We start from the raw sequence: 1109327 nt of genomic DNA on the forward strand, positions 1-1109327 counted from the left end.
TTTTATTGTATTTACTGTGATTGCCCACAAGGAAATGAATCTCAGGGTTGCATATGATGACATACATGTACTATACTTAGTTAATAAATTTACTTCGAACTTTGAAAATGTAGCCTTCATAAAGTTATAACTTTAAATGAACTTCTTTGCATCATCCTCCACACTCCAGTAACCACTGACGCACAAATAGAAGAATGGATAGTTTAACACGGTGGTTAAAACAAAACTGCTGAAGTCCCAAAGAAGTCCTCCTCACCACCGCTACACCCTGCAAGAAGTGTTGGTAGGAGAGAGGAAACAAAAAGAGATAAATTTAATTTGGGTGTTAATAGCATGCTTTAAATAACTCGTCGTGGAGAAAGATCTATCTTTAAATTTCCTTTGGTAAATATTCTTCAGAATGATTGTACAAAAAGGACGCTGCTCCTTTAAGACCTTGGTAGTGCGGTGTAGACAATCTCCCTTTAATCTGTGCCCAGAGCTCGAGCTAAGAAGCTGACGTCACTACAGCCACCGAAGGCTCGACCTGATTGGTTGGCAATGACGCCATCCTTTATTTTTTTTAAAAAGAATGACTTCATCCCCAGTTCATTCCTAGTTATGTTGCACCTTCTGTTTTGCTTTTCCTAATGGCCAACTCGCAGGCAGCCAATCCGAAAAAAACAGAAGCTTGCGCCAGCCTGGAGTGATTTATAAATTAATTTCATTTTGCATTTCTTTCTTTCGTCAAAAAAAAATCCAGGACCATCTTCCATTGGTCACGCGAGTAAAATTGCAAGGCTTGTCCATGGAAAATAGAAAAGGGAGATCTCGGAAGTAAAGAAGGTGAGTCTTTGGGATGAAAAAAGGGGGACGCGCTTCAGAAATGTGTCTTTTGCTGTCTTGGTCAGCCTGTGCGGTCAGTCCCGGGTCAGATTTGCATCTCAATGCTCCCGTTCGGAAGGGACGATGCGATGCATACCAGGCAGTGCAGGCTTGCGCGATGGTGCAACCTGCGGCAATTGCGAGCCTGGCCATCCTTGAAGGTGGAAAGGTTGTCCAACCCTCGGTGACTGGAGAGCTAGATGGGGCATGACAATGTCTCTAGGTTGCACCATCCTCCCCCTGTGTCGGGATAACGCTGGCAAAAAAAAAATGCGTAGCAACATAATTCAGCGATGTTATCTCTATGCAGACGAAGGCGATGCAGGATTTTGTGTATATCGTTTAGATCGGTTGTAGCAGACCCGGCTGTCAAGTGACGCCCTGGATTAACCTGATTGCGGGTTATGGTGTTTGAATTGGTGCAGTGGCGGAGGGGTTTTATTTGCAAGAGACATCCCCACCCCCGGGGCGCGTTTAAAATCCTATCAGCACCACAATCGGATATCTAGGATTTATTAACAGTCCCTTATTTAAAGGTTATTTAAAGGCGGGGGAGGGGGTTGTTTTGGTAGCCAGGTGTCTATATTTTCCAAAATAATCATAATCATATAAGGCTTTGTCTTGTACTTAAAGGCTTTGGTTTATCTGACCCTTTATATAGAGTTTGTTACTTCAAAGGGGATTAGGTTGAGTAGGTAACCGGCTCTCATGCTGACGGGGGGAGGGGGGTTGGAAGAAACGTCCATGTTTATCCATGCCGAATAAATAATTCCGGATGCCGACAACATTTGTAATGTTGTAATTTATCACACCCCTCCTGCTGTTAGGACCTCCAAGGTCTGTGGTGGCCATAAATCAAAGTAATCTTTCATATAATCGATTTTTCTTGATCCCACCTCTTTCTATGGAAACAGAAAACCTGGTCGTTGAGTCAACATTTAAGTAAAGGGGTTGCCTCTTTCCCCAGGATCGAACAGGCCACTCGTTTGCGGTGTTGAATAAATCAAACATAAATTGACTGGCATTTTGAGATCCTGAGTCCCCCCCACCCCCGCCCCGTAAACTGGAGCTTCTGATCAGTTTGCTTTCACAGTTCAACAGATTTTTAAAAAAGCAGTAAAGATATACAGCTGTTCCTTTCCTTGCTGTCATCACACAATCTGGTTATTTCTGGTCTCCATCTTTCACAGTCATACCGAGAACTTAGAAAGCCTAATGAATGCACGCCAAGCTGAGATAACACCCCAAATATACCTGGCCTGACAGATGGTGTTTATATTTTCATGTCCTCATTATCATATGTGGAGAATGGTTTTATAGCTAAAACTTTAGGAAGCTCGCAATGTAAGAGGCGTCTTGAAATTTGCTTTATTGAACCTGTGTGATTCCTGGTGTTTCATAGTCAGCCTGCATTTAATGAATTTAACAAAGAATAGACAGCTGTGGACCAAGTGCTGGTGAATGGGATTAGTACAGATAAGCACTTGATGGTTGGCAAAGAGGTGTTGGGCTGAATGGCCTTTTTCTGTGCTGTATGATTCTAACTCATGCATAGGGCACCTAATGCACTCAGAACTAGAGTGGAAGCAAGGAAGGGGTTACCTGTGATTCTGTGGTACTCTCTAGGAAGAACATAGTCATCAAATCACAAACAAGAGAAAATCTGCGGATGCTGGCAAACCGAGCAACATAGTTATTCAGATTTAAGTGCAGTTAACACCATTACTGAATACTATAGATTAAGTCTTTCCATGTCCCCATCCATCCTTCAGTATCATCTTTGTCACTTCCTTGCACGTAAACTTTCTGGGTTTTCAGCATCTCCTGTCCCTTCTCATTGGCTGGCTGTATGCCCTGTGATTTCAGGCTGTCCACCCTTGGTGCATGATAAATTCCCTAAAGCTAGCCTGTTTCGCCAAACTTGTGGTCACATGGACTTTTCACTTCATGTTACTAAATTAATTTCTGATTCTGTTTGTGTATCTCTTCTGTGGCTGTTATGCTTTGGTAATGGGTTGTTATTAAACTGTTGTGAAGATAGTGATTGGCCTGTTTGGAAATGATGCTTGTTCAAAGTGTGCCAGGAGAAAAAAAATCATTCAGCAAATCATTTTTGACTATATGTCATTTTTTTTAACATAAAAAAAGAGTAAACAACTCTATTTAGAATGAGAAGTGCTGGAAATAGTCAGCAGAACCAACAGCATCAACGGGAAGGGAAGCAGTTGCCATCTTGGGTCAGTGACCTTGCAGCCATTCAGAAAAGTTTTTGCACTGTGCTTTTCAAGAGCCCTGTAATTCCTAAAGCACTTTAGCACTTATTAAATGCTTCTTGATGTGTTGTCGACTGTAAGCAGCAAAGTGATAGTGACCAGATAGCTTGCCTTTTAAGTGAAGATTGGTGGAAAAATATTGGTCAAGGTATCAAGGATGATCTTCTTCCCCAGACACTACCATGGGATCCTTTACTTCCTCCTGAGAGAGCGGATAGCTCTTGGTTTCATGTCCCAATCTACGGTTGAATCGTGAATTCCTCTACACCACAGTAATGGCAGCGTTGAGAAGAGGTTTTGCTTTCCACAGATACAGTAGTCGCAGTGTAACTGTACGGTGATCTATCCTGAAAAATAAACCCCAGCAGTGCTATGGAAATCTCCACAAGCTTCAAATGCTGCTGACCTCAGTGCTGTGCTCTCCAGCTGCCCATTCAGCATCCGGCTGTCATCATTTATTGATTTGGCGATACAGTGTGGATTCAGCCCTTTGAAGCACACCACCCCACAACCCTGATTAGCCCTAACTTAATCACAGGACAATTTATAATGACCAGCTAACCTACCTGCTACATCTTTGGACTGTGGGAGGAAACTGGGGAACCAGAGGAAACCCACGCGCTCCATGGGGAGAACATACAAAGACGCCTTACAGAGGATGCTGGGATTGAACTCCAAATTCTTTTCCCCTCTCCCCTTCCCTCTAATTCAATTCCCCACTCTGGCCTCTTGTCCTCACCTGCTTATCACCTCCCCCTCCCCCCCCCATGCCTGTCCTCTGTCCCTTTCTCCCATGATCCACTCTCCTCTCCGATCAGGTTCCTTCTCTTTGGACTATGGGAGGAAACCAGGGCATCTGGAGGGAAACCCATGCATTTCACGGGGAGGATGTACAGAGACTCCACACAGAATGGTGCTGGAATTGAGCTCCCAACTCTGGAACACCCTGAGCTGAGCTGTACAAGAAGTTTCACCTAGGGAATGTTCTCACAGCAGAATTGACTTCAACTTGTCCATATTTGCTCAAGAACACGCTGCTAAGTTGGTGGAGACGTGTAGCGTCAGTGCACTTGATGACAAGAGGATATGGAAAATGAAATTAAAATGCAGATACTATAAATCTGAAATAGAAACACTAAAATGCTGGGGACACTCGACAGGTTAAGCAGCATTGAGGGAAAAAGACTGGTTTGCATCCTGAAATATTCACTTTATTTCCATGTACACAGATGAAGGAGACGTTCTTTGAAGAAGGGGTGGGTTTCCCATCCTCCACCATTGATGCTGCCGTCACCCACATCCCCTCCATTCACCTTCACCCCATCTTTCTGCCGCTTTAACAGGGATAAAGTTCCTCTTGTCCTCTGCTACCACCCATTGAGCGTTTGCATCTGACACATCATACTCTGCACCTTCTGCTCTCTTCAATGAGATGATACCACCAAACATACCTTTACCTCGTTCCTCTTCTCCCCCCCCCCACACACTCTCTGCTTTCTGCAGGGATTACTCCCTCTGTTCTTCCCTCATCACTGATCTCCCTCCTGGCATTTATCCCTGCAAGCAGAAGAAGTTCTACGCCTGCCCATCCGCCTTCTCCTTCACTGCCATCCAGGGCCCCAGGCAGCCCTTCCAGTTGAGGTAACATGTCACCTGTGAATCTGCTGAGATCATCTACTCTATCCGGTGCTCCCAGTGAGACCTCCTCTACGTTACTGTATGTAGATTGGGGGACAGCTTGTTGAGCACCATCGCTCTCTCTGCAGGAAGCAGGGTTTCCCACTGGCCAGCCATTCTAAATCCAGTTCCTATTCCCTTTCTGAAATGTCAGTCCATGGCTTCCTCTATTGCCACAATGAGGCCACTCAGGTTGGAGGAGCAATACCTGGTGTTCCATCTGTAGCTGTGAGCCTGATGGCATGAATGTCAATTTCTCCAACTTCCAGTAATTTTCCCTGTCCCCTTCCCTCTTCTTCTTTTCCCCATTCTGGCTCCGCTCTACCTCTTCTCCTCTGCCAGCCTGCCTATCACCTCCCCTGGCTCTCTTTGTCCTTCCCTTTCCCCCATGGTCTGCTGTCCTCTTCTATGAGATCCCTCCTTCTCCAGACCTTTACCTCTTCCACCTATCACTTCCCAGCTTCTTATCCATATCTCCCCCCACCACCGCCACCTGGCTTCACCTCCTCCTCCTCTCCTCACCACCTTATTCTGGCTTCTTCCCCTTTCCTTTCAGGTCCTGATGAAGGGTCTTGGCCCGAAATGTTGACTGTTTCTTCATTTCCATAGATGCTGCCTGACCTGCTGAGTTCCTCCAGCATTTTGTGTGTATTGCTCTGGATTTCCAGCATTTGCAGAATCTCCTGTGTTTATGATTCTTTTGGAGTCATCTGCTCAGTGTTTGAAATGTGTCTATTAAGGCATAAAAATGCTGGGGTTGAAGAGATTCACTGTGGTAATTTGATTACAGTTTTGAGAATCTCCATTGGATCTTCAATAAGTACATTGCCTCTGTTTAGCAAAAATTGGTGACAGTTGAAATTGCACTAAAGGAAATATTTTCTAGAGTGTATGGACATGGCCTACAGTGTTGGGGTAGAGAGAAGAGTTGATGTCAACATAGTGTTGAATGTGGATCAAAAGGGGCAAGGAGAGTGAGGGAGGGGATTTGGATGAGCTGAAGTCTAACGTGGTTGGGTATGAGTTGCACACAAATTGCTGGAGGAACTTGGCTGTGGAGGGAAAGGGATGGTCAACGTTTCGGGTCAAGACCCTTCATCCGGACTGGGTTATGAAGGAAGATATACACTCAATATTGATTAGCTGGTGATTTAATTAAGATGGAATTTTGGAATGCCATCCTAGGAACCTGTGGAGGCTGGACCAATTAAAAATTCAATCCTGAGATGGATGGATTTCTGATTGTTGATGTGTACAGTATTGAGGTGGGTAGATGGAATTAAAGCACCAGCCACTCGTAATTTCTTGACTGTTGGAACAGTTACTTTCAGCCCTTCGTTGTCTCCGCCTATCACCACACAGCTACTCTCCCCTCCTCCTGCCTATCACCCTCAACTGCATCCACCTTTCACCAGTCAGCTCTTGCTCCACCCCTTCCCTCCAACTTTTTATACTAACTATCCCCCTTTGTCTTTCTGTCCAGTAGAATTGTCTCTGCCTGAAACATTGACTGTCCATTTCCCTCCACAGTTGCTACTTGACCCACCGAGTTCCTCCAGCATCTTTCTTGTTGCTTCACATTCCAACATCTGCAGTCTCTTGTCTGTTAAAGATCTGAGTGGCCTGTCCTTATCACTGCATAGTGCCATGAGTTAACGATCACAAGGTTGTCACCTTGAGGTGGTAGATTGTAACTAGGTAGCTGGAGAAATTGTGCAGGTGACTTGGGTACTGATGGATTATTCTCCTAATATTTATTGAGTAGCTCCTACTGGAAGATGCAAGCATGAGTAAATAAGACACAGACAGAGATGATTTGATTAATTTGATGGTGATGTTTCCACAACAGGATGTTTTGTATAACAATGGACCTGAGTAAGAAATGGCAGAATGCAAAAGGAATGGAAGGTGGATGCTGGAACCTGTTCATTGGACCGAGGTAGCTGTAATAGGGTAGAGTAGAAATTGGGATGGGACTGGTATGTATAAGGGCTGCATTGGGGGAAGGAACCAGCAGCCCAATAATGAAACTCCAGTCTTCAGTACTGAGCTTGCTGGCCCTACGTCAGGTAACAGAAGGGATGTTTCTTCCACATTCTCCCTGTTGACCCATTCATAAAATAATAGCTTATTACAAGTTGTCTTGCTCGGCTGAGCTGGTGGAGAGACTGAGCAGGCCGACGGAATGTCTTCTTAGAAAGGATGCCATGTCTGGAGGTACAGGAAAAGATGAGAGAAGAGAGCATAGATGGAAGCATAATTTCTTGGGGAATTGTTTGGGTACGTCTGGACTTTCAGCTCGGAGGCCACCTTCGGAGAAGGATAGTCAGTGTTCCCGGTGGGGGCGGGGGTGTTCTTCAACTGCAGTGATAGGAGAAGCCCTTCAGTAGCAAACTGAATGTCAAATTAGTTGAGTGTGGTTTGAGTATGAATCGAGAATAAGAAACTAGGAGAAAGCCACTTCACCCTGAAAGCCTGCTTCATCATTCAGTATGATCAAGATTAATCCTCCCCTGCTTTCATCTTAGTTCTGGTGCCAGATCCCTTTAGTCCTCTATTTGTCAATCTTTGATCTACTTCCTCATTAAATGCCTCCAATAATCTACATAAGTAGGAGGAGGTTCACCAACCACTTCCTACATGCCTCCATTTTAAATGACACCCTCTTCAAGCTACATGCCCTCTATCACGATTCTCCCACCAGCAGAAGCATGTTGACATCTACCCAGTAGTGCCCCACCCTCCAAGGATCTCACCTGTTTGAATAAGGTCCCCCCACCTATGATCCCTTTCTTTATTAATCCCTGGATTTGGATATTATTACCAAGGCCAGCATTCACTGTGGCTCACCTTCCGGCCACTGAAATGAATGGTTTCTGATAACCCCCTCCTGTTAGACTGTTCGTGATAACTTATTTTTTATTCGTTATACTAATATTTATATCTGTGCACTTGTAATGCTACTGTGACATTGTAATTTCCCTTGGGATCAATAAAGTATCTATCTATCTTGTCAAGGCATTTTAGTGGGAAGATAAAATTCAATCACAGCTGTTGCTCTACAGTCACATCTGGTTGGTGCCCCCTCCCCCCAAATTAGGTTTGTATGACAGCCCACTGCCAGCATTTTAATTGATTACTGGCTGCCATGAGCAATTTAGAGGTGTTTCTCTTTACCAGTGTACCTGGTCTCTGTATATTACTCCATTGTATACTACCCCACTGTACAGATTGAAATACCAGAACATTTTGTTGATTCATGTTTTCTTCCCTCAGTTTTGTCTGTGGAGGTGTTGACTGCTTCCAGCATTTTGCCTGAGTACTCATCAATAATCCGTAGGTCTTGCCAATGAGTAGTTAAAGTCACCTTTTCGTGGATTTATGAAATGTGGAAATAAAGAGATGGTGCTTCATTACAGCCAAGCTAGCACCATGCATGTTCATGTCCAGTGATACTCAAGAGGATCAGGAAGATGTCTTTGTGCATTTTCAGCATTAGAAGATCAAATAAATTTTAAAAGCACCCTGTTAAACAGCTTTAGAGATTTTCAAAGGCAAGCTCCTTTTTTTTACTTTCTGTTACAAATTAACAGCACGATTATGAACTGCATTTTGGATGTGCTGGTTTGAATGGCTTAACTTCTCATTGGACTGACCAAGTCTTGTCATTATTGTCACTCGATCCACTTTTTTAAAAATCCTGACCTGTGTCACAGAATAGATGACAAAATTCTTTGAAGCATTTAAATCCAGATCTGGAGAAACTATAGGCAAGCATGAGCTGAAGTACATAATAATTGTTTAGCTGAGAAGTTCAAAGTAAATTTGTTATCAAAGTACATGAATGTCACCATATAAAACTCAGAGATTCATTTTCTTCCTGGCTACTTAATAAGTCCAAAATTGAAGAATAACCATATAGAATCAATGAAAGACCATACCAGCTTTGGTATTTAACCAGTGTGTAAAACTGTGCAAGTACAGAAAGAAAGAAATAATGATAAATAAATACTAAGTATTGAGAGCATCAGATGAAGAGTCCTTGAAAGTGAGTCCATAGGTTGTGGGATATTTGGAACTGCACGTCCCAAATGCCTTGGTCAGTAGGTGGCAGATAGTTTGCTGATCTCTGAAGAATTTGATGAATCAAAGGTGAAAAGATAAAGTGCATAAATAACTTCTTATTTATAGCAAATGTTCCCTTCCCATCTCAAATCCATCTTAAAGAAGATTGTATCTCACTCAAAGCCTGTTGAAGGGTGATACGTTTCTTTCAGGTCTTGCAATAGTTTGAGAATCAGTGACTGAGTGATATTAAGGGTTATACAGGTTTTTAATTTTATAGATTCCAGTCTACTGAATAGTGTTTGAAAGTTAGTTTTGTATACTGTGAAAGAAACTTAATTCTTGTTTAAAGTGGTGGTGCAATATACGGAACAGAAAGGCAACAATATCCGCTCCTGCCTGCAAGTTATTTATTCTTGCATAAATAACTATTTGCTGTTATTTATAAAATATGAAGTATTCAAACGTTCTTCTCATATCTGTAGAAAGTCCCCTTATAGCAGCAGAATCCCATTATTAAAAAAGTTAAGAGCATACCAATTCAGCATTTGTAAGCGGCTCAGATGGAAAACAACTCTGTTCCGAACAATTGATCTCCTTGCATTTTCCAAATTTGCCAGTTGGTTTCTGTGCTGAAATAGAGGTAGTTAAGTTGTGACATAAAGCCAAAGCACAGTATCAGAACCCCAATCTAAGGAAAACACACCCTTATACAAATGTTTTCATTTTGCACACCAGACATTCTTGTGGCCTAAGTGAGATTACTTAGATAGTGCCAAATTCTTAGTGGTGATCTGGTGTGGGCCTGCAGTTTCTAAGGCCAGTGCTCCAACACTGAGTCATAACTTGTCTCCCATCCTCAACCCTACCCCCAACACAGTCTGTCCTGTCCCAGTTGTGAGTTTTTGATCTCAGCTAATTCTTGGTGGATGATGTTAGCTAGCTTGCATTTAAGTAAGACATATAACGTGAAATAATACTGAGGAGCCTTACTGGTAAAGAGAGAGAGTTAAGGACGTGGCCTGTAGTACTGGAATAAAGGGAAGGGTTGATGTCAACATGTTTAATGTGGATCAAAAGGCACAAGAACAGTGAGTGAGGGAACTGGATAGGACGTGACTGATGAGCTGAAGTCTGATGAAGTTGGGTAATGAGTTACACATAAACCACTGCAGGAACTCAGTGGGTCAGGCAGCATCTGAGGAGGGAAATGCACAAACGTTAGTTCAGGTGAAGGGTTTCATCTGGAAACATTGACTGTCCATTTTCTTCCAAGGATGTTCTCTGACCTGCTGAGGTCTTCCAGCAGTTTGTATCGCTCCAGATTTCCAGCATCTGCTGTCTCTCTTGTGTCTCCATTTGGGTAATCCATTAATGGTGACTAGAACATTGGAGTAACAATTACTGGAAGGTGATATAGTCAACACCTACATTAAAGGCTTCAGAGGTTTAGTGCTTGATGTATAGAAACAGCACCACGAAGTGGTGTATACTCATTATGATCTTGCACTTTGTGTATCTGCACCGCACTTTCTCTAGTTTTTTTAACACTTTATTCTGCATTGTTCTACATCAGTTCCCTGTGTAATTTGATCTGTAAAACAAGTTTTCCACTGTATCTTAGTACATCTCCTCCAAGAGGACCACAACCTTGTCGTAGGGTTTGGAGGCTTGCATGCCTCAAATGACCTGGAGAGCAGTGTTGGCTGGTGTCAGGACCTTGTACTTTGACTCTTGGTAGGGTCACCTGTGCCAAATGGGTCAAAGGGTAAAGGCCAACCGAAGAGTGGTCCATTGATTCTCTACGTTTGGGGGTTCAACTCGGGGCTAACATCCCTTACTGGTCAAAAAAAAATTGTTATGGAAATAGCAATGAAGAATCCTTCAATATCTGTGAGGAGGACCATCATTGCTGTCCTAAACACCAGCAGCGTAACAGGCAGTAAGTAAGTTTATGCATGTGACAATAATAAACCAATACTAATACTGGACTTCCTCAGATCTATTTAGTAGCCATTGTGAGGAGGTCTTGGAGCATTGTTGATTGGACAAACATAACACAGCACTTCAAGACCTAAAGCATCAAAATAAAGCCTCAACTTTGTATGAGTGGCAAAATGTATGCCAAGAATTATTGGCTACTTGACTTGAGCCTGCCTGTAGTGCAGAGAGCAGAATGTTGCAGAGTCAGCTCATTTGCATAATTAGTATAAGCCAGCACAAACTTGGCCTTACCTCAGCGTGTAACCTGATAGAGAATGCAAAAATCTGCCGAGCAATCTGAATTTATAAATGCACGTTCAATTAGAGGGAAAATGCTTAGGATTAATTTGAAAGACGTATCAAGGCCTGGAGAGTTGAAATGGATTTGTACAGGGCAAAAATGAAGTAAAAGGAAGCCCAATATGGAGGCAGAAAATAGCTTGTAGCTACCAAATAGGCATGAGGAAATGAGGATGCAATCCGTGCTTGGTAGGAGCATCTCACATGTCCAATGCACTGCAGGCTGGATTTGGTTTCCAGGGTAGGCCGCATTGTGTTGGTGAGTTTCTGTTTCAATGAGTTCATGTTGCTGGGCTCTATATCAAGGTAACACCACACACCATGGAGTCTACCTGTGGATTCAGATTGACCCTGAGTCCTTCTCGGGAGGCCTCAGATCCATAGGGTTTGTAAAATGAGCGAGCTACAAGATACATAGCTGGGTGGCATCCAAGGCGTACCATAATTTGAACCTAGCCCTGGTTCGTTTTTTACTAATGGTTTTCTTGGTGCTGTCACTGTCAAGGAAAAGCACAAATTTTATTCTTAAACAGGGTCACAGTCATAGAGTTACACAAGCATAGAAAAGACGCCTGGGCCCATACATATCCAGGATGTACGTTTGAGCTAATGCATTTCCCAGTACTTGGTTTATATCCCTCAAGTCTTGTCATTCATACAACTGCCCAAATGTAGGGGGCATGGTAGCATGGCGGTCAGCACAACGCTTTACAGTACCAATGACCTGGGTTCAATTCCCACCGCTGCCTATAAGGGGTTTGTCTGTTCTCCCTGTGACCTCTGGGTACTCCAGTTTCCTCCCACAGTCCAAAGGCCTACCGGTTGGTAGGTGAATTGATTATTGTAAATTGTCCTGAGATTAGGCCAGGCTCAAGGGGCTGATTCCATGCTGTATTTCAATACAATAAAATAAAATATCCTTCTTGCACATATCTAATGTACCTGCTTCAACCACTACCTTTGGCTGGTTCCATGTACATCCACCACCTAGTGTGTGAGGGAGAAAAGTAAAGTCATTCTTCAGGTTTTTATTAAACCTTTTCACCTTTTATTTTAAGATCATGCCCTGTAGCTTTCAATTTCTCCAACTATGGGGGTTGGTGGGGTGTAACTGTGCTCACTCTGTGTCCCTCATCATTTGATAAACCTCTTATCTCCTGCACTCCAAGGCGTAAAGGCTGATTTTGTCTAACTCTTCCCAATAACTCAGTCCCTCAAGTCCTGGCAACATCCTTGCAAGGCCTGTTTCTGAACTCTCTTCAGTTTATTTGCATCCTTCCTATAACAGGGTGATCAAAGCCAAACACCGTACTCCTGGCATGATGTGTAAATTCTGACTTATCTAACTGGTTGTTGACAAGATTACCTGTAATGACAGTGGGAACAATTTTTTTTAGATGTTAAGACATTCTGAGGTGCCCGTGTTGACTGTGGGGAGGCAGTTATCACTGCATATCCAGCTCATGGGGCACTGTTCTTTACACTGAAGGATTTGTTTCTTGGAACTTAGTCAGCTCTGGACATTTCGAAGTAAATTTTATTATCAAAATACATGTATTGTCACCATATACAGCCCTGAGATTCATTTTCTTGTGGGCATACTCATCAAGTCTATAGAGTAGTAACTGTAGCAGGATCAATGAAAGATCAACCAGAGTGCAGAAGGCAACGAACTGTGCAAATGCAAATATAAATAAATAGTAATAAGTAACGAGATTGTGAGATGGTGGTGTGAGTCCAGAGGCTCTTGTACCTGTTAACTTATGGCAACAGCAAGAAAAAAGCATGGCCTGGGTGGTGGGGATCTCTAATGACGGACGCTGCTTTCCTACGACAGCATTTCACGTGGACGTGCTCAATGGTTGTGAGAGCTTCACCTGTGATATACTGGGCCGAATCCGCTACCTTTTGTAGGATTTCCTGTTCGAGGGCATTGGTGTTTCCCTACCAGGCCACAATTAGTTAACAAACACTCCACTACACATCAATAGAAGTTTTAGACGTCATTCCGAATCTCTGTAGACTCCTAAGGAAGCAGGGGCGCTGCTGTGCTTTCTTCGCAGTTGCACTTGTGTGCTGAGACCAGAGCAGGTCCTCGGAAATAGCAACACACAGGAATTTGAAGTCGTTAACCCTCTCCACCTTTCACCCTCTCAGGACTGGCTCATGGACCTCTGACATTTGATTGGCTGCTTAATTTCCCTCAGACTTCAAATTACTTTAGCAATTTCTTTTTGGGTTGTTGTTTTCTTTTGGAAAGGTGGGGAAATCACTTAAGGACTTTAAAGTCTTGGGCCTTTCACTAGGCTAAGGGGGGGGGGGGAGGGATGAATGCAGCTCATCCACTCTCTTATTTGAACAGGGGCTCTGATTGCCATTTAACATGCCTGCCATGTCTTTGCAGGTTTCACTCAGTGTTAAATATCTGAATTAGGTGCCAAGCCTGATTCCTCATTCCCAAACTATTTCCTGACTTCCTCTGGGTAATTGCACCAGTACATTACCCCTATCATTATGAAACCTCCGAGGAGCGAGAGGATTTGGACAGGGAAGGATATTACACTGTGAGATTTGTTTTGGGGATATATCTTAATCATGGATTTTCCTAATCATTGGTACAGATGCCTTTGCTTGCACAAGTGCCAGGTTCCACAGTGAATAACCCTGTGTCAGTGTGTGGTCCATAGTGGAGCCAGAAAGCTTGAATCTGGCTCTGTTGCATACAAGCAGCAGAATTGAGCTACTCAAGTCCATTCCTGCTCCTTCAAATTCCCGGGGCCATAAATCAACTGGCAGCAAGGCTCTAATTCACAAATCAGGATGGTATTAATTAGCCGTTGGTGTGTAGTGATTCTTTGGGATTCCCTACCCCAGGAAGACGAGGATGCGGAGTCATGAATATATTTCGGGTGAAGAGTGATTGCTGGGCCACAAAAATTCAAAAGCTATGAGGATTCGGCAGGAAAATGGACCAGTCCATCCCTGATCTACTGAGGGCTGCCTCAAGGGGCTGTATAACCTCCTGTTCTTTCTTTCCAATTTTACAATCAATACCTTATAGAAGTCATACATTCATCATTATGAACCCACTGACAGGCCATGTCCTGTCCTACTTTGTGAGAAAAGAGATGTGGCGATGAAGACTAATGCACTGGGTTTCCCCCGTTTGACCTTTTGCAGAGATCACCCTGCTTGTGCATTCTGTCTGCACTCAAGAGCATTGCGATTGACTATGCTTGGTTGTAGGTAGTTCCAGTAGATCTTGGACAGAACGCAAGGCTTCTTTCACTGTAATGACATTGCCAACAGCAGCTCTCTCCACCATAATCAGTGTCTATGGGAATAGATTGAGTAGCACTGAGTGTATTGTTCTTGAGTGGTCATGACAGTGAGATAATGGAGTGGTTTTCTCCTCTTGTGGGAGAACCTAGATTAGTGACTACTTTTTTAAAAAAGGATTACCCTTTTAAGTCATTAGTGAGGTGATTTTATTCTCTTGTTGTGAATCTTTAGAACACTTTCTGAAAGGGTAGTGGAAGCAGTGCTTGAGTATTTTTGAGGTGAAGGCATGTCGATCTTGATGAGTGAGGAGGGAAGGGGCTGAATGCGAGATGACATTGTGTACAGGTTTGAGGGGAACCAAATAACCAACTCTTACCCCTATTTCCCATGTTGAGGTACCAGGGATGAAGTACGTCAGATGCTGGTACACATTCCCATCCCCACGCCCCCATCCCCACAGCTTAACTGAATTTTACAGGGTGACCATTGAGGGCATTTTAGCAAGCTGCATCCCCATCTGGTATGAGAGCAGCAGAGCATTGGACCTGAAGTCCTTACAAAGGTTTGTGAGGTTCATAAGGGGTCTCCCTACCATCCTGCATGCACAGAGTCCTTAGAATTATCAAGGATCCCACCCATCCATCCAGCAGACCTTTTACTACCAGGCCAGGAGACTCCGATGCATAAAGACAAGAACTGTAAGGATGAGAAACAGCTTCTTCTCTCAGGACATTAGGCCTCTGCCACATCACATGCAAAGTGTTACTGGATAATTTGTAGTGAAGCCTACAATATTTAACTTGTGCACTTTATTTTATTTATGCATAATTCATTTCTAAATTTAATTCTTACTTTGCTAAGTTATCACGTGTTATTTATGTGCTATGTGCTTTACTCCCTGGTCTGGAGAAATGTCTCATTTGATGGTATACGTGCATACATTTAAATGACTGTAAACTTGACTTGACAAGCCATGTGGGTCACTGCCTTGTGGCCAGAGGTGTGAGAGCTTCCTCTCTTTGGCTTTGTGCAGCTTATGATGGTGCTGAGGCTTGGAGTATAGCGGAAGGAGATGACAGGGCAGGTCTTCCTTTCCATCATCCAGGCTGTGTTCTGGTGCCAGCTGAACAGTTCCAGTGGCAAGTGATAAATAGCAGTGATGAGCCTAAAGAGGAATCCCTTCCACGACAAGAGTCCAAGCAACAAAATCCAAAAGGAATGCGAGGGGACTCCCCAGGGGAAGGGAGAGTGGACTTGAAACTTTCCCTGACTGTATTGTGGCACCATCTAGCAGAACAACCTAAGCCTAAGGGGGATATGTGAGGCTTTTTTTTTATTTACCGATTCTGGTGGGTGCTGGGGGGGGGGGGTTGGTCGTGGTGGAATCAAGTACAGTGGTGATATTCAAGAATCTGGCCTTGAGGGAGGGACAAGGACAGACAGATAGACACGTGATTATGCAGGGCCTGGAGGGATGCAGATGTGGCAGAGGAGGTTTAGTTTAGTTTGGCATCAAGTTCAGCACAAATACCATGGTCTGAATGGCCTGTTCCAATACAGTACTGTTCTGTGCTCTGTGTGGCTGAAGTGTACAGGCAACCCCTGCATATGGAGGAAGTGCATTCCTAGAAATTAGTCTGTGTGCTGAGTTCCCCCCCCCCGCCAAAACACGAAGCCGTATCATCTGCTCATGTATTAAAACGTGTTAACTCGGTAGGGGAGGGGGAATGGTGGAAAGAAACAAATCAACTCCAATGTGGTGATTTGTCAATTCTGTAACGGTGAATTTCCAAACAGCCCTATTGCAGGGGATTCCTGTACAAAGGACTGTGTCACCAACCTGCTGGATAACTTTGCCCTTGTCCTTCCCCCAAGGCTAGCAGGAAGTGGTCACAGACCCTGTCGAACTTGTGGACCAGCTGGAGCAGAGCATACAGAAAGCCCTTAACCCTGAGGGCCCTCACTGACTGAGACGGTTTCCCTGGGGCCTGTGTCTGTCCTGGGAGTTGCTGCAAGGGTTGAAACAGCAAGCAAACAAATTTAAGTTGAGATGTGGCGAAGTACAGCCTGATTCCAAATCTAATTGAGAAGCCTCCTGATTCCCATTCATTGATTTGGTTTGCAGTGGATTTGTTTGCATTGTTGCTATAGCTGAGGGGGCAAAGACTGACCTCTGGGCTCCCCAGCAGCTGACCCAAGGTGGGAGCTGTCCCATTCCCTTCCCAGCTCCCTGTTAATACCAGTGCGTGTGTGCCAGGTTTGCATGTAGCTGGATTAGCTCGATCTACACTTTTCGATGTCCCTGCATCAGCTGCTCTTCGTGACTGCATCCCAGAGGGTTACACTGCTCGCTCACGGAAGTGACTTTGAGAGGGGTTCTGCCTTGCGCTGCCATCCCTGGGCTGTGCTTCATATGCAGGGTTAAACAGCTTTGCATACTGATTTATGAAGCACCTTTGTTCTTTTTATATTCTCATTGGTGACTTCCCTGTGTGGTTTCAATGTGGGTGACGACTGCACTAATCTCACTTTCAACAAGTAATTGCATTTCAAGATTTTTATAATGCGGCATTTGAGAAAGTTGTCATTCCTCCTTCAAAACATTTAGCGAATATGTCAAAGAAAAGGATATCCTGTGTGGTCTGGGTTTCTTAAGTACCTTGGCCCTTTAAGGCTGCCTTTCACAAATACTGAATGACATTCATTCAAAGGGCTCCTTGCTGGCTCATATCCCTTGGTAATAATGTTGGGCTGCAGCTGTCAACTCTTTTTTTTTCCCCAGTGCTTGCTTCTCTGCACTCTTTCCCCCCACTCCACCTCATGCCACATGGACAGCCACACAGCAAAGGTCATAATCTGCCTTGCGTCATATTTATCCTTCAAGCAACAGACTGCCTGATTGTTACCTCTGCTGTTTCTGGGGTCTGCCTGCACACAGGTTGGCAGCTAGGCTTCCAAACATTGCGACACCACCCTCACCTGAGAATCAACTGTAAGCATTCTGAGACCTGTCTGTGCCACAGAATGTACCACAGAAGTGCAAACCCATTATTCTTAAAACTCTTGGAGAGTTGTCTTGTGCATTTTTTTTCCCTAGTCATTGTAATAGGGGGAGGGACAGAATGCAGGAAAGTTGAATCTAACTGCAGTCACTGTTAACATTAAAGGAGTTGTGCTGATTTTTGAAGTGATGGATGGTGTGTGGACTCGTGTTGTAGAGAAAGTGCTTTCTCGTGGTATTATATTTTTCTAGGGACTGTTGACAGATCTCCCTTTTTCTCCTATTGACTCGTAGCAACTGTTCGATACGTTTGGGAGAAACAGCAGATCAGAATCAGATTTATTGTCACTGACTCAAATGACTTGAAATGTCCCGCTTGGCGACGCAATAATATCAGAGCGAAGGTTCCCGAGTTCAAATCCAAGTCGGGTTGCGCGTCGAGCTAGCAACTCGGCTTCGTAAAAACAAGAGTAGCTTGCTAGGGAAACACCATCGTGGCGGTGCCCTGATAACTCCATTGCCGAGTTAAGGGCTATTCTTCTTCTAAATGACTTGGAATTTGTTGTTCTGTGACAAGACGGTGCCAAAATGTATATTTACTACAGGGAACAAAAATCAGTAGAGCACAACGCCAAGGTCGCAGGTTGGATTCCCCTACAGGCCACTGACATTGCTCTGTGGTGTCATGGTAGCACGGTGGTTAGCACAACGCTTTACAGTCCAGGCGACCCAGATTCAATCCCCACTGCTGCGTTTGTATGTTCTGCCCGTGACTAGGTGGGTTTCTTCCGGGTGCTCAGGTCTTCTCCCACAGTCCAAAGACCCACCAGTTGGTAGGTTAATTGGTCATTATAAATTGTCCCGTGATTAGGCTGGGGTTAACTCGGGGGAATTGCTGGGCGGTGCGGCTTGAAGGGCTGGAAGGGTCTGCTCTGTGCTGTCTCAGTAATAAACAAAAGAAAAGGAATAACAAGCTCGTGTTCCTGGAATCACTCAGAAGTCTGATGGCACGAGGAAGCTGTTTCTGAATTGTTGATTGAGTGGGGGTGTTGAGGCTACTGGACCCAGTAGGAACAAGAAGAAGGGGGCATGTCCCAGATGGTGAGGGCCCTTAGTGATGGATGATCCCACTGGAAGGTGTCTTCGATGGAGAGGAAATAAGTCAAATGTTCCCCTTGTTTGTTCAATATCGAAACAGAATCACAAGGACCTGAAAATCTCACACTTGGTGCTAAGGGCCCTCAGCAGTTTCAAACACAACTAAGCAGAGATGTTTGCTGCCACTGACTCTGGGCTTCTGGGATCGACAGAGGGAAAGGTGACTCCTTGATCACCTTTGGGGGTGGGGTTAGAAATGGCATTGGTGCCCCTTTGGTTGAGCAACCCAGCTCAGATGGGTTGTGAAGAACGGTAGCCCTTGCAAGCATAACAGGGCCAGAATCAGCCCCTTTAAGGGAGAAAGAAGAGACCGAGGAAAGAAAAACAAGACGTTGACTAGTAAATAAGGTTTTGGAATAAATTACAAATCTTTGTGCAAACATCACAATGACACTGTTGTTTATTCCAACAATTACTTGGAATTTGAAACAGATTTATAGTACTGTACTACACTGATAGCGACCAGATTTCCATTGCATGCCTCAAGAATCTTTCCTTTGTTGTCTGTTCTTTGCCTGCATTGTGTAGGTGTAATTGCAGAATGCGACCTGGTTCTTTGTACAACAGCACATAGTGTACTGTGCTCTCTAAGTCTGCTTGTATGCGATTATATGATGCCACTTTTTAATTTTGCAATGCTGTGATAAGCGTAAATTAATTAATCTGTTTAATTCCCTCTGCCGAGAAACAGAGGTTGAACGTTGGCATAAATATGCCTATTGAGGGAAGAGGATGTTCCTAAAATGTTGGGCGTGAGTTTCAGAACCATTGATATATGGTTCATTGTGATGTATCAGATTATAACCATCCCAAATTGATTTCTCTGGATAGTTGTCTTCCTCAGAATGGAAATGGAACATAAAGAAACCCCTAGATCCCTGAACAAGATGAGACTCTCTTGGATGGCACAGTAGCATTGTGGTTAGCACAATGCTTTACAGTACCAGTGACCAGGGTTCAATTCCTGCCACTGTCAGTAAGGAGTTTGTACGTTCTCCACGTGACTGCAAGGGTTTCTTCTCACAGACCAAAGATGTACTAGTTGGTTGGTTAATTGGTCATTGTAGATTGTCTTGTGATTAGGCTCAGGTTAAATCGGCGGTTGCTGGGTGGTGTGGCCCGAAAGGCCAATAGGACCTGTACTGCACTGTATCTCAATCAGTCAATAAATAAATATTAATTTCTCCCTTAGAGGAGACAATGTCTTTTGCCCGGGCTAATCCCCATTGACAAAACGCAGCATGATTTCATCGTTTCGCTGCCTTACTGTGTTGCCCTTTTTAGTCAGTAAATCATTCAGTCAGAGCATCTCGAGCTGTGCTTTTTGGCTGACACTATCAAGCACCCTCAATGTATGCGGTTTGGCGGTGGACGATGTCCCACCCCAACGCGTCGCTAGTAGATCACCTATTGTAGTGTTCCTGGACCATTCAGTAATCTGATGGCAGAGGAGAAGAAGGTCTTCATAAAATATTGAGCTCCTATACCTCCCCTCCTTTCCCCCCCGCCAACAGTGGTAGTATTGAGAAGAGGGCAGGCCCCAGATGATAAGAGTCCTTAATGATGGATGCAATCTTCCTGAGGCAGTGCCTCTTGAAGACTTCCTCAGTGGTGGGAGGCTTGTGCCTATGACAGAGCCGTCTGAGTCTGCAAGCCTGTGCAGTCTTTTTTGATCCTGTGCATTGAAGCCTCCATACCAGAGCATGATGCAACCAGTCAGAATGCTCTCCTTAGTACATCTGGTGGAACTGACTCGTCAATGGTGACATAAAAATTCATTATTATACCAATGCCATGGTTGGCAATACTGCAGAAGCCAGCAGGTTGGCACTGTGAATAGCCGTGAGTCACTGCTGTCTGTTGTAAATTGACTTGCTCAGAAAACTGTACTGATGAAATGTGGGGGAACGGAAACTACAGTGACTTCCGATAAAGTAGGTATATTCTTCCAGACCTAGTTGGGATAAAAACTGGAGGTGTTAACATCAACAATGTAAGATATGCAGACGATACCACCCTAATAGCAAGTGCTGCAGAAGACCTACAAATCCTCCTAGACAAAGTAGTACAAACAAGTGCAGGTTTTGGTCTAACCATCAACTGTATATTAAAAAAACAAATGTATGGTAATATCAAAACAGCAGGATACTCCCAACTGCCAATTGTACATCGGTAACCAAGAGATTGAACAAAAGACCAGCTTTAATTACCTTGGTAGCTTTATATCACAAAATGCTAGAAGTAAAGTAAAAATAAAAAGAAGAATTGCCATTGCCAAAACCAACTTCCAAAAAATGAAACCCATTTTTACCAACAGACACATTTCTATGACAACAGGGCTTAGGCTACTAAAATGTTACATCTGGTCAATCTTGCTGTATGCTTCCGAAACATGGACGACAACACCAGAACGCCAAAGAAACTTGGAAGCAACAGGAATGTGGTTTCTTAGAAGAATGCTGAAAATATCATATAGAGATAGGGTAACTAATGAGACAGTACTCCAATGAACCCATACAAAAAGATCTTTAATGAGAACATTAAATGAGGGGAAACTTAGATTTATGGGCCATGTCATCAGAAAGGGAGAAATAGAATGCCTTACATTACAAGGCCGTATGCCTGGGAAACGTGGAAGAGGAAGGCAAAGAAGAAAATATATGGACACTGTGAAAGAACTAACAGATCTAAGTGTGCGAGATATCATTGACGCTGCATAGGATCGTTCGATGTGGAAAGCCATGATCGCGCAGGGCACATGAAGAAGAAGATTCTTCCAGAGTGATGCAGTGATTGGAGGGTAGTTGTTGATAAATTTTGTGCATATGCTCACTGTGACTGGTGTCAGTTACTCAGTCACCACTCCAGTTGATCAAAGCAATGTCACTAAATGGAACTTCATCAGAAAGCTCCCAGCAAGTGTGTCCACATTTTGTTAATCAATCCCAACTGGGTTCTGGTTTTTCAATACTCTTCAGGTGGAAAAACTGAGAGGCAGTTTGTTTAACTAACCAAAAGCAAACCCAGCACATTTCCTTCGAAGGAGTGTACTGATTGATATATGGGGGAAACGAGAAAGATCTTGCACCTCTTGTAACTCCAAGACCACTCGGGGTGCTGTACAACTATTTAACTTTTGGTGCCGTCAGGGTTGTGAAGTGACAGCCAATTTTCACAGAGCAAGATCCCATAAGCCCAGTAAAAATAATCAGGTGATCCATCTAATGTTTTTGTTTTTATTAAGGAATAGTTACTCCTTAAAGTTCAAAGTACCTCTAATTATCAAAGTATGTATATATCATAAACCTTGACATTTGTCTCCTTACAGGCAGACATGAAATAATAAAGAACCCATTATAAACAAAAGACTCTCAAACACCCAATGTGCAGGGAAGGGGATAAAAGCCGTACGAATGATAAAGCAAGCCAGCAGCATTCAGAACTGAAGTTCATGAGGCCAGGCATCACAGTAGCTGATCCAGAAGTCCACTAGTTACAGACCACGGCCTCAGTCCAGCATAGGGTTGAACAAATCAGTGAGCCGACAGGCCTATCTCTTGCCTCTGACCCCGACCATTGCAATCTGGCTTGGCACTTAAATTGTCCAAACACCGGGTCGTTCCTCACCCAGGGGCTCAGGCTCTGCTGCCTCCTGAGAAAACTGAGAGAAATTCTGTGCTGTTCCACAGAATAATACCAAGGGTTCTTCCAGTATCTACCCAAGAAGATGGATTTGATTTCCTTACTGCCTGTTACGCCGCTGGCATTTAGGGTAACAATGAAGGTCCTCAATCTCTGGCGGTGCTCAGGGCTTCCTTCATCGTGCCAGTAGCACGTTTTGCACTACAGTCAGTCAGGCAAGTTCTGGATGGAGACTCAGGAATACCATCACACACAGATGTAGAAGGATCCTTCATTGCTGCTTCCATAACAATTTTGTTTTACCAGTTAGCATTATTGGCTCTGAGCTTAACTCCCGAACCTGGAGTACTGGTGGACCACTCTTAGGCTGTCCACAAAACCTTTGACCTTTTTGGCATGGGTGACGATGCCAAGAGCCAAAGCATAAAGCCCTGATTCCAGCCAACATAGCTCTCCGGGTCATTGAGGCATGCAGGTCTCCAAGCCACAACAAGGTTGTGATCCGCCTGGAGGGAAGTACAGTGAGGGATGTTGTAGTTCAACTAAGGCCAACTCAAGGCATTTGGTCAATAAAAGAACTCCATAGATTTTTCAGTTAGCAGTAAATAATTGGGTTAATAGTCATGGTCCAGCCTGTTTTATCCTTGTCTATTTCCTATCAACCTTGCTACTTGCTGCTTGGAGCATAACTTGATGGAGGAATGGTAAATTGAACAGACACAGTCTGTAAAGGTATCTGCAGAAGATGAGTCACTTGCTATTGCAAATCTTTGTTGCTGGCAGATAGCGGGAGCCTGATGTACTCAGTTACACACAAAACAATGCTTTTGTTTTTAAACCCCCTCCTAACTCAGTGGCCAGAACAGGAAAACACATTCTTTTAAAGGACATATCATTGAGATGGGGATGGAAAATGAAGCCTTTGCCACAACAATTTCATCCTCTTTCTTTGCACTCCAGTCATTTACAATTTAATTGGAGACAATGAGGAGATGTATCCTGAGATGTCACCTATAACTAATTCAGATTCCCTCATCAGCCTTTGTAAAGGCATGAGCCTCACAATATGTTCTTGTGTTTACTTTAATCCTTTTGAACATCGTCCCTAAATTTCTGTCTGTTTCAGTTTCTTGCGTCACCTCTGAAGGCTTCATCGTACTTTCTGTTTGATAACATTTTCTGAAGCGTGCTGTAAAGGCACTAATTCAGTACAAGTTGTTGTGTGGGCACGTGGCCACATGGTTAAGGCATTGGACTAGCTACCTGAGGGTTGTGAGTTCGAGCCCCAGCCAAGGGAACGTGTTGTGTCCTTGAGCAAGGCACTTAACCACACATTGCTCTGTGACGACACTGGTGCCAAGCTGTATGGGTCCTAATGCCCTTCCCTTGGACAACATTGGCCTCGTGGAGAGGGGAGACTTGCAGCATGGGCAACTGCTGGTCTTCCATACAACCTTGCTCAGGCCTGTGCCCTGGAGAGTGAAGATTTTCCAGGCGCAGATCCATGGTCTCGCAAGATCCCTTTGCTGTTGATGCATAATGTGAGGCAGGAGCTCAGATGAAAATAAATTAAATTCTTAGTCAAGAAAGTGTGCAGATACTGGAAATCCAAAGTAATACACACAAGATGCTGGAGGAACTCAGCAGGTCCGGCGGCATCTATGGGAAAAGTGTAAACAGTCAACATTTTACGCAGAGACCCTTCCTCAAGGACCCTTGTCCTGTCTTATTTAATATATCACCTTACGGATAAGAATTTTTAAAAATGCAACCTGCCTCAGATTGGGAAGAAATTGTAACACCGTTGTTTAGAAAATAATCATCTGATGGTCCTTTCTAAAAGCACCAAACTTGCTCTCTTTTGCTCTCTTTCACATTGAAATATGAAGCTAACTACCAGGAAAAAGGAATCTAGCTGTTCTCGGGTTTCCAGCTGGGTACAGTTATAGGTTATAACCAATTCAGTGACAAACTCTGCCATCTTCTTCAGGAATGATACCTGGGCATGTCTAGTCCAGTGGTATTTATACCCTTGTGGTCTATCCCTCCTGATTGGATGAGGACTAACCAATCAGGTTGCTACTGTCCCACCTTGTTTATAGTTGAATTCCAGTTCTTACTTAGAGCAAAATCTTCATCTTTGTTAACATTGTTTTCCTTTAATTTTATTTTAATGGCTTCCTTCACCAGGTGGTCCTAAAAGCAATTGGTGTGGCACAGTAGTTTTGTACCAAAGTCATTCCTATGGCCATTGCAAATGCAGTGTTCTGCTAGTGCTAATTTCTCCAGGTAACCCAAACAGATACACCTTCGGTGCTCCTTGATGCAGGTTTCCACCGTGCGTCCTGCCTGGCTGATGTATGCGCAACATGGAGCACAGAAGGTGTATACATTTAGGTTAACCGGAGATATCGGCAGTAACAGAACATTGCATGCTCAATGGCCATAGGATTGCCTTCGGCACAAAACTGCTGTGCCACCCCAATGGCTTTTGAGGCCACCTGATGAAGAATGTCATTGAAAGAAAAGTTGATGAAAAGAATGTTAACAAAGACAAAAGTCTTGCTCTAAGTAAGAACTGGAATTTGATTATAAACAAGGTGGGGGAATGGAAACCTGATTGGGTAAGGACTAACCAATCAGGAGGGACTAAATGCAGGGGTACAAATACCACTGGTCTAGACGTGCACAGGCAGCAATCCTGAAGAAGATGGCAGAACTTGTCATTGAAGTGTTGGTCATAATTGGTACCTGTACCCGGTTGGAAGCCCGAGAAGAGTTTATTCTGTGGGCTTCCAACCAATCCGGGGTGCCTCGAGGCAGAACTCTCAATGGATATGATTAAATATTCTCATTTCAGCCTAATACAGGTAAAAATGCACAACTGCTTCCAAGGTCAGGGCAGTGATCAAAGATGCCTTAATGTGATTAAATGAACTATAGCTGCTTAAAACGGATGGAAACAATGCCATTTCTGGACGTACTGCTGACCAGATTCCACGTAGGAAATGTGGCTGCAGGTCAGGGATGCAAGTGTGCTTAAGGAAACGAGGTTTTAAACTCCCAGTACTGACCATCTTGCTGGCAAACGTGCAGCCTCTGGTGAATAAAATGGATGATCTCAGAGTTAAAGTGCTAAATCAGAGGGACATTAGGACCGTGTGTGTCCTTTGTTTCACGGAATCCTGGTTAACCCCTTCTGCATGGGATGCAGCGAGTCAGATCAGCGGGTTTACTATACGCCGTCAGGATAGATTTATAGTCTCTCAAAAGCAGAGGTGAAGGAGTATGCCTCATGATCAACTCTTCTTGGTGCACAAGTATATCAGTGCTCTCCCAATTCTCACCACACCTGGAATATCTAGCAGTTAAGTGCCGTGAATTTTACCTATCATGGGAGATTTCCGCGATCATTTTGGTAGCAGTTTACATTCCACCTCAGGCCAATGTCATTCAAGCTTTAGGTGATCTGCGCAATGGGATCAACTTGCACGAAACAGCGCATTCTAACGCCTTTTAACCAGCCCAGGCTGTAAAATCACTAAGCAATTACCATCAACAAATCATTTGCAATACCAGAGGAAACAACACACTGGACCATTACTACACCACCTTCTAGAATGCCTACCGTGCTATTCCACGTCCTCACTTCGGGAAGTCTGATCACCTGGTTGTATTCTACTCCCTGAGTATAGGCAGAGACTGAAGACTGCAGCATCAGTAGTGAGGACCAAGGAGGTATGGACTAAGGAAGCACAGGAGCGCCTACAGGACTGATTTGAATTGGTGGACTGGACTGTATTCAGGGATTCATCTTTGAACCTGGATGAGTATGCTGCAGTTGTTACTGACTTCATTAAAACCTGTGTGGATGAGTGTGTGCCTACAAAGACTTGCTGTACATTCCCAAACAAAAAAACGTGGATGAACTAGGAGGTATGTCATCTGCTGAAGGCTGGATCTGTGGCATTCAAGGCTGTACCAGAAAACCAGGTATGACTTGCAGAGGGCCATTTCAAGGGCGAAGAGACAATCTCAAATAAGGTTGGAGGTGACATAAGATGCGCGGCAACTCTGGCAGGGTTTGCAAGACATTACTTCCACAAAGCCAAACCCAATAGCATGAATGGCAGCGATGCTTCACTACCAGATGAACTCAACACCGTCTATGCCCGCTTTGAAAGGGAGAACACAACTACAGCTGTGAAGATCCCCTGGTGCACCTGGTGATCCTGTGATCTCTGTCTTGGAGGCTGATGTTAGGCTGCCTTTAAAGAGGGTGAACCTTCACAAGGCAGAAGGCCCTGACGGAGTACCTGGTAAGGCTCTGAAAACCTGTTCCAACCAACTGGCAGGAGTATTCAAGGACATTTTCAACCTCTTGCTGCTATGGGCAGAAGTTCCCATTTGCTTCAAAAAGGCCGCAATTATATCAGTCCCTAAGAAGAATAATATGACCTGCCTTAATGACTATCTCCTGGTAGCACTCACATCTACAGTGATGAAGTGCTTTAAGAAGTTGGTCATGACTAGACTGAACTCCTGCCTCACCAAGGACCTGGGCCCACTGCAATTTGCCTATCGCCACAATAGATCAATGGCAGATGCAACCTCAGTGGCTCTTCACACGGCCTGAGACCACCTGGACAATACAAACACCTATGTCAGAACGCTGTTCCTCGACTATAGCTCAGCGTTTAACTCCAACTTTCCCACAATCCTGATTGAGAAGTTACAGCACCTGGGCCTCTGTACCTCCCTCTGCAATTGGATCCTCTGCTTCCTATCTCCTCCTCGCTGACAATCAACACTGGTGCACTGCAGGAATGTGTGCTTAGCCCACTGCTCTACTCTCTCTATACCCATAAATGTGTGGCTAGGCGTAGCTCAAATACCATCTATAAATTTGCTGATGATAAAACTACTGTTGGTAAAATCTCAGATGGAGACAAGAGGGCGTACAGGAACGAGATATGCCAACTAGTGGAGTGGGGTCGCAGCAACAACCTGGCACTCAACGTCAGTAAAACGAAGGAGCTGATTGTGGACTTCAGGAAGGGTAAGATGAAGAAACACATACCTATCCTCGTAGAGGGATCAGAAGTGGAGAGAGTGAGCAGTTTCAAATTCCTGGGTATCAAAATTTCAGAGCACCTAACCTGGTCCCAACATATCGATGCAGCTACAAAGAAAGTAAGTCAGTACTATACTTCATTAGGAGTTTGAAGAGATTTGGTATGTCAACAAAAACACTCAAAAACTTCTATAGATGTACCATGGAGAGCATTCTGTCAGGTTGCATCACTGTCTGGTATGGGGGGGGGGTGTGGGGGGGAGAGGTACTGCACAGGACCAAAAGAAGCTGCAGAGGGTTGTAAATCTAGTCAGCTCCATCTTGGGTACTAGCCTACAAAGTACCCAGGACATCTTTAGGGAGCGGTGTCTCAGAAAGGCAGCGTCCATTATTAAGGACCCCAGCACCCAGGGCATGCTCTTTTCTCACTGTTAATCATCAGGTAAGAGGTACAGAAGCCTAAAGGCACACACTCAGCGATTCGGGAACAGCTTCTTCCCCTCTGTCGTCCGATTCCTAAATGAACATTGAACCCGTAAACACTACCTCACTTTTTTTATATAATATCTGTTTTGGCATGATTTTTGTATTCATTATACATATACTGTAATTAATTATTTTTTCCTTCTTTGTTATGTATTGCATTGAACTGCTGCTGCTAAGATAACAAATTTCACGACACATGCCGGTGATGATAAACCTGATTTTTATTTGCTAACTACCAGGGACCCCAGTCTAGGGTCCACTGACCCCTCAGGTAATGGTGCATAAAAAAGATTGGGAACCCCTGTTAGACCAAGGATAAATTGTAGCTTAAACAAAGCTGCTTTTGTCGATAGATGCATGTTTTTCAAATGAATATCTGTTTTATTAATTTCAGTGATTTCAGCTTGAGATCGATGTTTGGTGCGCATTTGATTTCTTCTCGCCCATTTCCATGTTCATTTGTAACGTCAGTTTGGAGCCTCTTGACCTAAATTATTTGATACAAGGAGCATAAAGGATGAGACCACCTGTTTTGGGGGTGCTAATTTTATGGTGTTAATTTTATAGATTCAGACTCTTGAGCTCAAACTCCTAGGAATGCTTTTCAAGAACAGATACATCTAACAGCCGTGAATAAGTACATCTGTCTATTAAAGGGAATTTATTAAATAAAGAGATCCATATTAAGGCACATCTTCTCCCCTCCAAATTAGCTGGTAAATAGTCTTTCATCCCTTGCTGCTTCCTGCACTGCGGTCTTCTGTTTTTCTGCCTGTCTTGTAAATTCTCATGAATAAGCAAGGCAGCAGCAGTAACATGTTGGAAGCTGCTGTCTGCATTTGGATAATGTACGTGTCAGTGTTGCCTTCCAGGTATGGTGTCCCTGGAGACTTCAGATAGCCTTTACAGCTCAGCAGTTGTGTTTCTAGCTTAGTAATTTCATTCGGTGTGCAGGATACAGTCTTGTGGAGCCTAATCACAGCCATTCGCTGCTAGGATTCAGTCAATGAAAGGAGCATAGCCTTCCACTGCAGTGTTGAGCACAGGAACGTGCTTTACTTAACGGGGTTTAATTGAACATAATGAGAAAATTGCCAGGTACAAGAGTGGAGCAGTGAGAGGTCTGTGGTAAACCTCACACTGGACCCAAAAGAGGACGACCTGCATTTATCAATCTAGAGTGGGACTCGAGGATGAACATCCAAGCTCTATTTGTTCATTTAGCAAACCCATTTTACTGTACGTTTCAATGTTTGTATGATAAGTAAATGAATCTGAGTCTATTGTAGGATCAATTACTCTGTAGGTGAGCAACAAATCATTATGGATGCTGGTAAGCCATCAGGGCAGGAGCACAGTATGCCTGATTATGCCTGTTGAATCTCCTTAGTGTTTCTGCATGCTTTGAGTGACATGCTACCTACATTATTGTGAAGTAAGGACTCAGAGACTCGCCGTGGAAACAGGAGCTGAGCTCCTGTCCTTTGGAGCCACTCAGTCAGGTCATACCTTCCACTTGCATGCCTTGGGAGGGTTTAAGGTGCATCTTCACCCATTTGTATAGAACCAGAATAGATTAAAGCAGCATTGTACTATTGAAGTTTTGACTTGGGTCCAAAGCAAGCTGGGGGTTTCATTATTGAAAGTTATCAAGGTACGTATATGTTACCATATACTATTTTGAGATTCTTTTCTTGCAGGCATTTTCAAGGAAAATACATAATAAAAATTTTATAAAATAACTCTGTATAAACAAAGACACTTTGCAAAAGAGGATGAGCTGTACAAATATAAATTGAATTTGCTAAAAGTATTCTGAAGAGTTTTTTCCCTAAAGAACTTGGCAATTTTCATTATTGATATCTAGCAGAAGAAAGCCTGTTTCGCAGGGCTAGGGAAGGATTGTTGGAGAGGCCATTCATTCCAATCTGCTCTTGTACAAGTCTTGCGATGGACCATAAATTGACAGTGGACTACGTTGTGAGAAATGATGCTCAGTGTTCAGAGTAATTTTATTGTCAATATATTTGTCACCATCTACTACCCTGAGATTTTTTCTTGCAGGCATTCACAGTAGGAGAAAAGAAATAAAACAATGAATGAAAAAGTATCCACATTCAGACTGACAAACAATGTGCAAAACTAAAATAAATACAGAATACTGAGAGCCATGAGTCATACAGCAGCGTGCAAAAGTCTTAGGCTCAAATACAGTACTGTATTTGTCAACATGTAGCAGAGAGGGAGTTTGTAAATCCGGCAGGAGCAAAGGATGTTGGGAATGGCGAGGGTGGAGCATCGTGGGAGGGGTGTGGGACAGGTAGCTGAGAAGGCATGCCAGGGGTGGAGACAGCATGGGTGCAGACACACCCAGCCCTGAGACACCAGGCAAAGTCATTTGATTACAAACAATTGGTTTATTGATCATTACAGAATGTCTTGCTGGTGCTTCCCACTCCCTTTCCCTTTTCCTAAACGTGATTTCCCCTCTCCCTGCCCTCTTCCCACTCTCAGTCCACAACAGAGGCCCATATCAGAATCAGGTTTCTCATCACTCAAATATGTCATGAAACTTTTTTTTGCCTTCACAGTACAGTGCATTACGGAACTGTGCAAAAGTCTAGAAAATATATACTGCAGTAATTTTTTACGTAGAGTCCTTGGAAGTGAGTCTCTAGGCTGAGCAATGAGTTCAGTTTATTCACACTGGTTCAGGAGCCTGGTAGTTGAAGGGTAATACCTGTACCTGAACCTGGTGGTGTGTGACCTAAGGCTCCTGTACCACCTTTCTGATGGCAGCAGTGAGAAGAGAATATGGTCTGCATTGTGAGGGTCCTTGATGAATGCTGCTTTCTTGTGTCAGCAATCCTTGTAGATGTGAACAGTGGTGGGGAGGGCTTTCATTGAAAGACTGGGCTGTATCCACCACCTTTGTAGGCTTTTCCATTCCTGGGCATTCCTGAAACATACCAGGCCACGATGCAACCAGTCAGGATACTCTCCGCATCTATAGAAGTCTGTCAAAGTTTTAAATGACATGCCGAATCTGGAAACTTCTAAGAAAGTAGAGGCACTGTTATGCCTTCTTTGTCGTGGCACCCGTGGGATGCACAGTGGTGCTGCAGTTAATTATGCCTCCTCACAATTCCGGTAAACAAAGGTCGATTCTTACCTGACGCCTGTGCGTTTAGAATTTGCATGTTCTCTTTATGGCTGTGTGGGGTTTCTCCCTCAGCTCAAAGGTTATTCGACAAATGTAAGTTGTTGCCCCAATTGAATGTGAGTTGTAGGAGAATGGGGATGGGATAAGTGGGAGAGAATTCATTGCAGGGGAATAAGGAATGAGATTAAAGGGACCGACTGCTTTGAGAGCTGGCACAGATTCAGTAGATGGAGTGGCCTCTTACTATAATGAAATGTAAAATTGTCTGTGGGGTAAATAATGTTCCTTGTTTCCAATGACATGCGAGATGCGGTTGTCATGTTGTGCAGAAAAGGGGTAGCGCTCTGACAGTAACACAGGGTCAGGTTCTGCAGGAAGAAATGATGTAATGTGAAGGTTTGCCATGCCTTTGTTGATTAATATGGCATATCGGGATGCAGCTGCAACAGCTGTTGTTTTCCTGTGTATAAAGGTGGCTAATACACTGGTGCTTGAAAACATTTTCACAGTGCATCTTTGAAAGAAGTTAGTAAAACAAATCCTGTAACCTATTTTTAAGATTTTATGTGTAACTGGCAAAGCAGTTGTTTTTAAGCTTCTGATTAAGCTATTAATTTGCATGTATTGTGCCCAAGCACTTTCTTTGAACACCAAAAGGAATTGGAGCCTGTTTTATGATGACTTGATTTTAGATCTTGTGCATCCAGGGCAACTCCGTTCAAATGTGATCCTGAGAGATTCATTATATGATCTCCATTAACTCATTACAATAGTGTAAGTGAAGGAGTTGGTCTTAAAAGCATTTCTATGCAATATTTCACCCTTCCTTTACAGAAGGCCCCAAAAGACGCTGCCACAACACAGTACCACTTAAATATGGTCACTGTTGTAATGCAGACTGTCAACTTATACAGGCAAGCTCTCATGGAAAGTATTGTGTCATAGTGATGAGATAATCTATTTGAGGAATAAACAAAGGCTAAGATGGGATAACTCCCCTGATGTTTGCTTCTAATGAATGCCATCGGATGAGAGAGCAAAAAGGGCTTTCTTTACCATTTCTGATGGGAAACAGATCACTGCTGACAATGCAACTCCACCTTAGCACTGCACAGAAGTTGTGCACTATTGATGAGCGATGGTACTTCTGCAAAGCCACCCCCACTCCAATCGCAATCTGGAAAGTTGCCTTATCCTGACAGCGTGATTGCAGGCAGTTAAACAACTCCTGTCACCAATAATTTTAGTTTGGCATCTTGCAAAGTAGTTCAGAAAATTTTTGCCTATCACCTGTCCAGCTCTTGGCTCCATCCCTCCCCCTCCTGTCTTCTCCTATCATTTTGCATCTCCCCCTCCCCCTCCAGCTTTCAAATCCCTTACTCACTCTTCCTTCAGTTAGTCCTGACGAAGGGTCTCGGCCTGAAACGTCGACTGCGCCTCTTCCTATAGATGCTGCTTGGCCTGCTGCGTTCACCAGCAACTTTGATGTATGTTGTTTGTTGTTTGTTCAGAAAATTTTGTTTTTTTTCACATCTTTTTTGTCAGTGGCCACTGAATTTTCTCTAGTATTGTTTGCAGCTTGATTCGTGGAGGGGGTGGCACCTCCCTGAACACATATGACATGTTTTCCTGCTGGGTTGCAGACTGATGTGGTTGTAGGTCTTCAGGAAAGCTGTTAATGACATGCTGAAGCTGAAGGGTGATGGATGAGTACAGAAGCCATTAGTAAGCATTTGTGAAAGCAAGTGGGAGCATCACAAATACTGCAGTCATCTTCTTAGCACTTGGTTAACTTGTACTTCCAGTGCTGTTAATATCTGCTCTGTAGCTTTCAGGCACATTTGTAAGAGGCTGCTCCATCCCAATCATTGGTCCTTTTGCAGAATCTGTTCATTAGGGACTCCATCCTAACTGCCCCAGAGGGCTTTGCTGTTCCACTTGCCCCTGAGCTCTGAGATGGAGCACTGGACGTTCTAAGAATAGCGTGCAAATCACTTGGCCCTCTTTCACCCTTACATCAACTGTAGCAGATGAATTAACATGAGGAAATCTGCAAATGCTGGAATTTCAAGCAACACACACAAAAGTTGATGGTGAATGCAGCAGACCAGGCAGCATCTCTAGGAAGAGGTACAGTCGACGTTTGAAAGTCTCTTACTAATCTCTTACTAGCTCTTCTTTCAGTTAGTCCTGACGAAGGGTCTCGGCCCGAAACGTCAGCTGTACCTGTATTCCTAGAGATGCTGCCTGGTCAGCTGCGTTCACCAGCAACTTTTATGTGTGTTGCTAACACCAACATTGGTTGTTTTGCTGGACTCGTATGCCCTGTGGGAGAAAAAGTGTTTGAATAACTTTCAACTTCTATGAAATTTTTTATGCTTTATGGAATTTTTAATTAAGCCCTATACATAATTTGAACAAACTCAATGTTTTAGTTCATAATATTTTTAAATGTACCTTACCATCCAAGACATTTAAAGATGGTTAATAAGATGTACAAGTATACTACTAAGGATGATGTTTCAGGGTACTTGGAGGTACATGATAAAATAGGCTGAAATTAGCATGGTTTCTTTAGGAAAAAACCTTGCCTGACAAATCTGTTGGAATTCTTTGAAGAAGCAGCAGGCAGGATAGACAGGAGAAAGTCAGTGGATGTTGTTTGGGCCTCTTTCTGTCATCCACGCACTTGGTCACGTAGCCTGCATATCTGTCATCCATATCATTGGCATATAACGTGAAAGGCAGAGCCAACACCGATCCCGGTGGAACACCACTAGTCACCAGCAAACAACCAGAAAAGGCCCCCTTTATTCCATCTCCTTGTCATCTGCCAATCGTGTATCCATGCTAGTATATTTTCTGCAATACAATAGGCTGTTATCTTAAAAACGCAAACATGAGGAAATCTGCAGGTGCTGGAAATTCAAGCAACACACAAAAAATGCTGGTGAACACAGCAGGCCAGGCAGCATCCATAGGAAGAGGTACAGTCGACGTTTTGGGCTGGGACCCTTCGTCAGGACTAACTGAAAGAAGAGACAGTAAGAGCTTTGAAAGGGGGAGGGAGAGATCCAAAATGATAGGAGAAAACAGGAGGGGAGGGGTGGATCTAAGAGCTGGAAAGTTGATTGGCAAAAGGGATACCAGGCTTGAGAAGGGAGAGGATCATGGGACGGGAAGCCTGCGAAGAAAGATAAGGGGGAAGGGAGCCCTGAGGGTGGAGAGCATCCCTGTCTCTTGCAAAAATGCCGTCCCCTTCTCACAATTCCTCCGTCTCTGCCGCATCTGCTCTCAGGATGAGGCTTTTCATTCCAGGACGAAGGAGATGTCTTCCTTTCTTAAAGAAAGTGGCTTCCCTTCCTCCACCATCAACTCTGCTCTCAAACACATCTCTCCCATTTCACGCACATTTGCTGTCACCCCATCCTCCTACCACCCCACTAGGAATAGGGTTCCCCTTGTCCTCACCTACCACCACACCAGCCTCCGGGTCCAACATATTCTCCGTAACTTCCGCTACCTCCAACAGGATCCCACCACCAAGCACGTCTTTCCCTCCACCCCACTTTCTGCTTTCCACAGGGATCGCTCCCTACGCAACTCCCTTGGCCATTCGTTTCCCCCCATCCCTTCCCACCAACCTCCCTCCCAGCACTTATCCTTGTAAGCGGAACAAGTGCTACACATGCCCTTACATGTCCTCCCTCACTACCATTCAGGGCCCCAGACAGTCCTTCGGTGAGGCGCTGCTTCACCTGTGAGCCGGCTGGGGTGATGTACTGCGTCCCGTGCTCCTGGTGCGGCCTTCTATATATTGGCGAGACCTGATGCAGGCTGGAAGGCTGTTTCGCTGAACACCTATGCTCTGTTTGCCAGAGAAAGCAAGGTCTCCCAGTGGCCACACATTTTTAAATTCCATGTCCCATTCCCATTCTGATATGTCTATCCACGGCCTCCTCTACTGTCAAGATGAAGCCACGCTCCGGTTGGAGGAACAACACCTCGTATTCCATCTGGGTAGTCTCCAACCTGAAGGCATGAACATTGACTTCTCTAACTTCCATTAATGCCCCTCCTCCCCTTCACACCCCATCCCTTATTTATTTATTTAATATTTTTTTTATTCCCCTCCCCCTTTTTTCCTTTTTTTTTTCTCCCTCTGTCCCTCTCACTATAACTCCTTGCCTGCTCTCCATCCTCTGGGCTCCCCTCCCCCTTTCTTTCTCCCTAGGCTTCCCGTCCCATGATCCTCTCCCTTCTCCAGCTCTGTAGCCCTTTTGCCAATCAACTTTCCAGCTCCTAGATCCACCCCTCCCCTCCTGTCATCTCCTATCATTTCGGATCTCCCCCTCCCCCTCCCACTTTCAAATCTCTTACTATTTCTTCTTTCAATTAGTCCTGACGAAGGGTCCCGGCCCAAAACGTCGACTGTACCTCTTCCTATAGATGCTGCCTGGTCTGCTGCGTTCACCAGCATTTTTTGTGTGTGAGGCTGTTATCTTGTTAAGCAACCTCATTTGTGGCACCTTGTCAAAAGCTGCCTTTAGCTTGTGATTAGGCTATTAAATTGCATGCATTATAAAAGGGAACTGCAAAATACCTTACACCCAAGTACTTTCTTTTAAAACATTAAATGGAATTGGACTGTCTGAAAAGCCCCTGTTATGATGATTCACTTTTAGATCTTACACATCCAACTCTGTTCAAATGTGTTCTTGAGATATTTGTGATAAAGATGGATACAGGGACAGGTAGTGTTGAGGGACCAGGGAGTCTGCAGGATTTGGATTGGGAGAATGGGTAAAGAAGAGGTAGGTGGAATACTGTGTAGAGAAGTGTACAATCATGCACTTTGGTAGAAGGAATAAATGGGTAGATGATTTGCTAAATGGAGAGCTAATTGAGGATTTAGAGATGCAAAGGGATTTGGGAGGCCTTGTGAAGGATTCTGAAAGGTTAACTTGCAGGTTGAGTCTGTGGTAAGAAAGGCAAATTCAATGTTAGCTTTCATTTTGAGAGGACTAGAATATAAAAGCATGGATGTAATACTGAGACTTCATAAGGCATTGGTCAGACTGCACTTGGAGTATTGTGAGCAGTTTTGAGTCCCTTAACTCCTAAGGTCCATGTACCTATCTAAGAGTCTCTTAAAAGACCCTATTGTATCTGCCTCCACCACCGTCGCTGGCGGTCCATTCCACACACTCACCACTCTCTGTGTGGAAAAACTTGCCCCTGACGTCCCCTCTGTACCTACTTCCAAGCATCTTAAAACTATACCCCCTCTTGTTAGCCATTTTAGCCCAGGGAAAAAGCCTCTGACTATCCACACAATTATGCCCCTCATCATTGTGTACACCTCTATCAGGTCACCTCTCATTCTCTGTCACTCCAAGGAGAAAAGGCCAAATTCACTCAACCTATTCTCATAAGATATACTCTCCAATCCAGGCAACATCCTTGTAAATCTCCTCTGCACTCTTTCTATAGTATCCACATCCTTCCTGTAGTGAGGTGCCCAGAACTGAACACAGTACTTGATTTGGGGTCTGACCAAGATCTTGTATAGCTGTAACATTACCTTGCGGCTCTTGAACTCAATCCCTCCGTTGATGATTGCCATCACACCCTACGCCTTCTTAACAACACTGTCAACCTGCGCGTTAGCTTTGAGTGTCCTATGAACACAGACACCAAGATTTCTCTGATCCTCCACACTGCCAAGAGTCTTAGCATTTGTATTATATTCTGTCTTCAAATTGGACCTACTAAAATGAACCACTTCACACTTACCTGGGTTGAAGTCATTCTGCCACTTCTCAGCCCAGTTCTGCATACTATCAGTGTCCCGCTGTAACCTCTGACAACCCTCCAGACTATCCACAACACCCCTAACCTTTGTGTCATCAGCAACCTTAATAACCTACCCTTCTACTTCTTCATCCAGTTAATTTATAAAAATCACAAAGAGGAGGGGTCCTAGAACAGAACCCCAAGGAACACCACTGGTCACTGTCCTCCATGCAGAATATGAACCATCTATAACCATCCTTTGCCTTCTGTGGGCAAGCCAGTTCTGGATCCACAAAGCAAGGTACCCTTGGATCTCAGCCTCCTTACTTTCTGAATGAGCCTTGCATGGGGAAACCTTATCAAATGCCTAACTGAAATCCATATCCACTACATCCACTACTCTACCTTCATCGATGTTTTTTTTTATATCCTCAAAGAATTCAATCAGGCTCGTAAGGCATAGCCTGCCCTTGACAAAGCCATGCTGTGTCTCTCCAAATGCTGATAAGTCCTACCTTTCAGTATGTTCTCCAACAACTTGCCCACCACTGAACTGGTTGAGAGGGGTTCAGCCATGATTTAGTGTACAGAGCAGACTCCATGGGCCGAACACCGTAATTCTACTTTCTTCTCCTATGTCTTGTGGTCTCTTGGTCAAAGGTTATTTGTGGTACAATTAATTCATCCCTACTGAAGTAAGCTTACCCTAGGATCAAACTCAATAACTTTTTCTGGTGACTCCAATCCATACCTCAGCAAACTAATATAGCAAGCAAGAATATTTTTAAATAATAGGAAAACTGCACATAAGTACCCAGACCTCCGGTAAAGAATACTTTACAATGCACACAGAAATAAAAATAAAATCAAACTCCAATTGCTCCCAATCCAATATGGTTGTTCCATTTCCTCAAATGATGTGAGACATGGTTACAGGAGGGGTGTGATTGGCAACTAAATATTCCTGGATTTAATCACTTCAGGTGTGATAGAATCAGAGGGACAAGAGGGGGTGGTGTTGCATTACTTGTCAGAGAAAATATTACAGTGGTGCTCTGGCAGGATAGATTAGAGGGCTCATCTAAGGAGGCTATTTGGGTGGAACTGAGGAATGGGAAAGGTGTAGTAACTCTTATGGGGGTATATTATAGACCACCAAATGGAGAGTGAGAATTGGAGGAGCAAATTTGTAAGGAGATAGCAGATACTTGTAGTAAGCACAAGGCTGTGATTGTGGGAGATTTTAATTTTCCACACATAGACTGGGAAGCCCATACTGTAAAAGGGCTGGATGGTTTGGAGTTTGTAAAATGTGTGCAGGATGGTTTTTTGCAGCAATAAATAGAGGTACCAACGAGAGAAGGGACAGTGTTGGATCTCCTGTTAGAGAATGAGATAGGTCAGGTGACGGAGGTTTGTGTTGGGGAGCACTTCGGGTCCAGTGATCACAATGCTATTAGTTTCAATACAGTTATGGAGAAGGATAGGTCTGGAGCCTGGGTTGATATTTTTGATTGGAGAAATGCTAACTTTTGAGGAGATGTGAAAGGATTTAAATGGAGTGGATTGGGACAATTTGTTTTATGGGAAGAATGTAATAGAGAAATGGAGGTCATTTAAAGGTGAAATTTTGAGAATACAGAATCTTTATGTTCCTGTTAGGTTGAAAGGAAAGGTTAAAAGTTTGAGAGAGCCATGGTTGTCAAGGGATATTGGAAACTTTTTTCGGAAAAAGAGAGATATCTACAAAAAATATAGGCAGCATGGAGTAAATGAGGTGCTCGAGGAATATAAAGAATGTAAAAAGAATCTTAAATTAGAAAAGCTAAAAGAAGATGCGAGGTTGTTTTGGCAAGCAAGGTGAAAATAAATCCCAAGGGTTTCTACTGTTTATATTTATAGCGAAAGGATAGTGAGAGATAAAATTGGTCCCTTGGAGAATCAGAGTGGACAGCTATGTGTGGAGCCAAAAGAGATGGGGGAGATTCTAAACAATTTCTTTTCTTCGTTATTCACTGAGAAGGATATTGAATTGTGTAAGACAAGGGAAACGGGTAAGGAAGTTATGGAAACTATGATGATTAAAGAAGAGGAAGTACTGGAGCTTTTAAGGAATATAAAAGTGGATAAGTCTCTGGGTTCTGACAGGATTTTCCCTAGGACCTTGAGGGAAGTTAGTGTGAAAATAGCAGGGACTCTGACGGAAACATTTCAAATGTTATTAGAAACAGGGATGGTGCCGGAGGATTAGTGTATTGCTCATGTTGTTCCATTGTTTAAAAAGGGGTCTAAGGGTAAGCCTAGCAATTATCGGCCTGTGAGTTTGACATTGGTGGTGGGTAAATTGATGGAAAGTATTCTTAGAGATGGCATATATAATTATCTGGATAGACAGGGTCTGATTAGGAACAGTCAACATGGATTTGTGCGGGGAAGGTCATGTTTGACAAATCTTATTGAATTTTTTGAAGAAGTTACTAGGAATGTTGAGGAGGGTAAAGCAGTGGATGTTGTCTATGTGGACTTCAGTAAGGCCTTTGACAAGGTCCCACGTGGAAAGTTGGTTAGGAAGGTTCGATCGTTAGGTATTAATATTGAAGTAGTAAAATGGATTCAGCAGTGGCTGGATGGGCGATGCCAGAGAGTAGTGGTGGATAACTGTTTGTCAGATTGGAGGCTGGTGACTAGTGGTGTGCCTCAGATCTGTACTGGGTCCAATGTTATTTGTCATATACATTAACGATCTGGATGATGAGGTGGTAAATTGGATGAGTAAGTATGCAGATGATACTAAGATAGGTGGCGTTGTGGATAATGAAGTAGGTTTTCAAAGCTTGCAGAGAGATTTAGGCCGGTTAGAAGAGTGGGCAGTAAGATGGCAGATGCAGTTTAATGCTGATAAATGTGAGGTGCTACATTTTGGTAGGACTAATCCAAACAGGGCATACATGGTAAATGGTAGGGCATTGAAGAATGCAGTGGAATAGAGGGATCTAGGAATAATGGTGCATAGTTCCCTGAAGGTGGAATCTCATGTAGATAGGGTGCTGAAGAAAGCTTTTATGATGGCCTTTATAAATCAGAGCATTGAGTATAGGAGTTGGGATGTAATGTTGAAATTGTACAAGGCATTGGTGAGGCCAAATTTGGAGTATTGTGTACAGTTTTGGTCACTGAATTATAGGAAAGATGTCAACAAAATAGAGAGAATACAGAGAAGATTTACTAGAATGTTACCTGGGTTTCACCTCCTAAGTGACAGAGGTTGAACAAATTGGGTCTTTATTCTTTGGAATGTAGAAGGTTGAGCGGGGACTTGATAGAGGTATTTAAAATTATGAGGGGGATAGATAGAGTTGACGTAGATAGGCTTTTTTCATTGAGAGTGGGGGAGATTCAAACAAGAGGACATGAGTCGAGAGTTAAAGGGCAAAAGTTCAGGGGTAGCTTGAGGGAGAACTTCTTTACTCAGAGAGTGGTAGCTGTGTAGAACGAGCTTCCAGCAGAAGTGGTTGAGGCAGGTTCGATGTTGTTGTTTAAAGTTAATTTGGACAGCTATGTGGACAGGAAAGGAATGGAGGGTTACGGGCTGAGTGCAGGTCGATAGGACTAGGTGAGAGTAAGAGTTTGGCATGGACTAGAAGGGCCGAGATGGCCTGTTTCTGTGCTGTAATTGTTATATGGTTATACATGTTTAATGTGCTTGGGAGGAAAAGGGTGCCTCGAGTTGTAGCACAGGCCAGGATCATGGAAAGCTGAATGCGGAATATTATGAAACACTGTCTCTTAGCTTAATTAACTTGCAACTCAAACGTGAACTCCCAAGTTCAATGACATCAGTTCTTAAAGGCTCCTTTTCTAAGAAAGGATGTGCTGACATTGGAGAGGGTTCAAAGAAGGTTCGTGAAAATGATTCTGGAATTGAAAGGTGTATCATATGAGAAGCATTTGATGGCTCTGGGCCAGTACTCACTGGAATTCAGAGGATCTCATTGAAACCTATCTAATGTTGAAAGTCCTTGATAGAGTGAATGTGGAGAGACTGTTTCTTATGGTGGTGGAGTCTGAGATCAGAGGACACAGCCTCAGAATAGAGGTGCGCCCATTTAGAACGGAGATGAGGAGGAATTTCTTCAGCCCGAGGGTGGTGAATCTGTGGAATCCCCTGCCATAGGAGGCTGTGGAGGCCAGATCAGACGGTATGTTTAAGGCAAAGGTTGATGGATTCTTCATCAATCGGCATGAAGGGATTCCGGGAGAAGGCGGGATATTGGGGTTGAGAGGGAAATCGATCAGCCATGATTAAATGGCAGAGCAGACTCGATGGGCCAAATGACCTAATTCTGCTCCTGTATGTTTGTCTTGTAATCAATCTTCACTGATAATTGTTTTCGTTATTAACCCTTGTAGGTAGGTAGGAAATGGGAAGAGGTCCTGAAAGGAGAGTATAGGGAGTTAGGAAGGGAGTTGAGGAAAAGGACTGCAAAGGTAATAATCTCGGGATTACTGCCTGTGCTACGCGACAGTGAGAGTAAGAATGCAACGAGGTGGAGGATAAATGCGTGGCTGAGGGATTGGAGCAGGGGGCAGGGATTCAAGTTTTTGGATCATTGAGACCTCTTTTAGACCTCGTTTGAGTTGCAAGGTGTGACCTGTACAAAAAGGATGGGTTACACTTGAATCCTAGGGGGACCAATATCCTGGCGGGGAGATTTGTGAGGGCTACTGAGGTGACTTTAAACTAGAATGGTTGGGGGGTGGGAATCAAATTAAAGAGACTAGGAGAGAGGAGGTTAGTTCACAACAGGGGGATGGGAACAAGTGCAGAGAGACAGAGGGGTGTAAAATGACCGTAGAAGCAAAAAGTAGTAAGGTGAAAAGTAAAAGTGGCAGGCCGGCAAATCCAGGGCAAAAATCAAAAAGGGCCCCTTTTCAACAGAATTGTATAAGGGCTAAGAGTGTTGTAAAAGCAAGCCTGAAGGCTTTGTGTGTCAATGCAAGGAGCATTCGTAACAAGGTGGATGAATTAAAAGTGCAGATTGTTATTAACGAATATGATATAGTTGGGATCACAGAGACATGGCTCCAGGGTGACCAAGGATGGGAGCTCAACATTCAGGGATATTCAATATTCAGGAGGGATAGACATGAAAGAAAAGGAGGTGGGGTAGCATTGCTGGTTAGAGAGGAGATTAACGCAATAGAAAGGAAGGACATTAGCCGGGAGGATGTGGAATCGATATGGGTAGAGCTGCATAACACTAAGGGGCAGAAAATGCTGGTGGGAGTTGTGTACAGGCCACCTAACAGTGTAGTGAGGTTGGGGGTGGCGTTAAATAGGAAATTAGAAATGCGTGCAATAAAGGAACAGCAGTTATAATGGGTGACTTCAATCTACATATAGATTGGGTGAACCAAATTGGTAAGGGTGCTGAGAAAGAGGAATTCTTAGAATGTATGCGGGATGGTTTTTTGAACCAACATGTCGAGGAACCAACTAGAGAGCAGGCTATTCCAGACTAGGTATTGAGCAATGAGGAAGGGTTAATTAGCAATCTTGTCGTGAGAGGCCTCTTGGGTAAGAGTAACCATAATATGGTGGAATTCTTCATTAAGATGGAGAGTGACATGGAGAGAAACAAAGGTTCTGAACTTAAAGAAGGGTAACTTTAAAGGTATGAGACATGAATTAGCTAAGATAGACTGGCAAATGATACTTTAAGGGTTGATGGTGGATATGCAATGGCAAGCATTTAAAGATCGCATGGATGAACTACAACAATTTTTCATCCCAGTTTGGCAAAAGAATAAATCAGGGAAGGTAGTGCACCCGTGACTGACAAGGGAAATTAGGGATAGTATCAATTCCAAAGAAGAAGCATACAAATTAGCCAGAAAAAGTGGCTCACCTGAGGACTGGGAGAAATTCAGAGTCCAGCAGAGGAGGACAAAGGGCTTAATTAGGAAAGGGGAAAAAAAAGATTGAGAGAAAACTGGCAGGGAACATAAAAACTGACTGTAAAAGCTTCTATAGATATGTGAAAAGAAAAAGATTGGTTCAGACAAATGTAGGTCCCCTACAGACTGAAACAGGTGTATTGATCATGGGGAACAAGGACATGGCAGACCAATTGAATAACTGCTTTGGTTCTGTCTTCACTAAGGAGGACATAAATAATCTTCCGGAAATAGTAGGGGACAGAGGGTCTAGTGAGATGGAGGACCTGAGGGAAATACATGTTAGTAAGGAAGTGATGTTAGGTAAGTTGAAGGGGTTAAAGGCAGATAAATCCCTAGGGCCAGATGGTCTGCATCCCAGAGTGCTTAAGGAAGTAGCCCAAGAAATAGTGGATGCAATAGTGATAACTTTTCAAAACTCTTTAGATTCTGGACTAGTTCCTGAGGATTGGAGGGTGGCTAATGTAACCCCGCTTTTTAAAAAAGGAGGGAGAGAGAAACCGGGGAATTATAGACCGGTTAGCCTAACATCGGTGGTGGGGAAAATGCTAGAGTCAGTTTTCAAAAATGTGATAACAGCACATTTGGAAAGCGGTGAAATCATTGGACAAAGTCAGCATGGATTTCTGAAAGGAAAATCATGTCTTGACGAATCTCAGCATTTTTTGAGGATGTAACTAGTAGAGTGGATAGGGGAGAACCAGTGGACGAGGTATATTTGGATTTTCAAAAGGATTTTGACAAGGTCTCACACGGGAGATTAGTGTGCAAACTTAAAGCACACGGTATTGGGGTTAAGGTATTGATGTGAATAGAGAATTGGTTGGCAGACAGGAAGCAAAGAGTGGGAATAAACGGGACCTTTTCAGAATGGCAAGCAGTGACTAGTGGGGTACTGCAAGGCTCAGTGCTGGGACCCCAGTTGTTTACAATATATATTAATGACTTAGATGAGGGAATTAAATGCAGCATCTCCAAGTTTGCGGATGACATGAAGCTGGGCGGCAGTATTAGCTGTGAAGAGGATGCTAAGAGGATGCAGGGTGACTTGGATAGGTTAGGTGAGTGGGCAAATTCATGGCAGATGCAATTTAATGTGGATAATTGTGAGATTATCCACTTTGGTGGCAAAAACAGGAAAACAGATTATTATCTGAATGGTGGCCGATTAGGAAGAGGGGAGGTGCAACGAGACCTGGGTGTCATTATACACCAGTCATTGAAAGTGGACATGCAGGTACAGCAGTGAAAAAGGCGAATGGTATGTTGGCATTTATAGCAAGAGGAATCGAGTACAGGAGCAGGGAGGTACTACTGCAGTTGTACAAGGCCTTGGTGAGACCACACCTGGAGTATTGTGTGCAGTTTTGGTCCCCTAATCTGAGGAAAGACATTCTTGCCATAGAGGGAGTACAAAGAAGGTTCACCAGATTGGTTCCTGGGATGGCAGGACTTTCGTATGATGAAAGACTGGATCGACTAGGCTTGTACTCATTGGAATTTAGAAGATTGAGGGGGGATCTTATTGAAACATATAAAATCCTAAAGGGATTGGACAGGCTGGATGCAGGAAGATTGTTCCCGATGTTGGGGAAGTCCAGAACGAGGGGGTCACAGTTTGAGGATAAAGGGGAAGCCTTTTAGGACCGAGATTAGGAAAAACTTCTTCACACAGAGAGTGGTGAATCTGTGGAATTCTCTGCCACAGGAAACAGTTGAGGCCAGTTCATTGGCTATATTTAAGAGGGAGTTAGATATGGCCCTTGTGGCTAAAGGGATCAGCGGGTATGGAGAGAAGGCTGGTACAGGGTTCTGAGTCGGATGTTCAGCCATGATCATACTGAATGGTGGTGCAGACTTGAAGGGCTGAATGGCCTACTTCTGCACCTATTTTCTATGATTCTATGTTCCCAATCACCCACTTCTTTTCCTGAAAAACAGCTGTGTTTTTGGACCATCCCTTTTCATAATCATCTCTTTCATACTGTAATAATTTCCTTCTATCCTATTGTTTCCTCTCTTTTGTTCTTTCATATGCCTGCCTGCTTCCAGTCCCTTCTTTTGGCTCTCCATTGATTCAAAGTAAGTTTAAACCTCTTCCATTTTGAACAAAAGATTTTAAACCTTAAGCAAAATTAAGTTCCTCTTTCTGCAGATACTGACTTATTGGTGAGTGTTGCCAGAAATTACTCTATTTATTTCAGCTTGTCACTCCCCGCATTTATTTTGCCTAGTAATCAGACAAATCATTTGGACACATTTTGCTTCCAAAGTGAGACAAATCTCTGCCAGTAACTTCGTTATCTACAGCCTTTGCCAACCCTATTTTAGGTTACTTTCCAGACACCAATTGTTTCTACCATCTGTTGTCCAAAGGTTAATTGCAATACCCATCTAACTGCTCTGGGTGTGCCTGATGTTCTTGCCCAGTGACAGAACTCAGGTTCAATGCAAAGCAAAGCTTAATTTTTCAAGCTTTATTCAACACCAACTTCGAAAGGCAGTGTCAGAGCAACTCAGTGAGCTAGTTAGAATTCATCATCAGCCCAATTCTCCAGAAAAATAATCAAATGTCTGTTACTGTCAATAAATTTGAGATATGGGAGACAGCCATTTAACCCTTGAGCTTGCTGCTCCATTTAATATGCTGTTTGTTTTGAGTTTGCATGTTTTCCTGTTAATGAGATCCTCCAGATGCTTAGGTTTCCTCGTGTCCACAAAAATGCACCCCCCCCCCAGCCGCCCCCAGGTGTGCATGAGGGTGGTAAGAGAACAAGAGTGGTATTGAGAGAAAACTGGGCACAAAGGAAGTGGAAGTCGGGGAAATGAGACTGATGAGATTGGTGTGACAGCAAGTGAAGACTCAATAGCCAAATGGCCACCTCCTGTGATCCAAGAGAAAAATGGAACGTCCTGAGGTTGGTTAAAAGTGTAGTGGAAATGCATGTTATTTCCTTTTTAGTGGTTGAACTAGAGAGAACAGAAAGATGTCCTTTGAGCCATCATCTTCATACCAACGTGCGTGTATGTGTGTGTAGATACACACATACAGTACTATGCAGAAGTCTTGTATACATATATTTAGCTAGGATACCTAATACATTTGCACAGTACTGTATTTGTTAATGTGGAGCAGAGAGAAAGTTTTATAAATCTCGTGGGAGCAAAGGATGTTGGGAATGGTGAGGGTGGCGTGCAGTGGGAGTGGTGTAGGACAGGTAACTGAGAAGGAGTGCTGGGGTGGAGAGGGGGTGAGTGGTGTTGGTGCAGATGCACCCAGACCTGAGGAACCGGGCAAGCCCATTTGATTCCAAACAATTGGTTTATTGATCATTACATTCATTCATTCATTCATGTGCCTTGCCGTTCGGCATGGGGGATCATGTCTCTCCATCCATTACGGTCCCTGACCCTCCGAATTGTAGTTGTTGCCTCCCCTGTATCTAACCATGATGTTATTCCATCTATCATTTCCATTCTCTGTCTGCCTCTGCTTCTTTTCCCTTCCAGCTTTCCAGTTGTAACTAAATGTTCTAATGTCTCTCTTTGCATGATATGTCCAAAGAATTTTGATTGCTGTTTTCTGATTTTTTTTTTAAGTAATGTAAGTTTTGTTTTCGTTCTCTGTAGAACTTTTTCGTTGGTTATCCTGTCCATATATGATATGCATAGCATTCTTCTGAGGAACCACATCTCCGCTGCATTGATTCTTTTTTTCCATTGCATTTGTGATGGTCCATGACTCGCAGTCATACATCAATATAGGAAGAATGTAAGAATGATGATTACAGAATGTCTTTTGGTGCTTCCCTTCCCCTTTTCTCAACCATGATTTCCCCTCTCCCTGCCCCCTTCCCACTCTCAGTCCACAAAAGAGTCCCATATCAGCATCAGGTTTATCATCACTCACATATATCATGAAATTTGTTTTATTTTTAAGCTAACGTTTCATGGGAATAGTTAAGGTATAAAAAAAGACAAACAACTGTTTAACTGAGTTACAATTTATCTATTCAAATGAAATACAGAACAAATTAGAAAACCACCAAATCTATTCAAATACTATAAAACTCTGCTTTAGGTATACTGGCAATGAATTGCATAGACTCATTACTGTCTAGCTAAAGAAATTCCTCCTCATCACTGTTCTTATTAGATGTCTCTCTCTTGAGGTGGTGCCATCTGCTCCTAGTCTCACCCACTATAGGAAACATCCTGCTTGGATCCACTCTATCCAGACCTTTCAATGTTCACTAGGTTTCTATGAGATCACCCCTTATTCTTCTAAACTCCAGTGAGTACTGGTCATCAAAATCTCCTCATTAATCCTTTCATTCCCAGAACAATTCTCATGAACCTCCTCTAGGCCCTCTCCAATGCCAGCACATCTTTTCTTCGATAAGGGGCCCAAAATTGCTCACAATACTCCAACTGTGGCCTGACCAATGCTTTATGAAACTTCAGCACCGCACCCTTCCTCTTGTATTCTAGTCATCTCGAAATAAATGACAACATTGTATTTGCTTTCTTTACCATTGACTTAACCTGCAAGGTAGCCTTTAGGGAATCTTGCACAAGGACTCTCAATTCCCTTTGCACTTCTGATTTTTGTACTCCTCCCCATTTGAAAGTAGTCTACACCTTTATTCCTTCTACCAAAGTACATGATCATACAACTTTGCTACACTACATTCCACTTGCCATTTCTTTCCCCTTTCTCCCAATCTGTCTCAGTCCTTCTGGAGATTCACTGCATCCCCAACATTACCGGACCTTCTACATCTTCTTACCGTCCACAGACATGGCCAGAATGCCATTAATTATGGCATCAAATCATTAACATTTAATGTTAAAAGAAGTGGTCCCAAAACCAGCCATTGTAGTACACAACTAGTCACTGTCAGCCAACCAGAAAAGGTCCCCTTTAATCCCACTCTTTGCTTCCTGCCAGTCAGCCAAGCTTCTGTCCATGCCAGTACCTTTCCTGTAATATCATGGGCTCTTGTATTCTTAAGTAACCTCACGTATGGACCCTTGTCAAAGGCCTTCTGAAAATCCAAGTAAACAATATCCACTGACTGTCCTTCGTCTATCCTGCCTGTTACTTCCTCAAAGAATTCCAACAGATTTATCAGGCAAGATCTCCCCTTAAGGAAACTATGCTGACTTTGACCTAGTTTGCAATGTGCATCCAAGTACCCTGAAATCTTATTCTTAATAATAGAGTCCAACATTTTCCCCACCACTGAAGTTGGTCTAATTGACCTATAATTTTTGATCTACCTCCCTCCTTTCTTAAGCAGTAGAGTGACATTTGCAAGTTTCCTGTCCTTCGGAACCAATCCCGAATCTAGTGATTTTTTGAAAGATTAGTACTAATAATTATTACTCCACAATCTCTTGAGCTACCACTTTCATAACCCTGAGTGTATTCCATCTAGTCCAGGTGACTTGTTTACCTTCAGCCATTTGATCTTCCCAAGCACCTTCTCCTTAGTAATAGCAACTACACTCATTTCTGTCCCCTGGCACACTTGAATTTCTGGCATACTGCTAATGTCTTCCACAGTGAAAACACGCAAAATACTTATTATTAGTCTGCCATTTAATTTTCCAGCGGTCTGATAATCCACTCTCACTTCTCGTTTACTCGTTATATATTTGGAAAATAAATATTGTAACCTCTTTCATATTAATGGCTAGCTTACCTTCATATTTCATCCTTTCTCTCCATATGACTTTTTTTAGTGCCTGCTTTTGGTTTTTAAAAGCTTTCCAATCCTGTAACTTCCTACTAATTTTTGTTATATGCCCTTTCTTTTGCTTTTATACTGTCTTTGACTTCCATTGTCAGCCACAGCTGCCCCATCCTTCCTTTTAGAATACTACTTCATCTTTGAGAGGTATCTATTCTGCAGTTTCTGAATTGCCCTTAGAAATTCCAGCTATTACTGTTCAGTCGTCCTCCCTGCAACCAGTCAACTTTGACCTGTTCCTCTCATGCCTCTGTAGTTCTCTTTATTCCACTGGAATACTGATACATCTGACTTTATCTTCTTCCCCTTAAACAATAGGGTGAATTCATCATATTATGATCACTGCCTCATAAGGGTTTATTTACCTTAACTCCCTAATCAATTATGGTCCATTACACAACATCCAATCCTGAATTGCTTTTCCCTAGTGGGTTCAACCACAAACTGATCTAGAAAGCCATCTCATAGGCATTCTACAAATTCCCTCTCTTGGGATTCAGCAACAACCTGATTTTCTCATTCTACCTGCATATTGATATCCCCAATGATTCTTGTGTCATTGCCTTTTTTTGTGTACCTTTTCCATCTCCTGGTATCATTTGTTTCCCACATTCTGGCTACCTTTGGAAGCCTGTATACAACTCTTGAGTTTTTTTTTTACACTTGCATTTTCATAACTCTAACCATAAGGATTCTACATCTTCCGATCCTATATCACCTCTTTCTAAGGATTTGATTTCATTTTTTTTTTACCAATGGTGGCACCCCAACCCCACTGCCTGCCTGCTTGCTCTTTTGATATAAGGTGTTTCCTTGGATGTTAAGCTCCCAACTATGATCTTCTTTGAGAGAGAATGGGGAAACCTGGTTTTCTTCCTGCTACTAGCCTAAAAGGGGGTTAGTAAAGCAAGAGCTTAGGATATCAGGATGTGTCTAGATTAGGAGCATTTTGTACACTGTGTTTGAGAGTCCAAGGGTTTTCTTCAGAGTTCATTCTGGTCATGCTAGATAATAGGCGAGTTAATGAATGGACATTTGAAGCGATGTATTTGAAGTACTTTGGTCATGTGTTGAATAGGGATGTGAAAGTGGAGGTCTAGTTGGCGACCTTTGGGCGTACATGTTGAATAGTGATTTGGAAGAATGCTGGAAGCTGTTGGTACCTGTGAGAGGAAACTTAATGCCTGCTCTCCAGCAATAAATAATCCAACACACATTTGAGTGGATAAATACTCCCAACAGCTTCTTGATAGGGCAAAATTGAATTGGAATTGATTTATTATTGTCACATGTAGTGTAATACAGTGAAAAGCTTGTCTTGCATACTGTTCATACAGATCAATTCATTACTCGGTGCATTGAGGTAGAACAATGCAATACAATAACAGAATGTAGAATGAAATGTCACAGCTACAGAGAAAGTGCATTGCAGGGAGACTATAAGGTGCAAGCTCATAAGGTAAATTGTGAGGTTAAGAGCCCACCTTATTGTACGAGGAAAACACTTAGTTACCTTGTAACAGTAGGATAGAATAGCCTGGTGGTACATGCTTTCAGGCTTTTGTGGCTTCTGCCCAATGGAAGAACTTCAATTTGTACAACATTTATGGCCTCTGTGAAATAAATGTGGGGCTATAATCCCCCTCATAGAGTTTGATGGGAGGCCCTGCAGCCAATAATGTATTGTTCTGACTAGTAATTCATTTCTTTCTTCCGTAGGATGAAGCAGTTGAGAACAGCAAGTTGGAGTGGCTGGCCCTTGGCACGGCAGTAACACCTCGATTACCTTAACCTCCTCGCAAGGGCCATTTCTCTTCTTTTGACCTGGCGCTGGGGTGAGAGGGAGGTCTTTCTTCCTGAAGATCTGGCCCAACGATGGCAGGGGAGAAAGCTAAGCCCAAAGTGATCGATGCCGAAAAGCTGGCCTGCCTCCTGCAGAGTGGCGTGGAGGGCACCCTGGTGATTGACAGCCGCTCGTTTGTGGAGTACAACACCTCGCACGTGCTGGGCTCAGTGAATATCTGTTGCTCAAAGCTGGTGAAACGGCGGCTGCAGCAGGACAAGTTCTCCATCGCCGAGCTCATTCAGCCTTCCTGCAAGATGAAGGTATCGTGCCTTACCCGTTGACCTTTGAGCACTACTCCCCAGAGTGGCAGGAAGCATTAACCAACGTGTACCTCCTGCACATGCTTTCACCTATCTTGTGTGACATTTGCACATGTGGGTTTCTTTATTTGTAGTCTGCCTGTCTCGACATGTGGCTCTGATTTTTTTTTCCTCCTTCTCTGTCTCCATCTGTCAGCCTCTCTCCCTTTCGTAGCTCACCCTAAACATTTAAAGGCTCTCTGCAGCTTTCTCTCTCTTCCCCCCCCACCCCCCAACACTTGGCTTCACTTGCTCCTGTGCAAAGGCAATAAAACTACAAATAATGAAAGAGTGGATTAAGTCTGCGCTCTTGAGGCCTGCGGTGATTGGATATAAATGACATCATGGTCCTGGACCCGTGGAGCTAAATGCTGTGGCAGATTGATGGGACAACATATGTAGCCTGGCACTGAGCCTGGTGTGATTGATGCAGGGCGATTATGTGCTGCTTGCAAGCTTAATTATAATTTTGCCATTCTGAAGTGTTGGATATTTATCAGCCAGCACCAGACCACCCCCCCGCCCCCATTTCCAACACAAAGCACTTGCTATTTTTGTCAGTGTTTGAGAGCAAAACTCTTCCCACCCCCACACACCGTCCCTTAGACAAGCAGTCCGCTAAACCGAATGTGGCCTGTCCCTTTATTCATTCCAGCACTTGTTAACGAGTTGATGGGATCTCCAAATTCGGTTGTCTGTCAGTAGCCCAGAGTGAAACCGGTAACAGCCAAGTAACTGCGAAGCCACTTCCTATTGATCAAGGTTTACTAAAGATTTGTTAAGAGAAATCACCAGGAGTTGTCCTGATAACTCAGCTGTTTGAGGCACTGTTGAATTGGTTTATTAATGTGACACGCACCAAAGTACAGTAAAAATGTTTACATGTGATTTATATATTTCATTTCATTATATCAGTGCATTGAGGTTGTACAAAGGAAGTTTTTTTTTGATGGACTCTAGATCATGGTCTCTGGGGGGCTTTGCTATGGCTTGCGTGGAGGGGGCTGATGCATTTGCTGAAACTGTTGGGGGAATGGAGAGGGTTGATGCCTTTGCTGCCGCTTGCCCATGGGAGGGGGCTTTTGGGGTTCTGACATTCTGTCTGTCATTCTTTGGGGGTTTTCTTCTGTTTTGTGGATGTCTGCGAAGAGTAAGGATTTCAGGTTATATACTGTATATGTTCATTGATATTAAATTCAACCAATGAAAGCAAAATAAAGAGTTAAAGTTACAGAGAAGATCAGTACAGACAGACAATAAGGTCAGAAGTTGGGTCAGGAAGCCTCTTGAATAATGAAATGGGCAACATTCCTGGCAGCCATGTTGTGGCAATTGAGTTATGTTCCTTACTTTTGTTTCTCTTTGAAGTTTACACTATGTAATATGCTGACCAAGAATATAAAGAGTTTTGTTCTGTTTTTCCTTTTGTGTATATATATTTTTATCATGAATAAAGTCTACTACGGAAATGAAAAAAGATAAGGTCCATGGCCATAATGAGGTAGTGTACTACATCATTCAGTCCAGGTAGAGCCAAGCTCTCTCTTCTCAAGTCTCTGCTTAAAATGAAAACGTGAAGAGCAGTGTTGTAAAAAAGCCTTCATCTGTGTCCTGTTTCACATAGTAGTTAGTCATACTTTATTAATTCCGGGGGAAATTGGTTTTCGTTACAGTTGCTCCATAAATAATAGTAATAGAACCATAAATAGTTAAATAGTAATACCTAAATTATGCCAGTAAATTATGAAATAAGTCCAGGACCAGCCTATTGGCTCAGGATGTCTGACCCTCCAAGGGAGGAATTGTAAAGTTCGATAGCCACAGGCAAGAATGACTTCCTATGACGCTCTGTGCTGCATCTCGGAGGAATGAGTCTCTGGCTGAATGTACTCCTGTGCCCACTTAGTACATTATGTAGTGGATGGGAGACATTGACCAAGATGGCATGCAACTTAGACAGCATCCTCTTTTCAGACACCACCGTGAGAGAGTCCAGTTCCATCCCCACAACATCACTGGCCTTACGAATGAGTTTGTTGATTCTGTTGGTGTCTGCCACCCTCAGCCTGCTGCCCCAGCGCACAACAGCAAACATGATAGCACTGGCCACCACAGACTTGTAGAACATCCTCAGCATCATCTGGCAGATGTTAAAGGACCTCAGTCTCCTCAGGAAATAGAGATGGCTCTGTCCCTTCTTGTAGACAGCCTCAGTGTTCTTTGACCAGTCCAGTTTATTGTCAATTCGCATCCCCAGGTATTTGTAATCCTCCACCATGTTCACACTGACCCCCTGGATGGAAACAGGGGTCACCGGTACCTTAGCTCTGCTCAGGTCTACCACCAGCTCCTTAGTCTTTTTCACATTAAGCTGCAGATAATTCTGCTCAGACCATGTGACAAAGTTTCCTACCATAGCCCTGTAATCAGCCTCATCTCCCTTGCTGATGCATCCAACTATGGCAGAGTCATCCGAAAACTTCTGAAGATGACAAGACTCCGTGCAGTAGTTGAAGTCCGAGGTGTAAATGGTGAAGAGAAAGGGAGACAAGACAGTCCCCTGTGGAGCCCCAGTGCTGCTGATCACTCTGTCGGAAACACAGTGTTGCAAGCACACGTACTGTGGTCTGCCAGTCAGGTAATTAAGAATCCATGATACCAGGGAAGCATCCACCTGCATTGCTGTCAGCTTCTCCCCCAGCAGAGCAGGGCGGATGGTGTTGAACACACTGGAGAAGTCAAAAAACATGACCCTCACATGTACAGTACTGTGCAAAAGTCTTAGGCACCCTAAATTTTTTATATAAAAGTTTTGTTTTGGATGTTTATTTTCTGCCTTCTGCATTAGTGTGTCAGTCAAAAAGAACAAATTTTAGATTTCCAAACATTCATTTTCCCAAAAATAAGTTAGAGAAATATTTGTATTTCATTAAAGAAAGTAATATATTAAGTAATAAACCACTTTTCAAATAAAAACTTGATTACTTTATAGTTACATACATCAAAGTTGCTGGTGAACGCAGCAGGCCAGGCAGCATCTATAGGAAGAGGCGCAGTCGACGTTTCAGGCCGAGACCCTTCGTCAGGACTAACTGAAGGAAGAGTGAGTAAGGGATTCGAAAGCTGGAGGGGGAGGGGGAGATGCAAAATGATAGGAGAAGACAGGAGGGGGAGGGATGGAGCCGAGAGCTGGACAGGTGATAGGCAGAAGGGGATACGAGAGGATCATGGGACAGGAGGTCCGGGAAGAAAGACGGGGGGGGGGTAACCCAGAGGATGGGCAAGAGGTATATTCAGAGGGACAGAGGGAGAAAAAGGAGAGTGAGAGAAAGAATGTGTGCATAAAAAAGAGTAACAGATGGGGTACGAGGGGGAGGTGGGGCCTAGCGGAAGTTAGAGAAGTCAATGTTCATGCCATCAGGTTGGAGGCTACCCATACGGAATATAAGGTGTTGTTCCTCCAACCTGAGTGTGGCTTCATCTTTACAGTAGAGGAGGCCGTGGATAGACATGTCAGAATGGGAATGGGATGTGGAATTAAAATGTGTGGCCACTGGGAGATCCTGCTTTCTCTGGCGGACAGAGCGTAGATGTTCAGCAAAGCGGTCTCCCAGTCTGCGTCGGGTCTCACCAATATATAAAAGGCCACATCGGGAGCACCGGACGCAGTATATCACCCCAGTCGACTCACAGGTGAAGTGATGCCTCACCTGGAAGGACTGTTTGGGGCCCTGAATGGTGGTAAGGGAGGAAGTGTAAGGGCATGTGTAGCACTTGTTCCGCTTACACGGATAAGTGCCAGGAGGGAGATCAGTGGGGAGGGATGGGGGGGACGAATGGACAAGGGAGTTGTGTAGGGAGCGATCCCTGCAGAATGCAGAGAGAGGGGGGGAGGGAAAGATATGCTTAGTGGTGGGATCCCGTTGGAGGTGGCGGAAGTTACGGAGAATAATATGTTGGACCCGGAGGCTGGTGGGGTGGTAGGTGAGGACCAGGGGAACCCTATTCCTAGTGGGGTGGTGGGAGGATGGAGTGAGAGCAGATGTACGTGAAATGGGGGAGATGCGTTTAAGAGCAGAGTTGATAGTGGAGGAAGGGAAGCCCCTACGCTTCTTTTTGGATTCCAGACCTAATCAGTTCCCCTCTACCACCACTCTGCTCCGTCTAGCAGAATTAGTCCTTACTCTTAATAATTTCTCCTTTTGCTCCTCCCATTTCCTCCAAACTAAAGGTGTAGCTATGGGCACCCGTATGGGTCCTAGCTATGCCTGCCTTTTTGTTGGGTTTGTGGAACAATCTATGTTCCGTGCCTATTCTGGTATCTGTCCCCCACTTTTCCTTCGCTACATCGACGACTGCATTGGCACTGCTTCCTGCACGCATGCAGAACTCGTTGACTTTATTAACTTTGCCTCCAACTTTCACCCTGCCCTCAAGTTTACCTGGTCCATTTCTGACACCTCCCTCCCCTTTCTAGATCTTTCTGTCTCTGTCTCTGGAGACAGCTTATCCACTGATGTCTACTATAAGCCTACTGACTCTCACAGCTATCTGGACTATTCCTCTTCTCACCCTGTCTCTTGCAAAAACGCCATCCCCTTCTCGCAATTCCTCCGTCTCCGCCGCATCTGCTCTCAGGATGAGGCTTTTCATTCTAGGACGAGGGAGATGTCTTCATTTTTTAAAGAAAGGGGCTTCCCTTCCTCCTCTATCAACTCTGCTCTTAAACGCATCTCCCCCATTTCACGTACATCTGCTCTCACTCCATCCTCCCACCACCCCACTAGGAATAGGGTTCCCCTGGTCCTCACCTACCACCCCACCAGCCTCCGGGTCCAACATATTATTCTCCGTAACTTCCGCCACCTCCAACGGGATCCCACCACTAAGCATATCTTTCCCTCCCCCCCTCTCTCTGCATTCCGCAGGGATCGCTCCCTACACAACTCCCTTGTCCATTCGTCCCCCCCATCCCTCCCCACTGATCTCCCTCCTGGCACTTATCCGTGTAAGCGGAACAAGTGCTACACATGCCCTTACACTTCCTCCCTTACCACCATTCAGGGCCCCAAACAGTCCTTCCAGGTGAGGCATCACTTCACCTGTGAGTCGACTGGGGTGATATACTGCGTCCGGTGCTCCCGATGTGGCCTTTTATATATTGGCGAGACCCGACGCAGACTGGGAGACCGCTTTGCTGAACATCTACGCTCTGTCCGCCAGAGAAAGCAGGATCTCCCAGTGGCCACACATTTTAATTCCACATCCCATTCCCATTCTGACATGTCTATCCACGGCCTCCTCTACTGTAAAGATGAAGCCACACTCAGGTTGGAGGAACAACACCTTATATTCCGTATGGGTAGCCTCCAACCTGATGGCATGAACATTGACTTCTCTAACTTCCGCTAGGCCCCACCTCCCCCTCGTACCCCATCTGTTACTCTTTTTTATGCACACATTCTTTCTCTCACTCTCCTTTTTCTCCCTCTGTCCCTCTGAATATACCTCTTGCCCATCCTCTGGGTCACCCCCCCCCCCGTCTTTCTTCCCGGACCTCCTGTCCCATGATCCTCTCGTATCCCCTTCTGCCTATCACCTGTCCAGCTCTCGGCTCCATCTCTCCCCCTCCTGTCTTCTCCTATCATTTTGCATCTCCCCCTCCCCCTCCAGCTTTCAAATCCCTTACTCACTCTTCCTTCAGTTAGTCCTGACGAAGGGTCTCGGCCTGAAACGTCGACTGCGCCTCTTCCTATAGATGCTGCCTGGCCTGCTGCGTTCACCAGCAACTTTGATGTATGTTGCTTGAATTTCCAGCATCTGCAGAATTCCTGTTGTTTACTTTATAGTTATATAGCCCAGTGCATGATTAAACAAAGATAATAAACAGGTGCTAATGATCAATGACATAATGAGATTGAACTAAACTGATTAACTGAAACAGAAATAGATGTCGAAAGAATCAAACTGGGCGAAGAATAACCAAACTAAAAGGTGAGGGTGTGGTAGATGTGAGAATTTAACCTTCAAATCATCAAATCCTACACCATGGTAAGAGTGAGCATAGCAACAAGACACAAGGTGATCGTCCCGCATCAGCAAGGTCTCTCCCAAGCAGAAATTTCGCAGCAGACTAGAGTTTCAAGATGCACTGTCCAAGTTCTTCTGAAGAAGCACAAAGAAATGGGCCAAGTTGAGAACTGGAAACACAGTGGTTGGCCGCTGAACCTGAGTGCAGCAGACGAGAAATGCATCAAACTGATGTCCCTCCTAAATCAGAAGAAGTCCTGTACTGCAATCAACTCTGGATTGATAGAAACCATTGGAACGCAAGTACACCGCTCTATAGTCTGGAGAAGTCTTGTCTAAAGTGGTCTTCATGTAAGAGTTGGTGCCAAAAAACCATTCCTCTGAAGTGGAAGCAAAGCCAAGAGACTCACCTGCATACAAAAACACAAAGGCTGAGGTGCTGAACAATGGTAGCAATTGCTCTGGACTGACGAGTCAAAATTTGAAATTTTTGGCTCAGGCAGAAGGCAGTTTGTCTATAGATGAGCTGGAGAGCACTGCATGGGTGAGTGTCTGCAGCCAACAGTGAAGCACAGCGGAGCTACCTGTAGGTTGGGGCTGCATTTCTGCAAATAGAGTTGGTGATCTGTTCAGAATTAATTGAGTCCTCCATGTTGAGAAGTACAATCAGATTCTCAACCAGCACACAATACCATTAGAGAGGCACCTGATCAGTCCCATCTTCGTTCTGCAGCAGGACCGTGACCCCGAACACATGGCCAAGATCATAAGGAATTATCTTCAGCGAAAAGAAGAACGAGAAGTTATGCAACTGATGGTATGGCCTCCGGAGAGCTCTGATCTCATCTTCGAGGCTGCCTGGGATTACCTGGAGACAGAAGCAAATGGGACAGCCAGAGTCTGAAGAATAACTGTGGCAAGTTCTCCAGGATGTTTGGAACAATCTACCAGCTGATTTTCTTATCAAAGGGCATGACTGTACCCAGGAGTATGGATGGAGTTTTTAAAGGGTGGTCACACCAAATGTTGGTTTGATTTAGTTTTTTATTGTTTACTGCTGTTTGTTTTTTTTTGTGTTTAGAAACTTTTCAATTCATTATTTTTGAAAGCACCTTTTGTTTTACAGATTTTTTTGTTACATATGCCTAAGACATTTGCACAGTACATAGGCTATTAGAAATAGGTTAATTACTGACATATGAGGTGATGTGAAACTTGTTCTGTGGGAGCAGTACAGTGCAAAGACAAAAATCTATAAAACACAGAAAATGCAAGAAAAAGGAATAATGAGATGGTGTTCATGGACCATTCAGAAATCTGATGACAGAGGGAAGTATCTATTCCAAAATCATTGAGTACATGTCTTTGGGCTGCTGTACCTCCTCCCTGACAGTGGTAATGAGAAGAGGGCACGTCCCTGATGACAAGGGCCCTTAATGATAACATGCTGCCTTCTTGAGGCACTGCCTCTTGAAAAGGTTTTCTGCAAATTCCTTTCTGTGGCTCTCTGATGAGGTAGTGTCTCCAAAGTTTGGCATTGTTGGGTTGAGAATGCCCCTAAAGGAATACAACACAAAGGATCACAACATTGAGGGAAAGGTATTATTGGTTAAAGGCTCCACCATCAAATGGCTGCCTTTAGCTTGTGTTGTGTTTGTTGCAGGGTGTATATACATGTTTAACAGCAGTGCAAGAAACTCCTGACAATTACATAAAACTATGCGCGTTATCATCAAGGCAGGATCTGTTAACTACCAGTCCGTTGTGTTCCCTAGAGGGATCCTACCTAAAGTGGTTTCTCAGAACAGATGTAATTATTCTAACATCATGAAATTGTGTTGCGCATTGAAGTTGAAATTTATTATCAAAGTACATGTATGTCGCGGTATACAACCCTGAGGTTCATTTTCTTGCAGGCATACTCAGTAACTCTATGAATCAAAGGCCACACTCAACAGCATGGACAAACAACCAATATATAAAAAAAACAACAAACTGTGAAAAGACAAAAGAAATAATACTAATAAATAAGCAATAAATGTCAAGAACATGAGATGGAGTCCTTGAAAGTGAGTCCATAGATTGTGGAAACAGTTCAGTGATGGGGCAAGTGAAGTTGAGTGAAATTATCCCCTCTGGTTCAAGAGCCTGATGGCTGAGGGGTAATAATTGTCCCTGAACCTGGTGGTGTGACAAATGAAGCTCCTTTACCACCTTCCTGATGGCAGAAGCAGCAAGAGAACATGACCTGTGTGGTGAGGGTTCCTGATGATGGATGCTGCTTCCCTGCAGCAGTGTTTTGTGTAGATGTGGTAGGCCAAATCCACCACTTATAGGATTTCCGTTCAAGGGCATTGGTGTTTCCATACCAGCCTGTGATGCAGACAATTAATATTCTCTTCACCACACATTATAGAAGTCTATCAAAGTTTTAGATGTCATCCTGAATCTCTGAATCTTCGCAAACTTCTAAGGAAGTAGAGCGCTGCTATGCTTTCTTTGTAGTTGTATTTACATGCTGGGCACAGGACAAGTCCTCTGAAATGATAACGCCAAGGAATTTAAAGTTGCTGACCCTTTCCACCTCTTATTCCCCCGATGAGGACTGGCTCATGGACCTCCGGTTTCTTTCTCCTCAAGCCATTAATCAGCTCTTTGGTCTTGTTGACATTGAGTAAGAGGTAGTTGTTGTGGTACCAATCAGCCAGATTTTCAGTCTCCCCCCTTTGCTGATTTGTTGCTGCCTTTGATTTGGCCAAAGACACTGGTGTCATCTGCAAACTTAAATACGGTATTGGAGCTTTGCTTAGCCACACAGTAAGTAGAACAGGGGGCTAAACACACAGTGTTGTGATGGACCTGTGCTGATGGAGATTGTGGAGGAGATGTTGTCCCCATTCTGAACTGACCAGGATCTGCAGGTGAGGAAATTGGGGATCCAATTGCATAAGGAGGTCTTGAAGCTTATTGATTAGTTTTGAGGGAATGGGAGTATTGAATGCTGAAATGTAGCTGATAAAAAGCATTGTGATGTATGCATTTTTACTGTCCAGATGTTCCAGGGTTGAGTGAATAGCCAATGAGATGGCATCTGCTGTTGATCTGTTACATTGGTAAGCAAATTGAAGCAGATTCAAGTTGCTCCTCAGGCAGGAGTAGATACGTTTCATCACCAACCTCTCAACGCACTTCATCACAGTGGATGTTAGTTCCACTGGCAAATAATCATTCCAGCAGGTTACCACATGCTTTTTGGGCACCCGTATATTTGAAACATGCTTGAACCCAGGTAAGTAACTCAGTTTGCTGAAGCGAGAGGTTAAAGGTCATGGTGAACACACCAGCCAGTTAATCAGCATAGGTCCTTAGTACTCACCGAATACCCCATCTGGGCTGAAAGCTTTTCTTGGGTTCACCCTCTTGAAGGATGCTCTCACAACGCTAAAAAGAGGGTGTTTAGAGATGGAAACAGGGAGGAGCTGAGGGCAATACAGAGGGACCTGAAAGCAAGGATCAGGGAGGCTAAGGACAGGTACAGGAGGAAACTTGAGTGGAAACTCCAGCAGAACAACATGAGAGAGGTCTGGAGGGGGATGAGGACCATCACTGTATTCCGGCAATCTAGCAACAGAGAAGCTGAGAGCAGTGTGGGCAGGGCCAACGAACTTAACCTGTTCTTTAACAGATTTGACATTGTGACCCCTGCCCATCCCCCACATGAGCCATCTGTTGTCGGCCCCCAATCAACGCATGTTCCACTCTCCCCTCCTACCTCTCCTCACAGTCCCCCACCCTGCTCTCATGACCTTACCCCTCCCCCACACAAAACCACCATGGTGGGCTTCACGGCTGAACAGGTGAGAAGACAGCTGAAACGTCTCAACCCAAGCAAGGCTGCAGGACCGGATGGTGTCAGTACCAGGGTGCTCAAAGCCGGTGCCCCTCAGCTATGTGGAGTACTTCACCATGTATTCAACCTGAGCCTGAGGCTGTGGAAAATGTCCTGCCTCGTCTCTGTGCCGAAGACACCGCGCCCCAGCGGCCTCAATGACTACAGACCGGTGGCATTGACCTCCCACATCATGAAGACCCTGGAGAGACTTGTTCTGGAGCTGTGGTTAGGCCTCACTTAGATCCCCTCCAGTTCGCCTACCAGCCCCGACTAGGAGTTGAGGATGCCATCGTCTACCTGCTGAACCGTGTCTACACCCACCTGGACAAGCCAGCGAGCACTGTGAGGGTCATGTTTTTTGACTTCTCCAGTGCATTCAACACCATCTGCCCTGCTCTGCTGGGAGAGAAGCTGACAGCGATGCAGGTGGATGCTCCCTTGGTGTCATTTTTTTCTAAACCAATCTCCCCCGGGATCAATAAAGTATGACTATGACATTGGCCTCAGAGACTGAAATCACCGGGTCATCAGCGGCTGTGGGAGCTCCTGAATGTTCCCCTAAGCAAGCACAGAGCTCATCTGGAAGTGAAGTCCTGTTGTCACCCATGTCGCTTGATTTCACTTTGTAAAAGGTAATATCATTCGAGCCCTGCCACAGCTGTCGAGCATCCTTCATTGAGTCATGTTTGGTCCAGAGTTATCCCTTCACCTGTGAGATAGCTTTCCATAGATCATACATAGACTTCTTGTAGCATATTTGGTTGCCAGATTTGTATGCTTCTTATCTGGCCCTCTGCAAATTAAGGATCTCATGGTTCGTCCAGGGCTTCTGATGAGTTAAGACGCCAAATGATTTTGTGGGATTACACATATCTACAATTGTTTTTATGAAGTCTGACATCTGTGGTGTTTTCATTCAGATCTTCTGAGTCCTTGAACCTGGCTCAGTCTGCTGACTCAATTCAATCCCGTAGCTGATCCTCTGCCTCCTGCAGCCCTCTTTTTTTTGTCCTTATCTGGAGCTTTGCTCTTTAGTCTCTGCCTTATCCAGGTAGGACAGCCAAGTGATCAGATATTCCTTTGGACAGTTTGGGCATGGAACGATAGGCCTTCCTTATTGTAGTATAGCAGTGGTCTAGTGTGTTGGGGCTTTTGGTGCTACAGGTTGTATGCTGATGGTGAATGGATGGAGATTTCTTCAAACAAGCCTGATTGACTTCACCGAGTATGATTTGAAATGCATCTGGTTGGAAAATTTCTTGTTTGGTGATGGCTGCATGTGGTATCCCGAGTGCCTGATCGCAGTCGGCCATTGGTGGTATGTAAACTGCAGTCAGGATCATGGACGTGAACTCTTGGTAAATCAAATGGTCAGCACTTGATCATTAGGTTTTTCCAGGTTGGGGGAAAAGCCAAGTACAACAAAGCTGTCCTATCAGAACATCACAGCGAATTTATCATGAAATACTCACCCCAACCTTTTGCCTTTTCTGAATCAGCAATTCTGTGTATTGAGAGCATTCAGGTGTTCTTGGAGAATCTGGGGTTCTCTAAGTTAGCCACGTCTTAGTAAAACCCAGAACGCAACAATTTCTCATTTCCCTCTGAAGCAGCAATCTTGCCCTTATTACCCAGCAACTGCATATTTGTTAACAAGATGCTGAATAGAGAGGGTCTCATCCCTCTGCATTTCAGCCTGGCTTGGAGTCTTTCCCCCTCCTGCCTTGCTTTCAGCCATGGCGATGAACCTTCATTCACTTAAGGGTGTCATACCTGCTTGCTTGAGAGTTAAGTTTGCTGAGTCTGTAGATAATTAAGTCAGTTCAAAAGTGTGTTGCTTAAAGGGAAATTGCATGGTATGGATTGCAGTGAGAATAATGCAAAAGGGGTATGTTTGGAAGTTTTATAAGCAGCAAACAGAACGTTGTCATGGTTCACTGGTGCCATCTTGCATCTTGACTATTTTAGCCAGCATTTCCCCAGAGCAACTGCATCCACCCCCAGCTCCAAGCACGGTGTGGTGTAAACTCAACACTGATACAATCAGGAGTTAAAGTGGCAGGGTCATATAACACTGGCATCACCTAAGAGGAATGGTAAACACCGTAATACAATTTTTAGCACATCTTTTTATCTTCAGCGTTTTGTAAAATATCAATATACAATGCCAAAAGAAGTCTTTGTCCTCCTGTTCCACTGTGCCCTTCTCTGTTGTAGCCTGGGTATAGCTCCTGCTTCTCACTGTCTTTCTTTAAATAGTTGAAAGTGTGACTTTAACAACGATTGTAACCAAGTGTGTTTGGGAAAGGATCAATGTCTTCCCAAGGGCTGGGGAACAGCAAGTGATTGGACAAAAGGAAAGAGAAGTTTTGAATCATTATCACCTTTGATCTCGGCAGTCCTCAGCTGAACTCTGCAAACGTGCACTCATTTTCGTAGCCTGTGGAGGTGATGAAGTGAAAAGATGCAAGGAGCCTGTTCCATGCCCCACAGAATATTTTCACTACAAAGTGCCTAACTAATAAATTTGCAATGGAGAAAACCTCCCCATCAGCCTACGGAGATGGGGTTGCCAACTGTCCCGTATATTGGGCTAAATTGGTTTGTCCCATATGGGACCCCCCTTGTCCCATATTTCCCCCACGAAGGTAGAGTGTTCCTCTGAAACTGTTCATAAGCCAAAATGGTATAAAGCAAAGAAGCAATTACCATTAATTTATATGGGAAAAATTTTTGAGCATTCCCAGACCCAAAAAATGACCTACCAAATCATACCAAATAACACATAAAACCTAAAATAACACTAACATATAGTAAAAACAGGAATGATATGATAAATACACAACCTATATAAAGTAGAAATAATGTATGTACACAACAGGAATTCTGCAGATGCTGGAAATTCAAGCAACACACATCAAAGTTGCTGGTGAACACAGCAGGCCAGGCAGCATCTCTAGGAAGAGGTATAGTCGACGTTCAAGCAATGTCGACTGTATCTCTTCCTACAGATGCTGCCTGGCCTGCTGTGTTCACCAGCAACTTTGATAATGTATGTACAGCGCAGTTTCACTTAACAGATTCGGGAAGATTAAGCCAAAACCGATTTGTAGAAAAAAATCAGCATGTACACGCATGCGCAAGGCTTCATGGTCATGGTAGTCTTTCTTCAGGTAAACACAAGTGTCCTGTATTTGACTGCTACTTTTGTCCCTTATTTGGGAGTGAGAAAGTTGGCAACCCTATATGGAGAGGACAGGCAAAGTAATTTGCTCACTCCTCTAACACCAATCCCGTGCCTAAGTCACTGTTCCCAACTATTTTCCTTGTACACGCCCTCCTCACAATTGGCTGCTTCTGGGAGTCACTGAGGAGCGTGGGCAACCAGCCCTGAAGTGAAATAAGAACTTGGCCGAACTCAGTGATGCGAGGGAAGAGGGGGCTTGCTGAGCCAGTACCAGCTCTGATTCACAGTGTGACCTAAACTTGTCTGTCATTGCTCAGAAACCAGGCTTGGCACGAAGACAACCGGGTAACTGGCAGCAGTTGGTCCCCAGCAGCCGAGCTGCTAACCATAATACCTCATTACACCATAGATGATATGAGTGTATGGAGCTTCCCCTCACAGAATGGATGGTAGTACCTGAAAATGCCCCAGCCAAAGCTGGCCTCGTTCCCTATAGCCAGTGAGTCAACAATGAAGGTCATTAAACAAGTTGTAGATAGGCAGACATACAGCACACGAGCAACCCCTTGGACATTAACCCTCCACTTACACGAATACCACATTAGTCCCCCATTTTATTTTACCCACTTTTGCATAAACAGCCCCTATCAGATTCTGTCACTTGCCTATGCAATCTTCAGCAGCCAGTTAACCTACAGGCCCACAGGTGAGAGGAACTGGAGAGCCAAAAGAAAAATGTGCACAGTCACAAGCTCCACACAGGCACCAGAAAGACTAAACCCTCATCACTGCAGCTGTGACTTCTGTGCCTTCTCCCTCACTGCAAGGCGACTGTGGGGAGATTTAACTGGGGTGTGTCAAAGGTGTCAGAGGAAGGGAATGTAATTAGTCAGAAACACGGTTTAAATTAGCAAGTAGAAGAATTTGAGGGTTGAGGAAGGCAACAAATAGTAAGGGTCAGGAACCCACCGATAAACTGTGGAGGAGGTAGAAACCCTCATCACTTTTACGAGGTATGTTGACTACATGTAGAATGAGGAAGAACCAGCCGAGCTGGTAAGTGACATTGACCTGAAACCCATTTCGGGCTAGCTGAAACAAGATCAACTAAATTGCATCCTTTCAGGCTTTAAATTTCTGTAATCCTGCAATTGACCCAATAGTACTGAGCCTATTCCCTTCTTCTTTGATAAATAAATGTTAAATTCAGCTTTCGGCAATTTTTTTTGAACAGCCCACTTTGCTCCAATTGAAAACATCAGACTACCGTATGCTACCAATAAACTCTTCCTTCTGTAGCTCTGGTTCATTTTCACTCAAGTCAGCTTAACTCTTCTGGTTGCCAACTATCTTGGTGTAAAGAACATATTTTCTCCCCACTGACACTATCAAATCACTCAACCTCTGCTCTAAACTGAATAATGTACAGTTCCCACCAGCTCCACCATATGTAGTTTCCTATACTTGTCCCAGTCTTGAGTAAACACCACTGTCCCCTCTTGGTAGGAATTCAGATTAATCCAGTAAAAATTAATTGTGCAAGAAAACCCTAGTGGGTTTGCAGCAAGCAGTTCGCAGGCTCAGAATTATACAGCGTAGTTAAAGTACCAAAGGAGGATATTTTGCCAATCAGATCCAGGTAGAACAGTCCAATCATTTTGATTTCACCCCACCCCCACCCCAAGCTCATCCTGTAAATTATGTTCCTCTGAGTCCCCATCTATTTATCACTGGAAAGCCTTCTTTAATCCTTGACCCTAGAGGTCGTAAGTTCTGGATCACAACTAGTCACTGAGTAAATGACGTAATGTATCTCGCATCTTTCCAATATCTAAAAGCATGGTTTTCAAGAACTTTCCCACAATTTGAGAACTAACCAGTCTCTAATCTTCCACTTCTTCTTTGTAGCTAAAGATGATACATATGTAAGACCATAAGACATAGGATCAGAATTAGGCCACTTGGCCCATCAAGTCTGCTCTGCCATTCCATCATGGCAGATTTATTATCTCTCTCAACCCCATTCTCTTGCCTTCTCCCCGTAAGCTTTGATGCCCTGACTAACCAGGAAACTATCAGCCTCTGCTTTAAATATAGCTAGTGATTTTTGTCTCCACAGTTGTCCGTGGCAATGAATTCTACAGATTTTCCACCCTCTGGCTTAAGAAATACTATCTCATCTCTGTCTTGTGGTATATGCTCCAGTCCTAGACTGACTGACCCACGGTAGGAAACATCCTCTCTGCCTAGACTTTCAATATTAAATAGGTTTCAATAAGATCACCCTTCAGTCTTCTAAACAACAGTGAGTACAGGCTCAAAGCTATCGAATGCTCCTTGTAGGTTAATTCATTCATTCCCAGAATCATTCTCCTGAATCTCCTCATACACTCTCAAATACCATCACATCTTTCCTTAAATAAGGGGCTCAAAACTGCTCCCAATACCCCAAGTGCGGTCTGACCAATGTCTTATAAAGCATCAGCATTATATCCTTGCCCTTGTATTCTAGTCCTCTTGACATGAATGCTAACATCGTATTTACCTGCCTTGCCACCAGCTCAGCCTGCAAGTTAACCTTTAGGAAATTCTGTATAAGAACTCTCAAGTCCCTTTGCACCTCTAATTTTTTTTGAATTTCTCTCCCCACTTGGAAAATAGTCAACACATTTATTCCTTCTACCAAAGTGCATGATCATACACTTGCTTACATTGTATTCCATTTGCCACTTCTTGGCCTATTCTCCCAATCTGCCCAAGTCCTTCTGCAGACTCCCTGCTTCCTCAGCACTACCTGCCCCTCCACCGATCTTTGTATCTTCTGTAAACTTGGCCACATAGTGATCAATCCCATTATCCAAATCGTTGACGTATTATGTGAAAAGAGGTAGTTCCAATTCAGACCTGTGCAGGACACCATTTCTTACCAGCACCTAACCAAAATAGGCCCTCTTTAATTTGTCTCTTTCCCTCTTAACAGTCAGCCAATCTTCTAGCCATGTTAGTACCTTCCCTGTAATGCCAGGGGCTCTTAGGTAGTTAAGCAGCCTCATGTGCAGCACCTTATCAGAGGCCTTTTGAAAATCCAAGAAAACAACATCCACTGATTCTTCTTTATTTATCTTGCCTGTTGTTTCCTCAAATAATTCCAACGGATTTGTCAGGCAAGATTTTCCCTTAAGGAAGCTACGCTGTCTTAAGCCTACTTTATCATATGCCTCTAAGTAGCCACAAACCTCATCCTTAATAATGGACTCCAACATTTTCCCGACCATTGAAATCAGGCTAACTGGCTGACAATTTCCTTTCTTCTGCCTCCTTCTGCTCTTAAAGAGTGGGAGTGACATTTGCAATTTTCCAATCCTCTGGAACCATTCCAGAATCTAGTGATTCTTGAAAGATCATTACTCATGCCTCCACAATCTCTTCAGCCACCTCTTTCAGAACCTGCAAGTGTAGTCCTTCTGGCCAATGTGACTTGTCTATCTTCACACCTTCCAGCTTTTCAAGCACCTTCTTAGTAATAGTAACTACACTCACTTTTGAATTTCCGACAAACTACTTAAGTCTTCCATGGTGAAGACTGATGCAAAATACTTATTACATTCGTCTACCATTTCTCTGTCCCCCATTGATACCTTTCCAGCATCAATTTCCTGCAGTTCAATATCCACCCTCTCCTTTCTTTACTCTTTATATATCTGAAATGACTTTTACTATCCTCTTTGGCTCACTACCTTCATATTTCAACTTTTCTTTCCTTATGTTTTTTTCAATGGCCTTCTGTTGGATTTTAAAAGTTTCCCAATCCTCTTAACTACCACTAATTTTAGCTATATTATATGCTCTTTCCTTTGCTTTTATGCTGTCTTTGACTTCCCATGTCAGTCATGGTTGCCTCGCTCTCCCTTTAGAATACTTCTTCGTCTTTGGGACTTGTCTATTTTGTCCCTTCCGAATTATCCCCAGAAACTCCAACCATTGATGTTCTATTGTCATCCTGCTAGTGTCACCTTCCAATCAATCTTGGCCAGCTCCTCTCTCATGCCTCTGTGATTCCCTTACTCCACTGTAGCACTGATACATTTGACCGTATCTTCTTCCTCTCAAATGTCAGGGTAAATCCTATCATATGATCACTGCTTTCCCAGTGTTCCTTTACCTTAACCTTCCTAATCAAATCTGATTCATTACACAGCACCCAATCCAGAATTGTGTTTCTCCTAGTGGCTCAACCACAAGCTGCTCTGAAGAGTCATATCCCACATCTTGGCTACTGTTCAGGGGCTTGTATACATATATCTCCCGTACATCTAGGCTACTGTTCAGGGGCTTGTATACATATATCTCCCATACATCTTGGCTACTGTTCAGGGGCTTGTATACATATATCTCCCGTACATCTTGGCTACTGTTCAGGGGCTTGTATACATATATCTCCCATACATCTTGGCTACTGTTCAGGGGCTTGTATACATATATCTCCCGTACATCTTGGCTACTGTTCAGGGGCTTGTATACATATATCTCCCATTAGGGTTTTTATACCCTTGCAATTTTTAAAATCTACCCACAGGATTCTACATCTTTCAATCCTATGTCCACCTCTTTTTAAGGATTTGATTTTTTTTTACCAACAGAGCCAGTGCACCCTCTCTGCCTACCTGCTTATCCTTTCAATACAAGGCATACCCTTGGATGTTTATCTCCCAACTATGATTTTCTTTCAGGCACGTCTCAGCGATGCCCATACGTCATACCTGCCAATCTCTAAACTGCGATACAAGATCATCTACCTATTCCATATACTGTGAGCATTCAAATATAATACCTTCAGTCCTGTATTCATCTTCCTTTTCAATTTTGCCCCCATGTTACACTTCACCTCATCCCACTGACTGCAATTTTGCCCTATCTTCTGACTGTCAATCCCCACACTCTCACCGCCCCATCCTTAGTCCTGTCATTCTGGTTCCCTTCCAAGTTAGTTTAAACCCTCTTCAACAGTTCTTAACAGACCTGCCCGCAAAGATATTGTTCCCCCTCGGGTTCAGGTGTATCCCGTCCTTTTTGTACTGGACTCTAATACTGATGGTTAAGTATGCATATTTAAGGATAATTATGAGCTTGTAGTTTGATCTGTGCTACCTCCTCAGGCCTTTTTCTATCAGCATAGCAACGTCCCTTAATCTTTTTCTTTTTTTTTTCATTGTGCATACCTTTGTCCTTTTTAGTCTGCCCATTACCTGCCAGGACACACACTTCCATGCACTGCTGGTCCTTACCGCGAGCAACAATCTACGAAATAGCCTCAGTTAGCGAAGGTACTGTCCTCAGTACCATTGCTTGAAGAGATTATGCTGAATTGGTGGATGATAAAGATCCCACCAACCTTCCCCATACATGTAATCCTTGGAGAATCATGATTTTATGTGCGTGACACCTGTCCCTCTCCACAACTGGTAGAGAGGTTATAAAACTGAGTTATTGTATGTAGCTGTGAGTGGTATTGTAAGCTTTCTGCTTCCCAACCCCTTTGACTTTGAAGAACATTATTAGAGATGAGGGAGACATCATTCTGTGGACGTGCATTAAATGTTTGCAAGAGTATCAGCCCCAGGTTTTTCTGATCCACTTGGTTCCATTGAAATGAACATCTGGAAGGAAGTACAACACGATGGGCTGTCCTCGGATGTCCAGCCCTGGTCAGGGATGAAAATAAGCAGCTACAGTGTACTGCTATCAAAAACAAAAACAACAACTGCTGAAGCTATGAGTGCGGTAGCACTATAACAGTAAGAAATTTCATTTGTCTTAGACCCTGGCCAAAGGTAAATTTCTTCCTCCACACTGGACCTCACATTCCCATGTATAACCTACACAGAAGTCATCCAAGTGTACTTAATGCAATTGAATAGCAGTTTTAGTCATCAGTATTAAGACAAGCACCACGGATTTACCAGGTAAGGTCCCACAGACAATCTATTTTTGATTCCTCACTCATTATTGAGGAAGGAATGTCATCCCTCCCTTGAACGTTGTTAAAGGATCTTTTATATCCGCCTCAGTAAACTTTGCAGCACCAATCCGTTCCTCTGGTCCTGAAGCAGGGCTGGTGGCTTTATACCTAGGCGGACTAAGTGGACTGGGCTGACCTGGGGTCTGGGTGGTGTTCCTGTTCAAATGCCAGCCGTTAGCACAGTGTGCTTGTGTACGTTGTGTGGCAACTTAGCTCCTTGTTGCTCAAGCCTTCCATTGCTTCCGAACCACTGCCCTCAGTCAAAATTGCCTGTATGTTATTTGTCCTTAAGTGGAACGTGAAACTTCCCTGAGCTTCACTTCTCCACACAGCAGTCCAGGGATGTCCAGAGACAGACAGACCACAGTGCCTGATTCCACAGCTTAATTTGCAATAATCCATTAAAGGAAGGGGAATTAATTAAATCACTTGCTTTTGAAGCTCATTAAGGCTGATGAGATCTGATTCATTTAGCACTGAACATCTTACAAGGCATAAGACTGGGGGGAAAAATTTTTAAAGTAATGGTTGACTGACAGAAGAAGCAATGAGCCTTTCAGATGGTGTAGTCCTCTCTCCGGGTTCGTAAGCAAACTTGGCTCGATAGCTAACTCTGCTAACAGCCACATGACGTAGCAGCGAGAAGGCCACCTTTATAACAATATACATCCAGGGTCAGTATAAATTGGGGTTAAACCAAACAGGCAAGTTAGGATGTTCCAATTAATGGAACCTCAATTTGAGCGAAAGCTGTATAAATACTACCCATACAGAATTACTGGTCGCCAAGAAATGACAAATCATACACCAGCATAAAATTACAAAGAAAATATATTGACCAATTTCAGCTTTATCAAACAGTTATTAAGAGAAAGAAAAAATAAATAAAAGGGCCCATTACAGTTAGACCAGTCTAATGTGCACATGACCATAGGAGCTCATCTCTTCCAAAAGCTGGGTATAACTGTTAGTCATGGCGCTGAATTGTCATCACCAATCACTGGTAGAGCTTCCCATCTTTGACTCCTTCATCTCGCGAAGCACTCCTTGCAATAGCGCCTTCCCGTTGGATTGAATCGTATGGCCACGTCCCCATTCTTCTCTTCTCCGCATCTCCCGCCAAAAAACCACGAACCCCACCAACGTCCATCACAAATCTCTCTCTGTCCAGTGCTTTCTTGAACACAACACTGGTTCCCTGATGCATCATATGCCAGCCTATCTAAGGGTTTCCTGACAGGGGCTGGTGTAGCAGACTCTGGTCTGACTCTGCGCACTGTTTGGGAGATTGTTGAGTGTGAGAAAGAGGTTTGGTTAGTTTGGTGTAGTATTCTTTTGTTCTATTTTAGATTTTTTGACATTGCTGCTTATATAACTTGCGTTTGGTCACCTTACAGGGGCTGCAAAGGAATTTGTTCCCCCTTGTTTTGGGCAGCTGTTTTTTTCACCTTTGCATAAGCAGTTAATTAGCGCTAGCGGTAATACAGGCACTTGGCATGTTCCTCAAAGAAAAGAGCAAACCAAGAATAGAATAGCGGCAAAGTTGTAGGCCTAACAAGGCGGGACTAAAAGTGGCTTTGTGGCAAAGTTCACTGGCAGAGAGAGTGGAGTTTACCGACTTTGGCTTCAGTGAGGAGGCACAGTTGAGTAACGGGTAAAGCTTTTGTAGTGTTTGAAGAAAAAGTCACCAAAGTACAACTAATTAAATAAAGGAAGGAAAATGCAGGATCAGGTGATGAGCTGTAGCTGCATGATGTGGGAGCTGGTGGACTCCTTTTATGGTTCCTGGTGACCACATCTGCAGCAAGTGTTGGCTGCTCGAGAAACTCGGGCTCAAAGTTGATGATCTGGGATCTGAGCTTCAAACACTGCAACACATCAGAGAAGGGGAGAGTTACCTGGATTCTCTGTTTCAGGAGGTAGGCACAACCATTAGATTAGCTGCCTCAAATTCGGTCTGTGGTCAGGGACAAGAGAGTGTGACTGCGAGCGAGTCAAGTAGTGGGATCTGAGAGACAGTGCTGCATGGACCTCAGTGTCCATCAGGTCTGAGATTCTTGCTCCCTGTGTGGATGAGAGTGGGGGCTTTAGGAAAGATGAGCAACCTAACTGTGTCAATGTGGTTCAGGGAGGGAAAAGATCCAGTTGTTGTGGTGTATGTGAGTGCCAACAACACGGGTAGAACAAGGAAAGAGGTTCTGCTGAGGGAATTTGAACAGCTAGAGATTAAATTAAAAAGCAGACCCAAAAAGGTGGTAATCTCTGGTTTTCTACCTGAGCCACGGCAAATTGCTACAGGGTTAAGAAGATTAGAGAGTTAAATGTATAGCTCAAGGATTGGTGTAGGAGAAATGGGTTTTGAATTCCTGGGAAATTGGCACCGGTATTGGGGAAGGAGGAATCTATTCCACTGGGACGGGCTCCACCTGAAATGTGATGGGGCCTGGATCCTGGTGAATCACATAACTAGGGTTGTAGCTAGGGCTTTAGACTAAATTGGAGAAGTATGGATAAAGTAAAAGAGAAAAATAAGGGTGGAGTGCTGAGAAGTCAAGTGCATAGGAGACGAAGATTGCTAGACTTTAAACGCACAATGAGTGTAAGGGCACTTTATCTGAATGCCTGTAGTATTCGTAACAAGGTCAGTGAACTTGTGGCACAAATCAGTATAAAGGGGTACTGTTTACTGGCCATTACAGAAAAGTGGTTGTAGGGTGGAGAGCATTGGGAATTAAATATCCAAGGATATCAGGGAATACGGAAGGATAGGCAGGAAGGTGTGGGAGGTGGGGTAGTGCTCTTAATTAAAGATGAGATCAGGGCAATAGTGAAAGACAATATAAGATCTAAGGAGCAGAATGTTGAATCCATCTGGGTAGAGATTAGGATTAGTAAAGGGGAAAAAAATCACTGGTGGGAGTTGTCTATTGGTCACCAAATAATAACATTACAGTGACACAGGCAATAAACCGAGAAATATTTGAGGCATGTAAGGATGGAAGGGCAGTTATCATGGGGGACTTTCACCCAGTCTATGTGCAAGTTAATCAAGTTGGTTGAGACAGCCTTGAGGAGGACTTCATAGAATGCATATGTGGTAGTTTTATTGAACAGTGTGTTACTGAACCTATAAGGCAACATGCCCCTTTCTTGGATCTGGTCCTGTGCAATAAGACAGGTAAAATTAGCAATCTTGTAGTTAGGGATCCTCTTGGAAAGAGTGATCACAGTATGATTGAGTTTCTCATACAACTGGAGGATGTAATAGTTTACTGGTAGTAGCCAGTATACTACGCCTAAACAAGGGAGACTATAACAGGATGAGGGATGAGTTGGATAGGGTAGACTGAGAACACAGGCTATATGGTGGGGCGGTTGAGGTCTGCATAAGACTTTCATAGAGATTTTTCACGGTGCTCAGCAAAAGTTTATTCCAGTTAAAAGCAAGGGCAGTAAGGGTGGGGAGAGCCAGTCTTGGATAACTAAAGAAATAAAAGAAGGCATCAAATTAAACGCTTATGCGTACAAAATTGCCAAGAGTAGTGGGAAAGTGGAAGATTGGGAAAACTTTAAAAAGCAACAAAGAACCACTAAGTAAACAATAAAGAAGGGGAAGATTGATTATGAAGGTAAATTGGCACAAAATGTACGAACGGATGGTAAAAGTTTTTACAATTATATAAAGCGGAAAAGCGTGGCTAAAGTGAACGTAGGTCCCTGGGAGGACGAGAAGGGATAATGAGGAAATGGCAGAGGCTCTAAATGACTGTTTTGTGTCTGTTTTCATGGTGGAGGACACGTCTGAAGAGAGGTGATACGGATGCAATGGGAGGTGAGGGCTTCAATACAATAGCTATCACTAAAGAGGTAGTGCTGAGCAATCTTGTGGGCCTGAAGATTCACAAGTCCCCTGTTCCCGATGGAATGCATCTTATGGTACTGAAAGAAATGGCAGAGGTTATAGTTGAGACTTTGGTGATAATATATCAAAATTCTCTGGACTCTGGGCGGGTCCGGTGGATTGGAAGAAGGCGAATGGATGTAGGCAAAAGGCAAGTACCTTCAGGCCAGTTAATTTTAACATCTGTAGTTGGGAAAATGCTTGAAGCTATCATTAAAGAAGAAATAGCGAGGCATCTGGAAAAGAAATGGACCCATCAGGCAGATGCAGCATGGATTCAGCAAAGGCAGGTATTATTTGACAAACTTACTGGAGCTCTTTGAGGATATAACAAGCGCAGTGGATAGTGGGAACAGATGAACATTAGTTACCTGGATTTCCAGAAGGCGTTTGATAAGGCACAACATAAAGGACTTATCTATAAGATAAGAATACATAGAGTTGGTTGTGATGTATTAGCATGGATAGAGAATAGGTTAATCAATGGAGTTGGGATACATGGGTGTTCCTCTGGTTGGCAATCAGTGGTGAGTGGTGTGCCACAGGGGTCAGTACTAGGCCCACAACTGTTCAGAATATACATTAATGATCTGGAAGAAGGGAATAAGTGTAGTGCATTTAAGTTTGCTGATGACACTAAATTGAATGGAAAAGCAAATTGCGCAGAAGATACGGAGAGTCTGCAGAAAGATGTAGATAAGTGAGTGAGCAAGAGTCTGGCAGATGGAGTACAATATTGGTCATCCGCTTTGGAAGGAAAAATGGAAGATCAGATTATTATTTAAATGGTAAAAGATTGCAGCATGCTGCTGTGCAGAGGGACTTGGGAGTGCTTGTGCATGAATCACGAAAGGTTGGGTTTGCAAATGCAGCAGGCTACCAAGAAGGCAAATGGAACGTTGGCCTTCATTGCTAGAGGGATTGAATTTAGGAACAGTGAGGTTATGCTGCAATTGTACAGGGTACTGGTGAGGCTGCATGTGGAGTACTGCGTGCAGTTCTGGTCTCCTTACTTGAGGAAAGATATACTGGCTTTGGAGACGGTCCAGAGGAGGTTCATCAGATTGATTCCAGAGATGAGGGGGTTGGACTATGAGGAGTGATTGAGTTGCCTGGGACTGTATTCACTGGAATTCAGAAGAATGAGAGGAGATCTTACAGAAACAAGTAAAATTATGAATGGGATAGATAAGATAGAGACAGGAAAGTTGTTTCCACTGCTAGGTGAGACTAGATCTAGGGGACATGGCCTCAAGATACGGGGGAGTAAATTTAGGATGGAGATGAAGAGAACTTCTTTCACCAGAGAATGGTGAATTTGTGGAATTCACTACCCAATGAAGCAGTGGAGGCTACCTCAGTAAATGTATTTAAAACAAGGTTGGATAGATTTTTGCATAGAAGAACTAAGAGTTATAGGGGAAAGCAAGGTGGGTGGAAATGAGTCCATGATCAGAACTGATATGCAGTTATTGAATTGCAGAGCAGATCGACAGGCCAGATGGCCTACTCCTCTTATTTCTTATGTTCAGCTTCTTCAGCCTCAGGCACTGCTTGGGATCTTTCTTGTCTACTTGGGGATGCCTGCCCTGTTCATTACTCGTGCTTTCTGACAACTGGGGTCCCCCTGTCACCTGACTGAGCTCAGTTTCATCCCCAATTACATTGGAGCCCAGTTTCTCCTTACTGTCTAGCATCAAACCTGTTTATCCACTTCTAGTCCTCCCTGCTATATCGGAGTCAGGGTTGGGACATTCAGGAATCTCTTCATCAATTATTGGGGAGTTTACATAAGGTAACACATACCACACCCCCATTTCCTCATCCTCTGAGTCTATACAGCATTCAGTGGTTGGTTCCGTTTCAGATCTTTCTGCTGATTGCCTACTAGGTGTAGGTTCCATGCAGGCTCTGGGTCAACATGTACCTTCTGTCCTAGGAGTAAAAGGTGATTCTGATGGAGAATCTTTTTTTTATATATGTAATTTTTATTGAGTTTTCAAAGTGAATACATGAGAAAATAATATCTACCCTCCCCCCTCCCCTTAACCCTCCCCCCCGATATATACTCCTACCTAAAGAGAAAAGAAAAAAAGAAGAAAAAAAAGAACCGCCTGAATATTGGAAGGTTTGCACATGCTCCATGGGATTAAAAATAAATTTTATATATATTTGTTACTTTCCCCAAGGAACCAAGATCTTTATCATTGGAGCTGTAAATAAGGGCTCCAAATATTCAAAAATGTTTCATATTTATCTCTTAAATCTAAAACATTACTTAGCTTCTCAACTCTCATAGTTCCCTGGGGAATCTCTTTGAACTTCACCATGTTGCTATGTGTTTCCCTCCCAATCATCCAGGCAAAAAGAAAAAAAAAGATAGATAAGATACAAAAAAAAAGAAAAAACAAAATACCCTCCCACTAACGTTGTGAATGAAATGATACACAACATTACCCCCCTCCATTGTGCGGGTCATAGCGATTGGTCAGTATTTCTTCCAGCTCCCCCATAACAAAAAATTGTGTGTGTGTGTGTATGTATGTGTGTATATATATATATAAATTAATGTCATTATTCCCAGCTAATATTCCTCAAATTTTAACCTTTCTTCCCCTCCCTCATATAATTAATAATATATTTATATATTCATCGGCCTAAAAATCCAATAGGCCTAATCCTTGATCCATTCTTCATCTTCAATCCATCTGGCTCCCCTAGGTTTGTTCTTGTATCTGGTGAATATTCAAAGAATCTCGCACAAACTCCTCCGCTATCCGGTAATCGTCAAAGAATCTTTCTTCTCCACCAGCCAAAAAAATCTTCGAGGTTGCAGGATAACGCAATATAAATTGATAACCGTGATCCCATAGGGCTTTTTTCACTGGATTAAATTTCTTCCTTCTCTTCAAAAGTTCATAACTTATGTCAGGGCAGAAAAAAATTTTCTTCCCTTCTATCATCAGTGGCCCTTTTCTCTTCTTGGCAGCTTGGGCAGCCGCCTGTAGAATCCTTTCTTTGTCTTGAAATCTTAAGAATTTTATTAAAATTGAACGTGGATATTGGTCATCTTGTGGTTTTGGTCTTTGCGCTCTATGTACCCACTCAATTTCAATTGATCAGTCTTCCTCTTTCATTTGCAAGGTTTTCGGGATCTATCTTTGAAAAACTTCTATGGGATTATCTCCCTCTATACCTTCTTTAAGACCAACAATTTTAATATTATTACGTCTACTAAAATTTTCCAACACGTCCGCTTTCTCCAAGAGTGGATTTCTTTCTGTGTTCCAGACAAGCACATCAATTTCTGTTTTTTCCACTCTATCTTTAATATGCTCCATTGTTCTTTCCATCTTCCGAAGTTTCTTATCCATTTTATCCTGTCTTTTCATAGCTTTATCATAGCACATCTTCACGGCTCTAAGCTCTGTTCTTAATTTTCTTAGTTCAGCTGTTAATTGCAATAAAGCCTCTCTTATGTCTCCGTTGTCTCCTTTACTTCCAGTCTCTTCCAGTTCTTCCTCCTCTTCTTCATCTGTATTCTCTGCGGTATCCAATTCTGATTGAGTCACTTTCAGTTGCAGTGGCCGTTGGTTCTTGTAGTTTAAGTTGTGTCGATTTGCGCATGCGTACTTCTTTACGCATGTGCAATTCTGGCATCTTCTTCCGAGAGACCGCTACCGCCGCCATTGCTCCCCGTTCTTCTACGCCAGAGATAAAATACGTCTCCTCCGAAGGAGATCCAACCTGAGTCCGAGGCTCCATCACTGCAGTAGGCCCTTTTTTCTTCCCATCTCGCGGAGACTTCACAACAACAGACTTCTTCAGTTGCGGTTTACGAGGCATATCGTAGAGTAGTCTTACGAAGTTTATAAGTAATTTTCGGAAAATATTTATTAACTTTACTTTGTTTAAACGGTACTTGCTGATTTTTTACAGGAGAGCTGGATTTACACGTCTCAATCCCACATCACCACGTGATGCCCCCCCCCCCGATGGAGAATCTTGACAGGGCTATTCCCATCCTCTGGCTTCACCCGGAAAACTGGTACATTTGACATCTGACCCTTCAATACACAAGGCTTAGACACCCAGTGGTTGGCCAACTTGTGCTTCCCTGGTAGCCCCAAGTTTCTTATTAAAACTCTGTCTCCAGGCATCAGTTGAGAGAACTTAATCCTTTGATCATATTTTCACTTGTTTCCCTGATTTGTTTGGTAGCAGAGACCACTGCTAGCTCACAAGCCTTCTGTAATTATTTCCTCATATCAGACACGTACTTGAGATGCGCCTTCTGTGCCAAATCTTCAATGCCGGCTCTAAAACAGATCTTCAGGCAATCTTGCTTTACACCCGAGCATCAAGTAGTATGGCAAGTACCTAGTAGCCTCATTCTGTGTACAGTTGTAGCAGTATACCGAATGCCCAACATGCTGACTCCACTGCTCTTTGTGCTGATATCAAGGGATCCAAGCACGTCCAACAATGTCCGGCTGAACTTTTTTTGGCTAAGGATCACCCTGAGGGTGATAGGCCGTGGTCCTCGACTTCGCGACTCCAAGCATGCTCAGTTATTTGTTTATGAGACGACTCTCAAAATCCATTCCCTGGTCACTGTGTGTTCTTCTTGGGAGGCCGTAATGAACAAAATACTTCTCCCATAACACTTTGGCGACTGTGGATGCCCTCTGATCCTTTGTGGGGAAGGCATGAGCATATCTGGTGTAGTAATCAGTGATGACCAAGACATTTGCAGCATTGCTGGAATCGGGCTCTATGAAGAGGAAATCCAAGTGGTCCTGCATTCTCTAATTGAGATAATGGAGCAACTCTCGTAGGCAGTGTCTTCCTCTGAATACACCAGGTGCACAACTTAATTAAATCACTTGCTTTTGAGGCTCATTTTCACTGATGAGATCTGATTCATTTCATGCTGAACATCTTCAAGGCCAGGCATAAGACTGAAAGAAAAATGAAAAAGTAATGGTTGACTGGCAGGGGAAGCAATGAGCCTTTTAGATGGTATCAGTCATCACAAAAGCAATGAACACTGCAACTGCTCAGGAGTTAACGATCCATTTATGAGAAGGAGGAGGGAGAGGAGTTTGAAGTCCCAGAAGGGGTTCTACAAACCAGCAGCACTGAATTCTATGCCTTTTTTTGCAAGGTTTCCCTTTGAAAAGACCCTCAGACCAAATGGGGAATGGATTTTAAATGGTGTTAGCACATGGGCAGGTTTCCACAGGAGCTGCTGGCAACCTGCTCAGCTTTCTGAGGTGTCCCTGTAGACTGTCTCCATGGTAACATAGCCCATGAGTGACAGAAAGCCTACTCTCTTAATACTAATAATTCATGATTAAAGAAGGCTGTCTGGAGAACTGCTTGGGTATCATTTTAAAATAGATGATAAAGATGCTCTTAAACTACTCTACTCCCATAAAAATTGCTGGTGAACGCAACAGGCCAGGCAGCATCTATAGGAAGAGGTACAGTTGACATTTTGGGCCATTCCACGTCCCATTCCCATTCTGATCTGTCTATCCAGGCCTCCTCTACTGTCAAGATGAAGCCAACCTCGGGTTGAAGGAACAACACCTTATATTCCATCTGGGTAGCCTCCAACTTGATGGCATGAGCATTGACTTATCTAACTTCCGTTAATGCCCCACCTCCCGTTCGTACCCCATCTGTTATTTAAGTAATTCCCCCCTCTTTTTTTCTCCCTCTGTCCCTCTCACTACACTCCTTGCCCATCCTCTGGGCTTCTCCCCCCACCTTTTCCTTCTCCCTAGGCCTCCTGTCCCATGATCCTCTCATATCCATTTTGCCTATCAACTATCCAGCTCTTGGCTCCATCCCTCCCCCTCCTGTCCTATCATTTTGGATCGCCCCCTCCCCCGCCCACTTTCAAATCTCTTACTATCTCTTCTTCCAGTTAGTCCTGACGAAGGGTCTCGGCCCGAAACGTGACTGCACCTCTTCCTATAGATGCTGCCTGGCCTGCTGCATTCACCAGCAATTTTTATGTGTGTTGCTTGAAATTCCAGCATCTGCAGATTTCCTCGTGTTTGTGGTTTTAAAACTACTCTACTCCACCAGTTTTTGTACCAAAGTGGGACCAGATTTACAAAAAGGCTCTCTGCATTTTACCATGAATGGAAGTTTATCAAAACAATGGACTGTTACTCAACAGATCCTTGTTTATTGTATTATCTTACTCCTGGAATTAGTTGTATTTTGTGGGGAAGAGCAGTGGAATGATTTGCAGGTTGATTAATATCTAGTTGGCTGTGTCATGAATGCTCTCGTGACTTTTTTAACAGTTCTGTACAATGGGGTGAGATTGCTCAAGCCACAGCTCGTTTAATAAAAGTAAGGATACGAGTATCCTTTCTTGGAATTCAGATTTCCTGCCCCCTCTCAGCAGGAAACCCGGAATGGGAGCTGGACTGTGTACTTTCTGACTGTTGCTCCCCTGAAACCGAAGTCAGGTTAGTGATGTAAACTAAACTGAGATGAAAACATCCTTCCAAAAAGAAACTCACATCAACAAGTACTTGCTGTGTTCGGTAAGTATTAGGGTTCTGCAGCTCGAACCCTCTCCTGCAAGGGCACAGAGTTATTTGAAAAAAGATAGTGGGAGATGAGTAGTCTTTGACCTGAAGGAGGGTCTTGGCTGAAAACGTTAACTGTACTCTTTTGCATAGATGCTGCTTGACGTGCTGAGCATGTCCAGCATTTTGTGTGTTGCTTTGACCTGAAGTGTTGGCTGTTTCTTGTCCGCAAATACTGCAGGACCTGCTGAGTGTTTCCAGCTTTTTCTGTTTAATTTCTCCAAAGTGGTTTTGAGTACAGCAGCTGCCTGCTTTGACTTTGTAATGAGAAAAGGGAAAGTAACAGCAACGCAACCGGCCTGGCAGCACCCAAAAGCTCAGGTTTGATCTTGCCCTTGGGTGCTCTTGGTACGGAGCTTGCATATTGTCCCTGTGGCTGTGTGGCCACATCACAAAGACTTGTGGGTTTCAGAGTTAGGCATGGTAAAAGCACTCCTAATGTGTGGGTTAGTGGTGGAATCACTTCTCATGAGTTACTAGGACTGCGAGGAGGATGAAATGTTATCTGTATAGAACTGGTATAAATGAGTGATTAATGTTCAGCATGGACTGAATGGGCTGAAGGGCCATTTCCCTGTTGTATGTATCTTGGAATCCATAAGGGCCAACGGTTCCAATGTGCAGGGAAATCTGTACAAAATAGTACATTGGTGTGTGAAAGTGGATGGGTCACGTGCAGGCAACATGCATAAAGACACATAAATACCCACCAAGATGCCGATCTGTTTGTACACAGATATATGGGTTAGTGCAGCGCCTGCACAGCTTGGGATGTCGGAGTTCAGAGTTCAGTTCCGGTGTGGCCTGTAAGTCCTCCCCGTGGAATGTGTTGGTTTTCTCCGGTGCTCTGTTTTCCTCCCGCAGTCCAAGCATGTACTACGTAAGTTAATTGGTCAATTAGTCATGAAAATGCCCGGCGCTGGCCTCTCAGGTCTGAGTCGACGTCATCATTATTATCATCATCATAATTGGTCAATGTAAGTTGTCCTGTGATTAGGTTATAGTTAATCAAGGGTTTTCTGGGGCAGTGTTGTGTCGTTAAATAAATAAATAAATAAATCTTGCCTGCAGAGATGATCATTCATGTGCATCTTGAGTCTTTTTCCTTTGTGTGTGTGTTTGAACTTGCTGCTTGGGTTCATTGTGATGAAATGAAAAAGGAACTCAGTGGAACGAAGAGGGCTGCAGATGCGAGCTTCAATGGAGACCATGTTAAGCCTGCACAGACCTCTCTGGGTAGGAAGAACTCCCTGTTTGCTGAAGGTGATCTCTCTGCTGGAGCCATTCACTTTTGTTAGGAAAGCTAGACAGTCAGGATGGAGATCACATGAAGCAATGGAGACAGCTACTGTGTGCCATGCAGAGAGGACAGGGAGCCCTGCCTGGAACAGCAGCCAGAGAGACAAGTGCTCAGTTATTTTGTAGCTCTTTAGGGAATTCAGCTCACGAAATGTAGGATGTGAGTCTCCTCTACCAAATTATACGTGTAACGTTTTCCCAGTCTGATGGACAGGGAGATGCAAAATCTGTAGTAGCCTATTCACTTCCTTTTCTCTCAGTGCTATGTGTCTTTTCTGGAGTGGATCTCCTATTGGAGCAGCACTGGGAAAAGCTGGAAGAGCTTTGTTTGTCATTCAGTATCAATGCAAAGAAATGGACAGTTTATGTTGACTGTCCATTTGCCTCCATAGGTGCTCCCCGACCACCTGCATTTCTCCAGCTTTTCCTGGCTTGCTCTGTGTTCCAGCACCTGCAGTCTCTCTTGTCTGCTAGTTGAATCTAAGTGCTCTGGAGATTTGGGAAGTATTGCTTGTCAGACTCTTGACATGATCTCCCTGTTGGTCAAGCTCTAGGTAATGTGCACGTTCTACAACGTTCTGAGGAAATGTAGACCAAGATTCCCAGGATCAATTTGGTGTTCAGAAGCCGGCACCTGGCAGGGACGCCATTAAGGTGCATTCTCACCATTGGTCATTGCAGCTTGTCCCACCACCTTGAGGATCTTGTGTGGGAAGGCCACTGTGTAATACTCTCCCACTTAAAATCTGCTGCAGGAGGACTGAGCCTTTTATGATGTGTTCCTGGAATCAATGGGACTGCTGTGTGTGTGAGCATAATGAATATATTGACTGCTAAGTTATGTAAAACAGCATGGAGACACAGCAGTTAGTGACGCTACTTCACACCAAGGACCCAGGCTCGATCCTGACTTCGTAAGGCAGCCAGCATAACCAGTGACCCCACTCACCCTGGACAATCTCTGTTCTTCTCTCTCCCATTGGGCAGAACGTGTAACAGCTGAAAACATGTACCACCAGGCTCGAGGACAGCTTCTGTCCCACTGTTATCAGTTGCTTGAACAGATCTCTTACATGGAAAGATGGATTCTTGGCCTCTATCTCATGATCTTGCACTTCATCATTTACCTGCTCTGCGCTTTTTTTGGTAGTTTTTACATCTTATTCTGCATTTTATTCTTTTACCTTATTTTAGTTCCATGTACTGTATAGTGATTTGATCTGTATGAACAATATGCAAGGCAAATTTTTCACTGTATCGTGGCATACATGACCATAATAAACCAATGCCAATAAAGTTACATAGTGGTCTAATTTTTATGGTCTTTTGGGAGCCAACATCAAGAGATCGTTATGTTATAAAGAATAAATAACACCTCACAGAATGTGTTCAAAGCAGGCAACTCTTGTAATAAAGTTTTAGTTTTTGAATAAGATCAGTATATTCCAATGGATGACGAAAGTAGTTTTCTTTCCTGTCTGCAATTGTCTACTTCTCTTTCGTGAAGAGCATCTTCATGCGTGTGATGACCACCAGCAAGAAGTATCTCATTTGTTTCTCTTCACTCTTTGGACAGCAGAGTGGCACGGCTGCTTCATGGCTCCAGGGACACAGGTTCGATTCTGATCCCTGGTGCCCTCTGTGTGAAGTTTGCATGTTCTCCCTGTGATTGCGTGGGATTTCTCTGGATGGTCTAGTTTTCTCTCGGACTTCAAAGGCATGTTGATCAGTAGGCTGATTTGCCACCATAAGTGTATGCCGCTGTGTTGGGTGGTTGATACTGGAGAAATCGATAAGAATGTGGGGAGGATGGAATGGAATTTACTGTAAATGCTTCATGTTTGATGTAGACTTGGTGGGCTGATGGAACTGCTTCTGTGTTGTCATAAAACACCTTCAAATTAGTAAACTACCCAAAGTCAGTGAAAATCCCAACCCTGTGCCAAGCAAGAAGATGTGTAAGCAGATGACCAAAGCTTGGTCAAATGGATAGGTATTAATGGTCTTGAGGGAAGAGAAGGGGTGGGGGAGGAGCTCATGGAATGGAGATGTAGGCAATGAATGCTGGAGTTTAGTTGAGCATCTAAGTACTTCAAGCCATTTGTTACTCAGGATGCAGTAGAGATTCAGAATTGGAAGAATGGAGAATTATTAGATGGTTGTAGCTTTGGAGGAAACTTGATTTCATTGCCTACATGCCTGCTGATTGGAGTGGGCAGGGATTAGAAGTTGCAGGGAGAAGAGAACAAGATGGACCTGGAGGCGAGGGGAGCAGGAAAATGGAAGAATTGGAGAAGGGAATTTTGGGGACATCAGAGATGATGGAAGTATTGAGGGGAGGGAGAAGGAAGGGGAACTATAGAGTATGGGAGGGAACTGAAATTGGGATGAGTGTGGGGGAAAGGATAAGAAATTGGGAAAAGGTGTGGAAGGAATTAAGAAATGATTCCGCCGGATTAGGGGAGAGAAAAGGAAATTAGTCACGAAGAGGAGTAATGATTAGTACAGGGAAAAGTGAAACAGCAGTGGGGATGATGATTGGGAGTTAGTATGGCAAAGGATATCTTAGGGAGGCCATTCAATTGAACTCAAAGCATGAATTCAGTATTCACCATGTACACGTTCCCTCACCATGCCCCAGTAGTCTGAACTGTATTGGTTCATCTATAATCACTGCATGACTGCATTTTAGTTAAATGTTTATGTGCAATTTAAAATAGAGGCTGGTAAAGTAGTTTTTTGTGATTATGTTGTACCTGCGTTGTCCATCTGGCCAGTTGCCTCTGATTTTTAACCTCTACGCGCCCTGCTTTGGTTGGTCATGATGCCCGAGAAGTGACACAGATCGGCTCCATTTCACCTTCCGTCACAGCAGGTCAACAGCAGATGCTATTTCATTGGGTCTTCTCTTGGCTCTGGAACATCTGGACAATGAAGATGCATTCATCAGGATATCCTTCATTGCCTACAGCTCAACATCCAATACTGTCACCCCCTCAAAACTTATCATTAAGCTCTAAGTCCTGGGTCTCGATTGCTCCCTGTGCAACTGAATCCTTCATTTCCCCACTTGCAGATCTCAGTCAATTCAGATTGGTAGCAACATCTCCTCCACACTCACCATCAGCACAGGTGCACCAAAAGGTTGCATGTTTATCCGCCTCTTTAATCACTTTATACCTATGATTGTGATGTTAAGTACAGATCCAATGCCATGTTTAAGTTTGCTGACGATACTATTGTTACCTGAATCAAAGGTGGTGAAGAATTGGATTATAGGGGATAGATTGAAAATCTAGTTGATTGGTCTCACAATGACAACCTCACTCAACGTCAGCAAAACCAAAGAGTTGACTATTGAGTACAGGAGGAAGAATTAGTGGGTCCTTGATCCAGTGCTCATTAGGGGATCAGAGGTGGAGGGGGGTAAGTAACTTCAAATTCCTGAGGGTTATCATTACCAGAAGACCTGTCCTGAGACTGGCATGTAAGTACCATCACAAGGAAGGCATGACAGCACTTCTGCTTTCTTAGAGGTTTGCATAGATTTGGCACATCACCAAAATCTCTGACAAAATTGCTGTAGAAGCACATTGGTTGCATCATGACCTGGTATAGAAACACCAATGCTCAGAAACAGAAAAGATGACAGAAAATGGTGGATACAGTCCAGTCAATCATGGGCAAAGCTCTCTCCATCACTGAGAACATTTACATGGAGCATTGCCACAAAAATGCAGCATCCATTATCAAAGACCCCCAGCGTCCAGGCCATGCTCTATTTGTACGATTACCATTGGACAGAAGCCTTGGGCTCCTCACCACCAGGTTGAGAAACAGTTATCCTACAACCATCAGGCTCGTGAACTGGCATTGATAACTTCACTCACAACTCTGAATTGATTCTACCATCTCCTGACCCATTTTCAAGGACTCTTTAAAACTCATGTTCTCAGTATTTTTTTTACGCGGTTTGTCTTTTGCATTTTGGTTGTCACTCTTTGTTTCTATATGGTTTTTAGTGGATTCTATTGTATTTCTTTATTTTTCGTGTAAACAATTGCAAGAAATTGATTCTTTATGTTGTATATGATAAAATATACAGCATGTACTTTGCTAATAAATTTACTTTGAACTTTGGTCATTTGACCCTCACTTATCTTACTATCTCATAAGGAGTGCAAAGGGTTGTAAAACAAGAGAGTGATGTTATTGCCATTGGACAAGCTGTTATAAAGCAGCAGGCTGAAAAAGAGGCCTGTGTTCAGAGTCTGGGATATGGCAGTCTGGTCAGAGCAAATGATATAGTAGGTTTCATGGTCAATTAGAGGGCAGTGTCAGTTATGACATGTGCATACACTCTGAATTATGGAGACTTTAAATGCTGCATAGTTCAGAATGGGATTCCAGTGTTCAAGCAAAATGTGACGTGAACGCTCTTTAAAAGATACACAGCTGATACTGCTGTCACAACACGGGTGCAAGCACATTTCTTGACACCAGTACAGTAATAGACTCATAGCATTTGGGTCACTGATTGCAGAGGAAGTCCTGCAGAGATTCCAGCCTTGAAGCCCCCAGAGTAGAAGTGCCAGTCCTTCAAGACTATTCCAAATTCCTTGGGATTAAAAATTCACCTCCTAAATCCTAAAGGCAGCCTAGGAGATAATGTTACAGGGTATTTTAAGAAAAAACACTTCTGTTTGCATGATTTTGATTAACAATAGACAATAGGTGCAGGAGTAGGCCATTCGACCCTTTGAGCCAGCACCACCATTCACTGTGATCATGGCTGATCATCCACAATCAGTACCCCGTTCCTGCCTTCTTCCCATATCCCTTGACTCCGCTATCATTAAGAGCTCTATCTAACTCTTTCTTGAAAGCATCCAGAGAATTGGCCTGCACTGCCTTCTGAGGCAGAGCATTCCACAGATCCACAACTCTCTGGGTGAAAAAGTTTTTCCTCAACTCCGCTCTAAATGGCCTACCCCTCATTCTTAAACTGTGGCCTCTCGTTCTGGACTCCCTCAATATCGGAAACATGTTTCCTGCCTCTAGCGTGTCCAATCCCTTAATAATCTTATGTTTCAATCGGATCCCCTCTCATCCTTCTAAATTCCAGTGTATACAAGCACAGTCGCTCCAATCTTTCAACATATGACAGTCCCGCCATCCCGGGAATTAACCTCGTGAACCTGCGCTGCACTCCCTCAATAGCAAGAATATCCTTCCTCAAATTTGGAGACCAAAACTGTACACAATACTCCAGATGTGGTCTCACCAGGGCCCTGTACAACTGCAGAAGGACCTCTTTGCTCCGATACTCAACTCCCCTTGTTATGAAGGCCAAAATGCCATTAGCTTTCTTCACTGCCTGCTGTACTTGCATGCTTGCTTTCAGTGACTGATGAACAAGGACACCTAGATCTCGTTGTACTTCCCCTTTTCCTAATTTGACACCATTCAGATAGTAATGTGCCTTCCTGTTCTTGCCACCAAACATTCTTAACCTCACATTTATCCACATTAAACTGCATCTGCCATGCATCTGCCCACTCACCCAACCTGTCCAAGTCATCCTGCATTATCTCAACATCCTCCTCACATATCACACTGCCACCCAGTTTTGTGTCATTTGCAAATTTGCTAATGTTACTTTTCATCTAAATCATTAATGTATATTGTAAATAGCTGCGGTCCCAGCACCGAGCCTTGCAGTACCCCACTAGTCACTGCCTGCCATTCTGAAAGGGACTCGTTAATCCCTCCTCGTTGTTTCCTGTCTGCCAACCAATTTTCTATCCATGTCAGTACCCTACCCCCAATACCTTGTGCTCTAATTTTACCCACTAATCTCCTATGTGGGACCTTATCAAAGGCTTTCTGAAAGTCCTGGTACACTACATCCACTGGCTCTCCCTTGTCCATTTTCATAGTTATATCCTCAAAAAATTCCAGAAGGTTAGTCAAGCATTTCCCCTTCGTAAATCCATGCTGACTCAGACGGATCTTGTTACTGCTATCCAAATGTGCAGCTATTTCATCCTTTATAATTGACTCCAGCATCTTCTCCACCACTGATGTCAGGCTACCTGGTCTGTAATTCCCTGTTTTCTCTCTCCCTCTTTCTTTAAAAAGTGGGAAAATATTAGCTACCCTCCAGTCCTGAGGAACTGATCCTGAATCTATAGAACATTGGAAAATAATTACCAATGCGTCCACGATTTCTAGAGCCACCTCCTTACGTACCCTGGGGCGCAGACGATCAGGCCCTGTGGATTTATCAGCCTTCAGTCCCATCAGTCTATCCAATACCATTTTCTGCCTAATGTGAATCTCCTTCAGCTCCTTCTTAACCCTAGGTCCTCCAGCTGCTATTACATCTGGGAGATTGTTTGTGTCTTCCCTAGTGAAGACAGATCCAAAGTACCTGTTCAACTCATTTGCCATTTCCTTGTTCCCCATACCCGTTTCTGTCTTCAAGGGCCCAACTTTGGTCTTAACTAATTTTTTCCTCTTCAAATACCTAAAGAAGCTTTTACTATCCTCCTTTATATTTTTGGCTAGCTTGCCTTAGTATCTCATCTTTTCTCCCCGCATTGCCTTTTTAGTATCCTCTGTTGCTCTTTGAAAGTTTCACAATCCTCTGACTTCCCGCTCATCTTTGCTAAGTTATACTTCTCTTTTATTTTTATACTGTCCTTGACTTCCCTTGTCAGCCATATTTTAACATTTTAATTCTTTAATTATAAAATACATTGGGGGTAGAGGGTATAGGGCAGATTGCAGGTTTTATGATTTAAATCTCCAGGAATTTGTTGAAATGGACATGTTAGATTTGCACAAATACAGTGGGAGTAGGAGGGGACTCTCACAGTGTGAAATAGTTTCCACTATGGTTCTTTTACTATCTAGCTTTTGACAGAGATTCGCTAGAGCTCAATAGAATGAGTTGTAATTTGAAATTTGCCATCATTCTTACAAGGCTTGATAAGCTGGGTGTAGAGAGGATACTTCCCTTGGGAGAAGAGTCTAGAGTCAGTGGGGTCACAGTTTCAGGCAGTTTAAGACTGAGATGTGGAGAAACTTCACTCAATGAGAGGAGGATTGTGAAAGTTCTTCCACAACACAGATCAATGATCAATAGGTATCTATATATTAATGGAACATGAGATTGAGGAAAAGTGGAGCTGATGTAGAAGAACAACAATGTTCTTAATTGTAGACAATAGGTGTAATTACAATGTTTAAAAGACTTTTAGCTGAGTACATGTTAGTTTTGATATGGACCAAATGTGGATGAGTAAGACTCGTGCAAATAGACAACTTAGTTGACATAGACAAGTTAGCCGAAGGACCTGTTTCGATGCCGTATATCTCTGACTGGTGGTGTAGACTCGAGAGGCCAGATAGCCAAGTCCTCCTTATTCTTGCAAATGACAAACAAGTAGACACTGTCACAGTGGTGACACACTTGGTTGGATCTTGCTGCCTTCTGTTCATGTTGTGGCTTTTCCAACAGTCGGGTTTTGTTAGAGCTCTGCCACAGAGCTCAATGCTACCTCTCAAAGTCAACGCCCCACATTGTCTTTTTCTCAAAGGTTCCTTACATGGGGTGAGGGTTCTTTGCATGGTGCATGGAGAGAGGATGTGGAAGATGTCTGCAAGAAGCCTTGTGAATTTTGTAGCATTTTTTTTGTCTTGCCTCTCCAGGATGATGCCAGGCTGTGGTGATGGAAATGCTATGAGCACATGGAAGCCATGATGGTTATATACTTGTGCCTGGGCAGATTTAATTGGTTTTCCCTAGGGGAAAGTTTGAGTAAGCTAAGACTTCTCTTTTTGGAGTGAAGGAGCTTGCGAGACTACTTGATAGAGCTGTATAAGATTATGAGAGGCATAGATGGAGTGGGCAGCCAGTGCCTTTTTTTTCAGGGCAGCAATGGCCAATACTAGAGGACATCCGTTTAAGGTGAGGGAGGAAAGTTTAGGAGAGATGTCAGGGTAGGTTTTTTACACAGAGAATGGTAGGTGCTGGGAAAACACTGTCATGAGTGGTTTTAGCAGCTGATACATTAGGGACATTTAAGAGACACTAAGAAAGGCACATGGATGAAAGAAAAGTGGAAGGTTATATGCAGTATAGGAGGAATGGTTATATTGATCTTGGAGTAGGTTAAAAGGTTGGCACAGCATTGTGGGTTGAAAGAACTGTATTGTTCTATGGTACTTCCCGTGGTTCATGAATTTGTTTCAAGAAGCAGTTTGGGAGGGGGAAAGTCTTTTACAGTCTCCACCTCTCCACACACAGTGCTCCCAGTAGTTTCCACAGCTCCTGATGCTCATCAGGATTACCCAGCCGAACTTTGAAGTGCTAACAGTTTGGCAGAGAGTAGAGGGCTCAATATCATACCTTTGATGTAGAAAGGGGTGTATCACATGGGTGTTTCCTGCTTATAGTGCGTAATTGGAGATGGAAAGGTTGTGGCTTAGCAAATGTAAGTACCCCTTAGAAATTCTTACAGAATCTTCTTCTCCTTCAACTGTCCATCGATTTTCGATGTTGACTGAGGCCTGGGCAAGGTTGTATGGAAGACCAGCAGTTGCCCATGCTGCAAGTCTCCCCTCTCCATGCCACCGATGTTGTCCAAGGGAAGGGCACTAGGGCCGATACAGCTTGGCACCGGTGTCGTCGCAGAGCAATGTGTGGTTAAGTGCCTTGTTCAAGGACACAACAGGCTGCCTCAGCTGAGGCTTGAACTAGCAACCTTCAGATCACTAGACCGATGCCTTAACCACTTGGCCACGCACCATTGAAATCATTGAAAAATTAAAACACAGCAAGAGGCCATTCAACCCACCTGGAAGTTATTATGTCATAACAGCACGGATTTAGGCTCTTCGGTCCACCACATCCCTGCTGATCATCAAATACTTATCTATGCTAATCCTATTTCCCTGTACTTGGTCTATGTCTTGGCAGTTCAGAGGCTCATCTAGATACCCAAGTACTATGGGAGGTTCTACCTCCACCATCATCAAGCTGTACATTATAGATTCCAACCAGCCTCTGGACAATGTTTCTTTTATTGAGTCTGGCTGTTGGAAGTAAAATCAACAGACCTAAAGAAGAATGATAAAGTGATAAACTCGCAGACAAAGGTGGTGCCGTAGTAGTCTGGCTGGCGGAAGGACCTCTACCTCACTGAGGCCAAACGGCAGCCCTCTGACACCTCCTCTTACTTACCCCTGGAACAGGACCCCACCAAAAAACATCAAACCATTGTCTCCCGTACCATCACCACTCTTATCAACTACGGAGACCTTCCATTCTCAACCACAAAACTCCCACACCCCGCACTGCTCGGTGTTACCTCCTCCCCAACATCCACAAGCCTGACTGTCCCGGTAGGCCCATAGTTTCTCCCTGTTCCTGCCCCACCCAACTTGTATCTGCCTACCTGGACTCCATCTTGTCACCCATAGTTCAGTCCCTCCCCACCTATATCCAGGATACATCCCATGCCCTCCATCTCTTCAATAACTTCCAGTTCCCTGGTCCTGACCGCTTCATTTTCACTATGGATGTCCAATCCTTATACACTTCCATTCCCCATCAAGACGGCCTCAAAGCCCTCCGCTACTTTCTGGACAATAGACCTCACCAGTTCCCCACCACCACTACCCTTGTCCAGTTGGCGGAACTGGTACTCACACTTAATAACTTCTCTTTTGGCTCTTCCCACTTTCTTTAGACCAAGGGTGTAGGTATGGGCACTCGCATGGGCCCCAGCTATGCCTGCCTCTTTGTTGGTTACGTGGAACAGTCTATACTCCAAACTTATACTGGTACTGCTCCCCAACTTTTCCTTCGCTACATTGATGACTACATTGGTGCTGTTTCCTGCACCCATGCTGAGCTCATCAATTTCATCGACTTTACTTCAAACTTCAGCCCAGCCCTCAAATTCACTTGGTCCATCTCAGACACTTCTCCCCCCTTTCTCGATCTCTTGGTCTCCATCTCTGGAGACAGACTGTCCACTGACATCTTTTATAAGCCCACTGACTCTCATAACTACCTCAACTATACCTCTTCCCACCCCGCCACATGCAAAAATGCCATTCCCTATTCCCAGTTCCTCCGTCTCCGCCACATCTGCTCCCAGGATGAGGCGTTCCATTCCAGGACATCTCAAATGTCCTCTTTCTTTAAGGCTCGTGGTTTCCCTTCTGCCATCATCAATGATGCCCTCACCCGCACCTCCTCCATTTCCCGCACATCGGCCCTCACCCCATCCTCCTGTCACCACAACAGGGACAGAGTTCCCCTTGTCCTCACCTACCACCCCACCAGCCTCCGGATCCAGCACATTATCCTCCGCAACTTCCGTCACCTTCAACAGGACCCCACCACTAAGCATGTCTTTCCCTCTCTACCCCCTCCGCTTTCCGCAGGGATCATTCCCTCTGCAACTCCCTGGTCCACATGTCCCTCCCCACAGATTTCCCACTCGGCACTTATTCCTGTAAGTGTAAGTGCTACACCTGTCCCTACACTACCTCTCTTGCCACCATTCAGGGCCCCAAACAGTCCTTCCAGGTTAGGCAACACTTCACTTGTGAGTCCGCTGGAGTCATCTATTGCATCCGGTGCTCCCGGTTGGGCCTCCTGTACATCGGTGAAACCCGACGCAGATTGGGGGATGCTTCGTTAAGCATCTCCGCTCCATCCGCCACAACAGACAGGATCTCCCGGTTGCCACCCAGTTCAACTCTGCTTCACATTTCCATTTGGATATGTCCATACATGACCTTCCCTACTGCCATGATGAGTCCAAACTCGGGTTGGAGGAGCAACACCTCACATACCGTCTGGGTAGTGTCCAGCCCCTTGGTATGAACATTGAATTCTCCAACTTCTGGTAATTCCCTCCCCCTCCCTTCCCCCATCCCAGTTTCACTCTGCCCCCTCCCCCAGCTGCCTATCACCTCCCCCATGGTTCCGCCTCTTTCCACTACCCATTTTGCTTCCCCCTATTCCTTCTTCACCTTTCCTGCCTATCACCTCCCTGCTTCCCCTCCCCCACCCCTTTATCTTTCCTCTTACTGGTTTTTCACCTGGCAACTACCAGCCTTCTCCTTCCCACCCTCCCTCCACCTTCTTTATAGGGTCCCTGCACCCCCCCCCCTTCAGTCCTGACGAAGGGTTCCGGTCCGAAACGTTGACTGATCATTTCCACGGATGCTGCCTGACCTGCCGAGTTCCTCCAGCGTGTTGTGAGTGTTGCTTTGACCCCAGCATCTGCGGAGTATTTTGTGTGAATGATAAAGTGTAACTCTTGCTTCAGCTAGCGGCTTAATATAGGGGATGATAGCTTCCCCCCCCCCCCCCACCTCTAGCCCGGACAAACTTAAGAAATCTTGTTTGGGTGGAGGCTGCATGATGTGTTTTCTGTTACAAATCAGTACCATGATATAACATACAGTACACAACATGCAATTAAACCACTGAGCTTTATAATTCTTAATTTGACTATAAGGTTAGTAAAGAAACAAAAAGAAGGGCCCATTCTCATAAAACAGTGTAATGCACGACGTTGGAGCTCACTAATGAGGACCCTCGACCTCCTCCGATCGTCACTGACCTTCGGACCCTTGCTCCCAAGCCCACACCAACCGAGGTCTACCAACGGTCTCCAAAAGACCGTGAATTCCCGGCTCCCAGACACACAAGAAAGAACAACATCCAGCTCATTGGCTAGCATGCCCTGTTATCTCTAGTCATAACCCAAACATTGCTGCTACAGAGAAACTATTACCACAGCAGTGGAACATTACAGGGAGGCCATTACATTAGCAGTGAAACCTTACAGTGTGTTACCAAAGTAACCCCAAATTCTGGAAATCTGATTAACAGAAAGGCCCAGACCTTTATTATTCCATATTCCAGCACTGGGTCCATAGGCCTGCAGATCACTGCTCTTCATGTAGACGTCCAAATACTATGTAAATGTGATGAAGGTTTCCACCTCTTGCTTATCTCTTCAGTCTCCTACCAACTTCTAATGAAGGATGAGACGATGGATAAAAGGTTTTTACTGCAAGTTTGTTTGGGAGCGGCTGGAGCTTTCTCGTTGAAATGGTGGTGGAGGCAAAACCTTACATTACATTTAAAAATGTGTACCAAGAGGGCAGGAGCTTAGGCAGGGAACCACGTGTGAGAAGGTGGGAGCAGCTGCTTTGCATGTCTTTGACCTCGGGGCTGAATGTTTATCTTCTGTAAGTTTTAAGCTGCAGTTCATTTTGAGATAGAAGTGTAGTTGTAGAAACATAGAAATTTTACAGCACATTACAGGCACATTACAATGTTGTACTGACCATGTAACCTACTCTAGAGAATGCCTAGAATTTCCCTACTGCATAGCCTCTATTTTTCTAAGCTTCATGTACCTAAGAGGCTCTTAAAAGATCCTACTGTATCTGCTTCCACCACTGCCACCAGCAGCGCATTCCACACACCCACCACTCTCTATGTGGAAAATAGTGGATCTGGAGGGAGGAGAAAATGGCGGCGCGATGCAGCACGCGCGGCCTCTCCGGTGAAATGATATCGTATTTGTTAAATAGGGGCCGTGCACAATCCTGATTTGATGAAGACGGACGTGAGAAGCACGGAGGAACATCTGGAGAAACTTCTGAAATGCCCGCTTCGCTGCCGCTGCTACCGTGCGATCGAGAATCTCCGGAGGGGAAGGCCCCAAATCCTCGGCTTTGCCTGTTGCTGGCGGCCGGGGCTGGGGTCGAAGCGCTCGGCAGAGATGGTGCTCTGTGTCGGAGGGCTGGTCGGAGGCTCGAAGTTTTCAGAGGGACTGAGAGTCGGACTGTGGTCGGATGCTTCCAGGATGCTGCATCGGCAAGTTTGCGGCGCTGGAAGCTCATGGCAGGGAGAGTTTTCTTCCTTCTACCGTCTGTGTGAAGTGTTGGGACTTTCAAGAGACTTTGAGACTTTTTTTACCGTGCCCATGGTCTGTTCTTCTATTAAATTACGGTATTGCTTGCACGGTTTTAACTATGTTATAATTATGTGGTTTTTGTCAGTTTTTCAGTCTTAGTCTGTCTTGTGTTTCTGTGATATCACATTGGAGGAACATTGTATCATTGCATGCATTACTAAATGACAATAAAAGAGGACTGCGTGTCCTCATAATCTTAAAAAAAACCTTAACCCTGACATCCCTTTGTACCTATTTCCAAGCACCTTAAAACGATGCCTCCTCGTGTTAACCATTTCTGCCCTGGGGGGGGGGGGGAACCTCTGGCTAGCCACACGATCAATGCCTCTCATCATCTTATACACCTTTGATTGTGTTATAATCTTATTTAAGACTCTAATATGGGTGTCAAATCATCAGTGAAAAGTGAATGTATTAAAACTTGTTAATCTGGCTTTTTGGGACTTTGATTGTTAAACTAAAAGATTTTGGATTTACTCCTATTAATGCCCAAACATACAGTTGCAAGAAAAAGTTTGTGAACCTTTTGCAATTACCTAATTTTCTGCATTAATTACTCATAAAATTTGGTCTGAACTTCATCTCGGTCACAAGAATACACGAACATAATCTGCCTAAACTAATAACATACAAACGATTGTACTTCTCGTCAATACTAAGTACACCATTTAAACAATCACAGTCTAGGTTCAAAAAAGTATGTGAACCTTTGGGGTAATGCCTTCCACAAAAGCTATAGGTCCAGGTGCAGGTCAGTGGGACTAGGCAGAAAAATGGTTCGGCACAGCCAAGAAGGGCCAAAAGGCCTGGTTCTGTGCTGTAATGTTCTATGGTTCTATTTGGAGTAAGGTGTTTCAATCAATGAATTTTGAAGGAGGCGAAAAAGAACTCAAGGGTAACAGCAAAAGACCTACAGAAATCTTGCTTGCTAAAGTCTCTGTTCATGTGTCCTCTATATGGAAAAATACTGAACAAGAAGGGTGTTCATGGAAGGACACCATGGAGGAAACCATTGCTCTCCAAAAAAAAAATGCTGCATGTCTCAAGTTTGCGAAAGACCACCTGGATGTTTCACAACACTTCTGGGACAATGTTCTGGGCACAGATGAGACAAAAGTTGAACTTTTTAGCAGAAATGCACATTGCTGTGTTTGGTGGGAAAAGGGCACTGCACACCAACACCAAAATCTCATCCCAGCTGTGAAGCATGGTAGAAGGAGCATCATGGTTTGGGGCTTCTTTGCTGCCTCAGGGCCTGGACGGCTTGCAATCATTGAGGAAGCAATGAATTCAAAATTGTATCAAGACATTTTACAGAAGAATGTCAGGGCAGTGGTCCGTTACCTGAAGCTTAATAGAAGTTGGATAATGCAACAAGACAGTGATCCAAAACACAAGAGTAAATCAACAACAGAGTAGTTTTTTAAAAAAAAAGAAAATTCATGTTTTGGAATGGCCAAGTTAGAGTCCAGATCTTAACCATATTGAGATGCTGTGGCATGACCTGAAGAGGGCTGTTCATGCAACGTATCCAGAAATAATGATGAACTGAAACAGTTTTGTATAGAGGAATGATCTAAAATTACTCCTCGCTGTTGTGGAAGTCTGATCAGCAGCTACAGGAAACGTTTGGTGGAGGTTATTGCTTTTAAAGGAGGTTATTAAATAGAAGGGTTCACATACTTTTTCCAGCCTGGACTGTGAATAATTAAACAATAGGTTCAATAAAGACATGAAAAGTGCAATTGGTTGTGTGTTATTAATTTAGGCAGATTGTGTTTGTCTATTATTGTGACTTGGATGAAGATCAGGCCACATTTTATGAGTAAATAATGTAGAAAACAGGTAATTACCAAGGGTTCACAAACTTTTTCTTGCAACTGTAGTTTTATTTCACTTCTTCAATATTGTCACACTGTAATATGATAAATTTTCCAGTGAATGAAAGAGTGGAAAGTATCCAAACTCTAACGACATTGGCTTTGGTCACAGATTCACACAGATTGTGTGTTCTGTGTTCTGGCATACACCAACCCTTGTGGCGAACTCTAGCCCCAGCCGCTCTCCATATCCCAGGTTGTAGCTGCGCACCAGAGTGAAAAAGATAGATTTATAAAATCATATAGTAAGGAAACAGATCCTTCAGTATCTAAGCTGACGAAGCACCATCTTAGCTAACCTTTTCTATGCATATACTTATCCAAATGTCCTTCTTGTACCTGCTTCGACCTGGCAGCATGTTCTATACTGACCACCTTCTGTGTTAAGAAGTTGCCCCTTTGGTCCCTTATTAAATCTTTCCCTTCTCACCTTTAACCTGTTTTTGGTTCCCTTTCCCTGGTGAAAATTACTGCATGCATTCACCCTGTCTATACCCCTCATAATTTTGTATACCTCTGCAAGGTCTCCTCTTAGTCTCCTACATTAATTTCATGGAATACAGTCTTGGCTTTTAGAATAAAGATCTCCTACTATTTGTATTATTGCTATGTTTTGTTTCTATGTTTTGAAATTAATAAAAAGATTGAGAAAGAAAGAAAGAATAAAGATGATTATCAGTTTTACTGTCCTTCTCCACTGAAAAACAACCATCAGGATTTTTGCAGATGGTTATATAGAAGGAGTAATTTGGGGATTTCAAATATGCTGCTTTCTTTACACCAGCAATAGTTCCATCTAGGACTGTTTTGCAGCATTTTCTACATCAGTGATGTGAGTGAGAGACAGAAAAGAAAAAAAAGACATGAGAAACATTTTGGGTACTGAGCTGCTCGCGATCACAAGGATGCTTGTGGCTTGTTTCCAGACACTTCCCAGTCACTAAAGAGGCAATAATGTCTGCAGTGGTCAGGGAGGTGAGTGAATTCTGGGGGGTGGGTGGGGGAGGGAGAATGGTGCTGAGAATTGCAGAGGCTATAAAAGTAAGACTTTGAAGGGTTGCCAATCATTGTGTTGCACAAGAATGAAAGATCAGTCTTTCAGGCAATGCCCAGAGCAACCTGGGGGAAGAAAGAGAGAAAGTTGCTGGACTGTTAAAGAAAATTATGGGCACTTTCCTTTTCATTGTGATTGTAATGTAGATTTGTTGATTTTGGGCAATTTGAAGGATTATCTGTCCAAGCAATAAATATTGGCAGAGTTGGACTATGTGATGAAACCTCCTGGAAGCTGTCCAACTGACAGACCAAGGAATTCGGGACTGTATATGGTGCACAAAGGAGAGTTAGCTCATCTTAAATAGAAAGTAAGATGTGTAATAAGATATTCTTAAAATAGCACCTAAAGGCAGGGCACTTAAAATTTATAGTGCTTATGTGTGTTGTTGTGGGATGTACATGGTCTGTGTTATCACGTGGTTAGGTGGACCAATGGCCGCAGTGCTTTTCATGAGCCATGCTTCAGTGATGAATCAGAGGCATTATATGTCCATGATAGCATCATACTTGAGCTGTCAGCAATAGCGCAGTGCTTTTTCTCATGTGAATCCAGTGACTGTCGGTTCAAATCCCATTTGTAATCCACGCTGACAGCCCAGTGCAGTACTGGGAGGGTGCCATACCAGCTGTAGTGCTGTCCTTTCAATGGGATGTTTATGTACTCTTTTTCAGGTTAAAGTATCCATAAATTACTTGCAATTAGAAGTCGAGCAAATTGTCCTCCCTGATTTCCTGACCAATGTCATTCCAAGACTGACACCTTTTATAATGAACTGTCTGAATATTCATTTATTGCTATTTGTTGGATACTGTCGTGTACAAAGGTCACGTTTCCCCATATTGAAATGTCAGCGGCTCTTCAGACCTGTTTCGTTGGCTGCAAAGCTTTTTAGAACAGCAGGGCAGAGCAGCTCCGCTGACCTGGGTTCATTCCAGACCTTGTGCTCTGCCCTGTCTGTGTGGAGTTTGCATGTTCCCCTTGGGACTGTGTGGATATTGCTCGGGGACTCTGCTTTCCTCCCAAATTCTACATGGTTCTCACCCTCTGCATGCCACCTTGGCTGAACAGCGGAGCAGTTTTAGTAAGGGACTAAGACAAATGTGCTGTTCCAAAGAGTGCTCTATGAGGTCATTCTGACCCTCGGCCATTAGGCTCTATAATAAGTCAACCTATAGCTAGGGAAGTGATCGCCCCCTCCTGTTAGACTGTTTGAGATATCTTATTTTTTATTTGTTCTTACTTCTCTTCTAATACCTGTATATCCATGCACTTGTATCGCTACTATGACACTCTAATTTCCTCTGGGTTGAGTAAAGTATCTATCTGTCTATCTAAAGCTAAACTGGTATTGTGTTAATTTACAACTGTAAATTGCCTTTGCATGGTGGAGTGGTAAGTGAATGGGGGGTGGGGGAGGTATTTATTCATATGTGATATAGTTAATAGACAAATAAGTGGGAGAATGGGAATTCACTCCTCTTTTCCTTTCTCCTATGGTCCACTCTCCTCTTCTATCAGATTCCTTGTTCTCCAGCCCTTGAATTTTCTCACCTACCTAACCTCCCCTATCGCCTTCTAGGTAGTCCTCCGTCCCCTCCCCCCCACCTTTTTTTATTCTGACAGCTTCCTCCTTCCTTAGTCCTGAAGAATGGTCTCTACCTGAAACACCGACTATTCATTTAGTTCCATAGATGCTGCCTGACCTGCTGAGTTCCTCCAGCATTTTGTGTGGGTTGCTTTGGATTTCCAGCACCTGCAGAATTTCTTGTGTTTATGAATTCCCTGAGAGTCCGTTACGGACTCGGTAGACTAAATGGCCTATTTCATTATGACACATAAATCAAGGGACTTCCTGATGTTGGGAAAGGCTCTATGGAAATGCTAATTAGCTTGTTTCAGAGAGGTATGTGCCATGAGGTTTCTTGTAAGTTTTTCAATAATAGGAGTGCACAGACACACATCAGATGCAGCAGAAGAGAAAGTTTCTGTGTCTCTCGAAGCTGCAGTTCATAGTTTGACACTAGTCCATGCTCCAGAGGACAAGGGAGCGATCCACAGTCTTTGCTTGAACATTCTTGTGGAGTGATGTATTGCAAAACCTGTTCTTGCTATGTTACGGCTCCTGGCGTATGAAAGAAAACAAAAATGACTTGGATCCTAAAGCATAAATGACAAAGCAATGTTTATAGCTGACTTGGGTGGATCCCAGAATACTTCTCTTTGAACCTGATAGGAAATCATCTTCGGCAGTGAGAGTAACGGGCAGAAACACAGTGTTACAATGCGCTGTGTTTTCATTTGTCGATGCACAGCCTTAACAGGCTGCAATTACTGCATGGATCTGGTATGAAGCTGTTGCCTATCGTAGCTACTCGCATGAGAAGTTTGGAATGCACAGCCCTCAGCTGGAAGGATAACCTCCACTGCATTCAACTCTATTTGGGGCATATGTAGTGCATATACTGGACTTTTTGCATCTGTACTTGGGAGATGGACACATAATCTATAGAACTGAGGCTGTTAGCAGCAAGTCCATGAACCCTATACAATTGCAGAGGAGGAAGTGCTTGCTGCCTTGAGGCAAATTAGGATGCATAAATTCCCAGGGGCTGTTGGAGGTTAGTACAGAAATTGCAGGGGCCCAAACAGAGAAATTTAAAACATCCTTATTTGCCTCAAATCCTAAAGAACAGCAACTAATCAAGAAAAGAGCCAGGATTCCCTTCATTTATTTGGGACACCGTGCCGCTTAACTGGGACAGGAGATTGTGCCGAACAGTTTCTAACTAGCGTCCAGTGTGTACGCACACATGGCCGTTAGACACTACACTGTGCATAGAGCGGTTTTTAAATAGCAGCAGTTGAGTGTCTTTATGTTCAAAAAACAGTTATTTTTGTCACTGATTTTTGGTGAGTGACAAACAGTAAGACAATTCAGAACTGTTTTGCTCACTGGTGTTTCAAGTGTTCAGGCTTGGAGATGCCTGAAACGGCTGGGGGTTAAAATGAAATGATTTCACTAATTCAACAAGTTAGGACCTATGAAGATTTGAAGGTATTCAAATGATCTTGAATTTTGCAATGAAAAGGATGATTTGGAGGATGCAAAAATCAATTTTATGAAGGAAGTCCATTATCTGTGTGAGGTGTCTGTGTTGATTTTATTAATTTAGTCAAACAAAATACATCGCCTGTGTGTGGGATTTAGACAAAAATGTAGATGGGTGAGTTAGTAATTTTGCAGAGGACAGAAAAATTGGTGTAGTGTAGAAGGTTGCCAAAGGATACAGATCAGTTACAGATATATTCAAAGTTAGAAGTAAATTTATTATCAAAGGCATGTACACCCCTGAGATTTATTTTCATAAGGGCATATGCAATAAATGCATAGAATAATGACCATAACAGAATAAATGAATGACTGCGCCAACTTTTGCATTGAACCAGTGTGCAAAATACAAGAAACTGTGCAAATACAAAAAGAAATAAATAATAATAATAATTAAATAAATAAGTAATAAACATTTGAGAACAGCGATGAGTCCTTGAAAGTGAGTCCATAGGTTGTGGAAACATTTCACAGATGGGGCAATTGAAGTTGAGTGAAGTTATCTCCTTTGGTTCGAGAGCCTGATGGCTGAGGGGTAATAACTGTTCCTGAACCTGGTGATGTGAGTCCTAAAGCTCCTAGATCAATATACTCTCCACTACACATCTATAGAAGTTTGTCGAAGTTTCAGATGTCATGCCAAATCTTTGCAAACTCCTAAGAAGGTAAAGGCACTGTCATTCTTTCTTCGTAATTGCTGGGCCCAGGACAGATCTTCAGAAATGATAACTCTCAGAAATTTAAAGTTGCTGATCCTCTCCACCTCTGATCTTCCAATGAGGACTGGCTTATGGACCTCTGGTTTCCTCCTCCTGGAGTCAAAGGTCGCCTCCCTGGTCTTGCTGATGTTGAGTGAGAGGTTCTTGTTGCGGCGCCACTCAGCCAAATTTTCAGTCTCCCTCCTATATGCTGATTCATCAGCAGCTTTGATTCAGCCTACAACAGTGGTGGTTTAACTTGAAAATGGCATTGGAGTTGTGCTTGGCCACACAGTCATAAGTGTAAAGTGAGTAGAGCAGATAGCTAAGCACACAGCCTTTTGGTGCCTCTGTGCTTATGGAGATTGTGGAAGAGATGTTGTTGCTAATCTGAAGTGAATGGGGTCTGCAAAGGAGGAAATTGAGGATCCAGTTGTACAAGGAGGTATTGAGACCAAGATCTTGAAGCTTATTGATTAGTTTTGAGGGGATTACGGTATTGAATGCTGAGCTGTAGCCAATGAAGAGCATCCTGATGTATGTATCTTTGCTGACCAGATGTTCCAGGGTTGAGTAAGTGCTAATGGAGTGGCATCTACTGTAGGCAAATTGGAGTGGATCCAAGTTGCTTCTCGGGCAGAAGCTGACGTGTTTCATCACCAACTCTCAAAACACTTCATCACTGTGGACGTAAGTGATAATGGACAATAGTCATTGAGACAGGTCACCACGTTCTTCTTAAGCACCGGTATAATCGAAGCCTGCTTGAAGCAGGTGGGTACCTGCGACTGCTGAAGCAAAAGTTTGAAGATCTTAGTGAACACTTCAACCAATTGATCAGCACAGGCCTTTAGTGCTTGGCCAGGTACTCCTTCTGGGCTGAATGTTTTTCGTGGTTTCACCTTCCTGAAGCTGCTTTCACATCAGCCTCAGAGACTGAGGGACATTGGGGACTGTGGGAGTTCATGATGGTTCTCCATATTTTTATAGTCAATGCGAGAAGTGAAGGCACTGAGCTCATCTGGAAGTGAAGCCCTGCATTTGCCTATGTTGACTGATTTAACATTATAAGAGGACACAATATTCAAGCTCTCCCACAACTGTGGATCCTTCGTTGATTCAAGTTTAATCTGGGGTTGCTACCTTACCCCTTGAGATGGCTTTCTGGAGACCATACCTGGACCTCCTGTAACTTTCTTGGTCACCAGGCTTGAATGTTTCTCACCTGGTCCTCAGAGGATTGTGGATCTCGTGGTTCATCCAAGGCTTCGGAATGGGGAGGACTCTGAATGTTTTTTTTGGGGGGTGCACGCTTGTCCACAACTGTTTTAATGAAGTCTGTGACAACCATGGTGGCTTCATTCAGATCCACAGATGAGTGTTTGACCATGGCCCAGTTCACTGACTCAAAGCAATCCCATAGCTGCTGATCTGCCTCCCGCGACCATCTCTTTGTTGCCCTAATCTCTGGAGCCTTGATTTTAGCCAGTGCCTGTATGCAAGTAGGAGAAGGACGTTTAAGTGATCCGATTTTCCAATATACGGTCTGGGCATGGAACGTTAGGCTTTCCTCATCTTACTACACCAGTGGTCTAGTGTGTTGGGACTCTGATGCTACAGGTTATATGCTGTTGGTAATTGGGCAGGGCTTTCTTCAAACAAGCCTGGTTGGAGTCCCTGACTGATTTGAGATGCATTGGGATGGACTGCTTCTTGTTCGGAGATGGCATCATACAGCTTCTCCAGCGCTTGATTATAGTCGGCCACTGATGGTATGTAAACATAGAAAGAACGACATTTGATCGTTGGGCGTTCAAAGTCAGGGGTGGGCGGGGGGGAAATGAGCTCAACAAAACAGCCATATCAGAGCAGAGAAATGGTAGGGGGAGTTTAGTCTAGGCAAGTGTAAGGTATAACACTTTGTGAGATCAAATTATAAAGTGAAAGTACACAGTTCATGGTAGAACTCTTAACAGTGTTAATGTGCAGAGGAATCTTGGGGTCCAAGTCCATAGGTTCGAGAAAGCGGCAGCACAGACTGATAGGCTGGTAAGGAAGGATTAAGGCATGCCTTGTCTTTATTAGTCAAAGCACTGAGTTCTATAGTCATCAAGTTACTATGCATGTTGCAGTTTAAAAAAAAACTACTGAGCTAGGCCATACTTGGAGTATTGCATTCAATTCAAGATGCCCATTTTTATGAAGGATGGGGAGTCTTTGGAGAGGGTGCAGAAGGTGCTGCCGGGATTAGAGGGTATGAATCAGCTATAAGGAGAGGTTGGACAAGAGCTAGTTGTTTTCCTTGGAGTGGTGGAGGCTGAGGGGAAAGCCTAGAATTGTGAGAGGCAGAGTAAATATCTGGTATCTTTTCCCAGGTTCGATACATGTTGAAGGAAGTTCAGGGGAGATATGCAGGGCAAGTTTTTTTTTAACACGGAGATGGTGAGTGCATGGAATATTGGAAGAAAGTATATTTAGAGCCACTTAAAAGGTTCTTTGAAAGGCGCATAAGGCCGTGTGAGGTAGAAGGGATTAGGTGTCATTGCTTAATTACTTCAGCACATTTTGGGCCAAAGTGCTATGTTGTTCCATGTTCTATGAATATTATTTGGTAGCCTGCGTGAGCTCTTAGCTTACCATTGAGTTGATTGCCCGGGTCAGATGTCCCTGAGGCTTTTAATGCAACCACCTCCACCCAAGTAGCCTGTGCTCAGGCACCACCTGTTGGACACCCAATCCTCCTAATCCTCCAACTATGTTTTGATCTATCTGGAATGTTAATAACCTCCACTTTTTGGTTGGATGATTATTGCTGCCTACAAACTAAGAAATTTTACTTTTAAGATTTCTGTTAGCTATAGAATTAACCAGAGGCAGGGAAAATGATAAAGACCCACAACTTTAATTTCCAGATTGCCTACTACTATATCCCAGGATGTGGATGTGGCCACCCGCTCATTGGTTTGCTGAAAACTAAGATCATTTGGTTTATAGACATAGATGATTGAATGGATTTGGCATGGGGCAGGCATTTTGTGTGTGAGGTAGATGATCGGTCAAAATATCATTGTGATACAGCAGGCTTGAGGGTAGCCTACTCCTTCGTTCTTAATGCCATCATGTAAGCATGCCTGCAGAACCCAAGAAAAATATCATCTTCCCGGCATCTGATCATCAGAGTAGGTGCATCACATGACCTGTGTGCCCCCCCCCTCCAAAACTTTCCATTCTTGTACTTCAACCATTGGTCTACCCTCTTCACCTGCTGCCCTCTGGTATTGGTGCAAGTAGGTGCTTGTTGATCAGCACTGACGCAACGGGCTGAAAGGCCTGCTTTCAGAGTTGTGAGATCCTATGGCATGAGCCAATGTGAAAGCAGAGAAAGCTGCTTGTTAGATGACTGGATGGTCTTGACTGTCGCTCAACCAGTCCTCCAGTTTTTAATAACAAACTGAAGTGTTCAAAGGAAACAATTAAAATTACACCATCATTTGTTTTAGAGTCCTGATGATGTTTTTCTGCAAGTTTATAATCTAGTGTCCTGAAGATTATTTTCCCAGAGCCCGGGTTGACCCTGGAGGATTGCTGGAACTCACAGGACAGTTACACATTCCATTTCTTACCTTGGTAGTTAACATCTACTAGGGGAGTGGGGAATAAAATTTAAACGTGACATCTCCTGAACTGCAATCACCAGTAAGAACTGAAAATGGCGGAAGCACTCAGCAAGCTTAGCAGCATCTGTGGTAAAAGAAACAGTCTTGATCGGAAACATTGTTGCTCTTTTTCACGGATGCCACCTGATAGGCTGAATTTTTCCTGTAATTTTCTGTTTTTATTTCAGATTTGCAGCGACTGCACTTTATTGATTGTTTTTCAATCCTGTAATTATGTGAGCATCTGCTTTTCATTTGCTGTATTCCAGTCAAGGAGTACAGGTGCCACACCCTCGTCCATCACTGCCTTGAAGCAAAACTCTGCATTCATTTCCCACCAAGTTCAATTTAATATCAGAGAGTGTTATACAGTATACAACCCAAAATTCTTACTCTCCGTGGACATCTATGAAACAGAAAAATCCCAAAGAATGAATGACAGAATCATCAGAACCCCAAAGCCCCCCCACCCCATGCACAAGCAGCAGCAGAAACATCGACATTCCCCCTTCTCCCCACTTGCATCAGCAAAAGTATGTGATAGTGCTTTTAATTTGGATCCTGAATTTTCAGCACTTAATCTTGTTTATGAATTTTCCAGAGATTCTTCAGCCCTGCTTCACTGAGGAGCAACCGTATCAATTTATTTTTCTCCCTCCTGCCCAATTCGGCAGCATTGCCAACAGCCATCACTCATTTTGCGTCTGAAAATCAGCTAGCACAAGCCCAGGGAACCCAGGCTTTGGCCTCTGCTGGTCCATATGGCGTAATGCAATATTGGCCAGAACACATACCAGCTGGACTACAGTGATGAGGGAGCTACAGCTATTCTTTGCCTCTAACTATGTAATCTATCAATGTTGTCTTAATAAAAGACAGCCAAACTATTGAGGCCTTCGTGCTAATCCTGACATTACTAGGAGGTATGGGGAATTTCCACCCTCCCTGGGGTTATAGATTATCCCAAAGTTTTCCAGATCACACTGTTAGGATGAAACGATATTACACTAGCAAAGTGGAAAAAGCTCTATTACTGGTGTACAAGTCTTAGTGCTCAAATAAGTATTGTGTTATTTTAAATTAAAACAAAACGTTTTGGACAGTTTTACATCCCCATACTTTAATACCATTCATTATTTCAGATGCTTAACCCCTGTTTCTTTAGGGAGTTGAATTGTGTTTCTTGCTGAACTGCTTCGCTGGGCTTCCAACGTGCACTCTGTTCTGCGGAGTCCATTTTAGTCCCAGTCAGTACCTAAAGCAGATTTTCAACCATTTGCTGGTGTAAGGTTGATTCATGTCACTGTGCTGATCGGTTCTGCTCAGGCCTGCATATGCCTCCTTCATGAGATGAATACAGGCACCCACAGCATATCAAGAGCTTATTTTCCTTTCTCTTCTGCAGGGTACTATTTGAGGTAAACGCCTGTGTCTGCTCCTCAGAGCCCTGGCCAGTGGTCATCACCACAACACTTGCAGCTGTAGTAGCTTTCCTTACTCTGCACAACTTGCCTGTGCTGTTCTGATATAACAGTGACTACCTTCCATTTTATCCAGAAGTTATTACTTTTGACATTGATGTACTCTCCCAGTACTGTACTGGAGCATCAACCTCGCCGACAGATCCTGTGACTCGGACGAGGTCTACGGCCAGTGTTTGTCATTGTTAATTCATAGCTAAGATATCTCTTGAGTTCACGCTCTGCTTCCCATTTTGATCTTGAGTATCCTTGTTGGATGTGAGGATGATAAAGGTGACTTCAAAAGTAAAGGATTAACAAAAAACATTTTTGTTTTGGTTAAATAAAAATCAGTGATATCAACCACTTTCATTTCTGTAGTGCCTTTGATGTGGGGAAAAGCCCTGAGATGCGCCAAGATCAGTCAGAAATGGCACTGAGCAAAATCAGGAGTTGTTACAAAGTATAACTTAAGACTAGATCAAAGTGACGAATTTTAAAGATGGTCTTAAAAAGGTGACGGTTTGGGTACCTAAGGGGTGGATTCAAAAGCTTATGTCTGGATAACTGACAGTATGTCTGGCAATGGTAGGTTGAAGGTGTTTCCAACCTTGTGACTCTGGAGATGAGTAATTTCACCCATCCACAAATGGCAACGCAAAGTAAGTTGAGGAAAAAATTTACCCCATCACATTCACACTATGGTTCCTCTCTGATGTTGAACTAAATTAATGGACCCAGTTGATAAGAATTCAGCAACCTAACAGTTAAAGGTGGCAGGCAGGAGGGCAGAGCTAAAGGATGAAGTCACGTGGAGAGAAAACTGGAATAGGGCATTGAATTGAATGATCAGCTATGAACCCATTGAGTGGCGGAACAGGCTTGAAGGAGTGAATGTCCAACTCCTCACATTTTTTATGTTAACTCCATCAATCAAAGGCTTAAAGCAAGAGGGTAATGCAAAAGAATGGCATGCTCGCCTTTGTTCCTCAGAGCCTAGAATACAAGAGTCAGAGAATCATGTTGCAGCCGTGTAAGACTTTGGTGAGGCTGCTTTTGGAGTATTTTATGTAATGTTAGTTACCCCATTACAGAAGTGATATGGAGGCTTTGTAAAAATGTGCAGAAAAAATTAACCAGGATGCTGCCTGGATTAGAGGGTATTAGCTATAACGATGTAATGTTGAGGCTTTGTAAGGCACTGGGGAGTCCTCACTTGGAGTATTGTGAGCAGTTTTGGGTCCCTTATCTAAGAAAGGATGTGCTGACATTGGAGAGGGTTCATGAAAATGATTTTGGGATTGAAAGGCTTGTCATATGAACAACGTTTGATGGCTCTGGGCCTGTACTCACTGGAATTCAGAAGAATGAGGTGTGACCTCATTGAAATCTATCAGATATTGAAAGGCCTCATTAGGAGTGGATGTGGAAAGGATGTTTTTTTATCGTGGGGGAGTCTAAGACCAGAGGACACAGCTTCAGAATAGAGGTGTGTCCGTTTAGAATGGAGATGAGGAATTTCTTCAGCCAGAGAGTGGTGAGTCTGTGGAATTTGTTGCCACAGGTGGCTGTGGTGACCATGTCATTATGTATATTTAAGGCAGAAGTTGATAGATTAGTCAGGGGCATGAAAGAATATAGGGAGAAGGCAGGAGATTGGGTCTGAGAGGGAAAATAGATCAGCTTTCATGAAATGGTGGACTCAATGGGCCAAGTGACATAATTTATTTTTTTTTAAGTCTGTCACGAGCCTTGTGGCCCATCAGGCTGGTGCTTGTGTCGGTTTCCGTGGCATGAAGCGTCTGAGAGTAGGAGACTGTCGTTCCCCCCTCCCCCCCGCAAGATAGGATGCCAGTCTATCGCGAGGTTAACCCCCAGCATTTTTGCCGGTACCCATTCTCAGCTGGGTAGACTGGAGCGTTGTGTGGTTAAGTGCCTTACTCAAGGATACACGCGCTGCCTTGGCCGAGGCTCGAACCCATGACCTTCAGATCGCTAGTCTAATACCCCAACCACTTGGCCACGCACCACACAGATGGCGTAATTCTGCTCTTATATCTTACAGTCTTATGTCTGCAAGATTTGGATTGTATTCTCTGGAGAGTTAGAGGCTGAGGGGAGACTTAATAGAGGTTTATAAAGTTAAGGGAGGCATGCATAAGGTAGAAAGTCAGAATCTTTCTCCCAGGTTTGGATTGTCAAATACAAGAGAACATGACTAAGGTGAGGGGGGAGAATTTTAAGGATAATGGGTGGGACTGTTTTGAGTGATTGATGCCTGGAACACACTGCGAAGCATGCTGCTTGAAGCAGATACAATAATGTTGTTTAAGAGGCTTTTACAAAGATGCATGAAAACAGAGGGATATAGATCATGTACAGGCAGAAGAAATTCACTTTAATTTGGCATTGTGTTTGGTAAAGACATTGTGGGCTGAAATGCAGATTCTATGCTCTATAAGTTTAAAGTTTATCTGTTACATAGTGGATCATATTTGTTGGGAGAGTTGGTTTGTATATGTGCTTGTACACAGTAACTTTACATGGAGATACGCGCACAGTGCGGAGATAGTGTTAAGCTTTTAAATCCCCGTAATCAAAGCCTGATAAGATGAAGATCCTTTTTACGTAGGTTTACTGCATTAGGAGCCAATAAAACCAGTCACTGCGCAATTCCTTTCTACGACTATGATTGGTGCAGTTTCTCTGCTGAGGTAAAAGATTTTAATTGGATCTCTTGGTCTTAAATCCAAGTAAATCGGGTGGAAGGAAGGAATAAAATGGGCATTGAATCAAAAAGTAGGACATCCAGAAGAGTGAACTGCCTGAGCAGAGCTTCGAGCGGTGAGGTTTTCAATGTGGAAAACCCCTCTGGGGGAATTCTGACAGTTGGGCAAAGGCTTCCTGCTTTCTTTCCTAGTTCAATTTCTTTCTGCAGCTGAGTCATTATCAAGCATCTTATGGTGTTAGAACTTAATCACCTTGCATGCATATAGTTGCCTCAAACTGTGAGACAAGCTTGACCGCAAGTGTGCTGTATGCTAGACTACACCTTCAGTCACTGAAGCCAAATCAATTTGACCAATTAGCATTACAGCGGGACCTTACCTCAAGCTGCTATTTGTGCCTTGGTTGGATCACAAGATTGTAGGTTAGAAGTCCATTCTTGGAATTGGAGCACAGTGCTGCTCAATTAAATGTACTGCCTTTCAGGGGTGACATTAAACTGAAGGTCCCATTGCCCTCAAAGATGGGCATTCTTGATAAAGACTGTGGATCAAAAAGTCAAATCAAAAGAGACTGCAATGCTGGGACGGGCCTTAACCATCATGGCCTGGGCCATATCCACTACTTTTTGTAAAATTAAGATCATTCCAAACGTAAATGCATTGGGATAGAACAAGGAAAAAGCAATATAGTGTTACAGTGACTGAGAAATTATAGTGTAGGTAGACAATAAAGTACAAGGCCATGATTAGGTAGATTATGAGTTTCATCTATAACATACGAGAGGTCCATTCAAAAGTCTTACAACAGTGGGATCGAAGCTCGTTTTGAGCCTGGTGTTGCATGTTTTCAGGCTTTTTATCAACTACCTGATGGAAGTGGGGAAGAAGGGAGAATGACCAGGGTGGGTAATGAACTTTGATTATGCTGGCTGCTTTGTTGATGCAGCCTGAAGTATAGACGGAGTCCCATGGAGGGGAAACCAGTTGCCTCTTTCACAGCTTTCCACAAATTCTTGCTGTCCTGGGCAGTGCAGCTGCTATAGACAGAGATGAGGAGGATTTTTACTCCTCATTTATGTGACGGATGTAAGAAATAAAATCAATTCAATATAAGAAGCCATACTATATCGGGGTGCAATGATTTCTCTGGTACACCCATAAAATTTGGAGAGGGTCATTGGGGACATGCTGCATTTTCTTAACCCTCTGACAAAGTACAGATGATGGTGTGCTTTCTTGACAATGGTGTCTACAAGTGGACCAGCACAAGTTGTTGTTGATGTTTACACCTAGGAGCCTGAAGCTGTCAACCATCTCAGCCTCAGCATCGTTGGTACAGAGAGGGGCATGTTCTTCACCCTACTTCCTGAAGTCAATAATCAGCTCTTTTGTTCTGCTGACATTGAGAGGAAAGGTCATGACCTGACATCACAAGGCTCTCTCCTTCCTCTACTCAGTCTCATTGTTTTTTTGGGGGGCAGGGGGTTAAGAGCACCTCTAAAATCTGGGATCAATTCCTCTGTATGCCTCTCTGTGGGACTCCTGAGTGAAGTAGGGGTGCAGGGTGCAGAGCTGACTCAGTTTCAGCACATTTGGTCCCAGGTGGGCGACTATAAATGTGGAGAAGGCATGAAGGAATGATTCAGACAATGGAACCCATTCAAAAGATGCAATTCATGGAGAGAGTGGCAGTTGGGTGCGAAGGGGGAGGTTGCTTTTTATTCCTAGGCAAAATATAAAATGGGGGATTTTTGAACTGTTGCCCGTGAAACAACTTAATCATTTAGAGTGGGTGTCTCCTGTTTTTGAAACAGTGAAAATGACAATTGGCCAGGTTTGTAAGGACGAGCTAATTCAGTTTTTTTTCCGTGTGCTCATTTTGCAAAATTAAAGCGAATTCCTTGCACCGTACTGAGGGTTCAGAAGCCTCAAAAGAAGCTTTCGTGTTGAAGACCACAATCAGAGCACATCATTGATACTGAGCCAAAGGAAATGGCATCAGAAATGGTGAATAAAACTTGGTCAGGATGCTATATTTTAAGAGGTTCTTCAAGGAGACAAGTTGAACGAACTTAGTAACTTGAGAACTGAAGGCTCCGTTTGCTGTTTGTGGAAGTTTCTCTTATTTGGCTTTTAAGGAGCACTTTTTCTCACATCTTCCTTCCTCGATTCTTTATGCTGTGTGCTATCTCATCCATTAAAGAGGAACCACAGTTTTCAGAGCATAATGAAAAGTATTGGAATGCTAATATTGACTTTGGGTGTCTATTTTCCAGTCAGCCTAATTATCTGTTCATTTTAAGGAAGAGTTAAAAGTGACCTTTGCTAATCAAGAAGTACGAGTGAGAGCCAAGATATTTTTTTAAAGTGCTGCCGATAGATCTTACTCATTCACACGTGGGAGCGTGGGACTAAATGGATTGGAAAGCATTGTAAGCTCAGTCTTTCTTCCATCTTGGAAGATTCTACAGTTATAGAAACATAGAAACATAGAAAATAGGTGCAGGAGTAGGCCATTCGGCCCTTCGAGCCTGCACCGCCATTTATTATGATCATGGCTGATCATCCAACTCAGAACCCAGCCTTCCCTCCATACCCCGTGACCCCTGTAGCCACAAGGGCCATATCTAACTTCCTTTTAAACATAGCTAATGAACTGGCCTCAACAGTTTGCTGTGGCAGAGAATTCCACAGATTCACCACTCTCTGTGTGAAGAAGTTTTTCCTAACCTCGGTCCTAAAAGGCTTCCCCTCTATCCTCAAACTGTGACCCCTCGTTCTAGACCTCCCCAACATCGGGAACAATCTTCCCGCATCTAGCCTGTCCAATCCCTTTAGGATCTTATACGTTTCAATCAGATCCCCCCTCAATCTTCTAAATTCCAACGAGTACAAGCCCAGTTCATCCAGTCTTTCTTCATATGAAAGACCTGCCATCCCAGGAATCAATCTGGTGAACCTTCTTTGTACTCCCTCTATGGCAAGGATGTCTTTCCTCAGATTAGGGGACCAAAACTGCACACAATACTCCAGGTGTGGTCTCACCAAGGCCTTGTACAACTGCAGTAGTACCTCCCTGCTCCTGTACTCGAATCCTCTCGCTATAAATGCCAGCATACCGTTCGCCTTTTTCACCGCCTGCTGTACCTGCATGCCCACTTTCAATGACTGGTGTATAATGACACCCAGGTCTCGTTGCACCTCCCCTTTTCCTAATCGGCCACCATTCAGATAATAATCTGTTTTCCTATTTTTGCCACCAAAGTGGATAACTTCACATTTATCCACATTAAATTGCATCTGCCATGAGTTTGCCCACTCACCCAACCTATCCAAGTCACCCTGCATCCTCTTAGCATCCTCCTCACTGCTAACACTGCCACCCAGCTTCGTGTCATCCGCAAACTTGGAGATGCTGCATTTAATTCCCTCATCCAAGTCATTAATATATATTGTAAACAACTGGGGTCCCAGCACTGAGCCTTGCGGTACCCCACTAGTCACCGCCTGCCATTCTGAAAAGGTCCCGTTTATTCCCACTCTTTGCTTCCTGTCTGCTAACCAATTCTCCACCCACACCAATACCTTACCCCCAATACCATGTGCTTTAAGTTTGCACACTAATCTCCTGTGTGGGACCTTGTCAAAAGCCTTTTGAAAATCCAAATATACCACATCCACTGGTTCTCCCCTATCCACTCTACTAGTTACATCCTCAAAAAATTCTATGAGATTCGTCAGACATGATTTTCCTTTCACAAATCCATGCTGACTTTGTCCGATCATTTCACCGCTTTCCAAATGTGCTGTTATCACATCCTTGATAACTGACTCCAGCAGTTTCCCCACCACCGACGTTAGGCTAACCGGCCTATAATTCCCCGGTTTCTCTCTCCCTCCTTTTTTAAAAAGTGGGGTTACATTAGCCACCCTCCAATCCTCAGGAACTAGTCCAGAATCTAACGAGTTTTGAAAAATTATCACTAATGCATCCATTATTTCTTGGGCCACTTCCTTAAGCACTCTGGGATGCAGACCATCTGGCCCTGGGGATTTATCTGCCTTCAATCCCTTCAATTTACCTAACACCACTTCCCTACTAACATGTATTTCGCTCAGTTCCTCCATCTCACTGGACCCTCTGTCCCTTACTATTTCTGGAAGATTATTTATGTCCTCCTTAGTGAAGACAGAACCAAAGTAATTATTCAATTGGTCTGCCATATCCTTGCTCCCCATAATCAATTCACCTGTTTCTGTTTGCAGGGGACCTACATTTGTCTTTATCAGTCTTTTCCTTTTTACATATCTATAAAAGCTTTTACAGTCCGTTTTTATGTTCTCTGCCAGTTTTCTCTCATAATCTTTTTTCCCCTTCCTAATTAAGCCCTTTGTCCTCCTCTGCTGAACTCTGAATTTCTCCCAGTCCTCAGGTGAGCCACTTTCTCTGGCTAATTTGTATGCTACTTCTTTGGAATTGATACTATCCCTAATTTCTCTTGTCAGCCACGGGTGCACTACCTTCCTTGATTTATTCTTTTGCCAAACTGGGATGAACAATTGTTGTAGTTCATCCATGCAACCTTTAAATGCCTGCCATTGCATATCCACCGTCAATCCTTGAAGTGTCATTTGCCAGTCTATCTTAGCTAATTCATGTCTCATACCTTCAAAGTTACCCCTCTTTAAGTTCAGAACCTTTGTTTCTGAATTAAGTAGAACTTTTGAAAGGAGTTTCATCAGTGTGATGAGGCATTGGGTGGAAAAACTGGATTCGAGGAGGAAATTCAGTCATGATGTTGCTGAGTAATGAACGAGATTTCAGAGCCTGTATGACCAGTTTCTAAGGCTTGTGTTCTTAAGCCATGCATTTTCTCTGTCACACTATCTCTGACCCAGAAAGCTGTTGTTTTGCTATGAGCTGGAGTGTTTAAGAAGAATATACAGGCTGTTCCCAGGTCACAAGTGGCCAAGTTATGGACACTTGTGCATACAATTCAGCTGCTGTAATATTAAACTCAAAGTATCGGTGTGCATTTATGAGTTTGTTCCTATGAATGACAGAACTAGTTTTTTCTCGCTCTCTCACTCTCTCTCTCTCCCCCCCCTCTCACTTTTAGTGATGCTTCTTTCTTATCGGTACTTTACTGCTTTTCATTACAATACTGTGGAGTTGCAGTTACTGTATGGAGTGATTTTTTTTGTGTGTATTTTCTGCCTTATGGACGTTTATGAAAATGGAACCTGTTCATTACCCAGGGACAGTCCTTACTTGTTGGGGAATGAGGCTATGAAAGTAATTGGAGGAAGAACAATACTTGAAGATTTTTTCTTAAGTATACTTACTGTGGCTGAAACGATGACAGATCTGGCTTATTGGGCAAAATGGCAGATCCTATGACTGAATCACTGGGATTTGACAGTGATCTAACTTGACAGTGCCTCTCCCATGTGGTCATCTGAAAATTGGTATGGTTAATGTTGTGGGCTCTGCAGGAGAGAGGTCACGTCCAATTGTACCCACCTTTCAACTTGGCCTTTGCCAGCACAGTTTTCTGTGCAGCCATGAGATATTAGACATCCGGGTTCCTGCTGTTCCTAGGCTTTGTCGACATGTGTAGCACTCTTTCTTATTCAGATCAGGTTTGTGTGTGTGTGTGTGGTGGGGTGGGGGGTAGGGGTTGTTGACAGCCTGGTTATCCTAAGCCATTATGACAGCTCTGGAGGGAACTTTGCCCAATCTGGGCATGAAGAACCACGCTTTCCATACCATTGTTAATTCCCAGTCTTTCATTTGGACAGTAACAATTCACCATTGTCATAGAGTGATCCTGAAAGTTCTAATCACGTGACTGATCAGCACCATTGCAATTGCCCTATTTTCTGTGCTACTTATTGTATTTGTGTCCGGGACAAGCACTCTCTTATACAATGAATTCCTTTGTTGGTGTCCAGGACACTGATTATCTCAGAGGTTATTAACTACCTCCCAGGGTCTAAGAGGAAGTGCCTATTTTCTTTGTAGTATCAGATCAACCAAGCTGTCTAATCCTTTGGTGTCAAACAGAGCAGAGTCAAATTAAGTTGCTCCAAGGAGAATATTAGCATGATCTCACCCAGATAATTAACAATCATGTAGGCATGGTAACTCTCCCTCAAGTAACATACCGAGAATGCTGAAAAATAAAAGCTTGGAGCAGAGAGTGAAAATTTACCTCTGCTGAGTTAGTGAGGGCAATTGTTTGTAATGCTATTGACTTGTTTAGATCAAAAGGAACCAGGTTCCATTGCTGTGTTGAATTTCATCTTCCCAACAGAAGCACCAGTCATTTGGGTCATGGATTCAACACTCAGGATTAAGTTGGTCTAAGTCTGCTCTCTCAGTTGTGCTTCTGGTGACCTTCTGTAGTCTGTGGAATTGGGGTTAGACCTGTATCGGCCTTGTCTGTGATGCCTGCCCCTGCCAAATATTCTGCAGCACTCATTGGCCTTGCTGACGGGATGAGTTTTCAGAAGGACACTGCTACTCGTCATAAAAATTGCCCAAGTCTTGTTTCTGTAGCGTTCAGATGAAATAAAAGCTGGGTGGTTTTCCTACATGGAGACACTAGAGGAATCTCGAGCAATAAACAATCTGTGGATGGAAAAGGATTGTTGATATTTTGGGTGGAAGGTCTCCTGATGCAGGGGTTTTGACTGACAATTATTTTGTCCTTCACATGCTGCTCTACCAACTGAGTTCTTCCAGGTTTCTTTTTACCGCTGCTGGTTTTCCACAGTGGAGGGCTGACACTATTTTTATGGGCAAACTTCACGTGGAAGTCTAGTTGGTATTTCATTATGGTGCCAGGTGCACTTTAGGAGCAGTATGCTGACGACTCAGTGCTCAGCCAACATTGGGAATTGGTTTATTATTGTCATGTACTGCGATGCTGTGAAAATCTTTGTTTGCATGCCGTCCAGTGAGATAATTCCAGACGTGTACATTACAATAGGACCAAAGGAAAATAAACAGAATACAGAATGTAGAGTTCCAGTGAAAGTGCAGTGCAGGTAGACAACTAGGGTGCAAGGGCCATGGCGAGGTAGACCAAGGCTTTGTCTTTATTGTGTAAGAGGTCTGTTCACAAGTCCCAGTACAGTGGCATAGAAACTGTCTTTGAGCTTTATGGTACATTTTCTTAAGCTTTTGTGACTTCAGCCTGTTGGCAGAGGAAGGAAGAGAGGATTAGCAAGGTGGTGGGGTGTGAGAGGTAAGGTGGTGGTCTTGATTATATTGGCTGTTTTTCTAATGCAGCAGGAAGTGTAGAGAGAGCCAGTGGAGGGAGGCTGTTTTGTGTGATAGTCTCTGCTGAATTCACTTCCCTCTGCAATTTGTGTCCACCTGTAGCTTACTGGCAGTCTGTTGGTCTGTGTCCATCTATAGTTCATTTTAAAAGGGCATCCGTGTATGACTGAATGTGCCAACAGCTTGTGGAGATTCTCAGGCAAACAGCGGGGTTGGTCTCACCATTGAGTGCACTTTGGCTCGGAAGCAGGGCAGGCCGCACCCTCTACTCTGCTGTTTAGTTCATTTTGACCTTTCTACTAAACTGACCAGAGGCCAAAATAGGCTTTGCTGATATTAGTTGGTTCTAGGAAGCAACATACCCTGCTCCTGGCATTGACACTGTGGAATCTGAACGTTCTCACTCCGTGACAAGCTCTTGCACCTTCAAAGAAAAGAAACAGAAGAACTTGCTCTTCACGCAGCATACTTCAGGAGATCCGGAAGCATCTTACAAGTAATGAAACTGTTGTTGGAAGCGTTGCAGCCGTTTTAGAAACACAGCAGGTTACCACTACTATCTGACAGTAGTCAGATAACACAGGACAATAAGGATTTTGCTTCCTGAACACTTTGGGTGTATCTAATGGATTTTGGGCTGCTGATCATCAAAATCACCATGAGATTTCCCTACCGTACACCATTTTTTCAATATTGCCTATATTTGTTATTTGTGTTGGCGTGTGGCCAAGTGGTTAAGGCGTTCGTCTAGTGACTTGAAGGTTGCTAGTTTGAGCCTTGGCAGAGGCAGTGTGTGTGTCCTTGAGCAAGGCACTTAACCACACATTGCTCTGCGACGACACAGGTGCCAAGCTGTATGGGTCCTAGTGCCCTTCCCTTGGATAACATCGGTGGCGTGGAGAGGGGAGACTTGCAGCATGGGCAACTGCCGGTCTTCCATACAACCTTGCCCAGGCCTGCACCCTGGAAACTTTCCAAGGTGCAAATCCATGGTCTCGTGAGACTAACGGCTGCCTAAAAAAAAATTATTTCAATCCATAATTGAAGTCAGAATAACTGATGCCATGAGTAAGGAAGACATTTTTGTTGGCCCACAAATCAAACAGGTCACAAATTACAGACAATTTGAAGAACTTCTAGTGGAACTGAAGAAAATCACATGGAAGGCATTCAAGGATGTTGTTGAAAAATTTCTTGGCATCTACAGACCACCAACCTACATGCAGCTGGTTGACAGCATGCTTCAAGCATACAAAACCATGAAGTGCAATATGTCACTAAAGATTCATTTTCTGCATTCTGCACTTCTTCCCTGCAAATCTTGGCACAGTCAGTGACAAGCATGGTGAAAGGTTTCACCGGGACATTGCAGTCATGGAGAAACGGAATCAGGGTAACTGGAATCCATCAGTGCTGGCTGATTATTGTTGGACACTTAAACGAAAAAGCCTCAGACATTGAGTACAAATGAAAATCATCAACAAAACATTTGTAGCTTAGTTAAACTATTGCAGCACGTCAGCATCCTTATACAATTAAACACATTAGATTCAATAAGTTAATTTCTTGTTTCTCCAAATTCCTACATGATAAAGGTAGTCTGAAACTATGTTTGTGTTCAGCTTCAATCAGCCTAGCGTAAACAAAAAAAATTCTGAGGAAGAAACACTTCTGAAAAAGATTTGGTGTCCAGTATAGTTTATGTCAATGCTATAGGTTGATGGTTACACGTAAGATACTGGCAAGAAAGAGTCTTGACCCATAGCATTGACTATTCACTTCCCTCTACAGATGATGCCTGACCCACTGGGTTTGTCCTGCAGTGGTTTTGTTTTGTCTAATTTTATTTGATTTAGTCCATAGAATTGATAAAGAAGCTTCAGTTTAATACCAGATTTCACTACAAAACCTGCCCCACTGCAGATTAGCATTTTCTCCTTATACTGTCAGTTTAGCTGACTTGAATACACACGCATCCAAGGTTGGCTCACTCTCTCTAACTCTGCTGCCAGAATTGAAGCAGCCCCAGGCTGTATTGTGCAAACTGGTCTCACAGAACCATAATTAAACTGTGTGAAAGCAGTAATGATCGACAGTAGGTCCCACCCACTAAATCCACTCCACCTGAGCTTTCACCTCAGGGTTGCTACTATCTTCACCAGGGACCACTTCTTCTCAATACTTCCATTCAATAGCAGAGAAATGTATGCAATATGCATAGAAACATAGAAAACCTGCAGCACAATACAGGCCCTTTGGCCCACAAAGCTGTGCTGAACATGTCCTTACCTTAGAAGTTACCTAGGGTTACCCATAGCCCTGAAATACATCCTGAAATTCTTTTTCTTTGCAGCCATCCACAAAAATAGAAGAGTGCCCCAAAGAATGAGTGACAGTTAAAACGTTAGAACCCCAAAGCCCCCCATTCCCCCTCCCACACACAAGCAGCAGCAAAGCAACGATCCTCCCCCACCCCCACTCACATTTGCCAGAAAGCATCAGCACCCTCCACCCTCCAAGCCTGCAATAGCAAGGCCCCTGATAAAAACATGATCTTTATGAATCGTTCATCCAACAATTCGACATGTCTCTCTCTGTCTCTCATTGATATGAAGGGAAAAAAGAGGTATCCCCTTTCACAGTGAGAGGGAAGTCATAACAAAGCAACTCGCTGATTTACGGTGTTTAACGTCAATCATACCACTTTTTTCCTCCCGAGTTCTGTGATTCAGGGATCACTTGTGAAGGAGAGAGAAAGAGCACAACTCACTGAGTACACAGCCTCTTGACAGCTGATCCACTGTTCCTGAAATTCCATTCTCTCCCGTGGTGCTTCGTTTGTGGCATCTGCTTAGAATCATCCCTTCCACAGGGCAGCAAAACCTCGGAACCCTGAAGGCGTGTTCATCTTCTAGGCCACATACTTGGGATATCGAAAAGCGGCCGGCCATGAGTCCCGGGGAGTGGGTCCCGCCACTGCAAGGAACTGGAGTCTGAGTGCAACTCCAGGTCAGGATCTTCAACAGAACCCCATCCACCCGGAAAAGGAAAGACATCAAAGGTAGAAAAATTAGCTATTTTTGTATATGAGTGCAAAGGAGTTGCAATTTACTGCCATCATGACTGCACCTCCGCCTATGTCTGTGGTGAATTTCACCATCTCTGAGCTTTGCAATCCCCGATAATGTCACAGGATTCCTAAAACTTTGAAATTGGATATCCATAAGCACTGAGCTGAGCCAAGACGAGTGAATCAGTGTAGCACTACAAAATGAGAAACATCACAGAGAGTGTCAGTGCTCTTCATTTGATTTGCCCTTCCTCTTCTTTCCATTGTATTTCTTACTGAAGTTCCCATGCCTTTATCTGAAACACTCTTCCACCAGCTCAGTGAATCAGAGTTCTATGAAACTGTGAGGGGCATAGGAGTAAGGTGAGCAGGGAGAGGTTTAATAGAAATGTTTGGGGCAACATTTTCACCCAGTGTATGAAATGACCTACCAGTCGAAGTCTTTGGGGCAGGTATATTAACAACATTAAGATGGACCTTGACAGTTGCATGGTTTCAAGGAATTCAGAGGGGAGAAAATGCGACCAACTTAAACGTGGATCTTGGTTAGCATGGACCAGTTGGGTCTGTTTTCATGAATCTATAACTCCAAATAACAGCAATTTGAGTTTTGCATACAGTTTTTTTCCCCCACTGTCACCCATTTCTCCACTCTACCACCTCCTCCCCAGTCTATGATGGCCCTGACAACACAATGCGTGTGTTGTGTGAACTCTGCAAGCATTGGCAGCTGTCTGTCATTTTCATGCATCGATCCCGGATTTCAAGTTGCTGTAGAGGAAGAGTGGGAACAGCCACCAGAGCCTAGCCCAAACCTGCCCCAATGGGTTCACCTTCCAGTAGTTCTCACAGAATGGATCTATTCTTCTCTTTGGTGTATGGGTACTGAGGACAACATTCAACCACCCACTAATACCTCATACTAGAACTGTCAACACAATTATTTTCTTCCCAAGTTGGATATCCAAAAGTTAATGCTCAGTGGGGGATAAGTTTTTAATTAAATTGTTGTCACTCTGTAATTAAGGATTTCCCAGTCATGAGTAAGTGTAATGCAATGAATAGGTCTCTGTGAGTAAAGTGACTAATGCCTACTTCTGGATGCAGATTATTAGAAAACACTTTGATAAGTCTAAACTTGCCTTGTGTTTACATTCCTTGTATTACGTGAATACTGAGAATGTCAAAATCATTCATCTGTACCTCTTTGCTCGTACTTTTCAAAGGTTTCAGCATTGCACCATTTTTTTGTGTAGGTGTTTTAGTTTAATGTTGAAGGAGACCAGAAATGGAGCCCACCCCCTCCACCCCCCACCCCTCCCTGCATCACAGAGTATGGGCTCAGATCTCTGACATCTGACTTCCAAACTGCAACAGGTTAACCTCATTCTGGAAGGAGCATTATTTCTTAAAAGACTGAAATGCTTTGTTTCATAATAGAGATGGTGAAAAACATGCAACGGCAAAAATTGCAGTCAGTCCTATTACATTGTGGAGTATGTACTCTTAGACCTTGTAGGGCGCCAGTGTGCAGCGCTCAGGCATGATCATCTGTTTCAATTGGAAGGCCATTGGCTGTTTACCACAGTTTGCAGGCTCAGAAACCCTTAGATGAATATGGAGGTGAGAACCTCAGTATACTTAAAAGTTTTTTTTTATTGGTGGACATGGCCCAGGTTGGATGTGAAATTCTTCGGCTTTGGCACTAAGATCCTGAGAATTCCTGCTACAAATGCTGCTCGATCCACTGCGTTCCTCCAGCAGATTGTTGCTGCAGATCTCAACATCTGCAGTCTCTTGTATCTCCATCTTCTAGTATAGTTTAGGTTCACTGGTGGCACTGTCTCCTCTGAGCAGCAGGTCATGGACCAGAACACAGAATCTGGTGCCTCAGTGAAGTTTTGCGGGAGTTCTGCTCTGTCAGAATGTGACTTCTAAACTGAGGTCCTCTACTTTTCTGGAAGAGTGAAATTTCCTATAGCTGCAATTGGGAAGTTATTTACTGCTCTGCCCAGTGTTAATCCTTTGTCTATTATTACTAAAAGAATCAAATTCTGCTCTTTTATCCCATTGCTTATTTGGGTGATGTCCCTGTGTGGATATTGCTGCTCCATTTCAACATTAAAAAAACGCAGCAAAAATAGTTCGCTGAGAGAAAGAATCTTTTTTTTAATAGTTTAATCAGCATTCCTGTACAATGGTGTGCAAACGTTTGGGCACCCTGATCAAAATTGCTGTTACTGTGAGTAGTTGAGTAGGAGATGAACTGATCTCCAAAAGTCATAAAGTTAAAGATGAAACATTCTTTTCAACATTTTAAGCAAGATTAGTGTACTATTTTTGTTTTCTACAATTTTAGAGTGAAAAAAAAGAAAGGAGCACTATGCAAAAGTTTAGGCACTCCAAGAGATTTGAGCTCTCAGATAACTTTTACCAAGGTCATAGATCTTAATTAGCTTGTTAGAGCTGTGGCTTGTTCACAGTCATTGTTAGGAAAGGCCAGGTGATGCAAATTTCAAAGCTTTATAAATACCCTGACTCCTCAAACCTTGTCCCAACAATTAGCAGCCATGGGCTCCTCTAAGCAGCTGCCTATGACTCTGAAAATTAAAATAAATGATGCCCACAAAGCAGGAGAAGGCTATAAGAAGATAGCAAAGCGTTTTCAGGTAGCCGTTTCCTCAATTCGTAATGTAATTAAGAAATGGCAGTTAACAGGAATGGTGGAGGTCAAATTGAGATCTGGAAGGCCAAGAAAACTTTCCGAGAGAACTGCTCGTAGAATTGCTAGAAAGGCAAATCAAAACCCCCGTTTGACTGCAAAAGACCTTCAGGAAGATTTAGCAGACTGTGGAGTGGTGGTGCACTGTTCTACTGTACAGCGACACCCGCACAAATATGACCTTCATGGAAGAGTCATCAGAAGAAAACCTTCCCTGCATCCTCACCACAAAATTCAGCGTCAGAAGTTTGCAAAGGAACATCTAAACAAGCCTGATGCATTTTGGAAACAAATCCTGTGGACTGATAAAGTTAAAATAGAACTTCTTGGCCACAATGAGCAAAGGTACTGTATGTCTGGAGAAAAAAGGGTGCAGAATTTCATGAAAAGAACACCTCTCCAACTGTTAAGCACGGGGGTGGATCGATCATGCTTTGGGCTTGTGTTGCAGCCAGTGGCATGGGGAACATTTCACTGGTAGAGGGAAGAATGAATTCAATTAAATACCTGCAAATTCTGGAAGCAAACATCACACCGTCTTTGGAGAAAAAAGCTGAAGATGAAAAGAGGATGGCTTCTACAACAGGATAATGATCCTAAACACACTTCAAAATCCACAGTGGACTACCTCAAGAGGCGCAAGCTGAAGGTTTTGCCATGGCTTTCACAGTCCCCGACCTAAACATCATGGAAAATCTGTGGATAGACCTCAAAAGAGCAGTGCATGCGAGACAGCCCAAGAATCTCACAGAACTAGAAGCCTTTTGCAAGGAAAAATAGGTGAAAATCCCCCAAACAAGAATTGAAAGACTCTTAGCTAGCTACAGAAAGTGTTTACAAGCTGTGGTACTTGCCAAAGGGGATATTACTAAATACTGACCATGCAGGGTACCCAAACTTTTGCTTTGAGCCCTTTCCCTTTTTTGTTACTTTGAAACTGTAAAAGATGGAAATAAAAAAAGTAATCTTGCTTAAAATATTAAAGAAATGTGTCATCTTTAACTTAATGCCTTTTGGAAATCAAGTCATCTTTTACTCGCTTAGCTATTCACAGTAACAGACCGGGGTGACCGGGGTGCCCGGGGTGACCGGGGTGCCCAAACTTTTGCATACCACTGTACTTCCTTGTTCAAATGATTTATTTTTGGATAATTCCTTCTGTCCTTTGAAATACATTAACATTCACCTCCTTGGCAAAGGCACTCCATTACTTTGAGTGTGGCTGCTGTTATGCAGGCAAACGTGACAACCAATTCATAAGAGGCGAGCTCCTCAAATACCAATAAGGTAAATAATGAGGTACTCTGTTTTGTTGGTGTCCTTAAGCAATGAATTTGGTTATGACACTAAACGGACTTCTGTCTTTCACCTGAACAGGCAAAAGTTTCACCATGATCACAAGTGTTTTTTGATGGTAAATGAAGGACTTTTTATATATATATATACATATATAGATATATATATAGATAGATATATAGATATAGATAGATAGATATAGTTACAACTCAGAGAATCCTGATCCTAACTTCTAAAATCCTATTGCGTGCTTTCAAACGACGGATGCAGCATGTTCCTGTAGGATGGTAAACCTGGTGCCTGGTGTGCTTCCAGACCCTGGGGCATGTGCAGCAGCATTTAACATGCCTTTCTGAATGCCTCTTGGTTTTCCTGGCGGTGAGAGAAAACACCAGCCTTGGGGGTGGGGGGTGGGGGGAGGAGGAGGCAGAGCGAGAAAGAGATATCAAAGGAGAGTAATGGAATATTCAGAGGAGATATCAAGGGGCTTATAAAACAAAAGGGGAGAGTGGGCGAAGGCAGAAGGTTGGCAGGTTTATTGGTCATTGTAAACTGCCTTTTCTGTATATGTGAGTCGTGGAATCTGGGAGGTGTTGATTGAAATTGGGGAGAAGAAAATGGGATTAACATAGACAAAATGCTGGAGGAACTCAGCAAGTCAAGCAACAAAAGGTCTTGGCCTCAAAAGACAACTCTTTACTCTTTTCCATAGATGCTGAGTTCCTGCAGTATTTCGCGTGTGTTCCTATAGATTTCTGGCATCTGTGGTATCTCTTGTGTTTAAGGTAAAATGGGGTTAGTGTAGGTGGGGTGCTTGATGGTCGGCACAGACTTGGTGCGCTATGGAGCCTGTGTGACTGTAAGTGTTGAAGCTTCAGAGAGGATGGGAATTAGAAAAGGGATCAAGAATCATTGTTGGAGGTGGGGTAGCAGGGAGCAGAATTACGTCCACTTCACTGCTGTGTTTGAGGCTGGCTCACTGCACACTGGAACAAAGCAAAACCTGGGGCCACTTTGGCCCACTGGGGTTGGCCATTATTTGAGGCAAAGGTTAAGCAATTACTTCAGAGTGCCCATCAGATACTGTGATTATCAGGGGAAAAAAGATCGCTCCTGGCAGCTCCACAGCGCAATCAGATGATTTTATTGTCTCTCCCCACCCTCCTCCCACCACTTCAACCATGCCACCATTACCTGGAGATTACAAATCATATTGCATTAACAGAGCCAAGACTCTGTCCTGTTTCCTTCCAGAGCTGCGGTCATCAACTTTTAAATAGTGCTGTGCTGCAGTAAGTTGAGAGTGCTTTGATTGATTTGTGTACTCTCCTGCAGTGCTGTCAGCTCCCATTTTGTTAACTTGATTCCAAAGTGAGATCAGGTCAGTGCTTTGAAGACTGCTTCCTGTGCCATTCTTGGTTATAATGTCAGGGCAGCAACTCCGGAGATCCCTCAGACGTGCACTGAATGCATTGACTGAGCAAAGGTTATCAAGTTCCAAACGCCGCAGTTTTAACTTTGAACACAATGACCTTGAGGTGCTTTTGACTTTGTGGATTAATGTAAAATGGATGTTTGTGAGTCCGAAGCACCTCTTGCTTCTCTCCTGCTTTTTGTTCCTACTAACGTCAGTCATGAAAGTGTTAAAGTGATGGAAGAATTAATGTATTCAAGACTTGGGATTATTTTTGCTGTTTGTAGCTGCTCTTGTCTGAAAATAGGATTTTTAAAAATATTCGTTGTATCTGCAGCAAAAATGGTAATATCTGTATTAGAAACATTCCTTTGAAAGTCCAGGTTCATTTTTCTGTAAAACCTCACAAAGGCAAAATGTATTTTTTAGACAGTTTTCTTTTAATGATGCTCTATCTCCCCCTCAACCACTATCTTACTGTAAATTTAAAATTATAATTGAAGAAAACGGAATACTACTGTATCGTCCCACTTCCCCTGTTATGTCTCTTACTCCCATCCAGCAGCAGTGGATGAAATGCATTAAGGCAAAATTTAGCAGATCTCATTAAGCCAGTGAAACTATTAACTTCAGGAGACTAAAGCTTATATCTAAGTAAATTTTGTAAATGCCATTCCACATCAATGATATGCAGTTCTAATTTCTGTTTTGCTTGTACCGTAAAAGGCTGTTTAAATATTAACACCTTGCAAACTGCTTCAAGCTGGCTGCATTTTCTTTTCAATTGAGAAATCTTGGTAAAGAGTTAAAAGTCAATACGGAGGATTCCATTGAGGATGAGATAGAAAAGCCAAAAGTGTTATGGTGCTGACAAGGCTATAAATTGTAGGAATGTGATAATGCGGGAGGAGGGACTTTCTCAGTTTTGAGGCTGTAATCTACTGATGGAATGTAGAGATGCACAGAGTTTTGAACACTGAGGACTCAGAAGCTAGAAGTTACAAGATTAGGAGGAGTGTAAAAAGAAGGTTCGAAATGTAACTAACTAGTCAGGTTGTATAAAAGTGACACGAAGTAAGGGCTAAGTAAGCAAAACAGCTAAATGAATTGAAATTGCTCCAGGTTCTGCTATTACTAAGCCTTAACCAGCACCTCTCAGCTGCAATGATTTATATCATCCATTTTTCTCTTGATCCCCACCCAACCACAGATAATCCTTTTGTTCTCTCTGCTGTCCCCATTCTCTGCAACTTGAGATACGTTTATCTCCCTTTACTAATTCTAACTCTTCGTGATTTCTGCAGAGAGGTCATTGACGTGAAACAAAGCCAACAAATTCAGATAACCAACCTTTCCGGTTTGTGTCAGAACTGACCAGGTCTACTAAATGTTCGTTAAACTGCAATGTTCCCTCTTCACAGTGCTTGCCTGACCAGTTGAGTATTTTCTGCACTCTCTTTTTACTTTAGGAAGCTAATTTTTAAGCCACAATGGGCCTATGTGCTAAATTATGTATAAATTATTTATTTTCCCACTAGTGTGGTAGGGGCACAGAAATAGCTGGAATTCTGGACGTGAATTTTAATTGCACTGTGTCATTTGGGGAATTTAGATTTAAATAGTCAAATAGATCTGTTTCATCAAAGAGAAAGCTAGTTTCAGTAACTAACCATGAAACCATTGGATTGTTGTAAAATGTCTGTTCATTTAATATCCTTAAATGAAGTAAATTTACCATCCTTTACCTGCTCAGGCCGGTTGTGAATCCAGACCTAACAATGTGGTTGACTCCTCACTGACTCCCCAGTACGAAGGCAATTAAAGAGTAGACAGCACGTGTCAACAGTGCCAGGGATGTCTATATGCAATAAATAATTACAACCAACTACTTTGCCTTGTATTCTCTCGTCTTGGAAATTGACTCTGTGTTATGGATAGCATTCTGATATTAACCAAGTGACCTGACTCCGCGTCCAAGCCTAGAGTTCCATCAGACCACAGGGCAAGAACACTAGAAGAGAAACAGGACACTCAGCTCCTCAAACCAACACTGATGATCATGGCTGATCTCTTCTTGTGTTTTGGTTCCACAAAGCCTTTAGTGCCCTAATCTTTCAAAATATTTCTTCTTCCTCTTTTTAATTATTCCTAATAATCCAGTCTGCACAACTCTCTGTGGCATGGAATTCCAGAGACTCACTTCTTCCAAGAGAAATCAAATCGAATCCTGACATCCAGACACATACCCAATTTAAACTCTGGATGGTGTGCCAATGTGGCAATCGAAACTGATTCTAATCCATGGGTATCTGTTAACACTGATAATTCAGCTACTGTGGCGTAGACTGGGGATTGAATCTGTGCCTTTCTGAAATGTGTGACTTCATTAGTTATTGGCAAACCTGTTGAACTGAGGTGTCGACGACATGGCCAAGAAAGCACCCCAGCACCAGTACTTCCTGAGAAGGCTAAGGAAATTCACATGGCCCCGGCCTCTCACCAGTGTTTATAGATGCACTCTTAAATGGATGACTTCAAAGGATTCAAAAGATTCAAGGTATGTATGCAGTACGCAACCTGAGATTTGTCTTCCCCACAGACAGCCATGAAACAAAGAAAGCCATAGCACCTTTTCAAAGAAAAAAATATCAATCCCCGCTCCATGCGCACAAAACAATTCGTGCAAATGGCAACAAAAAAAACAAACGAAAATACAAAACCAAAAACAAGAGTCCATATCCAGTTCTGTAGCTTGCCCTGATTCAAAGTTGCCCAAAAATAGCAGCAGAAAAAGGAGTGATAAAGGTGAACTTCTGACCTCACATGGCTCTTGCAATTTATTGCCTACCTGCTGTGCATTTTCTCTGTAACTGTAACACTATAAAGGTCTGTGAACACCACCTCAGTATTTTTCTCTTCTTTTGGGGGTGGGGGGAGGGCACATTATTTATTTATTTTTATATTTCTTATTGGACCCTATAGTAATTTTTATGTACTGCATTGGGCTGCTGCCACAAAAGATGAAATTTCATGATGTATGTCAGTGATAATAATTCTGATTCTGTGTATTCTATTTTTGCTTTTCCATTTGTAATTACAGTATCTGTATGGCTGGCATGCAGAACAAATATTATCACTATGCCTAGGTACACACAACAATAAACCAATTACTGAAAAAAGAACTATAAAAGATTATAGCTACTGGAAATCTGGAATGAAAACAAAAAATTGAAAATGCTCAACAGATCAGGCAGCATCTGTAGAGAAAGAAACAGAATCAATTTTGACCTTTCATCAAAATTGGATAATTGAAAAACAACACACAAATGCTGGAGGAACTCAGCAGGTCAGGCAGCATCTACGGACATTAATAAATAGTCAATGTTTCAGGCTGGGACCTTTCTTCAGGACTGTTTATTCAATTCCATAGATGCTGCCTGACCTGCTGAGTTCCTCCAGCCTTTTGTGCGTGGATTTCCAGTGTTCTGCAGACTTCCTTGTGTCAGTGAGCAAACAAGTGTATTTCAGGTTTCAGAGAAGACGAGGTGCGGAGAGGCTGAGAAGAATGGTGGTGATCAGGTACAGACCAAGGAATACATTTGCTGTCTAGGAAAAAGTGATGGATGCCTGTTAATCAGAGCTGATCTGTCTGGAGGAGTTTTTAACAAAAGGGGTTGATTATGGGCAATGGAGAGGAAAATTTCAATGCTGGAAATTTGAAATGCAAGACAGTTGCTTTAAACACAAAATGCTGGAGGAACTCAGCAGGCCAGGCAGTGTCTATGGGTTGGGGGTGGGGGGGGGGGCAAGTACAGTTGACGTTTCAGGCCAAAACGTTGACAATACTTGTTTCCATAGACGCTGCCTGGCCTGCTGAGTTCCTCCAGCATTTTGTGTGTGTTCTGCTGGGCTTTTTCCCCCCTCCCCCTTTTCTTTCTCCCTGGGCCTCCTGTCCCATGATCCTCTCATATCCCTTTTGCCAATCACCTGTCCAGCTCTTGGCTCCATCCCTCCCCGTCCTGTCTTCCCCTATCATTTCAGATCTCCCCCTCCCCCTCCCACTTTCAAATCTCTTGCTAGTTCTTCCTTCAGTTAGTCCTGACGAAGGATCTCGGCCAGAAACGTCAACTGTACCTCCTCCTATAGATGCTGCCTGGCCTGCTGCGTTCACCAGCAACTTCTTTGTGTGTTGCTTGAATTTCCAGCATCTGCAGATTTCCTTGTGTTTGCGTTTTGTATGTGTTGCTCAGATTTCCAGCACCTGCAGGTTTTCTCTTGTTTGTGACCGTTGCTTTAAAAGCTGGAAATACTTAGCAGATCAGGCGGCATCGCTAACAGTGGGCTCATTGGAACACTGTTGCAGAGAAAGCCAATGCAAAGAGGTCAAGATGAGCAGTCCATATTTACCACCTGGTTTACTCCACCCACCCCACCTTCTCGCTGCCTAGGAGTTCTGGGACAAAATCCCCAGGCCAGAGGAAGGGTCTTGGCCCAAAACGTCGACTGCTTATTCCCCACCATAGATGCTGCCCAGTCTGCTGAACTCCTTTGGCATTTTGTGTGCATTGCTCTAGATTTCCAGCATCTGCGGTACCTCCCGTCCCTGCAGAAACCCTAGTGCCTGATGCTTCTAGAATTCCATTAGAAGAGAGGGAGCGAGGGGGGGTTAATGAGCATTAATGAACCTTTGAATCAGAGACAGGGAATTTTTAAAATGGCAGACAAAAGAAAAAAATAAGCAGCTCAAACTTGCGTGCAGAGTGAAGTATAAAGAAAATGGAATAAAAACAAGAGCTGGGGCTGGGGATCCCTGAGGTTTGTTTCCGAGACATTGTTATGTGGACGGGCAGTCCCCCTCTGATTGCCTGAATACTGTAGCAGCACCCGCCAGTGGGTGCCCCAACCCAGTTGTAGAGCTTGTGCTGTTCCTGACTTTCATGGGGGTGGCTGAATGGGCAATGATGTCATTGCCTGCTGCAATGAGGAATGTCTTCCGTCAGGCCACACACGCAGCCGTGCCCCAACAACCTTGCTACTCACCTGGGAAATCACAGCATTGCTGATGTAACAACTTCTTATACAAACTTGTGCAGTTTACGCTAAGTAACTAAATGTGCGTGACACAAGGTTGCATGTTGTATATTGATACTTGTGTAAAGACGTATGCAGATGTGGATTAATCAGTGGCTATTATAGAAATGCACAACACACAAGGATATATGAAACATTCAACATGTTTGACACTGACATTTTGGAGCGCTGCCCATTCCAACAAGGAAATTGGAGCCCTGGATCAGGACAGAGGATGGCATTGTGCTGGGACTGCTGCTTTTAACGAGGAGGAAGTCAATTGTTCAATCATTTTATTTGTACAGACCGCTGACCCAAAGCCATGTATTGGGTTGCAGTCGACAGGAGAGCTGAGCCCATGAATTCTGACTCCTTTGATGGGTACCAAATTTCAGGAGCGGAGGTGGGGCCTTCCTCCCTCTGTGGAAATGAGTCATCCTTGCCTGCAAAGCAACCTGGTCCCATCGGACTGGCCAGCACTACTGTCGTTAGTTCTGCACTGCAATCTTTTCACTTTCATGGTTATCCGTCCTTGCTCCCGAACATCTTGAGGTGTTGTTACCTCTCTGGTTGAGGCATTAACTCCTCCTCTTCTGGAATGTTTTGTTAGTGAGTTATAATCGGTGCGATTAGATGTTCTTGGCCAATTTAATTTCCTATCCCTCTTCCCCCCCTCTGACCTCTCTGTCTGTGGCTTACTGCAGTGTTTAAGTGAGGCACAATGCAAGCTTAAGGAGCAGCAACATGCCCTGCCCGACTCAATATTTATCTCTGCATCTTTAAACAATTCTCTCTCCCCTCACCTCTCTCTCTCCCCCCTCTCTCTCTCAAGCCCACCCCTCTCTCTCTCTCAAGCCCTCCCCACTCTCTCTCTCTCTCTCTCTCTCTCTGAAGCCCACCCCTCTCTGTCTCAAGCCCATCTCTCTCTCTCGCCCCCCCTTGCCCCCTCTCTCACCCCCCTTCCCCCTCTCTCGCCCCCCTCTCTCATCCCCCTCTCTCACCCCTCTCTCTCTCTCAACCCCACCCCTCTCTCTCTCCCTCCCTCTCCCCTGACCCTCTCTCTCCCCCCCGCCCTATTCCTCTCTCTAGCCCCACCCCCTCTCGACTCCTCACCAAGCCCCTCTCTTTTTCCCCACCACCTACCACCTTTTGTTCCCATTGGGAAAGGAATTGTTAACATTTAGATTCCAGCAACTACAGTTTCTTCTATCAACAATTTGCCTCACTTTTATATCTTTATATGTGTAGGCTGACCTGCTGGGCAGGACCACAGCTTTACCAATTGCAACACATTGCACTGTCAAGAGGTTTAATCCAATATTAAATACCAGGTTAGCTCACCTTGCCTCTACTAAAGATATTTCTTTTGTCCACGCTAATCAATACAATCCCTGCTACATAAAACTAATTTGTGTGCTCCAGTTATGATCAAGGGGCTCTAGGCCTGAAAACTTAACTGTGTTTTCACAATTGCTGCCTGACTTGTTTAGTGTTTACAACATTTTCTGTTTTCATTATACAATGAACAGATTGTGAGCATCCAACCATTAAGTCTCATTTTTGGTTACCAAGTTCACGTTGGGCTTCATAGCACATCGTCTGTGATGACAGTACAAATTTATTAAGAGATGAAGACTTCAGTTTGGCTTCTGATTTGGTTGACATGCACGGTCCAAATAAACATTAACGTGTGGTGACAATTATTGGTTACTATCTCCTCCTAGCAATGGGACTTCTTTTAAGCATCAAAGTAACATTGGATGTAATACCTAGACCAGTGTTTGTCAGTTTAGAAGTTGTAAAGCAAAACACTGCAGGTGTTGGAAATTTGAAAGAAGGATCCATTTTTTTAAAGGAAAAATCATCTGTCTGGGTGGCAAAACTTTTACTTTGTATCTTTATACATGTGTAGATAAGGAGTCAATGGAAATCTGAAAGCGCGGGATTTGTCAGATGATATTGTGGATGAGGAAACCAAGAGGAGAGATCAGATCGTAAAGGGAGCAAAAGAAGGATTAAGAAAACACTCCAGTGAGCTCAATGCACCATCCCAAGATTGAAATGCACCAGCTAGAAGAGGAGGAAATGTGGCCACTACTATCAGAACCATTTCCTGCAGTCTCAGAGTCAACTTGTACAACCTCCACGGAGGAGGCTTCAGAACCTGAGGTTGTTTCACACCCACAAGTCTCACCTGCCGAGCAGAGTGACCTCTCCCTTGTCAGTAAAGACATAATCGCACAAGAGTAAGAAATCCTCCACACAATTTAAAGCTTTAATCCTGAATGGGACAATTTAAAATTTGCTATGCTGAGAATGTCTGTACGTTGTAGTATTATTCTACAATATACTGTGTAAATGGTTGAGATGCATTCTCTGTTGAGTTGGAGTTTACAGCTAAGCAGGGAGGAGTGTTGTGCATGTAATATTTCAATAATATTTGAGTAATTGTGTGTGTGCCTATATAGTTTGATTAAGCATTCTTGTTTATTAAAATAATTATGGGCTTTATGTAAAAATACATTATTTGCATACGTCATCACGTCACCATGTGAAACATGCACACGTTGCTTAAAGTCAACCTGAAGTTCAATTCACATTTCGGACTCCTGTGTCTTCATTTGAATTAGTTTAATGTTTTGAAATTAGAAAAAAAAAGTATTTTCTCCATAGATATTATCTGACTTGTTGAATATCTTGAGCATTTATTATCAGTTTAGGTTTGCTCAATAGTTCCCAAAGAAACACCGAATTCTATGGCATAGAAATAGGTCCATAAGCCCACCATATGCATGTCAGCATGATTAGGATCACTACTACATTAATCCCATTTACTCTCTTCACATTGCCGTCAATTCCCTGTGCCATAGGCAGTTTGCACTGGCCGCTTGCCAACGTGACTGGGACGTGAGAAGAAATTGGAGCAGCTTGGGGAAGATGCATGCAGTTGCAAGGGGAACTTGATAACGCAGGACAGAAAGTGCTAAAGGTTAGGATTGAACCTGGGTCGCTGGCACAGTGAGACTTCAGGGATACTAAGCTGAACCACTGCCCCCCCCCCACCCAAGTGGACTGCTGTTCCATTGGCATAGAATGTCAGCATAGTTTTGCTGATAACTGGCAGTACATACTTTTGTGCCAGTCCTCACCAGGACCATGGGTAACAGGATGTCATGTGAAACCTTTGATACTGGGTTGAATCTGCAGATTTGTATTTGGGTGGGGAGATTGGAATTGCACAAGATGATTGCCATTTCATTTTCCTTTCACTGGAGCATTTAAAAGAAAAAATATCACTGGATAAAATTCCTTTTCCAAGAGTGCTGCTTCCTCAATTTTTTTAGTTTATGATAGACTGCTTGAAGCTGAACACAAATATAATTTCAGCATATTTGTATCACATTGCAATTTGGAGAAACAAGAAATTAACTTTTATTGAATACAATACCTTTAATTGAATGACAGTGCTGATGTTTGCAATAGTTCAACTAAGCTTCAAAAAAGTTTTGTTGATGATTTTCATTTGCACTTGTCTGAGGCTTCTTGCTTAAGTGTCCGACAATAATCAGCCAGCATCAATGGATTCCACTTGCCCTGATACTGTTTCTCCATGACCGCAATGTCCTGGTGAAACCTTTCACCATGCTCGTCACTGATTTGCAGGGAAGAAGTCTTAAATGGGAGTGCAGAAAATGAATCTTTAGTGACATGTTACACTTCATGGTTTTAAATGCTTGAAACGTGTTGTCAACCAGCTGTATGTAGTTTGGTGCTCTGTAGTTGCCAAGAAAACTTACAACTACATCCTTGAATGCTTCCCATGTGATTTTGTCCAGTCCCTCTAGAAGTTCTTCAAATTGCCTGTCATTGATGACCTGTTTGATTTGTGGACCAACAAAATGTCTTCCTTAATTATGGCATCAGTTATTCTGACTCAAATTGAAATAAATCCAGGCAACTTCAAGAACATGGTGCGTGATAGGAAAATTTCATGCTGATTTTTCATGAATAGCAACCCATAAGATACACCCAAAAGTGTTCAGGAAGCAAAGTCTTTGTTGCCCAGTGTATTCTAAGCTGCCAGCCTGGAAAAACCTGCACAAACAATGCATCTTATTGGCTTTGTTGTCAGCTGAACCACTTCTGTTCATGAGGACATGAGAGATTGGGATCTCTTCTGGGGGAAGTATGACCTGTTCAAAAAGGACAGGTTGCACCTGAACCCGAAGGGGACCAGTATCCTGGCGGGAAAGTTTAATAGAGCTGTTAAGGAGGGTTTAAACTAATTTGGCAGGGGGATGGGAACCGGAATGACAGAGCGCAGGAAGGGGAAAACAGAAATAAATCTAAGATAGTGAGCAGTAAAGACGTCAGGAAAGACAGGCAGTTGATGGGGCAAATTTGTAGCCATTGGGATGAGTTGCAGTGCAATAAAGTTGCAGTGAAATCAAAGCGAACAGTACCAAATACTGGTCTTAAGGTGTTATACTTAAATGCACGCAGCATAAGGAATAAGGTGGATGATCTTGTCGTACAGCTGCAGATTGACAGGTATGATATTGTGGCCATCACTGAGAGGTGGCTAAAGGGTGTGTGTCTCTGGGAGCTGAACGTCCAAGGATACACGGTGTATCAGAAGGATAGGAAGGTAGGTGGGGGGGGGGAGGGCGTGGCTTTATTGGTAAGAAATGATATTAAATCATTAGAAAGAGGTGATATAGGATCGGAAGGTGCAGAATCTTTATGGGTTGAGCTAAGAAATCATGGGTAAAAGGACCCTGATGGCAGTTATTTATAGGCCTCCAAACAGCTGCAGTGATGTGGACTACAAATTACAACGGGAAATAGAAAAGGCTTGTCAGAAGGGCAGTGTTATGATAATTGTGGGGGATTTTAACATGCGAGTGGATTGGGAAAATCAAGTCGGCACTGGATCTCAAGAGAGAGAATTTGTAGAATGTCTGCGAGATGGCTTTTTAGAACAGCTTGTTGATGAGCCCACTAGGGGATTGGCTGTACTGGATTGGGTATTGTGTAATGAACTGGAGGTGATTAGAGAGATTGAGGTGAAGGAACCCTTAGGAGGCAGTGATCATAACATGATTGAGTTCACTGTGAAATTTGAAAAAGAGAAGCCGAAATCTGATGTGTTGGTATTTCAGTGGAGTAAAGGAAATTACAGTGGCATGAGAGAGGAACTGGCCAAAGTTGACTGGAAAGGGACACTGGTGGGAAAGACGGCAGAGCAGCAGTGGCTGGAGTTTATGCGAGAAGTGAGGAAGGTGCAAGACAGGTATATTCCAAAAAAGAAGAAATTTTCGAATGGAAAAAGGATGCAACCGTGGTTGACAAGGGAAGTCAAAGCCAAAGTTAAAGCAAAGGAGAGGGCATACAAGGAAGCAAAAATTAGTGGGAAGACAGAGGATTGGGAAGTTTTTAAAACCTGACAAAAGGAAACTAAGAAGGTCATTAAGAGGGAAAAGATTAACTATGAAAGGAAGCTAGCAAATAATATCAAAGAGGATACTAAAAGCTTTTTCAAGTATATAAAGAGTAAAAGACAGGTGAGAGTAGATATAGGACTGATAGAAAATGATGCTGGAGAAATTGTAATGGGAGATAAGGAGATGGCAGAGGAACTGAATGAGTATTTTGCATCAGTCTTCACTGAGGAAGACATCAGCAGTATACCGGACACTCAAGGATGGCAGGGAAGAGAAGTGTGCGCAGTCACAATTACGACAGAGAAGGGAAGCTGAATAGTTTAAAGGTAGATAAATCTCCCAGACCAGATGGAATGCACCCGCATGTTCTGAAAGAAGTAGCTGTGGGAGATTGTGGAGGCATTAGCGATGATCTTTCAAAAGTTGATAGATTCTGGCATGGTTCCGGAGGACTGGAAGATTGCAAATGTCACTCCGCTATTTAAGAAGGGGGCAAGGAAGCAAAAAGGAAATTATAGGCCTGTTAGCTTGACATTGGTGGTTGGGAAGTTGTTGGAGTTGATTGTCAAGGATGAGTTTACAGAGTACCTGGAGGCATATGACAAGATAGGCAGAACTCAGCATGAATTCCTTAAAGGAAAATCCTGCCTGACAAACCTATTTCAATTTTTTGAGGAGATTACCAGTAGGCTAGACAAGGGAGATGCAGTGGATGATGTATATTTGGATTTTCAGAAGGCCTTTGGCAAGGTACCACACATGAGGCTACTTAACAAGATAAGAGCCCATGGAATTACGGGAAGGTTACATACGTGGATAGAGCATTGGCTGATAGGTAGGAAACAGAGAGTGGGAATAAAGGGATCCTTTTCTGGTTGGCTGCCGGTTACCAGTGGTGTTCCACGGGGGTCCGTGTGGAGGCCGCTTCTTTTTACATTGTACATCAACGATTTGGATTATGGAATAGATGGCTTTGTGGCTAAGTTTGCTGACAATACGAAGATAGGTGGAGGGGTCGGTTGTGCTGAGGAAATGGAGGGTCTGCAGAGAGATTTGGATAGATTGGAAGATTGGGCAAAGAAGTGGCAAATGAAATACAATGTTGGAAAGTGTGTGGTTATGCACTTTGGCAGAAGAAATAAATGGGCAGACTATTATTTAAATGGGGAAAGAATTCAAAGTTCTGAGATGCGACGGGACTTGGGAGTCCTCGTGCAGGATACCCTTAAGGTTAACCTCCAGGTTGAATCGGTAGTGAAAAAGGCGAATGCAATGTTGGCATTCATTTCTAGAGGAATAGAGTATAGGAGCAGGGATGTGATGTTGAGGCTCTATAAGGCGCTGGTGAGACCTCACTTGGAGTACTGTGGGCAGTTTTGGTCTCCTTATTTAAGAAAGGATATGCTGACGTTGGAGAGGATACAGAGAAGATTCACTAGAATGATTCCGGGAATGAGAGGGTTAACGTATGAGGAACGTTTGTCCGCTCTTGGACTGTATTCCTTGGAGTTTAGAAGAATGAGGGGAGACCTCATAGAAACATTTCGAATGTTGAAAGGCATGGACAGAGTGGATGTGGCAAAGTTGTTTCCCATGATTGGGGAGTCTAGTACGAGAGGACATGACTTGAGGATTGAAGGGTGCCCTTTCAGAACAGAAATGCAAAGAAATTTTTTTAATCAGAGGGTAGTGAACCTATGGAATTTGTTGCCACGGGCCGCAGTGGAGGCCAAGTCATTGGGTGTATTTAAGGCAGAGATTGATAGGTATTTGAGTAGCCAAGGCATCAAAGGTTATGGTGAGAAGGTCGGGGAGTGGGACTAAGGGGGAGAATGGCTCAGTTCATGATAAAATGACGGAGCAGACTCGATGGGCTGAATAGCCGACTTCTGCTCCTTTGTCTTATGGTCTAATGGACAGCTATTCTCAGTGGCACCAGTTAGCCACTTGGCAGAAGGTGATTGATGAGATCTTTGTGTGGGATGGTAGGATGGGAGAAAATAAGTCAGGTCATCTCTTTCATAAACAAGTCTGTTCAGTGGAAATGAGAATCAAGAAATATCCTCCTAATCTATTTGCTATCTGTAATGGCTTAACGCAGGATGTCAGCATCAAAAATCAAAGTTTAAAAAAAAGTGAAGAAACCTTTATGTTAACTGATTAATGCATCACCTTAATGACAGCAATCAGCTATTGCGGCCACATTGGAGAACTTGATTTACAGAGGGAGGGGTGGAGGTTGTGTGGTGGATCGGGGGCTTGGAGTTTGTATTGGTTGGCCCAGGTCAGAAAGGGATGACTGTCCTTACAAACTTGAGGTTTTCCATAGATGCTGCCTAGCCTGCTGAGTTCCTACAATCTTTTGTGTGTGTTGCTCGGATTTCCAGTGTCTGCAGATTTTCTCTTGTTTGCGATCTAATCCTCCCTGCTACCCGTGCCCCCGCACATGCATTTCCGTTCTTCCACCACCTCTGAACTCTGTGATCTGTTTTGATTCTCCAGCGGTGCCTCAGTTGTAAAATCTCTCCTTCTTGTTTTCATACCCCTCCTTGCTCCCCTTTGCAAACAGCAATTTCAACCAGTGCCTGAACATGGGCAAGAGGAAATCCGCAGATGCTGGAAATCCAAGCAACACACAAACACGACGCTGGAGGAACTCAGCAGGCCAGGCAGCATCTATGGAAATGAGTAATGTTTTGGGCCAAGACCCTTCATCAAAACTGGAGGAAAAAGAGATGAATCAGAATAAGAAGATGGGAGGAGGGGAGGAAGAAACACAAGGCGATAGATGAAACGAGGAGGGGGACGGGTGAAGTTAAGAGCTGGGAAGTTGATTGGTGAATGAGATACAGGCCTGGAGAATGGGGAATCTGATAGAGGACAAAAGGCCATGAAAGAAAGGAAGAGTAGAGGAGCAGTAGGGGGAAGTGATGGGCAGGTAAGGGGATAAGGTAAGAGAGGGGAATGGTCAAGGACTGGGGTGGGGGGGGGGCATTTCTGGAAGTTTGAGAGATTGATGTTCATGCCATCAGGTTGGAGACTACCCAGACTGATTATAATCTGTTGCTCCTCCAACCTGAGGATAGCCCTCATTGTGATAGTAGAGGAGGCCATGGACTGACATGTTGGAATGGGAAATGGAATTAAAATGGGTGGCCGCTGAGAGATCCCAGTTTTTCTGGCGGATGGAGCATCGGTGCTTAGCAAAGTGGTCTCCCAGCCTACGTTGGGTCTCACCGATATACAGGAGGCCACTCTAGGAGCACTGGCTACAGTAGATGACCCCCAACAGACTTGCAGATGAAGTGTTGCCTCACCTGAAGGACTGTTTGGGCCCTGAATGATAGTGAGGGAGGAGGTGTAGGGGCAGGTGCAGCACATGTTCTGCTTGCAAGGATAAGTGCCTGGAGAAAGATCAGTGGGGACTGACAAATGGACAAGGGAGTCGTGGAGGGAGTGATCCCTGTGGAAAGCAGAAAGTGGGGGGCGGGGGAAATGTTTGGGGAGGGAAGGATGTGCTTGGTGGTGGGATCCCATTGGAGATCATGGAGATTACAGAGAATTATGTGCTGGATGCAAAGGCTGGTGGGGTGCTAGTTGAGGACAAGAGGAACCCTATCCCTGCCAGGGTGGCAGGAGGATGGGGTGAGGGAAGACGTCAGGGCAATGGAAAAGATGCAGTTGAGGGCAGCATTGATAGTGGAGGAAGGGAGGCTCACACTGATGACCCCTTCTCCCTTCGTCAAACCTCCTCCTCTCCTGGACACTCCACCCTGGTCTTCTGCTTGCTCTGGACCTTTTCATTGCCAACTGTTGACGAGACATCAACCATCTTGACTTTACTACTCCTCTCTCCAATTCGAACCTCAATCCTTCCAAACGCCTTCTCTCCACTCCCTCCACACCAATCTTAACCTCACCGTCGAATCCACAGATAAAGGGGGTGCTGTAGTAGTCTGGCGGACTGACCTCTACCTTGCTGAGGCCCGGCAACAACTCTCAGACACCTCCTCTTACTTACCCCTCAAACAGGACCCCACTAAGGAGTACCAGGCCATTGTCTCCCACACCGTCACTGACCCTATTAACTCTGGGGATCTCCTATCCACTGCCACCAACCTCATAGTTCCCACACCCCGCACCTCCCATTTCTACCTCCTACCCAAGATCCATAAACCTGTCTGTCCAGGTAGACCCATTGTTTCTGCTTGTTCCTGCCCCACTGATGTTGCCAGTCCATGGGTGACTGAGTTATGGAGAGAGGTTGAGTAAGGTTGAAGTTTAAGAGAATGAGGGGTGATCTTTTAGAGGTGTATAAAATCATAAGTGACATGGGTAAAGGAAATGTACAGACTTTTTTCCCAGTGTTGGAGAACCAAGAACTTGAGGGCAGGGCATAGGCGTAAGGTAAAAGGGGAGACATTTTATTTGAATCTGAAAGGCAACTTTTTCACCCAGAGGGTGCTCAGTATATGGAATGAGGTGCCAGAGGAAGCGAATGAGACAGATGCATTAAAAATATTTTAAAGGAACCTGGACAGATACATGGATTGGAAGATTTAGAAGGATGTAGGCAAATAGGACTAGCTTGGATGGGAATTTCAGTCAGTACGGACAGGTTGGGACCAAGAACTGGTTTCTGTGGTTTATGACACTGATTCTATAACTTAGGAAGAGGAATTAGCTATATGGCCCCTCCAAAACTGTACTCCTGTTTAGTCATGCCACATCTGATCTCTAGTACATATGGTACTTCACTGGTGTTTACTACATATCATCCATCCTGCTGTCTCTCTTACTGCAGAACTTTCATTGACATCCTGGTGACACGTGGGTTTTGGAATCCCATCACCAAGTTCAGTTTCTTTCCTTTCATTCATTCTCGGAGTATGGCCAAGCCCAGCGTTTATTATCCATGCTTTTGTTGACCTTGAGCTGTACATTCTGCTCATTCACTTCAGAAGGGAGTTAAAATTCTGGCACAGGACTATGTGGAGTCACATACAGGTCAGACTGGACGGGGATGGCAGAACTCTTTCCTGAAGCATATCTGTAAACCTCCTGGGCTTTTACAACAATCTCCTGGTACCACAAACATTGTTATTGACACTTAGTTTGTTCCAGATTTATGTAAATCTGGATGCTGTTTATTTTATAACTCATTGTTTAGCACAATCATTCCTGCAGTTCTGATTCAAAAAAAAACTCCAGAACCTGGGCCTCTGTACCTCCCACTGCAACTGAATCCTCGACTTCCTAACCGGAAGACTGCAATCTGTGCAGATTGGAAATAACATCTCCACCTTGTTGACAATCAACACAGGTGCATCTCAGGAACCTGTGCTTCGCCCACTGCTTTACCTTCTCTATACCCACGACTGTGTGGCTAGGCATGGCTCAATTGTCATCCATAAATTTGCTGATGATATAACCATTGTTGGCAGTATCTCAGATGGTGACAAGATGGTCTACAGGAGCAAGATATCCCAGCTAGTTGAGTGGAGTCACAGCAATAACCTTGTACTCAACATCAGTAAGACCAAAGAACTGATTGTTGACTTCCGAGAGGGTAAGGTGAGAGAACACTTACCAGTCCTCAGAGAGGGATCAGAAGTGGAGAGAGTGAACAATTTCAAGTTCCTGGGTGTCAATATCCCTGAGGACCTAACCCAGCCCAAATGGGTAGACCATTTAGAACGGAGTTGAGGAAAAACTTTTTCACACAGAGGGTTGTGGTTCTGTGGAATTCTCTGCCTCAGAAGGCAGTGGAGGCCAATTCTCTGGATTCTTTCAAGAAAAAGTTAGATAGAGCTCTTAAAGATAGCGGAGTCAAGGGATATGGGGAGAAGGCAGGAAAAGGGTACTGATTATGGATGATCAGCCATGATCACAGTGAATGGCGGTGCTGGCTTGAAGGGCTGAATGGCCTACTCCTGCAACTATTGCCTATTGTCTATTTCAATGCAACTATAAAGAAGGCAAGATAACAGCTGTATTTCATTAGGAGTTTAAGGTGATTTGGTATGTCGTCAAAAACACTCGCAAATTTCTGCGGATGTACCATGGAGAGCTTTCCAACTGGCTGCATCACCGTCTGGTATGGTGGGGGTTGGGGGGGGGCGTTGCTACTGGATAGGATCAGAGTAAGCTCCAGAGAGTTGTAAAATTAATCAGTTCCATCATAGGCACTAGCCCATGGGCTCCATAGTACCAGGACATCTTCAAGGAGCGGTGCCTCAAAAAGGTGGTGTTCATCATTAAGGCCCCTATCACCGGGGACATAGCTACCATCAGAAAGAATGTACAGAAGCCCGAAGGCAGACACTCAATGATTCAGGAACAGCTTCTTCCCCTCTGTCATCCGGTTTCTGAATGGACATTGAACCCACGAACCTCACTACTTCTGTTAGGACATGTTCGGCACAGCTTTGTGGGCCGAAGGGCCTGTATTGTGCTGTAGGTTTTCTATGTTTATTTCTCTTATTTTTTGCACTACTTATGTAATTTAACTATTTAATATATACACTTTGATTCACAGTTTTTCCCTCTATAATTACTGTACTGCTACTGCAAGGTTAACAAATTTCATGACATGTGCCAGTAATATTAAACTTGATTCTGATTCTTAGTTAACTCAAGTTATGATCCACGGCTGCCAGAATGAGTTGTGAAAACAACGTTTATTGTCATGTGTATAAGTGTCTGTATGCATTCTTCTCAAGCCCATGACTCCATTTGGGCAGCAATTCCGTGAGGGAGTGCCAGGGCCAATATGGCACCCAGTTTGACTTGCTGAGTATTTCAAGCATTTTGAATTTTATTTCTGATATCCGGCATATGCCGTTGGTCTTCTGTCACTGTAACACATTATCTGTCCCTCATCACACCACAGGGTCACGTTACTATTCCTACACTGCAATAGTGATTTATGCTTCAAAATAAATTTAATTGACTGTAAAGCCCTTTAGGAAGTTCTGAGATCATAAAAGGCTGTATGTAATTACATTCTCCCTTCCTTCCTTCTTTTTATACTCTGGGATGGAAGAATTAAAAAAAAACCTTGATTCAGGAGTGCAAAATGTCAGACACAGTCAACAGCTAGTAATTGGGACCATTTGGCATCTGGATCAGGGTTTGGTATTCAAAGTGTTTTGCTTGGACGAGAAATTCCGTGCAATCTAGCAAATGGTTTGTAAAGCAGAAATGCTGTGCGTCGTTCATTTCCACAAGGAACTACATTTTGCCTTGTAGCATTGGAACTTCGCACCGAGCAGCACGTGGAGCCTCACTTTGTTCCTGGTAGGTGGTATGAGTTAGAATATTGCTGTACCATTTCGAAAGGAAATATTTCATTTGTCGAACATATTTTCCTCTCTGTCTGCTGCTCTTCACAGACCCTAACTGAAAGGAAAAGCAGATTCCTGTTCTATAACATTATCACAGTGCCACAGGTTTGATAGAAGTAAGTGCCCTCAAAAGAGATGATACACCCTCCTGTGGTGTCCCACTCCCCACTTTCTCTGTGGTAGGTATGCTGACAGCATGAAATGGATGCAAAGATGGAGCCTGTCACTCGCTCTTCAGGACTGAATCCTTTATTCAAAAAAACGGATCATAGAGAGTCATACAGCATGAAAGACAGATTTTCAGCCCACCATGTGTACAATGTTAATCAACTAACAATCCTGTCGTCTTCTCACTACATTCCCATCCACTCACCCTCAGATTCTACCTCGAACCTACCCTCTGGTGGCAGTGTACCATTCTGAACATCTTTGGGATATAAGAGGAAACCGGAGAATGTGCAAGGTCCACACATACAACACCGGAGGTCAGGATGGATGGGTCACTGAGGATGTGAGACAGAGGCTCCACTAGCTGCACCGCTGTCTAGAAAGGCAAAATTTAAAAGATCTGCATCAGTTACCAGTTACTCATTTACACTGATCCTGCATTAATCCCATTTTTAAAATCTCACGCCCTCATCAACTCCACCCAGGTTATGCTGCTGCTCTCTACGCTGGGAGCTATGTGCAGTGGCCAATTAAACTGCTAACTCAGTCATCCTTGGGACATGAGAGGAAACGGTAATACCTAGAGGAAACCTACGCGGTCACAGGGAGAATGTGCAAACTCCACACATACAGCGTCCAAAGTCAGGATTGAACCGGCGTGTCTGTGCTGTGCGGAGATGACTTTCCCAACTGCTGTGCTGTGCTGCGCAGCCAGCTACCGTGCACAAACTGCTACAGGAACTCAATGGATCAGGCAGCAACTATGGAGGGAAATGAGCGTTCGTCATCTTGTAGCTTTTCATAACTAATGAAATACATTTGATGTGTAGTCAGTTTTGTCATGGAAAGACATTACTGATATGGTGCTCTCAATAAATAATGAGTTGGAGATGGGTAGGTTATATGAAATGGCTATTAAAATCAGAAAACAGTCTGTTTAAAGAGCAAAGGAAACAAAAGCTACTACAACTATTGATAAGAAACCAGGGTAATTTCTCTAGAATATAATGAGTGTAGGATAGTTACACCTAAATAACATACATAAAATCAGTTTTAATTATTTAGACACTGATATGGTCACCAGTCTTCATTAACAGGCGCAATACTTCTTCGCTTCAGTGACACAAGGTCGTCATTGATCACCACTGCTGTCTGAGTGGAGTTTGCATGTTCTCCCCGGACTTCCTCTGGATGCTCCATCTTCCAAAGACGTGGGGGTTCGTCGATTGAGTGACCACTGGAAATTGTCCCATTGTGCAGACACATGATACTGACTGGAATTTGGAGCAAAGAGCAAACTGTTGGAGGAGCTCGGGGGTTCGAGCAGTTGTCGGAGGGGAGGGGGTGGAGAGAGAAATTGCTGATGTTCTGGGTCGAGACCACGTTTTAGTTCTAAGAGGGGAGATGGTTGGTTTTAAGAGGTGAGGGTGAAGAAGATGAAAATGGGTGATGAGCTTCTGGAAAGAGGGGAATACAGGAGGTAAGGGTTACTTGAAACTGGAGTACAGTGTTCGTACCATTGGATTATGGACTTCTCTGGTGGAATATGAGGTGTTGTCCTTAGCCATTTTCACCCTGTCCCTCTCCTGGAGCCATCCACCTACTAGTACATCCCCCTCTCCCACGTGGATCCACCAGCCTTTCTTCTCTCCCCAAATGTCATCTTCCTCACTTCATGACCCTGCTTATCACGCTCCAGCTTCTTTCTCCTCCTTCACTCTCTTCTCCACTCACCTGGTTCTATTTGCCTTTTATTTCCTTGTCTGCTTCCACCAATCACCTACCCAGTTCTACCCTCTCCTCCCCCACCTGGTTCTATCTGCCTATCATCCTTCACCCTTCCTTGAACCACCTATCAAATACCAGCCGGTCGTATCCCTCCCCTTCTCCTTTATACCGCTCATCTCCCCTCTCCACTGTGAGCCCCAATGCAAGGTTTTGACCCAAAATGCTGTTAGTTCCTCTCCCCATACAGATACTACTCGGCCTGCTGAGTTCCTCCAGTAGTTGGTGTTTATTTTTGGTACTGCTGTGTAATTGGATGGTAGAAACATGGAGAACACAGGAAGAAGTTATGTAGAAAATTACTGCGGAAAAGGGATTGCTCTGTGCACTGGCGTTGAACTGATGGACATCTTTCTATGATTTAAGGAAGTGTGGAAATAGGAAATTATGCCATTACCTCCACTGTAACTGGTCACAGTGTTGTCACTATAATCAGCTTCACAGGAAACAGAGCCAATTTAACCCACAAACAACACTGTGATTGTGACCAGATAATCTCTTTGGAATCATTCTGCTAAATCTTGGCCAAAAACAATATGTTTTAATTCCACATCCCATTACACATTTTAATTCCACATCCCATTCCCATTCTGACATGTTACACATTTTAATTCCACATCCCATTCCCATTCTGACATGTCTATCCACGGCCTCCTTTACTGTAAAGATGAAGCCATACTCAGGTTGGAGGAACAACACCTTATATACCGTCTGGGTAGCCTCCAACCTGATGGCATGAACATTGACTTCTCTAACTTCCACTAATGCCCCACCTCCCTCTCATACCCCATCCATTATTTATATACACACATTCTTTCTCTCACTCTCCTTTTTCTCCCTCTGTCCCTCTGACTATACCCCTTGCCCATCCTCTGGGTTTTTCCCCCCCTCCCCCTTTTCCTACTCCCTGGGCCTCCTGTCCCATGATCCTCTCGTATCCCCTTTTGCCTATCACCTGTCCAGCTCTTGGCTCCATCCCTCCCCCTCCTGTCTTCTCCTATCATTTTGGATCTCCCCCTCCCCCTCCCACTTTCAAACCTCTTACTAGCTCTTCCTTCAGTTAGTCCTGACGAAGGGTCCCGGCCTGAAATGTCGACTGTACCTCTTCCTAGAGATGCTGCCTGGCCTGCTGAGTTCACCAGCAACTTTTATGTCTGTTGCATGTTTTAAGATCATTTTCTTTCTCCTGACAGAGCATATATGGCTTCATTTAAGGACCATATCAAAAGAGTGAAGGTGCTGGAGGAGCAAGGTGTTCTGCATTAATAACCACTGTTCCACAACTAATCCAGAACTTCCCTCCTTGTGTGCAGCATGTTGGATGAAATATTTTCCAAGTTACTAAAATTGGACAAGTCATTCAGGTGTCAATAAGTGCCCCTGCTGGTTAAATATCTGTGATTTTTTTTTATTAGCAGTGAACGGTAACAGAAAAAGTCTATGGCACCATCTGAGCCTAATGTTGATGTTTGAACAGCCGGGGGGGGGGGTTCTACTAAAGCTAAGGGAGTGAGTCATTTCTAGTAATCGAAATTTTCCCTTGTAAATTATACTCCATTAACTCATTGGGTGTGTGCTGGAAAGTGTATCGACATGAACCCTATAATGAGGAGGTACTTACATAGAAGTGATATGAATTTTTGTTAATTTCTTCCTTCCTTTCACATACCATCTCTCCGATCCCTTTTTTGACAGGCAGTTGGAAAACGCTGTGCTGCTTACACAAAGACTGTTCTACTGTGTCCCCCTTTGGTGCTCCACACTAACACTCTTCTAATTGTGTCTCCTTTTCCAGATTGACGTGGAGGGAACGCAGGAAGTGGTGCTTTATGACCAGGGCACACGAGACCTCAGCAAGTTGACAGCTGACAGCTTCACCTCGGTACTCCTGGGCAAGTTGGAGAGCTATTTTCATCATGTTTCACTATTGTCAGGTATGGCCCACTCACTACTGTTAAATGCCTTTCCTTTCCTCAATTATCTTGAAACGTTACAGCTTCCCTGTTCAGGAACTTATGCAGAGTGTCCAAATTTATCTATGGTTTCTTTAAACAATCGTGTTTGATTATTGAGTTTGTTCTGGGAAGGTAATGCGAGTGTTCAGTAGCAATTGAACTTGACATTCTAAACAGTAGAAGATACTAGAAATCAAATACAAACAGAAAATGCTGCAAATACACAGAATCAGGCAGCGTCTGTGGAGGGAGAAACACAGATTCTTGCAGAGATCCTTTGTCGGAACTGGGAAAGAGAAATAAAAATGATAATGTTAAGGTAGTGGAGGAGTGTCTAGGACAAAGGGAATATCTGTGACAGATCTGTGATTGGCTCAGATGGGTTCGTGGGATAGTCAGAGGCTGTATTTGCTTCTTTATCTGTCTTTCATGTTGCTGATATCAGGGATATGGGACGTATCCAGAAGGTCAGGCTCTAGAAACAGGGGAAGACGAAACTAAGATCGTAGAGTGGCAGAAGTGGCCAGTTCTGGTACAGACAGAAAGAGCAAGTTCCCTTAAGTCGGTGAATGCAATATTGAGTCCAGAAGGCTGCAAATTGCCCAGAGAAGAGAGAAGATACTGTTCATCAAGCTTATATCAGGCCTTGTAACAGTGCAAGAAACCACAGACAAATAGAACTTGATTTATTTCAAAGTTTGCTTGTTAAATACTGTTGACTGACTGGGTGAATTTATCCTGTGACCAGCTGATACAAAATAAAAGTAATTGAATTCTAAGTTTCATCTTGTGTCCCTATTTAATGAGGTGTTTTGAGGTGGAGTGGGGGCTGGACTTGTCTGCCTCATGTACGTTAGGAAAAAGCTAAATGGAGTAACAGAACAATTCCAATTGTGGTTAGGGGTGGAATCGGATGCACATCAACTTTGTCGGGGTTTGTAAGCCATTACTTCCTACAAAGCGAAACCTAACATTATGAATGACAGTGATGCTTCACCCCCAGATGAGCTCAACACCTTTTCTGCTCGCTTTGAAAGGGAAAATAAAATGACAGCTATGGGGATCCCTGCAACATACGGTGACCCTATGGTCCTGTCTCGGAGGCTGATGTCAGAACGTCTTTCAGGAGGGTGTACCTGGTAAGGCTCTGAAATCCGGTGCCAACCAACTGTTGGCTGTGTTCAAAGACATTTTCTATCTCTCATTGCTACAGTTGGACGTTCCCACCAACTTCAAAAGAGCAGCAATCATAGCAATAACCAAGAAGAGTAGGTGAGCTTCCTTAACAACTATCATCCAGTAGCATTTGCATCTAAGGTGATGAAGTGATTTGAGAGGTTGGTTATGGCTAGAATCAACTCCTACGTAAGCAAGGACCTGAACCCTGTACAATTTGCCTAGTGCTACATAGGTCTAGAGTGAATGCGATCTCCTTAGCTCTTCACACGGCCTTTGGTTACCTGGACACTACTAATACTTTTGACAGGCTACTATTTATTGACTACAGCTCAGCATCTAACACGATCATTCCTACAGCTCTAATCAAAAAGCTCCAAAACCTGGACCCATTACCTCCCTCTGCCACTGGATCCTCAGCTTTCTCATCAGAAGGTCACAGTCTGTGTGGATTGGAAATAGCATCTCTACCTTGCTGATGGTCAACACCGGCATCCCTCAGAGGTGTGCATATCCCACTGCTTTACTCTCTCTACACCCATGGCTGTGTGGGTAGGCTCAGCTCAAATGCCATCTACAAATTTGCTGACCACACAACAATTGTTGGCAGAATTTCGGATGGTGAAGAGAAGATGTACGTTGGCAAGATAGATCAGCTGTTTGGGTGGTGTTGCAGCACGACCTTGCACTCAACATCAGTAAGACCAAAGAATTGATTGTGGACTTCAGAAAGGGTAAGACCAGGGCACACATCAAGGGATCATCAGTGGAAAGGGTGATCAACTTCAAGTTCTTGGATGTCAGCATCTCTGATGATCTTTCCTGGGCCTAACGCATCGATGCAGTTACAAAGAAGGCACAGCAGTGGCTATATTCCGTGAGGCGTTCAAGGAGGTTTGGTCTGTCACCAAAGACACTCGTAAATTTCTGCAGATGAACTGTGGAGAGCATCCTAACTGGCTGCATCACCGTCTGGTATGGGGTGGGGGCACTGCACAGGATCAAAATAAGTTGCAGAAAGTTATGAACTCTGTCAGCTGCATCATGGGTACTAGTCTCCCTCGCAGCTAGAACGTCATCAAGGAGCAATGCTTCAAAAAGGTGGCATCCATTATTAAGGACCCCTATCACCCAGGACATGCCCTCTTCACATTACTGCCATCAGGGAGGAGGAACAGGAGAATGAAGGCACATTTTCAACAATCCACAAATTGCCTCTTCCCCTCTGCCATCAGATTTCCGAATGGGCATTGAACCCATGAACACTACCTCACTACTTTTTTTTTCTCTTTTTAAACTGTTCATTTAATTGAACTTTTTTAATGTGTGTGTGTATATATATTGTAATTTATAGTTTTTATTATTACACATTGCAATGTACTGCTGCCGCAAAACAACAAATTTTACGACATATGCCAGTGATATTAAACATGATTCTAATTCTAATCCTGATCCCTGCTTGGGAAGTAATTAAGATGTTAAGTAAGGAGCAGAGGTTGAAAATGGGGGTGGGGGGACTGCAGATTTGGGAATCTGAAGTGATAAAGAAAATGCATCAGTCATCATGTCAGGCAGCATCATGGAGAAAGAATCCCAGTTAATGTTTCAGGTCAGCTCTTTGATTGCACGGTCAGATGTCCAGCTATACGTGTTTCACAGACAAGGACTGTCCTTTCAGAAGAGTTTCCGTGGTACTTCTGGTAAGTGGGGAAAGAAATTAAAGCAGACATCTGAAAAATAAGGTCTTCTCTGAGCAGAACGTTAATAGTAGTGGGGCACATTAAGCTGTGTTGCCTTCAAATAAAGCCTCCATTAGTCTTTCCAAACCGAGCTTCACATCCTGAGGCACAGACACTGAGGAAGCACAGATCAATCTTCTGCGGCTAATTATTCAAGGTTTGCATTGCTGTCGATTAATGCCTGGCACAGAAAGCATTGATTGCAGGCTTGCAAAGGCAGGTTCCAATTAATTGTAATCATAGGGTTTGAAGGTTCCTTGTTTTTAAAGTGGGGTGCTTGTGTGTAATATCATAATTTCTAGTGAATAGGTCGTGTGATTAAATCAGCTCATTGGGATGAGGATAACAGCAGGGCAAGTCTGATGAAGTCCGTCAGTCATGGCGCGTGCCAACTTGTTCGCCTGAAGCTGAGTAAAAGCACGGCCAGGAATTGGCTTTGATTGCGACACAGAAAACTGGTTCAGAACATTGGAATCAAAATAATCAGTTCCCAGTGTGGAACAGGTCTCTCTGCTGTGATACAGATCTGCCTAGTCTGGTACAGGTTTAGCTCAGCATAATATAGCCCAAGGATGTCCAATGTAGTTTGATTTTGTCCAGTGTTTCACAGAACTGTCCAGCACAGCCTGTACCTCTCCAGCATGGTTCAAGTCTCCCGAATGGAACAGGGGTAATTAGTTCAGCCCAATTCATGCCTCTTAATTTAGTCCTCATCACTTGGCTATTTGCCCTTCATGCTTTAATTAACGAGTATCTAATGGCTCCATTTTTCAGTTGTCTTTTTGATGGTCTTAGTGGTCTTTTTTGGTGAGAAAGCAGAAGATTTCATCTATCTTTTCTTGTAGAAGTATTTTCCAAGATTGTCCAAGGAGGACCCAACTGTAGATGCAAGGTCAATTCTCCAGGAGGCGCTCATGGAGTGAGGTTGTCTTTGGCTTCGCTCCATTACCGTTACTTTTTTTAAACTTATGATCTCCCTTACTTAATTTATTTTTACCTACACTAGAAGATTTATTCTATACTACTTATTTTCCTTGACCTGTGACTGTGAAATCTGAAGAAATGAGCAAAGAAATAAGTACAAGATCTAAAGGGTGTGAACCTAAAAATGGGAAGGATTCCGACGGGAACGGGGGAAAAAAAAGGTGAACCTAAGCAAACGGAACTATCTTATGATATTCTGTTGAATCATTTACATGAAAAATTTGAAGAACAACGTCAAAGTTTAACTGAAAAATTTGAACAACAACGTCAAAGTTTTAAAGAAGACAAAGTCAATCACAGACTCTCTGAAATCGCTTGATTGTGAAGCAACATCAAAGTAAAATTACTGAATTGGACACTGAATCTCAGAAGAGAGATTTGAAAATCGAGCATTTGGAGCAGAAACTATCTTCGACGACTGAACAACCGGAACATTTTAAATCCCAGATTATTGATCTTGAAAACCGATCTAGAAGACAGAATTTACGTATAATTGGTCTCCCCGAGGATGTCGAGGAAGGAGACCCTTCAAAATTCTTCTCTCAACTTTTAACGGATGCGTTTAGTTCTGTATTCCCCGACAATCCTCCATTGATTGACCGCGCTCACCGGTGTGATACAAGTAACTTGGTTACAGGTGTCCCCTGCTTTTCGAACGTTTGCTTTATGAAACCTCACTGTTACGAAAGATCTACATTAGTTCCCTGTTTTCGCTAACAGAAGGTGTTTTCACTGTTATGAGAAAAGGCAGCACGCGGAAAAAGTAGCATGTGAGAAAAAACAGTGCGAACCCTGAGCAGCTGCTCTTCCCCGGATTCGGAACTGCATTCTCACCGGCATTGCTTAAGCACGTGCCTGTGAGCAGCCATTTGCAATATGAGTCCTAAAGTATTGGAAAAGCCTTAAAGAGCTCGTAAGGGTATTACACTTAGCGTAAAATTAGACATAATTAAGCGTTTCAATCGTGGTGAATGAAGTAAGGACAAAGTAAGTTTGGCTTGTGGAAGCTGACGAAGATGATGTTGAAGAGGTTTTGGCATCCCATGACCAAGAACTGGTAGATGAAAAGCTGATGCAATTGCAAGAGGAAAGGATAACAACCTGCCTACCCTCATGGAAACAGATGACGAGATGACACCCCAGTGTCCCACTACCCCAAACACCGGGCGGCGGACAGATACCGATCGCGGAGAATGCAGCGGTAGCCGGGATGCACCCAGCACATCTTTAAGAAAAAAAGCCGAAATAAACAAGCTAGCTAATTAGGTGCCACCTGGCACGTAATTGTCGGCCCAGATCAGAGACGATTACCAATTTTGTTGCCTCTGATCTGGGCCGACATTTACATGCCCGGCGGCACCTAATTAATGAGCTTGTTTATTTTGGCTTTTTCTTAAAGATGTGCTGGATGAGTCCCGGGCACCGCTGTACCCCTGCGTGCTTCGTGGACCGGTATCGGTTGGCGGCCCGGAGGGTGGGGGCCACTGCACCACTGCAACCTCCGACGACTCAGCCTAACACACCATCATCAGTGTGCTCGCTGTCTTCCTGATTCCCATAAGTGATACTACACCATACATACACTATTTCTACTTTATATCGGCTGTGTATTTTTACGTGTTATTTGGTATGATTTGGCAGCTTCATAGTTTAAAGGTTACTGGAGAGCGCTTGCGCCGTGTTTCTGCCAACAGTGCTTGCGTGAGATTTTCACTATGGAGAACAGTGCAGGCAATTATTGTGGAAGAGTATTTCTACTTTATATAGGCTGTGTATTCATCATATCATTCCTGCTTTTACTATATGTTACTGTTATTTTAGGTTTTATGTATTATTTGGCATGATTTGGTAGGTTATTTTCGGGTCTGCGAACGCTCACAAATTTTTCCCATATAAATAAATGGTAATTGCTTCTTCGCTTTACGACATTCCGGCTTATGAATGTTTCATAGGAACGCTCTACCTTCGGATGGCGGGGGAAACCTGTATAACATGGCTGCCTTGTAGTTCAAGGTGAGAAGCCCACCTGGGCAGTCTCTTAAATCTTCACCTCTAGGTTCTATTATATTGTGCGGCAGGATACTAGGTGGTATGGAATATCCCATCTATATCTTTGTGCTGTGTAGTTCCATGACACATTCTTATTCCATGTAGATCTAATCATGGAAACATATTTTATAAATGACCAGTCACATTGTATGTCAACAGGGATGTCTTTTCAATTATCCAAACTTAGTGGATGAAGATGTGCTTAAAATAAGCAACGAAATAGCAGAAGTTAAAGTTTGAGCCATCGAAGAGTCATAGAAAAATACAGCACGGAAACTAGTCCTTTTGCTCATCTCATCCACGCCAAACCACTTAAACTCCCATTGACCTATACTCAGACCAGAGCTCTCCGTACCCCTCCTATCCATGTTCCTATCCAAGCTTCTCTTAAGTGTGGAAATTGAGTTTGCCTGAACCACTTGCACTGGCAGCTCATTCCACATTCTTACGACCCTCTGAGTGAAGAAGTTTCCACTCATGTTCCCCTCAAACTTTTCACCTTTTGGCTCTTAACCCATGACCTCTGTTCCTACCCAACCTCAATGGAAAAAGATTGCTTGCATTTACCCTCTCTATACCCCTCATAATTTTGTATACCTCTATCAAATCTCTGCTCAATCTTCTACATCCTAAGATCCTAACCTATTCAACCTTTCCTTATAATTCAGGTCCTCCAGTCCCAGCAACATCCTTGTAAATTTTCTCTGTATTCTTTCAAACTTATTTACATCTTTCCTGTAGGTAGGTGACCAAAACTGCACACAGGCCTCACCAACGTCTTGTACAACTTCAGCGTAACATCCCAGTTTACGTGCCAGCTTTTCTGCCTGTGGGACAAGAGAAAGCAGTTGATATTTTGGGTCAGGCGCCTTTCCTCAGAATTGGTGGGAAACTGGAGGGGTTACAGTTATCAAAGCAGACCTGAGTGGAGGAATGAGGTGTAAGACCAGGGACGAAATGAAGATTAGTTAAATCAGATCAGGTGATAAGGAGCATGAGTATTGATTATTTGGGAGTCATTTTACAGAAACAAGGTGAGATAGGGACATTGGTTAAAAAAAAAGGGGGAACAATGAGGGGTTAAGCTCACCCGAAGTTGTGAAATTGAGCATTCTTCCCAGAAGAGTAAGTTTTCCACTTCTTGAGCTGGGCTGCTGGAGGTCTCTGGGTCTGTCTGCAGTTTGTGCAAGCTCCTCGAGCACAGCTCCTTGCACAGTTCGAGCAGTCTCTTGGCTCAGCTTAATTTGGTACATGACCATTGCTTCACTTCACTGTGTTTTCAAATCTGTAACCCCTTCCACTCTTCCCCCCCCCCCCAATTTTCCAAAGAAGTGGCCCTGACTCAAAGCATTGACTGCTTTTTCTTTCCACGGGTGCTAACAACTGGCTGAGTTCTTCCAGCAGTTTCTGTTCCTGTTCAGTGCTGGTTTGCTCTATATATGTTTAAATGACTACAAAGTGCTGCATTTTAGACAATAGACAATAGGTGCAGGAATAGGCCATTCGGCCCTTCGAGCCAGCACCGCCATTCACTGTGATCATGGCTGACCATCCACAATCAGTATCCAGTTCCTGCCTAATCCCCATAACCTTTGATTCCGCTATCTTTAAGAGCTCTATCCATCTCTTTCTTGAAAGCATCCAGAGACTTGGCCTCTACCGCCTTCTGGGGCAGAGCATTCCATATATCCACCACTCTCTGGGTGAAAACGTTTTTCCTCAACTCGTTCTAAATGGCCTGCCCCTTATTCTTAAACTGTGACCTCTGGTTCTGGACTCACCCATCAGTGGGAACATGCTTCCTGCCTCCATCGTGTCCAATCCCTTAATAATCTTATATGTTTCAATAAGATCCCCTCTCAGCCTTCTAAATTCCAGAGTATACAAGCCCAGTCACTCCAATCTTTCGACATATGGCAGTCCCACCATCCCAGGAATTAACCTTTTGAACCTACACTGCACTCCCTCAATAGCAAGAATGTCCTTCCTCAAATTTGGAGACCAAAACTGCACACAGTACTCCAGGTGTGGTCTCACCAGGGCCCTGTACAGCTGCAGAAGGACCTCTTTGTTCTTATACTCAATTCCCCTTGTTATGAAGGCCAGCATGCCATTAGCTATCTTCACTTCCTGCTGTACTTGCATGCTTACTTTCAGTGACTGATGTACAAGAACACCTAGATCTCGCTGTGCTTCCCCTTTTCCTAACTTGACTCCATTTAGATAATAATCTGCCTTCCCGTTCTTACCACCAAAGTGGATAACCTCACATTTATCCACATTAAACTGCATCTGCCATGCATCTGCCCACTCACCCAGCCTGTCCAAGTCACCCTGCATTCTCATAACATCCTCCTCACATTTCACACTGCCACCCAGCTTTGTGTCATCGGCAAATTTGCTAATGTTACTTTTAATTCCCTCATCTAAATCATTAATATATATTGTAAACAGCTGTGGTCCCAGCACTGAACCCTGCGGTACCCCACTGGTCACCGCCTGCCATTCCGAAAGGGACCTGTTAATCGCTACTCTTTGTTTTCTATCAGCCAGCCAATTTTCAATCCATGTCAGTACTCTGCCCCCAATACTATGTGCCCTAATTTTGCCCACTAATCTCCTATGTGGGACTTTATCAAAGGCTTTCTGGAAGTCCAGGTACACTGCATCCAGTGGCTGTCCCTTGTCCATTTTCATAGTTACATCCTCAAAAAATTCCAGAAGATTAGTCAAGCATGATTTCCCCTTCGTAAATCCATGCTGACTCGGACCGATCCTGATACTACTATACAGATGTGTCGTAATTTCATCTTTTATAATTGACTCCAGCATCTTTCCCACCACCGACGTCAGGCTAACCGGTCTATAATTCCCTGTTTTCTCTCTTCCTCCCTTCTTGAAGAGAGGGACAACATTAGCCACCCTCCAATCCACAGGAACTGATCCTGAATCTATAGAACATTGGAAAATGATTACCAATGCGTCCACGATTTCTAAAGCCACCTCCTTACGTACCCTGAGATGCAGACCATCAGGTCCTGGGGACTTATCAGCCTTCAGACCCAACAGCCTATCCAACACCATTTCCTGCCTAATATAAATTTCCTTCAATTCATCCATTACCCTAGCTCCTTTGGCCACTATTACATCTGGGAGATTGTTTGTGTCTTCCCTAGTGAAGACAGATCCAAAGTACCTGTTCAACTCGTCTGCCATTTCCTTGTTCCCCATAATAAATTCACCCACTTCTGTCTTCAAGGGCCCAATTTTGGTCTTAACTATTTTTTTTCCTTTTCACATACCTAAAGAAGCTTTTACTATCCTCCTTTATATTCTTGGCTAGTTTACCTTCGTACCTTTTAGCAACTGTAAGGTGTTCTAGTGGCAGAAAAACTGACGCCAGAATCTTGTATTCTGATATACTTGTTGCTTATTTTAAGGAAATCTTCTCACGCTAATTTTGATTGTGGTAGTGTTAACAATGCCTCATGTTTTTGTATCTGTGGCATTTTTGTGATGTTGGAGATGAGTTGTTACTTTACACTTGGAACTGGGTTGCAGAACACAGATGTGATAGTCAGTCTTTTGCTATATAATCATCTTTGCAGGACACAGAGAATCAAGTGTCAGTTTTGAGTTACCTGATAACGGCTTGGCTGTCTCGCAGAGACGCAAACGACTGCAGGTACCGGAATCTGGAGCAATAAACAACTACTGGAAGAACTCAGAGATTCAGCCCGCATCTGAAAAGGCATTGTTGACATTTTCGGTCAAAACCCTGCTCCCACAGGTGACGCTCAACCCGTTGCGTTCCTCGAGCGCATTGTCTGCTGGGCATCTCGCAGCCCGAATTCTGTTGGATCTGGGGTGATCTCTTTAGTCACTGAATTGCAAGTGGATCTTCTTATGGAGGGAAACAGGACTTGCATTGCGTGGAGATAGATCATGACTCTGTGATCGTGTTAAAAGGGCAATGGTGGGGCATCGGGCTATTCTGTGCTCCCCTGCAAAAATTTATTGTGACAGGAGTGACTCACCGTCACATTTTCAGAGAACTTGTTCTGCTCTGTAGTATCAGGAACTAAACAACTGCATTAACAGCACTGCAGTTCAGGTAGGAGGGAGACATACCAGGTATAGGCTTTATTCACAATCCTTGACCTGGTCTCAGATTCATCCCGAGTACAAATCTGAAATTTGGTTGTAGACAAAACACAAAATTTTGCCAGGTTTGGATTTTAGAAGTTTGCCATTAGGTGTTAATATTGTCTCTTCCAAAAGTTATAATTGCAGTGGATTCCAGTTAATTGGGCCATCGGTTAATTGAGGAGACCACTTATTTGGGGCAGGAAACTTGCCGAACAGTTTCTAACAAGTGTCAGACACTTGTCGTTAGATACTACACTGTGTTTGGAGTGAGTGGTTTTTAAATAACATCAAGTTGCATATGCTTGTGTTCAAAAAGCAGTGATTTCTGTCACTGATAGTTGGTGAGAAATCAGCAGTAAGACAATTCTGAACCATTTCGCTCACTGTGATTTCAAGCATTCAAGCTCTGAGATGCCAGAAATGGCCAGGAGTGAAAACGGAACAATTTCACTACTCCAACAAGATAGGAACTACGAAGAATTTGAAGGTATCGACAACCATCTTGAATATTACAATGAAATTGAGGATTTTGAGGATGCAATCATTAAAAGCGTTGCATGAAGGCAGTCCATTATCTACACTATGACGGATTAATCTCTCTGTCGATGACTATTGGAACTAATACACAGTTTTATAGTACTGTTGTGGTATTGATTGTGTTTAATTTGTTCTGTATTTCATTTGAATACATAATTTGTTACTCGGTTAAAGGATAGTTGTTTTTTTCCATTTTTAACTAATTCCATGAAACTTTGGGTAATTGGGGCAGCCACTTAATTGGGCCAAAATGTACTGGTCCAGATGCGCCCCAGTTAATCAGAACCCACTGTTGTTTGCTTCTTGCAACTTGTGTCATGGAACATTGAACAGTACTGGCCCATGATGTCGTACCAACCTGCATAAACCTACTTCCACGATCAATCTAACCTTTCCCTCCTACACAGCCAATATCCTTCCACTTTTAAACGATCACTAAATGTTTATGGATTGTAGAAATGGTCTTTGGAGGTTGAACATTTCTGTCACTGGTTCCCTGCACAGGAAGTTTTTACTGAAGTTGTAACATGCATGCAGTCTTGTTATGTGTACAGAGACGTGCCTGTAGACGTTGGTTCTTTTAACTAATTAAGGCACTTACACAAGGTACTTCTTTATGAGGCTGCATGTTGGCATGTGTGCATTCACATTAGTGCCCCACCTCTGCCAGTATCACATCATAGACCTCAAAGATGTATAGCTCTGATTTTCCCAGGGCTGAAATGGCTAACACAAGGGGGCATAGTCTTAAGGTGCTTGGAAGTAGGTACAAGGGACAATGTCAGAGGCAACTTTTTCACACAAAGAGTGGTGGATGTGTGGAATGCACTGCCAGTGAAGGTGGGAGAGGTGGATATAATAGGGTCTTTTAAGAGACATTTAGATAGGTACATGGAGCTTAGAAAAGTAGAGGGCTATGTGGTAGGGAAATTCTAGGCAGTTTCTAGAGTAGGTTACATGGTCGGCACAGCACTGTGGGCCAAAGGGCCTGTAATGTGCTGTAGACTTCTATGTTGGGGATGGGAGCCACTTTTATCTCTACAAGCACAGGAAGTGAATATATGGATATCATTCTCCTGAAAAATATCTACATGAGCAAATGGTAGGGATCTCCTTTGTGTACTCTGGGATCTCCCTGATGTGATGTAATTCTCCCCCATGTGACGTAAGTTTCCTCTGAATAGTACAGTTTTTCTCATTGCATACAATTCCCTCTGCTGTGTATGGATTTCCCCAGGATGATATAGAACTGACTGCTCTGATATAGGTATCTCCTGCCTGGTACAGCACTTGCATCCACTATGGCACAGATTTCCCAGTTTTACAGGTCTCTCTGGTGTGGTACCAATCTCCATGACGCTACACATCCCTTCATGGTGTGAAATTAATCTCCCAGCAGTGGCACGGGTTCCTCCAGTGTGACACAGATCTGTCCTGTGGGACACAGATCCCTCCAGTGTACACCAGGGGCATCCAGTGTGACAGGGATGCCTCCAGTGTGCCACTGATTTGTGCAGCGTGGCACAGTGCAGCCTGTATCTGACACAGGGCCTTTTGTGGAGCATATTCCCTTATTGTGTTTCGGCTTTCTCCAGCGCGGCCAAGGCCTCACTCAGTGCGGTAGAAATCACCCCCTAATGGGGCTATTCAGACTGATGCAATGTTGGTATAGTTCAATTGGAAAAAAAAACAAACTGTAAAGTTAAACTGAGTTTCAGCAGTTCTGCAGATGTTTCTTGAGCCCCTTTAATATTCTGAAACTAACAACACCTCTCCATGGACTCTGCATCAATAAAGCAGGCAGCATAATCAAAGTCTACCTCATTATGACCTTGCACATTATTGTCTATCTGCACTGCACTTTCTCCTTAGCTGTTATACTTTATTAGAGATCCTGTTATTGATTTACTTTGGACAACCTCCGTGTAATGGGCAGCAAGGTAACACAGCAGTTCGCGTAACGTTATGTGAGCGCCGGTACCCCAGGTGCAGCTCCACCACCATTGAAGTAAGAAGTTTATACATTCTGTCCGTAACCTCATGCGTTTCCTCTGGGTGCGCCAGTTTCCTTGCACATTCCAAAGACGTACGGGTTAGTACGTTGTGCGTGTGCTGTTGTTGGTGTTGGAAGCTTCGCTGCATTTGCAGGATGCCCCCAGCTCGTATTCTGACTGTTTTGGTTGTTGCTGCAAACAACGCATTTTGATGCACTCGTGGTAAATAAAGCTAATCTTGATCCTCTTTATCTGAATTGATCTGTATGAACAGTATGCAAGAGGCGCTCGTACGTGTACTTTACATGTGATGATAAGACTAAGTCCAATTCCTTTAGTGTTGGTGTGCAAAGTAACACCTTATTATTTTTGCTTTGTTATTACATTAACACATACAGAGGTGGTCTCTACCATTCAAATTTCGTGTTTCATTTCCTTCACCTGTAATAATACTACGCATTCTGGGAGAAATCCAAGTCATACTGAATTTCCTGTTCAATGCTAGTAGGGGTGACTGTCTATTCTGTTGGAAAAATAAAATTCATTTGGCCAAGCATTCAATTGTGCATTTAGGATGATTATCCAAATCTGTAATTAGGAATACAATTTTGCATTAATGCACTGTGAGTAATTTTTTTTCCCACAAAGAGAATGTAAAAGGCACTTTGGAGTATTGTACTAGGCCTGTGTTTCTGGATAAAAATAGATTCTAAATACAGTAGAAGAAATTGTGGGCATTACATTCTGACATTTATATTTGAATAAGATAAGCATTTATTCGAATTCTGGGAGGTTTGCTCTACAATTATAAAGCAACAGGGAAGATGCTTTGTGATATTTTCCAGTGGAGTTGTTGGGAGGAACAATCTATTTTAATTGCTACTCTGATAATACAACAGACAGATTTAAAATAAACATCTGTACTTTGATATAATATTTTTGGAATATCGCATTTAGAAAAGCACACAGTGCAGGCTTCTAAACATGCACTTAAATCCAGGAGGCATTAACGTCTAATTGACATTATTTCCCAGCTGCCCCATCCCCAGCAACCCAAAGGGCACAGAAAGGCTTGGCAATGTCCATTTGGAACGAACGTCACTGCTGGGTGATCTTGGCTAGTTGACAAGAGGCCGCAGGCGAGCAGCTGATACTGTTAGCAAACCTTCTGGCTGGCACATTCAAGTGAAGAAAAGGGGGGAGAAAACGGCGCTCTGTGATATGGAAAATTCCTCACTTGCTAATTCGGCTGTCATTGCATTTACATCTATGCAGTGTGGTGTAGTCAAGGTCACTGGAACGTGAATAAATTGTCCTCAACACCAAGTCATGACAATATATTAAACAATTGCCAGAAGATAAGGAAAGATAGAAAACAACATCGCTGAATTACTAACAAAGAATATTAAAGCTGGAGCTGCAAGTAATCCTTTAATTATCTATTTTCCCTGTGGCCCTTTGGTATGAGGCATATGCAGAATAGATCGTTTCCAGTCATTGCAGTGTCAGGCTGCTGCTTTGGGCAGTGGAAGATTTGAGTGGAGAAACCATTGCTCAGAAATCTGCATTAGCAGTGAAAGGAATCACAGCACCTCATATTTCCACTGCACCTTTAACGTATGAAAACATTCCGATGAGCATTACAGAAAGTGTGGGTTGAGCGGTGGATGGGCAAACTAAAGATTCGGCGGCCAAGATGGAATTTAAGGAACCTTAAAGGAGGAACGAGAGATGGGAAGGAAGGGGTGTAAACTGCTGAAAGTGGGGTGAAAGAATCTGTAGTGCCCAATAAGAGCAACAGCTACAGTAATTTGGATTCCTGGAGCCATTACAGATTGGCGTCGAAAGTGTGACGCTGCATTTTAATGTTGGGTCTGCTCCTGATTGCTGCAGTTTATTGATAGGTTTCTGGTGAATCGCACAGAGCCCAACACCAGTGATACAGCTGTGAAGATGTGAATATTAAATTACTACCTTTGACTAGTCTTGTGATTAATAGTACTGCAATCAGATCCTCTGGCCTTGATTTGTGGCATTGATGATTTGAATAACTAATCTCATTGCCGACTGAGCATTTCTGAATTGTTTTCTGACTCCCTCTGGATTTCAGACTCCCTAATTCCCTGATCTCCACTGCTCCATCAAGTTCTCTGGAAACCCCTCTATATCCCATGCCAGATTCTGTTGTCGATGCAAGTCCATCCACAGTCCCTCTCCCCTTTAAGATCTGCAGACTATTGTTAGGCAGAGTAGGCTAACCTCAGTGCTGGCACCTCACAGTGCTGGCCCCTGCTGAAGCAGGCAATGTTGTAATGTCTGGCTTAAGGACTGAATGGTTAACATTGGCAACACACAGAAATCATTCTGCTGAGCAGCTGGAGACTCCCATTGCCATCAATGGGCAGGAGTTAAAGGCTCATTGCAATGCAGACCCATATTTAGGGGTTATCCAATTTAGCCCATTTGTGCAATTTGGTGGAGGATAACATCAGATCTTGGTTCACTTTATTTTTCTTACGCTTTAGTTTCAGTTATACCCAAAGTGGGCAATAGAAGAGATCATATCTGTATGGGGGGATGGGGGGCAATCTGTGAACACTTGAAATTCAAATGAATCTTATCAGTTTCAATTCAAACCCTTTGTTATTGAGTTTTCCATTTTCAATTGCTACTGTGTAAAGCACAGTTGAATTTTGATAAATACATATGTCGTCAAGGAATGTTTTACTTGGATCTAACTTCCTATAAACATTTGATAAAAATAGCTGTTTGCAAATTTTTGTGCTCCAGCCCATTTAGTCATTCATTCAACAACCCAGTTTAAAGATAAACAACAAAAAAAAACCCTGAAGAGAGTGATTAGAGCAGACAAGATCACTTTTGGTTGTGTCTCTGGTATACAGGGGTAACATGAGGTGGACAAGATGGATGAAGATTTTCTATTCAGTCGTTGATCTTGGATAGTTACCTGTAGTAGGTCAAATGGGAAGCACTCTGTTGTGTAACGAAAATAATTAGCACCCGAAAACTGGGACCGTGATGCAAAGTTAGCAAGTGCCTGTTTATTGTGACGCAGGTAGATTGTACTGCTTGTTGGCTGTCGGAGGAGGTGGGCATTCTGCAGTTGATTCTAACCTGAGATGTAGCACATACAGGAAAGTGCATCTTTCACAGTTTTCAGTCTGCCCAGTCGGAGGCGGATGGAGGTGACGGAATGGAGAGGAACTGTCCTGTGACCACAGGGGGGCAGTCTAGTTGCAGGCGCAGAAGGCCGCGATAATAAATGGGCCAATGGCAGGAGTCATGTCTGAAGACCTGGATGCAGTCATAGAGTCATGGAAAACTATAGCAAAGAAACAGGCCCTTTGGCCCATCTAGTGTGTGCCAAAACATTAAAACTGCCTATTCCCATCAACCTGCACCCGGACCCTAACCCACCACACCCTACCCATCCATGTTTAAACTTCTCTTAAACATTGAAATCACTTGAGCTGGCAACTCATTCCATACTTTCGTGACCTTCTGAATGAAATAGTTTCCCCTCATGTTCCCCTTAAACATTTTATCTTTCACCCTTAACCCAGGACCTCTAGATGTAGTCTAACCCAACCTCATGGGGAAAAAAGCCTGCTGGCATTTACCCTATCTATACCCCTTATAATTTTGTATATCTCTATCAAATCTTTGATCAGTCTTCTACATTCCAGGAAATAAATTCTAACCTATTCAATCTTTCCTTATAGCTCAAATCCTCCACTCCCGGCAACATTCTGGTAAATTTGTCTTGCGGTGTTATAAGACATGCTGTATTGCAAGGTAAATGTCAACTAGTGCACCCATGATTGGTTTGTACAGTAGAACCAGCATCAGAAAAATATTTGCATGGCACCTGCTTCACTGTAACCAGACTCAAAGTCAGGTTTACCATTAATGACACATGTGAAATATGATTTTTTTGCAGCAGCAATATAATGTAGGACATAAAAAGTGCTCTAATTACAATAAATAAATAAATAAATAGATTGAATGACGACCAACAAGGGCGCATTCAGGAATCTAATGCCAGAGTGGAAGTAGTTGTTTCTAAAACATAAAGTGTGGGGTCTTCAGGCTCCTGTACCTCTTCCCGATGGTAGTGATGACAAGAGGCTATGTCACAAAACTAAGCAGCAACCAACATAGTTGGTGGTCACAAGTCAGCATCATTGAGCATGTGTTTGGGGCTGAGATAAAGTATTACCTGGAATAGTGAATTCCAACATGGAATCAGATCAATATTATGTACAGTACAGATGAAAGTTATGATCTCAGTGTACAACAATGCAATTTAGTCCTCTACAGTGTGGTTCACAAAACAGTTACGGCCTCAAGTGTGCCTGCAAATCAGTATGGCCTTGAGTAGGTTTATCCACTGAACTCCCAGCAATGAAGTGAATTGTCTTTGATCTAATTACAATAACTGACAAGTCATCTAGTGCACGTTAGGAATGAATGGGATGTGGTTTTAGTGACTGGGAGTGAATGGGATGTGGATTTTTAGTGACAGTGGGAATGAATGGGATGTGGTGTTAGTTTACAGTGGGACTGAATGAGGTGTGGTTTTAGTGACACTGGGAGTGAATGGGATGTGGTTTTACTGACAGTGGGTGTGAATGGGATGTGGTTTTAGTGACAATGGTGTTACGTACCCCATAACTGGGTTGCCAAACCAGCAGAAATGGATCACTCAGTTGGAGTCTGGATTACTAGAACTAAGAAAGTTTTATTAAAGAAACAAGCAACACAGTACTCTAATCAAAAGGATAATGAATGCAACAGTTCAGCAATGATAAACATACATGTACACAGAATTAAGATAACAGGATCAATCAAGCTCTATCGTTGTCTAGGGGTAAATGACCAGTTTCAAAGTGACGCAAAGTTCAGTTCAATTTAGTTCAGTTCAGTTCGCAGTAATCGCTGCCGTGGCGATGGACAGTGGGGGGAAGGAGAGAGAGAGCAAAACAAATGAATATTCAAGGCTTCCACACAGACCTTCGCAGTCAGCTTTCGGGCGAGTCCTTTGTGATGTCATCGGAGGTCACCGACTGTGACCCCTCCGTTTCCAGATGCGATCGTTTCCCTGCGGTGAACCTGGCACCCAGGCAAGGGTGGACACACACCAGGTTCCCGTCGATCATGCCTTTCCACCCTGTGCGTCTATGGCCCGATACTTCCCACCGACTTGTGAGAGACGCACCGCTTCCAGGGTCTTGTTACCTCGGGTGTCGTGTGTGTCCTGCCTTAGCGAACCTGTCCCTTTTTATCCCCCTGCTGGGGTATCGCCTGTCCATCACTTCAAACAGTTCAGGGTTCAAAGGGGGAGCCGATCTTGACAGCTCTCCTTCCTTCATTAACATCTCCGAATGCTGCTCCATTGTTTTCCTTATCTCTCTTTCTCCTGAAGACAGGTGGCAGACCAACTGCTGATTCCACTGGTGCCAGCCCAGGCCAGCTACATCTTAATCTATGTGTATTCTTGTCACAATGGGTGTGAATGGGATGTGGTTTTAGTTCACAGTGGGAGTGAAAGGGATGTGGTTTTAGTGACAGTGGGAGTGAATGGGATGTGGTTTTAGTTCACACTGGGAGTGAATGGGATGTAGTTTTAGTGACAGTGGGAGTGAATGGGATGTGGTTTTAGTTCACAGTGGGAGTGAAAGGGATGTGGTTTTAGTGACAATAGGAGTGAATGGGATGTGGTTTTAGTTCACAGTGGGAGTGAATGGGATGTGGTTTTAGTGGGAGTGAATGGGATGTGGTTTTAGTGACAATGGGAGTGAATGGGATGTGGTTTTAGTGACAATGGGAGTGAATGGGATGTGGTTTTAGTTCACAGTGGGAGTGAATGGGATGTGGTTTTAGTGGGAGTGAATGGGATGAGGTTTTAGTTCATACTGGGAGTGAATGGGATGTGGTTTTAGTGACAATGGGAGTGAATGGGATGTGGTTTTAGTGGGAGTGAATGCGATGAGGTTTTAGTTCATACTGGGAGTGAATGGGATGTGGTTTTAGTGACAATGGGAGTGAATGGGATGTGGTTTTAGTGAAATGGGAGTGAATGTGATGTTTTAGTTCACTTTGGGAGTGAATGGGATGTAGTTTTAGTGACAGTGGGAGTGATTGGAATATGGTTTTAGTGCACAGAGAAACCTCCAGGAAGAATGAATAGAAATGGTTTGGATGTATTTCATTTGGGTCAATCTCATTGACCAATTCAGTGTTCATTCTGGTGCTGCATTTGTGTTTGTGAGGGGTTGCTGTACTGTTTGTGCGGATTTATTGCAGAGTTGACTGTAATCTGCATAGGTGTTAACATTCAGTGTAATTTCTAACTGTGTCATTTATTCACTGAATATTTTATGTGATCATCCCATTGAAAGTTTGGAGATTAACTTCTGTCTTTTCCCCCCTTTGATTTACTGGGTTCATTAGGTAGAAATCGAGCATCAGTACCGCTGAGGAATCACTTTGTGCAGGATGAGTTGGATATTTGATTTGCGTCTCTACAAAAGGCTGATTCTCTTGGTTAGATAATGAAACATGAGGTTTTCTTATAATGTCTTTAATAGCATTGATGTCAGAGACACAAGAGATTCTGCAGATGCTGGAAATCTCAAGCAACACACGAGATATTGGAGGAGCTGAGCAGGTCGGGCAGAAGCAATGGAGGGAAATAAACAGTTGGCATTTTAGGCCGAGACCCTTCATTAGGATTTCTGATGAAGGGTCTCTGCCTGAATCGCCAACTGTTTATTCTCTTTCGTAGAGGCTGACTGAGCTGTTGCGTCCCTCCAGCGTTTTTTCACCTCCCCAAATAATAATGGTGGAACTATGTTTTGCACTTTGGGCTGGGTGGAGAACTGTTTCATTTGGCTATATTCATGTATGGTTGAATGATAATTAAATTTGAACCTGAAATAAATATGTTCTTACATGGTCAAAAGCTTCGGAGACGTGACGACATATAATGCGCATTGTGCTGTGTTCAGGCACACCTGGCCAGATATGCTGGGCCTGATTGAAATTAGTGGCCTATTGCCTACAAACACAAGCCCCCATTCCATCCTATGCTGACTCTGCCTGCACCAATGGAAGCCTCGCTGCTAATGCTGATGATGAAATCTGTGGTGCCTCTCAACATTTTCATGTGGAAATCCAGAAGTAGAACATGACATTTCTGCATGAGAACTTAATGTTATATCTCACTGTGTCATCACTCTTTATTCACACAATGTTTGCAACTAAACTTTAACCTGTCCTTGTACTAGTCACCATTAGTTGCTGAGCTGAGAAGCAAATTATATTGAGTACTTTTTGATGATAGAACAAACTTTGTTTATTGAATGGTCAATAATGCTTGCTGAATAAATATGCCCATGATGCGCACTCGTCTTTGTTGTCAGATTTCATGTAAAAAGCTGTTCACTAAAATCAATGCCCGGGGTCAAAGTGATGACGTAACCTATCTGAGTGGTTAATCACCAATTACGATCGGACAACTCTGAACTAAATGCGATAGCACTCTCAGATTCAGAAGTACGTTGGCACATCTAAAGGCTTTGAGATCTCTATCAAGTGAGTTTGAAAAATCTCAAGATACTGTATGTATTTCACCCTGTAGTCCCAGCCAATATTAATTCCTCAGCCAACTGTGCTAATAAAGGATAATCCAATCATTATCTAGCTGCCTTTAATGGTTTCAAGTTAGTGAATTTGCCTTTTCATTACTACATTGGGATATACTCAAGTTGTAGAGTTTGTTTGGTTGTTTCTGTTGCGGGTTTGGGAATGCAGCAGCGGGGATGGGTGTTTGAGATGCGCTTGTGTGTAGTGAATTAGATGAAAGATTATAAAGACAGATTGTGAGCGGATTCTGTTAGATTTATTTTGCACTAAGCTTGGAATTCAGTATTCTATTTTACCTGATCTGAACATCATAACCTTGAAACAACTGAGTTCGATGTTGTTTCAGTATGGGTGCAGATTTCTCCCACCCCCTCCCCTCACACCACTACATGACGATGTTAACATACTTAAGATAAATATATACGACACCTGGGATCAAATAATATGCAAGGTATTTCAAAGTTTAAAGCATATTTATTATCAAAATTACAACCACGAGATTCATCTCTTTATACGCAGCCACAAACAAAGAAACCCAATAGAACTCATTGAAAGAAAGACTGTCAACACTCAGTGTGGGGGTGGAGGTGGGGGAACAAAACATACAAGCAGTAAAAAGTAAACAAATAACACTCAGAACTAAAGTTCAAGAAGGTGAGTCCACAGCCACGAAGCCAGTGCAGGAGCCCATTACTTGCAGGCCACAGCCTGGGTTCATTGCAGAGGTGAGTTATCCTCGTGGAGCAGAGTGCTGAACACCAGCCTGGCCCCAGCACTCTGACCTTTGCAATCTGGCCCGGCACTTAAGTTGGCCGAGCATCAGCCCGATGTTTGCTGTTGGACCTGGGCCCTGCTGCTTCAACTTTGGTCCCAAGTCCATTTCTGCAATGGCTAAACGTCAGTTCATTCCTTGTTCTTGGGCCTGGGCCCGGGCCCTACCACCTGAATTCGGCCTGTACCTCAGCTTTCCAGTGTTGTCCGACACTTAAATTGGCCAAACATGAGCTTGTTCCTCGCACTCGAATCTGGGCCACCACGCCACAGGGCGAACTGCACCTTAAAGATTCCAGTTCTCACTGCAAAAATGCCAGGTCATACGGGCAGTTCAAAAGCACAACTCTGAAAGGGAAGTTACAGGCTATTGATTCCAGTGATCATTGTCCAGTAAAGTGTGATTATTAGGGTAGATAGTAGATTGTTTGCTGCCGGTGAGGCCTCACTATGTCTCACCACCACCACCTTAAACTGGCTGGATATTTCCCTGCATTCAAGTTGAAAATCAGCTTTCTGAAATCCAAGAGGGAAATTTCAACTGAATCTCACCTCAGAATGATGTATACCATGTGGGGTTTCAACAACATTCTGTTTCTTCTTTGCTCATATTGTTGCTCAGCACTCAGGGTGGCTTCTGCCAATAAGGCTCAAGGTGGGATTACGTTTGGTAAGGACCTGTAAGACCATAAGACTTAGGAGCAGAATTAGACCATCCGGCCATTGAGTTTGCTCCGCCATTCAATCATGGCTGATCCTTTTTTTGTTCTCTCCTCCTCAACCCCAGTTCTCCTTGTAACCTTTGATGCCATGTCCAGTCAAGAAACTAGCAATCTCTGCCTTAAATACACCGAATGACCTGTCCTCCACAGCTGCATGTGGCAACAAATTCCACAAATTCATCACCCTTTGGCTAAAGAAATTTCTCCGCATCTCTGTTTTGAAAGGGCGCCCTTCTATTCTGAGGCTGTGCCCTCTTGTCCTAGACTCTCCCACCATGGGAAACATCCTTTCCACATCTACTCTGTCTAGGCCTTTTAACATTCGAAAGGTTTTAATGAGATCCCCCCCTTATCCTTCTGAATTCCAGCAAGTACAGACCCGGAGCCACCAAACGTTCCTCGTATGATAGCCCTTTCATTCCTGGAATCATCCTTGTGCACATCCTCTGGACTCTCTCCAATGCCAGCACATCTTTTCTAAGATGAGAGGCCCAAAACAGTTCACACTACTCAAAGTGAAGCCTCACCAGTGCCTTATAAAGTCTCAGCATCACCTCCCTGCTCTTGTATTCTAGACCTTGTAGGTTGCTGCTATTGTAGTTCTTTACTGTCAACTGCTGAAGCCTTCTTTGTATCTTCTTGCAGGGAAGGAACTCAAGGTGAACAGTGTGTTGAGAGATTGCAGTTTCACTGTGAGAACATGTTGGGGAGGTGCTGGGAGGCGATCCTACTCAAGACGATGACATGTAAACCTAAGTTGTGGTCATAGATATTGAGTAATGCTCACTGACTTGGCATCTGGATGGTTGATAAAGAGTTTTCACCAAGGTCTATGTAGATAATCCTCTAGTCTGGGACATCTTTCTGTGCAGATGACCATGCTGTGTTCTGATTGGTTACCACTACAACAGTTATCCTGACCATTTCAGCGTCAGGGCACCTGGACAATGAATCCATTCATCAGCCCTGAAAATGAATTGAGGCTCCAAGTCCATAGTTCCCCAAAAGTAGCAACATGGTTCAATAAGCTGGTGAAGAAGACTTGTATATTTGCCTGTGTAAACCAGAGCATAGAATATAAAAGTTGAGATGTTACATTGTAATTTTCCAAAAGGCTGTTTAGACCAGACTTGGAGCATTGCAGAGTCCTATTGAAGGGTCTCAGCCTGAAACGTCGATTGTTTGTTTATTTCCATTTTTGCTGCCTGACCTGCTGAGTTCCTCCAGCATTTTGTGTGTGTTGCTTGGAGCATTGTGTGCAGTTGTGCCTCATTATAGTACAATGGAATGGTGCTGGAGAGATGGCAGAAGAGATTCACTGTTACGGGCCCTTACCAAACATAATCCCACCTGGACTGGAGGATGGGTCGGCTAGGCTGGGTTTGTTTACAAAACACAGTACAAAGTAAATTTATTATCAAAGTACATATATGTCACCATACTCAACCCTGAGATTCGTTTCCTTGCAGTAACTACAAGAAAAACAATAGAATCAACAGACGACCACTCCCAAAAGAACAGACAAGCAAAGCACAACATACTGTGCAGATACGAAAGAGAAAAAAATAATAATAAATGAGCAATAAGTATTGAGAATGTGAGATGCAGAGCCCTTGAAAATCAGTCCATAGGTTGTGGAACAGTTTAGTGATGGGACAGTGAAGTTATCCCCTCAAGTTCAAGAGTCTGATGATAGAGGGGTAATAACTCCCTGAACCTGGTGGTGTGGGTCCTGACACTCCGGTACCTTCTTCCTGGGCGGAGGGGGCCCCGATGATGGATGCTGGTTTCCTGCAACAGTGCTCCATGTAGAGAGTGTTTTTCCTGCAGTGAAGGAGGCTGATGAGAATTGTATAAAATTATGAGAGGTGTAGGTAGTCAGAATAATTTTTCCCCATGGTAGGGGTACCAAAGACAAGAGGGGTGTGTGAGAGAAAGGAGTTTTAAAGGGGATCTAAAGGGAAACTTCTACATATAAAGAATGGTTGGTATCAGGAACCTGTCACCAAACTGATGGAATATGATATAGATTCAGAAGCATTTCGCAAGACACTTAAATTGGTAAGGTATAGAAGAATCCAAGTCCTAATGCGGGCAAGTGGAATTGTAATATATGTAAAAAAATATTGGCATGAATGTGGCGGGTTGGATGACTCAGTGCTGTGCTGTACAACCCTACAATCCCAACTGGCAGGCAGATGTTTGATATCAAAGTCTACCAGCCATTGGCACTTCAACACATAATACTCCATTCTGAAGGACAAATCTGCCAGTTGCCTAAATGTGTGACCACAGGTGTTGCAAGTGGCATCTTTTCCTTCCAGCAGAGAATCGAAATAACTCAGAGCTCACTTTGGAGACCTCAAACACGAAGTGAGGCATTCCCCCCCCCCCCGCCGAACCGGAGAGACTACTGACCTTCTCTGACAAATAGGTGTGAGAGGATTTTTATTTGCCAGGCACCAAGATTGTTAGACTTAAATTAAGACAGGTCTTCAGTGTTGCCTGTTGTCGACCTAGTATCAAAAACAAAACCTGCAAAGGTCAAATCAGCAGAGTTCCCCTCACCAGCAGCATGGCTGGTTATTAACTGGCCTCTGAACCACAGAGTTGAGGCTCAAACTCTATGAATGAATTTAAATCATTCCTATGTATGGCTGCAGTTTAACATTCCGTGAAGCAGATCATTAAAACTGGGAGAAGGGTGCTTTGTAAAATAACCTGCCACAGACCAAGGAGAGTTACAGCCTGTAGCACCTGCATCATGCTCGCAACTAGGGACCTTTGATGTTTGTGTGCTCAACTCCAGCACTGCATGCCTTTTGGATGTTGGTAAAAAGATCCTTGGCATTATCTTGACACGCAAAGGAGCTCTCCCTGATGATCTGGCCAATCTTTATCCCTCAATTAACATGACTGGAACAGATTACCCTATCATTACTCTATTGCTGTTTGTGGAAATTCCGAATACAAAAAAACTGCTGCTCTTACTCAGTTACAACAGTGACTAAACTACAAAATACTATGGGACACCTAGAGATCATTAAATATACTACAGAAGCTTTAATTTGCATTTATATCTATGGCAGAGGAACGCAATTTACAATGTTTAAACATTCAATGGAAGCCAGATACACATAAGAAAATGGCTCCCCCTGTAAGACGTACTCTATCATTGGCACTGGCGATTCTACGCCTCTCAGTCCATCCCTGTTTCAGGTTTATCAAATCAAAGGTTCCTTGTAGCAAGTGGACTATGAGCTCAAAGATGGGGGGGCAGAGGGTGGGGCGCGGACTAGCTGTCACTTTCCTGCAGATGTCGTTGAGAGTCAGAGGGTGAGGACTTGGAGCTGGCTCTTCACACACTCTGTGTGGAAGATAGAATAATCTTTCCCTGAATTCAAGGAGATTAACATAATTACAGGCTGCGAGAGGAGAGCAGAGAGCATCAGTGTTATGTGCTGACAGTGCACTAGAAGGTGATGACTCCATTATAAAATAGATTTTCATGACACATGCCATTTGTTCTTATCCCGCTCCAATAGATACCTTGCACCTTCTGGGATGTAAATGGCACTTTCTATGCTGGTAGTGTGTTTATATTCCTGCTTTCTGAAATGCTCTACTTTTAGATACCTTGACAAATCAGCAAGTGATGGACAAGAATAATTGATTAGTGGAAATTTATGTCCAAGCCTTTTTAGCATCCGCTTCTGAGGACTACCGGCCACACATTCTAATGGTGTTGGTAAGCATGTAGCCATGGTCTTATATTTTTCCTCCCTGATAGAATAATTTTTGGCTAAGGTTAGGGAATGAATCAAAGGTTTAGTCTGAGGACGAGGATTGGGTTTGGTTTCATTTCAGCAGGCTTTTACTTTGCTGGAAGGGACTGTTCTTTACAATACACGTATAACATAGAGAAATAGAAATAGAACGTGGAGAAATAAAATGCTGGAGGAACTCAGCAGGTCAGGCAGCATCAGTGGAGGGAAATAAACGGTCGATGTTTCGGGCCAAAACCCTTCATGAGGACTGCTTGACCTGCTGATTTCCTCCAGCATTTTGTGTGTGTCGAACCAGTTTTCCAGATTTTTCAGTCTCTTGTGTCTCCATAGAGGAATGGAATGACTTTTCTAGTTAATACTTACTAAGACACACCTACTTACTTATTACAGCACTGAAAGAGATCACTTGGCCCATCGGATCTATGCCAGTAATCGCATCACTCTCTGTATTTCCCTGCAACTTCATGTCTCCACTCACGCCCATCAACTGCACTTTGCTTCTTTCATTAACTTTCATAGAAACATAGAAAATAGGTGCAGGAGTAGGCCATTCGGCCCTTCGAGCCTGCACCGCCATTTATTATGATCATGGCTGATCATCCAACTCAGAACCCCACCCCAGCCTTCCCTCCATACCCCCTGACCCCTGTAGCCACAAGGGCCATATCTAACTCCCTCTTAAATATAGCCAATGAACTGGCCTCAACTGTTTCCTGTGGCAGAGAATTCCACAGATTCACCACTCTCTGTGTGAAGAAGTTTTTCCTAATCTCGGTCCTAAAAGGCTTCCCCTCTATCCTCAAACTGTGGCCCCTTGTTCTGGACTTCCCCAACATCGGGAACAATCTTCCTGCATCTAGCCTGTCCAATCCCTTTAGGATTTTATACGTTTCAATCAGATCCCCCCTCCTAAATTCCAACAAGTACAAGCCCAGTTCATCCAGTCTTTCTTCATATGAAAGTCCTGCCATCCCAGGAATCAATCTGGTGAACCTTCTTTGTACTCCCTCTATGGCAAGGATGTCTTTCCTCAGATTAGGGGACCAAAACTGCACACAATACTCCAGGTGTGGTCTCACCAAGGCCTTGTACAACTGCAGTAGTACCTCCCTGCTCCTGTACTCGAATCTTCTCGCTATAAATGCCAGCATACCATTCGCCTTTTTCACTGCCTGCTGTACCTGCATGCCCACTTTCAATGACTGGTGTATAATGACACCCAGGTCTCGTTGCACCTCCCCTTTTCCTAATCGGCCACCATTCAGATAATAATCTGTTTTCCTGTTTTTGCCACCAAAGTGGATAACTTCACATTTATCCACATTAAATTGCATCTGCCATGAATTTGCCCACTCACCCAACTTATCCAAGTCACCCTGCATCCTCTTAGTATCCTCCTCACAGCTAACACTGCCACCCAGCTTCGTGTCATCCGCAAACTTGGAGATGCTGCATTCCCTCATCCAAGTCATTAATATATATTGTAAAGAACTGGGGTCCCAGCACTGAGCCTTGCGGTACCCCACTAGTCACCGCCTGCCATTCTGAAAAGGTCCCGTTTATTCCCACTCTTTGCTTCCTGTCTGCTAACCAATTCTCCACCCACACCAATACCTTACCCCCAATACCGTGTGCTTTAAGTTTCCTTTGTTCATTTAGAGTGGCCAGTTAACCTCCCAGTACATCTTTGGGATCTGGGAGGAAACTGGAGCACCCTGTCAAGACAACGTGGAGCTAAGTATACAGTTGTTGGGTGGGAGCGTGTAACTTTTTAAATTTTGAGATACAACACAGTAACAGGCCCTCTTGTCCCAATGAGCACTGTCCAATTACATCCCTGTGAAAATTAACCTACTTTGGAACATGGAAGAATGTGGTCACAGAGAGAACATACAGGCTGCTCACAGTCAGCGGAGGAATTGAACAACTGGGGTCTCTGGTGCTGTGATAGTGTTATGCTAACTAGTACACTAATGTGGCACTGTGCTATAGATCAGTGACACAGCTGGCAGCTGCAAATGTCTATGTACCAAATCATAAATGCTCATTTCCCATGCCGCACTTGGTGTAAGTTGCTGTGGGAGACTTCCCTAAATCTCAGAAACAGTTCAAGCTCTTAATTTTACTGCGGTGTCTTGTGGTCATGGATACAGCAACTGCCACACAAAGGCAATGTGCATCTAGACAGAACACTTTCCATGGTGTATTGATAAATATTGGTAAGGGTCGACATTAGCTGTTGCCTTTCTGATCAGCACTATGCTGAACCATCGGGGTCGTACCACACCTCAGGCCCAATGCTGTCCACTCCACATTAATTCACACTCTGCCTGTTCCTATTCACTAAAAAAAACTGCAGCGATTCAAGGGAAACTGGGGATGAGCAAAGCATGGTAGCCTTGCAGCAACAGCCCCACCCCAAGAAATTGGCAACTCAGAAAGAGGTACACTCGAACCCAACTCAGCTTTTGTTTCCCAGGCCAGACTTCCCTCAGCTTTCAACGTTTAGCTTAATTCGATATAATGGTCAATGAAATAAGTGTTGATTTATCACTAGTACCCAAAAGGAATCTGCTCCCTCGAAGGACCTGAAATCAGGAGTAATTCCTTCTGTGCTCAAGCAGTTTACCATCACACTCCGTTGAAGGTTACACACAGGGAAAGACATGCACGTTATGCAAAGCATTTGTGCTTGTGAGCCTGGAGAACTGGAATATAGCACATACAATAGGAACAGGCTCTTCGGCCCACAATGTTGTGCTGAACCAATTAAATTAATCATAATCTCTAATGCCTACACAATGTCCATATCCTTCCATTTTCCTGACAATCGTGTGCCTATCTAAACATCACTTAAAAGCCCCTAATGGATCTGCCTCTACCACCATCCCAGCCAGCACATTCCAGGCACCCACTACTCTCTGTTTTTTTTTTAAAGAATTTGCCGCCCCATATCTCCTTTGAAATGACCACCTCTCACCTTAAATGCATGCCATCTGGTATTAGACTTTTGAACTCTTGGAAAAAGACTTTGGCTACCTACCTCTCTCATAATCTTCTAAAACTGTCAGATCTCTGCTCAGCCTGTGCTGCTCCAGGGAAAACAGCCCAGCTTTGTCCAACTTCTCGTGAAAGCACATGCTCTCTCTCTCTAATCCAGGCAGCATCCTGGCAAACCTCTTATGCATTCTGTCCAGCGCCTCGACGTCCTTCCTATACTGGGATGATAAGACGTATGCAATTCTCCAGTTGCAGCTTAAATTATTGTGTACAGTTCTGGTCACTGAATTATGGGAAAGATGTCAATAAAATTGAGAGAGTACAGAGGAGATTTACTAGAATGTGGCCTGGGTTTCATCTCCTAAGTTACAAAGAAAGGTTGAACAATTTGGGTCTTTATTCTTTGGAGCATAGAAGGTTGAGGGGGGACTTGATAGAGGTATTTAAAATTATGATAGATAGAGTTGACGTGGATAGGCTTTTTCCATTGTGAGTGGCTGAGATTCAAACAAGAGGACATGAGTCGAGAGTTAAAGGGCAAAAGTTTAGGGGTAACATGAAGGGGAACTTCTTTACTCAGAGAGTGGTAGCTGTGTGGAACGAGCTTCCAGCAGAAGTGGTTAAGGCAGGATCGATGTTGTCGTTTAAAGTTAAATTGGACAGCTATATGGAAAGGAAAGGAATGGAGGGTTATGGGCTGAGTGCAGGTCGGTGAGGCTAGGTGAGAGTAAGAGTTCGGCATGGACTAGAAGGGCCGAGATGGCCTGTTCCCGTGCTGTAATTGTTATATGGTTATATGGTTAAATAGAATTTTATAAAGTTGGAACATAACTTCCTGACTTTTGAACTCAGTGCCTTGACTACTAGAAGCAGTCATGCTGTATGCTTTCTGAACCACCCTATCAACCTGTGGAGCCACTTTCAGGGAGCTATGGACTTGGACCACAAGATCCCTCTGCTCATCAACACTGTTAAGGATCTTGCCTTTAACAGTGTACTGTCTCTTTGCATTTTACCTGCCAAGATGCAGCAACACTTCACATTTCGCCAGGTTAAGTTCCGTCTGCCATCTCTTTGCCCTGATTTATATCCCACTGTATTCTTTGCCTGTCTTCTATGCTATCCACAGCACCACCAATCTTCTTATCAGCCACAAACTTACTAACCCACCCATCTTACATTTTCATCCTGGTCACTTATATACATCACAAACAGCAGAGGTACCAGTACAAATCCCTGATCACAGACCTCCAGCTAGAATAAGTCCCTTTGACCACTACCCTCATTCTATGGGCAAGCCAGTTCTGAACCCAAACGGCCAATTCACCATGGATCCCATGCATCTTAATCTTCTGGACGAGCCTGTCATGAGGGACCTTGTCAAACACCCAATTAAGGTCCGCAGCTCCACCTTAATCACCCTTGTCACCTCATCAAAAAAACTCCTGAATCAAAATGCATAATGCCTTGAAAGTTCACTAAAGGGTTAATCCCACCTTATAGCATTGACTGGGAGACGTAGGGAAAAGTGCCTTGGTTCCCTTGAAGCCTGAGATGATGATGAAATGTCAGTGGCACAGACTGCTGATGATGACACAGTGTGGTCAAGAACAATGTGTGCTTCTTGTTGAGGAGCACAGCTGCAGGGCCAAATCCTAACAGCCCGTGCTTGCTGAAAGGACGCTGCACAAACACCCAGCCTTATGAGGGTGATGTCATGCCTAACGGGTGGTGGAAACAGAGGGTCAGGGATTGTTTGTTGTGCACACAGTGGCACCCAGCAGAACAATGTGGGTAACAGCAGGTAGATGTGTGCCTGGCATTCCAGCCTCCTGATTACAGTGCATTAGCCTATTATGGAAGCAGGCTGATGTCATAGGGATTAGGGCCAAAATCTCTGTGTTTAGTCTCCGTTTTTGTACAATAGGCGATGTGGGTTTTTGGGCATTTATTTGCACATTTGAGGGAGCTGTTGTAGAAGGAGCTTCATTCATCACTCTGAATAGAATTGCTACAGAGCAGCTTAAAAGCCAGCTCTCCTGACAGACACAGGGTTTTAGAGCAATAGGAAATAAATTCTACCTTGGTTTAATAAGAAAGTCCACAAACAGGACTTGTGCATGCATGTGGTGTTATTTTGTGCATGTTTTTTCATGTTTTGTGTGTGCAGGTTGCTATTTTGTGTATGCGTATTTATCTGTGTGTGTGTGTGTGTGTGTGTGTGTGTGTGTGTGTGTGTGTAATGTGTTTTTCCTGTGTGAGCGTGTTCATGAGGCTTCATGTATTTGTACATGTGTATTATGTGTTCACAATCTATGACTTGTTCTTTCTGTGAAAACATATTGTGCCTTATTAAAAATGCTTTTTAAAGGACCATTTGGTCTTTGTGGAATGGATGTTGTATCCCAGTCTGCATCTCATTAGTGACAGATGATCCTCATCAGCGATGAAGTCATCTTCTCTTTTCTGCTCCAAGGTTACCGCAGTGCTGGGCGATAGGAACCCATTATTGACACCGGCTGTGGCTGTCGGGAGCAGGCTGAGCTATTGATTGAAAGAGCTTGTTAACGCTTGCTGGGGTTGTTTTTGCATTTACTTTTATATACACACACACACACACACACACACACACACACACACACACACAGAGTTTTCATTTTGTGCAAGAGAAGGGTAACTCTAAGCATTGCCTTTTTACCTGAACTTGTAGGTTGTAACATTTTTATCCCACAGAGTTGCTGTAAACTGGCAATAAAATGAACTAGAGGCTGGTGGAACTCAGCAGTTCATCCAGCATTTTGTGTGTGTTGGTCGGATTTCCAGCATCTGCAGATTTTCTCTTGTTTGTGATTAAAGTATACTAGATTCAGGTTTTTATAGCAAATGGACAGTTACTGCGCTAATTCATGAACGTCATAGCGCATGACCAGATGTCGTCCCTCGTGAACCAACGGTAGAGCAGGGAATATAATGGCAGATTATAGCAATAGAAAGTTCAGAGGCTATTTACATCAGCATACATTCTTACATGACAGTCAATTAGTGTGTGTCTTCCTGATACTGTTGCTAATTTTCAGCTAAATTTGACTCCATGTCCAATTTACCTCAATAAATATATTTTAAAACCAGGTTGGATAAACATAGTCGGGGAATTATGGGTTGTGGGGAAAAGGCAAGTAGGTGGAGATGAGTCCATGACCAGATCAGCCATGATCTTATTGAATGGTGGAGCAGGCTCAACGGGCCAGATGGCCGACTCCTGCTCCTATTTCTTATGTTCTTATGTTGTGGATTATTTGAGTATACTTCAATAAGTTAGTCGGCAGATTTAAAAAATGAATGAAGTTGAAAAAAACATGACAGAGTCTGCAGGTGTTGAAAGTCCAAAGCAAGGCACACAACATGCTGAAGGACCTCAGCAGGTCAGGCGGCATCCATGGAAATGAATAGACATTCGACGTTTCGAGCTGAGACCCTTTTTCTGGACCTTAGATAACCGTGAGAAAACTTGGATGCTTTGAACAATGACGAGCAATTGACATTGTTTGAGAACAGTGTCTATTCTTGCTAATCCAGCAGGTATTTGGGGGTTGAACAGATATTCAGTGTGGTGGGTGGGGGGGGGTGTGTGGTCGGGGAATGATCTTGCAGATAATGGAAAGGTGACTGGGTAGTTGATAAGGGAGCTTGGTAACAGCAGTAACAAAGGGTCTGAGCAGCAGTGAGGGTAGTCAGTAACACTGACTACAGGCAGCATCTACTTCAGTGAAGTTTGGGTTAAAAGGAACTCTTACTTGCAGATAGCAATGACGTCCTGGAGGAAGATGGCTACGCTGTCACTGAGGTTGATGCTCCCTTTTTCAACCATCACCATGTATGCTGCTTGCCTGGCCAACTTTGTACAAGTGATGTCAAACACACTTTGTATACTGAAGACAGAGACTGCTAATGCTGAAAATCTTGTGTAACATACAAAGGAGATGGAGGAACTCAGAGAGTCAGGCAGCATCTATAGATGGAACTGGACAGTTGACGTTTCAGGTCGAGACCCTTCATCAAGATCTGTTTGGTGTTGCTCTACGTGCCTGTCGGCCCCTGGGTCTGATGCGTTATGCGTACACCTCAAAGGGCATTTCCACTTAACCAGCTGTCTGCAGTTGCCATGGTGATGAGGGAGATTGGGTTGTGGGAGATGGTGATGCATGGATAAGCTGAGCAGGAACACAGTAACACAGTAACACTGCAGAGTTCTGTGCCATACACCCATGACTGAGGAGTGTGCCTGAGAGCTTTCAGTGGTCAAAGGTGGACAACGAGTCCTTGTGAATACTCCTTGACCTCTCAATCTACCTCGTTATGATCTCTCAGTATTGTTTACCTGCACTGCACCTTCTCTACAGCTGTTACACCTTATGCGGCATTGCTGTTGTTTTACCTTGCTTCACCTGATGTTTTGTGTAATAATCTAAACTGCATGAAGAGTCTGCAAGACAAGCTTTTCACTCTGAGTACAAGTGACTGTAATAAGCCAGTTCAGGTCTAATTCACAGAAATCTTGGCCGTTGTACAAAGTTCAAAGTACAGTTCTTATTGAAGCATGTATACTAAATACAGTCTTGAGATTCATCTCCTTACAGGCAGCCACAAAACAAGAAACCCAAAAGAAGCCATTTTAAAAAGGACCACCAAACACCCAATGCAGAGAGAGAGACAAAACACAAACACAAATCGTGCAAGTAATAAAATCAAACAACAACATTCAGAATGAATGTGAGGCCATAGTTACGAAGCCTGGAGCAGGCCCTCAGCCTCAGTTCATCACACAGTGCAGCAAAACATCGTGGAGCTCACAGGCCCGAAGCCTGGAGCAGCCGGAGCAGGCCCGCAGCCTCAGCCTTAGTGCAGCAAAGAGTAGAGCAGCGAGCAGAACTGGCCCAACACCCAGCCTTTTCAATCCAGCCAGCCCAGCGTTTAAATTGTCCAAGCATCAGGTCATTCCTCAGTCTAAAACCCGAGCCCTGTCCCATCGATACAGTCCAGGCCTGGACTCCGCTGCCGTGTCTCTGCACGTACCTGACCTTTACAAATCGGCTCAGCACTTAGATCAATCAGACCTCACGCTCGGTTCAGATGACTGCTGACAATGATTTTTTCCCTCAGTTAAGCTTCTATAGATTTGTAAGTGAACTTAAACCTATCGTTAGAATTGCATCTAATCGTACACCATTAACCACTTTCAGATTAGATTGCTGCCTATCATTATTGAAGCTAATTATGAAGGTCGTGGGCTGAAACTTTCTGATCCAATTCTGTCATTGAATACGTAAAAGGAGCTGCACTCGTTGCTGCTGTTGTTATGTTGTCATGCCCAGGCAATGTGAGAGAGCAAATGATGCTCAGAAGTGCTGAGTTCAACTGGGAAATGGGCATTTTAAAGGTGATTTATTCATGGTAAGAGTGCAAGTAAATCCTTTTTCTGGCAGTTACCTCTAAAATTATTTATAAACTGGATGGCAGGATTTGTCAAGATGCTTTGACTGTTGTGATGCCTTTGCTAACATGCCGAAGGAGGCAGTCTGCAGAAGAGATCACTGGGGGTAGGGACCTAGCTCAGAGATTTGTTCACCCCCAGAGCTAACTTGAGATCGATCCCAGTGCCCTTTTATATTTACCTGAGCTCAGAATCTCAACACTAGTACAGGTTCAGTACCCCTTAACTGAAATTCCAAAACACAAAAACCTCCAAAATCCAAGATATGTTTTGAGCGCTGGCATGATGTCACAAATGGAAAATTCTACAAGGTGCTGTGAAGATTTCCAGGCGATACAGAAGTCTCTGCACACTACAGACAGTTAAGAGAAGTGACTTCACATATATAATGAACTGAAATTAATGAAAAATGGAAAAACACTGCATAAACCAAAAAACGAAGATTTTGTTTGTTTATTGAAAGAGTGGATTCATCAGCATCAGAGTGGACATAAGCTGCTTGACGGTATGCTGATCATGCAACAAGCAAAAATCTATCACGAAGAACTGCAAATTGAAGGTAATTGTGAATATTCAGCAGGTAGTTGATTTAAGAAAAGACACAACATTAAATTTTTAAAGATTCGTGGTGATAAAGTATTTGCTGATCACAGAGCAACAGAGAAATTCATTGATGTGTTTGCCAAGCTTTTCACAGGTGAAAATTTAACACAAGAATCGGTGTACAATGCTGATTTGTTTTTTATACCTAACATTAAACTTAAAAAAAAGTAAAATACAAGTGCAGTGTACTGTAACCTTTTTTTCAAAACACGGCATTGTAGGTGGAGACTGAAAGCCTGACGTTGTTTGTTGTTATTCAACAGCTGATTCAGGGATTCTCCCGATGCTGCTGTGCTGTTTTTGTTACCCTGCACACATTATATGTTCATTATATTAATAGTATGTTATAATTTTTACTGTTAAATTCAGATGTGTGATGAATAAGTATTAGACAAAGGCTGGTTACCGGTAGCACATAAATTCAGTCAGAAATGATGGCGATCCCAAGTTATCTCATTATATCTTCCAAAATACAAAAACAATCCCAAATCCGAAACACTTCCGGCCACAGGCATTTTGATTAAAGGGTACTCAACCTGCTTCTTCAGTGAGAGACGTTTCTAGCCCCAGCATCCACCAGGTTAACGCTAACTTGTTCAGTGTTTTCTCAATTTTATTTAGACGCAGATCTAAATTATTTTCTAAGCTCCAGAGTTCTGAATGGATTTATTTTATTTTGAATGGAGAGATTTATCAGGAGGATTGGTGAATGGCAGAGAAGGCTAGAGTGCCATTCCTTCTCCTATTCCTGAAATCTGATATTCTTTGTCCTTCTATGAAAATGGTCCTTTTATGTGACCTAAAAGAAGCATTTTTGCTTTGCTGAAGGTGAGTGTAGGGAGTGGAGAAAAGATCCTTTCTAATCTATAGCAGTTATTTGTAGGACTCTGTAATTTAGGCACAATGCTGAGTGATTACTTTTTCCAGTGGAGCTCCAATTGCATTATCCCATCCAAGGTGTCCTCACATTTCCATTGTGCAGAGAACCATGAAACCGTAATTATTTTGGATTGCTGCTTGGGGCTTTGTTCCGGTATGAGGCAAAATGATGTCCAAATCCCAAAGGAGAAGTCAAATCCGAAGAATAATGATTCAACCATGGAGCACATTATGAAAGCAGGGTCTCATTGTCATGAATCAGCTGCGGAGCTTGAAGGCAAATAAATCTGCTTATTATATCACAGGCTTTCAGTTCAGCAGAAACTGCCTTTTAAATGATGTCTGTAAATGTACCGAATCACTCCAAGGTACTCAGCAGGAGTTTTATCAGGCAGAAATGTTGCCAAAAGAACTCTCAGGTCTGGGAATGAGGTGTGATTATAGTGAGACATTTTAAACAGTTTTTGAAGTGGAATGAGTTAGGGAGTGGAGAGCTCTAAGGTGAAAATTCTGGAGATTTAAGGTCAAAGCAGCAGACAGCCAGGTCATCATCGATGGAAAGGTCAGAATTAGGAGAGTGCTAAAGGCAAGAGCTGAAGATATGAAAGTCTTATATAGGAGAGGCTGCAGTGATGGGGGAGGGGGGGAGGTCTGTCTGTAGCAGGTGAGTCCATCTGAAAACAAAAGGGAGGATTTGTAATCTGTCTGTGGTACTGGCAGGATCTGGAGTAGGTCAGTAACAACAGACAGAAACAAGATGTACAGGTGAAAGAGATGGAGCAGACTTGCAAGTATGAACAATATCAATAATATTAGACAATCAGAATAAAATCCAGCACCGAATAATAACACCCTGCCAAATGTAGTAACTAAAAATTCTTTGTATTCCCTGTAATGCAACACAAATCAATTTTATTGAGAACTCAGTGGTGTTTGATTCGAGCTCTAGTGGCATCTGTGTGGATCTTTGTCTAAGCACATCATGTATATGACAAAGAAATAAAATGTAAGGCTTGTTTGAATATCTGATGCAGAATCATGCAGACCAGACAAAACCTACAATCGGTGAGTGTCTTATACCTAACTGGGCTGGTGCTAGGGGATCCTAGCTATCCATTTTCATCATTGCCTTTCTTTAATGATCAGCTGCACTCCAAACCAACCTTAAGGGTTGATGTCCTCAGACCTAGACTGCTAATGGTTCCTTCCAGTCCCCACCATCTCCTTGACTGATATGGCCACCAGCATTCTTTTCCTCAACTAACTCCAATGACAGTTATCCTCCTCTCTCCCCAATTAGCAGCCTCCTCATCAGCTCCAAGGTCATCTCCCAAACAGGTTCCCCACCACTGCCCCAGTCTTGCACACCCCTCCACATCCCAATCTTCCCAAATGACCTAGCTGAGGAGATAATGGAGGCAGATACGATTTCAGTGTTGAAAGGGTGATTGGGCAGAGACTTGGGCAAATGGATTGAGTGCAGATATCAGCAGTAAGAACCCATTTCTGTGCTGTACCTTTCTATGACGATTGCAGGCAGAGGTGGAGTACTTCTCACAACTGTGGACCTTTCCCATCAACGTGGGGTACGTGTTGCCACATCACTTCTATGACGAATTTAAGCACTTTTTAGTTGCTTAAAAGGTGCAGTCAGGCATTGTCTTTTTTATAAGACAAGGATGGCAAACAAATTACATGCTTGCCCAAGATCGCATATGAAAAATTACCATGGCACACGAGAGAACTTTTTTGATTATCACCAGTTTGGACACACTTTCTCGAAAAGGTTTTCTATTCCTGTCATAAGGTGTGTCCAGCATTCCATTACTTGCAATTATTGCAGTTATCTTAGGAATTCTCCATTGTCGGCAGAGTCAGAGCAATATTTATGGACAGATCAATACTCACCTTAAGTGGAAATTTAATGTTTTTCCCATGGTGATGTGAGGGTCTTCCTTCCCCCTTCCCCCCTTCTTTCCCCTTCTCCCCTTCCTCCTTTCCCCTTCTCCCCTTCCTCCTTTCCCCTTCTCCCCTTCCTCCTTTCCCCTTCTCCCCTTCCTCCTTTCCCCTTCTCCCCTTCCTCCTTTCCCCTTCTCCCCTTCCTCCTTTCCCCTTCTCCCCTTCCTCCTTCTTTCCCCTTCCCCCTTCTTTCTCCTTCCCCCTTCCCCTTCCCCTTCCCCCTTCCTCCTTCCCCCTTTCCCCCCTTTCTCCCCCCCGCAGTTCCTTTCTGTGAAGGAGCTGCACAGTTGCCCAACGGGGGAGACTCCTGCTGTCTGATCAGGCAATTACCCTTCCCACAATGCAGTGCTGCTAAGGACATTCACTCCCCCGCCACTCTGAAATCCATTCATCCTCATTCCCTTCAACCAGTCAGCCAATCTTTGGTGCTGATATTGTTTCCATTTCAACTACTCATCCTGAAAATGTCTTCTGCAGCTCACAGTGTTCCGTAGGAAAGCTTTTCCTGTGCCTGCATTCTATCTCTTGCATTTCATTTAAATCTATGGAGGTGGTATGGAAACAACAATGCCTTTGAAAGAAAAATCCTACAAAAGGTAGTGGATTCAGTCCAGTACATCATGAGTAAAGTCCTGCCAACCATGGAGCACATCTACGTGAAACACTATCGTAGAAAAGGAGCATTCATCATCGGAGATTCCCACCACCCAGGCCATGCTCTCTTCTCGCTGCTGCCATCAGGTAGAAGGTACAAGAGCCTCAGAACTCACACCGCCAAGTTCAAGAACAGTTACTGCCCTTCAACCACCAGGCTCTTGAATAAAAGGGGGTAACTACACACACGTGCCCCATCATTGAGATGTTCCCACAATCAATGATCTCACTTTAAGGACTCTTTGTCTCATTATCTCATGATCTTGTTGTTTATTGCTATTTATTTATAATTCCATTCGCACAGTTTGTTGTCTTCTGCACTCTGGTTGATCGTTCATTGATCCTGATATAGTTACTATTCTATAGATTTGCTGAGTATGCCCACAAGAAAATGAATCTCGGGGTTGTGTATGGTGACATGCATGTACTTTGATGATAAAACTTACTTTGAACTTTGATCGACTTTTGGAAACAGTTTTGTGTCTGTTATGCAACACTCAGAAATCATTTTGCACCCTGCAATGTCCTAATCAAAAAAAGGCACTCTATTTCAAGTTGTTCCTTCTTCCTGCACCTGGAAGCATGTTAGTGAATCTGCGCTTCAACAGCTCAGAAGCATTTTGCTTAGAAATTCACTCTGAGTCATTTGTAGTAAACATGCAGCAGAGTTGTGACTGGGCATTGTTCTCGGCCTTCAGACAAAGTTCCGTTGTCGTAATGGAATTGAGTTTGGTGAGTGGAATAGAATACACTGTCACTACTACATAGTGCCACAACTCGGTGCTTCCTATCATTAAAGAGCCTAAAAAGGCACACCCTTCCCGTTAGTGAAGGCTTACTAATATTTTATTTTTGCTTGCTTACTCACCTCTTTTCTATTTGTGGGAAATACTTAGTACTGAATGACTAACTGCATTCTCTCAGTGTTCACAATGCGATGTTATTTAAGGCATTCAATGAGGCATTTTATCAGTACTGTTTTGGGACTTCTAAGGCAGCACGCTACAGTGCAGCCAGAGGTTTGCCTTTGAGCTTGCCCCCGTCATCATTTGCAATTCACTTGCTGCCTAGAGTATTTTTTAAAAGTCCTTATTAAATGTCCTGAGTGGAACTCTTGACTTCAGTGTACTGCGACGCGGTTGACCCTGAGCACAACACTTACGGATGATCTTTATATGGGTCTCATATAGGTTTCTCTAGGGAATAAATAAGCATCTTTCCTGAGAAAGTTGGACCTGTACAGAAGGATGGTTTGCACCTGAACTGGAGGGGGACAAATACCCTAGCAGGGAGGTATGCTGGTGCTGCACATGGGGGTAGTTTAACCTCAGGTTGCAGGGGAATGGGAACCAGATAGTGGAGTAGTTTCATAAGTTTGTCATAGCTCAGCCGGGTGAGGTGGGTGTGGGTTTAGTGGGAATAACCTCCCACTACCTACTAAATGGCGTCCACCTCAAATAGCTTCCGACAATCATCAAGCTGTTGTCCTTCATGTGTGGCTTAGCTACTAAGCCCAGCGCAACTGACAGGAGAAGGGGCAAAGATGGGTTACTGGTGCCTTAAAACCAGTCACTTCAGGCAGATGGGACTTGTCAGCCATGGTTGGCAGCTCATCTAGCAGAAGGAAAACTTTGATCTCAAACCTCCGCTGCCTTGCAGATTATACCCACTCATGAGGAAGGCTTTGGGAGTAAAGCCGAGGAAAAATCCAGAGCTGGTGTCCCGAAGGCAGACCTACATTTAGTTCAACGGTAACTGGCAACTCCTGTGTCGGTGTCTGCTGTTCCTTTGGGTTCATGAGCTGTGTGGAGTGGGGGACTCTACTGCTTGGGCAGCCGCTTGCTCTCCTTCTAGTACTGACCTGGCCTGGGTATCGACTTCACTTTGTAGCGCCAACACTAGTCGAAAGAGGACTCTTCTGCCTTGCCTCATGGCCTTGATACAGCACAGGAAGCAGTAGTTACTGGTTATAAGACCCTTGATTGATGTAGAGTGTGGTGCCAGGGGTTGCTTCCGAGTTCCGACAGTGGGAAAGATTCTTGGATCTCACTGCCCACCTTAAGCTGCACGGTCCCCAGTCTAAAGGCACTGTCCCACTACGGTCTGCTTAACTCATTGGATGCATGGGTATTACCTAAACCGCAGACCGAAAGCACCGCACCAAACAAGACCACACAACGAGAGAGACCAGCTCTAAAACTGGGATGTTGGAATGTTTGGACAATAATAATTGGCCTCTCTGATAACTCCAACAATTGGTGATGTCAGGAAGACAGCCGTATCACAGCTGTGCACAGTCAAGACAGACTGGAGAGCTCATCTAGTGAGGCCTTATGGGTAGAACTGAAGAATAAGAAAGATATGACCACATTATAGACTATACTATAGTCTGCACGATTTAGAGGAGCAAATCTGTGGAGAGATCCATCTCCCTACAGGTCCACAGCAAATGCTATCTCACTGGCTCTTCACTCAACCCTGGAACACCTAGACAGCAAAGATGCAAACATAAGGTTGTGATAGTAAGGGTCTGCACTGCGCAGGCGCGTGATGTAGCGCGCCAAGGTTTAAAAAGGGAAAATTTCAATGGTTCTTGTTTCGGTCGAAGCAAGTAGCTGAAGAAGTGAGCGGAAGAACTCGGGTCGAAAAAGTCGTTTTTTTTTTAAAAACTGCTCGGGGAGAAGGGTCTGCACTGCGCAGGCGCGTGACGTAGCGCACCAAGGTTTAAAAAGCAGACCACCATATACAGCGGCCATCGTCGGAGTGGACTGAGTCAGAGTGGGACGGCTTTGGCTCAAACAGGCTTCGGCGAGAACAGGCAGAGGCCAGGGTAGGTTCCGGTAAGGTTTTTGTTCAGATTGTTTAGTGCAGTGAGAATGCTAGGCAGGATGTTGGAATGCTCCTCTTGCAGGATGTGGGAAGTCAGGGAGCCCTCCGGTATCCCTGACAACGATACCTTCAAGAAGTGCATCCAGCTGCAGCTCCTAACAAACCACGTTAGGGAACTGGAGCAGGAGCTGGATGACCTGCGGATCATTCGGGAGAATGAGGAGATTATAGATCGTAGCTACAGGGAGGTAGTTACGCCAAAGGAGCAGAGGACAGGAAATTGGGTCACTGTCAGGCGAGGGAAGAGAAAAGGGCAGGCAGAGCAGGGTTCCCCTGTGGCCATTCACCTCAACAACAAGTATACCGCATTGGATACTGTTGGGGGGGATGACTTACCTGGGACTAGCTGCAGTAGCCGGATCTCTGGCACTGAGTCTGGCTCTGCAGTGCAGAAGGGAGGGAGGAAAAAGAGGAGAGCGGTAGTGATAGGGGACTCGATAGTTAGAGGTGCAGATAGAAGGTTCTGTGATTGTGACAGAGAATCCAGGATGGTTTGTTGCCTCCCAGGTGCCAGGGTCAAGGATGTCTCTGATCGATTGCATGACATTCTGAAGTGGGAGGGTGACCAGCCAGATGTCGTGGTGCACATTGGTACCAATGACATAGCAAGGAAGAGTGAAGAGGTCCTGGACAGTGAGTATAGAGAGCTTGGTAGGAAGTTGAAAAGCAGGACCTCAAGGGTGGTAATCTCAGGATTGCTACCTGTGCTAGGTGCCAGTGAGGGTAGGAATAGGATGCTCTGGAGAAGGAACAAGTGGCTGAGGAACTGGTGTAGGGGGCAGGGTTTCAGATTTCAGGATCATTGGGACCTCTTCTGGGGCAGGTGGGACCTGTACAAGAGAGACGGGTTACACTTGAACCACAGGGGGACCAATATCCTTTCAGGGAGGTTTGTTAGTGCTATTGGGGAGGCTTTAAACTAGATTTGCAGGGGGATGGGAACCAGAGTGCCAGAGCTGACAGTGTGGCTGGGGTGAAAATAAATGATGTTGAAAGTTTAAGCAAATCCGCTGATAGAAAGGTTGTGAGTGGTGGTAAAAATCTTCTAAGGTGTATATATTTCAATGCTAGGAGTATTGCGGGGAAGGCGGATGAGTTGAGGGCGTGGATTGACACGTAGAATTATGATGATGTAGCAATTAGTGAAACTTGGCTACAGGAGGGGCAGGACTGGCAGCTTAATATTCCAGGGTTCCGATGTTTCAGATGTGATCGAGGCAGAGGAATGAAAGGTGGGGGAGTAGCATTGCTTGTTAGGGGAAATATTACAGGAGTGCTCAGTCAGGACAGATTAGAGGGCTTGTCTACTGAGTCCTTATGGGTGGAGCTGAGAAACAGGAAAGGTATGGCCACATTAGTGGGATTGTATTACAGACCACCCAATAGTCAACGAGACTTGGAAGAGCAAATCTGCAGAGAGATAGCAGGCAACTGCAGGAAACAGAAAGTTGTGGTGGTAGGGGATTTTAATTTTCCATACATTGATTGGGACTCCCATACTGTTAGGGGTCTAGATGGTTTAGAGTATGTAAAATGTGTTCAGGAAAGTTTTCTAAATCAGTATATAGAGGGACCAACTAGAGGGGATGCAATATTGGATCTCCTGTTAGGTAACGAATTAGGGCAAGTGACAGAAGTCTGTGTAGGGGAGCACTTTCGTTCCAGTGATCATAACGCCATTAGTTTCAATTTGATCATGGACAAGGATACATCTAGTCCTAGGGTTGAGGGTCTGAACTGGAAGAAGGCCAAATTTGAAGAAATGAGAAAGGATCTAAAAAGCGTGGATTGGGACAGGTTGTTCTCTGGCAAAGATGTGATTGGTAGGTGGGAAGGTTTCAAAGGGGAAATTTTGAGAGTGCAGAGTTTGTATGTTCCTGTCAGGACTAAAGGCAAATTGAATAGGAATAAAGAACCTTGGTTCTCAAGGGATATTGCAACTCTGATAAAGAAGAAGAGGGAGTTGTATGAAATGTATAGGAAACAGGGGGTAAATCAGGTGCTTGAGGAGTATAAGAAATGCAAGAAAATACTTAAGAAAGAAATCAGGAGGTCTGAAAGAAGACATGAGGTTGCCTTGGCAGTCAAAGTGAAGGATAATCCAAAGAGCTTTTACAAGTATATTAAAAGCAAAAGGATTGTAAGGGATAAAATTGGTCCTCTTGAAGATCAGAGTGGTCGGCTTTGTCGGAACCAAAGGAAATGGGGGAGATCTTAAATAGGTTTTTTGCGTCTGTATTTACTAAGGAAGCTGGCATGAAATCTATGGAATTGAGGGAATCAAGTAGTGAGACCATGGAAACTGTACAGATTGAAAAGGAGGAGGTGCTTGCTGTCTTGAGGAAAATTAAAGTGGATAAATCCCCGGGACCTGACAGAGTGTTCCCTCGGACCTTGAAGGAGACTAGTGTTGAAATTGCGGGGGCCCTGACAGAAATATTTAAAATGTCGCTGTCTACGGGTGAAGTGCCGGAGGATTGGAGAGTGGCTCATGTTGTTCCGTTGTTTAAAAAAGGATCGAAAAGTAATCCGGGAAATTATAGGCCGGTGAGTTTAACGTCAGTAGTTGGTAAGTTATTGGAGGGAGTACTAAGAGACAGAATCTACAAGCATTTGGATAGACAGGGGCTTATTAGGGAGAGTCAACATGGCTTTGTGCATGGTAGGTCCTGTTTGACCAATCTGTTGGAGTTTTTCGAGGAGGTTACCAGGAAAGTGGATGAAGGGAAGGCAGTGGATATTGTCTACATGGACTTCATTAAGGCCTTTGACAAGGTCCCACATGGGAGGTTAGTTAGGAAAATTCAGTCGCTAGGTATACATGGAGAGATGGTAAATTGGATTAGACATTGGCTCGATGGAAGAAGCCAGAGAGTGGTGGTAGAGAATTGCTTCTCTGAGTGGAGGCCTGTGACTAGTGGTGTGCCACAGGGATCAGTGCTGGGTCCATTGTTATTTGTCATCTATATCAGTGATCTGGTTGATAATGTGGTAAATTGGATCAGCAAGTTTGCTGATGATACAAAGATTAGAGATGTAGTAGACCGTGAGGAAGGTTTTCAGAGCCTGCAGAGGGACTTGGACCATTTGGAAAAATGGGCTGAAAAATGGCAGATGGAGTTTAATACTGACAAGTGTGAGGTATTGCACGTTGGAAGGACAAACCAACGTAGAACATACAGGGTTAATGGTAAGGCACTGAGGAGTGCAGTGGAACAGAGGGATCTGGGAATACAGATACAAAATTCCCTAAAAGTGTCGTCACAGGTAGATAGGGTCGTAAAGAGAGCTTTTGGTACATTGGCCTTTATTAATCGAAGTATTGAGTATAAGAGCTGGAATGTTATGATGAGGTTGTATAAGGCATTGGTGAGGCCGAATCTGGAGTACTGTGTTCAGTTTTGGTCACTAAATTACAGGAAGGATATAAATAAGGTTGAAAGAGTGCAGAGAAGGTTTACAAGGATGTTGCCGGGACTTGAGAAACTCAGTTACAGAGAAAGGTTGAATAGGTTAGGACTTTATTCCCTGGAGCGTAGAAGAATGAGGGGAGATTTGATAGAGGTATATAAAATTATGATGGGTATAGATAGAGTGAATGCAAGCAGGCTTTTTCCACTGAGGCAAGGGGAGAAAAAAACCAGAGGACATAGGTTAAGGGTGAGGGGGGAAAAGTTTAAAGGGAACATTGGGGGGGGGGCTTCTGCATGCAGAGAGTGGTGGGAGTATGGAATGAGCTGCCAGACGAGGTGGTAAATGCGGGTTCTTTTGTAACATTTAAGAATAAATTGGACAGCTACATGGATGGGAGGTGTATGGAGGGATATAGTCCGTGTGCAGGTCAGTGGGACTAGGCAGAAAATGGTTCGGCACAGCCAAGAAGGGCCAAAGGGCCTGTTTCTGTGCTGTAGTTTCTATGGTTCTATGGTTCTATAGTAGGTGATTTTAACTTTACACATATTGACTGGGACTCCCAAACTGTATAAGGGCTGGATGGGAAAGAGTTTGTCAAATGTGTTCAGAAAAGTTTTCTTAATCAGTGCGTAGAAATCCCAACTAGCTTTCTCATTAGGGAATGAGACAGGGCAGGTCACAAAAGTCTGTGTAGGGGAACACTACGCCTCTAGTGATTAGATTATGAAGACACGCAGTCCTCTTTTATTGTCATTTAGTAATGCATGCATTAAGAAATGATACAATATGTCTCGGGTGTGATATCACAACAACACAGGACAGACCAAGACTGAAAAACTAACAAAACCACATAATTATAAAATATAGTTACAACAGTGCAACAGTACCATAACTTGATGAAGAACAGTCCATGGCACAGTAAAAAAAAAGTTCAGTTCCTCTAAAGACCCACATCTCACGCAGACGTGAGAAGGAAGAAAACTCTCCCTGCTATGCCCGACCACACTCCGACTCTGAGCCGTCCGAAAACTTTGAGCTCTGATCAGCCCCCCAACACAGAGTACCGAGCGCCATCTCTATCCGAATGTTTCAACTTCAGCCTCGGTCACCAGCAGCAGGCAAAACCGGGGATTTTGGGGCCTACCCTCCGAGATTCTCGATCGCACAGTAACAACAGTGGCGAACCAGGCATTTCAGAAATTTCTCCAGATGTTCCTGTGTTTCTCACGTCTGTCTTCATAAAATCAAAATTGTCCATGGCCCCTATTTAAGAGAAACAATATCATTTCACCAGAGAGCTGTGTCGCGCTGCCATCTTCTCCTCTCGACCACCTTAGTCCAGAGCCTAATGTCATTAGTTTCAAGGTAATTATGGAAAAGGATAGGTTTGGTCCTTGGGATGAGATTCTAAATTGGAGAAAGGCCAATTTTGATAGTACTGGAAAGGATCTGGCAAGTGTGCATTGGGATGGGTTGTTTTCTGGCAAATGGGAGGCCTTCAAAAATGAAATTTTAAGAGTACAAAGTTTATATGTTCCTGTCAGAATAAAAGGCAAGGGTAATTGGTTTGTGGAACCTTGATTTTCAAGAGATATTTAATCCCTGGTTATGGAAAAAAAGAAGGTAAATAGCAGGTATAGGCAGGCAGGAACAAATGAGGTGCTTGAGTACAAGAAATGCAAGAGAACACTTCAGAAGGAAATCAGGAGGGCTGTAAGAGGGCACAAGTTTGCTCTAGCAGACAAGGTGAAGGACAATCTTAAGGACTTAAACAGATATATTAAGAGCAAAAGGATAGCAAGGGCAAGATGGGTCCTCTGGAAGATTAGAGTGATAATCTATGTCTGAAGCTGAAAGAGATGGGGGAGATCTTAACATTTAAGACTTAAATTGATTTTTTGCATCTTTGTTAACTCGAGATGGACACATCTTGTGATGTAAGTAAATACAGCAGCAATGTCATGGGCTCTGTATAGATTATAGAGGAGCAGTTGTTTCCCATCTTGAGGCAAATTAGGGTGGGCAAATCCTTGGGGCCTGACACAGTGTTCCTTCGGACCCTGTGGGAGGCTGGTGCAGAAATCACAGGGGCCCTGGCAGAGATATTCAAACAACTCTTAGCCACTGGGGAGGTGCTGGAGAATTGGAGGATTGATAATGTTGTTCCATTAGAAAGGCTGTAAGAGCACACCAGGAAATTATACACCTTATGTCAGTAGTGGGAAAGTTATTGGAAGGTATTCCAAGGGATTGGATATATAAGTATTTGGATAGACAGGGAATGATTAGGGATAGTCAATATGGCTTTGTTTATGGTAAGTTGTGTCTAACCAATCTTATAGCGCTTTTCAAGGAAGTTACCGGGAAATTGATGAAGGTAAGACAGTGGATGTTGCCTGCATGGACTTTAGCAAGCCCTTTGACAAGTTCCCACCTGGGAGGTTGGTCAAGAAGGTTCAGTCACTTGGCATTGAAGGTGAACTAGTAAACTGGTTTTGGCATTGGCTTTGAAGGAGAAGCCAGACAGTGGTGGTAGAGGGTTGCCTCCCTGGCTGGACGTATGTGGCTAGTGGAGTGCCGCAGGTATCGGTGCTGGGTCAGTTGTTGTTTGTCATCTATATCACTGATCTGGATGATAACGTAAACTGGATCAGCAAATTTGCGGATGACACCAAGATTAGGGGTGTAGTGGATTGTGAGGGAGACTATCAAAGCTTGCAACAGGATCTAAACCAGCCGGAAAAGTGGGCTGAAAAATGGCAGATGGAATTTAATGCAGATAAGTGTGAGGTGTTGCACTGTGGGTCAACCAACCAGGTAGGGCTTAAACGGTGTGTGTTAGGTGAAAGTGGTGTCACAGGTAGATAGGACCATAGGGAAAGCTTTTGGCACATTGGCCTTCATAAATCAATGCATTGAGTACAGGAGTTGGCATGTTATGAGGCCTAATTTGGAGTACTGTGTGCAGTTTTCATCACCTACCTACAAGAAAAATGTAAATAAGATTGAAAGAGTGCAGAAAATTTTCCAAGGTTGTTGCCAGCACTTAAGTTCCTGAGATATAAGGAAAAGTTGAATAGATTAGGACTTTGTTCCCTGCAGTGTAGAAGATTGAGGGGAGATTGGATAGAGCTGTATAGGATTCTAAGGGGTATAGATAGGGTTAATGCAAGCAGCTTTTCCCACTGAGGTTGGATGAAGTTACTACTAGATGTCATGTGTTAAGGGCGAAAGGTAAAATGTTTAAGGGGAACATGAGGAGGAACTTACTCAGAGAGTGGTGAAAGTGTGCAATGAGCCGCCAGCATAAGTGGTGGATGTAGAGTTGATTTCAATATTTAAGAGGAATTTGGATAGGTACATGGATGGGAGGGGTATGGAGGGTTGTGGTCCAGGTCAATTGGACTAGGTGGATTAATAATCTGGCACAGACTAGATGGGCCAAAGGGCCTGTTTCTCTGCTGTAGTGGTCAATGGCTATGACTCTAACTTTGTTATTTGGTGTATAGTGATCTTTGAGGTCATTCGCACAAAGAAGATAAGCAGTAGATGTAGGGTTAGTCTAATCAGCTGATCATTCCTTGCTTCACCATTCATGGCATATCTCCATGTGCACAGGATGACAGGGCCTCAAGCAATGGATCCAATGCACTGGACCGCCTGCAGCTGCAGAGGGTTCTAGACTCAGCCAGATCCATCATGGGCACAACCCTCCCCACGCACAAAGCTGAGGCAGTCCCCCAAGAATGCAACAGCCATCATTAAGTTTCCTCTCCATCGGGGACATGACTTCTCATTACTATTATCGGGAAGGAGGTACAGGAGCCTTAAGACCCACACTCGATGCAGAAACAACTTCTTTCCCTCCACCATCAGATTTCTGAACCATCCGTGAACACTACCTCATTATTCCTTTCTTTTACCTTATTAATTTATTTTTGTAATTTATAGTGATTTTACATCTTTGTGTTGTACAATCACTGCAAAGTAACAAATTTCACATCACCTAAGTGAGTGATAATCAATCTGATTCCGATTCTGATCCTAAATGGAAGATTGATGCTTGCAACACCATCAGCTGAAGCTCCAGACTCTAGCTAGGCTTCTGCCAACGTATCTGATATCAGATTATCTCCAACTGAGCATCCAATTTAACTTTTCTCCTTTCAGCCTTGGTTCCTGCCCATCTGCAATTCCAGTGTCCTTTGGGACGTCATTTGAACAACACCTGTTCCACTTTATGACCTTTTCCCCAGGTGACATTTCACTCTCCATTATGTCCTACTCCCCTGATCACAATCCTTTCTCTACTGTATCCCTCCAACTCTTCGTCCCCTCCCAATATTTTGTTCCTCTATCAAAGTCCTACCTCCTACATCTTAGTTCCCTCGCCACGCACTACTTCTCCCCATCACTAGCAAGTCTTCCTCTGACCAGACTCTCTCAGCAAAGGCAAGAGGTGAAGCAGCTAATTATACTGGATACCAAATGATATCTAACGCTGGGAGTTATTGAGAAGGCCAAACCCGACTTTCTGTACCCATTAACATCTGTCAATCATGTACGTCATTGGGAGATGAATTTCAGAAACCTTATTAAAAATAGCCAGTGTTTCACTATGTTAGGCCAGAAGGGAGAAGTTGTGACTCTTGTAAGAGCCCCCAGAGGAAAGCAAGTTTGCTAATTGTTTTGAATTTGTCTTCTATCACCTTTATTTGGACCTACATCCATTAGTAAATAAAAGAAACAATGGAAAGGCTTTCATTTATGTAATACAGTTTACAACTTCCCAATATCCAAAAGGGCTTTGGAGCTGATGATGCATTTTTGAAGCGTGGTCATTATTGCTTAATTGGAAACGAGAGAATCTGCAAATGCTGGAAATCCAAGTGACACACACAAAATGCTGGAGGATCTCAGCCAGCCAGGCAGCATCTATGGAAAAGAGTACAGTCAACATTTCGGCCTGAAAGATCGATAATCTTTTTTTCCATAGATGCTGCCTGGCCTGCTGAGTTCCTCTAGCATTTTGTGTGTGTTGATTGTTAAGTTGGAAATGCGTTTTATGTATGGCAGGATTGCACAAAGAACAGTTGTTTGGGTTGGAAATAGCCAGATGAACGCAAATTTACTCTTTCTCCTTTGGATATCCTGCTGTGGGATATCTTACATAAATCCCTCGGATAGCAATAGGACTTCAGTAAAACAACTCATCTGCAATTGGCCTCTGAAGATTTACTCTGCTGCTTTCTTGCTAATACTATTGCTCGCTTATGTGAGGGCACTTACTTGCTGGTGCGTGCAGTCTGAGGCACTGCCTGTTGTGTGATGTATTGGTGCTACTTCATGAGCTTTCGAGTGTATAGTAGTCTTAACTGGATGATTGTACCTGATGCCCTGATCCATGAACCTCTGCTGCCAAACCTTAGCAATTGGATCCAAACCATTCCAGGTTGTGCTTCAGACCCTTGTTAGATAGCATAGAACTCAGATTAATTATCACTGCAGCAATCATCTCATCTTCATATAAAAAACAACTAAATAGCCCAACGTTAATAAGAACCAGACACTAAATAGGAATGCCTTATCTAAAACTCTGCTGCCTGTCATCTAACTCATGCCAAGTCCCATTTACTTGTTGACATGGTGCATCATTGCCTCAGTTTTAAGAAAATTATCTCAGTATTCGGATCCGCCTGCTCTTTGCTGCACAATCACTTAAAGGCCAATGATCTTTTGAGACATCTGCGCTTTTCCAAACTTTTCCAATTCTACCGACTTGCACCTCTCCGGTTTGCTTTGACTACCTGTGCCCCCACCCTATCCTGTTAGCTCCTTGAATCCTAATACAGGCCATTAAGCCAACTGGGATTCCCATTTCTTTTCCTTCAGTAACGATGCACACAAGTAGTAGTAACAAACAGGATCAAATTTGATGGTGAAGCACCACATTAGCAAATATGCTGCCAATAACCTATGCCTGCCTTCCCAAATGAAGCAAGAAACATAACCTTTCTTCTGTGTACTTTGTCCCAGCATAACTCAGTACAGTCGTCAGAGGGTGGAAATAAGTGGAAAAAATGGCCTTAAATATAAGTTTAAAGTTGCTGTGCCCAAGCTGATTCCCACTGGTCCTTTCAAAAGCTTTGGATAATTATTTTGCGTAATAGAAAATTCATCGAAGCACTAAAATTAATGACCGCAGTCACAACACAATCGTAAGGAGAAAAGGTTGGAGAAAAGCTATGTTAACCTTTGAAGGATTAAACCTTAAAGACACAGTTGAAATCATTCTGCTGTGTACATCCTCTATCCCAATTGCCTGCAACTTATACAATCTCAACAGCCTTGTGCTTAAATTCCGGGTGAAAATACAAAAACAGACTTTAGTCCCAAAATAAAATGCAAAGCCCACCTTTTTGGGGGAAAAATGGCTCACATTCCCAGGCTGAGCCAAGATTTTGGCCATTTTAGAGTATATAACAGAGTCTCCCACATGATTGTGCTGAGTTACAGTATCTGGCAAAGCGAGGCTTTCCAACCTTCGTACACTGCTGGCCTTGACAGAGACTTGCTGCATTAGTTTTATGAAGTGAGCGCAATTTGTGGTGGAGTGGGGGAGGAATTCCTTTTTTTAAGTACTAAGGGCTAAAGTTACTTTTTAATGTTCTCTCTGCGTCAGCATGTTGCAAGCTTTCAATTTGAACACATGTAGGAATTGTCACAGGGGAAAAGTGTGCTGCCAATATCCCTGCACTAGGTAGGCACTAATAGTGCTGTTTGTGGACATCATCACTGTAATTTTCCATTACTGAAATAAAGTAAAGTCCAATTATACTCGGAGTACAATACTCAGAGGTTCACACACGTGTAAAGAACTGGGCACTTGGCAGGTTGTGATTTCTTGGAGCCATAGAAGTTGAGTTCCTACGAATAATATGCTTTCAGGATCACAGTGTCTTACAAGCCATTACAGCATTTAAAGGAAAAAAAGTCTATTTTTAACAAGTCTGAAAACAGCCACTTCTCTCTGTAATATTACGAGTGTTGAGGAATAAAATGTCTCGTCTTTGCGCCCTTATCCATTCCAGGGTTAATTGCATGGTCATATTCTTATAATCCTGCCTTACCAATGTAAATTGCACCTCCAAATTTAACCCTATCCTTTGCTTCATCCTTTTGCAAACTTTTCCTTGTGAAACTTTGTCCTTCTCATGCTTATTCTCGAGAGAAGATTTGACCTTGGCGACATGAAACAAACATGTAGGACATTGCTCTTTGACCTTGGCTTCAGAATTTCAGTTGTGTTGTCTAGCAGTGTTGATTGCAGGTTTTGTATTGGCAATAGGAGGCACTTTCATGACAGAAGAGGTCGGAAGGAGAAAAATAACAAGTAGAGTTCCAGCCTTGTTCTCAGATCTGGTGTGGATCAGTTGGTGGGGGTGTTTGCAGATATTATTAACCCCTCCCTGATTCAATCTGAGGTTCCCACTTCCTTTCAGAAGACCGCTATCATCCCGGTACCTAAGAGAAGTAAGGTAACACGCTTTAATGACAACTGACCAATGGCTCTGACATCGACCGTTACAAGATGCTTCGAGAGGCTGGTCATGGCACACATCAGTTCCAGCCTCCCAAGCAATCTTGAGCTTCTGCAATTCACCTGCTTCTGAATCAGGTTCACAGTAGATGCTTTCTCTTTGGCCCTAAGCTCATCTCCAGAGCATATCAGAATCAGAATCAGGTTTATTATCACTGGCATGTGATGTGAAATTTGTTAACTTAGCAGCAGCTGTTCAGTGCAATACATAATCTAGCAAAAAGAGAAAAAAAAATGTAATAAATAAACAAGTAAATCAATTACATATGTTGAATAGATTTTTAAAATGTGCAAAAACAGAAATACTGTATATTTGAAAAAGGTGAGGTAGAGTCCAAAGCTTCAATGTCCATTTAGGAATCGGATGGCAGAGGGAAAGAAGCTGTTCCTGAATCGCTGACCATGTGCCTTCAGGCTTCTGTATCTCCTACCTGATGGTAACTGTAAGAAAGGGGCATGCCCTGGGTGCTGGAGGTCCTTTATAATGGACGCTGCCTTTCTGAGTCACAGCTCCCTAAAGATATCCTGGATACTTTGTAGGCTAGTGCCCAAGATGGAGCTGACTAGATTTACAACCTTCTGCAGCTTCTTTCGGTCCTGTGCAGTAGCCCCTCCATACCAGACAGCGATGCAGCCTGTCAGAATGCTGTCCACAGTACATCTATAGAAGTTTTTGAGTGTATTTGTTGACATGCCAAATCCCTTTAAACTCCTAATAAAGTATAGCTGCTGTCTTGCCTTCTTTATAACTACTTCGATATGTTGGGACCAGGTTAGATCCTCAGAGATCTTGACACTGAGGAACTTGAAGCTGCTCACTCTCTCCACTTCTGATCCCTGTATGAGGATTGGTGTGTGCTCCTTCGTCTTACCCTTCCTGAAGGGTTGTGGATAGCAAAGACACCTATGTCAGACTCCAATTAATTGACTAGCTCTGCCTTTAACACCATTATTCCAAACAAACTCATCTCCAAACTCCTAGATCTAGTACCCAGCACCTCACCATGCAATGGGATCCTTGACTTTCTAACTAATAGACTGCCATGAGTGAGGGTAGGCAGCAATTATCCTCATTGCTGGTGCCCTGCAAGGTTGTGTCAATGACCCCTTTCTTTAGTCCCTGTACCCTCATGACTGTGTGTCCGGATTCTATTCTAGCTCCAAGTTCACAGACGACTTGACCATAGAGGCCTTGATCTCAAACAATGGTGAGTACAGGAAGGAAGTAGAGAGTCTGGTGACAAGACAACAAACTCTCCCACACTGTCAGTGAAACAAAGAGCTCATCTCTGTCTTCAGGAAGTGGGGTTGAGTACACGTCATGGTGTGGTATCAATGTATTGAGGTGAAGGTGGTTGAAAGCTTCAAGATCCTAAGTGTACATTTCACCAATAGCTTGTCCTGGCCCAACCACACGGATGCTCTGTCCGAGAAAGCATACCAGCACCTCTGCCTCCTCAGGAGAAGAAGGAAATTCAGCACGTCCCCATTGATCCTCACTAATTATTACAGATGCACCCTAACTTGGATACCTCAAAGTAGGGTATGGCAACCATTCCGCCAGTGACTGCAAGAAACTATGGACAGTTGTAGCTCAGTTCATCAGGAAAATCAGCCTCCTTTGATGCTGTTAATGAGCAAACCAACATATTCAAATACCCCACCTATCCAAGTGACTCTTTCTTCTCCACCTCCTATCAAGCAGAAGGGACAAAAGCATGAAAGTAGATCTCGCCAAGTTCAAGGAGAGTTTCTATCCCGTGATGGCTCTAGCACCTTTATTATCTACCTGTACTACACTTCCTCTGTGACCGGAATACATTTTGTCAGTGCCTTTCACTTTGTACTACCTTGATCGAGGATTGAGTGGTTTCCCAACAACTACCTTGCACTTATTGTCAGTATGACCAAGGAATTGATTGTGGACTTCCGGAAGAGGAAGTCAAGGACACACACACAATTCCTCAAGGGATGAGCAGTGGAAACAGTGAGCAGTTTCAAGTTCCTGGGAGTCAACATCTCTGAGGATCTACCCTGGGCCCAACATATTGATGCAATTACAAAGAATGCTTGACAGCGGCTATATTTCATTCGGAGTTTGAGGAGAATTAGTATGTTACCAAAGACTCTGGTAGGTTTCTAGGTGTACCATGGAGAGCATCCTAACTGGCTGCATCACCGCCTGGTATGGAGAGTAACTGCACACAATTGGAAAAAGCTGCAGAAAGTTGTAAACTCAGCCAGCTGCATTGAACATTGAGGACGCCTTCAAATAACGATGCCTCAAAATAGCAGCATTCATCATTAAGGACCCCATCACCCAGGATATGCCCTCTTCTCATTGCTACCATCAGGGAGGAGGTACAGGAGCCTGAAGACACATATCCAGCATTTTAGGAACAGCTTCTTCCCCTCTGCCATCAGATCTTTGACTGGACAATGAACCCATGTACACTACCTCATTTTTTCACCCCTTTCTGCACTCTACTTATTTAATGTATATATTTTTTACTGTAATTTATCATTATTGTCATGTATTGCAATGTACTGCTGCCACAAAACAACACATTTCACAACATAAGCTAGTGATATTAAACCTGATTCTGATTCTGACGGACTTGTGGTTTGAAATTATCCGTATGGATGGCCTGCAAAACAATATTATTCAATGTATTTCAGTACATGGGACAATAATAAACCAATTGCCAAAAAATGGACTAAAATTAGACAGACTGCACAATATATTACTTATTTTCGTTACTTGAAATTGTGTCTAACACGCAGTTGACCCATTGCTATTCTTCAGGTCTTCTGTGGTATATCAAAAGATTAACAAACCTCTGATCCTCATATCTGTGAGGAACGTTATTTCTTGACAGTTGTCCTGTCATATTCTGACAGACTACCCCTCCCTGCCCACTGATCACACACGGCAAGTTTGCTTTTTAACTTTGGGCCTGCCTGACTTCAGGGTCCCAGTAGCGTCTGTGCGTTAAGAGCACTCACAGTCATTCAACTTCACACCACTGGACACTCACAAGTTATGGCAAGGTAATGAGGCATATCGTGCAACTGACTGCTTGCTTTTCTGGCCAAGCTGTGGATCCGTGGGCAGTAACCACAGTGAAGGGTAAAAACAATCCTGCTTTTATAGGTAGTTTGTGAAATGGCCAAACTTCATATAAAAAAAATAAGCTTTAATCAAACAGCCCTGCCCAGAGATGAGCTAAATAAATGGCCTTTAATTACCAAACTTGGGTCCCTGTCTCTAGCTTTTTGTGAGTACTCTTAGCACTAATAAGAAAGTTTTGCTGTTAATTTAAGGGCTCACCAGTAGGACAATTTTTATGAGAAATTTTCTTTGATTTTTTTTAAACTTTATGTCCCATGCTTGTGTGGGAGAGTGCATTTCCTGCTGGTTGAATTACAGACAGGCTGCTGGTGTATCCAGGTGTCTGTTGTCCAAGTATCCTGTCTAGACTGACCTCAGTCACAGAGTCATACGGCACAGAAACAAACCTTCGGCCCATCAAGTTCATGCCAACCGTTTGCATTATTCCTTTACTACAAACGTTTGTAAATCCATTTTAGTTTTCCACCGTTTTTATCGACACCTCCCAGGTTGTACACACCAGAGATAATTTACAGTAGGCAATTAATCTGCCACACCCTTTGTTGAAGGAAACCAGAGTATCAAGAGAAACTTGTGTGGTTGCAGGAAGAACATGTACTGAAGGTCAAGATTAAACCTGGGGCACTGGAGCCGTGAGGCATCGGCTCTCCCAGCTGTACCACCTGACTCCCCCTCCCCCCACGTCAGTCCACCTGTCAGGCTCTTCCTTGTTGGGTTGTCTCAGGTATGATGGGGAGGGGGGCCATTACTCTGGCCATGGTCTCTCCAACTCTCTAAAGGGCACACAGGTTGATTGTACTGTCCGTTTAACAACCGCAGCCAAGATAATTCAACATGGACTGAAAACAGAAGCATTGGTGCCTATTAGCTATTCGTTGAACCTGCTGAGTCTTTGTCTGTTCATAGGCCAAGATGAGAGGGTGATCAGGTCAGCAGTCTGGGAGGATGAGGGGTATAGATAGGATGAACACATGCAGCCTCTTTCCCTTCAGGTTGGGTGAGACCAGAGCTAGAGGTCATTTTAAGGTGAAAGGTGAAATATGTAAGAGGAATTTCAGGGGTAAGTTCTTCACTCAGAGGGTAGTGTAAGTGTGGAAGAAGCTATCAGCGGAAGTAAGTGATGCAGTTTAATTGGAACACTTAAGAGAAATTTGGATAGGAACATAGAGGAGAGGGTGTGGAGTGCTATGGTCCAGATGCAGGTGGATGGAACAAGGCAAAGCAGGCTGGCACAGACTAGGTGGTCTGAAGGACCTGCTTCCATCTTCTTCAACTCCGTGGCTTCATGATAACTATTTCCAAACTTATCTGTCATTAGGTGGTGAAAGACAGCACCTTCTTGATTGACACAACCAAAAGCATGCATATTCCACCGGTTTTATGACAGGAGGACAGAACTCGACTCTGTGGGATCTTGGCTGCAGATTTATGAGCCACCAGTTAGAGGCACGGTATACAGTATTATTTCCTTATACTCCACAAGCACGGTTCGAAAGTTGCCTGCCCTTAAATCTTCACATGCTAGTCTTAATTGGTGAACTGCTATATACCCTTGGGACTTCTGAATCAGAATCTGGTTTGTTATCACTAACATAGGTCATGAGATTCATTGTTGTTAAGTGACTCATTAGGCCACTTCAGGGAGCAGTTGAGAGTTAACTCAGTTAGTATGGGACCAGAGTCACAAACAGACTAGACTGGGGGGTTGGGGAGGGGGAGTACAGGTTTCCATCCGTAAAGGTTGTTAATAACCCAATTGGACTTTTATTTCCAGACTTTTTTTATAAACTGACTTTGAATTTTCAATCCGGCTTTTGTATAGATCTTCAAGATGTAGTGATTTAATTTAAGGCATTGGCTTGACTGAACCATTAGTGTCAGAGGGGTGACTTAATTGTAGAAATAGTCATTAATCAAAGTGTGATTCAACATCATCTGTATGTTAATTCTGCTGCTGCACATTATCAGGTTGAATAACTTTTCCAAGCCAGTACCTTCTGATGATGTCATTCCCATTCAGGGTTTAAACAAAATATAGTCAACACATTGATAGGGGGAGAAAAAAGATCTTTGAGTTGATGACGGTTCTTTGTTTGATTTTTTTTCCAACTCTGTATCCCTGTTCTCCGGAGAGCCTCCGGGGTGTAGTTTAACAGGCATTTTGACGTGCACCCTGTACTGATTCATTTTCTGGCAATGGCAGGCAGGCAACTTCATGGTCCCACATGAACTTCTACGCATGGCACTGTAGTGCACCCATGTGGTACAAGGATAAGGGACAGGAAGAGGGTGCCTTGTACCAGTTTAATGGTGTCGGGTTCAGAAGTAGCTAAGAAAAGGCAATTGTCCCACGAACTGTGGAAAAGCCCTGGTTTCAGTCTTCCATTAGCAGATATGAGCTGAGATAGTTAGACAAACAGTGCAAATCATCTCGGTTCCTGTTGGCCAGCATTTCAGCAGACACCACGGCAAGGGAGGGTATGGATGAGGTCAGTGGACTGATAGGTTTGTGTAGTTTGACCACATGACCTTGTGCTATCTACTGAATTTGAGCAGGTATTTTCATGACCATCTCTTAAATAATTCACCTGACATGGTTTGCACATGGCAGGAAAATGCACAATAGTGCAAAGTTCATCAGTTTTTGTAAGGGATTTAAATGTTTTTATTAATCAAAATTTGAACAATATGCAGTAGACATTTTGGACTTTATAGGCTCATTCTGAGATGTAAATTTCTTAAGATTTTTGTGGCAGAAATTGACTGCCATCATGTTTGGGAAGACTTACATTTCCGAAATTCAGTGTGAGTGACAGCACACTTGCCTTCTGTGTCAGAGGTTTGTGGGTACAAGGCCCATTCCCATAGACGTGATGAAAATCTAGGCAGGAAATCTGTTGTATATTTAATATTTCAGTAGTAGTTGAGTAATATTGTAAATATATTATTTGATTAAGCATCTGTTGTTTCATAGTGCGTTGCAGATTATATGTAAAAGTATTATGTCACCACGTAATACGTATGTGTCTCGCTAAAAGTAAAAACAAAATTAAATATACACGAGTTATCTTCCAGCTCCGTGTTTTTCTCTTAATTAGCTTTTATGTTTTGGAGCTATAAACATAAAAGTGGTGACAAGGAAGTTTTAAAATGAACTCGAGTCAACTACCTACCTGTTGAAGCACAACGAGGCATTCAAGTTTTAAAGAAAGCACAGCAAGATAATTGAGTTTTAAAAAGCGCATCAAAACGTTCAAGTTTTTGGAAAAAAAAAGCAAGGCGAGAAATGTTCTAGTAAAACCAAAACAGCGCGGCACATGTTTCTTCAGAAAAGGAGACACTGGAATTTTTAAAAAAAGACAGAAGGTGGAATGAATTCACGGGTTCTTAAACGGGTGATAATAATCATCAATCTTTTTAGTAAAAAAAGCAGAAATAGCTGGCTACATTGTAAAGATAGACGCAGTTGATTGCACAAAAGATAACTGGTATATGTATACTGAGCATATTGAGTAGTATTTTAAATCAAATGAATTATCCAATGAGAAACAAGTACAAGTTTTGCTGAGTGCATTGAGCGGAAAAGCATATAGTTTGCTTAGAAGTTTGACTGCTCTAGCCAAACCAACCAAAATAAGCTTTACTAATATTGTGAAAGTAACGCAGGAACAGTTAGAACTGAAACTATTGTTGATTGCAGAATGCTTTAGGGGGTACGGAATCAAAAGAAAGGGGAGTCCATTTCAGTGTACATAGCTAAATTGAAGAAGTTGTCTGTGCATTGTCAATTCATTGATGCACTGAGAGATATTTAGCTTGTGGAATCTTACAAGAAAGCATTCAAAAACTGCTCCTAATTGAAGTGCAACTCAGATTTAGAAGAATAGTTGAAATAGCTATCAATGGAAACAGCACACAGGGATGCAATTGAGTTGCAGTCAGGAATGAAAGTGAGCGTGAACAAAATTGCAACATCTAAACAGAACCCTGCTTGGCCAAACAAATTGTTTTACCATTGTGGCAGGGGCTCACTTGTGCCAGACCAATGTAGAGTTAAAGAGGAAACTTGCAAGAGTGTAACGTTAAGTGGTACAACTACAAAGAGCATGTCATGCTGACATAAATGAATGGACTGCACAGGAAAGAGATAAAGTTAAAAATTCAAGCTGCTGTTTTAATCTGCATCCTGTGGATCAAAAATCTGATAATGATGAGAGTGACAGAGGAGTGGGTAGCCTTGAAATTTACAATGTGAAAACTAACGCCAGGAGTAAATGATCTCACCCACCCTGCTCATGGACTGTTTGTCGCACTCCAATCAGGGTCGAGGTTACATAGCATCCACTCCAGGATCACCAGACACAATTACTTTCCTCAAGTGGTAAGGCTGATCAACACCTCCACCCACTAACTCCACCACTGCTTTATTATTTCCTGTCAGTCACCTTATGTACAGGCTAGTGTCACTTTATGGACATACAATCAATCTATTTATATAAGCTATCATATATGTGTGTGTGTGTGTGTTTTTATTATTATCATGTTATTTATCTTTTTGTTTTTCTGTGCTGCATCGGATCTGGAGTAACAATTATTTTGTTCTCCTTTACACTTGTGTACAAGAAATGACTTTAAACGATCTTGAATTTTGAGGAACTCGGGTAGTATTTATAGAGGGAAATAAACAGTCAACATTTCAGTCCAAAACCTTTCGTTAGTTCCCACCATGACTTGCTGAGTTCTTCCCTTCATTTTGTGTGTGTTGCATTGGTCACTCACTGAGCTTTTCCTCAAGTCCTTCCAAAACTCTGCTAGTCATTTCCAATCTATCTCCTCTCTTCTCAAACCTTCACCAATGGCAATTGTTTCTCTTGTGACAAGAATACACATAGATTAAGATGTAGCTGTCCTGTGCTGGCACCAGTGGGATCAGCAGTTGGTCTGCCACCTGTCTTCAGGAGAAAGAGAGATAAGGAAAACAATGGAGCAGCATTTGTAGATGTTAACGAAGGAAGGAGAGCTGTCAAGATCGGCTCCCCCTTTGAACCCTGAACTGTTTGAAGTGATGGACAGGCGATACCCCAGCAGGGGGATAAAAAGGGACAGGTTCGCTAAGGCAAGACACACACGACACCCGAGGTAACGAGACCCTGGAAGCGGTGCATCTCCCACAAGTCGATGGGAAGTTTTGGACGGCTGGTCGCGGGATCAAGCCATAGACGCACAGGGTGGAAAGGCACGATCGGCAGGAATCTGGTGTGTGTCCACCCTTGCCTGGGTGCCAGGTTCACCGCAGGGAAACGATCGTATCTGGAAACGGAGGGGTCACGGTCGGTGACCTCAGATGACATCACAAAGGACTCGCCCGAAAGCTGACTGCGAAGGTCTGTGTGGAAGCCTTGAATATTCATTCATTTTGCTCTCTCTCTCCTTCCCCCCACTGTCCATCTCCCACAGCAGTGATTACTACGAACTGAACTGAACTAAACTAAATTGAACTGAACTTTGCGTCACTTTGAAACTGGTCATTTACCCCTAGACAACGATAGAGCTTGATTGATCCTGTTATCTGAATTCTGTGTACATGTATGTTTATCATTGCTGAACTGTTGCATGCATTCATTATCCTTTTGATTAGAGTACTGTGTTGCCTGTTTCTTTAATAAAACTTTCTTAGTTCTAGTAATCCAGACTCCAACTGAGTGATCCATTTCTGCTGGTTTGGCAACCCAGTTACGGGGTACGTAACACTCTTTATACTCTGAGGCACCACTCAACCTTCAGCACTGTGAGCAAAGCTTCAGTCTAATGAGCCTGATCCTTTTCAGAGGGATCATCATGCCAAATCTTTTCTGCGTTCTCTCTATGCCTTTCATATCCTTCTGCATGGTCGTGGAATTGCACTGAATGCTGACCTCTTGCATTAGCTAAACAATGTTTTCATAATATTTCAGCTTGACCTCCTTTTGGATCCTTTGTCTCCTTTTTAAAATGCTAGATTTTCATATGCTTTACTAACCTTTTCCCACTTCCTTCAAAATGCACACAAATGCCAAGATCCCTTGGCTCTTGCACTCACTTTAAATTGTATTGCATTTCCTCATTCTTCCTGCCGATACATCACTCTGTACTTTCATCTGCCATGTGTTTGCCATTCCACTGGCATCTTTAACTTCCTGAGCTCCATCCCAATCTTCTCCATTGTTTATTGCATTTCCACATTTTATGCCACCTGCACATTTTGAAATTGTGCCCCGTGCACCAAAACGCCACTGAACGTGAAAGAGCTATTGGGATAAGATGCTCATATTACTCCCCTCCTGAAGCCTGGACAGCACTGCTTGCCACAAAATAGTTAATGTGAACTTTGAATCAAGATAAGATGTGATGGGACCAGAGGACACAGCCTCAGAATAGAGGGGCACCCTTTTAGAATGGAGAAGAGGAGGAATTTCTTTAGCTAGAGAGTGGTGAATCCATGGAATTTGTTGCCACTGCCATACGTATACTTAAGGCAGAGGTTGATAGATTCTTGACTGGTCAGGACATGAAGGGATGTGGGGAGAAGGCAGGAGATTGGGGCTGAGAGGAAATATGTATCAGCCTTGATGGGCCAAATGGCCTTATTCTGATCCAATAAGTTATGGTGATGTATCCTGTCTGCTTCTGAGTAAATAACAATTCTCATCGCCCAGACTCAGGCAAGAAGAATGGCCACTTAAATGTGTTATTTCAGGGAATCTAACAACATATAATGGTAATGTGAATTTACTTAAGTGGATAACTAAACATCCCAATGAACTTCACAGGCATGTAAACAGACATCCAGAGCTGTGTGAAGTTATGAAGAATTATACAATATTTGCATCATTGAAACTACTCTACTTTGGTATTCGAGAGACCCACCCCCACTCCCATCCCACTTGACCTAACATCCGCATATTGTACAAGGATCTTGACCCAAATGTTGATCGTCCATTTCCTACCCACAGACACTGAGTTCCTCCAGCAGCTTTTTTTTTCTTGCTACATATTCCCCTATTCCTCTCTCCCTTATGTGTTTATCATTGTTTCCCTTGGAGGAATGCTTACCCCTTCCATCAATTATTCCACAATTATGCTTTTGGCAGGCCTTGGTACAAGAATTATTCCTTTATAAAGTATTACATCTATGATCCCACATTTTAGATTCCTTCTCCAGTATATATCCACCCCTGGGGGAGTGAAGTGTCAGTGAGGAGGAACTGCGAATCTTGGATCTGGAAAGGCAGGGACTCTGACTTCTGCCCAGACTGCTCGAAGGGAGATCTTTCTTTCCTGGAAATGTGGATCAGTACACTGTTTCATTCATAATATTGGGAATAACATTCCAATAATAGACAGTGGAGGTTGTTAGCCTTCTGTAAGGCATGATTTCACATAATATATTCTGTATGGTATAGATAACAGGATGGTCTGTTTAAAACCATCCAAAATGCAGAGCCCTCAGCTACGAACTTATCATAATCAGGTTATTCAGGTGTGCCAGGGCATATAATATGTTATTAATTTCTCCTGTATAAGATGTCAGCCCTTGATAGTACATTCCTATGACAACTTTTTAATATCTTAGAAGAATCAAATATCTAATGATTTTGCATGTCTTTTATCCCATAGGTCACGCTGTTGTGAGATAAGTCAAAGCCTTTAACTTGAAAATGATGTAAACCTTAGCAGGTTCTGACTATATTTTTCCCCCCAGGTGTAGAGAAAAGTTATGCATCTTCTGTCAATCTCCCCTCAGGATGTATCATCATCATTTTCCCTGTCTATATTTAGCTGGTTCTAGACCAGTTCCAACCAGTTCTAGTTGGGCACAAGTTTTGCATGACACATATCTGAATCACAACATTGAAAATATTCCTCCCAAGGGGAGCCTGCATTGGAAAACAATGGCCCATCTTTCCTCGGATTAACTGGCAGCACTGACGTTTTAGCTCCTAGACCAGGTATCCTGCCCCCCAAACAAACAACAGCTATTTGCATGTAACACCTTTAGCCAGCTAAAATTTGCCAAGAATACTCACAGGAGTGTCATGAAACAGAATCAGATTCATTATCACTGACTTATGAGACTCCACATTTTTTGTTTTGTAGAATCAGTATGGTGCAAAGGTGTAAAATAACTATAATTTGTAAAAATAACAAATCAATAGTACAAAAGGAGAATAAGAAGGTCATGTTCCTGGGCTCATTCACCATTCAGAAATCTGATGGCAGAGTGGAAAACTCTGTTCCTTAAACACTGAGTGTGCACCTTCAGGCTCCTGTACCTCCTTGCCAATGGTAGCAATGAGAAGAGGGCATGCCCCCGATGGTGAGGGTCCTCAGTAATGGACGCCACATCCTTGAGGCTTTGCATATTGAAGATGAGCTTAGTGCTCTGCTGCTTAAAGAGGTATTAAAGTAAAACTCCAATAATCCAGCAGGAGAGGGACTTTGATGCTGTCTGACTGGCTTCACAGACTGTCAGATGGTGTTCCTATTAGTTAACACTCCAAAATACAGTGGATTTTTGTTAAGTGGACCACCCATTATTTGGGGCAGCCACTTATTTGGGACAACTCTTAAAGAGCAAAACCTAATCAAGCATATCGCCAGGATTCCCTTACTTTATTTGTGAAATTATGCTATTTAATTGGGACCAGGAGACAGTTGCCAAACAGTTTCTAACTAGCGTGAGTCACGTCACTTTCGTAGCGACTAGACACTGCACCATGTTTCGAGCAAATAATTTTTAAATAGTACCAGTTGTATGTCTTTGTCCTCAAAAAGCAGTGATTTTTCTCACTGATAGTTGACGAGAAATAAACAGTAAGACCATCCTGAACGGTTTTGTTCACTGCTGTTTCAAGTATTCAGGCTCAGAGATGCCAGAAACAGCTGGGTAGTGAAAATAAAACAATTTTATTACTTCAACAAGTTAAGAACTACAAAAAAGTTGAAGGTGTTGACAATTCAATTGAAGGTAGCTCATACATCCACTGTGATGACGTGCTTTGAGAGATTGGTGATGAAAAATAAACTCCTGCCTGAGAAGTGACTTGGATCCTCTCCTATTTGTCTACAAGCACAATATCTCCACAGCTGATGCTATTTCATTGGCTCTTCACTCAACGTTGAAACATCTGGACAGCAAAGGTTCACACATCAGGATGCTCTTCATTGACTACAGCTTGGCATTCAATACTATCATCCTCTCATAACTAATCAATAAGCTTCAAGACCTTGGCCTCAATAGCAACTTGTGCAGTTGGATCCTCACTTGCAGACCCCAGTCATTTGTGGAGGAGCAACATCTCCTCCACAATCTCCATCAACACAGGTGCACCACAAGGTTGTGTGCTCAGGCCTCTGCTCTGCTCGCTTTATACTAATGACTGTAAGGCTAAGCACAGCTCCAATGCCACATTTACATTTGCTGATAACATTACTGTCTGGCTGTAGTGATATATCAGCGTATAGGAGGGAGATTGAAAATCTAGCTGAGTGGTGCCACAACAACAACCTCTCACCCAGTGTCAGCAAGACCAAGGAGCTGATTATTGATTTCAGGAGGAAGAAATCAGAGGTCCATGAGCCAGTCCTCATCAGGGGATCAGAGACGGAGATGGTCAGAGACTTTAAATTCCTTGGTGTTATCATTTCAGAAGATCTGTCCTGGATCCAGCATGTAGGTGAATGCAATTACAAAGCAAGCACCACAGCGCCTTTACTTTCTTAGACGTGCGTGAGGATTCAGCATGACATCTGAAACTTTGACAGACTTCTATAGATCTGTAATGGAGAGTTTGTTGACTGGTTGCATCACGGCCTGGTATGAAAACACCAATGCCCTTGCATGCAAAATCCTACAAAAAGTAGTGGACAGGAGCAAGTTGATAATGGGAAAAGCCCTCCCCACCATTGAGCACATCTACACGGAGCGCTGTTGCAGGAAAGCAGCATCGATCATTAAGGACCCCCACTACCTAGGCCATGTTCTCTTCTCACTGCTGTCATCAGGAAGAAGGTGCAGGAGCCTCAAGACCACCAGGTTCCCTCAGTAATCAAGCTCTTGAACCAATGGGAATAAATTCACCCAACTTCACTCGACCCGTCACTGAACTGTTCACACAATCTATAGACTCCTTTCAAGGGCTCTTCATCTCATTTTTCAATCTTTATTGCTTATTTATTTATTATTATTTCAGGGCTGTATATGATGACATATATATCGATAATAAATTTATTTTGAACTTTAAACTTTGAATCATCATGTATGTTGCAATAAAAATAAAGATTTGAAGGATGCAATCACGGAAAGCATTGTATGAAGGCAGTCCATTATCAGCACTTGATATCTTCATTGATTTTGTTCATTTACAGTCAATCAAAAGAACATGACAGCATACACTGGGCGAATTCTTCCACTGACAGCTATTAGGAACTAATACACAGTTTTATAGTACTGTATTAGTATTGGTCGTGTTCTAATTTGTTTTGTATTTCATTTAAGTAGATCATTTGTTACTCAGTTAAACAGTAGTTTGACATTTTTATACCATTTTAAATATTTCCATGAAACTTTGGCTAATTGGGGCAGCTGCTTAATTAGACCAAAACGTGCTGGTCCCAATTAACTAGAATCCACTGTACTTCCAATTCATATTATTTTGGCTATTACACAGTATTATAATGAATTATCCAGCAAAGCCAATGAGTTTGAAGGGAGCACAGAAGGTGTATCCCTGCTGAGTTTTAAAGGGAGCATATGAAACGGAGGCCGATAAATAGGAAGGGAGTTTAGGGGCTGTAGGGTTCAGTGAGTCTGAAGGAGAGTATAGCAAATGTCAACCATCAGGATTTTTAAATAGTATAATCATGCATTATTGTGGACTTGGTATATGCAGACAACTGACAGCTTAAATAAGGAGATTTAATGAGGAGTGTGAAGGTGAGGATTGGAGATGTTTAAGGAGCAAATGTCAGAGCTATGGAACTAGAATGACTACAAGAAATAGAAGCAGGAGCAGACCATTCTGCCCCTCTAACCTGCTCTGTCATCCAATATCCTTTAACTCAGTACCACATATTGCTTCATACTCTTAATATCTGAAAATCAATAGATCTCTGTACTAAATAGATTCTGCAAAATGATCCCCACAACACCTCCAAGCTGGAGAATTCCACAGATTCGCCACCCTCTGCCTGAATGGATTTACACGCAGTGGTCACTTAATTAGGTACAGGAGTGGGACACTGTGGTCCACTGCTGTGGTAGCCCATCTCCTTTAAGGCTTAATGTGTTGTGCATTTTGAGATGCTCTTCTGCACACAACTGTTGTAACACGTGGTTATTTGAGTTGCTGTCACCTTCCTATTGACCTCTCTAATTAACAAGGCAATTTCGCCCACAGAACTGCCACTCACTGGATTAGGTGTACCTAATAAAGTGGCCACTGTGCGTAGATCTCATCTCTCTCCTGAGCAACACACACAAAATGCTGGAAGAATTCATCAGACCAGGCAGCATCTGTGGAAAAGAGTAAACCGTCATCTGTCTCCTGAATGGCCAGCCCCCTTATTTGAAGAATGTGACCCACCCCACCCTGCTATAATTCCAGACACTACAGCCATAGGAAACATCATCTTTACCCCTTCAAACCCCATGAGATGGTCATGACTCAGCCACCAGAAAGAAGCAATAAAATTTGGAAATAACCCTTTAAAATCAGAAGTCCAAAGGGCAAATGAAAATGGTAGCTGTATTGATCATAACCAGTTTAGATGTATTTTCCTTTGAAGCCATGTTAAAACAAGGCTCTTGGGTCAATGTACAAATCACAAGAGGCTGCTGCTAAGGTTCGGGCTATTGTTTGCCCATCTCTGCTGCATTTCCCATGTACTTGAGAAGTATTTCATTAGTTGTAAGGAGCTCGAGGGCATCCTTAGTTTATAAGTGGTAGTACAGTATATCAGTGCACCCAGCCTCTGCATCATTTGAGATGAACAGAAAGTTAGCGAAGTCTCATCGCTTCTACATGCTCTTGCATACCTGATTTTCAGTTCCACTTTGCCGTTACTCGTTGCCTGGAGTATCTGCTGTGGTAAATTTGGCAACGGGCTGCAGTACAGACAATTTTGAAGAGAGAGAGTCACAAAGAAATCTATTGGCACTGCATGTGCTAACGGGGTCTGCTCCACCACATGCTGTTCAATAAATATTCAGTGTCGGTGGTGGGGACATACTCCATCTGCGCTGACAAAACACTTTCTGTGTGTGGGAGTGAAGGGGGGGTGTGGGGAAGCAGTCTAACTTGAAGCAAGGAAGTGTAACACGAGGACTTGTGAAGGGGCTCTTTAGTTCCAATCTTCTTTGGCTTTTTCAGGTGTGATTGACTTTGGAGCTGGGCTCTCACATTTCTTGATCCAGATGTAGGTACGCCTTCCTACCTTGTCTTAAGAGAGCCAGGGATAACATTTAAAGAGAAAACAAACAAAAAAAGAGAGATTGGAACTCTTCGGACTGTTCAAGGGAGCACTGTGGAGGAATGACCAGGCCCGCCTTCTCAGAGACATTCTGCAAGTCGGCTTCTATAGTTCTGAGATTAATTGGCAAAGGTAGCAGTGTATGGTCCAGTGATGCAGTAAGGGGGAAAAGGGAGCTAACCCTATCAAACATAACCTGTCAGGAGAAGAATCCGAATTATTCTGAAAGAATCGTACTCCAAGTCAACATCATATTTGTATCTTCCTTTCAACATGCACAACAAGTAGAACTACCTTCTGGCAGTGCCAGAGACACAGCTTCTATCCTGACCCTGGCTTTTAGAACACCTGAATTGGTTTATTGTCTAACAACAGTCATTAACCATTGAGAGTTCCTTTTGTTTATCTGGAGTGACTCATTCTTTGTAATGTGGTCTCCTGGTGCCTTCTGTTTAAGTTTATTTTGATAGGCTCAGGGATTCCATGTTACTTAAACCGATACTCAATTAGCACTAATGCAGGGTCCTAGTTTTGAGGTTGTAACTTCTCGCGGTATTGTTTGGCTGAGCCACCAATGTTCTTGAATAAACTCTCGTCACTTTCCCTACATCAGAGTTCTGTCCTTCCTCTGCACCTGGGTTCTAACATTGCCAGTGCATGCCCTGACAAACTAGGATTAATGCAGGATCGGTGTAAATGGGTGATTGATAGTCAGCACAGATTAGATGGGCCAAAGGGCCTGTGCCTGTGATGTATCTATCTATGACTACTCTGCGGAGCTGTGTGGTGATTGACACCACAAGCACTAATGCTTTCATAGAGCAATTCCTACCTCTATTGGTAAATTAATTCTTACCTCTCGTGGAAATGGAAAGGGGCCCATGTGTTTGTTACTCCAGATTTGAGCATCTGCAGTCTCTTATGGTTTCAAGGAAAGAAGTAAATTGACACAAATCATGTTCAGCTCAGTCCTGCCACTTTGTGTCTGATTCTTCACTACATTTCACATCCATTCACTCAAACTCACCTTCCTGCTCACCGGCTTCCCTCATCGTCTCTTCCCTTGTTACTATTATTCATTTGTTTTCTATTGTCAAACGTACCGAGATACAGTGAAACACCTGTTTTGCATATGGTTCATACAGATTAGTTCTGAGTTAGTACAAGGTGAAACAGAATGCAGAATAAATTGTAATAGTTACATAGAAAACAGTGCAGGTAGACATTAAGGTGCAATATCATAACAGGGTAGACTGAGAGATAAGGAGCTCCTCTCATCATCCTAGGAAACCATTCAAGAGCTGCATAACAGGATAGAGGCTGTCTTGGGCCCGGTAGAACATGCTTTTAGGCCTTGGTATCTTCTTCCCAATGAGAGAGAGGAGAAGAGAGACATCCAGGGTGGATGGGGGCTTTGATTATGCCAGCTACTTTACTGAGGCAGTTAGAAATGTAGTTTAAGTTTAGTTCAAGTTCATCTAAACTCTGCGTAGACAGTCCGCGGAGAGGAGGCTGGTTTCTGTGATGTGCTGAGCTGTGTTCTTTTACATTCTCCTGTCATTGAGTTTGTATTTCTCAAATCACACATTCTTGTCAGTGAAACATTAATTTGGTTGGTTGGAGCAGGGTTGGGGATGGATGTTGCATTAATTTAGAGGTAGCCAGCGATAGGCATGTGCAAGGATTGGAAAACCTTTAAATCAGATCTTTCTTAGTGTGCGGTCAGCAGACTTAACGACACACACAAAATGCTAGAGGAATTCGGCAGGTCAGGCAGCATGTGTGGAAATGGATAAACAGTCGATGTTTCGGCCCGAAAGGTGTAGGGAGGGGAAGGAGGCTACCTAGAAGTTGATAGGTGAAGCCAAGTGGGGTGGGGAGTGGGGAGGTAAAGGAATGGAGAAGAAGGGAAGAAGGAATCTGATAGGAGAGGAGAGTGGACCATAGGAGAAAGGGAAGGAGGAGGGAATCCAGGGGAAAGTGATAGGCAGATGAAAAGAGGTAAAAGGCCAGAGTTGAGAGCAGAAGAAGAGGGGATGGGGAGGGAAAAATATTTTTATGGAAAATTGATATTCATGCCTTCAAGTTGGAGGCTACCCAGATGGAATATATGATATTGCTCCTCCATTCTGATGGTGGCCTCATCTTGGCACAGAGGAGGCCATGGACCAACATGTCAGAACAGGAACGGGAAATGGAATTAAAATGTTTGGCAATTGGGAAGTTCTGCTTTTGGCTGATGGAGCAGAGGTCGTCAACGACACAGTCCCCCAATTTATGACGGGTCTCACCTATGTAGAGGCAGCTGCAGCGGGAACATCAGACACAATAGATGACCAAGCAGATTCACAGGCGAAGTGTTGCCTCACCACGGAAGGACTGTTTGGGGCCCTGAATGGAAGTGAGGGAGGAGGTGTATGGGCAGGTGTAGTATTTGGCCAGTTGCAGGGAGAGAGATTAGTTTGGAGGAATGAAAGATGCATGGACAAGGGAATCACGGAGGGAACAATCCCTGTGGAAAACCAGGTGGGGGTGGGGGTAGTTGGTGAAGGCAAAGACATATCTAGTGGTAGGAACCCTTTAGAGACGGTGGAAGTTGCAGAGGATGATGTGTTGGATGCGGAGGCTCATTAGGTGGTAGGTGAGGGCAAGACTTACTCAGTGCAGTGTTCCATCAGTGGTGTTTCAGTAGCCCTCTCCTGGCAAACAAGCCAAAATGCACACATGAATTTCAGGGGCTGTCTAGTGTGGAGTGAAGCAGAACACAAGGATTAAAGACAGCAATGAAACACGCTGCCTGTGAGGAAATATCAACCTTCAATGGTCTGCTGAGAATACAGTTAGATCCAGTGGTCAGTGGTGCAGCCAGTAGAGCTGCTGCCTCACTTCTCCAGTAACGTGGGTTCAGTCCTGACCACCACTGCTGTTCGTGTGGAGTTTTGCAAATTTCCCCTGTGACTGCACGGGTTTGCCCCAGATGCTCTGCTTTTCTCCCACCTCCCAAAGAAACTTGGGTTGATAAGCTAATTGGTCATTGTAAATTGCCCCTAGTGTGTAAGTGACTGGTAAAGGGGGATGAGGGGAGAATAAAATGGGATTGGCGTAGACAGGTGTTTCATGGACTCAGTTCCTGTTTCTGTACTCTGTACGACTGCATGTTCAAAGCAAGTGTTATATTGCATGTAAAAGGTGAGGAAGAGGCCTTGCTAGTGGTTTATGTACCAAACACAAGCCAATGGGACCAGCTTGGATGGGTATTTTGATCAGTTGGCCTGAAGGGACCATGCTGCATGACTCTGATTGTGAGGGACATTGATGCAGATATACTTTAGGGAAACTAGTGAACAAAGCTGGTGTAGTATGTGTGTGTTTAACATGGTCCTCATCTTTAAATAAAGCCATCCAGAGTAGAGCTTTCAAACTGTCAGTTCTCCAAGGATTTAAACCCAACAGAGTTTTGTGGAGCTCCAATTGTTAACATAATTCTGAATGCTCAGTGCTTTTATCTTCATGAAACTTATGTAACAGTGTGCTGCCACCAAGGGTCAAAGGGACATAGTTGTTACTGAGGAATATGGCTGCTGTTGTCTGCCTGCAATGTTAGCTCTTGGTTTGGGGGAATTTCTCACACAATCATCCATCTTAAACAACAAAAGCAATCAAGCACCCTTCTCTTCTGTCTGCAACATTTTTATAAACAGCAAGTAAAAGTTCAAAGCTTAAAACTCTGCTGTATTTTTCAATGCCCCTAAGATGTTTTCCCTCTGAGCTGCTGGTAGCTATGAACAGCAGCTAATTGTTGGTGACTGTAAATCAGTCCAGAGAATCGGCAACAATGCTGCTGTGACATCCACACAGATCTCGTCAAAATGTTTTTCTGGAATTCTGTTGGCTGGCAGAACAGCAGTGGAAAAAAAGATTTGATTTGTACTGTCTAGAAACAAGGCTCCTCATGTCTTTGTGTGTTAATATGCAATGTTAAATGATACACGCGTTGTCGCCATATGTATTACTTAACATCCCATGGGAGAATGTGCTAATGTACCATTATTCATAACTTCTCTTTGTTCCTTTGCAATATAATCATATTTATAATCTAATAAACACAGGAGCCAAGTTGTGTGCAGAAACTACCATAAAAAGTCTTGACTGTACAATTTTTTTTGGTTGTGATGTTTGAGCAATAGATGTTGGCCTGGAGCTTGGGGGGGAAAAATTTCCCTCTTGAAATATTCCTGTGGGGTTCCTTACCTGCTCCTTATACACCCTTGGTTTAGCATCCTGTCTGTGTGTGATGAGATCTGTAAACTGATTCCATGTTCCATACTATTCCTGAGCTGAAGGCCTATGTAAGCACATTTGCCTGATTAGGGCCTGCTTGGCAGCTGTCAGAATGCCTGTGCTAGGCTGCCCCAAGGCCTGACCAAAGTGGTCATTCACAGGTCCAGGCAGCGGGCTGTCAAATGGTCTTTCCGAGCTGACTGACTGCCTCTCTTCCAAGGATATATATCCATATCCAGGTGTTTCTGGAGAGAGTATGTGGTGTCCACTAGCTCACTGGAGGCTCCCTGAGACATCAAGGGTTTACATCTATTGTGGGCTGGAAGTATAATACTTCAATGTGAAAATTATGTAAATAGTGTAAAAATATAAATAAAACTTCTTTGTGGGAGAGAAATAAAGGGATGCTGAGGTGTGCTGCACTTGTGAACAGAGGCAGATTGCACCTTCGAGCTGTGGTCGGGCGAAGTGTGACAGTAACAAAACTGATAGGAAACGAAGCATCTGGAAGGCCAGGTGATATAAAGGTGAGGAGCTAACATCTTTACAAACAGGAATTAATTGTAGTTTGTCAGCTTGCATCACTTTTGCTTGACAATCTCTTTTTTTCCTTTGAACTTCACCAAACAGTGATTTCTAATGAAGTAATTCAGCACTGAAGCCATACAGTCCACCCTGTGCATGCCAACTGTCAAGTACCCAGCCATATCAATCCGATTCAGCAGCATCTGTTCCGTAGACTTCTACGCCTTGGCAATTCCAGTGTTTAACTGGGGACTTCTTCGGTGTTGTGAGAATTGGATAATGGAATTGATGGTTTTGTTGCAAAGTTTGCTGATGATGCGACGATAGGTGGAGGGGCAGGTAGTTTTGAGGAAGTGGAGAAGCTACAGAGGGAGTTAGACAGATTAGGAGAATGGGCAAAGAAGTGGCAGATAGAATACAGTGTCGGGAAGTGTATAGTCATGCACTGAGGTAGAAGAAATAAAAAGTAGACTGTTTTCTAAATGGAGAGAAAATTCAAAATTCTGGGATATGAACAGACTTGTAAGTCATTGTGCAGAATTTCTTAAACTTCAGAATTTTTTGCAGGTTGAGTCTGTGGTGAGGAAGGCAAATGCAATGTTAGTATTCATTTCAAGAGGACTAGAATATGAAAGCAAGGATGTAATGTTGAGGCTTTGTAAAGTACTGGTGAGGCCTCACTTAAAGTATTGTGAGCAGTTTTAGGCCCGTTATCTTAGAAAGGATGTGCTGACACTGGAGAACGTTCGAAGGAGCTTCATGAAAATGATTCCAGGATTGAATAGTGTTACGAGAATACACATAAAATTAAGATGTTTGCTGGCCTGGGCTAGCATCAGTGGCATCAGCAGTTGGTCTGCCACCTGCCCTCAGGGGAAGGAGAGATAAGGAACAATGGAGCAGCGTCTGGAGATGTGTAATGAAGGGATGTGGGAGGAAGAGCTGTCTGGAGTGGCTCCCCCCTTTGAACCCTGAACTGTTTGAAGTGATGGACAGGCGATACCCCAGCAGGGGGATAAAAAGGGACAGGTTCGCTAAGACAGACACACACGCCACCCGAGGTAACGAGACCCTGGAAGCGGTGCGCTTCTCACGAGTGGGTGAGAAGTCCCAGACAACGACAAGGGTGGAAAGGTACGATCAGCGGGAACCCGGTGTGTGTCCGCCCTTGCCTGGGTGCCGGGTTCACTGCAGAGGATCGACCGCATCTGGAGGAGGGGTCACAGTCGGTGACCTCAGGTGACATCACCAAGGACCCGCCCAAAAAGCTGTTTGTGAGCCATCTCGCTGGTCTGTGAGCCATCCTGCTGGTCTGTGAGTGAAGCCGTTCTGAATGATGAGTTGTTCCTATTCTATCTCTCTCTTCCCCCACATTGTCCACCGCCATGGCAACGATTACTGCGAACTGAACTACCAAACTGGACTGAACTTTGAGTCATTTTGAAATTGGTCATTTACCCCTAGACAACGATAGAGCTTGATTGATCTTAATTCTGTGCACATGTGTGTTTATCATCACTGAACTGTTGCATTTATTATCCTTTCGATTACTGTGTTGCTTGTTTCTTTAACAAAACTTTCTTAGTTCTAGTACTCCAGACTCCAACTGAGTGATCCATTTCTGCTGGTTTGGCAACCCAGTTACGGGGTACGTAACATAAGTGGGGGCTCGTCCGGGATTTTGAACGCTAAATTTGGGACGGAGTAAATTGATTGGGTTAAAATTCCCGAAAGAAAGAAAAGACAAACAGCGGAAATGGAGGTTGAGGAATTTATAAAGGCGCCGACCTTGGAGGCATTAGAGGATGCCAGGAAATCGGAATTGATAGCTGTGGCCAGACGGGTGAATCTTGCTAAGGTGAAGTCGACAATGAGGAGAGAGGAGATACACAGAGCTATTGTAGAGCACTATGTATCTAAAGGTGTGTTTCCCCAAGGTGAGCTGGGGGTGGTGTCTATTGAAAAACCTGCTGGAGACGCGGTACAGGTACAGCTTGAAAAACTGAGACTCGAGCACGAGTTCCGGGTACGGCAGTTAGAACACGAAGAGAAGCAGTTAGAAAGGCAGGAGAGAGAGTTAGAAAGGCGGGAGAAAGAGAGAGAGTTAGAAAGGCAGGAGAAAGAGAGAGAGTTAGAAAGGCAGGAGAGAGAGTTAGAAAGGCGGGAGAAAGAGAGAGAGTTAGAAAGGCAGGAGAAAGAGAGAGAGTTAGAAAGGCGGGAGAGAGAGAAAGAGTTAGAAAGGCAAGAGAGAGAAAGACAGTTGGAGAGAGAAGAGAGAGAGAGGGACAGGCAGTTGGAGAGAGAGGAGAAACAGAGGGAAAGGGAATTTGAGCTGGAGAAGTTAAAGATAAGGGCCGAGCAGGGGCTCGTGCCGAACCAAGGTGGAGGGTTCCGGGCGACCCAGGAGGTTAGGCTGGTTCCCCCATTTGACGATACCGATGTGGATCGGTACTTTCTCCACTTCGAAAAAGTAGCTATAAGTCAGGACTGGCCGAGGGATAAGTGGGTTGTCTTACTTCAGAGTGTACTGAAAGGGAAAGCCCAACAAGCTTACTCCGCTTTATTCGCGGAAGATGCCCAGAAGTATGAGGTGGTGAAGGAGGCCATCCTCAGGATTTATGAGTTGGTCCCGGAGGCATACCGGCAGAGGTTCCGGAATGCGAGGAAGCGGTGGGACCGCACGTATTTGGAGTTTGCTCGTGAGATGCAAACATATTGTGAGCGTTGGTGCGCCTCGAAAGGGGTAGAGGGGGATTATGACAGACTGCTGCAACTGATTCTGATTGAGCAGTTTAAAGGTTGTGTCCCTGAGGGTATGAGACCCTACCTCGATGAGAAAGAGGCAGCCACGTTAGCCGCAACTGCTAAGTTAGCGGATGAGTATGCGTTGACGCATAAAATGGGAAGTTAGCCCCGAGTAAAGGCTACCAGAAGGGCAGTCAGGACGGAGGGGAGAGTCCGCCGGAAAAGTCAGAAAGTAAGCCGGGGACTAGTGAAAAGGATAAGGTAGACCGGGAGCAGTCTGGTAGGAAGTCTCCTGGGGTCGTCTGTTATAATTGTGGGAAAGTCGGACACTTTGCGTCCAGGTGCTTTGCCCCAAGGAAGGAGACGGGGAAAGGAAAAGCGGAAATTTTGAATGGCTGTATTGAGCTGTTAAGCGAACCGCTAGGGAAGGACAGGTCTGAAAAAGTCCAGGAAGGGCGCGAGAGGTTTATCTCGGCCGGACTGGTGTCAGTGAAAAAGAGGTTAAAACCAGTTCCAGTGCGGATCTGGAGAGACACGGGAGCGTGTCAGTCACTAATACTGAAGAGTGTATTAGAGTTTAGCTCAGAGACCCAGACTGGGGAGGTAGAGGTCAAAGGTGTTGGGGAAGGGACAGAGTCAGTCCCTTTGCACCAGATACATTTACAGAGCAACCTGGTCTCTGGACTAGTCACGATCGGGGTGAGGTCCGAATTACCGATGAAAGACGTGGAAGTCTTGCTCGGTAATGACATCGCCGGAGGAATCGTGTTCCCAGTCGTGAGATTGACGGGTCAGCCTGCCAGCATGGAGGCCCCGCCCGCGATGGTGAATTTGGCTGAAACATTTCTGCCAACCTTGTATGAGACAGGGTGTAGTGAGATAAGAGGTAGTGAGGGAGCTGGGACGGACGTAGCAGTAGCCAGGAAAGAATTTGTGCAGACGCAGGAGCGAGACGAGGGGCTGATGGTTTTGGCCGAGACCGCTCTCTCTGACACAGCCTTGACAAGCTATTGTGCGGATAAGGAGGTGCTAAGGAAGAAAGGGAAATCAAGTACAGCATCCGCAGATGAGGAGTGGGGGGTGGTGCAAAAGAGTTATGGGGATGAGGTTTTTAACATGGCCCACGAGGTACCCCCCGGTGGACATTTTGCAGTGCTGGAGGAAACAGTTGGTGGAATCATGAAAGAGATTTACCGGCTGCCCAGGGGGAAGAATGTTATTGATCATGACCGACGCGAACTGAGACGGTCACCGGCTTTTGATATGCTAACAAACCTAGTCGGTGTTAGCGTGGAAATCAATGAAGCTAGGGGCCCCTTGATAAGAGGAAAAAACCATTTTGAAAAGATTAGGATGGGATCGGTCAGATGGGAGAAGGCTATTGTTTTGGCCAGGTCTACTGATAAGGTCTCTCCCTTAATCCCCGAAGGAGTAATTAAACGACTCGCACCCATGTGTTTGATTGTCCCGAGGAAATGCAAAGAACTGGGACGTTGGGTTATGTCGGTTACAATAGGGCGGCCAAGTAAACAACACCCATATTTTTTGAGTAATTCAGTGACTAAAGGGCTGATGAACACAGAGGTGTGTATTGGCAATTTAACACGGCTGTCTGAAGCCAGCGTGATAGTGAGCCTTGGAAAAAATGAATTCGGCCACACGAGAGTCACTTACCTGGGAATTGTGGTGACACAGGGGCAGCTGGCAGTGATGCAAGCTACAGTGCAGGCTATCGCTGACCTCCCAACCCCGACAGACAAGAGGGCCCTCAGAAGGCTCTTGGAGATGGTGGGGTACTGCAGGAAGTTTTGCAATAACTCTGCGGTCAATACCCGTCCCCCTCCTACTAAGCCCTTGCGAGAGAAAACTGAGTCGGAATGGGACGACCCTTGTTATTGTGGTCCGGGACAAAACCAAATGAGAGGTTACATTGGTCGCAATTCATCAGTGTTTTTGGCCACTATGAAGTTTGCTGAGTTGGAGCCTGGTCTAAGGGATTATTAATAACACGTGTAAAAGGAACAGAAAATGTGATGACTGTCTGTCAAGGTGTTGACAGCTTCAAATTCTCTGTATTAGCTAAATAACTGTTAAAGATGTATATTGTGTATGTATCAGATAATGTAGTCATGTTTGTAATTTTTACCTCCCGGTAAAAATCCTTAAAGGGGGGAAGTGTTACGAGAATACACATAAAATTAAGATGTTTGCTGGCCTGGGCTAGCATCAGTGGCATCAGCAGTTGGTCTGCCACCTGCCCTCAGGGGAAGGAGAGATAAGGAACAATGGAGCAGCGTCTGGAGATGTGTAATGAAGGGATGTGGGAGGAAGAGCTGTCTGGAGCGGCTCCCCCCTTTGAACCCTGAACTGTTTGAAGTGATGGACAGGCGATACCCCAGCAGGGGGATAAAAAGGGACAGGTTCGCTAAGACAGACACACACGCCACCCGAGGTAACGAGACCCTGGAAGCGGTGCGCTTCTCACGAGTGGGTGAGAAGTCCCAGACAACGACAAGGGTGGAAAGGTACGATCAGCGGGAACCCGGTGTGTGTCCGCCCTTGCCTGGGTGCCGGGTTCACTGCAGAGGATCGACCGCATCTGGAGGAGGGGTCACAGTCGGTGACCTCAGGTGACATCACCAAGGACCCGCCCAAAAAGCTGTTTGTGAGCCATCTCGCTGGTCTGTGAGCCATCCTGCTGGTCTGTGAGTGAAGCCGTTCTGAATGATGAGTTGTTCCTATTCTATCTCTCTCTTCCCCCACATTGTCCACCGCCATGGCAACGATTACTGCGAACTGAACTACCAAACTGGACTGAACTTTGAGTCATTTTGAAATTGGTCATTTACCCCTAGACAACGATAGAGCTTGATTGATGCTGTTATCTTAATTCTGTGCACATGTGTGTTTATCATCACTGAACTGTTGCATTTATTATCCTTTCGATTACTGTGTTGCTTGTTTCTTTAATAAAACTTTCTTAGTTCTAGTACTCCAGACTCCAACTGAGTGATCCATTTCTGCTGGTTTGGCAACCCAGTTACGGGGTACGTAACAATAGCTTGTCATATAAAAGTGTTTGATGGCTCTGGGCCTGCATTCACTGGAATTCAGAAGAATGAGGAACGATCTAAGTGAAACCTATTGAATGGTGAAAGATCTTAATTGAGTGGATATGGAGAGGATATTTTCTGTGGTGGGAGAGTCTAGGATCAAAAAACACAGCCTCAGAACAGAGGGACTTCCATTTAGAATGGAGACGAGCAGGAATTTCTTGCGCCAAAGGGTGGTGAATCTGTGGAATACATTGCCAGAGGTGGCTGTGGAGGCCAAGTCTTTATGAATTATTAAGGCAGAAGTTGATAGATTTATGATTAGTCCAGACACGAAGGGATACGGGGAGAAGGCAGGAGATTGGGACTGGGAGGACTCATTTGGACATTTGGACTCAATGGGCCAAATGGCCTAATTCTCCTACGTCTACGTCCGCCTCCATGACCCTCTCAGATATTTGTCTTCCGTTATCAGTTTGCAGGACTATCATTTTCTGCTTGTATTTTTCTCCACACCCTCAGATCTGAGCTGATGATGCTCTTGCATTTGTCCTCAATACCAGCAGCCAAAGATAAATTACCGCCTGGAACTTCGTACCCCTACAATTCCAATGCCCCATCACCCTTTTTAAGCTCAGATGTCTCCTGGTTCAAGACCCATTGAGTAGAGTCATACAGCCTGGAAACCGGCCCTTTGGCCCATCTGGTCCTTGGTAACTAAGATTTACATTTAGCTAGTCCTATTTGCCTGGATTTGGCCCATGTCCATGTGTGTGTCTAAGGACCTTTGAAGTATTGTTATTGTACCTGCCTTAACTACTTCCTCTGGTAACTCATTCCATATACTGACACTCTGGGTGAAGAATTTGCCCCTCGGGTTCCTATTAAGTCTCCTTACTCTCACAGTAAACCAATGCTATCTGGTTCTTGATTCCCCAATCCTGGGGTGGGGGCAGAATTGTGCGCATTGACTCTCTTTACTTGTGGACACATAAATCTAGATCAATACTGCACTTCAGTACCATGAGAAAACTGCGTGCAGCCTTCATACATGAGGTGTTGGGCTGATATCCTGACTGCACTCATCTAACTAAAGGACAATGCCCAGTGGGGTGTTGAAGAGAACCGAAGAGCCATTCCTTGATGTTACGGCTAACAATCACCCCTCAGTTCATGTCAGTAACACAAATTGCCTGGGTCATTTAAGTCACTAGCAACACGCACAAAATGCTGGATGAACACAGCAAGTCAGACGGCATCTATATAAATGAATAAACAATCGACGTTTCGAGCTGAGGCCCTTCCTCAGGACTGAGAAAGAAGGGAGAAGATGCCAGAATAAAAAGCTGGGGGTGAGGGAATGAGGCTAGCTGGAAGGTGAAGTCAGGTGGGTGAGAAAGGTCAAGGGCTGAAGAAGAAGGAATCAGATAGGAGAAGGGAATAGATCAAAGGAGAAAGGGAAGGAGGAGGGAACCCGGGGCAGGGGATTAGAGAAAGGGGAGGGGGGATTTTTTTTACCGGAAGGAGAAATCGATATTCATGCCATTAGGTTGGAGGCTACCCAGACAGAATACAAGGTGTTGCTCCTCCACTCTGAGGTGGCCTCATCTTGGCACAAGAGGAGGTCGTGGACCAACACGTCACTGCTATTTTGGGGCCTTATAGGGTGCAAACTAATTGCAGTCCTTCCTGCGTTACTACATTCATTACATTTCAACTGTCAGAAAGCATTTCAGAGGATCCTCCAGCCTCAAAAGCTGCGGCTTTTCTCTTTTCCTTTCCACAGAGTTACATTGTGTGGGTCCAACTTCAGGGTGTATGTCACCAGCTGGCTCTGGTTCCATCAGCAGGAATCAGGCCAATTGTTGTAAGTGAGTGTGTGTGTGAGAGACCTTTGGGTGAACCCAGGACTGCCGGCTTGATAACAGGAATAAACTTTCACTTGACCTGCCCAGTGAGTTGGTGACCATGTGAGAAGCACGTGGAAGTGAAGGGAAGGGGTCTGGAGTGTATTGGCAACAAAAACTAGGCCCTAAGGTTACGCCCTGCTGCTGAGCCGTGTTTCCTTTTTACAGTCACGAGCCCTCAGAGTCACCTGCTGTTCTCAAAGATATCAAAATACAAACAAAAAAAACCCGTAGATGCTGCAAATGTAAGCCACTTTTCATGAAATGTTTTTGATGAATTGAGAAGAAACTAATCTGTTTCTGTCCTGATCTACACGCCACAGAAAGGTAAATATTTGTCCGGTACAGTGCCTTAAGCTACCCATCCAAGGATACTTTTTTTTCCCCTGGGCTGTGGTTTTCTTATAACTCAGCACAGTGTAGTTCACAGTGAAGGGCTTTGGCCACATCGTGACTCAACCTGGAGTGTGGATGAGGTTGTGTTTTTAAAAACATTTCTCTTTTTAATGAACAGTTTAAAGGAAAAAGTGAGCTTGCCATTTATACAGTGCTGTTTGCAGCTTTGGGAAATGTTGACGCACCACACAGCCGATGAGGTAGTTCTGAAGCCCAGCCAGCATGGAATAGGGCAGCCAGTTTGTCTACAGCGGGCTCTCAGTGAGGGTCATCTGTCACTCGCCAGGTAATCATCTGTGTGGAATATTGTGAGCAATTTTGGGGACCCGGTATATAAGGGAAGATATATTGGCTCTGAACAAGATGAAGAAGAAGATCGCGAGAATGACACCAGGAATGAAAGGTTTAACATACTGCAAGAGTGTTTGAAATTACTGGGCATGCGCTCAAAGGAATTCAGAAGGATGAGGTATGGAGGGGGTGGGGGAATCTCATGGAATCCTACCGGACACTGAAAGGCCTGGATAGAGGGGATGTGGAGAGGGATGTTTCCATGAGTACGAGACTCCAGGACCTGAGGGCATAGCCTCAGAATAAAGAGCAGTCCCTTTAAAACTGAGTTGAGGAGGAATGCCGTCTGTCAGATGGAGCAGAATCTGTGGGGTGTGTTGCATCAGAGGGCTGTGGAGGCCGAATTATTGGGTGTAATTAAGGCAGGGATTGATAAGTTCTTGATTGGTAAGGGGGCGGGGGTTAAGTATTAAAGGGAGAAGGCGGGTGAGTGGAGTAAAAAATCAGCCATGATTGAACGGCAGAATACACTCAATGGTCTGAAAGGCCTTGTTCAGCTCCTGTATCTTATGGTCCATAATGTGTTGGCCAAGCGACTATTCTAGTCGAGACATCTGGGCATATTTCCAAGTTTGCCTGAAGCATGTGGGGTCGTGGGTTAAGATATTCTGAAAGGCAGAACCTGCACTGGGACTGTACCCCTTAGTGCTGTTTGTGGGGCTCTGGGATACATCCTCAGCAAGAAGGTGCAGGCAGTTTCATAAGGTTCTAGCAAAGGAGCATTTCTGCCCACACTCCAGCCTTCTCCACATGAGCTGCTGCCATGACTCATACCTAAATAATTCCTGTTCTCCAGTAATAGGTGTTGATAGAAATGGCTGTGGACATGATGCATCATTGAACTGTGCACCCAGTATAACTCTGTGCCCTCAGAATCAGGGTTGCTGTCACTGACATATATCATGAAATTTGTTCTTTTGTGGCAGCAGTCCAGTGCTAGACATATAAAGGTACTGTAAGTTACAATTTTAAAAACAAATATATTGTGCGAAGGAGGAATGGTGAGGCTATGTTGATGGACCATTCAGAAATCTGCTGGCAGAGGAGAAGAAGATGTTCCTAAAACACTAAGTATGGGTCTTTAGGGTTGTGAACCTCCTCCCTAGTTGTAGTCATGAGGGGATGGCATGTCCCAGATGGTGATGGTCCTTAGTGATGGACACTGCCTTCTTAAGGAACTGCCATTTGAAGATGTCCTTGATGATGGGGAGGGTTGTGCCCATGAAGGAGCTGGCTGAGTTGACCTCTGCATTCTCCTTTGGTCCTGTTCATTGGACAACACTTCATAAAAGTGTAGAAATATCTACTACTTTCAGTCCTGACCAGAAGCATTAGTGGGTCTCGAGTTCCACTAATGCTGCTTCAGCAGCTGAATTCTTCCAGCATTTTGTGTTTGTTTTGGATTCCACTATCTTGTTTTATCCGTTTCTCTTTTCTGAGTAGGGGTCAGTTGGTGGAAAAACCACCTCTGCAGCAGAAGGTTGCAAGTCCTTCCTAGATTCTCGGCTGACACTTCAGTGGTGCAATAAGGCAGGTGAAGTCTGTTGGATCAGATTATGCCTTGGGGCCATGCCTGGCCTCGCAGGTTGGCAGAACATTCATTGGGTCTGTCCTACTAACTAATGCTTACTGCTCCATCACCCTCACGCAGGCACCTTATTTGCTCATTGCTATCCACACTCAACAGTAACAAGAATAACGTCAGGGTGCTGTCAGATCACATTCAATGTCTTCTTCCCTTCTACAATCAGATTTCCGAACAATCCGTGAACTCATTATTCTGCTTTTGCATTATTTATTTGTAGCTTACAGTGATTTTTAAGTCTTTCACTGTACTTCTGCTGCAGAACAATGAATTTCATACATGTGTCAGTGATAATGTGCCCAATTCTGATTCTGATTCCTTACGGTACACAGGACATAGCTGTGTTTCATGTAGAGGCATCATTGGCTGTGGGGCCCCTTGAGGTCTTGAAAGGTCCTATGTAGTTGGAAGTCCTTTCAAGCTAGATGACTGATGCATGAGATAATGCATTAGGCTGCCAGTATGCACAGAATCAAATCGGAAGGCCACATTATCTCGTGACTTTACATCTTTGATGTCTGGGTCAGGCTGCCTGCTAATGGTGAACTGCAAGTGACATCCCAGTTGTGGTTTAGCTTTTGGATACCAGATGAGGACAGCTTGTAATTAGCATCACGGACAACCTTTATTGTTCCAGCAGTAAACAGATTCCAGAGATCAAAACCTCCTGCTGTTTGATTTAGTCCCGTGATTAGATACTAGTTTTCACTTTGAATCTTTTGTCCCCGTTTTATTGCTAGATCTGAATCCCAATAACTGTGGAGAAATGATGCCAGGAACTGGTACACATAGAACAGGATTATATTTGGACTGAGACTTGTGTGAACTCCAGATAAAAATACTGGTTCATACCACAGGCATTTAGTTCTGTATTCATTCAAGGATTTATCTCAACCAAACCACTCAACAAAAACCTATATTTTACGAAGAACTGACTAGACATTGGAAGAGCATTTATGTCTCCAAGGTAGAAGAGGCATTCGTTGGTCAACTATATTTAGTAAGTTGAAAATTAAAACTCAGATAACCTCATGCCATATTTTAAAACTTATTTTGCAATTGAGATTTTGATTTAAAAGACAGATCTGCAAAATGAATGAAAAGGTTGAAGGGCAGGGCATTTAATTCCGCGCCCACTCAATACTATCTTAATGGGCAAGGATTCAGTATACCAAAGGTCTTTATAGTTGAGATAAATGGGTAGAAACGATGCTTTGGATTACAACACAATGCAATTGGGAAATAATTTGATGTAAGTATAATAGTATGATTTGGCATGTCACCAAAACTTTGACAAACTTTTATAGGTGAGTATCTTAAATGGTTGCCTCACGGCCCGGTATGGAAACATCAATGCCCAGAAACGGGAAAGGTGGCTGGATACAGCTCAGTCCATCACAGACAAAGTACATTTACATGGTGCAGTGCACAAGAAAGCAGCATCCATCAGCAAACACTTACACCACCAGGATCAACTACACCAACTATAACCATCAGGCTCCTGAACCGACGTAGATAACTTCACTCAGCACAACTCCAAACTGATTCTACAAACTACTGACTCACTTTCAAGGACTCTTTGCAACTCATATTCTGTATTATATTTATTACAAGTTACCTTCTTTTGCACATTGGTTATTTGTCAGTCTTTGTGCATTTTTGTAAATTCTATTGTAATTTCTCCTGTGAATGCTTGTAAAAAGGCCAATGTCAAGGTAGCATATGGTAACATATATGTACTGTGATAATAAATTTACTTTAAACTTCAACTATTTCTCTATGGTGAGGGTTATTTGGAAACACTTTAGGATATTGTAAGTTTACATAATCAGCAGTGTTGGGAAGGAGAGATGATGTAGTGCAATTCTGTACAAGAGTGTGATTGTGGAAAAGTTTGGGCTGCTGTAATTCTGTGAAAAAGGATAACTTAGACAGGAATTTGACCTATTTCAATGTTGTCCATAAAACTGACTGTGAAATTCCATGTTGTCTTGTGTTAGTGTTAGGATTATGTTGTTATTTACAGCTCAGTGGTTGCACTCAGGCTGAGAATCATGGATTCAAGACCCACTCTTGAGCCCGTGATACAGTGTCTGACAAGTCAGTATAATAAAGGCACCCTCCCCCATTACTGTCATTCAGATTAGGGAAATATACCTTTATAGGATTCTCAAATCAGTCCCCAACGCTTTGAGATACAGGATAAAATCCGCTGTCATGGAATTATATAGAAAAAAGATTTTTTTCAGTTTGCGTTTCTTGACACGTGGAGCTTCACATTCTGGAAGATCGCAATGCATGCTGTTTTCTAGGAATGCAACCACCTTTAACATGGGGGTCGTCTATACTGAGGAGACTAGAGTTGCAGCTCTCAGTGAAGTTGTTACAGCTACCCTCTCATGAGGAAATACAGATTCCATTAATATCACTTGAAGACCAGAAGAAGTAATCTGGCTAATATTTACCCTTTCCCAACATCACCAATTCAGACAGTTTAATTATTTATCTCATTACTCTTCACAAACTGGAGGCTGAAGTTCCTATTTTAAGATTAGTTACTCAACTTTGAAAATTAGTCTTATTGTCTACAAAGAAGTTTTAGGATATCTTAAGGTTATGAAGGACAATGCAGGCAATCCCTGGATTACGAAAGGGTTCCATTCCTGAGAGCTGTTTGTAATCAAAAGCTTTTGTAAGTTGTATATGAACAAGTTTGTGGGAGAAGATCACGGAAACCGCTGTAATGGGAGAGCAAGCAGGCACGGGGAGAGTGGCCAATAGCTGGCCTCACTGACTCAGTGAGTGAATGAGTCTGTTCAGCCTTCCAGCTCCTGATAGTTTCTGTGCAGGTATGCATAAGTCTATATATGTGAGAGACAGAGAGAGTATATATTATATATGTTCAATAAGTTAGTGCAGATGAAATATTAGAAAATTGTTGGTTGCAAACAGAAAATGCACAATGTAGCCATTGAACTCTGTCACCAAAATTCTGTTCTAATGGAACTGTGCAGTGTCCCCCCACCCCCACATTCCAAACGGTGACGCAACCAGTTAGAATTCTCTCCACGGTACATCTGTAGAAATTTGCGACAGTCTTCGGGGACATACTAAGGCTCCTCAAGCTCCTAATGAAATATAGCCAGTACCGTGCCTTCTTTGTAATTGCATCATTGTGTTGGACCCAGGGTAGATGTTCAGAGATGTGGAGACCAAAGAACTTGAAACTGCTCATTGCTGATCCCGTGTTGAGGACTGCTGTGAGGCCCCTCCACTTCCCCTTGCTGAAGTCCGCAATCAAGTCCTTGGTCATACTGACTTTGAGCATAAGGTTGTTGCTGTGACAACACTCAGCCAACTGGTCTATCTCACCCCGGTATGCCTCCTTGCCACCATTGCATTATATTGAATGCTCTTCTCTAATCAGTAAGCAGCAGACTGATGTAGGTATTGTTATTATCCAGGTGGTCCAAGGCCAGGTAGAGAGCTATTGGAGCGATAGGCAAACTGCAGCGGGTCTAGGTCCTTGCTAAGGCAGGAGTTGATTCTGGCCATGACCAACCTCTCAGAGCACTTCATCACAGTAGATGGGAGTGCAACTGGGCAACAGTTATTGAGGCAGCTCACCCAGCCCTTCTCAAGTATTGGTATGATTGACAAACACGAGAAAATCTGCGGGTGCTGGAAATCCAAAGCAACACGCACAAAATGCTGGAGGAACTCAGCAGGTCAGGAAGCATCTATGGAAAAGAGTACAGTCAATGTTTCGGGGCAAGGCCCTTCATCAGGACTGGAAAGGCAGGGAGAAGGAACCAGACCCAGGGGGGAGAGGGGAGGAAGAAGTACAAGGTGGCAGGTGATAGGTGAAATGGGTGAGGGGGAAGGAGTGAAGTAAAGAGCTGGGAAGTTGAAAGGTGAAAGGGATTAAAGTGCTGGAGAAGGGGGAATCTGAAAGGAGAGGACAGAAGAGAGGAAGAAAGAGAAGCAGAAGGAGTACCACAGGGAGGTGATGGGCAGGTAAGAAGAGAAGGTGTGCGTCATTTCCGTCTCTAACTGCAATTGGAATTGTTTCATTTTGCTCTTAAAATAGACTTCCTTATGTCATACCTGGATTTCTTGTGTAGTTCTGGATCTCCGGTCTTGAATGCCACAGATCTAGCCTCAGCAGACTACAAATCTCCTGGTTCGTCCATGGCTTTTGGTTTGGATGTCTCCAGTATGTTCTCAAAGGTACACAGCGTCAACTGTGGCGTATTCATTCAGATTTGAAGATGAATCTCTGAATATTGTCTAGTCCACTGTCCTGTAAGCACTCCTCCACCTCCCTTCTTCGTCCTCACCATTGTTGCTGTGGTGTTTAGTCTCTGCCAATATGCCAGGAGTACAAGTATAGTCAGGTGATCGGACTTTCCAAAGTGCGGGTGTCGGATGGCACAGTAAGCATTCTTAATGGTGGCATAACAGTGCGCAGGTGTGTTGGCTCCACTGGTTCCACAGGTGATATATTGGTGACAGTTGTTCAGAGACTTCTTCAAGCTGGCCTGTTTGAAATCCCCCACAATGATAGGGAAGGCATCTGGGTGGGCAGCTTTTTGCCTGCTGATTACGTTGTCAGGTTCTCCAGTGGCTGGTTGACGTAGGCCTGAGGTGGAATGTACACCATTACCAAGATGATGGCGGAAAACTCCCTTGGCAAATAAAATGGTCAATATTTGATTGTTAGATGTTCCAGGTCAGCTGAGCAGGACTGAGACAGAACTGTCATGTCTGTGCAGCATAATGAGTTAATCATAAAACATACTCCATCTCCTCTACCTTTAAAAGACTGAGCTTTTCTGTCTTTATGGAGCATGCTAAAGCCACCGGGCTGTAGCATTCCTTCCAAAATGGTGGGACTAAGCCATGTTTCTGTAAAGCAAAGTATACAGTGGTCCCTGATATTCCTCTGGTATAGCAATCTTGCTCTGAGTTCTTCATCAATTTTATTTTCCAGAGACTGAACATTCATCAGCAGAGTAATTGGGAGTGGAGGTCTAAGGCCTCTGCATTGCAATCGTACCTGCAGACCTGCTTGTCTTTTGTGCTTCCTTTGTCTTAAAGGGGAACAGCACTGACGACCTGAATCTGCAGTCCGAGATTTCAGTAAATGTCTTAAATTGATGTTGCTTACTGAAGTGTTCTGACTGTGGATTTCAGCTGTAGTAGGTCCTAAGTGGAAATATTTGATGATTCCCATCGGAGCTGCATGCAAAGAGATGCCACTTATAGTGCCAACTTTGGAATACTTCAGGAAGTAATAAAGTCATGTTCCTTTGTGTTTCGTAGATGCTATTAAAATAAACCCATCACTGAAGTCTAGCAGACATCTAATATTTCCCCGAGTATTTAGCCATTAGAGAATACATTTAGAGATTCCTTACTCTGTGTCTTGGTGGTATAGGAAACTCATGTGCTTTCTAGCTGGGGAGGAAAAAGACACTGAGAATAATTGGTGTTTCCGTGTGAGTGTGTCACTGCAATTGTATTCTTCCCTGAGCCAACACCAAAGTGTATTTTTTAAAGTTTATCCAGCCCAATGTGGTACTGAGACAGAGAGACCACAAATATCTGACTTTCTATCCCACTGTTGTATCAGCAGTCTGCGGGGAGTGCTAAATACGGTTGCCACTGCAATTGCCACTTAACATGGAAGGGGAAAACTTGGCTACGTTGCTTGCTTAAGATCGCAATCCATTGAATCCTACAACTAAGTTCATATTGGGTAGTGACACGAGATCATTTATGTCTAATCTATCCCCTCCTCTTCAGAGTGTAGTTGCCAAATCCCACTGTGTAACTTGTGGGTGAAGAATAGCTTCTTGTGCTATGGAATTGTAACTAACAACAGTGAGAGCATTTGTGGTAGGAGAGGAGAACAAATTCAGAATATATGTGTATGTATGTTCCAGGGTGTTGTTCGTATCCTTACAACCACCAGTGACCTCAGGTCATTGGCATCACTCAGTGCCTGCACTAGAAATTGGTCACTGTGGTAAAGTAGATAGATCTGAATATCGCTCTTAAAATCTCCGTGGAGTTACAGAGCGATGCATGTTAGAACCCAAAACTGAAGTGATGCTGAGCATGGAAATCTATATTTATGTAAGAATTCCTCTTCAAAAACATTAGTACATTTAATTGTCAGAAGTCCAGACTCTCTGGGACTCCAGCTGATTATTTATGTCATTTAAAGTTCTGTTCATCCTGTAAATATTTAAAGTATTTGCTCGTTCCATCCCATTTGTGGTCAGAAAAGGGAAACAGGTTTCCTTTATTCTTTAACTTAGGGTGTTAAGTCTACAATCTCCTTTTCGAGTTATTTATGGTCTATGAGTTAATTCACTTCTGAGAAACATTTGGCCTTTCTTAAAACCCAGTCATCGGCTACACAAAGAGGAGATGAATTGTTTTAGATTGAGATATCATCTAAAGATTTTTGTGCCTGCCTCCACAAGGCAACTTGTATTGACGCAAGGGATGCAGGATGAGGGGATTGTTGATGCATTCATCCCTCTGTAGGAGTGCACGGCAGGAAGCAACTAATACTCAGGCCGGTGTAGCTGACAACGGAGCCGGGATACCAGGAACAGTCAAAGGTACCAGCTGTTCAACCACTGGCCTTTGTGTTAACCCTCTTTGCCCAGAACCTCAGTGAGAAATTTTGGAAAGCAGGTTTGGCATATTACTCACGTTGCTCCTCTATTTGTGTTTGAGTTCAAATAATACTCAGGCTGTTCTTCAGGGTACCTAAGCACAGAAGTTTAACCGGCCACCCCAGCAGTGATTAAGAATGGACCATTCTGAGCTCTGTTCTGCGGAAGAGGTGACCAGCTGGCCAGAGGAAAATCCTCTTTGGGGTGAAAAGCAACATGTCCATGGGCCCAGGCGAATCCCTGTCCGATGGCTGCCCAAAGTGAAGGAGGACCATTTGGAATGATGTAGAGCAGCGTGAGTGTGTGCAGTAGGAGCACACAGGCGCCCAGTGTGAATGGACGAAATAGTACTCCATCCCACTGACTATGCACCCACTGCATATCAAGCACCTTCCATTCCCACTGTGGTAGAGTCTGGGAATCCTGCATCCCAGAACTCGCAGAACTGGAGTGGAAACAAGTTATCTTCGATTCTAGGGACTGCTTAAAAATAAGGGAGAGTGTGACACTGTCTTCTGGCGATGTTAAAGAGTCCCAATCTGCTATTCCAAACAGATGTAAGGGATTCAGATTCAGATTAGTTTGTTGTCATACACACGAGGTTTCAATGAAATTCCTTGTTGACAAGAAGCTTATAGAGTAAACAGTATACATGGTAATAATAAATACCTTAACAAATACAGTGATGAGCACAAAACAGCAGAATTGTGCAATCTGAAATAACACCCACAAAATGCTGGAGGAGCTCAGCATATCAGGCAGCATCTATGGAGATGAATAAAGAGTCAACATTTTGGGCTGAGACCCTTTGTCAATCTGAAGTAGTGAAATGAGAAATCTAATGAGACAATAGTGGAAAATCGAGAGACAGAGAATTATGAGGCTGACCACAGAGAGGGGGTTGTGGAAGAAGTGATTGGTTCAGTAAATTGATAATGGTGGGAAAGAAGCTATTCTTAAGCCTGACTATCCCTGGTCTCGTGGCGACTACAAACCCCTCACTCAACATTTCTAAGCAACGTGATTGGATTGTTTGCACGTAACTTATGTTAAAAACTTTCTGATCATGAATTAACCGTAATTTCCCACATTACAGTGGACACTATATTTCAAAAGCACCTCATTTTGAAACATCCTAAGAAACTTGAAAGAGGCTGGCTAAGTTCCAGTCTACTATTATTTGTCCAATAACATAGTGCTACACGGGAGTGACATGAGGTGTTACTGTTTCCTGATGACCATTGTTGGAAACAGTAAAATTATCTGTACTTCAGTGTGTTAGCTTTCTGAAGACAAAAATGCCAAAATTTATTGGTGCAGATTGATGCATTTCCATCTCTCATGAGAGTCTACACCAAGAACCTCATTGCTCGTGATCAGTTCGTGAACACTGTCTCCATGGAAACAAGTATGGATGCACGATAGTGGAAAATGTGATTTACACAGAGGCTAGAGGTCCCCAGCCCTTGGAAACACAGTAATGTTTTTAAATCATGTAAATAAATATGAAATACACCTTTGATCTAATACTTTCCAATCATTTGTGTAAGTAAACAATAGCCCATACACTGCTTGTTCAGTGGAAAACACCACCATTTAACCTGTGATTATTAATAATGAAATGTTAATGCCGATAGGATAACTACAACCTTGTGAGTCTTAAAAGAGCATTTAGGTAGATCACAAAGCAGCAGAAAGTTCTTTCTGGTCCATTTCCAAATCAAGGCACTTAAAGCTCCTTATCACATCCTTATCATTAGAAATGATTAAACCTACCTTATTGTGAACACAGGTACATGCATAGCGTTGTGTATCACCTGGAATTATCATCACGTCAACAGGAAACTGAGTCACCAAAGCAGAACTCCGAACTTTGTTTGAGTGCTGTAAACTACAACTGATAACAGTGACTAAAAGCAAACTGTAAATATTGGAAATCTGCAACAAAAAAAATCCTAGAGATCAGTTATCATCCGTGAATAGAAGTAACTTGTGAAACAAAAGCCTGCTGACCAAATACTCATTGCTAAGTGGGGAAATGGATCCAGTCTAATTATTCCTCATGCCTTCATCTCAGATGCTGGGGCTGTTCAGGGTGTTAAGTATTGTGAGGTGGGCAGAATTGTTGTTCAGGCTGATTAATCAACTACTTTTAATTTTTGGCTTTTGTGTATGACATTCCCAAAATGGAGAGCCAACCTTTGTTTTATTTCTGAGGAAAGCCATCAACCTGAAGTGATAATTCTGTTTCTGTCACTACATATGCTCTTCGACCTGCTGAGTATACCTAGCAGCATTCTCCACAATTTCCACCATCTTCAACGAGATCCTACCACCAAAACATCTTTACTTACCCCACCGTCCAGCTTTCCGCAGGGATTGCTCTGTGATGATTCCCTTGTCAATTCTCCCCACCCCCCCACTAACCTTCCTTCTGGCACATATTCCTGCAAGCAACAGAAGTGCTGCACCTGTCCTTTCACCTCCTCCCTCACCTCCATTCAGGGCCCCAAGCAGTCCTTCCAGTTGAGGCAACATCTCACCTGCTGGGGCCATCTATTGTAACCACCTTGTCGAGTGCCTCCACTCCATCCACCAAAGTGGAATTTCCTGGTGGCCAACCATTTTAATTTCTATCCCCTTTCCCATTCTGACAAATCAGTCCATGACCTCCTCTTTTGCCACTCTCCGGGTTGAGGAGCAACACCTCATATTCCATCTAGGTACCCTCCAACCTGATGGCATGAACACTGATTTCTCCCTTCTGGTAATTTTTTCCCTCCCCCTCCCTTCCTCTTCTGTTCCCCACTGTAGACAGTTACGCCTTCTCCTCACCTGCCTGTCACCTCCCCCTGATGCCTCGCCTTCTTCCCTTTCTCCCATGGTCCACTTTCCTCTCCTATCAGATTCCTTCTTCTCCGTCCCTTGACGTTTCCCATCCACCTGGCTTCATGTATCACCTTCCAGCTAGTTTGCCGTCCTTCCCCCACCCCCCAACATTTTTATTCTGGCCTCTAACCCCTTCCTTTCCAATCTTGAAGAAGAGTCTTGGCCCAGAATATTGACTGATCTGCTGAGTTCCTCCAGCATTGTGTGTGTGTGTATATCTAGCATTTTCTGTTTTTATTTCAGATTTCCAGTATTTGCTCTTCAGCCAGAATGTGTTCACCAACTGCTGTTTTTGGATGAGTTTATATGAAGTGTCGGCATGTATTTCTGGAGAGGTTCTGAATAAATAGACGTTCATCCAAGTATATCTTGGCTGCACTAATTCACTCTTTATCTCTTTCGTTACTCGATAACAATGAGCATGAATTTCAGCATAAGGTAATGAACAGTTAAGTGAAGTTACATAGTGATGAATGAATCAGGTAGCCTGTCAAAATGTGGATAAAATTTTACAATTTTACAATTGTCTTGTTTTCTTGCTACAGGTTGTAAATGCACTGATCAATGCCAGTGTCTAAAATGTCCATGCACACCTTTGCTTCAAGTATCTTAGCTGAAATTCAGGCAGTGCTGGGGTAAACTTTCCCCTCTTCTTCTGAAGCCCATCGCCCCTATTGGAGCATAGGCTGCTGACAGTAGCTCCCCAGAGTTCCAGTCCCTTTCTTTTTGTCACTCTCTGTAAAACTACGATTGGTGAAGCACCCAGGCAACAGTTGTTGTATGTGCAGTCTCTTCCATCGCAGCCACTGAAGATTGTAGCCCCTACAGAGTCGTCATAGGTCTCTGGATGACCTCCTTCACTAGTCCCCCTCTTGCATGGTCACTCAGTTTTAGAGGACAGCCTGCTGTAGGCTGATTTACAGCTGTGCCATGTTCTTTCCATTTCTTGATGATTGACTTAACTGTACTCCAGGGGATATTCAGCGACTTGGAAATTTTCCTTAATCCATCTCCCGACTTGTGCTTTTCAATAACCATTTTGTGGAGTTGCTTGGAGTGTTATTTTGTCTTCATGGTGTAGTTTTTGCCAGGATACTGACTCACTGGCAGCTGGACCTTCCAAATACAGGTGTATTTTTGCTACAATCAATTGAAACATCTGGACTGTACACTAGTAATCTCCATCTAACTAATTATGTGACTTCTAAAACCAATTAGCTGCACCAGTGTTGATCCGGTGAGTCATATTAAAGGGGATGAACACTTATGCAAACAATTATTTTGTGTTTTTATATTTGTAGTTACTTTGTAGAGATCTGTTTTCACTTTGACACGAAGAAATATTTTCTGTTGATCAGTGTCAAAAAAGCCAAATGAAATCCACTGTGATTCAATGTTTTAAAACAATAAAACATGAAAACTTCCAAGGGGGTGAATTCTTTTTATTGGTACTGTACATAAGAAAATACAAATATATGCAAGAACTTCATCTGCAAACTTCCAAGAACTAAGAAAAACCCATGTGACACTTTGGTGAACTCTCTCAGTTCAAAGGTACAATTAGAGAAAAATTGTATTCTTAGCTCAGCTTTTGACAGGAGTTATTGAATGTGACCACAGCGTTCTGAGAATGACAAGAGAAGCTAAATCTCTTCATGGCTTGCAAGGAGCTTATTCTGCCTTCAACAGAAGTTTCTGCTTGTTGTAAGATTGTATCCTGGTAAAATTACACCAGAAAATGTGGACTGTTCTGTTACTGTGAGGTTGATTGAGCCTCGCTTTTTGTTACAGACAGAGCTAACCTGTCTGAAGTCACTCTCTACACTGAATAAACCATGGGTCACACTTAAGCTGTGGAGTTATTTATTTTGTTTGCTGGTGGCATTCTTCTTAAATGTTCTTCTTGTTGTGGAGTTTATAGGAAAGCCAAGGTCTTGAAAAATGTGTATTCAGTTCTTAAACAGTCCTTCTTTGAGAAAAAAACCTTTGATTTTGAACTTTATCAGATGACCAGGATGTTCAAATGGACTTTGTGTAGCAATCTATCAATCTTTGAAGTTGAGCCATTGTAATTTTAGAGGAACATCTTTTGGATTGGTAATGCAGAAAATGTAAATTGTAGGTCCATATCGTCAGAGAAAAAATTGGAAATAAAAGTTAGTGAAAATTGTACAACTCGTTGGAAAAACATGATTGGCTTAAGGGAGACACAAGAGACTGCAGATGCTGGAAGGACCCAATGGGTTGAGCAGCATTGGTGAAAGGAAAAGAACTGTGTTCCACAACAGGGTTTCAACCTGTGCTTTAGGGAATGAAATTTGCCATTTTTTGCAGACTGTACCCTGGACTCTGGTTAAATACCAATATTTAGTTCACTCTTACCTGTGCTTGTAAATAGTCATACAGTCATATAACATAGGAACAGGCCCTTCAGGTGACCAGTTACACACCGATCTTCAATCATCCATCCACACTGATCCTACATGAATCCTATTTGTTCTCCCTACATTCCCATTAACTCTTTCCAGATTTGAGCACTCATTTAGACACTAGGGCAATATATGAGCAGTCAACTGACTCACACACACTTCTTTGGCCTTGGAAGTGCAGGGAGAAACTGCTGCTGCTTTGCCAACGGTGCCCACAGTGCACGGAGGCAGATAATGGAGTAATAAGCTTGGACTTGGGTCAGGTCAAGTTGGCATTTGTTAGACTAGGGCTCAGCTTGAGGATGTACATGAGCAGGCCTGGCAGGGCAGCAATGAGAAGGCATTTGTACAACCAGAGGATGGTGACACTTTGGAACTCTTGATCCTGTAGCAGTATGGAGGCTCAGTTGCTGAGTAACTTCAAGGCAGAGATCGGTCTGTTTTTAAGGAAATCAAGGTTTATGAGAGTCCTGCAGGAAAGTAGAACTGCGTTAAAATCGTCTATGACCTTACAGAGTCAGCCCTCCGGCCTACTGATCCTGTGCGACCGTCAACCACCTATTTACGCTCATCCTGAGTACAGAATCTGCAATCTCTTGTGACTCCAGTCCTGTGTTAATGCCAATTTTATTCTCCCCACCATTCTCATCAACTGTCCATGGATACTATTTTCATCTACGCACGACATACACCATCTGACTCGAGGACAGCTTCTATCCCACTGTTATAAGGCCGTTGAATAAACCTCTAGAACAACGAGGTGCACTCTTGACCTTACAATCTACCTTGGCATGGTCCTTGGATCTTGTCTGCCTGCACTGTACTTTCCCTGTAACTGTAAAGTTCTATTCTACACTCTCTTGTTGCTTTTCCCTTCATACTACTTCGAAGTACTTTTGTGTTGAGAATTATCTGTATGGATGGCATGCAAAACAAAAGTTTTTCCCTTGTATCTCACTACTTGTGACAATAATAAACCAATCTCCACTTACGCTGGGGACAACACACAGTGGCCAATTAACCTATTGACCTGCACATCTTTGGGATATAGGAGGAAACTGGAGCAATCCCATACAAATCACAGGGAGAAGCACACACAAGGCACCCAAGGTCGGAATTGAACCGGGGTCTCTGACACTGTAGCAGCTCTACCAGCGGCATTTCTGAGTCACCTACAGTGAACAGTGGAGCAAGTGTGTACCGACTATGCAAGGCTCCCTCAGCACCGTAGAGCTGTGTTTCCCTAGATACCACCAAAACTCCACTCAAACACATGCCTTCAAGATCGAATGACAGAATCACAATCAGATTTATTATCACTGATATATGTGCTAAAATTTGTTTCATTGCAGCAGTACAGTGGAATACATGAAAAATTACTATAAGCTGCAATAATAAAATTAAATAGCACAAAAGAGGAATAGTGAGGCAGCGTTCATTGGTTCTTAGCCATTCAGAAATCTGATCGCAGAAGGGAAGAAGCTGTTCCTGAAATATTGAGTGGAGGTTTTCAGGCTCCTTTATGAAGAAGACACACCTTGATGATCAGGGTCCTTAATGATGGATGCCACCTTCTTGAGACTCTGCCTTTTGAAAGTGTCCTCAGTGGTGGGGAGATTCGTGCCCATGATGGAATTGGCTGAGTCTGTAACCTTCTACAGCCTCTTTCCATCTTGCACATTGGAGCTTGCATGCCAAGTGGAGATACAACCAGTCAGAATATTCTCCTCAGTGCACCTGTAGAAATTTGGGTAGCATAGCAAATCTCCCAACTCCTAATGAGGTGTAGTTGTTGGCTTGCCTTCTTCATGATTGCATTGGGCCCAGGACACAAGGACTTCCCTCACCCCTATTTTGATTCACATTAAATGTTTATTTTCAACTGCTTTCTTTCATGTCCTTGATGAGGTCGCCACAAAGGCCAGCCCTTGGAAATGATGTGACACACAGTCACTAGATAACCAGGAGTCACCATGTGAAAACAATCCCTCTATTTTGTTTGGCTGATTTACTTCCAGTGATTTCATTCCAGTTGAAGTCCAAACTTTGCCAGGAAGGGAACACTGATTTCATCAGCGGGAAAGCAACTCGTGATGCGTAGCATAGAATAATGGAGCCGATGATACCTCACAATGTGCCAGTCAAGAGAAGACAGAATCATGTGGCTGACAACACTTTGTGGGGCGTGTTGTGTTATCGTTGGCCTCTCACGTGAATTGTTGAAGTGGCAAACTTAAAGTGCACTTCCGTGAAATCCAAAGGCACTTTTGGGAATAAGGCCTGATCTGCCAGGACTTCCCCTGGAGCCCTTGTGCTGTCAGACCTACTGAACAGACTCAGCTGGTCGGGTAGCATTGGTGAAGGGAGAAACAGTCAGCGTCTTGGGTTGGTGCCAGTTCTGACGTTAGAGTGACTCATCGCAGGCTTTTTTCAGTGCATGGGTTAAAAACAATGTCTAAACGTGGAGACTGGTAAAAAGATGACACTCTCACGCATTTTATGTTAAAATACAAGCTGCTTTCTATAAATACGACACATGCAAAGGGAATGAACTTGCTTTTATATGGGAATTTCTTTTTCATTCTGGTTGTTAACTTTAAAGCTAACTGAGCATTTTGAAGTGCGTTCCTGTAGGAATCTAGGGAAATGTGTGACTCAGAGATGGAGTGCACATCAAAGGGAGACACATTGCAAAACAAACGCAGGAATATGTTTTTAGATTAGATTGTAAACTTACGGACAGTACCCTTTGAAAGGGAGAATCACGCTTTGAAATAGACAATAAAACTATACCTGTGTGAATCCCTGCAGCATATGGTGACCGTGCAATCTCTGTCTCAAAGGCCATTGTCAAAAAATCTTTTAAGAGGGTGAACCCTTGCAAAGTGCTGGTCCCTGATGGTGTACCTGAAGGGACACTGAAAACCTGTGCCAACCACTGGTGAGAGTATTCAAGGATATGTTCAATCACTCACTCACTGCTGCAGTCGGAGATTCACACTTGCTTCAAAAGGGCAACAATCATAACAGCAAGGCCATCTGCCTCAATGACTAACCTATCTCTCTCTCTCCCTCTGTACACTGATCCAGTTCTCTTTGTGTACTGTGACCCAGCTCTCTCTCTCCACTGACCCAAATCACTCACTCACTCTCTCTCTCTTCCTCCCTTCCGCCCTGTCCTCTCCCCCCCCCCCTCAGCTCTCTCACTGTACACTAACCCAGCTGTCTCTCTTTCTCTCTGTGTACACTGACCCTGCCCTGTCTCACATAAGAACGTAAGAAATAGGAGCAGGAGTCGGCCATCTGGCCTGTCAAGCCTGCTCCACCATTCAATAAGATCATGGCTATGGACTCATCTCCACCTACCTGCCTTTTCCCCATAACCCTTAATTCCCCTACTATACAAATATCTATCCAACTTTGTCTTAAATATCTCTACTGAGGTAGCCTCCATGCTTCATTGGGCAGAGAATTCCACAGATTCACTGTTCTCTGGGAAAAGCAGTTCCACCTCATCTCCATCCTAAATCTACTTCCCTGAATCTTGAGGCTATATCCCCTAGTTCTAGTCTCACTTACCAGTGGAAAACAACTTTCTGCCTCTATCTTACCTATCCCATTCATAATTTTATATGTTTCTATAAGATCTCTCATTCTTCTGAATTCCAACGAGTACAGTCCCAGGCAACTCAATCTCTCCTCACAGTCTGACCCCCTCATCTCTGGAATCAACCTGGTGAATCATTTGCACCGCCTCCAAAGCCAGTATATCCTTCCTCAAGTAAGGAGACCAGAACTGCACGCAGTACTCCAGGTGTGGCCTCACCAGTACCCTGTATAGTTGCAGCATAACCTCCCTGGTCCTATATTCAATCCCTCTAGCAATGAAGACCAACATTCCATTTGCCTTCTTGGTAGCCTGCTGCATTTGCAAACCCAACCTTTTGTGATTCATGCACAGACACTCCCAAGTCCCTCTGCACAGCTGCATGCTGCAATCTTTTACCATTTAAATAATAATCTGATCTTCCATTTTTCCTTCCAAAGTGGATGACCAATATTGAACTCCATCTGCCAGACTCTTGCCCACTCACTTATCTACATCTTTCTGCAGACTTTCCGTATCTTCTGCACAATTTGCTTTTCCACTCAATTTAGTGTCATCAGCAAATTTAGATACACTACTCTCAGTCCTCGCTTCCAGATCATTAATGTATAGTGTCATCAGCAAACTTAAATGCACTGCAGTCGGTCCCTTCTTCCAGATCCTTTTTCCTTCCAAAGTGGATGACCTTGCATTTACCAACTTTGCACTCCATCTGCCAGACCCTTGCCCACTCCTTTAACCTATCTATATCTCTCTGCAGACTTCCTGCATTGTCTGCACAATTTGCTTTTCCACTCAATTTAGTGTCATCAGCAAATTTAGATACACTACTCTCAGTCCTCGCTTCCAGATCATTAATGTATATCGTGAATAGTTCTGGGCACAGCACTGGCCCCTGCGGCACACTGCTCACTACTGATTGCCAACCAGAGTAACACCCATGTATCCCAACTCTCTGCTTTCTAATAGTTAACCAATCCTCTATATATATATCACCCCCAACTCTATGCATCCTTATCTTATGGATAAGTCTTTTATGCAGCACCTTATCGAACACCTGTTAATTAAGTAAATAACGTCCATCTGTTCTCCTCTATCTACTGTGCTCATTAGCAGACATCCCATCTCTCCCGGGAGTTCCAGGAGTCTCCCGCATATTGATAGAGTCTCCCTGATGCCCGCAAGTTATATACAATATCCCGGAAATCGATTTTTTAGAAAGGGACAGGGAGAGGGAAAAAAGAAAGTAAGAAAATGAATGAATCCTGCTTGATCTCTCTTTGTGCTAAGTAGACCGATCAGTTTTCTCTGTGAGCGGGCTTTACAGTCGACCTCTGTCTTGCTTCCATAGTCCAATCAGTTCAGTTACTGCCGTCTGTAATGACGCTGAAATGATCCGGACAACTGTTAGTGATGAAGTACGAAAGCCTGGCGAAGAAATTCCCAAGGCTGGCGGTGACAACCTGACTACACGAGGCTGTTCTATACGGGCGGGGCGCGTTGGTGTCTTAAAGGGGATTAGAGCGGGGTTTAAATTGGAACAAAATTCCAAAATTGTCCGCTAAGACATCTTTAAAAATACACTCGCAGCAAGCAAATTCTTCAGGGTTTTTTCCTGAAACACTTCCACTTCCAGGTACATCGAAGCCCGCGATGGGCTGGATTCAAGCGCAGCCGTTTTCAGAAGAAAAACCAATTTTAATAAATACCCAGCCCCCACCAAGGTCTCATCATTAGGATAGCAAACTGTTTACCTGTGCTGCGCACTTTATATGCATTTTGAATTACACTTTATTAAATAATATGGTAATATATTGTTTATGTGGTGTGTGTGATATATGTATTGTGGCTACACCATGGTCCGGACAGAGGTTGTTTTGTTTGTGGACAATCAGCCAGTTGAAGATCAGCTTGAACTTGAAGATACAGAACTTCTAAATCACTCATTTAAATTACCCCATTTCGATGTAAAAAAGTAAGTTCCGATCCCGACTATTGCAGGCTGTGTGTGTGAAACTACGGACGTATATGCAATCGGACATTGTCCGAATGGATGTTAAGCCGCACACACCAGTAATAAGGATACCCCTTATGCTTTTATTTCTTTCAGGGACCACAACATATTAGGGAGGCTAAGCGCAGGGAAGACTGCTCCAGTATTTCACAGTTCTTTTCAGCAGGAAACCAAAGCCTGACAGAGAAGGTCACTAGAGCTGAGGTGTACTTTACATCATTCATCGTTGAGCATAACCTGCCATTCCAGGTGTGTAAGCACACAGGCAAGCTATTCAAGAAAATGTTTCCTGGTTCAGAAATAGCAAAAAACTATGCCTGCTCATTAACCAAGACAGCAGCTATTGTGAACTTGGTACATTGACAGAATTCAGAAGTCAGCTGTCTCACTAAACACTTGTGAATCTGATGTCTGGCAAAATTAACAAATTCATTGACACAGGCTGCTATGAGGCTGAGACGTCCAGTTGAGACCTCCCTGAAATGAGTTTTTGCAGGGTGGGATGTCTGCATTATATCCTCAAAGAACCTCAGAGTTTGTCAAACAGGACCTGCCTTTGCTGAATCCATGCTACATCTGCCTGATGGGTCCATTTCTTTCCATATGCCTCGCTATTTCTTCTTTAATGATAGCTTCAAGCATTTTCCCAACTACAGATGTTAAACTAACTGGCCTATAGTTACCTGTCTTTTGCCTACATCTCTCTCTCTCTGTATACTGATCTGCTCTCTCTGTACACTGACCCAGCTCTCTCTCTCTCTCTCTCTCTGTGTACACTGACCAGCTCTCTCTCTCTGTACACTGACCCAGCTCTCTCTCTCTCTGTACACTGACCCAGCTCTCTCTCTGTGTACACTGACCCAGTTCGCTCTCTCTGTACACTGACCCAGCAATCCCTCTCTCTGTACACTGACCCAGCAATCCCTCTCTCTGTACACTGACCCAGCTCTCTCTCTCTCTCTCTGTGTACATTGACCAGCTCTCTCTCTCTCTCTCTGTGTACATTGACCAGCTCTCTCTCTCTGTACACTGACCCAGCTCTCTCTCTCTGTACACTGACCCAGCTCTCTCTCTCTCTGTACACTGACCCAGCTCTCTCTCTCTCTGTACACTGACCAGCTCTCTCTCTCTCTCTCTCTATCTCTCTCTCTCTCTGTACACTGACCAGCTCTCTCTCTCTGTACACTGACCCAACACTCTCTCTGTGTACACTGACCAGCTCTCTCTCTCTCTCTGTACACTGACCAGCTCTCTTTCTCTGTACACTGACCCAACTCTCTCTCTGTACACTGACCCAGCTCTCTCTCTCTGTACACTGACCATCTCTCTCTCTCTGTACACTGACCATCTCTCTCTCACTCTCTACACTGACCCAGCTGTCTCTCTCTGTACACTGACCAAGCTCTCTCTCTCTCTCTCTCTGTACACTGACCCAGCTCTCTCTCTCTCTGTACACTAACCAGCTCTCTCTCTCTGTACACTGACCATCTCCCTCTCTCTCTCTCTGTACACTGACCCAGCTCTCTCTCTCTGTACACTAACCAGCTCTCTCTCTCTCTGTACACTGACCCAGCTCTCTCTCTCTCTGTACACTGACCATCTCTCTCTCTCTCTGTACACTGACCCAGCTCTCTCTCTGCATACTGACCCAACTCTCTCTCTCTCTCTGTACAATGACCCAGCTTTCTCTCTGTACACTGACCCAGATCTCTCTCTCTGTACACAGACCATCTGTATCTCTGTACACTGACCCAGCTCTCTCTCTGTACACTGTCCATCTCTCTCTCTACACTGACCCAGCTCTCTCTCTCTCTCTCTGTACACTGACTGACCCAGCTCTCTCTCTCTCTCTCTCTCTCTCTCTCTCTGTGTACACTGACCATCTCTCTCTCTCTCTTCTCTCTCTCTCTCTCTCTGTACACTGACCCAGCTCTCTCTCTCTCTCTGTACACTGACCAAGCTCTCTCTCTCTCTGTACACTGACTGACCCAGATCTCTCTCTCTCTCTCTCTCTCTCTCTGTGTACATTGACCATCTCTCTCTCTCTCTTCTCTCTCTCTCTCTCTCTGTACACTGACTGACCCAGCTCTCTCTCTCTCTCTCTCTCTCTCTGTGTACACTGACCATCTCTCTCTCTCTCTCTCTCTCTCTCTCTCTCTGTACACTGATCCAGCTCTCTCTCTCTCTCTGTACACTGACCATCTCTCTCTCTCTCTATACACTGACCCAGCTCTCTCTCTCTCTCTCTCTGTACAATGACCCAGCTTTTTCTCTGTACACTGACCCAGCTCTCTCTCTCTGTGCACTGACCATCTCTCTCTCTCTACACTGACCCAGCTCTCTCTCTCTCTCTCTGTACACTGACTGACCCAGCTCTCTCTCTCTCTCTCGCTGTGTACACTGACCATCTCTCTCTCACTCTCTACACTGACCCAGCTGTCTCTCTCTGTACACTGACCAAACTCTCTCTCTCTGTACACTGACCCAGCTCTCTCTCTCTCTGTACACTAACCAGCTCTCTCTCTGTACACTGACCCAGCTCTCTCTCTGTACACTGACCATCTCCCTCTCTCTCTCTCTCTGTACACTGACCCAGCTCTCTCTCTCTGTACACTAACCAGCTCTCTCTCTCTGTACACTGACCCAGCTCTCTCTCTCTCTGTACAATGACCCAGTTCTCTCTCTCTGTACACTAACCAGCTCTCTCTCTCTCTGTACACTGACCCAGCTCTCTCTCTCTCTGTACAATGACCCAGTTCGCTCTCTCTGTACACTGACCTAGATCTCTCTCTCTGTACACTAACCAGCTCTCTCTCTCTCTCTGTACACTGATCCAGCTCTCTCTCTCTCTCTGTACACTGACCATCTCTCTCTCTCTCTCTGTACGCTGACCCAGCTCTCTCTCTGTATACTGACCCAGCTCTCTCTCTCTCTCTCTGTACAATGACCCAGCTTTCTCTCTGTACACTGACCCAGCTCTCTCTCTCTGTACACTGACCATCTGTATCTCTGTACACTGACCCAGCTCTCTCTCTGTACACTGACCATCTCTCTCTCTACACTGACCCAGCTCTCTCTCTCTCTCTCTGTACACTGACTGACCCAGCTCTCTCTCTCTCTCTCTGTGTACACTGACCATCTCTCTCTCTCTCTTCTCTCTCTCTCTCTCTGTACACTGACCAAGCTCTCTCTCTCTCTCTGTGTACACTGACCATCTCTCTCTCTCTCTTCTCTCTCTCTCTCTCTCTCTTCTCTCTCTCTCTCTCTCTCTGTACACTGACCAAGCTCTCTCTCTCTCTCTCTCTGTACACTGACCATCTCTCTCTCTCTCTTTCTCTCTGTACACTGACCCAGCTCTCTCTCTCACTCTCTACACTGACCCAGCTCTCTCTCTCTCTCCCTCCCTCTGTACACTGACCCAGCTCTCTCTCTCTGTACACTAACCAGCTCTCTCTCTCTGTACACTGACCCAGCTCTCCCTCTCTCTCTCTGTACAATGACCCAGTTCTCTCTCTCTGTACACTCACCCAGCTCTCTCTCTCTCTACACTGACCAAGCTCTCTCTCCCTCTGTACACTGATCCAGCTCTCTCTCTCTGTACACTGACCATCTCTCTCTCTCTCTGTATACTGACCCAGCTCTCTCTCTGTACACTGACCCAGCTCTCTCTCTCTCTCTCTCTCTCTGTACACTGACCCAGCTCTCTCTCTCTCTCTGTACACTGACCAAGCTCTCTCTCTCTGTACACTGACCCAACTCTCTCTCTCACTCTCTACACTGACCCAGGTGTCTCTCTCTCTACACTGACCCAGCTCTCTCTCGCTCTCTGTACACTGACCCAACGCTCTCTCTCTGTACACTGACCAAGCTCTCTCTCTCTCTCTGTACACGGACCATCTCTCTCTCTCTCTCTCTCTCTTTCTCTCTGTACACTGACCCAGCTCTCTCTCTCACTCTCTACACTGACCCAGCTCTCTCTCTCTGTACACTGACCATCTCTCTCTCACTCTCTACACTGACCCAGCTGTCTCTCTCTGTACACTGACCAAACTCTCTCTCTCTCTCTGTACACTGACCCAGCTCTCTCTCTCTCTGTACACTAACCAGCTCTCTCTCTGTACACTGACCCAGCTCTCTCTCTCTGTACACTGACCAGCTCTCTCTCTCTCTCTGTACACTGACCCAGCTCTCTCTCTCTGTACACTGACCATCTGTATCTCTGTACACTGACCCAGCTCTCTCTCTCGGTACACTGACCATCTCTCTCTCTCTACACTGACCCAGCTCTCTCTCTCTCTCTGTACACTGACTGACCCAGATCTCTCTCTCTCTCTCTCTCTCTGTGTACATTGACCATCTCTCTCTCTCTCTTCTCTCTCTCTCTCTCTCTGTACACTGACTGACCCAGCTCTCTCTCTCTCTCTCTCTGTGTACACTGACCATCTCTCTCTCTCTCTGTACACTGACCCAGCTCTCTCTCTCCCTCTGTACACTGATCCAGCTCTCTCTCTCTCTCTCTGTACACTGACCATCTCTCTCTCTCTCTATACACTGACCCAGCTCTCTCTCTCTCTCTCTCTGTACAATGACCCAGCTTTTTCTCTGTACACTGACCCAGCTCTCTCTCTCTGTGCACTGACCATCTCTCTCTCTCTACACTGACCCAGCTCTCTCTCTCTCTCTCTGTACTCTGACTGACCCAGCTCTCTCTCTCTCTCTCGCTGTGTACACTGACCATCTCTCTCTCACTCTCTACACTGACCCAGCTGTCTCTCTCTGTACACTGACCAAACTCTCTCTCTCTGTACACTGACCCAGCTCTCTCTCTCTCTGTACACTAACCAGCTCTCTCTCTGTACACTGACCCAGCTCTCTCTCTGTACACTGACCATCTCCCTCTCTCTCTCTCTCTCTGTACACTGACCCAGCTCTCTCTCTCTCTACACTAACCAGCTCTCTCTCTCTGTACACTGACCCAGCTCTCTCTCTCTCTGTACAATGACCCAGTTCTCTCTCTCTGTACACTAACCAGCTCTCTCTCTCTCTGTACACTGACCCAGCTCTCTCTCTCTCTGTACAATGACCCAGTTCGCTCTCTCTGTACACTGACCCAGCTCTCTCTCTCTGTACACTAACCAGCTTTCTCTCTCTGTACACTGATCCAGCTCTCTCTCTCTCTCTGTACACTGACCATCTCTCTCTCTCTCTCTGTACACTGACCCAGCTCTCTCTCTGTATACTGACCCAGCTCTCTCTCTCTCTCTCTGTACAATGACCCAGCTTTCTCTCTGTACACTGACCCAGCTCTCTCTCTCTGTACACTGACCATCTGTATCTCTGTACACTGACCCAGCTCTCTCTCTGTACACTGACCATCTCTCTCTCTACACTGACCCAGCTCTCTCTCTCTCTCTCTGTACACTGACTGACCCAGCTCTCTCTCTCTCTCTCTGTGTACACTGACCATCTCTCTCTCTCTCTTCTCTCTCTCTCTCTCTCTGTACACTGACCAAGCTCTCTCTCTCTCTCTCTGTGTACACTGACCATCTCTCTCTCTCTCTTCTCTCTCTCTCTCTCTCTGTACACTGACCAAGCGCTCTCTCTCTCTCTCTCTGTACACTGACCATCTCTCTCTCTCTCTTTCTCTCTGTACACTGACCCAGCTCTCTCTCTCACTCTCTACACTGACCCAGCTCTCTCTCTCTGTTCACTGACCATCTCTCTCACTCTCTACACTGTCCCAGCTGTCTCTCTCTGTACACTGTCCCAGCTCTCTCACTCTGTATACTAACCAGCTCTCTCTCCGTACACTGACCCAGCTCTCTCTCTCTGTACACTGACCATCTCCCCCTCTCTCTCTCTCTGTGCACTGACCCAGCTCTCTCTCTCTGTACACTAACCAGCTCTCTCTCTCTCTGTACACTGACCAAGCTCTCTCTCTCTCTGTACAATGACCCAGTTCGCTCTCTCTGTACACTGACCCAGCTCTCTCTCTCTGTACACTAACCAGCTTTCTCTCTCTGTACACTGATCCAGCTCTCTCTCTCTCTCTGTACACTGACCATCTCTCTCTCTCTCTGTACACTGACCCAGCTCTCTCTCTGTACACTGACCATCTGTATCTCTGTACACTGACCCAGCTCTCTCTCTGTACACTGACCATCTCTCTCTCTCTACACTGACCCAGCTCTCTCTCTCTCTCTCTCTGTACACTGACCCAGCTCTCTCTCTCTCTCTCTCTGTACACTGACCAAGCTCTCTCTCTCTCTCTCTCTGTACACTGACCATCTCTCTCTCTCTCTCTGTATACTGACCCAGCTCTCTCTCGCACTCTCTACACTGACCCAGCTGTCTCTCTCTGTACACTGAACAGGCTCTCTCTCTCTCTGTACACTGCCCCAACTCTCTCTCTCTCTGTACACTGACCCAGCTCTCTCGCTCTCTGTACACTGACCATCTCCCTCTCTCTCTCTCTCTGTACACTGACCCAGCTCTCTCTCTCTCTCTCTCTGTACACTGACCAAGCTCTCTCTCTCTCTCTCTGTACACTGACCATCTCTCTCTCTCTCTCTGTATACTGACCCAGCTCTCTCTCTCACTCTCTACACTGACCCAGCCTTCTCTCTCTGTACACTGACCAAGCTCTCTCTCTCTCTCTGTACACTGCCCCAACTCTCTCTCTCTCTGTACACTGACCCAGCTCTCTCTCTCTCTGTACACTGACCATCTCCCTCTCTCTCTCTCTCTGTACACTAACCAGCTCTCTCTCTCTCTCTCTGTACACTGACCCAGCTCTCTCTCTCTCTGTACAATGACCCAGTTCGCTCTCTCTGTACACTGACCCTCTCTCTCTCTCTCTGTACACTAACCAGCTCTCTCTCTCTCTCTGTACACTGATCCAGCTCTCTCTCTCTCTGTACACTGACCATCTCTCTCTCTCTCTGTACACTGACCCAGCTCTCTCTCTGTATACTGACCCAGCTCTCTCTCTCTCTCTGTACAATGACCCAGCTTTCTCTCTATACACTGACCCAGCTCTCTCTCTCTGTACACTGACCATCTGTATCTCTGTACACTGACCCAGCTCTCTCTCTCTGTACACTGACCATCTCTCTCTGTCTACACTGACCCAGCTCTCTCTCTCTCTACACTGACTGACCCAGCTCTCTCTCTCTCTCTCTGTGTACACTGACCATCTCTGTCTCTCTCTTCTCTCTCTCTCTCTCTCTCTCTGTACACTGACCATCTCTCTCTCTCTCTGTTCACTGACCCAGCTCTCTCTGTCTGTACACTGACCAAGCTCTCTCTCTCTCTGTACACTGACCCAGCTCTCTCTCTCACTCTCTACACTGACCCAGCTCTCTCTCTCTGTACACTGACCATCTCGCTCTCACTCTCTACACTGACCCAGCTGTCTCTCTCTGTACACTGACCAAGCTCTCTCTCTCTCTCTGTACACTGACCCAGCTCTCTCTCTCCCTCCCTCTGTACACTGACCCAGCTCTCTCTCTCTGTACACTAACCAGCTCTCTCTCTCTCTGTACACTGACCCAGCTCTCTCTCTCTCTGTACAATGACCCAGTTCTCTCTCTCTGTACACTAACCCAGCTCTCTCTCTCTCTGTACACTGACCAAGCTCTCTCTCTCCCTCTGTACACTGATCCAGCTCTCTCTCTCTGTACACTGACCATCTCTCTCTCTCTCTGTACACTGACCCAGCTCTCTCTCTGTATACTGACCCAGCTCTCTCTCTCTCTCTGTACACTGACCCAGCTCTCTCTCTCTCTCTGTACACTGACCAAGCTCTCTCTCTCTCTGTACACTGACCCAACTCTCTCTCTCACTCTCTACACTGACCCAGCTGTCTCTCTCTCTACACTGACCCAGCTCTCTCTCGCTCTCTGTACACTGACCCAACGCTCTTTCTCTGTACACTGACCAAGCTCTCTCTCTCTCTCTGTACACTGACCATCTCTCTCTCTCTCTCTCTCTCTCTGTACACTGACCCAGCTCTCTCTCTCACTCTCTACACTGACCCAGCTCTCTCTCTCTGTACACTGACCATCTCTCTCTCACTCTCTACACTGACCCAGCTGTCTCTCTCTGTACACTGACCAAGCTCTCTCTCTCTCTCTGTACACTGACCCAGCTCTCTCTCTCTCTCCCTCCCTCTGTACACTGACCCAGCTCTCTCTCTCTGTACACTAACCAGCTCTCTCTCTCTGTACACTGACCCAGCTCTCCCTCTCTCTGTACAATGACCCAGTTCTCTCTCTCTGTACACTCACCCAGCTCTCTCTCTCTCTCTACACTGACCAAGCTCTCTCTCCCTCTGTACACTGATCCAGCTCTCTCTCTCTGTACACTGACCATCTCTCTCTCTCTGTACACTGACCCAGCTCTCTCTATGTATACTGACCCAGCTCTCTCTCTATACACTGACCCAGCTCTCTCTCTCTCTCTGTACACTGACCAAGCTCTCTCTCTCTGTACACTGACCCAACTCTCTCTCTCACTCTCTACACTGACCCAGCTGTCTCTCTCTCTACACTGACCCAGCTCTCTCTCGCTCTCTGTACACTGACCCAACGCTCTTTCTCTGTACACTGACCAAGCTCTCTCTCTCTCTCTGTACACTGACCATCTCTCTCTCTCTCTCTTTCTCTCTGTACACTGACCCAGCTCTCTCTCTCACTCTCTACACTGACCCAGCTCTCTCTCTCTGTACACTGACCATCTCTCTCTCACTCTCTACACTGACCCAGCTGTCTCTCTCTGTACACTGACCAAACTCTCTCTCTCTCTCTGTACACTGACCCAGCTCTCTCTCTCTCTGTACACTAACCAGCTCGCTCTCTGTACACTGACCCAGCTCTCTCTCTCTGTACACTGACCATCACCCCCTCTCTCTCTCTCTGTACACTGACCCAGCTCTCTCTCTCTGTACACTAACCAGCTCTCTCTCTCTCTCTGTACACTGACCCAGCTCTCTCTCTCTGTACACTGACCATCTCTCTCTCTCTCTCTGTACACTGACCATCTCTCTCTCTCTCTTCTCTCTCTCTTCTCTCTCTCTCTCTCTCTCTCTGTACACTGATCCAGCTCTCTCTCTCTCTCTGTACACTGACCATCTCTCTCTCTCTCTGTACACTGACCCAGCTCTCTCTCTCTCTCTCTGTACACTGACCCAGCTCTCTCTCTCTGTACACTGACCATCTGTATCTCTGTACACTGAACCAGCTCTCTCTCTCTGTACACTGACCATCTCTCTCTGTCTACACTGACCCAGCTCTCTCTCTCTCTCTGTACACTGACTGACCCAGCTCTCTCTCTCTCTCTCTGTGTATACTGACCATCTCTCTCTCTCTTCTCTCTCTCTCTCTCTCTCTGTACACTGACCATCTCTCTCTCTATCTGTACACTGACCAAGCTCTCTCTCTCTCTCTCTGTACACTGACCATCTCTCTCTCTCTCTGTATACTGACCCAGCTCTCTCTCTCACTCTCTACACTGACCCAGCTCTCTCTCTCTGTACACTGACCATCTCTCTCTCTCTTCTCTCTCTCTCTCTCTCTTCTCTCTCTCTCTCTCTCTGTACACTGACCAAGCTCTCTCTCTCTCTGTACACTGACCCAGCTCTCTCTCTCACTCTGTACACTGACCCAGCTCTCTCTCTCTGGACACTGACCATCTCTCTCTCACTCTCTACACTGACCCAGCTGTCTCTCTCTGTACACTGACCAAGCTCTCTCTCTCTCTCTCTCTCTGTACACTGACCCAGCTCTCTCTCTCTCCCTCTGTACACTGACCCAGCTCTCTCTCTCTGTAAACTAACCAGCTCTCTCTCTCTCTGTACACTGACCCAGCTCTCTCTCTCTGTACACTGACCAAGCTCTCTCTCTCCCTCTGTACACTGACCATCTCTCTCTCTCTGTACACTGACCCTGCTCTCTCTCTGTATACTGACCCAGCTCTCTCTCTCTCTCTCTGTACAATGACCCAGCTTTCTCTCTATACACTGACCCAGCTCTCTCTCTCTCTGTACACTGACCAAGCTCTCTCTCTCTCTGTACACTGACCCAACTCTCTCTCTCACTCTCTACACTGACCCAGCTGTCTCTCTCTCTACACTGACCCAGCTCTCTCTCTCTCTCTGTACACTGACCCAACGCTCTCTCTCTGTACACTGCCCAAGCTCTCTCTCTCTCTCTCTCTCTGTACACTGACCCAGCTGTCTCTCTCACTCTCTACACTGACCCAGCTCTCTCTCTCTCTGTACACTGACCATCTCTCTCTCACTCTCTACACTGACCCAGCTGTCTTTCTCTGTACACTGACCAAACTCTCTCTCTCTCTCTCTGTACACTGACCCAGCTCTCTCTCTCTCTGTACACTAACCAGCTCTCTCTCTGTACACTGACCCAGCTCTCTCTCTCTGTATACTGACCCAGCTCTCTCTCTCTCTCTGTACAATGACCCAGCTTTCTCTCTATACACTGACCCAGCTCTCTCTCTCTGTACACTGACCATCTGTATCTCTGTACACTGACCCAGCTCTCTCTCTCTGTACACTGACCATCTCTCTCTCTCTACACTGACCAAGCTCTCTCTCTCTCTCTCTACACTGACTGACCCAGCTCTCTCTCTCTCTCTGTGTGTACACTGACCATCTCTGTCTCTCTCTCTCTCTGTACACTGACCATCTCTCTCTCTCTCTCTGTTCACTGACCCAGCTCTCTCTCTCTACAATGACCCAGCTCTCTCTGTCTGTACACTGACCAAGCTCTCTCTCTCTCTCTGTACACTGACCCAGCTCTCTCTCTCACTCTCTACACTGACCCAGCTCTCTCTCTCTGTACACTGACCATCTCTCTCTCACTCTCTACACTGACCCACTGTCTCTCTCTGTACACTGACCATCTCTCTCTCTCTCTCTGTACACTGACCCAGCTCTCTCTCTCTCTCTCTACACTGACCCAGCTCTCTCTCTCTGTACACTGACCCAGCTCTCTCTCTCTGTACACTGACCAGCTCTCTCTCTCTCTACACTGACCCAGCTGTCTCTCTCTGTACACTGACCAAGCTCTCTCTCTCTCTCTCTGTACACTGACCCAGCTCTCTCTCTCTCTCTCTCTGTACACTGACCCAGCTCTCTCTCTCTGTACACTAACCAGCTCTCTCTCTCTCTGTACACTGACCCAGCTCTCTCTCTCTCTGTACAATGACCCAGTTCTCTCTCTCTGTACACTGACCCAGCTCTCTCTCTCTGTACACTGACCAAGCTCTCTCTCTCTCTGTACACTGACCCAGCTCTCTCTCTCTCTCTCTCTCTCTGTACACTGACCCAGCTGACTCTCTCTCTCTCTCTGTACACTGACCCAGCTCTCTCTCTCTGTACACTGACCCAGCTCTCTCTCTCTACACTGACCCAGCTCTCTCTCTGTACACTGACCAAGCTCTCTCTCTCTCTCTGTACACTGACCCAGCTCTCTCTCTCTGTACACTGACCCAACTCTCTCTCTCTGTACACTGACCATCTCTCTCTCTCTCTCTCTCTCTCTCTGTACACTGACCCAGCTCTCTCTCTCTCTCTTTTTACACTGACCCAGCTCTCTCTGTCTGTACACTGACCCATCTCTCTCTCACTCTCTACACTGACCCAGCTGTCTCTCTCTGTACACTGACCAAGCTCTCTCTCTCTCTCTGTACACTGACCCAGCTCTCTCTCTCTCTCTCTGTACACTGACCCAGCTCTCTCTCTCTCTGTACACTGACCCAGCTCTCTCTCTCTCTGTACACTGACCCAGCTCTCTCTCTCTCTGTACAATGACCCAGTTCTCTCTCTCTGTACACTGACCCAGCTCTCTCTCTCCCTCTGTACACTGACCCAGCTCTCTCTCTCTCTGTACACTGACCCAGCTCTCTCTCTCTCTCTCTACACTGACCCAGCTCTCTCTCTCTGTACACTGACCTCTCTCTCTCTCTCTCTGTACACTGACCCAGCTCTCTCTCTCTCTCTGTACACTGACTATCTCTCTCTCTCTCTGTACACTGACCCAGCTCTCTCTCTCTCTCTCTGTACACTGACCCAGCTCTCTCTCTCTCTCTCTCTGTACACTGACCCAGCTCTCTCTCTCTGTACACTGACCCAGCTCTCTCTCTCTCTGTACACTGACCCAGCTCTCTCTCTCTGTACACTGACCCAGCTCTCTCTCTCTCTCTGTACACTGACCCAGCTCTCTCTCTCTCTCTCTGTACCCACTCTCTCTCTGTACACTGACCCACTCTCTCTCTCTCTCTCTGTACACTGACCCATCTCTCTCTCTCTCTCTTCTCTCTCTCTCTCTCTCTCTCTGTACACTGACCATCTCTCTCTCTCTCTGTACACTGACCAAGCTCTCTCTCTCTCTCTCTGTACACTGACCCAGCTCTCTCTCTCTCTCTGTCTACACTGACCCAGCTCTCTCTCTCTGTACACTGACCATCTCTCTCTCTGTACACTGACCCAGCTCTCTCTCTCTGTACACTGACCATCTCTCTCTCTCTCTCTACACTGACCCAGCTCTCTCTCTCTCTCTCTCTCTGTACACTGACCCTCTCTCTCTCTCTGTACACTGACCATCTCTCTCTCTCTCTGTTCACTGACCCAGCTCTCTCTCTCTACAATGACCCAGCTCTCTCTGTCTGTACACTGACCAAGCTCTCTCTCTCTCTGTACACTGACCCAGCTCTCTCTCTCACTCTCTACACTGACCCAGCTCTCTCTCTCTGTACACTGACCATCTCTCTCTCACTCTCTACACTGACCCAGCTGTCTCTCTCTGTACACTGACCAAGCTCTCTCTCTCTCTCTCTCTCTCTCTGTACACTGACCCAGCTCTCTCTCTCTCCCTCTGTACACTGACCCAGCTCTCTCTCTCTGTACACTAACCAGCTCTCTCTCTCTCTGTACACTGACCCAGCTCTCTCTCTCTCTGTACAATGACCCAGTTCTCTCTCTCTGTACACTGACCCAGCTCTCTCTCTCTGTACACTGACCAGCTCTCTCTCTCTCTCTCTGTACACTGACCATCTCTCTCTCTCTCTGTACACTGACCCAGCTCTCTCTCTGTATACTGACCCAGCTCTCTCTCTCTCTCTCTGTACAATGACCCAGCTTTCTCTCTGTACACTGACCCAGCTCTCTCTCTCTCTCTCTCTCTGTACACTGACCCAGCTCTCTCTCTCCTTGTACACTGACCCAGCTCTCTCTCTCTCTCCCTCTGTACACTGACCCAGCTCCCTCTCTCTGTACACTGACCAGCTCCCTCTCTCTGTACACTGCCCAGCTCTCTCTCACTACAATGACCCAGCTCTCTCTCTGTACACTGAACATCTCGCTCTCTCTCTCTGTACACTGACCATCTTTCTCTCTCTCTCAGTACACCGACTTTCTCTCTCTCTCTACAGTGACCAGTTCTCTCTCTCTCTCTCTACACTGACCAGTTCTCTCTCTGTGTACACTGATCATCTCTCTCTCTGTACACTGACCCAACTCTCTCTCTCTGTACACTGACCATCTCTCTCTCTGTACACTGACCCAGCTCTCTGTCTCTCTACAATGACCCAGCTGTCTCTCTCTGTACACTGACCCAGCTCTCTCTCTGTACACTGACCATCTCTCTCTCTCTGTACACTGACCCAGCTCTCTCTCTCTCTACACTGACCATCTTTCTCTCTCTCTGTACTCTAACCCAACTCTCCCTCTCTTTGTACACTGACCCAGCTCTCTCTCTCTGTACACTGACTATCTCTCTCTCTCTGTACACTGATCCAGCTCTCTCTCTCTCTGTACCCTGACCCAGCTCTCTCTCTCTGTACACTGCCCAGCTCTCTCTCTCTACAATGACCCAGCTCTCTCTCTGTACACTGAACATCTCTCTCTCTCTCTCTGTACACTGACCATCTTTCTCTCTCTCAGTACACTGACTATCTCTCTCTCTACACTGACCAGTTCTCTCTCTCTCTCTCTACACTGACCAGTTCTCTCTCTCTGTACACTGATCATCTCTCTCCCTGTACACTGACCCAACTCTCTCTCTCTGTACACTGACCATCTCTCTCTCTGTACACTGACCCAGCTCTCTCTCTCTCTACAATGACCCAGCTGTCTCTCTCTGTACACTGACCATCTCTCTCTCTCTCTCTCTGTACACTGACCCAGCTCTCTCTCTCTCTACACTGACCATCTTTCTCTCTCTGTGTACACTGACTATCTCTCTCTCTGTCTACACTGACCAGTTCTCTCTCTCTGTACACTGACCCAACTCTCTCTCTCTTTGTACACTGACCCAGCTCTCTCTCTCTGTACACTGACCATCTCTCTCTCTGTACACTGACACTCTCATCTCTCTCTCTGTACACTGACCCAGCTCTCTCCCTCTACAATGACCCAGCTCTCTCTCTGTACACTGACTCATCTCTCTCTTTCTCTATGTACACTGACCATCTCTCTCTCTGTACACTGACCCAGCTCTCTCGTCCTGTACACTGACCATCTCTCTCTCTCTGTACACTGACCCAACTTTCTCTCTCTGTACACTGACCATCTCTCTCTCTGTACACTGACCCAGCTCTCTCTCTCTCTCTCTGTACACTGACCCAGCTCTCTCTCTCTCTCTGTACACTGACCCAGCTCTCTCTCTGTATACTGACCCAGCTCTCTCTCTCTCTGTACACTGACCCAGCTCTCTCTCTCTGTACACTGACCATCTCTCTCTGTCTGTACACTGACCATCTGTCTCTCTCTCTGTAAACTGACCATCTCTCTCTCTCTCTCTACACTGACCCAGGTCTCTCTCTCTGTCTTTACACTGACCATCTCTCTGTCCCTCTCTCTCTCTGTACAGTGACCCAGCTCTCTCTCTCTCTCCCTCTCTCTGTACATCTCCTGCTTTGTTTAGTTTGGTTTAGACATAATGAAAGATCTCGGCCTGAACAAAGACTGTTATTTCCCACGTATATTCTTCCGTGGAATGGGGGAGTGTTGAATGCCTCCAACTTTTTGTGTGTGTAGCTCACGATTTCCAGCATCTGCAGAATCTCCCATAATTTAAAGGGCTGTGACAGAAGAGGCAGGGAAACAGGACTGACAAGATTCTATGTTCTATTGCTGAGCTAGGAGCCAGTATTGATTCGATGGGCTGAACAGCCTGTTTTCTGTTCAGATCATGACCTTCTGTGCACGCGTTTTCCCTAACACTGGAACAACTCTTCCTTGTTCAGCCCTTTGTGGGAAGTTGCAACCCTTCTCCCTTGATAGAAGGAAGACGAGGGGAAGGCGGGATTGCTGTACACTTTTGGAAGTTCATCAGACAAATGTTAAACAGAAACATGTTTATCACTTTAATTAAGCACTGATTAAATATTGCTGGGAAAGCTTCATTTGAACAACTTTGTCAGGACAGCCATAAACAGCCTGCAGCTACTACAGTGACCCATTTAAATATGTTTCTCTCCTCGCGATTAGTGGGGCTCTTGTATAACCATGAGGTCACCACATTGTAAGCGCACATTTCCAAGACGATGACTGAGTTTTTTCCCTTTCGACACGATTCTAAATTTGGCCAGCCAGTTCTCTCACAAAAATGCAAGGAAAGAAAAAAAATGCCGAGATGTCGTCAATGAAGGTTCCCACCCAGACTAGTGAAAGCAATAGGGACAGGGAACTGGCTAGATTCCCAGAACACTTATGCTGCTGCGCGCTTGGAAAGGCTTTTAAAAATCTTGACAAGGAACAAATTTATAAGGAAGTGGAGAGAAACTATGTTGGAATGCTGGCCCAGCTTGCAGGTAAGGTCCTCAGAACTGTGCTCTGAAAGAAGGCCACGGTACTGTTGCTGTAGATGTCAGTGGTAGCCACAAAGTGTAGAAATGAAACACTCCTTCTGGGGGCAAAGTGTGATTTAAGTGGAAATGCTTGAAGGTTAGGGCCTTGGGGAGGAAATGTGTTTAACGGTGGCCACATTGTAAGTGGCTCCCTTGGGCTCTGTGGAATGGGGGAGTGTGGATTTGTTATGGGGGGGGATTATTAGGAGGGGTGGGGCATTAACAAAGGCAGGTGGCTCTTTAAAGAGTGCAAGTGTTTCCTAAAAAACCATTCAAAACCACCTAGCTGTTGTTATTTCCTGATTTACTGTTCAGCTTCAGGTGCTGGATGAAACAAGAGCACTTTAAATAACACACTTCCCTTTGCTCTATTTTAGTTTGTGTTTCCAGTTTTCACACCCACAGTGTCATTAATTCCTCACTGACAGAGCAAGTTTCACAGGGGTAGAATGAACCTCAGTTTGATAACCCGTCGTGCGTCGCTTGTCTGAGTTCTCAGTGGTGACAATCAGCAGGCTATCTGACTACTTGTGTATCGCACTTGAGTCTTGGATAGGCCACACCCCACACTTCCTCCCCGCATGAGTCAAGAGTGGAAAGCCCAGAATGACCCCCAACTTCTTTGAGTCAAAGTAAATAATCATTCTGATGTCCTCACGCCATTACATGAGTGACTGGATTACACAGGGGAAATGAGGGACTGAACCTCGAATCCTTCTGTTCTCTGGAGGTCAGAGTTGAGCTTATGGTTTGCCATTGGAGGAGTAACGTGGAATGCCCTGTAATTGTTAAGCATTATAGTTCAGTCTTAACCGCTTGTGTAAGACAAAAGACATAGGGCAGCGTTAGGCCATCGGACCCATCATGTCTGCTCCACCATTCCATCTTGGCTGATTCATTATCCCTCTCAATTCTATTTTCCTGCCTTCTCCCCATAACTTTTGACACCCTTACTAATCAAGAGCCTATCAACTTCTGCTTTAATTATACCTATTGTCTTGACCTCCACAGCCATCTGTGGCATTGAATTCCACAGATTCTTCATGTTCTGGCAAAAGAAATTCCTCCGCTTCATCTTCCCATTCTGAGGCTATGTCCTGTGGTCCATCTGGTCTATGTGACTTATCTACCTTCAGATCTTTCAGTTTCCCAAGCACCTTCTCCCTTGTAATAGCAAATACACTCACTTCAGCCCTCTGACACTGTTGAATTTCTGGTATACTGCTGGTGTCTTCCACAATGAAGACCAACGCAAAATATTTATTGAGTTCATCCACCATTTCCTCGTCCCCCATTACTACCTCTCCAGTGTCAATTTCCAGCAATGCCATATCCATTCTCACCACTCACAACCTTTTAAATACTTGGTAAAACTTTTGATAACCTCTTTTATATTATTAAAGTCATAGAATTACGGAGGACTACAGCAAAGAAGCAGGCTGTTTGGCCCACCTAGTCCATGCCAAGACATTAATCTGCCAAGTTCCATCGACCTGCTCCCCTCCGTAGCCCTCGCTATCCCTTCCATCCATGTACTTATCTAAATTTCTCTAAAATGTTGAAATCTAGCCTGCATCCACCACGTGCGCTGGCAGCTTGCTCCACGTTCCCATGACCACCTGAGTGAAGAAGTTTGCTCTATAGTTCCCATTAAACTTTTCACTTTTCATCCTTAACTCATGTCCTCTAGTTGTAGTCCCAGCCAATCTCAGTGCAAAAAAGCCTGCTTGCATTTACCATATCTATACCCCTCATAACTTTGTATACCTGTATCAAATCTCCCCTCAGTCTTCTATGTTCCAAGTAATAAGGTCATAACCTGTTTGTACTTTCCTTATGACTCAGGCCCTTTAGTCCTGGCAACATCCTTATAAATTTTCTCTATACTCTTTCAACCTTATTTACATCTTTCCTGCCCAGAATTGCACACAATACTCCAAGTTAGGCCTCACCAATGTCTTATACAACTTCAGCATAACTTCCCAGCTCCTGTACTCAGTACATTGATTTATGAAGGCCAATGTGCCAAAAGCTCTCCTTATGACTTTATCTACCTGTCTTTTTGGAAGCAAGGATCCATTCCTCAGGAACTTAAAGATGCATCCATCGTACATCTCTACAAGAGGAAGGGCAATCAACAAGTATGCGACAATCACCGAGGAATCTTACTGCTCTCCATCGCAGGAAAAACCCTTGCAAGAGTCCTGCTAAATCGTCTGGTCACTCATCTGGAGCTGGGGCTGCTGCCAGAGTCCCAGTGTGGTTTTAGCAAAGGTCGTGGGACTATTGACATGATTTTTGCTGCCCGCCAACTTCAAAAGAAGTGTCAGGAGCAGAATTGCAAACTCTACACAACTTTTGTTGACCTCACGAAAGCCTTTGACACTGTCTGCCGACAAGGCCTGTGGACAATCATGTCAAAGTTCGGCTGCCCCACCAAATTCATTCAGACGGTACACCAGTTCCATGATGGCATGATGGCCGGAGTGCTGGACGGCAGAGAATCCTCTGAGGCGTTCCCAGTCACCAACGGTGCCAAACAGGGCTGTGTGCTCGCACCCACACTGTTCAGAAGATGTTCTTCTGCCATGCTGAATGATGTCTTCCAGGACAGTGATGCTGGAATCAGCCTCAAGTACAGAGTGGATGGGAAGCTCTTCAACCTGAGGAGACTCTAAGCTATCACCAAAGTGAAGGAGACTGTTCTGAGAGACTTCCTCTTTGCCGATGACTGCGCCCGTATGCTGGCTCGGAGCCAGAGATGCAAGTCAATATGGACAAATTCTCCACAGCTTGAGACAACTTTGGACTCACCATCAACATCAAAAAGACCGAAGTCATGCACTAGCCTGCTTCTCATGCACCGTACACAGAACTGAAAATCACAGTCAAAGGACAGAAACTACAGGCAGTGGACCAGTTTACTTACCTTGGCAGCACCCTCTCCCAAGCAGTGACTATTGATACAGAAGTTAACTGCAGAATAGCAAAGGCAAGTTCTGCTTCCGGGAGACTGCGCTCCACTGTATGGGAATGCCAAGGAATCAGTCCAGCAACAAAACTGAAGGTCTACAGAGCCGTGGTACTCACTACCCTCCTGTACACCTGCGAAACGTGGACTGTGTATCGAAGGCATGCAAGACAGCTCAACCATTTCCATATGACTTGTCTTTGCAGAATATTAGGCATCAGATGGCAAGACAAAGTACCAGACACTGAAGTTCTCTCTAGAGCAAGTCTGCCATCAGTCCACACACTGCTGATGAGAGCACAGACCCGGTGGGCAGGTCATGTCATCCGCATGCTGGACGAGCGCATACCCAAGCAGCTCCTTTTTGGGGAACTCTCTGCTGGAAGATGCTCACATGGAGGGCAGAAGAAACATTACAAAGACACACTAAAGGCCTCCCTGAAGTCGTTTGACATAGACACGACCTCTTGGGAAATGCTGGCACAAAACCGCCCTACCTGGCGCAGCCTCATCCACGAGGGCTGTCAAGCTTACGAAGCAAGGCGCATTGCTGAAGCACAACATAAGCGCGAGCTGCGCAAGTCCAGAGCCACCAGCGCAATGACTGCAGTGCCTACACATGTCTGCCCAACATGTGCCAGGACATTCCGTGCCCGAATTGGCCTGACCAGTCATCTTCGGACACACTGCATCCAGTCTCAAAGTGACTAATGGTGTCAAGGTCTTCATCGACGACAATGGACGAACCACAAAAATCTACCTGTGATGCCACTTTCAAGGAATTATGGATCTGTATTCCCAAATCCTCTGTTCTACCACACCCCCACAGTGCTATACCATGTAGGTCCTACCCTCGTTTGTCCTCCCAAAGTGCAGCACCTCACACTTATCTGAGTTAAATTCCATCTGCCAGTTTTCAGTCTATTTTTTTTAGCAGATCCCACTGCAACCTTTGATAGTTTTCCTTGCCGCCCACTACACCCCCAGTCTTGGTGTTATCTGCAAACTTGCTGATCCAGTTTATCATCCAGATGGTTGATATCGATGAAAAACAACGGCGGACCCAGCATTGATCCCTGCGGCACTCCACTAGTCACAGGCTTCCATTCAGAGAGGCAACCATCTACTACCACTCTCTGGCTTCTCCCGCGAAGCCAACGTCTAATCCAACATACTACGATATTAATGTTGTACAAACAACATTAGCTATCCTCTGGCACCCCACCTGTGGCTGAGGATGTTTTAAATATCTCTGCTAGGGCCGCTGCAATTCCTGCACTAGCCTCCCACGGTCCAGTTTTATTATTATTGATCATTGCCTAGCTTATCTTCATATTTAATCTTTTCTCTCATTTTTTTAGTGCCTTCTGTTGGTTTTAAGAAGCTCTCCAATCCTCTAGCTTCCCACTAATTTTTGCTATATTATATGCCCTTGCTTCTACTTTAATGCTGCAATGTCAGCCATGGTTGCCTTGTCCTCCCTTGAGAATAGTTCTTCTTTGGGATGTCTTTACCTAGCGCTCTCTGAATTGCTTCCTGAAACTCCAGCGATTGTTGTTCTGCCATCATCCCTGCTAGTGTCCTCTTCCAGTCAACATTAGCCAGTTTCTCTCTCACGCCTTTGTAATTCCCTTTACTCCACTGTAATACTGATACGTCTGATTTTAGCCTCTCCCTCTCTAACTGCAGGGTGAATTCTATCATATTATGATCTGTCTCCTGAGGGTTCCTTTACCTTAATCTCCCTAATCAAATCAGGTTCATTACACAACATCCAGCCCAGAAAGCCTTTTTTCCTTAGTGACCTCAATCACAAACTTCTCTAGAAAGCCATCTTAAACACATTCTACGTTTCCTCCTCTTGGGATCCAGCACCAATCTGACTTTGCCAATTACCTACATATTGAAATCCACCATGACTATCGTAACATTGCCTTTTTTACACTCTTTTTCTATCTCCCATTGTAATTTATACTGCACATCCTGGTTACTATTCAGAGGCCTGTATACAACTCCCATCAGGGTCTTTTTACCCTTACAGTTTCTTAACACTACCCACCAGAGTTCTCTATCTTCCAACCCTATGTCACCTCTTTCTAATGATTTGACTTCATTTTTTTTACCAGCAGAGCCACCCATCCCCTCTGCCTACCTGTCTGTCCTTTTAATACATGTGCATCCCTGGATATTAAGCTCCCAACTATGATCGTTTTTCAGCCATGACTCAAAGATGCCTACAACATCGTACCTACCAATCTCTATTTGAGCTACAAAATCATCGACCTATACTGCATGCATTCTAATATACATCCTCCATCCTTTTCAATTTTGCCCCATGTTACTGGAAGTTAAATTCTTATCCCTTTCTAAACGTTCTTTTTATTTATTTTGGAGATTTTCATAACCTTTCCTTTTGCTTTATCCTCACTTTTCCAGACTGTTGAAATGTTAAACCTACGATGACACACTTCAGCGCATACCACTGACTTTAATTTTATCTTATCAGCTGTCTATCCTTCCTCACAGTCTCACTACACACTGTATCCACTTGCATACCAACTGCTCCATCCTCTGTCCTATCACTCTGGTTCACATCCCCCTGCCAAATTAGTTTAAACCCTCCCCAACAGTTCTAGCAAACTTGCCTGCAAGGATATTGGTCCCCTCAAGTTCAAGTTAACCCAAACTTTTTTGTACTGGTCATAACTTTCCCAGAAAAGATCCCAATGATCCAGAAATTTGAAACCCTGCCCCCGAACCAATTTCTCAGCCACACATTCATCTGCCAAATCATCCTATTCTTACCGTCACTGGCACATGGCACAGGCAGCAATCCAGAGATTACTACCTTTGAGGTCCTACTTTTCAGCTTTCTATCTGTCTCCCTATATTTTCACTTCAGGATCTCAGCTTTTTTCCTACCTATGGCTTTGTTACTAATATGTGCCACAGCTTCTGGCTGTTCACCCCGCCCCTTAGAATGCTGTGGATCTGATCCGAGACATCCCTGACCCATGGCACTTGGAAGGCATATACCATCTGGGTGTCTCTTTTCACATCCACAGGATCTCCTCTTTGCTCCTCTAAGTATAGAATCCCCTATCACCAGTACACTCCTGTTTTCCTCACTTTCCTTCTGAGCCACAGAGTCAGACAGTGCCAGAGGCCTGTTCGCTGCAGCTTTCCCCTGGTAGGTCATTTTCCCCCCCTCCCCCCAGCCAACAGTTTCCAAAGCAGCATACTTATTATTGAGGGGAACGGCTACAGGAGTCCTCTCCACTGTCTGCCTATTCCCTTTCATTCTCCGGACAATCACCCAGCTACCTGCCTCTTGCAAATCACTGCAGGGGTGACTACCTCTGTTCTTCGTATAAGCCAAAAGTCATTCAGTTGCAGCTCCAATTCCCTAACATGGTTTGTAAGGAGCTGCGGCTGGATGACGTAGTTATCAGAGACACCGAAGGTCTCCCAGAGTTTGCACATGTCACATGACGAACCCACCACTGACCCTGGATCCATTCTCACTGCGTAGCTATGTGCTCTTGACAAAGAAAGAAGGAAACCTACCAGAATCTTAACAAGAGAGTTCGCCCCTTTTTGTCTAACCGCTCTAACACTGGACTAGTCACAAAATGGCCGCTCCGGTTAAACCTAAATTTTTTTGTTATTGGCCTTTGCCAAGATCCTAATAGATTATTATGATTGAGCCCTGCTGAAAAGTCCTGAGAAGATCTTTTGGGATGTACAGGAATGGAACACTGGCTCGGGATGTACAGGAATGGAATACTGACTCTGCCAGAACTGCTGCAGAAGTTCAATGTGCATTTATCTTGAGGCTTCATGAGGTGGCCATGCAGGTCAGCAATCAATTGAACTTCAGCTCCGCTCACACATTCTATCAAAGTAAAGCCTGGAAAACTTACACTGCAGTTGATAGACATGCCTTGCCAATCATGAGAGAGAGTGTCACACAACATCCATTTTCCTACAGTTGTAGAGCCCACTCTACCTGTGGCAGATCTTTGAAACAGCTGTCCAGTTAGTCACACAATCCTATTCCTTCACCGCAGTTCTGGCACTTTATTTTCCTCTTTCCAATATGAGTACTTTACGAGTACTTCTGAAAAGACAGAATTATTTGATTCCTATTAGCCTTTCCAATCATTTATTTTAAGTCATAAAATTCTTCTCATCTCTTTGATTTATTTCTTTTTGGGAAGTCAAACTAAGCAAAAGTATTAAAACTGTTAGTCAGTGCAGTTGCACTATTGAATTTAATGATACTTAAGGACAGACGGGGTACTGGACAAAGTGACCTGCACTAGTGACAATGGAACCTGGGTATTCCTTTAACCAAGGGGATGCAGCCTGCAGCACGTCACTGAACACCTGGGAAAGGAGCTTTAGCAAAGTGCACAGGACCTTCTGATTGACATTCTCTCTGCTAGAACTTGCACCTGTGTTCAGGGAAAAACCTACCTAAAATTTGCAGTGACTGTAATTTTGAGAACTAAGTGAAAACCAGCCAACTGTTTGGGAAACAGCTGAAACCACATTGTATGTATATTGTGGGATCTCATGCCAGTACACTTGAAATATTTGTGGCCTTCAGATTTGGGCAACTGAGAGTCAGTGTCACAGGATATCTGGGTCTGTTTCCCTTGATCTTATGAACTTGTGTGCTCAGTGGTAGCCTTTGGGTGGAATCTGGTGTTAGGTGATGATGAGGGCATTCACGGCAAGTGGGCTTTACACAGGCAACCCCACCACCGAAGATGGTTTTAGTGAGGTTCACAGTCCCCTTTAAAACCTGGTGGCTTAGGTGTCTCTTTCATTCAGGGGCCCAGAACAAGGGGCAGTCCAGATCCCTGCACTGGCCTCGTTCTCCTGGGCCTGTAGATCCACATGTTCATTATTTCCTGGTACATGTCACATCCCAGGCCAAGACTTAAAGGACTTCTCTTCTACCTTTCCTTTCACATCCATGATCCTTGTAACACTGGAGTCCAAATTTATGTGAAGAACCAGAAATGCTTAGCAGTGAGTCAGGGCCCATCGTAGCCTTGTCCCGGCCTAATTCGCTGGTCCTCTGCTGCATTCTCCTGTGACAGATTTTAATGGGTTAAATGATGAGGACAGATTGATGTATTCCTTCGAGACATTGATGCTTGAGAGATGATCTAATCCAATAACCACATCTGGCCCTGTCAGCACAGTGTGTGCTGGTACAAAACTGCTTTTAAGATGCAGGTTGGGGAGTAGGTTGCCAGGGTGCAATGCCAGTGCAATCAGAGAGTGTGAATAGGTTGAGATGAGCTGAGTTTAAGGTTGTCAACAATGGGAAAACAGGGAAAATTGTTCCCCTGGTACATAAGTCCAGGACAAACAGAATGAAAGCAGGAAAGACATTTTCAGACAAAGGTGAGTAGAAATCTTGAAGCATCTTTGGATAAAGGGTCAGCAGACGTTTCCAAAGCTGCCATCATTAGGCATTTATTGGGTTAGGGTAGGAGAAGATTGTAAAATTAGTGCGGCTAAATCATCCAGTAGAACTCACATCTATGGTGATGAAATGCTTTGAGAGGTTGGCAATGGCTAGAATCAACACCTGTCTCAGGAAGGACCTGGACCCACTGCAATTTGCCTTTCACCACAATAGCTCTACAGCAGACATGATCTCAATGTCTCTCTATGCAGCCTTGGTTCACCTGAACAATGCCTATACCTATGTCAAAGGTGCTGTTTATTGACTACGGCTCAGCATTTAACACCATCATTCCTACAGTCCTGATTGAAAAACTACAGAACCTAGGCCTCTGTATCTCCCTGTGCAACTGAATCCTCAGCTTCCTACCCAGAAGACCACAATCTGTGTGGATTGGAAATAACATCTCCACCTCGCTATCAATTGACATTGGTGCTCCACAGGGATGTGTGCTTGGCCCACTGCTCTACTCTCTCTACACCCATGACTGCGTGACTTGGCACAGCTCAAATACCATCTATAAATTTGCTGATGATCCAACCATTGTTGGTAAAATCACAGATCGTGGTGACGAGAGGGCGTACAGGGGTGAGATATACCAGTTAGTTGAATGGCATTGCAGCAACCACCTTGCACTCAACATCAGCAAGACCACGGAGCTGATTGGGGACTTTAGGAAGGCTAAGATAAGGGAACACAAACCAATGCTCACAGGGGGATCAGAAGAGGAGAGAGTGAGGAATTCCAAACTCACAGGTGTCAATATCTCTGAGGGCCAAATCTGGATGCAAAATATTGATGCAGCTATAAAGAAGGCAAGACAACAGCTATATTTCATTAGGAGTTTGAGATTTGGTTTGCCAACTAAAACACTCGAAAACTTTTACAAATGTATGCGGAAAGCATTCTGATTGCCTGCATTACTGTCTGTTATGGGATGGGGGGGGCGGTGCCACTGCACAAGATCGAAATAAGTTGTAGAAACTTGAAAACTTAGTCAGCTCTCTCATGGGTATTATCCTCCAAGGTATGCAAAACATCTTCAAGGAGCGGTGCCTTAGGAAGGCACTGTCCATCATTAAGGACCTCCATCACCCAGGAAATGCCCTCGTTACACTATTACTGTCAGGAAGCCAGTACAAAAGACTGAAGCCATACACTCAGCAATTCAGGAACAGCTTCTTCCTCTCTGCCATCCAGTTCCTAAATGGACATTGAACCCGTGAACGCTAGCTCACTACTTTTTTTTCTGTTATTTTAACTTAACTATTTAATAGACGTATATATACTTAATGCAATTCAGTTTTTTCTCTATTTATTTGATTGTACCGCTGCTGTAAAGTTAACAAATGTCACAACATATGCTGGTGGTATTAAATCTGATTCACATTATAAATGCAGCTGGGACATGGACAGGGGTGAGTAAGAGGTGCCAAATGGCCCACTTCACCAATAGCTGCCATAAGAGCATCTCTAGGAAGAGGTACAGTCGACGTTTCGGGCCGAGACCCTTCGTCAGGACTGACGGAAGGAAGAGCTAGTAAGAGATTTGAAAGTGGGAGGGGGAGGGGGAGATCCAAAATGATAGGAGAAGACAGGAGGGGGAGGGATGGAGCCAAGAGCTGGACAGGTGATTGGCAAAAGGGATATGAGAGGATCATGGGACAGGAGGCCCGGGGAGAAAGACAAGGGGGGCGGGGGAAACCCAGAGGATGGGCAAGGGGTATAGTCAGAGGGACAGAGGGAGAAAAAGGAGAGAGAGAGAAAGAATGTGTGTATATAAATAAATAACGGATGGGGTACGAGGGGGAGGTGGGGCATTAGCGGAAGTTTGAGAAGTCAATGTTCATGCCATCAGGTTGGAGGCTACCCAGACGGAATATAAGGTGTTGTTCCTCCAACCTGAGTGTGGCTTCATCTTTACAGTAGAGGAGGCCGTGGATAGACATGTCAGAATGGGAATGGGATGTGGAATTAAAATGTGTGGCCACTGGGAGATCCTGCTTTCTCTGGCGGACAGAGCGTAGCTGTTCAGCAAAACGATCTCCCAGTCTGCGTCAGGTCTTGCCAATATATAGAAGGCCACATCGGGAGCACCGGATGCAGTATATCACCCCAGCCGACTCACAGGTGTAGTGTCGCCTCACCTGGAAGGACTGTTTGGGGCCCTGAATGGTGGTAAAGGAGGAAGTGTAAGGGCATGTGTAGCACTTGTTCCGCTTACAAGGATAAGTGCCAGGAGGGAGATCAGTGGGGTGGGATTGGGGGGGGAACGAATGGACAAGGGAGTGGCGTAGGGAGCGATCCCTGCGGAAAACAGAGAGGGGGGGAGGGAAAGATGTGCTTAGTGGTGGGATCCCGTTGGAGGTGAGACATATCGGAATGGGAATGGGATGTGAAATTAAAATGTGTGGCTACTGGGAGATCCTGCTTTCTCTGGCGGACAGAGCGTAGGTGGGTGGCCACTGGGAGATCTCCAACTTGATGGCATGAACATTGACTTCTCAAACTTCTGCTAATGCCTCACCTCCCCCTCGTACCCCATTAGTTATTTATTCATATACACACACTCTTCCTCTCACTTTCCTTTTTCTCCCTCTGCCCTCTGACTATACCCCTTGCCCATCCACTGGGTTTTTTCTTCCCTCCCCCTTTTCTTTCTCCCTGGGCCTCCTGTCCCATGATCCACTCATATCCCTTTTGCCAATCATCTGTCCAGCTCTTGGCTCCATCCCTCCCCCTCCTGTCTTCTCCTATCATTTTGGATCTCCCTCTCCCCCTCCCACTTTCAAATCTCTTACTAGCTCTTCCTTCAGTTAGTCCTGACGAAGGGTCTTGGCCCAAAACGTCGACTGTACCTCTTCCTAGAGATGCTGCCTGGCCTGCACTTTGATGTATGTTGCATAAAAATGAGAATGCTGGAAAGACTGAGCAGATCAGACTGCACTTGTGCAGAGAGGGTTTACATTTCAGGTTGAAAACCTTTGGTCAAACAGTACAGAGTGTTCCTCGCACCTCAGACCACAGAGTGTTTCCCTGCTTTCTACTTCTGTTGCCAGTTTGCTAAGAGTGATGGAAACGCCTGGAGAAGATGGGATTGCCCAAGTAAATATTTCCAGGAAATACTTCCAGGGTGCTGGGCCGGAGAACAGGGGAGGGTCCCACATCAACAGGAATTACAGATGACGGGATAGGTTGAGAATGAGGAGTGAACTGTTGCAACTCCAATTACCCTCTCCTGCATTACAAGTGTCTGCACTTCAAAAGTACTTCACTGTTTGCAAAGGGCTTTGACATTGCCCAGGTGGCAGACAGCGCATATAAATCCGTTTAATTAATTCCTTCCTTCCCCTCTGTCTTCCTTCCTCCTGCCCTGCTTATAGCAATATTCTAAACGCCTGCTTTATAACCATATAACAATTACAGCACGGAAACAGGCCATCTCGGCCCTTCTAGTCCATGCCGAACTCTTACTCTCACCTAGTCCCACCGACCTGCACTCAGCCTATAACCCTCCATTCCTTTCCTGTCCATATAGCTGTCCAATTTAACTTTAAACAACAACATCGAACCTGTCTCGACCACTTCTGCTGGAAGCTCGTTCCACACAATTACCACTCTCTGAGTAAAGAAGTTCCCCCTCATGTTACCCCTAAACTTTTGCCCTTTATCTCTCAATTCATGTCCTCTTGTTTGAATCTTCCCTCACTCATGATGGAAAAAGCCTGTCCACGTCAACCCCCTCATAATTTTAAACACCTCTATCAAGTCCCCCTCAACCTTCTACGCTCCAACGAATAAAGACCTAACTTGCTCAACCTTTACTCGGATGCATCAGGCCAGGCTGGGAATAGACACCCCTGTAGGGTTGATTCAGAAGGACGATGACAAGCTTGTGACCACACATTGCAAGTGTGCACCTTGTCCTTACTTTCCGCTTCCGCGGCCTTGTTAAATAGAGAAGTGGGGTGGAATTGACCGCCCAGACATCACCTATATCAGCTCTTCAAGTCGAAATGGGAGAAATGCCATTAAGACTTAGAAGAATAAAGCTAATGCTAAATTGCTGGGTTAACATCATGGGACATGACTACTCACATCCAGCTAAAGCTATATTGAAAGACTGCTGGGAACATAGTAAGTCAAGTTATAATAGCTTTAGATGGATCAGGGATGCAGCAGCACAAAAATATGGTCTACATGAAATGGAAGATAGCCCTACAGTTCCAATATCTGATGTTCCTCCATGGCTCTTTACAATGCATGCAGTAGATATAAACCTGCAACAACTTTTAAAAAAGAAGTCTAACTATGGAATCAAACAGATAGTACAAGAATATATAGACTCGCATTTTAGAAATGAACTTGTAATATTTGTGGATGGATCAAAAGACTCTAGATCTGGCCACATAGGTCTTGCAGTCTACATTCCTCAGTGCAAAACTAGTATCAGGAAAAGAACATCAAACCATTTATCAGTGTATACAACAGAATTAATGGCAATATTGAGTGCATTATCTTGGATAGAAGAAAATAATATCAAAAAGACTGTAACCTGTTCAGATGACCTGTTAACCTCAATCAAATCAAGAAAATCAGAAAGTAGACAGGATATTTTATTGGAGATTCTATTCAAGTTATATACACTGACCAAAAATGGGGTAGAAGTAAGCTTTCTTTGGGTTCCTGCTCATTGTGTAGTGGAGGGTAATGAAAAGGTGGATAGTATGGCTAAACAATTGCTCAAATCGTCTATAATAGAGGTCCAGATCCCTCTTAGCAAAGCAGAAGTCAAGAGCGTTATTAAAACACGTATTGAGGAGACATGGCAGAAGCATTGGGATGAGAGTGAAACAGGGAGACAACTGTACAAAATACAGAGGCAAGTCAGATACAAAAGGTTGTCAAGTGGATATAGAAAGACAGAAGTGATCATCAGTCGTTTGAGAATTGGATACACTAGTCTTAATTACACATTACACAAAATAGGGAAACATCCAGCTGGGTTGTGTGAATGCTGTAATCAACCAGAAACAGTTGAACATGTATTGATAAAATGTAAGAAGTATCAAAAAGAAAGAGTGAAGATGATAGGAGCGCGTAAGATAAACAAAAAATACTGATGTGGGTATAGAACACATTTTAAGTGGGAATTCAAGAGAAATATCCTATCATGAAGTATCTGAAAGACTCAGGTTTATATATAGGGAATGCAATTATTTTCCCTTCTCCTGTTTATCCAACGATCCACACTCCAGTCTAGCAGGTGGCGGTAATGCACCTTAAACTGGTTTGCTAACCGCCATAAAACAACACAAGAAGAAGAATTGACCGCCCAGACTATAAAGAGAATTTCACCCACATTCTGAAAGGGACTGACGGAAGTTCTTTGAAGTGGCGTTAGGGAATAGTAAACCCCCGTAAACAGGGTTCGGGGGATGGGTCATCGCTCTCCAGTTGCGCTGCACCACCGCGGCGCTTCAAGAGTTAAGGTGCCCCTCTGCACGGTCCCATTCATTCTTCGAACACAATGGCAATAAAGGGCCTGCAATTAACAGCAGCCCGCCCGCCGTCCGCTTTGCCAAACGCTGCGGACCATTCTGTTGTTTGCATCCCTCTCGGCCAATGCCCCTCACAGTAAACATCTCCTTTCTCTGCTCCGAATTAAAATTCTCTCTCCTAATCTAGTAGTCGGAAAAGAATCCTGCAAATGACCACAAGGAATGGGACGATTAGTTCACTGCTAAATATATTTAAATGAAAAAGGGGAGGGGGAGCGGGAACAATTCACACCAGGAAGCCTTAACTGCAATCTCACAGGACCTTCTTGCTCCCGACCACTTGTATTTCCCCACCACCCCAAGGAGAGAGAGAGAAAAAAGAAATACAGATCATTTTTCCAAAACAGGTTTGAGGAAAAGGTGGCGGAATATTGACGCTGTGATTCAGGAATGCAAAGATGTACACGCCCACTTCAATTTCACGCATCAGCCGCGAGTGCTCGCCAGTATTGTGTTATCCGGGTGTCTGACTGTCACAGTGAGGAGGGCAGCGCAGAGCGCACAGCCAGAGAGCGGAGATACACACACACACACACACATCCCGTGGAGACCTCCTGCAAAACGGAGCCGGCCGGCACTGGCTGCACGGTGTGCTTTTATTTGCATCGGAACAACTGGCAGAGAAGTTCCCGGAGTTGAAAATGTACGACACAGAAATGAAACTGAAGATCAGAGTCAGGCGGATGCGAGAAGGAAGAGAACTCCGAGGTGTGGATTTGGAATTGAGCGTTTATTTCGGTATTTAAGCCAAAAAAAAAGTTTTCAGCTCAAGTTGCACCCTACAACTCGGGTTCTTGTGTACGTTTGTTTTTCATGTTCGGCGGTCCGTTGTCCCGGACCCTGGGGTGATAGCCTGGTGGTGGTCTGTAGTTTTAAGAAGCTCTGCAGGAAACGGGATGTGTTAATGCATCGACCCTGTGCCGGCGATTACGGGGAGACCGGTACCGACTGTGTGGGGCTGACTGGTGTCGCGGGGCCCCCTTGGCCCTCGGGGTCCATAGTTTAAAGAGACCCTGACCACTTTGAAGTGCGGTTGGCAGGGACGCTGGCCACAGATCACACGCACGGTGGGACAGGCGTAGCGAGAGAAGAGCAAACGGAGAAATTTTAAAAAACGTTTGGCCAGGTCCAGATTACCGGATCGTACCCACATTGTACGAGGTGACAGCTGAGAAAGAGAGAGAGAGGTTGAATAGTTTGTGAATTATGTAATGACTGTACATTCCCTGGAAGGGACACTCATTGCTGTATGAGTAATGCCGTGTAAAAGCACTGTGATCTTACGTCACTTCTTTGTACTTTATTGCTAACAAAGGATGATTTAAGAAAAATACTCATCACGAGCTTTTAACATGTCTCATGTGCAGTGGGTCAACAGAATAGTGGAGGTTGCGTGTCTTCTCCGGGTCATGTTCTCTAAGGCATGATGTCATGCCTTAGGAACGGTATTTCCATCATAAACGATCGCTATCTTGTTGAGCCAACTCGCACTCCGAATGAAATTCTCCTGATGTCAGAGAACTGAGCAAGCGGGGCGGGGGGGGCGCTACAGAAGTGGAGTGTAATCTGGTTTTACCGGACCCCCAGGGACTGATGAAGAAGTGGGAAGGGGTGTGCGGTCTAAGGCTAGGAAGCTGTGTGTGATGGAGCGTAACAAGTGTGTGAGTCATTGAGCTGGAGAGGTGAAGAAGCGCAGTGTTCTCCTGAGAGCATTAGACTCGGCTGCATGATGTCATCCATCTGCCTCACAGCAGTCAGCAAGCTTCGAACCAGCTACATCTCTCGGAGCAGGACGCAAGCTTGCCAGGGCAGCTTCAGACTATTTCACACAAAGCCTCTACAGAACGCTTCATCACGGTTATCATTGGTGGCATGACATGTCACACTTTTTGAAGGAGTTTTAAATCTTCTAAAGCTCATTCACAGAGATATTTTGTGTAGGCGATAGTAAAATGGGTGACTGAGTTCACTTTGGTTGGCACAAGAATTGTAAAATTATGCAACAGTATAATAATAGTCTTTATCAATAAGAGATCTAATTCCATTTTATTATCACCAAACACAAACAAGAGAAAAATCTGCAGATGCTGGGGATTGGAGCAACACACACAAAATGCTGGAGGAACTCAGCAGGCCAGGCAGCATCTAGGTAAAGAGTACAGTTGATGTTTTGGTTTGAAACTTGGACTATACTCTTTTCCTAGATGTTGCCAGGCCTGTTGTGTTCCTCCAGCATTTTGTGTGTGTTATTATTACCAAATCTTATTTCCCCTTCCTAGTGGTGTTCTGGATCATTGAATTGTAAAAAACTGCCAATTATTTTGACCCTTAATTGTTGGATATTTCCCCTTTGCAATCCCATTACTGGGCTGCATTCACCATGTGAATGATCTAAAAAAACCATGCAGCCTTATGTTGTATCTTAGTATTACTTTGGTCACAGTTTATGTTCCTTACACACTGGGACTGGTGACGTACTTCTCAAGGTGTTACAATTAGATTTTTTGCTTCCCATTTTTCACAGGCTATTAACAGGAGTGAGTGATCCTGCTGGTTAACTGCACTTTTGTTAAATTTTCTTTAATAATAATTAAACTCAAGGCAAGCGTAAGAGGAACACATCATACATCCATGTTCTTAAGGAGTCACTTTGTAACTTGGAAGGGCATTGAACAATTATATAACGCATACAGGCAAAGTTTCAATTATCGCATTTTAATTTATACTTGCACCTGATTATGGATCAATCCTTTATTCAGATAGTTGAGCCAACTGGATTTTAGGCATCATGTTTCAGGTACGGCTGGATAAGAATCAAGGTCAAATAAGTTTGCATCTGCATACTTTTCCATATAAACTTCTGCAAATCTAAGCAGGCTGGTAATGGCCTGTGCAGAATTAGGAAGGGGAAGGGATAAGGACAGAGCACACTACCAACTGTCTGCTTTTGCACGTTAAGATGTTTTTACAATTTCTGCATGTCCCAAAGCACTTCATGGGCTTTGGTTTTTTTATTAAAAGTGCCACAAATTTAGCATGGTCATGGATTGGTTGTAATACGCCCACTTTCCCCACCTTAGCCGCACTGTGAAAAGTTCTGACAACATTCGATATTCATGTTTTAGTTCTGGTACAACCTGCCATTTAAATATGGGATTAACAGCAACCAACTGTGAATTCTGATTTTATAATGTGTGAATTCTGAGCCGTGAATAGGCTCTGTAGCTGTGGTCTTGTTGTGATCTGAATGTGTGTATGAGAGTTAATACTTAATGTTTAAAATTTGCTGCTGAATAATTACTTTTGTGTAAAGCTGAACACGCGGCTCCGACTGAAGGATGCAGCTAAAAAGAGTGAATGTTTAGTCAAAAATAAAAAGCACTAAGCTCCTTTAATTGGTGACCTATCAGATTACTTCTCCAGGTTAGCCAAACACGGGGATATTATTTAATAGGCAGCAGTCCCAGTCGGGTTGGTTCAGCCATCTGTGTATTATGTGGGGAACTTGTGGAGCTTTCCAATTAAGGAGTCAAGCTGATTTCCAGGGCCAGAGTGTACCCTGACCAAGCAGACAGATGATTTATTGCAAAGCTTTCAGAGTGAGGGCTTTGCCCTGCCTGCACCTGTGCTTTGCATCATTAGTGATGTGATGTAATTGTCAAATCAAGCAGGTGATGTCATGCGGCTAAAAGAGCAGATTGGATCTGTGTGGAGGAGGAGGGGAATGGAGCTGAAATATTACCCTGGGTGTAGATCCTAAATGCGTAATGTTTCTGTTCAGAGAGTATGTTCGAATGTGTTACGTTTCTGTGTCCATGCGCTAGGCTGCCTTTCCCTTTGAATGACTGTGAATTCCACCTATTTTGAAAGAAAATGGAGTCTCGATGGACAGCCTCTGTAGTCTAACTTCATAAACAATTAAGAGCAGTTGCACTGGAACCTGAACTTGAGAAGTGATTTCATTTCTGAATATCACTTCAAGGATGATAATTCTCTTTACTGCACTGAACTCACTAGGTATGGTGGAAGTTAAGGGGAGTGAAAGACTTAGTCATTCTCAGGGTAGGGGGTCTTACTGCTAAGTTTAATGAGAATGTGCACGTGGGCCCCTTTCTCAAACCAGCTGAATAAATGTTTCAAGCCCTCAGCCAGTAGGAATCGGGCTGTTGTCCTCTGTGTACTGTTGACTGCACCCACCTCCTCTCCCCGTCCCAATGCTGTTTTGGTCTTTACAGTGTGTGATTTGGCTTTTTAACTGTAACAGGTGTTGTTACATAGTAACGTTACCAGTCACTTTCTCCGTTGACTAGCCAGCCTGGTGCGTGACGGTTCGGAGAGGAGCTCCAGGTGTACTTATACTGAGTGGGGCAGTGTACCACTTGTATTTGCATGTAACTGCTCTGCTGTGGCAGCAGCTGGAGTGGGCCGAATCAGAGAGAGGCTCCTCAAACTCCCCTTCAGTGTTAATAGTAACTCTTGTGTCTCAGTCACTGTTCTCATTGCGTTTTTTCCCATCCGTTTAGCCTCCCCTCAATTTTCCTTCTTAGAGTCACATAGCAGTGACACAGGCCCTTCAGCCCGCACCTATTGATGCTAACCATCTATATTTAACCCATTTGCCAGCACTGAGCCTGTACACTCCTATGCTTTGGTAATTGAAGATACCTTTTATTGTTGCACTTCCCAGGCAGTGGATTCCAAACGATAACCAGCCTCTGGGTGAAATCATCCTTGTTAACCCTTATGTTCTTTGTTTGTTTTATTGTGATTTTTAAACAAATTTACTTAACTTACTTGGGTCCTTAGCTCCGAGAGGAGCATGGGCCATTGATGGCCTCCCGTCTCCATCGTCCTCTGAGATCGATGGTCGGAGTTCATCGATGTGTTTCTGCATCCACTGTGCAAGGGATTGGCCTGTACAGCTTCACCAAAGCCCTGTTGGCTGGCCTTGCCCGTTTCCACCTCTCACAACTGGGATGTAGGCTTGGACTTTGAGAGGCTTAAAGGAATTTAATTTGTACATAAAACATATGCTTATGCTCGCTATCTGGCTGTTTTTTTTTTACACGTACAAGCATTAAGATTACTTTTCAGTTGGACAACCGAGACTCAAATGCCCTCTGCAATCTCACCAGAGATCAAGTGTGTCAGAAAGGTGAGAAGCCAGCTAAGTTTTGATGTTCATTTATCTACAAGGCAATGGGCTTCTAACAGAGAGTGAGGCAGCCGTAGTGCAGTCTGGTAATTAGCCTCTGCCATAAAGTAAAAGATCTTTTTTTCTCCGAGCAGGCGCGGAGAGACTGCTGAGGTGACAGCTGTTAAGATCAGACCAATTTTCTGCTTCGTCTCCCGTAAGGGCCAGTGAGGGCACGTTAAAGCCCTGAGCAATGTGCCAACGACCGCAGTAATTATTAGCAGACCAATAAATTAAAGGGGATAAATCTAACTGTCTGGCAAACCTCTTGATGCTGAAGGGTCTGTCCCATGTCTATTTTAGACTCTCAGGAAGGAAATGGTCAGTTTCTTCCTTTTGCTTCCTACATAAATCGGTGACCAAGTTTGCGCAGAGGAGCTGAACTTCAGTTCTCTAGGGCTTGAGCAAAAAGTAATGTTCTGGAGGAGCTGAGTGGGTCAGGCAGCACATGTAGAGTTGGGGGGGGGGAGGAATTGTTGATGTTTTGGTTTGAAGTCCCTAGTGCACAGACAAACAGGGGAGTTGAGGGAATTGTGCAGAGAATAAAATTAGATCATTGAAGGATTAGTGAAAGAGGGTGTTTGAGGCCCCTTGTTTTTTATTTAACGCCTGGATGAATGTAGAGGAGCTCGTTTCAATGGTCAAAGAAAAGTTCCCATTTATTTTGGCTTAAATTCCTTCCTCAATCACAGTTACCGAAACAAGATTCTCTGGTCATGATAACAGACCTGCTTCTGGGTTCTCCGACCACCAGACGTAAAATGGAGATGCATTTCTGCAGGCAGCCAAGTTTGAGAAGTTCAGTACAGTCCCTCTCCAATGAAGGAATCAAAGGTTTTGTGGTCCATGGTGTTCCCTGCAATCTCCTAGCATGGTTCACCATGAAGGCCATGAACACTGCATCTCTAGACAGAATGAATGCAGGCTGTGATTCAGGTAGCAGTCGCCTGTCCGCAGCAAGGGGGCAAGCGAGGTGCAACTGGTGGTGTCTTTCTCTGTAGCAGAGGAGGGAGGTCCTCCTGCAGTTATCACTGTCAGACCTGCTTCCTCTCCCAAGGATGATTACATCTCGGAAATCACCAGGTGTATCCTCCGCCTCCCAGATGTGAGAGCTGAGGATGTAAATTTGCAGCTGGAGTTTCTTCAGCCAGTTTTAGGACGTCAGCAGAGATTCTGTTTGCTTCTTTGCTGAGTTTGCTTTCGTTCTTGGCACTTGGCAGAGCATGCAACGGACGGCCTTGATGGCGTGTGTCATTTCACGGCTGTTACTGAGTTGTCAGACCTGTGCTTTCTGCGCACACTATCTGTTCATGTGGTCGGCAGTTTAATGTTGGACTTGTCTTTGTAATATCTTTTCCCTTTTTGTTTATTTTTCCCTTGAGGCGTAGCATAGTTTCCAATCCAGGGATACCTTGTGTTTGTGGTTAATTAGCTACTAGAATATTTGATCATTCTCATCCAACCAATGCTGTTCTTTCCAGCAGAGAAGCCAAGAGTCTTCACTAATGATGGAGGGCTTCCATGTTTGTTATGGCACTCTGCGGCTCCAGTTACAGACTGTTCCTTAACCAGTGGGTCTGCAACAGAACAAGTCCCAGTGCAAACTGCTGGAATTAGCATTGGTTCATTATTGTCACGTGTATTGAGGTACAGTGAAAAGCTAGTCTTTCATACTATCCATACTGATGAAATCGCTACAGGGTGCAGAGTGAAATAATAACAGAATGCAGAATAAAGTGTAACAGCTATGGGGACAAAAGCTGCAAAGTCATAACGAGGTAGTTGTGAGGTCAGGAGCCATTTTATCTTATTGTCAGACCATATTGTTGCCTCAGCTCTTCTCAATCCTTCTTGCCGCTATGCCACAGCTCACTCCAGTTTCAAGGGATTGGATCTGATCGACAGGACAAATGGGAATCTCTACAGACAGCATTATCTACCCTCCGATGCCCGGGTTATTCCATTCTCTGTCACTAACAGATGTCTGAATATGCACGTTTGGAGGCTGAGCACCAAGTGAACACTGACCTGATGATTGATACATCCAAGGGGATGAACTGTACACTTAATATTTCCGAAACAACGATCCCCTTCCAACATCCTGCAGTATAAGTCCGCGATGAGACCCTGCTAAAAGTGGCCCACCTCATGAAGCTGCAGAGCCAGTTCTCCAGGGAAGCAGATATTGGTGACAAATTTCGCCATTAGGTTTCCCATATAAGGAATGCTTTACCTTCCAAACTACCTATCTGCCCACCCTGTGAGTTACCTGCTGGCGATCCCCATCATTGTCACCAAACCCACAGAACCAAAGCTGAAGCAATTGATCCTCAGTCCCAAGAACCTGCTTCATGAGAAGGACCATTGGTACTTTGACTGGCTAAAGGTCATTGCAGCTTGTAATGCACTTTGACACACTCTGGAGCTGAAAGAGACTGTTCTGCAGCGCCTGCATTTCCCAGTTGGTTCCAGGTACCCAAAAATTAACAGAGAACGTAGAACAGTACTGAACGTAGAACATACGATATATAAATATATAGAATGCATCGAACATAGTTGGTCCTTAAGCTCGCAATGTTGTACTGGTCTGTATAAACCTACTCCCTTCCCTTCTACAGAGCCCATAACTCTCCGTTTTTCATGTGCCTCTTAAATGTTAGTCTCTTGAAAGTACTTAGTTGTTACTGTTGTCAGCTGAAAAGATAATAGGAACAAAAGCACTGGGATTCCCAAAGTAGATTCCCGACAAGATCCGGGCCTTGCCAAGCTCTGAGGTGGGCTGTGACATTTCCTCTCTGTTCATTTGCTGTCCATTGAATGCCTGCTCTGCAGTATCTCTCAGGAGTAGTGTAGAGGTCTTATAATATATTTGATGGTTAGTTCGGACAGGGTGGGCCAAAGGGCTTATAGTTTTACCCTTTTTCAATGACTACACCATCATTTTGTTACAGTACCACAGTATTCCACTATTCACAATATTTATAGTCATTAGCTTCAAGTTACAGCAGAGTTGTCCCTGTCCAAAATGGACAGGCCCCTGAAAGCCCTTCAGTGTGCCCATGGATATCCTGTGCTCCTTCTGCAGGGCCACATGCAAACAGATGTGACCCCAGAAGCAGGGCGGGCACTTGGCTTGAGCTGAGTCCTCAACTGCTCGCCTCCTGGACCTAAGAATGGCCACCTTGGCCAGGCCCAAGATCAAACTGACCAGGCGTTTCCATCACCTCCAGCACCGGAAAATCAGGAGAATGGGGCAGAAGTGCAGCTGTAACTTGAGGAGCAGTCCACTCAGGTACCGAGGCAGAGGCTACAACCTCTCATTCTCCCTACACACAGGACACACCTCCTCTCCCTGGCTGCAGAAACAGCAGGTGGCTGGAAGAGTCCATAAACTGACCTAAATAATGCTCAGTGCATCACTCTCTCTCCTGCCCCCGATTCACGATGTAAAAGGTAGGACTTCCAAATAAAGAGACTCCCACTGGAGACCTCCCTCACTACTGGGTGGAAAGAGCTAATTTCCCTGTGTATCAGTGCAACATTGAAGAGCCTACTGGGGCCTGGGAAATCTACCCTGCTTTGATTTAAGTGGGGTTTGTGACCTAACCAAGGCTTCCGAAACTATGCTCCACACCCATTTTGGATGCACAATGTCTGTTAACCGATAGCTTCAGCCCCTAGCCAGCACTCTCGTATCATTGCTGTCTTGTGATTTATTGCGAGAGGTGATACAAAGTGAATTCACTTGTTCAGCGTTTTCTCTTGTGAAGGTTGAACGTTTCTAATAGTGGGAGAGTCTAACCAGAGGGCACAGCCTCAGAATAGAAACCAAGTCAAAGTCCAAAGTCAAAGTAGAGTTTATTATCAAAGTGTGTATATGTTACCATATACTACCTAGAAATTCGTTTTCTTGCAGACATTTACAGGAAAATAATGAAGTATTATATAATTTATGACAAACTATACATAAACACTGTCAAATAACCAATGTGCAAATATTTATATTTGCATTTGCACAGGTTGTTATCTTCTGCACTCTGGTTGATCTTTCATTGATCCTGTTTTTGTTACTGTCCTATAGATTTGCTGAATATGTCTGCAGAGAAATGAATCTCGGGGTTGTATATGGCAACATATATGTACTTTGATAATAACATGTACTGTGAACTTTGACAACCAATAAATAAATAAATAAAAACAATAATACTGAGAACATGAGTTGGGAAGACTCCTCGAAAGTTGTAGAATCAGTTTAGAGTTGTGTTGACCGGAGTTAATCGGTGCCGGTTAAGGAGCCTGCTGGATGCGGGGTGATAACTGTTCCTGAACGTGGTGGTGTGGGGTCTAAGGCTTCTGTAGCACCTGCCTGATGGAAGCAGCAGGAAGAGTGCACAATGATGATGGACGCTGCTCCTTCGCAGCAGTGCTCTGTGGTGGGGAGGGCTTTGCCTGTGATGCACTTTCTGCATCCACCATTCTCTGTAGGAGTTTGCCATTACCGGGCACTGGCATTTCCATACCAAGCTGTAATGGAACCTGTCAGGATAAACTACTCTGTGCATCTATAGAAGCTTGTCAAAATTTTTGGTGACAACAGCGAGGAGGAATTTCTTTAGACAGAGGGTGATGAACCTGTGAAATTCATTCCGTCCCACAGTTGGTTGTGGAGGCCGAGTCATTGGGTATATTTAAAGCAGCAGAGATTGATAGGTTCTTGATTAGTAAGGACGTCAAAGGTTATGGGGAGAAGGCTGGAGAATGCAGTTGAGAGGGAAATTAAATCAGCTGTGATCGAATGACAGCAAACTAGATGGGCTGAATGGTCTTGTTCTGCTTCTATGTCTTATGGGTTAATCAGCACTGGTTCCTGCCAGAAATTCCCCTGCCCCAAACTGCTTACACATGTGCTCCAAACAACCTGTTTATAGATTGACACTTTTCCACCTTAACCTGGTCCCATGTCTCTGGGCACGGAGTGTGGACAAAGCTACCTTGCCCATGTGCCTTTTGAAACTCACACCCCATCAGGGCTGTGAGCTGTGAAAGAGGAGACAGGGGTGGGGGGGGTCTGATTAGCAGGCGGGGGGTAACTGTCAGACAGTCTGCGCCTGTGACATTGCTTGAAAGTAACACTTTCGGCATCATCTTAGAAAAGAGGAGTCATGTGATTTTTCACGCCCAGCTCTGTGGCAAGGTGGTCCCATTTAACGCAGTGCTTGCAGAACCTACCTCAGAGTGTCTTGTCTTGTCCATACTGCGCCATCCGCCGCCGCTGGGCTATGAACGTGCAGGAGCAATGTGTGGTTAAGTGCCTTGCTCAAGGACACAACATGCTGCTTCGGCTGAGGCTCGAACTAATGAATTTCAGATCACTAGTCCAACGCCTTAACCACTTGCCAACGTGCCAACAGCCCCCTTCGCAAGTACCCTTGCAGGTGTGCACAAGTGTTTTAGTGTAGACCTTAACTTACTAACAAGGTGACATGGAGATAAGTCAAAAAAAAATCAAGATAGTGGGTGAACTTGAAAGCACTTTTCCAGCTCTCGGAGTGCGTGACTGGACCTGGGGCGATCCAATTCTCCATTCCTTTACTGGCAAATGGAACACTTGGTTCATAAGCGATCAGCACTGTTACCATAGCAGATAAAAGTTGAATGCAATGGATTATGTAGGTCCAACTCATGGTCCGTGGTAGAAGTCACACTGAGATACAACTTATCTTTAAACTCTGAGAGGAAGCAAGTTTGTTTATTGCACTTGCTACAGTCATGTTTCCAGCACTGATAATTTTTTTCTGCTTTGTGTTTTAATATAAAATCAGCTCAACATTTCCATTAGGCCATGGGGCAGGTCCAGCTGACAGCTGACCGATTTTTAAATAAACTCCACACTCCTAAATATAGGAAAGAAAGGGTTTGCTTTTCAGATGTTCAGCGGTGATTTAGAAATATAAAGCAAGCTTTTCTTAACCTGCCTTTGCAAGTATTTTATCCTCAAATGTAGCTGCTGTAATGTTTCAGCAACTTTCTGACTTTGGGAATTAGCAACACGAAAGTTTGTCGGTACACTGTACAGGCATCTGCATTTGCCTGTTTAGTTTCACCAGCTTATTTGACTACATAAGCAGCTTCTGAGTGCCAACTCTGAACAAAGTGAAAGAGTTCTGTCAAAGCGAGAGGGTAAGGTTGGGTTCTGTGGTCTGCACTGAGCACTTCTTATGAGTCATTAGGGTTGTGTAAATGTACTGAGTGCAGCAGGAAAGACTGAGTTACTCTGCTGTCTTCATATAGGCTCAGCCACCCGTTTTACTTAACCTCATCAACCTGCACACACACGCAGACGTGAACCCATGTATATACACATGCACACGGAACCATGTGCACATATCCATAAACACGAGACACACATGCATGTGCAAACACAGCAGGCGCCTGCGGCTTCCCCCGATATTTTCCTCACCACGCACTGTTTCCTCTTCCTATACCGAAGGGGTCCGGCCAGTTACCAGTGCAGTTTTGCTTTATGCAATGGATTGCAGTTAATTGGGCAATCGGTTAATCGGGGTAGCCGCTTATTTGGGACAATGCTTAAAGAACACAAACTAATGGAGAAAATAGCTGGGATTCCCTTTGTTTATTTGGGACACTATGCCATTTAATTGGGGCAGAAGACTTGATGAACAGTTTCTAGCTGGCTTCAGACACATGCACGTCTCTGGACATTAGATATAACACCGTGTTTAGAAGTTTTTAAATAGCATCACTTGCATGTGATTGTGTTCAAAAAGCAGTGATTTTTGTCACTGATAGTTGGCGAGAAATAAGCAGTGAGATGATTAAGAACTGTTTCGCTCACCGCGCTTTCAAGCATTCAGACTTGGAGATGCCAGAAACAAATGGGAGTGAAAATAAGCAACACACATCAAAGTTTCTGGTGAACGCAGCAGGCCAGGCAGCATCTCTAGGAAGAGGTACAGTCGACATTTTGGGCCGAGACCCTTCGTCAGGACTAACTGAAAGAAGAGCTAGTAAGAGATTTGAAAGTGAGAGGGGGAGGGGGAGATCTGAAATGATAGGAGAAGACAGGAGGGGGAGGGATGGAGCCAAGAGCTGGACAGTTGATTGGCAAAAGGGATATGAGAGGATTATGGGATGGGAGGCCTAGGGAGAAGGAAAAGGGGGAGGGGAGGAAGCCCAGAGGATGGGCAAGGGGTATAGTGAGAGGGACATATATGGGAGTGAAAATAAAGTGATTTTGCTACTTCAACAAGTTAGGCACTACAAAGGATTTGAAGGTATTGACAACCATTGTGAATGTTTCAATGAAAATAAAGATTTGTGGGATGTAATCGTCGATAGCATTGTACAAAGGCAGTCTGTTATCTACACTTGGTGTCTGCGCTGACTTTGTTCATTTACAGTCAATCAAAAGAACATGCTGGCGTTCTGTTGTGAATTAATACACGAATTTTAGTGCTGTAGTAGTACTGATAGTGGTCTAATTTGTTCTGTATTTCATTTAAATACTTACTTTGTCACTCAGTTGAATGGTAGTTGGTCTTTTTTTTATACCTTTTTAACTATTTCCATGAAATTTTGGCTAATTGGGACGGCTGCTTAATTGTGCCAAAATGTATTCGTCTCATTTAACCGGAATCTACTGTACTATGCTTTTTTTTCAATGCTTCTTGCCCGAACAACAGGAAGTGGGTGATCATAATCTTTAATAAAGTTTTACACCAGCATTGTTTTCTTTAACTAGCAAAATCATACAGAGCCAGAATATCCTCATGGCAGTTTGGTCCCTGTGATTTTAGCTCATCTTGGAACAGGCTGGCACTGTTGCTCCAGGAAAATGGGGGGGAAGGAGGGTCTGGGATCAGTGCTCTGTCTGCTGATAGCTGTGGGGATATGACCAGGGCTGGGATGTTGTTGGACATCTTATGAGATTAAGATCAGTCTTGGGCTGTTGTCTTGTCTTCCTGCACATGGGCAAGATTAAGGCAACAGCCCCTCCCCATGGAGATAGTAGTTTGTGTGAGTCAGGTTGAAGTGCATGCCAGTCTTCCAAGGAAGCCTGTGGTTGGGCACGCGTTGCCTGGATTGAAACGCAAGAACAAACCCACATCCTTGCTTGCCTGCCACAATCTTCCTGTGCGATTAAAGCAAGGTTTCTCAGCATCTTCCTTTCCAGTAACTGAGAATTAAGAAAAAGAACGGCAGATACTGGAAATGTACATTGAGATCAGGAAGTGCTGTGAAACACTCTGCAGGACAGGAGTGGTAATGCTCAGTTCGAATAACCTTCTGTGGGCCTTTCTAGTGCAGCTTGTCCAGCAAGAGTCCTTGACTTAAAATGTTGACTCTGCTTCACCTTCCACAGCTAATTCCTGAACTGCTGAGTATTTCCAGTACAGCTCACCCTGAGCCTTTCAGTCCCTGCCTGAAGTAAGTCAGGCCTGGTGATGACAGGCCGCTCAGAATCTCCATCACAGAGAAGTCTAAATTAAAAGAAAGCCTTTTTCTCTTTCACGCCATGAGCTAAAGCGAACAGGCTTTGAGCCTGTCTGTTGCAAGGTTACAGTGGCAGACAGATGCAAGGTGGATTGAGATATTAATGGTCTTTTACCTTTATTTCTTCCAGGGGGATTTTCCGCATTTTCATCCTATTTCCCAGGCCTGTGTGAGGGGAAGCCCACCGCTCTCCTACCAGTGAGCATCTCTCAGCCGTGCCTACCAGTCGCCAACATTGGTCCCACACGAATCCTTCCTCATTTGTACCTGGGCTCACAGAAAGACGTGCTGAATAAGGTATGTTGAGGGAATGAATGGGACTCCTGGGCAGGTGGCTTGTAAATTCTAGCATAATAAACACCAGAAAGTCTGCAGATGCTGGAAATTCAGAGCGACCCACACAAAATGCTGGAGGAACTCGGCAGGCCAGGCTGCATCTGTGGAAATCAATAGACAGTCGACATTTTGGGCTCAGACACTTCTTCGGGACTGAGAAGGAAGGGGGAAGAACCCTAGCATAACTTCCCTAAGCTGGTATGCCTTTCCGCTAATAAGACACTGAGGAGATCTGAAAGAGGTACGAGAGACGGCAGACGCTGCAGCAACACACTGTTTGTTCGAGGAACTCAGCAGGTCGAGTAGCATCAGTGGGAGGAAAGAAATAGTCAACGTTTAGGGCTGAAACCCTGCTTAAATCTGACCTGTCGTCTCAATGTACTCTTTCTTCAAATTTTCACTAATGTTTTTTCAATATGCTTTGAGAGATTCTGCAGAAGGTGCAATGTAAATACAGGTTGTTGTTTGTCGAACAAAGTGAATCCATTCGGCCAGTTGACCTTCTGCTGTCTCTTTCTGACTGTCCTCAGTGTGTTCCCGTTTCCCCCCCCCCCACCTTATTGCTGTCGTTCAGGTTGTTGTTGGAAATCGGGTCAGAATCCAGGTACACTTCTGTTCACGACTGCCTATATAAGCTGGCTCAGTTCTGTACTCTGACCTGGCTGTTTAATATTACAACATGCTTCATTGCAGAAGTTGGGTTTTATCCACAGTAGCTCCCACTTGAGCAAATGTTCTTCTTCTTAAAGAGGTAGAGCATGGAAACAGGCCTTTCTGTCCATCATGTAGATGTTGACCATCAACCACTTACTGACACGGATCCTACACTAATCCCATTGCATTAAACACAGAGCATTGAACAGTGCAGTACAGAAATAGACCTTTGGTCTACATTGTGGGACCGAACTAATTAAATGTAATTAAGTACCCAACTAAACTAATCCCTTCTGCCTACACAATGTCCAGATCTGTTCATTCATTGCACGTTCATTAGAGATTCTTACGCACGTCCATTGTACTTGCGTTCCATCACTGGCCCTGGCAGCACAGTCTCAGCACCCACCACTCTGCATGTGGAAAAATGTGTTCTGCACATCTCCTTTTAACTTTCACCTTAGGTGCACGCCCTCTGGCATTAGACATTTTAACTCTGCGAGAAAGGTATCAGCTGTCTGTCTATGCCTCTCATAATCTTATAAATTTATGTCTAATCTCCCCTGCTTCAAGCTTTGTCTTTCTGTTCAGGTAGGATGTCAATTATTTTGTCCGTTCTTTCTTTAATGCACCACCGAATTATTTACTTCCTTCTGCCTACTTGCAAATGGCTCATCACTTTACATGGTCGCATGGAATAGGTAACCATATATGGCATTTGTTTCCTTCTGCGCATGCACAATGTGAGACTCAAATAACCATTATGGTCTCACACCTCATTGTAGGGGGCGGTATCATTTGCAGAGGCTAGAGAGATAATCTGTCTTAAACTTCATGATCGGTGGTTAGAGCAGGTTACGATTTCAGTTTCACCAAAGCTACATTGATACTAAGTGGAGAGCAAGCACTCTTCAGACTGCCAAGCTGTTTAGCAAAATGCCTCAACGCTAGAACTGTTCTACAAGCACCAAACCCATGCTTGACTGGTTGTGAGAGGGCCCTTCTGCACATCAGTCTCACTCCCGTCTCACACTGTCCCTGAGGCGACTGCAGTGAGGACAAGACCAATGCCCAGCTCTTCGTGGGTAGTGCGTGTGGAAAAGGACGCAAGGGTCCTTCAGCAGTTCAGGAGGGAAGTGGCCAGTCGGCTTTTTGGGCCGAGACCTTTCATCAGTCCTGCCATTTTCCCTGACTGCAGAGTCCTCCAGTAATTGATGTGTATTGATCCAGATTTTTAGCATCTGTGGCCTCCCTTGTGTCCCCGAGAGTCCTTGTCAAGGTTCATCTGGAGAAGCTTGTAACAGTGATCTGCAGGCTGTTCCCGGGAGTTCACACCAGTACAAACATCAAGTGCTGCTGGGAAATCATTAACTCAGTGAAAGATGCACTTTGTTCTACCTGAATTTCAAATCCTATAAGTCAGTGATAATGATTCCGATTCTGATTCAGAAACCGTTGGTCTTTGAGTACAGCGAGATCTCCATTAGGGAGTGCTGCCGACGGGCACGTTCCAGGTTGTAGGAATGTGTGCTGAGGGGAGGGGGATGCACTGAAGCTTGGTGAAGCCAACATGAAGGCCTTGCAGACAAAGTCCATGATTTGGGGTCCTTCTGCCACTAGACATTGAGGGGCTAAGCCACACAAACACTCGACAATTGTATCAGCCAAGGAAGCCACATGAGTAACAGGGTGCTTAGGATAAACAAATGCCAATGAGCCAGTAACACTATGAATATATTATTGACTGAAGTGCAAAATTCTATTGGCTCTCTTTACATAGTGCTAAAAACATTAAGAATGTAAAGGGAGTCATGCAAGGCTTTTGGCATTTCTTGTGTAGAGTTTTATGAATGAAGTTTATTTTTGAAATTTAAAAAAAGTTTCACCCACACTAACAGGGTGTAGGATGGCAACTATGCCACTCCAAATTCCTGGAGCTCTTATTACATGATCTCCCACCCCAGACCACCAGTTAAAACACACAGCATCTATTTTAATCCTCCTCCAAAACTGTAATAGATAATGAAAATGCTGTCGATGCACCGTGCTGTCCCTGCTTCTGTGCCTCTGCTCCTGAGCTGGATGCAGCAGTGATCTTACAGAGGGAGAGAGCGCCATCAAAGTAATAATTCCTTCATGGAAGTTTCGTAATGTAATTCACCCAGACTGTTAAGGGTTAAATTTGCCATGTATGTTGCGTGTTACGTTGGACGTTATTAAGTTTTGGAGGCAGGTTTTTTTTAAATATATATATATATATACATACACACACACACAACACTTCCATTTGTTTGCTGTTGGAATAAAGTGTACGTTAGAAGTAATTACACACACATTGATTTTTGTTGACACCCCTACATTGGTGACCCTGACAACATGGAATTACAACTATAAAAAATTAATAGTCTATCGTTTCTCCATTGGTTGAATCTTCCATAGCCCTTCAGGTATGCCCCCAAATGTTTACCTGTGACATGGCTTGCTGCCTGTCTCACCCTTTCAGGGAGCAAGTCCCAACCCTCCACCACTCTTTTCCTGAGAAAATGGTTTCCTCACCTGCTGTCCAATTCCAACACTCCTCCTTGCAGGGACGAGGGTGTTATGCAACCTAAAGCAGTATTTATCTTTCAGAAATCTGTGGTAAAAATGGGAAATGTTGACACAGGCAGCAAGCCAGTCAGCATCTGAAAAGGGAAGGAGGCATTTTGGGTGGAGGGCTTTTATTAACACAGCCAGCAAGGAGCCTGGGTGTGTGCGATAAAATTCTAACAAGGGAAACTGCTTGAACCCAGTCATTCTGTGAGCAGACGAATTGACTGTCAGTGGTTTACTCTCGTGCAGTGTGGCAAAGATAAATGACCCAGCTTTTGAACTGACAGCTGATTTCACTGTTGGCATCCTAGTAATTTTCACCATCAAAATATATTCACTGTGATCTCGTTCTTAGTTGTAACGTTTAGAGAATTGTAATCAGGGAATTGCATGAATTGCTTCCACTGTGCTGCCATGATTGCCTGTTTAAAATCTAGACCTTAAAACAAGCCTTCAGACCCCAGTAATTGTAGCCGTCAAGTGCCAGCCTGCCATCCTTCCCTAGCTGAACCTTTCGAACTTGCCACTTGATTGGCAGGCTGCCCAAGCATTCACTCTTTCCCTCTGTGCCATCTGCAAGATGAAGCTGTTAGCCAAAGCTTACTTGACAGCAAAGCCACTCCCCCCTCCAACTAAGAAATAGTCAGAATCAAAATTAGGCTTATTATCACTGACATGTCATGAAATCTGTTGTTTTGTGACAACAGTACAATGAAAGACATAAAAAATTACTATAAGTTGCAATAAATAGTGCAAAACAGTAATAGTGAGATAGTGTTCATGGACTGTTTAGAAATCTAATGGTGGAGGGGAAGGTGATGTTCCAAAAACATAGAGTGTGTGTTTTCAGGCTCCTTTAACAGTAATGAGAAGAGGGCATGCCCTGGATAGCATGGGTCCTTAATGATAGTGCCACCTTTTTAGGTAGCGTCTTTTACAGAGGTTCTGGATTGTAGACATGGGCCTCCATCTTCAAGTTTCACTCTACGATCCCCAAAATCCTGCAACACAAAGGGAGTGCAGTCAGAGGGACGTGTCATAGCACAGTTCACCAGCAGCTCCTCAAGTGCATCACTCACAACACGCTGGAGGAACTCAGCAGGTCGGGCAGCATCCGTGGAAACGATCAGTCAACGTTTAGGGCCGGACTAATCATTTCCACGGATGCTGCCCAATCTGCTGAGTTCCTCCAGCGTGTTGTGAGTGTTGCTTTGACCCCAGCATCTGCAGAGTATTTTGTGTCCTCAAGTGCATTGAATGATGGACTTCAAATACTGGCATGTAACAGCAACAGTCACTACCCATAATCTACTTATCTGTTCCAGCAAGCGACATGCTCAACTCCCTCTCTGAAATTCCTGCTAAGTTCTGAATGTAATCTGTTCATGGTAATAGAACCATCGGCTTGTGTGTGTGGTGTCATCTCAACAGTTCCAGCAGCAGTTTTGAAAGATAGCATTTGTTTTAGTACCTCTAAGTTGACCTGCATTTCTGTCCTCATCGTAGGACCTGATGGTGCAGAATGGAATCACATATGTTCTCAACGCCAGCAACTCTTGTCCAAAGCCTGACTTCATCTCAGAGAGTCACTTCATGCGCATTCCAGTCAATGACAACTACTGTGAGAAGCTTCTGCCCTGGTTGGATGAGTCTGTCGATTTTATAGGTAGGTATCTGAAATCAGTATCTCATAGACAGTTGCTAGGTATGGTAAAGCTAAGACTTCATTTCCGCCACACGTTTTATAGGACTGTATCTTGTTTTTCATTTTCTGAGAAGTGGGATGTGGGAAATGCTAACACAGTTGTCCCTGACAAGGTGTTGGAGAAAATGCCTTTTTGAAATGGTGCAATGCATTTGGTAGAAATACTGACACAGTGCTGAAGTGTGTCATTGAAGGAACGATGGGAGGGTGTCCAAAGTAAATTTATGATCAAAGGACATATATGCCACCATGCACAACCCTGAGGTTCCTATTCCTGCGAGCAATCACAGTAAATATGGAAAAGCAATAGAATCAATGAAATACCACACCCATTGGGGCAGACGACACCAATGTGCAGAAAAAAGACAGGAAACTGCAAATACAAAAAGAAAGAAAGGAAGAAAAGAAACAATAATAAATAAATAAATAAATAAATAAACAAGCAAGCAAGCAATAAATATTGAGAAGATTAGATGAGTCCTTGAAAGTGAGTACAGTTGAATGGGAACAGTTCAGTGATAGGTGAGTGAAGTTATCCCCTCCAGTCGAAGGACAATAACTGTTCCTGAACCTGGTGGTGCAGGTCCCGAGGCTCCTGTACCATCATCCTGAAGGCAGCAGTGAGAAGAGATCATGACCTGAATGGGCACTTTCTGCCTGGTTGCTGCTCCAAGTAAGAGTGGGTCATTTAGTGAACCAGGTGCCCTTTCTATCTGACCTATGACCAGGGAGTCAGTGACACAGTGAAGTGTGGCCATAGTGTCCTTTGGCTTCGCTCAGACTCTGATGAGGTGCTTTAGGACTCAACACATTATTAAGTCTTTCCTGGTCCCATGTGATGTGGGGTGGGATTGTAGAAAAGATGCACATTCATTTCAAGCTGGTCTTTTTCCTGTCTAGACAAAGCAAAGGTCTCCAACTGTCGAGTACTCGTTCACTGCTTGGCTGGGATTTCGCGATCAGCTACCGTTGCCATTGCCTACATCATGAAGAGCATGGGGCTGTCCTCAGACGATGCTTACAGGTAAACGATTCAAAACAATCACTGCAAGCTGCAGTAGGTTCTGGAAACGTACCTCGCTACCACATTGAATACTTCCTGCTTCATTTCCTACCTCCCAACCCCATGGAACACTTCACTCACTTCCAACCACCCCCAAGTGCTGTCTAAACCGCTGCTCAGCTACAAGCCTCTCAGTGTGATCACAGGAGAGTCTTGTCATTATTATCAACTAAGTTGGAGATGCACCGATTTGGTTAATGATGAACCATAATTGTAAGTGTGTCTCATGAAGCAATGGAACAGACAATGTGACATAATGGAAGGGTGGGGTCAGTGTGCATATGGGTATGTATATCTGTGTGTATATTAGATGGAGTTTATCAGATATGTTTTCTGATTTTTCAAGATGTTCTTGAGGCTAGATGTTTGGGTCTGTATTCCTTGGCGTTTAGAAGAAAAGTTCCTTCTAAAGTTTCTTAATCGAATGTGTAAGATTGTAAGGGGTTTGACAGGGATAATGTGGAGATGTTTTCACTAGTGAAAGAACCACAATCCAAAGGAACATAGTTACAAAGTAAAGGGCCAGTCATTCAAAACTGAGATGTATAGAGATCTCTTCTCAGAGGAAAATGAATCTCTGCAATTTTCTAACCCCAAACGGAGTTGAGGCCAGGTCATTGGATGTCTTGAGATGAAGATAAATATTTGAAACATCGAGGAACTGGGGAAGCAGCACAGAAGAGGAGTTGAGGTCAGCACAGATCATGTCAATGATGGGGCAGGTTATGGGGAGAAAGCAGAAGAATGGTGTTGAGTGGGATAATAAATCAGCCATGATGGAATGGCAGAGCAGACTCGATGGGCCAAAGGCCTTAAAATCTTTGTGTTTCCTGTTGCAGGTTCATCAAGGACCGGAGACCATCCATATCTCCCAACTTCAACTTCATGGGGCAGCTATTGGAGTATGAGAAGAACTTGAGGCTTCTGAAAGTCCGCTCCCTGGCTCCCCTGAAGCCACCGGCAGATCGGCTGGAGGAGGAGGTTGACAAGGAGGCGTCCGACGGCTGCAGAGGCAGCTGGGACAGGACATGTCCCAGATCCTCCACCTCTGAGGCGGCGGGCCCCGGCGCACCCAAGGACGCCAGTCAGCAGTGCAGTGGCAACGCTGAGAGTGGCAGGGGGGACTGCAAGAATGCCTCGCACGTGGCCCTGCAGCAGAGCCTGAACGGCCTGCACCTCTCCATGGAGCGCCTCCAAGACACCAACCGACTGAAGCGCTCCTTCTCGCTGGACATCAAGTCCTCCTACCTGCCAAACCCTGCCCCTGGCCGCTGCGGGGCAGCCGTGCCACACGGCTCCGATGGCATCCCAAAGCTCTGCAAGCTGGAGGTGAGGGCGGGGAGCCCTGGCCAGGAGCCATGCAGCCCAACCCTGGAGAGCCCGGGGACCGACGCTGGCAGTGAGTCAAAAGCCCGGCAGAGGCGCAGACCAAAGCACAACAGCAGCCTCCCAAACCCGTCCAGTTCACCGGTGCACTCCCTGAGCTTGAACTTAACCAGGACCCTCGTCCCTTGCGCGGTCCACAAAGGCAGTGGCGCGGAAGGCAACTTGAAGCAGGCGCTGTTGCTAAGCATCCCCAGTGCCCAGCCGCTTCCCCTGGGAAGCAATGGGGTGAACCGGTGGGGGAAGCACACGGAACTGGGGCAGCCCCCTGCCGCGGCAAATCCCTCTGCTGGCAGCGGCGGCTCGTGGTACTTTGGCACAGATCAGCCTCCCGCAAGCAAAGGGGCAAGTGGTGCCGGGCTCTTCGGTGGCTCTGCCCCCTCGTACCCGCCCTTCGGCTGCGGCTCCGCCCCGGGCGGCTGCGAGCCGTACGGGCCGGTGCGGCTGCGGGAGAAGGCAGCCGAGCAGCGGGACGCCCGGCGCAGCTGGCACGAGGAAGGCACCATCGAGAAGCAGTTCAAGAGGAGGAGCTGCCAGATGGAGTTTGAGGACGGCATGTCGGAGAGCAGGTCGAGGGAAGACCTGGGGAAGATCGGCAAGCAGTCCAGCTTCTCCGGTAGCATGGAGATCATCGAGGTGTCGTGATGGTACGGGAAATGGCTGTTTTGAAATGGTGAAAGGGGAGCATCTGTGGTTATTTGTCACCTGAAATCAGGCACTGCTTGAAGCCGCAGACTCTGTTTTTTGTAAAAGCAGGTGGAAGTGCGGCAACTGTTGTCTCTGATGATAATGAGAGTGGGTTAACACATCACTTGAAACTTGTCTTGAACATTTTTAGAAAAGCTAATTTATTTCTCCAAACACATTCTGGCAATGGTAAAAAAGAAAATGCGGGAACTGGCCACCCCAGTTTAACATTGTACAGTGCGGTATTTAAGTACTTCAAGCAATACTCAAGAAAAGAAAGTCTGTTTTTATCTTATTAATTATATATTTTGTGTTGATGTTTCCACATCGTACCTTGGTCTGCGCAGGACTGCTACCTGAGAAGGTCATTTATTGCACTTTGTCCTTCCTTGTGTGTGACTGAGCCCATTAAAATGCAGACTGCAGCACTAAGGCTGGAAAAGTACCTTCTATGAGATAATCTGTATGAACCAATTGCAAATGGATGCAGACATTAATATAATGTAAATAGTGGTGTATCTATTATTATGGCTGATTTAAATGTTTTTAAATAGTTTAAAGATATCCTGGCTGCTTGATGCAAATACCTCAGGTTTGAATAAACAGAAAAATTAAAAAGGCTTTTTCTTTTACTACCCTCCCCATCTTGTTTGTGAAATGTACACAAGCTTCAATCACGATACAGAGGGAAAAAAAAAATCATCTCAGGTTTTTTAAACTAATTAACTGAGGCAGATTCCGGTGATATCCATGAAGGGGGGAGGTCAAGTGCTGGTGATCAGTGGACATCCAGGCAACCTACAGGCCGAGCGCTAGTTGCACGTGCCCATTGCATTTGGGACAAACATGTAGGGAGCTCATGGCATCACACACCAATCACATGTTGGGAGGCCAAGATGTGGGGCTCCCCCACAGCAACGGTGCTCTTTCAGAAGCCGCATGTTAAATCTGTCCACCTTGCTCCGGTGCTCATCTCCTTCCCACCATCTCTGGCTCCTGGGCAGGGAAAGCTGACCATGAACGGGCAAAAGAAACAGATCATCTCTGGCCTGGGCTGTCAGCAAGAGAATCTGGTGGTGTCCATTTAACTTGCTCTTGACTGAGCAATGCTGATCAGATGCTTGGTGACTGTTTGCTCGAGGCCCAAGCAATAAACATTGATGAGATAGCTATCTGTCCCACTGTGTAGAAAAAAGCATCATAGTTATTTATATCATTGATTTTGTTGAGTTAAAAATCAATCGGCTTTCTCTTCATTTCGATTTGTTCTATAGGTGAGGGTGTGATCAGTGTAGCCAGCATTACTAGTTCATCCCTGAGAAGGTGTGGGTAGGACTTTTCTTTCTGAATTGCCACGGGATGGCAGTTTTGACACAAATGAACACTTGCCAGAGTGCTTCAGAGGGCGTTGAAGTCAGTCCCATTGGTGTGGGACTGGGGATGCAAAGGGTAGACAGATAGGACAAGGAAGAGCATGAGTCAATGAGTTCGGTTTGTAAAAGCTTCTCAGTCACTGTTCTTACTAAATTATTTACAGAATTTAAAAACAAACTGAACAGAGAGATGTTTGATCCTTCATTCTCTGAAATTTCCTCTCAAGATTTCTGCACCATTTCTTGTCTTCAAGGCAAATCAAAGACCGCTCCCTCCAACACTGCCTTTGTGAGTGTTCTTTCTGCAATGCACCCTACAGATCCCTGCGCCCTAAGCCCACTGCTCTGTAAAACACTCATGACCACGCGATCCCATGGATTTGCTGACTCTCTAAATGTTAGGAAACATGATTGTAATCATGGTTGGACTGGGATGAATTGTACCCTCCTTCCCCCCACAGTTTGAGGGATAGACCTTCCCACAGCTGTTACTGACGTTGCTGATCCTGTCATCCCACTGAGCATTTTTGGTCAGATCTGACAAATTTTTCACAACTCCCCTTCATGGGAATCCACGTAACAGAGATCTGATCACCAACTTTGCTAAGCTGCATTTCCTCAGCCCCAGCAGTCAGTTAGGGAATGCTGTTCTGATTCAGCAGGAGATTCCAATAAACTCAGATTATGTTGGAAATGCTTAGCTGGTCAGGCAGCGAGCGTGGAGAAAGGAAAAGGGTTAACAATACGGGTGGATGATTAGAACCATTCCATTTGAATACAGTCAACCTGAATCACAAACTCTACTTCTCTCTTGACTGCCATTCTGACTGGCTAAGTATTTGTTTGCCTCAAACTTCCATCATTGGCAGGGTTTTTGCTTTTTGGTTACAAAAGAATCAGATAGATTCTAGTTCAATAAGTTATAATCTGCCAGATGCAAATTAGTAAAATTTACCTTGACGCTTCACATCAAAGGGACACTGCGATAATACCTCGCAGTGCAGACTAATCTGGACCACATTTGCTTGATCTGCACCAGTTACAAGTCAAAAGGGAAGCAAAGGTTGTGGGTAGAGGGGTTGAGAGTCAATCTGAGGCAATCCCCAGGGTGTTTTCTACTGGCAAGCTAATGAAACTCTAGGAGCTGAAATTTCTAGATGTCAGGTTCAGGAGGAGGAGAAGGAGGGAGATTCACAATCAAATGGGATGAAGAAAATGCCAACTGGCGTCACCCACTTTTCCCAGCATATCTACAATTTAGGCTGATACTAATGAGGACGCATTACCATGGTTAGACAGTGTCCCACCAATAGACCTGCTGCTTTGCACTACTTAGGCTTGGAAAACAGATACCTAATGTGGTTGGAGACCATTTCTCAGCTCTGCTTTTTAATGCTGTTAGGCATCACCACATGAGCCACAGTAGAGCTTCTGCCTGAGACCACAGGGCCTTCCTCTGGGTGCTCCCATTTCTTCCCACATCCCAAAAACACGCAATTTGGTTGGTTAGTTGCCCCTAGTGCAAAATCTATAAGAGGTGGATGATAATGCGGGACGAATAAAATGGGGTTGATTTGAACAGGTGTTCAATTGTCAGCGGCCATTGATGGTCTTGGCTCTGTGCTGTGTGACTCTATCGATGACCCGTTAAGGAGAGTTGTGGTTATGAGTCCTGTCAGTGAACAGCAACACTCTATTCTATCCACCTATAGTTTGGACATTACAAAGATGTCCTTTCTACATCTTGTTGGAAGTAGTGAGGTCACGATAGGTGTTCAAAGAATCATTATACTGGTGCACCTTTTAGTGTTCCTGCCCGATCTATTGTGGAAGCTCAGGTCTCCAAGCACTACCATAACTAAAGCTACTGCGCCGTCAAGGTTATTACTCGGAAGTAAATGTTGTTCATTACTACAAAAGAGTTTTATATTGTTGTTAAGTTTTCATGGCATTTCTTGTGCATTCTGAGTGAACCTCACGAGGGTCCAGTGATTCTTGGATCAGCTTGTCTCACTGTGTGGACAACCTGCCCCATGCTAACCTGCACTTTCACCAGGATTCCAGACCTGGGCGCAGAGTGGAAACCCAGTAAGTGCTGGCGTACAAGGGGAATAGTAGTGGCGCATTTGAAGTCTCCTGACAGCCATCAAAAACTATTAGGGATTTACAGCACCTCAAAAGTCCTGAATAGGTACAACAGGAAAACTTTAAATTATCTGTTACCCTCCTAGCATCCACCCTCAGTGAATCCACAGTGGTAGGGAAATGGCCCCTGATCACCCACAATCTAATCGAGTCACAGGCCAGCTTTGGGAATGGGGTGAAAAGTCCCACCGATAATGGTCCTTTTACTTTGGACCTGGGAACTGAACTCTCTGGTCCAATCATAGCAGTATCTCTGTTTTCCTTAAGTACTAACTATTTAACCTGCAGATCGAGCATTATTACAAGGGCCTTTCTCCTGAAAGCATAATTTGAGAAACCTCAAAATGATCCTTGTTTGGAAAGCTTACTTGTGGCCATTGTTTCAGACTAGTAAAAAAAATATACAAAACGCTTAAAAGAAGATTTTCATTTTAAGGTCCACCATGTATCTTCTGTGTGCATTACTGGAAGTACAGTGGAAAGGGAAACTTTTATCTTAATTGGGATGTTACTCCTTTAACACTTGAGAATGTGTAGCTTTGTTGCCAATCCAGGAAATGCGCTGTACTCTTCTAAATAACCCTGATTATATCTCTCCGTTTGGAATGTACTTCTTTGGCCTCTTCTACGGCATCTCTGTTTTCAAAGCCAAGCCTCCCATTTTGTCAGTGTTGCAAGTGCAACGTCAAATCCAATGGAAAGCCACCTGAGGATACCCTGTGGGATTTCTTGCTCTCAACACCCTGCTTGTCCTTGTCCATGAAAAGGGGTATCAGTCACACCAGGCAACTAGATTCTTTTCCATGATGGAGATGCTTTGAGGGATGTGTCAACTTCAGTTGGGGAGAGAATGCCCTCTTTGGTTTGGAGCCTTGATCCAAGCCCCTCTGCTAGATTATAAATTCCCTAACATATCCACAGCCACTATCCCCTCCTGCTCACCACCCCAGAGCATAACTGGCTTTTATTTATATGCACCCATTTCCTCTCATAATAAGCTATAAACAGAGATACAAATCAGAAATATAAATAGTGTAGATTAAATATTTATTATAATGACATTTGATGCTTTTCCTTTGTTTGTCCCATTTTGTTTTGACCTTAGTTCAACCCAGGCTATTTATTATATTCCTTATTTTTGGTCTGTTTGTTGTGTATTGTAGCCTTTCTCTTGTGTGATTAATGCATCATTTTTGCTGGTCTTTTACATTGTGAAGTATTTGATATTATTACCAAGTGTAATGAAGAAACTTTAATTTCTGTTACTAGCCCTATTTATTGAATGCTGTATTATGGTGCTTTTTTGTAATTGGACAGTGGTGTTATAAATAAATGGATAGACATTTTAACTATGGTTTTCTTCATGTTGATTGGGAGTTATTCAAAGGGACCAGAAAGGTTCAGCTGTTTGCTTCAGGGGCGTTGAAAGCTTTTGTTCAAATAAACCTACTTTTCCACCCTTGGAATCTGATGTAGTCATTTCAGTTTTGGGATTTGGAAGTTATTCGGACAGTGGGCCTTAGGAGATCTTTGGGTATCAGGGGCTAAAGTGGGTATTTTAACTTTCTGGGAGTCAGAGGCTAATTAAACTAGTAACAGTGGGGAGGATTTAGGTAGCTTTATGAACAGTGCACTGTATTCAAGTATAGGCCTAATAACATTCCAAGTGCATGGGCTACACCAAGACATGATGGAAGTTTCACGGTCAGGGCTGCATTCTAGCTTCTGATTTGAACTAAACTAAATGCCAGATTTTATTACAGATACTTCAAAGAGTTAATTTAGCAACAGATTGCAATCTAAATTGTCAGAATTCTACATGCGTAACAACAAGAATACAAACTTTATAGCCATAAATGCCAGAACTGACATAAGGCATTTTTTTGGCATGTTCGCATACTTTGTTATACAGCTGCCTTTAAGTTAATTCATGCTTAGAATCTGTATCTTCCAACTTCTAAGACCAATGCTTTTCATTTTAGATGCATTAAGCACGGAAATCAGCCCTTCAGCTCATCACTTCCATAATGGCCAACGTACATATTCGTGCCAGTCCTATTTGCCCGCATTTTGGTCCATATCCTTCTGAACCTTTGCTATCCATCCATCTGTCAAAATATCTTTTAAACATTGAATGAGCATTGAACCCATGAACACTATTTCACTACATTTTTTAAATTTTTACTTTTGCACTACATATTTAAATATTTTACATATATATGTATATATAAATATATATATACTTACTGTAATTCATATTTTTTCTATTATTGTATATTGTACTGCTCCTGCAAAGACAACTCATTTCACAACATATGCCGGTAATATTAAACCTGATTCTGAAACGTTGCAGTTGTACTGCCTCTACTTCTTCCATTGGCAGATTGTTCCTCATTCCTACCATGTCTAAAAAGCATATCTCTTTTAAATCTTTTCTCTCTCACTTTAAACCTATCCCCACTATTTTCAAGCTCACCTATCTTGGGAAGAAGACTGCAGCCACCTACCTTATCCATGTGCCTTATGATTTTATTAACCTCAATAAAGTCATCCTTCACTACAGGGAAAACAGTCCAAGACTATCCAGTCCCTGCTTCTAACTCAAGCCCTCCAGTCCATCCTCGTGAATCTTTTAGAACATAGACAGTACAGGAGCAGGTCCTTTGGCCCACAATGTTGTGCCGAACCAGCTAAAAAATAAATCAAAAACCACCAAAAAAACTAATCCTTCCTACCAACACAATGTATATATCCCTCCATCTTCCTCACATTCATTTATTTGCCTATCTAAACATCTCCAATGTATAGGCAAATACCACCATACCAGACAATGCATTCCAGGCATCCATCACCCTCTGAGTAGAAAACTTGCCCCTCACATCCCCTCTGAACCTACCCCCTCTCACTTTCAATGCATGCCCTCTGGTATTAGACATCTCTACCCTGGAGAACAGATACTCCCTGTCTACTCTATCAATGCCTCTCATAATCTTATGAACATCTATCATCTTCCCTCAGCCTTCACCATTCCAGAGAAAACAGCCCAGGTTTGTCCTACCTCTCGTGGTAGCATCCCCTAAACCAGGCAGCGTGCTGGGAAGCCTCTTCTACATCCTCCCCAAAACCTCAACATCCTTCCTATAGCGGGGCAACCAGAACTACATGCAATACCTGTACTCCAGATGTGGTTCTTCTTGTTTAATCACATCCTTTCTAAAGTGTGGTGACCCGAACAACGCAAAATATTCCCAAGTACAGCCTCATGAATGATTTGTACAACTGCAACTTGAAGTCCCAAATCCTATACTCAACGCCTTGGCCATGAGGGCGAGCATATCTTTTGCTTTCATCACCACTCTGTTTACCTGTGTTGCCACTTTCAGGGAAGTACGCAAATGCACTCAATTGTCTTGCTGCTCAGTAAAACTCTGTGTGTTTCCTGGCCTAGCTTAAAGTACATCAGTTAACACTTGCCATTCTTTTACCATTCCCTTCCCTTACCGTTCCAATGTTTACTTTCATAGGAGGTTAAGGAGGTTCAGCTTGTCACCGAACACTCCAACAAGCTTTTACAGATGTACTGTTGAAAGTATTCTCTGGGTGCATCGTGGTCCAATGCTGCAATTCAAATGCACAGGAACGCAAGAAGCTACAGAGAGTAGTGTACTCTCCCAAAATGTCACAAGCACCTCCCTCTCCATCATCAGTAGTATCTGCAGGAGGCATGGCCTTGAGAAAGCAGCATCTATCAAAGATCCTCATCATCTGTGCTGTGTCGTCTTCTCACAGCCCCCATCAGGCAGGAGGTAGAAAAGTCTGAAGTCCCACACCACCAATTTCAGGAACAGCTACTTCCCTTCAACCACTTGATTCTTGAAGCAACTGGCAAAACCCGAATCATTAGAATTTGGCAACACCATGACCACTTTGATCACTTTGCACTAAAATGAATGTTATTGTTCTAATTACTTTCTTTCTTATGAACACTGTGTATAATTTATATTTATGTTTTTCTCGTGGATGCTGCTTATCTGATGTCACGTCCCTGTGATGTTGCTAAAAGTAAGTTTTTCATTGCACCTGTGCATTTATGTACTTGTGCTTGTGACAATAAATTTGACCGTTTCCTATGTTGATCCAGATCCCGTTGTAACATTAAAAGACCTCTTTCACTGACCATTATTTTTTGTGTGATCTAAAAACTTATCAATCTACATTCTCTTCCTTATCAGTAATGGTATGATGGGCAATAAAGTAGTCAGCATTGATCCCTACAGCACAGAGCTGATTACAGGTTTCCAGCCCAAAATGCAATCCTCCAGTGCCACCTTTGGACAGGCGACCAAAAGGATTGATGAGGGCAGGGCACTGGACATTGTCTACATTGACTTTAGCAAGGCACTTGACAAGGTTCTATGTGGTAGACTGATGCTGATGATTAAAGTCCATGGAATCCAAGGTGAGCTAACCCAGTGGTTCTCAGCATAGGCCATATGGCCCCCCAGGGGACCATGCTGGATTTTGTGGGGAGTACAAGTAAAAAACAGGAAACTGGGGGCCACAGGAGTTTCTGAATGGGAATAGGATAGTATTGTAACTTTTCTAAGTGATAAGCAGCTTGGCAAAAAAATTATCACTGCTGAGTCTGACAAATTTTATCTGTCAGATATATTTGAAAAACAATTTATTGTAACAGACATTTACAAGGAACATCTGCAACCTCATAGGGGCTATTACAGCTTTCCTTGGAAAACTTTTCAGCAGAATTACTGGGTAATTTCCGTTATTAGACACTTTTAAAATAGAATAGCAAGATGATAATCTGATTGTATATCTTGATCATTTGAAACAACTGCACACTGATATGGAATCTTGGTTCAGCGCCCTGCTGGAGATGCATTTTCCAGATTGGGTGATGGATCCATTTGGGGTGAACGTGAATGATGTTGACACCACATTGCAAGAATGTCTTATTGAGCACCAGAGTGATACAACAGCTCAAGCAAAATTCAAATGCACCAAGCAAAATTTCTGGATACTAGTGATATTTAAATTAAGTTTTCACAGCTCTGGGAGAAGGCAAAGTTGTTTTTAATTAAGTATCCCACCACTTATCTAGTTGAATGTGATTTTAGTCAAGCTCCTCGCCTGCTATCAAAAGCTCATAACCAAGTTGCAACCAGATATTGGAAAAACTCACTAGTTTGCATTATTCATAAGGATCTCACCAAATACCCAACTTTTTTGTTGCTGGTTGAAAGAGCATAATATATATTACAAATAAAGTATTCTATTCAGAACTTTGAAGTAGTTCTATTTTTCATATACACTTGTAATATTATCTTTAACATATAATAATACCTATAACCTGTTAAAGCATAAATATTAGAATAACTAGTACAGTTGACCAATAAACTTTAGAAACTAATGGAGACTATGGAAGGTAAATGAAAGTCACAAGTGGGCCAAGAGCAGAAAATGGTTAAGAACCACTGAGTTAACTGATATGATACAGATTTGGCTTGGTAGCAGGAAGCAGAATGCGGCAGTGGGGGTTTGCTTTTCTGTTTGTTCAAAAACACAGTCAGATCTGTGAGACATGATTTTCCATAAGCAAGATCATACTGACTGTCCCTAATTACTCCATCCCTTTCCAAATGCAAATAAACCCAGCCTTTCAGAATCCCTTCCAATAGTATTCCATTATTGATGTACTGGCCCGTAGCTCTGCGCCTTGTTCTTGCAACCCCTCCAACTAAAGGCACAACATTAGCCACTATCCAGTCATCTGCTACTTCACTTGTAGCTAACAAAGGGACAAAAAATCTCTGCCAGGGCCCCAACGATCTCTCCCTTGCTTCCCACAATAGGGATGTATCAGATCAGGCCCAGGAATTTGTCCATCTTCATGTATTTCACGGTCACTAATACCTTCTCCTTTGCAATGTTGATGTGCTTCAGGATGTCGCTATTGCCTTTCCTGAACTCTCAAAGTTCCATGCCCATGGTAAGTTGGACAAGTAGTATTTAATGAGGACCTCATCCATCTCTGATGGCTCCACACATAGACTGCCATACTAAATGGGAACCCACCTTTCCCTATTTACCATTTTGGTCTTAATATACCGTACTTATAAAATCTTTACCTGACATGCTGTGTTCCTCCAGCATTTTGCGTGTGTTGTTCTGGATTTCCAACATTTGCAGAATCTCTTGTGTTTATACCTTTACATTTTCTGCCAACAAGATCTCACCTCCCCTTTCTGCCCTCCTGATTTCCTTCCTTCCTTCATTCCTTATGCTTTTTATAGGACTTGCTGGATCCCAGCTGCTTATACCAAACATATGCCTCCTCTTTCTTGGTCAGACCCTTAACATCCCTTGTCAATTATGATTCCCAAATCCTGCCAGCCTTTCTTTTCACCATAACAGGAAGATTGTAGCCCTGAACTCTCCCTATCTCACTTCTCAATACCTCACATTTGCCAGATGTTCCTTCATCTGCAAACAGCCTCTCCCAATTAACCTTTGCAAGTTCTTCTCTCATGCCATCCATTAAAATTAGTCTTGTGCCAAGTTAGTGCTTGTAGATTTATAGAGATTCATTGAGACATACTGCATAGAAACAAGCCCTATAATATTGATTCCACTCAAGATGCCTATCTAATATCATCACATTTGCTTGTTTTTGGCTCTTATTTCTCTCAATCTCCCTGACAGGTTATCTGTCCAAATGCTTTATTATTGTAACTGAACCTGCCTCCAGCACCTCATCTGGCAGATCATTCCACATATCCAGCACCTTCTCTGTGAAAAGCCTACCCGCAGAACCTTTCATGGACCTGAAGGCCATTGGCAAAGAAGAAGACCCTTTAACACACCAAGCCTGTACCAGCCCTTCTAGCCCAGCTGTTCCAATAATACAGTTATTTTGCCTCTGAGGAAAAAAAAACTCAACAGTATTGATCCTCTGGAAGACCAGAATGGTCGGCCGTGTGGAGCCAAACCAAATGGGGGATATCTCAAATGAATTCTTTGCATCAGTATTTACTCAGGAAACAGACACAGTGTGCATAGAAGTAAGGCAAAGTGGCATCACTTCATGGACCCTATATAGATTACAGAGGGGCAGATTTTTGCTACCCTGAGACAAATCAAGGTGGATGAATCCCCAGGTTGCTTCAGGCCCTAAGGGAGGCTAGTGCAGAAATTGCCAGGGCCCTAGCAGAGATATTTAAATCATCCTTCGTGACAGGAGAAGTACCGGAGGATTGGAGGTAAGCCAATGTTATTCTACTGCTTAAAGAAGGCTCTAAACATAAACCAGGAAATTATAGGCCAGTGAGTCTGACATCAGTTGTGTGAAAGTTATTGGAAGATATTCTAAGGGACTGGATATGTAAGTATCTGGATAGACATGGACTGATTAAGGATAGTCCTCATGTGTGGTAGGTCATATCTAACCAATCTTACAGAGTTTTTTGAGGAAGTGCATAAAAGCAAGGCAGTGGATGTTGTCTACATGGACTTTAATAAGGCACTCGTGGAGGTCTCGCATGGGAGGCTGGTCAAGAAGGTTCAGTCGCTCAGCATTCAGGGTGAGGCAGTAAATTGGATTAGACGTTGGCTTTGAGGGAGAAGACAGAGAGTGGTAGTAGAGGGTTGCCTCTCTGACTGGAGGCCTGTGACTAGTACTGGCACTGGGTCCTTTGCTGTTTGTCATCTACTGCATGTCAATGCGCTTAATTGGATTAGCAAATTTGCAGATGACAACATGATTGAGGATGTAGAGGACAGTGAGGAAGGCTATCATGGCTTGCAGAGGGATCTGCATCAGCTGTAAAACTGGACTGCAAAATAGCAGATGGAATTTAATGCAGAGAACTGCGAGGTTAGATTAGATTAGATTATGAGGACACGCAATCCTCTTTTATTGTCATTTAGTAAAGCATGCATTAAGAAATGATACAATATTCCTCTGGTGTGATATCACAGAAACACAGGACAGACCAAGACTGAAAAACTGACAAAAACCACATAATTATAACATATAGTTACAACAGTGCAAGCAATACTATAACTTGATGAAGAAAAGGCCATGGGTACGGTAAAAAAAAGTTCCAAGTCTCTCGAAAGTCCCACATCTCAGGCAGACGGAGAAGGAAAAAAACTCTCCCTGCCATGCCTGACCACAGTCCGACTCTGAGTCGTCCGAAAACTTCGAGCCCCTGACCAGCCCTCCGACACCGAGCACCAAGCACCATCTCTGCCGAGTGCTTCGACCCCAGCCCTGGCCGGCAGCAGCAGGCAAAGCCAAGGACTTTGGGGCCTTCCCTCCGGAGATTCTCGATTGCACAGTAAACAGCGGCAGCGAACCGGATGTTTCAGAAGTTTCTCCAGATATTCCTCCGTGCTTCTCACGTCTGTCTCCATCAAATCAGAATTGTGCATGGCATCCTACTTACAAATACAATATCATTACATCGGATAGCTGTGAGCGTTGTGTCGCGCCGCCATCTTCTCCTCCCGCCGAATGGCAGATGGAATTTAATGCAGAGAACTGCGAGGTTTTGCATTGCGGTAGGAACAACCAGGGTAGGTCTTACACAGTGAACCGTAGGAGTGTGGTAGAACAAAAGATCTGGGAATACAGGTCCATAATTCATTGAACATGGTGCACAAGTAAATAGGACAATAAAGGAAACTTTCAGCACATCGGCCTTCATAAATCAATGTATTGAGTACTGGAGATGGGATGTTATGTTGAAGCTGTGTAAGACTTCAGTGAACATTAATTTGGAGCATTGTGTGTAGTTTTGGTCACCTACCTACTGGAAAGATCTAAACAAACTTGAAAGAGCGCAGAGAAAATTTACAAGGATGTTGCTGGGTCTGGAGAACCTGAGTTATAAGGAAAGATTGAATAGGTTCAGGCTGTATTCTTTAGAACATAAAAGGTTGAGAGGAGATTTGATAGAGGTATACAAAATTATGAGAGGTATAGATAGGGTCAATGAAAGCAGGCTTTATTCCACTGAGGTTGGTTGGAACTACAACCAGAGGTCATGGTTTAAGGGTGAAAGGTGAGATGCTTAAGGGGAACATGAGGGTAACTTTCTTCACTCAAGAGGGTCATGAAAGTGTGGATTGAGCTGCCAGCACAAGTGCTCAATTATAAGGGTTAAGAGAAGTTTGGATAGGCACATTGATAGTAGGGGTATGGAGGGCTATGGGGCTGGCGCAAGTTGTTGGGAGTAGGCAGTTTAAATGGTTTCAGCATGGACTAGATGGGCAGAAAGGCCTTTTTTGCCCTGCATGGTCTCTATGTCTATGACTCTATTGGCACATTTTGGAAATCCACATTAATAACCATAATCTTGAGAAAAGGTTTTTTAAAAAATTATTTAACACAGAATTCTAACAGACTTTTACCAAACATCCGCGCTAGTTGTCCAAAGGCATGAATGCCATGAAGGGCTGGGTAGGTGAAGGATATTTGCTGCTATGTGATTCTGTCTGAGGCACGCAAACCACTTAAGCTGCATTCTCAGATTTCGTGATGCCACCTAATCTTGTTACTGTTTTGTAACTCCCTTGTACTTGAATATAGTTCTGCAGATTACTTTGATTCACTTAAAACAATAAAAAGCAGACACTGCTTGTCAAAGTAAATGACTAACCGTGAATGGCGACACATATTGTGCAGTAACATCAGAGCTCGAGGAATGAAGGAAGATAATAGTACAAGGGGTGATCGATAAGTTCATGGCCTAAGGTAGAAGGAGTCCATTTTAGAAAACCTAGCACATTTATATTTCAACATAGTCCCCTCCTACATGTACACACTTAGTCCAGTGGTCATGGAGCATACGGATCCCTTCTTTATATCGGCGTCTTGGACCTCCAGAAAGTGGTCCACAACAGGGGTGATTGATAAGTTTGTGGCCTAAGGTAGAAGGAGATTTGTTATTAACTTCAAACTTTCTGCATTTTCACTCAAAGAGCTGAACTGCATATGCATATAACGAGGGCAGTATAACTGATCTCCTTCTACCTTAGGCCACGAACTTATCAATTACCCCAAGTATCTAATAATCTTCTTCCTCTTTATTCTTAACATGTTCTCCAAATCTTAGATATTCCAGAGCCGAGCCCTCCATGCCTCTATCACAGCACAGAGGTGCAGATGGGAGAGCAGATGCCTCACAGTGCCAGAGAATTGGGATCAATCTTGACTTCTGGTGCTGTCAGTCTGGAGTTTACACATTCTCCCTGTCAACATATGAGATTCAACAGCCCACCTCTGAGATGCTCTGGTTTCCTCCCACATTAAAAATGTGAGAAGGTTGGTGGTGTTGGATCTGGTGATATTGACAGAGATTCTTCAGACATCAAGAATGAGGCATAAATCTTGAAATTATAGCCATCATTGGGTGTTCATGCAGTAACCAGTAAAGTAGCAGAAACCAACTCACTCTATTGTGAACCAACTCACCAACACACACCAACCCACTCTCCTGTAAGGGAGAGTAACCAACTCTCCAACAGTAACCAACTCACCAAACTGTAACCAACTCACTCTGCTGTGAACCAACTCACCAACAGTAACCAACCCACTCTCCTGTAAGGGAGAGTAAGCAACTCACCAACGGTAACCAACTCACCAAACTGTAACCAACTCACTCTACTGTGAACCAACTCACCAACAGTAACCAGCCCACTCTCCTGTAAGGGAGAGTAACCAACTCGCCAACAGTAACCAACTCTCCAACAGTAACCAACCCACTCTCCTGTAAGAGAGAGTAACCAACTCTCCAACAGTAACCAACCCACTCTCCTGTAAGAGAGAGTAACCAACTCTCCAACAGTAACCAACTCTCCAACAGTAACCAACCCACTCTCCTGTAAGAGAGAGTAACCAACTCTCCAACAGTAACCAACTCTCCAACAGTAACCAACCCACTCTCCTGTAAGCGAGAGTAACCAACTCACCAACAGTAACCAACCCACTCTCCTGTAAGAGAGAGTAACCAACTCTCCAACAGTAACCAACTCTCCAACAGTAACCAACTCATCAACAGTAACCAACCCACTCTCCTGTAAGAGAGAGTAACCAACTCTCCAACAGTAACCAGCTCACCAAACTGTAACCAACTCACCAACAGTAACCAACCCACTCTCCTGTAAGAGAGAGTAACCAACTCACCAAACTGTAACCAACTCACTCTACTCTAAGGGAGAATGACCAACTGACCAGCAGTTACCAGCAGTGACCCACACATGAAAAGTAACCACTAACTCTACTGTAATGGAGAGTGACTGACACATCCAACAGTAACCAACTCACCAGCAGTAATGAACAATGAATGACCAACTCATCCAATTAACCAACAGTAACCAACTACTCTACTGTAATGGAGAGTGACCAACTTATTCAACAGGAACCGACTCATTAACAGTAACTAACTAACTAACTCACTCTACTCTAAGGGAGAGTAACCAACTCATTCAACAGTAACCAGCTCACCAACAGTAACCATTTTATTCTACTCTAAGGGAGAGTGACCCACACACCAACAGTAACCATTTCACTCTACACTAAGGGAGAGTGACTAACTCACCAGCAGTAACCAACATTGACCAACTCAGCAACAGTAACCATCTCACTCTACTCTCAGAGAGAGTAACTAACTCACCAACAGTAACAACACTGACCAACACACCAACAGTAACCGACTCACTAACAGTAACCAATTCAAACTACTGTTAACCAGCTCACTAACAGTAACCAACTAACTCTATTGTAAGAGAGAGAAAGAAAGCAAAGGAAGGGAGCAAAGTAAAGAAGAAAGACAAGTCATAGTAGTCTGATACTAAAAGCAAGCTCTCTAGAGAGGTAAACATATTCCAGTGCTAAGGAGCAGCCTATGGAATAGACAGGTTCAATAGCATGACATACAGAATCAACCATACTCCAGTTACTGAAATTCACTGAACAATTACACACGTAGGTGATTATATCAACGCACAAACAAACGTAGGAAAAGTTAAACTATGAAAAATACCAGTTTTACACTTTAATTCAATAGTAAATTAATTGGTCACTGTAAAATGCTCCTAGTGAGTAGATGAGTGCAGGGGAGTCTCGGGGTAGTTGAAGGGAATTTGGGATAAATGTGGGATTAGTGATGGTCCAAACAGACTCAGTAGATTAGAGGACCTGTTCCTATACATGACTCTACATGTTATTGAAACACTGTGAAGTGCAGTCTGTCACTGGAGTTAAAGAGTGAACTCTGCTCAGCTGCACTCCACAACGGTGTAACCGTAACAACAGTGTACTGGAGGGGCGTTGCTGCGCCGGATCGAGATAAGCTGCAGGGAGTTGTAAAGATAGTCAGCTCCATCATGGGCTCCAGCCTCTGCAGTGTCCAGAACATTTTCAAGGAACAATGCCTCAAAAAGACAGCAACCATCATGAAGGGCCCCCATTACCCAGGACGTGCCTTGTCCTCATCGCTGCCATCAGGAAGGAGGTACAGGAGCCTGGGGGCACACACTCAGTAATTCAGGAACAGCTTCTTCAGGAATAGCTTCAGTATTGCATTGTATTGCATTGTACTGCTGCCACAAAGACAACAAATTTCACGATATATGCCGGTGATATTAAACCTGATTCTGATTTTACTTAGGTACTTCCTGAGGAATGAGAGAACAGGAAAACATCCCAGCTGCTTGTATTTACACAGAGACTTGGACACAGTTATTTGTCTCATAGGAGCATTCTAAAATAACATCCAGCAGAAAAGAGTTATAGAGATATGTAGATGATTGATACCGATCAGGAAACGTCTTCTAAGGACGTACATGGAGAGGGCTCTGACTGACTGTATGGAGGCTCCAATGCAGGGGATGGAAAGAGACTGCAGAAGATTATAGACTCAGCCAGTTCCTACAAGGACACAACTCTCCCCACCATCCAGGACAACCTCAGGAGATGGTGCCTCTAAAAGGTGGCATCCTTCGTTCAGGACCCTCACCATCTGAGACATGCCCTGTTCTTGCTGCCAACGTCAGAGAGGAAGTAGAGGAGCTTGAAGATGCACACTCTGCATTTTAGGAACTGTCTCTTCCCCTCTGCGATCAGATTTCTGAATGGTCTCTCACCCTCACATGGTCTCACATTACCTCACACCCCTTTGAAGTATTAATTTATTTGGTTAGTTAGTTTGCGTAATTTATAATATTTTTTATGTCTTGCATTATACTGTTGCCACGAAACAACAAATTTCACAATATATGTCAGTACCAATAAATCTGATTCAGGATTCTGGATTCTAAAGGACAAAGGTGCAGGAGAGGGAGGGAGAGAAGCATCCCAAAGTTTACGGTGTCAGCAACTGAAGTATGACCTCCAGTGATGGCAGAGCTAAGCTTGGGGTCATAGGACCACAGAAATATCAAGGTAGGTTTCAAGCCTGGAGGAGATTACAGAGGCAGGAAGGAGCGAGACAATGGAGGGAGTGAAATAGTTTTAAGTGTAGATATTTCTCAACAGGGAACCAGTGTAGGTTAGACTCAGCCCTCACAGTAGGCCACTTTGCCAACACACTGTCCCCTTCTCTCGGACCCTCACAACCCCCACCTTCCCTCTCCCGCCCTAATTCTTCCCCCTCCACTGACTGCAGGTGCTCTCTCCCAAGAAGAGATCGCACCCTCCGGATGTCACAGTCTCAAACCTCTGCTCCACCACAGTGTGTGATGACTTTCTATCTCCCCCCACCGCCCCTGATCTGCCCCCTTCCACCCATGCCGCTCTGCTCCCAGTGCCGCTCCTGCAGAACCTTCTCTGGGGAACCTCCAGCCACCCTGGGCTGGCACACGTGCTCTGGGAACGCTGCGGGAGGGAGGATGATTCCTGTGTACATTGTATCAGAGCAAGTGCGTCTTACACTGCTGCCACTGATTTGGAGCAAAAGATGTTGAACAGGTTAAAGAAGAATAGGATAAACTACTTCCAGCAGTTGTATTAAGTATTTCTGGCCGATGTGGTAACATAGTGGTTAGTGCAATCGCTTTATGGAGCTGGCATTCAGCAGCCAGGGATTAGTTCCCTTCGCTGTCTGCAAGGACAAAGAACATAGAACGTGGAAATCTACAGCACATTATGGCCCACAAAGTTGTGCCCACCATATAACCCGCTCTAGAAGCTGCCTAGAATTTCCCTACCGCATTGCCCTCTATTTTTCTAAGTTCCATGTACCCACCTAAGAGGCTCTTAAAAGACCCTATTGTATCCGCTACGATAGGAGTTTATACAATCCCCATGATCGCACGGATTTCCTCTGGGAGCTACCGTCTCCTCCCAGTTCCCAAAGACATCTAGTTGGAATTGGGATTAGTGAGTTGTGGACTTGCTATTTTGCCGCTGAAATGTGGTGACACCTGCAGCATAATCCTTTCTGATTCGATTTTGTGCCAACCATGCACTTCACTGTTATGTTTCAGTGTTTTGATATACACGGGACAACTAAATCGGATCTTAAGCTTACACCTGAGTTGTGGCTGACAGAGGGAGGGTGATGCAAGGTGAGCATTGAGGGAGAGCTGTTGGGCAAGGGGGTGTTGGAGAAAAGTGCAGAGGAGGGCCTGCTGCAGGAGAGAGGAGGTGAAAGGAAGGGTGTGAGGGAGGAGGCTCTGCTGGGCAATGGCACGATCGTGTGCATCTGGTCCTGAACTGAGTCTAACTACACACCCTCTGTGTAAATTCATCCTGTGGATTGACACGTGTGTGTGTGTGTTCGTGTCAGTGAGTGTGTGTGTGTGTGTGTGTCTGTGTGTGTGTGTGTGTGTTCGTGTCAGTGAGTGTGTGTGTGTGTGTGTGTGTGTCTGTGTGTGTGTCTGTGTTCATGTCTGTGTGTGTGTGTGTGTTTGTGTGTGTGTGTCAGTGTGTGTGTGTGTTCACGTCTGTGAGTGTGTTTGTGTGTGTGTGTGTGTGTGTGTGTGTGTGTGTGTTCATGTCTGTGGGTGTGTGTGTGTCTGTTCATGTGTGTGAGTGTGTGAGTGTCTGTGTGTGTGTCTGTGTATGTGTGTGTGTTCATGTCGGGGTGTCTGTGTGTGTGTGTGTGTGTGTGTTTGTGTGTGTGTGTGTGTTTTCATGTCGGTATGTGTGTGTGTGTGTTCCTGTCGGGGTGTGTGTGTGTGTGTGTGTTTGTGTGTGTCTGTAATCCAGAGCCTGATCACTCACTGAATTTGATACCCGGTCGCTGGACCAGGAGCTTGCTCTGTTCGTGTATTAGTCAGTGTGCAATGGCCACTCTATATTAAAAGAATTCATGAACAGGCCAATACCAGAGGACGTTCGTTTAAGGTGAGCTGAGGAAACGTTAGGGGAGATATATACCTGAGACAGGTATTTTAGATGGGGAATGGTGGATAGCTGGAAACACACTGCTGAGGGCGGTGATAGACACTGATACAATAAGGACATTTAAGGGATTCTTAAATGGGCACGTGGATGTAAGAAAAATCTAGCGTTATGGGATGTGTAGAAGGAAGGTTTAGTCTGATCGTGGCACACACACAATGCTTGAGGAACTCAGCAGGACAGGAAGCATCTGTGGAAAAGTGTATTGTCGATATTTCAGGCTGAGACCTTCCATCAGGACTGGAGAAAAAAAGATGAAGAGTTAGAAGGTGTGGCGAGGGGAGGAAGAAACACCAAGCGTTAGGTGAAACTGAGAAGGGAGGAGAAGCGTGAAGAAACGAGTTGGCAAGTTGATTCATGAAACAGATGCAGGGCTGGAGAAGGGGGAACCCGACAGGAGAGGACAGAAGGCCATGGAAGAAAGAAAAGAGGGGAGGAGCTCCAAAAGAAACTAATGGGCAGGTTGGGAGATAAGGTAAGAGGGGGAATGGGGAGCAGTGAAGGGGGTATGGGGCATTACTGGAAGTTCGAGAAATCAATGTTCATGCCATCAGGCTGGAGGCTGCCCGGATGTAATATAAGGTGTTGCTCCTCCCAACCTGAGTGTGGCCTCATCTTGACAGTAGAGGAGGCCATGGACTGACATGCCGGAATGGGAATGGGAAGTGGAATTAACATGGGTGACCACCGGGAGATCCCACTTTTCTGGCAGACTGAGCATAGGTGCTCGGTGAAGCAGTCTCCCAATCTACGTCAGGTCTCATCGATACACAGGAGGCCATACTGGGAGCACCAGACACAGTATATGACCCCAACAGACTCACAGGTGAAGTGTCGCCTCACCTGGAAGGACCGTTTGGAGCCCTGAGTGATAGTCAGGGAGGAGATGTAGAGGAAGGTGTAGCACTTGTTCCACTTGCAAGGATAAGTGCCAGGAGGGAGATCAGTGGGGAGGGACAAATGGACAAGAAAGTCACTTAGGGAACGATCTCAATGGAAAGCAGAAAGTGGAGGGGGTGGAAAGATGTACTTGGTGGTGGGATGCTGTTTGCCGAGCACCTACACTCTGTCCGCCAGGAAAGCGGGATCTCCCAGTGGCCACCGATTTTAATTCCACTTCCCATTCCCATTCTGACATGTCAGTCCATGGCCTCCTCTACTGTCACGATGAGGCCACACTAATGTTGGAGGAGTAGCCTCCAACCTGATGGTATGGACATCGATATCTCGAATTTTCAGTAATGCCCCCTCCCACCCTCCTTCACCATTCCCCATTCCAAATTCCCTTGCTCACCTTATCTCCTTACCTGCCCATCATCTCCCTCTGGTGCTCCTCTTTCTTTCTTCCATGGTCCTCTCCTATTGATTCCCTCTTCTCCAGCCCTGTGTCTCTTACAGAAATCAAGTTCCCAGCTCTTTACTTCACCCCTCCCTCCACCTCCCGGTTTCACCTATCTCCTTGTGTTTCTTCCTCCGCTCCCCCCATCTTCTCACTCTGACTCCTCATCTTTTTTTCTCCAGTCCTGCTGAAGGGTCTTGGCCCAAAACGTCGACTGCACTCTTTTCTATAGATGCTGCCTGGTCTGTTGAAATCCTCCAGCATTTTGTGTGTGTTGCTTGGGTTTCCAGCATCTGCAGATTTTCTCTTGTTTGTGATCAGACTGATCGTGGAGTAGGTTTCTGTAAGTCCGTACAAAGCCAAAGGCCCCATCCTGTGCTGTACTGTTCTATGTTCTATGTATGGTCCACTCCTCAAATTATACTTGCATCTATAATGTCAGGCCCTTAGTTAACCCATGATCGCTTGGCAATTCACAGCTCAGGAAGTCGAACACTTTGATATCCTGAGAGACACGAAGAGGAGGAAATGACCAGATCAATGGACAAGGCGGCAGGGTCACCTCCTCCTACAGGACAATTAGCAGAGAAGCTGCTTTCATGGGAAAGTTTCACAATCAAGAATGAGCTCAGCCAGACATATGTGAGCTTCTCCTGACCCTTGGCTCACTCCAGCGTTGAACCAGCATATTATAGTCACTGGCACATATACTGCTAAGCAGGGAACTATGGAATCTTCCCTGACCTCAAGCAATGCTGGTTCATATCCCATGGAAAACAAATAGATTCTCCACACTGACTTCAACAGCAGAGCCAACGAAGTCTCAAACCTCTGGTAAGCTGTCCAGGGCAAGGAAAGAGCAGAGCAAGTTAACTCAAACAGAACACATTCCTCAACATACTTCATCGCAGATCAGGCTAGAATGGGCCACAGAGCAGATAAAATGCAAGTGAAAAGTAAAGTACCAAAGACGTTGCAAATGAGAAATACAAGCAGAACTCTGGAAAATGCTGATCGGGCAGTATCAGTGTAGAGAAAAATCGAGTTAACTTTCCAGATCAGTGAACTTCCATCAGAACATTAAATAAAATATGAACTGACTGTAGGGCAAACTTACAGTCAAGTCAAGTACTCCGGGCAGAATTGAACATGAAATTGTACAATGAAGTTGCCTAGGGCGCTTCAGTTCCTATCGATCTTTCAGCTCATGTTTTAGAGTCAAATTATCTGTCTGTGAACTCCCTGCATTCAATTTGGCCCCTGCATTTGCTTCATTGTAACAGTGGGAATTCAAAGTTCATTGGCTGCAAAACATTTTGGATATTCCTGGGGCTACAGAAGGTGCCATACATACACAATACAACTGGTAATAAATCTTTATTGTGCACATTTAAAGAGTAATATTTAATAGATTACTTGGTAATGAATCTTTGACCTAAATCTACACTGATGCTGGGAGTTACTTTCTGCCATATATTTCTGTTTGAAATCAAGTCTGCAGGATGAATCGTGTTGGATGATGACACCATTACCTATTACTCATGTCTGGGTGGATCATAAAGTCTCCTATATTGCAAAAAAGGGACCTGCAGAATACCAGGCCACAAGGAGTTCATTATCTTCATGTGAATGTCCCATTGCTTTCTTCACAGCAGCTTAATAGTACACAGACTGACAGGAGTGATGTGGCTTTGGCTGCCAATACCCACTATGAGTTCATTGCGCTCTGTTCAAGGCAGCGCTTGTTGTCACATTGAATCATGCTCTGATACCAGTCCAAAATATGAGGGAAGGATTACATACACCAGCTGTGAGTGCTGTTTGCATGGTGTAGGAAAACAGGGAGCACAACCAGATACCCTCAGTAGAATCGTGCCCAGATAGCTCGCCACGCAGTGGTAGTGAGTTGGCATAGTGGTGCAATAGAAATTGCTGTTGCTTTATGTACTGTATTTAATATTTCAGCAATATTTGACTAATATTATAAATCAATTATTTGATTAAGCATTCCCTGTTTGTTTATATAACTCATTATGGGTTATGGAAGTACGTGAATGGCTTACACCATTACGGCAGCACATCACTTGTGAGTGACTCACTAAAAAAGAGGAAAAGAAATCTAAGTACACCATCATCCCAGCTCCTGTGTTTTTCTGGAGTTACAAAACCTAGCACTTTAGAGTTTCAGTGATGTGCTTTATATCTGGAAAAAAAATCTTTTAACCTCTAGTTGCTACTAGAAGGAATGAAAGCCATATTCAGTGTTGTGTATTTAATACTTCAGTAACCTAGCTCCCTATATTCTCTCTTTGAATGCCATCCTTCTCCCTTCCTATGTCATTCGCACCACAACTTCCGGCTGGGATGTCCCTGACCCTGGCACCAGGGAGGCAACGTACCACCAAGGAGGAGAGGGTCTTTGGTGTTATCATTTCAGAGGAGCTGCCCCGGGTCCAGCACATAAGTGTAATCATGAAGAAAGCGCAGCAGCACCACTACTTCCCTAGAAGTTTGCAAAGATTTGGCATGACATCTAAAACTATAGATGTGTGGTGGAGAGTATATTAGCCGCTTGCATCACAGCCTGGTATGGAGACACCAATGCCCTGAGCAGAAAATCCTACAAAAAGTATTGGATAGGGCCCAGTCCATCAGGGATAAAGCCCTCCCCATCACTGAGCACATCACATGGAGTGTTGTTGCAGGAAAGCAGCATCCACCATCAGGGACCCCCACCACCCAGGCCATGCTCTCTTCTTGCAGCTGCCATCATGAAGAAAGTACAGGAGTGTCACAACCCCACCACCAGGTTATTACAGAATAGTTATTGCTCCTTAACCATCAGGCTCTTGAACCAGTGAGGATAACTTCACTCATCCTCACTTGCCCCATCAATGAACTGTTCCAACAACCCAAGAATGCACTTTCAAGTAGTCTTCATCTCATATTCTCAATATGTATTGTTCATTATTATTATTATTTAGTTTTTGTTTTGTATTTGCAGTTTGTTGTCTTTTACACATTGGTTATCCATCGTGTTGTGTGCGGTCTTTCATTGATTCTATTATGGTGCTTGGATTTACGGAGTATGCCCACAAGAAAATGCATCTCAGGGTTGAGTAAGACAACATATATGTACTTCGATAATAAATTTGCTTTGAACTTTGTTTGCTCTTAACTCCTCTCAGTCCTAGCAGCGCGCTCCCTCATTTCTCTCTCGGCCTCTCACTCTCTCTCACTTTCTCGCACAACCTCTCTGTTTCTGTCTGTCTCTCTCACTTTGTCTGTCTGTCTGTCTGTCTCTTTCTCTCTCTTTCTTTTTCTCGCTGTATGCTGCCCTTATCACACATTCGGTTGCAATTTGTCTTTACACACTCAGAACAGGGACTGTGAATAAACACAGGCAGAGCCTGAAAAGGAACAGGTGTGAAATAAAGATTGAGTTAATTATGGAGAATGTGCCAGAGATGAAAAAAACAAGCTGGGTTAAATGTTCGGTTGAATCCAGTGACAGAGAATTACTGTAAATGACTGTCTGTAAGGAGTTTGTACATACTTCCTGTGACTGCATTCCCAAGACGTACGGGTTATAGTTAGTGAATTGTGGACATGTTATGTTGGTGCCAGAAGCATGGTGACATCTGCAGGCTGCAAAGAGCACGTATTCGGATAGTGATCATCATCGTCGCAAATAACACATTTCACTGTATGTTTCAATGTTTCAGTGAACTGCATATGTACAAATAAAGCTAATCTTTAACTTTATCTTAGATGAAAATTCTGATGACCAACATGTGTGATATGGCACCATATGCCAGTGCCAAATATTGTGCACATTTGAAGAGATGCTGGACTTGAATCTTGCTGCTTAACTGAACCTCTCAAATACACATTGACCAGACTTACATAAAGACCTAGGCTATGTAAAAAGGTCTGTAACCTTATTTCTGATTCATTGCTATGAATAATGAGTTGCCTTTTAATAGTAGATAGCAAATTTATTTGGTACCTGTAGAAGTTATCCTCCAACCTACTCAACAACCATAAGATGGAGCAGAGCGAACCTCAGCAACTTTGGTCAGTCAGCATTACCTGAGAGAGGAGCTGTGCCCAGTACTGCCCTATCACAATCTCTACACTGTTGCCTCTCCAGTGGAAGTCACTGTACAACAAACAGGAATATGCATCTCTGTAAACCTGTCACACCATATCCAATGTAATTAAATTTTAAAAATCTGCAGATGATGGAAACCTGAAACACAGAGGGAAAACCTGCGGAAGCCTTCGACCACTCAGGCAGCCTCTGTGGGAAGAGAAACAGAACTAACATTTCAGGATGAAGAAATTATATGAAGGGCCCTTGACCTGAAATGCTGATTCTGTTTCTCTTTGAAGATGGACCACAATCACAGACGAGATAAAGAAAACTACCGAGGGAGAGACTTCTTGTTTACTGTGATAGAACAGAACATTGGATGTATCAGTGGAACAATATTAATGTGCTGAGCAAGCAGCTCGTCAACAATCCTTACAGAGCAAGTATCTAGACTGAGTCACACATGTTTATGTAATATAGTTATGAGGACAATAAGAGACGTGATGAGGTGTTGTCTGAGCTGCAGCAATGGCTGTAGGTTCCGGAGTCAGTCTGGTGGGAAAAAAGCCACGAGAGGAAAGCAGCCTGACCTACAGGCTTGTTCATCGATGAACCAACCGCCTTTGCTGATAATTTGAATCACTGACTATTTTCCATAACCTCAGGGAACTGATGGGAGTGATGCTGGACCGGACTGCCAGAGAGTATGTGGATAGTGTTAGACTGGGGAGAAAATGAGTAAGGATGACGTAGTCGTGTCTTACACTGACAGAAGCTCCAATTTAGCCCCTTCTGCACAAGCGGTGATGCAAATCTGAAACCTACCAGAGAACATGGCTGATATTCACAAAGCCACACTAGATGCTAGAGGCTGCCTCCAAAACATGAACATCGGCATATAAGTTAGAAAAATTAAACAAAAATGTAGGTGCTGGAAATCTCTGAAACAAAATTTAAAAATAGCAGGTTAGGCAAAATCTGTGAAGAGAGAAAAACAGTGAAAATTTTCCTTTCTTTGCCTTTCCATCTCGGAGGACAGGCTTACAACCAGCATCCACCACAAGCCCTAAGATTCCCATAGCTACATTGGTGAATGGGTAAAATTTGTAAATAGATTTATTATAGTCACGTGTACCATGGTATACTGAAAAACTTTGTTTTGTATGTCATGTATACAAGTCATTTCATGACAACAGTACATTGAGTAATACAAGGGAAAACCAATGATATAATGCAGGATGAAGTGTTACCGTTGCAGACAGACAGTAAGGTGCAAGGTCATAACAAGATTGTTAGATTGTGAGGTCAGGAGTCTACCGCTGGCAAACAATGTAGGAGAGGTAGTAATGGAGGACAAGGAAATAGCAGACGAACTCTCAACCCTATTATTTTGTCTTCTCTCTGTAACCTTTGATACCCTTATTAATCAAAATCCTATCAACCACTGCTTTAAATAGATCCAGTGAGTTGGGCTCCATTGCCATCAATGGCAAGGAATTCCATAGATTCACCACCCTCTGCCCAAAGGAATTCCTCCTCATCTCTGTTCTAAGGGGACTTCCTTGTATTCTGAGTCTGTGCCTTCTGGTCCTGGACTGTCCCACAGTTAGAAACATCTTCTCCATGTCCACTCTCTCAAGGCCTTTCAATATTTCATAAGTTTCAATGAGATTCCCCTTCATTCTTCTAAACTCAAGCAAGTACAGGCCAAGAGTGTTCAAACGTCCCTAACACATTAACCCTTTCATTCTCAGAATGATTCTCATTAACCATCTCTGGACCCTGGCGAATCCCTGAGCATCTTGTCTTAGATATATTCTACTGTTACAAAATGAATGGGAACACTGCATCTGCGTTGCTTACTGCTGACTCAACCTGCAAGTTAAAAGTTAGGGAATCCTGTCCTAGGACCGCCAGGTCCCTTTGCACCTCTGATTTCTGAATTTGCTCCCCTTCATTCCTTCCAACAATGTTCATGTCCATACATTTCTCTGCACTGTATTCAATCTGCTACCTTTTTGCCCATTCTCCTAATCTGTCTATGTCCTTCTGCAGACTCCCTGCTTCCTCAACACCTGCCCCTTGACACAAAGCCATCAATTCCTTCATCCAAATCATTGGAATGTAACCTGAAAAAAAGTGGACCCATCACCGACCCCTAAGGAACACCACTAGTCACCAGCAGTCAATCAGAAAAGGCTCCTTATTTCTAATCTTTGCCTCCTACCGTTCAGTCAATCTCCTATCCTTGCTAATATTTTTCCTGTAATACCATAGGCTCTTATCTTGTTTAGCAGCCTCATGTGTGGCACCTTGTCAAAGCCTTCTGAAAATCCAAGTAAACAATATCCACTGACTTCCTTTTATATATCCTGCCTGTTATTTTCTCAAAGAATTCCAACAGATTTGTCAGGCAAGATTCTCCCTTAAGGAAACCATGCTGAGTTTGGCTGATTTCATCATGTACCTTCCAAGCAGCCCAAAACCTCATCCTTAATAATGGACTCTAACATCTTACTAATCATGAAATCAGGTTATCTGACCTATAATTCCCTGGTTTTTGCCACCTTCCCTTCTTAAAGAGTGGAGTGACATTTGCAATTTTCCAGTCCTCTGAAATCATTTTGGAATCTAGTGATTCATGAAAGATCATTCAAATGCCTCCACCATCTCTTTAGTTACCTCTTTCAGAAGCTTGGGCTGCTGTCCATCTGGTCCAGGTGACTTAGCCACCTCTAGGCTTTTCTGCTTCCTAAGCACCTTCTCCTCACCTCAGTAATAGCAACTACACTCACTTCTGCCCCCTGACACTCTAGCATTTCTGGTGTGCTGCTGGTGTCTTCCTCAGTGAAAACTGATGCCAAATTCTTATTCAGGTCATCTGCCAATTCTTTGTCACCCCTTACTTTATCTCCAGTATCATTTTCCAATGGCCCAATATCATAAGACCATAAGACATAGGAGCACAATTAGGCCATTCAGCCCATCGAGCCTACCCCACTATTCCATCATGGCTGATTTATTATCCCTCTCAACCCTATTCTCCTACCTTCTCCCTGTAACCTTTGACACAATTACTAATAAAGAACCTATTAACCTCTGCTTTAAAGATACCCAACGACTTGGCCTCCACAGCCAACTGTGGCAATGAATTCCACAGATTCACTACTTCTGACTAAAGAATTCCTCCGCACCTCTGTCCTAAATGGATGTCCCTCTATTCTGAGGCTGTACCCTCTGGTCCTGGACTCCTCCACAACACAAAACATCTTCTCCATAGCCACTCTGTTGAGGTCTTTCAATATTCAATAGGTTTCAATAAGATCATCCCCGCCCCCCATTCTTCTGAACTTCAGCAAGTGCAGGCTCAGAGCCATTTAGCACGTCTCACCTGTTAACCCTTTCATTCCATGAGATCATTCTTGTGAACCTCCTCTGAACCCCTTCCAATGCAGGCACATCCTTTCTTAGATAAGGGGCCCAAAACTACTTGCAATACTTGAAGTGCGATCTGACCAATGCCTTAAAAAGCCTCAGCATTACATCCTTGCTCTTATATCCAAGTCCTCTCAACATGAATGCTAACAATGCATTGGTCTTGTTATCCACTCTTGCCTCTCCTTTACCCTTTATACATCTGAAAATAAACTGTTGACATCCTCTTTTACATTATTACTGGCTAGCTTACCTTCATATTTTATCTTTACTCTCCTTATAGCTTTTGGTTAATGGCTTCAGCTGGTTTTTAAGAGCTTCCAAATCCTCTAGCTTCCCACTAATTTTTGGTGTATTGGATGCCCTCTTATTTGCTTTCATGTTGTTTTTGACTTTCCTTGTCAGCCAGAGTAGCCTCATCCTCCCTTTGAATGCTTTATCTTTTTTAGGATGAACGGATCCTGCATCTTTCAAGTTACTCCCAGAAACTTCAGCCATTGCTGCTCTGCCGTCATTCCAATCATCTTTGGCCACCTCCTCTCTCATGCTTCTGTAAGTCTTTTTACTCCGCTGTAATACTGATACATTTGACTTCAGCTTTGCCCTCTCAAACTGCAGGGTGAATTCTATCATATTATGATCATTGTTTTCTTAGGGTTCCTTTACCTTAAGCTTCCTAATCCTATCCGGTTCATTACACAACACCATCCAGAATTGCCTTCTCCCTAGCGAGCTCAATCACAAGCTGCTCTAAAAAGGCATCTCGAAGGCATTCAACCAATTCCTTTTCTTGGCATCCAGCACCACTTTGATTTTCAAAATTGACCTGCATATTGAAATCCCCCATGACCGTTGTAACATTGCAACACACACAAAATGCTGGAGGAGCTCAGCAGAACGAGCAGAATCCACAGAAATGAGTAGAGTTGATGTTTCGGGTTGAGACCCTTCCGTTCATCAATCCTGATGAAGGGTCTCGGCCCGGAACGTTGACTGTGCTCTTTTCCCTAGATGCTGCCTGGTCTGTGGAGTAGCTCCAGCATTTTGTGTGTGTTGCTCGGATTTCCAGCACCCGCAGATTTTCTTGTTTACCATTGTAACAAGGCTCTTTTTGCATGCCTTTTATATCTCCTGTTGTAAGTTGAACCCCATATCCTGCTACTGTTCAGAGGCCAGTATACAACTCCCATTAGGGCATTTTTACCCTTGCAGCTTCTACCCACAAGAATTCTACATCTGATCAAATGTCACTTCTTCCTGAGGGTTTGATTTCACCTTTTGCCAGCAGATCCCATCTGCCCATCTGAATGCCCTTTCAATATAATGTGAATCCTTGGATGTTAAGCTCCCAGCTGTGATCATTTTTCAGCCACGACTTACTGATGCCCACAGCATTATGCCTGTCAATTTCTAACTGCGCTAGAAGATCACCTACCTTGTTATGCATACTGTGTGTATTTAAATATATATAACACCTTTAGTCCTGCAATCACTACCCTTTTCAAGTTTGGCTTCATGTTACATGAGATTAAATTCGTATCCCTTTCTAAACCTGAATTTTTTTATTCTGGATATTTCCATAACCTGTCCTGCACTCTTCTTCCCTTTTACCTTATCCAAACATTTCCAGGCTGTTGAAGCTAGGCCCCACAACTTAATTGAAAGCCCCATCCACAGCCCTAGTTCAGTGGTTTTCCAGGTCCCTGGCCCCAGCAGGGTTCAGGTGGAAACGATCACATTGGAACAGCTCCCTCCTTCCACAATACCGGTACCCATGCCCCATGAATTTAAGTCCACTTCTCCCACACCAATCTTTGAGCCATGCAGTTAGCTCCCTGATCTTGTTAATCCTATGCCAATTTGCACATGACTCAGGTACCAAGCAGAGATGATTACCTTTTTGGTTCTACATTTTAATTTAGTCCCTGGCTGCTCAAATTCCCCCAGCAGAACCTCTTGGAACATAGAACAGTACAGGTCCTTTGACCCATGATGTTGTGCCGAGCCTTTAATCTACTCCAAGATCAATCTAACCTTTTTCTCCCACATAGCGCTCCATTTTTTCTTTCATCCTTGTTCTTGTATTGACATGGAACATGACAACTGCATCTTTCCCCTCCCATTTCAAATTCCTCTGTAAGTCAGATGAGATGACCTGAACCCAGGCACCAGGTAGACATCAAAGCCTTTGGGCTTTTTGATCCTTGAGAAAAATAATTATGTCTATTTCTTTGACTATACTACAGGTCAACCTTCACTAATCCGGCGCCATTGGGACCTGAGGAGTGCTGGATTAATGAAAATGCCGAATTACAGAAGGATCACATTAAGCATAATCAGTGCCGGATTTTCGAAGGAACCAGATTACAGGTAGTCGGATTAGTGAAGGTCAATCTGTATCCCCAATTACCACTACATTTCTCTTCTCTCCCCCCCTTGAATGGACCCCTGAACTACAGTGCCACAGTGAGGTTCCTCATCCTTTCTACAGCCCCCACTCTCATCCTCACAGGGAGCAACTGTGGTAACTTCTACTTTGAAAAAGGCACGCTCGACAACTTCATGCCCAAAGAAACAACTTTACCTCGAACATCAAAACCTTTATGTATATACAGAAGATTTCACAACCCATATGGCATGGCAGGAACACTATATACAAAGCACACCAGAAGTAAAAAGAACGGAAGTAAACCCCCCGCAATTATCCTAATTAGTATTAACTTACTTTTAATAATACTCACATTACAACACTTCTTCCCCTTTAAAATCCAACATTCCCCAAATGCAAAAAACTAGGAAATAAAACAGTGGTGTTTTTAATTTGGGTACCCCTGAAAACTTGTACTAGTATCTCAGCAACAGTTCACCAATACAAAACATCTGGAAAACATGACAGATTCAACATTCAATCCAACAACAACAAAAAAACAACTGCCTCGTCAAAGATTCAGTCTGTCAGGAGGTTTACGAGTGCACTGTGATCTGCGCACTACCCCCAGTGACCCAACAGGCACCGCTGGTGAGGATGTTTTGGGTGGATCTGGTGTTGAGGGCATGAGAGGGGTCTGTGTGTCTGTGTGACCTCAGGGGACCCCGACCCCTCTGCCAGCTTCTCGCCCTCTGGCAAAGTCACTGGTGGACATGCTTCCACCATAGTCTGTCCCACAAATGGAAAATTGATGGAACTGTCTGCCTCTGAGCCGGTATCAGGCACACATGGTCCTGATGTCTGCGGAAAACATGCCCATCAGTCAGCTTAACAACATAGGAGACGGGACCACTCTGCTTAAGAATAACCCCAGGCAGCCATTGCTGATTGTTTCTCACATAGACATTGTCATCCGGTTTTAACTGTCTCTCTTGCGCATGTTGATCATGTCCCTCCTTCTGCTTTTCCTGCTTTCTCTTCACTTTCCCCTTCATGTCCGGGCACAGCTGGTCCAATCTTGACTTGGGCCTACGCCCCATCAGCATCTCTGCTGGAGTGCAGGCAGTCATAGTCTGTGGTGTGAGGCGGTATTTAAACAGGAAACGTGAAAGCCGAATGCTAAGAGAGTCCCCTGTCATCCGCTTCAGGCCTTCCTTCACTGTCTGAACAGCCCGCTCAGCCAAACCATTGGAGGCTGGGTGGAAAGGGGCCGTCCGAATGTGATGAATGCCATTCTGCTGCATGAACTCACTGAACAGTTCACTGGTGAACGGCGGGCTATTATCAGTGACCAGAGGGTCAGGCAACCGGTGGACTGCAAACACTTGCCTGAGTTTGTCTATGGTTGAGGGGGCTGTGACGTTGCTCATGATGTGAGCTTCAATCCATTTAGAATGCGCATCTACCATTACAAGAAACATCTGCCCAATAAAAGGGCAGCAAAATCCAGAAGTGGCCTAGACCAGGGGTGGTCTGGCCACTCCCATGGATGCAAAGGAGCTGGTGGTGGCATATTCTGATTAGTCTGACATTGCATGCATGATTTTACCTTATTCTCCAGATCCTGATCCATTCTTGGCCACCAAACATAGGATCTTGCAAGGCTTTTTATTCGACACACTCCTGGGTGAGTCTCATGAATTTCCTCCACAATCTGTGAACAGCCAGGGGGAGGCACAATGACCCTCACCCCCCAGAAAATGCAGCCATCCTGCAGACTGAGTTCTCTCTTGCTTTTGGCATAAGGCCTCAGTTCCTCTCCTTCCACGACTCTGGGCCAACCTTGTAAAAGGAAAGTCTTGACTTGGGACAGAACTGGGTCCCTCTCTGTCCACTGCCTGATCTGGGTCACCTTTACAGGTATCTCTGACAGCCTCTCCAATGAAAACACAGTCTCTGGAGGCACATATGTAGTAACAGGTGTCTCAGGTAAAGGTAGTCGACTCAGTGCATCGGCGTTTGCATTATCCCCACCCGCTCTGTACACTATAGTGTACCGGTAGGCTGACAATGTAAGAGCCCAACGCTGTATCCTGGCTGAGGCTAGTGGTGGGATGCATCTAGTCTCACTGAACAGGCTCATCAGTGGTTTATGGTCTGTATAAATTGTAAATACGCGTCCATAAAGGTACTGATGAAAGCGTTTGACTGCAAAAACAATGGCCAGACCTTCTTTGTCTAGCTGTGAATATCCCTTCTCAGCAGATGTCAGGGTACGTGAAGCAAAACCAATAGGCTTCTCTGAACGGTCCTCCATTACATGTGAGAGAACTGCCCCGATTCCATAGGGCGAGGCATCGCGTGCAAGGGTGACCTCCTTGTCTGGGTCATAGTGAACAAGCAGCTTCACTGAGTGGACGAGTTCTTTCACTTCCTTGAAAGCTTTCTCCTGCTCTTCACCCCATTGCCACTTAGTGTCATTGTGAAGCAGCTCATACAGTGGGGTCAAAACCCTTGAGAGGTCAGGAAGAAACTTGCCGCAATAATTCACCATTCCCAAAAATGATCCGAATTCCGTGACGGTCTTCAGGCTTTGGGCCTCCTTAATAGCTCTCACCTTGTCCTCCACAGGGAAAAGCCCCTCAGCTGTGATCTTGTGTCCCAGATAAGTCACATTCGATGTCAGGAACACACATTTTCCACGTTTCAACCGCTTCCCTACGTCTGAAAGCCTCTTCAGCACCCGTTCTAAATTAGCCAGATGCTCCACTTCCGTAGCCCCCATGATCAAAATATCATCAAGGTACACTGCTCCGTGTGGAATCCCCTGCAGCAAAGTGTCCATTGTCCTTTGGAAAATGGCAGGGCTGGACGCCACTCCAAACACCAGGCGATGGTACTTGAATAATCCCTCGTGCGTATTAATTGTGACGTACTCCTTTGAATCCTCGTCGAGCAGCAGCTGTTGGTAGGCATGGCTCATGTCCAGCTTTGTGAACAGCTTACCCCCTGACAGGGTCACAAACAGGTCATCCACCCGTGGCAATGGGTACTCCTCCAGCCTAGAGACCTGATTCACCGTCAGCTTATAATCCCCACATATCTTCACCGTTTTGTCTGCCTTCAAAACTGGAACAATGGGAGCTGCCCACCTTGAAAACTGGACGGGCTCAATAATACCCAGTCTCTGTAAACGTTCCAGCTCCTCCTCGACTTTGCCTTTCATGGCACAGGGCACCGACCTGGCTTAAAAAAACGTGGTGTAGCCTCAGGGTCGACATGGAGGTTCACTGTCACACCCTTCAGAGTTCCCAGCTCGTCCCTGAAAACGTCACTGTACCACTGCAGAATGTTCTCCGTCGTGTGTGCATACTTAATTTCATGCCAGTTGAGCTGGATTTTGCGAGGCCAATCGCGACCCAAAAGACTAGGCCCCCTGCCCTTAGCTATCACTAGCCTTCTGACCCCTGGCTGAAATGTCCACATATAACACCCCTAAATGAGGTATGGGCTGCCCCGTATAGGTCCTAAGTTTGAGCTTTGATGGTCTGATGGGAGACAGGTTGGACCCCCCTGTCCTCCTGTAGGTCTCCTCACTAATGACCGATGCAGTAGCCCCTGAATCAGTCTCAAACTTAATGTCCTTTCCCCTGACAGTGACTATGACATAATATGGTTCAGGTGGTTCCTCATCTGTTTCCACTGCAAACATGTTGTAGGCACAAGCTGCCTCTTCATCTGCTTCTTCTAGATGGTGTGTGGCTGCCTGAACCTGTTGAGCTTTTCCCTGCCCAGGATTAATCTTACCCTTTGAACTTCTGCACTTGTTAGCTAAATGTCCCTTTTTGCTACAAGCATGGCAGACAGTGTCTTTGAATTTGCAATCATTTTCATAGTGCGTCCCTCCACACCGGAAACATTCCACCTGCTTTGCCTGTTTACCAGTCTCCCTCCTGACTTGGTGCACTGCCACCGACTGCGACCCCCCATGTCCTTTCTGGATATCCTTGACATTATTAGCAGCCATCTCCGTGCCTTGGGCAATCTCTAAGGCTTTCTTGAAAGTCAACAGTGGGGTTTGCCCTAACAGGCAGCGTTGTATGTCGTCATTATTAATGCTGCATACCAATCAATCACGGAACATGTCATCCAATACCACTCCGAAATCACAATGCTCCAACAGCTGCCAAAGCTCGGCCACAAAATTGGCCACAGACTGACCTGGCTTCCTGAAACGGCTGTGAAACTTACACCATTGGACTATCACAGAAGGTTTCAGATTGTAGTTGTTCCCCATGAACTTGGTTAGTTCGTCATATGGAATGTCCCCCAGTTTCCGCAGTGTGGCTAAATTCCTTATTAGCTTGTAAGTCTTAGACCCACACACACTCAGGAGAACAGAGCACTTCTTAGCCTCCTCAGTAATTCCATTAGCACAGAAAAAGTGTCCCAACCTTTCCTCATACTCCGGCCAGTCCTCCATTAACTCCACAAGTTCAGCAATAGTCCCAAACATAGCCATCTAAACGTGAGGCCCCTTATCAGTGCTGCTGCTCCCGTTCGAAAAGTGCCAACACGTCCACAAAACCATTTCACCTCGTCGCCAAAAATATGTGGTAACTTCTACCTTGAAAAAGGCACACTCAACAACTTCATGCCCAAAGAAGCAACTTTATCTCGAATGTCAAAACCATTAAGTATATACAGATGCTTTCACAGCCCATAAGGCATGGCAGGAACACTATATACAAAGCACACCGGAAGTAAAAAGAACAGAAGTAAACTCCCTCCATTCTCCTTATTAGTATTAACTTACTTTTAATAATGGTCACATTACAACAGCAACAAACTCAGACCTCCTGGGCAAGCTCAAGGGCTGAGGCTCCTCCTGCATTACCTGTTGGATCCCCAGTCCGCCTCATCACAGTCACACCCTCTAGTCCCTGGCCACGGACTGAACTTGTTAATCTAATGTGTGTGACTGCCTCCTGAAACACAGTACCCAGGTAACCCTCCTCCTCCTTGAAGTTTCACAGTGTTTGAAGCTCCGATTCCAGGTCATCAACTGTGAGTCCAAAATGCTTGAGCAATCTCATTTGCTGCTCCTGTCTCACCCCTTTCCTGAACCCCTATGTACTGGCCATCTCCCCACACTAAGCACCCCCTACTCCCCACTCCTAATGTAGGGTCTTGACCCAGAATGTCCTTTGCCTCCACAGATGCGACTTGACCCTTGCCAATTCTCGTCGATGCTCCATAGGAAGTATCCTATCTGGATACATTTTGACTTGGCATGACAACTGCTCTGCCCATAACCACAAGAAACTGCTTGGAGTTGGGATCACAGCTCAGCTCATCACGGAAAACAGCCTCCACTCCATGGACTCTACCTACACTCCTCACTGCCTCAGTAAAGCAGTCAAAGCAACCCGACCCACCTTGGGCATTCTCATTGGCGAGAAGGTACTAAAGCCTGAGAGCATGTACCATTCAGCTCTAACAACTCCTGTTCTGCTATTAAAAGACTATTAAATGGTTCCCCAGTAAGATAAGGTGCACCCTTGATCTCACAATCTGCCTGGTACGGCCGTGCACGTACACCTGCTTTGCGTACAGTGTACTCAGTCTGTTACTCTTTACTCTGCATTCTGGTTTTGTTTTCCTTGGTACTACCTCATTGCGCGGATGTGATGAAATAATCTGTATGGACAACGTGTAAAACAGTTTTTCACTGTACTTCAGCATCTGTGATCATAATAAACCAATTTATCAATTGACTTGGCTGCCTTCCAGTCGTCTTGTTTAACCGATGTGGACAAGCAAAGTGCCGGGGAGGGGGAATATTGCATTGGAATTAATATACTGCTCAGTCTGGAACACTTAGTTGGTGTGAGGATGATAGAATAAATTAAAGTTTGCAATGGTGTGGGATAAGGAAACGCCTGAATGATTGACTGAATGTGCTGCTGAGATTCAGCAAGCCCTGATGAATAAGAAGGCTGTGATAATAAAAGTCTAGGCACAGGACATTATTTATTGATAAGACCTTGTTTTCATTCATTGCATTTGTACTGCTGAGGGCATTCTATCTCTGCATTGCACCAACTCCAGCTAACTCAGAAGTAAATAATTAACAAGGAGTGCAGGCAGAAAGTGAAATTGTCATTGTCTGCTGAGAACTACAAGTGGATTAATTGTTCAAGTAGATAAATTGTTTGCTTCTTAGTCATAAAACCAATTTACTGAAGAATACAGATGGCATGAAATATTCAAGATGCATTGCCTACTTCTGTGCAAGTTTTAAGTTCCATTTTGAACATCTGAAAGCAAATGAATACCCAGCCGGAATAAAAAGGCAGCAAAGAATGAAAAAAAGATGCTTGCCCCAGTGTTCGCCTTTTACACTTTATTAGCAGAAGTAAAACATAAAGCAGAAGTCTCAGTTCCTGTTGTAACTAATTGTATACATTTGCCTTGTGTGTAATCACAAACAGTAAATCAAGGGAAATGTGAAAGCTCTGAGGTTGATAAGTTTCCTTCTGTAAAATGTTACTGCTGTGCAACAATTATCTTCTAACAGTGTCGGTTTCATTAAGGTCACAGTCTACCCTTATTTGTCACACTTTTCTACATCTGTGATTGAAACTGGGTTTGTTATAGCCTTAGCACTGGGTGTTTGCTTTCAAGGCCTAAATGTAATTTTCAGGTTAAGTATGGTTACAATGAAGGATGCAATGTAATTCAGTTTTCTCTTTGTTATTTGCTGCAAAATTTTTTTAAAAAACTTTCAACGGTAGGACACAGTAGTCTGAAGGAGTGACGGTCACTTCGAAAGATTGACCTTGTATTGGGCAATAATAGTGTGTAAATATGCACCGACACAATTGAATATAAGAGCGAATGACCCTAACAACATAAAGATCTTTGCATTATGTCAATTCTTTTTCATTATGAGTAAAACTTAATCTGCTTTCAGACTGCCCACTTGTAAATTCAGGGGAAAAAAAGCAGCAGATAACAGAAGAGAAGAGCAATGGCTGGTGTTTCTGAGGGCGATTTGGAAAGACAGATCCCAAAGATGACTAAGTATTCTAAGGGAAGGATGAGGCAACCTTGGCAGACAAGGGAAGTCTAAAACAGCATACAGGAAAAGAGAGGGCATGTAATATAGTAAAAACGAGTGGGAAGATAGAGGATTGGGAAGCTTTTAAAAACAAACAGAAGGCATTAAAAAAGCCAGAAAGATGGTAGAGATCAAATATTGAAAGGAAGTTAGAGAATTATATAAAAGAGGATACAGGGAGTTTTTTTCTGATACTGTATATAAAGAGTAAAAGAGAGATGAGAGAAAATGGTGCTAGAGAGGTAGTAATGAGGAGACAAAGAAATGGCAGAGGAACTTAATAAGTATTTTGTATCAGTCTTCACTGTGGATGACACTAGCCAGAAATGTGAGAGTGTTATGTAGCAGAAGTGAGTGCCATTGCTGTTACTAAGGAGAAGGTTCTAAGGAAGCTGAAAATCCTGAAGGTAGTTAAATCACCTGCACCAGGATTTTGAAAGCGGTCAACTGTAGAGATTGTGGAGGCTTTAATAGTGATCTTTCATGAATCATTAGATTCTGAAATGGTTTCAAAGGACTGGAAAGTTGCAAAAGTCACTTCACTCTTTAAGAAGGGAGCATGGATAGAAGACTGGCTGACTGGCAAGAGGTAAAGAATGGGAATAAAGGGGAGTCCTTTCTGGTTGGCATGCCATAGGGGTCAGTGTTGAGATGACTTCTTTTCAGGTTGTATGTTAATGACTTGGATGAAGGAATTGATGGCTTCATGGCCAAGTTTGTGGACGATAAGAAGATAGGTGGAGGACAGGCAGTATTGAGGAAGCAGGAGCTTGCAGAAGGACTTAGACAGATTGGGGGACTGGGCAAAGCGGCAGATGGAATATAATGTAGAGAAGTGCATGGTCACACACTTTGGCACACAGAAATAAGGCATGGCCGATATTCTAAATGGGGAGAAAATTCAAAAATCAGAGGTGCAAACAGACTTGGAAGTCTCTTGCAGATTTCCCTAAAGATTGAGTTGGTGGTGCGGAAGGCAAATGTAATGGTAGCATTCATTTCAAGCGGACTAGAATACAAAAGCGAGGATGTAATACTTAGGCTTTATAAGGCATTAGTCAGACCGCTCTTGAAACATTGTGAGCCCCTTATCTAAGAAAAGATGTGCTAGTATTGGAGAGGGTCCCGAGGAGGTTCATGAAAATGATCCGAGGAATGAAAGAGTGCTTGTTGGCTCTGGGTCTGTACTCGCTGGAGTTTAGAAGAATGAAGGGCGATCTCAATGAAACCTATGGAATATTGAAAGGTCTGGATAGAGTGGATGTGGAGAGGACATTTCCTATAGTGGATGAGTTTAGGACTAGAGGGCACATCCTCAAAACTGAGGGATGTCCATTTAGACATCTAAATGAGGAATGTTTTTTTTAGTTTAGCCAGAGGGTGATGAATCTGTGGAAATCATCGCCAGAGACTGCTGTGCATCCTCCCAGGTCACTGGGTATATTTAAGATGGAGGTTTTGTAGGTTCCTGGTTAATCAGGATGTCAAAGGTTATGGGGAGAAGGCAGGAGAATGGTGTTGAGAGGGATGAAGGATCAACCATGATGGAGTGGCAGAGCAGACGGGATGGGATGAATGGCCTAATTCTGCTCCTATATCTCGATGTTCTTATGACTTAAGAATGCACTTGTCTCCACCTTGGATCTACCACTGGATCAGTGCAATTGCAGAACCCTTTTGTGTAGTATTAGCAAAAATGTGAAGTTATCCAGGCAACACACACAAGAAGCTGGACAAGCTGAGCAGGCCAGGCAGCAGAGATATCCAGAACTGAGTTCTGTGATAGAGGCAGTGTGCAATCACAGCTTACACTGGGAATTTTCACTATTAATGCTGCCGTTTAGATTTTGAATAGACACCTGAAAAAGTTTGTCTCCTGTGACCATAAAGTGACAACGAAGTGTTGGAGGTGAGAGGCGGAAGGAAAGAAGGTTTTGAAGCTGAGCTGGAGGAAGAGGGGAAGGCAGATCAGAGTCATGAGGACAGGGGAGAACAGAAAAGTTTAGAGAATTTAAAGGTTGGAAAAAGACAGAATGCGCTGCAGTGTTAATGGCCTACTGCAAACTACAATGACAGTGACAGCAAACTGTAAATTTTAAAGAAATTGTCAGTCTAATTGGCTAAATCTGAAATAAAAATGGCAAAAATAGAGGGGCCAGGCATGGCCACTAATGGAGTGAAGGAAAATAGGCTGGGGTTGAACTTATGGGGCAGAAGTGGAGGCAGGTGGACGTGAGCTTAATTTGAATGAAGAAGTGGGGGATAGTACAAGTTCAAAGTTCAAATTGCCAACGTACCTATATGTCACCATATACCATATTGAGGTTCATTTTCTTGCAGGAATTTACAGGAAAGTAAAGAAATGTATTAGCATTTATGAAAAGCTTTTCATAACAAAGATTGACAAACATCTGACATGCAAAGGAGGACTAATTGTGTAAATAAATAAAAATAAGTAAATAAATAATACGGAGAACATGAATTAAAGTCCTAGAAAGTGAGTCTATAGATTGTAGAGTCAGTTCAGTTTTGAGGACAGTGAAGTTATCCACACTGGTTCAGGGGCCTGATGGTTGTGGGGTAATAACTGTTCCTAAACCTGGTGCTGTGGGACATAAGGCTTCTGTATCTCCTGCCCAAGGTCATAGCGAGAAGAGAGCATGGTCCGGCTGATGGGGGTCCTTGATGATGGATGCTGTTTACTTGTGCCAATGCTCCTTCTGAATTTGCTCAATAATGGGGAGGGCCTTTGCCTGTGATGGACTGGGAGGTATTCACCATTTTTTGTAGAGTTTTCTGTTCCCGGACACTGGTGTTTCAAAGCTAGGCCATGATGCAACTCGTAAGGATACTCCCCACAGTCCAACTATAAAAATTTGTCAAAAGTTTTAGATGACATGCTGAATCTACTCAAACTTCTAGGAAAATAGAGGTGTTGTTGTGTTTTCTTTGTGATGGCATATACGTGTTGGTCCTAGGACAGACCCTCTGATATGGTAATGCCAAGCAATATATAGCTATTTACCCTCTCCACCTCTCATCCCTCATGGCTCACAGACTTTGGCTTCTTCCTCCTATAGTCAGTAATCAGCTCTTCGGTTTTACTGATGTTGAGTGAGAGGATGTTGTTATGGCACCATTCATCCAGATTTTCAGTCTCCCACCTATATACCGGCTCATAAAATGGGGTAAAGAGGGAAGGAGGAGGCAACGGTAGAGTTCAGGGTATGATCTCTGAGTATTAAGCGGGAAACTGGAAATAGTGTATAAACGGCTGGCACAATGGTACAGCTGGTGGAGCCACCGTCTTGCACTACGGCAGACTCTTTTTTTGTTCTAATTGTATTCTTTCTTGTATAATTTATGTATTTCGTGTGAACATTGTCTCTAATGCTACATGTCTCTAATTCATAATGCTGCTACAAGAAAGTTTTTCACTGAACCTCAGCATACATGAGCTTGTGCATATGACACTAACTTGACTGGTCTCCTGGGCACAACGACCTCTGGCTGTGTACAGACATATCACTGATGAACAATTCCCTGTTCCTTTTGAGTGCTCTTCCTTCCTTTCACACTGTGTCTTTTCTTTGCTAGCTACAGTGTGTGTCACAAGCATCTGACCCCATTGGGTGCGTGCCTTTAAGGTTGCATTTCAACATGATTATGTTGCAAATTATCAGTAGCTGAACTGCGTTGAGCTTGGTCTCATTAATCACCATCAGGTTCTATTTTAGCACCCGTTTCTGATGTAAATTATCCTAATGTTGCTTTTAATCTTTTAGCCAATTTTGCAAATTGCACCCCCACCCCCTTCCCTGCAGTGTCTCCAGTTAGGTGTTAGTGAACATGTTTAGTGCATCAAAAATAGGAAATATTCAATGCTCAGGCTGTGAATCTGCGGTTGGTGTTGCCTAGTTCTCTTGTTGCAAATGCAGAGGCTTCATCAGGACCCATAGGATCCCAACTTTCCCTTGCTTGTTTAGAGAAAACTCTTCAAGTAAATAAATTCAATGTGTCCAGTGGGCTGTAACCCATCTAACAATATATGGATCCGAAAAATGATCTTTTTCCATCTCTTGCACTCAGCCTCAAGACCTGCAATTGTAACTCTTTTATGGCAATGTGATGCCTCTTCACTTCCTTTAAAAGCTGCCATGAGAATTTATACCAATGACTCTGCAATTTGGCACAAAGATACTTCAGTGGAAAACATTTTGTTAAGTGTATATGAACGGGCATAAGATCATTTTAACATTTTTTGGGCTAGTTTTGTTGTAGAATGATACACAAACTTCCGGGGGCAAATCAATTTTACTGATGTAACTGGGAGTTTTCTGCTGTGGAATGAGAGAAACATAATTTTGCCAAAAACTGTGCATACTTTGACGTCTTGGTGATGAGGTCAGGGCTGAACAGACATATTTCCGAGGTCAGATAATAAGAAAGAAGATAAATTACTGTTAAGGAGCGCTGTCACCAACTGGTTTGCAAAGTAACCCAACCCCAAACAACTCCTTCAAATGTTGACAGCCCACAATTTGATTCAGTTAGCCAGGAGTGAAGAAAAGAGCAGTTCAAACCTGTGTTACCTATTTTGAGCATAAATTCATAACAATCATGTAAAAAGCATTCCTAAGAAAAATGAAGAATAACTGGGAACACAGTGTGCTACAGAGCATGTTGGAATTAGCACCCAGTGAATCAGAGGCTGAACCATTGGCACTGTCGAACAATCTTACAGTGGATAATAGGAATTTTACCACAGTATTATGCTGACTTTGATTGAACTACTTGTTACAGTAACACACCTGGCCTTTAAACAATCCAAATGCGGGAGGAGAAGATGGCAGCGCGTCTGCGTGTGCGCAGCCCTCCGGTGAAAAATGATATCGTATCTGTTAAATAGGGGCCGTGGACAATTCTGATTTGATGGAGAATGGACGTGAAAGCACAGAGGAACATCTGGAGAAATTTCTGAAACGCTCTTTTGCTGCTGTCGTTACTGCGTGGTTGGGAATCTTTCAGAGGGTAGGCCTCAAAATCCCCGGCCTTGCCTGCTTTTGGCGACCGAGAAGGAGGTCGAATCGTTCAGACAGAGATGGCGCTCAGTACTCGGTGTTGGAGAGCTGATCAGAGCTTGAAGTTTTTGGATGACTCAGAGTCAGACTGTGGTTGGCATGGCAGGGAAAGTTTTTCTTCCTTCTCCCGTCTGCGTGAGATGTGGGACATTAGAGAGACTTTGAACTTTATTGTGCTCATGGACTTCTTCATGAAGTTATGATATTGTCGCACTGTTGTAACTATATGTTATATGTGGTTTTGTCAGTATTTTCAGTCTTGGTCTGTCCTGTGTTTTGTGATATCACACCAGAGGAAATATTGTATCATTTCTTAATGCATGCATTACTAAATGACAATAAAAGAGGACTACGTGTCTTCATAATCTAAAAAAAACCCTAAAAAAATAATCACATGGTCATCAAAAAGGCATGCATTTATATAGTATCATTAATGAGGCCCAAGGTCCTTACAATCTATGAAACCTTTCTGTTGTCACTCAGGAAAAACACTGTGGACGGCAAAATCATAAAAGCAGCAACACAGCAATGGCTGGACAATTTGTCTGTAATGGAATGGGTGGTAAATATTTGCCTGCAGAATTGGAATTAACTATGCCTGGGAGTTCCAGCAGAGGCTCCATGGGGTACTTGATTTAAAAAAAGCCTTGTGCGACTAAAGAAAGTTTCAGTTTGGTATGCTCTAATTTGTGTAATTGATCCATGTTTTTTTCATATTAGTGTTAGGTTTTAATTATTATGTTAGCTGTATCTCTTTACAAATCCATTTTGTTTTGCTTCTTATTGATGCTATTAGGTAATTGTAGTTAAATTAGCTCAACTGTTATTTTAAAAGATTCAAAACTAACATGGAACATCTAACATTCTATACTAGCTGGGATAGTTGTTCCAGGTTTAAAGTCTCTCGTACTGGGTCATTTATCTGATTTGCTTTCATCCTGGAACAAATGCAGGGTAGTCCAACTTGCTTGCATTTTTAGAACTTCCTCATGCTCCATCTCGTGGTCAGAAAATCTAAGCTTGTGTTTCCACATAAAATGCCACCACTTGATTGTGAGTGGAATTGCAAGTGTGTTAGCCGAACATGTTTAGAGTTATAGAGTCATGGAAAACTACAGCACAGAAACAGACCCTTCAGCCCATCTAGTTTGTGCAGAATGATTAAACCTAACCATACCTCTGCCATCCATGCATCTATCCAAACTACTGAAACATTGAAATCAAAATCGAATCCACAACTTGGGGGATGTTGCGGGGGCATCTGATTCCACACTCTCACCACCCTCTGAGTGAAGTTTTCCCTCCTGTTCCCCTTAAACATTTCACCTTTAACCCACGACCTGTGGTTCAGTCTGATCCAACGTCAGTGGAAGAAGTCTGCTTACATTTAGTCTATCTATATATCTTATAATCGGGTAGATGGAGCTCGTCAGCCTGGGAAGGCAGTCCATCTAAGAGAGGGAAAACTCTGATTTCAAACCTCTGCTGCCTTGCGGCCATAAGGACTCATGAGAAAGGCTTCGGGAGTAAACCCCAAGGACAAATCCAGAGCTGGAGTCCCTAAGGCAGTCCGACGTTGCCTTCAACCTCGTTCTGGCAACTCCTGCGAAGACACTGGTGCCAAGCTGTATTGGCTCTTGCCCTTCCCTTGGACAACATCAGTGTCGTGGAGAGGGGAGACTTGCTGCATGGGCAACTGCTGGTTTTCCATACAACCTTGCTCAGGCCTGCACCCTGGAAACCTTCCAAGGTCCATGGTCTCATGAGATTAAAGGATGCCTATAATTCCCGTATCCCTTTGTTCTACTGCACTCCTTAGTGGTCTGCTGTGTAAGACCTACCCAGGTTGGTCCTTCCAAAGTACAATGCTTCACACTTGTCTGCATTAAATTCCATGTACTATTTTTCAGCCCATTTTCCCAGCTGTTCCAGAACTCTCTGCAAGCTTTGATAGTCTTCCTCACTGTCCACTGCACCTCCAGTCTTGGTGTCTTCTGCAAATTTGATGATCCAGCCAGTGACATTATCATCCAAGTTGTTGATATAGATGACAAGTAACAGTGGACCCAACATCAATACCTGCAGTACTCCACTAGTCACGGGTCTCCAGTCAGAGGCAAATATCTACTACCACTCTCTGGCTTCCCCTGCAAAGCCAATATCTAATTCTATATACTACCTCATCTTGTATGCTAAGCAACTGAACCTTCTTGACCAACCTCCCATGCAGGACCTTGTCAAATGTCTTGCTGAGGTCCATGTAGACAACATCCACTGTTTTGCCTTCATTATTTTCCTGTTAACATCCTCGAAAAATTCTACAAGGTAGGTTAGTCATGATCTACCATGCACAAAGCTATGCTGACTATCCTTAATCAATCCCTGTCTATCCAAATACTCATATATCCGGTCCCTTAGAATACCTTCTGATATCTTTCCCACCACTGATATCAGACTCAGCAGCCTATTATTCCCTGGTTTATTCTCTAAATCTTTCTTGAAAAGCAGAACATTAGCTATCCAATGCTCTGGTATCTTACCTGCTGCTAAGGATGATTTAAATATCTCTGCAAGGGCCCCTGCAATTTTTGCACTTGCCCCTCACAGGGTCCAAGGTAAAACACCTCCTCCTCTGCAATCTGTATCGGGACCACAACCTCACTGTTGCTTTGCCTGACTTCTATAGAATCTGTACATGTCTCCCAAGTAAATATAGATGCAAAAAATCTATTTAAGATCTCCCCCACCTCTCTTGGTTCCATGCAGAGATTACCATTCTGATTTTCCAGAGAACCAATTTCGTCCCTTGCAATCCTTTTGCTCTCAACGTATCCGTCGAAGCTCTTAGGATTCTCATTCACCTTGTCTGCTAGAACAACCTTATGCCTTCTTTTAACCTTCATGATTTTTTTGGACATCTCCTTGCACGCCTTATTCTCCTCAAGTGCCTCATTTGTTCCTATCTGCCTATACCTGATGTGCACCTCCTTTTCTTTTTCTTAACCAGAGCCTCAATATCTCACAAAAACTAAGGTCCCCTAAACATGTTATCCTTGCCTTTTATTCTGACAGGAACATATAAGCTTTGTACTTTCAAAATTTCACATTTGAATGCCTCCTACTTACCAAGTACACCTTTGCCAGATCCTTTCTGATATCATTAAAATTGGTCTTTCTCCACTTTAGAATCTCAACCTGAGGACCAGACCTATCCTTTTTCATAATCACCTTGAAACTAATGGTATTATGACCACTAGATGCAGTGTTTCCCTATACAAACTTCTGTTACCTGCCCCGTCTCATTCCCTAATAGCAGATCCAGTATTACACACTCTCTTGTTAGGACTTCTATATAGCCATTAAGGAAACTTTGCTGAACACATTTGACAAACTCTATCCCATCTACTCTTTTTACAGTATGGGAGTCCAAGTCAATATGTGGGAAGTTATGATACCTCTACAAACCATGGACTGATGGATGATCTATAATATAGCCCCAATGATGTGATCATACCTTTCTTATTCCTCAGTTCCACCCACAAAACTTCACTAGACAAGTTCACCAGTCTGTCCTAAGCATTGCCATGACATTTTCCCTGTCTAGTAATATCACCCCCCCTTAACCCCTCCTGCTCCATCATATCTAAAACAATGGAACCCCAGAATACTGAGCTGCCAGCCCTGCTACAAAGTCTTGCTAATGGCTACAGTATCTTAGTTCCACGTGCTGATCTATGCCCTGAGTTCATCTGCATTTCCTACATCCTTCTTGCATTGAAATATAAGCAACTCAGAACACTAGTCCCACCATGCTCAACATTTTGATTCCTGACTTTGTCTGAGGTCTTAACAACATCTGTCTCCACATCTTCACTAACTGTTCTGGCACTCTGGTTCCCATTCCCCTACAGCTCTAGTTTAAACCCCTCCATGCATCACTTGTAAACTTTCCCACTAGGATATTAGTCCCCTCTCTAATTCAGGCGCAGGTCCCACCTTCCCTGAAAGAGAGCCCAATGATCCAAAAATCTGAAGCCTTCCCTCCTACATTAACCCTTTAGCCACATGTTAAACTAATCTTCCTACTTCTGGTCATATTAGCATGTGGCATGGGTAGCAGTTCCAAGATCACAACCCTGGAGGTCCTGTCCTTTAACTTAGCACCTAACTCCCTGAACTCATTTTGCAGAAACTTGACCCTCTTCCTATGTCATTGGTACCTATACACACCATGTGTTGGCGCATGGCCAAGTGGTTAAGGCATTGGTCTAGTGATTTGAAGGTTGCTAGTTCGAGCCTCAGCTGAGGCAACGTGTAGTGTCCTTAAGCAAGGCACTTAACCGCACATTGCTCTGCAACGACACTGGTGCCAAGCTGTATCGGCCCTAGTGCTCTTCCCTTAGACAACATTGGTGGCGTGGAGAGGGGAGACTTGCAGCATGGGCAACTGCTGGTCTTCCATACAACCTTGCGCAGGCCTGTGCCCTGGAAAACCTTCCAAGGCGCAAATCCATGGTCTCATGAGACTAATGGATGCCTATATATATGCACCATGACTACCGGCTGCCTTCTCTCCAACTTAAGAAAGCTGAGGACTCAATCTGAGATGTCCCAGACCCTGGCACCTGGAAGGCAAATACTGTCCAGGAATCTTGACATTGTCCACAGAACCCCCCTTCTGTTCCCCTAATGAATCCTCCATCACTGCAGCACACCTCTTTTCCCCCCCTTCCCTTCTGAGCCAGAGTCAGACTCAGTGCCAGAGAGCTAAGCACTGCAACTTTCCTTTGCTAGGCCATCCACCCCAACAGTATCCACGTATAGACTGGGTGTCTAAACCCTTCCCCTTCCTGTCATCCAGTTTTCTGTATCGTGCACCTTGGGTGTAACTACCTCTCTATATGTCCTGTCTATCACCCTCTCAGCCTCCTGAATGATCCAGAGTTCATCCAGTTCCAGCTTGCACTCCTTAATGCAGAGTGTTAGAAGCTACAGCTGGATGATACTTCTCGCAGGTGAAGTTTCTGAAGCTTCTTTTATATTTCAGTTGAAGCAAGAGGAATAAAGTGTGGCACAATTCCAGAAATTATAGGTTACTCCATCCCCACATCTAATTTTAGTCTTCCTGTTTATGCAGGATAAATGGGAAAGAAAGGGGAATTTACAAAATAGAGCTCGAGTATCCTTTGCTCAGAATTTCAGTCCATCTCAAACTGGGAATTACTTATCTAACTTCCTGTTGCAGTATTTTGAGAAGCACATTCTATGGATGTGTGAATTCCTGGTAAGAATGCCCACCAATTGGACTTCTGTAGTTGAACTGTGGGTACTTCTTTATTTATTTACAACCCCGACTTAACCTCAACCTACCAACTTCCTGCAAGGGCCTTAGGTTACTGGTACATTTTATTCACAGAGAAAAGGGAAAAATGTTGATGCAATTAGGATAAGGGCTGCAAGTGTGTGGGAGCCCCAAGCTTTCAGCATTGTCTTACCTTGTCCTGACTTGGATTATGTGTACGTATTGTAATTCCTTCATTTTAACTGGTGATCCATAACACAAGAAATCAGGAACAGTAGTGGGGCACTCAGCTCTGCCCCACCATTTAGTGTGATCTATGCTGGCCTCAGCTCCCCATAACCATATCAATTAACACTCACTTAAATTTTATTAATTCTAAACAGGTGCAGGACCTACACTTTCTGTCCTAATACGAATGCAGTACTCAGTAATCAAGACGTCACTGCCATCTAGTGGGCAATACTTACGTTGCAGCGATTTTTCTGTAACCGTTATTTTTCTTTTGTATTCTGCATTTAAACGAAACATTACGGCAGCACAATCGGAAAAAAAAAGCAATGAATCAGGAGTTATGCATGTAGTGGTTAAAAACTTGATTAAAGAACATGTGTTAGCTTGCCGAAGAGCTGTCCATTATAATCATCTTCCCTACTCCTTTCTCTGTAATCTATAGGCTTTCTTTTCCTGATAATATCCTGCTTCCTTTTTGAAAGCTAACATTAAATTTGCTTCTCATACTGGTTCAGACAGTAGGTTTCTGAAAGGGCTTAAATAGATAACAGCAATAGTATTAAGGTAAGGAAGCTACTATTCTGGCAGATTGAGCGGAGGAGACTGATTAATGGACCAACGGTCAAGAAGGCAGTCCAGCAGGCGTTGGTGGAGACCACTGCTGTAACCTGCCGAGTATATGATTTCCCAATATGTCAGAGCGGCGTGGAGGGAAATTGTCCGCCAACTGGAAATTCCAGACGCGACCTAGCGACGAAGGAAGCTAAAGATGCAGAGATTATGATAACAAAAAAGGGACTGCAGATGATGAAGATACACTAAGCTGGAAAGGAGATTTACAATTATGTTGACAGGATCAAGGGAAGGTTGATCAAGTTGGGACTTTATTCACTGCAGCATAGGAGAATAAGGGTTGACATTACAGAGGTGTATAAAATCAGATAGGGTGAATGCATAGTCTGTTGCCAAAGGTTGGGGATATCAAGCACTAGAGGACATAGGACAGGAGACAGATTTATTAGGGGCCAAGGGGCAACTTCTGTCAGCCAAAGGGTGTCTGCATATGGAAAGAAGTGTTTGAAACAGGTATATTTAAAAAACAAAGTTAGTCAAGGACAGTTAGGCTCACCGGCCTGTAATTTCCTGGTTTATTCTCCAAGTCTTTCTTGAACAGTAGAACATTAGCTATCCAATCCTCTGGTACCTTACCTGCTGCTAAGGATGATTTAAATATCTCTGCTAGGGCCTCTGCAATTTTTGCACTTGCCTCCCACATGGTCCAAGGTAACAGCTTGTCTGGTTCTGGAGATTTGTCCACCCTGATTTGCCACAAAATGGATAGTCAAGGTTTAGAGGGTTCTGGGCCAGATGCAGGAAAATGGGAGTCTTAGTTGGCATAGATTGGTTGGGCACAAGGGCCTGTTTCGGTGCTCTCTCACAGAGTCTGAAGAAAAACCAGGAAATGGCTAGAAACACTCAGCAGATCAAGCAGTGCATGTGGAAAGAGAAACAAAGTTAGTTGTAGGTTGAAAACTCTGTCAGAACTGGGAGTGTTTTCTCTCAAGTCGTCTTGCTCCAGAGATGTTATCTCACCCATTTTTCTTGTAATTATAGACAGGACCTTTGGTAAGAATGAGAATTTAGATGAAGATGCAAAAAGAGGTTGTGCAGAGTTCTCCAGAATAGAGGAGATTATAGATATAATATAGAATTTAAAAGTACCAAGGATACAGTCAGCAATTCATTTTCCACTGGGATATTAACCTCCTAATGCTTGTGGGCTAACAATTTAAATCAAAAAGGTTTTAAAACAGCGTCATATAGTAAACAGAAGAGGCACTGGGGCCCACTATCTATTGAGACCATAACGCACCAAAATCAGCTTATTTCATTTTACTCTTCCACGTTCCCATCAATTCCACAGATTCTTTGGAATGTGGGAGGAAACCAGAACATCCAGTGGAATTCTACTTGGACACAGAGAAAACGTGCAAACATCACACAGACAGGAGTGGAGTGTGAAGTAGCAAGTCTCCGAACTCTGTCATTTATTCACAGTGAAAACATTTGTAAAACTAACCTAAAATAGGGAGTTCAGTGGGTGATGGCAGGTTAGGACTGACTGGTGAGAAACATTAAATCCACTAATTCCCTTTGTATTCATAGATCAAGGCCATTTACTTTTGACCTTTCCCTATTGTTCTCTTTGTGTTTTTATCATTTATCTCTGGGAGCTGTTGGATAAACTCAACTGTGCCAGAACATTGTTCCAATTTCTAAAGAAGAGTTGAATACATAAATCCACTCAGTCATACAGTCCAAGTCATTTTTGAATCTAAAATCCCACAATTGTTCTGTGGCTACCATTTTCCCAAGGTTGCCTTGACTTTGATTCCCTAAACTATCAGGATATCATACGGCTACCAAGTCAAGTGGCTTTCTGTTAGGCACACATAATCATGAGTCATTCATACATACCATTTACCAGTTGGAGACTCAATTTTTAGGAACTTCCAACTTACATTCGATATGTGAAACGCATATTGTCATATTTCTATAAGATAAATGATAATATTTCATCAGAATGTGAAAAGGTAATGAAGGCTGTGAGATCTTAAGTCCTGAACAGTAAGCATTTTCAGTTTTATCACCCAGTTGATCAAGATGCCATTGGCTCAAATGGTTCAGTGTTTTATTTCTCTACAGTGAAGTGACAAACTACAAATCATTGGGTCTGAAACAAACATGCCGCAATTTAAATTATAAACCATCCTTAGAATACAACCAGAGTTGCAAGAAGCACACAAAACTTCCTACTTCAATAGAAAGAAATACATTGATTAAATATTGTTTGGCTTTACAAGATATTTACACATGTGTACAATAAGGTAGACTTTCACTTTTCAATTATAGCAGATCAGTAAGTGCAACTAGAAAATGTACTTACAGATTGCAGATAGACATCTATAGAAATAAGGGGGTTCTGTACTTCTAAAAATATATACATTTTATTTATAGAGGGAAAACAATTTTAAACATTGGTGCTTGTTGCAGGTATTGTTTCTAAAGCTGGGGAAGATATTGTCAATGGTTACTGAAGGGTGTCTACAAACGCATCAAATTCTTCCATATTCTTCTCATAGATCGCCAGCTTTTCCGGTAAGGAATCCTGAGGCAGAAATAAAATGAATTAAAAAATATTAGAAATATTTTGCAGCCTCACATTTGTTCTTATTCTTCAGTTGATAGGACATTCAACTTTGTATCAAGTGCTCGGTACTTCAATATGAGCCCCCAATATACACTGACATTCCAGAGGAGCAATGGGGGAATATAATTGTTGGGATTGTATGTTAATATAAGGCCATAAGACATCGAAGCTAATGACTTAGAATGAGACAGGTTTGAGTTGATTACAAAACTCTTGGCACCTTTGAAGATCAAGAAGTTCTCCAAATGTGCTGGTTAGAACCTTTGTTCAACCAAATCCAATCCCACTTTTCTGCTGATTATTATATTTCTTTGTTCTTCTTCCTCCAACCACTTGTTCATGCTACCCCGAAATGCTGATATTTTCTCCAATGTTCTACATAGATTCACAATTATACCTTTGACTTTCAATTTCTACTTATTTAATATGGATTTTTTATATCTCAAGCTTTTAACTCATGAATCTCTGTAGTCATCCAACACAGGATAATCTATACAAAATATTCTACCCCATTTCCATCTACCATTTACTTTTGGCTATTTCACCATCTTGTTAATATTCTTCAACAGCTTCCTTTGTTTCTGAAAATAATTCACTATGCCTTTTATTCTGCCAGTATCTGCACAAATTTTTAATCATTTAAATGAATACTATACACAGTTAAATGCAGGAGTCCCCAGACGGTTTGGCAACAAGTTTAAATTATTTCTAGTTGTTCAACCCTGTACTGCTTATTATTTGTCATCTTTCTTTCAATTTTGAATTTAATTTGTCTGACCCATATTGGGGACAACATCTTTTCAAGGAAATGTTGCAGGCATAAGTGCTTTCTCTTGTGTATTTATTATTTCAGTAATGTTTAAGTAATATTGTAAACATACTGTTTGATTAAGCATTCTTACATAATGCATTGTGTGTTAAATGTAAACATACGTCATCATGCCACCATGTCATAAGTGTGCACCTTGCTAAAAGTAAAAGTGAAGTTTACACGCATCTCTCAGGCTTGTTTTTCTTTCAACTAGTTTTATGTTTTTGAGTTACACAACGTAACAGTGGTGTCTAAGTTTTAAATGACCTCAAGATGACTACCTACCTGTTGAAGTTACATTGTACAATATACTGAGTGTGTGCGTAAATTTTATATATATATATTTACACACACACATACACAGGAGACCAATATATTACATATTTGAGTTGAGAAGCATTCTATGCAAATGTGTAAAAGAGTGTAGTGTATTTAATATTTCAGTAACATTTGAATAATATATTGTTTGATTAAGCATTCTTTGTTGTTTACATAATGCATTTGGGGTTATATGTAAAAGTATGTGAATGTCATATGTCATATGTCATCATACCACCATGTCATTAGTGTACACCTCACTAAAAGTAAAAACAGAGTTTCCACGCATCTTTTGGGCTTCCTTGTTTTACTTTCAATTAATTTTATGTTTTGGAGCTACAAAACACAACACCTTCCATTTCTTCAACTGTTAGTTTGTAAAGCTTGGGACCATGTTCCCCACAAACTGAACACTGAACTTGGGCTGAAGTTTCAGAGGATGGGGTGGGATAGACTATGGGATCAGGTTATGATTATCACAGTATCCCAATGAAGGCTTAAAGTAGTTCTTTGTAGGTTCCTTCAGCAGATTGTTTATATTTCTCTTCCCCAACATATTAGTGCTCATGTACAATATAAGGAACAACAGGAGCAGTACATTTGAACCCTCATGCAATTCAAGGAGATTGTTAACCTCAGCATCATTTCTTTCACAAACACCATATCCCTAAAATCCATTAACAGAAAAATCTGCTGAGCTCAGCTTTGAATGTACTTGGTGTCTGAGCCTCCATTACCTTCTTTGGAGAATTCAAAAGGTTAATTATTCTCTGGGTGAAGAAATATGGTTTCTTCTGTGACCGGAAAGGCCAACCCTCAGAACTTTAGGTTTGGGTCATTACTTCAGCAGAGGAAATTTCAACTCCAAATCTACCCCATTAAGGCACAAGAATTTTATACATTTTAATGAGATCATTGGAGTATCGGCCCTGTCTGTCTAACCCCTCCAATTCAGGTATTCACTGCACTTCCTCTATCACATCCTTTCTCAGGTAGGGAGCCAGATCTGTACGTAATAGCATGCCTTACGTAATTGAAACAATACATCTTTATTCTTGCAATCAAATCCTACTTAATAATGAACAACAAGTTGCTTGTCTTCTTAATTGCGTGCTATACCTGCATGTAAACTTACAGATTTGTATACCAGAATATCTAGATTCCTTTGAGCATTAACATCTTTCAATGTCTCATTTAAAACATACTCTACATTATTTTATACAAAAGTAGAAGATTAAAGTAAAGCTCTTCAGTTTCTAAGGAGGTAGTAATGACTTACGAACAGGTGCAGTTACTTGAGCATCAAGGACCATTCTATATCACACTGAGGTAGTCACTCGTTACATGTGTACTTGGATTTAACATCAAATTATGTGGTTGATGGTGGAAAGGTAAAAAGGTGTGTTGATTTTATTCTTGGCAATGTTCAGGTAAGAAGCCCAGGAGGTTAATTTTCCTTTCAGATTATTTGAAAATGCATGAGCTTTCACAGAAGCTATCAAACTGACTCTATTAGGTTTATGGAGACACCTTCCATGTAAGTGGCTGTACCATCAGTACAGAAGGGATATTACATTTAGATCCAGAAAGGAACAGATCAGTACATCAGGTGTGTGACATATGCTCCTTTCTGAGGCCAAGTTCCAGGACTGTCATTTGAATGTACTGGTCATATTACATCCAATTAGATGTCTCAAGGAATGTACCTCACTATGACCCATTAATTTTATTTGTGGGATGGGCCGGAGAAAGAGGAAAACAGACAGTGGGTTTATTTGACAATAAATTCCATTGCATTAATAATTATTTTAAACACAATATAGTAGAGTTGAAAACAGAAGAATAAAGCAGCATGTCGTACAAGAGCAGCATGCAAACACAGTGTAAATGTATATGCTTTCTACTATTAGCAGCATGACACATGAATTTTATATAAAAGCAATGGCAAACATATTAAAATACTGATGATGGTGCTTTCATTTTTGAACTGCTTTGGCCTTCTGTTATGATATCAGGCTGCTGACAGATGGGTATTTGTTACTTCCTCTCCCACAGAGCACTATAATGTGATCACAGCAGCAGCGAAAAAGCAAGTAGCCAAACTCAATGTATTGTGATTTATGTCCATTAGTGCACGTGTACCATGTATTCAAACGTTGTTGCTTTAATGCAACTCCATAACTCTCTTCTTACCAGATCCTCAGCCATTGACTGTGCGCTGATATCTATGGAGAGACTGCTCAACTGAGGCGGGTTCTGAAATTCCCTGTAAAAGGTGCCAAGATCCATGGGTAGAAAATCATCCTTTGAGAAGGCAGGCTTCTAAATTGCAGATAAAGAAAAATTTGTTACATTAAATTTTATTTTGAAAGGAAGTTAAGCATAAGGATAGAGATACAACTTGCCTACAAAACTTGACGCGCAAGTAGCAAATGTATTTGATCAATAGCTGTTAAACACAGTAGATTCTATAGACAAACATGGTAACATGGGTGGTTGTGATAAAATGCTCTTTGACAGAAGAGCAGATCAATGTTCAAAATAGTATGTTTGTACTATATGACTTTAAAAGAAAAGCAACTCGTATAAAAACTGATGCTAATTTGTTAAAACTGAGAATAGTGTCCTGTTTCATTATCCAGAAATAATTATTTCTCTGTATGGGAGTCGTCGGCTTGTCATCCTTCAGGAATTAATTACTTTGTAAAATTATTCAACTTTTGAGTCTACAAACTTATAGACTGCAGGATGAGAAAACTTATTTCTCTTGTACTTTATCAGAAGTGTTCAAGATTTAATTTTAGCACCTTCAGCAGTTCAATTGCCTGACCAATTTGAAGAATCTTTTTGATTTCAAAGTAGTAAAAAAGCCAGGCAGTACCATTTGAGTTTTTAAATTTTGTGTCATGCTCTTTTTTACGCAGACACAACAAAAATAACAAAAGTGAACTAATTCCAAATTATCAGAGGCTCAGGCAAACTACTTTGAACAGAAATGCTAAGAGATTAGAATATGGGACAAGTTATAGAGTATTATCCAAATTTAAAACAGAAGCTGTTTTAATTCTGAGCATCAAAGAAGTCTACAAGGCAGTAAAATAGTCAAAGTACAGCAGATAAAACCCAACATCTAAGAATGTGGAATATGGTTAAAAGTAATGTTTCCACAGGGGACAGCAGCTGATATGGAAGATACACACTGGTATTTCTGTACGACTATGAAAGTTTCAATGGACGCACTCAGTCACAGAAATTCCAAATTTGATAGAAGCTGTCAGAAGTGATGTCCCAATTGTGGATGGACATTGGAACCTTCTCATTTGGTTTACAATATTGGATCTGGCACAGGGAGCTTTTTTGCATGCAGGGAAATGGCTGCCAGGGTTTAAGTATAAGCACTTACATTGTATTTATTCAAATAGACATTTTAATATTCCATACTCTTGCAATTAAGGTCTTTTTTCTATTAGCAATCATAGTTATTTGTTCTTAAGACAATCTCTATCAAGAGATTGTCCTTAGGCTTCACTCAATGGTTCAATCTAGAGATGTACTCTCCCTGAAGCCCGTACTGCCACTGACAGAATTTTCACCTAATTCCAAGTGTACACCTAAAACCCAATTTATAATATTATGTTGAACCCCTACCTCTCTGAGCGCTCCAAGTTCCTGGGTGTCAACATCCTGGACCCAACATACTGATGCAATCATGAAGGCAGCATTCCAGTGGCTATGCTTTATTAGAAGTTTGAGAGATTTACTATGTCACTAATGAAGCTAGCAAATTTCTACAGATATAGCGTGAAGAGCATTCTGACTGGTCGCATCACCACCTGAAATGGAGGCTCCAATGCACAGGACAGCAAGAGGCTAACGAGTTGGAGACTCAGCCAGCACCATCACGGGAACAAGCCTCCCCACCACAAAAGCTAACTTCAAAAGGCTGTGCCTCAAGAAGGCAGCAACCATCATTAGGGACCCTCACCAGGCGGGACGTCCTCTCTTCTTGGGTGCGAGGGCCCTAAGACTCAATGTTTTAGGAACAGCTTCTTCCCTCCACCATCAGATTTCTGAATGGTCTATGAACTGAACTCACTAATTCTGTTTTGCACTATTTATTTTTATTAATAGTAATATTTTGCCTGGCACTGTATTGCTGCCAAAAAAACGTGTGATAAATAAAACTCCATCATTCGAAACCCTGCCAAGCACTAATGGGTCTTTGCAGCTTGATTTCAATACTCTCATTATCGTGTGATCATAGCGTGGCTAAGTCCCAATTCACCTTGTTGGGCTCCAACAGTCTGAAATATTTTATCTTAAGCATTTCCTTTCCCACTTCTACTTTATCATAAACTGCTGTCCCATGAGACATCCTGCCTAGAATTCTTCCTAAGTCCTTCCTGCTTCCAAGTCAGCTTAGAAATAGGTCCATCGAGCCCATACAATGTCCCATTTTTACACTAATCCTACATCAATCCCATTTTTAAAATTCTCACCACATTTTCACCTTCCCTCAGATTCGAGCACTCACTTACAGACGAGGGGCAATACAGAGTGGCCAACTAACTGATCAACCCATGTCAATTGGATAAGGGAGAAACTGAAGCACCTGGAGGAAAACCATGTGGTAACAAGGAGAACAGGAAAAACTCCACACAGACAGCATTCTGAGGTCAGAATATATGAGTAAAGGAAGATACAGAGGCTGCCATTTTATACTTAACATAAAAGAAAGCAAACCATTATTGTTTTTGTCTCTGTCCATCTTAAAAAAAATTGGATTCTTCACTCCTCAGAGTTCTCTTCTATTAAGGGGAGAGGCTAACTCAAGCACAACTCACTAACCACTCCTTGATTATGGTGTAACTGCTACCATTTTGAAATTATTTGTTCAGGGTCTCTGGGCATTGGTGATGCTTGTTGTCCATCCCTACATACTCCAAAGTCAGAAGCTTGCTGAGCCATTTCTGGGTATGTTGGTGTGTCTGGGGTCACAGTGACATACCACACTGGGCGAGGATATAGAATGCCCTTCCAGGAATGACATTAGTGAACCTAATATATTTTTAAAAATCCATGTTCATTTAAATAGATAAATTTAAAATTGTCAGCAACCTGGTGAGATTTGAACTTGCATTTTTGGATCAAAGTTTATTTGTCAACTTTGTACAACTACCAAAAAAATCCTTTTGACTGTGCTTTTGCCATACTTATTTTTCTGCAGTCATTCGTTCTTTGAATTTACCATTCTTTCGTCTTTTTATAACATGAAGATTACTTCAAGTTATAGATTATGGAGGTCATGTAAAGTTGGTTTTCAAAACCAGCAATTACTTGCTCTAGAACATTAATTGGAATTATAATTTGCAGATAGGAGGTTTTTCCAAGAACTCCGCCATGGATGATCCTAAGCGTGGCTGCAAAAGGGGGAAGGTTGGGCATGGGGCTAACAACTCCATCCCATAAAAACCCAGTGCTACAGAAACACCAACAGAAGCTCCAAAGACCTCATCCCTGAGAAAGGAAGGATCCAAGAAGAGGAGCTAAACCTAAGGACAATTTGAAAGACTGACCCAGACAGTGGACCATGATGTGCTAAGAAGAGAAGATTTTCAGCTGTTCAGAAAGATGGCTACATTGAGTATTTTCCTCTTCCTTCAGTTAGTCCTGATGAAGGGTCTCGGCCTGAAACGTCGACTGCACCTCTTCCTACAGATGCTGCTTGGCCTGCTGCGTTCACCAGCAACTTTGATGTGTGTTGCTTGAGTATTTTGTGTTTTTTATGCTCAAAATATTTAATCAAAAATTATTGATATCAGCATTATCTTTAATATCTTTGACGACATGCACTTAATATGTGTCATCCAATGGGATCCCTTCAAAATAAACTAGATCAGGCAATGTTGGAATGCGATAGGATTTCACTCTATCAATGCCCTTAAGATAATCTGCATTCTTAGTTGCGATGCAAGTGAAAGGTGGTGATTTATGAACAACTGAGCAACAAGCCTACAATGTTACTTTAGGTTAAACAAGTAGCCCGAAGTGCCAGAAATAAAAGACTTACAAGTTCCACCATAACAAATTCATCCTGTGTGAGGCCACTGCTACCGCTGGACTGGTCTGAGTGAAGACTGGCATGCAGGGGCGAATCTTGGGCTGGGGAATCAGGGGGATTTACCTGTGTTAAAGTAGAAAGATGCCATCCATACAGATGTAATAGGTTGCTAAACAGCAGCAATCAGGCAAACCGTTACATAAACAAAAAGAACCTGCCAGGTAGCCAATGTCAGATGGCACACTAGAATTGCATCACTGAGCGATGAAACATTGAATTACAGTCATAATTTGGCATCCATTATAAGATTCTAGGATCAGTTCCCACCACTGTCAGATTCTAGGATCAGTTCCGAAGAGGAAAGACACAGCAGGAGAAAACTGTACATTTAATTGGAAATTGGGGTGACATGCTGGTAAGACATGGCTGAAATATTTCCAGCTCGAGATGGAGGCAGGAAGAAGCAGTGCTTGAACTCAAAGTTTATACATATTTCAGAACATTTAATAAATTACAGAAAAGAGATAGACTGGATTATTCATAGGTTTGATAAAACTAGGATTACTCTTACGCTAGATATGGGAAGATTTTAAATCCTAGTGGTAGTCAGCTCCCTAGTTCAACAGAAATGAAGAACGTTCATGTCAGCAGAGATCTGAGAAATATATATGAACACAAGAAGCGAAAATGAAGCCTTTGTTCAATAGCTTGGCCCGTCAATAAGAAAGGTTAACTACTCTCATCTTTTAGCTGATGGTTTATATTAAAAAGACCATACAGCAAAAGATGTTTTAAACCAGCTTTAAAACCTTTCAAGTTTCTGAAGGATTTATATTTCTTGCCAGACTCACCATAACATCAGTGTCCTCAGATTCAATAATTTTTGATGCAAACATAGCAAACGGCAAATCCATTTTGACAGCAGTAACCTGTGTAAAACAGGAAACCATAAGTTATATGACTAAATCTGATCATGATAAGAATAGACAAACATTAAAAAAATGTAATCTATAATCATTCACTTTAGTCAATTACTGAAACACATTACGGAGTTCTCCAAAAATATGGCACACTGGTTAAGCTACATAGAATGCTTAACATTCCATTTCTCTTGCTATTTTCTCAGTGCAAGCAAAACTGTGATCAGTCACTTTGAATTCATAAGCAATTTTAAGACTATGACAAAACTAAAGTTAAATTAAATCTGCTGTTGAAACACCTGATATGGTTATAAAGCTAGTTTTTCTTTTTTTGGTTTAAGAGTCACTGAAGGGTTCCTTAGATCATAGTGGATGTTCAGGAATCGGCAAAAGTTTTCGACTGTGACTGCCATCAAGTGTCATTACAAAGTTGACATGAAGTTACCAATGAAAGGGCAGTTGCACGCACACCCACATAGACACATATACACACACACACACACACTCACTCAGTGGCCATATTTTTAGGTACACCTGCAAATATCTAATCAGCCAATTATGTGACAGCAACTCAAAGCATAACAGCATGCAGACACTACAGCACATAACTATGCCTTTCAACTAATCTAGTCCATGTTGAACTATTAATCTGCACTTTTCCATCAACCTGTACCCAGACCATAGCTCTCCATACCCCTCTGTTCCATGTACTTAACCAAATTTCTCTTAAGTGTTGAAATTGAACATGCATTCAACATTCTCACCATGCTCTGAGTGAAGTTCCCCCTTATGTTGCCTTTAAACATTTTGACTTTCACTCTTAAGCCACACTTCCAGTTCTAGTCTCACCCAACCTCAATGGAAAAGCCTGTTGGTATTTACCCTATCTATATCCCTCATAGTCAAGAAGTTTAGTTGTGGTTCAGACCAAACATCAGAATGGGGAAGGAATGTAATCTGAGTGACTTTGACCATGGATTGATTTTGGTGCCAGACGGGGTGGTCTGAGTTTCTCAGAAACTGCTGCTCTCGTGGATTTTCATGCTCAACAGTCTATAGAGTTTACAGAGAATGATGTGAAATTCAAAAAACATCCAGCGAGATGTAGTTCTGTGGGGGAAAACAGCTTGTTAATAAGAAGGGTTTAAGGAAATGGCTGAAGTGGTGAAAGTTGACAGAAAGGTGACAGTAATTCAAATAACCACGTGTTATAGCAGTGGTGTGCAGAAGAGCATGTCTGAACATATTACAATATGTCAAACCTTGAAGAGGATGGGCTACAGCAGCAGAAGACCATGAAAATACACACAGTGATATCTTAAGATTACAAGAGTGTAATCGTGTGGACAACATAGATAGGTACCCTTATCAGGGTGGGAACATACATATATAGTTTTAGTGATGTTTGGTTGCTGGCTGCTTGACCAAAGTTTTTGGTTGGGTGCCGGACGCTTGGAGAGATTTGGCAGGGGGTGGGCACCCGGCGCTCGGCCGGGGGTCGTGGTCGAATGGTCGGCGACCTGGGCCGGCTCGCCCACCGGACTTAGTCTGGGAGGAGGGTGTGAGGACACCCAGCAGGACTGAAAAAAACAAGACCTGACAAAGGGCAGATGAGCTCCTTGTGAGCCAACGGCCATCTTCCATGGAAGAGATTAAAGCCTCACCACGTATCTACGAATCGTATGCTATGCACCTAGTTAGAAGAGATACGATGAACTTGGGCGCTGCACCGTGTGCCTGGACCTGCCCAAGGCCTCCACCTAAGGAACAGCTGAGCTCGAAGAAGCGGCCGTGGCTGGAGGCCGACACGGCCTCGGGCTCGAGTTCGGCGGGGGCGGTGCCAAGGTGGCCAGTGGGAACAAACTGGAGGAGAGGCTGTACTCAGTGCTGTCACAAGATCGAAGAAGATGGAGGTGCATAGCCGCCAACCCTGGATTCAGGACAGCACCCACTGACTGACTGACTGAGACACACACACACACACACACACACACAAATTGGTTAGTTAACTCTTTCAGCATCAACAATAAAGCTCCTGAAATGTCCATAAATTATTACTTTTTTTCCTTCTTAGTAAATTGTTTGGGAGAGGACTAGGGAAGGTGTCTTAACAGCACAGGTAAAACTTCCTGCAGTTTTTAACTGTTTGTGAACATCCACATTGACACATATTTAGGTAAACAGAGGGAATGACCACTAAAAATGCTCAAAACACATAAAAGTTGGACATCTAACATAAATATTAGCACATCTACATGGAGAGCTGTTGCAGGAAAGCAGCATCCATCATCAGGGATCCCCACTACGCAGGTCATGCGCCTGTCTTGTTGCTGCCATCAGGAAGGTGGCACAGGAACCTCAGGGGAAACATTAGCAGGTTCAGGAACAGTTATTACCCCTCCACCATCATGCTCTTGAATCTGTGGGGGATAACTTCATTCAACTTCACTTGCCCCATCACTGAACTGTCCCCACAAACTATGGATGCACTTTCAAGGATTCTTCATTTCATGTTCTCCATATTTATTATTATTATTATTGCTATTATTTTTTCTCTTTTGTATTTGCAGTTTGTTGTCTTTTGCACATTGGCCGTTTGTCTGGCCCTTTCATTAATTCTATTATGATGCTTGGATTTACCGAGTATGCCCGCAAGAAAGTGAATCTTAGACATATATCTACTCTGATAATAAATTTACATTGAACTTTGAAATAAAGCAAGAGGAAACTTGTTACTAATAGCATTGAAAGTCAATTGTTCAGTCCCTGTTATATTTGGAGTCATACCTGACTGGCTGGTTTGTTAACAAATGCACCCACTTTCCTGGTAAAGGTAGTCTCCAGTGCATGTTGTGGTGATCCACTCTTCCCCTCACTGCTCTTTGATAACATTTCTGCTTCACCACTTTAAAATGAACAAAGGAGAAGACTGTCAAAGATGGCTGTTTATGATTTTATTACATGTCATTGTTCTCAGTCATAATAAATATAAATAATAAATAAGAATAAAAATAAGCATTTTAATCTGACAAAAGTGAAATTTCTACTTAAAACCAGATTAGGTGTTGAAGAAGTTTAAGAGGAGATTTAGTGTGTAAATCTGCTCCAGCATTCAACAGGCTCACGGTTAATCAATAAGACATGACTCAACTAGCCTCTTAGTCTTTGATCCATTAGCATTCAAAAATATTTATCCCTGCCCCGGGTATTTTCAATGATTCAGCATACATTTATATCTGGAACAGAGAATTTCAAAGGTTCACAACCATACAATGCAGAAAATAGGTCTTTCAGACCACTTAATCTACTCCAACCATTAAGCATCCATTTACACTAACCCTAAATAATTTCAATTTCACTCTTCCCACATTCCCATTTACTCCTCCTCGACATTTCCACTTACCTAAACACTGGGGATAACTTAGAGGTGGTCTATTAACCTACTGACTAGCATATCTTGGGAATATGGGAAGAAACCAGATAACTCAGTGTTGGGAACTGTAGGGTCATGCACTTTGGTAAAAGGAATAAAAGCATAGATTATTTTCTAAATGAGGAGAAAATTCAAAAATCCGAGATGCAAAGGACTTGGGAAATCCTTGCGCAGGATTCCCTAAAAGTTAAGTCAGTGGTGAGGATGGCAAATGCAATGTTACCATTCATTTTGAGAGGACTAGAATATAAAAACAAGGATGTAATGCTGAGGCTTTATAAAACACTTGTGAGGCCCCACTTATTCTGAGCAATTTTGGGCCCCTTATCTGAGAAAGGATGTGATGACATTGGAGAAGGTTCAAAGACATTTTACGAAAATGGTTCCAGAATTGAAAGGCTTATGATATAAAGAGCATTTGATGGCTCTGGGCTTGTACTTGCTGAAATTTAGAAGAATGGGGTTAGGGGGATCTCATTGAAACTTATCAAATGTTGAAAGGCCTAGATGGAGTGGATGTGAATAGGATGTTTCCTATAGTGGGGGAGTCTAGGACCAGAGGGCGCTGAATCCGTGGAATTCGTTGCGACGTGCTGCTATGGAGGCCAGGTCACTGAGTGTATTTAAAGCGGAGTGTCTTGTGGGGGTCTGCCTTATTCTGATTGCTGAAAGTCGCTTTAGTTGTGTTTGGTTACTTTAGAAGCTGCAGCTGCTTTTCCCATTGGATAGATGGCTGGTGTCCACTTTTAAATATCCTAGGTGTATATGCTTTTTGGCTGTTTGCAACAATTGAAAGACATCAGGATAAAACAATAGCAAGTCTTAAGAATGAATTGGAAGATCTTAGTCAGCACTGTATTATGCTGAGCGAATCAATATTGATGGCTCAGAGTAGGGTTACAAACTTAGAACATACAAATATACAGATGGCCTGTTGGCTAATGAAAGTACTGAATTTAGAGGCAGCTCACTGGGCCTATCAGGAACTATGTTGAGATGGGGTGATGATCCTACTGTGTGGCTGAGAGATGGGGATACCTGGTTGGATGATAAGTACGAGGGAGAGAGAGTAGCGTGGCCCCTCGGTTTAATCCTCGAGATGATCGCCCTCTCCCCCGTGAGTTTGGGCCGGGCCAGGGCAGTAATTATGCGTTCCCACACCTGCTGTGGGGGACATCAATCTGCAGTTTCGTCCTCTCAGGAGGGGGAGGAGGGTCAAGAATGTACAGGGGATGGTGTAATGGACACCTTTGAGACAACAGAGCTCAGAGTCCTGTAAAGAAATGTTTTTAGTGTTGCTTAAAGTCGGGATTCTAGAGGAGTAGGTAAAATGGGTTTTGCAATATGTAAATACTGTCAGGAGGAACAAAAAAGGGAGACTGTTGAGGGGGAAGGATCATTCTTCAAGTCTTCTGTAGATAAGGGTTCCTTTTGTCCTCTGCCAGATTCCTCACATTTCATTTAGGGTTCCCTGCAAAGGATGTTGGCTAACGATTGCCAGCAGTGGGAATCGGGGTGGGGGGGGGTGGAGTTGTGGCTAGTGCCTTGTTATTGTAAGGGGGGGGTCATCTATCTTTCCTGTAAATATTGTGTGAATGATTTGAATGCAGAAAAACGTGAGGTGTGGCCATATGTGACAGTTTGTGTGTGTGTGCGCATTCGTGCGTGTGAGGGCTTTGCCTATAAGAGACTGTGATTGTGTTGGGCCCCACCCAGTTACTATTTCCCTATCTGTTCCCTGAAAAGTGCTGTTTCTCTGTGAGAAATTAATGTCTGTTTTCAGTTTTGCAGTTCCATACAAAGTTTTAAAAGAGGAATGCAGCCTGGGCTTTGTGTTTTGTATCTGTTCCGTGTTTATTGTATCTTAAACTGTTAATTTGTTACTTGTTTCCCCATGGTTTGTGTAACTGGTTTTCAGGATGATTCATTTTTCACAGTGGCCATATGACACTAGAGTTGAAATTTTGGTAGAAGTTTGGGCAACTTTATTCTGGATATGAGATACCCACATTTTAAAGGGAATTGAGCATTTGGGGAGTAATTCTTGTAGTTATATTGCTGTTTGTGTTCTCTAAGCATCCAGTTACTAATCAGGAGCAAGTGCATTTGCATCTCCCTGCATTACAGAATGGCAAAGTGGTAAGTGCTAATTTGGTCAAATATCTTACTAACTCTTCCTTCAGTTAGTCCTGACGAAGAGTCTCGGCCTTAAATGTCGACTGTACCTCTTCCTAGAGATGCTGCCTGGCCTGCTGCGTTCACCAGCAACTTTGATGTGTGATGCTAATTTGGTGTTTGAATTTGCATACTAGATCAACGGGTCAGATTGCTGAATTTGTATGAAGTCTCCTTACTACAGCAAGAAGGGATGCCACTGATATTGATTCCTTTAATGACAAGAAAGATTGTAAGACTGCTGAGGGAAATTATCTGGCCGCTCGGATTTCGAAATTCTGTTTTGGGGAGTTGAAAGGGAGTAGTCCATTTCAACCAACCTCAACCCAGAGTATGGAACAGCCTTAAGGGACTTGAGCCTGAATAACCCCGGTGGAGTGGGTGCTTTAAGGGCTCGTATTTCCCTATATACCATTTATATAATTGGAAATTCCTGACTCTTAAAGTGATCTCTCCACTTGACAAAAGAGTGTTGGTGTAGATGGTATGTGGAGTACAGGTACAAGATGTAAGGTGGGTGGTAAGTGTGAGCAGGACCAGCACCCTGGGACAGCTGTGTCTGTGCCATATGGTCTTATGAAGCTGGGCACATGTTGGAAGCTGAATGGCACTTACTGGATATGCAGTTTCTAGGCCTACCCATTGTTCCCACTGGGTGGTGCAGTTGCTATGTGGTGCTGTATGTATGCCACTCACTCCCGTGCCCTGCATGAGCACCTTGCCCATGCTGATCAGTAAGAGGGCTATTACAAAGGAAGGATGTTTGAACGATTACCCTTCTCAGCATGGTATGGCCAGACTGTCCCAGGAACTGATGCTTTGGATTACCTGCTCACAAAGGAAGGTGGCACTTGTACTGTTATTGGTCAAGAATGCTGCTCCTACTTTTCTGATGGGTTGGTGAACATCACTCACCTGGTTGATCATTTCTCAGAGTCAGTCTATAACATTAAGTTGGGGAGCAGCTCACTGGCTATGACACTCCAGGGTGGGGCTGATGCCCTTTTGGGTTAAAGGGAAGCTGGTGGACTACTATAGTACACTGGGAGGTGACTATTGACTATTGGTATTGTACTCACGTGTTTTATGTACAGCTTGGTTGGGAGTTCGTAAGAGTTGTAATAGTGTGAGGGTTGGATCATCACGTATATGTATACACTTACTGTATGTATATATATACTTAATGTAATACAATTTTTTCCTATTTATTTATGTTTTTCACTGTACTGCTGCTATAAAGTTAACAAATCTTATGACATATGCTGGTGATATTAAACCCGATTTTGATTCTGATTCCGATTCTAATTCTAAATTCTAAAGAATTACAGACCTACTGTCCTCCAAGAAAAACCTCATTTTGGGAAGTTTTTCTGCTAGCTGCTACCATCTGGGAAATGGTACCACAGCACAAAAGCCAGGAGCAACAGGCTCCGGGACAGCTTCTTTCACCAGGCAATTAAGACTGCTTAACTCATGCTGACACAACTGTATTTCTATGTTGTATGAACTATCCTGTTGTACATACTATTTATTATAAATTACTATAAATTGCACATTTAGACGGAGATGTAACATAAAGATTTTTACTCATGTATATGAAAGATGTAAGTAATAAAGTCAATTCAATTCAAAACCAGAATTTTGACAATTTCCAATTCCAAAAGGTCTTGAGCTCACGACCAGATTAGTGTTTAGTGATCAGTGAACCCTTCCTTTTGGCAGAGACAGAACACCATTAGGTCTGAGTCCAAGAGCAGTTAGAGAGGATAAGGGCTGTTCTATATTATTCCATTAGATGCAATCATTAAGACAAAATGGACTGAACGTCATCTTGCAAGGTGTAGACAAGTACTTACAAACTTATTCTGCATCTGACTCAAGATGATGGGCAGAGAAACTTGTTGACTCTGAATAAGCTGTATGAGTACACGTTCTGATAGGATTGATTACACTTATGTTTGTATAAATACTTTAGCACTTAACCACCTTGCTGTTATTTTTGTAGCTGCATCAGAATATTCCTTGTGAATTAATTCGGTATTATTTTCAGCAAAGTCCAATTATAGGTGAACAGAACAGAATAGGAACAGACCCTTTGGCTCAACTGGCTGTATTGAACCAATTAAATTAGTAATCAAACGGTCAACTAAACTAATCTCTTCTGCCTACATAATGTCCATATCCTTCCATTCTCCGCACATTCATGTGCCTATCTAAAAGTCTCTTAAACGTTCCAGAGCGTATCCACCTCTACCAGCACTCCAGACAGCACATTCCAGGCAACCACCACTCTGTGTAAAAAACATGCCCCAAACATTTCCTTTGAAATTAACCCCTCTCATTTTAAATGCCCTCTGGTATTGGACATTTCAACCATGGGAAACAAATACTGTCTGTTTACTTTTATCTATGCCGCTCATAAACTTATAAACCTCTGTCAGATCTCCCCTCAGCCTCAGCTGTTCCAGAGAAGACATCCCAAGTTTGTCCAACTTCCCTTTATGGAACATGCCCTCAAAAGAAGAAAGATGAGGACTGATCCATTACCAGGTGTCACTCAAGAACTTTGTAAATTAAAATCAGGATGGATCCACCTGGTTGAAAAATGAAACTGCTTTGGACTGGTGCTCTTTACATTTTTAAAAACCTTTATGAATCTGTTATCAGTGATAGAGAATTACATCATCATTTCCTTCAGCAATCCTGCTGTTAGTTCTAACTGTACCTGCTAGATGGAGTTGCTGGCACCTGTTGATTCATATCTGTGGGATTACAGGCTGGCATCCTATCACCCTCAGCCTGGGTACCATGGGCAGGATGTTGAGGAAGAACAGGGACCCCACCTTCTTTGCCAGGAATTGCCATCTGTTATTTATCAACAGAAGAGAAAGGAAACATTCAAGACCAAAATTATTAACTGCATAAATTTAAATTAAATTCAGATACAATTTAACTAATATACTTTAAAGTGAAATACAATGCCTCTGGGATTAAATAGGAAAACAAATTAAGCACTATTAAAATGTTCTCTGCAGCCGGGCTTGATGAGCCAAATACGAATTCTCACTTACTACCATGTATTTTTTGTTTATATTCTATGAAAAATCCTTGCTCTTGAACCTATACTATACTAATACAATGAAAAAGACTGTTAGGGCATATTGAGTACTATGGGTATGTGCTTATGCTGTTTATTACAGGATTTGGGAAGCAATGGAAAGCAACGACCGGAAGAGTAAAATTAAGCTCTCTGGTTAATGAGAAATCTGCATGGACTCCTCGTGGATGCAAAGGCACTTTACGTTCAATTCTTTTTGAAATTTAGAAGAATGAGAGATAATTGCATTGGAACATAGCATCTGGGAGGAGCTTGATAGGGGAGCACTGAAAGTTTTACCTGGGTATGGCGGGTGCAATGTGTTATAGTCTCAGGATAAAGGGTCAGCCAAGCAAGCCTAAAGTGAGAAGAAATTTCCCTGTCGGAGAGGTGTGGAAAGAGGAATTCAGATCAGCCATGACCTCGTTGAAATATACAGTGAGTCTCTGCAACTATTTCAATTCCACTATCTCACTTTTTTCTTCGGGCACACAGAAATCAAGAGTGGAAAAAAAACTGAAATACGGTTACTGTACAGTGTGGAATGAATGCGTACTAAATAACATATTTCTCCCCCCTTTTTTGTCAATTTTCTGTGCCATTTTCCTGAAGGTGCAAACTGACTTTTCATCATGCAGTCTGCTTGCCAGAGCTGCTTTACCTCAGAGAGGAAATTGGCATTTTTCTGGTTTCTTAATTGTTGAAGTGGCTGTTATGATAACGTACATGCCATTTTAATAGTTGACAGGTACATTGCAGGCCTAACATTTGATGGAATTAGTTGGCTGCACAACATAAGGGAGATAGAAGATGGATTACAACCCTGTTGAAGACATCCCAAAATTCAGCACTCCCCATGATAGGATTGACAAAGATTCACAGGAGCATCAAATCACAAATCAGAGAATGAAGTCAGTCACAGACAGTAAGGTAACACGGATGGAGGTTGCCATGAAAATAAACAAGAGAAGCATATGCTCCTATCCCCGGATTTAGCAACTATGAGCGTTTGGAGCTCATCAGTTGAGTGCACTGGGTTATTCACCAGCATCCTTTTGTGAATACTACTCCAATCCCCTTATTCCAAGCAGCAAATTGCACTCAGCATGAAATTTCCAACACAAAAGAGAAGTGATGTGCCTCAAGGAGTTCATTAAAACCAGAAGTGCATCTTCTCCCACTTCAGCAATCTAACCCTGCTGATGCTTCAGATCTCCCCTTCTGCAAATACACGTCTCTCCATCGGGGCCATTATTAACAAACCTGTTCAACACATACCATTACTTACATTCATCTGAGCCCAAAAAACTGGAATAACCAGCTTTCAAAAAAGATGTCCAAGTAACTTGGTTGCACCAAGATTACAAAATCAGTGCCATCATAGAGATTTAGGAAAAGGAATAATCAAAATTTGTGGTAAAAACCAGTTGTACAAACTGTAAATTTTGCCAGAGTGCTAAGGTCTCAGTTCTTTTAATCAAGAACTAACTGGACTTTCAATGTACCTAAAGTAAGTCATAGATTAATGCCCAGCAATTGGAGGAGAGGGCTAGAAGTAATGTGGATAGATACGCATGCCCATGAACAGAACTGATTTGACATTTGGCTATCAGAAGATGGATTGGTGGCACATAAATGTATAGTGGTGATGCAACCATGCAATGCTTGTATCTTCATTCTTCTCTTTTGAAGATGGTTCATCTTCCTTGCCTTCTGTCTTTAATATGCCCAGCAGCGTAACGTGAAAAAGGCATCAATTCACCACTCATGTGGAAGCCTCCATGGCATGCACCATAGACTACTCCTTAATCCGAAAACCCAGTCAAGATCCATTATCTTGTGGCAGTGGGAGTCACATACACAGGATCCTTAAAAATAACTATGTGACAGTTCTGAACATAAACAATGGAAACTTGTCAGAAAGGGTAGTACAAATCAAGGAGAATTTTAACCTACACATGGAATAGAAAAAAATCCGATTAACAGGGATAGCTATGAGAAGAAGTTTACAGAGTGCCTTCAGAACTGTTTCTATGAATAGCTTGTTCCAGAGCAAAACTGAGGGCAGGCTGTAGTAACACTGGTATGCTGCAATCTAATATTAATGAACCAATTGTGAAAGTACAATCAGTTTCAGCTGGTGGACTGCACCATGTTCTAAGACTCATCAGAAAATTTGAACAAGTACACCATGGTTGTCAAGGTCTTTATAAAAACAGTTGTAGACTAGTGTGTCCCCACAAAATCATTCGGAGTCTTCCCCAACCAGCAGCCCCTGAATACCCTGTATTTTCAGTCTCTGAGGCTGACATGCGAGTATCTATTAGGAGGGTGAACCCATGGAAAGCATCCAGCCCAAATTGGGGTAGCTGGCCAAGTACAAAAGATACGTGCTGATCAACTAGCTAAAATGTTCACTGACATCTTTAACCTCTTGCTTCGGCAGTCTGAGAAACCCAAATGCTTCAAGCTGGCTTCAATTATACTGGTGCCTAAGAAGAATCGTTAATCTGCCTACGATAAGTACTAATAGCACTTATATCCACTGTGAAGAAGTGTTTTGAGAGGCTGGTGATGAAGCATATCAGCTTCCGTCTGAGCAACGATTTGGATCTGCTCTAATTTGCTGACCAGAGCAACATAGCAGTTCCCATCTCATTGGCTCTTCCTTCAGCCCTAGAACATTTGGACAGTGAAGATGCATACATCAGGATGCTCTTCATTGACTACAGCTCAGCACTCCATATTATCTTCCACTTATAACTAATCAATAAGCTTCAAGACCTTGGCATCACTAGCTCCTTGTGCAACCCAATCCACAATTTTTTCGCTTGCCCAATCAGTTCAGATTGGCAACATCTCCTCTATAATCTCCATCAGCACAGGTGCACTACCAGGTCGTGTGCTTAGTCCCCTGCTCTACTCGGTAAGCACAGCTCCAATGCTATATTTAAGTTTTCCAATGTCATTAACCAAATCAAAGGTGGTGACAAATCAACACATGGGGGGGGGGGTCACAAGTGGAGATTTTGAACAACTTTAAATTTCTTGATGTTATAATTTCAGAGGATCTGTTGTGGATCCAGAATGTAAGTGCCATTACAAAGGATGTGCGGAAGTGCCTCTGCTTTCTTAGGAGTTTGTGAAGATTTGGCATGACGTATAAAATTTCTACAAACGTCCATAGATGGTATGGTGGAGAGTATATTGACTGATTGTATTATGGCCTGGTCTGGAAACACCAATGCCCTTGAACAGAAGACCCTACAAAAAGTAGTGGATATGACCCAGTGCATCATGGGTAAAGACCACCCCACCATTCAGCACATCTACATGGAGTGCTGTTGCAGGAAAGCAGCACCCATAATCAAGGACCCCCACCCACCATCCATGCCATGCTCTGTTCTTGCTACTGCCATCTTGACAAAGGTACAGGAGTCTCAGGACCCACACCACCAGGTTCAAGAACAGTTATTACCCCTCAACCATCAGGCTCCTGAACCAGAGTGGATAACTTCACTCAACCTATCACTGAACTGTTTCCATAACCTATAGACTCACTTTCAAGAACTCTTCATCTCCTATTCTCAATATTTATAGATATTTCTTCTTTTTGTATTTTTAATGTTTGTTGTCTTTTGCACATTGGTTGATTGTCTGTCCTGTTGGTGGCGGTCTTTCGTTGATTCTATTGTGTTTTTACTGTGTATGCCCACAAGAAAAAGAATCTCAGGATTGCATATGGTGGCATACTCATCATAAAATCAACACCCTAGAAATAACTGTAAATTGGAATGGAAGGTGAAACGCATGAAAATTGCTATCACAGGGCAGTGTACTGAGTAACATGTTTTTGCTATGGACTTTATTTAACATTACTAAAAGGTAATTCATTTTACTTTCCCGAAGTTCCCTAAATTTGGGATATTTCCATGACAGAAAAAAAGGACTACTTTGAAGGATAGATCACAGGCCCATTAATTTAACATTCAGGTAAAGTAAACATAGTCTTGTGAATGGGAAATTATTTTTCACCATTTATTTCATTTGAAGTAACATATATCATGGATAAAAATTACTGGATGTACAAATACTTCCAGAAACATTTGATACAGTGCCACGAAGGTTACTGCGGGGGATAAAAGTTCAACATGTAGGAGGTAACATTTTGGCAATGGATTAGTCTCACAGGACTAACAGGAAAAAGTAAAAATAATTGGGTCTTTACCTTATTGATATAAGCATTGAGTTTGTGCCACAAAGATCAGGACTGGAGGAGCAATATTTTCAAGAAAAATTATTTACATGTAACGATCCTAGATATTGTTGCTAATTTTGTTGATGGCACAAAGATAGGTAGAAAAGTCAGATATGAGGAGCAACACTCAAAACACGCTGGAGGAACTCAGCAGGTCGGGCAGCATCCGTGGAAACGATGAGTCGACGTTTCATTTATAGTCTCCTTAAATATGCAACATATTTGAGGGGCCAACTGGTTTGTGTAAACTCTTAATCTGGATGTTTACACCTCATCCTCAAGCAATCAGCAAATTTACATAGAAAGATAGAAAGGAATTAGAATGCCCAAAAGTATGAAAGTGAGATGAATCCAGAATAAAATATAAATATGGAGAAACATCTTGAGTTGTTGGCACCCCTGCATGCAAGAGTGGCAGCTATAACAGTAAAGCTGAGTGTGTTCATTCTGACCAGCTCTGCAGGTAGTCATGAACATAATTGGGTACCCTGGAAAGAAGGTAGCATTCAGGCCACCAGTGAGATTCTATACATCAAGCCTTGCCAGAGACAAAGAATCAGATTACGTGTGAAATTTGTTAATTTTGCAGCAACAGTACAATGCAATAAATGATAAATAGATAAAAAAACAGAATGACTATATAAATTAAGATATGTAGTGCAAAAACAGAAATTAAAAAAACTTAAGGTAATTGATCATTCTAATAGTTACAAGCATCAGATCTGTTCCAACAAGCTAAAAAAAAGTCTATTACCTGATCCAAAATATTAATCTATTAGAAACACAAGCTTGAGCATGTCCGAGAAAGTAGGCCTCTGCTTGTATCCTGTGATGAGTATGGCTTCCTACAAATTAGTTTCCTCTGCTTGGTGCCTTTGTTCATTGATCACTTCTAGATCTCACGAATCTCAAGACAAATGAGGTGCAAAGTGTACTTAACTAGCTGATGCCTCTTAAATTTGTAATGCAAAATGCACAATGCACAAACGTAGCTGAAGTTCTGATAAAACTTTTGTACACAATCCCCCTAATATAAATTCTGTTATTTTCCCTTTTGCAGAAGCATGATACATACTGGATCTCAGTGGTAACCTTTTCAATGCAGGGGATTGGTACCCTGTTTTCAGGGTGCCCCAGCATGCCCAATGGGTGCTCAGCTTTTCTTTGCTTATAGCTGCTTTCCTTTGGATGTAGAAGTATTATCAATCAGCAAGTTTTCCAATGTACCCAATACATTGTTCAGGGCAATAAGGTTTACTGAATGTTATGGAGTGTAAAGTTATATTACCAGACAAAGGAGAAAGAAATAAACATATAAGAACAAAGTTCAAAGTAAATTTATTTATTTGGAGTACCGTGCTCAGTTCTGGTTGCCTCACTACAGGAAGGACGTGGAAACTAAAGAAAGGGTGTAGAGGAGATTTACAAGAACGTTGCCTGGATTGGGGAGCATACCTGATGAGAATTGGTTGAGTGAACTTTGCCTTTTCTTCTTGGAGCGATGGAGGATGAGAGGTGACCTGATAGAGGTGCATAAGATGATGGGAGGCATTGATCGTATGGATAATCAGAGACTTTTTCCCAGGACTGAAATGGCTAACACAAGAGGACACAGTTTTAAGGTGCTTGGAAGTAGGTACAGAGGAGATGTCAGGGGTAAGTTTTTTTACACAAGGAGTGGTGAGTGTGTGGAATGGGCTGCCAGCGACGGTGGTGGAAACAGGGTCTTTTAAGAGACTCCTGGATAGGTACATGGAGCTTAGAAAAATAGAGGGCTATGGGTAACCCTAGGTAATTTCTAAGATAAGTACATGTTTGCCACTGCTTTGTGGGTCAAAAGGCCTGCATTGTGCTGTAGGTTTCTATGTTTCTATTATTAAAGTACATACATGTCACTATATACAACACTGAGATTCATTTTCTTATGGTTATACTTAGCAAATCTACAGAAGAGTAATTATAAGAGGATCAATGAAAGATCAACCAGAGTGCAGAAGACAACAAACTGTGCAAATGGAAATATAAATAAATTGCAATAAATAAAGAGAACATGAGATAATGAGATAAAGAGTCCTTGAAAGTGAGGTAAATGGCTGTGGGAACATTTTAATGATGGGGCAAGTGAAATTGAGTGTCATTATCCACTTTGTTCAAGAGCCTGATGGTTGAGGGGAGGGGTAGTAACTGTTCTTGATCCTGGTGGTGTGAGTCCTGAGGTTCTTGTACCTTTGACCGGATGGCAGCAGCGAGAAGAGAGCATGACCCGGGTGGTGGGGATCTCTGATGATGGATGCTGCTTTCCTACGATAGCGTTTCATGTAGATGTGTTGGGAGGGCTTTACTTGTGATGTACTAGATTGAATTCACTACTTTTTGTAGGATTTTCTGTTCAAATGCATTGGTGCTTCCATACTAGGCCATGATGCAGCCACGCAACATACTCGCCACTATACGCCTAAAGTTTGTCAAAATTTTAGGAGTTTGTGGAGGTATAGCATGACATCTAAGTAGAGGCACTGCCATGCTTTCTTCACAATTGCACTTACGTACTGGGCCCAGGACATGTCCTCTGAAGTAGTAACACCCAGGGATTTAAAGCTGCTAACTCTCTCCACCTCTGTTCCTACGATAAGGACTAGCTCATAGTCTGCTGGTTTCCCTCTCCTGATATCGATATATCCGTTCCTTGGTCTTGCTGCCATTGAGTGAGAGGTTGTTGTTGACACCAGTCAAGACGGATTTTCAATCTTCCTCCTATTTGCTGATTCAGCACTACCTTTAATTTGGCCCACAACAGTGGTGTCATCAGCAAACCTGAATATGGCATTGGAGCTGTACTTAGCCACACAGTCATAAGTGTAAAGCGAGTAATGCAGTGGGCTAAGCACACAGCCCTTTGGTGTCCCTGTGCTGATGAAGATCGTGGAGAAGATGTTATTGCCAATCCAAACTGACTGAGGTCTGTAAGAGGTGATAGGCATTCAAGCCTGCCACTGTTGTTAAGCATGGCTATCTCATGGGTGAAGATTGGTGTTCTTAAAAAAAGTTGACTGGGAGGAAGAAAGAAAGATCAATTGATCAAGGAAGAGTAGTCAATGACCATTTAAAGGCAATAGCCTGATGAAATGCAGCAAAGGTGATGAAAATCTCTAGCTCAGAAAGCAGCACCATTATTTATGTGCTGAAAAATAAAGCTGAGAGCAGGGATACAGGTATAATGAAAGCTCCTCATATTTTGCAATGACATAGCCCCATGGTTCACATACTGTTACTGAGACAAATGCTTTTGTACATGGAATCTGGGGCCTCAACTACATAACAGAGGTGCCTCTTTATGATGCTCCACTAATTTGGTGGGGTGTATGGGGTATCCAGGGAGGGGTAATGGGCTTGGCATACTTCGCCCAGTGGCAGCTTGTCCTCATTTGGTCCCCACCTGCCACCCAATTCTCACCTGTGGCTCCAAGTAACTGTTTGAATGTGACAGTGGCCATACCCCAGAACACCACTTCGACAGGCAGGCTAAACGAGGTGAGGGTAGCCAGGAAACTCCAACCCTGATGAGATCGGGATGTGCCCACCCCAGCATGTGAAGCCAGTTCCAGCGACTAAGGGGATGAGATCAACTACAAGATGCAACAGCCAAGAAGGTGGTGCTGCAACGCTACGTGGAGAGCAAAGGACATGACAAAGCACAGAAGGAGTCATGGCTATCTGCTGCAGCTGAGGAAGCCTCCAGTGGTGGTGATTTTTCATACCATTGGACCAACATTTTTTTTGAGGCCAGGAGAGTGGAACTGCCCTGGTGCAATGACCTTTTCCCTACTAAACTCCTTCCACAAAGGTTACATTATCGTCAGAAACAACCGACAACCAACACACTAATTTTGTATGACAGGATGAGCAACAATCATTGAAGGCTGATGTCTAAGCTGTTCAGCTTTCATAACGCTTTGGGATGTTTTTTTAATGAAATATAGATTTTTTCCTGTCATTTTTCAATCTAAAACGTAGGAGTCTTCTGAGTAAAAACTTAGTTGCTCAAGAAGAATGGCACTTGTAAGAGAGGCTACTCTGAGTGAGGAGCAGAATTCAGTAGCTGCAACTGGAGAGAAGTTCCAGGCCCCACAATCTCCGAGGCCTTGCACAAAAAAGGTATTAATGTAAGAGTGGCATGAAAACAAATTATCCTTGGTCATTAGGACTTTGTGTGACGTCACTTAGAAGATACTGTAAAGATGTGGAAGAAAGTCTTGTGGTTGGATGAGACTAGTGGAACTTTTTGACCTCAACACCAAGTAGCACATGTGGTGTGAATCTAATACTGTGTATCAGCCGGGTAACACCATCCTTACTCTAAAGTATGGTGAAGTTAGCATAATGCTATGGGGATGCTTTTCAGCAGCAGGGATTGAAAATCTGGTCATGATTGATGGGAAGATGAATGCTGCTAATATACAGAAAGATCCTGGATAAAAACTATCCAGCCTCTGCCAGGAAGCTTAAACCGGGGAGGAAGTTTGTGTTTCAGCAGGAAAACAACCCAAAGTGCACTGCCAGAGCAACTATGGAGTCACTTTAAATGAAGAAAATTGATGTCTTGGAGTGGCCCAGACATAGCCCTAACTTTAACCTGATCAAACATCTCTGGCAAGACCTGAAGATTGCTGTCCACCACTGCTCCCCAACTAACATGGCACAGCTTGTGCCATTTGGGAAGGAGGAATGGGCAAATCTTGCTCCATCATGTTGTGCAAAGCTAATAGAGAGTCATCCAAAAAGACTACTGGCTGCAATAGCTGTGAGAGGTTACACTGAGCAAAGGGGGATGAATACCTTTGAACTGCTGACATTTCAGTTTTTAAATTTTGTAGCTTTTTGTGCTTTACAATTTTCCCCATTTGTGCTCTACTGTGAAAAAAGGAGCATGTGATTTACAAATAAAAATTCTCAGTTAAATTGATCAAACTCCCTAGTTGTAATACTCATTTATGCGAACAAAAGGTTGGGGACTGAATACTTTTACAAAGCACAGTATTTATTTGAATCTTTCTGCATAAACATAATAATGATAATACAAAGTAATAAACCTGAATTACTGTAATTTCAATTTGCAACTAGTAACATAATTTTTAACAGCCATGCAAGTTGATAGAATTGCACAGGACAGTAGGGCATGCAGGTCATCAAGCTTGTGCCAACTATGAAAGAACTATCCAGCTTCAGTGCCCCAGCATTTTTGTGAAAAGTACCTATTTCACTTTTTCAAGTGCAATTTATTTCTTTTTGAAAATTACAACTTGATCTACTTCAAGAAGCACATACCAGATAATAATCCCCAATGCACCTGAAGTTGCTCTGCACAGTTTCAATGTATGATGTTTATGCTGTGAAGTTCTATATAGCAGAACATAAAGCCAACATATCAAATTTTGAGCAGGATAGGATCCTGAGGGTTCTTAACAGGATGGAGATGGAGGGAAATGTTTCCTCATGTGGGAGAATCTAGAACTATGGGTGATGATTTTAACATTTTTCTCCAGGTGAAATACACCTTTTGGAATCTCTTCATTAAAAGTGCAGTGGAAGCAGAGCCTTTAAACATTTTTAAGCAAGATGTAGAAAACTTGATAAATAAGGTGAAATATTACCACAGTTAGACTCAAATGACTCCTGGTTACAATCAAATCAGTCTTAAACTTGTTGAACAGCAGAATAGACTTGAGAAGCTGAGTAGCATATCATGGCTCCCATTTGTACAGCAGGTTTGGATTTTTAAAAATTGTTTTCCTGAGAAAGATCATCAGGGTTATATTCAGTTATGATTTTGTTGCACTGAAATTACGGTACTTTTCATCTGATATCGTTGGCTAAAAGCAAGACTTTGAATCAAGAAACATCAACTTTACCTGATGAGGATGAGCAGCATTTAGACCAGCAGTTAAAGCTGCTGGGGTATAGGCTAGGTCAGCTGAACCACCACCGAGAGTAGCAAAGGGCTGATAGGAAAGACGGGAACTGTAGAGCTGGGAGAAAGAAGAAAGGCACAGAAAACAAAGACAGAATCTAAATAGTAATCAGAGTGGGCACACAAGAAACAAGAAGGAAACAAAGGATTGATGTTACTGTAAGACTATCGATTGAAAATTAAAAGTACAGAGTCTGAATTCTGAGATTTTAATTACTATCCAAACATTAAAAATCTTGATCTTTTCAATGATTTCCAGTTCCCAGGTCCCAAGAAACTTATTTTCACTATGGATGTTCATCCCCCACCAGAAGGTGCTTCTTTCTGGACACCAGACCCAACCAGTTCTCCTCCACCACCACTCTCCATCGTCTGGTGGAACTTGTCTTCGCTTCCAATAATTTCTCCTTTGGTTCCCCCCACTTCCTTCAAACAAAAGATGAAGACTGGGTACTCGCAGGGGTCCCAACTATGCCTGCCTTTTTGTCGGCTACGTTGAACAGTCTATGTTCCAAGCCTACACTGGTGTCACTCTCCAACTTTTCCTACACTACATCGACAACTGCATTGGTGCTGCTTCCTGCACCCCCCATGTGGAGCTTGTCAACTTCATCAACTTTGCCTCCAACTTCCACCCTGGTCCATTTCCAACACCTCCCTCCCCTTTCTCAATCTCTGTCTCTATCTCTGGAGGCAGCTTATCCACTGATGTCTATTATAAAATCACTGACTTCCACAGCCACCTGGACTATACCTCCTCCCACCCTGTTACTTGGAAAAATGCCATCCCCTTCTCTCAATTCCTGTCTCTGCTGCATCTGCTCTCAGCATGAGGCTTTTCATTCCAGAACGAAGGAGATGTCCTCCTTCTTCAATGAAAGGGGTTTCCCTTCCTCTGCCATCAATGCTGCCCTCAACTGCATCTCTTCCACTTCGCGCACGTCTACTCTCACCCTATCCTTCCCCCACCACACCAGGGATAGGGCTCCTCACCTACCACCCCACAAGCCTCCATGTCCAGAACATAATTCTCTGTAACTTCCATCTCCAATGGGATCCCACCACCAAGCACATCTTTCCCTCCCCCTACTTTCTGCAGGGATCACTCCCTATGTGACTCTGTTGTCCATTTGCTCCCCACCCCCCACTGTTCTCCCTCCTGGCACGTATCCTTGCAAGCAGAAGAAGTACCACACCTGCCCCTACACCTCCTCCCTCACTACCATTCAGGGCCCTAAACAGTCCTTCCAGGTGAGATGACACTTCACCTGTGAGTCTGCTGGGGTCATCTACTGTATCCGGTGTTCCCAGTATGGCCTCCAGTATATTGGTGAGACCCAACGCAGATTGGGAGACCACTTTGCTGAGCACCTACTCTCCATCTGCCAGAAAAAGTGGGATCTCCCAGTGGCCATCCATTTTAATTTCATTTCATTTCAAGTCTGAATGAATTATTTGAGAAAAGTGACAAAACATATTGATGAAGGCAGAGCAGTGGATGTGGTGTATATAGACTTTAGAAGGATGCCTCATTCAGAAAATCAGGAGGCAGGGGTCCCAGGGAAACTTGGCTGTGTGGATTCAGAATTGGCTTGCCCACAAAGGCAGAAAATGGTAGTAGATGAAGTGTACTCTGTCTGGAGATTGGTGATAGTAGATTTCCTCAGGGATCTTTTCTGGAACTTGCTCTGTTTTCTTTTTCTAAATGACTAGGATGAGGAAGTAGAAGGGTGGGTAAGTAAGTCTGCAGGTGGCACCAAGGTTGGTGATGCTGTAGATAGAACAGGCTGTCAACCCACCTGAAGACCCATCAAAAGACAACCCTTTATGTGAACATCATACTAGACGAGTGATCACACTATGTCATAGGTTAAAATGGAACATTGATTGGATGCAGGGCTATGCTGAGAATTTCAGATGGAATCCAATCCTGTAAAGTGTGAGATGATATGCTTTGAAAGTACAAATTTAAAGGCAGAATATAGGGTTAATGGCAGGATAGTTGGCGGTATAGACGAACAAAAGGATCTTGGGGTCCATGTCCATAGATCCCTTAAAGTTACCACACAAGTTGATAGGGTTGTTAAGGTGTATGGTGTATTGGCCTTCTTTAGTCAGGAGATTGAGTTCAATAGCCACAAGGTAACGTTGCACCTCTATAAAACTCTGGCTAGAACATACTTGGACTATTGTGCTCAGTTCTTGTCACCTCGTTATAGGAAGGAAGTGGAAGCTTTAGAGAGAGTGCAGAGGTTTTCCAGAACGCTGCCTGGATCAGAGAGCATATTTTATGAGGATAGGTTGAGTGAGCTAGGGCTTTTCTCTTTGGAGCAAAGGAGGATGAGAGGTAACTTGATAGAGGTGTACAAGATGATATGAGGCATAGAGTGGACAGCCAGAGACTTTTTGTCTGGGCAGAAATAGCTAATATGAGGGGACATAACTTTAAGGTGTTTGGAGGAAAGTATGGGGTAGTATCGAAAGTATGGAATAGGTTATTTTATATACACAGAGCAGCAGGTGTAGGGGTGATGGTACAGCAAGATACTTTAGTGGCATTAAGAGATTCTTAGATTGGCACATGGATAAAATAAAAATGGAGGGCTATGTGGGGTGGAGGGAAGGCCTCATATCATCTTGCACATCTCTATCAAGTTACCTCTCATTCTCCTTTACTCCAAAGAGAAAAGCCGTAGCTCACCCAACACAACATTGAGGACTGAAAAGCCTATACTATGCTGTATTGTTCTACGTTCTATATGCTATCTGGTACTTAAAACCGATTCTGTAAAGTGTTCTTCTTCCAGAAATATGGAGTGCACCTGGCACATGATTTAAACTTCCAGATGGAGGTCTTGGTTCCTGATTTCTCCACATCTCTAGTAAACAGTCCCAAATCAAAAATAATTATGTCCAGAAAATCCATACACTGCTTTGAAAAATCAAGGATTTCATGATTATCCAAATGATTCAACTTCTCTTCCTGTTATATATTAGCCCATCCTCCACATTTCTCCTCCAGCAGAGGATCTTGACTATGTTCAAAAACAAAAAAAAATGTTTCTTCAAAAATGGCCTTTGTAATCCTGACTCCTCACAACAACATCACCATCTTGTATCTACTTCATGATTGCATGCAAACTATGATTTAATCAGATATATAACAGCCTAATCTCGGTGCAGACCTCTGTCAAGAAGGCTATGTCACTGCCCCTACACTTCTAGTCTTATTTGCTGCATTACTGAATTTTACCTAAACAAAATGTCTCCATGGAATGGAGCTAATCTACAAGACAAATGGGAAACTATTCAATTTATGTCACCTGCTCTCCAGATCCAAGGTCATCTCAATTTCAGTCGTTGGAGTTTGTGGAGGTCAAACTCCAAGTCACTATAAATAAATTCACTGAAGCATAAGAAAATAGGCCTTACATTTAGTATCTGCAAACCAAGGTCTACCAATCAGCATTTGTAGCATAACACCATTCTCCAGTAAAGGTCCAACAGAGACCCTGGAAAATTGGTCCTCTTTACACAACTCAGAAGGCATGCCTCAATGAATGAAAACATCAATGATGAAGCTTACCCACATCTTCCATGAAAAGGCATGTAATAGGGCAATGTTACAATAGCCATGGGAGATTTCAATATGCAGGTAGATTTGAAAAATCAAGGTTAGTCCTGGATCTGAAAAGACAGACTTTGTAGAATGCCTTTGAGATTTTTTTTTTTTTTTAAGAACAGCTTGTGGTTGATCCCACTAGGGAAAGGCAATTATGGACTGGGTATTGTGAAATGAACCAGATTTGATTAGGCAGCTTAAGGTACAGGAACTCTTAGGAGACAGTGATAGAATAGAATATGATAAAATTCACCCTGCAGCTTCAAACGGAGAGACAATAAAGTCAGATTTATTCGTATTACAGTGAAGCAAAGGGAATTACAGAGGCATGAAAGAGGAGCTCACCAACGTTGATTGGAATGGACACTATCAAGGATGATGACAGAACAGTAATTTAAAGCATTTAAGCATTTTAAAGCAACCATGGCTGACAAGGGAAGTCAAAGACAGCATAACAGCAAAAGAGAGGCAAATAATATAACAAAAATAATGGGAAATTAGAGGATTGGGAAATTTCTATAAACCAGTGGAAGTTAACTAAAAGAACCACGAGAGAAAAGATGAAATATGAAGGAAAGCTAGCTAATAATTTAAAAGCAGACACCAAAAGTGTTTTTCAGATATATAAATAAGACAGGTGAAAGTGCACATCAGATCGCTGGAAAATGACGCTAGAGAGGTAGTAATGGGAATGCAGAAATGGGAGATAAACTTAATAAGTATTTTGCATCAGCCTCCACTGTGGAAGTCACTGGCAGTATGCCAGAAAGTTGAGTGTTTTTAGGGGCAGAATTCACTGTAGTTTCTATTACTAAGGTTACGCTTGAAAGCTGAAAGGTCTGAAGGTAGCTAAGTCAGCTGGATGAGATGGACTACACCCCATGGTTCTGAAAAAGGTAGCTGAAGAGATTGTGGATGCATTAGTAATGATCTATCAAGAATAACAAAATTCTGGAATAGTTCCAGAGGACAGGAGAACTGCAAATATCACTCCACTCTTTAAGAAGGGAGGGAGGAAAAAGAAAGGAAATTATGGGCCAATTGGACCCACTTCAGTGATTGGGAAGATATTGGAATCCATTAAGGATGAGATTTCAGGGTACTTGAGGGCATAAAATAAAATAGGCCAAAGTCAGCATGGTTTCCTTAAGGGGAAATCTTGCCTAACAAACCTGTTGGAGTTCTTTGAGGAACTAACAAGCAGGATAGATAAAGAGTCTGTGGATGTTGCTTACTTGGATTTTCAGAAGGCCTTTGACAAGTGCCACACATGAGGTTGCTTAACAAGGTAAGAGACCATGATATTACAGGAAGAATACCAACATGGACAGAAGAATGGTTGACTGGCAGCAGGCAAAGGCGGCTATTCTGGTTGGGTGCCTGTGATGTTCTGCAGGGGGCCAGTATTGGGACCGCTTGTGTTTTTTTCACAGTTTAAGTCAACGACTTGGATAATGGGACTGATGGCTCTGTGGCCAAGTTTGCAGACGATACAGATAGGTGGTGGGTCAGGCAGTGTTGAGGAAGCACAGTGCTTGCAGAGAGACTTGGAATGGGGGAAATGGGCAAAAAAAGTGGCTTTGAATATAAATGTGGAGAAGTGCATGGTCATGCACTTAGATAGAAGGAATTAAGGCATGGACAATTTTCTAAATGGTGAAAAAATTAAAAAATTAGAGGTGCAGAGGGACTTGTGCATCCTTATGCAGGATTTCCTAACGGTTCGTCAATTGAAGTCAAACGCAATGTTAGCATTAGTTTCAAGAGGACTAGAATACAAAAGCAAGGATGTAACACTTAGGCTTTATAAGGCACTGGTTCGATCACACTGGATTAGTGTGAGGTCCTTATGTAAGAAAAGATGTTTTGGCATTGGAGAGGGTCCAAAGGAGGTTCATAAGAATGATCCCAAGAATGAAAGAATTAACATGAAGGAGCTTTTGATGGCTCTGGGCCTGTACTCACTTGAGTTTAGAAGAATGGAGGAGGATCTCATTGAAAGCTATCAAATATTGAAAGGCCTAGAGTGGATGTGGAGAGGTTGTTTCCTATAGTGGGTGAGTCTAGTCAGAAGGCACAGCCTCAGAATAGAGGGATGACTATTTAGAACAGAGATGAAGAAGAATTTCTTTGGCCAGAGGATGATAAATCTGTGGAAACTGTTGCGACAGATGGCTGTGGAGGCCAAGTCATTGAGTATATTTAAAGCAGAGGTTGATATGTTCTTGATTAGTGGGGGCATCTAAGGTTACAGGAAGAAAGGAGCAGATTGGTTAGAGAAGTAATAAATCAGTCTTGGCAGAATAGACTTGATGGACCAAATAGCCTAATCCTGCTCCAATGTTTTATGATCTAATTTAGAATCCTGAAAGTTGAAGCAGTGTCTTCTGCATAATGGATCCATGACACTCACTTATGGGTGTGCTTTATTCTTAAAATAAAGGGGGTAGATGAAGAGCAGAAAGGCCATCAAAAATAAAAACAGCAAACATAAAAGTATGATATATCAGGAAGTAGTACAAGTTTACCAAGCATAGATTCTAAAAGCCTAGGAGAAACAATATACAAGGGGAAATAAAAAGGTACACATAACTCTTTAGGGAATAATGTGCTTTGAACGAGAGATCCTGCAATTATAATACCATGAGAATACTGAAGATGAAAGAATTTACAAGATCTCTTCTTTTCCCAAATTCAAGAAACAATTAGAGCAAAGCTGGCTGATATGGTCTTTTTCCATTTGGAAGTTGTCCCTGTACAACTGAGTCTGAACTATTAATGCATATTAAAAAAAATACTTGTACTGACCCCTGGGGAACTCCATTGTACATTTCCCCCCAATTTTAACAACAGCTTTTCATGACTATTCAGGATCCTATTAACTAATCCAATTTCTTCTATATGCTGCTAAATTTCTTTTTATCCCATGGTCTTCAATCTTGTTGGCAAGTCAATTATTAGCATCCAACTGATCAGCTTTTGGAAGTCCATGTTACATTAGCCATATATGCCTCAATACCCTGTTAACATTAAGGAATGAGATTGATCCACAAACCACATTTATTGAAGTGACTGCTAATTTGTCTATGTTGAATTAGACTGTATAATTGTTATTTTCCTTGTAGGTCTTATGTTGGTTTGTATTTTTATATAATTAACTACTTATATGTAATTGTTCAGTGTGTTTTCTGGTGGTTGCCGTTGCGGTTGTCACCCCTATTAAGTCATGCTAAGCTTATTGGTTACACAAGTGATTCTGCTGATGCTGGAAATCCAGAGCAACATACACAAAATGCTGGAGGAAAATGGCCTCATTGTGACAGAAGAGGCGGCTCTGGAGTGACATATCAGAACTGGAATAGGGAGGCAGAAATTGAAACGGTTCACCTCCGCCAATTCCGCTTTTAGAGATGGAGTGGACTGTGATTCCCCCAATTTTAGTCAGGTCTCACCAATGTAGAAGAGGCTGCATCGGGAACACCAGATACAATGAACAACCCCAACAAACTTGCAGGTGACATGTTGCCTCACCTAAAAGGAACGTTTGAGGCCTTGAATGGAGGTAAGGGAGAAGCTGTATGGGCAGGTGTGACATTAGTCTCACTTGCAGGGACATGCGGCAGGAGGGAGATTAGTGGGAAGGAACACATGGACAAGGGAAGCACGGAGCAAAGTGATCCCTATGGAAAACAGAGAGTGGGGAAGAGGGGGAAGGGAAGTAACGATATGTTTGGTGGTAGGATTCTGTTGAAGCTGGTGAAAGTTGTGGAGAATGATGTGTTGGATGTGAAGACTCATGGGGTGATAGGTGAGATCAAGAGTAACCCTATCCCTGTTAAAACGATGGGAAGATGGGGTGAGTGCAGATGTCCGGGAACTGGAGGAGATGCAGGCGAGGGCAGCATCAATGGTGAAGGAAGGGAAACTCCATTCTTTGAAGAAGGAGGACCAACTGAATATAAAGGCAGGGTGGAAGCTGTAGGCAAAATTGATGAAATTCAGCATGGGTACAAGAAAGTTCTACCAGATGGAGCAGGATAGTGGTGGAAGGGAACTGATTGGGTCTCACGTTGAGTAAAAAATGGACAGTGTTAAGACCTTCTTGATGCAGGATGAAAGCGTATAGGAAATGGACATCCATGGTGAAAATGAGGCAGTCAAGGCCAGGAAATTGAAAGTTGTTGAGGAGATAGAGAGCATGTCAGACATCGCAGATGTAGGGGGGAAGGGATTGAACCTAGGGGATAGAGTGGCGACGAAGTATGCAGACACAGTGGTCAGTGAGGCGGGAGCAGGCAGAGACAATGGATCTACCCAGACAGTCAAGCTTCTGCATCTTGGGTAGGACGAAGAAATGAGCAGTGCAGGGTCAGGGAACTATGAGATTGGTGGCAGTGCATTGAAGATCTCCAGATTTGATAAAATTAGTGATGGTGCAAGATTCAGTGGCTGGACGGTCTGGAGTGGGATTCTTTACAAAGGGTAAGCAAGAAGAGGTGTCTGAGCATTGCCACCTAGCCTCAGCAAGGTAGAGGTCAGTCCACCACATTACAACAGCATCCCTTTTATCTTTGGGTTTGATGTAAAGGCTGGGATTTATGTGGACAGAGTGGAAGGCAGTGTATTCAGAGCAGGTAAGGTTCGAGGAGGAGAGAGGAGTGCTTAGGTCGAGTGGTTGTTGGCTCGTCAGCAGTTCAAGGTGAAAAGATCCAAGGTAGGCAGAGAATCAGAGTGGGTTGGCCAAGAAGAGGAGGAGGCCTGGAGACAGGAGGAGGGGTCATCGGTGCAGTGTGGTGAACTCTTGTCAAAGTGGGCTTGGAGATGGAGGCAATAGAAGAGGAGCTTGGCATTGTGGTGGGCATGAAGCTCACTGAGGTATGAGTGAAGGGGGAAAAAAAGATAAGGCCCTTGCTAAGGACAAAAGGTTCTGCCTCAGAGAGGGGCAAGTCAGAAGTGGAGACACAGTAGGGATTAGAGATGGGATGGGGGGGGAAGGGTTGGTGGCGTCAGAGGAGGTGGGTGGGTTGTGGTGTTCAGGCAAGGTGGGGAGAGAGGAAGATGGAGGCTCTGAGGACTCAAGAGGTGACAGAGGAGCCAGGGAGCCCAGCAGCAGAGAGGAATGTCTTGGCTTGGAGGTGGTGCGACCAAGGTCGGACTGGAGCCAGAACCAGAGGCCACGTAATTTGCACCTGAAGGCATCGGGGGTCATTGGGACTAGATTTGGCAATGGTGGGATCCTCGCTTTGGAGCTGCAATTGGCGACGGTGGGTATGTGGGTATCCAGAGATGGAGACGATGGGATCCATTGTTTGGAGGTGACCGACTGAATTGAGGTCTGAGTGAGAGGTGGCATGGGTCACGGTCTGGAGTTGCCAAGGCCATCACAACTGGAGCTGGAGATGGCGGGATCTGCGGTCTGAAGACGGGTGATCTTCCGATCCTTTCTGGCCGCAAAGAGGGAATACAATTGGCAACTGAAGGTGCGGATCTGGCGGAGGATACATGACAGAGGTCCATGGCAGGCGGAAGAGAGAGAGAGGCTCAGAGCTGTGCCAGAGACTGAGACGGGGCCTGGAGGCATCTCCACATAGCAGAGATGATGGTGCGCAGAACCTGGAGGGAGAAGTGGTGGGCAGGTAACTGGGATTCTCAGTGGGTACAGTCTGGGAGGCCTGAAAATAGAGCTGGAAGCTCTGTGGAACAAGATAGCGATGAAGACGTCTTGGATCAAAAACATCAGCATCCAACACCTTTGGCATAGCCAGTGGATGGCTGTGAAGATTTGAGGACTAAGGAGAATTCCAGATGAAGTGGACCTTTTGGCACCCATTTTTGAAAAGGAGGTAAGAATTGTTTCAATTGATTGCTAGATCTTGCTTTAATATACCATCTAATGGAAGTTTCATAGTGAAGAAAATCTCTAATATAGATTGCTATGCTAGAAGTCAGTTGAGCACTAAAATTACCATCATGCTCTAATTAAATTTGTACTACCCAGTGGAGTACATAAGAAACCTCCCGATTTGTAATCTGGTGCTTTTGGAAAAAAAAATTAAGATTGCAATCCAATGGAAAAAAACTGCTGTTTGCAATCCTAAAGATACTCCTATTACAATCCTATGATATTTTGATTGCAATCCCAAGGTATTTCAATCATAGTCCAAGTATGCACAAAATAAGTATTCTGCGATACTGAATTAAGACAATAGTCAAGGTCGTGAAACTTATGAAAAGGGGAGTTGAATTTCCAGTTATGTGTGAACAGATGACTGAGGGCTTGAGTTCTTACCTGAATAAAGCATTTCAGTTTGTTAAGATTAATGAAAAAATCCAGATGAAATATACCATCAATGTAGATCAAAAGATAGGTGGTTCTTATATGATATTGTGAAGGTATGCAATAAGATCCAGAGAATGTCTTTGGGGAAAGACGACTGGCTGGATGTAATTATATTATCACAGCGAAGTAAGTGTGAGTGTGCAGGGTTAGAAAGACAAATCTGTGAGCTTAAGCAAACACTTGGTCAATTGGGAAAGGAAAGGGGGAGCTGCGATAAACTACAAAACAGTATGATTGTGACAGTAAGGAGTTTAAAGAGCAAATTTTTGCATGAACTGAATGGGTGAAAGAATAGCATGATAAGTGTAATTAAATCATGGTACATTGTACAGAGCTTCAAAGCAAACTGAAGAGGTATCAGAACACACAACAGGGGCCTCAAGTGGGCAGTCCTGCCAGTGACACACCTCCTGGAGAAACATACCCTACATTGGATATAAAAACGCAAACACGAGGAAATCTGCAGATGCTGGAATTTCAAGCAACACACATAAAAGTTGCTGGTGAATGCAGCAGTCCCTCCCCCTCCTGTCTTCTCCTATCATTTTGGATCTCCCCCTCCCCCTCTCAATCTCTTACCATCTCTCCTTTCAGTTAGTCCTGACGAAAGGTCTCGGCCCGAAACGTCGACTGTACCTCTTCCTAGAGATGCTGCCTGGCTTGCTGCGTTCACCAGCAACTTTTATGTGTGTTGCCCTACATTGGATAGTCTTCTGAGACAATGCGACCATCTGAACTCCAAGAAATTATGGCAAGGACATGACATGGACCCTACAGCAACCTCTAGTGACTCAAGTGAGGGTGACAATAATGAAACAAGAGGATTGGCAGCTATGACATGGTTTGCTCCAATAAAGACCAAGGTAGTGAAGATATGAAAGACTGAAAATGGAAGCTATGAAAGAAGACAGATGGTTTTCCATCAATCATCTGAACTGGAAAAGATGAATAAATGGTCCAAAGAAGTTGCACATCCTAAAAAAGGAAGTTTGAAGACCTGGGCTGAGCTTCAACGTATTAAGAAGAGCTATAAACTGCACCCATATGACGGCATTCACATTTTAGCTGTTATGTTGTCTTCTCAGCAAACCAGACAATTGAGTTGTAGAAATGATGACAATATGGGGGCTGATAAAGAAAATATAAAAGGCGGTTGGGATGCTATTAAGAGGTGGTACTATTAAGTACAGACTCCAATCAAGGGATGTGGTTGATTGTGCAAGCAAATGTTTCCAAGGATGTTTCTGAATATGAGGAACACTACAGAATGGTGTGGCCAGCAGTTCCAGGAATAAATGAAGATAACATAGAGCACTCTACATATGGCCCCTTGAAGACAATTTTTATGGATGGCTTGAAACCAGATGATGGAAAAAACAGTGAAGCTGACAAAACTGAACTGGAGTAAAGATGGTGTTCCACATAGCGAGCTAGTGCAAACCACCAACCAAGTGATAAGTCTGAGAGATGGCGGTGCATGTGTATCAAGAGGCTCAGTGTCTTCCCAGATTTCGAAAAATAGTGTTAATTTATCTGCTTGTTTCCTGTGTGTTCGCTCGATTCGGCTATGCGAACTACACTTACAGCAAACAGTCATTTTTGGACATTAACTATCGATGCACCAACACAGTTTTGGACTATCCATTCAACTTTGACTAACGACCTCCGGAGTTAGTAAGGACACCAAGGACCTGCATTCAACTTGCTCTGACCGAAGGGCCCGGTGCCAACGTAGAGACTGTAAACAAAGACGGGGGAAGCGTGGAGGTTTGTGTGCTAGGCTAAGGCTAAATCCACACAGGCCAGTGCTACCTAGCATCTTCCTCGCCAATGTTCAGTCTCTGACGAACAAGCTGGGCGAACTAAAGACTTGGACCCTTACACAAAGGCGGCTTATGGATGGCAACGTCATGTTTTTTTACGGAGACGTGGCTAAACAGTGATGTCCCAAACAACAAGGTGGAACTGGAAGGGCACACAGTCTTCAGGGCTGACAGAGCTGCAACAGTGACAGGTAACAGTAGGGGAGGTGGTTTATGCATCTACGTGAATTGATCATGGTGTACTAACTCTACCACTGCTGACACTTATTGCTCTGCTGATCTGGAATACCTGATTATTAAGTGCAGACCTTTTTATCAACCTTGAGAGTTTACATGCATCATTGCTGTCGCAGTTTATGTTCCACCGAATGCTAATGCTAAAGTAGCCATGAAAGACCTCAGTGCCCCTATTAGCAAGCTGCGGACATTGCATCCAGACGGAGCCTTTATTGTCGCTGGGGACTTTAATCATTGTAACCTACGTACCGTGCTTCCAAGATTTTACCAAAATGTATCATGCACCACAAGGGGAAATAAAACGTTAGATCATGTCTATACAAATGTGGCTGACGCTTACAAAGCCACTACCCTCCCCCACCTGGGACAGTCCAACCATCTTTCATTGTTTCTGCTTCCCAAGTATAGCCCGGTCATTAAACATGTGAAAGCCACAATGAAGACTGTTAAGATCTGGCTGGAGGGTGCTGACTCTGCTCTTCAGCACCAATTCCAGCACACAGACTGGAGCACGTTTGCTGCCCATGCCACCACAGACTCTCAGGTTAACATTGATTTATATACCAATTCTGTCCTTGAGCACATCATCAAGTGTGTAGATAGAGTGATATCACAGAAACAAATAAAAGTTTTCCCCAATCAGAAACCATGGATGAACAGAGAAGTTCGCCTCTTGCTCAAAGCCAGAGATTCAGCCTTCAGGTCTGGAGACCGAGAGGCTTACAGCTCAGCCAGGGCCAACCTGAGGAGGGGAATCTCTCAGGTTAAACACATATACAGACAGGGAATTGAGGAGCATTTCAACTCCTCGGAACCCCGGCACATGTGGCATGGCATACAGATTATTACAGACTTCAAACCACCTAGTACTGTGCCCCCTTCCAGCTCTGTTTCCCTCCCTGATGAACTCAATTACTTCTAAGCTTGCTTTGACCGAGAGAACAAGGAGGTCACCCTCAAAGCGGATCTCCCACCTGGTGAACTGCCTCTCTCACTTTCCACCTCTGATGTTTGCGCCACCCTGAGCAGGGTGAATGTAAGGAAGGCAGCTGGTCCAGATGGAATACCTGGCTGTGTGCTCAGAGTATGTGCAGGGCAGTTGGCCGGGGTCTTCACGGACATTTTTAATCTGTCCCTGGCCCAGGCAGTTGTCCCCACAAGCTTCAAGATCGCTACCATCGTGCCTGTGCCGAAGCATTCCACTGCCACGGGCCTGAATGACTTCCGCCCAGTTGCACTCACCCCCATCAATACAAAGTGCTTTGAGAGACTGTTTCTATCACATCTGAAATCCTGTCTGCCCACTACCCTGGACCCCCATCAACTTGCCTATCGCACCAACAGGTAAACAGAGGACGCCATCTCCACGATACTTCACTCTGCCCTGACCCACCTGGACAGCCCCAACTCTTACGTCAGAATGCTGTTCATTGACTTTAGTTCGGCATTCAATACTGTGATCCCCTCCAAGCTGATTGCCAAACTTCACCTGCTTAGTATCAGCACATCCCTCTGCAATTGGACCTTGGACTTTCTGACTAACAGACCCCGATCAGTTAAGTTAGACAACCTCTCCCTGAACACTCTCACCCTGAACACCGGCATGCCTCAAGGATGTGTGCTGAGCCCTCTTCTGTACTCCCTTTTCACCTATGACTGCATTCCTGTACATGGTTCTAACTCCATAATCAAGTTCGCAGACTTGATGGTGGTTGGCCTGATCAGAGCGGATGACGAGACAGCCTACAGCGACGAGGTCCAGCACCTGGCCGCGTGGTGTGCCAACAACAACCTGGCCCTTAACACCCAGAAGACCAAGGAGGTCATTGTGAACTTCAGGCATGCTAGGAGCCACACTCACATCCCCATCTACATCAACGGACCTGTAGTGGAGCGTGTATCAAGCTTCAAATTCCTTGGTGTCCACATTTCCGAGGATCTCACCTGATCCCTGAACTCCTCCATCCTGGTCAAAAAGGTGCAACAGCACCTTTATTTCCTGCCGAATGTCAAGAAAGTTCACCTTTGTCCCAGGATACTGACGGACTTTTTACCGCTGTACCACTGAGAGCATACTCACCAACTGCATCTCAGTGTGGTATAGCAATTGTCCCGTATCAGACCACAAAGCACTCCATCGTGTGGTGAAAACTGCCCAGCAGATTATCGGCACCCAATTGCCCACCACTGAGAACATCTACCATAAACGCTGCTTGGGCAGGGAGAAAAGCATTATCAAGATTGCATCTCACCCTAACCATGGACTTTTTACTATCCTCCCATCCGGTAGGCACTACAGGAGCCTCCCCTTCCTGAGGCTGTGACCCTGCTGAACCTCACATCACAGCGCTAAACAGTACTGCGTCCATATTGGACTGTCTCAGTACTTTTATATTAGTTTGCTGTAGCACTTACTTTTTATTTGCAGTTATTTTGTAAATAACACTATTCTTTGCATTTCTGGTCAGATGCTAACTGCATTTCATTGGCTTTGTATCTGTACTCGGCACAATGACAATAAAGTTGAATCTAAACTAATCTAAAAAAAGTAGAACATGATGTCGAAATCCAAGTAAGATTATTGCAGGTGGGTTAGTTATCTGTTGATCAATAGCCACTGACCATTGGTCAACTGTCATTGCTTACTAGTTAACAGCCACAGCTGCTGCAGGTGAGTCAGCGGCCAACACCCATTAACCAACAGGAAAAGCTGGACTGGAATTCACCGTGTGTACCACAGCAAACTCAGTCTGAGCCACAATGCCTAGGTAATTCCCTTAAGACCAAATGTCAGTTTTGTGGTTAAAAAAATGACATTGGGGTAGAAGTTGTTGGTACAGGAAACAAGGTGGATAACAGAAACAAACTCAATCCCCCGCTTTGCAAAAAAAGGGAAATTCTAATTTGATGACATGGTTTCAACAATGTTTAATGTAATGGAAGTATTGTTGAATTCAAAAAACAACTAAGCCCTTGTTTGCCTTGATAGAGCAAAAACCAGATGGCTTATATGTTAACTTAATGATTGGATATCAATGTGCTGACCATGGTGACCATAACTGTGCAAGAATAATAACATGCCATGAAGATGCAAATTATTACAAAGAAACACCTCTCTTGATTCTGTTGGCTCTCCAACGATTGAATTCACAAGGCTGTGTGGGCCATTGCTTCTGAAATGGAAATGTTGGACTCAGGAAGCATGGCTCCTGGTAATTCTGCAGCAGGCAGAACTGAAAGCTCTGATTGAAATCAGTAAGGTGGCAGAAGGATGACTGGCTAATATCTACACTGATTTTTCATATGCTTTTGAAGTTGTTCATGATTTTGGGAGCTTAAGGACAGAAAGGGAATTTCTTACAGCTGTAGGGACATACGAATGTTATATAATTGCCATCAAAAGTGGCTGTATTAAATTGTGAAAGCCATGTCAAAATAACTACAATGGAAAACCGTGAAAGTGCATTTGTGGATGAAATCGCAAAAAGGCAGCCGCCATAGTAAGGGGTAAAAAGAATACAAATAGTAGAAGTAGTAAAAAAGATAGAAGAATTAGAAGTATCGGGATCACATGAGGTGAATCCGATAACTGAAGTTACAGAAACTAAGTTCACCGACGAACACACAAGATATTTGAGAGATGCAAGCTCAATGCTCTAACCAGAAAAAGTGATTAGGATGGAGAACGGTGGGAGATTAAACAGTGATGGAGCATGGAGATAATGACAATACTCATAGACTAGTACCTCTAGCTATGTTGCTTTCTTATCTGGCACAGCAGATTTTCCCAGAGGTGGTGGAATCCAAAGTCCAGGGCACAAGCTCAACCAATGTTTGAAAGATGCATGACATACCAGAAAGTAAATTCTAGAGCAGTGGAGAAGGTACTGCAATTAAGTGCTCCTGCTCCATTTTTTACATTTACAAGTGAACTACATTATTTTGTAGAAGTGGCAAGGATACACCGATGTACTGGCAACAGTGGACAAGTTCCTAAGATGGAAGCTATTCCAGCAAGGAATGCCACTGCCACTCACAGTTAGGAAATTAATTTGCCAAGGGAATTTGATTAAAGTTGATTGCAAGTAAATTAGGCACAGACTTTGAAGTAAAAAGTGCTTTATTCACGATATTGTGGGGAATGGACCTCTAACAGTGGGTTTCAAACTTCAAATAATACAGAAAGCACAGCTCCTTTTATGCATGTACAAATCAACTGCAAAAGCTAAGGCTGTTTGATTAACCTTGTGAATTAGAAAAGATAAGCTAGAAGCAAAAACCTGAACAATCCCTTGACTACTCGCAATTAATTAAAGAAGAAAACTTAAGACAAAAATTTACAATTGAAGTAAGGAAGAGATTTCGAAGTCTAGAAATAGAATCTGTTGAAGATGATAGCAATCATGTAGAAATGAAGTTTAACTCTTTAAAGGATGCCTTGGTAGAATCAACAAAGTCAGTGATTCCTAAAAAAGAAAAAAGCACAAAGAATAAATAGCTGACAGATGAAATCAAAAATCTAATGGAAGAAAGGAGACGGAAGAAAGCAAGTCCTATTGAATGTAAGTCCTTAGGTAAAAAAGTTAAAGGCTTATATTAAAAAGCCAAAGAAGAATGGTTAAACCAGGAATGTGAGCAATGAGAAAGAATCCCTCTTACTGATCTAAAAAGGTTACATCAACAAATCAAGAATATCACTGATAAAAAGCTTCTCTGTTCTTCAGGTGGATGTCTGAAAGCAAAGGATGGTACCATTATCATGGAAAAAGATGAGATTATGAACAGATGGACTGAGTATATTCAGGAATTGTTTGAAGACGATCAAGGCGTAAAACCAGAAATTAAGAGGAAAATTGAAGGTCCCAGTATTTTAAAATCTTAAGTTCGCAAGGCAATAAATAAGATGAGGAAAGGAAAGGCAGCAGGTCCTAATGAATTAGTGATAGAAGAAATTATCGCCCTTGAAGATTATGGAATTGAAAAGTTTACTGATTTAATCAATGACATTTATGAGACTGGAATAATACCAGAAGAAATGAAAAAATCAGTATTTATCACTCTTCCTAAGAAACCTGGAGCAATAGAATGTGAATTACATAGGACCATAAGATTAATGAGTCATATCACTAAGATACTTCTAAGAATTTTGATGACAAAAGCTAAAAGTAAGATACAAGCTGAAATAGGTAAAGAACAATGTGGTTTTGTGAAAGACAGAGGTACAAGAAACACGATATTGATGTTAAGGATACTATCAGAACGAGCTATTCAAGTGCAAAAAGATTTGTTTGTTTGTTTTATCGACTACACAAAAGCATTTGATAAAGTGAAGCACAATAAGTTATTCGAAACATTACAAGAAACTCTAGATCTAGATTCGAAAGACCTCTGCCTAATCAGAAATCTGTACTGGGAACAAACTGCCACCGTAAGAATAGATGGAGAAGTGAGTCAGTTTACGAAAATCAAGAGAGGCGTTAGACAAGGGTGTGTTTTCTCCCCTGATTTATTTAATGTGTACAGTGAAACAATATTACAAAAAATAAGAGACATCTTGGGAATCAAAGTTGGCAGGTGAACACATCAATAATTTTAGATATGCTGATAACACTATGTTCAATGCACGTATGGAGAAAGAACTACAAAACTTAATTGATATAGTTGTTGAAGAAGTGCAAAAATGGGTCTATCTATCAATTGCAAAAAGACAAAATGTATGGTGATATCCAAAGAGAAGGAGAATCCTATTTGCAGGCTGAGAATAAACGGGGAAGACATAAAACAAGTAAAGAACTTCTGCTACTTAGGAAGCTGGGTGACATCAGATGGCAGGTGCGACATGGACATCAAAAGAAGAATAGGGATGGCAAAAGACACCTTTACGAGAATGAAGAGTATACTGACCAACACTAAACTAGGCATGACAACCTGCCTCACAGCACTGAATGTTACGTTTATCCAGTTATGTTATATGGCTCAGAATGTTGGACAATATCTAGTAACATGAGGAAACAAATTGAAGCAGCAGAGATGTGGTTTTTGAGGAGGATGCAAAGAATATCATGGATGAAACGAATATCTAATGTGGATGTCATGAACAGAGCAAGCACAAAAAGCGAAATAATGTATGAGATCATGAAAAGGCAATGTGACTTCATTGGACATGTGATTAGGAAAGACGAGTTAGAATGCACTGTAATTATGGGAAAGATTGAAGGGAAGAAAGCAAGAGGAAGGCAAAGACAAATGATGATGGAGACAGCAGCCAGAGAACTGGAAATGAATACCAATGAATTGATCCACATAACCTGAAACAGGAGTGTGTGGGCCATGGCAGTCAAAGCTCAAACTGGGCATGGCACCTGATGATGATGATGATGAAGCTAGGTTCACATGCAGTTTTCTTGTGATAACCTATACCTATAGCAACAGCCAAAAATTAACTGTGTACAACTTTGTATTGACAGTTTGTCTCATATCCTTGAGTCTAATTCTTACAAGATAAGCAACTGCAAGTATTTATTCTAAGAATCGTCTCTACTGAAAGCCAAGGCCATATCTCTAACAACCAAGCTGAAAACTGGTTTCCATACTCAAAAATCCAATATTAACCCTGTGCCTATCAAAATCTTTAACTCACAATATTTTCCTCCACATACACAAAGCAAGAACTCTGATCAAGGACTATACTCCAAGATAAGGATCACCGTGTCACATCAACTCTGACCACGGAACATATTTCAGAATCCGAATCAAACTTAATATCACTGGCACATCTGGTGAAATCTGTTGTTTTTCAGCAGCAGTACATAGTAATATGTAGTAATAAAAACAAATTACAATAAGCATATATAGCAAAATAAATAGGTAGTGCAAAAAGGAGAAAATATACTGAGGAAGCGTTCATAGGTTCATTATCCATTCAGAAAGCTGATGGCAGAAGGGATGAGACTTCCTGAAATGTTGAGCATGTCTTCAGGGTTCTGTATCTCCTTTCCTGGGTTATGTGAGTCCTTAATGATGGATGTCATCTTTTAGAGACATCACCTCGTGAAGGTGACCTGGGGCAGGGGAGCCTCGTGCTCATGATGGAGCTAGCAGGGTTTACAACTTTCTGCAGCTTTTTCCGATCCTGTACAGTGGCCCCTCCATACCAGATGGTGATGCAACCAATTAGAATGCTCTCCACAGTACATTTGTAGAAATTTGCTCATGTCTTGGTGACATACCAGTTCTCCTCAAACTCCTAATGAAATATAGCTGCAGTCGTGCTTTCTTTGTAATTGCATCAATATGTTGGAGCCAGGATTGCTCCTGAGATGTTGACACTCAGGAACTTGGAATTGCTCATCCTTTCCACTTCTGATTCTTCAATGAGGACCTGCCTGTGTTCCCTCAACTTACCCTTCCACAATCAATTCCTTGGTCTTACTGATGTTGAATGCAAGGTCGTTGTTGCGACATCTCTCAACCAGCTGAGCTATCTCGCTCCTGTATGTCTCCTCATCACCATCTGAAATTTTGCCAACAATAGCTGAGCTATCAGTAAATTTATAGATATTGGAGTTGTCCCTAGCCATGGGCATAGAGAGTACTGCAGTGGACTAAGCATGCATCCTTGAGGTATGCCAGTGTTGATTGTCAGTGAGGAGGAGATGTTATTTCCAGTGAGGAAGTCAAGGATCCAGTAGCAGAGGGAGGTACAAAGGCCCAGGCTGTGGAGCTTTTTTAAAGATTAGAACTGAAGATATGATTGTGTTGAATGCTCAGCTGTAGTCAATAAACAGCAACCTTACGCAAATATTTCACTGGGATTATTTGTCTGGAATTATGTTAACTGATGATCACTGAATGGTCTTTCCATAGTCCACATCCCTCAGAGTCATCAGGATAAGTCGAATGAATGAACCACCAAGTATTACAAGGAAGGCATACAACATCCTACTACTCTTTCTATGGTCTTAACATCAGAGCAACCCCAAAGAAGAAAACTAAACAGAGTCCATTCAGGGTAGTAACAGGGCGTCCTATGTCATTGCCAAGAGTGCTTCATCTCAGAGAGGCTGATATACATACACGTTACGGTAGACAGTTTATGTAACTATTGTGTGAAATTAAACCAAGCTGTACAGTCTATTTCTCAACAGGTTCCTATCATTTGGAGTGATCCAATAGAAGAACACACTCCGATTCCTGCTGAGTAGGTCCTGATTAAAAAAAACACATAAAGAACCACTGGGAGCTCAATGGGAATGGCCTTATCAAGTGCTGTTAATTACTATCTCAGTGGTAAAAGTAAGTGGATACATGCTAGCCACTGCAAATGAATTAAAAGTGGCACCTGATGTGGACAACAAGCACTGTGGTTAATATAACCTCTGACCCAGTGCCTGTGCTGCTGGGCTACAGTGAGCAAATCACTAACCAGTCAGAATACTTTGAACAGAGTTGATGGATTCTGGACATTAGGAAGTTTATTCTAATATCATGTTGTTGTTGTTAATATTTCTGCTGAAGTTTCCCTACTAACTGTGTGCCAATGAGGTAACTCAATTGTGAGTTATCACATGAATTTGCTGATGCCCCTAGCTGTTGGGTATTTCAATATATAACACAGACTTAGAAGTGGTTGCCTTGCGCAAGATGGTACTTGAGAATTGTATGACATTAGATCTTCTCTTAGCAGTTAAGGGGGGGGGGAAGCATGTGCAATTACAGCCAAGGAGGGTTGTACTTACATACCTGATGAGACCAAAGACATAGTGATTTGACTGATCATATTTGTAAAGAAACAGCTAAAATACATCAATCTGATTGATGGGATTTCTTTGACTGAAGGAAGTCTAAGAAGCTGGCTTTACTCAATATTACGGGTAAATGTTTCTCTTGATGTGCCTTACCATAATTTACATCTTTTTTTAACACTTGCATAAAGGTGACCATTGATAGAGCAGTTTAAACACATGTAAATCTGCCTGCTTACAAAACCAATCTACCTAGCAGTGACATAATCCTATGAACAACCTTCGATATTTCCATTACAGGTTTCCCCGCCATCCGAAGGTAGAGCGTTCCTATGAAACGGTTCGTAAGCCAAAATGTCGTAAAGCGAAGAAGCAATTACCATTCATTTATATGGGAAAATTTTGTGAGCATTCGCAGACCCAAAAATAACCTACCAAATCATGCCAAATAACACACAAAACCTAAAATAACAGTAACATATAGTAAAAGCAGGAATGATATGATAAATACACAGCCTATATAAAGTAGAAATACTTTTCCACAATCATTACTGAACTGTTCTCCGTAGCGAAAATCTCACGCAAGCGCCATCGGCAAAAAATCTCACGCAAGCGCTGTTGGCAAGAACACTCTCTCCAGTAACCTTTAAGCTATAAAGCTGCCAAATCATACCAAATAACCCGTAAAAATACACAGCCTATATAAAGTAGAAATAATGTATGTACAGTGTAGTATCACTTACGGGAATCAGGAAGACAGCTTGCTGAGCACACTGATGATGGTGTGTTAGACTGAGTCGTCGCAGGCTGGGGTGGTGCAGTGGCCTCCACCCTCCGGGCCACCAATGATACCGATCCGCGAAGAACGCAGGGGTCCAGCGGTAGCCGGGAGGTACACAGCACATCTTTAAGAAAAAAGCCAAAACAAACATGCAAATTAATTAGGTGCCACCCGTAATTGTCGGCCCAGATCAGTGCCGATTTCCGATTGCGTCGTCTCTGATCTGGGCCGACAATTACGTGTCAGCGGCACCTAATTAATTAGTATGTTTATTTCGGCTTTTTTCTTAAAGATGTGCTGTGTGCCTCCCGGCTACCTTTGCATTCTCCGCGAATCGGTATCTGTCCGTGGCCTAGGGTGGTGGGACACTGGGGTGTCATCTTGTCATCTGTTCCCATTAGAGCAGGCAGCTCATCTTCTCCTATGACTGCCCGCCTTGATGTCAAAGGTCGAGGTTCGTCGTCTGCTGAGGCTGATGTGGAAGGCTTGCTTGACTGCTGAGCCTCGCGCATTTTTCTATCACACAGTTCTTTAATAAGGACTCAAACCATCCTGCAAATATCCCCTAAACCGACGTACCCTTTCAAAATTAAAGTCATACTTTATCATTACTCATTCGGTTTTGATTGTTACCCTTTTTTTTCAAATGCATCAGCTCTTCATCTGTCAGTTCTTGGTGATGGGATGCCAAAACCTCTTCAACATCATGTTCAACAAAAACAACAGGAATTCTGCAGATGCTGGGAATTCAAGCAACACACATAAAAGTTGCTGGTGAACGCAGCAGGCCAGGCAGCACCTCTTCCTAGAGATGCTGCCTGGCCTGCTGCGTTCACCAGCAACTTTTATGTGTGTTGCTTCGACATCATGTTCGTCAGCTTCCACAAGCCAAACTCATGTCGTCCTTACTTCATTCACCATGATCAAAACGCTTAATTATGTCTAGTTTTACGCTAAGTGTAACACCCTTACGAGCTCTTTTAGGTTTTTCCGATACCATAGAACTCATCTTGCAAACGGCTGCTCACAGGCACGTGCTAAAGCAATGCCGTTCCGAATCAAGGGGAGAGCGGCTGCTCGTGGCACGTGCTGCCTTTTATCACGCGCTGAATTTTCTTTTCGTAACAGTGAAAACACCTTCTGAAAGCGAACGTCGACTGCGCCTCTTCCTATAGATGCTGCCTGGCCTGCTGCGTTCACCAGCAACTTTGATGTATGTTACTAATGTAGGTCTTTCGTAACAGTGAGGTTTCGTAAAGTGAACGTTCGAAAAGCGGGGGACATCTGTACTTACGTTAAGTGCAAAATAATCAAAACTTTCCCAAGTACGAGAAGATTTTCTGCCTCCGAATTTTCAGATGCTATGATTCTAAATGCGTGATTGAGAATCGGGGGGGGGGGGGGCGGGGTGTTGGATTAGACTGTATAATTGTTATTTTCCTTTAGTTTAACTTTCTTATGCTTGTTTGTACTGTTATATAATTTCCTACGTACATGTAATTGCTCAGTGTTTTCCAGTGCTTGCAGTTTCTTTTGTAAGAACTTCATTGCAGTTGTGGGTATCACATTACTTGAATTGAGACTCCCTTATTGGTTAATTCAAAGAATGGAATGTGTCTCATCTCTGGAAATTCAATGGAATTAGCAAACTGGTAAAGGACTAAAGCAGTGGTCCCCAACCTCTGGGCTGCGGTCCGATACATTGCCGCAAAGAATGCAGCACTGCAGTGGTGGCTGGAACGCACCCAACATATCTTTAAGAAAAAAGCCGAAATAAACAAGCTAATTAATTAGGTGCCATCCGGCACATAAATGTCGGCCCAGATCAGACGCGACGCAATCGGCAATCGCCTCTGATGGTTGATAGGATGCTAATCAACTGGGCTTTGCTGGTCTGGACATTCTCTCCATCACCAACCCATGATGGCTGTAGTAAGTACCATCTATAGAATGCTTTGCAGCCGATCACTCAGACTATTCCAATGGCATCTCCCAAATCTACAATCTACTGCCAAGAAAGACAAGGGCCAAGCTGCATGGAAACCACTAGCTGCAGGCTCCTGTGTCGCACATCATTTGATGTATGGAACACAATCATCTCCAAGTTTTCTTCAAAGCCATGATGTATTCTTATTGAATATATGCTGCATGTGTCTTTTCTTACAGGACAAATACTTGTTAGTGCAGACTTCCAAAGTTGAAAATGATGACACTTTTCTTGTCATATTAATTGCCTCATAATGCTACAGATAATGTAAAAAATGTTAAACTGTTGCCATAGTTCATCACACATTGTATGTCCAGTCGTTCTGATGTAAAACATTAAGTGGGTTTTATTTATTTTCTCTTGCTCTGCACTGTGCATATAAAAATACAAAATTGAGAGAAACTAGACAACAGCACGTATAAAAGATAAATATTTCCAAGGTCCTAGTAAATCTCAAAGACTTTAATTTGAACAAGTTTAACATTTTGCAAGTGACCACATATATTTCTATTTCAAGTTGAAGGAGCAGGATGCAGTTTGTCTGATAGCAATAAATAATTATTTCAGTGCCAAGAATAAGACATTTCCATCACCAGGTACACAATTAGCACCCGGTAGGCAAAATCATTTTATCCAGAGAGAAGAAATACAAGCCCTTTGTACAAACCTGGAGTTGGCTGAAGCCAAACTATGAGAAAGCTTAAATTACTATTCAGTTATTTACTGGTTTGGCACTACTTAATAGAATGATTGTGCAAACGTAGGAAGCATTACACACAAATTTCAATTTTGGATATGAATTGCTAATATTTAAAAACTTTTGTTTTATAATTCAGAATTCACTGGTATACTCAAGACTAAAGTCTGAGATGCAATGGTCTTTATTTAGTTGTTAAGCAGTTAACCAGGATAAATGGCTCCAGGTATGTATTTGTGCGGTATAATTATATATCACCTCAGGTATATTAAAGGAATAATTGGAATCACATGTAAAATTACGAAATCATTTATCTTACTGTTTTTAAAGAACTTATTACATTAATGAGCAGTAGGTGTCACAGTGCAATTGCTTTTATACAAGACTTGTTCATCTTGCAACAGAGGAGTAGGATAACAGGCTCAATGGTTGATAAAAGTCACTGATTATATTTGGCTTGGAAACATGTCTACAGCTAGATAAAGCAGCAAACAAGGTTGACAGTTCATGTTATAAGATTTTTTTCTCCAATTAAAACTTCAGACATCTGTGCAGTGAAGATACTTATACATTCTATTATCATAAACTGTAGGAATCAAAAGAGATGAAAACTGAACATGCCCAAAAATGGGAAAAATATAAAAACTTAGAAATAACAGAAGGCACTCTATTAATATTTATAGCTATTCAATAGCCACCACCTCCCAATTTCCTTCCTCAACAATCACCTAAAATTTTCCCAAATTCACCTTCCTCACCTGAGAGAACAGAGCAGAGTCATGCCTTTGCAATTTCAATTTGCAAAAGCTAAGAGGTAAATAAACATGGCAAAATGATAACTGTGTGCACCTTATTTTTTTCCTGCAAGTGCCTTCGCTTCCCACAATAGCATAAGCAGTTAACATTATCTGGATATTGCCCTTTATTTTAACTACCGATAGTCAAATAAAAATATCCCAGCAGAATGTTAGTTCAACAGAGATGATGACTCTGGTTTAAATCCCAGTTTTGTATCACTGGCTCACATAGATATATTATACCTGGAACCCTTGTCTAACCATCTAAGAATTGTGAACAGTTGGGAACACAGCACAACTCCTGTGGCACTCCACTATAGACAAGCATTCTCAAAATTATCCATTTATTTCTGTTTTCTGTTCTCCCCCCCCCCCCCAGTTAACTATTCTCAATTTATGCTTGTCTATCACCAAAATCCAACTTGCATTAATTTTATTGAATCACCTCCTGTGTGGCACTCTATTAAGGGACCTTTCAAAGCCCAAATACACCGCCCACAGGATCACTCATATCATTTACACTAATTACAACTCATTTTTGACAGACTTGTCAAATATAATTTCCATTTCATAAACTCTTGTTGACTCTGCCCCATCCTTGTATTCTATTACCTTTAAAAAATAAATCAAAGCATTTTCCCTTCTCCTGACAGATGTCTATTCAATTGGTAGGTGTTACGTTGAAATTTGCAAGTCTTTATCGATTCGTACAATATGTAAACTCACTTGATGCGTAAAGGTCAAACCTAGCATGGGGACCTTCAGTGTGTCCATTATCACTGGCCTGGGAGTCTGAAAATGTGTCTTACTAATAGTAAACACACACTATACACAAACATAGACAAACACAAAAGAGAAGAAAGAAAGAGAAAAGGAAAACAGAACTTAGAGAGAAAAAAAGGTCAGATTTCAAAAATATCAACTTTGATATACAATGTGAACAATATTTGAAAAAAGACATTTTTAATATGTACTCACACTGATGCAATTTGGTACTGAACATAACTACAATTTGACCTAATTTAATTTATTTCAGTGATCAAATCATTGCCCAACTGCTCACCAAAGCTCCAATGATGACCATATGGATATTTTCAGATTTTAAACATACAAAGTTCACTTTGCTTCCCTTTAGTTTTCTCCTTAACAACTTGGTGACTCACTATACTGTGATCTTACAAGTGTCAAGGATCACATTCCATGTGTGAAACTATACAGCAAGATTTACCAACAAGTAGGGCCTCTGAGTTTTATTCTATTCAGGCAGTGGAGGTCAGTGAATAATAATTAGCAGCATATCTTCTAATCAACATTTTTCCTCCATGCTCTGCAAGCCAAGATTGATTGTAGCACCCCTTTCAGCATTAAGCTTAAGGTTAGGTTACTTGGCAGAGGGCAAGTAAACTTTTTATCTTTAACCTCAACCTAACTATCAGACACTTCCCTTTTGGGGCTGTCTCACCCATCCATTTCCAATTGGAGTCTCCCTCCCATTTCAGCTTCAACTCAATAGCACCCCCCTCTTCACAAAAGCTCACCATCCTTCTCACTCACAAACTTCAGCCTCACTCTGGTTAGACTGGAGATCAGCTCAACACGCAAAATACTCCTGCAACATCCATCCCAATTATCAACCTCTGTTCTTTGTCCTTCTTCATCGATAGCTGCGGGTTCCCTCCCAACACTAAGAATGGATCGATCCCACAATGTTGGCTCACTAGCCCAGCTGTCCAGCACTGACAAGCAAGTAGCTTATTTCTGACTCCTCATCTAGTTCCCTACTAATAACAGATCATCATAATCAGTCCTTTCATGCTGATATGTTAATCATAATTTTAATTGATTAAGATTTTTCATTATTTTTGAATTTTACTTTAATACCTAATCTATATTCCCAAAAAATACTAAATGTGGGAGGTCAAACTGATAGTTTAAAGCAACATTGAAGAATTGTCACAGTGTACATGTAGCTGCTCAACTGCCACATGTACAAATTCCTTAATTTGGAGGGAAATGTTTCACAGTATCTAGCTGAATTTGTTCACACCAGAAGTGTAAGGATGTTATCTACAGATAAACTGAATGGACATCATGCCCATGAACAGAATGAATACAAGTTGGAGATGGTATATTAGCTTTCCCATCTGGGGTCAATGGTGAAGTCTCTCTTGCACAGAACTTGCAATTAACCTATAATCTCTAGGAAACTGAACACTGATCACACAGCTCCTTGAAGGCGTATATTAATGCATTTTTTGTCCAATTACAGAAACTGTGAAGTAGTTTAAAAATTATCAGTGAATAGTTCCGGAGGGTTCAGTGCATATTCCTGATCAGTACTGTAAATGAAGTTTGTGTTGATTTTAGATTCAGACATACTCCTACATTTGTAGAAATCTGATAACATAGATAGCCAGATCAACATAAAGGCCTTTTTTGTAACTTCTCTATTTACTATACTTTCAGCTGCCGTAATTAAATATCTAATCAATAAATTATAGAGTACTAACCACTGCTCATGAACCATCACATGGGAAGGTTATGAGTTCAATCGAAGTGTACTACCAAGAAAATCCACAAAGTATGTTAAGGATGGTTCATATTTCTTACCTGTGAGGGAGGGGAAGTGGAGAAAGAGGTCGTGCACACTTCCTGAGAATCTTCTACAGACGGAAAAGTCCCTGTATCCTCTTCATTAGATGTCCTGCAGGGGCCAGCAAGAAATATTTTGATCTACTTCATGCATTTTGTTCAATTTTATTTTCGAAACCATACAGTGTGTAGATAAAGCTTATTCTTATTTACCCCAACATATCACGGCAATATCATACCATCACGGTGAGAGGATTTTTCTAAACTGATTGTTATTTCAGTGCTTTGACGTGCAATATAATACAAGCTTCAAAGTCTTCAGGATGGGAGTTCAGAATTCCATGTGAATGTAACTGAAGCACATAGCCTGAAAATGCAGGTTCTTAGCCAGTTCTAGTGGACAGATTACAATTTCATATTTCATAAAACAATGCTTTTTGTTTTGATGACATTGTACCCTAAATTATTTAATATGAGCAACACACACAAAATGCTGGAGGAACTCAGCAGGCCAGGCTCCAAAGCAACACACACTGTGCTGGAGTTCTTTTAGCATTGTGCGTATGTTGCTTTGGATTTCCAGCATTTGCAGATTTTCTCATGTATTTAATGAGTTTGCTCAGTGCTTGGTTTCCCATTGCACTGCACATTTGAAGTAAAGACACTGTTTAGGTGTCAAACCCAAACTTTCATTAGTCATGTTTACTTGGAACGTAATCTTGTTAAACCGTATCCCAGAACCTTAAGTAGAGGCGACATTAAAGAATGCTGTTCACATTAAATATTCACATGCTAAATCAGAATTTAAAAATTACAACAATACAACTTCAAAGAAACTAAGATACAATGCGAGGAGAATTTCTGGTTGACAAAGTAATATGGTAGTCTCTATCGCTCATGTGACTATCATATTACTCACGTTTTCTTGCAACATAGAAGGATGCCATTTGACCCATCAGATCTACACCAGTTCTCAAAGCATTATCATCAGTCTCACTTCTTCATTTATCTCCTTACAACCGGTTCTCTCTCACATGCCCATCAATTCCCCTCTGTTTCTCCTGCTACCCACCTAGACTAGCAGCAATTTACAGTGAGCATTTAATCTGACAGCTTGTATTTGGGATGTTGCAAGAAATTAGAATCCACCAGGAAGCCCCATGCAATCACAGGAAGATTGCGGGAACTCCATCAGACAATGCCCAAGACATCCAAGTCAAAGGAGCTGTGTGGCGACAATGTTATTTGTTTCTATTATCTATGTAAAACAAACTAGCAAAAAGATTAATGAATTTTAGAACAGCAGAAAGAACATCTGGTTTCTCCCTGTACTGCGAGGCAGCTATAAAACAATCTGCCAGTTTCAGTATTGATAGCTATCATGCCTGCTCTATTCTTCGGGGCTGATGTTTCAATATTTTTGCAAGCTATTTTGTTACCTCTCAGAGCAACAAGAACTAGGCAGTAAAACTGATTTATAATTTGGAAATTATTATCCATTTGTCACTGACAATATAGTGGTTGAACTAAACGGGTCTCTACAAAACCAATTGGTTCATGAGCTGAAACCAAAGGAGTTTTACAAATTGAAATTCTGCTTATATGTAAAGTGATAATGGTTCTTGACTAGATAGTTGAAAAATCAATGGGGAACAGGGTGACTACAATCAATCCATTGAACTCCTATCTTTCAGTCCCATACCTTTTATGGGGAAGACTGGGAAAAGGAAGAAAAAAATTCATATATGGCATTCCAGTGTGTGGAGAATAGTCAACCGTTATTTCTGTCCATCCTAAAACATGAGGTATTGAAGCCCTCTCAGTAAATTTACTTAAGAGCTAGTATGCCTTTGATAAGAACAATTTCCTGAAGACTTCAATATAAGTCACAAGTCTGCTGTGAAGTTTACGATATCTGAGATACTGCAACACACTTTGCACTCTGAATGATCCTAGGGGAACTGTGGTACACATCTCCGAGAGGCAGGAACAACAACAGTTAAGGGACATTTGGTGAGGTACTTGAAAGAGCAATGCATTGAGTAATGTGGAAGTAATGCAGACAAGCAGGATTAGTATAGGTAGACATGGTGGTTGACCAAAACATGGCACGTTGAAAGGCCGGTTTCTATGCTGTACAACTCTAGGACTCCAATGTAGCATCATACCTATGCAAAAATCTTAAATGTCTTAACCCAGTGAAGTAGACCTACTACAGCATGGAATATTGGCATTACATTTCACAGATGTGGATGGACAAATTGAAAGCAGACCTAAAATAACCTGTAACAGGAACAGCAAAATCTGGAATAGTGTGCCAACCTTGTCAGAGACTTTCTCCACTTAGCCCCAGGCAGTAACGTGAAGAAGGGTAGTTTCTCCACTTAGCCCCAGGCAGTAACGTGAAGAAGGGTAGCAAGGTTTCCCATGTAGAGGAGAAGTTAATAATTTCTCATGATACATCTTTGTGTATATGAAAGTCATTTGTCCTTTGGGTTAGATCACAGCAGTCCTTTGTCCCAAGAATCCTACATTCTAGAACAATCAATTGGAAGGAGTATCTTGCACTCATCTGCAATCTTTCTGTCAGCAAATTTGATCAAGGACTTCTCCAGAGAAGACTGACACTGATTAGAATATAGCTCATACTCACGATTTTGTATTCTGATCTATCAAATTCAGTTATGTAACCCTGAATCTCACCTAGATATTGGGAGAATGGAGGTGGGTGGAGATGGTGGTGGGCTTGGAAACTGTGTAAGTGGTGCTCCTGTGTTCACCGAAAATTTCAAGCTTCAGACATACAGGGAAAGGAATATATTACCTCTTGTTTAATCAATGCAGCACTGGCAAATGTAGGACCAAGTAGGAATCCTGAAGGATTATTATAGTTAGCTACTACAAAGTAGTACCAGTATTGAACTCAGCCAAAAACACCGACAACTTGGAGTTATGGTGCATCTTTCAAGTGGAAAAACATGCAGTTACATTAAAACAGCATAAATGGACATAAGGTTCTGTCAAGTTAAATGAATAATGTTAGAATAGTGCAAATAGAATTTGGCAAATTCAAAAACAAGAAGATGGAGCTCATTGGACGAAGTGGATTGAATCCACAAAGACAATGTGGGAAATGTGCAAGTGAGAAATGTACACATTTCTCCAGGCAAAAAAGAAAAAGGCCAAAAGCAGGATTTTCAAAGTGTGGGATTGGAAACCAATGCACAGGATGAAAAGGAATGATAAACAAGTGTAGTTTAGAGAACTATAGGGACTGAGCACATGGATGCTGGCCAATATATGGATGTAAAGATTCAGCTTGAAACACACAATCAGTAGTTTGCAACTGAAAATCTTAAGGGAATAAAATGTCCTTGATACGGACAGTGGACAAGAATAGAAATGCTGGAAATCTGAAATATAAACAAAAAAGGTTCAGCTGAAAAGTCACCATCTGTAGACAGGAGGAAGAGTTTTAATGTTTCAGATTGAAATCTGAATCACACCAACGTTGAACTGAACACAACCTCACTTTCAAGGACTCTTCATATCAAGTTCTCGATATTTATTGTTTATTTATCATTATTACTGCTATTTTACTTTAGTTTTTGCAGTTTGTTGTCTTTTGCACACTGGTTGTTTCTCCACCTTGTTGTCTGCAGTCTTTGATTGATTCTATTGTGTTTCTTTGCACTTGCTGTGAATGACCGACCACAAGAAAAGGAATCTCAGTGCTTATGTACTTTGACATTAAATATTTTTTGAACTTTAGTATGAAATAAATGTATTAAAACATAGAGAATGGGACTTGGGGTTAAATAAGGCTGAATAATGAACATTAAAAGAGGCAATAAGGCAATTTGAAAGCTGGTACTAAAAATATAAAAAAAACAGGAGGTGCTGTAAATATTCAGTAAGTCAGATCACACATATTGGAAGAGAATCCAGATTAACATTTGCTAACACTGATGCTAACAGGGAACAAAAGGTAGGCATGAAGAAGCTGCACATGGAGAATTTTTCTGAAATTATGGCCAAGAACATAGAGTAAATTAGAACCAAGAACACAGAGTAAATTAGAAACATAGAAACAAAGAAAAACCTACAGCACAATACAGGCCCTTCGGGTGACAATGCTGTGCCTAACACGTACTTACTTTAGAAATTACCTAGGGTAACCCACAGCCCTCTATTTTTCTAAGCACCATGTACCTATCCAGGAGTTTCTTAAAAGACCCTATCGTATCTGCCTCCACCACTGTTGCCGGCAGCCCATTCCACACACTCACCACTTTCTGCGTAAAAAACTTTTCCCTGACATCTTCTCTGTACCTACTTCCAAGCACCTTAAAACTGTGCCCTTTCGTGTTAGCCATTTCAGCCCCAAGAAAAAGCCTCTGACTATCCACACAATCAATGCTTCTCATCATCTTATACATCTCTATCAGTTCACCTCTCATCCTCTGCCGCTCCAAGGAGAATAGGCTCATTTCACTCAACCTATTCTCATATGGCATGCTCCCCAATCCAGGTGACATCTTTGTAAATCTTCACTGCACCCTTTCTATAGTTTCCACATCCTTGCTATTGTGAGGTGACCAGAACTGAGCACAGTACTCCAAGTGGGGTCTGATCAGGGTCCTATATAGCTGCAACATTCCCCCTCAGCTCTTAAACTCAATTCCATGGTTGATGAAGGCCAATGCACCCTATGCCTTCTTAACCACAGAGTCAACCTGCGCAGCAGCTTTGAGTGTCCTATGGACTCAGACCTCAAAATCCTTCTGATCCTCCACACTGCCGAGTCTTACCTTTAATACTATATTCTGCCATTATATTTGACCTACCAAAATGAACCACCTCACACTTATCTGGGTTCAACCTATCTGCCACTTCTCAGCTCAGTTTTGCATCCTATCGATGTCATGCTGTAACCTGTGATGGCCCTCCATACTATCCACAACACCCCAAACCATTGTGTCATCAGCAAATTTACTAACCCATCCCTCCACTTCTTCATCCAGGTCACTTATAAAAATTATGAAGAGTAGGGGTCCCAGAACAGATCCCTGAGGCACACCACTGGTCACCGGCCTCTATGCAGAATATGACCCGTCTACAGCCCACCTTTGCCTTCTGTGAGCAAGCCAGTTCTGGATCCACAAAGCAAGATCCCCTTGGATCCCATGCCTCCTTACCTTCTCATCCAGGCTTGCATGGGTACCTTATCAAATGCCCTGCTGAAATCCACATACGCTACAGCTCTTCCTTCATCAATGTGTTTAGTCACATTCTCAAAAAATTCAATCTGGCTCATAAGGCACGACCTGCCTTTGACAAAGCCATGCTCACTATTCCTAATCATATTATGCCTCTCCAAATGTTCATAACTCCTGCCTGTCAGGATCTTTTCCACCAACTTACCAACCACTGAAGTAAATCTCAGTGGTCTATAATTCCCTGGGCTATCTCTACTCCCTTTCTTGAATAAGGGAACAATATCTGCAACCCTCCAATCCTCCGGAATCTCTCCCGTCCCCATCGATGATGCAAAGATCATTGCCAGAGGCTCAGCAATCTGGAAAGCTCACATAAAAATGCCAAAAATGATAATTATCATGACTGTCAAACTCAGTGTTGAGTCTAGAAAGCTGCGTTGTGACAAGCACAAAGATATTGTTGGAGATAGGACTGAAATGTACAAAGAGCAAAGTTTAAGGATACACTTGACTGAAGTAGTGGTGTTTATCTCTGCTAAGAGGACATGTAAGGGACATCTTAAATAAGTGAACTGTACAATTTACTTGAAAGCATTTCCAATTCTCCCTCTGCTTACATCTCAGTTTAAATCAGATCCCCCCCACCCCCACCAAGGGACTAAGATTTTTACTATCTACCCTATCTCCATCATTATTTTATAGACCTCTAACAGGTCACTCCTTAGCCACCTTCTCTCCAGGGAAGAAAAACCCAACCTATCCAGTCTCTACTTATAACTGAAACACTCCAAACCAAATACCATCCAGGTGAATCTTATTGCACCTTCTCCAGTACAGTCACATCATTCATACAGTGTGGCAATTAGAACTGTACACAGTAATCCACATAAGGGCTAACCATTGTTTTATAAAGATGTTACATGATGTGCCTGTGGAATACTGAAATCCCTATGGACTATGGAGAGCCTATCTGCGCAGAGAGAGGAGAGAGTGTACGTGTGCAAGCACAGAGAGTGTACAGCTAAGAAGAATAACCTCTCCTTAAATCACAGGATTGGACAATTTTACATGAAAGCTGTTGATCTTACCATAACTGGCTTTGTTTAATAGTCTTAGCAGTTGCTTGCTTTCTATTTCTGAATGCATTTATGTAGCATGCTTTAGACACTGGAATTTTTTTTTCCAAATGGTGGTCTTAGAATTATGTACATTCTTAATGCTAAAAGCAAGAAATGTGTGAAACAAGAGCATGAAAGATGAAATGAATTTGATAAGAAAACAATGATGAATTGTCTTCATTCTGCTTTTCAAATACCTTAACATTGTAAATTCGGAAATGATAAATAAAATTATGGAAAATTATTTATTGAGATACAGTGCAGAATAGGTCTTTTTGAGCCATGCAGGCCAACAATGCCCCCAATTTAATACCAGCCTAATCATGGGACAATTTATAATGACCAATTAACCTATCAAACAATACAGGAAATTGGAGCACCTGTCAGAAACCCACAATCACAGGAAGAAAGTACAAACTCCTTACGGGCAATAGCGGGAATTGAACCCAGGTTGCTCGTACTGTAAAGCGTTGTGCTAACCACTATGCTACTGTGCCATCCTGAACTGGTATCAAATACAGCACTGGTGTGAAACAGAGTAACACACCATAGCATCGCACCATACAAATCAGGAGGCTCTCCAAGACCATCAGTGACAACCTCTCCGGAAGACTTTGACGTAAAACTAAGCTACAATGTTATCTTTCAGAATGGACTTGACTGGCAATTTCAATAAACTACCTAAACCTTAATTCTACAATACAGTTATCAATGTACACTTTATACTTAATGACTATTGTTACTGTCCCACCTGTAGTTACATGGGTGCAGTGGTGATGATCCACTATAGGGACGATCTACAAAGTGGTCTATGATAATTCCCATGATTGGCTGGGTCCGCTCCAACTGCCTGTGAAATAATTCAAAGTAAAAATTAAAAGAGCTCCTAGAAATGACAACTATTATGTTCCCTGCTTAACTGATCACGTTAAGCAGTAGGACAAAGGTCTAACTTAGTAATAGTTCACTTGCATAAACAGATATTTGGCAAGATTATCAAAATGATAGCATGTGAAGAATAACCAGAACTATTTTGATAAACAGGGTCAAAAAAATAAATGCTGGTACAAGCAGAGACCACATATTTTTAATCACAGTTGTGTGTTTTAGACAAGAGATACATTTATAGGCTGCTTTAATTTTAGAAACTGTTTATTTTCAGAGTGACTTAATTCATCACATATTAATTACTGCAATACAACCAAGGTACAAGGAGATTCTAGTAATCACAAACAGTCAAAACATTGGGGTGTAATTGCAAACGAGCTTGACTTCTGTCTGCCTTCACAGTCTAAATTAGAACAAACCACAAGCATGACACAGATGATAAAAATGGAAAGAAAAAGAACCAAATTATGAATCATGAAATGAAAATAAGAAAAATTATTTTATTCACAAGATTAGACTACAATATTGAACTCACTGGCTATTGTAATGTATGCTATGATAAAATTCCATTCCAAGACAGTAGATAATGAGACATTTTGAATCCTTAATTCCTTTGAAAAGGTTGCCTTTAAATAGGCACCAAGACAAACAGTAGTTGGAGCAAAATATTTCAGACTTCAGCAAAATACTATGTAAATAAATTTGATTGCGTTCTTACTTACATTAATGGTTTATCACTCTTTTTGATTCATAAGTCAGAGAAAACCCTTGTTCTACACCTGAAGCATCAAAAACCAAACTACAACTGCTCTTAAAGTTTATTTCTAGTTTACTTGAATGTCAGTGGGAAATATCAATAATTTTGGTTTAATTTTTATGACTGTAAATAGCTTGTGATGGATGATTTTAAAACTTTTGTTGTTGAACAATTTGAAGTAATTCTGGTTTAAGATGGTGCTGGTGAATAGAAACACATTAAACCTACAGCACAATACAGGCCCTTCGGCCCACAAAGCTGTGCCGAACACGTTCTTACCTTAGAACTATCTAGGCTTATCCATAGCTCTCTATTTTTCTAAGCTCCATGTATTTATCTAGGAGTCTCTTAAAAGACCCTATCGTTTCCACCTCCACCACCGCCGCTGGCAGCCCATTCCATGCACTCACCACTCTCTGCGTAAAAACTTACCCCGACATCATCTGTACCAACTTCCAAGTACCTTAAAACTATGCCCTCTCGTGTTAGCCATTTCAGCCCTGGGGAAAACCCTCTGACTATCCACACGATCAACGCCTCTCATTATCTTGTACACATCTATCAGTCACCTCTGATCCTCCGTTGCTCCAAGGAGAAAAGGCTGAGTTCACCCAACCTATGCTCCCCAATTCAGGCAACATCCTTGTAAATCTCCTCTGTACCCTTTCTATGGTTTCCACGTCCTTCCTGTAACGAGGCGACTAGAACTGAGCACGGTACTCCAAGTGGGGATTGACCAGGGTCCTATATAGCTGCAACATTACCTCTCGACTCTTAAACTCAATCACACGATTGATGAAGGCCAACGCTCCGTATGCCTTCTTAACCAGAGTCAACCTACGTAGCAGCTTTGAGTATCCTATGGACTCAGACCCTAAGATCCCTCTGATCCTCCACACTGCCAAGAGTCTTACCATTAATGCTAAATCCTGCCATCATACTTGACCTACCAAAATGAACCACCTCACACTTATCTAGATTGAACGCCATCTGCCACTTCTCAGTCCAGTTTTGCATCCCATCATCGTCCTGCTGTAACCTCTGACAGCCCTCCACACTATCCACATCGCCAACCTTTGTGTCATCAGCAAATTTACCAACCCATCCCTCCACTTCTTCATCCAGGTCATTTATAAAAATCACAAAGAGTAGGGGTCCCAGAACAGAACCCTGATGTACACCACCGGTCACCAGCCTCCATGCAGAATATGACCCATCTACAACCACTCTTTGCCTTCTGTGGGCAAGCCAGTTCTGGATCCACAAAGCAATGTCCCCTTAGATCCCATGTCTCCTTACTTTCTCAATAAGCCTTGCATGAGCTACCTTATCAAATGCCTTGCTGATATCCATATACACTACATCTACGGTTCTACCTTCATCAATGTGTTTAGTCACATCCTCAAAAAATTCAATCTGGCTTGTAAGGCATGACCTGCCTTTGACAAAGCCATGCTGACTATTCCTAATCATATTATGCCTCTCCAAATGTTCATAAATCCTGCCTTTCAGGATCTTCTCCATCAACTTACCAACCACTGAAGTAAGACTCATTGGTCTATAATTTCCCAGGCTATCCCTACTCCCTTTACTGAATAATGAAACGACATCCGCAACCCTCCAATCCTCCGGAACCTCTCCCGTCCTCATTGATGATGCAAAGATCATTGCCAGAGGCTCAGCAATCTCCTCCCTTGCTTCCCACAGTAGCCTGGGGTACATCCCATTCGGTCCCGGTGACTTATCCAACTTGATGCTTTCCAAAAGCACCAGCACATCCTCTTTCTTAATATCTACATGCTCAAGCTTTTCAGTCCACTGCAAGTCATCCCTACGATCACCAAGATTCTTTTCCACAGTGCATACTGAAGCAAAGTATTCATTAAGTACCTCTGCCATCTCCTCCGTTTCCATGCACACTTTCCCACTGTTACACTCGATTGGTCCTACAGTCGGCCCTCCTTATTCGCGAGGGATTGGTTCCGAGACCCCCCCGCGGATACCAAAAAACGCAGATGCTCAAGTCCCTTATTTAACCTGGCTCAGTGCGGGTGGACTTTAGGACCCAGGGCAGCACAGGACCCACCGTACTCAGTGTTTCTGTTCCGTTGACTTATAATACTTAATACAATGTAAGTGCTATGTAAATAGTTGTTATACTGTATTGTTTAGGGAATAATGACAAGAAAAAAAGTCTGTACATGTTCAGTACAGACGCAACCATCGTAGCTCTTCTGGGAACGCTGGATGCCAATTCTCCTGTGATCTTTAAGTTCCTGAGGCTGTAGCACTTTACATAGCTAGCCAGCCATCCCTAGCACTAACACTTTCACAAATTTCAGCTTCTTTCTGCTTTATAGTGCGAATGCTCCATTTGTTCTTACCGACCTTACAGCCCACTTCGGAATGTGACATGCCACTTTTCAAAAGATCTAATATTTCTAATTTCTCGGTGAGAGATAGCACTTTACGCTCCCTCTGAGCCTTTGAGGAATTGCTTTGACCAGGTAATTGCTTTTTAGGAGCCATTTTTTCACAGAAACAAAGTAGCGACCGAACGAGACGCGAAGCGAACAATGCCTGAACGACGAGTGCTGGAGAGAGAACTTTCAGGTTTTCCCGATTCGCAGTTGGTTGAATTCGCGCATGCAGAACTCACAGATAAGGAGGGCCGACTGTAGTCTCTCACGTCTTATCCTCTTGCTCTTCACATACTTGTAGAATGCCTTGGGCTTTTCCTTAATCCTGTCCACCAAGGCGTTCTCATGGCCCCTTCTGGCTCTCCTAATTTCATTCTTAAGCGCCTTCCTGCTAGCTTTATAATCTTCTAGATCTCTATCATTACCTAGTTTTTTTAACCTTTCATAAGCTCTTCTTTTCTTCTTGACTAGATTTACAACAGCCTTTGTACACCACAGTTCCTTCACCCTACCATCCTTTCCCTGTCTCACTGGAACGTATCTACGCAAACCCCATGCAAATATCCCTTAAACATTTGCCACGTTTCTTCCGTATATTTCCTTGAGAACATCTGTTTCCAATTTATTCTTCCAAGTTCCTGACTGATAGCCTCATATTTCCCCTTACTCCAATGAAATATTTCCCTAACTTGTCTGTTCCTGTGCATATGCACCGGTCATGCATGCAGCCTGTTACAGCCATTCCGACTAGTTTGCTTATTTTTTTAGCTTACGTTATTTGTTGTATTTTTTTCATGGTAACACGTTGAAGCTGCACCCTCTTTAACATGCTGGTGGAGAGAGTTTTATTTGGGTTTTTAGCGCTGGAAATAGTTACATTCGGACATGTCTCATTAGCGGGGCAGCAGTATGGTTACATTGTTTATTCCAGGGACCAGCTGATTGTGCTTACGCCAGCTGGTTTAGCGAACAGAGCAGCGGACACCCCTGCTGAAATCTGGAGGAAAACACACAGAGGGGGATCACAAAGGCGAGGAAAGAGGACCGGGTCAAGACAACAGAGACTTATGGAGAAGAGGAGTTAGATGGGTAATAAAATGGACGAGTTGACGGCGCTAGCCAGGAGTCAGAGAACGTTTCAGGAGTGCAGTGTTATGTGTTTCACTGAAACGGGGCTGCACGAGGACATACCTGACCAAAACTTTTCCATGGAGGGCTTCTAGACCGTTCAGGCTGACCGGAAGTGCACTGAGAGCGGTAAGCGTAAAGGAGTTGGGGGCTTGCTGTTCTGGTTATCAACAGATGGTGCAATCCTGGTCATATTACGATTGAGGAATGTGTTTGTAGACCGGATATTGAACTTTTTGCTGTTGGACTCCGGCCACATTCCACCGAGATACAACACTGGGCGTCATGGGAGGTTGTTCCTACCTGTGGCCATCGAACTTTGCAGCTCCTCCTGTGGAGGTCCAGACACCCTGAGCCAATAGGCTGGTCCTGGACTTATTTCCATCTGGCATAGTTTGCATATTGTTGTCTGATTGTTTGTGGTTTTTGTATTGCTATATTTACGCTCTATTCTTGGTTGGTATAGCTGTAACGAAACCCAATTTCCCTCGGGATCAATAAAGTATATCTATCTATCTATCCCTCTCCAATGCTATGGTAAAGGAGATAGAATTGTGATCACTATCTCTAAAATGCTCTCCTACTGAGAGACCTGACACCTGACCAGGTTCATTTCCTAATACCAGATCAAGTACAGCCTCTCCTCTTGTAGGCTTATATACATAGCATGTCGAGAAACCTTCCTGAACAGACCTAGCAAACTCCACTCCATCTAAACCCCTCTCTCTATCTCAGCAACTTTTGGCTGGTGGCCAATGAAACAAGGAAAAGAACTCAGTATTTTGCTAATCACGCTTTTTCTGGCAAACAATCACAAGTAATAGTCTGCAACTTCCCTTTGGACTTAGAGGCAACTCAATGTGTTAGACCATCGAGACAGTGCACCTGTCGCTGAGAGTGAGGAAGACCTGAGGTTTGATTGAGTGCCAGGCAAAGATCAGAAGTCAGGTACAAGTCAAGTCAAGGCAGCGAGGTCCAGGCTCCAGAGTGCATTGAAGTGAATGAACCTGACATTTGGGCAATGATTTCAGCACCAGGATGAATTGGAAAGGTTGGGTACAGGCCGAACTGAGATGGCGGGGGGGGGGGGGGGGTGTCCAGACAGAGTGTATCCAGGTGACTGAACCCGATGTTTGGATAACAATTTAGGCACTGGGCCAAATTGGAAAGGTCAGGGTGTCGGGGCCAGAGGCGAGGGACAGGCCAGTTCAGCTCACTGCTCCACTTTGCGCTGAAGCAAGGGTCCATGGACAAACTCCCTTTGTGGACTTCAGTTCAAAATGCTATTTGCTTGCATTTATTGCTTGCATTTTTTTTCTCTCAGCACATTAGGTATTTGATGGTCTTTTTTTAAAAAATGGGTTCTTTTGGGTTTCTTTGTTTTGTGGCTGCCTGTAAGAAGAAACTCAAGGTTGTATAATGTATATATACTATGAAAAAAAAGTGCTTTGAACTTATGTCATCTCTCATACATTTTATATAATTGACCAATGCTTATAACTGCTGAAATAAATTAAAGCCTGCTGCACTTTCTTGTGTAAATCCAGCTGACTGGGTGACTGCTGACCTATAAGAAGGGCATATTAATATTCAAGTTTTATATTTGGCCCTTGGTCTAGAGCAAAGATTTTATGCTAGAGTGCTGCCAATATTACTCCTTCACAAAACTGACTCAAATCTACTCTCTAAAACCAATTAACAGAAATAGATTTAATTTCAAAAGTTGGCATTCATTTTCAATTTTTCTACTTCCATCAAATCTACATGAATATATTTAACTATATTTGTATACCAAGGACAAATGCAAATGACAAAATATAAACCCACCCTCTCGTCTATTAGTTCTTCAATAAGCATGCCTTATTTTCCTTCATTGTCATTATTCATTGCTCCGAGACTACATGTCAAGGAAATTGAATGTCAGTTCCAATACTAACAAAAATGTGGAATTAATCTATGATATAGGAAAAAAAAGAGGGAACTCAGGGCAGTGAGGGAAAGAAAAACTTATAATATTTTGGTATTTGGTGGTATTACCAACATATTCCAGTAATTTAAACTTCTACTTGCATTCGTAATTCCACGCACACAGACTGATTACCACAGTAATTAAGAACACTATAACTTCATATTTAATGTTGCAGATATTGCTGAGTGCATGACATTTGGCCCTATCTAAGAGCTGAATCGTCCTACTCATCTGTAGAGGGTTTTCAAAGGTCACCGACACTTCCATTTCCAAGATATCTAACCTCCCTCCCAACCCCCTACAGATTTTGGCAAACTATTGCATTTACAAAAAATATATATGCATTTTTTTCAATTCCATTTCTCTTGCCCAGAAATGCCACAATTTTATTTAAAGTCTATGCTTTAATTTATGTATGGTTTGAATTACCTAGTAAATTAAGGAGGCATGAAACATTTCACACTATTATTGATATGGTGTAAGAATTGAAACTTTTTTTATAATCATAAACAGTGGACAGAGGCTGTGAGATTAAGCAATTCATACAATTAATTCAAATAAACTATCAAAAGTTTATTTGTGGTCACTCCGGTGGTGATGTCTGTTATTTGTCAAGTAGGTGCTGTGCACAGTCCTGATTTGATGGAGACAGACGTGAAAGCACGGAGGAACATCTGGTGAAACTTCTGAAAAGCCTGCTTCGCTGCTGCTGCTACTGTGTGATCCAGAATCTCCGGAGGAGAAGGCCCCGAGTCCTCGGCTTTGCTTGTTGCTCAGCGGCCGGGGCGGGGTTGAAGTGCTCGGCAGAGGATGGTGCTCAGAGAGGCTGTGTTAGAGGGGCTGGTCAGAGGCTCGAAGTTTTCCGACGGACTCAGAATCCGCTGCGGTCGGGTGCTTCCAATGGTGCTGCATCGGCAAGTTGGTGGCGCTTGGAGGTTTGCGGCAGGGGGTGCTTCTCCCTTCTGCCGCCTGCGTGAGATGATGAGTCTATTGGGATTTTGAGACTTTTTTTTACCGTGCCCATGGTCTGCTCTTTATCAAATTATGGTATTGCTTTGCACTGTTGTAACTATATGTTATAATTATGTAGTTTTGTCAGTTTTAGTCTTGGTTTGTCCTGTATTTTCTTGTGATATCATTCTGGAGGAACGTTGTACCATTTTTTAATGCATGCATTTCTAAATTACAATAAACGAGGACTGAGTGTCCTCATAATCTAAAAAAAGTATTTCTTGTTCAGTTTTGACTGGACAGCTAGCCTGGCACAAGAACAATGAAGGATAGTGCCTTGTCTGAAGTTATATTAAGGGCTCAATTTTGAATCCTTATTATTCAATGTAGGATTCCTTAACAAATGATACTTGTCTCTTTTTGGAAGGCAACAGTACTAGGCGACCTCTGCTTTACAGCCATTTGGATCATGGAATTTCACTCCTCAATGATCACTATCCAAATATTTTAGTTACAAAATAAAGTGTGAAAAAGCAACCAAATAAATAAACAAAAAATATTTTTCAACTATTAATTCTTGATGCATTGCCGATGACATGGCTTTGTGTTACGGAAAATTGTGATACCAGTCATTTCCTAGGAATATGATCATCCTCGTTAGGGTTGACTGCATTCAAATACAATGTCTACAGCATGATTTAATATCTTCATGTGTTATTTTCCAACTTATGCGCTTGATGTTTTACTTACCAATCACATTGCAAAATGAAAATATATCTTCCTTTCAAGACAAAGCAATTAATTGAAGCTTACTATGATACAGCACATGAAGCAATTCAGTCCATTATCCTTGTATCAATTATTGAAATGCCTTGTGCTTTTAAATACTGCTATGAAAATTTCTAAGCCTCTCCTGCTTCAAGAATAATTACCTCACCTTCTCTAATTCTTATTATCTTAAGTCTTGATCTCTTTTTTTATTTCTCATAAATTTCTTTGCACTCAAGTTTTATTTCTTTATTAAACCTTTCAAATCAAATACTTGTACACTGGTCCAAATAAATGTTTCACAGGAATTCTAACACCCTTACTTTATATGTTCCACCTTTATTCATCAGCCATGATTTTTAAGCTTATTTAACATAATCTCAGTTTCCAATTCTCCCAGTTTGTCCTACCATCCTCAAAAGATGTCTTTATTCACTTCAAAACTGTACCATTTGGAACAGAATCCGGAAAGGAAGGAAACAGTATGCAGGAAAAAACAGACTCATTTGTAGAACCCACATCAGTTGGAAGTAACATCAGGATGCTTAGAAAATCAAGCAGAGTCATAGCCAAATATGAAAAGGGTTATGAAAGGAAAACCATGTTTAACAGATTGATTGTTATTCTCTGAGAACATGAGAGCATAAGATGGATAAGAGCACCACTGCCAGTAGTGCTTATAGATTAAAAGGAACTTGAGATTGTGCCACATGAAAGGTTACCAAAAACTTAACGTAGCAGTGTAATACACGAACAGAGATTCAGAACATGTGAAATTAAGTTTCATGACATAAAAGTCATCTTTAGCTTACAAAAGATGTAAAATAATTTATAATATTTACTAATTTTTAACAATTTTTAATATTTTTAATATTTAATATTTGTAATCCAGGGAGTGTGAAGTGCAAAATCAAATATCGCTATGATGATTGTACATTCTAGTACCAATTTTTTGGTGGTATAAAAGTATAAAAAAATCAGCTAAGTGCCACAGGGACCTCAACTACCTGCAATTTGTATCATTAACTCAGATACCAAGTGTACTTCCAATAAATTTGCTAATAATACAAAAGTAAGTGGGAAGTCAAGTTGCAAGAACACAGAAGTTGCTAGGTAGTAATATGTGAAATAAGAGATTTTTATTTTGATAGAAAGAAAGGTAGAATATTGTCTAAATGGATAGAATCAAAGAATGCTATTAGAGTAATGTAGGCGTCCTTGCTCAAGAAACAAAAAACAAGCATTACTAGGTTATTTCCTGGGATGAAGTCATTGTCTCATAAAGAAAGATTAAGCAAATTGCACAAAAATTCAGTGAGGTTTTGACTAATGAAATTAATCTTTTAGGACAATACAATATTCAGAGGGGACCTAACAGAGTGGACCTTTTGTGGGAAAGAGAAGGCATCATCTGATATTAAGAGCTTACCAATTTGAGAGATAAAAAGGAATTTCTTCTTTTATAGACATAGACAAGTTTTATAAGCAGATTCTATATTGGAGCAAGGGTTATGAGTACAGAGAGTCTGATCAGATTGCTCCATCTTTCAATATGATTGTGGCCAACCTGTAGTGGCAATGTACTTTATTCCTTCTCATACTTAATTAAGCTTTTGCTTCTGCTGACTTTTCCCATAAAAATAAACCAGCCATGTTTAAATTTCATCTCGCATTTTACTTATCTATGCACATTTGTTGTGTTTACTATCCTTTTCAAATATTGAAAGCCCTAGATAAGAGTGGATGTTTCCTATAGTGGAGGAGTCTAGGACCAGAGGGCATAGCCTCAGATTAGAAGGATGTCTCTTCAGAACAGAGATGAGGAGGAATTTCTTTAGCCAGAGGGTGGTGAATTTGTGCAATTCATTCCCACAGATAGTTGTGGAGACCAAGTCACTGGGTATGTTTAAAGCAGAGGTTGATAGGTTCCTGATTTATAAGGACATCAAAGGCTACAAAGTTCAAAGTACATTTATTATAAAAATTTGTATACATTATACAATCTGGAGATTTGTTTCTTAGTCAGCAGCCACAAAACAGAGAAACCCCCCCAAAAAGCAAAAAAAGACCATCAAACACCCAAACAGGGAGAAGGCAAGAAAATTGGGTTGAGAAGGATAATAAATCAGTTATGATGAAATGGCACAGCAGATTTAACTAGAATGGCCTGATTCTGCTGTTATGTCTTCTGGGCCTATGGTCTTCATTGATTACTACATTTCAAATTTGTGTCATGTGCAAACTTAAAAACTCTGACTTGTTAAAGAATCAGTTTAACCCCATGGGTGAGGACAAGGTTGCTTTCTGCATCTCAACTAAACCAAGGCACGACAAGTTGATAGAGCAGATTCTTCTCATTGCAGCTCATCACTTTGTTTTATAACTCTCAGTATTTTTTGTGAAAGAACTAATGTTTTTTTAAAAAAACTCAATTGGTTTTGAAATAACTCCTATAATTTTTATAAAAGTTCTTTCTTCTATATTTACCACATCTCTATTTAATCATGATGATCAGCGAGGAGTTATTTCCCATTTAATGTGTCAACCAAACTCACTATTTTGAAAACCAAAGTAAGATCACCTCTACATCTCACCTCATGAGATAATGCTCTTTATCATAGCCAATCAATAGGACTTAAATCCCTTCATTCAATTTAAAACCAGTCTGTTGCTATATCAAATGCAGCCATTTGCCATCTTTCTTCCTGAAATAAACTGCATAATGAACTAAAATGAGAGCAAGACAAAACACCAAGGTAGTTCAATTCTGAAATTTACTTCTTGAGAAGAGTTTCAAACTTTACCCGAATTTAATAATCAAGGGGCTGCAGAACTATTCAGTGTTTCAAGTTCTGGTGCTATAACTGTAGCAACTGAGTACTTTTCATGCCTCCTTCAAGGCAAGATCCCAGATTTCTTGATTTCAAGATGGCGCAAGTTGTGGCGTCTGTTGAGGTCATGGCTCAGATTTCATATTTTTTAGGTTTGCAGAGATGGTTTTGGGGACAGACAGGTGAGTTGGGGATCAGGTTAGTGTAAACGGACAGGTTCTGGAGTTAAAGTTTCATGGGAACAGGGAGCAAGAGATCTGGTAACAACCTGGGTCCGAGAATCGGTGAGAACTGTAGTTCGAAGCCTAGTGTTGGGGGACCCCCAGCAGCGAGACCAGAATCTGAGATTTAGTGTTCAGCAAATGGTGGATCCCAGATTGATGCCAAGGTCTGAGAGTCAATTGGAAGTACAGAAGTCATTGGCTGGAGCCTCAAGCCTGCAAATATCTGTCAGCACGCTGTGAAGTCAAAGGCTTCACGCTGGTGAAATCTATGAGTCCACTGAAGGCTAAAGGCCTGTCCTGGGGCTGGAGAAGTGTGAGTGTGTAAGGGAAGGAGGAGTGGGGCTTGTTTTATTGCCTGTTGTGTTCTGTCTTTCCCATCAAGCATTGTGGGCAGACTATGTCAGTGCCAGAATGCGTGGCGACATTTGCAGGCTGCCCTGCCCCACCCCAGCACATCCTCAGCTGCATTGGTTGTTAAGGCAAATGATGCATTTCATTATGTTTTGACGTACATGTGATAAGTGGGCACGTGGCCAAGTGGTTGGAGGGGGAGGGGGAGATCCAAAATGATAGGAGAAGACAGGAGGGGGAGGGATAGAGCCGAGAGCTGGACAGGTGATAGGCAAAAGGGGATACGAGAGGATCATGGGACAGGAGGTCCGGGAAGAAAGACAAGGGGGGGGACCCAGAGGATGGGCAAGAGGTATATTCAGAGGGACAGAGGGAGAAAAAGGAGAGTGAGAGAAAGAATGTGTGCATAAAAATGAGTAACAGATGAGGTACAAGGGGGAGGTGGGGCCTTAGCGGAAGTTAGAGAAGTCGATGTTCATGCCATCAGGTTGGAGGCTACCCAGACGGAATATAAGGTGTTGTTCCTCCAACCTGAGTGTGGCTCCATCTTTACAGTAGAGGAGGCCGTGGATAGACATGTCAGAATGGGAATGGGATGTGGAATTAAAATGTGTGGCCACTGGGAGATCCTGCTTTCTCTGGCGGACAGAGCGTAGATGTTCAGCAAGGCGGTCTCCCAGTCTGCGTCGGATCTCGCCAATATATAAAAGGCCACATCGGGAGCACCGGACGCAGTATATCACCCCAGTCGACTCACAGGTGAAGTGTTGCCTCACCTGGAAGGACTGTTTGGGGCCCTGAATGGTGGTAAGGGAGGAAGTGTAAGGGTATGTGTAGCACTTGTTCCGCTTACACGGATAAGTGCCAGGAGGGAGATCAGTGGGGAGGGATGGGGGGGACGAATGGACAAGGGAGTTGTGTAGGGAGCGATCCCTGCAGAATGCGGGAGGGGGGGGAGGGAAAGATGTGCTTAGTGGTGGGATCCCGTTGGAGGTGGCGGAAGTTACGGAGAATAATGTGTTGGACCTGGAGGCTGGTGGGATGGTAGGTGAGGACCAGGGGAACCCTATTCCTAGTGGGGTGGCGGGAGGATGGAGTGAGACCAGATGTACGTGAAATGGGGTAGATGCGTTTAAGAGCAGAGTTGATAGTGGAGGAAGGGAAGCCCCTTTCTTTAAAAAAGGAAGACATCTCCCTCGTCCTAGAATGAAAAGCCTCATCCTGAGAGCAGATGCGGCGGAGACGGAGGAATTGCGAGAAGGGGATGGCGTTTTTGCAAGAGACAGGGTGAGAAGAGGAATAGTCCAGATAGCACACCATTTCACGTACATCTGCTCTCACTCCATCCTCCAGCCACCCCACTAGGAATAGGGTTCCCCTGGTCCTCACCTACCAACCCACCAGCCTCCGGGTCCAACATATTCTCCGTAACTTCCGCCACCTCCAACGGGATCCCACCACTAAGCACATCTTTCCCTCCCCCCCCCCCGCATTCCGCAGGGATCGCTCCCTACACAACTCCCTTGTCCATTCGTCCCCCCCATCCCTCCCCACTGATCTCCCTCCTGGCACTTATCCGTGTAGGCGGAACAAGTGCTACACATGCCCTTACACTTCCTCCCTTACCACCATTCAGGGCCCCAAACAGTCCTTCCAGGTGAGGCAACACTTCACCTGTGAGTCGACTGGGGTGATATACTGCGTCCGGTGCTCCCGATGTGGCCTTTTATACATTGGCGAGACCCGATGCAGACTGGGAGACCGCTTTGCTGAACATCTACGCTCTGTCCGCCAGAGAAAGCAGGATCTCCCAGTGGCCACACATTTTAATTCCACATCCCATTCCCATTCTGACAGTCTATCCATGGCCTCCTCTACTGTAAAGATGAAGCCACACTCAGGTTGGAGGAACAACACCTTATATTCCGTCTGGGTAGCCTCCAACCTGATGGCATGAACATCGACTTCTCTAACTTCCGCTAAGGCCCCACCTCCCCCTCGTACCCCATCTGTTACTCATTTTTATGCACACATTCTTTCTCTCACTCTCCTTTTTCTCCCTCTGTCCCTCTGAATATACCTCTTGTCCATCCTCTAGGTTCCCCCCCCCCCCGGTCTTTCTTCCCAGACCTCCTGTCCCATGATCCTCTCGTATCCCCTTTTGCCTATCACCTGTCCAGCTCTCGGCTCTATCCCTCCCCCTCCTGTCTTCTCCTATCATTTTGGATCTCCCCTCCCCCTCCAACTTTCAAATCCCTTACTCACTCTTCCTTCAGTTAGTCCTGACGAAGGGTCTCAGCCTGAAACGTCGACTGCACCTCTTCCTACAGATGCTGCTTGGCCTGCTGCGTTCACCAGCAACTTTGATGTGTGTTGCTTGAATTTCCAGCATCTGCAGAATTCCTGTTGTTTGCTTTTAATTTAACGTGTGATAAATTTGAATCTTAAATCATCTTCACTGACCACCTTCCCTAACTCCACCTGTGATTGAACCACTTCCTGCTGTTATCCTCCCTATCTACTTTGAACTTTTCTGCAGCATCACTTCCCTTCCCTAACCCTTCTCCTCGGCAATACTGCTTAAATCATCTCACTACCACCTTCTCCACCCGATTAACCTGGAAATCTTCCATTACTACATCAACCATGGTGATGGATGGCACAGAAATGACCAACTCTGTGGCTTGTATGAGGAACCAGAACTGTCATCCAACATTGCCCCTGTACCAAAGAAAACCAAGGTAACACATCTGAAGAATTGGTGTCCTGTCGCACTCACCTCAATCATAAGCAAATGCTTTGATAGGCTGGTCAAGAACTACAATGGCAGCATGCTACCACCTACACTGGAACCCCTACAATTCGCCGACCAACACAACTGATCAACAGACAATGCCATAGACACAGCACTACACACCATCCTCATTCACCTGGAGATGAGGGATGCTTATGTTAGAATGCTGTTCTTGGACTACAGTTCAACATTCAACACCTTAACTCCCCCCAAGGCTCGACCAGAAGCTCAGAGACCTCGGCCTGCTCCCTGCCTTGTGCAGCTGGACCTTGACTTCCTGTCGGTTCACCAGCAGGTGGTAAGGATGAGCAGACACACCTCTGCCCCTCTGATCCTCAAGACAGGAGCTCCCCAGGGCTGTGTCCTGAGCCCCCTCCTCTACTCCTTATACACCCACAAATGTGTTGCCATGCACAGCTTCAATCTGTTGATCAAATTTACAGATGACATGACATTGATAGGCCTTATTCCCAACAATGATGAGACAGCCTACACAGAAGTCAACCCCCTGACATAGTGGTGGCAAGTAAACAACCTTTCCCTCAATGTCAAAAAAAAACGGAGTTGATCATGGATTACTAGAGGAACGGAGACAGGCTAGCTCCTATTGATATCAATGGGACTGTAACTGAGAAGGTGAGTAGTTTTAAGTTCCTTGGTATCCACATCACCAAGGATCTCATCTGGAATGTACATACCGATTCTGTGGTGAAAAAAGCACAATAGCGCCTCTTTCACCTCAGACAGCTGAAGAAGTTTGGTATGAGACCCCAAATCCTCAGGACTTTCCAAAGGGGCACCATTGAAAGCATCCTTACTGGCTGTGTCACCGCCTGGTATGGGAACTGTATTACCCTCAATCGCAGAGCACTGTAGAGACTGGAGTGGACAGCCCAGCACATCTGAGGATGTGAACTTCCTCCTTTTCAGGAAATTTACAGAAGCAGGTGCATAAAAAGGGCCCGGCAGATCATCAGGGACTCCAGCCACCCCAACCACAAACTGTTTCAGCTGCTACCATCTGGCAAATGCTACCATAGCATTAAGGCCAGGACCAATAGGCTCTGGGACAGCTTCTTTCACCAGGCCATCAGATTTATCAATACATATTGATCTGAATGCATATCTGACTATACATTGTATCTGACTGTCTATACATGTATACAATCTTAGTGTTTTTACAATATCCTCCCACATTTCCCCTCTTTATTGCTTGTACATTGTGACGGAGACACAACAGATTTTTACTCCCCTGAATGTAAGTAAAAAAATAAACACAAATACTTTGCCAACAGAAGCAACATACACTTAAGGCTCATAATATTTTACCCAGACTGGAAGTCTTTTGTACCAGGTCTTTTACAATTGTTGACACCTCCCACAACATTTATTTTACAAATACAATGTTACAAAGTTTCATAAAAATCACAATAATCCACTTGAACAATCAAGCAGACCGCACAAATTAAAGCTCATATTTTTCAGAATTTTCTCCACCTAACACTCCTCAAAGCTTAGCTTTTTCAGATAACTTTGCCCAATTTTGCTGGCAATAAAGTTCTGTACCTTAATTACAAATTTACGATGGTAATAGGGATTCAAATAATGCAATTAGGTAATGTGGGAAGGCGAAAAAAAATTCCAAATCCATGAAGCTGTTTTGAAATAAAGTTGTGGCCTTACCTTTGCTATCTAAGAAACCTGTTACTATGCCCCATTGACCATTAAGAACACATAAAAACTATTAAAACAGGAAAATAAAAAAGCTAATCATAACAAATGATAATAAAAATCTAGCAGCTCATTTAATCACTCTATGTAACCCCCAATCAAATGAATGAGTTTGTTGATGCTGCACAACTTGACAGCAAATTCCCAGTAGAAATGTGGGAAAACTTAACAAGCCCCTTGTAGTTTATTCAAGAAACTGGCTTGTCATTAAATTAGGAGTCCTGAAACTTGTTAGCAAATATGGACCAATACAATATGTGCGAATAGGAAGGTAATATTTTCTTCTACGTCACAAACTAAATTTATCTTTCCTTTCATTCAAGTGTCATGAGGCATAGGATCTAGGGAAACTTGGCTGGGGGATTTGGAATTGGCTTGTCCACAGAAGGCAGAGGCTGGTAGTACATGGAATGTATTCAGCTTAGAGGTCTTTGACTATTGATATTCCACAGAGATTAGTTCTGGGACCTGTGCACTTTGTGATTTTTATAAATGACTTGGATGAGAGAGTGGAAGGGTGGGTTAGTAAGTTTGCAGATGACACAAAGTTTGGTGATGTTGTGGATAGTGTAGAAGGTTATTGTAGGTTACAGCAAGTCCTTGATAGAATGCAGAGCTGTGTTGAGAAGTAGCAGTTGGAGTACAATTCAAAGTGTGAAGTGATATACTCTGGAAGCTCTTTACAAGGTTGATGTCAGAATTCTTAGCTGTGTGGAGGAACAGAAGGATCTTGTGGTCCATGTCTACAGATCCCACAAAGTAGCCAAGCATGTAGATAGAATGGATAAGAAAGTGTAAGGTATGTTGTCTTTCAATAGTCAGATGACTGAGTTCAAGAGCCTCAAAGTAACGTTGCAGCTCTATAAAACTCCAGTCAGACCACACTTCGAGTATTGTGTTCATTTGTGGTTGCCTCATTATAGAAAGGACGTGGACACTTTAGAGTGGACGCAGAGGAGATTTTTTTCAGGATGCTGCCTGAATTAGAGAGCATGTTCCATGAGGTAAGATTGAGTGAGCTAGTCTTGTCTCTTTGGAATGGAGGACGGTGAGAGGTGACTTAATAGAGGTGTACAAGATAAGAGGCATTGGTAGAGTGCAGCCAGCACCTTTTTCCCAGGCCGGAAAAGACGAAAATGAGAGAGCATCATTTTGAGGTGACTGAAGGAAAGTATATGGGGAAATGTCAGAAGTAGTTTTTTTTTGTATACCCTGACAGGGGTGGTGGTAAAAGCAGATACATTAGGGACATTTAAGAGACTCTTAGACAGGCACACGGGAGAAGCAAAATTGGATGGCTCTGTGGGTGGGAAGCATTAGATCGATATTGGAATAGGTTAAAAGATCTGCACATCACGGCTGAAGGCCTGTAGTGTGTTATAATGCTCCGTGTAACACTTGATTGTGCATTCTTCTATTGTTTTCTATTCTACTACCTCAATGTATTATTGTGATGAAATTATTCTGTACAGATGGCATTCCATTAGTTTTTCACTATGCCTCATGGGCTAGGATCATGGGCTGAAGGGCCCGTATTGTGCTGTATGCTTTAAATGTTCTGAGGTATTGACAAGTTTGGAGTTGTGTTTTACCAAAAGCAAACAGCCACGCTGTTTTTAAATCCTAACTACTCTTTGCTGCCACAGTATGAGTGTGAACAGTATCAGGTTCAGCCTTGTTGATTAAGTTATGATCATTAATATAAATTAGCACTCTGCATCAAGATAACTTTATTTCTTTGGGAAAGTTAAATGTTCATTCTTAAAAGCTTTATAATTATACTACATAACACTACTTCAATGTAATTTAAATATAACTATTGGATACAATCATCTAACCTCTTAACAATATTAAAAATTTACTTAACCTAACTTTGCTTACAGCCAGCTCCATCAGTACAAATCTCAAGACAGTATTAGACTTTACCTGCCAGACATGAAAGCCAGGTTAGTTCTGTAAGCACAAGACAGAGTAATAGTGCCGACAGGAGTTCCAACTATTCCAACCCGTACAGTCTGAAAACCTGTGAGAGAGAGGTATAGAGAAGCCATGTTGGAGATGGGAGTGGGTGTGTCCTACCATGCAATCAAAATGAACAGGCTATTTATTAGATATATGTTAAATGCAAACAAATACACCAACTTCAGTGGAACTGAATTTCTGAAACAGAGTACAACATGCAGTTGGTTTGACACAACGTACCAAACAGATTACAATGTGCAGTTTAAGCTTTAATTCTGTACATTTAGGGAATAAATGGTTTCAGAGATAATGCTGGAATATATCACTGAGATAGAAAATCATCTACGAGGAATAGTTGAGCATACTGAAAGGGCTAGATGCACCCTATCAATTTCTGTTTCTTACATTCTTAAGAGAGCAAGGATGCATTGGTGCTTCTGTGGCCTCATGCACAGCTGTATATAGTGCATGGAGAGGTGGATAAGGAGCTACTGGCTTGTACTAGTAGGCTGCACTGGACAAAAGTTTCACAAAATGAATATTTATGCCTGGAGAAAATGTGAGCAAATTTCTAAGTGTCTAAGAAGTGTGATAGGACCGTCGTTACTCAGGTGGCGTTAAAAAGAACCTCTGCAAGGTCAGTTAGATGGCTGGTGATGTAACTTCCAAGTACATCCTGTACGGCATATTATTTTTTAATCAATTGGATAAATGCAACAAGAATGTCTGACGTTGGCATAAACTTCAAATGGACAAAAATATGGTATTGAAGCTGACAGTATGGAGTTTAAAATAACAGTAGCTAAATAGTCTGTTCAAACAAGACCATTAAACAAATGATTGCTAATAGAAATTACTCAAAGGGAGTCTCTTGCCCTTTTACTCAAGTACGTTCATGTAAATCTAAAAAAATTTGGATTTCAGGATACTAAATGGAATTTTGCACATGATAAGCTTAGTTGAAACACAAGCTACATTACATGAAATTGTCCTTTAAAATTGGCACAGGCAACTAGATCTCTAACATTCATTGGAGAAATTAGCTTGAAACATGTACCTGATCTAATCTAGAATTAACACCAATACTACAATATCAGTTAGCTCATTTCACCTTTAGGGAAGCTAGCAATAGCCCATAAATAAAGCTGCTGGTATTATTTCACACATTATAAAAAGATACAGTAAAAATCTGATAATCTAATACACTCAGGACTTGAGTGGTGTTGGAAGTTTGATATGCAACAGCCATTCAGCCTTTCGTCACATACTGACTATTTGGCAGCATTCATCATCAGAGATCCCCACCATCGAGGCCATTAGAAGTTATTTTATTCACAACCCATTCACTTTTTATTCACTGCTTGTAGATCTTAGAATTTTGATAAATTTTCCTGATCTGTTGACAGAGAAGGCAGCACTGGAACCAGGACCCAATGAGTGGGAAGGACAGTTTAACCTTAGGCTGGTTTATCATCTTGGGTGCAAAGTATTCTACATATTGTACTGTACATATTTAAAAACTGCAATTCCCCAATTATACATCAATGGAAGGACTAACACAGGAAAGGATACAAAAGTTACAAACATACCTTCACCCAGGCCACTCAGTTGCACTTCTCCAAAATATATCCTGCAAAATTGAAAGCAAATGTGTATCTTATCTGGTACTCAAGTAAAATACAGTGACCATGCTTTAAAATAACTGGGTATATCAGGAAACACACATAAAAGTTGCTGGTGAACGTAGCAGGCCGGGCAGCATCTATAGGAAGAGGTACAGTCGACGTTCCGGGCCGAGACCCTTCGTGAGTCCTGACAAAGGATCTCGGCCCGAAATGTCGACTGTATGTCTTCCTACAGATGCTGCCTGGCCTGCTGTGTTCACCAACAACTTTTATGTGTGTTGCTTGAAATTCCAGCATCTGCAGATTTCCTCGTGTTTGGGTATATCAGGAAACATTTTTGTGAAAAATATTTCAAATTCCCAAGGAAAGACTGTATATTTTCTACACAAAAAATGTCAATGGTTGCATATCCACAATGTGGCCTTTGGAGAAGGTTTTTGGATGGATTATTGTTTCAAACTCACTTTCAATATAAAATGGCAGCCCAAATCAAAAAGCTTTTTCAATGTGCATGCTTCAAAGTTCAATTATGGAATGGAAATAATGGTGGGAGATGAATGTCAGTGGCTATTTGATAGAAGACATACTTTTTCTAAAAATGAGAATTGTCATGCAAGACCCCCCGAAGGATTCTCCACCACTTCAATTATTTCCCTCCGATTGTATAGGATACAAAATGACTTTTTTTCCAGTTTTCAGGAATATCTTATACTTGAATAATTCCTCCCAAGTTCACTTTTCTTCAACATATCTGGTTAATAATCTTCCCATTTAAATAATACCCTTCCTTGAAGCCAATGTGACGTGACGAATTTAATAATATAAGTAGTTTTCTACTGTGACTTTACTGAGAGCCAAGAATGTGTAAACTAACATTGGATTAAACCCTGAAGCTGATGAAGAGACAAGGTCCTGTGTGACTCATTTGTATTGAGTTACAAATCTAAAGCATATCAATATAGGTTTTCTGTAAACTTACATCAGCACAAAATAAACTCAAATAAATCAGTTTTGGGGCAAATGACTTAAAAAAAAAACTTGCAGGTGGCAGTAGAGTGGTGCTGACAGAATATTCCTAAAGACTATATTAATTGTAAGTAATCCACTAAAAACAAGTACAAACTCCACAATGTGAGAAAATCTGGATTCTGTTTGAAACTATCTTGAAAAGCTTGGAAGAGTAAAGTGATCACTAAACTGTTGGATTGTTCTAAAGATCCACTGGCTCACTAATTTCTTGAGACAAGGAACAAAGAAACCCGAGGCTAGTTTGGTTCACGTGTGATTTGAAAAACACACTAAATGTGGTTTCAACTTAACTCATTTTGCAGGCCACTCACACATTGCGATGGGCATCAAATGAGTTTCACGTGTAACAATTGAGCTCAGGAGGATGAATTAAGAGCAAAACATATTTCAATACATTCTTCCCAATACTTTCACCTTTTGCATGGAGATAGATCAACAAGGCTACCTTTTAGGAGCAGCTAGGAAATAGCTTTTTACCTGTACAGGATTACGTAGTCATGTCCTTGTTTTCTGGATAGTTTATATGCAGGTGTTACTCTTGTGATTGCAAGAAGTGATTTCAATAGTAGTGACAGTCTGTTGTAGACAGTGTATGAAACCTTAATCTCTTTATCACACCTAAATAAAGATCAAAATTGTTAGAAAAGCAACTCAACCCAAGGGGTCTCTGCATTTCCAATCTACTTAACATTAGTGATAAAGTAGCTGAAGACATTGTTATTTGAACCAGCAACAACCAGATAAACAGGATTTTAATTCACCCACTCTAACATGAAACAATACCATCACTTCTCCAACATTGTGAATCATCAGGATGACTCAGGAAAGCACAGCTTGTTCTCAAATTTCTTATGATTTATCATCAAAATATGGTTTTGCTTGAAATTTGAAATTATTATCAAAGAACAAACTTACTTATCACTCATTTCCAAACACCATGTTTCCAACTCCATAGAATCTCCCTGAAAAGGGAAAAATGATATGCTTTTAAACAGTTTTTGAACAATAAAACATGTCAGCATATATGCCTAAAATCCCCAAGCCGAAGTGGCAGTGACTAACCGTACCACTCAGTTTACTCAAAGACATCATATCCTTCATTATATGTATTTGATTTCAAGAACACCAATCTTACTTTAACTATTACTGACTTGTATTTCAAGCAACACACACAAAATGCTGGTGGAACGTAGCAGGCCAGGCAACATCTATAGGAAGAAGTACAGTTGACGTTTCGGGTCAGGACCCTTTGTCAGGAGTGGTAATTACTGTCTAAGGCTCTCATTTGTCTCACTGTTTCAGAGAAATGTTTGTCTTACAACTGCATGGTTTGAAAATGCACAGAAAAGTAATCAAAATTATATGACAATATATTAAAAAAAAGACATTTCTGAAGCAACCCGGGATGCAGTGAATAAAACCATCTCATTTATACGCCATTCTCATTCACACTGGGCCTTAAAATTCCTCTGGCCATAATGATAGGAAAGGAATCCCATTGATTCAACAGTAATAAGGAACAGTGATGAAAGTATAACTTAGAAAATGGAACTGTTACCATTCCATTCCATTGTTACTACTACAGTAGCTAAACACGTTTTATCAGCTTGCAGCAATGGACTCTACTCATCTATCAATACTGACACCCGAGGAGGCTACAGCATATACAGCCTTGAGGCAAATTTCGTGTACTGGTTCTGGGTATCTGGTGTATTATTGCAGTATTTATCGAAGTGAGAGGGTTTCAAGCCTGTAAAATTTGACAATATGGAACAGAATTCAGGAAGCAAGTTATTTGTTACAGACTACACTATTTCGACCATGATCTTATGTTAGCATTGACATCCAGTTAAAAATCTACTGACTGGTGATCTTCATGATGTTGGTAGGGGAGATTAAGTGCTGAAAGGTCACTGAAAAACATGCCATTTATTGTGTTATGTGTTTGGGATGCTCATTACTAGTTTTTAAAAATGTTAAGAACGCTACTGTCCAAATTTTGAACTGAGCAATATGCAATCTTGGTTGTGTTGTTGACTAAACAGTCTTCATAGGCATTCATACCTGTTCTACTGCGTCAGAACAGATGTAAATATCTATTAAGACTGTAGGATCATCAGAAAAATAGTCTTACTCTTTAACAAGCAATGGAGTTAAGTAACTCATGAACTAATATTATTACTGACATTTGACCCTCCAATAGGATCAAATAAGAGATGGACAAAAAATATCATCTTGTGAGTGGCAACTCTATCGTCCAAATAAAATAATGAAAATGATTCAGACCATGGATGCTTCACTCAATAATGACCTAGACCTGCATCTGCTTTCTTGTGTGTCAAGTACAAATGCAAAGAGAATAATTTTCCTTTTGACTCCATCAGGACAAGCCTGTATTGATGTCAGCAGTAAAGGTTCCAATGAATTTTGAACTGAGGTCACATTGTAAACAGTTTATTGAGGAGCAATATCAAGTGTCTTAATGGCACATCCCAGATGTGCCAATATTCTACTACTAATAGTGAGCCACAGAAAGTTGGCTGGGATGGATTTATCTGGTGTGATCTTGTAGGCAGGTTATCATAGGACAACATATTACTGGACAAAGTCATAAATGTAACGAAAGCCTTTGCCAGGTTTTCAGCACCATAGCAAGATGCTTATAACATTTGGTATACAACAGCATTCAGCCTTTCGTCTCATGTTGACTCTTTGGCAGAACTGTTCAATGAGTTCCATCTTGTCACCATATCCTTTACATTTAAGTTTATCTCTCAAGATATTTACGAAACTTTTGGAAATGATCACTTACTCTTCTTCCCCTTTTCAGATCACAACATCATGTGCACACAGAAACGGTTCCTCCGGTCAACTGTTTTTGTTTCTTCTGTTAATTGACCTAAATCTATCTCATCTGCCTTGAGAAACAGCTTTTTCACTTTCAGAATCAAACCAGTTCACAATTTTAAGTTCATTAATCTTCTTCTTAACTGAATGCTCCAAATCCCTAAACCTAACTCAGTGAATCTCAAATGCATTCTTGATAAAAAGTTCCGATAATTCCCATGCTCAGAACACAATGCTCTAGCTGTACCAAAAACCTAATTTTTGGACAGTCAAAAAGGTTCACTCAGCATTCAGGATGAGATAGGAAATTGGATTACACATTGGCTTTATGGGTAAAGCCAGAATGTGGACATAGAGGGTTGCCTCTCTGAGTGGCAGCCAGTGACTAGTAGTGTGCCAAAGGGATCAGTGCTGGGTCCTTTGTTGTATCAATGATCTGGATAGTAATGGAGTTAATTGCATCAGCAAATTTGCAGTTTACATCACAATTAGGGATGTAATGGATAGTGAGGAAGGCATGCAAAAGGATCTGCATCAGTTGGAAAAATGGGCTGAGAAATGGCAGACGGAATTTGATACAGAGAAGTGTGAGGCTTTTTTGCACTTTGGTAGGACTAACCAGGGCAGATCTTACAGTAAAAGATAGCACACTGAGGAGTGCGGTAGAACAAAGGGATCTGGGAATACAGGCACATCATTCATTGAAACTGGTGTCACAGGTAGGTAGGGTCGTTAAGAAAGCTCTTGACACATTGGCCTTCAAAAAAGTCAATGTCATAGTCATACTTTACTAATCCCGGGGGAAATTGGTTTTCATTACAGTTGCACCATAAATAATTAAATAGTAATCTGTAAATTATGCTAGGAATTAAGTCCAGGAGCAGCCTATTGGCTCAGGCTGTCTGACCCTCTAAGGGAGGAGTTGTAAAGTTTGATGGTCACAGGCAGGAATGACTTCCTATGACGTTCAGTGTTGCATCTCGGTGGAATGAGTCTCTGGCTGAATGTACTCCTGTGCCCACCCAGTACATTATGTAGTGGATGGGAGACATTGTCCAAGATGGCATGCAACTTGGACAGCATCCACTTTTCAGACACCACTGTCAGAGAGTCCAGTTCCATCCCCACAACATCACTGGCCTTACGAATGAGTTTGTAGATTCTGTTGGTGTCTGCTATCCACAGCCTGCTGCCCCAGCACACAACAGCAAACATGATCGCACTGGCCACCACAGATATATTGAGTACAGAAGATGGGGTGTTATGTTGAAGGTGTATAAGACGTTGGTGAGGCCTGATCTGGAGTACTGTGTGTAGTTCTGATCACTTACCTACAGGAAAGACGTAAACAAGGTTGAAAGAGTGCAGAGAAAATTTACAAGGATGTTGCTGGGTCTGGAGGACCCTAGTTATAAGGAAAAATTGACTAGGTTAGGACTGTGTTCTTTAAAACGTAGAAGATTGAGAGGAGATTTGATAGAGGTATACAAAATTATGAAGGATATACAAAAGATAAATGCAAGCAGGCTTTTTCCACTGTTGGGTGGGACCACAACCAAAGCTTATGGATTAAGGGTGAAAGGTAAGAAGAATAAGGGGAACATAAGGGGAAACTTCGTCACTAAGAGGGTCAGGAAAGTGTGGAATGTGCAGCCAGCACAAGTGGTCTATGCGAGCTCGATTTCAATGCTTAATAGAAATTTGGATAGGTACATGGCTATGGTCCCGGTGCAGGTCTTTGGCAGTAGGCAGTTTAAATGGTTTTTGGCATGGACAAGATGGACCTGTTTCTGTGGTGTACTTCTCTATGACTTAGTTGTGTTTGAACTCCATTCTTCATTTTTTTTGTTGTTATTTGAGGAGAGGGGCAGTATGAGTGTGAGGGCAGTTTGTTGTTCTCGGTGCCGGATGTGGGAGGCCCTGGAGTCTCCAAGCCTCCCGGACGTCCACATCTGCGCCGGGTGCGCCGAGATGCAGCTCCTAAGGGACCATGTTAGGGAACTGGAGCTGCAGCTCGATGACCTTCGTCTGGTCAGGGAGAGTGAGGAGTTGATAGAGAGGATTTACAGGCAGGTGGTCACACCGGGGCCACGGGAGGCAGACCAGTGGGTCACGGTTAGGAGGGGGAAGGGGAAGAGTCAGGTAATAGAGAGTACCCCGGTGGCTGTGCCCCTTGACAATAGGTACTCCTGTTTGAGTACTGTTGGGGGGTGACAGCTTACCTGGGGGAAGTGACAGTGGCCGTGCCTCTAGCACAGATTCCGGCCCTGTAGCTCAGAAGGGCAGGGAAAGGAAAAGGAGGGCAGTTGTAATAGGGGACTCGATAGTAAGGGGGTCAGATAGGCGATTCTGTGGACGCAGTCCAGAGACCCGGATGGTAGTTTGCCTCCCTGGTGCCAGGGTCCGGGATACTTCTGATCGTGTCCAAGATATCCTGAAGTGGGAGGGTGAAGAGCCAGAGGTCGTGGTACATATAGGTACCAATGACATAGGTAGGAAAAGGGAAGAGGTCCTGAAAGGAGAATATAGGGAGCTAGGAAGGGAGTTGAGAAAAAGGACCGCAAAGGTAGTAATCTCGGGATTGCTGCCTGTGCCACACGACAGTGAGAGTAGGAATGCAATGAGGTGGAGGATAAATGCGTGGCTGAGGGATTGGAGCAGGGGGCAGGGATTCAAGTTTTTGGATCATTGGGACCTCTTTTGGCGCAGGCATGACCTGTACAAAAAGGATGGGTTACACTTAAATCCTAGGGGGACCAATATCCTGGCAGGGAGATTAGCGAGGGCTACTGAGGTGACTTTAAACTAGAATGGTTGGGGGGGTGGGAATCAAATTAAAGAGGCTAGGCGAGAGGAGGTTAGTTCACAACAGGGGGATGGGAAACAGTGCAGAGAGACAGAGGGGTGTAAAATGAGGGTAGAAGCAAAAAGTAGTAAGGTGAAAAGTAAACAACAGGAATTCTGCAGATGCTGGAAATTCAAGCAACATACATCAAAGTTGCTGGTGAACGCAGCAGGCCAAGCAGCATCTATAGGAAGAGGCGCAGTCGACGTTTCAGGCCGAGACCCTTCGTCAGGACTAGTCCTGACGAAGGGTCTCGGCCTGAAACGTCGACTGCGCCTCTTCCTATAGGTGCTGCTTGGCCTGCTGCGTTCACCAGCAACTTTGATGAAGGTGAAAAGTAAAACAGGCAGGCCGACAAATTCAGGGCAAGCATCAAAAAGGGCCACTTTTCAACATAATTGTATAAGGGCTAAGAGAGTTGTAAAAGCGCGCCTGAAGGCTCTGTGTCTCAATGCAAGGTTCATTCGTGACAAGGTGGATGAATTAAAAGTGCAGATTGTTATCAATGAATATGATATAGTTGGGATCACCGAGACATGGCTCCAGGGTGACCAAGGATGGGAGCTCAATATTCAGGGATATTCAATATTCAGGAGGGATAGACATGAAAGAAAAAGAGGTGGGGTGGCGTTGCTGGTTAGAGAGGAGATTAACACAATAGAAAGGAAGGACATAAGCCGGGAGGATGTGGAATCGATATGGGTAGAGCTGCATAACACTAAGGGGCAGAAAACGCTGGTGGGAGTTGTGTACAGGCCACCTAACAGTAGTAGTGAGGTTGGGGATGGTATTAAACAGGAAATTAGAAATGTGTGCAATAAAGGAACAGCAGTTATAATGGGTGACTTCAATCTACATGTAGATTGGGTGACCCAAATTGGTAAGGGTGCTGAGGAAGAGGATTTCTTGGAATGTATGCAGGATGGTTTTTTGAACCAACATGTCGAGGAACCAACTAGAGAGCAGGCTATTCTAGACTGGGTATTGAGCAATGAGGAAAGGTTAATTAGCAATCTTGTCGTGAGAGGCCCCTTGGGTAAGAGTGACCATAATATGGTGGAATTCTTCATTAAGATGGAGAGTGACATAGTTAATGCAGAAACAAAGGTTCTGAACTTAAAAGAGGGTAACTTTGAAGGTATGAGACGTGAATTAGCTAAGATAGGCTAGCAAATGATACTTAAAGGGTTGACAGTGGATATGCAATGGCAAGCATTTAAAGATCGCATGGATGAACTACAACAATTGTTCATCCCAGTTTGGTAAAGAATAAATCAAGGAAGGTAGTGCACCCGTGGCTGACAAGGGAAATTAGGGATAGTATCAATTCCAAAGAAGAAGCATACAAATTAGCCAGAAAAAGTGGCTCACCTGAGGACTGGGAGAAATTCAGAGTTCAGCAGAAGAGGACAAAGGGCTTAATGAGGAAGGGGAAAAAAGATTATGAGAGAAAACTGGCAGGGAACATAAAAACTAACTGTAAAAGCTTTTATAGATATGTGAAAAGAAAAAGATTGGTTAAGACAAATGTAGGTCCCCTACAGATAGAAACAGGTGAATTGATTATCGGGAGCAAGGACATGGCAGACCAATTGAATAATTACTTTGACAAACAACAGGAATTCTGCAGATGCTGGAAATTCAAGCAACATACATCAAAGTTGCTGGTGAACGCAGCAGGCCAAGCAGCATCTATAGGAAGAGGCGCAGTCGACGTTTCAGGCCGAGACCCTTCGTCAGGACTAACTGAAGGAAGAGTGAATAAGGGATTTGAAAGCTGGAGGGGGAGGGGGAGATGCAAAATGATAGGAGAAGACAGGAGGGGGAGGGATAGAGCCGAGAGCTGGACAGGTGATAGGCAAAAGGGGATACGAGAGGATCATGGGACAGGAGGTCCGGGAAGAAAGACGGGGGGGGGTGACCCAGAGGATGGGCAAGAGGTATATTCAGAGGGGCAGAGGGAGAAAAAGGAGAGTGAGAGAAAGAATGTGTGCATAAAAATGAGTAACAGATGGGGTATGAGGGGGAGGTGGGGCCTTAGCGGAAGTTAGAGAAGTCGATGTTCATGCCATCAGGTTGGAGGCTACCCAGACGGAATATAAGGTGTTGTTCCTCCAACCTGAATGTGGTTTCATCTTTACAGTAGAGGAGGCCGTGGATAGACATGTCAGAATGGGAATGGGATGTGGAATTAAAATGTGTGGCCACTGGGAGATCCTGCTTTCTCTGGCGGACAGAGCGTAGATGTTCAGCAAAGCGGTCTCCCAGTCTGCGTCGGGTCTCACCAATATATAAAAGGCCACATCGGGAGCACCGGACGCAGTATATCACCCCAGTCGACTCACAGGTGAAGTGATGCCTCACCTGGAAGGACTGTTTGGGGCCCTGAATGGTGGTAAAGGAGGAAGTGTAAGGGCATGTGTAGCACTTGTTCCGCTTACACGGATAAGTGCCAGGAGGGAGATCAGTGGGGAGGGATGGGGGGGACGAATGGACAAGGGAGTTGTGTAGGGAGCGATCCCTGCGGAATGCAGAGGGGGGGGGAGGGAAAGATGTGCTTAGTGGTGGGATCCCGTTGGAGGTGGCGGAAGTTACGGAGAATAATATGTTGGACCCGGAGGCTGGTGGGGTGGTAGGTGAGGACCAGGGGAACCCTATTCCTAGTGGGGTGGTGGGAGGATGGAGTGAGAGCAGATGTACGTGAAATGGGGGAGATGCGTTTAAGAGCAGAGTTGATAGTGGAGGAAGGGAAGCCCCTTTCTTTAAAAAATGAAGACATCTCCCTCGTCCTAGAATGAAAAGCCTCATCCTGAGAGCAGATGCGGCGGAGACGGAGGAATTGCGAGAAGGGGATGGCGTTTTTGCAAGAGACAGGGTGAGAAGAGGAATAGTCCAGATAGCTGTGAGAGTCAGTAGGCTTGTAGTAGACATCAGTGGATAAGCTGTCTCCAGAGACAGAAATAATTACTTTGGTTCTGTCTTCACTAAGGAGGACATAAATAATCTTCCAGAAATAGTAGGGGACAGAGGGTCCAGTGAGATGGAGGAACTGAGGGAAATACATTTTAGTAGGGAAGTGGTATTAGGTAAATTGAAAGGATTGAAGGCAGACAAATCCCCAGGGCCAGATGGTCTGCATCCCAGAGTGCTTAAGGAAGTAGCCCAAGAAATAGTGGATGCATTAGTGATAATTTTTCAAAACTCGTTAGATTCTGGACTAGTTCCTGAGGATTGGAGGGTGACTAATGTAACCCCACTTTTTAAAAAAGGAGGGAGAGAGAAACCAGGGAATTATAGACCGGTTAGCCTAACATCGGTGGTGGGGAAACTGCAAGAGTCAGTTACCAAAGATGTGATAACAGCACATTTGGAAAGCGGTGAAATGATCGGACAAAGTCAGCATGGATTTGTGAAAGGAAAATCATGTCTGACAAATCTCATAGAATTTTTTGAGGATGTAACTAGTAGAGTGGATAGGGGAGAACCAGTAGATGTGGTATATTTGGATTTTCAAAAGGCTTTTGACAAGGTCCCACACAAGAGATTAGTGTGCAAACTTAAAGCACACGGTACTGGGGGTAAGGTATTGATGTGGATAGAGAATTGGTTGACAGACAGGGACCTTTTCAGAATGGCAGGCAGTGACTAGTGGGGTACCGCAAGGCTCAGTGCTGGGACCCCAGTTGTTTAGAGTATATATTAATGACTTGGATGAGGGAATTAAATGCAGCATCTCCAAGTTTGCGGATGACACGAAGCTGGGCGGCAGTGTTAGCTGTGAGGAGGATGCTAAAAGGATGCAGGGTGACTTGGATAGGTTAGGTGAGTGGGCAAATTCATGGCAGATGCAATTTAATTTGGATAAATGTGAAGTTATCCACTTTGGTGGCAAAAAAAGGAAAAGAGATTATTATCTGAATAGTGGCTGATTAGGAAAAGGGGAAGTGCAACGAGACCTGGGTGTCATTATACACCAGTCATTGAAAGTGGGCATGCAGGTACAGCAGGTGGTGAAAAAGGCGAATGGTATGCTGGCACTTATAGCAAGAGCATTCGAGTACAGGAGCAGGGAGGTACTACTGTAGTTGTACAAGGCCTTGGTGAGACCACACCTGGAGTATTGTGGGAAGTTTTGGTCTCCTAATCTGAGGAAAGACATCCTTGCCATAGAGGGAGTACAAAGAAGGTTCACCAGATTGACTCCTGGGATGGCAGGACTTTCATATGATGAAAGACTGGATGAACTAGGCTTATACTCTCTGGAATTTAGAAGATTGAGGGGGGATCTGATTGAAACGTATAAAATCCTAAAGGGATTGGACAGGCTAGATGCAGGAAGATTGTTCCTGATGTTGGGGAAGTCCAGAACGAGGGGTCACAGTTTGAGGATAAAGGGGAAGCCTTTTAGGACCGAGATTAGGAAAAACTTCTTCACACAGAGAGTGGTGAATCTGTGGAATTCTCTGCCACAGGAAACAGTTGAGGCCAGTTCATTGGCTATATTTAAGAGGGAGTTAGATATGGCCCTTGTGGCTAAAGGGATCAGGGGGTATGGAGGGAAGGCTGGTACAGGGTTCTGAGTTGGATGATCAGCCATGATCATACTGAATGGCAGTGCAGGCTCCAAGGGCCGAATGGCCTACTCCTGCACCTATTTTCTATGTTTCTATGTTTCAAATAATAAAGCCAACGATTGCATGTAATTTCTTTTTATTGAATTACATCTATTTGCACTTGTCCTTAACATTAATTATTTATCCAACAGCTTTCACTGTCCATGCTTCTTTTAATATATAGTTTTCTTCATGCTTAACAAAATGCAGTAGAGCTCAAAGCATGCAACATTAATTCTCAAGAATACTATCAATTATGGAATGTTATAATTATGAATAAAAACTTTATGAATTAGGACCATTTTCGGAAATAGAGAACTTCACAGGATGACTTAATAATTGTTCAAAATGATAAAAAAAAATCCAACCAGGGAGGATTATACATTTGTATCTTCTCACTCTAATCACAATTTAGAATGTATGAGGGGGTTAGAGCAAGGAGCTACAGATGTATAATTCAGCCAGCAAACTGTAAAATCCATTTCTTTTAACACTTGCAGAATACATCACTGGAATTTGTGAATGTGGTGAAAAAGCGTGTCCACACATTTTGTATAAATACTGCTGTATGGAAGGCACTTAGTGGCTTCATAACTTTGTGAAGTGAACTGACGTGAGCAAAGACACAAGAAGCAGGAGATACTGGTTTTTGGAGCAACAAATAATTTGTTGGAAGAGTTCAAAGGGGGGTGGGTAGAGATATTGTTGACATTTTGGGTCAAGACTCCACACAGCAGTACTGAGGGAACACCAGCACCTGTGGTGCAAGTATACGAGGAAGGCCAAAAGGAACATCTATATTCGATTGCCACCTTACTCTATGTTGCTTCCTGTGCTGCTCCAGCCATATCCAAGGAAATTAGATAGTGAGAATAAAGTCAATTACAAAGACCTATTAAATGCTAGGAGTTTATGATGTATGGAAAAAATCTTCATGATTCTTCAACTTGTTTAGTTTTCATCTCCAACTCTAGAACTTCTAATTAGTCTTAACCCTCTATCAGATCGGCTTTATTTTATCTCTTACAAACTTTGATACACATCTTTAAAAAAAACCTTTTATTTCACAGTTTATTTTACTTCAAATTTTATAAAGTTAAGTAATTTGTCATTCTTTGTAAATGACATGGTTTCAATTTTTGATTGTTCAATTGGAGGCTATTTTAGGATATGACTAACTGACCAGGATTAAAGATCCAGGATGGATAAGGTAAAAGTATCAATTATTTCATGGCTTCAAATGCACTGTCAACACACTGAACAGCTGAAAAGTCAAATGTGCCAAATTTGGTCAAATGAATGCTCAATCAGCTGTTCAGCTTCAATATGTAGTCAGTACTAAAAGTGGAATATTCAATATTCATGTTGAAAGAGCAAGGTGATCCACATGGGAACTCACAAACAAATGATTGCAGTTTCTCTAGACTTGGACGCAGAGAAGGCATTTGATAGAGTGGAATGGGTATACTTATTTAGTGTTTTGGAGAAATTTGGATTTGGCAGAATATTTATAGCTTGGGTTAAACTATTATACCACTCGCCTTCAGCGTGTATACAGACAAATTATTTTCGATCTGGCTATTTCCCATTAACACGTGGCACTCGCCAAGGCTGCCCACTGTCCCCTCTTCTTTTTGCAATTGCAATTGAGCCTCTTTCTATTGCAATTAAGTCAACTACATTATTTCAAGGTGTTAGAAGAGGGGACATGGAACACCGTGTTTCCCTATATGCTGATGACCTCTTACTTTATGTTAGCGACCCTATAGGTAGTAGTCGTGCTATTGTGTCATTATTAGGCCAATTTGGAGCCTTCTCTGGCTATAAACTGAACTTTCAAAAAAGCAAATGCTTTCCCATTAATAACTTGGCCCTACAGATCCGACAGGAATCCTTGCCCTTTCCTTTATCTCAAGATGGTTTTGTATACCTAGGAATACATATTACTCGCTCTTTTACATCTCTGTTTGAAGCTAACTACAGGCCTCAGGTTAGCCAAATGAAGGCTGATTTCGAGAGATGGCGCAGTTTACCTCCTACTATAGCTGGGAGAATTCAGTCAGTGAAAATAACTATACTTCCTAGATTTCTCTATTTGTTTCAGTGTTTGCCAGTTTTCTTATCTAAGTTATTTTTTTACATCAGTTGATCAAGCTATAACCTCCTTTATTTGGGAAAATAAGGTCCCAAGGGTTAATAAGCGCATTCTTCAAAGAGGTCATGACATAGGTGGAATGGGTCTTCCCAGCTTTATTCATTATTACTGGGCATTGAACATTCAAAAAGTATTATTTTGGCTTCACCGGCCAGATATAATCTGGTGCCTGCTTGAGTCACGGTCTTGCCACTCCTCGTCTCTCCCAGCTTTGGTGTATTCTTCCTTACCATTGAAATCCTCTCAATTCACATCTAACCCGGTCGTGCTCTCTACCCTCAAAATTTTTAATCAATTTCGCTGCCACTATAAGTTCATATCAGCTTCAGTTTTGGGCCCCATTCATAAAAACCATTTATTTCCTCCCTCCACATTCGATTCAGCTTTTAGACAATGGGGTTTGAACGGTCTTATGCGCATTAAGGATTTGTATACTGATAACATATTTGATAGTTTTGATAACCTGCGCGGTAAGTATGGCCTTCCGCATAATCATTTTTTTAAATACCTGCAGATTCGCCACTTTGTCAAGGAAAAATTTCCCTCTTTTTCTGTTCTACCACCTGCTATGTTATGGGAAAAATTCACTCTTAGCTTTAACAATAAGGGGCTGATTTCTGAACTATACTCTCAGCTGATGTCTTTGGGAGTTCAAGATCTAAACAAAACTAAGAGTAGGTGGGAGGACGACCTCGGTATGGACCTTGCGGAAGAATATTGGGCAAAAGTATTGAATAGGGTTCATTTCTCATCATCATGTGCTAGACTGGGGCTCATACAATTCAAAGTTTTACACAGGGTACATTTAAGTAAAGCCAGACTGGCAGACATATACCCTGGGACGGACGCTGGCTGTGACAGGTGTTCCTTCTCTCCGGCTGGTTTAATACATGCATTTTGGTCATGTCCTCGGCTTGATGACTATTGGGCACTGGTTTTTAAAATTATCAGTGAGGTTTTGGGGGTGACACTGAGACCTTGCCCGCTTATAGCTGTATTTGGTGTGGCAGATGATGATTTGGGTTTAAATGCAAGCCAGTCAGATATCATTGCATTACATCTTCTAACCAAGCAGCAGCAGTTGGGGGAGTGGCAGATTTCCAACCCAGCAAAATTCTCCTATTGGCCCGTAGGAGAATTTTGCTGGGTTGGAAATCTGCCACTCCCCCAACTGCTGCTGCTTGGTTAGAAGATGTAATGCTTTTTCTGAAATTAGAAAAGATTAAATTCACTTTGAGGGGGTCTGTGAAAAAGTTCTATTTGAAATGGGGACCTTTCTTATCATATTTTGGGAGTCTTAAGGAATTACCTACTAGTTGAGGGCATTTGATTGTACTTAGGAAGTTGCCTCCCATTTAACACACTTATAATTTACCTCACAGGGTGGTTGATGAATTGTAAATATGAGTGTATTTTGGATCATGTGACATGTTGCAGATGTGTATGCGCTGTCGTATTGAAGTAGTGTGGGGGTACCGTTGTGAAATGTCCGTACTTATATTTGTGAATTGTTGTGTTGTAGATATATTAGCTGCCATGATATGTTTGGGGAGGGCGGGTGGGGGGGGGGGAGGTTTGTTTTGGGGGTACGATACTAAAGCAAAATGGAGGAAAATGTAATCCATTATATATTCTGTATTGTGTCATTCCTTCAATAAAAATAAATAAATAAATAAATAAATAAATAATAAAAAAAGGAAATACGAAATGTTATTTAGAAATTGAATTTTTGGACATAATGATTCAGTAGCTTTAGGTGAAAGGTGGAAGCAAAAAATTATTTATTTATAGCAAAATGTGAGCAGGCCAGTGAAAATTTTACCCACGCAAAGCTCCAGGAATTGCAGCTGTTATTTCTCAGAAACTTTAAAGGCCCGCCAAAATGAAACACAAGTTCCCTTCCTTTCACTGAATATTTGAAGTTGCTACATAATCAAATGTCAGCTTACTGGTTATTCCTTTTAGGAATTGGAGCATTACATAAAAAGTTGAGAAAAAGGTATTTAGAGTATACAAATACTGACATGCAATTAAGAAATTAAACTGAAATCCACACCTCAGATGTCTTCAGAGAAATTTCCACACACATTGACCGCCCAATTCCTGGAAGTTGCCCTGCCAGTGCTTTCTTCGCCTCATGGGTAACTTCAGGAATATCCTTTATTGCGAGGTTAAACTGAAACAGGAGGGTTATTTGCCAACAATCCAAGTATATCATAATAAGATTAACCTAGCCTCTTCAAATTCATTAAAGCTGTGGTTGATGAATTTAAGGCTTGCATGATGATCATATTTTATACTTAAAAAGAAATGAAAATATTTAATAACAATCTTATTTCGGAGTTAATCATACACAACCAATTTATGAGATAGGTAACTACTTTCAGAGAAATGCTTCATTCAGCATCAAATGTTGATTTTGGATGGAACCATCTTGGCTGTTTAGCCATTTCTACAAAACAAATGAATAACTTGCCAGTCGGCCTAGATATACACATTTTATACAATGGTGGTTAAGTCTGTGAAACTTCAATTTGGCAAATGTTAACTTAGAATGGGAATTTTTGGGATAGAGATGTATTTCCTTACCCAGTCTGAGCCTGTAGGGGAAGAGCTTGAACGGGTGCAGATTTTTTCTCCAAGTCGTGCTTGTACAATCACTTGAACCGTCTGAAAAACACAGCAGTTAAGTACATAGAAATTGGAGCAGTAGGAGGCTGTAAGGCCCCTTGAGCCACTGTTGCTATTCAGCAAATTGGGTCTTGGCTACAGCTCCACTTTCTTGCCAGATGCCACAATAATTCAAATAAGCCATCATACAGTTTTAATTTCTTGCCTCCATTGACAGCAGCAATGATTTTAAATTTTACATATTAATCAAAACTTTGCTGTAAGAATTCAAATGCAAAATCATCTTACAACTTTGAACCAAGGACCTACAGCTTTATAATCATTCCACATTAAGATTGCCTGATGACAATCAATTCACAGAAGCTAAGCTTTTTTCAGTTTGTCATATTGCCTCCTTCAGCTTAATAGATGATGCATGAGCATTTTTATTTTACTTAGTCAGCACGTTAACAGGCCTTTCTGGACTAACAATTTTGCACTGCTCAATTACACCCATGTGACCAATTAACCTATGAAATTGTACGTCTTTGGAATGAGGGAGGAAACTGGAGAACCCGGATGAAACCTACATTGTCATGCAAAAAATGTACAAACTCTTTACAAACAGCAGTAATATTGAACTTGTGTTGTTGATCTCATAATATTGTTATGCTAACCACTACACTACCATAACAACTGCAGTGTATTAGTTATTGTCCTCATGTTTACACCATGAATGTTCCTCCACTGTAACTGTAAAAGTGTATGGTTATCTAAAGATGTTAACATTTATAACAAGCATTAAATTTAAATTCTTGCCATCAATCTCAAACTTATCAATTTATGATACACTTTCACACCATATATGGATTATCCTTTTCAAATTTAATTGGTTTTTTATGTCTTAATTATTCATCTGCAGCTAATATGCGGTGATATAGCTAACAAATGGCACTTTTTGAAGAAATGGACAGTGTTGATAACGTTAACAACATTTATTCCTTAATGAAATAAAACACAGTCTATCTAGTTATTAACATATCACTATTTGTGGGATTTGTTTGTTTAAGTTAACTGTTCTTTCCTTTGAAACAACAGTAAATGAACTTCAAAAGTTCCAGAGATCGAATGAGACCAATAGAGTTCCAGAGAGGAAAGTATCTACCAATAAAAGGAAGGTAGGGCCAAGAAAAGTAGCCATTTACATTGGTCTGCTGACAAACAAAAGAATTAGACTAAGCAGGGATTTGAAAAAGCATTAGGAGATATTGTGGGTGCAAAACCTTTAAGAGATGGACACTCTTCGTATTTAATAAAGATCGTAAGCAATGCGAGAAAGCTTTGCGGTTAAAAGCTGTGGGAAGAAGGGAAGTAACAACAAGGGATTATATTGAACGACAGAGGCTTTGGGGAGTAGTTTCTGGAGTGCCTCTAATGTATGCGTGGACAATTTAAAAAATAATTTCGTCAAAAGTAAAGTTGTGGATGCTAAATGTTTACAAGGTTTTGTGGTGGAGTTCTAACAGATAGCTTTATCGATGTCGATTAAATTTGATGGAAAAATGTATACGTTAAAATTTGGTTATATGACTTATATGATTTGAGTATATGTGCTACCCTTTCTGAATGTTCTCAATGTCAGAAGTTTGGTCATGTAGCAGCTGTGTGTAAGGGTAAAAAGTGCTGTGGTAGTTATGAAGAAGAACATGATTATTGCAATTGCGGAGAAGGTGTTAGGTTAAATTGTAGTAACTGTGGAGGAGAATATATTTCTGCCTATGCAGTGTCCTGTATATAAGAAAGCTATGGAAGTGTAGCATGTTCAGGTCGAGATGGACAGGAGTTCTGCAGAAAGTACAGAAGACAGTGTCAATTGGACCTATTAATATCCAGAATACAGATAGTTTAAAGACAACGTGGGAAGCGCATGATAGTATAACAGAAGATTCTCTTATTGTTGATAAACTAAAGTTTGTCACATTCATGGCAGATGTGGTACAGGACAAACTAAAAGTAGGACAGAAAAAATTATAATTATATTAAAGACTGTAAAAAAAAACTAGAGATAGAGGACTTAACTCTAGAAGTTATTAATAATGCCTTACAAGGAGTTCAGATGTTCAGACCTCAAAGACAGGTTGTTAATGTTTTTTCCCTAATCTTACAATGGAATGCTAGAAGCCTGTTAGCTAATGATCAAGAGTTTACAAAATTTACTGAATATTTTAGATAAGTAGATAGATAAATACTTTATTGATTCCAAATGAGATTAGTGTTACAGTAGCATTACAAGTGCACAGATACACAAATGTTAGAAGAGAAGTAAGAAAGAATAAAAAAAAGTTACCTCAAACAGTCTAAACTGAAGGGGTCAGGAGGGGTCACCAATTCCCCAGCCATAGGCTGACTCATTATAGGGGCTAATGGCTGAGAATAAGAATGACCTCATATAGCGCTCTTTGGAGCAACACAGTTGGCTTACTCCATTACTAAAAGTGGTCCTCTGCTCAGCCAAGGTGGCATGCAGAAGGTGGGAAACATTTTCCAGAATGGTCAGGATTTTCCGTAGTGTCCTTTGTTTTACCACAACTTCCATTGTGTCCAGTTTGACTCCTATAACAGTCAGCCCTTCTAATCAGTTTCACCCATGTTGATGCCATTGCCCCAGCACACCACCGCACAGAATATTGTACTGGTGACAACAGACTGGGAGAACATGCGAAGGAGAAGCCTACATACTCGAAAGGACCCCAGTCTCTTCAGGAAATAGAGGTGACTCGGGCCCTTCTTGTACACAGCCTCTGTGTTGGTGCTGCACTCAAGTCTGTCTTCCAGGTGCGGAGCGGTTATGATGGCGCTAACTGGCGACTCCTTTGCTTGTATCTTCAAAAACAGCTCTATTTCTATCTTTGATATCTCTTTTATTCCTTTTTAAGGTTCTTTTGAAGACCCGGACCTGGAGTTACACTCTGACTTTGGTTCTTTGCGGGAATGGGACCCGCACTCAGGGGTTCACGACCAGCCGCTTTTTGATACCCCAAGGACATGGCCTGGAAGACAAGCATGCCTTCAGGGTTCTGGATTTTCGTGGCTCTGGAGACGTGCTGATTCTAGACTGGTGCCCCTGACTGAAGCAGCATGGGAGAACAAGGACATAGGAAGCAGCAGGTTCGCTGCTGTGGGTTATGTGTCCGAAGAGCTGCACCTTTCTGGGGCCAACACTCTGGGCGCAGAGCTCAGAAAAAGCGGCGCCATAGACTTTCAACATCGTAAATCAGTGAATTGTTTGCTATGTCTCCCCTCTCGCTATGAAATGGAGACACCTCTTTTCCCCTTGTTAGGGAGACAGCAAGTCTGTAGTATGTCGAATTACTGGATGAACGAGTAGTATTTGGGTACTGGAAGTTTGTCTTTATTGATGCTTGCTGCAAGCTCGAGTGCTCGGTGGAGGGGGGAGTTGGGTGGTGGATGCTTTTTGCTGATGGGGGGGTGGTTGCCTTACTGCTGCTTGTGTGGGCAAGGGGGGAGCTGGGGGGGGGGCTTTGGGATTCTAATGTTTAGCCGCCATTCTTTCTTTGGGCCACCCCCAAGGCACCCCACTGAGATTATATTGTGGTTCTGTTAAGTCATCCTCAATTTCAGTATTACTTGTAGAAATATGTGAAGTACCTTTACATCTACACATGTTACAATTAGCAATGGTTTATTGGTTTAATGTAAGAGGACAAAGTTTGTCATCCAATAATGTTGTCAATAAGAGTGTTAAACACTCTATTCTTCAGTTTTGGCACACTGGGAAATATGGACACAGAATCTTGGGTTATTTAACGTGGATGATGGTCCCAGTGTACCCCTTTAGTTTTTCCCTTTGCCTGTGGTTGATCTGGGTCTTCAGGAATGATCAAGATGAAAAGTGATTGTTTATGATTAGTACAGGAAGTTCAGCTACATATGCAAGGCAGATATTATGGATTCTTACATATCTACACAGAAGGTTTAGAAGATCCAGTGACAGGTCATTCAGGTGATTGCTAATGTTCCAAACTTTCAGGCGACTATTAAGAAAAGATTGTGAAAGTGTCAGTATTCCCATCTGAGATGATTGCTATCATTTTAGCCATAGAATGGGTCAAAGCAGTGTGTCCTGATTACGTACTTCTGTGCTCTGATTTGTTCTCAGTCTTGATATCTTTTAAAACAGGCCAGGACATTCTTCTTGAGATTGGACAACATCCATTGAGGCTGCAGGGTCTCGATCTGTGTATACATTTCATATGGGTTTTTGTCCATGTTGGGTTTGAAGAAAATGAGGAGGCAGACATTCTTACCAAGCAATCATTTAAAATAAATATATAAATGTCCTGGTGATTTTGCACAAGGGAGAGATGAAAGCCATACTTAAAAAGTCGACTCAGTCGCAATGGCAATAGAGTTGGGATGAGGAAAAATCCAGAGGACGGTTGGAACTCAGCTGGGGATGGGTATAAAAGGAAGGAAGGAAGGAAGAAGTTGTACTTGTACGTTTATGTATTGGACATACTAGGCTGAATAATTCTTTGTTCAGAATTAATAGGCATGATACGAGCATTTGTAGGAAATGCAATTGTCAAGAAAAGATGCAGTATATATTGTCTGAATGCAGTTTCAATGAGGTGCAAAGGAAACAAATAATTGTTAGATTGAATTCTTTGGGAGAGCCACAGTACAACATGGACAGTTTGTTAGGATATCACTGCCATTGTAATGTATACAAGCGCATACTTGACTTTCTGAAAAGCATTAAACTTCTTGATATTATATGAATATTTTTTGTGTTATTGTGTGACCTTTGACATAGTGGTCAAAGTCACTCAATCTAGGTGTTCAATGAGATTCCTCTCATTCTTCTTAATTCCAGCAGGTATGGGCCCAGATCCATTAAGTGCCCTCATACATTCTCATACCATCTCTTTAGCTACCTCTTTCAGAACCTTGGGTGTAGTCCATCTGGTCCAGGCAATTTCAGATCTTGCAGCTTCTTAAGCAATTCAGGAGATCAAATAAAAGGTGGTAGTATATAGTTAATGGAGGCAGCTTAATAACATTGAAATCTAGAGCGATCTTGGAATCCAGGTCCATTGTCAACTGAAAGTGGCTACACAAATAGATAAGGTGGTGAGGAAGACATACGGCATTCTTTTCTGCATTGATAGGAGTGTCGAGTACATGAGTAAGTCACGCTGCTGGGGCATAAAACTTTAGTTACAGTGCACTTGGTGGTATTGTGTGCAGTTCTAGTTACTCCATTACATGCAAACACAGGAATTCTGCAGATGCTGGAAATTCAAGCAACATACATCAAAGTTGCTGGTGAACGCAGCAGGCCAAGCAGCATCTATAGGAAGAGGCGCAGTCGACGTTTCAGGCCGAGACCCTTCGTCCTGACTAGTCCTGACGAAGGGTCTCGGCCTGAAACGTCGACTGCGCCTCTTCCTATAGATGCTGCTTGGCCTGCTGCGTTCACCAGCAACTTTGATGTATGTTACTCCATTACATCTTCTTTTTATTTCAGATATAGTTCGGCTACTGTTAGAGCCCGTTATCTACATTCTAGTGTTGTGCTTTCGGGCTGATCAGGCGATCTGGCGCTTCGCTGCCTCAGAGAGTGTTCTACGAGGCTGGGAGCAAAGCCTGCGGCAAGGAGGCGGGTCCTGGGCCCATGATCAACTCAATCTCTTAAGAAGTGCCCAGGAAGACTGAAATCATTGAAGTGAGTGCACAAGGCAAGCAAGTGTTCAGCGCAAACTACAAGCCTCTCACTCGCTGCTGCCGGAGAAGGTATCTGCATGTGGTAGTCTCTCACACTTGCTGCTCCAAAGGGAAGGTCCCTGAATTTGTGTGATCTCTATCCCTCAATGCTGTGAAATGATGGGGCCAAAGCAAGGTTTAATCAACTCAAACTATAGATTTGGACTCTAATTCAGGTTTATGATGTGTTCTAGTTTCTAGTTCTGGTCACTCTTTTTTGTTACTACTTTTGACGGATTTTTGAATCAGGCTGGCCTGCAGATAATGAACACTGGGCTCAACTGCACTGAAACATGCCTTTTGATTTTGAGTTTTATATTCTGTATTCTTGCTTATTTTTTTTGTTGCTGTTTGCAAGACTTTTTTTGCGCATGGAAAGGGTTCAGGGGTTGTTATGCTTTTCTTTGAACGGGTTGGTTCCATGCTCTTCTTTGTTTTGTGACTGTCTGTGTGGAAGGCAAATCTCAAGGTTGTATATACTGCATACATACTTTGAATTACAGGAAGGATATGGAGACTATATAAAGGGTGCAGCTGGATTAGAGGGTATGAGCTATAAGGAAAAGTTTGACACACTTGGATTGTTCTCTAGTGCCAGAGGCTGAGGGAGACCGGTTTCTAAAAATAAGGCCAACATAGGGTGGACAGTTAGATTCTTTTAACCTGGGTGGAAATGTCCAGAGTACATGCTTGCTCTTAAAAGTTAGAAGGGGAGAGTTTTTTTTTTAATAAAGTGGAGTGGTAATCTCTGGAATAGTTAACCACTAATAGTAGTAGAAGTAAGGAGTTTGGATTTTAAGAGGCTTTTATAAAGATAAAGGAACAATGAAGGGAATGGAAGGATACAGAAGATGCACAGGAGAAGGACTTTTACTATATATTGGCCCTCAAGATTGGCATTTCCAGGTCAGAAATGTTCACTTTTTGCAGGGTGTAGTATGACCTATTAAGCATTTGTAGCATTTTGTTTTCCTTTGGGTTTCCAGCATCTACAGTGCATTTGCTTTGTTTTCCATTCTGTTCAATGTAAATCATTTTGGGATATCCTGACTGTGTAAAAGTTCACCATTTTAAAGCAAGTCTTTCCCTCATTACAAATCCATAACATGCAATATAAAGTAGGCATATGCTCAAGAATGCAACTTTGAAGTAGATATGAAAAATAAGGATATGCTAGAAAAAGACCGGTGACAGATTTTACGAGAATATTGCGACGCTTTATTTAATGTAGCTAGGAAGTTAAGTCTTTACTACCCAAATTCAAAGCTGCAGTCAATGTTTTCTTTGTTTGATTCAATGTGCAGGCTAAATACAAATCTTGTTTCAACTGAAAATTATCACATCTCTTCACATTAATTGGTAATACAGTGGATTCCAGTTAATAGGGGAGCCGTTTATTTAGGACAACTCTTAAAGAACAAAAACAAGTCGAGAAAATAGCCGGGGTTACTTCACTTACTTAGGACACTTTCCACTTAATTAGAACAGGAAACTGTTGCCAACTAGTTTGTAACCAGCGTCAGTTGTATGTATTTGAATGGCCATTAGACACTACACCATGATTTGAGTGAACAGTTTTTAAGTAGCATCAATTGCATGTGTTTGTCTTCAAAAAGCAGCTAATTTTGTCAATGATAGTTGGTGGGAAGTAAGCAGTAAAACAATCCAGAGCTGTTTTGCTCACTGTGGTTTCAAATATTCAGGTTTGGAGATGCCAGAAATGATTTCACTACTTCAGTAAGTTAAGCACTACGAAGAATTTGAAGGTATTGCCAATCAGCTTGAATGACAGAATTAAAATTAAAATGAAGACCTGGAGGATGCAATTGTCAACAGCATTGTATAAAGGCAGTCAATTACGTGCACTGGGTGCCGATTTTGTTCATTTACAGTCAAAAGAATGTGACACGGATGAATTCTTCCATCAATACGTACTACAGCTTTATAATACTGTAGTGGTATTGGTATTGTTCCAATTTGTTCTGTATTTCATTTAAATATATAATTACTCAGTGTGTCTTTTTTATATCTTTTTAACTATTTCCGTGAAACTTTGGCTAATTTAAGCAGCTTCTTAATTGAGCCAAAATGTACTGGACCAGATGTGACACAATTAACCAGAATCCACTGTACTTTATTTGTACCTTCAGGGCAAAGAATTTGATAAACTTATCCAGGTCCTTTTTATCCTGAGGACTCAGTTCACCATCCATGGTGGGAAAAACCTGTAGATAAGGCAGAAAATAAAAAAAACAATTTATAATTATTAGAGTATAAAGACGGAGTTCGATAAAAACAGCATGTTTCCATTAGCCAACATTTAGTGCTTTAGCTTTTTTTTCCATTCTGTTGGATGTAAATCTTAAACTTCAGTGCTCCACATTATCACTTCTCTAACTTTGCTCTCCGGTAATCCAGGAACTAGAGTGTATTTTTGCAAAGTCGTAACGATCTTCACAACACATGTGATATACAGATATTTTATGAGACAATCATACAGAGGCAACAATATGCAAGTAATATTGATGCTTGTGGACTTTACAGACACAAGTTAGTGGAAATTTTCCTTATTGAAGAAAACTTAACATGCAGGAAATTCAGTTGACCTTGCCCTGCCTCGATCTGCCAATATGCACTTTTTTTTTTGCCTTAACTTTTAAAGTGGTACTTTCAGAATTCTGAGATCTTCTTCCAATTTTTTTTTTTGCCTGAGCTTCACAAGATAAAATTTTACCCTTCGGTAAAGATTTTTAAGTGTAACATTTTCACGTGGGTACATGAAGAACATGGTGGTTTGTCAGACAAACCCAACTGGTTTTAGCCATACTTTCAAGTTCAGATATAGATAACAGTCTTTGAACACAAGGGAAATTCAAGTTGCAGTTGCATGCTCAGCTGACCATACTGACTCAATTTCAAAAACACTGCTGGATTTTACTTACATTCATTATTTCTAAGATGGTATTATTCCATTCTCATGGAAAGGAACTGTGATGTCTGCTACATATCAGGTTTGAATTGCACAGCACAGAAATTAACCCTTTTAGCCCACATTGTCCACTCTAATCTACACCAATGCCATTTGCCTGCATTCGGGCCCATATTCCTATAAGTTTTTCGATCAAGGTACCTGTGCACATTTCTTTTAACTGTTGTATATTTCCCAATACCACCTTGGGCAACTTGATTCAGATCTGTCTGTCTGTCTAGGTACCATATCCGATGTGGACATGGGTAACCATGGTTTTCCATATAGATCTATCCCTCGTTCTTTGGATGTCTTCCATTTCCTCCTGGGTATGAGGATAAACTACATCCAGCTGTGGAGCATTTGCTTTGGGTAATGAGGTTACCATTAACTACAGCTACCTCCAGGTCACCCATAGGCAAGGTGTAGCACCTGTTAGCCTCCCTACTTGGATTATAGTGAAGCCACAGAAGGCAGGTGGTGGATGAAGCAGATGGCAAGTTGAGAGTAACATAATCAATGGTTCTTGCTTCTCAGATGCTGAGCAGTAGATCCTTTTAATAGGACAATGGTCAGGGTCACCAGTCTTGTAAAGACACTGCATCGGAAGCAAGCAAGGAGAAGGTACTTCTTGTATTTTATCCCTAGTTTAACCATGGTTGTTTCCGATAACCACATTACCGCTACCTGTCTGCATGTAATTTTCCAAAACATTTTGGGTCTCTGCTTTTTAAAAATTCTAATGGCATCTTCAGCACTGAAACTATATTCAACTTTAAGCTGCAGAAAGAACAACAAATTTTCGATATTCTTCCCACCACAGTTTGAGCAGCACATGCATTGCTTAAGTGTATATTGACTGAGTGGTCTAAATTGTAATGTTAAGGACTAGAATGCTAATTGTGTAAGTATACTTCCTAGCCTACAAAAACCATAAATAGCAAATTACAGCAAGTCTACATAAATATCAACATTAAGGAGGTGTCAAATTAAACCAAACAAATTAAAGATCAAAGTCCGGCAGTATTCTGTTTACAATGGTATGCAAGTTGACCCAGAGAACATGACAGACAAATTAAGCTTATGTGGAAGATTTAACACCAGGAATTTCTGAGGGACTCCTGATAACTGTAGTTGGCATTAAAGAGGATAAATGAACAAATGAAGAATTCTGTCTTCAATTGACCCTGCTGAACAAACACTTAATCCTCAATTGTTGCTCGACCCACTTTATTAAATAGTCAAAAACAAAATTAAACTTCATGTAAATTGCACAAAAGTCTTGCAGCATCCTGTTATTCCCTACTTGTATGATCCAATTACCTTTTTTTGAGGATATAATGTACAAATTTTAAGTTGCAAGTATTATCCATTCCTGAAACATCCTCACTGATATTATTTGGATTGTCCAAAACTCAGTGGCCAGGAAATAGTTGTGCATATTCACCTGTCCAATTTCCAGCAAAGCCACATTTCAAAACCTCTTAGATATGCTGGTGACAGAGGTTATGTAAAAAAGGCACATCAATTTACATCATAGATTTTCTCTCAACTAAAACCTTAGCTATAATACAACCAAATGCAATACATTTCTTATATATAAAAAAAAGGAGGAAATTAGTTGTGGTGGAAGAAACAACTTATTTTCTGAACCTATTCAAATATGTCTGTTGGAATTAGGCATCTGTACAGGAAGTGAGGCCAAGTCTGAGGTCATGGATCAAATTGTTCACAAATCTCTGCCCCATGAATAATGACATTAGTTAGAGTGATTGTAAAGCCATTCCTATACTTTGGGAGAATTGCTGCTTTTATTTGCCTTTAATGTATCACCCAGATGTTTAGCTTGCTGACTAGTATATTGTTAAGTCATAGATTAACAGCTAGAATTTTTAGTGACTCTATTCACCATTAAACATCTGTATCTTTATGACTATAGCGCGTGGCCAAGCGGTTGGGGTGCTGGACTAGCGATCTGAAGGTCGTGAGTTCGAGCCCCAGCTGAGGCAGCGTGTTGTGTCCTTGAGCAAGGCACTTAACCACACACTGCTCCAGTCCACCTAGCTGAAAATGGGTTCCGGCAAAAATGCTGGGGGTTAACCTTGCAACAGACTGGCGTCCTATCTGGGGGGGGTGAGGGTGGGGGAGTCTCGAACTCTGTCGTCTCACGCCACGGAAACTGGCATCAGCACCGACCTGATGAGCCTATAAGGGTTGGGACAGACTTTAACTTTAATCTTTATGACTGAATGAAAAGAATGTGAAAATACTGAGGTAAAACAAAGCAGTGATCACTTTTATAAACTTGAAAAATACCCATTTATTCAATCAGAAAGCAAACTATTGATTAGAATTCAATATTGAGCACAATGTCAATTACCAGCTAGTAATATTAAAGGTTAACACAACTAAATGTTAAGTGATCAATTCTAAATGTAATTGTAAAATCTCCTGGTCCTGTTATTAAATACGGTACAACTTAATGTGTTCCAATTGTTCAGAAATCCTAATGATTCAGCATTTAACTCATAGGGTGATGCTTCCAGTGGTCCATTTAAAATCCCCAGAGCTCTGTTCCAAACACTTGTTTTAAATTTCACTGATTTTACGAAAAGGTGTAAGCAGAAGTTCAAACACTATTTGAGTGCCTTGTAATTGACCTCAGTTTTTAACCAGATACTGCAAAGTTCATTTCTAGCATATTGTATTTAAATTTGATAAGATATATTTAAAGGGCAAAGTTACAAGTAGAATTAATTGTCATGTGCCGAAGTAGTGAGATACAATGAAAAACTTGCAGCAGCATCACAAGTTTGCTGATAACCCCAGTGTTGCAGCCTGACTCAAAGGTGGTGGCAAATGACAAATAGCAGGGAGATTGAAAATTAGGCTGAGAGGTGCCATAACAACCACCTCTCATCAATGTCAGTAAGACCAAGGAGATGATTATTGACTTCAGGAGGAGGAAACTGGGGGTCCATGAGCCAATCCTCATCAGGGGAGCAGAGGTGGAGAAGGTCATAAACTTTAAATTCCTCAGTGGTATCAGTTCAGAGGATCTGTCCTGGGTCTAGCACACAAGTACCATTACGAAGAAAGCACGACAGCGCCTCTATTTTTTAAGAAATTTGCAAAGATTTGGCATGGCGTCCGAAACTCTGACAAGCTTTCATTGATGTGGAGAGGATATTGACTAGTTACATCACAGCCTGGTATGGAATCACCAACGCCCTTGTATAGAAACGTCTACAAAAGGTAGTAAATATAGCCCAGCCTATCACAGGTAAAGCAGTCTCCACTGCTGTGCATCATCTACACAGAATGCTGTCTCAGGAAAGCAGCATTCATCATCAAGGACCTGCCCATCCAAGCCATGATCTCTTCTCGCTGTTGCCATTGGAAAGAGGGTACAGGACCCACACCACCAAGTTCAGGAAGTTATTACTAATCAACCATTAGACTCTTGAACCACAGGGGATAACTTTATTCACCCATCACAGAACTGTTTTCACAAACTACTCACTCAACTTTCAAGTACTCTACATCTCATGTTCTCGATATTTATTGCTTATATTTTCATCATTATTATTTTTTATTTTCTTTTTGTATTTGCACAGGTTATTGTCTTTTTCACATTGGTTGTTTGTTCATCCTTTTGCATGCGGTTTTTCATTGATTCTGTTGTGTTTCTTTTACTTATTGTGAATGACCATAAGAAAATGAATCTCAGGGTTGTATATGGTGACATGTAAATACTTGATAATAAAGTTACTTCGAACTTGAGTTCAGACAACACAATTTAGTTATACAAAACAGTAAAGCGGAAAACTAAATGTACACCAAATACACCACAGAAGCAGCATGTTACAGAAATAAATAAATTCAATTTCTGTTTACTTCTCTGCACATCTTCTCCAAGTACATACAGTCTCCATTACCTTTAAAGTTGCTACTGAATATGGTTCTACCATGCTTTCCAATGCCTTGCTCCAATGTGCTTGGTAAACCATATGGGGAGGACACTAACAGTCTTACTGACTGCATGACTGGCTACATCAACTTCTGTGTGGACAACACTGTAATACCATCAAGGACTGTTCACTGCTTTTCTAACAACAAACCATGGGTCACCAGTGATCCAAAGGCTCTTTTCAACAACAAAAAAGAGAACCTTTAGACCAGGAGACAGGAAGGAACTGAAACCTGCAGAGGGACCTAAAGGAGAAAACCAAGGTGGCTAAAGAGGAATACAGGAGGAGCTGGAGAACAAGGTTGGGCAGAATAGCACATGGGAGGTGTGGAGAGGCAAGAAGAATATCACTGGCTTCAATCAGTCAAGGCATAGACCCTTTAAATGTGGCCATAAATGGGCTAATAAGTTAAACCAATTCTTCAGTAGGTTTGACAATTACCCTCCCCTCAGCACACCAGTCCAGGTGCCACGGCACCCAATGCCCCCTCAGCACAAATGCCTCCCCTCCTTCCTCTTACCCCCTCCAGTTCAACACGTGGATGAACAACAAAGGCCACTACCACTGTCTACATCCCCCTACTTGCCCTGCACCTACCATCCAGACCTCCACGTACCGACTACTATCGTCCTGATCTTCACCTCTCCAGCCCCCACCTTCCACCAACTCCCCTGTCATCATGGACTCACCTTCACTACTAAGCAAATGAGAAGGGGTCTGGGGAAACTCAAAAATGGCAAAGCACTGGGACCAGATGGTGTGAACCCCAAGGTCCTGAAGGAGTGTGCTGACCAGCTGTGTGGAGTTCTCCAGCACATTTTTAATCTGAGTCTTAGCATGGAAAGGGTCCCGACTATGGAAAATTGTGATCTCATTACTCAAGGAAGGCCAAATGTAAGTCTTGAATAACTATCGTTCAGTGGCCCTCACCTCACACATCATGAAGAGCCTAGAGAGGCTGGTCTTGGCTCACCTCCGACCCCTGGTCAAATCAGCTCTCAATCCCTTGCAGTTTCTCTATTGGAGTCGCCGATACTATCATCTACCCGCAGAACAAAGTCTACTCCCATTTGGATAAGGAGGGCAGCACCGTGAGGATGACGTTTTTTTGATTTCTCAAGTGCCTTCAATACGTACAGCCCTCATTACTGGGGGAAAAACTCCATTCAATGCAGGCTGGCACTTCCATTGTATGCTGGATAATGGATGAACTGACTGCAGACTACAATTTGTGTGGCTTCAGAACTGTATGTTAGACATGGCTATAAGCAGCACTGGAGCCCCACAGGGGACTGTATTGACTCCCTTCCTCTTTAGCCTGTGTACCTCAGAGTTTAGATACAACACTAAGTCATGTCATCTGCAGAAATTCTCTGATGACTCTGCAATAGTTGGGTGTAGAAAGGGAGGATGGTAGGACTAACACAGGGCCCTGGTGGAGGACTTTGTTAAATGGTGCAAGCTGAATTATCTACAGCTCAATATCAGTAAGACAAAGCAGAAGGTGATGGACTTTTGGAAGACTAATCCCTGTTAGTATTGATGGTGAGGATGTGGTGAGGACCTAGAATTACCTGGGAGTGCACCTGGATGACAGACTTGAGTGCAGCACCAACACAGAGGCTGTGTACAAAAAGGGCCTGAGTTGCCTCTACTTCCTGAGGAGACTGAGGTCCTTTCCAGTATGCAGGCCTCTCTTCACATTTTCTAACAGTCTGTTGTCATCAGTACAATTTCCATGCAGTGGTGTGCTGGGGCAATGGGACCAACATGGGTGATGTCAATAGGCTTAATAAACTGATTAGAAAGGCTGGCTGTTATAGGAGTCAAATTGAACACATTGGAGGCTGTGATAGAACAAAGGACCCCATGGAGAATCCTGGCAATTCTGCAACACATCTCTCACCCTCCGCATGCCTCCTTGGCTGAACAGAGAAGCACTTTTAGTAATAGGCTAAGACAACTACACTGCTCCAAAGAACACTATACGAGGTCATTCTTACCTTTGGCCATCAGGCTCTATAATGAGTCAATCTATTGCTGGGGAAGTGAAGACCCCCTCCTGTTAGACTGAGGTAACTTATTTTTTATTCTTTCAACTTCTTTTCTAATACTTACATATCTGTACACTTGTAATGCTACTGTGACACTCTAATTTCCTTTGGGATCAATGAAGTATTTATCAATCTACCTACCTGCTTTAGATAGTCCAGGTCTCCAAAGCATTCAGAAGGATAGAGCTAGTTACTCAGGAGAAAATAAATCTGTTCAACATAACCAGAGGCTGTGCCAATGCATTGAAGATTATGGTGAATTTCACCATTACAGAGTGCTCCTAAGATATGAGACATGGTACATGTTTTTCAGGGTCTCAGTGAAGACAGATTAGTAGAATACCTACAAGAGTACAAAGTGACAATAACTTGGAGCTCAGCATGTGCAAACAAATGATTAATTTCCACAACATAACTCAACTACCAATATTGGGGTGATTTTGGTTCTGAAGTGTGGTCATCGTGATTTGTGCAGCTTCCCATAAATTGCTAAGATTAGCTCCATTCCTATGGAATATGTTGGAGTGAATAGGATTTTATGCCAAGAGTGATAGAAAGAAATGTTGGGCAATGACATTTCAGTGAGATTGATTCTTTCTGAACCAGCTGGTTATGATCACGACTTTGCAAGCTTTCAATTAATCATTTGTTTACACATGCTGAGCTCCAAGCTATTGTTGCTTTGTACTCTTGTAGGTATCCGACTAATCTGTGTTTACTTTAGACCTGTGGCTCCAACAATGAGATTCTGAAAAACATGAACCACATGTCATATCTTGGGAGCACATTCCAGGGTGTCACCATCTCAGAGGACCTGGACCCATCATATAAACTTAATTGCAAAGAAAGCACAACAGCGTCTCTACTTCCTCAGAAGGCTGCAGAGATTTGGCATGTCATCAAAAACCCTGGCAAACTTTTATAGATGAGTGGTGGAAAGTGTGCTGACCAGCTGCATTACAGCCTGGTATGGGAACACCAATGCCTTTGAAAATCTTACGTAGTGGAATCAGCCCAGTACATCACAGGTAAAACCCTCCCAACCACTGAACACATCTACATGAAATGTTGCCATAGAAAAGCAGCATCCATCAAAGATCCTCACAACCCAGGCCATGCTCTTTTCTCACTGCTGCCATCAGATAGAAGGAACAAGTGCCTCAAGGCTCACACTACCAGTTTCAAAAACAGTTACTAGCCCTCAACCATCAGGCACTTGAACAAAAGGGGATAAATACACTCATTCTACTTCTGATATTCCCACAACTGTTGGTCTCACTTTAAGGACTCTTTATCTTGTTATTTCATGCTCGTGACAGGTGTCCCCCACTTTTTGAAGGTTCGCTTTACGAAACCTCACTGTTATGAAAGACCTACATTAGTTCCTTGTTTTCGCTTTCAGAAGGTGTTTTCACTGTTACGAAAAAAAATCAGCACACGATAAAAGGCAGCGCACGCCCCAAGCAGCCGCTCTCCCCCGGATTCGGAACTGCATTCTAGCCAGCATTGCTTAAACATGTGCCTGTGAGCAGCCGTTTGCAAGATGAGTTCTAATGTATCGAAAAAGCCTAAAAGAGCTCGTAAGGGTGTTACACTTAGCGTAAAACTAGACATAATTAAGCGTTTCGATCATGGTGAATGGAGTAAGGACAAAGTGAGTTTGGCTTGTGGAAGCTGACGTACATGATGTTGAAGAGGTTTTGGCATCCCATGACCAAGAACTGACAGATGAAGAGCTGATGCAATTGGAAGAAGGAAGGATAACAATCGAAACCGAATGCAGTAGCGAACTGAACGTGAAGCAACTGCGTGAGATTTTCGCTGCAATGATAAAATACGACTTTAATTTTGAAAGGGTACGTAGGTTTAGGGGATATTTGCAAGGTGGTTTGAGTCCTTACAAAGAATTGTATGATACAAAAATGCGCGAGGCTTAGCAGTCAAGCAAGCCTTCCACATCAGCCACAGCAGACGACGAACCTCGACCTTCGACATCGAGGCGGGCAGTCATAGGACAAGATGAGCTGCCTGCTCTAATGGAAACAGATGACGAGATGACACCCCAGTGTCCCACCACCCCAACACCCAGGCTGTAGACAGATACCGATTTGCAGAGAATGCAGCGGTAGCCGGGCGGCACACAGCACATCTTTAAGAAAAAAGCCGAAATAAACATGCTAATTAATTAGGTGCCACCTGACACATAATTGTCGGCCCAGATCAGAGACGATGCAATTGGAAATCGGCACTGATCGGGGCCGACAATTATGTGCCGAGCGGCACCTAATTAATTAGCATGTATATTTCGGCTTTTTTCTTAAAGATGTGCTGTGTACCTCCCATCTACCCCTGTACCCCTGCATGATTCACGGCAATGTATCGGTCAGCGGCCTGGAGGGTGGGGGCCACTGCACCACCCAACCTGCAACGACTCAGCCTAACACACCATCATCAGTGTGCTCAGCGCTTTCCCAATTCCGGTGAGTAATACGACACTGTACATACATTATTTCTACTTTATATAGGCTGTGTATTTTTACGTGTTATTTGGTATGATTTGGCAGCTTCATAGCTTAAAGGTTACTGGAGAGCGCTTGCGTTGTGTTTTTGCCGAGAGCGCTTGCGTGAGATTTTCGCTACGGAGAACCGTGCAGTAATGATTGTAGAAACATATTTCTACTTTATATAGGCTGTGTATTTATCATATCATTCCTGCTTTTACTATATGTTACTGTTACTGTCTACAAGAAGGGTCAGAGCCGTCTCTATTTCCTGAGGAGACTGAGGTCCTTTAACATCTGCTGGACGATACTGAGGATGTTCTACAAGCCTGTGGTGGCCAGTGTGATCATGCTTGCTGTTGTGTGCTGGGGCAGCAGGCTGAGGGTAGCAGACACCAACAGAATCAACAAACTCATTCGTAAGGCCAGTGATGTTTTGGGGATGGAACTGGACTCTCTGACGGTGGTGTCTGAAAAGAGGATGCTGTCCAAATTGCATGCCATCTTGGACAATGTCTCCCATCCACTAGATAATGTACTGGTTGGGCACAGGAGTACATTCAGCCAGAGACTCATTCCACCGAGATGCAACACAGAGCGTCGTAGGAAGTCATTCCTGCCTGTGGCCATCAAACTTTACAACTCCTCCCTTGGAGGGTCAGACACCCTGAGCCAATAGGCTGGTCCTGGACTTATTTCCTGGCATAATTTACATATTACTATTTAACTATTTATGGTTTTATTACTATTTAATTATTTATGGTGCAACTGTAACGAAAACCAATTTCCCCCGGGATCAATAAAGTATGACCATGACTATTATTTTAGGTTTTATGTGTTATTGGCATGATTTGGTAGGTTATTTTTGGGTCTGCGAACGCTCACAATATTTTGCCATATAAGTAAATGGTAATTGCTTCTTCGCTTTATGACATTTTGGCTTACGAACCATTTCATAGGAATGCTCTACCTTCGGATGGCGGGGAAAACCTGTATTTATTGCTATTTATTTATATCTGCATTTGCACAATTTGTTGTCCATTGATCCTGTTTAGTTACCGTTCTATAGACTTGCTAAGTATGCCTGAAGAAAAAGAATCTCAGGATTGTATGTGGTGACATGTATATACTCTGATAATAAATTTTACTCTGAACTTTGATGTTTTCATGAAGCAAGTGCAAGATGGAGGTAAATTTCTATGCAGCTAAATTTGACATGTTTCATATTCCCTCCTAGACACTAGAATCAAAGACACTAAAAGTCTGTAGTAGTTGGTACTGCTCCCTGCATTTTTTTCCTAAGGTTTTGTACCTAGTAATAGACAGGATTTATGAAGTGATTCTGGGAATGGTCCATCAACTGGTGATGGCTTGAGAAAGATCCTGCCAATGACTTTTCCTGAATGTAATTACCAGAGTCAGAAGTGTTGCCTTTCATGAATATGGTCAAGATTACCAATACAAGACCTATAGCTTCTCCTCTTACATGTTTTCACAATAAGACTGTGGTTTGTTTGAAGTGTTTCACTGCTGAGGAGGATGATCTACTGGGATATTAGTTGAGCCTTTGAGGTCTTTTTGTTCATTAATGCTCCTTAGCACTATACCATTTACTGTATATGTCTTATTCCTAGTTGATTTCCCAAAAATACAGAACCTCATACTTGACAGAATTAAATTTCAACTGCTAATGCTCTGCCTAATTTTCCATTTATCTGCTGTTGTAGCCTTGGACAATCTTCATCACCATCCACAGTAACACTAACTTTTGTACTATATATAGACTTGCTAATTATATCTCCACCTTCAGCGAGCACTGAGAGGGTCATGCTTTTTGACTTCTCCAGTGCATTCAACACCATCCGCCCTGCTCTGCTGGGGGAGAAGCTGACAGCGATGCAGGTGGATGCTTCCCTGTCATGGATTCTTGATTACCTGACTGGCAGACCACAGTACGTGTGCTTGCAACACTGTGTGTCCGACAGAGTGATCAGCAGCACTGGGGCTCCACAGGGGACTGTTTTGTCTCCCTTGCTCTTCACCATTTACACCTCGGACTTCAACTACTGCACAGAGTCTTGTCATCTTCAGAAGTTTTCTGATGACTCTGCCATAGTTCGATGCATCAGCAAGGGAGATGAGGCTGAGTACAGGGCTACGATAGGAAACTTTGTCACATGGTGCGAGCAGCATTATCTGCAGCTTAATGTGAAAAAGACTAAGGTGCTAGTGGTAGACCTGAGGACAGCTAAAGTACCAGTGACCCCTGTTTCCATCCAGTGGGTCAGTGTGGACATGGTGGAGGATTACAAATACCTGCGGATACGAATTGACAATAAACTGGACTGGTCAAAGAACACTGAGGCTGTCTACAAGAAGGGTCAGAGCCGTCTCTATTTCCTGAGGAGACTGAGGTCCTCTAACATCTGCCGGACGACACTGAGGATGTTCTACGGGTCTGTGGTGGCCAGTGTTATCATGTTTGCTGTTGTGTGCTGAGGCAGTAGGCTGAGGGTAGCAGACACCAACAGAATCAACAAACTCATTCGTAAGGCCAGTGATGTTTTGGGGATGGAACTGGAATCTCTGATGGTGGTGTCTGAAAAGAGGATGCTGTCCAAGTTGCATGCCATCTTGGACAATGTCTCCCATCCACTACATAATGTACTGGGTGGGCACAGGAGTACATTCAGCCAGAGACTCATCCCACCAAGATGCAACACAGAGCATCATAGGAAGTCATTCCTGCCTATGGCCATCAAACTTTACAACTCCTCCCTTGGAGGGTCAGACACCCTGAGCCAATAGGCTCCTGAACTTAAGTCCTGGACTTATTTCCTGGCACAATTTACATATTTACATATTACTATTTACCTATTTATGGATTTATTACTATTTATTATTTATGGTGCAACTGTAATGAAAACCAATTTCCCCCGGGATCAATAAAGTATGACTATGACTACATCCAACATATTAATTGGTCCCAACACTGAACCATGCAGTACAGTCACATTTGCGATCAGCAAAACATTCTTCCTACATCCTCACTGCCTTCCATCAGCAAACCAGTTTTCGATCCTGAAACCTTGCACCAAAGTGTCTTAACCTTTTGTGTAGATCTGTGTCTGAAACTTGGTGGAAGGGAATGTGGAGCAGGTATGCATCTGGAGCAGGGTACAGCCAGAATTGAAAGCTATAATCTACAAAATTGTCCATTATTAATACCATTATTTGAATCTGTATTATGTACAAACATTACAATTTTACTGCTCAGTAATATTCTGCACCTATTTTAATTTCTCGTAGTTGCATACCATGATGAAACCACAAGATACTTCCAGTTTTCTCCTTAATTCTGATATTAAGCAACAGATGAACTTTGAACAACATCTGTTTACAAGTCTTCCCTGGCTCTTTAAAACTACTGTCTTAATGCAAAGGAAAAGACCTGAATATGTAAATTAATGCTCCAAGATAAAGAGTGCTCCATTACCAAATATGGCAAAAGATGAGACTTTCCCAGTGGGTAAGACATGTTCTGATAAATCTTTGGTGAAAGTCACCTTGCAGAATAGTTAACACTCTGAGCTAATCTCTACTTTTAGGTAGCATGCATTGTTTATGGTTCTCTTTCACTTAGAGGTATATAATAAAATATTCCTGAAACTTCCAGGCCTGGGTTAATTTGTGGAAAGTTCCTTCCTGTTCTTGATAAACGTTTTGTAATAACCTCATAAAAAACACGAGTGGGGCCTTTCAGATCTTTCCAGCAGGCTTGAAATAGCACGAGATGCCACTTGCTTGGAGGTAAGAGTGAGAATTAAAACATGAGTGGGACCTTTTGCGATATCACTGTTTATTAAGCCTATAAATGCCTATAAAAAGTGATGTTAAGCAGAGTGGCCATTGGGAGCAGCCATTGATGGAGTGTGCTAGTATTAAGAGTGGGAAGCCGACGCTTTGGCTAAAGAGGATTTGGCAAGGAGAGGCAGAGGCTAAAGTAGGTTTCTGGTAAGTTTCTTTCTTTCTTTGTCTATTTGTGCTTAGTTAGTGTAGTGAGAATGGGTCCAGGGTCAGCATTCTTCATATAGAGATAGAAATTTTGGGAGACTTCCAGTCTTGTTGATAACTACAACTGCATGGTGCATCCAGCTGCAGCTTCTTACAGACAGTATTAAGGAACTGGAGCTGCAGATGGATGGCCAGCAGATCATATAGGAATAGGAGGTGATAGATGAGAGCTAAAGGGAGGTAGTCACACCCAAGTTGCAGAAAACAGGTAGCTGGGTAACTGCAAGGAGAGGGAAAGGAAATAAAGCAGAGTACCTCTGGGGCTGTTCCACTCAATTACAGCCATACTGCTTCGGATGCGGTTGGGGGTGAATGACCTAGCGTGGAAAGCCGCAGAGACCAGGCCTTTGGCACTAAGTCTACCTCTGTGACTCTCAGAAGGGAAAGGGGAGAAGAGTAGTGCAGTGGTAATCTGGGGATTCAATAATTAGGGGAGCTGTTCTGTGGATGTGAGGGGTCTCCTGTTTGGTATGTAAAGGATGCCACAAGTGGGACTTCCCCGTAGTCAAACAATTTAATTCTTATTCCCATTCCTTTCACGATTTGTCGGTCCGCGGCCCCATCTTGTGCTAAGATAAGGCTCCCTCAGGACTGAGAAGCAACACCTTATATTCCATCTGGGTATCCTCAAAAGTGATGGCATGAATATTGATGTCTACTTGCAGTAAACAAATCCTCCCCCCACCCTGCCCAAAACCCCGCCCTTTCTCTAATCCCCACTCAGACCCATTTCCTCTTCTCACCTGCCTATTACTTCCCCCGAGTCCCCTCCTCCTTCCCTTGCTCCAATGGTCCACTCTCCTCTCCTACGAGATTCTTTTTTTCTCCGGCCCTTGTCTTTTCCCACACACCTGGCTTCACCAATCATCTCCCAGCTCACCTCCTTTCCCTCCCTCCACATTATAATTCTGGCAGCTTTGCCCTTTCTCCTCGGTCCTAATGAAGGGTCTCGGCCCGAAATGTCAACTGTTTATTCATTCCCATCAATGCTGCCTCACCTGCTGAGTTCCTCCAGCATTTTTTGTTGCCTCAGATTGGGCACACAGTATTCGTAGGGGGAGGTGAGCAGCCAGATGTCATGGTACATCTCAAGGATGAACTTTATGCACCAAATACATTTACATTTATTAGGAAATTGTTGTGGTATGTTGGTACATGCAACAAAACTACAACATTCACCAATTATACACAATAAAGAATTATACATATAAAAGTGGAGATATGAAATAGAATGTGAATAAATACAAGCATGCATTTATAATACAAACAAGAATAAGAAGTGCTTTGAAGTGTTCACAGTGTGGTGACTGATGTTGATATCAACAACATAGATAGGAAAAGGCTTGAGATCCTAAACAGAGAATGTAGGGAGCTAAGTAGGAAGCTGAAAAGCAGGATCTGATGGATAGCAATCTCCGGATCACTGCCTGTGCCATGTGCTAGAGAGGGCAAGAATACAATGATCTGGCGGATGAACGTGTGGCTGAAGAATTGATGCAGGAGGGAGTGTTTCAGATTTGTGGATTATTGGAATCGCTTCTAGGGAAGGTATGACCTATACAAAACAGATAGATTATGCTTGAATTTGAGGGGATCCAATATCCTTGCGGGCAGATTTGCTAGCGCTTTTGGGGAGGGTTTAAACTAGCTTGGCAGTGGAATGGGAACCAGAATGACAAGCCAGGGGATGGGGCTATGGATATACAGGTAGATCCTGAATGCAGAGATATCGTGAGGAAAGACATGCAGCTAATAATGCAAAATAAAGCAGCCATGATTGAATAGTTGAACAGACTCCATGGGTCGAATGGCCAAATTCTGCTCCTATGTCTTTTGGTCTAAAGTTCCGGTCCAGGATTTGGTCCAAATTCCAGGATGAGTTGATCGGTGTCTGTTTGGATGCAAGATGTATCAAGAACAGGGTGAACTTAAAGTATGGGTCAGTACATGGAACTATGATATTGTGGCTGTTACAGGAATGGCTGCTGGATGTTTTGAGGGTTTAGATGTTTCAAAAAGGCAGGGAGGGAGGGAGGGAGGTACAAAGTGGGGTAGTAGGATTGCTAACCTGAATAGTATCACAGCTGCAGAAAGGGAGGATGTCATGGAGGGATTATCTACTGAGCCAACGTTGGTGGAAGCTAGAAACAGGAAGGGAATTATCACTCTCTTGGGAGTATTCTATAGAATCCTGTTAGTAGAACACCCCCCCCCCCCAACCCCTATAGCAACAGAGAATGCAGAACAGATGGGGAGAGATTTTGGAAATGTATCAACTTCAACATGATCTTTATTTTGAGTTACATTGTGGAATCGGCCCTTTCGGCCCAGAGTCACACTGACCAGCAACCAAACTGTTTAACCCTAGCCTAATCACAGGACAATTTACAACGACCAATTAACCAGTATGTCTTGGAATTTTGGAGGAAACCAGAGCACCCAGAAGAAAGCCACGCATATGGGGATGACATACAAACTCCTTACAGAAGATGCCAGAATTGAACTCAAAGCTCAGACGTCCCGAGCTGTAAAAGCACCATGCTAACTGCTACACAACCAGGGCACCCCATTAATAAAGGCCTGAAGAAGGATCTCAGCCTGAAATGTTGACTGTTTATTCTTTTCCTTAGACACTGCTTGACCTGCTGCATTCCTCCAGCATTTTGTGTGTGTTGCATGATGCCCCATTAATTGGTACCTTCTTAGTGCCAAAGGTTGGATAGAGCAGGATTCGTTAGCTGCGATCAGAAAGGATTCCTGACAATATGAAGAGAAGCTGACCAGATGAGAGGTCATACTAGGCAATGATCCAGGTTAAGTGTCAGATCTCTCTGTGGGTGATCATCTTAGAGATAGTGACCGCAACTCCCTGCCTATTACCATTGCCATGGACAGGGATAGGACCAGACAGTATGAGAAAGTATTTAATTGATTGAGAGGGAATTTAGGCAGGAACTTGTGAGTATAAATTAGGAACAGATGTACTCAGAAATTCACAATGGAAATACAGACATTGTTCAGGGAGCACCTGCATGGAGTTCTGAATAGATTTCTCCCATTAAGGCAAGGAAAAGATGGTAGGGGGAAGGAATCATGGTTGACAAGAGATGTGGAACCTCCAGTTATGAGGAATAAAGAAGCCTGCTTAAGTTTTAGGAAGTAAGGATCAGAAAGGGCTCCAGATAGTTACAAGGTAGCCAGGATGAACAGAAGAATGGACTTGGGAGAGCTAGAAGGGGGCATGAGAAGGCCTTGGCAAGTAAGATTTAAAAAAAACAGAAGTAATAAGGTGTTAACACATGAGTCTGCTAAACATGATAAGAGTCATGGCATTACAAGAAAGATCGTAGCTTGGATTAAAAAAAATGGCTGACTGGCATAAAGTGGGAATAAAGGGGGCCTTTATAGGCTACCTGCCAGTGTCTAGTGGTATTTCACAGCGTTTGGTGTCATTATGTTAATGATTTGGTGATGAAATTGATGGCTTTATGGACAAGTTTGCAGGTGATAGGTGGTGGAACAGGTTGTGTCAAGGAAGCAGGAAATCTACATAAGGACTAAGATTGGGAGAGTGAGCAAAGAAGTGGCAGATGGAATATAGTGTAGGGACATGTATGGTGAAGCACTGTGGTAGAAGGAATAAAGACGTAGACAGGGAGAAAATCCAAAAATCAGAGATTTTAAAGGACTTGGGAGTCCTTATGCAGGATTCCATAAAAGGTTAACTTGCAGTTTGAGGTGGTGTTTGAGGCAAATGCAATATTAGCATTCATTCCATGAGGTCTAGGATAAAAGAGCAAGGATGTAATGCTGAGGTTTTATAAGGTATTGGACAGACTGCACATGCAGTATCGTGAGCAGTTTTGGGCCCCTTAAGAAAGGATGTACTGGCATTGGATGTTCATGGGAATGAAATAGTTAATGAATGAGGAACGTTTGATGGCGCTGGGCATGTACTCTGAGTTTAGAAGAATGAAAAGGAGATTTCATTGAAACCTAATGAACATGAAGAGGCCTAGACAGAATGGATATGGTGAGGATGATTTCTATGGTGGAATAGTCTGGAGCCAGAGGATATAGCCTCAGAATACAAAGATATCCCTTTAGACCACAGGTTATGAGGAATTTCTTCAGCCAGAGGGTGGTGAATCTGTGGAATTCATTGCCACAGATGGCTATGGAGGCTGTCATTAGGTACATTTAAAGCTGAAATTGATAGAGTCTTGATTGGCAAGGGTGGCAAGGCAGCAGAATGGGTGAGAGAGATAATCAGCCATGATGGAATGGCAGAGCAGACTTAATGGTCTGAATGGCCTAATTCTGTACCTAAGTCTTATGACCTTATGGTCTAAAACCCCAAGACATTCTATACATAAGTGAAGAATAGGAGGATGACCAGAAAGCGCAGTACTAATCAGGAATAGAAGAGGAAAATGTGCCTGGCGATAGAGGGGGTAGAGCAGTTCCTCAAAGCATAGTCTGATTAGGGATAGTCAGCATGGATTTATGAAGAGGAGGTGATGCCTCACAAGCCTCACTGAACTCTTTAAGGATATGACAAAGCACATTGAAGGTATTGTAGTGGATGTGATGATGTATGTGGATTTTAGTAAGGCATTTGATAAAGTTCCCCATGGTAGGCTCTGCCAAAAAGTCAAGAGGGATGGGATCCAGGGAAACTTGGCTGTGTGAATTCAGAATTGGCTTGCCCATTGAAGGCAGAGGGTGGTTGTAGATGAAGCATACTTCTGCCTGGAGGTCAGTGACCAGTGGCGTTCTACAGGGATTTGTTCTGGGACCTTTGTTCTTTGTGATTTATATAAACAACTTGTTTGAGGAAGCAGAAGTTTAGGTTAGTAAGTTTGTGGAAGGAACAATGCTACCACGCAAGTTAATATGGTTATGAAGAAAGCAAATGGTGTGATGGCCTTAATTAGACAGGAGATTGAATTGAAAAGCTGCAAGGTAATGTTGCAGCTCTACAAAACACTGGTTCAAACACAGTTGGAATATTGTGTTTAGTTCTGGTCACTTCATTAGAGGAAGGATGTGGAAAGTAGAGAGGGTGCAGAGGAGGATGATGCCTGGATTAAGAGAGCATGTCTTATGAGGAAAGTTGAGCAAGCTAGGGCTTTTCTCTATGGAGCAAAGGAGGATGAGAGGTGTCTTGATAGAGGTGTACAAGATAAGGGGCATATATGGAGTGGGTAAATATATTAACTTTTTCCCAGGGTGGGGATGATTTTCAGAGTGGTGGGTGAGTGGAATGCCTTGTCAGAAGTGTTGTAAAGGCAGATACAATTGAAACTCTTTAGATAGACATATGAATGATGGAAAAATTGAAGGCTCTATAGAAGGAAAGGGTTAGATTGATCTGACAGTAGATTAAAAGGTCAGCACAACATCCTGGGCTGAAGGGCTTGTGCTCAGCATTCCCTCTAATTTTTTTTTTTAAAAAACAGCTGTGCGGACCAACCATTACTCTGAGCAGGCATGTTTTTATATATAAATGCTGCCTGAAAAATGCACTGTACTTTAAAAGTTTAAATGTTAAGAAAATTCCAGCTGCACTGCAGTAAAGGTCATGTGCGCAGGAGCATTTGTTACTGTGAGGCCGCGCACTCATGCGGCTCAAAGGGAACATGACCTACCTGCTTGTGCTGTAATGTTCTAGATCACAGATAATGGAGCAGAAGTAGGTCATTTGGCCCATCGAATCTGCTCCAAAAAAAAAAGCAGACTCCACCATGAGCTAAACTATTCTCCCATCTACTTCCAATTTCCGGCTTTTTCCCCATATCCCTTGATACCCTGACTAATTAGATACCTATCAATCTCCTCCTTAAACACCCTCAATGATCGGGCCTCCACAGCTGTATGTGGCAACGAATTCCATAGGTCCATGACCCTCTGGCTAAAAAAACTCTCCTCATCGCTGTTTTAAATGGGTACCCTCTAATTCTAAGACTGTGGCCTCTTGTCCTGGACTCACCCACCAAGGGATACAGCCTTTCCACATCCACTCTGTCCAACCCTTTCAACATTCGAAATGTTTCTATGAGATCCCCTCTCATTCTTCTGTACTCTAATGAATACAGTCTAAGAGCCAACAAACACTCCTCATATGTTAGCCCCTGCATTCCAGGAATCATCCTTGTAAATCTTCCCTGAACTCTCTCCAACATCAGCACATCCCTTCTAAGATAGGGGGCCCAAAACTGCACACAGTATTCCAAATGAGGTCTCACCAGTGCCCCATAGAGCCTCATCAACACCTCCTTACTCTTATACACTATTCCTCTTGAAATGAATGCCAACATAGCAATCACTTTCCTTACTGCCAATCCAACCTGGTGGACAACCTTCAGGGTATCCTGCATGAGGACCCCCAAGTCCCTTTGCACTTCCGATTTTTGAATTTTCTCCCCATCTAAATAATAATCTGCCCGATTAATTCTTCTTCCAAAATGTACTACCGTACATTTCTCAACAATGTATCTCATCTGCCATTTCTTTGCCCACTCTCCTAAACTGACCAAGTCTCTCTTCAACCTTTCCGTTTCTTTAACACTTCCTGCTCCTCCAGCTACCTTGGTGTCATCCACAAACTTAGCCACAAAACCATTTAATCCATAATCTAAATTATCGATGTACATTGTAAAGGAAGTGGCCCCAACACCGACCCCTGCGAAACACCACCAGTAACCGGCAACCAATCAGAATAGAATCCCTTTATTCCCACCCTTTGCTTTCTGCCTATCAGCCAATGCTCCACCCATTCCAATATCTTTCCTGTAATTCCATGGGCTCTCCTCTTATTAAGCAGCCTCTTATGCGGCACCTTATCAAAGGTCTTTTGAAAATCCAAATACACAGCATCCACAGCCTCTCCCTTGTCAACCTTATTTGAGATTACCTCAAAAAATTCCAATAGGTTGGTGAGGCAGGATCTTCCCTTCATCAAACCATGCTGGCTTGGGCCTATCTTGTCATGCACCTTGAGGTATTTCATAACCTCATCCTTGAGGATCGACTCCAATAACTTTCCAACTACCGATGTCAGACTAATGTTCTATGTTCAACTTAAGACAAAGGAAAGAGGAATCCATCCTGTTCACTTTGTGCTTTTTCCTTAAAAGGTTCATAAGAACAAATGTTTTCCTCCAAGAGAACATATACTGCCTTGATGGTAGTTTTTGAACAAAAATTCACAGTCAGTGTCCTTCATTGGTTAAGAATGGGTTTGGATTTTTCTTTCCAATATTTTTTATCAGTTTCTACATAGAAGAATACAGAGTACAAGAAAGTATATATAAAAAGTCAAAAAAGATAAAAAATAACTACCAGTTACATTTTATCTATCCATAATAACAATCTCATTACCCCGTATTCATGTAAGTTAATCAATAATTATATTGAAATATACTAATTACAAAAAAAAAGAATCTAACCCCTACCAAGACCGAAGCTGTTTATTAAGGAGAAAAAAGGTAAAATACCTTCTCATATAATAAAAAATAATAATAGCCAACATCTGAATTTAAACAATGAATTGAAGGTTTTGAAAATAATTCAGAAAACGTCCCCACAATGTTTGAAAGTCTTGACGAGATTCAGAAATTGAACAATGAATCTTCTCTAAATCTAAGCATGACATCATGTCGTAGAACCATTGAGCATGACCAGGAGGAAAAACATCTTTCCATTTAAACAAAAGCGCCCTCCTAGCTATAAGATAGCTGAAGGCCAAAATATGTAAATCGGATGTCTTCAGCTTGTTATCTTGTCCGGTAACAATACCAAATAGGGCCGTCAGAGGATTAGGCTTAAAATTGACTTTGAAAAGTAAAGAAAATGTTTGGAAAACTTCCTTCCAATATTTTTCAAGACTTGGACAAGTCCAAAACATATGAATTGATGAAGTTTCTCCATTATTACATCTATCACAGTAGGGATATATAGTCGAATAAAAACGAAATAGCTTATCCTTAGTCATATGAGCTCTATGTACCATCTTAAATTGTATGAGGGATGGCGAGCTCATAATGATGAAGTATTAACCAATTTAAAAATTTCATTCCAAGTTTCCTCAGATATTGATGTCTGTAAATCTTGTTCCTAGGATTCTTAATTTTGTCTAAAGGAACATTCCTCGTCTCCAGTAACATGCCATAAATATTAGATATTAAACCCTTATGAAAAGGTGTCAAATTGAAAATTACGTCTAGTAAGTTCTTATCTGAGCTTATAGGAAATGTGCATAATTGAGATCCTAGGAAGTCTCTGATTTGTAAGTATCAAAAAAAATGAGTTTTGGGTAAGCTATATTTGGCTGACAATTGCTCAAATGAAAAAAGATTTCCTCCAACAAATAGATCCCAAAAATATTTAATACCCAACCTGTCCCATTCTTTAAAAACTAAATCAGTCATGGAGGGTTTTAAAAAAAAGTTAGAATAAGTGGGACTTGAAAGGGAAAATCTCAATAAACCAAAGTGTTTTCTAAATTGTATCCAGATCCTCAGAGTATGTTTAACTATTAAATTATCAGTTAGTTTACTTACAGAAAAAGGAAGTGAGGATCTAAGAAGAGAAATAACAGAAAAATTATTAACAGAGTTAGCTTCTAAATAAACCCATACCGACAGTCTACAGGATTACTATAATATAGCCAAAACGTAAGATATCGTATATTAACTGCCCAGTAATAAAACCTAAAATTAGGTAAGGCTAAACCTCCAGACTTTTTAGATTTTTGAAGATGAACTTTATTTAATCGAGGATGTTTATTTTTCCATATACAAGACAAAATAGAATCAAGAGAGTCAAAAAAGGATTTTGGAATAAAAACGGGTAAAGCCTGAAAAAGATATATGAATGTAGGTAGAATATTCATTTTAATAGAATTAATTTGTCCAATCAATGATATTGAAAGAGGTGACCAATTTAATGATATCCTTTTTACATGCTTCAATAATGTAAGAAAGTTTTCTTTAAACAGGTGTTTGTAATTCTTAGTGACTGTTACACCCAAATAAGTAAATTGATTCCTTACAATTTTAAAAGTGAGATTTAAAAACCTGAGTGTGGCTTCGGAACACCACCGTATATTCCGTCTGGGTGGCCTCCAACCCGATGGCATGAACATTGACTTCTCTAACTTCCGCTAATGCCCCACCTCCCCCTCGTACCCCATCCGTTATTTATTTATATACACACATTCTTTCTCTTTCTCTCTCCTTTTTCTCCCTCTGTCCCTCTGACTATACCCCTTGCCCATCTTCTGGGTTTTTCCCCCCTCCCCCTTTTCCTTCTCCCTGGGCCTCCTGTCCCATGATCCTCTCATATCCCTTTTGCCAATCACCTGTCCAGCTCTTGGCTCCATCCCTCTCCCTCCTGTCTTCTCCTATCATTTTGGATCTCCCCCTCCCACTTTCAAATCTCTTACTAGCTCTTCCTTCAGTTAGTCCTGACAAAGGGTCTCAGTACCTCTTCCTAGAGATGCTGCCTGGCCTGCTGCGTTCACCAGCAACTTTGATGTGTGTTGCTTCATTATTTTTTATACGTTTATCTTGTTCATTAAGAGTTTGTCAAATAGAATCCAATTTACCATCTATTTGTTTAAATTCAGAGTTGAATTGTTGAAACTTCTCAGAGGCTTGTCATGTACGACTTTGTAGCAAATCCATTACAGAATCCAAAGAGGCAGGGAGATCATTGTTTTTAGTACCTCTGGCACGTCTTCCAGTCATAATGAAAGAATATCACACTTAAAAAGTTTCAAGACAGGTTGGAAATAGTAAGATAATTAGGGTTGGAGCAACGGCAGATTGCTGTTACTCCATCAGCCACCACCAGGAAAATCCGGGATTTTGACACTCAAATCACACGACTGAAAACTATCAAGATCAATTCAAAGCTGATAATTTCTCCACTACTTGGAAGATTTATATAAACCAACATTTGTAACTCTCAGAATTGTTTCACATCTGATTAGACAGTCGCAACTACTCCATAATAAAGGATTCTAATCATCTTGGATCTTCTTGCTAGAAGGCCAAGACCACTCTCTACCACCCTCACATCAAGGTATTTTCCATTTATGAAGATGACAGCCTACAGTTACTCAATACTGACTGGCCCAAGAATATATTTACAGCTGCGTTTAACTGTGCATTCACTCAGTTAATCCTATTCCCAGGTTGGTACAGAACACATCACCTAGCACTGACAAGCCAGTTTGAATTGGAATTCATTCTGGGCAAGCTCCAAAATAAACATTATACAGCCTCAAAAAGTGCTGGAATAAGGAGCCTGCTATGGATGTACACAAATCTTCAAAGTTTCAGGAAAAATTGAAATGGCTGCAGTAATGATGGTGAATTAAAGCTTTAACCAGCCAAGGTGCACAAAAACACTAAAACTTAAAAAAAATTGGCTTGCCTCAACTGGATAATTCCTTTCAATTCTGGATTAAATCTTTTGGAGATACTGGATAAATTAACAGCAATGTTATCAGACACAGGGCCTCAAAGAAAATGAGCAGATTGTTTTTCTTAGAGCAAACACAAAGGATTATTACAACTGTATCGTTATTAATTTTTCAGTTTTCTAAGAATATTAAGCAATTTAATAACTTTTGAAAGAAAACTTTGAATTTTGCCGATCAGGTTCTGATGTGATTTTATTCACATGCTGTCTCATAAGCACAAGAGTACCCTGCCCCCAACAGTCTCTCATGGTTAAGTGGAGGTTGATTCCAATTGTTTCATAAACTGCACTGTATTTTCCCATATCTACCCATTCACTAACAATACAGTGGATTCCAATTAAATGGGACATATCAGATCAGTACATTTGGGCTGCCCCAAGTAGCTGAAGTTTCATGGAAATAATTAAAAAGTTACTACAGATAACTGAGTAACAAATTATGTACTTAAATGAAACAAAGAAAAAAGAACACTACCAATTCTACTACAGCATTATAAAACTATTAATTCTTAATCATTATCAATGGAGGAATTCATCCAGTGTACACCGCTTTTGATTGATTGCAAATGAACAAAATCAGTGCAGGCACCTCGTGCAAATAATGTACTGCCTTCATACAATGCTTTTGACACTTACATCCTCCAAGTCTTCATTTTCATTGTAACATTCAAAAGGATTGCGCATATCTTCAAATTCTTCATAGTTCCTAACTTGCTGAAGTAGTGAAATTGTTTTTGGCATCTCTAAGCTCAAATGCTTGAAACCACAGTGACCAAACAGTTCTGAATTCATGTTCAAGTTTATTGTCATCTGACTGAACATATATACAACCAACATAACTCTGGACCACGGTGGACCAAGTCAGCATATAAACACACATAGCACATAAACCAAGCTATTACCATAAATAAGTAAAAAAAAATAATCCAAAATGCATGCAGCACAAGTAAACAGTAATTGTCTTACTGCTTATTTCTCGCCAACTACCAGAGACAAAATTCACTTTTTTGGCCATAAACACACACAACTGACACTATTTAAAAACAATTCACTCTAAGCATAGTGTAATATCTAACGGTCACACAAGTGCATGGATTGACGCTAGTTAGAAACTGTTCGGCAAAAGTCACCTGTCCCAATTAAGCGGCATAGTATCCAAAATAAACGAAAGGAATCCCAGCTGGTTTCTCGATCAGTTTATCTGTTCTTTAAGAATTGTCCTAAATAGGTGGCTGCCCCGATTAACTGTTAGCCCAATTAACCGGAATCCACAGTAGTCCAAAAGGTGGCAATTGGAAACATGTTCAGGTAAGTCATGTTCTTGTAAAGATTTTAATATTGGTTCCTCAAGAATTTTGACAATAAAGTGCAAAGCTTAGGGTTCTTGCCGAATTAAAAGAACACAAGCATAGAAAAGCATCAATTAATGCATACAACAAAACTTGATAATCTTGTGTATTTTCTGACTAATTTTTTCCTGAAAGATGTAAGACAGTTTATGTATCTGAATGCCTATGACAGTGGAAGAGGTAGGAAGGGGACACAGGAGTGGGGAGGAAGACAGCAGGGCAGGGTCAGGGTGGAATATAGTGAGTAAGGGACAGAAGAGGCTGCAGGTGGGCAGAGACGTCGAGGGGACAGAGTGGAAACGACGAGATCGACACGGGGCAGTGGAGCGAAGACAAAATAGTGGGATGGGGCAAAAGCAATGATTGGAAGAACACTGGCGAGTGGAGCCGTAAGGAGTCTCGAAAGAAGAGGTACGGTCGCGGCGATTGGGGAAGACAAACGGGGGCGCGGAGGGGTTCGATTGCAGAGACAAGTGATGGGTTGGGCCCCACGCCACTTACCACTCACATTCCAGCGAAGATGAGATCAGTCTAAACTCCTCAGCCTCCAAACCCTCGAAACAGTGCAGGTCCCCGGAGCGGAACGGCGCCGAGTCCCGAGGCCGGCGATTAGCGACCACCAGGCCTAGGCCTCCTCTCTGTTTACCTTTGCCACGCTCCGCAAATTCAACCACTATCGCGCAGCCCGCACATTCGCCAGTCCCGTCCCCTACAGCATTCCTAAATTAAAATAGGAAAAATAAATACATAACGATAATTGCAGCTCAATGTCCGTGTATTGTTTTCACAGTAGCTTTAAGAAAATAAATTTGTTTCTTCTGGCAAGATGCGTCGTATATGTGGTTGTCTATTAAAATGTAAGTTTGACGTCATTTTGTCTACAAATACCAGCGGCAGCACACAATAGGACTACATTTCCCAGGAGGTAAAGGGCTGGCGTGACCCATGTGATTTCAACTGATCCAGTTGTGAGGAGTTGCAGTTCCCTTAATCGAGTGACTGATGGTTAGGCAAAAAATAACAACTTTATAATTATAATAAGTTAGGATCGATTGCATGTAAATTGTTAAATGTTTTGGAATCATTGTAGATAAAGTGTTCTAAGTAAATTTTTTATCTTAGTACATACATATTACCATATACAGCCCTGAGATTCATTTTCTTGTGGCATACTCAATAAATCCATCATAAAATAGTAACCATAGTAGAATCAATGAAAGATCGCACCAGCCTGGGCATTCAACCCATGTGCAAAAGACAACAGATTGTCCAAATACAAGAAGAAAGAAATAAAAATAATAATAAATAAATAAATAAGTAATAAATATCGAGACCATGAGGTGAAGAGTTCTCGAAAGTGAGTCCATAGGTTGTGGGAATATTTCAGTGATGGGTCAAGTGAAGCTGAGTGTTGAATATTTTCAGAACCAGGCTTATTGCCACGGATATATGCCATGAAATTTATTGTTTTGCAGCATCAAGTATAGTGCAATAGATAATAAATAACTGTAAGTTACAATAGAAAATATATAAAAATAAGGAAATAATACAAAAAGAGAGCAAAATGTTGAGGTAAATGTTCATAAGACTGATAGTGAGGGTAAGAAGCTATTCCTAAAATAATGGGAGTATGTCCTCACACTACTGTTCCTCCTTCCTGATGGTAGCAATGAAAAGAGGACATGTCCTGGATGGTGAGGGTCCTTAAAGATGGATGCCACTTTCTTGAGGCACCACCTTTTGAAGATATCCTGATGGTAGGGAGGCTGGTGGCCGTGATGGAATTAGCTGTCTCCAATCAACTGCAACTTTTTCGATCCTGTGCATTGGAGCCTCCACACCAGACAGCTATGCATCCAGTCAGAATGCTCTCCTTGGTAAATCTTTGTAAATTTCCTGGAGTCATTGGTGACATATGAAATCTCCTCAAACTCCTAATGAAGTATACCTGCTGGTGTGATTGCATCAATGTGACAGGCCCAGAATTGATCTTTTGAGATGTTGACAACCAGGAGCTGGAAGCTGCTCGCCCTTTTCACCACTGATCCCTTTATGAGAACTGGTCTGTGTTCTCCCAACTTTTTCCTTCCTTAAGTCCACAAACAATTTCTCGGTCTTACTGACGATGAGTGCAAGGTCATTGTTGCAGTTCCACTTAACCAGTCGATCTATCGTTTCCTCACCACCATTTGCAATTCTGCCAACAAGTTAATTCATATTTGTCACAAATGAAAAAGCTTAAACTTACTTGTCTATTGGCTTCTCATTTACAATGAGGTACAGTTCCATAAATAAAAGCAAAACATAAATGATGGGAATACTTAACTGTGTGTGGAGTTTTCAGCTAGTCATTATCCACCATATTTTTAAGACATTGTGTTCCAACTGTGAAGTATTATGTGATACTTCATAAGGTCACTGACCAACATGCAAACAAATTTTTAAAGAATAGGCTTACTCTAGGAGCTCTTTGCATACCAACAGTGCAATATTTGCCTAATTTGGAAAAAAATATTTTCCTTTGTCAAATATTTAATCAGCTACTTGAAATTCAAGTTCCTAAGGCTGTGAAAACTTAAGTTTTCATTTCACAAAGACTGTAGTATCCTAGCATCTTTATGGATAAGGCCAGATAATTCAGAAATTTAAAATTTTAACTTCAGTTTTGCAATTCTCAACTGCATCATTTGTTTTATTTTTCAGCACAGGCCACTGGCGAATCAGGTCTTACGTACTGATAAGTGCATTGCAGAAGTAGAATTTAATGTTGTTTGATTGCATATGATGCCAAGATTGAAAATATAAGGTAAGACTTTTTATTTTCGTTATCTTGGACTTCGCACCCTCAAGATTTAAGGGTACGTTAATCCATATTTAGTTGAAGAAAATTTGCTAGAAATAATGTCTGCGGATGCCACGTTGTCCATTCACAGTCTGTTACGGTTCCCAATATCTGTTCTCCCTTCCTACACATTCGTTCTCACAAATAAATTGCATCCCTTGCCAATTCACTTTGCTGAATCATGAAGACCGAATCTCAAATCAGTGTCTCGACATAACAGAGGAGAATTATAATCGACGTGTGTGCGAAGTGTGGGGAAAATAACCATTACAACTCGGATATCCAGAGCCGTCAGCCAGTATTGATCGCTCCAAGTTCAAACGCTCGAACTTGGTTCAGGGACATCGACTTGCTGGCTGGAGTTGGGTAGCCGATCGATTCTGCGCATTCGGTTGCTTTTGCCTGGCCATCTGATGGCATCCGGTGCTCGACGACGATTGCTCTGGTCTGTAGAGCCATTGCTGTCTGTAACACAAGAAATCATGGTATGTGGGCAAGGGCTTTAGGCCACACCAAGCTTGTTCCTTTCAAATACAATCATTCTGCTCGGTTATGGACCCCGGCCAACATGTTTAATCTCTGGATGTTCCACTATGTCTTCCCAAAGGTAAAAGAAACCAAACTCCAATGCGTTGTATCTGAAATTTTGACCATTAGACAAGTTGTCAAGGTGCCTTTCTCGAACTTGGCTGCTCAGCACATCGCCCATTTACTTCCACGGATGAAGTGTATCCTTGGGGGTCTTACGGACGTAAAGCACTGCCCTTGTGCCTTGTCATTATTTCACCAGGGTGCAAGTTTAGTGGTGGTTTAGGAGTGGGGAAGATCTACACAAAATGTCTGCCCAGGTTATGTTTAATCCACAGTTTCCTCAGCACAAAATGGGCAGGATAAAATGATCGAGTGGAGCCGTGAACTAGGAGCTGCTTCTCTTTTATGAGGTTTCCCTTGAGATGTCTGTGTGAAGGCATGCAATGCCTGCTTTCGGTGTGATAGGTCTTCATTTTTGCTTTTTTTTCCCCCCAAGTCGGCGAGAAGCCCAGAAAATGGGCCATTTGAATAAGATGCCTTGCTCTGAGTGTAATAGCAGTTATGGAGTATTTTTTTTCCCACAGGGTGTTTCATTACTGCTTTAATTCTCTAGTACTGCAGTGACTATTGTGTTAGTAAACTTTGCTGACCAAACTAGGTTTTAAGAACTGGTTAAAATGTTTGAGATCTAGAGTGAGAGGTGTGAAGAGTTTCACATTTGATAATTGAGTAAAAACAGTGTCTCCTGAAATGGCATGTCAAGTAGTTATGGATTACCAGACATTTTTCTCCTTTTAAATTTTGATAAAATTTCTTGATAATCTCATTAGCATTCACTGGGAAGATAAACTAAGAGCAAATATGTAAACTATTACAGCTTTGGGAAAATGCCAAAAATGTGCCGTATTTATTCTTTCATGTTTGAAAATTGAAGTTCAGATCCATCCGATAGTTCGCGATGGACGTTAACATCAATAAGTGAAGAAAGAATTAAAATATTATGTAGGTCTTGTTAAGGAGAGAAAATATAAGCATGTATGTTTTGGTGTTAAGTTTGGTCTATTCTGCAATTGTTTGTTCGAATATAAATTTCGTGAGCTGTGTTATTGTGGTGGGGGACGTAGGTATGCTTATGATCGATCAGGTGTTTTTGTTTAGAGGATTAATGTGTGTAAGTAGTCAATTAATATGAATATAACTTTGAAGTGATTTATGCTTTGCCCTTTAACCCTTAGCCTAAACAAAACAGTTATCCTTTATTTGCTTTATTTTTGGAATTCATAATTCACGACAGAAGTGTAAATAGAAATAATTGAATAATTACTTTAAACTAGATTGAGTTCAATTCTCCTCAATCGAACAATGTATTTATTGCATTAATTGGAATGCTGATGTAAAAAGAAAAAATGGCTAGGAAAAAATTAACAGGTTGCACAGCATCTATGATTTAAATAAAACAGTTGCTATTTCAGGTAACTGCATCTTGGACATCTTGACAGAAGGACCACAGTCAGTCTCTGTTGGGAAAAATATCTCTAGCTCTATCACACTGAGTACTAGCACTCCCCAGGGCTGCTTGCTCAGCCAGCTGCTGTTCACACTGCTGTCACTTGACTGTACTACTAGATCCAGTTCAAACTGAATCATCAAGTTGGTTGAGACACAACACACCATGAGACGGCAAACAGTGAGGAGTTAGAGCAGCTAGTAGAATGGTGTGAACACAATAATTTGAGTTTCAACGTGGACGAGACCAAAGAGATGATTGTGAACTTTTGGAAGGCACAGCCTGACCACTCCTCTCTGCACATACACAGCTCCTCCTGTGGAGAGAGTTAGGAGCACTGAGTTTCTGAGAGTGCACATAACAGACGATCAGTGCCACCTCTTAGCTAAGAGATCACAGCAGTGTCTCTATTTTGTGGGGAGACACTATCTGGTATGGGAATGGCAAGGCATCTGACTGAAAATTCCCACAAAGGATTGCAAGGACTGCTGAGAGAATTATTGGGGACTCTCTTGCACCCTTTGAGATACTTAATCGAGAGCACTGAGTATGCGGGGCCCGTAGCATTGTCAATGATCCCTCCCATCCATCCGACAATCTCTTTGCCCCCCTACGATCAGGCAGGAGGCTCTGTAACATTAGGACAAGAACTGTTGGATGGGTAACAACTTCTTCGCCCCAGCCCATAAGACAACTGAACTCTCTGCCACCGCATATGAGTCTTATCACATATGAAGTGCCAGTAGCATTATGCTGTTTAGTTTTTAACTTGAATCATATATGCACCTTATTATTTGATAATTTATTTTTGGTAATATCACCTTGTGTGTGAGTTGTATGTAGCATATTGTGCACCTTGGTCTGGAGGAATGTTGTTTCGTTTGGCGGTGTATACATGTACAGTTGAATAACAATAAACTGAACTTGAAGATTGATGACCATTCATATCAGCTGACTAGTTCTGATACAACCTAAAGAGGCTGCTCATCTACACAGCCGAATTCAATGTTGGGTCTTGAGAGCTCTGGCATGCTGACTCAGATGCTGTGCTGTGATCTTGTGTGTGGCTTTGAAATCAGAGTGCAGTGGAAGGTTGGTGTTAACAGAAATACTGAGGGTCAGTAATTTAAAGGGATGGAGTCCTTGCGGGGAATGGGCTGCGAGAGGTAGTCCAGATTGTTGACCAGAAATGTTCAGTCTTTTCTCTCTCCATGGATGCTGTCTAATCTGAGAGATTCAGCAATTTCTGATTCTCTATCAGTGTTCCATTTAATTTATTAGCTATCAAGAATACGGTAGGAATCTGAGGTCCAAGTGTGAGTGAAATAAGTTTAAAGTAACAGTCAGCTGGGAGCATAATGTCCTATTTGTGGGCTGATCAGAAATATTCTGCAATCTGCATTTTGTGTCTCAAGTACAGAGGATACCACTTCATAAATGGTGATACAGTTTCATTTGGACTGTTGAAAGGTGATGTTTGGGTTCACAGTGAGCACAGAAACTGATAAGTACAAAGCTATAAGTATAAAGCAGGAGATTAATGAGCAACACACTCAAAGTGCAGGAACTCAGTAGGTCAGGCAGCAACTATGGATAAGAATGTCAATGTTTCTGGCCAAAACCCTTCTTCAGGAGATTAATGAGTTTAGTAAAGAATGTAAAGGCTTGTGCAATAATGACCTTGGAATTTGGTAGACTATGATACTTAAGTGGAATGCATTTAAGAAATAATGCTAATGGGTTGATAGCATGGGTTGATAAGTAAGGCTTGAACTTAATTCATTTAAGAAAAAATTAGTTTTCTTAGTTTTTAATCTTTAAAAACATCACTGAATATGCATTATTTTTCAGTCTTTTGAGCACAATTGAAATTGGTTACTAGACTAATTCACTTGATAATCTCTGTCAAACTTTCTGTATTTTCCTGAAGGCTTCTTAGCAACAGGAATATCAATTGATCCTTTCTCATTCTTTTATTCCCCACCTGTCTCATTAGGGCCATTATATTTCACACTTTGTGGTGTGGTGTTTCAGTTTTGTTCCTCAATTTAACTTGTGAAGCCACGGGGTTTCTACAAACATCATCCCCCTCATGGTGGTGAGTTCAACAGAGGTGTTCTGCAACTTGCATCCAGTAAAGTCATTATGTTTGGCTTAACTTGGTTCTTGTGTAAAATCTTTCATTTTATATAATGTAATTAAGAATGTGTTCTTGTTTTTTTTCCTCTACTTCTGGCTTGCTTTTGACCTTTCACTGATAGCAGGCGGCAGAATCAGAATCAAGTTTACTATCACTGACGTATGTCGTGACATTTGTTGCTTTCTGGCAGCAGAGACATAAAAAAATTAATAAAAGTTACAATAAATAAATAGTTGAAAGAGGAATAGTGAGGTAGTGTTCATCGATTGTTCAGAAATCTGATTGTAGAGGGGAATAAACTGATCCTAAAATATTAATAATGTGTCTGCAGGCTCGTGTACCACTTCCCCAATGGTAGTAGAAGAGGGCATGTCCTTGATGGTGAGGGTCTTAATGATGGATGCTGCCTTCTTGAGGCACCAACTTTTCAAGATGTCCTCAGTGGTGGAGAGGGTTGTACCTGTCATGGACTGGCCGAGTCTACAACTCCCTGTGGCTCTTTTGATTCTGTGTATTGAAGCCTCCATACCAGGTGATGGTACAACCAATCAGAATGCCCTCCACAATACAGCTGTAGAAGTTTGCTGGAGTCTTTGGTGATATTCCAAATCTCTTCAAACTCCTAATGAAGTATAGCCACTGGTTTGCTTTTTTTGTGATTGCATTGATGTGTTGGGCCCAGGATAGATCCTCTGAAATGTTGACACCTAGGAATTTGAAGTTGCTTAACCTTTCCACCTCGAATCTATCAATGAGTGCTGATGTGTGTTCTCCCAACTTCCCCTTTCCGATGTCCTTAATCAAGTCCTTACTGATGTTGGGTGCAAGGTTGATGCCAATCTGTCTCTCTCTCCTGTTGATTTCCGCTTGAACTTCTGCCAACAACATTAGCGTCATTAGCGAATTTATAGATCGTGCTTGAGTTGCGCCTTGCTGCACAGCCGTCAGTGTAAAGAGACTAGAGCAGCTTGTCTCAAACAAACAGCTGGGCCATTTGTAAATGCAAATCCCACACCTGCAGATGCTACAAATCTGAAATAAAAATAGTAAGTGTAAATATCCAGGATAATGAGCATCTCTGGAAAGATCAATTTATGTTTCAGCTCAGGTCTCCGTCAAAACAATTGTTTGATCATTTGTCAATGTGCACAATTTGCAAGTGAACAAAGGAGCCCTTGAAGCAAAGTTAAATAAAAGCGTAGATTCTGGTGCCGGTGGTTGATAGTTAAAAATTTCCAAGTAGGCCTTTGGGCCTGATTTCATGGTTGTGTTAAACTGAAAGTTGAAATCCTCAAAATATGAGGCTGCTCTTGAAATAGCAAAAGTCCCTGTTCAATATTGCTGATTACAGACGTTTTGGACTATATGGAGAGAGCAATATTAGTTAAAGAAAGTAGTCCAGTTGTGAGGAGGTATGGTTATCTATGAGAAAGGTAAATTACATAGCCTTTTGAACTTAATTGATGAAGGAAAAGAAATGTGTGCAATATCACACTGTTCTGTCATATGTAGGTCCTGAAGAGTTGGATGTGGAACAGAGGAGCAAATGGAAGCGATTAATAATTTTGTTGCTAAGTGGCATTTAGGGAAGAGTGATCATAAAATGCTAGAATATTATATAAAGATTAGTTCAGTCTGAAACCTCAATTTTAAGTTGAAACAAAGCAAGTTGTGAAGACATGAGGCATTGAGGCATGAGTTGCAATGGTAGATTGCAAAGCAACAATAAAAGGTATACCAACTGATAAGCACTGGCTAACTTTTAAAGAACTTAATCCAAATTTTAAAACAAATACATGGAGGAATTCAGTGGCAGCATCTATGGAGGAAATTGAACACTTGATGTTTTGGCTGAGACTCTTCATCAGGACTTTTACACACTCAGACTCTGGGTAGGAAAATGTCTGAGAGATTAATAAAGATTTTTGTGTCCTTAACAGGAGAGAACACTAAAAATATTCTGATAATAGACAACAGGTCTAGGGATAATGAACTGGAAAAAAGTTATCATCAGTGAAATAATAGAATTGGATATGGGCCTGACAAGCAGTAAATTCGCAGGATCTAATTATGTGAATCACAAGCTTATGAATGAAGTGCTTTGGAGAGGCTGCATTACTTGTCAATTTCAAACATTCTGTAGATTGTGGAATAGGTCCTAAGGTTTGGATGTAGCAAGTCCACATTATTTAGCAAAGGACGGACCAAGAAAATGAAGCAACTTTAGACCATTTAACTTAACACGGGTAGGAGAAAACAGTGCTAGAATCTTTTATAATGGAAGTGGTTAATAGGACAAAGTCAGAATGACTTTATGAAAGGAAAATCATTTTTGACCAATCTATTCAAATTTTGAGGTTGGAATAAGCAGAAAGCTTTTTTTGGCATGAGTGGATGTGCTATTTTTGGCACTTTAAAAAAGTCCTTTTGTAAGGCTGGATGATGGCAATAAAGTAGAGCACATGATGTGGGTAACACTGCAGAGACTGGGGGAGTTGGTTAATGGACAGAAAATAAGGAACAAATAGTATTTTGTATTAAGAGGCTGTGACTAATTGGGTACCGCATGGAAGGATAGTATCACAATCTGTAGCGTTTGAATGAGGATAATGCAGGCCCTCCGCAGCGTATGAATACTTGACTTGTGTATATTCCCAACATAGGAATGAGTTTTTGGGAGACTGGTGGTTTGCATTTGACAGCTACTGTGGGATTGCAGGCAACTTCTGCCACCTGGGAAACTCTGCGGCCATATTTCTAACTACCAAACTGTTTGGATTAAGCAGGAACAGATCTTTGCTGTAACCCAAGAATGGCCTGTACGTCCAGAGGTTGCAGAGATTTCAGAGGGATATAGATGGGCTAGAAATGGGTGAGGATTTGGTAAATGGAATTTAATCAAGACCAATGTAACATCATCGATGTTAGAAGAAAATGCAGATATGTGGAATATTCTACATGGTGAGAGATGGAAGTTGTTGTTCGGAGGAACCCAGGAGTCCTTGTAAATGAGCCCCCGAACGTAACATGCACTTACAGCAAAGAAACTGGCAAGCAAACTGTTTATTGGCCTTCATTATAAGAGGACTGGTGAACGATATTAAAGACTTATTAGTTAATTTTCTTTACAGGTTGCTGATGAGATTGCAGCTGGAATAATATCTAGTGGTCTGTGCTCCTTCCCCAATCGGTTGAAGAGGGTGGTGAATATGGAATTCATTGTTACAGAGGGCTGTGGAGCCCAAGTCTCTGGGTTTGTTTGAAGCAGATATTGATAGGTGCTTAATTAGTAAGGTTGTCAAAGGTTATGGGGAGAATTGGAGAATGGAATTGAGAGGGAATATAAATCTGCTGTGATTGAATGGTGGAGCAGACTAGATGGGCCAAGTGGCGTAATTCTTCTCCTATGTGATATGGATTTGGATTCTCAACTAGCCCTCATTTTTCAACCCACCACTCCCCACGTTAAATGGATTCTCCCGTATTCTCTCTGCTACTTTCAATGTGATGCTGCAAGCCAAGACATCTTCTCGTGTCATTTCAGCATTGAGAACAGATTGTTCCTTCTGTGGCGGCCAGGTTTGTATTTCTGTCTCTATCAGCAACCACTTATCATGGAAGTTCCTGATGTATCAGTTTTTTCAAAGCTCTTCCCCTCTAACACTGCAGCAAACCCAATGCTCCTCCGTGGTGATGCAATTGCCCACTTGTACTACTTCCAGTTTAATATATTGCATTTGGTGCTACTTTGGAAAACAAGAGTGGATATTGGGTGATTACTTTGCAGAGCACCTCCATCGACTTTTTATTTGCCTGTCACTTCAATTCTCCGTTATGCTTCCATTCTGACTTCTCTGCATTTGCCCTGTTGTACTGCTCTATCATAGTTTAAAATGAGTTCAAGAAACTACAGACTTTCTTCCACTCAGGTACTGTATATTCTGTCTCTCAGGACATGACATTGAATTCAACAATACAAAATAACCAGCTTGCATCAAAACTTGATAGTTCTGATGAGAAATCATTGGCCTGTGAATTGTTCAGCTTAGATCTCTGCAAATTCCTGACTGATTGAAATATACTTCTGCAGGAGAAAAGCTGTTGTTTCAGATTTCTAGCATACTGCAGTGTTTTCCTCACCTGCCCTGCATTCACTTTCTTCCCCACATTATTCTCTTTTATCTCCTTCACTTGCATCTCCCACAGACACATCATTTTACAATAAATGGCAGAGCAGACTAGATGGGCCAAGTGTCCTAATTCTGCTGCTACAAATATTTTGTTCTCTCTACCCCTTCCTATATCTAACTTTCCCAGTTTTGAAGAGAGATCACCTGAAATATTAACTCTTCAGCAACACACACAAAATGCTCGGTATGCCAGGCATCATCTATGGAAAGGAGTAAAACAGTGGACGTTTCGGGCGGAGACCCTTCATCAGAACTGGAAAGGAAGGGGAAAAGTCAGAATAAGAAGGTGAGGGAGGGGAGGAAGTAGTACGAGGTGATAGGTGAAACTGGGGGAGGGGTGAAGTGAAGAGCTGGGTAGTTGATTGGTGAAAGAAATAAAGGGCTGGAGAAAGGGGGATCTGATGGGAGATGATAGAAGACCACTGAAGAAAGGGAAGGAGGAGGAGCACCAGAAGGATGTGGTGGGCAGGTAAGAAGGGAAGATGTAAGAGGGAAACAAAAAAAGGGAATACTGAAGGAGAGTTTGGGGGGACAATTACTGGAGTTTGAGAAATTGATGTTCATGCCATCAGGTTTGAGGTTACCCAGACAGAATACAAGATGTTACTCCTCCAACCTGAGTGTGGCCTCATCCTGGCAATAAAGGAGGCTGTGGAATGGGAGGCCACACCAGGAGCACCACATACAATACAGTAGATAACCCCAACAGACTTGCAGGTGAAGTGTCACCTCATCTGGAAAGACTATTTGGGCCATGAATAGTATGAAGGGAGGAGGTGTAGGGTTAGGTGCATTATAGTCATAGTCGTACTTTATTGATCCCGGGGGAAATTGGTTTTCGTTACAGTTGCACCATAAATAATAAATAGTAATAGAACCATAAATAGTTAAATAGTAATATGTAAATTACACCAGTAAATTATGAAATAAGTCCAGGACCAGCCTATCCGCTCAGGGTGTCTGACCTTCCAAGGGAGGAGTTGTAAAGTTTGATGGCCACAGGCAGGAATGACTTCCTATGACGCTCTGTGCTGCATCTCGCAGGAATGAGTCTCTGGCTGAATGTACTCCTGTGCCCACCCAGTACATTGTGTAGTGGATGGGAGACATTGACCAAGATGGCATGCAACTTAGACAGCATCCTCTTTTCAGACACCACCGTGAGAGAGTCCAGTTCCATCCCCATAACATCACTGGCCTTACAAATGAGTTTGTTGATTCTGTTGGTGTCTGCTATCCTCAACCTGCTGCCCCAGCACACAACAGCAAACATGATATTACTGGCCACCACAGACTCGTAGGACATCCTCAGCATCGTCGGGCAGATGTTAAAGGACCTCAGTCTCCTCAGGAAATAGAGACGTCTCTGACCGTTCTTGTCGACAGCCTCAGTGTTCTTAGACCAGTCCAGTTTATTGTCAATTCGTATCCCCGGGTATTTGTAATCCTCCACCATGTCCACACTGACCCCCCTGGATGGAAACAGGGGTCACCGGTACCTTAGCTCTCCTCAGGTCTACCACCAGCTCCTTAGTCTTTTTCACATTAAGCTGCAGATAATTCTGCTTACACCATGTGACAAAGTTTCCTACCGTAGCCCTGTACTCAACCTCACCTCCCTTGCTGATGCATCTTCTGATCTTTTTATTTGCCCCGCTTGCAAGGATCACTGCCATCATTGATCTCCAGGAGGGAGATCAGTGGGGAGGAACAAGTGGACAAGGGGGTTGTGTAGGGAGTAATCCCTACGAAAAGTGGCGGTGGGGGGGGGAGGTGCTTGGTGGTGGGATCCTTTTGGAGATGGTGGAAGTTACGGAGAATTATGTGCTGGGGTAATAGGTGAGGACAAGAGGAACCGTATCCTTGGTGTTGCATTGGGAGGATGGAGTGAGGATAGATGTGTGTGAAAAGGAAGAGATGAGATTGAGAACAGAGTTGATGGTAGAGGAAGGGAAATTCGTTTCTTTAAAGAAGGGGGACATCTCCTTCGTTCTGGAATGAAAACCTTCATCTTGGGAGCAAATGCGGCAGAGATGGAGGAATCGAGAAAAGGGGATGGCATTTTTACAAGTGACTGGTTGGGAAGAGGTATAGTCCAGGTGGCTGTGAGGGTCAGTGGCTTTATGAAAGATATCAGTAGGTAGACTGTCTCCAGAGATAGAGGCAAGAGAGATCAGAAATGGACCAAGTAAATTTGAGGGCAAGGTGAAAGTTGGAGGCGAAGTTGATGAAATTGTTGAGCTCAGCATGGGTGCAGGAAGCAGCATCAATGCAGTCGTCAGGGTGCAGGCTTGGAACATGGATTAACTCTTCTCACTCCCCACGAACATAAAACCTCCTTGATCCGCTATTTCCAGTATTTGTTTTGTTTCTGACTGGCTGACTTAGCATTTTTTGTTATTTCTATAAAAAAAAAGTGGCATTTATTCAAACCTTAAAGAATACATTGGAAAGTTTTTGACAAGATCAGGCCATTTAGCCAAACAGAGCTTGCAAATTCTTATTCATATTGTGCGTCGAAATAACTGTCGCATTTGAATTTGAAAGTCTTTAACGTACTACTCTCAACTGCACAACTAGGTAGTTTTTTCCACATTTCCACAACTCGCTGTGTAAAGATATGCTTCCTGATCTTAGTCTGAAATTTCCCTTTAACCAGTCTCCACCTATGGCCCCACGTCCTCGTCGATGGATTACTTTTGGAATCACAGTTGGCATCTACCCTATTTGTACCCTGAAAGTTTTTAAATCACTTCTATCATGTCTCCTCTCGTTCTAGGTCTACTTAGGCTAAAAACATTTAATTCTTTCAAGCTTTCTTCATAGCTCATACCCTGCAGAACTGGAATGAGTAGTCCTTCTCTGCCCGCCCTTCGCTGAACTCTCTCCAGTGCCTTCACATCCCTCACAAACTATGAAGACCAAAATTGTACACAGTACTCAAGGTGTGGCTTCACAAGTGCATTATACAGCTTAAGGAGAACTCCACTGAATGCATTATATAGCCCAACATTCTGTTCGCCTTCCTAATCTCTTCTGTGTATTGTCTCGATGCTGATAAAGATGAGTCTACTGGGATGCCCAAATCCTTCTCATACAGTGCACTTTCTAGCTGAAGACCACTGTATATTTATATCTAACTACTTCCTATGTGTAAAATTTTACATTTATTTACATTAAATTTCATCTGCCATTTATCTGTCCACATCTGGATTTTGTTTAGATCCAACTGTATTGAATGTTATCAGCCCATCCCCCTTATTTTGTGTCATCCTCAAGCTTTACTAGTTTATTTGTTATGTGCTTATCCAAATCATTATGTAAATTAACAACAGAAGCAGCCCCAAAATTGATCCCTGCAGAACCCCACTTTTAACAAATAGGTGTGAAAATGATTCTCTCACCATAACTCATTTACAGCTTTGAGCCAAGTCTGCACCCATTCACACACCTTACATTTGATCACTGAGCTGAGGAATATGGATATAATCCCTAAGCAATATTTAATATATTTCTTTATAAGCGGAGAATAAATCTAATATTGTAGTTGAGGAAGACACACTTTGAAAGAGGAAACATAAAGGGCTTTAGCATTTTTGAATGTAGCTGAATCACACAGCTTTATACAATTTGCTACAGTGGGAGAAGCAGGGGAGAAAATAACCATCCTTTATAGTTTCTAAGCCACTTTGGTGAAGGACTGGCAGACTGCTAGAGGAAGTGTTAGTGTTTTTCAAATAGTGAGAAGGAGATTGACTGAGTCATGACAGGCTGGTCAGGTCACATTGCTGCTGTGCAAATGACTGAAAATCAAAATGAGGGACAGTTTAATTTGAGAAGGCTCAAGTTATTCAAAGATAGCCAGCATGGATGCATTAATGGAATGTCATGAATAACTAATGATCAATTTATTTGAGTTGATGAGGGTAGTACATTTGGTGCACATGTCAATTTTTGACAAGGAATCTAATATATCTCCAGCACAAATTACTCAAGTAGAAGGCTATGGAGAAGGGGCAATTTGGATGCAAAATTTACCAAACCAAAGGTGTTTCAATGACTCAGCAACTCTCAGCTGTGGGTTTTGCAGAGTTGTGCACTGGATCCCTTAATCACATTAAGTGAGAATTAAATTTTGGATCATGACTCAAGTTTGCCGATAATACAGGATTTGGCTGTGCAATTGACATTTACAAACTTCTTAATCATACCTCCAACATTTAAATGTTATTTCTGTAATTTGCTTGGATGATTAAATGAAGAAACCTGTATGTTCCCGAAAAATATCAATGGACTTGTCAGGTTGGCAGAAAGGTGGCGAATGAAATTCGAACCAGAGAAATATGTAGCTATTTAGTTTTGCTGATGTTGAGAGGTTTTTTTTGGCACCATTCAACTAGGTGATTTATTCTTGCTTTTGTTAGCTGACACTTCCAGCTGTGATTTGACATTACTGTTGAGCATTGCATGCTCAATCTGGGGCAAGATCCCTGTAGTCATCAAGTTAGAGAGAAAGCTGTGTATATTTGGGTGGATTAGATGACTACTCATAGAAATGCATTGGATTTTTTACATTTCCTTGTGTCAGGTTGGTCCATCATCTTTAGTGGCCAGGTTTTTATCCAAAGTTAATTTTTGAAGTTTGATTTTATTTGCTTGCTCATTACTCAGATTATATGGATCAACTGGTGATTCTTCAGTACTACATAGATTACCACAAGCAGCATTCTGTGATTTGAAACAACACTTGTTATCAGGCATCTGTTAATCTTTTGGATGCTCTAATTTAGATTCTATATGCCAAGATTTGCCCTGCCAGAATAGTGGGATTCAATTCAGGACGCAACTTTATAACTGACAAAGCAAGAGAAAATTCAGGTCTCAGATGCTTTAACTGGGCTTAACAATAATGTGTTTGCGTCTTCAGAATGAGGGTAGGTTCTATGTCATAAAGTTACAGTGAGTTATGGAATAATACATCACAGAAACATTCGTCTTGGCCCTTTGAGTACATGCTGGTAATGAGATACCTGTTTGCACTAATCACACACTTGTAATGTTTTATTCTTTCCACATTTCCATTAACTCTCCATGGAGGGTGCTCATCTTCGAGGCAAATTGCAGTGGCCAATTAACCCACCAGTCTGCACATCTTTGTGATGTGGAAAGGAAGGAATCTACGTGATCATAGGGAGAATGTGCAAACTCCACAATGATAGCACTGTAAGTGAGGAGTAAATCCAGAATACTGGAATGGGGGCGGGGTAGTGGGGGCCAGCATTTTACTAGCTGGACCACTGTGTCTTTCTTCAAGAGTTGCTGTTGCAAATGTCAATTTTTTATTGCTGGTCAATTTTTTTTTGAAAGATTTTTTTCAGTTTCTGGTGAAGATAACTTTCATGAACTTGATAGCTCTTTCTATTTTGGCTTTCTATAAGTTGGTCACTGAGAGTGTTGCCTAGATGTTGTAAGTGAAATTGGATGATTTACCATTTTGAAGCAGTCACTATTCTGCTGGTTTCCTGAAACATTAAGATGTTACTCTGCTTTCCTTTGATCATAGCTCAGTTTTCTGATTAAGGACCAAACTCTCCTGTCGTAGCAATCTTTATGTATGTAATTGCCTGAAAAAGTAGAGGTTCTTGACAAGTCCAGAAATCAATTTTTTCTTTCTAGCTGCAATGGTGTCTGAAATGCTAGGTTTAATTTCTTACATATGTGTATCTTTTTTTAGAAATGAGAAGGACGTTAATGGTTGCCATAGAGTGGACAGGCTACATACAAGTGTTTGTGATTTGTACTGTACACTGGGATGTACCTTTTGCTTTAATTTTCTAATTTTTCAGGTTATTTTTGACGTTTGTCCATGTTTGGTTCCATTCCACTGTGAATTTCTGCCTATTAGCCTCATGGATGTTGAAACAAACACAGAATGGTGTTTTCTTTTGATTGAAAGATATGGATAGTGGTAAGTAAGATAGTGTTGAGTATAGAATTAGATCAGTGTTTCCAACATTTTTTTTTAGCCTAATGCCCCCCAAAGCACTTTTGTACTTGTCAGTGCCCCTCCCCAAAGCACCTTCATACTTGCTAACGCCACTCTTGGGCACAATATACTTTCCAGCACCCCCGTAATGTAAAAACAAGATGTTGATGATGAATTACACAATGGATTGCAAACAGTCTTGGAATTGCATTTTTCATAAATGCTACTAAAGGAGCATGGCGACTTGTCATAAATGGTTCTCCTAATCATGTTCCTAATCTGAATACTTTTATCCGTAATATACATTTTGAGCTCATCATAGATTGGTTCTCCATTGGCATTTGTTTTTAACATTTTTATAAAAGAGAATCTCTTTATAAACTTTTCCACTTAGTGCGATTGACCAATCATGTAAGGTTTCATAATCCCCAAAGATGGTTCTTGACCGCACATGTGAAGCCAAGGTCAATTTGAACATCTCAAGAGGAATCCTGGGGTTGGCAGGTTTACTGATTGGCTCTTTGGTTCCGGCCAGTGCTGTATCACTGTGTGGGCTGTTTTTCGTAGATCTGTAGAGAAAGTTGAGAGGATGTAATAGACTTGCCAACTGTCAAATTGCATGAACGCATTCTGTGCCGCAAGTCAAGAAGAACTGTTTGGCACCTGGTTGCTAACTTATGTATCCCCAGTAATGCCTGTTTTATTGGTAAGGTTGGATGAGATTGCCGAGGTTCAGATGTGTTGTGCTGACGAGTGCTCTCAACCTGCAGGGCTATGGTTCTTCTATGTGTTCTGGTGCTTCATCCTTTAGTTTTGGAAGTGCCTACTCTACTAACGGTTCGTCAGGTCTGATGCCTCAAATTAGGTTGCTGCCCCACCCAAGAATCTTGAATGCCTCCGACAACGACTTCTATTTCCCCTAATGCCCCCTTAGGACATTTAAACACCTCCTTGGGGGGGGGGGGCGGCGGTACCTTTCCAGTTGGAAATCACTGAATTAGATTTATGATTGTCCTTTAGCTTGGTGTCAGAAGGTTGCAGTTTGTTTTCTGGCTTCCACTTTCATTCAGTTTATGTCCCTCCTCCCACCCAAAAGTTCTCTATCTTAATTGGAAATGTATTTCTTGGTTTTGCTGATCATCAATGAAATATAGATGTTAACCCAAAAATACCAGAACTGCTCTACAGGTCAGACAGTATCCATGGGAAAAAAAGTGAGGTGCTATTTCAGGTATAAACCTTCAATCAAGTCAGTCAATAACTTGTATTAGTTTCTGTTTTTCTATATTGCTGCTTGCAGATGTTACACTTCCAGTATTTGTTTTACTTCAAATTTCCAGAAATGCATTATTTTGAATATTTTGAATTTCAATCATGGTGTCAGTGATCCAGAACAGTCAGATGTTTTTGTTTGATTGTTTTTCAGGTGAAGTAATTTGAAAATTCTCCTGTTGGGATTCAGAAACTTGGTTTCTTTGTGTCTCAACAGAGATTCATGATTTGTGCAGAAGATGCATTGTTTGTGTGATCTTGCAGTCACGGGCTTCATCCCAGGTGATTGTTTTGTATTTTGCTAAAGACAGGTCCTTTGTGCAGATATAGCACCATAATGTGCCTTAAAAGTCGATTTTGCCAAATTGATAAAAGAAATTCCTTAAACATCGTCAAATATGACAGTGTAGGCCCTGAATAGGGTTCTTTGTGATGACCATTGCTTGCATGTTTAGTTGGTTTACTTGGTACCACAGGTTTATGATGCGGATTCTCCTTCTGTGATTACCCTTGAATATATTTTCAATTCATCCTCACTCTCTTGGCAAAGAACTGTATAACTAGGGGACATAATTGCTTAACTTGTAAATGGATTAGAAGGAAGTGGGAGAAATATTTCCACCTTGACCATGTACATTTGGAACTCATTGCCTAAGTTCACAAACCCCCTTTTTAGAAAAGAACTGGAAGAGGATATTGATGTGCTGCCACAAAAAGTTTCAGACAAAAAAATAGAAGCAGGATGTGTCTGAAGAGTTATCCATACAGACAATGCTGGAGATCAAGAGAGAACCAGAGTCACTGACACTGAATCAGCAGCTTCATTAGCTGTGCCGCAATCCCTAGAGCTTGGATGGATTCTCGGAAGTGAATGTTATCTGTGGGCCAAGACAATAAGGAGTTGATAACTCCAGAAATATACTTAAAATGGAAAAAAAAAGATGTAACTCTAGGCTCCTGAGAGTAACTTCTGCTTCGACTAGTCAGGAATCCAAACTAACTTTTAAAGAAGTGGAATCAACACCTCAGATGAAAAATCTTCCACAATTCTGAACTTCCGGTCTTCATAATCAATCATACCTTTCTGACGAGATTCACGAATTAGAAGTTCCTTTATTTGAAAGTCGTGAAGACAAATTATCACTGAGCGGGATTGTCCTCCCGGAGGAGATCTTGGTACAGGCGATCTGTCTGTTTTAGGTGGAAATTTAAAAATATTCGGAAATAAATTAGCCAAAAGGTTTGCAAAAAATTTCGAAGGCTGATTGCCTTCCAATGACTCTTTAAAACCCAGAATACGTAGATTATTTCTTCTGTTTCTATTTTCTCAGTCGATAATCTTCTGACTTAATGTTTCATTAACCTTTAACTTTATCACAGATCTGTTCCAGATCGTTCATCTTCGCATCGAATGTTGTCAAAATGTCTTCATTCTCTTTTATCCGTTTATCGTGTTCACTTAAAGTTTTTTTGAATGGAATCCAATTTTCCATCCATCCGTTTAAATTCAGCGCTGAGCTGCTACAACTCCTCTGAAAGTTCATTTTTATGTTTCCGAAGTGTCACCATAATAGATTCCAAAGTTACTGGAGGGTCCCCTTTTTTTTAAGTAGCTTTAGCACGACTCATTATAAAGCAATATTGCATTTAAAAGTAAGTTTTCAAAACCAGTTGGAAGCAGTAAATTAAAAAGAGTAGGAGTACCTATAAAAGCACTGCTACTCCATCAACACCCATTAGGATCTTAGTGATATTGGCTCTGATTCAGCTGGCATACGGGGTTCTAATGCTCCAGGTTGGCTCTGATGCTGACAGATTCTTCAGGTTCAATTGCCTGCACCTTCCTCTCTCTTCCCCCGCCCCCCCCCCCGAGTCTACTGCAGGATGGAGGGAGGGAAGTGACCACTCCCCATCCCCAATATCTCCCACCCTCAGCAATAGAACATTGATGGCCCAATGGAGAATTTGCCGGCCTTCCTCTGGTAGGCTTTCTATGGGGCAGTCGGCCTTTCGAAACATGCACTGCGTGACCCCAGTGGGTGTGGACTTTAAGTTAAAGTTTGTGTTGAAACCTTGAACACCTACTACCAAGTTCCACTTTCATGTTTACCTTTATTGTCATCATCATATACACGCAGGGATAAGTGTTGGCCTCCTGCAGAAGCAGCACTTTAACATTACAAACATGACAAACCATCAATTAACAAACTTGAATTAACATAAATGATCCATAAGTTAACAAACTTGTATGACAAAATAAACTAAAAGAAACATAATAGTGCAAGTTCAAAGACAAAAAGACAGGGCAGGGTTAGCGTCTTTCAAGTCAACTCAAGAACCTGATGGCAGTGGGGTAGATACGTTGATGAACCTTGAGGTCTAGTGTGCGTATTTGGGCTGCTGTGTCTCCTGCCTGGTGGCAGCATTAAGAAGAGGATGTGGCCCATATGGTGGGGCTTCTTAATGATGAGCGTCACCTTCCTGAGATATTGATTCTTGTATATCTACGAGGGGTGATTGATAAGTTCGTGGCCCAAACTAGACAGAGTCGGTCAATTTTAGAAAACTTAGCGCATTTATTTTTCAACATAGTCCCCTCCTACATTTACACACTTAGTCCAGCGGTCATAGAGCATATGGATCTTGGAACTCCAGAAAGTGACCACAGCGGGGGTGATTGATAAGTTTGTGGCCTAAGGTAGAAGGAGATGAGTTATACAGCTCTCAGTATATGCACAATGCAGGTCAACTCTGAGTGATTATGCAGAAAGTTTGAAGTTAATAACTTATCAGGGGTGATTGATAAGGTTGTAGCCTAAGGTAGAAGGAGATGAGTTATTAACTTCAAACTTTCTGCATAATCACTCAGTTGAACTGCATGTGCATGTAACGAGAGCTGTATAACTCATCTCCTTCTACCTTAGGCCACGAACATATCAATCACCCATGCTGTGGACACTTTCTGGAGGTCCAAGATCCGTATGCTTCACAACCGCTGGACTAAGTGTGTAAATGTAGGAGAGGACTATGTTGAAAAATGAATGTGCTAGGTTTTCTAAAATTGACTCCTTCTACCTTAGGTCATGAACTTATCAATCACCCCTCGTATGATGATGAGGAGAGCTGTACCTGAGATGGTACTGAGTCCATCACTCTTGTGATCCTGTGCATTGGAGTTTCCATACCAGATTATGGTGCAACCTGTCAGAACGCTCTCCACTACACACCTGCACATATTTGTTAGTGTCCAATAACATGCAGAATCCCCTTTAATACCACCCTCCCGATTAAAAGTAGTTTCACTTGCATTTCCACTACCACCCCCCCCCCCCCACCTTCCTGCTGTAAGACATGATTCTTAACTCACTGAAGGCACTTACAGCATGGGGGCAAGATCTTAAGTTCAGAGACATTTCTTATCTCTTCACAGCCCAACTTTGTTACACATGATTAAAGGGTGTAAATATGAAATACCATTGTGTTGGCAAGATCCTTCAATTAACAAAAGGACTGCATTGTTGTATTAACCATGAATCATAAATCTTTTGCCATTGTAACAAAATCGAGTTATATTCCAGAGCTCAGTAATATTATTTGAAGCATTATTATAGTGTTAACAATGTAACATTATTTACATTTTAACTTTGAATTAAAATATAAATAATGTGACATTGAAGGGTATTCATTATCATAAGAACCTAAGGGGTCTTGATGAGATGGATAGAATGGGATTCTTTCCTTTCCCTTGTGAGAAAATACAGGACAAAGCATAACTTGAAATGTGTTGCTGATTCGATAGTGGATTTTGTTTTCTGGAAGTTATGAATCTTTGGAATTCTGTAACTTAAAGGGTGCTGGAAGTGATGAGTTGAATGTTCTTAAAGCAGAGGAACATGGATTCTTAGTAAGTGAATGATTGGCAACGTGGAAATGAATTTCATTGGAACAGTTGTGATTTTACAGAGTAACAGAATTGGACTGATGGGAAAAGGGACCCATACCTGCTCCTAATTCACACTTTTGTATATTTGTATGGAAGTGAACATGGTGACTTTGCAAGTTGAGATGGCAACGGGGAAGATAGGAGGCGGAGTTGTTTCTGGAGTTTGGGTGATAATAGTATTGTGTGCAATGTTGATAGTGAGGTTTTATTATGTTTGGATTGCTGATTTAAAAGAGACTTGAGAGACATGATTATACATTTAGCCTTATTTATCATTTGGTGAAGAAGTTTTTTGGTAAGCTTCTCAGCCTGAAGTTCCAATAATACTTCTGTGCCATCCTGAACATGTCATGAAGCCCAGCTTTGTTTGGCGTATCGATTGGGGAAAAATGCCCTAGCTAGCCTTGTATCCATTACGCTCCTTGAGCTTTTTCACAGCAATCTTGCTTTTCTGCTATTGGATTCTGATCTTCCAACTATATGCTTAACTCTTTTATTATTTTCGTTATACAACTCATTTACATTTGTGAGACTTGACAAAGATTGGGAGACTGCTTCGTTGAGTGCCTTGTCCACCACAAAAGGTGGAATTTCACTGTGGCTATGCATTTCAATTTTACTTCCCATTCTCATTCTGGCATGTCAGTCTATGACCTCCTCTATGGTCATGATGGGGCCACTCTCAGATTGGAGCAGCAACACATCATGTTTCATTTCGGTAGCCTTCAATGTGTGATCAAGATCGGAAATACAAACATCAAACAAGTCAACAAATTCTAATATCTTGGCAGCCTAATAACAAGTAATGGCAGGTGCGACACAGATATCAAATACAGAATAGCAATGGCGAAAGAAGCTTTCCAAAAAATGAAGACCATATTAAAGACAGAAAGATGAGCACGTACACTAAAAACAGAATACTGCAGTGCTACATTTATTCTACCCTGACTTATGGAAGTGAATGCTGGACCATTTCTCCAGCAATGGAAAAGAGACTAGAAGCAGTTGAATTATGGTTCTACAGGAGAATGTTAAAAATATCATGGACCACACACACATCAAATGAAGGAAGTTCTCAGAGGAGCCCAAGCAGTTCGATCACTCATACCAACAATAAGAGAAAGACAACTCAGATTCCTAGGACACATCATGCGGAAAGATGAACTAGAAAAACTTATTCTTTCTGGAAAGATTGATGGGAGTAAACCTAGAGGAAGACCTTGGTTTACGTACATCAAAAGCATAGCCAGGTGGCTACACATCAAGGAAACGGAAGTCATCCAAAAAACGAAGGATAAATCTATATGGAAAACCATGGTCACCAAAGTCCGCATCGGATATGGTACCTAGACAGACAGACAGGCTTCAACCTGATGGCATGCACATTGATATCTTTTGCTTCTGGTAATTTCTTTCTCCTCCTCCTTTTCTTTTTCTTTCTGTTTCCATTTCTCAATCTGTCTCCCCTCTACTCCTTTTTGTCTCACCTGCTCATCACCTCCCACTGGTGCCCCTCTTTCTCCCCTCCTTTGTCCATTCTCATCTCCTATCAGATTCCTCCTTCAATCCTTTACCTCTTCCACTTGCCAGCTTCTCAATTCTCCGCTCTCACCTACCCATCCACTTTCTCTCTCACCTGATTTCACCTGTCAGTTTGTATTCCTTCCCCTCCTCCACCTTCTTGCTCCGGTGTCTTCCCCCTTCCTTTCTAGACCTGATTAAGGGTCTTGGCCTGAAACATCAACCATTCATTTCTCTCCATAGATGCTGTCCGACCTGCTGTGTTATTTTTGTAATTTATTTTTTATTGAAGTTCATCATCAAACAAGCATTTCCATAAGATGCATTTCGGATATTGTACATATATATCATATAATCATAAATGCCACAAATCTCCACATAATATTTATCTGAGGTGTGCAGCTATAGAAAAGAGAGGAAAGAAAGAACAAGCAAAAGGAGAAAACTATGTACAAGTAGGGCGTGATTTTTTTTTACAATATATTCATTGATTTCTGAGAGTAAAATCAGGCCTATGAGGTGTTAATGCAGTTAAACCATTTTTCCCAGTATGAATCAAATTGTTCCAACTTATGATTAACAGATGCTGTTATCTTCTCCATTTTGTAAATGTCCATTGTAACTTCCATCCATGTGTTTAATGTTGGGCTCCCCTGTGGTAACTATTTCCTGGTAAGAGTCTTTTTACCAGCCACCAGCAGTATATTCATTAATATTTATCTCTTTTCAACCATTCTTGAGGTACATATCCAAAATATATGGTCTTACTTTCTAAGGGTATTTCATATTTACAAATGTCTTGTTGGGCATTATGTATCCCACTCCAATAGTCTTTGATAACAGGGCAATCCCAGAAAATATGATAATAGTTTGCATTTTGATTTCCACAATTTCTCCAGCAAACAGGGAGGTTACTACCATAATGGGATTTCTGAGAGGGTGTAATAAAATACCTTACCAAGTTTTTCCATCCAAACTCCCTCCATTTCTGTGAACTGATACACTTCCATTGATACCTCCATATTATTGTAATCTTCCTCAGATATAATTATCCCTCCTTCCTTCTCCCATTTTGTTTTAATGTATGAAGTCGAATGTATTTTAAGATTTGACAAACCCTTATACATGCTTGAAATGATCCTACTACTGTTATCTGAATTATATGCTTTTCTAAATAGCTCTATCAAACATGTACTTGCCTTGGTTACATTTTTAACCCTCCTATTAACATATTGTCGCATCTGTAGATACCGATAAAAGTCTTGTTTTTCTAATAAGTGTTTCTCTTCAAGCATTTCAAAACTGAACAGTGTTCCTTCTTTCATTATATTGCAAAGAACTGTTATTCCTTTAGCTGTCCAGTGTTTAAATCTAGCATCCAGTTTATTTGGCATAAAATCGGAGTCATATGCACACCATTTAAGAATTGCAATATCTCCCTCTAGTTTATATTCTGTAATAATAGTTTTGACCTGCTGTGTTCCTCCAGCATTTTGTGTGTGTTGCTCTGAATTTCCAGTATCTGGAGAATCTCTTGTATTTATTATTTTCAATATTATATTTTTGTAACACAGTTCACTTCTGAACATTATAATTTGTCAGCATTTGTAAGGATTGCATGTGTTATTGACATGGCAAGATTTAACAAATACTGAATGTCCACTGTATTAATTTTGTTTTACTTGTGTTAATCACATTAAGCTTAATATTAATTATGATTGCTTATAGTCATTTGTTACAAGTACAGTCTTCAGAATTACTAAGGCAATTTTGAAGGAAAGCACTAAATAAGTTGCCATAAATCATGAAAACAAGCAGAGCACTATGATCACCACAAAGACAAAATTGTGGGTGGAAATGAAAGTTGCATTATGGGTGGAAAATGGCATGTGTTCTGTTGGAGCAAAAAAAAATCTTAATTCGAGAACACATTGCCAAAGAGTCAATCAGATGTTCATGAATGCAGAAACAACTGTATGCTTGGGATGGCTGTGGGTTTTGCACAATCATTAAATCCGTGACTGCAATATTTTCATATTTTGCTGTGGTCATTCAGACCATTGACAACAAACAGCTGCTGTAGCCATAGCATGTCATTCATTTAAAATTTTATTCACGTAATTTGGTAATAATTAATAAAGACAGTATACAATTACAAAAATCCTTTTAATGTATGTGAAAAAGGAAAACGCTTTCGCATTTACTCTGTCAGTCTCCTTGGGAAAGGGCTGGAGTTATTTTGTTGCTGAACAATAGAAGCTTCTGTCTTAAATTTGTATCTGCCAAGATGCTTTGGTTAATACAGGATTCCATTTTATTGAATCTGAAAGAACATTGGAATAATGAAGAAACAGTACACAAATGCTATTCATCTACTTCGTACTGTTTAGAATCTGTGGGTCAGATAGATTGAAAAGACTTGCCTTTTACACTAATGAAGCATCCAAGTCTTAAGCCAAGAAAACTATTACTTATAAATAGGCTGCTGGCAGTTTTCCAATTTGGATCCAAGTTTTGAGCATTAATGCTGATTTGGTTGTGAATTCTTTGCAGCGGCATTTGCTAAGATGTTTTCTTTCTTTCTATAGGCAAAAATAAAGTTTCATTACCTAATGCTTGGCAAGACCTTTGAAACCAAAATCAGAGCCAGTGGTTCTAAATCTGGTTACTTCCTTTTCCTTTTGGTTATGGTGGACGAAATTGAAAGCTCCAAAGATTGATTCCATGTCCCTAAATTTTGTTGTTGTGATAGTGTTTCACATGATTTGGACCTATTTGAATATTTGAGATAAAATATCTGATACAAATTGAGAAGCTTTATCTGTCCTTGTCAGAACTCTTTCTCTAATTTTCTGCTTTGTGGGAACTTTGTTTATCCAGTTATTATCCTGTTTTAAATTGCAAATAGTTAAGGTACTTCTTTGAAACAGCAGAACTGGATAGGTCCGCTCACATTTGTGAGATTTCGTAAAAATTCATTTTAAATTGGTGAAGTGAAGGCACAAAGAATGTCATGAATGGGATGTAAATATTTTCTATGCATGTAAAATTGTTTTTGTGGTATGTTCTTAATAGGATGAATAAGCAATCATCAAGTTACAAATATGTGCAACCAGACTTCTGTGTTTTTGTTTGATTTGCAAAGTAACGAAATTGTCTGTTTGAATAAAGGCTTAGGTTCGGGTTTGTATTCTTAAGTGCCTATTTCAAAAATATTCTCTTTCTCCAGCAGAGAAATTTGGCAAAATTATTGTCGAATAAACCAATTGTGGAGGTTAACCAAGGCAACTGCACTGCAGGCTGCAGTGGCTAATCAGGCAGATATTTATTTTTACAACCTCATTCAATCACAGGCTTGAGGTGAATATAAAGGGCTGAAAGAAGAAACTGTGGTTCAATATTGGGGGCAAAGTTTGATAAAGAGTTGAATCAAGTTGAGTGCCTGAGGTTGGGTAGGGTTGGTTGCTGTGGATGATGCTGCTGGATCAGTTCAGATGGTTATAGTACTATAAGACATGGAAACAGGCCCAACTGGTTCATGCTTACTGAGTTGCCCATCTGAGATGGTCACAGTTGTCCTAATACAGGTTTCCCCCGCCATCCGAAGGTAGAGCAATGAAACAGTTCATAAGCCGGAATGTCATAAAGTGAAGAAGCAGTTACCATTTGTGCTGCTTTTTTCGTAACAGTGAAAACACCTTCTGTTAGCGAAAACAGGGAACTAATGTAGGTCTTTTGTAACAGTGAGGTTTCGTAAAGTGAACGTTCGAAAAGCGGGGGACACCCGTAATTGGATAAAGCATTAGGTAAAGACAAGTGGCATGAAAATCAGAAAGAAAGCCGGACGCTTAGATATAGGAGGAAATGAGGACAAAGGCATTGGAGGTTCTTGAGGACAAGAAGAACTTGGCAGGGTCCATGATTTGTCGAACACACTGTCTTTGTGCATGTGTAACTTGATTAATCAATGAATTTCGACAAGTAATGGCAGGTGAACGGTTTTGGTTTGAATTTGCCATTCTATTATGTGTAATTCCTATTCTATTTTTCCATATTTTCTCCTATGGTTTTGTCTGTTTTCTACTTGTCTTCTGATCATGTGATTATCTTTCTTGGTGACTTTCTTTTTAATATGAATCAATCCAAATGACTTTCCTTTTAAGACTGTGACCCTTACTAACCTCCCTTCCTCTCTGGAAATCCCATCCTTGAATTGCGTGGGTTCTTCTCTGATCCCAGCCAACTTCTCCTGTTCTCAAGGTCCTTGAATGTAACTGTCATCTCTCAACTTGCACCACATTTAAAAAAAATCGTTTTCTGCTGTGTGCTTTTTTTCTTCTCCAATGCTGAGATTGTTGAAACAGAGAGGAACAGTTGGATCTTTGTAACTGGTACCCAGTCCTGTGTTCCGAGGACATTTGATTTAGTTGACTGCAATGCCCTTCACTGTTGAACGAACTGGCCTTGTAATATTTCATAACTAATTGTCCCACTGCATTTACACATCACACCATTACATTTTCATCCTCTTCTGCATATAAGTAAACTCTGGCATTCCATTCCTTGTTACTATCATCTGCTTGGCTGAAGCTTCATGATATCTGCAAGCTTCAACTTGCATTATAGGCAATTGTAATTCATTTTACATGATCCTGCAACAATTTTGTGCTTCACTTTCTCTCTGCAAAAAGGCACAAATGGATTACAATTCCTTCAACTGCAAAGAAAGTAGTCTTTACTTATTTGCTTCAGAAAGAGATTTGCATTACTTTTGTGCCTTTTATGACTTTGGATTGTTCCAAAACAAATTACAGCCATTGAAGTACTTGGAGGAATACCCATTGTTGTGATGTGGGGAATATGTATCTCAGAGAGTCCAATGATCTGTTTTAGGAGATGTTGGAAGGGACTGGACTCAAATAAGGCAGTCCCCTTAGAGCAATTAATCCTGTGAGTATAGAGCTCTTTTGCTCCTCTTTGAAGTAGTTTTCAGGTTGCATTACCTGCACCTGAGTGGAGAGATGCTAACCTGTTGAGATGGACATTGTGAGATCCCGTGATACTATTCAAGTTGTCCTGTTGTTACCTTATCCCTTTTTTTTTGCACATGCTCAGTTTTGCTCCTTGCTGGGATTCGAGAAATGTCTGCATGACAGTTGCTGTGTTTCTTAATTTAATTAAATTAAACACTTTGAGCCATTTCATTGATGAAATAAGGTGCTAGTTGACCTGTTCAGATTAGTTGCAAGTGTCTTGTTTTGAGGGATAATTTACTCCTAAATTTACTTGTATCTTCCTATTACTGAAGTTCCCTGTATTATTATTATTATTATTATTATTTTCCTTCTATGGAAGTTGTGATCTGGGATGCAGCAGTGAAGAACTCACATAGGTGGTAGATGACTTTGTGACTTCTCACCTTCTTTAAAAAAAAAGCTTAGAATTGCTAAATTTGAATGTGTTTGCTTAATAGTGCAATGATTCCCTCAGATTGGCTTCTTATTCTTGTTTCTGGATATTATCTAAGAACAGTTCAGAATACTTTTGAGGATTTTTTATGTCATAACCCTGAAAAATTAAACTGAATGCCTATCTTTAGATTAAAATGAACAAGGGTGCTATGTGTTTTTATCATCTGTTATCTGTTGGGATTGGACAGGCTAGATGCAGGAAGATTGTTCCCGATGTTGGGGAAGTCCAGAACGAGGGGTCACAGTTTGAGGATAGAGGGGAAGCCTTTTAGGACCAAGATTAGGAAAAACTTCTTCACACAGAGAGTGGTAAATCTGTGGAATTCTCTGCCACAGCAAACTGTTGAGGCCAGTTCATTAGCTATGTTTAAGAGGGAGTTAGATATGGCCCTTGTGGCTACAGGGGTCAGGGGGTATGGAGGGAAGGCTGGGGCGGGGTTCTGAGTTGGATGATCAGCCATGATCATAATAAATGGCGGTGCAGGCTCGAAGGGCCGAATGGCCTACTCCTGCACCTATTTTCTATGTTTCTATGTTATGGAGCCTGGGGCAAAGTAGGCATGTTTACATTTACTTTTGAACTTGTAAGTTGATGTTTACTCATCCCGTTAGGATTATACGAGTTTTGTCTGTCCACAACAAATAATTCAAAGACCAGAGTTTAATGATGGAAGCTAACTTGAATTTAAATTTTCCCTATGTAATCTTTATTCATCCTAAATATTTAATAACCAGTAAGTAAGCCCTTTAAAGTAAATTTATTATCAAAGTCATACAATCCTGAGATTTATTTGCCTGTAGGCATACACAGTAAATCCAAGAAACATAATAGAATCAATAAAAGAGGGCACCCAACAGGATGGACAAACAACCAATATGCAAAAGACAGCAAAGTATGTCTATAAAAAACATATTTCATGACATCTGAGTGATGATAAACCTGATTCTGATATGAGTTTGTATGTGCCTTGACAGTGGGTAGGGGACAGGGAGAGGAGAGGGAGCAAGAAGCACCAGAGAGACATACTCTAATGATCAATAGACTAATTGTTTGCAATCAAATGTCCTTTCCTGGTATCTCAAGGCTGGGTGTACCTTCCCCAACACCACCCTCCCAGCACCTGGCACTCCTCTTCTGCCGACTGTCCCTCATCCCCTCTCAGCAGCGCTCCACTCCCACTATTCCCAACACCCTTTGCTCCTGCCAGATTTACACACTTAATCTCCACTCCACGTTGACAAGTATAGTGCTGTACAATATTCTTGGGCTTAATAAGTAAAATTTATGTGCTACCTGTAAGCAGTCTTTATCTTACATTTGTTCATCACACATGTACTGGTGCAGCCATTCAGCATGTTAGATTTTTGTCATCAACGATCTTGGTAAACTCATCAATGAATTTCTCTGCTGCTACTTGATCAGCAGACATTTTATCACTACAAATCTTTACAAATGCTTAAATTTCTGCAACCAGCCTGCTGAATATTTACATATACCCTCAATTGTCAGGTAGTAATGATAGGTCTAAGATTGTTTCATGATCAGCATACCATTGATGAACATATGTTCACTCTGAATTTACTCTTTCGATACATATTCAAGACCTTCCATTTTTATGCTTTATGCAGTGTTTTTCTATTTTTCTGTGGTGTGCAAAGACCTGTGCATCGTCTGGGAACCGACCCAATGCCTTGTAGAATTTTCCACTTGTGACATTGTCGAATTTTGGAATTTCGGATAAGGGGTACTCAACCTGTAATAATAAGTACTGTAAATAAGCAATAAGTATCGAGAATATGTGATGAAGAGTCTTTGAAAGTGAGTTCAAAGGTTGCAGGAACAGCTCAGTGATGGGCAAGTGAATTATCCCCTCTGGTTCAAGAGCCTGATAGTTGAGGGGTAATAATTGTTCATGAACCTGGTGACGTGAGTCCTGAGTCTCCTGAACTACTTTCCCGATGGCAGCTGTGAGAAGAGAGCATGGCCCAGATGGTGATGATCCTTTGTGATGAATACATCTTTCCTGCCAATGCACTATGTGTAGATGTGCTCAATGGTGGTACAATCTTTACCCGTGATGGACTGGGCTGACGGTATTTTTTTTTGTAGGCTTTTCTATTCAAGGGCATTGTTGTTTCCATACCAGGCTGTGATGCAACCAATTAATGTATTCTCCGCCATACATCTACAGAAATTTCTCAAAGTTTTAGATAACGTGCTGAGTCTTTGTAAACTTCTAACAAAGTAGAGGTGCTGCCGTGCTTTCTTCATAATGACACTCGCGTGCTGGTCCCAGGATTCATCTCCTGAAATGATTACGCTGAGGGAATTTTAAAGTTGTTGGCCCTCTTTACCTCTGATCCCCTGATGAGGACTGGCTCTTGGACCTCCAATTTCCTCCTCCTGGATTCAATTATTGGCTCCTTTGTCTCGCTGACTTTGAATGAGAGGTTGTTGTGGCACCACTCAGCCAGATTTTCAATCTTTCTCCTATGTGCTGACTCGTGACTATCTGTGCTTAGCCTCACAGTCATAAGTATAAAGTGAGTAGAGCAGGGGGCTAAGCACACAGCCTTGTGGTGCACCTGTTCTGATTGAGGTTGTGGAGGAAATGTTGCCAATCTGACCTGACTGGGGTCTGCAAGTGAGGAAATTGAGGATGCAGTTACACAAGGAGCTATTGAAGCCAAGGTTTTGAAGCTGGATTAATTTTGAGGGAGTGATAGTATTGAATACAGTGTGTAGTTAATGTAGAGCATCCTGATAAATGCCTCTTCATTGTCCAGATATTCCAGGGTTTAGTGAAGAGCCAATGAAATGGCATCTGCTGTTGACCTTTTGTGACTGTAGGCAAATTGGAGAGGATCCAAGTCGCTTCTCAGACAGGAGTTGTTATGTTTCATCACCGACCTCTCGAAACACTATCACAGTAGATGTAAGTGCTATTGGATGTAGTCATTGAGGCAAGTTACCACGTTCCTCTTGGGCACCAGAATAATTGAAGCCTGCTTAAAGTAGGTAGGTACCTCAGACTGCCAAAGTGAGAGGTTAAAGAAACGATTGAACACTTGAGCTATTTGATCAGCACAGGTCTTAATACTCAGCCAGGTACCCCTATGTGGACCGGATCCAGTTGCAGAGGCCTAGGTTCTGTAGCTTTTCGGTCAGGACTGTAGGAATGAATGTTAAATGCTGATCTGTAGTCAATAAACAGCATCCTGACATAGGTATTTGCATTGTCCAGGTGATCCAAGGCTGCGTAGAGAACCATCGAGATCATGTTTGCTGTAGACCTATTGTGGCGATAGGAAAATTGCAGTGTGTCCAGGTCCTTCCTGAGACGGGTGTTGATTCTAGCTATAACCAACCTCTCAAAGCATTTCATCATTAGATGTGAGCGGAACTGGACAGTAGTTGTTGAGATAGCTCGCACTGCCCTTCTTTGGCACTGGTATAATTGTTGCCCTTTCGAAGTAGGTGGGAACTTCTGACTGTAGCAGTGAGAGACTGAACATGTCTTTGAATACTCTTGCCAGTTGGTTGGCACAGGTTTTCAGAGCCTTACCAGGTACTCTATTGGGCCCTCCTGCCTTGCGAGAGTTCACCCCCTTGAAAGACAGGCTGATGTCGACCTCTGAGATAGAGATCACAGGGTCATTGGATGCTGCAGGTATCCTCATAGCTGTAGTTTTATTCTCCCTTTCAAAACAAGCATAAAAGGTGTTGACCTCATCTGACAGTGAAGCACCACTGCTATTCATGACGTTGGGTTTTACTTTGCTGTAAGTAATGGCCTGCCAATCCTGCCAGAGTTGACGTGCATCCAGTGTTGCCTCCAACCTCTCTCGGAATTGCATCTTGGCTCTTGAAGTGGCCCTAAACAATCATGCCCAGTTTTTCTTATATAAAGAATTTTTCAAACAAGCCTGATTTATGGGTACGCACGAGGAATTCTGCAGATGCTGGAAATTCAAGCAACACAACTCAAAGTTGCTGGTGAACGCAGCAGGCCAGGCAGCATCTCTAGGAAGAGGTACAGTTGACGTTTTGGGCCGAGACCCTTCGTCAGGACTAACTGAAAGAAGAGCTAGTAAGAGGTTTGAAAGTGGGAGGGGGAGGGGGAGATCCGAAATGATAGGAGAAGACAGGAGGGGGAGGGATGGAGCCAAGAGCTGGACAGGTGATTGGCAAAAGGGATATGAGAGGATCATGGGACAGGAGGCCCAGGGAGAAGGAAAAGTGGGGGGAGGAGGAAGCCCAGAGGATGGGCAAGGGGTATAGTCAGAGGGACAGAGGGACAGAGGGAGAAAAAAGGGAGAGATAGAGAAAGAGAGAGAGAAAAACAATGTGTGTATATAAATAAATAACGGATGGGGTACGAGGGGGAGGTGGGGTATTAGCGGAAGTTTGAGAAGTCAATGTTCATGTCATCACGTTGGAGGCTTCCCAGATGGAATATAAGGTGTTGTTCCGCCAACCTGAGTGTGGCTTCATCTTTACAGTATACGAGGCCGTAGATAGACATATCAGAATGGGAATGGGACGTGGAATTAAAATGTGTGGCCACTGGGAGATCCTGCTTTCTCTGGCGGACAGAGCGTAGGTGTTCAGCAAAGCGGTCTCCCAGTCTGTGTCAGGTCTCGCCAATATTTAGAAGGCCACATCGGGAGCACCGGATGCAGTATATCACCCCAGCCGACTCACAGGTGAAGTGTCGCCTCACCTGGACTGTCTGGGGCCCTGAGTGGTGGTAAGGGAGGAAGATTTATGGGTACAGTTTATCTTTCCATTGAACTGTCTGAATTGCTGAGTACTTACAGCATTTTTTTGTTTTCTTTCCATGTACATTTCTCAATTTGTTTTAACTGTTGTCAGAGTGCAAGTAAATTATTCCCATTGACCTCTGGCATGTCTGCTAATCTCTGTAAAATAAAATATCAACCCTAGAAAGAAAATTCATGCCATATATACAATCTTAAGCTTTTGTCAAGTAATTAAATGATTCTGATCTTTTATAATTAGTATTTTGTTTTGGCAAATGACATTAGATATTACTAAGGTCAACTGCAAGAGTCTTCGTTGGAGTCCTAAGTTGATGTTTTTTTTCCTGTTCCAACCCCTCAGGTACTGTTTTTTCATGAGCTAGTACCGTGGATGCTGGTTGTCTTCTAATAGTAACTCTTCACATTATCTTGCACAGTGTGTAACCAGGTTATTTGGTCCTGAAAAAAATAGAACATCATCAAAGTCTATATCTGTTTGAATGTGTTTGAATTTTAGTTGTGTTAATAGTATAATGCTCATGATTGGAAATTTCCAATTTGTTTTTGTTTGTTTCTAAGAAACACTTAGCCACACAATTTAATAGGGTTGGAAAGAAGCTATCACATGCTTGCCTTTATAAGCCACATCTGCAGTATTGCATTCAGTCCTGGTCACTTTGTTACAGCAAGGATTTGGAGAGGGTGGAGAGGAGATTTACCACATTGCTGCCTGGATTAGAGGGCACATTGTATAAGGAGATATTGGACAAAAGGGGGTTATTTTCTGTGGAGCACTGGAGACTGAGCAGAGATTTGATGGAACTTATATGATGGTGAGAGGCAGAGATAGAATAAACAGCTGGTATTTTTTTCCCAGTGTTGAAATACGAGAGGGCATGTGTATAAATTGAGTCCGGATGTTGAAAGGAAATGTATGGAGCAAGTGTTTTTGCATGGAGAGTGCGGGGTGTCTAGAATGTATGCCGAGGATGATGATGGAGGCAGATACAATAGAGGAGTTTAAGAGGCTCTTAGACAGAGATGTGAATGTGCCAACAATGGAGGGATATGAGCTATGTGTAGGCAGAAGGGATTAGTTTAATTCGGCATCATTAGCTTAAATAGTTTGGCGCAATATTTTGGGTTGAAGCGCCTGTTTCGGTGGTGTACTGTTCTATATTCTATCTTTGACCTGCGGAGGACAGATTTGCGAAGGTTAGACTACCTAAACTATCTTTCCAGTTGGGATTTGAACTTGTCAGAATTTTATTGCTGAACAGTACAGTTCAGGAGCAGGTCTTTTGGCTCACCTTGGCTACGTTGAGTACGATACCAGTTTAAGCTATTCTTGCATGCAGTCCATATCACTCTTTTCCTTGACTGTTTATATGTCTGTCTAAATGCTGCTGAAACATAGCTACTATATCTGTTTCTCCAACCTTCCCTGGCATCATTTCAGGCAGCTTCCACTTGGGTAAATAATATAAAATATTGCTTTGCAAATTTCCGTTTAAATTTTGCTTTAAAAGTTGCCTTAAACTCTGCCCTTTAGTACTTAATATTTCCACTCTGGACAGAAGACTCTCAACCCTAAAGGTGCTTCTCATAAGCACAAGATTCAGCAGATGCTGGAAATCCAGAGCAACACACAGAAGGTGCTGGAGGAACTCAGCAGATCAGGTAGCATCTATGGAAATGAATAAACAGTTGACTTTTGGGCTGAGGCCATTCTTCTGGACTGGAAAGGAAGGGGGAAGATGCCAGAATAAAAAGATGCGGGGGGGGGGGAGGGAAGTAGGGTGATCTAGAAAATGATAGGTGAAGTGCTTTTTTTTTGGTACACTTCAATCAGCTTCTGCTCCAGAGAAATCAATCCATGTTTGTCCAACCTCTCCTCATAGCTAACATGTTCCAATCCAGACGACACCTAGGTGAGTCTCTTCTGCGTTCTTTCCACCACGTCTTTTTAATAGTGTCAACCAGAGTTGCACAATTACTATAAATGTGGCTTAACCAAAATTTTTATACAGTTGCAGTATGACTTCCCAACATTTCTACTCAATGCTTCAACCAGTGAACCACACTAAAATGCTATTTCAAGCCTCGGGGCTCTCTTTAACAGTTAAACAAACTAAAATATTCTTCTGACTAAAGTTAATTTGTAGTGCTAAAAAAGACTTTGAAACATGAGGTTTATTTCATGTATTGTGAGAGAGCATATGTAAGACATTAACATTATGTTCCATGGGATGCTTTTCAATGAAAGACTGTTTCCCTAGTCCAGAAAGGCTACTTAGAATTTTCCCTAAGGTTCTAATTTTTGTTGTTGGCTTCTTTTCTAAAATTTGTTTTACAAATACGAGCCGTTACATTTAAGTGCAAACACGCAGGTCATAGTAATTGATTGTCAGTCCATTCGGTATAGATGACTGATCCTTGAGAGGTATAGTAATTGACTACTCTTTAAGGTGGTTGAGTAATATTTCTCTGGGTATATACTGTGTATCTGTTCTTATTACCCCAGGTGCCCTGTCTGTCCAGCCTGGAGTTCGTGATCTGATTGACAGGTGTGGTTGGGTTCTATAAAAGCACATTTTGGCAAAGAGCATCTTTGGGTGACTCTATAGACTTTAAACTGTGGTCTTGAATGTTTGGTTTACATTTAACTTTGGTCATTGAAAGAGGTTTGCAGCCTTTGTTCAGTGTTGCAAAATTTTGTGCCACTTCTCCAGAGATGAAACATAGTCAAAATGCAGCAAGTTTGAAAGCAAAGCTGTAAAAGCCTTTATTTTCTGTGTCCAAGGTGGAAAAATGTGAACTCTGTGCTGTTATTCATCTTGTTTTAATCAAATCATTTGTCAGATCAGAGCCTGAGCTGAGAAACTGCATGATTATTTATTTCGCCAGATTTTTTTTGTATGGTAAAGGAGAATCTGACATTTTCTAGTATCAGTGCACAAGGAAAGGTTGTGTTCTGATTCCTGGTTTGCCTGAGCCATTCTTTTAACTGTGCTACATCTTATATCACTGAAACCATGCAAGCTAATAAGTGAATGATCAACAAAACTGAAGGGAAGAAATTGTCAAGCAGTGAGTTTTGACATTAAGCAAAAATACTTCTTTAATCAGTGCAATGAATTAAAAAATGTGGTTTTCAAAATTTGCAGTTTAGATGTGGTGTTAATTTTCTCTCTGTTTCAATTTATAGTGATCATTTTCTGACTTGATCTGGATGGGCTGTTCTTAGCGGTGACCTGGTGTTGGTGATTTGAAATCCCTGGCCTCTGGAAGCTGTGAATCCATAGGACTGAGTTCTGTAGCAATGAAGAGCATTGATTCAAAGAATGCAATTCAAATCCTGACTAGCCGTGAGCGTGGCTTCCAGGAGCTGGGCTGTCAAAGTTGCCTAGAGGAGCTGGTAGAGGATAAGACACGATGGATGCAATGGGAAAGTCAGGTGAGCAAAATCACAGGTCTTCAATCTTAATTTTAAATCAGATTGTTCCATTGTCTTGAAATGTTTCAAGTATACAAAACATGATTTTGTTTTACTTGGCCCTGTATTTTAAGATTATTTTCTTAACTTAATTTTAAGTAAAGAATGGTTGAGTGCACACTGTGATCATCAGTGATTAGCAATAATAATTCTAAATGCTTCACTTGGAAACTGAAGTATCGTAGCAGCTGAATAAGATTGGTCATCTCATTTCTTACAGGTGGCAGGGTGGAGTTACATCTCTACCAAAGGAGGTGTAAGATACTCCTTCCCTCCACTAGCCTGCAAATCACCCTTGGGTAAGCTGTACCACCTGCTTAGCCCCCTGATCAGTGTTACATGAAGTCATGGGAGCAGGTGGTGGATGGTCCTATGAGCAGCTGGTGCACATCACAAGTTCTGGTTATAGGACCACTGACAACAGGCAGACAATCTCTGAAGAGTATTGATAATGGCTGGGGTCACCCATCTTGTAAAGACACTACCCAGAAGAAGGCAAAGTCAAATCACTTCTGTAGAAAAATTTGCCAAGGACAATCATGGTCATGATTGTGACCATCTTGAGAACAGCATGAGAGGGGCTTTCCTCACAGGCAACGATCCCTCGCTTGGAAAATAGATTAAAGATGGCTGGAAGACCTTAATTGCCCGTGTCACATGACATAGCACATAATAATGATGTCGATCTCATTTATTTGTAAATCTCACACAGCCAAAGGAGCTTATGTTATTATAGAAAGTACTGAATTTGCTATTTTTTTTGTATAGAAATGCAGGAGAATTAGTTATGAGGAAAATAAATCGTGGTTCATATGGATGTATTAAATCAAAAAGACCCATGTGCTGAACATTGTACTGTTTGAGATTTCCTTTCTGTTAAAGACTTAAAGGAGAGTGGCCTTTCACAGCCATATTTTGTACTACTTGTGATTCTCTCGGACATCAAGATAAAAGATGAGAACAATTGAAGTGGTTTTCATCCTCGTTATTACTGATGCTGTAGTTTTCGACATTGATGGAATTTCTGTTATTTTGAGCTTAAACATGGTGCAAATAGATCATTGACATTTGGGGTTGATTGTAGTTTGGGTGAGTTGTGAAGATTATTTGGGAAATGGGTTGAGGATTGTTTGTGAGTAACTGTTGGGGTTGTAAGCTTACGATGCAGAACATAAGTTGGGAGACACATAGAACATTGTAGCACAGTACAGGCCCTTTGGCCCATGATGTTGTGCTGATGTTTTAACCTACTCTTAGATCAGTCTATTCCTTCCCTTCCATCTGGCCCTCCATTTTTCTTTGATACATCGATCTAAGAGTCTCTTAAATTTTGCTAATGTATCTGGCTCTACCACCAACCCTGGCAGGGTGTTCCACACACCCACAACTCTCTGTGTAAAGAAAACTTGCCACTGACATACCCACTTTACTTTCCTGCAATCACCTTAAAATTACGACCTCTTGTATTAGCTCTTACTGCCCTGGGAAAATATCTCAGGCTGTCCACTCAACTTGTGCCTCTTATCGTCTTGTACACCTCAATCAAGTCACCTCTCATGCTTCTTCGCTTCAAAGAGAAAAGCCCTAGTTACTCAACCCATCCTCTTAAGACATGCTGTTCAATCCAGCCAGCATCCTGGTTAATGTCCTCTGTACTCTCCAAAGTTTCCACATCCTTCTTATAATGAAGCAACCAAAACTGAATACAATAGTTCCAACCCGGGTCTAACCAGATTTTATAGAGCTGCAACGTTACCTCGTGGCTCTTGAACTGAAACCTTGATTAATAGAGTATGCCTTCTTAACAACTCTATCAACTTGCATAGACCCCAAGATACCTCTGTTCCTCCACAGTGCTGAGAATTCTATTAATCCTGCATTCTGCCTTCCAAAATGAATCACTATATACATTTCCATGTTGAACTCAATCTGCCACTTCTCAACCCAACTCTGCATCCTATCAATGTCTGTGTAACCCTTGACAACCTTCTACACTATCCACAATTTCACCAAACTTTATGTCACCCAGGAACTTATTAACCTATTCTTTCACTTCTTCATCCAAGTCATTTAAAAAAAAGTCATGAAGAGCAAGGGGTTCCAGAACAGACCCCTGCAGAGCACCACTGGTCACCAATCTTGAGGCAAAATACTCTCCATTTACAACCACCTTCTAGCCAATTCTGAATCCACACTACCAAGTTTCTCTGGATCCCATGCCTCCTGACTTTCTAAATGAGGTGACCATAGGGAACCCTTATCAAATGCTTTATTAAAATCCAAAATCACAGCATCCACTGCTCTACATGCATCAATATATTTTACTACAATCAGGCTTGTAAGGCATGACCTGACCCTCACAAAGCCATGCTGACTATTTCATAAACAGACTATGCTTCTCCAAATGCTCATAACTCCTGGCTGTAAGAATTTTCTCCAATAGTTTGCCCACCATTGAAGTAAGACTCACTGGTCTATAATTCCCAGAGTTATCCCTACTTCCTTTCTGAACAAAGGAATGACATTTTTCACCATTCAATTATCTGTTAATACTCCTGTGCCCAGTGTAGTCACAATGATCATTGCCAAAGGTGCAGCAATTTCTTCCCTCGCTTCCCATAGTAACCTTGGATATATCCTAACTGACCCAGGGGACTTAACTATCCTAATGTTTTTCAAAGTTCCAGGTATCCTCTACCTTAACATTGACATATTATAGCATATCACCCTGTTTTTCACTGTCCTCGTAAAAGTCAAGGTCTCTTTCACTGGTGAACACTGAAGCAAAGTATTCATTAAGGAACTCTCCTACCTCCTCTGACTCTAGGTACATTTCATCTTTTATCCCTGATCAGTCCTACCCTCATTTTAGTCATCCTCATGTTCCCATAGAGCACATTGGAGCCGGGGCCTTCTCATTCCCCCTTCTAGCTCTCCTAAATCCATTCTTAAGCTCCTTCCTGGCTACCTTGTAACTCCGAGAGCTTTGATCCTGACTTCCTAAACGTTAAGCAACTTTATTTCTCTTGACGTGGTGTTCCACACCTCTTGTTAGCCATGACTTCTTCACCCTACCATCCTTTCCCTGCCTTAATAGGATAAATCTATCCAGAACCCCATGTAAGTGCTCCCGAAATAATGTCCATCTTTCCGTTGTGCATTTCTGAGTAACGCTGTTCCTAAGTTAAGCTCCCGTCTCCACCTAACAGCATCATAATTCTCTCTCAGTCAAATAACTACTTTCCCATACTGTCTGCTGCTATACCTGTCCAAGGCAATGGTAAAGGCGAGGTAGCTGTGGCCACTGTCTCCAAGCAGAGATCTGACACCTCACCTGGTTCATTGCCCTGTAGCAGATCTAGTATGGCCTCTCCTCTAGTCGGCCTATCTACATATTGTCAGTAATCCTTCCAAGACACATTCCCTAACAAATTCTGCTCCATCAAAACCTTTTGCACTAAGGAGGTGCCCTCAATATAAGGGAAGTTGAAGTTATCCATGACAACAACCCTGCTATTTATGCACCCTTCCCAAATCTGCTGCCTGATCTGTTCCTTATTGTCCCTGTTGCTATGGGGGTGGGTGCTGTCTGTAGAATACTCCCAATAGAGTAATCGCTTCCTTCCTGTTTCTGACTTCTACCCACACTGAGTCAGTAGATGATCCCTCCATGACGTCCTCCCTTTCTGCAGCTGTGATACTATCCCTGATCAACAATGCAACTTCCCCATGTGTTTTACCTTGCTCCCTGTCCCTTTTCAAACATCTAAATCCTGGAACATCCAGCAGGAATTCCTGCCCATACAGTATGACAACCAAGTCTTTGTAATGACTTTGAAATCATAGCTTCATGTACTGACCCATGCACTAAGTCCATCATCCTTGTTCCTTATAATACCTGCATTAAAATAAACATACTTTAACATATTCAACTGACTGCAATTTTGCCCCATCAACTGCTTGACCTTTGAGAAGCTGCATCTGTGTTAACACCAGAAGCCCCATCTGCTGAATTATTACTCTGGTTTCCATTCCCCTACCAAACTAGTTTTAACTCTCCTTTTTGTAACTTGTCCTTTTTGTACAGGTCATAGCTTCCCCAGAAGAGATCCCAGTGATCTGGAAATCTGAAGTACTGTGCCCTGCACCAATTCCTCAGCCATACATTCATCTGCCAAATCATCCTATTTTTACTCTCACTTGCATGTGGCACAGGCAGCAATCTACAGATTATTACTCTTGACAACCTTCTTTTCGGTTTTCTAGCTAGTCCCCTATGTCCTTTTCAGGATCTCGCCCATTTTCCTATATCATGGATACCAATATGCACCACAAGTTCTGGCTGCTCACTCTCTCACTTTGGAATGCTGAGGACCTGATCTGAGACATTCCAGACCCTTGCAACTAGGAGGCAGCATACCATCTGTGAGTCTCTTTCACATCCACAGAATCTTCTGTCTCCTCCCCTAACTATTGAATTCCCTATCACTACTTCTCTCCTTCTCATTTCCCCTTCCCTTCAGAGTCACCGAGCCACACTATGTAATTTGTCTCTCCTGCCAACCCCCACCCCCCCCCACATAGCGTCAAAGCAATGAACTTATTCCGTGGAATATTTACTGTACAACTGATGCTCAACATAATATAAATAAATTCTTAAGGAAACGCAGATATTTTTGTCAATTCTTAAAATACAACTCGAGTGTATTACTTTTACTTATTAAATGTACTTCAGAGTGTTGTTGTATTTTCAAATATATTAATAGAGTGCTGTAGTAGTTTTGAAGCTGATATCTAGGTTGTAGCTGCAATTTGTTAAGGGAAGGAAGAGCAATGCACTGAAATACCAAATTCTGTAAATGTTAAATCTAATCTTTGCCCCATTTCCATAATATAATTATGCTAATAAGCAAATTGCTTGAAACAGTAGACCATGGATCAGTACATTTGTTCTCAATCCATATTAACTACACAATTTTCAAAAGAGATTTTTTTTTCAATTGTGTAGAGAGTACTCTTTACTCTTTTAAAACAATATTATCTGCCAGCTTATGGAGTTTGGTTATCCTATATAAAAGAATATTTCCCTTAGTCTTTCAAGTGCTGTTTTTGCATTTCAGGAGATGCAATTTCTGTCATCATTTTCATTGTTTTTGTTTTTCTGCTTTCATCATCTTTTGAGTTTACCACAGATGGTAGATATGAAATTACAATTGAGCTATGGTTTGTAATATAGCAGATTGGTCCAAGGCAATGTAAAGTTACACTGATATATTGATATACTACAATGATACAATTTGTAACCATCCTCTTTCACAGTGCAATCTTCTTTCTTTCACTTTCTGCTGGTCCTGAGGTTTAAAAATTGTAGTTTGATTTCAGAAATTGACGTTTTTTTAGAATCTCATCCATTTCACTATTTGGTCGATTGCGTTTCTTTCCAATTTGAAGTAATTTAAATATGACGGCAACGTAATATAATTATGAGGCCCAGAAAGTGTTTTGAGAACAAATTTGAGATTAATATTTTAATGTGTGGAGCAGTTAGTTATACCTCATGATATTTTCCTCTTGCAGAAAGTCGAACTTCCAGACAGTCCCCGATCAACTTTCCTCCTGGCATTTAGCCCAGACAGGTCAGTGGCAGCATGATTAATCTCCTTTGGATGACTTTAAGGGTTCCTTGCTAATTTCTAAAACAGTTCCTTGCTGTTAAGAATAATTTTTTTAAATGGTTTTATTTAGTATATAGGGTTACTTTAACAGAATCTCAATTTTTCCTATGTCCTGTTAAAGTGGCACTCTGAAAAAGTGAAAGCTTCAAGTCCTGTTTCAGGAACTGAGCATCTAATCTCACATTAGTAATTTTTTTTAGAAGGCCTCTTTCTAGGTGATGTGCTTTACTCTCAACTGATTAATCAGATGCTAAGGATTCCACAGAGCAAGGAATTTTCTCTAATACAATTATGCCTATGGCTTTTCTTCAAGGCCTCCAAAGCAGATAGGATGTCCAGGTATCTTAGTGCTGTTAGTGAGAGCAAAGTGCATGCCAATAGAATAATTGCTTGCTTAGTAAATTTCACGATTGTAAAGCAACTTGTGGTGACTTGTGATTATCAAAGGTCTTATGTACTTTTAGGTTCTTAAAAACAGCTTACTTGTAAGCTGTGAAGTATTGCAAGTATCCAGAACAAAGACCCCACTTCACCTGAAGACTGTTCATTAATGCAATTGACAAATGTAGAAAAACAAGCAAAGTTACCTTATTGGATTATTATTAAATGAAATTAGTCCCTTGACTACATAATCCGTAATTTAAAAACTTGCTGAAGCCAATTTTAAGGAGTACATTAAGGTGTAGAAAAGTTAGAGAAGGTTAGTGATTCTGAGCTTAGAATCCAGGTAACTGCAAGCAGGCAACACACATCAAAGTTGCTGGTGTACGCAGCAGGCCAGACAGCATCTCTAGGAAGAGGTACAGTCAACGTTTCGGGCCGAGACGTCGACTGTACCTCTTCCTAGAGATGCTGCCTGGAGCCTGCAGCATTCACCAGCCACTTTGTGTGTTGCTTGAATTTCCAGCATCTGCAGAATTCCTTGTGTCTGCAACTGCAAGCAAAGCTGCCATTTGGTGAATCAAATGAAATCTGCTTGTGCAGGAGTTCTGAATACACATTCAGTTACTTTTCTGTAAATTATGGGTGGGGAAAATGTGGGGCAGTTTGAAAGAAGACCTTCAAAGACAAAATCGATTCTTGATATAGATGTAAATATCACTTCCCTCTTTTGTTGGGTGCAGAGAATGCTAAGATACGTGTGAGGAAAAGCTGGCAGTTTCACAGAGAACTACTTACTGTGGTAAGCATAACCACATCAGGGACTGATTAGGGATAGTCAACATGGCTTTGTGCATGGTAGGTCATGTCTAACCAATCTTACTCAGCTTTTCAAGTAAATTATCGGGACGGTTGATGAAGGAAAGGTAGTGGATGTTGTTGACATGGACTTCAGCAAGGCCTTTGAGAAGATCTGCATGGGAGGTTGGTCAAGATTAAGTGGCTTGACTTTAGCATGAGGTAGTAAATTGGATTAGACATTGACTTTGCAGGAGATGCCAGAGTGTGGTATTCTGACTGGAATCCTGTGACCAGTGGTGTATCAGTTTGTTCGTCATCTACGTTTATGATCTCAATGATAATGAGGTAAACTGGATCAGCGTATTTGTGGATAATACCAAGATTGGTTTCATGGTGACAACTGGAATTTAATGCATGTGAGGTGTTGTACTTTGGGAGGATCAACCAGGGTAGGACATGTATGGTGAGCAGTAGGACACTGAGGAATGCAATAGAACAAGGGGATCTGGGAATACAGATCCATAATTCCTTGAAAGTGGCATCACAGGTAAATAGAGCTTTTGGCACATTAGCCTTCATAGATCAAAGTCTTGAGTACAGGAAATAGGATGTTATATTGAAGATGTATAAAATGTTAGTAAGGCCTAATTTGGAATATTGTGTGCAGTTTTGGTCACCTACCTATAGGAAGAATACTATTAAGATTGAAAGAGTGCAGAGAAAAGTTACAAGTGTATTGCTGGGACTTGAGGTCCTGAGTTACAGGGAAAGGTTGAACAGGTTAGACTTTTCCCTGGAACACAGGAGAATGAGTGGTGTTTTGATAGAGGTATACAAAATTATGAAGGATATAGATAGGGTAAATACAAGAAGGGAGATTGGATGGGACTAGAACTAAAGGTCATGGGTTAATGTAAAAGGTGAAATGTTTAAGAGGAACATGACAGGAAACTTCACTTAGAGGATGGTGAGTGTGTGGAACGAGCTACTCTGGGAAGTGATGAATGTGGGTTTGATTTCAACATTTAAAGGAAATTTGGATAGGTACATGGATGGGAGGAGCAATGGCGGTTATGGTCTGGGTAGAGGTCGATGTGAGTAGGCTGCATAATAGTTTGGCATAGACTGGGTGGGCCTATGGCCAGTTTCTGCACTGTAGTGTTCTATGACATTATCCAGGATGGTCTGAAATGCCTGAAAATAAATTGTGTTTGGCCAAGTAGCCAAAGTGTAGTTTTCTTGCCTTTGCTCTTCATTTACATTGTATTTGCATAGGTCACATTGGACCATTACTTTTCATATAGCCTCATTTCACCAGAAATTTTTACTATTCATAGCTGCAACTATCACTAAGACCTCTGCATGTTTTCTCTGCACCTACAAGCTTTCTTATAATACAAATCAACTAATTTTATATAATTCACGTATATTTTAATTTGGTTTTGATGTGCATTATGCTTGATCCTCTTTACTTGTTCCTCCAACCCAGTTAATAAACTCTGAAATGATAGCCTGCTATCCCAATTGTTAGAATATATGTAAGTGCAACTTTCTGGACATTTTCAGTATCTAAGACCATGAATTGTGGATTATGAATCAAAAATCTATTTTTTCCATTAAAAATCTATTTTTAATTATGGGTTTTTAGTTATTCTCAAGTACTATTTAATGTTAACTACTTGTTTTTGTTTAATACTTTAAGAACATTGATGGCCTCCACCCACGTAAATCACAATATTTACATCACTGAAGTTAAGTCTGGGAGATGTATTCATTCACTGGTGGGTCACAGAAGAACACCTTGGTGTGTAACTTTTCACCCCACCATCCAAGGGCTTGTGGCATCTGGATGTCTAGATGGAGAGGTTCGAATCTGGGATTTACACGTAAGTATAAGAAACCTTAGCCTGAATGTGAAGCGATTTGCAATTATGGAAAAAAATAAAATCGGAAACTAAAAGGTAACTCATACATGCACAAAGAAGTATTAATAACATAGGGTAGATATCTGTAGAATTGGAATTCATTGATCTCTGGTGATAGAAGTGGAAACCATTTACTGTGGACTCCTAAATGAAGGAATTCTCCTTTTAACAAAAAACTGTCAATGGGATATGAGTGATAAATGAATTTGATTGATAGCCTGAACTGCATATCTTGCTTTCATGTGACTCTATCTTACAAGTGACTACTTGTAATGTTCTGACTCTCTATCTAGATTACTGTGGATTAAGGAAAGAATTGTTCCTTTGCATCTTCTCCTACAACTAATATCTCAAATTGAGCTTACTGTAAAATAGATCTTTGTTTACTTTACTGTCTTTTTAATACCGTGTTTAGCAAGGATTGACGATGTTACATTAAACATAGCAAAATATTCTTCAATGTTCTATTTTACAGGGAGGCAGTGAAAGTTGGTTTACAGAGAACAATGTTGCCATCGCATCCTTAGCTTTCCATCCTATGGCACAACTCCTTTTGATAGCTACTGCAAATGAGATCCACTTCTGGGACTGGAGTCGGCGTGAACCGTTTGCGGTGGTTAAAACTGCAAGTGAAATGGAGCGAGTCAGGTTTGTGTACATAGTTAATTGAGAGCTGCTGCCTGGAGCACATGCATAGTGTGTATGTTACTCCATTGAGGAATGGATCTTGATGGTCTTAAGTGAAAAATAAATGCTGTATTTTTGTAGTTGAGCTTCAAATCCCGAGGTTTCTGTGTAAACAAGACTATTTTCCTGTTCAGTTGCTGCTGGGAATTCAGTTCACCTATCAGTAAACTACGAATAATGGTGCATTAAATGTGGATTAATGCATTTGAAAAGAGCATCACAAAATACAAGGATGCAGAAAATTTAAAGACAGCCAGATTCTTGATTGTTCAGGGCATGACGGGATATGGGGAGAAGGCAGAAGATTGGGGCTGAGAGGAAATTTGGATCAGCCATGATGAAATGGTGGAGAAGACTCGAGGGGCCAAATAGCCTAATTCTGCTCCTATATCTTAGGGTCTTATTTGATTCTTCTAAATGTCATTGATTGGAAATTAGGATGGTGAATGATACACATTAGGTTTGGTGTACATCCTGTTACGTACCCCGTAACTGGGTTGCCAAACCAGCAGAAATGGACCACTTAGTTGGAGTCTGGATTACTAGAACTAAGAAAGTTTTATTAAAGAAATAAGTAACACAGTACTCTAATCATAAGGATATAAATGCAACAAGTTAGCAATGATAAAACACACATGTACACAGAACTAGGATAATGGGATCAATCAAGCTCTATCGCAGTCTAGGGGTAAAATGATCAGTCTCAAGTGACGTAGAGTTCAGTTCAGTTTAGTTCAGTTCGCAGTAATCGCTGTTGTGCCTTTGGGGAGAGAGAGCGAGCGAATGATGATATTCAAATCGGATTCAAACAGACCTTTGATATTTCTCGCAGTTAGCTTTTGGGCGAGTCCTTTGTAATGTCTTCTGTGGTCACCGACTGTGACCCCTCCGTTCCGGATACGATCATTCTTCTGCGGTGAACCCGGCACCCAGGCAAGGGCGGACACACACACACCAGGTTCCCGCCGATCGTACCTTTTCACCCTGTGCGTCTATGGCCGGTCCCGCGACCAGACCTCCAATACTCCCACCAACTTGTGGGGGGACACACCACACTTCCAGGGTCTCGTGTATGTCGTGGTGTGTGTCCTTGCCTTAGCGAACCTGTTCCTTTTATCCCCCTGCTGGGGTATCGCCTGTCCATCAAACTTCAAACAGTTCAGGTTCAAAGCAACCGGTCTGACAATACTCGGAACTGTGTCTCTTTTCGTTAATCTTTCTCGTCTCTCATTAACATTTGGAATGTTTCTCTCTTTGTCTCTCTTATCAGCATCAATCTTCTGATAACTTGGTCTTTTGTCACACTCCTACTGTTCAAAGGATTTTTACCAGGGTAAAAATTATAGGCATTAATACATTATTAGATACACACAAATATACATGGTCATCAGCTATTTGGCTAATACAGAGAACTTTGAGTTGTCAACACCTTGACAGACAGTCAGCAATCACATTTTCCGTTCCTTTTATATGTGTTATTTTAATAATCCTCTAAGATCAGGCTCCAACTTAGCAAACTTCATAGTGGCCAAAAACACTAATGAGTTGTGATCAGTGTAACTTCTCAGTGGTTTTCGTCCCGGACACAGATAACAAGGGTCGTCCCACACCAACTTAGCATTCTTTGGCAAGGGCTTAGTAAGAGGGTGGGTAATATCCGTGAGGTTTTTTTTTTGGAGAACTTCTGATAGTACCCCACCATCTCCAAGAACCTTCTCAGGGCTCTCTTGTCTGTCGGGGTGGGGACTTCAGAGATAGCCCGCACCTTAGCTTGCATTGGAGCCAACTGCCCCTGTCCTACCACAAATCCCATATAAGTGACCTTCGCGTGGCTGAATTCACTTTTTGCGAGGTTCACTGTCAGGCTGGCTTCAGACAGCCGTTTAAACAGTGCCACACTGTGCTCCTCCCACGTGTCACTCCAGACCACTACATCGCCAATATATGCTTCTGCGTTCTTTAGCCCTTTTGTCACTGAATTAATCATCCTATAGGGGTGTTGCTCACTAGGCTGACCTGATGTGACAACAACCCCATGTCCCGGCTCTTTGCATCGCCTTGGGACATTCGGACATACGTGTGCGTGCTGTTTAATTAGCTCTCTTAGCGGTTTGCTTTGTTCGGGGATTAAGGGAGAGACCTTATCAGCAAAGCTGGCCAAAACTATAGACTTCTCCCATCTGGTTGGCACCATACTTATCTTTTCAAAATGGGTTTTCCCCTTATCAGGTGGCACACTGGCCTCATTAATTTTCGTGATAACACCGACGAGGTCTGATCGCCTATCGTGGCAAGCTGTTAGCATATCAAAAGCCTGTAACTCTGTTAGCTCACGTCTACAATAGTCAATAACACTCCTCCTGTGTGGCCAGTAAAACTCTTTCATGATTCTGCCGACTGTTTTCCTCCCCCCAAAATGTCCACCGAGGGGTATCTTGTGGGTCAGGTTAAGAATCTCATCCCCATAAATTTTTGGCACCACCCCCCATTCCTCATCTGCGGGCACGGTACTTGGTCTCCATTTCTTCCTTAGCACTCCCTCCTCCACACAGTAGCCCACTGGCTCCCTTTTTAATTCTGCTTCAGAGAGGGCTGTCTCCGCCAAAACCATCAGCTCCTCGTCTCGCTCCTGTGCCTGTATAAAGTCCTTCCTTGCTAATGCTAACTCTACCTCAACTCCCTCACTTCCTCCGGTTTCACTATGCTCCTTTTCACTTTCTAACCCCTTCTGATACAAGGCTGGTAAAAACGTCTCAGCTAAATCTATATTAGCTTCGGCAGCCTTCCTGGACATTCGCCGAGTCACTGCGCAAACAGGATAAACCTATGAGTCCATGGGCAGAGCCTCAATGCTGGCAGGCTGGCTTGTCAATCTTACTGCTGGGTACACCTCTCCGCCGGCGAGGTCATTACCGAGTAAGACCTCCACATCTTTCATCGGTAGTTCGGGCCTCACCCCGATCGTGACCGGTCCAGAGACCAAGTCGCTTTTTAGGTGTATCTGGTGCAAAGGTACTGCTTCAGTCCCTTTCCCAATGCCTTTTATGACCCTGACCTCCCCAGTCTCGGTCTCTGAACTAAAGTCTAAAACACTCCTTAAGATCAGTGACTGACAAGCTCCTGTGTCTCTCCAGATCCATACTGGAACTGGGTTTAACCCCTCCTTCACCGACACCAATCCGGCTGAGATAAACCTCTCGCGCCCTTCCTGAACTTTATCAGACCTCTTCTTCCCCCAGCGGTTTGTTTACCAGCTCAATACAGCCAGTCGGAACCGCCGTTTTTCCTTTCCCCGTCTCCTTCTTTGGGGCAAAGCACCTGGACGCAAAGTGTCCGGCTTTCCCATAATTATAGCATACGACCCCAGGAGACTTCCTACCAAATTGCTCCCGGTCTACCTTATCCTTCTCACTAGTCCCCGGCTTACTTTCTGACTTTTCTGGTGGACTCTCCCCGCCCTCTTGACTACCCTTCTGGTAGCCTTTACTCGGGGTAAACTTCATTTTTTGTGTCAACGCGTACTCATCCGCTAACTTAGCAGTTGCGGCTAAAGTGTCTGCCTCTTTCTCATCTAGGTAGGGTCTCATACCATCAAGGACACAACCTTTAAACTGCTCAATCAGGATGAGCTGTAGCAGTCTGTCATAATCCCCATTGACCCCTTTCGAGGCGCACCAACGCTCACAATATGTCTGCAGCTCACGGGCAAACTCTAAATACGTGCGGTCCCACTGCTTCCTTGCATTCCGGAACTTCTGCCGGTATGCCTCCGGGACCAACTCATAAATCCTGAGTATGGCCTCTTTCACCACCTCATACCTCTGGGCATCTTCTGTGGACAAGGCCGAGTAAGCTTGTTGGGTTTTTCCTTTAAGTACACTCTGAAGCAAAACAGCCCACTTATCCCTCGGCCAGTCCTGACTTGCAGCAACTTTTTCAAAATGGAGAAAGTACCGATCAACATCGGTCTCGTCAAATGGGGGATCCAGCCTAACCTCCTGGGTCGCCCTGAACCCTCCACCTTGGTTCGGCATGGGCCCCTGCGCTGCCGTCATCTTTAACCTCTCCAGCTCAAATTCCCTTTCCCTCTGTTTCTCCAACTGCCTCTCTTCTCGCTCCAACTGCCTCTTTCTCTCTTCTTGCTCCAACTGCTTCTCTCTATCTTGCCGTTCTAACTGTTTCTCTCTCTCTTGCAGTTCTAACTGTTTCTCTTTGTGTTCTAGCTGCCTTACCCGGAACTCGTGATCGAGTCTCAATTTTTCCATCTGCACCTGTACTGCATCTCCACCAGGTTTTCCAATAGATATCACCTCCAGCTCCCCTTGGGGAAACATAGCTTTAGACACATAATGCTCTATTCTCCTCATGGTCGACTTCCCCTTAAAAAAATTCAACCGTTTGGCCACAGCTGCCAATTCTGCTTTCCTGGCATCCTCTAATGCCTTCAAGGTCGGCGCCTTTAGAAATTCCTCAATCTCCATTTCTGCTGTTTGCCTTTTCCTTCTTTCGGAAATTTTAACCCAATCAATTTACCCCGTCACAAATTTAGCGTTCAAAATCGCAGACGAGAACCCCACTTATGTTACGTACCCCGTAACTGGGTTGCCAAACCAGCAGAAATGGACCACTTAGTTGGAGTCTGGATTACTAGAACTAAGAAAGTTTTATTAAAGAAATAAGTAACACAGTACTCTAATCATAAGGATATAAATGCAACAGGTTAGCAATGATAAAATGCACATGTACACAGAACTAGGATAATAGGATCAATCAAGCTCTATCGCAGTCTAGGGGTAAAATGATCAGTCTCAAGTGACGCAGAGTTCAGTTCAGTTTAGTTCAGTTCGCAGTAATCGCTGTTCTGCCGTTGGGGGGGAGGGGGGGAGAGAGAGAGAGAGCGAGAGCGAGCGAATGATATTCAAATCGGATTCAAACAGATCTTTGATATTCCTCGCAGTTAGCTTTCGGGCGAGCCCTTTGTAATGTCTTCTGAGGTCACTGACTGTGACCCCTCCGTTCCGGATACGATCGTTCTTCTGCGGTGAACCCGGCACCCATGCAAGGGCGGACACACATACCAGGTTCCCACTGATCGTACCTTTTCACCCTGTGCATTTATGGCCGGTCCCGCGCCAGACATCCAATACTCCCACCAACTTGTGGGGGGACACACCACACTTCCAGGGTCTCGTTATGTCGTGGTGTGTGTCCTTGCCTTAGCGAACCTGTTCCTTTTATCCCCCTGCTGGGGTATCGCCTGTCCATCAAACTTCAAACAGTTCAGGTTCAAAGCAACCAGTCTGACAATACTCGGAACTGTGTCTCTTTTCGTTAATCTCTCTCGTCTCTTATTAACATTTGGAATGTTTCTCTCTTTGTCTCTCATATCAGCATCAATCTTCTGATAACTTGGTCTTTTGTCACAATCCAATCTGCTTTCGCAAGACAAGTGTGGGTTTGGGAGTGCAGCCATGACTTGAAAGGACTTGAAAGGGCTTGAAAGGGTCGGGTTTTGGGGAAAAGAAAAGTTAATCTGCTTTCATAACGAGAACCGTCATTATCAGTATAAGCCAGGCTCAAGATTAGGCTATTTAGCATTGAAGTGAGGAGATGGTTGTTAACCTGGAGAGTGGTACAGTAAATTTTTGAAAATGTCTATGCTGGAGAGCTTTGAAGGCTTGTTTATTGATTCCATTTGGAATGGAGATCATGAGATTTCAGGTTATTGAAGAAATCATTTGTTAAGGTGATAATGCAGTAAAATCTCATATAAACTGAAACATTAAACCATCATCTTTTTTGAATCTTAGAGCAAGCTCAAGGGTCTGCATACCATTTTCCTGCTCCTGTTTCTTATTTTTTGATGTACATTCTATTTAACTTGTGGGTAACTGCTGTAGGTCCTGGGGAGTGCTGTAGAACAGCAGACCTCAGATACAAGGACATGTTCTCTAAAAGTGGTTTTATAGGTCGACAGCGTGGTGAAGGTTCTTGGCATGCTCACCTTCATTGTTCAGGGTACTGAGTGTAGCAGTTTGGATGTAATGTTGTCGTTGTAAGAGATGTTGGTGAGGCCATTTTTGTAAAATTGTGTTGGGCTTTGGTCTCCTTACTGTTGGAAAGCTGCTGTTAAGCTGGGAAGAGTTTAAAGGGGGTTTATGAAGATGTTGCCGGGACCTGGTGGAATGCGTAATTGACAGAGATCGAGCAGGTTGGGACTTATTTCACAGGTGCATAGTGAATGAGATGTGTATAAAATCATGAGGGATATAGATTGGATGAATGTTCATGGTCTTTTTTTCCAGGGTTGGGAATCAAGAAGAAGCAGGCATTGTTTTAGTGAGAAGGGAGAGATTTAATAAGAACCTGAGGCCAACTTTATCCACTCAAAGAATGATGTGTACATGAAACGAGATGGGGCAGGTACATAAGAGATACTTGGGCAGGTACATGAATGGGAGAATGTTAGAGGGATATGAGCCAAGTGCAAGCAAATGGCACTGGCTTAGATGGGAATCTTGATTGGTGTGGACCAATTGGGCAGAAGGGCCTGTTTCCATGCTGTATGATTCTATGACTCCATAACTGTAAATGTATTTTCTTTCCAGTTTTGATCTTTATACAGCTGGCTACATGCTACTTTGTGTACATATAAATTTTAGCAAGCAATTTATCATTCCTAGTCCACTTGAAAAATGTCACAGCTGCTGACCATCACTTTGATCACAATGTAATATATTTCTGGAAGATGTGTGATCTTAGCATGGTTATTTTATCTCTCTCTAACCCCTTGGAAGATGGTTGGAAGAGATTTATTTTTACTACAAAATAGTCGGACCAAAGTAATTTCTTACCAGATTTGGCGATGGTGAATTTTTTGCTTTCCAAAAGGTATCAACAAATCATTTGGGCTGTTCTGATAGAGTGGAAATTTTACTTTTTTTTTCTCTTTGCTTTGCCAGCTACAAGTCAAAAAATATTGAACTTGTTTTTTTATCTTGCTATGATACGGTTTAAACTTTCAACTAGTAGGTTGTTGATCAGATACAGCGCCATTGTTGTATACCACGGCCTTTAATATGACATTCTTGTCAGCCTTGTACATACTGATCTACTTCAGTAAGGAATCACAGTGTAACTTGGCATGAAATTAACAAACTTGCAACTCTTAACTAACAATGTGGTAATATAATCAAGTTGGATCTTTCTTCTTAAAGCAATGAATGTCATGTGATGAGTGGTGCTGAGGGTTTCCTCAATAAAATGTTAATTAAGCATTTACCACACTTAAAATAAGTTAGTTATTTGTAGTAATTATGAGAACTGCTCATCCATAGTTCCCTGATTTTGTTGTTGCCCAATATTTCATATTCCACTCTCCATATAAAACATTTGTTGACTGTACGGGGCAAGAACCAACTTATATATTTTTTCTGAAATGTGCTTTTTAGAGTGTACAAATGTTAGTACTTAGATTTTTATTTGAAAATTATTTTGTTTAATTTCAATGCTAACATTTCTTTTTGACTTGAGGAATTTTTATTCTCTTGCACGGAATCAAGTTGGTGAAAATATTCACATTTAATAGGCAAATGTTGATTACTATTTTTTTTTGTTTTGTTACGGTGTCTAGTTCTGTGGTAGTGTGTATTCTCCACAAAATTAATATCTCGAAATGTGGAGATGCAAATTCAGGTATTAGCTGGTCCTGCATGCTGATATATTGTATCTTTAATCCTGTTCCATTTTGATGAATTGGAATGTATCGGACAGAATTTGTACTTTTACTAGATGTTTTGTTACGACTTTATTTGCGGAGTAACTAAATAATGGCCATGATACTATTGCAACAGCTTATAAGGAAGCTGATTGATTGAAGAAGCACAATGAACCAGCTTTTATTTTGCCCTTGGGAAATAACAGTTAAATACTTCCTCTTTTTTTTCTCTTGTCTCTGATTGGCAAGATTTAATTAAAATCTTCCCTGTTAATTTTCAAGCTACAAGCCAAGCAGTTCCTCCCAAAACCAAAAGCTTCCTCTTTCTCTGTCCAGGGTTTTTAAAATTGGAAGAAAATAAAACAACCATGAATAACTATAGTTAGCGGTAACTATTTCTATTTTAAATCTGACTGGATTGACTATAGCTTCAACAAACGTTCTTGTTCAAATGCTTTAAGTTATTGTTGCTTGAGCATTGCATAAAATAGCTTTCATGCAGGATTTGGAAGGTTGGCTATGTATATATGCAAGCATGCTTGCAGGTGTCCCTTGTTGATCAATTGCATTTATTTTTGGATGTGCAATTTGTTCCTTTTGAGTTTGAAGCTACAATGGTTTTGCAATTGTGTAGTACACAAGAAAGCAGGTATCTTGTTCTAAAATTTCTTGAAATTTTAAGTATTTTTAATAATTTTATAGGAGTCTTTTTCCTTACGTTTATGAAGAACACTTTTCAGAAAATCTTTTCAAGTAGCATTGGTATGAGATTTCTCAAACTCTGCCTAACTAGAGGCATGCCACAATGACTGAAAATGTTGTTTTGTTTTGCAGACTGGTAAGATTTGATTCCTTGGGTCACAACCTCCTGACTGCAATTGTCAATCCTTCCAACCAGCAGGTAACTTACTGTCTCAAAAATTTATTGTTTTTTTCCTTCTGAGTTTTAATGACAATGTTTTGACAAATCATTTCCTTTTAAGTGAGAAAAGCAGCCAATATGACAGTTTAAGATTAGCCAATGAGTTATTTCTATGTTTGGAGTAGCACAGTGGTAGTGCAGCTATTTCACAAGTACAGTAACCCAGGTTTCATTCTGAACTACAGCACCATCTGCGTGAAGTCTCACAGTCTGACTGAGAGTGCATGTGTTTCCTCTAATATTCCAGTTTTTTTTCACTTCACAAAGGATCTCTGGCTGTAGCTTAACTGGTATTCTAAATTATCACTTATACATAAAGGTGCAGCAGAATTTTGCAGATGTTGGGCATTGAGTTAGAATCATTTACAAGAAGGTAAATGGGGGCGGGGGGCAGGGTGAATGAGATGTCTCAGAGCTAGCATAGGTGGCAGTACAGTCCAGTAATCTATATTGAAAGGAAAATGAGAAATAATGCATGACTGGCTGTACTTCAAGCTGACTGACCTCAGTCAGGGTGATGATGATGGTTAAAATTAGCATTAATATCACAATCAACCATGGTTCCTGGCTTGACTTCTCTCTATTAGTCTGTCTGGGGATGTATTTAAAGTGGAAGAACTAAACACAGCTGTCAAGCTGCAGCCTAACATATTGGTAATGCTAGAATTTCTGTTAATATTCCAGTGTCTATTTTAACTGTGATGCCAATCTAAACTATCACCAATTGCCTTTACAAGGTTCATTTCCCTTTATTCCCTGTCTGTTCATGTGTCAGTGTAAATGCTATTTAAACATTGCTATCATATCTGCTTCTACCACTTCTGCTGGCATCATGTTCCTGGCACCCAAGGGGGGATAAAACCGTGTCGAGGTATGCAGAAATGAGTTTGGTGGGGCAGGAGCAAGCTGAGACAATGGGTCTACCTGGACAGGCAGGTTTGTGGATCTTGGGTAGGAGGTAGAAACGGGAAGTGTGGAGTGTGGAAACTATAAGGTTGGTAGCGGTGGATGGGAGATCCCCTGAGCGGATAAAGTTGGTGACGGTGTGGGAGACAATGGCCTGGTGCTCCTTAGTGGGGTCATGAACGAGGGGTAGATTTCATATTTGATATTTTCATCTTTGGGTGGGGGTGGGGGAGGCACTGACCATCTACCCTATCTGTGCCTCTTAGAATTTTATATACTTCCATCAGCCCCAAAGAAAACCGCCCAAGGTAGTTTATGCATATAGTTTTTACATTGAGATCCCGGTGAACCTCTTCTGCAACCTCTGCAAAGCCTGCATATTCTTCCCATAATGTGGCAAACAGAACAGTAAGCAGTAATCCAGCTTGGGCCAATTGATGCAGCTGCAATGTGACTTGCCATTTCTTTTGTCCCAATGACCTGACAGATGAAAGTAAGCATCCCAAATGCCTCCTTTAACCCCAGCCATCTACTTATAGTTGCCACTTCCAGAGAAAAATGAGGCCACACCCAAGATTTTTCTATGCATGAATACTACTGAGGAGCCTGCCATTTACTGTAAACTTGCTTTTGTCCTCCCAAAATGCACCACCTCACTTGTCAGAATTAAACTGCGTCTGCCGTTTCCTGTGCTCATACTTCCAATTGGTTAATACCCTGCTGTATCCATTAACAACCTTCTACAATTCCACTACCAACTCTCGTGTTGTCTGCAGATTTGCTAATCAGGCTACCTGCATTTTTGTAATATATGTACTAAAAACAGCAGCCATCCCAGCACTGATCCTTGAGGAGCACTGCTCGTCACAGACAAACAAACCCCTCCACCACTGCCATCTCTCTTCTCTGACCAAGCCAATCTTGAATTCAATATCCCATGTCACTGGATCCAAAAGTGCAAATCCCAAGCACTCAGAGCCAAAGAGGAGATTAAGAAGGAGAAAACAAGAAGCTCACTAAAAATGCAGTTGGTATGTTGGAGCCACCAGCATGAGGACTCTCACAAAGAATTATGGTTTGAGGTAGAAAATTGAAATGTCGGGTTGTGAAATGGGCATCTGAAGGACAGAGAGAATTGAAGGTCCAACTGCAGTTGAGATAGTTTTAGTTTCATTTGGTCTTATAAGGATTTTGAGCAAAACCAGTGAGGTAATAATTCTGTTAATTAGAAATGACAAATCTTTCTGACTTGCCTACATAGCAAATACTAATATTGTCAAAGTCTGATGGACCATGCCAAATTCCAAGCACAAGTCAGATGAAATCCTTAATGGCTTTGATACATCCGTTAATGTTTAAAATTTGTATAAATAATCTCAATGTATACAAATTGGAATTTTTAAAAAAGCTAACATTGTTATTGTTTGCTGTCCGGGGAAATGAAGACAAAAACAAATTGTACTTCACTTATAAAGGATGTTGTTGAGATATATCTAAGTATTGTGTATCCTATTGCTCTCCTTAATAAAGGAATAATGTTAATCAGAAGCAGCTCCTAAAAGGTTTACTGAACTAATATCTGGAATGAGTGGGTTTTATGAGAGAAGGTTGAAGTGGCTAGGTTTGAATCTGCTGGACTTCAGAAGACTGAGGGGGGACTTGATTTAAGTATTGGAGATCCTGATGCATAGAAACATAGAAAACCTACAGTACAATACAGGCCCTTCGGCCCATGATGCTGTACCAAACATGTACTTATGGTAGAAATTACCTAGGGTTACCCATAGCCCTCTACTTTTCTAAGCTCCATGTACCTATCCAGGAGTCTCTAAAAAGACCCTATTGTATCCACCTCCACCACCATCGCTGGCAGCCCATTCCACACACTCACCACTCTTTGCGTTTTTAAAAAAAAATACAACTTACCCCTGACATCTCCTCTGTACTTACTTCCAAGCACCTTAAAACTGTGCCCTCTCATGTTGGCCCTTTTAGCCCTGGGAAAAAGCCTCTGACTATCCACACGATCAATGACTCTCATCATCTTGCACACTTCTATCAGGTCACCTCTGATCCTCTGCTGCTCCAAGGAGAAAAGGCCGAGTTCATTCGACCTATTCTCATAAGACGTGCTCCTCAATCCAGGCAACATCGTTGTGAGTCTCCTCTGCACCATTTCTATAGCTTCCACATCCTTCCTGTAGTGAGATGACCAGAACTAGGCACAGTACTGCGAGTGGGGCCTGACCAGGGTCCTGTATAACTGTAACATTACCTCTCTGGTCTTAAACTCAGTACCACGGTTGATGAAGGCCAATGCACCCTATGCCTTCTTAACCACAGAGTCACCGGCGCAGCAACTTTGAGTGTCCTATGGACTCTGATCCCAAGATCCCTCTGATTCTCCGCACTGCCAAGAGTCTTGCTATTAATACTATATTCTGCCATCATATTTAACCTACTAAAAGGAACCACTTCGCACTTATCTGGGGTTAACTCCATCTGCCACTTCTCAGCCCAGTTTTGCATCCTATCGATGTCCCACTGTAAACTCTAATAGCCCTCCACGCTATCTGCAACACCCCCAACCATTTTGTCATCAGCAAATTTACTAACCCATGCCTCCATTTCCTCATCCAGGTCATTTTTAAAAATCATGAAGAGAAGGGGTCCCAGAACAGATCCCTGAGGCACACCACTAGTGACTGACCTCCATGCAGAATATGACCTGTTTACAACCACTCTTTGCTTTGTGGATCCAGAACTGGCTTGCTCACAGAGGCAATGTCCCATTGGATCCCATGCCTCCTTACTTTCTCAATAAGTCTTGCATGGGGTACCTTATCAAATGCCTTGCTGAAATCCATATACATGACATCTACTGCTCTACCTTCATCAACGTATTTGGTCACATCCTTAAAAAATTCAATCAGCCTCTTAAGACACGTCCTGCCTTTGATTAAAGCCATGCTGACTATTCTTAATCATATTATGCTTCTCCAAATGTTCATAAGTCCTGCCTCTCAGGATCTTTTCCATCAACTTACCAAATGCTGAAGTAAGATTCACTGGTCTATAATTTCCTAGGCTGAAGTAAGACTCACTGGTCTATAATTTCCTAGGCTATCTCTACTTCCAACATCTGCAACCCTTCAATCCTCCAGAACCTCTCCCGTCCCCATTGATAATGCAAAGATCATTGCCAGAGGTTCAACAATGTCCTCCCTCTCCTCCCACGGTAGCCTGGGGTACATCTCATCCGGTCTCGGAGACTTATACAACTAGATTCTTTCCAAAAGCTCCAGCACATCCTCTTTCTTAATGTCTATATGCTCATGCTTTTCAATCTAATGTAAGTCATCCCTACAATCGCGAAGATCCTTTCCCATAGTGAATACTGAAGCAAAGTATTCTTTAAGTATCTCTGCTGTCTCTTCCGGTTCCATACACACTTTTCCATTGTCACATTTGATTGGTCCTATTCTGTCACGTCTTATCCTCTGCATTGGGCAGAGTGAACGTGGCAGAACCTAGAACGGGAGGATTCCATTCAAGGCGTTGCCCCTTTGAAGGTGGAGGCATTTTTTTTGTTTGAGCGTTCAAGGTCTTTGGATCTCTCTCCCACATTGGGGATAGAAGTTGTGGTTTTGAATATTTTTTAATGACAGGGTTAGAGAACATGGAAGTGAAAAGTTACTATGTAAAGATGATTAGATAGGAATGTAGAGTTAAAATTATTATCAGATCAACTGTGAGAGTGGTGAATCTCTAGAATTCTCTCCAATGAAGAGTTGAGGCAAAATCAGAGGAGGTATTTAAAAAGGAAGCAGGCAAATATCTGAAGAATTGGGGAATTAAGGACAATGAGGAGCGATAGTGGTTCAGCTAGAAGAGATGCTGCCTTGCAACTCCATTAAGTTAGATTTGATCCTGATTTCAAGCTCTCTGTGTGGAGATTGCATGTTCTCCATGTGACTGTGGGTTTCCTCTCGTATTCCAAATATGTACTGTATGGGGCAGTTTAAGTTGTTACTGTAAATTGGCATTGTGATGGTGAGTGGCAAAATCTAGAGGAAGTTGATGGAAATGTTGGGGGAATAAGAATGTAATTGATGTAAGCGGATGTTAAGTGATTGGGATACTCTTGACGGGCTGTGGGGGGGGGGGTCTGTTTTTATAATTAAGACTTTATGGGATGAGGCCTGGGGAAGAGCAGCCATGGAGAAGGGGGTCAGACTTGAGGGGCTAAGTAGTCTGCTTTTCATTACCTGTCTGCTCATGTGTGAATATTGCATTATGTTTTGACAACTATGTTTATATGAATAAATATCTTCAAAAATACTTGAATGCAAATTCATTTTATTATGTTGCCAAGGTTATCACTACTTTTCTATTGTTTTGTCATACAATGCTGACTTGAAATGCATTTCTGTAAAATTAAATTTTCCCAACAGTAGCTTGTTATATTTCATTACTGTTGTATGGATTCTTGTTCATGCTGGTGATGATGCTCAAAAAGGATGATTGCTTAAGCATAGTTGATTTTTCACTTGGTTCTTGTGAGATTTGCAAATGAAATGCAATAGGTTCACTCTGCTTGACAGTTATTGAATCACGTTTGCTGAATAACTCCTGTGCAAATTCCTATTTAATGCTTTATATTCAATTTTAAAACTTTTAAAGTAAAAATAATTTGGGTCATACAATGCAAGAATGAAATTATGTGCCTTTAAAATGATGATCTAGTGACATTTCTTTTTGTAATAGCCTTTTTGTTAATCAATAAATCATATAGGGCAGTGAACTGGAATATTGGGCTGGATCATTCATTTATTTTTATTACAATTACTTTTTTTCAGAATTCAATTTGCTTTGATAATATTTCATGTATTTCTTAGTGTTTGATTGTAGGCACTTAGAGGTGGTTGTAAAGGCAAGAGCTATTAGAGGCTAACAGGTAGTCTGAACAGGTCTTTAGGATGTGACTAATCCCCAACTACTGATAGTGTTGCCCCAGCAAAGCTTCAAGACTGTTGGGAGCTGAACAGTTACATGAACTTATATTTTCTTTATTTTTGAGATGCAGCACGGAGTAGGCCCTTCTGGCTCTTCAAGCCGTGCCATCCAGCAATCCCTTGATTTCACCTTAGTCAAATCAAGAGACTATTTAAGATGACCAATTAACCTACCAATTGGTGCATTTTTGGATGGTGGGAGGAAACCGGAGCACCTGGAGGAAACTCACGCACTCACCGGGAGAACATAGAAACTCCTTACAAACACTTGCAGGAATTGAACCTGGGCCACTGGTACTGTAAACCGTTGTACTAACTTCTACGCTACCCTGTTGCTTAGGACATAATGAGTTCTGGTAACTTCTGAATTAAACTTCAAAATCAATGGTTGCAATGTTGTGTCCTGACCTTTTGTAAGGGCTTGATCTTACTGCTTATCCTGATGCTGCAGATCCTTGAGCGCAGATCATTTTTGTTTAAGTGTTTCCTATTGTTCTAGGTTTACATGTTTGGCCAGAGGATCTTCACGGTTGCTTGAATTTCACAGAAAGTTATTTCAAACAGAAGACCTTTTTGGATCTATGCACTAATAGTTTGCCAGTGCATCATGAGGAGGCCTGAAAGTATTTCTTGGAGATCTCCTTCCTTTGATGCTCATTGCATTCTAGCTGTCCTCTAACAACCCAGAATTGTGGAAATGCACTTAAAAGGGGGTAGTTGGTCTGCATGGAGAATTCTTGAAGGGTTAAGATGTGTTGAATTCTGGAGTTTAAGTTCTAATTATTTTCCTCCTTCTACCTCCCCCCTCCCCCTAGAATGATGATGATGGCGAAATTCCATTGGATAATGTTGAAACACCCCAGTATCGCCAGCGATCTTTTCTCCAATCTCAGCCTGTCCGTCGAACACCACTGCTTCACAACTTTCTGCACATGTTGTCCTCACGGTCATCAGATACTTCAACGGGAGACCAGAGCCAGACTGAGGAGAATGCCTTGCCCGCAGGTGAAAGTGGTAGAACTTCTGTGTATGCTGTTCTTCGTGACCGCTTCAGCTATCCAGTACAGGAGTGTGTTCATCACATGGGTTTGGTTTGTTTTTGTAGTCGTTGCTCTACACTGAGGTCATCTTCCTCCTCTTCTGTACCTAATGAAGTCAATGCTCCTTCGACATCCTCTGCTACCACCAACTCTACGTCTGCACGGACTGAGCCTCGTATTCCTCCTGAAAGGCCTTTATCCCAGCCCGACCCTCGTATTTCTGACCGTCCTTCAGCATTCAGTACTGTTAATTATGAGAATTCTGGTAACTCTCTCAGAAATCTCTCTGCAGCCACTAGCAGGAGGGGTTTATTAGGGCACACGGCGTACCAGTCAGGAGGTTTGCAACAATCTAATACCACACCAGCCTACAGGGACCAGAGTCCAAGGTTAAGTGGGACTGATTGGACAAGAACAATGCTAAACATATCACCAAGGTCTGAATTGGAAAGCATGCCACCTCCAAGGACTAGTGCATCTTCTGTAAACTTGCTGTCTGTGCTGAGACAGCAGGAGACAAACACTCAACCTGTTTACACTTTAGCTTCTGAGGGGAGAGGTGTCTCTAGTCCGGGCACAAGTAGTAGTGTCAACACTGGTGCTAACAGCAGTACAGATGAAGAGAGACCGAACAACCAGTCCTCTGTCAGGAATGTCCTCCAGTGCAACCTGAGCCGTTACTTCATGGAAATGGACCGCTTCCAGGATGTGGATCAGCGAGTTGTTGATGAGTCCAATCAATCCCAGCAGGTGCAGGAGATCCTAAATAACAACATAGAACCTAATAGGGCTGGCCCATCTCAGCAAAATGCCGAAAACACTTCCAGTTCATCAGGTGGACATCTAAGTCGCTGTAGAGCCTGCCATAACCTTTTAACTTTCAACCATGACACTCAGCGATGGGAGCGGACCACACAACTTTTTTCATCAAATGAGAGCAGCTCTTGGCATGTGCCAAACAGTTATGAACCACTAGGGCATGGAAGTAGCCAATCCCCAATGCCACCAAGTAGGGGGATCATGGGCAGGGCTCATGGCTTGAGTAGCTCAGAAGGCAGATTTACCCGTCATGGCTCTGGCCAGCAGGGAGAACGTACAATGGGTCTAACATTTAACAATGAGACGGGACACTGGGAGCGGGTGTACAGTCAACCATCATCAAACAGAATGTCGAATGTTTCACAAGAGGCCTTAAACCAAGAAATGCCTGAAGAAAACTCGGAAGAAAATTTACTGAGAAGGTAATATTTGCTTTTAGTTTTAAGAACATGAATTGAAAAGTAATCTTGCATATCTTTTCTCAAATGGTAATAACCTAAAAGAAAAAATCAAGCTGACTGTTCAAAGCAATGAACATATAACTTATGATTCTGGCATCAATTAAAGTCCACTTGTGGTCTACAATTTGCATATGAACACACGATTTGTGATTGGTATTAAAAATTCCATGTAAAGCTTAAAGTGAAGCATCTGTTTCGCACTTAAGTTAGTTAAATGTTGTCCTCTGTTATTAAATTGTGTTGTTTAGATTTGAGTCTGAAGTATCAATCTCCTATGTATTTGGCTGCAGTTGGATTCCTGGAATTCCCAATGAAGTTCTCATGCAGCATTGTTGCTGTAATAGGAGACATGCCAGATAATGTGAGCAAAGCAAAATCCTAACCTGCAATGTAATAATGAACAAATAATCTATTTCTACGTTGTGGATTGAGGAAAAAGTACTTACCAGAAAGGGGGAAAGCATGGAGTTCAGAGGATTTGCGGGGGGGGGGGGTTGTGGGTTTCTTATTGAAGAGGTGGACATGGAGAGGATGGATCCAAGGGCACAGCCTCAGAACTTGAAACTGAGATGAGAGGGGATTTCTTTAGCCAGAGGGTGGTGAATCTGTGGAATATGTAACCTCGGGCGGGGGGGGGGTGTGGAGGCTGAGTTCTTGAGGTTATTAAGGGCAGAGATTGACAGGTTCCTATATTGTAAGGGTTTTAGTGGTTATGGGGAAAAAGCAAAAATACGAAGTAAGTTTATTGTCAAAGTATGTATCTATCACCATATACTACCTTGAGTTTCTTTTTTGGATTCATTAGAAGAATGGGTTTTTAAAAAATCAGCCATGATTGGATGGTGGAGCAGTCTCAGTGGGTCCAATGGCCTTATTCTTACAGTCTAATATATCTGTTTTAAATTGTTTTCATGGGCTGCTTTATATTTTCCTGATTAGTTGGGACATTTATTTTAAATTTCACCTTTTAAGTAACATATTGATTTTTAAATGTAACATTTGATTTCACAATCCTTTACGTAGAAATTTGTCTCTCACAGCCGTGAGTTATCTCTGCTTCGTCAATTCTGACATCTTGAGCACTCTAAATTTTAATCTTTCCATAATCAATGACTGTTCATTTAGCTGCAAATGCTCTGACCTCCATATCCTTGTCTCAATATGTTTGCTGAGCCACCACTCACTCTTTTTTCTGCTCTTTCTTCTTTTTTTTTACCAAGTTAGTACCTCCTCATCAAATTTGGTTTCAGATCTTATTTACAAATTCTCCCATTGAAGTATTCTGGATTGTTTACCAGCAACCCTGGGCTTCAAATAAAGTGAGATCTTAATGTTCTGAACATTGAACCTGAAGAAGAAAAGCTGATTTCATAGATGTTAAAACCCTAAATAGGCCCATCAACAATTACAAAGTTGCCTTGGGCAGTCTCATTTACAAGAAGACTGTTAGGTGCTTTATTATAAATTAATGTTAAATTGTTTGAGAGGTGAAACATATGAACAGTGAGTAACTGCATGCTGCCTGCTATCCAATGGTAAGACATTTGAAGTAGCAGAACACCATCTGTACACCACAGGCCGTTTAAAGGTGAAGCAGATAGTACACCTGTAGTTCAAAGTAGCACATATAACCCTGAGATTCTTCTTCCTGCGGGCATACTCAGTAAATCTATAGAATAATAACTGTAAACAGGGTCATTGAATGAGCCAGAGTGCAGAAGACAACTAACTGTGCAAATGCAAATATAAATAAATAGCTAGCAATCAATCAATCAATAAATGAATGTTTAATCCTGATCTCTGCTGTCTGTGTGGAGTTTGCATGCTCTTTTTGTAGCCATGCGGGTTTCTCTTGGCTGCACTAATATCTTTCCACATCGCACAATGTTGTGGAAGATGATGGGCAGGCCGGGGAAGAGATGTTGCCGTTCAGCTGTCAAGTGTGGAGTTGAGAAAGAACTGCACCCTGGCCAGTAAGATGAGTGCAGCTGTAAATGCGAAGGGACGAAGAGAGTTAATGTTTCTATCAGAATATTTATTCTTTGTCACTCTCATCAGGATCAGACTGGACTCCTAAGAATTTTCAGAAATTTCTGCTTTTACTTTTGCCTCATCAGCTAAACATCTTCTGGATTTGACTCCATTTACTCAACAATTCCTATTCCCCTGCTCCAGTAGGATGAATATCCCTGCTTCTGAGCCACACTGAAAGAACAATCTTCTCTGAACTCGCAATTAAACAGCAAGCTAACTATTAGGTTTCTGCTGCTGAAAAAAACCTAATTAGAAAAGGCACCCTTGTGATTTAAAAATAATTAGAGTTTTATATTTTAAAAATGCTCTCACAAAAATCAGGCAGTGAAAATAATGAGATATCATTAAAGATTTGGACAGATTGCTGTCAAGGAAATATTACATATCATTCTGTAGATAGGCTAATCATTGTACTGCTTTATGTGCTTCGCCATCAGTGGGCCATGTTGATTTCTCTTTTGGCCTGCTTATATATTGGATATGAGGGCCATAGAATGCTGAGCCAAAAATTAGCTTGTAGTTCCAGTTATTCCTTTTATTTTTAAAGGCTAATCTGCACTCCGTGGCAGTAACGCAGATGAGACCAGGCACTCAACAGACACAGACCACAAATGTTTACACATACAGTCATTCCTTCGCTGTTGTGTTACTCCACCTAACTATGTTAATCTGGAGTGTTTACTAAGAATTTGGGTCATTCACTCCAACTGTCCACCACAGACACTCAGCACAAACACCTGCTCTCCTCAAAAAAAGTGTTCCCATGATTTGTTGCTTGATGGCTGATATTGATGGGACAGAGCCAGTAACATAGCTTCTCAATGCTGAGTTCTGGAGTTCAAGGCTGCACAATGAATGCCGTTTCCCTCTGCCTTCCAGAGAGTGAATACGTGGAGCAAGTGCTGCTGGTCCCCAGTTAGAACTGCACTCATCTAACTAGCCAGGGTGCAGCTCTGAGCTCTACATATGACAACTTCTGCCTGCCTGCCCACCATCTGCCTTGTCTGCATTTGAGTATTGATATTAGAGGATCACCTTAACAAATCAGCTCTCTACAGGATGCACTCAGCACAATGTGAAACTGTCATTGTATTGCATACCTAGTGGACCAAGGAAATGTTTGTGTCACAAGGGTTTGACATTTTTATGTGTGCACTGATGCATTCAAGTTAACTGTTTCGATATACATTTTGAATTTTCTCTTTCCATGCAAGCCTTATTGATGCATAAGCCCCACCAGGGAGTATGGATGAACTATTTTATCCCATAGGCATTGATCCTATTTATCATAATTATAGACTCTGGGTGTTTTCTAGAGAGTGGGTGAAAGCAGATTTCCACCTCTTCTTTGGTTCACTAGTCCAACATATGGTAGCTTGCAAATTTATCTCCTTCACCCAATCCCACTGCCACATGAAGACATGGGAGCTACAGATGCTGGAATTTAGAGCAACATACAAAACTCTGGAGAAACTCATCAGATCAGACAGCATCTATGGAGGGAAATGGACAGTCAACTTTTCACATCAAAACCCTTCAGCTAAGACTGAAAGAAATAGTGTTGAAAGGTGGAGAAAGGAGCTAGCAATTGATAGTTTGGGAGTGGGGTGTGGTTAATAGGCAGGTGAGGGAGGGGGGAAGAGCAGTAATGAAGTCAGAAGCTGGGAGGTGGTGGGTGTAATGGGTGGCAGTAATCAGGGGATGAAGATGATGGAATCTGATAGGAGATGAAGGTAGAGCATGAAATAAAGAGAGGGGATGCAAGGTGAACATCGGGGCACTTCCTGTTGCCATCTCTGCTTCTAATCCCTGTTTTGCTGCAGTGATACGAAACAACTGGAGAGCAACTAGCTGCAGATCAATAGCAGTTGGGATGAGATTCACTTGATACTGTGACCTAGTGGTTTGGGGAAAAAATACTCTGAAATAAACCAAAGAAATACAAAATTACTTTAAGTTTTGCATAATGGCAGTGACTTCTAAACTGAGCAATGAAATATAAATGATAATCAATTGTGAAAAATGGTCACAATACTCCTGACCCTAACACTAACCCAAGTGCTTAGTAAACTGTACACTTATCTTTCATTCAGCGTGCAGACCATTGTAATCTGCAAAATATAATTTGTAATTTTTTTTATTGCCCTATTCATTGTTATTGAGTTTCACAAGTTTCTCTGAGTAACTCCTGTATTTGGTAAAGGAGTATATTTTTCCTTCCGCATCCAACGCATCGTCCTCCACAACTTCCATCATCTCCGGAGGGATCTCACCACCAAGTATATCTTTATTTCCGTACCTCTCTCTGCTTTCCACAGGGATCACACCTTGTGTGATTCTCTTGTACATTTGTCCCTCCCTTCTAATTTCCCTCCTTGTACTTACCCTGCAAGCAGCCAAAGTACCACACCTGTCCATTCATCTCCTCCCTCACTTTCATTCAGGGTCCCAAATAGTCCTTCCAGGTGAGGCAACACTTCACCTGCGAAGCTACTGGGGTCATCCATTGTGTCCGGTGCGGCCTCCTCTACATGGGAGAAACCCACTGTAAATTGCGGATGACTTTGTCGAGCACCTCCACTCCATTTGTCAAAAGCAGAACTTCCTGGTTGCCAAACATTTTAATTCCCATTCCTATTCCCATTTCGACATGTCAGTCCATAGACTCCTCTGGTGCCAAGATGAGGCCACCCTTGGTGGAGGAGCAGCACCTTGTATTCTGTCTGGGATGCCTCCAACCTGACAGCATGAATATTAATTTTTCCTGGTAAAAGAAGTTCCCTTTCCCTCCCTCCTCCTCCTCCCCATTCTGACCTCGTACCTCTTCTCACCTGCCTATTGCCTCTCCCTGAATCCCCTTCTCCGTCCCTTTCTTCTGTGTCCACTCTCCTCTCCTATCAGATTCCTTCCTCTCCATCTCTATATCTTTCGTAACAATCTGGCTTCACCTATCACTTTCTAGCTAGTCTCCTTCACCTCCCCCACTTTTTTATTCTGGCATCTTCTCCTTTCCTTTCCAGTGCTAATGAAGGCCTGAAACGTCGATTATTTATTCACTTTCATTTATGCTGCCTGACCTGCTGAGTTCCTGCTGTGTATGTTGCTTTGGATTTCCAGAATCTGCAGAATTTTGTGTGTTTATATTTTTCCTTTTTTTTCCAGTTCGAACCAGATATGTGCAGGAGGTTTAATTACGATTCCAAATCTTGGTCGAGATTGCTGAATATGTTGCTCAGCAACCTTGCTGACAGAGAAAATGACTTAACGAGTGTCGTAGTTACATTGTCATTTTTCATAAATATTTCTGGCTATCACTGGGTGGAAAATCTGACAGTCACTGTTTAATTTGACTTGCCTTTTAATTCTTACTGAAGTCATAATAAAAAAAACATTTTTCATGTTTGATTAAATTATATTTTCTGTAGCAATGAATATAGCTTTGGTCTCAACAAGATGGGGTTCTCACAGTGAAAAGCAGAGTGCTTGGGCTTTGTACTTGTCACCTTAAGCTAAGTTTTTGAATGTTAATGTGAATAAAATACAATTGTGTATGTAATAGAAAAATAGTTCCAACATAACAAGTATTAAGGCCAGCACTTGATGCAGATATTTGTTCACCTTATTGAAAAGTGAAGCAGAGTTGGAGGAGTGACATGGCTGCCTCATTGTTTCTACTTGTGCTGCTGCTTTCACACTTTTAAAGGTTTGGTTTGGAATTGGAAATGTTTCAATGATGTTCTCATTCAGTCTAATATCTGCATTGTTTCATCTGAACGTGATTGAAGATTCCAAGTTAGGAAACCTACATTGTGCCTCAGATTTTAGACGCAGAAACATTTAGCTCAGTCACACAATTTTTGTCTCAGTCTGAAATGTCAACCATCCTTCTGCTTCCATAGAAATTTTGAAAATGCTGTTCCTGAACAGCAATTTGTTTTTTTTTAAATACAGATTACAGCATCTATTGTACCTAAGCAATTTTCTTAAATGTGTATGTACAAACATGGGTACATACGAACATGGAATTAGGAGCAGGAATAAGCACACTCTACTATTTAATCCTTTTTTTTTACTATTTAATACTATTTAATCATGTGTGATCTGATGGCAATCTCAACTCTTTATTCCAGTCTTGGTGTGGTAACCTTTAATCTCTTGCTTTTCAAAAATACTTGCATCTCTCATTTTAAAATATTCATTCATTCTATAGACAATCCCCTTTGAAGAAAAGAGTTTGGAAAACACTCCAGCCTCCAGGGGTGGGAGAGAGAGTCTTTTTATGGCTGATCCTTTAGTTTTTAATAGTAATTCTGAATTCTAGGTTAGTCATAAGGCCAAATATCTTTTCACGTTAATTCTGTCGAGAGTCTTCTATACTCCATATGTTACAGGCAAGTGTATTTTCACTCTTGTATTCTAGATGATGCATATTTAGTTAGTGCAACCTTTCCTCATAATGTAACCTGCCCATTCCAATTATTAGTTTTGCACATTTCTGAACTGCTTACAACACGTTACAACCTTTTGTCTGATTGCCTTATGTACCTCTAATTGAGCTCTGGGACAACAGTTCGTTGAAACAGCTTTGTGAAGTCATTTTGTTTTGGTGTTTTTGCCGCCTTAGGTTTTTTTTTCTATTCCCTTTTGCATTGGAACATAATCAGTTGCCTCCTATGTAGCCTTTGGTGAACGTGGTGATTGGGAGTCATATCAAGATGTTGAATAATCCCATCATGTATTAGTTACAGGATTCAGAAATGTCTTGTGTTAAAAGCTCCCTAACTAAAACAGTCAAACGTCCCTGGTTTTGCTGTGCTAAAAGGTTACTCATTCTTTCATACCACTGGAAGTTAATTGATAGCAGCCAGATATGCAACAAGGAACATAGTAGAGTACAGCACCAGACAAGCCCTTCTGTCCATAATGTGATGCCAAAGTAATTAAGCTAATGATTCCTAAACTAAACTAATCTATTCTGCCTGTAGATGGTGCATATCTCTACATTTCTGCATATTCATGTGCCTATGTAAGAGTCTCTTAAATGCCTCTATCATATCTGCTCCCACCATCACTCCTGGCAGTTCATTCTAGGTTCCCACCATTCTCCTTTGAACTTTCCCCCTCCCCCCACCTAAACTGAAATGCATGCCCTCTAGTTTCAGAGCTTTTGACATTGGGGGAAAAATACTGGCTGTCTCTGAGTCTCCTCATAATCTTATGAACTTCTATCAGGTCTCCCTCGGCTTCCACTGCTCCAGAGAAAGCAAGAAGATGTGCAACACCTCCTTTATATCACAAGCTCTAATCCAGGCAGCATCCTGGAAAACCTCTTCTGTACCTTTTTCAAAACATGCATACTCTTCTAATGGCACAGAGACGATCTGTATTTACTGATAAGTACCTTTTATTGTCTCAACTGATAAGCATGTGAATTTACAAACTGACTGTGTGCACACCCACTAGGATTCCCTGACCTTCCACAAACAGTCAAAGAATAGAAGAGGTACTACCTGTGGGGAAAACAGTCTATCAGGCATTCCTCGTGGTTCTGATATAATAATCATGTGCTCAACATGGGTCATCCACATCTGCGGTTGTCTTCGGAGTTGTCACTGCTTTTCATTCAAAGCCCCTTATTCTTATACTCTTATTAGTTCAAATATTGTGTTTCAATCTCATTGGCTCTGGCCTATCTGGTTTATATGCCAGCTCCCCATTAGCTCTGGTCCATCATTTTAATGTACTTTTCACAAGTGACAACTTGTAATTAATGTCTCTTTGTTTTGAATCAGAGCAGAGCAGCCAGTTACTAGACTTGGGTTACTCAGGTTAGACAAAGACTCCCCTATTCATAAACCTGCATGTCAAATTTACTAAAGAACACCTTGCAGACAATTTATTTGGGAATGATCTCTAATTCAGCAAATTATCAGGTGTACTATTATGTCCATTTTAAAGCACTGTGATACAGCTATTCCTGAAAAAACCAGTACACAAAACCAGTACACAAGAGAGCTCACAAAATGAAGGTTACAGCAGGCTTCACAAAATGACAAACTCCATTCCTCTTATCACATGGCAAGATCAAAGACAATTGGTGTATATACTGCTACCACCCTTGCCTCATTCCTATTCACTTTGGAATTCAATTCGTAGATTGTAGTTCTTTCTGGCCAACAAATGGAAACACCACAATAGAATACAATACTCCAGATGTGGTCTGAACTTGATGCCTCAAGGCATTCAGGCAGGCAACCCATGTGGTGCCTTTAACACTATCAGTATGTGCCCCAGCTTCACTCTGTATGTCAACAGAGTTGAGGATTTTGCCATTGACTGGAATCTTTCCCTTTCTATTTCATCCCAAAGTGCAACAGCTCACACTTTCCTGGATTAATCTGCCATTTTTCCAGATGTATCTGCAACTGTATCCTTTGGCAGTCTTCTACACTGTCCCCAATGTCACCGATCTTTGTGTCCTTTGCAACTTACTAACCAACCTATCCATGTTTTGACAAGTCACAAACTAGTGAAAGTCACAGTATGGATTCCTGTGGAACACCGCTCCTCATGGACCTTCTGCAAGAAGAAGATCCATTGATCGCCTACTTCTGTCTGATACAGGCAAGCCAATTTGGAACAAGATGAAACGTTACCAAATGGTCAATTCACCAAGGATGCCATGTATCTTAATCTTCTGGAGCAGCCTACCATGAGGGACCTTGTTGAATAACTTGCTAAAATTAATGTAGACAACATCCACTATCTTATCCTCATCAGTTACCTTCGTCACCTCTGCAAAATGCTCAATATAGTTTGTAAGATACGACCTACCCTGCACAAAATTATGTTTCAAACTGGGCCATGCTTTTCCAAATGCATATAAATCCTATCCCTACAAATCACCTGAATATAATTTCCAGGAATATCTTTATTTCCCTCCTTCAACAAAGGAATAACGTAGTTGTTAGTCTTCAATGACCTCGCCTGTGAGTAATGAGAACTCAAAGATCTTGGTCAAAGCCCTAGTAATCTCATCTCTTACCACTTCCAATAAACTGTGGAGAATATTCAAACAGGCCTTGGGGACTTACCTATATAATGTTCTTCAAGAGGTCCAGCATCACCACTTTATTTATCTCAATAAGCCTTAGCATATAAGACCATAAGACATAGAAGCGGAATTAGACCCATTGAGTCTGTGTGCCATTCTATTATGTCTGATTTATTATCCCTTTCAACCCCATTCTCCTGCCTTTCCCTCATAATCTTTGACTCCATTAAAAATATAGAGTCTATCAACCTCTTTAAATATACTCTTTGACTTGACTGCCACAGTTGTCTGTGGCAATATATTCCACAGGCTCACCACCCTCTGGCAAAAGAAATTCCTCCTCATCTCTGTTCCAATGGGACATCCTTGTACTCTGAGGCTGTGTCCTCTGATCCTAGACAACCCCACTATAGGAAACATCCTCTCCATGTCCACTCTATCTTGGACTATCAATATTCAATTATTTCAGTGAATTCTCCTCTCCTCCTCCACCATTCTTCTTAGGCCCAGTGAGTACAGGCCCAGGGCCATCAAATACTCCTCATATGTTAACCCTTTTACTCCCAGGATGATTCCTGTGAACCACCTCCTTGTCCTCTCCAATGTCAACACATCCTTTCTTAGATAACGGGCCCAAAACTACTCTCAATACCCCAAGTGCGGTCTGACCAATGTCGTATAAAGCCTCAGCATTACATCCTTGCTTTTATATTCTAGTCCTCTCAAAATGAATATTAATATTGCATTTGTCTTCCTTACTATCGACTTAGCCTGCGAGTTAATCTTTAGGGAATTCTGCACCAGGATGCCCAAGTGTCTTTGCACCTTTGATTGCTGAATTTACTCCCTGTTGTAATACTCCAGCTGATCTTACTATCCTCCATGCCCTTATCCTTGGTGAATTTCAAAGTATTCATTCACTCACCCACATCTTCCACCTTTACATATATGTTCCCTCCTTTTAACTTTGAGTGGTCCTACCCAGTCCCTAGTTATCCTCTTGTTCATGATTTATGTATGCTCAAAAATATTGCATCTTTTTACCCTGTCCGCTGCCCAGCTTCACTGTATACCATTGAATTCAGTTTCTGTTACTTTAAGGACACCAGTTTCTCTCATCCTCAAACTGTATTTGAAATTCATCCATTCTGTGATCAACGTTTCCAAAGGGATCATTTACTGTGAAATAATTAAATAATCCTGTTCACTTGTACGGTACCAGATTGCATCTTAAATGCTCCTTGTTTGGTTCCTCAGTGTATTGTTCTGAAACCATCCTGGATACACTGTATGAACTTATCCTCCAGCCAATCATTACTAATTTCTCCAGTCTTTATGATTTAAAATTGTCCATGATTATTGATGTACCTTTCTAAAATGACCCCATTTGTTCCTTTTTCATGTCCAATTCCTACCAGTAACTTCTCAGCTTTACCATTTCTTAGCATTACGCAAGCTGATTCTCTAACATGAGTTTTAAAGCCATATCACCCCTCACTTATGATACAGTGATCTCATCCTTTATTAAGAGAGCTAATTCATTATATTGTCATTTCCACATAAACTTTTGAAAAGCCACATACCTTAAATTTTAGAGTCCCAGGTCTATTTGCAATCACATCTCTGTAGTGGCTATTGAATTGTACTTAATTTTGTAACACAGTAACCAATTTGTACACAGTGGAAGCAGCATGGTAAAAAGAGCAATAAGCATGATTTGTTTTATAGACTATTGTCCAGATCTGCATGAAAACTGAATGAGCAAGGTTTTGATTTAATCTTCCATTTCAAGGGTGGGAGTTTTTGCTGTTGGAATTCTTCCTCCTTGGTATTAAGAAATTCTATGTCCATTTATTCAAATGATACCTGATATCTGTTGATAAAGAATTTCCTGATCTTTGGGCAAATATCAAAAAGTAGCGAATTATTGAAGCATCTGGCTTTCTCTTTGATAACTTTGACCAATTCTACCCTCTGTTGATGGATGTAAAACTGAGATCATGTACAGATTTCATTTTATAATTTTTATATGTTGTATGACCAGCATACTAAGGATGGCAAGGTTATCCATGCATCTTCTCTGTGCTGTATTTTCTCTGTCCATTTGATGGTGCTGTCGTGTTGTGCATCACTGAAAGGAATATTTTCCTTTTACATGTTTAAAAGCAATTTGAGGGAAGTTTGATACAAAGAAAGCTAAGGTTTCTTTTGCAGTATGTTGCTTTGAAAATATTTTTAACAAGCTTTTTCCCTCCCAATTGATGGTTATGATATAGCTGAGTTTAGGCAGTGACTGGTGGCAGAAGCGATATCCATATGTGCTCAGCTCAGCCAATTGGACATATACACACTTAGACATTGGCTTTTCCTGGTTGCTCTTCTTTCCTTTGCCTCCTGCGTCCTTCAAAGCAGCTGACTACATACCAGAAATTGGCCAGTAGTGTGTACCTTATCTGGACCTTATCATTGTTGATGATTTCATGGTTCTTGGTTTCATTGTCGACTGGTCAATTGAGCAGCCCCGGATAGTTACAATGCTTGGGAAAGTTCTAAATTTTAAAACTTATGCAAGTGCGAGACTTACTGAAATCAAATATTTATGGCTTGCTGTTTTTGAAGTAAGTTTTGTTGATACCAGAAAAGAATGAATATTTGATTGAAATTGTTTATTTTAAGGTCAAATGTGGGTGATCATAATTTGGGGAATGAAGTTGGCCAAGTGTATTACAATGAATGGACACAGCTAATCATGATCATTAGGTTCAATTCAGTAATAAAAAGATGAATTTTTCCAAGTGGAAATGAGATTAAAAGGAATATTGCACAGGAGAACTGGGGGAAAATGTGCGGTAAAGAATGCACTAATATTTTTTTCCATCAGAGAAAAAGATAGGATATCCAAAACTGGAAATTAAAGTAAATCGGAAATGATCTGTTACAGAATCCAACAGAAAATCAGGAAGAGTACCAAGAATGAATGGAGAAATTGAATGTTATGGGTGAGATTGGGGAGGGGGGGAGAATTGTGGTAACACAACAGGCAGCACAAATAGTGGCTGTAAGAAATAAAATCTGATAAGAGGTAGAATGCTGAACAGACCAACTGAATGAGTACAATGCATCTATCATGGGGATAGGATATAGCTAAACATAAAGTTAAATGGTTGTTATCAAAATCGAGTATGTTATCTGGTCCATGCAGGTATATATTCAGTTCCAGGGCAGTGATGGAAGAATTTATAGTCACACTTGTTCATCCTTCTGAGATAGAGTTGTGATGATGATCCTGACAAATTGCAATGTTTCAGCTTTGCTCAAAGGAGCGAATAATAACCCCAGTAATTGCAGGCCTGTCACTCATCATCAGTAAGGGACCATTGTCACGCTTCCGTATTTGAGGAAGTATGGTACAATTAAGCATCAGTCAGCATGCATTTGTTAAAGGCAAACTAAAACTAACCTTTGAGCAATTGAATAATAGTGACTAAAGAGAAAATGCCGTAAATGCAGTATAATTAACTTTTATAATTTCATAAAGTATTTGTTGAGGTACCATGCATCAATTTTTTTTGGAAAAGAATCTCGTGTAATTAGGTAGGACAATGTAAATGTGGATGTAAAAGAAGAGAGTAGTTGTGAATGTTTTCTTCTGATTATAGTTAAATGTGCAGTGGGGGTTTCCAGGTTTCAACTTTAGGGCCATTAATTTAGATGTGTACTTGATCTGGTTTTAAGTACATTGTGTTCATAAATGATAAAAAAAATTTGACAATGAATTAATTCATGAGCAGGATAATCTTGGAGTAAGAGTAATCTTAAGGATTCTACAATCTGGTGATGTAGGCAGATGTAATTCAATATGCATGACTGAAGTCACTAACTTGTGGAGATGTTGAAATTAGCTATTAAACTAGTATATTAATTGTAAAATCAAGTGAAAAACATCCCTCAAAGTGAAAAATAAAAGCTAATTTTTGAATCTTGAGTGGATGAGTTGATATTATTCAGCTTTGACACTCTCTTCTTGATGCCTTTCATCTGTTTTTCCAATTCCATTCCCATTCACCAATTTCTGCCTACTAACAATACAGTAAAATGTTTGTATTAGACTTTGCCATAATTTTTGTTTTTTTAAGACAGCATTTATTGTACTTAGTTTTTGGCTCTGCTGATTCCTTTGCTGAATATAAATGGTACCGTTCTCATACTAGCGACTGTTTACTTCATATGGAAATTGGTGATGGGCATTCAGATAGTTAATAATAGAGAGTAGATGATAGAATAGTGAATTCCCACAGATCAAAAGCATCTTATTCTGATAAGCATTTCTTTGAAAGCTAATGCCCAAATACATCAGTGTGTCCTTGATCATAACTCTGCTTGTAAGAAATGGGCACCAAACTCTGTGATGTAATGTTTCAATGTAATTTCCTATCTGTGAATATGAAAACTTTGCAAGTCTTTTGGAACTGCTGTTTACTTTAAGCTAACACGATTGGTTGCCAATCATGAAAGAAGCCATCATTCAAATAGTTCAAATGGTTCCATTTATTTATTATCAGAGAATGTATACAGTATACAACCTGAAATTCTTACTCTTCACAGACATTCATGAAAAACAGAAGAACCCCAAAAGAATGAACGACAGAAAAACTATAGAACCCCAAAGCCCCCGCTTCCTCTCCCCCATACAAGCAGCAGCAAAGCATTAACTTCCCTCCACTCCCCCCCCCAAAAGAGAGACCACGATCTGCAGTAAACAAAATCTGTTGTTTACCTGACAATAACTAATATTGCAGTGAATATTTCATGGGATAAACAATTAACATTAGATTTGTCCTTTGATTCAAAAAATGAAGAACTGCAAATCATTATTTTTCATGTGGGTATGAGTGTGCCCTATGTGTTTCTGTACAATTGATGTAATGCAAAACACTTCACGTAAAATTAATGTCTTCTGATGAAAGGCACTCGCTTCTGTTCTGCAACTATTCAAGCGGATGGAAAATGGTTTCAAAACATAAATACATTTATCGTTTTGACACCTTCCCAAATGAATATTTTAGTGAAGCACAAATAATAATTATATGTTGCCAAGCATTTCCAGAGATTATATAAGAGTCATAATTGCAGTGTTCTGTGCTTAAGTGGTGTAATAGGTGCTCTTCAAATCTTTGTCATCTGTTTTTATGATTAGAAAACTCTGGATGTGAAATTGTTGAACTGACGTGAAGCTAGTCTCAATGTAGAAATATTATGAAACCCACCACACCAGTATTAATGTAAACTTTTACACAAGTGTTTTGTTTTCTCTGAGTGAATTGTATCAATGTGAGTTTATTGGTAATTTTGATGTATTAATTTGATTTATATTTCACTACCTTATGCAGTGCTCTGTTTATCTGCTGAAAGGGAGACTGTGTCAGGCTCCAACACATTTACATTGTGCAACCAGCTAATTAATTTGATTCTTTTCTGCTCTCCCATAATGGGCACTGATTTATACTAACCCTCTTCTCTTTCCACATAGTAGACAGCTGCTCATTGAGTGGAAGAGATCTTATTTGTTGTGCATTGTGTCTGAGATTCCATTTCTTGCAAATAATTTAATTTTATTTTGGGTAGTCAAAGATAGTGATAATGTGTTTAGTAGCAGTGAATGGTTGCAATTTTTGACAGCTGAGGCTTTACCCAAGAAAGAGAAACTTTCAGTGTTCAAGACCTCAATACATCTTTGTCAGCTTAATGACTTTTGTCAACTTTAGATTCTTAAATATTGCTCAACCTAAATGATAAAACCAACTTGTTTCTATGTTTTGTGGTTCTGTTGAAAGACCTCAGACTTGTGATATTAACTGTTCAAAGTAAATTTGTTTTTGAAGTACATATATGTCACCATATACTACCCTGATTCATTTTCTTACAAGCATTCACAGTAGAACAAAGAAATGCAATAAAATCAATGAAAAACTACACACAAAGACTGACAATGTGCAAAAGAAGACAGATTGTGCAAATACAAGAAATAAAATAATAAATATGCCAATGAATAATACTGAAAGTTATTGAATCCTTGAAAGTGAGTCCATAGGTTATGGAATCAGTTCAGTGTTGAGTGAAGTTACCCATGTTAGTTCAGGAGCCTAATGTTAAAGGGTAATAACTGTTACTGAACCTGCTGATTTGGGACCCAAGTCTTCTGTATCTCCATTCCAATGGCACCAGCAAGAAGATCGCATGACCTAGTTGGTTGGGCCCTTAAAGATGGATGTTGTTTTCTTGTGGTAGCATTCCTTATAGATGTACTCCGTGGTGGGAAAGGCTTTTCCTGACAGACTGGGCTGTATTCACTTTTTTTTTGAAGGCCTTTTTGTGCTTGGGCATTTGTTTTTCCGTTCTTTGCTATGGTGCAACCAGTCAGGATATTCTCCACTATGCATCTATAGATGTTTGACGAAGTTATAGATGACATGCTGAATCTGTGCAAACTTCTAAGAAAGTGAGTGCTCTTGTTCCTTCTTTGTAATAGCACTATTGTTCTTGTCCCAGCACAGATCCTCAGAAATGATAACCCCAAGGAATTTAAAGCTACTGACCCTTTCCGTCTCTGGTACCTTAATGAGGACTGGCTCGTGGACCTCAGTTCTTTTTTCCTCCTGTAGTCAAAAATCAGCTCTTTGGTTGTGCTGCTGTCGAGTGAGAGGTTGCTGTGGCATCATTCGATCAGATTTTCAATCTCCCTCCTATATGACAATGGTGTGTCATCAGCAGTACGGCATTAGAGCTGTGCTTAGCCTCACAGTCATATAAAGTGACTAGAATCATGGGGGCGGGGGGGTAAGCACACGACTTTGTGGTGCACCTCTGCTGATGGTGTTTGTGGAGGAGATGTTGTTACCAATCTGAACTGATGGGCAAGTGAGGAAATCAAGGATCCAGTTTCACAAGGAGAAACTGAGGCCAAAGTCTTGGATTAGTTTTGAGGGGATGATGGTGTTGAATGTAGAGCTGCAGTCAACGAAGATCATCCTGAAACTGCTCACAATACTCCGAGTGAGGCCTCAACAGTGCTTTATATAGACTCAATATTACATCCTTACTTTTATATTCAAGTCCTCTTTGAAATAAATGCTAACATTGCATTTGCCTTCCTCACCACAGACTCAGCCTGCAAATTAACTTCCAGGAAATCCTGCACAAGGGCTTCCAAGACCCTTTGTACCTCAGTTCTTTTGTATTTTCTCTCCATTTAGAAAATAGTCAACCCTTTCATTTCTTCTACCAAAGTGCATGACCATGCGTTTCTATCTGCCATTTCTTTGCCCATTCTCCTAACCTGTGAAAGTCTTTCTGTAGCTTCTATACTTCCTCAACACTATCTGCCCCTCCACCTATCTTTATATCATCTGCAAACTTTGCAACATAGCCATCAATTCCATCGTCCTAATCATTGACATATAATATGAAAAGAATTGTTCCCCAGACAGACCACCGTGGACCACCACTAGTCAATGGCAGCCAACCAGAAAATTCTTTCTTTATACCTACTCTTTGCCTCCTGCCAATCAGCCACTGCGTTATTCATGCTAGAGTCTTTCCTGTAATAGGCAGCCTTGTGTGGCACCTTGTCAAAGGACTTCTGAAAATCCAAGTGCACAACATCAACTGATTCTCCTTTGTCTATCCTGCTTGTTATTTCTTCAAAGAATTCTAACAGGTTTGTCAGGCAAGATTTCTCCCTTGAGGAAAGCTTACTGACTACTGCCTATTTTATCATGTGCCTCCAAGTACCCTGAGACCTTATCCTTAATAATTGTCTGCAACATCTTCCCAACTACTGAGTTCAGACTAACTGGCCAAGAGTTTCTTTTCTTTTGCCTCTCCTCCTTGAATAGTGGAATGACATTTGCAATATTCCAATCTTCTGGTATCATTGTAGAATCTAGTAATTCTTGAAAGATCGTTGTTAATGCCTCCACAATCTCTTGCACCCCCGCCCCCCTTTCAGAGTCGTGTACACCATCTGGGCCAGCTGACTTATCTATCTTCTGACCTTTCAGTTTCCCAAGAACATTCTCTCTAGTTATGATAACTTCACACACTTCAAGGCCCCTGACACCCGGAGCTTCCACAATATTGCTAATGTCTTCCACAGTGAAGACTAATGCAAAATACTTACTCAGTTCATCCACCATTTCATTATAGTCCATTTCTACTTGTCCAGCATTGTTTTCCAGTGGTCTGATATCCGCTCGCTTCTGCTTTATACTTTAAGTAACTGAAGAAACTTTTGGTATCTGACATTATTGGCTAGTTTACTTTTGTATTCCATCTTTGTCTTCTTATTGACTTTTTAGTTACCTTCTGTTGGTATTTGAAAGCTTCCCAATCTTCTAACTCCCCACTCATTTTTGTTGTATTATATGCACTCTCCTTGGCTTTAATGTTGGCTTTGACGTCTCTTGTTAGTTATGGTTGTGTTGTCTTGCCTTTAGAATTTTTCTTCCTCTTTGGAATGTGTATATCTTGTGCTTCCAGAAATTCCAGCCATTGTTGCTCTGCTATCATCCTTCCAGTGTTCTGTTCCAATCATTTCTGGCCAACTCCTCTCACATGCCTCTGTAATTCCCTTTACTCCACTATAATACTGATACATCTGACTTTAGCTTCTCCTTATCAAATTTCAGGATGAATTGATCATATTATGATCACATGCTCCTCAGGGCTCTATTACCTTAACCTCTCTAACCAGTTCTGGTTCATTGCACAACACCCAATCTAAAATATTTGATTCTCTAGTGGGCTCAACCGCGAGCTGATCTAAAAAGCCGTCTTGTAGGCACTCTCGAAATTCCCCTTCCTGGAATCCAGCACCAACCTGATTTTTCCCAATCTACCTGCATATTCAAGTCAAGTAACATTGCCCTTTTGGCATGCATTTTCTATCTCCTGTTGTAATTTGTAGGCCACGTCTTCACTACTGTTTGGTGGAGGAGTGGTTTGTATACAACTTCCATCAGGATCTTTTTACCTTTGCAGTTCCTTAGCTCTAACCACAATGATTCAACCCTTTCTAACCTTGTGTCACCTCTTTCTAATGATCCGATTTAATTTTTTACCATTAGGGCAACACCGCCCTCTGCCTTCCTATCTGTCCTTCGATACAATGTGTATCCTTGGACATTAAGCTTTCAGCTGTAATCCTCTTTTAACCATGATTCAGTGATGCCTGCAACATCATTCCTGCCAGTCTGCAACTCTGCTGCAAGTTCAACTACCTTATTCTGTATACTGCGCTCATTCAAGTATCACACCTTCGGTCTTGTTTTCACCCTTTTCAATTTCATCTGCCTCTTACGTTGCAACTCATCCTGTTGACTGCAATTTTGCCCTATCAACAGCCTCACCTTACTACACTTTGCCTCTCTTTGTAAACCAGCTACCCCAGCTTCAGCACTATCATCCACCATTCCTACGATTCTACTTGTATTGAAATATATGCAGCTCAAGACACTTGTCACACCATGCTCAACCTTTTGATTCCTAACTTTGTGTGGGGTCTTAGCAACATCTGCCTCCACAAACTCTCCACTAACTGTTCTGGCAGTTTGGTTCCAATCCCCTTGCAACTCTAGTTTATCTCGCATCTCTCCATTTCAAGTGTTTACATTTTTTTGTTTATTTATGGATTTACCAGGAGTGGAGTTTTATAGACCTTCTGAAGGCAGATGACATTAGTTTAATTTGACATTATGATCGGAAAGGGCATGGTGGGCAGAAGAACTTGTTACTGTGCTCTACTGTTCGATGTTTTGTATTTTTCGGTCTGTAATTTTTCAAAACCCAGAATTTGTATCCAAATTACAGTGGTCACAAAATTTCATTTGTAGATACTGGTTATAACATGAGTGGACAAGTAGGAAGCTAGGATAGGAAGGAAGAATTGGAGGGCATTTTTTTTTTTGAGATGTGCGAGATTTGGAACCACAGGAGCTCCTCTCTTTAGAAGGCAGAGAGACAAAAGACAAGAAATTGCAGGAGGGAGACAAAAGACAAGAAATTGCAGGCCTGTTAGCCTGATTTCGGTCATTGGCAAGATGTTAGAGTCTATTATTAAGGATGAGGTTGCGGGGTGGAGGCACATGATAAAGTAGGCTAAAAACAGCATGGTTTCCTTCAGTGGAAATCTTGCTTAACAAATCTGTTGGAATTCTTCAAGGAAATGACAGGCAAAGTAGACAAAGTTGATATTGTTTACTTGGATTTGCCGAAGACTATTGACAAAGTTCTGCATATGAGACTGCTAAACAAGATAAAAGCTTGTGGCATTACAGGAAAGAATCTAGCATGGATAGATAGAAGACTGGCTGACTGGCAGGAGGCAGTCTGCAAGGGCCTTTTCTGGTTAGCTACCAGTGACTAGCAATGTTCTGCAGTGGTCAGTATTGGAGCCACTTCTTTTTGCATTATATGTCAATGATCAGGATGATGGAATTGAAAGCTTTGTGACCATCCTTGCAGGCTGTTCAAAGGTAGGTGGATGGGCAGGTAATGTTGAGGAAGCAGGGAGTCTGCAGGAGAACTTGGACAGTTTAGGGCAAAAAAGTAGCAGATGGAATACAGTGTAGGGAAGTGTATTGTCTTGTACTCTGGTAGAAAGAATAAAGGCATAGACTACTTTCTAAATGGGGAGAAAATTCAGCAATCAGAGGTACAAAGAGACTTGGGTGTCCTTGTCACTAACTTGCAGGTTGTGTTGGTGGTAAAGAAGGCAAATGCAATGCTAGCATTCATTTCAAGAGGGTGAGAATGTAAACGCAAGGATGAAATGCTGAGGCTGTATAAGGCATTGGTCAGTGCATGGAGAATTGTGAGCAGTTTAGGACCCTTTTTTTTAAAAAGAAGGATGTGTTGGCATTGGAGAAGATGCGGAGTAAGTTCACGAGAATGATCCTGGGAATGAAAGTAAAAGGAGTGTTTGATGGGTGTCGGCCTGTACTTGTTGAAGTTTAGAAGAATGCTGGGGGGGGGGGTGGAATCTCATTGAAACCTATTGAATATTGAAAGGCCTAGATAGAGTAGTTGTGGAGACAATGTTTCCTATAGTGAGGGAGTCTACGACCAGAAGGCACAGCCTCAATGCAAAAACATCCCTTTAGACAAACAAGGACATCCCTTCAGCCAGAGTAGTGAATCTGTGGAATTTATTGCCACAGATGGTTATGGAGGCCAAGTCATTGAGTATGTTTAAAGCAGAGGTTGTTGGGTTTCATTATCAATAAGGATGTCAAAGGTTTCTTGGAGAAGGCTGGAGAATAGGGTTGAGAGAGATATTAAATCTGCCACGATGGAATGGTGCAGCAGACTTGATGGGCCTAATGGCCTAATTCTGCTCCTAAGGTTTTATAGACCTTGTCTGGGCTGAATTTGGAAGTCAATATGATTGAAAGTGTTATTCCTTGCACTAATATTTTGGATCCAGAGGCATGGTTCTGAGATTGAAAGTTCTGTGTGGGACATTAAGCTGTTTCTGAAATCCTTGACAATGAGGTGATCCATGAGATTTGGGGATCTTTATTTGTTCTGGTAGGACACAGGAGTCACCAGTGTGCATGAGTATCTGTGACAAGGCCCAAGAGAAACAAGTATCCATGGATCAGACAAAAAGTGAAGATTACTTTTCCTCTGAGAATTTGAGTGGAGGAGGACCTAGGGCTTGGATGGATTTCAGATGGTGGGTTTGGACAGAGGCTGATTGAGCCATTGTGAAGTACAATGACTGAATCAATTATAGATTGAATTGCCTTTGACACGAGCTGTTTTCAATAAATGCATTTTGCAGTTTGAGTACAGCTTGAATCAGCAGTGGAAGACATGCTGAACAGCATTAGCATTAGGATAATTTGGATGCTGGTGGTGAACAGGAGAATCAGAATCAGGTTTACCATCACTGGCATACGAGATGAAATTTGTTTTGTGGCAGCACGACAGTGCAGTACGTAATTTTTAAAAAGAACTATAAATTACGATAAGAAATATGTCTTTCAAAATTCAAATTAGTAATGGAAAAAGAGAGGTAGTGTGGTTCGTTGTCCATTCAGAAATCTGATGGCAGAGATAAAGAAGCTGTTGCTAAAATGTTGAGCATTTGTTTTCAGGCTTCTTTACCACCTCCCTGATTGTAGTGATGAGGAAGGGGCATGTCCTGTGTGATGGAGGTACTTAATGATGGATGCCGCCTTTTTGAGGCATTGCCTTTTGAAGATGTCTTCAATGCTGGAGAGGCTAGTGCTTACAATGGAGTTGGCTGAGTTTGCAAAGTTTTGCAGCTTTTTCTAATCCTGTGCAGCGGCCCCTCCGTACCAGACGGTGATGCAATCAGTTAGAATACTCTCCACCGTCCATCTGTAGAATTTCCTAGCTTTTGGTGACATACCAAATCTCCTCAAATTCCTAATGAAATATAGCTGGTGTCGTGCCTTTTTTGTTGGTGCATTGATATGTTGGACCCAGGATGAATCTTCAGAAATGTTGACACTCTGGAACTTGAAGCAGCTCACCCTTTTCACTGGTGATCCGTTGGTGAGGAATCATGTGTGTTCTTGACTTCCCCTTCTTAAAGTTTATAATCAATTCCTTGGTCTTACTGCCGTTGAATGCAAGGTTGTTGATGTGAAACCACTAAATCAGCTGATCTTTCTTACTCTTGTTTGCCTCCTCGTCACTGTCTGAAATTCTGTCAACAGTAGTTGTGTCACTGGCAAATATATAAAGGACATTTGCGTTGTGCTAACCACACAGTCATGAGTGTAGAGAGAGCAGGACAGTGGGCTAAGCGCACATCCTTTGAAGTGCGCCACTGTTGATTGTCAGTGAGGAGGAGATGTTATTCCAATCCGCACTGACTCGTCTCCTGGTGAGGAAGTCAAGGATCCATTTGCAGAGGGAAGTACAGAGACTCAAGTTTTGGAGTTTTTTGGAGAGTGCAGAGGGTATGATTGTGTTGAATGCTGAATTGTAATGAACAAACAATAGCTTGATGTAGGTATTGCTATTGTCCACATGGTTCAAGGACAAGTGGAGATATAGTGAGATGTTTGGATGGGTTAAGATGAACAGAAAGCATGATCATGAGAGTTGCTAGATCTTCATAAGTCCAGCTGATTCCCAGATAAATTTCAAGGAAGGAAGTCTAAATTTAATTAGTCTGAGTTCCATTTGACTCCTCTCATCGGTAAATCAAAAGCTGATAAATATTGGCCTTGTCACTAAGGAAAAAGGACAGGTGCTAATTGAGAGAACGGGCCCGTCTTTTCTACAGAGCAATCAAGTCTTGAAAATTGCCTGTTGTTTTGAGGGTAGATTTCAGTGGTGACCTTGTTGACTTCATGACACAGCTTCAGAAATGAGATTCAGAATTTTAACTTATTGATGAGCCATGCTTTAGGATTTGATATGGTCTTTATTTGAAGGAGTGTTATGTGTGATAGATAATTGGTATGCTTGAGTGCAGCAACGTGCAGTTTGAAAGCGTGCATTCAGTCTTGATCTGTGGTCTGCATTTTGAGTGTGTCTTGTGGCAGACGATCAGGTCGAGCAGTGGTTCCTGGTCCACTTGTGACTTTCATTTACTTCTGTGGCCCCCACCCTCCATAGCCTCAGTTGCTATTTTTTTGGTCAACTGTATTAATTATTCTAATGTATGGTAATATTTATGATTTAAGTTTATAGGTATTATGTTACATATAGTGTTAAAAGTGTGTATGGAAAAATAGAACAATTTCAAAGCTCTAAAATAGGATACTTTATTTGTAATATATATAATATTCTTCCAACCAGCAATGAAAAAGCACTTAATATTGTTACTTTGGGTACTTAGTGATACCCTGCACTGATGCAAACTACCGAGTTTTTGAATATCTGTTTGCAACTTGGTTAAAGGTAATTGAAGGTCACCTCTTTTCTCAGCATCAAGACGGTTATAGCAAGTGAAGAGCTTGACTAAAACCACATTCAACATCTTTGTTTTCTCCCAGAGTTGTAGAAATTTAATTTGAGTATCACTAGTTATCCAGAAATTTTACCTGCTGCATTTGAATTTTGCTTGAGCTGTTGTATCACTCTGGTGCTCAATAAGACATTCTTGCAATGTGATGTCAACATCATTCACGTTCACCCCAAATGGATCCATCACCCAATCTGGAAAATGCATCTCCAGCAGGCCTCTGAAATTCCATATCAGTGTGTAGTTGTTTCAAATGATCAAGAAATACAATCAGATTATCATCTTGCAAATCTATTATGGGAGCGGCCAGTGAAGGAAATTGCATAAACTTGCAACGTCCAATATTGCCGGTGAAAAGTTTGTGTTTTCCAGAGGAAGTGGTAATGGTCTCTTTTCATGATGAGATTGCAGTTTTTTCCTTGTAACTATTTGTTTGATAAGTTTAGTTTTTTAAATATATCTGACAAGTAAAATATGCCAGGCATTGTGGCGGTAATTTTTTCTCCAAGCTACTTATCACTTAGAAATGCTGCAATACTGAGATAGTGATGGAGTGGTAGATTTCTCACGTTCTTGCCTCTCTGCAATTTAGCCGATTCTGGCAGGTGACTCCACTGCAGTAACTGCAGCCTTCATGTCACCTTTTATAAGTATTATAAGATACGAGGGTCAGTGGAAAGCAAACAGAACCAGCCTCGTGTTGCATACTCGCTGATTGGCCTTGCTGCAGAGAACCCCACTTATTCTGCAGTGTGTAATGGTGATTTGTGCATGATCAAACAGGAGCAGAAGGATTGATGTGCTGCACCCCCACCCCACTGCATACAGATCAGCTAACATCTGTTACATCTCCAATTGGGGCAGAAATCTACTCATGACTCTGTGCCTGTTTCTCATTCCCACATTGCTTACTCTTAATTATTCCTTTACTCAGCTGTTTTTGTTTTGCTATAATGAACTGTTCGTTACCCCCCCCACCTGCGAATTTCATCCCTAGTTTTTTTTTACATTTTAGGACATTTCTATCACAACAGACTGCACTTGATCATTGAGTTCGACCTAACTCCACCCCATTATTCAGTACCCTTAGGGTCTTGTTTGGCAATTCAGCACCTGAAGTATTCACCTTTCATTTTTTTTTACAGATACCGAGTGATACTATGTTTCTCTAAGATTATCTGAGTGAAAGTTTATTCTGATAAAGTATTTTGATTTAAGGCTTTTACTGCTGATCATAATAAACATGTATACAATGAAATAGTGCTTTTGAGGTTTGACAGTATTATGAATATTAATACGAGAAGACTGCAGGAAAGAAGAGTTGCTGTGTTGAGCTGGATAATCCTTGTGATATGCCAGTGTGACAGCTGAGGCAGTTGCATGTTTAATAAGCTTTTGGAACTTAATTATGTTTTGGAGTTGCATGTTACTTGAAAGGAAGACAGTTTCTCTTATCAGTTCATTTCCATTTATTGTGTTTAAAATCTAATTAATTTTCAAATGAAATTGTGCTTGCTTTCAATTTTAAAAACTGTACTTGGAACTGTCACAATAATTTGAATAAATTAATATTCATAATTTTTCCTCAAGTGCTTAGGGTTCAAGATTTTAAATTGCATATTTTCAGATAAGAAAGCAGTTAACTACATTTTAGTACCACCTGTAATTAAGGCATTATTTTTCTAAAGTAAAACATTGGTGAAAATCTGAAATCAAATGTTATTATTCAGTGGTGTTGATTGTTTCCTGATTTTGGTGAAGCAGTGTTTGCCACATAATTTCCGATATGCCTTGGCAAATTACTTCAGACCCATCGTTTGATAACCTCTGCTTGCTCCACAAATGTAACCTTGCTACCTGTTGCTCACAGTGACCTGACTTTAACTCAGTCTGTCTGAGTTAGAGCAATTCTGATCCCGCTGTCCAGAGACTGAACTGAGAATGCTCCAAGCTATGTATCCATCAGAAATAAAATCTGTGACTTTTCTGATGCCCTCTGCCACTTCTACAAATTTAATTTCACTTTGCTCATCTTGCCCATAGACGTACAATCCTTCCATACTACTTTAGCATATCAGGATAGTCTCTGAGAGCTTGCTGGTAGTTACTTGAACAATTCTCTTGCATACACCTGGCTGGAATTGGTTTATTATTGTCGTGTATACCAAGATAGTTGAAAAACTTAGTTTTATAAGCCAGCTAAAGTCAAGTGTATTGTCACGGGCACAAGATCACTTATGCAGAAGTGCATTTAGGTACAGAAACAATGAAAAACTTACTGCAACAGCATCCCAGGCACATGGCATCCATGTAAATAATATCAAAATGTAAGGGCATTGAGATAGTATTAGGATAAGCAACCATCAGAATAAGCAGAATATCTTAGAATTTAGATTTAAAAGAGCATAATAGATGTAATGAATAGATCTGCTGAGAGAAGTTTACAAAGAGTTCCACACTCTGGCATCATTTTGCTTGACTGAACACATACTCCTTCAATCCCACTCACTTTCTCCACATCAAAGTGAGTTGTGGTAACTCACATGAGTGTAAGCTACACCTGCCTTTAGTGGGATACATAGAATAGTCCTTGCTTGAGTCCTTCTCAGGACCCCTTCCATCACCTTTTTTTTTGGTACGTCAACAGTGCTATCACTGCTACTAGCTGTAATCATATAAACTCAAATTTCATTACTTCATCTGCCAACTTCTAACCTCCTTTCACCGTTGCAGGATCCATCCCTGATCCTCCTCTTCGGCTTCGGGATCTTTAAGTGTCTATCTGTAGGCATGGGCGCCACAGCAGTCTAGCATTCTGAAGTTTGGAGTACACTTATGGCGCCATCTGCTAGGAGTTCATACAATCTCTCCATGGGTATGGTCGTTTCCTCAGGGTGTTCCAATTTCCTACCACGGTCCAAAGACGTACCGGTTAGGAGGTTAATTGGTGATCAGGCTGTTAAGTAGGTGGGTTGCTGGACAGTGTAGCTCATTGGACTGGAAGTTCTGCACCGTACCAATAAATAAATATGTACATACATACCACAATTTGCTTTGGACGCAGGCATTCATTACAAACTGACAGAGACCCATAGGAATCTTAATATATTTCATCCCACTCTGCTTATCATATTCCCTGCAATGATGTGATTTTTCACAAGGGTGTGCCTAAAATGTTTTTCTCCCTTCCTGAACTGTGGCTTCCTCTGTGTCTTAGTAACTAGAGCCCTTGACCCCATCTCATCTACAATTATAAAAGGAATAGATAGAGCAGAAGGTCAAAATTTTTTTTCTGACAAGGGGGCACAAGTTGCATGCAAATGAAAGCAGTTTTAAAAGAGATTTGAGGGGGAAATTATTTTACACAGTAATTGATAGAAGTAGTGGTAGAATTAGATGTAATCAGCTTTAATAGACTCTGGTTAAACTGCACCTGGAGTACTGTATTTTCTGGTCACCCTATTCTCGGAAGTATGTGGAGGCTTTGGAGAGGGTGCAGAAAAGATTTTCCAGGATGCTATAATAAGCGATTGTACAGACTAGGGCTGTCTTCTCTCGCAGCAGAGTCTGAGGCATAAATAGCATTGGATGTGTTTGGCCAAAGTACTTGTCTCTGTGCTGTGCAATTTATGACTGACTATGCTCTTGCACCTTTGCTCTTGCCCTTTTTTCTGGACAGAGTAGATGGTGTTCTCCTAGTCCTTGCCCTCCATCCCACCTCTCAGTAAAAGATCCAATGCAATTACTGCAAGCTCCAATAAGATTCCACTGGTAGACATACATTTTCTTCCCTTTGCCTTCCAACTTCGTGGTGCTCTTCTGTCCTTGCCAACCCCACTTGATGAGGATGTCCTTCCATGCAACCTCAGTAGATTCAACACCTGTCCTTCCATCTCTTCCCTTGCCCACTCTTCAAGGACCCAAAGAATCTTTTCAAGGTATGCAACAAATCAGTTGCACTTCTTCCTATTTTGCGACCTACTTTGAGTGTTCTCAGTGTGGTTTCCTTTGCATGGAGAAACCAAACATAGATTGTGTGATTGCTGTGCAGAGAAACTGTATTCATTCCCGAAAAATGACTGAGTTTCTTGTACACTGCCACTTTACCCTCTGTTCATTCCCCATTCTTGCCTATTTGTCTGTTTCATCCTATGCTGTTATAATTGGAGCCCAATGCAAGCTTGAAGAACAACATCCCATCTGAGCTTTCCAGACTCGATTACAGGAGAATTTTCCAACTTGAAGTATCTTTCTTTCTCAGACTATGCCGCAATTCAGCACATCCCTTCCATCTTTCTCCCCACCACCACTCTGCAATTTAAAATAAGGTTTCATCCCTTTCCCAGTTACGATGAAAGTTTTCACGTTTACTCTTTTCATACATCTAGAGTGTTTCTAGAAGAAAATGAATATTTGAGTTGGTTGGTTGATTGATACCTAGCAAATGGACAGTATAAAGCCTTTTTCAGGTTTGTGGGTATTGCATTCATCCAGATGCATGGAGATTCCTGCATTCCTGTGATTAGTGTTTTGTACATGGTGAGATCTTGGGAAATCAGGGGGTGAGTCATTCACTTCTGACCTGTTCATGTGATCATGTTATTGTTATGGTGGTCCAGTTGTGCTTTGAGCTAGTGGTGAGAAACTCGAAGATGGTAGTGCCATTAAGTCTCAAAGTTAAACTCTGTTTTTAAAAGTGATCAATGCCTACTTGTATTGTCGTGTAAAGGAATGTTCTTGGAGCCTTTTCCTACTATTCAGGGTACGATGGTGCCAGAAAGGGTGGGTTCAGTATCTCAGAAACTGAATGTCCGAGTTCAAATCCATCCATTGCAATTGTGTGACTTAAATTCAGTTAGTAATTTAAAATTTGTGGAAAAGAATCATCAACTCCCCGGGTAATGATAAGCACGAACAACTACTGGATTGTTAGGTCAGAGTCATTAGGTTCCTGAATGTCCTTCGAGGGAAGAACTCTGCTGTCCTGAACTAGCCTCGTGTTTGCGTGACTTCAGACCCATCCTATGTGGTTGACTGTTTAATATTCTCTGAAGTTGCTTCGGAGACCACTCAGTGGTGCCATTACTGCTATATTTAAACCAGAGATTCTCAACCTGGGGTCCACAGACCCTCGGTTAATGGTAGGGCTCCATGACGTAAAAAAGGTTGGGAACCCCTGGTTTAAATATTGGGTGCATAAGTTAACATCTTGTGCTTTGGTAAAACCTTTGGAACTTCTGTACAATCAAGTTGTTTGGAATCAATATGTGTGTGTGAGATGCATTGCAGCTTTCAAATGCAATGTGAATATCATCTTGGACACCATAGTTTGTGACATTTAATGTACTTGGAGTACAAGACATTGTGATGGAATCAGTTGGCAGCAAAACTGTTGAGTAAATAGTCCAGTGCAGACTACATATGGAAGATACAAACATTACAAGAATTAACAAATGGAAATGAGTAATCTGCAGTATCCAAAAGAAAATGTGTACTTTACTTGCTTTACTTCAATGGCAATGTACCAGAATTTGCCATAATTTGTTAGTTTTACAGATTTCCAAAACTCTTAAGATATTAATTTACACCATATACTAGCAAAAAAATAGCTGTCAGTTAAGATGGTTAATAATCTTATTGATTTAGTACATCCAGGCATTTCTATCTCACACAAAAGCTGGCTAATAAAGTTTGTTTCATGTAAGATACAGAAAAATAGTATTTAGTTTCACATTCCATTAATGATTAAATAAAATTAATCATATTTTGAATTAAGACAAAATTATGAATTGATGGAACAGCTCAGCAGGTAAAGCAGCATTTGCGGAGGCCAATGATAACTTTTTGTACTGAGTCTCCATCAGGACTAAAAGTTTAGAGGGAAGATGCTCAGTATTTGGAAATCCGAGGGAGGATGAGATAGTCTGGCAGGTGATTATAGGTGGAACTAGATTGGGATGGGGTGGGGGGGATGTTGCCATGTGAGGAATGATGGGCAGATAGACCCAGATGGGAGAAAGGATAAGAAAGATGACTAAAGGAGAGGAAATGCAGTTGGATAGGAATGGGAATGATGGATAGATGGAACCAGATGAAGAAACATGTGGAATTTTGGCAGGAAGAGAGGAAAGGATAGAAAATGTGCATAAAAGGGAGAGAGAACTTGATTGGACTGGGAAGGGAATGTGTGTAAGAGTTGCCTGAAATTAGAAAATTCAGTGTTCACATTAGGTTATTAGCTACTCAGGCAGAATGTGAAGCATTGTTCTTGTTTGAATTTTGGCCTCACCATGGCAGTTGAGCAAGCAGAAGACAGACAAGCCAGATGGGGATTGGAAGGGAAGTTGAAATGACATGCATTGGAAGCTGCTGCAGATAAAGTGCAGGTTTTCTGAAAAGCAGTTGTCTAGTATACACTTTTTCTCACTGCATAGAAGGTCACATCACAAGTACCAACTGCAATGGTCAAGGTTAGGGAAGATGCACTGAAATCTTTCCTTCTCCTGGGGATGGACTTTCTGGGTCCTTGGAAGATTATAAGGAGTGAGGTGAAGGGTTAAGTATCGCACCTGATACATTAGCAGGCAAAAGTGCTAGGGAATGGGGAGAAGTGGGTGGAAAGGTATGAGTTGGCCGGGGAGTTTCAGAGAGATTTGTCCCTGCTGAAAACATAAAAGGTGAGGGACTAAGCTTCTACTAAGCTTCAGGTGATGGACTGCTACCCTGACATTCTCCTGTAAGGTGTCTTCATACAATTTTGAATTTATTGAATTTATTTGAATTTATTATTCCCTCAACGATTGCAAGCCGTCAAGGCCCTGAGGCAGTAAAGCAGCCCCAAACCATGATATTCCTTTCACCATGCTTCATAGCTGGGTGTTTTTTTGATGTTGGTGTACAATGCCCTTTTTCCTCAGAAGATAGCCTTGTGCATTTCTGATTTTAAAAGTTCAACTTTTGTCTCATCTGCCCACGGAACACTGTCCCAGAAGCATTGTAGAATATCCAGGTGGTCTTTTACAAACTTGAGATGTTCAGCAATGTTTTTGTTTGGAGAGCACTGGTTTTCTCTGTGGTGTCCTTCCATGAACACCATTCTTGTTGTGTTTTTCTTATAGTGAACACATGAACAGAGACTTTAGCAAATTCTTGGCTTCCTTTTCATCTCTTTTAACATTGCAAGTTGTGCTGTTGGTGTGATCTTTGCAGGATGCCCACTCCTAGGGGAGAGTAACAACATTAAAAATGGAGTTTCTCTTACTGTGGACTGATGAACACTCAGGTCTTTAGAAATGCTTCTGTAGCCTTTTCCAGCTTTTTGCATCTCTACAATTCTTCTAAAGTCCTCTGAAAGTTGTTTTGATCAAGGCGTGGTGCACATAGACAGATCTTTCTTTAGAAGAGCAGGCTCTGTCAGTAACCTGACTTTGTGTGTGTTTTTTATAGGGCAGGGCACTTCTACAACCCACACCTCCAATCTCATCTCAGTGACACCAAGTAGTTCTTACGGAAGGCATTACAGAGGTTTGCATACTTTTTCCAACAAATACATGTAATATTGGATCAATATTCTCAATAAATAAATGAACAAGTATAATGTTTTTGTAACACACATCAAAGTTGCTGGTGAACGCAGCAGGCCAGGCAGCATCTCTACGAAGAGGTGCAGTCGACGTTTCAGGCCAAGACCCTTCGTCAGGACTAACTGAAGGAAGAGCTAGTAAGAGATTTGTAAGTTGGAGGGGGAGGGGGAGATCCAAAATGATTGGAGAAGACAGGAGGGGGAGGGATGGAGCCAAGAGTCGGATAGGTGATTGGCAAAAGGGATATGAGAGGATCATGGGACAGGAGGTCCGGGAAGAAAGACAAGGGGGGGGGAACCCAGAGGATGGGCAAGTGGTATATTCAGAGGGACAGAGGGAGAAAAAGGAGAGTGAGAGCAAGAATGTGTGTATAAAAATAAGTAACAGATGGGATACGAGGGGGAGGTGGGGCATTAGCGGAAGTTAGGGAAGTCGATGTTCATGCCATCAGGTTGGAGGCTACCCAGACGGAATATAAGGTGTTCCTCCAACCTGAGTGTGGCTTCATCTTTGCAGTAGAGGAGGCCGTGGATAGACACAGTGGTGGTAGAGGGGAACTGATTAGGTCTGGAATCCAAAAAGAAGCGTAGAGCTTTGAGACCTTCCTGATGGGGGTGGAAGTATATAGGGACTGGACATCCAAAATGTTTTTGTGTTATTTTTTTAATTGGGTTCTCTTTATCTGAACACATTTTAGGTCATAATTATGCAGAAATAGAGACAATTCTACAGGGTTCACATACTTTCTAGCACCACTGTATATTTGCCTAAGGCTTTTTCACAGTATTATAAGTTATAGAAAATTGTACAAGAAAAAACACAATTAGAACAAGCAAACACAAGATCCATTGTACTGTAAAGTTGTTAATTGGCCATAGTATTGCTATACAGAAGTAATGATTAAGTCTCTAAAGATTGGTTCAAGATCCAAATGGTTGATAACCTATTCTTGGTTCTGGTGCATCAAGCTTCTGTCCAGTGGTATTTTAGAAAGAAGGCGTAGCCTTGATGGTGTAGATCTTTGATAGATGTTGCCTTCAGAAGGCAGTTACCCTTATAGATACTTCTGATGAGGGAAGGAATGTGACTGTGATACATTGTGCTGAGAACACTACTCTTTGAAGTTTCTTCTATTCCTGTGACTTTGAATTGGCCTATTGGACCATGATGCAACCATTCAGGATACTTTGAACAGTACATCTGTAAAAGTATGTTGATGCTGAGTGATATGCTCAGCCTCATTAACCTTCTAAGGAAATAAAGACCCTGGCGTGCCTTCCTTGTAATTGCACAGCATTATTCCTCATCTTGTGCCTAGGACAGGTCATCCAATGCATGTCAGTGCCAGGGAATTTGAAGCTGATGATAATCTGCACTGCTGATCCACCAATGTAGATCAATTCAAGTTGATCATTTTATCATAAGGATGAATTTGGTTACTTGGCCCCTGTTTTTATTGGAGGAAAAGAAATTGAGAGATATAATAAAGCTTTCTAGGATTTGCAGAGGATGACTACATGATTTTGACAATGAACTCAATTAAAGGACAGATTTAATAACAACGATGACAATTGTTGGTCTATATATCAAAGCAACATTTTTATTTGAGACTCTGAGATTTATGGGCATATTTCATGGTCAATATTCATGTTGGAACTGAATATTTATAATATAGTTTTAAATTTTCAGATTAGATGGATTGTTTTTATACAAAAATAATATTGATTCTGGTGTTTCAAGAAGGATGCCTGTACTGTCCGTGGGGATCTGCAGGCCAGATCGTATATGCAGATGAATGTGTTTTGGTCATCTATCATTTACTTACCATCTTTTAAAAAGTTTTGCCTTGAATTTTGTTGACGTGATAGTTCTGGCTCCACTTTGTATTGTTGAAATTTAACTTTTGATTCAGCAGCATCTCTCTAGGACTTCCCACGACCTGGCCACGTCAATGATTATAGAAACAGAAAGTGCTGTAAATACTAGAAGAGCCAAGCTACATCAATAGAATGATCTGCTGACAAGTCTTTGACCTGAATGTTAGCTCTGTTTCTCTCCCCATGCATGTGGCCTGACCTATGAGTGCTTTGAACGTCTTGCATTTTTTAAAAATGTATTTTCACCTCATTGGTTAGTTTGCTTCAAGGCTGCATTGTGACACTTGATTTAAAAGCCTTTTGAAATTGTAATATTTCATCTCGGATTCTGTTATTAAAAACAGTACTGGCATTGTCTCATTTTTGTGAGCATTGATGTAATTGATTACTTCAGCTTCTTCTGTTTTATGTTTTGCCCCTGAACATAGCAAAGTAATAAATCTGTTTAAAATTAATGCTGCATATCAGGAATCCTAAGAAAGAAACATTTGAATTTGTGTTTGCTGAGGGTTTCACTTAAGTTATTTCCTGTGCATCCAAGAACTCATAATAAAACTTGGATCTACAAATGCTTGAATCTTTGCTGTAATACTGTGAACTCTTCATGGGTTCTAATTGTGAAAACTTTTTGCTGTAGTGGATAATTTTCCTTGACCTAGATCACAGAATATTGAAATGCCCATGATGCGTTTTGTCCAAGCCTCTTGATTTACAAAAGTTTTCTTGACAGAAATTGGTAAATCAAGGAGTGGCTTATAACTTGTTTAAATAAAAATTGGTCATTATTTGCCTTATTTTCACTAATTTGGCACGATCAAACCTATTGCTAATCTTAGCTTTTAGATCTGGGTTTATTTCCTACACCTTGAGTTATTTGAAAATGCCTTTTCTCTGCAATAAAATGACACCCAGAAGCATTGATACATAGCCTGAACATTATTACAGCTAGAATTTCCTCAAGTATTCGTTAATAATAAAATCGCAAATGCTGGAATCTCAAAAGAAATAGTAAAACTTGGCCAGTGAAACAGCACTTGTGAAAAGATCGACCAGTGAACACTTCAGGTCAGCAACCTTAGTCACAGATCTGAAGGCTTAATTATTCAAGTATTCCTGTTTTTATTTCAGCTTTTAATTGAGTAATGTTGCTTTTCTCTATTATTTAGAAGTATTTGTATCCAGAGCGCAATTTTAATCTTAAAATGTTTTAATTTTAATCCCATTTTCATTCCCTTATGCTGAAAATGTGCTCAACTCCTGTTCTTTATGGCATTTATGGCACTGACACTCAAGTCTGGCTTGATCTCTTTGAAAAATATCATTTGAAATGTGCTATGCTATTTTTCTGATTACCTTCAACTGAAATATAGCGAACAGCCTTAATCACTTCGGCCACTATAAGGCATAGGAGTAGAACCTGGTGTGGTTTTCTACTGCTGCAGCCCATCCACTTCAAGGTTTGATGTGTTTTGCATTCAGAGATACTGTTTTCCAACGCTGCTGTAAAGCATAGTTATTTGAGTTACTGTCGCCTTCCTGTCAGCTCCAACCAGTCTGGCCATTCTCCTCTGACCTCTCTCATTAACAAGTTGTTTTCACTCATTGTACTGCTGCTTTCTGGATTTTTTTTTGTTTCTCACAGCATTCTCTGTAAACTCTAGAGATTGTTGTGCGTGAAAACTCCAGGAGATCAGCAGTTTCTGAGATACTGAACCCATCCCTTCTGGCACCAACAAAAATTCCACAGTCAAAGTCATCTTGATCACATTTCCCCATTCTGAAGTTTGGTCTGAACAACAATTGAACATCTCGACCACGTCTGAATGTTTTTATGTATTGAGTTGCTGCCACATGATTGGCTTATTAGATATTTGCATTAATGAACAGGTGTACCTAATAAAGTGCGTAGAGACAGTATTTTAAGTAATATGTAGCAGTGTATTATACATGCTAATCTTTTAATGTAATCCGCTATTTCAACTTTGTCGAAAAAATTATGCAGTTCAAAACTATGTGTAGGTTCTGCTTTTAATAACAGAGCTATCAACTTTTAATTGTTGAGGCTCTCACATTCCCTTTTTGTTTTAGTGCATCAAGTGAGAGATAGTTGTCAGTAAATCATCCTTTCTCAGATAGGCCTCCAGCATTTCACAGTTGCTCCCCAAAATATGTATTATCCCCATTTCAGTGTATAATTATTTCCTCACTGTTACCAGATCAACATCTTGTAAATCTGTTTAAAATTATTGATAGAATAACCAATCACCTCATGAACTTAAGTAGTTCGCAGAAAAAAATAATCACATACAATAAAATTAGTCCTGACAATATTGCCCCAAGTAACTACTCTTTAGTTATTGATAATCATGATGCTCTCAAACACTGCAGTCTCCCTTGATAGATATAGTTATTCTCATCCATTTAAAAGAATCTGGTTGCACAAGTTCAAAAATGACAACTTTTACTTATTTCTGGATGAAATGAATCAGGTAAAATATACTCTTTCCAATACCATGAAGGCTATCTTGAGAGATTTTTTTTTTTGAAGTCCATTTCAAATTTTCATACTCGATTAAATATTTTCTGCTGAAGGTCCAATTTCAAGCTTTTTGAAAATGAGGATTTATAGATGAATTCCATTCAGGTAGCACTGCTTTTGTGTTTAATGTAATGAAATGTATTTCAAAAGTCTGTTGCCTCTTATGGTGCTGGGTACACCTCATCCATTATCAGGGAATTATATATTGTTTCTTCTGCCTATGCACAATAGCATTGCAGATGCATCATTGAGCAACATTTCTTATATGAGGAATGTTAGTACTAAATGATTAAGTACTTAGATGTTCAAAGTGAATTTTCAATGGAGCAGAAAATCATTTTTTGTACCCTATTTAAAATGGTAACATTCTAATACCACTATAATTTAATAATGAGTTAACATCACCAATTTACACTATTTTAATGTTAGCGTTGTTGACCAGAAATCTGCAGATTTCATCATTTTAAGTTCCATTAATTTTCTTTTTTTTTATTTTGGTAATTCTCAAATGTTCTGTTTCTACCTACGTTCTGTACCCAATGATGGAATTTAACAGCTTGCTCTGGCCAAGATTAGAACATTGAGGATGAAGAGGAGGAACTTTCGTTGACTGGTATCGTACATTGTACACCAGGTTCCTTTGTGCCATCCGGAAATAAATCATCCCTGAAAGAAAGCCAGAAAATACTAGAAAAATGGGGAGAAACGGTTAATGTTTCAGGTTGATGATCTTTCATCAGAACTTCAGTCAAACAATTTTAACTTAAAATGCCATTTTTTCCAAAGTTTACCAAGTTATGATGAAGGATCACCAACCTGAAACAATTGGACTCACCATTTTCTGTCAACAAGTACTGCAAATACTCAGCATTCAGGGAGCATTATCTGTCTTTATTTCCAGCATCTGTAGTTTATTTTTTCTTTGTCAAGTCTTGAGGCATTGCTGCACGAATTCTTTGGGGCTATTGCTCAAGGCCCGATCTTCTTCAACTTCATCAGAAATGCCCAGGTAGAAAATAAGGTACTGTTCTTTGGGATTGTGTTGGGCCTTGATTGAACAATGCATGACATCATAGTTAAGTGAGTGTGGGAACAGGATGATGAATGAAACTGGCAAGCAATTGGAAGTTCAGAATAAATATGAACAAAGGTTTGTTTGCAAATTTGTAACCTAATCTGTGTTCAGTTTCTCTGATGCAAAGGAGATCACATCATTCCCTCTTTATTAAGTTATGAATTTGTGCTCACAGTTCTCAATTATATTATTCTATTAAGACAGTTATTAATTTTATCCCATAATATGCATTTCAGATCTTGACCTGAATTCATGCTATGTTTTTTTCTCTTAGTTCAGCATTATTGTATTGTGTTCTTCAGTCCTCAATTATAAGTTCAATATCGAAAAAGGTTTAAATGATGTATATCTTTTATTGCTATCTCTTTTCCACTCTTGGATCTACGATGCTTTTTCTAATGGATGCTGTACTTCTCTTCCACTTTATTGTGGTTATGTTTCCGTGAATATTTATTTCTATTTTTGACCTATCTTAAGCCACATTAAACTGGAGGCAATATGTACCCAAACTTAGCTATTTTATATTCAGTTCACGTGGTATAGGTACTGTTTTTAATTCACTTCGGAGATGTAGAAATTGCCAAAAATCTGACTACTTCTGACTAAATCTGACTGTGGAGCTGAATTGGAAAAACGTACCTTGCCAGGATTTTTCCATTGGGTTTTGCAGACCTGGCCTTGGTGACCAGCTAAAATTTTAATGAAAAATGAGTTGTGTGATGAATCAATTACTGACTTAGTGCAGGTGCAGGCTATGGTAAATGGAGAACACATGAATATCAGCATTTGCAATTTTTTTTTTGCAGATTCTCAGAAAGATGTTCTAAGATTAATGGAGTGAACAAATATGTTAACTCCTGGTTGCATTTCTAGATGAAACAAATATTTCACAAGTAATTTGTTTGAACAAGGCCCTTTATCATATTGAATTTGCATATGTTTCTATTGAAGATTTTATTAAGAAACCAAAATAAACACCTATGCCTTTCTGCAGGCTTAACTGAGCAGAAAGATTTGATTTACAGTACTGTGCAAAAGTCTTAAGCACGTATATACAGCTACGGAGCTTAAGACTTTTGCGCAATGCTGTAGTAATTTTATATATTGCACTATACTGTAGCCACACAAAAAAAAACAATTTCATGACATGAGTGATGATCATCCAGATTCTGATAGGGGCTTTGTTGTGAACTGAGAGTGGAAAGGGGGCAGGGAGACGGGAGGGAGTGAGAAACACCATAGAGACATTCTGTAGTGATCTATAAATCAATTGTTTGGAATCAAATGACCTTGCCTGGTGTCTCAGGGCTGGGTGAGTCTATGCCCACACCAGCCCCCTGCTCAAAGTACTTCTCTACCACCTGTCCTACACCCCTTCCACAGAGCTCTACTCTCACCACTCCTGACATCCTTTGCTCCCGCCAGATTTACAAACTCGCTCTACGCTACACGTTGACAAATAACAGTATTGTTATTACCGTAGGCACCCTAGTGTGCGCGCGCGCTCTCTCTCTATCTCTATCTATCTATCTATCTATCTATCTACACACACATATCTATATCTATATATATAATGTGTGTCTAGGACTTTTGCACAGTGCTGTACATTTAACTTGTGTTGAGTCAATCAAAACCAGAATTTAATTTTGGAAAGGAAATTCCACTAATCATATTTTTGTGCTTTCATAATTTGTCAAAGAGGTATTTTTTTCTTTGGTGTACCGCAGTGGTGCATCAATGGTGTCTTACAGGTTCAAAAAACTTGGTTCATTCTTGGCTTCCAGCACTGCTGTGTAGACTTTCTAAGTCCTCCCTATAGCCAAGTGCATTTCCTCCTGGTGCTCTGTTTCTGAACCACTTCCTGAGGACATTTTGATGCTGCTGAGTGGCCGAATCTGAGGGACATGATGTTAATATGACAAAAATAAAATGGTTTAGAAGGAATGCAATTTACCAAGTCCAGTTTTGGGGTGACCAGCTCACAAAATATGCAAAGCATTATATCTAGTGTTCCACAGTGAATCCATCCACAATGCCTGCTGTGCAGTGCAGTCGGTCAGGAACTGCAGCAGGGTACATTTTCTGCATAGTACATGTGAACTCTGGGGTTGTATATTTTCCTGAGTTTACACACAACCCAGGAGGAGCAGACCACAGGGCCTTGTTCCCCTGCCATGGATGACCCTTGAATTAACTCTAAATGAAGGAGGTAACTGATTAGACTGGATCCTAAATTCTGAGCACAACCTACTACAATCTGAAGCCTCTACCTTTCTCTTCAGTGAATCAAAGTAATGCAGGTTGTGACTGATTGGTTATCCTCCACGTATCCCATTATGCAAACGGATCTCCTTACTCAACAAAGTCTGTCTTCAGAGTTGTGCATTCCAGGATCCACTGTGCAAAATATGTAACACTTAATTTTGTTGTTTGAACATTCAGAGATTGTTGTCACAGAAAGTAAATATACCTATTTACTTGTTTAGTTTGAATATACTGTTGATTCTCTGTACTAGAATACAAGAAATGTTAATAGAAGCCAATTTGATCTATGTACGGGGCTACTGTGATGCAGCTGAGGAAGTTAACATTCTTAGCCATGGTGTTTCTTAGCAGAGGGGAGGCTGTGATTATTGTGAATTCCTGTACTTTTCTGTCCTGTGTTGATCAAGGAAAGTGTAATGTTTATAATCCCTTGGATACTTTGACTGTCCAAGATTCCAAACGCAATGGCAGTTATTGTGTAGGGTATTGGCATGCCAGTGGCTGTAGAACTCTTGCTTGAGCCAGCATGTCAGGAATTTATAGAAAACAGAAAAAAACAAATTAGCCTATGATGCTTATCCTGAGTTCTGTAAGCACTCCCATTAGTCCCATTGCCCTCCCCCCCCACCACACCCTGTAGCTGATTCTCACTCACATGCCTATCAATACCACATTGATTTTCTGCCTCTTACTAAAGCTATGGGGTTATATGGGGATGCCATGATAGCTCAGCAGTTAGCAGGATGCTATTACAACTCAGAGCACTGGAGTTCGGAGTTCAGTTCCAGCATCACCTGTGCAGAGTTTTTACATTCTCCCCATGTCCACATACTGGTTGGTCATTTTAAATTGTCCTGTATTAAAGAGGTGGTGCAGCTCATTGGGCCAGAAGGGCCTGGTCCGCGCTGTATCTCTAAATACAAACAAATATGTAAGTTAACGGCCGATTGTCAATTTTATGTATCAGCTCGTCTTTGGGATGTCAAGAGAAACTGGCTTACCTAGGGAGCACTCTCATGTTTACGGAGGTGATGTACAAATTCCTCACAGATAGTACCAGAGTTCAGGATCAAACCTCGGCTGTGAGGTAGCTGTTCCATTACTGTACCTTCAGTAGACAAATGACTAGTGACAAAAAACACGTACTGTAATGGAACTTGTCATTAAACATTCTGATGCTTTAAGCAGTTGATGAATTGGTATGTAAAGTAGCAAAATTATTAGATTTGTTGCAGTAAATGTTTGGTGTTTCTATTTATTCTGTCAGACTCACCTGAAACTATCTTGTTTTAACTCCGTAGGCGACTGTTGGAGTCCTCACTTATTTCTCTGTCCCGAAATGATGGTTCGGGGTCAAGAGAGCACCCAATTTACCCAGATCCAGCCAGGTAAGGATCGCTATTATCTTCCTACACTGCTGCCACTTCTACATATGTATTAATTCTGTCAAAAGTATATTCTATGTCTGGGCAATCATGGTTTTATCTACCATGTTTTATTTCCTGTAAATAATTTAAAAAATTGCTGTCATTTCTCTTGCTTTCCACTAATGAATCGTTTTGGGATGGATAGTTTTCTCTATTCAAAAGGAGATCCAGTTCTATTAATTGTAAAACAAAACTTTTTAACCCTAATTGCTGTGGTTTGCGTGGAGAAAATGAGTTGCATGAAGAGTGTGTGCAGAAACAAAGTTATAAAATTCTTCACAAGGAAATAATTTGGTTATTACAAATCTGAAACATTAAGATGTCAATGGTTCCATTCCTGGAGATTTTCAGGGCAAATTATATCAAGGCTTCTTTGTGCATTTTGTACTTGGATCTTTCAAATTTTGATTGGATTTTTTTGGCTTTTTCTGTATTCTGGAACATCAAAAGGAAAGCTTTTAGAAATCTTTAGGCTGCAACTTCATGTTAAGTACAGAATTTTCAATTTAGATGTTTTCTGTCTATGATTAATATATTTCTGAGTGTGATGAATGAATCCTTTTCAATACAAATTTGAAAATTGTGTTTGCCCTGTTAGTAGGGATGTCATTCTCTTGACCTTTGTGAAGTTTACAACTGTTCATTTTACTTTTGTTGTTTTCTCTCATACTTTCAATTATTTTGTGACAAGTAGATATTTAATCATTCTTTTTGAATGTAATGCAAGACAAAGGCCTGAGATTCCAATATTTCTGCTAACTCTTCCAAAAACTTCTAGTCATCTTAGTGGAGTTTTTTGAGATGTACATGTTGTTGGCTTTGTAACAATTTTTACATTTAAGAAGTGGTGATGCACCTACAGCTGAATAGCATGCTGTTCCATTTCATAGTCAACCACATCTCTGCAGATTTGGAATCACATAAAAACTGGACTGGGTAAAGATGACAGATTTCCTCCTTGAAGGTCAATTAATGAACAGGATTGTTTTTGTGTTATGGTGAGATAAATCTTCTGGTGAACTGAGTGGTCTTGAAGGAGACGATGTAAGCACCATTGAACTGATTGAGGCAACTAGCTTCAACAGCTCCCCAACTAGTGCCATCCTCTTTATTCAAACTCTGACTCTTTGTTGCAAGTCCATGAACTGGAAAAATTATTTTGATGGGAGGAAGTCTGAGGTCATCAGCACTCTAAAAAGTTTTACTCTACTGAGCATCTTGTGTTCTTAGAACATTGAACCAACTTGGAAGGAACATTTTGTGCTTGTGTATTAAATTATAAATCTTGTTGATGGCCACACAACAGGGTTCAGGGAAGAACGCAGTTAAATTCCATCTGTTCATGCTTATATGAACAGCTCCCTCAGCATTTCCTTCCAGCTTACAGCTTGTTTTGAAAACTTGCTTCAGTGTCCCTTGCTTTCTCGAGCAATTAGAATAGAAATTTTGGTCGATTTTTAATCCATGTTAGATTACCGTGGTTATCAGAGAAAGTACATTTTAACTTTGTGTATGATGTACTGTACAAAATAAAATTTCTGCAGTTTGTGTTCGACATCGTTTGTGTTAATTAGTTTGTTCATTACTCAGACTGCTGGGATTATTAGATAAATGTTCTTTTGAAACACTCACGAGATCAGGTTCTGACGGTCAGTGAGCTAAATTTGATTAAATTCACAATGTAAACAGTAAGTTCCACATTCAGATAGTTACATTAATGCTGCCAGACCTGCTGAGTTCTTCCAGAATTTTATGTGTATTGACCTGGATTTCCAGCTTCTGCAGAATTGCTTGTGTTTGTAATAAAATCACTTGCCGTCAATTGTGGAACGTTCGAGCCTTTGATTTCGGTTGTGTTCATTGGTCTTCCCACTGTGGAACTGGGAGACAGTGCAGGTAAACAGAAAAGGGAACTAGAAAAAAAATTGCATGAATTTTGGCTTATAGTATTGGGGCATCTCAAAGCATCTTTCATCCAATCAACTTTGAAGTGTTGACACTGTTGTAATGTAGCAACTAGTGTGTATTTAACAATTGCCTACTAAAGCATTTTTAAAAGTATTTTAAAAATGTTTATTGGGCTATACATTTCGGATAAGTCATTAGGGTTAATTTCTTTTTGCTAATAGCATGATCTTTAATATTTACTTGAGACAGCAGTATCTGCTCATCTGTTCAGTGAACCATTCCAGAAGTAGTTAGTTCTGATTGAGTATCTTGTCTGTATGGCAGCATTGTACGGAGATTGTTGTCACAAGTATTTGTTGTAATTCAGGAAGCTACAACTTCTGGACACTGGTATGAATATTAATTCTTGACTAGTAATTGAATAGTTCATAACTGATGTAATGGCAAATGACTGCATTATAGTCTGGCATAAATGTTAGAAATAAAATATTCAGTCTCTGCTGTTGTTGAAGTTCATTGGATGCTGCTAGCTGATTTGAAATCTAAAGAACAGGACTAGACCTATATTTGCAACCACCTCCCATGTGTGGTCCCTGTGGATACACCAAACAACAACCTTGCAGATGGACCTCCACTCTGCTGTCCTTCCTTAGGTTGGAGAGGGTCATGAGCAGCGACTTGGCTGACCAAAATACTGTGGAAAGTATGTATCAGTATTTTAAAATGTTTCAGGCGATAAAAGAAAATAAATAACAACTTACCTCAATTCACGAGGACAACATTGACTTCTCTAACTTCCGCTAATGCCCCACCTCTCCCTCGTACCCCATCTGTTATTTATTTATAGACACACATTTTTCTCTCTCTCTCTCTTTTTCTGCCTCTGTCCCTCTGACTATACCCCTTGCCCATCCTCTGGGTTTCCCCCCCCTCCCCCTTTTCCTTCTCCCTGGACCTCCTGTCCCATGATCCTCTCATATCCCTTTTGCCAATCACCTGTCCAGCTCTTGGCTCCATCCCTCCCCCTCTTGTCTTCTCCTATCACTTTGGATCTCCCCCTCCCCCTCCCACTTTTAAATCTCTTACTAGCTCTTCCTTCAGTTAGTCCTGATGAAGGGTCTCGGCCCAAAACATCGACTGTACCTCTTAGAGATGCTGCCTGGCCTGCTGCATTCACCAGCAACTTTGATGTGTGTTGCTTGAACTTGCCTCAATTTGCTCTTTTTAGTGAGGTTTAGTAATCCCAATCAAATGAAAACAATCATAATTTGGCTCAAGAAAAGCTAATAGACTATGAGGTGCATCCAGCTCCTCACATTAGGAAGTTAGTAGCTGCCTCTGGACTTGAGTATTGCTGCATCACAGCATGTGTTGAGAGAAAAAGGAAGCAGCCTTCTCAAAGTATTGTTATATTTTGAGTTGCATTTTGCATATGGGGGAATAGCAAAGGACAGATTGGGCAAGTTGTTTCCTGATGTCTGTGTGGTTTATATATGAGCATTATTTTCCTAGATTTTTGCATTTTCAGGAAAAAAGGAAAATTTTGACAATTTTGTAAAATAGGTGAACAAGACAAGACTTCTGGATTCCTTTCTCAAGTGGTTGCATGTGGAATCATACCTTCACTTAACTTCTTTGGTTGGAATGTGACCACTACAGCAGAATTTGTTAGGAAGGCTTCCTTTCAAGCTTTTGTGTTTTTCATTCAAGACTTACACTTTTGTGAAGGAGCTTCAGATTCAGAATCAGGTTTATTATCACCGGCATGTGTCATGAAATTTGTTAACTTAGCAGCAGCAGCAGTTCAATGCAATACGTAATATAGAAGAAAATAAAAATAAATAAGTAAATCAATTGCACTATACGTATAATGAATAGCTTAAAATCGTTCAAAAACAGGAAATAATATATATTAAAAAAGTGAGGTAGTGTTCGAGGGTTCAGTGTCCATTTAGGAATCGGTTGGCAGAGGGGAAGAAGCTATTGCTGTGTGTGTGCCTTCAGGCTTCTGTACCTCCTTCCAGTGAGAAAAGGGCAGCCATGGATGCTGGAGGTCCTTAATAATGGACGCTGCCTTTCTGAGACACCGCTTCTTGAAGATATCCTGGGTACTTGGTAGGCTAGTACCCAAGATGGAACTGACTAGACTTACGACCCTCTGCAGCTTCTTTTGGACTTGTGCAGTAGCCCCCCTCCCCATACCAGACAGTGATGCAGCCTGTCAGTATGCTCTCCATAGTACATCTATATAAGTTTTTGGGTGTATTTGTTGACATGCCAAATCTCTTCAAACTCCAAATGAAGTATAGTTGCTATCTTGCATTCTTTGTAACCACATCAATATGTTGGGACCAGGTTAGATCCTCAGAGATCTTGAGACCAGGAGCTTGAAGCTGCTCACTCTCTTCACTTCTGATCCCTCTATGAGGATTGGTATGTGTTCTTTCGTCTTACTGTTCCTGAAATCCACAATCAGCTTACTGACATCTTACTGACATTGAGTGCCAGGTTGTTGTTGCGACACCACTCCACTAGTTGGCATATCTTGTTCCTGTACATCCTCTTGTCTGCATCTGAGACTCTACCAACAATGGTTGTAATCATCAGCAAATTTATAGATGGTATTTGAGCTATGCCTAGCCACACAGTCATGGGTATATAGAGAGTAGAGCAGTGGGCTAAGCACACACTCCTGAAGTGCACCAGTATTGATTGTCAGCAAGGAGGAGATGTTATCACCAATTCGCACAGATTGTGGTATTCCAGTTAGGGAGTCAGGGATCCAGTTGCAGAGGGAGATACAGAGGCCCAGGATCTGTAACTTCTCAATCAGGAATGTGGGAATGATGGTATTAAATGCTGAGCTATAGTCGATGAACAGCATCCTGACATAGGTGTTTGTGTTGAAAAGCCATTGAGATTGCATCTGCTGTTGACCTATTGTGGCGATAGGCAAGTTGCAATGGGTCCATGGCCTTGCTGAGCAGGAGTTCAGTCTCCTCATGACCAACCTCTCGAAGCATTTCATTCACTGTAGATGTGAGTGCTACCGGGCAATAGTCATTAAGGCAGCTCACATTATTCTTCTTAGGCACTGGTATAATTGTTGCCTGTCTGAAGCAAGTCGATGACTACAGACCGGTGGCATTGACCTCCCACATCATGAAGACCCTGGAGAGACTTGTTCTGGAGCTGCTCCGGCCTATGGTCAGGCCACACTTAGATCCCCTCCAGTTTGCCTACCAGCCCCGGCTAGGAGTTGAGGATGTCATCGTCTTCCTGCTGAACCGTGTCTACGCCCACCTGGACAAGCCAGCGAGCACTGTGAGGATCATGTTTTTTGACTTCTGCAGTGCGTTCAACACCATCTGCCCTGCTCTGCTGGTGGAGAAGCTGACAGCAATGCAGGTGGATGCTTCCCTGGTGTCATGGATTCTTGATTACCTGACTGGAAGACCACGGTACGTGTGCTTGCAACACTGTGTGTCCAACAGAGTGATCAGCAGCACTGGGGCTCCACAGGAGACTGTCTTCTCTCCCTTTCTCTTCACCATTTACACCTTGGACTTCAACTACTGCACAGAGTTTTGTCATCTTCAGAAGTTTTCTGATGACTCTGCCATAGTTGGATGCATCAGCAAGGGAGATGAGGCTGAGTACAGGGCTACAGTAGGAAACTTTGTCACATGGTGAAAGCAGAATTATCTGCAGCTTAATGTGAAAAAGACTAAGAAGCTGGTGGTAGACCTGAGGAGAGCTAAGGTACCGGTGACCCCTGTTTCCATCCAGGGGGTCAGTGTGGACATGGTGGAGGATTACAAATACCTGGGGATACGATTGACAATAAACTGGACTGGTCAAAGAACACTGAGGCTGTCTACAAGAAGGGTCAGAGCCGTCTCTATTTCCTGAGGAGACTGAGGTCCTTTAACATCTGCCGGACGATGCTGAGGGTATTCTACGAGTCTGTGATGGCTAGTACTATCATGTTTGCTGTTGTGTGCTGGGGCAGCAGGCTGAGGGTAGTCGACACCAACAGAATCAACAAACTCGTTTGTAAGGCCAGTGATATTGTGGGGATAGAACTGGACTCTCTGATGGTGGTGTCTGAAAAGAGGATGCTGTCCAAGTTGCATGCCATCTTGGACAATGTCTCCCATCCACTACATAATGTACTGGGTGGGCACAGGAGTACATTCAGCCAGAGACTCATTCCACCGAGATGCAGCACAGAGCGTCATAGGAAGTTATTCCTGCCTGTGGCCATCAAACTTCACAACTCCTCCCTTGGAGGGTCAGACACCCTGAGCCAATAGGCTGGTCCTGGACTTATTTCCTGGCATAATTTACGTATTACTCTTTAACTATTTATGGTTTTATTACTATTTATTATTTATGGTGCAACTGTAATGAAAACCAATTTCCCCTGGGATCAATAAAATATGACTATGAACTTCCGCCCGTAGCAGTGACAGATTGAAAATGTCCTTGAATATTCCCACCAGTTGGTTGGCACAGGTTTTTGGAGCCTTACCAAATACTCCATCGGTACCTTCCACCTTGCGAGAGTTCATCCTCTTTAAAGAGAGCCTAACATCAGCCTCTGAGACAGAGATCACAGGGTCATCAGGTGCAGCAGGGATCTTCACAACTGTAGTTATATTCTTCCTTTCAAAGCGGGCATAGAAGATGTTGAATTCTTCTGATAGGGAAACATCACTGCCATTCATGCTATTGGGTTTCGCTTTGTAGGAAGTAATGTCTTGCAAACCCTGCCAGAGTTGTCGTACAACCGATGTCGCCCTCAACCTCATCTGAAATTGTCTCTTCGCCCTTAAAATAGCCATCCACAAATCATACCTGGTTTTTTGGTACAGGCCTGGGTCACCAGACTTGAATGCCACAGATCTAGCCTTCTGTAGACGACATACGTACTTTATTTGAAGCTAAGACAAACCTGAAGTAGTAGAGTTTCATGCTTTGATAGAAGCATGCAAAACATGAGAGTTGGAGTATTTAGTGGTTAAGATAATATAGCCAGTCACTGTGATGGGCTTAAAATGGCATTAATGAATTTTGTTAGAATCCTTGGTCTTAACAGTCCTTTGAATTGCTTTCTCCTTGTTGTTCACCTTCATTGGATTACCCTTATTTGGTTCTTAATTGTAGACATTTCCACCAAATTATTATCAGTCTAATCTTGAATTCCTGAGGATTTTCTTAATGGCTCTTTTATTTTTTAAAAATGATTCCTGGGATGTTGTAATGTTGCTGTCAATGGCAACATTTATTGCCTCTCAATCAAATCCTTCCTGAATTGATTGATTGGATCATTGCTGAGCACTGTTCAGGTTCAACCACATGGATAGGTCGGGAGTCTGGGATGGGAATGGCAGTGTCCTTCCCTGAAAGATGTTACATTTGTTAAATAAAACTCAATTTCTTGCTGATAGATGCATGATTGTTTCCTATATTAGTGTGCTTGCAGCATCCAGCTTTAATTCTGCACGACCCTTGTCAAGGTTCCCATTGTTTCTGCAATGACTGACTGCTGGTTCAACATCAATTGCAGAATGAACAGGAAATTCCTCCAATTGTAGGCTCCAGTCTAATATCTTTAAACTCCCTTGGTACCTGCTTGGCATCCTTTGACTACATGTTAAATGATACGTTTGACCTAACATGGTCAACCTTATGTTTGATGTCTTTTAGTTTGGTGTCCCATTTTCGATTATACTTTGGTGCCATGCTGAGAGATTTTTCAGTATTACGTACTTGATAAGTTCCATTGTTATTTGATTAATTTTAAATGTTAAAGAATGGAAACTTTTATATAGTAGTATTAGAATTATTTTCGTGCTACTCCTATTTTGGTATTTTAAAACAATCTAATTTAGTTTGCAGCTTTAAATAGAAGAGGTGCCAGGGGACAGTTTAATGTGTCCCCTGCACATAAAAATGGTTCTGACAGTTTAGGGACGTGGTGTGATTGCCATGAATGTGTGTAGGTAGAGTTATCTCTTTTTCTGCGGAATTGAATTGTGTATCTCTGAAAGCAGTGACATTAATGTCAGGACCCTGTAATTTAGTTCGGAGCTATAAATTCCACAAGTGCCTTATGAAATGGTTTTGTCTCTTACTTGGAAATTTAAAAATGATAAGATTCTCCAAGTAGGATCTCCTAGCACCAATAGCAGGTCAATGAAGTGGATGGATGGAAGTTGTTGGAGGTGAGTTGAGAGTTCCATTTTAAGAGTTGTATATCACCTCTGAGTCATTTAAACAGGCCCCAGGTAAATCGAAATTCATAGAACTGTACTATATCACGTGGAGTTTGATACAAAGAATGGCATTGCACAAAACCTGGAGAGGTGGTATTCATATGCATTGTGATGGGCTGCTTGCTACCTATGGTGTTATTTCTATTACTTTAGTAATGCTGAGAACTTGCAGCATTGTGATCAGGTGTATCCTTAAGAGGAGGTCGAAGAAGGTGAAGATAGAGCATTAGATAGTTCTGTTCATATATTTATGAGTATGAGCATACCTTGAAGAAGCAATGTTTTATGGTTAAGGGCTAACAGGTGAATGTGATATAGTTGGATTTCCAGGAGACTTTTGCTGGCACATCAAAGCTTGTTGCAAAAGTTGAAACACATAGGTAACAGATAGCTTATTAGCATGGAGAGAAGATTGGCTGCCTAATAGCAAACAGAGCTTGCATACATGGGTCTTTTTCTGGTTGTTTAGAATGTAACAAGTGGTCTGCTCCAGGAATTGGTGCTGAGCTTCTGTCTTTTTACAATTTATATCTGTCTTGGATGAAGGCAGTGAAAATGCAGTTCAGTTTACTGGGGGCTGAAACTGTAGAACGGAGGTGGGGGAGAGGAAGGAGTGAGACCTGACGCAGATTGAGGGACTACTTTGTCAAGCACCTTCACTCTATCTGCTGCAAAAGGCAGGATCTCCTGGTTGCCACCCACTTCAATAGTGATATGTCTGCCCGTGGCCGCCTCTGCTGCCATGATGGAGGAGCAACATCTCGTATTTTGTATGGGTAGCCTCCAACCTGATGGCATGAATGTCAGTTTCTCTAACTTCTTGTAATTTCTTGCCTCTTCCTCCTCTTTTTCCATTCCCCATTCCTTCTCGTATCATTCCCCTTCTTCGGTCCACCTCCCCCTTCTTCGGTCCACCTCCCCCTTCTTCGGTCCACTGTCCTCTCTTATTAAGATTCTTCCTTCTTTACCTCTTCACCTCTTCCACCTGTCATCTCCCAGCTTCTTGCTTCCTTCCCCTTCACAGAGTCTCAGCTATTACCTGCCAGCTTGTACTCCTTCTCACCTTCTTATTCGAACATCTGTCCCCTCCTTTTCCAGTCCTGCTGAAGAGACTCGGCCTGAGATGTTGTCCCAGGAATCATTTGGTATTCAGCACTTGAGGCTAGAAATTATGCCAAGGAGTTTCTACACTGTCCAGACCTAGCATTTCAATGAAGGTCCATGTCCATAAAAAGCATAACGCACTAGGAAGGAAAAGTTAATTTCACTTACCCAAGATATATAAATTATTTAATATTTATAAAAAAAAATGTGATTGTATTTGCTTTTCATTTATAAATGATAAGAAATTTTAAGTTTGTTCTGGTGTCTGTACATCAGAGATATTTTAAGACTCTGATAATCTCAGTCTTTGTCAGAAATGTGGATATCTGCCCAGCCTTTATCTCCTTAAAAAAAATCTGTGAGGGTGTTCCAGGACTGGTCTCAGTTGTGCATTTGCAGACATCTGGTTTCTTCTGAAGTTCTGTTGCATATGCCTCTTTCTCTAGTGTTGGGAGGTCCAGGATGATTGGACCCACATGTTGCTACCAGGTTAGCACGGGTGGTGGGAGAATCTACATGATGAGCTGTATTGTGCTTGATTTGGGGTATTGTCCATGTTAAATAAAATGTACTCAGTGGTCACTTCATATTAGGTACACTTTTCAACTTGGTGCCATCATCTGCTACAGTTGCTCTTCTGCACAGCACTGTTGAAATGTGTGGTTATTTGAGTTACTCTTGTTTTTCTGTCATCATGAACCAGTCTGGCCACTCTCCTTTAACCGCTCTCATTAACACGGCATTTGGAACTGCCACTCACTGGGTGTTTTTTGTTTCTCACACCATTCTCTGTAAACTCTGAAGACTGTTGTGCATGAAAATATCCAAAGCTATAATAAAAATTAGACTCTATTTATCCTGCATACGGTACCTTTTATGCGTTCCTTTTTTATATGAAGATTCTGTATATTATTTTTCCTTGCCATCCTCTTCTGTCACCATGTGAAACCCACACTTGGCCATTTAAGCAGCATATCTGTATTTTATTTTGCATTGTGAAGTATTTTGTTTTATTTATCCCAGTTACAAAGTACTAGGACATCTTGAAGAAATAAAATAATTGGCTGTGAAATGCCAGCTTAGAACTACTTGAATTCTCTTTTCAGAATCAGAATCAGGTTTATTATCACCGACATGTGACATGAAATTTGGTAACTTAGCAGCAGCAGTTCAATGTAATACATAATCTAGCAGAGAAAATAAATAAAATAAAAATAAATAATAAATAAACAAAATCAATTACATATGTTGAATAGATTTTAAAAACGTGAAAAACAGAAATACTGTATATTCTTTTAAAAAGTGAGGTAGTGTCCAAAGATTCAATGTCCATTTAGGAATCGGATGGCAGAGGGGAAGAAGCTATGTGCCTTCAGGCTTCTGTACCTCCTACCTGATGGTAACAGTGAGAAATGGGCATGCCCTGAGTGCTGGAGGTCCTTAATAATGGACGCTGCCTTTCTGAGACACTTTTCCATCAACTGTCCCCGCCACACCTCCACCAAGTGGTTGAGACCTACATTTCTAGCACTATTCCTGAAGAGTGCTTTGAGATTTGTAATTTAGAGAATTGCAGCTGTGGACTGTCTCACTGTACACTCAAGCATATCATGTGTGCTACTTTTGTACTCTCAACTGGATGTAGTTAATGAGAAAATAGGAATAGATGCATAAACCCTGTACCTGCTGTACTATTCAGCGAAATCAAGGCTAATCTGTTAACTCCGTGCCACTTTCTTACACCAAATCTCTATTCTTCAATATTGAAAAGTTTGTCCTTCGCTCCAATTGGAAATGTTAATGACTGTGAAGATTATTAGCTTCCACCTTGGTACTGGATGGAGCTGTGGATCCGCACACAATTGAAACTTAAAACTTAGAAGTTAAATCCATGTTTAATGTACATGACTTGAACTTTTAAGAATCCCAGTTATATGTGATTTGATAGGATTTATTTTTTAGCATACTAAATAAATATTGACCATATTTGAGTTAACATGTGATGGATGCTTACATTGAAGATCATTGTCATCTACTGGACTGAAGGAATATCATGCAGTCAAGGTTATTATTTCATTACCCTTAATTCTACTTCAGAGTTCAGAAGGAAGGAACTATGATCTCTGAAGGGCTGAATACATTGCTTACATGTTGTTTATCTTCATATAATTTGACACATGAAACTGAAAGATTTTTGTTTCTTGGTAAGCATTTTCAAAAAGTTGTGCAAGTGATTCTTAACAGCCTTTGTATTTTGAAAGCCCTTAGCACCTTGTGATGAGCATGATGAGCTATCACTGGGAAATTGGCAAAGAAAATGAACCTCAAAACACAAGACGTTCTGCAGATGCTGGAAATCCAGAGTAACACATGCAAAATGCTGGAGGAACTCAGCAGGTCAGGTAGCATCTATGGAGAGGAGTAAGCAGTCGACATTTTGGGCCAAGACTCTTCATCGGGACTGTAAAGGAAGTTGCCTCTTTGTGGCAGTAGAGGATGCCATAAGATGTCAGAATGGGAATGGGGAGTGCGATTACGATGTTTGGACGATGGGAAATCCTGCCCGTTTTGTACAGAGTGAAGGTGCTCGACAAAGAAGTCCATCGATCTTTGTTGTGTCTCACTGATGTAGAGGAGGCTGCACTGGGAGCACTGGATACAGTAGATGACCCTGACAGACTTCCAGGTGAAGTGTTGCGTCACCTGGAAGACTGTAATCCTGAATGATGGTGAGGGGGAAGGTGAATGGGCAGATCCAGCAGGGGCTGAGGAACAGAGAAAAGTGACAAGGTGAGAAGAGGTATTGTTAAGATGGCTGTGAGAGGTCGAGAAAGGGGACAGAGGTGTCAGATGGACCAAGTGAATTTGAGGGCAGGGTGGAAAAGTTGGAGGCAATATTGATGAAATTGACTAGCACAGCATGTGTGTAGGAAGCAGCGCAATGCTGTCGTCAATGTAGCGCAGAAAGAGTTGAGGAACATTACGAGTGAAAGCTTGGAATATGTTCCATGTGGCCAATGTGAAGGATGGCATAGCTGGGGCCCACGTGGGTGTCTATGGCTATATGTGTGAACTTCAGATCTCTGGAGCACAAAACGAAACCCTTCACTCATCTATTTATGTTAAGCTATTTTTCATGTCCTTTGAGCCTTGGATTTTTAATAACATTCAAACTAGTTTAAAGAATTGGCCTCATTATGAAAGGTCATGCATACTGCAACTTTGAGCTTGCTCTTAACTTTTTTTGACAAAATTATATATGTTATGATCTGAATCTACTGTCAAGTTGTGCTGGCGTGGGATTAACAGCCCTTTTGATATATGAATTGGGGCAGGATCACTGCAGAATTACTTTTACATAACAGTGAAATTGACAACTAACTTGGGATGCAGAATTAGCTCCAATTAGTTTAATATTGCTGCTACACATTAGAAGCTTCAATAGGGATGACAGTCCATATAGCTCTTGAACTTACCATTAAGAGTGCTTCATCAGTCGTGCTTCACACAATGTATAATACTTTCACAGTCTTCTTGCAAATATTTACTTTCCATTTTTTCAATCTTTTGGATATTACTAACTTTTTCCAAATAAAAACTGATGTAATGCTAGCAGAAACTTGCCTCTGGGCAAATATTATGAGACAACACAGTCATTTTAGGTTTAAAGGCTGCTCAGCCCCAGATTTTATTATTGGTTTGGTCAAAATAACTTAAATTTCATGGGGGGCTGGGGGGAATAAGAATGATTGCCTTTGGCTTCAAAACAGCATTTTTTTGCAAAATGTCGCATCATGGATACCTTTAAGTCTGAAGTTTATATAGTTCAAGGAGAAAACTCTTCTGGGAAAGGACAAAAACCTGATGGAGAGAGACAGTTGATGTGGGCTCATGTCAACATGAAAACATATCTCTACAAACTGATCTAAATTAATTACAAATATATAATACAAAATAATTAATTGCGCAAGTACTCACCCCCTTCAAGTCAGTATTTAGTAATTGCACCTTTGGCAGGAATTACACCCTTGAGTCTGTGTGGATAGGTCTCTATCAGCTTTGCACATCTGGACACTGCAATCTTTCCTCATTCTTCTTTTCAAAACTCCTCAAGCTCCGTCAGATTGCATGGGATCATGAGTGAACAGCCCTTTTCAAGTCCAGCCACAGTTTCGCAATTGGATTAAGGTCTGGATTCTGACTTGACCACTTCAGGACATTAACTTTGTTGTTTTTAAGCCATTCCTGTGTAGCTTTGGCTTTGTGCTTGCGGTCATTGTCTTCTCCCAAGTCGCAGTTCTCCTGCAGATGGCATCAGGTTTTCCCTGTATTTTGCTGCATTCATCTTACCCTCTACCTACACAAGCCTTTTAGGGCCTACTGCAGTGAAACATCCCCACAGCATGATGCAGCCACCACCATGCTTCATGGTATGGATGATGTATTTTTGATGATGAGCAGTGTTTGGTTTATGCCAAAGATAGCATTTAGTCTGATGGCCAAAACATTTAATTTTGGTTTCATCAGACCATAGAGCCTTCTTCCAGCTGACTTCAGGGTTTCCCATATGCCTTCTGGAAAACTCTAGCCAAGATTTCATGAGAGTGTTTTTCAACAGTGGCTTTTTCTTTGCCACTCAGCCACTGAAGCTTGTAACTCCTCCAGAGTTGTCATAGGTTTCTGGGTGGCCTCTCTCACGTCCTCTTTTTGCACGGTCACTCAGTTTTTGGGACGACCTGTTCTAGGCAGATTTACAGCTGTGCCATATTCTTTCCATTTCTTGATATTGACTTAACTTTACTCCAAGGGATATTCAGTGACTTGGAAATTTTCTTGTAGCCACCTCCTGACTTGTGCTTTCCAATAACCTTTTTATGGAGTTGTTTGGAGTGTTCTGTTGTCTTCATGGTATAGTTTTTGCTGGGATACTGACTCACCATCAGTTGGACCTTCCAGATGCAGGTGTATTTTTACTACAATCAATTGAAACACCTTGACTGCACACAGGTCTCGAAAAACAGCAATCTCCATTGAACTAACTATGTGACTTCTAAAACGATTTGACTGTACCAGTGATGCTTTGGTGTGTCATATTTAAGAAACGGGGCAGAATACTAATGCAATCAATTATTTTATGTTTGTAATTAATTTCGTTCACTTTGTAGAGATTTGTTTTCACTTTGACTTGAAAGAGTCTTATTCTGTTGATCAGTGTCAAAAATAGCCAGATTTGATCTACTGTGATTCAAGGTTGTAAAACAATAAGCTATGGAAACTCATTGGGGTGGGTGGGGGGAATACTTCATGGTCATAATACTGTAAGGTCATAAAGAGACATTTTGGCATATTGATCTTCATAAATCATAGTATTGAGCACAGGAGTTGGGATGTTATATTGAAGTTGTTAAAGATGTTTCCAATGCAAAACTTGGAGTATTATGTGCAGTTCTGGTCACCTACCCACAGGAAAGATATTAACTGAAAGACTGAAAGAAAATTTACAGAACTTTGCTGAGACTTGAGGACCTGCATTGTTGGGAAAGGTTGAATAGGTTAGAACTTTATTCCCTGGAGTGTTTGAGAATGAGGGAAGATTTGAGGTAGCTGTGCAAAATTATGAGGGGTATCGATAGGTTAAATGCAAGCAGGCTTTTTCCACTGAGATTGGGTGAGACTAGAACTAGAGATCATAGGTTAGGAGTGAGAGGTGAAACATTTAAGAGGAACCCAAGAGGGAACTTCTCCCAGAGGGTGGTCCAAGTGTCGAGCTGCCAGTGGAAGTGGTGGATGCAGGTTTGATTGCAACAGTTAAGAGAAATTTGGTTAAGTACATGGATGGGAGGTACTTGGAGGGCTATGGTCCAGTTGTGGGTCAATGGGACTTGGCAGAATAACAGTTTAGCACATTCTTGATGGGCTGAAGGGCCTATTTCTGTGATGTAGTGCTCTATGATTCCATGATTGGTGTGTGATGAAGTTACAGCCTACACATCATGTCACATCTGAGCGTAGGACCTCATTGTTGCTCATTTTTGCTTGGTCAGAATCCTTGAACCTCCTCATCCATCTACATACTTGAAGCACCTTCGAGCAGAGCACAGCAGTGAAATAGTTATTTTGCTTGTTACATTTCAGAGAAACAGAGTTCGACAATGAACCATAATCTTAGCAGTAACTCTCTACTCTTCAAATAAATCAAAACAAGATACAAGCCTTGAGGAAGTAACCATCTTCAGATGTTTTGGATATTTCATGGCTAACAATGCTTCTTTATGTGTACCATGTATTCACACTTTGTAAGTTATATCCATCAGCACACAAAAGCACTATGCTTGATCTGTTCAACTTCTTTTCAATTCACTTTTCTTCTCTAACTGTGGCACTTTGAAGCAGGAAATCCTATTAGTTAGGTAGGGTACCAGCTGTGGCAAAAGACTGACTTCTTTTTCAGGCAAACATCCTGCAAAGGAGCCTTTCTGAACACGTGTCTTAAACATATGTTTATTGCATTTTTCTTTCCACAGGTGCTTTTTAACCTGCTGAGAGATACTATAATTTTGTGTTTACATTTCCAATTTTCATCCGCAGTTTTGATTTTGATTTTCTTTTGTGTGTAATGTTAGATTAGTAGCCTACAGAAGTATTTATATATCTCCATTTTGCACTGTGCTTGATAACAGGTGACATTTGCTGGAGGGAATGTTGTCTTCATTATAATCTGGACCTGATGGAAAAATAGGTTGAAAAATAGCAGATGGGATTTAATGCAGACAAGTGTAAGGTGTTACATTTTGGGAGGACCAACCAGTGTAAGTCTGACATGGTGAATGGTAGGGCACTGAGGAGTGTGGTAGAATGGAGGAATCTGGGAACACAGATATATAATTCATTGATAGTGGTGTCACATGGGCCTTCATAGATCAGAGTATGGAATACAGGAATTGGGTTGTTATGTTGTCATTGTATAAGATGTTGATGAGGCCTAATTTGGAGAACTGTGTGCAGTTTTGGTCACCTACTTACAGGAAATATGTAAATAAGATTGAAAGAGTACGAAGAAAATTTACAAAGATGTTTTTGAGACTGGAGTACCTGAGCTATAAGGAAATATTGAATAGGTCAGAACTTTATTCCCTAGAACATAGAAGATTGATAGAGGTATACAAAATTATGAGGGGTATAAATAGGTAAATGCAAGTAGTCTTCTTCCACTGAGGTTGGTAAGACTACAACTAGAGATCATGAGTTAAGGGTGAAAGGTGAAATGTTTAAGGGAAACATGAGGGGCAATGTCTTCACTCAGAGGGTGGTTAGAATGGAATGTGATGCCAGTGCAGCTGGAGTATGCGATTTTCATTTCAACGTCAAAGGGAAGTTTGGATAGGTATATGGATCGGAGGGATCTGGAGAACTATGGTCCATGTACAGGTTGATGGAATTAGGCAATTTTAATGGGTTAGCACACACTAGCAAGTTTTCTTTGACTCTGTGATAATAAGTGACAACAATAACATCATTAGCTCTGTGCAGGACCATTGTTTCTGATTAAACAAGCAGCAGAACTGGATTGTGGTAATTAATGCAGAGAGTTTGACTGTTGATATTTGTCGGGTAATAAGTTGGTATTGGGGTCTCTAAATAATTAACTGAAATCTTTCTATGAGAAAGAACACTTTAATGAAATGAAAATCAAAAAATACTGAAGATTTTGAAAATCTAAGTTTACAAAAAATGAAGTTGCTAGAAGTACTCAGCAAGGCAGTTGGATCTGTGAAAAGAAAAGCAGAATTAACATTTGAGATGGAAAGCCCTTTGTCAGAAACAAAAAGAATCTGCAGGAAGGGTGGGGGGGGGGGAGGAGAATAAAACGTAGGTGACCATAGAGAGAAGCTGTGAACAAGGTTGTCTGTTCATTAAGTGAAGGACTACAATGGGATAGTGAGAACATTGACAAAAGAATGTAGGCGTTGCAAAATGCAAAACAGAAAAATGTTCAAAGATCAAATTTATTATCAAAGTTTGTATACGTGTACAACCATGAGTTAATCTTCTTGTAGGCACCTACAAAACAGTGGAACCCAATGGAATCCACAAAAAACCTCTCACAAAAATGACTGACAAATATCCATTGTGCAAAATAAGATAAATTGTGCCAATATTCAAAAAACACTAAGTAAATATTACATTGAACATGAACTGCAAAGTCCCCAAAGGTGAGTCCAAGGCCTGCAAAGTCATTACAACGCTATGGAGAGTAAAGCCCCTCTAGGAGTCCAATGGCTGCAGGGCAAGAACTGTTCTCAAAACTAGCAATGTGGGTCCCAATCCTCCTGAACCTCCCACCCGATGGTAGTAGTGAGGAAAAAGAGGGAGAAAGGACAAGCGCAGGCAAACTGTGCTGAACACTGGTTTCTTTTCTGTTATTGGGCCTTGATGCCATAATCAGCATGGAATATTGGAGCTGAGCACAGCCTGAATTCCACCCCAGCAATGGCCATACCTGCATTCTTGAGAGTTAAGTTCACCGAATCTCAGACATCCCACCCTGCAAAAACTCATTTCAGGGAGGTAGCACCATCAATTTGCGGGAGACTCCCGGGAGAGGTGGGATGTCTGCAATAGGGTAGCTCCTTAGCAGCTGGCCAGCTAGTTTGAATAACATTAGCTATGCTAATGAACAAATGACACCTGTTAAACACACCTCAAGCTGTTGCAAACAGTGCAGCGAGCAACACTGTCATTATTTTTGACCCCTGTTAGGCAGGGGTACACTTTAGTGTAGTCTGGGGTGACGTACATTTTATATTTTCTTTGGAACACTCTGCCATGGCGCGCTTTCGCTCACGCGCTCGCGCTTGCTCTCCCTCTCTCTCTCTCTCTCTCTCATGGTCGCTCGCGCGCTCAAGCATTCTCGCTTTCGCTCCCGCGCTCAAGCACTCTCGCTTTCGCTCCCGCTTGCTTTCTCTCTCACTCGCGCGCTCTGGCTTGCTTTCTCTCTCGCTCTTTCTCGCTCTCTTGCTCTCTCTTACTCGCATGCTCTCGCTTGCTTTCTCTCTCGCTCTCGTGCGCGCGCTCTCTCTCATGGTCGCTCTCGCGCTCTCTCTTGCTTTCTCTCGCTCGCTCTCAAAAAAATTGATTTCCGTGATATTGTATATAATTTGTGGGCATCAGGGAGCCACTATTAACATGCAGGAGACTCCCGGAACTTCTAGGAGAGGTGGGATGTCTGGAATCTTTCAGACAATCACAAAGTTAGTGGTAGACAACAATCAGAAGCTCAGGCTCTCCCCACAGAGGTATCCTACAAAGCGGTCATACAATCTGCATTTGGTTTCTCTCGGGTAGAGAGCACACAGAATGCAGTACGCTAGTTTAGAAGAAGTACAAGTGAATCACTACTTCACCTGAAAAACCTGGTAGGATGAAGGGAAGAGGTGAAAAACTAAGTGTTGCAAGGGAGGATTTCATGGGCGGGGGTGGAAATGGTTGGTGGGAACACAGAAATGGTGCGGAGAAAGGAAGTGGATCCTGTGACATGCTGAAAGTCATAGAGGGGTAAAGAGGTGTCTGGTGGAAGAGAAAATTGCAAAGAAAAACCTGTTGAATTCAGTGGGTGATAGGAATTTGATCTGTTCTACCTTGGAGAAGGGATTAGAGTAGAGACCCAGGCAATGATGAATTCATAGAGAAATATAACATGGATTCAGGCTCCCTGGTCCAATGAGTCCATGCCAACCATGGTGCCCACATAGCTGGTCCCAATTTCTTCCATTCAGCCCATACACCTCGAAGCCCTGACCCTCTGTGCGCCTATCCAAGTACTATCAACCACTTCCTCTGGCAGCTCATTCCATGTACCCACCACCCTCTATATGAAAAGGTTCTCTTCAGGCCCCTTTTAAAATCTTTCGTCTCTTACCCTGAACTGATTTCTGTTCCCACAGATGCAGCCTGACTGACCTGCTGAGAATTTCCAGCATTTTCTGTTTTTGCTCAATATTTTTCTCTAAAGTTGTTGTCCTGTGAATGCCATTTAGATAATAGAATAGGAAAATCAAATGCAGTTCTCCTAATCTGTAAGATATTTCAGCTTCATTTGCTGCCCAATTCAGTGTTTTACGGGTACACAGATTTTATCAGAGTTGATCAGAAGTTGTGGGTTAATGCCTGTCACTGGCATTCTTAATTGTCTGCTAACTTTCATTAGAATTAATTTTTGTATCAATTTCCTTGAGCAAATTTTTTCTTAGCTCCTCTGCCTCCTGACCATAACCTTAGAACCTATCTTGCAGCAATATGTATAATTCCTGCACACTGTACATTTTACTAAGCTAAGGTTTAGAATATACTTAAATACAAGAGATTCTGCAGATGCTGGAAATCTTGAGCAACAAACTGAAAATGCTGGAGGAACTCAGCAAGACGGGTAACATAAACACAGTTGACATTTTGGACCAGGACCCTCATTAGGATGTCCTAATGATGTATCGGCCTGAAAAGGTGTCTGTTTATTCCCTTCCATAGATTTTAGAATATACTTAACCATGGTCTCTGAGCCAAATATTTGTAGTTCATGTTGCACTCCTTTGACTTAAGTACAGACATGTGGACTGTCAATCCGTTGTAGTTTTCATAGAGTGCTGCATTATGGTGATATGGTCATGCCTATGAGGAACATTGGACAGTGAGCCTGGGGAGCTCCTAGTTGAGCAGGCCAACATGTAGCTTTCATTCCATGATATTAAAATCAATTATTACATCAATAGTTCTAGTTGAAAAACAGTTAATTGAATAGAAGGTACTCAAGTTTCCCTGAAAGGGATTTGAAGATGTAATTCTAAATGTCATCTTTCTTTAACAAGCAAAAATTAGACTAAATTGCAATGTCCATTAAGTTAGAGGCATTATAGCCCATGGCAGCAAAGACAAAGTACACAAAGATATGATTTTAATATATTTCAGAGCAGCTGGAACAACTAATCCCTCACAAAAAGCTGGGTAATTACAACAGAGAGATGATGAGTGAAAGATAGCTAAGTACATGTTCTCTGCATAAAAATAACTTCTGGTCACAAAGCGTCATTGATGGAGAGATTATTCAATTAACGCTACTTTGGCTGACAATTACGTTGTTGCAAATAAGTAACTGCAAAATTTGTCTGAAACATTTTTCCTAGACTTTTTCCCAAAGTGTAGAAGAAGCAATGTATACTCCAATAAATGACCCAAACTGTTTAATTTGTGCAGATTTATATATATATATGTAATTTACAAATAATCTTCACAGAGATAGTTGGTCATCCAGAGAATGAAGGATTTGGCAGGCCAAAAGATGAGTTTTTAATAGTAGTTTTAAAGTGTGTGAAGAGATTTACAAAGGAAGTTCAAGGAAGCTGAGAGTTTTGCATTGACTATACAAGTAAAGGAAGAGTGGAGGACAAGAGAATTTAGTCGTAGTCATTATTGATCCCGAGGGAAATTGGTTTTCGTTACAGTTGCACCATAAATAATTAAATAGTAATAAAACCATAAATAATTAAATAGTAATATGTAAATTATGCCAGGAAATAAGTCCAGGACCAGCCTATTGGCTTAGGGTGTCTGACCCTCCAGGGGAGGAGTTGTAAAGTTTGATGGCCACAGGCAGGAATGACTTCCTACGACGCTCTGTGTTGCATCTCGGTGGAATGAGTCTCTGGCTGAATGTACTCCTGTGCCCAACCAGTCCACTACGTATGGGAGGCATTGTCCAAGATGGCATGCAACTTGGACGGCATCCTCCTTTCAGACACCACCATCAGAGAGTCCAGTTCTATCCCCACAACATCACTGGCCTTACAAATGAGTTTGTTGATTCTGTTGGTGTCTACTACCCTCAGCCTGCTGCCCCAGCACACAACAGCAAACATGATAGTACTAGCCATCACAGACTCGTAGAACACCCTCAGCATCGTCCAGCAGATGATAAAGGACCTCAGTCTCCTCAGGAAATAGAGACGGCTCTGACCCTTCTTGTAGACAGCCTCAGTGTTCTTTGACCAGTCCAGTTTATTATCAATTCGTATCCCCAGGTATTTGTAATCCTCCACCATGTCCACACTGACCCCCTGGATGGAAACAGAGGTCACCGGTACCTTAGCCCTCCTCAGGTCTACCACCAGCTCTTTAGTCTTTTTCACATTAAGCTGCAGATAATTCTGCTCACACCATGTGACAAAGTTTCCTACTGGTAGGAAGATAAGTGGTGGGGAAATTCCAGCGACAGTTTAATAGTGATGTAGAGATACAGGAGAGTATACCATGTATAATATCATTTTTCCAAGGTTCATAATTCACTATTTTGTTGCAAAATTTAATTTATTATACTGACACCCTTTTCTGCTTGCTCAAATATAAGTGGTTTGTATTTATCAAATTGTTACTTGGGTAGCTGCATAGAATGAAAGCTTTATAGTACTTGTGAATATTTGGTAGAATCTCAGATGGAGATGAGAGAGAGTACAGAAGTGAGATATACCAGATAGTTGAGTGGTGTTTCAGCAACAATCTTGAACTCAATGTCAGTAAGATGAAAGAGCTGTTGTATACTTCAGGAAGAGTAGGATGAAGGAACACAATCCAATTCTCAGAGTGATCAGAAGTGGAGAAAATGAGCAATCCATAGTGTCACGATCTCTGAGGATCTAACCTGGTCCCATATCGATGCAGCTGCAAAGAAGGTAAGACAGAGGCTATATTTCATTAGGAGTTTGAAGAGATTTTGTTTGTCAACTAAAACACTCAAAAAAAAAATTTCTATAGATGTACCGTGGAGATCATCCTGAAAGGCTCCATCACTCTCTGGTATCGGTGGTGGTGTGCTTGAAAGTATTGAAAGAAGCTACAGAAAATTGTAGAATTAGTCAGCGCCATCTCTAGTACAAGCTTCCGTAGTATCCAAGACCTCTTCAAGTAGCAGTGCCTCAGAAAGGTGATGTTCATTATTAAGGACCCCTATCACCCAGGACATCTCCTGTTCTTATTGTTATCTTCAGGAAGGAGGTACAGAAGTCTTAAACCACACACTCAGCAATTCAGGGACCAGTTTCTTCCCCTCTGCCATTTGATTCCTAAATGGATATTGAACCCATGAACAGGACCTCACTTTTTTTAATATACAGTATATTATTTCTGGTTTTGCACCATTTTTAATTTTTTAATATATATTCAATATACATATATATACTAATTTTAATTGATTTATTTATTTTTTCTATATTATCACGTATTGCATTGTACTGCTGCTGCTAAGTTAAAACATTACACAACACAAGCTGGTGATTTTTTTAAAAAAACCTAATTCTGATATACAATATGGCAGTTGGATGCTTGACACAGTAATGGAAATGCACAGAGACAGAATAAAATATATCTGCTGTACAATCTATTTACGAGCTGTATGGGTATCCAGCTCTTTCACGTGTGAGTCAATTGAAAGTGTAATACATTTGTCTTCAATTCAGTTAAACATCATAAGTAATATAGAAACCTTTATTGCATGTTGTACTATAATAATCGGAATAACGCTCCACACCAGTTTTGCTCAAAGTACTATAACATGAAATAAGGCCTTTTAAAGTCCCATTTCACAGTGATTTCTACTTCAGATTTTATGATATCCTATTTTCTAAAATTCCGTTCTAAGGAATTAGATAGAATTGAAGTAAATGCTTGCACTAATATTGAAAAGTTTATCATTGAATGTTAGCCTAATTTACAAAGGAAATTCCCCACTCATTGAAGATGCATGTTATTGTTAAGGTTGAAAAATAGTGCAGTCATTGCCTTATAACATGGCTACGTGAGCATGAGTTGTGTTGCTTATTTTGTTGTGTAACAAATGCAGTGTGGTGAATCTGGAATGCTCTGTCACAGACAGCTGTGGAGGCCAAGACTGTGGCTATATTTAAAATAAAAATTGATAGTTTCTTGATTGGTCAGTACATCAAAGGTTATGGCGAGAAGGCAGGTGTTTGGGGTCGAGGGATCCAGGATCAGCCATGATGGAATGGTGGAGCAGACTTGATGGGCTGAATGGCCTAATTCTGCTCCTATGTCTTATGGTCTTTCTTGGACATCAGAGATGTCCTCTTTCAAAGAACGGTGTTTTCCTTCTTCCAGCGTTAGTGCTGCTGTCACTCACATTTCCTCCATTTCCTGAACATCCATGCTCACCTCATCTTCCCACAACCTTAACAGGGAAAGAGTTCCTCGTCCTTGCCTACCACCCTCTGCATCCAAAACATCATTCTCCGCAACTTATACCATCTTCAACAGGATCCTACCACCAATTACATCTTTACTTCTCCCCCGCCCCCCCACCAACTCTCTGCTTTCACAGGTTTGCTCCCCTTGTGGCTCCCTTGTCCATTCGTCACCCTTATCTCCCTCCTGACCCATATTCCTGCAAGCGACAGAAATGCAACACCTGACCATTCACCACCTCCATTATCTCCATTTATGATCCAAGCAGTCCTTCGAAATGGAAACAATACTTCACCTGTGCACCTGCTGCGGGCATGTATCCAGTGCTCCCAGTGCAACCTCCTCTGCATTGGTAAGACCTGACGTAAATTGGGGGACTGCTTTGTTGAGTTGTTGAGTACCTCTGCTCCATCTGCCACAATCAGAATTTTCAGGTACCCGCCATTTTAATTTCTATCCCCGTTTGCATTCTGAGAGTTGGTTCATGGTCTTTTTTTTGCCACTATTTGACCACCCTTAGGGTGGAGGAGCAACACCTCTGATTCTGTCCAGCTAGCCTCCAACCTGATGACATGAAAATCAATTTCGCCTTTCCAGTAATTTTGTCCCCTCCCCATTCCCTCTTATTCTATTTCCCACTCTGCCTTTTACCTCTTCTCCCCTGCCTTTCACTTCTCCCTTGGTTCCCTCCTCATTTCCTTTCTCCTATGGTCCACTCTCCTCTCCAATCAAATTCCTTCTTCTCCAGCCCTTTGCCTTCCCACCCACCTGGCTTCACCTATCCCTTCTCCTTCTTTCATCTTTTTACTCTGGCCTCTTTCCCTCTTCCTTTTCAGTCCTGAAGAAGGGCCTCTGCCTGGTATGTCAACTGTTCATTAAATTCCATAGATGCTGCCTGACCTGCTGAATTCCTCCAGCATTTCATGTGTGTTGCCGACATTAGTTCTGTATCTTTCTATGCCTTATTCAAGTGCCTGTCTAAAAAAGAGGCTAGATAGAAGAAAGTATAGACAACTGTTGGAGTCTCATGGTTTGGAATGAATATTAGTCGCTCACTGACCTCCTGAGATGGAGACACTTCCAGTAAGGGAAGTAGAATTGGCGAAGGAGCTTGAGAATATGAGAGTAGGTTAGAAAAAGTAGCAAAATTAAAGCTGTTTTTGAGTTGACCATGACAGCAAGAAACCGTACCATAGAGTCAGTGCCCCAGAAAAAGATTTGGGTAAATGGGTCCTGAGTAGGCCTGATAGAAGTTTGCTTATTCTGGTAAGATGGTGGCATGCTCAGATACAGTGGTCTTTACGGGGTCAGCCAAAGCTGTTGCTGCCTTTTTAAATTTTTTTTTATCATTGCAAGACACTGTGGGACATTAGGAACTTCAAATGCTGCAGGTCTGCGACATTAATGAGTTGCTCATTGGCTGAGGAGCTGGACTTGGTGCACATCGTGCTGCTGCCTGCGATAGAAAGGTGTTGAAGTCAGTGCGCGAGGGTGGTTGTGCAGTCTAACAGTGAGTGATTGTCCTGGTCATTTTTCTTGTGATTGCAAGATCCTGTTGGATATTGGTAATGTGAAATGCTTCAAGACCCATTCACTGGTTTATTGGTGAGATCAACAGCAGGGGAGCTGAGTGGCTTAGGTTGTAGCGTGGATGAGGCCTTGTGCTCCAGTGTTGCCTGTTTGCAGCTGCCCAGGGGAGAGGCGTTGGAGTTGGTGCCTGGAGGCGGTGTGGCGTGACGTCCATGCTGACATTGGTGTGCTCTCCAGTGTTCACTTAGTGGAAGGCAGGTCGGACTGCATTCTTCTGCACACTGCTATGGGCTTGCTCCTTCCAACAACATTCATGGACTCAGGGACTTGGGCTATATTATCTACTTTTCATGTGACTGTATATTTACTGCTGTCTCATGTGTGCTATATGTGCCTTGTGCTGTATATGACTGCTGGTACTGTGTTTGCAGCTTGGTCCCGGAGGAACACTTTTGTTTGGCTGCATTCATCATATTCCAGTATGGCCGAATGACAATTAAACTTGAACTTATGTATCCCTTAAATATTCAGTGTCATTTATATTGAGTTCCCAGAGGTCCATATATGATCTGGAAAAAGTGGAATTGAAAGGAGGGTTGTTCAACACATGAATCAGTTTAGCCAAGTAAATGAGTATTTTTGGAGGGCAACTGGATTGGGGTACCTGAGGCCATCCTAGTGTGGGTTCGAAGTATTAGTGAGAACCAAAGCACAATCGCTGTACTATCGTATCCAACTCCACCAACAATAACATAAGCACATGAGATTCTACAGATGCTGGAGATTCAGAACAACACACACAAAATGCTGGAGGAACTCAGCAGGTCAAGCACCATTTATGGAAAGGAATAAACAGTTGACATTTTGGGCTAAATGCTACATCAGGACTGGAATGGAAAGGGAAGAAGTCACAATAAGAAGGGAGGAGAGGGGAAGGAATCGAAGTGAGGGGGAAGGCGGGTGGGGGAGGGGAGTGAAGTGAGAAGATGCAAGATGACGAGTGGTAGAGATGCAGGGCTGAAGAGGAAGGAAGCTGGTAGGAGAGGGCAGTGGGCCACGTGGGAAATCAAAGGAAAAGGGGCATCAGAGCAAGGAGATGGGCAAGTGATGAGAAGAGAAGTGCTACGATGGAAGCCGAATGGGGAAAATAGAGAAGGGGAAGGAGGGAGAAATAACTGGAAGTTAGAAATCGATGTTCATGCCATCCAGGCAGTGTGTGAGGTGTTGCTCCTCCATCTGAAAATAGCCTCATCATGGCAGTAGAGGGGAGGCCATTGACTGACATTTTTGTATACTAGTTTTCTTGAATAAAATTTATTATTAGTTGAAAAGTGGATGGGGATAACATCAAAAGATATGAAAGTGATGAATTATTTCGAATGCCCTAGTTTTAAGGATTGATGAATGTCAGTGCCAGGAGAATGCTTGGTGTAACTTCAGAAGGTGAAAACAAAACTACTGAAGTCATTGAGCAGATGGAAGGAAAACATATTGCCCATCTGATCTAAATAAATCAGTATTATGAGGAAGAAAACATGAATTGCAAAATGTTTATTTGTAAAGCAGTCATTGTTCCAAAGACTAAGTATTGTTTTCTCATTAAATTAATTATTTAATGGTTTAAATTCAGTGATGTGTTTTGATTTCTCTGCTGAACACAATAACTGTTTACTCAACCAAAGTAAGTCAGCATTTCCAAATTGCTGTTTCTAAGCAAACACATATAACAATTGATGCTTACTAAGCTGCACTTTCCCTTTTAATTCATTTCCATCTCCTTTCAGTAGAAATAAAATGGATGATCTCAGAGTAGTTTCCAGTAGGTTAAAGGCAGAAAATCGTCATCTCATACTGTCTAGTTAGAGTAGTTATTCACCTGAATACTGTGGGGGTGTTTGTATCAGAAATGCCACATTAATGCAATGGATCATTGCCATTATCATAATTGGGTACTTTCTCAGGACCTTCATGTAAATGACCTCAACAGTGCAGCCAAGTGGGAGTACTTGATGCCATTTCTGCTCACTGAAGGATATCGAAGCTGTTTTTGAATTAAGTGTCTGAGGACACTCATGATCAATTTTATTTAACTGTATATGTCTTTTGAGTTGAAGTCCATTCTTTTGAGTTTCCCATGATCTGACATTTCTACTGAAATATGTGGGATTGGTAATGTGGGAAGACCTTAAAACCATGATTTTGTGATGTCACCATCACTGCTGGTGCTTGGTGTGCTACAGGAGATGTGATTTTGGAAACCATTAACATGACTGTATCCCAAATTTCAGCTTATCCCAGGCTGATTTTGGCAACCAGAAAGAAAAAGGATATGAGAAAATGCTGCTTGACTTCCTTTACGCTTGTTTCGCCTTCTTTTGAAAAATACTTTACCTGTGTTTGAATTCATTAATTGCACTGAATTCTTATTTGAATCTTAAATTAAAATGTGTGCTTAAGTTTATTTGGGTTGTTAATTAAAACATGTATTTTGTAGAATTGATAAACAAGCGGCAGCTGTGCCCCAGCCAAACACTTTTTGCTTCATAGAAATTGTGGTCACATGGCTACTGTAACATGATTTAGCATTTTGAGGAGTACCTTCTATGTTAAAGTAATCATAGTCATGTGTTCACAGTTGTGTTTTGAAGTTTGATTTTGCATTGCACTGGACTGCTACAATCAAGAAAAAAAATCTGGGACTTGGTTGCAAAATCCTCTTCCCCAGCAATGTTCAATCTCAATTGTATCAGACATTTTAAAATAAAAGGCAATGAATAGCCTAATGTCTGAAAAGAAATGAGATGATAAATAACGGTGGGTAACCACATCATTAACTAACAGAGGAACTGAATTAATTCATTGGGTTTTATTTCAGCTTCAGCTCTTGAGTGGATTTGGTCAGTTTTTTTGTTTAAAAGCCTGCAGAGCCACGAGAGCCACTTGTGCATGTTAGTTTGGAGGGCATGAGATGCACATTGTAAAGTGGATCCATGTTTGCAGCTACGCTGAGCCCTCCTTATTGGCAAGGAACAGGGGCAAGGACTTGCCTTGAATAACAAAAATGTTTAAATCACAGACTGCTAACAAAATCACTAAGACTTCTTTGATGTAGCAAATTGCCTGTAAGTCTCAGTTTGTACCTATCAGCTTGTAAGTTTTGATTTCTAATTGTATGTAAACCTATGTGTTATTGGCTCCCAGTGTTCCTGCCCCAGGCTGCACACCTGGCCCTCACTTAAATTTCTGTTTTAGCCACTCGCCAGTCCTGTATTCTGGGCCCTTAGCTCTGATTGCACATCCAGCCTGCACACTGGACCCTGCTTCTGAGTGAGCATCTGGCCTGCACTCTGCATTCCAGTTTCAGCTGGACACCTGAGTCTGCTCTCCATCCCCATACGCAGCATACGTTCCACACCTGAGCTCCAGTCATAAACGTGCCCCAGTGTCCTCACCTTGCAAGCATCTGGATCTACAGATGGTAATTCACTGCATTAAGGGGATTTAAATTACATGGAATTTACAGCTGCTTGTTCTGAGTGTCTGAAAGACAGATCTGAAAAAGAGTGACAATATTTTTAAAACTTCCAACATATTTTGGCAGCTGTTTTTTTCAATTTGCAGAGATGGCTGATTTAAGTGGGATTTTTTTTTCATTTTACATTAGGATAATTGAAGTTGCCTTATGATTTCTTTCTTTAATATCTAATATCCTGTTTCAGTGATTGTATGTGGAAATACTCCAAATGTACACCACTAAAAGTCTTGGGTCTCATTACAGAATTTTGTTTGTCTCATCACCAGCTTGCAAAAGTGATTTAAAATGTTTCAAATAATAGAGCTGGATATTGAAGATGCTTTACTGATGAAATAATACATTATGAAAGTGTACAAAATTCAGAGAGATGACCTTCTTACCCCTATTAATCTATTCTCTTTAGATATTTGCTGGTGAATTAAAAAGAAGCTTATGTACTTTATTGAAGAAATACTTTTATCTGGTGCACAGTTGATTAAATTTAACAAATAGAAATGATTTTGGTAAGATTGCAAATCAATTGTGCAGTATGTTTTTGTAATTAAAATTAGCATGGTGCAGTTAAAGCAGGAATACTGTTTTATGCTGGTGTCCAAGACCTTGGATTTTAAGCTACATACTGCTGATGATTTTAAAAAATCTCAAATTAAAATGTCCATTGTAACTTATTTGGCAACAAAGTTTCAATTTTGGTCTAATTTCAGTTTCTTAAGAAGTTAATGAGACAATTCTTTGTTTCTAATAGTTTTTTTAAATCAATATATCCATTTTATTTGAAAGTGAGTGTTGCATAGAAATTACCTATTTAATTTGGCATCATGTAATATCCCAGGGTGTTGGTGTGTGGCCAAGTGGTTAAGGCGTCAGTCTAGTGATCTGAAGGTCGCTAGTTCGAGACTCAGCTGAGGCAGCGTGTTGTGTCCTGAGCAAGGCACTTAACCACGCATTGCCCTGCGACGACACCGGTGCCAAGCTGTATTGGCCCCTACTGTCCTTCCCTTGGATAACATTGGTGGCGTGGAGAGGGGAGACTTGCAGCATGGGCAGCTGCCGGTCTTCCATACAACCTCTGGACCAACTTCCATACAATCACCTGTTCAGCTCTTCCAAACAAGAACTGGACAGGTGATTGGCAAATCCAGCTCTTGGCTCCATCCCTCCCCCTCCTGTCTTCTCCTATCATTTTGGATCTCCCCCTCCCCCTCCCACTTTCAAATCTCTTGCTAACTCTTCCTTCAGTTAGTCCTGACGAAGGGTCGCGGCCTGAAACGTCGACTGTACCTCTTCCTAGAGATGCTGCCTGGCCTGCTGCGTTCACCAGCAACTTTGATGTGTGTTGCTTGAATTTCCAGCATCTGCAGAATTCCTGTTGTTTGCTGGTGCATCTTCTCCTGACTTTCCCTTCCTGTAGTCTACAATCAATTTCCTGGCCTTGTCGACAATGAGTGTGTGTTTATTTTTGCAACACCACTCAACCAGCCAATCTGTCTTGCTTCTGTACACCTGTTTCTGTGTAATGCCTCTTTTTGGCTCTGTTTACTATTTTACAAAAATATGAATTAACTGTGGTTTCTAGCAGATTTGCACAATGAGTGAAGAAGGGTTTTGAAGAATGAAATGAGTTCATATGGCACTGTAAGTCATTGGGCTCTTGGCAGATGAAATATGGAAAATAGAAATGTACCTTGTTCTTGAAGTAAACATGTTTTACATGTGAATATAGTTGTTCAACTCTTATTACATAATGCATAATTTGTCATTAATATTTTAAACAGAACTCTCCTGTTCTCTCACTTGAAGTTGAGCAGCAAATTCTGTCAACCAATGGCAATACAAGAATATTTGTTTAAAATTTACATTTGAAAGTAGTTATTGTTCTTTGGATGAAGAAACAGTTCAACAGTCCTTGATTCATTTTAGATCACTGGGCATAAATCTAATTGGTATATTAAACCACTTGTTCCTCCTTGCAGTGTGCAGTTTTCTTTTGGAGTTAGTTTTTGTTGCCTTTTTACCTGCCCCCTTGCTAGAATTAAGATGCAAGTTTAAATATTTATATAGATGATTTCTGATTATTTCTGTTCTTGAAGAGATCAGTGAAGAACAAAGAGCAGGTGTTTCCTGAACAAGAAATATTCTGACAGAGAATTTTCTTGTATATTTCCCTTTGCTGGCCATAGATAGGATTCAAAATGTATTTCCAGTTGCTCAAAATCGACAAAATGGATTCGTGTAGCTTTGAGGAAGAGTAGAATTGAGACAACGGGGCTCGTTATCATTATCAAAAAATGCTAGTAATTATCTTGTGTCAATGATTAGTTTGCAAATGTGCGCTGTTTAGGTTAATGATTTTCATTTGCTCCAGATATATGAAAGGCGAATGGATACAAAAGATGCAATCCCATATTAGCAAATATATATAATAATTTTAATTAGAAATTGTTAAAAAATTCAGACAGATTTGTTAGCTGCCTTCATGCTTAGCTTATTAACTAACTTCAACGCTGTAAAGGAGGGCACATGTTCAAAAATATTTGATGAGAGTTCCAAAGGAATATTGAAGTTGAAATTGTTTTTGATATTTCTTTTAAATATTTAACTGACTAGACTAAGACATTGCACTTCAATGAGTGCCCAAGGATAAATAAAATAATTGAAGTTGTGAAAAAGTGTTGGTTCTCAAAGTACAAGGCAGAAATTCAGTGACTTATGCAAAATGATAGTCATGACCATCAAGAAAAATGTATTGCAGTTACAAAACGCAGAACTTGGAATGTAAATTCATCATCCTTGATGAGTTCGCCCTATGCTTACTGGATTCTTTTTCAGTAATTAGAAGCCTGCAGCCTAGTCAAGATGGAGAAGAAATTGAAGGTGAGGTTCCCATGACCTCCTTCCAGCTCCCTCAGAAACTATGAATATTATTACTAGACATAAATTTTATATCAAGTGAAACCCAATTATGACATTTGACCAAAGATTTGCTGCAAAGTCTTTGGTGATTGGTTGTCCAGCTTGCATTTAAAGCATGCCACCAAGTAGAGCAGCAAACCCATACATTAATCGTTCAGCATGGACCAGATTGGCCTAAGGGCCTATTTCTGTGCTGTAGTGTTCTATGACTCTTATTTTCAAGATTCAAGTACATTTATTATCAAAGAATGTATATGTTATACAACCCTGAGATTTGATAATTTATACATTCTTTGATAATAAGTACCTGAATTTTGAACATAGAAAGCTACAGCACAGAAATAGGCCCTTCAGCCAACCTAGTCCATGCCAAACCATTAATTTACCTAGTGCCATCAACCTGCATCCAGACCATTACTCTCCATACCCCTCCCATTCAGATATGTATCCAAATTTCTGGTAAATGTTAGAAATCAAACCTGCCACTTGTGCTGACAGCTTGTTCCACACTCTCACCACCCTCTGAGTGAAGTTCCCCCTCACGTTCGCCTTAAATATTTCACCTTTCACCCTTAACCCAAGGTCTGTAGTTGTAGTCTTACCCAACTCAGTAGGGAAAAAAACCTGCTTGTATTTAACCTGTCTATACCTGCCATAATTTTGTATATCTCTATCAGAACTCCCATCTATCTTCTACGTTCCAGGGAAATAAAGTCCTAGCATATTCCACCTTTCCCGATAACTCAGGTTCTCAAGTTTCTTCAACATCCTTGTAAATTTTCTCTGCACTCTTTCAATCTTATTGCCAGTCCATCTATCCTGTAGGTAGGTGACCAGAACTGGACACCATACTCCAAATTAGGCTCACCAATGTCTTATGCAATTTCATCATAACATCCCAACTCTTGTATTCAATACACTTATTATGAAGGCCAATATGCCAAAAGCTTTGTTTATGACCCTATTTACTCATGTTGCAATGTTCAAGGAATAGGTATCTGTATTCTCGGATCCTTCCATTCTACTGCACTCCGCAGTGCCCTATCACTCACCATGTACACCTACCCTGGCTGGTCCTTCCAAAGTGCGACATCTCACACTTGTCTGCATTAAACTCCATCTGCCATTTTTCCAGCTGCAAACTTTGATGGTGCTCTTCACTGTTCACTGCATCCCTGATTTTGGTGTCATCTGTAAATTTGCTGATCCAGTTTACCACATTATCATCCAGATTACTGATATAGATTACAAGCAACAATGGACCCAGCAGTGATCGCTGCAGCGCACCACTAATGACAGGCCTCCAGTCAGAAAGGCAGCTATCTATAACCACTCTCTGGCTTCTTCTGCAAAGCCAATATCTAATCCAATTTATTACCTCATCTTGAATGCTAAACAACTGAACCTTCTTGACCAACCTAATTTGCCTCATGACAGCAAACAGACAGTAATCTGTTTAGGGTTCATGACCTCACTACTGCATTGCCTCACATCTATAGACTCTGTGTCCATCCCCGAGTATATGCGGATGCAAAAAAAAAACCCATTCAAGACCTCCCCCCATCTCTTTTGGCTCCATGCATAATTACAAATCTGATCTTCCAGAGGATGGATTTTATCCCTTGATATCATTATGGTATCTCTGGAAGCCCTTAGGATTTTTCTCCATCTTGTCTGCTAGAGCAACCCCATGTCTTCCAGCCCTCCGGATTTCCTTCTTAAGTGCTCTCTCACGTTTCTTACTCTCCTCAAATACCTCATTTGTTCCTCCAGCAAATGCTGAGTTCCTCCAGTATTTTGCATGTATTACTATCACAGCCTTGTGTTTCTTGCAACAGTCTGCTCTCTACAAATTTTCTCCTCTAAATCCCACTCACTATTGGGTGATCTATAATATAATGCCATTAACATGATTATACCTTTCTTATTGCTCAATTCTACCCATAAAGCCTCACTAGACGAGCTCTCCAGTCTGTCCTGAGTACCACTGTGACATTTTCCTTGATTAGTAATGCCAACCCTCCCTCTTTAATCCCCCCCTGATCTATCACATCTAAAACAATGGAATCTCGGAACACTGAGCCTCTATTTCTATCCCTCCTGCAACCCAGTCTCGTTAATGGCTACATTGTCATAATTCCACATGCTGATCCATGCTCTAAGGTCATTTGTCTTTCCTGCAATACTCCTTGTATTGAAATATACACAGCTCAGAACAATAGTCTCACAATGCTCAAACTTTTGATGAATGACTTTGTATGTAGGCTTAACAACATCTTTCTCCACAGCCACTTCACTATCTGTTCTGGCACTCTGGTTCCCATCCCCCTACAGCTCTAGTTTAAGCCCCACTCCCTGTGTGGAAGCACTAGCAAACCTTCCTGCTAGGATATTAGTCCTCCCCCAGTTCGGGTACAAATCATCCATTTTGTACAGGTTTCCACTTCCCTGGAAGAGTGCCCAAATCTGAAGCCATTCTTCCTACACCATCTTCTTAGCCACATGTTAAACTATATGATCTTCCCATATCTGGCCTCGCGCGGCACAGGTAGCAATCATATCTTAATCAAAAACTTAGCACCTAACGGAACTCACATTGTCGGATCTTGTCACCCCTTCTACCCTTGTCACCCTACTGCTCACCCTCCCACTTAAGAATGCTGTGGACTTGATCTGAGACGTTCCTGACCCTGGCACTCGGGAGGCAACAAACCATCTGGGAATCTTGTTCTCATCCACAGAACCTCCTTTCTGTTCCCCTGATCAACAAATTCCCTATCACTACAGCTCGTTTCTTCTTCCCCACTCCCCCACCCCCAACTTCCCTTCTGAGCCATAGGGCCAGACTGTGTGCCAGAGACCTGACTGCTGTGGCTTTCCTCTACATATAATGCATATAATTGACCTCTTTATTAGATGGTTTAATTTCTCAAGATCTCTCTATATCTGTTAACTATAAAAGATGGTGGTATCAGCCTGCAAACATTATTACTTTGAAGTCTCATTGATGATAGCATGTAAAATTACAAAAACCCAACGGATTGTTTTCATTTGTCTGGCACTGGTATTTTTTTGGCTAAACAACACAGAAGTTAGAAGAAAATACAGATTCCCTGAAGTGATAATCACAATTTCATAACTCCTTTACTTTGTCATTATATGAGGGTGTATATAAATGGTGTGAAATATTCCAGTTTTGCAGAGGTTCAGAAATCAAAAACTGTATTCCTTCATGCAGTGAAGATGAATATCAGAAAAATACTGCAGATGCTGTAAATCTGAAATAAAAAATAATGCTAGGAGCACTTGGTTGACAAGGCTGCGTCTACTGAAAGGGAAATCGAAGTAACATTTTGGGGCAAAGATCCTTCATCAACATTAAAGATTTGACAGAAACATTCATAAGTTAAGTGGACTTGAATGGAGAGTGCAGTGAGAAAATGACTCTATATATAGGTTTCCACAGCAAGTTTTCGTCAGATAAGTGTGCTGGGAGAAAATTTGTAGTAAGTTTAAAATCGTAATTGAATTAATACATGAAAATTTGTGAATTAGACGATAAATCGGTGGCTTTTCTGACGGGCACGAGTAGCTTTGAGATGATGGGGTTGGTTGCTGGTGATTGTGTCTTACTCCTGTGCTGCTTCATTCTTTTACATTAGACAATTCTGTGACCCTCTGTGAATGAACTTTGCTTTAGTCTCTTATACTAGTGGAATCTAAATTAACAACACAGAAGATACTTTTCCCAGTGAAGGGCTGATCAAAGTGTTCCAACCATCTGGTTTGGTGGTAAAAATAAAATTGTATTGTACAGCCCATCCCTAGGTTACAAATACCTTACACTTGGGCGTCTACATTTGAAGCTAATGAATTTTACAACATATGTCGTTGATAAACCTGATTCTGATATGAATGAGTTCCCATATTACTTTATATGCTTATGTTAAATATAGTAATACCTGTTAATTATGGATGCATATTTTTACTATTCTGATCACAGGGCGTTGCTTGTGATGATGGTTCCATGTTCTTGATGGAAAGTATCTGACATGTCTTCTACATTTCATGTCTTATAGTCTAGTGGACTGATGAATCATTATCCACAAATGTTAGTGAATTGAGTTAAATTGAAACCACTATACCTGTACTATTTCAGATTATCCCCTGCCTATTATGCCCATCGGATCATCCAGTACCTGTCACGTAGAGACAGTATTCGTCAACGCTCGATGCGATACCAGCCGAACCGAATGCGTGCCAGTTTGGAAAGTCCAGCAAGCAGTCCGGCCCAGCCCATTGATGGTGCTGATATGGATTTTGATGATTTTGAGTAAGTACAGATTGAGATTTGCGCAGATACACTTGGCATGGCTGCAGTACTGACGTCCAGTGGTATTGATTGTAGTTACCTTGTGGGGCAATGGCATCATCGCCGGACTCCGGAGCGAAGGCTCCCGAGTTCGAATCCAAGTCAGGCCACCCCCCGAGCATGCTTTCCATCCGTGCCGTGTTGAGTGTCGAGCTAGCCACTCGACCTCGTAAAAAAAAAGGACCGAGTCAGCAACGTTCCTATTGTGACCCGATTAATCCGAAAGGAGACCAATCCTGCCATCACGCGCCAGATAAGAATGGCTGACTGTCTGGTGCAACACACTAAAAAAAAGAAAAAAAGACTACTGTGCTTAAAAACAATACTTGATCCAAGTTCTTCTGCGCTCCCTCTCTCTTCTTTTCATGGAGTGTCCCTGTTGGTTGAACTGTGAAATGCTGCTAATGTCAGAATAATATGGAAGTTTGAAACTATCTTGTTTTTACCCTTTAGATAAATAAATGCATTAAGTAAAGTGAGAAAATGAGGGAAAAGCATAAATAATTTCAGTGTTTTGTGGCTTCATAATGTAATTTAAATTCTCCAATCTATTTTCTTTACATTGGGCTAATACTAATTGTACAATATCTACTATGATTAGAGGTCAAATTCTTGGATGGCTGTGAACCATTTTAGGATACTTAGAAAAGCACATAGTCGATAAGTTAAATCTATTGTGGTTTATTAACTCTTGAGAGTTGCAACTGAAAGTAAGTGATCTGCATAATTCTCTAGTACTGCCCAAATTTTTAGAGACTTAATTTCATTTAAAGTCAAAGTTTCATATATTAAATTTCTTAACTCATTTCCTTTATTCTAACCATAATGTCTTTTGAACTATATTTAACAAGCATAATCCCAGTCTCTTGTTTGCAGTTCCCTCTTGTAACATGATAATATCTTGTGAAACTTGGAAGAATATTTGAAGATTTCAAATCCATTCATAACTTTCCTGAATATTTTAATAAAAGAATAATTTGGAAAGTATCACTTCTACTTATAAGTAGTTATAAGTGGTGCATCCAGGGTATGTCTGGTTTCAAAGATCACAGTATGTTATTTGATCTTGTGTCATCATTACATTTGAATGTAATATTTTGCTCATCTTTAGGGAGTATTATTGTCCCCTATGTCATTTCCAAACAGCTGTATCCTGTTGTGCATTTCAAAGTGGGGAATGAGTTACTATTTGCTCTGAGGAAATGAATAGCTTGTCTAACTTAGAAATCTAATAAATTATATTTTTCCACACATTATTTTTGCCACCTGTAGGGGAATGCTCATTTTGCCTCATGTCTTCTGTTTTACATGATTCCAACATGATGTTTTCATCAATATCACAGTGTTTTACTAGAGATATTCCAGGCTGGGATTCAATGAAAGTCCTCTTGTTTTTATGCAGACTGATGCCACAGGTTTTGTAGAATTTGTAGAATGTCTGTGAGATGGCTTTTTAGAACAGCTTGTTGTTGAGCCCACTAGGGGATCGGCTGTACTGGATTGGGTATAGTGTAATGAACCGGAGGTGATTGGAGAGATTGAGGTGAAGGAACCCTTAGGAGGCAGTGATCATAACATGATTGAGTTCACTGTGAAATTAGAAAAAGAGAAGCCGAAATCTGATGTGTCGGTGTTTCAGTGGAGTAAAGGAAACTACAGTGGCATGAGAGAGGAACTGGCCAAAGTTGACTGGAAAGAGACACTGGCGGGAAAGACGGCAGAGCAGCAGTGGCTGGAGTTTATGCGAGAAATGAGGAATGTGCAAGACAGGTATATTCCAAAAAAGAAGAAATTTTCGAGTGGAAAAAGGATGCAACCGTGGTTGACAAGAGAAGTCAAAGCCAAAATTAAAGCAAAGGAGAGGGCATACAAGGAAGCAAAAATTAGTGGGAAGACAGAGGATTGGGAAGTCTTTAAAACCTTACAAAAGGAAACCAAGAAGGTCATTAAGAGAGAAAAGATTAACTATGAAAGGAAACTAGCAAATAATATCAAAGAGGATACTGAAAGCTTTTTCAAGTATATAAAGAGTAAAAGACAGGTGAGAGTAGATATAGGACCGATAGAAAATGATACTGGAGAAATTGTAATGGGAGATGAGGAGATGGCAGAGGAACTGAACAAGTATTTTGCATCAGCCTTCACTGAGGAAGACAGCAGGATACAGGACACTCAAGGGTGGCAGGGAAGAGAAGTGTGCGCAGTCACAATTACGACAGAGAAAGTACTCAGGAAGCTGAATAGGCTAAAGGTCGATAAATCTCCTGGACCAGATGGAATGCACCCTCGTGTTCTGAAGGAAGTAGCTGTGGAGATTGCGGAGGCATTAGCGATGATCTTTTAAAAGTCGATAGATTCTGGCATGGTTCCGGAAGACTGGAAGATTGCAAATGTCACTCTGCTATTTAAGAAGGGGGCAAGGAAGCAAAAAGGAAATTATAGACCTGTTAGCTTGACGTCGGTGGTTGGGAAGTTGTTGGAGTCGATTGTCAAGGATGAGGTTACAGAGTACCTGGAGGCATATGACAAGATAGGCAGAACTCAGCATGGATTCCTTAAAGGAAAATCCTGCCTGACAAACCTATTACAATTTTTTGAGGAAATTACCAGTAGGCTAGACAAGGGAGATGCAGTGGATGTTGTATATTTGGATTTTCAGAAGGCCTTTGACAAGGTGCCACACATGAGGCTGCTTAACAAGATAAGAGCCCATGGAATTACAGGAAAGTTACATATGTGGATAGAACGTTGGCTGATTGGCAAGAAACAGAGAGTGGGAATAAAGGGATCCTATTCTGGTTGGCTGCCGGTTACCAGTGGTGTTCCACAGGGATCAGTGTTGGGGCCGCTTCTTTTTACATTGTACATCAACGATTTGGATTATGGAATAGATGGCTTTGTGGCTAAGTTTGCTGACGATACGAAGATAGGTGGAGGGGCCGGTAGTGCTGAGGAAACGGAGAGTCTGCAGAGAGACTTGGATAGATTGGAAGAATGGGCAGAGAAGTGGCAAATGAAGTACAATGTTGGAAAGTGTATGGTTATGCACTTTGGCAGAAAAAATAAACAGGCAGACTATTATTTAAATGGGGAAAGAATTTGAAGTTCTGAGATGCAACAGGACTTGGGAGTCCTCGTACAGGATTCCCGTAAAGTAAACCTCCAGGTTGAGTCGGTAGCGAAGAAGGCGAATGCAATGTTGGCATTCATTTCTAGAGGAATAGAGTATAGGAGCAGGGATGTGATGTTGAGGCTCTATAAGGCGCTGGTGAGACCTCACTTGGAGTGCTGTGGGCAGTTTTGGTCTCCTTATTTAAGAAAGGATGTGCTGACGTTGGAGAGGGTACAGATAAGATTCACTAGAATGATTCCGGGAATGAGAGGGTTGACATATGAGGAACGTTTGTCCGCTCTTGGACTGTATTCCTTGGAGTTTAGAAGAATGAGGGGAGACCTCATAGAAACATTTCGAATGTTAAAAGGCATGGACAGAGTGGATGTGGCAAAGTTGTTTCCTATGATGGGGGAGTCTAGTACGAGAGGACACGACTTCAGGATTGAAGGGCGCCCTTTCAGAACAGAAATGCGAAAAAATTTTTTTAGTCAGAGGGTGGTGAATCTATGGAATTTGTTGCCACGGGCAGCAGTGGAGGCCAAGTCATTGGGTGTATTTAAGGCAGCGATTGATAGGTATCTGAGTAGCCAGGGCATCAAAGGTTATGGTGAGAAGGCGGGGCAGTGGGACTAAATAGGATAAAATGAATCAGCTCATGATAAAATGGCGGAGCAGACTCAATGGGCCGAATGGCCTACTTCTGCTCCTTTGTCTTATGGTCTTATGGTTTACCAAATATTGAATTATGTTTACAATTTTCAGATTATCTTCAGAGTAAACTCTTTTTCCTTCTTTTTACTTGTGCTGCCTGACCAGCATATTTGCAGCATTTCTATTTTATTTTGCTTTTTTAATCATGAATGCTGATTTTGATTTTTCCAACCTGCTTTCTGTGCCATTGACTGTGTGGGTATTTTCTGGTTCCTAAGCTGTGATCAGCTAGCTGGCCTGATCCGGGGGAGTTGAGGGGAGGTGCTAGGCAGATGCTACACCTTGCCCAAGGGTGACCTGCAGGTAGCGAGAGAAGCAGCGCCTTACACCTCTTTGGTAGAGATGCATCTCCACCCACCTCCCTGATGGAGGTATTCATTTAATTTAGAACAATACACCGTAACCGGGGTGGTACTGTGTGTCACACAAGGTACTCCTCATGTTAGCAACAAGTGTAAATGTGTGGTGCCAATCACATTGCTGAAGGGAATAGACTTCCTGGAAGTTTACAATATAAAACAGAAATAAGATATTGGAATAAAAAGCTGTGAGGAATATTTAAACTTTGGCTTATCAGTGTCAACGAGGCTTTCAAGCATAGCTGCATGAAGTCAAGTTTATGTGTCAAAGGATACGATGGGATTCTTTTTTTGTGTACTCATCCATTACAATAACTTATCTCTAATTTTCCCCAAACTAAAGTTAGTACAAAAGCCAAACGTGAGAAGTTATTGTGGAATAAGTAAAATTTTAAAGCAGGTCAGAGAGGATTGACTAAAGGAGTTGAAATGTGGGAGACGTTTACTGATCACAACAATCAAGCTGACTACCTTCTGAAGAAACATGCCTGACATTCTGGCAGCTGAGCCTGTAACTGCATGTTGACGTTGGAAAAATAATTATAATAGGTGGTTCTGTACCACATCATGTTAATAAAAGGTAAACGACAGAATTAAGGGAACAAAAAGAACAGAACGGGAAAGTGAAAGATAGGCCAATATTTTGTTTTGGAGCAGCTCTAGCAATAACTAAAAGGAAATGTTTGCCAGTAATTAAGATATCAGGATGTTCATAGTCTCCTATTGAGTGGGCAAACTCCCCCCCCCCCGATTGAGTTTTGTGGGTATCTCTGGGCTAATAGTAACTTCATGTGAGCTCATACACAAGGAACAGAGCAACTTGGCTAACAGATTCTGATCCCTGAGGTTTAATTGTGCATTAACTGCCAGCGGTTTCCTCTTCAGTAACAGTAAGTGCTGATGCGCATAGATACAGAGCATTACCCACTGAAGATTAAAATCGTATACAAGCAAAACCATTTGTCCTGCAAATAGTAACAAAATAATACAGAAAAAGATGACATTTTAGTTTTTTTTAAAATGCTTTATGAAACTGAGATATCTCATTTCTTTGTTACAAGTTTGATGATAAATAAGTCAAGTACAAAATGACAATGTCTTCAGTTATTATAAGCAAATGTTAATGACATGGAAGTCCATTAATTAGTACAGAATTAATGTTATCCTGCTCATGGTATTGTTAATTTTGGTGAACTGAATACACACGAAACTTCATAGCCACAGAAACCAGGTGAAGAATATACTGTATACTGCAGATAACACACACAAAATGTTGGAGGACAGGCAACATCTCTGGAAAAGAGTACAGTTGACATTTCAGGCTGAGATCCTTCAGCAGGACTGGAGAAAAAAAAGATGAGTAGAGTTAGATGGTGGGGGGAGGGGAGAGAGAAACACAAGGTGATAGGTGAAACCAGAAGGGGGAGAGGTGAAGTAAAGAGCTGGGAAGTTGATGGATGAAAGAGATACAGGGCTGGAGCAGGGGGAATCTCGGAGAGGACAGAAGGCCATAGAAAAAAGTAAAAGGGGGGTGGGGGGAGAGCACCCAGAGGGAGGTGATGGGCAGGCAAGGAGATAAGGGGATGGGGAAGGTGAAGGGGAGGTGGTGGGGGGCGGGGGTTCGGTGGGGAGATCATTACCGGAAGTTTGAGAAATCTTTGTTCATACCATCGGCCTGGAGGCTACCCAGACAGAATATAAGATGTTGCTCCTCCACATTGTGTGTGCCCTCATCACAACAGTAGAGGAGGTCATTGATTGACATATTGGAATGAGAAATGGAATTAAAATGAGTGGCTACTGGGAAATCCCACTTTTGTTGGAGGACAGAGCGTAGGTGCTCGGTGAGGCAATCTCCCAATCTACGTCAGGTCTCACAGATGTCCAGGAGGCCACACTGGCAGCAATGGACATTGTATATGACCCTCAACAGACTCGCAGATGAAGTATTGTCTCACCTGGAAGGTCTGTTTGAGGCCTTGAATAGTGGTAAGGGAGGAGATGTAGGGGCAGGTGTAGCATTTGTTCTGCTTGCAAGGATAAGTGCTAGGAGGAAGATCCGTGGGAAGGGATGAATGGACAAGAGAGTCACATAGGGAGCAATCTATGCAGAAAACAAAGTGGGGGCGGGGGGAGATGAAGATGTGTTTGGTGATGGATCCCATTGGAGATGGCAGGAGTTGCGGAGAATTATGTGCTGGATGAGAAGGCTGCTGGGGTGGTAGGTGAGGATAAGAGGAACCCTATCCCTGGTAGGGTGGCAGGAGGATGGGGTGAGAGCAGACTTGTGGGAAATGGAAGAGATGTGGTCGAGGGCAGCGTTGATGGTGGAGGAAGGGAAGCCCCTTTCTTTGAAGAAGGAGGACATCTCCTTCGTTCTGGAATGAAAAGCCTCATCCTGAGAGCAGATGTGGTGGAAACAGGAATTCAGAGAAGGGGATGGCATTTTTACAAGTAACAGGGTGGGAAAGAGGTATAGTCCAGATAACTGAGACTCCATGGGTTTATAGTAGACATCAGTGGATAAGCTGCCTCCAGAGATAGAGACAGAGAGATTGAGAAAGGGGAGAGAGTTTTCGGAAACGGACCAGGTAAATTTGAGGGCAGCGTGGAAGTTGGAGATGAAGTTGATGAGCTCCGACTGGCTGCAGGAAGCAGCACCAATGCAGTCGTCAATGTAGCCTAGGAGAAATGGGAGGTGACTATGAATTCGACGAGCTTTGAATGGGATTCACAATCTGCTTATCCAGGCCAAGATCTACAAAACTCTTTGTCCAAGTAGATCCATTGTTTCACAAGTGGATACGGCCCAGCCCATCACGGGTAAACACCACCTCACCACTGAACACATCTACATGAAGCATTGTCGCAGGAAAGCAGCATCTATCATCAGGGACCCCCACCGTCCAGGAGCTTATCCCCACTAACCCCCCCCCACCCACCCAGCTATGACAACCTTAAAGAACATAATAAACATCATTAGACTTGTGTCAGAAGCTCAAGTATAATGAAAAACTTGCAGTAGAATCATAGGCACATAATAATCTGCCACAACATTCACAGGAAAGGTATCAATTATGCAAGTAAGAACAAAAATGTTTGCCTTTTGATGGGGGAAAGGATCTGGCTGCTGACTTTAAATGAAGGGTGTGAATGCAGAACACAAAGCCATTTGGAGTAAGAATACACTGAAGCTTTCTGATAAGGTCATTAATTATTTACACTGTTATCCTCTCATGTAAAAGGAATTACTTTCTGGGAATGCACTTTATAAGTGTACAGTCTGTGAGAATTGTAACATGGTGGTTTCAATTTAGATTTAATGTAGTATACTGAAAGGTTATGTTTAGTTCCTGATAAGTGATAATTTTATAAATGTAATCTTCACATTAGTAGCAGCATTATTCATCCTTTATACAATGTGTGAGAGCAGAATACTCAATGAATGATTACAGGTATTTATGCATGGGAAGTTAAGTAAACTGATGTGAGCCTTAGCCAGCTTAAATGGCAAAAAATTCAATGTAGCAAAATTTGAAAAATAAACAAATGAAAATCTGAAGATGCTGGAAATCCAAGCAACACACACAAAATGCTGTACTCTTTTCCATCATTGTTGCTTGTCCTGCTGAGCTCCTTTAGCACTTTTGTGTGTAGCAAAATTTGAGCTATTTAGTATAAAACATGATTCTATTACCATTAAGTGTTAGGCCATGAAGATGTTTCTCACATTGTTACCTTATTTCATCTGTTATATACTGTATCAAGCAAGAATTGCAGTTTTCTACTTAAGTTAATCTTTGCCAGTCCACTTGTAACAATTGCATCGGTCCATGTTAGAAAATGTGACCACAACTAGTTCCATCTTTATGCCAAGGTTGCTCACTATGTGATTTTGAATGGAAATGGCAAATCAAAACTGAATATGCATGCAGTACCATGGGTTATCAGCAGCGACAGAATTTATTCCAATGCAAACTAAACTTGTGGAGAGAGTGGATGGTTAGAGTTTCCAATCAAGACAGTAGTTTGTCCGAGATGTTGTTGAGCTTCTTCAGTGTTGTTGCCATCCAGGCAAGTGAAATGTATTCTATCATAATTCTGCTTTGTTGCCTGTGCATGGCAGAAAGGCCATTGATCTCTGGTATACTGATATATTTGTCTGGTGTCGCAGATCCCTATGAAATTCCAGCTGATTGGTGAATGAGTGCATCTGTCCATGACGAAAATGGTGACTACAACAAGTCCTATCTTTATGCTACGTATGCCTGCCCAGTCCTGATGAAAGGTCCAGAGATGAGAGTTGATATTGGACCAATGGAAAATGATGTTGGTGAGGTAGTAATGGTGACAAAGTAATGGCCGATGAACTTAATAGGTACTTTGCATCGGACTCCTTGTGGATGACACTAGCAGTGTGCCAGAGGTCCGTGAGCATCAGGGAGTAGGAGTGAGTGCCATTGCTATACAAAGGAAAATGTGCCAGGCAAGCTCAAAGGTCTTAAGGTGGTTAAGTCACCTGAGTCAGATGGACAACATTGCAGAGTTCTGAGAGAGGTTGCTAAAGAGATAACAAATGCATTGGTCATTATCTTTCAAGATTCACTTGATTCTGGCATGGTCCCGGAGGAATGGAAAATTGCAAATCTCACTCCACTCTTTAAGAAGGGAGGAAGGCAAAAGTTAGCCTAACCTCAGTGGTTGGGAACGTGTTGGAGTCTATGACTAAGGATGAGACTTTGGGATACTTGGAGATTAATGATAAATTAAGTCAAAGTCAAAGAATTAAATACTTTCAAATTGTATTTACAGTAGACATACAAAGTCTGCCAGATATATTAGCGATTCAAGTAAGAATGTGAAAGTTAATACTGGTCAAAAATAGTACGAGAGCAATTGATGAGCATGAAAACTGATAAATCTTAGCAACCCAATGATTTGTATCGTAGAGTTTTGAAGGAGGCTGCACCGATTATTATTTTCCAAGGCTCTGAAGAATCTGGAATTGTTCATTTAGATTGGATGGTAGCAAAGCTGATATCTCTATTTAGGAAAGGAGGCAGATTAAAGACTGGAAACTTTTTTGTCTGATGTCATTGATGTGATATATTCAAACTTTAGGAAGGTTTTCAGTTTTTTTTTAGGTCATGCAGGAGGTTAGGCATGGGTTTGGGGATAAATTACTGACAGGACTGGAGGATGGATTAAATGAATTTATTGAATTGTCCTTAGTTTGGCAGGTTGTGATGAGTGGGGAAGGGCAGGGGTTCTTGCCTGGACCCCAGCTTATTTCCAGGACCAAGAGGCACAGAATAAAAGGTTGGACATTTGGAATGAGATGAAGATGGACTTTTCCACTTGAAGGGTGGTAAAACTTTGGAATTAACTACTGAGGAGGCTGAATTGCTGTGTTAATTCACAACTTAGGTGTGTAGGTCTCTGGACACTTAAGTGAATCATGGGTCTTTATACGGGGAAAATAGTGCCAAGGAGAAGCTCAGCCATAATATTAATGAATGGAAAAGTAGTCTCTGGCCAATTTCCAGTGTTTTAATAGTTCATCCTGTCCATTTTCCTTTGTGTTTATCAGTGTAGCGGAAGTTTATAGAAATGAGATGAGCCCCAAAACCCGAATAGTGGCAAGGGGTTTTTGGGTTATGAATCAAGATTCCTAGAAATAATAAGCACGGAAACAAATCCTTGAGGCCTACCTCATCTATCTTAATCCCATTTGTCCATGTTAGGCTTTATACCCCTCTACTCCTTTCCTATCCAAGTGCTTGTCCATGACCTACTCAGGCAATTATTTTCAGAATTCTACTGCAGAAAGATGACTGCGATGGTAAATCAAATTTTTGACCTGCTGTGCCTCAACTTCATTCACCCACCTTTGATCAAGATTCTTTGACACACAAAATCTCGAAGAAGTGGTACTTGAAGTAGATATTGGAAAGCACCGCAAAGACATAAATATTATCCATCTAAATATTTGGGAGACAAGGAGAATGCTTTTGATCCCTCCCATACATTTTGTTCTAAGCCATTGTCCATGGTCCCACCCCCTCCATTTGAACTACACAATTTATAAACTTGTTGTTGGAAAGCTGTATGATTACCAAGGCAAACTATTTTCAATTTTACAGCAATGTCCACATTTACCCTGTTTCAGCCCACTTTCTGCTAAAACAGACAATTATACCTTTGCTATCATTAGCCTTAGCTCATCTAAAGCTCCACCGGCCACCCTTCATTTTGAACAATTGTTAAAATTGATAGCATCCAAAATTCTGCTGTCTGGTATTGTCCAAGACACTTACTGTCCGTGTGTTCACAAAGTGTCAACACCCCTCCCCTCTGGAAGTTTTCATCTTTTATTTAACTTTGAGTCTCAGCCCCTTTAATATGACACAGCAAATTATCACTGGTGCAACCAATTGGTTTTAGAAGTCACATTATTGGTTAAACAAAGGTGTTTCAATTGATTGTAGTAAAATTACACCTGTATCTGGAAGGTCCAACTGCTGGTGAGTGAATGACAAAAACAAACATCATGAAGACAAAAGAGCACTCCAAGCAACTCTGCAAAAGGGTTATTGAAAAGCACAAGACAGGAGATGGATACAAGAAAATTTCCAAATCATTCCATATCCTTTGGAGTAAAGTACATTCAATCATCAAAAACTCAACATCCTTACCATGAAGCATGGTGGTGGCTGCATCATGCTGTGGGAATCATCACTGTTGTAGTTCCTACAAGGCTTGTGAAGGTAGAGGGTAAAATGAATGCAGCAAAATATCGGGAAATCCTAGAGGAAAACCTGATGCAGTCCGCAAAAGAACTGCTACTTGTGAGGAGATTTGTTTTCCAGCAAGACAATGACCTCAAGCATAAAACCAAAGCTATATAGGAATGGCTTAAAAACAACAAAGTTAATTTCCTCAGTGACCGAGTTAGAATCCAGACTTCAATCGAATTGAGAAGTTATGGCTGGACTTAAAAATGTTTGTTTATTTACGATCCCTATGCAATCTGACAGCTTGAGCAGTTTTGCAAAGAAGAATAGGGAAAGATTGCAGTGTCCAGATGTGGAAAGCTGATAGAGACCTATCTACATAGACTCAAGGCTGTAATTGCCGAAAAAGGTGCATCCACTAAATACTGACCTGGAGGGGGTAAATATTTATGCAATCAATGATTTTGTGTTTGATATTTGTAATTAATTTAGATCACTTTGTAGAGATCTGTTTTCACTTTGACACAATAGTCTTTTTCTGTTGATCAATGTAAAAAAAAGCCAAATTAAATCCACTTTGATTCAACGTTGTAAAACAATAAAACATGAAAACTTATGGGGGGGGGGTAAATACTTTTTATAGGCACTGTATAGACATCAGAATGTCTTAATTTTAAAAAAAATCTCATTTTGAAATCCTCTGTAATTTCATCCAGCACCTCAACTTTCCCAAACTGTCTGCACTCTTTCCATTCTGCTCTAGTGAAATAAATGTTGTAATATTGACATTTCTAAAATAAATCTTCCACAAGTGTTCCGATTACTTTTGCTGTACTGTTGGCTCAGTAGATGACTCAAGTAAATTGAAAGGAAATTTACTGAGGAAACAGTTAAATGGTGTTCGATTAGGGTGCTCTGAATCCAGTGCTTAATGTATTTAAGATGGCTTCTTCCCTTTTTGATCCTTTTAAATTATTGACTTGAAATTTGATACAGTCTAGCCTGAGGACAAGTGTAGAAAAGAAGCTGAGAAATCATAGAAGGAACTGACCTTTGTTGTTTAGCACGTATCTTGGACTTTAGATGCAATACTAAATCCTGTCATCTGCAAAAATTCTCTGATGACTCAGCAATAGTTGGGAGTGGAAGACTGTTAAATGGTGCAAGCTGAATCGTCTTCAGCTCAATATCAGCATGACAAAGGAGATGGTGATGGACTTTAGGAAGACTGAGCCTGCACTGCTTCCTCTTATTATTGATGGTGAGGGCATGAATGTGGGGAGGACTTACAAGTACCTTGGGGGTGCACCTGGATGACAGACCTGAGTGGAGCACCAACACAGAGGCTGTGTACAAAAAGGGCCAGAGTCGCCTCTACGTTCTAAGAAGACTGAGGTCCTTTTGGAGTTTGCAGGCCTCTCCTTCACGTGTTCTACCAATGTGTTGTCACCAGTATAATCTTCAATGCAGTGGTGTGCTGGGGCAATGGCATCAACATGGGTGATGCCAATAAGCTCAATAAACTGATTAGAAAGGCTAGCTCTGTCAAACTGGACATACTGGAGGTAGGCTGTGGTAGAACAAAGGACCCTATGGAAAATCTTGGCAATTCTAGACAATGTTTCTTTCCGCAAACAACAGGAATTCTGCAGATGCTGGAAATTCAAGCAACATACATCAAAGTTGCTGGTGAACGCAGCAGGCCAGGCAGCATCTATAGGAAGAAGCGCAGTCGACGTTTCAGGCCGAGACCCTTCGTCAGGACACAGGAAAGAATGTTTCTTTCCCTCTACATGGTACCTTGGCTGAACAGAGAAGCACTTTTAGTTATAGACTAAGACAACTGCTCTGCTCCGAAGAGCGCAACATGAGGTCATTCTTACCCTCAGCCATTAGGCTCTATGAGGAGTCAACCTGTAGGCATGGATGTGATGACGTCCTGATGAAGGGTCTCAGCCTGAAACATCGACTGTACCTCTTCCTAGCAATGCTGCCTCGCCTGCTGCGTTCACCAGCAACTTTGATGTGTGTTGTCCCTCCTGTTAAACTGTTTGAGGTAACTTTTAAAAATTTTTTCTTTCTTCTCTTCTAATATTTGTATATCTGTGCACTTGTAATGCAATGGTGACACTATAATTTCCTTTAGGATCAGTAAAGTATATATCTGTCTATCTATAATATCATGACATCCTTAATTCAATAAAATGAGCAAAAGTTTTCAACACAGTCATATAATATGTAGAAGAACAATCTGACCATGTGGCCTCTCAGTACCCTTCTACTGTTCAATATAATCAAGACTGATCTGATCCTTGCCTCATATCAGACTTGGTTTAATATCACTGGTGTGCAGTACTGTGCTAAAGTTTTAATAGATATATAGATAGATATACGAGGGGTGATTATTGAGTTCGTGGCCTAAGGTAGAAGGAGTCAATTTTTGAAAACCGAGCACATTTATTTTTCAACATAGTCCCCTCCTACGTTTACACACTTAGTCCAGCGGTCGTGGAGCATACGGATCCCTTCTTTGTAGAAGTTGGTGTCTTGGACCTCCAGAAAGTGGTCCACAGCAGGGGTGATTGATAAGTTTGTGGCCTATGGTAGAAGGAGATTTGTTATTAACTTCAAACTTTCTGCAAAATCATTCAAAGAGTTGAATTGCACGTGCATGTTATGAGAGCTATATAGATAATATATATATATAGTGCCTAAGACTTTTGCACAGTAATGTATTCCATGAAATTTGTTGTTTTGTAGCAGCAGTGCATTCCAATACATAGGTATAAAAATATAAATTACAATAAGTATATACAGTATATAAAAAAATAACTGAGTAGTGCGAAAAAAAAAGGGAAAAAGTACTGAGGAAGTGATCATGGGTTCAATGTCCATTTAGAAATCTAATGGCAGAGGGGAAGAAGCTGTTCCTGAAGCATCAAGTGTGAGTCTTCAGGCTCCTGTACCATCTTGATGGTAGCAATGAGAAGAGGGCATGTCTAGAGTGATGGGGTCCTTAATGCTGAATGTCACCTTTATGAGACATCATCTTTTGAAGCTGTCCTGGATGCTGGGGACGATGGTAATCATGATGGAGCTAACTGAGTTTACAACTATCTGCAGGTTATTCTAATCTTGTACAGTGACTCCTTCATGCCAGACAGTGATGTAAACTGTCATTTCATGTTTATCGCCTGTTCCCTGCTACACTCAACTCTCCTATTTGAAAATCACCCAGTGCAATTCTCTTTGGTAGAGATTTCTAAAGATTCACAATTTGGGAGAGGAACTTCCACCTTAAATGGTGATCTGCAACTCTGCCCTCACCTTTCAGATTCCCTCTTAATTTTCTTTAATTTCCACCTTGTTAAGGTCTATTTCGAAAAGGTCACCTCATTCTTCTAAATTCCAACATGTCGAGGCTCAAGCTGCTCATTCGTTCTTCATAAAAGAACCCTTTCATCAATTTAATGAATATTTTTTGAACTGCAGTCAATGCACTTGTTTTAGTGCTCAAAAAGGAGACTAAGACTGTACACAGATATCCATTACCAGCGCCAAGCACGATTGTAACATGGCTTAATACTTACTTTCGCCATTGTAATTAAGATGAATATGCAGGGGATGAGTGTGGGGTAGTTGTGGCCGGGGGATGAGCTCGTGTAGGCTTTATGTGTAACTTCCTGGCAATATACGTGATTTTTTTTTAATGTTGCCATTAACTAATAGCAGCTTATAGAAAACACAGTGCTTCCAATGGTTGGAATGCAGAAGCTGTTAACCTTTTAACGAGCTACCCAGTAAACTTTGAAGAATTTATTAAACTGCAATTAATTTGTAATAAAATTTTCAATACTAAATATTAGGCAAATAGGATCTATAATTACCAGAAATTAATGTTAATGGATTTTAATTTTCTTCCTGTGCAATATTTCATCTTTATGAGTATACAAGTCAAATGTTTTTTTTTAGCTCTATAGAATGTCTAAAACTTAAGTTTTGTGCTTTCCGGAATGCTGCTAAAGGTTCTCCAATATGCTGGAGAAAGTGGTTGAGTCAGGTCCAACAGTATCTTTTAAGAATCATTCGCATCAGTATGTGGAGGGGCAGGACTTGGAGGGATATAGGCTAAATATGGGGTTAGTTGGGTGTTTGACTTGGGAGTTTCTTAAGGACTCAAATTTTTTCTACTTTTTAAAAAAAATCCATGTGGCCGTACTCCCTGGTCCAAATGTCTTGATTTTATTAATACATTTCTCATATGATGAAAAGATGTGGAGCAAACTTGCTAAGTGTTCCTAGTAGATGTATAAAATAACTGCCTTACACAGGAGAAGATGATTTGGCTTTGTGTTGTTGCTTGTATGACTCCACTTCATATTAGGTAATTTGCACCTCCAGACAATCCTCCCAAATCACTGTTTTTGTCTCTAACCATCCAAAATAACTGCATATCTTGTTAACACTAATAGTGGTTGTACTTCAAATGATCACATTCTGAATGTTTAAGATCATTCTAACCTCAGTATCATGTGGATGAAATGTGAATGGAAATTCTTATTTGAATTGAAAGTGGTATGCTGGTTTTGTTTCACTTTGGTTTTACAGAGTTTACAATTTGTCATTTCACCACTCTCGTAATTGCAAAGTAATATGTCAAAAATAATGCAGGCAGTACTTGTCTCAACATGTAACAGCTAAAAAATCACAAACATGAAAAAATCTGCGGATGCTGGAAATCCAAAGCAATTTGTGCAAAATTCTGGAGGAACTCAGCAGCCAGGCAGCATCATAAAGAATAATCTGTCAAAGTTTTGGGCCAATCCCCTTCATCTGGACTGGAAAGGAAGGGGGGAGGAGTTAAATAATCTTTTTGCATTCTTGTGTTAACTCACTATACGAGAATAGTGGACCATATTTTGAGGTTGAAAGGCTTAACATACAGGACGAAGTTTTAGAATTCACACAACCTTCAACTCGCTGTCAACATGATCAAGGAATTGATTGTGGCCTTCAGGAAGGGGAAGTCAATGGTGGAAAGGATAAGCAGCTTCAAATTCTTGGGTGTTAGCATCTCAGAGGATCTATCTTGGGCGCAACACATAGATACCTTCACAATGAAGGAACTTCTGTAGGTGTACTTCATTAGAAGTTTGAAGAAGTTTGGTATGTCACCAAAAACTCTTGCAAATTTTTACAGATGTGTGATGGAGAGAATTGAGTCTTTGCATCATAACCTGGTCTGGGGCCTACAATGCACAGGTTTGCAAGTGGCTGTAGACATCATGGGCACAACCCTCCCCACCTTCGAGGACATCTTGAAGAGGTAGTGTCTCAACAAGTTGGCATCCATCATTAAAGACCCTCACCATCCAAGGCATGCCTTCTTTCTGTTACTATGTGGTAAACCATGTATATATGTTGTAACTCGGTTGCCTGTCTGGACACACCCCTCTGCTGACTGCTCCTGTGGCTCCTCCCACAGAATCCTGTATAAAGGTGTTCGCCTTGCCCCTCCCCCTCAGTCCGGGGGCAGACACTCACTGTGGAGGTCGTATTGTACAGCGAATAAAAGCCTTTCAGTATTTTACCAAACCTCAGTCTTTTGGAGTAATTGAAGGTGCTTCAATTTTATTCGCTGATCAGAGACCAGTCGAACTACAACGGCGCGATGAACGCACTCAGAAGACAATACCTGCGGCCGATAAACAGCGTCTATGCTCGGCATCGCTTAGCGACACGGCAACGACGGTCCGGGGAATCGAGTGCTGAGTTTGTCCGGGCCCTACAGACACTCGTGCGGGCCTGCAATTGCCAGGAGCTGACGGCAGCGCAGCATGCAGAACTCCTAGTGAGAGACGCCTTCGTTACGGGGACCAGGTCAGTGTACGTGTGCCAGCGGCTGCTGGAAAAAGCCGATCTTACCCTAAGTTCGGCGATCGAGCTGGCTGATACGTTGCAGGCCTCTCTGCATAACTCCGAGGCTCTCCAGGCACGCGATCCCCCGATGGCCTCGTGGGCGCCGCAGACCCCGCAACCCGCCGGCGAATCGACCTCGGCTGCAGCCAGTCGTGAGTCCGCGAAGTGCTACTTCTGCGGACTGGAGAAGCACCCCCGGAAACGCTGCACGGCCCGACAAGCTACCTGTTCCAGCTGCGGAAAGAAGGGCCACTTCGCCAAGGTCTGTAATTCAAAACCGCGAGCGGGATCGAGCAGCGCCGAGTGCGAGACGTGGGGGTCGCCATCTTCCCTGCACACTGCCACCACGTGCGAGACGTGGGGGCGGCCATCTTGGTCAGCGCCACCTCCCACCGCCTACGACCAACGGGTGCTCACGGGCCACCCCACCGCGCCGGACCAAGACAGTGACCCCACCTGGCTTCCGTGACCCTCGATCAAAGCGCTCCCCACCAGCTCGCAAGGTCAATGATGGACATCCTGGTGGAGGGGCACAGGACAAGCTGCCTGTTTGACACAGGCAGCACGGAGAGTTTTATCCACCCGGCCACGGTGCAGCATTGTGGACTCATGTTACGGCCAGTAAGTCAGAGGGTCACCGTGGCCGCCGGGTCGCATACAATAGACATCCGGGGGGGGTTGTACAGCGACGCTAGTGGTGCAGGGCACAGAATATCGGGACTTTAAGTTACTGGTCTTGCCTCAACTGTGTGCCCCTGTGCTGTTGGGTTTGGACTTCCAGAGCCACCTGAAAAGCGTGACAATGAAGTATGATGGGCCCCTCCCGCCAATTACTGTCATAAATCCCCTGTTTTGTAGAGGTATGCCACGTACCCCGCTACTGACCACACACACACACCGACCCGCGCATCCCACCCAACATCATGCGTATGCCAACTGGACCAGATGGTGGACCAGTGCCAACTGAAGGCCACGTTCCCATATCTGGATAACATCACCATCTGTGGTCAGGACCAGCAGGATCACGACAACAACCTCCAAAAATTTCTCCAAGCGGCCAAATCCGTACCCTTCAAGGCCCTGAAATTCGGCACTCTGCGGTAGAGAAAGAGGCCCAGGCCATAGTGGAAGCTATAGAAGCTATAACTGCCACACTACCGACACCACTTGTGGCCTCTCCACCCTCAGGATCCCTCCCCCACCGCTGTTCGCCAACCTGACCCCCGACTGGAAACCCGTGGCAACTAAAAGCAGGAGGTACAGCGCAGGGGACAGAGCTTTCATTAAGTTGGAGGTGCAGCGGCTGCTCAGGGAGGGGGTCATTGAGGCAAGCACAAGTCCTTGGAGGGCGCAGGTGGTCGTTGTTCGGAATGGGGAGAAGAATAGGATGGTCGTGGACTATAGCCAGACCATCAATAGGTTCACGCAGCTCGACGCGTACCGTCTACCCCGCATCGCGGATGTGGTCAATCAGATAGCACAGTACAAGGTGTACTCGACCATAGACCTAAAATCCGCTTACCATCAGCTCCCCATCCGCCGGGAGGACCACCCTTACACTGCCTTCGAGGCGGACGGCAGGCTTTATCAATTCCTGCGCGTCCCCTTTGGTGTCACGAATGGTGTATCTGTCTTCCAGAGGGCAATGGACCAGATGGTGGACCAGTGCCAACTGAAGGCCACGTTCCCATATCCGGATAACTTCACCATCTGCGGTCACGAGCAGCAGGAGCACGACAACAACCTCCAAAAATTTCTCCAAGCGGCCAAATCTTTCAACCTCACCTATAACAAGGACAAGTGTGTATTTGGGACCACCCGACTTGCTATCCTTGGGTGTGTCGTGGAGAATGGAGTCATTGGCCCTGACCCCGACCGTATGCACCCCCTATTGGAACTCCCTCTTCCCAACACCCTCAGAGCCCTCAAAAGGCACCTGGGCTTCTTTTCATATTACGCCCAATGGGTCTCTAACTATGCAGACAAGGCCCACCCCCTGCTCAAGTCCACCACATTCCCCCTCTCTGCCGAGGCCCACACGGCCTTCAACCGCATAAAAGGGGACATTGCCAAAGCAGCAATGCATGTGGTGGATGAGGCCATTTCCTTCCAAGTAGAGAGTGACACCTCCGACTTTGCGCTGGCTGCTACCCTCAACCAGGCAGGAAGACCAGTGGTGTTCTTCTCCCGTACCCTTCAAGGCCCTGAAATTTGGCACTCTGCGGTAGAGAAAGAGGCCCAGGCCATAGTCGAAGCTATAAGGCACTGGAGGCACTATCTTGCCGGCAAAAGGTTCACCCTGCTAACTGACCAGCGCTCAGTCGCGTTCATGTTTAATAATCAGCAGCGGAGCAAAATCAAAAATGATAAAATTCTGAGGTGGAGAATCGAACTCTCCACCTACAACTATGACATCATGTACAGGCCTGGGAAGCTCAACGAGCCCTCCGATGCCCTGTCCCGGGGAACATGTGCCAGCGCGCAGATCGACCAGTTATATGCCCTACATGTAGACCTTTGCCACCCGGGAGTCACCCGGCTTTTCCACTTCGTGAAAGCCCGGAACCTGCCTTACTCCCTTGAGGAGATCAGGATGATGACCAGGGACTGCCAAGTCTGCGCAGAGTGCAAACTGCACTTCTACCGACCCGAAAAGGCACCACTCATCAAGGCCACCCACCCCTTTGAGCGACTGAGTGTTGACTTTAAGGGCCCCCTTCCCTCCACCGACCGCAATGTGTACTTTCTTAACGTAATTGACGAGTACTCGCGGTTCCCCTTCGCCATCCCCTGCCCCGACACCACTACCACGTCAGTTATAAAAGCCCTGCGCAAGCTCTTCACTCTGTTCGGATACCCATGCTATATCCACAGTGACAGAGGGTCCTCGTTTATGAGTGACGAGCTGCGCCAATATCTACTGGCTAGGGGAATTGCAACCAGTAGGATCACGAGCTATAATCCCCGGGGGAATGGACAGGTAGAGAAGGAGAAAGGCACAGTGTGGAAAGCCACACTCTTAGCCCTCAGGTCAAAGGGACTGCCGGTCTCCCGCTGGCAGGAGGTCCTTCCCGAGGCACTCCACTCCATCCGCTCCCTGTTATGCACAACCACCAATGCTACCCCCCATGAGCGGCTCTTTTCTTTTCCCAGAAAATCAACCACTGGAACCACCCTACCAACTTGGCTGACGTCCCCGGGGCCAGTGCTGCTCCGGAAACATGCGAGGAGCAATAAATACTCCCCGATGGTCGAGAGGGTTCACTTACTTCATGCGAACCCCCAGTATGCCTACGTGGTTTTACCTGATGGGCGGGAGGACACGGTCTCCATCCGCGACCTGGCGCCCGCAGGAGCTCCGGGCCCCTACCCTGAACACTCCGTGGTGACTATTGACCCCGTACCCACCAATGTATGTACCTACGAGGCACCGTGCACCCCAAACCCTATACAGACACCACACGACACTCCCATACCGTGCGCGATGCACACGCATGAGGGATTACCGGCGCCTAACGTGCTGGCACCTGAAGTCAGGCTGGAGCCAGCACTACCGCCATCACCGGTGCAATCACTGCCGGTGCTACGTAGATCACAGCGACGGACTCGACCGCCTGATAGACTTAACCTGTAAATATACTTCTTGTAAATATTGTCAGTCACTTCACCCTGCAAGACTCTTTTTTTTAAAAAAAAGGAGGGGTGAATGTGGTAAACCATGTATATATGTTGTAACTCGGTTACCTGTCTGGGCACACCCCTCTGCTGACTGCTCCTGTGGCTCCTCCCACAGAATCCTGTATAAAGGTGTTCGCCTTGCCCCTCTCCCTCAGTCCGGGGGCAGGCACTCACTGTGGAGGTCGTATTGTACAGCGAATAAAAGCCTTTCAGTATTTTACCAAACCTCAGTCTTTTGGAGTAATTGAAGGTGTTTCATACTACCAGTGGGGAGAATCTACAGGAGCCTGAAGACCTACATTCAATATTTTAAGAACAGCTTCTTCCCCTTTGCATCAAATTTCTGAGCACTCTATGAACATTATTTCATTATTTATCTTTTGCGCTATTTGCTTATATTTTTTGTCTTGCATTGTACTGCTGCAAAACAATAAATTTCACAGCATTTCAGTAATAATAAACCTGATTCCATTTCTGAATTGATCTTTAAAATAATGCGAAAGCTTGTAGGTCAATGTTCTACACTGTCATTATTGTACTATTAAAGCTTATTGAGTTATTTAATCTGCAAAGGAAATGTTTTTTGTTTGATTGTTTCACTTTGCACTCATGTAAGATGTATTGACCAATTATTCTCCGTGCTTCTGGGTACGATATTTACTTCAAGATGAGAGAAATGGTACGATATATTTGCTCGTTAATGTTTCTTTTCCTTCATTTTTGTCATGTTTATTCCTTTAGCTTGCCAAATAAAGTAATTCATTTTCATAGAATTTACCAAGATGTGCATGGAGGATCATGAGTTCAGAGGCAGTATATTGATAGTCCAGAGCATGATGGTATAAAGAAAGGTGAGGTGTTAGATGTTATGGATATGATCGATAAGCTTACAGATGTCTTGTAAACTGGGGAATTTGTGAATAATAATGAATGTTGTCTCAGGTTACAGGAGGATATAGATCAAATGGGAAGCTAGGTTCGACATGGCAGATGAAATTTAATCCTGACAAGTGCAGGGTGATACATTTTGGAAAGTCAAATAGGGGTAGGACATAGACAGCAGAGTGCCGAATAATGTTAATTAATATAGGATCCTTGGGGTTAGAGTGCATGGGAGCCAGAAATAGTAACACAGATAAGGTTCTGAAGAAGACATATGGAATGCTGTTCTTCATGGGATGGGACATGAAACATAAAAGTTAGGAGATTATGTTCCAGCTTTACAAAGTACTGATTAGATTGCAAACGTTTTGTGTAGTTCTGGTCACCACACAATAGGAAAGATGTGTTTGAGCTGGAGAGACCGCAGAAGAAATGCACTGGAACATTGACAGGATTGAAGGACTTGGTCATGAGGAGAAATTGGAAAAGCTGGAGTGACGGGCTGGGGATGCCCTGGTAGAGGTGTATAAAATTAAGAGTATACAGTGGTGCTGCAAAGTTTGTGAACCCTGTAGAATTTTCTCTATTTCTGCATAAATATGACCTAAAATATGATCAGATCTTCATGCAAGTCCTCAAACTAGATAAAGGGAACCCAATTAAATAACACAAAAAACATTGTACTTATTTATTTATTGAGAGAAATGATCCAGTATTACATATATTTTTTGGAAAAAGTATGCGAACCTTTACTTTCATGCTCCGGATGGCTCTTGATGTGAGTTGGCAACAGCACATGACGAACGTCAAGCTCTATGATGACCTACCGATGCTCACCACTAAAATCGAGGCGAGAAGACTGCAACTGGTGGGGCACTGTCTACACCACCCCGTGGGGTTGCAGGTCGAAAGATGTGGGTCTTCTCTTCACCTTTCAAGAAGAGACCTTAAGAAGTGAGGGAGTCAGAAGAAAGGAAATTGTCAGCCAGTTAGCCTGACTTTAGTGTTTGGGTAGATGTTGGAGTCCATTATTAACAATAAGGTTTCGGCGTACTTGGAGGTGTATGATAAAGTAGGCCAAAGTCAGCATGGTTTCTTGAGGAGAAATCTTGCCTGACAGATCTGTTGGAATTCTTTGAGGAAATAACATGCAGTAGATGTTGTTTTACTTGGATTTTCAGAAGGCCTTTGACAGATGTTGCATATGAGGCTGCTTAACAAGATAAAAGCCCGTGATATTGCAGGAGAGATACTAGCATGGATAGAAGATTGTTGATTGGCAGGAGGCAGAGAGCCGGAATAAAGAGAGCCTATTCTGGTTGGTTGGCGAAGGCAAGTGGTCGCTGGGGTCAATATTGGGAAAGCTTTTTTCAGGTATATGTCAGTAATTTGGATGAGGGAATTGATGCCTTTGTGGCCAAGTTTGCAGGTGATACAAAGATAGCTGGAGGGACAGGGAGTGTTAAGGAAGCAGGAAGTCTGCTGAAGGACTTGGTTTAGATTGGTAGAATGGGGAAGGAAGTGGCAGATGGAATGTAGTGTAAGGAAGTTGTTTTGTCATGCACTTGGTAGAAGGAATAAAGGTGTTGACTATTTTCTAAATGGAGAGAATTCCAAAATCAGAGATACAAAGGGGCTTGGGAATTCTTGTGCAGGATTCCCTAAAGGTTAACTTGAAGGCCGAGTTGGTTGTAAGGAAAGCAAATGCAGTGTTAGCATTTATTTTGGGAGGACTAGAATATAAGAGTAAGGATGTGATGCTGAGGCTTTATAAGGCAATGGTAAGACCATACTTGGAGTATTGTAAGCAGCTTAGAGCCCCTTATCGAAGAAAAGATGTGCTGGTACTAGAGAGGCTCCAATAATGATTCTAGAAATGAAAAGGTTAATGTTTGAGGAGTGTTTAATTGTTCTGAGCCTGGATTTGCTGGAGTTCAGAAGAATGAGCAGGATCTCATTGAAACCTATCGAATGCTGAAAGGCCTAGACAGAGTGGATGCAGAAAGGATGTTTCCTATCATGGGTGAGTCTAGGACCAGTGGTCACAGCCTGAAAATAGAGGAACATCCATTTAGAACAGAGATGAAAAGGAAGTCCTTTTGCCAGAGGATGGTGAATCAGTGTAATTCATTGCCATGTACAGTTGTGGAGGCCAAGTCATTGAGTATATTTAAAGCAGAGGTTGATAGGTTCTTAGTTAGAAAAGAAGTCAAAAGTTATGGGGAGAAGCAGGAAAATAGGATTGAGAGGGATAATAAATCAGCCATGATGGAATGGCAGAGTAGATTCAGTGGGCCAAGTGGCCTAATTCTGTGGTCTTTGCACTCTCACTGCATGAATGATAGAGCAACATGGGAGTGCAAGAAATATACTTGAACAACCAAAAGCAATTTTGCAGATAAATCCCTGAGTTCCTGTTGGAAAACCATTAGCAGGTACGTGAGTGAGTGTTGATGTTTCTCCCCAAAGTTTGGATAGTTGTTTAAGTTTTAAATTGTGGAAAGATATCAGAGAATATGGTTGAAATATCTAATGACTAATCAAATGCCTTATTCTCCTTTGACCTTTTTGGGGAATATTGATCATAGCTTGATAGTTTATGGAAGTGGCTCCAGATTGATGTGGTTCTTGGTTCAATTTTATGCTTCCATCACTTAGTCAGAATCAGATTTAATTTCACTGGCACATGTCATGATATTTGTTAACTTAGAGACAGCAGTACAATGCAGTACAAGATAAATAAACAAAATGACCTGAATTACAGTAGCAAACATGAGGAAATCTGCAGATGCTGGAAATTCAAGCAACACACATAAAATGCTGGTGGAACGCAGCAGGCCAGACAGCAACAATAGAAAGGAACACAGTCGATGTTTTGGGCCGAGACCCTTCGCCAGGACTAGCTGAAAGAAGAGATAGTAAGAGATCTGAAAAATCTCTTCAAATCTTTTACTATCTTTTCTTTCATTTAGTCCTGGCGAAGGGTCTTGGCCTGAAGCGTCGACTGTGCTTCTTCCTATGGATGCTGTCTGGCCTGCTGCGTTCCACCAGCATTTTGTGTGAATTACAGTAGGTATATGTATGCGTATTAAATAGTTATATTAAGATAAGTAGTTCAAAAACATAGACTTTCTAAAAAAGTAGTGAAGTAGTATTCATGGGTTTAATTTCCATTTAGAAATCTGATGGCAAGGGGGCAGAAACTGTTCCTGAATCACAAATTGTGTGTCTTCTCACTTCTGTTTCTCCTTCCTGATGGTGACAATGAGAAGATGGCGTATCCTGGGTGGTAGGGGTCTTTGATGATGGACGCTCCTTCTCTGAGGCAGTACTCTTTGAAAATGTCTTTGATACAACAGAGGCCCATGATGGAGCTGACTAATTTTACAACACTGCAGCTTGCTACAATGCTGTGCAGTAGTGCCCCACCTCCCCATACCAGTCAGTGATACAGCTAGTCAGAATGCTTTCCACGGTACATCTGTAAAAATTTTCAAGTGTTTTTGGTGAAAATCCAATCTTCTCAAACTCCTGATGAAATATATCCACTGTCTTGACTTCTCTATAGCTGCATCAATATGTTGGGAGCAGGTTAGATCCTCAGAAATATTGATACCCGGGAACTTAAAAATACTTGCTCTCTCCACTTCTGATCCCTCTGAGAATTGGTTTGTGTACCCTCATCTTGCCCTTTCCGAAGTCCACAATCAGCTCTTTGCGCTTTTTGACATTGAGTGCAAGGTTATTGTTGCAACACCACTCAACTAGTTAGTATATTTCACTCCTGTACACCCTCTCGTCACCATCTAAGATTCTGCCAACAATGGTTGTACCATCAGCAAATCTATAGATGGTTTTTGAGCTATGCCCAGCCACACAGTCATGGGTGTAGAGAGAGTAAAGCAGTGGGCTAAGCACACATTCCTGAGCTGCACCAGTGTTGATTGTCAGTGAGGTGGAGATGTTATTACCAATCCGCACAGATCGTGGTCTTCCAGTTAGGAGGTCGAGGATCCAGTTGCAGAGGGAGGTACAGAGGCCCAGGTTCTGTAGCTTTTTGATCAGGACTGAGGGAATGATGGTGTTAAACCTGAGTTATAGTTAATGAACAGTATCCTGACATAGTTATTTGTATTGTCCAGGTGATCCAGGGCCGTGTAGAGAGCCATTAAGATTGCATACTCATAGCCCTAATGTGACGATAGGCAAATTGCAGTGGGCCCATATCCTGCCTGAGACAGATGTTGATTCTAACCATGACCAACCTCTCAAACCATTTCATCACCATAGAATGAGTGCTTCTGGATGATGGTTATTAAGGTAGCTCACACTGTTCTGCTTGGGAACTGGTATAATTGTTGCGCTTTTGAAGCTGGTGGGTACTTCCGACCATAGCAGTGAAAGATTGAAAATGTCTTTGAATACTCCTCCCTGTTGATTGGCACAAGTTTTCATAGCCTTACCAGGTATTTCACTGGAGCCTGCAGCCCTATGAGTGTTCACCCTCCTGAAAGACAGCCTGACGTCAGCCTCCAAGCCAGAGATCACAGGGTCACCGGGTGCAGCAGGGATCCTCGTAGCTGCAGTTTTTTTTTCTCCCTTTCAAACTGAGCATAAAAGGCATTGAGCTTGTCTGGTAATGAAGCATCACGGTCATTCGTGACGTTGGGTTTCACTTTGTAGGAGGTAATGGCCTGCAAACCCTGCCAGAGCTGATGTGCATCTGATGTCTCATCCAACCTCACTCAGAATTGTTTCTTTGCTCTTGAAATAGCCCTCCGCAACTTGTACCTGATTTTCTTGTACACACTTCTCTCAGATCAGAGAAAATTGTGTTTCTTTGTCTTTTAATATTTTTTACATATTGAATTGAAGGCAAAATATGATTATCAAAAATTTTAGGAACAGGTTGAATACTTTTTGGAGCTTAATGATCTCAGTCACAATGCAATAGTGAACCAAGACCAAGTGCTATGTTCAAATTAAGTGAGCTTAGGGGCAGATGAATACATGAATTTTGTAAGTTGGGGGGCAAGATGATTACTGATGGGAAGAGAAAAAGAGTGATTAAACCATAAGCTAGCAGTTAGTGTTAACGGTTGTATTTTCATTGGTGTGCTGTATATAACTTGTTTTGATTGTGACTCAGAAGAAATAAGAACAGAGGCCTTTTCCCATGTAATAAGGAAATATATGAGTATGGAAGTCTTTGTTCAGTTCTCTTTTGAAAGTCCTAATTAATTGTTCTCACTGCTCTTACAATTCAAGTGTTCCAGGTCATGACTGTTGTATGTGGCTTTTAAAAAGTTGTTCCTGGTGGAGAAATGAAATTCAGAGATGAAGAAGGCTGGAATTTTGAAGTACCATTTTTTTTCCATTGGTAGGAGATACTGAAGATGGAAAGCACTAGAAAAGATTTGAAATAATAAGAGGTGAAGCAGTGATCTGTAGAAATGAATGAAACTCTATGCAGCTGGCTGGGCAAAGATGTTGAGGGGTCAGAGAAAGTTTGTGAGATTAATTTTAAAGGCTGTACCTAAAGGATGTAGGTGTTAAGGATCACCATGTGTCAGCAACAGGGTATAAAGAATATGACCCTTCACCTGCAACAAAAAGCAATGCATGTTTGCTCATTTATTTCAAAGCAGTTTACTCAGGCTGTGTTCTTAGCCAATGCCAGTAAGTAGTAGGAAGGGAATTTGGTGTTGAAATAACACCAAGTAATTAATTTATAGCCGCACCTTCTCCCTCCAAATTGTGTTCTGGTTAATAAAGTAAAGATGCATATAATCTCTTTAATGTTAAAACATGTTCTAAATCACTTTAAGAATGTACAGTATAATAAGATGAAATTTGAAATCAAGCTGGATAGGTCAATGGATGCATTTAATGTCAGAGAAATGTATACAATATACACCTTGAAATTCTTCTTCTTCGCAGACATCCAAGAAAACAGAGGAGTGCCCCAAAGAATGAATGTCAGTTAAAACATTAGAATCCTAACCTCCCCCCACTCCCCCTCCCATGCATAAGCAGCAGCAAGGCTTCCACCAGCAACAAAGCATCATAACCCCCCATCGAGCACACAAGTGTGCAGCAAAGCATCAATAAAAACACAGACGTAGTACCCCAAAAACTACACGTTCACCCAATAATTCAACATGCCACAGGCTTTGAGATGTCCCTGTTTCACAGCGAGAGGGGAGACATAACAAACAACTCGCCGAGTTACGATGTTGAAAGTCTGTTGTATCACTTTTTCCAAGCTCTGCGCCTGGAGAGTCAGCACCAAAATGTCACAGCTCTCCAGGCACACAACCCCCAGCAGCTAACCCGCTGCTCCTGACGTTCTGTGTTCTTCCGTGACGCTTCAGTCAGGGACACTGGTCTAGAATCTGCATGTCCCCAGAGCCACGAAATCCCGAAACCCTGAAGGCATGCTCGTCTTCCAGGCTGCGTCCTTGGGATATCAAAAAGCAGCAGATCATGAGGCCCTTAGAGTGGGTCCCATTCCTGCAAAGAACTGAAGTCAAAGTGTAACTCCAGATCAGTGTCTTCAAAAGAACCCCCGCACCCTGAAAAGGGGAAAAATTTTTTTAACAAAGATAAAAATAAAATAGTTTCCAAAGATGCAAGTGAAGGAGTCACCGTTTAGCGGATCTTACATCCCAATATAAGGGATATTGAAGCAAATACTAAGAGGAAGGTGTTAAATGAGTTCTTTAAAAGAATTCTGATGGACAGATTTGGAGATTAATTACCAGAATTCCCAAATTAAAATCTGCTTACAGCTGTCATCATAAAAGTCCACTCTAAAAGTGGAGATAGAAATTGGAGCCCAGTTGTGTCATGGAATGGGATTATAGAAGATGTGAAGGGCTCAAAAAGATATGAAATAATGAGAGGTGAAGAAGTGGAGGCATTTGAAAACAAAATCAATATTTCAAAGTCAGGGTGTGATTAGCTGGGAGTCTGTACGGGTCAACAATTATTGGGTGATGGGAGAACAAAACCTGGAGTCACAGTGGTATATAGCACACAGAAAGGTGCTGACCATCAAGTCTGTATTCATCCCATCTCACTCTCCCCTTTCCCGTCATCTCCACCCACATTTCCTCTGCCTGTGCATTAACCCAAGCACTCTCACGTATTTGGGAAACTGAAGCACTTGAAAGAAGTTAGTGTGGTCACTGGGGCAACGTGTAAAATCGACACTGAAGGTCAGGATGGAACTCGGGTCACAAGAGTTGAGAGGCAACAGTTGGGACATAAGCAGCAAAGTTTTAGTAACCACATTTATAGAAGATTGAGTGAGAGTCCAACCAGGTGTCCACTGCCATGCTGAGTCTTGTAGTAAGCAAAAGGCACAGATGGTGGTTTATTATCTGTGGTGCAAAGTGAGGCAGGGACACCACTAAGCTATTTTATGGGATTGATGACCTTGGTAAATATGTGGTCTCAATCTCACTGTAAGAACAGTTGCAAAGCATCTTCATTTTCAGTCAAATAACTAGAGAAATGAAAGAGGCTGAAAGTGAAATTTCTTTCTGTGACCTAAGATGGAGCTTTGGTCTTCCCAATATTTAATTAGAAGAGATTGCTCGACTGGATGCTGAAGAAGCATTGAGAAACAGTGGACGATCGAGAAAATGTCATTGGAGTTATTGTGGAAACATACTGTGATTGTAGATGATATTACCTGGAGCAGCGGATGGATGAAATAGAAGGGGGCCTTGACATTGTGAAATAACGATGTGTACATACATATATATTTAGAGAAACCATTGCAGGTCATTCTTTGGCAATGATGTGATGAACAGGAAAGGCTGTGAACAGGGTCAAGAAGGATGCAAGGTTATTATTTTTCACAATCATATAGTTTGACACTAGCAGGTTTTTAAGTGTGATACAGAGAGGACCTCATCTATTTAAGCAAAAAGTTCAAGGTCAGGCAGTCATTAATTAAGGAATTAATTAATTATTTTTTTAAAGACGCTTTCATCAGCAATTGTATACTAATGTGGTTGTGACCTTTTTTTTTGAATACTATGGTGAAATATTTCCTGTATGTTCAGTCATGTATTCGGATGAGAATTGAACTTTTTAATTAATATTTATGTTCAAGAGTGCTTAGAAGTGGTACAATTTTAATAGGATTATAAATCTAAGTATCAGAGAGGCATTCAATTTCCAAGAATAAGATAGGACTCTTTGAAGATAAATGCAACTTTAAAGATTTTAATCATAATAAATATATATATAATAAATAAATATATTACTGCTTTGAATATTTTTAATAGTAGAGGATTTTGCACTTATGTGTACAGGAGCCACAAGAGACTGCAGATGCTGGAAATCTGGAGTAGCATACAAAAGAGATGGAAGAGCTCATCAGGCCAGGCAGCATCTTTGCAGGGAAGAAATAAATTTGTTTTGAGTGAGACCCTTCATTAGGACTGGAAAGAAAATGGGGCGATAGCTAGTATAGAATGTTAAGGGGAAGGGATGGAACAAGAGCTGGTGGGAGATAAGTGGATCAGTTGAGGCATGTGATACAGGTGAGGGAGGGCAAGAGTGGGAATGATGTATGAGGCTGCAAAATGATAGGTGGAAGTAACACAGGAATGAACAAGATGTAAACACGAGGAATTCTGCAGATGCTGGAAATTCAAGCAACACACATCAAAGTTGCTGGTGAACGCAGCAGGCCAGGCAGCATCTCTAGGAAGAGGTACAGTCGACGTTTCAGGCCGAGACCCTTCGTCAGGACTAACTGAAGAAAGATCTAGTAAGAGATTTAAAAGTGGGAGGGGGAGGAGGAGATCCAAAATGATGGGAGAAGACAGGAGGAGGAGGGATGGAGCCAAGAGCTGGACAGGTGATTGGCAAAAGGAGTATGAGAGGATCATGGGACAGGAGGCCCAGGGAGAAGGAAAAGGGAGAGCAGGGGGAAAAAGCCCAGAGGATGGGCAAGGAACAAAATGGAATCTTATATGAGGGGACAATGGAACATGAATAAAGGAAAGGAGATGAGTGTGGGAGTAATGGATACATTGAGAGGGAAAGAGTTGGGGTGGGTGAGAAAATGGACAGAGGGGAGTGTTTACAGGAAGTTAGAGAAACTGACGTTCACACCTTGAAGTTGGAGATGACCAAGGCAGAATATGATTTGCTGTTTATCTAGCATCAGCTTTGCAGGGGAGGTGGCCCAGGGCAGATATGTCAGTATTGGAATGGAAAGTGTAATTAAAATGGTGGTCCACTGCAAGATTTTGGTTGATGCTTGGAAAAGAGCAAAGGTGCTCAACAATGCGATTTCCACCATTCTGTATGGTTCTCACGGATGTAGAGTCCACATTGGATATAGTAACTAATACTGATGGATTCCGTGTGTGATGTGCTGACTCAACTGTTTAGAACCCTGTGTAACACTTCATGTGATTAGAGGGATAAGTTCCTGGAGGGTATCAGTGGGAAGAGATCAATGGGTAAAAGGGTCACATAGAGGATGATCCCTATGGAGAGGGAAGGGGAATACGTGCTTAGAGATGGGATCACATTGCAGTGAATATATTCGATACATGAGTTTGTCATGTGGTAAGGAAGGATGAGGGGAACTCTATCCCTGTTGTATCTGGGAGGAATGGGGTGAAGTTAGACATATGACAAATAGAGGAGAATTTCTAGGATGTCCTGCAATCAAAAACCTCATGATTAGAACATATGTGGCGGGGACAGAAGAACTGCGAAAATGAATTGTGTCTTTGCAAGCGATGGTGGAAAATGGTGTAATCAATGTAACCGTGAGAGGCAGTGGTTTTGCAGATGCTAGTACATTTATGTATACCAGTTTTAGATGTGCCATTTCAAATATTGCTTGACTTAGCACTACTACTTCATTTGTTTGAGTTTTGAAGTTTTCTGTTCATGTAATGCATTAATTCAGATGTAAAAATAAGCTTCTTTGAAGTGAGGGAAAATACTGCTAGTCTGCAGACCGCCTGATCTTGGTCTGCACTGGTGGGCAAGTGTCATTATAGAGTAGATGGAGGATGGTCGTACTATCACTGCCAATCGAAATTTCAGAAAGCTGCTGCACATTCATCTTGGTTGGAGTCCAAGGCTTTTGTGAGGTTAAAGCGGTTGATGCTATTACCTTTATTTCATTTGACTTTATTACTTGTTAACAGAATTTCAATGATGACTCTGGAAGGAACCCCTTGACCATTGGGAGGGGCATATTTGAGGGACATTCTTCAAATAACTATTCCCGTGGCAGACAAAGGTGCACACTTCTCCAGTTAGTGCATTTGAACATCCATCTTTCTTGAATATGTCACGTTTGGGCCACCTGAGATATAGTAGCTTGACTCTCCTCTTCCCGTGTAAGAGAGAGTTCATGAAATCTGGCCTGAAGTACTTTCCTGCCACGTAGAAGGGATTTCTTCTGTTTCGGAGATATTATTGTTACTCAGTGAAGGTATGATTGAGAGCTTCGAAACGCCTCTTTCAGCAGACATGAATACCTCATGTGAAACTGTCCTCTGTACTTGGCTGTCATTGAGTTTGATCTTTCTATATCATAGGTGAATCTACAGCAGCTGCAACATCCACAGTTCATAGGTGTTGGATCACTGAACCACCACAGGAAAGGATTCTTTGCTTTCACTCCAGAACTAAAATCACTTTAACCTCATAATCAGATTTATTATCATTGACTTGTTTGATGTGAAACTTGTTGTTTTTCAACAACAGTGTAGTGTAAAGATGCAGTCATTACAGATTTCAAAAAAATAGCACAGAAGAGAAAGGAATAAGGAGGTAGTGTTCATAGGTTCATTGACCAGAAATCTGAAGGTGGTGCAAAATAAACTGTTTCTGGATCATTGAGTATCTGTTTCCAGGCTCTTGTACATCCTTAATAGTGGTAGTAATGACAAGGTGCTCCTTCTTGAATGCTTTGGATGGTGAGATCCTTAATGATGGATGCTGCCCCTTGAGGCACCAGTTGTTGAAGATGTCCTTAATGGTGGAGAGAGTTGTGCCCGTTAAGTTGATATGCTGCATCTCCTCAGACTCCTAATGAGATTGAGCTGCTAAATTAACAATGTGTTGGGCCCTGTGACATGTTGACACCCAGGAACCTAAGGCTATTTACTGTTTCTGCCCCAGTGAGGATCGGTGTGTGTGCAACCAACTTCCTCTTCCTGAAGTTCCTTGACCTTACAGATGTGAGTGCAAGGTGGTTGTTTGAGTTGCAGACAGCATTTTGTGGATATTCTGAGGAAGATGTTCTCCTTCATCATTGCATTCAAAAAGAATGACTTTACATGGAACATCTGCTTGACAAAGCTCCTTCGACCTATATCCATCCACCTCACTATCGTGCTTTCTCACCAGGGCCTTCCCATTGAATTGAATTGACTTTATTTCTTATATCCTTCACGTACATGAGGAGTAAAAATCTTTCTTACATTTCTATCTGAATGTGCAAATTAGTAACTTGTTATAAATAGTAGAACAAATAGAATAGTATTTGTAGTAATACAGAAAGATATGCAACAGAACAGTCAATATAGCTTCGAAATACAATTGTGCCAGCGTGAATTAATAAGGGCAGGTCGAGTTTCAGAGCAAGCAATGGGAGACAAGTATACAGTGGTGCTAGAAAGTTTGTGAACCTTGTAGAATTTTCTCTATTTCTGCATAAATATGACCTAAAATGTGATCCAATCTTCACACGTCCTAAAACTAGATTGAGAACCTAATTAAATAAATAACTCAAAAAAAACATTATACGTGTTAATTTATTTATTCAGAAAATTGATCCAATATTACATTACATGTACTTGTTGGAAAAAGTATGCGAACCTCTCGGGTAGTGATTTCTACAAAAGCTATTTCGAGTCAGGTGCTCCAATCAATGAGATGAGAATGGAGGTGTGGATTGTAGAGGTGCCCTGCCCCATTTAAGAAAAAGACACACAAAGTCAGGTTACTGACAGAGACCACTTTTCTCAAGAAAGATTTGTTTATGTGTACTATGCTTCGATCAAAACAACTTTCAGAGGACCTTAGAAGAAGAATTGTAGAGATGCATGAAGCTGGAAAAGGCTACAAAAATATTTCTAAAGACCTCGAGTATTCATCAGTTCACAGTAAGAGAAATTGTCTACAAATGGAGGAAACTCAGTACTGTTGCTAGTCTTGCCAGGAGTGGGCATTCTGCAAGGATCACACCAAGAGCACAAAGTGCGTTGCTGAAGGAGATGAAAAAGAGCTGAAGGGTAACATAAAAAGATCTGCAGAAATATCTAGAACTTTCTGAAGTTTCTGTTCATGTGTTCACTCTAAGAAAAATACTGAAGAAGAATGATTTTCGTTGAGGGACACCACAAAGGAAACCACTGCTCTCCAAATAAACATTGCTCTATGTCTCAAGTAAGGCCACCTGGATGTTCTACAATACTTCTGGGGCAATGTTCAGTGGACAGATGAGACAAAAGTTGAACTTTTTTGGCAGAAATGCACATTTCTACGTTTGGAGAAAAAAGGACACTGCACACCAACACCAAAAACTCATCCCAACTCTGAAGCATGGTGGAAGGAGCACTATGGTTTGTGGCTGCTTTGTTGCCTCTGGTTCAGGACAGCTTGCAATCATTGAGGGAACAACAAATTCAAAACTGTATCAGGACATTTTACAAGAGAATTTCAGGGTAGCAGTTCATCATCTGAAGCTAATAGATGTTGGATAATGCAACAAGACTGATCTGAAAGACAAGAGTAAATCAACAACAGAATGGTTTAAAAAGAAGAAAATTCGTGTTTTGGAATGGCAGATTCAAAATCCTGATCATAATCTTACAGAAGTGTTGTGAAAGGACCTGAGACCAGTTCATGCAAGGAAGCCCACCAGCATCCCAGAGTTGAAGTGGTTTTGTAAGGAGCAGTGGCCTAAAATTCCTCCAAGCCAATGTATAGGACTGATGAACAGTTACCGGAAATGTTTGGTTGAAGTTATTGCTGGACGAGGGGTCACACCAGTTACTGAAAGCAAAGATTCACATACTTTTTCCAACAAATACATGTAATATTGGATCATTTTTCTCAATACATAAATGAACAAGTATAATGTTTTTGTGGTACTTATTTAATTGGGTTCTCTTCATCTAATTTTAGGACTTGTGTGAAGATCTAATCACACTTTAGGTCATATTTATGCATAAATAGAAAAAATTCGACAAGGTTCACGAACTTTCTAGCACCACTGTGTGATCCCAATAAAATGATCCCTAGCCACGTCAACCACAAGCACCATAGCCTTTTCCTGAGTTTGCAAATCCCACACAGGGCTCATTGAACACCTCAGAACCCACCAAACTGGAATGGGAGCAGGTAATCCTTGACCATGAGGGAAGGCCCAAGAAAGAAAGAGTTTGGAGTTACAGCAACATTCGCTTCAACAGAGAGGTACATCCTGGCAGATACAGTGCTAGTAAGACAGAATTGGTATTATTTAGGCTCCAGGCATGTGCCAAATAGATATTTGAATGAGCAGATTAATTGAGAATTAATATCAGTTGCTATAGTTTGTGTTTAGATAAGAGCAATGGAATGAGAAAAGGTCATCTGTCAATCAAATGGGTCCCTCTCAACTATTTAAATTTTTTTGTCCTACTCATCCTGGTATTATGAATCTTCCAAAGAAAATACATTTCTATTTTCAACTGCAAATGAGAGCATTACCAATGTTTTTCCACTGTCTTAAAGACTGTTCAGCTGAAACTAATGAACAGAAGATAGAACAACAGGACAGTACAGACTCTTTGGCCCACAGTGTTTGCCGACACTTTAACCTACTCCAAAATCAATCTAACCACCCCTCCCCACCCCTGGCACAGCCCTCAACTTTTCAATCATCCATATGCCTAAGTCTATGTAAGAGTCTGTAGCACTTTTCACTTGCCTACCACTTTCTGTGTTTTTAAAAAAAAAGGCTCTGACATCCCCTGTATACTTTACTCTTTCCACTTTCCACCCTCCACCCATCCCTTTAAAGTTATATTCCTTTGTAATAGCCATTTTCACCCCAGCGGGGAAAAAAAAAAGTCTTTAGCTATTCACACTAACTATGCCTTTTATCATTTAATGCACTTGTATCAACTTGCTTCTCATCCAATGAGAAAAACCCTAGTTGGCTTAACTTATCCTCCAAAGACGCGCTTTCTAATCCAGGCATCATCCTGGTAAATCTGCTCTGCACCTTTGCAAAAGCTTCCAAATCCTTATAATTCCCATGGTTATCCCTGTTATCTTTCTTGAACATTGTTTGCACCGCAGTTCTCTTGGAGCCGCTGGATTGGGTGTTGTGGCGAGAGATTTCAAAAGAAGCAAGCTGGGGCAGTCGGGACATTCTGTATGCCACAGTTCCCTTGGAGACATTGGATTGTGCGTAATTAGACACTTGCCAAGGGCCAATAAAAAGATATTAGGTTTAAGCGGAGCGGCCATTGTTAGAGTGGGGAGTTGAGACAGGCTCATAAAAGCTTTGATGAGGAGAGGCAGACCCTGTAGGTATGCCAGACAGGATACTGGAATGCTCCTGATCTGGGATGTGGAAGGGCAGGGAGACCTTGGGTGTTTCTGATAACTACACCTGCAAGAGGTGCATCCAGATGCAGCAGCTTTCAGACCATGTTAAGAAACTGGAACTGGAGCCAGATGAATGCCAGATTGTTCGAGAAGCTGATGGGTTGGGCGACAAGTGATATAGAGAGTTAGCTGCACTCAAGGTGCAGGGCACAGGTAACTTGGGGACTTTCAGGAGGGGGAAAGGGGATAGGTAGTCATTGCAGGGTACCCGTATGAGAGGTAGAGCAGCCAAAGTCCTGGTCCACATCAATGAAAATGACATGAGTAGGAAGACTGACAAGACCTGCAAAGTGAGTTCATGGTTTTAGGTGCTAAGTTAAAGGACAGGTCCTCCAGGCACTTAAGATGTTTGGATTATTGTGCTTTTTTCCGGGGAAGGTGGGCTTTACAGATGGTATGGTTTGCACCTGAACTAGAGGGGGGCTAATATTCTTGCGAGTAAATTTGCTAGTGGAGGGTTTAAACTGGAGTTGCAGGGGGATGGGAATCAGAATGCCAGAGCAGATAGTGGAGTGGATGAGCTTAGGACATTGTAGGCATTTGTGCAACTTGGTTGCAGGAGGCGCAGGAGTGGCAGCTCAATGTTCCAGTGGTCTGTTGTTTTAGGCATGACAGAGCAAGAGGGATGGAATTTCTAGTCAGCGAAAGTGGCACAACAGTGCTCAGACAATATAAGCTGAAGAGCTCATCTACTGAGGTTATGTGGGTGGTTCTGAGGAATAAGAAAGAGATGACTACGTTAATGGGATTACACAAACGTTTGTATTATAGACCACCCAATGGAGATCACAGACTGCTGCAAGAAACATAAAGTTCTGATAGTATGTGATTTTTAACTTTCCACATTGACTGGGACTTCCTGACTGTGAAAGGGCTGGATGGGATAGAGTTTGTCAAATGTGTTCAGGAGAGTTTCTGTCAGGATAAAAGGCAAGGATGACAGTTTTAGGGAATGTTTGTTTTCAAGAGATAGAGAGACTATGGTTAAGAAGAAAGAGTTTGCATAACTAGTGTAGGCAGGAAGGAACAAATGAGGTACTTGTGTATAAGAAATGGAAGAGAACATTTAAGAAGGAAATCAGAAGGGTTAAAAGGAGGCATGAAGGTAAAAGAGAATCCTAAGGACTTCTACAGATATATTAAGAGCAAAAGGATAGTAAGGGACAAAATTGGTCCTCCTGACGATCAAAGTGGTCATCTGTGCATGAAGCAGGAAGAAATGGGGAGATCCTAAATGGGTTATTTGCATCTGTATTTACTTGGGAGAAGGACATAGACTGTATAGAAATGAGGCAAAGCAGCAGTGAGGTCATGGACCATATACAGATTATGGAGGAGGAGGAGGCAGCAAGTTAAGATTGATAAATGCCCAGTGCCTGGCAGGTATTCTCTTATACAGTGTGGAAGGCTAGTGCTTCCTTCCATGATTCCCTTGTCCATTCATCCCTCCCCATTAATCTCCATCACAGCACTTATCCCTGCACTTGCCCATTCACATCTTCCCTCATCTCCATTCAGGGTCCCAGGCAGTCCTTCCAGATGAGTTACCACTTTACTTGCAAACCTGCTGGGGTCATCTATTGTGCTTCCAGTGCAGCCTTCTCTGCATTAATGACACACATCGTAAATTGAGGGGTCATTTCGTTGAGCACCTCTGCTCTATCCATGAAAAGCAGATCTCCACAGTGGCCAAATATTTTAATTCCGATTCCCATTCCAACATGTCGGTCCATGACCGTCTCTAGTGCCATGACGAAGCCACCTTCGGGATTGAGGAGCAACTCCTTATATTCTGTCTGAGTAGCTTCCAATTGATTTCTCCTTCTGGAAATGAAATTTCTCCTCTCCCTCCCCTCTTCTATTCCCCACTCTGGCTCTTACCTCTTCTCACCTGCCTATCACCTCCCCCTCGGTCCCCTCTTCCTTCCCCTTCTCCTACAGTCCACTCTCCTCTCCTATCAGAGTCCAGCCTTTTACCTTTCCTACTCACCTTGCTTCACTTATCACCTTCTAGCTATCCTCCTTCCCCTCCCACCACCTTTTTATTCTGAAGAGTTCCCCCTTTCCTTCCAGTCCTGAAGAAGAGTCTCAGCCCAAGGAGTTGCCTATTTAGATGCTGCCTGAGCTGCTAAGTTTACCCAGTATTTTGTGTGTGTTGCTTTAGTATATAAAGAAGACCTTTATCAAACAAATTCATAATTCAGGTATGAATGTTTCTATTGGCTTTTCATTGTCAGCAATACACTTACTGGGAGATATGAACATAATATTTTTAATGGTTTCATATTATGTTTATTGGGAGCACAAGACCAACACCACTGGTATTGCAAGTTTTTGGTACCACTAATCTAAATTCAAGCATAATCTGAAAACTGTCGGGTCCCAAGGAATTTGATTGACAGTTCTCTACTTTGCTGTCAATTTGAATGGAAAATGCTTTTGTTTGTTCAACTATTAACGGAATGCAGGAGAAATTATTCTCATAGCTGTTGTCCATCTGTGTTATGTGTTTTACCACTTTGTAAACCTGTCAAAAATTGATGATTATTCACGTTATCTGTGTTTAAAATCATTTGATGAGAACAAAAGTGAATGTAATGCTTCAAAGTATCCTCATAGAGCAAATACATAACTTAGTGGAAGTATGACAGAAGCTCAGAAGTTCCCTCACAATTGGGTGAAGAATGCTGGTGGTGGTACTCTGAGCTGAACTGGGTTTTTTCAGTTTTGCACTGGCAATCCGTTACATTTGTACTCCTGTGCATTGGTATGCGAATTTGGCTCCACCTGAACTTGACTGAGAACTAATAAATAATTTGTGTTTGGAGCAGGCAGTTTTCCAATTAGTAATGAAGAGAAGCAGCCCCTCTGTGAACTAATTGTGCTGAACTGTGTTCAAACTGGAATTATTAATTGATAGCATTGTCACAACAAAAATGAGAGTGAAAATGGCTTAATTCTCCAGTTATTATCAGAGAATTGAGACCTTGATCCCAAGAGGATACGAACACCTCAGCAGCTGTTTAATATCATGTTATCACTTATCTGGAAAGAATTATGGTGAAAATAGAAGTAGTTTCTATCCTTTCTGACAATGTGTCAGCATTAAGGTTTTGTTTGCTCCATGTAGATTGGGATAATCTCGAAGGTTATTTCAGAAAAGTGATGAATTTCTTGCATGATCAAAGTATTTTTAAAACAGTAATAAGTCCCAGAAACAGCAGGAGGGCAAGCCTCATCAAAATTAATAATGAGTAATGAACCAGATTTCGTTAACAAGCAAAGATTGTCTGAATGTACTGCTAAAAGCAAACATTGATATACTTGGGGTCAGCTTTGTGTTTGAAAAGGAGTAGAGCGAAAAATTTTACTATGGGTTTATAGGATGTGACAGGTAGTGCCAACGGTAAATTAAGATGATTGATGCCGCAGGGAAAATCATGGAAGATACTCAACATGATAAATTGAATATGAAACCAGCATCTACCACTAAGTGGTAAGAGCTCTACCTGACAAAAAATAGCCATAGCTGACTGACGAAATGAGAAATAATTTTTTTTAAATTATTAAAACTCATTAATTAATTTCTCTGCTGCTCTGTGATCAGCCGACACTTTATCACTACAAATCTTTTAAAAATTAATGCTGTGCCTTTTCTGAAATTTCTGCAGCCTGCTGAATATTCACAATTGCTGAATTACTGTCACTTTCAAGTTCCTCACTGCCTCTCTCTCTTCCCCCCGCAGCATGTGCTCTCTCCCCCTCCACATACTGTCTCTCCCCTCCACACTCTCTCTCTCCACGTCCACACACACTCTCTCTCTCCACCTCCACACACTCTCCACCTCCACACACTCTCTCCCCCCACACTCTCTCCCCCCCACGCTCTCTCCCCCCCACACTCTCTCCCCCCACACTCTCTCCCCCCACACTCTCTCCCCCCCACACACTCTCTCCCCCCCACACACTCTCTCCCCCCCACACTCTCTCCCCCCACACTCTCTCCCCCCCACACACTCCCTCTCCCTTCCTCCCTCTCCCTTCCTCCCTCTCCCTTCCCCATTTTCTTTCTCTCACCACCCACCATCTCTCCACCCTCCCCACGCCCCCACATGTCGAACGAATTGTGCAGATTTTCAACCCGCATTGAAGAAAAAAGACATCTTTGATGCAGGCTTTACATATATGTTTTTGAAGTCCTGATTTTGAAATTAACAATTCTTGTGTATTTGCTACTATTACCGTCTGGTTCTTTCAGTACTGTCAATGTCTCTATTGGGTTTGTGAATTCCTACCCCTAATTCACCATGAGTTGTCTTTGAGCCTGTGGCATACTATCTTCTATCAATGTTAATGCAAAGCAATGATGCCTTATTCTGGTTTTGTTTCAGTAGTTCAGATGGAAGATCATTGAACTGACATCCATTCTTTCTCTCGGCAATTATTGCCGGATTGCTGGGTGAACACAGTGTAACTATTTTCATACCACATATCCAGCATTTGTACTATTTTGTCTTTGTACACCTCAAATTTCCCTATTTCATTTTATCACCACATCTAGACCATGTTTAGAAAAAAAATGCAGGAATGTCATATAATTTCAAAGGTTCATCAAATATAATTATGTAATTGTGAGACAAGTATGGAGGTTATGCTTGGGTACCAGTGAGGCCTCCTTAGGAGGGGAGCAGTTTGGAGAAGGCGTACTGGACTGCTGACTGGAATAGGTGAGTTATTATGTGAGGAAGGATTGGATTACACTTGTACCAGCAGAGTTCAGAAGAGTGAGAGGAGACCCAATTGAAACAGTAACTCCTGAACAGTCTTGAACAGGTGACTGCGGGGCCAGTTGGGTCAATCTTACAAAAGAAAAAAGTCGCTGGTTTAAGTTTGGCGAAATTAAATGCTTTTTGCGGAATCAGAATCAGGTTTATTATCATCGGCATGTGACGTGATGTTTGTTAACTTAGCAGCAGCAGTTCAATGCAATACCTGGGGATACGAATTGACAATAAGCTGGACTGGTCAAAGAACACTGAGGCTGTCTACAAGAAGGGTCAGAGCCATCTCTATTTCCTGAGGAGACTGAGGTCCTTTAACATCTGCCGGACGATGCTGAGGGTGTTCTACGAGTCTGTGGTGGCCAGTGCGATCATGTTTGCTGTTGTGTGCTGGGGCAGCAGGCTGAGGGTAGCAGACACCAATAGAATCAACAGACTCATTCGTAAGGCCAGTGATGTTGTGGGGATGGAACTGGACTCTGACAGTGGTGTCTGAAAAGAGGATGCTGTCCAAGTTGCATGCCATCTTGGACAATGTCTCCCATCCACTGCATAATGTACTGGTTGGGCACAGGAGTACTTTCAGCGAGAGACTCATTCCACTGAGATGCAACACAGAGCGTCATAGGAAGTCATTCCTGCCTGTGGCCATCAAACTTTACAACTCCTCCCTTGGGGGGGTCAGACACCCTGAGCCAATAGGCTGGTCCTGGACTTATTTCCTGGCATAATTTACATATTACCAGTTAATTACTTATGGTGCAACTGTAACGAAAACCAATTTCCCCCGGGATCAATAAAGTATGACTATGACTAATCTAGCAGAGAAAAAAATAATAATAATATATAAACGAGTAAATCAATTACATATATTGAATAGATTAAAAAACATACAAAAACAGAAATACTGTTTTTTTTTAAGAAATGAGGTCCAAAGATTCAATGTCCATTTATGTATCGGATGGCAGAGGGGAAGAAACTGTTCCTGAATCGCTGAGTGTGTGCCTTCAGGATTCTGTACCTCCTACCTGATGGTAACAGTGAGAAAAGGGCATGTCCTGGGTGCCTGGAGGTCCTTAATAATGGATGCTACCTTTCTGAGAAACCACTACCTGAAAATGTCCTGAGTACTTTGTAGGCTAGTACCCATGATGGAGCTGACTAGATTTACAACCTCCTGCAGCTTCTTTCAGTCCTGTGCAGTAGCCACTCCATACCAGACAGTGATGCAGCTTGTCAGAATGCTCTCCACGGTACAGCTATAGAAGTTTTTGCGTGTATTTGTTGACATGCCAAATTTCTTCACATTCCTAATAAAGTATAGCCACTGTCTTCCCTTCTTTATAACTACATTGATATGTTGGGACCAGGTTAGATCCTCAGAGATCTTGACACCCAGGAATTTGAAGCTGCTCACTCTCTCTAATTCTGATCCCTCTGAGGATTAGTATGTGTTCCTTCATCTTACTTTTCCTGAAGTCCACAATCAGCTCTTTCGTCCTACTGACATTGAGTGCCAGGTTGTTGCTGCGGCACTACTCCACTAGTTGGCATCTCTCACTCCTGTACGCCCTCTTGTCACCACCTGAGGTTCTACCAACAATGGTTGTATCATCAGCAAATTTATAGATGGTATTTGAACTATGCCTAGCCACACAGTCATGTGTATATAGCGAGTAGAGCAGTAGGCTAAACACACATCTCTGAGGTGCGCCAGTGTTGGTTGTCAGCAAGGAGGAGATGTTAGCACCAATCTGCACAGATTGTGGTCTTCTGGTCAGGAAGTTGAGGATCCAATTGCAGAGGGAGGTACAGAGGCCCAGGATCTGCAACTTCTCAATCAAGATTATGGGAATGATGGTGTTAAATGCTGAGCTATTGTCAATGAACAGCATCCTGACGTAGGTGTTTGTGTTGTCCAGGTGGTCTAAAGCCGTGTGGAGAGCCATTGAGATTGCATCTGCCCTTGGCCTATTGTGGCAATAGGCAAATTGCAATGGGTCCAGGTCCTTGCTGAGGCAGGAGTTCAGTCCAGTCATGACCAACTTCTCAAAGCATTTCATCACTGTCGATGTGAATGCTGCTGGGCAATAGTCATTAAGGCAGCCCAAATTATTCTTCTCAGGCACTGGTGTAATTGTTGCCTTTTTGGAGCAAGTGAGAACTTCGGCCCGCAGCGGTGTGAGGTTGAAAATGTCCTTGAATACTCCTGCTTTTCAGAGCCTTCCCAGGTACTCCATCGGGACCTCCTGCCTTGCGAGGGTTCACTCTCTTTAAAAACAGTTCATCTGGTAGTGAAGCATCGCTGCCATTCATGCTATTGGGTTTCGCTTTATAGGAAATAATGTCTTGCAGACCCTGCCAGAGTTGCTGTACATCCGATTTTGCCTCAAACCTCATTCGAAATTGTCTCTTCGCCCTTGAAATACCCTTCTGCAAGTCATACCTGGTTTTCTGGTACAGTCCTGGGTTGCCAGACTTGAATGCCACAGATCTAGCCTTTAGCAGATGACGTACCTCCTGGTTCATCCACGGCTTTTGGTTTGGGAATGTACAGTAAGTCTTTGTAGGCACACGCTCATCCACACAGGTTTTAATGAAGTCGGTAACAACTGCAGCATACTCATCCAGGTGATTCTTGGTGAGTCATTAAAGTCTCTTTCTCAGTGGATGGTGAAAGCAGAAGTATTTTGAATGTTTTTAAGGCAAAAGGTCAATAGACTCTTGATGAGCAAGTTGATGGAAAATTACATGGATAAATAAGAAAGCAGAGCTAAGATTGCAGTCAGATCAGCTACTTTCTCATTCAATGAATTGACTGATCTGCTCCTGCTCCTAATTCCTATATTCACTTTACTATTCTTTAATAGCCTATATTGTACTTGAATTGTCTCTTTGATAACAGATATTTTTAGGGTAAGTGATTTTGATATTCTTGGCAATAATTTTTTTCAACAATCCATTAATGTTTTAACCTTGTTACACACTAAATGCATTCTTAATAAATTCTTCATTCTTCATAAATTCTTCATTCTTCATAAACTGAATAATGTTTCATAACATTTTCTTGCTTAATTTTTAAGACACGTGTAGATAGGTTCTTGAAAAGCAAAGTAGTATGAGGTTACCAGGAGGGTATGCAAGGATGCAAAATTACTGACATAATCAGATCAGGCATGGCCCTACTAACGGAGGAGGAGCATCAAATAATGAGTGACCTACTGCTGCTTAATATTTGGGATTCGAACAAAGCTAAATGTTCTGTCTTCTAGTCCAGACAGATCCAGGATACTTTGGTCACATTATTTAGTTTGTGGAGGTGTGTGGGGGTTGGTACAATTTCTGTTAATTGTCTATCATCATACTCCACGATTCACCAGGAAAATAATGCTGCTATTTTTTATTGAAGAGCTCTTTACCATTGGGTTTTACATTACTGCTGTGTTTTTATCATCCTCTGCTATGACCTATTGAGTGGTGTGATGGGTCTTTTGGCACTTCTTCTTCTTCTCCTTTCAGTATTCTAAAGCATACGTTGCATTAAAAGAGATAAATTGTGCTATGTACTACACAGAACGATGTGGTTTTCATTATTGATTTACCATACTAATCGGCTAAAAGCATTGAAGTGGAGAAGCTTGAGCACCATCACTTCTGGTAATATTGAGACCACTGTTATTACACCTTTTTTTTTAGATTTCTTTTACACGGAAGCTCATTGTTCCTGCAAACTTGGAAATGGAATCTACTTTTAATTGGTTACTGTCTCAGATTCACAGATCTGTTGTAGCAAAAAATAATTTTCTATTTCTCACAATTAGTATATTTAGTAAGATTTGTTACATAAATGTCACCTGGTGATGAGCAGTGCTAACTCCAAAAGATTATGGACATACTCCTGATAATCTCGTTACTAATGACCTCCTCCTTCATGAGGCACATAATTGATCTCGTAATAGTGTTAATGTATTCTATAAGGTGTAAAGAGAGCTCTTGTTAGCTGTTGTGAACATTCAATTATCCATGTTCCAATTACCTTGCTTCCTCATTTTCAATAAAGTTTCAAACTGCAGAAAGTGTACACAGACTTTGTCCTTTTGCATTTAATTAAATCTACCTACCCCCTGTATTTTGAAAACTAATTTCACAAAGAGTGTAGGAGTAAATTAATACTTAGTGCCTGTAACACCGTTGGCATTTAGGGCAGCAATGAAGGTCCTCCAACTCTGTCTATCTAGAAGGATTCTTCAATGCTGTTCCTGTAACAATTGTTTTTTAACCAGTCAAGGTTGGTAGCTCTGAGCTGAACCCCTGAACCTGGAGGACTGGTGGACCACTATTAGTCTGGCCTCTACACTTTGACCTGATTGGTATGGGTCATCCTATCAAGGGCCAAACCACAGGGCCCTGACTCCAGCCAACGTAGCTCTTCGGGTCACTGAGACACGGAAGCCTCCAAACCCTACGGCAAGGTTGCGGTCTTCTTGGAGGAGTAAATTAATAATTATCATATAATTATCTTTTTGGTATTCCATAGATTTAAGCAACTATATTGTCTTCAAGAATACACTATTTAATAAAAGACTGAATACTATAGATACTGGAGGAAGCAGTTATAATTATTTTTGCCTCATCTCTTATGTGTGCCCAACTGGATGATTTTCTACAGTTACCTGTTAAACAGATGAATGTACAACATTTCAACAGAGGCTTGTTAAAGGAAAGTGAATTGCGGGGGTATAAATTGATACTATGTGTTTTGTTTTTCTCTGGTGTTTAAAATTTCCCAAAGGTATCTCGAGTAAGACCAACTATAATTAAAAGTAACTTTGATGTTGAAGGCTGCCTTTCCTTTGCAAAAACTTTTAACAGCATTTTTCATATATACTGTCCTGTCAACTCTTACTTTTGCTATTCACAGTGAGACCAGAACTACTTTCATTTTTTTTTCAAATTGCAATTCATCCAAGAGAAGTCATCTATATTACCAACTTGATCTTTTGGCTCTGGGTTCAGATTCTGTCAATAGATATGGGGTAGAAGCAGTTTAATAGTACACTTATTTTTTTAAAAGCTGTTCAGTTTTTTTCTGCTTTAGGTCACAAAATCGGGGTGATAAATAGAACTCGATAGTGTTTAGTGTATTGTAAATTCTGGCTGGCGGTGCAGTTTTCTTCAGGGTACCATTGAAATTGATGGTCTTTAATAGCTGCCACAGTGCATATTAAAATCAGCAGAAATTTCAGGCTTATAGGAGTGTAAAGGAAGATGATAGAATGCATTGTTTTCAGCATTAAAGCCTGGTGGTAGATTACTTTATTGTAAGAAGTAAATGTGATTGATCTGTGTGAAAATCCTATTGGAGACAAAGTGGTAATTTTTTTAATGCATTGAAGTTATGCCAAATAAAGATGGCTTAAATAAAAGTAGAGAACAAGAATTTGGTGCAAGTAAGACAAAACATGGCTTCCTTTTAAATGGAGATACTTTGTTTCAGCAGGTTGTTGAAAGTCTGTATACTCCTATATTTATAACCAGATAAACAATGTCAAAATGGGAAATTGGAATTATCTTTAATAGAAAAGTACTGAAATAACCTTGTTTCAAGCACTCCTAAAATTAGTTAGTCCATCTCTCCTATTCTTAGAATTATATTTATTCTGAGTTAATTTTCTCCTTACATCACGTGCAATGATTTAGTTAATTTTATCAGTTTCTATGAGAATGACCACCACCCTGGCAGATTTTGTGTTCCAGTTTTATACTTGTTGGATTCCTGAGAACATCTTGATTAATTTGGATTAAGTTAGTCTTACATCTATTAAATTCCCTTTGCATGTTTTCATTCTTTGCCTCCAACGTATAGTTAATAATAGTTTCAGGACCAACAAAATTTCATAGTTGGATTTGGGCAGTTTCAGTTTATTTCCAAATGAAATTCAATTGTAATAACTTATTAAAACATATTATATGATTATGTGCTAAAATTATCAATCATACATAAATATTGTGTACTTTGCTGCATTTAAACAGAGTCTTTACTAGTTTGTGTTTGTTTACATTTGCAAGAGAGATGTTATGCCCAGTGAAAAATATTATGAAAGGTAGCAAGTTAAACGCAGACCCCATTTGGGTACCTGGTCTGAAATCTTAGGCCAATCAACTGGTGGGTGTATTCAAAGGGACTTCCGATCTCTCTCTGCTATGGTTGGAAGTTCCCACCTGTTTCAAAAGGGCAACAATTATATCAGTGCCCAAGAAGCAGATTGAGCTGCCTTAACGACTATCATCCAGTAGCACTCACATATATGGTGATGAAATGCTTTGAGAGGTTGGTCATGGCCAGAATCAACATCTGCCTCAGCAAGGACCTGGACCCGCTGCAATTTGCCTATCACCACAATTGGTCTACAGCAGACACAACCTCAATGATTCCATGCAGCCTTATATCACCTGGACAATACGGACACCTATGTCAGGATGCTGTTCATGAGCTATAGCTCAGCATTTGGCACTATCATTCCTACAGAGCTTTCGAAAAGCTACAGAAATTGGGCCTCTGTACCTCCTCTGCAATTGAATCCTTGACTTCCTAACCATAAGACCACAACCTATGCAGATTGGGAATAACATCTCCTCGTTGACAATCACCATTGGTGCACCACAGGGATGTGTGCTTAGCCCATTACTCTACTCTCTCTGTACCTATTACTGTATGGCTAGGCATAGCTCCAGTGCTATCTATAAATTTGTTGATGATACAACCATTGGCAGAATCTCAGTTGGAAATGAGAGGACGTATAGGAGCAAGATATACCAGCTGGTTGAGTGGTGTTGCAGCAACCATCTTGCACTCCACGTCAGTAAGGTCAAAGAGCTGATTGTGGACTTCAGGAAGGGTAAGACAAAGGAACACAAACCAATCTCAGAGGGATCAGAAGTGCAGAGAGTGAGCAATTTCAAGTTCCTGAGTGTCAATATCTCTGAGGATCTAACCTCATCTCAAAATATCAATGCAGCTATAAGGAAGGCAAGGCAGTGGCTATATTTCATCAGGAGTCTGAAGAGATTTGGTTTGTCACCTATGAAACTTCAAACTTCTACAGGTGTACTGTGGAGAGCATTCTGACTGACTGCATCACCATCTGGTATGGGGTGGGGTGGGAGGGCGCTACTGCATAGGATCGAAAGAAGCTACAGAAAGTGGTAAAATTAGTCAGCCCCATCATGGGTACTAGTCTCTGTAGTATCCAAGACATCTTCAAGGAGTGGTGCCTCAGAAAGGCTGCTTCCATTATTAAGGATCCCCATCACCCAGGACATGTCCGCTTCTCATTGTTACCATCAAGAAAGAGGTACAGAAGCCTGAAGGCACACACTCATCAATTCAGGAACAGCTTCTTCCCCTCTGCCAATAGACATTGAATCCATGAACATTACCTCACTATTTAAAATTATTTTTGTTTTTGCACTATTTTATGTATATAATATTTCATTCTATATTTATTGTGTATTGCATTGTACCGCTGCTGCTAAGTTAACAAATTTCACGACATGTGCCAGTGGTATTAAACCTGATTCTGATTATCTGAATTTCTACAAGCTCAGAACAGTGTTTGTCCTTTATAGTGCATTTGTTTGGTACATCCTCAGCAAATGTTTGAAGTTGTGCACTATTTGGTGGGAATGCATGAATGTTGCTTCAGAGCAAAATAAATTTTGTGCTTGTTCTCTATTCACGGCAGAATGTCAGTATTGTCTGAGAATTAATGAGATGCCAGTGTAAATTTAACTGTTGGCTCACTCTTTTAAAAGCAAAGCACTGATCACCATACTGTCTGCTATACAGTCCCAGCATTAACACTAATATGTGAGGTTACAGTCAAAATGCCAAGCTCAGAATGATCTTGTTGGACTCGTTCTTCTGTATGAAAGCCAGCATCTTTGCTGGGAATTACCAGCATTTTGTACCAGTGTAACTGCAGAACTTCACCAGGACTCAGTGAAAGCAGAATTCTGGAACTTGTGTTTAGCTAATTTCAACCTTGGGCAACTGCTCTTCTCATAGAGTTCACTGGGGAAATGTAAGCTTCCACATATTTCCCAGTACTTCATGATACTGGTGCATTTCTATTGGGCCTATTATTAGCATGGGAAGGGATGGTTGTGAGGAATTGGATAAGTTAATTTCTTTTATTTAATTGAGTTGATTTAAATAAATTACTTTAATTGTCAGGTTTGCATTTTTTGTGTATTGGTGAATGCCAGAGAGGTGCCATTTCTTTAACAGCTGGTGATCTAAATGGCATGACCTCACTGGCTATTAATGACAACCTCGGCCCCTGCTGGAACCCAACAGTCACCTTGGAACTGGATTCTTAGCAGAAGATGGCACCCAGGGATTTGGGCCAGTTATGAGCTCACCTGTCAGTTTAAGATTTGGGCCCCTTAACTTATTACATAGCTTGGGGAGAAACTGGAATGGTTTTTATCAGAATGAAATACTAAGAGATACAAACTAAATGAGATCAGGTTCTGGCTTCAGTGTGAAGATAATGAAATAGTGTTATTTCTGGGTCAGATAAACCAAAGTTCTGGAATGCAGTTTTGAAGCATTTAGTTAGAATAATAATATTTCCAGCAAAATTTTGAAATCTTCTCCTCTATCTCAGGCTGTTTGAAAGGCAATAGATATCTAATGATTCCCAACAATTTTTTTCCTCTGGATCATGATCTTAATACATTGACGGATACATATTTTTAAATGAATGTGAAATTCCTTTCATGGTTACAGTGCATTTGTATTATTTGTGTATATTGCCCATCCTACCTACAAACATCTTAAGGAACTTGTTAGTCATTGCAAAATAAAATTACTCCCTTCCTTGGGGGTTCATGATCATAAATCTTCAACTGGTATATCAGTGCTGTGACTTCAGTACACTGTCCAGCTTTTCCCATTCTGTAAAAGTGTACAGAAGTCTCAGATATGCCGTGTCCTCCCATCCATAATATACTTTGATACTCTTCTTCAAAGGGCTTATTTTCCATTCACAGATCATGCATCCACTCCCCTTGTTTCCTCCAACATGAGACTGATTATTAATGTTCCGGCCGTTTTATACTCTTATCACCAAGCCTATGACATGTATGAGAATAGCATCTACTGTCTGTACTTCAGCCCTTCTGCCAATGGATCAGCCACCCATGTTTCTAATGTACCAAGGCTTCACCATTCCTATAAGTATGCTCCAAAAACTGGAGTTCATCCAAATCCAAAATTATACTTGCGCATTGTAACTTTAAATCTCATTTACCTATATTTACCATTTACCGAGAAAGCAAAGTCTCATTTCAAAAAAAATCTAACATGCCCATTTCCTTAACCTCCATCCTTCTAGATTACCCCACATTGTAATTTTACCAAGACATCTGCTGTCCTTTATTAGGTGAGATTGTCCAGCATCTTTACTCGGAGAGGTGGCTATGTGGAACGAGCTTCCAGCAGAAGTGGTTGAGGCAGTTTCGATGTTGTCGTTTAAAGTTAAATTGGATAGATATATGGACAGGAAAGGAATGGAGGGTTATGGGCTTGAGTACAGGTCGGTGGGACTAGGTGAGAGTAAAAGTTCAGCACGGACTAGAAGCGCCGAGATGGCCTGTTTCTGTGCTGTAATTGTTATATGATTATATTATGCTCAGGAATTGCCACTTGGTTCTGTACCAAAGTATCACCAGACACAATTTCTAAGTTTCAATGGTTTAATGGGTCTAATAAAGCAAAATGCTTGGAGGCAAAGGGAAAGATTTTTTTTTTGATTTTAAGTATGTGCCTGTAGGTTTCAATTAATAATTTAATTTAATTTTTGTGTAATTCAATTTGAATAGTTTGTAAATGTCTCCAAATCTAAAAAAATAAAATAAAATGAGTACTGTTACAGCTGGCAGTGCTGTTCCCTGAGCATTACTGGCAGCTCATGGGTTGCCAGAACATTTCAAATGTGGATCCTCTATAGCCTGCAACCTCAGGCCTAAATGCTATGTGGACCACACCACTAGACTTGAGGTTTGGAAGGCCAGTGAAATACTGCCTTTAATACATTATTATTTATTAATGACATTAGTAATTATGGGTGTAACTAGACCACTGGTGCACACCTCTACAAAGTTCTTTCCCAATCCTTGTGTGCTTAGCTACATTATGAAGCTGTAAATTGTATTAAGATACTTTATTAAGCCAGCTTGATATCTGTTAATAAAAATGGCACATTGCAATTCCTATGTAATAATTAACTGTTGAATTTTGGGAATGCCAAACCTGATTAAAATGGGACAATACTTCAGTTTTTTTTTGCTCTTTCATTGTACTCTTCGGTACATCAGCATTTGCATCGTCAGACTAATCCAGCGTGGCAATAGGCCCTTCAACCTAGTTAGTCCATGCCAGCAAAGATGCCCATCTCAACTAGCTCATTTTGCCTTCTTTTGGCCTGTATCCCTCAAAAAAAATTTAATCCATGTCCAAATGCCTTTCAAGTGACGATACACTGGTGCAACCTATTTAATTTGAGTTGAAATGAATACTATTATTAACTGTTTCATTTACTATTTGAGGAATGTAAAATTTGCTATCCTTTTTGTGCTTTAAAGGGATGGTGGAGAGAGATCACGCCAGCGGGCTCCAAGAAATGCAAGAATGACAGCCCCATCCCTGGGTCGCTTTGTACCCCGGTAAGACTGATTAATATTGGATGCTGTTGAGTTCTACTTGGAGGTAATGGTCCTGCTGGAATGCCATTCAGTATGACTGTCAGGCAACTTGAATGATTAACTGTGCCCATTGAGTTTTCAAACAAATTATCTTTCTTAAAAGCTCATAGTATAACTTCCTAGTCTAATTTCAGGTTTGATTATTTCAAAGAAAAGACTCCCTAATATTTATTTTTGTTAATTCCAAATTTCCTCTTTTCATATCTCATGAATTTTCCAACCCCTGTTGTGCTCTCCCACCCTCATTTCAAAAAAAAATGAGCACATACATGAGTAAGTCCAAGGAGTCTAAACACCCTTGACCATTGCTTTACGAAGAAAGATGCCTCCCGAGCCATCCCTTGTCCAGACTTTGGTAACTCAGACCACCTGGCTGTGCTTCTTCTCCTGTGTACAAGCAAAAGGTGAAACAGGAGAATCCTGAACTGAAAGTCGTACAGTGCTGGTCTGAGGAAACAGATGAGATTCTACATGAGTCAGAAGAATGGTTCATGTTCAAAGACTTGGTGTCAGTCTAGATGAGTAAACTCTACCATCACAGACTTTATCAGCAAGTGTATTCAGGACTGTGTACCAAATAGGGCAATCTGGGTGTTTCCAAACCAGAAACCATGGATGAACTGGGAGATCACAATCTTCTGAAGTCTAGGTCTGCAGCATTCAAATCAGGTGACCCTGACCTTCATAAAAGATCAAGATATAACCTCTGTAAGGCTAACAGAGGTTGAAGACAATACTACAGTGCACCTGATTCTGCAGTCACCGTTGTAGATGTAAGAGGGTGAATCTCTGCAAGGTATTAGGCATGGTTGTTATCCCTGGCTACATCCTGAGCACGTGTGGATCAGCTGGCAGGGTATTTGCAGACATTTTTAATTTCTCCTTGCCTCACGCTGTAGTTCCCTCCTTTAGAAGACCACTATCATCCCAGTACCCAAGAAAAACAAGGTAACGTACTTTAATGACCAGTGGCTCTCATACTACCATCACAAGGTGCTTCAAGAGGCAGGTCATGGCAGGCATTACCTCCAGCTTTCCAGACAACCTCACTGCAATTTGCCTACCTCCGAAACAAGTCTGTGGCACATACTTTCTCCCTGGTCCTGTACTTAGCTGGACAGAAAAGGCATGTGTCAGACTATTGTTTATAGATTACAGTTCTACCTTCAGTACTATAATTCCAAGCAAACTTATTGCCAAACTCTGGAGCTAATTCCTCCCTTTGCAACTGGATCCTTGACTTTCTGCTCAGCAGACCGCAATCAGTAAGGACAGGCAGCAAAGCCTCTGCCAAAATTATTTTAAACTCTGGTGTTCCACAGGGTTGTGTCCTCAGCCCCGTATGCTGCTCTTTGTACATGAATGATTGTGCGGGTAGATTCTGCTCTTACCATCTACAAGTTTACAAATAATACTATTATAGTTGGCCACATCTCAAATAATGATGAGTCTGAGTACAGGAAGGAGATTAATGACATGGTGTCAACAAAAGAGCTGGTAATTGACTTCAAAAGTGGGTGGGGGGGGGAGTGCTTGGTATACGTGCTCATGTCTGCATCAACAGTGTTAAGGTTGAGAGCTTCAATTTCCTAGGTGTCACTAGTAGCCTGACTCAGTCCAATCATGTTGATGGTTACGGCCTAGAAGGCTCACCGTCACCTCTACTTCCTCAGGAGCCTAAAGGTATTTTACATGTCCCCCTCGACTCGTACCAATTTTTATTGTTGCACCATAGAAAGCATTCTGTCTGGGATGCATGATGGTTTGTTATGGCATCTGGACACGACCACAAGAAACTGCAGAGAGTTGTGGACACTGTTTGACACATCACAGGAGCCAGTCTCTCCTCCCCGAGCTTTGTCTATGGTCTTTGCTGCTTAAAGTCCCCAGTGACCCACCCTGGACATTCTCTTTTCTCCCCTCTCCCATTAGGCAAAAGATACAAAAGTCTGAAAGCATATACCTCCAGGCTTCAGGTCAGCTTCTATCCTACTGTTATCAGACATTTGAGCAGACCTCTTGTACGATAAGATGGAGTCTTGGCTTCATAATGTACCTCATTATAATTTTGTGCTTTATAGTTTACCTGCACTTGCACTTTTTCAGTAGCTTTTACACCTTGTTCTGCATTGTTGTTTTGCCTTATTCTAGCTCAATGTACAGTGTAATGATTTGATCTGTATAAACAGTATGCAAGAGAAGCTTTTGACTGTATCTTATATATGTGACAATAATAAACCAATATCAATCAAAGATTTATTTGCATTCGAGTACAAGGAACTTCAGGAACGCTTTAGGAGATATACTCGAATCACATTGCATTCTTTATTGGAGAAATAGTGTGGCAATGTTAATGTGCTGAATTAAAGAAGGCTAGGGTTCATATTTATATTCAAACAGCATCCCATATGGCAAGAATGACAAAGGCTGGAGCAAATGAAGGGTTATAATAATAAAACTTACATTTTACAGTACTGTAGTCAAATTTAATATGTATTATTGATCAAAGACCCGTAGTCAATTTTGAAATGTGGTGCAATTGAAAGGTATTTTTAAGCTGTCAGCAAGATAAATTTGACAGGGAGACTTGCACTGTTTAATTTAGCTTCTAAATTACTTTTCAATCTTTTGTTCGGAGTCCCAGTGGAACATTTGGAAACAGAATTTCAAAATTCAACTTGCCCTGCTTTGTGATATGAATGGTCTATCAAAAAAATTAATTGGTTAGTTCAATTGATGTCCTCCTTTACTTTGATTATATGTTTTACTTTTTACAGGCGATTTCTGCTGCCCGAGTATCTACCTTATGCGGGCATCTTTCACGAGCGAGGACAGCCTGGATTAGCCACTCATTCTTCTGTCAATAGAGCCCTGGCAGGTAAGCATTATCTGTGTGGTTTAGGAATCTCATTAGCAGGGAGTTTCTTTGTGTAATATGTTCATCTAACAAATAAGAGTTTAGAGAAATAAGTGACACCTTGCACTGTATGGTACTGACACTGTGTAATAGATGCTCAGATTACACTGTAAATAATACAACTAATTGTTCAGATTTTCGCTTGTTTAGTTGATCTAATTAAAACCCTTTCATCTGATTTGTTTCTTTAATGCTTCAGTTTTGTAATGGTGTTCACTGACCATTGCTAGTGCTGGAAGTGAAGAGCAGTAAAACTGTTTCATTCACCCTTTGGTTTGCATATTTCTCAAATTGACTCAAATTCTCTGCAAGGAATTTAACTACTTCCTACACTGTTCAAATCAGCAATGAATCTTTATAGGTGTGATTTTACCTGTGGCTAGCAAAAAATATATGCTGCAAGAATATTAGTCAATTTCCGAGCATCTTGACTATTTTCACTTCACCTCTACTCCTGTGGGGGCATTGCTCCAGGTTATTTTTGGTGTGATGTGATCTTTTTGGTGTACACGCCCATACAGAGAGCAGATATGCCCATTAATTTTCTGAAGACCAGTGTCTCTTGCAGTGCCATTTGGTCAGGGAGTCTTCAGCAGGTATTCTAATGACTAATTTCATATTGCTTCATTAAAAAAAACATCATTTCTACTTGTGAGTTTTTGTTGTAACAGATGTGTCCAGCCATGCAGCAGTTATAAAGCTTTTGTGTTTATCTATGTGCGTATCTGTAGGTATATGAGGTAAAAACTAAATTTTATTTCTTTCAGTCAGAAACATTAGTGATTCTGTTTCTGTCGAAATAGTTCTTTCTAAATAAAAGCATTATTGTTTTGCTTTAGTGACGGTCCATAGTTATTTACTGGAACCTGTGACCACTTTTTATTGCAAACAATTCCACATTAAAAGTCAAATTTTTTCAAGTTGGAGCTGGTCAGCGGTATCAGCATTTCACAATCAAACATCTGGATACTAAATTGTATCTACTTTTTTGCTTTATTGCTACAATGTTAAAAGATAGTTGTTCTGAACACATCCGTGGGGGTTACATTTGGAGAGGATCCAGTTGTTTAAGAGTTGTACAGTTTTGGAAGAGGGAATCGCTCATCTTAGGTGACAGTTCAGATGTTCCGTATCTGCCTGAAAAATTCCTTCTGAAATGCTCTTAAGATTTGTGCTGCCTTATGTAATGAAACTAAAGAATATTTTTCTCTCAATTCTAGAAGTCATTCACCTTCACTGATTTATAGAAGGCATGGCTTTTCAATTGCTTTGCGTTCTGATGCCTAACACGCTGGTTTGTAAAATTAAACCATGACATAGATGTCACTTAATTGCAAGAAGAGTGGCAGCACACACAGAGTTGTAATTAGTTTTTTTTTCTGACAAGAGCTTTATAATAAATGCCCAAGCTTGATTGCTTTTAAAATTTTGAATAGAACAAGTTAAATATAGAGCACAGTTAATGAACCTCATGCAGTGTGTTGCATGTGTCTTGTTGCTTTGCACGAAATGAGGTTAAAATGTTCATAGCAGTTTTATTTCCTCTGTAATGCTTAGGAAACCTTTTTATGAAAATAGTTCTATGAAAACAAAGTCTGTCAGTAATCAAAAATGGCAGCGTTCAAAGCATAAATTTGCCTTCATTTCCATGTCCATGAGCTTCAACCAACAGCTTCTTATTGGACACTTTATCATATACCTTTTGCTGATATGTATGAATAACTTCCAGAGACATTGCCTTTTCCACTTCAACCAGCACTTCAAAACATATTTGTTAACTAACAGAATGACTGTGTTTCTATAATGGCAAATATGTTGATAGATGGACAGATGCATATTGATGATAAAGAATCAAAGTAATGTTCCGAATAAGATGGACTCCACTGATCTACCTTGTCCGTGATCCCTATCTATTACTTTTCCATTTGTCTGCATTAGGCTGATAGTCCTCTGTGCCTCTCCTATTTAGATGCCTGTGAAATGTTATGAATATATCTATCTCCATTACCTCTGGCAGCTCGTCTCAGATGTTCACCACACTATGTGAAAAAACTTATCCCCAAAAATCTCCTTTGTTTCTCCCCACTCACCTTAACCCTGTGACTTCTAGTTCTTAGCTCCCCTGCCTTTGGGGAAAAAGATTTTGATGATCTATCATATCTATGCTCCTCATAGTGTTGGCGCGTGGCCAAGTGGTTACGGCGTCGGTCTAGTGATCTGAAGGTTGCTAGTTCGAGCCTCAGCTGAGGCAGGGTGTTGTGTCCTTGAACAAGGCACTTAACCACACATTGCTCTGCGACGACACTGGTGCCAAGCTGTATCGGCTGTAGTGTCCTTCCCTTGAACAACATCGGTGGCATGGAGAGGGGAGACTTGCAGCATGGGGCAACTGTCAGTCTTCAACCTTGCCCAGGCCTGTGCCCTGGAAACCTTCCAAGGTGCAAATCCATGGTCTTACAAGACTAATGGATGCCTTTATATAATGCTCCTCATAATTTTATTAACCTTATAAGGTCACCACTCAGCCTTGTATATTCCAGTGGGAATAAACCTAGTTTATCCAATCACTTGTAAATTCACCCTTCTGTTCCAGGCAATTCTGGACTGTCTCTATTGCTACTACATGGTTCCTGTAGTGTGGCAACCAGAATTGCATACCACACTCAAACTCTGTTTCAACCATTGTTTGGTGCAACTGCAATATAGTGTCCATACTCATGGCAACACACAAAATGCTGGAGGAACTCAGCAAGCCAAGTCGCATCAGTGGAAGAGAATAAACAGTCAACGTTATAGGCCGAGACCCTTCATCAGGACTGTTGTACTCATGCCTTTTTCACTATCCTGTACATCAGTGTTGCTGCTTTCTGGGAGCTAGGGACTTGCACCACAATGGCTCTCTGCACATCAATGCTCCTAAGGTTCTTGTCAGTTACTCCATACAGTATGTCCTACTTGAATTTGACCTCTGATGTCTTCAAGTTTTATTTAGCATGTCCTCCTTCCTAGTAAAGACAGGCTCCGGAATATCAGTGTACCCCTCTTTTAACTCACCACACTCTTCTCCCTGATGACTATTGATGACATGTTTATTAAGGATCTTGTTCATTTCCCTTAGCTCTGTTCTTAGAAGGGACCTATTTCTTCCTTAGAGTCCTCACTTGTTTCTAATATACTTAAAAGATTTAGGGATTCTCCATAATCCTATATCCTATTGTCATGTAATGACTTCTTTTTGTCTAACTAAGTTAAAATTTCTCCTGTATCCCCTATAAACTTCATGACACGTTTGATACCAATTTCTGATACTGATATATGCTGCCTGATTTTTCATGATCAAACATTCAATATCCTTGGTTAACGCCAAGTTTCCTTATGTTACTCTTTTTATTTCTTACCCCAGAGGGATGGGACATGATGAATCTGAACTCCTAAGATCTAAGATGCCTCCTATGTATCAAATACTGTTACCACGCACCCCTGCCCCCGCTTCCAAACAATTGTTTCAAATCTACCTCTTCTAAATCTTGACTTAGACTATTGAAATTGACATTTTCCCACTTTCGGGCCTCATCTTGAGGACCAACCTTGTTTTTTTTCCCATGACTACCTTGAAGTTTACCGTTCTACACTTCTGGTTCCAAAAGAGTTCATGCACAGATACTGTATCATTTGCTCATCACCATTCCCTAAGGTAAGGTCAGGTACAGCTCTGTCACTAGTAGAAGTCACTACATACTGTTTCAAAAAACACTCTTGCAGGCATTTTACAAATTCCTCCCCATCTACATTAGGTCCTTTACACTAAGACAATCCTAGTCAATATAGGGAAACTTAAAGTCCTCCATTACTATTCTTGCTCTTACAGCCTTTTGCATTCTCGTTGTTCTGTTCTGAATCCCACTGACTAATGCGAAGCCAAAAGTATAACCATGTCAAAGTGACTTCTTTTCTACCCATATTGCCTCATTGGTTGATCCCTCCAGATATTTTCCTTGAGTACCATCCTAATGTTCTTCCTAAACAGCACTACAACAATGCACACTCTTTTTCACCTTTTGTCTTGCCTGGAACTTGTATATTGCAGAACATTAAAAGACCAGTTCTACCCTTCCTACAGCAACGTATCCCTGATTGCATCAGTATCCTGTTCCTTTTAGTGTCGTAGCCAGGGGGGTGGGGATTAATGGGAATAAGTTCCCATCAACTATTAAATGCTCTGAATGATGTACTTCTCAAATAGCCTCTGACAGCCAAGCCAAGTTCCTGGCTCCTTATAGCCACTTGCTTCAGGCAGATGGAGCTCCTCAGCTGTGGTTGGCAGCTCATCTAGGAGAAGGAAAACTCTGATCTAAGACCTCTGCTGCCTTGCACCAATACCCACTCATGTGGAAGGCTTTGAGAGTAAATCGTGAGGGAAAATCCAGAGCTGGAGTCCTTATGGCAGTCTTATGTTGAGGTCAATGCAGACTGGCAACTGCTGCAACGCCGCTGATGTCAAACTATATCGTCTTTGCCATTCCTTTGGATTTATCAGCTGCATGATGAGGATAAGCCTGCTGCATGGGCAATATCCATGATTGACCTCGATCAATGGAGGGTCTCATCGTACTTTTCCTAATTGTGTATGCTGGTGAATGCTTTTAGCTCATCTGTCCTACCTATGAGACTTCCTATATTAAAGAAAATGGGTTAGGCCTACCAGCCCGCTCATGCTTCCGATCCTGTTTGCATATTCTCCTAATTGTTTTGCTTTCAACATATGAGCCAGACTCCCCGCTTGCAAGAAAAACTAAATGGTTAATAAACTATTTCAAATGACAGTTCTGATTTTGGGAAGTTGTGTTGGAATGGTCAGAGGCTGTGACTGAGATCCAGTTGGAAAGAAGTGACTGAATAGTCACAGTGGCTTTAGAGTTTTGATCCATTTCAACTTGGCATGTGCTCAGAAAAAGAATGCACTGTAGTTTCTTATAGACGATATTTCCCATGGATGCAACTTCACAAGAAATTCTTGCAAGTAATTTCCTTTGACAATTGTCGAGTAATTAAAAAGGTTTAAGAAAAGATAAAATTGCAAAGATACTATTTAATTACCATGTTAATTAATTATTCTTTTAGTCATTTTGTTATATAGAAGTTCAGTACCAGCATTCTTGAATGGCCTCATGGAATATTTTGCTTTAATTTCAAATAATAATTGCCTTTGTACGTACACAAAATTATCTCTGCATTCCTCCAGCTTTCATTGCCCAACTTTGACAACTTCATGGCTTATTATCAACCAGGTTGATTATTCTCATGGCAAGGTTTTCAAAAACAGCAATAATATCTTTTGGATTACCTACTTCTCATTTTCTAACTTCTTCGGTTGTTGCTCATCAGTGTTAACAGACCTGACCTATTCACAATTTCAGACAGCAAGAGGATTATGAGGAGAGAGATTTTTATTAAACCATGTAGGGATGTCCTTGTCTTCACACAGCCTCTCTTGCTCTCTCCCCTTTTGCCCCCACAACTGCTGGCTCACCCACTGCCGGTCTATGGCTTCTTGGCAAGATTTTTTTTTACAGAACTATTGCATTCAATCTGCAGGTTGTGCCCATTAGCATCCAATCATCTGTCAGTTTAAATCTCTCTACCCTATTCCCATTCTGCCAGTGTCTTCAACTTGTTTGCTTATTTCAACAAAGTTTACTATAAGCTCATGCAAGAACAGCTCATCTCCTGGCAGGCAAAAATATACAGTTGTCTGGATTTTAATTTGGGTTGAACAATTTCAGATAATTAGCTATTCCATAATTTGGATTTTGCAGTTCTGGTTTTTGGCTTGCTTTCTGTGCAATTCCAAATAATTCTTCTTCTTTTACTTTATTGTCACCAATTGATACTAGAGCGTACAATCATCACAGCGATATTTGATTCTGCGCTTCACGCTCCCTGGAGTACAAATCGATAGTAAATAGTAAAATTTTAAATTATAAATCATAAATGGAAAAGGGAAAGTAAGGTAGTGCAAAAAGACCGAGAGGCAGGTCCGGATATTTGGAGGGTACGGCCCAGATCCGGGTCAGGATCCGTTCAGCAGTCTTATCACAGTTGGAAAGAAGCTGTTCCCAAATCTGGCTGTATGAGTCTTCAAGCTCCTGAGCCTTCTCCCAGAGGGAAGAGGGACAAAAGTGTGTTGGCTAGGTGGGTCGTGTCGTTGATTATCCTGGCAGCACTGCTCTGACAGCGTGCGGTATAAAGTTAATCCAAGGACGGAAGATTGGTTTGTGTGATGTGCTGGGCTATGTTCACGATCTTCTGCAGCTTCTTCCGGTCTTGGACAGGACAACTTCCATACCAGGTTGTAATGCACCCCAGAAGAATGCTTTCTACGATGCATCTATAAAAATTAGTGAGGGTTTTAGGGGACAGGCCAAATTTCTTTAGTTTTCTCAGGAAGTAAAGGCACTGGTGGGCCTTCTTGGCAGTGAACTCTGCTCGGTTGGACCAAGTCAGGTCATTTGTGATATTGACCCTGAGGAACTTAAAGCTTATGACCTGTTCCACTTGCGCGCCACCGATATAAATGGGGTCGTGCTGTCCGCTACTCCTTCTGAAGTCAACAACCAATTCCCTTGACTTGCTGATGTTGAGGGATAGGTTATTGTCTTCGCACCATGCCACCAGGTTCTTAATTTCCTCTGTACTCAAACTCATCATTACCCGAGATACAGCCTACAATTGTGGTGTCATCAGCAAACTTATATATTGAGTTCGTTGGAAACTTGGCTACACAATCTTGGGTGTTCAGTGAGTACAGCAGGGGGCTGAGTACACAGCCTTGTGGGGCACCGGTGCTCAGAGTGATTGTAGAGGAGAACTTGTCCCCTATTTTTACAGGCTGGGTCCTGTCTGTGAGGAAGTTGAAGATCCAGCTGCAGATCTGAGTGCTAAGGCCCAGGTTCCGGAGCTTAAGAATCAGTTTATTTGGAATGATGGTATTAAAGGCAGAGCTGTAGTCAATGAAAAGGGACCTTACATATGCGTCTTTATTCTCCAGATGTTTTAAGGAGGAATGTAGGGCCAGAGAGATGGCACTGTTGCTCCGGTAGGTGAATTGCAAAGCATCGAGGTTGACTGGTAGGCTGTGGTTGATGTGTGCCATAACCAATCGCTCGAAGCACTTCATAGCAATTGATGTCAGAGCCACAGGTCGATAGTCATACAGGCATGCCGCCTTGCTCTTCTTCAGCACTGGGATTATCATTGCCTTCTTAAAACACAAGGGGATCTTAGACTGAAGCAAGGAGCAGTTGAAGATGTCAGCAAACACTCCAGCTAGCTCGCTTGCACAGGCCCGGAGAACCCATCCCGGGACGCCATCTGGGCCCGTTGCCTTCCTTGGATTTATCTTCAGGAAGGCCCTTCTAACATTCTCCTTGGTGATGATGAATCTCGATGCCACCAGGTCCAGTTCATCCATCTTGAAACTTCTAAAAGTTAAACTTTTAAACAGATGCTTCAGCAAGTGCTTCTGTCTGGTGTGTGCATCATGCTGAATGGGGAGGGGGAAATCACATGAGCTAGTACTGTAAATTCAGACCACCATAGGCTGTACGTAGCAACTAGACTTGACTACAAGCAGAGCTGAGACATTGAAGCCTTCAATGACAATAGATGGATATTGAAAAAAATGTATTGAGCAGAAAAAGAAACGGAAAAAAGGATTGCAATCAGGAGGAGAGAACTACGTGTTTCACACTTGAGTATGGTATCTGGTAGGAGGGTTTGGTAGGGACATCATTTCAGCTTTGCATTGTTTATCTTGAAATTTGACCTTCATATCTTGAATTAGATCATTTATCATTCAACCTTTGAATTTTTATCCTGGTGATATGTAAAGTCTGCTTATTGCCAACTTACTTGCAGTCCACAAATTAGCTCAGATTAATGGAAGTATAAAACAATATTTGAGTGAAAGTAAAAATTCTTTGTTTTTCTTTGGACTAATAAGTGATTTTACTTGACAGAATTTTCAATGGCACCAAAACCTGGTCACAAACAGTGAAAAAATCATGACCAAAGAGTCTTTTTCTCTTTGTAATATTGATTGAAGAATCAATGTTGACTTCGACATTGGATATAATTTCCTTGCTGTACTTTAAATAGGACTTCAGAGTCATTTACACTTTCCTGAGAGAGTAGATGGGACACTGGTCCAAAGAGTTATCTAAGGCTATGTCTACACTAGACTGGATAATTTTGAAAACGCCAGTTTCGTGTAAAAACAATAGGCGTCCACACCAGGCGTTTTTGAAAATATCTCCATCCACATTAAAACGGATATTTGGGCGAATCTCTTCCTACTGGGCATGTGCAGGACACACAGAAAACAAGCGAAGAGGAATCCGTATACTTGGTGCACATTTGTCCAGTTACAAACTAAAAAAACTTAAAAGGAAATTGCCAAACGAAAGACTTGGTGCGCATTTGTCCAGAAACATTTCCTACAGCCATAGTCTCTTCACCGATGAAAGGGACGACAGCAGCAACTAAATGCAATAAGGCTTGTTACTGGACAAAAGTGAAATTTGCTGTTACCTCATCTGTTTGCCTTTACTTTTGCCATGTCTTTGTGTATTATTTTGCTGTATTTAACATGTGCAATAAAATGAGTTACGGGGCAAAAGTGACAATTGCATCTATTGAATGTTTGCACAAGCAGTACATTAATAAAGCACCTTGTTAAATGTATAAAACATGTCTGCATCACTGTTATCTTGTATTTCCATAAAATGTTACAATAGGCTGTTACACATCTATTGTCAGATATTGTTGTGGTGTTGGAGGTTGCGTTCAAGAAAACAATGAAATGCCGCGCTGCTGCCACCATTTATTCCAGCACGTCATGACAGCGATTTTAAAAATAGCTGGTCACCCTGTACACACTACGCTGGATATTAGGCGTTTTCAGATTTATTCACTCTGGACGAGCGTTCCTGAAAAGATCCATTTTCGGGGGAGGAAAACGCCGTTTCAGTGTGGACGGAGGGTCAAAATGAAGAGAAAAAGCTTCGGTTATGGATTTATCCGGTCTAGTGTGGATGTAGCCTAAGTGATGCCATGAGACAATGCTGTACTTCATCACTGTGTCTGAGAATCAACCAATTATTATTCTCCTCAAATCACTGTTAACTAGCAGTATTTTCACCACATAGAAACCATAGAAACTACAGCACAGAAACAGGCCCTTTGGCCCTTCTTGGCTGTGCTGAACCTTTTTCTGCCTAGTCCCACTGACCTGCACACGGACCATATCCCTCCATACACCTCCCATCCATGTATCTGTCCAATTTATTCTTAAATGTTACAAAAAGAACCCGCATTTACCACCTCGTCTGGCAGCTCATTCCATACTCCCACCACTCTCTGTGTGAAGAAGCCCTCCCTAATGTTCCCTTTAAACTTTTCCCCCCTCACCCTTAACCCATGTCCTCTGGTTTTTTTCTCCCCTTGCCTCAGTGGAAAAAGCCTGCTTGCATTCACTCTATCTATACCCATCATAATTTTATATACCTCTATCAAATCTCCCCTCATTCTTCTGCGCTCCAGGGAATAAAGTCCTAACCTATTCAACCTTTCTCTGTAACTGAGTTTCTCAAGTCCCGGCAACATCCTTGTAAACCTCCTCTGCACTCTTTCAACCTTATTTATATCCTTCCTGTAATTTAGTGACCAAAACTGAACACAATACTCCAGATTCGGCCTCACCAATGCCTTGTACAACCTCATCATAACATTCCAGCTCTTATACTCAATACTTCGATTAATAAAGGCCAATGTACCAAAAGCTCTCTTTACGACCCTATTTACCTGTGACGACACTTTTAGGGAATTTTGTATCTGTATTCCCAGATCCCTCTGTTCCTCTGCACTCCTCAGTGCCTTACCATTAACCCTGTATGTTCTACGTTGGTTTGTCCTTCCAACGTGCAATACCTCACACTTGTCAGTATTAAACTCCATCTGCCATTTTTCAGCCCATTTTTCCAGCTGGTCCAAGTCCCTCTGCAGGCTCTGAAAACCTTCCTCCCTGTCTACTACACCTCCAATATTTGTATCATCAGCAAACTTGCTGATCCAATTTACCACATTATCATCCAGATCATTGATATAGATGACAAATAACAATGGATCCAGCACTGATCCCTGTGGCACACCACTAGTCACAGGCCTCCACTCAGAGAAGCAATTCTCTACCACCACTCTCTGGCTTCTTCCATCGAGCCAATGTCTAATCCAATATACCACCTCTCCATGTATACCTAGCGACTGAATTTTCCTAACTAACCTCCCATGCGGGACCTTGTCAAAGGCCTTACTGAAATCCATGTAGACAATATCCACTGCCTTCCCCTCATCCACTTTCCTGGTAACCCCCTCGAAAAACTCCAACAGATTGGTCAAACATGACCTACCACGCACAAAGCCATACTGTCCTTATTCACGTTTGTACTGTAGTTAATTGTCTGCAGGAATGTGTGTGCATGTGTGGAATGCTCTGGTGCTTATCAAATCTGCGAATAGATGCATTTATCCATCAGGCTCTTCTATTTCAAGTTTTTGATAAAACAAATGCTAAATTGCAAGTTTGACTCAATTCTGGACGCAAAAAAAAGTCCAATTGATTATGAAAAGGAACATTTCATAATCTTCCCATATCATCTTTCACTCAACCACTCCACAAAAAATGCCAGTTTGTTCTCAGTCTTTCATGAGCCTTCCCTGATCATTCCCAGCAAGATCTCTGCATTCACCATTTTGATTTGTGACAATGTGGCTTCCAGGAGGCCTTGCTGCCCTCCCATACAGTGGAACAATGGGCGAACAGCAACGTGGTCTCAAGTAGACCAAGGTCCTGTCTGTATGCAGCCTTGATGGTTTTCTGACAGCCTGCGCTATCAGGAGCCTTTTCCACTGCCTGGAACTGTGACTGATCATCAGATGCACTTTGCATCTGGTGAATTTAATAATTTAAAATAATTTAAGTTAATTGAATACAAAAGTTTATTGGAAACAATTCAAAGCATCAATATTAATAAAATAAAAGGGAACACTTTCTTTCACCTTTTAATATTGGTTAGCAACGATGTTTAAGTGAATGGTGCTGCCTGGAGCAGAAGGCTTAAAGCTGAGCTGTGTGGTGTATCCTCCCCATGGGTTCATAAGGTCAGGAGCTGCTCATGGCCTTGCTACTGAGTTCAGCAGTAGACTGAGCACCTGATCTGACATGTGCATTGCAGTCAATAACAGCTGGCTGAATATCAGCAGGGCCTGGTCTTTGTTTGGCTGATATTTTATTTATGAGATTTATCATTGAGAGCTAAATGCCCACTAGGGGGTGGTACATTTACACAAAATTATTGTTTAAAGAAAAAATATTGTGGGTTTTAATATGTTCCTCTTTGCAACTGCTCATTACATTTAGTATAATAACCTGAATATTTCATTATGAAATGCCTGTCACTTATTATTATTTTACACTTTAACCCTTGCCCACCCAAAAATTTCCTATGACTAAAGGAATAAAGAAATATGAGCAGGAGACGGCTATTCTAGCCCTTGGCCCCAGAATATGACTGATGTTCAACCTCTACACCATTTTCCTACCCTCAATCCATATGCTTTGATTCCTGTCATATCTGGAAATTGAATTAATCTCTGTTTGGAATGCAATCAACAACTGAGCCTTCGTAGCCCCCTCAGGTTGAGCATCTTCAAGATTCATCTTCCTTTGATTAGAGGAATTTATCTTGATTTCAGTTCCAAATTGCCAAGCCCTTAGTTTTGATACAGTTTTCTCTCATCAGCTCCTCAGCCAAGGAAAGCATACTCACTCTACCTACCTTGTTACACATGTTAAAAACTTTCCCATGTTTCAATAAGACTGTCTCATTCTTCCAAACTCTAAAGGAGAGGCCACAGTGACTCAGTCTTCCCTTGTGATACACCTACTGTCCCAGTCTGGTCAATCTTGTATCACTCTTTCTGAGAAAGGTCAGGTAAGGAAACAAGTGGTCCAGGAGGGGTATCACCCGGACCTATGTAATTGTAAAAATTCATTTTCACTCTTGTCTTCAAAGTCTCTTCCTGAAACCCCTTTATACTGGGCGTCTCTGGAAATGCGGCTCGTTGGCCCCTCGCTAACAGCCACTGGATTCCACAGCAGAAACCCACCTTTCTCAAGCTTCATACATCTGGGTGTATATGACTTCGGTTCCGTTAAATCCATGAAGTAGGGATGTCTCGCCCATTCAAACCCCAGTTTGTGTGAATGCTGTGTGATTTGCTGCCCCTGGCAATATGCCGTCAGCAAGAAATAACAGATCATACACTGTATACAATTATAAAGAAGTAAATTTAAAATTGCAAGCAGTTGTTCAAGGAAAGAAAGAAAAAATCAAAAAAGGGCCCCTTATAAGCAGTCACGTGCACACGGTAGGGCTCAAATCTTCCAAAAGCTGTTGTTTGCAATATACACACAGCACCAACTCCTATACATTGCTTCCTGGTAAAAATTCCTCTCTTGGGTTCTATTGGATTGTACGTTCCTGCCCGGATCGAATTCTATGACCAGTTCTCTCGAGCTCCTTCTCTCTCCATCTGCCGCCAAAAAAGAGACCTCGACCCACCTCAGTGCTTGTCACAAAAAACTGCTCCCCCAGCATTCTCCAGAACCTTCTCCCAGTTCCACTCTCCTGATTGGATGACACATATTCCTAAGCATCCCTTATCTTTAACAGTAACATAGACACTGCTAGCAGAACACACTGCTTCTACAGCAGGACCATTACATGAAATGCCCTACAGCGTTATCAGTAAAATCTTTACTAGGGTGTTACATTACAAAAAGACCAACAAAGTGTTTCCTCCCTAATCACTTGGTACACTTCACATTGGCTGTTTTGTGACTTTTGTATAAGGACCATTCAGATGCCTCTGAACAAGTGTTTCCCAATTCCTCACCCTTGTCTGTGCTGTCATCCCACAAGCTTTTGTGTGGAGAGGATGTCTTTGGTCCCCTTTGCCATTTTGTTTATATGTTTATTTGCTGCCCGTTACACCACTGGCGCTTTGGGCAACAATGAAGGTCCTCCATCTCAGTCTGTCTTTGGCCATCTACTCTATTGTGCCCCAGGAGTGGTTCAGGGTCTCATTTCTGCCTCTGCGGTACAGCACCAAGTTGGCTTTGGCCTCCCGTGATTCCTCCACCCTCTAGGAGTCCAAGACTTCTCAAGTCCTGATGAAGGGTCTCAGCCCGAAACGTCGACTCTCTTCCATAGATGCTGTCTGACCTGCTGAGTTCCTCTAGCATTTTGTGTGTGTGTTGCTTTGGATTTTCTGGTGTTTGTGATCATTATTAACAGTCATTTCTGCTTGAGGAACTGATTATAATACCTTGTGTATTGATAAATTACAGCAGCTGTTGATTGTGTTTGAATAGAGTTGTCAGTTACATAAATTTTATGAGGACCAGTAGTAGGAGATATTTATTTTCAAGCAGTTACATTGAGATTTGCATATAAATAGGTGCTGTGCTTGCTTTTTACAAACATATGGTAAATGAAGTAAGATATCTGATGTCTTTATCAATCTCCATGGCAATTTAGTGAAGAAAACCGACTGCTGCTCAGGAAATGATCTGATTTTTCACATTTGGGCAAATAGATTGTATACTTCCCACCATCTTTTTTTTTTTGTTTTTGTTTTCCAAATAAATTGCATGAAGAAAATTATTGGGAGAAACAATTAAGGCATTGAAATAATATCCTGTGTGTTGCACAAGTAAAGTTCCTTCAGATAAAATTGGCAAAACAAACATTGAAAGAATTGGAGAAGTAATATATTTGGAGCATTTAATGAACATGGTTTTACAGCTCAATTGGACAGTTTTAAATTTGATTTATGTTTTTGTAACAATATCAGTATTGTACCATATTTAATGTTCACGTAAAGATGTGTTGAGCATTTTTGAGTACTTTTACATGTGGTAAATATAGAAGAATATAGATATAGTCAAGTTACTGGCAATATCCAGAAGGCTGCACAAATGATCTAGAAGTAGCATTCTTTTTTATTCATTATAGCTGGGGAATTTAAAAATAAATAAATAAATAAACAAATCTGCCGTCAGATAGCTGGTATCGGTTCTGGTAACAGTGAAATGACCACAATTTGTAGAAGCCCGCTTAATTTATAGATCTGCTTCAGGGAAGAAAATAAATCATTTGCTCATTTGTCCTAGACTACATATCTTGTGCTTGTCTAGATGAAGATCAGACCATATTTTATGAATAATTAATACAGGAAACCAGGTAATTGCAAAGGGTTCACAAACTTTTTTCTTGCAACTGCATGTCCTGGTATTGTTTGAGTATCAGAAGGTTAAAAAATAAGTAACAGCTATTGTTGAAGGGTAAATGGCATATTGACTATCCATTCTAAGATTTTTCTGTGTCAGCTATGCTTGATTATAAAGTGTCTTCTACCTCTCAAAAGGACTGCTTAAATTTCATCTACTGTACAACCTGTTGATTTTATTTCCTGCCTCTCCACCCTGCTCCTACTACACTTCCCCATCAATCCTACTCTACTGTCTTCACAATAGATACAGAAATCTGTTCAGATTGCCATCGGATTTGTTTAAATTTGTTCTAAATCTTATTCTGTAGTATTCTAATACGGATGTGTGTCAGATATGGCTATAAGCAGCACTGGGGCCCCACAGGGGATACTGTATTAGCTCACTTCCTGTTTAGCAGGTATACCCTGGAATTTAGATACAGCACTGAGTCATGTCCTCTGCAGAAATTCTCTGATGACACAGCAATACATGGGTGTATGAAGGGAGGACAGAAGAATGAATGCCAGCCCGAGTGCAGGACTTTGTCAAACGGTGCAAGCTGAATCATCTGCAGCTCAACATTAGTAAAACAAAGCATATGCTGAAGGAATTTAGGAAGACTCATCCTTCATTGCTTCCTGTTACTATTGATGGTGAGGACGTGGATGTGGTGAGGACCTACAAGTACCTGACAATGCACCTGGATGACAGACTTGAGTGCAGCACCAACAAAGAGACTGTGTACAAGAAAGGCCAGAGTCACCTTTACTTCCTGAGGAGACCATGGTCCTTTAAAGTATGCAAGCCTCTCCTTCACATGTGCCACCAGTCTGTTGTCACCAGTACAATCTTCTATGCAGTTGTGTGCTGGGGTGATGACATCAACACAGGTGATGCCAACAGTCTCACTAAACTGATTAAAAAGTCTGTCTCTGTTATAGGAGTCAAACTGGACACACTAGAGGCTGTGGTAGACAAAAGACCCTACAGAAAATCCTGGCAGTTCTGGACAATGTTTTGCACCCTCTGCATGCCACCTTGGCTTAACAGTGGAGCACTTTTAGTGATAGACTAAGCCAACTAACTGCACTGCTCCGAAGAGCGCTATATGAGGTCATTCTTACCCGCTTCCATTAGGTTCTATAATGAGTCAATGTATTGCTGGGGAAGGGATGACCCCCTCCTGTTAGACTGTTTCAGGTACCTTATTTTTTATTTTTTCCTACTTCTCTAATATTTATGTATTTGTATATCTGCACACTTGTAATGCTACTGTGACACTGTAATTTCCTTTGGAATCAATAAAGTATCTATCTATCTATCTATGTCTTGTTTTTAAGAACATTCTTAAGTGAGCAAGTCTATACTGACCACTGAATCCATTAACAAATGTAACCAGAGCTTCTAGAACAAGAGTACTGAGGGTTGGAGTAAAAATACTGGTTCATCTTCTGTTCGGAAAATAACTTTAGACAAGCAACTTTCCATTTTGTTCCTGTTTTGCAACCATTTCTCAATTAGTTTTATGGGATATTAAACAGTAGAGAGTTGGTATGATTGTTTGTTTCTGCTCTGTCAGACTTGTAAATTCAGAATAAATTGCTGAGTGCACCTTTTCTTGTAATGATCTTCCTTGTGTTTCTCTCTACATTATTCTCACTTCAGAAAGAACAATCTGTTCTTCTGGCTTTTCAAATTTGTATAGAAAATTACATCTGTTTCCTTTGTAGGATGTTAATTGCACTACTTAAAGCAGGTAGATTCAACCCTGTGATCTTATATTGTTGGTATTGAATTTTGTACCTCATTCTGAGAACATAAGGGCATATTGCTGTCTGAATGTCTAAGAACCAAGTGTGGTGTTAGTTTGAAAACACACAGTGTACAGCTGTAGTGTGGCCCTGAATTGTTCATAGCACTTCTCTATTAGTGACGAAACACAACATTTATCCATTCAACTGTTTGGAACGGGGGTTCCCAACCTGGAGTCCATGAACCCCTTGGTTAATGGTGGGTGTCCATGGTATAAAAGAAGGTTGGGAACCTCTGGTCTTGATCTAAAGTGTTATCTAAAAGACATTGCAATCAGTGATGCAGCATTTCTGCAATCATCACTCATCAGATCTAAGAGAGAGGTTTCATCTCAAATCAGAGTTGCAAGTCACAGACATGAGAAAATGTGCAGATGCTGGAAATCCAAAGCAACATACACAAAATGCTGGAGGAACTCAGCAGGTCAGGCAGTATTTATGAAAGAGAATAAACCGTCAACGTTTTGGGATGAGACTCTTCATCGTGAAGGGTCTCAGCCCGAAACTTTGACAAGTTTAATCTTTTCCATAGATGCTGCCTGACTTTTTGTGTTCCTCCAGTATTTTGTGTATATTTCCCCAGAGATGCAAGTGCTTTCAATGAAGGTTACAGTTTTGTTTTGGCTAGAAAATCAATAATTAGGGGTCATGTTCCAAAGGCTACAGGAAAATTAAACAGAATCTTGCACACATGCCAAGATTTCCCTTTTTGTTCAAACTTATCTGTGAGCATTGGAAGTCCTTATAATAAGCACTTGAGTCCAAGTAACTGTTTTTTGAAGTACTGATACAGAGGCCACAGACCAAATATACTTCAACTTGTATGTGCCCAACAAATCTTATTATCACATTGTTCAAGTTTATGTATTTTGCTTTGTATAAAATGAAATTGTTATCAATATGAAGGTGTAAAATTTCTACATGTTCTCTTGTCCTTCTACCATTCTGCCTCTCAAATATCATTCTTTAAGCAAGGCAACATAATTTGAATTGGAGAAGACTTTGGTTAAATTTAAACAGTCACATGCTCACAGTACTTAGCTGACATTGCTTTCATTGGGCAGAAAACAGTGCTACAGCATTCAAGAGATCTCAGCAGCTAAGTCTTCAAGCCTTGGCTAACTTTAAAGTGATAGCATAGAATTGCTTACAAGGTCAACAAAAGCGCCATGTTGGTTTTATCTGTAGTGTGTTAGAATGTTTGCAGGAAGTTGTTTTAAGTCCTGACTTCAAGGAGCCCCTCCAGTGTGTCAGGAAAAGATAAGCCACTTTGCTGAGAAAATCCCATTCAGAGATGGTAGACCATCATAACTGGCTTTAAAACTCCAAGATTAAGTGGCGAAATGGGCAGATTCCTTTATTTCTGACAGAAGTCTGCAAATTTCAAGTGGATTTCCAGGTGAACAAATTTCTTGACATGTTGGTGATGCTAAACCTGATTCTGATTCTGAAAATTAATTATTGCTAATATCAGTGAAGTCTGTTTTCCAACTTTGCAATGAAATATTAAGTACTTAAATTGCTGCTTACATTGTTTTCCCATAAAGAATAATGTGGGCAGGTGGATGTTGCCAGTGAACTTTAATGGACAATGTCTAAAGAAGGATTTAATGGAGCAATTTATCAGGCAGTTATCACACATCTACAAGGATGAAAATGATGTATTGTTCATTTGTTCCGCTTGTATTTTACAAAATATAGTACTTAAACTAAACAGCTCAACTCACCACATTGTAAATAAAGAATATTTTTTTAAAAAAGGATTGGTAGCAGCAAATATGGAGCACTTCAGAAAAAGTTGGCCCTCTGTATGCTCAATCTACTTTAAAATGTGCCCTTTACAGAGTAAATCTGGCCCATTGATTTGAATAAACAGCAGGTGACAATTTACAGAAAATTGTGTTTAGAAACAAAATATTATTTACAAGTCTGTGTATCTGAAATAATTAGAGAGAGAAAAATTGAGATATATTAATTGAGTAAGGGAAAATAATTGTTTTTTTAGGTCCTATTGAGCTAAAGGTTAAACAGCTGTTTGTGTATTTAAATTTTAACTAAATTTAATTAATTTCTGCCTTGCCTTAAAAATGAACAAAGAAGACTTATTGTCCATTTATGCTCTTGGAAATTGTTTTCATTCTAGTATTAGGTATTTCAGATCTAAAATTTCTTGGGTTATCCACCCCTTGTTAGTGTGTTGGATTTCTTGTACTGGGATTATCTCGTCTGCTGATTGCTGTATAGCATATTTAAATCTGTCCCAAATAGGTGTTGTTTCATTTTCATTGAAGTGTTCTTCTACAGCTGATTTGAATTGTTGCTTAAGTATGCGATCATTTTTAAGTTCTCCCAACATATACTCCTTTCTCTTTTTTCCACGTTTCAGTTTCCTTAATTTTGTTTTAATGGTAGCTATTACTAGATGGTGATCTGAACCATATTCTGCTCCTGGGTAGGCTTTAGAATTTGTGATATTATTTCTAAAACATTCATTGATGGTAATGAAATCTATTTGATTCCTTCTTCTATCTCCAGGGCTAATCCAAGTACACAATCTACATGAATGGTTTTTATACCAAGTATTGGTGATCACTTATTTGTTTCTGATACACCAATCAGTAAACCTTTCTCTATTTTCATTTTTCTCCCCTAATCCAAAAGGTCCTTTGATGTTACCAACCCTTTCCTGTCCAACTTTGGAGTTAAAATCTCCCATGACTAGTTTTATATCCTGAGATTTACATTGTTCATAAGCACTGTCGAGATCTTCATAAAACTTGTTGATATCTCTTCATCCGCATTATTTGTTGGCACATAGGCTTGGATTATGCTAATGTTGAAAGGGTTACCCCTTGATTTAACTAAAAGCAGCCGGATATTGCCCAATATCCCATAGGACATTTTGATACTGGTTTGTTTAAAATAATTCCAACTCCATACATATGCTGTTGACCTCCAGAATACATTATCAGAGAACTATTCTTAGTGAATTTGCTACTGTCGGTCCATCTAATTTCTGACAGGCCTAAGGTATCAACTGACAATCTTTTCATTTCATTTAATGTATTGTCCAACTTTCCTTTCTGGTAAAGTGTACGGATGTTCCATGTTGCTACCCTTAGCCTTTCCCTATTGCTTACAGTCTCTGGTTGACGGTCTGGTATCACCTGCAGCCCATGACTACCCCTACCAAGCGAGGTGTTGTTCTGTTGATTAGAATCAACCCCATTCACGCTGTTGTCTGGTCTCCTTCTTTTGATTCTTTCCGTGATTGACTAGGCAGAAATTACAACAGTGGTTTGCCGTTGCCTCCTGTTGCTGCAGTGCTCATCTAACTAGAGCATTTGACCTATACTGGTGTTTCCAATTGGGAATCATACACTAGACATCGCACAACCTTTGCTGTTGTTGTACAAATACAATCCTCCACCAAAGCTGGGAATCCATCTCCCTGCTGCCGGAGACTTCAGTGATTTTAGATGACACCACCACCACTGATCTGGTTATTTTTCTGGTGCCAAACATTCGCCATAGACAGAGCTCCTTCAGCGAGACAGGGTGCACCCGGACCTAAGTCCTACGTGAAGGCAGAGTTGTCTTGGGTGGTAGAAGCTATATAATCGTTTTTGTCATTTCCTGATATTTAGTCAGGACCCAACCACCCCATACACCTCCTCTACAGGATGCACAAGATCAGCAGACGGATCCATACTAACAGATCCAGATAAAGTATGTGAGAGGTGGATTCAGTATATAGAGCAGCTTTTTTGAAGATTATAGAGGGGAACCCCCCCCCCCCCCCAAGATATTAAACATCCTAATTCTGGCCCACCTATTACCGAAGAAGAAATAACTAAAGCAATGAAAAGCATGAAACGTGGTAAAGCCACTGGACCTGATGAAATTTCAATGGAAATGATACAAGCCCTAGAAGATCTGGGCATAGATATTCTTTTTGAACTGTTTAATGGCACATATGAGTCTGGTGTATTGCCTGATGATCTCTTGAAATCAGTGTTTATAACTGCTAAAAATTCCTGGAACTATTGACTGTGAAAATTATAGAACAATCAATCTTATGAGTCACATAATAAAGATTTTGTTGAGAGTTGTTCTGAGTCGAATTAAAAATAAGTTGAGGCCAGAAACTTCTAAACTGCAATATGGGTTTATTGAGGATAGAGAAACTAGGAACACAACTTTCATACTACGAATGCTTTCAGAAAGGGCAATTGATTATCAAACTGATGTATTTTTATGTTTTATTGATTTCACTAAAGTATTCGACAAAATGCAGCATGAAAAATTATTTCGAATTCTTGCTAAACTAAACATTGATGGAAGGGACCAACAACTGCTTCAAAATTTATATTGGAATCAAACGGCAGCGGTAAAAATTGATGATAATATAAGCAGTTGGACTAAAATTCAAAGAGGAGTTAGACAGGGATGTGCTGCCTCACCGGAATTATTTAATACCTATAGCGAAATGATTCTCAGAGAAATAGAAGACCTGGATGGATAAAAATTGGTGTTAACATCAACAATATAAGATATGCAGATGATACCACCCTAATAGCAAGTGCTGCAGAAGACCTACAAATCCTCCTAGACAAAGTAGTACAAGCAAGTGCAGATTTTGGTCTAACCATCAACTGTAAAAAAAAAACACCAAATGTATGGTAATATCAAAACAGCAGGATACTCTCAATTGCCAATTGTACATCGGTAACCAAGAGATCGAACAAAAGACCAGCTTTAATTACCTTGATAGTTTTATATCACAAGATGCTAGAAGTAAAGTAGAAATAAAAAGAAGAATTGCCATTGCCAAAACCAACTTCCGAAAAACGAAACCCCATTTTTACCAACAGACACATTTCTATGACAACAAGGCTTAGGCTACTGAAATGTTACATCTAGTCAATCTTGCAGTATGCTTCTGAAACATGGACTATAATACCAGAACTCCAAAGACAATAAAAAGCAACAGAAATGTGGTTTCTTAGAAGAATGCTGAAAATATCATATAGAGATAGGGTAGCTAATGAGACAGTACTCCAACATGCCCATACAAAAAAGATCTTTAATGATAACATTAAATGAGAGGAAACTTAAATTCCTGGGCCATGTCATCAGAAAGGGAGAAATAGAATGCCTTACATTACAAGGCCGTACGCCTGGGAAACGTGGAAGAGGAAGGAAAAGAAGAAAATATATGGACACTGTGAAAGAACTAACAGATCTAAGTGTGCGAGATATCATTGATGCTGTGAGGGATCATTCGATGTGGAGAGCCATGATCGCCCAAGCGTGTAATGCACAAGGCACATGAAGAAGAAGATTAGGTATTTTCATTTTTTCATGGTGCTTGCCAGTCATCTTTGTTTTCCCCCGTGACTAACATTGAATTTTCAGTAAAGCAGCTGTCAAAATGTTTCCTGGATGGAGAATATCTGGCTGGATTTAATGAGAATTCCACTGCAGCACGTGCTAATTGCAAGACTCATAGCCTTGCTGTTTTAGATACTTTGCACCTGCCTACTGTCTTATCAAGTACAATTTCATTCTTTCAGCTTTAATACTATAGCATGTTTCATCCTGTGCAACCAAGCAGCAAGGCTGCGTGGCATAGTAACAAATATTATGAATGAACCAAGTGTGGAAGTAATAATTTATGAGTATATATGTATTATATAGGGATGTAGTTAAGTTCATAGTACTGAGTTAGACAGAAATCTGGGTATAAGTTTTTTTTGATTTTGTTAGGTATTGGACTAAGATCATACATTTTAGTGAATTTTTCCCACTGTGAAGACAGATTTTGCATGGAAGAAACTGTGAGTCATTCTTCAGTCCCTGCCTTTTTCACCATTCAATGTGATCATGGCTTATATAATTTGTAACTTTTTTTTTGCTTGATGCTTATTGAAACACTCATTCAACAAAATTCTTCTTTTCAAAACTTCAACAATTTTTCAAGTTCCCAAATACCAGACTCTCATCCCTTTCCGTGCGGGGGCAGGAGGTGGATCAGAGGGAAATTGCATCTTTTCTGATTTTCCTTCTGTTTGGCCAAGTTTTATAGGTAAAATGCCCGCACAAGAAGGTTTTTTTTTAATCTAGCCTATCAAAATATTCTCAGACTGGTAATATAAAATTATTCATAACCATTAACAGTTTGCTATCTTTTTTTCTTTAACATTTGCCTGTCAGTATGCAATATATTCAATTTGTTAACTAGATTAATGGACTGTGGCAATTATTGCAGCTCACTTGGGATTTAACGGGTTCACTGATCTCTTATCTGCTTTAGAAAACGAGCCTCAGCTATAATTTTCCTTCTCATCAGAGTGCTAATTTAAATTAATTCTGTGATTTGCCATGTTAGCCTTTTTTTCAAAGCTTTAACGGTAACAATTTGTTATAAACCACTGATTTTTATTCAAGCTGAAAGCACAAATTATTAATTTGATTTTTTTTTATTAGTTCTGGTTATCTTTCATCCAAACTATGAAGCCATTTTGGCCTGCTGAAAATACTGCTTTTACGAATCCTTAATGCTTAGATCATCCTTGAGCCCAAAAAAGCTTATCTATTTAATTGAATCATGGAGCAAATGGAGTATAATGTGGGGAAAAAAGTAAGTTGCCTGTTTTGGTAGGAAGAGTCAAAAATGGAGTGTATTGTCAAAGTAGCAAGAGATTACAAAGCTCAGGAGTGCAAAGAAATCTGTCTTTTGTACATGATTAGTGTGCAAGTAATTCGGAAAGCTGACAGAGTGTCATTCATTGCAAGAAAAATTGAATGCAAAACTCGGGAGAGAGTGCTTCATTTCTAAAGCATTGGTGCCTACTCATCTGGAGTACCGTGCACAATATTAGTTATTTTATTAAAGAAAGATGTAAATGTGGTGGAATCCGTCTAGAGAAGATGTATTTGAAATTGGAAGAAAGGTTTTTTCCCGGAAAATATTGGACAGACTAGGCTTTTATCCTCTGGAATTTAGAATTGTGGTGTGATTAAAACAATCAAATCTCCATTCCTGAGCGATCTTGACTTGTTGGATGTGGAAAGGATATTTCTCCTTGTGGGAGCATCTAGAATTTGCAGTCATTTCGTAAATATAAGGGGGCTCTCATTTGGCAAAATGTTTTATCTCAGAAGGTCATTTGTTTGGAACTTACTTTCTCAAAGAATCGTGGAAGCAGATTCTGTGAATAGCAAAAGGCTAAAAGGTAGTCACGTGGACTGGGAACAAGAAGTTCATGTCTCCTTGAGATCAGTTGTGACGTTATTGAATGGCAGGGCTGGTGTGAGTGTTTGATTGGAATATGCTATGGGGCAAGTGTTTTTTCACTCTACTGAACTAAATTATGTTTGTTAAAGTGCTGCTGAACTTAACTTTCCTGACCACAGAACAGTTAATGTAACCAGAGAATGTCATGACTCATGATTGAAGAGAAAATTGTCTGTGGCTCAGATACCAGGCGAATAAGTAATTTTCCTGAAACAAGTCTGCAATCTAAACTTGCTTTACATTTTTGCTGAAATCATCGTGTCTTCTGCATTGTTTTCTTTTGTTAAAATTGTTGCTTGTCCAATAAATCTATATTGTATGAGTCAGTTCTGCAGCAGTTGTCATTTATAGTCACAAATTTATTCAGTGATCTTAATGAAGAAACAACCTTCATGAGTACCATGACTGAATCTGTCCAATTTTTGAGAAGTGGATGTTAATTGAGTAATTATTATAGTTTAATGGCTGTTATTATTCTAACTAATGGCTCTTTATGGCACCTCGTAACTTCACAATGCATTAAGCTCACTCGCTCAGTTGAACTTTAGGAGTATAGAACGCCCTGAGAAAGATTTTGTAAGAGATGCCAGTTTTATTCATCAGTGAAAGAAGTACTTATTGTGTACTTTGGTTTCAAAGTCTGTCTCTGAAACTTCAAAGCTAAATCCAGTTGCTATAGAAATTTTATTCTTGCTATGTTTCTTCATACTTTGCATTCTAGTGTTCCAAATTAAATTGCCTGTCACAAACTTCAAACTGACCAAAGTTAATTTCATAAAGTGCAATACTTCTAAGAGATGGAAAGATCAATGAATTCACTGGTGACTGGTTTTAATGGACCATTGTATATGGCAGCTTCTGACCTTATTTGATATCCTGCCTCAGAAATAATCCAGCTGCCTATTAAATTTTAACAACTTACCTACAGAATATTTTTGTGATATTTTTGTCAGATATCTCTTCTTAATTCTAAATTCTTATTTTTCATGATATATTTTCAGAAATATCTTTATCTATTCAATCTAAATCTTGTATTAGACCATCCCAGAATCTCCCCTTTCCAAAATGAACAAGTCCAGCTTTATTTTCAAAAGGCTTACAGTATATAAGCAGACTCTATAGCCCCCTGTCTGTGCCAATATAAACCACCCTCTTATTCTAATCTTGCATTGATTTTATTTTTTTTAATTCTCTGTGCATTCTTATTAGTGCTCACTAGATTCTGCCACTCACCTACACACTAAGGACATTTTACATTCACCAATAATTATGTAACCCTCACTACTTTGGGATAGGAAGAAAACTGGAGCACCTGGAAGAAAGCCAGTGGGTTACAGGGAGAATGTGCAAACTACATGCTGACAAGATCTGATGTCAAGATCAAGCCCAGTTCCCTGGTGCTTTGAGATCTGTGCCCCCCTTTCCTTATCTGGCATGTATACTTTTATAGCAGGAGATACAGTCATCATTTGATACCAAGGTTGCCAATCTATTCAACAGTTTTTGTAAAGAGGTTGTGATGCTTCCAAAAATGAATCTCTTGATGTAAGAGTTCAGTACTTGTGCTTAGGTGGCCACACACTCGTGTAAAGTGAGTGATTATATCTTCCCTGGCCTATTCTTGAGCAATTTAAAATCCTGAAATGAAACGTCAGCATGTTCAACTGCCTCTGTGATCTAGCTGGGATAATAAGATACTTCCCTCTCATTAGAAGCCAAAATTTGATAAATAATCAATTTGGGGTCATCATTGTCTTGAAAGTAATAATATAGTGACTTCTAATTTGCGTGCTATTTCTCTGTTAGTACTGTTCAGTACTAAATTATGTCTTTCTCTTTAAACACAGCTAGGGCTGTGTTACAGTTTCACATTTCTTTCTTGTTCAGCTGTGTTCCCTGCCTTAATTAGCATAATCCAGTTTTAATTACTCATTTTTCTAAGTTTCTGTTGAAGTGCACTGACCTTGTGTGCCAAATTATCTTGGATCTTCATGAAGCCTGTAGCAAAGTCTGCATTTTTTTGATATCTCTGCTCTTTTGTTATACCGTTAATGGGTGAATCATGGTAACAATAGCAAGTTTGTGAATAGTAAGATTCCCCCATTGGAATAATGTGCACAAATATCAATTGATGTCAGGAGGTAAGAAAATACACAGTATTGTCTGGGACAGATGATTTGTGGAAGATTGTGATGCATGGACAGCTTTACATGCTTATGAGTTGGATCATTTGCTACACTAACCACTGGCGTTTGTGTTTATGCAAGTTGTTGTGTAATTAATGTTGGAAATTTGAATACCCATCTGTGGAATTAATCCCTTTTTAAAAGAATGCTAAACAGATACCCCTTTTCTATAAATATTCAACAACAGATTTGCCAAGGAATTGCATTTGTTAGTATCTTTTTTTTGAAACTACAAATTATATACGAGAGCAAATTAACCAAGGTTGTATGGCTCCAGTTTTGCCTTGTAAGTGCACTAGCCCCTCCCAGAAGACTGGATCAGCCATTTACTGTATGTACACTCTTGATTACAGCCTGACATCTTTTTGTGGCATGAAACATGGATAGCATCTTGAAGAGGTAAGGCATTGGAACTGGCCTTGTGTCTGCACCAACCATCATGCCTCCTTTACAGTAATCCTACATTAATCCACTTTTTAAAAATTCTCTCTACATTCCCATCATCTTCCCCCAATTCTACTGCTCATTTGCACACTAAATTGATTGGTAGACCATTAAATCTGCCAACCTGCACGTTTTTGGGATGTGGGAGGAAACCGGAGCACCTGGAAGAAGCCCATGCATCAAAAGAAAATGTGCTAATTCCATTCAGGCAGATCCCAAGGACAAGATCCTGTACATGGTAGTCACAGCAGATATCTGCAATGTCTCCCAATTTTCTGCTCACTGCATCGGGACAGTATTTTTATACAGATATGATTTTGCTTGCTTCATTGGGGAGACGTTTGGTATCTCAGCAGTGGATTCGTTGATCTTGATGGTTTTCCACAAGGTAGGCAGTTATTGACTACATTCATAATCACAGGAATCTTAATGCAGAAGAGCGTTTCTGTTCTTTAATTGTGTTGGTGGTTGTGGTTCATTGACAGATTTTCCAGATGGTGAATGTCATGTCTCCAGGAATTGCATATGATGTATTCATCCTCATCAGGATACTTTAGCAGCTGGCATTGGCTAGAGGGATAAATCCCAGGGCATAAACTGTACTCTCTACTTCCATGGCATCTCTCGTCAATCTGTAGTCGTGTTGTAACTGCTGATTGTTCATGGTGTCAGAGGCCTAGGTCTGACACCAACATGACTTGTGGATTGTACTCGGTAGTTCACGTTATACTGTGTTTCTGGTTTCTGGTTGCTCCTTTTTTGTTATGTGATTTTGATCGGAACCATCGGAGCTCTGCGGCCTGCAGTCAACAAACCACACAGGGCCAGTCTGAACTGAACTGGGCCGAAACTGAATATTCCTGGACTGTTTTGATGACTTTGTGATTGATGTTTTGTATTGTGTGTACGGGGTCTTTCTTTTGTTACATTTAAAATGGCGATTTTGTTATGTTAATCTGGGGAATGCGGCTTTGTTGTGTTTTAACGCTGCAGAGAGTTTGCGCTAACAGTTTGTTTTACTTTAAAATGAGATAACAAGGTTCTATTAGCCAATGGGTGGTTATGTATCGTTTTGTTTTCGGATGCCATGCTGTATGATATGACTGTGGACTGAGTTTTGGCGGGGAGTCGGAAGAGAGACGAGGAGAACGGTGGACGTGCGAAGAGGTTCCAGTCAATCACTCAGGGTGGTCCCGAGCCGTGAGTCGATGGAATTCGGGTGGTCGTCTGACGTCGAATTGAGCTCCAACGGTAGCGCGCGAAGAACTTGGACTTTGATAAGTGTTGGCGCCTTTTTTTTCCCATTACTTTCCTCTCTGTATCAAATGCATATTAATGCCATAGAATTAGTAATATCTATAAAGTGTATTTGTTAAAATTTACTGGGTGTGCTGGCTGATGATTGATGTTTGTGATTGATTCGGGCGGCGACTGACCCTGAGGGGAGTGTTGAAGCAGGTGCTGGGCGGAATTTCCCCTAGACATACACGAGCCAATATAACGGAACGTTACAAGTGGGGGCTACCGTCCTGAATTTGGACTTTTTCGGGAAAGTTGTACTTGTCGTTGCGGTAAGTGGTGTGAAGATGGATCGAGATAAGATTGTAAGTTGGTGTGAATTGGAGGAGGTACCGGTGAATCATGCGTGTGTGGTAAGCGGGGTCGATTATCGCATTTCGGCAGAGGTACTGGTGCGAGGGTTGAGTTTGATTAAAGGTATCGGGCAGGTAGAACTTGTAGCTAGAAGGGGTGGGAAAGAACTGGAGGCTAGCTGGATGTTGGTGCGGACGAGTACCGACGTCATGACTTTAGAATTACCAGCGACAGTCCACGTCCGGGGGAGGCGGGGCCGTGGGGTCTCCATACCCTCCCCAAGGACGCAAGTGAGGAGGTGCCGGAGGAGGAGGAGCTAGATGAGGCTCCCGACCGGGTGCCTGTAGCAAGAGGTAGAGGTGTGGAGTGGGAAGGTTTGGCCTGGCCCCGCCCCCATGGGCTTGAGGAGACTGCCGAGTTAACGGCTGCCATTACTTCCCTGGTGAGAAGGGTTGAGGGGCACCACCCGAAGCTGAGAATTTTCTCGGGAGCCAAGCCCACCCCGGAAGGGGAGGATGACTATGATACCTGGGTTGAAGATACATCCCAATTGTTAGAGGTGTGGCCAGTTTTGGATGAGGAAAAGAGACAGCAATTGGTGGAAAGCTTAAGGGACTGGGCGGCCCGGGTGGTCCGCGATCTGAGAGCGGCACGCCCCTTGGCTTCCCTATCGGAGTGTTTGGACGCTTTGGAGAAAGTGTTTGGACTGTCGGGATCCCTGGCGGCATTTAGCGGAGTTTCAACGGATGGGGCAGAGAAGAGGGAAAAAGCTCTCAGACTATGCTTTCAGGCTGGAAGGAAAACTTACGGGGTTGCTGCAACGAGGGATAGTGAGGGAGGACGAAATGGCGGAGTTGAGGATGAGCCAGATATGTAGCGGTTCCCGGGAGGATGACAGGGTGGCTTGGAGTGTACGGCAGTCATTTAAGCGGAGCTCCCATCCATCATTTGGACAGCTGATCCGAGAGGTACGGGCCGAGGAGTGTGCTTTGGGCCGACCAGGGGGCTCGGACCCTCAGGGACGGTCTTCAGCGGTTCAGGAGGTGGTAGCCGGGGTGAGATCAGAGAAATCCAAGGGGTCCCCGGGGGCCTGTATCGGGAAGAGAGAGGCGGCGAGTAGTGGGTGCTATAACTGTGGGAGAGAGGGGCATTTCCACCGGGAATGTGAGTGGCCGGGGGCGTGCTACTGCTGTGGGGAAGCTGGCCACCTGCGGAAGGATTGTGAGAGACGAGATGCGCCGAGGGGGGAGGGCCCCCGGACCACCAAGAAGGGAGAGGTGTCGGGAAACTTAGGAGAGGCTCAGTGAGGGAACGGACTGGAGTCTCGGGAGGAACACGTTCCCAGAAAACCGCTATGGAACCCCGGAAAGAACAAGCCCAAATTCCTGATGGACTGGTGGGACCCCGTTCCAGTGTGTCCCTACGGATAGAGGGAATCTTTGCGAAAGCCATCCTTGACACCGGGTCGCAGGTTACCTTACTGTACCGGTCGTTCTACAACAAATATCTGAAGCATTTGGCAGTAACTCCATTTAACGCATTGGAGATTTGGGGCATAAGTGATGGTGATTACCCGTACGATGGATACTTGTCAGTGAGATTGGAATTTTCAGAGGGAGATGTGGGAGTATCGGAAGCCTTTGAGACGCTGGTGTTGGTTTGTCCGGACCCGGTGGAGACCGGTGGTGCTGTCCTGTTGGTGGGGACTAACTCCCCTCTGGTGCGACGGCTCTTGGGAGCCTGTAAGAAGAAGGACGGGGAGAACTTTCTGGAGACCCTCTCAGTCCACCCCGTGTTCTGAGCGGTGTACGAAGGAGTGGGTGACCCCCAGGGGCTGGATCCTGAGTGCAAACGAGGGACGGTGTGGTGCACTCAGGCGAGGCCTAAGGTGATACAGCCAGGGGAGGCGGCATTAGTGATGGGGACCCCCAGATTCCCCGGATTACCGCCGGGAGAGGCCCTGCTAGTAGACGCCCCCAACGATCTGGAAAGGGAATCCCGGTTCCCGGCTGGGGCGCTGGTGAGACCTGAATTGCAGAGGCCCTCACCTGTACAGGCACGGTGGATGGGGGTGATGGTAAGGAACATAACGGAGAGGGAGATCACCTTTAAGCGCGGAATGCCCCTCGTGCACTTGTTCCCGGTGACGGTGATGTCTAGCGCCCCCGTGAAGCCCACTGGAGGAGAACTATTGGGAAACGTGGGGCGGCTGACCAAGGAGGCCTTTAATTTTGAAGACTCCCCTGTACTGCCAGCGTATAAGAGCAGGCTGGTGGAGAAGATGCTGAAGTTAGGGGATGTCTTTTCTCAGGGCGAGTTTGATGTAGGGTGTTCCAAGAGCACTCGGCACACCATTCGGGTAACAAATGACACCCCGTTTAGGGAGAGGTCGCGGCGGTTGGCCCCAGCAGATGTGGAAGATGTGCGGCAGCACTTGCAGCAGTTGAAAGACACAGGGATTATTGCGGAGTCCTGAAGCCCCTATGCGTCCCCCATAGTGGTGGCAAGGAAGAAAAATGGGAAGGTACGCATGTGCGTGGACTATAGGTCCCTGAACCGCCACACTGTTCCTGACCAATATACGGTCCCGAGGGTGGAAGATGCCTTGGCCTGTCTGAGTGGTGCACAGTGGTTCAGTGTATTGGATTTGTGGAGTGGGTATTACCAGATTCCGATGAGCGAGACTGATAAGGAGAAGACAGCCTTTATCTGTTCCCTGGGGTTTTTCCAGTTCGAACGAATGCCCCAAGGTATCTCAGGGGCCCCAGCCACCTTCCAGTGGCTCATGGAGCGGACAGTGGGGGACATGAACCTGCTGGAGGTATTGGTGTACCTGGACGACCTGATAGTGTTTGGATCTACGTTGGAGGAACATGAGGAGCGGCTGCTGAAGGAGGAAGGGTTAAAACATTCCCTGGATAAATGCCAGTTCTGTAAGACATCGGTCAGCTATGTCGGGCACATAATCTCGCAAAATGGAGTGGCCACCGATCCGGGTAAAATAGCCGCAGTCACCACCTGGCCGAGACCTCAGAAGGTGAGCGCCTTACGCTCGTTTTTGGGGTTTTGCGGATATTACCGGCGGTTCGTGAAAGGATATGCGAAAATGAGTCATCCATTGAACCAGCTGCTGTGTGGCTATCCACCTGTGGGGAGGAGGAGGAAGGGAGACCGAGGGTCGGAGCTAGGAGGATACTTGAACCCGGGGGAGCCTTTTGGATTGAGGTGGGATGCTCAATGTGAGGAGGCGTTCAAATCTCTAAAAAGGGCGCTGACGCAGGCCCCAGTGTTGGCTTTTGCTGATCCCTGGAAGCCGTATGTTCTACACACTGATGCTAGTCACGACGGTCTGGGGGCTGTTCTGTACCAGGAACAGGGAAACGGCTTGAGGCCGGTGGCATTTGTCAGTCGGAGCTTGTCGCCATCTGAGAGAAACTATCCCACTCACAAGCTGGAGTTCTTGGCGTTGAAATGGGCGGTGGTGGACAAGTTGAGTGACTACCTATACGGGGCCCAGTTTGAGGTGAGAACTGATAACAACCCCCTCACTTATATCCTGACCTCGGCGAAGCTGGATGCTACTGGGCACCGGTGGTTAGCAGCCTTGTCTGCCTATGAGTTCAGCCTGAAGTACCGGCCGGGGAGTCGGAACATCGATGCAGATGCCCTGTCTCGTCGGGCGCACGACAAGTCGGGCATGGCCGAGGAGTGGAAGAGTGTCCCTGTCCAGGGAGTAAAGGCCATGTGTCAAGTTGGGAGCGACGGGGAAGTAGGAGCACAGATGGGAACGGATCGGGCAGTAGATCAACTGGGGGCTGACGATGACGTGCTACCCACTGTTTACTGTAATTTGACTGCTCTGAGGAACAGGCAGCTGCCGGAGTTGAGTCCCCAGGAGGTAGAGGCGGCTCAGCGTGATGACCCAAGCATTGGCACGATCTGGTACGCAGTTAGCCAGGGTGATATGGGGCAGGTGGAGAAGGCGAAACATGCCTCCGTTCCTCTACTACTGAAGGAGTGGCCCCGGTTGAAGCTGAAGAACCACGTCTTGTACCGGGTCACGTCGCCTCCGGACCACCCCCGGCGCTGGCAGCTGGTCATGCCTGAGAAGTATCGAAAGGCTGTGCTCCAGGCTCTACATGATGATTCCGGGCACTTAGGGGTAGAGAAGACCTATGGATTAGTCAAGGACCGGTTTTACTGGCCCCGGATGAGGGGGGAGGTGGAAGAATACTGTAAGACCTGTAGCCGTTGCGTCGGGAGGAAGACCTTGCCTGCGCAGGCGGCTCCGTTATCCCACTTGCAGAGTGCGGGACCCATGGACCTGGTGTGTATGGATTTCCTGTCTATTGAGCCAGATACAAGCAATACCGCGAATGTCTTGGTCCTCACAGATCACTACACTAGATACGCGCAGGCTTTTCCTACTAAGGATCAGAAAGCGACTACAGTGGCGAAAGTGTTATGGGAGAAGTACTTTGTTCATTATGGCCTTCCCCGGCGGATCCACAGTGATCAGGGACGGGACTTCGAGAGCAGGCTTATACATGAATTGCTGGATATGCTTGGGGTTGAAAAGTCCAGAACCACCCCCTATCACCCGCAGGGTGATCCTCAGCCCGAGAGGTTTAACCAGACCCTGCTGGACATGCTCGGCACCTTGGAGATTGGATAGAAGAGTAAGTGGAGTCAGCACATTGCCCATTTGGTTCATTGTTACAATTGTACTCGCAATGATGCTACGGGGTACTCGCCCTACTATCTGATGTTTGGACGGGAAGCGAGGTTGCCCATTGATCTGTGTTTTGGGACTGAAGCGGGGGAAATACCTTCGAAGCCATGTCTGAAGTACGTGTCCGATATGAGGAGAGAGTTGAAAAGGGCATACGAGTTGGCTGAGGCGGCAGCCACCAAGCAGAACCAGCGGAATAAAAGGAGGTATGATCAGAAGGTAAAGTTCGTCCAGCTATTGCCGGGAGACCGAGTCCTTATCCAGCATTTAGGACTACAGGGTAAGCACAAGTTGGCGGCCACCCCATATGTGGTGGAGAGTCAGATGCCGAATCTCCCAGCTTACCGGGTGAGACCTGAGGCCGGGCAGGGGCCTGTCAAGGTACTCCATCGAAACCACCTGTTGCCTCTGGGTCGAGAGGTGAAAATGGACCCAGAGCCCGAATGGGAGTTTACTCCTATTACGAGGACTTTGCGAGGGCGCGGGGCGTGGGAAGAGCCCGCTGCGAAGGAGACGGGGCCGGTCCCCACCTCGAAAAGGGATACGTCATCGGAAGATGATGATTCGGACGTGTGGTACCTGCTTCCGTTCGCTGATTCCCCGGTGCCGGGAGAAGAGACTCTTGGCCCTTCCATCACTGAGTCAGGGGAACCGAGGGAGGGTGTTGCAGAGCCGCCTGTATTACAGCCGGGATTGGGGGAGGAGAGAGTGGAGGCAGAACCCGAGCCAGAGGGCTCACAGGGGCAGAGGGATCCCAGTGAAGGGGAAGGACCGACAGATAGGCTCGAGGGGTCAACTGGGGTGTCTGAACAGGGAGAGTCAGCAGAGGAAGTACAGAGGCCTCAGAGGAGTAGGCATCCCCCGGAAAGACTCACTTATATAGCGCCGGGAGAGCAGGGTGTGATCTCTACCGCCCTGCAAAGTTATGTCACTCCTTTATGCACCTGGGTTGGGTTTTGTGTTTTACAAGGAGCACTGGTGAACTCTTAACGTCATGAGGGCATGACTTTTTGAGGTGGGGGGAGAGTGTACAGGGTCTTTATTTTGTTACATTTAAATTGGCGATTTTGTTATGTTAATCTGGGGAATGTGGCTTTGTTGTGTTTTAACGCTACAGAGAGTTTGCGCTAACAGTTTGTTTTAATTTAAAATGAGATAACAAGGTTCTATTAGCCAATGGGTGGTTATGTATCATTTTGTTTTCGGATGCCATGCTGCTGTATGATATGACTGTGGACTGAGTTTTGGCGGGGAGTCGGAGGAGAGACGAGGAGGACGGTGGACGTGCGGAGAGGCTCCAGTCGATCACTTGGTGGTCCCGAGCCGTAAGTCGATGGAATTCGGGCGGTTGTCTGACATCGAATTGAGCTCCAACGGTAGCGCGCGAAGAACTTGGACTTTGATAAGTGTTGGCGCCTTTTTTTTTCCATTACTTTCCTCTCTGTATCAAATGCATATTAATGCCATAGAATTAGTAATATCTATAAAGTGTATTTGTTAAAATTTACTGGGTGTGCTGGCTGATGATTGATGTTTGTGATTGATTCGGGCGGCGACTGACCCTGAGGGGAGTGTTGAAGCAAGTGCTGGGCGGAATTTCCCCTAGACATACACGAGCCAATATAGTGGAACGTTACATGTGTTTTTCACAATTCGTTCTTTTTTTCTTCTGCATTTGGGGTTTGATGTTTTTCTGTAAGCGGGTTCCATTGTTTTATTTGTTTCATGGCTTTCTGTGGGAAGGTGAATCTCAGGATTGTGAACTGTACGCATACTTTGATAATAAATGTTCTTTGAATCTTTACAGTGAAAACCATGTAAGTGCTTGAGTCGGTGAGGGTCTTGCCGATATATTGAAGTGATGAAATGATCTGTGTAGATGGCATGCAAAACTGTGTGTACTACAATAAGTGTAATAATAATAAATCAATTTACCAACACAAGATTACTGTTCCTGCCTCAGACTAAGGGTGCAGTACAGTATACATACAGCTGTTCTGGAGATTTTGCTGTGGTCTGTTGTAAAATCCAGCCAATGAAAACTAGCCTCTGCTGGCAGGGAAGCAGCAGCTAGGAACCCAGAGACACGAAGCACAGACTGAAAAATAACAGGAGCAGAAGGATGATGAATGCTTCAGGGTGAAGTTCCAGCAGAAGAGCAACAGCTGTGGACAGAGGCATTGACTGTACAAGGAACAAGACTTGTAGATAACCATTGTTCTATAAGGAGCTTTACAAAATACAGACATCCAATGTAACCAAAGAGATCCTCTCCACACTGCACTGAACTGGGCACTGAAGCTGGTAGGTATAAAGGTCTATATTCATCACTGCAAGCTGGCACTCTCTTGTGAACATCATGTGACAGCTGGGGCCACTGCTTTCCAATTGTTTATATGGCAGACACACACACAGCAGGACTGCTGGTCTTCTCCAGCAAACAGGAGCTCCTTTTTGATACTATATCACTGTTGAAAACATCCATGTCTCCCAATAATTAGTGCTCTATTGGTCTTTCCTGTAGCTCCTTGTTTCCCCGATGGCAGACACAGCATATATTGCTTGTGTCTTACAGCCAAGGGAAGTGAGCCTTTAAAGGCTGATGACATTCCAAAAATTTGCTATGTGCCTGTCTGAAAAGCTAAGTGGCTGCATTTGGGAACCTACAAAGCTTGTGATGTATCAAGTTTCTCAGTATAAACAACCCTTTCACATTTCAGGCTTATTTCTCTTTTTTATTGGTTGCATAATTTGTTCTTTTTTCACACATTAGATGTGTGACTGTCTTTGGGGTGTAGGGTGTTTCGTGAATTCTATTGTGTTACTTTGTTTTGTGACTGTCTGCAAGAAGATGAAACTCAAGGTTGTATATGGTATACATTGATAATAAATGTACTTTGAACTTTTGAACTTTCTCTGATATTGGGTTGAAGGGAGTGAAATAAATTAGCGTTGGTTTAGTGCATCATCCAATATTTTCTAAATAGCTGCTGTGGAAATAAATTAAACTGGAGGCCAAACAGGCAGCACAATGGGAAGGTAAATCATTTTCAGCCTGATCTTTTGAAAACTGATTTTCTGGTTTTGTTTAATTTTGAACATTTACTGTATTTCCTTCGTTTTGCAATTTCTGGAACATTCATTAAAGCCAGATAAGCAGTATCTGTACTAGCACCATGAGTTGTAACTGCACTAAATGTCCTTCACTTTTCTTTGGAAGTTTTAATGCACTGATGTCTCAACCAGTCTGTGAGACCATGTTGAAGTATGGTCTTGAGAGAGAAAATTGTGGGTGGGGGGAATTGTTTTGTAAATTTTGTCCATTATTTCCTTTTGACTTTCCATTTCTTTGTTGGAGCTATTGGGACAGAGTGCCTTTGGTGCTTCAGGGCACTAACCATAGAACAGTACTCTTTTGTCAAGAATTGGGCAAGTGGCCTACTTTGTGAAAGGATTTTATTGAAAATGAGATTTTTCCTATTTGTTGGATTTTGTTTTCAAAGAAATAACTAAGTACAGGGTTGCATTCTGTGAAGTCAAGAGGTTATTTGCTATGTTAAGAGGTTATTTGTGTGGCTATAATCAGACATTAATGTCCAACATTTCATGAAGATGTTGTCTTGCAATACAGTCAATTCAGGGGAATGTGGTCTTTCCTATTATTGCTGAATAGTATTACAGCACAATAGTTTTGCTGTTCCACAGAATTTAGGAGAGATACTGCATAGAATCTAACCTCCAAGTGATATGATAAAGACTAGACTAAAAGTGATATATACTTGTCATATTTCATCAAACATGCTTCATTTTTAAAACACAGAAGGCAAGTTAAGAAAATGGGTAACATGGTTAATTTCGAGGAAGAAAGGTGATCAGATGAATAGAAAAGTGAGAAGTGGAATTCAATTCAGCAATGCTTGGGGTGGGGAAATAATGACAAGAAAAGTATTGTAAGTTAAAGAACATTGAGAAATTGGGACCTTTGCATGTGTTTGTGTAGATCCTTGAAGGTTAAATATATTGGTTAAGAAAAAAACAGGACTTGTGCTTTTGTTGATCAGGGCAAGCAAGAGCAGGGGAGGTCATGCTAGAACACCAAAACACTGCTTAGTCCACAGTTGGAATACTTTATACTTTATTGTCGCCAAACAATTGATACTAGAACGTACAATCATCATAGCGATATTTGATTCTGCGCTTCCCACTCCCTGGATTACAATGTATGAATACTTTGTATGTCCTAGTAACCACATCACTGCAATAATGCAATGGCACCAGTAAGTATGTCCAGATGTATGAGAGCATTGCCAGGACTAGTTATGAGGAGAGATTGGCTAGACTTGAGAACAGAGACCAAGTTGGAATTTATTTGAAGTGTATAAAATTATGAAATATGTAGCTTAATATGACCAATTTCCTTTTGCAGAAAAATCAGTAATTAAGAGGTTAAGATTTAAAAGAATGGATGGAAAGATTAGAGAGTTCTATAGCTATAGTATGATAATAGCCTAAGTGAGCACCTGGGTGAGGCAGAAACCTTCATTTCATTTAAAAAGTACCTGGATGAGCCCTAGTGAACCATATTATGGAGCATGAGTTAGAAAATGTATGTGTTACTGTTGGTTCTTCATGGACTGACATAGAAACTATGCACTTAGTGACCTCCTCCTGTGCAGAAACTTAATGTGATTCTAATCTGCTTTGCTGTAATGAGTTTCATGTGAATAGTCCACAAAAAAGATTTAGTCTTGGGTGGGGGGGGGGGGAATGAAGATAATCTGGTGCCAATTATCCTTCAGTAAATTAGATAAGCAACTATTGTGTTATCATTTGTTTAAATGAATCAGTTGTATTCTTGTAGGAATGCCAATTTGACATCTTGGTGTTTAGTGCTAACTTGCTTTGGTGACTGCTAGTTTGGTGACCTCTGATCTTGCACTTAAGTGTAAAAGATTCATTTATCCTCCCAGCTATTTTGCCCTTCAATTCTGTCCTGCTAAGAACATAGTCTGGCCATTAATGCTTTCTGCCTGTTAACTGATTTTTAGAGCGTGAAATACAATGTTAATCCTAATTGCTTAAGTGAAGTTCCCTTAGAAAAGAGGAGCAATAACTCAACTCCCAAGCCTTCCAGCCACTTTTGCCCTCTTTGTTATTGGTCTTGCTTAACTTCATTTACGTCAATCAAGATTTTGTTATCTGAATTTCCATTGGTTTATGCTTACAATTTTTTGCTTTCAAGATTTTTAGCTGCACCAGTACTATTCTTGGCAACAAATGTCATGCTGCAGTTTATTAATGTGCATTTATGTTATCAGCATATTAAAGTAGAAAGCACTTGCCAGTCTGTTATTTTTAATCTTCATTTTAAAATAACTTTCAGAACTATTTTTCTAATTGAAAAAGGGATATATTTGTGATTTGTAAAAGGCCAGATTATTAATTGGTCCATTTACACATTGTATGTTGCTTGTGTTTACTTAATGAATAGTTTAGAAATATGGGAAATGCCAAAATTTTTTTTGCAAGATATCATTTGTCTTTTCCTTTGGACTGTACATGGGGTCACTATTTAATGCTTGTTGTTATAGTGACAGTGATGGCAGTGATTGAGTTAATAGATGTTCCTCTGTATGCAAGCAGGAGGGTTTCTATCTGGTATGTGATAATATAATGCCAATGTAGAACATTTTGATATTGATTTTGCAAATGAATTGATGGCAAATGCAAGGAATTAAGTTGAGAAAGAGCAAATGAATATGAGACCTATAGAATTAAGTCCCACTATTTAAGTTATGCATGATAGTGTAAATGGTGGCAGAAAGACACAGAATTCAAAGAAATGCAGAAAGGAATCTCTTACAGATTTTTATTTACAAACCTAATTACAGAATTCAGCACATTTGTCTTAATGTCAAGGTTTTTTTTTCGTTGTTATTTAACATGAGGGTCGATTACAGAAGACGCGTTACTAGGACCACTATTGTTTTTACCTCCTCAATTGTTGATCTTAAAACAGTGACAGGTCCTGGCACTTAACCCAGCAAGTTTGATAGGTGCTACATCTGCCCCTCCACCTCCACAACCATCACCATTCAGGCCCCAATAGTCCTGCCCGGTGAGATGACCCTTCACCTGCAATCTTTCGGCATTATCTTTAGTATTCTGTACTCCCAGTGCTGCAGCCTCCTCTACATTGGTGAGACCCGAAGCATATTGGGGGACCACTTTGTCCAGGACCATCACTCTGTCCTCGACTAAAGTAAGGATAACCTGGTGGCTACCCACTTCAATTTAACTTCCTATTTTCATTCTGATTTGCCTGTCCATGGCCGCCTCTGCTGCCATAATGAGGAGGACCAGCACCTTATGTTCCATTTGGATAGCCTCCAACTTGATGGCATGAAAATTGATTTCTATAACTTCCAGTAATATTTCCCCTCCCCCTCATGTTGTCTTTTACCATTCCTCATTATGGTTCTCCTCTCATCCCTTTTCTTCCTCACCCTTCCCCACCTGACCATCACCTCCCTTTGGTTCCCCTTCTTCCCACTTCTTTTTCTCCCATGGTCCCCTCTCCTCTCTCATCAGATTCCTCCTTTTTTTCTTATAGCTTATCACCTCTCAGATTCATACTTCATCCCTCTTCTAGCATCTACCCACCCTCCCCCTCACCTGGTTTTACCTATCACCTGCCAGTTTGTACCCCTACTCCTTCCTCCCCACCCCCACCTTCTTGTTCTGGCTTCTGTCCCTTCCTTTGTTGATGAAAGGGCTCGACCTTGACTGCTTATTACTCTCCATGGATGCAGTCTAACTTGCTAAGTTCCTCCAGCATTTTTTATGTGTTGCTCAAGATCATCTGTAGAATCTCTTGTGCTTATGCTCTGAAATCACCTTTAATATTTAAAAATATGAAGCTCCAATTGGAAAAAGTTACAGGACAGGGTTGGTATGTTTTCTAATGAGCACAAATTGCAGGCAATAGATTCCACCACCAATACAAAATATCAAAGTACTGCAGTTCTTTTGCATGCAGCCATGATGGTCGAGGGCAAAATACAGAAAGGGAAATCTTGCAGGTTTTTATTTAATTACAGAACTCAGCACCAGGCTTTTTTTTTAGGGAGAAACAGCTTGAGGAATACTCTTTCTCAAGGGAGTTTAAGTCTAGCATGAGTAATCAAAGACAAGCAGGTATCTTCAGCCAGAATTGCCAAGTGACTGATTCATCTGTGGTTGCTTCTGACATTCTTGCCATGTCTTCAGCCAGTACCTTTCTCTCAACTTGATGCCACATATGGCTGAGAGCTGCAGGCAGAAAATTTTCTTAGAACAGGCAGCATCTTGTCTGTGTTGCTGAAGTATTCCAAAAGTAGCTCTGCTCCTATACAAACTTCCCAGTACAGATACAGCACAGATTTTCACCCACCAGTGTGGGGGGGAGAAGGACAGAGGATACATTCTGTCCACAATAAAAGCTGAGCTGATCAAGTGTAACTGGTTACTGCTTGATCATTTACTTGCCAGTTATCAGCAAATTGATGAACTGTGTCAATGGTACTCTGGTCACATAGGACTTGATCAACAGTAACCTTCTTGCTAACATTTAGTTTGGGTTTCGTCAGGAACAATCAACACCAGATCACATAATGACCTTGGTCTACATGTAGATAAATGATCTGTCTTTGAGAGAGGAGGGAGAGCATTACCTTTGGTTGGTATCAGGGTAAGATTTGATGAAGTGTGACACTGCAGGCCCCTAGTAAAACTTGTCATTGCGAGTCATAGAAAATGCTCTACTGTCTGGAGTCATGCTTTGCCTAATGCATATGGTGGTGCTTTCTTGGGGGTAGATCATCTCAGCCCTGTGACATCATGAGCATTGGTAGCTGTCCAAAGAATATTCACCAGGCTAATTGATAGGATAAGAGGAGTGTTTTATCAAGAGAGGTTGGGTCTGCATTCACTGGAGTATATAAGAATAACATGTGACCTTATTCTATTGTACAAGACAGGAGTATACACTCAGTAATCACTTTATTAGGTATAGAGTGGAACCTGGTGTGCTCCGTCAACTTCAAGAGTTGACATGTTGTTCATTCAGAGATGCTCTATAGAACACCACTGTTGTAACACATGGTTATTTGATTTACTGTCACCTTCCTGTCAGCTTGAACCAATCTGGTCATTCTCTGACCTCTCTCATTAAAAAAGTGTTTTCGCCTGTGGAACAGCCGCTCACTGGATGTTTCTTGTACCATTCTCTATAGTCTATGGACTATTGTGCATGAAAATCCTAGGAGATCAGCAATTCCTGAGATACTCAAACCATCCTGTCTGGCACCAACAATCATTCCACGCTCAAAAGTCACTTGGATCCCATTTCTTCCCTATTCTGAAGTTTGGTGTGAACAGCAACTGAATCTTCTGACCATGTCTGCATGCATTTTTTGCATTGAGTTGCTGCCACATAATTGGCTGATTAGATATTTGCATTAATGAGCAGGTGTGCCTAATAAACTGGCCACTGAATTCATGCTGAGATGTTTCCATTAGTTGGAAAAAGTGTACTTAATTACAAGATAAGGGGCTACCATTTAGAAAGAGATGCTGAGAAATGTCTTTTCTCAGGGCAATTAATTTCTGGAAGAGGCTAGATGTTTATACCTATTTCAGGCGGAGGTAGGTAAATGATTGAAAAATCAAGGAATTGAGTGCCCTGGGAACTGGCACAGAAGATGACTTGAAGCCAGATTTGATCAACTATAATCATATTAAATGGCAGGGCAGGTTTAAGGGGCTGAAAGGCTCATACATCCTCATAGTTTCTTGTGCCCTTATATGAACTGCAGGTGCAAAAGGACAGCAGCACCAACGAGTTTTCCTGCACAAAGACCCTTTAGAAGTTTTCCTGTTTTATTGTTTTACACCATTGAATCACAGTGAATTTAATTTGGCTCTTTTTACATTGATCAACAGAAAAAGATTCTTTTGTGTCAAAGTGAAAACAGATCTCTACAACGTGATCTAAATTTATTACAAATATAAAACACAAAATAATTGATTGCTTAAGTATTCACCCCCTTCAAGTCAATATTTAGTGGATGCACTTTTGGCAGGAATTGCAGCCTTCAGTCTGTGTGGATAGGTCTCTATCAGCTTTGCACATCTGGACACTGCAATTTTTCCCTATTCTTCTTTAAAAACTGCTTAAGCTCTGCCAGATTGCATGGGGAATGTGAGTGAACAGCCCTTTTCAAGTCCAGCCACAAATTCTCAATTGGATTAAGGTCTGGACTCTGACTTGGCCACTCTTGGGGATTAACTTTGTTGCTTTTATGCCATTCCTGTGTTGCTTTGGCTTTATGCTTGGGGTCATTGTCTTGCTGGAAACAAATCTTCTCCCAAGTCACAGTTCTCTTGCAGACTGCATCAGGTTTTCCTCCAGGATTTCTCTGTATTTTGCTGCATTCATTTTACCCTCGACCCTCACAAGCCTTCCAGGGCCTGCTGCCGTGATGATCCCCACACCATGGTGCAGCCACCACCACCACACTTTGCGGTATGGATGGTGTGTTTTTGATGATGTGTGGTGTTTGGCTTATGTCAAACATAGCATTTAGTCTGATGGCCAGAAAGTTCGGTTTTTGTTTCACCAGAGCATAGAACTTTCTTCTAGCTGACTTCAGAGTTTCCTACATGCCTTCTGTCAAACTCTACCAACATTTTGTTAGAGTGTTTTTCAACAGTGGCTCTCTCTTTGCCACTCTCCCTTAAAGCTGCGACTGGTGAAGCTTCTGGGCAACAGTGTATGCACAGTCTCACCTATCTTAGCCACTGAAGCTTGTAACTCCTCCAGAGTTGTCATAGGTCACTTGGTGGTCTCCCTCACTATTCCCCTTCTTGCCTGGTCACTCAGAGGACATCCTGCTGTCGGCAGGTTTACAGCTGTGCCATGTTCTTTCCATTTCTTGATGATTGACTTAACTGTACTCCAAGGGATATTCAGTGACTTGAAAATTTTCTTGTATCCATCTCCTGACTTGTGCTTTTCAATAACCTTTTCATGGAGTTGCTTGGAGTGTTCTTTTGTCTTCATGGTGTAGTTTTTGCCAGCATGTTTTCTCACCAGTAGTTGGACCTTCCAGATACAGGTGTATTTTTACTACAATCAATTGAAATACCTGGACGGCACATAGTAATCTCCATTTAACTAGTTATGTGACTTCTAAAACCAATTGGCTGCACCTGTGATGATTTGGTGTGTCATATTAAAAGGGATGAATATTCATGCAATCAATTATTTTGTGTCTTATGTTTGTAATTTGGATCACTCTGTGGAGACCGGTTTTCACTTTTTCTGTTGATCAGCATCAAAAAAGCCAAATTAAATCCACTATGATTCAATGTTGTAAAACAATAAAACAGGAAAACTTACGGGGTGGGAGGTGGCGGTGAATACTTTATATAGGAACTGTATATTTCTGTTTGTTCTCCATTCCTACATTTAAATCCTCTAGCTCTTTCATCACAGCATTGTGGAAGTATCTCCATATGAAGTACTGGACCAGTTCAAGGAGTGACTCACCGGTTCTTTCTCAAGGGAAGCTAATGGTCACACTAAAATACCCCAATTATATTGCCCCACTGAACATTTAATTATGATGAATCTTCACTGTAAACTCATGGTAAATTTTTATAGAATATTGCTTTCAAAATAAATATTTTTCATCTTTTCTTATAATGGAGGCCATTTGGCCATTGTATCTGCTGCAGCTGTGAGTAATCTCTTTTTCCTGCTTATTTCCCTGTGACCCATTCTCTGTCAGATGCCCATCAACTTCACCCTGATTCTCCTAGCACTCACCTACAGTAGGGGAAATGATCAGCAGCAAAGTAATATACTAGCCAACACTGATTTGTGGTTAGAAGGAATTAAAATGTCACAAGGAGAACACCACATTGCTGAACTTGTGAGGAATCTGCATTACTTACTGCACAGCAGCAACATCTTTTTGGATTGACTATTGGCACTGCCTCAACATTGGCATTTCAATGTCTGTACTCCTTGGCTAACCTGAGTGGCACCTACTGGGAAAGGGGTGCAGCCAACCCCAATTCCAGTTCTGAGTATACTTTCCTCTACATTAAGGCAGCTTTTCTGGATCTGCTTTCTTGTGGCATCAGAATCAGATTTAATATCACTAGCATATGTCATGAAATTTGTTGTCTTTGCAGCAGCAGGACGACACAATCAGAATCAGAATCAGGTTTATTATCACCGGCATGTGACATGAAATTTGTTAACTTAGCAGCAGCAGTAGTTCAATGCAATACATAATCTAGCAGAGGGAGAGATAGAAATAATAATAATAAATGAAATAAAATAAAAGATAATAAATAAATGGGTAAATCAATTACGTATATTGAATAGATTATTTAAAAAATGTGCAAAAACAGAAATACTGTGTATTTTTAAAAAGTGAGGTAGTGTCCAAAGCTTCAAAGTCTATTTAGGAATCAGATGGCTGAGGGGAAGAAGCTGTTCCTGAATTGCTGAGTGTGTGCTTTCAAGCTTCTGTATCCTCTACCTGATGGTAACGGTGAGAAAAGTGTATGCCCTGGGTGCTGGAGGTCTTTAATCATGGACGCTGCCTTTCTGAGACACTGCTTCCTAAAGATGTCCTGGATGCTTTGTAGGCTAGTACCCAAGATAGAGCTGACTAGATTTACAACCCTCTGCAGCTTCTTTTGGTCCTGTGCAGTAGCCCTTCCATACCAGACAGTGATGCAGCCTGTCAGAATGCTCTCCACAGTGCAACTATAGAAGTTTTTGAGCTTATTTATTGACATGTCAAATTGCTTCAAACTCTAATAAAGTATAGCTGCTATCTTGCCTTCTTTATGACTACATCAATATGCTGAGGCCAGGTTAGATCCTCAGAGATCTTGACACCCAGGAAATTGAAGCCACTCGCTCTCTCCACTTCTGATCCCTCTATGAGGATTGGTACATGTTCCAATATAATAATAGGAAAAAAACATGAATTACAGTAAATATATATTTTAAAAACCTAAATTAAATGTGCAAAAATTGAATTTAAAATGTAGGGAGGTAGTGTTCATGGGTTCAATGTCCATTCAGAAATCAGATGGCAGCGGGGAAGAAGCTGCTCCTGATTTATTGAGTGTGTGCCTTCTGGTTTCTGTACATCCTTCCTGATGAGAGCAATGAGAACAAGGCATGATCTGGGAGATGGGGGTTCTTAAAGAAGGATGCCACCTTTTTGAGGTATCACTCCTTGAAGGTGTTCTGGATACTACGGAGACTAGTGCCTATGATGAAGCTGACTAATTTTACAACTTTCTACAGCTTACTTCGATCCTGTGCAGTAGCCTTCCCCTCCATACCAGATCGTGATGCAACCAGTTAGAAAGCTCTGCACTGTACATTTGTACAAGATGTGACATAGTTACCTTGTGATACTCCATCCCAAGCAAAGGTATAGGGTGTTTAAAATAAAGCTTTGCATTCTGATGCTTGTAAATAAATCTGTTAAAATTGTTGCCTAGATAAACTTGTGTGATCTATTGCTCATCAGATGTGCTCTGATAATGTGTCTACTGTAATGTACTGAAAAGTACACTTTATAAGAAACTCAGGATACTAAAGAAACAAAATCAGGTAAAGCAGTAATTCACACTAAAGCAGGGGTCCCCAACCTTTCTCGTACTGCGGGTCGGTTTCATATTGACAATATTCTTGCGGACCGGTCGACCGGGGGGCGGGTAGTGTTGCCAACGTATAAGAGTAGCAGTCAAGTACGTTGGGTTTACCACGAGAAAGACTACAATGATCATGAAGCCTTGCGCGGGCACCAGTGTGCATGTGTAACTTGTGCATGCGTTTACGTGCCGATTTCTTAAAAATTGTTTTTGCCAATTCTGTTGTCGGCGGTGGCGGGAGGGGGTGGGGTGTGTTAATCATGACCGGAATATAAGTGATAAGTGGCTAATACCCTCAATTTCGTTTCTAAATGGGTTTATCTAACGAATTTAATATTAAACACACAGCGCATATTTTCCTCGCATGAATATAGCGATAAGACAATTATCAGGGGAGGACAGGGGAGCTTGAAGTGTTGAACAAACTTCCAATAGAAGTGGTAGAGGCAGGTTCGATATTATCACTTAAAGAAAAATTGGATGGGTATATGGACAGGAAAGGAATGGAGGGTTATGGGCTGAGTGCAGGTCGGTGGGACTAGGTGAGAGTAGAGTTCGGCACGGACTAAAAGGGGCGAGATCGCCTGTTTCCGTGCCGTAATTGTTACATGGTTATATAAGTCACTTATAATAGCATCATAACATTTTAAGTAACATTTGGATATCAAACACAGCACATATTTTCCTCGTATGAACATATAAAATCATTGCAACGCACCAATATCGCTGAATCAGTGGGAGCCCTGGGCTTGTTTTCCTGCAACAAGACGGTCCTATCGAGGGGTGATGGGAGACAGCGATACTCGAAGGGGGTTCCTTATGTCCAGTCTATTCCGCAATTTAGTTTTCATTGCATTCATTGCAGAGATACGTTGGAAATGGAAGCAACGTTTTCAGTGCTTTCCTGACTATCTCAGAATATTTAGCCTTGACTTTGATCCAGAATGCCAGCAGAGATGTTATGTCAAACATACTTCTCAGCCCGTCGTCATTTGCAAGCTGGAGGAATTGATCTCCTTCCCGCGCTGACATGGATGACGCGCGGGTAATGACCTCACTTGTGTTCAAGCTCAACAGTGGGCATGACAAGCAATGAGGAAAGGTGCAGCTGCTCCTATCGCCAAATCATATCGTTTCCTCGCGGCCCGGTAGTGCATTCCTTGCGGCCCGGTGGTTGGGGACCGCTGCATTAAAGAATTGAACCATCAAGCTGATAAATGTTTTGCAGCCAAATCAGTGAAAATAGGTTTCTGATATCTATTTATAAATAGTCTGTAATAATGCGGGGCTTTTATAGTAACAGACTTTCCATTATACAACCTTCACTGAATTGAACACGGAATATACTGTATGTAGCATCTAATCAACTGAAATTTGGTTAAGTAGGATTTAAGGAGAGATTCCAGCTTGCACTTGTACGTACAACAAAACCGATTTGCAAAGAGGAGAAATTAGTAGAAAATGTTGAGCAAACAAAAAAACTTGGCAAGATGTAAATCAGACAATGTAAGATGAGGTAAGAGAAATAAGGTCTGAAAGAAAGTACAGAGCTATTACTTGATTTACCAAGGGGAGGCATTTCTGAAAATGTTCAATGAAAATTCGCCAAAAAGGGTGGGTGGTGAAATGCATGATGTATATTTCAGTGCTGTGTGTTCCTTTGTGCTGAGAATAGTGTGCTGCTTATTATAGTGAAAAATAGCTTCATAAATAGAGAGCACATACCCAATAAAGTCAGTGATGATGTGAGAATTCAGAAAGTCAAGGAATCTTTGGATTCCATTTGGTCTTTTTGGAGCAGATTTTTTCGTAAAGAATCTATGTAACTAGGTTTCCAGCTCAATTGTTTCGACTATTTTTTGACACCAAATTCACTAGGTTCCCAACTGTATATTCTTGACCAGCCACAGACCAAATATTCTGATCCCTCATGGAAGTTGGATTTTTATAATTAAAGATTGATCCCACGGTTTCGATATATTCTCTTCAATTGTCTTTCAAAGTGACATTGTTATTGAATCTTTTTACAGAAGTGAATCTGTGTGAGATCTCCAGAGAAACATTATGTTGCTCTTTGCAGCTAAACGATCTAGTTTTGAAGTTTAAACATTTTAATGTCTTTAATTTTTGTTGTTATGTACTATTTTAAAATTAATTTTAGGTATGTTGCATCATGTGTAAGTACTTGGACATGTAGATGTCCCTCTGACTTTTGTCTTGGGCTATTTTTGATCCATTCAAGAGAGCAAACACAGTTTTGGTTGATCACTACATCCAAAAGACTACAGACGGTATAGCACTGGAAGGGCAGTCTAGATTTTTGTGCATGATTTTCTGGACAACTGGTTGGATCTGGCAAACTCAGACACTGAGCCAAGAGTACCAAATGTTGATTCACAGCTAGAATGTAAAGGAGTGTGATATAATGATTGAACTGGAAGAGAAACAGGAGAATGAGAGAGAATAAAACATGTGGCTTCATTTGCTGACAGTCCGGTGTAGTTTAATCAAAGCGCTAGTTGCCAAAATGTGTATATTGTTTGCCAGGGTGTTTAATTGCATCAGGGCTTGTTTTGATTTTGTAGTTAGCATATTAATTTTACACATCACTCCTGATGTCTTTGAACGTAATTACAAGTCTGCAGTAGTGGGAGATCAAGATCATAACCTCTTTTGAATATTTATCATTTGTGTTGAAATATCTTAAAAGTGGACAAATGTAGCCGCCCACTTGATGGAGTGTGTTTCCTGAAGTTGATTGTGAAGTTTGAGATCTGGTCAACTTCTTTGACTTATTTAGAATATATTGGTACTTGTTTCTCCACTATAATTACCCCCATCCCTCCTGCGAAACAAATAGTTTAATAATGACAGAAGGGTTTGAAAAATGTTCATAGCGACAATTTAAACTTCATTCAGCCTAGTAGGGGCAATCTCACAAACAATTTGTGACTTGTAATTAAATTAAAATGTAATATTTTATTAATGTTAATTTGTTTAAATCTTAGCCCACACACTACTTTGAATTCTTAAGCAATCTCAGGATCAAGGCTGACTTGTTCCTACTTTAGTTTTGTGGGCCCAGGGGCAGCTAGTGAGACCGATATGGAATTGTAGACCATTCTGCAGATCTAGTAGGAAGTGGATGCTTGGGTGATTTGTGAGATGGTATGCACTCCTTCATCCACTTAACAAGGGATAACTGTGTGGTCCTAAAGCATGGTCCCTAGTTCTCATACCTTTTCCACTTGGAATTGTCATGAGCCAAAGGTTCCCAGGAACTACTGAAGATGTTGCATTTCCTGAAGAAAGTTTTTAATTCCTTATTTCAGAAGACTGGTCCTTGGTCCAGCACGTAAGTGCAATTACGAAGAGAGCATGACAGTGCCTCTACTTCCTTGGGAATTTGCAAAGATATAGCATGACATATAAAACTTTGACAAACTTCTGTAGGTATGTGATGGAGATTATATTGAGTGGCTGCATCATGGCCTCCATTATTTTGAGGCCATCTTGCTGCAAAGGGAGAATGCTTGCATAGATTATTCTGTTACTATGCAAGAGCAGAACTGCTTGAGTGTAGAAATATACAAACGTTTGTATAAGCAATACTCATTCATCCCACATCTTCTCCTGGTCCATTTAAAAAAAAGTCAAATATTTTGTGTTTTCCATGTTTTTAATGTGTAGGCCATCAGTAGATGTATGTACACAGCGGATAATGCTTATTAACAGCTGTTGGATTTTGGTTGAATAATGTATTGTCACTTCTATGAAAAGACTTTTAAACGTAGTTCTTTGAGTTATTTTACGGCTGTCTGAAATGTGACAATGAAGTATAATTATGTCAGCTAATATGAGGAATATTGATGTATGTAGTATTCTAATTAGATTATAGTGTCCAGATAACTAAGCCTTTTTGAATTACTAGTGTTAGAAAAAAACTTGTATTAATGTGATTTTTCTTCCCATTGCAAGATTATTAATGGAAGCTTTGAAAATCCCATTACATTTGCAGTTGCAATATTCTGAAATGCTCTTAATCAGATGTTTTGCAGTGGTTTCTCTGTTCACAGAAAAATAATAACCAGTTTTCAGAATTGCTATTCTTTAACCCAGTTCCCTGCTGGTAGATAAATCTGATCAGTACAGAAGATGAAGTTGTGCTGCACCAGTAATAGGAATTAGGTGGGTGTTGCTGGAGAACCATAGTTGTGGTGTGAGACAATGCAGGTTGTTGTTGATGGCTTCCATTATGAGGGTGTGTCCAAGTTTACGGATGAAGTCATGTGCTTTATCCAGAAGTGCATCAACAATGTTGTCCCCCAGAAGTCGGTCAGGGTCTTCCTGAACCAGAAATTCTGGATCAATAGTTTGCAGCACTTACCACGCGACACAGAGCTTACATTGCCAGCAATCAGCTGGAGCTCAAGAAAACCAGCTATGATCTGCGCAAAGAAGATTCACAACAAATAGCACACGTAAATTGGAGTGAGGGTTGCATTACCATCGCAAACTTCAAAGCCAAACGTTGTGGTGCCGCCAACATCGTGACCTCTCTCCCAAGTGAGCTCAGTTGCTTTTATGCTCAGTTTGATGTTGCTAACTCTGAGCATCCAAAGAAAGCCACCGCTTCAACCTGCAACCTGGTCATCTCTGAGGCTGAGTTATGCAGATGTTTCCAATGAGTGGACAGTCACAAGGCTGCAGGACCGGACAGCATCCCAGGGATGTACTTGGGGTGTGTGCAGCACAACTGGCAGGTGTGTTTACTGACATTTTTATTCTCTCCCTCTCCCAGTGTAGAGTGCCCTTCTGCTTCAAATTATCCACCGTTGTCCCTGTACCAAAAAAGACCAGGTAACGTGCCTGAACGACTAGCGTCCTGTCGTATTCATCTCTATGATAAGCAAATGCCATTATTTGTTCCAGGAAAATGTTGTACAGTGTGGGTGAAAGGAGACAGCCTTGTCGGACTCCAACTGATGTGTGGAGCCACTGTCTAACTGTGCATTGAACAAATACCACACTGGTAGTTTGGTGTAAAGCTGCTTCATGGTTTGGATCAGCTGTGGCCCATGTTGTATCTCTTCATTGTGGCCCAGAGTACATCATGCCACACCCTATTGAATGCCTTCTTGAAGTCTATGAACATGTGGAAGGTGTCCTGTTGATGTTGGTTGTATTTCTCACACAGTACTTGGAGGTTGAATATCTGTTCTGTTGTATTTCTACCAATTCTGAATCCAGCGTGCTATTCGGCGATTATTTCTTCCTCCTGTGGTTTCAGTCTGTTCAAGATTACTTTCAACATCACTTTGCTTGAATGGCTGATAAGACTTGTGGTTCTATAATTCTGGCACGCTGCAAGTTGCCTTTCTTGGGGAGAGTGATGATGAGTGATTTTGTCCAGGGTGTTGGGTATTCCCTAGTCTGTCAGATATTGGTGAGGATGTGTAACACTGTCTTGCCTTCATGTTTTATCAGCTGAGCCAGGATGTTGTTTATTCCTGCAGCTTTCCCATTCTTTAGCAATCTTATGGCTGCTTCTACTTCTTCCCGCAGAATTAGAAAGGCTTCGTTGTTTTATGACTCCTGGCTTATGAGTATGCTAGAGTCTTATTAGGTCTGATGGTTGTAAAGGTCTAAACAATACTCAGTCCATCTGTTGAGAATGTCTTCATCCTCTGTACAACAATTTCCTTCTTTGTCTTGGATGATGCAAACTGATAACTGCCTCTGTTTCGTGAAGTCTTTCACAAGTTGAAATGCTTGTCTGCTGCTGTTCTTGTTCAGGGCTATCTTCTATCTCTGTACACTGTCTCTCAATCCATTCTTCCTTGACCTTGATCGTGTTTTTCCTGACCTTATTGATCTCTCTGTACGCTACAGCTCCTGTTATTGTGTTCTTCTAGTGTCACACATTTCCAGGATCTTTTCTGTTGCCCAGGGTTGGGATTTCCAGCTGTGCTTTCCAAGTATCTCATTGGCCATTACTGTCATCACTTCATTGAACTGTCAGCTTTTCAACATCTTTGTCAAGGGTCAGCAGTGGTGCAAGTTTTCTGCCAAATGTAGCTTTGAAGGATTCGGCGATGGAGGGGTCCTTCAATCTGCAAAGTTGAACTTCATTCTGATGTTCTCAGGCCTCTTGACTTTCTTCAATCTGATTCTAAAGTTCATCATCACCAGGTCAAGTCATTTCCAATATCAGCACCTGGGAACGTCCTTGTTGTGGCTCACTTGATCCCAGATTGAAACCAGTGCTGCAGCAGGTGGGAAAACCTCAGTGAATCTCTCACTGAGGAAGGCCATATATTATTTTACAGTGGAGAGTTTGACAAACATGCCAATGACATAGGATTCCTTGTCAACAAAAGCGTCAAGAACTCAGTACTCAGGTGCCAACCAGCAGCCTTATTTCCATCCACCTTTCAGCGTCACAGTAATATAGGCCTACGCACCAACAGCTGATTAGAATGACCTTTTTTGTCAACCTTGTGAATAATGCCCTGGAGCTGATTGTAGAGTTCCTCCACTTTGTCATCTTTAATCATCCAGGGGGACTGAAATGCCAAGGTGGGTGCAGACACACCGAAAGACTGGCTCTACCTGTAATCCCATCAACAAGCGAGGATTACACCTACCTCAGTTTGCCATCTGCAGCACCATGGTGCTTGCGAACACTCTCGGAGAGCACAAAGACATCACAATGCTGGACTTGGCATGCGCCTAATGGAATACATCATAGACTGATTGTACGTCCATAAAATAATGTTAGGTACAGGAGTATCTGTACATAAGGTGACTGACATGAAATAATAAAGTTGTGATAGTGGGGGTATGGTGAGGTGGGTTAATAGATGGAGGTGTTGATCAACTTTTCGGCTTGGGGGAAGTAACTGTTACTTAGTCTGGTGGCCCAGCTGTGGATGCTGCATAGTCTCTTTCCTGATGGGAGTGGAGCAAACATGGTGGGTGGGATCTTCATGAAAAGACACTGTATGAAGGTGAAATGAAAAACGACAAGTTGTTCCAAGTTTTCTGTTTCCTTTCCTGAAGCTGTTCAAGTTTAATTGGTGCTCTGGATTGGCTTTGAGTTTCGGTGGACCAAATAAAACTGAGGTATATCACAATCAAGCTTCAGTGTCTTTTGCTCCAGTTATATATGTTGGAAATGAGGTGTTTGGGCAAGTGAGAAAGGGACAAATGATGCAATTGATTTTTATATGCAAAGAAATCAAATGTGTAAAATTGGTGATAAGAATTAGTTGTATTTTTAATTATAGATTTTATTGTATTCAATGGAAAGTTTTTTTTCTAGTGGAAACACAGTTTCTACCTTTTTATTTTGTTCAAATTTGAGTGAGGCCTTATCAGTTAGATACATAATGTCAGAGTCTATTTTGAGTTTATAATTACAGTTTGTACCTTAATACTGGAAGACCATATTTAACTAGTTGATCTAAACAAGAATTACCTGTCACTCTTTCTATTTTACTTCCACCAAAAATTGATATATTGGGATCAATTGTGTTTGCCTTAAGTGAACAAGATTTGTCCTGTTAACACTTCCAGAACTTCATTGTGACCAGGAGAAGTTGACACAATTGAGTGTATAAGTTTGCCAGGGCACCTATCAAGAGATGAGGAGGCGGACAGTCCCTGACACACAGGCGACTCAATTCACTACTGAAACAGTTTGTTTGAATGCTATTTTTGAGAGCCTTGTTCAAATTTTCTTTGTTTAAGGAAGAGTGAATCTGTCTTCCTATTTAAGATCATCTTGTGATGGCAAACAAAACAAAGAAACAGAAAAGGCACAGTTGATTACTTTATGAATAATATGAATAGAATGTCATTAACTTCAGAGATAAAGGGAGTTGCACAAAATCAGTTTTATGCCCTTAGACTCTTTGTGCCCACTCACATCACTATTACTTGTTTTACTTTATTCATTTTGCTGACAAGTGTCAAATCTCAGCTTCGCAGAGAATTTTATTTTACCCATTTAAATTTCATTCCATTTAGATCCTCAAGTATGTTAAAGGGGAAATTATAGCCAGTTCAGTCTAGAGACTTACTGTATTGTCATGTCTATTGCTATCTAACACACAGAGAAAATTGTGTACATATACAAAGGACTTTAGGTTAGAGATCTTTCTCACAGCAATGATGGCTGGACAACTATATACTAAAGTAAAGTACATTACTCTAAATGACTGCATTTCAAAGTTGTAAAGTACTTTGGGCTACCATGGAAGGCACAACATGTCTTTCATCAACTGGAATTTAAAATTTGAGTTTTAAGTTCATTTTAGAGTTCAGATTTTTGCCACTTATTCTATTCATAATGAAGTACCCAATGCAGGTCTACTGTCACTGCTGTACAAAGTACAGTAATGGTCAGAATAAATTATTGTTAAATATAAATCCCAGTATGCTGCAGCATAGAAAAAGATCATTTTGGACTTCTATGCCTGTGCTGGTCTTTGATAGCACTGTTGAATGAAATAATTTCCTTCTTCATTCCTGTAAATATGTGAATGTTTTCCCTTCAAGTATTTAATTCTCATTCAGATTTCATTATTGAGTCTCCTTCCACTATGCTACCTCAACGTTTGAGGGGACAGCAACTGTATTTTGTATTTATATAGTACTGTGCAAAAGTCTTGGGCACGTGTAAACAAAATTCTGTCAAGTGAAGATGCGTTCAAAAATAATTAAATGAAAAATCTCTGTCAAAAATTTAATATTAAGAGCTGTAAACAGTAAAAAAGCTAAATCAAATCAGTATTTGCAGTGGTCACCTTTTGCCTTTAAAACTGCATCAATTCTTTTAGGTACAGCCTTGCACAGTTTTATAAGAAAGTTGCCTGGTAGATTGTTCAGAGCATTTTGGAGAACTTGCCAAGTTCTAGTGCAGACTTTGGCTGTCTCGCTTGCTTCTGTCTCCAGGTAATCCTAGACAGCCTCAATGATGTTGAGATCAGGATTCTGTGGAGCCCATCCCATCTCAAACCATACAAGAAACCTAGGGTAACTGCGATTTTTGCACAGCACTATTTTTTAAAACTACCTTCACAGAGTCTCTAGTCTATTTACCAATCTATTGAAATTTTTTCTTTCTAGTTACTGACCCCTGTCGGTGAAAATAGTTTTCTCCCAATTACTTAAAGGCTTTGAAAACCATCTAATTTCCTCCTATAATTTTCTATTTGAAGGAGACCTTACGAGCTTCTCTGGTATCTTCACAGAATTGAACTGTCCCACACCCAGTTGGTTCTTAATAAATCTTGCTATTTTCTTCTCCGACTTTGTGACTTTCTTCCAAAAATATGGAACACAGTATTGTGTGCAATTTCCCAGTTGATTCGTAACTAATGCTAACACTTGCAATACTCTGTCCTAAGTTCTTTTATCACAAGAAATTATCAGAACAGAGGAAAAGGCATGTTCTCAAAGCCTCTTTGGAAAGATGTAACATCCTTACTGACCCATGGACTTTCTTATCCCATGAGAGCTCAAACTGGAGAAGCAACCTTTAGCGGTGGTACTGAAAATCTAAGCTATCTACTTGGAGTGCAGAAGCCCAGGATTAACAGCAGGAATGCACCACCTCCCAAACCACTTACTCATCCTCCCTGTCATGCATCTCCTTCCTAGTCTGTGAGCCCTACTTTGAGCTCAACAGTCACATTAGAACCCATGGAATTGGCGTGCAAGTAGGACTGTCTGGGAAGAAACTGCAGCTTTTGGATTGTAACAAGTGACGAGAGCATGCCAGCATTATATTTAAATTCATGAACTGAGGATGGATTAACTCTTACTGATGACTTCTGTTATAGTTGTTTCAGTAATCTGTTGGCTCTTTAAGGTTGTTAGAGCTAGGATGGTAGTAGATATAAGCTCCCACTACCTATTAAATGCTCCCAATAGCTTCTGACAACCATTCTAGCTCCTGGCCTTCACATACAGCTTAGCTACTAAGCCCGGTGGAACCATTTCTACTGACAGGAGGAGGGGCAGTGGCGTGTTAATGGTGTCTTAAAATCAGTTGCTTTGGGCAGATGGGGCTTGTCAGTCATGGTTGACAGCTCATCTAGAAGAAGGAAAACTAATGTCAAAGTGCCGCTGCCTTGAAGCTATACCCACCTACAGGGACAATTTGGGGAGAAAATCGTGAGGAACAATCCAGAAGTGGTGTCCCAAAAGCGGTCCTACATTGAGTTCAATGTTGACTGGCAATTCTTACAATGCCGCTGATACCAAACCTTATTAGTGTTTGCTATTACTTTGGATACATCAACTGCATGGAGAGGGGGGGAGACTGCTGCATGGGCAGCAGCTTGCTTTCCATATTGTACTGCATTGGTTTGCGTATGACAGCTTTGACTCAATAGCCGTGGACCTCTCAGTGACACGAGGAAATCTGCAGATGCTGGAATTTCAGGCAACACATAAAAGTTGCTGGTGAACGCAGCAGGCCAGGCAGCAACTATAGGAAGAGGTATAGTCGACGTTTCGGGCCGAGACCCTTCATCAGGACTAACTGAAAGATAGTAAGAGGTTTGAAAGTGGGAAGGAGAGGAGAGATCTGAAATGATAGGAGAATTCAGGAGGGGGAGGGATGAAGCTAAGAGCTGGAAAGTTGATTGGCAAAAGGGATATGAAAGGATCGTGGGACTGGAGGCCCAGGGAGAAAGAAAGAGGGAGGGGGGAATCTCAGAGGATGGGCAAGGAGCAAGGGGTATAGTGAGAGGGACAAAGAGAGAAAAAGAGAGAGGAAAATTATGTGTGTATATATATATATGAAATAATAATAAATAAGTAACGGATGGGGTACAAGGGGGAGGTGGGGCATTAACGAAAGTTAGAGAAGTCAGTGTTCATGCCATCAGGTTGGAGGCTACCCAGATGGAATATAAGGTGTTGTTCCTCCAACCTGAGTGTGGCTTCATCTTGACAGTGGAGGAGGCCGTGGATAGACATATCAGAATGAGAATGGGATGTGAAGTTAAAATGTGTAGCCACTGGGAGATCCTGCTTTCCCAGATTGGAGGAACAACACCTTATATTCCGTCTGGGTAGCCTCCAACTTGATGGCATGAACACTGACTTACCTAACTGCCGTTAATGCCCCACCTCCCCTTCGTACCCCATCTGTTATTTATTTACTATTATTATATTTTTTTCTCTCTCTTTTTCTCCCTCTGTCCCTCTCTCTATACTCCTTGCCCATACTCTGGGATTCCCCTCTCCCCCTTTCTTTCTCCCTAGGCCTCCCGTCCCATGATCCTTTCATATCCCTTTTGCCAATCAACTTTCCAGCTCTTAGCTTCATCCCTTCCCCTCCTGCATTCTCCTATCATTTCGGATCTCCCCTTCCCCCTCCCACTTTAATATCTCTTACTATCTCTTCTTTCAGTTAGTCCTGACGAAGGGTCTCGGCCTGAAACGTCGACTGTACCTCTTCCTATAGATGCTGCCTGGCCTGCTGCGTTCACCAGCAATTTTTATGTGTGTTGCTTGACCTCTCAGTGATCTGCTTTACAAGGAACCTACTGAGAAGGAAATTATTTTCTTGAAATTGTGTCTGTTTGATACTTCTTGCTACATTTGGGACTCAAGTTGCTGGGTCAAAAGATTGTTGATTCAGTCTTACAGTGACTTGAGGATAAACTTTATACTGATTCAACTGTGATACTAAAACACTGGTGTACTAACAGCTCGTCTTCAAGAAGTTCAGCTTAGGCCTTATGAGCATTCCCAGCTACAATGCCCTGAAAATGTATTCAGCCCCACAATGATTTTAACATTTTACTATTATTTTTTGAATTTAAAAGAAATTGAAGTTTTTTGAGCTAACCTACAAAACATTGTACATCATGTCATATCAAAAGAAAATTTCCAAAACCTGTAAATTATTTGCAAAAAAATAAAAACCAAAATTGTGAAGCTGAAAAAGTATTCATTTCCTTTGAAACTACTACGCTAACTTTCCTCAGGTGTGGTACTGTATATTACATTACCAACTCGCCCAATTTGTTGATGTTGAAAATTGGAGGACCACCTGAATAAATAACTGACCTCTCTAAGGTCCAGCAGTGTGGTAGATTTTCAACAGAGCAAACTAAAATGAAGCCAAAAGAGCATTCAAGCCAAGTGAGGGGAATTATAAAAGAGAAACACAAATCTGGTGAAGGGTACAAGATCATCTCAAAGGCACTGAGCATACATTGAAGCTCTGTGCAGTCTATTGTGAAAAAGTGGAAAAAAATACGAAACCACAGCCATACTGTCTAGGTCAGGCAGCCCCTCTAAACTTAGTCACCAGAGAAGAATGGGTAGATACAAGAAAGGCGTCTATGATGCCAACAGTCACAATGAGTGAGCTACGGATATCAGTGACTGCAATGGGAGTTCATGGCTCTAGTCTATAAGGCCTTGCCCAAAAAGAGTAGCTATGGAAGAGTGGCAAGGAAGAAGCCCTGGCTTAAAAAGTAGCATATCCTTTCCCATAAGGACTTTTCAAAGCATCACTTAGAAGATACTGTCAAGATATGGTCGAATGACACGGAAGTGGAACTTGTTGGCGTCAAACACTAAGCGGTGTAACGTAAATCTAATACTGCGTATCAGCCAGGTAATACCATCTCTACTGTAAAGTATGGTGGAGGTAGTGTCATGTTATGGGGATGCTTTTCAGTAGCAGGGACTGGAAATCCGGCCAGGATTGGTGGGAAACTGAATGCTGCTAAAAACAGACCCTGGATATAAACCTGATTGCCTCTGCAACTTAAACTGGGGAGGAAGTTTGTCTTTTGGAAGAACAATGATCCAAAGCACATTGCCAGGACAACCATGGAGTGGCTTGAAGTGAAGAAAGTTGATGTCCTTGAGTAGCCCAGTCAGAGTCCTGACCTTAATCCAGTCAAACATCTCTGGCAAGACCTCAAGATTGCTGTCCACCACCGCTCCCCGATTAACCTGACACAGCTTGAACATTTTTGCAAGGAGGAATGGATAAATCTTGCTCCATCACATGAAAAGCTAATGGAGACTTATCCAAAAAGACTACTAGCTGTAATAGCTACCAGAGGTAGTTCAACTAAATACTGAGCAAAGGGGGGTGAATACTTCTGAACTGCTGACATTTCAGTTTTTGAACCCTGTTTTGGGCTCTACTATGAAAAAAGGAGCATATGATTCATAAATAAAAATTCTCAGTTAAGTTGGTCAGAATCTCTGGTTTAATATTCATTTATGTGAACAAAGGCTGAGGGCTGAATACTTTTACAAGGCATTGTACTTCAAAAATATCCCATCATGATACCTGAAGGTCATGGGAGTGCTTGCTGTTGTCCTGATATAGGTTATCCTTCCATCAGCATTACCACAAAAGCATTTTTTCTTCTCAGTACTACTTTGCTGTTCTGGGAAATTATTGCTAATCAGTGCATTTTGCAAATTGATGTATTATCATATTGCAATAATGCCAAGACTTAAACATCATGAGAAATGAAGTACTTTCTAAAAATTCTGTCAGATTAAACTCCATCAACAAATTTTTATCATTAGTATCTTTGGCATTGTGATTTGAATTTGGCACTATCAATATGCTTCCTAATTATCATGGACTTAATTCGAAGTAGTCCTTACAGTAATGCCCTGGTTCATATTTTTACTGTTATGCTGTATGTATTTCATTTTGCCAGTTCTGTAAGAGCAACTTGTTTTCAGCTTGTCTGGGTTACTGTTGAAGATGAGGGATGGTGTGGAATGTGTGCCATTCAATTAGCGAGAGATTTTCTTGGTGAGTGACAATAAGATTTGTCTTGGGCTTTTGTTTGGTGGGAGATGAAGAGAGAAGACACTGGGAAGAACTGGTCGTAGCATAAGATCCGGTGGGAGACCCGTTTATTTGAGATGGATTGCGAGAAACATTTGGAAGGTGGTGTGGCTGTTCATGCTGACGAGGGCCCAGCTTGTGAGTGACAGTGAAGTTCAAGATCAGCTCCAGCTTGTGCGCATTTGACTGTTCAATTAGAATGGGCATTTTTTTTAGTTATTCTTTACTAACCCTTTAGTTAAGTTAGGATTCATAAATACAATTCCTTTATTCGTGTGCAGTGTACTGTCAGTTACTTCATGGCACCAATTTGTAACAAGGTAGCAAATTACACAGCATCAGCACAAACTAGGATTTGGGGTGAGAGAGCACCTCAATCTCACAAGTTTGGCAGGGCCGGAGGGTGTCTTCCCTAGATTTACATAGCCAAGGAAACCAGGGGGTTTTACAGTTGATAATTTGTTGTCTCTGGCAGTGTCATGTTGACTCTGTTAATCTTACTTTTCTGAGTTTGTAAACTAGACCTATTGCAGGAAAGTCATAAGATTTGTACATTTGCATTTAGCTTTGTTTAACCTGAGGTTGAACCTTCTTTACTTTTATGGTTATAAAAGTCGATCATTTTATGTTTTTTTAGAGCTGAAGCAGCACACTGACATTTTGTAGGTCACTTTTAGGCCATTATATTGAGATTAACGGGCTGCTGACCAGTTCCACATGTACCAACAAGTGAGAAGCTATTTCCTCTGGTACAATTAGAAAACTAAAATGGCAGGTCACTATATTGCTAAAATATTAAAAGCAGGAGATGTAAGTTAATTACAGACCTCAATCAGTTTGAATCAGCAACAACAAATCCACAATACCATCAGCACAGTTGCACCACAAGACTGTGTGCTTAGTCCCATGTTCTACTTGCTTTACACTTATGTCTGTGAGGCCAAGTACAGTTTCAGTGCCATATTCAAGTTTGCTGACAACACCACTGTTGTTGGCTGATTCAAAGGTGGTGATGAATCAGTATATAGCAGGGAGATTGAAAATATGGCTGAATGGTGCCACAACAACCACCTCTTAATGTCATCAAGACCAAGGAGCTGATTATTGACTTCAGGAGAAGAAAACCAGAGGTTCGGGAGCCAGTCCTCATCAAGGAGTCAGAGGTGAGGAGGGGCATCATCTTCAAATTCTTTGGTGTTATCATTCCAGAGCACCTATCCTGGGCCCTGCAAGTAAGTGTATTACAAAGAAAACACGGCTACACCTCTACTTCCTTAGCAGTTTGCGAAGATGCAGCATGACAAGGTAACAAACTTCACAGCATGTGCTGGTGATATTAAACCTGATTCTGATATTTAAAACGTTGACTAACTTCTATAGATGTTTGGTGGAGAGTATATTGACTATACGCATCAGTTCCTGGTATGGAAACACCAATCCCCTTGAACCGAAAATCCAACAAAAGGAAATGGACACAGCCCAATCCATCACAGGTAAAGCCTTCCCCCCATTGAAAACATCCACACAGAGTGTTTTTGCAGGAAAGTAACATCCATCATCCAGGATCCCCATGGTCCAGGTCGAGCTCTCTTCATGTTGCTGCCATCAGGAAGAAGGTACAGCACCCTCAGGACTCATACCACCAAGATCATGAACAGTTATTACCCCTCAGCCATCAGGCTCATGATCAAAATAGTATTACTTCATTCAGCTTCACTTGTCCCATAACTGAAATGTTCCCACAACCTATGGACTCACTTTTAAGGACTCTTCATCTCACTTTCTCAATATTTATTGCATATTTATTTATTATTAGTATTATTATTTCTTTTTGTATTTGCAGTTTGTTGTCTTTTGCATACTGGTTGAACTGCCAAGTTGATGTGGTCTTTCATTGATTCTATTATGGTTATTATTCTATTATAGATTTATGAGTATGCCTGCAAAAAATGAACCTCAGTGTTGTATATGATGACATATATGTACTTAGATAATAATTTTACTTTGAACTATGTAAAAATATTGACGTGAAATGAATATAAAAAAGTCACCCTTCAAAATCTCTTCCTGTTCCTTCCTTAGCTGCACTGGGTGGAATCATGTCTGATTTGCATGAGGATCTTTGTTTTTAATTATCCTTTGGTTTCAAGGTGAATTAAAATGTTGTTTTTGTCTACTGGCTATCTCTGTTTACAAAATGGTCATAGATTATATTGTTACAATAAAATAAACCAGCAGTTTCAGACACAAGAAGAAACCCAATAATATAAACATGTCAGAGACATAATAAATTACATTACCTCCTTATTGAAGAAAAACCTTGTACATAAATGTTGCTGTGCAAATGAGATCGATTTTTCAAAAGAATGTGCTCATCATATTTGATTTTTTTTCCTTGTATTATAATAAAATGCAAATTTCTGTCTAATTGGTTGGATTTTCAGGGACTTGTGTTGATCTCTTGTTCTACTGCATGTTCAGTATACAGTTTAAAAACTACTTTTAACTCGGAGTACTATATTTTTGGATGAGGTTATTCACCTCCCTATCAGTATAATGCCTAATTCCAATTATTTTTTATTTGTGAACTAGTATACCAATAATATGTGCAGAATTATACGATTTCCGGTAACTGGCAGTTTAAACCAAATGAAACATGCAAACGTACAGAACTACTTGAAATACTTTGTGCCATTAAATACTGCGTAAATTTTAAATATGGCAAATATTTGTTTCCTTCCCTAAAATGTACTCAAGCTGTTTGCACAAGATAATAGTTGAGATTTGATTCCATAGCTCTTTACCTTTTAAACATAGACAGAAATTATAACCATTGCTTGGTAGAGATCAAAAAATGATCTGTATTTTATCCCATGATTTCAACTATTTTAATGTACTAGTAATTCTCGCTTCACTTACAGACTTACTAGAATCATTTACTTTGTGATTAAATAGAGCAAAAAAATGGTGTTGTATTTTTATTTATTAAGCTGATTTTCTGCTTTGATCTTCCAGGCATTAATGATTGCTTTTCCAACAAATCCGTCGCTCTTTTTTTGCGTGTCAAATATTGTCACCGATTCCTGAAAAGGAAGAGTGGTTTGCATTATCCAGAGCTTTAAATAGCATTTTATTATTTTCCTTTAAAAATATTAACTCTTATCAGTAGTATACAGATGTCAAGATTTTTGTAATTTGATAACATAATTTTCAACTCCTTCCTAACTTTAATGCATGAATTTTATGGCTTGGTCCAAGCATCTATTCTAGAAGTTTGGGAATATGACCCAAGCAGACAATTCAATGAATTAATGTAGAAGAATTTATCTTTGAAGCAGCCATCTTCGTTATGGCATTAACCATGTTCCCCTCTGCCTTTCTATTTGAATATTCAAGATCCCCTTGAAATTGTTATTTCCTCTTCCACTTTTCCACTTCACTGGCATTCATTAAGTCATTTAGTGACAATTGCATCCACTCAGTGCATTGCTGGACATTCACGCGGGATACTGTTTTATCCAAATGTGACCTCTGCCAACACACAGAGCAACACATTAGTGTTAAGACATTACTGTAAGCTCTGAGCATGATGGGGAGATGAGAATAAGGGATGGAATTCACTTTTGTCATGCCCAATCTTTATCCTTAAATCTGTTTATTTGATTATTTGCTGTTTGTGGGTATATATTCTGTTAAGTCAGTTATTACATTTTATTTTCTTTGTGCAGTCGTTAAGATGGTGAAGCCACTGAAAAGTACAAACTCATTTTATAAATATGTTTGTAAAATCTACTAAATCCATCCATAATTCTACTTTTGCATAAAGAGTAGGCCCAGAATATCATTTCTATGAAAAAGATGAAGGTGTGTATCTCCTAACTGTTATGACTAAATCTTTCAACAAAATCTTTTGTGTGATTGATCATTGTGAGAGATTGAGAAGAGCTGACCAAAAGTTTGGTTGAAGACATTGTCTTGATATGAATGGAGATCTGTTCTCTCCTTTTGAGTTAGCCCTGTCATTTCCCACTCTGTTGCTGACTTATTGTAATAATCACCAGAAAGATGTGATGTTGCTGGAGAATCAAGCTATCCTTTTTCTTACTTTGTTGCTATGGCAACAGTCAGCAGTTTATCCCCAGCTCATCATTTCATTGCTGATAATTGTCAGTAAAGTCATTTTGTATTTGAAGAAGGAAAACAAATTTGCACTGCTTTGAATCAGTGCTCTGACTGTCTTTAAGCCAATGGGTGTTAGAACTCTGAGGTTTACAGACCACTTCAACCATTTAGTTGTCCCAGCTGAAAAGGCATCACTGGTTAGAAGAAATTGCAGAATAAATTATTTGCTGAGTAAAATGCCGCATCCCTTGACCTTATGATCCAGAGAAATTGCTTTGGAGTTCTATACACTTAGAAGTGAAAACAATCTAAATGCATTTATCAGCAATCTGCTTCAAGAGCAACTTTTTGGGGAAAAATTGTGGGAAGTTGGATAAAAAGAGGAGGAAGATTTTGATTGTTGGTTGAATTCTACTATATTATGCAAAATGTCATCAAATTGAATCATTCTCTTCAAATAAGATGAAAGAATTCAAGTTAAATTTTTTTCTTGAGATCTTTTGGGATGGTCCTTATAGTTCTGAAAACTGGTCGTGATTCCTGACACTGTGTTGAAAGGATATCCTTTGATCTTTTTAACCATAAAAAATGTAACTTAAGAGTGCAAGTAAAGCTGTAAAGGTCATCCTTGAGACCAGTCTTAGACTATTAAAATAATGGTTTGAACCAGACCTGCCAACTGCTATTTCTTGATCCTCAATAATGTGCAGTGCTCCCACTGTGCATGAGAATAAATTTTCTTTAAAAAAATCAGTAGATATTGTGACCTTGAACTGATGTAAGAATGCACCTAAACATAGGAATTAGGAGCAGGAGTAAAGCACTCAGCTGCTTCAGCCTGCGCTGCTTATTAATATGATTGAAATCCCAACTCTGCATTTCTGGTAAACTTTTCAACCCCTTGCAAATAAAGAATCCATCAAAATATCCACTGTCTCTTCTTCCATCGCTTTTTGAGGAAGAAAGTTCCAAAGACTCATCATCCTTGGAGGAAAAAGTTCCCTCATTTATTTTAAATGGCCAATCCCCTACAACTTTAAGCATTATATGTAAACTTTATCCAGAACAAGGATATCCCCCCGCCCCCGGCCTTTTCAAGTACAGTTCTAATGATGGTTAAGGAGCTCATAGCCTGATTCTGAGTAATCCAGCAACTGTTTGATTGACACCACCAATATAAGCATGAACCCCATTCTTTGAATATATAAAAATTAAGAAGTTGATATGGGTGCTATCAGCACAGACTGCAACATGAAGAATTATACAGGAAATAGCAGAAAAAGGAAACAAATACTTTGTATCCACTGTCACAAATAAAAAAAGTAGTGCATATTGTACAAGTTAGACTAGACCCAACTGATCCCCAGAGCAGATGACCTGTGCTCAAAAATTTTGAAAGAGATGATAAAGATATTGGACCCGCTGGTTGTCATTGTCCAAAATTATAGCACTTCTGGAATGGTTCCATTAATGTAACCTCACTATGTACAAAGGAAGGAGAGAGAAAACTGGGAATTATAAAGTAAAGTTAGAGCACATAGCATATACTTGTATGGTTTAGTGCGCATGCGCCGGTCGTGCATGCAGCCTGGTACAGCCGTTCCAATTTATTCTTACTTTCGTCTTCTTACTTTTTAATTTACATTATTTTTTGTATATTTTTCTCATGGTAACACGTCGAAGCTGCACCCTCTCTAACATGCTGGTAGAGAGAGTTTTATTTAGGTTTTCTTTAGCGCTGGAAATGGTTACATCCCGACATGCGGGACAGAAGCAAGGCTGCATTGTGCATTCCATGGACAATGAAAATACCGGCCAGCTTAGCGAACAGAGCGGCAGACACCCCTGCTGAAATCCGGAGGAAAACACACAGAGGATGCAGAAGGGGATCACAAAGCTGAGGAAAGAGGACTGGGTCGAGACAACAGAGACTTTTGGAGAAGAGGAGTTCGGTGGGTAATACCGTTCCGGCTGACCGGAAGTGCACTGAGAGCGGTAAGCGTAAAGGAGTTGAGTGCTTACTGTTCTGGCTAACAACGGATGGTGCAATCCGGGGTATATTATGATCAAGGAACGTGTTTGCAGACTGGATATTGAACTTCTTACTGTTGGACTTCGGCCACATTCCACCGTGATACAACACTTGACGGCACGGGAGGTCGTTCCTGCCTGTGGCCATCGAACGTGCAGCTCCTCCCGTGGAGGGTCAGACATCCTGAGCGAATAGACTGGTCCTGGACTTGTTTTCCATCTGCCATAGTTTGCATTTTGTTGTTTGATTGTTGGGGTTTTTTGTATTGATATATTTACGCTCTATTCTTGGTTGGTGCAGCTGTAATGAAACCAAATTTCCCTCGGGATTAATAAAGTATATCTATCTATCTAGTTCCGGATTGTTTAATTGAGTGAAAACAAAGTAGATATAAAACCTTATATCAGGATTGGAGGATTGTGCCTTATGCAGGAACCAGTGCTGGACTCCAACGTGTCCACAATTTGACTGAGTTAATCAAATGTGATTTATCCAAGGTTGCTGCTTGACTCAAAGCTGGATGATAGTGTATGTAGTGAGGATGCAGATGTACTTCAGGGCTATATGCTGTATAGAGGATGCAGATATACTTCAGGGCTATATGCTGTATAGAAAATAGAAAATGGAATTACATGTGGAAAAATAGTAGGTCCTTCACGATGAGGGGAAAAAAAAGAAAAATTAAGAGTATTTGGGAAATGGTGAGAGGTAGAAAGATTTAGTTTGGAGGGGTGGTGTATCCTCGTACACAAATCACATACACAAAGTTAATATACTGATATAGCTTGCAATTATGAAGCCAAATGATATGTTCTTTATTACAAAATATAAAGATATAAAGCTGGCTGACTGGAATGATACAAGGTCTGGTGATGCTGCATGAGGAATATAATGCATCTGACCTCATTGCAATGAAAGGAGTACAGTGAGGTTCACCAGATTGGTTCCTGGGTATTCACTTTGTTTTCTCATCCCTCTCCCTCTGTGCTGCCTTAAGCAGACTTGTTTTTTCACATCTCCTATTTTGATGAAGAGTCACATTTTTGAATGTGAATTGTTCCTTCTGACCTGCTATGTATTTCCAGCATTTTTCTGTTACTGTTTCATATTTAAGGCATCACAGGTTTTTATTTAATTTTCAGTTAGATTTATACTTGAATTTAGAAGAACAAGGAATTCTTTGCATGGCTTAGTGGGGTTAATGTTTCCCCTCATGACTGTATCTAGCTATCAATGGTCATAGTTGCAAATCAAGATACAAGGTCTCAATGCAAAACATCGACAATTCCTGTCCCGCCTGTAGATGCTCCTCAGACCAGCTGAGTTACCCCTGCAGATTTTCTACCTAAGCCTCTCTGTTTAGCTGCAGACCAGGTGAGGGGCCTTGATTCTAAACATCGACTGTCCATTTCACTTCACCAGTGATTCTTAGTTCCTCCAGCATTTTGTTGCACCAGGTTCCTGCAACTGTTTTTTCTTGTGTCTTCAAGTTAAAATCTTGGTCATTAAAGACTTGAGAGGAATTTCTTTGTTTTGATGCTACTGAATTTTTAGAATTTGCTACTTGAGGATCATCAATTTTGCACAGATTTTACCACTCACCTATACTCTAGGTGTAACTTAGTGGCTAATTAGCATACCAGATTACATATTTTTGGCATGCGAGAGGAAACTGGAATACCTGAAAGAAATTCACACTGCCACAGGAAGTCAGTGTAAATTCTATACAGCACCAGAGGTCAGGATTGAACCTGGGTAGGTTTTTAAGATAGTAAGGCAATCAAGGGAGATAGGTTATTCCAGGAACTTGATGCAGAGATAAATTATTAGCAATGATGTTAGTTAAGGGTAGGGGAAATGCACAGGGATACCATCGTGATTTGGATATCTAGCATTATTAATAGCTTAAAAGCAGAGGCATCTCTGTTTAATTGCACTGTGGGACCATCTTCACATCATCCTTAACTTGAAGGCAATTAAAGATCGTGATTAAATGTTGACAAGGCCCATGTTACCCATATACTTCAAATGAATAATGATAGCAGAAATCGAAGTCTTTACAGTATACCTTCTCTTGTGGTATTTTCTCATGCTTGCATTTTGCAATTAAAGGCCTTTGAATGCATCTGTGTACGCTATAATTTTTGAGTAATTCAAAAAGAAAATGTATAATTATCATCAGGACTGTATATTAAATATTTAAATCTTCTGTTTACAATGCTTGCAGTTACAAATTGTTTAATCTGGCAAGGCATTCCATTGTTATGTCAATTTAGGAAATTATTTGGAGCTTCTGATCTTGCAATTCGTGCCCATGATTATTAAAGCAGTAATAATGTCTGTTGTTTATGGGGCAATAACAAATGCAACAAGTAAATTTTCATCCAAAGACAGGTTTTGCTTTGTGTAGTATGATAGTTTAGATTTCATTGCAGAAGCAAAAGCATTTAATTAAACCTCTTCTGAATTACTTTCACTATAATCTGCAGCCTGGATTTTCTCTTTAAGCAACATACTTCTGAATTATCTTAATGAACTAGTGATTTCATGATCTTCTGAAGGGCTCAGTGAGTTTGATGCTCAAACATACAGGTACAGCACCTTTACAAGATGAAGGTACATCACTATGGCCAGAAGAGGGGTAGGACTCCAAGCCAGATTGTAATGTCAAGGACTGGAAGTTCATCTACCCAACATCTTGTTAGCAAATATACAATCACTGGAGAACAAGATTCTCCAAAGCACTTCATGGCTGTAGACTCACTTTCGTGAACTTCAGTTTTGAATGTTATTTGCTTACTTTTATTGTTTGCATGACTTGTTTTATCTTCTGCACATTGGGTGTTTGATGGTCTTTTCTTTAATGAGTTCCAATAGGTTCTCTTTGTTTTGTGGCCCGCCTGTAAGGAGGTGAAACTCAAGGTTGCTTATAGTATGCATACTTTGTACTTTGAACTTTGAGAACCTAAGGGTTATCGAAGTGAAATGAGGAATTGTTGTGTTCTGTGTTTCTCGGAGACATGACTCACTCTGGACATGCTGGATACATCGGTACACAGGACTGCTGATTCAGAGATGAAAGGTGGGGTTCTGTGTTTCGTGATAAGCTCAGTGTGGTGCTTAGACATAGCGGTCTTGTCGCATTCTTCTTCCCCCAACGTGGAACATCTACCTACCAAGAGAGTTCTCCTCCACCATCCTGACTGCAGTTTACAGATTGCCAAAAGCCGATGTTAATCAGGCACTTGAGATATTGAATGCTGCCATAGCCAAACAAGAAACAGCTCAGCCTGACACATTTCAAGTCAAAGTTGGGGACTTCATTCAGGCTTGTGAGAAGAAATCTCTCCAATTATCATCAGCAAGTAACCTGCCGCATCAGGGGTTCCAACACACTCGACCACTGCTACGATTAGAAATGCCTACAGTTCCATGTGCAGACCACATTTTGGGAAATCAGTTCACTTGGCTGTCCTCCTCCTACCTGCATACAGGCAGAGGTTAAAGAGAAAGGCTGCAGGATAAGGACAACAGAGGTGGTCGAGAGAGAAAGAGGAGCGGCTACAGGATTGCTTCGAGCTGGTGGACTGGGCCATGTTCAAGGACTTAGCAGAGGATCAAGATGAATACACCTTGCTTGTCATGGACTTTATAAAAAGAGTCGTGGACAAGTGCGTCTCCACAAAAGCATTCAGAGACTTCCACAAATAGAAGCACTTGATAAACCATAAGGGCTGCTGAGGGTCAGATTAGTAGTATTCAGGACTGGAGACCAAGTAAGATACAAGAGGTCCTGATATGATCTCCAGAAAACCATCTCCTGTTTGGAGTGGCAATTCTGGACAAAACTTGAATCACTGAAAGATACTTAACAGCTGTGGAAGGGAATGAATGATATTACCTCTGACAAAGTGAAACCAAGCAACATAGGTGACAACAAAGCTTTTGCTCCCAGGTGAGCTCAATGCCTTTTATGTTCACTTTGACTATCAAAACAGTGGAACCTTCATAAACTCCCACAGCCCCCAGTGATCCTGCGATTTCTGTCTCTGAGGCTGACATGCAAGCAGTCTTCAGGAGGGTGAACCCATGGAAAGCATCCATGCGAGACGGGGTACCTGGCTGAGTACTAAAGAACAGTGCTGGTCAACTGGCTGGAATGTTCACCAATATCTTTAACCTCTTGCTTCACTAGTCTGAATTACCCACCTACTTCAAGAAGGTTTCAATTATACCGGTTTCTAAGAAGAGCGTGGTAACCTGCCTGAATGACTATCATCCAGTAGCACTTACATTCACCGTGATGAAGTGCTTTGAGAGGCTGGTGATGAAACATATCAACTCCTCCCTGAGAAATGACTTAGATCTGCTCCAGTTTGCCTTCTGGGCCATCAGTCAGCAGCTGATGTCTCTTCACTCAATCTTGGAACATTTGGACAACAAAGATGTATACATCAGGATGCTCTTCCACTACAGCTCAGCATTCAATATGGCAGCTCCAATGCCATATTTAAATTTGCTGATGACATTGCTGTTGTTGGCTGCATCAAAGGTGGTGACGAATCAGCTTATAAGAAGGAGACTGGAAATCTGGCTGAGTGGTGCCACTACAACAATCTCTCAGTCTATGTCAACAAGAGATAGAGCTAATTATTGACTTCAGAAGCAGGACACTGGAAGCCCATGAGCAAGTCCTCATCGGAGGATCGGAGGTGGAGGGAGTCAGCAACTTCAAATTCCTCAGTGTTATCATTTCAGAAGATCTGTACTGGGTCCAGCACATACATAATTGTAATTACAAAGAAAGTGTGACTGCTCCTCTTCTTCCTTAGACATTTGCGAACATTTGGCATGTCATCTAAAACTTTGACAAACTTCTGTAAGTGCATGGTGGAGAGTAAATTGACTGATTGCATCACAGCCTAGTATGGAAATACCAATGACTGGAAATGAAAATCCTACAAAAAGTAGTAGATATGGCCCACTACATAACAGGTAAAGCTCTCCCCTCTATTGAACACACCTGCACAGAGTGCTGTTGCAGGAAAGCAGCATTCGTGATCAAGGATCCCCACCACACAGGCTATGCTTCCCTTCTCTCTGCTGCCAGAAAGATACACTGCCTCAGGCCTCACACCACCAGGTTCATGAATGGTTATTATCTCTCAACCATCAGGCTCTTGAACCAGAGGGGATAACTTCACTCTACTCACCCCATTACTGAACTGTTTCCATAACTGTTAGACTCACTTTCAGGGATTCTTCATCTCATTTACTTTTATTGCTTGCTTGCTTGCTTGCTTATTTATTTATTTATTCTTTTCTATTTGCACAGTTTGTTGTCTTTTGTGTATTGCTATTTGTCCACCCTGTTGGATGCTGCCTTTCATTGATTCTTGTATTTACCGTGTATGCCTACAAAAAGACTAATCTCAGTGTTGTGTATGGTAATATATATGTATTTTGATATTAAATTTACTTTGAACTTCAGATTTACTGTGGCATTTCGAATGGTAGATTGTAATTTTTATACCAATTCTGCTTTTATGCTATAAGTTGATAAATTATTGTTGTTCAGCTCACTCTTCAGTAAATACCTGAAATCAATTCCATTGCGTTAGATGCTCTGATATAACCATCTCAACCAAAACAGATTAGCACCAGTTTCCTTAGTATTGCAGTATTTTTTTGGATTTATTATGCTCTGAATTACTGGAGTGAGGGCCAATTTCTGATTTCAGAGTGTTACATTCATTATCTTTATTCATTTATCTTGGTACCGCTCTTCGTAGAGGAACTGTGACGTACAGTGAGTGGGGAAAGACTGGGGAAACCTTGCTTTTGAGTTGAGTTGATCTGCATATATTGAGGAAGTTACATCAACATCATGCATTTGTATCGTTCCTTTAATGTTACAGCACATCTCTAAAGTGCTCTGAATGAAAAATGTGATAAATGACTTGGTCCAGGAAAGACAGAGGGAGATTAGCAAAGAAAATAATTACTATGCTGAGTCTAGCATCTGGAGATTGACTACAAAGGAAGATGCACAAGAGTCTATAATTGCAAATGTACAAGTTTGCATTTTCCTGCCAGAAGCTTTATTGATTTACATTTTGAAGTGATGATGCATGTGAATGCATGCATGGTTGGAGACAGATGCAAGTTTAACAAATGTGTATTACTCCATATTTTTAGTAATATCCTTCCCCAATAACGTTAACAAATTGGACTAAATTATTTTGGAAAAATTGGGAGTAAAATGTTCACCACCCCACTTCTTGTATTTAAATACCTATGGTGTAATTGTAGGGGTTTTCTTAATCAATTGGTACTCTTATTCTTTAATTTCAGGTGCTGTGATAGGCGATGGGCAGTCAGCAGTGGCCAGTAATATTGCCAACATCACTTATCGCCTCCAATGGTGGGACTTCACCAAATTCGACCTTCCAGAAATCAGCAATGGTAAGTGCTTTGGGAAGTTTGTCAGGACACAAGTGAGTAGGTCTCTGCATTGAGTGTGCTCTTTTGAAGTTTCTTGAATGAGTCAGTTGAATGATATACAGTATGTGGAGGAACAGTGTGCAGAGTTTGTTTTTTTCCCTCAGACAGTAGTTTTTTCTTGTGATCTTTTGGGATAGTCCTTACAGTTCTAAAACTTGGTCTTGATTCCTGACACTGGATTGAAAGGCTATCCTTTGACCTTTTTACCATAAAAATTGTAACTTAAGAGTTCAGGTAAAGCCATAGAGGTCATCCTTGAAGCCAGTGTTAGACTGTTAAAATAATGGTTTTCAATCCAGCCTTGGTGATGGTTGGAGGAATGTGATGAGAGCATATATGTTGAACAGAATTTTTTTTTTTGAAGTTCAGTGATATTTCAGCAAATATAACCCATTTGAAGGATTTTTTTTTGGAAAATTGATTGGTACTGAGGGCTCAATTTATAGCTTGTTGCATTGCTTATAAACCATCCATACTTTCTTCATTTATTGAGACAATAGAGACCTTAATCAGGATTGGAAGCAGCTTCCAGAAGACATTCTTACACCACAGTGAACTATAATTATCACCAGAAAGACAATACAAAAGCCATTTTTTTTCCCAGAAACGGTGGATTCCTGTTAATTGGGACACATCAGGACCAGTTTATTTTGGTCCAATTAAATGGCTACCCCAATTAGCTGAAGTTAAAAGAGTATAAAAAAGACAAGCTACTGTTTAACTGACTAACAAATTGGGTATTTGTATGAAATACAGAACAAATTTAGAACATTACCAATACCACTACAGTACCATGAAATTGTGTATTCGTTCCTCATAATTCTCGATGAGGAATTCATCCAGTGTACTCTGCTGCATTTCTTTGACTGTAAATGAACAAAATCAGCTCAGATATATAGTGCAGATAATAGTCTGCCTTCATACAGTCTTTTTGATGATTGCATACTCTAAATCATTTTTATTGTAACACTCAAGATGGTTATCGATACCTTCAAATTGATTGTAGTTTCTAACTTGTTGAAATAGTCAAATTGTTTAATTTTCATTTCTGTCAGTTTCTGGCGTCTCCAAGCCTGAATGCTTGAAACCGCAGTGAGCAAAACAGTTCAGAATAATCTTACTATTTATTTCTTGCCAACTATCAATGACTAAGATTGCTGCTTTTTGACTCTATTTAAAAACTGTTTGCTCTAATCACGGTGTAATGACCACATAACTGCATGTGATTGACGCTAGTTAGAAGCTGTTTGACAACAGCCTTCTGTAGCAATCAAGTGACATAGTGTCCCAAACAAAAGAAGGAATTCCCAACTCTTTTCTCAAAATCACTATTTGTTAATATGTAAATTATAAAGACTGCACAATTTATATTGGAGGAGATTACTTTGAACCAGCAAGGAATGGTTGATAGCTGTATGGCCCTAAGGCATTGGAACAGAATTAGGCTATTCGGTCTGGTGATTATGAGTGATGCTACTGGTTTTTATAGTTTTTGTTAAAAGCTAATATTGGTAGAAAGAAGTATGCTGAAATGGCCATCACCATCATCGTGTTTTCTTCAGTTAAGCAATTTCCTGCCTTGTACCTGCCTCATCACCTTGATGTTCCCTGTTATGATGGATTCTTGATCTCAGTCGACCTCATTATGATTTTCCAGTTTATTGTTTATCTGTGCTGCACTTTCTCTGTAGCTGTTGCACTTTATTCTGCATTCTGCTATTGTTTTACCTGGTACTACCTCAATGCATCATGCAATGATTTGATCTGTATGAACAGTATACAAGACCAGCTTTGCATATACAATGCAGTTCCAATTTCATTGTTGTTGATTTCCCCGCAGTTTCAAAAATAAAGGGGATAGAAAGAAAACTGGGAATTATAAACCAATTAATCTGACACTAGCTGTGGGGAAAATGCTCATATCCACTCTTAAAAGTATAATACCAGAGCACCTGGAAAATAGTGACAAGATCAGACAAAGACAACTTGGATTTGAAGAATGAAGATCAATCTTAAATTATTCTTTGAGGATGTTAAGAATGGAATGGATGTAGTTGAGCTTTCAGAAGACTTATGATAAAATCCCACGTAAGATATTAGCTACACAATTAAAGCACAGGATTGGGGGTAAGAACTGATCTGATTGGCCAACTGCTTGGCAGACATGAAACAGAAGAAAACAAGAAGGCACAAACAATCTACTGGAGGAACTCAGCAGGTTGAGTAGCATCTATAGAAGGAAAGAAAATGTCGACATTTCAGGTTGAAACCTTGTATCGTGACTGAGAGTGGAGTGGCAAGATGGCCACCATTGAGAGGAGATGTGGAGTCGTGAGAAAGGACTGTGAGGCGTTTGGTGGACTGACAAGCGTAAGAGGTCAACCAAGTAGTTCCAAGAAGGAGAGATGAATGGGAGTGGAGTTGACATACTTCCCACACAGCTTTTCCCTCACCAGTGCCCACCCCACTTCCTTTCTAATTCCAGCTGCCATCTTCCTCTCCATTTTTTTCCTTCAATGATTTCCATTCTCATTTTCTTTACTTATCTGAATGTAGCACTGGTAACATTTTGTGTTTATGCTTACCTCCCTGCAGCAACTGTCTCCTATATTCACACTCCCCTCCCTCCACCTTGGTCCATCTGTTGTTGTTGTTGTTGTTGTTGTTCCCCTCCTCCTCCTCCCCCCTCTCCCCTTCCCCCCCCCGCATTCATATGCCTTCCAATTCCTCTCCTGCTCGCCTCCCCTATCTGACACAACCTGCCCATCATCTCACACCCCTCCTCAGACCACCAATTCCCTCACCATCTTTTCTTGCCTCTCCCCTTCTCTTTGAGCCAGCCATCTCACCTCTCCAATCTCAATTTTGATGCAAGGTTTTGACACAAAACATTAACACTTTTTCTCCTACTGATGCTGCTCAACCTGCTGAGTTCTTTCAGCAGGTTGTTTGTAGCTCCCAATTCCAAATGTCTGCAGTCTCTTGTATCTCCCTAGAAACAAGCAGGTCTTGAGGGGCAGGTAGCAACTGGTGGGGTATCACAGGGTTCATTGCTTCAACCTATGTTTGTTTACAATATATATTCATCATTTGGATTATTCAGCTTAGGCAATTACCCAAAGCAGGGTCAACATGAACACCTTTTACTTTGCTGTTTCCCTTAAAATGGCTATAAGCACATTTTCTATAAGGTTTTAATCTTCATAATATGTTCTGTATTTCATTTAGCACTTCTTTACGTGACTCTCCCAATTTGTTGGGCATCCATGTTGTGTTGCATTTATGCACTTGTTTTTAAAATACCATCTCTCATAATAAATATATTGTAAAAATACAAAATTGAACCTTTGGCATTTTAAGAGTATGGCCTGCTTTTTTTATTCTTGCCAAATGCAATGTTTTGTGTTTGTTAAGGAGATGTGGCCTTCAGTGCAAAAGCAACTGCAGATTGTCCATCCCTAATTGCCTTCAAGAAGGTGGTGGAGCAGCAGCTAATGACTTGCCTAGCCATTTCAGGGGGCACGCTGTTGTGCTCCGGATTCTTATAGAAGAGATTATTTTCCATGGAGAATATTGGTAAACCATTTATGAACAACAGTGCTCAATGATCTTTATCTGAATTAGATTATCTTGGTGCTTAGTATAGACCTTAGTTTTACCAATCTCGTGATTTAACCAGTTCACTGCCATGTTATTTAATCTGTTTGGGAGGTTGCCCATTTTACTGAACCACTTCTTTTGTCATCTGCCTGTGTCTTTGTTACTTCAATTTGAAAATATATTTTATGATTTTGATTCCTCAGATTCAGACCCAAAATAAAATTCTGCCATTTGTCGCAAGGTATTCCTTGCTAAAGGATATGTGCTAATGACAACTTTTCGATTAATTGACATAACTGAATATATGTGTCTTATGGTCTGATAATGATTTGATGTCTTTCCAGTTCTAAAAGAGACTGATCTGGAAAACTGTCTTAAATTGATTTTAGAAATTCATTACAAGCAGGACATTTATGAAACTGTTTGTAAATTATAGACCCGAAGTCAATACATGGGTTTATTTGTTTATGTTCTTTGCATTTCTGAAAAATACACCTTTTTGTGTGGTGATATCACATATTTGAAGAATGTGTTGCATTATAAAGGAGGGAGAAAGGTAGTATGCAATAGAAATTTAGGGAAGGAATTCCAGAGTTTGAGAATGAGCCAGGCAAGTGAAGTAAATCATGGCCACTCATGCTGCAGAGATATGGAGGACCTTTGAAGTTGTCAGGCCGGGTGCTAATTTGAAGTGTAAATCTATGGAGATTTTCAAGCATGATAATGTGAGCATTAAAGAGGGACTTTGATAACCTGGGAAATACTCACAAATGTTGCTTATGCAAAACCCTCCAAATTCATTTGAAGGGTAAGTATAGGAGTGATTCAGAATTTTTGCACAGGTCCAAATGCCAGCATTGAGACCCTAATTTCACTTAATTGACTGTTAACATGGCATGGAAAACATTGTATTTTTAATGTCAGCGAGGAATTGGTATCAAGTGATCATTCAAGTTGAATCACTCTATGCATGGAGTAGTTTGCAGTCCCTTTTAGACAAAATGCACAAAATCTATCTCTTTTTAAAAGAAAAGTAGCCAGATTTTTGTAGCTGATGCAGGCTTGCATGCAGTTTTAAGGAAACACTGAAGAAAGATGAACGTAGTTGGGATTTTCGCACCCACTCCACCTCCATCATTGTAATGCTGGTTTAAATAGTTTGAGCAGTTTACTTGAACTCAACTCGAGGACTTTCCTGCATTGATTGGATTGAAGAGTTCCATTCTATTGAGATTCAATTTTCCAGGGGACTTCTTAGTGATGCCTGCATGTGGATTATTTTAATCTTGGAAATTGTGCTTTATTTCTGATTATTGAGGCTCCAGAAGGGAGATAAAGCATGAATATTTTATGCTCCAATCAACATTGCTGTCCACTTCAATAATAAAAACTGCTCCTGCTTTATATTTTATCTTCAATATGAAATACCTAACAATTTGTTGCTGCTGATCTGCCAGTGCAGTTGATTACTGTGAGTTAAAGCAAGTTTGGAGAGTGCATAAAACATGTATATACAATGCCTATAAAAAGTATTCATCTGCCTTGAAAGTTTTCATATTTTATTGTTTTACAATTTGAATCACAGTGGATTTAAGTTTTTGACACTGATCAACAGAAAAAGACTTTCATGTCAAAGTGAAAACAGATCTCTACAAAGTGATCTAAATTAATTTCAAATATAAAACACAACATAATTAATTGCTTAAGTATTCACCCCCTTTAGTATGACTCACCAAATCATCACAGGTTCAGCCTATTAGTTATAGAAGTCGCAAAATTAGTTGCAACTTCTTTTTGGAGACCTGTGTGCAGTCAAGGTGTTTTAATTGATTGTAGTAAAAATACACCTGTATCAGGAAGGTCGAACTGCTGGTGAGTCAGCATCCTGGCAAAAAGAACACTCCAAGCAACTCCACGAAAAGGTTATTGGAAAGTACAAGTCAGGAGATGGATACAAGAAAATTTTCAAGTCACTGAATATCCCTTGGAATATAGTTAAGTCAATCATCAAGAAATGGAAAGAATATAGCACAGCTGTAAATCTGCCTAGAGCAGGCTGTCCTCAAAAACTGAGTGACTTTGTAAGAAGGGGTCTAGTGAAGGGGGAGGCCACCAAGAGACCAGTGACAACTCTGGAGGAGATACAAGCTTCAGTGGCTGAATTGGGAGAGACTGCAGTTACAACAACTTGCCTGGATGTTTCACTATCACAGCTTTATGGGAGAGTGGCAAAGAGGAAGCCACAATTGGAAAAAATACTCACATAAAATCGTGGCTAGAGTTTGCCAGAGGGCATATGGGAGACTCTGAAATCAGTTGGAAGTAGGTTCTATGAAACCAAAATTGAGATTTTTGGCCATCAGACTAAACTCTATGTTTTGCATAAACCAAACACCACACATCATCAAAAACATACCATCCCCACTTTGAAGCATGGTGGTGACTGCATCATGCTGTGGGAATGCTTCACTGCAGCAGGCCCTGGAAGGCTTGTGATGGTAGAGGGTAAAAGGAATGCAGCAAAATATCAGAAAATCCTGGAGGAAAACCTAATGGAGTCTCAAACAGAACCATACTTGGGGGAAGATTTGTTTTCCAGCCAAACAATGACCCCAAGCATAAAGCCAAGGCTGCACAGGAATGGCTTAATAACAACAAAGTTACTCCCCTCTGGTGGCTAAGTCAAAGTTCAGACCTCAATCCAGTTGAGAAATTGTGACTGGACTTGAAAAGGACTGTTTACTTACAATCCCCATGCAATTTGCCAGAACTTGAGGAGTTTTGTAAAGAAGAATGGGGAAAAACTGCAGTGTCCAGATGTGCAAAGCTGATAGAGACCTATCCACACAGACCCAAGGCTGTAATTCCTGCCAAAGGCGCACCTACTAAATACTGACTTGAAGGGGGTGAATACTTAAGCAATCAATTATTTTGTGTTTAATAATTGTAATTAATTTAAACCAATTTGTAGAAATTTGGTTTTACTTTAACACAAAAGAGTCTTTTCTGTTGATCAGTGTCAAAAAACCTAAATTAAATCTACTGTGATTCAATGTTGTAAAACATGAAAACTTAAAAGGTGAATACTTTTTATGGGCACTGTATTTGCAATGACAGTTTTGACAGGTAAATAATTTCTATTAAGATTAGATCAACAGGCATTAGTAAATACATCGCAGTATTCTTTTAATTTTCTTATTCACTGTGGCACCATATAAAGGCTAGTATAGATTTGATATTTTCTATATTTCCATTACTGCATCAAAAGAAGAAAGCAGAAAGTCGTAAAAATGCACCAGTCTTCTACAGAAGTACAATTGATAGAAGCATAAAACACAGTGAGCAGAATGCTTGCTTTAACCACCTCACTTTTGCTATTACTCCAAGACTGGTTGAGATGCAATAAGTCTGTGAAACTGAAACGTAGCTCTGCATATCATCATAATTTAACTATGCTGGTTGACCATGCACAAGCAATAGTGCAGGTTTCTGGTATTCCCGCACTTAATAGTTATCAATTAATTTCTCATCTGTTATTATTCATTTACTTATTTGCTCTTCACTTACAGAAGATAGAACGATACACACCCTTCAACCCACAATGTTGCGTCAATCCTTTAACTTACTCCAAGATCAATCTAACCATTCCAACTCACGTAGCCTTCCATTTTTCTTTCAATGTCCCTAACGTATGTGCCTCTACCGCCACCCTGGCAGCATATTCCGTGCATCTATCACTCTGTGTATAAGCAAATTCTACCTCTGACATTCCTCCTATATTTCCTTCCAAACACCTTAATGTTATGTCCTCTTGTATTAGCCACTTCCATCCTGAGGAAAGTATCTATGGCTATCCACTCTGTTTATTCCTCTTGTCATCTTCAACACCTTTATCAAGTCACCTCTCATCCTACTCCTCTCCAAAGAGAAAAGTCCTGGCTCACACAACCTATCCTCATAATACTGCTCTCTAATCCAGGCAGCATCCTGGTAATCTTGCCTGCACCCTCTCTAAAGCTTCCACATCCTTCCTATAATTAGGAAGTGAACTTAACTGAACCAATACTTCAGGTATGGTCTAACCAGAATTTTATGGAGCTAATTACCTCACAGCTCTTGAAGTCAATCTGCTGACTAATGAAGGCCAAAACACCATATACCTTCTTAACCACCCTATCAACTTACACTGCAACTTTGAGGGATCTATGCACGTGGGTCCCAAGTTCAGTCTGTTCCTCCACATTGCTAAAATCCTGCTGTTGACCCTGCATTCTGCCTTCAAATTCGACCTTCCAAAGTGGATCATTTCACACTTTGCTGGGTTGAACTCCATCTGCCACTTCACTTTTCAGTCCAGCTCTGCAAACTATCAATGTTTTGTTGTAACCTGCAAAAACCTTCTACGCTATCCACAAAACTGTGAACCATTATGTCATGTGCAAACTTTCTAAGACACCCTTCTGCTTCCTCACTCAAGTCATTTATAAAAATTACAACTGGCAGAAGTCTCAGAACAGATCGCTGAGGAACTCCACTGGTCACCAATCTCCAGGTAGAATGCACTTAATGCACCCTTTACCTATGTGGCAAACCAGTTCTGAATCCTTGAGGCCAAGTTTCCCTGAATCCCATGCCTCCTAACTTTCTGAATGAGCCTACTATGGGGAGCATTCTCAAATTCCTTACTAAGATCTATATACACCACATTCACTGCTCTGTCTTCATCAGTACGTTTTGTCACTTCCTCAAAGAGTTCAATTAGGCTTCTGAAGCAGGATCTGCTATTCGCAAAGCCATGTTGATCCTCCTTCTCCAAAGTTTTATAAATCCTTTCTCTAAGAATCCTCTCCAGTAATTGTCCACCTCTGACACAAGACTCACTGGTCTATAATTACCAGGATTATCCCTATTCCCTTTCTTGAACAAAGGAATAACATTTGCCACTATCCAATCCTCTGGCACTACAATGCAAAGATCATCATCAAAGGCGCAGCACTCTTTTTCCAGACTTCTATAATAACCTGAGGTATATCCCATCTGGCCCTGGAGATTTATCAATCCTAATGCTTTTCAAAAATTTCAGCATATCCTCTTCCGTAATTTCAGTTTGTCAGCCTGTTCGACTCTGACCTCACATTCGTTAAGATCCCTCTCACTTGTGAATACTGAAGCAACGTATTCGCTAAAGGATCTACCCTACCTTTGACTCCAACACATTTTCTTTTCTACCCCTGATCCCTACCCTCACTCTTGTCATCCTCCTGTTCTTCGTGTAAGTGTAGAATGCCTTAGGGTTTTCGTTAATCTGAGTCGCTAAAGCTGTCTCGCCTTCTCTTCTAGTTCTGTTAAGTCCATACATAAGCTCCTTCCTGACTACCTTTTAATTCTCAAGAGCCTTGTCTGATCCTTGCTTTCTAAACCTTAATTATGCTTCTATCTTCCACTTGACTAGGTATTCCACATCTCTTGTCAACTACAGTTCCTTCACCCTATCATCCTTTCCCTGTCTCAATGGGACAAACTTATCCAGATGCTGTGCAAGTGCTCCCTATATACATTTTACATTTCTGTGAGTATATCATTCCTAATTTATGCTTCCTAACAGCTTCAAAATTTCCCATTCCATCTGTTCCTATCCCTGTCCAAGGCTATGGCAAAGGAGTTGTGGTCACTGTCTCCAAAATGTTCACCCGCTCAGAGATTTGTGCCAGTGATCCCACGAAGGTTCATTGCCTAGTACCAGATCCAGTATGGGCTCTCAATCTAGTCAGCCTGCCTACATACTGTGTCAGGAATCCTTTGCTGCACACACCTAACAAATTCTGCCCTATCTACATCTTTTGCACTGAGGAGGTACTATTCATTATGAGGAAAGTTGAAGTCATCCATATCACAACAGCACTATTATTTACTTCTGGGGCGCCTCAAGGTGACTCGTGGTAGCAGCAGAACTCTCAATACGATTAAATATTCTCGTTTCAGCCTGATACAGCTAAGAAGAACAACTGCTTCCAAGGTCAGTAGAGTCAACAAAGATGTCTTAATGTGTTTAATCAAACTATCGCTGCTTAAAACCAATGGAAACAACGCTGATTGGGGATGGATTCGTCCTCACAGGATTCCACGCAGGAAACGTGGCTGCTGGTCGGGGGTACAAATGCGTTTAAGGAAATGGGGTTTTAATCTCCCAATACTGACTATCTTGCTGGCAAACGTGCAGCCTCTGGTGAATAAAATTGATGATCTCAGAGCTAGGGTGCTGAATCACAGGGACATTAGGACCGTGTGTGTCCTTTGTTTCATGGAATCCTGGATAACCCCTTCTGTACCGGATGCAACGATTCAGATGGACGGATTTACTATATACCATCAGGATAGATCTATAGAGTCTCTCCAAAGCTGAGGTGGAGGAGTATGCCTCATGATCAACTCTTCCTGGAGCACAAATATATCAGTGCTGCCCCAATTCTGCTCACCAGACCTGGAATATCTAGCAGTAGGTGCCATCCTTTTTACCTACTGCGGGAGATTTCCAGGATCATTTTGATAGCAGTATACATTCCAGCTCAGGCCAATGTCAATCAGGCTTTAGGTGACCCGAGCAATGAGATCAACATGCACAGAACAGCACACCCTAATGCCTTCACTGTCATTTTGGGGAATTTTAACCAGACCAGTCTGAAAAATCACTAAGCAATTACCATCAACAGATCACTTGCAATATCAGAGGAAACAACACATTGGACCACTGTTACACCACCATCAAGAATGCCTACCGTGCTATTCCACGCCCTCATTTCAGGAAGTCTGATCACCTGGCTGTACTTCTACTCCCCGAGTATAGGCAGAGACTGAAGATTGCAGCACCAGCAGTAAGGACCAAGAAGGTATGGACAAGGGAAGCACAGGAGCCCCTATAGAACTGCTTTGAATTGGTAGGCTGGACTGTATTCAGGGATTCATCTTCAAATCTGGATGAGTATGCTGCTGTTGTTACCAACTTAATTAAAACCTGTGTGGATGAATGTATGCCTATAAAGACTTGCTGTACATTCCCAAACAAAAAGCTGTGGATGAATCAGGAGGTACGTAGACTGCTGAAGGCTAGATCTGTGGCATTCAAATCTGGTGACCCAGGTATGTACCAGAAAGCCAGATATGATTTGCGGAGGACTATTTCAAGGGCGAAGAGACAATTTCGAATGAGGTTGGAGGCAACATCGGATGTACGACAACTCTGGCAGTGTATGCAAGGCATTACTTCCTACAAAGCGAAACCCAATAGCATGAATAGCAGCGATGCTTCACTACTGGATGAACTCAATACCTTCTATGCTCGCTTTGAAAGGGAGAATATAGCTACAACTGTGAATATCCCTACTGCACCTGATGACCCTGTGATCTCTGTCTCAGAGGCCGCTGTTAGGCTGTCTTTAAAGAGAGTGAAGGACCAGATGGAGTACCTGATAAGGCTCTGAAAACCTGTGCCAACCAACTAGCAGAAGTATTCAAGGACATTTTCATCCTCTCACTGTTATGGACAGAAGTTCCCACTTGCTTCAAAAAGGCAGCATTTATACCAGTGCCTAAGAAGAATAACGTGAGCTGCCTTAATGACTATCACTCAGTAGCATGCACATCGACAGTGATGAAATGCTTTGAAAGGTTGGTCATGACTTGGCAAGGACCTATCGCCACAGTAGGTCAACGGCAGTTGCAATCTCAATGGCTCTTCACATGGCCTTAAACCAACTGGGCGTCACAAACACCTATGTCAGCATGCTGTTCATCTTCTATAGCTCAGTGTTTAATAACATCATTCCCACAATCCTGACAGAAAAGTTACAGAACCTGGTCCTCTGTATCTCCCTCTGCAATTGGATCCTCAACTTCCTAACTGGAGCATTCATCAGCTCTTCCTGCCTTTGTGATAGCCAAGGCCCTGTAATGGCCACAATGTCATAGTTCCATTTACTAACCAATGTTCCAATTTCATCACCCTTTTCCCTGATATATCTTGCGTTACAATAAACACATTTAAACCCATGCAATTGATAGCAGTTTTGCCCTTTCCTTTCAGTCTCCCAACAGACTGCGTCTATCTGTACACCAACTGCCCCATCCTTTGACCAATCGCTCTGGTTCCAATCCCCCTGCTAAACTAGTTTAAACCCTACCCAACAGCTATAGCAAACCTGCCCGCAAGGATATTGGTCCCTTTAGAGTTCTGGTTGCAGTTCACTTCTTCCTCAGAGTAGATACCAATGATCCATAAATCTGAAACTCTGCCCCTGCTCCAGTTGCCAAATATTCATCTGCCAAATCATCCTGTTCTTACACCCGCTGGAGCATGGCATGGGCAGCATACTCTTGAGATCCTGCTCTTTAGCTTCCTACCTAGCTCCCTATATTCTCTGTTTAGGACCTCATCCCTTTTCCTACCTATGTCATTATACCAATACGTACCACAATTTCTGGCTGCTCACTCTCCCCCTTAAGAATGCTCTAGATCCAATCTGAGACATCCCTTATGTATTGAATCTTTGGTAACTGCATTCCCTTCCCATATCTTTTTGTTGTATTTTCCTTTTCACTTGCCCAAGATGTCATCCAGCGAGCTCTAGCTTCAGTTGCCTTACCTTTCTTCCTTATGCAAATATACCTAGCCCGATACTTGAAACATCTATTCTCCAAGGATCACCCATTCTTCAATAAAAAATTTACTTCATATAATCCCTGGTAAATCCTCACTGGTTGCAGTCAGCTTTCTTCCAATTTAGAAATTCTACTTTGGATTTCTCCTTGTAATCGTCATTATTAACCTGAAGTTTATAATCCATAAGTAATTATTCGATGAGCAAGGAAAAGTGAGCATGTACTATTAAAATGCAACCTAGGCATTGTATCATGACCTTGGAAAATTTTCTAAACCACTTAAGGATTCAAAGGGAAATCTTCACATTGAGGTGGTAATATAGATAAAGTATTATCAGTGTTTGAAATTACTTCCTTTACAAACAGAAGACACAGCGAAGAATTGCAAAATAGAGAGGAATATTGACAGAATAGTAATAAAGAAATTGTCAAAAGATAAGCAAATACAGTTTTTTTTGTTTTGGACAGTTTAAGGCTAATTGAATGAAAGCTTGAATTCTGTCAAAACAAATCATGCCTTATGAAGGCTGAAGAATTAATCTATCAATCAACTCACAGATGGCATCTGACAGTGTTATAGGTTTATTAAGAAGCTTGATCATCTTAATAAGGAGAAGTTTGTGGTATTTTTTTTTTAATTCTTAAGAGTTTATAAAGGGCAAAACTCATCTGATTTTACACACAAAATACTCTGCAGATGCTGGGGGTCAACGCAACACTCGCAACGTTGACTGATCGTTTCCACTGCTGAGTTCCTTCACAACACGGTGGAAACGATGCGTCGACGTTTCTGGAAAGATCTGGCTAGCATGTACTATTAAAATGCAACCTAGGCATTGTATCATGACCTTGGAAAATTTTCTAAACCACTTAAGGATTCAAAGGGAAATCTTCACATTGAGGTGGTAATATAGATAAAGTATTATCAGTGTTTGAAATTACTTCCTTTACAAACAGAAGACACAGCGAAGAATTGCAAAAATAGAGAGGAATATTGACAGAATAGTAATAAAGAAATTGTCAAAAGATAAGCAAATACAGTTTTTTTTGTTTTGGACAGTTTAAGGCTAATTGAATGAAAGCTTGAATTCTGTCAAAACAAATCATGCCTTATGAAGGCTGAAGAATTAATCTATCAATCAACTCACAGATGGCATCTGACAGTGTTATAGGTTTATTAAGAAGCTTGATCATCTTAATAAGGAGAAGTTTGTGGTATTAAAAGAATATTGTCTCCACATGAAAGCAAACAGTTGTGAATGGATACACTATATCGATGGAGGATTTGCTGTAGTATTGCCAGCATTACTTATTAATATAAAATTTTCAGATGATTCAAAACTTCGCAAAGTGCTCAGTCCTGATGATTGTAATTATCGGCTTTAGATGTGATAGAACTGGTGGTAAAAATACCAGAAGCTAGGGAGACAGTTTTCAATATGGAAAAGTGAAGAGTGATGGACTTTAGAACAAACATTCTGCAAAGATTGTCTTATAAATCCCACAATTTTGAGCAGAAATGACTGTTAGAATACACATCCTTGAATGACAGAGCAAGCAAATAAAGTGCGCATGCAGGTGTTCAAATTGCTTCAATTGGTGAGTAGAATTAAAAAGAAATGGGAAATTTTGGGATAGTTTTCATAGAGTTATATAACATGGAAACAAGCTCTTCGGCCATAACATCTATGCCAACCAAGTTGTCTACCTGAGCTAGTCCCATTTGCCAGCACTTGGTCCATATCCTTCTAACTTTTTCTATCCATTTAGTCATTCAAATACCTTTCAAGTTCTGTAATTGTTCCCATACCGCATACCCAGCTCCCTCTGTGTGGAAGACTTGCAACTCAGGTTCCTAAAAATCTTTCCCTTCTCAGCTTAAATCTATGCCCTCTAGTTTTAGATGCTTCTGCCCTGAGAAAAATAATCTGAGAATTCATCCTATATGTGCCCTTGTTCATTTTTTGTACGCCTGTATGATTACCCCTCAGTCTAACAGCTCAATCCCTCCAGTCCCAGTATCACCCTTGTGAATCTCTCCTGCATCCTTTCCAGCATCATGATGTCATCTGGAATATTGTGGACTTCTGAAGTCCAACAGGAATGATGGAAAGATCATAAAATGACACAGGGGAGATTTATTAAATATTAATTTGGATGGGAGTTTTCAGTTGTAAGAAGAGCTTAGAAAAGTTAAACCAGACCCAAAGGATATTTTTGGGATGATGAAAGATTTTTATGGAGCAGATAGATAAAATAGATCGTTGAGTATGCTGTAAGTCAAGGAGTAAAACTCTTTACAAGGCAATCTAGAGGGGAGATGAGAAATTGTTTCACTGAGATGCTGGGATTTGGATGCACATCTAAAAATGTAATGAAACTTAATAACACAAAGTATTTTTAAGAAAAATTGAGAGATATTTACAGTTCTGCAGGAATAAGCATCATCACACTTTCAGAGGCAGTGATCAGCATGGGTCTAATGACTACTATTTCCATTATCCCATTTCTATTAGTATTCCAAGGCTAGTGCTATTCGAAAAAAATAAGTAAATATTTTAGACAACACACATAAAAATTGCTGGTGAACACAACAGGCCAGGCAGCATCTATAGGAAGAGGTATAGTCAACATTTCGGGCCAAGACCCTTGGTCAGGACAAAGGGTCTCAGCCTGAAACGTCGACTGTATCTCTTCCTATAGATGCTGCCTGGCCTGCTGCGTTCACCAGCAATTTTTATGTGTGTTGCTTGAAATTCCAGCATCTGCAGATTTCCTTGTGTTTGCATTTTTAAATATTTTAGATTAGTGAAAGCATATAATCCAGAGCAAAGAGAAAGTTGCTTAAGGGACAACACAAGGAAAAGACTTTTTGCCCTTCTGGGTCTTTGCTGACTTTCACTGCACCTGTTTTTGTTCTCATCTTGCACTATAACCCACTATTTTCTCTTCTTCCCTCCCCCCCCCCCACATTCCCATCCATTCTCCCCAGATTCTGCCACTCAGCTACACACTCTGGGTGAGTTAAAATGGCTAATTAACTGCCCAGCCACCTTTGGGGTTTGTTAGGAAGCCAGAGTACCTAGAGGAAGTCAACATGGTTACAGGAAAAGCTTGTAAACTTCACTCAGAAGAGCATGAGGACAGGATTGAACCTGGGTCACTGGAGCTCTGAGGCAGCAGCTTTACTAGCTGAGTAAGAGACCTCACGAGAATCGATAATTAAAATAAAATTCATATTTCCAGTGTAGATGACAGCCTGTAATCATTTGGATGATTGGTCTTCCATACAATTAAATGACAATATACTGAACAATGCCACGGTCACACAGTGGTTAGTGCGACACTTTTGCAGCTCAGGGCGCTGGAGTTTGGAGTTTAATCCCAGTGCCTGCTGTAAGAAGTTTGTACATCCTCCCCAAGGAATATCTAGGTTTCCTCTCACAGTCCAAAGATGTTCCACTTAGGGCAATTGGTTCTGGTAAGTTGTCCCGTGATTAGGCTACAGTTAAACTGGGGCATTGCTAGCGGCATCACTTGAAAGGTTGGTACGCTCTTCTCCATGCTGTATCTCTAAATAAGTAAAACTAGCAGTCAAGGAAGTCAACAAAGTTGCTTCTTTTTTTAAACTTTGTCTGCCTTTTAGTAGTTACTTCAGCACAACCAAGTATCAGAGTCAGCTGCATTTTCATCTTTCTCCACTGTTCCTATGAATACCCCTTTTGCAGTTCCAGTTTGCTGATTAAAGTTGTGGAGATGTAGTGTTCTTAAATGGTGTGAGGTTAATTTAGCATGTTTTGGCAATGTAGGATATACTTGAAAAATCCTATCTCCTGCTCAACCTAATTGTGTTACTGCAGAAAGTGCAAGACATAAGAAAGAAAATGAGTTTGGTCATATCGTCGCAAGAGAAATAGTTCATTGCAATAAATTATACAAATATACGATTAGTTGGGAAAAGAAATGTCAGCGGTAGGCTAACTCAGTTCAAGATGCATGACTTTCATTTTTGCCTCTTTTAAAATTGTACATTTCAGCTCCTGTTTGACTCTGTTCTGTGTAGATCCTGATAAATCATCTTTGATTAAGCCATATCAGGCGTCATTTCTCCAATCTTCCTGTTTTGAGAGCTGTGGAAAATTGAAGTGACAACATTCATTTTCTCTGTCAGTCAATTTAGTCCATAATGTAAATCGATTCTGCACAACACCAACTTATCTAGCAAAACTGCAATCTTGTGCAAATATGTTATACAGTAGCTGAGAATTAGTTTTGGGATTCCATGGTGTTTGTAAAATGCAAGTTTGTTCAGCTGGCACACTGAAAAATGTAAAGTCCTCATCAGACAGTGGTCAGTATATGGAATAAGCTGCCAGAGGAAGTAGTTGAGACAGGTGCATTAACAACATTTAAAGGGTGTTAGACAAGTGCATGGGTAGGAAAGTTTTCGAGAAACATGGGCAAATGGAATTGGATCAAATGGGAATCTGGTTCGGCATGAACCAGTTGAGCAGAAAGGCCAGTTTCCATGCTGAATGACTTTGTAGCTTTATCGATGCCAGTAGTAGGATGTAGGAAATTGATAAAGCTCTGCATTGACGCCAAGTGAGGGAAATTAGAGAGGTCCGAATAGGAGGCTGAAAGGGACAGTTCCCAAAGAAAATTTTGAAAAAGATTTGGATCTTAATTTAAATCCTTAGGTATAATGGAAGCAAATTACTTCCCACTGGACCATGTTAAAAATATTGTACCTCAATTCATTAAAATCTCAGTCAATTGTGTTTTTTAAAAAATATATGTATTTTTTTCTTATTGCTTGTCATCCCTGGATTTGTCTTATAGCTTTAAAGCAGCTTCTGCCCTGCAGAGGTAAGTCATGTTTCAAACTTCATCAGCCCACTCAGGATGCACACCCACTCAAGCATCTGCAGCAGTGTTTTTCCAGGGCTTTTGGAAATGGCATGACATGCAAGCATAGCTTGTCAGTTTCAGTGGATGCAAGTTAGATTTTCTCGTTGGTAAGTACTGTAAAAAGAACAATCCTTAGCTTGCAACCCAACACAACTTGTCAACTTCCACAGATACAACTGGGAGTTGTAATGCATTATACACCTGTGACATTTTTAACGCATTGCCCTGCTGTCATTTTTATTGCAAACTGTATTTCAAAGACAACAGGATGACAGGTTGTAATGTTGCTGTTCACTCCCAGAAGCGGTAAGCAGCATGTTGGTCCAAGTAGTCAGTTTAGGCTAAACCTCCCTGAAAGTTAAAAATTCAAAATACATTTATTATCAAAGTATGTATGCAGTATACAACCCTGAGATACGAATTCCCACAGACAGCTACAAGACTAAGAAATCCATGAAATGCGTTCAAAGAAAATCTTTAACCATCCTCCCCACCCCCATGTTCAAAAAAAACCAAATTGTGCATCTAGTTTAAAAAAAAGTGGGAAAACACAGAATGTAAAACACAAAATCAAACGAGTCCAGGCATCATAATGTGAACTACAGAATCCAATCCACAACTTCATCGATTAAACCTTACCCAAGACCCAGGACTCTAACACAATCCTCTAGCAGCATTAATTGAGAGGGAGAGAGAGACTGTCACATGCAGACACCTTCCTCTGGCAGCAGTGGGTGAGAGACTGGTACCGTTGCTGAACACCCGCTCGTTTCGCCTACCTATAGAGAAATGGGAAAAAATTTTCAATTAGTTAGCTCTTCCTCTATATGTGCTAAACATACACTGATACAATTTAAGGTAGTGCATAGGGCCCACATGTCTAAAGATAAACTAGCTCGTTTTTACTCCCATATAAATGCTATTTGTGACAGGTGTCACTCTGAGGTGGCTTCTTTGACTCAATGGTTCTGGTCCTCCCCTCTCTTGGAAAAATTTTGGAAAGATATTTTTTTGACCACCCGCTCGCCTTCCACTCTCGCCTCGTTGATTTCAGTCTTCCTCGACGCTTCAGTCGGTGAGATCGGTGAGGAATGGAGTCGATCATGGACTCGCAGGTTTCTTGGCCCCGAGGTCACATGCTTCCTCACCAAATGCCCTTGGAGACGGTGAAGCGCCAGATCGCTGAATCAGCCTGATCACAGGCTCCAACAGTAGCAGAACCACTTTTGAAAGTAAAAGAAGTGAAAGAATTAGTTTCGTGAACCATCTGGAGGATGTCGCCCTTGGTCGCGTTGTTACTGGTGGCATCTTCCGTTAGGGGCCTCGCTTACTGTGAATACAAGCTCAGAAAATTGTCATAGGAAAAAGCCTTCCATTTGCAGTGGTCTTCAGTGCTGGATGTTAGTTTGACCTGTAATATTTCCATGGAGAAGCTAATTGTTCATGTTTCTTCAAATTTGCTTGGAGCTTTGGATGAGTAGTTTAGGAATTTCATATTTTTTTAATTCCAGGTTAAATTCCAAACGGGTGGATAGTTGTACTATTATTTTTCACAGAAGTTGATAAACCAGTTATGCTACAATATGGCAACACACACAACATGCTGGAGGAACTCAGCAAGTCAGGCACCATCTATTGGGGGGAATAAACTTTCCCTTCTGTGTTTATGTATTTTTAACAATGCTCATCTTTGAAGACTAGCATGACCTCTGATATGGTTGTAGGTTTAATTCATCAGTTTCTAGTAAACTGTCTCCTTATCCTTCGCCACCTGGCTGTTTAGGAGGAGCCTGTTTAAAAAAGATAACAGTTAAGAGGATAATTCAATGTGGAATACCCACAGCAGAAATCTGGTTAAAAACACTCTTCTCTGGCCTGAAAATCAGAGGATGAATTAAACAGTGAGCCTGTAAAAAATAATCAGTTTGTTCATTGTAATGCTACATTGCACTTTGGTAGAGAGAGTGTTATATACGTCAAGGAACAACTTGTTCAAAGTTCAACGTAAAATTTATTGTCAGAGTGCATACATGTCACTGCATTCAACCCTGAGATTCTTTTTCTGCGGGCATTAAGCTCTGTTTGTATACAGGTAGTAGGAGTACAGCCAAATGATCCGACTTACCAAACTTGTGCAGTATTAAATGAATCACTATGGTGACTCCAATAACGTGAGAAAACGAGTATGCAGTTTCTATGCAATGGAAGGCAGGCAGGGAAATAGTTGAATTTGCAAGGCCATCCGTCTTTGACGCTAATGTGGTCTAAAATGGAAAGGTTATAGCACGTAAAACTGAGCAAGCAAAAGTGTGTCACCGGTAAATGCTGATCAGTTTGATCGTATGTAAAAAGAAAAATGGGGGGGGGCGGGTGTTTGGGTCTAGGGTCCTTTGTCAGAACTAGTAAGGAGAAAAGAAGTTAATTTTAAGCTGCAGAGAAAGTAATGGGTAATTGGTTTAATTTGTCACATATACAACTATACAGTTTAAAACTGCTTTGCATGCCATCCCTACAGATCATTTCAAATCAGTAGTACAAAGGGAAGAACAATAACATAGTGTTACAATTACAGAAAGTACAGTCCAGGTAGACAATCAGGTCCAAGGGCTATAATGAAGTTTGTAAGGTCAGGAGTTCATTTTTATCATGCAGGAGGTCTGTTCAAAAGTCTTTTACCCATAACAAGGTGGAAACTGACCTTGAGCCTGGTGATGCTTTTTTTTAAGCATTTGTATCTTCCCCTCCCCAGTGGAAGCAGGGAGAAATAAGAATGAGCAGGGTGGGTGGGGTCTTTGATTATGTTGACTGCTTTCCCGAGGCAGCAAGAACAATAGACAGAGCCCACGAATGGGATACTGTTTTTTGTGATAGACTGCGGAGAGGATTTCATTAAAGGAAAAGACAAAGTACCTTTCATAGACTGAGATTACATGGATTAAAATGGCAGTTAGAACTAGGTTATCCATGTCTGTGGTATGGGTTGCTCTTATTAGGGCTGTGAGGTATACCCAGCAGGGCAGGCTGTACCAATGAAAAGAGAAAAACTGAGCCAAACCTCAAGTTGACAGAACTGGTCAGTTGTGATTAAGAAAGGGCGAGTTACTTAACGTTGGATAACTTGATATTGAGTGCAGATTGCTGCAATGTTCCCAGATGGATGATTGAAGTGCCAAGCCTCAAACTTCCATTGGGCTTAATAGTGGAAGTGCAGGAGTCCAAAGGAAGATAGGTCTAAGTTGGACGTAGAATTAAAGTGGCAAAAGATCGGACTTGACTGCAGGTACTCCACAAAGCGATCACCCAATCTCCCAACAACAGGAATTCTGCAGATGCTGGAAATTCAAGCAACACACATCAAAGTTGCTGGTGAACGCAGCAGGCCAGGCAGCATCTCTAGGAAGAGGTGCAGTCGACGTTTCAGGCCGAGACCCTTCGTCAGGACTAACTGAAGGAAGAGTGAGTAAGGGATTTGAAAGTTGGAGGGGTTTCTCCTGCGCAGTAGATCCCAGTTTGTGAATACTGAATCCATTACAGCAGGTGGAAATGCATTGAGCCTAGACTATTTAGATCCCTGGATGGTGGAAGGGAAAGGTGTAACATTAGGTATTGCAAATCCTACAGTTGCATGAGGCAGCACTCCAAGACGGGTGGGCATTGAAGAGGTAGCCAGAGAGTCACGAGAGGAGTGATGCCTTTGAAATACTGATTAAAGAAAGGAAAAGGGAATATGTGTCTGGTAGAACATGTATCTTGTTGGAGCTGGAGAAACTTGCGAAGGATGACCTGTTGAATGCAGAAGCTTGCTCTGTCCAGGTGGTGAGGTGTCGAGAGCAGAAGTCAGTGAAATAGATATGATGTGGTCAAGGGATCTGACCATTATGGTGGGGGGTGGGAAGCAATGATTTAGTATGGTCCTTCTCTCCAGGCACATTGCAGCCTTCCAGACTTCATCCAATCCTCAAACTTCAGATGTCTGGTGATTTCTTTCATTTTATATCAGAACTGGCCATTTCTGCCAATGATCCATCTGTGCCCCACAGTTTGGCACAAACACAGAAAAAGAAGCACACACACAAGGTGAAGGATCTCAACCCAAATGGTCAACTGTTCATTCTCCTCCATCAATGCAGCCTGATTTGCTGAGTTCCTCCGGCATTTTTGTGCGTTGCAAAAGAAACACAGCCTGCCTCCGATTGGCATATTAGGTCTCACCTTATCAGACATATTTCTGCTGTGCTTTACAACTTCAAGCTAACTTGTTTACTCTCTTTCCCACATCTAGCAAGAAGTCACTGACCTGAAATATTAACTTTTTTTCTCCCTCCATGGACACTGCCTGACGTGCTAAGTGCTTCCAGCATTTTCTGTTTTTCAGATTTTCAGAATCTAGTATTTTTGATATGGGTTTAGTGATTTGTTGGTGGCTTATGTCTAATGGCAGTAGCAGAGACCTAAGAGTAGGTCATCTTATTGGCTTCTTAGTTATGACTATTACAGTGTGGAGACATCGTATATGCATAAAACAAAATTGTTCCTCAAGATCTACTGGCAAAAAGTTTTCTCGTGCATTTTCTCGTTGCTGTTTTGTATCACGTAAAATGTTTTCTAGATTTTAGATTACAGCTAAGTACAATTGTAAAATGTTATATACAATGGCAGATTTGTTAATATTTTTAATATTTATGATGCAGCTTTAAGGCCGTTTCCAAACGAAAAGGTGACTGGCCTCTTTTGGTTTCCAGGCAACCGTGGTTCTTTCAGTGTCCTCATTACAGCACCAATCAAATTGAAACTGAATTTTACTGAAGCATGGCAGCCACCAGCTGGAATATTTTTTCATGCATTACATTGTATTTTTCTGCTCAAGTTCTTTTAAACATGAATTGTTTGGTATGCTACATACATTTAGTGGCCACTTTATTAGGTACAGGAATGGAACGCAGTGTGGTCTTCTGTTGCAGTTGCCCATCCACTTCAATGTTCGACATGCTGTGCATTCAGAGATGCTGCTCTGCACACCGCTGTTGTAATGAGTGTTTATTTGAGTTACTTTTGCTTTCTTGTCATCTTGGACCAGTCTGGCCATTCTCCTCTGACCACTCTCATTAATAAGGTGTTATCACCCATAGAACTGCCACTCACTGGATGTGATTTGTTTTTCACACCGGTCTCTGTAAACTCTAAAGACCATTGTGTGCAAAAATCCCAGGAGATTAGCAATTTCTGACATACTCAAAAACCCCAGTCGGCACCAACAATCGTTCCATAGTCGAAGTCACTTAGATCACATTTCTTCCCCATTCTGATTTTTGGTCTGAACTACTGATCCTCTTGAATATGTTTGCATCCTTCTATGCATTGAGTTGCTGCCACAGGATTGACTGATTAGGTATTTACATTAATAAGCAAGTTTACCTACTAAAGTGGCCATTGATTTTATATTTGTAAGTCATTTTCAGTTTCTTTGACTTGTATAAAATTATGTTTATAACATAAAATCAATTGTAAAAAAAATTATTTTTTATATTTAGATATTTAGCTTATTGACCTAGTCACCAATCTAGTTTCTAGGAGGGTCAGACACCCTGAGCCAATAGGCTGGTCCTGGACTTATTTCCATCTGGCATAGTTTGCATATTGTTGTTTGATTGTTTGTGGTTTTTGTATTGCTATATTTATGCTCTATTCTTGGTTGGTGCGGCTGTAACGAAACCCAATTTCCCTCAGGATCAATAAAGTATATCTATCTATGTATCTATCTATCTAATAGAAGCACTAGATTTGTCTTGTGTTCTGTGGGTTAAGACTGCAGGGGTGAAAGTACCGGCTTTCCCCATCTTACAAATGATTTCCATTTTTTTACAGACATCTATATGTTGATATTTTCTGTAAGATTTAAAACAAAATTAAAATGGTGGAGCAAAAACACAGCAGCGTATCCAGCTCCTGATAATAGCTAATTTTAAATTAGTGTTTCAAAGTTTCTTGTCAGGGATTTTAGTCAACCAAAGCTCCACGAATAGAAAGCTTAGATAAAATTACTTTTAATCCACCAGCAGCAGGTTTAATAGCGATGCTCGGCTCTTTGGACACTAAGCCCAGTGATAGTGACCTGGCCTAGGTGACTGAGCTAAGGGAGTGGCAGACACAGGCGGTGTGAGAGGAAGCGGAAACATGGCAAGAGAGCTGGGGCATTAGCTAGGCTGAGAGCTAGCCTGACCAGGCTGGCACTACCATCACTTTTCCTGGCCAATATCTGCTCACTAGAAAATAAAATGGACTGACTAAGACTGAATTGAATGCACAGAAAAAGATAAAAAGCTGCTGCATTCTTGTTTTCACCAAACGTGGCTAAACGACAACATGCCCAACTCCGCATTTCAACTGGACTGTTCCTCACAGATAGGAGATCCCAGTCCAGGATATCCAAAGGAGGTGGGCTCTGTGAGTACATTAACAAAGGATGATGCACAAACTCATCTGTAGCTGGTAGTTACTGCTCTGTTGCAATTAAGCAGCTTACAATTAAATGGAAACTACATCACCTGTTCAGAGTTTGCTGCTGTGTACATCACCCCCCCCCCCCACCCCACCAAGCACGAGCGCCAAGGATGCACTGGGGGAGCTTTATAGTACCTACAAAACAAGCATCCGGATGGTCTCTTAATAATTGCAGAAGACTTCGCTTGAAGGACATTTTACCCCAAATTTCACCAACATGTCACCATGATCGTTAGGGGAACAAACAGACTGAACTATGTTTATACAAATAGATATGGTACCTGCACAGCCACTCCACACCCTCATATTCGTCTCTCTGACCACATCTCCATAGTGTTAATCTCAGCATACCGACCACTGCTGAAAATGGAGTATCCAGCCAAGAGGATCGTCACCGTTTGGCTGAATTAGGCAACCTCTGTGCTTCAAGACTGTTTTGAATGGACTATCTGGCAGATGTTCAAGGTTGCTGTCAGAAACAGAGAAGACACAGACTTTGAGGAATATGTCTCATCTGTCACCAACTATATCTGTAAGTGTGTAGACGACATTGCTACTTCAAGAACGGTAATTTCATGGCCCAACCAGAAGCCCTGGTAGAATGCAGAGGTGTGCTTCCTACTAAAAGCCCAAGACACTGCCTTCAAGTCTGAAGACAGAACAACTCAGCGCTGCCAGGAGAAACCTCATCTTAGACATCCATCAAAAAGGCAAAGACCATCCATGCACAAAAAATTCAGGAGACTGCTGTCCGATAATGATCCCAGAATACGTGGCTGGGCATCAAGGGCATTACTGGCTAAGCAAGGAAGAACAGTGTTGACTGTACCAGTAACATCTCCTCCCCGATGCTCTAAACAACTTTTATGCACGCTTCATAGCCTGTAACAGAATGCCAGCCACAAAAACTTCCCCCACCCCACCCCCATAGCTGAACAGCCATTCTAACAGCAGCAGACATGAGAAGGGCTGCAGCGAGTCACCCCCATAAAGCTGCTGGGCCAGACTTCCCAGGCCGAGTACTCAGGGAGTGTGCACACCAGCTCATTGACAACTTCAACACTTTACTTATCCAGGCTGCTAAGCCCACATGCTTTAAGTCTGCCACCATTTTCCCTGTTCCAAAGAACTCTATACCTTCAGAACTAAACAACTGCCACCCAGTTGTACTGACGCCAATTACCATGAAGTGCTTTGCATGGCTGGTAATGGCACACGTAAAAAAAACTCCATTCCTGCCACTCTTGCAAGTCACCAACATGCTTAACGACAGAAGTGCTCTGCGACAGATATGGCATCTGTCATGCACCTAGCCCTAACACACCCAGCACACAAGGGTACTATTGTCTGAATGCTGTTTCTGGATTTCAGTTCGGCATTCAACACTACTGTCCCACAGACCTTGGTGTACAAGCTCCTACTCCTCGGCAATGTTCTCTCTAATTTGCAATTACCGGTAGATCTTGTGCTGTGCAATAATGTGTGTGCTGAATTTTTAAGTGGAAGTAAACCTGAAGCTATTCTAAGGATAATAAACTGCCAAGTCTAGTTTGTTGTTCATTGTTTAGAAGAAATAAAATAACTGCCATTAAGAACTTTGATCTCTTCTGAGTTTGATTGTTTTCGCTCTCGTTCATCTGCACTCTCACAAAACATACATAGCAGGCCTGTAGCAGATAATGAAGAATTTTCTCACCAGAGTTTTTGCACACATAATGTGATTGGTTGCTAAATGATGCTTTAAAAAGTTAAGTTTCCAAATATCACTCCATTTCTTCCCACTTGCAAGTTCTCCAGCAACTTTTGCATTGTGACAATACACACAAGTAACACCAGTTTCTGTATCGTACATAAATATTTCTCATAGCCGCACGTCCCTGACCTCATGAACTTTCTGTGTAGCAGTTTCTATCGTTTCTTTAAGCTATTCTGCTTTAAATGAACTAGCAGTTCTTTTGTGCTTCATGCCCTTTTGCTTCTTTGGAATTCAACATAGTGAATCAATAATTTCTTCAATAAAACTGCAGAGAAATCATCGCAAATTCCACGTTGTCAACACTGTCTGCATCAGAAGCCGGAAAAGGAAATGTGATTGTGTATGATCATGAAATATACTTAACATGCCAACAAGGTAGACGGCGACAACCTTTTGTGCACAGTTTAAATTTCTTTGTACGCTAGTAGCAAAAGATGTGTTCCTTAGAGGGAATGTTGCTCCTCAGTCTAACCACACTAATTTGCAAATGGGTGTTGAACTTGCTAGCCAACAGACCTCAGATAGTCGGACGCACAACCGCTCAGGAGAACTTGCACAGCTCACACTCCTCTTTATACTGCCGGCCCAGCAGTGTAAGCAATTTCAAACTGCTGAAAGCGCACATCTCACACAGCCTCTCATGGTCCCAGAACACATCCTACACAATCACAAAAGCTCACCAAAGAGGTTGAAGAGAGCTGGTCTGCTGAATGTACATCAATACTCACGAGATTGTACAGATGCGCAGTAGAGAGCATCCTAACATGCTACATGGCTAGTTCAAGCTGCCCGATGCATCACTGGCACCAGCCTACCTGCCATCAAAGACATACATACTGAAAAAGGCCAGGAATATCATGAAGATTCCCAGCCACCCTGCTCATGGACTGTTTGTCCCACTGTGACCGGGGAAGAGGCCACGTAGTATCCACACCAGTACCACTGGACTCAAAAACAGTTACTTTCCCCAAACAGTAAGGCTGATCAACACCTCCATCACTAACTCACCCATCCACATCCCCCCCCAACCACGACTTTATCACTTCCTGTAAATTACCTTATGTACAAACATTCCTGTACCTAGTGTCCCATAATGTCGATACAGTCAATCATGCATGTAAGCTATCTTACATATTTATATTTATTGTGCACTTTTTATTATTTTTTTTGTCTTATGGTTTCTATTTCTGTTACATTGGCTCTGGAGTGGCAATTATTTCATTCTTCTTTACATTTGTGTACTAGAAATGACGTTAAAGCAATCTTAAATGAATGTAGGTTACTTTTGGAAAATACATAAAATTATTTGATCATGACTGCACCACCATAGTATTGCAGTGAATGACATAAGACACATAAGACTGAAATGAAAGAGCAATTGTGAAAAGTAGAGAGAGGAACAAAACTACATCTGCCCTTTGCAGTAACAGAAGTATGTACACATGTTGAAATTTAGAATTTTATAATATTATTGGAACTTATTTTTATGTACAGAGTCCATATGTTGGGTATTCTTAACCCAGGGAAGGTCTGTAAGCCTATATGGTAAGATAATAACCAATACGGTTTACAGTACAATTATATTAATAAGAAATGTACATTTAAGAAATATGAATTATTTTGTGTCTATCTCGCTGTGCACTCATTGATGTCTCATTTATATGTACATGACAGTTGAAGGTGCAAGGAATTGGGACTTCCGGTAGCGCTCATGGAGTGAAGTCGCATTCTTGACTCGCTCCATTACCTCTGAGTTTTTTTTCTCTATGGTCAGCTATACTTTAATTAACCATTAAGGCATCAATTTTTACAATACTTTGAATTAAACTGAATTCTCTGACAATTGGAAGATACTTAGATCTGCTATGTCTAAGAACGGGAAAAACGGCAAGGATGGTAAACCTCCGGTTAAACCGAAAGCTACGGATCTCCCTCCGACTGAATCACCGGTGACTTTGAAAGCGATATCGGAGTTAATTCAGAGGGAAATTTCAACCTCTGTTAGGGAGATGATTCGTACGGAAATTGCACGCTTTGTTAAAGACCTGATTCATACGGAGATCTCAACTAATTTCCAGAAAATTGCCGATTTAATTGATAAGATGCAAACATGTATTGCGGAACATCAGTCGGCTATATCTGATCTTCAAAAATTCGCGCAACAAAGTGAGCTTAAGATGGGGAAAATCGAAGAAACAATTAATGTAATGAAGAAGAAACTTGACTTTTTGACTTTTAAAAACTCTGACTTGGAATCTAGAATGCGACGGCAGAATTTACGAATGATTGGCGTGAGGGAAGCCGTAGAAGCTAACAACCCCATGAAATATTTCTCTCAGCTTTTAAAAGATGCATTCCCTACTGTATTTCCTGACCAACCACCGCTACTGGATCGTGTTCACAGAATCCCATCATACTCGTCTAGGTCAGATAGACCTAGGCATGTTATCTTACGTTTTCATTACTTTCAAGACAAGGAGAGACTGTTTCGATTCGCTCGATCTAAAGGTTTCATTGATTTTTCGGATCTTAAGTTCCGATTTGTGGAAGATTTCAGTAAACCAATCTGGGACCAACGGGTCCGTTACAGATCCGTGATGTCGGAATTCTATAAGATGGATTTAAGACCAGCGCTGCTGTACCCTGCACGTCTAAGGATTCGCATGTCAGATGGAGCCCTTCGTTTTTTTGATTCTCCATCGGATGCCCAGAGTTATCTGGATCAACTTTCATCTTCAACATCTTAATTGCTTTTTTTTTAATTTTCTCCGTTGATCGGAGGCTGTGAATTGGTTGGTTTTAACTTTTCTGTGCCCTATTTGGGCAGAAAAGTTTACTTTTGATTTCTTAATATGGCTGCTAAACTTTCTTTTTAACTGCGTCATTTCTTTCTTTTCCCAGGGGATTCTGGGTGGTTACTTCCCTTTTGTCATCTTACGTATTTCCTGTGCGGCCTTAAATTTTGTAGTTTTTTTTAAATTTTATTCTGTTTTGCTTTTTATAACCACTTTATGTCAATAATCCTATTTTTTTTTGTTGCTGTGTCTATTCATGAGTTTGAGGTTTATTGTGGTTTTTCTTAATATATATTTTCCGGCTTTTGTTCTGTTCTGTGTGTATTCTAATTGAGCTAACTTTTTTTTACTTATTTTTTTACTGTTTTACAATTAGCTGATCCTTTTCATATTTATACCTTTTTTTTAGGGAGCGTATACCGGAAGTCATGGGGGTAGTTTTAGCGCTTGCTTCTTTCTGGCGGGTCTGCTTTAGATTTTGCCTTGGGGTCTTGGGGCGGGGGGTGGTGGGAGGGGCTTCACGTTTTAGTTTGTTTTTCTTTGGGCTATATACATTATTGAAGTACTGGTTGCGTCCTTTTCCCCGGTATCTTTTGTATGTTCTGTTTCCTCTCCGGGTTTGTGGGTCGCGCCTATTGTCAACCCTCCTTGTTGTGGGTTGACTTTAGGATTTATGGAGTCTATTATTAATTTTGTCTCCTGGAATACTAATGGGCTTAATCATCCTATTAAAAGGAAAAAAGTTTTTAAAGTGTTCCGGAGACTTAAAGCACAAATTTTATTTTTACAAGAGACCCATGTACGGAGGGGGGACAGACTACGTTTTTTCAAATTCTGGAAGGGACAACAATTTCATTCGAACTCCAATGCTAAGATTCGAGGCGTCTCTATTTTTATAGATTCCTCAGTTACTTTTATACAACAGGATATTATCTCTGATCCGAATGGTAGATTTTTATTGGTTAGTGGTTTACTATTTAATAAAAAAGTAGTTTTGGTTAATGTTTATGCTCCTAATATGGATTGTCCGGAATTTTATAAATCACTGTTTGATCAGTTTCCTAATTTGAACGAGTTTTCATTGATTTGGGGCGGAGATCTTAATACCTGTTTATCTCCAGCTTTGGACCGTTCGGCTCCTTTACGGACTTTACCTAATAAATCTGCAAATTTGATTAATTTTTTCCTTTCTGATTCTGGGTCGACGGACATTTGGCGTTTTCTGCATCCTCAGGAAAAAGATTTTTCCTTTTTTTCACATGTTCATCATTCCTATTCAAGAATTGATTATTTTTTTATTGATTCTCGTCTCATTCCTTCAGTGATTAAATGTGATTATGATTCTATAACCATTTCGGATCATGCTCCACTTAAGCTTTCTATTAAAATTATGGCCAATATACCAAACAATAGACAATGGCGTTTTAATTCGCTGTTGCTTCAGGACTCGGACTTTGTTAATTTTATGAATGAACAGATTGAGCTTTTTTTTACAATTAACCATACAGAAGATATTTCGGTTAACACTCTTTGGGACACTTTTAAAGCCTATATTCGGGGTCAGATTATTTCGTATTCCGTTGCTTTGAGGAAGAAACAGAAGCAGGAGGAGATGGCAATTGTGGACAAGATTAAAGAAATTGATAAGAAATATGTTATGGCTCCTTCTGAGGAGCTATACAAACAAAGAACTGAACTTCAAATGGAACACAGTTTACTACTCTCGTCCTCGATTGTAAACCAATTAAAGAAAACAAGAAGTGATTTTTATGTTCACAGTGATAAAATTGGGAAGCTGCTGGCTAATCAATTGAAATCTAATTATGTTAAATCTCAAATTAATCAGATTTATAACCAAAATGATCGATTGATATTGGATCATGTGGGGATTAATCAAACCTTTTGTGATTTTTATTCTTCTTTATATCAATCAGAGTCTCCTCGAGATTCTAAATATATGAATGATTTTTTAGATAAGTTAGACTTCCCTCAGATTTCACAGGATATGTCTTCTTTATTAGATACTTCCATTACAATGGATGAGATTAAGAATGTTATTTTTTCTATGAATCTGGGGAAAGCTCCTGGCCCTGATGGGTTTACCGTTGAATTTTATAAATGTTTTGCCTCTTTATTGATTCCTTGGCTCTATAAAGTTTTTGAGGCTTCTTTGAAACTTGGTAAACTTCCGGAATCTTTTAATAGAGCCTCAATTTCTTTAATACTAAAGAAGGATAAAGACCCTGCTCAATGTGCATCTTATAGACCAATATCTTTATTAAATGTTGATTCTAAAGTTTTTTCTAAGTTATTAGCAAATAGACTAGAAAAAGTACTTCCTTCTATTATTTCGGAAGACCAAACGGGTTTTATTAAAGGTCGTTACTCTTTTTATAATATTCGTACATTGTTAAATATCGTTTATACTCCCTCACAAAATGTTCCTGAGTGTGTTATTTCTTTAGATGCCGAGAAAGCTTTTGATAGAGTAGAATGGCCTTATTTATTTAAGGTGCTTGAAATGTTTAATTTTAGCTTGAAATTTATATCCTGGATTAAACTGTTATATCACTCCCCTGTAGCCTCGGTTCGTACTAACTCTTTAAACTCACCTTTTTTTCCTCTCTTTCGTGGTACTCGACAAGGCTGTCCTCTTAGTCCCCTATTATTTGATATTGCATTAGAACCTCTTGCAATTGCTATTCGAGAATCTTCAAATATTACTGGGATAACTCGGGGATTAAAGTCCCATAAATTATCACTCTATGCTGATGATTTACTTTTATATATTTCTAATCCTGAGAGATCTATTCCTGCTGTTTTAGAGTTATTAGCACAATTTGGTCTTTTCTCAGGTTATAAATTAAATCTTAGTAAGAGTGAACTTTTTCCGATTAATAAACATCTTCCCTTATATTATAAATTTCCATTTAAATTGATTAATAATTATTTTTCATATCTTGGGATTAAAATTACTTGTAAACATAAAGATTTATTTAAGACTAACTTTTTACCATTAATAGACCATATTACTCAACTTTCATCTAAATGGTTTCCCTTATATTTAACTTTGATTGGTCGTATTAATGCAGTTAAGATGTTTTTTTTGCCAAAATTTTTATATGTGTTTCAGGCATTACCAATTTTTGTTCCTAAATCTTTTTTTGATAAAGTCGACTCTAAAATTTCTTCATTTATTTGGCAGAATAAGAATCCGAGACTGGGTAAAATACATTTACAGAAAGCTAAGAGAGATGGAGGTTTAGCATTACCTAACTTTAGATTTTATTATTGGGCTATTAATATTCGACATATGAAATTTTGGTTACTTGACCGGGACATACTATCTATTCCTAAATGGGTAGCATTGGAATTACAATCTGTTCAGGGTTATACACTTGGTTCTATTTTAGGTTCATCTCTTCCTTTTGATTCGAAACGCCTTAAGCAGGTCTCTAACCCGATTGTTAAATATGCTTTGCGTATTTGGTTTCAATTCAGAAAATTTTTTGATCTTAATCAATTCGGGTTAGCGATTCCTATTTTAGGTAACATATTTTTTCCTCCCTCTTTTACGGATCGCGCTTTTCAAACTTGGAAGACTAAGGGTATTTTACGGTTTTTGGATTTATTTTTAGATGGTTCCCTTATGTCTTTTGAACAATTATCTAATAAATATAACTTATCAAGAATACATTTTTTTAGATATTTACAAGTTAGAAATTTCCTAAGTACTATACTTTCTTCCTTTCCAATGCTTCCTCCTATATATATTTTAGATTCGATAATTAACCTTAATCCATGTCAGAAAGGTGCATCGGCTATGATTTATAATATTATTATGAAACTTAGGAAAGCTCCATTTGATAAGATTAGGGTAGATTGGGAACAGGAATTGGGGCTTATCATTTCTGTGGATGATTGGGGGCAGATTTTACAATTAGTTAATACTTCCTCTATTTGTGCTAAACATTCCCTAATTCAATTTAAAGTGGTTCATAGAGCACATGTGTCCAAAGATAAGTTAGCGCGTTTTTACTCGCATATTAATCCTTTCTGTGATAGATGTTCGGGGCAGATAGCCTCTTTAACTCATATGTTTTGGTCTTGCCCTACTTTGGAAACTTTTTGGAGAGATATTTTCAATATTATTTCTAAGGTATTAAATATAGATATCTCTCCTCACCCTATTACTGCTATCTTTGGACTACCTAAAATTTCTAGTAATCTTTCCCCTTCAGCCCGTAGAATGATTGCATTTCTTACTTTAATGGCGAAAAGATGTATTTTACAACATTGGAAAGAGCTTAATGCTCCAACTACCTTTTTTTGGTTTTCTCAGACGATTTTATGTTTGAATCTGGAGAAAATTAGAAGTAACCTTTATGATTCTTCATTTAAATTTGAACAGATTTGGGGACCTTTTATTCGATATTTTCATTTAATGTAATATTTACCCTTCTTGTTTTTTTTTACTGTTTTAATGGAGGTCGGGATTGAGGACGTGATTTTAAGTTTAACTCTGTTTGGTTTCAAGTTAGCCCATTGCTTTGCTTTGCTTTTAGTTAGTTGCACGGTGGGTTTTTTTTTTTGGGTTTTTTTTTCTTTTTTTCCATTGATATATATAAAATCTAGTATACTATTATGTTATCTTGGTTTCTTATGCTTAAATTACATTGTTTGTAGTATTTTCTTTTTGGTATTGTTATCTTTTGGAATTTTATTATACTTTAACATTGTATTAATGTTTATATGGCTTACCTTTTTTGTATACTTACTCAATAAAAAGATTTAAAAAGAAAGAAGGTGCAAGGAATTAAACACAGTAGTAAGCCAAGTGGTTTTCTTTATTTGAGTAATAATAACACCAAGCATGTGCTCTTAAGTTAAACTATTAGGTTAATCAGTATCATTTTACCCCATCTGTTCTAAATCAAGCTCAGCTGAAAAAGTGAGCTGATCTTCCATAATTTCAATCTCAAATCAACTTGCGATAACCTGACTCATGCAGCATTTAGAGAGGAACATTAATTGATGTAGTCCATGATCTTTCATTCAAACTAGGAAGCATTAGTAATTAAACTGGTTTTCAATTACTAGAAGTGGGAAGATAGCCCTGTATCTGTCCTGCCAATGACATCCATTTGGCATTACCCAAGTGGTTCAGCTGGCTACTGTATGTGCCTAGTCTTGACATGAGCTTCCATCCCGCCACTCTTCTACTTTTTAATCAGTGTAACAGATTTCGTTGTGTGGAAAAATAAAAGTCTAGGAACCAAAGGAGGACAATTTCTCCAGTACTCCTTAATCACCCCTAACTCATGTTGTGCTTCAGCAAGTCAGTGCAATTGGCCTTGTTCATATTTGTGATTGCTGGTAAAATCACAAAAGCACATACCTTACTGAAGAACTTTGTGCAGAGGCAGGAATCTACGTGCTTAGAAACAGTCTTGACATGTTTGCAACAGCAATAATTGTTTTTAGAGTGTTTGCATTCATGTAGCTGCTGGCCTAACCTTAATTAAGCTGAGAGCATTGAGGACTGCAGCTCAGCTTGATGCAACAGCTCAAATTGCTCATAGCCATATTTTTAATAGGTAGCAATTTGATTGTCTTTGTAATATCCAGTGTGAATGAATGACACAGGAATTAGCAATCCCCACTGTGATGGTAGATTTTTGCTCATTTGACTTTGCAATTAAGCAAATTATAGGATGGAACAGAAGGCACAGTGCTCTGTGAAGTTTGTTTCACTGTCTCAAGGAATCTGAATAAACCTAATTCTCTTTCTCAGTATAGGCAATTTTTATCACTGATAATCAAAGCTTCAAAATCCTATTGCAATAGCAGCAGAGGTTCACCTTAGAGATAATGAGCTGTGTATGGTTTCTAAATATTCTGCACTTTGAACGTTTCAATGAAAAACTTTACGGAAATTAAGTGTTGTTTGCTTTGTATATTGCTGTGGTATTTATTTCAAATGTTCAAGATTCTGTAAAAGCAGGTTAAATTCTATAAATAGATTTAAAAACTGCAGAGATTTTGTGCGGATTTTTAATCATTTTTCAGAAAATCCTTATCCTTTTTCTGCCATCCATTATTTATCAGATTTTCTTTTTGTCTTGCTCTTTCAGCCTCAGTCAATGTCTTAGTCCAAAACTGCAAGATCTACAATGATGCAAGTTGTGACATTTCAGCAGATGGGCAACTTCTGGCTGCATTCATTCCCAGCAGTCAGCGTGGATTTCCAGATGAAGGCATCTTAGCAGTGTATTCCCTTGCTCCTCATAACCTAGGAGAGATGCTGTACACAAAACGATTTGGTAAGTATGTAGCAAAGTAGATTTTCCCCAAGCTCTTTTCACTATTATTTAGTTATCTAGTTAAAGAGAAGTTTTAATATTTGATAGTTTACCTCAACTGAACATCCCCTGGCTCTGAAGGTAGAAGATTTTCAGTTTCAGACCTTTTAAGTAAAAGTTTTTGAAGCACATTTTTCCTACTTTTCGGGCATCCGTTGTTCTTGTGAGAACATGGATCTGCGCCTGTCTTCACTCTCCAGAGCGCAGGCCTGGGCAAGGTTATATGGAAGACCAGCAGTTGCCCATGCTGCAAGTCTCCCCTCTCCACGACACAAATGTTGTCCAAGGGAAGGGCATTAGGACCCATACAGCTTGGCACCAGTATCATCGCAGAGCAATGTGTGATTAAGTGCCTTGCGCAAGGACACAGCACGTTGCCTCGGCTGGGGTTCGAACTCACGACCTTCAGGTCGCCAGTCCAATGCCTTAACCACTTGGCCACGTGCCCATGATGATACTTCCTATGTAAGTATGTCCCTTAAATAACTGACATACTAAATCACTACATGTCCGATGATGGGGTAAATATGGAGGATTTTGTTGCTTTATCTCATCAACAAAAACACTTTCCTGTACTGAAGAACTCTACAATGGAGGGTCTTAGTCATAAAATCTGAATTTTCGATTTAGTGATCAAAACAGAGAGTACCATTTCATACACTAAAAAATCTGAATATATTCCCTTAAGTGGGTTATAAGAGTGCCTTGTCATTTGGAATTAGCAAAGTTGATATTACTGTACTAGACCCTGTCACTCCCTGCTAGACTCTGCTTAACTAGCCCTAATTGTCATCCGTTGGAAACTAAGTATGACATTTGTTACGTAACCGGCAACGATGAATATTAATCGAGACAGGTTATATAAAATTAACCAAACATTTATTAAACACGTATAAACGATAAGGAAAAAAAAACAACAGAAAACTTTAACCAGAGGTTAACAGGTATGCAGCCATTCACCAACTCCACTCGGCTCTGGTTCTTAAAGCGTTAAATGCTAAAACAGTTCTTAAAGCGATACAGTCAGATATAGTTCTTAAAGCGATAACTTCGGAAGTCCAACAGTTTTACACATTCAATTGGGAGAGACTTCTCTGGAGAAGGATTTCTTCACAGACGCACCTTTACTGCTGGTTCTGTCCACAGGATTCCCAATGCCGAAAATAAACAGATTAAATCGACTGACCTTAATTCCTTTAGAGAGAGAGCACCTTTTTGCATGAACTCACTGCCCTTTTGCAAGAGTTATCTCGATGCAGGTTCCTTCCAACGAAGACTCAATAAGGTTGATTCTTTATTAAACTGCCAAACGATGCCGACTTCTCTCGATCCTTCGATGAATTCTTCACTCTCCCCTCAACTGTCTGAATTGAGTAAATTGGCAGTTCCAGCCACAAATCTCCAGTCCAGTAATACCATATCTTGTAAGAGAATGCACCTTCCGTTTTAAAAATGAAACTGCGTCACAAAAACAACCATGCAACAGAAGCGGAGGCACAACACGTTCTACCTGGAAATCTACAAACTCAAAAACCTACTGCGTCACCTGAGTCAACCCTTATATAGTCACGGGGCACATGTCATCATGTGACCTCATCGGCGGGAAAATCACATCAGGTGACCTCCAAAAGACCATTACATCATTCTCACAAAAAAACCCAGATCTCCTTGAGCATGTAACACATTAGAGCAAGTAGCTTGCATTGAAACCAGGGAAGTTACCTGAAAATACCCAATTAAAAATGAGAGAAAATCTGTAGATGCTGGAAATCCAAGCAACACATACAAAATGCTGGAGGAACTCAGCAGGCCAGGGAGCATCTAGGAAAATAGTACAGTTAACGTTTCGGGTGAAAATGTTGACCGTACTATTTTCCTAGATGCTGCCTGGCCTGCTGAGTTCCTCCAGCATTTTGTGTGTGTTGCTCTGAAAATACCTATGCTAGATTACACAGTATGGGGGCAGTGGCTCTAGTTATTTGACAAAGCAAGTTAAATTTTGGATATCCTGAATTGTTGAATTAATTGGGTTGAGTTAAATTATTTTGTTGTGTACCTCTTTAATTTTTTAGTGCTGTACTTGTTTGAGTCCTTTTTTTTAACATTCTTGAATCCTACAGAATATGAATCCTCCTAAGATTTTGACAGCCAGCTCTGTCACCACCCAGTTAACTGTCAACTGTCAAGAGGTTTCTCGGCTGATTTTTGACCAGGGCTTAGTTTCTCCCATTCCTGTGATGACATTTGCAGTACAAAGCTCAGCCACAATGTAGGACCTTGCCATTGAGAATCAGACTGGCATTTTGCAGCAAATTGATGCAAAGATTTCTAAAAATCAGCCTGTACATCAGCAATGAATGCCAATGGTGGGAAATCCGCACTTTTTATTTCTATTACAATTTCATTGAGTCTCATTAAAGGCTGAGGAAAAGATTATCTAACCGGCAGAAAACCAAATGTGTAACCTAACTAACTAAAATTTCGCATATTTAATTGGTGGGTGGGGGGGGCGTAGGATTTGAAGCGAATCAGCAGGACCTTTGTTTACTCACTGGGAGCTAGAGAGTCTATGGAGCAGATGGAGGGGAAAAGCACAGCTGAGGTAGGGCCTATTCTGCATTCTATCTCAATAAATAAAAATAATTTAAAAGTTTCAGTTTGTACGAGGGGTGATTGATAAGTTTATGGCCTAAGATAGAAGGAGTCAATTTTAGAAAACCTAGCACATTTATTTTCAACATAGTCCCCTCCTACATGTACACACTTCGACCCGCGGTTGTGGAGCATACGGATCCCTTCTTTGTAGAAGTGGTCCACAGCAGGAGTGATTGATAAGTTTGTGGTCTACGGTAGAAGGAAATGAGTTATTAACTTCAAACTTTCTGCATAATCACTCAAGGAGTTGAACTGCACGTGCATGTAACGAGAGTGTCTTGGACCTCCAGGTGGTCCACAGCTGGGGTGATTGATAGGTTCGTGGCCTAAGGTAGAAGGAGATGAGTTATACAGCTCTCGTTACATGCACGTGCAGTTCAACTCTTTAAGTGAAAATGCAGAAAGTTTGAAGTTAATAACTCATCTCCTTCTACCCTAGGCCACGAACTTATCAATCACTCCTGCTGTGGACCACTTTCTGGAGGTCCAAGATGCCGACTTCTACGAAGAATGGATCCATATGCTCCATGACCGCTGGACTAAGTGTGTAAATGTAGGAAAAATAAATGTGCTAGGTTTTCTAAAATTGACTCCTTCTACCTTAGGCCACAAACTTAACAATCACCCCTCGTATTTTTCCACACACTATGTGACCAGATGATATTGTTAAGACTATACTTTGAAAGCTCTTTTGTCCTCCTTTACAAAGTGGATGTTATTATAGGAGTGGTGTAATGGCTTATTTTATTTCTGTATCACATAATTCTTTAGACGTACTTCTCTCATACTTTTAGAGTGACTTTTGTGAATCAACATAAAGAGAGTAGGCAACTTCTCCAAATGCTAAGTAGTATAATTTATAGAATACTGAGGCATCATTTGATTCTCAGAGGATAGGCAGATTTCCTTTTATAATATTTTAATTTTTCTTTAATTTGGATTTTTCTTTTAGATAGCAGCACAGAATTTGCCTTATAAATCATTTACTTCCAAGGACTGTTTGTCAGCAGAACTGAAGTGTCAATATTATAATTCCATCCCGCAGGCCCAAATGCTATTTCTGTCAGTTTGTCTCCAATGGGCAAGTATGTGATGGTTGGCCTGGCCTCGCGGCGCATCCTGCTGCACCCCTCCACTGAGCACATGGTGGCCCAAGTCTTCCGACTGCAGCAACCCCATGGTGGAGAAACCTCAATGAGGGTAAGTGTTACTCTGTTAGCCACTTAACTTATCACCAGCAGGAATCTTCTTATCTCCTGACAACAGCATATTTTGTAGTAATGATTGACTGGCTGTAGTTGTAGCCATTGCATTTATTTCCAAATCATTACTGCATGCATAGTATTGAATGGTGAAGTGCAGCCACAGTCACCTTAACTGTAAATTTTGTGGTGTACATTGACGTCATGTTTTTTTTAAATGTGCTCTCTAGAGATCCTAATGTCAACAGTTCCAAAGACTAATCAATAAGAAATGCCAATTATTTGAATAGCTCCAGAAGAGCAGGGAGAGCTAGATCTGCAGTGGAATCTACACCTACCTTCAGTATGATTGCCTAAGATATTAATGAATCTGTAACTTTGTCCCATTAGTAAATTTAGCATCGACATACAGTTGGATATAACATTAAACTATAATTATTTTCAGTGAACAGATGAAGCAGTTTAGATCAAGTATGCCACAGACACGGGGGAAAACTAAGGTTAGTGTTCCTCCCCCAGAACATTGCCATATATCCTTGCGGAGATTCATGGTATGGGATTTATTGCGGAAGTGAAGTAGAGGTCAAGTATCATGCTTGAACTTTGTTGATCTGCAGTACAAGCTTCATGGCTTGTGTGGCGTACTCCAATTCCTATATACGTAATGATGCGGTGCATTAAAGATGCCTTTACTTGAAATCGAAATCTTAAAATGCACATCAGTACATTTTATTAAAATCTTGTTGAAAATGAAAAGCTCTAACATTGGCCAAATCATAATGAAAGTTCAAAGTAAATTTACTATCAAAGTACATATATGTCACCATATGCAACCCTGGGATTCATTTTTGGAAGCAGGCCCAATAAATCTATAGAATAATAACCATAACTGAATCAGTGAAAAACTGTACCAACTTGGGCATTCAACCAATGTGCAAAAGACAACAAACTATGCAAATACAAAAAGAAAAATGATAATAAAATAAATAAGCAGTAAATATGAGAACATGAGATGAAGATTGTCTAAACAGTGGATTGTACTTCGCATTAGGATCTGGGCCTTGCCGTGGCGAATCGCTCTGGGCATTGAACACGCTTCCCAGCAATTCGCTCTGCAGCTGGATTTCACTGCAGAAGAAGCCGTTATCAACCTCTGCTATTCGGCTTGGCGCTTAGAGCAATCCACCCTCGTACCCGGGTTAGTTGGATGGGCAACTGATCTCCTCTGTCCTGTTTTCTACCCTCCAAATTGTTCAGTCCAACTGGCTCGGCTCCATCTCCAAGTGTGTCGATTTTGCAGCACACCAGCAGGGCACATCTCGCGATGTCACTTTGCCTTCACTTGCTTCTTCATTGTTTGTGGTGATAGTTTACCATAATTTACATTTTAAAGAAAATGTTAATAGTAATGGTTTTAATTGTATTCCTTTGCTTTCGAACTACCAGTAAGCTGTCACACATCTTCCGTAGCACCGTATTAGGTACAACTAAGACGCAACTTAATTAAGAACCTGCTTAAATCAAGAAGCACAGGGTGGTGTGTGAATAGGATTTACAATGACTTTGGGTACGTCAGAGTCCCATCTATCTTGTAGCGTGGCAATCGGAACTGTGCATCTGATACCAGTCTTTGATATCTTATCCTGAAGGAAGAAAGTTGTGATATTGTGATTAAATATTTTAATTGGATACGTGATTGGATGCAATCATCTTAGATATTACTAAGGATCAAGGTAGTTGGAATGGGGGTTTTGTCATAAAATTTATCAACAGAAATTTTGACTGGATACAAGGAAAAATTTCTTTATTTTCAGCAAGTCATTACTCCCTAGGATAGTAATTTGCATGGAATCTGTAGAGCACTTAAAAAGAGAATTTGTTATGTTCCTGGAAGGTATTTTCAATCAACAATGTGTCACTGGTTAGCTGTCACTGAAATGAAGCTGGAAAATCTTGGCTGAAAGCATGTCTGATTGCTTTTGAGAAGAACTTCCCAGAGTATCCCCTCAGTTCCTCAACTGACTGCAGGTTTTAGCAGTTTGTCATGAAATTAACTTGCTGAGGGTGGTTTGTTGGACTGTGGGGAAAATCAATGAACCCTTGTCAAGTGTTTGTAATTGGTTGCATTGTAAAGTTAAAAATAGGTCCAGTAGATTCTGGTTAATTGGGGCCAGTACAGTTTGGCCAAATTAACCGGCTGCCCCATTTAGCCGAAGTTTCATGGAAATAGTTCAAAAGATATTTTTAAAAAATGACAAACGTTGGTATAACTGAGTAACAAATTATGCATCTAAATGAAATGCAGAACAAATTAGAACACTATCAATACTACTAACAGTACTATAAAACTGTATTAGTTCCTAATAGTTATTGAAAGAGGAATTAATCCAGTGTACGCAGCTGCATTCTTTTGATTTACTGCAAATGAACCAAATCAGCGCAGGCACCTAAAGTAGATAATGGAGTGCCTTGATACAATGCTGTCAATGATTGCATCCTCCAAATATTCATTTTCATTGTAACGTTCAGATGACTGTTGAAACCTTCAAATTCTTTATAGTCCCTAATTTGTTGAAGTAGTGAAATCAGTTCATTTTCACTCCCATCCGTTTCTGCCGTCTCCAAGCCTGACTGCTTGAAACTGCAGTGAGCAAAATAGTTCTGAATTATCCTAATGCTGATATCTTGCCAAATTTCACTGCTTTTGAACACAAGCACATGCACCTGATGCTATTTAAAAACTGCTCACTCTAAGCACAGTGTAATGTCGTAACAGCCACACAAGTGCACACGTCTGATACTAGTTAGAAACTCTTCAGCAAAAGTCCCTTGGCCCATTTAAGCAGCATGGTGTCCCAAACTAACAAAGGGCATCTTGAATATTTTCTCAATTAGTTGTTGTTTTTTAAGAGTTGTCCCAAATAAGCAGCTGCCCCAATTAACTGGAATTTATTGTACATTCAAATATTCAGTAACTAAAATCTTCAACCACCCTAAAACTCTTGAATATAATGACATTTATTACTTTAATCTGTAGAATGTGCTTACCTAGTTTCGAGCACGGCCAGCATTTGATCCTTGGGGCTTTGAACCAAAAATTAATATTTGTTGGTGAGTTTAATTAGGCTTGTCAGTTAAGCTATGATTAGAACGTAGTTCAAGTGATTATATTTGTAACTTAACTAAAAAAAAATATCACATTCAAGTAATCCAAGCTTTAGTTATTCTAAAATAGCTCTTTCAAATGCTGTGGTGATTAGTTTACACTTTATTGGAAAATTCTATTTAAATTCCTCTAAAGTCTACAAATGTATCTGGAAGATGAAGGTTTCTTACTGTGACATGGACAAAAATAAGTGAAAACGGAATGCTGTAAATGTTTCTGGATTATAAATTGAAGTAGAACATACTTCATCATAGTCAACCCTTAGGCAAGAAATTTTGACAGTGTTTCAGAACTGTCTAATGACTGCTAAACTCAGATAGATATTATACTGGAATTTATTTTGCCAGAACTGAAATCTTACATTGTTTGCATCTGTTTCCCTTTGATTTTTTTGTGTAATCTCTTGCCTTTCATTTATGTTTATGTTGAAAGTAGTAGAGATCTCTCATCTCTATCAATTGCTTTCATAATGAGAAGAAAACACAGGATCACTTTGAAAATTTTCTCTTAGTTGGCTGCATTAGTGTCAGTGCTGTTAAAGATGAGGTTCAAACAGAAGCCCAGTGATCACTGTCTGTCATTGACTCCTTTGTTACATGTATATAGTTATCACCATGTAGCCACAGAACAAAATCTTGTTCTTGCTAAGCACTTTTTAAAAATGTGTTTTAATAATTTAGTTGTGCAACCTACCAAACATTTTTACCATTGAGAACTGCCATCTGATTGCAAATATAACTCCTCTGATGTAAGGGAACTTGTGGGCAGAAAGACTATCAAGAAATGTAAACAAACAGGAAGAAAAAATTGGGACAGCAATAAGAGGAATGCAAAATTTTGGCAAAAACCTGGATGAGGGTTAGAAATATTTGTGTAGTAACAGTGGAATGAGAAGGAGAATTTCAGGCTGATGAAATCACAAGGTCATAGGGAAAGAAACCCTTTCTGTCTGCTTTCTCTATGCCAGCTACAATACCCATCTATGCTAATCACATTTGCCTACATTGAGCCTGTATCCTTCAGCAATATTGTAATATCAGTCTCCAATACCTCCTCCTGCAGCCCATTCCAGATATTTCCCACCCGACGTGGAAAAACCTTAATTCTCAAATCTCTAAATTTCTCCCCTCATATGTTAAACATGGAACCTCCAGTTCTAGGTACCCCTGTCTTGGGGAAAATATTCTATATTGATACTCTAAAATTTTGTAAACTTCTATGAAGGCATTCCTCAGCCTCATAAATTTCAGAATAAACCCAGCCTATCTGTAGTACTACTTAGAACTACAGCCTTATGTTGCTAATTCATGAAATGCATAATAAAGTACACAAAACAATAACTTTACCCAACAGTTATATTGCTTTTGGTTACCAACAATTTAAAAAATCTCTACTTGTATTCAAATATTACCCACTATAGGTGAACTTGACCGGCATTCAATGCAATGAATTTTTCTGTGTCCTTGACTTAGAGTGTTCTTCTTGAGTTATCCTGTGAGGCCGTTTAAGCATTTTTCTGTATTTCTCCCAGACATAGTCTGAATCTTTACCACTGATTATGTAGCTATAAGTCTACTTATGTACATCAGTGTACTTGTTTCTTGAACCTCTTCAATTTCCTGCTGCTGCTGTGTCACAATCATGGAACTGCTGGTTAACATGATTATCAGAATGTCTGCAAAATCTGCAGTTCATCAGGCAAGCTGTTACAAAATCTTGTGTATCAGAACATCCTTATCTTGTGCCTGCAGTCAAGGTCGACTATTCGAGCTGTTTCAGTAGCAGTTCTATTATTTTCTTTCAGTGATACTGAACAGGTATCGATCAGGTGACCTGCTTCACCACACCTCCTTTCTTTCTGGGCAGCATCCTGGTGCGCTCTCTCTATTGCTATCCATATCTTTCCTATAGTGTGGCAACCATTATTGTACACAGTCCTCTAAGCGCAGTGGAACCAATCGTTTGTCTGATGGCTTTTATACTCAATGCCTCAACTTACTAAAGGCAAGCATGCGAAGTACTTTTTTTCACTACCCTATCCATCTGGATGGTGGCTTCCAGGGAGCCATAGACTTGCACAAAGAAGAGAAAATCTGCAGATGCTGGAAATCCAAGCAACACACAAAATGCTGGAGGAACTCAGCAGGCCAGGCAGCTTCTATGGAAAAGAGTGTAGTCAATGTTTCAGGCCGAGACCTTTCATCAGAACCGAAGGAAAAAAGGATGAGAAGTCAGAGTTTGAAGTGGGGGGAGAGGAGGAAGAAACAGAAGGTTATAGGTGAAACTGGGAGAGAGGGGAAGTTTACCGGAAGTATGAGAAATCGATGTTCATGCCATCAGATGTGGCTTCATCAGTAGACAAGGCCGTGGACTGACATAGACTTGCACCTTAGGTTTCACTGTATGTCAGTACTGCCTTGGTTACTGCTATTTGCTCTATATCTCCAACCAAAATTTGACTTTCTAAAGTGCATTATGTCACACTTTTCTGGAATAAATTCCATCATCCACTATTTCACTCAATTTTCCAGTTTATCTGTCTTTAAACAACCTTCCTCATTACCTTTTATTCTACCAGTTGTGCTGTTTGTAAATCATACCTGCAACATTCTCAAGCAGGTAATTTAAATACACAAGATTCTGCAGATGCTGGAAATCCAGAGCAACACACACAAAAATGCTGGAGGACTCAGTATTTCAGGCAGCATCCATGGAGTGGAACAAACATTCAATATTTCACTCTGAGGCCCTGCATCAGAACTGAAGGGGGAAGAAGCCCAAATAAGAAGGTGAGGGAGAAGATGGAGTACAAGCTGGCAAGTGAAACCGGGTGTGGGGGGTGGGGAAGGGGGGATGAAGAGCGAAGCTGGGAGGTGATATGTGGAAGAGGTAAAGGGCTGAAGAAGAAGGAATCTGATAGAAGAGTTCAGTGGATCATGCACCAGAGGGAGGTGATGGGCAGGTGAGGAGAAGAGAAGGGGAACAGGGTAGCCAGAATGGAAAAAGAGAGAAGGTTCGGGGGGGGGGGGAGGGAGGAAGAAATTACCAGAAGTTAGAGAAATTGATGTTCAAGCCATGAGGTTGAAGGTTACCCAGACAGAATATGAGGTGTTGCACCTCCAACCTGAGTGGTCTCATCATGACAGTGGAGGAGACCATATTACAAACTGGGATTGATCCCTGCAATACAACATTTGTTACAGTGAAGAAATACCCACCTATTACTAATTTCTTAATCATTCAGAAATTTTGAATCCAGTTTGCCAAAATGGCTCAGATCCCATAATCGTTAATCCACATGGACAGCATCTACCACCGTGCCTTCATCAGTCTCTTCTGTTACCTCCTCAAAAATACCAAACATTCTGAGATATGTGATCTCCCCTGCAAAATAGTCTGCTGAGCTCTTCTGCTGGCCCTGCCTTTTAAAATGAACATAAATCTAGTCTCACAGCTTCCTTTTCATTAATGCAAGGATCACCAGAATCAGAGTCAGGTTTATCATCACTGACAAATATTCTGGAATTTGTTTTATGGCAACATTACAGTGCAAGGACTTAAATAAAAACTTTAAGTTACAATAAATAAATAAGTAATGCTAAAGAGGAATAGTGAAGTAGTGTTCATGTGTTGATGGACCGTTCTGAAATCTGGGGTAGAAGGTGTTCCTAAAACATTGAGTTGTGTCCTTAGGCCCCTGATGGTAGTAATGAGAAGAGGGCATGTCCCAGATGGTGAGGGTTGGATGCCACCTTGAGTTATTGCCTTTGGCAGATGTTCTCACTGGTAGGGAGAGTTGTGCCTGTGAACGAGCTGGCTGAATCTACAACCTTCTGCAGCTTCTTTTGATGCTGTACATTGAAGGCTGTATACCAGATGGTGATGCAACCAATCAGAATGCTCTCCACAGTACATCTGTAGAAATTTGCTGGGGTTGTTGGTGACATTCCAGATCTCCTCAAACTCATAATGAAGTATAGCTGCTGGTGTGCTGCCTTTGTGATTACATTAATATGTTGAGCCGAGGATAAATCCTGAGGTGTTGATACCCATGGACTTGAAGTTGCTCACCCTTTCCAAAGCTGACCCTAAAATGAAATTGGTGTGTGTATTCTCTTGACTTCCGCTTGCTAAAGTTCACAATCAATTCCTTGGTCTTGCTGACGTTGAGTGTAAAGTTGTTGTCACGATACCACTCAATTAGCTTGGTCTATTTTGCTCCTGTACATTTCCTTATTGTTGTTTAAGAGTCTGCCAACAATAGTGGTGTCATCAGCGAATGAATAGATGGCATTTCAGCTGTGCCTAGCCATGAGTGTAGAGAGAGTAGAGCAGTAAGTCAGTCACACATCTTTGAGGTAGCTCTTGTGTTATCAGCGAGGAGGAGATTTATTTCTGATCTCAACTGACTGTGATTCATTGATGAGGAAGTCAAAAATCCAGTTACAGAGGGAGGTACAGAGGCCCAGGTTCTGAAGCTTGTTGATTAGTATTGAGGGGATCTTGGTGTTGAATGCTGAACTGTAATCGATAAACAGCATCCTGATGTGTATATTGCTGATCCCATGTGCTCCAAAGCTGAGTGGAGAACCAGTGAGATTGTATCTGTTGTAGACTTGTTGCACCAGCAGGCAAATTGCAACAGGTCCAGGTCCTTGCTGAGACTAGAGTTAAGTCTAGTCATGACCAACCTCTCAAAGTACTTCATCACAGTAGAAATGAGTGCTACCAAGTGGTAGTTGTTGAGTCAATTCACCCTGCTGTTGGTTACTGGTATGATTGACTCCCTTTTGAAGTAGGTGGGAACATCTGACTGCATCAGTCAGAGTTTGAAGATGTGCTTGAATACTCCAGCCAGTTGGTTGACATGGGTTTTCAGGTACGTCATCAAGGCTTGATGCCTTGTGTTGTTTCACCCTCTTGAAAAATATTGTGATGATAGACTCTGAAGAAAACATCACAGGTTTACCAGATGCTGTGAAGATTTGCACAGGTGTGAATTCTCCCTTTCAAAGACTGCATAAAAGGCATCGGGCTCATTGGCCAGTGAAGGAAGTAATAGCCTGCAAACTCTGCCTCAGCAGTCATGCATCCGATTCCATCTCTAACTTCTCATGGAATTGCTTTTTTGCTCTCCCAAAGGCCTTCTGTAGGTGTTCAGTGATTGCATTGAGAGTAGTTGCCCATATTGGTTCAGGAGCCTGAAGTTTGAAAGGTAATAACTGTTCCTGAACCTGGTATAGGACCGAAGGCTCCTGCACCTCCTTCCTGATGATAGCAGCTTGAAGAGAGCGTGACCTGGATGGTGGGGGTGCTTGACAATGGATGTTGCTTTCATGTGGCAGTACTCTTCATACATGTTCCCAGTGGTGAGGAGGGCTTTTCCTGTGATGAACTGGGCTATATCTACCACTTTTTGGAGGGTTTTCTGTTCTTGGGCACTGGTGTTTCCATACCAAGCCAGTCTAGATATTCTCCACCATGCATCTATAGAAGTTTGCCAGAGTTTTAGATGACATGCTGAATCTGTGCAAACTTCTAAGAAAGTTAGAGGTGCTGCTGTGCTTTCTTTGAAATGGCACTTGTTTGCTAACCCCAGGACAGATCCTCTGATGAGATAACACCCCGGAAGTTAAAGTTACGAACCTCCTCCTCTGATCCCCTAATGAGCACTGGCTTATGGACCCCCGATTTCTTCCTTCAGCTCTTTGGTTTTGCTGATGTTCAGTGAGAGGTGGTTGTTGTAGCATCACTCAACCAAATTTTCAATCTTGCTCCTTTATGCCAATTTGTGGCTAGCTTTTATTCAGCCAACAGCAGTGGTGTCATTGGCAAACTTAAAGGTAGTGTTGGAGCTGCAGATAGCCTCACTTTCAAGTGAGCAAAGCAGGGGGCGAAACACACAGCCTTGTGAACCTATGCTGATGGTGATTATGGAGGAGATCTTGTTGCCAATCTATACTGACTGGGGTCTGCAAGGGAGGAAATCAAGGATCCATTTACACAAGAAGGTCTCGAGACCTATGTCTTGAAGATTATTGATTAGTTTTGAGGGGATTGAAGGGCAAACCTTCAGTAATCAGGGTGGCATGCTAGTGTAGCTCTTAATGTAATGCTTCACAGCACCACCAATCTAAAGATCGGGGTTCAATTCTTACTGCTGTCTGTATGGAGTTTGTGTGTTCTCCCCATGACATTGTGGGTTTCCTCTGGGTTCTCCAGTTTCTTCCCAAATTCCAAAAAGGCATATGGGTTAGGGTTGGTAAGTTGTGGGCAATGCTATGATGGCAACACTTGTGGACTGCCCCCAGCACATCGCAAATGATGACACAGATGGTGCATTTCACTGTATACAGTGGTACTGGAAAGTTTGTGAACCCTGTAGAGTTTTCCCTATTTCTAAATGAATATGACCTAAAATGTGATCAGATCTTCACATAAGTCCAAACACTAGATAAAGACAAGGCAGTTAAATAAATAACACCAAAAACATTATACTTGTTCATTTACTTATTGAGAAAGAAGATCCAATATTACATGTATTTATGGGAAAAAGTATGTTAACTGCTGCGGTATTGCATTCTACAAAAGCTATTTGGAGTCAGGTGTTCCAATCAAAAGAGATGAGATTGGACGTGTGGGTTGTAGAGGTGCCCTGCCCTATAAAAAAGACACATAAAGTCAGAGCCTGCTCTTCTCAAGAAAGATCTGTTTATGTACACCATGCCTTGAACAAAACCACTTTCAGAGGACCTTAGGAGAAGAATTGTAGAGATGCATGAAGCGGGAAAAGGCTACAAAAGCATTTCTAAAGACCTGAGTGTTCATCAGACCACAGTAAGAGAAATTGTCTACAAATGGAGGAAACTCAGTGCTGTTGCCACTCTGCCTCGGAGTGGGCATCCTGCAAAGTTCACACCAAGAGGGCAATGTGCAATGCTAAAGGAGGTGAAAAAGAACCCAAGGGTAACAGCAAAAGTTGAACTTTTTGGCAAAAATGAACATTTCTATGTTTGGAGGAAAAAGGGCACTGCACTCCAACACCAAAACCTCATCCTAACTGAAGTATGCTGGAAGGAGCATCATGGTTTGGGGCTGCTTTGCTGCCTCAGGGCCTGGACAACTTGCAATCATTGAGGGAACAATGAATTCAAAATTGTATTAAGACATTTTATAGGAGACTGTCAGGGTATCTGTCCATTTGCTGAAGCTTAATAGAAGTTGGATAATGCAACGAGACAATGGTCTGAAAGACGAGTAAACCAACAACAGAATGGTTTAAAAAGAAGAAATTTTGAGTTTTGGAATGACCAAGTCAAAGTCCTGACCTTAATCCTATAGAAATGTTGGGAAGGACCTGAAGCAAGCAGGTCATGCAAGGAAATCCACCAGTGTCCCTGAGTTGAAGCAGTGTTGTAAGGAGGAATGGCCTAAAATTCCTCCAAGACGATGTGCAGGATCAACAATTACCGGAAAAGTTTGTTTGAAGTCATTGTTGTATGAGGGTGTCACACCAGTTACTAGAAGCAAAGGTTCACATACTTTTTTTAGTGTTATTTATTTAATTGAGTTCTCTTTATCTAGTTTTTGGACTTGTATGAAGATCTGATCACATTTTAGGCCATATTTATGCAGATATAGAGAAAATTTTACAGGGTTCCCGAACTTTCTAGCACCACTATATTTCGATGTATGTGTGACAAATAAAGTTAATCTTCTAACCTAATTTTCATTAACTAGAGTTGAACCTTGCCATCATTGCCTTTTTTAAGCTCACAGGGAGCATAGGCCATCAACTTTTTTGCTGTTAATGTTTCTGTAGCAGGCAATTACTTTTTTACGAGGCTGAGTTGCTAGCTCAACACTCAACCCAGCACAATGGAAAGCATGCCTGGGGAGCCGGCTGGGTTCGAACCTGCGAACCTTCGCTTCGAAGTCCGGCGCTGATGCCACTACGCCACCAGCTGGCATTACAGGGACATACTGACTCTGAAATCTTACTAATATCTAACTAAACTTAACAGCGTAACGTAATTTAAGTTACTTTAAAGCACAAAGGTTATATTAACCCTGTTTTCCACATAATAATGACATAATTAATTGTGCGTACATTACCTAATCTATTTTATTGACACTGTACAAAAGACAGCAGGTGTATCCTTCACTTTGTGCCCCAGAACAATGTTAAATTCCTCAGTGTTGTCATTTCAGAGTATCTATCTTGGGTCCAGCATGTAATTGCCATTACAAACAAGGCACTATAATTCTTCTACTTTCTTTGGAGTTTGCACAGATTCAGCATGTCATCTAAAACTTCGACAAACTTCTGTAGATGGTGGAAGTATACTGACTGATAGCATCATGGCCTAGTATGGAAACGACAAAGCCCTTGAATGAAAAAAAAACTACAAAAAGTAGTGGATACTGTCCATCACAGGTAAGGCCCTCCCCATCATTGAACACATTTATAAGGAGCGCTGTCACAGAAATGCAGCATCCATCATCAATGACCGTCACTATCCAGACCATGATCTCTTCCACCAGGAAGTCTCAAGCCCACACCACCAGGTTCAGGAACCCCTCAACTATCAGGTTCTTGAACCAGGGTGGAAAATTTCAATCACCCCAACATTTGAAATGATTCCACAACTTACAGACTTACTTTTAAAGACTCTGCAACTTGTGTTCTGAATATTTATGGCTTATTTTTATTATTATTATATATTTTTTCATTTTGTAGTTGCCCAGTTTGTTGTCTTTTGCACATTGAAAGTTTGTCCACCTCTATCATGTGCAGTTTTTTATTGTTTCTATTGTGTTTCTTTCTATTTACTGTGATTGTTTACAAGAAAATGAATCTCAAGGTAATATATGGTGGCATATATGTACTTTGATAATACACTTACTTTGAACTTTGAGAAGGTATTACAGGTATCATACATCATGTAACTGTGACAATAATGTTATTAACTTCTACAAATTGAGGACACACTTTCTGCTACTTTTAATTAGTTAGAATTGTTTGCAATCATATAAAATTTGAAAGAATCATCTGTAATTATGGTGCTTTGTATTTACTTTTCATGCCTACTCAATGCAACAAAACAACTGATAAAAGTGGATATTAATACAGGGTGATACCAGTCGTAAATTGAGATCAGCTGCCCACCATCCTTGGGTGTGTTTACAAATTCCACATTCCTGCCTTGCTAATGCTGTTGATTTTGCACTAGATATCTGTTCTCAGCACCTACTGAGCAGCGGGTTTTGACTAAAGAATGTTAATTGCAGTGGATTAATTTTATTGAAATTTTGCTGATTGATCCGTTCTTCCCTTTTCCTAATCTATTGTGCTTCTAAGTGACTGCTATACCAAAAAAGTGCTCTTCATTTTGTTGATGATAGCTGGTTTTAGATGCTAAGTGCATGATCCAAGACAGAGAAGTGAGATTTAAGTTTATTTCAGGCATATTAGCTGAAAGAGTGAAGTCATATCAGAGTGGAAGGCGAGTTGCATATACCAATGGTTGATGTGTCAGTAACTACCCAACTTATCAGAGGACATACATGTTGTACCTTTAAAGCATGCCACTTATTACACCAGTGGTATGTGTGGGTGGAAGATGCAAAGCTCTTTCATGTTCTGATTAGCTGATATCTTCAATATTGTTTACAGTTGTAGTTACTGCAGCAGGTGCGTGTAAAATGGCCTTAGAGGGAATACAGCATGGAGTTACTGGAATAATAAAGAAATTTGAATTCTCAGTCACAGTTTGTTTCTTGAGTACAGAGCATGTAATTGAGGTGCTTAAGATGATAAAAAGAGTATTGTAAAGGTGCCGTGGTAGCGTAGTGGTTAACACAGTGCTATTACAGCTCAGGGGGTCAGTGTTCGGAGTTCATTCCCAGTGTCCTGCGTAAGAAGTCTCTGTACGCCCTCCCTGTGGATTGCACAGGTTTCCTCAAGGTGCTTCAGTTTCCTCCCATGGTCAAAGACATATTGGGTAGGTTAATTGGTCATTGTAAATTATCAGGTGATTAGGTTAGAACTAAATCGGATTGTTGTGTTGCTGTAGTGGTGTGGCTCAAAGGATCAGAAAGGCTTACTGTCAGCTGTATCTCTAAATAAATTAAAAATCAAAATCAATAGTATATTTTTTTTCCTCCTATGGCAAGTCCACAGCAAGGAAACAGGCCCAATTGAAATGTGCTATTCAGAGTGTGCAAGTGAAAATTTATCTCTCCATTTCCATCCACCCACAATCAAGAAAACAAACCTTCTTGCTTAAAAATTCAAATTAAATTGCAAGGTTTTTGTTAACTATATTATTGAAGGACAAAGAACTCCATAGCAAGCAGTTGAATTTGAGGTGCAAATTGGCCAAGATGGAATTGAGTGTAACTGGTTCAAGTGTTTGAGTGGTGAACTCCAGTACATTTGAGGGTCAAAATGTATTACCGTGCTGAAGACTTTGTCATGGAAACTGATCACCAAAGCATACTGCTCATGCTTGTTTGCATCAGGGTTGCTCAAAAGAACACATGGTTTTGAAGCATCTAATGTGACTCACTCCTCTCATGGTTATAGTGATGGGCTCACCAATAACATGAATTGTTAGCAAGCATTTTTTTTGCTATGCCCACTTCTGCAAGATTTTTTTTTTTACATCCCATGCCATCCTGCGCCCCTTCAAAATAACCGCACTAATTTCAAGCATTAAATGACAATATTAATTTATATTACTGCATCTCCTTCTAACTCTGCCATGCCTCCCAGACTGAAAATCAAGGAGTTTGGCACTATCCTTCCCAAACAGTTCTTCGATGCAAAAGCCAAATACTGTTTTAATCAGTTGTTTGATGCTGGCTTTCCTGCTGGTTGCTATAAAAACTAATGAGCCACAGTCAAAATGAGCATGAGAAATGCATGAGAAATACAAGGTATCACTTTTCCCTGGCAATTTTAGCTGTGTTTGTATTATTTTGATTGGATTCCAGTTGCAGAATAATTGAACACTGTTGTATAGCTCAGGCCCTCCCTCCCTATTAGCATTATTTGAAGAATAGATTTTGAAGCTAACCAACTTACTCAATTTCAACTGTTACAAAGAAATAAGGAAAATTTTGATTAATTTTGCTGACGTCAGATGTGATAGAGAAAAGGGAAGACAGGCCAGGCTTTGTGCAAGTATGTCTAGATTCGTCTTAGATATTTTTGTTATATCCCAGTGAGCACACTGGGAATCCTAATGCTTTGGTCATTTGTATTTGCAGAGTTAGCACAGTAAATTGATAAAGTTGGCAAAAGATTGTGTCATGTTAATAAATCAGAATCAGGTTTAATATCACCGGCATATGTTGTGAAATTTGTTAACGTTGCCACAGCAGTACAGTGCAATACATGATAAATGTAGGGGAAAAACCTGAATTACAGTATATTAAATAGTTAAAATTAAGTAGTGCAAAAACATCAATTAAAAAATAGTGTGGTAGTGTTCATGGGTTCAATGTCAATTTAAAAATCGGTTGGCAGCAGGGAAGAAGCTATTCCGGAATTGCTGAGTGTGTGCCTTCAGGCTTCTGTACCTCATTCCTGATGGTAACAATAAAAAGAGGACATTTCCTGGGTGGTGGGTGTCCTTAATAATAGATAGCGCCTTCCTGAGGCACCGCTCCTTGAAGATGTCTTGGATCCTACCAGAGGCTAGTGGCCATGATGGAGCTGACTAATTTTACAACTCTCTGCAGTTTACTTCAATCCTGTGCAGTAGCCGCCCCCCCCCCCCCCCCACCATACCAGACAATGATGCAGCCAGACAGAATGCTCTCCATGGTACATTTGTAGAAGTCTCTTGAGTGATTTTGGTGATAAACAAAATCTCCTCAAACTCCTAATGAAATGTGAGCAGCTGAACTGATAAATGCATTGGTGACAATGAATATATTAGATGATCCATATAAACAAAAGGCCTGTATTCAACTTCAGCTATCAAAAGGTTAATATTTTATTAAATACTGTTTGTTATTTTGTATTTGAGGAAAATAGTATCACTGGGCAAAATACAGAGTATATAATGCACCCAACAGCATTTGATCAGCAAAATATGCAAATTGAAGGCATGATTCACTTCCCTTAAGAGTTCTTTTAAATAGTGGAAACCATGGAGACTAATGAGTGCTATTAAAAACATTAATCTGAGGATTGTTTACCAACGCAAGGATTTAGAATTGTTAAAAATCATTAAAATTCATAAGTACCCACTGTTGAATATAATAGTGCCGTGTACATTTGCACTGCCTAACTAATGCTTCAACAAATGCAGCACTGGAGATGTGATCTATGTAAATTCTGAACAGGAGAGGACTGAAGATCATAGTAGTTTAGCAGAGCAGGTATTACTTTATGAACTGCTCAAGTTAAAGGTTTGCCTTTCATTCTCATCCATGATCACTTTTTGAACCTGAGTTGGTGCAGACTTTAAAAGATTGATTCTTAAGTTATTGCAAGTTTGCAAGTAGGGTGTCAAAAATTATATAAACAGTATAGGGAAATGTATGGTCATGTACTTCGATAGAAGGAATAAAGATGTAGATTATTTTTTAAATGGGAGCAAATTCAGAAATCAGAGGTGCAAAGGGACTGGATAGTTTTAGCGCAGGGGTCCCTAAAAGTTAAATTGCTGGTTGGGTCAGTAGTAAGGAAGGAAAATGCAATGTTAGAAGTTATTTCCAGAGGACTAGAATATAAAAGTAAGATGTAATGTCAAGAATTGATAAGGTATCGGTCAGAGTACATTTGTGGTATTGTGAACTGTTTTGGGTCTCACATCTAAGAAAGGATGTGCCAGCATTGGAGAGGATCCAAAAAGGCTTAGATAGAGTGGATGTAGTCCTGGTGATGATGGGCAGCGCAGTGCATCAGCATATTTCCAATAGCAAGAGAGTCTAAGACCAGAAGGCACAGTTTCAGGATAGGAGGATAGCCCTTTAAAACAGAGATTAGGAAGATTTTTTTTACCCAGAAGGTGATGTAACTGTGGAATTCATTGCCACAGAGAGTTGTGGAGGCCATGTCATTGAGTGTATTTAAAGTGGAGGTTGATGGTTCTTGATTTGGAAGGTTATCAAAGGTTATAGGGAGAAGGCAGAAGAATGGGGTTGAGAAGAAAAAGAAATAAAGCAGCCATGATATCAGATGGCTGAGCAGGCTAAATGGCCTACTTCTGCTCCTTTGTCTTGCATCTTAATGTCAGGTAGTTTGTACATTGTAATAACTATATTTAGCATAGTGAAAATACTATGAAGTAAGCATGTCTATGCCTGTTAATGATGGATGCTGCTTTCCTGAAACAGTGCTCCTTGTAGATGTGCTCACTACTGGGGAGAGCTTCATGTGTGATGGATTGGGCTGTGTCCTCTTTTTATAGGCTTTCCCATTCAAAAACACTGATGTTTCCATACTAGGCCAAGATGCAACCAGTCAGTTTACCCTCTACCACACATCTATATAAGTTTGTCAAGAGTTTTAAATGACATCTAAATCTTCGCAAACTTCTAAGAAAGCAGAATCGCTGTTGTGCTGCCTTTGTTGGCACTTAATGCGCTGGACCCAGGACGGATTCTTTGAAATGATAACGCCATCATTGCGTTGCATTATATCATTGCATGGTCTTTCTCAGTAATCTCCAACTTTCAGATGTTTGCGCTCTTCCAACTATGTGTCCTTAAAAGTTACTGACTTGAATCACACCACCACTCAAAACTGAGCTTTGAGATTCTGACACCCTAAATCCTGTAATTCTCTCTATAACCCTGCCAGATCTATCTCTCCATCTATTCTGCTTATGTGACTTACGAAGAACTTTTGTTCAATGATACATTTGTGAAGTGACTTGGGGAACATTTGAAAGTTGTGCATAAATGCAAGATATTGTCAGTGTCACAGTAAAATTCTTATACAATAATTTGGCCAAAGCTTAAACAATCCCCACTTACCGTTTCCACAAGCAAAAATATTGACAATTCATTAACCCAGCAGATGGCTTATTGATGCCTTTTGAAGATGGTTAAAATAACTTGGCTCTTCAGAAAGTTTCAACATAGGAAATAATCTGCAGGTATTTCAGGAGACAAAAGGAATCGCTTGCATTATGACAGAATATGTAAGCAAAAGCTTAGTCTAGGAATGGGTTTTTAATGAAATCTTGTTTTCGAGAGAAAAGTTCAGAGTAATGGGAGGTTCAGCAGGTACATGGCCTTATGTTTTATTCTTGATATTAAAATATGAAAGCTAACATTATTAAACTTGTAGAGTCATGGAACACTACAACACAGAAACAGGCTCTTTGGCCCATCTAGTCTGTACTGAACTATTAATCTGCCTAGTCCCATTGACCTACTCCAGGTCCATAGCCCTCCATACCCCTCCCATCCAAGTATCTGTCCAAATTTCTTTTAAGTGTTGACACCAAACTTGCATCCACCACTTCCCCTGGCAGCTTGTTGCACTCTCACCACCCTCTAAGTGAAGACATTCCCCCTTATGCTCCCCTTAAACATTTTACCTTTCACCCCTAACCCATGACCTCTAGTTCTAGTCTCACCCAACCTCAGTGGTAAAAGCCTTTTTGCATTTACCCTATCTAAACCCCTCATAATTTCATATACCTCTATCAACTCTCCCCTCATTCTCTCAGGAATTAATTCCTAACCTATTCATCCTTTCCCTATAACTCGAGTCCTCCAGTTCTGACAACATCCTCATAAATTTCCTCTGCACTCTTTCAATCTTATTGACATCTTTCCTGTAGGTAGGTGGCCAAAACTGCACACAATACTCTTAATTACAAGACCAACGTCTTGTACAATTTCAACATAACATCCCAACTCCTGTACTCAGTATGAAGGCCAGAGTGCCGAGAACTTTCTTAACGACTCTACCTAGTTGTAATGTCACTTTCAAGGAATTATGGATCTGTGTACCCTGCCCTCTCTGTTCTACCACATCCCACAGTGCCCTAACACTTACTGTGTCCTCCCAACATCTTACATTTGTCTGCATTAAATTCCATCTGCCATTTTACAGACCATTTATCAGCTGGTCCAGATCCTTCTGCAAGCTTTGATAGTCTTCTCCACTGTCCACCACACCCACAATCTTGTCATCCACTAACTTGCTGATCCAATTTACCTCATTATTATCAAGATCATTGATATAGATGACAAACAACACTGGACCCAGCATTGATCCCTGCAGCACACCACTAGTCACAGGCCTCCAGTCAGAGAGGCAACCATGTACTATCACTCTCTGGCTTCACCCACGAAGCCGATGTCTAATCCAATTTACCATCTCACCTTGAATGACTGAAACTTCTTGACCAAAGACCCATGTGGAAGCTTGTCAAAGGCCTTGCTAAAGTCCAAGTAGATAACATCTACTACCTTGCCTTCATCGGCCATCTTGTTAACTTACTCAAAAAAACTCTATAAGATTGGTTAGACACCACCTACCACACAAAGCCATGTTGACAATCTCTAATTAGTTCATATCTATCCAAATACTTATATATTTGCTCCCTTAAAATATCTTCCAATAACTTACTCACTACTGGCATCAGACTCACAGGCCTATAATTTCTTGGCTGATTCTTGGAGCCTTTGTTAAACAGCAGAACAGCATTAGCTATCCTCCAATCGTCCGGCACCTCACTTGTGGCTAAGGATGTCTTAAATACCTTTGCTATGGCTCCTGTAATTTCTGCACTAGTCTCCCACAGTGTATGAGGGAATACATTGTCAGGCCCTAGGAATTTATCCATCTTAATTTGCCTCAAGACCGCATTCACCTTCTCCTCTGTAATCTGTATATAGTCCATTACCTCACTGCTGCTTTGCCTCACTTCTATAGGCTCTGTGTCTGTACCCTTAGTAAATACAGATGCAAAAAAAAATTAAGACTCTCCCCCTGTGCCCCCCCCATTCCCTTTGGCTCTGCACATAGATGACCACTCTGATCTTCTAGAGGACCAATTTTGCATTCTTTTTCTCTTAATATATCTATAGAAACCCTGTGATCCTGCTTCACCTTGTCTGCTACAGGAACTCATGCCTTCTTTTAGTTTTCCTGATTTCTTCCTTAATTGTTCTCTTGCATTTCTTATACTCATTTGTTACTTCCTGCCTATACTTGCTATGTACCTCATCCTCCTTAAATAGGGCCTCAGTATCTCTTGAAAACCAAAGTTCCATAAACCTGTTATCTTTTCCTTTTATTCTAATAAGAACATACCAACTCTGTATTCTCAAACTTTCACTTTTGAAAGTCTCACACTTACCAAGTGCACCTTTGTCATAAAACCTGTCCCAGTCCACATGTGCCACGTCCTTTCTGATTCAATCAAAATTGACCTTTCTCCTCAAATCTCAGGTGATCTATAATATAATCCCAGAAATGTGGTCATCCCTTTATTTCTCAGTTTAACCTATATAGCCTCAGAAGCATTGTAAACTCAGAGCATTTGTCCCAACATGCTCATCCTTTCTTTTCGTGACTTTGTAAGTAGGCTTAACAACATCTTTCCTCACAACCACTCCACTACCTACTCTGGTTACCATTCCCCTGTGACTCTAGTTGAACCCCCCTGCTCCCACCCCATGCGTAACTAGCAAACCTTCCTGCAAGGATATTAGTTGCCTGCTAGTTCAGCAACAGCAAACCATCCCGTTTATACAGGTTCGCCTTCCTTGGAAGAGAGCCTAATGATGAAGTAAAATCAAATTAATTTTGCAGCAAAGAAGTTGCCTCGCCTTACGAGCAAAGCGTATCACCAAAAATGAAAGTTTAAGAACTGAATTGTACAAACCTAAAATGTTAAGCAGTCAGTTAGTTAATCCAATACTTAATTTCTGTGGTAGATCTCACCATTAATATAACATCATTAAATTCAAGGCCCTGTGATCAGACTTCAGAAAATATTTCTGTGACTTGTACAGTCTGTCACTTGCATCTGCACGCTTATGTTCAGTAGGTGCCTACAAAATGTTGTAAATTGTAATTACATTTCGTACTTGTACTGAAAGCCCATCTCTACTACTGTATACCTAATTATTTTTGGTAGGACCAAATGACAGAATGTTGAAAATGTGTTTATTTACAGGGTTATGGATCACTGCTAATTGCAATAGCACAGTTTTGCCTTTTGTTGGAATGTTTATCTTGTATGATGCTCAAATGTATTAGTTCTTTTAAGAAAAAGATGAACAATAGATTATGGTAGGATTTGGCCCTGCCATCCTTGGGGAGTTGATGCAGACAAGTCTCATTGCTCTGGGCAGAATTACATGGTACTTTGTTGAAAATTGCTCATCTTAGATATAAATCTGTGCAGATAATTTCACACTGTCAGAATAATAATCTGCATAATTAGCACTTTTATTTGGTTATGCATTAAATTGTCATTTTGACTGGTATATAATGCTGTTATGGCATTTTAATCAGAAGTAATTGTTACAATCTAGCATTTAAGAAGGTAAATATTTTTATATTTACACTTTTGCCAACTGATTGGATTCTGTTTTTCAGATTAAAAAGCAATCTGTCCAAGAAGACAAATGTAAAATGCCATCACTTGTTATGTCCTAGAGGTGCCAAACTGAAAAACAAAATCTTCTCTGCCTTTTATACCTCCCACAAAATCATTAAATATTTCAGGCATAATTGCAGAGAAGTGTTGATTGCCTGTTTGCAATGGAAACTACAGCAGTTTTCAATGCTCATAGAGCTGACACTATACTCATATGTAGAGGATTTTAATTTTACACTGGCTGCCATTTCTTTCAATCCAAGATGTTCAGAATACATCAGCCACTGGAAACTTTGGATATGAAACACTTCCCTCTCTCTTTTCTCTTCCATCCTCTTGAACTATGTTCACTTCAGAGCTTCACATGTCAAATTCTTCATTCTGGGAAGACCAAATGCGGATGGGAAAATGTCTTACTGATCATCTCCATTGTGCATGAAGACTAACCTAATCTTTCTGATCTTTTCTCATTTCAATTTCTGCACTCTCCCATTTTGAGTTCCTTATTCATAGCTTAATAGAGCTATGAAACTCAACAGAGGATGCAGGACTAATAACACAGATTTGCCTTAGATAGTACTTCATCTCTCAGACTCAGCACCAAGTTTAGTGATATCAGATCCAAATTTTATTTTCTTTTGATATTCCATGGCACCTAATGTTAATTTGCCATTTTATATTTTATTTGTCACATCTGGGAAATACTTCAGATTTGACCTAGATTATCCCAGAGTTTGTTAGAGTTCATGGGACTCTACAGTCAATTTTGGACAGTTGCAAGTCAAAGAAGCCCAACCTGAATGCTGGCTATGTGCATCTAATATTGTGGTATATTTGCGCCAAGTTGGAGCTAATAGAGTGAATGGTCTCTGGGTCAATTAATTGCAGTGGTCCCTGCTAATGCTCTGTCTTATCTTGCCTTGCTCTATTGCGAAGTTTACAGTCAGATCACTTCTATCCTACCTGAGGTGTTCCTATTGTTCTCAAATTCTCTCCTGCACCTTTCCCTGCCAATGTGCTTGCTGAAATTTGTTACACATGTATTATTTTCCAGTTTTGACTAAAAGTCATGCCCTAAGCTGTTGACTCTTTCAGACAGCACCCAAAAGAAATTAAAAGCATTTTCTGTCTGTTGTTGCACAACATGTACATTACCCTGCTAAAAGCAGAGCTTTAACCAATGAGATTTTAAAGCATGCAATTTCACATTGACTGTAAAGCATAATATTCCCCTTGTCCGTATAGAAGCTCCTGATTTGAAAAGATGTCCCTAAGATACCTTGCAAATCTCTAACAGTTTGTATGAAATGAAGAACAATTCTAATTGACGATCTCTATTTTAACCTCAGTTTCTGATTGGACATAATGAACTTAGAATGAATAATCTTTACGTTTGTCAACTTTTGTTGTATGCTTCACAGTTATTGCAAATATGGCATATACTTTCACATTAGCAAATTGAAGGCTGCAATGGGACAGACATCATAAAATAACCCTGATAGTGACTTAAGTGCTCAGAAAAATACCATTGGACACATGAGCAACAAATGTCTTTCAAAATTAGTATGTGTTCCAGTACTGCAAGTTCACCAGATGAAATTTGTTATCTAAAACCAGTCTTTTCTGAGACATTGCACTGTGTAGTGCCACACTTGAGTGCGTGGTGCAGTTCAGTGGAAACTAAACTGTAAATTGGGGACTTGACTGAGAGCTACACAAATTCTTCAGTCTTCCTTCTATTTCCTCCCTCAATTTGATGTTGAAAATCTTGGGTAATGACTTTTTCTTGGATCCTTTTCCAGATATGAGTGTAGAAGTAGGCCTTCAAAGTGTAACAGTTATACCTAGTGTGAAGTCTGGAGCCCAGTGCATATAACATTATATGAAATATTAAATTTTTAGATAGAAAAGGTTATGAGTTAATAAATTATTTTAGAGGGTAAAATGCATAGTCAGAAAGGACTGCATCATAAATAAAAAAAAAAGTTGGGGATGAGCTTGCAGAAACACTGTTCTGAAAATATAAAGTTTCTCTTTTAGTAAGAAAGTTTGGATGGCTAGTAGCTCAAGTAACTTCAATATAAAAATGGTAATGAAGTTATTTCAGGGAACTGTGGACTCGTTAGTTTCACGGTGGTTATGGGTAAGTTAATCTAAGTTAGAGATGTAATAGAAATTGAAAATATAAGTCAACATCCATTCCATAAAGGAATGAGTAATGGAGTGATAAGTGAAAGAGATGATGGGGTAATAAATGCAGTGAGCATTGTATTTTTGTTGAATTTGAAATTAAAATACCTTCAATAAGCTGTGTCATTTGAAAATTAAGGCCAGAATGTGAACTTTGGTGAACAGTAACAAGCTGGTTACAAAATAGAATGAAAGTAGAGGATAATAATGGTTAGATATGAAAATGCTTGGTATTTCACTTGGATTGATACAGAGCTTATGTCAGTTAATATTTACATAAGCAATTCGGGCAAAAGAATCATAAATGTAATCTCAAAATTTGTTGCTTATTATCAAATTTGGAAAACTAGTTAATAAAAAAAAACCCACAATAAAATGTTGACTGTCTTCAACAACCTTCCACTACTGGTTTATAAAGGCCAATTAGCTTCACAATAGAAAAGCCCAGTAGAAAGCAGGGAAATTACAAACTTCTTGAAAGATAAAGATCCAGATAAAGAAATATCTGTGGTGGACATACGTAAATCACTTCAAGGTATAATGCATCTTAAAAAATAATGGTCATATTAACAAGTGAATCAAGGGTGATCTTTATGGACAGGGAATTGATATTGCCGGCATAGATCTTTTGATGCAACAAGACAAAATTGTAGTTATATGATAATCATGAATCTCTACAGAGCGATTCAGGAGAAATCTTTATTCATGGAATGGTAAGAATGTGGAACTTCGGGCCATAAGGCATAGTTGAAGGAAGCAAGAAGCAGAACTGTGTTTAGGAGGTATCTAAATTAGAAAACGGCATGGGGTGTGGTTATGGAATGATAGAAAGGCTATGTTGCTGAATTTAGATCAGTGCTTCTCAATCTGTGGGCCACATACTTCCCATTAGCACACCATAGTACCCAGAGTTTTGGCAAAGGGTTTTTAGCCCTGAATTGTTAACTCTTTTTTTTCCATCACTACTGGCACTTTTTTTCAAGTGCACTACTCCGGACCAGAGATAGAAATCATTTTTAAGACAAATGTACTGAATGTAATATATGTATGTTACCTACATTGAGAACTGCAAATATATTCTACTTGACAAATGCCTTAAGAACAAGAGGGTGAAATGAGGCTTGTTGTGAGGAGTGTGATGAGCATGGATCTGCTAGACAAAGTAGACTGTTTCTGTGCCTTATAACCTAACGTTTGTCAGAAAGCAACCTTCCAGTGTCTAAAATTTCTTGTGCATTCCCCATTTCTCTTGCATCTTCTTTACAATTATGTCTTCACTTATCTTGATCTTAATCACAGGTTTCATCATCTGCTGTCCTGATATTCTCCTTTAAAAGCCTCCTTAAAACCCATCTCGTTGACCAAACTTTTAGCCATCCCTTCTGATAATTTCTTCTCTGTAATCTTGCAAAGTTTTAGCTTGATTACACTCTTGTGACTCATCTAGCAATGTTGTTGTAGATTAAAGGCACTGTGAATATTCAAGTTTCTAAAAATGTGTCAACCTACTGTATAAGTTTAGTAGTTCACCTAGCTTCAAGCTAAATATACGGTGGCGGGGAGAGAGAGAGAAAGGTTTAGTTAAATAAAGGCATAACATTACTTGGGGTCTTCAATTCTCTTCAGTGAAAGAATTTTAGCTTTCTGACAACCTAGAATTTTTATTATTCAAATACAATTAAAGAAAGGTGTTTCTGTTTATCAACTACCCACCTTATTTTCCCACATGTAATAATGACATTTCTGAATAAAGCCAAGTGGCAGTAATTATGATTTTTTTTTCTCCAAGTGTAGAATACCCAATACTATTTCACTTCTTCCTCTACATTATTAAAACTGTGACAACATTGTTAAACAATAATAATAATTTTATTTCAATTTATTCTTCAAATATGCATCCTTTAACACTGGCATCACCATCATAATCATTAGATTATACAAATAGATTTTGTTACTGTTTCACCTACCCACCCCAGTATTTTTATTTTACCCTTACCTTAATTCCCCTCCTGGGCTGCCATTCTCCAAATTTCAATACCTGCACTGCATGCCTTGGATGACTCATCGCATAGCTGCTGAGTTAATTATATCACTGGGGCAGGACATCATTATGTAACAGTAGCTAATGTTTCTGAGCTGGTAAGGCATTTGACAAAATGCCACATTGGACGCTGGTCAAGAAGGTTCAGTTGCTTAGTATTCAGGATGTGTTGGTAAATTGGATTGAACGTTGGCTTTGTGGAGAAGCCAGGGCGTGATGGCAGATGGTTGCCTGTCTGACTGGAGGCCTGTGACTTGTGTGCTGCAAGGATCAGCACTGGATCTGTTGTTGTTTGTCATCTACATCGATAATCAGGATAATAATGTGATAAACTGGATCAGCAAATTTGCAGAAGACACCAAGATTGGGGGTAGCAAGTAAGATTATCAAAGCTTGCAGTGGGATCTGGATCAGCAGAAAGAGTGGGCTGAAAAATGGCAAATGGAACCTAATACAGGCAAGTGAGGTGATGCATTTTGTGAGGACAAACCAGTATCGCACTTACACGGTGAACAGTAGGGCACTGAGGAGTATGGTAGAAAAGAGGGATCTGGAGATGCAGATCCATAGTTCCTTGAAAGTGGCATCACAGCTTGGTAGGGTCATAAACAGAGCTTTTAACACTCAGGATGGGAGTTGAGGTGTTATGTTGAAGTTGTATAAGATGATGGTGAGGCCAAATTTGAAATATTATATGCAGTTCTGGTCACATGCATACAGGAAAGATATTAAGATTGAAAGGGTACATAGAAAATTTATGTGGATATTGCCAGGAATTGAGGACCCAAGTTATAGGGAAAATTTAAATAGGTTAGGACTTTATTCCCTGGAGCATAGGAGAATGAGGGGAGATTTAATAGAGCTGTAAAAATTATGAGGGGTGCAGATTAGGTAAATGCAAACAGGCTTTTTCCAGTGAGATTGGATAATGCTAGAACTAATGGTGAAGGGTGAAAGGTTTAAGGGGAACTTGAGGGGAAGCTTCTACACCCAGAGGGTAATGAAAGTGTAAGTGACGGGTGCTGGTTCGATTTCAACATTTAAGAGAAATAGGGATGGGAGGGGTTTGGGCTATGGTCCGGGTGCAGATCGATGGGACTAGGCAGAATAACAGTTTGGCATAGATAGATGGGCTGAATGGCCTGTTTCTGTGCTGTAGTATTTTATGACTCCATGACTCTAATTATTATAATGTCTTCAGGAGGTATTGCCATGTGTTGCTGAAACACAAACAGAATTCTTTTTACAACACTGATGTGATTTTACCATGAACTGGAATGACTTTGTGTACCTTTTTATCCTACAAGGTCTATTTTTTAGCTGAAATAATAATGAAAATAAGCAAGTTAGGAACAAGTCTTTCTATTTAAGGCACCACTGTAAAATGTTTGTAAAATTCCTCAGTCAAGCGCATGCAGGTAATAGTTCCTGAATGCCAAGTCATTAGTTGTTTTCCAGCATCTGCAGATTTTCTCTTGTTCGAGTTGTTTTTGATCAGTTAACTTTCTAAGTTACTGAATTGTAGAAATACAATGAAAATCAAATCAAGGGGGCAACCCCCTCACCACGAATGTTCACCTAAGCCAGTTTTGAGGATGTCCAATTGTTCCTCATGCTGTCTTGTTTATATCTGATTTAGTTTGTTCACTTAACAGTTTGATTTTGAATACTAATTAGATTTTAAGCAGAAAGTAATTAATCCAAAGAAATGGCTGTGCCCATTCATAGGACATTTGTAAATCTGAGGTGACACACATGCCAAAGGACTCCATGTAACTATTGGCTCATGTCTCAGAGATCGAGTTAATAAGATAATTCAGTAGTCTTCCACTCCTTCCTTGGGGCAAGGCAGATGATCTGAATTAGGTCGCAAGATCCAGAAGATCTAATATGTACTAATATAAAACTGAAATGCTTAGACAAAGGAAGTGAACAACTCCTTCCCACCAGTCCCTTGCATGTCAATCCCACAGAAAAATTCACAAACATAACCACAGTAAATATGCAGAATATGAAGGATTCACAACTGAGTTGCATACACTTGTAAAGATGTGAAGGTTAATCAGTCTTACTTAATAACTAGCTATCAATCACCAGATAAAATTGGCTTGTGCAGTGGGCTGAGAAAGGGGATGGCATGGTACTTGATTTCACTGCACTAAAACAAGCTATTTAAAATAATTTATATGTCTGTTTTCAAAGATGTTTGGTTGTTAGGCAGGAAATAAATGAAGTTTGCATTCAAAAGAAAATGGATTTGGAGTGTAGTATGGCTATATTTTTGCTTCACAGTGATATTTTCTTGCTTTCCCATCATTCCCACAATCCTGATTGAGAAGTTGTAGAACCTGGGCCTTTGTACCTCCCTCTGCAATTGGATCCTCGATTTCCTAACTGGAAGATCACAATCTGTGCAGATTGGTGATAACATATCCTCCTCGCTGACGATCAACACTGGCACACTTCAGGGGTGTGTGCTTCGCCCACTGCTCTACTCTCTGTATACACATGACTGTGTGGCTAGATATAGCTCAAATACTATCTATAAATTTGCTGACAATACAACTATTGTTGGTAGAATCTCAGGTGGTGACAAGGGGGCGTACAGGAGTGAGATATGCCAACTAGTGGAGTGGTGCCACAGCGACAACCAGGCACTCAACGTCAGTAAGAGGAAACAGCTGATTGTGGACTTCAGGAAGGGTAAGATGAAGGAACACATACCAAGCCTCCTAGAGGGATCAGAAGTGTAGAGAGTGAGCAAGTTCAAGTTCCTGAGTGTCAAGATCTCTGAGGATCTAACCTGGTCCCAACATGTTGATGTAGTTATAAAGAAGGCAAGACAGTGGCTATACTTTATTAGGAGTATGAAGAGATTTGGCATGTCAACAAATACACTCTAAAACTTCTTTTGTACCGTGGAGAGCATTCTGACAGGCTGTGTCACTGTCTGGTATGGAGGGGCTACTGCACAGGACCGAAAGAAGTTGCAGAAGGTTGTAAATCTAGTCAACTCCATCATGGGTACCAGCCTACAAAGTGCCCAGGACATCTTCAGGGAGCGGTGTCTCAGAAAGGCAGCGTCCATTATTAAGGACCTCCAGCACCCAGGGCATACCCATTTCTCACTGTTACCATCAGGCAGAAGGTACAGAAGCCTGAAGGCACACACTCAGTGATTCAGGAACAGCTTCTTCCCCTCTGCCATCCAATTCCTAAACAGACATTGAATCCTTGGATACTACCTCACTTTTTTTAATATACAGTATTTCTGTTTTTGCACATTTTTAAAAATCTATTCAATATACGTAATTGATTTACTTGTTTATTATTATTTTTTTCTCTGCTAGATTATGTTTTGCATTGAACTGTTGCTGCTAAGTTAACAAATTTCACGTTACATGCTGGTGATAATAAACCTGATTCTGATTTAAATTTGTGGTTTGAGATAAAGTTGCTAATGGCATGGTTGAGGACCAGGACACCTCTAACTCCTATAAATAGAGTAGCCATTAGCTTATCTCCTTTAACTGTGTATGTATTGCCTTCATCATAAAGAAATACCTTTGAGTATAAATTAGTGTTATCAAATAAAACCTGACACAGCATCATATGAGTGTAACAGAATAACAAGCTTGATGGAAGAGGTAAGAGTTGGTGTAACTGTGGTGAATTAAGGAATTCCTGTGTTATGTCTGGAGTGCTTGAACACTATCTGGGGTCCAAGGGAAGTGATGAATACTTGAAAAGCTTACAAAGCTGGTAAAGGAGGCGTGCTGAGATCATAGAATATTTGTTATTAGAAGAAGTTACAGGAAAAATAGGTGAGTCAAACAAGCTCTGAGAAACTTATTGTCATTGGCCACTTGAGAGCCAGAGTAGCTCATGTATGTGAGGGTGTTTGTAAAAGTTTGTACTGCATAAAATCATACGGTAGCAGGTCAGTCTTGCCTCTGGTATCCATGTTCCACGTAGTTTCCTCCTATTGTGTTTACTTTGTTGTGGTCCCTTTTCTTCCCTTTCTTCTTATGTGCTTCTTAGTCAATTCTACAATAATCTAATTTTCATTGGTAATGAGTTCCATTTTCTAACCAGTCTATAGAAAGAGATATTCCTTGTTTATATACTGGATTTATTAAAAATCAAGGTGCATTATAGTTTTTGATGTAGACAACAAATTTTTGGATGCACTCAAATGGTTGGAGAGTGCAAGGTGATAAGCTACCACCAAGGTTACAAAGCCAGAGGTGAGATTTTTGTTGATTAAAGAGTTGAGGCAGCGTGTATGTTTGCAGTTGAATTTTAGAGCAGTGGAAGTAGGTGCCTTTTCGATGATGGAGACCATGAGGCTCAAGTCGGGTCACAGCAGAGCCTTTGCTTCCTTAGAGGTTTGTGAAGATTCGACTGATGAACTTCTACATATGTATGGTACAGAGTATATTGACTGGTTGCATCACAGTCTGTTATGTAAACGCCAATGCCTTGAATGGAAAATCCTACAAGAAGTCATGCAGATGGTCCAGTCCATCATGGATAAAATTCTCCCCTCCAATTGAGAACATCTACACTGAGCGCTGTCACTTCAAAGCATCATAACATCATCAGGGACCCCCACAACTAAGCTCTGTTCTCGCTTCTGCTATTAGGAAGAAGGTACAGGAGCTTCAGCACACGCACCACCATGTTCAGAGACAGTCATTACCCCTTAACCATCAGGCTCTTGAACCAGTGGGGATAACTTCACTCAGCTTCACTTGCCCCATTTCCTAATGGTCCCACAACCTATGACTTGCTTTTAAGGACAGTTCTTCTCATGTTCTTGATGTGTATTGCTTATTTATTCATTTTTTTTCTCTCTTGTATTTGCACAGTTTGTTGCCTTTTGCACACTGATTGTTTGTCCGTCTGTTGGGTGCAGTGTTTCATTGATTGTGTTATAGCTCTTGGATTTACTCTATATGCCCACAAAAAAATTAATGTCAGGGTTGTATATGGTGACATATATGCACTTTGATGATAAATTTACTTTGATCTTTGAAATAAGAAGCTGAATTGTAAGTGTAAACTAGTACTGTGACTGCAGGTGTAGAGGAACTTGGGGGAATATGGAATAAAGTTTCTTCTAGGAAGCAATTAACTAAACATCTAATGAAGTTTAAGGATGGAGAAGATAATTAACACAACAGTGAAGTTTGTGGAACAGATTAAAATTAAGCACAATAATTAATGAAATAAAGACAAAATCAAAAGGGCAGAGTTCTGAAAGATTTTGGAGTCAACTCTGGGAAAGCTAAACAGTTACAACAGCTTTCTTTCCTGGTGTTCATCACTGAATGTATTCCAGGAACATAAGTCTTGTCATCAACAAATTTCATACTTGGTTGCCATCTTGCAGTTTCTGCAGAGAGTTTACTTTAAGATAACAGCACAAGTTCGTGGTCTCTGAACTCTCTGTGGAAGGATAATGACAGCATCTACTTTTTGTTAAGTTGCAGCCAGAGCATTGGATATCGGCAAGAAATTTGTGTTAGTCCAGACCTCAATGTGCCTTTTAGTTGCCATAAAGGGCCTTGTTCTTGGTGGTACTGTAGTGATCCTGCTCTGAAGCAGCATGAGTTGATATGAACATCAGTGGCACCAGTACTTCCTTTCTGTTCTCAACAGCTTGGTGAGACTGCACCTAGAGTATTGTATACAGTTTTCGTCTTTATACCTGAGAAATAATGTGCTTGCTTTAGAGGAGGTTTCCATGATTTTGGAGAGTTTGCTATGTGAAGAGAGGTTGAGAAGACTGGGTCTGAGTTTAGAAGAATAAATGAAAGTTCCATCAGAGCTTATAGATCATTAAAGAGATTAGCAGGGAGGATATTTCTCCTAGCTGAGAAGAAGCATCTTCAGAATCTAAAGATGAAGCCAGTTAGGGCTGACATGAGAAATTTCTTCATTCAAGTGAAGAATCCATGGAAGGCTTTGGAGATTCAATCATTGAATATAGTCAAAACAGAGATTAAGGCAATGGTAGGACCTAGTGCTTGTGTTGGAAAATCATGTTGAGATAGAAAATCAGTCATGATCTTAAATGGCAGAGCATGCTCTAAAGACCGGACAACCTATTCCTATAAAATAAATGTAATTGAAATCTGAAAGATCTTCATATACTGATATCCTGCATCTTAATGTTTTGAAGGAGATGATCACTAAGAGTGTTAATGTAGTGGTTCTCATTTTCCAAAACGTTTTTAGATTCATGAATGGTTCACACAGAATGGAAGCATGCTAATGTAAACACATTGTTTATGAAAGGCTCAGCTGCTGAAGCCTCCGTTGGTTAGGGTCAACCATAGGTGTTGTGTCCTAGCTGTCTAGATACACAAGCCAAGGTAGTACGATATGAAGAGCAAGCTCCCTCTCTCCATGCATCCGATGAACCCAAAGAAACAGCAGAGTCCGATACACTTTGGCCCCAGCAGCATTGCAGGAGTTGCCAGTCAGCACTGAACTCAATGCAGGGCTGCCTTAGGGACTCCAGCTCCGGATTTTTCTCCAGGGTTTACTCCCAAAGCCTTCCCCATGAGTAGATATAGCCATAAGGCAGCAAAGATTTGAGATCAGGGTTTTCTTTCCAAATGAGCTGCCAACCTCTGCTGACGAGCTCCATCTGCCTAAAGCAACTGGTTTCAAGACATCAGTAACTCACCTTTGCCCCTTCTCCTGTCAGTAGAAAAGGTTCTTCTGGGCTTAGAAACAAAGCCACACATGAAGGCCAGGAGCCGGTGATAATAAGCCTGATTCTGAAACTTGATTGTCAGAGGTTATTTGAGGTGCATGCCACGGGGAGCATTTAACAGGTAGTGGAAGCTTATCCCCATCGGCTGTAACAACCTTAAGGAACCTTTCTGAATGGAGGGGGATAAAAAACAAGGAACGATAGTACTGTTGTCCTGACATCAGCAGTTGGGGAAATTGCTAACAAAAGAAAATAATGTTAGATGGGGTGACTGTGTATTCATGTTAAAATGTAAGTGGCCAAACAGAAGAGGTGGAATTAGTTGATCTGGTGTTTCTTTGGGTCATTGATAAGACCATACAGATAGTTATTAAACAGCACTGGACCATATAGGGTTACGGTAAACGTTGGCATAGATTGAGGATTGGTTGATCGGCAGAAAATGAGTCCAGGAAGTTATGTCTGGTTTGGTACTGCTATGATTAGTGTTGGGGCTCCAACTGCACATAATCTAAGTGTGGGATTTGTATGAGAGGACAATGTAAAATATATTGCTGATGATACAAAGCTAGGTGGCATTGTAGATTGTGAGCTGAATTCCAAGAAAAATCAGATTAAAAGGAAAGAACATGACATATAGAATGCAATCTAGGAAAATGTGAAATGGTTCACTTTTGATTGGAGGAAAATAGAAGAGTATTTTTTTAAATGTAAGAGATTGGCAGATGTTGATGTTTAAAGGGGCTTGAAATGTCATTATCTACAATTCACTAAAAGTTAGTGTGCAGATACAGCAAGTAATTATGAAGGTAGTCAGCTTATAGGCCTTTTGTTGCATTAGGATTTGAGAACAAAAGTGTTCCAATTATATCCTGATGATTCTGTACTGGCTTTGTCTCCCTACCTAAGGCAGCATATCATTCTTGAATAAAGGATCACCAGCTTTATTCCTGAGATTTTGCTGGGGTTGGCGGGGTGGTTTGAGGGCACAGAAGCGATAGTAATAAAAAAGAGATTAAGTAAGCAAGCTCTGTACCTTATTGACTTTAGAAGAATGAGTGATGGTCTTAGTAAAATGTACAAAATTCCTCTGGGGCTTAACAAGTTTGGTGCAGGGGTAATATTTAGAACCAAGGACACTGTCTGAAAGTAAGGGGACAGCCATTCAGAATATAGTTGAGAAGAAATACCTTCACCCAGAAGTTGGAAATCCTTGGCGTTCTATGCTTAAGGAGGCTATTGGAGTTCAGTCAAACATATGTTGAAGATGGGGATTGATTGGATGTTAAAATAGTGGAGAAATATGGGTTATTGCAGGAAAGTGGTGCCAAAGTAAAAGATAACTCATGATCTTAGTGAATGGCAGGTGCAGAGAGACAATTGGCCTCATCCTGCTTCTGGATGCTGGAGGATGAGAATGTTTTAAAGGTGTGGTTGTCCTTGTATAGATGCCTGATCTCAAAATGAAACCAAGGCTCTTCACTTTTGGCTTTGACCGTCATTGCTGGATGATATTATGTTTTGAAAACTTCTTGATTCTACAAAGTGTTTCAAATAATCTATTTTGATTATTTGGGTGGAGGATATTTTTCCCACATTGGATACCATGCATGTCATAAGATGACTCAACATCAACAACATGCTGGAAATCTGATGCCTAAACGGTGGAGGAAATGCACCATTCATTGGATGTCAGTGGAGAATCAAGCAAAGTTAAACTTTCCATTAAATAGTCTTCCATGGGTTATACCATGTTGAAATAAAGTTATTGCATGGGCTTGTGTAGATTGAATAGTAACTAATAGCTAAGTTCTGGAATAGGCTGCCATCTAGTGTAACAAGTACAGACTCCAGTTGAAGATTTCCAAACTGAATCTTACAGCATTCACAAAAATTGTTAGAGATATAAGATGCTAAAATCAGAGCACTGGAGGAACTCAGGCAGTATTTGTGGAGAGAAATACACAGTCGATGTTTCCAGTTGCGATCCTTCATCTGGACTGGGATGTGTGAACATGTTAGATGCAGGTTTCATTTTTCATACAGAAAGGCCACTCTCCATCATCATGTGTGGTACAACAATCAGGCTGAGTGGGATTGGCTTTGAATAGATCTGGCAACTCAAAACTGGGCATCCATGAAATACTGTGCATGATACGCAGCAGGAGAAATGCACATCACCTGTAACCTCTGTGTGGGATGCTCTTGCAGATGATAAATCCTAATACAATGAGGAATGCATAGGGAAGTTGGAACAGCATCCAAGCATAGCAAAATATGATAAGGTGCCATCCTAGTGAGCTGTAGTACAAGATTATATATGTTCTAAACAGTAAAAATAGTATGCAAGAGACAGAGTTAAACAAACGGGCAACCAGTGGATCAGATTAGGGTTCTGCAGTCCAACTTCATCTAGCCATGAATGACGGATCCATGCTGACTTTGTCTTGAGGTCTCCGATATTAAGAAAAGCTATTCCCAATTGATTCACTTAACAACTGGGAGCACCGAGTACAGTAAAGGCAGTGGTTTAGCTGTAGTCATGATGATTTGTGCTCCAGCATTAGCTGAGCTACTCCTGTACATTTATAACACTGACATCTTCCTGACAAGGTGGAAAACTTCCCCCTTATGTCCTGTTCACAGAACAAAATAAATCCAACAAAACTGACTACTACCCCATTAACACACACAAAATGCTGGTGGAACTCAGGAGGCCAGCAGCATCTATGGAAATTAATAAACAGTCGATGTTTTGGGCCTAGTCCTGAAGAAGGGTCTCGGCCTGAAACATCGACTGTTTATTCATTTCCATAGTTGCTGCCCGACCTGCTGAGTTCCACTAGCATTTTGTATGTATTTGCTCTGAATTTCCAGCGTCTGCAGGATCTCTTGTGCTTACTACCCAATTAATCGACTCTCATTCATCAGCAAAGTGATGGAAGCCATCATCAACGGTGCTAATGAGTACCAGTACAAGGAGGTGATGCCCTCTTCTGAATGATTGACAGAGATGAGCAGTAATTGCTTGCCTTCACTGCAATGCCCAATTTTCAGGAGGAATTAATTTTAAAAAGGCTGCCAAGCAGTGCGTGTGCACATACATTTGGAGAAATGTTAATATTTTAAATGTAAAGCTGCAGTCTTCAAATCTAGTTCTGTTTTTCATTATTATAAATTGTGTTCAGAGTTTTGGTTCAGGTAATAGTAGATTGAATGTAAGAGCCTTGCGTAAACAACCCAAATCAAAATAAGTGAAATGGGGAGAAATGAATCTGCCCTTACTTTGACATGTATATGATGAGCAATTTATTTACTTATCTCTGAAAGTTTGTGTCATTATGGATGGAAAGTTAAGGGCACTCTAATCACAGACACAGTCAGATTTATAGACACAAGCCTTCACCATCCACCTCCAGCATCATTCTTCAAGCTTGATCGTACACAATTAGTTTGATAATGTACTGTTATATCAAGGACAAACTGCATGGTTAAATGTGCTCTGTGAGTTACAAGCAACCCATTTCTGATTGTTGGAAAGATGTTCAAGGTAATAGTACAATTTGAAGAGGAATGGTTTCATTCTTCTTTATAACCAATACCATAAGATCTTGACAGAGAAATCTGTCTAAATAATAACTTATCACATCACATCAAAGTGAAATGTACTGTAAGCTGAGGTCTTTCTGTATTTGCAGAAAGTCATGATTAGAATACTGTATAAGTATATTTTTAAAATGGAGGCTTTTTAAATCTGATAAGCCCAGGGCATACAAAATACTTTACAATGACCACTTCTAATGAATACAGTTCAGTCAGTTGTGCAATTTCTTTCTTCCTTTGAATTACTGTGCATCAGTAGCCTTGCAGATACCTTATTGTGTCAGGATTCATGGTACAGTATCTTTAATGTACAATTAGGGCAACAGGCCCTGCTCTAGTTTAGCTTTTCAAAATGCATCACCTTGCACTTTAACTGTATTTGAAATCCATTTGCCACTCCTCAGCCCATTTCCCTAAATGAAATACAATAAAATTCTTGGCTCTCAACAACAACACCTAATTTCAAAGTAAATTATCAAAGTACATGTATGTCACCAGATGCAATCCTGAGATTCAGTTTCTTCCAGGCATACTCAATAAATCCATAATAGAATCAATAAAAGACCACATCAATTGGATGTTCAACCAGTGTACAAAAGACAACAAACTGCAAATACACAAAGGAAGAAAGGAATAATAATAATAATAAATAAGTAAGCAATAAATATCGAGAACATGAGACAAAGAATTACCTCCTTTGCTTCAAGAACCTGAAGGTTGAGGGATAATAACTGATCCTGAACCTGGTATTGTCAGTCCTGAGGCTCTTATACCACCTTCCTGTTGGCAGCAGTGAGAAGAAAGCATGAACTGGGTAGTGGGCATCCTTGACGATGCATACACTTTGCTGCGACAACGCTCCACATGGATGTGCGTAATGGTGGTGAAGCCTTTATCTGTGATGGACTGGGCTATATCCACTACTTTTTGTAAGATTTTCCATTCAAGAGCATCGGTATTTCCATACCAGGCTGTGATGCGCCGGTCAATGCAGCCTCTGAAATGATAACACCAAGGAATTTAAAGTTGCTGACCCTCTCCACCTCTGATCCTCTGATGATATCTGGCTCATAGAGCTCTGGTTTTCTCCTCCTGAAGTCAATAATCAGCTCCTTAGTCTTGCTGACATTGAGTAAGAGGTTGTTGTTGTGGCACTACACAGCCAGATTTTCAATCTCCCTCCTATAAGCTGATTCGTCACCAACTTTGATGCAGCTTACAACAGTGGTGTTTTGACTTGAAGATGGCTTTAGAGCTGTGCTTAGCCACAAAATCATAAGTATAAAGCGAGTAGAGCAGGGGCCAAGCACACAGCCTTGTGGTGCCCCTGTGCTGATGGAAATTGTGGATATGTTGCCAATCTAAACTGACTTGGGTCTGCAAGTGAGGAAATTGAGGATCTAATTGCACAAGGAGGTTTTTGAAGCCAAGGTCTTGAAACTTATTGATTAGTTTTTAGGGGATGATGGTATTGAACGACGAGTTGTAGTCGATAAAAGAACATCCTGATGTATGCATCATTGCGTCCAAATGTTCCACGCTTGAGTGAAGAGCCAATGAGATGGCGTCTGCTGTGGATCTGTTGTGCCAGTAGGTAAGTTGGAGTCAATCCAAGCTGCCTCTCAGGCAGGAGTTGATATGTTTCATCACTATCCTCTCAAAATATTTCATCACTGTGGATGTAAGTGCATGCCACAAGACAATAGTCATTGAGGCAGGTCAGTCCATTCTTCGTGGGCACCAGTTTAATTGAAGCCTGCTTGAAGTGGGTGGATACCTCTGACTGTCAAAGTGAGAGATTGAAGATCTCAGTGAACACTCCAGCCAGTTGATCAGCACAAGTCCTTGTCCAGGTACTCCATCTAGGCTGAATGCTTTTCACCCTCCTGAAAGCTGCTCACACTTTGGCCTCAGACTGAAATCACAGGATCATTGGGAGTTGGGGAAGGTTGTGATGGTTCCTCCATGTTTTGATGGTCAAAGTAAGCATAGTCATTGAGCTCGTCTGGAAACAATGCCCTATTGTCACCTACCTTGCTTGATTTTACTTTATAAGAGGTGATAGCATTTAAACCCAACCACAACTGTAGAGCATCCTTCATTGATTTCAGTTTAGTCTGGAATTGCCACATCACCCATGAGATGGCTTTCTAGAGATCATACCTGAAATATAGTTGAAATTGTAGTTTCATGTATCTGCAAATTTATTGATCTGGTCTTGTACATTTGCATCCAACTGAATACTAACACCAGCCCCTGAAGCACCCCACTAATCACCTGACTCCATTCAGAGAAACAACTTCATCATCACCCTCTGCTTCCTACCTTGATTCCAAGGACCTAACCTTCCAGACCAACCTACCATGTGGGACCTTGTCAAAGGACTTGTTGAGGTTCAAATAGACAACATACATTGCCTTACACTCAACTGCCTTTTTTGTTATCTCTTCAAAATAAACTTTTAACAATGTTCGTCAAGCATGACTTCATTCACACAAAGCCTATCTGGCTCCTCCTAATGAGAACTGTCTATCCAAATGCTGGTAGATCTTTCCAGTACTTTTTCCACTATTGATGTCAGGCCGACAGTTCTGCAGTTCCCTGGTTTGTCTTTACTACACATTTTTAAACAATAGGACAACATTAGCCACTTTGCAGTCTTTGGGAACTTCACCAGTAGCTAGCGAAGCAAGTATCTTCAAGTATCTCCAGCGTTTCCTCTCTAGCCTCCCAGAGAACTTTCTTCTGAAGAGTATTCTTAATCTTTTTATAATCACCAAGGAATTTACTGGATCTCATCCTCCTAAACCCAGTATATGACTCATTTTTCTTGACCGAAGCCTCTCGTCAGCCAAGGTTCCCTAAATTTGCTAGTTCTAGACTTCACCCTAATGAGAACCTGTTGCTCCTAGACACTTAATATTGCACTCTTAAAAGCCTCCCAATTGTCGTTCATTCCTTTCCTTTCAAACAGACTCACTCAATCTCCGCTAGATCCCGTCTCATTCCCCCAAAGTAAGCCCTGCTCCAGTTTAGGACCCTAACGTGAGGACCTGCCTAATCTTTTCCATCACTATCTTAAAATTAATAGAATTATGGTCTCTAGAGCCAAAGTGCTGCCACTTTATTTATTCACCCTGCCTCGTTCCCTCAGAATATTTGGCATTTTTGGTCAAAACTCTGCATCAGGAGTGCAGGGTTTCTAACCAAAAGGTTGACAATTCCTTTTCTCCTATAGATGAAACCTGATCCACTGAGTTCTTCAGATTATAGCATCTACAGTATCCTGTGTCTCCATTACAGACAATGCATTGTATAGTAATTGAGTGTGCCCATATAATTTAATGTTGTCATGTAATTATGACAGTTAATGAGGTTGATTTGCATCATTCTGGTTATCAGTACTGTAATCCACATGGCAACCTGTCCTAATGTGGTTAATGCTATGCTCTGTTATAAAGCTTGACTATATCATGCTGTTGTTAGCATTGGAATTTTTAATCAGTTTGTGATATTTAAAAAAGGAACAATTTTCAGCTTTTCATTGAAGATTACTGCTTGCAGTGCTTTGTATGCTTTATATGGTTACCACATTTTTGCCAACCATCAAATTTATTGAAACTGATTCCACTTGCCTCCATTAATTCCATATCCCTGAATGCTTTGCACATTGAAGAACTTCTCCAAATGCCTCTTAAATGTTGTTACTGTGCCTGTCTCCACCATATTCTGCAAGGAGGTCAATGACCAGTGGTGTGCCTCAGGGATCTGTTCTGGGACCCCTTCTCTTCGTGATTTTTATAAATGACCTGGATGAGGAAGTGGAGGGATGGGTTAGTAAATTTGCTGATGACACAAAGGTTGGGAGTGTTGTGGATAGTGTGGAGGGCTGTCAGAGGTTAGAGCGGGACATCAGTAGGATGCAAGACTGAGCTGAGAAGTGTAGATGGTGTTCAACCCAGATAAGTGTGAGGTGGTTCATTTTCTTAGGTCAAATACGATGGCAGAATACAGTATTAGTGCTAAGACACTTGGCAGTGTGGAGAATCAGAGGGATCTTGAGGTCGAGTCCATAGGACACTCAAAACTGCTGCACAAGTTGACTCTGTGGTTAAGAAGGCATACGGTGCAATGGCCTTCATCAACCAATGGGATTGAGTTTAAGAGTCGAGAGGTAATGTTGCAGTCAAGTCAGACCCCACTTGGAGTATTGTGCGCAGCTCTGATCACCTCACTACAGGAAGGATGTGGAAACCATAGAAAGGGTTCAGAGGAGACTTATAGGGATGTTGCCTTACGAGAATAGTTTGAGTGAAGTTGGCCTTTTCTCCTTAGAACGACGGAGGATGAGAGGTGACCTGACAGAAGTGTATAAGATGATGAGAGGTATTGATCGTGTGGATAGTCAGAGGCTTTTTCCCAGGTTGAAATGGCTATCATGAGAGGGGAGGACACAGTTTTAAGGTGCTTGGAAGTAGGTACAGAGGAGATGTCAGGGGTAAGTTTTTTATGCAGAGAGTGGCGAGTGCATGGAATCAGCCGCCAGAGACAGTGGTGAAGGCGGATACGATAGGATCTTTTAACAGACTCCTGGATAGGTACATGGAGCTTAGGAAAATAGAGGGCTCTGGGTTACCCTAGGTAATTTCTAAAGTAGGTACATGTTTGACACAGTATTGTGGGCTGAAGGGCCTGTATTGTGCTGTAGTTTTTCTATGTTTCTATCTCTTCTGGCAGCTCATTCCAGATACCAACTACTCTTTCTCTCACCGGAACATTTGCACCTCAGATCCCGTTTAAACTTCCTCCCTCTCACCGGAAAGCTATTCTCTGCCCCCCCCCCGCCCACACGTTATAGAGAGTGTACCATGGGAAAAGATCCTGGCCATCTACCTAATGTATGTTTCTCATAATGTAATATATCCTAAATTGTTTTCAAGTTGAGGGGGGAGCCTTTTCACCCAAATGGTGGTGCATGTATGGAATGAGCTGACAGAGGTCGTGTTTGAAGAAAGTAAGTGAAAAACTTTTAAAGGACACTTGGCATGTACATGGGCAGAAAAGGCTTAGAGGGATTTGGGCCATACACAGGCAAATAAGACCAACTCAGGTGGGTATCTTGGTTGGCATAGATCATTTGGGCTGAAGAACCTCTTTCCATGCTGTATTACTCTAACTAAAGTACAGAAATACTAACTATTTTCAAAGCTGCTTTCTGCTTGTAACCGGGTTCCCTTTTCACCTTCCATTGGAGAGGAAGTGGATTTTAAACACCTATTGAAGCAGCTTAACTAAATGTACTGTGCATTTTGAGATCCGAGTATTGGTAAAAACAATGTCTTAAATATTGAGGTATTGTCCAAATGAAGTCAGCAGTGGCAGACTGTTTTGAAACATATAGTTAATAATTCAAGGCAAAACATTATGTTTTAATTGGCTAGTGCATCCCATTCTGTTTCTTCACTGAGAAGCTCCAGTGAGTTCTAGTGTTTTTAACAACTGACAACATTGACAGAAAGGTGAAGTTGGCTATGTATAGGAAATCTTCAGTTAATGTGAATTAATTATTATTTCTGATTTGTCAAAACCTGCGAAAAGCTTGTGTGCTGGTAATGAATAGCAAGCATGCCATCCAGAGATGGAGCTGAGTTATCCCATCTTCTTGTGGTACTGCAGAGAGCATTGTGCAGTGGTTCTCCACAGAGCCCATTCTTGGGAGAGTGCGGAGGCTGGTGTTGTCAGCTGTTTGAGAGTCTACTGTCTTCGTGTACAGCATTTTTTAATGGAAGATGGCAGTTTATTATTCATTGCTTTATATGCTGTGCTGAAATTTGCATAAACTCTCCTTGAGATTATTGTATCTGTGATGGCCCTTGTGTTCATTTCACGTTGAATATTCAGTCTGTTAATATACTCATTGTGATTGTCGCAGTACAAATATATTTTGTTAAAACTAGTTTTCTTTCTTTCAATGTTTCTTTTAAAGCATTGCTGTCTTCAAAGAATTCATGTGTTGGGGACAGTGGAAATGGATACCAGATTAAAATGCTGTTTATTTAACAGATCACTCTGATTGAATGTGACATCCTGAATTTTTTTTTCATTTCCTTTCAAATGGTGATTGTTATTTTATCAAGGCACCAGCAAGTGAATGCCCAGCTTGCCTATATTTGAAGAATGCTGCCTTAGGTGTAAAGTTTGCCTTTGGTTGAACTGCACTGTGCAGCATCTGTTTGAATTGTTGAGAGAATGTGGTAGATTGACCTCTCTTTTTTCTCTCTCTGTCCCTCTCACAATATTCCTTGCCTGCTCTCCATCTTCCTCTGGCCTCCCCTCCTCCTTTCTTTCTCCCCAGGCCTCCCATCCCATGATCCTCTCCCTTCTCCAGCCTTGTATCCCTTTTGCCAATCAACTTTCCAGCTCTTAGCTCTATCCCTGCCCCTCCTGTCTTCTCCTATCATTTCAGATCTCCCCCTCCCCCTCTTACCTTCAAATCTCTTACTATCTCTTCTTTCAGTTAGTCCTGATGAAGGGTCTCAGCCCAAAATGTCAACTGTGCTTCTTCCTATGAATGCTGTCTGGCCTGCTGCGTTCCATCAGCATTTTGTATGTGTTGCTTGTTATAAAAGTGTTAGAAGGTGTACAGGAGTGAGATATATCTGCTGGTTGAGTGGTGTCGAGGCAACAACCTTGCACCCCACATCAGTAAGACTAAAGAATTGATTGTGGACTTCAGAAAGGCTAAGAAGAGGGAATGCTCAGGAGTGCTGATAGAGAGATTAAAAGTGGAAGGAGTGAGCAATTTCAACCTCCTGGGTGGCAATGTCTCGGAGGATCTATCCTGGACCCAACATATTGATGCAGCGACAAAGAAGGCACGACAGCAGCTATATTTCATTAGGAGTTTGAGGAGATTTGGTATATCACCAAAGACACTCTCAATTTCTACAGATATACCATGGAGAGCTATTGTAACTGGCTGCATCACCATCTGGTATGGGTGGAAGGCGGGGTGCGCAGGATCAAAATAAGCTACAGCGAGTTGTAAACTTAGTCAGCTTCTTCATGGGCACTAGCCTCTGTAGTATCCAGGACATCTTCAAGGAGCAGTGCCTCAAAAAGCGACATCCATCATTAAGGACCCCCATCACCAGGTTATGACCTGTTCTCATTGCCACCATCAGGGAGGAGGTATAGGAACCTAAAGGCACACACTCTGATTCCAAAACAGCTTTTTCCCTCTCCCATCTGATTTCTAAATGGTCATTGAACCTATGAACACTACCTCACTACCTTTTTATTTCTATTTTTGCGCTACTTATTTGAAATATATATTTACTGTAATTCATATTTTTCCTATTATTGCAATGTACTGCTGCAGCAAAGACAACAAATTTCACGGCATATGCCAGTGATATTAAACCTGATTCTGATTCTACAGCCTCTGACTCAGAGTAAATGGTTATTTACTGAGTTAAATCGATTAGAGAAAAATTTATGATTGCTTTATTAAGTAGTAGAAACTTCTGTTTAAAATTAGTACAGTATGTACTTCAAGACAGAAAATAATTGTTCTTGATATTCCACACCGAAAATCAATGCAGTGGATCACTGGTCCAGATCTGTGCATAATCATTAGTAAACTTTACTCGAAGGAAAGGGTTTATCACAGGTTATGTCATTTGTGGCTATGATTTTATTGTGTACACTTTGCTCTTAATTTAAGAAGATGTTTAATTTTACGATGAACATTGAGTTGAGTGGCAAAACACCCCTAAGGAGCTCTCCAGGGCATTTCATCTTCTGATTCTGTAGATTTTAGGTGCAAACTACCATTTCACAGAAAAGCTCTTTTTTTTTTAAAAGAATTCTAAAATCTATTTGTTTTGCACATGTGTGACATTTTATGCATTTCCCAAAGATCAGTTGTCTTACAATTCTGTAGAACTCCAATATCAATGACCTTTTCCGTCCAATTAAGCTCTATGGAATCACAAACAACCAAATCTTCCCTGCCACCCACTTCATTGATGTCGACTTTCCAGTCCAAATATAGTGTATTCTTTGGTTTTATGGCATGTTTTCATATTTCAAAATATTTCAGAAGTTTGGCAGAAAAAGATAAAATATTGCTTTGGATTTTTAGCATCTGAAGAGTCTCGTGTTTGAACTCGTTCTCTGGCATCTGTATTCAACATACTTAACTGTTGTTTCATCTTCTTACAGAGAGTTTTCAACGTTTTGTACCCAATGCCTCCAGACCAGAGGAGACATGTTAGTATAAACTCTGCACGCTGGCTTCCAGAGCCTGGGCTGGGCCTGGCCTATGGGACCAATAAGGGAGACCTAGTCATTTGCCGGCCTGTGTAAGTAGCTTTTAATATTAAAGTACTTATTATCCAAAGCTATTCCCTTCAAGGAATTGTGTTTTAGAAAATATAAATGACTCAGTGTAAAGTGAAGACACTACTTTCAGCCATAATAACTGGTCAGTGTATTTGGTACTGCAGAACAGAACAGTAAGATTAACCTTTGTGTGAGTTCAATGATATCATTTCAAGGTTGATGCTTATTTCACAGTTGTGCAGAAACAGCTTGTATTTTATCGTCTATCCTTGGAGGATGGAAAGGGTAATAGGTGGCAAGTCGTCTAAGTGTAGATGAGTTTCAGAGACTGCTGATGCATGAATGCAGAGGGATTGAGAGTTTGGGGAGTATGTGGCGAGGTGACTGGAGTGAATGAAGGTTTGTAAGGATTAGAATGATTGATGTGCATTTATGGATTAATAGTACAAACTAGTTTTATATGACTAAATAATAATTTTACCAAATATTACTTTCATTAGTCTTCAGTGTTTGCTTAGACATGGTAAAATTATTACATTTATAATTGGCATTTGTAATGATTAGAGTTTGCCTTTGTTTTTTAAGACGAAAGCTTTTTCTTAGGATCATATAGTTGACCAAAACTTCTGTCCGGACCTATTTGGAAGTGAAAATGAAAAACACCTCACGTGAAGGGAGTTCGAAGGGTTGAGCTCTCTTTTGCCATAGTCATTCTGAGGTGCATACTCGAGGATATTTGGCAACAGTGTCTTTGTGTATTTGGGTCACGGATCAGTTGTGATCTCATTGAATAGCTGGTGAATCAGGTTTGAGGGACTAAGTAGTCCATTTGAGCTCTGATGTTTCAAATTTGAGAATGCCCTACTGTATCTGCAGCAGTTCTTCCCCAAGCACTAGAAAAGAACCTGGTTTGTCAGAACATTTTGTTTATCATATTATTGTATCTACAAATTTCCCATTCAAAATCATATTTAGTGCCTGTTGAAATTTTCTGTTGGCTAAAAAACAAACACACATCTATTTTAGTTTTTGTTTTCAGTTCACATCCTCTCTCTAAGCTGATGGAGTCATAAAAACATAAGAAATAGGAGCAGGAATAGGCCATCTGGCCCGTCAAGCCTGCTCTGTCATTCAGTAAGATCATGGCTGATCTGGCCATGGACTCATCTCCACCTACCTTCTTTTTTCCCCATAACCCTTAATTCCCCTACTATGCCAAAATCTATCTAACTTTATCTTAAATATATTTACTGAGGTAGCTTCCACTGCTTCATTGGGCAGAGAATTCCACAGATTCACCACTCTCTGGGAAAAGCAGTTCCACCTCATCTCCATCCTAAATCTTCTCCCCTGAATCTTGAGGCTATGTCCCCTAGTTCTATTCTCACCTATCAGTGGAAACAACTTTCCTGCCTCAATTTTATCTATTCCTTTCATAATTTTATATGTTTCTATAAGATCTCTCATTCTTCTGAATTCCAGCAAGTACAGTCCCAGGCGACTCAATTTTTCCTCATAGTCTAACCCCCTCATCTCTGGAATCAACCTGGTGAACCTCCTCTGCACCGCCTCCAAAACCAGTATAACCTTCCTCAAGTAAGGAGATCAGGACGGCACGCAGTACTCCAGGTGTGGCCTCATTAGCACCCTGTACAGTTGCAGCAAACCTCCCTACTCTAAATTCAATTCCTCTTGCAACATTACATTTGCCTCCTCGATAGCCTGCTGCACTTGCAAACCAACCTTTTGTGATTCATGCACAAGCACTCCCAAGTCCATCTACGCAGCAGCGTGCTGCAATTTTTTACCATTTAAATAATAATCTGCTCTTTTATTTTTCCTTCCAAAGTGGATGACCTCACATTTGCCAGCATTGTACTCCATCTGCCAGACCCTTGCCCACTCACTTAACCTATCTATATCTCTCTGCAGACTCTCTGTATCTGCTGCACAATTTGCTTTTCCACTCAATTTAGTATCATCAGCGAATTTAGACGCACTACACTTGGTCCCCTCTTCCAGATCGTTAATGTATATTCTGAACAGTTGTGGGCCCAGCACCGGCCCCTGCGGCACACCATTCACCACTGATTGCCAACCAGAGTAACACCCATGTGTTCCAACTCTGCTTTCTAATAGTTAACCAATCCTCCCTCCGTGTTAATACATCACCCCCAACTCTATGCGTCCTTATCTTGTGGATAAGTCTTTTATGCGGCACTTATTGAACACCTTCTGGAAATCTAAGTAAATAATGTCCATCTTCCCCCTCTATCCACATTATGTCCTCAAAGAACTCCAGTAAGTTCGTCAAAGGGGATCTGCCTTTGCTGAATAGAGTACGTGCTGCCTGATGGATCCATTTCTTTCCAGAGCACTACAGCACAGAAACTGGTCCTTTGGGCCATCAAGTCAATGCCGAACTATTATTCTGCCTCATCCATTGACCTGGACCTAGACCATAGCCCTCCTTACCCAGCCCATCTATGTACTTACCCAAACTTCTCTTAAATGTTAAAATCAAATCTGCATCTGTCTCTTTCACTGACAGCTCGTTCCACACTCTCACCGCTCTCTGAGTGAAGAAGTTTCCCCTCATACTCCCTTAAATATTTTACCTTTCATCCTTAACGTACGACTTCTATTTGTAATCTCACCCTACCTCAGTGGAAAAAGCATGCTTGCATTTGCCCTATCTATACCCCTCATAATTTTGTATACCTCTGTCAAATCTCTCCTCATCCTCCTATGCTCCAGGGCATAAAGTTCTACCTATTCAACTTTTCCCTGTAACTCAGGTCATAAAGTCCCATTAACGTCCTTGTAAATCTTCTCTGCACTCTTTCAATCTTATTGATATCTTTCCTGTAAGCAGGTGATCAGAAGTGCACACAGTACTCCAAATTAGGACTCTCCAACATCTTGTACAACTTCAACATAATATACCAACTCGTGTACTCAATACTTTGATTATGAAGGCCAGTGTACCAAAAGCTTACTTTACACTCCTATGTACCTTGATACCACTTTGGATCTGTATCGCCAGATCACTCTGTTCTACTGTACTGCTCAGTGCCCGACCATTCATTGTCCTCCCAAAGTGCAATATCCTACACTTGTCTGCATTAAATTCCATCTGCCATTTTTCAGACCATTTTTTCCAGCTGGTTCAGATCCACTAGAAGCCTTGATAGCCTTTCTCACTGTCCACTACACCCCTAATATTGGTGTCATCTGCAAATTTGCTGATCAAGTTTACCACAAACAACAACAGACTCAGCACTGATCCTTGCATCACATTACTAATCACAGGCCTCCAGCCAGTGAGGCAACCATTTACTATCACACTCTAGCTTTTCCTGCAAAGCCAGTGTCTAATCCTGAATGCCAGGTGACTGAACCTTCTTGACCAACCTCACATGCAGGATCTTGTCAAAGCTTTTATAATCTTTGAGCATATTTTAAGTATTAATGTTCTGATTCCATTATGCTGCCTGTGGTCTGCAATTTGTATGATGATTTCCAAACTATTTAAGGCTAGAAAAATAATTAATTTTATATTAATTTCTCATAAATACACACACAAAATACTGGAGAAACTCAAGAACTCAAGCGATACTCAGGATTTCCAGTACCTGCAGAATTTCTTGTGAATTCTTGCGGAATTCCCACCATAGGAAACATCCTCTCCACATCCACTCTATCGAGGCCTTTCAACATTTGATAGATTTCAATGAAGTCATCCCTCATTTTTCTAAATTCCAGTGAGTACAGTGCCAGGGCCATCAAATACTTCTCATATGATAACCCTTTCATTCCCAGAATCATTCTTGTGAACCTCCTCTGAACCCTGTCCAAAGTCAGAGAATCCTTTCTTTGATAAGGGGCCCAAAACTGCTCACAATACTTCCTCACCAGTACCTTATAAAGCCTCAGCATTATATTCTTGCTTTTATATTCTACTCCTCTCAAAATGAATGCTTAATATTGCACTTGCCTCCTTACCACTGACACAAACTGCAAGTTAAACTTCAGAGAGTCTTTCACAAGGACTCCCAAGTCCCTTTTCAGCTCAGATTTTTGGATTTTCTGCCCACTTAGAAAATAGTCTATGCTTTTGTTCCTTCCATCAAAGCGCATGACCCTCCACCTCCCAATACTGTATTCCATCTGCAACTTCTTTGCCCCATTCTCTGAATCTGTCTGAAGGCTGATTTATACTTGTGCATCAACTTGACGCCATAGCCTACTCAAGTGGCCTACGCGCATTGTGAGCATTTATACTTGTGCGTTGGTGTGTCTGCATCGCTCTGCAATTCAGGCATGTCGCACATGCGCACACACCTGCCCACGCAAGGCTTCATGGTCATGGTAGTCTTTCTCGGGGTAAACAAGTTTAAAGCGAGCGTCTTTTTTCGTAAAAGCAAAATGTGTCCTCCGTAATTTCGGAGGTCTGTAAAGCTTAATGGAAAGCATTGCAGCCAGAGTTCCTTCCCTGCCCGTCAGTCACCCAAAGGGAAGCTATTGCAGCATAGGAGGAAATGCGATGCTACCAAGCAGACCAATCACAGTTGTTGTGGTCTGCGTTGCCGCAACGTGTAGTTACATTTTTGGAGAGGTGTGCATCAGGCTACGGCGTAGGGATCAGCGTAGACACTGTGTAGGGTTCGTGGCTATGCCGTACCTACAGTGTCGAGTTGACGCAGAAGTATAAGTCAGCCTTGAGTGCTTCTGCAGCCTCCCTGCTTCCTCAACACCACCTGCCCCTCCACCTATTCTTTCATCATCCATAAACTTGACCACAGTGCCATCAATTTCGTCATCAAAATCATTGACATGTAATTTAAAAAACGCGGTCCCAACAGTGACCCCAGTGGAACACCACTAGTCATCAGCAGCCAACCAGAAAAGGCCCCCTTTATTCCCACTGTTTGCTTCCTGTCAATCAACCAATCAGCTATCCATGCTATTATTTTCCCTGTAATGTTATGGGCTCTTATATTGTTAAGCACAATCATGTAAAATCCAAGTACACAACATTGACCAATTCTCCTTTGTCTATCCTGCTAGTTATTTCCTCAAAGAATTCCAGCAGACGCTGACCTTGGCCTATTTTATCATGTGCCTCCAAATACCCACCTCATCCTTAACCATCAATCAACTCCAACATCTTCCCAACCACTGTGGTGAAGTTAACTGGCCTATAATTTGCTTTCTTATGCCTCCCTCCCTTGAAGAGTGGGGTGATGTTTGCAATTTTCCGGTCCTCCAGAACCATTCCAAAATCTAGTGATTCTTTAAAGGTCATTACTAATGGCTGCACAATCTTTTCAGCCGCCTCTTTCAGAACCTTGGCATGTAGTCCATGTGGTACAGGTGACTTATCCATCTTAATGTGAATTCTTTATTTTCTCAAACCAACTCTGAAATAGTTTTCAGGAAATGATCAGCATGAAACCGATTCAATGAACTCTCTGGTAAAGCATCCAATCCACATTCAGTTGAAATTCCACAAGATGTTTGAGTTACTATTGAATGGTTCTCATTCCTTGAGCACCAGGATAACAGATAATTGTATAATTATATTAGGTTATATCAAACATAATTGTGTTGCATTATATTGGAATATATATTCGGTTGGCACTGTATTGGGTATACATATACACCTGCTCATTCATATCTAATCAGCCAATCATCTGGCAGCAAGTCAATACATAAAAGCATGCAGACATGGTCATGACCATGTTGTTCAGACCAAACATGAGAATGGGGAATAAATGAGATCTAGTAACACACACAAAAAATGCTGGTGAACGCAGCAGGCCAGGCAGCATCTATAGGAAGAGGTACAGTCGACGTTTTGGGCCGAGACCCTTCGTCAGGACTAGCAAGGTAGTAAAAGATTTGAAGCGGGGGAGATCCGAAATGATAAGAGAAGACAGGAGGGGGAGGGTTGGAGCTAAGTGCTGGAAAGTTGATTGGCAAAAGGGATATGAGAGGATCATGGGACAGGAGGCCTAGGGAGAAAGAAAGTGAGGGGGGAGCCCAGAGGATGGGCAAGGAGTTATAGTGAGAGGGACGGAGGGAGAAAAAAGAGAGGGAAAAAAGGGAAAAATTAAAAGAAATAAGTAAGGGATTGGGTACAAAGGGGAGGTGGGGCATTAACAGTAGTTATGCCATCAGGTTGGAGGCTACCCAGACGGAAGTGTTGTTCCTTCAACCTGAGTGTGGCTTCATCTTGACAGTAGAGGAGGCCATGCTCCCGATGCAGAGACCCGACGCAGACTGGGAGACCGTTTCACTGAACACCTACTCTCTGTCCGCCAGGGAAAGCAGGATCTCCCAGTGGCCACACATTTTAATTCCACGTTCTATTCCCATTCTGATATATCTATCCACGGCCTCCTCTACTGTCAAGATGAAGCCACACTCAGGTTGGAGGAACAAAACCTTATATTCCGTCTGGGTAGCCTCCAACCTGATGGCATGAACATTGACTTCTCTAACTTCCGTTAATGCCCCACCTCCCCTTCGTACCCCATCCCTTATTAATTTATCTATTATTATTTTTTCCCCTTTTTCCCCTCTTTTTTTCTCCCTCTGTCCCTCTCACTATAACTCCTTGCCTATCCTCTGGGCTTTCCCCCACCCCCGTACCCCCCCCGGCTTTCTTTCTCCCTAGGTCTCCCGTCCCATGATCTTTTCCCTTCTCCAGCTTCGAATCCCTTTTGCCAATCAACTTTCCAGCTCTTGGCTCCATCCCTCCCCCTCCTGTCTTCTCCTATCATTTCGGATCTCCCCCTCCCCCTCCCACCTTCAAATCTCTTACTATCTCTTCTTTCAGTTAGTCCTGACGAAGGGTCTCAGCCCGAAACGTCAACTGTACCTCTTCCTATAGATGCTGCCTGGCCTGCTGTGTTCACCAGCATTTTTTGTGTGTGTTACTTGAACTTCCAGCATCTACAGATTTCCTCGTGTTTGCGTTTATAAATGTGATCTAAGTGACTTTGACAATGGAATGATTGTTGGTGCCAAATGGAGTGGTTTGAGCATCACAGAATCTGCTGATCTCCTGGGATTTTCACACACAACCGTCTCTCAAGTTTGCAGAGAATGGTGCAAAAAGTCAAAAACATCGAGTGAGTGGCAGTTCTGCGGGTGAAAATGCCTTTTTAATGTGAGAGGTCTGAGCAGAGTGACCAAACTGGTAAAGCTGACTGAGAGGCAACAGTAATTGAAATATCTGTGCTATAGCAATGGTGTGCAGAAGTACATCTCTGAACATGCAACATTTCAAACATTGAAGTGGATGGCTACAGCAGCAGAAGACCACTATCATACACTCAGGGGCTAGTTTATTAGGTACAGGAGGTATCTAATAAAATGGCCACTGCGTGTAGTTCATAAAAGAAGTGATTTTTAATACCCGTGATAGAATTAAAGACAGACAAAATGCTCCACGATTTTTTTTGTTGTAAGTTAATATTTTATTAGAAATTCTCAGTCTATATGAGAGTAATAGAAGTACACGCAACATGTAAGCAACTGTAATATTGTAAAATATCACAGAGGTTGACTCAAACTATCAGAAATGTGAACCCAAAGGAGCTACCTTTTACTTTACATCAGCTTTGTATTAAAGAAGATAAGGGCCTTGCCTTCAAGTTCTTATGTACTTTCTTTGGTCCTCAAGCAAGTTTTTCTCTTTCTCCTGTCAGTGCTCTTGATGATTAAAGAGTTCCTCCAGCAGTTTCATTGTCAGTAGCAGAAAATGAACAAGCCTGACAGGCAGCTCAGAAGTGGAGATCCATAACACAGGATGGAAAATCTGCATTTCACGTTTTTGACATGCTGAGCAAGAGTTGTTTTCAATATCTGTCGCATAAAGCAGAATATCATCAAAGTAATTTTTGTAGCTTAAAACAATGAAGATACTGGTTAATCTCTCATCTGTAGATTACTGAATAAAATGTCACATTGCAAGTATACCTCTTGTGTAGAAATGTGTTATGGTTGTTTAGCAGCACACTTCAATACCAAATCCTCCAGTATTGTTATAGTAATACAAATACAGAACCTATAAAAAGTATTCAACACCACCACCCCCCGGAAGTTTTCATGTTTTATTGTTTTACAATATTGAATCACAGTGGATTTAATTTGGCTTTTTGACAATGATCAACAGAAAAAGACACTTTCGTGTTGAAGTGAAAACAGGTCTCTACAAAGTGATCTAAATGACTTACAAATATAAAACACAAAATAATTGATTGCATAGGTATTCAACCCCTTCAGGTCAGTATTTAGTAGATACACCTTTGGCACCTTGAGATTGTGTGTATAGATCTCTATCAGCTTCGTACATCAGGACACTGCATTTTCCTCCATTTTTCTTTACAAAACTGTTCAAGCTCTGTCAGATTGCATGGGGATCATGAGTGAACAGCCCTTTTCAAGTCCAATCACAAATTCTCAATTGGATTGAGGTCTGGACTCGGACATTAACTCATTCCAGGACATTAACTTCGTTGTTTTTAAGCCATTCCTGTGTAGCTCTGGCTTTATGCTTGGGGTTATTGTCTTGCTGGAAAACAAATCTTCTTCCAGGTTGCAGTTCCCTTGCAGTCTGCGTCAGGTTTTTCTCCAGGATTTCCCTGTATTTCGCTGCATGCATTTTACTCTCTACCTTCACAAGGCTTCCAGGGCCTGCTGCAGTGAAGCACCCCACAGCATGATGCAGACACCACCATGCTTCATTGTAGGGATGGTGATGTTTTGATGATGTGCAGTGTTTGGCTTAAACCAAACATAGCATTTAGTCTGTTGACCAAAAAGCTCAATATTGATTTCATCAGACAATCGAACCTTCTTCCAGCTGATGACAGAGTCTACCACATGCCTTCTGGCAAACTATAGCTGAGATTTCATGTGAGTTTTTTCTCAAAGTGCCTTTCTCTTTGCCAATCTCCCATAAATCTGTGACAGTATAAAACACCCGGGCAACAGTTGTTGTACGTGCAGTCTCTCCCATCTCAGCCACTGAAACTTGTAACTCTTCCAGATTTGTCAAAGTTCTTTTGGTGGCCTCCCTTCATGCTTGATTACTCAGTTTTTGAGGATGGCCTCCTCCAGGCAGATTTACAACTGTGCCATATTCTTTCCATTTCTTGATGATTGACTTAACTGTACTCCAAGGGATATTCAATGACTGGGAAATTTTCTTGTATCCATCTCCTGACTTGTACTTTTCAATACCCTTTTCGTGGAGTTGCTTGGAATGTTCTTTTGTCTTCATGGTGTAGTTTTTGCCAGGATACTGACTCACCAATAGTTGGACCTTCCAGATTCCTCTGTATTTTCACTACAATCAATTGAAACACCTTGACTGTACATAGGTCTACAAGAACAGATCTCCTTATAACTAATTATGTGACTTCTAAAGCCAGTGATAATTTGGTGTGTCATGTTAAAGTGGGTGAATACTAATGCAATCAATTGTTTTGTGTTTTATATTTGTAATTTGGATCACTCTGTAGAGATTCTGTTTTCAACTTGACAAGAGAGTCTTTTTCTGTTGATCAGTGTCAAAAAAGCCAAATTAAATCCATTGTGATTCAATGTTGTAAAACAATAAAACATGCAAACCTCCAAGAGGGGTGAATACTTTTTATAGGCACTCTATATCTTGATGGTGGTAACTATTTAATCTCTAATAAGAATTTTTTTTAATTTACTGTTCAGTGTCAACAAAATCTTGCTGGATTATCTGTTACTACATTAAAGCAGTTCAACAACATAGCTGATTTGGCTATAGATTTTAAAAAATGGCTCGTCCCTACATGCAATACATATTCTCTGGTCACATCTACTCGAGAAGGTAGCCTAGAATGTTCATATTTTCAATCAAATTGATTGCATATCAGAAAAAAATTGACCAGGTTTTCACAAAAGTATAAGCATATTAGCATCAGCTAAGTATTCCATGAAAACTCTCAGTGGTAATCGAAATCAAGTTAGGGCAGGGTTCCCCAATTAGTTTTCCACAGGGCCAAATTCGTGCTCTACAGGGGTGTAGGCCTCAAATGTACGGTGTGGGATGAGGTTAAAATAAATTAGAGCAGCACGCGCTTTATTTACATGTTATGACAGGTGCGTTCACATAAATGCCAGTGGGTCGGCGCGGTCCAGACATTTGGTTCCCATGGTCCGGACTTGGCCTGTGGTTCGCCTATTGGTGTTGTCTGATTTAGGGAATCCTCTGATTAAAAAAAAGAATGACAAGCTACACTATTCACATTGCAAACATCGACTGTCATTGTTTTTTCTCGTATCCCTGCTGCTATTATTCCAAAATAAACCTTTTAATCCTATGTATAACCATTGCAATGTACACATACTGCATTGATAACATTAGATTTAATTTACATGTGTATTCCTTCCATTTGAGTACTTTAGTGTTTTCATATACAGATTTCATTCTTTTCCAAAAACTCGTGGTCAAAATCGGTATTGCATCTGCTGAAAAGAACTCACCTACCATTCCTTTTGTATTAAAAATCCCAACGTCCCACAGCTTGCACATCAGGAATATTTTGAAGATCTTTTACGTACAACAAACTATCTGCCTTTTCTTACTGTGGGGGCAGAGATGGTGCTGAAAGTAAACTTTTTCAGTCGTTATTTTAATTTTGGCCAGCACTGCCTCTAATTTAGAGTTGTGGTATGTAGCACTTCTTTCATCTACTCTTTGGGTTATACTGATACAGTACTGCCCTATCCATCTTTTCCCTTCCTTCTTACAAGAGCTACCCAACCCCAGTTCATGTTTGCTTTTCCCCCCCAGTGTTATGACCCAATTTTCATTCTTTCTCTTTTTGTTAATATCTAGAGATTCCTATTGAAGCACTGTGGATGTTTTTGAGAACCAAATGAATTAAACCCAGATGCACCCTGCAGGCATGAATTCCTAATTCCCCCAGGCATTTACCGTGATAACTGCCTTGTACATATGCCGAAAGTGTTCATAGTACAGATTACACCAGTTTATTGGGCATGTATGCATTCTATTCCATCTACGATAACCATTCATTCAAGAATTATTTTCTTTGGATCCCTGAATATGTATGATATAAACAAATCTTAACCATTGTCCTTGCACCGATGCATACTGTGTCTAATTAATAGTTCTTAAATGATTTCTAAAAGGCATAAAAGATAGCAATTTTACCTCCAGTTTCTTCATCTGTTGCACCTTAACCTTTGCTCTGCCTTTATTTCCATGTTTTCCAGTGCTAAATGTTAACAGTTATTTTGAAGTAGTATCTCTACCCACTATTCCAGAGTCAAAAGATATTTAATTTGTATGAACATTGCATCCATTTCAAATGTAAATCCAGTTTGCCGACATTGATAGCCTTGGGCATTTAGACATTAATAATTTCACCTTAAGTACAGTCTGAAAAATTTCTGGGTGAGTTGATACTTTTTCTCAGTGTTCTCTATTCAGCTGTGCATACTCTCTTGTAGTCATTCCCTTCAAAATAAATATCTTCTGACACATTTTAGAAGTGCACCAAGAAAGCATGGAACTGCTAAATGCATGAAAAAGGATGAGCTCAATGATATTCATGAACGAGAAAGAAGGATGGAAAGCACGTGTCATTTATAATCTCACATTTATCCATTGGACCTGGAGTCCACATTATTTCATTTGCTTTCTGTTTTGGAGTTGATGTCTCCCATATGTTAGAGACCATGCATATGGGAATACCTCTTAAGTTATTTCTCGCGATTGCTAACAATTGCATGAACAATTCCTATATTCATGTTTAAAGTTAAAACTGCCTCTTAAACTTGTTAAACTGTGACCCAAACTGAAATTTGGAGGAGCTGGTGCATTTGATTTTACATTGTCCAGTTTTACAGACTGCAAGCAGAGGAACATGCTCCAAAATCTTTTTGTCTGCTTCAAAAAATGTTTTTCATTTTGTAATGTAACAGCAAGCATTGTCAGATTCAGAAAAGCAAATTTTTTTTATCTTAAAGTGTAAATTGACTTGCATCTGCCACGTTACTAACTATGTAATCCATTGAGTGTCAGTTCAGATCAAACCATTGGAATTTGAAAGTTTAAATTTAGTTTGGATTTAAAGCTGCTCGAAGTAATCAGACCGTGAAGGAATTTAATTCTCAATGCTCCACAAATGAGTATTCTTTACAGAAGGAAACCTCTCAACATTATCTAGTCTATCTATCTGACATCACTCTAGCAACACCTTAATTAAATCAGAATTAGATTTATTATCACTCACATAAAATCATGAAATTTGTTGCTTTGTGGCAGCAGTACAATGGAATACTGTACATAAAAATTTACTGTAAGTTACAACGGAAGATATTTTTTAAGTGCAAAAAGAGAATAAAATACTGAGGTAGTGTCATAGACTGTTCAGGAAGCTGTTTCTGCAGGCTCTTGTACCACCACTTTGGTGCTAATGAGAAGAGGTCATGGCATGTCCTGGATGGTGATGCTCTTCAATGATTGATGCCATTTTCTTGAGGCACTGCTTTATGAAGGTGTCTTTGAATGCGATTGAGCTGGCTGAGTCAATACCCTCTTCAGCTTTTCCAATCCTATTCAATGGAGCCTCCATACCAGGCGGTCATGCAACCACTCAGAATGCTTTCCACTATACTTCTGTAGAAATTTGTTAAAGGTGTTCCTATTTGTGTTTCTTTGTATTTACTGTGGATGCCTACAAGAAAGTGAATCTCAGAATGGTACATGATGACATATAGGTACGCTGGCAATAAATCTACTTTGAAATGCCTTTTCTTGCTTCTCTGACATTATGTTGGTTTAGTCATTTTGCTTCAGTTCACAAGGGTCGTAATTAAACATTGATTTGAGTTTTTTATCATTGTACGTGTTCACACTCAGCAAGACAAAAGGCTGAAGCTTCAAGAGAGGCCTGATGCAAGTCCAATTAACTTATATAGCCACTAACCGAACTGTGGAATTCATGCTAGATTTCAGAAACGAGGTTTATAAGTCTGGTATCCAGCTGTATTATCAAACATCATGTATGACAGTGGAAGCTGTGTCAAAATCATGGCTGAATTTTGTCCCCATAAAATTCAGTCATGACTTACAGCAAAATTAGATGCAAACTCAAGTGCAGGTTTCGGCACTGTGTAGTAGCCAGGAGGCGTCCAATGGCTCATATATCTGGGAGCAAGTAAAATTAAAATCAAAAGGTATTTTCTAGTCTTATCGGGTTCTGAAATACCTACAAACCTGTTGATTTACAAGTATTGAGCATTCTGCGCAGAGAGATCTAGAAAATTAAGTTGCAGTTGGTGTTCCCCCATTCCTTCCTAATTGTAATAATTGTCCAAGTTTATTGTCAAAGATGCGCACACACGCAATATAAATGCCATAATAATTAGCCCTTTGCAGAAGTATGTAACATTACAAGATGATGACAAGCATGTTCATGTAAACTTAAATTAGCATAAATCATACATGACTTGCACCCGAACAAAATAAACATTAGAAATAGATGAACTGTAGTGCAAGTCCATGAGCAAATCTAACACTGCTTGGGGAAATCTCAGAAAATACTATGACAGTATGATTATCAGTGTAATTGGTTGCAACTGCCTTAACTTCTGGGATTGGAGATAATATATTGGCATGAACTGAGTTATATCATGGACTGACAGTGCAGGAGAAATGAACCCGTCATGTTCGGGTGGGAGGCTAAGAGCACGGGTGCTTTGGATACCAGCACTGGGATTCCAGCTGTCAACATTAGTATTAGTCACTGGATAAGGGAACCAAGTGTAATCATATAGCAAGCTTTGCTGAGCAAGAGCAGAAAGCAGAATGAGTTGTGAGAAGGATGCAGAGAGGTTTCTGCTGAACGAGTTTGTAAGAACACTCCAGATGGAAAATAATAGGGAGAAAGGTGAGTGTGTTGATGAAGGAGATTAAATAGAAGAGCAGAGTATTCTTTAAATAGTAATAAATTGAAAGGTAAAAGAGACTTGGATGTCATTGTACTCAAATCTCTGAAAGTTAACAAAACAGGTACAGCAACCAATTAAGAAAGGCATGGAATTTGTTGGTCCTTACAGAAGGAGGTTTTAAGAATAACATTATTCCAGGTATATGGGGTTCTGGTGAGAGCTGACTTGGAATGTCATGTGTATAGGTCTATATAGCTCTGATAGAAGTCAACAAAGATGCTCCAGGCTGCCTCCTGGGATTCCTGGGCTTGTGCTGTGAGAAGATAAGCGGAGTATCCCTATTCTTTCTTGAGTTTGTGCTACTGGACAATAATCATTGAGGTAGGTCACCGCATAATTGAAGTCTGCTTGAAGCAGTTGTGTACCTTGGAATGCCGAAGCAAGAGATTAATCATCTAACTGGCTCTTCCCTTAATCCTGGAACCTGCTTCAGATTGCAGTGAGAGTAATTAAAAAGAGGTACAGTGGCATGCAAAAGTTTGGGCACCCTGGTCAAAATTACTGTTACTGTGAATAGTTAAGTGAGTAGAAGTTTATTCTACCACTAAACATATCTTTACCTCAACCTCCCTCCTCTTACTACAGGGATTGTTCCCTCAGTGATTCCCTTGTCCACTCATCCCTCCCTACTAATCTCCCTCCTGGCATTTACCTCAGCAAGCAGCCCAAGTGCTACACTTGCCCATACTCCTCTTCCTTCATTCCTCAGGGCCCCAGACTGTCCTTCCAGATGAGGCCACCGTCAGGGTGGAGAAGCCGTTTGGGTTGCCTCCAACCTGGTAGCATGAATATCGATTTCTCCTTCCAGAAACACTTGGTTTCTTTCCCCCTTCCCTCTTCTATTTCCTACTCTGACCTTTTGTCTCTTCCCACCTGCCTATCACTTCTCCCTGGGTGTCATTTTCCTTCCCTTTCTCCTATGGTCCACTCTACTCTCCTATCAGATTCCTTCTTCTCCCGCCCTTGACCTTTCCCACTCACTTGGCTTCACCTATCAGCTTCTAGCTAGCCACCTCCTCCTCTCCTCACCTTTTTATTCTGGCATCTTCCCCTTCCTTCTCAGCCCGAAACATTGGCTGTTTATTTATTTCCATCAATGCTGCCTGATCTACTGAGTTCCTCCAGCATTTTGTTTGGATTGCTTTGGATTTCCAGCATTCTCATGTTTATGATAAACCAGTTTATTGGTTTAAATAAGTGGAGTTGATACAATTTAAGTCCTGGATGTATGTTGTTTCTCTTTCTTTTCTGTACATACTGAATCCGTCTGTCTTGTATGTGCTCCCAGACACACACACTCTGTATTCTCTGACAAGTACTGAATATGATTTATGACCACCTTAAGTAATGTACAGCCAAGCCAAGAAAAAAGACTGTAATACTTGTGAGCATTTCTACTTGTTGTTCATTCCTGACACTTTAATTTTGAAAAATGATTGTGAGCTTTTCTTTGGTTTACACTGATGCATGGAAAATGACTGGAGTTATCCTCAGCATTGAAGTGATCACTGTTCCAGAAAACATTGCTGAGCAGTGTATTGCAAATTTGTCTGTGTTCTCTCCAAATGCAGTGACTACTTTATTTAAAGCTGAATCCCTGATTCCTTGTTGTTTTACCAATAATGTACCAATTGTATCCATTTTAGCCTCCTTCGCGAACACTATCAATTTATCCTAATGTGGAAATAGACTAGTTAGCCTGAAGCTGCTTCCCATGCCCTGACCAACCTGCCAATTCACCACCCTCTTTTCAGTGTCAGCTTTTCAGTTGTGGTGATGGGTTGCTGAATGGGGAAGTGTACCAGATTTCCATTGCCCAGGATAATAAGTGGTCCTCCTTGAAGTACATCTTGTTTGGATCAGTAATATTTAATTAGTTTTTTCAGCTATCATTTTTTTCTGGGATATATGATGCCTAACGATTTTAATTTTTGACTAGCTTCTTCTGGTCATGCTGGTGCCAGACTGTGGTGTCCATCAATGGTGTAGCTCAGATGTAGTTGTTTTTTAAGTTTGTAGGGATGATTTTGGAGTTAGTGCAGGGAGTTGGGGGTCACGCTGGGGTTTAGGGACAGAAATGAGGGGGAGTTAGAGGTAGGAGCTAATAAATGAAAAGTCTGGCAAGGGTTCGAGTCCAGGTCGAAGTGCTCTCCAGTCAAATATCAGCAATCCCAGAAGTCATGTCGCAGGTGCTGAGTTCGCCGATTCCCCAGGTCAGAGACCAGCCCCAGTTTGGAAGTCCTTATGTGCAGCAAGTCCCAGGTGTGGATGGGAGTCATGCGAGCCAGTGAATCCTCCAGGTCACTGGGGTCTGAAGTCTGTGTGAATCTGAAAGGCAAGGTCCAAAGATCAAACCCAATGAAGTCTGCAGGGCAAAGACGAAGGTCGAACTCCAGAGCACCACGGAGGTGGAAGCCTGAAAGTAGAGGCCCAAAGGAGTCACAAGATCTTGGGTCACTGGAGTTGGAGGGTTCAATGCAGAAGTCAAGGCCCGAAGGTCAAACCCATGATCGACCTGGGGTGAAGTCTGAAGTTGGAGGCCTGATGTCTGCAAGTCTGAGAAATTGGGACAAGGACTAGAGGCCCAGAAGCAGCCTGGCCTGGGTTTGGTCACGTGTGTAGATGTGAGGGATGGAAAAAGGGCTTGTTTTGCTGCTGCTGTTGCTTGTGTTGTTCTGTGGAACACCGTGGGCATGTTACGTTGGTGCCAGAATGTGTGGCAACACTTGCAGGCTGCCCCCAGCTGGTTGTTAGAACGATCTATGCATTTCACAGGAGTAGAATATAAAAGCAAGGTTGTAAGGCATGGAGTATTGTGGGCAGTTTTGGGCCCCTATCCAAGAAAGGATGTAAAGACATTGGAGAGAGTCCAGAGGAGGTTTATGAGAATGATTCTGGAAATGAAACTGTTAACATATGAAACATATGAGGAGTGTTTGATGGTTCTGTGCTAGTATTTTAAGTACCTTTCACAGCATTGTGCGAGCAATTATTTTAAAAGAAAAATCACTCTCCTAAATACATCACTTTATTTTCTCTATCTGCTTTCCCCTCTTGTTCCTTTCTTTCCCACCTGTTATCTCCCATAATATTCAGAAAGCTGGCCGTGATTCAGTTGGCAACAAAATTAAGTAAAGCTGAACATTATCCTGCATTGGAGGATGATTCATAGATATGTTCAATTATGTTCAATGAAGAATTGAAGATCTTGTCATAGCAAGTCTTCCTTTCTTAGTAGAAGTAATTTGGAGAATTTGTAATTTTTCTGTAGAAACAGGAGAAGTTGGCACCAGCGAATAATGCGGCCAAAGATGACATCGTTCAGACAGTTCACAGAATTACTTCTTTTACAGCTTCTTTCAAATATGATTCATCTACTATTGGAGCCTGTGATAGTGTGTTTTCAGGCCAATTGACCAATCTGGTGCTTTGCTGTAGCTCAGTGAGGTTTCGAGTGAAATGTTCATGGAGACAGGGCACAAGCCCATGATTGACTCAATTTCTCGCTGATTAAAGCATTGAGGAAGATTGAAATCAACAAAGATGAGAACGGAAGGATAGCGCTGCCTGCCTGCGAGTGACCGGTCTCTCTCTCGCTCTTGCTTACTGCCCGGAGGATGAGATCGTTTCCCTCTCCTGCTCTCTCCCTCTCACTCAACACTGCCAGAGGATGGTACCAGAGTCCTGGGAACTGGGAAAGGTTTAATCGATGTAGTTTGTGCATTTGACTCTAGTTCATGGTGTGATGTGTTTCTGGTTTTTGATTGCTCCTTTTTTTTTTGATGATATTTTGCTCGGGGCAGACTGATTCTGCAGCCTGCTGTCAATGAAAAACACAGTGCTAGATTGAACTGAACTGAGCTGAAACTGAATATTCCTGAACTGTTTTGTTAACTTTGTGGTTTGATGTTTTATATTCTGTGCTTTCACTCTTTTTCCTTCGTTTGTGCAATTTATGTTTTTTTTTGCATGTTGGGAGTTTTGACGTTTTTCTTTAAACAGGTTCCGTAGTTTTCTTTATTTTCTGGCTGCCTGTGGAAAGACAAATCTCAGGGTTGTATACTGCATGCATACTTTGATAATAAATGAACTTTGAATCTTTTAAATTTTTTTGAATGTCATAAAGTAAATCAGCCTCATTTTGCACAATAAGTTACTGAAAAAATATGCAGAGTGGTTAGCTACTTCATTACATCACTAAGGTTGGGAGCACCAGTGGTAAGTATCATAAAAATGCCTCAGGTTAGGTAAAGGAATGGCCAACTTCATCATCCTTGACAGATAACCTGTTCCTTTCCTGGAAAGAGCAGCAATCTGCAGATTTTTTTTCCGGTCTCTCATGTTGATCAGAATTGCCATCTTCCCTCAACATTTTAATCTGTTTCTGTTGCAGCTGCTTTTCTAAATTCTCAAATACACACTGCTGTCTCCTCTTCATATTCCTATTCATTCCAACAGTATAACCTGTGAGCTTTAAGGAACAATGTTTCAGGGCATTTTACAAAAATACACAATATCTAGACTGTATGAGAAGTGTCTCCTTTCTTCCCCATGTCTCCTGGTTCCCAATAAAGAGTTCTTCTGTCAGATCTAATTTTCAGACTTAAAACTAAAAAAAACTTCAGATTTCCTGTCTTGGTTTGCTTCCTGAGCTGTGTGCACTTTACAGTTTAACTTATAAATTAATAAAATATTTCAATTATTTGTGAATGTCATTGAAACGAATGTGTTGTAAACTCCAGTTTGCATGATGTGGTTGGATTGGTTAAAATTTTTTATTTAACTAAAGCTGTTTGTTAATTGATATGCTGCTTATTGTCAGTTGTTTATCATTAAGCAGAATCTGGACTGAAGTTCAGTTTCATTCAACATTCTTGCCTTGAAAAAGGCACAGTTTGCAATTCACAGATTAAGACTGGAGGGTTGACTTGATGTGAAGTTGCAGCGCTGAATCTTTTCGATTAGAGTTGGAAATTTTTCTCTGCAGATCCATTAATTAATCCACCTAAATGTCAAAATCATTATTTCCCATGTAATTTTTATTAGCATCATGTTAAATTACTTAATAAGAGCTGATGGACTTAATATTTTATCACAGAAAATTATTTATAATAGTCACACATATTTGTATAGTAATGAGATTGATGTTACATTGAATCAGGGAATAGAATGTGCAAAGGGAAAAAAATACTGCAAGCCAATTTTTTGCGATTCATCAACAAGCACTCCCAAGTCTCTCAGCACAACAGCATGCTGCAATCTTTCACCATTTAAGTAATAATTTGCTGTTCTATTATTCCTTCCAAAGTGGATCATCTCGCATTTACCAACTTTGTATTTCATCTACCAGACCTTGGCCCACTCACTTAACCTGTCTATCTCCCTCTGCAGACTCTCCACATCCTCTGATACAATTTGCTTTTCCACTCAGTTTAGTGTCATCAGCAAATTTTGCTACACTACACTCAGTCCCTTCTTCCAAGTCATCAATGTAAATGGTAAACAGCTGCGGGCCCAGCACCGACCCCTGCGGCACCCCACTCACCACTGACTGCCAACCGGAGAAACACCCATTTATACCAACTCTCTGCCTTCTGTTGGTTAACCAATCCACTATCCATGGCAATACACTTCCTCCGACTTCATGAATCCGTATCTTATTTATAAGTCTCTTGTGCAGCACCTTATCGAACGCCTTCTGGAAATTCAAGTATACAACATCCACCTATTCCCCTCTATCCACTGCACTCATTCTGTCCTCAAAGAACTCTAGTAAGTTTGTCAAACAGAGCCTGCCCTTTCTGAATCCATGCTGAGTCTGTCTAATGGAACCACCCCTTTCTAAATGTTTCACTATTTCTTCCTTAATGACAGCTTCAAGCATTTTCCCGACTACAGATGTTAAGCTAACTGGCCTATAGTTGCCTGTCTTTTGCCTACATCCTTTTTATAAAAAAAAGTGGCGTGACACTCTCTCTCCCCTCCCTCTACCTTTTAAATCTACTTCCTAGCTATTTTCTCCAGTCCCATCGAAGTGTTTCGGGCTGTAATGTCAACTGTACTCTTTTCCTAGATGCTGCCTGACCTGCTGAGTTCCTCCAGCATTTTGTGTGTGTTGATCGGATTTCCAGCATCTGTAGATTTTCTCTCGTTTAGAATCCACAGTGTTACTTTTCTTTCATGTAAAATTGCTGACAGAATTGCTTCTCAAGTTCTTTAAAAATACATGTTGATAATGCATTTATTTCCATACTGAATACCAGATTGGAGTACTGGCTGCATATCTAACCCATGTTTTTTTCAGCATCGCATATGGTTGATATAACTATATGATGTTTATATATATGACTATATATATATATATAATATATACAACTATATGATGTTTCTGGAACTGTGTTCACTGTGTAAACTTGCCAGAAAGCTTGTACAAGATACACTGTTTACAAGATAAAAATAGCCTTCTCAGGAAGAAATAAATGTAAGATTTTATGGCATTAATTTAACAGTAAAAAAATACATTGAATTCAAAGTGACTTTATTAAATAAATTTGCTATGCTGCTGGAATTATGAATTTCTAGTAGTGCTACTTTGATCTAGTATGGTTGCACTACCCTATAATCGGCTCAAAATGAATTGATCAGTGGAGCATCGTGGCAACATTTGCTACAAATCCAGGTCTTTCCCATCTTCAGGGCTAACCGCTTTGTACCTCTGTAATATCATTTGTCACTTACCCTCACACTGGATTTCTGTTACCAAATTCTTTGTACAGAACTCCACACATGAAGGTTTTAATCCTATTGTACTCAACTTCACATCAGCATGAACTCATACAAAATTCTACATCTACTACCACCCAGAGCATGATAACCTACTGTAATTCCCAGATGAACCTAGCAATTTTCCCCCAAAACTTTCCACTCATTTAAGACATAAAGCTTAGTCATTTGTCTGATTTTTTTTCCCTTTGAGAACGACTTTAGAATGTCTTATTACTATAAAATCACTATATTTGTCATTGTTATTTTCATTTCGAGGCTTATTATGTTATTGCCTTTGTTCTAATAATGTTGCAATGCCTAACCACACATTGTGATTAAGGAATAATATTAAGGCATATATTGATACAAATTATCCTTTTCATTCAAGTTTAATTAGTGATGCTGTTATTGCGAGTAGTTATACAAAGAAATTCAGAAACTGAATTCCATAAAAGAATAATGCCCGAATTAGATAGAACCATTATAAGTTTGAATTGCAATGAATTAAAAAAATCACGTGCCTTATGAGCCTAAATAAACATCATTTCCGCACTTTTTGTGCATTTGTCTTACTTTACAGGTGGATTATTGTGTTTCTCAAAGATAATGCTGCTTTCAAATGTAAAACTAAAGCACAATTGTCAGCTGATATCTGGCTCTGCTTGATAAGGATCAGAATGTGTGTTGGTTGACTTTGTTCTTTTATACTCATCTTGGTAAACAGGTGACAGGAAGTGGCAATTTGTTTTTGTTTTGTTGATTTAGCTGTTGAAGTATTTACTCTGTGTTACTTTTCTGGTACTTTGCAATGAAAGTAACTTTCATATCTTATCCCCCATTGGCAGTTCAAGTTCTTGCTCCTGTTGCTCATTTTTGCCATGTGAGATTGCCTTTGAGTGAAATGATAGAACAAACAGCATGTGCTGTCTGGTTTATTGTCTGAGTTAGAGGTCCCCAACCACCGGGCCGCAAAGCATGTGCTACCGGGCCGCGAGGAAATTATATGATTTGGCAATATGAAATGATATGAGTCAGCTGCACCTCTCCTCATTCCCTGTCACGCCCACTGTTGAACTTGAATGCACGCGAGGTCATCAGTCGGTCATTAACCTGCAACAAGTCGATGAGTGAAAAACAAATGTCGTTTGAGAGGTTCTTTGGAAGAGGTGGTAGGGGACATAAAAGGTCTAACGATGATGATAATGCAGAGACAGCTGAGGCCGAGACTGCAAAAAAAAAGAAATCTTCCTTCAACAGAAAATACGACGGGTCATACATAAAATATGGCTTTATTGCGACCGGTGACTCGCACACTCCAAGCCCCCCCTGTGTGTGATATGTGGAGGCAAGCTGTCTAATGAGGCAGTGAAGCCCTCAGAACTGCTTCGGCACCTTGAGTCCAAGCATTCTGCACTTAAAGTCAAACCCGTTGAGTTTTTTGAGCAGAAAAAACGTGAGCAAGCGGGACAGAAGCAAGTGCTGAGAGACACCACCTCCACAAATGCTGCTGCTCTGAGAGCGTCGTACGTAGTGACTGGCCGCATTGCTAAGGCTAGGAAGCCTTTCACTGTTGGTGAAGAATTGATTCTGCCTGCTGCCAAGGACGTGTGTCGTGAACTGTTGGGAGAAGCTGCAGCTAACAAGATGGCACAGGTTTCTCTTTCAGCTACCACAGTTTCAAGGAGAATCGATGGCAAAGCAGATCACATCGAAGCACGGCTGTTGGAACGGCTTAATGAGTCACCATGGTATGTTATCCAGGTCGACGAGTCTATTGATGTCGACAACAAGGCAATACTGCTGGTTTATGTGCGATATATATTTCAAGACGATGTGCATGAGGATATGTTGTATGCACTGCCGCTGCCAGCTAACACAACTGCGGCAGAACTATTCAAGTCTTTGAATGACTACATGTCAGGCAAACTGGACTGGTCATTCTGTGTTGGAATATGCACAGATGGGGCTGCAGCTATGACTGGACGGCTGTCTGGTTTCACTTCCCGAGTCAAAGAGGTTGCTCCTGAATGCCAGTCTACACACTGTGTCACACACAGGGAAATGCTGGATAGCCGAAAAATGTCACCTGATCTTAACAGAATATTGAATGACGTTGTTGAAGTTATCAATTGCATCAAAGCAAATGCCCTTAACTCTCGTCTGTTTGAGCAGCTTTGCGAGAAAATGGATGCGGAACACAAACGTCCTCTCTTACACACTGAAGTCAGGTGCTATCAAGGGGGAGAGCCCTGGCCAGGGTTTATGAGTTAAGAGAGCAGCTACAGAGATTTCTTTCAGGAAAAAAGTCACCACTGGCAGCACACTTCAGTGACAAGGAGTGGATAGCAAAACTCGCTTATCTTTGTGATATCTTCAACCTGCTCAATGAACTCAATTTGTTACTTGTCAGTGGTCGGGGAGAATGACCACTGTTTTCAAGTTGGCAAATAAAGTGTCTGCTTTCAAAGCCAAACTGGAACTGTGGGGATGGTGAGTGGACAGGGGCATATTTGACACGTTCCCAGCATTAGCTGGGATTTTGGGAGAGACTGAGGCTACACCGTCCTTCTCACAGCTAGTGCGCGATCACCTATCTTTGCTGTCGACAGAATTCGAGTATTACTTCCCAACCGCAAATGACCCAAAACGTGCTAAGGAATAGATCCGTGACCCATTTGTGGATGTCCCCGGTGAATCATCCATGTCAGCACAGGATGAAGATCAGCTCCTTGAGCTTGCAAATGACCGTGGGCTGAAAAGTATGTTTGACATAACATCTCTGCCAGCATTCTGGATCAAAGTCAAGGCTGAATATCCTGAGATAGCCATGAAAGCACTGAAAACGTTGCTTCCGTTTCCAACATCGTATCTCTGCAAATTGGGGTTTTCTGCAATGAATACAACGAAAACTAAATTGCAGAATAGTCTTGTTGCGGGGAAACAAGCCCAGGGCTCCCACTGATTCAGCGATATTGGTGTGTTGCAATGATTTTATTTGTTCATACAAGGAAAATATGCGCTGTGTGTTTAATATCCAAACGTTACTTAAAATGTTATGCTGTTGACTTATAGGTGACTTATAATTGACTTATCACTATATTCATGCGAGGAAAATATGCGCTGTGTGTTTAATATTAAATTCGTTAGATAAACCCTTTTAAAAATGAAATTGAGTGTACTAGCCACTTATAAGTGACTTACAGTTGACTTATCATCTAAATTCCGGTCGTGATTACCCCACCCCCGCCCCCCCGGTCAGCCGGTCCACAAGAATATTGTCAATATTAAACCGGTGCGTAGTGCAAAAAAGGTTGGGGATCCCTGGTCTGAGTTACCCAAAACAGAAAATAAACAACAGAATAAGGGCCAAGTCATGACGCAGGAAACGTGCATCTCACTTCTGGGAAGCTCACTCAGTTATCTGTGGGGTTTTTGTAGAGCTTTCATCTTTGAGTTGCTGTGTTCTCTGCTTTTGAAGAGCTGAGGTGTCCATTATCACAAATTTATTTCCATGCATTGTTGAGCCAGTTCAGTCCAATGAAAAGAATTCATTATATCCATTAGCTATTTTCTTAGATAAATTATTTCCAGTTCTGCACTATCACTGGTCTTTTCATTGTGATAATAGTTCTGTTTGTTCCCACAAGGAACCACTGTGTACAATGGGTGACGATTGATGAAGTCTGTTATGATCCTCCTCACAATTCCCTGCAGCTCCATCTATTGCCATGCACATAACTTCACCCTGTCCCTCTCCGTCTGTTTGTTTAGCTTCTAGTTTTAACTTGAATTGCATGTTATTTTTGAATTTCTCTAAACACAAGTAGTATTGTTTTTTGTAGAATAGATTCTTAGTGTGTTTCCTTGTGCAATTAATGATTTTCTTTTTCCCTATATAGAACAAGTTTATTTCATTTGTAATTCAGCTTTGCAGCTTTCAACATAATCATTTCATTCATTAGCTAGATGGTTTATACTAAAGGGAATTTTAAGGATAAATTTCTTCATTTTGTTTCCACCCCCGACATCTGAATTGCTCACACCAACAAACTTAATACATTTGTTCCTCAAAATGAAGAATGGATTAATTAATACCCAATTAACATGGCAGCTGTGAGACATTTCAATACAATTTATTTCACTGCTATTAAGTTTGAGATTTCCCCAATTAAAAGTATGTAACTTGCAAATAGTTTATTGCAATATCTATGCTCTGGATTGATTAAGTAATGGATAACGTGAATTATTTTTCCTTTAAGAAAGTGGCGCTTAGTAAGTTGGGTTCTCCTTCCTATTAAGTTTACATGTGAAGTTAAAATAATGGGAGTTTACCAGAAACCTTAGTGATGACTTTTGTGTGGCATTCCTGATTTCATGGACACTTCAAGCCAACAATCTTTCTGATGCTATCATTTCTATTTGAGTTGGGTTCTGAGTTGGATGATCAGCCATGGTCATACTGAATGGCGGTGCAGGCTTGAAGGGCTGAATAGCCTACTCCTGCACCTATTTTCTATGTTTCTATTTGGTTGGAAGGAAGGCCACTGCAGACTTTTGAGAAAACATCACCCAGTACGCTTGTCAATAAATAATGAATCATCCTTTTCCCAGTGGCCCCATTAATGTCTCTGAGTCCATTATCAATTTAGGCATCATTCCAGGGATTTGCAGGCATAATTTAAATTGAGAGACATATCAGCATTATACAAAGGGTGCATTGTGCACTTTTGGAGCTGTAGCATTGTGGAATGCTCACTTCTCCAGCATGTAACTTGATTATTCCTACAGCAGACTAGCTACTTAAGGAAGGGGAAATGCTGTAAGTTAGACAGATCAAGCAGAAGGAAGTTTGTTGTAAATTGGTGAGGGAAGCGTAAAAATACTGTAAGAGTGCTAGGAAGAGGATACGCTAATGTAATTGTGACCAGTTGGGAATGAAAGAGACTTGAGTGCAGTTTAGAATAGCTTGGAGAGGCAGAGGGCACTACAGGTCAGCATAGCCAGGAACAACTGGCACAGTTGGCAGGGGTTGGATAGGTGGCTAAAGTTGTGAGAGTCTTAACGGGGACGGGGAGCAAGTAGGTGGATTATTGAAGATTTGGAGGGTGATCTTCATTGCTGCTTACATAAATGGGATAGGAAAAATTGATCATTGGCTGTGGCCTTGAGCTATTTATTTGTTTGACGATTAAGTTAAAACTTGTTTTTCAACTTGAGATGTGTCTCTAAAAGACCTTCTTCCATGCCCTCAAGCATTAGACTACTAGATGTCTTCCATTCTTGCGGGTTTATTTAAGCTCTACCTGAAATACTAGTTGTGATTATTTATTTGTTTAGAATTTAAGTTTTGACTTTGGGAAAATCATCACAGAAGTTCGATCTTTGAGCTAAATTGTAATTGTTATGCATGTTGAAAGAAGGTGGAAGAATAGCAAGACCTGAAATTAATATATCCTATCTTGTACCTTTGAAAGTTTAGGCAGTTTAAAAATGGTTGATTTTGATAAAGTATTGCTCTGAGTGCAAAAGCAGAGATCTATGCAAAATTTAATGAATTGCTTGTTAGTCCCCTCTGATGTATTTTAGCCAATTCCTCCTGGCATCAAACCTTAAGAAAGACATCATTACATTGGGAAAAAGTACAGCCAAGATTCAGTGGAATGACATGAAGGTCTTTTGTTACGTGCAGAGCTAAATAAACAGTTGCTGTTCTCCTTGGATTAAAGATGATTGAGAGATTTAAAAGACGTGTTCCAAATTTTGCAAGGTCTTGATGGAGTAAAAAATATTTTAATTGGCAGTAGAATTTATAACTAGAGTACAAAGCTTTAAAATAATTCACAAGAGAATCTGCCAAAGGCAAGAATTGTTGTCTTGCAGCACGTTACGGTGAGAGTGGCTAGTTGGGTGACTCGGGCAGATTCATAGCAACTTCTAAAAAGGAATTGAATAAATACTTGTAAAAGATTGAAATGAAATTAATTAGATAATTTTCATTTGTTGGCACTTATAACAGGCTTTTGACCTTGTGCTCACATAGAATATAGCCAAAAGATTCAGAACAGGCTTAGCCACCAGAACAGATTATCACTTGTTCTTCAAACTCAGTTTTAAGTGTTGAACCAGGGATATGTGTTCTAAGCTGTATTTTCTTTTACTATTTTGCAGAGCATCAAAACTGGAGACCGAACACAATTGGGAGCAACTTTCAGAACCTGTTTCCACCCATCACAGCAACAGAAACAATGAGAGGCCTGGGTAAAACTGGCTCAGACATTTTGCTTTGGCTATGGATAGTGTTGCAATAGTTTTACTTAACAAAAACTGCCATGCTAGAAATCTGAAATACTTATTCTCAGCATTTCCTGTTTTTATTGCTTCTTTGAACTGTTGAAGTACACAAGGTAATAATAGAATTCAAGGTGCAGAAAATGCAATAATCTGATGCTTTTTAAAATGAGTTATATTTATCATTGATGGTGCCCCGTCAAAGAAACGTTACAAGCACCATGATGCAGGTGCCTTTCTTGTGTGTTGTAAAATTGCATGATTCAATTTATTAACAAATATATATGTAAATTAGAAGGATGGCAAGAAGAACGTAACATCCTTTCTGGTCTCTGGTGGACAATTAACCAGTCTCCTTAGAGGGCAGTAGGAGATTCTAAATGATGAACTGAGAATACTAAATAATCTACATAAAATGGAAGTCAGGCAATTGCTTAAGCATGAACATCGGAATGATTTAAGAGCCCTCAAGTTGTTTTATATTAATATTATAGCCCCTTGTATTATTATTTGCCTGTGCAATGTTAGAATTTATTTAGAGCAAACATTTTCCAGTTCATGATCAATTATATATTTGCTGACAGTGTTATGTTGTTAATGCAAAACTCACAGAACATTACAAGAATATGAAAAAAGGGGTCTTTAAAATAGGAAATTGCCAGATATGGCTATGTTATCGTACGGTTTTGACTATGCTACTTTGAGGTAGTATGGTTATATACCTGAGGTCCTTGCAGTGTGGAGATGACTTCAGTTGTTATATTGGTTCTACTATAAAATAGAAATTAAACTGAAACTGGATTGACTACTTTACCCACCTTTAATGAGCTCCAATACAGACTGATTAAAGGAACCAGCCAGTGTGCTGTTGTCAATAGACTTGCATGTCATGTCGTGGTTGGCTGCCGGTGACTAGTAGTGTTCCGTAAAAGTCAGTGTTGAGTCCATTATTTTTCATGTTATATATTAATGATCTGGATAACAAAATTGATGGCTTTGTGGCCAAGTTTGCAGACAATGTAGAGATAAGTGGCAGGTAGTGTTGATGAGGCAGGGAGTCTGCAGAAGGACTTAAACTAGGAAAAAGGATGTTGCAGCTGGTATACTGTACAGTATAAGAAAGTCTATGGCTATACTCTGGTGGAAGTAATGAAGGTGTAGACTATTTACTAAATGTGGAGAGAATTCAGAAATTGGAGGTGCAAACAGACTTGGTGGTCTGTAATGCAGTGGGTTGATCAGACGCAAACCAAATAATCTGACTGTTCAGGAGATATGGTAATAAGTGTACAAGCAAAACAAAGTAACTTAAGCCTAATTTATTGTCATATAAAAGAAAGCACGAATAAACCACACAAAGTACTACACAGTAAGTCACAAAGATTTCCACAAAAATTTCAGGGTTTACAATTCATAGTCTCCACTTGGTTGTCGCTGTTGTCAAGAGAACTCCGAATTCCAACTCGTAAAATCACGGTGGGTCTGTCCTGGAAACGGATCACAATCCCCAGTCTAGGTAAAGTCCCAAGAACTATAGGTGCCTCAATAACTAGGGGTTCGATCCCCCAAGCATAACGAGACACGGAGAGACAAACAAACTCTTTGATCTATTGTTCTCGTAGCACTAACACAGCATGGTTTCTTCCATTCAAACAACTTGTGATCATCAACAGACATCCTGATGACACTGACGCGCGAGGCCAGAAAGAATTCAGCCACTATCAGCAAACACTTAACAAACCTCCAGTGTTTAACTCGTACAGGCATCTTCCATGCCGTGAGTTCACAAAGAGTTAAAGTCTCACTTAGAATTGTTCAGACTTTCATTTAATATTTTACAAAATTTCATACACCACAACACAGAGTCCTAGTGCAAGGCTCCCTTAAGGTTAACTTGCTAGTTGAGTCGGTAGTAAGACTCCCTCAAGGTTAACTTGCTGGTTCAGTCGGTAGTAAGGAAGGATAATGCAATGTTAGCATTCATTTGGATCAGAGTAGAATATAAAATTAAGGATGTAGTGCTGAGATTTTGTAAGGTACAGGTCAGATCACATTTGAAGTATTGTGAGCAGTTTTACACTCCACATCTAAGAAAGAATGTGCTGGCATTGGAGTGCATCCAGCTGAGGTTTAAAAGAATGAAAAGGGTAACATATAAGGAGCATTTACGGGCTCTGGGCCAGTACACACTGAGTTTAGAAGAATGTTGTGAGATCATTTTGAAACCTACTGAATATTGGAAGGTCCAGATAGATTAGGTTTTGAGAAGATGTTTCCAGTAGCGGGAGAGTCTAGAATCAGAGGCCACAGCCTCAAAATAGAAAGATGTCCCTTTAGAACAGAAATGATGAGAAATTTCTTTAGCCAATGAATCTGTGGTACTCATTGCCATAGATGGCTGTGGAGGCCAAGTCATTGGGTATTCGTAAAGTGCTAAATAATAGGTTTTTGTTTAGTAAGGGAGCTAGAGATTACAGGGAGAAGGTGTTAAGGGGGGAATATAAATCAGCCATGGTTGAAGACTCAATGGTCTAGTATTAATGTGGAGTAAATTTTAATCAAATCATTCCAGTACTTCACTAAGGCAAATTAATGAATGCTGCTTCCAAAATGAATGAGACAGTTATCCACTTTGAAACTTGAATGACAAAGGCACTGTCAAGTAATTTGATCTGGAGATATAGTTTCCTAATCCATTATTGACCAGGCATTCAAAGATATATTTTCAATCATTTGCATTGAAGGTTTTAGCAGAATCATGGAGAAAGTATGTAATAGGATACACTGCATATACTTCTTCACAATTACTTATTTCTTTTCCCTTTTTAGTATTTCATTACTTATTGTTTTTAAAGTATTAATTGAAAATTTAAGTTTCCATTTCATTATTGATGAATCTCGAATGTTGAAATGTCAGAGATAACAAGTATTTGGTAAAACAGCAGGGTCAGCTGGGAGTGTGACTTTATTGTTTCTCAAAGTTATGCAGTAATACTTCATGATGGGTTGGCTCTGCACAGTGTAGGGACTTGTTGAGGATGTAGAAAGCAGCATTTTGCAGGGAATTCATGTCCTAAGACATTAATAAAGCAAAAGCAGGGAGAGGTGAACCTGAGTGATTTTTGGGCCTTTTTGTGCCTAGACTCGGATGGGATCCACACAAGTGCTGACAGTGCTTAATTAGTTCTGAATTATTCATGTACAAGTTATCACTAATTATCATGTTTCCCTAGCTAAGAAACATCTGTGAGTGGCTGGCCATTGAATCTTTGTCATGTGAAATGAGAAAATCCCAGGCATTGTTTGGGATGCCAGATTCACTGCACCACTTAACACTGAACCATCACACTGCAAGCTGTGTTTTTACTGGGATCTACATTTGAAGACTTTTAAACACAGCCAGTATTTCTAAGCTTTGTTCTCCCATGGTACGGCAGCTTGAGATAATGATGAACATAACAAGCAACACGTGAGCCAGTTCAGCTATTCCAACTACCTCTCCACCCTCTGTTCTTTATCATTTCCAGCTTGTCTTCCCCCACAACAGGACCCTGTTATCGTGTTCTTGCTGATTATGCTAAATTCTTGGCATAGATTATTCCTGTTCTCATACACAGGTCACTCCATGTTTTCTTTTTCTGCCTCATTTCTACAGCTTGCTGCAAAACTACTGAACGCCCTTACACTCTGATTATAATTTTCCAATTTTCTGACTCCATTAAGGACTACTTGACAATCAAATTTCCATAATTTCTCCTTTGTTGATCAGCTTGTATCACCTATTTTGTTCATTGTGAAACACTGTGAAAATTATTATTGCAGTAATATATAGTGATTATAATTATGGGTGGTGCAATGGTTTCTCAGCTGGTTTCAATAGTCCAGTCGTCATCTGCTTATCTTTTGCCTTTTCATTCTTTTTCCCTATTGCAGTAACACCTGATAGTTTTAGGGTCACAGGTGCAATATCTGCCCAATATTCAGAGACCTTGTAGCGCACTGAGATACCAGAATACAATCAATGTAAGTGATGTAGTAATGAACTACTTGAAACAAGAAAATCATTATCAATATAACCATTCTGTTCATGAAGGAGCAAAACTTGATAAGCTAAGTTGTTACTTAAAAATTGTGCTGTGTTTCATAATGGAATGTTATGTATACTTGCGTATGCATAATTTGTGTGGATGTACTGCATGCATTTTCTGGGAATGCATAACAACTTTAACATTAAAAGATAAATTAATTTTTACTACATTATTTTTTACATTATGAAGAGTTACATATCATTTTACCAGTAGCTACACAAGCAGATCAGTGGCTATGTATCTTACAGTGAATGACACACCAAAGCATTTTCACATGCACAAGGCACAAGTCAGGAGTGTGACTGCAGTGAGTACTGCATTGCTTGCCCTGCTAAGTTTGACGACACCTCACAAACTGTAAGGGCTTTGGAACGTTACCACCTGCAGATTCACTTTCAAGTTTTACACCATCCCTACATGGGAATGTATCATTCTTCCTTTCTCTTTACTGAGCCTAGTCCCCAAGGCTTCCTTACTAACATCATAGATAGAGTATTTACAAAAGAAGGTCTGCAATAGTTTGAGAAAGTGACTCATCTCCACTTTCTCAAGGGCATTTGACAACTGGCAATAAAAGCAGTACTTACCAACCAACAGCACACATACACCAATAATAATATCACTGCAGAAATTAAAGGCTGGTAACTTTCCTGTAGAAAAACATAAGTACCCAGAGTCATCTCCTTCCTTTTGCTTTGAGAAATAACTTGCTTAGTCAGCATCAAATAGGGTGTTTGGAAAAGTTCTCAAAGCCATTCTGAAAGTTCAGCAAAGGTTTGAGAAAAGTTTTTGAAGCAAGATGAGAATAAAAATGTAACTGGTATAGTGAGTAGTAATTGGCAGCAATGAGGCCTGACTATTTGGACAAGCAGTGATTGGAATGCTTGTCTAAGTGACAATTCTGTTTCTATTCCAGGCCGAATAGAACATCGTGGAGAACAGACCGAGATATGGGACTAATGAATGCTATTGGTCTGCAGCCTCGAAACCCTGCCCCTTCTGTTACCTCACAAGGAACTCAAACACCTTCACCACAGCTACAGAATGCGGAAACCCAGACAGACAGGGATTTACAGGAAGCTACCACTTCAGGGACCAGCCAGGGTAAGAAACTGGAAATGATGGAAATGATCTAAATAAGTTATAAAAGTGCTAAACAACAGAACTGTGGAAATAACAAAAGAAATGAAGATTAGCTATGTGTCCACCTTTACGGATGCTGCCTGACTTCCTGAACATTGCCAGTGCTTTCAATTTTTATTTCAGATCTGCTGCATATTTTTGCCTTTCAAAAAATCTGCAATTCCTGGGGATAGTGCAGCCTACTCAATCTCTTGACTTATTTCTTTATAACAAACTAGTTTTTATTTGCATTTTCTGAGTTCCAGCTTGTTTCTGTGTTTAATATTGCAAATGCTTAACTGTGTGGAGCAACAAAATACTGAGAGAAAAATAGCGATGTGGAGGACACTTAGACACACTCACACTCCATTTACATCATTGATACACCCAAAAGGGTGTGCATTTTATTGGTACCAAGATGAGCGTTAATCATTAGAAGTGCAATATTATTTTAGAACAGTGGCGGCTATAGTGATACTTCATTTGTTTGATGATATTGGAAAAATAAAGGACTAAAAGTTTCATTCCAAAAGCTTAAACTCATTCCTGCAGAATTTGATTTCTCAGTCTAACATGTGTAACGAGAATACACATAGATAAGATGTTAGCTGTCCTGTGTGATCAGCAGTTGATCTGCCACCTGTCTTCAAGAGAGAAATAAGGAATACAATGAAACAGCATCTGGAGATGTGTAATGAAGGGACGGGAGAAAGAGAGCTGTCTGGAGCGGCTCCCCCTTTGAACCCTGAGCTGTTTGAAGTGATGGACAGGCGATACCCCAGCAGGGGGATAAAAAGGGACAGGTTCGCTAAGGCAGGACACACGACACCCGAGGTAATGAGACCCTGGAAGCGGTGCGCCTCTCACGAGTCGGTGGGAAGTACCGGACCTTAAACGCACAGGGTGGAAAGGTACGATCAGTGGGAACCCGGTGTGTGTCCACCCTCGCTTGGGTGCCGGGTTCACTGCAGAGGATCGACCGCATCTGGAGGAGGGGTCACAGTCGGTGACCTCAGGTGACATCACCAAGGACCTGCCCAAAAGCTGCTTGTGAGCAATTATCGCCGGTCTGTGAGTGGAAGCCGTTTCTGAATGATCAGTCGTTCCCGTTCTCTCTCTCTCCCTCCCCCCACGTTGTCCATCGCCATACCAACGATTACTGCGAACTGAACTAAATTGGACTGAACTTTTGTGTCACTTTGAAATTTGGTCATTTACCCCTAGACAACGATAGAGCTTGATTGATGCTGTTATCTTAATTCTGTGCACATGTGTGTTTATCATTGCTGAACTGTTGCATTTACTATCCTTTCGATTACTGTGTTGCTTGTTTCTTTAATAAAACTTTCTTAGTTCTAGTAATCCAGACTCCAACTGAGTGATCCATTTCTGCTGGTTTGGCAACCCAGTTACGGGGTACGTAACACATGAAACTGTATCTAAAGACTGCTTTTAATCTGGCAGCCTTCTTACAGACAGTTCCCTCCCAGTAGTATTCTGGTCAAGACTTATTGTGTACTCTTTTATATTTTTAACGCTGTCCTCATTTCATGGTATTTTCTTTTAACTAGGTCATTTAGTATTTCATAACCAATTTTCCTTTTAGAAGAAACTAATAGGGAACAGATTTCTTCAAACCTTTTCTCACAGAACATGCATTTGTAATTTAAAATGCAACTCTTCTTGCTTCAGCAAAATTTCAGCGGGCATGTATTCCATTCTTCCAGCCAAGGTCCTTGGTGTTGCAGGGGAAATGTCCTCTCTTATGCCAAGTCATTTGTACTCATTCCATTGTGATTTCCTTTTCCTTTACCTTGCATCTTATTTCATCAAACAAAGCCTGCTGGTGCAGTAGCCATTGGGTGGTTGCCTGGTCTTTTTATTTTTTTATATATAAGTTTCTACAATGCACCAACAAAAAAAACAAACAGTGCAAAACAAACATATCAAATGTACAGTTCATAACAGTTAAGGAAAAGCACCCATAGTAGAATTGTATAAAGTTAGTTACTACCCCACCCCCCCCACTACCCCAACTCCAAGCCAACCTTACGATATATAGAAAAGTTAATCAGAACTTTTATCATCACAGAGCTGTATTTATAAAAAGAAGGCATATTGCCTGCTACCTGAGCTATAATATGCTTACGCAACAAAAAATAACGTAAATCTCAACCGAAAGATGCTGGAAGTAAGGGATTTAAATGCAAAAGAGAAAAAGGAGGGATGAACCCTTAATCTAAACGGGAATTATTAAAATATTCAAGAAAAGGTCCCCACACCTTTTGGAACTTTATGTCCGAATTTAGAAGTAAATACTGAATCTTTTCAAGGTCTAAGCAGGGCATAATGTCTCTGAGCCATTGAGCATGAGTGGGTGGGGCAGTTGCCTAGGTCTTGAAGGAATTTAAATTGTGGTAAAGTAATTTGAGCAGTTAATCTGACATGGCAAAAACTGCTAGATTCTTGACTCACTTGCATCCTGTACTTGTTAAAGCTTGCCACCCTGCCTGATCTACAAGTGATTCTAGTTTTCCACCAGTTCATTAAGACTTTCTGCCCTCTGATGCATGAGTCATGACCACTGTTACCTCTTGAAGTTGTACTGGTGCAGCTCAGACAGTGAACTGTGTGTATGTGAAGTTATTAAATATATCCATCAGGATGAATAGAAGACGGGCATTAGCATGACTGCCTGCCTTTCTCAAACCTTAAGCAAGTGCACATTCTAACTAAACTCAAGACATCAGGAAGAACCATCAGTATATATTGATTTCATCATTTAACATTTTGATCGAAATGAATCACTAATAAACTGGTTCCTCAAAAATATGGAAGACTTCAATTTATAACACCGCATTTCTTGACTTTGAGACATTCCAAGAACTGTACAACCACTCAGTAACTGGCTGGAGTACCTACTTTTGCCTGATGAAGTAAGTGCCAGCCACAGAGCAAGTTTTATGCTGTGAAGTCTCCTAATGGAATGAGATTAATGGCCAAGCTGAGGAATATTGCTCAGAACAATGTGGAGAGGCCTGTTTTTCAGAATAATGCACCAGAATTTTTTTGTCTGTCTCAGAGAGTAGAGCTAGCCTCTGTCTGATGCCTGATTCAAAGGTAGGAATTCACAATGCATAACCTCCCCAGTCATGGCACTAAAATGTCAGCCTGAATTAAATGCCAGAGTCTCTGGGTGTGAAACTTTTTGAGCTTGTGCGGGAGATCCGCAACAGCCAATTGCAGGCACGGTGAAAAACAAGTACCTTTTGTTTTCAGGTGATATTTTGCTGATTGACTTTTGAAAGAATTTATGACCAGCAGGATGCATCAGGGCCAATGTTGTTTTCAGTTTAATTAATGGTTGGAGTAACTGCTGTTGTCTCCAGTTACATCTTTCCACCATTCAAGCATAATTTGCTGTCAGCATTCTTAACAAACAGATTCCTGGGGAAGAGGTGCTGGCTATCCACTCTATCTATTCCTCTTATTTTCTTGTGCACCTCTATCACATCTCCTCTCATCCTCCTCCTCTCCAAAGAGTGAAGCCCTAGCTCCCTTAATCTCTGATCATAATGCATACTTTCTAAACCAGGCAGCATCCTGGTAAATCTCCTCTGTACCCTTTCCAATGCTTCCACATTCTTCCTATAGTGAGGTGACCAGAATTGGACACAGTACACAGTACTTTGGTATGTACCGTATTTATTGTTCATCTATAATTGCTTTATAGTAGTAGGTTTATTTTTATCGTGCGTGTATGTTTGGTGGATGATGTCAGGCTGTCTGCTGTAAGTAGTAAAGCAGTTATGGGCATCTTCTTGGAGCAACTCCCTCCTGTAAGCATTTAATTGTCTCCCACTATTTATGATGGTTGTGACAAGACTACAGAGTTTTGACTTGGGGGAGGGAGTTCTGCAGCATCACACTCTTCACTTTATCTGAATGCAGTTATGTAGACCAGATATTCCTGTTGTGCAGTGCCTGGAGAAGTGGAACAGTTTCAATAGCAACAGTCTAACTTTGAATTTTCCTAGGATTGGGCACATGGTGAATGATACTGGTTAAGAGGATTACAATGGATAGGTGCTTGAAGGGTTGGCATGGACATGATAGGTCAAAGGGCCCATTTCTGTGCTGTATGACCCGGTGATAATCTACTTACTGCCCGTTACGCCACTGGCGTTTAGGGCAGTAATGAAGGTCCTCCATCTCTGATGGTGTTCAGGGCTTCCTTTATGGTGTGTCAGTCATGCGAATCCTGGGTGGAGACTCAGGAATACAATGTAGGATTCTTCATTGCTGTTTCTGTAACAATTTGATTCACCAGTCAGGGTTGTTAGCCCTGAGCTGAACCCCTGAACTTGGAGGATCGGTGGACCACTCTTAGGCTGCCCTCTACCCTATGACCTGTTTGGCATGGGTGACCTAACCAAGAGCCAAAGCATAAAACCCTGACTCCATCCAACATAGCTCTCCGGGTCATTGTGGCATGCAAGCCTCCAAACCACATCAAGGTTGTGGTCCTCTTGGAGGTCGGTTATCATCAGGTCTTCCTTATTTTTGAAGAAAGATCCATAAATTCAAGTCTTCAACAACAGTGTTTTTCAGCTTTAAGTCGGCTTAGAGTGAAGCCATTTTTACCACACAAGCACAGAACTAGTTACTACCAACAGATCATTTTAATTTTGTTTGTGCATTCAGATTTAACATAAATTTGGATAAAAATCAACTCTACAAGAGCAGACAGTGGTAGTTAGAACTGGGATCTCTGCCTCCAATGTTCTTTTTCTAAATGCTTGTGAAAGGAATTCCCAAATTAATAAAAACTAATTTAGTAGGAAACACTTTGGGCTTTATGAAATGAAAATGGTATATCTTAATTTTGAAAACTTCTGGCTCGTTAGTGCCCATGTGAACTTTAAGTTGCAGATTTTGCACTCTATATGTTAACAAACTTTCTCATTTATCTTGTTGCATATTATCTTTAATGTAAAACATTTTTCCCTATTTAAGTAGTCTGCCCAGTTACAGTATGTGGATCTATTAGCACTACATAGCTGGGTGAACTACCTATTTCCTTGTTCCTATCAGTGATATAATAAAAACATTTTCCTAGTAAGTATTCAGTGCTATTCTAAATAAACCTATCCTTTCAATGTTCTCTCTTGGATTTGACTGAGGAGATGGAAGTGCAAATTAGGTATCATGAATCTGATCTGTCTCGTTGTGCTTTGATGGCTGTTTGCAGCCTCTTTGACTATTATTCTGCTTAAATAAAGATTAATGCATTATCTCTCTTAGCTCTTTCTTTATGTAGTATACAAACTGTGGAGGTCTTCATCTCTATATTTCCTTCCTTAAGACAGTTTGCAGTTTTAAGTAATTTTAAGCACAATTGAAGAAATGTCATCATAATATTTTAGGAAGTTCTTTTGCACAAAAAAGAAATGGGTTATAGTGACTTAGTGACTAAGTTATTAGACCAGTATGCAGAGGCTTTGTCTAGAGACAAGAACATGAATCTTACCATTTTAGCTGGGGAAATTAAATTGAAGTAATTGAATCATTCTGGAATTTATTAAAAATCTTTACTGCCTTTTTTCCATTAATGCAACATTAATGTTTGCATTTCCCAAAACTTGTTCTGCATACTGTGTGTTCTCATCACATTGCTTCCTATCCTCCTGATAATGAGGACATTGTATATTTTAGAGATATTCCCCAAATATGGGATCTTCTCCACATATTTTGCTACGGCTTCACTATCCAGCTCCTTGATGTCATGTAATGACTCACTAAATATATTCTTTCCTCTAGACAGTGACTACTGTAGGTAAGTTTATTTAGAAATTCCTTCTTGTCACGTGTTTCAGAGCTACACTAGCTTGGATCAGAAGGCCAAACAAAAACTGTAATTGTTGGAATTCTGAAACAAAAGCAGTAAAGGATGGAAACACTCAGTAGGTGTGGAAGAGAAAAGAGCCGAGAAATAGAGGTTAATTATTTTTTCTCACTCTCCCAACTCTGTTGAATGATTCTTAACTGTTTCTTGCACCACAGATGCAGCTTGAACTGCTGAGTATTTCTCAGTTTTAATTTCAAGACAGCTATTTCCTGCAGATGCATGAATCTCTGGCAGTTAGGAGGATCAATAGTGGGTACCTATGAGCATTTTAGGGGAGGTTGTACCATTGATTGTGAAAGGACTCTTTCTACCTGCTCATGTGGATGCAAATAAAGACTGCATTACACTTGGTCAGTACGTAGACGTATCACCAACTCTTAGAGGATAGTCCAAGGACAGGCAACATTGTAAGGGCTGAATGGAATTGGTTGTGATGAGATATTCTGTAATTATAGAAGTAGTCTGTGGCCTTGAGGCAGCGTGGAACAGGTCCGACTGAAGATGTTTTAGGATTTAGCACCTGAATTAGAAGTTGCATCTGAACTGATTACCTTTGAATTACTGCTTGAAAAAGATGAAAACGCCATGGAAACAGATGTATTAGGCATGTTGTTATTCGTCCATCGTCGTCTATGATGAAGACCTCGACACCATGATGGTGTCGAGGCTAGCACTTGATTTGGTTTTAAGTGAGGGGGAGTTGCGCAGCGTCAGCCTCACTCTCTCTTCCCAATTCCCATCAGGATCCAGTGGCAAGACAGAGCCGAGACGGCTGGAGATGAGACTAGGTGCGGTGGATGACCAGGACGCCTTCTGTGTCTTGTCATGCTCTACACATTCCACGACGCTTGCAGAGACTGCCTTCTTGACCATTGGACCTTCCATTGGTCTCGTCCGCTCAATCTGCCAGAGTCTGTCTTCACATGCTGGGATAGACAACTCCCTATCTCACCGAGGGTTTGAGACCCGTTGGCTACCCTCACCTGGTTCAGCCGGCTTGTCGAAGCCATTGCCTGGGTTGTGGCCGCTGTCACATGCAAACAGCTACGGGGAGCCACAGGTGAGAGCTGAGTGCCAGGTGGGGACCAAAGGTGGACTAACCGCCCTGAAAAGGACGCAACATGTTCCCCCAACGAAGGTGCTACCCCTCCCTGACACCCCATACACCCCATATTAGGCATGTTAATACATGATCAAAGGATGTATAAGAAAGATGAGCCTCAACCTGTACTAAGGTGAGAAGACAATGGTAGACTGGCTCTGTCTGAGCTAGAATGGAACTGACATTATAACAGTAAGCATAAAAGGCAGGGTGCAAAGACTTCAACTAACAAGATGCCAGATGGAGTCTTTAAGAAATGCAACTAGCCCAGATATAAACAGGAAATGAGAGTTTAATATATGTATACTTGGCTAATAAGGGGCACGAATGAAGGTAGAACAGTAGATGTGACGCATATAGATTTTATTAAGCATTTGACAAGATCCCCATGGTAGGCTCATACAGAAGCCAGGAGGCACAGGATTCAAGGAAAATTGGCTGAGTGGATTCAAATTGGCTTGCCCACAAAAGGTAGAGGGTGGTTGTAGAAAGAGGTTGGTGAACATTGGTGTTCCACGGGGATCTGACCTGTGACTCCTGTTTTTGGTGATTTTTACAAATGACTTGGATGAGGAAGTGGAAGAGTACAGATGAGACGAAGGTTGGTGGTGTTATGAATAGTGTGGACTGTTGTCGTAGGTTACAACAGGACTTTGATAGGATACAGAGCTAAGTTGAGAAGTAGCAGATAGGGTTCACTCCAGAGAAGTGTGAAGAGACTAACTTTGGAAGGTTGAACTAAAGGCAAAATACAGGGTTAATGGCAGGTTTCTTAGCAGTGTGGAGGAACAGAGGGATCTTGGGATCCACTTCCAGAGATCCCTCAAAGCTGCCATGCAAGTTTATAGGGTGAATAAGAAGGTATCTTGGCCTTCCTTAGTTGGAGGATTTAGTTCAAGAGCTGTGAAATAATGTTGTAGTTCCATAAAACTCTGGTTGGACCACACATGCAGTATTTTGTTCAGTTCTGATCCCCTTTATAGGAAGCTTTAGACAGGGTGCAGAAGAGATTTACCGGGATGCTGCCTTAATAAAGAACATGCATTATGAAAATAGGTTGAGTCAACAAGGGCTTCTCTCCTTGGAGCGAAGGAGGATGAGATGTGCCTTGACAGGTGTATAAAATGACAAGAGGATTAGAGTGGAAACGGCTAATACGACAGGGCATAACATTAAGGTTTTTGAAAGAAAATCTGGGGAGATGTCAGAGGTAGTTTTTTTTTTACACAGAGTGAGTGGTGGGTACATGGAATGCACTGCCAGGGATGCTGGTAGAGGCAGATACTCTTTCTTGGAGTATTGTGGGCAGTTTTGAGCTCCTTATTTAAGAAAGAGTGTGCTGACATTGGAGAAGGTTCAGAGGAGATTGACGGAAATGATTCCAGAAATGAAAGGATTATCATATGAGCAACAATTGAAGACTTTGAGCCTGTGCACACTGGAATTTAGAAGAATGAGGGGGGATCTGATTGAAATCTATCGAATTTTGAAAGCCCTGTGAAGAGGATGTTTCCTTTGGTGGGTGAGTCAAGGACCAGAGGGCACAACCTCAAATTACTGGTATGTGCATTTAGAACAGATAAGGTGAAAATTCTTTAGCCAGAGGATAGTGAATCTGTGGAATTCGTTGCTACAGGCAGCTGTGGAGGCCAGGTCACTGGTTGCATTTAAAGCAGATGTGATAGGCTCTTGATTAGTCAGATCATGAAAGGTATGGGGAGAAGACTGGAGAATGGGGTTGAAAGGGAAATGGATCTGCCTTGATGAAGTGGCAAAGCAGACTCTAAAGGCCGAATGGCTGAATTCTGCTCCTATATCTGATGGTCTTATGGTTTAACACCAACAAAGGAACATCCAGAATGAAAGAATGATATAGACTAGCAGAGTTGAGAGTAGGAAAATCCAAGCAAAAATGACCATAATATCTAATTGTTAAGAGTAACAATATAGAGAAACATATCATGAGGAAAAGAGTGAGTAACTGTTTTGATTTTAAGGGTCATGACTACAACTTGGGAAATAAAATGGGTGGCACTGGACCACAATGTAAAAGGCATGCATGAAATTCATGGAGAATGGCGAACCAAAGAAAGAAATTTTTAAAAAATGAATTGAAAATTAAGTTCTCAAGGATCGTGAAAGAAAATAGTCAAGTATACAGGTAAAAAGTCATGATGACAATTTGGTCACTGAAGGACAATCAAGATAAAAGGGACAATGATGGTGGTTTGGAAGAAAGAGTAAATTATTCTTTTGTTTCAGTTTTAATAAGGGGGCTTAGCAAATGAGTGTGTTAGAAAATGAGATTAGAAATGAATTGACATAGTAAGAGGAACAAAATGCAATAAAGTAATGAAATCTGGCAGATAAAATCATCTGTCTACTTGGACTACATTAATTAAACAATTCAAGGAAACGATCATGTCCATGATTATGTGTAATTACTAATAATTCATTCTAAATGGCTATAGTACCAGAGTTCTAGTAGATGGCTAAAGTTGATATTGTATGTAAGAAGGAGGAGTTTGATAACTACAGAATATTTCACTGCATTGTGTGCAGTGAGAAAATTAATAGATTTCTTCCTAACAGAGAAAATAGACATTTTGGAATTAAACATATAAAAAAATAAATTGTCAAACATTTCAAAATGGAAAATCATTTTTTGACTCACCCACTAGCTCTTAACTTCAGAGAATAAAAACAGTAAATGAAACGTAAGTAAATTTTCAGAAGGATCTTCAGTAAGTTTCCCCAATACACGATAAGTCCAGTGAGGACAGAGTCAGTGGGTAAAGTAATAGGATAGGTGGTGGCCACACAGAATCAGAGATTAGGAGTAAAGAATAAGGGCACACAGTAGGTGCTGGATTCCCAGGAAGTTCAGTCATAGGGCCACAGATATTAATAATTTATATTAACAATTTTGATTTTGGAATCAAAAGGTACTTGTAAATTTGGAATTGACAATGAATTGGGTGGCTTCCAATGAACAGAACTACACAACTTACAGAAAAATATCAGTAAGTTTGACTAAGCATGTAGTTAGTAATTGTCTTCCAACACAGATGAATACAACGAATTAAGTTTGAATAAATAATTGAGATCACGCATTGGAAATTAGAGAAGAGGGAAAATAAAATGAGAATATATAACAAAGATCATCAAAAATTGTGAACACAAGAAAATTACATTACAATAAGGATGTGACTGTAAAGCAGAGACAGTAAAATTAAATATTTTTGAGCTTTGATTGGACCACATTTGGAATAATTTCTTCTGTGCTGGATGCCAAATAGTAAAAATGACATAGAAGTATTATAGTCAATGAATTCGCCACAGTTGTGACTGACCTTATCAGGACCTGTGCAGGTGAGTGTATTGCCTTTGAGAACATACTGCACTGTGTTACAGTGGAGATTCTGAGGCTTTAGCTCCTTCAATGCTTCAGCAAGGTGACACTTCAATGAGAGAAGGTGAAAAGCTGTAGGTAAATTTTTTTTTCAATGTATTTATTGTTTCTTTTCTCATAATTGCACCGTTAGAGCAATAGTGATGCCAGGCAGGACAGCTGAATGCTCCTCTTGCAGGCTGTAGGAAGGCAGAGAGACCTCCAGTGTTTCTGACGACTGTAACTGCAAGAAGTATGTCCAGCTGCAGCTTCTAACAAACCACGTTAAGGAAATAGAGCTGGAACTGGATGAACTCCAGATCATCGGGAAGCTGAGGGCATGATAGATAGGACATATAGAGAGGTACTTACACCAAGGTGCAGGACACAGGGAACTGAGTGACAGTCAGGAGGGTGAAAGAGGTTAGACAGTCAGTACAGAGTACCCCTGTAGCCATCCTCCTCAACAGCAGATATACCACTTTGGATACTGTTGGGGGAATGGAAACAACTTAGAAATTCAGAGTGGTCAGGTGTATGGAGGGAATGGAAGAGAAAAGCTGAGCTGTGGTGATAGGGAATTCATTATTTTGGCAAACAGTAAGGAGGTTCAGTGGCCAAGAATAAGATACTTGGATGGCATGTTGCCTCCTGGGTGCCAGGGTCCAGGACATCTTGGATCTAGTCCTTAGAATTCTTAAGTGGGTGAACAGCCAGAGCTCATGGTCCACATAGATACCAATGACATAGGTAGGAAGAGGGACGAGGTTCTGCAAGGTAAGTTCAGGGAGTTAGTTGCTAAGTTAAAGGACAGGACTTCCAGGTTGGTGATCTCAGAATTGCTACCAGTGCCATGTGCTAGCGAGGCCACAAGTAGGAAGACCGTATAGTTTAACACGTGGTTAAGGAGTTGTTGCAGGAGGGAGGACTTCAGAGTTTGGATCATTGGGCTCTCTTTCAGGGAAGGTAGGACCTGTACAGAAGAGACAGCTTGCACCTAAACTAGAGGGGGGGACTAATATCCTAGCGGGAAGGTTTGCTAGTACTGCAGGGGAGATTTAAACTGGAGCTGCAGGGGGTGGGAACCAGAGTACCTGAACAGATAGTAGAGTGGTTCTGGAAACAGATGTTGTTAAGACTTCAGACAAAAGGTTGAGTAAGGTGGGACTAATGTTGTGAGTTGTGCTTATTTCAATGGAAGAAGTATTCTAGGAAAGGCAGATGAGCTCGGGGCATGGATCAACACTGGAATGATGGTACTGTAGCTACTTGTTTGCAGGAGGAGCAGTACTGACAGCTCAGTATTCTGGGGTTCCATTGTTTTAGATGTGATAGAGCAGGACAGATTAAAGAGGGAGAGGAGGCGTTACTAGTCAGAGAAAATGTCATGGCAATGCTCAGTCAGGACAGATGGGGAACTCATCTAGTGAAGCTTTATGGATGGAAATGAGGAATAAGAAAAGTATGACCACTTTAATTCGGCGATACTATAGAGCACCCAAAAGTCCGCGGATTTAGAGGAACGAATTTGTAGAGAGATCGTAGACTTGCAAGAAACACAAGTTTTTTGATAGTAGGTGATTTTAAATTTCTACATATTGACTGGGGCTCCTGTACTGTAAAAGGGCTGGATGAGAAAGAGTTTGTCAGATGTGTTCAGGAAATTTTCCTTATTCAGTACATAGAAGTCCCAACAAGAGAGTGTGCTATACTTGATCTCCTTTTAGGGAACGAGACAGGGCAGAATGTAGAAGCTTGTAGGGGAACACATTTCATCTAATAATCATAATGCCATTAGTTTCAAGGTAATTATCAAAAAGATCTGGTCCTCGGGTTGAGATTCTAAATTGGAGAAAGGTCAGTTTTGGTGGTACCAGAAAGGATCTGGCAAGTGTGGATTGGGGCAGGCTGTTTTCTGGTAAAGGTGTACAGGTCGACCTTCACTAATCCAACTACCTGTAATCCGGTTCCTTCGATAATCCACACTGCTTTCAAATTTTCCACACAACTGTAATTTCAAATTTTCCGGGCCACCGTACCAATCTGCGCACTGTTTTGGTTGCGCTAGATCTGTTCACGTGTTGGCGCACTCTTGTAAGCACAGACAGGTGATTCCTGCTTGTTTTCCTGCATTTATTAATAACATTTGCGTGAGGCGCGTCCACCCGGCACCAGCCAGCAGCGGGGGAGCTGGCGCACGCTGGGTCGGTCCGCCTTCTCGCCTGCCTGCCGACAGTTGGACACTGCCCTCCGGCATCACCCAGCCGGCGCTCTGTTCTTTTCTGCCTACAACCTCAGATCAGACATGGTCACCCGCTGAATTTAGGCATATTACTAAGCGGAGGAAAAGAGACTAACGAGGATTCCCTCAGTAACTGCGAGTGAAGAGAGAAGAGCCCAGCGCCGAATCCCTGGCGGAGACGTGAAATGTGGTGTCTAGAAGATCTCCTTTCTCTGACTTCTGCTTCTGAGAACCCCACTCTTGCAGACATGTAGCTTTGCCTGAAGGTGTATTAAATGTCTCACTTTAGAAGCGGAAGTGCTCAGCTGTTCTGTATAAGTTAATTCCTGTACATTTACCTGTACCCTTTATTTTATCTGTGCCTGTACAGTGTATTACTTTATTAAAATTTCACTCGCTACTCATTTAATATTTCTGTTTCATTATTATCTAAGTTGTACTGATTTACATGAGTCACCTCTTTCTCCCTTATTAGGAAAGAGAGAGCCTGCAGCATATCGAACTATTGGGTGAACAATGTCATCTTTGGGGTAACTGCAAGTCTGTGTCTTTGCAATCGCTTAGCTCACGCTTGAGTGCTGGTAGTGGGTGCGCTTTATTTTTTTGCCGGTGGGGAGGGGGGATTGTTGCTCGCTGCCGCTTACGCGCGGGAGGGAGGGGAGCAGAGCCAGTGGGGGAGCTTAGGGGTTCTAACATTTAATTGTTGTTCATTCTTTAGGGCACTCTGTTTTTGTACAAACGTTTGTAGATGGTTGCGAAGAAAAGGCATTTCAGGATGTATATTGTATACATTTCTCTGATATTAAATGAACCTTTGAATCCTTTGATATTTTAAAGGTATGATGAGCTGGTTAGCTATTGCTTAATGTGACCCTTCTGTAATTTGGCATTTTCAGTAATCCGGCACTCCTCAAGTCCCAATGGTGCCGGATTATAGAAGGTCGACCTGTAGTTGGTAAGTGGGAGGCCTTCAAAAGTGAAAACTTTGAGAGTACAGAGCTTATATTTGTCTGTCAGAATAAAAGGCAAAGATAACACATTTAGGGAACCTGAGAGATTTCGAGGCCCTGGTTAAAAAAAAAGATGCATAGCAGCTACAGGCAGAAACAAATGAGGTACTTGAGCCATATAAGAAATGCAAGAGAGCACTGAAGAAAGAAATTGGGAGGGCTAAAAGAAGGCATGAGGTTCCTCTAACAGACAAGATGAAAGAGAATCCGAAGGGCTTCGACAGATAGGTTAAGAGCAAAAGGATTGCAAGGGACAAAATTGGTTCTCTGGAAGATTAGACTGCTAATCTATGTTTGGAGCCAAAAGGGATGGGGGTGATTTTAACTGGATTTTTTGCATCTCTGTTTACTCAGGAGGTGGACACAGAGTCTATAGAAGAGAGGCAAAGCAGCAGTGAGGTCATGACTTCTGTACAGAGTATGGAGGAGGAAGTGCTTGTTTTCTTGAGGCAAATTAGGGTAGACTAATCCCCAGGGCCTGATTTGGTGTTCCCTGGGACCCTTTGTGACACAAGTGCAAAAATTACAGGGGCCCTAACAGAGATATTTAAATCACCCTTAGCAACAGGTGAGGCAGTGGAGGATAACTAATGCTGCTCCACTATTTAAGAAAGGCTCTAAGGATAGATCAGGAAATTATAGACCGGTGAGCCTGACATTAGCAGTAGGAAAATTATTGGAAGGTATTCTAAGGAACCAGATATATGAGAGGGATTAATTAGGAATAGCCAGCATGGCTTTATGCATGGTAGGTCACGTCTGACCAATTTTACGACAATGTTACCAGGAAAGTTGATGAAGGCAAAGCAGTCGATTTTGTCTCCAGCAAGGCATTTGACAAGTTCCCCCCAGAGGGATTGGTCTAGAAGGTTTAGTCACTTGACATGACTTAGGGTATGACTTAAGGATTGAAGGGTGCCCATTCAGAACAGAAATGCAAAGAAATATTTTTAGTCAGAAGGTGGTGAATCTATGGAATTTGTTGCCACGGGCAGCAGTGGAGGCCAAGTCATTGGGTGTATTTAAGGCAGAGATTGATAGGTATCTGAGTAGCCAGGGCATCAAAGGTTATGGTGAGAAGGCAGGGGAGTGGGACTAAATGGGAGAATGGATCAGCTCATGATAAAATGGCGGAGCAGACTCAATGGGCCGAATGGCCGACTTCTGCTCCTTTGTCTTATGGTCTTATGGACATTCAAGATGAGGTAGTAAATTGGATTAGACATTTGTTATGTGGGAGAAGCCAGAGTGTGGTGGTAGATGGTTGTCTCTCTGACTGGAGTCCTGTGACTAGTGGAGTGTCGCTGTGTCCATTGTAGTTTGTCATCTATATTAATGATAATGTGGTAAACTGGATCAACAAATTTGCAGATGACATCAAAATTGGGGGGTATGATAGACAGCGACGAAGACTATCAAAACTTACAGCAGGATCTGGACCAGCTGGAAAAAAGGGCTAAAAAATGGCAGGTGGAATTTAATGCAGACAAGTGTGTGGTGTTGCACTTATGGGAGGACCAACCAGGATAGGTCTTGCACAGTGAGCAGAAGGGGACTTCAGAGTGTGGGAGAAGAAAGGGATCTGGGAACACAGGTCCATAATTCGTTGAAAGTGGCTTCTCAGTTACACAGGGTCATTAAGAAAACTTTTGGCATATTGCCTTGACAGATCAAAGTATTGAGTACAGGAGTTGGGATGTTATGTTGAAATTGTAAAAGACTTTGGTGAGGAATATTGTGTGCAGTTTTGGTCATTTACCTGCAGGAAAGATTTAAGTAAGACTGAAGCTATACAAACAAAATCTACAAGGATGTTGCTGGGTCTGGAAGACCTGAGTTATATGGAAAGATTGAATAGGTTAGAACTTTATTCCCTAGAAGATAGAATATTGAGGGGAGATTTGATAGAGGTATACAAAATTATGAGGGGTATAGATAGGGTCAATGCAAGCAGGCTTTTTCCACTGAGATTGGATAAGGCTACAACTAAAGGTCATGGGTTAAGGGTGAAAGCTGAAATGTTTAAGGGGAACATGGGGGGGATCTTCTTCACTCAGAAGGTGGCGAGAGCGTGGAACAAGCTGCCAGTACAAGTGGTGGACGCGATTTTGATTTCAACATTTAAGAGAAGTTTAGATAGGTACATGGATGGGAGCGTTATGAAGGGCTATAGTCTGGGTGTAAGTCAATGGGACTAGGCAGTATAAATGGTCCGGTATGGACTAGATGGGCTGAAGGGCCTATTTCTGTACTGTAGTTTTCTATGACTCTGTTCCGTGGAGAGCATTCTAACTGGTTGCATCAACATCTGGTATGGAAGGGTCAATGCACAGGATCAGATAAAGCTGTAGAAAGTTGTAAACTCAGTCAGCTCCATAACAGGCACTAGTCTCCCCAGCATTGAGGAGATCATTAGGATCCCCATCACCAAGGATATGCTCTCTTCTTATTGCCACCATCAAGGTGGTATAGGACCCTGAAGACACACGCTCAACATTTCAGGAGCAGCTTCTTCCCTACTGCTGTGGTATTACTGAATGGTCAGTGAACCCATGTATATTACTTCACTTTTTCACTTTTTTTGCACTACTTATTTATTTTATAAATATTTATAAATATAATATTTATTTTATAAATATTAATTGTAATTTATAGTTTCTTATTATTATGTATTCCAATGTACTGCTGCCGCAAAACAAGAAATTCAATGACGTGCTAGTGATATTGAACCAGATTCTGATTCTGTTTCATAGAAACATAGAAACATAGAAAATAGGTGCAGGAGTAGGCCATTCGGCCCTTCGAGCCTGCACCGCCATTTATTATGATCATGGCTGATCATCCAACTCAGAACCCAGCCTTCCCTCCATACCCCCTGACCCCTGTAGCCACAAGGGCCATATCTAACTTCCTTTTAAACATAGCTAATGAACTGGCCTCAACAGTTTGCTGTGGCAGAGAATTCCACAGATTCACCACTCTCTGTGTGAAGAAGTTTTTCCTAACCTCGGTCCTAAAAGGCTTCCCCTCTATCCTCAAACTGTGCAAGATATGTTCAGATGTATGGAGCAAGGAGATTATACCTATCAGGAAAGGTTGAACCTCCCAAGTTGCTTTTCTCTTAAATCCTTCTTTGGGCAGGGAGGTGGGGAAATGAGTAGTAGGAGTTGTGAGTTAGTGATCAAAAAGAGGATCTTAAGAACTGTGACTTATTTTGACAGTGCATACATCTCAGCAGTTTCCCATATGTGGAAACAGATAAACCACAACATAATAAGATAGAGATGGAGAAATTAGAGGTGAATTCAGAAGTTATTTATTGGTGAGCATGTGAAATGTATTCAGGCAGTAGTAGTAATCAATAGTATTGATGCATTAAATGCAAAACTAGATAACATTTGGGGCAGAGAAATAGAGATGTATATTCGTGAGATGAGAGGATGTTTGAGTGGGTCATAATTACCAGCAATGATGTGTTTCTGCATCCTTCATTCTATGAAATCACTGCATTACTGTTTGTGTGGCCTTCCTTGTGCAAATTCATTCCCACTTTTTTCATAGAACTGCACTTTAAACAGGTCATTGGCAGCAAAGTGCTGTGAGGTATTCTGAAAAATACAATATAATTGCAAGTCTTTATTTTCAGGTTGCAATTTTAGCTCAGCAGTATATCACTCATATCTCCAAGAGAAATTTTAAGGATTCAAAAACTGCACCACAAATTTGAGCATACAGTTCCAATTGACATTTCTGGATAGCTTTGAACTATGAAAAATTGGAAGTGCTGCTTTCCTTCTCGAAGATCCGCACACCAAGTCTGGTCTGTCTAGTCACATGGAAATAATAATGTCCATGGAATTATTCAAAGAGCAGGGATATTTTCCCAGAAGCATGTTAATCAACATCATTTTTAAAGCTGTTTGTCTTATCATTTATCATGCTGCTTGTTATGAAACTTTGTGTGTAAATAGGCTGCCACATTTGTTGACATTACAGAACTGAAAATGATGGACTTGGGTGTTTGAATAGTGTCATGCAAGTTGGGGGTCATACTGTTTTGAGTTTGAGCTGAACTAGTGGTCAGTTGATGCAGACACTGTCATGTTGTTTACATTTTTTTTATTGTTGCTCTTCTCTCTTGGATTCACTGCAAAATTGGGGTGGTGGAAATTTAGGGTGCAGTAATCAAATTTTAACAAGATGTAATGGCAATGCTTTCCATAATTGCAGACTTGCTTAGAAATTGCCATATGAAATATCAGATTGTTGACAGTCGGTGATACAATAGGAACTCTTCTGTAACTAGATTACAGAAGGCCCTGTGACTACCATTATGCCTAATCAACAACCAGTACACATTGATGTCCACACTTACTTACATTTCAAGCCACCTGTCTATCAAGCGGATTCTGTAATGATTTGTCCAGCTTTCAAGCATCATTAATATAACCTCATTAATTCTCCCTGTCTGAATAGAAATATAGGTGATGTTGGGCCATTCCTTCAGGTGTAATAGAAATCTGAACATTTTATTCTTCCGAAAGGCAATGATACGTTTGCATCATTAAGAAAAAAATCAAACATTTGAAAGATTCATTTTTATTCATTAAGACAATTGAAATATGGAACTTGCGCTTTAAGAAACAGTTTGTGATCCATTTGAATAAAGAACAGGCTTAAGAGCCCGAATTTTCTTTTTTCAGACCTGTGCTCAGCTTACCTATTTTGTAGAATAGTTCATTCTAGATTTTAATATACAATCAGTGGCCACTTTATTAGGTACTTCTTATACCTAATAAAAGTGGTCACTGAGTATGTTTGTGATCTTCTGCTGCTGTAGCCCATCACTTCAAGGTTTGATGTGTTGTGTATTCAGAGATGCTCTTCTGCACACCGCTGTTATAATACGTAGGTATTTGAGTTACTGTTACCTTCCTGTCAGCTTGAACAAGTCTGGCCATTCTCCTCTGACCTTTCTCCTTACTGAGCATTTTCACCCACAGGACTGCCGCTCACTGAGTGTTTTTTTGTTTTTTGCAGCCATCTCTGTAAACTCTAGAGACTGTTGTGCACAAAAATCCCAGGAGTTCTGCAGTTTCTGAGATACTCAGTCACACTGTCTGGCACCAACAATCATTTCATAGTCAACATCACTTGGATCACATTTCTTCCCCATTCTGATGTTTAGTCTAAACAACAACTGAACCTCTTGACCATGTCCATATACTTTCATACATTGAGTTGCTAAAACAAGACTGATTTAGATAGTTGCATTAAGGAGCAAGTATACAGGTGTACCTAATGAATTGGCCACTGAGTGTTCATCTGATCTTCACATGGTCACTCACCCACATTCATATCTACAAAAATTGTGCATGTGCAAGAGATCTGAAATAAAATAGAAAATATTAACTGGTCAGCCAGCATCTGTGGAAAAAGAAATTTTATTTTTTCAACTTGTATATCTTACTGTAATTCAAGGCAAAAATGGCATTTTATGTTCATGATATTAAATGAATTAATTCATCTTATCAGAACTGTGTTAATTTCAACAGCCAGCCAGTCTTCACTGAGTGAATCAGAGGCACCACTAGAGACCACAGCCAGTCAGATGGCGGAGGCCAGTGCTGGAACAAGTTCTGATTGGCCCTTGGAGAACGCAGGGGGCACCTCCTCCTCTGCACAGCAGACAGATACAAACCCATCAGCACCAGGAGCCAGCACAGCTTCAACAGGTAGGTCACAAACTGAAATCCAGAGCACCATCAGTACAGGGTTTGGTAAATTATCTAGGTATAGGATTATCTAACTGAATTCCTCCAGCAGAATATTTGTTGCTCTATCACAGTGAGTCAGATCACCTGACACATTCCTGCTTCTGAAGTCTCTGATCTCCACCTAAGAAATTTCTGGGATTCTGATCTCCTTCTTGATCTCTCGCAGCTCGGTTGTCTGCTCAACCAATTCCAGATTTACCAATGGCTGCAGTTAATCCTGTGAGGCAAACCAATCACATCCCTTGGTTGAAGCAATGAACTGCAGTCCACCAAAGAATATATATGGGGAAAAATAAATAATTATTGCTGAGGTGAAATTACTCCACAGCAAGGTTTAAGTCTTTAAGAAACATAGAGAGGGTTTAATCTCATCTGTATAATCCCCAGAAACAAATGTGCCTTTTAATATTTGCAAGTAATTGTTGAGTGAATTGAATACAGCAATAGGAAATTACATTCAGTCATTTAAAATTCAGTTATGAGTGATTGGTGAGACTTATTTGGAGTACCGGCAATATTGGTCTCCTGTTAATGTGTTGGAAGTAGTTGTTTTGGATGAGCTATCTCAAAAGGAATGGTTGGGCTGTCTAGACTTGTATCTGTTGGAGTTGAGAAAACAAATTACTTGATTGAAACATGTATTGAGAGAGAGTTTCCTTCAGTTGGAGAATCTAAAATTCAGGGTCACTGTTGAAAATGAAGATCACCCACTTAAAATAGAAATGAAGTGATTTTTTTTCACCCAAAGGTCATGAGACTTTAGAACTTCCTTCCTTAAGAGATGTGGAAGCAGAATCTTTGAATATTTTTAGGGTGTAGGTTGATAAATTCTTGATAAGCCAATGAGTGAAAAGTTCTAATGGGTAGACCGTAATGCAGATACGGTTACAATGATATCAGCCACAAACCTTTTAAATGGTAGAGCAGACTTGAGCAGCCCAATGGTCTATTCTGCTCCTGATTTCTAGGTATCATTATTAGTGAGGTTCTGCATTTTTGCCTGTTTTAGTTCATGTTAAAATGCAATTTTTAATAGTTTAGAGAGGTCCCAATTGATACTACAAACAAGAGCTGGTGTGATTGGATCTGGCATGTAATTGAAGAAGGGAGACAGTAGGACAGATATGCTACCAGTTCATAAAGTTACTCTCAGTAGACATGGCGTTCTAAACATGACTTTAAAGGTGCTGAGGGAAATTTAGCAGTGGTACACTAAATGACACCATATTTTCTAATTTCATTGGTTTGCCAGGTCATAAAAAGTACCTTTTACTTTGGATTCATGGACTACAAGTAAAATAAAGAAATAAGGTTTTGATAATATCAGATTGAAAGCCGCAAACTATATATTTCTTTAAAAAAAGCAAATAGAATCAAATAAAGTAGTTAGCTTTTCTATATGGCTGAAAGTCAGGATATTCATGAAACAAAAATAGTTACCAAAATACCTTTCAAAAGACTACTTAGTCTTAAACCTGTTACATTTACCCATTTGGGAATGGTTAAAACCGCCTTATTGGCTGAAGGAAGGAGACTGCATTGACAGTTTTACTACCAGTTCATGGTGACTCTCAATAATTCTGGCTGTGGTCATTATGAAGATAAAACCATCAACGCTATATTTCTGTCACTAATTTCCTCTCTCCACCTCAGACAATGCTACCCGTCACAAAAATTCAGTCGACCCTTTCACAGTCTTGCAGTTTGCAAGCTTGCAATTTTTCCTGATCATTTAGTTTATCCAGAGTTCTCATAGATTCATATCAGACAATCTCAAGAGACTTTATTGTTTACTATAGTCTTCTGAGTGATTATGTAATGCAAAGCCAGCAAGGTGCACTCCTGACGTCCGTCAAAATTAATAAAATTTTTCATACCTCTGATTCTAGTCCCCCCCTTCCCACAGGAATTGCTCTCTACATGACTCCCTTGTCCACTAGTCCCCACTGATCTTCCTCCTGGTACTTATTCATGCAAGCAGAACAAGTACTGCACCTGCCCCTACTCCTCCTCACTCGCAAGGATTCAGGGCCCCAAACTATTCTACCAGGTGAGGTGGCAAATCACCTGCAAATCTGTCAGGGTCATCTATTATCTCCAGGGATCATCGGTGAAACCCGACGTAGATTGGGCGGAGTCACTTCACTGAGCACCTTTGCTCTATCAGCGGCAAAAGGTGGGACTTCCTAGTAATCACCCATTTTAGTTCTACTAAATTCCATGGCATCTTCTAAATCACAATGAGGCCATTCTCAGGTTGGAGGAGCAACATGTCATATTCAATCTGGGTAGCCTCCAACCTGATGGCATGAACATCAATTTTTCTAACCTGGTATTTTCTCCTCTTTTTCCATTCCCCATTCTGGCTTTACTCTTACTCCTCCTTATCTGCCCATCAGCTCCCTCCGATGTCTCTCTTCCCTTTCTTCCACAGTCCACTTACTCTTCTATTAGATTCTTTCTTCAGCTCTTTTCCTCTTCCACCTATCCCCTCCCTACTTCTCACTTCATTCCGTCCCCCTAACCACCCACCTTCCCCCTCACCACCCACCTTCCCCCTCATTTAGTTTCACTTATCACTTGCCAATTTGTACTCTTTTCTAATTTTTTATTTTGGCTTCTTCCATCTTCATTTCCAGTATTGATGAAAGGTCACGGCCCAATATGTTGATTGTTTATTCCTCTCCATGGATGCTGCCTGACCTGCTGATTTCCTCCAGTATTTTGTACATGTTGCTGTAGATTTCTAGCATCTGCAGAATCTCTCGTGTATAGATAATATCTAATGTTTATCTTTTGTCTTCCTCAAAAATTCAATATTATCAAATACAATATGCATTTTATAAATCCATCTGAAATTATCTTATTATTATTTCTAAACTTTATTGACACTAAGATTAAAATCATGATTATCTGATGACTAAGAGTTCCCTTGAGCATTCTTTTTTGGGAACAAAAGTGTTACAAAAAGTCTACTAATATTGATACTCTGCCCAGCTATGATGCTGTTTCTCTCAAGGATCAAGTAGACCACCAGTGTACCCATGAACATGGGCATGTCAGGTGGGATAGCCAACAATTGTCGTAAGTGGTACCCAATCAGCAGATCCATGAAAAGAACATGTAGAATTATGTGGTTTGGGCAGCATTTGATATTGCAGATGATGGCTTTTTGTTGTCATAATTGGTATATTTTGGTGTAGTTGGTACAATGCAGAAAATTGTCAAGTGATTCACTTTGGAAGGATGAAATTGAAGGCAGAATATGTGACTGATGGCAGGATTCTCAGAAGCATGGAGGAATAGAGGATCTTGGGGTCCACATCCATAGACCCCCCTCAGAGTTGCTGCACAAGTTCATAGGGTTGTTAGGAAGGCATTTGGTGTGTTGGCCTTCATTAGTCAGGGGACTGACTTCAGAAGCCGTGAAGTAATGTTGCAGCTCTATAAAACTGGTTAAACCACACTTGGAATATCGTCTTCCATTCTGGTCGCCTCTTTATAGGAAGGATGTTGGCACTTTGGAGGCTGCAGAGGAGATTTACCATGATGCTGCCCAATTTAGGGAGCATGACTTGTAGGTTGAGTGAGCTAGGGCTTTGCACTTTGGAGTGAAAGAGGATAAGAGGCTATTTGATAGAGATGTACAAGATGATAAAAGGCAAAGATTGAGTGGATAGCTAGCACTTTTTTCTTTTCTAGCCTGGAAATGGCTAATACGAGGGGTCATAATTTTAAAGTGATTGGAGGAAAATATAGGGAGATGTGAGAGGCAAGAGGCAGATACATTGGGGACATTTAAGCAAATCTTAAACAGGCATATGGATGAAAATGGAGGGCTATGTAGGAGGAAAGGTTAGATTGATCTTAGAGTAGTTTAAAAGGATGGCACCACATTGTGGGCCAAAGGGCCTGTACTGTGCTGTAGTGTTCTATATTTTTAATCTGCATGGGTATACAGTTGCATCAAAAATCAATATTCTGTAATGAAAAGATTCTAAGTTAGCCTAATTATTTAAAATAATAAAACAGAGACTGTTTGTCAGATGAAATATTTAGATTGCATCTTGCTTGTCACATTAGCAAATCTCTATATCATATTTTTTGAAAGAACTATTGATCCCTCATTTCAGAGAAACCTCGCCATATATAATTGTTGAGGTGTACTTACACAATTATTTTTTAATAGGATTTAAAAATGAATCTACTTAAAATAAGTTGCATTTTATCCTTAAAATGGAAAGACCAGATATTTCACATGGTCCTTCCATACACTATACTAAAACTTTGTGAGAACTTTTGCAAATTCAGATATTGATTTGATTCTAGAAGAAAGGGCAAATGGAGCTGAGAAGAGACTTGGGAATGAAATTAAGAAGTCAATAGTTGCTAACCATAGACTGCACATGAAATTATTAGGGCTGGCATTTGATATAGGAACTCCAGAGGCAAATCTGAGATAAAAATTTGAGTTTGTCCTCTTTTCTCACAACCTCAAATGTTCAGACTCTACACTTCTTTCCAAAAATAAATGGATTTCAGTTGTTGACATCTTTTAATAGCAAAACTCTCAAAATTAGAGAACTGTTAAAACAAAAGAAAACAGGAACCAGAAAATTTGATAACATTTACCAGTGCATCAATTTATCTTCAGATCTATTTATTTTTATAATACAGGGAACAAACGTACTTGCCAGTTTCTAAGCTTTGGCCGCCTGTGTAAATGATATGTGTTCTCAATATTACAAAGATAAATAGGTCTGTAGATAATTTAATGCATTAGTAAATATTGCTAATATTGATAAGCATACTGCCACACGTTGTAGAAAAAAAATGACACATGGTCCACTGATCTTTTTATTTTCCCTTGCTGGTTTTATTTTGGAAACAAGCCAAGCTTTGACCCTGTAGTTGTCTCTAAGCTACTGTTGCACTGCTCTACTCAAAATAGTTTTTATTGGGATGGGTACATGTCTGCCAAGGCCAGCATTTTGTTGCCTAACGTGAAATGTTCTTGAGAAAGTTATGGTGCCTACAATCACTACAATACGATGAAAGTACTTTTATATACGGTAGTGCTGTTATGAGGTTGTTCCGTGATTTAACCTGAGTGACAATGAGGGAGCACGGTGATATTTCATACTTGAGATAGTGTGTGACTTGAGGGGAATTGGAAATGACATTCCCTTGCACCTCTGTCCTTACCGTTCCAGGTGGTAGCATTGTGGGTTTGGGCAGTGCAGCCAAGGTATCCTTAATGAGTTGGTGTGCTGCTTCGCTTCTCTTAGGCAGTCCCTCGAGATCGAGGATAACTTGCTTCCATTCCGGTTTTGTGGGTTCTGAGGTGACTGATGAGGCCAGTGTGAGAACTGCAGACCCGTCCACAGATGGGGCAGGAGATGTCTGACGGTCTGGGCAGGTGGGTAGTTTGTGAGGTGGTGCACTTTGTCTACCATTTACGCTGGGCTTCTGTGTGCTGTTGATGTATGCATATTAGGTTCTCAGTACCATCTTGAATGCTTCTTCTCCATTTTAAGCAGTCATGAATTAGGGAGTGTCAGGAGTGAGTGACAACATTACATAATTCAAGAAGACTTTCAGCAAATCCTTGTACTTTATCCTCTGTCCACTTGGGAGTCTCATCCTGTGACAGAGCTCAGAACAGAATACCTATCAGAAGTCCACTGTTGGGCATGCAAATGTCAATGCCTACATTGCAGAGCCAGTAGAGTATAATGAGAACCCCAGTACGTACTTCTATTGATAGAGGTAGATAATGAAATTATGGATAGATGACACCGACCTTCCTGCAGACTCTTTGCTGTTAACGCTGATGTTTTGGACACCAGATTGATGGAGATGATAGAGCTGATTAAGCAGTGGTCAGAGCAGTGGTCATCAGTGCCCATCATAGTACAACTGAAGCAGGCGTCCTTCAGCCTCTCACATGGAAAGTGATATAATGTAACCTGTGCCTGTGTCAGTATTGTTGTTGCGAGGTTTTATTCTTCTTCCTCTGATGGAACAGGTGTTGGTTATGACAAGGCTCATCTTCACATGATTTCTTTTCAGGAGAAGTTGTAGCAGCTGTTAAATGGTATAGACAGTGAGTGTCAGTAGGAGAGGGAATTAATTTTCAAGTCATGGATGGAGTGTGAGTCAAGTGGTTGCTGTTTTGAGTGTTTTTGGAGCTGTCCTGATCTAGGCAAGTGGAAAATATTCTATTCCATTGTGAATTGTGCCTTGTGGTTGGTGGGATTGCTTTTTAGAGTCCGGAGGTGAATGACTCATCAATGTAATAGCATCTGACCTGCATTTGTAACCTTACTATTTACATGTCTAATTCATTTAATAATATGGTCGATGTTAATCCCTTTCCTTCCCAACGTATCGATGATATGGAATTGATAACAGTAATGTCGAAGTACCAGATTTGATTTCCTCCTCAAGATGCCTCTTACTATTGCATAGGTGGTGCCTGCCACCGAATTAGCTCAGGCTTGTAGGTTGAATTTATGAATTTGAACTGAATATTCTGTGATTGGTAATCCAAAAGCAAAATACTGTACATGCTGTACATCTGAGTGAAAGAGGAAAATACTGCAAATATTTAGCAGATCCAGAAACATCTGTGGAGAGAAATAGCGTTCACAGTTCTGGTCTATTACTTATCACCAGGAGTGGTAAAAGTTAGAGAAATAAGTTTTCAAGTTGCAATTTAAGACAGAGGGAAGTGTGTAGACAGCTAAAGGCACATTAGATGCTGCTTTTGGCATGGTCTTTTACTACCTTCACAGTTGTCGCTGATGATGACTTTGATTGAGAGCATTACATACTAGTGAGCTAGCAGAACTTCTGCCTGACAGCTGCAGCGACTGGGGCTCTGTGTCTGCGGAGACTGCATATTCTCCCTGTGACTGTGTGGATTTCCTCCCAATGCTCAGGATCCCAAAAATGTGCAGGTTAACCTGCCCCTATAGGTTGCTCCTAGTGTGTGGGTGTGTGTTGGATTTGGTGTGGAGTTAATATGAATGTGGATGTGTAAAGGTATTAGCTATAAAAAAAACCCTCTTGTCTTTCTCTGTGAGATTATAGCTGCAGTTAATATTTCATATAGTTGCTGCAGAATGCAGTTTGAGATATTAACCCAATTTATACAAAAGTTGCAATAAGCCTCAGACAACGGGATTCTGTCTGATTCCCATCTGATTCTCTCTTTTGGTCCATAGATAACACCATAATGCTTTAAAATATTTTTCATGTTTATTATGCAGATATATCTCCTCACTTCTTTGTAAATGTTTTTTTTTTCTGTCTTGGTTGTATTTAATGTTATACTGGTATTTTGGTTACTGGCCTACCAGTTCCCAGACACACATCTCGCTTTGTCAACAAGATGCTCTTCTTTGTTTGGCAGCAATACAGAAAGACACACAGATTGTAGTTTAGCACTCAATATGTTCAGAATGAGCAAAATTATCATCATCAGTTAGAGTGCCTCTGGCCTGACATCAAGCCATCAAAGGGAAAATGCAATGAGCACTTCAAAGTGTATGAACAAGTCCCACTCACAGGTGGATCTTGTGCTTTACAGCTGTTCCTTGGTGGGAGATAGGAAACTGGAAGTTTGTCAGCAACAGCTGTCGTGTTTACAAAACATATAGGAAGTTCTTGGCTCACTACTGAGCATCTGCATTCAGGAAACAGGATAGAAAAAAAATAAGAACACGAGTGTCCCACACAGTGCTGGGGATCTTAGCAGGCCAGCCAGCATCTATGTAGAGAAATGAACAGTCAATATTTCTGGCCAAGACCTTTCATCAGGATTGGAAAGGAAGGGGCAGAAAGCAGAATAAGAAGGTTAGAAACATAGAAAATAGGTGCAGGAGTAGGCCATTCAGCCCTTTGGGCCTGCACCGCCATTCAGTACGATCATGGCTGATCATCCAACTCAGAACCCTGTACCTGCTTTCTCTCCATACCCCCTGATCCCTTTAGCCACAAGGGCCATATCTAACTCCCTCTTAAATATAGCCAATGAACTGGCCTCAACTGTTTCCTGTGGCAGAGAATTCCACACATTCACCACTCTCTGTGTGAAGAAGTTTTTCCTCATCTCGAACCTAAAAGGCTTCCCCTTTATCCTCAAACTGTGACCCCTCGTTCTGGACTTCCCCAACATCGGGAACAATCTTCCTGTATCTAGCCTGTCCAATCCCTTTAGAATTTTATACATTTCAATCAGATCCCCCCTCAATCTTCTAAATTCCAGAGAGTACAAGCCTAGTTGATCCAGTCTTTCATCATATGAAAGTCCTGCCATCCCAGGAATCAATCTGGTGAACCTTCTTTGTACTCCCTCTATGGCAAAGATGTCTTTCCTCAGATTAGGGGACCAAAACTGCACACAATACTCCAGGTGTGGTCTCACCAAGGCCTTGTACAACTGCAGTAGTACCTCCCTGCTCCTGTACTCAAATACTCTTGCTATGAATGCCAGCATACCATTCGCCTTTTTCACCCCCTGCTGTACCTGCATGCCCACTTTCAATGACTGGTGTATAATGACACCCAGGTCTCGTTGCACCTCCCCTTTTCCTAATCAGCCACCATTCAGATAATAATCTGTTTTTCCTGTTCTTGCCACCAAAGTGGATAACCTCACATTTATCCACATTAAATTGCATCTGCCATGAATTTGCCCACTCACCTAACCTATCCAAGTCACCCAGCATCCTCTTAGCATCCTCCTCACAGCTAACACTGCCGCCCAGCTTCGTGTCATCCGCAAACTTGGAGATGCTGCATTTAATCCCCTCGTCTAAGTCATTAATATATATTGTAAACAACTGGGGTCCCAGCACTGAGCCTTGCAGTACCCCACTAGTCACTGCCTGCCATTCTGAAAAGGTCCCGTTTATTCCCACTCTTTGCTTCCTGTCTGCCAACCAATTCTCTATCCACATCAATACCATACCCCCAATACCATGTGCTTTAGGTTTGCACACTAATCTCCTGTGTGGGACCTTGTCAGAAGCCTTTTGAAAATCCAAATATACCACATCCACTGGTTCTCTCCTATCCACTCTACTAGTTACATCCTCAAAAAATTCTATGAGATTCTTCCGACATGATTTTCCTTTCACAAATCCATGCTGACTTTGTCCGATGATTTCACTGCTTTCCAAATGTGCTGTTATCACATCTTTGATAACTGACTGTAGCATTTTCCCCACCACCGATGACAGGCTTACCAGTCTATAATTCCCCAGTTTCTCTCCCTCCTTTTTTAAAATGCGTGGTTACATTAGCCACCCTCCAATCCTCAGGAACTAATCCAGAATCTAGGTTGCGGGATGAAAAGGTGAACAAGCTAGCGGGTCGTAGATGAAGCCAGGTGAGGGGGGACAGTGTGTGGGGGAGGGGGTGAAGTAGGAACGTGATAGGATGAAGAGGTGAAGGGCAGAAGAAGAAGGAATCTGAAAGGAGAAGACAGTAAACTATGGAATAAAGGAAAGGAGATGATGGGCGGATGAGGAGAAAAGAAGGGGTGAGAGGAGAACCAGAATAGGGAATGGAAGCAGGAGTAAGTCTTCTATCCCCTCCTGTGTTCTCACGTTATTATAAACAGATTATTATCTGAATGGTGGCCGATTAGGAAAAGGGGAGGTGCAACGAGACCTGAGTGTCATTATACACCAGTCACAGTGTTAGCTGTGTTTTCCTTCAGTACATTGACGACTACATTGGTGCTGCTTCCTGCACCCATGCTGAGCTCGTCAATTTCATCGACTTTACTTCTAACTTCCACTCAGCCCTCAAATTCACTTGGTCTATCTCGGACACTTCTCTCCCCTTTCTCGATCTCTCAGTCTCCATCTCTGGAGACAGACTGTCCACTGACATCTTCTACAAGCCCACTGACTCTCATAACTACCTCAACTATACCTCTTCCCACCCCGCCACATGCAAAAATGCCATTCCCTATTCCCAGTTCCTCCATCTCCGCCGCATCTGCTCCAAGGATGAGGTTTTCCGTTCCAGGACATCTCAAATGTCCTCTTTCTTCAAGGATCGTGGTTTCCCTTCTGCTGTCATCAATGATGCCCTCACCCGCATCTTCTCTATTTCCCGCACTTCGGCTCTCACCCCATCCTCCCGCCACCACAACAGGGACAGAGTTCCCTTTGTCCTCACCTACCACCCCACTAGCCTCCGGATCCAACACATTATCCTCCACAACTTCTGCCACCTTCAACAGGACCCCACCACTAAGCACATCTTGCCCTCTCCACCCATCTCTGCCTTCTGCAGGGATCGGTCCCTCCGCGTCTCCCTGGTCCACACGTCCCTCCCCACGGATCTCCCACCTGGCACTTATCCCTGTAAGCGCAAGTGCTACACCTGTCCCTACACCACCTCTCTTGCCACCATTCAGGGCCCCAAACAGTACTTCCAAGAGAGGCAACACTTCACTTGTGAGTCTGTTGGGGTCATCTATTGCATCCAGTGCTCCCGGTGCGGCCTCCTCTACATCGGTGAAACCCGACGCAGATTGGAGGACCGATTCGTCAAGCACCTCCACTCCGTCCGCCGAAACAGACTGGATCTCCCAGTAGCCACCCACTTCAACTCTGCTTCCCACTCCTATTCAGATATGTCTGTACATGGCCTCCTCTACTGCCATGATGAGGCTAAACTCAGGTTGGAGGAACAACACCTCATATACAGTCTAGGTAGTCTCCAGACCCTTGGTATGAACATAGTGTTCTCCAACTTCCGGTAATTCCCTCCCCCCTCCCTTCCCCTATCCCTATGTCACTCTGCCCCCTCCCCCAGCTGCCTATCACCCCCCTCTTGGTTCGCCTCCTTCTACTACCCATTGTGTTTTTCCCCTATTCTTTCTTCACCTTTCCTGCCTATCACCTCCCTGCCTCCCCTCCCCCACCCCTTTATCTTTCCCCTTACTGGTTTTTCACCTGGAACCTACGAGCCTTCTCCTTCCCACCCTCCCCCCACCTTCTTTATAGGGCTCCTGCCCCCTCTCTCTTCAGTTCTGACGAAGGGTCTCGGCCCGAAACGTCGACTGATCGTTTCCACGGATGCTACCCGACCTGCTGAGTTCCTCCAGTGTGTTGTGAGTGTTTCTCATGTTATTTGAGCTCTTACAAAAACAAGCAAACCAAAGTTGCACATAATATTTAAGCCAAGGTTTCACCAAAGCCCAATACAGATGTAATAAGACATCCCTACTTCTGTACTCAAATCCTTTTACCACAGAAGCCATTGTACCATTTACCATCATAAATACCTGCTGCACCAACTGTATATGTTCGCATTCAGCAAATGGTGCCCAAGCTCACTAAGATCTCATTAAGTGGATAAACGCATTTTTATCCAAGTTCTGCTCATCTGTACATTTTTAACTACTGCCTCGATCTGTCCTAATTACTCGGTACATCCTTCTCACAACTCGCTCTCCACCCATCTTTGTGTTGTCTGCAAACTTGGAGATTTTACATTTAATTGCCTCACCTACATTATTAATGCATGGTGAGTAGCTAGGGTTGATCTAAGGTTGAAAAGGTGCAGGGTGTTGGGGCCGAGGAGAGGGACAGGACGGTGTTCAGATCACTGCTCCGCAAGGTTTAGTTATCTCTGCCCTGAACTATGGCTGTGACCTGCAACTAATGGGCTCCTGATTGGCTGCAGTGATGACTGGCTTTGTGGCTGTGAACTCACTTTCCTGAATTTCAGTTCTAAATATTATTTGCTTATTTTTATTGTTTGCGCAATTTGTTTTTTTTCCTGCACATTGGGTGTTTGATGGTCTTTTTTAATGGGTTCTATTAGGTTTCCTTGTTTTGTGACTGTCTATAAGGAGACAAATCTCAAGGTTGTATATAGTATACATACCTTGATAGTAAATGTACTTTGAACTCTTAAACTTAACACAGTGGCCTGTTCGTGGGGTCAGATAATGGTTGAAAAATACCACTTCTGATTTGAATTTGTACTTTTGAATCAAAAGGGTGCTGGAGCTTTCTGGATCTCAGCAAACAATGTGGCTGATAGTCTCTTAAGTCCGTCTCTCTAGAAAACCAGCAATTAAGTACTGTCTGTAAATGCTTTTTTAATGTGCTAAGTACATAATATTCAGTGGATGAAATGTTCTTTTTATTGCTTTTTCTGTTCTGTGTGACCTGAGTGAAGGCAAGAATTGTGGGTGGGAAAGGAACAGACCTGGAGTTGGGAGGCAGAAGCAGACTGTGAGGACATCGGATCAGGGTGGCACAGAGGAACTGTGTAGTGAATTGCAATGAAAGTAGGATAGTGGACTATTCCTCTAATACAATTGAGGGAGTTAGGTATGGCCCTTGTGGCTAAAGGGATCAGGAGGTATGGGGGGAAGGCTGGTACAGGGTTCTGAGTTGGATGATCAGCCATGATCATACTGAATGGCGGTGCAGGCTCGAAGGGCTGAATGGCCTACTCCTGCACCTATTTTCTATGTTTCTATGAATACACATGCTTTATGTGGCGATGGGAATTAAAGTGCAAAGTATTTGGTGGAGTTGTACAGCAGGTAGTATTGCTGCCTTGCGGGACTAGAATTCGGGGGCAGTTGTGACTTTCAGCACTCTCGGCATCGAGTTTGCTAATTTTTCCCTTTGCCTTGTGGCTTTCCCCCAGGTACTCCAGTGTCCTCCCACACTCAATAGCTATCCTGAATGGTGGGGAAATTGGATACTGTAAGTTACTGCTAGTGTTGGCGAGCAATAGACAAATCAGGATAGAGTTGATGGCCATATGAGAAAGAATAAGTTACAAGGAAATAATTTGGCGAATGAGATTCATTGAGCAGCCAGCATAAATTCAGTGCACCAAAATGGCCTCTTGTCATATTGTATGAGAAATGTGAGTGTGCTTGTACAGGGATGATAGAAATAGACTGCAAGGGCATTGGATCAGATTTGCATTGAAGCTTTACAGTGTGAATTGTGAGGTGCTAATAGTGAAAGCAGGATAGTGGGATATTCATATTGAAGAAGATTGATGAGGGTGGGGCAGTGGATGTTAACTACATTTACTGTGGTGAGGCATTTGACACTGTCCCTCAAGATAGGCTGATCCAGAAGGTCATGATGCATGGGATCCAAAATTACTTGGTAAATCAAATTGAAAATTGGCGTGACAGACAGTGGTGGAGGGATGTTGTGTTGACTGCAGGCCTGTGACAAGTGGTGATCCGCAGGGATCATTGCTCTGATATGTAAATGACCTGGACAAGACTGTTAGTGGACTGGTTAATAAGTTGCAGCTGAGAGAAAAATGGTTAGAGTTGTGGAGAATGAAGAAGATTGCCAAAGGATACAGCAGGATATAGATCAGTTGGAAATATGAGTGGAGAAATAGTAAATGTAAGGTGTGGCACTTTGAGAGATCTGACTTCCTAGATATGAGACTGGAAGTCATGTTGCAGCTGTATAAATCTTCAGTTAAGCCACTTTTGAAATATTTAATTCAGTTTATTGTAGGAAGCATGTGGAGACTTTGCAGAAGGTATTGAAGAGATTCTGCAGGATGCTGCCTGGATTAGATTATTAGCTATTAGAAAAGGTTGCACAAACTTGGGTTTTCTTCTGTGGAGCATTGAAGGGTGAGGAGAGATCTGATGGATGTTTATAAAACTACAAGAGGTGCCTGGGATAGTGGTGGAAATCAGTTATGATAATGGCGTTTAAGAGGTACTAAGACAGGCATATATAGGGAACGGAGAGGTGTGGATCATGTGCCAACGGGCTAGGTCCAGTACTGTACTATTTTCCTCTGAAACAGTCAAACAGCCTGCTTTGTGTGCAAAATTTGTAGGGAATATTGGAGGAATGGCATGGATATACAGAACAATGTTCAAAGTAAACATTATTATCAAAGTGCATATATGTCAACATATACAACCCTGAGGTTCATTTTCTCATCCTCATACTCAATAAATTTATAGAATAATAACAATAACAGAATCAATGAAGGATCATTGGGTGTTTAACCAGATTACAGAAGACAACAAAATGTGCAAATACAAAAAGAGGAATTAATGATAATAAATAAATAAATGAAGAGTAACAAGAACATGATATGAAGAGTACTTGAAAGTGAGTCCACTGGTTGTGGGAACATTTCAATGATGGGCGAAGTAAAGTTGAGTGAAATTATTCCCATGGGTTCAAAAGCCTGATGGTTGAGGAGTAGTAACTGTTCCTGAACCTGGTGTTGTGAGTCCTGAGGTTCTTGTACCTTCTATGCAATCTAATTTCAAATGCAAAGGACCAACAATCGATATAATTACCAGTGATCCCACTGAGATGAGGTTGGTTGGTATTAGACTTCTTTCTGTTAGAGGAATAGTTGTAGAATCATGTTGTAGGATATTGAGCTGTTGTGAACTGACTTTCTACTTTCCTGTCCCTCAGACAAAACCTACAAGATGTTCAAGTTAGATGAAGGTCTACTGGCCTGATCCCAGTCCTAGCAAGTGATCAGCTTTTCAGAATCAGCTGCGTGGTGTAATTCTAGAAGAGGACATAATCCTTGAGCTTCAAACAGGATAAATTGAGGAAACTATTCAGCAGCCAACAATAGCCATTTTTTTTTACTGGACAGCACGAGCACACATATTGCTATAGTATTATTCTTGGGTATTGAGACAGCTGCAACCAATGAGGATGCAGTATCCATTCTTTAATTTTTAAAGAACTGCAGTATTACCTTGGCAATAGAACACATGTGCACTAAATAACATAACCTTTGCTTCCCTTTAACATTAGACTGTACCTGGCATGTTGGACTATTCTGTTGCATATTCAGTAAGGACACCTGAGAGGTTGCATGTATGTTGAAAATATAGTGTGTGCACATCTTTTCTTTTTTACTTTAATCTTCTTATATATGAAATTTACTTTCACAGTTGATCCAGTAAAATTAACCCTCCTGAGGAAAGAGCAAGCTGTTTCAGTTCTTGACAAAAGTTGAAATTTGATTGAACAAATGTTTGCAGTAAATGCTTTCAGCCTGTCTAAGCTTCTGATATTGATGTTCTTTAACATTCTGCCTCTCTGTCAATGATGTACAAAAAAAAACTATTCCCTTTGGGCCTGAGATATGTCAAACTGGAAGGTTTCAGTGCCCAAAAATCTGTTTAACTGCTGGCTTGTAAGTTGCACCATGTGCAGTCAGGAACAGTTGGGATTTGAGTGCAGTTCTAATTGCTAGGAGGTGCTCTCACCACTGTCTACTGACATTGAAACTAAGGATGCTTGAATGAAGGGAAATGGAAAAACAATTCCTCAGAATAATTATATCGAGTAAATGAGGAATTATGTTATATGGGCTGTATTTAAGAAGAGGCCTGCAATCATTAACATTTTGCAATTACCACTTAATAGCTTCAGTGTTTCATCGGTTGAAGGAGGGAATATTTTGGGTGGCAGAGCAAATCATAACACAAGGGATTCTGCAGATGCCCGAAATCTTGAGCAAAACACAAAATGATGAAAGGCTCAGCCAAAACCTATTTTCTGTATCCATGTCTGTGGAATTCATTACTACAGGTGGCTGTGGAGGCCACCTGTGGGGAGAAGAGCAGAGATGCAGAACCTAAAATGAATGCATAAAATGGTTTACCAATTTCCTGTAAGGCTCTTTTACATTTCTGGTTAAAAACAGTTAATACAATTAATAGGAAGAATTAGCACAAAGGCAAGTCCTTAATTGGAAAAGCTTTTTGTATGAGACAGATTAGATAGGCATGGAATTTGTCATGGATTCCTATGCACCTCAGATTTTTGAATTTTCTCCCCATTTAGAAAATAGCCTACACATTTGGTCCTTCTACCAAAATGCATGACCATACACTACACTATATTCCATCTGCCGCTTCTTTGCTCATTCTCCCAAGATGTCAAAGTCCTTTTGCAGACTTCCTGCTTCCTGAACACTACCTGTCCCTCCACCTAATGGAATCAAGTTTATTATCACTGGCATATGTCGTGAAACATTGCAATACATAATAATAAAACCTGTAAATTACAATAAGAGGTATGTATACACAAAATAATCTGCAGATGGTGGGGTCAAAGCAACACTCAACACGCTGGAGGAACTCAGCAGGTCGGGCAACATCCGTGGAAATGATCAGTCAACATTTCGGGCCGGAACCCTTCGTCAGGACTGAAGAGGGAAGGGGCAGAGGCCCTATAAAGTAGGTGGGGGGAGGGTGGGAAGGAGAAGGCTGGTCGGTTCCAGGTGAAAAACCAGTAAGGGGAAAGATAAAGGGGTGGGGGAGGGGGTAGGCAGGAAAGGTGAAGAAGGGATAGGGGGAAGCACAATGGGTAGTAGAAGGAGGCGGAACCATGAGGGAGGTGATAGGCAGCTGGGGAAGGGGCAGAGTGAAACTGTGATGGGGGAAGGGAGGGGGAGGGAATTACCGGAAGTTGGAGAATTCAGTGTTCATACCAAGGGACTGGAGACTACCCAGACGGTATATGAGGTGTTGCTCCTCCAACCTGAGTTTAGTCTCATTGTGGCAGTAGAGGAGGCCATGTATGGACATATACAAGAGGTATGTATATATTTTTAAGTTAAATAAGTAGTGCAAAAAGAGTAAAACAAAATGTAGTGAGGTAGTGTTTGTGGGTTCAATCTGATGGCAGCGGGAAGAAGCTAATCCTGAATTGTTGAGTGTGTATATTCAGGCTGCTGAACCTCCTCCCTGATGGTAGCAATGAAAAGAGAGCATGTCCTGGGTGACGGGGATCCTTAAAGATGGATGCTGGCTTTTTGAGGTATCGCTCCTTAAAGATGTCCTGGATGCTGGGGAGGTTAGTGCCCATGATGGAGCGGACTGAGTTTACAATTTTCTGCAGCTTATTTCGATCCTTTGCAGTGCCTCCCCCCATTCCAGATAGAATGCTCCCCGTAATACATCTGTAGAAATTTGTGTGTGTCTTTGGTAACATACCAAACCTCCTCAAGCTCGTAATGAAATATAGCCACTGCCATGCTTTCTTTGTAACTGCATCAATATGTTGGACTCAGGAATGTTGACATACAGGAACTTGAAATTACTCACCCTTTTCACTTATGATCCCTCAATGAGGACAGTTGTGTGTTCCCTCATCCTACCCTTTCTGAAGTCAACAATCATTAGTTTGGTCTTATTGATGTTGAGTGGAAAGTTGTTGTGAATTCACTCAACTAGCTGATCTATCTCATTCCTGCATACCTTCTCATTACCATCTGAAATTCTCCCGACAGTAGTGCCATCAGCAAATTTCTAGATGGCATTTGAGCTCTGCCTAGCCACATACTCATGGACTCAGAGAGAGTAGAGCAGTGGGCTAAGCACACATCCTTGAGGTGTATCACTGTTGATTATCAGCAAAGTGGAGATGTTATTTCCAATCTGCACTGACTGTGGTCTTCCAGATGATCCAGTTGTAGAGGGAAGTACAGAGGCCCAGGTTTTGGAACTGTTTGATCAGAAGTGTAGGAATGATTGTGTTAAACACTGAGCTGTAGTCAATAAACAGCAGCCTGACCTAAGTACTAGTATTGTCTAGGTGATCCAAGGCTGTGTAAATAGCCAATGGGATCACATCCTCTATAGATCTAATGTGGCAATAGGCAAATTGCAGTGGGTCCTGGTCCTTGTTTAGGCAGGAGTTGTTTCTAACCATAACCAACCTCTCAAAGCACTTCATCACCATAGATCCTACTGGGCGATAGTTGTCAAGGTGGCTCAAAGTTCATCCTGCTGTTCTTGGTTATTGGTATGATTGTGCCCTTTTGAAGCAGGTGATCATTGTATCATCTGCAAACATGGCCATAAAGCCATCAATTCCGTCATCCAAATCGTTGACGTATAATATGAAAAGAAGCGGTCCCAATACTGACCCCTTTGGAACACCACTAAATTAGATTAGATTAGATTATGAGGACACGTAGTCTTTTATTGTCATTTAGTAATGCATGCATTAAGAAATGATACAATGTTTCTCCAGAATGATATCACAGAAACACATGACAAACCGACTGAAAAACTGACAAAAACCACATAATCATAACATATAGTTACAACAGTGCAAAGCAATATCATAATTTGATAAAGAACAGACCATGGGCACGGTAAAAAGTCTCAAAGTCTCTCGAAAGTCCCATCATCTCACGCTGACGGTAGACCTTCAGCGCCGCAAACTTGCCGATGCAGCATCCTGGAAGCATCTGACCACTGTCTGACTCCGAGTCCGTCTGAAAACTTCCAGCCTCCGACCAGGTCTCCGACACCAAGCACCATCTCTGCCGAGCGCTTCGACCCCAGCCATGGCAACAGGCAATAGACAAAGCCGAGGATTTGGGGCCTTCCCTTCCGGAGATTCTCGATCGCACAGTAGCAGCGGCAGCGAAGCGGGCATTTCAGAAATTCTCCAGGTGTTCCTCCGTGCTTCTCACGGCTGTCTCCATCAAATCAGGATTGTGCACGGCCCGTAGTTAACACATACGATATAATTCGGAACGGCCACGCGCGCTGCATCGCACTGCCATCTTCTCCTCCCTCCACTAGCAACCAAACAAAATAGGTCTACTTCATTCTCACTCTTTGCCTCCTGTCAATCAGCCAATCTTCCATCCATTCTAGTATATTTCCTGTAATACCACATGCTCCTATCTTGTTTAGCAGCCTTGCATATGACACCTTGTCAAAGGTTTCTGAAAATCCAAGTAACCAACATCCACTGACTCTCCTTTGTGTATCTTGCCTGCTATTTCCTCAAAATATACCAGTAGATTTGTCAGGCAAGATTTCGCCTTGAGGAAACCATTCTGACTTTGGCCTATTTTATCACATGCTTCCAAGTACCCTGAAATTTCATCCTTAATAACGGACTCCAACATCTTCCCAACCTCTGAGGTCAGGCTAACTGGCCTAAAATTTCTTCTGCCTCCCTCCCTCCCTTAAAGAGTGGGTGACATTCCAGTCCTCCAGAACCATTCCAGAATGCAGTGTTTCTTGAAAGATCATTATTAAAGTCTCCACAATCTCTTTAGCTATCCCTTTCAGCTTCTTAAGCACCTTCTTCTTACTTACAGCAACTACAGTCATTACTGCCCCCTGACACTATCAAATTCCTGGCATACTGTTAGTGTCTTCCACAGTGAACACAGATTCAAACTACTCATTCAATTCATCCAGCATTTCCTTGTCCCCAATTACTACCTCATCAACATCATTTTCCAATGTCCAGTATGCACTCTTTTTTTACTCTTTATTTATCTGAAAAAAACTTCTGAAATCCTGTTTTATATTATTGGCTAGCTTGCCTTCATATTTCATCTTCTCTCTTCATATGTCTGTTTTAGTTGCCTCCTGTCGGTTTTTAAAAGCTTTACAAGTCTAACTTCCCACTACTTTTTACTATATTATATGCCTTCTCATTTGCTTCTATGCTGTCTTTAACTTCCTTTGTGAGCTGCGGTTGCCTCATCCTCCCTTTAGAATACTTCTTCATGTTTGAGATGTATCTATTCTGCACCTTCCAAATTGCCCCCAGAAACTCCAGCCATTGCTGTTCTGTCATCATCCCTGATAGTGTCCGCTTCCAAACACTTCTGTCCAGCTCCTCTTTCATGTCTCTGTGATTCCCTTTACTCCATTGTAATACTGATACATCTGATTTTATGTTCTGCCTTTGAAACTCAAAGGTGAATTCTATCATATTATGATCATTGTCTCCAAAGGGTTCCTTTGCCTTAAGCTCCCTAATCAAATCTGGTTTATTGCACAGCACCCAATCCAGATTTGCCTTTTCCCTGGTGTGCTCAACCACAAGTTGCTCTTTAAAAAAAAAATCCCATAATCATTCTATAAATTCCATCTCTTGAGATCCATTACCAACCTGATTTTCCCAATTTGCCTGCATTTTGAAATCCTCCAAGACTATCGTAACATTTCCCTTTTACATGATTTTCTATCTCTCACTGTAATTTGTACCCTTCATCCTGGTTATTGTTTGGAGGCCTGTATATAACTCATATCAGGGTCCTTTTACCCTTATAGTTTCCTAACAGGTTCTGCATCTTTCAATCCCATGTCACCTTTTCCTAAGGATTTGATTTATTACCAGTGTATAATACACCCAGTAGCCACTTTTTTGGGTACATCTGTTCACCTGCTCTTTAATGAAAATATCTCATCAGTCAATCATGTGGCATCAACTCAATGCATAAAAGCATGTAGACATGGTTAAGAGGTTCAGTTGTGCAGATCAAACACCAGAATGGAGAATTGTGACCTATGTGACTTTGATCGTGCAATGATTGTTGGTGCCAGATGGGGTGGTTTGAGTATCTCAGAAACTGCTGATCTCCTGGGATTCTCATGCATAACGGTCTCTAATGTTTAGAGAAAATGCTGTGAAAAGCTAAAAACATCCAGTGAGCAGCAGTTCTGTGGGCAAAAATGCCTTGTTATTGAGAGAAATCAAAGGAGAATGGCCGGACTGGTTCAAGCAGACAGAGAGGCGACAGCTCAAATAACCTTGCATTGCAACAGTGGTGTGCAGAAAAGCATCTGTGAATACACAACATACCTAATCTTGAAGTGAATGGGCTACAGCAACAGAAGACCTTGAACATACACTCAGTGGCCAAACTGCATTTAAAAAAATAATACAGTGAACATGAGTTGTAAGGAGTCCTTGAAATGGAGTCTGTGGATCATAGAATCAGTTCAGGGTAGTGGTGACTGAAGTTATTCACGTCAGTTCAGGAGCCTGATGCTTGTCAGATAGTTGTTCCTGAGCCTTGTGGTGTGGGACCTGAAGCTTATGTACTTCTTGCCCAATGTTGGTAGTGAGATGAGGGCATGGCCAGGATGGTGGTGGTCTTTGATGGTGGATACAGCTTTTTGTGGCAGCGCTCCATGTAAATACATTTAATAGTGGGGAAGCTTTGCCTTAAACAGCCAAGATCAGAGAGCACAGATAAGGTGAGAGTAGTTGCCCTTGACATCAGTGCAGCACTTGACTTGTGTGTGGCATCAGGAGCCAAGTACAATTCAGGTGTGGCCCCAGTGGCTGGAGTCAAAGTAAGATTCCGAAGGTTAATCATATCTCACTGCAGAGTGTAAGCAGTGTCCAAGACCCAGCCATCAGTTTCTTGGCCTTACTTACATCACAGCGCCAGTAGTGGGGATCCTCGTTTAGATTACACTTTAGTTAAGTCCATTCACAGCCATCAGCAAATGAAACAATTCAAGCCTGTGTACAGAGGTGAGGTTAAAGAAAATGTCTGATACATGGAAGGTAACATCTGTACCACAAGGGCGCCAGGCAATGACAACCTGCAATAAGAGGGTCTAACTGTCTATCCTTGGCATTCTATGGAATCACTATTGACCAGAGACTCTATTAAACCACCCATATAAGTAGTGTAACTACAGCCACAGCTCAGATGTTGGGTACCCTCTGCTGAGTGATTCACTTCTTAACACCTTACAATCATCTTAGCAGCAATGAGTTTCATGTATAGAGTATGATGAGTGCAGTTTAAGCAACTCTCAAGAATCTTGACACCTTTTAGGATAAATCAGTCTACTGCATCAACAATGTTCCCTCTAATTTGTAACGACAGGTGTGAGCAAAACTCTTGTGCTGCCCAGTGACAACAACATGCGTGCACCGAATTTTATACTTAAAGGTATTCATTTTAACATAGCAAGCCATAAAGCCATTCTGCTTTAAATGAACTAGCACTTCACGCCCTTTGCTTCTTTGAATCAATAATTTCTTCAATAAAAACAGTATAAATAAGCCAGTTCTAAAATCTGCAGACAAATCATTGCAAACTCCACGTTGTCAACACCGTCCACATCAGAAACTGGAAAGGAAATATGTTTGTGTACGATCGCGCCAATGAGGTTGAGGATAACAACCTTTTATGCGCAGTTTAATTTTGTGAGCTAGTAGCATAAGTTGAGAGTGCGTGCACACGTCAGTTGGAACAATGTCCATCAGTTCTCTATCTATCGCACTGAATGTTTATTCCTGTCACAACTGGCTCTCACTGGATGTTATGAATGCCATCAACAAGATGTAATGTGACAACCTGCCCATGCTATTGCAACAAGACTTTCCAAACTTACCACCTCTACCAGCAAGGACAGGTGCAGCAGGTATTTGGGAACGTCACCGTCAGCCCTTCGAGTTGCACACGGTCCTGATTTGAAAGAATATATCACTGGAACTTCATTGCCTGATCGCATTGCTTTTTGTGGGCTTGGTTGTCATGTTTCCCAGAAGAATGCCATCCCAAAATATCTGTGGGAATAACTCCACCGGAAGACTTACAGTGGTTCCAGAAGATGACTCATCACCACCTTCTCAAGCATTGCTAGGATAGATAAAATTCAAAGTAAATTTATTATTAAAGTACATGTATGTCATCATTTACAGCTCTGAGATTCCCTTTCTTTTTGACAATCACAGTGAATACAAGAAACACAATAGAATCAATGAAAGACCACACCCAACAGGGAGAACAACCAATGTGCAAAGAAAACCAACAAACTGTGCAAATACAAAAAAAAAAGAAAATAAAGAAGCAATTAATATCGAGAACATGAGTTGTGGAATCCTTGAAAATGAGTCCACAGGTTGTGGAATCAATTCACTGTTGAAGTGAATAAAGTTATTCATGCTGGTTCAATAGCCTGATGGTTGTGGGGTAATAATTGTTCTTGAACCTGGTGGTGTGGCTGCTGGGGCTCTTGTACCTTCTTCCTGATGGCAGCAGTGAGAAGAGAGCATGGCCTGGAGAGTGGTAGGGGGAATCTTTGATGATGAATGCTGTTTTCCTGTGACAGCACTCTGTGTAGATATGCTCAATAATGGGGAGGTCATTACCTGTGTGGGACTGGGCCATATCCACTACTTCTTGTTGGATTTTCAAGGGCATTATTATTTCCATAACAGACAGTGATACAAACAATCAATGTACTCTCCACCACACATTTATAGAAGTTTGTCAAAGATTTAGATCACATTCTCAAACTTCTAAGAAAGTAGTGACACTGCCGTGCTTTCTTCATAATTGTACTTACGTGCTGGACCCAGGTCATATCCTCTGAAATGATAACGCGGAAGAATTTAAATTTGCTGACCTACTCCACCCCGATCCTCGATGAGGACTGGCTCATGGACCTCTGGTTTCCTCTGTCTGAAGTCAGTAATCATCTCATTGGTCTTGTTGACGTTGAGAGATTATTGTTATGGCACCATTCATCCAGATTTTCAATCTCCCTACCATATGCTGATTCATCACCAACTTTGATTCATTCAACAGTGGTGTCATCGGCAGACTTTAATAGCTTAGCCTTATCGTTATAAGTCTAAACTGATTAGAGCAAGGGGCTAAGCACATATCCTTGTGATGCACTTGTGCTGAAGGAGATTGTGGAGAAGATGTTGTTGCTAATCCGACTGACTGGAGTCTACAAGTGAAGAAATCAAGGATCCAGTTGCACAAGGCTTAGGACCTGAAGCTTATTGATTAGCTTCAAGAAATGCTGTATTCCAAAATACTAATAAATAAACTGTGTGGGGCTTAGTTTTTAAAAAAAACTGAATAGTGACTCAGTATATTCGTCTTAATATATTGTCTTTCTTGCTTGAATGTTGGATTAATGTCATACCTCCAGATTCTGCATTTAGCTGCAGTCTGTTTAGCAGGCAGTCAGACAGCCTGTTTCCTCCTTCCTGCCAATTCCAGCCTGTAACTGTCTGCCAGTGAATGCAAAGCATCAGTCATGGTAACTAACCTTACAGTTTTTCATCTATCTAGTTTCCTTCTTTTCCAGCATGGAGTCAAATCATCCAAAACTTGTTCTTTTTTGATTATTCTGTTTTGAACAAGGGTCTTGCTGAATTTTAACAAGCTTTTGACTTTCTATAGGTCAGGTTTGAAATCACCTCACCATGTCCTATAACTCAGTCATGGAAGAGCAAGCATTTTGAAGGAGGTACAGTCAATGTTGAATATGTTAACCTCAATGAGGAGGTATTCAAGATAGCGGCTGGTTATGTCTGGAAAAAGGTCTGAGATAGATTTCATTGTTTGTCCTTGCCACTAATTGACTCCAACTTAGTATTTCTCTGCTACCACAGTGCTCCAAGCCCAGTTTCTGATTTCCCTGACAGTCTCAACAAGAAGTGATTTGATTCCTATTAAAGGTGCACGGACATCTCATTTTGTGTTGACTAAATGACATTTTACTATCTCAATTCCAGAACTAATGCAGAGGTAATTCATTTGAGTGTTTCCTGGGATCTCCACATGGTCTACTGCTTTTATTCATTGCCACAGAGCAGCAGTTTTGCTTCTGGTGTTGGGAAGAAACCAGCAATCAAACTGGTTTGATTATTATGTAACTAACAGGATCAAGTTGCTCAAAAACAAGGGTTTGCTGATAGGCTGTTTGCTGGGTGCTGTCAGGCAGTAAATGAAACAGCAATGAAATGCCCCAAGGAGAATGATCAAAGTATATTCTGTTTTAGTACCCTTCAACCTAGTAACCTAATGGCATGAATATTGATTTCTCCTTCCAGTAACCAAATTCAACCCCCCACCCCATTCGCCACTCTGACCTTTGACTACTTTCACGTACCTATTACTTCCCCCTGGGTCCCCTCCTCCTTCCCTCCTTCCCTTTCTCCTATGGTCCACTCTCCTGTCCTATCAGATGCTTTCTTCTCCCACCCTTTACTTTTCCCACCCACTTGGCTTCACCTCTCTCTTTCCAGCTAACTTCTCCCCCCTCCACCACCTTTTTATTCTGGCATCTTCCCCTTCCTTCTCAGTCCTAAAGAAGGGTCTCAGCCCAAAACGTCAACTGTTCATTCATTTCAATAGATGCTGCCTGACCTGCTGAGTTCCTCCAGCATCTTCTGTGTGTTGCTTTGGATTTCCAGCATCTGCAGATTTACTCGTGCTTATGATCAAAATCTATACAGAAGATAAATTTCCAAGAACTGATTTGCTATATAGTGATTGACATAGTCTTTCAAAATATACGATTCACACCTTTTTAAAACATCCTCTAAGTAAGCATCAATGTTTTCTGTTTACCCTGCTTCAGGAGATGCTCCAGAATATATTCCAGGAGAGGATGCTTTGTCTCGCATCCGGCGACTGATCGCTGAGGGCTGGATGACGGCAGTCGTACAACGAGAACAAGGCACTACCACTGCCTCCATGGGAGGCTTTGGAAACAACATTATCGTCAGCCACCGAATACACCGAGGTTCACAGACAGGCAACGAAGCCCTGACGCGACTGAGCGCACACCCACCAAGTACCCTTGGCAGGACAGAAATGGACAGTAGTTACAGTCATATTCTGGTGGACTCTGCCGTCCCCAGCAACTCCAGCAGCTTAGTGACAGACTTCAGAGAAAGTAATGAAAGGGATCAGACATTAGAACAGCTCAGCAGAAGTAGTGCCCTTGGGGATGATGGGATTTTTGGTCAACAACCCTCGACTTCTATGGACACGGGTGCCCCTTTCCATCCTGTCGGCGCACACAGCCCCCATATTGTTGATAATACTGATAATCATGGCACTGACAACAGGGGCTCAGACAGGAGGTAAAATTAGGTGCTCTGCTGTTCAGGGTAAAAGAAACAAAAAAAAAATGCATGTCCCATGGTTTGTATGTGTAGAATCTAGCTAAAACAGCCAAGGAAATTCCACTTACTTGTTTTTAGTAGAATTTGATTTAAGTTGTTTTTTTTTCCTCCTTTTTTTGTAAACTGGTAACTTGTTATTTTAGAGAAATGGAATCTAGTTAAGTGCAAGCAAAAGAGACCTATGTGAACACCAAAGATCACAATAACGAATAAAAACTCTTTAAAAACTGGAAGAAGACCTTTGCCAATGTGATTAATTTATTTTACGCCTAATGAAGTTGTTCTAGACTTTCTCATTCCTTTTGTCATGTAGTATCTGTGGAGAGAGAGAGAGACAGATAATGTTTCAGGTGATGATGAACTGTCCACAATCTCGATCATTAACTTCTTTTTTGTCCTGGATGCTAATTGATCTGAAGCTTTCTATTTAATGGCAAATTTCTGCTCATATGGCCAAATTAAAAATCATTACAGAACGTTCTCAGCCAAAGTACAAACTGTTTGAAACAAGGCATTTTGCATATATTAATATAGTAGAAATGTAATCCATGAATTTAAATGGTGTTGACATATTCTTGGTGTCATAAACTTTACTCAGAATAATGGAGACACAAGTATATGCTGGAATATGGAGCAAATAACAAACCTGGTGGAACTTAGCAGGTCAAGCAGCATCTGTGGAAGCAAAGGGATGATTGATGTTTCCATCTGAGGCAGATAAAGGATCTCCATGTGAAACTTTGACCATCCCTTTCCTCCATGCTAATCTACTGTGTTCCTCCATCAGTTTTCTTTTTATCTGAATGAATACATTGTGTTTGGGCCCTGGAATTGTATTTGAGCATGTAATAATTACAAACGTGCATGATATATAAAAGCATAGATAATATAATACAACAAGGGGTTATTTGCTCCATTGTGTTTATGCTACTCTTTGAAGGTACAATCAATTTGCTCTACTCCCTGCTTCTTTCTTCTAAGATTCCAAATCTTTCCCACAGAGAATTCGCTGTTCTCTATCATTATTGAATTATCTTCCTGCTTTCAGTCAGTGAATTTCAAATTTTTCAACTTACTGTTTACATTTTTTCCTTCTTGTCAGTTGCCTTAAATTTGCATTTTTGGATCTATCCTGTCACTAGGTACACTCATTACTCTAACAGAATAGTCCTGATATTTTAAAAAATACCAACTAATACCTCCTTAACATTGTCCTTAAAGTTTGTTGTCAACTCTAACATCATTCTGGTAAATCTTTACCATACGCTGTCAAAACCCTTTGTAATGTTGTGCTCTGCTGCTTTTCCCCATCCTCAAAATGCAGCACTTGGTACTTTTCTTCATTCAGCTTTTATCTTCCACTTCATCTCTGACTGCCTGAACTCTTTTCCTGTATTCCTCATCATTTTCTGCATTTCCAATATTCAGATCATTTTCAAATTTGCAAGTAATGTCTTGGACATGCAAGTTCAGAGGGTAAATATGTATGGAAAAAGTGCTGTGGTCTGAACATTGATGTTGCATCAAACCTTCAGCCAAAGGAAAGATGATTCATCATTATCCTGGGCTTTGTCTCCTAGCCTGCTTGGTAACCACACGGTAGTCAGGCCCCTTAATCAAAACTGACACTGAAAAGGTACCACACCATTCAGGAAATGTTAAACTGACCCTTCATTATGTTTTCAGAATATTTAATATTAGGTAACTGATAAGTCATTGGAACAAACAGTGCACAATATTCCTGCCTGATATTAACAGATTAATTGATCGCTTGTTTCATAAACTGATTTTGTGTCCTTGGGGGCAAATTGCCTGTTGTATTTTGTTCCTCTATTTACTGGTTACAGCAGTTCAGAGAAGTGATTTTGCATAAACACTTTAAAATTTAAGATCCATGTATTTCCAGCTTTCTGCCTGCCCTTGTATTGTTTCACACACTTTACTTGGCTGCGATATGAGTATGGGTTTCTCTAAACTAATGTGTGTAGATCACTACCAGCAGGATATGAAATCTATGTATAGAATGTAGAACAAAAATTTTTCCCTAGTCAATGTACAGACTACCCTATCATAAAATCTAACCCATTCATTTAATCTGCTGAGGGAAATTCGTGCAAAATACCATTTGATCTTCAAAAGTAACTTAGCAAAGCAGCTGAAATGCTGTCCATCTTGATCCAATATGAACAGCTTCTCACACATCACTTCCTTTCTCGTAGCTACATAGACTCGCACAGTGTGAAGTACCCAGTACCTGCTGCTACAATTTTAACTTAGAAATTGTATTCAGCTCTCTGATAAGTAAACTGGCTGGTTCTGCATTGTTGGGCCTTGGTGACAGCTGTTCTACATTCCCTTTATGGGAAGCATATGTGGATAAAATAATTCAATCCAATTGAGATGGGAGATTTTTTTAAAAATCTGCCCCTATTCACAGGGCTGACCCAGCGCCAGGGTTTGTATAGCTGATTTCATAAAAATGACGTGCCATTATATTTTCATTCTTTTATTTCTCATTGATTTGATTGGAAAGAGTGCCACATGCCACAGGCCATGGAGTGGATGAGGCTGAGAGAATCACTTGTGTCACACTTACATAACCTTCATCAGGAACTTTGATGCCACGGCAAAGTTGGAAACTTGAAATGGAACAAGATCAAGTGAAATGTTCAGGGGGAAACAATAGACCACAACACATTCACAGACTTTGGAGAGCAAAACCAGGTTAAAATAAAGTCTTTAAGTAAATATTTTAAACATTTATTTTAAATAAAGATTTGGAATAGTACTTAACAGTTTGAAATACAGCGTGTGCAAAGAAAAAAAAATTGCATAATTCACCAATTTATTACATTACATTGAGAATAAATGCTAATTGGAAGTAGTTTATAATAATCTTCTGTAATTCAGAAGATACAGCTTACTGAATGATTTCCAACCAAGCACAACTCATGCAGAACATTGATAAATATTTTAATTAGCTTTTTTTGAAATCTTACATTTTGGAGCCTCTTGCTGCTAGCTATTTTATCCTTGCTCAAATTTTGATGTTTATTGCCCACACCAGGATGGCTTGCCAACAAAGGAACAACTTGAGACCAAAATGAAGACAGACTAGCAACAAAATCAACATAAGCTTGCTACCTGCTAAAAGGCTCAACTATTTACAACTAGTAACTGTCTACCATAGAGCAGTGGTCCCCAACCACCGGACTGGTACCAGTCCGCAAAGCATGTGCTACCAGGCCACAAGGAAACGATATGATTTGGCAATATGAAACGATATGAGTCAGCTGCACCTTTCCTCATTCCCTGTCACGCACTGCTGAACTTGAACACCCCCACCCCCACTTTGGCCGATCCACGAGAATATTGAAGAATATTGTCAATATTAAACCGGTCTGCGGTGCAAAAGAGGTTGGGGACCCCTGGTGTAGAGTGATCATGGGGATCTTAGCTCCGTTGTTGAATAAAAGAAGATTGCTTCTGAATGACAATGATGAAATTGGAGTAATACCACATAGTAATGTTTGCTAGCCTTTTACTACATTGTGAAATCTTGTGGATTGATTATTGTTCAGCCAAGAGAAAAAATAAATTGTTCCTTTCACTTGAGGTATTATGCACAATTCTGCATTAAGCCCACTTCTTATTCAACACAAATCTGAAACCTTTTCCATTATATACACTCACGCTCTACAGAAAACGCTTCCATTCAGTACGATTCCATTTTGTCGACTCTTCATTGTATCCAGGCTCTTTGTTGAAATCCTTCCCATTTTATACACTCCCATTATATGAAATATCCTCTCATCATATGGAATCACACAGATTCAGTGTACAATCTCAATGACAATGTTGCTTTCTGGTTTCTCTGTGTATTGATATCCAAAAGGCCTGCTTTCCTATCTCAAACAAAGGAAAATCTACAGATGCGTGAAATCTGTGCAACACTCACAAAATGCTGAAGGAACTTAGTAGGCCAGGCAGCATCTATGGAAAAGAGTACATTCAATGTTTTAGGCCAAGGCCCTTCAGCTGGACTGGAGAAAAAAAGATGTGTAGAGATAAAAAGTCGGGGGAGGGGAGGGGTGAAGTAAAGAACTGGGAAGTTAGTGAAAATGACACAGGGCTGGAGAAGGGGAAATCTAATAGGAGAGGACTGAAGGCCATGGAAAAAAGAAAAGGTGGGATGGGGGGAAACAGCAGAACTTCCCATCCCCATTCCGATATGTCTGTCCATGGTCTCCTCTGCTGTTGTGATGAGGTCACACTCAGGTTGGAGGGACAACACCTTGTATTCCGTCTGAGTAGCCTCCAACTTGATGGCATGTCATCAATTTCTCAAGCTTCCGGTAATGACCCTCACCCCCCATTCTCCTTCACCATTCCCCATCTGCTTTTCCCTCTCACCTTATCTACTTGCCTGCCCATTGCCTCTGGTGCTCTTTCCCCCCTTTTCTTTCTTCCATGGCCTTCTGTCTTCCTGTCCTCTACTCATCTTTTTTTAGTCCTAAAGGTTTTCAGCCTGAAATGTTGACTGTATTTTTTTCTATAGATGCTGCCTGGCCTGCTGAGTTCCTTCAGCATTTTGCATGTGAGGCTTGCTTTCCTAATTTCTTTTCTGTTAACATACTTTAACCAAAGGAATGTCTTATTAAGGAATGTTATAAAGCTTATTTTCCCCACAGAAAACTTATTCATTTGATTAACATGTGGAAGGAATAATGCTCCCCCATGCAATATTATTAGGGATGACGTTTGCAACTCAATGATTGGCACCAAAGATGCTGTTAGAGATCGACTGCCAGGAGACATCATTCAGAATAAGAATAATTCAGAATAGGTCCAAGGGGTAGCCGTGGGCCCCTGCTATGCCTACCTCTTTACTGGCTATGTAGAACACTCCATGTTTAAAGCCTTCCCTGGTAATGCCACCTAAATCTCCCTCCAGTACATTGATGACTGCATTTGTGCTGCTTCATGCACCCATGCTGAGCTCATCAATTTCATCAACTTTGTCTCTAACTTCCAACCTGCCGTTAAATCCAGTTGGTCCATTTCTGACACCACCCTCCCTTTTCTCAATCTGCGACTCCATTGCTGGAGACAAACTGTCAACTGGCATCTTTTAGAAACCTACTGGTACCCATGGTTATCTTTACTAGGCCTCTTTTTACCCCATCTCCTGTAAAAATGCTGTTCCCTTTTCTCATCTCCTTCGTCTCTGCTGCATCTGCCCCAGGATGCAGCTACCCTTTCCAGGACATCAGAGATGTTCTCCTCCTCCAAAGGATGGGGCTTCTCTCCCTCCACCATTGATGCTGCCCTCACCCACATCTCCTGCATTTCCTGAACAACACACACAAATCTTCCCACCGCCTTAAACAATGATAGAATTCCTCTTGTCCTTACCTACCACCCCATGAGCCTCTGCATCCAACACATCATCCTCTGCAACTTCCACCGTCTACAAAGGGATCCTCTGACTTTTTACTTCTTCTCAGCTGCCTATCGCCTCCCCCAAGTCCTCTCCTCCTCCTCATTTCTCCTTTGGTCCACTCTCCTTTCCTATCAGATTCCTTCCTCTCCAACCCTATATCCATTCCATCTGCCTAGCTTCACTGAGTACCTTCTAGTTATCCTCTTTCCCCTCCCTGCCCACCTTTTTATTCTGGTGTTTTCCTCCTTCCTTTCCAGTCCTGAAGAAGGGTCTTGGCCCAAAACATCAACTGGTTATTCATTTCCATGCATGCTGCCTGACCTCCCGAGTCCCCCCAGCATTTTGTGTGTGTTGCTTTGGATTTCCAGCATCTACAGAATTTCTTGTGTCTATCATTCTGAAAGAGTTATGATGCCTTGTGGAGATTTTCATAATGTTTTTCTATGGTGTGTAAAGTTTATAAGCTCATGTTAATAACTCCACTCAAAATTATTATTGCCCATCATAAATCTTTTTCCTCAGCAGTTAATGTGAACAATGAAGAATAGACTGCATATAAAGTGATTCCTACATTTGATCGCCAGCCAATGTGCAAGAGAGTGGATGGAAGTGAATGCACGTGATTTGAATTGGGGCATAGGCTAGTTTACTGTCAAGTCATCCTTGATCAAATTGTCAATTGCTCAGAGTACTCAGATACAACACCAGCGAGCTGCTGGAACTTGCAGTACTGAAGTGTGTATCCCTGTTCTCACTAGCAGAGCAAAGAATGCAAAAGACTACTATTGTGACTGATAATTGGTTACTTAGGAACATTTGTATTTTCTTCACAAAGAAGATCAGATGGTGTGCAGAGTTGGTATATTATATCCTCGTCTTCCTGGAAAAACAATGTCAAATTCACAAAGAACATTCAATGGTAAACAGCAAATACAAGCAACAAAATGATGTACAGTGCTGGAAATGGCCACAACGTGCTGCTGATTTCCACTATTCCACCATCTTTGCACAAATAGCATTTATCTAGCAACCACTTGTTACCTTGAAGAGCCCTCTTGGATCTTCATGTTGAGTCTATATGAGCTCTCAGAGTACTCTCATTCTCCCACCCACTTCCCAATAGCCGCTCACTCCATCTAGTACCCATCAATTCCACCCAATTCTCTTACACCCTCCCCCCCCCCCCCCAAACTACACTAGAGCAATTTTTAGTGGCCAATTAACTTAGCAACTCATGTCTGGGATTTGAAGTAAACTGGACAACCCCAAGGAACAAACAAGAGAAAATCTACAGATGCTGGAGATCCGAGCAACACACACAAAATGCTAGAGGAACTCAGCAGGCCAGGCAGCATCTATGGAAAAGCGTATAGTCGATGTTTCATGCCAAGACTGTTGGGTCTGTGATCGTGAGCCACCTTAAGCTGTACCAATCCTTTTGCTATGGGTCCTTCAGCGATGTTATTGAATCAGGTGTTCCGGGTCATAGACTCAACAATGATGAAGGATCAGTGATACTATTGCAAGTGAGCTTAATGAATGATTTGGAGGGAAACCTGTGGGCCATACTCTTCCCATGCATTCATGACCTTTTTCTCTCTTGGTGGCAGATTGTGTGTGTGGGGTACTGTTCAGGAACCCTGATGTGTAAGTGCACTGAATTTTATAGTGTACTCAGCCTGTGTGTTCCGTCAGTGATAGGGTAAATATTTATTGTGATGAAGAGGGAATCAGTCTAGTGGGCTGTTGTACTGTATGACGTTGAGCTCCTTGGGTGCTTTTGGAGTTTCACATGTACAGGAAAAGCAAATTATTCAATTGATTAGATTAGATTATGAGGACATGCAGTCCTCTTTTAATGTCATTTAGTAATGCATGCATTAAGAAATTATATCACAGAAACACATGACAAACCGACTTAAAAACTGACAAAAACCACATAATTATAACATAGTTCCAACAGTGCAAAGCAATACCGTAATTTGATAAGAACAGACCATGGGCACGGTAAAAGTCTCAAAGTCTCTCAAAAGTCCCACCATCTCACACAGACGGTGAACCTCCAGTGCCGCAAACTTGCCAATGCAGCATCCTGGGAGCATCCGACCACAGTCTGGCTCCAAGTCCGTTCGAAAACTCCAAGCCTCCAATCTGCTCTCTGACACTGAGCACCATCTCTGCCGAGCGCTTCGAGCCCAGCCCCAGCAACAGGCAAAAGGCAAAGCCGAGGATTTGGGGCCTTCCCCTCCGGATATTCTCGATCGCACAGTAGCAGCGGCAGCAAAGCGGGCATTTCAGAAGTTTCTCCAGATGTTCCTCCATGCTTCTCACGGCTGTCTCCATCAAATCAGGATTGTGCACGGCCCCCTAGTTAACACATAAACGACTCAGTCCTTGTAGTTCATTGAAAGGATTTGGAGAATCAGAAGGTGACTTGCATGTCACAAGATGCCAAGCCCTTGTCCTAATTCAATAGCCATTGTTTCCTTATTGTTGCTGCTTTAGTTGAGTTTCTCATCAATGGTGACCTGGAAATATAAATGCTGAGGTTTGGCGCTGTATGTGGTTTGAGCATCAACAGTCAGTGATTAGTCTCTTTCTTGTCATTGATGATTGTTGATTCTTGGATCATTGGAACCTCTTCTGCAGCAGGGGTGACCTGCACAAGAGGGACGGGTTGCACCTAAACTGTGGGGAACTAATATTCTGGCAGGGAGCTTCGCTAGGTTTACTTGGGAGGGCTGAAACTAGTTTGGCAGGGGGATGGGAAGCAGAGCAACAGGTCAGAAAGTGGAGGGATGGAGAGGAAGGTAGATATCAGGGCCAGTAAAAAACAGGCAGAAGCAAAGTAACAGATACGATTGGATGGATAGTTTGAAGTGTCCGTATTTCAATATTAGGAGTGTTTTGGGTAAGTGTGATCAACTTAAAGCATGGTTCAGTACATGGAACTATGATGCTCTGGCCATTACAGAGACTTGGCTGAGAGAGGGACAGGAATGGGTGCATAATGTCTTAGGGCTTTAAGGTTTTAGAAAAGGTAGGGGGGTAAAAGTGGGGAAAATTTGTAGTACTAATCAGGGATAACACCACGTCTGCACTCAGAAGGGCCATAATGGAGGAGGGGGGCTCGTCCACTGGGTCCATATGGGTAGGACCTAAAAATCGGAAGGGTGCAATTGCTCAAATGGGATTGTACTACAAACCACCAAATCTCTCAATAGCCACTGGGACATTGAGGAACAGATATGCAGACAGATTAAGGAAAGGTGTAAAAACAATAGAGTTGTTACCATAGGAGCTTCGACTTCAACTTCCCTAATATAAACTGGGACCTTCTTAGTACAAGAGGTTTAAATCGAGCTGAATTTATTAGGTGCATCCAGGATGGATTCTTACATCAATATGTAGATAGTTCAGCAAGGGGAGAGAGAGGCTGAACGGGACATAATAAACCTGAGCAAGTGACTGACATCTCAGGGAACAGTGACCACAATTCTGAAATTTTAAAAAGGCTATAGATCAGAATAAGCATGGACCTTGTGGGACTGGAGTAGGGAAAATTACAAGAGCATTAGGCAGGAACTCTAAGGTTAATTGGGAACCGCTGTTTCTTGGGCAAGTCCACACTTGACGTGTGGAGGGTGTTTAAAGACTAACAGCTTAGAATACAAGACGGGCATGTTCCAGTCAGAAGGATGGCAAGGTAAGAGATCCTTGGATATCAAAAAAAGTTATGAATTTATTCAAGAAGAAAAGGGAAAAGTTTGTAAAGCTTAGGAAGCTAAGATCAAACAGAGCCCTTGAAGATTATAAAGAAGCTGGAAAAGAACTCAAGAAGGGAATTAGGAAAGCCAGGAGGGGTCATGAAAAGTCCTTGGCAAGTAGGATTAGAGAACTCCAAAGCATTCTATACATATATCAAGAGCGAGGGGATAACTGGGGAGAGATAGGATCAGTCAAGGTTAAAAGGGGGAACATTTGCATGGATGCAGAGGATGTGAATGAACACCCAAGTTGCTGTGGTCTTACATTGGATCTGTTGAGTATGCCCACAAGAAAATAAATCACAGGGTTGTATATGATGACATATATGTACTTTGATAATAGATTTACTTTGAACTTTGGGTGAGGATCTCAATGAGTATATTACATCAGTTTATGTCAAGGAGAAGGACGTGGGAGATAGGAAACTCGGTGCCAAAAATATTGATTTACAGTTTGAGGTAGTGTTGGGTCTGTCAAAGAGATTTAAGGTGGATATTCACAAGGCTTGATGGGATATATCCCTGGTTATTGAGAGAGGCAAGGGAAGAAATTGCTGAGACTTGACCAATATTTTTGTGTCCTCTCCAGCTACGGCACAGTCACAGAGTACTGGTGAGTAGCCAATTTTCCATTACTGAAGAAGAGAATGAAGGATAATCCTGGAAACTATAGGCAGGTGAGTTTCACATCAAAGGTAGGGAAGTTACTGGAGAGATTTCTTAGGAATTTTTCATGTAATTTTCGGTCAGTGCATAGGCAGCTGTAAATAGAATACTTAGTGCTCCTAAACACAGGCAGGCTGACAAAATTAGCTGACTGTCTTGAATAAGGGGGTGAAGGTAGATCAGTAAAAAATCCCTGCTATCGCTATTGTTCTTGAGTGAAGTCGGGTGGAGATGGGTGTAGGGCCTTCTATGGCTGCTGGACGTCATGGGTGTAGACCAAATTTAGGAGATTTAGCAAATTTAGCATCTGCTACTACTAAACCTACGAGGGGCAGGGTTAAGTTTGTGTCTTTAGATAGGAAGAAGAGTTGTTGAATTTCTCATGAGTTAAGGTTTATGGCTTAAGCCGCCCTCATTTCCCTAATTCTCCCTTTCTTAGCCTTCTGACTACCAACAATGAACCCAGACAATGAAAAGATATCCCCCTATGAGTGTGGCTTTGACCCCCCTGGGACTGCACGTCTACCCTTCTCCTTCCGCTGCTTCTTAGTTACAATTCTATATCTTTTATTTGACTTAGAAATTGTTCTTCTTCTTCTGCTTCCCTGAGGGGATCAGCTTACCTCACCCCTCACTACCTCTTTATGGGCAGCAATCATCTTACTTTTAACCTTGAGCCTAATGTATGAATGACTCCAAGGAGGTCTAGACTGAGCAGAAGAAGAAAATTAATCCAAAGACTTAAAACATTTGATTTTGGCTCAATTAATTCGTGAAAACCCGTAAGTATCTTGTGTCTCCAATCCATTTCATCTTCTCCTCAGCATTCATCCCAGGTCTAACAGAACTTGCCCTAAACTGCTCTCGTCTTCTATCAGCACTCATCGGCCTAGAAGGCACAATATTATCCCTGTTTATTGCAATTTACCCCTGATCAACAGCAATAGCTACCCCAACCTGTTCTCTCACGCCCATAATCTTGTTAACAATCTCAGCTTGCAAAGCCTCCTAGTAGCTACCACCCACGCTCACGGCTCAGACACACTAAAAAACTTCAGCCTCCTGCAATGCTAGAAATCATCATCCCTACAATTATACTTTACCCAATTTCATGAACATCATCTAAAAAATACCTGTGAGCCACCTCCATTTGTCACAGCCTCCTATGGTTTAAATGAGATGTAGTAGTGGACTGAGAGCTTTGCATCCTCCAGCTAGGATTTGATCCTCTGTCATTCCCCTTAGTTGCACTAACCTGCTGATTGTTTCCACTGATATCACTTGCCAGCCAAACCCACCTCACTGATGCACCCTGCACCCGACACCGTATTTACATCAATCTCCTCATCATCTTACAACTACTCGTAATCTTAGCTTTTAGCGCCAGATAAATAACTCCATTCCACATTATATTTGAAGAACTTTAATCCCGACATTTATCATTATTATCCGCTGAGGTAACCAAACTGAATGCCTAAACGCAGGGACGTACTTCCTATTTTATACCCTCATACACTTTGTGCCCCTTCGAGTTGCTCTCCTCGTCCTTCAAAATGATCTTGGTTCACTCTCAATATTTATAATTCCTCCAACTCCTAAACACCAATTTATGAGCAAGTAAATTTCGGTAAAAATGCCACTTTACAGAGTTTATCTATGACTACCTAAACCCACGTTGAAGCTCCCATTGTCAGTTCCATAACTCTCGCTGCAATTTTACTAAAACTAGGAGGCTACGGAATGATACGAATTGTCACTGTACTTAACCCTCTCACAAAAGAGACACCCTGCCCATTTCTGATCTTAGCCCTTTGGAGGATTATTATAACCAGCTGCAACTGCTTACAACAAACAGACCTAAAATCTCTAATTGCCTACTCATCTGTAAGTCACGTGGGCTGGTAGCAGCAGCCATTCTCATTCAAACACCATGAAGCTTCACAGAAGCAACCGGCCTAGTAATTGCCCACAGCCTCATTTCATTTATCCTCTTCTGTTTAGCTAACACCAATTACGAACGAACATGGCCAAACACCACTCCTTACTCAAGGTATACAAGTTATTCTCCTATTAATAGGAACTTCATAATTTCTAGCTAATTTAGCAAATCCAGCTTCACCCCCCTCCCCTAACCTCATAATAAGGGAACTCCTTATCATCACCTCCCTATTCAAATGATCTCATTGAACTGATTTGGGGGTTTTACCAACCACCTCCTACTTCTTGTATGTGTATTATAACACAATGGGGACCTGTACCTCATCATCTTATCCTCATAGACCCTTCTCACACACGAGAATGCATACTGGTATACAGTATCTCCACCTAATCCCAACACTCCTACAAATCTCCAAATCAGAATTATCCCGGGCTGAACATCCTGTAATTATAGTCTAAAAAAATCATTAGATTATGGTTCTAAAAATAAAAGTTAAACCCTTTTTAATTACCCAAGAGAGGTCCGGGACAAGGAAAACTGCTAGTTTCTCCTATCCATGGTTCAAATCCATGGCTCACTTGAAGCTGCAGAAAGATAATAGATATCTGTTGGTCTTAGTTCAGCTCCATCTATTGGTGCAACTCCAAACTAAAGCTATGAACTCTTTAACCTTTAATACATCATTTCCCTCAACTTAATTCTCCTGTACCCCTTGATCCTACTCTGAATCTTCCTAGATCAGGGTTTAGAATCTATCATGACCAATTGAAATTGAATTAACACTGGAACCTTTGATAACAGTGTTAGCTTTAAATTCAACTCCTATTATCTTCACCCCGGTAGCCCTCTACATCACATAGTCTATCTTTGAATTTGCCCTAAGGTACATAAACTCAGACCCTAATCTCAATAAATTCTTTAAATATTTACGCCTATTCTTAATCACAATAATTGTTGTCATCACAGACAATAACCTAATCCAACGTTTTGTTGGCTGAGAAGGCATGACATTATATCATTTCTCCTCATTGGTTGATGATTCAGCTGAACTGATGCAACCACAGCCCCCCTTCAAGTCATTATTTACAACCGCATCAGAGACGTTGGCTTCATTGTAAGTATAGCATGACTAGCCATTAACTCATGAGAAGTTCAACACCTCTTCTTCCTATCTATAGAAACAAACTTAACCCTGCCCGCTTCAGGTTTAGTATTAGCAGCTGCTGGAAAATCTGCTCAATTTGGTCTGAACCCATGACTTCCAGCAGCCAAAGAAGGCTCTACAGCAGTCTCTGTCTGACTTCACTCAAGCACAATAGCGGTAGCAGGGATGTTTTTTTAACTTATCTGCCTTCACCCCCTTATTCAAGACAGTCAGCTAATTTTGCCAGCCTGCCTGTGTTTAGGAGCCTTAACCATTCTATTTACGGCCACTTGTGCACTGACCAAAAATGACATCAAAAATCCTAGAAATCTCTCCAGTAATTTCCCTCTCCGGTCTATGATTTCCAGGATTATCCCTCATTCCTTTCTTGAATAATGGAAAATTAGCAACTCACCAGTCCTTGCAACTTTGCCTGTGGCTAGAGCGGACACACATATATTGGTCAAGGCTTCAGCAATCTCTTTCCGTACCTCTCTCAATAACCTGGGGTATATCCCATCAGGCCCTGCAGATATCCACCTTAAATCTCTTTAACCGACCCAACACTACCTCGTCCTTACCTCCAAATGCAAGTCAATATTTTCGTTTCTGAGTTCCCTATCTCCAAGCCCTTCTCCTTGATAAAAACTGATGTAAAGTACTCATTAAGGTCTTCATCCAAAGTTCAAAGTAAATCTATTATCGAAGTGCATATATGACATCATATACAACCTGCAATTCATTTTCTCGTGGACATACTCAAAAAATCCATAAAAGAATAATATTGATAATAGAATCAATGAAAGACCACACCAACTTGAATGTTCATTCACATTCTCTGCATCCATGCAAGTGTTCACCCTTTTATTCTTGACTGATCCTACCTCTCCCCAGTTATCTCCTTCCTCTTGATATATGTACAGAATGCCTCGGAATTCTCTTTATTCATAGCCTTAACAATGAGAAATGGGAGGCATACATAAACTTCTCCTCATCTCTGACAATTGGTAGCTTAGCCCTAACTGGCACATCCTCCTTATCAGGACTTTTCTCAAAAGACACTATTATTGAAGCAATAAACACATCTTAACTTAACGCCTGTGCCCTATCCTTAACTCTTCTCGTCACATCCTTCATCACCATTTACAATTTATGCCTAAAATCTTTCTGATTAATAAACTTCCTATGATTAATTAATTAAAATAACTCCCTACTTATTAACCCAATTAAACACCTTGCCTGCGGAAGTATCCTAGCCAGCCTCATTATTACCTCTAACATAACAACCACAAAAACACAAGTCATAACAATACCTCCACTCCTAAAACACTCTGCCATCCTAGTGAGAATTGTTGGTTTAATACTAGCCGTAGAAATAATCAACTTAACCTCATCTCAACTTAAAATTTACCCAAATTTATCAACCCGCAATTTCTCTAATATACTAGGCTACTTCTCAACAATTCTCCATCAACCTTCTCCAAACTTAACCTATCCTGAGCCCAAACCTTCTCAACTCAAATGAAATATATTGGACCAAAAAGCCCGATTATTCAACAGGCATTCATAATTAAATTATCAACTTCCCCCCAACAAGGTTTCATCAAAACATACATACTCATCTTTCTCCTCACCCTTACCCTTGCAACCGTTATATTCCTTTAAACAGTAGGTAAAGCTCTCCAGGATGCCCCACGTGTTAATTCTAACACAACAAACAAGGTCAAAAGTAATAGTTAACCATCCAAAATTAATATCCCCCCTCCTCAAGAGTATAACAACAGTACACCATTGAAGTCCCCATGAATTCAATTCATTTCTACAGACCCTTCACTCCCCAGTCAACCCCCCAACCTCAAGTACCCACAAAACTCATATCAACTCAGATAAAATACATATTTACATAAACTATTACAGTCCAATCTCCCCAAGACTCAGATAAGCTTCAGCAGCAAGCGTTGCTGTATAGGCGAATGCTACCATCATTCCACCTAAACAAATTAACACATTTAAAGATAGAAAAAGAACTACCAGATCCAACTAATAACCTACAACCTACCCCAGCAGAAACCATGAATCCTAAAGCAGCAAAATAAGGGGAAGGATTTGATGCCACAGCTACTAAATCAAACCAACTATTAAAACTAACATTACATATGTCATTATTCATACCTAGACTTTAAATAAGACCTTTAATCTGAAAGACTATTGCTGTTATTCAACTACAAGAACCTCTAATGGCTCCCGAGTTCGAATCCAGCCAACTCCCCTGGAACGCTTTCCATCCGTGCTGGGTTGAGCATTGAGCTAGCAACTCGACCTCGTAAAAAAGAAATTGCCTGCTACAGCAAAAAGTTGATAGCCTGTGCTCTCTCGTGAGTTTAAAGACAATTTCTCTTCTTCATCTAAATCCTTATAGGCCCCTGTCTCCTCAGACATCTCTGGAAAAGGATCACAGCCCCCGCTGGCAGTCTCCCAACTCTGCACCGAAAGACCCACTGTTTTTGGGCCATGAACATCTAGAGAATATACCGTGAGATTGGGACGTCTCCTCCACCCAGTCCCCAGTTTGTGTGAGTGCTGTGTGATTTGCTGCCCTGTTACAAATTGTTGCCAGGAAGTAACAGACCGCACACAGCATATAATGAAATGAAGTATATTTATGAATATTAACTAAGTGTTAGTAAAGAAAAGAAAGGAAAAAAACAAAAAAGGCCCATTATAATTAAACAGTCAATATGCACAAATTGGTGCTCAACTTCCAAAAGTCATATTCACTGATCCTCAGTAACCTCCCACTCCTCCTTACTCCATCGAATCACGGCCCCCACCGGGTCGAATCCTACAACCGGTTCTCTCCAGCATCTTCTCTCTTTTTCTCCTGCCAGACAAAGACAAAAGCCAACACTGGTGTCAGGCATGCAAAAAAAAATCCCCACTCCCCCAATAGAATGGCTCCCATTCTGAAGCACCCATTATCTCTAACCATAACCCAAACACTGCTTCTTTATCCCAGCAAACCCTTTTGTTACAGCCCCTCACATTAAACCAGAATGGTACTTTTTATTCTCCAATGTCATTCTATGCTCCAGCTCAAATAAACTAGGAGTCATCCTAGCCCTCGCCTTTTCTATTCTACAAAGTTTGTAATTCTCCTTCTCGTACCAGTCCTCCACCCCTCCAATCAACGTAGCTTAACCTTCTGCCTAGTTACACAACTCCTCTTCTGACTCTTAGTAGCCAACACTATTATCCTAACATGAATTGGAGGCCAACCAGTTGAACAATCTTTCATTATCATCGGCCAAATCACCTCATTCACCTATATTTCCTTCTTCCTCATCCTTTTTCCTATCACCAGTTCACGGGAGAATAAAATATTAAACCTTTAAAAACTAATGTTCTGATAGCCCGGTTATTTAAGGCATTGGTCTTGTAAACTGAAGATCAGATGTGAGATTCCTCCTCAGAACAAAGTTCTTTTCAGGAAAAAGGGGGCCAAGCCCTCATCCTTGACTCCCAAAGCCAAGATTTTTATTAAACTATTTCCTGAAAAAAATACTTGGAAAAATATCAGCTTGCCCTTCACAGCGAGTAGACTAGATTAATATCTTAATTATTGGGCTTCATAAATCTATTATACACATTATACATATATACATTTAATCCCCATTAATAGACGTTCCCCTATTCCATAACATATATATTTTTAATCCTCATTAATAGATATACCCCTATCTCATTACATTCCTGTGCTTAATCCTGTCAGGTACCCTGTGACAGGTTAAAGAACCAGCAGCAATGGAAAACACTTTGGAGTCTGGTATTGCTATTAACTAAAGATATTTATTAGTAACTACACGACACAGTAATATAAAATCAGATATATAAAACAGCTTAGCAATGATTATATATGTATAAGTGTGGAAATATATGAAAACCAATCTTCTTCAAGTCTAGGCGTAAATAGATAGTCTTACGATGATGAGTAAAGTTCAGTTCAGTTCATGGTATTTAGTTGGGTAGTGATATAGAGAGAGAGGTTTGAGTCTTCAAGGTGAGCTGACGCCGTCGATCTTTCTGTTGTCCTCTGAAATCCTTTAGAAGTCATCGACTGTGACCACAACAAAGGGGGCCGCTCTTCTGTGGTGGAATTATCAACCCAGGCGAGGGTTGGACACACGAATAGCTCCCCACCGGTCACACCCTTTTCACACTGTGAGAGCCACTGATTGGTCCTCCAAAACCCACCTTTTCTGTGGGCACAACAAAGCTCATTCAGTGTCCAAAACGATGTGTCTGTCAGTTTATCAGCTGACATTCTATTTATCTCACAGTGCTGAACACCAGCTGTCCATCAAGTAGCTCCTCCCTTCTTTCTCTGTACGAACACAGAAGCTGCCAGTGTCCTTGCAAAAGTGTAAACATGCTGCAGAGAAACCATAACACCATCTCCAAGCAGTCTTCGCCTGTCTCTCTCTTAATAACAAGGTGTCTGGTGTTGAACAATTCTCCCTCTTTTCGAAAGCACGTCTCATAGGGATATTTCAGGATCACAATCCTCATTAATAGACATTCCCCTATTTCATTACATTTCTATTGAACTTTTCCACGCTAAATTTATAATCCAAAGATTGTCTGGCTGGTAAGAAATCACCATTACCCTAACGTAAGGCACCTTTGTCCAGTTTGTGGCACAGTTATCGGTTTATCCTCACCTACTGCTCAAACCTGACATTTGGCATCCTTGACACGCATCTCATCCTTAACCACATCAGAAGTCCTCTCCCTCTAGCTCTCTTTAATGGTATATTAACCCTTGATCGTATGAATTTTTCCAGTCCTCTAAGGATTTTATAGGGTTATCAAGCTTCCACTAACCCGGGGGGACTGTTGCCAGGACTAACAGTCAAGTTGGTACTGCCCTCAACACGATACTAGCTGACCTCACTACTTGTCTCATTCACTGGTCACTTCTCAGCCAAGTTGAGTCATATATATCAGAGTGTTAGGCATGTGATTGTAATGTTAATCCCCTAATTACATTTGGTTAATCAAATATCAATTTAAGAAAGACATAAAACTTTTATTCATACCATTATAAGGATGACATTTGATTAATAGGAAAGTAGAAGAATCTGTATTACACATACTTATAAGGATTATCCCTGTGCAGGCAAAAAAAAAGTACATAAAATTGTTTGGAAACCCCACCCTCCCCCATATATACTTGGTTATCCTCGAAAAAAAATCTTAAAATGAGGACCATAAACCTAAAGAAGTAAATTAATCCTTTACAATTAGGCTTTTGCTATAATTAATAAAGACCCACCATGAAAAAAGCTTATGTACACATTCAAGTATTTCTTCCTAAGTGTGACATCAAATGACACCAAACTTGAATAAAAAAAATGAATCCAAAAATATATTTGAATTTTTAAAAAATTACCTTCTACCGCCCAGTACTTTACTGGAATTTAGGAAGCATATACATTGCTTTATTGAACTGGACAGACTCCATTGACAAGTGGTTAAAGAAGCTTGTAGCATGTCTGCAGTATATCACACGTTACACACACCTTTCAGCATAAACTACTTCACTAGTGATATTTACTTCTGCCCCCCACTATGACTGCTAGTGTGGCTTAACGTAAAGCATAGCGCTGAAGATACTAAGATAAAACCAAGTAAAACCTTTTCACAAGCACAGAAGGTTTGACTTACACATGCAAATCTCAGCATCCCGGTGAGAATGCCCTAATTGTACTAAAATTTGATTAGGTATAGCACATGACACCTCACTCAGCCACACCCACAAGGGAATTCAACAGTGATAAACATTGTTCTATAAGCATAAGCTGGAGTCAATCAAAGTTATGAGAGTTGGTCAATCTCGCACCAGCCACTGCAGTTACATGAGTGAAACAAATTAATATTCTACGGCGTAAAGGTTAATTAAAAACACCTTGCTTACAACTAAAGTTAAGACCTCATTAAACTGTCATACACTTATGATTGGAAATGTAATTTAAAAAAGCAACTTCATATAATCAGATGTTTTGACCTCATGACAGTTGAGGCCCAAGCTAGGATTAGATACCCTACTATGCTTAACTATAAACATTGCTAATAATTATAGCTTTATTATCTGCCTGAGTACTACAAGCATTAGCTTTAAACCCAAAGGCTTGGTGGTGCTCCAATGAAGTGGGAAGAAATGAGCTACATTCTCCTTTTAGAGTACACGGATAGCAGTATGGAAAACTACTTAAAGGTGGATTTAGTAGCAAGTACTCTTCAGAACATTATACCAAAACCGACTTTGGAGCACGCAAATACCACCCACCACTCTCCTCGATAAACAATATTCCTCTTTATTAAAAGAAATTCCTAACAAGAGGAGGCAAGTTGTAACATGGTAAGTGTACGGGAAAGTGCACTTGGATTAACCAAAATGTAGCTAAATTAGTAAAGCACCTCCTAAAATAGGATTTATGAGCATTTGGAAAACCGTGGCTTAATTAGGAAGGGCCAGCATAGCCTTGTCCAGGGCAAGTCATGTCCTATTAACTTGAGTGAGTTTTTTTGACAAAGTTATGAGGGTGATTGATAAAGATAGAGCTGTGCATGCTGTCTACATGTAAGGTGCCTGAGAAGGTTCATCATGGGAAGCTCATCCAGAACATTAAGATGCATGGGATCAATAGGGAATTGACCTTTTGGATTCAGAACTGCCTGATCGATAGAAGACAGAGAGTAGTGGTCAAAGAGTCTTATTCAAGCTGGAGATATATGATTAGTGGTGTTCTGCAGGGACCTCTGCTGTTTGTGATGAAAATTTAAATGGATAGGTTAATAAGTTTGCAGATAATGTTGAGACTGGTGTTATGGATAACATAGAAGACTGGTGTTGGACTAGACTGTTTAATTCTTAGATTACACTGTTTAATTATTATTTTCTTTGCGTCTGAATAATTAATTGTCTGCAAATAATTTTATAACTACTTACCTACATATAACTGTTTAGTATGTTTCCTAGTGGCCACAGTATGTATATATGCAGTTTTTTAGTGTGTCCCCTAGTGGTTACATTTGTATGATTCTGGAAAGATTGGAATCTTCTCTGATGCTGCAATATTTGAATAGGAGCTATCTGACTGGTTAACTCATATCTAGGACCTGACGGCGGAACTCTGAATCCGCGGTGTTTCTGTTCACGAAAATAATCACGATCACAATTGAAAATAAAGTGGAAATAATAAAGCGATTGGAAAGAGGTGAAACACCATTGGTCATTGGAAAAGCGTTAGGCTGCAGTCGGTCAATGATTGGAACAATTTTGTAGGATAAAGTGAGAAAGACCCTGCCCCAATGAAAGCTACGATTATTACTAAGCAACGCAGTGGTTTAATTATCGGGTTTGGGGTTTTTGATCCTTCACATCAACCTGACACGGATGGAGAGCACGCTCAGGAGTGGTCTGTCACTGGATCGAATTCGGGAACTTCCCGTTCCCAAGCCCAGCGCTGAAACATATGTTTCTTAAGTGTTTTATATGCATAGAAAGGTAAAATATATACTATATACTAAGACAAATGTTTGACTAACTGATGCTAAATAATACCAGATGTACCTGTTCTGACTTACTTAGTAAGAGAACTTCTGTTTTTTTTTCAATCCCGATCCAAGATAACCTACGCACATCCTCCTGTATACTTTAAATCATCTCTAGATTACTTATAATACCTAATACAATGTAAATACTATGTAAAATAGTTGTTATACTGCATTGTTTAGGGAATAATGACAAGAAAAAAAGTCTGTACATACGTGAACAACAAGTGCTGGAAGAGCACTTCCAGGTTTTCTCAATTCGCGGTTGGTTGAATTCGTGCATGCGGAACTCACGGATAAGGAGGGCCGACTGTACAAAGAGCTGATCATGCATCTTCTTTTTCTTTTTTGCTTCTCTCTCCCTTCACTTACTAGGCCTCTATCCCTGTCCACCTTTCAACTTTCTTAGTCTATTTATGCTTAATAAAAATGATTGTGAAGCAATAAGTTTTGTGCCTCTTTCCTGACATATGAAAGAACTTAATTAAAAACAACAGAATACAACACTGCCAAAGAATACAGTGGGATGTAGATCATAAGACCATAAGACATAGGAGCAGAATTAGGCCATCTGGCCCATCGAGTCTGCTCCGCCATTCAATCATGGCTGATCCTTTTTTTTCTCCTCCTCAACTCCATTTCCGGCCTTCTCCCCGTAACCTTTGATGCCGTGTCCAATCAAGAACATATCAACCTGCCTTAAATACACCCAATGACCTGGCCTCCACAGCTGCACGTGCCAACAAATTCCACAAATTCACCACCCTCTAGCTAAAGAAATTTCTCTACATCTCTGTTTTGAATGGACGCCCCTCTATCCTGAGGCTGTGCCCACTTGTCCTAGACTCTCCCACCATGGGAAACATCCTTACCACATTTACTCTGTCTAGGCCTTTCAACATTTGGAAGGTTTCATTGAGATCCCCCCTCATCCTTCTAAATTCCAGTGAGTACAGACTCAGAACCATCAAACATTCCTTGTATGATAACCCTTTCTTTCCTGGAATCCTCCTTGTGAACCTCCTCTGGACCCTCTCCAATGCCAGCACATCTCTTCTAAGATTAGGAGCCCAAAACTGTACATAATACTCATGGTGAGGCCTCACCAGTGCCTTATAAAGCCTCAGCATCACATCCCTGCTCTAGTATTCTAGACCTCTTGAGAAAAGTGCTAACATTGCATTTGCCTTCCTCATCATTGACTCAACCTGCCGTTAACCTTTAGGGTGCTCTGCATAAGGACTCTCAAGTCCCTTTACTTCTCAGATTTTTGGATTTTCTTCCTGTTTAGAAAATAGTCTGTATATTTATTTCTACCAAAATGCATGACCTGCATTTTATTGTATTTCATTTGCCACTTTCTTTTTTATGGTAATTTATTTTTTATTGAAGTTCATCATCAAACAAGCATTTCCATAAGATTTCAGATATCATATAATCACATATGCCACAAATCTCCACATAATATTTATCTGAGGCATACACTTATAGAAAAGAGAGGAAAGAAAGAACAAGCAAAAGGAGAAAACTATGTACAAGTAGAGAGTGATTTTTTTTTTACAACATATTCATTGATTTGTGAGAATAAAATCAGGCCTATGAGGTGTTATGTAGTTAAACCATTTTTCCCAGTATGAATCAATCTGTTTAAATCCTTGTGCATCCAACCTGTTTCCTCAACACTACCTGCCCCTCCACCAATCTTCGTATCATCTGCAAACTTGGTAACAAAGCCATCTATTTCATCATCTAAATCAGTTATTTGCAGCATAAAAAGAAGTGATCTGAACACCAACCCCTGCGGAACACTACTAGTCACTGGCAGCCAACCAGACAAGGATCCCTTTTATTGCCACTCGCTGTCTTCTTCCAATCAGCCAATTCTCTAACCATCTTAGTAACTTTCCTGTAATGCCATGGGCTGTTAACTTGGGAAGCAGCCTTGTGTGTGGCACATGTGTGGTCAGGGTCAAACCCTGGATCAACAGTTCCGTGCGAGCAACACTTACCGCGCGACGCAGAGCTCACATCGCTGGTAATCAGCAAGATCTCAAGAAATGCAGCTACGATCCGCGCAAAGTCAATATGGCAGCAAAACAACAATACAGAGACAAGATTCAGACTCAACTTTCCACCAACAGCACATGCAGCTTATGGCAAGGTCTGCACGGCGTCGCAGACTTCAAAGTGAAACGCAGTGGATTTTCCAACATCGATGCCTCTCTCCCAGATGAGCGAAATCTTTTTTACGATTGATTCGATGTCGCCAATATTGAGCCCCTGAGGAGACCTGCAGATGATGCGACCGGCAACTTGGTCATCTCTGAGGCTGAAGTACGCAGGGGTTTCCAACGGGTGGACAGGCACAAGGCCGCGGGACCCGACAGCATCCCAGGGTGGGTACTCAGAGTGTGCGCGGCACAACTGGCAGGTGCGTTTACACCATTTTTAATCTCTCCCTCTCCCAGTGTAGAGTGCCTTCCTGCTTCAAAACATCCACCCTTGTCCCTGTACCTAAGAAGACCAAGGTAACCTGTCTGAATGACTGGTGTCCTGTCGCACTCACCTCAATAATAAGCAAATGCTTTGAGAGGCTGGTCAAGGACTACATCTGCAGCTTGCTACCATCCACACTGGCCCCCTACAATTCACCTACTGACTCAACCAATCGACAGACGACGCAATAGCCACAGCTCTATACACCGTCCTTGCACAACTGGAGAAGAGGGATGCTTATGCGAGAATGCTGTTCTCAGACTACAGTTCAACATTCAACAACATAATTCCCTCCAGGCTCGACAAGAAGCTCAGAGAGATCGGCCTTCACCCTGCCTTGTGTAGCTGGATCCTGGACTTCCTGTCAGATCGCTGGCTGGTGGTAAGAGTGGGCTCCCTCATCTCTGCCCCTCTGACTCTCAAAACAGGAGCTGCCCCCCCCCCCGGTAGTGTCCTAAACCCCCTCCTTTACTCTCTATATACCCATGACTGTATCGCCACCCACAGCTCCAATCTGCTAATTAAATTTGTGATAACACTACAGTGATTGGCCTAATCTCAAATAATAATGAGGCAGCCTACAGAGAGGAAGTCATCACCCTGACACAGTGGTGTCAAGAAAACAACCCCTTCCTCAACATCGCAAAAACAAAGGAGCTGGTTGTGAACTACAGGAGGAATGGAGACAGGCTAACCCCTATTGACATCAATAGATCTGGGGTTAAGAGGGTGAACAGCTTTAAGTTCCTCAGCATAAACATCACCCAGGATCTCCAGGATCTCACGTGGTCTGTACATACTGGCTGTGTGGTGAAAAAGACACAACAACGCCTCTTTTGCCTCAGGCAGTTGAGGAAGTTTGGTATGGCCCCCCCCCCCACAAATTCTATTAACTTTTTACAGGGCACAATCGAGAGCATCCTGACTGGCTGCATCACTGTCGGGTATGGGAACTGTATCTCCGTTAATCGCAGGACTCTGCAGAGAGTGATGCTCACAGCCCAGCGCATCTGTAGATCCCACTATTCAGGACATTTACAAAGACAGGTGTGTATAAAGGGCCCAAAGGATTATTGGAGATACGAGTCACCCCAACCACAATCTATTCCAGCTGCTACCATCCAGGAAACAGTACCGCAGCATAAAAGCCAGGACCAACAGGCTCTGGGATGACTTCTTCCACCAGGACATCAGACTGCTTAATTTATGCTGACGCAACTATATTTCTATATTATATTGACTATTCTGTGGTACATAATATTTATTATAAATTACTATAATTGCACATTGTACATTTGAATAGAGACATATCATGTATATGAAGGATGTAAGTGATAAAGTCAATTCAATGCAATTGTTAAAGGCCTCTGAAAGTCCAAATATACAACATCCACTGTGTCCCCTTTATCTATCCTACTTGTAATCTCTTCAAAGAATTCCAACAGGTTCATCAGGCAGGATTTTCCCTTAAGGAAACCATGCTGACTTTGTCCTATCTTGTCCTGAGTCACCAAGTACTCCATCACCTCTTCCTTAACAATTGACTCTAACATCTTCCCAACCACTGAGGTCAGGCTAACTGGTCTATAATTTCCTTCTGCTGCCTTCCTCCTTTCTTAAAGGGTGGAATGACATTAGCAATTTTCCAGTCCTCTGGCACTATGCCAGAGTCCAATGATTTTTGAAAGATCATTTTTAATGGTGTCACAATATCTAAAGCTACCTCTTTCAGAACCCTAGGGTGCAGTTCATCTGGTCCAGGTGACTGATGTACTTTTAGGTCTTTCAGCTTTTTTAGCATCTTCTCCCTTGTAATAGTAACTCACCCACTTCTCTTCCCTCACACCCTACAACATCTGCCACATTGCTACTGTCTTCCACAGTGAAGACTGATGCAAAGTACTCATTTAGTTCATATGGCATCTCCTTGTCCCCTGTTATTATTTCTCCTGCCTCATTTTCTAGGGGTCCTATCTCCACTCTCATCTCTCTTTTATTTTTACATACTTGAAAAAGGTTTTACTATCCACTTTGATATTATTTGCTAGCTTGCTTTCATATTTCATCTTTTCCCTTCTAATGATTCTTTTAGTTGCTCTCTGTAGGTTTTAAACAACTTTCCAATCCTCCATCTTCCCACTAATTTTTGCTTTGTTGTATGCCCTTTCTTTTGCTTTTACATTAGCTTTGACTTCCCTTGACAGCCACTCTTGCACTATTTTGCCATTTGAGTATTTCTTCATTTTTGGAATACACATGTCCTGCACCTTCCTCATTTTTCCCCAGAAATGCACACTATTGCTGCTTTGCTGACATCCCTGCCAGCAGCTCTTTCCGATTTACTTTGGCCAACTCCTCTCTCATATCACTGTAATTTCCCTTACTCCACTGAAATCCGCTACATCAGACTTTACTTTCTTCCTATCATATTTCAAGTTGAACTCAACCATATTGTGATCACTGGTTCCTAAGGTTTCTTTTACCTTAAGCTCCCTAATCACCTCTGGTTCATTACATTATACCAAATCCAGTATAGCTGATCCCCTAGTAGGCTCAACGACAAATTGTTCTAAAAAACCATCTCTTAGGCATTCAACAAACTCACTCTCTTGAGATCCATTACCAACCTGATTTTCCCAATTGACCTGCATGTTAAAATCTCACATGACTATCACAACATTGTCCTTTTGACAGGCCTTTTCTATTTCCTATTGTAATCTGTGATCCACCTCCCAGCCACCGTTGGGAGGCCTGTATGTAACTGCCAACAGGGTCCTTTTACCCTTGCAGTTTCTTAACTCAACCCACAAGGATTCAACATCTTCCGATCCTATGTCACATCTTTCTATTGATTTGATGCCATTCTTTACCAGTAGAGCCATGCCTCCCCCTATGAGTACCTTCCTATCTCTTCAAATGCAACATGTAACATTGGACATTCGGCTCCCAACTACAACCATCCTTCAGCCACGATTCAGTGATGGCCACAACATCATACTTGTCAACCTGTAATAGTGCAACAAGATCATCCACCTTATTTCTTGCACTCCGTGCATTGAGATACAACATCTTGAGTACTGTATTTGCTACCCTTTTTGATTTTGATTTTGCATCCCTAAGATACTGGTACTCACCCTGTTGGCTGTGTTGATGAGCAGAAGGATCTTGGAATCCAAGTTCATAGCTCCTTGAAAGTGGCTACATGGGCTGACTGGGTGGTTAAGAAGGCATATGGCATAAGAGGGCATATATACTAATACCTCTATTAGTTGGGGCATAAAGTTTGAATGTCAAGAAGCTATTTACAAAACTCCAGTTATGTCATATCTAGTCGCTCATTATAGGAAGGATTTTGAGGTTTTGGGGAGGGTGCAGCAGAGGTTTACCAGGATGCTGTCTGGATTAGAGGGCATGTGCCATAATGAGAGGTTGGATAAACTTGGGCTGTTTTCTCTGGAGCATCGGAGGATGAGGGGAGATCTGATAGAGGTTTGTAAGATCATGAGAGGCATAGATAGAGAATACAGACAATATCATTTTCCAGGATTGAAATGTCTAATACCAGAGGGCATGCATATAAAGTCATTTGAAAGGAGATGTGTCATAGAGTTGAGAAGTACAGCACAGAAGCAGGCCCTTAAGCCCATCTAGTCCATGCCAAAACCATTTAAAATGCCTACTCCCATCGACCTGCACCGGGACCATAGCCCTCCATATCCCTACCATCCATGTACCTATCTGAACTTCTCTTAAACATTGAAACCAAGCTCATATGGACCACTTATACTGGCAGCTCATTCCACACATTCACGGTCCTCTCAAGTTCCTCTTAAACTTCTCACTTTTCACCCTTAACCCATGACCTCTGCTTGTAGTTCCACCCAACCTTAGTGAAAAAAGCCCCCTTGCATTTACCCTATCTATATCCCTCATAATTTTGTATACCTCTATCAAATCTCCCCTCAATCTTCTATGTTCTAAATAGCCATAGTCATAGTCATACTTTATTGATCCCGGGGGAAATTGGTTTTCGTTAGAGTTGCACCATAATTAATTAAATAGTAACAAAACATAAATAATTAAATAGTAATATGTAAATTATGCCAGGAAATAAGTCCAGGACCAGCCTATTGGAATACAGTCAAAAGATTTGAGGGGAAAATTTTTCATAGGGAGAGTGGTGGCTGCCTGGAATGCGCTGCGTGGGGTGTTGAGAGAAGCAGATACTGTACATTGGGGGGACTTCTACGAGCTGTTTAGATAGGCACAGGAATGTGAGGAAACTGGAATGACATGGGTACTGTGTAGGAGGAAGAGATGAGTTGGATGTTTGATGAGTTCGGCACAGCATTGTGGGCCGAAGGGCCTGTTTCTGGGCCTTAACTGATCTATGTTCTATCATATCTGCTTCCACCATAACCCTGGCAGCCTGCTCCAGGCACCCTACCACTCTCTATTTCAAAACAAAACTTGTCCTGCACATCTCCTTTCAATGTTCCTCCTTTCTCCTGACATGCAAGTCCTCCAGTATCTGACATGTCTAATCTGGGAAAAAGATTCTGACTGTACCTCACATCATTTTAATAAGTTTCTGTCAGACCTCCCCTCACCCCCGGTGCTCCAGAGAAAACAAACCTAACTTTGTCCTAACAAGTTACATTGTGCAGTTATCAATGAACAGCCTATTTCTGACCCAAGGATGGAAGGAAGGAAGGTCACTGATGAAGAAGCTGGCTGGGCCATAACATTACCCTGATGAACTCTTGCAGTGATGGTCCGTGGCTGACAACCATAACCATTTTCCTTTGTGCAATGTTTGACCGACCATTGTCATGTCTTTCATTCAGTTCCTAGTGACTTCAGTGTTACCAAGATGCTTCAGTGTTACACTTGGTGAAATGTCACGGTATGAATAGAAATTACTCAGTATGAATTGGAGAGAGGTTTTCTCTGCACAAAGCCACACTGGTATTTAATTGCAGTCAGTGTCCTAAATGTCCCCACTGCAGAAACGTGATCTGGTGAATTGACCAGAATCCCTAATCTTTGCACATAACAAATTCATATCATACTAAATACTGAAAACTGGGCAGTAACTTTGGAGGTCAGCACTCATCACTAAGTAGCATAGCTTTTCACATAGATCTCACTGATCTTCTACAGGACTGCTTGCTTGCATGTCAAATGCCATAGACATCAGCACATAGGCATACCCTGATTACTAACACTTAACTCAAATGTCACTTCAGAAATATTCTGAAAATAATCAGAATCAGATTTATATCACTGGTATATGTTGTGAAATTCATTGTTTTGCAACAGCAGCACATTGCAATTCATAATACTGTAAATTGCAGTAAGAAATATATATGAAGCATTTACTTAAGCAAGTGGTGCAAAAATACTGAGGTAGGGTTCATTGTCCATTCAGGAATCTGATGGTGGAAGGGAAGAAGCTGTTCCTGTAACATTGACTGTGTGTCCTCAGGGTCTTGTACCACCTCCTTGATGGTGGCAATGAGAAGAGGGCATGTCCTGGGTGATTGAGGTCCTTAATTATCGATGCCACCTTCTTGAGGCATTGCCATTTGAAGGTGTCCTTGATGCGGTGGGGGGCGGTGGGCGAGAGCCCATGATGGAGCTGGCTGAGCTACAACTTCCTGCAGCTTTTTCTGATCCTGTGCAGTGGCCCCTCCAAACCAGATGGTGATGTAACCAGTTAGGATGCTCTCCATGGTACACCATAGAAATATGCAAGAGTCTTTGCTGACATATCAAACCTCCTCAAAATCTTAACGAAATATAGATGCTGGCATGCCTTCTATGTAATTGCATGAATATGTTGGACCCAGGATAAATCTTCAGAGATGCTGATACCCAGGAACTTGAAACTCTTTCCGCTGGTGATCGCTCGATGAGGGCTAGTGTGTGTTCCCTAGACTTCCCCTCCTGAAGTCCACAATCAATTCCGTTACCTTACTGACATTGAATGCAAGGTACTACTCAACCAGCTGACCTATCTCGTTCCTCTACACCTCATTGTCACCATCTGAAATTCTGCCAAGAGTAGTTGCGTCAACAGCAAATTCATAGTTGGTGTATGAGCTGTGCCTGGCCAGACAGTCGTGGGTGTAGAGAGAGCAGTGCAGTGGGTAAGCACGCACCCTTGAGGTGTGCCAGTGTCGATTGTCAGCGAGGTGGAGATGTTATTTCTGATATGCACTGACTGTGGTCTCCCTGTGAGGAAGTTTAGGCTCCAGTTGCAGAGGAAGGTACAGATGTCCAAGATTTGTAGCCTGTTGATTAGTACTGAGGGTATAATGTCATTGAACATTGAGCTTTAATCAATAAACAGCAGCCTAATGTAGGTATTGCTATTGCCAGGTGATCCAAGGCCAAGTGGAGAGTCAGTGACATTGCATCTGCTGTAGACCTATTGTGGTGATAGGCAAATTGCAGTGGGTCCAGGTCCTTGCTTTGGCTGTGCCCAATCTCTCAAAGCACCTTTATCACAGTAGATGTGAATGCAACTGGGTGATAGTCACTGAGACAGCTCACCCTGCCCTTCTTGTGATTGTCGCCCTTTTGAAGCAGGTGGGAACCTCCGACTGCAGGAGTGAGAGATTGAAGATGTCCTTGAACTTTCCAATCAGATCAGAGCAGGCACAGGTTTTCTGTGCCCAACCAGCTACACAATCAGAGCTGATGCCTTGGGAGGGTTCACTCTCTTGAAAGATGTTCTGACATTGGCCTCGAGGCAGAGGTCACAGGGTCACCAGGTGCTGCAGAGTTTTGCACAAGCGTTCTATTCTCCCTTTCAAAGGGAGCAGAAAAGGTGTTGAGCTTATCTGGGAGTGAAGAATCACAGCCATTCATTCATGATGTTAGGTTTCACTTTGTAGGGAGTAATGGCCTACAAACCCTACCAGAGTTTACTTGCATCCAATCCTGTCTCCAACTTCAATTGGAGTTGCTTTTTTGTGCGTAGTATAGCCTTCAATAGGCCATACTTGAACTCCTTGTATAGTTCTGGATCACAAGTCTGGAATGCCACAGATCTTACCCCTCAACAGATTACAAATCTCCTGGTTCATCCATGGCTTTTGGTATGGGTAGGTTCGGTATGTTCTCAAAGGTGCATACTCAGTCAACCAGGTCTTGATGAAGTTGGTGAAAAGTGTGGCGTACTCATTCAGATTCGAAGATGCGTGTAGCGAGAGACCTAGGCGAGGATGGTTAAGACCCAAGTGCTGGACTAGAATCAAAACTGAAACAAGGACAGGGATCTGAACTACGTGCTAGACAAGAATACAAAGTAGAGCTGACGGTGGAGCCCAAACCTCAGTTCAGGAGCTCTTTATAACCTGCCGACAAAACATGGCTGCCGATTAGCGGGGCAGGCCTAAGTTTTTAAAGAAACAGCGCAAGCTATCCATACTATCCATATTCCAGAAAGACGGAGCGTCTAAACCCTGAAAGCTGGCATGGCCTGGTGCGTATCGTAACAATGAGTCCCTGTATATTGACCAGTCCACCAACTCAAAGCCGTCCTGTAATTGCTCCTCTGCCTCCCTTGACCACACCCTCTTTGTCCGGATTAATTCATACCTTTTCTATGTTTTCATGGAGCTGTGTAAAAGGGATGATACTTGCCCATAGACCAAACGAACCATGAAGTTTCATTCTTCATTCATTTTCTTTTAGTTCCCTTCATTAATATGAAATATCAGTTTGTAATGAATTATTTTCTGCTGATTGTTTTAAACTTTCAATCTTGTTCCGAATGTTTCAGTTTAAAGTGTATCATGGATTCTTTACTTATGTCAAGTAATTGGAGGCATCTTTGCTTTAATGTTTCCACTGTTTAACGTTAGCAAATTTGACTCCAGTCATTATATTGGATTTATAAAAATGAAAAATGCTATAGTTAACTAGAAGAAAAATTCAAATCAATTTTAATTTCTGAATTGACAATTCCATGTTTTTGTTGTCACATTTGAATTGAAGCCAATGTGGCTCAGCCTGTTGTCACTCTATAGATAACATGACTGTAAATAAAGGAAGGAAGAGAATAGGGGTGGTGAGCAGAAGAATTGCTGAGTTCACAGTGGACACAAGAGTACAATAGAACATTCAAGCACAAGCAACACTCTGGCAAAGACCTGTGATTAAAGTGAAAGGGTGCTCTTGGCCATCTCAGTGAAGGTAAGGTACACTCACAGCACTGTATTAGGTAGACATGTACACATGCTCATTTATGTGGCAGCAACTTAATGCATAAAAGCATGCAGACATGGTCACTTCTTGTTCAGATTAAATATCAGAGTGGGAAAGAAATATAATCTAAGCAACTTTGACCCCTGGAATGATCGTTGGTGCCAGACAGGGTGGTTTGAGTATTTCAGAAACTGCTGATCTCCTGTGGTTTTCAGACACAACAGCCTCTAGGGTTCACAGAGAATGGAGCGAGAAACAAAATACATCCAGTGAGCGGCAGCTCTGTTGGTACAAATGCCTTGTTCGTGAGAGAGCTCAGAGGAGAATGGCCAGACTGGTTCAAGCTGACAGGAAGGTGACAGTAACTCAGATAACCACACGTTACAGCAATCGTGTGCAGAGGAGCATTTCTGAATGCACAGCATATCGAACCTTGAAATGGATGGGCTACAGCAGCAGAAGACCATGAGTGTACAGAAACACACTCAGTAGCCATTTTATTATGTACCTCCTGTACCCAATAAAGTGGTCACTGAGTGGATGTTACATGTAAAAAAATTAAACAGAAACTGGGTAAGAGTGAATACACTATCTTAAGGTCTGAAATTCAACACAAACCATTCATGAGCCTGTGTAACTTTGAAAAAATATTCAAATAGCTCATCTGTGCGTATGAGTAAAAGCATTCTAAGCTGCTAATTAGCCATTTACTTAAGAAAATGTTCTTATAATAACTTCTGACTTCAGTTGCTGCTGTAATCACTTTGCATCCATTAGCTTTGATTCAGAGATATAAATTTCCTTCTACTCTTCGATAAAATGTGGAATCACTCAGCAGGTCACGGAGAGAAACAACATTGTAGCTTCATCAGAACGGGTTCTATCACGACAGATGCTGTCTGACCTGCTGTCTACATCCTGCATTTTATTTTTGGTACTCGAATTCCAACATCTGCAGCTTTTTGAGAAACAGACTGCAGACGGTGGAACCTGGAGTGACAGCCAATCCACTGGAGGAGTTCAGTGGGTTAAGCAGGATCAGTGAGGGAAAGAAATGGTCAAAACCCTGCGTCAGGACAGAGAGTGGAGAGGTGAGATGGTCAGTGTAATGTGCGAAAGGCGAATGGTGAAACAGGAGTCCAAGGTGATCGGTGCAATCTACTGATATTTTTCCCCCCAATCTCAATTAATTATTTATTTAGAGATATGAATTTCCTTGTATTCTTTGAAAAAATGTGGAATCACTCAGCAGGTCACGGAGAGAAACAATGTTGTTGCTTCATCAGAACGGCTTCTATCACGACAGATGCTGTCCGACCTGCTGCAGACTACATTTATCTATGTCCATGAGACAATTATAATCCATCAATACTGGCTGATTATTGTTGGACACTTAAGCAAGAAGCCTCAAACTCTGAGTACAAATGAAAAATCAACAACAAAACATTTTTAGCTTAGTTGAACTTTGCAAAGCATTAGCACCATTATGCAATTAAACGCATTATAGTCAGTAAAAGTTAATTTCTTGTTTCTCCAAATTCCTACGTGATACAAGTAATCTGAAATTATATTTGTGTTCAACTTAAAGTGAATTATCATACACACAGAATAATTATGCGGAAGCAATATGTTCGAAAAAATTTCCTGTCCAATGTTATCTGCCCATCTTGTGCATTAGGCATTTTAACCAATCTATAGTGTCTGGCATCAAGAAAGAATTAATTTGCTCTCTCAGCAGATTAAGGCAGACCTAACTGATGGTTAGTGAATTGCTATTTGTCTCTTAGTGCCAGGGATCATCCATTTGCATCACCAGCATGAAAAACCCCATGGTTCATTAATAAGGAGTTACCAGAGGTAATTAAGAATTTGTTAAAGCACCCAAGACCTAGCTTACAACTCAGACACCCACACAATGCAATGGGAGGAGGCTCCAACTGCGCAGCCAGCAGCGTTCTATAATCCTACATTTATGAGCCACCAAATTACTGGGTTGGATCTCAGGTTTAGGATTTTTAAAAATCTCATCACAACTTCCTGCCCAACAGCTACGTTGAATGATTTATCGTTAGTGTGCCCCTCTTCCCTCAGTTTAATGAGTTCGCTGAGCATCCAATCCATTATTTGCATTCGTTGCTAAAGTTGCAGCCTGAAGGGTTTTAATGGAAGCAAAATCTAAAGGATATACAGTGGTTTTATCATGTGAACTTTCTGGGGAACATTCTTGTCTACCTTACTAAGTTTCTGTCTGGTAAACATGAAAACATATCACTGTGAAATATTTGCAGACATGCTAATTCTTCAATTGCACAGGGACAGGCCTTTCATCCCATAACACAGGGACAGGCCTTTCATCCCATAACGTTGTGCCAAACCAGCTAAAAACAAATTAAAAACACCCACACACTAATCCTTCCTACTCACACAATGTCCATATCCTTCCAACTTCCTTACATCCGTGTGCATATCCAAACATCTAAAAGCTCCAATGTATTTGTCTGTACCACCACACCAGGCAGCATATTCCAGGCATCCACCACTCTCTGAGTAAAAAAGCTTACTACTTTGAACCTACGCCTTCTCACCATCAATGCATGTGTTTGGTGTTAGACATTTCAACCCTGGAAAACAGATACTCTTTGTCCACTAAATCTATACCTCTCATAATCTTGTAAATTCTATCAGATCTCCCCTCAGCTTCTGGCACTCCAGAGGAAACATCCAAAGTTTATCTGTCCTCTCATGATAGCACATGCCCGCTAAACCAGGCAGCAACCTGGTAAACCTTTTTGGCACCCTCTCCAAAGCCTCAACGTCCTTCCTATAGTGGGGTGACCAGAACTGTACACAATACTCCTGTAGTGGCCCAACCAGAGTTTTATAAAGTTGCAACGCAACCTCTTGATTTTTGAACTCAGTGCTTTGACTAATAAAACCAAACATTCCATCAGCTTCTCAACCACATTAAATGAGGAAAATCTCGTGGAAAGTGTTAACCTTCCAGATTTCAAGCCGAATGTTGGAGTTTAACATTCCAAACTATTTGTTTTGTGCTGCCAAAACAACTAGAAGCTGGAGGTTTGATGGCAGCTGCAGAAATACATTGTGATTTCCTACATAAGTCATTACCTTGAAAATGTTTTTAATTCCTGTGACTGAGAAGTGATAAATATCTTTTTACATCTTTGAGGTTCACTTATCACTAATATTTTAGATTAAACTAAAAGATTTATCCCAAGTTTCATGCTATCCTGACTTGAAAATGTCTCTCCAATCTTTCATCAGACTCTACAACTCCCAGCTAGTTTTACTGAAGTACTTTGACTACAGGAGGTTGGAGCCAGTGGCACAGCTAATAGGTCTGCTGCTTGGACAGCTCCAGCAACTTGAGTTCAATCCAAACCACAGGTACTGTCAGTGTGACCTCCCCCACCACACACATCCCCAGAGCTTCTGTTTCTCACCAAAGACTTGCAAGTCAGTGAGTTAACTGGACAAAAGTGGAAATTGCAAGGGCCTTGACAGCATGTTTGTAGCCTCACTAACAGCAGGCAAGGTGCCGGAGGACTGGATGCTAGCCAGTGTTGCTCCTTTGCTTAAGAAGGGAAAAAGGGATAATCGAGGGGATTGTAGGGCAGTGAGCCTCACATCAGTGGTACACACGCTTATTGGAGAGGAATATTAGGAATAGGACTTATGCTCATTTGGGGAAACATGGTCTGATTAGGGACAGTCATAATTGTTTTCTGCAGGGTCATATCTTACAAACTTGATCGAGTTTTTTGAAGAGGCGATGAAGGAGGTTGATGAAGATAGGTCAGTGGTTATTGTCAACATGGATTTTAGTAAGACAATTGACAAGCTCCCTCTTGGTAGGATGATTCACAAGATTAAGATACATCTAGTGTGATTTGGTAGTTTGGATTCAGATTTAGCATGTGCACAGAAGACATGGGGGTAGTGGTGTAAAGGTATTATTTTAGCTGGAGATCTGTGACTCTTGGAGCTCTGCAGGGATCGGTACTGAGACCTCTGTGATTTATATAAATGACAGCAGAATAAGTGGTTAATAAGTTTGTAGATGTCACAAAGACAATTGGAGTTGTGGGCAATGTAGAGGGCTGTCAAAGGATACAGCAGAATACAAATCAGTTACATACAGGAGCGGAGAAATGACAGATGGACAAGTGTGAACTGATGCATATTGATTGGGGGGGTGCAAATATAGAGTCTGTGATGGGACTCTTAATAGCATTAATATGTGGAGGGATCTTGAGGCCTCTGAAAGCTCCCTGAAATCAACCACACAAGTAGATCATTTTGTAAAGGAAGTCTGTGGCCTGTTTGCCTTCATCAGTCAGGGCAATGAGTATAGGGCAGCTCAGGAAGCCATGTTGCAGCTGTATGAACCTTTGGTTAGGTCGCACTTGGAGTATTAAGTGCATTTCTGGTCACCCCATTACAGGAAGGATTTGATGGCATTGAAAATAATGCAGAAGGGGTTTTCCAGGATGCTGCATGGATTCAAGGGTATGTGCTAAAAGGAGAGGTTGTACAATCCTGGCTTGTTTTCTCTGGAGCATCAGAAGCTGAGGGGAGACCTGACTGAAATTCATAAAGTTATGAGAAGCCCTGATAGTGTAGGTAGTCAGAATCTTTGTGCCAGGGTAGATATGTTAAACAGAAGAGGACATGCATTTAGGTAAGAGGGGAAAATGCAAGGGAGCTGTGCCAGGCGGGTTTTGTGCAAAGGGAGTGATGGGTGTCTGGAATGCTCTGCTGGGGGTACTGCAGGAAGCAGATACTGCACTGTACTGGCATTTAAGAGCTTGGATAAACACATGAATGTGCAGGAACTGGAGGGATGTGGACAATGTACAGGCAGAAAAAGTTTAGTTTAATTTGACTTTGTGTTTGGTAAAGACATCATGGGCCGAAGATCCACTCCCTGTGCTGACTGCTCCGTGTTCTATGTCCTGCGTCTTCCTGGGTTTAGATCAGTGGCAGAATCTGGGAGTGGTTAGTGGGAGAGTGTGGAGAATAAAATGAGATTAGTGAAGTGTTAGTATAAATGGGAACTTCTTGGCCCCACCGACTCAGTGCTGTTTCCATGTTATGTGATTCTATTTCAATCTGAGCTGGCTTCCAAACCATGCTCACGCGGGCAACCAGGGATGGGCAATACATGCTGATTTTCCAGAAACACCCACAGCATCCATCATCAGAGATCCCCACCGCCCAGGTCATACTCTCTTCTCACTGCTGCCATCAGGTAGAAGGTACAAGAGCCTCAGGACTCAATCCACCAGGTTCAACAACAGTTACTATTCCTCAGGCTCTTGACCAAAAGGGGTTAACTACATTCACTTGCCCTATCATTGAGATGTACCCACAACCAAATATCTCACTTTAAGGACTCTTTATCTCGTTATCTCATGCTCTCCTTATTTATTGCTATTTATTTATATTTGCATTTGCACAGTTTGTTGTCTTCTGCACTCTGGTTGATCTTTCACTGATCCTGTTATAGTTACTCTTCTATAGATTTATTGAGTATGCCCACAAGGAAATTAATCTCAGGGTTGTATATGGTGACATATAAGAACTTCGATAATAACACTTACTTTGAACTTGGAACCCTGAGAATAAATTTTAAATAAACTGGTCAGCAGAACTTGTAGCGATTTGATTATCCTCCATGATAACAATGATGAACTGTATGCCTGTATGTTGCCTTGGTTTGCTATCATTTGCATTCTCCTAGTCATAAAGCACTACTGGTGGCACTGACAATCAGCAGCAGTAGGCATATTTGAAACAGAGAAGTTTGATCTATGGTATCAGCTCCAGTGATGGAACTGGGATCCTATAAAGATGCTATTTGGTTCATTAAGTAGAGGCCCAATCAAAATGCTGGCACTGTGGTGAGTGTTAATACCATGGCAACAATATATAATTTGTTTGCTTTATCGTAACTCTTCTTATCATAAAGATCTCTACCGTGTCACAGCTGGCCCAGATCATGATTGAACGTTACCTAGTTATACCTGGTACCCACTACAAGTCATTGTATTAAAACCAAAAGAACACCCACAACATGATAAAGAAACTCTTATCGGTACAGCACAATGGTAGAGCATTGGTGACCTGCGCCCAATCTTGATCTCCAGTGATGTCTGTGTTATGCTTGGGCATTCTCTTTTTGAATCCCTGGATTACCTTGGGTGTTCCAGAGCCTTCCCAGATCCCAGAAGTGTGGTTGGTAACTAGAACCCTCAGGGGAATCGCAGTGCTGGTTGGTGAGTTAACTGGTTACTGTAATTTGCCCTTTATCTATATGTGGGTAAGGGTTATAGTTTGGGATGTGTGAACGGGAATGTGAGGAGAATGCAAATGGATTAATTTTGGATCATTGTAAATAAGGGTGTGGCTCAGTGGGTCAAAGAGCCTGGTTTTGTGCTGTCAGACTCTGCTAGACTATTGAAACAGGCAGGTTATAAGACCATAAGACATAGGAACAGATTTAGGCCAAACAGCCCATTGAGTCTGCTCTGCCATTCAATCATAGCTGATCTATTATTCCCCTCAAACACATTCTCCTGCCTTCTCCCCATAACACTTGATGCCTTGATTAATCAAGAACCTATCAATCTCCACCTTAAATATACCAAATGACATTGTCTGTACAGCCGTCTTAGGCAATTAATTCCACTGATTCACCACCTTCTGCCTAAAGAAATTTTCCATGTCTCTGTTCTGAATAGATGTCTCTCAGTTCTGAGGCTGTGCCCTCTGGTTCCATATTCCCCCCCTATAGGAAATATCCTCTCCACATCCACTCTCTCTAGGCCTTTCAATATTCAATAGGTTTCAATGAGATCTCCCCCTCATTCTTCTAGACTCCAGGCCAATGTTCCCTCTAATTTGTAACGACCAGTGCGAGCAAAAATCTTGTGCTGGGCAAAAAGTGACAACACTTCGTGTGCACTGAATAATTCCTTCAATAAAAACAGTAAAAATAAGCCAGTTCTAAAATCTGCAGACAAATCATCGCAAACTCCACATTGTTAACACCATCTGCATCAGAAACTGGAAAAGGAAATGTGATTGTGTACAATCATGAAATATACTTAACATGCCAACGAGGTAGAGGGTGACAACTTTTTGTGCACAGTTTAGATACTTTGTACACCAATAGAAAAAGATGCGTGTGCATGCACACGTACACGCACACACCTTAGAGGGAACATTGCCCCAGGCGCAGAGCCATAAACACTCCTATATTAAACCTTCCATTCCTGCGAACATTCTTGTGAACCTCCTCTGGACCCTCTCCAATGCCAGCACATCCTTTCTTAGAAAAGGGCTCCAAATGTTCACAATATTCCAAGAGCAGTCTAACCAATGCCTTATCAAGACTCAGCATTACATCCTTGCTTTTGTACTTTAGTCATCTTGAAATGAATGCCAGCATTGCATTTGTGTTTCTTACCACCGGAACAAACTGCAAGTTAACATTTAGGGAATTCTGCACAAGGACTCCCATGCCCCTTTGCACCTCGGATTTTTGAATTTTCTACCCATTGAGAAGATAATCTACACCTTTATTCCTTCTGCTACACTACATGACCATGCACTTCCCTACAGTATATTCCACCTGCCACTTCTTTGCCCATTCCCCCATCTGCCTAAGTCCTCGTGCACCTACCCTGCTTCCTCAACACTACCTACCCCTTCACCTATCTTCGTATCGTCCACAAACTTGACCACAAAACTATCATCCAAATCATTGACAATAACAAGAAAAGAAGCAACCCAACACCGAATACTACGTACACCAGTAGTCTTCAGCAACCAACCAGGAAAGGGTGCCTTTATTCCCACTTTTTGCCTCCTGCCAGTCTGTCAATCTGTTATCCATGTTAGTATCTTTCCTGTAATACCACTGGCCTTTATCTTGTTAAGCAGCCAATCTTGCGGCATCTTCTCAAAAGCCTTTTAAAAATACAAATAACCAACATCCACTGACTATCACTTGTCTATCCTGACTGTTACTTCCTCAAAGAATTTCAACAGATTTGTCAGGCAAGATTTCCCCTTTCAAAAACCATGGTGACTTGGGTTGTATTATAATGTGCCTCCAAGTACTCCGAAACCTCATTCTTAATAATAGATTCCAACATCTTTGCAACCACTGAAGTTTGACTAACTGGTCAATAATTTCCTTTCTTCTGCCTATCTCCCTCCTTGAAGAGTGGAGTGACATTTGTAATTTTCCAGTCCTCAGAGACCATGCCAAAATCTAGTGATTCTTGAAAGATGATTACTAATGCCTCCACAATCTCTTCAGCTGCCTCTTTTAGAACCGTGGGTGTAGTCCGTCTGGTCCAGCTGACTTATATACCTTCAGATTTTTCAGTTTCACAAGCACCTTCTTATTGAATTGACTTTATTACTTACATCCTTCATAAGGAGTAAAAATGTTTACCTTGCGTCTCTGTCTAAATGTGCAATGTGCAATTTATAGTAACTTATAATAAATAGTATGTATAACAGGGCAGTCAATATAACATAGAAATACAATTGTACTGTATCAGCATGAATTAATCAGTCTGATGGCCTGGTGGAAAAAGCTGTCCCGGAGCCTGTTGGTCCTGGCTTTTATGCTGCAGTACCGTTTCTGGGAAGGTAGTACCAAAACAGTTTGTGGTTGGGCTGAATTGGGTCCCCGGTGAGCCTTTGGGCCCTTTTTACACACCGGTCTTTGTAAATGTCCTGAATCATGGGTAGTTCACATCTACAGATGTACTGGGCTGTCCACACCACTCTGCAGAGTCCTGTGACTGAGGGAAGTATAGCTCCCATACCAGGCAGTGAAGCAGCCAGTCAGGATGCTCTCAATTGTGTTCCTGTAGAAAGTTCTTAGGATTTGGGGGCCCACACCAAACTTCTTTCACCACACAGCCGGTATGTACAGACCACACGAGATCCTCGGTGATGTTTATGCCGAGGAACTTAAAGCTGTTCACCCTCTCAACTCCAAATCTATTGATGTCAGTAGGGGTTAGCTTGTCTCCATTCCTCCTGTAGTTCACAACCAGCTCCTTTGTTTTTGCGACGTTGAGGAAGAGGTTGTTTTCTTGACACCACTGTGTCAGGGTGATGACTTCCTCTCTGTAGGCTGCTTCATTATTATTTGAGATTAGACCAATCAGTGTAGTGCCATCAGCAAATTTAATTAGCAGATTGGAGCTGTTGGGTGGCAACACAGTCATGGGTATACAGAAAGTAAAGAGGGGATCTGTGTTGAGGGTCAGACGGGCAGAGGTGAGGGAGCCCACTCTTACCACCTGCTGGCGATCTGACAGGAAGACCAGGATCCAGCTGCACAAGGCAAGGTGAAGGCCGAGGTCTCTGAGCTTCCTGTTGAGCCTGGAGGGAATTATGGTGTTGAATGCTGAACTGTAGTCCAAGAATGGCATTCTCACATAAACATCCCTCTTCTCCAGATGTGTACGGATGGTGTGTAGAGCTGTGGCTATTGCACCATCTGTCGATCGGTTGTGTCAGTAGGCGAATTGTGGCCAGTAGCATAATGCAGTAATAGCAACTATACTCATTTCTGTCCCTGACACTCGAGAATTTCTAGCGTGCTGCTAGTGTCTTCCACAGTGAAGACAGATACAAAAATACTTACTGAGTGCAGCTGCCATTTTTTTGTCCCCATTGTTACCTCTCCAGCCTTATTTTCCAGCAGTCCAATATCAATTCTTGTCTCTCTCTTACTCTTTATATGTCTGAAAAAAAGCTTCTGGTATCCTCTTTTATATTATTGGCTAGCTTACCTGCATATTTAATCCTTTCTCTCTGTCATGCTTTTTCAGTGGCTTTCTATTGGTTATCCCAATCCTGTAGCTTCCCACTAATTGTTGCTATATTGTATGCCCTCTCTTTTGCTTTTATGCTGTGTTTGACTTCCCTTGCCAGCCACAGTTGCCTCATCTTCCCTTTAGAATACTTCATCTTTGGAATGTATCTATCCTGCGCCTTCTGAATTGCTCCCAGAAACTCCAGCCATTGCTGCTCTGCTATTACCCTGCTGGTGTCCCTTCCAATCCACGTTGGACAGCTGCTCTTTCATGCCTCAGGAATTCCCTTTGCTCCACTGTTATACTGATACATCTGACTTTATCCTTTTCCTTCAAACTGCAAGGTGAATTCTATCTTATTATGCCCACTGCCTTCAAAGGGTTCCTTTACCTTAAACTCAGTAATCAAATCTAGTTCATACACAACACCCAACCCAGAGTTGCCTTTTCTTGAGTGGGCTCAACCATAAGCTGCACTAAAACACCACCTGACAGGCGTTCTGCAAATTCCCTCATCTAGGATCCAGCACTAACTGGATTTTCTCAAACTAACTGTGTTTTGAAATCCCCATGACTATCGAAACATTGCCCTCTTTACATCCCTCTCACAAGAAGGGGCTGAGAGAGGGCTTGTAACATGCTGGGAGGATCCAACGTACAGAGAATGTTTCCTGTGGTGATAAAAATCTAGAAGCAGGGATGACAGCTCAAACTATTGTGCCTTATTTAAGATTTAGATGAGGCACAATTGTTTCCCTTAAGCCAGGGGTTCCCAACCTTTATTGCACCACGGACCGATTTACTATTGACAATATTCTTGTGGACCGGCTGACAGGGGGGTGGGGGGTATTCAAGTAGGGTTGCCAACTTTCTTACTCCCAAATAAGGGAAAAAAGTAGCAGTCAAATACGGGACACTTGTGTTTACCCCGAGAAAGACTACCATGAACATGAAGCCTTGCGTGGGCACCTGTGTGCGCATGTGTGTACGTACTGATTTTTTTTTCCACAAATCGGTTTTGGCTTAATCTTCCCGATTCTGTTAAGTGAAACTACACTGTACATACATTATTTCTACTTTATATAGGCTGTGTATTTATCATATCATTCCTGTTTTTACTATATGTTAGTGTTATTTTAGGTTTTATGTGGTATTTGGTATGATTTGGTAGGTTATTTCAAGTTCAACTGTGTGTGACAGGGAATGAGGAAAGGTGCAGCTGACTCATATTGTTTCATATCGCCAAATCTTATCATTTCCTCGTGGCCCGGTAGCACATGCTTGGCGGCCCGGTACCGGTCCACGGCCCAGTGGTTGGGGACCACTGCCTTAAGCCATAAGGCTGTAATATCTGAGGCCTCTGTTGGTCAGAGTTGGCCATGGATATTGTGTTCTAGCTGTCTAGGTATACAAGCCTGGGCAGTACCATACGGAGAGCAAGCTGTTGCCCATGTAGCTCCCCATCTCTACACATCTGATGAACCCCAAGGAACAGCAGAGACCAAGTGGGTGTAGCCACAAAGCAGCGGAGGTTTGAGATCAGAGTTCTCCTTCTCCTAGATGAGCCGCTAACCATGGCTGATGAGTCACACCTTCTAAAAGTGACTGGTTTTAAGTTTCCCATAACCCGCCTTTGTCCTTTCTCCTGTCTCCTGTCAGTAGAAACTGTTCCACTGGGCTTAGTAGTTAAACCACACATGAAGGCCAGGAGCTGGACTTGGTAGTCAGAGGCTATTTGAGGCACATGCCATTGGGAGCATTTAATAGGTCCCCATTACCACCCCAGGCTATAACAACTTTAAGGTCCAAGACCATAAAATATAGGAGCTAAATGAGGTCATTTACTCTATCAGGTTTGCTCTGCCATTCAATCATGGTTGATTTTTTTTATCCAACCCCATTCTCCCACCTTTTTCCTGAACCTTAACCATCTTCAGAGGATTGTGAGCCAATTCTTTTCCTCACAGTGTGTTTGGATGCTTTAAAGAAAAAGGTGGATAGATTATTAACAAGAAAAGGGTGTTACTGTATGTTACCGCAGGTAGGAATGTGACCGAAGTTGCAGTCATATCTTACTGAATGATGATGCAGGCTTTCATGTTCCATGGTCTACATATGAATTAAAGGGATTTTTTGTGAAGCTTCTCCAATGAATTTACTACTATTTAACAGCAAGTTTGGCTTTAATCATTGCATAAGAATGAAAACTACTTTATTTACCTGGAATAAAAGACAAGTAAGGCTGATATTGATGTTTGGAAACAGTAATCTTTAATGACATGGTCTCTCAGTCGGTGTGATCTATGTCTGCCCCAGATTCATGGATTCACCACAATACAAAATATTACTTTTTTAGAGTTCCAAGGAACCTGGACTCCTCCATGTTAATTGGAAGAGGTAATGAATTCTGATAAAGCTAGGAACAAATATACCTTTGTTTGGGATTCATTCATTAAATATAAGGATCACCTCTTGCATGATGAGTTATCATAAGGATGAGGCCATCACTCTAGAGGGGAAGGGAGCATCGAACTGAGGCTCCAGTAGCCGGAAGGTCAAAGGTGGCTCAGCCTGTCAATTAGCTTTCAAAGAATGATGCCTAAAATACCCCGAATGCCAATTGCTAATGCATCTGCTTGTCTGCTCCCCACTCTCCCAGCCACCTGTCTCACTACTGAACCATGCAACAGTGTGCTCAGAAGAGGGACCTGTCACCTATCCCATTGATTCATTCGGTGTTTTGCCGACATGTTTAGGGTGCGGACAGCCACACCAGTGCCTTCAGTGTGATTGCCAGATCTTCGATAAAAAGGTAAATGAATCACAGAGTCATACAGCAGTGATACAGGCCCTTTGGCTTATTGTGTCTGTACCTGTCTATACAAATCTCATTCTCTAGCAGTCAGCTTTGAGGCTTCTATGCCATTGGACTTCAGAGGCTTATCTAAATACTTCCTAATTATCGCGTGAGTACCTGCCTTCACCTCCCCCTCAGGCAGTCTGTTTCAGTTTCCATCCTCCCTCTGGATAAAGAAAATTCTTCATATCCCCTTTCATTCCTCTGCCCCTTCTCTTAAACCTATGTTCACTGATTGCAGACACCTCTACTGATGGGAAAAAATTTCTCATAACAAGTTCAAGTTTATTGCCATCTGATCGTGTAAGCTTTTGCAAATAAAATGATGTGAGGCATTTTATGTTTAAGAAGAAATGGACCAACCAACTTATTGTTCCCTAAAACCTGAACACAAAGCACAGTAACTGAACTTCATGTAATTATATCATCAGGCCAGACCAGCCTCTTAAAGTGAACTCCAACTCAATGTCGGTGGTTGTGAATATGTACCTTTCCACTAATTACATTACCCTACACAAGTCTCTTCCCCCCCGCCGCCCCCCCTCGCCTCACTGAATTCACTAATACTGGCATTGTGAGCCTTTCCAGAGCTCGGATGAGCTGTCTGGCTTGGGTCCTATGTTCCTCGATGGAGGAACAGCAGGTGCCCCTGGCTCGTCCCAATGTGTGTTGACACGTCCGTGGTCATGTTGTGATGGCAGGGGCATAGCAGTGGAATCCTCTAAATCTTGATGGGTTGGTCTAAGACGATCTACTGAAATACATTCAGATTTAGCCCTCTTATCGATGATGAAAGTCTTTTCTCTCCATTCCAAAACACGGAAAGGGCCATCATAAGGGGGCCTAAGGGGATCTTGGTGAACATCATGGCGGAGGAAAATGAATGAAATGGGATGCAGGTCAACGGGAACCTAAGAGTGCTGTATGCCATGATGGGAGGTAGGAATGAGATAAAAGAAATTGAATTTATTGAGGAGGGTGAAACGCTGTTGAGAGGTCGATCAGGTGGTTGTGGCTCCAGGAATAAAATCACCTGGCACCTATAATGGCTGCCCGTATACAAACGCTGCCCAACCTCAGCAAAATACCAAACAAGCTCTTTCTAATTTGACCCTACAGCCCATCCACTCCCCAATGCATCTATAGCCATTACTACTGGCGCTTCAGACTATGCTATGCGTGCTGTGCATGAACAGTTGGACGGAGGTGTGCGGCAACCGCTTGCCTTCTTCAGCCTGGCAGCTCTGTCCCCACCGAAAGGAAGTATAGCACATTTGACCATGAGCTGTCGTTCTCTGTCTGGCTGTCCACCATTTTTGCTTTCTTCAAGAGGGTCGCCCTTTCACAGTGTTCATTGTCCACAGACTCTTCGTGCACGCAATACCCAAAATATCAGACTCTTGGTCTGATATGAAGTGCCAACTGGCCTCCATATCAGAGTTCACAACTGATATGCAACAATTCAAGGGGTAAAATAAAGCCATGCTTGTTTGCCTCTGATGGGCAGCCATTGAGGACATACAAATAGGGGTTGACTATGCCGACCAAGCTACTGACCCAGAGGTCCAGGCTTACTGAACAGCAGTCACAGGCCTACACTTGGCTGACATTAAGTTCAGGGAAGCTGGGGTTTCTCTCCTGTGTGATCTTTCAACTGGTCACCCTCACCCCATAGTGCCTGCTAACTGGAGAAGGACTGTTTTTGACTCCATACATGGTATCTTGCATCCGGACCAGAAGGCCCTCACAGAAGCTGGTTGGCATTTGTTGTTGGTGACATCAGTCCCTCAACCCATGTGTGAGTCCCACTTGTTACTGCATTTCACAAGATTACGTTTAGGGCCGAAATTCTTCGACAAGACTGGAGAAAAGAAAGCTGAGGAGTAGATTAAAAAGATGGGGGGAGGGAGGGGAGACAGAAACGCGAGGCGATAGGTGAAACCAGGAGGGGGAGAGGTGAAGTAAAGAGCTGAGAAGTTGATTGGTGAAAGAGGCAGAAGGCCATGGAAGAAAGAAAAAGGGGGGACGAGCACCAGGGGGAGGTGATGGGCAAGCAAGGAGATAAAGTGAGAGAAGGAAAAGGGAATGGGAAGTGGTGAATGGGGTGGGCTGGGGGCATTACCAGAAGTTTGAGAAATCGATGTTCATGCCACCAGGTTGGAGACTACCCAGACGGAAAATAAGGTGTTGTTCCTCCAACCTAAGTGTAGTGTCATCACAACAGTGGAGGAGGCCATGGATGGACATATCGAAATGGGAATGGGAAGTGAAGTTAAAATGGGTGGCCACTGGGAGATCCAGCTTGTTCTGGTGGACAGAGCGTAGATGCTCGGCGAAGCGGTCTCCCAATCTACCTCGGGTCACACTGATGTACAAGATGCCACATCAGGAGTACCGAATCACAGTATGTGACCCAACAGACTCACAGGTGAAATGTTGCTTCATCTGGAAAGACTGTTTGGGGTCATGAATGATAGTGAGGGAAGAGATGAAGGGGCTGATGAAGCACTTGTTCCGCTTACAAGGATAATTGCCAGGAGGGAGATCAGTGGGGTGGGACGAATGGATAAGGGAGTCTCGTAGGGAGCGATCCCTGTGGAAAGCGGGGGGGTGGGTAGTGGGGAGGAAGATGTGCTTCGTGGTGAGATCCCGTTGGAGGTGGTGGAAGTTTCAGAAAATCATGTGCTGGACGCGGAGGCTGGTGGGGTGGTAGGTGAGGAGAAGAGGGACCCTATCCCTGGTAAGATAGTGGGAGGATGGGGTGGGGGCAGACGTGCGTGAAATGGAAGAGATGTGGTTGAGGGCAGCGTTGATGGTGGAGGAAGGGAAGCCTCTTTCTTTGAAAAAGGAGGACATCCCCTTCATTCTAGAATGAAAAGCCTCATCCTGACAGCAGATGTGGCGGAGATGGAGGAATTGAGAGCAGGGGGTGGCGTTTTTACAAATAACAGGGTGGGACAGGTATAGTCCAAGGAACTGTGAGAACCCGTGGGTTTGTAATAGACATCAGTGGATAAGCTGTCTCTGAAGATGAGAAAGTGAGATCGAGAAAGGGAAGGGAGGTGTCGGAAATGGATCAGGAGAATTTGAGGGCAGGATGGAAGTTGGAGGCAAAGACGCAAAGTTGATGAAGTTGACGAGTTCTGCATGGGTGCAGGAAGCAGCACCAAAGATGTTGTCGATGTAGCATAGGAAAAGTAAGGGATGGTTACCAGTGTAGATTTAGAACCCCATCCTCCTGCCACCCTACCAGGGATAGGGTCCCTCTTGTCCTCACTTACTACCCCACCAGCCTCCGCGTCCGGCATATTAATCTCCGAAACTTTCACTACCTCCAGTGGGATCCCACTACCAAGCACATCATCCCTGCCCCCCCACTTTCTACTTGCCACAGGGATCGCTCCCTACGTGACTCCCTTATCCATTCATTTCTCCCCACTGATCTCCCTCCTGGCATTTATCCTTGCAAGCAGAAGAAGTGCTACACCTGCCTCTACACCTCCTCCCTCACTACCATTCAGGGCCCTAAACAGTCCTTCCAGATGAGACGACACTTCACCTGTGAGACTGCTGGGGGTCATGTACTGTGTTCTGTGCTTCCAGTGTGGCCTCCTGTATATTGGTGAGACCCGATGTAGATTGAGCTTCTATGTTCTGTCTACCAGGAGAAGCAGGATCTCCCGGTGGCCACCCATTTTAATTCCACTTCCCAGTCCCATTCCAATATGTCCATCCATGGCCTCCTCCACTGTCATGATGAGGCCACACTTAGGCTGGAGGAACAACACCTTATATTCCTTTTGGGTAGCCTCCAACCTGATGGGACGAACATCGATTTCTCAGACTTCCAGTAATACCTCCCACCCGCATCCCCCTCACCATTTCCAATCCCCTTTTCCCTCTCTCACCTTATCTCCTGCTCATTGCCTCCCTCTGGTGCTTCTCCCCCCTTTTTCTTTCTTCCATGGCCTGCTGTCTCTTTCACCCATCAACTTCCCAGCTCTTAACTTCATTGCACACCCCTCCACCAACGTTTCAGCTCTCACCTGGTGTTTCTCTCTCCCCTCCCCCTACCTTTCAAATCTACTGCTCGATTTTTTTTTCTCCAGTCCTGCTGAAGGGTTTTGGCCCAAAACATTGACTGTACTCTTTTCCATAGATGCTGACTGGTCTGCTGAGTTCCTCCAGCATTTTGTGTGTCAGAAGATTACATCTCTGCCACTTTCAGTCAAAATCTGAAGTTATTAAAACACATGACAGACTGAACAAATGTATAATACAAACATTTTTATATATAATAGTAGTCAAGGAATAGGTGATTAAGAACCAAAAAGAAACTCATGTTGTGGATGCAAAGTGTTTAAGTAATTGCCTTGCATCTGCTTTCACTTAAGTAGACTTTCCTGCCCTAATATCAGCAAACCTTTGAGGATATTCTTGGCTTCCCTATTCACAAGATGCACTTGATGATATTGACCAGGAGATCTAGAAGTTAATTAACAGAGACATAAGATTGTTCTTAGCCTGAAAGCTCGTGCACACCTCAAGGGGGACGGGACACCTCTACAGGTGTTCAAAGCTGAGGCGAGTCAAAGAACAGATTGTGGGCAGAAAGCACACAGGACATCTGCTCTTGATGCAGTGTTTCCACATGGTCTGGAAGAGATCAGAGTTTCTTAGTGGAAACCTGATAACCTGACTGCTCCGTTTCCATCTGAATGAGAGTCATCTTTGGACCAGAAGCAGCAATACAGTTCCAATTTCTCATTTGTCATTTTCCTTGGCAGGATTAAAACTCCAGTGGTCCCACAGAAAAGGCCCTGGCTCAAAATAGCATTATTGACAAGCTTGCTTCCATTCCTTCCTAGGAGTGAGATCCAGTCACACTAAACCTGTGCTCCTGATGTCCATTTCATTCAAAAAGTCTGCTGGCTTACATCCTGTAGTATTCTGCCAAGTGGTTCTATATTCCAACAGCAAATCAGCCAAGTGATGTTTCACATTTAAAGATGAGAATTCTTATAAAATGTGCTTTGACTGTCACAACAGAATGTTCAGCTGTGCCTTAGCATACCAGAAAAAAAGAACGCTGCCATTTTTCCTCATGTGAATGTAACTACAGATCTCAATTTACACAACCTGGGTTGGATGACAACTCATGTCGTTGAACACAGAATGATTTCAGTCCTTCACTTCTCCAGTTGTTGACTAACTGTTGTGACTGTGATGGGAATCATCGGGAGACACTGAAGCTGGTGATAACAAAGTCTTTATTCTGCACAGCAAGCAGGCATCATATGGGAAACATTCTTGAAAGAAGACATCTCCTGACCCAATATTATATCACATTTTATATGTTAAAAAACAAAGGTAACAACAGCGGATAATGAGGTCAGCTGAAGGGATCATTGGGGTTTCTCTTTTGGTCATTACAGACATTTACACTACACGCTGCATCCGCAAAGCTAACAGCATTGTGAAGGACCCCATGTACCCCTCATACAAACTCTTCTCCCTCCTGCCATCTGGCAAAGGGTACCGAAGCATTCGGGCTCTCCGACCAGACTGTGTAAGTTTCTTCCCCCAAGCTATTAGACTCCTCAATTCCCAGAAACTAGTCTGACACCAACCTAAACACACACACACACACACACACACACACACACCACACACTCAACTGAACACCACTCTACTCCCCTTGCAATTTTTGCTCATTTCTTTCTCAATTTCTGCTAAAACATTGTTTACATTGTTTACATTTACATTATTTATTATTATATTGTAATTTGTCCATTACTGTGCCTATTGTCTTGTTTATTAATTATTGTGCTGTCTTGCACCGTTTTGTGCACTTTATGTAATCCTGTGTAGCTCTGAGGTCTAACGTAGTTTTGTGTTGTTTCATGTAGCACCATGGTCTTGGAGGAACGTTGTTTCGTTTTTACTGTGTACTGTACCAGCAGTTATGGTTGAAATGACAATAAAAGTGACGACTTGAACAGGACAATTTCTATAGATGCAATCTATTCATAATGCTTTCTTTGATTTGCACATAGTTTCAAACACCTCGATCTTCACACCAACACACCCAAAATGTGTGTTAATTGTCTCTGGGCTGCATTCATGCATATGCAGACTCCTCAGCTGAATTTAAAAACGTAAACACGAGGAAATCTGCAGATGCTGGAAATTCAAGCAACATACGCAAAAAATGCTGGTGAACGCAGCAGACCAGGCAGCATATAGGAAGAGGTACAGTCGACGTTTTGGGCTGAGGCCCTTCGTCAGGACTCGGGTGTTGGCCCGAAACGTCGACTGTACCTCTTCCTATAGATGCTGCCTGGCCTGCTGCGTTCACCAGCATTTTTTGTGTGTTTTGCTTCTCAGTTGAATGATTGTTTCCTGGTTTGCAATCAACCTCAGTCTGCAGTTCCAGGAAGACCATTGTACTGAGCTGCATTTTAAATTCAGTCTCCAGTCCACATTAAGGTCTGAAGACTGATTGCTGTTGAAATGAATATTTACAATATTGCACAACTCCAGAATACATCCTAATGCTAACCATCATCTGAATCCGAGCTTGTCTGTAGACAGAACCTCCCATTGGACCCTACCTGAGTTATTCCACATCAGCATCTGATGTGAAAAAGTCAGTCAGCTTTCTGGCATGCTTGGCACTTGAAGGTCACACACTCAAATCCTCATGATGTAGTCAACCACTGCATTTTATTTCAGATCCTGTTTCCTAATCTGTGGTATTAATGAGAAAGAAAGAACTCTTCCCCATATTTGAATTAGGAAAGCATTTATAAATGGCATATCTGACTTAAACCATAGAACCATAGAACCTTAGAGCATTACAGCACAGAACCAGGCCTTTTGGCCCTTCTCAAGCTCATTATTTCTTGTTAATGTTACTGACATTTACGTGCCCTCTTATCTCTTCCCTTCCCACCATCCAGGAACCCAACAGTCATTTCAAATGAAGGCAATAATTCATTTAGACTTATTCCAATCCAGTATACTGGTTTTAGTGCTTACAGCACACATAAAATGCTGGAGGAACTCGGCAGGCCAGGTAGTATCTATGGAAAAAAGTACGGTTGGCATTTTGGGCTGAAACGTCGACTGTAATTTTTTTCCATAGATGCTGCCTGGCCTGCTGAGTTCCTCCAGCATTTTGCATGTATTGCTCAGATTTCCACCATCTGCAGATTTTCCCTCATTTAGCGCTTAGAATGTGGTCTCTTCACAAAGGAGACAGCTAATGCAGATTGAATTACTACTTTTCAGTCATCGTGGCTCACCTTCAGCTTTCTATTATCCACCAGGTTAATTATCCATCCCACAGCCCCACAGATCTCTCTGTGACCTCCTATACTGTAAAGCAAGGCCTAATTTCTGCTTGAAGAACAATACCTCAATGAGTCAGACAGCATGAACACAAGTCCTTCAACCCTTCAATGCTGACCAATTTCCAATCTCTGGGCATGATGTAACTCTCAGGATACACATCTCCCTCTCCACCCTCTCTCCCTTTCTCGCTTGCTCCTAGCCAATTTAGCAGCAGACCTTCCACCTGTAAATATTGGCCTAGTTCCCCTTTCCCTGTGGCCAGGCCCACAAGACTCTGCATTTCACAGTTTTCACATTCCTCTGTTTGTGTTTTGTCTCTCGAACTGCTCTTGCCTTGTAACTTTTAAATGCCTTTTCTTCACTTTACTAACTTCTGTAATGAAATCAGCCTAATCATTTCATCAATTGTTTATCTCCCTGCCAATCCTGACCTCACCCCATCAGTGATGTTATCTTTATCCTCTCCCTCCCTCCCCACCTTCCCTGCAATGTAAAATGACTTTCTTCTCTTTCCCAGATCTGATGAAGGATCTGAAACATTGACTGTTGCTCTCTCCACAGATGCTGCCTGAATGTTCAGCCATGAACGTTCCCTGGTCACACGGGATGATGGTACTTGATGCTGCCATTTCTCTCGAAGTTGCTATCTGGCAAGTTTTCTCAAAAATAGTCTCTGAACAATGACTTTGACTAATTTGGAAAGATTGTTAAGTCCATTTTTGGCCTCTGTTATTGAAAGTAACAGCAATTCCAGTGCAATGAAGACTCTCAATGCCTCGATACATTCATTAACTGACTCACCAACATTTTGTTTTTGTTTCAAGCCTGCAGCTAGCCACTTGATTAAAGTATCTCCATAATGTCCTTACACCTCTGCAAAGAGCACATCAATTGCCTTTTGAAGTGCAAGTAAATTGAGGTATTGTGATAATATCTGATCAAATTTCAGCTAAGAGGATTATTATCTTCTTCTCCTGAATGGTCTCGTTAAGCACGTGTGTACTCTTGGCAATTACTTGTACCTCTCCGGTAGGGACATCGCTGTACACTCAAAATATGAAGCGCAAGTTCTTAATCCCAATGTTAGGAAGTGAAGCAATCATCTTGCTGCTGCCGTCAGGTCCCTGCACACAAAGAATGGCAGAACACCGAGGGCATTTCTATTTCTCCTTGCAGATCCAGTCTTTAAAATACGTACCACCATTTGGCATCTCTCGCTGATTGTATACATTCAAAAGAGATGTAAAATATTATTTAGGAGGTTACTCCTCATTTATGTATATGTGTATTTCCTACTGTAGCAGTGCTGATTATATTGCTGTTACACAGCAGGCATGCTGTGTGACTCTGCTGCCTAACACGGCCACAGACCACACACGCGAGGGATCATTGCCCACAGGGAATATGGGAGGGAGAGACAGGGCCCCTTACTTAACTCACCTCTAATGATTTTAGCAGTAAGGGAGATCACAGCCAAGCCTAACTCTTTATTATGGGTCATCTCTGCCACTGATCTCTGTAATAGTTTATTCTCCGCAGGCACAGACCCTATTTCCTGTCATACAACAGTTTAATTCCCCTGATATTATGGACCATTTCCTAACAGATTAATTTACTAACCTTGTCTTGGTGGGTGATGGGCAGACAGGAAATGGGCTGCAGTTCTCCCCAGAATAGAATATCATTCGGTATAAGGATCCTGTTTCAAAATCAGATTGATCATGTGTTGTGAAATTTGTTGTTTTGCAGCAGTAGTACAGAGCAAGACGTAACTGTTACTCTAAGTGACAAAAAGAAATAAATATACTTAACTGGCTGCTTCAGTCTTTAACTTAAGTTGTCAAAACCCTTCAAAGTTCAAAGTAAATTTTATTATCAAAGTATATATATGTCACCATATATTACCCTGAGTTTGATTTTCTTGTGGGCATACTCAACAAATCTATAGAATAGTAACTATAACAGGATCAATGAAAGATCAACTAGACTACAGAAGACAACAAGTTTCCTGAGGAGACTGAGGTCCTTTAACATCTGCCGGACAATGCTGAGGATGTTCTACAAGCCTGTGGTGGCCAGTGCAATCATGCTTGCTGTTGTGTGCTGGGGCAGCAGGCTGAGGGTAGCAGACACCAACAGAATCAACAAACTCATTCGTAAGGCCAGTGATGTTGTGGGGATGGAACTGGACTCTCTGACGGTGGTGTCTGAAAAGAGGATGCTGTCCAAGTTGCATGCCATCTTGGACAATGTCTCCCATCCACTACATAATGTACTGGTGGGCACAGGAGTACATTCAGCCAGAGACTCAAACCACCGAGATGCAACACAGAGCGTCATAGGAAGTCATTCCTGCCTGTGGCCATCAAACTTTACAACTCCTCCCTTGGAGGGTCAGACACTCTGAGCCAATAGGCTGGTCCTGGACTTACTTCCTGGCATAATTTACATATTACTATTTAACTATTTATGGTTTTATTACTATTTAATTATTTATAGTGCAACTGTAACAAAAAACAATTTCCCCCGGGATCAATAAAGTATGACTATAACTATGACTATGACTATGACTAAACTGTGCAAGTGCAAATATAAATAAATAGAAATAAATAATGAGAACATGAGATGACAAGTCCTTGAAAGTGGATTCATTGTTTGAGGGAACATTTCAATGGTGGGGCAAGTGAAACTGAATGTAGTTATCCCTTTCTGTTCAAGAGCCTGCTGGTTGGGGTAGCACCTGTTCCTGAACCTGGTGGGGTGAGTCCTGAGGCTCTTGTACCTTTTACCTGATGGGGAGCAGTGAGGAGAGAGCTTGTCCTGGGTGGTGGGGATCCCTGATGATGGATGCTGCTTTCCTACAGCAGCGTTTTATGCCACTGTTAACTCTTGCCCAATGCAAATAATTCAACCTTTGTGAGATATTGTGCATTGTTTTTACTTCTGTTTACAGCCAATGGAAATGCTGGATTGCTTATTCTCCGGAAGTGTGAGCCATATTTCTTGTCACACCACAGCCGAATTCCCCTGATGTTATGTACTGCTCCCTAATGGGTTAACTTACATCTGTCAGCGTGAAGTTGGCGGAGGGGGGATAAATCTTCAATTAGTAATGCTTAGACAATTATTTGAGGCGCCACGATAGCACAGCGGTTAGTGCAATGGTATTACAACTTGGGGTGTCATAGTTCGGAGTTCAATTCCGATGTCATCCCGAAGGAGTTTTTATGTGTTCCTCCCTCCCCAACCCCGTGAATGGGTGGGTTTTGTCCGGGTGCTCCGGTTTCCTCCCACAGTCCAAAGACGTACAAGTTAATAGGTTAATTTGTCATTGTAATTGTCCTGTGAGCAGGTTAGGCTTAAATTGGTGGATTGTTAGGCGGCACTGCCGATTGGGTCAGAAGGATCTGTTCCACGTTGTATCTTTAAATAAGTAAATTATATCTCATTTGATCTTAACCTCGCAGAAGATGTTCCAACACATTGCAACTTATGTACCGCTCCGAATGAAATTATTTGACGTCATAAGCTGTTGTAACCTTTGTTAAAAAGTTAAAATAACACCAACAGGAGAAAATAAGGAGGATTTAGTCAATAATTAGAAGCTAAAAATGCAGACTATATACCTCATTGCTAAAAACAGGTACATCAGTGATCTATCATGTGGCATGCAGTGATCCAGCAGCTAATCAGAAAACATCGTTAATGAGCTCTCAAAAGCTAACTTGAAAGAACTTGGTCCAAGTGCATCATTATTTTGCCAGGATTGCCTGTTAGAATTTTGTCTCCAGGAAAAATATTGTATTACCTTTAAAGATACATGGCCCAACATCCATACATCTATCTAAGGTGCGAAAGGCTACCACAATTTGAAACTAGATGTTATCAATGGTTTGCCTTATTCTGCTACCAATGTCATTGTAAAAGTTTAGTCAAAGGGATCCATTCACAAAACAGATGGTGTTTGATTATGCTGACTGTAAGGCATTGCTACAGAAACAAACTACAAAGACACATTGACTTTTGTTCAGTGGCTTGTGAGCCTCTCATTTACTCATTATAAGAATATTTGCAGAGTACAAACATGGGACCCTAAGATCATAATAAGACCATAAGACATAGGAGTAGAATTAAGCTATTCAGCCCATCAAGTCTGCTCCGCTATTCCATCATGGCAGATTTATTATCTCACTCAAACCATTCTCCCGCCTTCTCCCTGTAACCTTTGATGCCCTTAATAATCAAGAACGTATTAACCTTCGCTTTAAATATACCCAAATGACTTGGCCTCCCAAGCCATCTGTGGCAATGAATTCCACAGATTCACCATCCACTGGCTAAAGAAATTTTCCTCCTCATCTCTGTTCTAAAGGGGCATCCTTCTATTCTGAGGCTGTGCCCCCTAGTCCTAGATTTCCAATTATAGGAAACATCCTCTCCACGTCCACTCTGTCTAGGTCGTTTAATATTCAACAGGTTTCACTTAGATCACCCCCCCTCCCTCCACCTCATTCTTCTAAACTCCAGCAAGCATTGGCCCAGAGGCATCAAATGCTCTTCTTATGTTAACCCTTTTGTTCCCAGGATAATTCTCATGAACCTCTTCTGGACTCTCTCCAATGTAAGCACATCCTTTTTTAAGATAAGGGGGCCAAAACTGCTCATAATACTCCAAGTGATAGATTGATGGATTCTTGATCGGTCGTGGGATGAAGGGATATGGGGAGAAGGCAGGAGACTGGGGCAGAGCCTTGATGAAATAGTGGAGCGGTCTTGATGGGCCAAATAGCCTAATTTTGTTCCAATATCTTATGGTTTTAAGGACTCTGTAAGTTTGGACCAAGACTGTCATTCTTTGGTAGGGTGAAGGAAATGAGATGCACAACATGCTTGAACTGGAGGAAAGCTTGGAGCATTCAGAGCTTTCATAAACCTTCTGCAATAACCCATCGTATTGGCCAGAGCCACCATGGTGTCAGAGTACAGGCACAGTTGGAAGACAGACAACGAGACAATGCACAAGGGTGACTGGACAATAATTGTTGGTTTGGTCATAGCTGATAATTATACGTTGCTTAACACTGATTTACATGGCTTTATTTTTGATAATTTGTGTTTCAAAGGACTCAGATGTACAGCAAAATGATGTATCACAGGGGCATCAATTGTGGAAACATGCTCGTCAGCCCAACTTGTCCATGTCAACCAAAGTGCCCACCTCAGCCAGTCCCATTTGCCAATGTTTGGTCCCTATCAAATCTGCCTTCATCAGATTTGGTTCGTCATTAAAGCCTGAGCAGATGAGTGTGTGCCTATGAAAACCTGCTGTACCTTCCCAAACCAAAAGCCATGGATGAACCGGGAGGTTCATTGTCTGCTGACGGCTAGATCTGTGGCATTTAAGTCTGGTGACCCAGGTCTGTACAAGAGAACCAGGTATGACTTGAGGAGGAATATTTCAAGAGCGAAGAAACAGTTCTGAGTGAGGTTGGAGGTGACATCGAATGCACGTCATCTCTGGCAGGATTTGCAGGACATTACTTCCTACAAAGCAAAACCCAATAGCATGAATGGCAGCAATGCATCAATACCAGATGAGCTCAATGTCTTTTATGTCCACTTTGAAAAGGAGAATATAACTACAGCTGTGAAGATTCCTGCTGCGTCCAATGACCCTGTGATCTCTGTTTCAGGTGCTGATGTTAGGCTGCCTTTAAGGTGGGTGAACTCTCACAAGGTGGCAGGCCCTAATGGAGTACCTAGCAAGGCTCTGAAAACTTGTGCCAACCAACTAGCAGCAGTATTCAAAGACCAATGCCTTTAAGCTAAAATTCCTACCAAAAGGTAGTGGATTCAGCCCAATACAGCACAGATAAAACTTTCCCCACCCTTGAGCACATTGACGTGAACAGTTGCCGTAGAAAAGCAGCATCCATCAAAGATCCTCACCGCCCAGGAGATGCTCTTCTCTCACTGCTGTCATCGGGTAGAAGATACAAGTACCAGAGGACTTGCACACCAGGTTCAAGAACAGTTACTAGCCCTCAGCCTTCAGGCTCTTGAGCAAAAGGGATAGCTACACTCGTTTAAGGACTCTTTCATCTTGTTATTTCATGCTCATTGTTTATTGCTATTTATTTATATCTGCATTTGCAGTTTGTTTACAGTTAACGGTTGTTGATGTTTACAGTTTACAGTTACTGTTCTATAGATTTGCTAAGTATGCCCGCAGAAAAAGAACCTCAGGATTGCATGTGCTGACATGTATGTACTCTGAAAATAAATTCTATTTTTGACTTTGAACTTTGACATCTACAATCTCTCAATACGGTCTGAAGTTTCCACCTGCTTCAAAAAGGCAACAATTATATCAGTGCCCAAGAAGAGTAGTGTGAGCTGCCTTAATGACTATTGCCCAGTAGCACTTACATCTACACTGATGAAATGCTTTGAGAGGTTGGTCATGGCTAAAATGAACTGCCTTAGCAAGGATCTGGACCCACTGCAATTTGCCTATCGCCACAACAGTTCAACGGCAGACACAATCTCAATGTCCCTTCACATGGCCTTAGATCACCTGGACAATACAAACACCTATGTCAGGAGGCTGTTCGTTGACTATAGCAGTGTTTAACACCATTACTTCCTCAGTCCTGATCGATAAGCTACGGAACCTAGGCATTTGTACTTCCCTCTGCAATTGGATCCTCGACTTCCTAACCCAAAGACAACAATCTATGCAGATTGGTGATAATATCTCCTCCTCACTGACGATCAATACTGGTGCACCTCAGGGTGTGTGCTGAGCCCACTGCTCTACTCTCTCTATACCCATGACTGTGTGGCTAGGCATGGCTCAAATACCATCTATAAATTTGTTGATGATACAACCATTGTTGTCAGAATCTCAGATGGAGACAGGAGGGCGTACAGGGTGAGAAATACCTGCTAGTTGAGTGGTGTCGCAGTAACAACCTTGCACTCAATGCCAGTAAGACCAAAGAGCTGATTGTGGACTTCAGGAAGGGTAAGAGGAAGGAACGCGAACCAATCCTTATAGAGTGATCAAAAGTGGAGAGAGTGAGCAATTTCAAGTTCCTGGGTGTCAAGATCTTTGAAGATCTAACCTGGTCCCAACATATTGATGCAGCTATAAAGAAGGCAAGTCAGCAGCTATACTTCTTTAGAAATTTGAAGAGATTTGCTTTGTCACCTAAAAGACACAAAAACCACCAAAAATGTAATGTGGGGAACATTCTGACAGGCTGCATCACTGTCTGGTATGGGGGGGTGCTACTGCACAGGACCAAAAGAAGCTGCAGAGGGTTGTAAATTTATTCGGCCCATCTTGGGTACTAGCCTACAAAGTACCCAGGACATCTTCAAGGAGCAGTGTCTCAGAAAGGCAACATCCATTATTAAGGACCTCCAGCACCCAGGGCATGCCCTTTTCTCACTGTTACCATTAGGTAGGAGGTACAGAAACCTGAAGGCACATACTTAGCAATTCAGGAACAGCTTCTTCCCCTCTGCCATCCAATTCCTAAATGAATATTGAACCCATCAACACTATTTCACTTTTAAAAAAAATATATTATTTATTATTTTTCTATATTATCATGTATGGCATTGTACTGATGCTGCTAAGTTAACAAATTTCAAAACACACGCCAGTGATAATAAACCCAATTCTGATATCCTTCTAAATTTCTCCTATCCGTGAACGAGTCCAGTTAGATATTAAGTTAAAGAACAGGACCTCCAGGGTGTAAACTCAGGAATGCTGCTCATGCCATACACTAGTGAGGCTAGAAATAGGAAGATAATACATTTCAACAAATTGCAAAAGAGATGGTGCAGGAAGGAGGGATTCAGATATTTGCATCATTGGACTCTCTTCTAGGGAAGGTGAGAATGGGACAGTTTGTATTTGAACTGGAGTGGGACCAATATCCTTGTAGGAAGGTTTGCTTGTGCAGTTCTAGGAGATTTAAACTAGAATTGCAAGGGAATGGGGACCAGAGCGCCTGCACAGCTAGTGGATTAGTTGTGAGGAAAAAATTCTAAATAGAAACATAGAAACATAGAAAATAGGTGCAGGAGTAGGTCATTCGGCCCTTCGAGCCTGCACCGCCATTCAGTATGTTCATGGCTGATCATCCAACTCAGAACCCTGTACCAGCGTTCCCTCCATACCCCCTGATCCCTTTAGCCACAAGGGCCATATCTAACTCCCTCGCACTATTCACACTATTTCTTCTGCACTATCTGTACAGCAATCTGCAGCCTATAATTTCACTTTATGTAATGTACTTTTGAACCATCTAAACAAATTAATGATTTCATGATGTTCCGAAGGATTCGGTGGACTTAACTCTAAGGAATGCAGATATGGCACATTTAGGCAGATGAAGGTACATCGCCGCGGCTGGAAGAGAGGGAAGAGGAGTATGAAACTTCCTCTACGCAGTATCTTGTTAGCAAATGTACTGTCTCTGAAGAACAAGACTGGGGACCCAAGGGCAAGGTTGCTGTATTAGAGGGAAAAGGTGGATTGCTGCATTCTGTGTTTCACAGAGACATGGCTCAATCAAGACACGCTGGGTTCATCAGTAAGACCTGAGTACCTCTTGATACACTGCTGACTGGACTGCTGATTCGGAGCAGGCAAAAAGTTGAGTGTCTGTACTTCATAATAAACTCTTCACAGTGCTTGGATGTAGTGGTGTTGTCACACTCTATTTCCCTGACCTGGAACATCTTATGATTAAGTGTCGACCAATCTACTTACCACAAGACTTCTTCTCCATGACCCTGACTGCAGTTTACATTCCACCAGAGGCCAACATCATGCATGCATTCAAAATATTGAGTGCTGTGATCAGCAAATAAGAAGCAGCTTTCTTTGACACCTTTCAGATAATTTCTGGGGACTTCAGTCAGGCTCGTTTGAAGAAATCTTTGCCCAATTATCATTAGCATGTCACCCGCTGCACTAGGAGTCCCAACACACTGGACCACTGTTATACTATGGTTAGGAATGCCTACTGTTTGACGCCGAACCTTATTTTCGGAAATCTGACCCTCTGCTTATCTTTCTCCTACCTGCATATAGGCTGAGGCTAAACAGTGAGACCCCAGAGGCAAGGAAATAAGGAAGTGGTTGTGGGAACCAAAGGAGTGAATATGGGATTGCTTGGAGTCAGTGGACTGGGCTGTGTTCATGGACCCACCAGAGAATCTGAATGAATATGCCATAGTGGGAGATTTTAATTTTCCAAATGTCAATTGGCATGTCCCTGGAGCGAGGGGTTTAGATAGGGTGGAGTTTGTTAGGTGTGTTCAAGGAGGTCTCTTAACACAATATGTAGAAAAGCCTACAAGAGGAGAGGCTGTACTTGATCTGGTATTGGGAAATGAACCTGATCAGGTGTCAGCTCTCTCAGTGGGAGAGCATTTTGGAGGTAGTAATCACAATTCTATCTCCTTTATCATAGCATTGGAGAGGGGTAGGAACAAACAAGTTAAGAAAGCGTTTAATTGGAGTAAGGGGAAATATGAGGCTATCAGGCAAGAACTTGGAAGCATAAATTGGGAACAGATGTTCTCAGGGAAATGTACGGAAGAAATGTGGCAAATGTTCAGGGGATATTTGCATGGAGTTCTGCATAGGTACATTCCAATGAGACAGGGAAAGGAAGGTAGGGTAAGGAACCATGGTGTACAAAGGCTGTTGTAAATCTGTCAAGAAGAAAAGAAGAGCTTATGAAAGGTTTGAAAAACTGTTAATGATAGAGATCTAGAAGATTATAAGGCTAGCAGGAAGGAGCTTAAGAATGAAATTAGGAGAGCCAGAAGGGGCCATGAGAAGACCCTGGTGGACAGGATTAAGGAAAACCCCAAGGCATTCTACCAGTATGTGAAGAGCAGGAGGATAAGAAGTGAGAGAATAGGACCAATCAAGTGTGACAGCGGAAAAGCGTGTCTGGAACCAGGGGAGATAGCAGAGGTACTTAATGAGTACTTTGCTTCAGTATTTACTATGGAAAAGGATCTTGGCAATTTTAGGGATGACTTACAGTGGACTGAAAAGCTTGAGCATGTAGATATTAAGAAAAAGGATGTGCTGGAGCTTTTGGAAAGCATCAAGTTGGATAAGTTACCAGGACCGGATGAGATGTACTCCAGACTACTGTGGGAGGCGAGGGAGGAGATTGCTGAACCTCTGGCGATGATCTTTGCATCATCACTGGGGACGGGAGAGCTCCCAGAGGATTGGAGGGTTACGGATTCTGTTCCATTATTCAAGAAAGGGAGTAAAGATAGCCCAGGAAATTATAGACCAGTGAGTCTTACTTCAGTGGTTGGTAAATTGATGGAGAAGATCCAGAGAGTCAGGATTTATGAACATTTGGGGAGGCATAATATAATTAGGAATAGTCAGCATGGCTTTGTCAAAGGCAGCTCATGCCTTACAAGCCTGATTGAATTTTTTGAGGATGTGTCTAAACACATTGATGAAGGTAGAGCCGTAGATGTAGTGTATATGGATTTCAGCAAGGCATTTGACAAGGTACCCCATGCAAAGCCTATTGAGAAAGCAAGGAAGCATGGGATCCAAGGGGACCTTGCTTTGTGGATCCAGAACTGGCTTGCCCACAGAAGGCAAAGAGTGGTTGTAGATGGGTCATATTCTGCATGGAGGTTGGTGACCAGTGGTGTGCTTAAGGGATCTGTTCTGGGACTCCTACTCTTTGTGAGTTTTATAAACGACCTGGATGAGGAAGTGGAGGGATGGGTTAGTAAATTTGCTGATAACACAAAGGTTGGAGATGTTGTGGATAGTGTAGAGGGTTGTCAGAGGTTACAGCAGGACATTGATAGGATGCAAAACTGGACTGAGAAGTGACAGATGGAGTTCAACCCAGATCAGTGTGAGGTGATTTAATTTTGGTAGGTCAAATATGATGATAGAATATAGTATTAATGGTAAGACTCTTGACAGTGTGAAAGATCAGAGGGATCTTGGGGTCCAAGTCCATAGGACGCTCAAAGCTGCTGCACAGGTTGACTCTGTGGTTAAGAAAGCATACGGTGTATTGGCCTTCATCAATCGTGGAATTGAGTTTAGGAACAAAGAGGTAATGTTACAGCTATATAGGACCCTGGTCAGACCCCACCTGTAGTACTGTGCTCAGTTCTGGTTACCTCACTACAGGAAGGAGGTGGAAACCATAGAAAGGGTGCAGAGGAGATTTACAAGGATGTTGCCTGGAGTGGGGAGCATGCCTTATGAGAATAGGTTGAGTGAACTTGGCCTTTTCTTCTTGGAGCGACAGAGGATGAGAGGTGACCTGTTAGAGGTGTATAAGATGATGAAAGGCGTTGATCATATTGGATAGCCAGAGGCTTTTTCCCAGGGCTGAAATGGCTAGCACAAGAGGGCACAGTTTTAAGGTGCTTGGAGGAGACCCGGGTTCTGGGATTTCGTGGCTCTGGAGACAGGCTGATGCCCCTGACTGAAGTGTCATGGCAGAACACAGAACATCAGGAGTAGTGGGCTAGCTGCCAAGGGTTGTGTGTGTGGAGAGCTGCACCTTTTTGGTGCCAACTCTCTGGGCGCAGAGCTCGGAAAATGTGACGCAACAGACTTTTAACATCATAAATCAGCGAGTTGTTTTGTTATGTCTCCCCTCTAGCTGTGAAACGGGGACACCCCTTTTTCCCTTTTTAGGAGGGAGAGAGCCTGTGGTGTGTCAAATTATTGGGTGAAGGAGCAGTTTTTGGGGTAGTGTATGTCTGTGTTTTTATTAATGCTTTGCTGCAGGATTGCATCCTCAGTGGAAATTGCTGTTGCTTTTTGCTGGTGGGGGTGGGGTCGTTGCCTTGCTGCTGCTTGTGTGTGGGAGGGGGAGTGGGGGGGAGCTTTGGGGTTCTAACATTTTAACTATCATTCATTCTTTGGGTCACCCCTCTGTTTTCATGGATGCCAGTGAAGAAGAAAAATTTCAGGATGTATGTTGTATACATTTCTCTGATATTAAATGTACCTGTTGAAAACTTTTGAAACTTGAATTATTGAAGGATGCTCAATATTGTAGCAGGGTTTGAATGCTATCACCTCTTACAAAGTGAAAGCAGGTGACATAAGTGACACTAAGCTTTCCTTCCCAGGTAAATTCAATGCTTTTTATGCTCACTTTGACCATCAAAACATAAAGGTAAATTAAAGTGGGATGGCTCACGCAGTGAAACAACAATTTTCACAGTGGCAAGCCCAGTCTGAGCAGGGAGGAGCACATGCAACATCCCAGCATCTGGTCAGCATCTCACCACAGACAGCCAGAATCAGGCGGCACCATTACTGCTGTCACTGCTGCTGTTCATCACCTCACAACAGACAGAGTCAGGTGGCCAATGGCTCTGTGGTTTTTGCAGGTCCTGGTCAACAATGCACTCTGGGACAAGTTGAATCAGTTTGTTTTATGTGTACAGTATCTGGATGACATTCTCATGTATTCCCACTCTCGCTAGGAACACGTTCTGTATGTCTGGAGGGTTCTCAGACAGCCACTCGAGAACAAACTTTATGCCAAACCAGAGAATTGTGTCCCACAAAGAGCAGGCATCATTCTTGGACTACATCCTTATCCCTTCCAGTGTTCAAATGGAACAACGTAAAGTTCAGGTAGTCACAGAGTGGCCCAGACTATCTACGGTCAAACAGGTGAGGCACTTCATGGGGTCTGCAAACATTTATCACCAATTCATCAAAAACCTCAGTTCCATTGCAGCTCCCATAAATAAACTCAACACGAAAATCTCTGCAGGACTCCAGTGGGCAAGTGAAGCAGACCAAGCATTCTCCGAACCAAAGTGATGCTTCACCACTGCCCCAGTGCTGCAACATTCAGACCCATCACTGACATTCATCATTGAGGTTGATGCACCAGGTGTTGGCATTGGAGCTGTAGTCTCCCAGTGTTCTTTGGTAGATCATTGTCTGCACCCCTGTACTTTCCCTTCCCACTTGCTTGACTCCTGCAGAGTTTAACTATGCTGTTGGGAAGAGAGAACTTCTGATCCTCAAGAAGTCCCTAGAAGCATGGTGACAATGGCTGGAGGGGCAGAACACCCCCTTCTGGTTTAGACAGAGCAGAAGAACCTTTCCTACATTGGTGACGTAAGGAGACTTGACTTCATCAAACCTGTTGACACTCTTCTTCACCCGGTTTTATCTTGCCCTCAGCTACTGTCCTGGTAATAAGAATACTGAGGTCGATGCTCCCTCGTGCCGGTTTGACAACTCTGAAGACAATGCCAATCCAGAGCCGATCCTTCCTTGCTTGTGCACAGCTGCTCTGGTTATTTGGTGAACAAAAACAGAGGTGGGGGTTGCCTAACAGTCAGGTGTAGGTGCAGGTGGAGGACCTCCTAACTGGCTTTTGGTCACTGCCACTGTGCAACCCAGAGTGTTGGATTGGGGTCATTCTTTCCTGCTGATTGGCCACCCACAGATCCAATAGTCCTGATGAAGGGTCTCGGCCTGTAACTTTGTTTGTTAATTCCCCTCCATAGATGCTTCCTGACTTTCTGAGTTCCTCCAGCATTTTGTGTGTGTCGCTCAAGTAGGTAGAAAGCTAGCCTGCCTAATTTCTTCCTGCTGGGAAAAGTCCGCCCCGGGAATCAATCTGGCTGCACTTCTTACCTCATATGTATATTTTCCCATAGGCAGAGAAAGATCACAATATTCCAGCTGTAGTCTCACCAGGGTCCTATAAAATTGGAGAAAGATATCTCAATGGAGAGAAATGGATTCTACCATGGGAAACACATTTGCTCGGGGCTGAGAAGTGGATTGGCGAGTCTTGGATACAATGTCCTGTTGTTACCTGCACACCTTCTGTATCTTCTCTGTTACTACTCAGTATGCTTATATGCTGAGGGTGACATTTACCAGTCAAACCTATCCACCTTCCCTTCCTCCCCTTCAAGGACTATAAACGTCCCTGCCTTGGATATTAGAGCTTGATTTAATAAGATTGGGAGTGGGTAGGGTTGGAGAGGGAAGACATTGAGAGGGAATCTCTTCACTAGGTGCAATTGGCAAAGTGTACAGAACATAGTACAGCACAGCAACAGGTCCTTCAGCCTACCTTATTGTGCTGAACTAATTCAACTTGTAATTTAAATGCCTAACTAAACTAATTACTTTTGCCTAAACTTGGTCTATTTCCCTCCATTTTCTGCAAATTCATGTGCTTATCAAATGCCTCTTTTCCTCAAGCTTGGCAGCATATTCCAGGCCCCCACCACTTACTCTGCAAAAAGAACTAACCCCACACATCTCCTTTGAGCTTACTCCGCTCACCTTAAATGTTGAATACCAAAGGATGTGCATTTCAACCCGAGGAAAAAGATACAAGCTGTCAACTCTACCTATGCTCTCATAATCATAAACTTCCATCAAATCTTCCTTCAGGCTCTGCTGCTCCTGAGAAAACAACCAAAGTTTGTCCAACCTCTCCCCTTCTTTGTGCACTTGCCCTCTAATCCAGACAGTAAACCTGTTCTGCACTCCTTCCATCCTTCCAAATAACAGGGCGACAACAATTGAATGCAATACTCTAGATGCAGCTTAATCAGAGTTTTATAAATCTGCAGCATAACTTCTTGACTCATGAACTTAATGCCTTGACTATAATTTCAATGCCCCAACTAATAAATGCAAGCATAGAAATGAGATTTCTGATATACTGAACAGGGTAATCAGGCTATCATGAAATCTGCCAATATGTGATTTGTTTTTGAAATGCTACACTCAGCCTTCGCCTTTGATGCGTGGAAATTTGTTAATTCTAAGTATCAATACTCCCTTGAGCTAGAAGCTAACCTTAAAGTAAATGTTTAGCTGTTTCTGTGCACCTGATTAAAATAATGTTAGTGTATACTGACTAACAGCTGGCAGAGAGTTTTAATGAGTCACAAATTAATTCAGGAAAATAGTTCAATCTGGAAAGGTCAAACTCCAGGGATGCTTGGTGTGGGAAAAAAATGAATCGAAGGCAGAATTTTAATTAAAACTGTCACTTGGTGTAATTGCAATTATATGTAACCAGTGAGAAACTATTGACAAAATAACAGAGTGGAAGATTTATACCAACCTACAAGAGAGAACTCATTTATACCAAAGTTATTAATGAGGGATAATTACTTAATTTTGTTTTTATGGAATGGAGCTTAAGCTTGTCATGCAGAATGATGTTTTTTTTCGAGGGGGGAGTGATTAAAATGAATAAAAAACTAGTAACTGTACTGATTTTTTGGATTTGTCAGGATATTGTGGTTCTTGCTGTAACATGTTGAACAAGTCAAATATAATTAAGTCTGGTAGCAAGCGTAACCATATGTATGATACGTAAAGAATTTGCTTCACTTATACATTCAACATGTAAGGGCTCTATTGATATCAGTAATATAATATAAACGAATGCCTCTTTTGGCAATATACACTGTGCAAGTGGACTTAATTTGATTCAGAGCCACTGTGTTGCCTTGTTAACTTCCCTCTCCTTCCTCCAAAACTATCACTTTCTCCCAATACTACAGTACTGAATCTAAGGCTACGTCCACACTACGCTGGATAATTTTGATAATGAAGCTTTTTCTCTTTGTTTTGACCCTCCGCCCACATTGAAACGGCGTTTTCTAAAACACTCTCCAGAGTGTGTAAATTTGAAAACGATTGTTGTGCGTTGTACTGGGGACGGGGTAAACGGAGGTATTTAAAAATGCTGTCATGACAACTCCACAACAATGCATTTTCTGCTTCTGCTTGGTACTGCGCAAGCACTTCTGGATGACTATTATAACGCGCAGCTGGTGTAAACGGCGTGAGAGTTAAATTGGAAAGTGAGCTTTTTTGACTAGATCCCCTAAATTGATTTGATTGAGTCTATCTTTAAAAATATTAATGTCAGAAATACTGCGCAGGTCTGGCAGCAGAAGATTCCACTCTCTTGTTGATCTTGGGTAGAGGACGGCTTCATGCGTGTGTTGTTTACTTTATTGTCTGCGGTAATAGCTCGTTTGGAGTTAAACATCTCCACGGTCTCCACTGCTTTGCTCACTGTGTAGTCGTTTGTAACTCGCAGAAACAGCTGGACTTCATTGTCTGTCTAAACGAAGAAGTCCGGTCTGCTTTTTCCAGCGGAGATTTTCTTTGTATTCCTCAAAGACACTGTTGAAAACTTTCTTTCGCTGTTGTTGTTGGTACTCTAGTTTTTGACCAATGAAAATAGCACATTGTCGCCGCGGAAACGTAAATATTATACCATTTTCTCTCCGCTTGTTTTCTGTAATGTGTCTGCGCATGCCCAGTATGAGGAGATTTGCCCAAATATCCATTTTCATGTGGACAGAGATATTTTGAAAAACACCTAGTGTGGACACCTGTCGTTTTTACTCGAAACCAGCGTTTTCAAAATTATCCGGTCTAGTGTGGACTAAGGCAAATTATCTCACAGAAGTGGATTTTTGGAAATGTCAAAGACAAGAATAAAATAGCTTCAGGAGAACCCAAAAAGTTCAGTATTTGAAGTCCACAGCCTCTCAAAAGATTCAGGCTTAACATGCTTGAATCAAACAGAATGACTTCATTTATATGAGGCATGGCTGACATCTCAGGCTGTTCCATAAGGGAAGGGAAGTGAGAAGGAAATTGGCTGGAGGAGATTAGGAGATTTAAAAGAAGTGTCTGAAGTTGTTTTAAAGATACTGCTGGAGCACTGATGTAGTTTCAGAATACAGAGGAACTATCACTGAAGATGCCATTATAAGTAACTTGAGAGGGGACAGACAAAGGGGGATGTGGCAGATTAAGGGTGAAAACAAGCTATAAAGAGTACTCGTAAGGAGGACATGTCCAACTAAAGCTCCAGCATTGTGTCTTGAACCTAAAGATACTAAAGTAGTTGAAGTGGCTTCCAATCACAGACATTTTAATCCACAGCTGCTTTTACTATTGAACTATAAAAGCGTAGAAGCATACAGGAAGGCTGTTCAAATAATCTAGTTCTATGTCGACCGCTTGCTAGATTTATCAGTTTCTGGTTCTTTCCTGTAGTCACACTGGAAATATAGAGTAATACAACATGGAACTAGCCCTTCTTTGCTGACCATAAACCACCCATTTACACTAATCCTGTACTCATCCTATTTTACTTTCCTCATATTAACATAAATATTTCCTAAATTCAATGGTCTACGTCTACACTGGGCCAAATAACCTACTAAGGTGCACTAGTTTGTCCCGTGGGAAGAAACCTACACACTCACAAGGAGAACACATAATCTGCATACAAGCAGCAGCCCTTCTGTTTGTGTGACCACATCTCTTCCAGTTTCATCTTCTGTCTCCATTTACTTCTTTCCTCCCATGTAAAACATATTTTCTGGTTCCTAAACCTTTACTTTAGTGCACCACAGGATTTTACATTAACAAACCTAAAATAAATCAAAATTGGGCCTGCAAACTAACAGCACTTTCATATGTTTTTGAAGACTGAAGTGTCTTGATTCCCTTATTACTGTGCTGCAGAACATAGAACATAGAAAATCGACAGCACATTACAGGCCCTTCAGCCCACAATGTTGTGCTGACCATGTAACCTACTCTGGAAGCTGCCTAGAATTTCATTACAGCATAGCCCTCTATTTTTTGAAGATTCATGTACCTATCTAAAAGTCTCTTAAAAAACCCTATTGAATCCGCCTCTATCACCTGCACTGGCAGTGCATTCCACGCACCCACCACTCTCTGTGTGAAGTTAACAGCTAAGATCTCAATGTGACAAGTATGCCCAATATTTTGATACCAATGACATTCTTTCAGAAAGTATGAGAGAATTCTATTTAAAAAGTCCCTTGTTTCCATCTGCAGAGTGAAATCAGATCATGTCTGTTAAAAATCACATTCCACCTCAGCCAAGTGTAATTTAACGGCTCCCAATCCATTCTTGTTAATGTCAGTTTATTCCCAATAACTCAATTTTCTGTTTCATATCTGCTTTATAGTTTGAAAATGCAAGATGATTTTTGTTCCACAGCATTGATTCTGCTTGGCTTTTATTCATTCAGCTCCACTGACACTTATACCAGCTCTAAACCAGGTAATACGGAAGCAGCATGCCGACGGAAGGGAAAGAACTTGCATTTATAGAATACCTTTTCCAACCATGGAGTATCTCAAAGTGCTTTGTGGCCACGGTATACTTTTAAATGAGAGTTGTGAGAGAGGAAACGAAGCACTAAATCCGTGCACAGTAATATTTGGCGCGTGGCCAAGTGGTTAAGGTGTTCGTCTAGTGAGTTGAAGGTTGCTAGTTCGAGCCTTGGCTGAGGCAGCGTGTTGTGTCCTTGAGCAAGGCACTTAACCACACATTGCTCTGCGATGACACCGGTGCCAAGCTGTATGGGTCCTAAACAACAGGAATTCTGCAGATGCTGGAAATTCAAGCAACACACATCAAAGTTGCTGGTGAACGCAGCAGGCCAAGCAGCATCTATAGGAAGAGGCGCAGTCGACGTTTCAGGCCGAGACCCTTCGTCAGGACTAACTGAAGGAAGAGTGAGTAAGGGATTTGAAAGCTGGAGGGGGAGGGGGAGATGCAAAATGATAGGAGAAGACAGGAGGGGGAGGGATGGAGCCGAGAGCTGGACAGGTGATAGGCAGAAGGGGATACGAGAGGATCATGGGACAGGAGGTCCGGGAAGAAAGACGGGGGGGGGTGACCCAGAGGATGGGCAAGAGGTATATTCAGAGGGACAGAGGGAGAAAAAGGAGAGTGAGAGAAAGAATGTGTGCATAAAAAAGAGTAACAGATGGGGTACGAGGGGGAGGTGGGGCCTAGCGGAAGTTAGAGAAGTCAATGTTCATGCCATCAGGTTGGAGGCTACCCATACGGAATATAAGGTGTTGTTCCTCCAACCTGAGTGTGGCTTCATCTTTACAGTAGAGGAGGCCGTGGATAGACATGTCAGAATGGGAATGGGATGTGGAATTAAAATGTGTGGCCACTGGGAGATCCTGCTTTCTCTGGCGGACAGAGCGTAGATGTTCAGCAAAGCGGTCTCCCAGTCTGCGTCGGGTCTCACCAATATATAAAAGGCCACATCGGGAGCACCGGACGCAGTATATCACCCCAGTCGACTCACAGGTGAAGTGATGCCTCACCTGGAAGGACTGTTTGGGGCCCTGAATGGTGGTAAGGGAGGAAGTGTAAGGGCATGTGTAGCACTTGTTCCACTTACACGGATAAGTGCCAGGAGGGAGATCAGTGGGGAGGGATGGGGGGGACGAATGGACAAGGGAGTTGTGTAGGGAGCGATCCCTACGGAATGCAGAGAGAGGGGGGGAGGGAAAGATATGCTTAGTGGTGGGATCCCGTTGGAGGTGGCGGAAGTTACGGAGAATAATATGTTGGACCCGGAGGCTGGTGGGGTGGTAGGTGAGGACCAGGGGAACCCTATTCCTAGTGGGGTGGTGGGAGGATGGAGTGAGAGCAGATGTACGTGAAATGGGGGAGATGCGTTTAAGAGCAGAGTTGATAGTGGAGGAAGGGAAGCCCCTTTCTTTTAAAAATGAAGACATCTCCCTCGTCCTAGAATGAAAAGCCTCATCCTGAGAGCAGATGTGGCGGAGACGGAGGAATTGCGAGAAGGGGATGGCGTTTTTGCAAGAGACAGGGTGAGAAGAGGAATAGTCCAGATAGCTGTGAGAGTCAGTAGGCTTATAGTAGACATCAGTGGATAAGCTGTCTCCAGAAACAGAGACAGAAAGATCTAGAAAGGGGAGGGAGGTGTCGGAAATGGACCAGGTAAGCTTGAGGGCAGGGTGAAAGTTGGAGGACTAAAGCCCTTTCCTTGGACAACATCGGTGGCGTGGAGAGGGGAGACTTGCAGCATGGGCAACTGCTGGTCTTCCATACAACCTTGCCCAGGCCTGCGCCCTGGAAACCTTCCAAGGCGCAAATCCATGGTCTCTTGAGACTAACGGATGCCTATTATTATAATATTTCACAAGCAGTGTTTTGAATAGTTAGATAATCTGCATAAGAAATGAAAAATAAGGATTTAATATGGGGAAGAAATCCCCAGAGTCATTAAACCTTCTATTTCGGTCAGATAGTAGAATGGGTGAATTGAGAGACTTCAGTTTTTCATTTTGCAGTGTACTGTCCATAACCACTAAAGCTAATCTGCAAAGTCAATCACACTGCCGGCAATTTTGAGTCATTCCAGTGAATTTATGCCATTGCCAATAACTAATGTTATCCGTGCCATTGTATATTGTTACCAAGAAAATATAAACCATTTTATCCCCATCTGTAATGAAAGTTATTGTTTGGATATTCAAAGTAAAATTTATTATCAGAGTAGATACATGTCACCACATACAACCCTGAGATTCTTTTTCTTTGGGCATATTCATCAAATCTATAGAACAGTAACTGTAAACAAGATCAATGGATAACAAACGGTGCAAATGCAGATGTAAATAAATAGCCATAAACAACGAGCATGAAATAACAAGATAAGAGTCCTTAAATAAGTGTAGTTGTCCCCTTTTGTTCAAGAACCTGATGGTTGCGGAGTCATAGCTGCTCTTGAACTTGGTGGTGTGAGTCCTGAGGCTCCTTTACCTTCCACCTGATGGCAGCAGCAAGAAAAGAGCATGACCTACATATTCAAAGGATATTCAATCCTTTACTGTGACACCAAGTGCTGTAAATAGCAGTTCCTCCATATTGTATGTTGCTTCCAAGTTACTTGTGGTTTATTAAATTGATAGGTATTGAGATATGGTGAAAAACTTGGTTTTGTGTGAGAACCATACAGGTCATTTCTTTGCATCAGTGCATTAAGGTCCTCTCTTATGTCTGTTACGCTGCTGGTGTTTAGGCCAGCCATGAAGGTCCTCCATTTCTGGCCGTGTTCAGGGTTTCCTTCACCGTGGAAGTAGCTTCGTTTTTATTACTGCCATTCTTGCAAGTTCTGTGTGGAGATGCAGGAATACCATCACCATCAGGTGTAGAAGGTTTTTTCCTGCTGTTTCCATGACAATTTTGTTTGACCAGTCGGGGTGTTAGCTCTAGCTGAACCCCCGAACCCTGGAGGACCAGAGGGCCACTCTTAGTCTGGTCTCTACACTTTGACCTGTTTGGCATGGGTGACCCTACCCAGAACCAAAACATAAAGCCCTGACTCCAGCCAACAAAGCTCCCCGGGTCACGGAGGCAGGCAAGCCTCCAAACCACAACAAGGTTGTGGTCCTTTAGGAGGAGAGTGCATTGAGGTAGCCCAAGGAAAAACAATACTAGAACGTGGAATAAAGTGTTACAGAGAAAGTGCAATGCAGGCAGATAATGAGGTAGCAAGGCCATGTTGAGGTGGATTGAGAGGTCAAGAGTCCATCTCATTGCACAAGAGGGCCAGTCGATACTTTACAACAGTGGGATAGAAGCTGTGCTTGGGCCTTGGTGGGATGTTCTTTCAGGCTTTTCTTTCTTTTGCCTGATGGGAGGAGGGAAAGAGGAAATGTCCAGGGTGGAATAAGTTTCATTGGCAGAGTGCAAGGCACAGATAGTACTCCATAAAGTGCTTAGTGTTACTGGTGAGGGTGAACTCCCAAGCGTTTGCCTCCCGATCAGCCGACACTGGGAGATCACTCACTATTGCAGCCATGTGACTTTTCTTCCAGTCTGACATCTAAAAGTGAAGTAATATTTCCATTTTTCTGGTGTTGACATTGGAACACCTATCTTAAAACGATTATTAACAACACTGTGTAAGGGGCTTCTTCTTTTATGTTAGTGCTAAGGCTCATAAAAATGGCTTCTTTATTACGTTAGAATAAAATGGCTTCTTTGTTATGTTAACGGCTGAGAAAGTTCTCTCTCTAGCAGCTTGTTTGGGTTATATTACTGATAATGAGAATTGTATTCATTTGCTAACCAATTGGGATAGATGTTATTCTTTCTTGTGTGTCTGTAAGCTATTGTTTTCACGGGCTTTGGGGCAGAAAGTGCGATGGGGACAGAGAGAGGAGACACGATGCTGTAAGCAGGCCGACGGAACAGACCCTGAGCGGGAGTCTGAGGCCCAGAGTTTTCGGGAGGAGAACCGAAGAGGAAGGACGTGCTGGAGGCGCTCTGGTTGCCCACCGTGGATGGTCCTAGGCAGCGGGTCGGGGGGGGGGCGGAGGAGATCGCGTGGTGGAAAGAAGACTCCGTTATTTGAGCTCCAACGGTTGTGCACGAAATGGTTGAACTCTGATAATTTTGGGGTCTTTTACTTTCCTTTTAAATTGTATCTCTATTAATTACATAGTTCCAGTAAGATCTATAAATTGTATTCTGTAAATCGCATATGGTGTACTGTCTGTTATTTGGCGTGGTCGGGTAAATCACACAGCATCTACATAAACTCGATTACTGAGTTTGGAGGGGCCGAAGGCTAGATGAAAGCGGGCTGAGCGAGCCTGAGGCTTACCAGGGGGCTGCAACTAAAATAGCAAATCCAGGTTGAATATTAATATTGGGACCCGGTGTGGCCAAGCCGGTGGAGCTGCACCTCGAGTAACCTGACTGGCAGAGTGCACATCCTGTTACTGTGTGGGTTGCCCCGGAGTTCCTGGTTTCTTCCTACTCCTACACAACATGTGGGGTAGTAGATCAACTGGCCCTTAGGAGGTGGTGGAACCAGAGAGGTGGAGCGGGAATTACAGGAATATGGGGAGAATAAGCTGGGGTTTGTGTAGAATGGTAAAGACAGAGACAAGAGAACATAGACACGAGAATCTGGATCAACAAACAATCTGCAGGAGGAACTGAGTGAGCAGAATCTGTGGGGGAGAAGGAATTGTCAATGTTTTGGGTGGAAACCCTGCATGGGAATCAAGGTTGCTTGATGATCAGTGCGGAACCCAAAGCACTGGTTCCATACTGTATGACTTAATGACTCTGTGAATCTTCCATCCCTTGGAAACTCCAGGATTGTGTGTGAGCAATTCGACTGAGAAATGGGAAGGATGGAGTGGCAGAGATTGATGTTGGGATGGAAATGGATCATCATAATCAGATCTCACCCCAGTCCTTGCTGGCTATCCAAGGTGCATCATATTTGCATCAGGCTCCTGTGGCACTGGCTCAGGAGGAGCACCTTGGATAACTTGAATTATTCCCTACCCAAGATTGTTGATCTAATAAAAGCACTCCTGCCTCACTGATTATCCTGGCTGTGATCCACCGTCAATGCTGAACAGGAATGAAATTGGTTACCCTCTGAATACCAAGCTGATGAGTGAATTTACTCACTATGGTAATGGGGAGCTAGCTGTGCAAACGTACTGCTGCAGTAGTAATAGACTTCCTCCTTACTCCAGTTCTTGACAAACATCGGAACTTTGCATATTCTGGCTCTATTCAGAAGATTGGTGCATCCTTGTGTAGTGAATATGAGTACACCTTAAAGAGCAGTTTAACTCATCATGTGCTTTTGTCTGGGCTGCACTGCTGCACTTAGCTGACTGGCTGAAGAGATGGTACTTATAGAGATCCAAGTAGTTCACAGAAAATGCATACTGTGACTGATACGTCATTGTTGGCAGTCTGTGGGGAAACATCATGACGAAGAGTCTCGGCTCGAATGTCGACTGTACTCTTTCACATAGATGCTGCCTGGCCTGCTGAGTTGCTCCAGCATTTAGTGTGTGTTGCTGAAAAGAAATTGTGCCATTTTATGTGAATGGAGTTAAGCCCAAGCATAAAATAACCAGTGCCATCTACATCTTAGAGGCACCCATTTAATTTTAGACACCCCTATCATGGGCTAGATGTTTTAAGTACAGGAGTGGGTTGTTACTGGTTTAGATATATTTGCACAGACCATCTTTTTGGACCACTATCTTTTCAGCCAAGCACAACCTATGTAACAGAAAGAATAAGAAAGGAGGACTTTTCTCTTTTAATGGGAGAGCTGTGGTATATTAGAAATATTTGGGTGTGAAGAGTAGGGTTCAATCAGTATGTAGTAAAGTTTGTGATATATTGGAGAATGGTACATTGAGAGACTGAGAATAATTAGAAAAAGTTATGATTTTACAAGTATGATTAAGCAACTTAACTTTGAGATTGAAGAGTTGATTAAAATTCTCAGCATTCAAGTTTTTAAAGAACAATTCAATTTGCTTACACTTTCAGAATGAAGTAATCAGGAGAACAGAGTTACTTCATTTACAGGAAAGTGAAGCAGGTTAGGTGTTTATGTAATTAACACTGACCATTTCAATTATCAGCTTCAAAATCTAGTGTGGATTTGCCCGCCAACTGAAATGTGATTGCACATTTATAGAGCCCTACGTCACAGAAATAGGCCCATCATGTCCGTGCCAACTATTCCCACTTATGGACTCTAGATGTAAATTATTTATGCCTTGGTGATTCAAGTGCTCATCGGATACTTTTAAAAAAATGTGAGAAGGTCAGCCTCTGCGCTCCTCTTAGACACTGCATTCCAGTTCTAACCCCATAATCCACAACACAAAACCACTGATAACTTTGCCCCAGTAGGTAATCTCTCACAGAGAGGTAGAGAGGAGAGAATTATAATGAAATATACTTATTCAAGTCTCATGTATTTTAATTACAGAACAATCCTGACTTTGGTTATTTCTTTCCTTCCATTCCCAGAGGCTTGTTCTTCAATTCTCAGCTGTTTTAGTTTCATGACTTCTTATTTAATGTCATATTTTAGAGAGGAAAAGGAGCACCTTATGGAAGGGATGCCTCACTAACTGTGGATCAGAGGTCTCCTCGGAATGATATTATCACCCTGACACTAACCACAGGGAATTTAATCTGTTCAGTGTCTGTTGCTAGATTTAATCAGCAGGACCAATTGACAAGCAACAGTCATCAAGGCAGTGCCCTGTTGCCATTCCTTCATTTCTTAAGCAGAGATGATCAATACAAGGTAAATCCTGTAAAATTTAATGTCAGGATATGACCTTCAGTAAATGTGAGACCTGTGCTCGCAGATTGAGTGTGATATCTTTCCCTTGTTTTCAATGGTGAGCTTCAATTACACAGAATTTACCTCCACGAGGTACTATCTTTGCACTGATAGTAGATAGTAGATCAGCTCATGTTCTCTTCAGTCCAATTTTGTTAAATAAACCCAACTAGAATCATAACAACAATATATTTAGACAGCACATTTAACAAACTAAACTGCCACAAGACATTTCAAAGGATTATTACCAAATAAAATTTGATGCTGAACCATATGGGAGACTTGGACTAGAAGCCAATCCAAAGAAACAGATTATGAAGGGGTACCTTAAAGGATGAAGAAGCTTAGGAAGGGAATTCAAATATCTAGGGAATTAGAAATTGAACTCATGACCACTGGTGATGGCGTGATTATTCCTGGGGATAAACAGGAAGCCACATCTGATGGAAGCAGATATTTTGGGATATAAGGCCATTTAAGTGATAAAGAGGTGAGGAAAAAAATAGTTACCAGAGGGATTTGAAAATAAGGAGAAGATATCTAAATGCAGAAGTGCATTGGTAGATTCAATAATAGGAGTAACAAATGTATTGTTGATAACCTCAATGGCATAAAACAGAAGCAGTATTAAACATTGTTATTGAAATAGGTAGTCTTATTTATGACATTTTCAGGCAGCATCTATGGAGAAAAATAAATAGTTTCAGGCCAAGACCCTTCAATAGATCTGTCATGGCCTGAAATGTCGACTGTTTATTCCCCTACACACACAAAGTACTGGAGGAACTCAACAGGTCAGGGAGCATCTGTGGAAAGGAATAAAGAGTCAGCATTTTGGGCTGAGACCCTTCATCAGGATTATCTGCTTTTGCAGTATCTTTAGTGTTTATTCCCTTTCATAGATGCTGTCTGACTTGGGCTCCACCGACATTTTGCTTGCTTTGCTCAAGACTTACAGAATCCAAAGAACTTCTTGTGTGTATGGTAAAACAATAGCAGAATTCAGAATAAAGTGCATTCTTTGTCTCTAAGAATTTGGATTTAAAAGGATAGAATAATTATAAATGAATTAATGAAGCGATGTGCAGAGAGCAGCTTGTAATGAGTGGCTATCTTGCAGTTTAGATTCATACCAAAACAACATCCCAACATCCACTTTCAAATACATGCTGGTTTACAAGTCAAGTTGAAGTCCTGATGAAGTGTCTCACCCAAAACGTTGACTGTCTATTTCACTCTAAAGATACTGCTTAATCCCTCAAATTCCTCTAGCAGTTTGTTTTATGATCCAGATACCAGTATCTGCAGTCCTTTATGCTTCCATCAACATACTACTGTAACAACCCCTTTTAGTACTGATCCCATTGGCACTCAAAATTTTGCACAAGATCTCCGTTAACACTTCATTCAACTGTATGTAACTGAGCACCAGTAGCTCTGTCACCTAGCGCAAGAAAGAAAACAGGACACGATGTTAATACCCTCATGCCAATGGGTCGTGAGTACTTGCTCGAGACTGCCTTGACGTTGGGAGTGGCACAGGGCTGGCATGCGGGGGTTTTCAAGTGGGCACCCTCATTCCTTGATGTTTCATCAATTAGCCCACCACATCTCTGGAGGGCTCGACGATGACTTCTGGCGTCCCAGAGTCACCCCCTATTGTGCCTTCCCACTCTCTCAATGCTATCTTAGAGCCCAGGAGAGGTCTTTCCACTTCATCCAAAGCTATTGACTGCCTCTTTTCACTGCCTCTGATGTGTCTCTGATGGTTTGCCGTACAGTCTAACCATGGATCCCTAGCTCTTTCAGCAATTTGATGGTGGATGTGACTATAAGTCCCCTACAACCCAAGCCCACAGCACAAACTTCGGTTTTCCAGCCCCTAGAGCCATGGAGTTGCTAGATTTCCACAGCATAGCCTCTTGCGCTCATATCCTTCAGCCACTGAATCCTCCCATGGGACTGTGAGTTCCAAGATGTAGGCGATCTGTAATGAATTAGACCAGAGAACCAAGTCTGGCCCAAGGTTGGTGGTAGCAATTTCCAGTGGAAAGATGAGTTATCCACCAGCATTTTCCAGTCATGAGCCATGTTCATCTGTCCTGTTTCTGGCTTGGGGGGGAGATTAGATAGTTTTTTCCCTCCCTTCCAGACAAATGCTACTGGTGGCAGAGTGTTAGTCATTCTAGGGGGCAAGGAGTTGGTTGATATCCTCTTGATCTCAATTGCCGTCGGCAGAATCTGCCTTGTGCAAGGCTGGTTTTGCAGCTTGCCAGGATATGCTTGAGGGTTGCCAGGATTGGGCACAGGGCACAAGTTGGGTCCTCACTGAACCAGTGGTGGAGGTTTTTTGTGAGGAAAGCACATCATATGTAGCTCTGATGAGAAAGCTAACTCTGTTTGCTTCCATCTCTCATGTGTCCCTCTAGCTGAATTTCCTCCTCTCAGTGCCTTCCCACCACATCCATTGCCCCTGCTTAGCCAGGGAGACAGCCTTTGTACTTCTGTCTGACTCTTCCTGTCACCAAACTTCCTCGACAACCATCTTCCTTCGCTCTAGAATTGTGACCTTGTGCCAGGTGGATCCACTTGCTGCCGGACCAAAACCGCCCCTGCCCTGTTGGACCTGCCCCACAATGTCTCTAAGCTTAAGGGCTGCTGTTGCTTGCTGCACCATATCAATTGGGTTCCATTTCCACCCCATTGGTAAGGTCCGTGCAACATTACTGATGGTCTTGTCACAAGAGTATTTAAGTGTCATCTGTAGAACACACTTTAGAACATTTGAATTCCTCTGTAAGGCCGGTGAAGGGCAGTTCAAGGACTTCTTCACCATAGAGACTGATGTCACTGATATGCCTTGGGACACTGAGCCATTTCTCTATGAACCGTGTGATGGTTTGCTTGAACTTCTGCATGGTTGTTGGTGGGACCTCATAGACAGTGTGTGGCCACCTCACCTGGGGTAGCAGTCCAAACCGTAAGCACCAGATCTTCAGTTTTCCAGGCCCAATTTATTATTCTAATAAATATTAATAATAAATATTAGAATTTATTAGCGGCTTGGTTGCCGTTCAGATTTCAACAGAACAAAGTAATAATGTTTCGTTACTTAAAATGCATGGAATTATGGCTTGTAGTTCTATGTGTTTGCATGAAATCATGTTTATCTTTCAACAGTGCCAGAGACTTAATACAGTTTGGCTCTATATCAAAACAACATCCCATCATTTATTTCAAAGCACTCACAGGTTTACAAGTCAAATTAAACTTTAATTATTGAAACAGTACCAATTTTCTAACATCCCAAATGGGCTTCAATATTATTTTCAGTGTTTTTTTTTTCCCATTACGCAACCCCTGCCCCCCAAAAATCTTTCTGACTACAAAATACACCATGGTCTCCAAAACAAACCCCAAGAATTCTGGTTCACAGATATGCAGTAATTATCCATCTAAATCTCTCAAGTACTATGCTCCCCAGTCCCCCTCCCTCCACCTACCCTCTCCAGAGCCCCCCCAAACTCCTGATAACTTTCTACTTAATGAAATACATTTTCTGAATATGATTTATTTAATGTATTGACCAGTGAGCTATAGACTCCATTAAGTAAACACATGGTTAATAAATTATAGAGTAAACAGCAGAGCATTAGAAAACTCACTGGTCCAAAGGGCAGAAATGTGGACATATACTTAAGAAGCATAGAACAGTAGAACACAGAACAGGCCCTTTGGCCTGCAATGTTGTGCCAACCTTTTATCATAACTTAAGATCAATCTAACTCTTCTGTCCCCCATAGACCTCCATTTTTCCTTCATTCCTGTACTTATCTAGGAATCTCTTATATGACCCTGATGTATCTGCCTCAACCACCTCTCCCAACAGGACGTTCCATGCGCCTAATGGATGCCCTTTTCATTCTTTATTTTGTCATGTAAAGTATGTATAATTTATTATTGCAATTTATAGAATTTGCGTTATATTTATAACAGACTCTGCTGCGGCAAAAAGCAGACTTGTATGACATTTATGTTCTGGGTACCTATGCCAATAGCAATAAACTTGAACAGACTGTGAACAACATAGAACCCTTCCCTGGACCAACAATACACAAGGATCAAGATTTTGGATGAGAAGGAAGATGGGTGCAGCATTATCAAGAAGTCAATCATTCTTTAAGTATGACTTACCCCATGACTCCCTTGTCTGTTCATCTCTCCCCACTCATCTCCCTCCTGGCACTTATTCCTGCAACCGGCCAAAGTGCGACACCTGCCCATTCACCTCCTCCCTTACCTCCATTCAGGGCCCCAAACAGCCCTTCCAGGTGAGGTAACACTTCACCTGTGAATCTGCTGGGTGGACTATTGTGTCCGGTATTCCTGATGCAGCCTCGATGTTGGTGAAAGCCGTGATAAATTGAGGGATAGCTTCATCAAGCACCTCTTCTCCATCTGCCAAAATGGAACTTCCCGGTGGGCAAACATTTTAATTGTGATTCCTATTCCCATTCTGACCTGTTGGTCCATAACTTCCTCTTGTGCCACCATGAGGCCACCCTCAGGGTAGAGAGCAATACTGTATATTCCGTCTTGGTAGCCTCTAACTTGACAGCATAAATACCAATTTCTCTTTCCGGTTAAAATAACTCCATCCCCTTCTCTGCTCTTCTTTTATTCCTTACTCTGCCACTAACCTCTTTTCACCTGCCTGTCACATCCCTCCTCCCTTCCTTTCTCCTATGGCCCACTCTCCTCTCCTATCACATTCCTTTCTTTCGAGCCCTTTATCTTTCCTACCTGCCTGGCTTCACCTATCACCTTCTAGCTAACGTCCTTTCCCTCCCCCGCTGCATCTTTTATTCTATTGTCTTTCCCCTTCCCTTCCAGACCTGAAGAAAGGGTCTTGAGCTGAAATGTCAACTGTTTGTTCACTTCCACAGATGCTGCCTGACCTGCTGAGTTCTTCCAGCATTTTGTATGCCATGCTTTGGATTTCCAGCATCTGCAGAATTTCTCATGTTTATTCTTAAGTACAGATGTTTCAATAAGATATATTTGAAAGCCCATAAAAGACTATTTTTTGTATGAACAGCAATTCGATGGTCAACATAACAAATCAAAATAATGTGCAGATACAGAATCTGAACAGAAGATCTCTCTCCTACCATTACAATCCTCCTCTCCTTATTTCATTGCTAATTCACACACCTTCAGTTCCCCAAAATACAGGCCTCTCTCAAGCCACCCTGAAACCTAGTTTCCCCACATTCGAAGGGAGCATCAAAGGGTTTTTACCATAGGAGAGCCCAACTTTAAACACATGGATGGAAATTACAATGGACGTTTACAAAATGGAGAAGATAACAGCATCTGTTAATCATAAGTTGGAACAATTTGATTCATTCTGGGAAAAATGGTTCAACTACATAACACCTCATAGGCCTGATTTTATTCTCACAAATCAATGAGTATGTTGTAAAAAAAGATCACTCCCTACTTGTACAAACCCCATTTCCAGAAAAGTTGGGATATTTTCCAAAATGCAATAAAAACAAAAATCTGTGATATGTTAATTCACGTGAACCTTTATTTAACTGACAAAAGTACAAAGAAAAGATTTTCAATAGTTTTACTGACCAACTTAATGGTATTTTGTAAATATACACAAATTTAGAATTTGATGGCTGCAACACACTCAACGAAAGTAGGGACAGAGTTAAAATAAGATTGAAAAGTGCACAGAATAGTCGAGTTACACCGGTTTGGAAGACTCCACATTAAGCAGGCTAATTGGTAGCAGGTGAGGTATCATGACTGGGTGTAAAAGTAGCGTCCATCAAAGGCTCAGTCTTTGCAAGCAAGGATGGGTCGTGGCTCACCCCTATGTGCCAAAATTCGTGAGAGAATTGTTAGTCAGTTCAAAAGGAACATTTCTTAGTGCAAGATTGCAGAGAATTTAGGTCTTTCAACATCTATAGTACATAATATTGCGAAAAGATTCAGAGAATTCAGAGACATCTCTGTGCGTAAAGGGCAAGGTGGGAAACCACTGTTGAATGCGCGTGATCTTCGCCCCCTCAGGCGGCACTGCCTAAGAAACCGTCATGCTACTGTGACAGTTATAGCCACCTGGGCTCGGGAGTACTTCGGAAAACCATTGTCACTCAACACAGTCCGTCGCTGCATCCAGAGATGCAACTTGAAACTGTATTACGCAAGGAGGAAGCCATACATCAACTCTATTCAGAAATGCCAGCGAGTTCTCTGGGCCCGAGCTCATCTCAGATGGACTGAAAGACTGTGGAACCGTGTGCTGTGGTCAGATGAGTCCACATTTCAGCTAGTTTTCGGAAAAAACGGGCGTCGAGTTCTCCGTGCCAAAGATGAAAACGACCATCCAAATTGTTATCAGCGAAAGGTGCAAAAGCCAGCATCTGTGATGGTATGGGGGTGCATCAGTGCCCACGGCATGGGTGAGTTGCATGTATGTGAAGGTACCATTGACTCTGAGGCGTATATTAGGATTTTAGAGACATAAGTTACCATCAAGGCGACGTCTCTTCCTGGGACGTCCATACTTATTTCAGCAGAACAATGCCAGACCACATTCTGCACGGGCTACAACAGCGTGGCTTTGTAGACACAGAGTGCGTGTGCTTGACTGGCCTGCTGCCAGTCCAGATTCATCTCCTATTGAAAATGTATGGCGCATCATGACGAGGAGAATCAGACAACGGAGACCACAGACTGTTGAGCAGCTGAAGTTTTATATCAAGCAAGAATGGACAAAATTTCCAATTGCAAATCTACCACAATTAGTATCCTCAGTTCCAAAACGATTAAAAAGTGTTATTAAAAGGAAAGGTGATGTAACGCAATGGTAAACATGCCTCTGTCCCAACTTTTGTTGAGTGTGTTGCAGCCATCAAATTCTAAATTTGCGTATGTTTACAAAATACAATTAAGTTGGTCAGTAAAACTATTGAAAATCTTTTCTTTGTACTTTTGTCAGTTAAATAAAGGTTCACATGAATTAACATATTGTAGCGGTGTGCTGCACACAGCGCTAGAATAACCACACGGAGTCGGTGAGTTAGAGTTGCAATGAAAGAGGTTTATTCAGACTTCGCGGCCTGCTTTAAAGCCTTCCCGTTCCCGCCCTCCCTGGGGTGGGACTGCTGTGGAGAATACATATTCCCAGACCCTTTCCGCGCGCAGGATTTTCCCCCTGCTGGTGAAGATGGCCTGGCGCCCTTTTTGGGGCCGGCCCTCTGCCTGTGCATGCTGTTGTGAGCCGGTTCGTGTGTGCCAGAAAGTGGGTCGCCACAAAACCCCCCCCCAGAACCGGCGATACCTCCCCCAATGTCCACAGTCTGGATCGGCCTCTGTTTGGGAGGTCTGCCCCGCGCCGCGGTGCCTGAGCCTGGACCGGCTGCGCCAAGTCCACATGGGCCGGTTTGAGTCGGTCCACCGTGAAAACCTCCTCTCTCCCCTCAATTCCCAGCACGAATGTGGACCCGTTGTTCCTGATCACTTTAAACGGCCCCTCGTAGGGCCGCTGTAGCGGTGCCCGGTGTCCGCCCCGTCATGCAAAAAGAAACTTACAGTTCTGCAGGTCTTTGGGTACGCAGGTCGGGCTCTGTCTGTGCTGTGAAGTGGGGATAGAGGCCAGGTTACCGAGCCTCTCCCATAGTCTGTCCGGGACTGCTGTGGGTTCTTCCTCTTGCCCCCTTGGGGCTGGTATGAACTCTCCTGGGACTACCAGGGGTGCGCCATACACCAACTCGGCCGACGAGGTGTGCAGATCCTCTTTGGGCGCCGTGCGGATTCCGAGCAGGACCCAGGGAAGCTCGTCCACCCAGTTAGGCCCCTCCAGGCCAGCCATGAGAGCCGATTTCAGGTGACGGTGGAAGCGATCCACTAGTCCGTTCGACTGTGGGTGGTAGGCAGTTGTGTGGTGTAGCTGAGATCCTAAAAGGTTGGAGGTGAACTGGGCGCCCCTGTCGGAGGTAATGTGGGCCGGTACCCCGAAGCGTGCTACCCAGGTTGCGATCAGTGCTCGGGCGCAGGATTCGGAGGTGGTGTCGCTGAGCGGGACTGCCTCTGGCCACCTGGTGAACCGGTCTATCATAGTTAGGAGGTACCGTGCTCCTCGTGACACTGGCAGGGGCCCCACGATATCCACATGGATGTGGTCGAACCTCCGGCGGGTGGGTTCGAACCGCTGCGGTGGAGCCTTGGTGTGCCGCTGCACCTTGGCCGTTTGGCACTGCATACACGTTTTGGCCCATTCACTGACCTGTTTACGCAGCCCATGCCACACGAACCTGTTGGAGACCAGCCGGACGGTTGTCCTGATGGAGGGGTGTGCTAAGTTGTGAATGGATTCGAACACCCGCCGGCGCCAGGCTGCTGGGACGACGTGGCGGGGTTGGCCGGTAGCTACATCACATAGTAGGGTCCTCTCACCTGGGCCTACGGGGAGATCTTGGAGCTGCAAACCGGAGACTGCAGTCCTGTAACTGGGGATCTCAGCGTCTGCCTGCTGTGCCTCTGCCAGTGCTGCATAGTCCACCCCCTGGGACAGGGCCTGTATGGTAGGTCTGGAAAGTGCTTCCGCCACGACGTTGTCCTTTCCCGAGACATGCCGGATGTCCGTCGTGTACTCGGAGATGTAGGACAGATGTCACTGCTGGCGGGACGACCAGGGGTCGGACACCTTCATGAATGCAAAGGTAAGCGGTTTGTGGTCTGTGAACGCGGCGAAGGGCCTACCTTCTAAGAAGTACCTGAAATGTCGGATTGCCAGGTGTAATGCCAATAGCTCCCGGTCGAAAGCACTGTATTTGAGTTCGGGTGGTCGTAGGTGTTTGCTGAAAAACGCCAGGGGTTGCCAGCGGCCCTCGATGAGTTGTTCCAGCACTCCATCAACCACTGTGTTGGATGCGTCCACCGTGAGGGTAGTAGGAACGTCCGCTCTGGGTGCACTAGCATCGCGGCGTTTGCCAAGGTCTCTTTGGTTTTAATGAAAGCGGTTGCGGCCTCTTCGTCCCAGGTAATGTCCTTGCCCTTACCCGACATTAGAGTGAACAGGGGTCGCATGGTTCGGTCTGCTGATGGGAGGAAACTGTGGTAGAAATTCACCATACCCACGAATTCCTGCAGGCCTTTGATTGTGTTGGGTCGGGGGAAGTTGCGGACCGCGTCTACCTTGGCGGGCAGCGGGGTTGCCCCGTCTTTAGTAATCCTGTGGCCCAGGAAGTTAATGGTGTCGAGTCCGAACTGGCATTTGGCTGGGTTGATTGTAAGGCCGAATTCGTTCAGGCGGAGGTGGGACAGATGCTCCTGCCGACTACTGCTGGCTATGAGGATGTCGTCCAAATAGATGAATGCAAAGTCCAGGTCGCATCCCACCGCGTCCATTAGCCGCTGGAAAGTCTGTGCGGCATTCTTTAGACCAAACGGCATTCAGAGGAATTCGAAAAGTCCGAACGGGGTGATAAGTGCTGTTTTGGGGATGTCATCCACATGTACCGGGATTTGATGGTATCCCCGGACGAGGTCTACCTTGGAAAAGATCCTTGCGCCATGTAGGTTTGCTGCGAAGTCTTGAATGTGCGGCACAGGGTAGCGGTCTGGCGTTGTAGCCTCGTTCAGTCTGCGGTAGTCACCGCATGGTCTCCAGCCCCTCCGTTGCCTTGGACACCATGTGAAGTGGGGAGGCCCATGGGCTGTCGGACCGTCGTATGATCCCTAATTCCTCCATCTTCTTGAACTCCTCCTTCGCCAGTCGGAGCTTGTCCGGGGGAAGCCTTTGAGCATGGGCGTGGAGGGGTGGTCCCTGGGTCGGGATGTTGTGCTGTACTCCGTGTCTGGGCATGGCTGCCGTGAACTGCGGTGTCAGTACTGATGGGAAATCCGCCAGGACCCTGGTGAATTCGTCGTCGGACAGTGTGATGGAGTCCAGGTGTGGGGCTGGCAACTGTGCTTCACCCAGGGAGAACGTTTGAAAAGTCTTGGCGTGGACTAATCGTTTCCCTTGCAGGTCGACCAGCAGGCTGTGGGCTCGTAGAAAATCCGCCCCCAGGAGTGGTTGGGCCACGGCGGCCAGTGTGAAGTCCCACGTGAACCGGCTGGAGCTGAACTGTAGCCGCACCGTGCGGGTGTCGTAGGTTCGTATTGTGCTGCCATTTGCAGCCCTCAGGGTGGGTCCCGGTTCTCTGTTGCAGGTGTCGTAACTCGTTGGAGGTAAGACGCTGATCTCCGCTCCGGTGTCGACCAAAAAGCGGCGTCCCGACTGCTTGTCCCAGACGTACAGGAGGCTGTCCTGATGGCCAGCCGCCGTAGCCATCAGCGGCGGTTGGCCCTGGCGTTTCCCGGGAATTTGCAGGGTGGTCTACAGCGGCGGGCCTCTGTGCCCCACCGCTGGTGGTAGAAACACCATTGTTCGTTGGGCTCCTCACTCCCGTCGCCGGGTTTTGTAGGCTCTGCTGCCGGGCCTGGTCTGGTCTGTCGTTGGGCATGCGGCTTGGTGATCTGTGCGACGGATGCCCCTCTCTCTTTCCTGGCATTCCACAGCACATCTGCTCGGGCCGCCACCTCCCGGGGGTTGCTGAAATCTGCGTCGGACAGCAGCAGGCATATGTCCTCGGGCAGTTGCTCTAGGAATGCCTGCTCAAACATGAGGCAGAGTTTGTGTCCTTCAGCCAGGGCCAGCATCTCGCTCATTAATGCTGACGGCGGCCTGTCTCCCAAACCATCCAGGTGCATTAAGCAGCGTGCTCGTTCGCGCCGTGAGAGTCCGAAAGTCCTTATGAGCAGGGCTTTGAATGCTGTGTATTTGCCGTCCTCCAGGGGCGACTGTATAAACTCCTCAACTTGTGCAGCTGTCTCCTGGTCGAGGGAGATCACCACCTAATAGTAGTGAGTGGACTCCGTGGTTATCTGCCGAATGTGGAATTGTGCTTCTGCTTGTTCGAACCATAATTGGGGTCGCAGCGTCCAGAAGCTTGGCAGTTTTAACGAAACTGCGTGAACAGATGCAACGTCGGTCATCTCTGGTCCAAATATCGTTTGGGCCATCGGGGTCACCAATTGTAGCGGTGTGCTACACACAGCGCTAGAATAACCACACGGAGTCGGTGAGTTAGAGTTGCGATGAAAGAGGTTTATTCAGACTTCGCGGCCTGCTTTAAAGCCTTCCCGTTCCCGCCCTCCCTGGGGCGGGACTGCTGTGGGGAATGCATATTCCCAGACCCTTTCCGCGCGCGGGATTTTCCCCCTGCTGGTGAAGATGGCCTGGCGCCCTTTTTGGGGCCGGCCCTCTGCCTGCGCGCGCTGTTGTGAGCCGGTTCGTGGGTGCCAGAAAGTGGGTCGCCACAATAACACAGATTTTTGTTTTTATTGCATTTCGGAAAATATCCCAACTTTTCTGGAAATGGGGTTTGTACCTAGTTTTCTCCTTTTGCTTGTTATTTCTTTCCTCTCTTTTCTATAGGTGTACACCTCAGATAAATATTATGTGGAGATTTGTGGCAAATATGATTATATGATATATATGTACTATATCTGAAATACATCTTATGGAAATGTTTTTTTGGTGATGAAGTTCAATAAAAAATACATTACAAAGGGTTTTTTCATGTTTGTTTTTCACTTTGTTTAACTCACTGGGAAATTTCCCATTGTCTCTCTAATGCACCGATACCGGAACATTGTTCTTATTTCTCTGTCTGTTTGTGAATGGGATCAAATTTTCCCTGCTTTTTATTTGTGCCACTCAGAACTCGATCTAACAGGTTGCGTTAACTAACCTAACAAGTTTTACATTTTAGATCATGGTGACCCTCTGTCTGACACACATCACTAGTTCTTTATTTATTCAGCTACAGCATGGAATAGGTCTTTCCAGCTCTTTGAGCTGTGCTGCCCAGCAATCCCTGAATCGGTTGGCATCTATCTTGAAGGACAATGGGTTATGACCATCATCACAAGCCTGGGTGGAAGGTTTGAGATCCTGAGATGCCCAGTGGTCAAGATCCCCCTCTCGGCCTCACAAGTATAGTCCAAAGGAAAGATTATGAAATAATCTGTTTGGTACCAGCTTGTCTGCAGGAGCTGCTGGAAGGATGTTCAATGATGTCCAGCCACCTTAGGGGCTCCACTCCAGATTTGCTGTCTGGGTTTATTCCCATATCCTTCGTCTCTCCCAAAGCTGCCCACAAGGCAGTGGGACTACATACCCATAGCTGGGGATCTGGTTCACAAACACCAAGGCGTGTCCACACACCAGTGGGCCTGCGTGCTCTGTGTGTAGGGGCCAGACCTCCTCCCCATTCTCTGTAGTTCAGCCTGAGTTCAAAAGGAGTTCAGTTTCCGTGTAGCTGAGGAAGCACTACATGATGTTTGCGGTTGGAGAGGCTATGTACTGGCAGGGAGAGATGTACACATTCAGCTCTCTTTATAGCCAGCCGTAGAAGCTGAAAGTGAGAGTGATAAGAACTACCCGCTACACTACCACACTAGATGCGTCACCACAACCTAGCCTAATCAATTACAATGACAATTTACAATGATCAATTAACCTACCAACCAGCAGGTCTTCAGACTGTGGGAGGAAATCGGAGCACCCGGAGGAAACCCACACAGTCACATGGAGAATGTACAGGCAGTAGCAGGAATTGAACCTGGGTCGCTGGTACTGTAAAGCGTTGTGCTAACCACTACACCACTGTGCTGCCCAAATTAATGGGTTGTTGTTAAGATGTGAATCAGTGGTGATGATGTTGTAATTTCAAACATGCTTATTTCATTATGAGATAGTTTGTGTTTTTATGTTGCTGAAGGTGTCAAAATTTAAGAAAAAGAAAACAATGCCATTTTCAGCAGTTGGCTTGGAATGGTAGAAGTTCAGTAGCAAACTGACCAGGAACTCACACTGGCATGTTGGAGATTTGAGGCCAGGTATGCATCCCATTTTAATTCTGTTTGCTTTGCCAATTGTAATGGGATGTCAGCATGCTTGGAACTTGGCCATTTGTACCGTAATTGTGTATTAACCATGATCTAGGTTTATATGATGCTTGAATATAACGAAGAAGTAAAATTACTCCAAAACTGAGGATCTGTGCTTAGCAATACTTCTACATTTGGGAGCAATGAAGTTATATTGTTTGCAACTTGTCTTTAATTACTTTGTTTATTAGTGCAGGATTGATGACAAAGCAGCCATTGATTGTTCCGCTCTAATTGAATGGCTTATTGGGTTCATTCAGAAGGCAGTTAAGAGTTAACAACATTGATAGGTCTGGGTTAAGGTAGCTGATTTCTCTTCTAAGCACGGATGTAGTTTCCAGCCGTTTAAAAGTCACCACCACTGATGCTAGCATTTTTCATTTCTGGTTTATTTATTTACTTGCATTTAAAGTTCCCAGATAATGTCAGCATTGAGACTTATGTCCCTTAATTAAAGATTATCCCTCTGAACAACAGAGCTGAGGCTTAATCACGCTGCCACTTCACATGGTAAACCTTTCTATTTACACAGATATTTAGGCTGGTAAATAAATTGCAAGGGTTTTTTCTCAACATTTACAACTCCAGAGACTGAAGGAGACACCACAGCCCCATGTTGAGAAGACTGGGGCTGAGGGCAGTATGGTTATTGTGTGGGGCTCTGAGCTGTGGTGGGACTGTGGATTTGTGCAAGGAAGTACAGAGCTAGAGGATGGGGCTTGTCCCTCAGCATTAAGGTTATCTTACAGGCTGAGCAGATCGAAAAGAAGGCAAATGCAACACTAGAATTCATTTCAAAAGGCCAAGAATACAAAAGGAAGAATGCACTGCTGGCATTTGTCAGACCACACTTTGAATGTTGTCAGCAGTGCTGGCCCCAGGGAGGGTCCAGCATCAGTTCACAAACAGGATTCTAGGAATGAAAGGCTTAAAACTTGAGGAGCATTTGATATCTCTGGGTATGCACTCAGTGAAGTTCACAAGGATGAGGGGCATTGCAGTGAAAACATCAGATACTGAAAGGCCTGGATAGAGTGGACGTTTCCTTTAAGAGAGTATAGGATCTGAGTACACAGCCTCAGAGTAAAGGGATGACCCTTTAAAGCTGAGAAGTAGAGGATTTTGGCCAAAGGTGGTGGATCTGCGGCATTTCTTGCACAGAGGGCTGCAGAGGTCAAGTCATTGCATGCATTCAAAGCAGAGACTGATAGGTTCATGATTGGTAAGCGGATTAAGGGTTACAGGAAGAAGATAGGTGAATGGGTCAAAAAGTAAAATCAACCATGAATGAATGGTGGAAGACATTCAATGGGCCGAATGGCCCAATTCTGCTCCTGTCTCTTATGAGGCTGTCAACTTCCAGAAGAAAGCTAAAGGCCTTCAAAACAAATCAAAATATTAGGAACAATCCAGTTATGAAGAAAAGTTATAAAACTTAGGTTGCTCTCTTTGGAACAGAGAGAAACTAAAAATGATTTTAAATGCGAATTTCAAATCTAAGCTGACGTGAATCAGTAATCAACGACTAAAATTTTAAAAATATCCAACTCCCCTAGGTCTTCTGTTAAGGGCGTATGTTCCCTTGGAAGAGAGTCAGAGTCTAAAATGTTTACGTGAAGAGATGGCAAAAGCTTATTCTATAAATAATTCTAGAAGAGAGCTAGACAGAATACAGAGCTGCAGGGTTTAAAAGTGACAGGGCTTCGAAACAGCCCGCACAGGTGTGGCAGGCTGGAAGGGTTCATTGGTGCAGTAACTTACAATGAAAGAGCTAAAGGTGTTGAGATGCCTAGGACCAGTACACAAGTGTACCAGAGAACAAAATAATTGTTACTCCTGATTCAAGGCAGCACAAAGACATTGTAAGATATAGAACAGAATAATAAAAGAAACAATAAAAATAAATACATATGGTAGCTCATATACATTGATTGTAAGTACATGAAGAGAGACTAGGGACAGGATTGTCTGTACATAAGATGACTGATGGGGAATAATAAAGTAGTGGTTGTGGAGGGGTGGGGTGGGTTAGTGGGTGGAGGCATTGATCAGATTTACTGCTTGGGGAAAGTATCTGTTTTTGAATCCGGTGATCCTGGCGTGGATGCTACACAACCTCCACCCTGATGGGAGTGGTATGAGCAGTCCTTTATGATATTGCTGGCCTTTTTCTGGCATCTTTCTGTACGGATGTTCTTAATGGCGGGGAGGCTGGTGCTGGTGAAATGTTGGGCAGTTTTGACTACCTGTTGTAGAGCTCTCCTGTCCTCCACAGCGCAGTTTCTGTAACCATGCAGTGATGCTCTCTACTGTGCATATGTAGAAGCTCGTGAGTTTTGATGTGTGTAGTCTCCTCAGCAACCAGGGGTGTTGGTGAGCTTTCTTGATTTTGTAGGATGTGTTCTGGGATCATGAGAGATTATACATCATGTGCACTTCCACGAGTTTGAAACTGCTCGTAGTTTCTATCGCTGTGTTAGCAATGTAAAGAGGGGTGTGAGTGGTGTGAGTTCTCCTAAAGTCAATAACTATCTTCCTTTTCTTGTTCACACTGAGGAACAGCTGTGCATCCTCACTATCTGGGATCTGTTGGTTAGGAAGTCCAACACCCGGTTGCACAGTGGTGTATACAGGCCGAGGAGTAGGAGTTTATTCACCAAGGTCTGTGGGGCGAAATTGTTAAATGCCAAACTGAAATCCAGAAACAACATTCTGACATCTTGAGAATATCTGAGGAACTTCTGCTGATAACTGCTTGCAGGATAGTTAGAGAACTCGGAGATAGTAGTTTGAAAGACAGTTTGTTGGATTAAGCGATAAGTTGTGTCACAATAAAACCAAAAGATAGTTTGTTGTGCATTGTAGACCAACTCATGTTGTGTCTGTCATCCTGCTGCAGAACAGGGCAGCAGTCATGATTGGGACTGGTCTCTGTACTTTGGTACATGTGACAATAATAAGACAAATTATCATTTACCACTTTGTAAAAAAGATATCCCTTACCATTTTTGGGTTCTTTCGCCAATGATTTTCATTTTACATGTCCAATTGCTTAAACCATCTGCCAATGGCCACATTTTTACATCCATTATATTTATACCCATCTTAATTTCCTGTGTGACGGGGTCCTGAATTACCCCTATGAACCGTGCTTTTAAAGAGAGAGAGAGAGAGTTATTTAACACCGACATCTTGTTTTTAAGAGAGAGAGAGAGACGAAGACTGCTCACACTTTGTTTATACTTTCTACAAGGACATTGCCTGCTTGTAAGTTCTTACAGGAAGAGAAGGGAGGAGCTGTTATTTGAGTGATGGTTGGTACTCAGTACGGGGAAATAAATAGAAGGTCAGATGATAGACCTGAGACACATGATTTTGGACACTGAATGAGCTTTGTTGTGCCCGCAGAAAAAGTGAGTTTTGGAGGATTGATTAGGCAGATCGATCAGTGGCTCTCGCAGTGTGAACAGGGCGTGACCAGTGGGGAGTTACTTGTGTGTCCAACCCTCACCTGGGTTGATAACTCCACCACAGAAGAACGGTCCCCTTTGTTGTGGTCACGGTTGGTGACTTCTAAAGGATTTCGGAGGACAATGGGAAGATCAACGGCGTCAGTTCACCTGAAGACTCAAATCTCTCCCTCTCTCTCTCTCCATCACTACTCAACTCAATACCACGAACTGAACTGAACTTTACTCATCATCGTAAGACTGTATCTATTTACCCCTAGACTTGAAGAAGCTTGGTTTTCATATATTCCCGCACTTACTGATATACTTACTTATATATAATCATTGCTAATCTGTTTGATATATCTGATTTTATATTACTGTATTGCATAGTTACTAATAAATACCATTAGTTAATAGCAATACTGGACTCCAAAGTGTTTTCCATTTCTGCTGGTTCCTTAAACCCATTACGGGGTACGTGGTACCTGTCAGCACCTTCCATTCCAGATAGAATACCTCTGGTTTCTCCTGCCCAAGCACATAAATAAACCCCCTCATCTCAGAGCTCATTTCGAAAATCTCTTCTGCACTCTCTCTAAAGTGTATTGGCCAGAACTGGACACAATGGCCCAGCTGTGATCCAGAGCAATGCCTTATAACGATTTGCACCAGCTTCCTTGTTCTTGTACTCTGTGCTTCTCTATATCTATAGCCAGGATCCGATATGTTTATATGATCTGCCCTGACACCTTTGGTGAACAGTGCACATACAGCCTATCAACAGGATCTCTCTGTTCTTGTACTCATTTTAGAAAAATGCCCTGCAGTTCCTATTTCCCAGTATGTCTCTACCTCACTCATAACTACAATTTCCCACTGCCAACCTGTTGAACACATCCTCAACTGGTTCCACCTTACACCCTCCAGCCCGTACCTCAGCCCTTCCTCTCACCCCTTTACACTGGCCATCTCCCCTCTGCCCTCTCAGTCCTGATTAACACTCTCGAACTGAAACTTTGACCTTTCTCTGCCATCACAGATGCTCCTGACATGCTGAGTTCCTCCTGCAGTTTGTTATTTGCTCCAATTGGAGTCACTTGAGTCTCCATGTAACAAATCCATGATGATTTTCCATAATCAATTTATACCTCTGGAAGTGACTGCTAATTGTATTTGTATTTATTATTTCCAGTGCTTACCTACTGAATGATCTGTGGTAACACATACAAAATGCTGGAGATACCCGGCAGATCAGGCAGCATCTAAGGCAAGATCCCACTGAAGATGGCGGAAGTTACAGACAATTATATGCTGGATGAGGAGATTTATGGGGTGCTAGGCCAGGACAAGAGGAACTCTATCCCTGTAAAGGTGATGGGAAGATGGGGTGAAGGCAGATGACTGGGAAATGGAGGAGATGCCAGTGAGGGTAGCATCAATGGTGGAGGAAGAGAAATCCTGTTCTTTAAAGGAGGACATCACTGATGAATCATACCACCAAGCACATCATTACCTTCCTTCCACTTTCCACCTTCCATAGGGATCACTCTCTCTATGATTCCCTTGTCCTCTCATTCCTCCCCACTAATTTCCCTCCTGGTACTAATCCCTGCTGGCAGAAGCTACACATGCCCACTCACCTCCATTTAGGGCCCCAAAAGGTCCTTCCAGGTGAGGCAGCACTTCTCCTGCAAATCTGTTGGCATCGTCTATTGTATCCGGTGCTCCCAATATGACCTCCTCTACATTGAGAACTGACTCAGAATGAGGAATCGCTTTGATGAGCATCTTCTCTCCATCTACTACAGGTAGGGTTTCCCAGTGGCCAAACATTTTAATTCCTATTTCCACTCCTGTTCTGACATGTTGGCAAATGGCCTCCTTTACTGCCACAATGAGGCAACTCTCAGGTTGGAGAAGAAACACCTCATAACCCTCCCACAGTACTCCACCCTCATGATTTCCAACATCTTTTGCTACCACAAACTCACTCTTTGCTCCATGTTGACAAATACAGTACTGTGCTAATAGTCCTATGCACCCTAGCAATATATATATATACACACACACATATATGTGTGTGTGTCTCTGACTTTTGCACAGGGTTTTTGCTTCTGATGGGCTGAGCATATACACTACTTTTGTAATCAAGGGTATTGGTGTTCCCATATCAGGCTGTGATGCAACCAGGCAATATACTCTCCACCAGACATCTATAGAAGTTTAGAAACATAGAAAACCTACAGCACAATAGAGGCTCTTCTGCCCACAAAGTTGTGCCGAACATGTCCTTACCTCAGAAATTACCTCGGGTTACCCATAGCCCTCTATTTTTCTGAGCGCCATGTCCCTATCCAGGAGTCTCTTAAAAGACCCCATCGTATCCACCTCCACCACAGTCGCCAGCAGCCCATTCCACACAATCAACACTCTCTGCATAAAAAAAAAACTTACCCAACATCTCCTCTGTACCTTCTTCCAAGCACCTTAAAACTGTGCCCTGTCGTGCTAGCCATTTCAGCCCTGGGAAAAAGCCTTTGACTATCCACATGATCAATGCCTCTCATTATCTTGTACACCTCTATCAGGTCACCTCTCATATTCCGTCGCTCCAAGGAGAAAAGGCCGAGTTCATTCAACCTATTTTCATAAGGCATGCTCCCCAATCCAGGCAACATCCTTGTAAATCTCCTCTGCACCTTTTCTGTGGTTTCCACATCCTTCCTGGAGAGAGGAGACCAGAACTGAGCACAGTCCCCCAAGTTGGGTCAGACCAGGGTCCTATAGAGCTGCAACATTACTTCTTGGCTCTTAAACTCAGTCCCATGATTGATGAAGGCAAATGCATGGTATGCCTTCTTAACCACAGGATCAACCTGCACAGCAGCTTTCAGTGTCCTATGGACTCGGACCCCAAGATCTCTCTGATCCTCCACACTGCCAAAAGTCTTACCATTAATACTATATTTTGCTATCATATTTGACCTACCAAAATGAACCACCTCATACTTATCTGGGTTGAACTCCATCTGCCACTTCTCAGCCCAACTTTGCATCCTATCGATGTCCCACTGTAACCTCTGTCAGCCCTTCACACTATCCACGACACCCCCAATCTTTGTGTCATCAGCTTGTCAAAGATTTAGATGCCATGCTGAATCTTTGCAAACTTCTAAGGAAGTAGAGGTGCTGCCTTGCTTTCTTTGTAATGGTATTTACGTGCTAGATCTAGGACAGATCCTCTGAAATGCTAAAACCATGAACTTAGTTTCTGACCCTCTCCACCCCTGATCTCCCAATGAGGACTGGCTCATGGACCACTGGTTTCCTCCTTCTGAAGTCTATAATTAGCTCCTTGGTCTTGCTGACATCGAGTGAGAGGTTGTTGTTGTGTCACTACTCAGCCAGAGTTTCAATCTCCCTCTTGTATGCCGATTTGTCACCACCTTTGATTTGGTGAACAACAGAGGTGTCATCTGTAAACTAAAACGTGGCATTGAAGCTGTGCTTAGTCTCACAGTTATACATACATAAGCGAGTAGAGCACAGCCTGTAAGTAAGTGCACAGCCTTGTGGTGCACCAATGCTGATGGAGATTGTGGAGGTGTTTTTGCCTATCTAAACTGACTTGGGTCTGCAAGTGAGGAAATGAAGGATCCAGTTGCACAAGGAGGTATTAAGGCCAAGGTCCTGAAGCTTATTGATTAATTTTGAAGGGACAACAAATTCTGAACAGTTATGACACAAATGCATCTTCCTGTTGGTATGTTCAGAGTTTACTGATAGATTATTTAGAGTCAAATGAAGTTGTAATTTAAATATTTAGATTAGATTAGGTTACATTATAAGGACACTCAGTTCTCGTTTATTGTTATTTAGAAACGCATGTGTTAAGAAATGATACAATGTTCCTCCAGTATGAAATCACAGAGACACAAGACAGACCAAGACTAAAACTGACAAAAACCATGTAATTATAACATATAGTTGCAACAGTGTAAAGCAATACAGTAATTTGATAAGAGCAGACCATGGGCACGGTAAAAAAAAAGTCTCAAAGTCCCGATAGCCACATCATCTCACGCAGACTGCAGAAGGAAGTAAAACTCTTCTTTCCATGAACCTCCAGCACCGCAAACTTGCCGATGCAGTATCCTGGAAGCACCCGACCACAGCCGACTCTCAGTCCATCGGAAAACATCGAGCCTCTGACACCGAGCACCAAGCACCATCCTCTGCCGAGCGCTTCGACCCCAGCCCTGCTACCAAGCAACAGGCAAAGCCAAGGATTCGGGGCCTCCCCCTCCGGAGATTCTGGATCGCACAGTAGCAGCGGCAGCAAAACGGGCATTTCAGAAGTTTCTCCAGATGTTCCTCTGTGCTTCTCACATCTGTCTCCATCAAATCAGGATCGTGCATGGCATCCTACTTGAAAAATAACAGATATTCATCACCGGAGTGGCCACTGCGCACTGGTCGCGCCGCCATCTTCTCTTCAAATACTGGCAACCCACAAATAGTAATTGTCTAAAGGTCTGCCTCTCTCAGCATGAGGTGAAACAAGAGTCTTGAACCTGGACAGCATGGAGAAGCTGTTTCTCAAGTACCACATTATAGGAAGAATGTGATTCAGCTGTGGATGATGCAGAAAAGATTCTTTAGGATGTTACTTGGATTGGAAGACTTGAGTTATATGGAGAAATTGGTTAGGCTGAGACTGTTTTCCTTGGAGTGTAGGAGGCAGAGGGGTAACCTTGGGGCAATGAACCTATGGCACATGTGCCCAAGATGGCACATGCAAAATTTTGTTGGCACGCAGCATGCTCCTTAAGTTTTTAAACTCCGCCCATTATAAGATGCATAATGATTAACTTTACTACCAAATGAAGCAGTAAAAGAGTTTTACAACCTATAATTACTGTTACTAATTATTCAAGCAATGATAATCTCTGCTCAAAATTGCAGTGGCACTTGAGAATTTTTTTTAGATCATTATCACTAATTTAGATACACACTCTGAAAAAGGTTTGCCATCCCTGCCTTAAAGCAAAAAATTAAGGGGCATAGATAGGGCAGATAGTCACAGTCTTTTTTCCACCAGCGTGGGCGAATCCAAGCTAGAGGGCATAGGTTTAAAATGAGAGAGGGCAAAGGTTCAAAGGAGATTTCAGGGCAACATTTTCAACACAGATGGTGTTGGAGATATGGAATGAGCTGCTAGACAAATAGTGACAGTGACAATTACAACTTTTGGAGAAAAAACATTTGGACAGGTACAGGTATATAGATAGGAAATCTATCTACGCACATGTCCAATTTGGTCCTTTCCTTCCAAAGATGAGCAAGACCAAATGCAGCCAGATGAGATTAGCTTAGACGAGATGTTGGTTGTCATGGATGAGTTGAGCTGAAGGGCCCATATCTCTGGTTTAGAAACATGAATGGAGTTTAAATGAATTTTGTTCGCAAGCCTGAGGGCTCAAAAGGCCACATTATCAACTGTTCCTGAGACCTGCAATCAAAACCCGGGTTGACAGATAATAGCAGGCTACCTGGATAGAGTTGTGGGGGGTTGGCAGGGAAGAGGTGTCTGCCTTGAGCACTGACATCTGCCAGGCTAATGAGAACAAATTAAAAATGAAAAGGAAGCACTGGAAATGAGTTTACCTTATTGTAAAGGTCAATTTGCCTACTTCATTTACCTTCCTTGTTATGAAGCCCATCAGTAGCAGCTGATTTAATAAATGTTAATTTTTTTTTGCACTCAAGTTTACAGCTTCTGAATATAATAGCAATCAGTAGAATGATGTGTCTAGCTACAAGTCATTACTGGCTTAATCTCCTCTGCCTTTCTATGTTCTTGGGGGTGGGGAGTAACACCCTTTCAGAAGATGCCTCGGGAAGTCATTACACGCTGTAGTGTGTATCCACTCACAAGTACATGTCAAAATCCTCTCTGATCTAAAAGTCACTGATAAATGTCAAAGGAAATGGAATGAGATTTCACTACAACATCATCTCCATTGGCATTCATCTTAGTCATAATTGACTATCTCATGGGCAAAGAAACTGTACTAGCAATGGTTTACATGATGCTTTGAGCAGTACTTGCCACTCGCTCAGTGTTAGCACTTAGGCTTAGTACTTGTCTAACGCATTAAAAATCTTAACCTTTAAATTTTTCACCAGCCCTACCTCAAAAATTCTTACCATGTATCACAGGCAGCTCAATGTGCCAGAGGACAATAATCAGCATTTAAAAATTTTCCTTGGCAAAATAGAGTGGCATTGTAACAATCATTTCCCTTTTTTAAGTGCCCTTCAGATGACGGTGAGGCCTCTGACACTGCTGAAATCTGTCTAGTGAAGGGATACACCTGATGCAGCCCAGCTTCAATGAAGAAATGCCTCTACACGCCTGGATGTTTCAGATGGAGTCAAACAGAAGTGATAGTGTTCTCATCACTTGTCATCCTTGTCATTTTAAATGATGGAGGTTAGGAAATTAAATGGTGCTACTGTAGAAATTTTGGCTGGATACCACAGTGTGGTATGGGACACATGCACTGATGGAGCAGGGGGTGAATATTAATGCTGGTGGAAAGGCTGCCACTTTTGTGATTGCTTTGTCCTGACTAGTTTTGGATTCAAAAACATAAGGAAGATAAATTAGCCTGCAAGTAAGTTTACCAAAGTTCTGAATCACAGAATTAGCATATATTCCATCTGGGTAGTCTCCAACCTGATGGCATGTACATTGATTTCTTGAACTTCCGGTAATTACACCCCCTTCCCCCCACTTTCACCATTTGCAATCCCGTTTCCCTCTCTCACCTCATCTCCTTACCTGCCCATCACCTCCCTCTGGTGTTCCTCCCCCTTCCCTTTAACTCTTTCACCTATCTACTTCCCTGCTCTTTACTTCACCCCTCCTAAGTTGCGTCCCCTCCCAACTTCAATTGTACCATCTTTATCTTGTCCATATGCCATCAGAGGTCATACAGCATAGAAACAGTTGATTTCACCTATCTGATCCACGCTGACCAGTGGGCACCCATTCACATGAACCCCACCTTCCAGTCCTTGGTCCATAGGCTTCCATGCTCGGGCAATTCACGTGCTTATCGTGTAAGGCTGTTAAATGTTTCCTCCTTGCTTCCATGTCAGTTAATTACTCTATTGCTCAGTCAAGAAAATATCATCCTGTTTCATGTCTTGACCATCATTAAGATGCTTTAGTAGAAAATCCTCAAATGAGGATTTTAATGAGCTCTTCAGAAGTCTAATAAATAGATTTCACTCCAGCAATGAGAAAAGGCAGGAGCCATGTACACCAACTGGCTGCATGACAAAGGACTCTATGCTGTATGGGATGTCCTCAGAGATGTGTTCTGAAGCAAACATCTGTTGCTGCCATAAGATCATAAGCTGAGGGGAGGATGCTCTTTGGTCTGACTGAAGATCACTGGGATTCCAGAGAACGAAAAAGTCCACAAGCAAGTGCATCTGACTGACACGTTCCTGCATGTGGGAGTACACACTGAAGCTTAGTACAGCCACTGCAAAGGACCACATCAGGAGGCTAGGTCCTGTGTGACAGCCTGTCAAACAATTCACCAATACATCATTAGACTCACCCCCCTCATTACGACGGGAGCACAGCAGTGGAAACTGAGGGCAGTTTCAAACTCCTGAGAGTGCACATCTCGCACAGTCTCTCATGGTCCCCGAACACATCCTACACAATCAAGAAGGCTCACCATCAGATCTATTTTCTGAGGAGGTTATGCACGCCCATGCTCATGAGCTTCTACAGGTACACAGTACAGAGCAGCCAAACATGCTGCATCACTGCACTGTGGCTCTGCAACAGTTAGTCAAAACTGCCTAACGTATCACCAGCACCAGCCTACCTGCCATCAAAGACATATATACAGGAAGGTGCCGAGACAAGGCCTGCAATATCATGAAGGATCCCACCCACCCTGCTTATGGACTGTTGGTTCCACTCCCATCAGGGTGGAGGCTACATAGCATCCACGGCAGGATCGCCAGACTCAAAAACAGTTACTTTCCCCAAGCAGTAATGCTAAACAATACCTCCACCCACTAACCCACTCCACCACACCCCTACTTTTACCATTTCCTGCCTGTCATCTCATGTACACATGCGTCACTTTATGTACATAAAATCGATTTACGTATATAAGCTATCTTATCTATATTTATTGTGCTCTTTATTATTGTGTTCTTTATCTCATTGTGTTTTTTTGTGCTGCATTGGATCTGGAGTAATAATTATTTTGTTCTCCTTTACACTTGTGTACTGGCAAAGGCATTAAACCATCTTGAATCTTAAAAGATCAAACAATAACGACGTTGAAATTTTATAAAATTGAATTGCTTGATAGTGAAAGAAAGTAGTGGCATGTCCGGATCATATTATTGTACATTCTGAATAAAGTTTATCATGGGGGGGGTGCAGTGGTGAATAACATTTCCAAAGGGTTCTGGGATTGTGATTTGGTGGAACCATGGACTTAACCAGATTGCAGGGGTTCAATGAAGGAAGGGAGACAACATTTTAAATGAATAAACTGCATCCTTTTATTTCCTTAGATCAACATTTAACAGTTTTTGTTTGGCTCTGCTTATGTTCATCTTCTTTTCTTTTATCTTATCGCCTGTCTCTGATAATCCATTTAAACGTCTTGGTGATTCCTAATGGCATATGAAGCATGAAGATCATAAAACTGTCCCTCTAGTAGATCCACTTACCCTTTTAATGTTTTTACCCTTTTAATGTTTTTTCTTTGAGTTAAGTACGTTCATACTGTCGGTCTGGCTATAAGAGTTTATGACCACTTGCTGTTGTGTTATTCTTTGAGCTGTTTTTTTAATATTAAAATATATTAGGTGCACATTGATTTTTGACAGAATATGTGAAATAAGGCAGGTGTCTCCCCCCACCCCCCCCCACCATTGTCCAGGATTCTGAGAAAACAGCCCTAGAGAGGCAGTCTGCTGGTTTTAACATCAAATTTTCCTTCTCCCACACTCGAGACACTTTCACCATTGAGCAAAAGAAAATATGTCACATTGCTCACACATGAACCTTTCCAGCCATCGCTTACAGCGTCAAAAGTACAGGAAAAAATCCTGTCAAAGTGCAACAGCTTCTATTGGTGTCAAGAAAGGAGAAAGAGAGAAGAACCATTTTCGAAGTGGGTGTTTCATCAGTACTAGAAGCTAGCACTTCTTATTAATGAGCAATATTTACATCAGTTACTTCTTGGTGGCACTGATGAAGGGAAAGTTTCTACCAATATCTACCTCTCCATCACTTACCTTTACTTATTGTTGCTTTAATGCTGCCAGTCTGGTTCGTCCGACATACAGTCTTGAAGGGCCCAGAACTGCTTGCAGTTGAAGTCAGTGCTGACATATACAGGAAGATGATGAGGGTGCGAGATGAAGCTAGAAGTGATGGAGGAACCTGGCAATTTGAAAAAAAACTGAGGTCCTGCACTGACACTTGACGGAAGTCACATCTGTCTACCTCTAGGATTAGTCTGATGAACTATCAGGACCTTAATCACGTGAGGTTCTCACTGGCAGGTAAATCTATTGGCAGACCACTGGCATCGAGGACCATGAGAAAATAAATGTGACAGAAATGTGGTGGAATCCAAGTTGCTATGTGCCTGAATTTAGTTCATATAATGAGCTGAAGCAGAATAAATCAGCATTTCAAAAAGGGAGCTGGATGTATACTTGTACAGGGGGAAGCAATAGTAAGGCCACTGGTAAAGCAAGGGAATTTCAATAGTTCTGCCATTGGCTAGAATGAAGCAATGGATTGAATAGGATCTTCCTGGGATTTTTTTCTATGACTGTTTTTGTGTGTTAGGATTGTAGCTGGCAATAGTTATATCAGCAATTCTCCCGACATTATTAGGATCTCTGTATTTCCAACTGGACCTGAAGAGACTGTAGAGGGATTAGTAGTGAACTTTCAAGAATCACTAGATTCTGGAGGACTGGAAAATTGCAAATGTCACTCCGCTCTTTAAGAAGCGGGGGGACAAAAGAATTATAAGCAATTATAATTAAATTATAAGCAACATACGCAAAATACTGGAGGAACTCAGCAGGCCAGGCAGCATCTATGGGAAAAGTACAGCTGATGTTTCGGGCCGAGACCCTTCGACAGAAGTTCAGGAGAAAAGATGCATAGATTTAAAAGGTGGGGGAGGGGAGAGAGAAACACAAGGTGGATGAAGTAAAGAGCTGGGAAGTGTCCCTATCCCGGTCCCTTCCACAACTCCGGGATTCTCTCTCCACCGCCTGTAATGGACCTGCCTGCTGCTTTATATTCCGCCGGATCCACGCTTTCGATCACTGGCTCTTTGACTTTCTCACGCCCTGCAATGACCGGAAATCACCCATTTACAGACCACAGAGCCTTCTGTCCCCAACGCCGGCAGGCCCAGGCGTCTCCAGACCGCGACCTCTGCTACCTATCTCACTGGCTCTAATGATCCAGATTCTAAACCCAGACTCTGCCGCCATCAATGCAGGTTCCAATGACCTCGGACACCTCCAAAGTGCTGATTGCACAACTTCCAACTCCGACTCTGGCCTTGACCTCCAGGCCGGGTCTTCATGTGCTGCCGCTGGAACCCCCGTCTCCCCTTTCCTCTACTGCCACTGCGCAATCCCATCTCTCTCAGGTCCCACTGCCAGCTCCTGGGTCCTCGAAGACTCCGTCTTCTTCTCACCCCAGCGTCCCTGAACACCCCAAACCCCTTTTCCCTTAGACACTACAAGCCCCCGTCCGATCCCAGCTCTCATCGGTGCCGGGTTCTCACCATTCCCTCCGACCTTCCCCCCTGTGAGACAAAACGTTCAGTAAGCGCCTCATCTTTGTCAACCATTCCTTCCGACCTTCCCCTCTCTGAGGCAGAACGTTCTGTCCTCAGTAAGGGCCTCACCTTTGTCCCCCTGTGCTCATACCTCAGTGAGTTCTGCACTCGTCTCCATCTCTGAGCCTATTCTTTGGCAAGGACTCTCCACCCCTTCTCCCATCTTCAACCTTCCTCCTCTTCCTGGGTACCCCACCCTGTGCAGTTCTGGACCTTTTCATTGCCAACTGCAGATGGGACATCAACCATCTTGACTTTACTATCGAACGCTCTACTCTCCACTCCCTCCCCCAATCCTAACCTCACCGTCAAACCCGCAGATAACGGGGGTGATGTAGTAGTCTGGCGGACTGACTTCTACCTTGCTGAGGCCTAGCGACTACTCTCAGACACCTCCTCTTACTTACTCCTTGAACAGGACCCCACTAAGGAGCATCAGGCCATTGTGTCCAACACATCACTCACCTTATTAGCTCCGAGGAACTTCCATTCACTGTCACCAATCTCATAGTTCCCGCACCCTGCACCTTCCCGTTTCTGCCTCCTATCCAAGATGCACAAACCGGCTTGACCAGGTAGACCCATCGTTTCAGCTTGTTCTTGCCCCACTGAACTTATACCTGCATACCTCGACTCTGTTTTATCCCCGCTAGTTCAGTCCCTTTCTACCTGCGTCTGTGACACATCACAAACTCTGGATCTTTTCAATGATTTGAAGTTTCCTGGCCCACATCATCTTATTTTTACCATGGATGTCCAGTCCCTATACACTTCCATCCCCCACCAGGAAGGCCCCAGAGGTCTCTATTACTTTCTGAACACCAGACCCAACCACTTCCCCTCCACCACCACTCTCCTCTGTCTAGCAGAACTTGTCCTCACTCATAATAATTTCTCCTTTGCCTCCTCCCACTTCCTTCAAACAAAAGGTGTAGCCATGGACACTCACATGGGACAGAGCTATGCCTGCCTTTTTGTCCGCTACGTGGAACAGTCCATGACCGAAGTCTATACACTGGTGTCAGTCCCCCACTTTTCCTACGCTACATTGACAACTGTGTTGGTGCTGCTTCCTGCACCCATGCCTAACTCATCGACCATCAACTTGCCTCCAACTTCCACCCTACCCTCATATTTATCTGGTCCATTTCCAACATCTCCTTTCCCTTTCTTGATGTCACTGGTCTTGTCTCTGGAGACAGCTTATCTACTGATGTGTGTTATAAACCCACGGACTCCCACGGTTACCAGGACTATACCTCTTCCCACCCTGCTACTTGTCCCCTTCTCTAAAATGCCTCCGTCTCTGCTGCATCTGCTCTCAGGATGAGGCTTTTCACTCTACAATGAAAGAGATGTTGTCCTTTTTTCAAAGAAAGGGGCTTTCCTTCCTCCACCATCAATGCTGCCCTCAACCACATCTCTTCCATTTCACGCACGTCTGCTCTCACCCCATCCTCCCGCCACCCTACCAGGATAGGGTTCCTCTTGTCCTCACCTACCACCCAACCAGCCTCCGCATCCAGCACATAATTCTCTGGAACTTCCGCCTTTTCCTGCAGGATTCCACCACCAAGCACATCTTCCCCGCCCCTCCACTTTCTGCTTTCCACAGGGATCGCTCCCTATGTGACTCTCTTGTCCATCTGTCCTCCCCACTGATCTCCCTCCTGGCAATTATCCTTGCAATGGGACCAAGCGTTTCACCGGCCCCTACACCTCCCCCCTCACTACCATTCTGGGCCCCAATCAGTCCTCCCAAGTGAGGTAACACTTCACCTGTGAGTCTGTTGTGGTCATATACTGTGTCTGGTGCTCCCGGTGTGACCTCCTGTGTAATCGCCTCGACGTGGATTGGGAGGCCATTTCGCCAAGCACCTATGCTCTGTCTGCCAGAAGAAGCAGGATTTCCCAGTGGCTACCTATTTTAATTCCACTTCCCATTCCCACTCTGATATGTCAATCCATGGCCTCCTCTACTGTCACAATGAGGCCACTCAAGTTGGAGGAACAACACCGTATATTTCATCTGGGTAGCCTCTAACCTGATGGCATGAACATTGGTTTCTTGAACTTCATTGAGGAAAGAACAAGCAGGAAGGATAAAGGAGAGTCAGTGCATGTTGTTTACCTTGGCTTTGAGAAGACTTTTAACAAAGTGCTGCACATGAGGCTGCCAAACAAGATAGGAGCCCATGGTTTTGCAGGAAAGATACTAGCATGGATAAGGATTGGTGTTGGAACTGCTTTTTTTCATATTATATGTCAGTGATTTGGACTGCAGCATTGCTGGCTTTGTAGCCAAGGTTGCAGATGATACAAAGTGTCAGTACCTCCAGTTGAACTCAGTGTTTTTGTGTGTTTTCCCCCTAGCTGTCAGTCTGTGGTTTTGTATTGCCATGTGCTCTTGTTTGTTTTCATGCCCCATGTGCTCCTGTCCCCACTCCTGCTCTACTCCGGTCCCTGTATCACTGATTACTCCGTCTCTCTCCTGTTTCCCATTATTACCTGCGTAGCTGCCACTTGTGTCTCATTGTGCTCCACCTATCATCTGCCTCTCTGTTCATTGCTCAGTGTATTTTAGTCCTGTGTTTTCACCTGTTTGTTGCCAGATTGTGCCAGTGAGTTTTCCTGAGCCTTTCCAGCATTTGTATCTGAACTCTGTCTATCTGAATATCGACTCTACCTGCTTCCTGACCCTGTTTTTTGGATTTCTCTGGAACTTTTGATCTCCACCTGAACTTTGATGTCAACTTTGTTGCCCCTCTGGATTTGCTACTCAAGAAACATCACAGTGTGCATAGTACTTGGTCTGTGATTGGGTCCCTTCTTCAGCGTCCTGACAGTAGAGTCTGGCCAGAGCGGATCCGTGGATCCCGGTCGTCTGACAGCTGCCCTGTAACAACAGGGAGTGATGCTGGGGAGACACCGGAACCAGCTGGAGTCCATGTTCAGGGCAGTGGAGTCACTTTCTGCTGACGAAGCCGATTTTGTGGCCCAGACTCAGTCACTCCAGCTGTCCCAGAGCGCCCATCAACATTCTGCGACTGCATCTTCAGCCCTGCCATCCGCGTTCTCGCTTACTCCTCCTGTCCAAGAGCCCCGTCTACCTCCTCCAGAAAAATACTCAGGTGAGCCCAGTACCTGCTGCCCTTTTCTTTCCCAGGGCACCCTCATTTTCGAATTACAACCAACAACATTTCTGACTGATTGAGCCAAGGTAGCCTACATCATCACCCAACTGTCCGGTCAGGTGAGAGAATGGGGAACAGCCGTCTGGGAGGCAGGCTCACCTTTCTGCATCAGTTTTCTGAGATGTGAAGAGTGTTGATTGCTCCAAACATGGGAGAGAGGCTGCCTGTGAAATGCTGCACATGCACCAGGGGTGCAGATCTGTGTCAGATTATGCCATAGAGTTCCGGACCCTAGCCACCTCCAGCAGCTGGAACTCGGAGGCACAGTACGACACCTTCCTGAACGGCCTCTCTGAAGACATCAAAGATGAGCTGGTCACCCAGGACCTTCCTGCCACTTTTGAAGCTCTGGTGGATTTGGCCATCCATTTTGATGTTCGCCTTCAGCAGCGCTGCAGAGGGAGGGATTCCAGAGCGACCCTGGGGGCACTGGGTGAGTTCCAAGCTCCTCGTCAGTCTATATTGCCCTGCCATTTGCCTCCATCTACAATTCCCGTTCCAGAGCCCGAGGCTATTCATGTTGACCATACCCGCCTGACGCTGACTGAAAGACAAAGTAGAATCAGCACCCGCTCCTGTCTGTACTGTGGCCAACCAAGCCACTTGCCCAGTAAAAGCCAAGTGCTAACCAGTAGGTCAAGGAGTACTGGCGAGCATGACCCCCGTCCGGCCCTCCTTGATGCCACTCATACTCATATCTGCTTCTCTGGAGTGGGGCATCCAACGGCGAGCAGTCTCTGCCTTGGTCAATTCTGGTGCAGAGGAGTGTTTTATCGATTCCGGCTTGGCTGCCCAGTGGGGATTACCCACGTCTGCTCTCCAGTCACCATTAATGGCCAACACCTTGAACGGTTAGAAACTGGTTAACATCACCCATGTCACGGCCCCGGTGAGTCTCAGCAAACATCGTGAGCAGTTAACCCTTTATGTCATTGACTCTTCTCAAGCTCCCATTGTCCCGGGCCATCTCTGGTTAGTTAAACACAACCCCAACACTGACTGGCTCAGTTGCAAGATTGTAGGCTGGAGCCCATTCTGTCACTCCCACTGCCTCCGCCATGCTCAGATCTCCATGTCTCCAAGCCTAGATCCCCCCAGGGAATTTCTGGATCTTAGTGCCATCCCTCCTGAATACATGGACCTCAAGGCTGTGTTCAGCAAGTGCTGTGCCATTTCCCTGCTGCCTCATCATCCATATGATTGTGCCATTGACCTCTTGCCTGGCACCTCTCCCCTAAGGGGCCGCCTGTATTCCCTGTCTGTACCTGAAACAGAAGCCATGAGTAAGTGCATTCAAGAGTCTCTGGCTGCAGGCATCATCCAACCGTCTTCCGCCCCTGTTGGTGCTCTTTTTTTCTTTGTTGGAAAGAAGGACGGCTCCTTGCGTCCATGCATTCATTACCAGGGCCTGAACTGTTAAGAACCATAACCCTCTTCTGCTCATGACCTCGGCATTTGAACTACTACGAAGAGCCTCAGTTTTCACCAAGCTTGATCTCCATAACGCCTATCATCTTGTCCGCATCCGCGAAGGGGACGAGTGGAAGACAGCTTTCCACACCACCTCAGGCCATTACAAGTATCTGGTCATGCTATTTGGTCTCACCAATGCCCCCACCGTCTTCCAAGCCCTGGTAAATGACATTCTCGGGACATGCCAAACCAATTTGTTTTTGTGTATCTCGATGACGTTTTGATTTTTTTCTAAGTCCCTTGCTGAACACACAGGTCACGTCCGCAGAGTTCTCCAGCACCTTCTGGATAACCAGCTCTTTGTAAAGGCTGAGAAATGTGAGTTTCATCGCAATGCAGTCTTCTTCCTGGGGTAGAAGATGGTTCCATTCAGATAGACCAACTAAAGGTCAAGGTGGTGGTCATTTGGCCCCAAACTTTGACTCGTTGGGAGTTGCAACGCTTCTCGGGCTTGGCTAACTTCTATCGCCACTTCATCAGAAATTGCAGTACACTGGCTGCACCACTCACCGCTCTTACCTCATCGGCTGTCAGATCCCCTGCTGCTGAAAAAGCATTCTCTGACCTGAAGGAACGTTTCACCTCTGGCCCCATCCTGATTCAACCAGACACTGACCGGCAGTTCATTGTGGAGGTGGATGCGTCTGACACTGGCGTAGGAGCTGTTCTCTCTCATCGCTCAGCCAAGGAAGAGAAGGTACACCCCTGCGCTGCCTTCTCTCACTGCCTCACGCCCACAGAGCAGAGTTACGATGTCAGAGACTGGGAGCTGTTGGCTATGAAGCTAGCTCTGGAAGAATGGAGGCATTGGCTGGAGGGAGCCAAGGTGCCATTCTTAGTCTGGACTGATCACAAGAATCTGGAATATATCCGTACTGCCAAGCATTTCAACTTCCGTCAAGCTCGTTGGTCCCTGTTTTTCTCAAGATTCAAATTTACTCTGTCCTTCCGCCCCGGTTCCAAGAATGGTAAACCTGATGCTCTCTCCTGAAGATTTCCCTCCTCTGAGACCCCTGAGGTACCCAATGTCATCCTCCCTGCTCACTGTCTTGTGGGTGCAGCGCAATGGGACATTGAATCCATTGTGCATGAGGCTCAACAGAGCGAGGCAGGCCCTAGTCAATGCCCACTAACCATGTTGACGTTCCCAGCTCTGTCCGCTCACAGGTATTGCAGTGGAATCATTCTTCCCGGTTATCCTGTCATCCTGGAACCAGGCATACTCAAACCTTCATCAGTCGGCAGTTCCGGTGGCCCTCCATGGGAGATGACATCCACAACTTCGTCTCAGCCTGCTCGGTCTGTGCTCAAGGCAAGAACTCTAACCGGTCACCCACTGGTCTGTTACAACCCCTGTCTATCCCCAAGAGACCCTGGGCACACATTGCCCTGAACTTTGTCACCGATCTTCCCCCATCAGATGGTAACACCACCATTCACAGTAGTTAATCGCTTCTCCAAGTCTGTACACTTCATTCCTTTACCTAAACTCCCCTCTGCCAAAGAAACAGCCAAATTACTAATTCTGCATGTTTTCAAATTGCATGGTTTACCTGTGGATGTTGTGTCAGACAGGGGCTCTCAATTTACATCCAACTTCTGGAGTGCATTCTATAATCTTTTTGGTGCCTCTGTGAGTCTGTCTTCAGGATTCCACCCACGGACCGATGGCCAAACCGAGCGGGCCAACCAACAGCTAGAGACAGTATTGCAGTGTCTGGTCTCCCAGAACCCCCCTGCGTGGAGTCAGCAGCTACCCTGAGCTGCGTACACCATAAACTCTCATCCGTCCTCATCCACCGGTCTATCCCCCTTTGAGTGCTGCCTTGGCTACCAACCTCCACTGTTGGCATTCCATCTGCCATTGTCAGCGGATGTGGAGGCACACTCGCTCTGCCCTTCTCTGTGCCTCAGCTAGGATCAAGCATCAAGTTGACCGCCATCACTTCAAGGCCCCATGTGTCCGCTAGGGACAGCGTGTGTGGCTTTCAACCTGAGACCTGCCCCTCAAGGGAGATTCCCGCAAGCTGCCCCCCCCCACTTCATCGGCCCCTTTCTCATTGCTAAAGTCATCAGCCCTGCTGCTGTCCGTCTCAAGCTCCCCTCCACTCTCTGCCGCATTCATCCCACCTTCCATGTGTCCCACATCAAGCCTTTCATGAGCTACTCCCTGTGCCCTGTCCCCAAACCACCACCCCGCCCCCCCCCACGGCTCATCGATGGGTCAAAGGCCTTCATGGTGCGTCGACTGCTGGACATTTGTCACTGGGGCCGTGGCTTCCAGTACCTTGTGGTCCCCACCCATAATATCCTGGACCCCACTCTCACCAGGGACTTCCATCGCCAGCACCCAGTTCCACCTGCCGTGATGCCAGGAGGCGTCCATAAGGTGTGGGGGGGGTGGTACTGTCAGTACCAGTGGTTGAACTCTGTCTTTTTGTGTGTTTTCCCCCTAGCCGTCAGTCTGTGGTTTTGTATTGCCATGAGCTCTTGTTTGTTTTCATGCCCCATGTGCTCCTGTCCCCTTTCCTGCCCTACTCCAGTCCCTGTATCATTGATTACTCTGCCTCTCACCTGTTTCTCATTATTACCTGTGTAGCTGTCACTTCTGTCTCATTGTGCTCTACCTATCATCTACATCTGTTTATTGCTCAGTGTATTTCAGTCCTGTGTTTTCACCTGTTTGTTGCTAGATTGTGCCAGTGAGTTTTCCTGAGCCTTTCCAGCATTTATATCTGAATTCTGTCCCTCTGACTATCTACTTTGCCTGTTTCCTGATTCTGGTTTTTGGATTTCTCTGGAACTTTTGATCTCTGCCTGAACTTTGACACTGACTTTGTTGCCCCTGTGGATCTGCTACTCGGTAAATATCAGTGCGCACAGTACTTGGTCTGTGATTGGGTCCCTGCTTCAGCCTCCTGACACAAAGATAGGTGGGGTGGGAGGGGGTGGGCTATAGGGGGTGGGCTATAGGCAGTGTGGAGGAAACAGGGAGTCTGCAGAAGGACTTGGATTAGGAGAATGGGCAAAGAAGTGGCAGATGGTAAACCTTAGGGAGTATATGATTATACACTTTGATAGAAGGAATAAAGTCATAGACTATCTTTTAAATGAGGACTAAATTTAGAAATCAGTGGTGCAAAGGGACTTTGGGTCCTTGTACAGAATTCTGTAAAGGTTTTCTTACAGGTTGAGTTGATTATTAAGGCAAATGCAATGTTAGCAATCATTTTGAGAAGACTAGCACATAAATGTCAGGATATAATGCTAAGGCTTTATAAAACATCGGTCAAGCAGATGTGGGATTGAGTTTAGGAGCTGAGAGGTAATGTTGCAGCTACATAGGACTCTGGTTAGACCCCACTTGGAGTACTGTTCTCAGTTCTGGTGGCTTCACTACAGAAAAGATGTGGAAACCATAGAAAGGGTGCAGAGTAGATTTACAAGGATGTTGCCTGGATTGGGGAACATGCCTTATGAGAATAGGTTGAGTGAATTTGGCCTTTTCTCCTTGCAGTGACGGAGGATGAGAGGTGACCTGACAGAGGCATGTTTGATGAGAGGCATTGATTTTGTGGATAGTCAGAGGCTTTTCCCTAGGGCTGAAGTGGCTAGCACGAGAGGGCAATGTTTGAAGTGCTTGGAAGTAGGTACAGAGGAGATGTCAGGGGTAAGTTTTTTTTTTACTCAGAGAGTGGTGAGTGCGTGGAATGGGCTGCCGGCAGCAGTGGTGGAAGCAGTTATGATAGGGTCTTTTAAGAGGCTCCTTGATGGGTACACGGAGCTTAGAAAAATAGAGGACTATGAGTAAGCCTCGGTATTTCTAAGGTAAGGACATTTTCAGCACAGCTTTGTGGGCTGAAGAGTCTGTATTGTGCTGGAGGTTTTTCTCATGTTTCTAAACCGCACTTGGAGTATTGTGAGCAGTTTTGGGATGCTTATCTGAAAAAGGATGTGCTGGTGTTGGTGAGGATCCAGAAGAGGTTCATGAGAACAATCCTGGGAATGAAAGGTTTAATGTATGACAGCCTCTAGATCTGTACTAGCTGGAGTTTAGAAGAACGAGGGACAATCTGATTGAATCCTGTTTAATATTGAAAGACCTATATTGAGTGGATGTGGAGAGGATATCTCCTATAGTGGGGGTGTCTACACCAGAGTGAACAGCCTCAGAACACAAAGACAAGCCTTTAGAGATGAGGAGGAATTTCTTTAGCCAGAGGGTGGTGAGTTGGTGGAATTCATTGCCACAGATGGCTGTGGAGACCTAATCATTGAGTATATTTAAAGCAGAGGTTGATAGGTTCTTGATTAGTAAGAGTGTCAAAGGGTACAGGAAAACATAGAAAACCTACAGCACAATACAGGCCCTTCGGCCCACAAATCTGTGCTGCAAGTCATCCATACAATTGCCAAGATCATTTTCCATAGTGAATACTGAAGCAAAGTATTGATTAAGTACCTCTGCCATCTCCTCCGGTTCCGTACATATTTTTCCACTGTCACACTTGATTGGTCCTATTCTCTCACATCTTACTCTCTTGCTCTTCACATACTTGTAGAATGCCTTGGGGTTTTCCTTAATCCTATCCACCAAGGCCTTCTCATGGCCCCTTCTGGCTCTCTTAATTTCATTCTTAAGCTCCTTCCTGCTAGCCTTAATTTTCTAGATCTCTATCATTACCTAGTTTTTTTGAACTCTTCGTAATCTCTTCTTCTTGACTAGATTTACAACAGCCTTTGTACACCACGGTTCCTGTACCCTACCATCCTTTCCCTGTCTCATTGGAATGTACCTATGCAGAACTCCACGCAAATATCTCCTGAACATTTGCCACATTTCTCCCATACATTTCCCTGAGAACATGTGTTCCCAATTTATGCTTCCAAGTTCTTGCCTGATAGCCTCATATTTCCCCTTACCCCAATTAAACGCTTTCCTAAATTGTCTGTTCCTATCCCTCTCCAATGATATGGTAAAGGAGATAGAATTATGATCACTATGTCCAAAATGCTCTCCCACTGAGAGACCTGACACCTGACAAGGTTCATTTCCCAATACCAGATCAAGTACAGCCTTTCCTCGTGTAGACTTATCTACATATTCCTGAACACACCCAACAAACTCCACGCCATCTAAACCCCTTGATCTAGGGAAATGCCAATCAATATTTGGGAAATCAAAATCTCCCACCACGACAACCCTGTTATTATTACGCCTTTCCAGAATCTGTCTCTATTTGCTCCCTGATGTCCCTGTTACTATTGGGTGGTCTATTTAAAAAAAAGAAAAACACCCAGTAGAGCTAATTGACCCCTTCCTATCCCTAACTTCCACCCACAGAAACTCCGTAGACAATCCCTCCATGAATTCCTCCTCTTCTGCAGCCATGACACTATCTCTGATCAACTGTGCCATGCCCCTGCCCATCCTTTCTGAAACATCTAAAGCCTGGTACTTGAAGTAGCCGTTCCTGCCCCTGCACCATCCAAGTCTCTGTAATGGCCACAACATCATAGCTCCAAATGCTGATCCACGCTCTAAGCTGCTCCACTTTATTCATAATACTCCTCGCATTAAAATAAACACATCTCAAACCATCAGTCTGAGCACGTCCCTTCTCTATCACCTGCCAATCCTCCCTTTCTCACTGTCTCCAAGCTTTCTCTATTTGTGAGCAAACCTCCCTTTCCTCCGTCACTTCAGTTCGGTTCCCACCCCCCAGCAATTCTAGTTTAAACTCTCCACAATAGCCTTAGCAAACCAGCGTGCCAGGATATTGGTCCCCCTCGGATTCAAGTGCAACCCGTCCTTTTTATATGGGTCACACCTGCCCCAAAAGAGGTCCCAATGATCCATGCCCCCTGCTCCAATCCCTCAGCCACGCATTTATCCTCCACCTCATTCTATTCCTATACTCGCTGTCACATGGCACAGGCAGTAATCCCGAGATTACTACTTTTGTGGTCCTGCTTCTCAACTTCCTTCCTAACTCCCTGTAGTCTGTTTTCAGGACCTCCTTCCTTTTCCTACCTAAGTCGTTGGTACCAATATGTACCACGACCTCTGGCTGTTCACCTTCCTACTTCAAGATATTGTGGACGCGATCAGAAACATCCCGGACCCTGGCACCTGGGAGGCAAACTACCATCCGCGTTTCTTTCCTGTGTCCACAGAATCACCTGTCTGACCCCTTAATTATAGAGTCCCCTATCACTGCTGCCATCCCCTTCCTTTCCCTACCCTTCTGAGCCACAGGACCAGACCTCTGTGCCAGAGGCGTGACCACTGTTGCTTCCCCCAGGTAGGCCGTCCTGCCCCCCAACAGTACTCAAGCAGGAGTACTTATTGTTAAGTGGGACAGCCACTGGCGTACTCTCTAGTACCTGCTTCTTGCCCTTCGCTCTCCAGACTGTTACCCACTTATCTGTCTCCCTAGGCCACTGAGTGACTACCTGCCTATAACTCCTCTCTATCACCTCCTCACTCTCCCTGACCAAATGAAGGTCATTGAGCTGAACCTCCAGTTCCCTAACGCAGTCCTTAAGGAGATGCAGCTCGATGCACCTGGTGCAGATGTGGCTCTCCGGGAGGCTGGGAGTCTCCAGGACCTCCCACATTTGACACTGAGTACTGAAAACCGGCCTCGCACACATTCTTTCTGTCTGTATTCTAAACAGATGACCTACCTCGCCTCGACCCGTTATCGCCGAAGCCCCATTGAGCCAAAGCCTTCCTACTCTGTCTCCCTGTACTCTATCGTCAGCTCTGTAAATCTGTCTTCCTTATAAACTCTTACCGCTCTTCTCACTGGCTGACCTCCACGCGCTTGTGCAGTCGTGTCCTGTTCAAACCGCTGAAGAAATAAGAAGAATGGGTAGGAGAATAGGACTGAGAGGGATAATAAATCAGCCATGATGAAGTGTTAAAGCAAACTCGATAGGAACAGAATTGGGTCATTTGGCCCATGTCTTAGGGAAACAGCTCCTCGAGACGAACAACGAGATCATCTGGCCCAAGTTGTCTATGTGGACAAGAGATCCCACTTCCCAATAATTACCCCTTTTAACCTATTCTGCCTACATTCCCATCAGCTCTCTCCAAAATCTACCACTCAGTTAAAATCTTCAGGCAACTCACATTGTCCAACCTTACAGGAGGGAATTGGAGCCACCACCTGGAAACTCTTAACAGTCACAAGGAGAATGTGCACTCACACTCACCTGAGGTCAGGATCAAACCCATGTGGCTGCAGCTCTACTAACCACTACTGTGCTGCTGATTGAAGGCGTGTATCTATGGAGAAAATACTCTGCAACAAGACATGTTAATTGGCAACAGATCTGAAGTAACGTATCTGTATTGTCTCTTTAAAATAAAATTGACAGGTTTCTTTGTACTGCTGATTTTTATTAAATGTTACATCATTCCTGTATTTCCCTTTACAGGGTTGGTGTCAGGCAATCAGATCTGCAGCTCTAAATGGATTCTGACCACATTAACCTTCAGGTAATATCCCATGCTGCATCAAGACACCAGTATCACGAGGAGGCTGGACAAGAGCCTGTAGCTGCCTCGGCTGGGATAATCAGTTTTAAATTGAACTACGTTTGCTCGTCCTACGCACTTTGCTCCAGTCAATACCTTTCCACAAAAGTCATAAGTCAGATTGAACCAGAGGGGCTAAATTAGTCGAAAAATGAGAGTTCAGGATTGAAGCCTGCGATAGACTTGCACCCATTTGACCCGACACAGGATCAGATTTATGCTCCTGTCCTATTTTTATGAGTTTACCACCGAAGCAGTTCTAACTGTGGAGACAAAGGAGAGTGCAGATGATAGAATCCAGAGCAACAAAATCAGCTGGAGGAGCTCAGCGTGTAGAGAAGTATATATGGGTGAGGAGGGTGAGGGGGCAGGAGGAGGGATTTCCCAGTGGTTTGTGTCAAAACTCTGTGTCAGTACTGGTGCAGCATTTCCACCTGAAATGTCGACAATTTCTCTCCTCCCCCGACGCTCCTCAACCTGCTGAGTTTCTCCGGCAGGTTGTTTGTTGCTGTTGTGATAACTGTATCTTTTATTGCCTTCAGACATATCCGCTGTTTCCACCTTCATAAGCAGTGAGCAACTACCAAATTTAGAGAACACTGAATAAGGTTTCCTATTCCTCTTGAAGTGGAGGTGCTCCTTTGGTTGCAATTGTTGATAAAAGCCGTTCCACCTTTTGGGGAAAGTTTGGGCAAGCCACACTAGAACAGACACTAATTTTCCAATGTATAATCACCTTTGCACCAGCACATCTGCAGATGTGAACTTCCCACTATTCAGGACATTTACAGAGACAGGTGCGTAGAAAGGGCCCGAAGCATCACTGGGGACCTGAGTCACCCCAACCACAAAGTGCTCCAGCTGTTAATATCTGGAAAACGGTACTACAGCATTAGAGCCAGGACCAACTGGCTCCAGGACAGCTTCTTCCACCAGGCCATCAGACTGATTAATTCACACCGATATAATTGTATTTCTATGCTATATTGATTGTCCTGTTGTTCATACTATTTATTACCACTATTAATTACAAATTACTATAAATTGCATATTACATATATAGATGGAGATGTAATTTTTACTCTTGTATGTGAAAGATGTAAGAAATGAAGTAAATTCAATTCAATTGAGATCACACCGTCGTTTTTACAGCCAGCGATTTCCTCCCACCCTACCTTTCCTAGTTCTCCCCCCCCCCCCACCATCAACCACCCAAATGGCCTCGGGGTATTGTTGCATCATTGACATTCACAGACATGCAGTAAGAGCTGGGACAGTTAACAATTTTTTAAAGAGTTAAGATATTTATTTTGCATGTTAACAATTAAGAATCACCCCTACACACTAAAACATAGAAATCTACAGCACGTTACAGGCCCTTCGGCCCACAATGTTGTGCCGATCATGTAACCTTCTCTAGAAACTGCCTAGAATTTCCCTAGCGCATAGCCCTCTGTTTTTCTCAGCTCCATGTATCTATCTAAGAGTCTCTTAAAAGATCCTATTGTATCCACTTCCACCACCGCCGCTGGCAGTGCATTCCATGCACCCACTACTCTCTGTGTGTAAAACTTACCCCTGACATCCCCTCGGTAACTATTTCCAAGCACCTTAAAAATATGCCCCCTTGTGTAGGCCTTTTCAGCCCTGGGAAAGAGCCTCTGGCTATCCACACGATCAATACCCCTCATCATCTTATACACCTTAATTATTTTATGCCCCTTATACACGATCATCTTAAAACTTAATAGAATCACCCGAAGTAAGTGATACATGTTTTTACCTCCTTTTCCAGGAACTCATGTCCTCTAGGGATCACCACAATTGCAATTTTTTAACTGAACACGGGGTAGAATAACATGTCCTAGGACACACTGTGGTTGGGGTCAACGCAATATCAGTCCCTTCGTTTGGTCATTACCTCTTTCTGGCCATGGAAGCTGAATTTGCTCCAAGTGGCCACTGTGGTTCCTACCCACTAAAAGTATCTGTACTACAAGAGCACGTAATGCATTGGGAGCTACTCTGGAACATCTGAGCCCACTGAGTTTGTGCCAGCCATCAAGCACTCACTTACACTAATGTTACATTCACATTCTGTTCTCTCACTTTATCATCAACCCCCTCACAGATTCAACCCCTCACCTACACACTAGGAGCAATTTACGGCAGAGCAATTCACCTACCAATCTGCATCTGTTTGCGATAGGAACACCTGGAGGAAACAGGTGCTCAGAAGGGGGACCTGCAAACACCACATGGAAAGTGTAGGAGATCAGGATTGAATCCAGGTCACTAGGACTGTGAGATAGCAGCTCTAATTGTGTCAGTTGAGGCACTAATCTTCCTTCCTTTTCATTGCTCTAATGTCCTCTAGGCAGAGTGAAAACTACAGTAAAGAAAATGTCTTTACATCCAGAAGTGTTGAGAGCAGAGGTCCCCAACCTGGTATCCACTGACCCCCTTGCTTAATGGTATTGGTCCATGGCATGAGAAAGGTTCGGAACCTCTGGTTTACAGTACTGAAGCTGAACAGATCCAAGGTCCCATGTGCTTCGCAATTATCTGCGCTAGCAGAGATTAAATAAAATGAAAATGTATCCTGTTGCATATTGGTGATCTTAAAAATGCATGTTGAGACATTTCAGCTCCCGAACGCTCAGTGACATGTCTCCTCAAAGAATAAAGGCACGGAGATCTAGTGAAGATAATTTACATTGTATAGTGGTTCTATTTAGAGATGAATAGTAATCAGATCAAGAATGTCAATTGGGAAATGCTTTTTCTTGCAAGTTAAACAGATCACGAGAAAAGCAATAGTTTTGAATCTAGGTTTGATAATCCCAGTGCCGAAGAGGAACAAGGTGGCATGCCTGAATGACTATCGACCTGTCGCTCTGGCATCAATTGCTATGAAGTGCTTCAAGAGATTGGTTATGGCACACATCAACCACAGCCTACCGGTCAACCTCGACACCTTGTAATTCGCCTACTGGAGCAACAGGTCAATGGCAGATGCCATCTCTCTGGCCCTACATTCCTCCTTAGAACACCTGGAGAATAAAGATGCATACCTAAGGCTCCTTTTCATTGACTACGGCTCTGCCTTTAATACCATCATTCTAAATAAACTGATTCGTAAGCTCCGGAACCTGGGCCTTAGCACTCAGATCTGCAGCTGGATCTTCAACTTCCTCACAGACAGGACCCAGGCTGTAAAAATAGGGGACAAGCTCTCCTCTACAATCACTCTGAGCACCGGTGCTCCACAAGGCTGTGTACTCAGCCCCCTGCTGTACTCACTGTACACCCATGATTGTGTAGCCAAGTTTCCATCAAACTCAATATATAAGTTTGCTGATGACACAACAATTGTAGGCTGTATCTTGGGTAATGATGAGTTTGAGTACAGAGAGAAAATTAAGAACCTGGTGCATAGTGCGAAGGCAATAACCTATCCCTCAATGTCAGCAAGACGAAGGAATTGGTTGTTGACTTCAGAAGGAGTAGCGGACCACACGACCCAATTTACATCGGTGGTGCGCAAGTGGAACAGGTCAAAAGCTTTAAGTTCCTCGGGGTCAATATCATAAATGACCTGACTTGGTCCAACCAAGCAGAGTTCACTGCCAAGAAGGCCCACCAGCACCTTTACTTCCTGAGAAAACTGAAGAAATTTGGCCTGTCCCCTAAAACCCTCACTAATTTTTATAGATGCACCGTAGAAAGCATTCTTCTAGGGTGCATCACAATCTGGTATGGAAGTTGTCCTGTCCAAGGCCGGAAGAAGCTGCAGGAGATCGTGAACACGGCGCAGCACATCACACAAACCAATCTTCTGTCCATGGACTCACTTTACACCGCACGCTGTTGGAGCAGTGCTGCCAGGATAATCAAGGACATGACCCACCCAGCCACCACACTTTTCGTCCTTCTTCCCTCCGGGAGAAGGCTCAGGAGCTTGAAGACTCATATGGCTAGATTTGGGAACAGCTTGTTTCCAACTGTGATAAGACTGTTGAACGGATCCTGACCCAGATCTGGGCCGTACCCTCCAACTATCTGGATCTGCCTCTTGGGTTTTTTGCACTACCTTACTTGCCATTTTTCTATTTTCTATTTATGTTTATAATTTAAATTTTTATATTTACTAATTTTTACTATTTTTAATATTTAATATTAGTAATCCAGGGAGCGGGAAGCACGGAATCAAATATCGCTGTGATGGTTGTACGTTCTAGTATCAATTGTTTGGTGACAATAAAGTATAAAGTATAAACTAGGTTCACTGGCAAAAAAACAGCACTCTCCACTGATCAAGAGGAAAAACTCCCAGCAAAACTTCAGGAGCCTCTGTGGTGAGAACTCCGTCTTTTCCAATATCGACTGTGGTTAGGCACCAGTTCTTTCAGATCCCCGGTGTTCATCATTTGTGTTGTCATTAAGCTGATTGAGAAGCCCTTCACATTAGAGAATGCTTGCAGGAAACTGGGAATTTTTAATTAAAGTATTATACTGTGGCGACCCACTTTCTGGCACACACGAACCGGCTCACAACAGCGCGCGCAGTCAGAGGGCCGGCCCCAAAAAGGGCACCAGGCCATCTTCACCAGCAGGGGGAAAATCCCGCGTGCGGAAAGGGTCTGGGAATATGCATTCCCCACAGTAGTCCCCCCCAGGGCGGGCGGGAATGGGAAGGCTTTAAGGCAGGCCGCGAAGTTTGAATAAATCTCTTTCATCGCAACTCTAACTCACCAACTCAGTGTGGTTATTCTAGCACCGTGTGTAGCACACTGCTACAATACATTATTCTGAGTGCTAAAGACTGTGGCATTAGCACATAATTGCAATGGAATCCAAAATATCATAAATAACATCTTAAAATTATAAACAAATTGAAGTCCCTTGTATTTTGAAATATTCATGCAAGAAAATTGCAATGCATAAAATTATTATTTTTTAAGCCAAGTAATTAGTGAGCAGTAATAATGCCTTAATATGCAATTAAAAATTCACATCTCATGCAGCCAAATGTAAAATGTTTTGGATATTTTGCAGTGCAACCACTTAGTAAAAATGTTAACCTCACAACAGTTCTTGTGATTCCTTCTAGATTGTGCGGAATGATGCAAACAATACAAGTTGAAAGAAACTCTTAATCAATGGCAGTAAATTGTGATTTCCACATTAAACTATACCTGAATAAAAATCCCTCAGTTGCTGGGAATTGTGAGAGTAAAGATAGAAAACATGCATAGTTTTCCCTTCAATCATCATGCAAGAGCCAGGCAGAAATTTCACATACTTGTAGCAAAGGTATTTCAAATTCAGTTTCCATTCTGTAGTATGCTATCCAATTAGTAATTTAAAAAATATGGCTGCATTTAATTGTAGACAAATTGAAAATCTATTGGGAAACTCTCCTTCATCTGGACTGGGTACTTGAGCCTTTCCTTGCAGCCATTGTTCTCAGGCATATGGACAGTGCATACACTGTCAATACACTGCATACATCCTGATACTGTGCTTTCTATATTCATTGGAGCACGAACTACCAAAAAGAAGCTGGGCTGAAGGTAATCAAGACCAACTAAGGCTGATTGTTAAAGAGAATTTACACTGACAAATGGTTCAACTGTACCCACTTTAACTTGGGTCTTGCAACCACAGTCCAAGAACCACAAATCTGATCCCAGTTGTAATGTTTTGTAATTCCAAAATATAAAACTAAGGAAGAAGTCCATGTGAGTCCAAATATGAGTCTAACTATGTTTTTACTTTAAGCAAGGCGTGTACTTATGGCATGGTGGCGTGATGTATTTACCATTTATGTACTTATACAGATAACCTGCAGTGATTTATGTAAACAACAAAAAATGTTTAATCAAATTACAATATTGCTCAAATATTACTGAAATATTACATAGAGAATGCTCCTCCCTGCTTAGCTATAAACTCCAACTCAGTATGCAATACATCTCAACTATATACACAGTACAACTTCTATATAGATATCCACAGCATAGTAAATCTTAAATTGTCTCACTCAGGCCAAAAAATTTAATCACTGTGGAGGACTTCTTACTCATGTGGGACAGTGTCTTTTCTAACAAGAGAAACTTGTGGCTGTGAAACCAGCTTTCTTCTGAGGTGGCTGTAGGAATTGAGTCTGGGAATGCAGGAAGTGGTTCTGACAGCTATGCCTTTCTTCTGGACGTGTTGGCATTCTGAACAGTGCATGGCAAATTTCACTGGCGAAGTGGATCATAATGTGTGAGTAGTGTCTGATGTGACTGTTTCCTTTACCTTTTAGGAAGCCACCTCAGACTGTCTTGTCCATTGCCATTTCTTCTGGATCTGTGGGAATGAGTTCATGGGTGGAGCAGATTTGGGAGGAACCTGTTATAGTAATTGAAAAATCCTAAAAGGGATCACAACTGTGACATGTTGTTTGGCCTTGGGCATCCACCACTGCTTGAATTTTCTCAGCACACTTGTAGGTAATGTTTGGTTTAAAGAATTCACACTTGTTACATTATGCTATGAGCACATTATCTTCATTTTAAACTGTTTTGAGATTTTGGATATGTTGCTTGTCAACCTTCCCACTAACGATGATGTCATCCAGGTAACAATCCTTGTTGAACAGTCCTGTAGCACCTGGTCCATAGCTTTCTGCAAGAATGCAGGTGCAGACGCGACTCCAATAATAAGCCTACTATAGCTAAAAAGCCCCTTGTGAGTGCTTATGGTGAGAGACAATTTGGACTCCTCTTCCATCTCCACCTTAGGTAGGCCTCAACTAAGTTCACTTTGCTGAAATGTTTCCCTCCAGAAAGGTTTCAGAAATATCCTCTATCTTGGGCAGAAGGTATTGATCTACTTTCAGTACTGGGTTGCTGGTCACCTAGAACTCACCACAGATCCTGACAGACACATTCTATTGTATCCTTGATATGTTTCAGTTTTCAAATGCCATCCTTGAACACTGCTGTGGTATTATCCAGTACCTTTCTTAATTCAGTTTCCATTGACTCTATCGCAGGGGGTGTGACATTCAAATTGTGAATAGATCTCCAATCAAGTTGTAGTTGTCTCAGCCACTCATGACCCCACAACACTGGGCCTCCTGCTTTTACCACATACAACCCCCAATGTGGCTTGTTGGTTGTTGTATTTCATTGTCATGAATGTCCTTCCCACTGGAGTTTGCTATTCTCTAGTATATGTTCTTATGCTTCAGTTCTGTGTCATTGAAATGCTGTTCAAACTCCTTTTGTGGAATGAGTGAAACAGCTGAACCTGTGTCCAATTCCATTCTAATTAATTTGCCATTCACTTCTGGTATAAGCCATATTGCTAGTCTGTTGTTAGATTTCATATTGTAAATCCCAAGGCTACACAGTCCAGTGTCACCATCATCAGATTATTCATTAACAACATGCAGATTAGTGCACTTTTTGAAAGAGCAACTTGACTTTTTACCTTTCTCTCTTCCCTGTGCGGCGCATTTATTTTTGTCTACCTGACATGCTCTTTGTGTGTGTCCTACTTTGTTGCATTTTCTGGAAATTTCACCTTTAAACCTGCATTGGTGTGATGTATCTGAGTCCCTGCCACAATGGTAACACAATTTGTTCAGCCAGGCAGGTTTCTGTTTAGATGTTGCAATTTTGTTCACGCTCACTTTCATTCCTGACTGCAACTTAACTGAGTCCCTGTCTGCGGTTTCCATTGATACAGCAATTTCAACTGCCCTTTTAAATGTAAATTGTGTTTCAGTTAGGAGCCATTTCTGACTGCTTTCTTGTAAGATTCCACAAGCTAAATGATCTCTCAGTGCATCATTAATCCCATTGCTGAATAGAAATTGCTCAGACAATCTCTTCAATTTAGCCACCTAGATTGAAAATGGACTCCCCTTCCTTTTGATTCTGCTTATCAAACCTGAAACATTCTGCAATCAACAATGCTTTCGGTTCTAAATGTTCTTGCATTAATTTCATGATTTCAGCAAAGCTCATTTCGACTGGTTTGGTTGGAGCAGTCAAACTTCTAAGAAAACTATATGCCTTTAAACTCAATGCACTCAGCAAAAATCGTACTCGTTTTTCATTGGTTATTCTATTTGCTTTAAGATACTGCTCAGTTTGCTCAATACACATATTCCAATTGTCTCGTGTAATCAAATACATCTATATTTCTGATGTATGTAGATATTTCTGTTTTTTTTTATATTTATGATTATTATCACCTGGTACTCACTGTTATGAACCAATGATCTTGTCCGATGTTCCTTTTTTTTAATTCCACTGTCTTCACTCTCTCCCTTCTGAAGAGACGCATGTTGGGCTGCTTTTTTGCTTGTTTTAAACTCAAACATCTTGCTGTCACAATGGCGGGGGCATTGGGAGCAAGGGTGGATCCAAATGCAAGACACATCTTGTGAGGTTACTTAGATTTAGTTTATTGTTCGATACCAGGAGAGCAAGGCAGGAGCAGGAGTAGCAAACTGGACAGGGACTCAGGACTACGTCTAGGCTGGGACAAGGGGTCTGGGCTTGGACTCGGAATTGGATCCCAGAACTAGAGGAGACATGAAGAGGCTAGGGTATGGACTCCGAGCCCGAGACTGGGCAAGGACCCAGTACCTGCGTCTTGCCTCGGGCTCAGACCCTAGAACCAAGCAAGGACATGACATGGGCTAGGGAGAAGAGGAACATGGAAAAACAGAGCCTCAGTCTCGGGAGAGCAGGTACATGGAACCATGGACACATACACAGAACAGAGAGCCAGGACCCCTCCTTGGGAAAAGGACATAGGGCCGGGACTCATGACCCTCCGCGGGGCAACAGCAAGAGGGCCTGACTTACCCCACGGAGGCGAGGACAAGACAAGACAAAACATGACCCCCCGCGGGGCAATGGCAAGACAGCCTGACTTACCCCACGGAGGCGAGGACAAGGCAAGACAAGACCAACACGAAAGAACACCAGACGTACCTATCTCGCTCCGGCGATAGAACTAGACCGAAGTGCAGGCAAGGGCTGCAGACGAGGGCTAGAGGCGAGAGGGGCAGAGAAGGGATTCAGACAAGGGGATAGGACAGGAATCACAGACGGCCAGGGCCAGGACTCGACTTGGAACTAGGAAGCCGTCAGGGCCAAGACTTGACTCGGAACTAGGAAGCCGCCAGGGCCAGGACTCGACTCGGAATTTGGAAGCCCCCACGACCAGGACTCAACTCGGAACTTGGAAGCCGCCAGGGCTAGGACTCGACTCGGAACTTGGAAGCCGCCAGGGCCAGGACTCGACTTGGAACTTGAATGCCCCCGGAGCCAGGACTTGACTAGGAGTCTCTGGGTAGTGGCGAGCTCTTGACTCGACCCAGGAACAGTAGACAGCAGTTCTTGATTCCCTCCAGCGGGTTAACTGACGGACCCAGCTCGGTGAGGAAACTTTGCAGGCTCGCTCTGGCGGGGTAACTTGACAGGGTTGCTCCAGTGAGGAAGGGTGAATTACTGGCGCTCGCTTCGGGCGGAGACTAGGCTTGCTCCGGCCAGATGACATCGGTACGCCGTACCTTGGTGACTTTGCAGACGCTCCCGCACCGAACGGCTGAAAGCCGGAGACTATAAACTACTGGTTCAGTCCAGAATAATTGCCTCCAATCATCAAAGCCGAAGGACATGGGAAAACAGGGAACCAAAGGGAAACAGGGAGTCAACGGTCCAGATTGTAACATAAACAAAGTAAATTTAAAGGGACCCGGATCTGGACCGTGACACTTGCTGCACTTTTGTTTTTAACTTGAACGTCTCATTGCACTTCTACAGGTAGATAGTTTCTTAGGTTTGTTTTAAAAATGCCTTGTCACCACTGTAATGTTTTGTAACTCCAAAACATAAAACTAATTGGAAGAAAAAAGCAAGTGAGTCCAGAATGCGAGTGTAACTTCACTTTTACTTTAAGCGAGGCATGTACTTATGATGAGGTGGCAAAATGACGTATGCCATTTATGTACTTTTACAGATAACTTGCAATGAGTTCTGTAAAGAACAAATAATGCTTAATCAAACAATACATTCACAATATTACTCAAATATTATTGAAATAGTAAATACACAACACCAATAAAAGCAAACATGATCCCAACTCCACCAGCCTGCCTTCCACCTCACTTCACCACCACCACATGATAAGCTTTTCAAGGTCTTAGCTATTAAAATTGGAAATTGCAAAGATGTCAACAGGTGAGGAACTCAGACCTAAGCCAGAACTTTCTACATGACTTCCAGGTGAGCACTGAAGAAGGAAGAAAGCTATATCATATATGACCCATGCCTGACAATTAAATTAGAAGCCTTAGAGTCTCCTATCCTGCCATATTTCTCTTCATCACGATCCCAGCTTAATTGAACATCCAAAGCACGCGTCAGAGAAAAACAGTTATTTGTGTTTGTCCTCATTAAAGTGTGAATCTTAAATGCTACATTTCCGAATGAATGCCCCTCGGGTTTACATTGGTAGACAGAATGGCCTGGACTGCCTGAGGTTGTTTCCCTCTCTGATGTGATGGAGTTAACATTACACTCACAATATGCAGTCACAGTCATGTTGGGGGGGGGGGGGCCAAGAGGCTTCAATCACCCCAGAGTGGGAAGGTTACACAGTAACAATTAAAAAATCTCTTCTACACTCAACCCAACCCCCAAGCACTATCTTTGAGATTTACACAAGGCTTGATAGCCCAGTCAGAAGGGAGCTGAGGGCTAGATGCTTCCCTCAAAGTGCTTGGCAGATCAGCAATGGCAGGAATACCACTCCACCACTCCCAAAGCTAACCTGCTTCACACTCCTTGTGAGTGCTTTCCATCCAATTAATATGCATAGAGAAAAGGACACAGCTACAAGATATAGGGTGGGTCATTTTACAGGGCAGGGTGGTGGCGTATCTCCCAAATTCTCTGAACCCAAGTGTGGTGGAGGCCAGATAATTATGGAAGGGTCCTGTCCCCATGAATTGTTCATAGCTTGAAAAGTTTGCAAGTCAGAAATGCGGTCGCAAACTGTGTCCCCAGTCAGCAAATCTATCGCACTGGTCTCCCTGGATCTCTTTCATGTGTAGAGCAGTACACAAGCTAGATGTTCATAAGCGAGGGAAGGCTTGCAAATATACATATTTAAGGTGGAGATGGATAAAAACTGGAAAGGTCGATGAATTAATGATATGAGGAAGTGATTAACAAAAGATGATTTTAAGTTGTGGAGAAGGTGGAAAGAGGAATATGCAGGGCAAAGTGAATATCTGTGATAGGATGAGACCATGTCAATGGGTGAAAAGGGATTTTGAGGGATTTCATCATGATGTCTGTGTCTGTTCAGGCAGTTAAACGCTGGTTATATTTCCTTGTCCGTGTTATGCATCATTAACAGCTCTAATACAGGCCTAGCGGGCCAGACTATGGGAATAGAGATTCAGGAACCTGATCAGATATAGTTATGGGCTCTGTCCACAATTGCAGAGAGGAAACCATCGTTCAAGGAGAAGAAGGACATTTCAGAGACACCTGGACAGTGTGCATGTACTTCAGACCAAGTGCAATGGAGATGGGGCAGCTGATGGAGTGGACTGGAGTCTGAAGAGAAGATTGTATTTTCTCCAATCCTATCAAGATAGCTGTGGGAATCTGCCGGCTCCTAATGAATTTTTGTGGATCACTACCTTCTGTCTCTCACCCCTCTCCCACCAGCCATAGGTTACAATTGGACATAGACAGGATGCAGAGCTGTGTGGAAAAATGGCAGATGCAGTTCATTCTGGAAAAGTGTGAAGTGATGCAATTTGGAAGATTGAACCTGAAGGCAGATTACAAGGTTACAGGCAGGATGCGTAGCAGTTTGGAGGAATAGAGGGATCTTGGGGTCCAAGTCCATGGATTGCTCAAAGTTGCCACACAGGTTGCAACTTTCAGGAGTTAAGAATTCGGATCCCAATATTTTGCTGATTGGGATCTGAACCCCAATAATCGATCTCCACGCTCAGCCTGTCCAAATATCCCACAATTTGGGCTCTTTTGATTGGACCAGTCTGTGATTTCATCATCCTGTGATTGGATCTCTGCCCAAGGGCGTGTCCTTGTGATCCAATTAAAAATGTTTCCAGGGTCCAGCTCCCCTAAGGTTGGATTGTCCTCTCCCACTTGTGATTTCAACCCCAGTGGTAAACAGAACAAAAATGAGACAAATATTCAATCCTTTGATGGGAAACATGTCAGAACCATATCCCCTGACCTTGTGCAATCAATGAAACCTTCAGCCATTAGATGTCTCCCACGAATGGACGACATGTCAATTAGACCCACATCTGTAATATTTGATCCGAAACACCCTCAGGATTAGACCATCACCCCATAAGATAATATCTTTATATACAGGTATCTCCTCCCAATATAATTAGACTGGATTCAATACAGTGGAACACATGTATAGCCATTACAGGCACAACCCTCCCTACCATCAAGAACATCTTCAAAAGGTGATGCCTTCCCCTTCACCTGGTGTCACCTATCACCTCCCAGCTTGTACTCATCTCTCTCCTCCCACCTTCTTATTCTGGCTCCGTCCCTTTACTTTCCAATCCTGATGAAGGATCTTGACCCAAAATGTCTGCTGTTCATTTCCTTCCATAGATGCTTAAGATTTCCAGCATCTGAAGAATCTCCTGTGCCTCAAATGTGTTGAAAAAGCCTCTTCCCTTCCACAATCAGATTTCAGAAATTTCCATGAGCACCACCTCACGATTCCTCTTTTGCACTATTTATCTTTTGTAACTTATAGGAATTTTTATAACCTGCACTGTACTGCTGCCACTAAACAACAAATGTCATGACCTGTGACTGCGATAATAAACCTGATTCTGATTCTTGTGATTGGCTCTCGCCTAGACCTGAGGGTCCCCACAGTTTGACTCCTGCTCTCTCACATCCAGCAGCAATCAGAACCTTCTGTGGTCTACCCCTCATGATCCACCACCCAATATTTGTTCACAAGCTCAACCGTCCGCTCACCCCGACTCATTACCACTAGCTATCTTGCCAATATTTCTCCCCCTAGCTGTTCCTTCTTGCTTGGTCATTAATCCATAAAGCTCATCCACAGCTCTACATCGCCAGCAAATCTCTACTTCCCTAGGGCCATAGAATGATGCAGAAGAGTAGGCATGATGTTTATACCCATCTTCTCTTCGATTACTCTTTGAAGAAAGCCCTGCACTAACCCACATTTCTCAAGAAGGAACTGCTACAACTAGACAACTGTACATAAATTCAAGTACCCTATAGATGCTACAAGTCCAGAGCAGCATACACTACATTCTGGAGGATCTCAGCAGATCAGGCCGCATCTATGGAGGGTAACAAACAGTCAATGTTTTGAACAGAGACTCTTCATTTGGACTATAAAGGAAGGGGGAAGAACTCAGAAACTAGATGACAACTGTACAGTCAAGCAGACAATGTCTCCATACAGCCCAACTGTTCAAGGCAGTTAATGATGCCTACTGTTGGCAAGATTGTTTGGGTCTTGGAGAGGGTGGCAATGAGGGTACTTAAATGGTTAAAAAGAATGAAAAAAGACTTACTTGGAGAGATGACATTTCTAAGAAAAGATGAATAGGAGATTTAATGAAAGTTTCCACATTTGATGATAGATAGGGAGAAAACTTTTCACTATCAAACAGCCTGATAACCTTAGAGCACATTTTTAGAATATCTTGATAAAGAAAATGTAGAGAAATTGTTTCACACAGTGAGTTGCAATGATCTGGACCATCACTGAGATTACATATTCCTTCCGCACACTTTATTTATTTTCTGCATATTGTTAGTTGGGCCTCACAATGTTGACCATTTTTAAAGGTAGCTCAAGGTTGCTTTGGCACAATCTCCCCTGTTGATAACTAATAGCTTCTGATTGCCCAGTTGCTCCTGTGGTTTAATTTTTTGGACTAATTATGCAGCAGTCTTGGTTCTCTGCATGTTGTGGAGAGTGCTTTCCTGATGGTTATTAAATTGAAACAATCTGACAGTTTCCTGTTGACAACAGCAGGATCCTGGGTTGTGTAGTGGCATTCTCTGCTAGACAGTACAATTGTCTAATTGTCGTGGCACATTTGCAAGGCCTCTTAGGGTCACTGTGGAATTCATTTTGAAATGCAAATCCACTACATTAAGCAGCATTTAATTTATTGTTGTGAAATGCAGAGAGTTCGCTACTAATCTGATTTATCACAAACTTCACAATGTTTTCTTTTGATGTGGGACAGCTCCACTATCGATCAAATATTTATACTTTAATTGGATATTGCAGTTTAGCTCCAGAATCTCCTGTTATCCCAGTGCATCTTTAATTGAGCAAAATTTCAAAACAGATGAAAACAAAAATACTGGAGATATTCAGCAGGTCATGCATTATCTCTGCAGAGAGAAAATCAGAGTTGATGGTTTAGGTTGGTGAGGGGTGCCAAAGCATTGACTCCATTTCTCTCCCAGAAGATGTTGTCCATCCTCTAGCGTAGTTTCACCATTTCATTTTAGACTTGGAGGTTTGTTTTTTTTGGAAATCTTCAACCATCTAGGCTCTGGTTTATGATTTCAGAGTGCAGTAGAACCTTCACTGGCCTGAGATGTTCTTTGGGTTAGAAACTGGGGTAGTGTCCAACAAGTAAATAATGTCAGTGTATAGTGTCACGTACCCCGTGACAGGGGTTAAGAAACCAGCAGAGATGGAAAACACTTTGGAGTCTCGTATTGCTAACAACTAATCATATTTATTAGTAACTATGCAATACAGTAATATAAATGTAGATAAATCAAACAGGTTAGCAATGATTATATATAAAAGCAAGTATGGAATATATATGTATGAAAAAACCAAGCTTCTTTAAGTCTAGGGGTAAAAAGATATAGTCTTACGATGTTGAGTAAAGTTCAGTTCAGTTCAGTTCGTGGTATTTAGTTGAGTAGTGATGGAGAGAGAGAGAGAGAGAGAGAGAGAGAGAGAGAGTTGAGTGTTCAGGTGAGCTGGTGCCGTTGATCTTCTCATTGTCCTCCGAAACCCTTTATAAGTCACCGACTGTGACTTTAACCAGGGGGCCAGGGGGACCGGTCTTCTGTGGTGGAGCTATCACCCAGGCGAGGGTGGGCACATAGACAACCCCCCACCGGTCAACCCCTTCTTCACCGATGGAATAGCAATTTGGATCGATCTCCCTGATCGATCCTCCAAAACCCACTTTTTCTGCGGGCACAACAATGCTCATTCAGTGTCCTGATAATGTGTCTGAGGTCTGTATCATCTGACCTCTCATTTATTTCACCAGGCTGAGCATCACCTGTCATTCAAAGAGTCCCTCCCTCCTTTGTCTGTAAAGGAGTGCAAGCAGGCAACAAGTCCTTGAAAGTAACATCAACAATCTGCCTTTGGTCACCATAGCAACCCTCGAGCTGCTCGGTGCTGTCTCCAACTCCAAACGCAGTAGAAATCCAAAGTTACTTCCAATGCCTTAAAGTGACAGTCCACTGTTAATCTTCATCTCTCTCTCCTGTCCAAACAAGCCATCAATGATGAATGTCTCTCTCTGTCTTTCTTCAAGCAGTTAATAGGGGCACTCCAGGATCCCCTCACACTCCCCTTCCTCAAGGAAAAAAAAATTGTCAAAGACAATTTTTTTTTAAATGTCCATCACAGGGTTTTAAACAATACAGGGAAAAAAAACATCAGATGACAAAGCAAAAATGGCTACAGTTTTCAACTTAATATCAGGATAAGCAATCAGCTATGTTGTTATCAGTACCTTTTACATGTTTTATTACCAAATCAAATTTCTGAAATACTAGACTCCAATTTAACAACCTCCTATTTTTATCCTTCATTTTATTTAAAAACACCAGCGGATTGTGATCTGTGTAAATCACAAGAGGTCTTTGGGCAGGGCAATTATAAACCTCAACATGTTGTAAGGCCTGAATAAGTGCCAATAACTCCTTTTCAACAGTTGAATAATTTTTCTGGTGTACATTAAATTTCTTTGAGAAATAAGCTACTGGATGTTCAATATCATCCGCACCCTTCTGTAACAGTACTGCCCCAGCAGCTTCATCACTAGCATCTGTGGCGATTGAGAATGGCTTCGAGAAACAGGTGCTTTGAGCACAGGATGATAACACAGGATGGTTTTCAAACGTTCAAACGCCTCCTGGCAAAGGTCACTCCATGCAAACCTTTCACTCTTCCCTTGGAGCTTTGTTAGGGGAACAGCAATGTCAGCAAAGTTCTTACAGAATTTTCTATAATATCCAACCATCCCTAAAAACCTTCTCAAAGCTTTCTTGCTAGTTGGAACAGAAACTTCAGCAATCGCTTGAACCTTGGCCTGTGCAGGAGCCAGCTGGCCTTGGCCCACCACATACCCCAGATATGTGACTGGGGCATGGCCAAATTCACTTTTAGCAAGGTTCACTGTAAGATTGGCCTTAGAAAGTCTATCAAACAGTTTCTCTACCGCTGCAATATGTTCTTCCCATGTCACTCCAGACCACTGGGTCATCAATATAGGCCTCTGTGTTTTCTAACCCTTTAATCACCAAATTGATCATTCTCTGAAATGTCCCTGGTGCATTTTTCATCCCGAAGGGCAAAACATTGTATTCATACAGCCCTGAACGTGTAACAAACGCTGAGATCTCTCTGGCCCTGTCAGTCAATGGAACACACCAATATCCCTTCAGCAGATCAATCTTCGAGAGGTACTTAGCCTTTCCCACTTTATCAACACAGTCATCCACTCTGGGGATAGAATAAGCATCCGTCTTGGTTATGGCATTAATTTTCCAGTAGTCAGTACAGAATCTCATGCTAACGTCCGGCTTAGGTACAAGGACACATGGTAATGCCCAGTCTGAGGTAGATGGCCTAATAATACCGGTTGCTAGCATGTACCCGATCTCTTTTTCAACTTCTTTATTTTTCTTGAAGTTCATTCTGTAAGGATGCTGTTTAATGGGCCGAGCTAAATTCAGAATGACATCATGCACTGCCCCGGTGCATCGTCTTGGTGTGTCAGGAAATAAATCTTTATGTTTCTTAATTAGCTCCTGCAATTGCTCTCTTTGTGCAGGCCCCAAATGACTAACCTTATCAATAGGGTCCTTTAAGGTAAGGGAATTTGTAAGTCTCGTGGACACAATATTCAGTTTAGTGAAATGATTTTTCTCCTCATTATCAAATTCCTCAGCCCCCTTTGTTTTTGTGGTCACACCTACTGGTACCGCCTCAGAATCATGATACGATTTCAACATATTAACATGAACCAGCTGTGTGGCCTTCCTCCTGTCAGGAGTTTCAATAACATAATTCAAAGAATCAATTTCCTTCACTATGCAGTATGGCCCATGGAATTTTGCTTGGAGGGGGTTGGTCACAAGAGGGAACAGCACCAGTACTTTGTTTCCAACTTCAAACACTTGCTCCCTCGCTCTCTTATCAAACCACTGTTTCATTTTAATTTGGGAGTGCTGCAGATTCTTCCTGGCAAGGTCGCAGGCCTTGTTAAGCCTTTCTCGGAATTTTAAAACATAGTCTAACACGCCGACACACACGTCTGGGTTAGACCATTGCCCCCTGAGCAGGGTCAAAGGTCCTTTGGGCCTACGGCCGAAAATGAGCTCAAACGGGCTGAACCCCAGGGACTCTTGAATGGTGTCCCTCACAGCAAAAAGTAGTAAGTGTATCCCCTCATCCCAGTCGTTGTCATTCTCATGGCAGTAGGTTTTAATCATGGTTTTTAAAGTGGAATGAAACCTCTCCAGAGCCCCTTGAGACTCCGGGTGGTAGGCAGATGACACAATCTGTTGAGCTCCCAGCTCAGACACTACTTGCTGGAATATTTTTGAAGTGAAGTTGCTACCCTGGTCAGATTGAATTTCTTTAGGTAAACCTACCAGTGTGAAAAACTTGCTGAGTGCTTTTACCACAGTCTTGGCCTGGATGTTTCTGAGAGGCACAGCTTCCGGGAACCCAGATGCAGCACGTATTATTGTTAACAAATACTGATGACCAGCTGCAGTCTTTGGCAACAGACCTACACAATCCACTATGACCCGGGAAAAAGGTTCACCAAAAGCAGGGATTGGCCGAAGTGGTGCTTTTGGAATGGCCTGGTTAGGTTTTCCCACCACCTGACACGTATGACACCTGCTAAAGTAATTGACAATATCTCTCCTCACGTTAGGCCAATAAAACTCCCTCAGGATCCTGTGCACCGTCTTTTTTATTCCAAAATGTCCCCCTAAAGGCATCTTATGGGCCAGGTTTAAAATTTCAACCCTATAAACCTTTGGAACCACGACCTGGTGCACAATGGCCCAATCCTCACTCGCAGGCACAGTGGCTGGTCTCCACTTCCTCATCAACACCCCATCTTTAAGATAACACCCCACTGTCTCTTTCTGAATCTTCTCCTCAGAGAGAGCTGTCTCTTTAAAAGCCACAATTTCTGGATCTTTATTCTGCTCCTCTATAAACTCCTTCCTTGACAAAGACAGGTCTCTCCTCTCCTCCTTGCTCTCCTCAGCCTCACTACCCCCTAAATCCTGTTGGTATAGGGATGGTAGGAAGGTCTCAGATAAATCAATATTAGCAGCAGCCTATCTGGACATGCTTCGTGTCACTGCGCATGCGGGATACACATCAGTATCTATGGGCGCGTCCTCAGCAGCAGCAGGCTTGCTTGTGAGCTGAACTGCTGGGTAAACATCCCCACCTGCAAGGTCATTACCGAGTAAGACATCAACATGGTCTATCGGTAGCTCGGATCGGACCCCTATTATGACTGGTTTCGACACCAAGTTGCATTTCTAGATTATCTTATGCAAAGGCACAGCCTCTGTTCCCTTTCCAATGCCCTTAATGATGTTTACTTCTCCAGTGTCTGTCTCCGCACCAAATTCCAAAACATTCTTTAATATCAGTGACTGGAAAGCTCCAATATCTCTCCATATTCTAACTGGGACTGGGTTTGACCCCTCCTTCACAGACACAAACCCTTCTGAAATAAACCTATCGAGTCCTTCCTGAACTCGGTTCGACCCCCTCTTTTTTCAGCGGTATTTTAGCCGTCTGAACACAGCCAGTTAGGGTTTTCTCTTTCTCCTTTCCTTTCCCCCTTTTCGCAGCAAAACTATTCGACGCCACATGGCCAGGTTTTCCACAAGAGTAACACGTAAAATGGGGAAGTTTTTCCCCCGACTGTTTCCCTTCCTCCTTACTTTTATCACTAATCCCGGTTTACTCTCTGGTTTAGCCGGTGGATTATCTTTACTCCCTTGTGGGTTACTCTTAGTGGGGAAAAATATTACTTTATGAGTTAGGGCATATTTTTCTGCTAACTTAGCAGCTTCTGACAGTGTCGCCGCCCCTTTTTCATCTAAGTGCATCCTTATCTCAGTTGAGACGCAGTTTTTAAACTCTTCAATCAACATTAACTCTCTGATGTTGCCAACACTCTCAACCGCCCCTTTCGAAACACACCACCGATCAAAGTATACCCGTTTCTCATGGGCAAACTGCACATACGTTTGGTTACAAGACTTTCTCAAACCTCGAAACCTTTGTCTGTACGCCTCTGGGACTAACTCATAAGCCTTAAACACAGCATCCTTCACTTTATCATAATCCTTTGCGTCTTCGAGAGACAGGGCTGCATATGCTTGCTGAGCCTTTCCCTTTACCACACTCTGTAATAACACCGCCCACTGCTCCCGCGGCCACTCCCAATTACAGGCCACTTTCTGGAAATGTAGGAAGTATCTATCAACTTCAGCTTCATCAAATGGAGGTACTAACTTAATTTCTCGACTGACACTAAACCCCTCCTCACGGTTCACCATCTGAGCGTTCTGTTGCCATCTCTCCCTTTCAAACGCTCTCTGCCTGTCTGCCTCTTCTCTCTCTAATTTCAATCTCTCTATCTTTAACAGTTCCAGGTGGACTGCGACCTCCTCTTTCACTACAGGAAACCTCTTTAACTCGCTCTCCTCAAAAGTCTGTATAGAGACATAATATTCAGCTATTTTTCTTTGAAATTCTGCTTTCGTCATACCTCTCTTTACCCCAACTTTCACTTCCTTAGCAATGTCCCGCAGCTCATATTTCCTAGCCTTTTTCAAGGACATGGGGTCCGGCGATTCCAAAAATTCCGCAACATCCATTTCTGCTGATATTCTACACAACCAATCAAAGGAATTTTTCCCAACCAATTCAAACCAGCCTCCCGACCAATTTGTTCATATCCCGGACGAGCCCCCAATTTTGTCATGTACACCGTGACAGGGGTTAAGAAACCAGCTGAGACGGAAAACACTTTGGAGTCTCATATTGCTAACAACTAATAATATTTATAGTAACTACGTAATACAGTAATATAAATGTAGATAAATCAAACAGGTTAGCAATGATTATATATAAAAGTAGTGTGGAATATATATGTATGAAAAAAACAAGTTTCTTTAAGTCTAGGGGTAAAAAGATACAGTCTTACGATGTTGAGTAAAGTTCAGTTCAGTTCAGTTCATGGTATTTAGTTGAGTAGTGATGGAGAGAGAGAGAGAGAGAGTTGAGTTTTCAGGTGAGCTGGTGCCGTCAATCTTCTCGTCGTCCTCCGAAATCCTTTAGAAGTCACCAACTGTGACTTTAACCAAGGGGATCGGTCTTCTGTGGTGGAGCTATCACCCAGGCGAGGGTGGACATATAGACAATTCCACACCAGTCAACCCCTTCTTCACCGATGGAATAGAATTGGATCGATCTGCCTGATCGATCCTCCAAAACCCACTTTTTCTGCGGGCACAACAATGCTCATTCAGTGTCCAGATCATGTGTTTGAGGTCTGTAACATCTGACCTCTCATTTATTTCACCAGGCTGAGCATCACCTGTCATTCAAAGAGCCCCTCCCTCCTTTGTCTGTAAAGGAGTGCAAGCAGGCAACAAGTCCTTGAAAGTAACATCAACAAACTGCCTTTGGTCACCATAGCAACCCTCGAGCTGCTCGGTGCTGTCTCCAACTCCAAACTCAGTAGAAATCCAAAGTTACTTCCAATGCCTTAAAGTGACAGTCCACTGTTAATCATCTCTCTCTCCTTTCCAAACAAACCATCAATGATGAATGTCTCTCTCTGTCTCTCTTCAAGCAGTTAATAGGGGCACTCCAGGATCCCTTCACAATAGGATATTCAAGAGCAGAGGTTAACCAAAAACCAGGGAAGCTGGGGAAGGCAGTTAAATAGGCTTCGCTTCAGGGTAAACCATGAGATTACGTGGCATTTGATTTATGATGGAGCTTGGAGGCAGGTTGGTGTGAAGGTTTTCTGAAAAATAAATTAGATGAGTGGAGATTTATTTTGACAATATAGCACATTGAATGTACAGCACAAAGACGGACACTTTAATCAAATTGGAGTAAATATATTCACTGCATTACCATTCCTCATCACTGTTCCTTTCTTGATGAAGTTGGTCAAGCAAGACTTTTCCTTTTGGTTTCTGGGAGTTGTGTCCCATTCTCCTTTGGTAGAATTCTGCTAATTTCCCTATAAATCCCAAAGCAGGTAAATGAATCAGATATTATCACTGACATATGTCATAATGTTTTGTGGTAGTTTTACAGTGCAATACATAAAAATTACTATAAATTACAACAGGAATATATATTTAAAATAAATAGGGCAAAAAGAGAGCAACGAAGTGTGAGATGGTGTTCATGGACTATTCAGAAATTTGATGGCGGAGGGGAAGAAGCTGTTTGTAAAATTTTGAATGTGTGTCTTCAGGTTCCTGTAACTCTGCCCTGATGGTAGTAATAAGAAGAGGGCATGTCCTGGATGGTGAGATTCCTGCATAGGTGTGTACATACATCTATTGATGCTTCTGGACATATCTTCAGTGATGTTCCTGGAATCATCGGGTGTTTCAGGTCTTTCAACATCATACAGCCTCCTCCAGGTGACCCAGCCGGGGCTGATCAGACCCCAGCTTGTGTCCAGATGGCTAGCTACTTATGACTCCATGGCTCCCCTCTTTTGAGCCACAGCCATCTTGAGGTCCTCTCTGCTGCATCGGTGGTACTGAAGATGGCTCTTCTCTTCCTCTCTCCCTCGATGCCCAAAATGCTGAAGGCTCTAACTAAAGAACGGGCTACGAATCCCCTACAACCAACCTCCACTGGGAGACATCTCGCTCTCCATCCAGCCGGCTGACAGTTGCTGACCAGTCCTGCGTACTTGGAGAGCTTCCTTTCAAAGGCCTCCTCCAAGCTATCTTCCCATGGGACTGTCAGCTCCAGCAGCACCACTTGCTTAGTAGACTCAGACACTAGGACAATGTCTGGTCACAGGGTGGTGGCTGTGATATGGTTGAGGAACTTCAGCTGCCCTTCGAGGTCCACCAACAGCTGCCAGTCCCTTGCAGAGGTCAGAATGCCTGCAGATGTTCTTTTGGCAGGTATTGGCTGCTCCCCAGCTCTGACAAAGGCAATGGTCTGCTTGGAGGGTCGGGACCGCTTCGCCCACTCAACTCCTGCACTGACGGCTTCAGCGATGGTCTTCAGGACCTGATCATGCCTCCACCTGTACCGTCCCTCACCAAGTGCCCTTGCACAGCCGCTGAGGATGTGCTCCAGGGTTCCTCGTTTGGAGCACAGTGGGCACGCACATGACTCTGCCTTGCCCCATGTGTGCAGGTTTGATGGGCTTGGAAGCACATCGTACACTGCTTGGATGAGAAATTGGATGCGGTGTGGTTCGGCTTTCCAAAGATCAGCCCAGGTCACTTTCCTCTCAACCGCATTCTCCTGTCTTGTCCAATCTCCCTGTTGCTTCATTCCCACCACCTTGCAGGCTCTCATCTCCTCCACTACTGCTCTCACCTCCTCCTGAACTAGACGATGCCTTTCCTTCCCTCTGGTGTCCATTTGGGGAGTTGGAAAGGACCCTAGCCCAGCTCGGCCTTGTGTGACCCCTCCTACCAGCCTCCTGTGACGCAGCCTCGCCTCTGCCTCCTGAACAGCTTCCTCTGCCCTCCACTTCCTGCCAGTACTTACTTGGATCCCTGCTTTAGCCACCTTCGGGTCACTTGAGTCCCTATACTGTAGCACTTCTCTGGCTCTTGTTACCTTGAATTCTTCCTCCAAGGATTTGAAGGGCAGTTGCAGTTTGTTGTGGTGTCCATAGAGTGCGATGCTGCTCAGGCTCTTTGGCAGCCCCAGCCATCTCCTGAGGTGGTTGCTAACCCTCCTCTCTAAGGTTTCGACTGTCGAGATCGGAACTGCATAGACGAGGAGGGGCCACAGGATTCTGGGAAGAATGCCATGCTGATACACCCAGGCTTTAAACTTCCCAGGTAGGCCAGACTTGTCCACAGATTTCAGCCAGCCATCCAACTCGGTGCAGGTTGCCTGAATGGATGTTGTGTCCTTTAAAGAGCTGTCAAAAACTTTGCCTAAGCTCTTGACTGGTTTTTCTGTGATGGTTGGGATGGCTGTGCCTGCGATGCTGAACCGGAACTTGTTCTCCACCTTCCCTTTCCTCAGCACCATCGATCTTGATTTGGCAGGTTTGAAACGCATCCGGGCCCACTCCACCAGCTTTTCGAGCCCTTCCAGAATCCTCCGGCAGCCTGGGACTGATTCTGTGGTGACTGTGAGGTCATCCATGAATGCCCTGATAGGTGGTTGCCGTTGAGTGGAATTCATTCTGGGCCCTCTGCACTCGGGTTCAGCAGATTTAGTGAGCATGTTCATGGCTAGGGAGAACAGTGTCACTGAGATAGTGCACCCTGTGATGATGCTGACCTCCACCTTGTGCCAGGTTGATGTAATTGCTCCTGAAGAGACCCTCATCCTGAAGTTGCTGTAATAATCAGCGATAAGGTCTCTGATTCTGCTGGGGATGTGGTGTTTGGTCAGTGTGAGCTGCACCAGCTTGTGCGGAATGGAGCCACATGCATTTGCCAGGTCGAGCCACAACATTGACAGGTTGCCCTTGTTCTCTCTGGCCTCCCTGATGAGATGTGTCACCACACCGATGTGCTCCAGACAGCCCGGCATCGCTGAAATGCCACCCTTCTGGACTGATGTATCAATATAGGTGTTCTTTGCTAGGTAGGTGCACAACCAGTTGGAAACTGCACTGAAGAAGATCTTCGCCTCGACACACAGCAGGGAGATGATACGAAACTGGTCTATCTGGGTGGCATTTTCCTCCTTCGGGATCCACACCCCTTCAGCCACTCTCCACTGTTCTGGGATCTTCCCCCTTCTCCAGAAGATTCTCAGGATCTTCCGCAGATGCAGCAGGAGTTTGGGGCAGTTCTTGTACACTTTGTACGAGGTGTTGTTTGGTCCTGGAGCCGAGCTTGTTCTTGCTTTGCAGACGACCTCTCTGACTTCCTTTAGTTGCAGCTCTGACATGTCAAACTGCACATCCGGTTCAGGTGGGTCTATTAGGATGTCACACTCTCCCAACTCCTGCTCTCTTTCTGGATCATTATATATCTTCTTCAGATGTTGGTCTATGTCTTCCTGCAAGCAGGCCAGTTTCCCACTGTGCTTCTCCCCCAGCAACTCCTTGGTGAACTTGAAGGGGTTGGCAATAAAGGCAGCACGTTTTCGAGCCCTTTCACGACGCCGCCTCCGATGCCACTCTGCCCGGCGGAGGACCCTGATCTTCTTTCGTAGTATGCACATCAGCTGGGCCAAGCCAATGCGCTCCTCTTCTCCTGCCTCCTTGTATTGGGACTTCAGCGCTTTCATCTCCTGCCTGATGTTGTGGATCCTCAATACTGTTTGGTTCTTCGAGTAAGATTTTTTGGAGCCTTCCTTCTCCTCTTCTCCGAACCGTTCAGCTGCGATACTGACAATAATTGTTGTCATGGCTTGCAGCTTCCTATCAACCCCTCCCTTCGCCGTTGCCTCCAGAATTTGGTTAACATCGTCATCAAACTGCTTCCACTGTGAAGTCATGTTAGCTGCAGGCCACTTGATCTGCCTCCTGTTAGACTTCATGTTAGAGGAATTAGTTTGCAACACTTGGAGGTTCCGGGCACTATGGGGTGACTCCGGGCCTGGCCCCTCCTTCGTCTCACCAGGTTGGACACCTGCGCGTTGTGCTGCTCCTGCTCCCGCCAAACACTTCATCCTCGCTTGGCGGATCTTCAAGCCACGATCGTTCTTGCAGATTTTGCCACATGCACGCTGCTTCCTCATCGTCGTTTGTTCATTGCCTGGGTCTGATGCCGTTGTATCCATCCGACTGGGGTGCTCATCATCCCCCCCTCTCAGGCACCCCTGCGGGTATCTTTTCCTTAGATTCTTTGTAGCTTTTGTTGGGATCCTCCTTTCAGAGGACACAGATTGGGTTGCCAGCCCGTTCTGCCCTGGTTGCTGTCTCTCCGGGCAGTCACTGACTCTCCAGTCATCACCACTCTTTTCATGGTTGTCACCCAGTCTTTCCTGGTTGTCACTGATTAACTCAGGGTGTAAGCTGTGTACATACATCTATTGATGCTTCTGGACACATCTTCAGTGATGTTCCTGGAATCATCGGATGTTTCAGGTCTTTCAACATCATACAACCTCCTCCAGGTGACCCAGCCGGGGCTGATCAGACCCCAGCTTGTGTCCAGATGGCTAGCTACTTATGACTCCATGGCTCCCCTCTTTTGAGCCACAGCCATCTTGAGGCCCTCTCTGCCGCATCGGTGGTACTGTGGTTGGCTCTCCTCTTCCTCTCTCCCTCGATGCCCAAAATGCTGAAGGCTCTAACTAAAGAACGGGCTACGAATCCCCTACAACCAACCTCCACTGGGAGACACCTCGCTCTCCACCCAGCCGGCTGACAGTTGCTGACCAGTCCTGCGTACTTGGAAAGTTTCCTTTCAAAGGCCTCCTCCAAGCGATCTTCCCATGGGACTGTCAGCTCCAGCAGCACCACTCACTTAGTAGACTCAGACACTAGGACAATGTCTGGTTGCAGGGTGGTGGCTGCGATATGGTTGGGGAACTTCAGCTGCCGTTTGAGGTCCAGCAACAGCTGCCAGTCCCTTGCAGAGGTCAGAATGCCTGCAGATGTTCTTTTGGTAGGAGAACTTACCCAAAGAACTATTTATCTGCCAGAGAATGAGCAAAGAGTCCAGAGGAGAAACATGCTGTTGGAAGGGGAGGAGAAGAAACCATTTCCGTGACATATGTCTCCTTAAATCTATGCATGACTTCTGGTTATTTGTCAAAGTTCCAACAAATGCATCCAACAGTTGAGTTGATTTCTTTGGAAAGGCGGAAGACGAGGGGAGATCTGACAGAAGTTTATAAGGTTCTGAGAAGCATAGATTAAGCGCAGACAGCCAGTATCTTTTTCCCAGAGTAGAAATGTGTAATACCAGAGGGCATGTGCATGCATTTAAAGTGAGAGGGGGAAATCAAAAGCAAGATTTGCGAGGCACATTTTTTTCTTCGCATATCGGGTATCTGAATAACACCAGCAGGTAGTGGAGGCAGATGCAAAGGCTTTTAGGTAGGTACATGAATGGGAGGAAATGGACATTGTGAAAGCGTAAAGATTTCATTTAATTAGATAGTTTAATTACTTTAGTACAACCTCATTGGCAAATGGCCTGTTCCTAAGCTGTACTGTTCTATGTTCTATATTCTAGTGCCTCTTCCACATTATCCTAGATTGTTTCAAAATACTAGCTAGGTTTCCCATTTCATCTCATCTTTTATATGTCATAAAATGCAATTTATACTAATAAGTGTTGGCTCTGAGAGCACAATGTTTTTGCTTAGATTACACAGCAGGCGTCCAATTCATTAATATATTCAACAGTTAATATCCAGAATACTGTATACCTATTTACAGGTATAGTTCAGTCCTCAGCTGGTTAGCGAGACTGGATAAGTACAGGAATATATTGCTCAGTAGATTTCTACTCCGTCAGCAGAAGACAAAGCTCAAGGAAACTGCACTCACCAATTCCTGCACATCCATTGCCTCCTCATTCCAGAGTCAAAGTTCAGGCTTTTGTGGAGGAAGATAACTAACTTTCTTAAAGTAGTTTAAAGGGGTGTGACGAGATCCTGAATTACTCCTATGAACTGTGCTTGTTTACCCCTATTAACTGTGCTTTTGAGAAGAGAGAGAGAGAGAGAGAGAGTTATTTAACATCGATACCTTGTTTTGAAGAGAGAGAGAGAGACGAAGACTAACTGTTGGACTGTCACTTTAAGGGACGAGAAAGAACTGGTTAACTTTTGGATTTCTGCTGGGTTGGAGTTGGAGATGGTACCGAGCAGCTCATAAGTTGCTATGGTGACTGAAGACAGGTTGTTGATGCTTCTCAAGGACAGTTCGCCTGCTTGTGCATTTCTTCACAGAGAGAGGAAGGAGGAATTATTTGAAAGAGAGTTGATGCTCAGCACGGGAAGATAAAATAGGAGGTCAGATGATAGACGTCAGACACATGTTCTGGACACTGAATGAGCATTGTTGTGCCTGCAGGAAAAGTGGGTTTTGGAGGATCGATCAGGCGGATCGATCAGTCGCTCTTGCAGTGGAAAGAGGAAAAGGGTTGACTGGTGGGGAGTTGTCCATGTGTCCACCCTCACCTGGGGGATAGCTCCACCACAAAAAACCGGTCCCCTTTGTTAAAGTCAGTCGGTGACTTTTAAAGGATTTCGAAGGACAACGAGAAGATCGACGGCGTCAGCTCACCTGAAGACTCAAATCTCTCCCACTCTCTCTCTCTCCATCACTACTCAGCTCAATACCAAGAACTGAACTGAACTTTACTCATCATTGTAAGACTGTATCTTTTTATCCCTAGATTTAAAGAAGCTTGATTTTTCATACATATATTTCCACACTTACTGATATACTTACTTATATATATAAAATCATTACTAACCTGTTTGATTTATCTAAATTTATATTACTGTATTGCGTAATTACTAATAAATATTATTAATTTATAGAATTACTGGACTCCAAAGTGTTTTCCATCTCTGCTGGTTCTTTATTCCCATCACGGGGTATGCAACAGGGGCAATATTCAACGTCCATAGCAAATTTACTATTAAGGTACATATATGTCACCATATAAAACCATGTGATTTATTTTCTTTCATGCATTCACAATAGAACAAAGAAGTATAATGGAATCAATAAAAATCTACTCACAAAGACAAGCAGACAATGTGGAAAAAGTAATCTGTGAAAATACAGTTATAATAATAATTAATAACAAGTAAATAAGACAGAGAAGAGCAAAGTCAAGACAGTGGGTGGTCCCTGATGTTGGATGCTGCTTTCTTGTGGCAGCACTCCTTGTAAATGCGCTCAGTGATGGGGAGGGCTTTGCCCTGTGATGGGTTAGGTTGTATCCACCACTTTTTGTTTGGCTTTACCATTGGCTTTTCCATAGTCAGGATACTCTCTATTGAGCATCTGTAGAAGTTTGTCAAAGTTTTAGATGACATGACAAATCTGTGCAAACTTCTAAAAAAGTGGAGGCTCTGCCATGCCTCCTTTGTAATGGTACTTACATGCTGGTCCCAGGACAGATCCTTTGATGTGGTAACACTATGGAATTTAAAGTTACTGACTTTCCCCACTTGCGATCCCCAAATGAGGACTAGCTCATGGCCTCCAGTTTCTTCCTCCTGCAGCCAGAAATTAGCTCTTTGGTTGTGCTGACATTGAGTGAGAGGTTCTTGTTGTGGCACCATTCAACCAGATTTTCAATCTCACTCCTATATGCCGATTTGTTACCACCTTAGGTTCGGCCGACAAACTTCAATATGGCTTTGGAGCTACGGTTAGCCATACAGTCACAAGTGAGTGAACAAATGGGATTGATAATCATGAACAAGAGAAAATCTGCTGATGCTGGAAATCCAGCCCGAAACGTCGACTACGTTTTTTTCCCCCCATAGGTGCCGCCTGGCCTGCTGAGTTCCTTCAGGATTTTGTGTGGGATTGATAATATCCATTCTAGGATGCATTTGCCAAACCAACTTAACACCCACTGCACAAGGGCAGAACTCCACTGTCAATAGTGTCAGATCGCATGTTAGTGAAAGAAAACTGTCCAAGTGCCAGCAGTACATGATATAAGGCCAGTCAGTCAGGACACTTTTGGACCTCTGAACTCCTGCACCTTAAACTCTCACGTGGCACAGGTGTGAGGTGGCAGGAGATACATTCCATTGGTACTACTTACATGGTCATCATCTATTTACATTGTTGTGACTGTGATGGGAGTCACCGGGAGACACTGAAGGTAGTGATATCGAAGTCTTTTTTTCTTGCAAAACAAGTAGGCATCATACTGGAGATACGCTTGGAAGAAGAGGCCTCCTGACACAATATTACATCACATTTTATACGTTAAGGAACAAAGGTAACAACAGGACAATTTCTACAGTTACAATACATTCAGAACGCTTCATTTGAGTTGCACATAGATTCAGGCACCTTGATCTTCACACCAACACATCCAAAATGAGTGTTAATCACTTCTGTCTCTGAGGTACATTCGTGCATATGCAGACATCGCAGGTGAATGGGTGTTTCCTTGTTTGCAATCAACCCCAGTCTGCAATTCCAGGAAGACTATTGCTCTGAGCTGTATTTTAAATTCAATCTGCAGTCCACATTCAGATCTGAAGACTGGTTGCTGTTGAAATTATCATTTGCTATAGTGCATAACTCCAGAATATGCCTAACATCCATAATACTGTATGTCTATACTGACTGCTTGGGTAACATAGTGACATAGATGGTAAAGCCACTACCTCATAGCACAAGAGATGCAGGTTCAGTGTTAATCTTGGCTGCTGTCTCTTAGGAGTTTGCAAGTTCTTCCTGATGGAGGTTTCCATATTCTATTCCAGAATCTCCTTATCTCCCTCGAATCTACACCAATCAGCTTCACCAATGAGATTATTTATGATGGTCAATTATCCTACTAGCTTGCAGGTCTTTCAGAAGAGGGGTGAAACCAGATTCTGGAATAGAATATGATTTGATGAATGTATGATTAATATGAATGTATATTCATGTGACTCAGCCAGCTCCATCATGGGAACAGCCTCCCCACCCTAGAGGACATTTTCAAAAGACAGTTCCTCAAGAAGGCAGGATGCATCATTTCCTGAGCTACGTTAATGACTTCATTGGTGCTGCTTCATGCACCCATGGTAAGCTCATCAATTGCATCAACTTTGCCTCCATCTTCCATCCTGCCCTTAATTTCACGTGATCCATTTCTGACATCTTTCTCCCCTTTCTCAATCTCTTTGTCTTCATCTCTGGAGACAAACTGTCTACCAACATCTTTTATAAACCTACCAATTTCCAAGGGTATGTTGACTATACCTCTTCCCACCTGACTGCAGTTAAAAATGCTATTCTCTTTTCTCAGTTCCTTCATTTCCACTGCATCTGTTCCCAGGATAAGGTTTTCCTTTCCAGGACATCAGAGATGTCCTCCTTCAGTGAGTGGGGTTTCCCTTCCTCCACCAATGATACTGCCTCAACAAGCATCTCCTCCATTTCCTGGACATCCACACTCATCCCATCTTCCCACCACCTTAACAGGGATAGAGTTCCTCTTGTTCTCACCTACCACCCAACGAGCCTCCTCATCCAACACAGGATTCTACACAAATTTTGCAGTCTTCAGTGGAATTATACCACTAAATACATCTTTACCTCCCCCCCCACTCTCCGCAGGAATCGCTCCCTCCATGATTCTCTTGTCCATTCATCCCTATCCACTAATCTCCCTTCTAGCACTTACCCCTGCAAGTGACAGAAATGTTACACCTGCCCATTCACCTCCTCCCTCATTTCTACTCGGGGCCCCAAACAATCCTTCCAGGTAAGCCAATACCTCTCCTGTGAATCTGTTGGGGTCGTCTACTCCCAAATCAGCCTCCTCTACATAGGTGAGTCCTGACATAAATTGGAGGTTCACTTTGTTGAGCCCCTCCATCAATAGTGGAATTCCCTGGTGGCCAACCACTTTAATTCTTATTCCTATTCCTTTTGTAACATGTCAGTCCATGGCCTCCTCTTTTGCCACTCTCAGGGTGGAGGATCAACACCCCATATTCCATCGAGCCTCCAACCTGGTGGAACAAAGATTGATTTCTCCTTCCCGTAGTTTTTTTTTACCTCCAGCTTCCCTCTTCTTCTATTCCCCACTCTGGTCTCTTACCTCATCTCCTCATCTGCCTACCATCTCCCCCTGTACCCCTCCTCCTCCTCTTTCTACCTTGGTCGACTCTCCTCTCTTATCAGATTTCTTCTTCTCCAGCCCTTTGCTTTCCCCATCCTATCCTGGCTTCAACTATCACCTTCTAGTTAGTCCTCCTTCCCCTCCCCCAACATTTTCATTCTGGTATCGTCCCCCTTCCTTTCCAGTCCTGAAGAATTGTCTTGGACCAAAACGTTGACTTTATTCATTTCCATGGACGCTGTGACCTGCTGAGTTCCTGCAGCATTTTGTGTGTATGTTGCTCTGGATTTCCTGCACCTGCAGAACCTCTTGTGTATTCATCATTCAGAATCCTCACCATCCCCTCTTTTATTGCTACCACTGGGGAGAAGGCACTGGAGCTTGAAGACCCACACTCAATATTTTAGGAACAGCGTCTTCCCTTCTGCTATAAGATCCCTGAAAGCTCCATGAACCCATGAGCACTACCTTGCTATTCCTCCATTGCACTATTTATTTGTTTTAATATTTTAATGTAATTTATAGTAGTTTCTTATGTCTTCCACAGTGAGGTGAGAGCCTCCGTCTGTCAGAGTTGATCATGGATATTGCATCCTAGCTAGCCTGGACAGTACGATATGGAGAGCAAGCTGTTGCCCATGTAGCAAGTCCACCACCCTGCCCCCACTCATCTGATGAACCCAAAGGAACAGCAGAGACCAATACAATTTGGTATCAGCAGCATCGCAGGAGTTGTCAATCAGCGTTGAACTCAATGTAGGTCTGCCTTAGGGACTCCTGCTCCCGAGTTTTCCCTCAGGGTTTATATTCCAGAGACTTCCCCATGAGCATGTGTAGCTACAGGCCACAGAGGTTTGGGATCAGAGTTTCTCCTAGACGAGCTGCCAACTACAGACAATAGGCCCCACCTGCCCGAAGCAACTGGTTTTAAGGTACCAGTAACCTGCCTTTGCCCCTTCTCCCGTCAATAGAAACGGTTCTGCCGGGCTTAGTAGCTAAGCCACATGTGAAGGCCTGGAGCTGGACTTAGTTGTCAGAGGTTGTTTGAAGCACATGCTATTGGGAGCATTTAACAGGTAGTGGGAGCTTGTCCCCGTTATCACCCCTGGCTATAACAACCTTAAGGAACCACAGTCTTGTACAGTAACGTTGCCGTAAAACTACAAATGGAGAAGAAAGGAAAGAATTCTGAGCGGGCAGCCAGTTGAAGTGTTCGGAGAGCACATCTTCTCCTTTTGGGCTCCTCGGCCTGGAGTTCTGGTGCAGTGCATGAAAGCCTGTGAGTCCGTCCGCATCTTTATTTCTCCAGTCCTAATGAAGGTTCTCAGCCTGAAACGTCGACTGTCCTCTTTTCCATCGATGCTGCCTGGCCTGCTAGTTTTCTTCATTTTGTGTGTTTTGCTCGGATTTCCAGCATCTGCAGATATTCTCCTGTTTGAGCCTGCGCCTTTCCTGTTATGCCATTCCCCGGGTCAGGCTCACCTCCGGCACGACACCCAGGAGATGCTCCAGTAAAATAGCACAACCTCTTTAAGCAACTTTGCCTGATGTTGGGCATTGGCAGTTCTGAGATCCATGCTGATCCCTCGACAACAAAAGGCACAGTCAGAGGCTAGATCTCAACAGCATTCATGCTTATCAGCGCCAGTGGGGCTCATTACATGCATTTACAGTATGTGTAAAAAATTAACTTAGACATCTCTTCCCCACATCTGATTCAGGATTATGCACTTTAGTCTCAACTGTCTCTGAAATTTGAAATGGCTACTAACTACTTTTATCATTAGCAATGTGTTTGATGATAATTCCCGCGCATATTGAGATAAGGAACATATTGCATCTTTTTATGATGGCGTTGTAATAACACTTAATGGGAGCTACACAGACTTGAGTGGGAAGAGCTCATTATTTCTACCCTCCCAGGTAGAAAATGAGCCAAACTGCTCTGTAAACAATCTCAGACAGATATCATTAAACATCTGGCAACTACTAGCTCAATCCACAAACTCAAAAAGAATGCTAGAAAGAAACATATGGGGATGATAAGTATATAGTGCAGAAACAAGCCCTTCAGCCCATCATAGAAACATAGAAAACCTACAGCACAATACAGGACCTTCAGCCCACAAAGCTGTGCCGAACATGTCCCTACCTTAGAACTACCTAGGCTTTACCCATAGCCCTCTATTATTCTAGGCTCCATGTAGTGATCCAGGAGTCTCTTAAAAGACCCTATCGTTTCCGCCTCCACCAACGCCACCCGTTCCACGCACTCACCACTCTCTGTACGAAAAATTTACCCTGACATCTCTTCTGTACCTACTTCCAAGAACCTTAAAACTATGCCCTCTCATGCTAACCATTTCAACCCTGGGGAAAAGCCTCTGACTATCCACATGATCAATGCCTCTCATTATCTGGTACACCTCTATCATGTCGCCACTCATCCTGCGTTGCTCCAAGGAGAAAAGGCCGTGTTTACTCAACCTATTCTCTTAAGGCATAGTCGCCAATCCAGGCAACATCCTTGTAAATCTCCTCTGCACCCTTTCTATGGTTTTCACATCCTTCCTGTAGTGAGGCGAATAGAACTGAGCACAGTACTCCAAGTGGGGCCTGACCAGGGTCCTATATAGCTGCAACATTACCTCTTGGCTCTTAAAATCAATCCAACGATTGAAGAAGACCAATGCACCATATGCCTTCTTAACCACAGAGTCAACCTGCGTAGCAGCTTTGAGTGTCCTATGGACTCGGACCCCAAGATCCCTCTAATCCTCCACACTACCAAGATTCTTACCATTAATACTATCATATTTGACCCACTAAGATGAACCACCTCACACTTATCTGAGTTGAACTCCATATGCCACTTCTCAGCCCAGTTTTGCATCCTGTCAATGTCCTGTTGTAACCTCTGACAGCCCTCCACACGATCTGCAACACACCCAACTTTTGTGTCATCAGCAAATTTACTAACCCATCTCTCCACTTCCTCATCCAGGTCATTTATAAAAATCACAAAGAGTAGGGGTCCCAGAACAGATCCCTGAGGCACACCACTGGTCACCGGCCTCCATGCAGAAAATGACCCGTCTACAACCACTCTTTGCCTCCTGTGGGCAAGCCAGTTCTGGATCCACAAAGCAATGCCCCCTTGGATCCTATGCCTCCTTACTTTCTCAATAAGCCTTGCATGGGGTACCTTATCAAATGCCTTGCTAAAATCCATATACACTACATCTACGGCTCTACCTTCATCAATGTGCTTAGTCACATCCTCAAAAAATTCAATCAGGCTCATAAGGCACGACCTGCCTTTGACAAAGCCATGCTGACTATTCCTAATCATAATATGCCTCTCCAAATGTTCATAAATCCTGCCTCTCAGGATCTTCTCCATCAACTTACCAACCACTGAAGTAAGACTCACTGGCCTATAATTTCCTGGGCTATCACTACTCCCTTTCTTGAATAAGGGAACAACATCTGCAACCCTTCAATCCTCTGGAACCTCTCCCATCCTCATTGATGATGCAAAGATCATTGCTAGAGGTTCAGCAATTTCCTCCCTCACTTTCCACAGTAGCCTGGGGTACATCCCATCCGGTCCCAGTGACTTATCCAACTTGATACTTTCCAAAAGCTCCAGCACACCCTCTTCCTTAATATCTATATTCTCAAGCTTTTCAGTCCACTGCAAGTCATCCCTACAATCGCCAAGATCCTTTTCCGTAGCATATACTGAAGCAAATTATTTCCTCTGGTTCCATACACACTTTTCCATTGTCACACTTGATTGGTCCTATTCTCTCATATCTTATCCTCTTGCTCTTCACATACTTGTAGAATGCCTAGGAGTTTTCCTTAATCCTGTCTGCCAAGGCCTTCTCATAGACCCTTCTGGCTCTCCTAATTTCATTCTTAAGCTCCTTCCTGTTAGCCCTATAATCTTCTAGATTTGTACCATTACCTAGTTTTTAGAACCTTTCGTACGCTCTTCTTTTCTTCTTTACTAGATTTACAACAGCCTTTGTGCACCACAGATCTTGTACCCTACCATCTTTTCCATGTTTCATTGGAATGTACCTACTCAGAAACCCACGCAAATATCCCCTGAACATTTGCCACATTTCTTCCGTACGTTTCCCTGAGAACATGTGTTTCCAATTTATACTTCCAAGTTCCTGCCTCATAGTTCCCCTTACTCCAATTAAATGTTTCCCTAACTTGTCTGTTCCTATCCCTCTCCAATGCTATGGTAAAGGAGATAAAATTGTGATCACTATCTCCAAAATGCTCTCCCGCTGAGAGACCTAACACCTGACCAGATTCATTTCCCAATACCAGATCAAGTACAGCCTCTCCTCTTGTAGGCTTATCTACATATTGTGTCAAGAAATCTTCCTGAACACACCTAACAAACTCCACCCCCTCTAAACCCCTCACTCTAGGGAGATGCCAATCAATATTTGGGAAATTAAAATCTCCCACCACAACAACCCTGTTACTATTACTCCTTTCCAGAATCTGTCTCCCTATCTGCTCCTCGATGTCCCTGTAACTATTGGGTGGTCTATAAAAAAACACCCAGTAGAGTTATTGACCCCTTCCTATTCATAACTTGCACCCACAGAGACTCCATAGACAACCCCTTCATGACTTCTCCTTTTCTGCAGCCGTGACACTATCCTTGATCAACAGTGCCATGCCCCCACCTCTTTTTCCTCCCTCCCTATCCTTTCTGAAACATCTAAATCCTGGCACTTGAAGTTGCCAATCCTGCCCCTGTACCATCCAAGTCTCTGTAATGGCCATAATATCATAGCTCAAAGTGTTGATCCATGCTCTAAACTCATCCGCTTTATTCATGATACTCCTTGCATTAAAATAGACACATCTCAAACCATCGGACTGAGCCCATCCCTTCTCTATCACCTGCCTATCCTTCCTTTCGCTCTGTCTCAAAGCTTTCTCTATTTGTGAGCCAACCTCCCTTTCCTCCGTCACTTCAGTTCGGTTCCCACCCCCCAGCAATTCTGGTTTAATCTCTCCCCAATAGCTTTTGCAAGCCTCCCCACCAGGATATTGGTCCCCCTTGGATTCTAGTGCAACCCGTCCTTTTTGTACAGGTCACACCTGCCCCAGAAGAGGTCCCAATGATCCAGAAATCTGAATCCCTGCCCCCTGCTCCAATCCCTCAGCCGCACATTTATCCTCCACCTCATTCTATTCCTATACGCACTGTCACGTGGCACAGGCAGTAACCCTGATATTACTACCTTTGAGGTCCTGCTTCTGAACTTCTTTCCTAACTCCCTGTAGTCTTTTTTCAGGACCTCCTCCCTTTTCCCACCTATGTTGTTGGTACCAATATGGACCACGACCTCTGGCTGTTCTCCTTCCCACTTCAAGATATTGCAGAAGCGATCAGAAACATCTTGGACCCCAGCACCAATTCTTTCCTGCATCTACAGAATCACCTGTCTGACCCCCTAACTGTAGAGTCCCCTGTCACTGCTGCCATCCTCTTCCTTTCCCTACCCACTTGAGCCACAGGACCAGACTTTCTGCCAGAGGCGCGACCACTGTTGCTTCCCCCAGGTAGGCTGTTTCCCCCAAAAGTACTCAAGCAGGAATACTTATTGTTGAGGGGGACAGCCACTGGGGTACTCTCTAGCACCTGCTTCTCGCCCATCCCTCTCCTGACTGTTACCCCCTTCTCTGTCTCCTGTGGTCCCAGGGTGACTACCTGCCTATATCACCTCCTCACTCTCTCAGACCAGACAAAGGTCATCGAGCTGCAGCTCCAGTTCCCTAACGTGGTCTCTGAGGAGCTACAGCTCGATGTACCTGGTGCAGATGTGGTCATCAGGGAGGCCGGGAGTCTCTAGGACCTCCCACATCTGACACTGAGTACAGAAAACCAGCCTCACACACATACTCTCTGTCTTTATTTAAACAGATACCCTACCTGGCCTTGACCCTTTATCGCCGAAGCCCCATTGAGCCAAAGCCTTCCTACTCTGTCTCCCACTACTCCAATGCCCGCTCTGTAAATCTGTCTTCCTTTTAAACTCTTCCCACTGTTCTCACTGGCCGACCTCCACGCGCTTGTGCAGTCATGCCCCGTTCAAACTGTCGAAGAAATAACCCACCATCAAGTAATGATTGATATGAATTCCATTTACCAGCACTTGGTTGGTAGCTTTTATCTTCCATCATCTTAGGCACTCAGACAACCCACAATGTGTTGAGAGATGGGACACTGCAGAGAACAGCATTTCGTGGAACATTTTGGAAGTTTTACCATCACTGAGATTAAAGCACGGTAGGAGGTAACTTGATCCATTAGGTCTTTGCAGGACAAAAAGTGAGCTATTTAGCATTACAACTTCCCTGTAGCCTAAATGTTTATTCCCAGATCTTAAAAATGTGGTGAGGGGTTGTACTTCCACTGATTTAGGTAATAAATTCCAATCCCCCATATCTTTTTGGTATAAAGAAAATTTCTCAGCCCATTCATTGTGTTAGTGTCTGAGCTCTCAATGCAAGGATTATAAAGCTGTGTGGGAAATGCCAGGGAAGGATTTGAAAATCAAAGAAGTAAAAGGCTGAGAGGTAAATGGGATTCAATACAGGTTGGTACATGGGTGGAAAATCTAAGGAAGAATGTTTCTGCCTGGAAAGGTTGCAACAAAGGATTAATAAAATGACTTTTGTGATGGCATTACTATGAGAAGAGACTGGGTGAATTAGGCCTTTAATCATTGGAGTATATAAGTATGAGGAGGAACCTCTTAGAAGCCTACACAAATCCAAGAAGACTATAGGCGGTCAAGAGATGGCGTTGGGAGGGGGGAGGATGGATAGTCCAGAACCAGTGGTCGAAGATTCCAATTCTAAATAAATGCTATTTAGAATTGATATCAGGAAAAAAATGTCTTCACACATGGTGGCAAGATAAATTTACGGAGCTTTCTGCCACAGAAGGCCAGGTCATTAAATGTATTGAAGGAAGCAGATATATTTATTAATACTAAATGGATGCTGGGCAATGAGGAGAGGGTGGGAACAGGACAGTAAAATGGAGAATTAGTTATAATCATTTTAAATGATGGAGAAGGCCTCATCAAGTATCTGCCTTAAAATATTGAAAATCCCTGCTCCACTGTTCTTCTAGTTCCAAATTCTCACAATCTCTGTCTTGAATAATGATGCCAAGTTCAACATTTTCACACAAGAGGAAACTTGTTCTCTAAATTCAATTTACATCAGTGGTGCGCAAGTGGAAAAGGTCAAAAGCTTACATGAGGAAATCTGCAGATGCTGGAATTTCAAGCAACACACATAAAAGTTGCTGGTGAATGCAGCAGGCCAGGCAGACTAGTCCTGATGAAGGGTCTTGGCCTGAAACGTCGACTGTACCTCTTCCTAGAGATGCTGCCTGGCCTGCTAAGGTCAAAAACTTTAAATTCCTTGGGGTCAATATCACAAATGACCTGACTTGGTCCAACCAAGCAGAGTCCACTGCCAAGAAAGCCCACTAGCGCCTTTACTTCCTGAGAAAGCTAAAGAAATTTGGCCTGTCCCCTAAAACCCTCACTAATTTTTATAGATGCACCGTAGAAAGCATTCTTCTAGGGTGCATCACAACCTGGTATGGAAGTTGTCCTGTCAAAGACCGGAAGAAGCTGCAGAAGATTGTGAACACGGCGCAGCACATCACACAAACCAATCTTCCGTCCTTGGACTCACTTTACACCGCACGCTGTTGGAGCAGTGCTGCCAGGATAATCAAGGACACGACCCACCCAGCCAACACACTTTTCGTCCCTCTTCCCTCTGGGAGAAGGTTCAGGAGCTTGGAGACTCCTATGGCCAGATTTGGGAATAGCTTCTTTCCAACTGTGATAAAACTGCTGAATGGATCCTGACCCGGATCTGGGCCATACCCTCCAAATATCCGGACCTGCCTCTCGTTTTTTTTTTGCACTACCTTCTTTCCCTTTTCTATTTTCTATTTATGATTTATAATTTAAATTTTTAATATTTACTATTGGTTTGTAATCCAGGGAGTGCGAAGCGCAGAATCAAATATTGCTGTGATGATTGTACGCTCTAGTATCAATTGTTTGGCGACAATAAAGTATAAAGTATAAATTCATCTCATCATGACTCTTCATGTTCTCATATGTTTAAGTCAGCTCATGCTCTACTAAATTCCAGTAGGTCCATGCCTACTCTATCCAACCTTTCTTCAATGGACTATCTAACCATTCCAGGAATTAGTCCAGTAAATCTTCTTTGAACTGTTTCTAAATTGTTTACCCTAAAATAAGATCAATATTTTATGAAGTATTCCAGATGTGATCTCATGAACTTCCTTCATAACAAAAACAGAAACTCTCTATTTTGGTATTCAGTTCTCGTGGCAATAAACGACATCATTCTGCCAGCTTCCGACTTATTACTGCATCTGCATTCCAGCCTCTTGTAAATCATGTGCTGGTGCACCAGATCCCTCTGCATCACAGAACCCTACAATCCTCTTATGGGTGTTCCTTTTGTCCCCTCTCCACAATCAAACCAAGAAGATAGAAAGCGGAATAAGCTTCTTGGCCCCTCAAGCCTGTCATACCATCCAATCTGATGGCTGACCTGCCCTATGTCTCAACTTCTGTTTTTGTGCCAGTTCCCCTTGACCCTCAATTCCCCAATCCCTTTAAAGTGTATCTAACTCCTTTTGAAATACTTTCAGCGATCTTGCCTCCACAGTTTTCCAGGATACAGAATTCCAGTGATTCACCACCCTCTGAAAATTTACTTTCCCATGCAGCTTTGTGCCATCAGTAAAATATAGGTGATAATGTATATGTAGTGGTACATTTATGCCTCAGCCTGATCCCTGCTGTAGTACATATCATATTAGTTTGTGTCACTCAACTAGAAAAAAAACATTTGTGCCTACTCTTTGTTTCCTGTTAGCCATCCAGGCTCCCATCCATGTTACCTCCTGCACCACACCATTTGCCTTCTGTAATAATCTTAGATGAGAGACCGTATTGAATCTAATTATAATAGATCCTGTGGTTCCCCTTTATATGCTATGCATGTTACTTTTCCCAAAAGAAATCTAATAAACTGGTCGAACAAGATTTTTCTCTTGCAAAACCATATTGGCTTTATTCGATTGCATTAAACTTTCGTAAGTGCCCTATAATAAATTTTAAATTATATTTTCTAATATTTTCTCTATATCAGATGTGAAGCTAACTGTTGTGTTGTTTCCTGCTTTCTGTCTCCCTCGCTTTTTGACTAAGAGTTATACCTGCTATTTTCCAACTCGATCCCCAGAGGTGAAAATACTGCGGCGAAGCACGTGTCCATCTGTGTCAGCCTTCTAAAGGACAACTGCCTGCAACTTAGGTGAATCACATGACTAGTGCTAGCATTTTTTCTTCATTAACTTGTCACCAAATGTGCGAAATTCTGGCCATATTAATTCTGATTAATGTATTTTCAAGCCTTGTGCTTGAAGCCAAGATACCATCTGGTACCTTTTATCTGGTACATTTTATATCATCAGGGTACTGATATGGGAAATTACAAAATATGTGCCTTTGAGCAATTCATTACTTTATTGTAATGGTCAAATTATAGGTCGGGGCATTGAATGCATAAGTTGGGATATTACATTACACTTTGAATATTGTGGGCATGTCTGGTTCAAGTAGCTACAGAACAGATGTCAATGAGTTGGAAATGGTGCAAAAAAAAAGCTTCACAAGGATGTTACCGGTACTGGTTACTGGAGGGCTTGTGTTATAAGGAGAGTAGACAGCATGCGGCTTTTCCCTCCCTAGATCAAAGGAGGCTGAGTGGTGGCCTTATAGAGGTATACAAAATCATGAAGGGCATTTATAAGGCGAACAGTCAAAATCTTTTTCCCAAGATAGGGGAGATTAGGAGGAAAGATTTAAATGGTATATGATGGGCAAATTTATCACATAGAGAATGGCAAGTATACGGAATGAACTGCCAGAAATTGATAGAGGCAGGTACAATTAATATCCTCCCCTCACTGACATATTGGGTGGCAATCTTGCTGTTTCTTTAGCATTTTGTCTGTTTCATGAGGTCACGTTGCTAGCTCGACGCTTAATCCAGCATGGATAGAAAGCATGCAAGAAGCCAGCCAGATTCGAACCCAGTACCACTCACCTCAAAGTCCTGTGCAGATGCCATTACACCACTGGCTGGCTGGTATTGGGTATATTATCAGTTTTATACCCTGTCCAGTGACTTGAATGGATTCTAGTGTAAATTGCAAAACCAGCCCTGAAATTCAGCTTGTCAATTCATTTTTTTCCAACATGTGGTTCAGGCTGAAATCTAACAGAACAGCAAGACTGTTTAGACTCTTTGGAAGAGCTATTTAATTAGTTCCAGTCTCAGGCTCTTTTACCTACAGCTTTATCCTTTTGTTGAAAGTATCTCATTTCCTTCTCAAAGCTTTGACTGAATCAGCATTGGCCAGTCTTACGAGAGGACATTTCAGGTTAGACCAATTCACTATGTTTCAATACCCTTTCCCTCAATACAAATTAACCCCATCCTATGCAGCTTACTCTCCGACTACACTTGGTTCTTCCTACACCAGTTTTAAAGATTTGCGCAATAAGCTATACACTTTCAGATGTTCTGTTAGAAAATTCACCTAATCCCAGACAAGCCTATTCTAATTTGTTTAGGCTTTCGAGTCCATCTTTTTAACCCACGACAATAAAGGAAACAGAGATTTTTAAATGTGAATTTATTGATCTTCAAGACGAGGAATAGTAATGGCGGAGTACTCTGCTTCCTGGATATCCACTGTAAGAATCAATCACTCCCAAGTCAAATATACCACAGTGGAAAGTGATTAAAATGCATCTGTTTTAGCCCTGTAAAGTGCCCAACCAGTCTCTATTTTAGCAATAATAACATTTAGTAAAGTTTCCATAAAAGTGATTAATAATAACCGAATTTAGAATGAAGTGATGTGGGTTTGTATCTAATATCTGAGCAGCACAATGGTGAAGTTATCATAGCTGTTGGCTCACAATTTCAGTGACAGAGTTCCATTTCTCCTTGGATGCTGTCTGTGTAGAGTTTGTTCATTCTCACTGTGATTGAATGAGTTTACCACACCCCCTCCACCCCAGTCCTCTGGTATCCTTCCACATGCCAAAGATATGCAGGTCATTGGGTAAAGGGAGGGAGGGAGGGAGGGAGGGGGAGGGAACATTGACTCAGACCATGAGAGGCCTGTGTCGGGCATTTTCATGCCTTACAAAGCGCAGATTGGAAGTCTATGTGGGGCGCCACTCCTCACACAGACTAGAGCAATGTGTGATTAAGTGCGTTGTTCAAGGACACAAACGCTGCCACAGCTGAGGCTCGAACTAGCGACCTTCAGATCACTAGACGAATGCCTTAACCACTTGGCCACGTGCCCAACACAAATGGTAAAGGACTACAGTAAATTCTTCCTAACTGTGATGACCGGCACAAAAAAATCAGGTGAGGGGAGCAAGTTGATGAGGATGGGAGTGGGAAGAAATGGGATCAGTACAGATAGGTGCCTGATGGAATGCCGCACCAAGGAGTCTGTAACTATTCCACGTGACCCTCTATCTACTGGACCGTTGCAGCGTAATCGGGGTTTAAATGCGATTCTGGGGTTGAATTCCACCTTTGAAGATGTGGTAGGAAACACTGAGAAAGTACCAGAAAAGCAAAGAGGTTGCACTATGCCTTAACAAGACACAGTCTAAGCTTCAGCTGGTCCACTTGGTTAAAAATCCAGGTATCACACTGCAAAAAGATGACAAGGCCTTTTAGGGGTGCAGAGAAGATGTACTGGTCTGGTACCGTGAAGAGGGATCTCAGATCCGTGAAGTGACTGGAGGGACTGAGGTTGTTCAGCTGCTTCAAAACAAAAAGACTACAGGGACACATGACAAAATTGGCCAGCCTCATGACCAGCTATGATAGAATATAAAGAAAAAGAGAACATTTCTAGTGGAAGAGTTTGTTTCCAGAGAAATGTCCTAGCAAAGGGCCGGTGGTGCCATAGGGAAACTTCATTGTTTTAATCAGGGTCTTCTCTGACCACTGTAGCACCAGCTGTCTAGAAGGTAGGGGAGAGCATGTGACTGAATGTAGTCGATTGTACAGTTAACAAACTCAATCTACACAGAGAGCAGTCTGAGGTGTAGCAGGAAAAGCACTCATTAAAGAATGCGGCAACCTCTTCCAGTCTAAGGAGGATACTTTCACCAGAAACTAGAGGATATTGTTCACAATTCATTCTTTTGGGTGACTTGGGCACTGCTGGTAAGGCCAGTATTCATTGGCCATTATTAATTTCCTTTATGAAGTCATAAAGTCATAAAACACTTCAGCATTTCTGGCACATGTCGGCCGTTGTACTAATACTAATTCCAATTCCATTTACATACATGTAGTCTGCGATCCAGGTGCTCGCTTAGATGCTTCTTGAATAGTTAAATAGCCTTCTGCTGCTCATCTTCATCATCTAGTTCCCAACTCCCAATATTGCCACAGCTCCATTTCGACAAGACTGCCTATCCTGTTGATTGAAGCTCTCTCCCAGTTTCCGACATTCATTACAAGAAGCTGGTGAGCAATCTTCTTAAACTGCTCCACTCCTTCTGGTGAAGGTACTCCCATAGTGTTGTTGCGTAGCGAGTTCCAGGACAACGAAGAAACTGTTTTAGCATGCAATAGGAGCAGAGGCCACTAATTTGAGTGGTGCTATGAGAGTTCAGTGGGCAAGAAATGGCACTGCAGTTAGCAATCACAGTTCTACAGTGTAATGATGCTAGGCATGCAGGGTAGATGCAAACTACTTGTTTCAATTTAACCTCAGTCACACACAGAAAAGTGGTCAGTAATTTTAAGTGACACCTAATCATATCCTCCCTAGGTTTATAATATTTTTGCTACTCCATGCATCCCCTTCCTATTCATTCATTTCTGCTTGAAATTTGGACTGGTAGGAATGGAGGGATATAGGCCATGTGCAAATGGAAGGGATTCATGTTGACTGACGATATGGTCGGCATCGTATTGTGGGCCCAAGTATCTGTTTCTGTTCTATGTTCAATGAAAGGGCACTGGAAGTAGATTCAATGGTATTTTGTTTATTTTAAAAAGGAACATTACATAAATATTTGAAGGGCAATATTTTTTTATGTGCATGAGGAAATTGCTGGGGAGTGTGACCTAACTTCAATGAGTATACAATCCATAGTACACTCTGGAGCAAGCTATTAGACCTCCCTGTCAGCCCAGGGAGGCAGGGTTTGAGGGTCGGCACAACATTGTGGGCTGAAGGGCCGGTAATGTGCTGTACTATTCTATGTTCTATGTAGCCCTACAGCCAGCTCCAGAGTACTCCAGCTGTCTCTATTGAAGTATTAGACTGGAAGATGCCTCCTTTTTGTTGTTTAGCATGGGGGGCAGTGGCCATAAAACCAAAATCATAAACAAACTGCGGATGCTGGAAATCCGAAATAAAATGCTGGAAACGCTTAGAATGTCAGGCAGCATCCTTGAAAAGAGAAACAGAATTAAGGTGTTGGGTCAAATGCTCCTTGTTGGAATGATTAAGCTTTTTTTTGATAGCATATCGATTAATAAGACCACTGTGAATGGAAGTGTAGCCAAAGCACAGACAGAGAAGACAGCAGCATACAAGTTAGTGTGAGTTTATGTCATCCTATAAATTGCGTTTATATCAATATAACCCAGTACGGTGATATTGGGCATAACAAAACATAATAGAAACACACAGCGAGTTAAAATTTACAACCTGGTAATGGAGCAAACTCAAATTGAATTGTATTCATTCAGACATTAAAAATTATTAAATGTATAACTTGTGCAAAGTGAATCCCCTGAGCAGGAATCTACAGCCGGAAAACAAATATCACTCATCATAAATTCAGCCAACAGTGCTAATATAAGTGTAGCATTTTTTGTTTTTAATATCAAAAAGAACCACTTAAAAGGCAAAGACTATAAATTCGCCTAGCAGTGGGAATGATCAAGGGTGGCATCAATTCCGTGCACCCAGGCACAAGTATGAAGATAGAAGGTTGTTTACTCAGATTGACAGGTGCAGAGACATGTGCTGCAGTAGTTGGCATTTTTGAGGAACATCAAATAATCTTGATACTGCAAGTTGACCCTGTATTGGAATGACAGACTGGGGAACGAGAAACAGCAACTGAGCAAGCCTACCGCTGATTGCTCACTGATGTGGAAGGTCTGTCTAACCATCTATTTCCTTTGTCTTCATGTCTGTCTGTCAAACCAGCAACCTGTCTTTTTCCTTTAATAGTCTGTCCATCCATCTATCAGTTACATTTAGCTTTTGAACTGGTCAGATGCCTGTTTATATTGCTGCCTTTGGCACTGATCTCTCTGTCGAAACCCTAGCTTAAAGCCTTCAATCAGAGAAGAGGTACAGAAACTGAAAGCTCTCCACCTGTTTCTAGAATTAAAACAGGTCTGAAGCATACTGATAAACCTAATTTATGAAGCCCTTCAATGCAGTACATGCTGGATACAGCCTCTTGAGTTTTTTGACTTTGTGCCAACCATTAAGGATACGTTTTTACACTGATCCGATCCCTGGCACTTTTAATTCTCCCTACAATCCCATCAGCTCCATCCAGCTTCTATTACACATCTGTACACTCAGAGAAATTACAGTGGCCAACTATCCTATCAAACTGCACATTGATAGGATTAGGGAGGGAACAGGAGCACCTAGCCAAAAGCCACACAGGTAGATGGAGAACATGCAAACTCCACACTGACAGCACTGGAGATCAGCATCAGTAAACTTGTGAGGCAGCTGCTCCATGAGCCACTGAAGGGGCTTATCTAACAGTGCACTGTTGATAAGTTGTGCAGGCAGTCATAGGATTATTGTATGATTATTAAGCAAAGAGTCAGAACTTTTGATATTGTGGTTTAAAGGGCATACAGTGTGTTGGCCTTTATTAGTGTGGGGACTGAGTTCAAGAGCTATGAGATAATGTTGCAACAAACACTGGTTAGACCACACTTGGAACATAGTGTCCAGTTCTGGTCACCTCATTATAGGAAGCATGTAGAAGCTTTATAGGGAGTGCAGAATGCTACCTGGATTAGAGGGCATGCCTTGTGAGGATAGGTTGAGTGGGCTAGGGCTTTTCTCTTCAGAGCGAAGGAGGATGAGAGGCAACTTGTGAGAGGTATAGATCAAGTGGATAGCTAAACTTTTTCCAAGGGTGGAAATGGCTAATACCAAGCGGCATGATTGGAGTAAAGTCTAGGGTGGTGTTAGAAGTAAGTTTATTTTATGCACAGAGAGTAGTGGGTGTGTGGATGCCCTGCCAGTGATGTTGGTAGAGGCAGATACATTAGGGGCATTTAAGAAACTCTTAGCAAGGCACATGGATGACAGTAAAAGGGAGGACTATGTGGAAGGGAAGGATTAGATTGATCTTAGAGTAGGTTAAAAGGCTGGCACTGTACTGTAGTGTTCTATGTTCTTTAAAATCACAATTTTACTGTGTGAGCTGATGTGTGTGAGTGCTCCCCAGTTAGCAGAGTTACTTCCTGGAACTTACCCCTATTGAAATCTATTCATATATATTGGGTTCAGCATTGAACTGTTTGTTGAAACCTTGGCTTAAAGATGTTGCTCTGTAAATTAGCATCATAGAGCACTGCAGCACAGAAAAAGGCCATTCATCCCATCTAGTCTGTGTCATCCTGGTCTTCTACCTAGTGCCATCCACCTGCACCCTGACCATAACTACCTTTCCCTTGCTAATCATGGGCCTATCCAAACTTCTCTTAGCTATTGCATTTCCGCTAGCAGCTCATTCCACACATTCACCACTCTCTGAGTAAAGTTGTTCCACGTCAAATTCCCCTTAAATATTTCCCCTTTCATCCGAACGTATTCAATCTTTCCCTGTAACTCAGGTTCTCAAGTCCTGGTAACATCTTTGTAAAATTTCTCTGCCCTCTTTCAAACTTATTGATACCGTTCCTGTAGGTAGGTGACCAGAACTGCACACAATACTCCAGATTTGGCCTCACCAACATCTTACACAACTTCAGCATACTGTCCCAACTCCTATAGGCCTGATTGACCATGGAGTTCTGACAAAGACGGGAACCCTATGAATGCACATCCAGATACAAAGCCCCAACGTCAATTACCAATGGGAAATAGTTGTGCAATCTTTTCCTTTGTGAGCAAACAACTTATTGATAAAACAATCTGAATAGGAATTGCACATCTCAGCATCTATCAATGACCATAATACGCATGAGAAGGTTTGCTCTCCTTCAAACTAGCTCAACACACCATATGTCAGCTGGAAGCCGCCCTGACAGTTTACTTTTGTTTTCCAGATGCTCACCTGTGAATAGGTTTTGTTTCCAGTCCTTCAGATAATGAGAGGATGTTTGGGGAAGGAGGTGCCGTGCCTCTATCACTCCATCAAAATGTATGTGGAGATCTTACCATGTTTAACCTCTCAAGGTCATTAAGACTCTTCCTACACAGGAGCTTTGAGGAAGTTAAAGATGCATCAAACATAGAGCAGTACAACACGGGAACAGGCCTTTTTGCCCATCTTATCTGTGGTGACCAGGATTCCAATCTCAACTATGTCCTGCTGTGTACAGTCCGTGTTTCTTTAGCTAGCTCTTGAAGAGACATATGCACTAGTCCTTCGTGTAATGAGGTGAATGTGTGCACTTTTCTATTTCTGGCATTTTCTCTTTGATGGTGATGACAGGTCTAGGGACAGTGGGGAAGGGAGGGAGGAGGATCAGTAAGAGCAGGAACATGGTTAGCTCCAGATCAAGAAAGCTCCCAACACCATCTTTCCGTCCTTGCGTACGGCTAACTGCCTCTAGCCTGTGATCTTCAGGTATCTCCAGCAATCTCTCCCTCTTCCAATCTTATCCCCTCTGTGACTGCCCCTACATCAAAATGTCCCCCTTCCTTCCCCTCTCTTGCTCCTAAAGCACCCGACACAATTTTTGTTCAATTATAGGAATTGCACCATCTTTGCCAGGATTTCACAAGCTAAGCACAAGAATCTATATTGCCCATTGAGCCTCAAAGCACTAGAGATGATAGGGAACTAAATAGGTTATTGCATGATATCTCTATGAAGTGAAGACCACAAACTAGACAGCATCTGGGAAGTTCTGAAGAGCATTTCCCAAAGGACTAATATTTAATGGACTGCAATCAAGAATATGCATAAACAATTGAGCAAGCAGCTAAATTGAAAGTCCAAATGAATATGATGGAAATATTTTGTGAATATGCTATGCAGAAGTTGAATTATCCCAACAGTAAACTCCATTTTGAGTTCAACTCATGAGATCAGAACCTTGGGTTACCATCCAAAGGGTAGCTTAGAGGCACTACCTGTCAGCACGGCCACACGCTCCTTCTTCGACCAGCAGAGGCAAAATTAATTGGTCACTCAAATTCCATTTGTGGGATTATGCTATTCACAAACAGATTCATTTGTTGACAGCAGTTATATAATTTCATAGCAATTAACTGCATGTCAAACAACTCTGCAGGTGTGTTTCAATACAAGAACCTGTCTTTCCAACTATACACTGATTTGAACCTTATACACTACTGATTTATGTATCACTAATTACTGTTTAAAATACCTCATTGTGCTCATCAGAAACGAATGTGTCTAAAGATCAGCAGCTGTTCCCTCTGCTTGTGTCAGCATTTCCCCAAGGAAGATGTGCTCCTGATGATTTAATTCTTGCAAAACAGTCAGAGACAGAGAAAAGAGAGTTTTTCATCAATATTGGTGAGACTCATTGGTTTCAGAGAATGTGTCCATGACTAATTATGTATTTTAAATAAAGCTGCTGGGGAAATAAACAATGATAGAATAGCCAGATTTTCATCAAACAGTGGAATGTTCTGCTAAACAACATATTAACCACATTTAATATTGTTTCTAGAAGGGAAAGGGGTCAGTTGGAACTGCCTGAAGCTTTAACTGGTTAATTGTGTCCTCAGTAACCTCATCTTTGTGGACAGAGCCATATGGGTTGGCAATAGCTCTCTTCTGATCTCAATCATCACTTCATTACTATCTGGCTTGTGCTCAATTTGAAAATCCTCATTCTCAACGTCAAATACCTCACTTGCAATCAGAATCTGTATCCAATTCTGTGCTCTTATGTATTTCAATATCCATTGTCTTAACATTATTGCCTGTGCATTGTTGCCCAAACTCCAAATTCTAGGCCTCATCGTAACTTGCATCTCCTCCAATTTCTTCCAGTAAAGGTGCTCCTTGCATCTAGCATATTTGTCAAGGTCTTGCTCCTATCCTTTCTTTGGCCACTGCCAGTCTTTGTCAGATATGATACACTTTGGGATGATTTGCAGTGTTAAAGATCCTATATAAATCTGCTACTGTTCATCAGCTCATCATAAAGAGGTCCAGCTTACGGAAGGTGGTACTAACAAATCTGAAGTTGTCCTAACTTAGGGTAGGTGAAGAGAAAGCAGGAGGGTTTGAAGATAGCTGTGTGAGGAGAGGTCAAAGTGAGCCAGTAAGAGGAAAGAGGCTGATGCTGTATATTCTGGCTTCTAGAGGCACAGTTCATTTTGTATGCAGTTCGTTTTCTATTGTTACGTACCCCGTAACTGGGTTGCCAAACCAGCAGAAATGGATCACTCAGTTGGAGTCTGGAGTACTAGAACTAAGAAAGTTTTATTAAAGAAACAAGCAACACAGTAATCGAAAGGATAATAAATGCAACAGTTCAGTGATGATAAACACACATGTGCACAGAATTAAGATAACAGCATCAATCAAGCTCTATCGTTGTCTAGGGGTAAATGACCAATTTCAAAATGACTCAAAGTTCAGTCCAGTTTAGTAGTTCAGTTCGCAGTAATCGTTGCCATGGCGGTGGACAACGTGGGGGAAGAGAGAGATAGAATAGGAACAACTCATCATTCAGAACGGCTTCACTCACAGACCAGCAAGATGGCTCACAGACCAGCGAGATGGCTCACAAACAGCTTTTGGGCGGGTCCTTGGTGATGTCACCTGAGGTCACCGACTGTGACCCCTCCTCCAGATGCGGTCGATCCTCTGCAGTGAACCCGGCACCCAGGCAAGGGCGGACACACACCGGGTTCCCGCTGATCGTACCTTTCCACCCACTCGTGAGAAGCGTACCGCTTCCAGGGTCTCGTTACCTCGGGTGGCGTGTGTGTCTGTCTTAGCGAACCTGTCCCTTTTTATCCCCCTGCTGGGGTATCGCCTGTCCATCACTTCAAACAGTTCAGGGTTCAAAGGGGGGAGCCGCTCCAGACAGCTCTCCCTCCCACATCCCTTCATTACACATCTCCAGACGCTGCTCCATTGTTCCTTATCTCTCCTTCCCCTGAGGGCAGGTGGCAGACCAACTGCTGATGCCACTGATGCTAGCCCAGGCCAGCAAACATCTTAATTTTATGTGTATTCTCGTAACACTATGAACATCACTTCCTGTACATAAGCATTTTTTAAATATATAATTTCCTGCATGGATTAATTTGTATTTTGTTTTGGACATTCATTTCCATCCCCTCTTTATTTGCCCTTGAAACACCTTTTGTTAACGGTTTTGTTAATATTGATAAATATTTAGCAGATACATTTTGAAGGAAGTATTATGCTTGTCACCTATAGTTATCAAGATATCATTGTGCGGCGAGATTACTCTTGTTTACGTTGCATAGTTATGGAGTGTTGCATGTGTGTATTACTTTCATTAACACTGATTACAAGAATAATCAGTATTAGTAAATTCAGGTGTCCGATGATCCTGCATTGAATTTAATACATATTTCACTTAACTTCCTTCAGTTTCACAAGTAAGATCTCATTAAAACCCCAGAAGGAAGCTTCCATCTCTGGTGATTTTTTAAAAGGCGTTAATCTCACTGCATAGTGTTGTACATTCACACTGTGAGGGCATTACACTATAAGTACAAACAGGTTAAATCCTCAATGTTTGTGACACAAACACTTCATAAGGAATTTAAGTTATTCTTATCAGGCTTCAGCTTGTCTGCGACACCCACATGATCAAAAAAAGCTGGCCGACACTCATTATCTAGCCCCACGCGTGTAGATTTGTCATTCTGATAAGCAGTGGAATATTGCCAAAGGTTGTAGGACAAAATCACAAAGAAAACAGGAACAGGAGTAGGCCACGAGCCCTCAGGACTGGCCAGCATTCAATATCACGCCTCCCCAGTGCACAAGATCACACCAAGGTGCAGAGGGTTGCATCATGACTTCAACCCACATCTCCCGTGAGGACATCGTCAAGAGGATGTATCCATCGTTAAGAATCCCTCACCGTCCAGAGCATGCCTTCTTTTTGTTACTACCATTGGGAAGGAGACACAGGAGCCTGAGAACCCACACCCAATATTTGTTGTTCCTTTCCACGCCTTGTTGTGCAACCTTGCTATTTCTTTAGCATTTTTGTCTGGTGCTTACTCACTCGATGTCCAACCCAGCATGGATGGAAAGCGCGCAAGGAGCTGGCCAGATTCAAACTGGGACCACATGCCTCAAAGCCTGGTGTGGATGCCACATTGCCAAAGTCCAGCTAACCCACTATTTTAGGCACAGCATTTTCCTCTTCATTATCAGATTTCTGAATGGTCCACAGATCCTTATTCGTGATTCATCTTCTACACTGTTTTGTAATATAGTACTTTTGATGTCTTTGCACTGTATTGCTCCGGCAAAAAGAAGATATTTCAGTGACAACAAAACTGATTCTGATTCAGCTATTGTGTCTGAAGCCTCATTTCCTCACTGTACCAGCTTCTCAGTGTCCTCAGTTTCCCAGCCTTTATGATGCTCGTGGCCTCAAAGCTGTTACCAGGCCAGAGGACAAACTATTAGCTATGAACATCAGAGGGGGAGGAAGTTAATCTTTGAATAAATTATCTTACAGTATTCAAAATTCTGGAAATAAAATAAAAGGTTAAATCCCTCACTGAGCTCCTCAGGTAACTGAAACAAATCCATTTCCCAATATTGACGATATTCCTCTTGTGCCAAGATAAGGCCACACTCAGGGTGGAGGAGCAACACCTTATATGCTGTCTGAGTAGCCTCCAACCTGATAGTATGACTATCAATTTCTCCTTCTGGTAAACAGATTTCCCCCTCTCCCCCTTCCTCTATTCCCCACTCTGACCTTTTACCTCTTCTCACCTGCTTATTACTTCCCCTGGCCCCCCCTTCCCTTTCTCCAATCGTCTTCTCTCCTCTCCTATCAGGTACTTTCTTCTCTAGTCCTTTGACCTTTCCCAACCACGTACCTTCTCCTGTCACTTTCCAGCTAGCCTCCTTCCCTCCCCCCACCTTTTTATTCCAGCATCTTCCCCCTTCCTTCTCACTCCAAGAAGGGTCTCGGCCTGAAACGTCAGGCATCTATTCATTTCCATAGATGCTACCTGACCTGCTGTGTTCCTCCAACTTTCTGTGCGTCTAGCTTTGCATGTCCAGCATCTGCAGGCTTTCTCATGTTTATAATATTGAATGCTAAAATTATTTACCGCCTCTGCTTCAGCTAAGAACTCGGTCCAGCTTTTAGGTGAACTGAATCAACAAAGACTTGAATCTTCTAACAATGAACAAGACCTTGCACAATCTATTCAGAACTGTGGTCACCAATCCATTTAATTTTGTGAGGAGCATTTTTGCAGTTACAAAGGTTCATGGAAAACCTTGATCAATTTGATGGTAAAATGAATTGTAATGCTGTATTAACTGGTCTATTAATATCACACTTCGTTCTCACCTAGTGCTGCCTTGAATTACATTGAAATATCTGACAATGCACCTAACATGTGATGTCCTCTACATGCCCATAGGTTTATATTTAAGCCTCAGCAATCACATGACTCATAACTTAGATTAATATTTGATTTACAGAAATAGTTTAAGTTAACATAGTGTTTAAATAAAATAAATAGAGACTAAAGTGAATAAGGAATTTAGGATGAGGATTTCAAGGATGAGTAGGAGAATGGGGAAAATAAATTTGTAACTAAAGGAAATACAATATTAGAGACACATTGACATTTACAAATAGATTACCTAGGAAGTTATAGGAAGGGAAATAAATGAATAATTGCTGGCTCCTGGCATTACGGATGACCAGCAGCTTTGGTCTATGAATGATCAATAATCATTTCATAATTTTTATACAGGTCTATGTGTATAATACTGACCTGGAGAAATGTAACTCTATAAACGCATGATTTTCCTCTGGAATGAGTTGGATTTTATACAAGCATAACACAAGTAATAGATGCAGTGTGCCATTTTAAAATTGAACTGCTGAATCTGTAAGCACCAGAGCTTGGGTTATTGAAGTATGCAGTCATTTACTTGGTAAGAGTTGACACCCTGTCATAACAGTTGATAGAGCATTCAGTGTGGGTATAATTTCTGTCGAATTTCAGTTATACGAAAGGGGCAGACATCAGAAAGTCATCTTGCATGCATCAGCAAAACAAAATAAGTACCCATTGTGATAGGATGGGTGGGTGGGTGCAAAAGACTGTAAAGACCCAAATTAATGACTTGGCTGAACAGATGAATGACCAGTCCCTAGCAGGAGCTGCGGAATGTACTGCGTGCTGCAGTGTGTAATTAGAATATTAACTTCAACTACTCCTATGCAACATCTGATTAATTATTCAATTAAAATGTCACAATTGACTGACTTACACTTTTGATGTCAGACTTATTAACCTTCTCATTTTGTTTTGCAAGTGTTGCCATCCAATACATTACATATTTTTTTAAATGCTGTTCTGATTTCCGTCTCCTGTCACCTCCAGGAGAAGAGTAGCTGAACAATTGGGTCACATATTGAGCAGAATGCTAGAAATGTTTTGTCCACTTTTACCTGGAGACAAGACAACCTCTGGAAATTACCCTGTGAATGTATATTGACAGATACCAGATCAATGATTAACTAAAAGTTTCTGTGTGCCTCATTACTTGTATACAGACAAGCAGTAAAAGATTTGGTGCTGGACCAGTTAGGAACCTTCGGCAGCATGATACAATACAGAAATCAATCATAATCTATATCATTGATTTAAATCAATTGGTCTATAAAATCTTTTACTAGGTTGATGCTTTAATTGCTATATAAAACAAAATGAATCATCCATTGCATTATACAGTAAAAACATGTATGAACAAGTCTCATTTGCTAATGAACCACTATTGAGTGTTCAAGGTATTGGAGGTTTAAAATCTAGAATTTATCAACTGAACACCACCTGCATCAGTAGGGTGTGAAGATTAATAACCACACCCTGATGATGTCTTCCAAGATTAGAGGCATGGAAATGTAACTTTAAATTCCTTGGTGTTATTATTTCAGTGGATCGACCATGGGCTAGGCACGCAAGTGCAATTACAAAGAAAGCATGGCAGCACCTCTACTTCCCTAGGAGATTGAGAAGATTCAGCATGACATCTAAAACATTGACAAACTTCTACAGGTGTGTGGTTTAGAGTATATTGACTGGATTTGTATGAAAACACTAATGCCACTGAATGGAACAGCCTTCAAAAAGTAGTGGATACAGCCCAGTCCATCACAGGTAAAGCCCTTTCCACCTTTGGGCACATCTACACGGAGCACTGTTGCAGGAAAGCAACATCCATTATCAAGGAGTTCCACCATCCAAGGCATGATTCCTTCTCTCTGCTGCCACCAGGAAGGTCCAGGAGCCTCAGGACTCACACCGCCAGGTTCTGGAACAGTAATTACCCTTCAACCATCAGGCTCTCGAACCAAAGGGGATAATGTCACTCAAGTTCACCTGCCCATCACTGCAATGTTCCCACAACCAATGGACTCACTTTTCAGACTCTTCATCTCATGATCTTGATATTTACTGCTTAGAGATTGATTTTTTTTATAATTACATACCTTGTTGTCTTTTGCACACTGGTTGAGTGCCCAAGTTGGTGAGGTCTTTCATTGATTCCATAATGGATTTATTGCATATGCCCACAAGAACATGAGGGTTGTATAAGGGTGATATATGTACTATGATGATAAATTTACTTTGAACTTTTTGAAACTTGACTCCCTCTCCAAATTTCTCCTCCCCATTCTCCAATTAACATTCTCACCTTCACACAACACTACCAGTTTGCTACAACAGTCCTCCCAGTCTCCTTCTCTCTAAATTCTACAGCATCTTCTCTTTACAATCAGATCTTCCAAAGCTGTAATCTACCCTCTGCCACTCTCTACCAGCGAGACACTTGGTGTTAATAAATCGAAGTCCTGAGTAGAGTAGTTGGGATGTTATGCTGAAGCTGCATGATATTGGTAAGGCCAATCTCTCTTCCACAAAGTTCTAATTCTAAATCTGAATTTTAGATTTGGAATCAACAACTTTGTGGAAGACAGCGCATACTATCTACCATCCTCTGCCTGTATAATCGTTTCCCGATCTTATTCCTGGGAGTCCAAATGTAGTCTTTTTACACTCTGCCCCGGATTTAGACTTGCAAACCAGAGGTCTTAGAACATAGAACATAGAATAGTACAGCAAAGTACAGGCCCTTTGGCCCACAATATTGTGCCCACCCTCAAACCCTGCCTTCCATATAACCCCCCACCTTAACTTCCTCCATATACCTGTCTAGTAGTCTCTTAAACTTCACTAGTGTATCTGCCTCCACCACTGACTCAGGCAGTGCATTCCACACACTAACCACTCTCTGAGTAAAAAACCTTCCTCTAATATCCCCCTTGAACTTCCCATCCCTTACCTTAAAGCCATGTCCTCTTGTATTGAGCAGTGGTGCCCTGGGGAAGAGGCGCTGGCTATCCACTCTATCTATTCCTCTTGTTATCTTGTACACCTCTATCATGTCTCCTCTCATCCTCCTTCCCTCCAAAGAGTAAAGCCCTAGCTCCCTTAGTCTCTGATCATAATGCATACTCTCTAAACCAGGCAGCATCCTGATAAATCTCCTCTGTACCCTTTCCAATGCTTCCACATCCTTCCTATAGTGAAGCAACCAGTACTGGACACAGTACTCCAAGCGTGGCCTAACCAGAGTTTTATAGAGCTGCATCATTACATCTCGACTCTTAAACTCTATCCCTTGACTTATGAAAGCTAACACCCCATAAGCTTTCTTAACTACCCTATCCACCTGTGAGGCAACTTTCAGGGATCTGTGGACATGTACCCCCAGATCCCTCTGCTCCTCCACACCACCAAGTATCCTGCCATTTACTTTGTACTCTGCCTTGGAGTTTGTCCTTCCAAAGTGTACCTCCTCACACTTCTCCGGGTTGAACTCCATCTGCCACTTCTCAGCCCACTTCTGCATCCTATCAATGTCTCTCTGCAATCTTTGACAATCCTCTACACTATCTACAACACCACCAACCTTTGTGTCATCTGCAAACTTGCCAACCCACCCTTCTACCCCCACATCCAGGTCGCTAATAAAAATCACGAAAAGTAGAGATCCCAGAACAGATCCTTGTGGGACACCACTAGTCACAATCCGCCAATCTGAATGTACTCCCTCCACCACGACCCTCTGCCTTCTGCAGGCAAGCCAATTCTGAATCCACCTGGCCAAACTTCCCTGGATCCCATGCCTTCTGACTTTCTGAACAAGCCTACCGTCTTCCTTATCAATCCTATCAATTTGCCTTAATATCTTAAGGGTTCAACCAGATTACACCTTGAATTTCTAAATTCCAGAGAATAAATCTTTGCTATCATCATCTTTCATCGTGATGTAACCTTGGAGACTAGGTGTATTGCTGGAAAAGCAATACAAGACTCTCTTCAAGGACAATGCTCTGGGCACCACTATCTGTTACAGGCTGCCTTTACAGAATTGAAGCATAATTTCCAACCTTTTGTACTCGGGCAAAACTGGATATAATTTCCATCAATCTGCTATTTGTCATTCTATGTAGCTGTTGGTGAATTTTATATACATTCTCTTTGCATCTGTTCTTTAAATATTTTCATCACTTATGGACAAGATGGATAGCAGATTTACTTTTTCATTTAAATATAGTGGATTTCAGTTAACTGGGACACAACAGGACCTGTATATTTTGGCCTAATTAAGCATTTGCCCCAATTAGCTGAATTTTCATGGAAATAGTTAAAAAGGTATAAAAGATAAAAAAAAGATACCATTTAACTGAGTAACAAATCATGTATTTAACTGAAATATGGAACAAATTAGGACACTACCAAAACTACTATAGTACTATAAAACTGTATTATTTCCAAATAGTTATCGATGGAGGAATTCATTAAGTGTAGCTGACATGTTACATAGAAACATAGAAAACTTACAGCACAATACAGGCCCTTCGGCCCACAAAGCTGTGCCGAACATGTCCCTACATTAGAACTACCTAGGCTTTACCCATAACCCTCTATTTTTCTAAGCTCAATGTACCTATCCAGGAGTCTCTAAAAAGACCCTATTGTATCCGCTTCCACCACCATTGATGGCAGCCCTTTCCACGCACTCACCACTCTGCGTAAAAAAACTTACCTCTGACATCTCCTCTGTACCTGCTTCCAAGCACCTTAAAACTATGCTCTCTCGTGCTAGCCATTTCAGCCCTGGGAAAAAGCCTCTGACTATCCACACAATCAATGCCTCTCATCATCTTGTACACCTCTATCAGGCCACCTCTCATCCTCCGTAGTTCCGAGGAGAAAAGGCTGAGTTCTCTCAAACTATTCTCATATGCCTCTCAATCCAGGCAACATTCTTGTAAATCTCCTCTGCACCATTTCTATGGCTTCCACATCCTTCCTGTAGTGAGGTGACCAGAACTGAACACAGTACTCCAAGTGGGGTCTGACCAGGGTCCTTGATAGCTGTAACATTAGCTCTTGGCTCCTAAACTCAATCCCACGATTGATGAAGGCCAATGCACCGTATGCCTTCTTAACCACAGAGTCAACCTGCCCTTTGATTGTCCTATGGACTGGGACCCCAAGATCCCTCTGATCCTCCACACTGCCAAGAGTCTTACCATTAATACTATATTCTACCATCATATTTGACCTACCAAAATGAACCACTTCACACTTACCTGGGTTGAACTCCATCTACCACTTCTCAGGCCAGCTTTGCATGCTATCAATGTCCTCCTGTAACCTTTGACAGCCCTCCACACTATCCACAACACCCGCAAGCTTTATGTCATCAGAAAATTTACTAATCCATCCCTCCACTTTCTCATCCAGGTCATTTATAAAGATCCATGAAGCACACCACTGGTCACTGACCTACATGCAGAATATGACCCGTCTACAACCACTCTTTGCCCTCTGTGGAAAAGCCAATTCTGGATCCACAAAGCAAAGTCCCCTTGGTTCCCTTGCCTCCTTACTTTCTCAATAAGCCTTGCATGGGGTATCTTATCAAATGCCTTGCTGAAATCCATATACACTACATCTACTGCACTACCTCCATCAATGTGTTTAGTCACATCCTCAAAAAATTCAATCAGGCTCGTAAGGCACGACCTGCCTTTGATAAAACAAAGCTGACAATTCCTAATCATACTATGCCTCTCCAAATGTTCATAAATCCTGTCTCTCAGGATCTTTTTCATCAACGTACCAACCACCGAAGTAAGGCTCACTGGTCTATAATTTCCTGGGCTATCCCTACTCCCTTTCTTGAATAAGGGAACAACATCCACAACCCTCCAATCCTTTGGAACCTCTCCTGTCCCCACTGATGATGCAAAGATCATCGCCAGAGGCTCAACAATTTCTTCCCTCGCCTCCCACGGTAGCCTGGGGTACATTTCTTCCGATCCGGGTGACTTATCCAATTTGATGTTCCAGAATATCCTCTTTCTTAATATCTATATGTTCAAGCTTTTCAGTCTGCTGTTAGTCATCCCTACAATCGCCAAGATCCTTTTCCGTAGTGAATACTGAAGTAAAGTATTCATTAAGTACCGCTGCTATCTCCTCCGGTTCCATACACACTTTTCCACTGTCACGCTTGATTGGTCCTATTCTCTCACGTCTTATCCTCTTGCTCTTCATACACTTGTAGAATGCTTTGGGGTTCTCCTTAATCCTGTCCACCAAGGCCTTCTCATGGCCCCTTCTGTCTCTCTTAATTTCATTCTTGAGCTTCTTCCTACTAGCTTTATAATCTTCTAGATCTCCATCATTACATAGTTTTTTTTAACCCTTCGTAAGCTCTCCTTTTCTTCTTGACTAGATTTACAACAGCCTTTGTACACCACGGTTCCTGTATCCTACCATCCTTTCCCTGTCTCATTGGAACGTACCTATACTGAACTCCATTCAAATATCCCCTGAACATTTGCCACACTTCTTCCGTACATTTCCCTGAGAACATCTGTTCCCAATTTACGCTTCCAAGTTCCTGCCTGATAGCCTCATATTTCCCCTTACTCCAATTAAACACTTTCCTAAGTTGTCTGTTCCTAACCCCCTCCAATGCTATGGTAAAGGAAATAGAATTGTGATCACTATCTCCAAAATGCTCTCCCGCGGAGAGAGAGCTGACACCTGACAAGGTTCATTTCCCAATACCAAATCAAGTACAGCCTCTCCTCTTGTAGGCTTATCTACATATTGTGTCAAGAAACCTTCCTGAATGCATCTAACCAACTCCACCTAACTAAACCTCTTGCTCTAGGGAGATGCCAATCAACATTTGGGAAATTAAAATCTCCCACCATAGCAACCCTGTTATTATTGCACCTTTCCAGAATCTGTCTCCTTGTCCGCTCCTCAATGTCCTTGTTACTATTGGGTGGTCTAAAAAAAACACCCAGTAGAGTTATTGACCTTTCCTGTTCCTAACTTCCACCCATAGAGACTCAGTAGACAATCCCTCCATGACTTCCTCCTTTTCTGCAGCTGTGACACTATCTCTGATCAACAGTGCCACGCCCCCACCTTTTTTGCCTCCCTCCCTGCCCTTTCTGAAACATCTAAAGCCTGGCACTTGAAGTAACGATTCCTTCTTTTGATTGACTGTAAACGAACAAAATCAGTGCACCTAATGCAGATTATGGTCTGCCATCAAACATTGCTTTCGATGATTGCATCCGCCAAATTTTCATTTTCATTGTACCATTCAATATGATACCTTCAAAAGTTTCATTTTAAGTCCTGGCTGTTTCAGGCATCTCCAAGCCTGAATACTTGAAACTGCAGTGAGAAAAACAGTTCTGAATTGTTTTACTGTTTATTACTCGCCAACTATTTGTGACAAAAATCCCTGCATTTTGAACACAAACACCCCAGTGATGATATTATTGTCAAATTCGTTTGGATATGGCCCAAATGCAGAGAGAGAGACGCTGAAGTGAGTTGGTAGTACAGACTTCAATGCGAACAGTATTTTAAGGGAAAAAGAAAACAATAAACGTTAGGCCAAACAGGGCCATCAACTAAGACTCTCAAATGGAAAACTTTCAACACTGTGGCTGAAAGGAATATCTAAATGTAAAACGAAAACCACTCATCCTCAGCGTCAGTCGACTAGACAGGCCACTGTTCTCAGGTAAAGCCAAATGCGAGCAGGTAGCATAACGTTGCTGTGCTGTGCTCAAGTCTTGACAAGTGCTACACCAAAAAGAAGGAAACTAAATACTGTCATAACGAGATAGTAATTAGCTGACACAAGCGGAATTGCTGTATCTGCTGCACAGCTGAGTCCGTGGTTGTGACAGCCCCCCCCCCCCGGCCAGCCTTTGAGGCACCACAGACCTGTGCCCACTGAAAGTCCCAGATGAGCGATTTGTCCAAGATGTTCTTTGCTGTGATTCAAGAACATTCTTCTGGACCACACCCTTCCCAATCCACAAGGTTCTGGACCTTACCACGTACTCAGCGAGATGCCAAGAGGTGCCGCACAGTTTTATAGGCATCCGTTAGTCGTGAGACTATGGATTTGCGCCTTGGAAGGTTTCCAGGGCAAGGTTGTATGGCAGACCGGCAGTTGCCCATGCTGCAAGTCTCCCCTCTCCACGCCACCGATGTTGTCCAAGGCTACGGCATTAGGACCCATACAGCTTGGCACCGGTGCCGTTGCAGAGCAATGTGTGGTTAAGAGCCTTGCTCAAGGGAACAACACGCTACCTCAGCCAAGGTTCGAACTAGCGACCTTCAGATCACTAGACGATTGCCTTTACCACTTGGCCACGCGCCAACACATGCCGCACAGTATAGACAAGGGAACCATCTACCAGGCAGGGTGGGGGGGGGGGTGTGGGGTGACTGGGCCAGGGGAGTGGTAGTAACTGGCTTGAACGGGGAATACTGGATGGATCTTCGGTGATGCTGGTAGACGCAATCTATACGAGACCTTGTTGACAGCCTTTTCCACTGCAAAGGTTCCCACGTTGTGCGGTGCCAACTTGCGGCACTTGGCTTTCAGGGGAAGATTCTCTTGATGCCAACCAGACCTCCATCTCCTGGCTTGAAAGGCCTCGCCTGTTGACGGAGCCGATCAGCCTGCCAGGAACGTTGTTTCTGGGCGCGCAGCAGAGAAGCCCTGGCTCGTCTCCAGGTGCGCTTGTAGCACTGGATCAGCTGTTCAGCAGCAGGAACTCCTACGTCGATCTCCTGATCAGGGAAGAGTGGGGGCTGGAATCCCTTCTGGCATTCAAAGGGAGACATGCCCCTGGAGGATGACTGGAGGTTATTGTGGGCAATCTCTGCCGAAACCAATTAGGTGTTCCAGGGCATGGAGCTGGAAGAGGCAAGGCAGCACAAGGTTGTCTCCAACTCCTGGTTCACTCTGCCTGGCCATTGGATTGGGGTGGAAACTAGATGGGAGGCTGACCGTGACCCCTCCAAGGGAGCAGAAAGCCTTCGAAAAGCGGGAAGTGAACTATGGTCCACGATCAGACACAATGTCTTGATCAGACGCTATGTCTTGAGGGATGTCCTGGAGCCTGGACACATGTTGAACCATTACTGGCAGTCTCATGGGCTGATGGGAGCTTACAGAGGGCAATGAAGGGGCAGCCTTGGAAAATCGATCCACAACGCCCAGAATGGTGGTTTTCCATGAGACGGGGGAGAACCAGTGATAAAATCTACTGAGAGGAGGGGCCAGCGACAGAGGGGCATCTTTGCTCCTGTAACGCGTTGAACAGGCTGAGTGGAGGTCCATCTAGGAGATTGACTTTATTCACCAGTTTTCACACATCATCATCAAAACGACCAGGCTGGGCTTGGAATGACAGCTCGCATTGGGTAATGAAGTTTCTGCAGCCATCGGGATCACCAGAGTATCTGCCCGGTGGTGGAATGTTTGGTTCTTGTATGGACGCGGGAGTCTGATAGTCCGAAAGTGGGAGTCAGTTCTGGACCACGTGCGGGAGTAGGAGCATTAGTAGCAGGGATTGTCAGGGCAGCAGGAATAGAGGAACTGCAAGATGCTGGGAGTGGGACTGAGTTGGCCAGAGGCTGTTGAATTGCGCTGGCAAGAACGCTAATGGCTGCCTGCTGACACTGGTAGTCTGCAGTGAGTTTGTGGATGGCGGTCTTGAGACCGGAAATCGCAGACACCTGAATCTGATTGTTTGTGGTAGCTGCTGAACAGTTGCTGTGAGGAATGATACCTGTTCTTCTAGATGAGATTGGGCATGTCAGCATGAGATTATTGGCCTCATTGCTTCAGTAACTTCACTCAGAACAGATTCATTTGCCTGTAGCCTGTCCCCCTACCTGACCAATGAATCTCACGGCCAATGTCAGCTGATCTCTCTCTGCTGGATCCGTGTTTGTGTGGTCGAGACTTGCGGTCAGTTTTTCTGGATATGGCCCAAGTGCAGGGAGGGACAGGGAGGAGTTCACAGATTTTAAAGCAAACGGTATTTTAAGGGAAAAAGAAAACAATAAATATTAGGCCAAACAGAGCTGTAAAATAAAACTCTCAAATGGAAAACTAGATGCCAACACCGCGGTTGAAAGGAATATCTGAACATAAAACAAATACCAGTAGTCCTCACAAACAAGAGAAAATCTGCCGATGCTGGAAATCCGAGCAACACACACAAAATGCTGGAGGAACTCAGCAAGCCAGGCTGCATCTAGGAAAAGAGTACTGCTGACATTTTAGGCCGAAACTCTTTGGCAGGACTCCTCTTTTCCTAGATGCTGCCTGGCCCGCTGAGTTCCTCCAGCATCTTGTGTGTGCCACTAGTCCTCAGCATCAGTCAACTCGACAGTCCACTACTCTCAGGCAAGGCCAAGTGTGAGCAGGCAGCATAACGTTGTTGTGCTTTGCTCAAGTCTCGACAAGCGCTATGATGAAAAGAAGGGAGCTAAATACAACCATAACGAAATACTAATTAGCTGACGTGCACGTTCATGAGTGTAATTGCCATTTCTGCTGCACAGCTGGGTCCGTGGTTGTGACAATTATGAACAGTTCGTTCTAAGCACGGGGTAGTGTCTAATAGCTACGCAACGTGCACGCAACTGACACTAGTTAGAAAATGCTCAGTAGAAGTCCCCTGTCCCAACTAAGTGGCATAGTGTCCGAAATAAACAAAGAGAATCCAGCTATTTTCTCGATTAGTGTTTGTTCTTTGTTAGTTGTCCCAAAATAGCTGCTGCCCAGTTTTCTCGATGGCCCAATTAAGCAGAATCCACTGTATCCATTTTGGGACCTTGCCACTGGCAGCAAGGGGAAGCATTTATTGTACAACCTTAATTAGCAATGAGAAGGTGGTAGTGAACTAGATCCTTCAACTCCTGTGGTCCCTCTACCCAAGGTATTGTTTTCTGGCAGGGACTTACAGGAACCACTAAAACTCAGCTCTATATTTCCAGGTCAGGACAGTTCAGTGGCTATTGCTGGTGCTAGTGTTCCTGCAGTCTGCAGAAAAAAAACGAGGTTCAGAGTTTACCATCAGAACTTACTTCCTTTATTACGAAGGAGACAAAGGAGACTTCAGAGCTGGAATCTGCAGCAACAATCTGCTGGAGGAATTCAGCAAGTCAGGTGGCTCCTGTGAGAGAAATTAAATCAGCTGTTAACATTTGGGGTCAAAACACTGCAGAGTTGACAATTCTTGACATCCCACAGATGTTGCTCGACCCACTGGGTTCTTCCAGCAATTTGGTTGTTATTTCTTTATTATAAGACATACAATAAAGCAGGTTCTACTGCAATTTGCCTATTGCCACAATAAGTCCATACTGAATGCAGTCTCCCTGGCTCTCCAGTCGGCGTTGGATCACCTGAACAATAGCATTACCTGTGTAAGGCTGTTAGTTATTGGCTGCAGCTCAGCATTCAATATAATCATACCCTCAATAAGCTCCAAAACCTGACCCTCTGTACCTCCATATGCAACCGGATCCTTGACTTCCTCACTATGGGACTACGGTCAGTGTGGATTAGAAATAACCTCACTGACAATCAACACTGATGCACTACAAGGAAGCATGCTTAGCCACTGTTCTACTCTCTACACCTAAGACGGTATGACTAGGCACAGTTCAAATGGCATTTATAGATTTGCCAATGACACAACTATTGCTGGCAGAATTTCAGATGGTGACAGGGAGGCACACAGGAGCAAGATAGTTCAGCTGGTTGAGAGGTGTCGCAACAACAACCTTGCCCTCAATATCAGTAAGAACAAGGAATTTGTTGTGGACTTCAAGAAGGAGAAGTCGGGGGTACACACACCAGTCTTCATCAATAGCTAAATAGGTTCTTGATTAGCCAGGGAATTAAAGGGTATGGGGTGAAAGCAGGGGAGTGGGGATGACTGGAACAATTGGATCAGCCTATGATTGAATGGCGGAGCAGACTTGATGGCCTATTACATAGAAACATAGAAAATAGGTGCAGGAGTAGGCCATTCGGCCTTTTGAGCCTGCACCGCCATTTATTATGATCATGGCTGATCATCCAACTCAGAACCCCGCCCCAGCCTTCCCTCCATACCCCCTGACCCCCGTAGCCACAAGGGCCATATCTAACTCCCTCTTAAACATAGCCAATGAACTGGCCTCAACAGTTTCCTGTGGCAGAGAATTCCACAGATTCACCACTCTCTGTGTGAAGAAGTTTTTCCTAATCTCGGTCCTAAAAGGCTTCCCCTCTATCCTCAAGCAACACACATCAAAGTTGCTGGTGAACGCAGCAGGCCAGGCAGCATCTATAGGAAGAGGCGCAGTCGACGTTTCAGGCCGAGACCCTTCGTCAGGACTAACTGAAGGAAGAGTGAGTAAGGGATTTGAAAGCTGGAGGGGGAGGGGGAGATGCAAAATGATAGGAGAAGACAGGAGGGGGAGGGATAGAGCCGAGAGCTGGACAGGTGATAGGCAAAAGGGGATACGAGAGGATCATGGGACAGGAGGTCCGGGAAGAAAGACCGGGGGGGGGACCCAGAGGATGGGCAAGAGGTATATTCAGAGGGACAGAGGGAGAAAAAGCAGAGTGAGAGAAAGAATGTGTGCATAAAAATGAGTAACAGATGGGGTACGAGGGGGAGGTGGGGCCTAGCGGAAGTTAGAGAAGTCAATGTTCATGCCATCAGGTTGGAGGCTACCCAGACGGAATATAAGGTGTTGTTCCTCCAACCTGAGTGTGGCTTCATCTTTACAGTAGAGGAGGCCGTGGATAGACATGTCAGAATGGGAATGGGATGTGGAATTAAAATGTGTGGCCACTGGGAGATCCTGCTTTCTCTGGCGGACAGAGCGTAGATGTTCAGCAAAGCGGTCTCCCAGTCTGCGTCGGGTCTCACCAATATATAAAAGGCCACATCGGGACCCGACGCAGACTGGGAGACCGCTTTGCTGAACATCTACGCTCTGTCCGCCAGAGAAAGCAGGATCTCCCAGTGGCCACACATTTTAATTCCACATCCCATTCCCATTCTGACATGTCTATCCACGGCCTCCTCTACTGTAAAGATGAAGCCACACTCAGGTTGGAGGAACAACACCTTATATTCCGTCTGGGTAGCCTCCAACCTGATGGCATGAACATTGACTTCTCTAACTTCCGCTAGGCCCCACCTCCCCCTCGTACCCCATCTGTTACTCATTTTTATGCACACATTCTTTCTCTCACTCTGCTTTTTCTCCCTCTGTCCCTCTGAATATACCTCTTGCCCATCCTCTGGGTCCCCCCCCCCGGTCTTTCTTCCCGGACCTCCTGTCCCATGATCCTCTCGTATCCCCTTTTGCCTATCACCTGTCCAGCTCTCGGCTCTATCCCTCCCTCTCCTGTCTTCTCCTATCATTTTGCATCTCCCCCTCCCCCTCCAGCTTTCAAATCCCTTACTCACTCTTCCTTCAGTTAGTCCTGACGAAGGGTCTCGGCCTGAAACGTCGACTGCGCCTCTTCCTATAGATGCTGCCTGGCCTGCTGCGTTCACCAGCAATTTTGATGTGTGTTGCTTGAATTTCCAGCATCTGCAGAATTCCTGTTGTTTCCCTCTATCCTCAAACTGTGACCCCTCGTTCTGAACTTCCCCAACATCGGGAACAATCTTCCTGCATCTAGCCTGTCCAATCCCTTTAGGATCTTATACATTTCAATCAGATCCCCTCTCAATCTTCTAAATTCCAATGAGTACAAGCCCAGTTCATCCAGTCTTTCTTCATATGAAAGTCCTGCCATCCCAGGAATCAATCTGGTGAACCTTCTTTGTACTCCCTCTATGGCAAAGATGTCTTTCCTCAGATTAGGGGACCAAAACTGCACACAATACTCCAGGTGTGGTCTCACCAAGGCCTTGTACAACTGCAGTAGTACCTCTCTGCTCCTGTACTCGAATCCTCTCGCTATAAATGCTCCTAAGGGACCGCGTTACGGAACTGGAGCTGCAGCTCGATGACCTTCGTCTGGTCAGGGAGAGCGAGTAGGTGATAGAGAGGAATGGAAGGCAGGTGGTCACGCCGGGGCCACGGGAGGCAGACAAGTGGGTCACGGTTAGGAGGGGGAAGGGGAAAAGTCAGGTGATGGGGAGTACCCCAGTGGCTGTGCCCCTTAACAACAGGTACTCCTGTTTGAGTACTGTTGGGGGGGACAGCTTACCTGGGGGAAGTGACAGTGGCCGTGCCTCCGGCACAGAGTCTGGCCCTGTAGTTCAGGAGGGTAGGGCAAGGAAGAGGAGGGCAGTTGTGATAGGGGACTCGATAGTAAGGGGGTCAGATAGGCGATTCTGTGGACGCAGTCCAGAGACCCGGATGGTAGTTTGCCTCCCTGGTGCCAGGGTCCGGGATATTTCTGATCGTGTCCAAGATATCCTGAAGTGGGAGGGTGAGGAGCCAGAGGTCGTGGTACATATAGGTACCAATGACATAGGTAGGAAAAGGGATGAGGTCCTGAAAGGAGAATATAGGGAGCTAGGAAGGGAGTTGAGAAAAAGGACCGCAAAGGTAGTAATCTCGGGATTACTGCCTGTGCCACGCGACAGTGAGAGTAGGAATGCGATGAGGTGGAGGATAAATGCGTGGCTGAGGGATTGGAGCAGGGGGCAGGGATTCAAGTTTTTGGATCATTGGGACCTCTTTTGGCGCAGGCGTGACCTGTACAAAAAGGACGGGTTACACTTGAATCCTAGGGGGACCAATATCCTGGCAGGGAGATTAGCGGGGGCTACTGAGGTGACTTTAAACTAGAATGGTTGGGGGGTGGGAATCAAATTAAAGAGGCTAGGCGTGAGGAGGTTAGTTCACAACAGAGGGATGGGAACCAGTGCAGAGAGACAGAGGGGTGTAAAGCGAGCGTAGAAGCAAAAAGTACAAAGGAGAAAAGTAAAAGTGGCAGGCCGACAAATCCAGGGCAAGCATTAAAAAGGGCCACTTTTCAACATAATTGTATAAGGGCTAAGAGAGTTGTAAAAGAGCGCCTGAAGGCTTTATGTGTCAATGCAAGGAGCATTCGTAATAATGTGGATGAATTGAAAGTGCAGATTGTTATTAATGATTATGATATAGTTGGGATCACAGAGACATGGCTCCAGGATGACCAAGGATGGGAGCTCAACGTTCAGGGATATTCAATATTCAGGAGGGATAGACATGAAGGAAGGGGAGGTGGGGTGGCGTTGCTGGTTAAAGAAGAGATTAACGCAATAGAAAGGAAGGACATAAGCCGGGAAGATGTGGAATCGATATGGGTAGAGCTGCGTAACACTAAGGGGCAGAAGACGCTGGTGGGAGTTGTGTACAGGCCACCTAACAGTAGTAGTGAGGTCGGAGATGGTATTAAACAGGAAATTAGAAATGTGTGCAATAAAGGAACAGCAGTTATAATGGGTGACTTCAATCTACATGTAGACTGGGTGAACCAAATTGGTAAAGGTGCTGAGGAAGAGGATTTCTTGGAATGTATGCGGGATGGTTTTTTGAACCAACATGTCGAGGAACCGACTAGAGAGCAGGCTATTCTGGACTGGGTTTTGAGCAATGAGGAAGGGTTAATTAGCGATCTTGTCGTGAGAGGCCCCTTGGGTAAGAGTGACCATAATATGGTGGAATTCTTCATTAATATGGAGAGTGAGATAGTTAATTCAGAAACAAAAGTTCTGAACTTAAAGAGGGGTAACTTTGAAGGTATGAGACGTGAATTAGCTAAGATAGACTGGCAAATGACACTTAAAGGATTGACGGTGGATATGCAATGGCAAGCATTTAAAGGTTGCATGGATGAACTACAACAATTGTTCATCCCAGTTTGGCAAAAGAATAAATCAAGGAAGGTAGTGCACCCGTGGCTGACAAGAGAAATTAGGGATAGTATCAATTCCAAAGAAGTAGCATACAAATTAGCCAGAGAAAGTGGCTCACCTGAGGACTGGGAGAAATTCAGAGTTCAGCAGAGGAGGACAAAGGGCTTAATTAGGAAGGGGAAAAAAGATTATGAGAGAAAACTGGTGGGGAACATAAAAACGGACTGTAAAAGCTTTTATAGATATGTAAAAAGGAAAAGACTGGTAAAGACAAATGTAGGTCCCCTGCAGACAGAAACAGGTGAATTGATTATGGGGAGCAAGGACATGGCAGACCAATTGAATAATTACTTTGGTTCTGTCTTCACTAAGGAGGACATAAATAATCTTCCAGAAATAGTAAGGGACAGAGGGCCCAGTGAGATGGAGGAGCTGAGTGAAATACATGTTAGTAGGGAAGTGGTGTTAGGTAAATTGAAGGGATTGAAGGCAGATAAATCCCCAGGGCCAGATGGTCTGCATCCTAGAGTGCTTAAGGAAGTAGCCCAAGAAATAGTGGATGCATTAGTGATAATTTTTCAAAACTCGTTAGATTCTGGACTAGTTCCTGAGGATTGGAGGGTGGCTAATGTAACCCCACTTTTTAAAAAAGGAGGGAGAGAGAAACCGGGGAATTATAGACCGGTTAGCCTAACGTCGGTGGTGGGGAAACTGCTGGAGTCAGTTATCAAGGATGTGATAACAGCACATTTGGAAAGCGGTGAAATGATCTACCTTCTCTAGTTAGATTCCTTTGGCACCTGCTCTTCATTGGAATTGAATTCAGCCATGTTCAAATGGCGGAGAAGACTCGATGACCTAATTATGCTCCCATACCCTATGTTTATGCAATTAGTTTCAAACTCTCAGAATGTGTGAATCATTTTCACTTCAATCAGTTATCGGTAAACATAGCACTCGCCACACATATCAACATCCTACAACTGGCAGTAACATAAAAGCTTCCTGATAGTATTGCCCTGGATGAGTTTACCTGCTCCTCTTCAAATGGTGTGAATGGACTTTAATGTCTTTGAAAGGGTAGGTGGACTAGGAGTAGTCTTGGTCACTTACAGTACAAGTCCAAGCTGGTGCTTTCAACGCAGCACATCCTACTTGGATTGTGGGTGCAAGTCATAGAGAAATGTTTCACCTTCTGCTGCACCTCATGTTACCACTGCACCAAGTTGATATTTAATTGGTTGCATTAAAGTGGGGGCTCCCAACCTGGTGTTCACAGACCCTTCGCTTAATGGTTTTAAAAAGGTTGGGAACCCCTGCATAAAGCTTCCTTAATGGCCTGAGAGACACTTCTCAGCTTTTGTTCATGCCAATCAGTTTCTTGTTTTTTGGAGTGTGCCTGCATGCATGCGAGTCCGTGCGTGCGTCTGCCATGATGTCTTTTTCATGGCTTTTTACAAGGCGCGGAGCGAGGGAGAGAGAGAGACCGTGTGGCGGCCACTCCTCACACAGACATTACAAAGAAATACGATACACCTCATTTTTTGGATTTTTTTCCATATTTAAGTTTATTACATTTTCATGGGTAATTTATTTTGTTTGAGGTTTTGCATTATACAAGTATTATTTTAATTTCCTTCCCATTTAAGATATTGGAATCTGGTCATGGCCACATCCTCAGGACTTTGACCTCATTTCTGGTTGAAATTCTACTCCATCTGTGCCAGTAATAGATTAGCTCTGAATGTTAAACCATTGTTCTGTCCACACAGACCTCCAAGGACAGATCATAGGCATTGTGCAAGCTGTGTAAAATGTTTTGCAGATAAATCATTTTCAGGGAGTGTACTGTCATAGTTTTAGAAATGTGTGTGTTGATATTACACAAACTTAAATATTCTGGTGCCTATCAGCCTTGCTCATGAATGTGTATTAATTCAGGAAAAAATCTGTCACACCTTATCGGCTACCTTTCTATGAAATACCACTTCAGTGACAAGACAAATAAAGTAAACTGCCATCACAATAAAATACTTCCCAGCAAATGTTCTGCCATCAGCAGTTAATGTATTTATCACACATACAGTGTCACTGAAGTAAATTAAATGTCTTTGGGATCAATTCCTTTTCTGATGTCCTGCTGTGTCTCACCCTTGCCAGAAACAAAAAAGAAAAGAAAGCTAACTTTTTCAGACTCACAATGGAAAGTGTGCAGAAATTGAAGAACGCAAGGTATTCCTTTTCCTGGCTCTGCTTGGTGAGCATTTAACGAACTGATTAGGCAAAGATTGGCTTTATTTGGCATATGTACATCAGTGTACTGACAGAGAACTTGATGCAGGGGATCAACATATTTATACATGTTTCTTAGTGTGTACTGTATATATTTGTAAAAATAAATAGATGATGCAGCTGGGATCAAACTTTGCAAATTTGCAGATCCAAGAATTGTGTGTTCGTCCATCGTCGTCGATGCGGACCTCGACACCGTTATGATGGTGGCGAGACTAGCGTGTGATTTGAATTTAAGTGAGGGAGAGTTGCGCAGCATCAGCCTCACTCTCTCTTCCCAATTCACATCTGGATCCAGTGGCAAGACAGAGTCTAGATGGCTGGAGATGGGACTAGGCGCAGTGGATGACCAGGACGTCTTCTGTGTCTTGTCCTGCTCTACACGTTCTACGACGCTTGCAGAGACTGCCTTCTTGACTGTTGGACCTTCCATTGGTCTCGTCTGCTCAATCCGCCAGAGTCTGTCTTCACATGCTGGGATAGACAACTCCCTATCTCACCGAGGGTTTGAGACCCGTCGGCTACCCTCACCTGGTTTAGCCGGCTTGTCGAAGCCGTTGCCCGGGGTGTGGCTGCTGTCGCATGCAAACAGCTACGGGGAGCTGAGTGCCAGTGGGGACCAAAGGTGGACTAACCGCCTTGAAAAGGACGTGACATGTTCCCCCACCAGAGGTGCTACCCCTCCCTGACATCCCATACACTCCAAGAATAACAAATCAGTAGATGGCAAGGATCAAATATAATTATCAATTTATTTTGAAAATTACTGTTGAACGTGTCTGCATGGCCTTATTTTGAAAACCATGACAACTTACTACATAAGAATCCTATTCCCTCTCTAGCAAACCATCTTGGGCTCCTGAGTCAACACTCCCCTCCCTCTCTTTACACCGGCCAACTTGCCTCTTCACTTTCACTCCTGATGCAGGATTTTGACCTGAAGCATCGCCAGCTTCTTTCCTATCCACAGATACTGCTTGACCCACTGAGTTTCTCCAGCAGATCGTTTGTTCCACTAGATTCCAACATCTGCCGTCTTGTGTCTTCTTCTCCCTCTGTTTCTTTTTCTATTTGTATAATACTGTGACCTCTAATTAGTGCTTGCCAGAAAAAGTTTCTACCTAATTATTTAGCAAACTGATTGTCTTGTTATTTTAAAAAATAGTTAACTTAAAAGCAAATGCAAAGTAGACAGTCCGTTATATGAAGTTTTTGATCGGGAATTACAGTAGGTGAATGGATTGCCTATTTCCTTGTATTTCCATACTACAGCAAGCCTCTGCTCTGAAGCAGGTCACTGGCTCGTCTCTTAGGGCGTGTATAGGAGAGGGGGATGGGAGAACCAGTAGCCATTAGAGCCTGCTCCACCATTCAGTAAAATCACGTCTTCTTCAGCACCATCCTGCTCCCAATAACCTTTCACTTCCCTGAAGTCTAAAAATTTCAGCTCCTTTCCAAAGATCTGCCACCCTCCAAAAGAAGAAATTTATTTTTATCTCAGGCTTGACTCTATTATGAGACATTGCTTCTTAATTCAGTCTTCCACACCATAGCAGGTATCCTCTCAGCACCGTTTCCTGACAAGTCCCCTCCAGATTGTTTATATGTCGATAAGATTGCCTCTCAGTCTTCATAACTCCGATCCATATAGTCCCAGCCTGTGTAATCCTTCATTTTAAGACAATGTCTTAATCTGAGGAATTGCTCAAACTTTTTTTTTGCACTGGCTCCAAGACAAGTATATTCTGTAAATAAGGAGATCAGTTCTGTAAGTGTGGTTTCACCAATGTCCAATAAAATTGCAGCAAGGGCTTCTTACTCTGTGTGAGGGAGATGTCACTGCAGATTCTAATAGATACTGGTAACAGAGATACAGCATGTTCCACAGGTATCTGTAGCTTCTGAAATATATCCCCACTCTTTGCAACTGGACCTTAAATGCATTTGGGCAAGACAAAGGAAAATTAGAACAGCTGCTGCATTCCTTCAATCCAAGTTCTAACATACGTTTTTTTTTCTCTTTAGATTCCAAATGCATAAACCTAGGATAGAGATAGTCAATTTAGTTCTGTTCAGGGGAGGTCACGCCTGACAAACTTGGTGGTTTTTTTCTCAGGAACTAATAAAGGTGATTGATGAAGGACTGTGGACTTTGCCTACATTGTCAAGCATTTGACATTGTGGGATGGTCCAGAAGGTTAAGTCATGGGTGATCCATGTGAGTAAGCACACTGGATTCAAATATGGCTGAGGACAGAGGGGTGGAGGGCTGCTTTCTTGATGGACTCCTTGTACCATTGGTGCTCCACAAAGTCAGTGCTGACACTTCTATTGTTTAGAATATAGAATGGAGCAGCACAGACAGGAATAGGCCCCCTGGCCCACAATATTGTCCCAATTTAATTAATTTCATAACCAAATGCTAAACAAAATTAATCCCTCCTGCCTACATAATGTCACATTCTTCCATTTCCTGCACCTTCATGTGCCTATGTAAACTTCTTGAACACCTCTGTTGTATTTGCCTCCTCCAACACCCAGACAACACATTCCAGGCCCTCACCACTGTGTAATCAAAATATCCTGCCTGCATATTTACTTTGAAATTATACCCCCTCACCTCAAATGCATGACCTCTGGTATTAGACATGTTAAACTTTGAATGAAGATACCAATTGTCTACTCCATCTATGCCTCTCACCACCATATAAACATCTATCAGGGCTCCAAAGAAAGCAACCCAAGTTTGTCCAGACTCTGTTAATAATACATGGCCTCTAATTTAGGGAGCATTCTGTTAAACGACTTCTGCGCCCTCTTCAAAGCCACAAGTTCCTTCCTATAATGGGGAGAACAGAACTGAATGCAATTCTCCAGATACAGTCGAAGTGGAGTTTTATAAATCTGCAATATAACTTTGAATCCTGAACTCAATTCCAACTAATAAAGACAAGCACATCATATGCCTTCTTCATCACTTTATCAACTTGTGCAGCCATTTTCGGGGAGCTATGGACATCAACACCAAGACTGCTCTGTCCATCAACGCTGTTACTAACAGAGTACTGTCCCTTTACATTTGACATCCAAAGTGGTAACACCTCACACTTGGCTGGATTAAAAGTGATCTGTCATTTCCCCAACCATATCTGCAACTGATCTATATTCTGTTGTACCTTTTGGTAATCTTCTATGCTATCCACAACACTGAGTTTAGTAAGATATGGTATTATGGAATTTGACTGCCAGAACATAGAGGGGTCTTCATAAGTCCGCAGAGACCCCAATGAAGCCCATGTGAAAGCATCCTTCAGGAGGATGAATCCATGGAAAATGTCATAATTGGTCAAATACCGAAGGTCTGTGCAAATCCACTGGCTGGAGTGTTTGTGGATATCTTCCACTTCTCACTTCAGCAGTCTGAGGCACCCACATAATTCAAGCAAGCTTCAATCATGCTGCTGCCCTAGAAGAATTTGATACCCTGCCTCAATGACTATAGTCCAGGAGCACTTACATCCACTGTGACAAAGCGCTTCAAGCGGTTGATCATGAAGCATATCGACTCCTGCCTGAAGAGAGACATGGATCTGCATCAGCTTGCCTACTGCCGCAGCAGGTCAACAGCAGACGCCATTTTATTGGCTCCTCACTCATCTTTAGAACGCCTGGACCATGAAGATGCATACATCAGGATGCTCTTCATTGACTACAGCTCAGAATTCAATACTCTTGAAACTCATCAATAAGCTGCAACACCTAGGCTTCGATACCTCCCTACACAAATGGATCCTTGATTTCCTCACAGGCAGACTCAGTTAGTGCAGATCGGCAATGGCATCTCCTCCACACTCACCATCAGCACGTGCATCACAGGGCTGTATACTTAGCTTTCTACTCCACTCACTGTATATTTGTGTGGCTAAGTACATCTTCAATGCCCTTTGCTGACGACACCACCATTGGTGGCAAAATCAAGTCCGGTGATGAATAGGCATACAGGAGGGAGATTGAAAATCTGGCATTAGGTGCCACAACAAACTTCCACCCAACATCGGCTAAAAGGAAGAGCTGATTATTGGCTACAGAAGGAAGAAGCTAGAGTTCCGTGAGCCAGTCTTCATTAGAGGATCGGACGTGGAGAGGATCTGTAGCTTTGAGTTCCTTAGAGTCAGCAGAGGACCTCTCTTGGGACCAGCACGCAAGTGCCAACACAAAGACAAACTGGAAAAATACCTGCATGTCTATTATATACAGAAACAATACCGACTAAAATTCAGGTGGTGTAATTAATCAAGTTTGCAGAGAATACAAAAATCAATGGAGTTGTTGGTAGCCAGGAAGGTTGTCAAAGGATATGGATGAGTCAGATATTTAAATATAGAAAAGGCAAATTAAACAATCTAGACATACATGTGATGGTACATTGGATGTCAAACGTAAGAAGAATGCATACATTAGATGACAGAACCCTTCGGAGCATTTTATGTACAGGGGGATCTTGGGGTGTAAGTACAGAGCTCCCTGAAAGTTGCAACATGAGTACATAGGGTGGTGAAGAAGGCATCTGGCAAGCTTGCCCTATATTTTGAGGCATTGCTTACAAATGCTGGTTGGAGCTGGGTCCCGATGCTCTCAGAGATGTTATAGAAATTCTGAGATATATGTATTGGACTGTAGCTCATATTGGCCTCTTTCAATTCTACGTCTTTTTTCGTGTTCTCGCCCACTCTTTCTTGTTGCCGATTGGCGGGCTGAGGGTTTGGGTGATCAGTTAGTTTTTGTGCGAGGGAGGGATTGGGGGTTGCGAGTTCTTATTTCTTTTTCTTTTCATGCGGGGAGGGGATTGTTGTCTTTCTTCCAATTATTTATATGGTTTTCTGCATTCTGGAGAAATGGCTATCTGGAGAAGAGACAAATGTCAGAGTTGTATTCCACATACTTACTTTGATAAAATGAACTTTTGGACATTTGGGAAGTTGTATTGTAGAAGTACAAAACCTTGATAAGACCCCAAATGCTGTATTAGATGCTGTTCTGATCACCACACTGCACGAAGGATGTGGAAGCTTTGGACAGGGTGTAGAAGAGTTTCACCAGGATTTGCCTGATTGTAGTGTATTAGCTATAAGGAGAGGCTTGATTATTTCTCTAGAGGTTGGGGGGGGTCAATCTGACAGAAGCGTATAAAATTATGAGAGGCATAGAAAGGGTAGAGCTTTAAGACAAAATGGGGAAAGATTAAAAGATTTTAGACAGAGAGCAAGTAATAGATGCCTGGAAAGTGCAGCCAGGGCAAGTGGTAGAAGCAGATATGAAAGGAATATTTAAGAGGTGTCTAAACATACAAATGCCTAGGCAGAAAACAGAGGGATGTGAATCACATGCAGGTAGATGGAATTAGTTTAGATTGATACCAAGGTCAGAGCAGACACAATGGGCTGATTCTGTTCCTGGGCTCTAGGTTTCTTATGTTCTATGCTGAGAGTTTGACGCAGTGGTTCCCAAAGTGTGTAATATCATTCCCTCCCCCCCTCCCGGAGGCAGTGGGAGTTTCTCAGGGTTAATAAAGATAAAGAGGTGATTGATGGGGTTGTTGTGTATTTCATATTTCAGTTATATTTGAGTAATCTTGCATGTATAATGGTTGATCAAGCATTCTTTTTCATCTAAATAAGTCATTACAGGTTAAATGTATGAATACGTGAATCGCATACATCATCACACTACCACGTGATATGTGTGTGCCTGGCTAAAAGTAAACTCAAAGTTAGATTCACATTTTGAACTCCCATGTCTTCCTTTGAATTAGTTTCATATTTTGAAGTTACAAAACATAACAGAGGGGCTCTCAGTAGTGTGGGGCGGGGCAGCTGAGGTATTACAGGCTTAATTTAAGAAATGGTTTACTTATTATAAGCACTTGATCTTCACTACCTTATAACTGATCACAGAAATCATGTAATCACCTTATTTCTTGCTAACTCACCATTCTGTTAGACTTTGCTTAAAGTGCATTATAGCTGTAGCTTTAAATAGATTTGAATATTTTTTGCAATTATTTGTCACTGCTTTGAATTTTCAATTCCTATTTTCTTTCACTTTGCATCATAAATCAAAATTCTTATATAATGGCTGGAACAGGAGAGGAGGGCATTGGATTGTGATCTGGGAACCTAGGGGCAGTAATCCAAAAAAGTTTGGAACCACTGGTTTAGAGAAAGTATGTACAGTATGTCTGATTACTGTATTCAAAGGTTCGAGTCATGAAGAAAGATTTTTCACAATTAGTTTCGGACTGATGTTCATTGTTAAGTTTCTAGCACAACTGCAAATCAGAGTTCTAGGCAAGTCTATCTTTCGCTGTCATGACTTAAAAATTGTGAATCCTTGAAAAAATTCAGGAGATGTTATATTTTGAAAAGAAAGCAGGAGGAAAGTGAAGAGATTTTTGAGGGGTACGGGAAAACAGGATGGATGGTGAACGATGTTGTTTCCTAAATAGCAAATAATAATGCTGTCAGGTAGAAGTGCTGATTCGAGCCAGATGGGGTTTGGAGAATGAGGGGCGATGATCATCAAATATAAAAGCAAGAAGTTACAGAGGATGTTGGAGGTCCTATTCTCAGAAAAGCTGATGTACCGTTTCCTGGTGCACTTTCCAAAAAGAGCTGGGAAAGAGAAAATCATCTTTAGAATAATGGGGTTGATCTTCCATGCCGAATGTACACAAATCTACTGACAATGATTAATGCATCCCAAAGTTTGGGCCTGTCTACAAGTTTCTATCAGAACTCATACCATAGACCAAGTCACCTGTTACTATAGTGACATCACTATCTATTTTCACTTTAAACGGCTATGTTCTTAAATCTAAACAGTGCTCAAGTAGGAACAACAGCAAACATTTAAAAAAAAAATTCTGCCAATGTCTGTTGCAGGATTCCTGCTGGTATTTACAGACTTGCTTATTTTTCCCAAGTGTAGCGTCCAACTAAACTGTCTTTATTTGCGAGTTTTAGCCATGTTTCCATGCTTGCACTGTATGATGATCAAACAGTAGGCAATCAAACCTTAAAATAAGAATGTCAGTCTTTGGAGTTTGACAAGTTAATGGAATAAATAGTGCCGTTAGTGACCAATTGGCTTAACTTCTGAGACAGCCATAAGGTACTATATTCTTTAAAAAAGGGAAAAATTAAAATTAATAGTCTAATAAAAAATTGAAGGCTAATTTAGAATTTTTGGTTAATGGCAAATTTGGTCATTCACTGTCTGATTTCTCCCTGTAGGTCTTCACCAGATTATCTTTGCCATAATGAAGAATTATTCTACAATCGTCTGCAGTGTTTGTGGAGGGAACAAGCAAGGCTCGGGCATCATTGACTACAGGATCAGTTCAGTGACCAAGTGAACTCACACTCAGGAAGCCTCCAAGTGATGTGCATATGGAGATTCCAGGGATTGTCACTGGGGCTGACACCCTTAAGGATGACATTTGACTATGGTCAAGATTACACTCAGTACTGACGGTTCCTGCAGAGCGTAACTTGTGTTCATCTGACTTGCTTCAGGTAAATTTTGGCAATGTGTGCAGAGTTGGGCATCTAGAAGTCAATGCCCCAGTTATCCATGTTCGCTTGGATTTGTCAAAGTGAGTGGGCCACTGCTTTCCACCATATTGTTGCATTCCTCACATTTCCTCGGCAGAGGACGCAATCTACATTAGCATAAAAGGCTGAAGAGAGCAAGTCTGTCGCCTTTAGCCACAAGCAGACCACCTGGCTGCAGTTTTCTGCTGACACCTGCCTATGAATCTTTTCAGTGAGCACAAACCGACAGGAAAGTGCACAGGGTGCCTTATGTCCTTCAAATCCTGGAATGAGGTCACACACACACACACACACACACACACGGTATAATGAGATGGGTAGGGTGTGGGGCAGTGGGGTCTAGATGAGATACTGGGGAACACCGGCTACCTACTGAAGCCATGATCATTCCCATGGATGAACAATCAAGTTCAGGGAGAGGTACGCCAGGTTAATTGGACAAGGGAGCACTAAGGATTCCGTAGTCATGTTCCAAGTGTTTGGACTAGTAAGGTGAGAGTTTGCAGTACTTATCTGCTAACACGGCAGAAATTTTCATTCCCAGCTATGCTTAGCGGGACATTGATGTGATAAAGCCTTAAGCCAGCAGGGAGGCAGATGTAAAACTGGCAGAAGCAGATTGACCTCCCATACTTTTGCCCTGCGTGGCACAAGTGACAACCTAGAAGACAGCGGGTGACGACTCTTTCTGCCACAAAATGCCAGCGGATGATTCACCAGTTGTACCTTAAGCTCCATCTTGTCTGGAGCACAGATGTTTAGTAACAGTGCTGCAAGGAAGAGAGACCAAATATAAAACTTTCCCCAAGTTAAAAAGTTTGAAAATGTTCATCATTGTCAACATAATGACAGATTGTTATTGTCTGAATTAAAGAACTGTTTGTTTGTAATTTATCGGATGGGTGAATAAATAAATTATGCTGTCAGATCAACAAAGGACTAACTGATCAATGTCTCCCTATGCTGTAATGTTTATCTGTGAGGTCACCATTAAGATCCTTCCTTCAGCTCACCCCCTCCCTAAATGCATTAAACTGCCCTCTTCCCACAGAAGTACATGGAACAGCGGACAGATCTTACAAAAATTCCAAAGCATAGTTATTTTAATTGACATTAAAATAGGAAAGTTCCTGATTCATATTATGCTCTGGAGGACAGTGCACAATGGCAGGCTGAAAATTGGATGTGGATTCATGAATCTGTTTTCAGGCCATCACATCCATTACACACAGAGCAAACAGTTAATATACATCAGGATCATTTCCTTCCCAAGCTAGCAACACAGGTTTGCCTTGGAGTATCAGTATCCCAGAGGACTTCCTTTTCCAGAAACAGAAAATGGAGATGGTGATTTGCAACAGATGGGGATTGTGAAACAACAAATGTGTTGGCTCCACTCACAGTTTAAATGTCTGCTCTCTTTCTGCTCGAAAGTTTTGTTGACAGAATTTGGATTAGTCTCTGATCTGGGAACTTGGCATGGCCTATAAAATGAACTGACCAAGCTTAACTGGGATCTCCATACTGAGATGTTGCTTGGGAAAAGGACATTAGACCATAAGACCATAAAACACAGGAGCAGAATTAGGCCATCTGGCCCATCGGGTCTGCTATGCCATTCAATCATGACTGATCCTTTTTTTCTCTCCTCCTCAATCCCAATTCCCAGCCTTCTCCCTGTAATCCTTGATGCAATGTCCACTCAGGAGCCTATCAATCTCTGCCATAAATACACCCAACAACCTGGCCTCCACAGCTGCATGTGGCAACAAATTCTGCAAATTCACCACCCTTTGGCTAAAGAAATTTCTCCGCATCTCTGTTTTGAAAGGGTGCCCCTCTATCCTGAGGCTGTGTCCTCCTGCCCTAAATTCTCCCACCATGGGAAGCATCCTTTCCATATCTACACTTCTAGGCCTTTCAACATTTGAAAGGTTTCAATGAGGTCCCCCCTCATCCTTCTGAATTCCAGCGAGAACAGACCCAGAGCCATCAAACCTTCCTCATATGATAACCCTTTCATTCTTAGAATCACCCTTGTGAACCTCCTCTGGACCCTCTCCAATGCCAGCATATCTCTTCTAAGATGAGGAGCCCAAAAGGCCTCACCAGTGCCTTACAAAGCCTCAGCATCACATCCTTTCTCTTGTATTCTGGACCTCTTGAAATGAGTGCTAACATGACATTTGCCTTCCTCACCACCGACTCACCCTGCAAGTTAACCTTCAGGGTGTTCTGCATAAGGACTCCCAAGTCCTTCTGCATCTCAGATTCCTGGATTTTCTCCCCGTTTAGAAAATAGTTCGCACATTTATTTCTACGGCCCAAGTGCATGACCATGCATTTTCCAACACTGTATTTAATTTGCCACTTTCTTGTCCATTCTCCTAATCTGCATCCTACCTGTTTCCTCAACACTACCTGCCCCTCCACCAATCTTCATATCATCTGCAAACTTGACAACAAAGCCATCTATTCCATCATCTAAATCATTTATATACAGCATAAAAAGAAGTGGTCCCAACACCGACCCCTGCAGAACACCACTAGCCCACCAGAAAAGGATCCTTTCATTCCCACTCGCTGGTGGTGTTGATAGTGCTTCAATCCTGCCTCTACTGAACTTGGAGGATTTTGTGGACACCACATTGGCTATAATTTTCCAGGACCTTGAGGTGCCTGCTGTAGGCAATCCAGGTATCTGGAACATATAGGAGGACAAAGTTCCATGCTGTCCAGTACACTTGAGTGTTGTATGTCTTCAAACACCCTTTTCCATCAGTGCTGGTACATTGATGAAGAGTTTCATCATGCATAACTGCCTTGGCTGAGAAATGGCTCCTGAGATGTTGGAAGTGGTCCATCCATCCCAGTCTCTCACCGTAAACCATTGTCATCAGAAGGCAAGGTGAAGTAGCAAGGGTAGGTTGAAAGAAGAGCTTGGTCTTGCAGGTGTTTGGGGCAATGCCCATCGTCACATATGGATCAAAGAGTCAAAAAAGGTTAGGGCACTGCACCCTAAAATTACCCACTACCCCAGTGGGTACTTGCTCATTTTAGCATTGTGAAATTAACCTTGTGAAAGTAACAACTTCTGGCTACAAGTATCGATCTTTCAAGTATGGAGACAGCATGGTAGTGTTGGGGCTAACATAATGTTATTACAGCACCAGCGACCCAGGAGAGGGTGCAGAAGAGCTTCACCATAATGTTGGCAGAATTGGAGGGTGTTTGCTATAACAAGAGGTTGGACAAACTTGATTTATTTTCTCCGCAGCGTCAGAGATGACAGCAATAATTAAGAGGTGTTTAGCCAGACACATAAATAGGCAGGGAGGGTAGGAAGGGAGGCAGGCAGGCAGATGGGATTAGTTTGCCACATACAGCATGAGCTGAAGGGTCTATTCTTGTGCTGTACTGTTCAATGTTCTATAATATACATTTAAAAAAACTTTGTTTGTCATGCTCAACTTGCAGAGACAGCATTCCTTCTTGTGCTAATTATTCTTTGATTTGTCCTTACTTCTTTGTGTTCATTTCAGGGCATGTCCAAGATCCTACAAAAGCATCAGATAGTTGATGTATTTTGGGAGATCGTACAGTATAAGCACAAGTCATACACTAGGTTGTGTATGTGGCTGGGTTACATAACAAAGCTATAAATAAAAATGCTGGAGATGGGAGCTAAGTTAACAGGGTTCTTTACTGACTGAAACCGAACTGAACACACACGTACAGATCAATACGCGCCTCATAGCGCATGCTCAGTATGCGCCTAATAGCGCATGCAACGATGTGTCCCTATAACAGAAATTAGTCCCATAATATACAGTAGCTATACAGTACACTTCTCCCTTTTATTTTAATAGTGTATCAACTGTTTTTTTTACTGGGGCACTCTGCTAAACAAATATGTTTACCCTTAACATACAAATGCCTACCAATTGTTTACTTAGTAACTTAATAATATCAAATTATAACAAGCCTTTTTTTTACTTTTGGTCTAAGACCCATTTATAACTCAAGTCTCTGGGGGGAGGACTCTGCCCACTGTGTCGTACTTCTCTAGATGGTGATTATGTACCAGTGGTAACAGAAGAAATCAGTGAAGCTGTAGCAAAATTAGGCATATTTCGCAAGAGGTGTGATGCATTTTTCGTAGCTTTGGTTTCCATGGTCTGCTTCAAAGATGACTTGCCACTAACAAAAGAAGTGGTTGGTGATCTGCTGTCTCTGCTAGTTATTCAAAAGTCGGGGCAATCCAATGACTCACAGAAATATGCTAATGCCCCACCTCCTCCTCATACCCCATCCGTTATTTATTTATATACACACATTCTTTCTCTCTCTCTCCTTTTTCTCCCTCTGTCCCTCTGACTATACTCCTTGCCCATCCTCTGTTTCCCCCCCCCCCGTCTTTCTCCCTGGACCTCCTGTCCCATGATCCGCTCATATCCCCCTTGCCAATCACCTGTCCAGCTCTTGGCTCCATCCCTCCCCCTCCTGTCTTCTCCTATCATTTTGCATCTCCCCCTCCAGCTTTCAAATCCCTTACTCACTCTTCCTTCAGTTAGTCCTGACGAAGGGTCTCGGCCTGAAACGTCGACTGTACCTCTTCCTATAGATGCTGCCTGGCCTGCTGTGTTCACCAGCAACTTTGATGTGTGTTGCCAGTACTTTACCAGTAATCTTTCACCGTTTGATGAAGCGGTTGATTGAAATCCTGTTGTTGGTTCCATTGTTCTTAAGCTGTTGTTAAAGTACAGTACCTGCAGTGCTATCTGTCTGAAGCTAAAAAAAAACACAAATCTTGGTCAAGAAAATGAGACTGAACTCTGTGCACTGTTTCTGAATTGTTTGGAGGATTCTATGTATGAGAAATCCCAGTTGTGCACAGTGCAAGAAAAGATTGTGTACTAGGCTCAAGAGGGAGGATTCCTTCAGATGCACACTCAGCACAAGTGTGAAAATACAATAGAAACCTTACAGTTTATTGCCAGAATTTGCCTCTGTTTTGATGCTGTTTCCCAACTTCTTTGTGCAAAACAAGACACATTGGCTGAGGATTCAAAATATGTATGTGCAAAAGAAACTTCCCTGCGAAGGATTAAGTGTATGATTCTCAATGGAGGAACTGATTGGTTCAAGATTTACCTTGTGCGAAACCTGTTCTGTTTCAATGGAATTGATTTTGTCCGAGAGCTTTTAAGGGGTGACCAATTTTCATGGATCTTTAGCAAGGAAATTATTCAGGAGAGGACGGAGATGCTGGTCTTTTTGGAGATTTAAGCTTATTGAGAATTTGCAGATCTTCCATTATCTGTTCATCTGTTAACAAGTAATGTAACTGCACAGGTGCAGGTTTTCGTCTTTTGTCTGTAATTGGAACAGGGTCATTAGGTCTCCTCCTTAGTTTCCTAGTCATTATTGGCTTTACCTCCATAGAATCTCCTGTGAGTTCCATTGTTAGCCTCTCATTCTCAATCATCTTTTTCTTTTCTTCTAACTCAATCTTTTTATCTTCAAATTCCTTCACTGCTGCTTTCTTCTCTTTAATATAATTCCTTTCCACTTGTTCTGTCTCCAGTTGCAGAAAAAGCTCTGCATTTCGTATTCTTTCTTTGTATTGTTGACCTAGTTTCTTCACCCTTTTCTGATACTCCTGCAAAGTGCCTTCCTGTAAGTGCTGTAGCTGTCCTTTGAGAGATGTCAATTTCTCCTGGTCAATCTGCTCTTTTACTTCCAGGTAGTGTTCATCATCCTGCTTATTGGAAATATCTGTTTCCCTGTCGATGCTGTCTAGCTCCTCCTCATCATTGTAATAGTCGACAATGGGTGATAGGAGAGCTGCGGACATCTTCCCTGCCGAGCTGCCCTCCTTTGTTGACACATCTAGTGCCTTGATGGTGTGCCAATCCAACTGGATTTTCCTGAGCCATTCACATCTCAGCAACTGTGGTCCTCCACTTTTCAGTACATAGAGATTCAGTTGCTGTGTTTTGTCTCTGTAGGTCACTGTCACTTTAATTTTGCCTTCGGGACGCACTTTCTGTCCTGTGTAAGTTTTTTACAGTAGTTTAGTTCGTTTCAGAGGTATGTGCAAAAACAGTCATTTGTAGTTGTGTACAGAGATCACTGTTAAAGCTGAGCCTGTGTCCAACTCCATTTTCAGTCTCACGCCCGCCACTTGTGGAGTGATCCATATTACTCTTCGATCATCTGTCTCTTTCATGCTGTGAAGTTGCAGACAAGACAATTCACTTTCATTGGATTCATTTTCATAAGAACTGCTTTCATCAGAACTGCCTTCTTTCATTTTGTGTACCTTGTTGTTTTTTTCCTTTCTGGGGTTTCTTGTTTCTCTGTATTTTGTCATTTTTCTGCTGTTTACTAGCTTTGGATACTCTGCTAGTGTGGCCCTGTTTGCCACAGTTTCTGCATTCTTTGTCTTTAAACCAACAGTCCTCAGGGACATGTGACCTGTTCCCACAACGGTAACATTTCCTTCCTTCATTCCTGTTCAGTGACATTTTATTTGTGGCATATTCCAGAGATTTTTGTTGTATCTCGGAAGCACCCTGTGCCGCTGTTTCCGTTGACGTTGCAGTGTTTAGTGCTTTCTCGAATGTAAGGTCTCTTTAAACAGAAGCTTCTTCTATGTGGTTTCACAGTGCATGCCACACACTAACCTTTCCCTCAATGTGTCTGATAGACCAGCTCCAAATTGACAATGTTCCGATAATTTGCACAATTCAGCACAATATTCAGAAATGCTTTCATTTTTGCTCTGATTCCGATTATGGAATTTAAATCTTTCAGCAATGACCAGTGGTTTGGGGTTTAAGTGCTGTTGGAGAGTGTCTACTATTTGTTTGAACGTTTTGTCAGCTCGCTTTTCAGGGGTTAACAAGCTCCGGAGCAGGCCGTACATTTTTGCTCCCATAATACTAAGTAAGACGCTGGCTGTCTTTTCATCACTAACATCATTAGCATCACAATATAACTCCACTCTTTCAATGTAAGTTGCCCAGTCTTCAATGCTACTATCAAATGCTGTAATGGTTTCCATCATTGCCATCTTTGTTATGTTAACTCAGCCCTGTTCTGTCTTTTTTTTTAACTCACGTGACTTTTTTTTTGCTAGTGCCTCGAGCGCACTCTGCCTAGATGTGTGTGTGTCACTCCTTTTTATGTCCCTTCTGGAGACGGGAACTAAGTTAACAGGGTTCTTTACTGACTGAAACCAAACTGAACACACACGTACAGATCACTACACGCCTCTTAGCACATGCTCAATATGTGCCTAATAACGCATGCAACGATGTGTCCCTACAACATTAAGTAGTCCCATATTATACAGTAGCTATACAGTACACACTACAATGTTGTGGCCCCAAAGAGAATTCAGGAATAGGGGGACATCAGTATACAAGTCCATACCACTCTCACAACACTGGAGAAATATTTGGACAAGGACTTGAATTACCAAGACATAGAAGGTCATGGAACCAGGTACTGGTAAATGGGATTAATACAAATAGCTACTTGATAGTAGCACTTAATGGGCTGAAAGTCCTGTTTCTTTGCTGTAACTCCATGACTCTAAATGAGTGCTGGAATCAGATTTTGAGAGTTCATCAGGACTGGTAGGCCACATATTTGGCACTGAACAAGGAAAACTTCAGTATGGAGCCACTCAAAATTACGTTGTACAACTCCGATGCAAAATTATGTTTCATCATGCTAGACCACCTTCATTATGTCTACCTGAATTTTGGTATTTAATTCCTAAACTTTTAACTGGGAGGCAAAATATCTCACTGTTTTTCAG

The 1109327-nt window shown here is 42.2% G+C and overlaps 3 protein-coding genes and 2 pseudogenes across 11 annotated transcripts; 4 read left to right on the plus strand and 1 right to left on the minus strand.

Moving 5' to 3' along the window:
* The first annotated feature begins 587 nt into the window (after positions 1-587).
* dusp8a (dual specificity phosphatase 8a) lies at positions 588-303894 on the plus strand. Of its 3 annotated transcripts, XM_063062185.1 has the most exons (7): positions 588-825; positions 50198-50584; positions 146572-146710; positions 290637-290803; positions 295595-295754; positions 296694-296817; positions 297696-303894. In XM_063062185.1, exons 2-7 carry the CDS (start codon positions 50354-50356, stop codon positions 298882-298884), a joined length of 2010 nt encoding a protein of 669 aa, XP_062918255.1. In that variant the 5' UTR covers positions 588-825; positions 50198-50353; the 3' UTR covers positions 298885-303894. The 3 variants fall into 3 exon arrangements, with proteins under 3 accessions (XP_062918255.1, XP_062918256.1, XP_062918257.1); XM_063062186.1 differs by lacking the exons at positions 588-825; positions 50198-50584; positions 146572-146710 and adding an exon at positions 262528-262745; XM_063062187.1 differs by lacking the exons at positions 588-825; positions 50198-50584; positions 146572-146710 and adding an exon at positions 277244-277506.
* Positions 303895-349517: 45623 nt separating this feature from the next.
* On the minus strand, positions 349518-481639 carry atg13 (ATG13 autophagy related 13 homolog (S. cerevisiae)). Of its 6 annotated transcripts, none has more exons than XM_063062192.1 (18): positions 481257-481639; positions 455485-455565; positions 447533-447613; positions 447000-447119; positions 433399-433445; positions 432961-433101; positions 431419-431459; positions 429794-429890; positions 411807-411905; positions 404737-404830; positions 402853-402951; positions 377040-377156; positions 366501-366640; positions 360955-361072; positions 358099-358176; positions 357257-357370; positions 353380-353508; positions 349518-350015 (listed from the first exon to the last, which is right to left on the minus strand). In XM_063062192.1, exons 2-18 carry the CDS (start codon positions 455551-455553, stop codon positions 349938-349940), a joined length of 1662 nt encoding a protein of 553 aa, XP_062918262.1. In that variant the 5' UTR covers positions 455554-455565; positions 481257-481639; the 3' UTR covers positions 349518-349937. The 6 variants fall into 6 exon arrangements, with proteins under 6 accessions (XP_062918262.1, XP_062918261.1, XP_062918266.1 ...); XM_063062191.1 differs by having other exon boundaries at positions 481250-481639; XM_063062196.1 differs by lacking the exon at positions 455485-455565 and having other exon boundaries at positions 481250-481639.
* Positions 481640-483451: 1812 nt separating this feature from the next.
* On the plus strand, positions 483452-906928 carry LOC134353797 (activating molecule in BECN1-regulated autophagy protein 1-like). Of its 2 annotated transcripts, none has more exons than XM_063062189.1 (19): positions 483452-483554; positions 518124-518372; positions 523989-524047; positions 526971-527154; positions 527669-527841; positions 536432-536498; positions 543256-544721; positions 584494-584580; positions 620294-620467; positions 671991-672071; positions 674888-674988; positions 746575-746685; positions 781077-781265; positions 785005-785159; positions 828700-828839; positions 855784-855873; positions 860908-861095; positions 880322-880501; positions 905733-906928. In XM_063062189.1, exons 2-19 carry the CDS (start codon positions 518238-518240, stop codon positions 906242-906244), a joined length of 4092 nt encoding a protein of 1363 aa, XP_062918259.1. In that variant the 5' UTR covers positions 483452-483554; positions 518124-518237; the 3' UTR covers positions 906245-906928. The 2 variants fall into 2 exon arrangements, with proteins under 2 accessions (XP_062918259.1, XP_062918258.1); XM_063062188.1 differs by lacking the exon at positions 483452-483554 and adding an exon at positions 484037-484197 and having other exon boundaries at positions 905733-906927.
* A 10297-nt stretch (positions 906929-917225) lies between these two features.
* On the plus strand, positions 917226-918555 carry LOC134353473 (NADH-ubiquinone oxidoreductase chain 4-like; annotated as a pseudogene).
* A 198-nt stretch (positions 918556-918753) lies between these two features.
* Positions 918754-920906, plus strand: LOC134354310 (NADH-ubiquinone oxidoreductase chain 5-like; annotated as a pseudogene).
* The last annotated feature ends 188421 nt before the right edge of the window (positions 920907-1109327 follow it).

This window comes from Mobula hypostoma, chromosome 11, assembly GCF_963921235.1.
Source record: "Mobula hypostoma chromosome 11, sMobHyp1.1, whole genome shotgun sequence".
Lineage (NCBI taxonomy): Eukaryota > Metazoa > Chordata > Chondrichthyes > Myliobatiformes > Myliobatidae > Mobula > Mobula hypostoma.

Coding starts and splice junctions, on each gene's coding strand:
- LOC134353797 (XM_063062189.1), top strand. CDS start 518,238: ATGAAGAGCATTGATTCAAAGAATGCAATTCAAATCCTGACTAGCCGT. Junction 527,155..527,668: donor TTCGAATCTGGGATTTACAC/GTAAGTATAAGA, acceptor TCTATTTTACAG/GGAGGCAGTGAAAGTTGGTT. Junction 674,989..746,574: donor TGTCAATAGAGCCCTGGCAG/GTAAGCATTATC, acceptor CTTTAATTTCAG/GTGCTGTGATAGGCGATGGG.
- dusp8a (XM_063062185.1), top strand. CDS start 50,354: ATGGCAGGGGAGAAAGCTAAGCCCAAAGTGATCGATGCCGAAAAGCTG. Junction 146,711..290,636: donor TCATGTTTCACTATTGTCAG/GTATGGCCCACT, acceptor TATTTCTTCCAG/GGGGATTTTCCGCATTTTCA. Junction 290,804..295,594: donor AGAAAGACGTGCTGAATAAG/GTATGTTGAGGG, acceptor TCCTCATCGTAG/GACCTGATGGTGCAGAATGG.
- atg13 (XM_063062192.1), bottom strand. CDS start 455,553: ATGGATGGTGAACTGAGTCCTCAGGATAAAAAGGACCTGGATAAGTTT. Junction 433,102..433,398: donor TGTTTGGAAATGAGTGATAA/GTAAGTTTGTTC, acceptor ATCTTTATTTAG/GTGTGATAAAGAGATTAAGG. Junction 357,371..358,098: donor CTGAGGACACTGATGTTATG/GTGAGTCTGGCA, acceptor ACTTTAACACAG/GTAAATCCCCCTGATTCCCC.